A 1133712-nucleotide genomic window follows, 5' to 3' on the forward strand; every position below is an offset into this window, starting at 1 on the left:
AATTTAATTTTCCCCATAAACTGTCTTACAAAGAAAATGATGGCAATGCTATTCCAAAGGGGAAGGAAGGTCATAATCCTTGCAGGTAACAAGGCCTTTATTATCCACTGACTTGCTGATTCTCTTCTGTTCAGACAGCAAACTGCCCCTTTATTCATTGCTCCATAGCTGATGCAACCTCCCTGGGGAGTTGCCTCACGCTGCGATGGACGGTGAGGAGCTTTGGGGGCAGGAGCCGCAGCTCCTGAGAGCTGTACCCATGGCCTGCCGAGCATGCCTGTCCGCCCAGCCCTGCACTGGCCTCTTCAGTCAATTCAGCTTCACCTGACACTTAACCCTGCTCCAAAGACCTGCAAGCAGCTGGGCATACTATGCTCTTTAATCCATTTGTATTAGTCTCTTGACCACAAGAAGACATTGCCCTGAGCAGAGCCAGGTTTCCTTTTGCATGTGTTTTATTTACAGCAGTCTCCTGAGCGGCTGTTAAAGCCAGAGTTCCCTTCAGTGGGATATCCTTGGTGCTGCGTTTCTTGGATGAAGCCAGTGGAATAGTCACATATTATTTTGCAACACAAAAGGGTTTTTTTACAGATGGAGTTCACAGTAGAAAAGCCATTCTGGTACTTGGCAATGCTGTGGAGCAAGGACTCAGCCCTGGGATGCAGCAGCAGAGCCAGCAGGATGCTGCGGGTCCCAGCCCAGCAGAAGGGACACGTCCCCACGTCTGCCCCAGAGCCGAGGCCCCTCCAGCCCTGTTTTCTGAAACTTCTTTTTTTTAAGGTAAGTGCTTTGAGAGGCTGTTAAACATGGTGCTGTAGGGCGTTTGGAAAATAAATGAGTCTCCGCAACCCATTTCCTGCATTGACTCAGAGTGCGGGGGAGAGAAGGGCAGTCTAAAACAAAGGTGACAAAAGATGAATATCCATGAGTGCCTGAAGAAGTGAGGGGGACTGGCGGTTCTTGCCCCCGTGCAATGAGGCCACCGCCCCCACTGATGCACATCCGAGGAGACGAGTGAGTGCCCTTGCAGCCTGGCACCCAAAGATGCCTCGGAGTGTGCATTTCTACAAAATGCAACTTTCAAGAGGCTGCACCAGAAGAGAGGATTCTGGCATCTTCTCTTTCCCTCGCTATTCTGTGTAGGGCCAGTACACGGACACTCGAGTTGCCCATGGAAGGAAACTCCATTTAACAAGCTCCAGTTGCATTTGCGAACCTTCCTGGTGGGTCTGAGCTGATGCAGCCACTTCCCTGTCTAGGGGTGCACTCCTTGAGCTGCACAGCAGAGAGGAGCTGCTTCCCTTCACAGCCGGGCTCGAGCTGGGGCTGTGCCCCCAGGACGAGGTGGGAAGCATCCCCAGGGCTCCTTGGAGGAGCAGGTGGCAGACCTTGCCTACAGCTCCTCTCTCTTTTGCCTTAGTGCCCCATGTTGATACTCCCTCTCCCCCAAAAGCAATCAGCGAGTGGTTAATGCTGGAGTGCCACTGGGGAATGGGATTTTTAGGCACAAACCTTGGGTCACTCACAGACCGCTGGGGTAAACCCCTGCAAAGCCTCCTCCCGTGATGGCCATTGCAGCAGTGACGCCTGTTGCTGCCCCAAGGATTGCAGCAGGACCTGTAACATGGGACAGGTTGTCCCACGCTGCTGGCCCTTACAGCCGGTGTGGGGCCCAGGCCACTTCCAAATGTCACCCAGTCAGTGAGGAACACGGCACCAGCACAGAGGTGACCCTGCCTCAGCTCCTGCTTTTGCACAGCTTGGCAGTCGAGTGGTCTCTTGACGATGGGTGAGGTCCCAGGAGCTGCCCCAGCCAAGGGTGCCCCGATGGGCTGGCGGCACCTTCGTGCCCAGCCAGCCCTTCCCGGGGCGGGGGCCGGGGCGCAGCGCTGCGGCCTCACCCCAGTTTGAAGCAGCGGGTGGCACAGCAGCCGTGCACCCCGTGCGTCCCCTCCGACCCCCGCCGCGGAGACGAGCGGCTTCGACCGGCAGCAGGAGCCCCCAGCGCCCACACGGGACACGGGCCCTGCCTGTGAACGCGGCGCTGGGGGGATGGAGGTGGTTTAATGGCTGGTGGGAGCCCAGCGTCCCGGCTCCCCGCCCCGCAGCTACTGCTGCCACAGCCCTCGCCAAAAAGGAGAAAGGTTAAACACCACCTAGGTTCTTTACCAACGCAACAGACCTGGAAATGCCGACAGGCAAATAGCCTGAGAGGCGTTCTCTCCTGAAATCCACACCTTCCCCAACCCTTTTACCCCATGCCATCGAAGTCTTTTTTGCATTCTCTGTCCGCACGAAGATCACAACTGCTTTCAATTGCGTACCAAGCCCACCCCCATTAGAAATCATTCCTCACACACAGGTCTACAAAGACACCTGGAAGTCCAGGTCTTCAGGGTCCAGGAGAGCATCCTTTTTCTCCTTGCTGTCCTGCTGCACATGGTACCACTGTTCAGCAAACCGCACAGCATCGTGGATGCTGTGGAACGCCAGCTGACCACCGCTGTCTGTCCTGCCAGCCCAACCTCCCTCCCGGAGCTGGTGGCGGATGGAAGGGTTGCAGTTGGCCAGGAGCACCTGGACACCAATTTCCTTGTAGTCACGGTGTATCTCCTTCAGCACCGAGAGACCCACAGTATCTGTGAACTGCATTGCCCCACAGTCAAGGATTAAGGTGTGCATATCTATGGAGGGAGGAGAGGTGTCAGCTGGAGGCCTCTCAGTCCTTTTTTCGGTAGGTTTCAGGCAGTCAAACCCGGTGCCATAAAAGCTCTTGCTGTTGCCTGTGTCTGCATTTGCCTGGGCCCCCACCATTTGGTGCTTAGCAGCCAGCAGGACAGGGTTTACCCCAGTTTTCTGGTAGAGAACAGTCTTGAAATAGTCCTTGTTGGCATAGTAGAGGGATGACCCGAAGCGGAAGATCTTGATGTTGGCAATACTGCTGAGCTGCTTATAAGTGGACTGGTCCTCATAGATTTCCGTGTTGCTGACCTTGCCCAGGAGCGTGGCCCTGGGTCTCTGGGTGCGGAAGATAATGCAGAGCAGAGCGAAGCAGACGCCCACGAGGAGACCGATCTCTGTGGTGATCAGCGTGGAGGACAGCATGGTCGTCCACCACACCGCCGTGTCCAGCTTGCTGAGCTGCCACATGCGGGGGGTGTCACGGAACTTCCTTAGGCCCCCCCGCAAGTTGACGATGGTGACCACCCCCAGGATGGAGGTTTGCAGCGAGTAGAAGAGCGGGGCGACCCACAGCAGCACCAGCAGCAGCACCAGGGAGGTGACCAGGCCAGAGACCTGGGTCTGGGTCCCCGTGGACTCCTTCAGCAGAGTCTTGGTCAGTGCTGCAGAGCTGGCAAAGCAGTAGAAGAAAGAAGGGACCAGGTTGCACACGCCAATGGCAATCATCTCTTGGTTGGCACGGACAGCGTAGCCGTGCTTTTTGCCAAAGATTTCCGCCAAGGAGACGGTCATGGCAAAGCCAATAACAGCAATAGGCAGAGCATCAACTGCCAGGCTGGAAAACAGGTTTATATCTGGTAGAGTGGGTCTCTTGAAGCCAGTGGGGATATGCCCACAAATAGCAGACTTGTATCGCTCTTCAAAGTTAAAGTAGTAAGATATCACTGTGGCTACAATGACCACCAGCAGCTCTATGGGAAATGGGGCCTTCATCTTCTCCTTATACCGGTCATTGATCTCTTTGACAGGCACTACGATGGCCAAAGCAACCAGGCTGGTGACCAGGTCACAGATGTTGGTGCCCTGGATGTATCTGAAAAGGTCAACCCACGTCAGGATGAAGGAGCCCACCCCTTCGTGACGAGGTATTTTCAGTCCCAGGAGATACTTCATCTGGGAGGTGATGATGGTGAGGCTGGAGCCGGCCACAAAGCCGCTGAGGAGAGGTTCTGACAGGTAGACAGCCACAAAGCCCAGCTGCAAAATCCCCAGCAGGATCTGAAAAGCAAGGCAGCCACACTTTTAGCATCGATTAGAAGGGCTGGGAGAGGCAGCTGGCAATTTATGTCAGTTCGCTTCTTCAAGCAGCTCTGGCTATTTGTCTGCTGGGCATTCAGTGTGGCAGAGGACTTTGTCTTCAGTAGCTAAGCTGCAGTATGGGAAGCTAAAGAGAATCACAGAATCACAGAATGTTAGGGATTGGAAGGGACCTAAAAAGATCATCTAATCCAATCCCCCTGCCAGGGCAGGAACACCCAGGTGAGGTTACACAGGAGGCGTCCAGGCGGGTTGGAATGTCTGCAGAGAAGGAGAATCCACAACCCCCCTGGGCAGCCTGTTCCAGTGTCCGTCACCCTCACTGAGAAGAAGTTTCTTCTCAAATTTAAGTGGAACTTCTTGTGTTCCAGCTTGAACCCATTACCCCTTGTCTTACTGTTGGTTGTCACAAAGAGACCTACCTATAAAACCTGTCTGTGGCTGAAGATGCCAGAGGAAGAAGCCTACAAGGTCCCTGCCTCTGGCTCCTTACCAGCAACAAGGGTGCATCGCTAACGCTGACATTCCAGGCAGCAGCCACGTCACGGCGGCTCCGAGTACTGCTCGGTGCCAGAAAACCAGTGCCAGGCACTGAATTTTGGTTGTCCCAGTGAAAGAGCCTGAAGCTGTTCGGTGACAGCTGGGCCAGGCAGTGCCAGGGAGCACAGCCTCAGGAGCCCCCGCTGATGGGGGTCCCTGAGGGATGTTCTTGCCGCTCTCACCTGCACCAGGAGCCAGCCCTCCAGGACTGGGCTGGTGGGAAGGTGGTTCCCAGTTCTCTCTCCTCCCTTGCTGTGTCTGATCCTAAAGGATGTTTCAGACACATCCGAGGACCTGGCCTGTCACACGGGGGAAACAAAACCCCACATTCAGCCATGTTTGGGGGTTTCTAAATCAACTAAATTTGATTCAAGGGTGTCAGGGTCTAGTCATGTCAGGAAAGGTTTCTCACAACTTGTAAATCTGAACCAAGACTGGACCTTAGGGGTCTTTAGCTCAGAGAAGTTCCTAGAAGGGAAAGGACAGGGAGGAAACAGCACAACAGCAAACATTTGTACCTGGTAAAGGCCGACCAGAAAGCTTAAGGAAAGGGCCACAGTGATGGCGTAGCAGCTCCTGTCACAGACACCCGTCCCATTGCTGGCGGAGGTGGAGTTGCCCACCAGCGAAGAGCCGGCGCTGCCGTCACTGTACCCTGCCAGCTGGAGGTGCCGGTCCACGGACTGCCCGATCATCAGGCACAGGACACCAAAGGGGCCCACGAAGTTATGGCGGGACGTGGCCATAGCAACGTAGATGACATTGCAGAAGAAGCTGGTGTAGATTCCGTAGATGGGATCCTGGTTGGCTAAGAGGGAGTAGGAGATGGACTGGGGGATGGCAACTACCCCCACCAGGAGCCCAGACACCACATCCCCAAGCAACTGTGTCTTGACGTGGTAACGGGGAAGCCAGTCCAGCACCGGGAACAACCGACAGAAGAAGGTGATGATGGTTTGCCGACTGCACGTACAGACCTCTCTGGCTTTCTTTAGGATGAGATCCTTGGTGCTGAAGTCTGCGGGCTCATACTCCTCCAATTGGACACACATCAAATTGGCAGGACCCTCTTCTGGTGTTAGGGAGCTCTGTACATCTTTGCTCTGTCCTGACTTGGGGCTTGACGTGTCCTCCATGGCCCCAGGAGAGCTAAGGCAGGAGAGCAGGCAGCCGTGAGGTGTTGCAGTTATGTACATTGTGCTTTGCTTAGCTCCGGGGCTCAGGCAGATTGCACGGATAAACAAACAGAGGGAAACAACCTCAGACAAATCAAACAGAAAATCACCTTCCCGTGGTGGTGGTTGATTTGTTTGTTTTCATTTACAGACCTGATTAACCACAACCCTGAGGCCACGGTTTAAATTGCACCCACACTGACGCAGATGCCCACGCCAGGGACAGAGCTGTGCTCCTTCCTGACATACCCCTTGCTTTGAAACAGGACAGCAGAATACATTAAGATCAGAAACTATTATTTCTCAGAAACTAAAACCTCTTCAGGAACCCTGAGTTTCTTGATGACACCTCCACTTAAGCAAAAACTATTTTGAAAATGTTGAGAGATTCCAAGTGATGCTTTAGCAACGTGACACGTGGGTAAGGAAGGTAATATGCAAAAGAATTTCCCCCTTAACATTTTAAATGACATTGCTGGCTTGCATCAAACAGGCCCATCACTGGGGCTCCTATCTGCAGAATGAAACGGGCTTACTTTTTCTGATTAAGTAACATAGACGCTTTCCAGCGCTACTCCAACTTTTTCCAGCCAAAATGCAGCCGCAACAAACATACCGTTTGTCAAAACTGAACAACATGCAGAGAGAAAGGCTCTCCTGAGAGGAGACCCAGAGTGGCTGCAGTTTGGAAGTCGAACTGGGATGCTGAGAAACCCGGTTCCCCTGCCCTGCGGCTTCATTTCACATCGCTAGTCCCAACCCAAACCTCCTGCCTCTGCCTGCGGGGACACAGCGGGTGTTTCTCACTGCCTGGAGCTTCTCCCCATGGACAGACCCATCTCCTCACCTCGCAGCACACAATGAACAGAGAAAACACGAGGCGCACAACTGCAAACCTGTTTCCTTTGCCTTCCTTCTGGTCCGTGTGCCGCTTCCCGTGAGAACAGACCCGAGTCACCCAGCCAAGCAACTGGCCCTTTTATCTCACCCCAGCCGGTGAAGGTGCAGCCAGCCAAACAGAGCTGTATTTTGAAAACAAACATCGTTCTGGGCGAGTATTTTTGATGAAAACTTGTTTTGGCCAGTAAGAATGATTGAAGGTGTTCGGAGAAGTGTTCCTGCCAGATAACAGTATTGCTGGTATCTGGAGATGTGTTTGCTAAACAAAGGGAACAATGCAAAAAATCTTCCTGCGTGTGCTATTGCCCTGCCCTCCCTGAACTGAGAGCGCACCATTGCCTGAGTCCTGCAAATCTGCACAATCCACATCGTGCACGTGCCTTTTGGAGACCATAGCACAAATAAGAAGGGATTTTGCTCTGAAGAAGTAAGCGCAACTCAGTAAAGTGCAGCACCGCATTTCTTTCATAGGTAAAGGTGAACAACTGCATTAGCAGCCAGGAACAGAAGGCAATGCCTCATCATCTTGAATTGAAATAGTAGCCTCATAAATACCAGTTGTGACTGTTCTGCCCTTGTGATCCATGGTAACAGCCTACCTGAGACCTCTCCGCACACACTCTGCTCACCTCAGTCTCCACTCTGTCTTTTCCACCGACCTGGTCTCTAAGGTTCTGCTGGGTGTGCCATGGAGCAGGACGAACGTCTGGCACTCAGGCAGCAGCGTCCTGACACCGTGTTCTGAGCTCGGGCAGGGGGCTGAGAGCCCACAGCGTTCGGAGAGGTGATGTGGGGTACGGAGAGATGACATTTTCACAAGCCTTTGATTTAGACACTGTGGAGACACCCGGAGGGAAGGAGAGGGGAAGATCAGCATCCTGAGTTACATTTATCTCACCAGTGGAGGTCTGTAGCTCAGTAATTAGAAGTAAATAAATAAACATCAGTGCTCTCTGGCAACAGGGAAAGGGGAGCCAGCTGCTCAATGTATTTATTCATATGAATTCTTTTCTCTCTGCCATTCCTCCACAGCTCAGGTATTCTCAAGTACATCTGTTGACAGCTCTGCTTTCCCTTCTCCTCCTTCTTTCAGTAACAGATTGAATCTTTTCCTAGACTTGTCATTCCTCTTGTCCTTAAAAGACAATCCCTTCATTTGCTTTATAAGCCTCCCTAGTTAAAGGCTTATTTGGTGTCATGGGCTGTCTGATGTTGTCTCTACTCGCTCATTTTCCTTTTCCATCTTCTTCCTCAGCAAACGACCCAAATTTCCATCTTCTGTATGATGCCTTTATCTTGAAATTCACTCACTGAAGAACTGGCGAGTCAGTCACTGAAGAGCTGGCCAGGCAGGGCTAAAACACATCTCAGCACAATCCACCTTTGGGTTTTTCGGTTTTACCTGCTGCGTACCGGGTGCTGGGAGGGCTCTGCATGGGCTGCCCCCCTGGAACACCTTTCCCAAGCAGCCTGCACGGGGCTGTGACCCAGGGGATGGGGCTGGGGGGTCTCGTCTAAGGCAGGAGCGTGTGTGGCGAGAATTACAGCTGTCCACCGGGAAGGCAGAGACAGGTAAAGGGTGCTGCTGATTGAAACCCGTTAGCTCTGCATCAGCAGGGGTCAGAGTTACGCAGCTGAAGGCAACGGCTGTCCTATGCTTTTCAAAGAGAGCAGAAAGCTCCTGCTGGGATTCTCCATAACTGAGTGCTCCTACCATTCCGCTGGCACCAACACAAAAATTACAGCATGTGCACTGAGGTCTCCTAAGGTAAAAGGCATCCTCAGGTAAAAGCTGAGTCATGCTGGATCAAGAAAACATTTTGTGCAACTCAAGGACAGGTATGCAGAGACAATTCTTGCAGTAACTGCCCAGAGCTGCATCCACAGCTGCTCTAATTTTGCTTCGACTCTTCCTGGCCATGACCCAACCAAGTCATAATCTGTTATGCCAAATAACACTGAAACACATTGCAGCATTTTTTTTAAGGCTGCATATGTAATACCAGGATCTGTAACTACACATATTGTAAAGCCCAGCTAGCACCAAACCTGACCAAATCTGTCATTTCTTGCACCTCACAAATACGGACCTGGCCCACAGGAGGGTGCTGCTCACCGGCTCATCATCATCATCACTTTGCTTATCACCTGTTCTTGCTCACGAGACAAACCGCAGCCTGCACACAAGTCAGAACAAGGTGAACAAGGTCTGCTGCTGGCCGCGGATCAGCCAGCGCCCTAGTTTATATCGGCAAGAGCTGCCACGCCAGCCCGCAAGTGCAGCAGACGGTGCGGGGGACAGTGCGCACCCAACGGGGACTGGGGACACCCAACGGGGACTGGGGACTCGCCGCTCAAACACCTGTGGCTTTTCTTCTTAAAATTTATAGCCGCAGCACTTAAGGTAGAAAGCAAACATCCGACAACAGAAAAACCATAAATATATTTTAATGGTGATAAAGAAATCCCAACGATTTTACCATATTTGATAGAAAACTCTTGTGCTAACAAATCTTCTACAATAAGGCACATAAGCATTTAAAAAGGGCAATTAATGCAAATCAAACAGACAGAGACAGCGTGAAGGAGAGTCAACAAGATGCAGACGCTGCACCCAGAGCCGATCGCAGGACAGCACAAGAAGGCTGACAAAACATGACCCTCACCGAGAACACCGGGTTGGGGAGCACGGGGGTCCCTGGTGGCAACACGTCCCTCCCCACGCCGGGCACCAGGCAGGTCCGCGTCGCCAAACACCCACCGGGACAGACCGGCACCCTGGATCCCACCACCCAGCTGGGGGAAATTTATACCTTATTTTTACCGCACAGGTAAGTCACAGTAAAAAGCAAGGTGACCTTTTATACATAACTATGCAACTTTGACACGTTTTATTCAAAGAAACTGCCTTGTAAACCTGCTTAAGGCCAGTCGACCGATGTGATCTATTCCACTCCTGAGGTCTTGTTTGGTTAAACTGATTCTACAACTTGTAAAAGCTGCTCCAGGCAAAGTTTGCCATTTTGTTTATTCTGCAAAACATTATGTCACAAACATCTAAAATTATTCTGAATTTAAAAAAAAAAAAAAAAATCAAAAATCATGCCTCAGAACATACCAAGGTACCAGAGATGATGGTCAGGGACTCAAGTGGCTGATGAACTCAAGACATCATGTACTTACCAGAAAAAGTGAGGCTTTTCCTCTCTTTAACTGTGTTTCAGCTGCATTTCAAATATACATAAAATTTGCCTCCTCAAGTAAAAAAATAGATAAAAAACTTGGACCCAAGTCCAGCAAAATGTCTTGCTTCCTATCTTCCTGTGGAGTCCTGAGGTCATTTGGGAGCCGGACAAAGAGCCAAGTGCTTTCAGAGCTGGAATTCAAATATTTTTGGCAGGGAAGTTACTCAATGGAGATTTGAATCTCTATCCAATGCTGTAATATTTTGCGTATTTGCACTTTAGAGAAGAGCAACATGCCTTAGCTTATACAATCTCTAGAAAATAAAATATAAACATACTAATCATAATATGACCTAAATATTTCTATTAAATATTTGCCATTTTACCTAACCAGAGGCATCACTTTTAGCATTGTAATAATATCAAAATAAAAAGCAAGACTCAGTTACTTCCATTTCAGGTGGAACTTTTCTGAAATAGTAAAGATCAGGTAGGTGTTCAAAAGAGCAGCTGATCCTAGAGGCTTACCAACACAATAACCAAGTGCACATAATTCTTGGCACTTAGCAAGGTCATTCACAGTGCAAAGTCTGCACTAAAGTCATTGCTCCTTTTATCTATGCCAGCATAGTAGAAGTGCAAAGCCCTTCTGGCATGGACAGGTACATCAACATTGAAGTTGCACAATGGCATCCTACACTGAGACTCAGCACAGCAAAGCAAGCAGCACAGACACAAAGCACCTTGCATGGCATGAGCAGCAGACGACTGCCACGTGCATCACAGCTTCATTAGCTTAGCCATGTCTGCTAAAAGAAAAATTAAATCACCTTTCCAAAGCACGTGGAAAAAAAAAACAAAGCAAACCAACACAAAACCAGAAAACACACCAGAAGATAATGCTCTGAAACAAACTGGGATGGAGACACGTGGGTGATGTGACTTCAACCCTCTCAAAAGCTCCTCGCACCGTCAGCGCTGGAGATGAACTGGGCACGGCGCGGAACAGCCAGTTAGTGCAGCCCGTGGGTGACGGGCTCGGGAACTGCGCCGGGTCACTGTTCTTCTCGGGGGAAGTTTGGCTACAGAAAGACTTGGACCCCGCCAAGTGAGTCCTAGATCCAGGACCTGGCCCAGGCAGAGCTCAGGACTGACCAGAGCACAAGGCTGCGGGATGCAGCTGAAAACCGCTGTGCGGGATGCTCTCCTGCCTGCAGCCCCCCAGCCCCGCACCGCAGACCCACCAGCAGCGGATTTCAGTGTCTCTCAGCACAAGCGAGTGGAGATGAAGGAACAGCTGAGTTCTGCCCCAAGAGAAAGCACCTTTCTGTTCAGCACTGCAGCCCAACGGGGACGGAGCGCAGCGGCTGTGGAAGCTCTGCTGCCCTGGCTGGGAGAGTCGTGGGTAGGTTTAAGACTAAAATTAGATAAAAATAAATAAGCATGAGAACAGAAATCCCTTAGATAAGCAGTTCAGGACAGCGACTCGTGGCAGCACCGAGCAGGAACTGGGGCCTGGGTTATTATTACGTTCATGGAGAAAGGCACGTGGCTGTGTACCAGTGTCACAGCAGCCCCAGCTTAATCTGTCATTCCTGGGTGGCACCGTCACTTCTGCAGCTACACAGACCCTGGCAAAGCCCCACACTGGGCTCAGGCTTGTGGGAGGACACGCACAGTGGTGCTCCCCACAGGACTGGGGTTATTTTAACCTCTATTCAGGGACTTTAGCCTCATCAAAAGATCTGGCATGAACATTGGGTAGCAGGTCACACGTAACAGCAACATACAAAGGCAATGATTCTTCTATTTACAGTCAATCCCATGCAATGTCTTACAGCAAAACACAGAGAGAACTGTCAAGAAGGTGGAGACGAGTCTCCCAATGAACTAGAGGGGAGCTTGCATGATTCAGTGATCCTGGTTTCCTTGTAAGACTAAGGCAGGCAATGCCATTATAAATCCAAAAATAAGCACCACGCGCCCCACTGCAGTACCTTATCTTGGTTTATGAAGTGGCCTGAAAACTGTGTGAATGCTTTGATATGGAAACAAGTGAAATATTTATTAGTGCAACTGCCACATTAAGAGGAACTGACACTGCTATCTATAGCAGCAATAAACGGAAAAAAAGAGCCTGACATTTAGCAGGAGACTAAAGACATTTCCAGGAGTCTCTAGTACAGCTGAGACTGCAAGTGTTAGTTTCCGTAATGCTGTGTTGTTGCCATTAACGAATGTGCTAATGATCTCCTAATTCTTCATTTAGACTGATAATTGCTGATTAGTACGTTTGGGAATGGAGATCAACTGATTTATACGATCTTCCAGTCTGGCCCAGGGTACTGAAGGTTGCACCTGGGATGAATATCCCTGTTCTAGACATACGTATAAACCCAAAAACCGATCGTTCTGAGATCCCTATGGATTACACATTAAGCTGTGAGGACAGAAACAGGAGTATCGCAAAAGCCTAACTGGATATATATATGTAGCTGCTGCATCCATCATACAGCAGCAGAAGGTGTATATATATATACACACACATACACCTACACACATACACATATGAAATTCCTTTATAAAACATATTCCTTGGGGCAATAGTTTTCAAGCAGTGGTCCCCAATTCCTAAATGTGAAATCGGATTACTTCCACAGCGTCCATAAACATATTCAAGCAAAACATGCTTCCTGCCAGTCAGCTTAAATCAGACTCACGTCTCTGTTAAAAAAAGTGATTCCAGGACTAAGAGGAAAAAAAGAAAAAAAAAAAAATCACTGAAAACTCACTGCTTTAAGAAATTCCAGCCATTATAAACTCTAATCTTTGGTTAATTCCAAAGGACTCTCTATTATATTGAACTCTCTGGCAAACAGCATTTATTTCTATTCCCTTTTTAACCAGTGCTGTGTGCATTAATATAGATTTATTAATACCATGACCTCTGGATGTTATCTTAAGTAAGAACATTAAAAGTTGTTCTTTTGGCTGGCTGGCTGTTTTTGCTGTTGCATTTTAATACAGTTTCTCACATTTTGCTTGAAATGGAATTTGGAGGCTGTATCACCTGTTGTGGCTGCACAAAGAGCACTGAGGCCAAATACAAGCAGCTCCAGCTAAACATAAAGCACTCCAGTATCTCTCTTAGCTGTAATCTACATTAATTCTTCGAAAAATCAATTTATGGCTGTTTTATTGTGCTTTTATGTAAACACACACCCAGGAGCTATAAATACACATCCCGCTAACTGTGGGAAGTGCGTACTTCTCGGGAGTAACGTTGCTATTCTTGCCTTCCTGGCACAGGCAGAAGTGGACTTGAAAAAAAACCCTCTTTTAATAAATAACAACGGTTTTCGCTGTCCCGGTTGGAATTTGGCTACGCGAACCTACGCATGGTCACAGGTCAAAAAAAATCCCCACCTGGGTGGCACAGAAGAGAGGGGGTGTGAGGGTCAAGAGGAAAGAACCACCCGGAGCAATTTCCAGCTCCATCCCACGCAGGGCTGACCTGCTCATTCCTCCTCTCCCTCTCAGCTGCCCGAGGAGCAAAGGGATGAGAACAAGTAGTCACGGGTAGGCAGGAACATTTGCAATGGCGACATTCGCGGCTTAGTGTCTGCTGCGCTGTCATTTTTCCACCAGGGCTTCGAGAAGGTGGCGCTGCTTCTAGCACTGTTCCGCTCTCTTGAAAAATATTAGTTAAAAAACAAAACAAAAAAGAACACACACACACACACACAAAATCAGTGTTTAAAAATGGTATTAAGGCTTTTTTTCAAAGTTCTAGAGATGCTTTTCTGGTAATGGTTCTAGAGATGCTTTTCTGGCATGCAGCTCTCTCTCGACACCCACCCAGGGGCTCTGAGTGGGAACGCAATGCAAAACGGGTACGATGAGGCATTGAAACTTCATTTCCATCCTGCACGCACTCCCTGTGTAGGTGTTAACACCACTCACTGCTTTTATACAGCTTAGGCTAATCCACTCTGGTAATACCAATTTGGCAATTATAATTACCCAAACCGCATACAGGTTTCTTAGCCCACATTAAAAAGTTCACTCAGGAGGTTACTGCAGATAAGAAAAAAAAAAAAAAAAAAAATCTATATCAGCAGTAGCTGTTTGGGATTCTTCTCCTCTTACAAACACGCCTTAAGGCCGAGAAAGAACAATATTTGTGTTCAATTCTGCAGAAGCTTCAGCATTTTCTCACTGAAGCTTGGGAAACCTGTTTCCTTAACAATGCAGTTCCAGAAAAACAAAGCACGGATCTCAGTTACATGCTCCTTTTTTCAACATACCCTACAGGCTCCCCCTGCCTCTCCCAGTATTTCTATTTGCTGCTACGATGTCCTAAAAATGCAGTAAGTTCAGTTAACATACAAAGGTTCCCAGGTCCTGGGACTCATCGTTTTGATACCTCGTCCTTCTCTCAAGGTCCCACCTCCCAGAGCGAACTGATATGTGACATTTCAGCTGTCGTAGAACGAAGGGAACAGTTACTGTTCCTAGCTCAGAAAAAACCCCACCAATCCTAAACTCAAAAATCTGTTTCTAGTTAGAGAATGTTTTGTGATTCATATTGTATTTTATTCCTTTTTTTTTTTTTGACTCCTAGCTCATTATTTTGAACAACTAAAGATGAGAATATTGCCTTTATACAACACCTTTTCCCTTCTAAAAGCTGTGAGGAACCTGCAATTCAGAGTGTAAACTCCCCTGGGAGAAGCCACTGTCCTCCAAGGACATCCTATATGCTACATATAGCTGGTACTCAATAAAAACATGTCTCAGTTCTGCCTTCATAATTGGATTTTTTTTAAGAGAACCTTTTCCTACCCAGTGCTTGTATTTTAGCATGAAGAACAGGAGCTCTTCACTGTTCTGCATAATTTAAAAGTACAAAGTTTTATTTACACTAACATGGCCAAATAACATTCAAAGAATCCCTCTGACTCCTTTCACAATGCCTGGATTCTTGGCCTGTCCATCCCCATTACATCGAGTCCATGTGTAAAGCACGTGTAAAGGGTCTGAGCTCAATAAAACCTGGATTTGCACATGAATTCTGTGCAACATGGACAAGCTTGGGCAGATGTTGGATAATCTATTGGCCCTTTTCATTTTGGTGCCTGTGATTCCACCTGCCTGGCACATAAAACTGGCTACAAGGGATTGTTTTCTGTCAAAACTCAAGAATTGGAGATTTTTCCACCTCTAATGTCCACAATCCTAAAGAGCTCCTAAATATTAGGAAAATGAACAACTGACCATAAGCATGAATCAGACTTCTAAACTGCCACCTCTGAATAAAAATCATGCCAAAAAAATTCAAGCTAAAGAGGCAAACTTTCTTGGCATGTATATGCCCATGTAGATACCCTTTTTCCCCCCAAATAAGACCTACTCCAAAAATAAGCCAGCCCTAGCGTTTTTCAGGATTTTTGAGGATGCTCAAAATATAAGCCCTACTCCAAAAATAAGCCCTAGTTACAGTTCATTAAAAAAATCCATTTAAATAGTGTCCAGGCAGCTATACATGTAAGAAAGTAAAATTAATTGGCAATAGAATGCAGCAGGACAGATAGACCTTACACCAAGAAAAGCAGACACCCCTAAAATAATCACATTCAAAAGACCCCACGAGACCTAAAACAGTGTAGATTGTTGTACATGGAAAAAGGAAACAGAGTCATAAGAAATTAATGATGGAACTCAAGGTTTGGAGACTTATGATGTTGTTCCAGAATGTGATGACATGACTATACTTGAATAAATGTTGTTTTTTTTCTTCAAGAATAAACGTAGATTGTTGTTAATGGAAAAATAAGACATGACCTGAAAATAAGCCCTAACGCATCTTTTGGAGCAAAAATTAATATAAGACCTTGTCTTATTTTCAGGGAAACAGGGTAGGAGACAACCATGCCTTCATGGCCTGGCTGCACTGGGCTCTCAGGAGACAACCCCAAGGCCTCTGGAAGTGGTAGGTGGTTAGAAGCTATTCATTAACACCTTCTCATGCATGCTGAGATTTTATTTATCTGTCTCAAATTCAGGTGGGTTACAAGAATCACCAACTAATGACTCCACAGCAAAGACCAAAGCAAACAGCCCTCACCAGTTATTCCTTAGAAAATCTAAGGGTGTGGTGACATGGAAAGGCAATGCCAGAACAAGAGACAAGAAATGAGTTGCCCCTCATTATCCAAAATCCTGCCCCATCCATAGAGACAGGGGTGTAATAAAGACTTCAATGCTGGTGATCAAAACTCAGAGGGGAACTGAGACATGGAAAGCTCAGGAGAGAAGAGAAATGAGATGAACCACCATATGAAAACTCTTAGATTCACAGATTGGACGTAATCAAGTTAAAAATTGCCTTCATTCAGCACCACCTATTGAATCACTATAGCAGGCAGGCAGACAAGCTTAAAGCATCAAAACAGACTGCGCAGTAGCCAGTGTGTTAACAACCCTCCCTCTCTCTCTGAGTGCAGGTCTATCGCACGGACATACAGACCCACAGCCATTTTTTCGCCAGACTTTGCTCCAGCTCGCTGCCTTCCCACCGCTAGTTCTTGGATGCGCTGGTCCCACTGCGCCCCTGCGCACCCAGCGCAAAGTCCACAGCCTGGTGCACGCTGTGGAAGAGCAGGGGGTCCTCCCCGTCTTGGAAGAATTCTCCTCGGATCAGGGAACTCCTCACCGAGGGATTGCACTGAGCCAGCAGCACCTGGACATCGATGTCCCTGTAGTCCTTGCAGACCTCTTTGAGCGTGCGTATCCCTGCCGTGTCCAGAAACTGTACTGCACAACAGTCGATCACTATTGTGTGAAACCCCAGGGGCTCAGAGACAAAATCCATGGAGATGCTGGTCTGATTGCCACCAGAATCCACCTCTTTATCTCTAAGCATTCTTTTTGCTGCTTTCTTCTTTGCCACCTTCACCCAGACTGGGTTGACCCCGGTTTGCTTGTAGAGGGTGGATTTAAAGCACTCTTTGTTGATGTAGTAGAGGGGCGCTTCGAAACGGAACACCACGATTCCTGGCTTGGTCTGCAAGTTCTTGTAAGCAGACAGGGACTCGTACGTCTCGGACTCTGCCACCCAGCCAAGCAGCGGTGCCTCCGGCCTCTGAGTCCGGAAAATGACGCAGAGCATAGAGAAACAAACGCCAACCAAAAGGCCGATCTCAGTGCTGATGAGTGCTGAGGCTGCCATAGTAACCAACCAGATCACGGTGTCCACTCGGCTCAAATGCCACATTTTTGGCAAGTCCTTGAACTTCCGCAAGGCTCCTCTGAGGTTTACAATGGTTATGACAGCAAGGACGCATTTCTGAAGGGAGTAAAATAAAGGTGCAATCACAAGGAGGACCAATAGGATTACCAAACTAGTGACCATGCCGGACATTTGCGTCCTACAGCCTGTGGACTCTTTCACAAGAGTCTTGGCAAGAGCTGCACTTGTTGTGAAGCAATGGAAGAAAGAGGGAATGATGTTGCAGAAGCCAATGGCATACATCTCCTGGTTGGCCTTCACGGAGTAACCGTGCTTCTTGGCAAACATCTCCGAGAGGGAGACGGTGATGGCAAAGCCAATAACAGCTATGGGGATAGCATCCAAAGCCACATTAGGAATCAGGCTCCAGTCTGGAGGGCGGGGCGGCAGAAACCCAGTCGGGATGTGTCCAGCAACGTTCGAGCCATAAGTCTCTCTGAGCTTCCCAAAGTGAGATGCCAGAGTAGCTGCCACAATCACGACCAGTTCAACTGGTATTGGAGCCTTGAGCCTGGATTTAAAGTGTTCATTCAGCTCTTTGGTTGGGATAAGTACAAGAAAGCACAAGAAGCTGGTGATGAGATCACAAGTGTTGGTTTTGTGTATGTTTTTGAAGATGTTTATCCAGGTGGTTATGAGGGAGCCAACGCCGCTGCTCCGGGGAATGTCTATGCCCAGGAGATACTTGGCTTGCGAGGTCAGGATGGTGAAGGAGGCACCTGTGACAAATCCACTCAGCAATGAATCGGAGAGATACACTGAGACAAAGCCCACTTGAAAGAAACCCATGGCCACCTGGAAGGAAGCAACGACACACAAGAGATTAGGATGCAAATCTGACAGATGTCACCACTGTGGGGCTCTGGAGGGAGCGGGGACACAAAACCACTGTGCATGGCCCTGGAGAACAAGGAATGGTCTGAGCATGGAGGAAGTCTCCAGCATCCAGCCGCTCCTAAATGCACTTCTAACACAGAGAAGGCTCTTTTGAAGGCCTTCAACACCCTGAACCTGCATTTATTGTTTGCTCATTGGTTCAGGTGTAACTTCTGGTTACCTCAGCAGGCAAAGAAACCCAGGGGGAAAAGCATTTGAAATGCTGGCTACTTTTGCCATCGCTTTCTCAAGTGCTTACAGTCTCTGAGCTTTGCAGGGATCCAAAACCTTTTTGGTTTTCTTTGTCTTACACTTGAGCTCACAACCTGCAGTAAAAACATGGCTTACAGCAGAACAGCTGTCCTTTGCACTGCATAAAGTTTGGTGCATCTGATTCAGATAATACACGAGCTGTCAATTCTTGTGATGCAGACAATATAAATTTAAGTGCCTTTTCATTAATTTTTATTAATGCTAGGTGAATGGACAAATCCTCAATGCCCTCTCATGGGAATCACTAGTTTCATGGGTACCTAGCCCACACGTGCGTCTTCCCACTTGGTAAATGTCCCCTCATCAACCTTCATGCCAAATGGAGCACGGACCTTCTCACAGCAGTTTGCTAGAAACCTTTAAACTCCCCACGTTGGCCAAAAGGGCTGTCTACACTGTTACCTGCAGGCCAGAACTTACAGGTATTAAACTTTAAGTAGTATCAATTTGATACAGCTTATTAGGTAATTAAGGCAAAATAAAGCAAGCTAGAGTCCTGGCTGGGAACTTCACAAGAACCAGGAAGCATTACTGAAGAGAAGGCAGGTTTGAGACCTGGACTGACTGGATGTCAGCTCAGAGCCAAGCTCTACAAAACGCTCCTGCACAGCCTTGGTAATCCAGTTAATTCAGATGAATTTTCTGGCTGTAAAACATTAGCAGTATTGTCTTACCTAGTTATGCTGTAGGCAACTGGTGTGAGCAGGCTTGCATTCTGCCATTTGATTGTAAAGTTTCTGATACAGATAATGTGATTTTGGTTGGAGCTTCCAATTAAAAAAAATATATATATGTATTTGAGGCTGTGAAGACCTATTGGTTAATGGGCAGAGAGACAGCAAGTGGAATATGCTTAACATTCAGAAGGATTTAGGATTAAGTAATCTCACTTCTTCATATAAAAGTTACTTAATTGCACTTGTACTTGCAAAGAACATTAAGCATAATTCGCAACTCCAAAACTACATCCATCCCATGGCGGTGAAACAAAATCCAGTGTACCTCAGGAGCCACGGAATGTTTCTGAAGTTACTCAACACTAAATTGCGGTGCAAGAAAACGTCCCAGGTTGTGTCTAAAACCAGTGGTTTAGAGCGTCACAGGCACGTTTCCTTTTCTGCTCTACAGTTTGATTAACCATCACCCTGCAGGTCACCGTAGGAACAAATTAATGTGAAATCACAAACTGAAATACCACAGCTCTGCAGTTAAAACCGTTAAAACTAAACCCACGCTGGTTAACACATGACACTCTAAACACAGAGGTATCTGCTTTAATTTCAGCCAGCAGTGAATGCTAGGAAGTCAGTAGAGACAGAGTGGTAAAATATCATTGAGCAGTATATTTTAATATGGTAATAATTAAAAGTTTTATTTCAAACATTTTATCATCTCAGTAGTATCCTTTCCATGTAACAACATTGTTTTGGCTTTGAATGGGCAAATAGCCAAGTTTTACAAGCACAGTGACAAATAAAAAGAAACCAGACGTACTTTTACTGTCCGGATCATTTTTTGAGAAAAGGAAAATGACTGAAGTCTGGAATTAAAAGCTGACACACCACATTTTGGCCCAATGAAATGGAGGCCAAAGCAGATTGCATAGGAGCAGCAGGTGGTTATGTGCAAGTCCTTATGGTCCCCAGAGTGGCAACGCAAGCACAAAATGCTGCTGAAGAACAGGAAAGGACACAGAGGAGCTTCTTGCACCACAGTAACCAGAGATCTCCAGCCCTCCCTGTGTCTGCTCCCCTGGGATGCAGATCGAAGACACATGCAAGCCCAGCAGGCTGTTCATGTGGACGGTCACCTCAAGAAGAATCAAAGCTTTTTTCCGCAGAATGTCTGCTTGTCCACCTCCTCTTACCTGATAAACTCCAGCTATGAAGGTCATGGTGGCTCCCACTGTAATTGCATAGCAGCTTTTATCACAGAGCAGCTTCTGCAATGTCTGATTCCCAGGCGAAACGGTGGCGTTGACGTAGTCGGCTGTGTCTGTGAGGACACCGGGCACAGCTGGCTCTAGATCATAGCCAGCTCTCTGTATTTCACGATCCACCACTTGTCCCACCATGAGGCAAATCACACCGAAGATGCCAACTGAGATGTGGCGGGAGGTTCCAAATAAGAAATAAATAATGCCAGCGAAAAAGGATGTATAAAGGCCATAAATAGGCTCCTGTCCAGCCAAGAGAGAATAGGCAATTGACTGTGGGACTAGTAAGACCCCCACAATCACACCAGACATGATGTCTCCCAGTAGGTACTCTCTTAGTTTGTATCTAGGAAGCCACTGCAAGACGGGAAAGAAACTGAAAATATAGTCTTTAGCTTTGGCTGGAGTGCAGCTGCAAGTTTTCTTTGCTTGCTTCACCACCAGAGCCTTCATGCTCCTCTTCTTCTCTTGGGGCTCCAAGAACATTCTGTGATGGAAACTGCATTTAGCATCATCTCCTTCTGGCATTTCAGTCACCGAATGGATGTTGTTGAATTCTGCCATTGCTGCCACCTCAAGGACTCCCTAAAAACACAAAGAACCACCATTTGTGTTAAATCATAAAGGAACGTGCTATGTGAGGCTCTTTAATAGATAAAAAAATCTTCATTAAAAGAATGGGCTAAAAGTTCAGCACAGAGAAAGCAATTGCCAAGCCAACTTGTAAAGACTCTTCCCATTATATACCTGTTAAGCAACGAATCACCTCGCAGAGATGAACTGTCCTAAACCAGCCCGAGCAAATGATCCCAACCATAGCAAAGGAACCCACATGAAGAATAGAAGCAGCTACAAAACTTTTAGACTGGCTTCTCTTTCCAGATAAAAATACTCAGATTTCTAGAACAGCCTTGCGATTAGAAAGTAATTCGAACCAAGTAACCCAGCTCTTCCACCTCACACCGCAGCGTGCTTCTCCCTAGAGCTACCAGGCTCCAGCGTGCGGGGTCTGTCTAGACATACAGGACAGATGCTGACAGCTGGCCAACAGAAAATACCAGAGGCAGGCATTCACGTTTTAACCCAAAAGGTGTTTACCCAGAGACAGCAAGCGTCTCTTTGGTGGGTGAGCTCCAGCATCCTTCCAACTCAGCAAACACAGCTGCCTTTGGAACCAGATGGCTCCCGAATGGGAGCATGTTTGGAACAGAGACCTCCCTGGCTCCAAAACTGCAAACAGCACAGTGGCATCGGCAGGGATGGATCTTCTGTGCAAGATAGACACTGTGGGCCTTCCTGTTACCACACTTAGACACCTCAAGCTCTGTTCTATGCAGACTGAACAGCATTGCCAGGTCTCACACTCCGTATGAGATGCTTTATTAATTAACACCTACCTCTGGCTCTCCCCACCCAGCAGGTAGTAAAGTGTTGATGCTTTTCTCCAGCTCCTGTCCTGTTCCATACGCCCACACCTCCCACTCTGTACTTAACTCACCTGGACCACACATGAGGTCTGCAAACCAGAAAGATGAAAATAGCTCTAAAAAAAAAACAACTGGGGAGAATGTGCCTCTTTGCAGCTGCCGTTCGGAGCACAGGCAGAGGAGCTGCTTAGGGAAAGTCACACTCAAAAAAAGGAAAAATGAAGCTTTAATGCACTGCTGGGTTCGGAAGAGACCCAAGTGAAAAATTGTATAGTTTGAACTCAAGTCCTGGTATCTTTGTCCTTCTTTTGGTCCTGGTCCTTACAACTGGAGAACTAAGAGTTCTGCATCCAAAGATTAGTCCACGCAGAACTTTAATACATATATATTTTTAGGGGTAAATTTTCAAACATATTTATTTGTCTCCATTTTTGCTCGTTATATAAGTCAATCACTTAGTACACCGGAAGGAAAGAGAAGGAAGTTTCTGTTTTGCCTACCTGTATGCTTGATTGTTCCAAACATCTATCCTTCAATCTCCTGGCCATGAAAAATTATTGTATCACATACCTGTATACACCTTATAATGAACAACTTCCCTTGGTTAATGCCTTCCAGTTCAATATCTTTATTGCGTTTAGATTAATTCCAGGCTCAGAAGAACTGCATGAAGAATTCGGATATTTATGAGGAAACGTGCACTGCAAGAAGTGACACACTCAAGATCACATAGTGATCACGATTGGAGAAGAACCCATCCCTACCTTCCAGATATCCAACGTCACCCACCCATACAACACCGCAAAGTCTGCTCAGGGTTGATTTATAGCGCTAAAAAAAGGAAAGGCAAACACTACACAGTGAGAATGAAGAAAATATAGCGTGCAAAAGCATGTGTCTGCAGTATTCTGCATAGGCACATTCTGTAGTTGTATTTGCTCAAGCAATTTCACAAGGACAGAGTTAGAAATCAAAAAGCTCTTCATCCAAAGCTAGGCAATTCAATGCCGCAAAAGCCGGCAGAAGGATTCACCCCATGCTGCTTTTTAGGTAAAGCAAATTACTTGGCTGAGTTTGTTTTCTGAGATTTTAGTAAATATTTTAGTAATTAAAATCCTCCTGATTCCCCTCTCCCTCATCCAGGACTTGCAGACAGCTCACTCAAACCTGGGAGCTTTAGCGTGTGTCAGGGAACGCCAACACAAAACCCAGATAGTTCAGTTTAGTTCTGCACAGTGCCGTAAAACATCTGCACGGTAAATGATACCCAGGTTTTTTTAGTCCTGTCTAGACAACAGAGAAATGTTCTAAGTGAAAATCTTTTTGGCTCCCAAGCTCTGAGCATACACTGGGTCTTTGTGTTGACCTGCATCACAGCTTTCCCTACGTGGCGTGAAAAGGGCCTTTGATCACGCAGTCCCTGCCTCTCACCGTGTCAGGACACCAGGAAATGACACAGTTTCCAGCATCGGTTTCATCCTTTTCTGCCTGAAAGCAACGCTCTGTATTACTTTTGTAGCCGTTTAGCCCAAGTTTGCCTAGTAAAACTGGATTTTCTTCTTTAAACAGAAAACACCCTTTGGTTCAGTATACTCAATGGCACTCTGTATATTTAACTTGGAAAAGGAGCTACTGTGCTTTTTTATTTTGAAAGCTGCTATTGACATGCAACTAATTTGTATGCCTAGAATTTGCTTTTATCAGCTCCTTTTGGCCTAAGATCTTCAAGAGTGTCTGATTGCCACAAAGCTTTGCTTAAGACACAAAGAAAAAGACTACAACCCAGAACTGAGGAAATTCCCAGTATCTCTGTGTTATCAAGTGACTGCCATAAAATAAAAGATATGGGGAGGTACTGCATTCTTGAGATCTGATGACTTTTACAGACTGTTTCTGGGTCCCTTCTGGGCCTTTCTCACTGATCCATGACACGGCAGAGGTGAATCAGCACCTGTCTGTGGGAAACACCACCTGATGCACAGGGCTGTGCTGGCTCCGGCTCCATTTCTGACACCTTAACAGTAAGAGAATAATGGATTGTGGAGCTCACTCACCTGCTGAAATAACTTATTACAAGCTTAAACTAAAGACGTGAGCATTTAAGAGTAGAAACTAAACCAGAAGTGTTCTTGCTATCACAATCTCAGTTTTCCAGGTTATTTTTCTAAATTTCACGTGCACAAGTTGTCACTGTATGCAATCACCACCCACCCTCGTGTACTCACTTGCGAGACATGAGAAGTTGCATGCACTTAAATACTAACGCATAAACACATTATATAAAGAGAGATAAACAACTTTTGAAGAGACGTAAAGAAGCGGCAGGTGAATCAGAAATCCAAGTTCCACGCAAACTGAACCAGAATCGGGCAACTACCTCTAGGTCCTTGCACAGTCTCATCCTAAGAGTACAGAAGGAAAGCAAATCACTAATTCTTTGCCTTTACTCTTGTTGGAGAACAGCCTTTTCCACGTAATCTCTTAACTGTCGTGGAGCAACAAGGAAATTCAATACTGCCATGATAACACCGAGATAGGCGCTGGAACAACACTCCACGTAACTTGGAAAAAAATTCAGGTTTTTGACAAAACCCTTAACATCCTCTGCCAAAAAGATTCAGACCGCAAACACCGATTTCAACAAGAGACTTAAAAGTCATATGAACACTGAAATCCATAAAGCAACACGCAACACATTTGAGAACAGAGCCGCCTTGCAAGCGGCACAACAACCACCAGCCATTAACTCAAGCGGGAAAACCTGCAAGGCCAGACCATAAAACATCGCTGGCGTGAAATACTCAATCTCTTCCTACTTCAAACGTTAAGTTTCCCTGCGTGGCAGCAGCGGCGAAGCTGCGAACCGGGCCCCGGCCTCTGCGGGGAAGGCCGCGGCAGCTGCAGCCCGGCCCGCGGCTCCGCTCGCAGCGCGGCTCACACCCGCGGCCGGTCACGCCGCCCTGCCCCACGCGGCTCCCTCCTGTGCGCGGCCCCACGCAGCGCTCCGGCGGCTCCCGGCCCAAGCGGACTTGGCTAAGCAGGATTTTCCGCGAGACGTTTCTACGTCCGGACGCTCCTCCCGCCCTTACCGTTAGCCAGCTCGGTAACACAATGACGAGCTGCGGTGAGGGCGGGCGGAGGACCCTGCCCCGCGGGCGCTTCCGTGGGCAACGGCGGGCGGCCCCGGCGCCGCCGCCAGCCCGGCTGCCCAGCCCCAGCCCTCGGTGCCCGACCCCGCTGCCGGGAAAGGGCTGGACAAGAGACCCGCCCAGCCCCGAACGGAACGCCACGCACAGGGTTTGCACTGGGTTAAGGGAGTCCTTAATATTTTTTTTTTTAAATAAAATCTCCAAGAACGGCATACAGCAAGAAGAAATCCACGCACTTTCTATACTCCTGAAACCGCGAGGTTGTTTTGTTGTTTGTTTTTTTTTTTTTTTCTGAGAGCGCGTATATCGCTTTGGAAACCAACCAACGTGTAAGTTTCCAGGACGGTGAAAGGGAAGTTGCAACGCTTTGAATACAACATTGTTTCATCCTCTCGATCTCAGCACCACTTCCTTCACACGCTGTGCAGACACCCCAACCCCGCCTTTCATTTTCTGCCTTCCGCTATTTTGCGAGCCGCTCCATAAAGTGCGGGTGTCAGCAGGAGCCGAGCCCGCAACGAGACCCCCCCGGCCCCGGGACCCGCCCGCTCCCGCCTCACAGCGCCCACTCACCGCGGGGCCGCCGGCGGCTCCGGACAGACCTTGGGCGGGCAGGAGCGACCGACCGACCGGCCGCAGCGGCTCCCGGCGTCTCGGCAGCGCCGGCCCGGCCCCGTCGCTCCCGCCTCCCCGCGAGGGGGCCGGGGAGGGCCGGGCTGCGCCGCCCGGAGCAAGCGCGGCGAGCGCCGGCCCCTCCACCCTAACGCGCCGGTTACTTTCTAAGTAATTAATTACTTGCTAATTAATTCCAAGTGTGTTGTGAATTACGAGCGGCCTGAGAAAGCCGGGTGCAGAGAGCGACTCACTGATCCTGCTCCTTACCCTTGAAAAAATACCACCCCGAGGCAAAAAAACAAACCAGAGGAACTCTAGTGAAGAATCCATGTTTCTGTTAATTAAGTCGCACTCACGTTTTTAAGTTGAAAGATTAATTATGTGTGGCTAACTTGTGATAAAGTGACCTTCAACTTCCCATGGCTGTCATAGGGAAACTGTACCAATTTCTGATAGAGAAATTGGCCTGATTTTGCTTTGGGGTGCCAATAGTATTCATAAAAAATAATCTTTTAAGGTTCCTCAGTGGTGTTTTTTTCCAGTGTCCAGGTCTGCCTGGGAGGTGCTTCCACCTGGGAAGGACAGAGGATCTTTGACAAGGTTGCACAGAAAAGCAGATATTCTCTGAAGTTGAAGCTTGCCTGATATTTGCATTTCGGGTGGAACCCTGAGTTGCCACAAAGCCCATCAATGTACGGTTGGAGAAGGCGAGACCAACATCAGGCTTGCAGAATCCGTGCTTGTGTCTTAAGGTGTGAGGCAAATCCTATAAATCTTGCAGTAGAAATACAGAATATTTCCAACAGTAAATGTTTACCCTCTTCGCAAGGGTTTAACTAGATGTTGTGGTAACTACAACATGGAAGTTGCAAAGGAAGTAAAAGAAACTCTCTCCCTCTCCCCTGGTTACCCACCGTCAAAAGCAGCAGTGGCTTTGCCTTCCGAGTCCTCTTAGGGGCTTCCACAGGAGTTTTAATTGAGTTTCAAGTGTGTGGTGACTCCAAGACTACCAGAGCGAATCCCTGAGGGGAGTCACATCTATGACAAAATCATTAAAAAGAACCTTTTCTGTAGGGACTCTGCAGAAATCTAATAAGAAACCACAAAACCAAGTAACAGGTGTTAAAGCATTTTCATTGTCGTTCTAGAGGCATTGGCTGTGGAACAACTCGGATCACCAAATACATCACGTCTTTATGGAAGAAACAGGGACATGGTATCTTCTTGGAGTGCAAATAAAAACCATTGTATTTTAAAATTCCCTTTTTTTTCTGAATCACTGCTATTATTAGGTTTTGGTTTTCTTTTTTACTGTACACTGATTTTCTAAAAAGTAGGGGGAAAAAAATCCAAGTAAATATTTAAGATAAGTAAACCATTTTACTTCCAACTACTTTCCTCTTCTCCAGGTATATTAGGTTTTATGATTAATGTACTTTTGTGCTAAGGGAACCTTTGGCCCTGGAGAAACGTGCTCCTCAGGCTCCAGAACCTCCTGCCAAGGAAGGGTGAGCTGGGGGTTGCTGACACACAAACCCCGGCGTTTGCCATCTGCCCATCGCGCTCACTCTGCCTGTCGAACCCGCTGCCTCCGCTTCTCCAGGTTGCACCGTCATCTTTATGACAGCAAATCCCCAGAGGCCAGTTTCTCAGACTACAAAACAATCTTGAAAAGCGCTCTGTTTTGTTCCACATACACCCAGGCAGCCCTTGAACAGCACCTGCACCTTGTCCTAGTTGAAATGCATCTTATTTATGCACTTGATTATAAATTCAGCCACATCACGCAATGCTTGGCAAAAGAAAAAAAACAGTAACAAAATCAGCTACTTCACTCTCCTCTCCTCTAAAGTTTTCCATCAAGGATGAGAAAAATTCCAAGTAAAAATGACGTGGATGGAGGGGAAAAAAGCATAATAAATAATGAAAGATGCAAGGAATCTGAGTCCTTAGGTAATCAAAATACTTAAGCCATAAAGATATCAAAAAGAAATAAGCTCTATCCATGTCTTGCTGTCAAGATAGAGTGTTCTGTACAAATATCTGTGCAGAATTGCTACACTCTCAGTGTATGCCATGGTCAGTGTCTCGTAGAGTCAAAAACTGATGATGTGTTAATGAGTGGTGTTGTGGGTTAGAAGGCTTCTGAAAGCCTCCTGTGAACGTGAGTGTGAGATGGTCGTCTGCGGTGGAGGTTGCTGGGAGGATCCTTCTCTGAGCAGGTCACAGACGTTTCTGCCAGGGGCTCAGAGATTCGGGAGGTGACGGCTGGCACTGGAGGAAAGCTGCAGTCAGTACCTCATCCTCCCTGGGGAAAGAAAATGACATCGTGGCTTCTCCAAGACTGTCAGAAATGGTGTTTAAAAAACAAGAATTGCTTGCAGGCAAGGAGGTAGCTGCATATGGTGCTAGAGTTAGGTTATGGTTGGACTTGATGATCCCGAGGGTCTCTTTCCACCGAAATGATTCTATGATTCTATATCCAGAAAGGTGCTGGTGGGGACAGGAATTGCTCAGCACCCTGCTGCCAGGCGTCCTTTTGCTCTGCTAGCAATGGGGACAGCGGTGTCGCGGCTCTGCCACGGCAGCCCGGGGCTGGAGGCACCGGGAATCCACGTTTGTAGTGTGGGTTTCGCCAAGGAAATGCTGCACCGGCATTTTGGAACAGGCTACAGAGGCGCTGACATTTCCTAAGCATAGTCAATGCGGCATGCGCTCTGAGATGGGAGCGGGGGAGCGATTTAAAATACCGTGCTGGAGTAAATCTCTGGCTGTCCGCAGCAATTCGCAGCAGTGCAGTGACTCGCTGTCGGCAGCAGCCGCGCTGGAGCACATGGACGGGTCATGGCCCCTTCACGTGGGGTGAAAGCCATAACTACCCAGCAGCCCAAGAGAGGCCCAGGTAATAAAAGTGCCGAAGGACAAGCTCGTTTCTTTTGCCTCATTTGAGAGCTGCCCGTCACGTCTCACTGGCTTCAAGCAGCAGCTTGCAAAGTCACCTTGAGCTACTGCTGAGCTCCCAAAACCTGGCCACACATTTTCTGTTATGCTGACAATTGATGTGCGCAGCAGAGCAAGGGCTGCAGATCCATTACAGCTTGGCGAGTCCATTTAAAGCATGAAGGGAGATGTTACTCTAAATCTGAGATGGATTTTGCTGAGTTTATTGTTTTTAATCCCTGCAATTAGGTATATGTTGATTATCACAAGTGACAGAATAGAGTCGTAGTCATGAAACCTAATTTATGTAGAAGCACTTGGAACTTTAGCCTTTTTTTCTTAAAAAAAATGTTTATGTTGGCAACCCTAGTTTGCAGTAGAATATTTTTATCATTTGGAGGAGAAACACCCAGGTTGTGAACGTGCATGTTAAATCCAAAGCACAGCTGGGCACGGAGCAGGCGGCGGCAGCACAGAGTGAGCGTCTCTGCCCAACAGTGACCGCGACACCCCTCCGTGGAGTTGACATGTGCTGTAACAGCCACATCTGGGGTGCACAGCATGTGCCTGATGGCCAAAGAACATCTGTACAGATGGAGATGTGGCCGGTGAAGTGTCTTCAGACACTGTGGCTCTACGGACACTTCGGACTCACATGGCTCTACAAGTGCTCCATAGGAGAGGTGTTAAAACGTGGCCTGGAGGCTAACTGAGCTGGTTTCAAACAAAGATAATTAATTATTTTCTACGAAGACTACTTGTGTTAAATGTGATAATCCAAATCTGTGGCATGGTCCTGAAGAGCTTTCTACTGCAGCCACCCACAGTGCCCTTGACAATGAATTCCTGGGGACGATACAAAATCAGACAGCCTTGCTTATCTTTGTCTATAGCCATTTATTTGGTTATCCAGCCGCATAGTGACAACATAGTCACCGGAATTAATAGTGTGCAAGTATCATTAGTACCATGAGATCATATACACCGCAGTTTGGAAGCAAGCAGCAGTTGGAAGTTTTCTTATGCTCGTGTTAATTCCTAGCACTTCTTTTTTAAAGCTTTCATATGCTACAGAATTGCTTTTAATAGCAGGAATGCAGGGGAAGTCCAGAAACTTGGCAGGTCCCCATTATTAGAGGACATTTTTGTCAATATTTAACTTTTTCTTTCCATCTCAGTTCTGACTTTTTTTTTTTTTTTCATCTTTCCTTACTTCTGGGCCTATGGGTACCAGAAACTTGGTTGACTTGTACCAAACCCTCGGGGCGCTTGGCCTGTCCAGAAGTCTGGCGAGAGTCCAAAAGATGGAAAACCGCCACATGCTGTAATGAGAAAGTAATATTTTATTGCACTGCTAATGATATTTGACAACTTGTTTCCAAGTAGAGCTTTGCATTGCATCAGAAAAAATATTTCTTCTCCCTCCCCTGTTTTGAGTAACGGGTTCTGTATAGAACATAAATGTTAATATGTCTGTAGAGGACTGCGCTCACAAGACAAATAAATGGCCATGTACACTGATTTAAAAATATACCTCTAGATTTGAGGCTTGAATTATGTTAAATGAAAGCAACTGTATTGTTAAGCTGTGCTGTGTAATTAAAATTTCATTTAATTGTTTAATTGCACTGCACGCCTCTTGTGCTCTCCAACCATGAATTAATGAAAAAAAAACCAATTTTTTGCTGTTTTTTCAAATGTGTCTGGTAAACCAAATATGTTTGTATTTAGGGCAAGGCTACACTGTCCTCAATCCCCTCACTGAACAGCTGTTCTCAAACACATCCCTTCCAATGTAAACTGTTACCATTAACCTGTCCCTATGAAACACTTGTCGGAGGAGAATATTTTTTCCCCTCCCAAAATTAAAAAGTGGTGAAGAAAGTAGGGTTTAATTTGCAATTTATGAATTAAGAAAGACTTGTTTGCAAACTTAACTTTAGTTGCGTAATTAAAAAAACGTAAAAAAAAAAAAAAATCTTTCTGATAACTTCTAAATAAGTTTTCCTCAAAAAGCTTGTGGGAAAAATGCACCACTCTACCCGGCAGACATCTATTTGACCAGTGTCCTAATGCTATCTGAAGAGAAATGCTGTTTGCAGATCTAATAACTCCTGCAGCATTCGGATTTGTCTGGGAATCCCCTCAGGCGCTGGGGTTGCTCCAGCTCCTGCTCAGTTGGTGCGAACCCTCCATGGTCTTTCCTCGGGGCAGGCTCAGACTTTGACTGAGAACTGAAGCAAACCCAGTGCCTCCCTCGGGCTGAAGATCAATGATTTCTCTGGTGAGTTCCCAGAGACTTCTGCCCACTGCAGATTTCGAGAACTGCGCCCTGAGGCTGCACTCCTGCTGGTCTCGCCCCTGGCAAGGAGGGGAGATGCATGCAACAAAATGCTGTTCGCATTTTTAGATATTTTCTCTGCAAGACTCACAGCCAGAGTCCTGAGGAATAACTAGGATTTTTGAACACTTACAGTTTGAAGAGGTACCAGTAGGTGAAGCCTTCCTGTAAAGAAACAATGCTGAGCGTTAGTTCCTCATAAAACACAAGTCGCATCGTGTTAATAATGAAATAAGAGACATGAATAGCTCTGACCCCCTCTTTTGAGATGAAGGACGGCGTTCTAGACTCTGCTTAGCTCTTTGAGACTGAAGCAGAGGACACGTGGTCCTTTAATGAACAACAGTTGGAGAAATTTGCAGGGAACATTTGTACGTGAAGGAAAGGATTTACCTGCTCCTCCAAATGTGCTCAGTGAGTTCACCTAAGAAAGATGGAGAAGATTGTTTTACAAAGGTGGCAACACATTCAAGTCTGGGACTTGGTACTGTGGCCCTGGATCTCACGGTCAGGGATAAACTAGGTGGGGATTGGGGTGGGCAAGTGAAATGGACGTTTCTCAAAAGCATGACTGACCACCCAAAGACTTGGGAGGTGGGTGGGAGGAGGAAACCCTACCAGAGAGAGGAGACGCTGGCGTTAGCTGCCTGGGAACAGACCTTTTCCTTGTTATCCCCAGACACGGTCTTTCTGCCCCCTTCACCCTCCCCTCACCAACACCCCCAAGATCCCATCCGAATCCCCATCAGCCCCTCAAGGCCTCGCGCACGCCCCGTATGAAGGAGCCAGCGTTCGGTGGCCACCAGCGCGGCTCACCGAGCCGCGGGGGACAGGTCACTCACGCTTAATGCCTTGCAGCTGCGCGTCCAGCTGACTCATAAAGTTCCACATACGCTGTTGGTACTGGTCGATCTGGACCTGGTCCAGCTGCACCACCAACACATCCATCGTGTCAACGCTGAAATCCTGACTCGCAATCCTAGGGCGCAGGCAGTCATTTCACCAAGGAAAACCATTTGTCGTCAGAAAGTTAACAAACTCCTTCATTATGGGAGGACTCGACAAAGGGCAGCATGCTTTGGCAACGTGAAGTATCAGGTAAACACCTCTCTAAAAAGGCTGAGTTGCAATTGTTCTATATTGTTGTTTATTTGGTAATGCCTCTTGCTTACCAAACCTGGATGGGCACTTTCAAATGCTGAAAATTAGAAAGGAGGAGGCATTTTGCTAGTACCCTTGTGCAAACAGTGCTTTGTCCTACTGCAGGCAGGCTGTTGCTGCTCTAGCACAACTGCTGTCATGATAGAAAATGCCAAACATATTAAATGGTGTCCAGGCTTCTGGAAAATAACTTGGATCCCACAGGCTAGATTTTGACTTGCGGCATGGCTGTGAGTAATGGACTGTTCTGCTGCCAGCACAACCCCAGGTACACGGTGATTCAAAGTTATCCTTACAATCCAAGTTCAAACTCAGCTTTGATTTGTACAAGTTACAGAGATGACATCTTAAAATCCAGGTCGATGTTTGAGCTGGTCCTTCATGCAGCTGGGGATTTTAGTGCTGCAGCAAACTCTCCTGTGGATCTGTAACTTACCATTGCAGTGATTTTACACCACTGCATTACTGCTGACACCCAGATGTCAATTAAGAAGTTGTAAGTTATACAGTAAATGTATCAGTTGCAAGAGAAGGGATAATAAATCTGTCTAGCTATTAAGCTTGTCCACAAGAAGCAGCAAAATCGGGTGGGAAATGAGCCAGCTACCTCTGCAGCCAAAGACTGTTCACTGGCACTTACCTGCCCGAGGGTCACCAATATGCATCCAAGAGCGTTGCTGTAAAACGAACCCTGTGGGCTCCATCTCTGACAAAAATATTTTTCTGGTAATAAAAACCAGTGGTTTTCATCAGAATCTTAAAGGGACCACTGGAACAGCAGGCAGAGATCTCTCCATTGTTAACTGTGTGGATGTGGTGCCCTCGGGCTCGGCTGGAATAGGGAGCAGCTTTGCAGCATAGGGTGCCAGCTCACAGGGGCACGGGCAGTGGCGTTTGATCCCAGCTACCAACACCGTATTCTTTCAAAGAAGAAAATAAGTGTTTTCAGGTGGAACATACCTCTTCTTGGCCAGGTTAAATTCCTACAAATCGCATTTAAAAAAAAAAAAAAAAAAAAAAAAAAAAAAAAAAAAAAAAGGAAAAAAATAGTTAGCGTGATTTCCAGAAAGGGTAGCTGGCTGGCTGAGAAATCAGCCATATTCATGAAGAAAAGCAGAATACGGCTGCTTACTTTGAAGAAGAGGAAAACATCTGGTTCCTCTCTCATTTTCTGCAAACACTGAATATGCTTCACAGCCTCATCTCTCCTCTCTTCCATTTTCTTCTTCACTTCGGTAAAGTCTGCCAGTTGTTTTTTCTCAATGGATTGAATGTCACTCAGGAACTTCTTCTCTTTCTGAATCATTGCTGTCTTCATCTCTTCAAACAGCTTTTGCATCTGAGAAGTCACTGTTTTTGTATTGGTCTAAATGAACAGACAAGAAAATGCTGCACTGGCTCAGGAACTCAACACTTCAGCTTAGTGTCTCTTGTTTGTTAATTAGGATTGTATCTGTCCTTTGCACTGGCTTCCGAAGGAAACGCACAATAAACATGTGCTTAGAATATCTGGTTAGACAGAGGGTTATGAAAATTAATCCTGATACAGTAACAAAATCATAGAAATATCAGCTGGCAATATGAGAACTGTATCAGTACACACTGAAAATCCCACTTGTAGACTCAAATTGTTTTTCTTTCATTTAACAGATAAAAAACTTTAAAAACAGGTAATGATATGTACAATCTGTGGTCTGCCAGTCCTGTAACCTGCTCTGTGCAACCACAATAAATGGTGGAGTCTCCCAGCTGGTTTCTCCCACGGAGCTACACTGGGAGGCTGTGAGGCCGCTGGGCTGCTGGCAGTTTCTGACACCACTGTTTTCCCTCCTTTGGACTGTATCTCTATCCATTTGCTTCCAACAGTATAGTTGCTGTCACTTATTTCTTGGAAATTGTGGAGGAAAGATGCTCTGAATTAGTGACGAACTGGGTACCAACCTTGAGCTGATTCTCACTCTTCTGAAGTTCCTCTAGGGCAGTAGTTAAAGCGCTTTTATCTTTCTGCAGCCGTGTCACGGTGGCCGAGAGTTCATCCTAGAAGGAAAGACAGGACTGAACTTGGTAGCAGGGAAGCAGCACGGGTAGCTTTAAACCAGACTATCAGCTTGTGGAGCTGGTGAAATGGCACAGGCACCTTCTACCCGCCCGCTTTCACCAGCGAGTCCTGTGATAAACTGCAGTCACTTGCCTCCGCATAAAGACAGGGCATAACGGAAGCACTGATATGATCTCAAAATCTTTCAAGTTGATGTTTAATTTTTATTTATGTGTAACTTTGTATGTGGTAAGTTAATAAACAACTTACCCTTTGAATAAGTAAATGTCACTTTAAGTAAAAAAATCTCACTTTATCCGTTAAAGCTCTGCTCCTGCCAGAATATTCACATGCGCCTAATGTGATCCAAATCCTTAAGTTTTCACATCTGTCAGTAACTGTGGGATCTGGGATTAGGTAAGAAGCAGCCATCATTTCTGAAGATCAGTGAAACAGCAGTACTTACTCACCGAGCTGTTTATTTTGACAGATACCTTGATCATTAAGTGCTGTTACACTGCACAACAGCATATTTCAGAGGGGACCTTAAACCTTCCTCAGGGGACAGACAGTCTCTGCGAGGTTCCGGTTGCTCCTGGCTGCTTCCAGCAGTGTTTGCACACCTCGAGCACCCCAAATGGCCACGGCAGACACAGCTGCCAGATTCCCATTTCTTTAATAAAAATGAAGCCAGAAAGCTTACATTTTCCATGAGATGGTTGTCACGGCTGAAAAGTTTTAATTTTTGAAAAATTAAAAAACAAATAATAAAATTTGACTGAGGTTCTTTGCACCAAACCCCTTTTATCATTCCTCCTGAAGAGCTGCATTTCTGATTTCCTTGGCTATCCTGGGTAGTTAAAAAAGAACCAAACCACAAGAGGAATATGCAGCTGCGATCTCAGCTCACCCGTGGAGATGGCTGCTCCACAGACAGGGCAGTGTTGCTTCTTTACCAGCTCTAGGGATGAAAGGAATGACTGCTGTCCCACACAACCCACTTCTGTTCAGCATCCCTGAATTTGTCCTACGTAACTTGGGGGAGGAAGTCAGTTTGCAACACATATAAGTGCAAAGGATGCTCCCTGCTGATTCCCCAGGAGGCTGTGACCTGTCCCGAGGCCCAGGGCGAGCCAGGCGTTTCCTCCCCGCGCACCGGGTCACCGCGGGGTGTTTGGCTTGGGCTCTAAACTGACCCCAGAAATTTCGAACGCAAGGCAGTGAGTGAACACAGCGAATGCATTTTATCCTCTCAGTCTCGGCTGATTCTGGAGCATTTCAGGGACAGCAGCTGGACTTAAAGGCCCCACACCTCTGTGCCTGCTGGGATGCTGGCTCAGCAAAACTTAGGGCCGAGTGTGGAGGGAGCCAGAGGGAAAGGCCTCGAGCGGGGAAACCTGTTTCCCGACCCAAAGCTGAGCAGCGGTGGGGTACCCAGGGCTCTGTGGAGGAGGAGACTTTTTAACCCCTGCGGGAAATATTTCTTAATCCCAGCCAGGAATACAGTTGTCAGCAGCAGTTTGCAGTGGCCCGGGGCTGCGCAGGACGGGCACGTCCTCGGCGGCACGGGGCGGGGGGCCCTGCGCCTGCCCCCGCACGCACCTCCACCTCCGCACACGCTGCGGGGTTTACCCACCCTCGTCTCGCTCAGCCCCAAACACCCTTCTCTGCTCTTCTCCCTCTGCTTAGCCTGCCGGGCCGATTCCACAACACGAAGGAGGAAATTAAGAGCAAATTCCAGCACAACGCTCCAGTCCCCGCTGGGGCGGACATGAAACCCCCGGAGGTGCTGCCCGTCTGCACTCACCCCCCAGCCCCATTCCTCCCAAAAGCCGCACCACCCCTCCAGCAGCCTCCCCCGGGTCAGGAGCTTGGAGCAAACCCTGCAAGGGCTGTGGGGAGAGGAGAGCCCCTTACCAGCTGTTCATCGTGTGCCTCCTTCAGGGTGACAACGCTGTGGCGCTTGTGGTGTCCCGCGATGGAGCAGAGCACGCAGATGTACTGCCCCTCGTCCTGGCAGAAGCACTCCAGCAGCCTGCCGTGCTCTGGGCACCTCCTCTCGGCTGCCCCGCCGCCTGTGCCCACCTCCACCAGGACATGGTCCTGCTGGGAAGCCTTGGCGTTGTGTTTGTTCAGATGGGCCTGGCACAAAGACGCATCGCAGCTCAGGCAGGTTTTCACCGCCGGCTGGGACCAATCCAGGCAGTAGTCGCAGGGAACTTCCTCCTCCTTCTTCCCCTCTGCAGAGCCCTCGTCCTGTTGTCGTTTGGAAGTGGTGGCCAGAAATGTCTCCACGATGTTGCACAGCTGGAAATTCTTCTGCAGCTCCAGGATGCACCCCAGCTGGAGCTTGCACACAGGGCAGGAGTAAGGGGCCTTGGATTGCCGCTGGGCACTAAGCGTCTTCTGGATGCATGGCTTGCAGAAGCTGTGACCGCAGCTCAGCAACACCGGGTTCCTGTACAGCGACAGGCAGATGGGACAGCTGAGTTCATCCTCCAGGCTGGCACCTCCGCCGAATTCTTCCCTAGCTTTTGCCATGGCTGGAAAAATGGCGTCTTAGTCAGTCAGCGAGAAAGGAAACCAAAAAGACATCCTTGGCGTCGTGCCCAGGTTGTAAACCCAGCCCAAAGGCTGCAAGTCCTTCCCCTCTGCCCCCTGACATGCTCCCTGTGCCGGGCTCCACCCACAAACAGCTCTTGTGAGCTGCAGCACCATTGTGCACATTTGCCCTCGGCCTCAGGCAGCATCGCCCCTGCGAGCCCGCAGCAGGAGGGAGCAGGGCACGAGGTGGACAATTCTGCTACAGCCCTCTGCCCTCCCAGGAAAATCCTCCATCCCACGCCAGGGGCAGCAAATGAAAGATAGACCCTGGATGAGGAGAGCGTGAACCTGGCAAGGGTAAGCCAGGAGTTCCCGCTGCTTTGTCTGGTTCTTCTCCACAATGGTTACAGGTAAAATAGGGAGAACCCAGCAAAAAGTTCTATTGGGGCTTGTGGAGGCTGGTGTCCTACCTGCTGACAGGGAAGTGGGGGCCAGGAAAGGCTCTTGGAAAGCCACGCTAGGACAGGACCATCCCCGCACCATGTCACGAGCCACGCTTACCTCGCTTTTCCCCCATAGCACCCGAGACCAGGCAGACCAGCGGCTGCTGCGGGTGCATTTGGGAGTCCCACCTCTACCCGCATGGTTTTCCATATCATTTTGGTGAATAAAAATGCAGAAGACAAGACACAGCCACTTTTTTCTAAGATTGAACAAGGATTTCTTTTAGCACATGCAAAACTAGTGTCCCTCAAGGTCCTTCACTGTCCCTGCTGGGGTGAAGAACTCCTCCCTGGGTTTCTTCATGCAATTGTCAGGCATTGGAACAGGCTGCCCAGTGGTGGAGTCACCATCCCTGGAGGGGCTTAGAAGATGCACAGATGAGGTTCTTAGGGACACGGTTTAGTGACAGTGTTAGGTTAACCACTGGACTCAATGATCAAGAGGGTCTTTTCCAACCAAAATGATTCTATGATTCTACAAATACCCCAGCTCTGACTGAAGGCAGCAGAACCACAGACAGCAGGCAGGAATATCATCTCTTCCTCTCCAAGGCATTTGGACAACCGTGAGACTGACATAATCCAGGCACAGACTAAAGGCACAGGAGTTTTTCTCTTTATTACTTCCTTTGCTGTGACATTTTTGCATAGGTGAGGAGAAAATCAAAATTGAGGCAAGAAGTAGGTAAGTGATCTATCAGAGAGCTCACAGGAGAGGCCAGCACCAGAGATCAAGGAAACCAGGTGTCTTCTCACCAATACTCTACTCGTCTCCTAGGCCAGCTTTGCTCCTGCGATGGATGGCTTAGGTTGTGTCCAACAGCTGGAGGAGAGCAGAGGTAAAAGCCTATGCATTAGAGCAAAGATAGTCACCCTTTTTATAAAATAAATTGCCATTGAGTTTTGCAAACTAAATTACTTGAATAAACTGCACAGCATCTGACACAGTCGATGAAAAAAAGCACATCTTAACAGTATTTCTATCGTGATTAACAGAACAAATAAGAAAGGAGCTCTTGCAGCCAGCAGCAGTGTGCTGTCAGATGCCCCACAGAGGTCTGGCCCTCAGACTGATGAACCATCACAGCAGCCCAAAACCCAATTTCTGATACGCTGGCTTAGCACAGCTTCCACGCAGCAGCAGTCCCGGTACCTAGGCCTGGAACTACAAACCAGCACCTTGTCCCCACATCACTACAGGAGCTGCAGATAGCCGCCAGATGTCTGGAAAATAGCATAGGCAGGATAGTCCGGATGGATACTTAGTGTCTCTATAAGCCTGAGGCTCTCAGCAGGATCTCCATCCTTGACAGACGCGTTGTAAAATGACAGTGTATTTCTTCTGCAGTCTAGCTCTACCCTGACCACTCTGAGGGCCGTAGGACAGCCCTTCTCTTCTGCGATCATTGTTTGACCTCGGAACACACGGAGGCTATCCACAGACGTTTGCAGGTAGCACTCAAAGGACTGCTGAACAATTCCGAGCTTCCAGCAAGTTGCATTGCTGGTGTCTACCTCCCAGAAGTGATGGCCCTCTGAGAAGCTCTGGTTGCTCTGCACTTGTGCAATGGTCATCTGTCCATTTGGAAACCCAAAGGCACGAGGGTTGAGTGGGCGTGCATCGACTCTTTTGGTATTGCTAACAAATCTGTTTGCTTGGTTTATTGAAACAGTCAGATGTTCACAAACTATAGAAACACCAAAAAAAAAAAAAATCACATTATGATTAACAGATAATTGTGCAGATTTTCATATATGTCCATTGCTGAAAGCTGGATTTCGCAATCCACGTTATCCCGGTCATCCTATCCAAGTCATCCAACTCAAGTCCAACCCAACCAAGTCATTAAAAGCATATGTTAACTGAAACACCTTCTGCACCTCTCTTGGCTCCTCCTAGGTAATTCTAAAGGGGCTTGATATCACATTTCAAGAAATGCTGCTCTTTCACTATTCTAAAGTGTCTTTTTGCTCTGCAGAGCTTCATTAGGCATTTTTAAAAACTTTCCAGATTAACTTCCATTTACAAGAAACACATGAACAGTAGCAGAGCCATTTTATAAAGGTGTATATCCTAGGATCATCTGGTTATTTTCTAGAACTCTCAAAAGTTCCTGGCATGGCCAGTCACAAGCAGATAATTATACATGCCGGAACGTGCAGAATGATTTTATTTAGACCTTCTCTTGCACTTAATGCACTTCAATATTGTGACATTTTCTGCTCTTGGAGCTATTCCTTCCAGAAACTGAAATAGCAGCAGTGACATGGGCAATTAACCAAAATTGCTTGGATGGCATGGAAAATTAGGAGAACTCGGATCTGGGGCTTTCTAGCCAGAATAGGTCTGGACTATACTTACAGGGATGGCAGGGGCCGAGCTGGGAAGTGGCCATGAGCACAGAGTGCGCCTCGCCATCCAGGGCTCAAGCATCATCAAGAGCACAAGAACAAGGGAACCCTGATTTTTTTGATTCAGTTGGACAAGCATCCCACCATGCACAGCACCAGGACTGTAGGTTGATCTTAGAAAACATTACAGAAGAGTGGAATTATTTCCATGGGAAGAGTAGATTATTTACATCATCAGACAACTTCTATATGCTGCTGCTGTGATGAGTTCTCGGCTTTCCCCATGCTTTGAATCAAAGTGATCCTACAGACAGGTGTTGCTATTCTCTTAATCCTCTCAGAAAACACCTAGGACATGAGCACCTCTTTACCCAGGGCCCCTTTTAACAAGGTGTATCCAAGGCATGTCCCAAAGCGCTGAAGCCCAGGACAAGCACCCTTTTATGTACACATATGTGAAAATAACCATACAATGCTAGTTACCACTTCTTCTAGAGGTACTTCGCATCCCTGGTGTCTTATTACAGTCCTTTCTTAAATACATTTCATTAGTTTCTCTGTCTTGCGTGTCACCCAGTGAAATGGTCACTTACCAGGTGATTCTTTAAATGAGGACTTCATGTCTGAGAGGAATTGCTGGAAAAGCCTTAGAGTAGTGTCTGTTGTTACTTTATCCAAAATCATGGGTGGCATTGGCAGTGTTACACCAGCTGTCTTCGGAACTGGCGTGCGTTTCCTTAACGTGCAGAAAGACATCGGGAGAGCAGCAAGTCACCAGAAAACCATCACCGAGCCCACTCCTGAGCCAACAACTGCATCCCGCGCTCCCCACCCAGCCTCGACGAGAGGCACAGACAGCAGCTTCTCTCCTCCCTCCCTCTGCAGCTCTGCCAGGGACTCCCCCTCTGACCCATCTTTTCCCAGAACCCCAAATCTCTTCAATATCATTAGGATGAAGTTCACTCCATGGACAATATCTGTGCCCGGAGGACCTTGTATGAGCCACCTCAGCCCCAGCTTTTGCCAGGACGGACCCCAGCATCACGTCTGCTGTTACAGTCCTCAAGCCTCTGCAGCAGGAGCCAACGAGGTGTCAGGGGCAGATGCTGGGACAGCAAACGAGAAGTGCTGCATGGTCACAGCCAAGGGACAACCACCACACCCAACATGCGGGGCTGGGGGAGCCTGTGTGCACGCAGCGCTGAGCTGGAGAAAAGCCATGAACTCTGGAGCCTCGTGACTTCACTGCACGTTTCGGCTCCTGCTGCATTTGCTTCTTGCAAGCAGAAGGCAACGCAAACTGGGGGACGACTCAGGATATCTAAGCTCAGCCATCCTTTGCATGCTCACCAGCGACCTAAAGATTTAGGAACTGCCCTCACAACGGGTCGTGAGAACAGGTGCGGAGGCTACAGAAAAATAAGCCATGTGGTATACGAAAAGCCACACATGACCTCTGTGAATAGTGTGGGGCTTCTGGTGTGTGAGGAAGCAGGGTCAGCGTGCAGTCAGCCTGCACCGCGGGACCCTCCAGCACCCCGAGCAGCGCGTAACACAAGAGTCGACCACCTCGGGAAGCTCTTACCTGGTGCGAATTGCTTCAAAAGCCTGTAAAAGACATTTTGAACATAGAATTAGCATAGTGAGGGGCAAAGGCCAGCCCAAGAGCTGAGTATCTCTGGGAAGGGAGATGCTCTTGGGTACCTTGGTAAAAAGAAGCATGTCTTTCTGATCTCTCAGAGCCTTCAGCTCCTGTATGTCACGGCTGGCTGCATCCTTCTCCTCTTCGTGGTTTTGTATCTGCGTCCGAATCTTAGAAAGCTGTTGCTCTTCATTGTGCCTGAGATCTCTCAGGACCTCTCCTTTTGTGTTCTCTAGCTGCAGCTGTATCTGTTCAAAGAGGCTCTCCAGCCGACTCCTCCGCAGGCTCTCCTCGATCTATTAAGAAAACACTTGGCAACACTGTTAGGGACTGAATCTTACATTTTCCATGCTAACTCTCACTCAGAAAAGAGCCTGGTGTCTTCTGGGCTGAGAAAAGTAACTACTAACTTCGTCCCTCTCCATATGACAGCAGACCAAGGTGTCTCTCAGACAGCAGAAAGGCCAAGCCATGTAGGTGGCCTTCCATGTAGCACCTGACCAGAACAAGATGACAAAGCAGTGCTTCTTGCAGGATGCTTGCTGGAAACTTTCTGCTATTCATATATTTCCTTATTCTGTACTGGTATTTTCCTATAGGCCCGTTGCCTATTGTCCTTTTAAGGATGGTGAGGAAAAACAGTTTCTGTGCTTCCTTCCTGCCCCAAGCTTCTCAGTGTTTGGACGCAGCTGCGCTGCCAGGACAGTGCCAACAGGCACAGTTTTGTCTTCAGACTAGAAGGGAACGTTTCCTTTGCCCAGTGCCAGGGCTTCCAGTCCCATCACTTTGCTGGAGGATGAAGGCAAGTGCCAATTCTGCCCCAGCAGAATGAGCTAGGATTTGGAGACCTGTGTTAAATTCCCTGCCCTTTCAGAGCTTTTAGATGGGCATCTGTATGCTGGGAGTGAAAACCAGACACTTTGGGGCAATCTTTTAGCCTCATGCCTACCAACCTCCTAGAACCACAGGCTAATCTGAAGGCGTTTCTTGTTGTCAAAAGAAATAAAATCACTATAACATGGTCTACACCTTTTCCATAAGTATTTTAGAGTCTGCAAATTGAGTAAGGTTGGGGGGGGAAACCACAATGACAACCCCCACACACCGATCAGGAGGCATGGACTTAACAGCAACTTCCAAGCTCAAAGTTCCTTTGGAAATGAAGACTGTACTTCCCTGATAAGAAAGTTGTTCATCATCCACCCTCAGAGAAGAAACCAGAAAGTGAGAAACCACCCAGGAACTAAAATAGCTTTGGAATCCATGATCTGGGGAAGGGCAACAGAAAACCTTATCTCATCAGCTACCAGCACGCAACCATCCCCAATGTGATATGGGACCTTGGAACAAACCTCTACTTTGTCCTCTTGCTTCAGCAGGTTTGTTATTCTTTGATTCAGTGCAGCTTCATGCTCTTGCACTGTTTTCAGGGTTTCAGGAAGAACTTTCTATCAAAAGAACCGAAGGGAGATATCAGTATAGGACCGACATATGTGCATCAGATCAGCAATTTTATGGAAATGGGTTAAACTAGGCCTGCAAAATTTTGTTCACTGCAGGCTCTCAGGACAAGTAAACACACAAAGGCTTACTGAAAGATTGATTGATCCCTGAACAAATACCACAATTGCAAGCACAGGAGAGACATTTTGAAACTGAAAACTGTCCATGGGCAATAGCCACACATAAAGCTAATGTCAGTGATGACAGCTTCCTCTCTGTTACTCTGTCATCCCTTGGCTTTGCAGAAATGCACCTCAGGCTGACACTCCAGCTTAAAAGTGGACTGAGGACTAAAGGCATAGCCACAAGCACTCAGCCCCACCAGTCTGGTTCCTCAGGACGGGAAGAAAGTGTTTAGAACATCCTGTTTTACATCATGAGGGCAAGCCCAGAGGGAATCTGGGGCAAAACTAGGAATAAAAGCCCAAGGTCCCAAGAGGGAGATTTAGCCCCATCCTGGGTCTGCAGGTCTGAAGCTTGGGATGTTTCATCCGTGTGCTGCAGGCAGCTCTCTGTGTCACAGACCCCCGTGGCTTTCCTAGTGCCGTCCGTGCCCAGACCCCTGTCCTGGCAACCTCTTACCTGCGCTTGGCCAAACACGTCCTCCAAAGGGGTGATCTCGTGGTTCTTGTGGGAGCTGGCGACACAGCACATCACACAGACGCAGACCGAGTCCGTCTTGCAGTAGCACTCCAGCAGTTTGCCGTGCTGGGGGCATCTCCTCTCAGCCAAAACCTGAGCATCACAGGGCTCTACCAGGACATGGTCTTTCAGGCGGCTCTTTGTGCTGTGCTTGCTCAGGTGGGCTCGGCACAGAGAGGCCTCACAGGTCAGACAGGTCTTCACGGCTGGCTGGGGCTCCTGGAGGCACGAATCGCAAAGAATCACTCCGTCTTCCTGGCCCGAACTTTTGTCCTCATCTTCACATTGCATTTCACAGTCTTCCTTCTCCTCCTGCGTGGGAGCATCCAGGAACTTCTCCACGATGCTGCGGAGCTGGACGTTGGGCTGCAGCTCCATGGCGGGGTCTGCCTGGGAGTGGCACAGCGGGCAGCTGAACGGGCCCTGCGGGCGAAGCTGGCAGGACTGCTGGACACACTGCTTGCAGAAGCTGTGGCCGCAGCTCAGGGACACGGGGGTGCTGTAAATGTCCAGGCAGATGGGACACGTCAGCTCCTCCTCCAGCCCGGACAAAGCAGCCAGCCGGGCCATGGCGCCCGGGGCCGGGCTGCGAGCAGGGCTGGGCTGCGAGCGGGGCCGGGCTGGCTGCGAGCGGGGCCGGGCTGGCTGCGAGCGGGGAACAGAAACCGAAAGCCAAGCGGCGCGGGGGCCGCCGGCTCCGCGGGCAGGAGCTGCTGCCTCCTCCCCCGGCCAGGGCCGCTCAGCCCTCCCCTCCGCCCGCCCCCTCGCAGCGGCCGCGGCCGGGCGGACCCGCGGCGACAGCGGCAGTTCGGCCGCTGCGAGCGGCGAATGGCCCAGCCGGGCTCAAACGGGGACATGGAGCTGCTGCCTTCTCTCTGCGCCCTGTGTAACGTGGGCTTTATCCCAGTCCTCTTGTAGATGTTTCTCGAGATAACACTTCAAGACTGTCCCTGTGTCCACTGGTCCCTTTCCCTGCTCCTGCACTGCCCGGGTTTTTGCTTTCCCCCGGTATTTGAGTGCAGAGAAGAAAGCAGGAGGAAAAGAGCAGGGCCGGCTGCCTCCCGAGAGCCCCGCACCGGCACCTCACCCATCGCAGCCACCACCGGGGCAGATTTGCTGCTGTTGCCCTGGTCATCCAGAGGTCCGTTCAGTGTGGTCCACAGGCTGCAAGAGCCTGCAGACATCAGGAGCTGGAAACGCTCCCTCCGAGCAGGGCGGCAGGGACTTTGGGGAGCGAGGTTAGCGCTAGAAAAGCCGGTGGGGAGAAGATGCCTCCTTCTTACCTGCGGGAAGCTGCTGAGAATTGCGAGGAGTACGAGTTTGCAAAGGTATTTGGGGGCAGAGGCAGCATCTGAAACATTGGAACACAGTCAGGCAAGGACTGAGGGGGAGAGAAAGAGAGAAAAGACGTTGCAAGACCCCAAAGCAGCAGCACCTGGAGAAAGCTCCCCACCGGCATTTAAAGAGGCACAGCAAGCACGGGGGTGCGGGCAGGAGCTGCAGGTGCATTAAGTGGGGGAGATACAAAACCTGGGAGGGTGTGGGCAGAGGGACAAATCCTGTTCCTCCCTATGAAGACACCTGGATGGACCTGGACAATGAGCTGGGACTGATAAATGTTGAGAGTGGTCAGATGCATATGTTACGCAAAGCACAGCCTCCTGGACAGCCCTTAAGTGGCCCAGAAGCTGAGGTCTACATTGGGGAGCAGGGAGGCCCAGGGCAGGATTAGTGTCGGATGCCACTGCCCAGGGTGCGGGTGGGAGCTGAAGCTCCATAAGGCAGCCCGGGACAGTTCACTAGGCAGTGAAATAAATCCAGACGGGAGGTGTTAACGTCCTGGTTGGGAGCAAGAGCCTGGCATGGCACTTCCAGGCACTGTCCTGCCATCCCCCTGCCTCCCTTTTCTGTGGCCCTTTGGCCGTGGGAATCCCAGTGAGCAGCCGTGGTCTGAGCCGGGCAGACACAGGCGCTGCCCCTGCAGACCCGCTGTGCCCGCTCCCACGCTGCCAGGTGCCAGCTGGCCAAGGCCAGCAACAAAACTCACAGGAGCCCATTATTGACTTATTTCCCCTTCCCACGAGGTACAGAGTGCCTAGCACAGGAGATAACGCTGAACTGGGGAGCAGCGGTCCGGCCAGCCAGCCGTGTGTGATGGCTCTCCTGGTACCCGCGGACTGTCCCGGTGCCCTCTGAGCCACACAACCGCTGCATCACCATCTAAAGTCTTTTCCACACTTTTGCTTGCAATCCAGCCCTTTGCTCTTTTACTCCCACTCAAGCAAATTTGAGGTGTGTGCCCTGCTTCATTTTTAACCCCCTGTCCAGGCTCAGGGGGTTTCTTCTGCCATGGGTCTTACAGCATCGCTCCCAAAGTCCAGAGTACAGACCCAGGCTTTTCCCGCACGGCTTAAACTAAACTTAAAATCCTGATACACAGGGATGTTCCCCTGCGGGAGCCGCATCCCTGGCAGCGTTGGTGTGAGCGAGTTGGGGGCTCTGCTGCCCCCCGGCATCGCGCTGCCAGCCAGGCAGATGCAGCAGAGCACGTTTTGCAATGGAAAACATCTCCTAGAGCAGGTTTGCTCTAATAAATTAGAGCATTAGTGGCGCAGACATATTGCTTTTTTTTTCTTTCCACTTTATAGTATATATGTTATCGTTTATTTATAGGCAGATCACTTCACTATTTACAGTACATGAGCGTAGAGATTCTACAGTCTTTTTGATGTAAACAAGTAACTCCGCAGTAGGGGAGTCTGGAAAAAGAAGCCAGTTCTGAAGTATTTACACAATTTAAAATAGAACTTTTATACCCACCGGATAGATATAGATAATACATTGAGTGATTTGGTTAAATTATCTATGAAACTATATAATCTGACAATGTAAAAATACAAGAAAACGTTCTCTCGTTTTAGAAGGTAGACAGTTAAATCACACTAGAAATAAATCTCTTCTTTAAAAATAATAACAATAATAATAAAGGAAAGGCATGGAGAATCCATGCCATCTTTTAAGGTTAAAGTATATTACATAAATAAGGACACAACGGAACGGAACCGGGGAAAAAAATTAAGTGAAATATAAAAAACGGCTGCCAATTAAAAAAACCCAAAACAAACAAACAGACTAAAAACTTGATTCTTAATCACAGAGGGATCAATTCTGCTACTTGTACTTACTCTGCAAGTAGAAAATTGCAGAGTTAAGTAGTACTTACTCAGCATGAGGAAAGGAGGCAGAATTGGCCCCTAAGAATTATTAGCAGTGTCCTTTTACTTAAAAAAAAGAAAAAAAGAAAAAAAGAAAAAAAGAAAAAGAATTTAGCTTTTTTATTTTTTATAAATAACAAAGCAGATGTGCCCCTTTTTAGGTGAAATTCTTACACCTTTCTCAAGAAATGCATCGATTTAACCTTCCTCTCTCTTTCTCACGTGCATACACACACCCCCTCCCCAAGGCAGGATTTACCGTGGGCGCTGTGGCCCGGCTGCCGCCACCACCCCCGGCCCCGGGGTGGGCGAGGGAAGAGGAATGAAACCCGAAGGTTGCATTTAATGAAACCCGAAGGCTGCATTTGGCTCTGTATTGCTTGAGATTTTCGGGGGTGGACTACGACACTTAGAACAGGAAAGGGTGTCAGGGCTCAGCTACGAAGAATGGTGTATCAGTATTCAGCATACCTTCAAAAATAAAGGAAAATAAACAAAACAAAACAAAACAAAACGAAAAAAAAATAGCACTGGTCTTCAATTGCAAATTGCACATTTGCATGGACCAGTGCCGAAATCAGACGCTCAAAACTGTTAACGTGGTGACTGAGCTGCTACTTCATTAAAGAGGATGCGCAGCCCAGCCAGCAGTGCTGAGGGGGAATCAGGATGAACCTTTTCTTTGGGGCATCATCGAACCTAAAGCTCGGGATTGTCCTCTGCATTCAGCCCAGACACTCAGAAACATTCGCTCCTTCCCAGGGACCCCAGGGACCCGCTGGATTCCAGCCAGAAACCCGGGACCCCACCCTGAATGATCAGCTTTTCTGGGGCAAATCTGTGCAAAAAAACCCAAAGGGGCATTTTATCACAAAACTCTTCACATTCAGCATTTCCTCACAGTACCCGCAGGAAACTACCGGAGGACATTCTATAGTTATATATTTTTTTAAAAAAATAAATCTCCTCCTTAGTTATTGCCTACCACAATATACCCTTTTGCTCCCAGCTTCTCTTTGCAGTAGCGTTCCTACTGCCCCGGCCCTCGCGGGTGCGGGTTCCTGGGGCTGCCGCAGGAGCCGCGGTGCAATGGTTCCCTTTTTGGGGTGCCCAGCTCCAAGCTGCACCCACTGCGATGCCACGGGCCGTGCATCGCTTTGCTCCTGCCCTGGTTCCCCATCAGCATCCAACACAGTCACGGGCCTCTCACCTGCCCCTTGTGCCTGAGCCCTCCTTCCTGCTCCTTTTGCAGATTTGAGCACTGTGAGGTAAAGACACTTTTAGATTAAAAAAAAAAAAAAATCAAGTGGAAACTTATTCTTCACCACAAACCCTGTGCGAGGGATTCTAAAGGCAGCAGAGCCCTGGGCTGCCCCAGCTGTACCTCTGTGTGTTGTACACCTCTGTGCACAGTGCAGAAGTTGTGGAGGAATTTCTTGGGGGAGCTGGGAAAACAAACCATCCCAATTTAATGCGGGAAAAAAACCCCACAACCACCACAAAAACCCCAAACAGAAAAAAAACAACAACCCACCCCCAACCCCACTTATAGGCTTCAGGCACCACTAAGACCACTTATTGCATCCCTCCCTACCCTCGGGTGCAGTGCTGGTGGGCTCCGTGCAGGACGAGCCCTCCCCTTCCCCAGCACCGGCCTCCCTGTGATATCCAGAAGCTGGGCATGGGCAGGGGCTACGGGCTGACCTGGGGCACAGGAAAACAACGTGCAATTTTATATCTGGGTACACCAAAAGCAACGCTTGGGAGGTGACTGAGTGATCTCCCAGGAGAGGGCTCCCCAGCTCTGCACTAACCCTTCCCCTCCACCATGCCTGATGCATCCCCAGCGGGGCTCGGTGCCCCCCGCTGAGCAGGAGATGGAAGAATTACACTTACTTTGCTTTTTTTCTTTTTTTTTTTTTTTCTTTTTTGGATTGATCGTTTTCTGAAAAACATCAGCACACCACAGGACAGTACTACCCACCCTAAATGTGTCACTATATACATTCTACATAAGCTCTATAGCAATCACATGTAAACATCATCGTTGTGAGGAAATACTAGGACAGAAAAAGGCAAAGCTACAATGAGGCAATTGCCAATAGCAGATGCTCAGTCTCGGCCAAAGCAACTCGTGTTTGCTAAGGTGGGATGAGATGTGGGGGGACCTTGTGGCAGGAGAGATGCTGGACCTTGCTGCTGAGACTGAAACGGCACAAGGACTGTTCCCTGACAGCGACTGTCACCGGCGGCAGGTTGGGGACCTGCGGCTCAAACTCCCCAGTGACCTGTCAGCCCTCGTGCTGCCGGGCTGGTTGTCATCAGAATCATGGCTTCCCCGAAAGCGGGGAAAAATAACCAAGTAACTGTGCTGGTATCGGCACCGCTGGCAGTTCCTGCTCCCACCAGGGACCAGCTGCACGCACGGCCCTGGAGCCAAGGGCCACCTCGTCAGGGCTCAGGCTCTTGGCATCACACCTCATGCAATTTTGGAGGCTTTGGTCATACCCCCTGCAAGATGAAATAGTACCCCTGTCAGGGAAATGAGAATAAAACCCTTAAGTCACGTGGAAGGGAGACCCCAGGAGACTCTAATCTATCTATTGGCAGAGTTAAGGCTATAATATTCTATCTACATAGGATGGCTGAATCCCTAGTGGTCTCTGGGTCTGAAAACATATACATGGAGACGATGGTGATGGCTTGAGAAGCGAGATTCCCGCTCCCTTGGGAAAATGGTGCTGCTGGCCGGTTGGCGGCGGGGCTTGCTCCAGCCGGTGGTGGGCTCTCCCCCTCCCACCTCACCTGGAGGTGGAGGGCAAGTCTGCAAGCAAATCTCAGGGGGTGCTGCTCGAGCATGCCTTAAATGCAGCGCTGCTGAGCAGCCCCGAGGGGCCTGGGCAGAGCGGGTGAGCGTGCCACGGGGGATGGCTCTGGGGCGCCAACGCGTGCTGGGGAAATCTATGGCTTATCAGGTACCAGGCAGAGCATGGGCAGGGCATTTGGTGAGGGGGACGTTCGGTGCAGCTGCCGTGCCCTCTCCCGCCTCTCTGGATTTGGCGCTGGCTGCCAGGCACGATCACAGATGGGTCTCCTCGCCCCACTTGCTTTGTAGAAGCACACAGGGAGCAAGCTGCTCAGCCCGGCTGGTCTCCCAGACACCCGAGGAGCCACAGAGAAGCCACCTCCCTCCAACAGACCCAGAGGCATCGGCCCCCAGGCTGTGCCGGCAGGACCCCCGCCCCTCTCTCCTGGCTCGGAAGGTGACGCAGGGCTGGAGCAGCGATGGCTGGCAGGTCCCGCAGCCCCCCGGGCAGTGCATCCTTCCACCACCCACCTCCTTCGTGCCTGCGAAGCTGCCCGGCCCCATGGGGAGCTCCGCACGGGGCTGGCGTGCCCCACCGCCCGCCGGCTCCATCAGCCATCAGCATCCGGGCCGGGGGCCGGGGGGCTCGGGCCACATGCGCGAGAAGAATGGCTTTGACAGCAAAGGGGACGACCCCGACGCAACCGCTGAGCACCTCGGTTTGCCGCGGGGGAGGCAGGTGCCTCCGCGGCTGACGGGCGAACGCCGGCTCTGCTCTGACCCCCCATTTGCTCAGTGGCAAGTGCCTCATTACAGTGCATAGTTCAAAATCAAGGAAGCGGTACAATAAATCTGAATTACAGTACATCTGAGCCATAAATACATTTTTTTAAGTATATACTTTTTTTTTCTCTTCTATTAAAAATTAGTTTATAATCCTGATTCTATTCACAATTAACAATTTCATCGTCACACACTAAGGACAAAAAAATGTTATGGTGAACACAGCTGCAACTCCACGGCGGGAGCACAGGGGGCGGGCAGGGAGGGCGGAGAGGGGGCCAGGGGCTTCTAGGCTCACCCTAAAACAACCAGTCAGAAGCTGGGCGACTAACGTGTGGCAGTGAGACATCAACACCATGGGGACTCACAGACAGAAGCAGCTTTGTTCAATGTAAACATCGATCGGAAGGGACAGCAGTCTCTCTCTCGTGCGTGCGTGCTCTCGCTCTCTCTCGCTCTCTCTCGCTTTCCATAGACTGAATAATTTCTTTGAAAACGTAAACATATTGGAAGTGCCTTGACTGAGGTATTGAGGTATTCCTCCAAGGTTAAGGCTGTTACCGATGCAGGCTTAGCTGGGCCTCCTGCAGCAAGCTGTCGAAATCCATGGTCTCGTACTTGCTTTTCACCGGAGCTGGGGAGGACTCCTCCGCGCTGCAATCTGGGAACGGCAGGGACACAAGGCAACCGGTCAGGGAGCGGGGAAGAAGCGTGGAGGGAAACTGAGGCACGACAGGTCTCTGCTCGCTCCCCTGCTACCGGCATGCTGCATCCCGTCACTGCAAAGCCCACCTGGACAAGGCGGTGATGGCGAAAGGGCACGGGGACGGTGCTGTCTCTCCCCCACTGCAAAGGAGCTGTAGGGCAGAGGGGCTGTCGCGGTGCCCGGCAGGACGCACACCACAGACCCCCGTTCCCAGGTGTGCAAAAATCTGACGCAGCTGAATTCAGAGGCACTGACACAGGGCTGTCCCCGCAGGGGCTGTGTCGGGGCGGGGGTGCTGTCTGCAGCGCTCCCCAGCCCTCCCTCAGAACCCCAACAAACGGTGCCCCTGCAAAGCCTGGGAAATTCAGCAAATGCCAGAAATAAGGCCGCCTAACTTAACAGCAGCTTAACCCTTTTGGGTGTGCATTTGTGAATGAGCCACGAACGGCACAGTTGCATTTCACCTGTGTCTGTGGGCTCCCCATCCCATCCGGTACCAGGGTGAGCAGGATCCGAAGAACGAGCTGGGCTGGGCAATAAGGGGGTGACCGCTGGCCTTGCAGGAATCTGCCGGTGAGGAGCACTGAGGGGGCTCTCCTGTGCAGGGGGGCAGCTCTGGCCCCCCTCCTGCAGCTCTGCACAGCCACGGGCCAACATCCTCACCACAGGGTGCTATCTCTTTCCTATCTTCTCCATGCCCAAAATGAGAGGATCTGGGATTTATTCAGATGAACAACAGGTACTTGTGCCCATGACCAAAGTCAGAGAGATTGCTGCTCTGAGCAGACGAGATATTGTAAGGTGCTAAAAGATCAGGCAGCACCTGTGTCAGACTGGGCATCTAGAGATAAGTCAAGACTTAGGGCTGTGTTTTCTGGGCCTCAGTCTCTTATGCATGAAGTGAGATACTAGAACCGCTTCACCCCTCACAGAGGGTATGGAAATAAGTGCGCAGTGCTCTTGGAACACCTGAAGATCACAGCAGCGAGGGCGGAGCGAAGCCTGGGTCACATTTCTCTTGCAGGACTAGCACAGGGTTTGCTCCTGTCCCTCAGCCGAGTGCGGCAGGAGGCCCTGCAGAAGCCCATACAGCACAGAAAGAGTGAATGTGACCGCAGCACATTTCAGTGCTGTCATTTTGGCTCAAAAGTGCTTGTGCAGTGTGGTAAATCTGTCCTGCAGAGCAGCAAACCACCCAGATCACCTCTTGGGCTAATGAGGTGCTGCTGACTGCTTTCTCTAACGACTGAGAAGGGACTTTTCTGCTGGAAATCGTCCAGCACTGTGTAGAAATGCAGCAGAGAGAGGATGGGCTGTGGTGAGCTGAGATCCAGCATCTCTGGGGTGTGATGCTACATTTTGCAGCCAACACACGGGGGGTCCTCACACCACAGAATCGTGGAATCACACAATCATTCCAGTTGGAAGAGACCCTCAGGATCATCGAGTCCAACCATAACCTGACTCCAGCACTAAACCATGTCCCTAAGAACCTTGTCTAAACGCCTTTTGAACCCCTCCAGGGATGGTGACTCCACCACGTCCCTGGGCAGCCTGTTCCAACACCCAACAGCCCTTTCTGGGAAGAATTTTTTCCTAATATCCAATCTAAACCTCCCCTGGCGCCAGTTTCTTTTCTTCTCTCCCCTCCTTTTCCCAGCCATCCAATTGAGCTAAAAGGAGCTACATGAGCTACAGGAGAGCCAGTGGTCTTGCCCTGCAGGCTCTAAAGCGATTTATGATCCTTCCATGACAAGGGTTCAGAAGTGCAACATGCCGTGATGGCTCCGTGCTGATATGCACGACGCCTCCGAAAAAGCAGCTCCGGCTTTCTTACCCAAGTCAGCGTATCTGGTCCAGAAGAAGTGCCCGAGGCCACCAGAACTGAGCTGGAACGAAGGCTCGTTCCTCTTCCTTAGCGAGGTGCCGTTCTTCAGAGATAAGGCGGCATGCTCTGAATACCGGTAGGTGATGAAGCCGTATTTATCTCCCCTGAGCAACCAGAGAAAGAATTCAAGATGTGATGGGCCCTGCAGCCCTTCTGATGTGGCTCTGCCCAGCACTGCATCCCTGGTCCTCCATCCCTCTGTCCCTGCATCCCGCTGTCCCTCCATCCCGCTGTCCCTCCCTATGTCCTCAGACTTCGGGACACACAGCATCTCCTTGCCCAAAGCACCGCCATGGCAGAGGGGTTGCCCGTAGCCGCTGGAGCCCCAGACCGCAGCTCGCTCTGTACCCACCTGTTCGTCCTGGACAGGACCTGACACTCCACGATTTCACCAAACACTTCGAAGCGTTTCTTCAGTTCACTGGAGCTCATGCTGCTGGAGAGGTTTCTGATATACACCACCCGGCCTTCCCCCTGGCAAAGCAAGCAAAAGGGTTCAGGCTCTGGGAACCCGGACCTGCGCGCTGCTGGTGGGTGCTGAAAACGCATGGCTAGAAATGCAGGGCTGGAAATGCATGGCTGGAAATGCGGGGTTGGAAATGCGGGGCTGGAAATGTTGGGCTGCCAATGAGCCCCAAGGAGCCAGCGCCGAGAATCAGGCTGCAGCAGGGCGATGCCATTGTGGGCACAGCCCAGCATTGCTGGGGTCTGGCTGTCTCCGCTCCAGCTAGCTCATGGGTGTCACCCCAGGACACCATTGCTGCAGGGGACAGCCACATCCACGTCCCTTAGGACGGTGCCACAGCCAGGCTGAAGCAGCCACCCCCGCCACCTTCTCATTCGAATTTTTCCTGCATCCCTGCAGCTTTTCCAGCTTCTCCTGGCAAAGATGCTAGGAAATATTCCCAAGAATCGCTGAGGGTAAAATTCAATTGCACTGCAGAAAAAAGATGCCAGAGGCATATGTAAGCATATGCGTGTGTGCACAACAATAGAGAGGACCAACAGCTATTTCCCCGCATGCCCACCACCCCCAACCCGTGGGCACACGCAAGGTTCCCAGTGCAGGACGCTGCACCCCTCAGGGCTGAGCAGCTTCAGGGATTCCCCAGATTGCCCTGCTGTCAGTGCCACATGCGCGGGAGCACCGGCATAGGATGCTCTGGGCATTTCTGCACCAAGAACCGCATGTATCACCAATTGCTGGTGGCTTCTGCTTCACGTTAAGTTTTTCTCTCCCCCTTCTCCACTCTCCACCCCCATGTTCTTGTTTAACACTGGCCTCGCACCAAGGGATGCTAAAGCCAGGGCTAACAGGCTCCACTGCTGGTTTTCTGGAGTGGAAGATGAACTGAGGGCTGGGGATCGCTTTGTCCCAGCACGGGGTCCCCGCTCACTTACGATGGCCTTTTCTCGTCTCTTCTCCAGCTGGCCCCGGTGCCCGCTCCTGCCCTGACACTGCTCGCTGTTCTCACACCTGGGAAGCGAGGGAGAGGACATCAGCTGTGGGGCGGGGGCGATCCGGGGGGAAAGCTTCCAACGTCAAAGAGACGCTGAGGCTCGTGGCATCTGCAGCAGCCAGCGGGCACTCCGGAGCACCGGCAGCAGAGAGACGGGGGTCTGGAAACACTGGAAAGGACACTGGAAAGTCCTTTCTGAGAGATGCCGAAGCGGGTTCCCAGCCAGCACTCACCCCTTCCCAGGCACAGCCCCTGCCCATGCCCCATCGCTCCCAGGGCCATGGAAACCCCTGGCTGCTTCGCTCCGGTGCTGCTTTCTCTGGCCGTGGCTGATGTTTGCAGCAGCTGCTGATGTAGTACCAATCACTCAAATGTTTTTTCTCCCATTTATCAGCCTCTTTATTACTTGGGCCAGCAGAGCAGAGACAGCCTGGGCTGCCACACACCGGGGCAAAACTGCAGGGGGCAGGAACACTCCCAAGTGCCCCCCCCGCTGCCTCCCTGTACCTGAAGGTCCGTCTGCTCGCAGGTGATCGGGACCGGCAGCACGAAGACCCCGAGCTGGACCTGCTCCAGGAACAGTAATGCAAACTGGCTCTGGAAAGGGGGTTTCTCCGCAGGCACAGCTTGGTGTCGCCGTGCTCCTCCTCCTCCTCTTCATCCTCCTCCTCCTCCTCCTCCTCCGGGGAACCGCTCTCGCTGCAGCTATCTTCAAAGACGGTGTCGTACTCTGAGGTCTTGCAGAAGACCGTGTCCTCATCATCGAGAGCACTGTCCAGAAAGCCAAAGTGCTTCGTTAAGCTGGCTCTGATCTCCTGGTCTCTCAGCTGCTTGATGCCATCCTTCCACAGCATCTGGCCGCCCGCCTCCTTGCTGCCGAGCTCCAGCCCCTGGTAGTGGGCGGCCGGGACCCTCCTCTTGTGCTCTGTCTCCACCTGGCCCAGGGGCTCCCACGACTTGAGCACCTTCCTCTGCAGGGCAACCTCGGGCTTCAGCACCTGGCAGTAGTCATGGTCCCCGAAGGAGCGGGAGAAGGGCCGCTTGAGCACGCCCTGCTGCTCGGGGAGCGCGGGGCGCCCGGCGGCTCGGCTCAGGTGGGCGAAGAGCTCTGTCCTCTCGGGGTGCTTCTTGGGGGCTTTCTGGGAGGCTGCGACATCGCCTGTGCCCCCGGGGCCAGGGGCCGTCCCATCCTCCTTCCCTGGCTCCTGGGGGATGTCTGGCTTGTACAGGTCCTCCTCGGTGGGCTTGTATGGAGGAGTGGTGGGCGGTGTGAGACCTGAACCCCCCCCAAACAAAGGGCAGGAGTCAGCTCTGCCCCCACCGTCCTGCTCTGTCCCACCCCAGCGTTGCAAGGGAGAAGGCTGCTCGGCGCTCACAGCCTCACCCATCCAGTGGCACTGGGGGAAAAAGAAGGATGCACAATCCCAGAATGGACCAGAGGACTCTCTTGTCCCTCCTGGCTCACGCAGGGGCCCTCTGACCAGCCCTCCCATCCCAGACACGTGCCCCCCGAGCTGTTTGCAGCCCTTGAATGCAGCGGCAGAGCACGGGAAGTCACCTGCATTATCGGTGCAAAGCGGGGCTCCCAGTCCGGGGGATGAACATGCCCACTCGGCTGGAGCCAGCAACTCTAGGCTGAGTTTAGGGTAAATTTTCCCCTTCCCAGGGAGGATTTTTGCAAAATTAAAAAATTAAAAGCCTGTCCTACCTGCCGTCCCGCACAGCTCCACAGTCAGCATTGGCTCAAAGTTTCTCTTCCCAAAGGCTGGGTCACTGGAGAAGAGCAGAAAATAAGGAGAAAGCGTTTAGGTGAACCACAGTCCCAAAAAACCAAAAGCAAGCTGAGAAAACGCCGGCTACAAGCGAGCCCTCCCACCACGGCTAGTGCCTGACGGAGTAACCTCGCGGCCGGGCGCGAGGGGCAGCGGGGCAAACAGCGTCCCCTCCTCGTCCCAGCCAGAGCTCCGGGACACATTGCCCTGGCACACAGAAATGCCTTCCCCTCGGCGCAGGGCTCGCTGAGCTCCTTGCACCGAGCGAGGGCTGCAGGTCCCCGCAGCCCCGCGCCCAGCTGCACAGCTCGCTCTGCCCCACAACAGCAGCTTTGCTTGGTCACTGCAGGAGCCTGCCCAGCCAGACAAACCGGGGCGCCCTCCCAGCCCCAGCGCGGTTCATTCAGCCCCGTGTGCACTTACGTTTGTGCCAAGGACAGTGTGAGACACCTGGGTGTTTCTGAAAGGCAGGGAGAGAAGCAGGGTTACCAGAGAGCTCTGCTCCCTCCAGCGCCCGCGGTGCTCGCGGGGGCCCCTCTGCCCGCCCTGGTGTGGGGCTGGGGACCGTGGGCTTTCCCTGCCTGCGGGAGGACTAGCGCTGCCAGGGTCGAGCCATTCGTGCTCACAAAGTGCTTGTGGATAGCTGTGATTTTGGGGCAGCGGTGCAGCTGAGCCCCGGTGCCCTGGCAGAAGGTGAGCCCGTGGGGAAGCGGAATGGGACAGCCCAGTCCCTGCTGGGTTTGTACTACACCGACTCCTTCATCTTGTTACTGAGGCAGAAGACCCCCCCCCCCCCCATCTCCAGGGATTGAAACAGCACCCCAAAACCAGAGCAGAGCCCTGACTCCCCATGCATGGTACCCCACAAGCAGCCAGCACGAGTCACGGCTCGGCTGTGCTTGGGGCTGCTCACAGCTCTGCCAGCCGGGTGCCAGGCGCCGGGCCAGCAGCGCTCACCCGCGGCAGGGACGGCGCGGACAGCACGGGCACACCGGGCGGGCAAGCAGAGCGACAGCCCCTGGGCCCCCTCACCTGCTTGCTCCAGGAGGGCACAGCGCCGGCTCTCAGCCCCATCGCCCACCTCGCCGTCCCCCGGGGAGCCCAGGGAGGGGGGCTGGGGTTCTGCCAGTGGTGCCGAGCTCCTGCCGTCCCCCTCCTCCATGCCCCCCACCTCCACTTCAGCTGCAGGCTCTTCAGCGGAGAAGCCCTCCAGCACTGGGCACAGCGTGGGCTCCCTGCAGGCCAGGGTGTCCCGGGGGCCGTGGCTGTCCCCTGTCTCCCGGGAGCTGGAGGATTCAGGGGGTGGCTCGTCAAGGAAGGAGAGCCAGTGACCGAGCTCAGGGTTGAGTCTCTTGGACCGGCGGACGGCGTAAATGGTGCTCTCCTGCTTGCGGGCCACCTTTGCCACGGCTGCGCCTGGGGAGCCCACACGCTTCCCAGCATCGTCCTCGAGACCGCCCGGCTCCTGCGGTGCTTCCACCTCGGCCCCAGGGCTCTGGCGCAGCTCCCCCTTCTCCAGCACCGCTTTTGCTCTGGATGTGCAGGTCCCGCTGGCGTCCTCCCCATCCTGGGCCGGTGGCACTGGGGAGCAGGAGCCAGGCGGCTGGGCCAGGGCAGCGTACACGGGCTTGCCCAGGTGGTATGGCTTGCTCACGTCGCACAGCAGGTCCCGCGCCAGCAGCTCCTTCAGGATGGAGAAGGATGCTCCAGGCTTCTTGCAGCCCCCACCCGCTTGCCAGGCACAGCCCAGCCGGCTCTGGGTGCCGCCGGGGGGGCCCGGCTGCGCGGGGCAGTCCGGTTTGGCTCTCTTGAAGGGGCTGCTGCAGGGCTGGGGTTTGGCGTTGGCAGCGTCGCGGGCAGGCTGCTTCCGCGGCGGCAGGCAGTAGGTGTGCATGTAGCGGATGAGCTCCACCACCGAGTGCATCTCCCCCTCGCAGGAGAACTGGCTGCCGGAGCCATCCTCTGCCGAGGAGGGGGGGGTCACCGAGTCGCCGAAGCTCAGCGAGTCCTCACTGGAGTCGCTGTCGTCCTCGTGATAGGTGCAGTCACCCGGGGATGGGTGGTGGTGGCCGCTGGGGCACTCCTCGGGGGCTTGGGGGGCTTTGGTCTGCGCACAGGAGACGGTGGAGGTGAGGTGCCGGTGCAGCTCAGTGCAGCTGCGGCTCTGCGCCTGCGGGACACTCGCCCTCCTGTCCCGGGGACCCTCCACCTTAGGAGAGGAGAGAGGAGAAACTCAGACCTGAGCCTCACAGCCGCGATCTGCTGCAGGTACAAGGCATGGAGGGGGAATCGCCCTGGGCTGGCAGAGCCACCATGCAGCCTCAAACCCCCTGGTCCCGGCCCACCAGCATCCCGCCCTGCCGGGGGGTCAGCCCTACACCCCAGGGCAGGCTGCCCCACCGCTGCCCCTCCAGCAGCTGGCACACAATGATGCTCCTTTTCCCCAGGAGGGATTTGCCACTCTTCCCACGCAATCTAATTTGCCGGGCCTAATGCACTGTACAATTACCATTAGCCAAGTAGAAATATCTTTGATGGCAACTTCTGCTGGATTTCAGATTAGTCTAAGTGCCAGGGTCGGCTCTGCAGGGCAGCAGGCGGCTCTGCCCGGCCGACGGCTCCCGGCTCGGGCTGTGAGTCAGCGGGCAGGGGGCGGCCAGGGAGCACACGGGGCTCTCACAAACCAGCGCTCAGGGAAGCTGCGACAGGCCTGACCGCACTGGGTCCAAATGAGATCGAGATGTTTTTCAGCCTGAAGGTTTTGCCGACCCCGGACTGCAGCTGCGGTGCAGACAGGGATGGGAATGCCGTGCTGCTGTGCCAGCGGTGACGGTCCCCGCTTGTCCCCAGCCCCTGGCCCAGCTCAGAGGCTGCCCGCACTCCCTGACACCGTCCTTCGGTGATGTCCTCTAGGACGGCTCCCGAGAGGTGGGCACTGTGTGGGCTCGAGCTCTGCCCGCCGAGGAAGTACCTTTGTGCAGGGCCGTGGGGGTCGGGACTTAGGGGTCCCCGGGCGCCGGGCGCTCCCGTCCCGCTGAGCCTCACAGCTCGGGGGCACGTGCGATGGAGAGAGGAGCAACTTCTTCAGCTGCAAAGAGAAGCGGCGAGAAAAGGAGTCGGCATCACGGCAAGGGCAAGAGAAAGCGCCAGCAGGTCCACAGCCCCTCAGCACACCCATTGCTGAGCAGCCGACCCAAAAATGGGGGAGGAAAAATAAAAAGGCAGGGAGGCGTTTCCCACCTCCCCATGGCTACGGGGGCTGCGTGCAGCCCCAAAGGGGTCAGGGCCATCTCCACAGCATTCACTCCTGTCCCCAAGGGCCCCCCAGCAGGTCGGGGTGGTGGGGACACGAGGGAATTTGCTTCCAAGGGGCACCCCCGCTCCGGTCAGACACACAGGAGCTGTTGTGGCATCCCAGTTTCTCATGCCATCAGTTCTGCCCTTAGATGATGGAGACTTCACACGGGCATGAGTAAGAGCTTTGGAGTGCTCACTCAGTCCCCGTGCAAGGCTTGTTTAGCCAAAGCATCCAGAGAGGTCCTCGATTCATTAATGAGCTTGCAAGGTGTTTTGCAGATGCAAGCCCATGTGGGACCTGTTGAGGATCTTCCCCAACATGCTCTGTCGAGCCCATGTGCGGTGGGAGTGGGGTTCTCCTGGGTCACTCACAGTGCCACTGCTTCTGATGGCAATATCAGCATAGCACTTTTCTTCTACTCAAAACTGGTTTTGGTTGGGGGAAAAAATAAAGCAAACCCGCACCCAGCAACAGCATTTCAGATTCCACCCATGTTGTGCTAACAACCGAAGGCAACACAGCTCGACAGCAAGACGACTGCGTAGGCGCCAGGGAACTGCACGGGGAGACAGATCTGGGGCTCCCGGGCTGGCCGGTGGGCACAGAGCCCCGGGGAGGGCACGGGGAGTCTTAGGGGCTGATAGAAATAGGGGGTGCCCAGGTCAGGGGGTGCCGGGAAACATCAACCGGGGTGCCCACAGCTTTAGGCATGCAGCTCCTGTTGGTGGAAGCAACCAGCACCCTTCCCCCCCTACCCCTGCAACGTATACATCCTATATATACACATACAGACTGTGTGTGATATATATGCCCCGCGCAGGGCGCGGGCGGTGGAAATGCATGCTCTCACCACTGGATGTCACTCCTCCCCACCACAGCCCCGGCTTTTGGGGAGACCCGCGGGCCAGGCTGGGGGTCCCTGGGGGAGCCCATGAGCCCCAGGAGGGAGCTGGCTGGGTGTCCCTGTCCCAGCAGACTGCCTGGGGATAGCAGTGGTTTGCAGCCCAGGGGCCAGGGGTTGGAGCCCCGACATCGCAGGGAACCAAGGGGGATGCTCCAGTCACCAAATCTGTAGGGACTGGAGGCCACAGAGCCCCTGAGGGGGTTGTGGTGGAAAGCATGGGGGGGTGAAACCCTCCCGCTGAAAGCTGAGGGCATGGGCTGTCTGACACTCCGGCCAAGTCCCCTCTGTCCCTCCTGCGAGAGCAGCGGGGAGCTCGGCCCCGAGGCAGAGCTGGCGGAGCAGCCACCGCGGCTCATGGGCACGGGGCTGGGATGTGCAGGGGAGACCCTGATTAAAAATCAGGGAGACCTCATTAAAAGCAGGTGTGGGTCTTGCCAAAGCAGCCACCGCCCCTTTGACACCCACCCCCACCCTCTTCATAAATATATATGTATATATATATATATATTTGTTTACACACAGCTTGATCCCGTGAGGATGGTGATGGAGGTGACAGCAATGATGCAGAACATGTATACGTATACAATACAAGTATATGCTTTGGTATTGACGGTTAAATAGAGTTTTAAGCCTAGAATGAAAAAATTCAGACCTTTGCTTCCTATCATACCCATGCAGCCGGCTTATCAGGGGCTCATCCAAATCCACCTTAAACAGTAGGAAGTGGGTTCTTACTAGAGACAGCTCATCAAACTCGGGGGCCGGGGGCGGCCCCCCCGTGACCGGGGCGGTGGGTTTGGGGGAGGGGGCAGGCGAGGTGTAGGCATGGTTGAGCGTGTCCCCCTCTTCCATAGTTCGGAAGGCAGCCAGGCCCGTGTCATCTCCCTGTATATCATCCAATGTCTCGGTGAGGGCTGCCAGCAGCGCTTCGTTCTCGCTGTCTATTATCTGAAAGGAGCGGGCAGAGAAGAGAGGGGGAGTTAGGCTGGGCAGAGGGACCAGGCGATGTTGGGCAGGGGCTGGCAGTGCCACAGCAGCACCCACACTTCTTGGCGACCCCGCAGGGGAGCTGGGACAGCACCCATGCCAGCGGAGCACCAGGATGGGATCAGGAGGAGACCCAACTGGAAAAGGAACATCAGTCTGTCCCCCTGCACCTCCAGCAGGAAAATAACAAATCAGAGCATCTCTCTCCCCATAGTCACCTCCACCCTGCCATGAGGCAGCAGATAAAGGATCTGTGATCAAAATGCTCCTTGCCCAAATGCAGAAGCCCAGAAATGATCGGAGCAAGCCAGAAGTTCCTTCTTTTTGGTCCTCTTATTCTTAATGTAAACCATGCCCAACAAGAAGCAGACTGCCATCAGCTATAAAATTAGCACAGGGGTAAATTCAGGCTCGCAAGGAGGACTGGGGACTGCACACAGCCTCCTATGCTCCACTCATCTTGTCTGAAAATTAAGCATCTTTTGTTCCGTGCCCTAACCTTGCTCGCAGTTACTAGAGCAGGCTCCAGGGAAAGGCAGCAGGATGCTCCATTTTTGGCTCCGTTTCTTTTTCCTCCTGTTATTGGCATGAGATCGCTGTGCATACAAGTTCAGTGGGATACATTTCATCATACTCCGCTGCTCCTAATGGGCCTGTCTTTTGCATTTCTTTTCTGTTTATCTTTTCCCCAGGAAGTTCAGCGGAAAATATGCATCTCGTGATGAAGGTCCCTCAGCTGGACTGGACCATTTTCAAGCACAGCATCAGCACAGCATAAAAGCCAAAGGGTTGTTATTATGGCCAGGTTAGAAAATATTTGGGCTTTTAATTTTTTTTTCTCCCTTGTTTAAATACAAATCCTCCTCCCTCCCAAAAAGTAACCCACAGTTGTAACTAACAGGCACCAGTGAGTTACAGCCTCCTTGTCCGAGCAGGTAAGGGCCTGGGGGCTGCTCGGGAGGGCACAGAGACCCCAGCCCCCCTGGACAGGGCACATCCAGGGTGCAGCAGGAGCTTTGGGAAAGGCGAGCGGGCTGCCCAGCCTGTTGTGCGCCCTGTCCCCAGGCAGCCTCAGCAGCCCCCCAACTCCAACCTGCCTGCGCTGTGCTCCCAGCCCAGCCCTGGTGCCACAGCTCTGCGAGGTGCTCAGCTCTTCTGTGCTGAGGGACAAGGACCAGTGCTGCCTGTGCCTGGGAGCATCCTCTGCCCTGGCACCGCTTTGCACCGCATGGTCCCGGGAGCCATCAGAGCGACAGGGACATCCCAGAGCAAAGGCAAGGAGAGAAAGCAGCTGCCCTCTGCCAGAGGGACCCAGCCCCAAACACAAGGAGGATGCCAGAGCTGGAGAGATGGGAGAAGGGGCTGCTTTCTGCTCCCAGGAAATGAATGTACCTGCCCCACACCACAGCCCTGAGACCCCCACGCTGCCACCCCAGCACACCCTGCCAGCCCAGGAATCACACGGGACGTGCTGTGCACCAGCTGTAATTCCCTTTTGATAATACATCACAAGAGGGTTGGCTCAGCAGCCTTCTCTGCTCATCCACCTCCTCATTAGCCTTACTCTTCTTGCTCCATTTAGAGCCGCACGCAAATTAATGGAGCGTTTATCAGCTGGGGAGGAGCTATTAATAGTTGTGTGTGTCCCCTCCTTCCTCCCCCCGGCTGCACCCTCGGGTCCCCATGCCGGGAGGACGGGGGTACCTGGAAGAGCTCGGAGTCGTCGGTGCTGTACTGGCTGGAGTCGGTCTCCGAGTGCTCCCCGCACCACTGCAGCTCGCTGAAGTAGCCGGCTGAGTCCAAGTCGCTGGCATCCAGCTGGGACAAATCGATCTCAGGGAAATCGGAGTAGAGGTGCTCCTCGCCGGACACCTCGTACTGGGGAGAGAGGAGAAAGGGGGTGAGCCCGCTGCCGTGCCAGAGGGGCGGGCAGCGCCAGGCAGCAGCATCCCCTGCAGAGAGGGCCGCTCTTCCTGTGTGCCGTTGCCTGTTGTCTCCGCTCCAGCCCATTACTCAGACCCTCTTTTGAATATGCTTTGGCAAGTGGTTCGTGAAGGAGCAGCTACACAGAGGGCCCCTCTTCACTGTGCATCTTGCAAGGCGGTTTGCACAGCCTGGCACTGGCACTGCTGGTCACCGACAGCCGTCCTGCAGCTGCCCACCCAACCCTCCCTCTATGCACCCTGGCAGGCGTTGAAACAGCAGCATCTGTGCGGGAAGAGCCTTGTCTCCTCTGGTGAGCAGAAGCTCAAGGCACAGAACAGCTGCCTGGACCGTGGCAAAGCAGCTGCTGGTGCTCTGAGGGGAAACTGGAGCCATTCTGACCTTTGGTGCCCTAAGGGTGACATCCAGGGTTATCCAGCTGCCCTGAAGATCAGTGATAAGAGAGACTTGGGCACACATGAGATAGCAGTGCACCGTGCCAGGCTCCGGTGGGTGGCCTCACGCCGAGTCAGCATGGCTGCTCCGTACCCTGTCCCCATCCCCGCCACACGGCACTGAACTGCTCAAGGACAGTCCCTCTGGTGCAGCTGCACGTCCTGCATGTCCCAAGGCAACCAAGGCAATAGAGATGCTGATCCCTGTACATGTAGGATGATAAAAACAGCGTGAAAAAGAATTGATGTCCGGGTGCACACCAGACAATGCGAGCTCTAGGAACCGTGCTAAAAATCTCCATTTAACCCCAGACAGCAGCCAGGACCTGTCCCATTTCTGCCTGGCTCCCAGTCACTGCCCAGCCACAAAGCCCCATGGCTGCATCCCACACCAGAGGGAGTGAGGACTGGCACGGGCACGGCCTTGCCACCACCGCCGCTGCCTGCGCCACCGCTGCCTGCACCACCGCTGCCTGTGCCGCCGCTGCCTGTGCCACCACTGCCTGCACCGCCACTGCCTGCACCGCCGCTGCCTGTGCCACCACTGCCTGCACCGCCACTGCCTGCACCACCGCTGCCTCTGCCGCCACTGCCTGCACCGCCACTGCCTGCACCGCCGCTGCCTGTGCCGCCGCTGCCTGCACCACCGCTGCCTGTGCCGCCGCTGCCTGCACCGCCACTGCCTGCACCGCCGCTGCCTGTGCCGCCGCTGCCTGTGCCGCCGCTGCCTGCACCGCCACTGCCTGCGCCGCCGCTGCCTGCGCCACCACTGCCTGCACCGCCGCTGCCTGCACCACCGCTGCCTGCACCGCCAGTGCCTGCACCGCCAGTGCCTGCACCACCGCTGCCTGCGCCACCGCTGCCTGCACCGCCGCTGCCTGCACCGCCACTGCCTGCACCGCCACTCGCTGCCTGCACCGAGCCCTCTGTCCACGCTTGTTTTTGCCACCAATGTCCAGGTTAAAGTGGAGGGGAAAGGCCTGGTGCGACTCTTCCCTGTATTGGCTGCCCGGGGGGGAGCTTTCTGGTGATGAGGGAAGCAAGTTTATTTACAAAGCAAATGCATTTTGGAGCAGGCAAACACCTGAGCATGCAAGAGAGGCTGCAGCAGGGGCAGGAAAATGTGGGGGCCTCCCCTCCTGATGTGCCCTGGAAAGGTTTTTTCCAATGCTCAACAAGGTCTCTTCTCCCAGGTAGCAAGTGATAGGACAAGAGGAAACAGCCTCAAGTTGTGCCAGGTGAGGTTTAGATTGGATATTAGGAAAAAAATTCTTCCCGGAAAGGGTTGTTGGGCATTGGAACAGGCTGCCCAGGGTAGTGGTGGAGTCACCATCCCTGGAGGGGTTCAAAAGGCGTTTAGACGAGGTTCTTAGGGACATGGTTTAGTGCTGGAGTCAGGTTATGGTTGGACTCGATGATCCTGAGGGCCTCTTCCAACTGAAACGATTCTATGATTGTAAGAAGGAAAAGTGATTTCAAACTTTGTTGCAGGAATGGAAGACAGTGTTTCTCTCTTCTCTCTCTTTTTTTTTTTAATTGGAATAATGTGGGGTTATTGATTGTGTTCCCGTAGGCTGAGCAGCTTGTGTGCCAGTGCTCCTCACCAGGTTTGGGATACCCTGTGCCACACCAAAGAACGCTCCTGTGTGCACACCCCTCCACACCCCCATTTAGCATTTCTCACCTACTTTCTGCCCCATTCCCTCCCAGGGCTGGCAAGGAAAGGGCGAGAGGTTTGGATGATGGCGCAAGGGCAGGAGAGAGCAGCTTCACAGCCCGACAGCGAGCCAGCGCTGTGTCCTGGGAGCGGAGCCCCGGCCCGGTCCCCATGGCCACAGCACGACTGGGGGCTGTGGGAGCTGCTGGCACTGCCCCACACCCGCCGGTGCCAGCAAACCCCGGGGGGACCGGGGAGCTGCCCCCGTACCAGGGGATGCTCTCCTCAGCATCCTCCCTCCAGGAGGGAGGTGTACCAGGCAGCCATCCACAAGCGCAGTGCCGCCAAGTATATCGGGCACAAAAAAATCATCTGTACAATCCTGGAGTGATTCTGGGATCTGGATACTCCTCATGGGGCCCCCGAGGCTGGGGATCTTCAAGTCTGTCCCACAAAAACCTTTGCTCCCCAGGTGCATGTAACAGTTCAAGGGTCCCCGTCCTCATCCTTGCCAGCTCCAGGGGACACAGATGTTACCTTTAACCCGGCTCTCCTGTCCTTTCTGCTAAGGGGCATCCTTGGCTGCTCTGGGATCAGAATGTCCTTTGGCCTTTCAGATGTGCCCCTTACCTGCTGTGGCTTGTCCCTGCTTTCCTGCCATCGCTCTTGGGCGTGCTCCAGAAAACGTCTTGCAACAACTTTGGCTCCCCCTTCTCCCCACATCTTCCCATGGGAACACAGGCAAAGGCTTTTATTTTTAGAAAAGCCATACATACATATATATGTGTGTGTCTCTCTGTGTGCGTTCAATTAAAAATAGCAAAGCAGTCGAATTCTCCTGCTCCTTTTGATATGCCACAAGGGAAAAGATCCTGGTGCTGAGATCACAAGGAGCAGCTGACACCAGTGCTTGGGACGTCTTTTGATCAACTCCACAGATGTGACATGTCCCCATTGGCAACAGGGCTGGGTAAAAATAAACTCCTGCAATCTAATGCTGCTGAGCTGCCCCCTCTGGGCACCGCGGCGGCAGGAGCGCCCGGCACCGCCACGCTGCCCGCAGCCGTCCCGAGGCAGCCGATGCTCCCAGGTTCCCAGCTAGCACAGGTCAGGAGTGCCTGAAAACTCAGCTCTGCCAGCATCCGTCCCCCTCCTCCTCAGAAAAAGCGGGGAGAGTCTTTGCTCCATTTGGACGCCCACACGGGCACCCGGCAGCGCATCCCAGCGTGAAGCTGCGGCTCCATCCAGCCCCCTCTGCAGGAAAGGGTCACTTAACCAGCCCAGTCGCGGAGGACTTGAATCTCTGGAGGGAATCTATCACTTCAAGCACTGCTATCCCGACACCGAGCGCTGCGAGCTGAGCCCCTCTGGGCTGGCTGGAGGGGTGTGGGGGACCCATTCCCCCGGGCAGGGGGTGGCAGTGCCGATGGACAAGCTGCCTGTGGGCACTGGACCTCATCTGCTCTGACTTTCCCTTTTCCCACCCTTTGCATTTCCTGCTGCCTTGGGAGAGGACTGAACTTTTGTTCTAATTTTACTCGGGAGTTTGTAGGAAGATCAGCCATGGGTTCTTGGTGTGCAGCCAGCAAACACCCATGGAGACATGCTCAAAAATGTGGAGGCATCCTCCAGCCCAGACACCTGGCCTGTGCGCACTGCAGTGTGGCCACGACCAGAAAGCTGCCGTCAGCTCTCTGCAACACATCTGATGAATCCCTGCTGCAGGGAAGAGGGATGCCCAGGCAGCTCGGTGGATGCCCCTGTACCACACAAATCCATCCTTCGGGGGAGCAGGAGCTCGTCCCCTCCCGCAGCAGGTGCGCCCGGTGGCAGCACCACGCGGGCAGCTGCACCTGAAAGTCAAAGCTACAAGGTGGAAGGCACCTGGGGGAACAGCCTCCGTTCAGAGATGTCCTCCTCAGCTTTCTTTAAACCAGGAACCAGCTCTGACCTCCACTCTAGCAGAAATGCAATCACAATTACAGGACGAAGAGGCAGCTGATACTCATGTGCATGTTGCAAGGAGCTTCATTTCTGCAGAGGCTTTGCTTGCTGGCAGGACAGAAAGGCATTAACGTTTTTATTAATGTACTGCTGAGCTCAGACAGCCCTTCCCTGCTGCGAGGGGTTTATAACTTAGACCACGGGAGCAGAGGATGCTCCGGGAGGCTGGCACGGACCCTCACGCCGAGGGTTTGTGCTCGTGTCGTGCCCCTGCCGAGGCTGGCAGCTCCGGCACAGCCGTGCCGTGCGTGCCCGGGGCAGCCTGGAGAGCAGGAGGGCTCCGCACCCACCGCGGCTGCACCGCTGCTGCCAGCCCCACTGCCCATGTGCACCGCGGCAGAGCTGGCAACGGGGAGAAAGCACAGGGGACAGTCTCCAAACTGGCAGTCAAGGACGTCCAGAGGTCATCTCGCCAACTCTCCTGTCCTGGGGAACCTCGGCTGCACCTAAACTTTTCCAGACAAGTACCTTCCTCAGTGCTGCGGGTTACGGGGGCAGCTCCTCCCAGCCTGTGCGATGCCTTCTGCTGGAAACCCCATGTGAGCAAATCGTTCTGAGAGCTGCTGGTGGCCCTTTGGCCAGCACCCCTCCGTGTCTGGGGGCTGGGAATGGAAGAGCTCCCGAGGCCCTGGGGACTGCACCCACCCGGGCACCTGCTGCTCCAGCTCCCTGGCCCTTTGCAAAGCCATCGATCTTTGCCGTCCCTGGAGCAGTGGGAAAGCGGAGCAGGATGAGGACCTGGTGTAGGGGTTAGCTCCATCTCCCTGCCCCATCGCAAGGGTGGCTGATGCGGGCAACTGCTTCTGGTGTCCCCGGCAGCTCCGGCACGTGTCCTGGGCTGGACCTGCAGCTGAGGGAGGACATGCCACATCCAAGGATGCTCCACTGAGCACAGCTCAGTGCTGGCTCCTGACATCATGGGCACAGCCACTGGGACACTTCCCCTGGAGAAGTTCATTTTCAGGTCTTTCTCTTGCTTTGGAGTGGTATTAACTCTGGTGTGGGAGCATGTGAAGTCTGATCTCCGCAGCGACACAAGGTTCCTCTCCGAGCCCAACTCTAACTCAAATATTGGATTAACATGACAGGAAATGTTTTCCTCCTTTTCAGTAGCAACTTGGGCTCCTCAGTTTAAACCCCCCAGTCAGTGGGGCTGGGCCAGGCTGTTGGCTCCTGGGGGCAGCCGTACCCAGCGAGCCCACCGAGCGCAGAGCTCGGCCCCACGGGCACACGGCCAGCGGGATCCTGCCTGCCAGCCCCAAAACAGGCACCTGTCACCCCGAGTTCAGCAGCCCTCGGGCAAATGCTGATGCTTTGGGGTTTTGCCTTCCCCGTGGCAAGCCTGGGAAAGAAGCAAAGGGGCGATGCCGCCTCCAGACACCACCTCAGAGGAACCGCAGCAATAGCAACCTCAGCCAGGGCAAGCAAGGCAGCTCAGCCGGCTGTTGCCTGCAGTGCTTAACTGGCTCCGAGGGGCTGGGGACGAGGCAGTGACTGTGACAAAGAGACCCGCAGGTCCTCTCCTCTGACACACCCCCGACAACAGCACAGGTAGAAATTTTCCTTATCTGCAATACCCCTGGTTCCAGTCCCTTGAAGTTGTGGCCAAGTATTTTGCCACGAGGCTCCGAGCGCACCAGGTGATGGCACATGCATTGTTCTCATGCTTAGTGAGGCTGCAAAAGTTTCAGCTTCTGAAGGCTGCCGGCATGAAAGCGCCGCTGGACGGGCACAGCGCCTTCGCGGGAACTTAATCCTGTTTAAGCCTGGGAGGATGGATTTGCATTGCCACTCGCGTACAGGGCCCCAGCATGCTTTGCAATTGCCTTGTCACTCACATGCCACTTTGCTGTACGGAAAAAAGGAAGGAGAGCGGCAGCTGCTCCGAGGGGCTGAAGGGACCAGCCAGAAGCAGGCAGCCCATCTCGCCGAGGAGCTCAAGTGGTGACTCAGCCCCGCACGGAGCCTCCTCCCTCCCCACAGCCGAGTGCCCACCCAAAGCATTAGGGGATAAATATACATCCACACACGCTGGAGACAGAGCCCCAAATTAGCCGGTAGCATTTAGGCTGGGACCCAAACCAGCAGAAGGTGAGAAATGCCGAGAACACGAAGTGCCGGCTCCTGCCAGCCCTCCCTCTGCGGCACGGGCAGCGCCGGCTCCCGGCGCCCGCGGAGTTTCCCCCTCCTTGCCCTCACCCCAAGCTTGTCTCTAAAAAGGAAAGAAAATCCTTGGGCAGGGGTTTTGGAGAGAGCCGTCTGGGCTTATCAGGGAAATCCGTAATTACAGACTGTTTGAAACAGGGATTACAGCCATGCACGAAGACGGGCGCCGCGCGGGTGTTTCACGGGGATGAACTGTGCCCCGGGCAGGCGCAGCGGGTGGGCTGGCGCGGCGGTGGGCACGGCTGCTCCCCCCGCCGCCTGCTTCAGGCGGCTGGGACCCCCACTTGGACAGGCAGGGATGGGTGCCCGCAGACCCCCAGCACCCTCTCGAGGGGCGACGGGGGCACGCGGACACCGCGACCCACATCAGGGCTAAGCCCAGCCCTGGCCGCCCCCCCGGAAGCTCCTTGCTGTCCCCACGGTCAGGCCACCAGCACCCCGGGGGGGTGAAGCTGGGTGCTGCCAGCCCCTTGTCATCCCCAAGGTCACGCCGGCTGTCTCCCAGCCCTCCCAGCCCCAAAGGACCTGTGTGGGGTGGGCAGCCCCCCGCCAGTGCCAGGGAGGAGGGCAGAGGTGGGGATGGAGGAGAGAGCTATAAATAAGTGTAAATACAGCAAGGAGGCACCTGGCCAGAGCTGTGAAGGTCACCAGAGTGTGTGCCAGCAGATAAGCAACCCCTCTCCCCACTGGCATTTGACAAAATGTCACTGTGAATGAGAGAGAGGCGGTGTCGCGTTGTGCCTTGGCCCGGCCGTCCCTTGCCACCCCCTGATATTTATAGCCCCAAAGCGGAGGGCGAGCGGTCCCTCCTCGGGAGGCAGCGAAGGCAGAGGGGACCCTGCCTGCACACACAGCGATGTGACACGGCGGAGCGAGGCACAACGAGAGCAGAGGCAGGGATGTGCTGCTGCGCCCTCATCCAGCTCCCCAGATCTGGGGGAAAAGGAGCACAGGAATCTCCCAGCCTGCCGGGTCTGCACAGGGGCGTGCAACACCTCGCTGCCCTGCTACGAGCAGGGTATATTGCCCTCTGTGCTCTGTTGTTTAATCTGTTTTAATTTCCACTCATCTCTTTTAACAATTCGGCCCAGCCGGCAAGAGGAAAAACGAGCACTAGCATTTAAAGCCCGGACAAAACAAATAGCAGGCTGATCCTTTCTTCCACTCGAGCTGCTTAAAACCAGCTGCTGCGTGTCTGCATTGCCGCGGCACGTGGGAGCTGCGGTGGCAGTGCCGGGCTTCACGCCGGACACCTGCACCGACACGCGGAGCAGCCGCCCCCCGGCACAGCCCGGGCACGGGGGGCGCGGGCAGCACCCGGTACCCGGCCCCGCGGCACCGGCAGGACCAGGGTGCTCGGTGCCAGGCTCTGAGCCACAGCCCGAGCCTGAACATGGTCTCGCTCGCTGACTTTTGTCTTACATTGGAAGGGTGTAATTAAGGTCAACCGTGAGATGGCAGTAATAGGAAATATTAAACATTAACTGCAAACAATAAACACGAACTTGCCAGGATATGTTTGATACGGAGGAAAGATGGAAGAAATTGCACTAAACTATCCTTGAGTCACAGGATAGAAGAAAGGAGCCTGAGATACTGGTAATAATGCCCTGAATAAACAACACTCTGCTGGAATACTTTAAACAAAGGTGTGTCGGGATTAGACAGAAGGGCGGCAGCAAAGTATATCACAGGTTACGGAGCTGCGTGTTCATACTATACTCGGCAGCCGTTTATTTGGGCTCCAAATTACAGAGCCCACTTTATCTCTGGCTGAGCTCCGGGACCAGCCAGCCCAGGGCTGCAGGACCCGCTGGCGCCACGGCAGAGCCAGGGAGACCCCGCAGCCCCAGCCGCCCTGCACAGAGCACAAAGCACCTCCCCGCAGCACCCGGCAAAGGCAAAAAAGGAGAACCGGCGGTTGTTTTGCCCTGTGCAAGGAGAGAGGGCAGCAGGTAGACGCAGTGGGGAACACGCCGTTCCCAAAGAGGGACGTTCCTCTCTCAACACCGGCTAATGGAAACAGCACCTGATGGCTGTTGCTGCTGCCAAGTGCTGTGCCATGCTGGCTGCCACTGCTGCCATGTCCCCAGGACACGGTCTGCTGGGCAGGGGGCTGTCCGGGCAGTGCCAGCACGCTCAGGCACACAGGGCATGCTGACAACAGTGACTCCCATCGCAAGAGAAGTGTGTTGGCTTCATCCTGCATCCCCCCAGCCAAACGGCAGTGCCCCATGACAACCCTGCCAGCAGCCAGCCTGGCAAACGCTGCCCACCGCCCTCTGGTCCCAGCGCAGCAGAGAGCAGCACCCCCAAACACGCAGGTGCTGGTGCCCCAGGCACCCATGGGTGCTGCTGCAGGCAGCTGGGCTGGAACCGCTCAATGGCATCAGCCAGGCAGGGCACAGGCACCGTCCTGAACCCCAGTGGCGTTTTGTAAGAAATTCCTTTTCATCTGCCCCCAAACCAATGGCAAGGCCAACAGACAGCAACTGGCATGTGCTGAGCCGGGTACAAAAGTGCAGTGGGAATTGAAATGTCAGCTGGGAGCAGAGCGGCTCTGGCCGCTGAGCCCTGATGGCAACAACCGCACGGAGGTTTCAGCACGACTGGGAAAACTTGTGCCAGGGCCGGGCAGGTGAGGAGTAACCTGCCAGGGTCCCATCCCTCCAGCCAGACAGCACAGCCTGCCCGGGGCAAGAAGGACGGAGCAAGAGGCGGCACAAGCCCTGCAGCCCCCAGAGGCTCCGCACAGAGGGTGTCCAGCAGGACAGGCTGTTCCCCTGGAAGACCCACGGCTGGAGGTGGCAGGAAATGCTGTGGTGCCCCGAAACAGTCTGGGGAGCCCCAGGAGCTGGGGTGCCCCCAAACCCCAGCCAGGCTGGCAGCACAGGAGGACAAGCGCCTGACTCACCAAGGAGCTGACTGTTAGCCAGCCCCACTGGTCACAAAAATTCCCCATGATGGCAACTCCTTCCTTTTGAAAGGAAGACATGAGCAGGCGATTATTTTCAGACCTTCCTCGTCTGGTGTCCTGGCAGCCAGCAGCCACATGACAGCTGTGGGCAGAGGGATGCCAGCAAGGCTGCTCCCCTGGGGCCAGGGCGGCTGCAGGGACCAGAGGAGGAGCAGCCCCTGCCCCGCTTTGGCTACCAGCCCCTTGGGAGGTTTAGCCACCAGCCCATGGGGCTGATGGAGCTGACAGAGTGAGGGGGACGCCACCATGTTGTGCCACCTTGGGTTCCCGCTCCAGCTCCAGCGCTGCCCCGGTGAGCCCAGCCGCAGCTGTGCTCCCTGCCCGCAGCCACAGCCTCAGCATCATCCCCGCCGCTGTGCTCAGAAAGCTCCTCTGGGCATTGCCAGGAGCCACGGCTGCAGCCTGTGGTCCGGGAGCTCCTGAACGGCTCCCGGGGGCTGGCACAGGCAATGCGGGGAAGCGGGGAGGATTTCAGGGTGCATGGGAAGGTGGCAGGGAGTGAGCGTGCTGGCGGGGCAGGCTCTCAGTTGCACCGGAGCCACTCGCCCCGTGCTGCCGCCAGCTCTGGGGTTGCTGTTTTGAGGCTGTGAAATGAGAGGGGAAGGGAGGCCAGCTCGGGGTGAACTGTCAGTACTAAAATATGCAGCTCCCCTGGCTCGGGACACCAAACACAGGGTGTTCTGGGTGGCAGCTAGCGGGAGGCAGCGTCTCGGCACACAGCCCCGGCTTTGCCGTGCTCGGCGGTGGGGCTGTAATTCCCAGCACGTTGTGGCGCTTCATCTCAGCAGATCCACAGCCGTGAAATGAGAGCTGAGGTTAAGGCCAGCCTGAATCCTGCCCGTTTACACACACAGCTGAGGAGCAGGTGGAGAAAACCTGGCGATTGCCGGACACCAGAGCCCAGTGTTATCCCTCTACCAGCTCTGTGGCCATCATCTGCAGGATGCTCTTCACCACCCCAGCCACAGGCACCTTTCCAGACCTCACCATTGCTCCTGTGCAGAGCAGGGACTGTTCAGGCAGCCAGGCAGGCGATGGAGGAAAGTATCTCTCCTGCCTGCCTGCTTGCCTGCGGGTTTCATATCGAAACTCAGAGAGGCACTTAGGCTCCCGCTGCCTCCCTGGTCACGGAACACAGCATGGTGCCCCGCACCGCTGGGTGCTGCCTGCGCCGGGAGCAGAGCATCATCTTAGTGCTAATCAGGACAAGGCGGGAGACGGGGAGGGTTCAAGCTGGGGTTAAGAAGGCGCAAGGAGGATCTTCTCGCATTAGCCTGACCTCCAGCGGGTCCAGCCTGGATGCTCTGCTGCCACAGGCACGCTCCAGTGCCGCGCCATGCCCTGCTGGGGGTCAGGGCACCGTCACCAAACCCGACCCACCCTCAGTGGACCTTTCCTCCTGCCGGACAGCGGCTGCGCTGGCCCTGCTGCGGGGGGCTTTGGGGAGCCCCTGCTGTGCCCAGCTCCCGTGTGAAAAACAAAGTTTTCAGCTGGAGGCGCAAGGCCTCCAAGGATGAAAACCACTGTGCAAAGGGCAAAAAAGCCCGGATGTGTCCGTACCCCCTGCCAGGCGGGTCCATGCGTGCCCAGGCCCATACCGCAGCGGGGGTGGGAGCGCCAGCCCTGCCCAGCCCTCCCCGCCACGCGGGCGCTGCCGGCTGCCCCTCGCTGTTCCCCGCTGCAGGGAACGGGCAGCGCTGCCTGTCAGCTCCTGCCTGCTGCCCCACACAAAGCCCTGGCACCCCATGGTGCGGCCGTGCCGCCCGCGCCCCACTGCTCCCCATCACCAAGGTCCCCTGTGAGAACATGCAGAGGGGTCCCCCCACCTCTTCTCCTGAACCGGGGGCTCCCTCTTCTCCCCCCTTCAGCTGGGCTCATCAGCCAGACACTGCATCTCCCTGATTAAATTACTGCCCATTTTCTGCACAGCGCCTGGCGGTGTCCTGGATGGAGGAGATGTGGTCACCACTTGGCTCTGGTCCGGCACGACTCCGCCCGTGCTCCCCGGGGCAGCCGGCGGGGGGAGCGGGGACCCCGGGCACACAGCAGCTGCTGCCGCATCCCGGGCTCTCCCAGGCAGGGCTGTGCCAGCCCCAGCACCCCGAAACTGCAGAGAGCTGGCATGGCCGCGTCGCCCCTTCAGTGACTCAAACCATCTAAAACCACGGCGGGGAAGGGGGATGCTGAACAGCTGGGTGTTTTCCAGGTGGGCATCACCAGTGCTGATACTATTCCGATTATTACAGTGGGGAAACTGAGGCACGGGAAGATGAAATGAGAGCAGGCTACAGCAGGTCCCGTGAGCATGGGCTGTGCACACAGCTCACAAGGTGGATGGCAGAGGCTGCCATGCCGGTGCCCGCTGCACTTTCACCAGCACAACCAGTTTGGCCTGGGGATTTCCCAGCACTACACCAACCGGCATGAGGCTTTGCTGTGCCCGGGTCAGCACCGGAGCACTGCCGGTGTCCTGGGATGCGGTGAGTGTCCCAGCCATGCCACCTGCCCCTGGGGACCCGGGGCTGGGGCTCCGTCCCTGCTTCTTGGCTCTGCAGGGAGCATTTCTGGGAGCTGGTGCTGCCAACCCGGCTGCTCCTCCAAGCTTTTGCCCGCATTGGGACTGGGCGCTCCCCCCTCCCTCCCCTGCAAACAACTGACTCACCCCGGAAAGAAACTGCTCCAAGATCCCCAGATAGAAAAATCCCTCTGAGGGCAAAAAGCTCCTTCAGGAGCACATGCAAACCTGGGCAATCATCCACATGCACAAAGCTTCGCGCTATTCCAAATTCCCCCCCGTGAGGGACCACACCTTTGCCCTCCCCAAAACCCCAGCCCCACAGGCTCTGCTGGGGTGTGTGGGAGCTGCCTGCCCAGGGGGGGTCTGCCTGCTCCCCGCTGGGGGCTGGGACCCCTCTCCCCCCCAAACCAGTGAGGGTGAAGCCCACAAACATGACTTGCTATGCTTAAATCAGACCCTTTTACTCACTGCATGTCCTGCTTCCTCACAGACGTGCCCTGAGCCTGCCTGCTCCCAAGCCCTGTGCCCCCCTCTATTTTTGACCCTAGGTAATCCAGGGATCAACCTAAAGCCAGAGACCCTGGGGCAGGCTGGCCTGAAATTCAGACCTGAAATCTGGGTCCAACAGCCCAGGAACTGGTGTGACCCAGCACCCTCGTCCAGGTGGGGAGCACCAGAACCGAGGGTCCCCTCCGGAGTGCGGGCAGCCACCTCTGCCCCGGCAGTGCCACGTCCCACACTGCTGAAATCCCCACGCAGGTCTTGCAGGCGTTAAGGCACCTGCTTGGTGTTCCACCTTCACACACTTTGAATAGCCCCGCTGCCCCTGTGCCGTGCTTTTATCCCGTCCACCTCGCTGCTCCACAGAGCCCATCCGTCCCACTTGGCTGCCTCCGCTCCCCATGTCGGGGGCTGCCACGTGGGACTGTGGCCAGGTGTCCTTGGGCAGAGCCTCCAATGTCACCTTGGAGGGGAGCGTGACGGGTCCGGCAGGGAGGGCAGCACGGCCCACGGCCACGCTGGCCTTGGCACCAGTGGGGAGCCCCGCAGGGACCCTGCCCGGGGCCGCAGGCTGAGCCCGCGGGTACCGCTGGCCTCGTGCTCCCACCGCTGCTGCGGGGGAACGAGCCTCCCCTGCAGCTCGGAGCCCCTGGCAGCACGGCTGCCTGATGCTGCAGCAAGCAAACCCCTCGGCCCCTCCATCCAGCGCTCCTCTGCCAGTGCGGTTCCCAAGTGTGGGCGACCGGGTGGAGCTGCGCGTCCCCAGACCCAGCCGAGCCGTGCTTGGTTACGTAAACCACAATGGGAGCTGTTTCAACTAGTTGGACTGCTGCCTGGCAGTCAGGTGCCTTCCTCCTCCTCCTCCTGAAACGGCTGCCAGTCCCCTGCGGGCAGCTGCCCAGGCTCCCGCAGGCGCCTCCATCCCCACGCTGAACACGCCATGCCTGCTGTGAACAAGGGGCTCTCCCTGCCCGGGGTGCCCTGGGAGGGGGGAGCAGGCGTGGGGTCTCGCCATCCCCCAGCATGGCGCGCTGTTATCCTCCAGTGCAGCTGTGAACCAGCCCTGTCAGCGAGTTTCACAGTCCTCGACGTGTCCTCAAGTGTCCCGGTACTGCTGATGCACAGCATGCACCACGGGCAACCAGGGGAAAGGTTGTCCCTGCGCAGCTCACACCCACACGACACCCATTGCGCTCGGCTGTGCAAGCCCCAGGTGCAGCAGAGGTGGGGAAGGGGCAGTTTGTCCCATTGCTGGTGAGTTTTGCCCAGCATTGTGGCCACGCTGGCATTCTCCACTCTGTCTGCATCCTTGGCGGGATGCAGGAACCCAATCGAACTGTTCCCTGTGATCTGCTGTGATCAAAATTTGGAAGGGTGCAGGAAAAAACAGCCAAGGCACTGTGAGCCACAAAGGAGCCCTCTGGCAGAGCTGGCCACGTCTGTCACCGGCTGGCTCAGCCACACTCATGCCTCCTGGCAATGGCTCAGTGTTTGGCTTTGCCTGGAGAAACTCTCCCCAGGCTAGGAGGGGAGAGGAGCTAGCACACAGGGAGCATCTGTTCCAGCCTCCAATAGATTGCAAAACCGGGGAAAAAACCAGATCCAAGAACCAGGCATCTTCATGCAAATCTCATCCTTTCCAAGCCAGTACCAACTTCACACTCTGGGACAGCAGGAAACCTGCAGCTCGGCTCCACGCGGGGCTCTTCCCCCTTTGCACAATACTTCAGCCTCTCCTTAAATTTCAACATGGATCACAGGGAACTTCTTATGTTGCTGATTGAGTCAGCAGAGGTCTGGCAGGGAAATGTTCCTGAACGCCCCTGGCTGCTCCCAGCAGCTCCAGTGGCAGAGCCGGGCAGCTGCCGGAGCTTTAGGCACTGTGTGGATTCGCAGCTCCGCGGGGCGATAGCTGCTGCTGTCCTGAAATGCAGGATGACGCGGGATGCAGCCAGCCGCCTGCTGCACCAGGGCTGCGGGGCTCCTGCCATGGACGGCGTCCGACCCAGGGAGCCCGGGTGGGAATGTGGTCCAGCCCTTGTACCACTTGTTGGAAAAGGAAGAGGAATCAGCCAGCCCAGCACATGGAGGAGAGAGATGCCAACCCAGCTGCACCAGCAGCAGTACTGGGAGAGAAGCTGGCAACAGGCTGGGGTGGCACAAGAGACGGCTCCATCACTGCAACATGTTTCTTTACTACAACTTCTGTGCAACAAAATAAGGCCTTTGCCAAACTAAACGAGAGCTAAGCCAGCTCCTTCCAAGGCTCCCTGGGATGCTCTGCTCTACCCATCCCGCAGCGGGTGCCAAGATCTTGTTGCAGGTGTCAGTTTTTCTGTTTGGGGTGTTTTTCCAGCTGGTGCTGAATGTCCTTGACCAGCTTTTCTGCAAAGGTGGCATCAAGCTGGTGGAGCAGGGAAACCTGCCTGCGCTGAATAGTAAAACCTACTGGCAACGTCGTGACGCTTTCCCAGATGCTGCATCTAAATATAGACTCCTCATTTATTACCCTGCCAGCTGCTGCATTTGGTGCAAGAGGGGCCAGGGGGCTGCACTGATGCTCCCGCTTGCCTGCGGCTGGGGACTGCCTCTATGCATCCAGTGCAGAAGCTCACATTGGCTTAAACAGGATGCAAAGTATAAAATAAAGCATGAGCCTTCTCCCCCGGGCATCTCCTGAGAAACGGGGTTGGTTTGCTGGTGAAATCCTGTGGGGTCCAGATCCCCCACTCTGCATCCTGGAGGGGTTTAAAGATGCGCTGGCATGAGCAGGTCCTGCCTGGGTGGGAAGGGATTCCCCCTGCTCCTGGCGAGAGCAGCGCTGGTACCCAGGCCGCCTGGAGAAGGATGCGCGGCCTCCCGGTGGCTTCCCTGCTGACGGAATGTGGGCACGGCTCCTCACCCAAACCAGCCACGGATGCCAGTGCTCGACCTGCCTGCACTTACTGTCACCCTGAGGCTACAGGAGAGAGATCATTTTTGCCAAACACTCAGGTCACATCAGGATTTGTCCCTCTGTTACACATCCTAGAGGGAAGGAGACATGTCCCAAAAATTGCTGGGGACATGTAGCCTCTGTGACACTTGTCGAGGTTTTCCTGAGACACCTGGTTCACCAACGGGAAATGCAGTACTGGGGGGGAATGGGTTGATGATCAGGGCAGGCAAGAGAGGACGGACATTGTATCTCACAGGGCTGGGAGGGCACAAAATCCCCCAGGCTCAGCGCTGGGATGTGGTGTGAAGGCAGCTGCCATGGGGCCAAGGCACGGGCGGGAGCAAGAGGGGTGCAGCCCGGGATGCTGGAAAACGCCGCTGGCTGCCGCCCACGCTCGCCCGTGGCTGCGAGCTGCCATCCCGCAGCACCGTTCCGCTGGCAGCCAGCCCCGCGCTGCCCGGGCAGCCTCCCAGGCTGCGTGGCCGCTTCTCCCGAGCTCCCACGGGGGAGCATTTGAGGAGTGGAACTCAGTGGGACCCCAAAGGTGCTTCTGCTAAATCCCCAGCACTGAGCCCAGCCTACAGCCCCACCAGAGCTGTCCCAGGAGGTGCAGGGCTGGAGGGCAGAGCAAGCTCCCCAGACCTTTCCTGCTGCTGTCTGGTGACACCGGAGCAGGGGCCCCATGCAGGAGGCAGGATGGGCAGGGAGCTGCACTCCACTTGGTGCCATCAAGCCCCAGGCTGTGTGCTTGCTGCCTCCATCACCACATCTAGGAACAATGGGTAAAAAATCGGGATGTGCTGCAAGCCAGCCCCTACCCCCACGCAGCTGGGAAGCCAGGTTGGGCCAAGGCGCTGCTGGCTGCTCGCAGCAGCCATCCCCGCCATCCCCCCCGCTCTTGGCGTCGAGTCCCATTGAGACGGGGCCAAGCAGGACGGGAACTCCAGGCATCCTGCCTCCTGCTGCCGGCGCTCCCAGACGGCGGGTTCACGCTGGGACACCTGCTTCCCGGGTGGCCAGGTCACCCTGCTGCCAGCACCACCAGCCATGGGCAGAGCTCCTGCCCTATGACCGCAGCGCTGGCCAAAGCAAACAGCCCTCCAGCTCCCCAGTCCGCCTGACCTTTCCCCCACAGCCACCGCATGGGCCAAGCGAGAGGCTGGGGAGCAGCGGGAGGGAAGGGGTTAATCCATTAATCAACCCTGCTGAAGAGTGGGATGGCACTCACGGGAACGCCAGCCCTGCACCCCATGAACCCGGCACTCAGACCACCCAAGGGTGTCGCAGAGTGGAGGGGTCTGCTGAGGGCTGGCAGCGTGCGCTCCTCTGCATGAATAGGACCACATGGGGGCAATGGCAAAGGCAGCATGGTGGCTGCTGTGCCTGTGCCACCGCTTACGCGGACACCGGGGAGCTGCTGGACTTGCATGGCACTTTAGCTGCACACCCACCCACCGCACACCCACCCACCGCACACCCATCCACCGCACACCCTCCCATCGCACACCCTCCCATCACACACCCTCCCACCGCACACCCTCCCACTGCACACTCTCCCACTGCACACCCTCCCATCGCACACCCTCCCACCGCACACCCTCCCACTGCACACCCATCCATCGCACACTCTCCCACTGCACACCCATCCATCGCACACCCTCCCACCGCACACCCTCCCACCGCACACCCTCCCATCGCACACCCTCCCACCGCACACCCATCCATCGCACACTCTCCCACTGCACACCCTCCCATCGTACACCCTCCCACTGCACACCCTCCCATCGCACACCCTCCCACTGCACACCCATCCATTGCACACCCTCCCACCGCACACCCACACATCACACACCTGCCCATCGCACACCTGTCTATTGCACACCCTCCCATCGCTGGCACAGGGAAGGTGTGACACAGGCACCCCAAGCATCCCCAGGGCAGGGCCCGAGGTGACTCCCCCTGCTCCTGAGCATCTCGGCTACCGGCTGGAAGCTGAGCTGGGTGGCTGCAGAAACAGCCACAGACTCCCAGGCAAAAGGGCACAGTCACACCCCAGGCTGCTGTCCCCATGTGGGGCCAGGTGGCACAAGGCACGGGGCTTGTGCAGGGCAGCTGAAAATGTCACCATCCAACCGATGGGTCCCAGGCCCCCATGGAGTGTCACCACTGCTGCGGGGGCTGCACAGGATTCCTGCTGCCAGTGGCCCATGGGGACCTGCAGCAGCACAGCGGGGAGGAGCTGGGGCTCCGCAAGCCCATGGGAACTCCATGCCTGGGAACATCCCCCAGACCAACCCTGGATACTATAGGATGTGCCCAGTCTTGAAATTCCCATTCAGTCCTCACTTGGGACCAGAGATGGGGGACATGTTTTGACCCTTGCGCCTCAAATCTCACCATCTTCCAACCGAGTTTCATGTCTTTGGAGCTTGGGGAAGCCTGAAGCAGTCCAGTCCGTACTACATCCCCATGCTCAAGGTGAGCTGGCCAGTCCCTCAGCCAGACCTTACAGACAGCAACAGTCCTTCTTTTGGGGGAATGTCTGGGCTCGCAAGGCAGGAGCATGAGAGAGCTCCCGGTGCCTTTGGGGGCTACAATCCCCTTCACACTATGTTCTCTGCTCAGGGACCACCCTATGCACGAAGACTTACAGCAACCCCCGAAAAACCCAAAGATGATCTCTGGACAACCTCCTCCTCCCTGTGCTGACATCTGCTGAAGCAGCAGAGGGGACACACGGACGCTCTGCTTCTGCCTCCCCTCTCTGCCCCACAGGCCTTTCCCCTGCTTTCCCCAGGCTTGCGGGGGGCATAAACCCTTGGGCAGTAGCTGGTATTTGGGTAACAGGCCACAGAACGCTGGGGATGCAGAGCCAGGAGCATGCGCTGCTGCCATCCTGACTGATGGACACGGCTGTGTCCGTCTGTCCGTCAGCACAGCAGCAGCGCATACTCCAGCAACTCTCCCACGGCCGCCAGCAAACACCCCCGGGACCCTCCAGTCCAGATGTGAGTGGTGGCAGATGGGGGAAGAGCTCAGAAAGGAGCAGAGCCCGTCTGCCTGCGGCTCTGCCCTCCCTGCCTGCGGCTCTGCCCTCCCTGCCTGCGGCTCTGCCCTCCCTGCCTGCAGGTCTCCAGGCTGGTGGGGCCTCCCGTGGCATCATTACTTTTGACTCTCCAGGACCGCAGCTTATTTTGGATGGTGACATGTGCCGGGTGAGACTCTGCTGCTGTCCAGCTGGAAGAGCTCTGTCCCCTTCCCTGCATGGATGCTCTGCAACCGGCTCTTCATCCCGAACTGGCCATGCCTCAGTTTCCCCTCCTCACCCTCCAGCTAATGACAGTGCCCCTCTCCCACCTTTCCCCGCAGGAGGATTTCGCTAACGCCTGCCAAGGGATTTGCAGCTATAAAGGGCTCGCTAAGTGCTAACAGTGCCTGGGAGCCGTCTGGCATCCATCCTGGCAGACACCCAGCACCATCCCAGAGAAACATCTGCAAAAACCGCACCCCACGGCTGCCGCCCCCCAGCCCTGGGCAGCCCCTCGCCCCGGCCATCGCCCCTGGCCCGGGGCGCAGGTCCCGTGGCAGGGTGGCAGTGCCCGGGCAGCCAGCACAGGGGACATCCAAAGAAGGAAAGGAGTCGGACGCATGAGGAGCCGGCTGGGCTCCCTGGCCAGCCTGCTGGCCCATACTGTAAAAGGAGTGGGAACAGGGACTGCACAGCTCCGGCTCCAGCAGTTTTAAGATGGCTGTGAAGCCCAGAGGAGGAGGAGGAGGAGGAGGAGGATGACAACATTAACCCTCCCGGCGCTGTGCTGCAGCCCGGAGCACCGCGGTGAGGACAAACGGCAGGTTTCCTCAGGCTCCACTTAACAGCAGATGGACCGGGGTCCCCCCAACTCCCACCCGGTCTCAGGCAGCTGGTGATGCCGTCAGGCCCGGGACCAGGAGATGCTGCTCTCTGGCCATGGGAAGGAGAAGGACAAGGAGGAGAAGGAGGAGGAGAAGGAGGAGGAGGAGGCACACAGTGGGTGCCTGCAGGAGGGAGGTGACCCTCCATGGATGCAGGACGCTAAACAGGCCCTCAAACACCCCTTGACCATGGGCTCCCCAAGAAGGTGCCCTGCCCCTCATGCTGTCCCCAGCACCCCACATAGAATCATAGAATCATTTCAGTTGGAAGAGCCCCTCAAGATCATCAAGTCCAACCATAACCTGACTCTAGCACTAAACCATGTCCCTAAGAACCCCGTCTAAACGCCTTTTAAACCCCTCCAGGGATGGTGACTCCACCACGTCCCTGGGCAGCCTGTTCTAATGCCCAACAGCCCTTTCCGTGAAGAATTTTTTCCTGATATGCAATCTAAACCTACTCTGGCACAACTCAAGGCCATTTCCTCTTGTCCTGTCACTTGCTACTTGGGAAAAGAGACCAACACCCTCCATGCTCCAACCTCCTTTCAGGTAGTTGTAGACAGCTCAGCACCAGGGCTGCAGCACCCCACCGGGGCTCAGCAGCACCGGAGGGGCAGGAAAGGGGCACCCATGGGTGCCTCCCCTCTGGGCGCCTGCCCGTCGGCACTGCCATCCCTCGCTAGCTGCTCGGCAGGGAGCAGCAGGGCTGAGTGTTTGCTCAGCTTCCCTCCTCCCTGTGGACACGCACGTGAATAATCACGTTTTTCCTGCTTACTGTTTTCCTTTAAAAACATCGGGCTGGGCCTTCCCTGCACTTTTCTGTGGGATTCATCAGAGCTGCAGGAACCACGCGCAGCGACTGGAAGAGCAAAGGTATCAGGCACTTAATGGCAACTTCCTTTCTCCGAAATGTTTATTGCTCATTGACGTCAAGTAATTATTGAGAATTATTAATTAAGAAAGCATTTAACTGTGTTGCTTTTGTTGAGGCTTTGTCATTACAATTAGTTTATCGGCCAAGGGGAGAAACATCAGCCTTTGCAGTTGCTCGGAGTGCAGCAAAACGCCTATAATTAATTTCCCTTTCCGCAGCAAGTGTTTTGCTGTGACCTACCTTGGGGACTTGCCTTTCTCCAGGTGTGCCAACCACAACAGCTCTGGAAACACCCAGCCAAAGGGACCTCAGGAGGCCATCGGATAAGAACACCATGTCCCCTCTAGTCCGTCAGAGGCAACTACGTGTGGATAGCAGGTCTTTTCAGGAAAGCACCCTGGCCAGGTGCCCTGACCTCGCTGCGGGGTTAATGGGGTTGAGTCCCGTGGTCTCTCCAGGGCCACCCTGCCGGGCTCCTGTGCCACCCTCTGCCATGTGCCCATCTCTCATGGCATCTGTCTCCCTGTGCCAGCACTGGCGTCCTGCCGCGGAGCGGCACGAGCGCCGTGTGCCGCAGCTCCTGTCTGAGTGGTGCATGCACGTGCGTGCCCCGTGCACAGACCTGAGGCGAGCAGCAACGTGGCTGCTCCGCCACCCAAACCCCCAGGACTGGCTGGAGGAGAGGGGATGGCTGGGAGGCAGGATAACCCCATGGGATGCTGAGCTGCCTCTTCAGATGGGGGCTTGAGCACTGTCCTGGAATCCTGCCGCAGCTCAGGCATGGCCAGGCGAGCCACACACAGGCCCCTCCAGCAGCAATGCTGCCTGCTCCTGCCTCTGCTGGGGCATCTGCAGCTCTTCCTTCCTTCCTTCGTTCCCTGGGAAAGCTGATGTCCTGGTGGGCAGCATGCAGGTGAAGCAGACAGGTTGCAGAGCCTGCGCTCCCAGGGTCACAGGCTGCAGTCCTGCTGCCTGCAAGGGGAGAGCTCCCGCAGCCCTTCTACAGACCAGGCTGCAGGTGACTTCCCGACGGCTGCAGACAACCGCAGCCCTGGCACCCCCAGCCCCATGGTCCCAGGCCGGTGTAGCCCCTCGCAGCCCCGGCGCACGCACCCACAGGCACAGCACCAGCAGGGGCTGGCAGCCCCCGCTCAGCAAGTGGGTCAGCTATATATAAATGGAGCAGCCTCAGCGGTGCCGGTACCGGGCACCTTCCTGCCTTGCATCATCGCCACCCTAAAAACCATGGCCTGGAGACAGGGGCTGGCTCAGCCCAGGCTGTGGTAGACATGAAATGCTGCCACATCGCCAGATTCACTGCTGAATTCTCTTCAGCCATCGCCCTGAGAACCCCCAGCCCCATACCCTGCTCAGCCAGAGCAGTTGCCATGGAGTCTGCGGGGGGACCAGGTAGGACCGATGTCCACTGAAGGGATGCTCGCAGGAGGCGATGGCTGCAAGCTGTGCGTGTACTCCTCCACACAGAGCAGGCCCCCAGGAGGGAGATTTCCATTTCCATTCACTAAAACCAGCTGCCCCAGCTCCCATGCACCCAGGCAACAAGCTCAGAACCTGTCATTAAGGCTGGGCAGGCAGCCCCTGGGCTCGAGGCGCACAGGCGTGCCCGCTCAGCAGCACGCACGGCTTTGACTCGCAGGGTGACACTGAGCAGCTCCAGTGCAGCACATTGCTGGGTAAGGATGTTGTGCAGGAAGAACGTGTAATTGGGCAGTTCAGTCCCAGTATCCCCAGTTAGCTGCACCCCAAGGGCAGATGATTTCCCAGTGCAACCCGCCCCCCTCAGCTGCACTGCTGCAGTTTGCGGGTGCGGTAAATGCGGTGCTGAAGCCCAGGCAAGGCATGGTTTGGGGTGCTTTGGGCTGCTGCCCCGTCCACAGCCACACCAGCACCATGCAGGACGAGAGGGCTGGTGTTCATCCTGCACCCCCGCGAGCAGCTGGAAAAGCCCTTTGCAGCCTGCAAGTCTCCAGTTGTCTACAGTCCAACATCACCAACTTCTCACCCAGCCCGGAGGGTTGGTTATTAGGGAAAAACACTTTAATGAGGCAGCTCATTAAAGGCAGGAACAATTTAGCCCAGGAACCTGAGGAACTCTGTGACTGCCGAGTTCAAGAAGAGGAGAAATAGGCCTTTCCCTGGCAGGGGTAGGAGGTGCTGCCTCAAAGCGGTGGGCTGAACCCACGAGTCCTCAAAACCCTTTCAAAGCCCTGCACCCTCCCAGGAGTCTGCATGAGCTCTGAAGATGGAAAATGCTGGGAAGGGAGGACCATGGCTTGAAACCTAAGAAAATACCCACTAAAATACAAGTGGAAAACACTGCATTCCCAGTAGTCAAGTTCAGGCACTGCCTCCTCTACTGATCAAGCAAAATCCCAGCACCAGCGTGGACTTCCAGCAGCGATGCTCCAGGGAGAAAGCCTTTGGCACAACACAGCCCCGCGAGAGGGGAGCGACGTGGGAGGAGAGGCAGAAGGCAAGCAGAGTTCAGAGCTATGGTCACCAGAGAAAAAATAACCCTGGAAAAAAATCCCGCTCCATTTCCCACTGCAGAGAAAGGTTTGCAGATCTTCTCTTTCCACAGCCAAATGAAGCGCTGGCGAGCAGCGGGGTGAGCGGGGCACCCCAGGAGGTTGGGGTTACCTCAAAGCCACTTGGGCAGCAAGGAGAAGAATCAGGCCCATGCAACGGCTGTTATGAATGAAGGTGGGAACAGTGCTGCTGAAGACAACTTTGTGAGCAGGTACTATTAATAGCAATACTATAGCTCTTTTTCTTTTTTTTGCTTTCTGTAAGGCTCTCTCTGGGATTGGCGAACGCTAATGGATTGGGCCCTGCTACAATGCCAGGGAAGCGCCGGCACGTCCGCCTTGCTGGAGCCCAGCAGCAGAACGATGCCCTCGAGGAACCAAGACCAGCAGCAAGCGGCCGACTGAGCCAGCCACCCACCACCACCGCAGCACACCAGTGCCGGCCCCGCCACCACCACAGCACACCAGTGCCACCCCCGCCACCACCACAGCACACCAGTGCCGCCCCCGCCACCACCACAGCACACCAGTGCCACCCCCGCCACCACCACAGCACACCAGTGCCGCCCCCGCCACCACCACAGCACACCAGTGCCGCCCCCACCACCACCACAGCACACCAGTGCTGGCCGCACACGCAGCCCGAGCATCCCATGTGGGAGCTGCTGGCGAGGCTGCCACTGCGCTGGTTTCCATGACGACTTCAACACTCGGCGCGAGATGGAGATGACGGGATCAGCCAGGAAAGTAACTGAGCGGAGCTGGCATCCTCCGTCTGCCGCGGCCGGCGGCACAGCCCTGTGCAGCTGGCTGGCACAGGGTGAAGCCCAGGGAGCCTCAGGGCATGTGGGTCCTCCTTGTCTTACGGGGCATATGCTGGCTGCCGGTTGTCCCCGTGAAGTGGAGCCTGCCCACCCCATCGGTCCCTCCCCGAGAGCTCCACGAAGCACAGTCCAGGTCTCAGCCCCAGCCCCGCGCTGGCCAGGTGCACAACCAGCACCGGAGCACCCAGCCCCGTTCGTGTCCCTGGCTCTCGCCCTGGTGCTGCTTTCCCACTGCTGGCGGGGCCGTCTCCCCAGCGGCACCACCTCGGAGCACACACATCCCTTCACGCTCCAGCTCGCGGTGCTCAGCTCCTCTCTGCAGCCCAAGGAGACGCTGCAGGCTGGGGACGAGCTGGCACCAGGGCCAGCCAAGCCCAGCAGTACCAGCCTGCACCAGGACAGCCCTGATCCTCACCAGCCCTCAGCCCCAACAGAGGCTTTCCCTGGCTCCCAGGTAACCTAAGATCCAGCTCTCCAGCCAGACAGGCTCAGTCGGATGCCCAGGGACGGCGCGGAGCAGCGGGGAACCAAACACCTGCAGCATATGACTCCCCTGCTGGTACAATCCCCCCAGCCCCAAAAGGCACCGGCGCCCACCGAGGAGCGCTCCTGGGGGACCCACCGAGGAGCGCTCCTGGGGGACCACGGCCCTCGCCAGGCCACCGCGCGTGGCCGCTGCTTTCCAGGCTGCTGGTGAGGAGCACGGGGCTGCGGCAGCGCGGCGGGCGGCTGGGACCCCCGGCACCCCCTCCCACCCGCCGGATCCTGCTGTGCACACTTTTATTCCAGCAGTGCAATTAGCCTTGCTGACCTCTGAAATCCTCAGCCTCTCTAAGCAGCCATGCATTAAATCCCAGATCCAAGAGTGGAAATAGACTTGGTAAAAGGCTTACGGCCCTATTTATTACATTTTACGCATGACGGAGTCCGACAGCACAGCCACGGCGCTGCGGTTGGTGCTGGCTCTGCCTCTGTGCCAAGGCAGATGGACAGACAGACAGGCAGGGTTTGGAGCAGGCAGTAGAGCCTTGGCGGGTGTCTCTTCCCGGCTGGGCTTTGGTTGCCAGCTGAGTGCTTCCTCAGACGCAGGCAGGCAGGGATATCGATCTAGATGAAAGCTAACACTGCTCTCGGGGCTGGGTAACCGTATCTGCTGCACATTTGTATTCCTTAGAGCAGGGCAGGAGGGCTGCAGCCATCTGCCGGAGCGGCTTGGGGATCCTGGGGATGCTGCAAGCCCTCCAGCCGCATCTCCGGATCTCCAGCACCACCTCCTCCCATTTCAATGCGCAGCTTTTACCTTCTCTATTTCACCTCCACCTTGCTAGGGCCAAATAACACAGACCTGAGGAGGGCATCACCAAACAGCAGAGTCCTTCACTGACACCTCCCCAGGGGTGCTCCTGCCCTGGTGGGATGGCAGGGGTGGCAGAGGACCCTGCACAGCGGGGCGAGCACTGGCATGAGGCTGCAGAGCTCTGAGCTGGGCAGAGGGCATGGTGAGGGGCAGGGACGGGCAGCAGGGAGGTGTTCACACGTGCCTGCATCCCCCAGCCACAGCGTGCAGGGGAAGGAACAAGAAAAACACAGAGATGAAGGCTCAAACAGCTGAGGGACCCTCTGCTTTCCCACATCAAACATCAGGAATCCTCCCACATGTCTCCATCAGGGCCCGAATCAGCAGACAGATGAGGGAGCCCCTGCAGCGGTGCTGGGCAGTCAGGCTCTCGCCCTCAGTGCTGCAAAGCGGGGAGGAGCAGAGGGGGCACACGGCAGTGCCTCCTCCACACGCTGTGCTGCAGACTCAAGCAGCACACCGTGTGCTCCTCGCCCCAGGTCCCTGGGACACTGGCACATATGGACACAAACAGCAGCTCCCCGCTTCCTCAGAAGGGACCCACAGCATCCTCATTACAGGGCAGTCGGAGATGTCAAGAAACAAAAACAAGGGCCACCCTGTGCACCTCTGAGATACTGGGTTTCCATCAAAATTTGGTGCAACATGCAAGCCTTGCTGATCCCAGGTGGCACAAGGGAACCCCACCACACCATGTGGGCAAGCTAGCGAGGTGCCCAGACCACTCAACAAACCCCGCTCTTGTACGCACTCCAAACACAATGAGGAGTCTTGTGCATATGCAGAAGCAGAAGTGGGTCCATGGGATGCGCATGATGCCCAGATCCTGGTGTCACCAGCATCTCAGCCACGCGTATGGGTCCCAGTGCCCACGAGGGTGGAGAGCGCACGTCCCTGGCAAGGGGAAATGGCACTAGTGGGGCATCCCTCAGCTCAGCATTTCAAAGGGTCATTTGCACATCTTCCACTAGAAGAGCTCAAAGGCTTTTGATGCCTGCAGTGCCCTGTACACCTAAGAGCAGCAGGACCATCGCCCTTCCTTGCCTTTCCAAGCTCATGTTGCAGAGCTGGCTCTGCTCCAGCAGCCCTGAATGATCCCCCCGAGGTGCCACATCCCCACGAGACCCTTTGGCAGGGCAGGGCCCTGAGGTTTCACCCTGTAGCTCAGCTCTGCTGCTGTGCTTCAGCACAGCTCCTTCCTGCAAGGGGAGCTGATGGCACGTTACCAAACAGCGTGTTTGGGCGTAGATGGGCTCTGGCCTCAAAAGGCATGGAGACATTTAGGAAAAAAACCCTGCAGTTCACATCTCAGCAGGTTCTTGTTGCCCCACCAGTCACTGCCATGAGCTCCCCACAGCCCCAGGGTGGCTGCAAGCCCACCCTGTAATGGCAGGGGAATAACTCTCCCGGCTTGACTGAAAGAGGTTTAAATTCCCCCTAACATCCATCCACAAAGGTCCCATACCCACCAGGGCACTCACAGACTAATCCTCCCTCCAGAACGGCTGCTATATTTAGGCATCTAAATGCGACAGAGTGGCTCTTTCCAAAAAATAGTTAGTTTGGGTTACATAAATACAGAGAGAAACTTGAAAGCTGTGTTTCCAGGTCCTTGCGCTGCCATAAGCGAGCAGCAGAGACAAGGACAGTCTCCCCCCGACAATCTGCCTTTATTTTCAACTCGGCTGCATGTGCGGTGGGTTTCCAGCTCCTCCGGGCAGCAGGCAAGCCCTTGGACACCGAAGGGAGGAAGGGCATCAGGGGCTTCTGATGCACTAACACAGGAAGGGAGAATCCATCCCCGCAGGCAGGCCAGGCAGCACAACCGATAGCACAGCCAGGAGAAGGCAACCGAAGTAAATAAACCCAGCAGCTCCAGCCCTCCCCATCCTGACAGTCCCCCGCGACATCCCTCCCTGCTCACCTGCCGACTTCCTTCCTCCTGCATCCACTTCCATGTCCCAAAGCCTGTGGTCCCACAAGGAGAGGAGATGGAAGTGCATGAGCACATCCCAAACAACCCCGGGGCTGCAGGGCAGGGGCTGCCCCTGCTCCCAGCTCGGTGCGGGGTGCTGGGGACGGCTGGTCGATGGTCACCAGGAAAGCAGCGTCCCCACCAGAGCTGAGCGACAACAAGCACCATGGGGCTTTTTGGGGACATGTAACACGTGCTTTCGTTTTCAAAATATATATAAATAGACACACTTATTCCTCACTAAAAGGACATGGCAACAAGAAAAAATAAATTAAAAAAAAAAAGCTCAAATACCATCCAACCTTTCAGCCTGGGAAAACCACACGGTTCTCATAGGTTTGAGCTCTGTTACCTGGGAAATGGGTTTTAGCACCGAAAACCCACATGTGCCAGTCTCCTGGTGGGGCCCACACAGAGGCAGAAACTTCCTTTTTAAGAAAAACATCTGCAGTTTTTTCTTTTCTGTATTAGCACAGCTAGGTCGTGACTATCTGTGTGCAAGCTTGCTCATAAGGAGACACGATGCTGCTTGGCTTAAATCTCCAGCTATGCAAAGCTCTGGGGTTTATACTGTTCAAAAGGAGGTGTAAAAATCCTCCTGTCATTAAGGTGCTGGAAGGTGGCTCTGAGCCACACACACCTCACGCAAGCCCCGGGGCAGGGGGGGAAAGGAAAGCAGCTAAGCAGCTGCGGTTTAAAGGGAGCCGACGGGAATGCAAAGTTTAATTAGCTTGAAGCCAAGGGCCATGGAAGGTGCAAACATTTGCACCGAGGCTGTGCAAGTCCCAGGAAATCAGGAGAGAAGGACTTGAGCTGGAACAAAGTTCAGTCCCTCCGTGCTGGGCGCCAGGTGAGCAACCTCTGTGTGCCGGGAAAGGGCACGACGGGCTTGCCTGGCACAAACCGCGGCGCAGCCCCGGTGTCCCGCCCTGCCCTCTGCCAACACTGCCCGCGAACAGCCGGGGCCCCCGTCCTGCCGGCACAACGTGCAGGGAGCCGAGGAACCGCGGCTGCCCCAGCCCCGCGCCCGCCGCTGTCAGCACGCGATGCTCACCAAGGGGCTGGGGAAGGACAAGCCAGAGCCTGCCCCTGCTTCAGCCTTCAAGGAGAGTGTGATGTTTTGCACCTCCAGCTCCTTGTGGTTATCCCAGCACAAGCACAACCATCACCCCGGCTGCAGCCAGCGCTGCTCTTTGCACTAACCCAGCTCGGCTGCTGCGGGGCTGACTGGAGCTCAGCCCCATCAGCCTCGTGTGTGTGCTAAGGGTCATGGTGGTGTCCCGCTGGGACGTTTCCCAAAACACCCCACAGCTACATTTGCACTTTCTTCATTTTAAAAAAAAAAAAAAAAAAAGTAACTCCTACCCAGGCACTTTGGCTAAAAAGAAAGCAAGAAAGGGCTCAGCAAGAAGGCTGCCGTGGCTGTGGGACAGCTGGGGCTGCTCCGGCCGCGGGTCCCCTCGTGGCAGAACCAGGTCCCCAGCTGTCACTTGCAGGCAGCAAAACCTGCAGTTCAGGCAGGAGGGAGGAGAAGAAACACGATTAGAGGCAGCTGGGCTTCCTTCCGTGCACAAGGCACAGCGGGCCGGCGCGACACGCTGCCCCGGCGGCAGCTCAGCCCCAGCAGCCCCCGCCTGCGCCGGGATGCTCTGCCTGCTCCCCTTCATCTCCCCCCACCACAGGATTTCCTTGCTCTTGATGCACATGAAAATTAGGAAATGAGGGTTCCTCAGGGACTAGGTGAGGAAGGCAGCTTTTGGCGGGGGGAAAGGATGACACCTCCCACACCCCTCTCCTGCCGCCCCATACACTGGGGTCAGACGGGGTCCCGCAGCCTCCCCAGACAAAGGCCAGGGAAGCAGAAGCGACAGCTGCGATGAACTCTCCGCAAACTGAAACAGGAACACAAGAGGCTGTTTCGGCCGGCGTGTTCCCTGCCACTGCAGGCAGCAACCGCAGGGCGCAGAAGCGGTGCAGAGGAGGAATTCAGAAAATGCATCTCCGTAAAGATAGGCTGCCCTGCCACTGTAGTCGCGGCAAGAGCTCGAGGCACTCATTTTATTCTCCGCCACCTCAGCACAAAAAAATCCATATAAAGCGTGTGCCGCTCTGTCCCACGGGAGGGGAAAAGTGTCCCATCAGCCCTCCTGGCACACCAGGGTCTCTCCGGCTCAGCCCCCATCACACGGGCTCCCCCTCGCCGGGGGCAGAGGCCTCCTGCTCCCAACTGCGAGGGCAAACACCAGCCCATTTGGCTGCCTGGGCGAGCAGGGAGTGTGGGAAGGGCGGGTACGCACAGGCAGGTATAAAAAGCTCCTGTGATGCTCCAGCAGGACCCTCATCGTGCTCCCCCAACAAAGCTGATGGTATGGGGGGCACTGGGGAGGCACCCAGCACCTGCCAGCTTGGCCGGGGGGCAGCAGGGATGCAAGACAGGCAAAGCATTTTCCCTAAGTCCCCGGTGCGATCAAAGGTTAGTCTGGCTGCTGGATGGGGCCATCGCAAAGAGCCCCCGGGGCTGCCACAGCCTCCACGCCCCCAACCAGCAGATACCAGACTTGCCACACGGGCGACATCTCCCCAGGAGGTTTCCAGCTCTTACAGGGCCAAAGAAGATTTCCAGCTTTTATATTTCCCTGTCTTAATTATGAAACAAACTCGTTTAACATAGCAATTCACAGCAGCTTGACCCTGGCTGTTGCCTCAGCCTGGGGAGGTGCAGCGAGACGGAGCACGGTGAGGACAGGGCTGATCAGACCCCGAGCGCAGCCAGATCTGTGCAAAGTCCTTCGGCATTTCTTGGAAGCTCCCACTATGAAAAAAGCAATAAATAAATAAATAATTTGAGAGCCAGAGCTCAGGAAAAGTGCTGAAAAGCAGAATAGCCGAGTGATAAGGGAAGGGAAACACATTGGCTGGACGATCACCCTGTGCCTACGGTGCGGCTGCCCCTGGAAGTAGGTCAGTACCTCACCTGACCACTCGCCCCATTAACTTCAACCTTTAGTCTCTGGCTCATTCCTACAAGCAGAGGCCGCTTAAAACATCCTCTTCTAGGTGCTCACAGAGGGTAGTTGGCCAGGCAACGGGCAAGTGGTGAGAACCTGCCCTCCCCAGCACGGCATGTGGGCAGGGGAGCCCGCTGCCTGCTCCCGGGGTGCGGGCAGGGGAACCAGCTGCCTGCGCTTGGGTGCGGGCAGGGGAACCAGCTGCCTGCTCCCAGGGTGCGGGCAGGGGGCTGCCCCAGCCCGTGCCCCCCAGGGACGAGAAATGCCACGTGGCCGGGACCATGACGGTCATCCCAGCGCAGCCGCGCTGGCAGCAGTGGCTCCAGCATGTACAAAGTTCCCCCGCTGCTAAATCACTTCAGGCTGCCAAGCAGTCACGAGAAATCTAAGCCCGCGCAGGGTTGCCATGGAGCAGGGCTCGGCCACGGGAGCCCAAAGCCGATTCCTCCAGCAAAGGCGTTTGCCGATCGAGGCCCTGCCGGCACCTCATGTCCCCGGCTCTTCTCGCCCCAGCTCCTTGGTAAGGGCAAAGCAGCACAACATGCGTGGTCCCAGCGGAGCCTCGTCTCTGGGGACAGCCCTATCCCGGCAGAGCCAGGGCCCCCTCCATGCCGGAGAGTCCCACGTGGCACTTGTGCTGAGCGTGCCCTGCAGGGATGGTGCCCCTCGCCCCGGGGACACCATCCCCAAGGCCATCGGCTGGCAGAAGCAGCGGTGGCTTTGGTGGCGTTTGCCCTGCAGGCACTGGGCAGCAAAGGCACCGGCTGTCCCTGCGCAGCCTCCGCGCCAGTGGGATGGGTGACGTCCCCCGTGGGTGCTGGCACACACGGGCCAAGGGAGAGCATGCCTCTGTTGGTGCTCTGCCTGCTGGCAACACAGACATAGGGCTCCCGTGCTCTGACACGAGCTGCCCCCCAACCCCACCATGGGAAATCTCTGAGCCTGGTGGGCTCAGCACGCTGGCAGCACAGCAAACCGCCTGCCAGGAGCCAGCCGCTGCATCCCGGTCCCCAGCCCTGTGCCAGGCACTGCAGGACCCATTCCTCAAAGCCAGGAAGGGGTTTGGGGCAGGAAGAGCATCCCTCTGGGCATTTTTCGTTGGACAACCGACAGCACTGAAGTGCCAGAGCAAGTGGAGTTTCTAAGTACAAAGAGGCTTTTGACATTGGAAAGGTTAATGTGGGAGAGAGATCTATCTCCTTCACAAAGCTCCCTTTGCTGGAGGCACTAGGTTGAGACCTTAATTATTCACCTGTTGGAGAGGTGCCTTTCCATTACAGCATGAGACAGGAGCAGGGATGTGCAGGGAGGAAAGCCCACGGCACGGGGCAGCGCCGGAGCCCTGCCAGGGTGGAGAGCGCACCCAGGGATCTGCTCCAAAGCAGGGGGTGCGGGCAGGCAGGTGTGTGGAGAGGCTCCCCGAGGGGGCAGATTTCAGGCTAGCCCTCCTTTCCCCCGCAGCTGCTCTCTCCTGGCTCCGAGCGGCAGGCTCAGCAGCGCGCCACGCTCGCCATCTCCCGCAGCCACTGCTGCGGCTGCCGGCATCCTCAGCAACCACCACCCCCCACCTTGCAAACGTACCGGCATGGCCTCTGCTAAATGCCACCGGTGGTAACAGCCACCACGCCACAGCCTCCCGGTGCCAGCCGGGGACAGCGAGGGGGTCTCCAGCCTCCGTGATGCAGTGGCCCTTCGACCTGAGCTGCAGCAATTCAGCCGGGCTGGAGACACGCTGTGCACAGGCCTTTGGGCTGTCTCAGTCACCCAGACCACCCCAAAAATCTTTCAGAGAAAAGCTGCATAAAAAGCAGAATATCAGTCTGCTCAGCGAGGACTGTCAGAAATTCGGGATGCATCCCTACGTCACTACCAGCAGTAACAATCCACCTGATGGACTGCTTTTCCACCCAGGGCTTCACTGTACCTCCCGCACTCATCAATGGATTAAGCTGTTAGCAGGAAGCTGAGAACTTAAGGAGAGAATATTGTATTTCAGTTCACGTGATCTTTAAGCATCTCTCTGAGAAGCAGCCTGTTGGGTTGGTTTTTTTTTCCCCTGCTGCACTTTGTTTGGAGTTCTTAAACAAATCGAAACTGTAAGATCGAACTGTCTCTGCCTCTTGCGAGGTTGCTGAGAGCTGCCGGCCGCTCCGTGGTGCTCTCGGCAGAGCTGCCGGGCTGGCACTTTCCAGCGCCTGGTACCAGCAGACAAACCAGCTCCAACCAGCTTTATGCCTCCGAGTGACAAAAAGTGGCACAAAATGGATTAAGTGGGCTCAGAAATTACATGTTTTGAATCTCAACAAAACCAAATAACTTTTTTGTTGTTGTCGTTGTTAAAAAGGGAAAAGGAGTTGTCAGGAGAACGGCACACATCAAGTAAAAAACCCTGATTTTATTTCTGTAGCAATGCAGGTACCACGTGAACCATCACTGTCCTCAATATTTAAACAGAGGTTAGGAGGCAACCTCAGCAGAAGCCCATATAATTAAGGAACTGATACAAATACCATGTCAAGCCTTCGCTGTGCATCTCCCGGAGAGCCCTCCTGAGGATTCATCTCCTGCAGAGGAAGGAATCCCCTGGCACCCGCAAGCACCCAACTGCAAAACCTACTGCAAAAGCAAGGACTGGGGACGAGCGTGGGGAAGAGAGGAGGAGAGTCAGAGTTCCTCAAGATTTCCACGAAGGAAACAGCTAATATTCATGATCTCGTGGCCTCCTGACATTGTAGCCTCGCAGGATAATCTGATCTTGTGCTGGAGCGCTGGGGACTTTGCAGAAGCAGCTTTCGGGTTTCATTGAGGAGTCAGTAACCCAGTTGTAAGCAGAGGCTCGTACGGTAGTAATGGGGAGAGACGTCAGCGGCCAGCCCGGGACCGCCTCTCGCTCCGAGTTACAGAGCAGGCATGTGACAGCAGCCAGGGCTGAAGCCTTCCCTGCAGTTTCATCAGAGGTTAAGGTACAAGCACAACACATGCTTACAACTTCAGGCTTTTCTTAAGCAAATCCATGCAAATCATAGCGGGGGGGGCTTTTTTTTTTCCTGTTATTTTTTTCTTCTTTTTTTTCTTTTCTTTTTTCCCCAGCCTTTAACCCCACTGTGCGCGGGACAGAGAGGAAATGCAATTATCAAAAGCAGGCGCGGGAGAGCAAACCCAGGCTGCACAGCACTGCCGAGGGAACCCGCAGCGGGCTGCAAAGATCCCTTTGCTGCTCTTCACGTTATGCACCCTGCAGACGTCAGACTAGCACTGTGTGCCCATACCAATACTGCTCCCTCCAGTATAGTGCACATAGGGGAGAATGAGAGACAAAAGAGAGCTCAGCCACAGCAAATCATACTTAAAGAGATGTCATAAAAATGGTCTCATTTCATCACAGGCCATTTTGCAATCCTGAATTTTGCAGGGAATATTCACAACATGGTGGTTTTGCACCACAGAAGGATGACATTTCTCAGGATTTTTCTTTTCCCCTAAGTAGTCCTTTTTTGGAACAAGATTCCTAAATCGGCATGTCAAATGCTGACAGAAAAAGCGAAATGAAACAAGCCTTGAGATGTGTGCTGCAATCCCATGAGCTCTTCATTTCATGTTAAGCATGTGGAGAACGGGCGGGTTATTGCAGGAAGAGGAGCCGGGAACTTTCACCTGCCCAGGGAGCAGCAGGGCTGGTGAGAGCCGCAGCCTTTCTGCCACACTTCCCAGGGATGCCATCCCATACAACCAGCTGCCTCTTCTCTAGCCGACGGTTCCCTCAGCATTAATAAATCGATCCAAATCAGAAAATGCAAACCGCTTGCAAAATCTTCTCGGCCTGCTTCTCACCCTTCCTGACCCTTCTGCTGTAATCAACCTGTCAGCAGCTCTTCGTTAACAACCAAAGGTGCCACCTCCCCCCGGCTCTGCCCCCAGCGAGCTGCCCGGGTCCCGTGCCAAGCGGGCGGCTCTGGAGCTGGTGCATGCAAGGAGAGGCGCCGGACCACATCAATCTAGCTGGTGGCAAGACCTGCCTGGTTCTGTCTGGCACACGCACCAGGAGCAAATCTGATTTACCAAGTCTTGAGATCTTATTTGTTTTGAAACCAAACAGCAGGATTAGTCCCCGTCCCATTCCTCACACACATGGTCCCGCTGTTTGCAATCAGGTGAGAGAGCAAGGGTTGGGATGAATGTGCTAGCTTCACAACCAAAGCTATTTTGTAATCTGTCGTTATGAAAGTGAAGGGCTGGAGGGATGATATATAACTACAGAAAACTCTTCCCACTTGCACCAGTCTCATCAATCCGACTGCAAAATGCACGGTTGTGCTCCAGATCGGCCACGGCTCTTGCTACTGCCCGGCTTATTGTATAGCGCCAGTCTTCCACCCCCCAAAATGGAAAAGCATGCAAGCCCTATAGCCAGCACGGCTCGCTCTCGTGATCGTGCGGGAGCTGCCAAGGAGCCTTAATCTGATTTTAATACCCAGCTCAGTCCAAAAGCGAGCCCATCCACGTTTTGGAGCCGCTGACTCGCAGCGCCGAGCCCCCTCTCCCTGCCACCCGCCCCGTTCCCAAACCGCCATCCCCCAAGATCCCAGCCCGTATGCGTGCAACTGACGCTCGGCATGACTCATCCCACAGCCCGGCTCTTATCAGCCCCCACCGCGCAGCCCCCTGCGGAGCGCCCCCCCTCCCGCCGCCCTGCACCGCGGCGTCCCCCTCCCCACCTCTGCAGCGGGGGGGCTGTTGCAAAGGGGTGTGTGTGGGGGGTGCCAAAACCGATCGACCCATCAACTTCTCTCCCTCCCTCCCTCCCAAATTCCCCGCGAGGGCGGGGGGGGACGCGGGAGTCCACGTGCGAATGGTGCTGAAAGCGCCGGCGGGGCTGCGGGGCTGCGGGGCTGCTGCCGCGCCAGGGCCGCCCCGAGGCCACGGAGAGAGCCGCGGGGGCGGCCGCGTCCTGCGCCTGCCCCCTCCCCTTATTTCCCCCTCTGCGCATCCGTGGAGCAAACGGGACCCCCGCAGATCCTCCGGGCACCTGGGGTAAGAGCCGGCCCCCGCACTTCCCCCAGAGGGGGGATGCGGGAACCGGCTTTTCCCCCGATGTGCCCGGGAAGGAGGGAGTCTGCCGCCTTCCCCCCGGCAAGTTGCACCGCGCTGCGGAGCCGGACAGCAGAGCCCCGGCACCGCCTGCCCTACCTGGCTGTCAGCGAGGTAACTGAAGACGAAGGAGGAAAGATCCTCATCGAGCAGAGAGCTGCAATCCGGCCCCGGCTCCGCCATCTTCCACCTCCGGCTGGGGCTGAGGCGGCACCGAGCATGCAGCAGGCGCGGCGGCGGCGGGGAGCCGGGCGGCCGGCGGGGCGGAGCCGCCCGCAGCCCCCGCCCGCCGGCTGCGGAGCCGGGAGGGCGGCGGAGGAGCGGAGGGGAGGGGGTGGGAGGGAGCGGGGCGGGAGGGGGCGGCCGCGGGTGCGGAGCGCCCCGTGGGGCTTGCGGCCACGAGCGGGGCACAAGCGACTTCCCGCGGGACACGCACCCACTTGAAGCGCTGCCGTGCGCAGCTTAGAAGTGCCCGCCGCCCTTAGAAGTGGGGACACCCGGGGTGCTGCCAGCGTCACAGTGCGCTGCTCAACAGTCCCCAGATCATCCCGTGTTGAGATGTATAAACCCTCAGTGCTGCGTGTTGAGCGGAGGGTCACATCCAGGCTGAACCGGGGACACTTCCATGCTCGCAGAGTGCCCCATGGGGCTTGCAGCCACACACGGCGCACAAGCACCCACTCGGGACACCCACTTTAAGCACTGCTGTGCACACATTAAGAGCCCAGCCCTTAAAAGTGGGGGTACCCAGCACCAGTGGGCACCACTCAGCAGTCCCTAGATCACCCCATCCTGAGATACACAAGTCCTGAGCGCAGTGTGGTTACTTCCAAAGGCCAGGCTCCCTGGGTCTGCACTGGAGTGGGGCCAGCTGGCTGAGAGCAAAGAGTAACAAGAAGGAAAAGACCTGCAGGTTTCTCTCATTTTCATCTCAGTGCTCATCCCACTATTGCTGCGAGCATCTTGATGTCACGCACATCATTTTTCTGTCTCAGGTTTTGAGGTGTATGCTAAAAGCCCTTTCAGAAATAATTAATGACAGGACGAAAAATCTCACAAATGTTCTATTCACTTGCCCGTAGCAATTACATGGGAAAGAGCATGGCTTGGCACTGCAGCCTGCATTAGCTGATACACAACCAAGTGGCAACACCTGCAGCCTAATGGCTCCAGATCCTCAAGTGCCCTCAGATGGATCAGTGTAAATGGCTGATGAAGCAAAGTGATATGGAATGATGTAGGTGTTGGGCCCTGTGTTGGGCTCATGATGGGTGAACAGGAGGTGCTCTTTCCTCTGGTAGGAAAGGCTTGTTGCCTATCTGCGTTCTTGCCTTGCCTTTGTTTCAAAGGGAAAGCTGGTTTTTGCCACTTTTTATTACCCTCCAGCCCCGCTTTAGTTCAGGACATGCTATGAATGCCATGCAATGTAGCAACATTGGATTTTCCCTGATGATCCCAAGCCTTGCATCAAAAAATGTCAGCACACAGCATGTGTAATATCATATGGCTGGTGAGAGCTGGGCTGGGACAAAGCTGCCGCCAACTCTTCCTCATTGCTGCAGCACTCTATTACTAATTACTGTTATGAAGTGCTGAAACAGTTACCCAAGGTGCTTTTCAAGCTGCTCTGCCAGCAACAAAACTTCTCTTCCCGTGGGTGGGAGCTCTTGGCCCAGAAACGCGGCTGCCGGGATGCGGGGCTGTGGCTCCCAGCAGGCTCAGCACAGCCCTGCCGGGCTGCATCGCAAGGGCCTGGACAAGGAAATTTTCTTGCTCTGGGGCACGTGCAATTCCCTGCAGACCAAGACTTGAATCTCCAGTTGGTCCTGCTGGCCAGTGATCTGGAATGCGTTCTCCCTCTAGTCCCCACTTTGCAAAATATGCAAGCTCTGAAATCTGTGGAGACAGGAGGTAAGCTGAGAACAGGAGGGATGTTCGCCCTGTTGGAGGAAGAAGCAGGACTGGAGGGCCTCACTATAAAAAGCAGTCCTTTGGGAGGAATTTGTTGCACAAAAGGCGAGGTTCTCGTTTGAGTATCTCGTGATTTCCTTTAAACCAGTTGTGCTCAAATAGGAAGTAACCATTCATGGGAATTACTTGTGAAAAGTTGTTCTAAAATCAAGCTGTGCATAGCCACGTGTTTCAGAAATACCTTTTCCCATCTGCTGTGTGCAAGCACAGTTCCTTTCTCTTTGCTTTCTAACCCAAGAAGATGAGCCCTTTCCAGTCCCCGCGTGATGCAGCCTGTGGGCCATGGGGTGCAGTGATCCACATGGTGGGCTTGGCTGGGATCTCAGAGGCACCGAGGAGAATAAGGAAAGCAGAGCCCAGTTTGTGCTGCTCCATTTCTCCTCTGGACAGAGACAGGTTAGGGCTTCTTTCAGCCAAGCAGGCAAAACTGGATGGGACATCGGGGTCAGGCTGCCCTTCTGCTGAGAGGGGTTCAGACAGCAGCAGAGATGGAGCAGAATGGGGGCGTCTCAGAGTGCTGGACTTGTTGCTACTTCTGGGTTTCAGTGGGATCCTGGAGGATGAAGTACGGTTGCTCATGTGGCTACAAGTCGCTGTTAACATGCTCCAACTTCTGCTGCTGACTGCTCTGGACTTCTGCACAGTGCAAGCATTTTTCTCTGCCTTTTGGTTTTTACACCTACAGAACAGAGTTCACACCGCTTCCCTGCATCCTGGAGCTGCTGGGGGGATCGGTTCAAACAACACTCCTAAAAAGGGCTTCGAAAGCACCAGGAGGGAGGCAAAGGAGGACAAGATGTTTTACCTGGTATTGTCTCCACCTTCTCAGAAGTCAGTCACGTGGCAGCAGGTAAAGAGGGCATCTGATCCATGGTACTTCAGTGCAGTGGTGTGAACAGGATGTTATATTCCTCATGTATGTGAACCCTTCTCTATCTGCACACAGGGTGACCGTGCAGTTTCACGAAGTGCTCACAGCTTTTCTCCTCAACCAGAACCTGAGCTTTGCAAGCAAGAGAGCTGACAGAGCTCTGGCTTCTGCTATGCCTCGTATTTATGTACTCAAAGAGGTATGAGCTGCAGCTGAGCAGAAACGAGCCCCCCAGGCCCACCCCTGGTCTGCGGCCCCGGCTGAGCCAGAGCACCCTGTGGCACTACAGCCGGCTGCAGCAACACGATGATAACCCAGAGGGGCTGGGAATAATATTACCAAGGTAAAGTGTAACAGGAAAATCTGCAAATGCCCTTTCAAAACAGCAGGGAGCAAGTAATGTCATTAGGCCAGCGGTCAGGAGGGGACAGGGTTTGAAGGTACCCTTAGCCTACCAAAGGACAAATGTGGGACAGGGGCTGGAGCCAATGAGCGGCAGCTGGACAGGAGACACCCTGCGCTCTGCAAACTCCCGCCTTCGGTTTCATGTTGCAGCTGCCCCTGTTTGTGGCTGGGAAAATGTTGTAAGGACCGGGCAGCGCGGGCGGTGAGAAGCAGCGGCAAATGAGGCTCCTCCGCATTGCAACATCCCCAGCCTCTGGTGGGTCCTCACCAGCCGCCCATGCTCTGGCACTCTCTCCTGGGCACCAAAATTAAATGCAGTCCCAGGGGGAATTTGTGTGGCAGCCGCTCTGGCTGGGGACCCAGGGGAAGGGGGCTCTGAGCTGGCGGTTGGGTAAGTTGAGGGCAGCCAAAGGGGAAAGTGCCGTCGAGGCTCTCCTGATGTCCCCCCCTAAAGCAATCTCCATTCATGAGGCCCCGCTCCCCACGGGGCAGCAGTGGTTAGCAGTGCCGTGTCCCTGGGTTTCACTGAGTTTCCCTGCTTGGCTCCTTTCCACGAGCTCTGCTTTTCCTTCACCTCAGCCCCTCTCGGCACCCAGCTCAGCCTTGTCCTTCACCTGGAGTCACCACGGGCAGGGACCCAGTGTCGCTTTTCCTCCACGCTTTCTGTGTCCGCTGACTCCCGATCAGCCACATTCACCTGGGAGCTCCCGCCTCTTCCTCCTTGGCATGAGGGGTCTGTGATGCTTAATGATCAGCAAGGAGCGAACCTCTGGAAATGCGACCCTGGGTGACATGGCCCTCGATCCCCATGAGCTTGGGTGGCAACCTTCTGCTCATTCTCAGTCTGACGTCCTCTCTGCCACGGGGCTGAGGATTTGGTCTTGTGGGCTGGAGGGGGCCTGGGAAACAAGACAGTGGCTTCAAGAGGACAAGTAGATGCTGGCTGGGCTCCTGGCTCTGAGCTCCGGCTTGTCCAGGGAGCAGGACCACAGCCACGCTTGTTCAGAGGTCAGCGCTATCCCTCCTAAGCCAGACCTGTGCTCAACTGTGCTGGCAAAACCCCTGCACTGGCACAACCCCCCATGCTGGCACACATGGGCACCATATCTGCCTGTGCCATGGCAGAGACCCCCGAGTCCCCTCTGTGGAGCGCGCCATGGAGAGGGTTGCTCCCCACCCCTTGCTGCCAAACTCGGCTTGCCGCAACTCTCCCTGGAGCAGAAACAGGCAGTTGGGCTGCTCCAGCTCCGGTGGAGGAGCCTGCGGCCAGCACCAAGGGCTGGGGGGACGCACACGAGCAGGGTGATGTTGGACAGGGCCCCACCCTGCCTGATTCTGCAGCCTGTTTCTCTCCAGAACTGCAGCCTTGCACCTGCTGTGGAGCTAAACCCATGCAGTTATCGCAGAGGAAACCTATGAAGAGAGAAATGTGGTGGTGAAGAAGTAAGAGGGGGTTGTGGATGAGCTATTAAAACAAACAAGACTTTCCCAGAGCAAGCAGCACAGGCCAGGCTGTGCAGCAGAGGGTAGAGGAGGCTCCTGCACGATGGCTCATGCTGCCCACCAGCTGTGTGGGCTGAGCCAGGAGACCACGATGCCCATTGACTCCTTATGGCGTTTTCAGTGACTCATTTGTCTGCGGAAGCATCACACTCGCAGCAGCTGAAGCAGCGTGTCCTCCTCCCCGGGCTGCTCTGCTGCAGCGGGGCCAGCCAGCCCACCCCACACCTCACTTTATCTGGGGGAAGAAACTCCCGGTGGCAGTTCGTGACCTCCTCCCCCTGCCGAGCAGCACAGCACCGGGAACTCAGATGTTTCCTCCATCCCCATCATCCTGCCGCCAGCCGCTCCTCTGCTCTGCTTCCAGGAGGAGCGAGGGGCAGGAGGAAGGCTGGCCAAGACCCAGACTGACCTCATCCTCCTTGGTGACACTGGCCTCCAGCAGGGTGACTCCTCCTGCCTCTCCCTGGGCACCGCTCAGAGTCTGGTCCTGGCATCTCTGTTTTCTCTTCCTCTTTCTGTTTAATTGCCTCCTCCTGGAGATGTGCCATGATAACCTGAGCAGGTCCTGATCCCCCAGCACCAGCAGAGCTGGCCAAGGAGATGAGCAGAAAAGGGAGCCGCTTCACGAGCGAGAACTTGCTGTTCCTCAAGCAGCCATTGCTGGCAGGGTTGTCCGTGGGCATCTCCCCACCTCGTGGCTCCCAGCCCAGGGTGATCGCCGGCCAGGCTGACCCGGTCTGTCCCCAGGCCCCCATCCCGCAGCACCCCTGCCCTCCTCACCAGCTCTCCTCTGAGCATCCCCAGCTGTCCATGTGAGAGGAACGAGCGCTCTGCAAAGCTGAGCTGCTGCGATGGACGGGCAAAGAGCTGGTGGCTGGGTCTGGGGGAGAACACACAGAAGTTGGCTTGCTCACAGTTAACTCCTGCGCTGGTGTTAGAGTAGAAACCCCTCTGCAGGCATCCCCTCCTGCTCGCTTTGCCAGCCCAGCATGCAGAGCTGTGCACAGCCCTTTGGGGAGCAGTGGAGATGGGGCCATGGGCTCCGTGGGGCTGTGGGCCAGAGTGCTGGGGCAGCAGGCACTGATGCATCTCCCCATCCTGCTCTGCTCTTCCTCAGCACCTTGGCACCATGTTCCTGGGCAGGAGATACTTCAGCTCCAGCCAGCACTATAAATAAAACCACGTTCTTGTACCCCGCCAAATGGGTTCTCATCGATTTCACTCATTCCTCCTCCTCCCTCCTGCATCCCTTTGATATGTGAAGTCAGCTGCAGAGGACCTCAGGGAGCTGCCAGCCTGGTGGGGGAAATGTCACCCCCTCTAGCCCCCCTGCCCTGGAGATAGCCCCTCTCCCCTGGTTTTCACTCTCTGAATAGGTGGCACCACCGGAGGAGAAGAAACAAAGCACCCTGGTGGAAGTTTGCCGGCTAATTATTTATTAATCTCCTCCTGACAGTGCAATTGCTGCAGAGAGGCAGCTCTCAAGCCCCCTGCCATGGGGAGGAGGGTAAGGAGGAGGATAGAGAGCTGTGCTGGTGGAGGCTTCTTGCCATGGCTGAGGAGCTTGGGTGAACCAGCACATGGCTTCCCTCTCTGGCTGCTTCGGTTACGGTTGTACCAGTGGCCGAGATAAGGGGGGCCCATCTCAGAGGCTCTGGGAAGTGCTGAGAGCTGGTCCCAGGGTGGTCCCAGGCAGGCGATATCAGCCAGGGACTGTCCCCCCCAGATCAGGCAGTGCGTCAATGCCTGCTTACTGCAAGCAGTTATTCTGCACACAGGAGCTCCCTATGCAGAGATGGCGAGCAACAGAAATAATGCAGCAAAATCACAGCTCACACAGTCTTCCTGGCACTTGAAAGCATCTCGAGAGCTTAAAAAGCTTCAAGATGCTCTGATTTCCATCCCTTCCCGGCTATCTTTGCTGCTCACTGCCTGTGCTTTGGGCCCCCCTCCCCAGGGTGGGGGTGCAGCACTTTCCCAGGCAAACGGTACCAAGTTGAGCGTGGCGAACGCCGCCGGCACGGCGCAGCAGAAGGCAGGGAGGCCGCGTGCTGCCTGCCGGAGCGGGGCTGCGGGTGACTCATCGCCGTGCAGTGTGCAATTACCAAGGCAAGTGCAGGCCCCTGCTGTTTTGCACAGGTATCTGTGTCAGCCAGGGCTATTTCCAGCTCTCTCCATGCTCCCAGCTCCTTGGAGAGGTAAGGAATACAGCCACCTGGCTACTCCGCCTGCCGCAGGGACCAGCGTGATGTTCCCATGAGCAAAGAGCCGGGGGGTGGGGTATTGCATGCTGAATTGCACAACTGGGGGAAGAGGGAGTGTTGTATGATTGCCCACACATTTTATGTATTTAAGGGCACGTGCACAGCTGCAAACTGAAAGGAGACACAGAAAGATGCAACGAGGCTGCACAGTGCCCATTGCCACCGACCAAGCTCCAGGTGAGGAGAATTCAGAGCTATTATTATTAGTGATGCTGGTAACACTAGAAAGAAAGCTGCAGGGATGGGATAAAGCAGAGTTAGGAAAATGAGCTGGCCTAGCAAGGTAGGAAAAGGATCAGGATAAAAGGAGCAAAGCAATGTGCAGCAGTGCCTTCTCCCTTCCCTGGTGGAGCAGATAACTGCAAGCTCCATGGGGCAGCATCTCTGTCTCCTGATCTGTATGAGTGTGCGGCATCCCCTATCAAACTGTTAAAACAAACCGCGCTCAGAGAGTGAGATTTTTTAATTCCCGAAATGTTTGCCTAAGACTTTGCTCATTGTTTTTCCCTCTGGTCACTGTGAGCAGGAAGCGGGGTGAAGCTTCGGCCTTGAGCGCTTCTTGGATAAGCCCCAAGTGAGCCCTCCAGCCTTGTTTGGTACAGGGGTTTTGCAATGGGGGTTGTCACAGCGGGGCAGCAGCCGCAGCCCAGTCCCTATGGCCATAAGCGGAGGCGGCTGTATTGTTGCACCAGTGTTCTATGCAGCAAAGGGCGCCTGCGCTGGGGTGGATGGGGTGCACCCTCCTGGGAAGCCTGAGCAGGCTGAATCTGCCCAGGGGGTGAGCCTGGCCCTGCACAGCCTTCAGCGGTTTTCCCGGTGTACTGGAGGTTTGCTCAGCCTCACCCGGAGGCTGCGACACGGGGGAAGCCTCCATATGTGATACAGATGTGCCTGGCATGGGCCACTCTGTGCCTGCGCAGCGTGGTGAAGCGATGGATGTATGACATTACCGAAGCCCCAGGGACCCCATACACCCCTTGTCTGGGTACAGCCCATGTCCCGTTTAACTACCCCGATGACGAGCCCTGTTGATCACCCAGCTGGGCTCAGGCAGGCGGTGTGCTGGAGGCAGGCGTGGGGGATAGCGGCCGAAGGAGGGATGGTTACAGAGCTGTGAAGGGGCTGAGAGGGCACCCTGCCTTTGTCCTTCCCACGCACCCCGGCAGAGCCCTCGACATGGGAGAACCGCTACAGTTTTTTTCTGGAAAAATCACATTAATCATCCTCAGCGCCGCCTCCCTGGCCTTTGTCACAGTTTGATGCCCCCAGTGCCAGCTTCACTTTGGAGGCATTATTTCTTTTTAATAAAAGCTGATCTAAACGGCGACATTGTTGGGATGATAAAAATAAAAATGCAGTGGTTGTCGCAACTGTCAGCAGCCCCAGGAGTGGGGACGGGCCGTGCCCAGCTGTGCCCCCTGTCCAGACTGTGTTGCCCCACGGGCAGAGGAGGAAACATCGGGCAGCGTGTGCCCACAGGCAGAATCTGCCAGGAAAAGCAGAGCCTGCTCTTTTATTCTTTTTTTTTTTTTTAATACACAGCCGCACTTCTTCCATACACTTGTTATTTTCTGAATGTTTAGAAACTTTAATTTCATTTATTGCATGATCGAATGAGCAAATATGACATATACAAATGTTGTGAAGTAAATCAGTTTGTTAAGCCCCTTCATTAAAAGAACAGTGTGTATTAAAATATGTGTGTTGCAATGCGCTTATACCACATTAGCAACAGTAATAAGAAATGCTGTTCACCCATACAAAACTAGACTTTCAGGGCGCAAATCATAGAACCATTTCAGTTGAAAGAGACCCTCAGGATCATCAAGTCAAACCATAACCTGACTCCAGCACTAAACCATGTCCCTAAGAACCTCGTCTAAACTCCTTTTAAACCCCTCCAGGGATGGTGACTCCACCACGTCCCTGGGCAGCCTGTTCCAATGCCCCACAGCCCTTTCCGTGAAGAATTTTTTCCTGATATCCAATCTAAACCTACTCTGGCACAACTTGAGGCCATTTCCTCTTGTCCTGTCACTTGCTACTTGGGAAAAGAGACCAACACCCTCCATGTTCCAACCTCCTTTCAGGTAGTTGTAGACAGTGATAAGGTCTCCCCTCAGCCTCCTGTTCTCCGGGCTGAACAGCCCCAGCTGCCTCAACTGCTCCTCATAAGAATCTGGCAGCGTGCGTCGAGTCGGTGTGTGGCCAAGACTATAAACCATGCGGACCAGCAGCTTCTCCATTTGCTCGAGGGCAGCGTTTCACGTCCCAGGCTGATGGCCAAGCCAAGAGCTTCATCCCAAGGCTGTCCCTGGAGAAGTTTGCCTCTGCTCCCTATCCCCATGTTGGTGTCACATTGCGGGGGCGAACAGGCAGCGGGCACAAAACACGCCTCGCTCGCTTCCTGAGCATCGCTGCTCCTTCCATCTCTCTCTGCCTGGCAGATGGGAATAACGCTTCACCAGAGGCTTCTGCACCCCTGCCCCTGGGCTCTGCCCGCTCTGCTGGTTTTTGGCAGGGCTGGGCAGGGTGCCGTGCCAGTTCTCCTCTCAAGCTCCGTTTCTCCTGGGGTTTTCCAGACTGGCTTTGTTTGCAGGCGCGAGCCCCGTGAGCGGCTGTATTTGAATGCTGCCTGGCCGGAGCAGAGGGCAGCGTGGCTGGGACCAAACAAAACCAGCATTCACGGGCCGTCATTTAAATTCCCAGCAGCTGTTCCCTCCCAGCACGCTCACACCCGCCCTCCTTTGCTGTCCATAGGCACTTCTGGGAGCTTTTTCCCTGAGTGGTAGGGGATTGAGTCTTCCAGCAAGTTCACCTGCAACCAGCAGCCCTCCTCCTGCCTGCTAAAAATAAGCAGCCAGCCCTGGGGGGACGGTAGTTTGGGGCTGCTCCTCACTTGGGCGCCTGAGCCCACCAGGACATCAGGGGAACCCAGCACAACGGAGCTTAGGGCCAGGCATAGCCACAGGACCCCGAGCAGGAGTCGAGCGGTGCCTTTTGGCCCCTCGCACGTTCACACGAGGAAGAAATTGCTCACATGTGTTTTGGTCTGGTTGGGTTAACCCCAGCCCTGCTTTCCCGCGGCAGCTGCCGGCACGAGGGCCTGGCAGGAGCGGGCAGGGAGCAGGCAGCGGCACGCCGGCCACCGGCAGCAAAAGCGAGCATGCTGCGGTTTTCCAGCCGGAGACAGGCAGCTGCTGCGAAGAGCTGGTGGTGAAATGCTGCCTGCAATCCCATTACGGCTGCGAGCGTGAATGAGTTTAGTGGCCTCAATTGAATTCCCATTTGTAACCGGTGGAAAAAAAAAGAAAAAGAGGAAGGAGAGCAAAATCACGGATCGGCATGGATTGGCACGGATCGGCATAGATTGGCTGGGGTGGGGATGCGGGAGCTGCAGCTGCATGGGAGGCAGCAGGTGCCAGGGATGCGCCCAGCCCTGGGCAGGGTGACACGCTGGTGGCAGAGATGGGTGTCACAGCAGGAGGAGAGGGACGAGTCATCCCCGCTGGATGTGTCCAGCACACCCAAGCCACGGCGTTGTGTAGCTTAAGACCATCAGCAAAGGGGTGCACCAGGCACGGGGCGCCCCCAGCCCGGCTGGGAGGCCTTATCGATGTGAGCCATATCGATGGCAAGTGCAATGGCTGCTGTGGGCCAAGCTGAGCCCCTCGGGGTGAATGCCCATCTCCCTCCCCTCCGTGCCCCCGGGACGTGCGTGGGGCTGGAACAGACCTGGCCATGGGAAGGCTGGAGAAGGGAAGATGCCGCCTGAAGCCCTGAGGAGCCAGGGCTCTGATTTCAGAAAAATAACGTGAGGATTTTCCTCTGTATTTGCTTAGCGAGTTAACGACTTTATTTCTGATTTAATGCTCTTGTCTCTGATGACTCAAGCACAGAAAGGGAGAGCAGATAAGAGCGAAGAGGCCCAGCCGGAGGGATGCTGGTGGCTGCTCGGTGCCTGGCGTACCCCAGCTTGGATCCCTTCCAGGGGATTCCAGAAATGCTGTCGGCACTGGAGCAGGACCACGGGCACGGGGCGGGCGGCAGCTCTGGGAGGTGAAAGCAGAAGCAGCCATCCCTGATAAGAGATGGGCTCTGCCCCGTTATGGCTATGGCAATTACACTAACAGGAGCAACAGGTATTTTACACTTGGCGTGACCTGCCCAGATCGTGCTGTACCACCCTGGCCCTCTGACCTTGTCCTGTTCCGCGAGAAATAAACCCCTGGGATGGGGAGGAGAGGAGTCCCTTTCCTTCCCCTGGCACCTCCAGCTGGAAGCAGGGACCTGGGCTGTCCCCCAGCCTAGGGTTTTGATCAGTCCCAGCGCAATCCAGCCCCTCCTGGCTGCATTTCTCCATCACAAGAAGCAAAACAGATGTGTTTAACCTGAATTAGCTGGTTTAGATTGGGAGGGCAATCCCAATTTCACTGCACCCAGTTCCACCCCAGCCTAAACAAGAAGCTGGGCAGAATGCACATTTTCTTTGGCTAGGGCGAGATTTCTCCTTTCCCCCATCATTTGCTCCCAAGTTCATCAAGCCCCTCAGACACACAAGCAGAGCTCTCTGCAGCTGGAGGGCTAACATCTCAGCTCTTCCAAATAAATAGAAAATGATCCAGTTTCTTTATTTTTCTCTTTTCCCAAAGTCCAGGCACCCAGAATATGTGATGGGAAGTGGAAGCCACGAATAAATTTCACATATCCTGACAGAGCCATGAGATGAAAGCAGTGGAAACAGCTCCTGCCTCCCCTCAGACCCAGGTTTGGTGGCAGCACATCCTCCCCAGGTTTAGCTTTCCTGGGTCAAAGAAGAAGGAAAAGCTTTAGGGATGATCTGTCTTCAGTCCTTCTCTTTTTTTTGATGATGCCAGGGCGGCTCATACGGTCCTTGTACCCCACGGGGACCCAGCTGTCCCAGGGCAGGGCAGGAGCCTCCCCAGGGCTGCTCCTGGCAGCCTTGCTCCAAGTATTAAGGTGAGCAGCAGAACATGCCCAGCCTTCAACTATTCCTATCATGTCCCATCTGGAGACAGAAATCTGCCTGCTAGCTTTACAATTAAAATTGAAATGATTTGATTATGGGCCTTCATTAGTAAAAACAAACACCAGGCAGCCTTCCTCCCTGCCCCCCGCATCCCCACCCAGCCGCTCCTCCCTGAGGCTGTTTTAGGTAAATCCCAGCCAGGATGCAGGCTGGGCACACAAAGGGGGTTCGTGTCTGCAGCTTGCAGCTATAGTTGGGTGCAGCCCATAGGAGCCAAATTTTAGACTCACAAATCACCTTCATCAGGTAGAGATGCAGCAACAGCCTCGTATTGGCGGTTCTGTGGACTGCTGCCCGACGGCGGGTGTAGCGATGGCTTTAGCAGCCGCAGGACATTTCCCAGCCCTGCACAACCTGCTGAACGCTTGCAGACCTTACTGTGGGGTTCTGATTTATGCTTTGACTCCGTTCTCTTTGTCCGGTGAGTCTTTGCAATGGGGGGCCATTTGCACCTTCACACCAACCTGGACTTGCCACTGCCAGATCTGTTTTCTTCCTCTCCACTGGCTCATCCCGCAGGGAGCATGAGGAGCACGGGGAGCGCGGGGATGGGCTGAGCCAGCGCGGCACAGGCTGCCCATGGCACCTGCAGATGTTCGAGTCCCTGAAGCTGCAGCAGTTCTGGGGGAAGTAATTCAATTAACACCCAGGGTGTCGGGAGCAGGTTGTGCGAGCTGGGAGAGGAGGAATACTAATGAAGGAGGGCTCAGGAATGCTGCAGGGTTAGAGAACCGCTCGCCCGGCTGCTCCCAGCACCTGGTTTTCTCTAGCAGATGGGATGGCTCCGGGCAGCAGGGAGGTGAGGTGGGAATTACGCAGCCTTTCTGCCTCCAATGCCTGATGCGAGGAGATGGCTTTGAAATGGATGGATGTTGAATTGGCAGCCCCTTTGAAGGGGCCTGTGGCAGAAGAGGAATGCGCTATCCCCCGGTGGCAGGCAGACTCCTCTGCCCTCTCCCTGACTGCAGCCAGTGACACTTCGGTTCCATGCTTACCTGAGCTTCTCCATCCCCACCTCCCACCTGCACTGACTGACTTTGCTCCAGCAAAAAGCTGCCTTGGGGGTCTCCCCAGCACCGCAGCACATGCCCCGGTGGGACTGTGCCCCCAGGGAGCAGCCAGCTGAGCCAGGAGCCGGCTGAGAACACCGAGCCGTGGTGCTTGCAGACCCCGAGGCCAGGCTGTCTGGGACCTGACATCACCTTTAGCCCTCTTTGTATAACGAGGGACACCCAGGCCCACAGCTGCAGGGAGGGGGGGCTGCGGCTGCAGCGTTCTGGCTGGGGAGGGAACCCCTGGCTCAGGAGCAGGGCCAGTCGTGTGTTCCCTTTAGTGTCCACACTTTGCAGCAGAGCTACAATCTGTCCCCTTTGCAAGGTCAGGTCCAAGTCTTTGCTGCCACTGATGTTGCTTGTCACTTGGTAAAGTTTGTCTGGGCCATGCTTGCCCACAAGGGGAACATGAGCAGATGGCTGGTGGATGCTGGAGGTACTGTGAGCTCTGGCCGTGGCAGGGGACAATGGCAGTGCCCATCTGCTCACCCACACTGAGGGGAGCAGAGCTGGAGTCCAGAGCTCCTGTGGGGCTCAAGGCAGCACTGCCTTTGCAGCCTCGGGGTCACCAGCAGCCCGAGGTCTGACCAAGGGTTTTATTTGGGATGTCTTTGCAAGGATGTGTTTGGGAAGCCTTTGCAGTCCCAAGTGCTGCCACGACAACTGAGTGCAGCTCCCCCAGGGATGCAGGCATGGGGCCGCAGGAGGAGAGCTGTGGCCGTGGGTGTGTGTCCCCTTTGCCAGGCTGGGCAGAAGGAACAGCTGCCACAGGAGCCAGCCGGAAGGCAGGAGGGTGCTCTGCACCCCCTCTCCACCATGCTCCCTCCTTAATTCCTCTGGAAAGCCCCGGGGTGCTCTCCAGCCAGCAGAGTGACCTTGGGGACAGGACGAACCTGCAGGAATTGCCTTTTGCTGCCAGGTGGATGAAGCCCCAGGTGGCATGGGGCCCAAGGGAGCCCCAAGAGAGAAGGCACATCTCCCTGGGACTGCCAGCTCGGGGGGTCTGAGCCCAGGGACCCCCAGGGCATGGCGGGCAGGGGCATGCGGTGTGGGGCTGACGAGCAGGCTGAGCTATTCACGGTGGGGAGCACTGCCTGGCCACTCCAGCTGACTCATGTCACATCAGGGCCAGGCTGGCTTCCCAGCGGCACGAAGCCTCCCCCTGGCTGGTGGCACTGGGCAGAGCTGTGGCCAGGACAGGCGGCAGGGGTTGCGGGCTATAAGATTACACCGGAGAAAGAGCAGCTCCTGGTGGGACGGTCCGGTCCCATGCCGTGTGCCGTCCGCCCGCCTGGCCTCAGGGCAGTGCCTGGGGATGCTCCAGCTGCATCCCCCATGCAGGGCCTGGACACCGCCCGGGGATGCGGGGTCTGGCCGCAGGGATGTGCTCTGACAGCGGGGCTGAGCCACAGGCGGGAGGGCAGCAGGCTGAATTCTCTCTGCCTGGGCAAGTATCACCAAGTCGGCAGCGCTAACAGCATTGCTGTCCTACCCAGGCTTGCCTTGTGGGCTAAACCTTTAACCAGATCAAGGGTTTAACTTTATCAGTGGCTGGAAAAACGTGGCACCATTTCCCTGGGGCAAAGTATCTCGATCCCTGCAGAAATCCCAGACACACGTCTTTTTCCTGTGCCTCACTCAGCAGCTCCCTGGCACTCGTGTCCAGCCCTTCAGCACTGGGACCTGTGGGACTCCCCAGGACAGGGAGCACTTTGGGCCTGGGTTCCCAGCTGGCCCCATCTTCCCCCCAAAATCACAGTTTGCATAGACCCAGGCACACCGGCATGGTGCCAGCATGGAGGAGCTGGCACTTCCCTGTGCAGGGTGTACCTGGGCACGGATTGCCCTCCCAGGGGCAGCGTGGGAGGAAAGCCACCACCGGAGCAGACACCTCCATGTCCCCTCCAGGACAGTTCCCCCCGCTGGCACCACAGTCCCCTCCCCAGCCCTGCTGGCTCCCCAGCCCTGGAAAGCCTTCCACAACCCCTGCCCACAGCAGGAGCAGGATGATCGATCGTCGTTATTAAGACTGGAGGACGGTGTCTGTGCACAGCCAGGTGGTTCAGGAGCAATTAGTCACCCTCTGGCTAGGCAGGGCCAGGCTGCCCCCCTGTCCCTGCCGAGGTGGGAGCCCCACGCCGCCTGAGCGAGGGTCTGACGTGGCTCCTGGCACTGCTGGTGCAGCCCTGTCTCCTTGCAGGCTGTATCTGATGGGCACCTCCCCGCCAGCCCTTCCTGGGAAAGGGCAGGGCTTTGGCAGCAGCGCAGCCACAGGGCAGGACTCAGACCCAAGGTGACCACTGCACCCCCAGGGTATATGATGTGGGGAAGGAAGAAGGTCTGCGGAGCCCCGTGGTAGAGATTTACCCCCATCCAGCGTGATGCACCCAGAGCAGCTTGTGCTTTTACATGGGACGGGCACACTGGAAGGGCTGAGGAGGGGGCGCTGCTCATCCCCGGCATGGCGGGTACCACACGGCAGCCCCCGGCACAATGGTCCTGTGTGGCAGCGCCAGGCACAGCTCCAGCCGGGGGCTCATCTGGCGGCACCGTGACAGCGGGGACATCGGCAGCAGCCGGCTGCCAGATGGGAAGGGGGGGGCCGTAATGATGGTCCATCTCAGCAAAGGTAGCAGAGCATGAAAGCAATTTCACACTTTATTAGACAATTCAGGTGCCGGCTGCACAAGCCTGGAGCGAGCACTGCTGCTCACGCCTCTGCTCCTGCTCCTCCTGCTCTGTGGGGCTCAGCCCCCACTCCGGCCACGCAGCACCGTGCTGATGATGGCGAGCGGCACAGCAAGGACGGCCAGCACGGGCTGCCAGGGCCGATTCTCATGGGCTACCCTGCTCCCACACACGGACAGACGCCTGGGAACATCGCAGCCGCAGGCTGGCTCTGCTGGGAGCCAGCTCAGCCTGGCAGTTGTGGTGAATTCGAGCATCATTCCTGCAAACACAGCTCTGCTGGGGCTGGCCGTGCCCCTCAGCCCAGGGCAGCCGCCCAGCCCCTGCTGGATCCCCCCCGGTCCCCCCCTCCCCTGCCCACCACAGCCCTGCTGCACCTGTGGGGACGGGATGGGCTCCAGTTTGGGAGCCCGGGCTCGGGGCTCCCCTGGCAGCTGCTTTCCTCTCACACCTCACTGACACCCAGGTGCCCCAGCACAGCCGGCGGGGACATCAACACCTGCGCATGCGGCCATCCTCCCCGCCATCCAGGTGCCTCCATCTGGAGATGTGCTTTGGGGGTCCCCACCCTCCTCACAGTCACTGCTACATTCCCAGGGACCGGCACAGCTCCCAAAGTGGGGAAGAGCGGAGTCTGAGCTGCCACCATCCTGCTCTCCAGCATGCGGCTGTCCCTGCACCCTGGGGACACAGCTGCATGCTGTCACACCCCACGGGTGGACGCTATCCAAATGCCTGCACGTCCAGGATATGAATCAGCCTGGACAGGAGTGCAGCAGCCACTCCTGGACAACTTGAGCTGCCTGGCAGGCTGCTCCAGCAGCCAGGCTGTGCCAGTGCCAAACACCTTGCAGGTCAGCAGGCAGGTTGCAGGCAGGTTGCAGGCAGCAGCGCCTGCCTGTCTCTGCTGCCACCATGCAGATCAGCCCTGGGCATGGCAAGACCCCAGCCTGGCATGCACTTCCCTCCCCCTTGCTTGGCTCTGCTGCTGTGGTCCCAAGCCATGGCACAGCGGCACCCGGCCGGGGCAATGCCTAACCCTGACCTGACCTGCCAGCGAGGAGTCAGCCCTGCCTGCTGGCCCCCCCTGCCCCCAGCCACAAGCATGTTCCACCGGGCTGGCCAAAGCATTCCTCCTGGGAGAGCCTGTCCTTGCTGGGCTATTTAAAGGCACACTTGTGCCCTTTATTCCCCCTCGTGTTTAGGCTGGAAGAGCCCCATACCCTCCAGTGACTCTGAGGCACTTCCAGGCTCAGGGCAGCAGTGGGTGCAATGAGTTTGGGTGAGATTATGGGAGGAGTGAGCGATGTCAGTGCCCTGTGTCCTGCAGCCAAGTACTAGGCCATGTCCTGAGGACAGACCCATGGGGAAGGTCCCATCGAGGTTGGCAGCAGGACTGGTGGGTACTGCAGAGTCCAGCTCATCTCCTCAGGTCCAGAGACCGAAGGAGCCACACGAGCTAATTTCTCTCTTCCTAGAGAGGATGTTCACAGCGTGGGACCTCGGGGCAGGCAGGGTGCTGGTCCTAGTGCTGCTGGGCAGGGCTCTGGTGCTGACTGGCTCAGCACCATGTGGTACCTGACGCCAGCAGTGTGTCCCCACTGAGCTGCCACCTCCTGCAGAGCACTAGTGTGCAGCTCACGCACATCTCCTGGTGGGCTGTGCATGGGCTGTTTCCACCTTGCCCCTCATGCCCTGACAAGCGCTGTTATTACAGATTGACATTTTATGGGTAGAACAAGGACTCAGGAGAAGCAGCAGGGGTCTAGGACACTTGGCAACAACCTGGAGCCCCCATGCCGGCTGCAGGCAGGGCACAGAGCTCCTGTGTCAAAGGGGAGCTGATACCAAGTCCTGCCCCAGGTCTCCTTCCAACTGGTAGATCAGGGCACAGGCAGCAGCAGTTTCTCAGTGCTCCTTGTCCTGCTGGCACCTTCCACCCTCCAAAGGGTTCTGGGCACCCGTGGGCTGTGGAGCGAGACCTGCGTGAGCTGCTGACTCCTGCGCTGGCACGGGGCTGATTGCACCTGCGCCCCGCCGAGCTGGCAGGAAGGCGACCCCAGAGGGAAATCTGACCTGATATGATTTGATTAGGAATGGAAAAATCCTGAGGAGCCATTAGCAGCGAGCTGGAGGTGTGAGACCTGCCGCTGCGGGGCCAGGGCTGGGTGGGCAAACCTCAGAAAAAACCCCTGCACAGCAGCCTCATCCCCCACCAGCTGCTTTCCTGTTCCCAGGAGCACATCAGGTTTTCCCAGGCTGGGAGCATCCCCAGGCAATGTCTCCAGCTCCAGCACTGCTGTCCCGTCCCAGGTTTTGTGTGGGTGACCATTTGCTTGGGGCTTTCAATGGCACCTGGGCAGGGGTAGTGAGCCCTGAGGTTCTCCACAGACAAAGCCCCAGGACCCTGCAGGTACAAAGGAGGCAGCTCTGCCCCAAACCAAGCACCTGGACTCATGTGGGGGTGCACAGTGAAAGCAGAGCAGCATCCAGGACCTGTCCCCACCTGCCTGGCACCCACTCTGTCCCTCCTTACATGGTGCAAACTTGGGTGAGGACACACAACCTGTGCCCCCTGCCCAGCACACAGTCACAGCCACATGGCAGCACTGCAGGAACCCGCACCAGCCACTGCACCGCCAAACCGCGTCCTGCGGGGAGCCCGTGGGTGGCCGAGCGTGCTGCCTTCCTGCCAGGCAGGCAGCGGGAGCCGGCGTGCCAGCGCTCGCCAGCGGGCCAGCGCGCCTTTGATGCGGGAAGCAGCAGGTGCCCAGGGCAGCCGGGCTGACGCCAGGCTGCTGCACCGGCAGGTGCCTCCGCACTCCACTGCCCGCGGCGGGTGAGGGGTGGGCAGAGTGGCACCGCGGGCTGAGCTCTCCCATGGAGGGAGTGCGGTGCCAGGCCCCGAGAGCTCCCGAATTCCCCTCTGACACCGTGTCACTGCTGCCGTGGGCACAGTGCCCTGCCGCGAGCCCCATCAGCATCACGTAAAGGCACAGCATCACAGCAAGCCATGGGGAAACTGAGGCACAGAACAGTGACACCTCATGCAGTGGCTGGAGGGAGCACTGTCTCCATCCCCAGAACAAGCCTTAGGTCAGAGACTGACCAACAGAGATTGGTTCTCCCAAACCTCTTCCACAGGGCCTGTGCTTCGAGAGAGCACGCACTTGTCAAACCGCTGGAGATGTGAGTCGGGAAGGGGGATGGGGTGTCCCGTCCTCTGTCCCCAGTCCCGCGCAGCACTGGCTGGGAGGGAAGCGGTGCCCAGCTCGCCTTCGGCACCACCAGCCCTGTCCCCTCGGGCTGTCCCGATGCCGGCCAAAAACACGCACACTCCACCGCAGCAATGAAACCCCTCAGCAGCCCGCCAGCGCCCCAAAACCAGTGCTCCCCGTGCCCCCCGTGCCCCCCGTGCCCCCCGTGCCCCCGCCGAGGCGCGCCGGGCGGGGCGGCTCTGCCCCCTGGCGGCCGCGCTGCCACGGCCCCGCGCGGGGGGGCATGCCCACGGGGAGCGGGGTGGGCAGCGAGATCCTATAATACAATATAATATCAGCGTTAAGAGTCACATGAAATAGCATCGGTGGGTGCACAGGGCGCTTCTCGTCACCAGGGCTCAAGGGGCCTCTCAAAGGGGTCAGTAGCATCAGCCCCACGGTTCTGCGGGGGGAAACCGAGGCCAGGAGTGGTCCTCCCGTTGCTGCCGGTGCGGCTGGGCACGGGCTGGCACTGCCATGCCCTTCAGCAGGACGTGAAGGCTGTGCTGCCAAACGGATGGCAGTGGCACAACAGGGCGGGCACCCAGGCAGGCGTGACACCCCAGTGAGGAGCAGGCAGCCGTGGCCCTGGGGCTGCTCTGCCTCCATCTTTGCACTCAAATCAGTGATTTTCCTGAGAGCTGCTTCCCAAGAGCCCCAGATTATAGAATCATAGAATCATTTTGGTTGGAAGAGACCCTCAGGACCACAGTGTCCAGCCACGAACCTAACGTACTCCATGCCAGGCTGAAGACACCCTCTGCAGCGCTGCACCCTTTGCAGCTTGGTCCTGATCTAACTGGGGACAATGCTGTCTCATGATCCCTAGGGACATTTTTGTCACTGACGTGGATTCCAGCAAATCCCTGGAAAACTGCAGGCACCTGCCCTCATTCCCTCATTCTCCTTTCCTTCAAGCAAACACATATGGGACACAGCACCCTCACGCCTGCCCAGCTAAACATGCCTCCTGACTGCCATCCCTTGCACGTACATTCCCTGGGCCATATTCTGCCACCTGCTTCCCACCGCCTCCCCAGCCCGGGGCCACCGTGGCTGCCCCTTCCAGCATCTTCCGTGGCGAGTCCTCGGGCGCCACGCAGACAGCTCTCATCGGATGAAGCCTGAGTTCTTGGGTGCTCCTGGCTGTGCTCACACAGGCAAGCTCCAGCCCACGGGCTCCTGCACAGGGACAGTCACCAGATAGCTGGAGGGCACGTAGCCCCTCTGGCCGTTCACCTCCACCAGGCTCCATTCTTTGCTCCCCTTCTTGTCGTGAGGCTCCAGCACCACCACGGGCTGCCCTGCCTGCAGGCTCACCTCCCGCGGACTCCGGGCTGCAAAGGAGAAGCCAGCGACCACCTGCAAAAGGCAAGGGAAGGAGGGAGGAAGCCCTTGCTGGACGCAAGAGTCAAAGGGGAAAGGACATACATGGCAGGGTAGGACCTAGAGGGGACATGGAGGTTGTATCCAAGAGGGCAGCACAGTACTGCCATCAATGCAGGGGCACTGGGGACCCCACCAAGCACAGTTCTCTTGCTCTGTCCATCCCAGGTCCCAGCAAGGCGGAGCCCAGCCTCACAGGAGACTCGGCAGGGCTGTGACAGTCCCCTACTAGGCACACGGCTACACATGTATGACCATGTGTGCACTGGAAAAGCAGGTCTGCCTTCCCTCCCACAAGCTGGACACATGGGGACTAGAATGGAGCTGATGGGGATGCTAGGAATTGCCCTGAGGGGCGTCTCCCACTCTCACCTGGAAAGCTGGGCTGAAGGTGGCCACCTGGGGCCTGGGAGCTTGAGGTGACGCATACGAATGTCGCCTTCTCTCTGTGCTGCTATCCGGGGCTGGCATCTGCATCCCGGGCTGCTGGCTTTGTACCGGGCAATAGGGCTGGAGTTTGCCAGCAGGCACAAACCCTCGGGGACCTGGAGGACACGCACACACACAGGTCATGGGGCACCACTGCCTGGCACATGTAGGACTGGTTGCAGGAGAGATGAATGACAACGTGGCTGTTGCCTGGCACGGCACAGCAGCACTGTTTGAACTAGTCCATCACTAGGGGATACTCAGAGGCAAAACCTCCCAAAAAGGGGGTTTAAGACATTTCAGTGTGGATGGGATTCTCCTTTCCCAGCCACGATGAGCCACGAGTGCTCCCTCATGGACAAACAACTTTACAGCTAATGGCTATGGGTGCAGCTGGCAAAGCAGAGGGGGTTTGGGCTGAGCAAACCCTGGAAGGGAGGACCCAGGAGGCAAGAGCCCATTGTTCATTCAAGATGAGGAGTGGTTCAGGTTTGTTTTCTGACCCTGGTGCCAAGGAGGGGAGAGACGCTCACAGTACCTCCAGCATCCACCAGCCATCTGCTTGTGTTCCCCTTAGTGTCCACACTCTGCAGCAGAGCTACAATCTGTCCCCTTTGCAAGGTCAGGTCCAAGTCTTTGCTGCCACTGACGTTGCTTGTCACTTGGTAAAGTTTGTCTGGGCCGTGCTTGCTCACAAGGGAAAAGACCTTCCGCTCCTCAGCAGGGTTCAGAGGCTGGTGGGGAACAAGAGACACAGGAACGCTCGATGAGACAGTCAGTACGCTGAGCCCTCCATGTACATGTGCTCTCCTTTCTCCAGGATCACATCCCAGTGAGAGGTTAGAGAAGAAACTTCCTCACATTATCTGCTCTATTTCATGGTTTGGAGACCAGTGTCCAGAACCAGAAGAGCTGAGACTGTTTCATCCCTGGTTATTTCCAGCCAGCTGCTGCCAGGGGCTTTGGGGAAATACTGCGGCAATCCCTTGTGCCACCTTCTGAGCCAGCCTCCCCCGCAAAGAAATGTTCTGCTCTGAGAAGCCACAGACCGACCTCTTCATCCAGCTGACCTGAGACACCCCCTTCCCAGCTCATACCTGTGTCATAGGGCTCGGCGTGACTGTCTCAAACGTCTGGCAGAAGGTGCGCAGCTGAGCGCCGGACTGCTGCAAGGTGTCTTCCACCATCTTCCAGAAACTGGGCAGAGGAACATGGCCATGGGGCAGCTGTGAAGACAGATCCTGAGATCAGAGACAGGCCTGGGGAGGGGAAGAACTGTGGGTAGGGTCAAAAGAAAAGGAGCAGGAAGAAAAGAGGTGAGAAAGCAAGAGAACAGACCTCATCACTAAAGATGCATCTAAGATGTGGTTCCCTTTGGCAAGAAGAGCTGCTGCTCTCTGGCTTTGAGCCACCTGCCTTGGGCAGGGCAGTCAGACGTGGGGCACTTGGGCAGTGCCCAACCCACCACAGCAGCCCCTGTGTCCTGCTGTCCTGCCCCAAGCCCACCGTCCCACCTGATCGAAACAAGAGACAGGTAGATGGAGCGCTGGGGTAGATGTCTGCAGCATAAGCATCCCAGGCCGAGCAAGGGGAATCCACCGTCATGCCTGAGTGCGTACGAGCACTGCCCGAGAGGAGACCTCCACAAGGCTGAACCTTGTTCTCGTCTTGGTCATGGGTCAGGCCAGGGCCGTGTTCTACCCCAGGGCTCTGGACTGGCCTGACCCACTGTGTTTGCAAACACCAGGCTCAGAATGTGCTGTGCAGTGAGAAATCCTGGGAGATACCTCCCAGGGGATCGAGGTTTGAGGGATGCTCGTTCCTCAGGCCAGGAGCTGTCTTTCTCCTCGTCTTCCCAGCACAGAGCGCAGCGTTAACACTGATCTCTCAGTCACCACATCAATAAATTACCAGTGGTGTCCTCAAAGAGAGAGCAGAAGAGCTCTTGGCAGTGAAAACAACAAAATTTGGCTTTGCCCAGTCAAAGGGGAGGAGCGATCACTCACAGATGCTGGACAGAGAGCTGTGTGTCTGCAAGGGTGGGCTTGGACTACAGCGAACCTTCAGTGCCCTGATGTCTGAGTGATGTCCCAAGCCTGAAAAGGCAGGTCTGGCTCTGCACGTGCACCGGTTTGGGCACACATGCCATGGGGTCCCTCTCACCTGCTCCAGCTCCTTTTCTGCCCGGTGCAGGACCTGGGCAGCCAAGTCTCGTTGCAGGGCACTGAGGGAGCACAGGATCTGCCCCAGGAGCTGCAGAGCCACCTGGTTGAACCTTGGGAGCTCGGCCACGAGCAGGGCGTTAATGGCGAGGTAGGTGTTCATGGCGGCCTCCTCATCGTACGTCACGCTGCCCGTCTCACTCTTCCGCTCCTGGATCTCCTCGTAGTCCAAGAGCTTGTCCAGGCGCTTCTTGACCAGCTGCTGTGGCCCCACCAGCATGTCTGAGAGGCTGCAGAGGGGCTGGCAGACCAGCCTGTCCAGCCGGCGCTTCTGTGGGGTGAGAGAACCCAAATCTCCATGTGAGCCCCCCAGACAGAGCCAGAAGTCTGCATGGTGCACTGTCTTACCCAAGAGAAAAGGCTCGGGGACCTGTTGAAGAGCTTGTGCGGAGTGGGGAACATCTCGGGCATCCTTCCCTGAAGGCATACAGGATGCCAAAGCAAACCCTTATAGAGGGCAGTCATGCGTGCCACAATTCAAAACTTATGCTCCTTGAAAATGATTGTGTAGGACCCTCATGTGCAGGGTCCCATGGGCTGCAGTGACTGCCCCATGCAGGCTGTAGTGTCCTGGTTTGATGGAGACCCTCAGCCTGGGGTCTGCATGGTTATCCCATGCAGCTACCCTCTCTCCCTGTGCTGGCACTCCCTGGGGATACCAGCATCCAGGTGTGGGGTTCAGGCTGCCCTGCCACAATCTTTGCTGCTTGGAAAACCTCCTTGACTGTGTTCACAGTAGCAGCCACCACCCAAGAGAGAATCCTGGAGAACCAAACAAGGGTGGTGGAAGGAGACAGATGGGGGGCTCTTGGGCTCCCAGTGGTGAGTACAGATGTCTGCAAGGTGTGGGTGGGATGGGCTGAGGTTGGTGGCAAACATCTCGTGTGAGTCAAATGAAGAGTATGTCTGTTTTCCCCCATTCTGTGCTCTGCTGTAGCCTGCATAGCTGGCTATGAATGTGTCAGGGCCCTGAAGGCACCAGTAGTCTTTAATGGCTCAGACCAGCCTCACCTGGGGCCTCTGCCCACACTCCATTTAAGGACCTTCAGCTGCTACCTGAGCATTGCTGTGGGTGAGCTGGTTTCTGCCTCTGTCTCCTGGGTGGACCTCGGACCTCTACGGCAGGTAGCTTAGCTCCTGGGCAGACCCCTCAGGGGAAATTGCAGCTTACCTCCAGCCCAGGATGGACTTTAGAGCTTGTTGTAGCCATGTTTCTGGCCTTGCCTCCTTTTCTTTCCTGGATGGACCCTGGAGCTTGTTCTTCACTTCGTGTGCCTGGGGCTGCTGATGGACCCTGTTACCTGTCCCTTCACGCTCAGGCCCCAGGGACTGTGTCTGTTAGTGAGGATGCTGCCTGCCCTGGGGTCCCGGCAGCTCTTGGCTGTCCTGCCCTGGAGCCAGCCCTGCTGTACCCTGGCAGAAGGTGTGAGAGCAACGCTTGGCTGTGGCCCTGAAGGAGATACACGGGGAAGAAGCACTCACAAACTCTGGGAAAACAGTGCAATGGAGGTGTTCTGCAAAGCGGCAGTACTGCTGGGCAGGTCCCTCGTCCATCTGCAGATCACGCTTGTGTGGGGCGGACAACAGGAATGCCTGAAAGGGAGAAAGCCATCAGACCTGACCTGCAGAAGCTGCCCAACACTGGCTAACCCATCAGTAACCTATCCCTGTGTTCCCAAGGACATGCCGGTGCCCCAGTCTGGGCACTCTGTGCTGGCAGCCCAGTGGGACTGATGCTCTGGGCTAGGCTTGTCTGCAAGTCAGGGAGTTCACTGAGGTGCTAACAAACCTCCCTGCTCGTGCAGGCGTCATGCAGCAGCTTTCAAAAGCATTCCTGCCCCAGCACGGTGGCCAAGGCTGCCCTGTGGCCCCAGGCAGCCTGCCCCAGCTTGATGTTGCCTGGTGCTCTGACACTTGGGTTTCGTGCTCCAGTAGCTACGTGGGGTTTCTTGTATTTGTATGCAAAATCTTCCCCCCACCGCCTCTGCATGGAAAGTGAGACTGGTGGGAAAGGAAAGCAGCTAGGGATGGTTTGGGTGGAGACCCTCCTGCTCTGGGAGGCTTTGCTCTAAGGTTCACTCCGCAAGCAGCAGCCTCCTACCTGGAGGCAGACTTTTGACCCACAGCCTCTAGACCCAAGAAGGGAGCACTGAGCTCCCAGAGCCCCAGCCTGCTGCTGGTGCCAAGGGCAGCCCGGCCTCTGCTCCTCCTGGGCTTGGCTTCTGCCATCAGTCCTGGAGCAGCAGGAGCAGATTCTGTGTGATTCCCATCAACCATGGCTTCCATGGGCCTCTCTGAGTGACCTGATCTCTGTCCTAAATCCTGGGTTTTTGCCCGTGGTCATGTTTAGGAGACCTCTCTTTTGTAGTCCTCCTTGCCACAGCTGGAGAATGGAAATATAAATGGAGGGCTGGAAAATGGAGGGAAATATAAATGGAGGGCTGGAGATGGAAATATAAAAGGGAAAAGGGATTGACCCTTCGAGCAGAAGGTGGCAGCTCTGCGACCTGTGTGCCCAAGCCTACAGGGGCTCTTACACAAGCAGAGGTGGCTGTGATGATCTTGTATGCACCGAGATTGGCCTTTCCTTGTGGTGAGGCCACTGGTACAGACAAGCACAAGAGGGAACTGCCAGCCAGCATGAAGTGAGGCCAGGCTGTCTCTGCCCTATGAGGATGTCTTCAACAGCTCCTCGGGATGTTTTTGAGCAGCTTTTAGAGGGAGAAAGACAGGGCATGCGTGCAGCCCCACCTTCCCACCAGCAGCTCCTCTGAAGCTGCAGCCAAGCCCCAGCATGACTCCCAGTCACAGCTTATTATCTGGGCTGCCCAGCCTATTTGCAGATGCTGGGTGTCCTGGCTGAAGCCAAGAAGCTGGCATATGGAGATGCAGCTCACCAAGGGCCAAAGCCAGGTGCGTACCCAGGAGCACTCAATGTCCCAAGGAACGGTCATGCCCTGTTCCCCTTGATGGTGTCATAATCTCATACAGATTGCCATCCTTATGTGTTCTATCCTAATTCTATCTGCCCCACTCTTTGGGCTACAGGGAGCCTTTCTGTCCCCTTGTCCTCCTTTCCAATCCTATATGGGGAGCTCTTGTCCATATCTTCATGACAAGGTCTTTCCAGATCCTGAATTGCTGCTTTCTGAACCCTCTGACATTTCCTGAGACTTTCGTGATAATATAGTGTCTGGGGAATTCAAGTTTTGCCACTGCTCATACTTTCATTTCCCTCAGATGCCCCAAGGGATTTCCATGAGACAATCACAGCAGCTACTCAGCCGGGTCATCTCAGAAGGGAAGTGTCTTGTTTTCCTGAGTTGGAAACACTTCTGCCTTATATTTGTTATGCAAGAATTCCCAGACTGAACAACACTTAGCCTTCTCAGCTATTTAATGCCTTGAAATAATGATCAGTTTAAGGACTGATTAATCTCAAGTGACGCCCAGCTCAGACTGTGTCAATGAATCTTTGACTTTGTTTTAAACTCTGCTGGACCCGAGTGATCCTTGGATGTCATGCAAGCTCCTGGCACAACATCTTTAGCCAAGAGACACAAGTCACGCAACATCCCCAGCTGACGCTGGTTTCCATAGGGCTTGAGAGTATTCTGCAGCCCCAAGAAACAGGTCCTGAGGCCTGGAGGGGGGCAACCCCCTGCAACTTTACCTCTAAATGGCCCAGGTAGGATGCCACGTTGTCCTTCAGCATGGCCACGCTGGACACCACACACTGGAACTTCTCCTCCAGGTCATCGTACTCCCTGTCCTCTGTCTGCAAGGCAAGGGGCAGCTTATCCCCAGCACGGGGGGCAGGCGCTGCCTCGGGCAGGGCTGACGCCCCTCGCTGGGTGCTAAGGTAAAAAGCAGCCAGGCCCCTGCCTGAAGCTCACAGCGCTGGGACAAGGGCGGGGGGACCCTGAGAGGCTCCAGGAATCTGAAAAGGACCAAGATCTAGGGTGCTTGGGATGCCTGCAGAAACAGGGCTTTCGGTGCGGTGCTGGGGAACACCAGGGTGTCTTTTCTGTCGCTGGGGTGCCTGAGGATCCTGGGAATCCTTTGGGGGTCAAAGCACTCCCCTGAGGTGTTCTGAGGCAGGGAGCGAGGTGTACATGCATCCCTCCCACCCCGCTGGTCCTTGGGATTGAGGACTGGGAGCCACTCTCAGGCTGCTCGAAAAGGGGACTGTGGCTCCTGTGACAGCCAAGGCCACTGGGTGTCAGCATTGGCCACCTCACCTCAGCTCTGCTCACCCCATCCCACTGGCGAGGTGTCTTGGGAGGCAGTGGAAAGCCCCAGAAATGGCCCAAGGAGAGGCGGCGGGGTGCAGGCTGCCCACCTTGGCCACGATGCCGGCCTCGTGCATGAAGAGCCGGCTCAGCCGCGTGGTCTTCTTGGCGATGGAGTGCGTGCTGAGGCGGGCAAGGCGGTCCCGCAGCGTCAGGTGCTCGGCCTTGTTGTATTTGGTTGCTGCCTCAGGTGGGGGCACACGAGGTGAGAGGAAAAAAGATCAGAAGAGGAAACTTCAGGGCAGCATCCTCAGCAGCCTGAGCAGCACTGAGGTCTGGAGCTGACAAGTTGTGATTAACAGGATAAGCACAACCCACATCAAAGAAGGGCAGCCCCAGGGGAAAGTACTGTGAAAACCAAAAAGAAGAGCGAGCTCCCATTTGTGGGGAGCCTGATTTCTCCTATCCCAAGGGCAGGACTGTTCCTTCCCAGTTCCAGGAATGCAGACGGACTGGTTTTGTGCTCAGCCCCCCAATGCCACCCTGTTCCTGCAGTGTTCAGGTCTTGCCCAGAGTGGCATTTGCAGGACCAGAGCAGTGCCGGCAGCTGCCTGCACAAGTCTGCGGCTCCACCAGGCGGGACGGGTGGAGGGCGGGAGAGCTTTGAACTGATTTAAGTGGGAATTAGCGCAACACCAAGAGGAGATGACTGGGGTCGGGATGGGGCTTCCCAGACGCGGTGTCCCCTGCCTGCACCGTGTCCCCTGCCCGCGCAATGCCCCCTGCCCGCTCACCTACTTCTCTGCGCCGTTTGTACTCGTTGATGTTGGCGTTGACCTGGGCCATGGCGCGGACGGCTGCCTGCAGGGCTGGGTAGGCGCTGGTGCTGGCGGGGGTGTTCTCCAGGATCTTCCCCAGCAGCAGCGGGTATTTGGTGACTCTCTGCACTGGCATCACCAGGAAGAAGCTGAGGTCCGATGCACCCGTGTGAGGCCTGGTGGAGAGGAGGATTGCCAGAGGTCAGAGCGGAGGGCTGCTCTGCTGCTCCCCCCAGCTTCTCTGCGAGCATTCTGGGGAGAAAGCAGCGCCTCACCAGCTGCAAGGGGGCTCCGCTGCCTCGGACCCACAGGTAAGCTGTGCCCAGCAGCCGTGCGGGCTTTCTGGCTGTGATCCCCCGCTCCCTGCCAGCTGCAGGGCCACCCCCTGGGAGCGCTGGCAGAGAGACACTGTCCCCACCAGCCCCGAAGGCAGTGCCAGCCCCAGGCGGGCACCTTGCTGCCCGGAACAGTGCTGCGCTTGTGTCATTTGGAGGCACGGGATCAATGCTTGCTCTGGGGGCACGGGGGAGGGAGGCTGTGGGTAAAGCGCAGGCAGGACTCCTCCCTCTGCCCTCACGCAAGGCACTGCTTGTCCAGGCTCTGACAATGTTTGTGATCCCCCCAGTAGTTTAGGATGGGTTTGGCAGGTCCCCCAGGGCCAGCCCATCTGTCTGGTCAAGCCAGAGAACATGTGCCCTCCATGAGCACAGCCTCTTGGGCTGGGGAGCAGGCAGGAGCTGTGGGTACCACTGCATCCCTTGTTTTGGGATCCACCATAAAAGACCACCAACCTGTAGTGCCACTTTGGTAAGTGGCCCCAAGGATGTAGGACAGGCTGTCAGGGACTACACCAGGCAATGTCACAAGGGTGATGGCCATGACATTACACTCAGCCTGGTGGCATGTACCTGTACAGGGAGCTTGTCCAGAGAGGAGAAGGGCAAGGCCAGTAGGTAGAACAGGGACAGGGAGGTGGTGGCCTCAGCAGCAGGTACCTACACTGTTGCATTCAGGGTCTCCAAGATCTGCTCCTGCAGCCTGGGGTCTTTGCGGTAGCTCTCCACCAGCAGCAGGGCATGCTCGTAGCTGGCACAGTAGATCTTGTAGACGCTCTCCATCTCCTCCTTGAATTCCTGGAACAGGGCACCTGGGGAAGGACAGCCAGGCTGGAAAGGATGGTCCTTTCCTATGGCCCCAAGGAAAGCCAGAGGTTTCTCCCCAGCCTGGAAGGTTCAAGCTGTCAGAGCAGAGCCAGTCACATGTGCTCTGCACCCCGGGCATCTCTGCCAAGCTGGGCCTGAAGCTGCGCCCCCCTCACTTTCTGCCTTGCCCCTGTGGGTGGCTGTGGACAGTGGTGTGTGGGCAGCAGCACTTCCTGCAGCCCAGCGGGTACAGGAGGTGCCAGGGCGGGGGGGCTGGGGGCTGCACCCAGGCACAGCACCAGGCAGTGGCACTGCCAGCACCAGCAAAGGCACGGGTGGGCGCGGGTCAGCTTTCGGTGCTGCAGCACTTACTGATGCAGAGCAGCTGCTCATGCTCCTGGGTGGCCGTGGCCTCTAGACCCTTCAGGAACCGTCTGGAGACGTGGAGGATGTCATCAGTGTTAGAGAAGAGTCCTTCCAGGTCAAGATCGGGCAGCTGAAGGGAACAAAGATGTCCCTGGGTAAGCCAGATACATCAGACAGGTGGACCACACGGTCTGGATGCATTTCCCCTCCTGAGCATTTGTGTCCTTCCAGCTGCCCCATGTGACACCCAAGGAGTTGGAGCGATGCTCTGTTTCAGGGGGCATGGGGAATGCTGAGACCTGGTTGTGCTCCTGAGCAGGGCAATGAGGCCTTTTTGTGTCACAGGTGCAGGTTTAAAGCTGTAGGATGGCTGTACTGGGTCAGACCCAATGTCCATCCAGCCCAAGACCTTGGCTGATCGGGGGGAGCCCAGGAAGGTGGAAGGTGAACACGTGCTGACCTCCCTGCGGTGATTTGGACATCTTGCAGCTCTCAACAGATTCACCCTATGATCCTCAGCCCCTGGGTGGGGGGACATATTCCCTCTCACCTGCTTCTTCTGGAGGTGTGCCCGGATGTCCGACACACAGAGCTGGATGTTGTGGACGTAGCTGGCCTCAGTGGTGATGAGCTCCTCCACAGCCAGCCGCTGGCTCAGCTCCATCTTGTCGCAGGGAATCACATCCTCGTAGACCCCTTCTGCGGTCTTGGCCGCATCCTCAGCATCGGGCTCTGCCCCACCGGTGCTCGCCATCTCCGTGTGACACTCTGCAGGCGGTGGCAGGGGTTAGGGACAGGCTGCGGCAAGGGCAGCCCTGGGACTGGTGCTCAACCCAGCTCCATGGCCGTGCTCCCCGCTGTGCTGGGGGCAGCCCACAGCACATCCCCAGGGACACTCAAGCCATCTAAATTTACAAACGAGGCACAGATGACACTCCAAAACCATAAAGTGCTGCAAGCCAGGAGCGGGCTGGCAGCAGAGGGCAAACACCCACGTGTGGCAAGCAGGGACTTGCCAAACACATGTGCCCAAAGTCCAGAGACCACGAGGAGGGCCAGGGTACAGGCAAGGGGAGCCCAGCTGCAGGCAGGGGCCCGGCAGCACTGGGACTGCACAGGGGCTGGTCCCTGAGGGCACAGCAGGGTTTGCTGCCACCACTCCGTGCTGCCAGGGCTGGCTGTTCCCTCCCTGCCTTGGCTGTCAGTGCCTGGCATGCTGCCTCGCGTTCAAGAGTCCTATTCAAAGTACAAAGACTGTTTTTCTGCAGTGTGTGAACAAGAGGCATTTCTGTGGCAGGGAAAGCTGGTTTAAAAGTAACAGCAATGGGGGAGAGAAGTGGGCAAAGCTGCAGGTGCCTCTGTCAGAGGTGCTTGCATCACCTGGTGTGCAAAGCCTGTGCCCTGCCTAGCACAGCCCGCTCCACTCTTCTCTCCACCTGTGGAGACCATGAAAAATTGGAGCTGATTCATGCAGTTTCCTTCTCAGGGAACATCATCTGCTCTAACTGATGCTGAGGAGGATGCTGATCCATGCCATTTGCTTCTGATGGAATATCATCTGCTCTAACTGAGGCTAAGGAGGATGGAGCAGCTCCCAAAGCATCACAGATAGTGCTCGGTCCCAGGCAGAAGGCCTTGAGAGAGAGACGGGGCACAGCCCACGCCAGCGCAGCACACAGCTCGGCCAAATCCAGAGCCTGGCCAGGGCAAAGGAATGCTGCCAGGCAGCCTGCCCGCGGAGCCTGCAGAGGAGGTGACGAGCAAAGGCAGAGCGGAGGTGGCTTGGCAGGATAAAAGTGAGATGGTACGAGCAGTGGCACAAGGATGGCAGTTCTGCATCTGCCCTCCACCACCCGCCGAGCCAGTGCCACCCTCTGCGCCTTACCGTCAGCTGGACCGTGACACGTCAGGCGCTGCAGCCGCAGGTGCCTGCGGTGAGAGCAGGGACAGGGGCTGGCAGGACAGCCCAAGCCTCCACTGGGGAACAGTCCAGCTAGAAAGCAGGTGTGCGGTTGTGAGCACCAGGCAGGGTGAATGTCCCCGCCTGGCACGTGCCCACTGCTGTGCTGGTGGAGAGCTGGGCTTGGCACAGCAAGCAAATGCCTGTGAGAAGGTATGGGACCTCCGCCTGCCTTGCAAGGGCACTTCACCCGGCCAGCTGTCATCCCTGCCCTCTGTGGATTTGGCTCCTACCCCTGCCTGTGGCATGGCATTGGCTGCTACAGGACATGGGGAGCAAAGGACACTTCCCTGCACCCCCTTGGGTGCTTCTGAAGTGTCCAGGTAGAAGGATGCCCACCAAGGACTGTTGGACAAGCCCAGCATTGTCTGCCTGGAGCGACAGCAAAATCCTTGCTCAGAGGAAGGGCTGCAGTGGAGGCAGGTGGAAAGCTGTGATCTGAGACAGCCCTTGAGCCCTGGAGAGATGCCTTGAGGCTTGGGGGTATGCAGGCACTGGGGTGTCACTGGTCCCTGCGCCAGCATCCCCCAGAGCATGCAGCTGCTTTGGGGCGTTGTCCCCAAGCTGGGGAAATCTCTTTGCGCCCAATCCACCCTCCGCCTCCTGAAACACCAGAGGAACAAGGGAACTGTACAAAACCGAAAAGAAGCATTTCTGGCCAGCGTTGGAGTGGGTTTCACTTCCCAGCTGTCCTCTCGGGCAGCTGTCTGCCTTCGACATGTCATTGCTGCCTCGGTGGCTCTCAGCATCCCTGTCTGTAAGGCAGGGGCCAGGCAGCGTCCCCAGCCCCGCACTCACGCGAGCAGGGGATGCCGTGGGGTCTCTGGCATGCTGGGGCAGTGCTGGCTCCAGGGCCCCAGCTCCCCCTCTGCGCCCCGAGGCTCTGGTACCGCCGTTTTGCCACCCCCCAGCTCCCCACGCTGCTCCGGCCCCGCTGTCACCTCCACGCCCCGAAGCAGCTGTCCGGGCCCCGGCTCTTACCTGCGGAGGAGGCAGCGGCTGGCGCCGGGGAGCCGCGTCCGGCTGCGGCCACTCTCCCGCCGCCTGCGGGGAGTTAATGATCAACCCGCTGCGCCGCAGCCGGGGTGGCACGGCCGGCGTGGGCAGGACAGGCCGGCCCACGGCACGGGCTGGCGGAACCCACGCACCTGCCGCCGCTGAGCTCGGGCCCCGCCATCCCCCCCGCCGCGGGGCTCGGTGGCGCGTCGCGGTGGCGGGGCCGCAGCGCTCGGTGGCGGGGTCGCAATGCTCGGTGGCGGGGCCGCAGCGCTCGGTGGCGGGGCCGCGGGGCGGCGGGGCCGGGCAGAAGAGCAGCAACGCGCTCCCTGCGCACGCCCGGCCGCGGCGGGGGCGGGCAGGCGGCCCGGGCAGGCAGCCGGGCTGGCAGCGGGTGCGCGTCGCCTCCGCCGCCAAACCCCGCCGGGAGGGAGCCGGGCAACAGCGCCGGGAGGGCGGCTGCAGCGGAGGGGGCGGCGCGGGGAAAGGTCTCATCTGCAAAAGCAGCTGGTCCCCAGGCGCTGTACCTGGCTCTGTATCAGCCCCTGGCACCGCAGCCGGAGTCCCCCCCCCGCGCTTTTCCCCTTGTCCACCCTCAAAGCGCGGGGCAGCGCAGCCCCTTGGCGTCCTGGGAGCCTGCGCCGGGCAGCAGCTCCGGGTGGGGAGCAGGGGATGAACCAGCGCACTCCACTCGTAAATAAACAGGGACAAGTCCTCTGTGTCTTTTTATGGCCTTGCTACAGCTCCAGCGTGTCGCTGCGTCAGCACTAGCTAGGGGAGCCCGGCTGGTGCCCTGCTGCTCTCACAGCCCATCCACGACTGCACAGGCTTCGCCCCGCGCTGTACTGCAGACACATGCCCCTCAGCTCTGCCGTCACTTCCCAGCTGCTCAGCCGCGGAAAAGGGTTCAGAGCAAACAGAAACAAAAATATATTATATAACTGGGAAAGTGGTTGTGCAGATTGGGCCATTGGGAACTAGTGGCTGTTTGGTGTGAAGTTGGTTTTTTTTCGCTCATGAGGTGTTTGCATCCTCATAAATAAGCTATTGAGAAGAGAGAGGCTGATCTGCCGCCAGCTCCCGCAGCTGGGAGCTGGTCCCCAGCCTGGCTGCAGGGAGGACATGGTGGCACCTTTTTTTTTCCAGGCTGAACCACCATGTCTAAAAAGTGTCACACTAAAAATGACTGAGTCTCTGGTGACTCATGCAGGTCATAGGTGGCACCTGTGTCCAGAGCCAAACCTCCCCATGGGCCAGGACAAACACCAGATGGATAACCTGGGCAGCAACATGGCAGGAGGAGCCAGGGATGGGAAGAGGTAGAAGCACTAACACTCAGGCAGGTCTGTGGGGGAGAAGCCAACACAAAGCAATGTCCCCTGGCTGAGTGGGTGGCCAAGGTAAAGCCACCTCATGGGAATGGTTCCCAGGTTGGCCCACACCCTATGGGCTTAGGGACAGACCCACAAATGGCTGGGCAGCGAGAGCTTTACCTGGCTGTGGCCCTGGGGACGCAGATGTTGTCCTTCCTCACTTGCAGGGGGCAGCAGGGATTCAGTGCTCACCTGGGCGCTTTTTAAAGTGGCCAGGTGGCCTTTGGGCTGCCATCGCAGGGATGTCAGGAGGTCCCCATCTCCATCCTTGGGCAGGCGCTCTTACTGCTGCATCCAACAAAGCCATCGCCCCTCAAGGTTCATCACCACCGCTTTGCTGCCATCAGCATCTCATGGCTGATCACAGCAGGAACCGCAGCCCTGCGGCTGCTGGGGTACTCCCAGCAGGGGAGCACTCCCCTCTTGGACAGTGTCCTTGCCCCACCAGGGCCAGCCCAGTGGGGTGGCATCCCTGGCCACCTGCTCCACCCTGGCCAGCTCACGCCATGGGTGTTTTCTAGGGCATATTTCCCATTCCAGCCCGGTTTTTCAGGTGCTGGTTAACCTGGCTCCAGTGAGTTCCTTGCAGGATGGCCTCACCGTCGAGCACTGAGCAGAGCAGCTGATGACTCCTTTCCCCCGTGCAAGCCTTTTCCTTCCTGCCATACCAACAGCCCCACGCTCCTCCTGTCCAGCCCCAGAGCCAGGGCTGCTGCGGCTCTGCTTGGCTTGCCCAGGTGCCTCAGGGATGCGGAGCAGTGGCTCCCCAGGGAGATGTGAGAGCAAGCTGCCTGCCCTGACCCGGCTCTAGTTACAAAGGAAAAGCAAATAGGCGCCGGCTGGTCGAGCACAATTGTTTGTGTTCCAGGGCGAGGTGTTGTGCTCAGATTAAGCCAAACTAAAGGGTCCCAGCACAGTGGGCTGCCCCCCAGCACCCCTGGCATCAGTGGTTGTGTAGCCTCGTGGGCAGCCAGCGCTCCCACCCTGCCAACACAAAACCTGGCATGTGGTAGCAGCGTGTGGGACCGTACATGGGACCACATGTGGGACCCTGCAGCCTCTGTGGAGGATGGCAGGGTGGCAGGACTGCCTTCTGCAACAGAGCCAGGTTTGTGCGCCTTGTCGACAAACTGTTTTTACAGGATGCTTCTCATAGAGCAAGGGTGAGCCACCTCCACGGCACCACCCAGCCGCAGCAGGAGCGCTCTGCCGGCTCTTTTCTGGCAGTGTTTAAGAAAAAAACAACCCCAAGCTGCTGGTGGGACAAGGTCCCCGTGTGACACTCTTTGTGTGATGACCACAGGCCCCGTCGGAGGCTGAAGGAACACCTGCTTGATGGTGCTGGGCTCCAGCTCAAAATAGGCATTGCAGTAAAAGCATCAGGAAGAGGGAGGCAGGTTTGCAGGGGGGGAGGCTGCTGGCAGGAACACAGCGTGTATGCAGCCTTTGGGGGAGAAGGTACCATCTCAGCCAAGAAGGTGGTTATTGCCCCCCTTCATCTCATCCTAAATACCTGATGGCTCCTGGAAAGCCTTTTGCTGCTGACAGAGATTTTCCTAGCCACTCAAAACGTTAAAGGTCAGACTGTTGAGATGAAAGCTAAAGCCATCAGGGGGCTCTCTGGGAACACACCAGATAAGCTTTGAGTTGGACAGGGCTTGCTCAGAAAATAAACGCAACTTCCAGCCATGCAAAGGACGACAGTGCAGGCTCTGCCTAATAACAGCAGGCGGGGGTTCCTCTCTGAGCAGCAGGTTTGCACAGGAAAGTTACATTTCCGCTGTTTAATTTTTTCCATTATTACTGTTCTTAAGATTTCTTTCCCGTCTTGAAAGGACTTTGTTACCACATGCCGCTATCAGCCATTCATGGTGGAAATGAAAACATGGGGAAAAAAATAGCAGCTCAAGAATGTGCTTGCAGGTGCGTCCTAATCGCAAAACTTCCTCCCACACCGCAGGCCTAGGAGTGGACTTTGCCTCCAACGCCATCGCTTGTGCAGCCTGTGCAAAGCAGGAGAACTCAAGCAAAGGTCCTCGGAAAAGGAGGAAAAAGCCCAGGAAATGAAAGGTCTTCATTCTGCTGAGCTAGCCATCAGGAAGAGCATCTCCTGAAAAAACACAGATTTAATTCCTTTCTCTTTCTTCTTCCCTTCCCAGCTGACATAACCTGTGCTTAAAAGTTCTGTAGGTGGGAAGGAGGGCTGTGCATACCTGCTTGGGGTAATCCCTTCCAGCTACTTGGCCAGGGCTGTGTCAAGATCCTGCTCCCAAGCAGGTAGGAATTGTGTCAGCTCCAGCGGTCTGGAGGGAGTCACAGGCTCCAGCCTCATGGCTGAGGGGCACTGCCTGCACCACGAGGCAGAGCACAGCCTAAAAATAAGCACATAGAATTTGATCCAAGTAGAATAAATTAAGAGTCAGACTTTTTTTCTAAGAGGTTTATTTATGGGCCTTAGGCAGACCTGCTTTGTGGATGAGGCTTCAGCCCCTCTCAGCCCCTGAGGCTACAGCAGCTCAAGCCTCCTGTATCCACATTTTAGTGCTCGCCTCTGTGGTCCTTCCCTCTCCCCACCGATTCCCTGTTGCCTTACATTATTTGTCCTACCCCACGATCTCCATTTCTCTCCCGGGGCTGGTGGCTTGGGGCCTTTCACCCATGTGTCCCATGTCCCTGTTATCAGCTGGGCCAGCTGATGGTGAGGACAGCTCGAGGAGAAAGCCAGACGCCAGTTTGAGGGCACAGAGTGCTGAGGTATCTGCTTTTCTGCCCAGCCAGTAGTGCCTGCTCTCCTGGGACCAGTGCTCTGCTGGGAGCCTGCTGCCACCTCCTTCCCAACGAACCCAGCAGTACTGATATTTTATCTTTTCTTCCATTCATGCAGGGATGCTGGTGGCTGCTTTTCTTGCCGGCATCTCCGCTGGTGAAGAGTAACAGTTTCCTGGAGAGCACAGTTACTCACTTAGCAAAGAGGTTATTTTATAACGGCTGTGGTCTGCAAGCTCTCCCATCCCTGCCCATCAAGGACATGGACACCAGGCCCTTCCTGGGGACTGATGTTTCCAGACCTGTGAGCAGGATTTAGTCCCTGTCCCTGCTCTGGAAAGCCATGGCCAAGCAGCATGCAGAGGTGTGTGTGGTCCATGGGCATGTGAGCAGGGGTGCCGGGAATGGATGGGGGTGTCTGCATCTCCTCGCAGCTCTGGGAGGAGGGACAAATGCCTCCAAGGGAGCCCAGCCCCAGCTGGGGCCACTGACACCCCATCCCACGGCAGTGCCAGGAGCAGTGCTTTGCCCAGAGCATCCCACAGGGCACGTGTGCCATCGCATCCAGCACCTTCTGCCTGGACTGAGAAGGTAACGAGACGTGAGACAGGTAAGAAGCGTTTAGAAAATTCTGGTGGTTTCTGCTGATTAGTCATTGTCACTGATCAAACCAACATCTTCTCCCTGCCTGGCTTTGCACAGCTTCTGCTCCTGCCGAGTCATTGCGGCCACCCACCCGCAGAGCTGGAGCTCCACGCGACCGCTGTCTCTTCTCAGCAGCACCCCACACTTTCACCCCAGGCCACCCATGCGCCCAGGCACCCAGGCATCCCACCTCCGGTGCAGTTGCTCTCCTGTGCAAGGTGAGGGCGCAAGGAGATAAGCAGTGGTGCATCCCCTTGAGATTCACCTTCTTTGGGTGCAGGTGCCCCCAGAGTCTCACCAGCACCTGCTCCTCCAGGCAAATTCCTGCAAGAGTGGTTGTTCCGGAGCCACCGCAATAGCTGCTGTGTGCGTGGGAGACGTTGCAGGAGCTGACTTCTCTTGCTCGAAACAAAGAGTGGGAGGGAGGAAAGAGCAGCTCTTTGAAGCTGCCAAGCCCATCTGTGTGCAAGCTCTCCACCCCTTGTTCCATTGATGCAACTGGGAGTGCTGGGGCTTGTGTCTCCACCACAGGCAAGCCTAACAGCTGCCCCTTGAGAGGGATCATCCTGGGCTTGTTTCACTGCTGACGGCAGAAACCCAGCCCAGGAATCTCAGCTGATGTGCTGTATCTCACAGCACAGAAAGGACACCTGAAGCAAAGACCTTGCAGTAGGCCACCAGCTCCATGCACTGCCAGCAAGGAGGGCAGGGGTGGGCAGATCCCGAGCTTTGTGCAATGGGCTGGGGAAGCCCATGGTCAAGAGCCCTTTCAGGGGAGCAGCCTAATGCCTGGGCTGCCCCTTCATTTTGTGAGCAGATAAACAACCACGTAGGGAGAACCAGGCATCTCAACTGGAAGCTGCCGAGAGCTGAGGGTGGGCATTTGCCTGGCCTTAACTAAGGTCTGACTGCACGCCCCTGGCAGGGCAGCGCTGGTGGGGCTGTCTCATGCCAAGGCTGAGAGGACAGAGAAGTGGCCAAACAAACTCAGAAGAGGTGAAAAGAAGCTGAGGTGGAAGGAGGGGTCCAGGGGTCCCTGGAGCCCCAGCAGCAGCTGCAAGGCTCAGGACCAGCTCATGGTGTTGCCCATGTGTCCTCTTCTACCCACCTCCTCACATCTTTCGCAAGGAAGGTGTTTTACTGGGGAGCAGTCTGCTGTGGAAAAAACCCAGGAGCTAATAACCTGGAATCTAAAACGATGGTCAGGAGTCCCATGTGCTGGTGGCACTGAGGTCTGGCAGCTGAGGGAGAGAGTTCTGGCCAGCCTGGCCACCACTTGTACAACTCGGCCCCCCGTACCTGTCGGGTTATCCCGGCTCCGGACACCGGTCCTTGCTGCCAACGCGGCAGCACCTGGCCGGGTGTGCTCTTCCCATCAATCGCTTCGGCTGAAAGCAGAGCTCCCGTGTGTCAGCAGCCATTACTTCACCTCCTTCCCTCCAGCCACAAGGTGCAGGCAGCGTCAGAGGGACGTCTCCATTATTAATGTGTGTAGATGAGATGCCAGCTCCGGTTCTTCCACCTGCCTTGACTCACCAGCCCATGCCCCACCTGCAGGTCTCCTCCCCAGGCCATGATGGTGGAGAGCGACCAGCCTTGACAGCTTCCAGGTAGAGACCTCCCTGCCAAGCCTTGGGTCCCGCTTTTGGCCAAGGGGCATCACGGGGCCATCCAGCAAGGATGCGGGGAAGGAGACCTGGTTCATGTGGTCTGCCAGGGTGTCCAGCGAGATGTCCTCGGGGACACAGTGCTGTACAGGAGGGAGAGAGGAAAGACTGCCAGGCAGGAAAGGAAGGACTGAAGTAAAGAGTGTGTTTTCACAGCAGAGGGATGTTACCCTTGGAGAGCAATAGTGTGTGTCCAGAAATTATCTAAAAAGGGGCCAGAATAGCAAAGTGACCACATTTGCCACCAGAAAAACCCAGTCCTAATGCTGGTAGCCCAGCAGTGGGCTCTGCCCTGTGCGTCTCCTCCCAGCAAGGAGATCTCAGAGGTAGTGTTAAATGGTGTTTGCATAATATCTGGAGCAGAGAAAGGAGAAAATTGAATGTTGCGAGTAGGAAAGAAACAGGGTGAGAAAAGAAACACTGCCGCAGTGTGAACCGGTGATGGGCCCACGTTCGGGAGGCTGCATGGGGGTCTGGCTCTCCCCATTGCTTCCATCTCAAGAGGGACATGGAAGAGGCTCAGAGAAGGGAAGCAAGAATGACCCAAGCTCTGGAGCAGCCTCTCTGTGAGGAACAGTTCCACGGCCGGGAAAAGGGATGACGAGAGGGGTGTGATACAGATCTGCACCGCCTTGGGAGGTACGCGGGGGTATGGAGGGATGATTACTCACCATCTCTTCCAGTACAGGAGTACAAGCTCCAAACGAAACTACCTGGAGGGAAGTTTAAAACAAGGAAAAGGAAGTGGTTCTCGGTGCAACATATAGTTAAACTGTGGAGCTCCTCACCACAGGATATGACAGATGCAAAGCATTAAACAGGAACTGGATGAATTCATGGAAGAAAAATCCTTTGGGTTATTAAATACAAAGAACTACCATCTCTTCCTTAGGGCTGGAGGACTGGTGGGAGCTGGGGGACTATTCAGGGGAAGTCTTGCTGCATCCTTACCCTGTTCCTCTGTAAACACCTGCCGTGGCCGACAGGATATTGGCCTAGATGAGCCGACACATGGCTCTTACATTTTGTCAAACCACTGCCCTGAGATGAAGCCACAGACAGGGCAGCTCCCCGGGAACATCGCACACCGTGTGCTGGCCCAAGGGGAGCCCAGGACACCCCGGCCACAGGCTCTGCAGCCCAACCTGTGCCACGAGCTGATTCCGCTGTGCCACCACGAGGTGGTCCCATTCCCTTTGGTTTTAAGAGAACAGTTGATAATAATCCACTGAAGTTCACTATTTCTCTTGAAGTGCTTTTTGGAATGCCTCGCCATGGGGAACATCACTGTGCCCGGTCTCCTCTGGATTTTTGGGCAGCATAGAGCCTAATGAAAGCAAATAGTTCTGCTGCTAACAACCGTCTGCTGATGTCCTTGAGACAGAGGAAGGGAAAGGAGTCTGGGAATTCATGGAAACCACAACACATGTTCTGGTCACAAAAATTCATTTTAAAAAAGTTCTTTAGCTAGAACTCAGTGCCACATCCGTCACCAGCGCACGCCTCTATGTGCACATTTCCCCTCCACTGCTAAATGTTTACAAGAGTTTTAATCAGCTCAGAGCTGGCAGAAACTGGCGATTCGGACATGGCAGCTGACTCTGGTGTCTTCTGTTTCCCTGGTGCCACCTGATCTGACGATATGATCTGGTCATCGTGATACCCAAGCAGCCCTACTGAATTCAGTCTGAGTTTGAAGATTTCTGAGCATCATCTCCAGTTCCCCAGGGTGATAAAGCAAACCTCACAGCAAGGGCACACAGAGGGATGCTGTCATGTGCCTGGAGGTCCCTGCAGCGCACCAGTTCTCAGCAGCCGAGTACCAGCTGCTGGATACAGAGATGTGACTTGGCTTTAACAGGAAGATCTGACTCTGATCTGTCTCCTGTGCTGTTTGGGTGAAACAAGGAGAAATTCATAGTTTTAGAAACGTTTGTTTCTGGGATAATTTTTCGAAGAAGTGACTGACAGGGCTTCATGTGCTCCAGATACTGAACATACAAGTCACAGTGTGGGTCGCTCTGGCAGCTGCCTGACCCTTGGGAAGGGAACAGGGCACTTTGTGGGGAGTGAACCTTGTTGTAGCTCCCACCTCAGGCTGCCAGGAGAAACCACGCTGGTACAGCAGGACAGAGATGTGGGGATATCCAGTGCCGCGGCTGGCAGAGAGAGCTGCCAGCCAGGACCTGGCACTTGTTTTGACTTAGTGCATTGCTGCTGCAGTTCATGCTGCAGCATCCAAGGGATGCTCTGGATGCATTTCCCGCCTTTCAGCCAGTGGTGACAGAGGACAGAAGAATGCTGTCACCTGCTGCATCCCACAGCTGCAGCAGATCTACCCTTGGATGAACTTCAAACACTCATTTCTTCCCCTCTGCTCTCAGAGCTTTCCTTGTCTCCCTCCCTGCAGAGAGGAGGCAGGTCCCACACGTCTGAATCTTCCTGAGAAGCTTCAGAGTGATGTGAATCACCTGTCTCAGACCCAGGAGCCTGGTTTCATCAGCGCAGCAGCACGGGCTTGCTGTGGGGAGCCACGCTCAGCCACCGCACACCTTCCCCTCCTCTGGGGACCTGGGGGACACTGTGTCCCGCTGGGGGCAGGACCACGAGACTCCTTGTGACTGCAGCTCACTTAGGAGAGAGGTGACAAGCCTTGTGCCTGAGTCACGCCAGATTTCGATCTGCTCCCCAGGTACTAGTGGGCTTTGGACCAGGCCAGGAGTACCTGTAATCAGGGCGGGCCATCCTTGCTGCGTGACATTCCTGTGTCAGGCATCAGCTGCCACGCCACAGATGTGGCCTCACAAACACGACAGAGATGGCTGCAGAAAGGAGCGTGGGTACGAGAGCTCTGCACCCGGAACCTCATGCAGCAATAGTAAAAATGCCTGTATTTTCACTCAGTCTTGATGCCAACAAGAACAGGCACAGAGCAGCAACTAGCAGAGCTGCTTTCCCATCATGAAGCCCATCATGAGCTGCCCGCGAGATCCTGCAGAGCCATTTCTGTGCTGCCCAAGTGTTGGCTGGAGCATCTGACACAGACACCTGCGTTTGCAAACCATGGCCCCTGCTCCTCTGAGCTGTGCTGAGCTGCTGATCACTGCTGCTAAAATTAGCTGAAGGTCCATCAATAAAGGAGCCCTTGAAAGAGCTCGCTCTCAAGAGCATCAAAGCAGGACGGCCTGCACCCTTTTCTTTTTAATCGGCTCGCTCTGCTCTTCAGATGATAAAGTGGGACCCACATGGCATGATTGCTGCTCCGGAGGAGATGTGGAGCAGGGCCTTGCGCATCAAGGGGCTGATTGATTTGTTAGTGATATTTCCAGTGCTGTAGCAACAATAACATGTGATGAGCTTTTCCCCTTATCTGGCACTTTCCACCCTGCGCTTTTCACAAATAATAATGAACCGGAGCTTGTGATGATCTTTGGAGGAGGGGAGACAAAAAATTCAAGCCTAATCAAAGAGCATCTCTCAACCCATGGATTGTTTGCTTTTTTGTTTTTAATATCAACAAGAGTCAGCTTTCAAATTACATGCAAAGCTGCTCCATTGAGTAGAGAAGGTGTTCAGGCCTGCAGGTGACTGTTGGAAGGGACAAGACACAGGTGGATCCTACCCGTGGGAGGATGTGCTCACGAAGGGGCTGGAGCCCCAGGTTTCCAGCCACAATTGTCTGGATTCAGGTGCTCCATCCTGAGTCCCAATCCCAGGATACTTTGCCCAGTAGTGTCCCAGTGGCATCTGGCAGACGGGACAGCACTCAGCATCCCTCAGAGCTAGTCTCCTGCGAATCTCACCTAGGATTTAGAAATCAGCACGATGGCCTAGGAAATATCATGTTTAAAAATCACAGGGACAGGTACAAACAAGCCCCTGGAGGAAGAGGGTTCTTTTCCGCTGCACTGTGCTATCCAGGCTGTCTGAGGTGCTCTCAAACATGTTTTTCTTTCCAATCTTGGGAGGAAGCAACTTGCTTTAAAAAAAAAATGGAAGGAACTGTAATGCCCTGACTCCACAGGACTACCTCCATGCCCCCTGAGGAGGTGCTGATAAAAGCCACCACATGATGTGCTGCCAGTGATAAAATCACCAGACTTTACAGCCCTTGATTGGGTCCCTCATCTGCAATCTGCTCGAGTGTGGATCCTCATCCAGAGGCAGCCTCTCATGTTTTAAATGCAGGAGGTGGGGGGCAGAGGGAGCATCCCTGCTGCGGGGACAGGGGGACACAGCCTCTGCTCACTGCTCCCTAACTTCTCTGCCCCAATGTGCAAAGAGATTCAGAGCAGCCCAAGAAGAGGGTGGTGGGAGCGCAGTGGGATGGACTGTGCTCGGCTGGCTCCTGTCACTGCAGAGCAGCAGTGTCACCCAGCCCAGTCAGAACCCCCACCGGGCAGATGGGACCAAGCTGACCGTGTCCTGTGCTCCAGGCTCTTGCTCTGCTGCTGCAGCAGATACTCTGCACCACCTGCTTGCATTGCTTTTCTCCTCCCCAGCATCCTAAACCACAGCACACAGCATGTATAAAAGTCCACGTTCCCTAAAAAGGTTCAAGAAGTTATACTTAGAGGGAAGAATTACTCCCACGTGTATCAGCCATCATCCGCAAACTGAGTTATTTTGCATTAGAGGAGACTCACCTCAGCAATTTGAACCTGACGCTTTCAGCATTTTCACAGAGGAAATGTGCCTTGGATGCCAAATACCAGTACTCTGCACTGACAGGGTAATTAATTCAAAAGCACCAGAGAAACTGCTGCTGAAGACTCATCCATAGCACTTGACATGCAGTGAATCAGCCGTGATGCCATTTACAGCTTTTTTGGCCCATGACTTCTTCAGTCTCTCACCTCACCTCCCAAGTACCCGAAGCAACTTCCAGTCTGACATCACTGGGAAGTTTGGACCTCAGCTTCACCCCCGTTCAGCGAATTGTCCCTAGCGACTGTGCCAAGGGAAAGGAGCTGCAGTTCCCCTGGCTACCTATGAACACTTCTGGAACTGCACAGCCTCTTGGCACAGGGTCAGGAAACGAACCTGCTTTTGGAAACCTCGTGGGCTTTCAGAGAGTTAAGGCACGGTAAAACAAGGTATCCCAAAGGAAATCAGATGAGCTCCATTAAGAAAGAAACCTTCAGGGACGTCATGTCTCTGAACTCTTTTTGCCTGGGTGGATAGTCCGAGCTCAGCAGCAGAGCCAGGGCCATCCAAGCACCTGCAGACGCTGCTGCTCGGCACAAATGTGCTCACCAGAGAAACTCTGCAGGAAAGGGTCTTCCAGGGAACAAGTTCATTGGTAGAGCTTCAGCTCTGCACTAATGACATTTCCTATGAATCATCAAAATTACTTGAAAATCCCCCTTTTCCTGCAGTACTTAAAAAAACCTCCTCTCTCCAAACAGCCAAATATGTCCCAGGCTGCAGAATTCCCCTCTAACTTCTTGCAAGGCTTGGAAATGGTGCTGTTAGCTCGTGGACACCTTCTCCCCAGACCCAAATGCTCTGGTTCAATTCAGTCACTGCGAGAATGAGATTTGCCCCAGTGTCCCAGCCCTGCTGCAGGCTCTGCCCAGCTGGCCAGCGCTGTGCCCCAGCTCCAGGGTCCCCCGTGTCCCTTCCCTGCAGAGGATGAGCAAAGCACGGTGCTACATCCATGCTGCCGTGGCTGCAGACGATGGGCTCTGTCTGGAGACACGATGTGCACAAATGCCAGGGTTTGGCCTTGGTGGGGAAGGCTCACCCCAGCCTTGCTTATCTGTGCAGATCTGCTGCTGCAGCAGTGCTGGAGACAAAATCCCAGGCTCAGGGTTGGACATGGCATCTTCTGACACAAAAAGGTATCGCCTGTGCTGGATGTAACCCCAGATTAGAAGGGATGACAACTTTCTGAGGGTTACATGCAAACACTTCAACAGGCACCCTTGCCAAAAATAATGGTGCCTCTTGCCTTGTTGCCAGCACTGGCATGGATGCTTTGTGCTGAGAGCCAGCCTAGCAAATGCAGGTGGTATCAGACTGCTCCGGAAGAACTGAGTTATTTTCAACCTGGACCAGTTCCCTGGGCTGGCTCTCCATAGCCCCATGCCTGGCCCTGCCAGTGATACCATAAATCGGCTTATTCTTATTAAATTAATAAATGCCTAAAATCTATGACCCTTATTTGTATAGACTTATTTGATTACTAATTGCTGATTTTAGGTATCACCAGCGCAGGGGAGGGATTGGTGGGAGGGCAGGGGCAAGTGGCCCTGGCAGGGGTGGCCAGCAGCACCTCTTTGGTGACTGTGGATGCTCTTGGAGGGGGTGGGTGTCAGGCAGGATGTTGCCCAAGTCACGCAGAGGGACCGGATCCCTCCTGCCCCCGTGGAATGCCCTGGTGAGCCCCACATCACCCCACTCTGCCAGAGGCACCTGCAGGGACCAGGCTTTGGCCGGGTGCAAGGTGTCCTCGGGCACGTGGGCAGGACCATCCCAAGGGGAGCTGCCCCACGTGGGGTCCCAGCACGAGCCTGGTTTGGTTCCTACTGGCACAAGCTGCTCCTGTCCAGCCGCTTTCCCAGACGTCGTACGCCCTGCTAAAAATAGCTGGTTGGAGGGTCAGCTAAGGTCAGAGCAAAGCCAAAGCCCAGGGGCTCAGGAGCGAGGGCAAACATCCCTGCATGAAGGACACACTGCTAGGGTGATGGTGTGGGCACGGGGAGAGCGAGGAGATACCAGAGCTGAATGGGTGTCCCCAGAAAAGCAACCTGCTGTGTCTACAAACCTGCAACTCAGATCTAATTTAAACCAGAAATCCCTCAGCCATGCCACAAGCTCAACTGTCATAGAGCAAAGAAATGCTGAGATTATTTTAGTTGCCCAAGACTCAGTGAAACCCATTGGTGGTATCTTGCTTTATTCATCTGCAGCCGAGTTTTGCCCACTTACAGGCAAAGTTGTGGATAAAACTGCCTTGGGTTCTCCATCTCTCTGACATAATAAACACTTCGGAGAGCAGACTGGACTTCGGGTTGAAGATATGGACCTTGGTTTTTCTTGGCTACACAGGGCAAACATGCCTGTCTGGAGCAGGGCTGATGCTGGGTGGCTGGAGGGATGAGTCAAAAGACAGAAGACAACAGTTTTATTTCTGAAGATCTTGGGCTTCTGCTGATCCCACTCTTCTTTTTCCTTTGCATCAGCTCCAGCTTTGTTGGACCTTGCCATGAGACAATTTTATTCCCTAAACCATCAGAAAACTAGCCTGGGAAGACAAGGGAATTGTCTCCTGCCAGGTTAGGAGGTGCCCCAGCTCAGTGAGGGGCTGGGCTGCCAGTGCAGACCCTGAGCAGGACTCTGCTGCTGGGCAGGGGATGGCATCTGTCAGCTCGGTTCAGCTGTGGTGTGTAACTTTGCCCTTTGCGGTCCGTTACTTTGCCCTTTGTGGTCCGTACTAAAGAAGAGCTCAGGATGTGCATCCCTGGTGCTCCCAGGTCCTACCCGCAGCATGATGAAAGCCCTGGGAGGTGGCAGCTCTGCTCCAGAGAGGCTCTGAAATTATAACTTGACCTGAACGTGAGCTGACTCCTCCAGAGCAGCGGCGCTGCATGCCCTTTGACTTTTTCAATCATGATTTTGCTTAGCTTGTCATTTCACTGATCCTCCCTCCCCAGGAGCTTTTAAACAGGAGTTCGGGATATTCCTGTTGCCCAGGAGGATGAACAGTTCCCTCCTGCTCCAGCTTCACAGCAGCACATATTTGCTGACATGGTTGCAAGCGTGCAAAGAGCACTGCTCCATCAGTGCTGCATCGAACAGCTGGTTTATTACACTGAAAACATTCCTCTCCTTTGCTGGGACCAAATTAAGAGCTTTGGGGATGCTCAGTTGCAAAGCAGGCACAAATAAAGGATGAGCAACACTGGGATCAAGGACGGTCAGGCCCACTGGAGGCTCGGCCGTGCACCAAGATTTCTGGCCTATCTTCTGGAAAGAGAAGAGAGGGGATTTTTTCCTTTAAGTTTAACAAGTGATGCAGCTGCAAACATGTTTTTTATTGTCTCAGTGTCCCTGAAAGATGTGAAAAATAATAATGAACAAGAGGTAAAGCACAGCTTGTGGATGCTCTAACTGTCCAGTTCAGCCCGTCCTCTTTGGTGGTGGTGCTAGGGCTGGTGTTCTCTCTGTTAGCAGTGAATTCAATGACTCTTGTGTTCTCTTCTGGGTGTCTGCACATCACCTTCCCAGGCAGCAGGAGTTGCTGCTTCACTTTTCCCACCTGATTGCTCCAGTCTGTATTTTTGGCTGAGAGCATGTCATTGCCAACAGGGGACAACCTTTGCACTGTCCTCTGGAGCTCCCAGAACTATTCGAGTCATTAGTCTTGCAGAACATTAACCCAGAGAAAACACCAAAAGAAACCATGTGGACAATTTTCTGTAGGCTTGGAGAGTTGAACCAGCCCTGGAGGCTGTGACAAGCTGCCAGAGCTGGGCATTGGCAGTGGGTCAGTGGGAGGGGAGGCAGATGCAGAAGCGAGACTGCCCGGTACGAGCAGCAGCGAGTGCTTCGATAACGCTAGCTGCTGTGAAACCACAGCCTAAAATTCCCCTCTCAACTTACCTTTTCAGTGCTTTTAATTTATATAATTTTAAATCCAACTGGTATCTCTGCAGGTTTTATGTTTGTGCAGATCTTGGTGTTGTCTGTGTTTGTCTTCACCAGTTCCTGCACTTTCCTAAAGCCTCAGGACACAAGCCCCGAGGCAGAGGCCAGGGTAGGATTTTTCCAAGGCCAGGACTGCCTTCAGACTGTCCATATCTTCACTGATCAGCAAAGCAAACCCCAAACGCCGTGCTGTAGGATGTGGTTTTCCACAAGGGGAATACTCTGGCACCATGGCACAAAGACAGAAAAGATCAGTGGGCCAAAATAATAAACGACCACACAGTCTTACACAGGTAGACTTTGTCCTGACACAGGAGGAGACAACACACCAGATGAGACCCACTTCCAGATCTGATCGGCTTCTGGACATCTAGCATCCATCAGGCTATGAGTCTCTTCCAAGCTCATGCTCTGAATAGTGCTGTTCATTTACTGCGTTAAATTCTGCCTACCCAGAAACAGACGCACACCTTTCTTCTCCTCTGAAACTAAACCAACCTCTCCTTGCTACTGTGGAGACCAAACCAGAGCCCTGGCGTGGCCAAGATGTAAATCTGAAAGGTAGGATCCAACACGGTGTCCCCAGCCCACAAACAGAAGTGGGCTGCAGCCACGAGAGTGAGGAAATGGGAAACGGGGTGAGGTCACCACGGTGCGGCACACGGGGGGATGCGGGTGCACGGGGCTCTCCAGCTTCTCCTTCACCCGGCTGATACACATCAGGATGCTGGAGGGGTTCCCCATGCTGCTGGTCCCAGTGCAGGGGTGTTCACAGGCATCCCCACTGCTCCTGGCTGGGGGTGATGGAGCTGCAGCTGTGCTGGTAGGTCTTTCATCTCGTCTGTGCCCTTGTTTTAGCCTTGTTTATGCTGGCTGGCTTCTGCTGTCTCTCTGCTACCCTCCAGCCTGTCTGCAGCCCTTCCCACGCTGCCTCAACTGATCCTGCTTTGAATACCCTCAATCCTGTCCCTGCTGCAGGACCTATCAGTGAATGCACATTGCAAATGACCAAGACAGAAAAATACCAAATGCTGCTGGCTGGTCATTTTTGCACAGCACTCCAGTAGACTGCAGACATTTTGGGGAAGATGTGTGCCTGGGTGCGTTTGCAGCAGGCTTGGCTTGACCGGTCCCTGTCCTGTGTGGTGTCCCCTGGCCCCAGGCACCAGCAGTGTCCCCAGGACACAGAGATGTCCCCCGGCTGGCAGGAGGTGGCAGCATTGCATAGCTCAGGAGATCCTGCTGGCCTGCATAGCCATGCATGCTCTATTTACTGGCAGGGAGCTGCAGACCTGTTTTTCCAGCTCCTCCAAGGATATGTGACTCAAGCCAAACGCCTCCAAACTGCTCAAATCCCATCCAGAACAACCAGTAAAACCAACAAAACCCCAAAGGCCGCTAAGTGCACATCAGTTCTGAGCCGTCTGCGAATCACCATTAACAGCAACGTGAGGGCAACTGAGGACACGGGGGCTCTGCATTTAGAAATGAGTGTGATGTTTAAAGATACCCCATTCGCCCTTGAAACTCCAGCCCCCTTAACTAGCGTGTGATGTATCTGAGCTCCTCCGCACAAGCTCCACATTCCCTCTGAGTGACAAGGGTGCAGATATTCTTGCTTGCGTAAATGCTCCTTGACAGAACTGAGGTGGGAATGAGTTGGAGGCAAGCTCGCTCTTCGAGCATCATTTTCATTCTGGTGGATCTAGCACAGTCCAGGCTGATTTTGAATTCCTTCACATTTTATTTTTATTAGAGATGCAGAGCAACCTGTAGTAAAACCTTGGATCTAAGCTCCCTGAAACACAAGGGGAACTTGGACCTAATATTTGCAGTTCAGGGCATTGCTGGCTGCCAACCTTCCCTTGACGTTCCTCCTGGTCTCTCACTATGGAGTCATCCTGTAGCCGACTGAGTCCGCCACAGGCAAATCACAGACTTCCCTCATTGCCTAACAGCCAGATGGACACAAGCCAGGACCGTTTTGCAACTTGTGCATCCAGAAAGCGTTTGTACCACAGTGACGTTACCGACTTAGAAAGCAACATGGTGAATGGAATAACAGCCTCTATCACCATGTGGCTGCTGTTCTGCTAGGACGACGACCCTACCTTTATGTGAACAACTTCCCACTGATATAGCACTGTTCTAACCTGAATCTCTTAATCTCACTTTTCTCAAAACCAGGTAACTATTAAGAAAAAAATTAAAAAATCTGTACATAGACCAGTCTTAAAATAAAACTTTTTATTATTCTTATGGCTTTGGGTACACCAGACAAGCTGGAAAGCAGTTTCTCTGACTGCCCTCCTTAAAAGTAGACACCCCCAGCAGGCCTTCCTTCTACATGTATGAGCTACATTACTGCAGGAGCTTTCTTTCTCCTGCAGACTGAATCATTTCCCAAATGTAGGACTGCACAGCAGAAGACACCGCTCTGACAGGGAGTGATGATGAGTCACCAGGAATTCACAGTTTTATGTTCCTGCAAAGGAAAAATTCACAGCACCAAGGGGGCAACAGAGGAGAGCTTGGTTTTGACAGACAGCAAGAACCAGGTCCTTGAGCACGAGCTGTGGGGTCGAAGCAATCTGAGGAAGGCGAGAAGCCAAGCGTAACAGCCGCTTGAAGGCGGGGGCCACGAGATGTGGCCGCGGCTGGTGGTGTGAGGGGTCCTCGTGAGGGGGCCACGGCCTCCCCAGGCTCCTCCTGAACCCGCACCTGGGCTGAGAAACACCCGCCAGAAACGCGCTCAGCCCGTCCAGCGCGTGCATTGCGATCCCAGCGGGCCAAGGCCGGAGGGATAAATCAGGTGTGGCTGGTCGCGCAGGGAGGGGTAACGAAGCAGATGTCGTGTGTGCACAGGAGCGGGGATGTCACCACCGGGCCCTCAGCTCAGCCCTGCGACCCACTGGGCTGCAGGAACCGCGGGACAGGAGACAGGTTGTTGTCAACTCATTATATACACAACCAGAGCATTAAAGTGCATGCAGAGCAGGGCTGGGGACTCGATAAGGGCCTGACACAGCGCCAGCAGCCCAGCCACGGCCCCACTTCACAGAGGCGTGATGTGTGCGTCACCGCGCTGCCTCTGACCGGCCTTATCTCCTGTTCCCAGCCACCACCTCGCAGCCAGCCAGGGACTCAGCAGGAGCCTGGCGGCTCTGCAGCCCGCCTGCTCCCAGCCCCAGCAGCGCCCGGAGCAGGCCCGGTCGAGGCGCTGGGCTGGTGCTCCTGCCCCTTTAAGAAGCGGGTGAGGGCACGGATGCTTCTCTCCCGCCTCTTCCGCCCGAGGTCGTGTTCGCGCAATGCGCATGCGCACATCGAGCAGCCGACGACTCTCCAGGCCTGGGGCGGGTGAAGAGCGACACCGGTCATTGGTTTTGAGGGCGGGCTGTGCGTGCGCATGCGCAGGGGGCGCGGTAGAGCCGCCTCCCTGCCATCGCGCAGGCGCGCTGCGGGATGGGGGGCGGTGGCCTTTCCCTGGCGCATGCGCGCCGGCCGCCCCGCCCCGTTCCCAGCGTGCCCCGCGCGGTGAAGAAGCGGCGGCTGCAGGCTGGGGGCATTTTGTGTCCGCGGTAGCAGCGGTTGGGAGACAAGATGGCGGCGGCCGAGTGAGGGACCGGCGGCGGCCGGGACCCAGCGGGCTTCTCCTCTCCCTTCCCCTTCCCCCCTCCCCCCTTTCCTCACCCTCACAGCATCTCAGTGGCTGCCTCTCGTCTTTCTGGAGGGCGCCAAGAGCCGAGCGTCGCCCAGCCGGGGAGCGGGACGGAACCGCGGAGGGGGGCGCCCGCCGGAGGGGCCCGGCTGGAGCTGAGCGGCGGGGACCAGCCTGCCTTGATCTGCCCCCTCCTATTCCCTCCCCTGCCCCTTTCCCCTTCTCCGGGGCGGCAGTAGAGCCCTCTCTCTCCCCCCGAGCCTCTCAGCGCCTGGAGGGCCCCTCCGCCGCCCTTCGCTATGGCGAGCAGTAGCGGCTCCAAGGCCGAGTTCATTGTCGGAGGCAAATACAAGCTGGTGCGGAAGATCGGGTCGGGCTCCTTCGGAGACATCTATTTGGCGATCAACATCACCAACGGGGAGGTAAGGGGCGCCTCGCACTCCCCCACCTCGCTGGGCCCGTCGGGCCGGTCCCCTCCGCACCCCGGGGGGAACCGGAGACCAGCGTCCCCTTCCCGGGGCCGACTGGAGGCCTCGGTGTCCCCACCCGACCCCCCCGCCTTGTCCCCGGGCACCTCCGTGGGTGGGGATGAAGGTTCGGACCGCGGAGTTGAGGGGCTTCTCCTGCCTGGCGGTCACCGGGGGGGTGGCTCTGTCCCTCTTTCCGTCCCCACAGCGGGGCCCGCGGTCCTGGGCTCCCCCACGCAGCAGTTGCGCAGGGAGAGGGAACCACCATTGTGGGAAAACACACTTTGTCTTTTGTGAGCGACTGAAGTCGGCCCTCTCCCACCAATCGTCTGTTCCCCTCTCTCTCAGCTCAGGAGCGCTTTATCTCATTTTCATCAACAGTAATAGGAACAAAGAAGATCCTCTGTTTCTTCAGCTCTTTTTTTCCTGGTGTGTTGTTTTGGTTGGGGTTTTTTTATTTTTTTATTTTTTTTCCTTTCTCCCTCTCACGGCTCTGAGCTCTAAAGAAGAAACACCCACGTATGTTCTTCCTCACTTGTATGGATCTGAAGACTTCACATCTCCAGCTCAATTTCATGACCTGGGATGGATGGATATTTATGTACAAATCGTCACGATATGGATTCTATTTGAAGATGCAGCAGAACACAGGATGTTGAGCACCGAGAGCTTAAAAAAAAATTATATCTCAAAGTGTTTTCAGCAGGGATGTGTGTGGGATATTGAAGTGCTGTGCCCCTTAAACCTCAGTGGCAAGGCTGTGCATGGTGGACGTTCTGCTCTGACTCCTTGTTCCCTCTCACTGTAGGAAGTTGCTGTAAAGTTGGAGTCTCAGAAGGCCAGACATCCCCAGCTGCTGTATGAAAGCAAACTATACAAGATTCTGCAGGGAGGAGTTGGCATCCCACATATACGGTAGGAATCATTGAAGTATGCCAGTACAGTGATTTTTCTTTAATGTCAGTGTGAGGTAGGACACACCATTAAAAAGAGATTTATCCGGGAGGGATTTGGCTGTTGGAGGAAAAATAACTTCATTCCAAGCTCTACAACTAGTTGGGTATCCTGCCCAGCAACCCGCGGTCTCTCCTTCTTCCTGTGTACTGTGCTTTGAAAGTGAGATCTTCAGCAGTTCCTGAGCTGTGAGAAATAGTTGTTGTGATTAGAACAAAGTGTGAGACTGTTTCGGTGAGAGCCAGTGTTCTTGATGAGGTTGAGAGTTTGGAGGCGGCACTGGAAATGGCTGCTTTCTTTTGTTGCTTTTTTTTTTCTTTTCTTTTTTTGTTCCAACATGTCTTCCTCCTCTGCTCAGAAAATGGCGGATGGATGTGATTAACCCTCCCCCTTCTCGTGTTGGGACAAGGGACATGCTCCGGCATGTATCTTTTCCTTTCATAGTTATGTGCTGCAACGCTTGAGACTGCAGAGAACCTCAACTAGGAATGAAATGGCAGCCCCTTTCTGTTACCCGCAACAGATGCGTCACTAGGATTTCCGTACGGTTAAAAGTGCCAAGATTAATCCCTCTCAGTTGCTCATTATGCAGATTCCTTGTTTCATGTTCTGTCTGAAACTTTCGGGAGTGTTTCATAATTTCACGATCTGGAAGAAAATCACTGGTGCAGCAGACTCTAGGAGGAGTTATTTTTCTGGAGGCTATTGAGCTGTTACAGTGGGTTAGTTCTAGCTACTGAATCTATGCATCTGAATAGATTAAATGAAACTTCAGGTTTCTTCAGAAAGACTTTGTACAAGAAGTTGTTCTTTTTTTTTTTAAATTTTGTTAACAGTTGTCCTTAAAAGTTAGTATTTGTTTGCACTATGGCATAAAGGAGTTTTGCTCCTTGAGCCGCAGAAACTACTTCAATTAGATATTGAGTCGAACTGTGGATTCCATATAATGTTAACCCTTCCCTGACTGTGTTGAATGTGCATCTACATCAATAGTGACCTGTAAGGTATATTGTGAAGCCATAACGCTATTGTATTCTAGACTGTGTATTAGTTTCAACAAAACCTAAACCAGGTCTGCATTTCTGGGGTTAATAGCTCCTTTCCTCCCCCTTTCCCCAAAAACACAACTGGCTGCAGTCCTGGGCATAAGCTGGAGCAGAGGACAGTGTTGTCTTGGCCATCTGTCCTCATTCACTACAGCCTTTCGCAGGAATAAAGTAAATGTACCTTAATTAAGCTGAATATTTGTAGCTTAAACAGAGTTGCTTTTGTGAAAATGGATTTAGTCTTTAGCCTATAGTTTCCCTCTTCAAATGGATGCCTTTATTTCACAAGTGAAAGAACAGAAATTGCAGTTTGGGAAGCTATCGCAGTATAGTTATGTGCTAAAACAGGGATAACTGGGAGAACAGCCAAGACAAGTGGATATCAGGTGGTTCATCGCAAAACTGGAAAAGCAGGCATTCTTAAACTTTTTTTTTTAAGTAAATGAATATTTGGCATGATAACAAGGCCCAAGTTGCAAATTTTTCAACTTTTCCATGTAACAGAAGTGAACTACTGTTTGAGTTCTTGGTTTTGGTTAAAATACACTGTGAGAGCATTTTCTTTAAAGCTGAAATACTGGAATGAATCTGCATGTTGAGAAACTTGATTCTAGCTTCAGCTACAGCAGTCATCTTTAAGTTTTCTTTCATCTGTGTTCAATGTTCTTGTATCTGACTGTTTTCTGTATAACTGGTGACTGTGGTTTAGAATTCTCACCACCACAGGGGAGCTACAACCTTTAACACACACTCTGCCTTCCCCCAGTACAGGATTACGAAAATCTGAGTAAGAATGGACATCTGAGGCAATACTCAAACCAACTCAGACTTACTCATAGACTCATGCTAAAGGTGTATTATTTATTTGAGAATGTCAGTGAGTTTTGAGGTTTTTCAAATCCAAGCTCTTGGAAGTTCTTCTTAATTGTTACACAGGATGTTTCAAAAAGTTGGATCCAATTTCAAAGCAGTATTATTTCATGATGGCAACATGTTACAATTACACAAAAAAAATTCAAATGGTTTAATGAGCTATTGAGTTTTAGTAACCTTTTAGTAACACTAATGCTGTATGTGTGCTCCGTGTGCTGTATAAACAACATCGAGGCTATAGTTGAATTAATCCAAATGAATTTCAAATTGGGTTCATCTTTTTGAAAGACCGTCTAGTATTTTTCTAGGAAAGTGTCTTTAAGAAATTTTTGGAAATACCTTTTTTGTCTTCAGAAGCAGCATTAATTTTAAGATGCTGCTTCCCAAGTTCTTTAACTAGGCTTCTGTTACTAGTTATTGCTGTATGACATCTGGTGGTGCTTGAAGAAATCTAAAATTGTATTTTTTATGTTCTTTAAGAGGAAGCTGAGTAGGGCACCCAACACAGTTCTTAGGACAAATATTGAAACAATGTGTTTAGTAGCAGAATCCATGGTACTCTGAATGTAAAGGGGAGGACTTGGGGTGCCAGGTGAGCTGTATCACTGAGGTGCTTAACAAGGATATGTCCTGAATAGGTGATTACAAAGATTAGGACCAAAGCGAAATTACTGTGCATATTGTTTCAGACAATTCCAGCTTTTCTGTCGTGTTTTTGGCAGCAGCTAAGCTGGGAGAATGTACGACTTCGTACTTAGGTCACTTTGCATGTGTAATTGATAATGCACATTCCACCATTGTTTTATAATGGTATGCTGTCAAGTTGGAATAAGCTGTTCTTGGCTCAGTATGTTTAGAGGGATGAATCAACTTGAAGGAAAATCTTTCAATACATTTGTTAAAATTTCTGTAATGTGAGACCTTTAAACAACAGTAGCACGAACAGTGCGTTTGATAAAAAAATAAGGAATCATTCTAAGCTTTTCTTATTGTCGTGCTGTCTAAGCTGGGCTCAGCACTGTTTCCATCCCAGTGCTACACATCTGGGAAACAGAGGCACAAAACCTTGCGTTCCTCATGTAAAAATGTGGGACTTCTCTGGTTTTCATTTACTTAAGTAATGCAGTGGCCGCGATCAGCTTACTTAGATGTTGCATGACGTGGCTTTGCCTTACAAAGTGGGCTGCTGTGGTTCTTTGACTCACAAAGCTGAAATAATAGGTGAGGTATGGATTGTTAGTTCGTTTTGGGCACCTGCTCTTAGAACTGAATTCTGCCCTTTAGATGTGATTGCAAACTTGGTAATGACAAGGCAGCATATCTGGAGTGTCACTTAAATTATCTAGAACCAACCAATTGGTTTTTTTATAGCCTTTAAATTGATTTGATGGCTTTTCTGGCTGATTGCAAGGAAACTAATGAGCAAAATCTCAGTTTTGGAGATAAAAGTTTTTAAATATTGCTTCTGTGGGATCAGCTGCGAGCTTTGCTTGTCCTGGAGGGTGAACAAGGGGCCTTGGGAACTCCCACTGTAACTGAACGTGTTGTTTGCACATAAAATAGCAAAAATAGAGATTGGAATGTCTTTATTTTCTTAATATTCTAAACCATTTTAGACTTGCAAATCTTTGACTTCGCTGCTTATTTTTATTTCCTGGAAGAGCAGCAAAGTTTCTGAACTTGTCCCTGGAGTTTCACAAAACTTTGTATAAATGCTCTACAGACTTTTAAGCTGTGATATGTTCTTGATGCACAAAGTTTGGTTAATTATTACCTTAATTTTTCACAAAAGGCTCTTGAACCAAGCTTAACATTCTAACAATCTGATCTGCCTTTAGGACACAACTGTAAAGTCCACGGTATTCTGCTGGGCCTTTTCCCATTGTTCTCAGCCATCAGCTGTCTTTCTCTTTTCGTCTCTTTTTCAGCAGTGAAGCATTTTTAGCTGTAATCTTGTTAACTGGGCACTGATCCTGTTAGTTTGGACTGTCTGCCTTTGTTCCCAAATCCTTGGTCCTGGCTTGGAGGAAAGCAGCAGAGCATGTTTGGTGATTTTTTTGTATGGTGGGCTGTTCATAGTGTAATGCTGTTAGACATAAACAATTGAATAATCTGTGATAGCCCTTCTTAATTTTTGCTATTTATGGTGTTTATCAACCGTTGTTCCTATCCTTTATGAATACTACGTTTAGGTACTTTCAGATGTACCTTTGAAAGAAAAGTGAGCTTTGAATTTTTCTCCTGACAATATCATGGGATAACTTAGTTTTGGTATCAGTTTCAAATGGAAAACAGCTACGCTGGAACCAGCTGTGGCTGTTGATATATTGTAAGTGTGGCACTTCGGAGCAGGAAGAGAGTCTAATAAATGTGAAACAGATACTGCGTGAATTCTTCTGTGGGCCAGGCTGATGAGACACTGTACAGCATGTGAGGCTAATGAAGGTGATATTTAAGTTTAGTCATTTGTAAGCTTAAAATCCCAAAGCTGCTGAGTTAGCAATTTTTTTGCAATGTTCTCTTGCAAACTGGAGAAGTAAATCTTCACATTTCTGAACTTTTCAATGGAGTAAGTTATTGCAAAATATTTTGATGTTGAGAAATTCAGTATTGCCACCCATGTATCACTATGCAATCTTCTAAATAGTGAAGCATAATTAAAATGTTCTGGCAAAAAAAATAATCTATAAAAGCATCTACAATTTTTGTTCTTCTGGTTGCTTACTGCCATTAATCTATTAATAATAGATTCTGCCTGTATTCATCTTCACTAAGTAATACTTGTAATGGAAAAGTATGGTCAAGTTGAGTAATTTCAGAACTGTTCTCACACCGGACTTTTCCTTGAGACCTTCAATTTTTTAATCTTTAAGCAGTGCTTAATCTGTAAATACACTTCTCAAACACCTTCATTTTAAACTATTTTCTCTATAACTTCCTGCAGCTTAAAAAATAGGGGGCGGGTCGCAAACAAACCAGACAAAACATGCTGGAAAAAATACCCACAAAACCCACATACAAAAAACCATCACCCCCACCCAGTGCCCCCTTCAACAAAAATAAATTTAAAAAGACCCAAACCTAGGACTAGTAGTCAGATAAGTCCGAGTTTTTGTCTTCAGTGGTAAGACTGATACTTTCATCTAGGTCTGCAAGTAATGATGAGGAAGGTTCTAGCAACAGAGCCTCCTATTAATTAATCTTGTTTTATTACTTAAGGCTGTGTGCTGAAGGGCAGAACCACTGCAGTAGATAAGAAGTGGTCTCTTGTTCCGGGAGCTCAAAGTGAAATTAAAAGCTAGTCTTTTAAATTAGTACCTACAGTTTTTCTACTGAGAGAACAAATGTCTTTGAACAAAATCTGTTTCATGTTTTATAACAATTTAAACTTCTGTCCTAACTGGTCTTTGTGGGTTCCTTAGAGGCATGCAAGAAAGACCACAGTTTGAAAACAAAGGAAGCTGTCCCTTTTTCATTTTGTTTTTCCTTTTTTCTCCTTGCCTTAGCTCAGCCCTTGCAGAAGTACCTGCTGAAGGGTGCAGGTTCAGTGTTACTCTTATTTGAAACAGGTGATCAGCAGAGGTGTAATACCACTGAAACACTCTTTTCATTGGGAATGTTTCCTGTACCTGCTGTGGATTAATGACTCACCCTCTCAGCTGAACTGAACCTTCTGTCTTTTATGGTAGAAACTTGACTTATGTTCCTGCCACTTCCTCCCAGGTGTTAATGAACCTCACTGAACAGCTGGCAGAACAAGCGACTCACCTACATGGAAGTACGTTTGCAACATAACACAAGACAGATGAAATGACCCTATTGCTTAGGAGATGAGTTGCACTGGCTTCACATATTCATATTTCTCTCATAACTGTACAAAAAAATGATACGGAATTTTATTTATAGTCTATCTAACTTCATAGAGTAGGGTGTTCGTTGTTGTTTCTTTATTTAGTACTTGGATGGCCTAATTCATACTCACCATGGCAACTAATGTTGGATGACATCTGCTAAATAGTCCACTTCAGTATTTCAGTCATGCCATATTATGTTAAGTTCATTTATATTACTCCTAGCTGGCTAACAGTTAAGAAGTGCTTTTCCAGCTTTGGGGGAGATAAACTAGAAATATAAAATATGTGGCAATTTAGACATGAATATTTTAAGAATAGATTGACATTTTTATGTGTGTTGCTTCAATATATGTTAAGATTCAAATTAGTTTATTTTTACAGGCAGAATATACTTCCCAATTTGTCTGAAACATTTGTCAGGAGATGTCTGTCCTGAGAAGCCCAGAACATGGGACCAGAAGGGACCACTTTGCTCCAAATCCAGCACAACATACTGTTTTTCCTGTGAATGGGTCAGGTGCAGTGTTCAAACTTTCTAGTCTGGCACGGCAGTGTTCATGATTCGGTCATTGGCGAGAGCGAGTCAGCTGCCGTGCCTAAAGATAAATGCTTGTACCCACAGGCAGGCAGCTCCCATTTCTTTCTCTTTTTTTGGTTTAATATCTTTCTTGCTACTTCAGCCCTCCCATACCTCTAAAGAATAGTTGCATCACTCTGCAGCTGCCTTGGTGAGCTGCTTGAATACATGATTGCGGAGTTCGCCAACTTTCTTGACGTTTCTTTTCTGTCCCTGTTGTGATTTGAATTTCCTTTCCTGAATGTTGGTGACAGGGCTTGCACGTCAGTGCTGTAAGCATTGATACTGATTGCTTCACAGTTCCTGTGGAGAATACCTGTACTTTTACTGGTTAGGATTACTTATTATTTTTCAGTGATTCCTGATATTAGAGCCGTATGATTATAGGGAGGTCTGTGTTTTCTCTTTAGTCACATCATCTGACTAATGCTTAGTTCAGAGACTTTTGTATAAATGACTTAGTGCTTGCAGAAATGGAATACAGTTCCAGAGTGTTCATCAGTTCAGTGTCATTTGGTTTTCTGTGGGTTGTCTGAATCCTCTGTGTTCATGAGGCCTCCCAGACTTGCAGGTTTACCCTTGTGTCTGCTGACTTGTCAAACTTACTCATAAGGTGATCTCAGATAATTCTAGTACTAAGTTCTTTTCCAGATTGCTTGTTCACTGTACACTTCTTGTTTTAATAGCTTTTTTTATCCACCTTAGCTCTTCTGAGCATCTCCATTTTTGTCAAGTGGACTCTTCTGCTTGGTGTTTGAAAGCCCAAATGCTGGAAAACTAATTGCACAGGACTAGACGGAGTAATCATAGGGTCAAATACTATGAAATATGGAAGTGGCAAAAGTTTATGTAATGTCAAAGTAGTCCAAATTGACCTTTTTTTTTTAATATGACTATAAAGGTTTCTGGAAGTCTAAAGGTTTAACTATTCAATCTTGTCACAGAAGCCTTGTCCTTCCTTGCAGCGACGCGCCAGGAGATATTTTTTGTGTGTGTAACAAAAGCGGGACCTTCTGCATTTCTGTAATGCCAGATTGCCCCACTGGAATAGTCAGTGATCATGTTGACAGAAGCCTGTAGTGGAGGACAGGTTACCTGACAAAGCAGGTGTTGATTAAGGAGAACTTTTATTCAGCTAGAACAAAATAATCTTGTGCTAGTTGCTCTGGTAGTAGGACCATTTCTTGGGACACTGTGCTGATGTTCTGGTTTTGTATCGAATAAGCTGTAGACACAATGACATGCCATCGTGCTAATGGTGACGGTGTCTTTGCTGCCTTCATGGTTTCAGAATGCATGGGATTTGGGGTTTCTTTACCAGTGATTAACAGGTGTACAGTTATTCAGTAAATTAATTAATCTTGATCTGAACTTGAGAATTTTTTTTTGTGTGAATTTTCTGAATCTTTTTGTTCAGCAGTTGACCAGCTCACACAGCTTTGATAATTGTGCTGCTGTCGTTACCTTGTTGCAATTAGAGGTGCCAGTGTAAGGGATATCCGCTGAAATTGTGTAAGTGGTACAGTAGTCTGAAACTGTAATTTCAATTTCACAGGCTGTGTCTGAATTCTGTTAGCCCTTCACTTACCTCTCTTTGCGAAGTGGCCTACCTCAATTTGACCCTTGCAAAGGAAGATTCACAAGATGTGAAGAGAATGTTCTAATAACCAAACGAAACGTTTTCTCAATTAAAAAAAACCCCAAGCTATTAACAAACATTTTCTCAAATATTTCTTTTGTTATTGACATTATTTATAAAATAAGCAGTTGCTGAAATAGACATCATACAATTTTTGAAAGATACAGCTCTGAAAACAGAAGAGAATTTTAAGTTTGGGTAGATCTGACTACAGTATGTGTTACCAAGAGCTGGATGTGCGTCAGCTGTTCACTTGCTTGTCTCAAGGTTAGTCAAGGGAATTAATAAAAACACCCCACGTGAGTTCAAGTAAACATTCACTTGTCGTGTGATCTGACATCGTACCCTCTTTACTGTATGGGATTTGGAAATGAAATACTGCCAGACCTCTGAGTCCTGTGACATAGTAGTTCAGCAGAGAGCTGCAAATACTGAAACTCAAGATGTTAGAGTTTCAGCTGGGTGCATATACTGGGGCAGCACATCGGGCTGCTGAACCACATGATTTGGAAATGAGGTGACGTGGTGAGTCTTGGTCTTTCGAATTAGACTAGTCGCAGAAGTCAAGTTAAGGTCACTGTTCAATCTTTAACTGTGCTTTGATGGAAAGCTTCATAAAGGATGTTTACTGTATTCTAACTGATATGTAGTAATTTGATCTGCAGTTTGAAATGGATGAGGCAAGACAGAGTGACAAAGCATTTTCATGCATGTGTGAGCTTGGCTACACCCTACAGCTTGAATATGGACCTCGGTTCTTAACAGCTGGATCAGGCGTGACACTTACACTGTCTGCTCAAGGATAACTCTTAGTTCTTCATAGCAACATTGGCCTGTTAATGTAGAAATGGGCCTGTGCTACAGAATCAAAATTCTCTATTTAGGAGATACGTCCTAGTGGAACATACAGTACTGTGGGAATGGATTAAAGGAATAGAATTTTCCTAGTCTAGTAATTTAGCTTTTGTTTTTGAAATAGTACATTGTGTGTAACTATGTGCAAAGTCATTACCTGCCTAAAGTGAACTGTCAAGTGGTTAAATCTCTTCCTCCTACTTTCCAGTCCTCTCCAAAACTCCTCCTGCTTAAAATGTGTTGCTGCTGTTGCTTCCTCAGCTTTAGTATGAGAAAGAGTGCTTCCATGGAGTACTGACAGAGGTGGGACAGTTCTGAGATACAAGTGTCATCTGATAGTGCCTGGGGCTTTGTATGGATCATTCCTTCATATTAGTAGTTCACTCCAAGTTTCATGGCTGATGCAGTATTAGAATTTATGAAGATTTATCTTGAAAACTCCAGGTTTTTTTTGTATTGTGCTCAGTTTGTTGCCATAATGTTTTGCACTTTAGCCCAGCAGTGTTAAAACTTGCATGCCGAGTGCTCTAAATTTGTGCTTATCCAAAGTATGCACTTATATGCTATCTTACAGTGATTATGTGAATATTGGAGTAAGGAATACTTGCTGAGGTCTTCGGTGTGATAATACGCAAGGTTTCCTAAGAAGAGCCAAGGCTTCTAACACCTTTACTCAGAGCTGCCAGTAGTAGCAGCTACTAGACTTTGAATGGACATGATGTATCCTTACTTATTAATCCCATTTTTTCCCTGGAAGTGTTCCAAGGGAAATGAAAACTTACTTGCAGTGTTAGCCAAGTAAATAAAGCACAAGTTACTGCAAAGCCTAGCAGAAGTTTCTGTTGCCAGTGGTGAAATGGAGCAGTCTTCTGAGAGGAATTACAGGCAGGTGCACATGAAAACAAAATGTTAAGAGGTCTGGTCTCCTTGCTTTGTCTTGCGGAGTTGATTCTGCTTTCCACCAGTGCAAAATGGTCAGGAGATTAACATTTTCTTGTGCATATGTAGAAGTAGGCCAAATGGAGGTTGTGCAATCAACCTGAATTACCGCATTTACTGAGCAGAGAGGTCCCTGTAGAGGAACCAGATGCTTTTAAAAATGTGGCTCCCAGGGTAGGCTTCCTTTTCATCAACTTTGCTTTTTCTGTGATGTTGTAACTAAATTTTCTTAGCTGAGTTGAAAGTTGATCTTTGATCCTTTTCCCTCATACCGCAGTCTCTTGGGCACTGAACCGTTACTGTGCTGAACAATTACGCTTAGCATCTGAATGGGACTTCCATTTCTTGAAGAAGATTGTATTTTATCTAGATCGTGCTTTACTCCTTAGAATGCTTCAATTCAGCTTGTTCTTTAGACTTTTTCACAGCAATCCTAAATTTCATATGACAATAACTAGACAGGTCATTTGGTCCAGTTTTCGTAACTCTAGATGGCCATAGTGATTCGTTTTCAGCTGTGACCTGTGGAGTTGTTTGTAGAGCCTTGTCAAAGCCGTTTGCATGGGTGACTTTGAGAGGAACCAAGAAGTAGATTTACAGGCATAGTCAATAGTCCTTGAACTGAAGCTGGTTGGTAGTTGAATAAAAACTGTTCTCAACAGTATCTCACTTTGATTCTTTCCTGATCTCTGCATTGCGTTTTTTAAATACTCCTCGTGGTTGCTCTTGCTGTTGAAATGAGCTCCTTAAAAGGGCAGAATTATAAGGCAGGTCTTTTCAGAACGCATACGTTTCATGGCTTGATGTCAGGTTCCACTGCGAATATTAACCTTTTCATAAATTGCAGACTTTACCAAATGATCCCATCAGCATGCTTTCCCAGGTGAGTTACTTGTAAGGGCTTTTTGGGGTGGTTTTGTGTATCATAGTACATTCTATGAATTTTTAGAGGGCAAAAACTGCTAAATAGTGCTTACAGTACCGGTATGATCATTAACATGTTGGAGTACAGCTGTTATGTAGACATCTCACTTGAATGGCTGCTTTCAAAATACATATTTTTCTCCATTCGCTCATGATGTAGGGAATCAATAAAGGTCCTTGACTGACCTGTAAAACAATGACTGATCCACAGTCCTCATGTAACTTCGTAATGCATTGTTACAGATTTGATAAAAGTGCATGGTTTCTACTAGAATTCCAACAGTGGTAAGGTACAGGCCAGTAGTTCCTGAAACAAATCCAAATACAAAATGTTTTCTCTGCGGTTTTGTAAACACTTTACTACCCTGGCTAAGCTTGGAATCCTGTGAGTACTAAGGCATTTGTCGGCATTATCAGTGGTAACTATTTTCCAGACAACGATGCATTGGTCTCCTGGAGTTGTTGCCTAAAGTGGAAATAAAATGTCTATAGAGGTTTTTAAGCTCCAGGTACAACTGTGTTTGAGCTGAATTTTGATTTTTATTGCTTTAACCTGCATCCTCTTGTTACGGGAGATACTCTTGGTGTATCTTGTCTGTACCACTGTAGTTGGAAACTTCGAGACTCCTCCAGGAGAGAGCTGGTCAGTGCCTTGTACATTGACTGCTGGTACTGGGTCTTTGCTGGGCACCTAAGTCCTTATGACAAAGGCAAAATGCAGCCTTCTGATTCATGCCGTGTTTGATCTGTACAGTGACGTACTAGAACTCAGCATGGCTTCACAAACAGTGTCTCACACATTCCTCTCACTTAGCTGTAGGTACCTGCAATGTGCAGAGGACCATAGAGAAGAATATTCATGTTCCTTCAGTGCCAATTTAAAGTACGGTAATTCGCAGCTGAGATCTGCAGAAGTGAAGGGTGTGAGTCCAGGTCCCAGGCAGCTTAGGTGGTGCAATACTCCTGCCCCAGCTGCAGGTAACATGAAGCAATACTCTGATAGAAATGGTAGATGTGGATTGGAAGATAAAATACGCATGGGAGGCCTTCTGCTTGTTCTCACAGTGTTGGTAACACTTAATTTTTTTGCACCAGATTGATATATCAGACACTTAAAGGTGGTTTTCACAGTCTACTTGACTGCAACTGATATATTGCTAGATCTGTGGTTTTGCTTTTATGACACTTAAGTGTTTTTCCCTTTATGATGTTGAAAACCTGGTAAAGAACCTTTATCATCTGCTTAATAGGACAGTAGAACTTATTTGCTGTTTGTTAAATTTGGATGAATAAACAGAGAGGTAGTATGTGAGTTAACTACATGAACTGCTTTGGTCTGTTGCAGGGAAGTCATAGTCGAAAACAAAGGTTAAAGCACTTAAAGATGTTTCTGTGAAGTTAAATAACATGGGAAACATTGATAGGAGTGTAAGGTGTCCTGCAGGTGGATTTCAGTTCAGACTCAGTACATTAATATGTAATGGCTTCTGCTTTGATTGTGTTTTGATTTTGATGTTTAGTATTTCAGTTGCTACTAAAGTGTAGTGTTTCCTCTTAATGGAAAATCAAATGTGTTCATGCACACTTGCCAACTCGTGTATTCTGCTTTGTCCTCAGACTTTGTTTCCAGGAAAAATAAGGCACTCCCAGCCATAGTTTTCAGTTAGCTTTCAAGATTGAACATTAGCCAGCAATGTGCCCTTGCAACCAGGAGGGCTAATGGTATCCTGAGCCGCATTAAGATTCCTGCTAATGCTGGGTAATTTTCTTTGTTGCAGGTGGTATGGTCAAGAAAAGGACTACAATGTTCTAGTTATGGATCTTCTTGGGCCCAGCCTTGAAGACCTATTCAACTTCTGTTCTCGCAGGTTTACGATGAAAACAGTACTTATGTTAGCAGACCAGGTACGTATAGACCTTACAGTGAGGAAGTTAAAAACCTTAAGGTATTCTGTGCAACATGATTCTCTTTAAGTGGGTTAAAGCACGTGTTATACAATGTTGTATACAGCTAATTGAACACTTATTAGAGGAATGAAGTGATGGTCACTTCTGTGCGGTGCCATAGGAAATGAATGTAGCGGGAGGGCAGCCCAGATACCAACTCCTTGATGCTGCAGATCTAACAAGTGCAACTTTAATCAATTATCAAGACTAATATGGGTGGTTTAACTCCTGCTGTCAGCCACAAGTGTGGTATTAGAAGGTCTGGAGCAGTCTCCAGTTGTGGCTGATCTGATTTAAAGGAAACCTGTTACACATTGGCCAGCTCACTATGCACTCGCAGCCTCCCGTAACATCTAGTACCAGACCATGAGCTAATAAATATGATTTTAGTTGTTGTGGTCCTTGAAGACAGTTCTTAAAGCTGTTAGTGGAGATAACACTCTACTGTAATCAAGGCTTCTCAAACTAAGGTCTGTTAAGTCTTTTTCTAGCAACTGATATTTTTTTCAACTTGTTCATGAGAGTACAGCATTGGAGACGGCCAGCTGTATTCTTGCTGTTTAATAAACATCTTGATTGTGCTGTGCTGTCTTCAGCTACTTGCAAGGCAATAAGGGTTTCTCAAGTTGAATTTTCAATGGCAGTTTAGATTTCATCTAATATTACGTAATTGATGTTAGTACCAAGTTGTCACTTAGCCAGCTGCTTGTAGAGTCCCAGGCTCTTGGCCAAGGAAGCTCATGGCATTTGTTTGGAGACAAGGTCAGCTGCCTCATTCTGGCTGCCCGGAGTGAGCGCAGCGCTTGCTTTTGAGAGCCGTTAGCTGGAGTCTGGGTGTTCCAGCATCACTGGGGAATCTGTGAAGCTTTCCTGCAGTATTCCTTTGGATGATAAACACTAATGAGTTATCATCTGGGAAATGTAGATGGGATATATGTCAGTGCATGGAAACTGGCTTGGAGGTCATAGTCCAGTAGAACAGCTGTCAGGAGTATGATGTTGTAAGAATTCAACTCACGAAAGGCTGCATGAAGAATGTTTTAGTCGCTGGAAAGCTGTACTGTATAAATGTGTGTGCTGTGATCTCACGCACAGGAAATCCCATGGTTGTATGTGACTTTCTCTGTGCGTCATTGCTGACTGTGATTACTGGATCACAATAGCTTGGATGTGACAGTATGGGCCATAATCAAGTTGTTACTTGCTCCCTGCAAACTGTTACCTGGAAAAGTGACGCTTGATAATGAATGAATAACTAGGGTGGGGGAGGGAATGAGTTTTCAAGTTCTCTTGTAGCAGGTATAGCAAACCTTTGTTTGAAGCAAGGAAAAGAAATTGCCCGTTAATGGGACACTATAGTTAAAACATTAAATGTCTAGGAAATTGTTTCAGGTATTTAATTTGCCATTTCCTGAGAAAGATTATGGAATTTTAACATATAAGAAAGTTAGATTTATTTGAACAGCATAAAAAGGAGCCCTTGGTTTTCATTAAGGAAATGTAGAAACTTAAGTTGCAGAGGAAGGTAACTCTAAAAATTCATGCTTTCATTGAAGGTTTAAGTGAATTGTATTGCTCTTGTTGAAATCTTACTTGTTTTGTTGTTGCTTTTTTTTTTTTTACAGATGATCAGTAGAATTGAATATGTGCACACAAAGAATTTTATACACAGAGACATTAAACCAGATAACTTCCTAATGGGTATTGGGCGTCACTGTAATAAGGTTAGTCGAATGCTCTTTGTTTAAAAGATCCATAGGGAATGGCTGCGTTACTTGACTGAAGCTGCACAACCTTTTTAAAACTCATTGCTAAAACTGAAGTTTTGGATGCTAAACCCTGATTGTTTGATGCGAGAACTTGGATTTCGAAGTGTCCACTTCTAAATGCAGTGGCACACACGTGGGTCACTGACCCACCCTGTGAGATGCACTTGATTGCAAGACGATTTCCAGGCTTGCTACGAGATTATAAACTAACCCTAGAGAACACTTTGCTACTTTTCTCAGTGATGGAGTTTCATTATCAAGAATTGTTGTAATGGCATTTTTTTCCTCAATGGTGAAGTCAAATTTATCTTTGGATTTGGGGCTGACATCCTGGGATGAAAAGGATTCATGCCAATGTGGGAGCTCCTGACCTACCAGTCATCAGGGCATTAAACCTTGCAATGACTGGTAAAGAGAACTCTGCAGCCATGAGAACCATGGATACAGCCGATAGCCAACATGGAGATCAATTGCTGCGATAAATAAATGAACTTATGTAAATATGTTGATAGAAAACTGTTAAGTTGTAGAGTACCTGAATATGTTGTACAACAAAAAACTGTTTTCAATTTACTTTGTGGAGGAAAAAAAAAGCGAGGTGGGGGGGTTGGGCTGAAGTTGTTGCACTTGTTTGGATGGGTAAACATAGTCAGAAGTGCATGTTTCCCGTTGAAAACCTTATATAGAAGAAAAGTTTTAAATTTTATTTTTAGTTCTCTTGAGTGAAATATGCTTAATCCTGCAATTTGTGTGTCGAGCTCGGGCAGACAGGCAGCATTGGCAATGCATTAAGCATGCTACTTAATAGAAATTAACTTCAGGACAAATGTATGTGATCAAGCTGTTTATTGGAAGCAAGATTCCCACTTATCTTCTCGATATGCCATCAGAGAATGTCTCATTTCTTTAGGCACCACTAGTGTTTAAAATGTTTACCTTTGTTTGCCTGTATGAATGCCAACTTCAGGGCCATGAACGTTAGCGGGGGAAAGCTGGATTGCCGTGAGATGACGGCTGTTGTGTGAAGAGGTGCAGTGCACTGACCGTTCAGATCCAACCATTGAACAGCTCGTCCGTGCAGCGGAGGGGCCGTCTCTGTGATCCTGTCGCTGTTCAACTCTGCGTGTTCCCAAGTTTCACACTTTCACTCTGTAGAGCTCTATTTTTCTCTGCTGTGTTGAGCAGTTAGGCTCCTTAGTTTCCTGGCATGACTTAACAGTATGACTTAAACTTTTTTTTTTCCTAGTTTTAGTTTCTAATTTCCAGTTGTTCTTTTTGGGCCATTTTTCTATACTTTTGCACAGTCATGCTCGCTTGGCATTGCTGCACTCAGTTCATCTTGAGGTGGATTAATGGCCTAGAAAATGCTGCTGTGCTCACTTTAGTGGAGGAACACATTAGATTTGCATCAGCTGAAATGAAAAACAATTGCCTGCAAACCATTATTTTTTTTCCCCCCATTAGTTAGATTAGTTAGGGCGCCACACGATGTGGTGGTGGTAAACACTGTGGGCATGGGCTTTGTTACTGGTGCAGGGGTTTAGAGATGAGGGAGGTAGTTCTTGGCAAAAGTACAAATCAGTAACAAAATGAGGAATGGATTGCTTCAGTTTGGGAGCAAGTGCTTTGTCTGGGGAACACTTGCCACCATACAGTATTTACTTTGTTTTGTTTTGTGACTAAGTGTAGTTTGGGGTTTTTTAGAGATGACTATACACAGTTTAAAGAAAAACGGCTACAAAGTCTAGAATAGCATGGTAATCTTGTTCCAGTAGCTTCCTGTCAGTTATATTGGGAAAAAAAAAAAATTGATTTTTTCCAAATTTTAATTTGGTGATTGGGAGAAATTTTGCTCCCACCTTAAAAGATGAATTTTCAGCTCTGCTAGAAATAAGCCCTGCATGCTTATGAAAGTAAACTTTAAGGTGACTAAATGCCTTCTACCTCTTCCTTACTGAAGATTTACTTTTTCTAAACATCTTTTGGGGGAAGGGCAGTTTGTGAAACCAAAGGATGGTTTTGTAAGCAAAACTTCCATTTCCTTTTTTAATAGAGCCAAATGTCACCATTGCTATCCCTGGTCAAGGCAGTGTCATTTTAGAGCGGCTCACATTTGAAAATTACCTTGTCACATCTTTCAAATTTTCTGCTTGGAGAAAAAAAAAAATACAAACATACATAATTTTTTGAAAACTACAGTGCTTGGTGGAAGAAGGATGGCATTTGGCTACCCTGTTCTTTCTTGAGCGCCTCGGTGTTGCCTGTCTGCGCCGGCCAATGTTGCAATGTAAGCAATACTGTTTGATGCACTGCCACCCTCTATTGTTTGTTCAGTGTTTAGAATCTCCAGTGGGGAAGAGGAAAAGAAGCATGACTGTTAGTACTTCTCAGGACCCATCTTTCTCAGGATTAAACCAGGTCTGAACTGTCTCCTATTCCAACCTCAACCCCAAATTCATGTGCTTTATTTTTGTTTTGTTTTTTGTTATTTTTATTTATTTTTTTTTTCTGGAGAATGTAGACCTTGCAAAAGCACCTCTTATGTTGGCATTATTCAGACATACTTGGCAAACATGTAACATTACTAAGATGTTTCCCTGTGGCGCTTGTTTAAATTGTGGAATTATTTCTAAACTTTATTAAAAAGGGCTAAATGTACGTGCTTGGTTTCAGATGCAGAAGCAGGTTTTGGTTTTGTCCTTTCAAACTCAAAGGCAATGTGGTGAAGGATGTGTCACCCTAGTGAAACAGCAGGATTTCTGTGTAGGGCTCCCTGCTTGCCCCTGTAGGGTTCCTGCCGTGTCTTTGAATGCATGTGGAGAAGTTCTGTTATCGCTTTAGCCAGACTCCTTCCCTTGCAGTTTTTGTTCAAAATCTTTCCAAATGTGTAATGAGGACTCGTATTTTCATCCATTGTGCTTATAAAATGAAATTACTCCCAACAAGCTGTGCCTCTGAGAAGCGTAAGCTTATCTTGTAGTGTTAAATGTAGTACTCCTGACTCGTCAAGAGAAGATGAATTGGAGAGAAATGAAGACATATGCCAGTTCATAGCAGGACAGCTGGAAATTGCTGGATATGAATCATAGCTCAGGAGTTTGGCCATAGAATCAGTCCATAGCTTTCCACAATGATTGTCTTCACGTATTAAATCCCTGGCAGCCAGCTGCTGTATGCAAGCTGACAGGCTTCTCTTGTCTCCTCCTGAAACTTTCTTGTCAGTTGAGGCAGAGACTTTGATCTACTCCTCTAGTAGCTCTTGGCAAAAATCTTGCCCTACTTCTCCAGTTTCCTGCTGATGGTGCAACAAACAGAACTAAGGTGGTGTGAGGTTATCTGTGGGAATACGTCTGTGTTCCTGCTGGCTGGCATCGGCATGTTCTGTGCTCATCCAAATCGGGATGTATCTTCCAACTTAACTCTTTGCAAGATGGATTTACTCCTTTGCAAATGGGAAATACAGAATGAGCCTAAGCTGGGAGCAGAGTAAACTTCCCCAGAGAAATCAGTGCTGTAAAAGAATAATCCAGTTATTTAACTAGTGTAAAACAGGTCTGTGTTGCTGAATTGATTTTTCTTGTTGTTGAGGTTTTACCCATACCTCTTGAGAGAATGCAGAATTACCTTGTTCAGCTCTGAGCAGCTGTGGAAAGGGCAGAGCATCATTTACTTTTAGAATTCTTTTGAAGAAAGTAGTCTTACCGAGTTGATGCTAAACAGGGCTAGGCACCAGCTATTTATGTATTAGAGGCACACTTCTAGTGTTAAATGTTTTAATTAATGAACTGAGGGTTCCTTCATACCATTAATTAGCAGAAAGATCACCAGGATTACAGAAAACATATGAAGATATGGAGTTGTTTAAAGTGTTTGTAACCAAAGATGTGGTGAAAATATTCTTATGGTTACGTATAGTGTTTGGATTTCTCTCCTTCTCAAGGCACAGTATTTTGCTTAAACTAATGGGCACAGGCCCTGCAAAAGTAGCTATTGCAAACTGTACATCAGAGAGCTTTAATCAGAAAAGAGGTTGCATTTGAGTTCGGGCATTGCTTCTAGGAAAGTTGCATATGCAGTGTAGTGATCATGTGGAAGCTTTGTACTATCTGCTTTAGGAGTTTAGTATCAAAATTGCTAATTTCCCGGTAGCTGGAGAACATGTCCGTGCTCACTATGTGAAGAACAACCTCTAGTGGTGGCTATGGTGGGTGCAACGAAGACGAGACCCCCACTTTCCTGAACTATGACCAGTGTAGCTGATGTGAGAACTTGGCTTTACCTGCTCTTGCTCCAAGCATTCTGGACTTCGAGGATGACTTTCACTAGGACAGCACATGTAGGACTGCTCTGCTTTGTGGTTGCATATAAATCATGACAGGACTTCAGCTAAAGGTTTGCTGCTCCAACATTAGTGGCTGAAGAGGTTTTTAGCATGGTAGTTTTTGTTTTTCCTATCTTAGACTACTATAGTTAGAAAATCATCTTCAACCAGAATTCTGAAACATACCTACCATGCAATTCAGAAACTTCCAGTCTTTCAGTATCTTTGATACTTCCATGTTGAGTGTTACTTTATAATTCACTGCACTTCCAGTGCACCCCTTTGTTTCAGTCTTGGATGCAGGTATAGCTGCATATCAATCTTCAGTACTTTTTTGCATTTAAAGCTGTATTTTCTGTTCTGGAACCACCATTAAGGTGATACTGAATAGGTTTTACTGAGAATTTCTTGAACTTTGTCTTCTCTCCATCATCTCCCTTCCATACCCAAGCTACTTCTGCAGTATTTATTAATCTGTAGGGCTTGTAGTACCTGATCCTGTTGCATTAATCCAGCGCTGGAATCAGGAGCTCAGCCTGATGATTTGTAGATTGAAGACTGACTGCTAGAATTTGGAATGTGCCTTATGTACTTCTGCCTCAGCTTTTTTTGTCTAGTCCTGAAATCTTGTCACAAGAAGGTACTGTCTGGATTAACCTTTGTAGACAGGCCAGCTGTTAGCATGCTAATTAGCACGCATTCAGTTGTTGCTAAATACCAAATCATTGAGCAAGCTTGGTCACCTTGGAACCTAAATTGGATTCCATGTACTAGGCTCTAGCTTCCTGGCTGTATTAATATCAGCATGTCATGCAGCTGTGATAGTGTTCTGGCAGTCTGAAAATGAGCAGATGATTGAAAGCAAGATGCCTTGGTTGCTGTTGAAGGTTTTGGCCTCATGCTCTGCAGAATGGCTAGTGCTCTTCATGAGACGTAGGGCAGAATACAGGATGTGCATCATTTGCATTACGTTGCTGAGCTGCCTTTAACTATCTGGATGTGTAAACTCTAGTGCAAGGGGGTTTTGGGAAGTGTGCTTTCACACCTAGTAGTTTCCTTCCCTAATTGTGCACTGCAGTTATTGAGCTAATGTGATACGAACTATGATAGTAACATAATAGTTGTAGAACTAAGCTACAGATTAGCACAATCTAATCTATTCCACTGGATTGAGAAAAAGCTTGAACTAATTCACTGTTAAGTTTTTGAACTGGCTAGTTAAAGCTGGTTGTGATTCTGCACTGTTACTCTGCTTCCTCTTAACTGTAGGCTGTCACATTGTGTGGATGTCTTAAAATGTTAATGCCTAGTGAGAGTTGGGGGATTCCTTGCATTGTATAGAAATATAACCTATTTTCATTTTTCTTTAAGTTATTCCTTATTGACTTTGGTTTGGCCAAAAAGTACCGGGACAACAGGACAAGGCAACACATACCGTACAGAGAAGACAAAAATCTCACTGGCACAGCTCGATATGCCAGTATCAATGCACATCTTGGCATTGAGCAGAGGTGAGTTCAAGGAGATCACTGCTGTGCTTTTGGAGGCAGCAAGATGATCTTATTTGTAAGATTCTGAGGTGTCTGAACTAATTTTACATGAATAAGTGTATATATCCCTTTGCAAGTGCTTTGCTTTTCAGCTGCCTATGTAAGGGTAGGAGGAAGAAATCCAAGCTCCTAATTTGCTTCTTGAAGAGAGTCTTAAGTTTTTGCAGATGTGGTATAGATGCTCTGCACACTGGTTTGCGTTGGGTTTTGGGTTTTTGTTTGTTTGGGGGTTTTGTGTGTTTAAGAATAAGCTATACTTTCATGTGGATCTGTCAGAGTACCTTCACCAATAAAATGGTGCACTTTCCTGATTGTGTTGGTACCTATTGATGCCGCTACTGACTGGTTTGATATGCAATTCTGTAGCCAGAAAGAGTATTGTAAAGGTGGTGTCTGTGTCCTGTTTCCTCACTCTCACTTCAAGTTAGTAAACTATTGTTTATCCTTTTGCCTGCAAGCAAGACTTAAAGATCTTCTACTTCACTCCCATGTGTAATAGGGCATCTTTACCACACGATGCCAAGGTCGCTTAGACATAGTTAAAATTGCCATGTCTGTGCCTCTAACCTTCATTTCAATCAAAATGGGGATGACAGAATTTCTAGTGGTCAACTTCAACAGAACATGTAACTTAAAAATAGCTGGTGCTTTAGAATGCACCATGTTCCCTCTGTGCTTTAATTTTCTTAAGGTTCCTTAAGTGTATCTTATTGTCTGCCAGTGTCATTATTTAAGCCTACTTGACATGTGGGTCAGGTAGTCGGGTGTCATTTCTGCAGTAAGTACGTTTCACGGAACCTAAGCCGTTTGTTTAAGGGAATAACACTGCTAGTACCATACAGTGAGGGAAGGGAGCTGCAAATCACTAATGCTTTTGAATTTAGTTGAAGGCTTTGTACCATCTCTGCTGGTACTGGGAATTCTAATGTAATTAGAAATGTAGCTTAGTGCATGCTAAAAGCTTTTAAACTATCTAAATCAAGCCAAGAGTGAGACAATATATTCCTGTAATCAAGAGAAACCAGTCCTGAAGCTATGGCAGAATACATCAGCTGTTAGTGCTGTACTTTAACTGTTGCAGAACAGATTTCCCTATACGTAATGACAGCTATTCTTAGGGAGCTGTTTGCAATGTTACCTGTTTCTTTTTTAGTGATGGAGAGTATTGTCCTGTTTTCCAAATCTTTTAAAGTCACTTCTGTCAGTAAATGCTCAAATGTAATCTGTCCATTACAGATTTACAGAAGTAAATGTTGCGTACTAAAAAACCATGAAATTCAACATTACAACAATGAACTGGATGGAGGATAGACACTATTAATCCCTGTGTTTCTTCCACATTTAACACTGCCTTCTCAGAAAGTGTAAACGTATGTCACGGTTCCACACTGGTTCACTGAATCCCGTTGATGATTAAAATCTGAATTAGCAGGTTTTTCAGGTCGGAGTTTGTGGTCTGGGCATCATTTTTCATCCGTCTTTGGCTGTGGTTTCATGTTACAGCTGAGATGACCTTGGAGCTGGTTGCTGTCAAGGGGACTGAACCAGTCACTGGGCACAATTAGCATTTTTTTTGTCCTTATGGTGAAATGGTTTAGGGAGCCAAGCTGATTTTCTTGTGGGAGATCTCCCTGAATGGGTTCCCCAAAGGGCCAGAGAGCTGGAACACGAGTTGAGAGGGTGACAGGCCACACTGGGGATGATTAGTGGTTATATTGGATTGGCCATAACACAGAGCATCACCTGTGACTTCTTTCCTCTGGTACCAAGATCTGTAGGTAGATCTGTCCAGGTTCTTACAGATTGGTCTCGCTTAAGAGGGAGCTGGTTTAGGTATAATCCTATTTGCAATACTGCTCTCAGCCTTTTACTCCCTTGTGGGGCTGGTGGGCACGTAGTCTTTCCTGCCGCCATTTAAATACTTTTCTTGCACATCTGCCTGGGTGCCAAAGCAGCAGCAATACCTGTCAAGTTCTCTTGATAAGGGAGCTTGGAGGAGAAAAATGAGTTATTTTTCTGCCTCATGTTAAATAGATGTCAACTGTGAGGGGCAGTCAGAGGAAAAAACCTGATTCTAGCACAGCTGGGAAAAGGTAACTTGGCCAAGAGGAAGAAAAATTGTGGAGCATTTTTTCCACTTCAGTGGACTGTACTAGCCTGAGTAATCATGAAAGCTGTGTAGCAAAGTACAATGGTGTTTGTGTGTCTGGAATGTGAATCTGGAGCATATGCAGTACAGGAAACATTGGAAGCCTTTTTAGATGAGAGTTTGAGTGCAAATTCTCAGTGAAGTCTATTCATAGATGCCCGGGGTTCTCCAGCTGCCTTGAAACAGACTTCTTGTGGGAAGAGAGCAGGGGCACCTCTCTGATGTGTGCACCTTTCAAAATATTACTAGTTGTTTAAAGATCATGGAAACAATTCAGGGGTTTTTAATAGAAGTGAGGGAAGAAAGAGGTTATGCATTTCTGGGGCTAGATGGTCAGTATTGGTCCCAGACGGCTGTTCAAAGCAAAATCTTCCTTAATGAAGTTAAGGCTAGCATCCTGTATCTCCGTTACAATGTGTTCTTTGCTTCCTGCAGGTAAAACTTTTGTTTCCATCCAAGCTACATAATTAAATGGGAAAGACATGGAATGTTTCCTTTTTTTTTATTTTCCAAAGTTATGTTTCCCTTGCTTGAAGAAAGAATAGGATCTCCTTCTGCTTCTGGAGCCTTCTTACGTGTCTGCCAGTGGAAACCTGAACTCCTAGATGGCTTAGCTGTTATTAGAGACCTTCTTTTGTACCAGAGCTTAGTTTTTATTCCTTATTTTTTTATTTTTGAATGCTAACACTATTTAGAATAAAGTACGAAATGCCCAAATTTGTAATTCATTGTGTTCATCCTCTTTCTCTAGTCGTCGGGATGACATGGAGTCTCTAGGCTATGTATTGATGTACTTTAACAGAACCAGTCTGCCTTGGCAAGGATTAAAGGTAGGTTATTTTGCTTTTTTTCCCCCACCCTTTTTTTTGATGTTTGAGTATGGTGCTTCTGCCTGCTGATCTGGATATGTGGTTGTATATAACGTTTAGTTTCAGTTATACAAAGTAGTTCTTCCCAAGCCGCGATATTTATAGAATGTAGAAGAAGGGTTCTTTCTGCTTCTCGTGTAGCAGGCAAAATGTGTATTGTTTGACTGCCTTAAAATTTATACAAAACAATAGCTTACATCATCTTTGCAAATTATTATTGTACTGTTGTAGGCTGAGGCCCTCTTTTGGGAAATAAAAAATAGCATTGTTAGTGGCTTTTTGAATTACTGCAGAGAGCATGGAAATAAACTCTCACCTAGCAAGTTGAGCTTTAGTGGTATCTCCAGTCCAGTTTATAGGATGACTGAATAATTATTAGCTGCAACAGACTTGTTTCAAGTATTGTTGTGTATGGTAGTCAAGTACAACCATGGCAAATACTTAATTCTGTTTATATAGACTTAAGTGATTTGTTTTCATGTTTTAATTGTTCTTCCTCCATGTGAGAGTTGTGTAACTCAAATGGTGTTGCAGCTGCAAGTTGTCTAAAAAGGCAAGTGGCTCATGAAACACTAGAACTCTCAGCTGCAAATGAATGTAATGGCTGCGCGCTGAAACACGCACCGGCCCCTGAATGGGGCACTGAGTGGGAATTAATAGAACTTTGGCAAATGGAAACGCAAGTCTGGTCTGTTTAACGGACAAAAGCAGCAGCCAGAACTACACGAGCTGTGCCATGTGATGGAAGCATTAGACTGCGACAAATGGTATTAAACTGTGTCCAAATCTTAATACCAGATTGACCTTCATTCTCTTTGCAATAAGTGTGTGGGACTTGGAGATTTCACATAAAATACTTACGGTTGACCAAAGGATTTTTGTCATTTTTTTTTTTTTTTGCCACTGTCCTTGTTAATCCAGTGTTGCACAATATCTCTTATATTGTGACCTACATGTTCCACAGGCTGCAACAAAGAAGCAAAAGTATGAAAAGATTAGTGAAAAGAAAATGTCCACTCCTGTTGAGGTTTTGTGTAAGGTAAGAGTTTCCAAATGATGTCATACTGTGAAATGGAAGAGGGTGTTTGTTTGTTTGTTGTTTTTTTTAAACTAGAGCCAATATCTTAGTCTCACATGGCACTTGCTGCTGAATAACACTTCTATGGCACTTGTGGGTGCATCGTGTTTGGCCACCCAGCAAGGCTGTCAGTGTGTGTACCAGGGCAGGCATTCGCGGCTGTTTCTTGGTGTAGTTCAGGCCGCCATCATTCCAGTTCTTGGTGCCTCTGGGCTGTGCAAGCTCTCCAGCTCTCTTAGGTGAAGCTTGTTCACTTCATCAGCTTCTACAGTGAAAGCTCTACATGTGCCCTCTTGGATAAATAAAAACAAGGTTTTATTTATAAAAACCTTTATTTATAAACCAAGCCATATAGATTTCATGTATATACATGTTTCTGCCTCTTGAGAATTGTTCACATTGTCTTCTGTATCTCAAATAGAGGCGGTAGTGGAACTGGATGTCAAGTGATCTTTAAAGCCACGTCACAGAATGATGTTTTTCCAGTGCTATCCTTTGGGTCTTAAGATTTCTCTTTAACTGTGGCAGCCACATGCTTATTAGCAAAGGTCCTTGACAACACATGGTGTTTTCACCCATCAAACAGCAGCACCAAGGATTACACTCGCTAATCATACACATTTATGTACTCTGACAGTCTGACATCTTCCAAACTGCTGAACTGTTATACCCCCTGCTTGCTTGCTTGTAGTACAGCACTGTGGTGTGTGCTATTACCTGCTTACACACAGGCTTTAATGTAGTGTTAAATCCATGAATATGTAAAGCGGGGAATCTTTAAAAGAAGTCTTCATGGTTTAAATCTTCACTTGACAGTGGTAACTGACCTTGCCTCTAGTATGCTCAAGTAGATTATCAAGGAAACATGAGTGCAATCTTTTAAGAGACAATTACTACTAATTTCAGAGACCTAGTTAATAAGAACTAGATTTAATTAGGATTAATGAAGTGCTTTAAATATTTTCTATGTTGAGATTTTTGGTAGCAGAGGACTTGTAATTGCATAATATGCATCAGGTAACAGTTCTGGGGAAAGAATGTATACCTGGTAACATGCTGATCAAATCCACTTTCTGAAATACAGAATAAATGAATAACTGGAGGCAAAATGGAATTTACATGTACAAATTTTCAGCCAGTTTTTCTCTGCCATTATAGACAGAAATACAGCTTTTTGCCTTCTTACAGGGTTGTTAGAAGCTTTTTGCTGCAAGCCATGGCTTGATTAACACTGTTGATTTACAGGGATTCCCTGCAGAATTTGCCATGTATCTGAACTACTGTCGTGGCCTGCGCTTTGAAGAGGCACCAGATTACATGTATCTGAGGCAATTATTCCGTATTCTTTTCAGGTCAGTCTCGAAGTGGAAAAGTACAGACATTTCAGTGGTTTACCAGCTGGTAACTGCTCTGTGGGACTTGCACTGCAGAAAGTTGCTCCGTATGTGTGTGGTGTAGGGAGTTCTTTTGAGACTTTCTTTCCATTTCAGAGTTTGAAAAGCTGTTTAAAGGACCTGAAAAATACTGTTCAGTGTTAAACAAGAAGGAAAGATTCTCTTGGTTTTGAGTTGTGTGATCTGACCACTTAATGCTAGAGGGTTGAGCCCATCCTTCAAGTTCTGTTGCAAGTAGCTTAAGAAGCTGACCCCTCAGTAGAAGCGTGTGAAGCTTTTTGCGTTTGGAGAGTAGTGATGGGACTGGCAGTGGTGCCCAGGAGATGGATTTCAGCGGAGGGGGGATAGTGCTATTTCTTTGAGCTTATTAGAGAAACCAGATCATAAACTCAGCCTTCTGGAGTGAGCAGCATCTGTCAAAAGAAGAGCTGGTACTGATCGCTCACGAGTCTCCCTCCAGAGTTCTGGAATCCAAAGCCATTTTTATTTGATGATCTACAATCCTGCAGTCTCTCCTTAAAAGTATAGATTAAAAAAAATACTGAGAACCTCAGTGCAGACAAACAGATAAACTGGGTTGTGAGGAACTTCTGCTTCTACAAATGCAGACTTTTGTGTAAACAGTGAAGAAATTGCAGCTTGATGGTATTTGGGCTTGCTTCAAGAATCCCTTTAAATTAGCGATACATGTAGCATTTATATACTATTCATAATCTCCCAAAGCAGCTTAAAAAAAAAGTTAAACTCTAGTTCTGAGCTTTCAGTGAAGGCTTGATATTAGCAATAAAGAAGTTGTTATGATATGTTACAGTAAAGTATTTTGCTCTTTTCTAGGACCTTGAACCACCAATATGACTACACGTTCGACTGGACAATGTTAAAGCAGAAAGCAGCACAGCAGGCAGCCTCTTCCAGTGGGCAGGGGCAGCAGGCCCAAACCCCCACAGGCAAGCAAACTGACAAATCCAAGAGTAACATGAAAGGTTAGTAGCCAAGAACCAAGTGACGTTACAGGAAAAAAGAAAAATTTACACTAATTTGGACAATGTCAGCAATTTAAGTGTTAGATCAAGGAGGTGGTTTAAAAAACATATTTGGCTGTTAATTGAAAAAAGCAAAAACAAAAGACGTCCTTGGAGAATTTGACTACTAACTTTATACCAAAATGTCCTTGTTCTTCATATCATTTCTTCTGGGGATGTTGGGTCATTTTAACCACTGCATCTTTTGCTCCTGCATTAACCACTTTCCAAAAACAAGAAACTGACTTGGTGTTGGGAATGTGACATTTTTATTTATATATATACATATATGATATTATGTATATTTATATATATAAAACATATAATACAATCCAAAATCCTAGACCTAACACTTCTTAAGGGATAATTCTCATTAACTAGGTGAGGATCTAGAGACTTTGGGTTCTACTGTGTTCCAGCTGGTACAGTGACGTGGGTTTGCTTCTGTTCTGTATGCCTCAAACACGGGAAACAGAAAATTGTGAATGATCTGGCTTCCTCCAGTGGGTTTACATTGAGAAATTTGGTCCAGAGTTAAAAGAAAGGACCAGTGAGCTCCAAAGGTCTTGTTTAAATCACAGAGTAACCCCGAGCTGCTGGGGATGCCAAGTCACAATTTTCTGAGGTATCTGGATGCTCTGGGGTGGGACTTCAAGTTTCTTGATTATTTTTAATGCTTCTAAGTTACGGTTTCAAAGGGAAATGTTGTGAAATGTTCAAGATGGAATTGTGTAATAACTGAAAACTGAGTTCTGAAAAGGCACATTCAAATCTTTTTTTATACGTTCTAGAAGCTTTTTAAAATTTTTGTGATGTAAGTCTGCCAGTGTCAGTCTGGTAAGTCACTGGAATGAAACTGCTGCAGCTGGTGACTCTTACAACCAGTCCTGTCATGAAACTGATTCCTCAAGTTAAGCTGTGGATAAAATTGAAGCTAATGAGGCTGTTTGAGTGGAGAAGCTCGGTTTGGGTTATTGCTGCTGAGGTAGCATATTGAGGTATTGCTGCTGCTTGTGACTCTTCAGTACATCCTTGTCTTGACTATAATTTTTATATATATATATAAAATCATGTGTGAAGTTAATGTGGCTGACTTGGAAGTCAAAGAAATGCAGAAGTGTTTACAGTAAACTTACCAAAATATTGTTTTTCATGTATTGTGGCCACATTCAAACATTACCAGGTGGCTTTAGTCAAAATAGCTATCCAAAAATACAACACTTCTTCATTTTTCTGGATGAAGTAAAATACCTGCCGGTCTTTCCAAGATTCAGTCTGAAATGGTTTGTTGAAGAAAAGAAACTTCCGTTGGATCCATTAAATATCAGGTTCTTTGAGGCATCACTTGTCCAGCTTGTTTTGCTGACGGGTGTTAGAACACTGCAAGCTGTAAACCAGTTCCCTCAGCTCTAACACCGGTATGTAGCAGACTGGGTGATTAAGGCTTAGGTCGCTTCCTGAAATACAGCTCAGAACCCACTGCTGAGCCCAGCCCAGCGCTGGCTGGGTGTGGTGAGGTTGGCTGTTAGAGCAGGAGGGAATAATTGGAGCAAAAACGCAGATTCTTCACAACAGCTCATGTTTAAAGCGAGCATCTTAGGGAAGTGATGATGTGTAAACAGATGCTGTCCTGAAAATCAAGTTGTGTCGCTTGAAATACTTTTTTGCTGGTGCAGTATTCTGAGGTTTGATGTGCCACTCTCCTGGCTGAGGTGATCTCTGACCAAGCGCTGTACTATAAGTGAAGAAAAGGTCATAATTATGACTTGCCTCTGCTTTCCAGCGATGGTTTGACAGCGCAAAGCTGACTGACAAGCATGAGTAACGGGGAGCCTGTCTTGCAGTTAAGCCTTATAGCCCATTTCTGTTTCTTGATGGACCTTCCTCATTGCACTGTCCCAGAGTAATGAGGCCCATTGCTGTAGCCATGGAGAAGTTGTTTTTCTAACAGAATTCCACTAGCTCTTGCACAGAGCAACAGCCTTTCAGGGGAATGACTCCTTCCTCTCCCACCTCCCCATTTTGAAGAAAAGGCCTGTGACCTTTAGGTGGATCAAGCTCTAATGTCAGCAAAACGTTACAATAGTGACATGACAATAGTGCTTGTCAAACATCTGAAGGCTTCCCCAGCTTCCTAATATAGTTGAGTCTCTTCATCAAAGTACAGATTCCAGATTTCTAAAACCCTATGTACTTTTTGTAGGAAATATTGCCTGTTAACAAAGATTTTCTGAAACCAGCTAAGCTCAAGCAGGAGGCTGCATGGCTTTTATGTTGCTGCCGCATTGAAGATTAACAAAATACCTGGTTTATTTTTTCCAGAGTTCAGTTAAATTCTCACGTAGTTCCCGTAGCAAAGCCCATGCTCAAGTGTGTTAAAAGGCTTCACGGTGTCAAATTATACACCTCTGGTAACCATATCCAGTTTAACGAGAGTACTGGAAATAGCAATTTACAGGTGCATTTATTGGTTAAAATCTTAAATATACTGTGTAAAGTGCAAGTACTATAGAAGATGTGTGTCTTGGGAGTGGAGATGGGGAGGTGTGAAATCTTAATTCTTTCAAATAATGTCCAGAGATGTGAGAGAATAGACACCTTCTTAATCAACGACTTAGATGATTTGGATGGACAGTGTGTTCATTTAGAGATATTCCTGACTACCTGAACTCAGATCCATATTAAACCATCTCACTGAGTCCTGTAGGTTATTCAGGCTGAATATTCTGTTTGGTTCCAGAGTAGCCTGTTCTGTCAATGACCTTTTTTATCTCTTCCCGTCCCTCTCTCTGGAACTGTGCAGTGTCTTTTGTAACAGTGAGATCAGCTGGTTTGAAGCTGTTTGTGGTGACCTGTGTGAACAGCCAGGGCTGCTCTGCTGACTGGGGAGCTCTTGATCTGACAGTGCAGCAGTTGGGGTGCGATGGGTGACAGTGCTCATGCTCCGCTTCCCTCCGTCATAAAACTGACTCGAGCAGCCAATCGCCAGGTTAAAGTCCATCAGTTCTGTTTGCAAGAGGTGTTTTTAAATCTCTTTAGTGTCGAGTTCTGTAAGGCTGTGGGCAGTCCCGTTAGTATTCACCGAACGCTTCTGGTCGCAGCAGTTTCTCAGAACAGACTAGTTCACTCCTTGAGATTTATCCAGTTGACAACTAAATACTTTTCACTGCTTGTCTCTGCAGCTGCTTAATAGAGAAAATGTTTGAACTCTTCTCAGATAGAGGAGCTTCGTAAAGTATGACAGTCCAGTTATTCTTCCCCCGTTGATAGAGCTGTAGCTATAGTAATAATGAAGCAATTTGCGTGTCTGTCATGTAGCACAGAGGTTATCAAAGTTTTGGGTAACACCCTGGAGGGGCAAGGAGTGATGAATGTGCAGATCTGAGCTGGCCGTGTGTATAGTGAAAACTTGTTAGAGAGATGCCAGCATGAACTCCTGAGCATGTTCTTCATACTGGCCAAGTCTCGTGCTACACAAATGTCTTGACATCTCGTTTGGCAGCTGGGGCTGGGCCGTGTTTGGGAGCACTTCTGTGTGGTCTTAATAGGCCTTGCAAAGGATGTTGTGGGTTGAATCCAGTTCCCTGTTGCTCTCTGTAGACTTGGGGCATTTTCTTTCCCATAACACCCTGGATTTGAGGTGATCTGACAAATAGCAGCGTATCATTTGTTAGCATGTCCTTGTCCTCGGGTTCAGGATCCCATTGTCATCTGAAACATCCAGGCTTCTAATGCAATGAGTTGATATGTTTCTTTCCACACCGGGAGCACACTCCTCCTTTGGTGACTTAGTTTTGGCTACTTTGATGGAGAAAATGGTTCAAATGATGAATCGGTGTTCACTGCTAAACGCACTAAATGGAAAAACAGTGTAACTTGTATGCATCAAGTAAGGGTTGTGGACAGCCTTATGCCAGTTGAGCTAAGGAATCACTGGGGTTTCTGTGAGAGTTTGCACTCAGGTGGGAAAGTCTGTCTTAGTTCTGGTTCAAGATTGATTGATTGATTTATTTTTTAGAATCGCTAGTGCTGGCTGTAGAGAAATGTCCTTCAATGCATTAGGATTGGGTTCAAACAAAGCTATTGAATATCTTCTGAATTACCTGTAGCCTATTCTGGAAGAGTTAAAGCTATCTTCTGGGTACTATCCAGATACATTTTTGACAGAATGTCAGGCTATGTTTAATACTTGTTTGCACTTGCTTCTCTCTGGATGACGGCACACACTATAGCTGAGCTCAGCTTTGTCTGCAGTTCACTCTGAAGAGATATCTGTTGCAAAAACTCAGAGCTGTTGCTCAGATGAATTCATACATCAACAGGATTACCCTGCTGCTTGGAGGGTGTCCAGAACAGAAACTTGCTTGGCAAAGTAGTCTTTGGTTGAGGCTCTTGTTACCTCTTTAAAGCACAGTGCTAGTACCTGAGTCACCAGGAATGAGTAGAAGCACTCACATGAAGACTGGCTTAGCTTGCAGTAACTGGTTCTTTGAGATCCGTGTGTGTATTCCTTTATTCTCCTTTTTCCATGATGTCTTGTAATTTGAAGTACTGAGCCTCAAAAGAATTGCTCTTGAAGCCTCCCTTCCCCTGTCACACGAGTTGTTTCACTTGTCCTTCCAAGGACAGAAGGTTTGCTGCGTTCCTAGTCACTACCAAAGGTTCTTGCTTCTGTTCTGGCTGCCCAGAGCATGGTACACGTGAGCATGTAGTGAGCACCAGTTACTGTAAGGTAAGTTCTGTCCGTGTGATGCTGCCGTACCATGTCTCTGAAGAGCACCACTGCAGTCAGATGACAGCTTGACATTCAGGGGTATAAACACAAGACGCTGCAGACGAGTAGAAAACAATCCTATGAAATTACATCCTGCTTCGTAGTAGCAATAACACATCTTGTTTTCAAACTGTTGGTCTGAATTCCTGTTTGAGGAATGTGGCGTCCAGCTGGTGCGTACGCCTGTTTTCCAGTGCAGCGAAAGGTGTGTGTTTAAACAAAGGGGTGGTGGCAAATGCTGGTTCGCTTTGGAAATGGCCACCAGGAACTCTGCAGTTCTGAGACACAGCAGCATTTTCCCCTTTGAACGACCATAACTGCTGTTTAATTCTTCTACTGTGAAGGCTGTTTCTCATTTTCATCCTGTATCAGTAAGTTGCCCTTGTGTTTATCTTGCAGGTTTCTGAGCATGGCGAGGATGGGACAAAGCAGAGCAGATCGGAGCAGGACTTGTCACTCCCCAAATCCTAGAAATTTTAGTTCATACGTACACTTGCCAGTGGCTGTGGGCAACCATTTACTTGGTGTAAAGAACTTAATATCAGTATAAACTGGCTCTGGGCAGTGTCAATGATGCTGCACTTGGAGTTGTAGCAGCTGTAATTGTGAATATTACTGAGATAGTGAAACATGGTGTCCAGTTTTCTATTGCATTTTTTTCAAGTGGAAAAGTTAACTAATGGTTGACACACAAGTGGAGAAAATTGTGCATATGCCAATTTTTGTTACCTTTTTACTTTGAACTACACTGCTTATGAGATCTCATTGTTTTGGAAGAATGGCATGAACAGTCTTCGGCAACAGTTGTGATAATTGTAAACGCTCACAATTGTGCACTCTTTTCTGGTTATTCCTCCCTGGGTTTTGAAAGTTGTACACTTAAAACATTCTTAAAGTTGTTGGCTTCTATGTGCAACATACCAAGCCAGCTGACATGGTAGTAACCAAAGATTCCAGTTTTTAAGCGTATGAAAGACTCTGCCTGCTTACCTGTGCTAGAAATAACAGCATCTAAAGTGAAGACTTAAGAGAAACTTAGCGACTACTAGATAATCTTTAGGACTCTGCATTAACTCTATAATGTTCTTGGTATAAAAGGAAAAACAGCATATTTGTCACGAAATTTAGTTAACATCTTACAACTGAACCTGTATGTAAGTTGCTTAGATAAATGTAATCACTGTAAACATCTATATGATCTGGGATTTTGTTTTTATTTTGAAGCGGGAGCTTTTTTGTTTACAAGTTCATTAAAAACTAAAAACTGTTTCTGTAAGGAAATGAGATTTTTTTTTTAATTTGCTTTGTTAATTCAGTTTAAGAAATCTACATTACCCTGTTTTTAAACCAAGTTTCAAGGCCATTTGTTAAGCAAAAGAAGTCATATTTCCTTCTAAATCATTTTAGATTTAGCGTTGTAACTCTTCCTCATTTTGTTTTTAAATAAATTTTGTATTTTTTCCTTGAGGGAGAAGGGGCAGCTTTGCATTTTTATAACTTGTTGTTTGAGACCAGCCCTCTGTACTAAGATCGGAATTTTTTAAAACGAAATGGCATCTTTTGCAGGCCCGGCATTGGCAGCCTCCACGCGTTGCCATGTCCTGCATCGGCTGGACTGACTTGTGATGCTAGTTTTAAGAAAAATTTGAGTGGAGTATTTGGATGGTTTTAAACCAAGGCATTTTTCTTTCAAGTTCTTGTGAAGTGGATATGAGCAGATTGACTCTTGTTCTCGGGGACAGCCTCGTACCACGCAGAGTCACCCTGGTTACTGCCCCGGGCTGTCTTCCTTCTCACTCCTATTCTAGCCCAGCTGAAAGAAAGAAATACTTTTATTGCTGGTAATTCTTTAATAGTGTAATTTATTCCTTTATAGCATGTCAGAATAAATTAAAAAAATGTCTGAAAAAGCTGCCAGATGCCTATTGTGTAAATGTTGTTTGTATGTTAGCTTGTTAGACAGTTTCCATGCATGTAGCAGAGTTTCCTGCTCACAGTTCATATTTTTACTGTTTGAAAAGGTCTTTCATTTTGCAAATGTTTTCTTCAAGACCATAATACTCCCGCTGTGCACTTGTCACAGCGGTGATCTGGATCAAGGCCGTGCTCCTGTGCGGTCACTATGCATAACTCCCTTTACAAGAAGGATCTGCCCTGAGAAGATGTTAAACTTTAGCTGGAGAACACCGTGTGCTAATAAACATTTATATAGATAATCTGGGAGTACGGGGGAAGTAAAAAAGTCTGCCGGGCTTTGGAAATATCGGTGCACATTTGGAAACTTGGGTCAGAGCGGTCGCTATTACCTGGAAGGTGAAAGAAGAAATGCAGCCCGTTCTGGCTGGGATGCTTTCCTGGGCTCTGAGTATTGCCCTATACGAGTAAGGATGCTTTACAAGCAATGCCTCATGAAAATGTGTGTTTCTAAGAGCTAGTATCTAGAATACCATATTATGTCTTTATGATTTCCACTGTCCAGGCAATGCATCTGACAACATGCGTTGGCAAAAGGGGAAGGAGCATCAATGAAATGCAGCCGTGGCAGCTGTTTTCAGAGTGGCTGCTTGGAATTGTTTTGCCACCACTTTTCTTGCTTTGACAGGAGGTGTTTAAAAATCAGAGGAAATCATTTGGTTTCAGGAGAATGAATTATTTCCTCTGTCTGTTAAATTTACTCATGACTTTGAGGAGGGTTGTCAGATTTTAGAAACAAGCTGCTCTTGATAAGCACTGTAAGCAAGAACGGTTCCTATGCTTGGAGTGTCAAAACGCATTTGGTTTGTAGTTCCTACAACCGCGAGCCGTATCCTGCGGAGGAGCACGGGGTCCGGCTAGTCCTTCAGGCACGGTGTGTTCATGGAGTTTGCTTCTGCACAGAGGTGTGAGGTTAAACTGTCAGCTCTGTCGTGCTGCTTTGCAGAATCCAGCCTGAACCAGGAACGGGATGGCAACCTTCCTCAAAGAGACGCTGTGATACTGAACGCTCATTTGCTGTATCATCTACTTGGTTTGTATCAGAGACTTAAAACTGAAAGCATTAAAAACTATGTGGATCTTGATTTCTGGTTGCAGCTCCGCAAAGGTTTTGTGTTGGGAGGTTTGTCTGCTGTCCTGATGAAAACTCGAAAAAACTTCTGCAAGCAATCCCAGGCGCTTCACAAGGAGTTGTCATTGTAACAGGGGCCATAAAGTGCAAGAACTACAACTTCATGTTCCCTGGAAAGTGCTAGAATTCAGGTAATGATACTAGGCTGTGACAACAGGTTCTTAGTTATCACACTAAGCTGTTACAGAGTTTCGAATCAATTTATTAACCTCCTTATAGCAACCCCGAGAGGGCTCCTAAGGCCACCGTTTAAAGACTTGCTTAATTTGGAGCAGGGAGCGCTCATACGTGCAGCTTACTGGTTCATTATTTTTAACCTATTTAAGCCATTCCTTCTTACAAGCAATTTGAAAGCTTTTTTTTCCTTTTCTCCCATAAAAGGCTCTGAAAGAAGGACAGACTGCTCAAGGTTTCAGTTACTAAACATTGCTGCTTTGCCTACTGTTCTGTGTGGCGTTGGTAGTAAGTGATGAATTCAAACCCTGGCTGTGCTGAGAACACCGTCAGTCTCCAAAAGCTAGATATGTTTTTTTAGTAGGTGTGTCAAGCCTGCCCAGTCGGTGCCATCCTAATTTATTTTGCTGATTTCTGTTGAATTCCATCTGTACGGGGGTTATTTCTCAAGCTGTTGTGTTGACTTGTTGTATCGTTCTGCCTGTTCTCAGTCGGCTTTTCCAGGTGCGTTGCTCAGCTTGCAGGGACTTGTCCGTGCCTTGAGTGCCGTGCTGTCCTGTCCAGGTCGTGGTTATGCCGCTTTGAGCCGGAGCTCGGGCTCGATCCCTCCCAGCTGGAATTCTTCTGTGATCCTAAGCTGCCTTTTTTGCATAAGGCATTAATTTCTTGTGACAGCATTCTCCCATTTAGAAGATTTGTTGCTTAGCCAGCTCCGTCAGCCCCATCTGCTCCTTACTTAATTGCAGTGAAATCATCATGATTTCATATCAGCTTGATGTCATCATGCAAGTTTACGAGCCTGGCAGGCTCCAGGCTGGGGAGGAAGGGCTGGCTGCTCCGAGCGGTGCCTCTGCAAACACGGGGTGGGGAGGACGCGGAGGAAGGGCCCACCCTCCTAATTGGGCCTGAGTGCATGTGGTGTGTTCTAATGTGGAAATGGCTCTTTAATGCAATCCGCGTTATCCGGGGCTAAACAGGAAGGGGGGAGGGTGGCGCCAGATCTGTGCGCAAAGAATTGAGATGGAGTGTTGTGCTAGGACATGAGGATGTTCGTCGTTCTCAGCTGCCTTAAAGAAGCTTTTCCAAGTAGACCCAGGACCGTGTTGTCCTCGGCTGTGGGGGAAAGACGGGTTGTTAAAGGAAGGAACCACAGCGGGCTCAGCTGCTTGGCTGAGGTCAATACTAAAGGTGTGAAATCTTCTAAATGAAGATGCGAACTTCACTTTTCGCACCATGTGAGATATTCTTAGATGTGACTGCTGCTAGTGCTGAATTTGGGTAGCTGCAAATCAGGAGGAGCTGGGGGGTATTCTCACACCAGCCTAGGATGAACAGATTTCCTAGTATTTTGTCCATAAAATAACTGTGAAGGTGATGTAGCTCCTTTTTCAGCAAACAGCTTGGCGTTCTGATATCGGGGGCTGCTTCTAGAAGTACCTGAGCACACTCACTCCTAACTGTTCTGTTTTCCCACCTGTCCCCAGGAGTCTTTTGTTCCCGTTGATAATGCAGATTGTTTTGTTGTAAACACAGCTGGTCTTAGCTGCATTTCTTCCCCTCTCTGAAGGATGGCATCAATACATGCAGCTGGCAGAGAAGCTCTTTCAGAGCTCTGTGCACTGAAGAGCAGGCTGCTCCCTTCGCCGCTCCCCGTTTGCTGCCGCCCTTGAAATACTAGTGAGCTTTGAGCTCTTTCGCACATGAGACTTTGAACTTCTTTTTGAATGAAAGCAATTTGAGATCATCAGAAGACCTTGAAGGGGTGTGCACGCTGTCGTCCAGGGTAGAGTGGCTTTTGAGCTTTCCTTGCTGCAGTCAAAACCCCTGTTTGTAATGATAAAGCTGAGCCTTATCCTTTACAGCCCTGTAAACACCCAGGGCAGGCGCTTGGCTGGGCACAATCCAGATAAGCAGCAGAGGTGGGGCAGTGGCTCTGGCGTCTCGGCTGTGCTGTGTGGGACCTCATGGTCCACCACACCAAGGGCACGAGGAACAAACCTTCCCTTTCCCTTCCGTGTGTTTCTGTGGCACATACTGATGCCAAAGCAGCGCAATGGGACTTTTCCAGGTGAGACCATCAGATGTGTTTAGCTGAGAGCCCCTGGGGTTTAAGGCTGGTGTTCTCGGTGTACCTTACCCTGCTGCCTGTCTGGCTCGTCATCACTGCTGAGCGCACTCCTCTCCTGGTTTTTGTACACCAACTGGTACCTCTGCTTCTTGGCAGCGTGGGTAATTTTAAAGGTCCTTGAGCCCATCTCTGCATGACTCTGCACATCCCTCTGACCCTAGGACCAGGTTGGGATTACAGCTGGCTCCAGTGTTCAAGAGCCATTCCTCATTGCTGGACCAAGCCAGCTGGCCTCTGCTAGTAGGATTCACCACCAGATCTGCATCTGGTGGCAGCTGTGGGTCAGGGAGCAAGGAAGTGTTTGCCTGCCTTGGTGTCTGGGCAGGTACAGACAGGCAGTGGGAGCACAGAGAAACTGGTGAGAGTCCTTTGAGCTGAGAAAAATCACTCAGGCAGCAAATAGCTGCATTCCCGTGTGCTCAAGTCTGTCCCCTGGCACAGCTCTGATTCATGCTGAGCTTGTTCCTCCTTCTCGGTGCCTCCTCGGTGGCTGCTGGTGTGGCAGCAGCTGCTCTTGGGCCAGGACTGTTTGCAGCAGGCGTGTTGGTCGGGGTTACCTGCCCAGAGCGTCAGGAGTGTTTGTGCGGTGGAGCGTGCGTTCATGTTCCTTCAGGGCTGGCACTCACGTTGCACAAGGCAGACCTCGGGTACCTCCTGCATGGCACTGTTTGAACAGCAGGAATGGCCAGAAATTCCTGCTGACTCACATCCTGGAAGTGTTCGCCTTCCTTCCCGAGACCCCTTTCTTTGGGGGAAGAAAGATGAGGAACCCAGGTGTGGCCATTCTTCCCTCAGGCTGCCCAGGAAGTATTGATTGCTGCCTTTTATTAGATGGACTCGTGCTACAATGGCCCTGCTGCACCACTTGCATCTGAGGAACATCACTTAACCCTGTTTGCGTTGCACCCCCATGACGGGAAGGTGCCGCTGTGCTGCAGCAGGGCTGACACGCTCACAGCGAGTTCCCGGCTGGTCAGCCCGAAGCTATTAACAAATCCCATAAACGGATGATGGGTGTCAGTCGCTGCTCGGTGACCTTTCTCCCTCTCACTGGCAGCTTTTTACCCTGCACCCCTTGCCCTTCCCTGGCCCTGCTGGGGGGCTCCCGGTGCGGTGTGAGCCAGGCTCTGTCGGTGGCACTGGCTGCTGTGCCAGCAACTGGCAGGTTCCCGGGAGGCAAAGCAGGGGCTTGGGAACTTGACGCTGATGGGAAGTGGCTTGTTTTTGCGTGCTGGCGTGCGAACAGCTCACAGGGTCTGGTCTGTGCTGCGCTCAGCCTTTCCTACTGAAAGGCCATCAGGGTTTGTGAGCTCGCTGCTCCCAACCCCAGTCCTGTGTCTCCCCAAACCACAGCTGTGGGCAGGGGTAGGATCCCTCCATGGCCACGGAGAGGGAATCGTGGCACTGGGCAGACTGGTTTGGTTGTGGCCGGGGAGCTTGTGCTGCGCTGGTTTTTCCAAGGGAGTTGAACATGGGTGACAAGGGACACCTGGGCGTCACGTGTTCAAATGTATTTATGGCCCTTCCCAGGGCAGGGAGCAGTTCTCTAACACAAGGCGGGTCCTGGTGCCAAGATTGCGCAGGCAGCTGCCTGTTGCTGTTTCCTAGAGGACCCATGTGTTCCCCTCCCGGGAAGCCCTGGGGGAGCTGCCTGGCCCCTGTCTGCTGGTGAGGGAAAGCCTGGCAGCACCTGCTTGCTGGGCAACCACCCTATTCCCGGGGGTTCAGCAGCCGTGCAGGCGGTGAAAGCAGAGCTGGTGCTGCTCTCGGTGGGGTTGCTGGGTGACCGGTAAACACAGCACAGGCAGCAGGGGGGCGGCTGCCCTTCACCCCCCCTTCCTGAAAGCAGGACACAGCTGTCCCGATGGAGTGCAGAAGTGAGGGACCTGGCTTGGAGAGCCAGCAGCCGTGGGCTTGGGACAGGGTGAGCCCCAGCTTGGGGGTGCAGTCCGCCCGCTTTGCCTGCAGCACACGCCACTGCCCCTCTGCCCCGCTCCTGGCCCAAGCCCAGGGGCTGCTGGCTGCGTGAGGTGGCTCATTTCTTACCCCAGCGTTGGGTTTGGCTGCCCAAAGGAGCTCCGTGTGTGCTGGGCAGCCCAACACAGAGGGTCCCAGAGCTGCAGCATCCCATCGGGTGTCTATCAAAGACCCAGTTCACAGCAGCTTCCCTGTAACCTCTGGTTTAAATACAAGATACTGGAGCAATCAGGGCACAGACAAACCTGTTGCACACTGGGCTTTTCCTAGGTGTGACATGGTGGCTTGAGTGGAGCGTGGTGGCAAACCTGCACGTGGGGGGCTGTCTCTGGCAGGTAATGGGAGAGGACAGCAGTGCTGGAAGCAATCCTGCTGCTCTAAATAGCTTTGCCAGCTGCTGATGTTCGTTAATGTGGCTGAGCCGTGGTCCTGTGGGAATGCGGGTACTTGGGATCAGTGTTGCAAGGGAAGCTTTGTGGGATGGGAAGGAATCCCAAACCCCAGGGAACACTTTCCAGGAAAGAAGTGCTTGTGCTCGGATCCTGTTTCTAGAAGGGCAGAGCAGCCTCCCGTGTGCATCTGTGGCTGCTTTTAATCTTGCTGCGGTAAATGAGAGCTGGTGCTGAAGCCCTGATCTCAGCCTCTCCGCCAGCATCCTGGGAGCTGAAGGCTGAACCAGCTCCACGTCAGCTCTCACAGATCTCCAGCCGCCCTGGGGCTGACTGTTGGCATCCAGAGACCTGCACATCCGCTCTGGAGCGGGTTCAAAAGCATTGGCCCAGCCCAGAGCACGGTCCCGTGTGCACCCTGCACCCCTCGCCCCAGCTGGGTCCTCACCCCGGTACTGGGGAGCAGCTCCGGGCACCGTGGCTGTGTGGGGCAGCTGCTGCAGGGATGCTACCGAAACTGCTGCGGCAGCTCTCTCTGCTCCCTGCCTGCATGTCAGCGTGCCCAGGGAGCTGGGAAAGCTGGCGATATCTGTCCTTGGACCTGCAGCTGAACCCCAGCAGCCTCTTTGGGATAAGCCCTAATTCTGCTAAACCCCGCCATGGGGTAAAAGAGACATGGGTGTTCTGGAGGTGTGGGCAGAGCCGGGGCAGGACTGCGTCCTCGCTGGGTCTGGCAGATCAGCCGTGTCTCTGCCTGCTTGTGTTTGGGGCATAGGCAAATGTCCATGGTGCTTTGCATGTGGGTTCAAAATGAAGTATTAAGAGAGACCATTTTATACCTGCTGGATAACACAGCTCTGTCTGCCTGCCCTCGCAAACCATTCAGCCAGTTCCTGGGTCCTCACAGTCCAACTTGAGAAGTAATGCTGTTTTTCTTTCAGCTGGGGAGAGAACAAGCTGCTCACTGCTTCAGCTCGCGTTAGGAGGAGCGTGGTAAATCCCTAGTGTCTAGTCTGCCTTTGCCTGATAGCTGGAGTGTGGAGGTGTTGCTGATGGAAAGCTGAGCGCAGCATGGGAAGTGCTTTGGCTTGGAACGTGTGAGCTGCCACCCAGTCTTCTTCCTGCAGAGAGGCCCCAGGTGCAGTGTCTGCTCCTGCTGGGCTTGGTCCTGGGCACTCAGCTTTCCCAGGCTCCGGAGCAGGAGGGGAAGCTGCCAGCTTAGGGCAGCACCCTCTCTAGTAGGAGAGATACGCATCTGACTTGCAGCTCCTGTTAGATAAGCACTTCTCCTGTTAACGCTCTGGTTGGGTAGGACCAACGCCTACTTTTCAAAGCTGCCATCGTGTTGAAACACCCCTCCTGCTGTTGGCAAGATTTCATCAGGCGAACGCGTGTCCCAGCTCTCCCTCCACCGGGGAACGTCCCCTCCTGCGCTGTGAGGAAGCTCCGGCTCCCACCTCCCAGCTGGGAGCATCGTGGTGTTCCCTGGCAGGAGAGGAGCTGCTGCTGGGTGGGCTGTCCCTGCCCGCGCACCCACCCTGCGCCCCCTCCTTTCTGCCTCTGGCGCACCGGGGCTGGCCGAGCCCTGGCTGGTGGGCTCGGGAAGGAGCTGCAGGGCTGAGGATTTTTCCAGACTGGGTTTCTCTTCCCCAGCTGTAAGAACTTTTAGGGCATTTCTTACAAGCAGCTTCTGTGTCCCATACAAAGCTGGAGCTCCTGGGCTGTGCCAGTTTTGTGCCGTGCCACCCCTAAGCTCTGGCTCCTTCATCCCGCTTAGCCCAGATTTTCTTCTAAATTAGGTCACTTGTTAATTGAGGATAGGCACAAAGTTGCTCTGTTTCTCCTGGTCCTCCTAGGCTGGGCAGACCCACTTCAGGAGCTGTGAGACCTGGGGCAAGGCTGAGTGGTGAACACCTGGTTGCTGCCGCAGCTCCGCCTGCGTTCTCCAGCTCCAGGACTTTGGTCGCTGGTGTGTGAAGCCGGGGAGGGCAGGTCTGGGCTGACTTTCTCAACAGCCATGTGAAAGCCTGGCCCTTGCTCATTTGCAGGAAGAAGGCAGTAAAAGCAGGAGTCTGGGTTGTGGCTGTTGTGAGGGAAGGAGGGAGGGATGGGGTTGTGTACCTCCATGGCAGAGTGCAGACAGGTGCTACATCTGTTCCTGCACTTGGACACACTGCTCAGCACAGGGACGCTGGTGCCAGGCCAGGGAGAGGTGACAGCGGGGTTGCAGACCCCAGCAAGGGCTCGGTTCTAGGGAGAGGGGACAGCGTGAGCTTTGCTCTTCACGTCCCTCGTGCCGTGTTGTCGCTGTGCCCCAGCTGCGAGGGGATCCCGGGGCAGCTGGGCACCATGAGCGGGGCAGCTGCCCGCGCAGGCTCCCATGCCCAGCCTCTGTGTGTGTGTTTAGCTTTCCCTGCCCATTTCCATGCAGAAGGAGGCAGCTGCAGCCCCTCGTTCCCAGCACTGCAGAGCAAAACCCAACTGGGAGCACAGGCACAGCCAGCACGTGGCTGTGGGACCTTTTGCTGCCCAGGGAGAGGTTGGGACAAGCTGTGGCTCAGGGTCTCACCACCCTGCTTATGACATTACCCCGCTCCTGGATGGTCTGAAGTGGCTCATGCAGCCCTGAGCTGTTTTATCCTGCACAGGAGCTGATCCCCAGCCCCAGGGTAGGGGGGTGATGCAGCCTCAGGGCTTGGTGCGAGGGTTTGGGCGGCTTCCCCCAAGGAGGAGGTGAGGTAGGGTTGGAGCCTGGCCCGTGGCACCGAGGTTGGGGCGCGCCATGAATCCATATGGATTCACAACAGCCTGTGGGCAATCGTGAGGAGGGGAGTGGGGCAGGGAGCTGTGGCCAGTGCCCCTGCTGGGTCTGAGCCTGTGCAGCGAGTTGTGCGCGGCCTCTGCTCTCGGGGCAGGGCCGGCCAGGCGAGGATCAAAGCCGCTCCTAGTCCCAGGCCCCAGGGGGACTTGGGAGGAGGGAAAGCAGTGGGAAACTGCGCTGTTGGCGATCGGCTCGCGCCGCCTCGGCCCTCCCTGGGTGTGATTTGGGTTCCCAGGCTGCCGGGGGGAGCAAGGCTGGGCGGGCCGGCCCTGCCTGCGTGCTGCGCTGGGCCTGCTTGCCAGGGCGGGGGGGACCGGGAGATGCTGACAGAGGAGCTTTCGGTCTGGGCGAGCGTGCAGGGCCGTGCCTCCCGCCCCGGGACAGGCTGGGCACAGCTCTGAGCACCAGTGGCTCTGCTCCCTGTGCAGAGCTCAGAACAAGACCCTTTGTGCTGCTGTGGCTGAGCCGGGTACACTGGGGCTGGCGATGGGGGTGCTGGCAGCGCCCGGCACGTCTGCCCGTGCTTTGCTCAACCAGGGCAGGGCTGAGCTCCTGCCCGGCCGGGTTTGGCACCGCAGGGGCTCAGGCGCGCCAGGCAGGCCTGGCAGGCGCCGGCTGCCGACACAACCTTGCCGGGTGCTGACTCAGCGGGTGGGTGGCTGCAAGCCCAGGCTGGGAGCTGGGTGGGCTGAGCCCTTCCATGGGCACAGGCACCCGTGTCCCGCAGCCCTGCGCATGGGCTGGCAGCCACCCCCACGCTCGTGGCCTTCTCCATGAGTCCTGCATGTCTGCGCTCCTCAGGTTGGGCCGTGCTTCCCCCTCCCTCTGCAGCTTCCCACGCACACGCTAATCCCATCCCGCTGCAGTGGTGAGAGCGGCTCAGCCCTGGCAGGGCTGGTTTAGCAGGCGCAGCTCCTCATCTCGGGGCCATGGGATGCTGTGAGCCCCCCCAGGATCTGCAGGACACAAGCCCATGTTTCCAGCATCGCTCTGGGGAGCTGGGGGGCTGCTTTCTGGAGCCACAGCGGTGGGGGGTGTGGGGCAGGGGGGATGCGCTGTGGGGGGCTCGTGGAAGGGCTGTGCAGAGCAGGAAGGAGCAGGGGTGTGTGGGAGGGCCCTTGGGGTGCAGATGGGCTCTGCTGCTCATCCGCCTCTCACGGGGTGCGTGTGTTTGCGCATGCACCCTCCCTCTGTCCCAGCCCTGCTGAGCTCTGAAAATCTGCAAATGCAACAAGCCCTAATCCTGGGAAACTTCCCCCAGCTCAGGGGTGTCTTGCCCTTGGCAGAAAATAAACCAGGGTAATCCAAACCACTGTGGGGCCAAGCGCTGAAGCACAGTGGTGCAGTGCTGCAAGGGCCACGGTGCTGAGCGTGCTAGGTGCTCAGGGCTGTGATCTGAGCATGTTCATGCTGTGCCAGTCCGTGCGAGTTTGGAGAAGGGCAATGGGGTTCCTTGCTGTGGGAGCTGGGGAGGGTTGATGGCATGCAGGTGCCATGACATCACCCACTGTCCCCTTGCTTAAAATCACCCTGTTTCCCCCAGGCCCTGGCAGTGGGTAGCATTGCCTGGCCCCCGCGGGCACCCGAGGCCAGCGCAGGACACGGGGATTAGTTTTAAGCCGATTGCTGCTGCCTGTTAGGGAAGCGCTGAGGCATTCGGCTGTGATCATGGGGGAGTGTGGCCCCCGTGGGGCTGGCGCTGCACCCTGGCAGGGCAGGACGAGGTTTTGCCCCTGTCCTCATCCATTTGGTTTTGCCACCACAGCTTAGACAGGCTCCTCACCCCGATGGCCTTGAGGAGTGAGGGTGACCAGCCCCTGTCCTGCGCCAGCTTGATGTCCTGGTGGGACACTCATAGGACCCTCCTGGACCCCCGGAGGGCTGAGCCTCCCTGTGCTGGGCAGGGATGGCTGCGGGCACTGGCGTTCGGCTCCCAGCATGGTGCTTCTCCTTGCTCTAGCCAGGCTGTAACAGATCCCCAACATTTTTGGGAGGGATGTGGCACACCACACATGGCTCTGGGAGGAGAGGGGGGGAGGCAGGGAAGCATAAGCACAGTCCCTGTGGGCAGAGGAGGATTTACGGCTGCCGAGTTTGTGCAAAGACAATAACTGTGCGGGACTCTTGGAGAGGGTGGAGGGGGAAAAGCTGCCCAAAAAAGGGAGCGTGGCAGCTTGGCCTGCCCTCCTGGGTGTTCTCCAGAAAGCAGGAAACATGAGGGGCATGTCCTGCCAGGAATAAGGGACAAAGGAGCATGTCTGCCTGGAAGCCCTGGGGAGGCAGCCCTGCTCTGCCATTGCTGCTGCACTCCGGCCGCATCCTCCACGCTGCGGAGCGGGGCTGTGCCTGCGGGTGCTGCTCCCATGTGTGCCGGCTGTGCCGGCTGAGTCAGGACAACACCCTTCCCGCACGGCAGGCCTGGCCACGGCAGCCAGCAGCACTGGGCAGACTGGTCCCGGGCCAGCGGTAGCACCGAGCTGGTGGTGGCTGAGCCATGCTGTGTGTCTGAGCTCTGCCCAGAGACTCCACGCCAACGCCGTCTGACCGGTGGGGAAACTGAGGCGGGGAGCGTGTAACACCTGTGGCTGATGCCAGCACGGCATCTTGCCCTGGGGCAGCGTGACTCCCCTTGCTGCCCTTGGCACAGAGCCACGTGGCTGCCCACCCCACTCTGGACGGGATGGGCAGGAGATGTGTGCCTCAGTTTCCCTATCAGGTAGATGGATCAGCTCTCCAGGCTGCTGCTGTGAGCCATGTGCGCGGGGCTGGGGGAGGGACCCAGTGAGTCCCGGGGGACATTTGCCGAGCATTTGGTCCCTGCTCTCCCCCTGCAGCTGCTGACACCCGTGCTGCCGCCCAGGTGGAAGCTGGTAGCGGGGGGGAGGCGAACCCCAGCCCTGCTTCGGTGACAGGGAGGGTTCTGGTGCTGCCTGCACTGGGGCAGCTGGTTCGTGGGCAGACTGGGGGCAGGTCAGGAATTCTTCAGTTAAAGGGCTTTGTTTTGGCCACAAATCACCAATCTCAGGGCCAAGGTCAGCCTTGATAAATTCTCTGGCTGAAAAAAAGGGGGGAAAAAAAGAAGGAAACAATCAAAGCTCTCTGAGTTGGCATTTCCTGAAGTGCTCTATTTTTTAAAATTTGGGTGTGTGTGAGAGAGACATGATTTTCCATCCTGCACCAGCATGTCATGGAACCCCCCCAACAACCGAAATCAAAACAAACTGCTTGGAAAGGCTTGAAACGCAGCAGTTGGAGCCACTGCAAACCAACAGCACTGTCGCAGGGGGGAGGTTGGGGTTGTGCTTTGGATTGTCATTTCCAGAGAGGTTTCGCGATCGCAGCTTTTCCTGCTCTCCCAGCTGGGTTTTGGGGTGGCCCCTCTGGGCGGGATCTCCTCACCCTCCCAGCCCTGTTCCATCTACCTGCATGTCCTGGGAGCCCCAAACTCCTCTGGGATCCTTCGGAAACCAAACCCACTGCCCCTTCCAGCTCCCCAGAGGGGCTACGGGGTCCCGGCAGAGCGGGCAGCGAGTGCTGCAGGCAGCGCCAGCTGTGTGCCCGCAGGGTTTGGCCATCTGGTCCCCGCAGCCATGGGGAGGTGACACGGGCACGCGTGGGAGGCGCTGCCGGGGGGTGCACAGTCCTGCGTCAGCCCCCATGGTGGGGCTGGGTGCTGCCGCCTGCGCCCTGCTGAGTCAGCGGGACGGCGTGGAGGCGGTTGGCCCCGTGGCGTTTTGGCACAGGCTGGAAGCTGGGAATGGGATGGGTGGGAACAGGGCTGTGTGGTGTGCGGGCTGTGCCACGCCAGCGGCACGGCGGTGGTGACGGCATCGTACAGCTGTCCCCAGGCACTGTCCCTGGTGTGGGTGACTGTCCACCTTGCGGGCGGCTGGCTCTGGCTGCGTGTGGGGATGGATTAGGGGTTAGGATTAGGGCCTCTCATCTGTCTTGGCTGGGAAATGGGGACCAGCCCAGCCACCCCGTGGTGTCCCCTGGCAGCCCGTGCTGCCCCTCGCCCCGCACTGTTCTTACGGCCAGGGTGGGGGAGCTCATCCATTGTTCAGTTGTGAACATTACCCAGAGTGGGGACAAGCGGAGTCCCGGTCCCCATGGCACCCACCCAGGACAGGCTTCGAATCTCCCGCATCCAAGGCTGGCACTGGGACAGGCAGGACATGAGCTGGAGAGGGGACACGGGGCCAGCGGTGCGTGGGGAGGGAGGGGACACTGTCTGCTTCTCCGGTGGCATGGGGACAGCCTGCCTGCGGGGTGCTCTCCCTCCGAGGGTGGCAGAGTGGGCAGGAACGGGCGGGACTGGCAGAGTGGGCAGCCCAGGCTGCCTGCTCCAGCCTAGGTAGCACTGCCGCCTGCTGTCCACCCTGCTCGGCTGTGCTGCCTGCGCCTGCCTGCGCCTGCCTGCTGCACCTGTCTTCTTCTTCCGCCTCTGTGCTGCTCCCGCCCCAGTGCAGGCAGAGGCCCGTGCAGGCAGCGGGTGCCGGGCACAGCACACGGGCGAGGCCGCAGCCCCTGCTCCCCCCTCCTGCTGCTGCTCCAGGGCTGGGGTCAGGTCAGGTCAGCAGCCAGGGACTCCGGTGATGTGATTAACGTGGGGTGGATGTGGGTGCCCGGGAGGCTGTAGAGAGAGCTCCCAGCTCCAGCTGAGGCAGCCGCTGCCTGGGATGCTCACGCTGCCCAGCAACAGCAGGGACGGTGCATCAGTTCCCTTTGCAGGAGCACGGCAGGGCTGGGAGCTGGGGGAGACATAAGGAGGACAGTGCAGGAGGGAGACAGCAGCCCCTGGGGCTGTGCTCCCTCCTTTCTGCCCCAAACTGTGCTGGCACCAGACCATAGGCTCCCACCCTGCCCCCAGCCCCAAAGAACCGGCCAGGACAGAGTCACTCAGGAGTCAAGACCTTTATTGACCCCAGGGTGGCTCGGTGGCACATGCAAGGACATCTGCGCACCAGCCACATCCTCTTGCAGTGAGCAGTGACCCATGGGGACATCTGTCAGCCCCCAGCGTGGGGCAGCTGTGGCTGGCTGGGCTGGGTTACCTACCTCTCTATGTTTAGGGTAGCCAAGAGGCTCCTGCTCGCAGCCCCTCCCAAGTGGCCCCTTACCTCGGTCACTGGCTCATCCACAGGCTGTGGCTCCCCGTGGGATGGACCATCTCCAGCCGCCGAGCCGTGGCCTCAAGAACAGTATTTCCAGGAATCCCCAACGTAGCACCTAAGGGATTCCTGGGAAAACTGGACCCTGAGGGCACGGCGACCTGGGCTCTCCGCCAGCCCTGCACGTCCTCGCCACTGGCCAGGCTTCGCGTGTGGCTGATGGTGGTGCCACTGCCATGTCCCTGCTGTTCCCCTGCTGCACAAGGCTCCCACGTTTCTGTGCAGCCCCTCCTGCTGGTGCCCAGCACTGGGCTGGAAGTCCCAAGTGGACACGGAGGTCCCTCTGCTTCAAGGAGAAACCTCCCCACCCTCCTCTCCCACCTTGCTCTCTGCAGGGATCGGGAGCTTTGAGCTGAGACGTTTCCTGTAGCCAGGGGTCAGCTCTCCTTGTTTCACTCATTCCAGTGGGTGGGGGGGTCCCGGAGGTCCCCGGGGTGCGCAGTTCCTCCCTTCCCGAGCTACAGTGCTTCATCTCAGACTCCCAATTGACCAGAGATGCAGCACTGCACCTTGGGCTGGGAGACATGGACGAGTCCGCAGTCAACCTCGCTGTGCCTGGCTGGTGTCCGTGGGTCGTGCTGCGGCAAGGCTGTGTGTCTGTCTGCCCCACTGGGTGCAAGCAAAGAGCTCTCCCCGCTCCAGGGCCATGCGCCTGCGTCCCCCATGCCCACCCCACCATGGTGGCGGGACAGACCTGGGCTCAGTAGCTCAGCCTGGCCCCAGCTCTGCAGGGACAGGGACAGATGGGAGGAGATTCTGCCTCCAAATCCATGTACTCCTCCTCAAGAGCCAGTACGGGGCTGGACAAGAAAGCTCCTGCTGTCTCTCCCCACCCTTGTCCCTCTCCCTGTCCCTGTCCCCCTCAGAGGAGAGCCCGCAGCTGGCCAGCACCTGTGGGAAGACTTCAGCCTTGGCTTCCCAAGCTCGGACATCAACCCGATCGGTTCTCGGGGTGGCAGGGCTGAGCCCAGCCCTTCCCATGGGCAAGGACCAGGGCCTGTGGGATGCCCTCTGGACCTTCACCCTCGGGTCCGGAGAGGCTTCAGCCCATCCAAACCCAAGGGCAGGGATCCGGGGAGAAGCAGGAGGAGAGGGAGGGTGGAGGGAGCAGCTGAGCCCGAAAATGTCTTTTGCAGGCAAACACTAACATCCTGAGCAGAGCTGAAACGTGATAAACAGACCATCTATCACAACCACGTCCTGCTGCCGGGCCCCGGCAGCCGCAACGCTCCCAGCAGCCTGACAAGAAGCAGATGGTGCATCTCCGGAGTGAGCCCCTGCATCCGGCACCGGCCCCCCCGCTGGGTGCACCCAGCTGGGAACCGGGGCAGAAACCACCCCATGTAATGTGCTGGGCTCCCACATCTTCTGTCCCTGGTTCTTGGGAGGAAAGAGCAGGGAAAAGAACCCTGTGGTGCCCTGAGCTTGCAGCATCCATCAGTCGGGAGCGAGGTTTTGGGGCAGCCTTGACCGCTGTGGGGTGATCTCCAAACCAGCCCCGGCAAAGTGTGGGAACAGCCACAGAGACCCAGAGCCAGGGGAGGTGCCACAGGGACCCTCGTGCCACCCCACACCTGTGCAGAGCCCCTGCCCCACTGCCAGCCCCGCTGGGCAGCACCCCAGCCCCATGCGCACCCCCAGGACGGGGTGACCATGCTGTTGGCGAGGAGCGATGTGGCGCTGCCGCCTGCACGGAAGCAGCCCTGGGAGCCTTCCCCCTCCTGCGCGGCTGGACACTGGCGACAGGGACAGGTTTGCCTGCAGAGTGCAGCTGCCTGTGCCCAGGGAAAGGGCAGGCAGCGGTGTCCATGTGGGCAGCACGGCTGGCATGCTGGCTCTGCCCGTCCCTCGCCGCCGGCCGTGTTTCTGGGGTTGTACAGTGACCGTGTGCCTTTGCCAGCCTCCATGTCCCCATGGTCTCCCACGGCTGAGCCTGTAAGACACAGAGGGTGGCAGTCAGTGTGGCGGTGCAGAGCCGAGCCGGGGCTAGTGTGGAGCCACCTTGGGTCCCTTCCTGTGCAGCTGCTGTGGGGCCTCCAGGGGTGCCCAGCACCCTACGGGACTGAGGACAGTAATGCCAACAGCTCCGTGCGCACGAGAAATCCCATGACAGCCACTCAAAGGCCTCTCTTTGAGCACTCAAAGCCACGTGTGCCCAAAGCCCAAGGGCATGGGGCACGTTCTCCTCTCCCACGTCTGGCTGGCAGGAGCCCTGCAGTGGCACCCAGGCCTGGCTTATGTCCTCTCCCTGCCACCATCCTGGCCTTGGTGGAAAAGACAGGACGGAGCCTTCTCTGCCCCCACAGTGCAGGGCTGGGAGAATTCAGCTGCCATCCCTGGGGAGGTGGCAGTGGGAGAAGAAACGCCGAGAAAGGCTGGAGGAATGCATCAGGCTGCGCATCCCGAAGGGTTGGAGGCTAAACATTTGCCGGGGCTTGCGTGGCCCTGGCCAAGGGGAGGTCTTGCAAGGGAGAGAGGCACCCCCAGCCTCCCTCCAATGTCCCCATCGCGTGTCCTCACAATGGGGCAAAAAAGCCAGCGCTACAGGGCCTGTCCTTTCCCCTCTGTCTCCATTCTCAGTTTTGTCCCCGTTTCCCAAGGAGAGGAGGCTGCCACCAGCGTGCCGTGATGCTGCCACCCTTTGCTCCCCAGCACACACATTGCTGCTCAGGGATCTCTGCACGGGAGACACCAGCATCCCCGGAGCAGCGCCTGCCAGGAGGAGAGCTCATCCCCTCACCTGCCTGGGTGTGAACGTGCCACAGAAGAAGAAACCAGAATAACAAATAGCTTGACTCCTTGTCCTGCCGAGGCTGGGGGACCACCAGCCGCCACCGCATCCCCTGGCCGAGGCTCTCCGGAGGGCGCCCGGGGCACAGCGTGCGCGACCAGGACAGTCCCTCAGCTCCTGCCTCGGTCACACCAGCGCTGCCTGCCATTGCCCTTGCTCCGACCCGCTGCTCACCTCCAGCCTTCGCCTTTACCGAGCCGCTGCCCCGCTCGCCCGCCCTGCCGCCCGTGGGTGCCGGGAGATGGGAGCCGTGGCCGAGCTGCCTCCCCGGCGGTGCGGGGCTGAGTCAGAGCTCGGCCCTCCCCGCGGTTACAACACAGCGCCCTTTCCCCTCTCCAGGCAGGCCGCTGCAGCAGGAAATGTCCTTTTTTAATAGCATTTGGGATTTGTTTCCTCCTTGAAATTCCCCAGCCCCACGCGGCCAGCCACAAGGACAGAACTGGGCTTTTGAGGGAAGCCCGACTCTGCTGTGAGCTGCTCCAGGCTGCTGGGTGATGCTCAGCGCTATGCGGGTGCCTTTTCCCCTCCTCCTGGCCCCCAAAATCTCATCTTCACCAGCCACTGGGGCTCCATCCCTCCCCAAGCTGAGCTTTGATCCAGCTCTGGTCATCAGCTACCCAAGCAGCCCTGATGTCACCTCCCGCTGGCTGAGGGGCTCATTGCTGGGTGACACTGGGCAAGGTAAATCCTGCCCAAAGACCCCCCCCAGGTGCCTCCTCCTGAGTGGTGAGGGTTGGCATGATGGAGGGGAACGTGCTTTTCCTGGGCAGACTCACTCGACTCTATAGAAATTTCAGGGACTGACCCCAGCGCAGGTTCTCGTGCCTGTTGGGTGTCCCTCGCAGGCAGCAATCGCACAGGGATGCTGCTCGCTCTTGCCTTGCAGCACAAGCTGGTGGCAGAGCAGCTCCAACGCGCCTTCCCACCGGGGCCTTCCAGCTCCCCCAGCATCTCCATCCCATCCCCCAGCATCGCCATCCTGTCCCCACGGACCACAGTGGCCTCTGCAGAGGAGAGGTGCCTCCTCTCTCCATCCCTCCTTCCCTCCCTTGCCGACACTGCTATTAAATCAAAGGTTTATGAGAAAACGGTGGGGCCAAGGGAGATCCTAATCTGGTCGCAGGCTGATTAACCCCGAGTTCAGGCTGAGGTCCTGATGCTCAGCTATAAATAGCTCTGCCTTCCCTTTCCCATCCTCCCGCCGGGGCTGCGGCGTGCCTGCCCTTTTATGGTCAAAAAGGCAGATTTGGAGACTGAGCGGCCCCCATCTCCCATACTGGGGGTGAGCCAAGGGGGCCCAAGGGGATGCTGCTTTTTCTCTCTGGGTTTTGCTGGGATAAATTATAATGCCAAGAACAAAGGAGCAGGTTTGGGGGGCTCAGAGCAGGGGATGGGTGCAGAGGGGAGAGCACATCTGGTTTGTGCTCCTTCCTCCCAGGCAGGCTCCTCTCGTGGTGCCAGAGGGAAGGAGAAATTGCCTAATTTGGTGTCTCCGCGGAGAGCCGGGCTCCTCTGCATCCCACTTGTATTGCAGGTTGGTGACATGGAGGAGATGGCAGGAGGGAGCCCAGGGACAGGTGAGGCCTCTGCCACCTCTGCCCTGCAACCATAAGGTGACATCTCCCAATTTGTCACCCTGGGGCAGGGGACAAACTCTACTGTCCCTGCTTGGCCACCACCATGCCCAGTCCTGTATCACCATGCAGGATCCACGGGTTCCTGCAAAGCCACCAGTACTGGCTGCTGTGGTGAGGGGCTGAAACCCTCCAGCAACACCGAAGCCTGGCTGGGGGATGAGAAAGAGCCTCTGGAGGGGCAGGAGTGGCGGGAAGGGGTTCACGGCTGGAAGAAGCAGGGCTGAGGAAGAGCCGAGGCACACAGCAGCCCGGTCACTGCCTTTCTCATGGCCTCAGCTCTTCCCTGCTGCCCCAAGCCCATCAAGCCCCATCTCCCCATCCTCGGCTGGTTTCCTCCTCCCAGAGCTGACTCCCCCTCTCCAGGGCAGTGCAGCCCCAGGCCCCCTCCCCAGGCATTTTGGGGGTGCCGGGAGCCCATCAGCGAGGACTAACGGCCACCGGCCCCACTGCTGTCCCCGGGGCACGCAGAGCGTGGGAGCGGGCGCCGGCACCAACCCTCCTGCTCTGTTTACACGCCACATTCCCGGTCTGGAGGAAGCGGTGCAGGGGCGAAGTCCCAGCGGGGACAAGCCATCACGTCACCGGCTTCCAGCCCTCGCTGGGGAGGGCTGGTGGGAACCCAGAGCAGCGCGGGGAGAACTTTCCACCAACACTGTTCCCAAGCAGTGCCGGGCAGCTGCTCCAGCATCCTCCTTGCTCTCCGGGCTCTGCTCCTCGCCCCGCTGTGCACAGCTCCCAACCAGAGCTGGCCAGAGGAGCTGGCGGAGGGGACACTCATGTCATGGTGGACAGGAGCTCACACGAGGCCAGCAAAGAGCCGGAGTGGGCAGGGAGCAGCGCGGCTCCTGCTCCTCTCGTGGAGGCACAGCCGCGGTGTGGCTGGAGCTCGTGACGCTGCCAGTGCTCTCAGCCGTTTACCCAGGCTTTATCGCCTTATCTCTGCTCCAGTAACGAGGAGCGGGAGTGGGGCTGCATGTGCAGCATCGCCTGGACATGAGAGGAGCCCAGTTTGTAAATCACTTCCCACACAGGCCCCAGCTTTCCCAGCCCTGCTGGCTGCCCACCCAGCCGAGCAGGGAAAGACACTAAAAGAAAATACCCTAAACAGGTTGAGCCCCCAGCAAGCAGGAGATAAGATGTGGAAGAAAATCAAGCACAAAAGTTACACCAGGGCTGATAGCCGGGCGCTGTTTCCCTGTGGCACCCACAGGGGTGAGCAATGCAGCTCCTGTGCTCAAGTGCAGTGGGGATCTTGGGGGCCGGAGGTGGGGAATGATAAAAATGAAATTGAAAAAGTAATGGTGGAAAGGGAGAGGTAAAAGAAAGAAGGGCAAACCTGTGGTGAAGGAGCCCAGGTAAGAAGGCCAGGCTGGAAGAGGGAATTGAGTGTACTATCAGCAAGTTTGCTGATGACACCAAGCTGGGAGGAGTGGCTGACACGCCAGAGGGCTGTGCTGCCATCCAGCGAGACCTGGACAGGCTACAGAGTTGGGCGGGGAAAAATTTAATGAAATATAACAAGGGGAAATGTAGAGTCTTGCATCTGGGCAGGAACAACCCCAGGTTCCAGTACAGGCTGGGGAATGACCTATTAGAGAGCAGTGTAGGGGAAAGAGACCTGGGGGTCCTGGTGGACAGCAGGATGACCATGAGCCAGCACTGTGCCCTTGTGGCCAAGAAGGCCAATGGCATCCTGGGGTGTATTAGAAGGGGGGTGGTTAGTAGGTCCAGAGAGGTTCTCCTTCCCCTCTACTCTGCCCTGGTGAGACCTCATCTGGAATATTGTGTCCAGTTCTGGGCCCCTCAGTTCAAGAAGGACAGGGAACTGCTGGAGAGAGTCCAGCGCAGGGCCACAAAGATGATTAAGGGAGTGGAGCATCTCCCTTATGAGGAAAGGCTGAGGGAGCTGGGTCTCTTTAGCTTGGAGAAGAGGAGACTGAGGGGTGACCTCATTAATGTTTATAAATATATAAAGGGTGGGTGTCACGAGGATGGAGCTAGGCTCTTCTCGGTGACAACCAACAGTAAGACAAGGGGTAATGGGTCCAAGCTGGAACACAAGAGGTTCCACTTAAATGTGAGAAGAAACTTCTTCTCAGTGAGGGTGACAGAACACTGGAACAGGCTGCCCAGGGGGGTTGTGGATTCTCCTTCTCTGGAGACATTCAAAACCCGCCTGGACGCCTTCCTGTGTAACCTCACCTAAGTTTTCCTGCTCTGGCAGGGGGATTGGACTAGATGATCTTTTGAGGTCCCTTCCAATCCCTAACATTCTGTGATTCTGTGATGTTGCCCTTTGTACCAGCGACCAGCGAGTCGATCCCACAGTGAACACCATTCTGACATGTTGACCACCACAGAGCCTCTGCCCCATGTGCGGCATGGCAGGTGCCACATCCCCATCCCCTGTCCACTGCTGTCCCTTGTCCAAGGGAAGCTGCTCGTCCGGCTCTGAGCAGAGCTCAGCCCAGGGACAGGCGGTGCCGTCCTTCACCTCCTGGTCCTCTGCTGCCCACCATGACAGGGATGTCCTTGCAGAGCAGGAGAGATGCGCTTTTTACCAGCGGTCTTGGCATGAACCCCCGGCTGCCTGCACGCTGCCGGCTGGCACCCACAGACCTGCCGGCGCGTCCCACCTCCCTGTAGCCGCTGGGGAAGGGGCTTTAGAGATCTGTGACACCCCCATCCCAACACAGCCTCAGAGCTGATTGATGGAGGCAGATTGCCGGGACAGACGCACTGCGCTGCCCGGAGCAGGACGGTGCCCTGCAGAGCTGGCCATGCCCCAGGCAGCCCCACCGGCACGCTGACCATCTCCAGTGCTCCAGCACTGCACGGCTCCACGCTTCCCTGCTCCAGCAACAGCGGGACAGGGGAGACATTGATGCTCAGAGCCTCATCCTTCAGTGCCCCACATCAAACAGAGCCTGGGCAGGCTGGCTGCCTCTCGTTCAACCCTCTCAAACACGTCTGCTCACCTGCCCAGCTGGCAGCTGCACAGTGTGCACCTCATGCAGGCACGGGGCTGGCCCTGAGGGCTTGCTAGCCGTCCAGAAGCCCCCTCCCCATCCCCAGAGGCAGCGTGACTGTCACCAGCTTGTCCAGCAGCACGAAGCAGCTTTGTCCCTCACCTCCACCCAGCAGTGGGAAGATGCTCGCTTGCAGCAGCCGCAGCCCAGGTGCTGGAGCCCAGCCCTGCGATGGGCTCCTGCCATGCTGCTCTGCAGAGACCAGCTCTGCCCCGATGCCACTGCTGGTCCCAGCCCTAGGATGTTGCTGGCATGGCCTTGCACAGCCACATCTGGTCCATGCTCAGCTCTGCCAGCCGCGTGGGCTGAGTGTGCAGTGGCGATTTGGCTGCCGCTGCCAGGAAGGGTCCCTGTCCATCCCAGGGGCAGCCAGGGGCACGCACTGGCCCCTGTCTCTGCCCAGGCTGGTGCCACTGGGGTGTGGAACAGAAAAGCCCAGTCCCCTCAAGTAACTGTGTCCCTGGCTCTGCGTGAGGTCTGACTCTGGCCTCTGCCCTGTGCCTCCATGCCCACGGTAGGTGAGCCTGGCCCCGCATCTGCTGTCCCTACCCTGAGCCAAAGGGACAGGGTACCCCGAGGGTATCCCCGGCCAGTGACCCCCTCGGTGGCTGGCAGGGAAGGAGGGGGGGCCATGCTCCCCTGCGCCCTCCCTGAGCCCAGCTGGTGGATGCTGCTGCTGGTCAGACACTGCCCCAGATCTGGACATCCCCAGAGCAGCATGTCCCCACTGCCCTGGGGGTGGCCAGAGCCAGGCGAGGAGGCAGGGCTGAGATGAGCCCTGTGAATGTACATGGTCCCTGGACAGGCAAAGGTGTTGGGGGTTCAGGAGCAGTAAGTGCTCCCCCAGCACCCACTGGCCTGTAGCCAGGGGACATGTGTTGGGCTTTATCCCCCCCTCCAGCTGGAGCCTCCCCTTGTGCAGGATCTCGCCTCCTCTGTGTGCTCCTGGTCAAGGTCAAAGGACAGTGAAATAGCTCCGGAGCTCAGATTTCCAGCCTCTTGCCTCATTGTTTGCTGCTCGACTCCAGCTTGCCCATGAAGATGAGCTCTCACTGTTTCTGCCCCACACAGGTTACGGTGCCGAGGCTGCCTCGGAGAGCCCGCCGGGGTCCCCAGCCCAGCGCTCGGCCCCCCGCACTGCCCGTGCTCCTGCCTGCAGGCTGCCTGTGCCACACGCTGCCCACACGCCTGCCTGCTGCTGGCAGGAGCCCTCGGGTGCCGGGAGGCACAGCGTGCCACAGGCTGGTGCCATAGCTCATGGCAGCCCTGGTCACCGGCAGCCGCGCAGGCAGCATCACTGGGCACTGGCTGTCCCAGCTCAGCCCTGGGAGAGGAGGAGCAGCGGGATATTGAGGATGAGCAACGACAGGTTTCACTGGGGACACAGAGGAACAAGCCTCAGAAAAGCCTGATCAAGAGCAATGCTGGTTCTCAGATGGAAAAGGAGACCGAGAAAAGAAAAAAAAAAAAGGCCCTTAATCATGTCCAGACTACCTCTTGACAAGCATGGAGGGAAATGCCACTCTATCCAGCAGCCACCCAGAGCTGCAGCCTGTCTAGACACAGCCTTCCCCGAATTCCTGCTGATAACTGCTTGGGAAATCTTTGTCGGAGGCGTCGGCCTGTGTTTTTTTGGAAATTAACTCCTCTCCTGTTGGCCGGCAGCAGGGAGGTGATGGCATTGTCCTTTGGCAAGGCACCCTGGCCAGTGTGCAGGGGCCAGGGGGCTGGGGCAGGTGCAGGCAGGGTAATCCTGTGCCAGGGACACCGCCGCTGGGATGGGGACACAGGCCATGTTGCACCGGTGTCTCGCTGTCCCTGTGTAGAGCATCCCAATGCTGAGATGCCACAGCTTCCCTGGGACCAGCCAGAGACAGCGGGAAGCCCTTGAGGCACAGCAGGATATGGACAGACCTGGACCACGGTGGCCTCAGCTGCCCTGAGAGGTTACAGTGCCCTGGTTCATGCCACTGTCCCTTTGCAGAGGACCACACAGCCTGTACAGAAACTTGCATCCCCAGGGATGCCATTGTGCCCTGGCTGGAGCCCCTGTCCTTATGCTGGACCCCCGTCCTTATGCTGGACCTGAGTGACGGCTGGTGGTTGTCCCTGTGGTGGTGGGAGCTGCCCTGCAGAAGAAGGAGGCGGAGGGACATGGCAGCTTGCTGCCACATGCCTGCTGAACACGGTGTCCCCAGGTGACCTGCTGGGAGGGGACAATCACTGCCAGCGCCCTGGCAGCAGAGGGACAGCGCAGAGCCAGCTGTAACCCCAGCAATGGCAGCACCACGTCCTACAAGGGATGGGCAGGGAGGAGGCAGGACTCGGAGAGCCTCGGGGAGCCTTTGCAAGGCCTAAGCTCAAGGCTGTCTGTCCCCTCATGCCACACGGGGCTGGCAGCCCTGCCATCGCCTGCTGCACGCCCTGTGCCCTCCCCACTGGCCCCATGGCCGGGCCACGGCTCAGCTCGGCTCCCACAGGGTGACCACACTCAGCAGCTGCTGCTGCAGCCCCAGGGAATGAGGACAGGGCAACCATTCACCCAGCGAGCGATGGAGCCAGAGGAAAGCCGGCGGCTGGGAGCATGATAGCAGTGCCAGCTGTGTGCCATGGCCAGAGGGACAGTGAGGCAGTGGCACAGGCTGGGCTGGCCTTGGGGTCCCAAGGGCTGCGGGATGCTCTCAGTCAGCGTGAGTGCACTGGGTAGGGTGGCTTCAGCACCCTGCAAGTCTCCAGGAGTGAGCCCCATCCCCTCCCCAGCCTGTTTCCCCCAAAAAGTGGCAGCAGCGCATCCGGCCAGAGGAGCTGATCGAACAGCCCGTGGCCCCTGCTGAGCTGGGAGCCTGCCCGCCCGGGCTTGCCTCTGGCTTCCCGTTTTTTCCATTCTACATGTACACAGAACAGAAAGCAGTTCCTCCCCCAGCCCCAGGAGGGCCCTTCTCTGCCTCCAAAAATTTGGGTGAGCCCCATCAAGCCCCTCTCCCAGGGCCAGGATAGAGCTGTAGGGACAGATTCTGGGGCACCTCTTTGCACGGGACCCCCTGGCCTCGAGGCGACTCTGGCCACTCCTCGCCAGCTCCATGCCCAGCGGGTTTCCCTGCCAGCACTCTATGGCCATGGTCCGCTCGCCTCCTCCACTCTTCAGGCAAAGCGCCCATGCACCTGGGTTGGGGACACCACTGCCAACCTCTCCGCCACCAGATGGGCTGGGCATCCCGCATCTGGCAGAAGGGGATGCTGGAGGAGCTGTGCTTTCCCCTGCCTCCTGCCTGCCTGTCCCTGCCCACGCCAGGCACTGGGCAGCGCAGGAGCACTCACGCTTCCTGGGGAATCTCAGCATCAAGCACCCCCCATCCCCGCTACCCCACGCACCGAGCGCTCCCGCCCACGCGCCCACCCGCTCTCTGCATCCACGGGCACCTACCTGCCACCCCACACCTGCGGTGGGGCACCGTGGGGACATGGGTATGCACCCGCCACCTCCTCCTGGCACATTAAAACCAGCCACTGGGACCCCAGCGCTGCCAGATGGGGTTTTTTAAGCAGCTGGCATGGGAGCCCTCGGCGAAAACTCCTTCCAGGCTGCTCAAAAGCTGGAAAACCTTTTTCTTTTTACCTTATATGAGCTGCAGGAGGAGGCCAGGCTGCCGACGGGCACCGCTGTCAGGGGCGCCGAGGGGATCCATTGGCTGGGGTGCCGTCACGTGGCCCCGCCGCCGCGACCCGCCGCCGCGCAGCCGAGTGTTGCTTTTACCCCCTAAGGAAGGGCTGCTTGACAATTTTCATATTTCTTCTAAATTTGGAGATTTCAGACAATGCTGGGAGGCTTGGCTTGGGATGCCAGAGGCCCATGTGGAAGTCATTAAGTCAGAGAGGGGGAGCGAGGGAAGGAGGGCTGGGGGGAGCGGGGGGAGGAGAGCGGCCAGGGCTGCGCCGGCTGCCAGCGACGCGCCTGGGAACCCAGGCCATCCCGCCCGGAGAAAGTTGTTTGCAATAACTGACTTCCTCCCGGCCCCAGGACCGCGAACGGGGGGGACGCACATCCCACCGCCGGTGGGGCGGGGGTCTGGTCAGGCAGGCTGGCTGTGGGGCCGGCGAGCGTCTGTCCCACCGGCCGGGGGAAGGAAGTGAAGATGCTCCCTGGCCTGGCTGGAGGCGGTTCGTGATTCCCATTACTTTGAAAAGCTCCATCTGGGCTGGGAAAAAAAAGTAATTTTGGCGGACAAGGAGCTCTCACTGGGCCGCCCATGTGTGCGGGGTGAGATCCCCAAGTGCCAGTGGGGCTGGGACCCCCATGGGACGGTGGTGCTGAGGCCAGGGCTGCAGGGCTGGGTGCACGTGGCACCTTTCCCAGGGTTTTAGAAGCACGAGGAGCCAGTGTGGGAGCTCCATCACCACCGGGCTGCGTCAGCCCTGGCCCCTCCCGGCCTCGCGTGGACCATGAGTCCATGTACGGCATCCAGCCGGCACTGGGGCCCCGGTAACGAGCAGCCAGTTGGCAGCTCAGGAGGGAAACACCCAGCATTGAAGCGCCTCCATCCTCCTGCACCGGCTGTCACTTCTGCTCCAGACATTGCCACTCTGCCCCGGGCCCCTGCGGGTGATGTGGCTGTTTGCAGGGCTGTGCTGGGCCCCCCCGGCAATGAAGCTGGGAGCAAGCGTGGCGCCAAAGGAGGAGGAAATAGCTGCTGCAGGGTCCTCTGCAGCAAGAACAACCAAGGCAGAGCCAGGGAGCAAGGCGGGGGACACCAACAGCTTCTCCCGTGGGTTTTCCAAGTGGGGAGCACTGGGCTGCTTTGTGGGGTCTCATGCCCTGAGATGTGCCCTGGCTCACGAGAAGGAGCTCGATCCTGAACCGCGCACAGGCACAGCAGCAGTGGCTGCTGAGCACTCTGGTGGCTGGGGACGTGGATATGCTGCCCCAGCCTCGACGGGGACAAATGTGGAATAAGAGTCTGGTGGCCATTGCACCAGGCTTTGTGCAGGAACAGTGTGGAGTGCTTGGTGTCTCTCCTGCTTCCTTCTGACTTACGCACAGTCTCAGCACTGAAGGCCCTGCGACAGGAGCCAAGCATCCCTGCAGCACCTCTGTGTCCCCTCCAGGACACCCGTCCCACACTGAGGCCGCGGCCAGCCGCCAGCCCCCTCTCCCCACTAGCCCTACACACCTGAGAACCGGGTGGCCACCAGCCTGGCACAGCTCTGGGTGGGTGCAGGCATCCCTGGAGGGTCAGGGCTGAAAACGAAGTCTGATTGCCCACAGCTGGCAGGGAGATGGGTGCTCAGAGTCATCCAGCTCACCTGGGGGAGGTGAAAGAAAGCAAACTGGCAGAGCTAGCTCTGAACTGGCTGGCCTGGAGAAACACCCACCGCTGGGAAGAGGGAGCGTGGGCAAGTCGCTTCGGGAGTTAAAGAGGTGAGGAGGAGAGGCAGAGGCTGGGCAGGCTGCTGTGGGGCACCCAGCCATGCTGGCTGTGAGTGGGGACAGTGGGGAGCAAAACCAGTGCGAAGGGGTTGTACAGCAATAGGGTTCAGTCGAGGGAGGGGGCGAGTCACCTGGGAGCTGGCTGCCCTGCCAGTTGCAGTAAAGGAGAAGCATGGAACCGCTCTTCTTGCTTTTTGCACCACTACACACACACGCTCTCACATGCACACACATCTCTCTCTGCCCCAGGCACCCTGCAGCAATGAACGCTGCAGTCAGGACAGCTCAAAACAGGCAAATGTAGGAACCACCGTGTGCTCAGCCCTGCTCCGCCTTGGGGCACGCAGGGCTGGCAGGGCAGTGCTACCTGGCAGGGCTGAGGACAAGGCACGGGAAAGCAGTTGCCAGCAGGGTCCCAGGGGATGCTCAGCATCTGCTGGGAGCGGCAGTGCCTAAACCTGCCGGCAGTGGCAGTGCCTAAACCTGCCGGCAGCATTTCCAAATCTGGGGGGAGAGGCAGCTGGTGCCCTCCAAGGAGCCAGAGCCACCATCGAGATACCTGGCCAGGAATAGGAAGGACTTCCCTGGGGCTGCTGGCAGCAGGCGGGGGAAAAAAATCCCTGCCTGTTTCGACCCCTGCACAAACACAGGTCCAACGCAGGACAAACCTTGACCTTGCCACTTCCCAGGAGCAGCAGGTCCCAGCAGGTCTGTCTGCGGTCACCAGGGTGCAGGGCTGAGCCTGGGCTGGGTGTGCAAAGGGAACGGCACAGAGCACAGCCCTGCCTTGTGCCTCCCCGCAGCAGGAGCAGCCCCCTCCCCGTGCTGTGGATGGTCCTGGGTGCACAGCACACAGCTAGGACAGCACGTGTGGCACGTCCCCAGGACATGCTGCAGCTCCTCTCTGGGCACAGAGCCCTCCCACGATGCGTCCGACCCCTGTACCCCTCCATATGTCAGGCACCCCGTGCTTTTGGGTACCGAGGTCGGCCTCCCCAGGAGTCAGCATCTTCCAGCCCCTCTCCCCTCCACGTGGCTGCACAGCCCCTGCTCTTGGTGGGCTGGCTTGGAGTGCAGCACAGCTAACTGCTGCCATTAAACAAACCCTATAATTAGAAGCCAGGTTTCCTAAATGAAGTGAAAAATGTAACGTTAGCCTTTGTTTGTTCGCTGGATGCTGCTCTCTTATTCCATGACCCAGAGGGGTCGTGCCCTGCGGTTTCTGAGAAGCCTTAATAAGGTAATGTTTAGGAGGTTACTATCTTTACAACTCTTGTCTTATTACAACTCCATAAGTAAAACATTTGGGGCAAAGCAGGATTCCTTGGCGCGGGTTTGTTTTTGTTACGCATTCGCTAAGATGCTGCCCAGCAAGCCCTCCTCATGGCAGATTCAGTTTCAGTATCTCCACAAATGTGAGATTTTTTTCCCACCCCCCCACCAACCTCCAGCGCCCTTGGCTGGGCGTGAGGGACCCAGGTGGCCCCGGCCGGGACCCATCGCAGGCAGGGGCGAGGGGACTGCTGGCTGCCAACCGCGGACAGGATGATGCCACAGGGCAGCGATGGAGCGGGAGCCCCGGGCAGGCTCTGCAGGGCTGCTCCCGCATTCCCGAGAGCCCAGGGAATGAGAAGAGACCCCTCTCCCACGAGCCCTGCTAGCATCCAAACGCACCCAATTTGCAGCCAACATCAGAGGGGGCTGCGGTGGGACAGGCGGGCGTTTCTCAGCCTGTGTATGACTATTATACCAGAGAGCAGGCAGCCCCTGCCTCCCTCGCCCCCACGCATGTGCAGGCTCCATTGCAAGGGCAGGACAGTGTGATTAATGGGTGCGATTAGTGGGCGTGATTAATGGGTGAGCTGGGCTGGAGCAGCTCTGAAGGTGACCTTCAGGACTGGCCTGTGCTGCTTTGTAAATCCCTTCCCTCCACGGATGGCTAAAACAGCAGCACATAGGAGCAGGGGATGGGGACCAGGGCGGGGGACTTTCTGCCCTGACTTTAAACCATCAGTTCCCACCTGGTGACAACTCCTCAGGAGCTTGAGGCTCCCTGTGTGTGCCTGTGTAGGGAGTAGAAGTTTGACTTGAGTACAACCCATCCAAGCAGACGTCAGTGCCACTGCCAAGCTTTCCATTTACCTCCACCCTCTGCCTTGCCCTGGGAAACTGGGAACTTGGATGCCTGCCTGCAAGCAGAAGCCACTAAAGCCCTAAAAATAAGAGGCTTTCTCTTTGCAGACCTGGAGGGCATTGCTGGCCTGGAAGCACATCCCTGGGAGCTCCCTCCAGCCCCATGGCCTTGCAGGGAGGGCAGCGGGGACAGCTCCGGGCTGTTCTGTGTGCCCTGCATGGGACTGGAGGACCAGCCCTTCCCGTGGCCAGGAGCTGGGATGCAGAGAGCATCCTGGTGGGACCATGTGTCACCTTTGCAATCCAGCACAAAATACAGCCACTCCTCCAAGGTGCTTAGGGGTTGGTGTCTGACCACCATGTTCACTGGCTTAGGCTGTGGAGGGAAGCAAAACTGAGTTATTTGGAAACGCAGCGATGCCTGCCTGTGCTCTGAGCTTGCGGGCAGTGGGGCACAGCCAGTACGGGCTGGGGAGAGGACAAGCACGGGGGACATGGAGGGAGCAGGATGTGCAGACAGGTACCCATCAGGCTGGACAGGCTGACGGGACCTGTGTCCAGTCGGTGCCTCAGTGGTCCCTGCAGCTCCCTGCCTGGAGAAGACCGTGGCTCTGCCGTGTGCACTGCACCCAGATGGGTCCTGCTGGGACGAGGGTCTGTCCCTGCCATGGCCTCGCACCAGCCCCTCCTGTTCCCCCCTTGCTGCACAGGGCCAGCCAGATGCCAGCAGGGCAGCAGCCGGCACTGCAGCGGGCGCTGTGCCGGGCAGGGGCGGAAGGAAGCGGGTGTCTCAGCGAAGGGTGGGAGAGCAGGCTTTTTCCATCAGGTGCTCTGTCTCCAGGCGCAGAAAGCAAAAGGAAACAAAAGGCGGGAGCGGAGCGAGGCAGGAGGAACCTGCGTGTCTGGATCGTGTAACCAGCGACATGCTGTAAACGCCGGGCGGTGATCGATGTCCCGGTGAGGCCGTGGCAGGATGTGCCGGACGCGCAGCCTCCCTCCCCTCCTGCCGTCCCGGTGTTGCCAGCAGCCTCTTTCCCAACACCTCTGGTCCCCGGGGAGTGGGCAGGCTGGCGTGCTGCCGGCCTCGGCCCCAAAGGACAACCCTGCACAGCTCTGCCTCCCCACGCCAAAGCCTGGCTGTTATCTCACGCGCGTGATCCAAAGGGTGTGATTTACAGACAGCCTGGAGCATCATCCAGCAGAAGGGCCACTGAGACAGCCGTATTAGGACTACACAAATAATACCGTCCTTTACACAGAACCCAGGCGCAGCGAGACCCTGGGCTTCCGACAGCTCGTCCGGCCCCTTGTGCGGTCACCACGGTCCCCTGTCCTGCCTGCGGCTCCCCGGCACCGCAGGGCAGCTCTGCAGGTGCAGCACTCGCATCAGACGATGCCTCTTCCATGGAAAAACTCTTCCTGCCAGGGTGGGGACTCTGGGGACAGCGCCAGCATGACGGTGGCATGGGATGGGATGGGTCCGTGTCCCACGACAGCTGCCTGGATGAAAGCACCCACCCCACTTGATGCCAGCGATAAATTCCTGGCCAGCCTCACCAGACAGGCTGTGGCTCTGTGTTTGTGCAACGGCAGGAGTCGGCAGAATTAAGCACTTTTTGTTTTTCCCTTTTTTGAGAATGGGGAGTTTTAATTCCCACCAAACAATGTTCTTTTTCCAGCAAGCTTAAAATAAGCCTTTTTGGCCCGGGCGCCCTGGAGCCGCTCGTGCACTGAGCGGGGCCTTTGTGCAAATATGGATGTGAGCGCCGTGCTGCCGGCTCGGATGGGCACTACCTGCTGGGGGGGGACGTGGGAGGGCCCCCAACTGGCCCCCTGTGCCGGTGGCCCCAGTCCCAGCTCTCCTCCCCACCATGGCGCAGCGCTGGCTTTGGTGAGATCGGCTTGCCGGAGCACACTTGCATGGGATGAGTGGAAAATGTTGCTCACACAGAGACAGGAGGTGCTGCAGCCATGCCGGAGCCACAGGTGGGGGTGTGCTCAGGTGTGCTGGGGCCTCGCCACCCCCACAGAGGATCCTGGTTTGAGAGCAGCCTGATGCCTGGAGAAGCAGCCATGCCCTGCAGCGTGGCACTAGTGGTGATGCTGCCCATCACCTGCTGTGGGTAGAGGGCACCACAGACCCCCCGTCAGCAGCTCTCCCCCGGCAGGGACGTTCCTGCTTGTGAAAAAAAAAAGGCAAAAAGCTATTTTCTGCCAGTGTGGGAACTGTGGTTTGATCACTCCCATTCCCCCACGTGCTCCTTGGCCAGCACATCCCTCCCATCGAGCACAGCATGGCCACCCCACATCCCTCTGCCCCAGGAGCTTGGGTTCAACAGGGGGCACGGCAGCGGGTTCCGTGGTGGTTACCCTGGGAAATATGAGCCTGGATTTACTTGGGGCAGGAAGAGCCCATCTTCACAATCCCTCCTGCCTTGTCTGGGGACCTGTTCCTACTCTCAGCCGCTGCTTTCCACCCAAGTTTCCCATGGCTGTGGGACAATGTGGTGGGGAGGTAGCAGGAATGAGCATCTATAATAAAACCCGAAAGCACAACCTCTCGCCTCTCTGGGTAACCCGCTCCTGGGGAGTCAGGTAGGGGTTTCCAGCCCCTCCTGGCCAAGTGTTCCCTTGCCTCCCCCGGCACGGGGCTGACCCCAGTGCACCACACTCCCACAGGGCTGGCACCATGTCCAGCACGGGCACATGGAGCCCATCAGTTGTGGCGTCCCGGCCGGGAGGCAGGAACTGGCCATGGCCCAGCGCCTGCGCACCCCAGCCCCTTCCCTCACACAGGGCTGGTGGGGAAAAGCTGCCCGCCCCCGCCTCCCCCGGCTTATCAAATTTGGCCATGTCTGAAAAGCCCTGGTTTCCTTTTCACCAAAAAAGATGAAAACTGGGTAATTGGCTGCCGGCACGGATGCCTCTGAGCCTCTCTCATGTGTAAACAGCATTTCCGAGCGCTGACACAACACAGGCGGCCGCGGCACATGCAAGCGGCCGGCACCCACTGGGTGCCCTGGGCCCGGGGCTGCTCACTGGCCCTTTTCTGGGGGGGTGGGCTCACGGAATAGGAGGTGAAATCACCGGGGTGGGTGGCGGAGAGCCGGGCGCTGCTGTACTGCCCTGTGAAACAAAGGCAGGTGGCTGCTGCAGACAGGTCCCCTCTGCCAGGTCCCAGAGGTGACAGAAGGGACACACTGTGCTAAGTGCACAGCGTCAGACCACACCCAAGGGGATGGCAAAGACCTGGAAGCTGTGCTGGGCTGTCCTTGGGGACGGTAACGGGAGCAGAGGCTCCCCTGTGCTCCCTGTTGCATCCTGAGGATGCGGGACTGGGAGGAGGAGAGGAGCAGTGTGAGTTGGGGGTGTGTAGGGAGTTTTTCCCCATTTACAAGATTTTCTAGAGGCCCAGTTCCCAGATGGGGAAAAAAGAGGTGGAAATTTCTCACCATGCTACAAAGCACAAGGGCCTTCAAGTCCCTGGGGAGGTAGTGAGTTAAGAGGCAGAGCGAAACTCAGCATCTAGTGCTGCTGCAAAAGCTGGCGGTGCTGGGGAGGAAGCGGGGTGAAAGGGAAGGCAGAATACACCAGAAAGAGATGGACCAGCCCCTCACGGCCACCTAACCTGCAGGGTCAGTAGCCCTAACGATGTAAAGGGCCCCTCCAAAGGAGCAGGGCAGACCCTGCTGTCTGTGAGCACGGAGAGCAGCACCGAGCACTCCCTGCGGATGGCTGGGGCTGGCAGGGGAGGAGGGATGGAGGGTGGGATGGAGGGAGGAGGGATGGAGAGGAAGAGGGATGGAGCGGAGGAGGCATGCAGGGAGGAGGGACGGAGAGGAGGAGGGACGGAGAGGAGGAGGGACGGAGAGGAGGAGGCATGCAGGGAGGAGGGATGGAGAGGAGGAGGGACGGAGGGAGGAGGGATGGAGGGAGGGTAGCTGCGGAAGAGGGCTGCAGAGGAGAAGGAGGGGAGCCTGGCGGTGCGGTTGGGTGGGTAACAGCACCATCGTGTGGCACAGCGGCTGCCTGGCCGCAGGGACAGGGACAGCAGAGGGGCTGCAATGCCGGGCTGCTGCAGCCCCCGGCCCATGCCTAAGGACAGCCCCCTCCCAAGAGAGGCCCCTTGTCCCCTGGCCCTGGGACGGGGCATCACCGCCGGCACCCCGTGCCTCAGTTTCCCCCACCGCAGCACCCTGCATCCCACACTGTGCCCCGGGAGGCCAGAGCAGCCCAGCAGGGGCAGCACGCTGCAGCTCTGGGGACCAAACCCAAGGACAGCTATGAGCAGAGCTGGTGTGTCTCCATTGCCAGGGGCTGGGGACAGATTTGACAACAGAAGGGGACAGACAGACAAGAGGTGCAGAAAGTCAAGGACGTCATTGCCTTACCTTTGGCAGAAGGGTCTGGTGGCTCCTGGGGACAGCAGAGCTGGTGGTGGCACACGGATGACGATGGGCCCTCAGCTGTCCCCACAGGGACAGCAGGACAGTGCCAGGCTACCTGCACACCTAGGTGCCAGCGCAGGAGGCAGCCCAGCCCCGGTCCCCCCACATGCCCCTGCTCCCCCAGCCCCGCAGCCGTGTCCCTCCTGGCCCCAGCAGGGCTGTGACCATGCTGGTGGCACCACGGGAGCCCAAACCCCCTCCCCAGGGCAGGTTATTACCCAGCAAGCCACTCCGGGCTGGCTGGTCCCCAGGGGACCCACCGCCGGCCACAGCCACAGCCGCAGGTGGAGCCAGCGCCTGGGGAGGTGGCGGGTGGCCGAGTCCCAGACCATGCTGGCCCCCTGCCCGGCCGGCACCGAGGCTCCCTGGCACCTCGGGGACCAGACACACCTCCGGCCGAGCGGAGCCGGGGGCTGGGGCTTTCCCTTTTTAGCTCCCCGGCTTGCTAGTGCCAGTCACACTGCAGGACAGCGGCCGGCAGCCCCTCTGCGGCGATGGACCGGGCTCCAAACCTGGTAGGAGACTGCACGGCAGCTTGGGCTCGCCCTTCGTTTTCCTTCTTTAACGTAATTATTTGCACGCTTGTTTATGGGTGCCTACCTGGCTTTGTTTGCTTTGGAGATGCGTGCTGTGGTCTGCCAGACCCATCTCTCCCACGCCTGGCACAGCGAGGATGCAACAGCCTCAGAGAGCAGAGCCACGACAGTCTGACCGGACAGTCCGGTACTGGAGAGGGAAAACGGCCCCAGCCGAGCAGTCCCTGCCCCGGGGCACTGCACACCCATGGGAAGGGCTGTGGGACAGCGGGCAGGGCTGTGGGACAGCGGGCAGGGTGCGGGGCTGCCTGCGGCCGGCTGCAGGGACACGAATAGCAGGGAGCAGGACTACAGAAAGCAACTTTGTTCGCTGCTGGGCAGCCTGCCGGGTGTCAGCACACGAGAGCTTGGCCCTGCGAGACCAGAGGGAGAAGGAAAAAGCATCTTTCTTTTCTCTCTCACCGTCCTCGGAGCACAGAGGGAGGGAGAGGAGGATTTGGATAAAGATCCCATTCTTGACTGTCTCATCTCTGAAGCTCCTTTTAAACCAGAGGCTGCCCCGGTACAGCCCGAGCTGAGGGTGTCCCCATCCCTCCCAGCACGCAGCCACCTTCGGGTGGGCAGGGAAGGGGCCGGGCACAGCACAGGCAGGGGCATTTTGGGCGACACAAAGTGCCAGCTGCGCCCAAGGTGAGGGGCTTTGCAGCCGTGCGCATCAGCTGGGGCTTGGGCTAGGGGCTCACTGCGACCCTGCGCCCGCCACCCCTGCAAACCGCCCTCCTGTGTTTCCACGGGTCTCGCCACAGGCCAGTATTGCCCTTGGGGGGTTGTATGTGCCACCCCAAAGTCAATGTGGTCCTGCCATCACCTGGTGACCCACGGGAGGTGGGAGAGCTCCCCTTCCACACCAGCCCTGCGGTCCGGGCAGCTACACACCATCCTCCTTCCTCCTCAGCTGCTCCTCTGCATCTTCACCTTTGCCATGGTGCTGGTCCCTGAAGCGAAGGACCAAAGCAAGGCAGCGAAGGGCAGGAGAAGGGGTCTGGCGCGGCCCCCCACGGCTGCCCCTGCCCTCAGCTGGGCCCTGGACGACCCCTTCACCACCATGGCAGACTACGAGCGCAGCATCCAGGACATGGTGCACCAGCTGAGGAACAGCTCTGAGCCGGGTGACACCAAGTGCCAGGTCAACTTGAGGCTCTGGAGGTCCAACCGGAGGAGCCTGTCCCCCTGGGCCTACAGGTGAGCTTGGGCCAGGGACCTTGGGGATGTGCACAGTGGCTCCGTGCCAGCAGGTGCCACGGTGGCCGTGGCTCCAGTACCACAGGGCTGCGGTAGCTGCTGAGGGGTGTGATGCAACACAGCACCCCATTTCACCCCATGGTGGCATTGCCCTGCCTGTCCCCAGCCACCCACTGCCCCCATCTCACCGTCTCTCCAGCCTTGTCTTGCTTTCCCTCTCCTCCAGCATAAACCATGATGCAACGCGAATCCCGGCTGACATTCCTGAGGCTCGATGCCTCTGCACTGGCTGCATCAACCCCTTCACGATGCAGGAGGACCGCACCATGGCCAGCATTCCCATCTACAGCCGGCTGCCTGTCCGCCGGCTGCTCTGCCAGGTGCCAGGCGAGGTGGGGCACAAGCCCTCTGGGAAGAAGAAGTGTCAGAAGAAGTACCAGATGGTCATGGAGACCGTCGCTGTGGGCTGCACCTGCATCTTCTGAGGCTGCAAAGCTAATCCCTGCAGCTACCTGTGGGCATCTAACCAGCTTGCTCTTGCTTTCCGAGCTTGCACAGCCCTCTGGGAGTCACCCTGCTGAGCACCAGGGTGAGAAGAACCCCTGCACAAGTCGATGGCAGCTCCAAGAGCTCCCCGATCAGCCTCAGCCCAAGCAGCCACTTCGGGGACACCCAGCACGGGGGCAGTCCCTGCAAGTCACCCAGCTATGCAGTCCCGCGGGTGGCCTCCCAGTGGGACACCAGCCCGAGCCCCAACACCGCCGGGGGGAGCTCAGCAGGGCGGGCTGGGGACAGAGGGAGGCAGCTGCGCAGTCCCTCGGGCTGGGCAGGATCAGGCCTCCTCCCGCCCCAAAGTCCCCGTTTGCTCCATCAGTGCAACAGCTCTGGAAGTGCTCAGTCCTCCCCAGTCCACCTACAGGTTCCTCTGCGCTGGGCCAGGCAGCCCAGGGAGTGGGGCAAGGCGTGGTGGTTTGGGTGGCCTCTGAGGTCTTCAATAAAGCTCATCGCTGGCCCCTGTCTGAGCCGCCCTCTGCCTCGGCCCCTCGCGCTGCCCCTCCGTGCTGCCCAGTCGTCTCCCAGCAAGGCTCTTCTGCCCCAAAAAACCCAGCTGAGGCTCGGGGAAGCCTGGACACCCTGGGAACAGGGAGCACCCAGCAGCAGGCGAGTCAGGACCTGCGACAACCCACTCTGCGCGCCCATCCCCGGGGCGCCAGGCCAGCGAGAGGGGCTCAGCTCCACACACACACACGGCATGGGAGAGGCCACGGGACCTCCTGCCCCAGCCAGGGCCAGCCCTACCACCGAGTTTCCCAGGGCCAAAGCCAGGAGAGGCTGCAGCAGCTCACCAGGGTGGACCCATCTGCTGCCAGTGGCACCCAGCCTCGTCCTTGAAAGCCCCGAGGTCCCTCCCCAAACCAGGTGCAGAGTGACCCTTTTTCACAGGAAAAGGCACAGGCTGCTTTCCAGTAGAGCCTGGGGAGGGGGAACAGGGAAACTGAGGCACATTGCACAGACACACAGCAACACTGGGCAGGAACTGTATTCCTGAAGGTGATGCACGCTTCAAGTCATCCACGACACAGCCTGCCCCTTCTCCCCCAGCCCCAAACCCCCTGGTGTCCCCAAGGCAATAAATACTCCCCAGGCTACCACACGCAGAAGCTCCTGGCCCTCCACCTCCTCCAGGTGTCACAGCTCAGTCTTCACCTTGTGCATCAAGTCCTTCTGGTCGATTTTCTCCAGGTCCTGATGCCAGCGGTTGTAAGCCAGCAGGGCCACATTTTTGGCTGCCACCGCTATCATCTCCATGGAGCTGGCCACCCACTCCACACCACTGAGGTAGAAGAGGTTTTCGTGGAGCACGATGGGCGGGAGGGACTTGGCGGCATCGTAGCGGGGATACGTCTGCCACTCCGTCACCTGCACCGAGTAGTAAGACCTGAAGAGGGTTTTCAGCTGCCGCTTGTCCAGCGGCTGCTGGGAGAGGACACGCCACACCGCGGCCTCCTGAGGCTGCTTGCGACGGAAAGCTGCCGAGATATTGACAGGACAGATGTTGTCCATGGCATTGAAGAAGAGGTCAGGGGTGTCGGTGGTGAGGATGCTGGCGAAGGGGAAGAGCTTGGGGTCGGGGAAGCCGAAGTAGGAGGAGTTGAGGTAGCCGTGCACCACGGAGGTGACAGAGGGCTGGAAGGCTCCGGGGAAGTCAGCGATGGGTGGCTCGAAGTTCTCAAAGGTGAAGTTGCTCCTGCTGGGGTGCAGAGGAGTTGTCACCACCACCATGTCGTAGAAAGCCGAGCCCTGGCCCTCACTGCCCTCGTAGTGCACCTGGTACAGGGGTCTCCCCTCTGAAAAAAGATGGTGGACAGTTAGGAGTAGCCCTGAGCCCCAAGTGGCATTGCCCTGGCCCACTTTTTCCTAGCATGGCCTCCATCCCCTGGTTTTCCAGTACACACTAGTGCTGGACCATAGTATCTGAGGGTTATGGATGAGTTACTGATGCTTTACGGCAACAGAGAGAAGATTTAATCAAGCCTGTGGGAGAAAGTTTCCAGAGAAGCCCAGCCTAGAGGGGCAAGGAGGACCGAGGCAGCAAAGCCTTCCCCCAAAATCCAGCTCTCCAGCCCTTCTGCTGTGCTGGGTGGGGGAGCAAACCTGCAACAAGGATGGTGCCATAGAAGAGACCTGAGGGACCTCAGGAGGGAGTGCGGGGAACCTCAGGGCCAAGGTCTGTGCTGCAGGACCCCAACAAGGGGAGGAGATGGACAGACCCCCCGAGCCCTTGCCCAAATGCTTTAGCAGGACCAGGATGCTCTCCAGCCTCCCAACACTCCCTCTCTGCCCCAGCATCCCCATGCAGCCACCACCAACCTCTTGCCCACACCCAGGCCAGTGGCACCCAGAGCAGACCCCGTGCCCAGGCTCACCCGAGCTGTGCAGAGAGACACCTGTCACCCTGGCCGGGATGACATTGGCTTTGGTCAGCTTCAGCAGACCCGAACACACCAGCTTGTTGCCTCCGTCCACCGCCCAGGTGCTGCCTTGGGCCCCCACCAGTGACATGGCTCCTGGGGAGAGGAAGAGGATGGTGGCTCAACAGCCTGTCCACATGGGGGCCGCTGGGAAGGAGAGTCACACGGGGAGGAGATGGGATCCCCAGTCTCACCTGCGAAGGCGGGCACCAGCACCGACTGCCCGTAGCTGGAGCGCAGGACGGCCGCGATGACATCGTCCACGAAGCGCTGTGTGACACCCACCTCCAGCAAGGACTCGGCCACCGAGCGCTGCGTCATGTTGACGAAGGCGTCACCCCCCAGCGAGCGCAGCAGCTCCTCCAGGCTGGAGAACGCATAACCGTGCGCTTGGTACTTGTAGATCCTGGAGGGAACAGGAGCACAGGGCACTTGGTGATGCCCCGGTGCTGGGGAAGACCTTGTGTCCCCCCAGCCCCATGGGCTCTCCTACCTCATGAACTTCTCCATCACCTCCTCCACCCACATCTGCAGGCGCAGAAAGCTGATGCCATAATGCCACCAGAGCCGGAAGAGGTTGAGCAGGTACCAGTCAGTCTCCTCCAGGACGAAGTGCTCCCCGCTGAAGATGGCACTCTTCCCCGGCACCTCGCGCCGGTGCTTGAGGCCTGTAAGGAGCAGAGGGGCTGCTGGGAAAGGCTGGTGCCAAACACCGTCGCAGCGGGGATGCAGGCAAAGATGCTCTTGGAGGAGCATCAGGGAGTGTAAGACCCCAAGGCACAGGAACCTCGATGTTAGGGCATCCTACGGAGTTGTGGCTCCCTACTGGGACAACCTGGTGGGAGCATGAAAACAAATCCCCCACACTAATTCCACCAGAACGCCTTGCCCCGATGCTCTGCTGGGCCACCACATCCCTTTCTCTTCAAGGCACAACAGGGCTGGGGTGCAGAGAAGCAAGGGGGTCGCCACATGCCTGGGGTGCCCTCCCCATGGCCCCAAACGCACAGCCCGGCAACACCGCACCCCCCAGCTCAGGGATGGAGGCCATGCAAGCGCTGAGGTGCCTGTGCTCACCCAGAGGTGCCTGTGCTCACCCAGAATCTTGACGAAGTCCTGCATGTGGAGGCTGAGGGCGTGGATGGAGGCTCCCCTGCTTTCATACTGCTGCTTGTTGACAGTGACGGTGGCCAGCCGCCCCCCCACGCCCGCCGGCTCGTACACGTCCAGCTGCACCTGCGGCCCGAAGTGCTGCTGCAAGAAGTAGGTGACGGCCGAGCCGCCCAGCCCGGCGCCCACCACAGCTGCCGGTGGAGAGGGGCGAGGGCGGCCGGGTCAGCAGCGAGCCCCGAAAGAGCAGGGCGTGCTGACCCCCGCCCGGACTCCCGGGTTCCCAAGCCGCGGGTGGGAAGGCGCCAGCGCCGCGTGCGAGGGCGCGGATGCCGGGGGATGCAGCGGGGACGGTGCCGGGGGATGCCGGGGGATGCCGGGGGATGGTGCCGGGGGATGCCGGGGGATGGTGCCGGGGGATGCCGGGGGATGGTGCCGGGGGATGGTACCGGGGGATGCAGCGCGGATGCACGGCAGCGCGCCCTGCTCCCGCCGCGGAGCGGTGCCGGAGCTCCCCTCTCCCACCCCCGGAGGCAGGCAGGAGGCCGGGTGCTGCCGGTCCCCGGGCTGGGTGCCCCCTCCCCACCCCGTACGCCTCCCCCCGCTCCTACCGATGCTGCGCGGCGGGGCGCGGGCAGCCGCGGGGGCGGCCAGCAGGGCGAGGGCCGGCAGGAGCAGCGCGGCGGGCGGCGCGGCCATGGCGCGGGCGGCGGCGCGGAGAGCGGGACCCGGCAGCGCCCGGCCCGGCCCGGCCCGCCCCTTCCCGCAGGCCCGGCCCCCGCGCCCCCCGCGGCCGCCCCGCCCGGCCATGGGCCCGCTCCAGGGGCAGGGCTGCGCCGGCGCGGGGAGCCCCGAGCGGCGCGTCTGCCGGCGGCGGGGCGAGCAGGAGCCGGGCGAGCGGGCTTCATGCCCGCAGAGCCGGGGTGCACACAGCCCTGCGCGGCTCCCCGGCTCCAGGGGTGCGGTGCAGGGGCAGCACCGGGCTCACAGCAGCAGTGCAGAAGCAGGCCTCGTGATTACTTATCCCCTGCACTCATCCTCAGAGAATGATACAGAGGGTCAGAGGAGACCCTCAAAATCCAAAAGTGCTGGGTGTGGTAAATGAACAACCCCAGGCACAGCCACAGCGAGGATCCTCAGTGCCCTCTGGTCCTGCATCACACTCACAATCAACCCAGTGCTGATCCAAGGGGCCAAATCCAGGAGTCTCCCCTCGGCTCCGCCTCTCGCCCACTGCACTGGGGTCTGCATCCCAGGGTAGTACTTGGGCCAAGCTGCCACCTGTGCACATTTTTCATGTGCTCAGTCTCCAGCACATGGTGCTCGGCACCTGGCGGACGGGAGCAGGCTGGATCATGCTGTGGCTCATGCGCCAACAAGGGCATTTCAAGCTTTCACTTGCATTTTCTGCCCTGGGCAAAACAAGGTGCCCGACAGCAAGCGGCTCCTGCCATGGGGATCCCATCAGATTACAAAGGATGGCTCAGGCTGAGCAAAAACTCTGGAATGGGTAGGACATGTAATTACAGACCCAGAGCTGGCTGTAGCGCTGTATTGGCTCCGTACCAAGAGACAAAATTTAGTTTGAGAATCTGTCTACTCAACTTTGTCTCAGGAGAAACACAGCACAAGCACAGGCCTTGTCTTATCCCCCAACCAGGAGATGCTTCAGAGTTCCTGCATGGGGGAATATGCACAACCCAGAAACTCAGGCATGAACATTGTTTGGGGACACACAAAAACCACTATTGCTCAGCTCACCCAAGTCCTTACAATGGGCAGTATCAACCCACCAGGGCAGGGAGGTGATGTTCCCAAAGCAGCCTGAAACACAGCACACAAATATCTTTGCAGCACGCCTCAGGTTTTAACAAGCTCTCACTTAACCGGCCTGATTTCACCATGTCTTTTGCAAAGGCCTTTTTCTAGTCAGAGCTTTAGGACAACAGGCAAGCACAGCACCAACTGCTGCAAGACTAAGGCAAAACCAGGAACGGAGGCCCAGCTATTTTTGCAGAGGATGCGGGGAGGGAGAATGCGGTCTGTTACAATCACAGCCCTACAAAGAAAGCCTGTTCTTTTCTCCAACAAATCCCTAAAATCCTAACCCGCCTGCAGATACCACAAGCACTAAACACACTGTATGTTAAGCCAACCTCAGTGGAGCTGCCATATGGTTTGCCTGCTACAACTCACCAATGCAAAAGGGCAAAAATGCACCAAAGCGCAGCTGTGAGAGAATAAAAGGGCAAAAATAAAACCAGATATCAAGATTTCAACTAAATCCCCAACAACTCACCTGCTGAGGGAAGATGGTGCACACACGTGCATTTCTGGGAGTCCACCTAAAGCGTTGTTAATAAAATGTTCACCAAAGTACTGCCATGTACAATGTGATCAGGAACAGTAAGAAACCTTTCAATCCTCAGTCCTACCCTATGAGAGTGGCAGTCGGAATGGGCAGCAGTTTGGGGCAGGGAAAAAAGGAAAAAGAAACAACTGCAGTTCTTTTTTTTATTATTATTAGCAAATGGACAGTATCTGGACATCTGAAGGAAATCAGCCCTTTCCAACATTAACTCAAATGTCGTTGTCAATTACTTGCACCATTCCCACACTTCAGTCTTTGTTTTTCATTCAGCCAGAACCTTTGGGTAAACGAAGAGCACAGAAACACACAAAAAAATACAGTATATACAGGTTTTCCACCAACTAAATGGATTTAGATTTTTGGACATTAGCAATGTTTTGTTCATCTGACTTTGCAAGTAATATCAAAACCTCTCAAGTTTTAAAATAAAAAAATGCTACAATATTCACAATATAAAACTTAAATACATTATTTTTTTAAATTAAAGGACTGCTAATAGCTACTGATTTATCACAGCTGTCTCAACAGCAGCTCCGCTGATGAAGCACTGAGAAGTTAAGGTTCACAAAGCGACATTCACATTCTGCACTGCTCGTGGTCAGAGCCAAGACGCTGCCCCGCTCCTGAGCCAGTGCTACTGGAGACTCCTCCAGCTCAGCTCCAACCGGTCCCACTGGCGGGGGATGGCAAGGGGACAGGACAAGGCGAATGCCCACGGACTGTGGGGCTGCCCACGTCCCAAGAGGAGAAACGCAGTCCCACATCAGCATCACGCACGCCTCACCTATAGCTGTCTGCATCTCCAGCTCGAGGTCTTCAGTTCATGGCTGGGCAAACTGGAAAGGACTAAGAGGTACGTGACACTTCCTCTCCTCTGCCATTCTGTCCCTGCTAACGTACTCCTGCGTTTTATTAAACAGTCATTGAATAAAGTGACCAGAGAGAAAAAGCTCCTCTCTGGTGTAGCTCTGCAGAGTGCAACGGAACCGCACGAGCGGGGACTCTGCCCCACCGTGCTGAGTGTGCAAGCTTTACACAAACAGGGCAGACAAGGGAGCAAGAACCTACAGAGCAGAAATTTGATCCACCCTTATGCAATCTCATCCACAATAAAAGGGATCATTAAGTGTGCTTGAAAGGCAGGAGAATCAAATTTTGCCTAGGAAATCTGGATTCTGTGCTGGAATCCAGGTTTGGCTATTTCATTTTCACTTCAGCATTCAAAGGAAGCAGAAACTAGGACAAACAACAGCTACAGGATTTCTCTCTTTGGTAACTTCTGTAAAAGTCTCTAAGCAATGGGAACATCTTACAGTAATCATCATAAAAGCCCAATAAGATCCTATAGAAGTTTCATAAACTGGGGCACGAACTGGGAAAACAGCTTGCCCAAAATTAAACGGGGCCCGTGGAAGGGCGAGAAAGGCTGCACGGGAACTGGATCCCTCCAATTCCTGCGCCAGCCCTGCAACAGTGCCTCGGTGAAAGTGGATCCACACAAGCTGAATCAATAACCTCTCACTACAGACAGAAGGTCCGAAGTGCATTTTAGGGTATTTTAAGGCAAAAATGGGTGAGTACTGGCTGAGGAGACAGGCAGGCCTGGCCAGCACTCCAAAGGCGGACTGAGCAGCTGTTTACACTTCCACAGGCAAGTGGCTCTGGGGGTCAGTCTAGAAGATTTGGATCCCATCACTTCTGCTCACACACTACGTTTAAATCTGGCTCAGGTAAGCTGCAGCCTTCCTGTGACAGAAAACTACCTGTTGTGTAAAATGCCTTTGCTTTTGTTTAGCTCCATACAGATGAAGTTTCACATTCAAAGTTAGTTTCCATAACCAGCTCTGCCCTCCTATTGCAAAAAGACTCGGCTGATGTAGCAGGGGCTGAAGAGGCAGCAGAGAACCCAACTGCTCCTTCCTGATGAAGACACGGTTTCCTCTGAACAGGCTGCACACAGTCTTGAGGCAGAACAGCAAGACTTGCATTGCTACATTTCGTATTTTACCTGTTCTTTGTCTTGAGTAACTGCATAACCTGGTGACCCAGTTTAGCATGTAGACCAGCGAAACAACAGAATTCCTGTATTTCTCTGAAATTTCCAACAAACAAAAGCACTGAACAAGAGCTTTGTCCAAAGCGACTCATATTGCAATGAAGCACTGTTTCAGGGTTGAAATCTGAAGTACCTCTCTGAAAACCTAGCCCCACGGAGGCAGAAAATGGCAATTCAAAAAGTGTCCACTACTGAATCACCTGCATACAGCTGTCATTAAAGCAGCTTGCATGGAGCATATTAGAAACACGCATCTTCCTTAAATATCTGGAATGACAATCAACTATAACAGCTGCACATAGTCTCTCCAGATGAAAGACTGTCGATAGCTGCTAATTGAAGGCTGCAGTAATCTTGAAGTCCACCACAAAAGGATTATGCAACTGAAGCCTGCAAAGAAACAGGAGAAGAATAAGCTTTCTTCCAAACCAGTGATGGCATCCACCATCAGTAAAGAGTTTTTTGGAAGTAGATCTGAAATAACTGTCTGGCCATAGATCCAATTCCAGAAAGTAAAAAGGCAGGAATTAACAAATCAGTAAGAAACAACCTGAAAACCACCATTCCTCCCTTGGGTTTGTGTAGTGCAGACCATAGGCTGGTTCATATAACTCTTCCGTCACTACACTGCTTGCTGCTCCGTAAAGGGTTAAATTCTGATGTCACTCGCCAACTGGATCCTTTCAGCTGAAATAAATGGACTCCCAGGCAGAAGGACCACTGGGAAATACATATGCCATGCTGTGACAACAACACGCCTCCAACTAAGAGGACGGCTCGAGGTCAGCTTTCGCCTCCTCAGCCTTCTGCTTCTCCTGCTTTCTCATCGCTGCTGATAAAATTGGTTCAAGGCCACTTGAGACTTTTAGTAGAAAACATTTTTCTCCTTGTGTCAAAACCCAAAAGGTTTAATATTTACTATGACCACGCAAAAGTAGAATCTGAACGTGAACTGGAAGTTAGTGTTATCTGAGTACCATTATTGGAGAGCTGAAAAATCAAAACAGTCCAGATTTCCTGCTTAAGGGCACATCTCCACTTTGCCAGCAGCTGCAACAAAGAACACATAGTTTATCATGCTTGAAAGCTGCACAAATACCCATCAGGCAAGAGAGATTACTCTCCTCTAAAATATACTTTTTGGTTGGAGAAAGAGAGATTTGAGAACAGTTTTCTGGCTCCACCAAGAACCACTATTCCCTGTTTTACCTTTAGGAACAAGGAGGCAAGCTGATGGTTTACCTGGAGAACAAACATTAACACGTTAAAGTCTGACCTAACAACTGAATTCTCTTTAAAACCTCATCCCTATTCGACTACAGTACAACAGAAATTTCATTAATTCAGGATTGTTTTCCTGAAGTGACATGAGAAAAAGCTGCCCCTAAATGTCATTTCAAGGGATCATCTTCATCCCCACCTGAGGGGTGTGGGGACAAGGGAAGACACCAAAACCAGCCTGATAATAATACTCAGCCCTTTGGGCTTCTCCTCTTCTGAGGACTTTGCAGAGAAACAGCCTCACCACATCCCTGTGAGGTAGGTCAGTAAGTATTATTATATTCCCTTAATACAGATATGGAAACTGAGGCAGAGAAGTTACTTTCCTGATGGCCACTGCAGGAGTCTGTCTCAGAGATGGAACAGGGAGACAAGATCCCTTAGCTCTCAGAGAATTTCCCTTTCTCTCCCGTATGTCCCCCATACAAGTCTTAATGGAGAAACGAGCAACAGAGAAAGGGGATACAGTGCCACGTTTCTGACAAATAGCAGGACTCCTAGTACTACTCCGCATACTCCAAAAAGGACTATTAAATATACAAGTACCTTAGAATTAATGGCAAAATGACTGCACACATTATAAAGAATCCAACGTACAATACAAACCTAACTTAATAAATAAGTAAAGACATGCAGCTGCAGTTGTGACTGCGTGCTGAGGGGTCCTCAGCTCAGCAAGGTCCCAATGGATAAGCCCACGTCATTCCTGTGACTCCACCGCCACGCCAACGAGCGCGTGTCTGATAGTGCGACCGTGGAGTTTGTAGCCATCCTGAGTCACCAGCGCTATCGTGCCCGGCTGCAAGCCCTCAGCTGGCACGTGGCAGACTATTTCGTGGTCATACGGATCATATCTGCCACCAACAGGGTTCATCTTCTGAAGGCCATGTTTGGCAAATACACTTTGCAATTTGGCCTCTATGAGAGAGAGGCCTTCATAGATTTTCTTCAGGGTCGGACTCGGGTTACTGGGTTCCGCTTCTTCTGCGGCACTCTCGGTGGTCTTCTCCAAGATATCTGCTACCTCCACAAGGTCCCTGCAGAAACTCTGGATCCCTGTGGGCACAAAGAAGCAAGAAGTAAATGAAGGGCAGTTTCAGAACGTACAGAGTTACAGTACCAATGACAGGCACAAAGTCACAGCAGTTGGAAAGCACCTTTACAGCTGCTAATTGATTTGAATCATTACTTCAGTGAGAGCAGACAGTGTCTTCTGTATTGTGTAGCCAAAGCTTTATCATCAGACGGGTAGCAATCTAAAGACTCCTCAAATCAAGGTATATGCAGGAAAGGTACATCTACACACATCAACACATATATATAGTATACCTGACAAAGCAGAGCATTAATGCCCATGCACATGGGGAACAAACACAATGCGGGGAAGTAAAAATAATACATGGCCATTCAAAAGTACATCCACAGTTTTATTCATAAGTTAAAACTGCTGTGAAAGGACTCAATAAACTGGTCCTTGGGTCAGGCATGAAAAAGTCATGCAGTCTTTTTCATTAGAAAAAATGGGCTTATATTATATATATTTCCAGAAGTGGTGTATTACACTGTGCAGAAATTTCAGGAAAATCAGGCTCTCTCAGTCTATATATAGATGCCATAACTAACTTACTGGAAAGACACATTAGGAAAACAAAGAAAGAGAAACAAGACTTTGGTGCTGTCTGTACTTGTACATACATGTTTAAACATCCACAGAACAAAGCAGCATGAAGGAGAAGCAACAAAGGAGCAGACAGAAGCAGACTGATGAGCAACAATTTCCTCTTGTACCAGAGTCTGTTTTCATGCTCTACAGACCTCTGTGCCTCACTCCACGAGCAACTTTTAATAACGAACCTCATTTTTTCTCCAAATCTGAAGCATAATGCATCTAAAATTCAAAGAGCTACAAAAACCAAAACAACAGCAAAAAACAACCAAACAAAAACCCCAAACAACCAAACAAAAAGAAACAAACCTCAAAACAAACGGTGCTGATTATCCCAAAACTCAACAGCCATTTTATAGCACAATGGGTAGACCGGTTAGAAAAATACAGTAGCTCTAATTTCAAAGCTACTGGAATTAATAAAAAACCTCCCAAGATCCATGCATTATGGAGAATAAGAGTTTCTCATTCTCAGAGACAGTGCTGGCAGAGTGCAACATTTAAATAGCAGTTTCTTCCCCCTTCACCTGCCTCCATTGCCAAAGCTAGAAATCCAGCTCACTTCATTGATGCTACAATATTTATTATAGAAATTTTAAAGAACATCTAATATAGGAACCGACAAGCTTTGTCCCAGGCAGGATCTACCTCCTGAAAGCCAGAGCAGAAGAGGCTGTTAAAGGAGATCACAACCTGATGACACAGATAAGAGTATGAAACACACCCTGCCAGAGCAAATTCTCAGGCTACAGAAGAACCTGTAATTTCAGCCAAGTCAGTAGAACTACACTCAGTTGCACCAGCCTTGTTTTATTACGAAAAAAAATCACAAAACCGTCACTGAGATAAACCTGATAGGACACAGCTGGATATATAGAAAAAATAGCGAGTAAGCCCAGACACCAACAGTCCAGGCCCAGCATCATGCCAGGCTTTACAATGAACGGGGGCAGGACAAGGGGAGAGAAAAGCTGTTGCTCAGCATTTTCTGTTCAGGCAGGGCACGGCAGTAAACACAGCTTTGCTTCCGCTTGGCTTACCGAAGAGCTTGGCATCTTCCACAAACTTCTGCGTTCTCCTCCGGACATTCTCAGAATCTGCCAAAGCTTTCCGGTATCGCTCCTGTAACCACCACAGCAAGGGGAGACATCAAACAAGGAGTTAAAAAACATTTCCCGACAAGCTGTCAATCCCTTAGAAACGATTTTAAAAGTGCCCACTTCATGTCAGAAGGTTGTGCTGGGCTCCTGCGCTTTCATTACGTGCAAACCCAAGTCCTTCTCCTTCTGATTAATCAGCACAACTCCCTCAAAAGCGGCACTCAGGGCACAGCGCTGGTTTTTGTGTGACTCACTGCAGCTCCGCAGACGCTCCTTTCTCCAGCAGGCAAGTTGGCGGCCTCAGCAACAGATCTGCAAACGGCTGATCTATCGCTCGGGGCAGTAGTACCCGCAGGGTGATCATCTCTGGAATTGCCTGCCCAGTGCTGAAGTATTTAATTCCTCCCCTTACTCACATCTGTTCTTCAAAGTCCCTAGAACATGATCCCTACCATTTCTACCACATCACTGTGACTAAAGATGACTTTCCTCTCGGACAATCTGGACCTGGTGTGACACAATACGTGACGCTAATCAGGATGAAGCTACTGCCATTCCCTCTGTATAATGCTGTGAAAGAATTGACCAGACCACCTCCAAAATACAGTTTTGCCTACCAGAATCATACTACCAGTGTCTTGTTTCTAGGTACTACTGACAGATGGTGCTTCTAGGGAACACAGACTGTATTTTCACAGTGCAACCACCCAGAACACAGTGGTTTTGAAGGCTACCATGGCACAGCGGCACTGTGTGCGTGTTCCAGGGCTTACAGAAAAAACTAGGGCTGAAAGACAGACCAAGTGAAGGGGACTGAAAGAAAGACATCCTGATGGCACCAGCAGCATACTCACAGTTAAATCCCGGACTTGTTCTTCCAGTTTGATGGCTTTGTGCTCTAAGGCACAGTCAGAAAGGGGATGCTTGGGCTCATCATGGGGATCTTCTGGGCCACACTCGTCTCCTGTACTTCTCTGCTGAGCTGCAGTGCTGAAAACACATGGGGACCCCCTGAAATACAAACTAGTGACAAAGAGGAAAGTTAAGTAACAACAGAGTCAACAAGAATTCTAGTTAATGTCATTAGTAAAGCAGGCTCTCTTAAAAAAGGTACATTGGATGCTAGATAAAGTTTTGGCTCTTTTTGGAAAATGTGGACGACTACCACAGAAACACAAAGAAACAGATGTTTTGAAACATTCTTTTATTTTAGACCCACATGTCACTACAGAGGCTGCACACTACTTCTTTGGCATACCTTGAAAAGAGTCAGATTTTCAAAAAAAAAAAAATTGTGGGCTGCATTTTTGCTGATCTCCCATACAGGCGGTCAATACCGAATGATAAACTTCAGAAACATTTTTGCAAGGTACTCTTGAAAAGGAGGCAAGTAGTATAAAGCTCTTTTTACAGCTATTTAAAAAGAACCTCAGATGTTCTGAGCAAAGTTCAGAGACCTGCAAACCCATGGCACTTAATATGATAGGCAGGCAGAGCCTGGCCTCCTACCTCAGATGTACAGTGACTGCAAAAGGGCAAATCGCACCCATGGAATGGATGTGGATCTTTGAGGAGCAATTTGACAAGCAAGGAAAGACATTCACATCTCAAACTGCTGGTTAACAGAGGATCCAGTTCTCTGATCCTCTGACCATTTGTTCTCCTGGGTGCCAACAGACACAGTATTTGGTGTATTCAGTTTTCCTCCTACTGAGTGAAGAGGAGGAGAGTTTGAGCCTTTTGCCAATCAGTTCTTATAAAGTAGCCATTGGTAGACTGTACCCAGCCTTCACGTCCACTGCACAAAGAACAGTTAAGAAATCAAAGAAAACTGTCAGAGATGTGACCAAGTTGTGTGCAGCCCAAATATTCTGGAGCCTTCCTCCATGGCCTTCACAGCACTGTTAACTGTGTTTGGAAAAGGGACTGAACGTGTCAACTGAAAATTGTCCCTAACATTCTTCAACTGTTTTTATCTCTACTGGCAATGAAAAAGTCCCAAAGGCAAAAAAATCCCCAAAACAAGCCCAAGCCTCAAGTACTGAAACCCACCTTATTTCCAAAGACTTTTTCATCTTAAGTTCTCTTTTCAACTAAAAAGCACACTTGTCAGTGGCTGGTGTTGGGACAGCAGGTGGAGCTCACCCAGGAGGCTGACTCTACAACGTGCAGACGAAATGATGAAACAACCAAAGAGTCAGATAATCAGACTGAGCTCTATAAACACTGCCTAGGTGCTTAGCAGCCTATTCTATAGTGTAACAATCTCACAGGTTTCCCAGAAACTAGATAACAGAAGTCTGGCTGAAAACAGTTTGGTCAAAGATGATGAAAACCACCACACCAAAAACTTTGAAAAATAAAGAAAATATTTTTCACTTCATTCTGCTCTTTTCCAGAAAGCCCTTTACCTGCAGTAACAATGCTGTCCCTTTGAGAGAGAAATGAAGAGTTTTCCCTCTCCTTTTTCGGGAACACCTGGGATCTTCCTCCAAGCAGGGCTTTCAACATCCCCTTTAAGAGCGAGGTTGTGCATATGATAAGTGCACATCTACCACGTGAAACACAGAAACCACTGCACTGGCACTGACTCGAACTTCTGTGTTTGTACAGTATAATTCGACACTGCCTGGAGATACTAACTGAGGCCCCAGAATCAATATAGCTGAGTTCATGTTACTGGCCTGCACCATTAAGCTTTCCTACTTTTCGGCAAGGCTACATTGCTCGGGTACAATGTCATAGAAGTGCACAGCTTTTGTTTCTTGGGCTATCAAATCTGTCATAACACTTAAGCGTTTTTCAGCAACCCAGCTAAGCTGAGTTTACAGTGTAAACTGGAAGGGACAGGTTTGCTCCCCTTATTCCAGTACTGGAACTGTGCAGAACGAAGGTTCAGCGAGTCAAACCAGCCAAAACCTAGCTCTACAAAACAAAAGACTTTTCTGTCTGTGTCCCTGAATCGGTTTGCTGACAGATCAGATGAGCACAAATGCCAGTACAAAAGAGAAGACAAACTCATGAAGCCTGGTGAGACGTGGGAAGGAGAACACGGGGAAGGGAAGAGCTGTTCCCCTTGGGGTGGCAGCCAGGGCTTAGACTGGCTCAGCTCTATGACCAAAGCACAGTTTAAGAGATTTATATCTGCCCAAAGACCACCAAGCATCTCCTACCACTCCCTGCTTAGCAGCCCACATGTTCCCTCATTTCATCTTTAATACAAGGTTGCTACATGTCCCATAATACCAACGACAAACTTCCTTTTCCCACCTGAAGACATCTGCATGTAGAATTTTTTATTAAGTGGGTACGTAAAGCGGAACCTATATGTCAAACTGCTCCTTTTCAATACATGACATGCCAAATACAAGTCTGAAAGTGCTTTTGCTATGTACACTTGCTCTGGAGTAGGATGTTCCTCACACTGATCTTTAAGGAACCAGATGACAGGCTGTCACAAGGCTCTTTTCAAAGAGCTGCCCAGCCACAGCGGCTCTGAGTTCCAGGAATGCCAATACAGAAGAAACCCCCACATTTTAACCCTGGCTGCTTTGGGCATGAGACCCCATCTTGAATGATTTTTGAGATGCTTGTTACATTTGTGCTGCTGACTGGTTAACGTAGCACTTTTTTCAAAGTTATAGAAAGCAGACTACACGGGAGGTGAGGAAGACTCCTTCTGTGAAAGAGGATCCCCTTCACCAAGCTGTCATAATCAATCCGTGAAGTTTCAAAAAACTGTAAGGCTTTCTTTGTAAAGAAAAGGTGTGTCTGTGGTAAGTACCAACTACAAGCTTTGTCCTTTATCATCTCGTATTTCATTTAAAGAGCTGCAGGGATGGAAATTAGCTATGCTACAGAGGAATCAAACAACCTGAAATGCAGCTGAGAAAGCAGCCTTGCAAGGCAGCTCACAGGTTCATCCTAAAAAAGCTATAAAAATGAGTTAACTCTTTTGCATCCAAGAAGGAAAAGTCAGTGAAGTGGTTTACACTACACAAATGGGTGTGTTGTGTGTGTAGGAAGAGAGGGGTAGGAATGAGCTGGCGCCTCAGCTCCAGGGACCTGCCTACGTGAAGCAGAGAGCTGCCTGCATGGACTCCTTTCTGCAGCTCCTGAAACCAAGGCACAGAACACTCCCTCATGCAGCGAAACGCCCCGGCTATCACGTGCTCTTCAGACAAACCTGCCTTATAAGTTGCAGACAAGAAACAAGAACCACAGACTGACTCCAAAGGGAATTCTTAAGAAGGACTATTATGTGGAATTGAAAATGCCGCTCAATTTACTTCTTGCTCTGGCATGAAAGGAATACTCCACTAAAAACAGCAACTGCTATTTACACTGATCACTGCACTGTGATCCGTCTTCTAAACACAGTCGCGATCACAGCTGCCCTAAAACCAGGCAGAAATCCCACTGGAGGAAGTTGAAACATCCTCAAGTGACAGACATGTGGAAATCCCAGGGTGTGCAAAGGGATTACACAACCAAGCTGGTCATATAAAAAGATTTACAAACTGATGTCAAATAGATGTAGCAAAAAAAAGCCAAATAGATGTAGCAGAGAAACTGGCGGTATCCATATGGCTTAAGCCACTTGTCCTTAAAGATTAGAACTTAAATGATGAGAACAGATCCCTCCTGTCAGAAGAACAGTATCACCTCTCTTTCTGGAGCACAGGCACAATACCTGACCATCCCTAACTGACTGTCACATTCCCTCTGAACACAGGGTCCCATCCTATCTCTCCTTTAATGCTCCCACTTCCTCCTCCTCCCAAAAGAGCATGACAAACCACACAAATGCCAACACACAGAGAAACATCTGCATTAGCGTTTTAGCTCTGATAAGCATGCTTTAGAAGGAAATCTAATTACCCCCAATGACTCCATTTCATCAGGGAGTGACACCAGAGATTAATACTATGTGGATTCCTCTTCGAACAAGCTTGTACAGCTCAGTCTAACACGAGAGGGCTGTAAACGGCCAGTAGGATCCCAGATTACAGCGAGTCCAGGGTGAGAAGTCCCTGAGATGCCTCCAGCATGGGTGTCTGGGCCCCAGCACCTGCTGCTTTGCTGCTGTTGGCTGTGACACAGGCACGGCCACAGAGAACCTGGGTTCAAAGAGGAGTTTCACACCAACAGCAGGTGCTGGTGACTCTCCACAAAAGGAAGAAGGCAGCTCAGCTCCCATCAGACAAAGTCACCTCTCCCAAACTTGGTGTACACCTCTTCCAAACTTGGTGTACATTTTAAGAGAGGCAAAGCAGTCTTCACACGTATAAAATCAAAAGGACTTTCAGACACGCACCTTTGCATTTAGTCCCAAATGCAGACGCTTCTTTTATGTGCTGCAGAATTGTTTTATTGTATTTAAATGGTCTTTTGGTTTTTATTTTCAGAGAGAAAACTCTAGGATAAACCAGCAAGCACTTTGACTTTCTTTTCTTATCTCCTGCCCACATTTCACTTGAATAACTGAAGCACCTGTGATGGCTTTCACTTGTACAAGCCATATTCCACAACCTCAAAAAATATGACTGGACACTTTTTATGTCTAAATATTGACACGATTACACCGACTCCCTTCCCTTGACCATCCAAAACATGCTGAAAGTACAGGTGCAGCATCCTTACCAAAAAAAAAACCTGAGGAGCACATTAAATGTGTAACTCATGAATAAATGGTTCTGATGGGCACGAAGAGATGCAGAAATCACTCATGGATATGTGTAAGGCAGGAACCACATCACAACATGACTTACTGACCACAGAAAAGCTTTTCTTAAAAATTAAAATTATTTTTCTTTCCTCAAAATATCACTTTTCCAGGAAAGAACACACTTATCAAGAGCCTGGTTTTGTCCCAGGCCTTCTGTGGAGCTAAGGGCGGGCAGCGCGCCCCTCACGGGGGGTAAAGTGGAGATCTCCGGGGAGACAGAATCACAGAATGTGAGGGATTGGAAGGGACCTCAAAAGCTCATCCAGTCCAACCCCCCCGCTGGAGCAGGAACACCCAGATGAGGTTACAGAGGAAGGTGTCCAGGCGGGTTTGAATGTCTGCAGAGAAGGAGACTCCACAACCTCCCTGGGCAGCCTGGGCCAGGCTCTGGCACGCTCACCGGGAAGAAGTTTCTTCTCATATTTAAGTGGAACCTCCTGTGTTCCGGTTTGTACCCATTGCCCCTTGTCCTGTCACTGGTTGTCACCCAGAAGAGCCTGGCTGCATCCTCCTGACACTCCCCCTTTCCATATTGATCACCATTAATGAGGTCAGCCCTCAGTCTCCTCCAAGCTCCAGAGCCCCAGCTCCTCAGCCTTTCCCCACACGGGAGATGCTCCACTCCCTTCAGCATCTTCGTGGCTGCGTTGGACTCTCTCCAGCAGTTCCCTGTCCTGCTGGAACTGAGGGGCCCAGAACTGGACACAATATTCCAGAAGCGACGGTTCCCTCCCACACCCCCGCGGGCGGCCCAGGCCCGGGCCCGCCGCAGGGCGGCTGCGAGGCTCCGCGGCGGGCCCGGGCCGGGGGCGCTGCCACGTCTCGCACCGAGCCCGCCACCGGAGAGGACCGGTCACCGCCGCGACCGCTACCGGCTGAGGGAGAGGGACGACACAGCTTCCCTCACACCGCCTCACGTACCTGCCGCGCCGCGGAGCGCCGAGGACGGTCCCGAAGCGCCGCAGGGACCCGGCGGCCATCGCGGAGTGACGGCGGGAGCGACGCGCCGGCGCCGCCCGCCAACTACAGCTCCCAGAAGCCCCTGCGCGGACTACGAGTCCCGGCGGGCAGCGCGGCTGCGTGGGCGTGGCCCGGAGCGGCATGGGCGTGGCCAGGAGGGGCGGGGGCGTGGCCCGGAGCGGCGAGGGCGTGGCCCGGAGCGGCGTCGGGGACACCCCCGGGGCTGCGCGGTTTTAGGATGGTAGTAACGTTACAGATTTCACGTCTTGTTCAATAAAGACTGAGAGAGGCTTGGGCCTGGAGGTTGACATGAGGTGGAAGAAAGTGTTGCTTAACTCATGGTGAATAAATATTAAAAAAAAAAAAAAAAAAAAAAAAAAAAGCTTGGCCAAGTGTGCCTTCTAACTGGGGACTACCCTGACCGGGTCTACAGGAGAGGTGGGGAGGGACGCTTCATCAGGGAGTGCAGGGATAGGACAAGGGGCAATGGTTTTAAACAGAAAGCGTGTAGATTTAAATTAGGCGTTAGGAAGAAATTCTTCCCCATGAGGGTGGTGAGGCCCTGGCACAGAAGCTGTGGATGTCCCCTCCCTGGAAGGGTTCAAGGTCAGGTTAGACAGGGCTCCGAGCAACCTGGCCTGGTGGAAGATGTCCCTGCCCATGACAGGGGGTGGGACTGGATGACCTCTAAGGTTTGGACTAGATGATCTCTAAGGTCAGCTCTGAGCCCACCGCGGTCAATACCCGCCGTACCGGACTCACCCAGCCGCCTGCCCCGGGATGCCCAGCCCACCCCAGAGCCGTCCTGGCCCACTTCGGTCTGAGCGGGGTTGTTAACCACCCCCCCTGCTCCCCACAGCCAGGGGAAGGACCGTGCCAGTGCCAGCGTTTTTATTAAAAGCTGCTTACCTAGTTACTAACAAGAGGGCTTTGAAAGAGCGAGCTCCAAAGGTTAATTGTGGCAGTCATTAGCATGGGTTGGCGACAGGCCTGCTCCCTTGTTCCCGGAACAAAAGCCTAGGCCTTTCCTTTTTATTCCTGGCTCTTGTTTCTGCCTGTGCTAAATGACCTTCCTTTACTTCTTTTCTGTTCCAGTACCCTCATTTGAAAGCACCTTTTTAAAAAAAAATATTTTTTTTTTTTTTTACACTTCCCTTCACTCCCATTTGACCACGTGCCTCGACAAATCACGTCTGACTGCAGCAGCAATAGTGTGACCACGCTGTTGGCCAGGAGACAAGCCTGTCCCTTTCCCTGCTCCCCCAAAAGCTGGCAGCGGGCTGGGGCAGGACCGCTGGGCTGCCTCCAGCCGCAGCCCTTTGCAGCGCTTACGAACTGTTTAGCAAGGTTGAAATGTATCCCCGTGTTAATTTGCATTCAGATGCTGACGCTTGAGCTTTGTTCAATCCCAAGGGAAGCCAGCGTGTCCTCACATTTACTGCCTGGAGGACAAGAACGAAATACTGGACAAGGGCACTTGGTTGAGGCACAGCGAGCTTGAGACGTGATGAACCCTGAGATGAGACCCTGCGGAGCTGGGAACAGGGCGAATGATCGGCATCTCCAAAGTGTCCGGTCCCGAGCAGCTCATGAACTCCAGCACCAAGCGGGGCAAAACCCCCAATAAGTTGGTGGTCACTTTGGAAACTGTTATCCTGGTGTCCAGAGTCGCCAGGGTGGCACACGCTGATCCTGGTAAATCAGAACGCCTGGCGGGCAGCACCGACTGCCAGACCCGGGCTCTGCCCTCTTTCCTTACCCATGACCCAGGCACACACACCTTGTGTTGAACTCCCAGCCCCGTGCGAGGCTCCCCCCAGAGATGAGCTTCCCAGTAGTATGAGACACTGATCCACGAAGGAGTTCCCTCCCCCCCACCTCCCAAATCCCCCTCCTGCCCCCTTCCCCATGGTTTATAGTGTTGCCCACGATGCAGGTGGTGCCACAGTGCTGGGGCATGGGAGGGCATCTCTCCCCATATGCCTTCCCAGCACCCTCTCGATGCCGTGGAGAAAGGGGTCGTGTAGCTCCAGCGTGAGCCCCAGTGTCCGGCGGGAGCTCGGCAGGCGTTCCTGCAGCCTGGCTTAAGTCTGCTTCTTCTCCCATTCCTGCACAGAAGGCAAAAGAAGTGGGGGATGAGGAGACATCGCTAGAGAAGTGAGTGCTGAACCCTTCAAGGGCATCCCTCCCTACTCAGGGCTTTGGACCACCCCAGCATCTTCAAAGCCTGGGGTCACTGCTGCCCCAGTCATCATAGAGGTGATGCTCTCTCACCCCTGCACCTTCCAAATGTCCCTGCAAGCCAGGCTCATGCCAGCAGTGAGTGCTGCTAAACTGGACCAGCCTGTCCGCAGGAGATGCTGGCAGTACCCTCTGCTTTTGGGGTAGGGAGCATCCCCGGTCCCCAGATTTTATGGTCAAGGAAGGGGGACAGGATGAAGGATAAGATTTCCCGTGGGGCTGGGGAGGAGAGGAGGAGTGAAGCAGGACCTTGGCCTTCCGCAGCACGTTTCCCGTGTTGGCAGGGAGGATGGAGGGACTTCTTTTCCTCAGTTCAGCTGCGCAGTTAACGGGGATCAAGTGATCAGGGGGGCTCCCGTTTGGCTTGTTTGTAGCTTCCTGTGGAAAAGGGTGAGAAAGAAGGAGGATGATGTAGGAGACCCAGGGAGCAAGGACAGCCAGGAGAAAAAAAAAAAAAAAAAAAAAGGCACAAACTGTCATGAGGTCAAACCTGACGCTTTGCTTCCCACTTCTATCCACAATAGGACAAAGCAGCAGGAATGTCCCTTCTTCCTCAGGTGCTGCTCCCCCCCGCCACCCCATTGCTGGGGGAAGCCAGAGCCATGAGAACAGGAAAGATGGGATACATACCCCATTCTCAGCCTTGCTGGTCATAGCCAGCCCCAGGGCTGGCCCTCCTGCCAGCGACTGCTTCAGCCGCTCCTTCACTTCGGTCAGCTTGAGCTCCAAGTCCACGCGACGCTCCTCCTTCTCCCGGCACTGCTCCTCCAGCACCGCCACCTGCTGCTCCAGGTCCTGCAGCTTCGTCCCTGCTTGCACAAGCACACCCAGCTCAGCATCTCTGCCGGGGGATGAGGGCACGGGGCTGGAGAAGCCACCCATCCTCCTGGATGGGGACGCTAGATGGGGCTGCCAGCCCAGCAGCGTGCAGCAGCCAGCCCGGCGCACAGCCACAATGTCACCGCCAGCCCAGCGTCCCCATCCCACCCCAGCTCTGCAGCCTGCCTCCTGTGCCCGAGCACCTTTGAGGGTCCCCTGCTGCAGAGCTTGGACGGCACCAACCCACCTGCACTGCCCTTCATGGCTTCCCGTAGCTCTCGCTTCTCTTTCCGCAACAACACCAGCTCACTGCGGATTGATGCTTTCTCCTTCTCCAGCTTCTCCTTCTCTGTCAGGAATCGCCTGGCGTCCTCCTCAGCCCGGTTCTTCCCATACCTGTACTGGTTGGCATCTGCATGCACAAGGAGAGCCCAGCATGAAGGCTCCGGCCCCAGCTGCACCAATGCCACCCACAGCCCAGCTGAGCTGGTGCAGCACACCCTGTTGCCGTGTGCCGGAGCCGGCCAGACCCCCCGTGGCCACAGACCCCCGTGGGGATCCAGCATCCTCCCACAGGGTCCCCCAGGGAGGTGTGCGGCTGAGGGTCCCCACTCACTCGATGCGTGCCTCTTCACTTTGACTTGCGGGTCCACTCGCCGCGACTTCTCGCTGCAGGAGGAGGCATGGCGCTTCACCTGGGCTCCTGCCGGCCGCCCCGGCTCCTCCTCAGCCTGCGGCGGGGATGGGAGGGAGGCCTGAAACACCCGCGGGGCCATCACAGCCTGGCCAAGGCTCCCTGGAGCATCTTCTGTAGCCCAGCCACAGTGATGGGAGAGGATGAGCTCCTGAGCTACACTCACCTGGACCTTCTCGTAGGGAACGTCATCGTACACCACACGGGAAGAGTCTGGCCGGTGGTCCTGGGAGGAGCTGGCCCACCTGTGGGAGGAGGGATGGGGTCTTCCTTTCCAGGGCATCCCTGCCAGCCCCCCAGTGAGCCCCTGCACCTCAGAGGGCTGCCTGCATTGCTCTCACAGCTTTGCTCAGAAGAACCCTACCCTACTGTGCATATGCCTTAAGTCCTTCACCAGCGTTGATGAAACACCTTCCATTTTCCATCCTGCCCAAGGAAAACCACCCTGCTTTTGGAACCACCAACCCCCTGGGACACCAGATCTCCCTGAGGTCACAGTGCAAACCATGTCCCAGCCCCTGCATTTTCTAGGGAACACATGGGCTGAGGGTCACCATTCCCAGCCCAACACTCTGCTCCCAGCACAGCCCCTTCCCAGCGCTGCATGGCAGGACAGCCTTACAGGTAGGAGTGCCTCACAGCTGTCACTATGTTGGCGATCGTCTCCACGTCCACGTAGTCATAGTGCAAGGCCTCTGGTGCTGTCTGAGAGCCCGTCTCCACCAAGAGGAGACCCAGCCAGCGGCCCAGGTCTTCGGAGCAGCTTGCCTACAAAGGAGAGAGAAAGGTTTGGGGTGCATGCCCAGCTCCTGGCCCCTCACTCGCGCCTCCCAATGCAAATCACCACTGTGGAGAAGGGCCCTCCAACACAAAGCATTTGTGCAAGACATAGGAGCTTCCAAGAGAAGGAGCACAGGCACATGCAGGAGGTCCCCGTCCCAAATCCCCAGCCACTCCCTGCAAGCCGCCTGCTTCAGCCCTGCCAGTCTCCTCCCTGCACCCAGCCTCACACACCTGCACGGCTGCCCCGTCTCAGCCAAGTGAGGCCCTGGGCTTCCTTAGCATGCAGGGCAGGGGAAAACAAGGCACCGCTTGCATGCAAGCAGTGATCATCACAGGAGATGCTCCCCCAGCTTGGCAACCCCCTCCTCATGGACCAGCACGCCCTGCCCGACCCGCTGCCCGCTCACCTCCAGCGCTGCCACCTCCTGCCCATTGCGAAGGATGCGGAAAGCGAAAGGGTGTTTGGGGCCCAGCCCTGGGACCACCTCGCAGCCCCGGAGGATGATGGCATTCACGTGGGTGCGCAGGTCAGTGCGGTCCTTGTGGAAGTAGAGGGTGTTGCCCATCAGGCGACACCAGCGCTCCTTCCAGCACTGGTTAACCAGGACGCCGAGGTGGCCTGGGGGGTGGCAGGGCCAAGGGAAAGGTCTCAGCACCTGCTCAGCCAGACCTTGGGCAGGCTTTGATGAGACAGGGCTGTCCAGAGATTACAGCGTGGCTCCCTACTTGTTTTCTCCTTCTGTGCCTCAGTTTCTCCACAGAGAGCCAGCTGGGACCCCTGGACCCAGGTGTGGTGCCAGCTCAGTGCCACACCGTCACCTGAGCCCGTTTTCTGGGAGGACATGGGCGACCCCTCGGCCCCTCCCCACACACCACAGGAACATGCAGAGCTGGGACTGGGCATCATTTTGTAGCCCGAGGCAGTGTCACAGCCCTCCTGCAGCTTGGGGAGCTTGCCCCCATCCCACTGCCCCCTTATCCCCCGCCTGCCCCCATACAGCCAGGCTGGGGGGAAGGATCCCAGCTCCCCACCGCTCCCAGCCCCGTGCGAGCTGAGCCCCGTCTGCCCCCGGCGAGCACGAACCGCAGCACGGGATGTCCTCCTCGGTGGACGAGGTCTGCGTGTCCTCGGGGGAAGGCTTCTTCTTGGAGAAGCTGATGATCCTGGTGATCTTCTTCCCTGCCGCCCGGCTCATCGAGCCCTTCAGGTCAGCCAAGCCGCTCTTTTTGCCTTTCCCTGCAAGGACAGGGTAGCTGTGTGCCCCGGCATGTGTGACAGCATCCCGCCTCTCCGGGAGAGGATGCTCCCCAGCTGTGGTGCACGCTGCTGGCCCCGCGGCCAGGGGGACATACCATGCTCGCCGGGCTCTCTGCGGGCCGCCGAGGAGCCGGTCTCACCCATCGCCACACTGTCCGAGTCCGAAGCGTGCTTCTCCTGTGACAGCCGCTGCGGGGGGAGCAGAGCAGGCACTCTGTCAGCAGCCCCCCGCAACGGCCACTATCAGCCCTTTGTCCCTCTTGCACAGGGCTGGGATGTCCCCCGGTGCCAGGGGAGCCCCATTTGCCTTCCCCAGCAGTGGGGAGCCCCATAAGCCCCACAGAGCTGCTGCGAGGATGGGAAAGATTCCTCGTGCGGCACCAGGAGCTCAAGGCTCCCCTGATTCCATGTTCCCCATGCTCAGCCCCAGCAGCCCCACGCAGCACCTCGGCAGGGCGGTTAGAAACCATCACCTTATCCAGGTCCATCTTGCATGGCATCGCTGGGGAGGTGGGGGCTTCCATCCCGCCCGCTGCCGGACTGCTGGCTTCCTTTATCACCTGCGGAGACAGCCCCCAGCAGCCACTCAAAACGGACCTGAGCACCAAGGCTGCTTTCCCTGGCTCGGCACGCTCCCGTCTCGCCGCCAGAGCTGGGCTGAACCATGGGGAGAGAGGTCCTGGCTGCTGCAGGACGGGACAGCATGCCCTGCTCAGGACACAAACCAGTTTTGCAGGTTTTGTCAGAGATTTTGGAAAACTCAGCAGTGAGGGACTCAGGTGCCGAGCCACACAGTCATCCCCCCAGCAGAGGACACCTCATGACCTCCCATTTTCCAGGCAGGTACAGCACGGCTTGCTCAGGTCATGTAAAATGACCCTGTCCTCTCACGTTTGGGGTAACAGCTGGGTTTGTGGTGTGCACAGAAGCTCCCTTCCCACCCATGGCCCCCACCTCCTGCCCCTGAACAAAGGCAGGAAAGGGCCACAGGGAAGAGGAGGGGGAGAGCAAACACCCCCACCCCGCAGGGCTATCAGCACCGGAGACGCCCAGGCCCTGGGAAGCAGCCGGCCAGCCCCTCTGACTGATAAGAAATGGGAGAAAAGCCCCCTTCCCCTCCCAGGGGGGCAAGACCTTTCCCAGGGCAGCCCCCTCCCCATCCCAGCTCGGGAGGATGCCAAGGAGGGTCTGCGGCCCCCGGGTGATGCGAGGGCAGCCACGGTACCTTCAGCCACTCCTCAGCCTGCTCCTTGCTCTGCACGGCCAGCACCAGCGCTTCGGCTCCCGGCAGCGAGAACCGCAGCTCGTGCTTCTTGCGCCGCCCGTCCTTGGGGACGTAGATGACGTTGCAGGTCCCCAGGGGCACCTCCGTGTGTGGCTGCCGGTCTTTGGAGCTTTTGTAGCACTAGAGGAAGCATAAGGAACCGCTCAGGGCTGGGCCAACACCTGCCTGTCCCACTGCTGTGCCGGGCAGAGCTGGGTCCCTCTCAGGGTCCCTTACAGGTGGCACAGATGGAGGTGGCTCAGTCTCTGCAACAGCTCTCACTCCATGGGGTCCTAAAAAAGAGGAGCCCTCCATTCACTTGCAAGGGAAGCGAGGGCAGCCTCTGTATGTGCTGTGGGGCAGCGGCAGCCTTGGGCAGGGTCTTGGCTTGGATAGTGCTATTTTTCTTCAGCTTGGACCCAACCACCCTCATAACCCAGCAGTGGGTTTCTGGCCCCCGCCACCTCTGGGCTCACCAGCAGTTTGCTGTCCCGTATGATGGTGAGCTGCTTAGCCCACTGTCCAAAGCGCTTCTTGCGCAACAGGAAAGCACAAATCCTGCAATCCTTCACCAGGTTCATGGAGGCTTCCTCCGAGGGCCACTGGTGTGTCAGCTGCTGGCCCTTCCCCTCCTCCTCCTCCTCGTCATACGACTCGTAAGAGCTGCTCATCGCATCCGAGTCATTGTCTGGAAGGAAGCAGGCGAGTCACCCCAAATAGCACCCTGGGGCCCTGCCTGCTGGCCGTGCTTGCACCCTGCCAGGGCTCCCCGCACCCGCGGGCTCCAGCACAGAGCTGGGCGTGGGTGCTGCGATGGATGGGCTCCGTGTCATCCCCTGCAAACAGCGGCATTTTGACCCCAGCTGTCTCCGTTTCCCTTCCAAAGCAGGCAGGATGCTCGTGGGCCAAATGCCAGTCCCAGGTGCATCTATCCAAACCCCTGGGCTGGCTAATTTCTTTGCAAGCTTCCAACGCTGAAACCCAGGATTAAACCTTCTACCCACAACAGAGGATCATGTGCTGGCGCTCTGCCCCACACCTGCCATGTGGGGCACAGAGGAGCAGGGCCCCACAGTGGTGTCCCTGTCCCAGTGGTGGCAAAGGCAGCTCAAGCAGGGCATGAGAGCTGTGCAGGCAGGGACATCCCTTCCCCATGCTGGTGACAGACATGGCACCGATTACAGCCCTTCCGCAGCATGAGTGCTCTGGCTCGCATGACAAACAGCACTCCATGCTCTTTGCTTTTTGCCCAGCAGCCTCTGACACACGAGAGGTCCTCCAGCCCCAAACCCACCCTCAGGCCCCTAGCCCAGCCCTCAAGCCCCCATCTCAGGGCTGGACTTTGCCAAAGCTCTTCCCTCCCCAGTGAGGGCACCCAGATACCTACAAGAGTTTTTTTGCTCCCCATTCATCCTGGTGACGGGGTAGTTGCTGTCTGCATCCTCATAATAACCATCCTCGATGGAGTTGGGAGGGCTGGAGCTGTCTGCGGAAGAAGCAGAGGGCAGCTGTGGCTGTTATACCTGGTTTCCCCCCAAGGATGCTCGGAGCAGCAAGCCTGCGAGTTGGGGCGGAGCAGCTGCCTCCCAGGACATCTCAGCGTTGGTTTTCCCCCAGCTCCAACCTCTTCCCATCACCCTGTTCCCAGTCGAGCTGGTGCAAACAACTCCATGCAATAACAGCGCAGCGGGATGGGAAGGAAGCAGCACAGGAGCGATGCTGGCGGGAGCAGCGATGTTTCCTTCCCCAGGACGAGCCGTCCTGCCCACCGAGCGCTGCCTGCTTTGGCAGGTGGGGGGATGCAGCAGGAAGCTTGTGGGGCTCCCCTACCCTTCTGACACCCCGGCATGGAGCAGAACTCACTACGGGAGGTGATGTATTCTGGGGATTTGCCAGGACCCAGGGGCAAGGCTTCCTCATAGTAATCCTCAGGCGGGGGAGTGGTGGGCAGCGGCGGAGCAGGGTCCACAGGAACCTATGGCAGAAACGCCACCAGCATTAGCCAGCCAGAGGAGAGGGCCATGAGTGCCAGCAGCTGCTGCAGTGGCAAGGGACAGGAACAGATCCCAGCCCCAGCCACCTCCCTGGGGAGGTGCAGGGCACACCTCACCTGTGCGCATTCAGGGACTTACAGTTTTTGCCGTCTGGCTCCTTGCCACCTCCAAGCCAACACCATCGCTGGTGTCCCCCTCCTCCTCCTGCATGTCCTGGAGATCCCGCAGGTCACAGTCTGCCCAGGGGTAAGTGGAGAGGGTGAAAGGAGCAGGGAACCTCAGAGCTAGCCTGCCTGCCCTGCCCGCCAGGGACCCCCAAGGAAAGCGCCCATGGCCCTTCACTGGGAGGGTGCTGGGAGATGGGCAGTGCTGGTAAATGCAGCTGGTGTGTGGATCCCCCATGGCCTGTCCCCAGACAGCTACAGGGGAGCGGGAGCAAGCGCCTGGGGTGATGCTGCCCACTCTGGACACAAGATACAGCTTTCGCTCTCCTTGCCCAGGGCACCCCAAGACCCCCTGCTGTCAGCGGGGACCTCGGGGCCAGCACTGCACCCACCCAGCGTGACTCCCGGGACATCACTCCAGGTCACCCGCACGTACCAAACTCCTCAAAGAGAGACTCCACGAAGCTGGTGCCATTGCTCAGGGACGCTGTGTTGACGTACATGTAGTCCACGTCCTTCCCTGGGAGCGAAGGGATGCTCTCAGCCCAGGGGTGGGCAGGGTGGCCAAGGTGAGCAGCAGCACCCCTGGTCCCCACAAACACCAGCCCAAGGACACAGGCCAGTGCACCCCACCATGCCATGGGGTGCTCCTCCAGAGCTGGAGTTGAGGAATCCCCAGGGATGCTGCTGCCCCCCGAGAAGGGCAGGAAAGTGGGAAGGCTGTGAAGCCCCAGGTGCACATCCCTCCTGGCCTTCCCACGGAAACCCCTGCGCTCAGCAAAACCATTGGCAGGAAGATCTCAGTGAAGTGGCCTTTCCGCAGGGAGCAGCCCCCCCGCAGCCCCGGCAGGGCTGACACCAGCCCCATGCCTGGGGCAAGGAAAAGCTGGGAAGCAAGGGCAGGAGCAAAGTGCCCCGAGGGGGCTGAGCAGATGTTGGGCGCTGGGCACAGGGGCAGCTCATCCCTGCCCTGCAGATGGTTTTCCCCAGCCTGTTGGGGTTTTGGCCTGGGGCAGGGTTGGGGACAGACACTGCCCCTGGGGACAGCCACCGGCCCTGGGGACAGCCACCATGGGAGCAGGGCACAGACCTGCAGGTGGCTGCAGCTTCTGCAGGATGGTGGAGACGGCCAGCTTCTTCTCCTGCGTGGTGGCGCTCAGGTACTCGTGGTCCAGCAGCTTGAGCAAGACGCTGAGCTCTGGCAGGAGCTGGTCCAGCACTGCGGGGAGCAGGAAAAAGCCCGTCAGCCAGGCTGGTGTCAGCGTGCTGGGCTTGACACGAGGCAGAAGGGGCTGGAATGTGTGGAAGACCCTAGGATGGGCATCTTCCCCAGCTGGCCCGGCACAGCTCCGGCAGTGTTTGCTAAGTGCACACGTGCTCCTTCTATGCACAAGCTTCTCCACCTGCACACAGACACCAGGATGTAGCCTGCTGAGCCCATGAATGGAAACACCAGCTCTGCAGGCTACTGGACGGCTATCAAAGGGCTCAGCACACAGATTTTTCCACGTAGCTAAAACTACATCTCTGTTCACCTGACAGCATATTGCTGCTGGTGCCCCCTCGCTGTCATAGGCACTGGGGGGTGACGGAGGGAAGGAAAGAAGGAAGGAAAGGAAACCCAAATGCCACCTCCAGAGCGACCTGGCAATGCCGCCCAGGGGATGTCCTCCCACCCCTCACCTGCTCAGACCACCCATGACCTCCCAGACCAGTGTCACCTCCACAGGGTCCCCATACACCTCTTCACGCTCCTCTGCCCTGCTGTCACTCCTTCCCTGTGTCACCCCAGCTCACCCATGCTGCTCCAAGGCCACTTTGCTCTTCCCTCCAGGCATGGAGCCACTGCCCCAGGGGACAGTTCCTGCCCCATACGGGTGGCCTGAAGGGTGCCCGGCAAGGGGACAGGGACTGCAGGACAGAAGGGGCTCTCCCCACCCAGCTCCGTGCTCGCTGAGCCTTGATCCAACACACACGGCCCCAGAGGTTGCCAAGAGGGTCAGAGCAGCTGAAATCCTGGCAAAGAGGAGCCGCACCAGAAACCACCACTCATCTGCTTTCCCATCCCTTGGTGAGACCCCAGCAGCTGCCAGGTCCTGGGCTGCACCTGGACACAGCATCAGCCCGGCAGACAGAACCACACAGCAGAGATGGGGAGAGCCCAGCAAAGAGTAGGAAAAGAGAATTTGCCGCAAATCACCATTACAGGCACAATACATGAAAGTGCAGCTCTCTTTGAGATGGTGATTCATGAGCTAGGTTTTAGGAAGCAGAAGCACACTGCAGCTTTGGGGTTACCCATGCAGCAAGGGTCCAGAAAACACTTGGCTGTTTGCACATAAGAGTAGGGCTACAACAAAAATTCATCACTGAAAGCTGCCCCTCCGGGCTCTCCCAGGGGAAGGGCCCTGGTAGAGCAGAGCTGGGGGGCAGTGGGGGCCGGCATGGGATGTATCACCCAGGGAGAGGGCAGAACACTGTGCTGCTGCTGCTGCTGCTGGGATCCTTGTTATTCGTGTTATTTAATGAGCTTTCACTGGGCCCTATCCAAACACTGCATCCACTCTGCCCAACGCCCACCAAAAACTGGGCTGCTACAGGTTTGACCCAAGATTTTGGGTGCACACCTTCCACCCCCATGAGCTGTGGTTCAGAGCACAGACTGAGTTCCCCGAGACCGGTGCTGCCCAAAGCAGGGAGAGTGCAGTAAAACCAACTGCTGTTTCAAAGCTTTTTGGCTATCGGGGAACCCAACACGAGCGGGTCGATGCAGATCAGCACCCAGCCAAGACAGGTCCTCGGGCAAGGAGACAGCGTGCCCAGCCCCACATCGTGCCTGGCCCCACATCGTGCCCGGCCCCACATCACCACCTTCCCAGGACACACAGCAGGATGCAACTCACAAGCCTCTTCCTGCCCCCCCCGGGTGATGGGCTTCTATCTCGGCAGACCTTCTGCTTCCTCCTCCCTCCCCAGTGCCAAGCTAAACAGCAGCCTCAGCCTTTTCGGCAAGGGTGGCTTTGCCAGCACCCATCTCCTGTGGGCAGGCCAAACCAGGACAGGTATCCTCCAGGCAGGGAGAGAAGCCTCAGCACAGCTCCAGGAGAAGCAAGCGAGCCTGGGGAGCTGGCAGCATCCCCCAGCATATGGGGAATGAGAGCTCCAGCCACGCAAGAGCCTCAGGCATGTGATGAGCAAGGGCGAGCTCTCAGCTCCCACAGCCCTCTCCTTGCCCCTCTGCAGAGGCAGGAAGGGAGGGAAGGGGGACAGAACCTCCCTGGGGTGTTTGCAGAGCACTGCATGGGCAGGATGGGAGCAGGCTCCTGCTCAGCAATGCCGTGGTGGTTCCCAGGTGAGACATGCTCCGCCGCAGGGCTTCGTGGGGCAGGGGACTAGCAAGGAAGCAGCTGGAACAAAAAGCAAAATGTCTTCCTGTCCACCCAGAACCTGCAAGCGTCGAGGGAGACACCCATCTCCCTGCTGCCCCAGCTCAGCAGCCTCTCAGCTGGCCATGAGCTCCCATGGAGGAGATGGGACCACGCGCACACCCTACATCAGCTTCCCACAGGCACTGAAGCCCAGGCCATGGTGCTCACCAGCATCCCCATCCCCTGCCCTGCACAGGACATCTCTCATCACAGCCACCAGCTCCCGTGTCAAGGCTTTGGACCAGCCGAGGGTGAAAGCGCAAGCGGGTATCTATTAATAGTGACAAAGCAGGCAGCGTGCGTGGCGAGGGGGGCAAGGAGACCCCCCTGCACAGGAGAAGCGATAGCGGCCGATAAGCGAGGTTTGTTGCTCGGCTTGGCAGGCGAGTGAGCTCATCAGCAACACCCCGAGCGCCAGCCCTGAGCCGGGCTGCACGGAGCGCAGCGTGGGGCCAGCACTGAAGGCGCCTTTGTTTCCCCTCAGCTGAGCTGTCCCCTCCGTCTCCCTTGTTAAACATCCTCCGAAATACAAGGGGGGGACGGTCAAAGAGGCCTGTGATGCCAGGAGGGCACATGGCCCGCTGAGCGGAGCCTCTGCCCGGGGGAAGTGGAGGAAGGGAAGGAATTCATTTCCTACACTCGTTAGGCTGCCAGCCTAAACCAGGTTAATGGTGTGGCTGCAGGAAGCAACGGGAGATTGCTCCGGGGTTGCTGCGTGGAGGGCAGCAGGTGCCAAAGTGACCGACCCAAGGTTACCAGGCAAGCAGGGACCAGCGCGTTACCTCTGCAATAGCCAGCGGGAGCAAGCACAGACCCCGCGCCAGCGAGCACAGACCCCGCGCCAGCGAGCACAGACCCCGCGCCAGCGAGCACACCCCTGCCCTTGGGGCTCTGGCCAATGCAGCATGAAATGAGGCGGCAGCAGGACATCAAAGGGCTCCTGGGGGGAAGGTGACACAACATCAGAGCAGCCACAGGCGTCGAGCAGGTGACGGAGATGAAAAGGGACCCGGTGTTCCCCACCCACTCGCTCATAGGACACCTCTGGCCTCGCACCTGCCTCTGGTGCTGACAAATGTCTCCCACCTGCTGCTTTCTTCAGGAGCTTCTCTTGCAACTGAAGTCCTGTGGGATGGCACTGCCTTGCTGGGCTCAGGCTTTGGACACAGACATCCCAGAACAGGGAGTAACACCAGCCTCCCCTCCCAGAAACTCACTCCTCTCCATGTTTGCAGCCTGTCCCTCTGCTGTGGCAGGACGGGGAGATGTCAGTGAGGTCTCTGAGCCTGCAAAAGCCCAGAGCCGTGGCAGCAGCTGGCTTTGGCATTAGCTAATTGGCACTGATTGGGCTGTGGAGACCCAGGGCAGATCTGCCGGGACAGGGTGAGCCGGGTGACCAGAACCAGGACACTGCTGCTGGCCAGGACAACGGGGCAGTATTTCATCTGCCGCTAAAGCCTGCCCTGGAAGCAGCAGCAAGCACAATGCGGGCAGGAGAGCTGTGTCCCCTCCAGCACCCCGCCACCTCTCTCCACTCTGCACCCAGGCCAGCTCTATTTTTGGACCCCGCAAGCACTCCCCACTTCAGGGACCAGCTTCCACAGTGCGGAGATAAGGGTCTAGGCACAGCCTGCAGCTGCAGAGCCCATCTCCCCCTCCTCCGCCTCTGCTCCAGCACAGGAGCAAAAATCAGGTCTTGTTCCAGCAACCTGCAGAGATGAGGAGGAGGAGGAAGAGGCTCCGGCCAAGCCAAAGCAGGAGTTGCCTGGTGCACAGACCCAGCTTTTGCAGGGGGAGAGATAAAACAATGCCTGTGGAGTTGTCACCCCAAGCAAAGCTGGTCTACAGCCTGAAAACAGAGTCCCAGGGAGGGGAGACGCTGTTTCACAGCACAGTAACGCTGCAGCGGGAGATGCACAGGGACCCTTGTCCTGCAGCCGTGGGTGTCCCGTCCTCCGCCTGCCCTGGCCGCGCTTCCTCCCGCGCCAGGTGAAGGATGGGGGCGAGGGGGACCGGGGGGAAATCGGATGCTGGGAGTGACGGCCATTGTTTGTAGCTAAAATAAAAACCAAGCAAAAATAAACCTTTCCTGTTGGCACGGGCAGGGCCCTGGGACACCCTGCCTGCCTGCGCAGGGCTGCTTAGAGCTGCCATTGGCAGTAAACAAACCTTTATAGCTCCTGAGATGCCTTAAATAGGCGGGGTGTGGGCCAGAGAAGAGGGCACAGCCAGGGGCCACCCCAGCACCCAGTGGCAGTGACAGAGATGCCCCATCTCCAGGAGGAGCCCTGCAGGGAGGTCACCCACCCTGTGGGACAAACAGACCCAGCGCTGCTGGAGGAGTCACTGGCAGGAGATAAACCGCTTTGCCCTCTCCACAGCCTGATGCGAGCACGAGACACCCGGGCACCGGCATGTGTCCCCATCCCTCGCTGCCTGTCGCCAGCTCCTTCTGCCCCAGCACGGGCTGTGGGCATCACCGCACGGGCGATGTGTTGACAGTCGCCTCCAGCCCCAGCGCGCTGCTTCTCCCCCCAGCCGGGCCAGCTTTCCCCCACTCCTTTTTCTCCTCCTTGAGGAAGACCACGGCCTCACGAGCTCTTTGCTGAGCTCCCGGGGCAGTTTCTGTTCCCGTTCCCATTCCCATGGAGGTTTCTTTCCGATCAGGAGGAGGCAGCTGCGCGGCCAGCGAGGAAGTGCCTTGGCGGGGGAGGCACAGTGCTCCCAGAATTGTTCCTTTGTGCAGAAGACAGGAGGACAAACTGCTGCCTGCCTGCACCTTGCCTGCGGCCACCGCTCCTCCGGTGCAGGCAGGAGAAGGGCAGCGCTCAGCCCTGGGTGAGCAGGGCTTCCCAGCCAGCCATCCCCCAGCTGGGTGTGGGGCAAACTGGGATGACTGGGATGGGCTGGTGGGGCCAGGAACACCAGCCTGGAAAGTACCTCCTCCTCCCAGCATGGAGCAACTAAACCGGGGTGCTCCAGCCCGGGGGGGTTTTAGAGAAAAGCCAGCCATTAATGACCACACTTGAGCTCTGGCAACATCCCATAACAGTGGAAGATTTGCTCAGGGGCCACTCGATGCACATGAATCATCTCCTCCCTGGAAACAAGGGCCCCTTGAGCGGGGCAGATGAGGGGAAAGTCTCCAACTCAGCATCCAACAATGTCAGCAGAAGCCCGAGCGTCTGGGGCTGGCTCTGGCATGGCCAGGAGCCCCCCACCCTCCCCAGCTCTCCAACTGCCCCCACTGGTGCCTCTTCCCACCCCTCACTGCGATTAACCCCTTGCCATTAGCCCCAGGACCCCAGCAGCCATCCCTGCTCCCCCAGCAGCTCCCAGCTTGGGCACCGCAGCATCCCTGGGCATTGTGGAGCACAGGATGAGCTCAAACCTTTTGATCTGTCCCCCAGACTCTTGGCACCTCCCTGCCACCTCCCCACGGCACACCCTGCACCCGGGTAGGGACATGTATCTCCTGGGGACGTCATCATCATGACCTTACAGTAACTAATATCCATAGCCGATAACCTTGGAAAATCAGTCCTGGGAGAAGAACATGAAACCTGCATGCTCAAGGGGGCAGAAGGTCCCCCCACCAGCTCTCCCTCCCAGCGCAGTCACCCACGGGCTTCTCTCCTTACATGAAGGAGCCTGCAGGGTTCACAGGGTCCCCCCATCCCATTCCAGCCCTGGGAGAGGGGGAGATGTGCAAACAGAGAGGTTACAGAATAAGAAGCCTGCCCTGGCTGAGCCTCCCTCATCTTTTGCCTCTCTGCTCCTTAAGCACACCCCAGCGCTGACAGCAGCTGGGGGGGATCGTTTCCCAGCACAACCCCAGCGGCACAGCCAGCTCCGCTGCTTTCAGCAGCACTGGTGTGACGGGTCCTGCGTCTGGCCCAGCGCCTCTGCCAGCAGCAGCTCATCTCCCCGGTATAAATAGCTCTGCAGAAAGCCTTATCGCATGGCCTGGCTCTCAGCTGCCCTCCCAGCCCAGCAGAGACCTGCTAAGCAGAGAGTCCAAGCCCAGGCACCGTGGCACAGCCACTCTCAGCCCCACTGTACCCAATCCTTTTTGCTTCACCCTGGCCCTCTACGCCAAAGCAGTTTCTCAGAATCCTTGGCAGCCCCCAAAATGCAGAGAAGAGCAAGGGGAGCAGCAGCACAAGCCCAGGGGATGGTGCTCTGCCCGGTGTACCCAGACAGTGCCAAGAGTGCGAGCACCAGGGAATTGGCCGCAGGAGCAAGGCCCCAAACACCCCCGCCTCAATGCACTGTTTTCCGGAGGAGTGACAGCTTCACATCCTCACCACAGCCTTACACATGAAAACAGGAGTCCTGAATAGAGAGAAGTGTAATTACAGGCCGACAGCTTGCACAGGGCAAAGATTATCACCCGCATTCACACCCCTGCCAGCTCACACACTGCAGAAACCAGCACTCACTGCTGTGGGGCCACTCAAGCCTCTTCTCTATATAAACGGAATAAAGGAGAAACTGGAGAACTAGGGGGTCATGGTGGTTCCCTTCGCACTCAGCCCCGTGCTGGCAGGAGCCCCCTCGCAGCATGAACCAGAGTCGGGGTTCGACCCCAGCTGGGTCGAGGCTCTCCTGGCGATGCCCGTGCTCAGGGAATGGCTGCGGGTGGGAAATTTCCCCCTCCTTGGCAGCGACCGTCCATCCAGAGCTGCAGCACCCTCACCCTGCCCGCGCCGCTGGGCACCACAGTCCCCTTGGGCTCACGGAGGGGTGTCACCTCCCCAGGGAGCCCCCAACAGAGCCACGGGGCATCAGAGGGGCCAAGGGTCTCTGAGCTGGCACGGCTGCTGGCAGAAACGCCCAGGACAGCCCTTGTTGGGCTGCAGGGTATGTCCTTCCTCCCAGCAGCTTGTATGGAAACAGAGCAGCTTCAGAAGTGGTGCAGGTAATAATTAACAGGCTGATTAAATCACCCACAAACATCTCCTGTGACCCAGGCAGATAAGGACCCTCCAGTGCCCCGTGCTGCAGCCCCAGTCCTTCTCCACGGGCTGCTGGGGCTGTCCTGTCCTCCACTGATGGCTTTAGCAGCCCTTTATCCGCCTCCTGGAGAGGACTGTGGTCGTTCCCTTTAGCTCACCAAAAGCAAACTTTACCCCTCTAACCCAAAGAGGCTGCAGCTGCCCCCACCCCTGAGAAGGAGGCAGAGGTTTCAGTATCACGCTCTCTTACTGCCGAGTAGAGCAAGAAGCTGAGCAAATAAAAGCAGGCAGGTGAAGTATCGCTGAGTGACCCCGGTCATGCCCCCAGCCTCCTCCCTCTGCCCCGGACCCCCGAACCCTGGGCAGGGGGTCCCAACCCCAGGTACAAGTTGTTGCCAGCCACAGCTCAGCCCAGTGAACACAGTTAACTCTGCAAATACGCATGGACCAGACACAGGGCTTCCAGGCTCCATTTCAGAACTTGGTGCCAGTGTCAGCGGGTGCATGGCAGGATGCTCTGCTGGGCCAGCCTGGGAGCAGGGCTTGGAGGCTGCTGGCTGGAGAACGCGTTTAGATAATGAATGAAAAAGAGAGGTTTGAGATGCCCTTTAAAGGAATAGTCAGGCACGGACGAGACCTGCTGAGTAATGTATAAAAACTAAGCTTCAGGCAGAGGGGGGATGTTAGGATTAGTTAGAACCCAGAATAAACTGTGTTTTCTCCAACCAAAATTTTGGTGTCGGCCTTTTCCAAACAAACTCCACAGCGCAGGGAGCAGCAGGTTGGCCTTGGTTTCCCCTCCGACACTGGCAGAGGCCCCAGGGCCAGTGCCACAGCCACTTGCCCACCCCTGCGATGGGGAAGCTCCCCCCGGGTTGCACCTTCTTGCCTGTAGCTGGAGCTGCCTCGGAGCTGGGGGGACCTGCAGCGCTCCCCACTCTGTAGCTCTCCATCTCCACCAAACCTCAGCCTCCAGGACAGCAGCAATCACAGCTAATTGCAGGCACTGTGGCTGGAAACCCGCTGACTCAAGCACCCCGGTGCTGATGGTGGTTGTCCCATGACATGTCCTCCCCACCGCCCTGCGCCCGGGCAGGCACAGCCATGTCACCACCCGGGGCTGCGTGGGTGCTCCAGCCCCCAAATCTCCAGACGCCCCAGCCCCACTGATGGGGGTGGGAAGCTCTCTGCATCCTAAAGGGCTGCTCTCCGTGTCCCATGTGTCCCCCGACCTAAAGCCAAAGTCCAAAACTTCTTGGGTGCAAAACCTGACCCACAAGAGTGAGCTGGGGGAGGCTGGCAGGGCTGACATGTGTTTCTGGGAGGAAGGCTCACCCGAGGCGGTTTTCCCTGGACCCTCAGAAGCAGAGGAGGGTGCAGGACCCTCGGCTGGTAGGGTGTGGGTGGGAGGGCGCAGGTTTTGCAGGAGGGAGCTGGCGGATTAGCCAGCAGCCAGCTTCGCTTTCCCAAACACCTTCAGCCTCATTGCACGATGCAGACTCCGCTTTTCAGAGGAGAAACCACAGACCCCCTGTGGGGGAAATATCCTCGTGGAGTCAGGGGGAGGGAGACAAGCACCCAGCACCCAATCTTCTGCGTTAGCATCCCTGCTCTGACCCCAGCGATGCCCTGGAGCTCGGCAGCTGTGCTGGGCACGCGTCCCCTCTGCCCGGTGTGGGGACCAGGACCCTCTCAGTGGCCACCCCAGCCCTGTCCCTGCAGGAAAGCGATGTTCCCGGGCTGGCATGGGCAGGACACGGCAGAGGGTCTCTGTGTTTGGGGGCCGGAGCCGTGCTGCCCCGGAGGACTCTCAGAGGGCAGGATAAGCGTATTTTCTCAGCTGAGAACAGCCCTTCCGTTTCCTTCCCTTGCCCAGCTCTGCCGGGAGCATCAGGTGCAGCGGCAAGGCTGCTGGCCCATAGCATTTCCTACCCGCTTAACCCCTGCGGGGCAGGGCCGGAGAGCCAGGAAAGCCGGTTTATCCCAGTAGGAAAGCTGACAAACTTGAGCCCAGGGGAAGGTGAGACTGCTCTGGTTATTGCTGATGGCTCTGCCGGTGCTGGGATGGGTTCACCGTATCTGCTTTTAACTCCAGGTCACAAAAGCCAGCTATCAAACCTGTTCCTGTGTAACTTCTATTCCTGGCTCTGTCCTTTACAACCTCAGTTTCCCAAAGTATAAGGTGACACAGGGACCACATGAAAATGGGAAGCTGAACCCACGGGACGAGGAGCCAAAAAGGGGCTGTTGCCCCATCACCAAGCTGGGTGGGCTTTATGTTAAAAAAAAAACCCAGAGGAGAGCCAAACCCACTCTTCAAGCAGCTCCTTACATATCTCCTGCTAATTGCCAGTGATCAGAACACGCCAGCATCTCCCAGAGCTCCCCCCTATCACTTCCAGGATCACATACAAATGAAACCCACTTCAAAAAAAAAAAAGAAGTATTTTGAGCATGGAAATCCCTTGCAGCAAAGATCTGTTTTCGTTCCAAACTGTTACGAAATGTCAGTGTTTTCCCCGGCCTGCCAAAGAGCATGCCTTTGATGTGATGGGAGGCATATCAGGAGCAAAGAGGGAAGGGGCTGCAGCAGCCGTGCCATGGAGGGAGCCTGGGGAGGGAGGGCAAACACAGTTATTTTCATCCTTCCCCACTGCAGAGGCTACAGGTCGTTTGCACAGCGTCTGCAGAAGGACCTGAGCTCCCCGAGTGCCGCCAAGTTTAGCCCCACAGGGTGACAAAAGTCTGTCGGCGGCTGCACAGGTGCTGTCCCCGCTCCATTCATCCCATGGGTGCCCTGGCAGGAGGTGCCAGACCAGGTGTGTTTGCACAGAGTCAGGGCTGGGAGAGACAATGCCGAGCTCCTTGGGAGGTTTCCAACCAAACTGTCCTGCTGTTGCCCTGGAAGAGTGACATTTAATGGATATTTTGCAGGACTGACAGTTGTGCCATTAATTTTAAGGTTCCTTATATGCAGGATGAGATGTGCGTTTCTCAGAACAGAGCTTTAGCTGTGCCAGACTGGGCAGTAGCTGGTGTAGGGTAGGGTTAAGGGGTTAGGACATTGGTCTGGGATGCCAGAAACCACTTCAAGCCTTCACTCTGCTAAATTGTTATCTCCTGTCCCCAGCAAGTTATTTGGCTATTGAACAACAGGCAAATCTTGGGTCAAGCCCAGTTTTCACTCCCTGTCCTCCTCTGAAAAGCTTTCCCACTGTTTGGGATGAGACAACTTCTTCAAAATCTTTAAACAAAGTTTTCCTGGGCTGGGATAAGAACCATCCGCTGGCTTCGGGCAAGAGGATTTCAGGCTGGTCGGCGCTCAGCGCTGCTCCAGAGCAGAGAGTGCGTCAGCCTCACTGCTCGGCACGTTTGCACCGGAAAACAGCATTTCCAGGTCAAGAGCAAAGGCGGGAAAGAGGCAGATTTTCCAGACAGCCCAGGCAGATAGGACAGTCCCCAGGGTCCCTGGCTGGAGGACACTACCCCGCAGCAGTCAGTGAGGGCACCAGCCTGCTCCCTCCCCTCTCCAGCAGCGCCTGCTGCGTCAGGCACCTGTGATGTGCAGGGCAGGTCTGTGTCCCCCCAGAGCAGCCAGGCCGGTTTCAACACAGATCCAGTATCTACAGCGAGACCTGTTTCCCCCAGTTAAGGGCAGTGCCGCACATGGAAGGGTATTGGAAAATACAGGGGAAAAATAACTCCGGTGCATTGCTCTGCATCAGCATCCCCAGAGCTGCCCTCCCACTCCGCGTTGCCCCGCACAGGGTGGGCTCAGCCCCTTCCCCGCACGGCCCTGGCCATAAACAGGCGGTGGCCCCGGGGCAGCTGAGTTTCCAGCGGAAGGAATGGCTGCAATGCGGGGGAGAGCTCGGCACTTGCCTGGCGCGCTAACAGCTGGCCCGATCTGTGTCTGTCACCCACCCCGCGCCCCCTTCCACCGGGCGGGATTCTTGCTGCCCGCTTGCAGGCGGCCGGTCAGGAATGATCCGGGCTCCCTCCCACCAATTCCATTCCTGTGGGCAAGCCGGAGCCAAGTTTATCCCTGACGCATCTCCGTCAGCTTTGCTGGATTTAGACCCCGGATAAGTTTGGGGCAGGACCTAAATTCTGGTGGCACAAAAGGTCAGGGAAGAGTCCCTAATGAGGAGAAGCCACGTGCAAGCACAGCCCTGCTAGAGCAAAGGCTCATGGCACAGATCACCTCCCGAATCACACACACATGCACTTCTCCATCTGCAGAACTTGAAACAACTCTGCAAACAGCCCACAGCACCAATTCTCTCAGTTAGTGTAGAGTTGAGCCCCTCACCGGCTAATGCCCAGCCTGCTGGGAAAGGCAGCACACTCGGCTGGAGCATGGAAAGCGATGAAAAAGCTGGTGTATAATAAAGCAAGAACAAGTCAGGGGCTGAGCCGAGCTCCAGGTGAAATGGGGGCTGCCAGAGAGCAGGCAGGGGCTGGGAACGGGCCACAGAGCTCCTGCCCACCACTGGACCCAGCACCCCCTGCACTAGGGAAAGGAGCCCAGCGACACCCCCACACCTCCCCTCCCTGAGCCACAGCCCCCAGAGGGATCCAACAGCACGGGGTGATGAGCAGGAGGGTCTGGAGGAGGTTTACATTAGCAAAGAGCCATCCAGGTGCCAAAGGCAATTCATTACAAGCACTGAAAGCAAAGCAGGCAGGCACTGCTGCTGCTACCATAGAAGGCACCAGTGAGGGGGATAAAACAGCAGAGCTGCTCCCCCCTGGCAGGGCCAACCTGTGGAGCAGTAGCACTGTGCCTGGGCCCATCTCCATGATGCTCCAGGAGGTTTCCACAGCATGTCAGGCACTCCCTGCCCTTCCCTGAAGTGAGGTCCTGGGTTTGATTTTTGGGGTGGGATGGGGTGCAAACAAGGTAATGTTCCACCAGCTTGCACGGCAAGAGAACAGGGACGCCAACAGCCTCTGCTCTCATCTCTCCCAGTCAGTGAGGTTCCCTGGGACCCCAAAGGACAGTTCTGGCATCATGTATCATTTGACAGCACTCCCCCTCCCACAGCAGCACCCTCCTTTAGAGCCAGAAAAGCCACCCTGTCCAGCTGGCAGGGCGAGCTGCAGCCATGGGGGAAGGCTGTCCCTGTCACCGTCCCCTCCTGGGCTGCTGGGCACTGACACAGCTCTCCGAGCACCAACACCACAAGCTGCAGCCCGAGAGTAAAACTCCTCACACTGCATTTCCACGGCGGAAACACAATCCCATCCTTTTACATCAGGAAAGGGAACTCTTGACCTTTGGGCCTTTCGGGTGCTGACCCAGAGCTGCAAACACAGCACTGCCTGAACCCCTGGGACTTCAGCACGGTCCCAGCCTGCAGAGCCAGGGCGATGCCTCTGGCCTCCCTGTTATCATTTTTGGCTGGTGCTTCTGTAGCATCTCCAAGGACCGGTCAAGGGCCAGGACTCTGGTGCTACACCATGTCACCACCTGCTCCTCCTCTGCAGCCCCAGACCACTGTTGAGCAGCAGCAAGCAGCAATCCTCCCCAGAAGCCTCCCTCTGCTCCCCCCAGAGCCCTGCCAGCCCCAGCAGAAAGCCAGGACCTTCTCTGCAAAGTTGGCCCGAAGCCCTGGCAGGTTTATTCATATCCCAGATCAAAGCCTAACAGCTACGTGAGCCTGATGCCACAAGCTGCAGGCGGGAATCACACATGTGGGAATGCAGCCGCTTCCCAGCAGGGTGGGGATCAGGCCCTCTATGGGTTTATGAGACCACCAGCATCTTCCTCACCTAGGGAAACTCTCTGGATCTGATCAGCTCCATCTGGAAACACCAGTCACCTCCCTTTCTATGACCATAATTTCCTTTAACAAGTGCTTACACCCCACAGGCTTGCTTACACAGGCTTTTCACCCATCTGACCAGCAAAAGGAAACTGGTACCAGTTTGTGTCCCAACTGGCCCTTCCGCAGGGCTGGCGGGTGGCGAAGTCACCCTGGAGGGAGGGTCCCGCATCGATCCGGTGAGCTGCACCCACTCGGTTGGGAAGGGATGGGAAGGGATACGCGACCCCCAGCCCCCCGGCACCGGGACCCCCCTCTCCCCGCCGTGCCGCCCGGTCCCGTCCCGGCCGCTCTTACCGCTCAGACGGTCCATGGTCCCGGAGGCGCGGGCAGCACCGGCCGCCCCGGGAGGCGCGGGCGAGCGAGTGCCACCGGCAGCCGCCGCCCGGCGGGGCCGGCTCTCGGCTGCGGAGCGGCCAATCGCTTCGTCCGCCCCTCCCTCGGCGCACGGCAGCGCCGAGCACCAGCACGGCTCGGCACGGCCCCGGCAGCCCTGCTGGAGGTGTGTGTCCAGCCCGGCAGACGGGCGGGGGGGTTGTCCCCACCGCTGCTGGGGCAGCGCGCACCTCCCTCCAGCCCCCTCGCACGGCTGGGAGTGTCCCGGGGTTTCCCCCAACTCCGTGTATCACCCCCCCGGTGCTGCCCTACACCAGGTGTGTATCTCCCCGAGGTGATACCACCCAGGTGAGACCCCACAGAGGGCGTCGAGCACCCCCAGCAGTGGCAGCACCCCGGATCCCTCCATGGAGGGTGGGGGTCTGGAGCAGGCCACCTCCACCTGCCCACTCCCTGCCGGTGGGGGTCGTTGGTTTGGGCAAAGATCCAGAATGAAGCCCCAACACCCAAAGGCACATCCACTGAGCAAGCACACTGCCCCCATACCCACTCACTCCCTGCTTCACCTGTGCTGCCTCCTGCTCCCCTCCCACCCAAAAACCCCTTCATATCCGCTCCCTCCTGATGCCCCTCATGTGCCCAGCCTCTGCCTGGCCATGGTGCTCATGCCATCATCACTGTCCCCCAACAAGGACCTCAGGGGAGATCTGGGTTTGGGAGACTTGTGAGGTGCACGAGGGACCGTCCTACACGTGGAGAATGTGGGCTGGAGAGGCTTTCTTACCTCTGAGAGGTAACAATGAGCCCTGCCTCAGTTTCCCCATCTTTGCCATGCAGGCAGCTGCTAGGAGCAGTTAGTTAGTGTCCATAAAATGCTTTGAAAATGAAAAGCTCCCCACTGTTGTGTTATTATTATTATTATTAATAATATCCTCCAGGCTTTATCGCTGAAACCGCTGCTGGAGATGGAAGTTTCTTATAGCTCCAAATGGCTGAGCTTGGTTCAAGGAGCTGTAGTGAGGGTGAGATCATCATAAATACAATCAGTTCATTTACTGCAGCACTAAAATAGACAGGAGCAATTACCAGTGCAATATTGCCATGTCCGCCTCGGGCCCCAGCCCCTTCTGCACCACCATAAGGCTCCCAGAGCTGGGGCTGCTGCTGATGGGCGATCTGCCCTGAGCACCCTGGCAAACCCCGGCAAGGGGACCTGCATGTCTCCCATGCCTCACACAGGACCCTAGTTATGGCTTTTTTGGGCAACACACTGGGTGAGCTCTTCACCCAGTGGTGATGGTGCTGATGGCAGGGAGGGCATGCAGTTCACCTGCTGGGAGATACCAGCACAGGAGGCTTTCAAAGAGGACCAGAACAGCCAGAGGCAGAGCTGGCCTGTGGCACAGTGAAGGTGAGACCCTCACTGTCCCCTCGGAGGTGCCCTGCTGACCCAGCTCTTGCTCCCCATGTCTTGCTGGTGTTTTTGGGACTGCTCAGTCCTGCGGTATGCCTGAAAATTGTGCCAAACAGACAAATAGGAAACTAGAGCACCACAGGTGAGACCAGGAAAGATGTTTGTGTGGAAATAACCCTATCAATTAAAAAAAAAAAAATAAAAAAACCAAAACAAAAAACCACCAACCAACCAATCAAAACCAACAAAAAACCCCCGGTCAAATCAAACAACCCAATAGTTTGCTGAATGGCTCTGGTAACAGCCTTAATTCCTGAAGGTTGCAGAGGGGTTTATCTGGGGCATAGACTTCAGTGCCAGGGTAATTCAGGAAAAACCCCCATGAAAAGGCCCAGCAGTCAGTGGGACGGGCAGCCCCTGCTCTGGCCTTGCCCCCAGCTCCCGGCTGGGCTGCTCCCCTCACTGCTCCCCCGGGTGCTGGGACCCCAGAGCTCTGCTGGGGCCACAAGGGTGGTGGCCCCAGACTGGGTGACATCTCAGCTTGTCCACTCTCGGGGCTTGCTGGCCCTGGACAAACCTGAAGAGCAGCGAGAAACTGCACGAGGGAGGAGGCAGCTTTGGCCGTTTTAAGAAGGGCTTGGTTTTGGAACAGCTTGGAAAGCCATTGTTCCGGCACTTTGGGAGGAGAAACTGGCTCTGTGGCAATACTGGGTTTGCAGGGCAAGCCAGCAGATCAGGACGCACCAGGGCTTGCAACTTGACCCGTGGGGCTGCACCCCACTCCCAGGGGTTCCCCACCACTGCTCCTCCTGCCCCAAGCTCTGCATTTCTCATCCTGAGGGTGAGGCTGAAGGTGTCCCCAGTGCACGGCCCTGTTAAAGCCTGGGGGAGCATTAAGGAGCCCATGGTGGGACCCCCTTTTCCTGCAAATGTACCCAGGACGTTTTCCAACCTGTAAGTAAATATACAGACCAGCTGAGGGGGTCAGGACACTCCCCACGCACCAGCCCAAGGATAGAGCCCTGGGTGCTGTGGCTGCACCAGGAAAATCCTGCCTCTCTGTCCACCTGGGGTGGCAATGACAGACACCAAGCAGTTTGGGGCCCATGTGGTTTCAGCCCCTGGGAGAACCCAAGGACTGATGCAAAAACAGGGTTGGAAAATAAAAGGAAACACAGAGCATAAAATGATCTGCAAGACTCCAATTCACTCTCAGGGGTGCAGAGGGCGCCTCTGCCACGTACAGCACTGAGAATCATACAGAGCTGCAATATAGAGATCTTTCTATGTATATATTTATAGGTATGTATATATTTATAGTGCACTGTATTTAAAATAGCCGGGCCTGCTTCTTCAGCTCATTCCTCTTCCAGAGGGCCAGGCGGTCAAACTCGGCGATGGTCATGCCGAAGATCTGGTAGAACTCCTCCTGGGAGAGGTGGCGCTGAGGAGAGAAGGGATGCTGGGCCAGGGCTGGGGACCACGGCCATCACCCGGGGCCAATGGCCACCACCTGGGCCATATGGCTGCAGCGGGGCAGGACACAACATGAGGGGGTCTGGCAGCACCCCCAGCCCAGCTCGCCCAGGAGGGTGGGAGCACCCGGCTCCCTCCTGCTCCTGCCAAACGCACTCATGCTGGGGCACAGGGACAGCCCTGCCCAGCCAGCAGAGCAGCAGGGCCACCGTGACAGCGTGTGGGCACCTGTGTGCTCCTGGGGAGCTGTAGAGATGTTCCTTGCACATCCACAAGCCCCTCGCAGCCCCACGCTGCCTGCCGGCTATAGGGGATACCCCACAAGACTGGGTCCCTCTAACCCCGAGCAGATTGTCCCCAGCAGAAACGGCTCCCCTCACCTCCAACCGAGTCCTGTCCACATCTTTGGGCAGCTGGTTCCTCCCCCTTGTCTTCACCAGGAGCAGCTCGTAGGGGTATATCTGCACAGGGACAGGAAGATCATGGGGTAGCTACTGACCCAGAATAGGACAGATGGGGCACATGTGGGATGGGGCCATGGAGGGCAAAAGGGCAAAGCCTTCCCCCACTACATTTAGCAGGGTTTGGGTGTCACAGATGCCCCTGGGGCTTGGACGGGACAAGGCAGATGGGGGACCTGCTCTCAGGGTGACCTGAATCCACCTTGAATCACCTTGGTGGCTTTGGAATGGCAACCTGAAGGTCTCCTGCTCACTCCACAAAGCCAGGAGTGACCCAGAGATGAGCATGAGTAGGGAACCCCCAGCACAACCACCATTCTGTTGTTCCTCCCCAGGAGACAATTCTGCTTGGCAAAAGGCTTGGGACCTTTGAGACTCTGGCCTGAGCCCCACAGTCCCAGGCTGGCGCTGTCAGGTGGGGAATGGAAGGGAGGCAAGGCAGGGCACTGTGGGCAGAGGGCAAGGCTTCCTCCTGAAGGGCTGGGGACACATGGGCACATCTCTGGGACTTCCTCTGGGTGGTATTCACATCTCTGTCTGGCAGCCGTTCCTTAGAGCAAGAGCATCTTACCTTGTACTCTGTGGGGAGAGAGAAAAAGACAAGAGAGACATGAGGCACACTGACCCGTCCACTGCCAGGATCCTCCTCCAGAGCTGTGAGATCCCACCCCATTTCCTCCCTGCTCCCTCCAGCCTGGACCCCGTTTTCCAGAGCTGCCTGCAGTGGGGTAGGCAGCCCCACGGCACCTGGCCCCATGTCTACAGGGTCCCCTACCCGCGCTGCTCCCCAGCCCCATGGGCACCTCACCTCGCATCCCCCAGTTGACGGCGTTTGTGCTGTCGTAGTGGAAAAGCTCGGCACTGGGAGGCTGCGGGAGGGATAGAAGGAGAAGTAAGAGGGGGTCCCCTCCAAACACTCAGCACAGCACCTCCATATCCCCAGGTGGGAAGGCACCAACCCCAAAGCAGGATCTGCTCTCTACACCTGGCAGTGGGGAAACTGAGGCACGAGGAGGTGAAGTGACAAATCCCGTTCACATGGAGGCAGGACCAGGTCTCCCGGCCCCCAGCAATCACTGCCCCAGGGCACAGAGCAAAGCCCTCCTGCTGGGAAGCAACACCAGCATCCCTCTGAAATGTGCCTTACAGGACGTTCAGGGCAGGCACAGAAGTCCCACAGTGCCTGGACAGGGCACTTTTGGTCCCCAATAAGGGTCATTTTGGACCGGCACAGACCAGCAGTGACAGCAGGGGTGCAGAAAAGGGGGGAGCAGGACACCTTAGTCCTGAAAGGGGAGCACTGGGGGATTTGAGGAGCCTGCAGACAATGATGAAGGGTGCAGGGATGCCTGGCAGCAGCAGGATGCAGGCAGTAGGCACTTACCCTGTGCAGCCCATTCCTCCTGTAGGCAGGAAGGGAGGCTGACTTAGAAATGAGGGGATCTGCAAAGAAATCAGCAACGTGCATAAGGGAAAATGCAGGAGTGAGCCCCACACCCTGGGAGAGCACCCGCTGGGCCACCCCACCCCTGTGCTCCCATGTCACTACCAAGCTCCACATTCACCCAGCTCTGTCTCCTTCCAGCTCCAACTCATTTCCAGCCTGGCTTCCTCCTGTGCTGATATTCCTTTCCCCAAAATCCCTTTCCCACGGCAGGTCTCCCACCTCACCCTCCAGTGCAACACAGCCTCCTCTCTCAGTTTCTCTGACTTGTCCTCTCCTGGCGCTGCCACCAGCTCTACCTTGGCCCAGCCTTTCAAGGGCTCCTTCTTCCCTCCCTGGTCCCAGCATCTCCTCCAGCTCAGGCTCTGGACCCCACTGCCACAAGGGACCAGCTGGGAAGGCTTGCAGGCTCACATACTCACCGCTGTCGGCCAGGTAATGCGTCCGGGGAGCTGCAAGGAGAGCAGAGCCGGGCGTCAGGGGGGACCAAGCACCCCACGCCATACAGAGCTGCCTTGAGCATCCCTGAGCAGCACCAGCTCCGTGAGGGCAGATGAGCCATGAGAAAGAAGGGAGTGGGCAGGGGCATGTGGTGCCAGGCTCCCCAATGCCTCCAGCAGCCCCTGCAGCCCTGAGGGAATTGGGGCTGGGTGCCCTGGGTGCTGTGCAGTGAAAGCAGCGTGAGCAAGGAAGGCAGCCCTAAGGCCACTTAGCAGGGGTGCCAGGAGGTCCCAGACGTGCCGTTAATGAGGAGGCACACAGGCAGCGAGCCCAAAACAGGTCAGAGCAAACCCAGCGTGGCTGTGCTGTGAGATTGCCAAGGGACCCTTTGACCCCCCGATGATGCGCTGCCCAGACAGACTGCAAACAGCTGGGCGATGCTGCATCCCAGCTGGGGCACAGGGAACGCAGAGCCCTCCAGAGAGGGAAAGTGTCTCTCAAGTGCTGGCATCCAGCACTTCTCCCACCACCCCACCCCATGCCCCTGTCCTTCCCTCTCCACCCCAGTGAACTTCCCACAGGGACTGGGGCCATGCAGGGTGGGACAGACGGATAGACAGGGCTGTCCTTACAGCCGTTGAGGGAGCCCTCGTAGCCAGCTGTGTGCAGGGCTTCTCTGCTGCTCGCCGAGCTGCGAGGGGGTGTCCAGGGGTCCGCGTAGGAGTTGGACCGAGCCTTCATCTCCTCCCTCAGGATCAGCCGGCCAATGCCACTCTGGATCTGGGCAGGGAGGAAAAGCTGCTTTGCACCCCCAGCATGGGCTCAGCATCTCCCATCTCCCATCTCCTTGGCAAGGGGGTGTGCTCCCCCTCCTTCAGGCCCCACGTCAGGGGTGGCCAAGCGGGGAGAGATGGCGCAGGGCAGCAGGGACGGTGGTGGCCTCTTCTTGGGTGTCAGAGCCAGGCTGGGCCTCCTCCCCAGCGCCAGCTGTCACGGGGACAGCCTGCTGCCGGCTCTGCCCTGCCGGGCTGCGGGCAGGGACATCACCCACCTTGTGCATGCCCCGGTCGTACCCATCCTCCTCGCCTCCTGATGAGAACCGCCGGGCCCGGGGGGCTGCAAAAAGACACATGGGGTGGGTCAGGTGGGGGCGAAAGTGGAGGCAGGAGACAGTCCCCAACTGCATGGGGACAGGCAAGTCCCAAGGGCTGCTAAGATTTTGGGGTCACTTTGGCAGGTACCTTGGTCCAACCCCACCTGAGGGTCCAGACCCAGCTCGGAGGGTGCTCGCTCCCAGGGAACAGCTGGGTTTGGGGGCAGGAATAGGATTCCCCATCCTCCAGCACCGTGCGGGGCTGTTACCTTTGGGGGAGCCTTGGAAGGACCAGTACTCTGACTCGGAGTGGTAGTACGGGTCCGGGGAGTAGGCAGGGCTGTACTTGGACGACTGTGCGATGTCTTCACTGGTTTTGCTTTTCGTGGCTGCCGGGGGGTTGTCTGCAAAAGGAGCAGCAAGAGCTGTAACGAGGACCTGTAGTTCTGCTGGCAGGACTTGCAAAGATCCACCCTGGGACACAGGCAAATCCTGTTTCCCCCTCCCACTCCCTGGTGTCCCCCAGTGATTTGTGTGTGGGACAGCATGGAGTAGAGCTGGGAATAACCCATTTTCAAAGCACTGACACCTCCTGGAGACAAAGGTGCAGAGACAGACTGTGGGGACGGTGACACGCAGAGGGGCTGTCACAGATGCGGGAAGGGACACGAACAGCTCATAGCCCGCAGCACCATGACAAGCTCTGGCTCCTGCACAGTGCTCACCCAGTGCCACCAGTGCCACCAACCTCCCCATGTCCCTGTGTCCCCAGGCTGCCCCATCACCCGGAGGGAGGCTGGGAGGGGATGGAGGGAGGCTCCATTCCTGCAGGGAAAGAGCTCCTGGGGGTCACTGGCAGGGGACAGCAGCAGGCTGTGCAGCAGCGGGGAGCAGAGGGGTGATCCCAGCGGCCCCAGCTCTGGCAGGGGCACAGGTGAGAAACCGGAGGCTGAGCCCTGCTCCTTTCACCACCGCGAGGCCAGGAGATGTGTGGGGATAGGAGCACCAAGGACAGGCTGTGTGGCAGAGCCACCCCAAGCATGCGCAGGGGACCCGGCCAGTGGCAGCTACTTACAGCAGCGGGTGCAGGCAGCAGCAGGGTGGTGGGGAGAGAGAGCCCAGGGAGAGAGAGGAGACACAGTTACTGCTCGGGGGGGAGCTGCTGCTGTCCCTCTACACGCAGAAGTGAGCAGGGACAGTACAAGGCAGCCCCTCTGAGAGACACCAAACACCCCTGTGCCTCCTCCCCACCCCTCACACCCCCCAGGCCAGTTTCACCCTGGAGCATCCATCCAGGATGGGCTGTGATTTTTCTCCAGAGCTTCATGTGAAACTGCAAATTACCTTCTTCACCCCTTTCCCGAGGTTGCTCTGGCCCCTGGCATCAGCAAACAACAGCCACCCTCGTCCCCTCTGCCACCACCCCATGGCCTTGCTTCCCCTCCCACAGCCTTCCCTGTCCCTGGTGCCACTAACAGCCTTCACCTGCATCCCTTGCAACAGGGATGCAGTTCAAAGCTGCATTTCTCTTGCACAGATCCCTGCACTCTGCTGCCCAGAGGGGAAGCAGGAGCATCAGCCCACCAAAGCCCAGCAGCCCAACATGTCACCTTGACGCTTGCTCCCATCTCCTGCCCCTAAACATGGCTTGGCCAGACCAAGCCCCACACTGGTCCCTGCCCCGCTCCCTCCCAGCACAGAGCCCAGCGTGCAGCCGGCGGACCCTACCGTGTCGCTTATAGATGGGGGGTTTCCGGTAGATGTTACTCTCGCCAGCAGCTAGTGGAAGAAGAAAGGAAGGGAAGAAGGAAAGAAGGGAGGAAGGGGAGGTCAGTGTGGGCATGCTGAGAGCGGACAGGACAGCGGTCCTGCAGGAGATGCTGCCCCCACACCACGTTTCCATCACACAACCACGTCTGGGTCCACACGTCCCACGGGAGCACAGCACCAGGCGGGCTCCGGGAGGCAGGAGCGCGGTCCCGGGGCTGCCTCGGGCAGCGGTGCGTGCAGGGGACATGCAGTGAGCGCCCCAGGTCAGCATGCACCGCGGGACCGCATAGCTCCCGGCCCCGGGAGGCAGCGGCACAGCCAGGAGCCCCTGGCTGCCCCTGCCAGCCGGCAGCGATGCACCACGGCTCGCACTGGCGTGGTTTCTCGGGGGTGCCAGCACCTGGAAAAACCACCTGCAAGCTACCTGGGGTGAAACAACATCAGCCAAAGCCTCTTTCCGCAGCAGACAGAGAAAAGAGCGAGCTGGGAGGCGAAGCAAACTGCAGCCTGGTGCTGAGAGCTACGGCCCCCAGGCAGGGGCCAGGCAACGGAGCTGGCAGAGCAGGGAGGGGGCCATCCATAAACCACCGACCGGCAGCGGGAGGGCAGGGCAGGGAGCGGGGCCAAACCGTGACAGGGATGGGATGGGAGCAGGGGACCATAGTGAGGAGCCTCTGGATGTCCTCCTGGTGCTGTCCCAGGGCATCAGCTACACATTGCATGGGGTTCCACACTCTGGAAGAGGACAAGTGCAACAGGAGGTGTCTACAGCTGAGCAGGGTGGTCTGGGGCTCTGCCCCCGCTCCGTGTGCGGAGGGCTGGGTGGGCAGCTCTGCCTGTGTCCCTCCCCGCTCTCTCTTTTTGCCCGCTCTGTCCCCATCCCCGTGGGCTCTGCGAGGCCGGGAGCAGGTGGTGGCCCTTACCTGGTGGCCCCCAGCAGAAGGGGAGCAGGCAGCTGGCAAGCCCAGAAGACTCTGGGGGGAGGGAGCGGCGGGCCCTAGGGGGAGTATAAAATAGTCATCTGTAGCGGATGGGTGCGGAAAGGCCTCTGGCAGACACGCTTCGGCTTGTGATCCTGGCGGGGGGGAGGCAGGGGAGGGGACAGGCTCTCCACAGAGGACTCGTCTTCGTGTCGGGGGTGAAGGAAGGTCAGGGATGAGGGAGAAGAGGGACGTTGCAGGGATCAAGCAGACTCCGGGAAGCTCCGGGACACCCGGGTGGTGACGGGGAGGGAGGAGGGTTCAAGCTGCAGGTCCTGTTTATGGATGGCCTCTACCAGGAGTAGATCCTGCTGCCAGCTGGCTCTAGGCAGGCGGTGGAGCTACGCATGCGACACAGGGGGGACGGCACATGCGGGCATGCCACAGACACGGCGCTTCCCCGGGGACCGGGCTGCTCCAGAGCCTACCTGGGATGTGGAAATGCTTGGGCGCTTGGTATGAGGTTGGAGTAGAGGACCTCACATCTAACTGGCTATAGTAGGGGGAGCTGCGCCCGCTCTCGGTGCCTACGCGGTGCCGAGCAGAAGCAGCCATAAGTGACCGAGAGAGAGAACAAGAGGCAGAAGAAAATGGGTGTTAAATGCAGTGGTGTTAGAAGAGCATGGGGGCGACGCATGTGGCAGAGGTGACAGGGATGTGTGCTGGGCCGTGGTCCAGGACCGGGCGTGATGGAGCAGGGAGAGATTTCCCGCATCTCCGGAGGAAGGCGGGATGCAGAGGAAACCCCCATGCGGGTGCTGTCGCAGGGCGGCAGCTGCCCCAGCGCTGCGGAGAGGAAAGCCGAGCGTGCTGCAGAGGCGAACGGTGATGGGCCCGTGGCGGTGCAGCGCGGGAGCAGCTCTGGGAATGCGGGACCTCCAGACTTACTGACCTTGGGTTTTCCCAGACGTTCCTCCCCAGCTCCAAAGGACAGAAGACAGGGCACAGACACACTCTTTTTCCCCTCAACATGCTCCAGGGTGTGCACACACGTCTGTGTGTGTGTAAGGACCCCCCTTACAGCACTGGCTGGGCACACGCACTCTTGTGTACACCCCTCCCAGAGTTCGCAAGCCAGCTGAGTGGTCTTCACTGGACCTGGGGGTCACCTCCCTCCTCATCCTCCATGAGCCCCAGCTCAGCTCCGAGCCAGGACAAAGCCAGCTCGGCCTCTCCTTGCTGCTCTAACATGATAAGTCAGGGGAACTAAAGGATGCACACAGCTGGGCTGCTCACTGCCCCACAGCTCCCATTGCTGTCACCCCCCATGGACCCCCCCAGGCCTCCTGCCTGCTTGCCAGAGGCGGAACCACCGAGCTCCCCTGGGAGAAGCAAGGGACAGTCTGGTGACCCCCGCTCCACTTGGGGGTCTGAGTTAGCTCAGCCTGAGATTGCAGCTCAAATCCTCACCTGAGCGGTAGAAATGGTGGGGGGACCTCGGGATGGTGGGGGACATGCCCTGGCGGCTGTAGGTGGGGGAGTCGATGTAGCCAGGGCTGGAGGCTCGCCTTTGCCGCGTGTCAAAGCTCTCGTAGATGTCCTGGAGATGGGGAAAGGTGTGGATAGAGGTGGGATTAGAGCTGGTGGGATGAAGGACAAGGTGGGTCAGTGCCTTGGTAGCCCTGCGGGCGGGTGTCCCATGGACAGGGGTCCCCAAGCCTGTGGCAGCCCGGGAGGGTGCATGCTGTGCGGTGTGACATGCCAGGCAGCGTGTGTGTCCTCCGCAGCTGGAGGGGCTCCCCAGAAGCTCTGCCTCCCGCTGACAAAGAGCAGGCAGTGACACCCAGGGTTTGGGACCAGGCAACAGTGTCTGGCCAGAGACTTTCACCCCCTTGCCTGGAGACCATCCCCTTCCCCTGTGCCTGTTCCCAATTACTGGTGCTCCCCTCCACGGGGCAGAAGCTGCTCCCTGGGTCCACTCTGCCAGGGAGCACTTGCATGCTGCTCTCCCCAGGGCCCAAAGGACCCTCCTGGACAGGGTTCCCCATCTCCCCCACCTTGGGGCAGCACCTGGACGGGGAGATGTTCAGCAGAGCCCCAGTGGTCCCTTGGCAGAGGGACACCCTGTGGCAGCAGCAGGTGACAGACCCCCCAGGAGGCATTACCTGCGAGTATGGGGAGAGGGTCCCCAGGGACTGGAGGCAGCAGGAGGCAAAGGGGGGAGAGAGAGACAGCACATGGTTAAGGGGAGCAGTGACAGACTGGGGTCCCGCAGCGGCTCCTTCTCCCCACGTTACAGCCCCATCACAGCTGCCAGCTGAGGGCAGCTGGTGGCACAGCCGGAGCTGAACTGACAGGACGCTGAGCAAGGAGCCCCTGGCCTGCAGGGGAGCTGGTGCGAGGATGGCACCTCCTGAGCCAGCAGCCTGCACCCCTTCTCAGAGACCTTGGTGGAGCAGCTGCAAGAGGGGAAGGCAGCTGCTGGCCCCCTGTGCTCCACAGCAGCCCATGGCCATGCTGCCTGCACCATCTCGGGGGTGCTGGAGGAAACCAGACTTGTGACAAGCCTTGGGACCAGAGATGTATGAGGTGCTGCTGCTGGCCATTACAAAGTCCCCTTCCAGGGCCCCCCTCAGGTCCCTCATCTCTGTGTAAGCAGCTCAGGCTCTTCTTCCACAGACTTAATGAAATGGTCCAGCAGCTGCAGCCTGCCTGGAGTAGCGGGCAGGGCAGTCCAACGCCATGTGCTGCTTGGGCATCATCTTGTCACACGCTTGCAAAAAACACACTGACCAAGCTCCCTTCCCCTGGCTGCCCCTGGGCCCCCAGCACCCACCAGAGGCCACCCTGCCGTGCTCCAGAGATGCCATGCTGGGGCTGGTGGCCAGCAGGACTGCCTGCTGGGGCCAGGCTCCGGGCTGAGCCTGCTGTCCATCTGTCCCTCCACCCAGGAGGGATACACGTGTGCTGCATGCCCTCCATCCCTCCCGCTGCGGGCTGCGATGGGTGAGCTCCCTGCCACATCGCAGTACACAGGGTGACGTCTCCTCCCACACAGTGCTGCCTGTCCCTGCACATCGGGTCTGTGGCACAGCGTGGGCAGGGCGCTGCCACCAGCTGGATAAGGTCACTGGTTTCTTTCTTCCTCTACAGCAGCAGCACCAAGATTTCTCTTCCAGCCCAGGCCCTCTTCCCAGTAATGGGAAGCCTCTGGGAGAGGTCTTATCCCCGCTCCTGCCTCCCTCCAGCAATCCCACTGGACTGAACAAACCACATGCAGTTCTCCCCATTGCCCTGAATCGGTGCCTGGCTCCCTGCGCAGCGCAGCATTGGGCATATCGAGACTCGGTACCTCCCCATAGCTATATCTCTCCAGCGTCTCATCCGACGTGTATCTGTGATAGGGCTCGTAGGAAATGAGGTCAGGACGCTGCACTTCATAGATGGATTTAATCTTGGGAAGAGCTGCCAGGTCTTTGTAATTAAGGATCTCATTATCCACTTTAGCCTAGGGGGAGGGAGAGATAGAGAGACGGAAAGGAAGAGAGAAGGAAAGAGAGGCTGGAGCGCACAGTGTGGAGCCAGCACAGAGCAGACAGAGCCCATCGTCACCCCAGCACCAGGGAGAGGTGAGAGGAGATTCCTGAGAGGCAGCGGCAGCAGCAGGAAGGGGCAGAGGAGCTGGGAGGGTGGGACTGTGCCCCTCTGGGAGCTCCTGGTTTGTGCCAACAGCACTGGCAGCATGGAGAGGGGGCACGGCTTGTCCGTGCTGTCCCCAAACACAGGGCTTGTCCCCGGGAGATGCCTCATACTGCAGAGCAGCACCAGGAACCGCTGCTCCCTCCCCTGGGGCCAGAGCATCTGTCCTACCCTGCATGGACAAGGGGCAGAGCTGTACTCACACAGATAACACGGTTCGGGGAGCCGATACTGGAACCGGGGGGTGAGATGGAGGTTTCTGACGTCCTTCTGTGCTGTGAAGGCAGAAAAGCAAAGGACGGATGAGAGCATGGCAAGGAGGGACCCCTGAGTGGGCACAACACTGGGTGTAGCAAGCGAACTGTTCGTTTTGGGGCTGAATTTCACTGAAGGTCCAGTTCCTCTGCCAGCCGGGCACAGAGAGGGAGCAGCAGCTGGATGGGTGCAGGGGGGTGGCGAGGGGACTGCTGTGCCCCCTCCCGGCTGTGGGGTGGGCTGGTGCCAGGTCCCCGCTAAGGTCGTGGCCACCCACCATCCTGTGGGCAGCGGGGACAGAGCTGGGGCCAGCCCCAGGAAGCCACTCTGGGCTTGGACTCTGCCACAACAGTTCGCCTCCAGCAGGGACTCGGGGGGCAACATCACCTGGGATGTGCCACCTCTCGGAGGTGACCCTCACCCTGCTGCCTACCTTTAGCTTCTTCTCTGCTCTGGCCGCCTGCTTGCAGATGGGGTGCCACACTTCAGAGCCTGCAACACAGCAAAGGCAAAGTGTTCCAGCTCCACGCACAGCCCACCCCCTGCCATGGGTTGGGTCCCGTCCTGTCCCTGCCACCTCCAGCCCGTGGTTCCCTGGGGTGGACGTGTCAGTGTTCTCCGAACAGCAGCTGCACTGGGCAACCGGTGTTGCAGCAGCTCAACCCCTGCGTGCTGGGGGGAAAGCTCCTGGGGGCCTTGCAGGGGCAGGAACCAGCATCTCTCCATGGGGAGCAGAGCAGGAGGGAGGTGGGGAGCCCCAAGGATGCAGAGAGGGGTCACCTGCTGCGTGCCACTGGCTTTCCTGGTGCCTTCTCCAGTACAGCACGGCCACAGGCACGTGCCCATGGGGGCGGCAGGGCAGTGGGGACTGGGTGTCTGTGCTAAGAAACAAAACAGCTCCCAAGCACTGAGATGTAGAGGCCAACACTACTAAGTGTGACAGCAAACCCGGGCATGTTTTGGCACAGCCCAACCAGTGCCCAGTCAGGCAGCTCCTGATGGTTAAATTCAGGGTAACACTGAGCCCGGGGCACTCACAGCCCCTCGCACGCCCTCTGGGCTGGAACCAGCAAAGCCATTGAGCTTTGCCCAGTCGTGCCCTGGGATGGATGCTGAGCACACGCATCCTGCGGGATGTGCTTTACTGGGACCCCCACTCCAGCTCTCTCCATTCAGAATTCCATTTGCCAGCCATGGAATCATTAGTGACTCAGGAAGACAAGCAAGCACAGGTTACTGAGAGAAAAAAACCCCTCCCTCTGCACTGAAAATAGCCCCTAAGGCAGCTCCAGGCAAGGATGAGCTCCTGTTGAAACCAAACCCAAACTGAGCGAAAGCCGTACCCCTCCGGTGCTGCTGGCAGCACAACCTGAACGGGGGGAATTGGGAGCAGTGGGGAAAGGGTCCTGGACCACCCTCCCCTGGGGCTGGGGTGAGCGGGGAGCCAGGCACCCTGCGCCCATCCCAGCCTCTGTTTGCTGGTTGCAGACCAGGGACACATCCAGGCATGCCCAGCAGCGCTTCTTGCTGTGCAGGGAGACTCTCAGGGAGCAAAAAGCTGCAGATGAGGAACAAAGTCTCCTCCAGCTCAGCGTCAGGGAAGGTTTCATGGACAGAAATGATTGCTGCATGGCCCAGGAAGAGCACAGAGGCTGCAGAGCAGCAGAGAGGGGTCTCTGGCATTGCTGCAAAGGGGAACCCTTTTGGCACTGAGCACAATAAGGAATTGAGCCCCAAATGCCCCCCAGCACATCTCTGCACAGCCGCGCCAGTCCCTCCTCACCGCAGGGGGATCCCTACCTGTGAGGTACATCTCCTCTCCTTCTGTGAACATCTGGTGGCAGCGGACACACCTGGCACAGGTCGGGTGGTAGTGCTTCCCTCCTGCCTGCGAGGGTGAGCAGAGAAAAGGGGCCCCTGAGCAAGGCAGGACACGGCAAGCTGCTCACAGCCGAGGGCGAGCGGCCCTGGCATCACTGGCTGCTGCAGACAGTGACCAGGTGAACGGAGCAAAACTGCCCAGGGTGGCCTTGGCAACCGCCACAACACACAGAGAAAATCAGAGACCAGTTCGTCACTAACACTTCTGATCTGCTGAACTAGGAGTTGGACTGGGAACCTTCTGCTCGCTTTGAATGGCCCAACACACAGGAAAGTAGAGCTAGGAGGTCCCAAACAAGGTACTCCTACAGACCTCACCCCTAATAAATTGTCCTTGGACTCTGGAAATAACCACAATCCCCTGCAGTAACACTCAGCCAAGCAGTCATGCTTTGCACCAGCTTCTTCTTTCCACGGGTGTGAAGAGGTACAGCAAACCTGGCCCAGGTGTCACAGCAAGGAAGCAGTAAAGGGAGAAGAACGGCCCCAAAGACAAACCTCACAAAACACAGGCTTCGTCTTGCTGTCAGATCCCCTGGGCTACCATTGCCAGCCCCTTGCCCTCAAGAAACTTTTCTCCTTCTGTGAAGTCAGGCTCAAACTTCAGCGCTAGCGACACACTATTCCCCAGCTGAGCAGGAGATGGGCTGCTTGCTCCCTTCGCTCTTTGACAGGGATAATAGCTTTAATTGGTAGCTTGTTTCCACTCAAAGTGTCTGCTAGCATTTCAATTACAGGCTCATTTTCTGGGCTGGGAGGCAGGAGCAATCTGGGCTGCACTGTTAGAGCTCGACCCCAAAGGACATTTTACTCCCATAATAACCCAAGAGGAGAGGATGGATAATTTAAGGCAGCAGAAGGAAGACCATGCTCTGGCTGACAAAGGGGAGGGTTAAGATTGAGGGGGCTGGAGCCAGTTTGAAACAGGGAGGTTCAACAGGAAAATCTGCTGCAAGGAAGACCGAGAATCTGCCACTTGATTGCCTGTAAAAATCAACCTGGAATTCAATGTCCTTGGGGTGCAGGTGGCAGCCAGCAGTTTTTCCCCTCCAGTTTATGCCAAAAATGCGTGGAGAGTTTCAGGGTAAGCAGGAGAGATGAGTGGGAGAGCTTGGACTCCTCTTCCTCTCATTGCAGTGCTCTGCAGACTGAGGTGTGGACGTGGAGAGGGGCTGGCTGCTCCCACAGAGGTTTGCACCAGCCCAGCCCCAACTGCCATTTCGACACAGACCTTCTCCAAAAACCACCCAACATCTCGACACCACCATTCCTCCTCAAGGAACAACTCTCCAAACCATGCACAAACCTTGTTCCTTTTATACTGGTTAATATTACAGCTCATAAAAGGCTGGGAGAGACTGAGAGGGAAGAGACCTGCTCATTATCACTTGGGGTCCCCTAAAGACTCATTAATCATCCAAGCCTGGCTGCACAGCCCGGAGGCTGCTGGGATAGCATGAGAAGGCTCCTTAAGACCTAAAATTATTTAAAGGCGCCCTTTCTATTTCACGCTCTGCCAGAGAAGACAATTAAAGCCTGTGGTTTTACAGATCATTCAATACTGCGAGCAGGCACGTAGCTGGGGAGGGTGGGGAACGTTGGCTCAGCCCTGGCCGTGGGGTGGCAAGGGGTACCCGCAGGTTACATGATGCTTGCCTGGCACAGCCCTCCAGCACCCAAACCCCATGCTCCTCTCAGCTCCATGACGGTGCCTGCGAGGAGGTGACACCTCGGCTCTGCCCGCGGGGATCCCGGTGCTAAGGTATGTTAGTTCCAGCCCACCAAGTCCCATTGATCAAGGAGGGCTCCCATGCCCGGGCATGGGTGCAGCAGGTAAGGCGCTAACGCAAGCTGACTGCTGTCCACAGCATCTCGTGGGATTCAGCCAGCATCTTCCCACAGCCCGGCATGGGTGGGCAGAGCTGGCTGGCCCCTCCAGCCAGGAAGAGCCGATGCTGAGAGCAGATCTGGGGACAGAGGGCATGGGAGAGGCAGAGAGAACTAGAGATACTGCCTGGAGAAGAGCCAGGGGAGATGGAGGTGAGGGGGAGCAGGGAGGGCTGTCCCCTTGTCACCACCCCAGGGCCACCTCCAGCTTGCAAGCAGGCTGCCCCATGCCTGTCATCCCTTGCAGAGCTGCTCTCTGTCCGTCCCCTCAGACATGCAGCAGCATCCCCTGCTCATCCTGCCTCTGCTGTGGTTGCATCGAGAGAGGAAAACCCCGAGAGCAGTGCAACAAGTGGCTCAGAGGCAGCGGTGCCCGATGGTGCCAGCGCAGACTCTGGGGCAGGGTCCTAGGTCCCCTGGGGCTCCTTTCACCCCATGCCCCCCGCTCCCGAACATCCCACCCCATGTAACACCCAGCCTGCTTGCCCTGCTGGGGAGGCTGAGAATGCTCTGTCCTGGCACAGGGTTATCAGGGACTGGACTGCCCAGGGGAGCAGCAACAGGATTCAATATCAAAGGCGCCTCTGACTTTGCCCTGCTCCGTTCAGACATTCACTGATCGAGCGGCCCCACACCGGGCAGCTGGCCCGGGGCAGCCGCTGCAGTGCTGAGCTCACAGCAGCCAGCACTGGGACTGCTGCCGAAACCTGGAGTCAGCAGACAGCCTTCCCAGGCACAGGCAGCTACCTGAAGAGAGGGAAGATGCTGGAGGGCTCCTGGCACCCAGCTCCAGCTTCAGAAGTTCCCTGGCCAGGCTGGTGCTTTCAGGCCAGCCCAGACAGCAGGACTGGAGGGGGCGACAACTTCTTGGTAGGCTGAGAGTGAAACAGGCTGGAGATGTCCTGGAACGGCTCACAGCAGGCTGGAGACCTACACAGCCGCTGCCACTCCAGTCCACAGCAATTGTGGTCTGGCTTGTTGTGGAGCCATGGTACCTCTGATTTTGGGATACAGCTTCTTATCTCTGCTGCCTCGGGATGCAGAGATGTGGGTACCAATGCCACCCTGGGACCACTTCCCTCCAGTGCAGAAGGGAAGGTCTCAGGAGTGACTGGGAATGCTTTCAGCATTGCTGCCTCTCTGCACCACCACAGCCCAGCTCCACAGCCTAAAAATCACAACAGGCTTCATTCTGACCTATTTCTCTATGCTTCCTGAGCCTTTAGTTTATCCTCAGACTGGATCTTCTGAGTTTTTTTTTTTCCCCTACCAACATTGGCTTAGGAACAGAAAGCATGACAGGACACCTCACCTCCAGGAACAGAGACCACGTGCAGGATGTGACCACCTGGCTGATGGGAAGGACCAGCCCTGATGGGTCTCTCTGTCCCTCCCCAACACCAACCCCATTCCCCTCACCAGCTGTGCAGCTCTGCCATCACCCAAAACATGCTCCGCAGCCACCTGCACCCACGCCTTGCTGCGAGATCCCTGTGGGATCCCTCAGTGGCTCTGCCAGAGCAGCTCCTGCTGGCCAGCAATGCGATGAGCAAAGCCGCCTCTGGATTTGGCCCAGGGAAGGTGACCCCCTGCTCCGGTTGCTGCCCTGCAAAGGGGTGTAGCATGGGGAAGGCTGCCCATGGGCAGGGTGCTGCAGCCCCTCGGCTGGGCTCTGCAGCGGGCAGCCGTGCTGGATGTGTTTCCAAGGCAACAGGCGGGCTGCCTGCACAGGGATGCGCTTCAGAAAGCAGGCTGGGGTGAGCATGGTGGGGACACTCCAGAGCTGGCCATTGCAGCATCCGGTTAAGGTTAGTGTCCCCACATCTTGGGCTGGGGACATGTCCCAGCACACCCAGGCCCCTGCATGCTCTGGCTGCTCCTGGAGCTCCAGTACCCAAGCCAGCTCTCCAAAGGTCTGCATGGTGGTGCTCCTTGCCCCATCCCCACCCTCCAGAGGAGGTGGTCACACTGTGTCCACACACCTATGCAGGATGAGCCATGGCCGCAAAAGACCGAGGGTAGCACGACAAGGGTGCAGGATGATGAAACTCCCCCACCTCCCCAAGGCATGCACCTCTGGGCATGACACACACGGGGCGGCCACAGCCCCAGGACTCACCTCCAGGACCCTGCCGCTGATGTACCGGTCACAGGTCTCGCACTTGATGCCAAACTGGGCATGGTAGTCGGACTCACAGTATGGGATGCCATCCCTTTGGGAGAGGGAGAAGGGGCGTGAGCAGCGGGTGAGCCAGGCTGGGCACCCCCTCCCTGCAGCCCCAGAGTGGTGACACTCACTTGCTGATGTACTCGCCGGTGAGGATGATCCCGCATGTTTGGCACTTGAAGCAGCTGACGTGCCACTGCTTCTCCAGGGCCAGGAGGGACTGGCCTTGCTTGATCTCCTCCTTGCAGCCTGCGCAGTCTGGAGGGACAGAGGAGGTGGCGGGGGGGGAGTGTGGGACCACCAGAGCTCCCTCGCAGGAGGCTCGGCAGCATGGCAGGAACGCCCACACCTGCTGGCCCATGCCGAGGCACCCAGATATTTAACCTGGCACACCCCTCACACCCAGAGGAAAGCCCTGCCCCAGACGACCCCCTTTCCTAGGGGATGCTGCTACTATGAACACCCTGCTCCTGACACCACTCCAGGGGCAGACTCTCAAGGATCATTCCTTAGGGAATTATGCACCTCTGCTTGTTCCCAGCAAAGGAGCCAGGAGGAAACCCTCCTGCTGGAGCTGGGACCTCTGACGCACCACTGGCACACAGCCACTCTGGCCAAGCACCCACCACAGTGCCAGGTCTCCCTGCCCGGGCGGTGAGCTTGATCCAGGGCAAGTGTGTCGGCTGCGGGGGCCGCGCTGCCCCGGCAGGTCCTCGGGGACTCCCTCCGGGGCAGGAGCGGTGGGAAGCGTCGGCAGCGAGCGCGGCAGAGGAAGGGCTGTGCTCTCCGGCAGCCACGTCCGCCCCGCTGCTGTATTTACGAGACTCCCTTCCTTCCCCACATCCCCTGGCTCCATCAGGGCTGGGAGCAGGAAGCACATGGGCCTCGGAGCCTTGACCTTGGCTCTTCCTTGTCCTCTTCTCCCCCTGGGCAGCAGGTTTGTCCAGATGGGGTTTCTCCTTAACCCCTTCCCTGCTGCTTGCCTCTCCGCTTGCAGCACCAGGGAGTTGCAGCAGCACCGCACAGGCAGCCCGAGCAGGCAGCACAGGCAGGCAGGCTTTTCCGCTCAGCCCATTCCCAGGCAGGTCTCCATCAAGTCCCTGCCCCCTGGACAACACTAAAGGGGGAGGATTTTTGACCCCTAACAAAAAGCAAGCTGGCCAGCTCGACTGAGCCAGGATCCGTTCCCTCTCTCACACAGGTCCTTGCTGGTTTTTGAGTTGCTCGCAGGGCTGGGGCTGCAGGGAAAGGCTCATCATCCTTCTTCTAGGGATGTCCTCCCAGCAGACTGCACCAGTGCGGGCTCCAGCGCGCACAACTCCCCCGCCATCCCTTCTGGGTGGCACTGCCAGAGCCACCCGGGCCACAAGGGGCACACGGAGGCAGCAAGCTTCATCTGGCCACCGCCTGCGGCTGCCTACGAATAAAGCACAGTGCCCTCAGGTAAACCCAGGCTGCAGGCCAGGGTGGAGTGCTGGCGGCGAGGAAAGGAGAGGAAGGCAGGCGAGAGGCAGAGCGTGCAGCTGCCCTTCCCCTGCCCTGCTGGGGGAGACAGCGGGGTGCTGTTTGGGCAGCTTGGGGTGCCGATGGAGGAAGGTGGGGGAAGCCCTGTCCTCTGGCTGGGGCTCATTCAAACCCTGCCATGTCCCCTAGCTGCACTGAGGCCACGGTGAGAGCTGTGGGGAGGGAGCCTGGGGGGGCTCCCAGGGACCCATCAGCACCAATGCATAACTCGGTCCAAACAGCCACCACCAGTGCCACCATGCTGACCCCCAGCTCAGCCTGCTGACACGGCAGGGCTTGGGCACCGCGGCGTGGCACAGCTCCCGGCTCTCCCTGCCTTCTGCCACCTGCCCACGCACCGTGCTGAGACAGCTCCCCTGGGACTTGAGAGCAGCAAACACAGGGCATATGGCAGACAGTGAAGCATGGACGTTAATGCTGCAGCCTTCTCGTTCCAGACACGGGCTGAAACGAGCCCTGCACGCAGCAGCTCCGTGCTGCAGGGATGCTCTGCCAGCCCCCCAAGCGCAGCACCCATCAGATGCTCTGCACTGGCCCAGCAGCAGGACTGGCGGGGCAAAGCCCGAGGAGAGGAAAATGGCATGAAGAGAGGGTATCCCAAGGAGCAACCTGGCATCAAAACCAAGGCCAAATCCACTCAAAAGAACCTGTCCATTGCTCTTGCTGAGTTTTAGCTTACATTCATCAGCATAAGGGAATGAATGTAAAAAGCCTTTTCAGTGCTGGTAGAGGCAGTGAGTAACATCAGCATTGGGAAAGCCAGATGAGTCCTGGGGCTGGCACTCAGACACAGACCTTGGTTTAGCTGGGCACAACACCTGGGCGCTGCCTCAGAGCAAACGGAGCTTCAAAACCTCCCTGCTGCCCCAGACAGCACCCATTGGGGCGGTGGCACCTGCACAGGTCACAAACAGGCCAAGGGAGTTTCCGAAACCAGCAGTGACCTGCAATCCCAGGTGGGGCCACAGGACTACCCTGTTCCTCCTCCAAAGCCTCTGTGAACGCCCATGGCGCCATGCAGCGCTGCACTCCTTCCCCAAAGCCCGTCCCATCGCCCCATCCCTCTCCTTGCGGCTATCATGTAACATGAGAGCAGTCAACTTACGGCTCGGCCCGTGGATCTTGATGGGTTTGGTGCTGATGAGAGAGTGGGAGCAGTTTTGGCAGACACAGTCCTTCCCGCTGAACGTGACCTTGTCTCCGATGGGGAATGGCTTCCTGTGGCCAAGGAGAGGTGGGGAGGTGTGAACCGCTTGCTCCAACTCCATGCAGTGCCTGGGGCTGCCCGTGAGCTCCATCCCCGGGGGCCAGCGGGACCCACGGTGCTGGGGAGGAGAAGGGCTCCGGGCAAGGGCTAAAAGGGGAGGCAGAGAGTGTGCATGTGTGCTGGGGCAGGAGGACCGAGCCAGACATTAAGGCAGGTCTCCAGGCTGCAAAGGGAAGGGTCGGAGCAAATTCATTGCCTCCCAAGGGTTTCCACTAAGAAAACACAGAGGAGGTGCCTGCTGCGGTGCTGAGCGGGGAACGAGGGGCTGCAGGCTGACGAACAGCCCACTCCCTGGTGCACGGCCAAGGGCTGCACAGTCAGTCTGCAGGGGGGCATGCACCCTTGGACATGGCTTCAGCTCACCTGCAGGTGCTGCACACGAAGCACTTGGGGTGGTAGGTCCTCCCCAGGGCGGAGATGACCTCTCCAGTGATGAAGTCGCCACAACTGTCACAGCGGGTCCCGTAGAGCTGCTGGTAGTCGTGGGTGCAGATGTACTCCTGGTTCTTGAAAAAGAAGCCCGACTGGGCCAGGTCGCAGCCGCACACTGCAGGGGGGGACACGCACCCGTCAAGGGGGCAGCGGGCAGGTCCAGCCCCATGGCTCAGCCGGGATCTCTGAGCCTCTTCATCGGTCCCAGGGCACCCCTGGAGACAGCTTTCTGCAGGTATCTCTGAGGGTTTCCCTTCCCACCAGATGGGCTGGGGCCTTCCCCCAGCACCACAAGATGTCAGTGTTGGGCTGTGGCGGGGTGCAGGATGGTGCTGCCCAGCCAGGCTGGGCGTTCCCACAGCAAACCCCAGCACGGCAAAGGGAACCCCTGCAGACCCCACTCACCATGCACAAACATCCCAGAGGGCCCAAGACATCCCCTCCTGGACCCACGGCACCTGGTTGGGGTTCAGCCCCTCTATTTGACACTCTCACGGTGCCAGGAAGCCAAGAACAGGACTGGCAAAGAGTCAGGCGTGCCCTAGGGACAGGGTGGGGAGAGGTCTCCATGCCCTGGGACGTGGCCTTCTCCATGATGAGCCATCTCCACTCCCTGGCCTGGACACGAAGCTGTGCCCTAATGGGAACAGGTCCTGGTACATACTGATGTTGGTGCTCTCACTGCTTGTTTTTCCATAGGTGTCCAGCCAACCGCACTTCCTGCCCTGCTGTGGGAACCGTGGGTGGTGCACAGCCCATCAGAGTAATCCAAGGAGACGCCGCAAGCCCTGGCCCTTAGTTTCATTTCCCTCCTACGTCTTTTCCATCCACAGAGAGACCTCGAGAGCATCAGATCTTGGAATGCACCTCAGGAGTGGCAGAGGGACCAGGTCCTGGGGCCTTTGCACAACACCCATCACCTGTCCTGCCAGGTGACGGGGTGGAGCGGGCAACTACAGAGCAACTGAGGACCTGCTGGCACAGCCCACCTTGGTTCCTGCTTTACCCTTCACCCCACCAAGTACCTCTGTCCTGTCCTTGCACACCTCACCTGCACCCTCCCAGGGCACAGCCGGGCTCCTGTCCCACCGAGCATCCCCCGGCAAAGCTGCTGGAGCTGTGGGCAGACAGCCAGAGGGTACAGGGCCAGCACCCACTGCTCCAAACCAGCCTGCCAGTGCTTCCTTGTCAGTGACAAGGGACAAGCCATCGGCTCTGGGACAGCATCGGGAAGCAGAAGCAAGAGAAAAAAACCAAGGCAGGTCTGGACCCTGTTTGCTGTGGGACCTGGGGCACATCCCCAGGGGCTGTGCCAGCCATGCGAGGCTCCAGGGGACACATCAGGGACAAGCTGCAGGGCTGGCATGGGAGCAGCCAGCCTGAGGTGGCAGGGGGTAAGAGCTGTGCTGGAAGGTGAGACAGGAGGATTTCCTCTCATTACTTATTCCATTTCACTTGGAAATCAGGCAGCCGGCACTGCTGAGCTCTCCCTGTTGGTTCCTGGCCCCTTTGAAGCTGGCGGCTGTCTGAGCTCTTTGTCTGGACGAGCAACTCCTGCTCCATCCCGCATGTCCCAGCTGGGAAGGGCAGGGGGCTCACCACAGTGCTCCACACGCGTGGGTCAGCCCTGAGGGCAAACTGGGGCCCACAGCCCCCTCCCAGAGACCAAGGGCTGCCCATGCCATGGGGGACAGGGCTGCAGCAGGGCTGGTGACAGCCCAGGAGGAGAGTCCACTCCAGCCAAACCCTTTTTTCCCAGGGAACAAGCAGCAAAGCACAGCCAAGGGGATGGGGATTCATGCCCTGCTTAGCACAAGGTGCTGGAAGCTTGGAAAACCCAAGACCTTTAAAAATTCTTGGTAATGGGATGCTTTACAGCCTACAGAAGCAGCCACCAGCCAGGTTGAGAGCGGTTGCTTTAATAAACATGCTAAGGAGCCCTTCAGCCTCAGCTGTGGGCCGTTAGCTTTTCCAGCTCCGCAGCTTTCCTCCTGTGCTCAGGGAGGATTTGAGCAACCTCTCTCTATTTCTGCCAGCCCCTGGGGGGCTGCGGAGCCCCAGTGACATCCTGCAGCCCCTCGGTCACATCCCATGTGCGGGCAGCAGTGATCTGTTGCCCACCCCCAGGAGCCGCTCGGGGTGTCTCCTCCGCCTCGCTGCCTCTCCGCCAGGCTGGCAACACCTCCTTCTCCTCTCCATGTGCGGGCTGGCAGGTGGCTGAAGGACACGGTGGTCCCTCCAGGTCACAGATGGGTTGTGGGTATGTTTGGGGCCGATGCAGCATGGGCTGTTGGTGTTCAGGCAGTCTGAGGGCAGCGACCGTGCCCGGGTCCCAGCACCCCTCCCCGGCATCTCGCAGGGGCACTGCCCGCACCGTGCCAGCCCTGTGCCATCACCTCCCCACCCGCACCGCATCCACCCCTGCGTGAAGCTGCCACCCCCGAGCCTGCGACCGCACCTCTGTGGCCCAGGCAAATCTGTCCCCAGCCTTTTGCTTTCCAGACTGCACGTAGGGTCGTTGGGCAACCCGGCCAAAAGCTGTTCGGGCAGCACCGTCCTACCTTGGCAGGTGAAGCAGCGGATGTGGAAGTGGTTGCTCTGGACACGCACCACCTCGCCCTTGCAGGTGTCCCCGCAGCGGTAGCACTGGATGACGGTGGAGCTGCTCCCAGGGGTGTAGGGGTTTTGCTGATAGGGAACTGCTGACAGAAAGGAGGGAGAGAAGAGCGAGAGAGGGGAAGGGTCTGTTAGCATTCAGGACACCAGCCCGCTGCCATGGCACCGACTTCAGCTGGGCAGCTGCAGGAGAGCCCTCCAGTGACCATGACACAGCAGCCAGACATCAGGCCATCGCTAAAGGCAAAGGACAGCCGAGACCATGGCACCAGTGACTCTGAGCTGGGTGCACATCCCTGTCTGGATTTGGGATTTCCCTATGCCCACAAAAGAGCTGCTACCCACATTTGGTTCACAGGTTTGCTGTCCTAAGTGCTGTGCAGGTGCCCAGGCACTGCTCCCTGTCCCCGCATGGACAACCAGGTCACCATCATCCCGAAGCCACGCAGAGCTCCCCAGATGCTCTCCTGTCCCTAAGCAGTTGCAGAAGGACAATTCAGGGACCAGCTACCCACCATCGCTGCTCCACTCAGCCCTCGGGCAGTCCTGACTTGCTGCTGACCTGCTCAGAAACACACCAGCCAGCACTGATTTGGCAGCGGCACAGGAAGGAACTGTTGTTTTTTTGGAGCTTCCACTTGTTTGGTTAGGAACTGGATGAAGAAGCCATTTTTCAAGGAGCTTTCAAACATCACAGCAATTGAGCGCTTGGCCCTGGTGGGACTCTCGCCTCCTCGGCCAGGAGCAGCATCCCAGCCCCGCTGCTCCTTCCGGAGCGGCACCGCAGCGCGGTGGGCTCTGTGCCGAGCTGGGGGCTGCAGGGGAGGGCAATACGGGTCCCCCGGAGCCAGGGGCAAGAGCCGACCTTCTCCTGCTTGCAGACAGTCCTGGGACTCACCTCCGCTCCTCATCCCCCTCCAGCAGCCCTGCTGACCACCACGAAGGGCTTCTGCTCTGCAGCCTTGCCCCACGCTCCAGGAAAGGGACCGTACGGAGCAGGGGGTCTGTCCGCCGTCTCAGCGCAATCCCCAAACGCACACAGAAAACGTTTTAAAGAGCAGCTCCTGCTTCTCCTGCCCCACCTGCAAGCACGTGGGCTGCTCGCCAGAGCTCCGCGCTGGCTGACACCGTGCTGACCGCTGCAGGCAGGGGCCAAGCGGCAAAGGGCTTGTTTGCCGCAAGATTTCGGAGAGGGAGTTGCAATTTGGGCAACCCGAGCGGTGAAGGGCAGAATTTCAATGGACCAGAGACTTTCTGACCCAGCGCTGAACTGAATTCCCAGGAACAAGAGAAGCAGCTGATTGAAACCTGGTATGTGAACTCCCTCCAAAGCAGGGAGGAACGGGCACAGGACAGAGGAGATCACTCATCAGAGAGGCTTCTCCTTCACCGTGGTGCAGATCATGTGAGCGGGAACAGAAACAGCCCATTATTAGCTTCAAAAGCAAACAAAGAGAAGTCAAAATGACACTGAGACTGTCTCACAGTTAAAAGCCCATCCCGTACGCCAAGTGCCCAGAGACACACTCTGCGGACGTGCAGCGCTGGGAAAACGGGCTGATCCTCCCTGACCACTGCTCTGTCCCCCGCGGCTGGGGAGCTGCTGGGGAGCGGCCGCCTGGCTAAGCCCAACCTGGGGCCTGCAAGGGAAGCCGAGGTGCTTTCCTGTGAGTGTCCCCCCACAAGACCCCTGCAAAGCTCAGGCTCCAGCCTTGGCGTGAACTTCCAAGAGCTGGTGGGACTTCCCAACTGGTCATGTTCTTGCAGGCCAAGAGCTCTGGGAGGCCAGCAGAGGAGCTACAAAACTGGAGTCAGACCTGGAGCTCAGACCAGAAGAGACACTAACTAGTCTAGATCTAAACCACTTCGAGGTCCCAAATATGATGGACACCTGTGAAGGGAGCAGGGTGCCCTCACCCATGCTTCTGCAGGCACGTTTTGCAGGGGGGCACAAGCCCTGGGACGAGGGGTCCGGGACCTTCTGCGGCAGCTGCTGCTGCTGGTGGGTGCCCATGAACCCTGCAGCAGCCTGGGGGACCCAGGCCTGACCCCAACAGGATCTGGAACAAATGAGGGATCTCTTCTGTAGGGGTCTCCAGCAGAGCAAGAGTTACAGCACTGAAATTCCTCCCACGCACCCCACGCCTGCACCCTTGCTGAGAACAAAGCAGAAGCCAAGCCCTGGGACACAGCCACGGCAATCCACAAAGCTCGGAGAGAAAAGCAGGAGGGAGGCAGGGCGAAAAGCTGGGAATTAATCAACACTTAAACAAACATTAATAACAGAAAAAAAAGGAAAAAAAAAATCAATGTCAGAAAATGCAGGCATCACTTGTTCCGGGCTTCTGGTCTCTAGGGGAAACTTCTTGGTGTCCATAGCAACACACTGCCAAGCCCCTGCACTGGCGGGTCTGATGGGTGGGGAGGCAGAGGAAAAGGGAGTCGAGGATGGAAGATGCTCATAGCAACGTTACACCACCGGCAGAGATGAAACCGATATGGTTGCTCCTATTCGTACCATGGAGATGGGTCAGGACACAGCTTAGGGCACCATCGCCCTCCCGCCCGCCAGCTTTGTCCAGCACTAAGCCAAAAGCTCCCTGATTTGTGATTAACCTCTGGCCCATGCTGGAATTTTGCTCTGGGAACATTAATGCATTGTTTTGCTGGGGCTCTGCTTGTTTTTGAGCAGGCAGCTGCCCGCCTCGTGGCCTCGCGCAGGAAGTATTACACATCACAACACCCCTGAGCAGAGGGACAGCTGAGCAGAGCAAAGCTCATTACACCAAAATAATCCAGTAATAATATAAGTAGCATTAGTGGCCTCGCAGGCTGAGATGCAGCAGTCGGGGCGAGGGGGCAGGAGCTGCCCAAGGAATGCCTTAATCTCACCCCAGTTTGCTTCTGCTATTGCTGATAGAGTGGGAAATTAAGCTGGCTTTGTTCAGAAATTAATGCATTTGTGCTCCACAATGCAGCACACAAGGCTGCCCAGGGCCAGGCTCCTGCAGGGCTGTCCCCATGTCCCAGCTGGTGTTTGATGTGCAGAGCCCGAGGAGCCGCTGCGGACGCAGCCAGGAGCTGCTGCGGGGCTGCACGGGCACCCAGCAGATCTCCCGCTGATCCGGATTAAGGTGGCACCTCCGGCCAGGGATCGGTGCCCTGCACAGTCTCAGGGACAGACAGCAGCCGCCATACGCAAGCAAGCGAGTTTGTGACCCGAGTTGGGGGAGAGACGGTGCCCGCAAAAACTACACCCAAGGGTGCACAGAGGATCTTTGTCCCCCAGGAAGGCAGAGGGACCTTGCCCAGGAGATCCTCCAAGCCATGCTGCAGTGAGCAATCTGCAGGTTCCTGCTGCGCGTCCCTGGGCAATCCCCCTCCTTCATTCCCAGAACACCCACCTTCCGCTTCGGGAGGGTCAACAACCTTGTTTGCCTTCCTGTCCTCTTCCTGCACAGCATCCCAGCCCTTCGCCAAGGAGCAGCAGGGTGGGGGAATGCTGAACCCTCACAGTGCCTCTGAAACACTCTGAGCCCTTTGGGAAGGTGCAGGATGCTAGGAAATGATCCCCATCTACCTTAGATGCATGGCAGCTCAACACCAATGCAAATAGCAGGGCACCTCCCCAAACAGTGGCACAGGGCTAAAAGGCTGACAGAAAACAAGCCCCACCAGCTGTTCGAGCCCCCCACCTCCTACCCAGGCATCCCCACATACCGCAGCCCCATCCCACACCAGCAGCAAACCAGAGTCAAGTTTCCAGTAATACAAGCTACAGGGAGCAGGACACCTGGGCCATTTATAAAGATAGATCCATCTATCCATCCATCCATCCATCATCCCTTACTGGGATCAGACCAGGTCCTGCTGGTTTCCTGTCTCCCTCTCCCAGTCCATCAGCCCTCCAGGAGGGCCAATTAGGTGGAAACTTCTGCAGGTGGGGTTTGCATCATTAGCAACAGGTAATTGGAAGCTCCCACCCAGCTCTGAGAGCCTGCCCTGACGCTGTGTTTGTTATCAGCATGTTGACGAGACAGCATCTCCACAGGGGTATGGGGAGGCCTGATCTAATTAATTACCAGTAATTAATATTTGCACAATGCTTGGAGAGCCACAGGTGAAGGAGACTGTGGAAAAGCAAAGCATTCATCCTTTAATTAATAACGAGAGGCGGTGCCACTGTGGGAAGCTGCGGTGGGTGAGTGTTGGGGGTGCTGCTGGGGCTGAGCGCTGGCGTGTGGAGCAAGGTGCAAGCAAGTGGGTGCTGACTGTGTGTAGTGGAGACATCCCTGCTGGGTGCTGTGGATGTCAGGATGGGGTCCAGCTCCAGGGGGTGTGGGACGTGTGTCTGGGTGAGACCTGAGCTGGGGTGGGTGCTGGGAGGCGAGGGGGAGCGGGAGCAGCAGCAGCAGTGTGTCCGGGCAGAGGATGCTGTCAGGAGCCCTCACACCTCCACAGGCTGAGCAAACCTCCACCCTTCCAGCAGCTGCTGCCTCCCACCCCTCCCCACTGCCTCGGATTCCCTGCAGCCATCATCCTCTGCACGCTCCCTGCACTAACGCCGGCTGTAAATCATCCTCTTGCAAAACCCCGCTGGGGTGGTGGGACCAGCATAGCACGGGGTGTGTGGGATGTGGCTCCCCCGGGGAGGGTGAGCCCCCATGCCCATGGGAAGGGCTGATGCTGTGGCACTGGGAGAGGGTGAGGAGGGGGCCGGGAGTGTGGCAGGGGCTGGGGTGGCTCAGGAAGAGGAAGCCCAACCCTGCCAGTGTGCCAGCCCCGGAGGCGTCGAGGTGATGGGCGGCAATGACTGGCCAGAAAGGAATTTTGCTGGAAGCACTGGAAGCTGAGGGAGAGGCTGGGGTGAAGCACCGGTGATGGGACACAGTGTGCTGGGCTGGGGGTGGGGAGCAAAGAGGTGCAAAAGAAACCTCCTGCTGGGATATGGGGAGAAAGAGGTGGTGCTCCGGGAGCCTGCACCCCAAATCCTCTTGCTGCAGCAGGAATGCAGGGTGACCTGGCCGGCTCCAAGCCCCACGGGAGCTGAGGGGGAGGATTTCCCCTGCAGGCAGGACCTGTGCTGTGTCCCAAGGGCAGCTGGAGAGGAAGGGTGGGAGCTCCAGCAGCTGCGGGTTATGGGTTTCTCATCAGCAGCGAGGCTGAGGGCTCCTGCCTGCTGTCCTGCGGCAGCCAAAGAGCTTGGCCACTGCCACAAAAACACCTTGGGGAGGAAGGGAAGGATGGGCCTGGAGCCACATGATGCTGGTCCCATGGGCGACTGTGGGGCTGCCCCCCACCCCGACATGCAGGAACGAGCCTGCTCTGGTGCCAGGGCTGCTTCGCCCCACCCCGGCTCCCTGCTGAGAAGGCGATGGTGGAGAAAGTCACTGGGTGCTCTCAGCAGTAGGTAGCTGCGTAAGGGGCATCATGTGGGCATGTGCACCCTGCCATGCTGGCAGCTCAGTTGAAAGATCAGCCGAATTACCCCTGAAATAAAGGAAGGTGCCAGCAGTCAGGATGCTCAGGTCCAGTGGCAAATCTCACACCTGCTGTGACATGTGTGGCCATCTCGGCGCTCAGGCAGCTGGCCACTGCTTTCCGTTGAGCTTCCACAGACAGAAGTAATTTTGATCAAGGAGAAAACCACATATTTACATTCAGTCAAGATATTTTCTCTTCTGATCTTTTCCTCAAGTAAAATCCAGAAGTGTCATGTGATTCCTTAATTAATATTTACATTTTGAAGCCGGGGCAGCCTGGGTGCTCCCAATAACGGCACAGGCTGAGAGCAGGTACCATGGATCTGCGGTGGGATGGTCAGAGCAGCTGCTTCTCTCTGTGTTTGCGTTGCATGCCTTGCTGTCCTTATGTGTGCAGTGGGCTGGGAGCAGTGGGGACCACGCACCTTACAGGGACCAGGCACCCAGGTATTTCCAAGCCATCAGAAAACAGTCCTGTTAGTCAGCACAGAGCATCGTGCAGGCAGGATTATGAACCCCCAGCAAGTCCACGCCAGCTTCTCCTCTCCTCTCCCAGCTCGCAGGCAGAGCCATCTGCAGCTTATGGCTAAAAACCCTCCACTGTGTCACAACTCCTAATCTAGCCATAGGCTCCCCTAATTAGATCATGACCAATTATTGCCCCCACCTGCCTCACGCTGCCTCTTGCCCCCCACCGCTGTCATTCCCACACCACGTCACCCTCCTCGGCGTGACACAGGACACAAACAAGGCGTGGGTGCTGCGAGGGTGGCAGCCAGCAGAGCTGGAGTGGCAGATGCCAGCGCAGGCGAGGACATGTGGCTGTGGGCAGGGGGACTGGGCTGGGGATGTTGGGCCAGCACCGGCATTGCGTGGGGGACAGAGTCCCCTTTAACTGGGTATGGTGGGGAGGACTTGTGTGAGCATTGCTGGATGTCACAGAGGATAACAGCAGCTAAACTCTGTGCAGGTCCCTGGTTTGCAGAGGTTGGTCACGGATGCCGGGCAGAGGCGCCAGCCCCACGCTCCCACCCCGCAGCACCCTCGCTGCTCCCCCTGCGCCACATGCACGCTCTGGCCCCGCTCCAGCCCCCCAACCTGGGGGTCACTGTGGATCTGAAGCTCAGGATGCTCAGAGGGTCGCACCCTCCCTTGTCAGGATGGCGGGGGGAAGGAAGGGGGCTGGGGGGGTTAGCACAGCCCAGAGAGCTGGCAGCACCACGCGCTGCCCGCACGGAGCGGGCAGAACCAGCCTCTCCTCTTGCTCTGCTCCCCAAGCTCCCAGCACCGTGCTGGGAAGCAAAGCAGCCAGTGCTGGGGGGGTTCCCCAGAGCTCATGTCAAGCTGGAACTGCGAGGAGGCAGCAAACTGTCACTGTCACACAGGCGGGAGTGGTGGCAGCTGCTGTGGCTGGCCAGTGATGGGGGAAGGTGCCCAAATGGTGCCAAAGCCTTTTGCTAGCAGCAAGAGCATGGCAGGACCATGTGCTGGGGGGACCTGGTCTGCGAGGGGGACACACTGCTACGGCTTTGAAAAGAGAGAGGAGGGAGGTAAAAAACACAGAGGAGACAAAGGAGAAGGGTAAAGAGAAAGAGGGAAGGAGAGAAGGAGAAAAAAAAAAAGAGAACAGAAGGAAAAAGAAAAAAAAAAAGATGGAGCAGCGAATAGCGAGGACGCTGCCTGCACAGCACAGTTTGTTTCTGGCTGCATTCATGGAAATTATTCTCCAAACGTGAGTGCTGAGGAAGCCAGCGATTGTCTCCCCGCACTGACCTGGCTGCCGGCAGCTGCCTGTGCTGCCTGCAGGATGTTTACTGCCCCAGCGCAGGCAGCCCAGGCAGGGCCGTAACACGCTGGGGAAACCCAGAGACCCCACTGCCAGCAGGTTTTACCTTGTCCCCTGCAGAAACCTCCTGGGGAACCCCCTGACACGACCCAGCCCCACTGGGGCTGCGCTGGGTGAGGGGCCCTGAGGTGTCCCTGGTTTGCTGAAAGCACCAACCGCTGCAATCGTGATTTTTCCTGATTCTCAAGAAAAAGAGGAAAAAGTTGCTCTTCCAGTTCTTGCAGCTGCAGGGAAATTTGAAGACCTTGGTGCAGAGCAGCATGACAACAAGAAAGCCTTGTGTAGTGCTCACACGCTTCCCCAGCCTGACAGCTATTCCCTGGGCTGCCCGGCGCCAGGGACCATGCTGTCCCAGCAACTCCCAGCCACCCAGCCTGGCAGCGCCAGGGAGCACCGCAGGGAGCAAGCCTGTCCATGGCATCTTTGCCCGCAGAGCTGCAGCGACCGTTAACACCCAGAGCACCAGGGAGGTGAGAGCCACCACCCAGGAAAGGTCCTTGTGCCACTCACCAGGCGAAGGAGGAGGATGAGCACCCTGCTGCAAGCTGAACAGCATCCCCAGTCCCACGCTGCTCTATGCCGTGGGGGGGGTGCCCGGAGCTGGGTTGCACCCCCTGCTACCGATGCTCTCACCCAGATAGCAGCCCCCGCTCAGAGGCAACAGGCATTTTAACAGTGTTTGCTTCCCAGTGCAGAACCACCCTTTAAAATTTAATCCTCACTCACCAGCCCCTGCTACTAAATAAATGAAGAAGTGGAGGGCTTGGGGGGCACGAGCTTCCACTGCCTGACAAGCCCTGCAGCATGAGGCTGGTTTCTCTCAAGAGCACCATCAACACCTTCCCTTTCCTGCAAGGGCTCTGCTGGGATGGCTGCATGGGGGCAAGGGGCTGTGCATCCCTGTGCATAGGAGATCAGGGGGTACAGAGCTTGAGAGCAAGGCAGGAGGTCTTGAGAGTGTAACAGTGAAGGATAACGTGTGTTAGAAGGCATTTAATGTGTGCAGTTGAACACACGTGCTTGCAGCCACATTAGTGCATGGCTGGTGTGCTATGTATGTGCCCTGCACACTGGCTGTTTTTCTCCCATCTCCAACAAGCGCTGCTGGGGTATTTTTTTGTTCCCAGATAATACTTGTACAGCTTGTCATGGCAACAAGATCTCCTTGAACTGCAATTGCAGCCGGGACGCCTGGTGCTAGCATGTTTGCCTGTCTGCAGACATGGCAGCCTCTTCCAGCAGAGCCCTGGGCTCCACAGACCCCCAAACGGCGTGCAAGCGGGACCCCCAAGGCAGGGCAGCAGCCTGCCTCCCTGTGCTGGGCCCAAGCTGCCTTTAAAACTGCATTTGGAGGGATTTTTGCAACGACTAACAGAGAGCACCAGGCAGTTCCTCCCATTTCACCCCCTTCAAGAAGAGTCTGCAGGATTCTCAGCCCCCCCGTGCTGGGCCAGCTGCTCCCCACCTCACACACGCATCACCCAGCCCCGCAGCAGTGATTTGCAGGAGGAACTGAGGAGCTGGGCGATGCGGGAGAAGGAAAGTTGTGCATCCAGCAGCCCCCTCCCCACAGGCAGGGCAGGGCCTGGGGCTGCCCCCCTCTCATTCCCCGACCCGGGGCACAGCGCTCAGGGCTGCAGGCAAAACCCTCCCAGCTGCTGCCTGTCTCCTCCCAGCACCGTGCTCGCTCCAGGAGCTGCTCTCCATAAGCAACATTGCTCTTCTCATCCCAACACGCGGTATCGCGCCCGGAGTGACCGTCCCATCGGGGCCCCCGGCTGCATCCCAGAATTGACACCAAACGCTGCAAATAGCCACACAGCTCAGAGATGAGGAGCTCAGCCCCTCCGGCAGCTCGCAGAAAAGATATCCCCCAGCATCTGGTGTACCGTGTCTGCATGCAGGCGGAGCGCGCCGCAGCTGCCTGTATATCTCACACGGCGTGCCCCGTCTCCCAGGCAGGCGTGGTATTTCCACCGAGCGTGGGGCTGGAGACGTAGTACCCAATGGGGAATCGCAGGCTCCAGGAACGGCAATAAATCTCCAAAAGGCACAGCTCAAATTTCACGGTAACTATTTAATTCCCCTGCCTATTATCCCTGAGAATATTTTAGCAGCTCTTGGCGACTTGGGGAGAGGAAGAGAAAGGATAGATTGCATTTTAATTAATAATGGCTGAAATGCACGGCTGCTCAGGGCAGGAGCTGTGGTGAGCCCAGAAGATGGTGTTATGCTGAACAGAAGAGGATGACCCAGCAGAGCCTGGGTGCCAGGGGCCTGGTGCTGAGTCCTGCCCCGGGGCAGCTGGGAACAGCCCCCTCGGTCCCCTTCTCCTGCAGAAGCAAGGATGCCCTGCACCTCTACAAGCCAGGCAGCTACTTTCCTTCTTCCTCTCAACACCTTTGCAAGGGCATTAGCTACTCACAGCCCCGCAGCTCACACCCCGCTCTGCCACAAGGTCAGACTCATGAAGGAGTCCCAAAACAGCTCCGTGAAGGGGAAGCCACCCCCATGGCAAAGCTGGGGAGCAGCAGCTGTCTGCACAGCAGCCCCAGCTGCAGCGCCTGGAGGTGGCCGAGGCTCTTGGTTGACAGAGCCTGGGTTCAGCAGAGCACCAGCAAAGACCACAGCAGTCTCAAGCCTGCCTTTGGGGTGAGCAGGACTGCTCCTTGCTGGTGCAGCTCCCCAGCAGCTGGTTATCCAACTGCTATCCAGATCCACTGCAGTGCTACGAAGCCTCCACCTGCAACTTGGGACTAGCAGTGCTGGGAAGCAAGATCCTTCCCCCAGCTCATGGGATACGTCTCCATTCCCTGATGGCTAAGAGGTGACGTGCAGGCCTCCAGGGCTTGAGGGCATCACTGCAGCACAGCTGGACCAGATCCCAGTTCCACTGGGTTCCTCACAGCCACACTGACATCCCTGCATAAGCCACTTCCACCCCAAGCTTGGATGGCTGGTGGCTTTAGTTCCATAAGCCACTCCCCATGGGATGCGCAGGGCTGCGAACAGCTTAATCCCGAAGCAGCCTGCAGTTCCCATGGCCAGGAGCCCAAGTGCCACCTGTGATTTGGGAGCCAGCCAAGCTGTGCAGGAACAGCCACCGAGCCGGAGTGGAGCTGCCAGCTGGGCAGGGCACCGCGCAGCACGGAACGAGCTGGTGCAGGGCTGGGAGCTGCGCGGAGCTGCCTGGGAGAACACACAACTATCGATTGACTTTGCTTTCAAGAAAAATGGAGCAGCAAAGCCAGGAGGGAGAAGGGGTGAAAGGCGTGCGTGTGCGAGCTGAAGGAGAGATGGAGGATGCAGACAGCAAACAAGCGTCCCCAGTGGCAGAATCTAGAGCACATGCACTGCCCAGAGCTCTTCTCTCTCCCAACCACCTCAGGGGACACACGCGCTCGGTTGCTCCAAGCAGACGCCTGCACGCACGCACATCAGCTCTTTGCTCGGGAGGTCGCGAAGATGCTGGGTCAGGACCCAGAAATCCTGAACAGGTCCCTCTTGAGGGGTTGTCTCTCAATTCAGAGGGTCCACCAGAGTTTAGGTGGTCTGATGAAGCGATAATCAGCAGGAGCAAAGCCCAGGGCGACAAAGAGAGCTGCTGTGCATCCCAGCCCCGCGCCAGCACTCATCCGGAGAGGCCAGACCTGGCTCCTACAGTGCTGCACAAAACCCACCCTTTTACACATAAAACCAATGACAATGTGGCCAAGGACACGGTGAGAGGTGACAAAACACAGTCCTGCCCTCTCGCCCCCATACGCATCTCTCCGCAGCATCCCAGCCCCATTCTGCAGCCGGGTGCATCCCCCGCCTGCCCTGTACAGCTTGGGCACCGCACCAGGGCCGCTCCTGCTGCCGGCATTTGCCACCGCTCCCACCGGCCACCACCTCCCCAGCAGATGTGCAGCATTCTCTGAGATCAGCATTTTGGGCTGCGGAAAGGTTTATTTGAGGCAGGCAAGGAGGGATCCCCGCTGCGAGGCTGAAGATGGGATTTCATCCTTACATCTGGTTCAGCTTAAAAAAAAAAAAAAAAATCTTGCCCAAGCTGCTGTAGATACAAGTAAATTGCGTATGAGTGAGGAGGCGTGAGGCGGATGAGTGCATCCTGCACACAAGCACTCGCGCATCCACGGCTCAAGCTCTGCCCGGGTCCCAAAGCAGGGCTTGGATGCGGACTACCCTGGGACAGGCATCTGGGCCAGCATAAACCCAGGTGAACAGTCACAGAGACACATGGCTGCTCTTGGTGGCCATCTGTGGATCCCAGGTGCAGAAGGACCACCTGAGGCCATGTTCTCTGGAGCACACCATGCTGCAGCCAAATGCTTTACAGCAGCCTCCCCCTGCCCTGCCCCTGGACCTGCTGTCCCCACAGCATGCACACCCCATGGGGTGACACACCACCCCAGCCATAAATCTCCAGTGCAATGAGATGCTGCAGAGCAAGGACAGATATGAAAGCCTCCCCCACATCCTCTCCTCCACTGTGGCCATACCGTGACATCCCACTCCCTCAGTACACGTGGCCACCGCATCCCAGCCATCCTCCAGGTCCAAACCTGAGCTGCCAGCCATAAGCAGGGAGATGGCAGGAGCTTCAGGCCACCTGATGCCCACACGGATCCCACCAGCCTCCTCCTCCCCACCACTGCCCTTGGCCACTCCAGCCTCTCTCCTGCCCACCCGGGGTGATGCTGGCTGGGGAGGGGACCCAGCAGGGTGTTCCTGAGGGAGGCAGCCCATTTATCAGTCAGGAACCAGCCGGAACCCATCTCCTCCCCCAGATTTTATTCATGAGGCGTGACAAGTGGGTGAGCTCCAGCCAGCCAAACAGCTCACCCAGCAGCAGGAGGAGGACACCTCAGCTGGGGGCTGAACCCAGCCCCAGCCCACACAATGCTATTTTCTGCTCTAACTGAGCCAGACAGTTTTGTGGAGTCCATGCAAGAGGATGCCCTTGGGTGCTAGAATCAAGAGGTGCCAGATGTGCGTGGGTAGAAAACACTAAACTTGAGGTCCTGGCCAAAAGATGAAAACTGTAAGCTCGTCATTTTGCCAAGGCCAAATGTCCTGCTAAATAGAGGCTGTGTTCAGTGCTGGGAGGCAGTCTGTGCTGCGTGGGAGTGCGAGGAGCCCAGGGGGACTGTCCCCTCCACTGCCAAAGCCCACCCACTGCCACCAGCCAGGGGTGCAGCAGCCTGGACAAGCTTCAGGAGGACAGACCTGACCCAGAAAAACAAAGCATAACACCACCACGCAACACCCACAAAATAACCCCAACAACCCAGAAGGCAGCAAAGGGGCTTTCTGAGGAAGGGAAAAGGCAAAGGAGCTGTCAGATGGTCTCTGACATGATGGCATCTCCGGCTGAGCCTTGGAGAGGGCTGTGGAATCAGTGTCAGGGTGTCCGGGACAGGAGCTGACACAATGGAAACATTCAGGCTGGTTCCTTGCACGAGCACAGAGACAGCCAGGACAGAAAGGAGCTTATCGCTGGCTGATGCACAAAGGGATTTTCTGTTTGCTGCTGAGTTTTGTATTTGTGGCTTCCCATATGGAAATGCTTTTTCCCTTTAACCTCCACCCACAAGCCCAATGGATTCCGTTGCAGTTTTCAAAACATATGGTGCATACATCAGAAACATAAAGGATGCTATATTTAAAATATTACAAAGCAAGCCAGGAGCCTGCATTTTTAAAACTAGGACAGTGTCTGAAAGTGAAAAATGTGGGGATTTAGGATTTTCTATACCAGATCAGAGAACCAGCCCCGTTAGATGAGATAGAGCCAGGTTGGCAACTGGCCACCTTGCAGCAGACTGTTGCTTACACAGTCTGGTACCCACTTCTGGGATTGACCTGGTCAGCCCGCAGGTCTGCACCCTGCTATTTGAGAGAGACCACAGCACTGCTGAGCCCAGCACCTCTCCAACCTGATCACTCAGTTTAGCACCCAGCCAGCACTTGGCAAGGGGGTTTGCACATGATGCTCTAGACAGACGGCCCCAAACCATCATGCACTGAGCTAATTTCTTCCTGGTTTCTTCTGCAATCAGTTGATTCCCTGATGGGCTGAATACCTCCTGTATTACTCCACTAATCACTCTGTGTGTAGCATCATTTATCTGGCCAACACAAGCACTGCAAGGAGAAGAAATTCTTGCTGTCTGCAAGCACAGGTTACAAGACTAGAGACTCCTCCATGTCATTTCTCCAGGCTGGAGCTTGCTCTCCTATTCTACACAGTGCAGTACACTCGCTTGTTTTATTTTAAACCATGTTCACACTGGCATTGTAACTCCAACCTGGGAGACTGCGTCATAGCCAGGGAATGAGGGGTGTTGGATTTGCTATTTTTAACTCCTTCTACTCCAGGGAGGGAACTGAAATCAAATCTCTGTCCAGAGACACTGTATAGATATTAATGCAATGAAATGGGAATTCAGACTGGAGGTGACAGCTGGCAAAGCAAGCCCTGGCGTCACCGAGGGGACAATCTCCCCATAACTAGGATGCACAGAAGGGGTATATGTTACACAGCAATCTCAATGCCATCAGCCACGCTCAGGACAGAAGGTTCAAGACCAGCCACCCCCCAGCCAGTCCCATTCCAGGGGATGAATTACAGCTCAGGGCTGGGGGCAAAACACCATCAGGAGCTTCCCCAGCAGGCTCCAAATTCCTGTATCAACTCATATCCTGGGAAGGTGCCTTCTAAAACAACTGGGATCTCATCAGCTGTGCTCTGGAAGGGGGGCAACACAGCCCAGGCTGCAGCAAGAAGGGCACTGCCATAACCCCTCAGAGCCCTGCTAAACCAAACTGCCTACAAACCATGGGGTCAGAAGAGACAAAGCATACACCTGCAGGCAATTAATATGGACCACCCCACAAAAACTGTGCAAACCCTTTCTCAGAGCACAGCTCAGTAGGGTCCCTACAGCCCAGAGCTAGGCAGCACAGAAGGTGTTTACTGCTTTTCTTATCTCCTCTGATCCCCACTCTAATTCTGTGAAAGGTAGCACATGGAGCCTTTAAGTGGTCATAAAAAGATTGTATCCCCCCACCCATGGAGCTTATTTGAGACACCAGGACTGTGTGGGTGGTGGGGGACAGCACCATGCCAGGGAGAGTCCCATGGCCACCAACAAGTTTCAGGTATAAGAACTGCAGGACAGGACAAGGCATCAGTGAAGCACACTGACCCACGGAATCCTCAGGACAGTACTAGAAAACACCACTTCACCAGCCCCTTGCTGCCTGATGTCCATCTCACCCACCCCATGCTTAGTGCCCACAGTTAGGGTGGAACCCTGTGGGACAGAGCATCTTTACAAGCCATGAAGATCACAGCCCCTTGGCCAACAGATACCCCAAGGGGACTTGCCCCCACCAGCATCACCCCGAGCACGGTGACCAGGGGCTGGCTAACCACAGTGACAAGTGCCCCACGGCAGCATCTGAGGCTTCTCCACCAGCCACTGCCCCAACCCGCCTGGCAGAGGTGGAAGGTGGGTTCAGAGGGAGGGAACTCCCTCTCTGCAATGCAGGTAGCCTCCCTGCTCCTCTGCAGGCAGCTGCCATGGGCTCAGGTCCATCCCCTGCCCCAGGAGAGGCAGATCCCCCTTCTGGGCTCCTCGAGGGTTTGAGAATCTCCTGCGCAGGCTGATGAGGTGCTCCGGTCTCACCCAAAGCCGTTAGCATTTAGCTTCTGCCATGTGCCGGTTTCAGTTGGCCGGAAACTGAGCTGTCGGTATTAAAAGACAGCAGTTTTTGTTCTTCTTGCCATCTGTATGTTTGTGTATTTCCCCTACCACCATAATTAGAAGGCTGGGCTCCAGCCAGGCTCAGGAGGAGATCTTAGTAGATGTCTTCTCAGCAATTTAAACAGCTTCATTTCTTTTATGGCTCCCCTAGTGCGGTCCCCATCACCAAGACCATCACAGCCCACACTGTCACTCCCAGCAGAGGCAGCAGGGATGGGGGGGTGCACCCCAAAGAGCATCAGCCCCTGCAGCTGCAGGGACCTGCACCCAGGCAGCACAGGTAAGGGCTGAAACCCCACACACCACAAACAGCAGCAGGACATTTGTCATGCTCCTGCCAGGTCCCTCAGCAGGGACCCAGGTCACCAGCACCCCTAGAGCTCTGCCACAAGCCCAGCTCTCTCTGGGGTGTGCACTACTGCAGGCAGCTGCCTCCTATTTGCAAAAACAAGAGGATAAAATAAATCAGTGTGGCCTTGACAACAAACAGAGCCCAGTTGATGCCTGGAACTCTGTCCAGCTCCAAAGGAAGCTGGAAGCACCACATCCCAGTAGTCCAGGACCAGCCACCTCCTCCCTGCATCACACCTCTACCTCCTCTCCTTCAACCTATCTGCTGGCACCAGGGCTTGAAAAGTCAACCTGGCTGACCCAAGGGTGGTCAGGACCCAAAGTTCAACAAGACCTTGGTTTCCATCCCAGACCAGTGCTGTTAAAATCATGTACACAGGTTTCAGCAACTGCACCTCTCCACGCACACCCATGTCCCTGCACCCTGGACAAGCCAGGGTTGTTATAGGTGCACCATCTCCTCCAGTTGCTCCTGCTCCCCTCACTGCAAACCCCAGCACAAAGACAACGGCCGGGAAGGGCCATGCACAGGGATGTTTGCAAAGCACTTGTGTGTGAGCAGCAGCTCTGGCAGCAGGAAGCTGGGATGCGCTGGTTCTCTACGTCGGACCACAGGAGAGGAGTGTTGCTGTTATTGTAACTGCTCCGCCTTGAGAAACCATATTCTGGTTTCAGGCTGTCTGATAAACAGACTTGAGCTTGCACATACACAGACATCTGCCTGAGGCAAACAGCAGGACAGAAATGTACAAACAAATTTGGCAACTTTATGTGAATCAAATGTGCATTTAATTGAGATTTATAGAGGGGTTGCAATAGCAATTGATTATCAAAATCAGATTATTTATGGGGGTTTAGCAACTATACAGGAGATTAATGTTGCTTCTAGAATAAATCCTCCATAAATATATGTTTCCCCAGTAATCAGCTAATAACACATCATCCTAATTATCTCATGAAAGGGGTACAGAAGCTCTGACAAATCACAGAATCACAGGATGTCAGGGATTGGAAGGGACCTCAAAAGCTCATCCAGTGCAACCCCCCCGCCGGAGCAGGAACACCCAGCTGAGGTTACACAGGAAGGTGTCCAGGCGGGTTGGAATGTCTGCAGAGAAGGAGACTCCACAACCTCCCTGGGCAGCCTGGGCCAGGCTCTCATATTTAAGTGGAACCTCTTGTGTTCCAGTTCGTACCCATTGCCCCTTGTCCTATCACTGGTTGTCACCCAGAAGAGCCTGGCTGCATCCTCCTGACACTCACCCTTTCCATATTGATCCCCATTAATGAGGTCACCCCTCAGTCTCCTCCAAGCTCCAGAGCCCCAGCTCCTCAGCCTTTCCCCACACGGGAGATGCTCCACTCCCTTCAGCATCTTCGTGGCTTCGCTGGACTCTCTCCAGCAGTTCCCTGTCCTTCTGGAACTGAGGGGCCCAGAACTGGACACAATATTCCAGATGCGGTCTCACCAGGGCAGAGTAGGGTGGAAAGAGAACCTCTCTTGACCTAAATACTGAAAAGACATACTGTTGTCTGCAAAGCAGCACCCGAAAGCCACAAGTTGCACTCTGCCTCCAAATCACAGGTCCACTTGTGTCCTCCAACACCAGCCCATGGCCAGGGGCACATCCAGGTGCCCACGGTCAGCCTCAGTCCTCCACACTTTATGGGCAAAGACTAGAGCTGGGGTCCCTTTGCCCACAGACACAGGGAGGTTTGCACGCTGGGTCCCAAGTCACCACAGTCGCTTGCATGTCAACAGATGACAATATCGAGAGAAGAAACAGCATGGGAAAAGGAAGCTTGTTTCCAAGAGCTAGGGTGCAGATGTCCTGCAATGGGGTACAGCTCTGCATTTATACAGTTTTATATTCCTCTCTGCTAGCAGGTGACGGTGCCCCATTAAACCTAAACTGACTGCTCAGCTGCAGCAGCTCCTCTGTTTTCCTTGAGTAGCACTCACTCATTAAAGACATTTATTGAAGATTTACAGTTCTGGCAGCAAGAGGCAAATAAAGCTGTATCACACAGCCAGCCCCGCCACTGCCCCCTGCACAAGGTGCTGCATGGCCCCATCCTCAGCTAGTGAGTGCCACCCTGTGCCCTGACCTGTCCCCTCCCTGGACACCAGACGTGTTGCAGGGATGTCCCCAGGGACCCCCATCCCTGGGAGAAGGGGGTGGCTGGTCCCTCCAAGGGGCAGGAGGGCCACTCCCATGGCCAGGGCAGGAGCAGGACCACTGCTTCGGGATGCAGAGATGCTCTGGCAGTCACCATGGCAACCCCGGTACACAGCCAGGGTGAACAAAGCTGACAGGAGAGAAACAGAGAAAAAGGAAAAAAAAGAGAAGAGAGGGAGGAAAACAAAGGAAAAAAAAAAAAGAAGGAAAAGGAAACAGCCTCAAGTCATGGAGTGAAGGCTGGGGCAGGATGGAGCAATGGGGTGGGAAAGCATCGTGGAGAAGAACAAGGAGGAGAGTTGCCTTCAGGCAACCTTGGGACAACCTTCAGCAAGGTGACCCAGGGCATACACTGAGTGCACCATTGAGATGTTACCTGTCGGCCCTGCTGTGACTGTCCCAAAGGGACCCTCCAGGACACAGTGTGTCCCCCCTGCTGGTTCCTGGGCTGGGGGCAGCACCCTGCTAGAGACCCAGGAGGCACAGCTTGGGGCTCACCTGAACCCCCAACCCAAGGTCAGAGTAGGAGGCGCAGATGCAACTGCAAGAGCATTGACATGAGCCCTTGTACTACAGGAACACAAGCCATGCCCACTGCCCAAGCGCTGCTCTCGCTTCTCCATCCCACCTCATTAAAGGCAGAGAATTAAAAAACAGACATCAGGGTTTGGGTCACAAAGCAGCAACTACAACCTCTCTCAGCTGGAATGGAAAACAACATCCCACTTGGCTGTTTATTCTAATGAAATCACAAATCCCGAAGGGAAGCTCCCCCTCTGCTGAGCCACCCTGGTGATAGCTGAACGGTAAACACAGAAACAGCCTCTTGCATGCAGACAGTGAGTGCTGGGTGGTGCCTCAGCCCACCAGTGACAGAGACAAGAGCAGGTACCCAGGGAGCGGGACATAGTCAGCAGGGCTGGCTGTAGAAAGAAGCCCAGTGGGAATGGGAGAAAAAAAACCTGAGAAAACTCCTGTGAGAAGCACTGGGTGAAAAAGCTCAACCATTTTAGCAAAGAGAAGGTGTGAGAAGCCACTGAAGTGATTAGCGCTGATGCTATAGGAGCAGCTGGAGCAGGGCAGCAGCCGATGGGCACCCAGAAAGCTGCTGCTGTGCAGAGGAGCGCCCGCCCTGCTGCAGCACGGGGCTGTCTCGGCAGGTAAAACCACAGCTCTGCACCAGAGCTCACACAGCCTGACACTCTCTAAGGGGGCTTAATATCCCCCCCCAGACACATCCCAAGCCTCCGCTAGCAGAACACGGGGTGGGTCCAGTGATACGGCCAAGGGTGCCAAGCAGGTCTCAGTGCTGGGTAAGGACAAACCAGGCTGGGGATGGTGGGGGACACAGCAGGACGAGACATCTAGAACAATAAACTCCCATTGGCGTACGAGGGGTTTTGGCACAGATGTAATGCTCTCCCCTCCTCCTTCTTGCACTTGCGCTCCCCTCGGCTCCTGCGTACGCCCAGAAACCCAACTTCAAAAGGCGGGGGGGGCCGTCAGCGCAGGAAGCAGCAGGCAGGCAGACACGGCTGTCTCCTGCTAAAAGCCTTTGGTGTCTTTCATCAGGGCCTGGGGAAAAACAGCCTTCAACCATCAGGCTGGAGGCAAAACGCCAAGCCCTGGCATCAGGTCCTGCTGCCCAGCAGCCCTGCGCTCCCAGTATGGGCCAGCTTGGAGATTTAACCTTCCCTCCCAGACAGGGAGGGTTTAGCCCTCTCCATCCCACCTCCCTGCTATATATACACGTAAATAAATCCATCTGTGTACAGTAAGCACCAGAGATCCTCTTAACCCTCCGCGCGCTCTGCTCCAGAGCTGGGGCTACGCACTGCAGCGCAGGAATTGGGACAGTCTCTGGTAACAAACCCATTCATGCAGCTCAACCCACCCGCACCAAGGTCACGGCTCCCTTCCCTGCTGAGATGCCCCTCTCAAACCAAAGTGATGGTCTGTCCCCAACAGCCTCTGGATGCCACATGTCCCAGCTCCTCATTAGTGACAATTAACAGGCAATCAACAGGCCTAGCAGAGCTGGCATTTTCCAGGGAACAAGTCCCCTTTCAACAGGAAAAAAAAAAATGAACATATGCTTTGTTGTGCACACTTTTGGTTTAAATGAGCCAAAAACTGCCTGCCAAGGAACAGAATTATTTCCCAAACCAGACCCTTTATGCCATCTGACCAGCCGAGCGAGGTCGGGGCGGCCGCAGGTGACCTCTCTTGGCAGCCCCAGTTCTGCCACGTGCCCACGGGATGCTCTCACCACAGCCCTGCAAAGGGCAGGCAGGGTGGGAGCAGGGACCGGGGTACCCCTGCCTCGGGGAGGGTAACGGGCACTCGCCAGCAAGGACCGTCATGCTGGCTCAGAACCACCCGCTGCTCCTCCAGAAGGTGCTTCAGACCAGGTGAGAAGCTCCTCAAGTCAGCAGAAGTCAGCCAGGGCAGGAGGCAGCTCTTCACCCTGCCCAGGCTGGGGGCTGCCCCGGGGTTTGGGGAAGGAGGCAGCGTAGAGACCTCAGCACCCACAGGGGGTGGCTGGGCTTAGACTTCAGCTCCCATGCTACAGCATGAAAAAAAGCTTTGGGCTTGAGACATACGGCAATATCGGCACACAGAGGAGTGGTGACCCTTCGTGACAGGCCACTGTGAGGACTGGGCAGCACACGCTCTTTAGCCATTTCCCCAGCCAAAAACCAGGCAGGGCTAGCCCACCACCAGCCTCTGCTTCCCTGGGTATTTGCCTAGCTGATAAGGAAGGAATTAAAAAAAAAAAACCACACAACACACACAAGAGGGAGATGATCTGGATGTGACAGGCTGGCAAGTTTGACAGAGGAGTCTTGTTAGCAGTGCTTTTTTTCCCTGCAGCTCAAGCAGGGGCAAAGCCAAGGAATGCTTCCCAGCAGCCTGCACCAATGAGCCCGGCTACACAGAGCTTTAATTGCCAGCGGCAGAGCTGGGGTGGGCAGCAGCCGAGGGGTCCCGCAGGACGGATGGCAGAGCTGCGCTGACAGCTTCTGCGGCAGCACAAGCTCCATCCTCATCCCCCAGGATGGGAAACTCCTGTTGCCTCCCCAGCACAAGGGGTGCATCTGACCCCACGCTGTGCCTGCCAGAGGCTGAGCTTGGCGTGTTTCACCCCAAGGCTGCAACACTCAGAGCACACTGTGCCTTATTCTGCTGGGTATTTGGGACCATGGATCTGGGCCAGCCCGGGTGCAAGCCTGCAGCTCAGCTGGGGCCCAGGGATGTAGGGATCAGCAACGACCACAGCAGAACTCCACCAGCTCTCCAGGGGAAGGAGAAGGAGGATCTGGCAGATCTCTAAGCTGACTAAGAGCTCTGAGTGCCCGGTGGCTCTGCTGTACCAAGCGCAAGCCAAAGCAATTAGCATTTCTTGGAGACACTCCGTGAAATCTTCCCCGAGTGATGGGGAGAGCTGCCACAAGCACAGGGAAGGGCCTGGAGCTGCTTCCCAGGACCGCGGAGATGCTGCACTGGCAGTGACTCAAGGCAGAGGGGTCTGTCCCACCAAAGCGACCTCCTGCCAGCAGCTCTGGGACTGCTGCTCCCCCCAGGTGCTGGGGAATTGCACCTTCACCCAGTCCCACCACCACCAGATCTGGCCCCCAGGTGCTGCAAGCTGTCAGGCAGCAGAAAGCCAGAAGACAGAGCAGAGAGGCAGCTCCCAGCATCTTTCTTGGAGCACAGCCCAGGTAGGAAAGGCCACCCTGGGGAAAGCCAGAATCAGGATCAACTTCATCCCTTAGCTCCCAGGTGAGGCCGTCAGCCTGAGCCTCGAGGCAGAGAAAGGAACACAAATGAGGCTGGAGCTGTTCAGGGAATCATGCAAGAGCAGCAGCAGCCAGCCCAGGCCAGCCATCCAAGAGTCTCAGATTATTTTTAACAGCTACTTGTAGAACACCGTGACCGCCCACAGGAGAGACAGCCCGAGCCGATGCTCACCCCATCCCTCGCCCCAGCACGTGCGAGAAACACATCTCACAGCCAGGCTTTTTATAGGGTTTCCCATTCCTGCTGGGCATGCAGCTCCGTGGCTCGGTATGACCACACCACCCCCTCCCTCAGTCATCACTCACATGCCGTTCACTAAAGTCTTTCCATTCCCTCTCTAGCTGTTTCCTCTTCTCTCCTTATTAGGGATCCACCTACCTATCCATCTTCTCATTCTCTCGCCCTCTGTGTCTATTTTTAAAATGCCATAAAAGCTTTCAACTGGTGGCATCCTCAGGGATGCGAGGGATTTTTATATGTAACCCATCATGAGCCATCATCACCACATAACTCACCACGCAGGCACTGACTTTTCTTTTTTCAAAAGCAGGGGAGGGGAGAACATCCACACTCGGTCTCAGCTTTCCCTGGGCAGCTCAGCCAGGGCAGCACTGCCAGGCACCTCCTGGCCTGGATGGGAAGGACCAGGTCCAGTCCATCCTCTCCCATGGGGGCAGAGGGTGGGCAACAGTGCGAGTCCTCTCAAGTAGCACCCGTGGGTGTATGAAGGGATGGTTTTGCTCACTGAATAAAAGGCTCTGAGCCGCAGATCACCCAGCTTCGTGCCTTTGCATCTGCTGCCAGACAAAGGAGGGCTTTCATGCTGAGAAGATGGCTGTTGTTTCTCCCTGTATGCCCATGCACACATAAGCTCTACACTGTTTGGTTCCCATGCTGGTTGATGGTCAAGAGGTGAGGGATATGCAAGTGCTGCCAGCAAAACTCCCTCCAAAGGCACAGCCTGCCCCAAGAATTGAATCTTTGGCAACAGCCTGGATAGGGAGGACCAAGGTTTTCCTGATCAGCCCCAGCCTGGACGAAGCAGCATTCAGGGACCACCCAGACACTGCGCCAGCATCACAAAACCCACTTTTCTCTCCCTGATCTGGTTATTCCCTATAGAAGAGCTGCCTTCCCCTTCCCTCCCAAAGGTCTGGCCAGAGACCTGACACACTACCAAAGACACCCGCTTGCCATGGCCTGTCTGTGCCACCTGCAGCCCAGCACAGCTTGGCAAGAGCCAAAGGCAGGTTGCTAAATCTCTGCTGGCTGGCAGCTGCTGCCAGCGAGGGGCGGGCAGGCTGACCCAGCCGCGCCGGCTGCCAGATGGGATTAGGCTGTGCATAACCTGAGAGGTGTCCCGCCGTGCGCTAATGCGATGACACGCTGCGTGTCACCAGCGGGACCCGCGGGAGCCCATCTCCATCGGCTCCGATGACCAAGCGTTGGGTGTGACTGTGACGGAGGCAGCAGGTCTCCAGGAGACCCAACTCCATCGCATCACTCTCAGACAATGCTTGGGTGACGCGGCTATTTATAGCACGTAGGAGGTTGGAGGGAGCTCATCTTACCTTGCTCCACCTTCTTCATCCTCTGAGGACTGGGAGCTGGTGCAGAAGGTGCCAAGGCGAAGGGGGAAGCGGGGTGAGGGACACCCCACGGGGCAGCCGATGCAGCGAGAGGGAGGTGTTTGCAGGACCAGCGCGGTGCTGCGATCTCGGCGCAGACAGAGGCTGTGCGAGCACAGAAGAGAGCCAGGGGAAGCCTGTGCTCTCACACTCTGAGGACTGCCGCGATACAAGCAGAGAGAGGGAAAATCCGGAGCAGAGCTGCCTGCTGGGATGGCAGGAGAAGCCGGTGCCGAGCACAGCACCCTGTCTGCACCTGGCTCCCGCAGCCCCGTGCGGGCAGCTGCCCTACATGGGCTGCGTTTAACGTGGGTGCTGAGAGCCAGTGGGGTCTGCACCCCATGCGGAGGGGCTCTGAAACCTCTGCCTGGCCCAGCCAGGCAACAAGAGCCTTTCCATGCCTTCGCTGTACTCTGTACCTCACTGTTGATCCCCAGTTTACAGGGCAAGCACAAGCTGTAGGGACATGGCACAGGTCCCTCCTGGCCGGTCAGAGACCTGTTTGCTTGTGCAATCACACACAGACATCCCAGCTGACACAGACCCTGCAGCCACACCAGCCTGCTGAGAAAACCACCCACCACCCCAGCCGGACATGGCTGTGGCTGAGCTAGCCGAGGTTATTTTACCTGGGAAGAGCTCTTAGTGATTCAGTGCAGAAGACGACAGACCTGACCCAGCCCTGCGTCCTGGCCAAGGCAAGGAAGCCCCTTTGTTTGGAGAGGGGCTGCTGGGGGGAGGCAGCTGCCCCCTCTCCCACAGCTCTGGGGGCTTGCATGGGCTGCAGCTCCTGACACACAACAGAAATGGGTTTCACATGCAGGTTCCTTCCTCCTCTAAAGCTTTTAGCAGGGAAAAGCCCTTGTCTGGGGAGTGAAAAACAGCTGCCCTTGGCTGGCCATCCTACTGGGACCCTCCCCACCTCCACAGAGAATCCAGGATGGGGAGCAGCTGTGATGGGGAGTTCCCCATCACAGCATCCAACATGTCCCAGCAGTCCTGCTGAGCCAGGGAACAACCTGTCTGGTCTCCCAGCTGCTTTAAAAATAGCTCCCCTTTGCAAGCGAGTGCTCCTGGGCTGGGCAGTCCTCCCCGAGACACCTCCGGCAAAGGGGTCCCCAGGGCTGACAGGGGGATGGATGCCAGGGGAAAAGCAGCAAGACCTTCAGGGTCAGCTAGTACAAAACTCAGGTGCTGAGAAGGACGGGCAGGGCTTTGCAACGTGCTTTCAGTGTGCTACAAGCATGTTTGTAAGGAGTGCTGTACTGCAGAGCCTGGCGTGTGCACTTTGGGAGCTCACGCTTTGAGTCTGGTCTAGGTTATGCTTGTCTTTTCCAGCAGCAGACTGCTGCCTGGCTGCACATATCTGAGAAAGAGTCATACAATCCACTACTGTGAGAACAGGTCAAACCCTGAAACTTAAATTCAGATGGCAATGGACTCAAGTTGGGCTGAGGAAGAGCTCCAGGGCTGGCATTGCACCACCAAAGCCTTTCTTGCCCCACAGTGTAGAGCTCTCCAAAATGGGCCACTTGTTGCCAAGAAGGAACACAGAAGCCAACAGGATGGCTCCAAAACCTCAAGCACACGCTCCCATCTTACACTGTCCTGTTCCTTAGAAAGACCTTCCCCTGATTAACCTTCCCAGTTGTCCAGGTCTCAGAGACAAGAGAATTCAAAATGGGAGTAAAATGTCCATTAATAGAAAAAGAAAAAAAACCCAAAACACACAAGTGATGCTTGGGGCTCAGGGAAGGACTTTGCCAGGGTAATAAAGGGTAAGAAGGTCAGAGAGGCTGCATAAGGAAACCAATTCCTTATGAAAACCAATTCAGATCTCTGCCCCAGGCAGCAGGTAAGGCACATCAGTTCCCAGCCCAGGGCTCACAGCTGACACTGATAAAACATCCAGCAAACTATACTCAAACTGAACAATGTGTGTATAAACTACATGAACCAAAAGTGTGAACGGCCATCAATATGATATCTGAGTGCCCAAGTTTGCTGTCCCACTAGATCGGGGTAGTACTGTTAAGCTTCAGACAACCCTTTTCTAGAAGGCAAGGCATGTCCACCGGAGCTGCACATCAGCACACTCAAGCTTTTACCTCCCCAGTGATTTACTGAGCCTATAAACTCAAAAGGCAGAGAGGCTGGGCACAAGAGGACATGGGACAGTGTCAGTGTCCTCTGAGCGAGAAACACCTTCTCTGCTGCAGGTTGCCAGTCACCCTGCCATGCTTGCCCTGAGCTGCTCACAAGCAAACTTCCCGAGCCTGAAACATCTGGGCTTGGGCTCTGCCTGCCCCATGGCTACTGTGATCACTGCTCGTGCCCTTTCATCTTGCAAACCCCACTCCTTCTCCCATCACTCTCTGCCTGAGCCCTTGCCATCACCAGTCTACCCCCAGGACGCTTTTCAGAGGTGCTGCAGCGCTCACGACCGAGAGGCGCTGATATATTTAGTCTAAAAATATCTAATTAGATATTCCAGCCACTTCATTATGGCACCATCACGATAGGACTGCAGGGTCTGGCAGGAACTTGGTGGGTTTGCCCTCGCTCCTTTGCGGAGAGCAATGGCAGCACCATGGTGACTCCTTGCTGATAACAGGACAGTCTGTCATTAGTCCAGCCTGTTAACATCACAAATACAATCATCTGGCTAAAGTGATTGTCACTTCGTCATTAGAAAACTTGCTATTTATTTTATAAGAGCATGGCAGGCCCTTGAAATAATTCAATTGGCTTTACAGTCTGCACTTCATTGGCCTGCAGGGCCACTTTCCATGGCTTCTGCTCTTCAAAGGGCAAGCTGCCAAGAAAGATGGTTTGCAAGAGGGCCTGAGCAAAGCTCAGTGAGAGGACAGAGTCCACCCACCAGCCTGAGGACAGAGAGAAGCTGCCTGGGCTCTGAATTTTCTGGCACTAAAGTGAGGGCAATGCATAACTGTGCCTTTGCTAGGCTGCCCAGGAGAACAGAGGGGACAACTTGTATCAGGTTGGTTGTGGCAGCAGAGTCAGGCTTGGGTGTTAGTTGAGAGCAAGACATGGGTGGAGAGCCTGGAGATGCACACTAGGGCATGTTCATCACTGAGTTTGGAGACAACATACTGGGAAGATAGCTTTTCACCTCTTGCAAGGCTCTGTCTTGCATCTGTGACCTTCCTTTCTTCTGTCCCACCTGTCCCCATGCCTTGGTCTCCAGCCAGCTCACCAAGCACCTGGGGGTTAGGCAGCAACACCACTGATGCGGGCAACATCTGACCCTGCTGGGCCCTCCCTCACTGGAGCTATGCTTCATCCGCAGTTTGCTGCATGCCCGTGGCAGCCTCCAGCATTGCAAAGATGAAACAGTGTCGACCAGGAACCACAGCGCTGTGATGGAAAAGGTCTATCTGTACCATAACCCCCCCGTCACCCTTACAAAAACTGGAGCCTCGTCATGAGGAAGACACTAACAGGCTGATCCCTCCGGGTTCACTACGCTTCTGAACACAGGAGCAACACCATGTCCTCCTCAGCAGGTCCTGCCACATTGGGTGGGGAGACCCAGTGAATCACCCTGCCAGATGAGCTGCACAGGGCAGAGCTGGAGCTCCTGGAGACACACAGCACCATCTGATTCCTCTTTAATTACACAGGGACTTAATAGAGTTTGCTGGTAAACACCTTGTAACCACGTGTGCCTAGAGATTACTGGGTAATCGTACTTAGTGGAGCACCGCATAACAGGGAGCACAATTTAAGAAAGACAAAAATAACCAAGCAAACATGCTGTATTCATCAGTATCTGTTAAGCCTTCCTGCTCAAATGCTTAGCTGGGCAGCCTTCCATCACAGCTCCTTCCCCAGCTCTCTCAGCCTAGTGGAGCCTCCAAGCAGGAATTTGAGAGGTTCCAGGGAGTGAGATGGTCTGGGGAAGCTTTCCACCGTGAGTACCAAACCCTCTGCAAGACCCCTCCATGCTCCAACAGGCTGTCAGCTGCACAAAGGAAAGAGGATGGGCAACAGATGCTACTGGTTCCCCCCGACTCTGAATTAACTTGGCATGGGGACAGATCATGGTTTCCATCTTCGGGATGTTTGTCGGAGACAGAAAGGTATCTAGAGGATCTCCGTAAACCATTTCAATCACCCATTGCAACCCAGATCCTGCCAAACCAGATCTGCTCTAGGAGTTCACCAGGGTTTAAACTCCCCCAGCGGTTGCATGTGTCTTTGACCAGGGTGGCCCATAACAAGCAGCACCTCACTGCTGACAAGACCAGTGCCAAGACTTCCAGCAGCCCCCCTCCCACCCCAACACGGCCGGACCAGACAAGACAACATGCAAATGCCACCTTGCATGGGTCCCACAGGGGTGACCCCCACTCACAGGCTGTACTTGCTACATGGACCTGCAGCACCCAAACCTGGTGGCTGCCTTCAAAGCAGCAGATGGAATTATTCACACATTCCAGAGTGTCTTAAACCCCTGGGGCAGCTGAGAGTTTCAGCCCTTTGCCTTCCAGTGAGTGCAAATCCAGCACTGGCCGCAGCAGCCTCCCTGCACCAGGACACTTTCTTAGTGAGAGGCTGAATTCAAAACCTAGGAGACTTAAGGGAGTGGTTTTAAGGGATGTTCTCTCGGGCAAGGGTTTGTACTACAGGACATTGCTTCAATGGGAATACAGCACAGCACTGATAGACCCGTGTATGGATGTATGAATCTATTTGCAACCAATTAGCAGTGCTAACCAGAGTAGGAGGTATAAATAGCATAGCTAATGTAAATATCAACACCGTGCCCTCCAAACACTCACTGCACACCTGCTAAGCCCTGGAGGAGAGGCTGCATCCACAACCAGCATAACCCCTGCACCTCCAGGGCTACCTGATCTGCTCTGCAGCCTCAGGATACAAATTTACACCCAAGATGATCAAAGGCCTTTTCCTCTTCCCCTTAAAAGCAACACTTCCATACGGCTTCACCTTCCCTGCAGAGTGACATGGGGCTTCCAACCCCAGGACCCACACTGGGGCAAAGAGCACACCCCTGACCCCTCAGCACGGGCAGGTGAGACTCCTGCGTGCTGTGCATGAAGTGTGGTCAGAGATGCACCTGCTCAGCCCAGCGAATGCTGCACAGAGCTCCCCGGAGGCCTCCCCGACAGTTTTGCACAACAGCATGGCTGAAGGCCAGCCGTGGCCCATAGCCCCAGGTTTCCTGCCTCACGTCAGCTTCAGACAGGATAGAAGTGTAATCTAAGTGTACCAGTTAAAATGGAAAGGAATGTGGGATCAGATCAGATCAGATGCACAGATGAGGATAAAATGCCACCATCTCATTGATTTGCCAGCTCCAAAACTCTGGTCCTGCGGCCACGGATACACCTGTAGGTCATCACCCCATGCACAATCTGGCTCCATCATCCATCATCCTCCTCCTCCTCTGCCTGTGTCTCCCTCCTCACATCTGCACAGGTGGGGTCCCATGCAGCAGGAGAGAGACAAGACTTGGGAGGCTGGAGTAGAGCTGAGCCTGCTGGCTGGACCCCACTGCAGCTGAGCCCTCACTCACTACAGGTGTTGGGAGAAAAAACAAACACAAACAACAAAAAAAGACAAGACAGAGAGCAGCAGAGCTGGCCATGCCTGAGAGGCAGAGCTGCAAGCATGGCTGGGAAGCCTCTGACCAACAAGTGGCACGCAGCTCCCCTGAGCCCCTGGCCACTAGAAAAGGGCTGCAAAAGCCATCGCAGGTCACTGCCAGCTAACATCATTGGCGTGAAACAGAGATGGCAGAGTGCACTGACACAAGGGTCTTGGGCTCCTTTTTTGCCTTGCAGGCACATCAACCTGAGGGATGCAGGCTGGGTAGGGATGCCCAGAGCTGGGTGAAACAGCAGCGAGAGGGGAGACATGGCTGACAGACGTGGTGGCCTCACACCTCATGCCTTGCTCACAGAACCAGCTAGGAGAGGATCGTGCCATTGCTAATAACAGACACAAGTCAGCAATTAGGTATGGCAAGCCCTGCTTCAAGCCCCTTGGTTACTGGGAAAAAAGCCTGGAAGCCTAACAGGGCAGTCCATTGCCTTGCTGGGTTTGCACAGCCCTTGTGCCAGGTATGGTTCCAAAGGGACCATAAGTAATCAACCCACAGCACAGGAAATGACCAGCAGATATGACAAAGTTCCAAAATCTTCACTAAAACACATGGCTGCTTAGAAGGAGGTAGTGACGATACTTAGGCAAAGATTGCAAAGCCATCTAAAGGGCTGGGCAGGAGCCATGGTGGGAACCTGCTGCTGACAAAACCAGAGGCCGGGGCACAGCCAAGTGACATGCCCAAGGCCACAGAACAAGGCAGGGGCAGAACGAGGAGCGGTTCCCAAGGGACACCCAGCTCTGTGCTCACTGCCTGCTCAGTGGCCTCTTCCCGCACAGCATGTCAGAGCAACAGGCACACAACAGTTTGGGTTTGCTGGCACCTCTCTCTGTGTGGGGGAGGACCCAGTAAAGGAGTTTCGCGACACAATCAGATAGTTATAACACAGCAGCATCATAAACAGCCCTTATCACTATTAGTAGCCAAACTAGCTATTAAGAACTGGAAAGGAATCCCCAAAAGAACCAACACACATTTGTCAAAGTTGGCTTAGAGAAAGCTTGACAGTCTCACCTGACCACTGCAGTCACTGACCCCAGCACGCACTGTGTGCCATCCCAGCCCTCTGCACCGGACCCGAGCTCATCACCCCAGATGCAGAGGGAGGACCCTTTGTTATCAGGCATCCAGCAGGCCCAGAAAGAATTAGCCCATGTTATTTCCTACCCAGGCACCACCAGCCCCACTCCCCCAAGAAGGATAGTAGCTCCTGTCCCAGGTGTGGCTCGTGCCGAGAGCACCTGGAAAGTTTTCTCACCTCTGACACAGCCCAAGAGAGCTGGAATCACCTGTTCTGTTGCCTTGCAGCATGCCAAGGCATTTTTCATGGTGTTTTGCTTGGGAACCACCCCAAGCCCTCGGATTGAGAAACCTCAACATGCCAATGTGATGGAGAAGTCACTACTCTGCCAGTTTCTGCTTTGGGGAGTCCTCCTTGTTTCACAAAGCCTCTAGGACCCACAGGAGGGAGGGCACTTTCCTTGGGCTGGTTATCCCAGGAGGAAGACCCTCAGGTGGCCATCAGCACCAACTCCTTTGGCTGGGGGATCACTGCTTTTAAAAGAATGGATCAAAGCTGTGCTTTTGGGGTGGGCACAGCTGTCACACATCACATCAGTGAGGAAAAAGAAATTGATCGTGACTTGATCAAACATTGATCAGTCTCTCCAGACCTTGCAACAAGGACAGAGAACCAGAAGTGACCAGATTAGTACCAGGTGCCAGTTTTCATCTAATGCAGCACATTTCTAAGCTCTGCTTCTTTAGAAATTCATACATAGTGCATGAGTGCCTCTGTCCCCATCTCACGCACGCACAATAGAAACACCCACGTCCCCTGCTGCAGAAGGTACATGTTTTTCAGTATTGCACTTGTGCTCTGCTCAGGTCCCTGGTTTTTGGGTCTCTTCTTCTTACTCTGCTCCTCCTCCCCATTGCCTGTTCCCCCACATCCATTTATACGTAGGCAGTGGCATCAGCAAGTGAGACTGCTGCCTGTCAGAGTGCTCCTGGCTCCCTCTCACCATGTTGCATATTGACATTTTAGTCCATGATCCACCCTCAAAACCCCTGAAATACAAGCCAAGAAAAGTACTCAGTGGAGATAAGCACCATGGCTTAGCCCACATGAAAGAGGGGACAGCAAAACCAGACCCTATCAGAAAGCAAAAGGCAGGCAGGAAAACAATAATAAAAAAAAATCCATTCTATTAGGCTTGCCAACCCTGTTGTGACATTTTCTTTCCAATTCCTTCCAGCCAGATCAGTGCAATATCAGTCCCTCTCCCACAGCAAAAGCAAGGGAAAGCCGTACTTACTGCTAGTGCTCATCTTGCTGGTCCTCCCCCTGTCCTTCTCATTCAACAAAGAGGGCAAAGATGCTCTTTAAATCCTTTTTTTCTTCCGCCTCTCGTCAGTTGAAAGAGGTTGCCTCTCGCCTTCCTAGTAGAAATTTCTACGTACGATCCGCCGGCTAACGCATCCCAAGGCAGCTCCGCAACCTTGCACAGCGGTCCCCCGCCTGCCGCTGCTGTCGCTCCCGGATGGCAAGGTCAAGGGTGTCGGCTGCTGGGAAGGGGCGAGGCGGGAAGGGGGGACGCCCGGGACCGGCCCGGGGGAGGGTCCCGGCGGGGCGGCGGCGGCGCCCCTGGCCGAGGCGCTGCCATGCACTGCGGAGCGCGGCCGCTCCTCTTATAGCGGGGTGTGGAGCCGCGGCGGGGGACGCGCAGCGCCTCCCCCCGCCCGCCCCGCCCCGCCGCGGCGGCTCGGCCCGCGGACACCGCGCCGGGCGGAGCGGCGCGGAGTGGAGCGGAGCGAGTGGCGCGAAGTGGCGCCGGGGGGCGCGGGGGGCGGCGGCGCGGGCCCGGGGGGCGGCTGCGGAACGCGCCGCCTCGGCACCGCCGCCATCTGCCGGGCACGGCCTGCCCGCTGCCCTGCCCGCAGTCCTGCCCGCAGTCCTGCCTGCTGCTCTGCCCTGCCTGCAGTCCTGCCTGCTGCTCTGCCCTGCCTGCAGCTCTGTCCTGCCTGCAGTCCTGCCTGCTGCTCTGCCCTGCCTGCTGCTCTGCCCTACCCGCAGTCCTGCCTGCTGCTCTGCCCTGCCTGCAGCTCTGTCCTGCCTGCAGTCCTGCCTGCTGCTCTGCCCTGCCTGCTGCTCTGCCCTACCCGCAGTCCTGCCTGCTGCTCTGCCCTGCCTGCAGCTCTGTCCTGCCTGCAGTCCTGCCTGCTGCTCTGCCCTGCCTGCTGCTCTGCCCTGCCCGCAGTCCTGCCTGCTGCTCTGCCCTGCCTGCAGCTCTGTCCTGCCTGCAGTCCTGCCCGCTGCTCTGCCCTGCCTGCTGCTCTGCCCTACCCGCAGTCCTGCCTGCTGCTCTGCCCTGCCTGCTGCTCTGCCCTGCCTGCAGTCCCGCCTGCTGCTCTGCCCTGCCTGCGGCTCTGTCCTGCCTGCAGTCCTGCCCGCAGTCCTGCCTGCGGCTCTGCTCGCAGTCCTGCCTGCGGCTCTGCCCTGCCCACAGTCCTGCCTGTGGCTCTGCCCTGCCTGCTGCTCTGCCCTGCTTGCAGTCCTGCCTGCTGCTCTGCCCTGCCCGCTGCTCTGCCCTGCCCGCAGTCCTGCCTGCTGCCCTGCGCGCAGTCCTGCCTGCGGCTCTGCCCTGCCCGCAGTCCTACCTGCTGCTCTGCCCTGCCTGCTGCTCTGCCCTGCCCGCAGTCCTCCCCGCAGTCCAGCCCTTCCTGCTGTGCTACCCTGCCCTTCCTGCTGCCCTGTCTTCAATCCTGCAACCTGCCCTCTCGGTGACCCGCTCGCTGCCCTGCTGCTGGCTCTGCAAGCAGCTCCAGGGGTCCCCAGGCTGGGCCCTTCTTGCCACAGGGCTCCCCCCGCACAAATGCCACGGGGCTCCCACCCAGCCTGGCACTGCTCCCATCCAGCCCTGACTTGGCCCTGTGGTGGCTGAGCGTGCAATGAAACGCTGTCCCAGGACAGAGATGGGGGGAAGTGATACAATTTAGGCTGAAAAATTTGATTTCCTCAAGTGCCAAAGTTCCTCTCCAGCAGCTGTCCTGGCTGGACACCTCCAGCTGTCCTGGCAGTCCCATGCAAGACAGCCTGGGTGTCTGTGCCATGGTGGGAGCAGGGACAGGGCTGTGGGTGTCTGCACAGCACCTGGCTGCAGAATGGAGAGGGGGCTTTTCCCCTACATACAGCAAGGAGCCTTCTCTGGCAGCAGCGCATCAGGATTCCTGGAAGGGCTTCAAAGCCATTAGCTCCTTGTTTTGTTTGTGAGATGCTATCTATCAGAATAAAGCCTTACCCAGCAGAGCTGCTCCCAGGGCGCGAGCAGAGACAGGGCTGTGCCCACGCTGCCTGCAGAGCCCCCAAGAAGCTGTGAGCTGCGATCTTGCCGCTAAAGAAAGGGGGTTTTTGTGGAGCATGACAGGCGCTGCATCTCTCCCGCTCCTGGGGCTGGAGTGCAGCCCAGAGAGGGCCTTTTGCATTCCCTTTCTTTTGCTGTTTTATTTACGGCAGCAGATGTTTGCAGTGACATGACAAGACAGGTAGCAGGTCGTGTGAGCTCCACCTGTGCTGCTGGTGGTGCAGCCAGCTCTGTGCAAGCCCTGCTGCCTGTCCCGGTCGGCTCTGTCCCTCCTGAGAGGCATCGGGTGGGTGAGAACAGCAGGACCAGGGGTGGGTCTGGGAGTCCCTGCAGGGCTGAGGGGAACAGGCAAGGGGAAAGCAGCGCTGCTGGTGCAAGATCGCTCAGGCTGTCCCATGGCTCTGATCTGGGGCCCTTTGTGAAGTTTCCCTGTGCTTGACAAGTGCCAGTGTGTCCCCTCATCGAGGGAACAGCACAGGATCCTGTTGCGGTGAGGCTTATGTTTATCGTATCGATAACGTCCGTTCAGGGAGTCAATAAAGCAGACACGATATGAGCTGGTCCCCACGGTTCAGCAAGCTAATTAAGCTTCTTCCGCTGACCTGGTTTCCAAATCTTGTTAACTTGCTGCCTTCAGAACAACTTGAAATTTCCAGCACAGGCAGGCTGGGGTTGCAGGGGGCTGTGGAAGAGGACGAGGTGCTTTGGCAGAGCTCGGGGGGCACCAGGATAGCCCTATGCCTCCCCATCCCCTCCCAGCTGGGTGGCCCCAGCACTGCAGAGCTGCACAGTGGGGAAGTGGAGCGGGTGCCACCAGTGAGGCAGGTGGGCAGGGTGCCTCCCACCCTGGGATTTTGGGGTTTTGGCACTGGTGAGCTGGTAGCAGGGAGCTCTGACCCTTGTCACCTCCCTGCCTCAGCCAGCAGCTCCTGCGCAGGGTCCTGGCCCCCAGTTGGACTGCAGCAGGACCTGTGATGCAGGACACTGGCTGGAGCCCCTCACCATCAGTGCCATCCCAGGGTGTTTTAGAAATCCCATTTCCTTTTGTTTGACTGAGGAAACTGGCTGCAAAAGCTGCCGTAAAAGGATGTGAGGGATGCCTAAGACAAGAAGTCAGAAATGAGGAAATGTCGGGATGTTAACGCAGCCTCCTTTCATCCCTTTGTGTCTGTGCATTGCAACGCAGTCTTTCATGGCAATTATTAGATGCGTATTTTTCCCATAAGGCGCCTGCCTCGTTCAGTACCCAGCATGTACCACGTAGCTCAGGTCATGCAGAGGAAGCTGCTGCCTGCAGGACCATGCATCGTTCAATGAAAAGGGACACAGTAGTGATGGAGATAAGAGAAATAAAGAAAAAAAGGTGCTAAATTCATTTTATTTTACTGACAGCTTCCCTGGACTCTGAGTTTCTTATCCCTGCCTCTGCGCCCTTGTGAGATGCTGAACCAAACTTTTCCTACTTAGTCGATAACTGTGTTTCTTCTTTCCCTGATGCCTGACTTGAACACTGGCTGGTTGATTACTGGGAGAGCTGGAAGTTGCTAACTGCACGTGGAATCACCGGGAGCTGGGCTTGAAATGTATGTTGTGCTGTACACCAGGAACTTGGAGAAATCAGGCTCCCTGCCTCTCCCGCTGATGGCTTGGGGAGCCACCACCACGTGTTCCCATGTGAGGCTGCGCTCAGCCGCTGTCCTTGGGAGGGGATGTTGGTCCCCAGGGCTGGAGGGGCAGCCCCTGTCCGGGTCCCCCAGAGCGGGATGCCTGGGGAAAGCCCCAGGGAAGGGGATCCCTCCTCACTCCTGCGGGACTTGGGGACCAGGTGAGGAATGGACAGGCTACAAGGGAAATAATCAGATAGCAGGTCCCAAGGCCAGGGGAGACAGGGTTAGGAGAGGTCAAAGTTAAAAGATCACGTTGGCATCTCAGTCCTCAAAGTGCATGGGGAGATGGTTCAGCAGCAGCCTCAGCTCTGGCATTTCTGCTTAATTTGAAGCCATAGCATCCCTTTCAGCACACCTAGGTACAAACACATGCATACATGTGTTTGCAAACACACATACAGTCACATGGAACAGCTTTCAGAGGTCTCTGTAGGAGCCCTGGGCTTTCCACTCACTTTCTTTCCCCTTCAACTGGTAGTCATCTTGGTGAACAACCTTCACTGCTGAGCCCTGTGAATCACAGTTGCAGGAGGAGTGGAAATGCCTTGGCCAGAGATCCCAGCTGCAGCCCTGGCTCCAGGGTGCTGTAGCACAAATGTGTCTGTCTGTCCCAGAGGCACCAGCTGCCCAAATGCATCCCTACCATCCCCAGCTCCCGGCAGACCTGCCTGCCCGTGCGCTGGCAGCGAAAGGCTCTCCTTTCTCAGCAAGAAGATTTCAGTCCAAACAACGGTAGCAAGATGCCTGTGGGGACCCCAGCACAGCACAGCCCGATGCCTCATTCGAAGCACTGGGCAGGCTGCAAAGAAGCAGGACTCTGACTCATCAGAAGCTGGTGACATTTTCCAAAAAAAGCCTCTAAGTCCAGGGCCGTAATGTTCCCAGAAGGCAGCAGAGAAGCCTAAGGGGTCTGGAGACCCCGTTATACCACAGCACATGGTCTGTGTCATGGGATGGAGGAAATTCTGCCTTGCTGGGCAGTTCCCCACCCATTTTTCTGCCTCCCTTGTGAGGTGGGATCTGGCAGAGGTGGAGTCAGGAGTGGTCAGATGCTGCTGCCCACTGCCCCACTGAAAAGCCAGACTCGCTCTTCTAGTGATGACAGAATTACTTTCCAGATGATGGAGATGAGCATTTTACTTTGGGAGTCCCTGGAAAACACAGCAGCTGGGACCAGAGGCAGTGAACTGGGCAGTGGGTGTTTTAAGGGGGGGCCCTGGGAGGCGATGGTGGGACCTGACAGCACCATTGGTGCCTCATCCAGCGCAGGACACAGCTCCTCTTCCTCGGTCACAGCAACCACCAAATCATTCACCAGTGGTTTGGCTTTCTTCCAGTTTACACAGCAGCACAACTGCCCTTCCCGGCAATTCCCGGTGTTGGCAGGAGGAGATGCAGGCAGAGGCAGATGTTCCCCAGGCTGCCTGCATTAAAGCGATAATCAAATGATAGATTATTTCAAAGCAAACTCGCATTTTCAGTCATTAATTTTAGTGCTGTGCAAATAGTTTCAGTGGAAAAAAAATACCCGGAGAGTGGAGAACAGTTGTGAGCTGGATCTGCTCCAGGCCATGCTGGTGTGCACCTTAGCCCATCTGTAACCTGTAACCTTCATGTCCCCTCATGAAAGATCAGGACACCAGGAGAGGTGCTGCATAGTCTGCCAAAGGGAAGGGTGATGGCAAAGGCTTTCGGGCGTTGAAAATCAGTGTTTGTCCTACAACCTACAAGAGTCTTTCCCTCCCTGTCCCTTCAGGAGAGCTGCTGCCCCTGTGCAGACCCCTGCAGCAGCAGCGTGCCGGGACAGCCAAGGAGCACGTGGTTGTGGCAGGCAGCAAGTCTGGGGCTCCCAGGCAATATCAGGGCTTATTGCCTGAGGCTGGGCATCTCGAGACTGTGTTGTTCCCCCCTCTGCATGTGGAGCTGAGGTCAGGGACACCACGCTGGTGCAGCCCCTGCTCCCGCAGCAGGGCGAGCGGGGACCCAGCGGGGACCCAGTGGGGACAGCTGCCCTGCACAGCCTGGCCAGAGGCTCCTGCCGAGCAGCATCAGCAAAGCGATGCAAAGGGAGATTTATACCAGCTGCAGCTCTGGCCCCTGAGGTACCTGACCTGCTTTCCCATTGCCAACTGTGGTTCAAGCCAGTAAAGGTCAGAGGAAGTTTGGTTTATTTTTAGTTTTCCCTTTTAAGTTGCCCTGAAGCGGCAAGGACTGGTGGAAGGAAGAAACATCTTCCCTCCCATCAGCTGCTAGGTCAGGATCCCGAGATGTTGTTAATGGACAGTTTTGCCCATCACGAGCCGCCTGTGAGCAGCCCAGCCCTTGGACCTCCTTGTGGGTGGACACAGCCTGGCACACCTCACAGAATCACAGCATGTTAGGGATTGGAAGGGCCCTGGAAAGATCATCTAGTCCAATCCCCCTCCCGCCTTCCCACGGTCCTCAGGGAGCACCAGCTTCTCAGAAAGAGCAATTTAGCCTTGGCAAATGCTGCTGCTTTCTTATTGCTGGAGCGGCGTTATCATGAGAGCTTGTTTTTCCTTTTGTTCCTCATGTTGCTTCATGAGGAAACTGAGAATCAGGGTGAATTTGAGGCACCTTCAGGCAGGACATCCCTTGCCCAGGGGCTGGCAGCAAAGCTCAGACCAGGTCTCCAGACCATGCTGCCCATGCCGTTCAGAAGGAGACTGAATGATGTAATTAAGATAATTTCTTTTTACACTTCTAAGCATATGAAATACTGCAGAATGGCTAGCCCTGGGTAAGCAGTGGGTTATCTCTTTTCTAGGAAATCTTGCCTTTTGGTTTTTTTTTTCCCCAGTCTAAAAATGGAATGCAGACACTTAAAATAAATTCCCATAGAACAAAACTGAGAAAACACAATGGGGTTTGAATCAAAGTGTTTGGATTAATTAGCTTAAACTGAAAGCTTTCATTCTGATTTCAGCCTTGGCTTTATGTACAAAAAATTAAAGCAGCAACACTTTGTAAGTTGAAAAATCGAAATGTTCCACCCTGAAAATATCAAAATGAGATGCTTAGCCTCGCTGAGCTGCTTTGTTGCTTTCTAAAAGGAAATGGCATCAAGACCAACACCTTTACCAGCAGCTTGGATCATTAAGAGCTTCAAAAAAACCCCTTAATCAGCATAAGCAATTAATATCTTAATCAGTTTTTCTCTTTTTCTTCCAGAGGAAAATCTAGAAATATTGATTTTTTTTTTCCCAAATTATCAAAAGATTTCTTTAAATATGTATGATTAAGCTTGAGCTTGAGCTGTATGCATTAGATGGGGTGGTTCATAGGAATCATGCCTTTGCTCAAGCTCCGTGGTGGACACTGGTCGTATCAACCCTTGCTGGACTGGTGGCAGGAAAGGCAGCACTGGGTTTGCTTTTGGTGCTGTATGTGCAGGAAACGGCTATTCAGCCCCTTGCAACTCATATCGTGGATGTTGGAAGGAAAAGTTATACAAAGGAAGTTGGGATTTTATACATCTTTGTAGTCTAAAGATGAACAAAATGGGTTTTTGTGACCATTTTCCTACTGTGGATGAAATTGAAAAATGAAAAATTGGAGAGATCTGGGGGGGTGCGCTCACTTTGTCATTTTTCATTCTCCTTCCTTGTCCGGTTCATTTCTGTTTCAGTGGCAAAATAGGAATAGGGTAAAGGCAGAGGCAGAGGAGAATAATAGAGGAAAAGAGAGACTAGACGGGAGAAATACAGGGAAACAGAGAAGTTAAAATGACATATTGTGAAAGTTTTATTTTCTAGAGATATTTCCAAATAAAATACATTTCCTCTGGAAACTTCTCCAAGGAGAACAACTTTAGCATTTTGACTAATTTTTCCTTCTGATTTTCAGTCAGCTCTGTCCAATGCAGCACCTGAACAGACCTTGGCTGCACATCCCAGGTGGGGTTTGCCCAGCGTGTTACCTGACCCATAGCATCTTTAACACAGAGACAACAAAATCACTGCTGGAAATGACTGTGGCTTCCCTGCGGGCTCGTTAGCGCGGTGCACGGAGTCTGGCTTTTGCAAGTCAGCAACCAGAAGCTCCCAGCCGTGTGCTCACAGCAGTCCCTTGCAGATGGACTCCAGAGAGTCATTTTCTCCGGACAGGGCTGTCCTCTGGGCCCAGCTGGTCCTCCTCGTGTCCCTGCTCAGCTCAACATTGCTGCTCGGGATGCCAGTCCCTTGTGTTGGAGCCTTCCCTCGTTTTCCATGGTGTTTGCCCCATCCTGGGGTTATTTCCCACCCCTCCACCCCCCATCCCAAGGACTAGGTGCTGGTTACTGGGACCTGGCTCCAAACCCGATCTTGCAAGGCTGGGACTGAGCGGGGAGCAGGACGCTGGTGGTGCGGTAATTGCTGCCATCTAATGGCTCTGACAATTAATATGCAGGACGGGGAGAACCCGGCCACACCATGCACCTCCACGGCTGGGGAGCTACCGGCTCATGAGATCTGTTGTCGGGCTGCAGGGCTGCTCTGGGGGATGCCAAGCCTGAAAAGCAGTGCAATGGCCCGTAAGGTGACACTGGGCACAGAGGGGAAGGCAGGGGTTGGGCATTCTTATTTCAAAGCCTAGGACGAGATCCTTAGAGATGATGCTTGCTGGTCCCTGCAGCTCTGCCCTTCCTGAGGGAGGTCGAATGCAGTGTCACGCCCTGCCACCCCCAAACTCATGGAAGCAGCAGGATTTGCATGCTGAAGGTCTGCATCCCAAACTCACCTCGGGAGATGCGATGGGAGTCTCCCAGCAGCCGAGAGCACTCCTCAGCCAATTGCCCCGTTTGCTGCGGGGAGCTGGGCGATGCAGTGAGTCCCAGGCAGGGCTGTGTCCCCAACACCAGCTGTGCCCCCAACACCAGCTGTGCCCAGCACTGCATGTCCCTGGGTGACGGATCCCCAGCCAGGGACCCCCTGTTGGCAGAACCCCAATGCACTCACACACCTGCGCTCTGCCAACACGGGCGGCTTGGTGCCGGCTGCGGTGCCCTGGCACGGGCCATGCACAGCCCTGGGCAGAAGAGCAGCCACCTGGCGTGTGTCTCGCAGCCAGCGGCTGCACGCCAGCAGCTCCCAGACCAGTCTGCAACTGGCAGGAAACCAGCTCAGGTTCGCCTCTCTCGGGCAGGTAGCCCTGATGCAACGGCTTGCCGAGCACCTCCACAACGAAAGGCACAGTGCCACCTTTTTGCAGTTTACTGGACAGGAATAACACCGCTGCTGGGTGTAGCAACAGCTCCTGAATGCACGGGGGATGTGTCAGAGACACCTTCCTCTGCTGTCCCCAGCACTGCCCGATGGCTGCGCACTACCTGGGCCATGGGAAAACCCGTCCAGCACATAAAGGTCACAGTGCAAAGGCTGAATTGGCCGCTTGCACGTAGCCGTGTCCAACCAGTGCTTTCCCTGTGTCCCTCTGGCTGGTGAGCAACCAGCAGCCTGGATCCCCTTCAGGTTGCTCCAGATCCGGAGAGGTGGGCAAGGCAGGGGGGCTCCCAGTCAGCTCCTGCCTGAGCTCACCATCCCAATGTGGGCTGCTGGCGCTCAGCTGCACCCCAGCTCCTGCCTGACCATACCCAGGGAGGTCTCACTGTTCCACTGGGACTGGCAGCTGTCTACAAGATGCCTGCCATCAATTCTTCTGCATTATTGATAGGGTTAAGGCCATTTGATGTGCTGGCCAGTGCTGGGCACAGATACTTCCAGCCTGGGAGAAGAGTAGAAATGAGAGGCCAAGGAGAAAAGCTGTGACTGGATGGGGCAGCAGGAAGGGTAGAGTTGGGGGACCTCTTTGCAGCAGCTCTTCCATCAGCTGAAAGAGATCAGGTGGCCAAGAGACACTTCTCATCACCTGGAGACCCTTTTCTGTTGTTAAGACCAGGTGGATCTGGCCACTAGCTGTGAGTCGGTCCTTGTGGGGCTGATTCCTGGGGTGGGTGGCCACCTTGGCTGGGTACAGGGCATGGCCAGGCTTCTCGGCGGTGGCAGAGCTGAGCAAGCAGTGCTGGGGGTGAGAGGGGGCACAGCAGCTCCGGGAGAGGCACTGGTTAGAGGGGCGGTGGGAAGCAGAGTCACAGTCTGGCACGGGGCTGCCTGGGGACGTGGGACAAGCTGGGAAGGACAGAAGCTCATGACACATCTCCTCGTGTCCCCTTCTGCCCTCCGCTGGGGCGCAGGTGTTCTTGTGCAGGATGGAGTCGCTGTGGGGCAGAGAGCCTGGCCCCCCACCCCTCATCCCTGCAACCTTGTCGTAGTGCAGGCAGGAGAGACCTGACGGGAGTCGCAGGGAGCAGGGAGGAGCATCCTGAGGGCGCGCGGCGGTTTCGTGAGCTGTTAGCTCAGATCTCGCACAGGCCGCGAGGTCTGGGCTACCTCTGCGACCTTGGAAGAAGCTGTTCCAGAGGCAGAAGGAAATTTCTGCTGACAGTCCCACGCGTAAAAGCTGCTGCGATGTGTGATGTTGTGGCTGTCCCCCCTGCAAACATTGCCAGAGCAGTGGTGGTGCTGGAACGTGCTGCAGCTCTGCCTGCGCCTGGGCGAGGGTGCCCGAGCAAAGCAGCGTGCTGGAGCAGTGGCTGCTGCGGGCAGGACGGCCGAGGAAGGGATGCGATGATCAAAAGGGCTTGAAAAGGCTTTGAGAGCCAGCACCATGCGTGGGCCTGCACGCTTGCAACTGCTGTTCCTTGCCGCTCTCCTACACCTTGTCATTGAGATCTATATAGAAAAACTGGTGCCTCTGAGGCACGTGCGCATGGAGTATTACAGTGGGGCTTTCCTTGACGCCTCTAAACCTTCTTGCGGGCTGAACTGGAAAAAAACCCAAGACGTTTGCACAGGGGTGAACTAGAAGGCTCCTTTCAGCAACACAGTGCCAGGCACGAGCTGAAGCGATCTTCAAACTCTGGAGCTCAGCTGCTGGCTCTGGTCCTTCCTTCTTCCTTCCCATGCCTTATCTGTGGCCTCCACTTCCCTGGCTCTGTCTCCGCGCAGTCTGGAGGCTCCCCGGGGTGGTGACACCACGCTGCTGCCTTTGAAGCGATGGTCACGTTCGGAGAGATACAGGGAGGGTGCTCGGGGTTCACAGCCCTGTGCCAGGGAGGACACCCCCAGGGGCCACCCCAGCTGCCCCCGCGCAGCTCCCCAGCGCAGGGGTGGATGTGCTGGAGGGTGGTCCCAGCCTCCTGACCCACCCGGGCACAGCGACACACACACCGTCTGTTTTCCAAGAACACTGACTTCTTCCGCCTCTGGCTAAAAACAATGCAAGAGGAGCAGGCCTCAGCATTTCTGAAAATGAAGTGCTGAGTTCAGCTTAGTTCAGTCCCGGAGCCCACTTAACCCTTTAGCTGCGGGATGGAGCAAATTTCCCAGTGCAGGCAGCAGCTTTGGATTGCCGTGTCCTGCACAGGACGGAGAAAAGTAAGAAGGGCCTTGGAGGTGGAAGAAAAGCCTTGAGTGAGGGCCATCAGCGAAAAGAAATGTCTTAGAGCCAGGTCTGTCTGTCTGGATTTGAGGGACTTGCCGGGCTGGTTTTGCTGTAAAACCATGTCACTTCTCCTGTGTCCCGCAGCCCTTCACCAACCCCCTCCTGCCCGAGCTGCCCCAGCTGCTGGCACGCCAGGAAAGACACCGTCCCAACGCCACCCAGCCTTGGGCATGCAAGGTATGAGTGGAGGTACGTGGGGGCAGGTCCCTGTGCCCCCACCCGAGCAGGCAGGCACCGGAGTGCAGCCTGAAGGGCCGAGGATCGCAGGGGGGGCATGGCAGGGGTAGGTGCTTATCACTGCTCTGAGCCCGTTTGCAGAGGGTGAAAGCAAAAGCAGAGAGTGCAGGAATGAGGAAATGTCCCCGCTGGCCCCGCTCACTCCTGCCAAAGTCCCCACGGCTCCCCCGGGTTGCAGTCGGTGCTTGGGCTGCGGGGACTTTCAGAGGAGGGCAGGATGGCACTGCTCCACCTGACCCCAAAACAGGTCCCCCCACCCATGTCAGAGATTCCAAAACAAGAAACAGGAGTTTGTTTGACCTGAAACAAAACGTTTCATCTTGTTTGTTTACTTTTTTCCCCAACTGAAGTCAGGTTTAGGCTGATTTCCTTTTTCTTTCAGGTTCATTATTAAATAACAAAGTGAAAAGCAAGGAGGCTTCGTATTGAACATGCCAAAGAATGGTCAACCTCTGAGCGCTCCCAGAAGGAAATGGGAATATTAGAAAAGCTCAATATTAACTCTTTCATTGTTTTCAAAAGAAAAAAATAATCTCTGCTAGCCCTGTTTGTGGAGTTTAGCCGGAGTGCACAAATACCGCTGGGTCCACAGATCTCTTGTTCTGTGTGTCTGTATTTGCATTTTGTCAGAGCGCGAGGGGACTTGAGAGCCCAGTATGCCCGGACCGTGGCGCAGGTAGAGCCGCTCCCTGGGCTTTGCTGTATCAGAGGCAGCCGGTGCACAGTGAGGACAGAAGGTCCCGAGCGCCGAGGACGCAACACCGGGAGCAGGGACAGGTGAGTCTGGGAGAGGCTGCTCGTGCAAAGCAGCCACTCGCGACAGGAGGGAGCTGCGGCCAGTGCAGCCACGCTTGTGCTGAGCTCTGCTGATGCCGTACCCCAGGGCAGGCTCGCTGGATCTTGTTTACTGCAAAGCCAGGGCGAAGGTGGTGCCTGGGCGTTTGTGCTTCCCCTGGGGAGCCGGCGGTCTGCTGGCGTGCCGGGCTGTTTATAGCATAACTCCGGGTAACTCATTGACCTCCGCGCCGGCGGCTCTGCTGGGAAGCGGAGGTTCCCAAGATGATAAGCCGCTCTTGGAAGAAATTCTTTTCCCTGTGCGAGGGAGTGGCGGCGCTGGGCACGCTCGCCCGCCTTGCGAACACGTACACAGCCCTGTGCACACACACGGTGCGCACCGCAGCCCGGCGCCGGGAGCGTTCCCTTGGGGACACGGCTTGGAGGGTTTGGAGCTTCGTGGCCAAGAGTTCTCTGGGAGGAAAGCGGTGCTGGGGAGCAGAGCAAGGGGCCCCGTGCGGGCGTGTGCGGAGGAGCAGGTCAGTACAGCCGCTCGCACCGCGCTGCCCTGGCAGCTGCCATGCCAGGTTTCTCGCTGGGTGCTGGTCGCATGCCTGTGTACTTCGTCCTCAGCTGAGCAAACACAGCTGGGATGTGGTGGTTGCAGGTGGCTGGAGCGGTCCAGCGCAGGGACACAGCTGGGTGCATCCAGGTTGGGGCAGAGAGTTTGCATTTTTAGTCTCGGCTGAACTGGAGGCTCAGATGTGGTGGTGATGAGCACACTGGGGAAGGATAGGTTTGTTTTGGGTCCTTTCTACCCAGGAACTGATGGGAGAAGGACAGGAGAAATCACAGCAGACATGTTGGGTTTAGGACAGTGGATTTGGTCCCGGGGAAGGGTGCTGCTGTGTGACAGCCCTGGAGGCTGACAGTGTCCACAACAGCCACGTCCCCTAGACAAAGGGTGCACGGGCAGGCACCCTGCCTCCTGTTTTGTGCCCTGGGGAGGGAACCCCAGCCAGCTGGTGAGCTGCAGAGGCGGCCTGGCTGGCATGGCTACACCGGGTACACAGGGGGAGCAGAGACCCTGGGGAGCTGGGACAGGCAGAGACCCCCAGCCAGCACAGCCTGAGACCCTCAGGAAGTTGCTTGTGTACTTACTAGGGCTGGGCTTTTCCAGGGAGGGCAGGCTGAGGGCTTCAGCAGCAGCAATGGGGGCTCTCCAGGGGTGGTAAGCAGCAGGGTAGGCAGTGGAACCAGAGGGGTTTGGGTTGCTGGCTAAAAGCAAAATTCAGATCAAATAAGAGGGTAGAGGGGTGGGTTTGGTCTCTGAGTTATCTAGGTAAACTTAAAAGGGAAGAGAAATTTCAAAACCACAAAGAGCGACATTTTTGTTTAGAAAACGAAACATACCATCCAGTTGATTTAAAAAATATGATATGGGTAGAAGAATTTGATTCTAATTGGTGAGCAGGTATTGCTAAAACCAACAGCGTTCTGAGTGAAGCAAAAATCTTTGTCAGAAAACACCTGCCCTGTTCGAGTGCTGACCGCTTTGACAGCATGGGCCCAAAACAGCAACATCTTTCATGTAAAGATGTACCTGACTCCATCACTGAAACTCGGGTTGTGTGCTCTGAGCACAGGCAGGCAGAAACCCGTGTCTGGATCTGAATTTCCCCCTCCCGTTCCTGCACCTTCAGAGCATCCCTAGGTCGACTGAGGGAGTTTTCTAAATGCAGAGCTTTCCAGGGCCGACGTGCAACAGGAACAGACAGTGTCTTTGCCACAGGGAGGGCAGCGCTGGCCTGTCCCAGCAGCTCACCATCCTGCAGGTCCCGCAGCTGCACAGCTTTGCACGGGAAACATCAGCTTGACTTCAGCATGCCAGGAGAGAGCTGCAGTGCTTTGCACCCCAGTGTCTGGGGCTGGGGCAACTCCAACATTTCAGCATCTGGTTTCTCCTGATGAGGACTAGAAATCCCCACTCTTTCAGCCTTCTCGGCTGGCAGGTGCCTGGCCAGGACCGCACAGGAGCGTCGCTCGGTGCAACCTTCCCTGCAGAGCCGTTTGGTTTGACTTTGCTTTCGTTAGAAGATTGCTAGCCAGCTCCATGAACATGGGCTCCATCCTGCCACAGCCTGTCCCACAGCTAGCTACCCCTCATGCTTTGCTTTAGGGGTACTGCGGTGCTGCCAGGCAGCCCCTGTCACAGCATGGGAATCTGTCTGGTGAGAAATTATTCACTGGAGTAATTACTCACTACTCTGGAGAAGCTCAAGGCCCTGCCATGCATTGTGATGCAGCCTGGCTGCCTGGGAGAGCCAGCAATGCTCCTGAGCACACCACAGCAAACAGGTCACTGCTGTGGTGGCAGTGGCATTGACTGGTTGCCGAAGTAAAGACCCATCCCTGAAAAGACCTCCCTATCTGTGACTTCTCTCCCTAGACCTTTTGGTTTTTATTTTGCAGGGGCTGTGTTGCTCTTCCCCAGAGATGCTCTGTGGACATCTGCCATCTGTAGCTCAGTGAGACCACACAGCTGGTCCTGAGTCCTGGTCCTGGAGGCCGGGGAAGGTCAGAGCATGTGAGCGAACAGAGAATGAGACTTGATCCCGGGCAGCCCAAGGGATCCCACGCAGCAGCCGAATCGGTCCCTCCTGCTGTTGGCATCTGGCGTTCAGACAGTTCAGATCTCAGAGGTGAGATGAGCCCTGCAAGCCCCGCAGGAGCCCACAGTGCTTGCAGAGAACTCATCTGTGGCTTGCCCGGACATAGCTCTGCTCCGCTGAGGTTGGTGTGGAGCGGGCAGTGCTGCCAGCTGCCGTCGCTGTGAAACGGGGAGAGCGCCGGCTCGGCCGGGCAGGACGGTGGCCCGGGAACGGCTGCTCAGACAGCCCTGGATGGCAGATGCTGATGGGTGTCCCCGCAGGTGAGGCGGGTGCCTGCCGCGGGGTCAGGAACAGAGTTGCCTCTGGAGGTGGGGGAAGATCAGCACTGAAGGGGCCAGCTGGAAGCTCAGGCAGGCTCGGCAGACCACAGGGCTCTCCATGCCACGGCCGGCAGGAGGAATGAGAGGAATGTGCCACGTGGGCTGGGTGACACGCTCCCAAAGGCAAGGGCGAGAGCGGAGCCAGGGCAATGGCGGGGCCGGCACAGGGGGGTGAGAGCACCCAGAGTGCTGTGTCCAGCTCTCACCCCCAGCACAAGAAAAACACGGACCTGTTAGAGAGGATCCAGAGGAGGGCCATGAAAATGATTGGGGGGCTGGAACCCCTCTCCTAGGAAGAAAGGCTGAGAAGAGAAGACTCCAGGGAGACCTTATGTCAGCCTTTCAGTACCTGAAGGGGCTTATAAGAAGGATGGAGAGAGGCCTTTTAGTAGGGCCTGTAGTGACAGGACAGGGGGCAATGGTTTTAAACTGAAAGAGTGTAGATTTAGATTAGACATTAGGAAGAAATTCTTTACTTTGACAGTGGTGAGACACTGGAACAGGTTACCCAGAGAAGCTGTGGATGCCCCATCCATGGAAGGGTTCAAAGTCATGCTGGACGGGGCTTTGAGCAACCTGGTCTAGTGGAAGGTGTTCCTGCCCATGGCAGGGGAGCTGGAAAAAGCTCTTTAAAGGTCTCTTGGGAGACTTCAATTTACCAGATTTCTGCTGGAAATACAATACGGAGGAAACAGTCTAGGAGGTTCCTGGAGTGTGTGGAAGACAAATTCCTGAGACAGCTGGTCAGTGAGCCAACCAGGGAAGGTGCCCACTGGACCTGTTGTTTGTGAATAGAGAAAGACTTGTGAGTGATGTGATGGTTGGAGAACACCTTGGGCACAGTGATCATGAAATGAAAGAGTTTTCAGTTCTCAGAGAAGGAAAAATTTCTTCATGGAAAGGGCTGTCGGGCATAGGAACAGGCTGCCCAGGGAAGTGGTGGAGTGACCGTCCCTGGAAGTATTTAAAAGACATATAACTATGGCACTTTGGGACATGGTTTAGTGGTGGACTTGGCAGTGTGAGGTTTCTGGTTGGACCCGATGATTTTAAAGGTCTCTTCTAGCCTAAATGGTGCTATGATTCTATGATTCTATCCCAAACCATTCCCTGACTCCGTGCCCATCGCCCCCGCCTCGCCGGCAGCCGGTGGCCGGTCAAAAGGCGCATTGTGCATTGACGCTGCGGCCGAGCCGCGGTGCCGGCCGGGCAGCGAGCAGCCGCTCACCCCGCAGCACCTGCCAGCTCGGGGCTGGCGGTGTCACTGGACACATGGGCTGCTGCCTGGGGACCCCCTGGCGCCAGGACCTGTCCCTGGGGTGCACAGGTAAGCTGTCTGTGGGGCTGCCGCAGCCCTGCCCTGTCCGAGTGGGGCTGTGAGAGCTGTGGCTGCAGAGCTCACCCCGCTGATGGGGCTGCTGGGGAGACTCTGACGCTGAGCACTGGCTCGCTTTGGTGGCTTGCCTGCCTTTCCCAAGGTGGCCACTGCTGTCCCCTCCTCTTAATGGGTGCTTGCTGCATCGCTAGATTTGGGTGTGTGGGGGACGAGGCAGAGCGTTTTGGCCAGGGAGGGGAGAGGGTAACTCAGGGGATTGTTTGATTCCCATGCTGTTGGCTTTTTGGTACCCTCCTTGCCACTCCTGTCCTGCTGCCACTGCTGCCCAGGAGCACCCCAAGTATTGCAAGTCCTGCAGAGCCCTTGGGGTGCTGACAGCCCCCGACATGCGACTCCCATCCTGGTGTGCAGGAATGAGCTAACGGGGCTGTGCTAACGGGCTGGAGGAGGGAAGTGGCTCAGGGCCAGTGGCTGTGGCCACGTGTCCCCCGGCAGAGCTGGTGCCAGCGGGTGCCAGGAGCACTTGAGCCCCGGCTGTTGGGACCGCAGCCCTGGGCGCTGAGACCTGCACTCGGCTCCGTGCTGGGGCTGTTTCCTGACCACTATTACAAAACACACCGGGGGGAGGTAAATGAGTCACTGGCATGACCGGGAACGACTCCCCACCAGCAGTTTCAATTGGTCTCTTGAAAAAACTCTCAGTTCCCTTTCTGAGCCTGGCCCAAACAAAAATAAACACTGAATCGGTGAGTGCAGCAGGGAGCAAACCCATTTCTCCTCTCACCCAAGCGAGTCCTGGCCCCTGCCTGGCTCGAGACCCAGCAGCATGCTTTGCCATGCTGCTGGCAGAGACGACAGGAGCAGTGTCCGACCTGCCACCTCCTTTGGCACATCAAATGGAGACCTCTCAGGCAGGGAGCATCCTGCAGGGGATCTGAACGCCTCTCCCCACCACCCGTCTTCCCCAGGCGAAGAGTGTGACTCCTGCTGCCCCCGCTCGCCTGTGCTCCTGCCCCGCTGGGACCTGCATCACGCCGCAGCCGAGCGCCGGGGAAAATGGTGGCGGGAGAAGACCATGGCATCAGGTACCTGTCCCCGGGGAAGGGGGACCCAGCCCTTGCCCACCAGGCGCTGCCAAACCCCGCAGAGCCCACCCGGGTCTGCCAGGATACAGGAAGGAGAGGAGGGGAGGGAGGAGTGAAGCAACTGGCGGGCAAGCCCAGCCCAGGCAGGAGCCAGTTTGGGTTTAGCTCTGGCTCATTTCGCTTCCCTATCTCCCTTTCCGCCATGTGTGGAAAGGGGATGGAGTTACTGGATGAAGTCCTTTGTTAAGTGTGTTCAAATCAGCTGTTGAGAAACGTAGAGCCTTTTGTTTCAAAGAAAAGCTCATTCTTTATGTGTCCAGCCTTGGGCCATTCTTTTCCACTGCTAACTATAACTAAGGATTATAATTCTGAGTGCAAATAACAGTTTATTTTACTGACCAGAAAAGCTGGCTCAATAAAAAGAACTGTAGAGTATAGTTATGGTCACAGAAGTGACTTAGAAAAGCTGCTGCACGTTCCAGCTCCAGATCTCTGGGTACATGTTTGTCTTACAAATCCAATCTAATCACTGACAAAAACTGGATTTTAATCTTGTTATCCCTCCACAGCCAATACAGCTGTGGAAGAGCAAGATGGGTTTTTATGTGCCTCAGCTTTCATTAACATAATTACCAGCTAAAGTTTCAGTTCTCGAATCCTTTATAGCAATAGTTGACAATGTGTGAAGCACAGAGAATGCAGCTTGGATTTTAGATACCAACCAGAGCAGGCAGGGGAGAAAATCTCATTTTGACTGTCAAACTGATGAGCAAAGAGTTTTGCAAGTCCTTGGCTCTCCTGTGCTGGGGAAGTGCTCTTGCTCTGAGGTCTCCTCCAAAAACACTCTCTGTGCCATGGGGTTATCTCTCTACCAGATCTGCTCAGTGAGGGTCTGTCCCAAGAGCAAGGAGGAAAAGTCCCCCTCACTTCAAAGCCACTCCAGCACTGGAAAGAAGCCAGTCTTCAAGGGGATCAGGTAGTTAGGACACACCAATCCCATGGATCTTGCCTCCACCCTTGAGCATGATTGTAGAGTGATACCAGATTCACACAGTCCCCAGCCAGATCCGCAGTGCAGCCCATGGGCTTTGCTTTCAGGAGGCATGGTTAGGGACAACATCATAGACCTTCACCACAAAATTTGACAGCAGCTCTTCTGTGTCCCCCCTCCTTGCTAGGTAAGGTTGGTGCATCGGAGCCAAGCGACCCTGCTACCAAGGCAGCAGAAAGTCCACCGGACACCCCCTCGGTGCTGCTGGCTGTCGAGGAGGGGTTTCCACCAGGTAGGATGCTGCCTTGGGCATCACCCAGGTTTCCAGTAGGTGAATGTAGCAAGACCTGGCACTGCAGCTAACTGAGCTCCTGTCATCGCTTGAGTTTCTCATCTTCGCTGCTGGGGCAGGATGACAGACTGCGTTCGTGTTGTTTGAGCATCACAACCGGGCGAAGCCTGGAGGCACTGGTGGGGCTGGCTACAGGGAGGTGGTGCGGCGGAGGCAGCTCTGTGTGGTATGGAGCTCCTTCTCCCCCTTAACCCTGCACGTTTCCTTTTCAAGAGATTTCACTCTTCTTCTCCGTTGAGAGCCGTTCCTCCCGGTGCCTCAATTCCCAGCTCCAGGAAGCAGCCAGAAAGAAGCTGTGGGCCCTGGAGAGCGACGACAGAGGTGTTTGTGCCCTGTTCAAGGTAGGAGCCCCAGCCTGGTAGGGCAGAGCGTGTACTGGGAGGCTCCTGATGTGATGGGGTGTGCGACAGGACATCAAACCAGCCAAGAAAGAGAAGGTTCTCCAAGGCTGCTGTAGGGTGTGTTCCTGCACACAGCGACTCTGCCGGGAACTGGAATGATGGGGGAAATGAACTGGTAAGAGGCAGATACAAAGTTGAGCCTCGTGTCAGAGCCCTCATACTGGAGTCTCTGAGCTGCCTGAGGGATCATGCAGATAGCCCAGGGGGGAGTCTAAATAGCTGGCGTTTCACAGGGCTGGGGTCACCAAAGCTGTACACCAGAACCAGGAACCCAATGGAGGTGGCATCTTTGGACATGCACAAGGGTCTCAGAGTATTTGCCTTCACATAGAAAAACTGCCATAGGTATAGAGATGTTTCCCAGACTGAGCTCTCCTTCCCTGCTGGTTTCTAAGGCCCTGACTCCTCAGGGCTCCCTACAGAACTTCCCAGAAGACCTGGAACAGTGCAAACAGACCAGTGCCAGCGACAGCGAAAGGAGAGCTGCTCCCTCGAGGCACAGTCGCTGCTTGCAGCCTCAGGGCTGCAGCTTGGAAGCTGTGCCTGTCCTGACTGAACATTAACATGGCTGGTACCGTTCAGGTGTCTGGGTTTCAAAAGCACGGTCATCCTGTTGTGCGCCACAGGGGAAAAGATTTGTAGGAGGAGATGGAGCTTCTTCGCCCTCCCACTGCTGCGCCATGGCGAATTGTCACGGCGGGTGCTCCATCCCTCCTGGCTGAAGGACTCAGCTGGCTGGACCACCCTCCCATTAACCCCAGGCAACCCACTCACACACCTTCGATCTCAACTGTGCTCATAGATGAGTGCCTAGTCTCATTCCAGGGCCTAATATTACTCCCACGCTGAAAAGGATACCCCCTCTCAGGGTTCCAGGACTGTCCCTTAATCTTGCTTTGTCTTCCATGTGTAGGAGCTGTCAGCCAGGCTGGTCTGTATGCAAGCACAGGAGGATCGGTTCATCCTCACCTTCAAAACCCTAGAAGAAGTCTGGAAGTTTTCCACATATTTGACTTTAGGTAATGTTTTCAAGGTATGAGAGATCTGAAGAGTGTGTTAAGTGGTTTAGGAGAAAGAATTATTTGGCACCCAAAACCCAGTGATGTAACAGGGTAGACAGATAAAGAATATGAACTAGAAGTCCTTGGTGTCCGTCTACAGATTTGTGAAACCACCGTCTGGATCAGTCAGAGAGACCCAGGAGGATGCCTTTTGGGTGATGTCTCTGTTGCATTTTGGGGATGGAGACTGAATTAGAGGCTGTTGCCTCACAGCATGGTTACAGATGGCAGACTGGGAGACATCCAAAGAGCACATCACCCCGCACAGTGAAGAGGGGTGCTAACATTGCTTTCTCTCTTGGTTTCTTAGGGTACGTGGGCAGCTGCTTGGAGCAGCTTCTCTTTGACCAAGAGTACTGGCTAAACTGTGCTCTGATGGAGGACACAGAGGTCAGAGTTACTGTGGATGAAGATCGCTTGGCTGCCATATATATGGGTCTGCTCCTCCAGGAAGGTGAGGAGGGACTTCTCTAAAGCATCTCAGCAGGGCTGTGTTGTAGCCCTGTGCTGGGCTGTGTCTTGCACTGATGCCATTGACCTGGGCATGACTCCTTCTATCTGCAGGTAACTTTTTTTCCAGAGCAGTGCCCAGTGCCTGGCAGCCAGAGCAGGAGGGAGAGGAAGGCCTGCAGCTCTGCGAGAACACGCTGATCCATGTGAAGAACATCGGGGAGGAGTCCAAGTGGGAAGGAATGTCCTTACTGACAGGTCAACGAGGCCTGGTGCCTCTGTCAGCTCTGGAGCCAATAACTCAGCCATTTTACCAGTAAGTAGACTGGCCAGTTAATAGTGCTCAAGCCAAGATTCTTTCCTGATCCTGATGCATGAGTTAGCACCAAGCCTGGGGTGAGAAACTCGTCCTGCCTCTGGCAATGAGAAAGAGGTACACAATGTTGTGACGATATACATTATGCATAAAGACAACCACTGGAACCAGTTCAGGTCCTGTTAATGGGACAGAGCATGGATATGCTTCAGTTATCATTCTTGTATGATATTGATTTAGGTCATACAGGAAATTATTTGTGATTTACAGGTGAATAACTGGGAGAAAAAACATAGCCCAAGACTTAGATAATACCAGTCCAAGTGGCGCCTCATGTTGGACACCTGGCTGAGCCTCAAAGACACCTGCAGCTCCTCTTGTACTCACACAGAAATCCTCCTTACAGGCTGGCAGAATTATTCTGCTCTTACCATGTGGTGTGAGGCTGCAGTCATGAGGTGCAAACTGCCCTCCGTGCCCGGTAACACCATTACAAGGAACTCCTGGACTGGCTGTGCTGACCATGCTCCATAGCAGCTCCGGCACTCCCAGGGGACAGAACATCTGTCCTGCTCATGTGAGACCATCCCTGATGGTGGCCTGAGGACAGGACTGCTCAGAAAGGTCCAGTGTGGTTCCCCTTTGCCTTGCAGATGGTTCCTGAAGAATTATGCTGTGGGTTTTGGCATCTCCCAGGAGATCAGTGGGACAACCTCTCGACCAGTTGGTGAGTGATACCTGTGTGATGCAGCTGCCCTTCCAAGGGAAGGGCATGGCCCTTGCAAACCTGGGTTTGGCCACAAATGCAAAGGGTCTGTCTCTTGATCTGACAATGACACTCTAATGCAAGGTGGTCTAAGGAAATGCTCTAAACTCTCCTGAATGGAGAAAAGAGCTTGAAAATTGCATGTTCTTAAAAGGGTGATCTGAAGAACACAGGGTACAGAAGGCTGCTGGTGGCATCCTTCTGCCACTAGGTTTTTCTATTCTGCTGCAATTTTCTCTCTCCTTTAATTCTTTCAGGACTGAAGTTTTAAATAATTAGGCTTCCATCAGTGTGCACATGAAACTTGTGCCCCCCCATTCACCAATTAGCCCGAGGCCGTTCCGGCCTGGACATGGGCACTGTTCAGAGCATGCTGGCCATGGGAGGTCACTGCAGGTGTGAATTTGGTGTGTAGTGTGATGGACATTTGTGCTGTTAAAGATTTCACTCCTGGCAGAGAGTTGAGACAGCGCAGCTTCTGTGAAGCCCCACATTTCCAGCCACCTTCAATACTGCAGCTCTCAGAGGTTTCAGTCTTTGGCTGCGTGGCATTTATCCCAGCCTCTTGTGTATTTTATTATAATCCTCTTCTCAAGAAGAAGCTGCAGTCCAAGAGCACAATAAGTTTTAGGGGACAGAGAGGCAGCCTTCTCAAGCTGAAATCATGGTCCCTCCTCGACCAAGTCTTTCCAGCAAGGAAGCTTTAACAATGGCCTGACACTGAAATGCCCTTGTTTGCCTTGGTTTCCCAGTCAAAGGTAGATGCACAGCCACAGAGGACCACAGAGGAGCAGCATGGGATGAACTGAGTTTCTCCAAAGGAGACAGCATAGAAATCATCGGCTTCCTCGTTCCAGGACTCCCATGGTTTGTGGGCAAATCCCTCAGCAGTGGGACCATCGGCTTTGTTTCTACCCGATACATAAATCCTGAGGCTTGTGAACCTCTGTAAGTTTAATGCTACTATCTAGATTAATTTAAACTCAGAAGGAAAGGAATACTCCAAGTCCCAACTCAAGACTATGTGAGAGTCCAGGGCAAGTAATTTGCTTTGCAAGGCCTTCATAGAGGACCCATTTGAGGTCTGTCCAGAAGCACTGGCCAGGCTCTGCTGCCAACAGGCTGCAGGAATCTCTGCCCAGATGAAGCAATCATATTCCACTTGCCTCAGGTGATTGTTGGAGAGAAACAGATCTGGCCCTGGGCTAGACCTGGCTTTGTGTTAGGGCAGCCCAGGACATCTGTATACCAGACAACCTGGCTTCAGAGTTTCACCTGGGAAAGTTCTTGACTTTGTAGCTTTGTCTGAAGGGCTGTGAGCCTGGCAAGGGTGTGGAGAGTGATCACTACTGAGGAAACAAAGTCCTTCTTTGCTTCCTTCTGCCCCTTTGCTTTCTGTGGAATATCAAGGCAGAATTACCGCTGGTGCATTTCCTCATTGAGCAGAATTAAACACCTTCCCAAGGACACAGGCAAGAGTTGTCCAGGAAGGGACGGTGACACAACCCCACTCTGATGACCTGGGCAGTTGTCTTTGTTGGTGGCTTAAGGACACAGCTCCAGTTTAATATGCATCCACAGAGGCTTCTCCTCCAAGAGTGTGTGTGGGAGGATGAGGTCTTAACCGATTGCTAGGTCTGTTAGGCTTTTCTGGGTCAGGCTCACTCAAGGTAAGCCTTAGGCACTTTTCTCTGACACTACAGAGAACAGAGAGGAGATCAGATGAGTCCCTGGCCTCAGAGAGGGCTTCTGGAGACAAAAAAGACCAATAGGTCCCTCCCTCTGGCACCCTGCATGGAGAGGCTGGATCTGAGATCCCTAATGGGGAAGGTGTCCAGACTCTTGTATTCATCTGCAGAGCTTTTCTACTGGAGGGAAGAGGAAGGATGGGAAAGCCCATCCCACAGGACAGCTGTAGTGTCAGGGGATGGGGACACACTGACTGTTTTCCCCTGATGTCTGTCACAACCTAGGGGAAAGGGCTCAGTGTTTCTGAGCGAAGAAGAAAAGTCCCCACTCCTGCGCATCCCTTGCAACGGTGGCGAGCAGCATGTCACTACCCTCCTGGGTGACCTGGCACGCACTGACATCACCTCTGTGTACCGCCTGGGTGAGTTTCCCCCCTCCTGATGTGCCCAGCCCCATGGCTCCCCACAGACAGCAATGCTGCACAGTGTCTAGAGAGCTCTGTGCTCAGGGCTTTGCAGGGGACACGACCTCCAAGCCCTCTGCTCAGCCTGGTCGTGGAGGTTGTAGGTACCCTCAAGAGGTGGACCATGCCACACTGCAGTTTGCAGGGGTCTCCTCTGCTTCCAGAGCAGCTCCTCAGCTGTGGTTCACCCTGGCAGATGCTGCTCTTGACGGCTCATGGCTGTAGGACCCTGCCCACAGCAGGTCCCCTGCTGCTGTCTGACCTTTGGGTGTATATGGAGCAGGATACACAGCTAAAGTGGCAGGTGACATCATCTGTATGCCCACTGCAGGAGCCAGGAGGGCAGGATTCCTGGGTGCTCTTCTGAGGTTCTCTATTCTTGCTGTGTGACTTTTGGTCCACAGCTAATTTCTCTGTCTCAATTTCTTGCTTTCTCACTACCCAGAAGCACAATGTGGCCATGCAGGGCTGAGCCTGCGATCTCCTGGGGTTCAGAAAACCTCCCAGACCAGCCAGTTCAAGTGCAGTGAGCCCAGGGTAGAGCCTGTCAGATATATTCGCGTATCTGAAACCTTTGAATATGCACAGCCAGGCTCCTAAAAGAGACAGAGATGATAAAACCCACCTGTGAAAAATAAGACCTGCTTGTTCCCAAGTAACTATATTGGTGCTCACCTCACCACCAGCTAAAAGCAGCTCTTCATGGTCTAAGATGGAGCCAAGCACCAGCAGGCAGAGGGGTAGAAACTGCAGCTGCATGTGGTATCTGCAGCCAAAAGCGATCCTGCTCTCCCACGTACAGGTCTGGGCTTTAGCAGAGCAGCAGCAGATCTCAATAAGGTTTGAACACTGTATCTGCACATTAACAATGACCATGGCTTTGGGCTTTTTGTTTTCTATTTGTGTCTTTGTGTAGATGGTTTTGAACCCACAGCCATGCTCCCAAAGGTGCCATCAGGTGAGTATGTGGAGGAGACAGAATGGGATGCTTTTATGATGACTTCTGAGGGTGAATTTTGACATAACGAAATATCCCACTATGGTTTTCCTGTCCCTTCCAGGGGCTGTTCTCCCTGGCTGTAAAGATATCCAGCTGCTCCAGTCTTGGGAGGAAATAAATGATGTGGTTACAACCAGTACCTCTGAGCTGTCTAGCCCAGGGAGTGAATCAGTCTCTCCTACGTTGGAAGATTTTCTCCTGGAGAAGCTGGATGATTTTGATGATCCCAAGTTCTTTATTGACCTGAATGCTGGACACATGGAAGATGCTGATGTCTTTGACCCCATATTGACCTTCCTTAACCAAGACAGTTATGTGCCCAGTTTTCAAAGCCTCTATGATCTCAGTTTTTCCTTTCTCAATTCCACTTTTTATGGTTTCTCTGACGAGGATGAACTGGTCTTGTACCTTGAGACATCCAGGAACTGGGCCAAGAGAACTCATTCAGTTTGGGCTCATGTCAGGCTCTGTTTCCTCTTGGGTAAGCTCTGCATCAAAAAGGTAAAGTTATCCCAGGCCCGAGTCTACTTTGAGGAAGCCATGAGCACCCTGGACAGGGGTTTCGGGGACCTGCCTCTGCTGGCTGCACTGCACGTGAACCTGGCCTCCATCTACTTGAAACAGAACATGAAACACAAATTCTCCTCCCTGCTGGGAAAAACAGTGGCCTTGCTTGTCTGCTTGCCCGGCCACTCTTTCAGCTCTGAGAATGAGCTGGAAGTCATGATGTACGTCCTGAGGGAAGCCATTGCTGTGGGTAATGTGCCTTTGGAGGCACGGGTCTGCTTCCTTATTGTCAAGCTCTTCCTACAACTGGGCAAAAATGATGAAGTGCTGCCCTTTACTGAGCATCTTCAATGTCTCAGCACCACCTTACTCATCCCGGACGCTAGTTCTGTGCCGCTGGATGCCACTCCTATCTTGAGCTACCTGTATGACAAGAAGTACTTGCCAAATATCGCACTGGCCTCTGCCAGGTTGTTTGTTCCCAGCGGCATCAAGGGGGCACCAACACCCATTTGGAGAGCTGGCTTCATCCTCCAAAATGCTTCCAAGCTCTTGGGGAACCAACTGGAGAGGAGCAGCATCCCAGCACTGGCTTGTTTCTACCTCAAGCAAGCACTGCATTTCTCCTGTGAGAGGAGAGCTGTGCCCATCCAGAGGACACTGTGTGCCATCTTGTCCAGGATGTACCTCCAGCATGGAGTGTTGGACGGGGCGGTTTGTTACGCAGCCACGGCTGTAACCCTCAGCAGACTCATGGGCGAGGAGGAGGCTTTTGCATCTTCCCTCTCTTTGGGGTGGATGTATCTCCTGCACAGGCAGCCGGGCCCGGCTGCAGACATCATGTGGCAGCTCTTGCGCTCTCTGCACAGGACAGACAGCGTGACCCAGGGTGGAGCCGTGCACAATCTCCTGGCCATTGCCCTCAAAGGAGAAGGGCAGGTGCAAAAGGCTGCAGAGAACTACCTCCTGGCCCTGCACAAAGCCAAGCAGACCGGGAACAAGAGGAACCAGGCTATTGCCCTGGCTAACCTGGGGCAGCTGAGCCTCTCACGTGGGGCAAACCAGCTGTCTGAGCTCTACCTGCTCCAGTCGGCTCAGCTCTACGCTGAGCTCCAGGGAAGCGAAGACCTGGAGATGGAGTTGGTGCAGGTGCTGCTGTGGCTGGCGCAGGCCATGGTGAACAGGCAGAGGATGGAAGATGGCAAACTCTGTTATGAACTGGCGTTGGTTTTTGCCCTGAAGTGGCATAACGTGAGGAGTGAGTACAGCTTTGCGAGGGCAGCGTTCACCTCTGTGCAACACCCCGTCGGGTCCCTAACGCGGTCCCTTGACCTGTCCTTTTTCCCTTCCCTATACCATGCAGGTCAGCTTCACATCACTGAGTCTCTCTGCCATTTCTACAGCAAAGTGTCCCCCGATCTCCAGGCCTGCATTACCTACCATGAGCACTGGGTATCTTTGACACAACAGCTGCAGGACAGGGAGCTGGAGGGCAATGTTCGGCGGACCCTCGGCCAGCTCTACCAGGCTTTGGGCACATCTGAGTAAGTCCTGTCTGTGGCTGTTAGATGCTGTTAGAGTGGGGTCCCTGCCCACCCAAAGCAAGAGCAGGGGCTTTCCTGGGGTGCCCCAAGAGAGGGGGCAGCTCCAGCTGCCCCACAGGCAGGCTGCTGGTTAATGCTGAGATTAGCGAGCTGTCGCTGCGTGGTGCAAAGGGGAACAGTTCAATGTCAACCAGAGCACCGTGACAGCTGGGCAAACACCAGGCTGTTAGTTGGGACAGAACTGGGATCTGGCCAAATACAGTTTTCCAGAGGGACATCCAGCCTTGATCGGAGGGGACCCAGTGACAGGGAATTTGTCACTTCCTTTGGAGGCTTATTGCAGTGATTAATCACCATTCACCAGTAAAAATAGGTTCCTTATCTCTTATTTTAATAACTCTGGCTTCGGTCTCCAGCTGCTGAGTCTGCCCTTCCTATCTCTGCTGGAATATTTCCCCCAGGGAGGTACTTAAGACCCCGTATCAGCTCACCTTTCAGTCTCCCGCTTGACACATGCAAGTGTCTGATTAGTTTAGGCAGAAGGGGAAAGGAAGAGACCTGGACAGACCACAGATCTTTTTCAGTTTTTGAAGGCAAACGTGTTAAATAGCGGAGAGCTAGATCCCGTGTCTCAGAAGGACAAATTGGGAGGGCCTGTCATTAACTGGGATGTTAACCTTCCCATGCTAGGTCACAGTGAGTTCAGAGGGAAGGTATTTAGGAAGCAGACGCCTGTCATGTGAACAGTGCTATTTAAGACCACAACACACCCCATTCCCTGGACACGAAGGACAGATGGAGCCCAGCTGCCAGCAGGCGAGACACCAAGCAAGCAAATGTGCCCTGGGCACTGCCTGGCGCTCCCTTCACCACAGCTGGCAGCATGTCCAACCCGCCGGCTCACCCTGCTGCCTGTCTCTTTGGACTCTTGGGGGGTTTCAAGCCCTCCAGGGGCTTGAAAAGGGGCTATAAGGTCTTGCACATGTGCCCACGGATATGCCTCTTTGGCTGCACTGAGGGACAAGCAATAGGCAGAGATGTGGTTTTGGGTGCCAGATGCTGTCTGGAAAACAAAGGTGCAAGGTATCCCTGCCTGTGCTCCCCTGTGTAGCTGGGAGTGACTTTGGAGCTTAGTGTAAGGGGGAAACAGGGTTTGCAGGTGGCCTGGACAAAACTCTCTATCAGCTGGAACCAGCAGTGGTGGGGAGCAGGCTGCCTTGGGGAGCAGGATGCCTTGGGGCTGCGCTTAGTACTGGGGTCCCCGGCTGGTCTAAGGTTACCAGACGATACACGCATGTGCGCTAAAGCATGGAGTCTTGGACGATTTTACCAGGACACACTACTCAGAGATGTGGCTGCCCATTTGTCTATAACCTTCAGCAACTGTATGAGAAGACAGGATTGCCAGTGGGCAGGTGTCGTGGGAGCTTTGCAGCTGGTTGCTGGGGGTGTCCTGTAATTTCTCGGCAATGGCTTTTTGCCTGTTTGCCATCACAGGGCTTTGAGACAGTCCCTGGACTGCACCAAACAGAGTCTAAGGATCTTCATTGACCTTGAGGAGACTGTGAAAGCAGCAGAGGCCTGGCTGCAGGCAGGAAAGCTCTACTACCTTCTGCAGGAAGATGAGCTGGTGGAAATGTACTTTCAGGTATGGACAGGTGGCTGGAGTGGTCCCATTCTCAGCCTGGCTAGCTGCATCCCCATCCCAGCTGTGTGGCTTGGTAGGAGCCTTTTGGGGATGGCAGACCTGGAAGAGAAAGTTCTTATGAACAGTGTAATCCCGCTGCTGGAAGGAGGGGCTGTTGCCTTACACTCATGCATTATCTGGCACTAAATTTCTTATCTTTTCATCCACACACTGGCTTTAGAGAATTCTTGGGTGAAAGTAAGTGAATTTATTGAGTAAGAAAGTGCTGTAGGAGTGCCAAAGGAAGCTGGAGGTACCAGGTGACCGCTTCCCGTTGAAATACACATAGATAAGGGGTAAGGTGCCAGGAAAGTGCTTGGAAACTTCTTGGAGTAGAAGACTAGTGGCTTCTTTCCATCTCTATCACTATTTTATCAGCTGAGCTGCAAAGAGGAAGAGCAGCTCATAAAATCCTAGGTCTCCCTCATTTAGGAAGCAGCTTCTATTAAAAAATGGGAAATTCTTTCACGTGCCCGGAGTGAGCAGAGCAGAGGCTGGTTAGGTTTGGTGGGGTTTGCACTGAGCTGGACTATCCAGCAAAGCACCAGCCTGGACACTTGTGGAGGATGTTTTGGGTCCTTACCCTGTTAGCCCAGCAGCACTTCTGAACTGGTGGGGCTGGGTAACTGAGGCACGTGGTGCTGGGAACAAGGACAGAAGCTTTTCCCATCAGCCACACCAGCCTGCCCCTAAATCAGGGTGGTAAAGGCAGGGAGTTACTGGTACTGGGTGGCTGCTCAGTGACCTGCATGAAATGAAGAGGTGGCTTTGGCATCCGCCTATTCCCTAGTGTTCACAAGGAAGATCTGAGGCCCATGAAAAAGAGCTGTCATTGCCTCCCTGGCTCACGTTTTCAGCAGGGGCTAAATGAGGGGTGAGTTCCCATTAAGAAGGGTCAGTTGATGCCAGATCTCAGCAGGGCATGTCTGAGTCCCTCAGGGGCCCCTTCGCAGGCGAGGTCACCAGCAATGACAAATTGTCACGGGGTAAGGAACAACCTGTTCTGGCTGGAAGGTGGCACCAAGGCCAAGTGCATATTTGGCACAAATAACAGTTCTTCCCAGAAGTCGGCATACCTGCCCTCCCTCCTGCAGGCTCTGACCTTTCTCTGTTCCTCTTGTCAATCTTCACGTTGGCTCCATCACACCAGTGACAGACCAGGGCCAGGACAGCTGTGCTGTCCCAGCTCTAAATCCTGATGCTGTTCGATATCCCAGCTGATCAGCTTGTCGCACTGACCCCGCACAGGGATGGGTTATCTGGCTCCTGGCTCCATCCTTATACACATCACTTGCAAACGCAGCACAACAGCCCCACACACCTTCTGGCCAACCTGCCTCCAATGCTGTTTGGAGCGCTGGGGCTCACGTTGGTGATGCCTTGGTTTTATTTAATTGCACCAATATCTATGTGCAAATGTCTCTTTCCAAGTCTTACTCCAGCTCCTTTTCCTCCTAGGCAGCCATTCAGACTGCTCTGAAATCCGAGAACTTCTCCTTGGCCATGGATCTTTATGAAAAAGCAGGTGATACCTTTTTTAGTGGCAGCCGAAACAGGGATCGAGCGGTGGAGTTTTATAGGGTACTGATCCCTCCCAGAATTTCTGTTCTTGCGTTCTCATGAGGCGATGGCCGTGGGGAGCTTTGCCCCAGGGCTGGCTGCAGCACCGCATGGCCAGACTGGAGGGACAGAGGGTGGAGAGGGATGAGCTGGTTCTGAGTGTGCCAGACTGCAAACAGCACTGCGGGGGGAAGCCTGGAGCACAGATATATTTTGCTATGGCTGCAGCTCACCTCGGAGATTATTCGGGAGGTGGGAACAGGTTCCTTACGTTACAAATCCTGGCAGGGTTAGATGTGAGCCCGTTGCTCCTGGGGACATGCTCAGAGTCAGAACTTCAGGCACCTGAGGAAGGGCAAAGATGTGGGGCTCAGGTCTTGAGAACCACACTCTGGGATATGAAACTCATTTTCAGGGGAAAGAAGGGGCTAGAACTTGAACCTGCAGCATTCAACCACTCCATCATCTGCCTGCCAGGCCAAACCCTCTGTCCATCTCCCGCTGCTCTGTAACCCCTCTGTGGGCAGCGCTGTACTGATACTCCAGGAACAGCCTGGACTCACTCTTCTCTTTCCTCAGGGAGGTGCTGTGCCCTTGGCCAGGAAACTAAAGGCCACTAAGACAGAGCTGCGGCTGTTCAATAAGCTGGCAGAGCTGCAGATCGGGCTGCAGGGCTATGAGAAGGCGCTGGAGTTTGCCACGCTGGCAGCCAGGCTGAGCATCAGGGTCGGTGAGTGCTGCACACCCGCAGGGTACCTGGAGTTATGGGCTCCTGAGGACAGGGTTGCCTTTCGGGATGAGAACAGCGTGCCCGTGAAAGGGGGATCTCCTGCTTTCATAAGACTGACGGACCTGTTCTTATCCTGAGTGGTAACACCTTTTTAAGGCCACTTCCCTTTTGAAGCTGCAGGACAGCCACAGGGAACTGCTGTGCCGTGTGCGGTGGTGGGACCGGCTGAGCAGACGGTGGTTGCTACACCGGGGCACGGGAAGTCTGACGAAGGCACAGGACTGAACAGTTCCTCTATACCCTGGGTCTTCTGATAAACTCATCCCTTCCCATTACACAAATAGTTTGAATGGGCAAAATGCCAGCATAAATGTCTGAGATGGAGCTAATCTTGTAATAGCCCTTTGCAGCACCCAAGAAATCCCCTGACTGAATGACATACTCCCAGGCAATCTGTCCAGCCTTGGTATCAGCAACCCTGCCAATGGCTGTTTTCTCTGAACCCAGCGTCTCCTTATGAAGACGTCCATGCCCCCAGGCTGAGTAAATACATCCCCAAGCAGCTCAGCATCCCGGGCTGGAGATGTGTTGTGAGCACACTGCAGGCTGACTGTATCAGCAACTCTTTTCCAGGAGATGAATTGCAAGAGCTGGTTGCATTCCACCGCCTGGCCACAGTCTACTATTTTCTGCACATGTATGAGATGGCAGAAGATTGCTACCTGAAGACACTTGCCTTGCGTCCCCCCTTGCTGCAGTGCTCTGGAGAGGCCCTGTACTACTGCAAGGTGTATTGCCACCTTGGCAACCTGACCCTGCACAAACTGAAGGTAGGAAACCTTTCCATGATGGTGTGTTGAGAACTCTGGTCTTGAGAGAGAGCTGGAGGTAGAGTGTTGATCACATATGCTGGCAGAGCAGCCACACATGTAGACAGCTGCATCCTGTAACTGTCCATCCTATCTGCAGCATCAGAGTAAATGCACACGATGCTGGCACAACCAGGTTTTGAAGGGGGAAAGACAATTTGGAAAGAAGTGCTGGCACTTGGCTGCGGCTATACAGAGCCGATTTCAATGAAGTCAGGCGTCACGGGGTTCTGCCTGGAACCACCAGCCTCTGCTCCAGCTCCCTCGTACCCTGTGACCTTCAATTAAACCAGTTCCTAAACTCCTGCCCTGTCCTTTATGGTTAGGATGAACAGGATGCAGCAGCCTACTTCCTCCTGGCCCTCGCTGCAGCGACCGAGCTGGGAGACCAGGACCTGCAAGGCCTCATTTGCGCCAAGCTGGGTGACATCCCCGGTGCCCTGCGGGGGACTGAGAGCACACCGGGCTGTGCCACGTACCGGCCCAGGTGGTTGAGCGAAGGCGGCCACATCGTCTGATCAACCCATCACTCCAGGGACTCCACTCCAAGATGTCAAGCAGCGTTGTGCCGTGCCGCTGGCACAAGTCCATTTGCTCTCCAGAACAAGTGGCCCAGGAGAGGTCCCTGCGCCACATCCTAAGGAGCTGGCAGCACTTGGTCTTCTTGTCCCTGACAGGCAAGGGACCAAGAACTTGGGCCCTGCCCTCATTTTTGGGGAGCAGGGCTGTGCACTGCAGCCCAGGTGGCACATCGAGGCTGGGAATCCGGGCAGGATGAGGCCCCAGCAGCGGTGCTGGAGTGTGCAGTGCAGCAGGGCTGAGTGACAGAGTGCGGCTGCCCTGCCCCGGACAGCAGCAGGAGAGCAATGCCGTGTGCCTGCCCGTCCCCCCCCAGCTGCCCCACACACCTCAGGTCCCATGGGGCAGCTCAGCCCCAGCTGAGAGTGTTTTAACTTGAATAGCAACTCCTTTATTTATTCCTATCTGGTTTCTGTCCTGTCTGCTCTGCGGAGGTCTGTGACCCATTCATCTGCAGAGCCTGGGGCTTCTTTGATACAAAGCCACACCAAGGCAGAATTGGGGAAAGAAGGAGAAATGAAAAGGGCTGGTCAAGCCTCGCCTGGGGACAAGCCCATGAGCCCACCCCAACCCCGCTGCTCAGCCTCAGATCAGAATTGAGGCAGCTGTATTGGCCTCTCCTGCCCCACAGTCCATGGGCACTTCCAGCATCTAAAGCATGAGCACGCTATGGGTCCTGCATGGGCAAAGAGCCGTCAGGCCTGACCCAGCCCAGGCTTTGCAGCCCAGCACTCTCCCCAGCCCCTGTTCTCCAGGCTGCGGACCCCGCAGGATGTGGGTGCACCGGGGAGCGGAGGGTGAGGCTGGACCCTGCCTGTGGCACACATCCAGCCATGGGCAGGGGTGCTGGCAGGGCGCATGGGGACTTTTGGTGGGGGAGGCAGCTGCGCTGCCTTTGCATGGGCCATTGGCAGCCTGGCAGGCAGCAAGATGCCTTCAGGTAGCCTGAGCTACATGGCTGGAGGAGAAGCAAAAACTCCTTTGCAGAGCAAGCCGAGGCAGTGGGAGGCACCGAGAATGCTTGTCCTGATGCTGCTGCCGGCACTGGGAGAAGCGCACAGCTCCTCCACAGCCCAGCTCACCACCAGGGAGCAATAAATGCCCACGTTTGCAGCCTCAGGCAGGCGAGTGCTGCTTCCCAGCTAACACCAGCCTCAGTTTTCAGTCTAGGCTGGTGCAGAGTGAAGAATGAGCAGTTTTTCCAGCTCATCTCTTTGCTTTGACAACCAGCAGCCAGACACCCAGCTAGGGCTTCACAGGGAGACCCTGTTCCAAGTCCTTCCACCTCCCTGACGCGCTGCAGTGCTTAGAAATGCTAAATGCAGCACATTTATTTCCTCGCTGCTCTTTGCAAACGCTGAGTTCATTTTACCCTTCTAATCCCTGTGAGGCATCCATCACTGGGGCAATGAATAGTTTACTGCTTGTTTACTGAGCATTCCTGCAATGCCATTAGGGGAGCCTCAGCCCTGAGCTCAGAGGAGGTAAATCTTTGTCCTGTTCAAAATATAGCAAGCTTGGGGGAGAACTGGTCCCCGAAACAATCCTGCCTCATTGTACAGAGCTGCCGGTTCTCAGTCCAGGTGGCTGGTGCTCACTGTGCTAGGGTAGGATCTTTCCAGCAGTTTTTCAAGTCAGTTCCCCTTTTTATTTTCATACATGGGGAAAAACACCATCTCACATCTTCGTACCTGAAAGCAGGTTGACAACTGTATGTCAGGCTGTTGAGGGGAGGGGAGAGAGGCTTTGATGGCTCTGGCAGACCTGCAGGTCTGCATGGTGCAGGAATGCCCTGCCCTGGCACCAAGACGTCTCTCCTGTCGTCCCCAGCACCTCACTCAGGGATGCTGCCCAGCCCCACAGTAACGTACCTGCAGCAGATGCTGCTCCTGGTCTGATCCCCAGCAGTGCCCTTTGGATCCCTGGGATGAGGCCCAAGGCCACCACAAGGCTGCTGCCCAGCCATCCCAGCAAGGCTTCTGCTACCACTGTGCAGCTGGCCAGGCTCTGCATTTGAGGACGGGGACGTGGGTGATTGTGGCTCTGTCTGTGGGAGAGCCCCCAGACCCACACCCCTGGCCAGTGGCTGTTGTGGCTCTTTCAAAGTTAAGCCCAGTGGAGGGTGAATAATGCAGAGAACATCCCTGCTAAAATACCCCTTCCAGTGGGAAAACTCGAAGCTGTTCTGCCTAGCACAGTGAGAAAAAATGGGCTTTGTTTAAACCTAGAGGGTCAGTGTCTCCACTGGTCTAAATCAGCTAAGCTCCATGAAGTCAAACAGAGATGTTCTGATTTGCAGGGTCTGTGGATCTGGCCCACAGTTCTTAACCGAATGTGTCCTCTTTAAATCACAGCAAACAAGTTTGTGGTACCTGGGGAGGGGGAAAGAAACGTGCTCCTTGGGAATGTCCCATAGAACATCATTCCCCCACTCCCTCTTCCACCCACCCACTCCCACATGCTGTGACAAAGCTGGGCTGTTTTCCTGGTGGGATGAGAGGTCAGGGTGGCTAGGGCTGATTAAACTCCATAATAATACTGGGAAATAGAATGAAACTTGGAGCAGCCAGTTGTGTGAACCAGCTCCTGGGCCTGTGCCCGAAGGAGGGTGAGGATACCAAGTACCTCCAGCTGCCAGCGCGGTTCTGTGGGCAAATGTGCTTCAGGGATTTCATGCTAGAGGAGGTCACCAGGTGATAGCTCAGGTCTCGGGGCAGCCGGGCTGGGGATTATCACCCTCCATCCCTTCCCAGATGGAGGGGATATTGTCCATCATTCCCAGGTCACGGTGACTGGGATCTGTCTTTTTTAGACACATCAGGAGGCACCTGTGCGTGTCGGTAGGGAGGGAGCACAAGGACCACGTAAGGACCATGCACCCAAGGTTCTGCAGGGTGCAGAGCCTGGACAGAGCTGTGATATTGCTCCAAGAGGAGGCTGGAAGAGCAGGACCGTAGAAACACAGGAGGTATTTATCCTACAGTAGGCACTGACCACCAGTGTCCAGCCCTCCTTCACCAGCACTGATGTCAGCCCAAACAGACGGAGGAAGAAATAGGGGAAAGGGAATGGATGGATCAAGTCTCCTCTTACACCAGGTGTCATCATCTTGCTGTGGCTCGTGACTTAGTTCTGAGCCGCATGTGACTGTCTGCTCCATGCCCAGTCCCAGGAGTTTTCCTTCCTTCGATCCTCAGCCAGCCAGGCTGGAAATAGGACTGGTGGGGACCATGTGCAGCCACACGTGTCTTCAAACACCTGCTAAAAGCAGCACCTTCCTCTCCATCACTTCCAGAGGGTGAAGGGTGCTGTAGGAACCTCCTTGCTTTGGCTCCAGTGCTTCTACGTGCCTGCGTCCGGACCTGGTGCCAACCCGTCCTGCTCCGATTGTTCACCAGTGCAACCCTCTGGGCACCAGTACTACCAGTCCTGACATGAGCCCACCTAAGAGCCAATGCTGGCACTCTGACCCCCTTTTTGTTTAATGCCTCAGGGCACAATTTAAGGACTAGAATAAAGAGGGACTGGATTTCTTTAACATATGCTCATTCTCCGTCAGTGGAAATACCATGACAAGAATAATTTTTGCATCACCTTAGCTCTGTTGTGAGCCTCCCAAGGCATTAGGAAAAAGGAAGCACTGATAACTGTAAATAGAGATATGGACAGAAGTGTAGAGATAGCTAGATTTATTTGGGTTTACACGGAAACTACTCTTTCCTGCAGAAATGTAACACCCAATAATTATTATTATTATCAGCAGATTTCTTTCATCATTCCTTCAGTGTACAGTGCTGCAAATCTTCACTGAGTCTGTGCTGGACAGATGTTGGGCTGGATGGGGAGACCTTCTGTACCACACAGCTCTAACCCAGCCTTTTTCTCTCCATGCCTCAGATCCCATGGGTTAAACGAGGGATAGAAACCTCCTGTAAGTACCGTTGAAGCCTGGCAATTGGGCAGGGAAAGTGCATGCTGCTTGGGAATGAAATCTGAATTTTGGTGGTGTGCTGCACAGATCCAGGGTGTGGGTGAGAGCCACCTGTCCCATCCCAAACACCTGAACCTGGGCCTCCCCTTAACCAGAGGAATCAGCCGCAGCTGATGCTGCTGCATCACCCCTGCTAAAAGCACAAATAGCTCTGCAGAGCTGCTCTGGAGCACAATGCCCAGGTTTTGTATCTGAATCTGTGGATGTCACATCATTTATCCACCTCTGTCAAACTCGGACTTTGGCAGAGGCTGGTCTCCAGAACAGTTTGCCTCTGCTGGAGGCTCCTCGTTGCTGTGGGGATCAGAGGGTCTGAGGCAGAGGTAAAGCTGAGCTCATCTGATTTCAGAGGTGGCTGGTCCTCTCCAGCCAGCATCTTCCTGTGTTGCTTGGAGCAGTAATGAGAAGTTGGTAAACACCAGCTGTTCTGCTAAGCAGAGGTGAGTGAAGTGTGTAAACTGGGCAATTTAGATTAAAAATTGTTTATTTTTCACAGCAACCTGGGTTTTTGTTCAGTGATAATTGGGATCATAAATATGTATGCCAAACAGTGTATCGGAGGTTGATGTCAGGAGGCTGAGCAACAGCCAAGAGTCACTAACAGCAACTGCATGTGCTTAAATAAACCTTCCCTGTGCTGTGGGCAGCAGCACAACGCAGCCTGCATGTGTACTGAGATGGGGGCCTGTGTCTGCACTGCTGGTCCCTGCCCTGGAGCTTTGCCGTGTCCCTGGGCAAGGGGAGAAGCAAAACCCCAAAGCGAGGAAGGAAAGGACAGCTGGAAAGTGGCCAGGGAATAGGGAAGTCAGATGTAAAAACAATGCCCAGCTGAGATGGAATCAGGCATGGGTCAGCCCTGGAGCTGTCACCTCTGCTGTCACCGTGCACACAGGTATCACTAGGACTTACCAGCACTGATCTCCAGTTGCTTTCTGCTCTTGTGGGCACTTTGTGTTCAATAGGACTGACTAGAGACCAGTACTGGTTGCTGTGCTGGGCTGTGCCAGGGAAAACATCTCTCTGGGACCGGAGAGAGCAGAGAGTGTGAACTAGTAAACACAATGCAGAAGACTTTATCCCTTCCAAGTGTACAGCTGGTAGAAACCATGTGTGCTAGTGACAGGGACACATGCAGGGCAACTGGCTCTCCTGAGTACCAGCTGATGGGCAAAGAGCAACATGTTCCTGTCTCGTCCCAGCTCTGCAGACAAAGGCGATGGTGCCAGGGTGCACTGAGGGTCCCAGCTAAGCTGCCTCAGCTCCCGCAGGCTTGTTCCAGCAGCTGTGGCTCCTCCGAGAAGGAAACACGGGCAGGAAACCTGGCAGCAGGAGGCTCCCCTCAGGGCAGCACTGGAGACAAGTGTAGGAAACAGCACAAGTGCCAACAATTCCTGTCACACTACAAGAGAGGGGGAGGAAAAAAAATTACTATCTGGCTGCCATGAAGGCTGTTGGGATACGGTCCAGGATCAGGATGAATACAAAGAAATGAGCCCCTGAGCATCAGATGGCTTTTGAGAAAGGAAGAATAAATTCTTACATAGCCAAATTCCCTTTGTGCACTGTTTATGGGATGGTGGTTTTATTTTGCCTTTTTTTTCCCCCCCTTCTTTTGCACCTGCTCTGACAGTGGTGTTAGGACCACACAACAATGCATAAACATACATCTGTGTTTGGGGAGCAATGGCTGCAGTATTTACATCCTGACTCTAAGGTTTAATTCTGCCTGGGACACCTTCAGCTCCTTGCAGCTGGGTTCTGAATTGCAGCACAACTTTTTGCTGCCGCTGTCCAAGACTTAAGCCATGCTTGATCCCAAAGTATTAGTACAATATTAATCAGGTTAGAAAAAAACTTGCTCGAGTGCTTTGGGAAGGATTTGCAGAAGCTGCTTCATGACTCTGGTGCCTCAGGCTCGTGTTCTTCTGAAGTCTCTTCCAGACTTCTGTGACCGATCAGCTGGGCTTTCCCATCTTGTGGTCTGGCAGAAGAACCAGCTGTGTGCTCTGGTGGTGGCACCTGCAGGAATGGTCTGTATCCCTGGGCTGCCAAACTTGGCAGGACCGTCATTGCCTTCTGACTCACCTCTCTGTCCTCTGAGTCTCCATCATTTTATGTCTGTTTTGGAAGCTATTTGATGTTCCAGAATCTCCAGTCTTTGGAGATGACAGGACCTGCTTTCTACCTGGCTGTACCTGCAGAATTTGTGAGTCTGTCCTGGCTTGTGTCAGTCCTTTATCAGCTCTATTTATCTCGTGTGTCCTGCTAAACTCCTCATTAAAATGCCTTTGTCTGGGATTTACATATTTTCCTCTTAAATCTCCTTGATGCTGTCTTGATAAACTAGAAGATGCAGCACTTGTGGGTCTTAGTTTAGTATGGTTTGTTCTCAGATTCTTTCCAAACCTACCTTAAAAACTGGCAGATAACCACTCTTCTGAAACCCTCGGTCATGGCTTCGTCAGGGTGGCTCTTTCCTTCACTTTTCTGCTCTGCAAGCTTTAGGATAACAATTTTTCTTACCATGGTGACTGCACAGGAACCATATGCACATCATTTTCCGTTGTCATGTTTTCCTTGGCACCACCCACGACCTTTCTTTGCAGTCAGCTTTCTCTTCTGCTTTTTATCTCTGCATATTCTCTTGGACGTGTTTTGCTTTTTTCTCTCTACTTCCTTTGCTGGGCTGTGGAATATTGCTGACCCTTGTTCACTGGCCCAGCAAGCCCGACCCTGGGTGCCCTTCCTCAGACAAGCCCCCTCTTCCCATTTTGTAGCGAACAAAGGCGGCTCTGGAGGTTGGATTATTTCAGATACTGGACAGCAGCACTCTGCGCGTCAGCCCAGGTGCGAGCTTTTTGGAAAGTGGCACCAAAACAAGGTGGGGAAGCCAGATGCAGGGAGAACATCCAGGCTGGCAGGGGCCAGAGAGACCCCCAGGAAAGCCTGGGGAGGGCAGGCGCTGGTTACAATAGCAGCTGGCCCAGCCACTCGCCTTTCTCCTGATCATGGTTCGTGTTTATTTTTGCATCAGCCGAGACCTCTCACCCTTGTTCGAAGGCAAGGGAAAAGAAAGGGCTTGTTTCCCTCAGCCACAGAGGAACGGCAGCTGTGGTTTGGCAGGGGATGGGTTCAGGTTGCCTGTGAGAGCGGAGTTGTGTCTGTGAGGCTGCCCGAGCTGACGGCCTTTAGCACGGAGAGCAGGAAATATTAATGAGCTGTTAATTACTCCCGAGCTTCTCCCTCTCCCCAAAACAAGGCACAGCTGCTTCAGGAGATGTTCTTCAGGCTGGCAGGCTCCGATCTGCGGCGGACACGGCGCGTGCGGACCGTGCATCACACCGCGACTGATCGACGGTGTTTCACTGCCGCAAGATGGAGCTTTCAAAGGTCTTGAAAGCAGGTGGTGCTCCAACAACCACTGGCTTATGTCCTCAGCTATTTCCCTCATAGCACCTTTTAAAATCCCCATTCTTTTCTCATTATTCAAGTTTTTTATCAATATTAATTCTGAAAGTTATCATTCTGGGCTCTCCAGGACATTCACAGATGTTCCCCTATTGGCCCTTGATCTCCTGGTTTAGCTTTGTAGAAAGACATCCCATTCTCATCTTCAAAGCCTGCAAGTAATAGCTGTTTTGCTATTTACTTACCTTGCTTCCCATTCTGAATTTGTCTGATTTTAATTTCCAGGCTCTGGATCTGCCTGTGTCTTATGCTACTCAACTGAAGACTTTCTTATCATCACAAAGCTTTTTCTAAGCTGGCATTTATAGCTTGTGATCAAGTTACCCATCTGTCTTCTCATTTTCAAAGAGAATAGATGGAGTTTCTTTAATGTTACTGCCAGTCCAGGTTGCCAGATGCTTTTCTTATACACAGCGTGCACCTCAGCAAGAGTTGTGTCATATATGTGCTGATGGAGCTTTATAAGGAGAGAAGAGAGAACTCCCCTCCAAAACTGGAGGAATTTTGCTGTTCAAACTGGCATCACACTCGCCAGTTTTGATACTGTTCCCATATATGTGTTTAATGTTCAGTTCCACAGATTAATAAACATGACCCTTTTCTGGCTGCCTTTAGTTAGGCAAGATGATGTGTTTATGCTGCAAGACTCAAGCCCTGTCCTGAAGCTTTTACAGTGTCATGCGAGACAAGATACATTGAGGGAAGTTACATGGTCAGATGAGAAAGCACTAGGGGAAGCAGTGAGAGGGATACCTGGGCACAAATGCCCGCGTAGTGCTTATGAAGATGGCTAAACTGGATTCGCTTTTTTAAAAGAATAGAAATTGGTGCTGACGTGAAGGAATCATCAGCCACAGGGACATTCAGACAGCCAAGGGGCAACACAAGTCCAGGTACTGTAGGTGAATCTGAGGATTCAGCCGCAGGAGCCAGCCCGGTATCTCCTTCAGCTGCTCTCTGGGGATGGGAATGTTGCTCATGTCCTGGGAAGAGCTGGCCAAGGGTATCGGGCAGGTGATACAGGGGTGGCAGAGGAGGAGGAACAGGACACGGGGGAGACTTGGTGATGGGGACATGTGCAGGTGTGTTTCTGGAGGGTGAAGGACAGCCCGGACACTGATTTCTTGGCTCTGGTTCTGTGACAGATCGGCCACACCAGGCTCGTAGGGCTGCAATCACAGCTCCCAGGGACATACCATGAGTAGCCACAAACTCATTATCATTGCTCAGTGACCTGTAAATGAGCCTGGCCATGACTGTACTTCCCACCCCTGCAGATTCATTCGCTCTCAGCAGTTTGATACCGCCAAAGAAATAATGAAATGGGTTTTAAACCCAACCTGGGAAGTTTGACTGTGCAGATTTCCCACAGCCCCTCGGTCGGTCTCTTTGCTGCCGGAGCTGTGCAGGGGTGTCCGTGCTGGAGCTGCCCCTGCCCAGAGCTGCCTCCCTCCCCGCCATGGTGGAAAAGAGCTGCGGGAGCAGCACAAGCAATACTGGGACATTGCATTACTCGGTTCATCATGAAACAAAATGTTTCAGACAGGTAGCTCCTGGGATAGCTGTGGGCTTGTGAGGGACAGCATCTCAGGCTCCAAGTCTGCCTGAGAAAAACACGAGCTGGTGCTGGCAGGTGGAAAGGGGTTCGTTCCTGTGGCGTGGAGCACAGGCTGCTCGGAGCGGGCTCTGCTGGGTTGCCCTGGACCTCTTCCAGAGAAAAACCCAAGCTTGAGCCTGTAGAAATCACCGCTGCCCACCAGAGCTGCTTTACATACAGGCATTACACACACATTACATCAGCTGAATTTGTTAGTTCAGTCTTAGTAAGACAATAATTGCATGTTTATAAAGAAACAACAGACTTTTTAAAAAAGATTGAGATTCAGCGACTGCCCAGGAGGCATGGATTGATTTCCTGCTCATCAGCCAATATTTAATTATTATTATGTGTCATTGTATTTAGTTTCATAAACAGAAGGCAATGAAAACCAAAAAGATTAATATTAGACACCTATAACTTAATTTACATATAATAGCTTTATGAGCTCAAAGCCTGGAACATTTCAGGAGAGTTTTAGCCCATGTCCTCGAGATATGAGCACTCACAATAGCTCTACGGTGGTCTTAAAAAAGAAGCCAGTGATCCCTCCCACCCTTTCTGCTGACACCTGTGGTGCCGGGCGCTCGGGGCAACAGCAGCACCCCAGGATTCAAGTGCCTTGAATCTCTATCAAGGCATGTGTTGTTCTCACTTTGAAAAGCGCTTATATTTCAATGTATATCAGCACATTATCTCGGAAAGCCTGCCCCTGGCTCTGCAGGGTGCTGAAGGGGAACGCCAGGCTGAAGCACTCAGTGGCCCTGTCATTTCTTTTGCATGTCATGGCTTCATCATATGTCTCGTTAGTTAATTAGAGGATGGAAGAGCAAGCGGCAGAAGTCAGAGGAGTCCTACAAAATGTGTGAAAATGTCAAATGAGCTCAGAAAGTAAAGCCCACGGTGCTGCCCTTTGCGAAAGCCACACTTTGGGCATCTTGTTCCTGTCACTCAGGACGAACACAGAGCTCAGGCAGATCCTTGTGCCACGCCAGGACAGCTCTATTAGTGGAGATATACACTTAGTGCAGCGTCTCGCTGCTGCACCGTGCCCAGAGGGCACCTCCTGTCCACGGGTGACCATCAGCTCCGTGCCACGGCTTTCGGCGGGACCCTCCTCACGGCACAGCAGGGCAAAGGGAGCATCTCCAGAGCGTGTCCCGTGCTGGTGCACCCTGGCCACCCGAGGGCTGTCCCCAGCCTTTGAAGGTGATTTCCAGCATTGCATAATTTTTATGGCACTTCAGAGTTGGGTTATGCTGCCCTTGGGAAGCCAAGATGCCTGTTAGTCATGCGGAGAGGTGACGACTGCTCTGCTCCTGTTTTGCTGCGGGCAGTCTCTGCCAGCCCGATCTCTCCTGTTAATTTATTTACCAAACAAGCAGCATTTCCCCAGCTCTGCAGCGATGCACACCCTCAGCCCTGGCCCACAACCAGCCAGGGAAGCACCAACTCCCGGCCCCACTGGTGCTGGAGCAGGACAGCAGGAGATCCTCGGTCTCTGCCCAAGAGGCAGAGAAAGCAGTGCTGCATTTGCCTCCGCCCAAATTAATTTAAAAAGCGAAATAACTGGCCGCAGAAGTTCTACCAGTGCTCTCCTTCTGCAGCCCGTGCCGTAGGCAGTGTGTACAGTGATGCTGACCCAGGCTCATGGGGGACAGGGGGAAGCAGGAGCGAATCCTCCATTGCAAAATGCACACAGTGCTTTCTGGAATTTGCTTTGCCGTATGGTCTGTGATAGTGATTTTTAAAACCCCTCTGCTGGTTATTTAGTTCTGAAAGCTAGCAGTGAGCTCTAAATTTAGGGAGTATATTGTACCTGACTAATTTTATGGTCTGCATTGCCTTTTATCTTGGCTCGCTATTAATTTAACAGCAAATCTCTGTGTTTGTCAGTTGTGATTCCTGGGGTACTATATAATTTCGTTTGTAAATTGATTTGTGCTTTCTGATACTTCAGTAAACCCATTTGGTATAAACACAGCTCTTCATTTCCCTGTAAGTACGTGGTGAACAAGCAGAAACTGAGCACAAAAATAGACATTTATTTAACCATAAGTATAACAAGGGGAGGGCGGCAGGAACAAGGAGATTGGACCAGCAGTCTGCTGACAGCCGCTAAACAAGGTGACAATTACAGTGCAAACTAACCAGCAGTTTTATCTTTTGCAGGACCTAATGAATGCAATATCCTGCTTATTTGCTGCTCCTTCTTCCCAGCTCATGTGTCGCTGTTCTCCGTGCTCGTTCTCACCATTCCCTTCTCGTGCCTGATTTCTTAGCAGCCTCACCAGCTGCGTATCCAGACCATGAGTGCCACTGCCAATGCGGCAGGAGAGGACAGGCATGGCTAATTTTCATTTCTTTTTTTTTGCAAACAGCTTTTCCTCTGTGTTCTCCTGCAGGATGCCAAGGCCACGGCATGGATGGTTTGTCATTCTCACCCTGCCCACATTTCTCACGGGGGGACAGGCTGCATGTTGAGGCTCAGCTAGATGGCTGTGCGGCCGCTGTGGCATCTTCAGCTCACAAATGGCTCTTGAGAGCCTGCAGTAACTACTAATTCAATTAATTTGATAGCTGACACCCCAGCTCTAGGTGGTGGGTGATTCACAACAGGGCTCTTGTTAGCAGTATTGGCTCAGAAACCTTTTTCAAGCTGGGAGCCATGTGAAACGCTGAGGAAGATGGAGGAGAGACACAGCGTTCTCAGCCCAGCATCCTGGTAGGAGAAGGGGCTGGAGCAGAGCACCATGTGATGGACACATCTCCAGCTGAACCCCTGGACCAGAACCACTGCCTGGTGGCACTGGAATTTGCAAGAAGAGTGTCAGGTTTTGCTGACTGCATTGCTAACGACTTTGGTATATGGGGTGAAACATATAGTCTGCATGAGCAGCACCTGCAGGAAAAGCAGAGCAGCATCCTAACCAGAGCACCGAGGACTGGGAGTAAACCTGCTGAAAGCGATGAAGATATGGGGGATGTGGGGAAATGCCCTGATACGTGGGGCTACGCTGCGTCCATGCACTAAGGTAGGCGGTGGGAAGGAAAAGTTGCAGAATACCATACTACAGGCAATGGAAACCACCTCTATAAGCTGCTTTTTAGTGTGCTAAATGGAGAGACTTCCTTTTGTTTCTGTAAAGTGAGTCTTTAACGTCTCCCTTGACAATCAGCAAAAGGTAGTTTTAGTAACCATTCTCCTTTTGTCACTTATTTTATAACCCATAATCCAGTATAAAGGCACACACTTTGATTACTCTGTTCACTTTCTCTTCAAAGTTGTATGTTCTATTTCCTTTTTCCCCCAGTTAACGAAGCTTACTTATGTGATTGCAGATTGTGAGATACAAGAGCTGGAAAAGTTTTATTTCAAATAGCTGCCAATTGTCATTTAGATGACTTCTTTTTTTGTCCTCCCAGATCAATACTGTTCTTAACTATTTCAGATTGGAGAAAAGTCATCGAGATATTCTATTTTCACAAAAGATACATGATTAGACTACTAGTTTTGAGCCACTAAACATTTTTATGTTAACGATTTGTCCAAAGGCACTCTCTTTTTCATTTCTGATATGTTTTTTCAGGAATAGAAACATCAGGAAGAGCCAGCTGAATTAAAACTTGACTGCTTGTATTGTAGCACGTTGATTACTTTTGAGCGTTTGGAATAACATGGATAAAGACTTTGAAAACCAGTATAAAAAGTGAGCCCATTTCAATCCTCAGAAATAAAGCAACGTGTTTTCTGAAGGATTTTTTGCACAAATCCCTCTTCAGTCTCTGCTGCAGGCGCTGGCTGGGAGATGTCTGTGTAGGAGAATGAAATTGCCCAAGCCGCGCCGAGTTAATGATGTCGAGTGAGATTTATTTATTTATTTCAAGTCTTTTCATCAGTCAACACGGGGGTCGGTTTGGTTTTGTTTTTACCAAGTCTGAAATGCTGAGGGGAAGGAACTGTGCAGAGAAAGGGAAGTCAAAGAAACCACGGAAGTCGGGACGTTTTATCAGTCTATTTTATCGCCCCTTTCATTAACCCATCGCTGAGCAGTGCGCCCACCTCCCTGTGGACAGCAGGTAGATGCTTCTTCAGCCCAGGGAGAGGTGACGATACCTGCTGTGGTCAGGGCCGGGTGGTGGGTGCCACCAGAGGGGGCTGAGCCACATTTTCCTTCCAGGAACACTGAGGTGAGCTCTTGATCTGCCCTCTGATGAGCCATCTCTTTGTCGACCTAACACGTATTCCCCCACAAAGCCTGTGTGGGAACTGGAGGGCTCTCCTGCTCCCCCAGTAACACCCTTCAAATTACACACAGAATCCGTGATGCAGCCAAAGCAGCTGAACAGAGAAAGAAGCTCAAGTGGCTGCTTTAACAAAATGGCTCTTTTTTCTTCAAAATGCATCGGCTGGATCCTGATGAAACCTGTTATTAAAAGAGCACCCTCACCTTTTTAATGATCTGAGTTGTTTGTAAAGTGCTCCCAGAAACTGGAAATCATATCCTCTCCTTCGGCTCTTTGTTCATTTCCATCTGGGGGAAATTAATGAGAATTAATTTATAAAATTATTGGCACCCCAGAGCCAAAGGCAATGGGCCTCTCAAAATGTCCAAATAAAAACTGCTCTAATGAATAACCACTGCCAAATGGCCACGCAAAAAGGAAAAATAGGACAGCAAACAAAACTAAACAAAAACTTCAGCAGTTGCCTGTTAAGCGGAGGCTGCAATGATGAGTTCTGTGATTCACAGCCCACCACCCACCCACCATCACTCTCTACCGAATGATTCAAGGCAGATAGCATCACCCCAGTGCCCTGGGACTTTCCTTTTGTCAGTGAAAAGAGAGGGCTGAAGGCAGTTGGGATACTCTAGACCTACAAACACATCTTAAATTGTGAGAGTAAACTTGTCATTTTGCTCATTCCACAGTCCCACCAGGACAAGTCAGCAGGTAAAAGCCTGCCTTGAGTTATCTCCTTGCCACCATGGGGTGCGCCGCAGGTCCAGGTGAGGAAACTGCCTGATCTTGGGAGCTGAACCTGCAGAGGGACAGGGGGAGCATCACCTGGTCCTGGATGGTGGCGTGAATGTGGTGTCTGCTGCCAGCTGGAGCAGCAGCGGGAAGAGGGAGGGAAAACCACCTGTGCTGGACTCTGCTGCATTGAGCAGATACCAGCATCCTACATGTTTTCAGTGCACTTTTTCTCCCTGCATTCAGCTGGCAGGCTGTAGGGACCCTTCCCCAGCAGCCCCTGTCCCCAGCCCCACGTATGGGCCATGGTGGGAGCGGGCTCCGCAGCATTCGGGCTGCGCTTGCAAAGGCTGCATCCATATTCATCTCTTTGTAAACGCAAACTGCCCCTGCTGCTTGGAGTCGCTTCAGGTTATTCATATCGATTCAGCACTGTTAATGACTAAATACAATGTTCTTCAAAGCCTGCATTTAACAAGAAAGCTTGATTGGATTTACTGTTTTGAGGTTGGGTGGGTTGTTTTCAGTTATGTCGCTGATATTTTTTTTTTCTCTCTCCTTGTGGAACATTGTGTCATTTTGCAAATGAAGAATTACCCTCTTGCCTTTTTATTAAAAACTTCCATCTCTGAAGGATTCACATCCTCCTGCTTAATCAGACAACTGATATACTGCACGTCCCACCGTCACCTCCTGGCCCCTTTCCCCCACAGCCGTCACGAGCAGAGCAGCTCCTGTGGGGCCAGCAGACCGAGCCGACCCTGCCCAGAAACCACAGGCTGGAGAACAGGGGACAGAACGGGTCCCAGTAAAGGCAGACGATTGCAAAGTACCTGTCTGTGGATGGCATCCCTTGAGTAGGGAGAATAACAATTACAAAACCTGGTGCTTGTCCTGGAGAGAACTTCATGCCTTTACTAAGGAAGTCAGAAGACAAAACGCAGAACAAGGTGGTTTAGTTGATGTTTCAAATATCCTCTTGGCAGTGCTGGGAAGGAATCCCCAAAACCCCAGTGCAAAGCACTGTGCAGTTTTGCCTTCCAATAGTTTATCAGGAGTCCATCCATCCATCCATCCACCCACCCATCCATCCATCACAGACTCCCAGCCTCCGTAGGAGATGTCCAGACTTAAATCTGAAGGAGGAACATGTTTCCATGTAGGACCAGCAAGATACAATTGTGTACATATCTGGGGCAATAGCTATAGGTGAACCAATACACAGCTTTACTGAGAGTTGTCATTGTATTTATTTTTCATCTTGTCTTCAAGAAAGACAGCATGTGAGGGCTCAACCACACAAGTTAAAAAAAAAAAGAGAGAAAAATAAAATAGAGAACACAACAGTGAAATTGCTGAGTTGCTACTGGTTAGTGACAGTTTAAAAAGAAGATGTGAAATCAAAGATTCAGTAAAAAAAGCCCGTGACCTGACAAAGCACAGAAACCCTGCGAGAAACAGCAGAGGGCAGACAGATTGCAACTTAGCAAGACGGGTCCATGGTGGGGAGCAGCAGAGCCCGGCGTTTCCCAGGGCCTGGCAGCATCCCTGCCTGGGGACAGGGACACGCGTGGGGACAGGGACACCCCAGCCCAACTCTACGTGCATGAGCAGCGAGGCGGTTGCTGGTACACGTGGGCATGGGCAGGGTTCTGCTCCCCAGTCCCCGCACCTGAGAGAAGATGGACAAAATAAAAGTGACCCAGAGGTCTGGGGTTACATCTGGTTAGACTCAATGAGATGAAATCCATTTTGGGATCTCTAATGGCCCTCGCTTGGCGGTATCACACTGGAGCCAGGATATTAAGGGCACCTGTCAGGGCTATTTTAGGAAACTGAAGCCTCCTGCCTGGTGCCCCCCTCCTCTCTGCACTGAGCTCACGTTGTGTCAAATGAGGTCTGCTAGAGCAGGGCGCATGGAAAGTTGTGGTTTTAGTGGAGAGTGGCTTTCTGAGTCCCCTTGTCACACACAGCTCCAGCCTGGTCTCCGTGGGTTTATTTTCAGCATCCTCTGTGCAACTTCCACCAGCAGGTTTGGGATGCAGCTGTGTACCTCAAGCTTTGCCCATCCCCAGGGACAGCAGGAGGGTTGGGGCTTCTCCTGGAGAGCTGCCACATGAAGCTGAGCTGTTCTCTCCTCCCATGGGGAGAGCCAGCTGGGGTGAGAAGGGAAATGAGTTCAGTGTCTTCTACACATGGACACTTCCCTCAACACAGTGAGACAGCTTGTGTGCTGGTCATATACAAACAGGCAAAGCAGCTGGTTCTGACCTGCTGAAACACAAAGCTTTGGGTTTCAGATGTTGGTCTTGATGTCAAGACCACCGAGAGGCTGAAACCCCCAAGCCTTCATGCCCTGGGGGGTCTAGCCTGGCTCTGACCCATTGCACCAGGACAAAGGCAGCAATGACTGGGTTTGCTCTTCCACAAGAGCTGTTTCTGGAGCTACTTCACTTTTTCTCTTCCTAATTACTGCCACAGGTTACCGTTCCCTTGGTTTTAAGTAGCATGAGCTAAGCTGACCTGAGGCACCTCTACATGGGTGGTCAGGCTTTGGATCTAGCAAAGCCTGCCCATGCACAGCCAGCTGTGCCTGGGAGAGCTGCAGATGCAGGATGCTTTGCTTGATCTGGGACAACATGGGGAAAAACACATAACAGAGGGACAGAGTGTGTTTTAAAAGAGAGACTGCAAGACAAACACGTTAAGCGTTCTGTATGCAAAAGCAGGAGGAATCCTTCCTCCAGCTGAAGACAGACCCTGCTGTGACTTGCATGTGAAATGAACCCTTGATGAAGGAAGGTAGGTGCACAGTTTCTCATCAGTGAACAGAGTTTTCAAGATTATGTTGCAACTATTTCGATTTACTGTCAGATCCTCTTTTTTCTTGTTCTTGTCCTGTTGTCTCCTCCAATGCTTCATCGGACTCAAGCTTTCTCTTTAAAAATTCTGCTTCCCAGCATGGGGGAAGTCACCATCACGGTGCCAAGTCCCCCAGCAACACATTATGGAGGCAAGGGCTCCTCCTCAGCCTCGTGACATTTCACTTATGAGCCTTAAAACTCAAAGGTGAAAAGGAAAGAAAACAGCACGAAGTAAGAAATGGTCAAACAAAGGAGTTAGTGCTCCATTTAGGAGATGCCTGATGAGCTCATTTAGCCCTGGTACTGACACATCCATGCCATGAGCTGGATTTGAATATATTATCCACCTTTTGCTTTCAGCCTCCATCCTTGTGATTGCAAACTTGTACTTCTTCTTCTCTCAGTCTAGATACAGGGAAGATGCTCCAGGGAGCTCTATATGCCAAGGACTGGGATTTTTCAAAGCCATTGGTGGCTTCAGATAGGGAGCTCAAGACCCAATCACACACTGATGATTCAGTAACAAAGCTACTCCCAGAGATGGCTTGATTGATGAGGGCTCAAATAGACTCCTGCCTACCAGCAAGTACATCTCCATCCACCTAGCATGGTCCTGCTGAGCCTGGTTTTCAGCTCTCTAAAGGCATCTGAGATGAGCAGGCAATGCAAACAGCCAAAACCCACTTCTTTCTCCTGACAAGAGACCCTTTACTGCAGTGAAGCTACAGCCCCCTGCCAGTCTGCTCATCATCACATTCCCAGGGGGAAAAAACAGAACAAAACAAAACAAACACCACACTATTTTTCTCCACTGCTGCTAATATGAAAGTTAACAGCTCGGAAATCCTCCCAGTTTTCCCCACCCTACTTTCTTTCCCTTCTCCAAGTTCCCCTTCTCTGAAGGACAGAGGATTGCCAGAACAACATCACAGCCAGGGTGATCTCCACAAACACCAGCAGCAGGTACATTCCCACAGCATCCCCCATTCCAGACATACATGAAACAAAGACAAACCCTTGTTCCTCTGTATAGATGCAGTATTTCCCTCCCTTAAGCTTTCACCTGCAACCTGGATTCAGGAGCTCCTCCATTAGCACTTATTTTACTCACCTGTGGAGCTACTTTAGGAAACAGCACCAGGTCCTATTCCCTCCACAGCACACCCACAAAAATTAGAGCTGCAAATTAAGGCCAGCTGTGGGAAATTCAACAACTCATCTGTGCAAGAGTGGCTGCTGGCAGGAATGACGGGAAGGCAGCACTGGCTGCTCAGGTATAAATAATGGTTTGTTTCTAATATAGTTTGGCTGGGGAGCTGCTAGATGACCTGGGCTGCAGGTTTATAGCTGAGGAAGTGTGTTCATCTCTGTTTTCTGTCAGAGCTGCTCATGTCTGTCTCCTTGCTAGGCGTTTCTGATGACCTCTATGTTCCTCCTGTTCTCTAACCAGCTGCCTGCAGGCAGGAGCCAGGCTGAGCCCTCTGCCCGGGGTGCTTGCTCTATTCTGCAAACTGCATTGTGCAGGCAGGCTGTGCTGGCTCTCTTCTGATCCTTCTCCTAGGTTTCGTATGCTAGCCTAATCATTAAGGTATCTTTGTGGCTGGCGTTGCTTCAGGAAGGAGTTCCTCCCGAGATTTCTACTTGGAAATGTCTGTCCCCATCCCTGCTGCTGTGGAGGAGCCCTTGGGGACCCCCTGACATGGGGGGGAATGAGCATTTGTATCTATTTAGTTTAGTTATGGGAAGGGCTGAAAGACCTGTGGTTCAGTTCCTAAGATAGGAAACAATCCTTTTGCTTATAGATTCTGTTGCATCAGCAGCAGCATTTTATGTTGCTGAAGGCTGCACTAATCACTAAAAGACAGAAATATATCTTCCACTGAAGTGTATCCCTGCACTTGAGCAGGGAATACAGATACATCTCAGCCCTCTGCATCTAGAGCTAGAAGGAAATTTCCCACTTGGAGCTCCTGTTGTTTTTCCTTGCTTTGGCTTTGGAACTGTCGAGGGTTGAAGGAAATGGGGAGATCCATACAGGTGAAGCTTGAGCTTTGTCCACCTGTTTCTGGCAGAAAGCAGCAGGGCTCTTTGCTGGGGCTCCTGTCCCTTTGCAGGGACCCCCCAAGCTGCACATGGGTGGGGAGGGCTGAGCGCCCCGGCCACGCTGCTGCTTCTCCTCTCTGCGCTGGAACCCCCTGCTACCTGCCCCAGGCACAGCAGGGACCAGCTAAAGGTCTCAGGCAGGCGTAAAGGGCACTTCTGTCATCAGACAGACATCTGTCCAAAGCAGGACAGAGTCAGGGACCGTCCTGGAGAGATTAACCCTGAAAAGGAGATGGAAAAACAGCCCTGACATGAACCTGCATTCCCTGTTAGAGAGGCTGGAGGGAAATTCAGCTGTAGGTGCAGGACCTGGTGCGTCAGGCTCCTTTTTCTCCCCTCTAATAATACCAACCTGAGAAGGGTCTCCGGGAGTTGGGACCGGGTTACGTGAGGTTGTGGGGCAGCCTGAGCAGGGGAGGGTTCCAGGAAAAAGTGTGGCTTTGGTAACTCTGGAGAGCCTGGCTGTGACTGAGCCCTGCAGGGGCTGGTGTGGTGTTTGATTTACACCTGTGTAAATGAGAGGTGAGATCCAGTTTGGATATGGCTTATCAAGAAATACCACCCCAAAAACCAGGCACATATATGCATGTGGGTACAGCATTCCTGAAAGGGGCACTTTTCTGTCCCACAGAGCTCCTGCAGAAGTGCCCACACAAGAGTTTTTCTGTTCCAGAAGAAGACAAGCCAGATAATAAATACTGGGAAAAGTCATGAAGGATAAATTGCTGCCGCAAAAAGAAATCCCTTCAGCCTGGCAGAAGCTCTATTTATCTCCCAAAGACTTCAGTCTCAGTCTCTCCCAGGGGAACATTAACGGAGCTCATTAGGAGCTCCCATGACAAACAAAACTTTGTCACACACCAAAAGGACAGGCAAGTAATTCTGCCAGCTCCCCGGTCCCCCCTAGAGACAGGAGAGGATGTTCCATGCTGCAAATGCCATGTCGGGGGACAACGTGACGGTGCCACTGAGTGACCTGTGTGTGTAGGGGCTGTACAGCAGGGCTGCTGGTGAAGATCGGGCCCCTCTCCCTTGCGGTGCCGTGGGCTGGGCACACACCTCCCTGTCTGAGGAAAGGGCTGGTGTGGCAGCCACGCTCCCCAGGCTCCATCCGTGCTCTGCATCCCCAGGAGACACCGCGGGGCTGGGCTGATTCTGGTGCGTTTGCCTTGTCGTCACCTTGTCACTCACCTTGCTGCTATGGATGGTCCCCAGCCCTGACCTGAGCTAATCCCAGCTCCCTCTTTGTGGAGTCACATTTGATAAAGACCTGGAACAACAGCAGCCACTTGTTCTGTAATGCCTGGTCCTGCTCCATTTCCAGCTTGGCACCGCTGTTCGTGGGACACCACCTTTCCATGGTCACACTCTCATCAGGTTAAATTACTCAGCTATTGACTACATTCATTAGTCAGATATTGACACATTATGGTGAAGAAAATGAGGCCGACTGCTGCAGTGACTGACTGCAGCTTTATTGCTCAGTCTGTTAAAAGAAAGCTGCTCCCCATTTGCTTCTCCCCAAAAAGCTGAATGTTCTAAAGGTCAAAAGGATGTTTCAGCATGAATCAGCCAGGAGATATATATCTAAGATGAAAGGGATTGTCAGTCCAATTAACAACCTGGGTTCCTGTAGTGGCAGGAATTTTACATATAAAATATACTCTATTCAATGTTTCATCTCTGAGCCCAGGTCTCTCTGGAAGTCTTTCTTCTCAAGTCTTTTTTTCCCATCTCCCTGCTGTCCCAGGCATCCCTCAGCTGGTAGAAGCAGTTATGAAACCAAGAGTGTAAATTATCTTTTTTCTCTCCTTCCCCAGAGATACTGTCTGTCTCTTTTTCTGAGGTTAATTAAAACTACCTAATTTTCGCATTGCAGCTGCCTTCCCAGGTCAGAGGGAGGCAGCTGAGCATGTCGGGCTGTAGCAGAGAGCCAGGCCCTGGGTTTCAGACCATAAACAGGGCATGAGCTGAGCAACTAGGAGATGAACCTCCCTTCCTCTGCCTGGGGATGGGGCTCCGAGTTGTTGGTTGTTCTCAGAGCCGCTCTGCACATCACTGCCTGCCTGGGCAGGGGGGTCGCAGGGCTTTGGCTGCATGGAAAGGCACCATGGGTTGATTCGAGCATAGCAGGGGAATATGCACTGTGGAAGCTACAAGAGGTGAGGAAATGTTGTTGGATGCATACAGGGGGCTGTATGAACCCCATCTTTGTGACTGTCCATCGGGCATCTGCTGCTCCAGGGGTGCGCGGTGCCAACATGCCCATGGTCCCCTGGATGCCCACGATCCCCTCCGTGCGCGGGACCCACGGCACTGCCACGCTCTGCCCCACTGCAGCTGGTCTCTGCCACCAGCAGAAAGAAACCGCGGTCTGGAAAAAGGGTTTGCTCAGAGCGGGTTAAAGTCAGCGCGCACCACGTTTATCAACTTCTCAGTGGAAATGAAGATGAGCTGTTAATGCTCTGCATCGGTGCCAGTTCCTCAGGGATGCCCAGGGCACCCACATTAATATCCTATCAGTGCATTAGGATTCATGTGGGCACAAGAGAGTCTGCACCAAAGGAAAGAATAGTGATGAGGCCATTATTTTGTTGGACTTTCTGGAAGTGCCAGTGTCCCCCAGGCAGAATTAGCACAGCCAGCAGCAGTGTTGTGGGCAGGCCAGGAGGACTGGGTGAGCCCCTGGGACCTCCAAGCACCCAAACCGCGGTGGATAGAGGATCTTACGCTCCGAATCCCGGCCCGATGGGAGGTGGGAAACCACTCCAGTGCTGCTGTGGTTGAGTGAGGAGGCTGCTCCCTGGACAGGGACAGCTTGTAGGAGAGGGGGACTTGGCACTACCTTTACATTGAGGCCAACATCCCGCCCCTGATAGCAGCACCTGATGTCCCAGAGGAACATGGGGAATACACAAAGCAAGCAAATCCTGGCCAAATGGACAAGGTTTTCCTCTTCCTCAGCCAAATGAGTAACACAGCAGCATTCAAACCCAGAGAGCCGCATTGTATTTTAAGCTGATCCCAATTCATTCAGGGGAGCCATCAGACTGCGCACTACAGGCTGGTTCCCCAGCCATGGGAAGGTGGGATGGCTGCAGAAATGCCGCGCTGGTGGAGGAAAGCCCCCCTTGCATTGCTCTCTGATACCCTCGTCTGGCTGAATCTGGAAGCTCGGCCTCCCAATGGACAGGACAAATCGACCTCAAATCCTCTGCAGCTTTTAGGACAAATGTGTGGGGTTTGGGACCATGGGTGCCTAAACCGTCAATGGATGAGGGGCAAAGGAGACACGGAACGTCCTGGGAGATGTGCCTGTGGGTAGATGGGGACTCTGTCTCTTCTCGGCGGCCGCACAGGGGACTGCAGGGATCAGTGCTGAGCTGCCAGGCTCCTTCTGCAGCCTGTGGCAAAGAAATGGAGCCGTGGCTGCGCTTTGGGAAAATACATCCCCATATCAGAAGGAGAAGAGCAAGCAGACAAAATACTCTTAGAAAGGGATGTACAGCTCAGGCAGTTGCTCCATCGGGCAGGTATAGAGTGCTAAGCTAAGAGGAATTCACAGCAAAGAAAAAAAAAACCCAGAATTTAAAACCATGTTTGCTTCCTTCAAAGTCATCCAGCAAGTGGTTTCCTACCAAAAGTAACCTTGGAGATGCAGCTGTCAGGTTGACACGGCATCACTCCGGTCAGCGCCGCAGTCCCCAGCTGTGCCGTGGTGACGCTGCTCTGGTACATTCTGTAATTGCTAACAGTGCTCTACAGCGTGCAGCCGCCCCAGGAATCAATGCTTAAATAAGCACAGGGAAGTCTTAGCTAATGAAATGGGTGTTCATTTCTGTTCTGGGGACGAGCTTGTCCTCTTGTTCCTGAGAAATACCCTGGATTTCTCCACGTGCTGAAGTTGAAGTGTGGCAGATGTGACTCCTCAGCTCTGCATCTGCTGAAATCTTTCCTGCGACACATTTGCAGCAGCATCTTGCAGATAAACCTGGCTGCTTCTATCAGCCCGCCGGCACTGCATTGCTTCAGAGCTATGGGGCTCAGGGGTGGCAGGAGTGTTGGCCAATATTTTTTCTGGATCTGCATCCATTACACCAGTATGTCTTATGAATCAAAGAGGAAGAAAATGGGAGTAAAACCAGAACCATGGGCTTCCCCTGAGGTTTCAGGGCATTTGCCTCGGGAGAGCTGCTTTGCTGTCAGCCTCACTGTCACTGCTTTATCTCCTTTGCCAACCCCACCACCTTTGTTCATCTCACTGGTGCCATGTTTTGCCCACCCCTTTTTGAGCAATCCTTTTGGCTGAGAAAAACACACCTTAGCCGCTGGGAGGCCAAGAGGTGGAGATTGTCCTATCCACGCAGAAAGAAGCGCTGATGAGGCCTCAGGATTTGGCATGAGCGTCTTGTGGGCTAATGGTCCCCTCTCCCTGCAGGACCCAAGAAGAGAGGGGAGGCTGCAGGCAGAGTCAGGGCTTCAGGTGGCAGAAGAAGGGGTATGTTTGTTTGCAGCAGGATGAAAACAACACTCTTTGAAAGCTTTCCAGGGACTTGCCCTGCTGGTGTATCTTTATTAAGGGTGTCAGCTTTGGAGCTCCTCTGGCATCCATGGGTGCTACCGCATGATCTGGCTCCTATTAGCAAGAAAATCCTCTCCTGTGAAGTTCCTCTGTTGGATCTGTGCAATGACTGCCCCTTTTCAGGCCAACTCTCTGACCCTAGAAAGAGCATCTTTTCCCCCTGCTTCCCTCCTTCAAGCCCCCATCTAGGGGCTGTGTCTCTCTTCTGTATCCCAGCCCAGTGTAGATACAGGTCACTTTGCTCAGCATCATGTGGTAGAGAAACAGCTTCAGCCTCTGGCTGGCACCTTTCAGCCATGCCAAGCCTGCTGCAAACTTATCACCATTGTCCCCATTGCTGTCAGCAGTGAGTTCTGAGCATCTTGCTCTGGACCTGCTCCCTCCATGCCCGAGGAGGTCCAGGTTCACCCTTGCAGCCCCTGGGACAGACCTTTTTGCTCGGCAAATCTGAGCCCTCTCTGTTCATAACAAGCCCAGCTCTTCTGCATTTGGGGCTTGCTAATCCTTCCTGCCATCAAGCACGCTCCAAAAATAGCACCAAGCCACTGCTGAGCGCACCCTCAACAGCAACAGGTGCCATCCTGGAGCCGCCGCAGCCGACCAGGCTGCCCGGAGCCCCCAGACCCCAGCCGCTTGGCAAACACGGGGTAATTTCTCGTGCCGTTATCCCGTGGCTCGTTGCCAGGGGCACCCGGGATGCATCAGAGGCTGAGGTGCAGGTGGCAACACAGGAGGGCAAGAAAGGGCTCCCCCTCCTCCACCTGCGCCACCAAAAATCACATTGGGACCAGCTTCCCGCAGGGCGGGGGGTGTCTGTGTGGCACGAGGGCTCCGTTGCCAAGTGGGATTTCCAGGCTTTACCAAACCCATCCAGAGTTTGAACAGGGACCAGCGTGAAGCACTAAACTACAGCCACAGGACGGAGGGCTGGAAGTGCCGCTCAATTCTGGTTAACCACAATTTGGGGATCAAGGAGTCAGATTCCATCAAAACCATATTTTTCTCAAAAAACCACGTCATTTCTGATGACGCTTTCATAGGGGTATCTCTGAAACATGACAAACTTCATTTTGGTTTGACGCATTCATTTTGCTTTGGTTTTGATCATAGAACTGAAAAATTTAATTTCCTCTTCATTTGCTTTGTCCTTGTATGCACTTGTCTAGATGATGCTGAGGGTGTTCTCATTTTTGCCTTCCCCCTCCTTTGTTGTTTAAAAAATAAATGAAAAAACAAACCACAAAACTTCTCCAACTGAAGGAGCGTAGAACAGTCCATGGGTCAGTGCACTCCACTTAGCATTAGAACAGGGAAGGTTAAGAATGTGGCAATGGGGATGTGACTTATTTGTTTTTTGAAAGGAAACATCTGAAATGATTTTTCAAAGGTAGCAAATATTCCCTGCAAAACAAACAATAAAATCAGAACCTTCCCAAAAATCTACCTTTGCAAGCTTGATGCTTGTTGTGCAAGTGCTTTCTGGTTCTGCAATTTTTGCACGTTTCTTGCAAGAATCAGCAGCTGATGCTCCTGCCGGGCTTGCACCCCAGTCAGGCGTGTGCAGGGATGCAAACAGGAATGTGCTGTTCCCCAAAGCAGGACAATGCTGTATTCTCTGCCCTGGGAACACTGGCACCAGGGGCAAAATGCAGCTCTGCCATAGAGCCCAGTCCCCATGACTGTACCCGTGCAGGGCCATTGAAAAGGCTGCGGAGAGCAGAGCAAGTGGCCAGCATTTGTCTGACCAAATGCAGGTGTCCCCAGCTGAGCTACTCCAAAGCACTTTTGTAATCTTGGTAGAAAAATAGCCTGTCTAGAGAGGCAGTTTACCCTAGCACAGGACAGTCATAATCTCCTGATGTTTAGCTGACCTCTGCTTAACGAGGGTATACACTGAGATGATGCTTGCTACCCCTGGGATGTCTCCTCTGCCAGACTTTTATTCTCCTGCTTACCTGTTCTTGCCTATTTAGACCTTGAGCTTTGCAGGACCAGCCCCTTTCCCGCATGGCTGGGGTGATAACCAGAGCTGTGGAGCTCCCTGATTCAGTTGCTGGGTTTCTATTGCCATTGCACACACAGTTAATAGTCATCCGCACCCCTGGACGCCCATACAAGCCTTTCCTTTGGCTTGGGTGGGCTTTGAATGAGGATTAACTCTTAAAAACACAGGCTCCCCATGCAGGCTGAAGTCAAGACTAGCAGCAAAATAGTCAATGGTTAACAACAGCGTTAGATATTTCTCTACTCTTTCCATTTCCAGTCACAACAGTCTTTAGAGAAGCAACTTCAATAAACCAGCCTGGTGTTTGTAATGCCCGGATACATTTTGCTGTTATTTTTTTTTTGCGTTTTAATTACCATAATTTCCATTTCTGTAACACCCCTTCTTCCTGTTTTTCCTTTCCTGCTGTCAGATGACAGCCTGGTCTGTGCAGATTCACATTTTCATTATGAATTTCACTGACAGACACATATAAAAAGAACAGCAGACAAAAAACCCGGCCCCCATCACTTCCTTAACTGATGAGTCAAAACCATTCCCCTCAGCATCAGGATTCTGCAATCGAAAGGTGACCCCTTATATCAATTTCCATGGAGACCAAAAAAGAGCATCTGGGGTTTAAACGTTTTCCCATAATAATAACAATTATGGTAAATTACCAGCACGAAGTTATTTAATCCAACATTTGCTGGGATTTGTGCCTATAGAATTGAAAGCAAATGTGTCTGGGAGACCCAGAAATGAGCTCCTGCCTGGGGCAGGCAGAGCGGTGCCAGCTGGGGCTGGTGGGGCTGGCAGAAGAGGTCCGGGAATAAAATCAGTGCCATGGCAGCAGTGCCCTTCGGGGTGGTGTCAGGAGAGGGGAGCAAGACCAGGGAAAGGGACACGTCCTCCAGAAGGCATATAAGGGAAGGTACTTGCTGCTTATGGCCAGCCGTGTGATTTTTAAAAAGATGCTAAGAGCTGGGGGACCATTGACCGAGGGGATGTGGCTGCGACTGGGAAGGACCACGGGTCAGTTTGGGAACCGAGCCACCCTTGAGGGCATGGTCCCCTCAATCCTCCTCCATCCCACAGGAAAAGCCGTGCCCAGAAGCAACAGGGCACTGCAGGAATGTGTCCCACAAGGTTGCTGGGGACCAGGAGCTCTGCTTGCATGGCAGCTGACGACCCTAAAAGTTGCGGCTGGAGCAAGCGAACATTTCTTTCCTCCTGTTTTGCTGCTGGCTGCACGTGAAAAGCCCCTGACTTCTCTGTAGCCTCTGCTAGTTGGCAGGTAGCATGAAAGCTGGCCAGATGTGGAGCTTTTTATTAACCGGCTTACATTTGCAAGTTAGGAGGTGCCTCATCCGCTGCAAGAGGTGACAGTGCCAGAGCCTGGAGTGAACAAACGGGTCAGAAAACAAGGAGCAAAGAGTGAATCTGCTGCTCGGTGTGGGTGAAAGGGGTGGTTTGATTCCTGGAAGGATTAAACAGACTTGTAAAATAGCCCCATTCAGACAGCAGCATTTGCGAGTGCTGACATCTCAGCTTCACGAGGTTCTTTACCAGCCATTTGAGAAAACAATTTTACATGCTGCTCTCAAGAGGTTTAAGTTGCCATAATTCATGTTCATACCTCTAACCATGAAAGGATGAAGAAAAGGTTTATTGCAGTTATGTGCTGCAATAATCTCCTCACGGCTCTTTTCTCTGGATTGCTTTAAAGCTTTAGGAACTTTAAAAAGATATTTGGACACGTTCTGGGATGTCTGGAGGCAGTGGGGTTGTGTGTACTCTTGGCAAATAAGGTTCACAATTTATACAGTCCCAAAACCCAGGGCTGACCCCAGAACTCAGTAAATCCAGATACAAAGTCTGGGAGATGGAGAATCAGGGCACTCCAGGCCCTCCAGTGTTTTCAGCTGGGATGATTGTCTAATCATGAATTCTGTTGGAAATGTGCAATTTTGATTATTTTGTTGTTTGGGGACCAAATTCTTCTCTTGACAACTGCTTCTGAAAAGCTGTTGTGTCACTGCCGCCCTGCCCCATATCACTGGGGAGAACAGCTGGGGAGCGAGAGGAGGAACTGAGGAGCCTTCTGCTCTGTCACCGACCTGATGTTTGGGCACAGAACCAGCCCTTGGGACCACAAGCTGCCACATGGGAGACTCCACATTCCTCTGTTGTCATCCTGTGAAATCCTTGGGAGACTTACGACCCTCTTTCATCTGTCTTTTTTTTCTCCTCCTAGGTTTCTCCGATCTCTCCCCCTCCTGTTCTGCTCCACAGCACCCGCAGGACTGGTACATACATGGGCTGCCTTGCTGCTGCTCAGCTCCTCTCTCGCCTTGTCCCACAGCCCCATTCCCAGTGCCTGGAGACATTGCAACCCATTACCCATCAGCAAGCTTCGTGGAGAGGGCCTGCAAGCTGCCCTGGTGCACTTTGTGTTTTGATTTCCCCTGGCTGCTCTGCCTGCATTCAGCCTCTCCCAACAGCCAAAACCCAAAACCTCCCACCAGCTGCCCCGGCACCCGCAGGAGCGCAACCCCTTTCTGTTCCCACCGTCCAGGTGCAGCCCCTTCCTCTGCCGCCGCTTGATAAATAGCATAAAAAAGAAGAGTGGGATGAGGAGGACTTTTCATTCTTTATTTGTAGGAACAATTTGTTCGGTGAGCAGAACAGAGCTCTCACAATCACAATGGTGCTCTGGCCGAGTGCTGCACACAAAGACCCCCCAAGCAAGCGCTGCCTGTCGAGCATCACCCACCTCCACTGCTCAGCCTGGGCTTTGCTGAGATGGAGACGTTGTTGTGTACCGTCCCTAGCAGTCATTTGTTCCCCACATGATACGAGTGCTCATTGCTAACACTGATCTGCTTTCAGACACATCTCTGTGTCTGCACCTTTCCTGCGCCCCACATGCTTTGCAATGAGGAGGAGAGCAGCTGCACAGCTGCTGGGGACACCGGGCGTTGCCAGAGGTCCTGCTGCTCCGCTGGTGGGCGCAGACCCCTGACAAACTGTGCACGGGACCCCTGACAAACTGGGCACGGGACCCCTGACAAACTGGGCACGGGACCCCTGACAAACTGTGCACAGCTGAATTAACAAACAGGCTCATTCTGTGCCTGACTGTGAGAAAGAAGGACAAGGAGCAGCAGCAATCGGGGAGCCAAAGAGATTCTAGGAGGAGGAAAGAGGAGCTCAGGTCAAGTGGCAGAGCCTGACTGGGACATAATGAGCAGCAAGTATTTGAAGAGCATCCCTAGGAATAATGGAATGAAGTTTTCGGAAGGAAATGCAGGTGGAATACTGATAGCAGCTCCTGACTTAGACTACAGGACAATCTCCCAAAGGACAGCACAACAACCCTGGTGTCGGGGCATTTAAAAATAGACCCAGCACACCACTGGTAAATGTAATACATGGAACAAGCCTGAAGGGTCAGAGGCAGATGGATTTGCAATACATCTCTTCCAACTCTTACAACTCTGCAAGGAAGCAATCAGCAGTAAGCAGGTCACTGCTTTTGGGCCATGCTGGCAAATTACCAGACCAAGTGTATCCCTTTCATTTACTGCAACCTGCTCTCACACGTGAGAGGATTTGTGAGAAAAAGAACTACAATGATCCCATGTGTGTCTCTAACCTGAAAACTAATCCCAAGGGCAGTGTTTCTGTGACTAGAGCCATCCAGAAATCTTCTGAGGAACAGGTTTTCGTTAGGAAATATTTCCATCCAGCACAGTGTGGTGGTACACAGGTCTGGACGAAGCCTTGGTGGGGTATCTCGGAGGGAAGGGTATGTGAGAAACCAGGCTTTTCATAAAACAGGACACCTGACCACAAGTGGGTGCTGCCGGCAGGCCAGTTTTTTAGCAAAATGGGTAGAAAGAGCCAAGGCTGAGCATGAACCGTTACAGCACGGCTACAGCGTTATTTGAGAGGCTCGTGTCTGCTGATCTCAAACTGGCAGTGTTAAATGGATCTGCACGTGGAGATCTCTTCTGGACAGAGCAGAAAAGGCTGCCAGGTGTTAAACCTCGGTGTGCACACTGCTGGGAATTTGCCTGGCTGGGGATATGGCCCCCTGCAAGTGTCCAAAGCCGGGATGTACACATAGTAAGTTTGCTTCATTACAGCTGGGAACACCCAACCTGGGCAAGCAACTTGCACAGACGCACATACCCTGCACAAGCACGGGTGTGAAGAAAAACTGGCTAGAGGGGCTCTGCAGAGCTTATGCAGCCTACAGCTGTCCTGCCGTCCTTCCCAACAAAGGTTCGCTCTGCCTCTTCTTAATTCTGGAAAAATCAAAGTTGCACACTCAACCCAGGGAAAGCATTTCTGGTTTAACTGCAGCGGTTTCCTCCTGCCCCATGTGCACACGCCATGTGCACAGATCCAGCCCGCCCCAGGCACACACCGGCCCCACGTTCATCACACAGACACAGCGCACGCTCCCTCCCTCCGTCCTCTCTCGGCTGCGGATGTTCGTGGGGAAGGTGCTGTTTTAGCAGCTTTGCATCAAGCAGCAAGAAAATAAATAAATAAATACGATTGCACACGAGAAAAGGGGGTTTGCAGCTGGAAGCCCGAGAGAGAGGCACTGAGATGGGGCTCCCAGCACAGTTCGGTACCGACATGTTTTGCCCAGGTCTCCGGGAGCAGCTCGGTGACCAGTGACCTGCAGCCGCCCAGCTGGGCACGACAGTCGGCAGCTGGGACACCACCCGCAATCAAGAAATGCACATTTTCCTGTTGGTTTTGAATCAGTTTTACCTAATATTTTCTGCCCGAGCCCCCTGTCACTCCCTCCGTCTCTTTCTCTTCCTAATGAGTTTTTTACAAGGCTGAGCGTGCAGCCAGCCAGCATGCTCATTTCCACAGCTACTGGAGAGGGACGGATGCTCTACAATATTTTGGGGCTTGGGTGTTAAAACTTGGCTCCCAAGTGTGGGTGGTCATGCTAGCATGTGACTGCTTGCAGGTAAAAGGATTGCCAGGTTCAAGCCTTTCTCCCGTCTGAAGTCCAGGCATTACAGTTGCAGATTTGTTGGCATAAGGAGCAATCAAAGGCCACGTTACATCTGCGCTGTGCAATGTCAGCCCCATCTAGCAACAGCTCTGCACTGGGCAGCACAGTCGAACGCTGGGCAAGATTTGCCCTGTGCTATTATAATCTGCTTGTTTGTGAGGGTCCGGGCCCCACATGCAGTACACGTAGGCCTAGAGAGAAAAAGAGGTAGACAGAGAAGACACCAGGAGGAGAAACAAGCACAGAATAAATCAAAGCAATCTTCCACGCTCCTTCTCTCTCAGTCTTGGTCAGGTTCCTGTTTTGTCTGGAGCACGTCCTGCCGCTCCTCACCTGACCGCAAGGCACCGACCTTGCCGTGCCGCTTCCAAACCAGCCACCGGAGATGGCCACGTGGTCCTGATACCCCCTTCCCTTTTTAAAGTGCTTTCTAAGGATGCTGTGCCAGGGAAACCCCTCTGCACCTTTTGTGATGATTCAGACACTCGCCTCCTTCAGTTCACAGGGCTCCTGTAGCTTCCTTCCAGAGCCAGTCTCGTATGCAGTGACTCCTGCAAAGTGCCTCTCCTAGTGCCGGTCCCCCAGCTGTGTCCTCCAAGGCTAGCAGAGCCTTTCCTGGTCCCCTGGTTATCCTTCATCGGCTTCTCCTTCAGGCGATGCACGATGGGCTATGGGTTGGGATGAAGACATCTGCCAAGGCAATCACTTCCCACAGCATCCCCAGGCTCAGAGAAGCAAGGCCATGCTCCTAACGCAACCTCTTCAGAGCCCTCATGAGCTCAGGATGGTGAGGAAGAGAGGTCAGCGCCTTCAGCTCTCAACCATTCCTGGACACCCTGGGATCTCTGTGGGACAGAGAAGGAAAGGAAAAAATGATCAGTTTAGCATTGTAGAGGCTGGGGTAGGGTGGGGATTTGGACACGATCATTCTCCTGCAGTAGCTACCAAAAAGCAAAACTTCTTTGCATGAAATAATTGGAAGAAACAGATGCATCTCTACAGATACACTCAGGTCAGCTGTCCAGGAGATGACAACACATTTCCTTCTGGTTTTAATATCTGTGAATCTACAAAAGGGAAGAAACAGGGCTTTTTCTTGATTGTCAAGAAACCTGAATGACAGACATGTTAGATGGGAAAATGGGAAATTAATCTTGAGATAAAGGAACGAGTATGGGATATGCCTGTTCTTTTATTTATTTTAAAGTTATATTTTAATAAGTGCATGTCAAAGATTATGGTCTGTGCTTGTGTGGGAAGAAAACAGCATTTAAAACCAGAAAGCCAAAACCCATATCTCTTCTTTGGGAACACAATGCCTCCCTCTGAGGAATTCTGGGTATCCAAAATGAAGTTGTATTTCTTGTGCAAGTCAAAGATGAAGTTCCAACATGCAAGAGATGGTTTGCAACAGTGTCAGTTGCCAATGTCTCTTTAAAAAGACTGCTCACAACACACACAGCCCCACTCTGTACTGCACCTTATTTCCAAGAAGGATTCTACTTTGCACAAAAGAAGGAAGAAAAATCTTCCACGTCTTGTGTTTCCTCCTCCTGAAACCCCGCCCTGGACCGCAATTCCTTCTGCTGGTGCAGGCTGTGCAGTGAGGTGTGGGCTGGGGCTGGTGACCATTACACACCAAGCCGATGAGAAACTGATTTGCTAAATCAGCCGGATTTAGACGATTTGGACATGTTAATTGCTACGGTTTAGTTTTGTACATGGATCACTGTGGAGTCTCAGAACCTGAGGGCATCACCACTGTAGCCCAGAAATCTTACGGATCAGGAGCTCTTTAGAAAATCCCTGAGATTTTCCACAAGGAATAATAGCAGCTCCACAACTCCAGCAGTTTTCACAGACAACAGCCCCACAGTCCTTCAGCATGGGACTGAGGACTGATGGTTTAACCAGGGAGGAAAGCTATATCCAAATATGAAGTAACAATGATGAAACCAGTGACTTTCTGCAATGCGGTATGCTAAACAGCATGCTGGACTTTTTCCAGAAAAAACCTAGAATCTCTGAGTGAAGCTTCTCTGCTCTTTATCATCAGCTTGAAGCCAAAGGGCTCTTCTTTCGCTATCCTATAGATGGAGCTTGTAAGCTTACAAGGAAACCTGAACCGTGTGGTAAGCTCCCAGGGCAAAGCCACTGCTATAGAGTTCAAATGGGAAGGAGGAGGGAATTCTGTAAACAAATTGCATGTCTGCATTCAGGAGAGACAGCCATGAAGCAGAGCAAGGTTATGTTTCTGACTCTGCATCCCTCAGCCACTGTGATTTAATTGCCTCCTTTGTAATTGGAAAGAGCTTTGCTCTGCAGTGGTGCTACTTTAACCACCCTCATCCCTCACAAGCCAGTCCCAAGGTCCTGACTTAGTTCTTCCTAGGAACCCAAAAGAAGTCAATGTTTCTTGATATTTGGATATTTAATGACATGATTATTATAATAGTGACTTTCTGGTATTCCAAATCAAAGCCACGCACTAGAGTTTTGATGGGAGACTGAAGTGCAACGTCCTCTTCTCGCTGCCCTATCAGATGAGCTTCACATTCAAGCTCCAGTTTCTATGGCAATAATCGGAGTTTTGTTTCATGACTGGTAAACTCTGCCGCTCCCCACCAGTAAACGTATTGGCCGGGTTAATCACTGCTAGTGAGAACAAAATGGGTGGGAAAACTGGGGCCGTGCTCCCTTAGCTCTCATTTCATCTCCACGGGGCCACCTTCCAGCCAAGCGTGCGGACTGGGAGGAACCTCCGAGCTGCCACAGGTCCCAGGTTCAGCCTGGGCTGCTGAAACCCACGTCTGGAGCTCGGAGCAGACATTTGTCCCCATAGCTGTACAGCGTGGATGTGGGAACCATTTCATGCACCCAGCTGGGGTTCCTTGGGGCTGGGAGCATGGAGAATCATTTTATTTCTCTTGTTGGTGATAGCTGTGGCTGGACTGTTGGATAAGAAGCAGAAAGGGAAGGACTGCAGTTGTCTGGTTTCTGAGGTTCTCCTGCTGCCTCCCACCTCTGCCAGCATGGGGGAGGCTGAGAGATTGGTAAAGAATGGCCGCAGCTTTTTTGAAGAAAGCAAGAAAGTGTGAGCTTAGTTCCCTGGGACACCCACGGCCCTGTCCTGCTCGGTGGCACCGCCAGGCTACCTGGTGGTTCACATGGACCTCATTTCAACTCGCTGGCTTTAAAGCCATTATGCCACACATGGCTGCATCTCACTGTGTTAAAACCGAGACAGTCAGAGCAAACGTGTGCTATTAAAAAAGAAGGCACTTATGAACTATGAAGAGACTGGCCAGATGCCAGCAGAAGAGGGGTGTAAATCGGCTTATCTCCACTGGCTTTAATGGAGCAAGGCTGACGGGTTCTGAGGCCACTGGGCTCTCCAGCTTCCCAAAGAGCAGCCACCAGAAATCCAGGCCCTCCTTGCCAAAGTCTCTTTAAACAGCAAGGTTGTTTGGGAAGCCCTACAGCTTCAAGGGGAAATACCCACTTCTCGTCTTCTTTTGCTTAAATCTACAGGCTGAAGCCAGAGCAGAGCAGAGAGGCCAGCACCCCTTTTACAGCCCGACTTTCATGTCTAGCCCTTTAGAGACAAGGTGGGAAGACCTAGAGAAGCAAGTGAGTAAGGATCAATGCCCTGCATGCTGCCAATACAGAACCCCTACACCAACTGCTTGTGTCCTCCCAGAGGAGAAAAGCACGGCCAGCATTCCCACCGCTGCTCCCGCCCTCAGCACCAGTTGAAAGGGCAGCTCCTCCATGTGCCTTGTCATCTAGGACCACCATTGTCCATCAGGACCTGAAGGTACCACTGCCTTGCTCTCCATCATCGTCAACCACACATGCCAAATGGTCAGATTCATCTCTAGATGACTCTCCTGGAACAGGCTATGGGACAAATCACTTTACAGAAGAGCATTGCTTTATTCTTCTTTCACCAACGACCTACTGCATGGAGCTCTTCAAGACCCAAACTGTAGTGAAGGTGCAGGTCATTTGCATCAACAGAACTCCAGTGAAACCCATGGAGTTGCTCTCCATTGTCAACACAGTATCCAGAGCAAACCCTGGCCTACTGTTCAGTAACACAGTGCTAGGACACGCTGAGCCCAGGTACTCTTGCTCTTGTTCTCGTGTAAATCAGCAGCAACATTCTGAAGTCAAGGGAGCCTAACTTTACTTTACACTGCCATTACAGCGCTGACGTCAGTGGAGCAATTTCAGATTTATGCTAGTGTCATTGAGAAAGGAATTAGACCTAATGATTTACACCACTGTAGAACGAATGTGCAAGGAGAACTGGGTTTGCAGCACACAGCCCTGTCCAGGCATTGATGGAAGACAGGGCTAGCAACCCAAATAACGGCGTAATCTGAAGAATCCTTATTTATGGTCTTCAAATGTGTGCGCGCACGTAGGAAGGAGGTTTGGAAGATGGCAATTAAAATAAACAGCAGATCACTTCTCCTAAACATCTGCCTCATAAAAGCAGAAAATCAGATGTTGCCCTGGAACGCATGCTATTTGCTGCTCCGAGTAACACAGAGGGAGCACAGCTTGCCTGACCTCTTCCAACATTTCCTCTGCCCCGAGATCTGAATTCCTCAGGGTTCACAAGTCAAAACATAATATTCAAAACAGAAGTCAGCTGAAGAAACCTCGCAGCCTCTGTTCCTGACCGGTGCCTGTTCACCTGTGGGAAGTCTGGATTTGCTCACCAGACAAACATCATCATGAGAGGACGGACCACTCGTATCCCACAAAGCAAGGGATGTGTGAAGACAGGCTACATGCATTCATCTTGCTATGTATGTAGACAGCTAAACATCACTAATTTACATTCCTTTATTCTGTTTCAGTACGGCCCTAGAAGAGGAGAAAGACTAACAATGAGATCACTTTTGGTCATTGGTCATGATACACACCAGGCTCAAGGGCAGCCATTCTGCAGGGTGAAGATTTGATGAGAAAGTAAAAATGATCCTTTCAATCAATGGGAATTGACTATTGCTCACACGGTCACAGTGGGACTTTGAAATGCCTCCTAAGGGACATTTCCCAGGGGGCCAAGGAAGGGATGAATAGGGAAAAAAATTCCCTCCTTGGCCCTAAGCTGTAGATTGCCAGTAGATCATCTTAGTCATTTTCCAAGTGTTCTTCGAAATCTTAGAAGATTTGCTTCACTTAATTTGAGGCATCTGAGCTAGACAAATGGACATCCTCAGACCGATGTAGCTATCTGCAAGGCGGCTGAGCAGATATTCCCCGAAGCATCAATGGGATCGGGGGGGGAGCGAGGGCAGAACAAAACAGGGTTTCACTCTACAGCCTTCGTGCACTCCAGGCAAAGACAGCCTTGCATTGCACATCTATTAATAAACGGGGGTCTTCCAACCTAGTAAAGATTGGCAGAGATTGTCTACAGATTCTCCCCTCTTCCCTTTCCTGCCTCTTCAATCTCTCATTGGAAACTCTCGGTGTTTTATCATGTTTCAGCAACCTGTCATCTACCATTCGCCAACAATTCTTCCTATAGCCTTCAAGTAACATATATTAAAAGTGCAGGGTGTAAAAAGAATCCTAGGGTACAAGAACATTAAATGAACCATCAGTTACTTCTTCACAGATCCAGGTAAAAAAATAACCAGTTGATGTGTGCTAAGAAGCCAAGGTGTAACATAAAGGCACAATGAAGATCAAAGTGTACCAATCCCAGAGTTAGACTACTTTATGACCATACTTACTTAACAAATGAAAAAATGACCTCTCAGCCCTTTTAGTTTGCTGTAACTCAAACCTGTGCTTTAGGGCATCTCTGTACTTGGCTGTACGGGGTGATCTTCTGGGTGGCACACGGTGATGCTGCTTGTTTTGTTGCAGGGCTCTGACACAGCATCTTTCCTCCAGAGTTCATCCATGACTCCGAGGTACAAGTCACAGCCTTGGGAATGCCTGGCAGTGCCTCTGAACACCTTGTGACGTACCCATCAGCTCAGGAGTGATATTTCTTCCCCGTCATTCTCCCACTAGTTTGTGCTTATTTTCTATTCCTTCCCCATGAGCTCTCCTACGGGGCAGGGATCCAGCAGCCAATGCAACAAAGCCAAACTTTGACAATTTCCCAGTTAGTGTCAGTTCTTACCACATGACCAACCTGCTACCCACTAACCAGGCACCAATTTAACTTCATACCTCCACTTGTTGGTTGTGGTATCAAACTCCTCTGAAGTCCTAAGTCCACTTTGTCTTTAATCACCGGTTGAAGAACACGGATCCCCCACCACCAGGATATCTGCCAGGGTCTTGGTGAAGATCATCGGCTCTTAAATTGATGCAGATGGCAGTCCCATCACTAAATCCCAAATCTGGATCTTCGTTTACTTTGCTGACAAATAATGTCCTAAGCAAATTCTAGGTTTGAAGGACTTCTCCTTTTCCTGACAGAGGATCATCAAAGTAGCTCTGGAAAGTAGCCAGAATGGGAACAGCTGCAAAGCAACAGGCTATTAAAAGCTGTCTTATTTCTCTCTCATTTGCTTGCCCCAGCTTTTCTGAGAGGCTTGTTTGTTTCTTCTTCTTCTTCTTTTTTTTTTATTTTTGGGAAGTAGGAAGTACTTTATTTGCTTTGCCTTTTTTTAATCATTGAGCAGATTGGAGGTGGTTCCCAACAGAGCAACAATTATCTTTGAAACTATTACGCTGAACTATAAAATCCTGCAGTCCCCAGTGGGCGATCTTGACTGTCGGAGAGCTGGGAGCCTTGCGTAATGCTTTGCTGGGGTTTTATGGTTTTTGGCAATTATTTTTTTTCCTTCTTGTGTTTTTTCTGACAATAGAGAAATGCACTAGGGCATTTGCTGCTATTGTGCACTCAACTCTTTGCAGATTATAAGACTTCATTTAAGTGTTGCAACTATGACTATCAGGGCAAGTGGGAGGACTGCGGAAAGGGAAGATACTTTCTGAAGCCTCGATGGAAGAGGTTTACTCTGAAATGTAAGCTACTGCATGTACACATGATGCAAGTGTAAAATATCTTGTATGTGGGATCTCACTATGCTCTTGAGGTGCAGAAACACGGTTTCATAACTACATGAAAAACCACATCCTTTCAATGCTCTGGAAACCTTTAATTATGAGAGATGAGTGTGCTGTTATAACCTGTCCTGGCTGCTCATGGCTTGGACTGGTATACTCTTCACTGGGTAAAAAACCTTCTAGATGGCCGGGCCCAAGGAGTTGTGGTCCCTCAATGACTCCAGCGAGATCTTTCCAGGAACAGCCTTTAATAGTAAGACCCGTTGTGCATCAGGTACACAGCCCCCTGAGCTGGAAGACAGCTACCCAGACGGTCCTAACCTAAATTCTGCCTCCTTGAACCGAGCATTTCCAGGGTGGCTGTCAGCCTGGAACAAGGGACAGGGACAGAGGTAGAACCCACGCCAGCCGAAACTGGGCATTACCGTCTCCCCCTTTGGAAACACAGAGACTTGACGTTCCCATTTGCGCTTTGCTGTGAGCTTTTGTGATGCTGCTGAGGTTCCCTTGAGACTCTTCCCGGGGGGACAAGGCAGCAAGAGAGTGCGAGACACAGCGGACGTCCTCCCTCCATCTCTCACGTGCAGCTCTGCGCTGTCTCTCCCGCAGGCGCCGTTCCCATGTGAGGCTCCAGTGTGGATGATCTCTGATCCCAAGGGCACGAGTGGAACGGCCTCGGATGTGGGAAATGGTTTACAACCAAGTCCCTTATCCCCAGGCAGCCTACGAACCCCGCGCTAGCCCCAGGGGCTAGGCAGAGTGCAGGGAGGCTGAATGAGACGCTTCCACCACAATTACTATAATCGCTGTTCCCTGCTGAGCATCCATACGCTGGGAGCTGGTGGGCACTGGGGTTTCCTTTCCTGCTGGGAAGGAGCAGAGCCTGGCAGAGACTCGCTGGGGAAGGACACGGGTGGTTTGTGTCCATCCCCCTGCAATGCTCCTGCCTGTCTCCACGCTGCTCTTCTCCTGCCTCGACTAAAGGAGAGTGTGATGTGCATTAGGCGCTGACCCCACCAGATGCTGGAAAAGGTCTGAAGTGAGGCCAGACGGAGGAAATGACTCTTGTGACCCTCCTCAAGAAGAAAGGAGGTGCTCCTGCCTGCAGACATGGCACTGTGATCCCACTGTGGTCCCAATGGCAGCCAGGAGGCAGGAACAGGGGAAGGCATCAGCCTGCTCATGACAACAGAAAGCCATTATTTCCCTCATTTTCAAAATGGTGTATTTCATCCACTGATCTTGAAGCAGCTGGGAATCAAGTGCTACCTCTCCCACCCAGCAGATCGCGGGTTAGGATCTGACCACGGTTGCTTAGTGAGCCAGAGCCACTAGTGATCCAAGTCTGCTTTCCAAATCTCCAATCTTCAGCCAACTCTCTGCACAGTTCTGACACCCTCTGGCATCCGTGTGAGCTAACACTAATGCTAGTTTATGATTAACATGACTAACGAGGTAATGCAGATACTAGTTTAGACTCAGAGACATAGTGGAAGCCACTTCACCACAAATAAAATTCTTTATTCAAATAATTCCCTTCCTTTCTCTTAGAAGAACATATTCTCCAGAACTGTGTAGTACCCACCTGCTTGACTTCTTGGCATTGGGATGTGGCAAAGAAGACAAGGGGCAGGGCAGGAGCTGTGAGAGGTGATTATGGGAGAAATTCAGTTCTTGCAATTTCAAATCACTCCATCGTGTTACACAAATTTGGTGAGAGGATCCAGGCCATGGGACATCTCAAAAGCAGCTGTTCCTAAATATGACTTTGGTGATATATTTTTATTTTTAAGCATCACAGCTTGGTAAGGAAGGAGGAAGAAATCACCAGCTTCTGTTCTGTTCCCATCCTCCTGCTGGTGGGGAACCTCACCCAGAGATGTGGAAATATTTCCGGGGCTGCGCAGGACAGATCAGGTTTGTTCAGGGGCTCAGGGTGCCTTTTAGCCAGATGAAATGGAAGATGAAATGTACGGGAATCAAAGTAGAAAGAGAAACTGGTGAAATGTTAACGCTGTAGCAGGGCAGGAAACGCTCTCTCTTCTCAGGAGTGGTTACGGTGCTCGTAAAGGTCAGGGTTTCTTTTTTAGAGCCTTAGATTTTGACAACATTTGATGTGGTGAGGCATTGCTGCTGCCACTTGGAAGTAAGAGATATGCTGGTGCCCCTTGGGGTAGTCGGTGGCAGCTTGAAAACTTGAAGCTGGCACGAATGTTAATGGCTCAGAAGGGAGCAGGCAACGAGAACGGGGGAAAGCAAACAAAAGAGGGAGAAGAAAGAAAAGCCACAGGTTTTAAAGTTTTTCTAAGCCAGACTTAGGGGGCCCGTACAGTTTGCCAACACTCGGGGAAAGGCAGTTACGTAAATGTGATTCAGCACAAAGAAACCATCTGGAGGCAGCGAGTCCTTCCCCACCAGTGGCAGCAGAGACTCTGACTAACAGAGTGCGTAAATAACACAACTGCAGTATAAACAGCGTAGCCATCCTCCTCACAGCCCTTCTCCACAGCCGTGCTGCGCAGTGACTGTCCCACGGGACACGGTGGCTCTGGGGAAGGTGGAGGTGGCATTAATGCTCCCTGAGCTGGCATCCTCCCTGCGCGCATCCCGAACCCGCACAGGCATGGCACACAGCAGCTCTCCCCCATGCCAGAGGCTCTCAGCCTGTTTTCTCCACAGCAGCAGTTTCTCACCTCTGTTTGCTAAGACTACAGAAAGCCTGGAGCCTCCTGAGCAGCAACGCAAGTGGCTTGCTCTTGTCCAGCCAGAGAGCAACAAGGCGTTACAAAAGGATGTGAACGTGGCAGAGCCGTGCAGAACTGCAGAGCACAGCCCTGAAACCAGACCTGAGGCAAGCGGATCCCCACATGATTCTGGTTCCCACCTAAGAACAAGCGCAAAGTCTTATTTCCAAGACTGAGCAGCATGTTATGCCCCTCGGACATTCTCCCCATAGACTATTTCATAACTGCTCACACACCTCAGTGCAGAGCACCTATTGGCCCTCCTTCCCATCCCCTCCCATGCCCTCCTCACGGTACTTAATCTAATAAAGAACAAACCTATTTTTCACCTTACACAAGAGCAACCTAAAAGCAAACACATTCGTTTCACACTATTTATGCTGGAGTCGCACAAACGACTTGAAGGAGAGTCTAAGTGGCAATTATCGGCAATCATGGTTATATCATTGGTGTTTGGAGAACGCTGCTCTTAGGAGGTCTCGTGGCTCTATCATCGCAATAAATCAGAGGCAACTACATTAGAAATACATAACTGTGTGGGCAGGGAGAGAGATGGACCCCTAGCCATCCTTTAGTTCTCTCTTATGCAACTTATCTCCAGTAACTTTTTCAAAAGCAGCTCTGGAGCTCAAGTCCCATTTTCAAAATTGCCTTGGGTAATCATTTGCTCATAGATGAGAAGTTATTACTTGATGAATGAGCGCACCCTCAGCAAGTTTGCGGATGACACCAAGTTGAGTGGTGCAGGTGACACACCTGAGGGACGGGGTGCCATCCAGAGGGACCTGCTCATGGCAGCGTTTGGACTGGATGAGCTTTGAAGGTCCCTTCCAACCCAAACTATTTTATGATTCTATGAAAGTCTTGACTCTTTTTCCCTTATTCTGCTCACCCACATCGCATGATGGAATTCAGAGGTTTGTGCCAGGGCTGACAAACACTCCCAGGGTTGACAGGGCTAAACTTGTGCAGAAAACGCTCAGCCTCACCACGGCCGAGTCCACACTACGCTTTGGTTTGCTTCGTCACGGCAAAGCCACAGCCGGCCGAGCAGCGCTGGCACGGCGCGGTGCTGCACGGGGCCGATGGTATCACACAACACAGCCCTGCACAGGCAGCGACCCAGTTCTGCAGAGCAAACAGCATCAAGGCAACGGCCAGGAATCCATGGGTGGAGCGGGCATCGCACCTGGGTAAATACAACCCCAGCAAGAAGGCCTGTTTTCTCAGAGCCGGGCTTTGAGCTGGTGATTGCACCACAGCAGCCCTCAGGGGCTGTTCTGCTTTGCTCTCTAGCAAGCACTTTCTTCAGTGAGTGAGCAAGTGGTTGGCATCTGCCACCGAGATATAAAAAGACTTTCCTGCGAGGTGGAGCTCGACTTGTTGATGATCTCATGGTTTCAGTCACGATGACCTGCTGCACTTGCTGGGTGCACCCCTTCCTCCAGCGCCCTTGCCGTTGTCCTCCTTCATCAGCAGCTACTTCTTTCTTCACCTGAGTTCTCAGCCAGGGAGGCTGGGATTGCCTAACCCATCCTTTCCAGCGCAAATCTCACTTGCATACAACACAACAACCTCCTGGTCCCCAGAAAGGGGGCTGGAAGTGAGACAACCCTTGCAGAGGTTGACTAAAGGAGAGGAAAAGCCCAGCAAAACCTCCCCAGGAACATGCAGAAATGGCAGGGGCAGAATGTTAAAGGGACACTGGGTTCTCATTTATTTATTTATTGTAATTTCCCTGCTCTTTAGGAAGGGCTAAATCTTACCTCGCAGCATCATGACCCTGCAGCAATTGCAGGCTGTGCTGTGAAACCCAGCTGTAACCAGAAACCTCATTTAAAAATGGAAGGTCCTAAGACTTCTGCAGGAGTGACAGCCCTGGTATTTATGAGGGGTTCGAGCAGCTCGTCTACAGCCCTCTGATGGTCTGATATGGAAGGGCTTTCAGGTTTTTTGCATTTTAAATCAGTTGCATGGTTATGACAGCACTGAAATCTGAAGGTCTCCAGCTTCTTATTGGAGAGTGCCCAGCAGCTGTGTAATGTTGATTCCTCCACGTGACTCTGTGATACGAGGGCTCTCTGCGATGGCCAGAGGACAAGAATAGTGCTCAGGATCGCAGGAGTTGTCAGCTATGTGCGAAAATGGCCAATAGATAATCCCTGGTATGTAAGGAAAGAGCGGTTTCTGTGGCACAGAAATCCGTCCTGAGGGAGTCCATGTGGAAATTGTAACTGAGCTTTTCATAAATTACTGGAAGTCAAATGTTAACAACTTCCATGTAAGGAAAGATAAAAGGTGTAGCGGGTGAGATGCACACATATATTCAGCTCTATTATTCTCGCCTCAAAAACCTGTCCAGCCAGCCCTTTAATCACTCAGCAGCTCATCTCTAAATTGTCTCTATTATTAACAATAAAGAGCTTGTTATTTGCATCACCATCCGTTGTAGGAGCTGTGGATGGGGATGAGGATGCCTGCAGTGAGAGGCCCCGGGATGCCTCTGCTGCCCTCCTTGAACAGAGATGCTCAAGAGGAAGGACTGAAACAATAATTGTGAGCGAAGGGGTAAACCAAAGGGGACACAGGCACAGGAATTGGTGTCCCTCTGGAGTGCCCCAGACCCTTCTGTCTAGGGAAGAGGTGGGCACCCCCTCATCCTGCACAGGGCAAACAGCATGAAAAATTTTCAATTGACTTCTGACCACAATATACACATCCCTGTGTTTACACTATAGCAGAAGAATCCTCCAGAAATGCACAAAATTACACAAGCAATCTAGTTTCTATTAGTCACTTTACTTGTAAAAAACAGTAACTGGAACTCCTGGCTATAATCACTGGGGATTTCCTCAGGCAAAGCCATAGCTTGGACCTGGCTTTGCTGGTGCTATAATTAGCTTGTGTACGGAAAAGTACCCGTTAGCATTCATCAACTTCTCTGGCCCAATTTGCGTTGATGTTCATGATGCAATTGCCTTCTTAGAGTCGGTTTCTTGTATCACCTACAGAGAATGCGGCATCCCTGGATGAATCATGCAAGAAGCAGGAGGGGTAGGAATAAAGGTCTCTGCAAACACCACCTCTTTTATCTTTCGCTGAAGGAAGGAAATTTTAACATGTACCGAGGGTTAATGAAAACGGGAAGCTTTTGCAGGGGATGCAGTCACTTTTAGATTAGGCAGGATGACTCAAGACTGATAAATATAACACAACATGGGTTTCTACTGCTACTAGGCAAGGGTTGCCCTCTCGGAGCAAAGGGTTGTGGCTTATCCTTTGGTGACCTAGCTCCATTCTCTCGCCCTGGGTGGCAAGGCGTAATGACCTAGTGACAGTTGTCTTACAACCTCACAGTACTTTAGGTAAGCTCTGGCAAAGTAACAAAAGAGTTTAATTGTTAAATGAAACTGGAGCAGGCTGAGGTTCAGCTTCCTGCTGTGGAAGCCAAGAAAGGACAATATCTGGCAGTTGTGAAGCATCTTCTCTCCAAACTCCCGGACACCGCTTGCAGAGACACTGTCCTTGCAGGCACCGCGCGCCTGGATGGCTCCGTTTTGCAGGCAAGTGCACTGAGGCACCGAGATGTCAGATGAGTCACCGCAGCGGACCGTGGATCTCAGTGCTCCCGGTTTCTAATCTGGGTCCTGCATTGTAGATGTTTGTCACTGCGGAACAGGGTGATATTTTCATGCTGTATTTCCTCCCGCAACTCAACAAGCACCTCACATAAAAGCTTTTGCTTCAGAGAGCACTGAGGTCTTGAGGAATTATGTACAAAGCCTGAACAAACTTTTTGCCACTACTGACTCACATGCATTTCAGTAACAGCATGGTCTCTCCCCAGTGACAATATAACCCAGGCTGCTTTTCAGGGATGACTACAGACCCCGGAGACTGGGGCTGTCTCCAGGTTACTCCAAGGGTGCCTTGCACAGAAGGACAACTCCAGTCAAGGTCTGGACCATGAATGGTTTTACACCTCTAATACAGCCAGGGTCCTGCCCAGGTCCTGGTCGGACTGGGCTCCCACCTCCCCGCGGGAGGTCTGACTGTCCTTACCCCTCTGCACATTGTTGTCAGCCCATTCGCCGCATTGACAAGTGTGTGCACAAAGGACACACCAGGAGAAGTGAGCTGCACTGTCCTGTCCCTTCCAAACCACAGCAAGTCTTGCATTTTGGAGACACCCCAAGACAATAAATAAAAAGCAAACCAAGAGCAGCAAAACTCCTGGGAGTGATGCTGATGCCAAAGCCCAAGCAGCATCCCTGGTGCCACCCAGGTACCCAACCCTTCCCATGGCTCTCCCGGGAAAACCCCTGTGCACCTCGCAGCTGCATCTCCCACTTATCGCCAAGGTCATTGCTGCACCGGGGCAGGGAGACGGCTGTCCTGATTTGTCTCCATACCTGTCAGACACGCTCACTGCAAAGGCACGTGTGCTTGCAGAATGACAGGAACGCCTGCTCCGTGCCCTCCCGAATCGCGCCTTGGCAGGCAGCAGAGCGGCCTCTGAGAAGGAACAAGCTGGGCTGTTCATTTGGGAGGAAACCATCGCCCTGCACAAAGCTCCAACAACTCGGGAAGGAACCTGGGAGCTGAGAGGAAATAATGAGTTATTACTTTATTTAATCCTGCTCTAAGGATTAGGAGGGGACTTTCCAAATGCATGGGCTTGTCTCAGTTTCTTCTACAAGGAAGAGGAGGAAACAGATGCTTCAGGAACGAACCAGTCTGTAGAACTCAAGTGCCTCAGTTCCAGAAGGGGAGAGATGGAAAATAAGCAAAATAAAGATGGTATATTAAGGTATAGACATCAGACTGTTTTCATCTGTTGTCCATCACTGATTTTCTCTGGGAATATCTATCTACAGATGGAGACTCCTAATAGAAAACACATTTTAAAATGCTTTTTTAATGCCACCTTATAATTCTTTCAGTACTCAAGGACATGGGAAGTTAAAAACCCGAGCTAACGTCAGCCAGAGAACAGGCAGGCGCTACACAAGCGTGTCTGCCCCACTTTCCAAATCAAGATGCTGCTCTCCCCAGCTATGGTTTTTATTCAAAAAGCAATGCATTTGGCAGGGACTCTTCTTGGCCATTTGGTTTGTGTTCCTTTGAATGACGCTCACAAGCATTTCACCCCATCCATAGGAGCTCTTTCTTAAAATAAATACAAGCAGAGACTGCCATGTCTTCCACTTGACACCAGCAGAAGTCTGCTGGAGAATTCCAATTTTGCCATGAAATAACTTGGCCCTGGGCTCCTGGGTGCTGGATGAAGCCCTGTGAGCTTTGCTTCATCCCTACGCAGTGTACAGGGTTGTGTGGGTGACGGGGTGCCCGACCCTGAAACCCCCAGAAGTTTTTTGTCCCTTCAGCCCTGAGCAGAGCTGAAAACCCACAGCACGCTGCTGGAGATGGCCCTTTGCTCCAGCTACATGGCTGGAACCAAGTCTGTCCCCTTTCCACCGTCAGGGCACCTGCTTGGGTTGAACAAAAACCCTCCTGACACATCGGGAGAGGCATTTCAGCAACAGCAGACAGTGCTTCTTCGCTCAGAGGTTTTATGCTTCAATGCAGCTGGCAAAGCTTGCTGCCAGCACAGGAAAGATAATGTGTTCTGGTCCACCAGCCACACAGGCTCCCACGTAGCCCTCGTGTTGGCAAAACGCAGCCCCTGTGCCAAGACATCTCTCTGCAGCCACCGTTGGGTCCAGCAGCCGTTGGCTCCTGTCTCCCCACGTCCAGCTCTGTGTGAGCTCCCATGTGGATCCCAGCAGAGGGTGATGGGGCAGCTCTGCCAGCACCGCTCCTTGGGGACCTCCCAGCGTCCCAAGGAGATGCAGGGTAAGTCTGGTCAGGGGCCAGAGGCAGCTCAAGATGGAGAAGGGGATGAAAGGTTTCTCCTTTCCCAGCTGTCACGGCAGGAAGGGCAGGACTGGTGGGCATGTTGGAGGGGTCACTGGCAGGGATGCCAAAGGTGCAAGCCCTGTGCAATAGGAGGGTAAGACGCGGATACAGGCAGCAAAGCACAAACAGAAGAAAGCAGAGAGCTTTGCCTTGTGCAGCAGTTGCTCACAGTGAGCCAGCTCTTCTTCAGCATCTCCCACCCCCAGGAGAAACCAAACCCTGCACAAGGCATTGGAGACAAGGGAAAGGAGAGTGTGCTGAGCAGCCTGCCTTCCCCCTGAAGCACCCAGCCGAGGCAGCACTCAAACACCACCGCCCTTTATCTCTCACTAGCCCTCTCAGCTAATCAGGTGCTTGTTCTGCCTCCAGTGGAAAAATTCCAGCTCCCATTTGTCACCAGTTCCCCGGCACGGTCCTGCTGCACAGCCACCTGGCTCAGCTGGTGGGCTCTGGAGCTCCCTGGCAGCGTGTGCTCTCTCTCGCAGTGCTCATCGCTCAGGTGATTTGGGTTTAAACATCACGCCACTGCCCTGTGCCAAGCCCTGCCCCACCGCCTGCCCGGGTCATCTTCACAAGTGCTGGCTTGCAAGGCCACGGCTTCCAGCACTGGTTCTGTCAGGCAGGAGGGAAGAGTAATGGTTTGAGACAAAAATATTTGATGCCATTTATGGGTAAAGGCAGAATGTTTTATCTTGGTTGAGGTTGTTTTTCCCCTGCTCTTCCTGAAACTGGAACCCCACTGCAGGGGGTAGCACAGCGCGAGGCGGACAAGACCGTCTTCAAAAATAAAACAACACTTGCCTTCCTTGCTCTGGGAGCGTAAATTAGGCTGGACTCTTGCCCTGGACAACCCCTCCGACACTGGGAACACGCTGTGCATGCATTGCCTCTCCAATGGACATCCTCTCTCCTTCACAGCTCCCCAGCAATTCTATATCACTGAGAAACTGTCCCCTCTCCCTTTGTCCTGCCGCCTTCCTCCTGCCAGAGCTGCTCAATCAGACTCATCCCGGCTGACAGCAGGCAAGGAACTCCTGGTGTGGGAGGGCAGAAGCACCACTCAGGCTGCCTGCAATGAAACCCAGTTCCCACTGTCATGGCGTTTTCCAGCCCTGTTTCTTTTCTTTTTCTGAAATCCCTTTCCAGCCTCTCCCTCCTCCTCCACATGGGATCCAGCCTCTTGCTTTCCACCTTGAGTTTCCTGCTGGTATTTGAGTCATTGTCCCTCCTAGGTCCCTTTTCTCATCTCCATTTGTTTCTTTGTCATCTTTTTACACTATCCTGGGGCTATATTTCATTTTGCCTCTGCTCTTCAGTTGCCTCCATTTGCCCCTCCAACCATTCTCCTTCAAGTCCTTCTCTTTCTTTTAGTTTTTCATCACCAGCCTGTATTGGATTTATGACTTTATTGGCAGAGTTGATGGAAGCCTCCTTAAAGACACAGCTCAAGCTGCACTGTCCAAACCTATGCTAAAAGAGTTGGCCCTGTCCAAACAGTTTTATCATCATTTTCCTCTCCTGAGTTTTGCATGTTAAATGGAATTCTGAGGCAGAGAAAGACATTATCTCTGAAATAACTTTGACTTTGTTATAAGCCTTTGGCTTGGTATATCGTATCAGAAAGAAAAATCCCCAAAGCTCTGCCATCTGTAGAAACTGAAATCCTACCCTGCAGGCAAACTATGGTTGGACTCAATGATCCTGAGGGTCTCTTCCAATCGAAATGATTCTATGATTCTGTGAGTGAGTCCAAGTGTGCTGCTCAGCAGTTGCTTGTCCCCGGCATGGTTGATTGGAGCCAGCCCAGCCCAAGACCAAACCTGAGCAGATGCAATGCCAGCACCCTCTCCTGGAGTCCCTCTGGGGTCCAGAGGGACATTGCAGACTGGCAGGAACACCTTGTCGTGCCCCCAGCCAGCACTTCTGCATTGCCCCACGCTTCCCACTTCAGACCAAAAATCCTTTCTTCTCCCTCTCCAATTCATTTCTGGGTCTCCTGGTCAACACCCACAAGTCATGTCTGGAAATCACAGCCCCCCCAGCCCTGCTGCCCTCTGGCTCGGAGGCTGATCACAGCCCGGCTCTGCACCCTGACCTTTCCTTTCTGGGAACAGCTCGCACCCCTCGCCTCCCATCACTTGGCTCTCCCCCACCGCCAAGTGAAGGGCAGCCCAGCCCAGCCCCCTGCCCCTCTCCTGCCCCTCTCCTGCCCCTCTCCTGCCCGCCGTGGTGGCAGCCGGTGTGTCACCACCTCCCGCACCATGGAGACATGCCCGCAACTGTCCCTTACAGTCTGCTAGCAAATGTCAGCTGGGCCCCTGCGCAGGAGGGGCTGGGACGGCAGGAGGAACAGCCTGTACATCGCTCCGCTGCTGGGGACAGAGATGTTCATTCTGGGCTGGATGACACTCCTGGAGGGGTTTCCATGCTATAAATAGGTACCCTGAGGATCCCCTTTTAAGAAGAGAGCCCCAGAGGGATGGGGAGCCACACAGCCAGCTTTTAAATGAACTGAACAAATCATGCTATGTAGTTACTCAGGAATGGCCACAAAATGTCCTTCTGTGGTTCTGCTCCCCCTTTTTCCTCCCATGTGTCTCCCTGCTTCAGCTCCCCTTCGCCTTAGCTGCTGTGCTGAAATGACACGGATCAACTCCAATAGCTGTGGATTGTGCCCCAGCTTAGCGCCTCCCCCACTTCCACATCTATAACTGTACTGCTCTTACTCTGTATTGCTATGTTTGTATATCAGCTGGAGACAGGAGGACCTCCAGGTTTGAGTGGGACTTGTCTCCATTGCCTTTCCACCACCGCCACCACTGACATTGCTCAGGGACACATCTCCCAGGGCAGGGAGTGTGCTGACACCCCAGTTGTGCAAAACGCTGGCAAGTTCACAAATGACTCCACTTTTATGAAGCTGAGAAGGAGAACAACCTGTGCTCGCCAGGAGGATACAAGGGGAGGGGTTTCTCTGAGCTACAGCACTTCAAAGGGCTGGTCCTGGTGAAAGGCAGGTCCCTACCAGCACCCACCGCAACCCAAAGGAAAACGCCATCCAGGGTACGACACTGCTCTGACGTCTGTGCTTGAAAACATTGTCATGCTGAGGAACGCTTACCACTCCAGCCCAGCCATGAAAGCATCTCCCTTCCCCTCCCACCTTCCACGCCACAGACCTGTGTAATCAGACACTGACCCTGCTACAAGCAGCCTGTCAAGATCACACAGATTGTCAAACAAGTCCCTATCATGACCGATTTCAAGAGTTACCTTCCAGCTTCCACCATGGCAGCTGGCACTGCAGTCCGGCTCAACAAGAGCACAGGAGCAGAGCAACACACATCCCAACAGAAAATCTGTGACCTGGTGGGTTACAGCACATGTCTTTCACAGATGGCAAGCTGGGTGGAAAGAGGTCCTGCTTGACCTGGGCTGACTCAGAGCCTGGCAAGGCACAGGGGCAGGAAAGGCATCGCAGGGCATAGCACAGCAAATCTGGGAGAGCATCCTACAGCCCAGCCTAGAAAGTCAACATCTCTCCATATCGAATTGCTGGGCTGCTGTGAGGGTGGTTCTCATCTGAGTACAAGGGAATTGTTTCTTTATCCTCTTCTTTAGCTACAAAGCTATTTGTATAGCCCTTCACACCCAGTAGCTCTGCACTCCAGCTTTTAAGACTAACTTGTCCCTATAAATAAGGTGCCACGCTCAGCCAGACTCATGGTATCACAGTAATAATCTGCATTACAATGAGATATCACAAAAGACCTACAGTCAAAGCTTATCTCAGCATCGTTCTCTTGTGCGAGGCTGGCTGCCATGCTCACACACTTCCTCTCTGAAACCACCAACAGCAACATCTTCCTATTTTGGTGAGGCATAGACGTCAGCTGAGGTCCCAGGCAGAGGGCTGGGAGAGAGGGGTGACAGCCTGCACCTGATGCCACCCATCCCCAGGCAGAACAGCCAGGTCAGGCGAATGGAGACTAAGAAATCATCTGAACAGTGAGAAGAGATTCCCCAGTGAACAAGTATTTAAGCAGCTCCTCCACTCCGCTCCCCTGCACATCGATATATCGGGGCTTTCACCACCTCTGCTACACGCAGACATGCTTCCTTGCCCTGCTAAGTGCATATTGGAAAATCAGCAGCTTTCTCACCAAGCTGTTGGCCAGACCTACAGAAACTTCTCCAGCACTTCTGCTCCAGGTTTTCCCAGGAAAAAACTGCCACTCATTTCCAGACATGAGACCAATACAACAGGACAGGCATTTCAGACTTTGGAGCAGGGACCCTGCAACCCCGTGGATATTTCGCACTGGTTTTAAAGGCTTCTTCAAGGCTGCCTAACCAATTTACTGTCCACACTCTCCATCCAACAGCCACTAAGAACTGTGACAGCCTGACACCACCATCGTAGGCACCATTTGTTCTGATGCCAGTGGGCTTGGGAAGCAGGAGCAGTGCAGCTTTAGGAGCAACAAGCAATGTTTTTGGCAGTGTTGTTCTTGCTTGGACTTATGGCTGCAAAATATCAAGATGAGGGTAGTCCCCACCCAGGGATGAACAAGCACTTCCTTCAGCCAGAGAGAAAAAAGAGATTAAAGAGGGATTTTTTCACACTCGCATACACTTAAGAGGAAAAAATATTTACATGAGGGAGAAAGGACTTGGCAGGGTCTTTCCAGAGGCCGTTTGCTGTTTGTGCATTTCTCAGGACTGGGCTGAGGCTGCGGAGCTCAGCAGTGGAATCTGGACCCCCTGAGCCACCGAGGAGGTGGTGCGAGTGGGGAGCTGCCTTCAGACCGTATCTGGGGCTGGTGAGAGATCCTCTTGCCATTGCTCCTGTTGCCTACGCCTGCAATGAAGTCATGTCTGCGAGATGGCAGGTGGCTCTGGCAGCGGCTGCTGCGGTTTCCTAATGCCTTTCCTTTGGCATCACTGGAGGACAAGGGCCAGGAGGGGCTGCTGGCAGCCTCGGGGCAATCAGTAAACACGCTGGGAATCAGAGGCTGGGCTCTAAGCATCTCTTAGGACCAAGAACCTTTCTGAGATGGGATGTGAAATGTTCTCCAGTCTGAATGTCTTTTTTTAACTGGGGTGGGGGGAGCTGGATGGCAGCTGAGGCTTCCCCACAGATGCTGAAGGTCTGACTGATTCCTTCTTCAGGACCCTAACAGTCAGCAACAGCTTGTATTTCTAGCTGGGGGTCTAGCTTTCCCTGAAAGCACAAAGTTACAAACCCATAAAATACTAGAATTTGGGCATCTGCTGTGTTTAGAAGTGCCTGGTGTAATCCCTCCCTGCCCAAGCTGCACAACTACTCCCCACTGCTGTTTCTGGAAAGGAAAAGTTTTGAAATGTGCAGATCACACACACTGGCCTCTGCTGCCAAGACTTTCATCGTGTTTTTAAGTGGCATAAAGAACGTGAAATACCCGTCGTTGCAACATGCTGGGCTGGGATCCTACTTTACATTAACCATACTCTTTCTTCATCCCCACCTGGAGCAATAAGAGCACCAGGACAACAGGGCTGGACCACAGGTAACAGAGAACAGGCCGGGAGACTACAGTACTTTTCCAAAGACACCCCCTCCAGAAGCATTTCCAATCCTAATTAGGAGATAAAAGCAGCCTGGGACAGACAGCAGTGACCTACGGCACCGTGCTCCTGTCACCCCCGTTCTGCAGGGCAGTTCAGAGCGGGGACAGCACCGGGCTTTACAGACAAGCCCTGCGCACATTTTGCAGTGTTTCATATTTCCCATCCCAACTGTCTCTGCACTGGACATCTGTGTTTCTTCCCAGTCCGGGGGAACGCTGGCACTGGTGACCAGCACGAGCCGCTGCCGCAGCGGCCCCGCCACTGTTTCAAGTCTAAACAGACAGAAAACCAGGTGGATTTTTAAAAACCACTTTGTCCATAAACCCTGACCTAGGAGGTGAAAACCAGAGACGCCTTTTTACAGTGAGGTGCTGGGCAGCTGCAGTTTCCTCACCGGTTCCAGGGCTCAAAGCGCTGGATAAATTAATGAAATTCTCATCTGCTTGAGGAGGCTGCCTGTGCCTCCCAGCCAGCACCAGGCTATTCAGGCGTTGTTTCTTTTTAATGAGCCCTGAAGGATTCACTAGAAGAATCTTGGAGAGTACGGGGGAAATACAGCCACCAAAACAGCTTTAAGCAAGGACACTTGACTGCAAGCATACCATAAATACTCTTTATTTAAACACAACGTCAATCAATAGGACCTGCAATAAATACTTGAACTTTTGAACATACAGATCTTCATCTATGTCTCCACCTAGCACAACAAAACATCTTTATATTTCCTTGTTTATACACAGATCTATATATCAGTCTACATAAATAATGGAGATATATATACACACATATACATATATCTAAATATATATACACTTGTGCAAAAACGACCTCACCAAGGATAGTAAACAAGTAAATATTTCCCATTCCACTCTCGCTGGCAATGGCAATATTGCACCAAAATTCAGTTGTATGCTTCTGCCATTGAGAGGGTGAGAAAACAGGAGAAAACCTGAAATTGCATACATGCAGAAGCAGCAAATCCACTTTTTTCATGACGAACATTTGTAGAGGCTCAATGCCCCCTGAAACACTCTGCTTGATTCATCACCCTTACACGCAGCAATTCCAGCAGACACCCACTGCCAGATCTAGGGGAATCAGGGTTGTGTCCTGCTCTTATGACACTTAGCAGGAGCGATAACCTCCTTCCAAGTTCTGTGTAAACTCCAGTTTCACGTGTGCACTGCTCTGTCTAGACCCAGGCTGTGTCACTAAGACCCCAGGGGAGCATCTGTGCTCCTGACCAAGCTGGCTGCACTTTGTTCTGTGGCAAACACGAGCCTCCGTCCTTCAGCCGAGGGTGCAAGAGGCAGCAGTTGTGCTACGGCATCTGCCTGTGCCCTGAGGAACAGCTCCAGTGCATCCCTCAAGAGGCAGCGCTGGGTGAAATATTTGCTGCCCGACTCTGTAATATCATAAAAGGCACCTACAGGTTCCCATGGGTGCCCCGTGCAGCTGGTCACCCCACAGGAATGTCTCTGACAAGACGCTGTAGCTACCCCAGCTGCCAAATGACAGTGTCCTCACAGCTTGGGATGTGTGCTCATTGCAAAATGTTCTCTTTGCCCCCAGGAAGAAAGGTTAGGACTAATGCTGGCTTTCAAAACAGTTCCAGAAAAAAAATAAATAGAGGAATAACAAAGAAGTGTTCAGTCTGCTGGACTCAAGTCTCAAAAGATAAAAGCTTTCACATTGAAAAAGACTTTGTTGCAGAGGGAGGAGGTGCCCAAGAGTGGCTGTGGTCCTACTCATAGACCTGAGAAACCAAGCACAAGTGCAAAAACAGTGAGGTAAAGGACCTTAGTCCTTGCCAAACACTGGGCTCAGGGAGCTTGGGGTCACACCACCTTTCTGCTGAGAACAACATCCAAGGCCAGCGTGGCTTTTCAAAACAGCCCTTGCTCATCTGAACTGGAAGAACAACCCTGGATACCACGCGCATTGCAAACCTGAAGTGCAGGCACCGATACTGCACTTACAGGTTAGCAAAAGACATGGCTGAGCCTAGGTATGAGGTATGGGATCACAGAATCATGTTGGTTGGAAGAGACCCTCAAGATCATCGAGTCTAACCATTACCTAACACTGTCACTAAACCATGTCCCTAAGAACCTCAGCTATGTGTCTTTTTTTGAACACCTCCAGGGACAGGGACTCAACCAATTCCCTGGGCAGCCTGTTCCAATGCCTAACAAACCTTTCAGTGAAGAATTTTTTCCTAATATCCAGTCTAAACTTCCCCTGGCACAACTTGGGCAATTTTTTCTCATTGTATTGCTTGTTACTTGGGAGAAGAGACCAACCCCCTCCACGCTCCAAGCTCCTTTCAGGCAGGTCAGAGATCAGAAGGTCTCCCCTCAGCTCCTGTTCTCCAGCTGAACCCCCAGCTCCCTCAGCCGCTCCCATCACACTTGTGCTCCAGACCCCTCAACAGCTCCGTTCCCTTCTCTGAACTCATTCCAGCACCTCAAGGGCTTTCTTGTAGTGAGGGGTGCAAAACTGAACAGAGGATTCAAGGTGGATCCTCACCAGTGCAAAGTACAAGGGGGATGATCACTGCGCTGGTTCTGCTGGCCGCACTGTTCTTGATGCACACCGGGATGCTGGTGGATTTTTGGCCACCTGTGCACGCGCTGGCTCATGTTCAGCCGCTGTCACCAACACCTCCAGGTCCTTTTCCGGCCGCTCTTCTCCGAGCCTGTAGCATTGCATGTGGTTGTTGTGACCAAAGTGCAGGACCCTGCACTTGGCCTTGTTGAACCTCATACAGTTGGCCTTGGCCCATCAATCCAGCCGGTCCAGATCCCTCTGTATGGCCGTCCTACCCTCCAGCAGATCAACACTCCCACCCAACTTGGTGTCATCTGCAGACTTACTAAGGATGCACTCAATCCCCTCATCCAGATCGCTGATAAAGAGATTAAAGAGAACTGGCCCCAATACTGAGCCCTGGGGACACCACTCGTGACCAGCCGCCAACTGGATTTGGCTCCGTTCACCACAACTCTTTGGGCCCAGCCCTCTGGCCAGTTCTTTACCCATCAAAGAGTACACCCATCCAAGCCGTGAGCTGCAGCTTCTCCAGGAGAATGCTGTGGGATACGGTGTCAAAGGCTTTACTAAAGTCCAGGCACACAACATCCACAGCCTTTCCCTCATCCACTAAGCAGGTCATCTTGTCGCAGAAGGAGATCAGGTTGGTCAAGCAGGACCTGTCTTTCATAAACCCATGCTGACTGGGCCTGATCACTTGGTTGTTTTGTATGTGCCGCGTGATGTTATTGAGGTGATCTGCTCCATGACCTTCCCGGCACCAAGGTCAGACTGACAGGCCTGTGATTCCCCACATCCTCCTTCCAGCCCTTCTTGTATTTGGGGGTCACATTTGCCAGCTTCCAGTCAACCGGGACCTCCCTGCTTAGCCAAGACTGCTGATAAACGGTGGAAAGTGGGTTGGTGAGCACCTCCACCAGCTCCCTCAGAACCCCGGGGTGAATCCCATCCAGCCCCATAAACTTGTGCTTCGCAAGGGCTGGATACTTCTGCAGAGGCAGCTGGGGAGGGGGAAGACTAGGGTGACACCAGTGATCAGCCCAGCAGGCACCTTCCCTGACTCCTCCTTTCCGTCCCCATTGCCCAGGGACACAGGCAGGTGCTGCTTCCCTTCTGCTTTTAGAAGGATGGCACTTTCTGTCTGCTGACAGAGAACAGAGAACATGCAAGACGGGCCATCCTCCCTCCTGCCATAGGAATGAACATGCTCATAAACGCATCTCCTTGGGAAATGGATTCATCATACCAATGCAAACAAACTCTCAGAGGCAGAGGACTGGCAAAGGGAAGAGGACAAAAGCCCTTCCCTTATCCAGCGCGGATATTTGAGACTCCTGGCAGCAGGAGCGCTGTAATACCAGAAGGGCAAGAGATTGCAGCTTGCTGTGTACCCCTAACCAGCCCCATCAATACACTCCCCTCCACAGCAAAAACATGTCCCTTATAGTAAATAAATACAGAAATAAGCCCTTTGAAAAGCCCTGTGGCTGTGACGTGGGAGACCCTGCTCACACACCCGCTCCCGCTGCAGCAGCCAGGCTCTGCTTTCTACACTACCAATCCCTGGCCTGTTTTCAAACATTTGGGTGCATTTGGGAACTTAAGTCTCCTCAGTCCCTCTCTGCTGTACCCACTGCCTTGGCAGCACCCTTAGGCCGGGGTCCCACCTTCACCCGAACCACAGGAGGGGCCACCAGCTGCAGACCTGGCTCCACAGCCGAGGCCAAGCTCCTCATGCCCACCCCAACGCCCCACGGCAACACGACATGCACTGACAGGCAATGCTGTGCATTAGGAACTGCTGAACAATTTGGGATACAAAGTACTTTGGGAACGGCCGATCCTCAAGAGATGCTTGAGTCCCACTCCCGGGGGGGATCTGCTCCCAGACCCTCCCTCTGCCAGCCCCCCTTGCACTTCCACACTTCCCCGGTGCTGGAGCAAGCAGCCGGTTGTATTTCAAGGCCTGGCTTCCCAGAAAGCAAAAGCTCTCCAGGAATGCTCCCAAGAGGCAAAGGACTGACATAACTCAGCAGCTCTCCGTACTCTGCCCGTTTTGGAGGACAAAGCAAAGACAGCCCCTGATGTGGAAAGTACAGCTGCCTGAATCACAAGCAGGACTTACGGCAAGGGTGGTATTTTGTAACAACACAAAAGCTGCGTTTGTGATGTTCATCTTGACCAAGACTTTAAAAACAATAACAATCTGTTTGGCCAAAGTGGCTGAAAGCAGCAAATATCCTGCAAAGCTCCAGTTAGCTCAACACTGACCGGCGGGGTTGCGCAGTATCCCACCCGTGCTCTCTCCACCTTTGCGACAATGGCATAAGGAACAAACCAGCAGCACAGAAGGCAGCCTGCTCTGTTTGCAGTAAGAATTTGGTGTTCCGTCACAAAGATCTTCCTCAAATGAAGACACCGCTGTGATTTACCAGGTGCATTTAAACAGAGCCAACTCCCTGCTGGCGTAAAATCCTAAGAACACTAAAATCAATTTAAGCAGCTAGTGTCCTGACTTCAATACTCTATTTTTTTAATGCCTAGCATGTATCTATAAAACTCTATTTTTATTATAAAATATTTGAATGGGCCAAAGGATTCCTTTACACAGCTTTTCTTTTTCAACCATGGAACAGGAGAGGTTTGTTGGTTTGGCTCCAGTGGTGCCGCAATATTTTCTTCACCAATGTTTCTCTGGTTCAATTCCACCTGCTCCCAGAACCACAGAGTTCATATTTCACAAGTTTTACTAACGTTGCCTTAGAGGAAAGAAATCAGTCCTTCACCACTCAGAATCCACTGCAAGCCTGAGGTTTCCTAACACTGTAGCTGAGCACTGGAGTACTGAGGGCAGCTGCTCAGTGCAAACAGCCCAGTGTCCCCTGTCCCTTCCACATCCACGTGCTCTGGATACTGTGGTGATTCTGCAGTTAGGCACTTCCTCATCTCTCAGCTTTGGCTCCACACAGCCACAACATCTTAAGCATGAACACAGCCAAACAAACAGAGCAATTATTTGGACACCAAAGTCCTGGTCCACAACATGTGCTACTGAAATGCAAATAATTAATCATTGAAAACATGCAGACAGCAACTGCAACGTGGACACCGGATTTCTTTGTGTCCGAGGCTCCTGTCCCAAAGCCGGTTGGGGTTTGGCTTCTGACCCTGCCGACCCTGGTTCCCCGCCAGGAGCTATCGCTGTGGGACATGTCCTCCCTCTGTGCCCTTGCCACCTGCCAACCTGAGCTGCCGCTGGGCATTGCAAAATACAGCAAGCACCTGGCAACATGAAAAACGCAGGAGATTAAACAACACCAGAGATATTGATTGCTACAATCAGGCTAATTTTCACTTCCCCTTTAGTGCTACATAATACATGGCCAGCACACAGGTAAAGCGCACCTCTAGCCCGAGCGTGTGTATCTACACCCACTGCACAGCACGCCAGCCCCTCACGTTTCAATCCTTGTGCAGTATGAAGCAAACAGCACCTGACTGCAAGTCCTGGTCCCACGCTGGGTCTCCCCTTGCTGGGACAGCTTGTTAATGTTTATCTGAGGAGCAAATGTTTTTGCTGACCTGGGCCCTCACATGCCACACCATGCCATCACAGCCCTGCTTTGCCCAAATGGCTCATGCTCAAAGCACCTCGGGCACTGCTGACAACCCCACCGAGACAGCAGGTGAGGGTACAGACAGGTGCAGGCATCGAAGCCGACAGCGAGAGGCAGGAGGGAAGGGCTCTCAGGTACATTCCGCTGGAAAGGCAGCAAGCGGAGCTGAGGCAGCACCCGTCACAGGGCTGGAGGGCAAGAGGGCTCTTACAGGGGTTCCTCCTTCCCAGCACCCTTTCCAAGCAGGATCAGGACTGCTTTGGGGAAGAAAGTAGGGAGCACCAGGAGTTTCCAGAGGTGGGGTGTGAGAGCTCCAAGACAAGTTTGTCACTGCCCTGCACCTTTCAGCAGCTGCAACAGAGACCAGCAGCAAACCCCCTCTCTCACAGCCATGCCGGGGGGATTCCCCTCCAGCACTCCTTGGGGCTGCCCCTTCTGGTACCAGCCCTTGGGGCAAGTTCTTCTCAGAGCAGCCAAGAGATCCGAGGCTACACGGGGACGGCAAAGAGATGTCGGTAGTCAGAAACCCTAGTCCATCCCAGCCTCCAGCCTGCCCAGGACAGTACACTCTGCTTTCTTGCAGCACTGCCCCAAGACCCCTTTGCCACTTGCAGCGAGGGGTACCAGCTCTAAGGGGCTCAGCTCATCTGGTCACACCACGGCATCTGCAAAGCTCTGCCGGGGACACAGCGACCTCCAGACACCACGCACTGACCATGGCCCGGCCCCAGCAGCACCGCAAGCAAAACCCCTGGCGTGCGGGACAGGTGCGTGGAAATGCAGGGGCGGGGAGAAAAGCCCGCACAGCCGCGGTGCCCGAGCATCCCCCCGCGGGACACCACGGCCCCACGGAGCGCCGAGAGGTCCCGTGAGCACCATTCCCCTCCACTTCTCCCGAATGTTTCTGAAAACACCTCGCACTTGCAAACCTCGGGTCCAGCCTTTCACACAGCAACAGCGGGTGAAAGCAATGAGGGGGGCGAGGAGGGCAGCTCCATTTCCACCCCCACTGCTTCTCTCCAGCTAGGGACTTTCAGAGCAAGCCCTCGGCAGCAGTGCCACCCCTGTCCCCATCCCGGGGTGTCCCGCAGCCCACACCTGCCCGCCCGTGTCTGCGCCTCCCTGACAGCCCTGCGCGCCCGCCGCCAACTCTCGCAACCCGGGAACAAAATGCAAAGCCTGCTGTAAGGGGGAAAAAACCTTCAACAAACCAACCAACCAGCCTACAGCCGTCCCGCGGCCAGAGCTGTGCTTCCAGTCTGCCACAGAAAACAAAAAACCTCCTCCCTTCCCACCTCCTCGGGCTCACTGTCATTTGAGACCAAGTTAAACAAACCGGGCAATTTAAAAGCTTTGGTTGGAGCCTCAACAAAAGGATGGTCTGTGCTTGTAGCAGCATTTCACCCAACTTCCCAGTACCACATTCTTGAGTCCCACAGTCACAGTCTCACATTCTGTGCAAATAGTCCGTTTATTTCTATTATTATTATTTCAGCAGAAAGCCCTATACCACTCGGCAGAAAAAAACAAAACAAAACAAAACAAAAACAAACCAACAAACAAAAGCATTCGTTGTTTCTGGGCGTTGTTTAAACTGTCCCGCTGACGGCATAGCCGACACAGCCCTGCTGAGCCGCGCTCAGCCCTGCTCCTAGCATCCCCTAAACCCTATGGATTTTGGCGCAGGGTGCCATCTCCGCACAGTCCCCAGCGGGGACAGCACTGGCACCACCGCCTGAGGTTGCCCTCCTGGCCGGGGTGGGGTCCCACGGCCACCGGCTCGGTTGTGAGACGGGAGGCGGGCAGACCCGGCGGGGCGCCCGGCTCCGCGGGCGGTGCAGCCCCGAGCCCGCTCCCGCAGCCACCACCGGCTGCGAACAGTAAGGTCATGAGGTAGTTAAACACCGACCACGGCCAGGAAGTTCCTCCGGGGACGAGCTTTCTGCACAGCCTTAAATTTCTCCCCACCCCTCCTCAAGGGACCCACGGTTGCGCCCCCAAACAGGCAGACTGCGAGAAACCCCCCCGACCCTGCCCAGGGTAACCCCTCGCCTGTTTGCCGAAGGTTTGCTGAATTTTGGGTTTCTTGCAGCCATTAGATTTTAGGTGTGCTCTAGAAAAGGATCATTATTATTATTAACGGGGCGGGGGGTGTTTTCCTTGGAGAGAAAGGCTCCACTTTATAACTGATGTGTGGCACGCCAGAGCCCGTTGCGTCTCGAAGCTACCCGCTAGGCACAGTACCTTTGCAGTGCGAAAAGTCCTCGGCGTGAGGGAAGGAACCCTCTTCACAGAGCAACTCGCAGGTTTTATCCGATGCCAGGGGGTAGCCGTTGTCCTCCTCGTTGTACTCGCTCCGGCCGTTGCTGTTTGAGTAGCCGTTGACATACATCTTCGGGGCGGACCTGCGGAGGCACAGGAGCTCCTGGAAGGCATACCTGAAGTCCGGGCTCCGGCAATAGATCAAAGGGTTGAAGCCAGAGTTGACATAGCCCAGCCAGTTCAAGAGGATGAACACATACTTGGGTATGATGTCGTCTTGGATGACATGCACGATGTTGACGATGAAGAAGGGCAGCCAGCACAGCGTGAAGGTGCCCATGATGATGCCCAGGGTCTTGAGGGCTTTCTGCTCCTTCAAGAAGAACTTGGAGATACGGCGGTGCCCAGCTCCCCCTTTCTGCTCCTGCTCCTTGTTCTGGGTGTGAAACCTCCCCTCGCTCCTGTCTATCTTCTGCAGCTGCTTCTTGGCCACCTGGAAGACCCTGGCATACACAAACACCATGACCACGAGCGGCAGGTAGAAGGAGATGATGGAGGAGGCAATGGCATAGGCTTGGTTGGTAAAGAAGTCGCAACACGTGTCCTTCTCGTAGCACAGGATGGCCTCGTCACTGTCTGCCCGGTACCAGTGCATTTGGATGGGCAGGAAGGAGGTGAGGACTGAGACCACCCACACCACAAGGATGACCACGCGTGCCTTGCTCTTGGTCAGCAGGCTCTGGTACTTGAAAGGGGAGGTGATGGCGAAGTACCGGTCCACGGCAATGACGCAGAGGGTCTCAATGCTGGCCGTGACACAGAGCACGTCCAAGGAGGTCCAGAACTCACACCAGAAGTTCCCAAAATTCCACATCCCCATGATGATGTGGCTGGCGCCAAAGGGCACCACAGCCAGCCCCATCACCAGGTCAGCGCAGGCCAGTGAGGTGATGAAGTAGTTGGTGACAGTCTGCAGGCGCTGGAACCGGGCGATGGCAGTGATCACCAGCACGTTGCCGAAGACGATAACCAGCACGATCACCGACATGAGGATCCCCATGCCCACCACCCACAAGTCCCGCGACAGTGTGGGGTCGGCGGCGCTCTGGTTGCTGCTGACGTTGCCAGCGGGCAGCTCGGTGCCTGCCAGCTCCATGGCCCCCCAGCAGCCCCCCAGGCAGGTGCTGGGGGCTTGGCTTTGCCTAGGGATCCTCCGCGGCAGCGCTGCACCAGGAGCCGCGCATACGGGACGGCAAGTGTGGGGCGGGCTGGGTGCGGGGGCGCTCCCGCTGTGCGCTCCTGGGACGGGACCGCTCCGCACCGCTCCGTCTCGTTCCTTCCCGCTCCGTCTCGTCCCGTCCCGGGCGGCGGCCGCGCTCCCGCCCGACTCCCAGCCCGTTAGGCGCCGCGGAGCTTATAGCGACACCCGGCGTGACATCAGCCCGCCACAGCCAATGGCAGCCCGCGCCGCGCCCCGCGCGCACCTCGCAGCCCCCCGCACCCCCCTCGGCGCCCCGCCTGCCCCACGCGTGTCCCCGCCCCGCGCGCTCCCCCGCACGGCGCGTGCCGCGTCCCCGCCGCGCCAGCGCACCCCACGCGCGTTCCCCGCCCCTTGGTGTCCCCCTGCTCCACGCGTGCTCCCCCCACGCTGTGACCACGCGCCCCCCCCACCCGCTCGTGCTCCGCACCCCACGGTGTCCCTGTGCTCTCCACCCTACATGCACCCCCACGCGCTGCCTGCCCTGCAGTGTCCCCATGCCTTCCACCCAGCAGTGCTACACATGAACTCCTCGCTTCAGGGGTGTCTCTGCACCCCCTGCCCCACCCATGTCCCCAAACCACACGTGAGCTCCCTGTCCCAGGGTGTCCTCACATCCCACCCCACCCATGTACCCTAAGTGTCCCCCACGCCGGGCTGTCTGCAGGACACATGGCACCAGGAAAATCCTGAGGACACTGGTACTCACAGAGACTTTGTCCCTGGGTGGGCACTGGGGTTTGGCTTTCCCCAGAGCCCCCATCCTCACCGGTGACACTTTGTGTCAGGATGTCACCCTGGTCTCTGTCCCTGCCAGCCCCCAGCCCGGCACCGCTGCTGTGGCTTCACCTGCAGCCCAGCAGCCCAGTGAGCACCTGGGCAGCCAGGGTCGGGGTGCATCCAAGTGCTGGAGCTGCAGCCCAGCCCCAGAAATCCCGAAGCTGCTCAAGGGCACAGACACCCCTCAGCTGTCCCAAGAGCGCTGGCCAGGCAGGAGGGCTGTGTGACTGCTGTGCACTGTGGTCCCCCACGCTGCAGCCAAGCATGTGGTTAGCCCTGGACACTATCACACGTATTTCCCTCCAAAGCAAACAAATTTGCTAAATAAGGACTAAGGAATCCTGCAAACTTCCTTTTAGGCTAACAGGAGATAACACCACTGCTGGAGTTTCATTTCTGCCCATTGCTCCGTACTGACACCGTCCAGCCTTGTGCTGCTCTTGCACAGAAACAGATCATGCTACCTGCAGGCCTCAGGGGGCTTGCGGAGGTGACAGTGAAGCCCGAGTGCTGTGGTTCTAAAGTTGCCCTGTGCCACAGAAATGGAGAATAGGAAGAGTTGCTTTTGCCCAGATTTACCTCCGTGCCACCGGCTGCACCAGAAGTAGCTCCAGCTCAGTGTCTCATTGGGTGCTGCACCGTGTCCCTTCCACGGCAGAGGCAGCGGAGGGACTCCTGCCTTTGTTAGCAGTTAAACAAGCTATTTATAGAGAAGAGACGGGTGTACAGCGAGGAAGCTTTGTGGTTTAAAACAGAGGGGCAAATGAGGTGCTGGAATCAGGAAATCAGATAAAAGGCAGTTTCGGCGGTATGAGGTTCCTGTCTAGGCAGGCATCTTCCTTAACTGGTGGCTTCCCCACGCCGTTTCCACACTCCACTTCTCATCTGCACACCTCAGAGCTTTTAAAAACAAAGAGACATGAACAGAAGCGCTGCAGGGCACCCCTTCCCACTGCACACGCATGAAGCCTTCAGAAAGCAGGGGCATTTTGGAGGAGCCACGTGTGCGGTGCTAATGACCTTAGCTAGTTGCCAGGTGAGATAAATGGGACCGTAGGTTTCCCACACGTACCAACAGGTACAACTGTAAGCAGCCAGTGTGAGCCTCTAGCACTCCACTGGCTTTCCCAGAGTTCACACCAGCCGAGGGTCTGGCTCATCTGCAGCCGTAGGCTGGGTTACCACGTGCTGGGTGCAATATCTGCTCCCCAGGTCCTGTGCACGCAAGCTCCCGCGCACCCTCTCTGCACGGGGGCTGGCAGTGCTTACCTCGCATGGGAAGCGTGGCAGGAAACTGCTGGAAATCAGAGATACAGATGAGATGCAGCAGTGGGAGAACAGAGCAGAACGGGGAAGGAAAAGCAGAAGGTGTGGGAACTAAGTGTTGTCCTCGGCTCCCTGTTCTCCCTTCTTTTTTAAGAGCTGATCCAAAAGCTTAAGTGCACAGGGTAAGTTTCTGGTGATAACCTAGCGAGTTCGCTGTACTTTTTCATGGGGGTTAGGCTAACATCTGGGAATACTCTGACACCAAATCAAAGCGTCCAAAAAGCATTAGATCCCCTATCCTAACAGATGTACAAATGCTCATCCCTTGCATGGCACACTGAGTCTCGAAAGGAGGAGAAGCAGATTTGGGGACTTGGTGGGAAATGCTCTTTTTCTGGGAGAGTCAAGGCTAAGTTCGCTGACTCATAACAAGTGCTTTATCAAAGGCCACTGTATGTCCTGCACATCCTTGGTAACAGTCCTACATCCCTCTCCTGCTTCATGACTATGGAAGTCTCTGCGGCTCAGGGTACAGAAATCAGCTGGCTCAGCTTACACCTAAATATTTTGTCTTTGTTGTACTATATTCATAGAAGTCTATACCTCTGCTTTGGTTAACAGGGTGTGGTGGAGGAAGCAGAGAAATGCTGATTTTTCTTCCTTGATTCTGCAGCTCTTGCTTGTGTTGGCAATCTTTGTTCACCTGTGTGAGGTGTGCCAGGGTGGGCCCATGGCTTGAGCTGATTTCTGCCCTTGGCTATGCAGCTGTGACCCACACCACATGGGACTAGTAACTACAGGTTCAAAATATAAGCAGGAATTCGCCATGCGTAAAAAATACATTGCATCACCCAAAGTCTGAGTTGCTTTTGAGGTTTGCATGCCTTTATCTGTGCTTTTGAGTAGTTATTAGCTTTCCAACATGTTCAAGGCTTCTTATTTAAACAAATATAACACCAAACCTCAGCGGGGAGGTTAGGAAGACGGTTAAGTCTGCACTTTTACTCTGCCTAAAGTGCTGGGGCTCTCCCAAAATGCTCACCCCAAAATGCCTCCTTCTGGCTGCCTTGCATTTGGAGGGTGTCAAACCCAGGCACATCTCATTCGTTTCATGCAGCACATCTGCACCACTGACCCCGCTGCTTTGTCATCACGCTAATCTTTTCTCTTTTGATAATTGGATGTGTGCTCCTTCCTTGCTGGGTGACATTTGAAGAACGGCCTGTGGGATCAATGAGAAAGGCGGGATCGGTAGAAAGAGGTAATCACTTTTATTAGCCCAGCTGACATAATTGGAAGAAACAGCCAGGCTTTTGGGCATGCAAGACCTTCCTCAGGACTAGCTGGGATGCTGACCTTAACCCTGCCTGCCAAGATGCTTATCACAAGCTGGAAAGCACGAAGCACTCTGATATCAAGCAGCTGGCCAGATCAGGCCCTTGGCAAGCCCTCACATGTGACGGTCTTCAACACAGTGTTTGGCGGGAGAGGAATTTGTAAAATCCTCTGCTCACAGAGAACTGATAAGTATTTGTCCAGTATGTGGCTGTGGGGAGGGCTGTGGAGCAGCAGAAGCTGTGCACAGAGAGCAGGGCATCATTCCTCCTGCGGCTGCTGAGCAGCACCAGTCCCTGCTGCAGGTGAGCAGGTGGGCACCCTCCGGACAACCTGGCAGTGCCTGCTCGGAGGGGCTGCATCCTGCTTTCCCCCTTTTTTCTGCTGCTTTCGTTTGCTTTGCCAGCAGTGCCGCAGCAGAGCGCCATGCTGGGGCACGTCGCTGGGAAGAGGGGTGGGGACACTTTCCATGGGTCACTTCTGCCTTTCTCTGGTGGCTTTCGGCTTCCTCATTCTCCTGCTTCAAAGCAGCTTGGCAGGGCTCTGGGAGCCTGCGGCAGGTTCCCTGTGGCAGCAGCAGTGCAGCCTCCTGGCTCTTGATTTCCCTTCCTCTCTTGCTTTACAAGCCGTGAGGGGGAGCCACCCGTGACTCGTGGCTCCCCAGCAATCTCTGTTATGCTCTTTTGGAACAACAGTGCCATTAGAAATCGGGGTTTGAGTGACAAAATATTTATTTTTGTTTGCTTGTTTCTCTCTTGGAGCTCCCTGAACACCCTGGTGGGATCTTTGGGGTGTCTCCTTGCTCCAGGAACCCCCAGCAGTCAGGAGAAGCCCAGGGCTCCCTTTGGCACCCACCTGCAGCAGGGAGGACAGCAGAAGGGACAGAAACTCCTGCTGCAGGGAGATGCTGCCACTTCTTCCCTGGGACAGCCATCCCCAGCCCCAGCACCCCAAGAACCGTGCCCGCCTTTGCTCCGCAGGGGACAGGGCGATGCAGGGGTTCTGCTCCGCTCCGGGGGCTGCAGGATGGTGTGAAGGGCACCCAGCTGACACGGGAGCATCTCTGACGCTTCCACAGGTGTCACTGCTGTTAAAGAGTGCCTGTCCCCGTATTGTCCTTCCACGTGAGTGTGCCGTGGAGGTGTGAAGTGAGCGAGCGGAGAAATCAGTCCTCTTCTACCACGGCAGGCAGGGTCCTCTGCTCCTCTCTGTGCATCTCCAGGGAGAGATCCAGGAGATCATGGTTATTAACCTTTGAAGTGCTGGCATTTGTAGGGGAGCAGTTAGTGTCCTTTTTTTATTGTTTTTTTTTTTAGACTAGACCAAGGAAAAAGGAAACTGCTAAACTGCTGAATGTGAGCGATGACCCCAGCAAAAAAAACCTGAGGCACTTTATGTGGAACATGACACTGGCTGGAACAGCTGAACACCAGAGATTCATTGTCTCTGGGCCAAATGCTGAACTGCTCGTCTGTAAATCAATACTGATGGTGAATACAGGTTACAAAATGACACAACATGAGGGCAGCAGAGGAAACAGAAGAGAGCATCAGAATAATAGTTAGAGATAAAAGATTGTTATCAAGACATTTTTTCTTCTCGTAACTGTTTTTCTCATAATTGAACATCATTTTCACAAGCAGAGGAGATCACCGCCTCTAACCTGCACCTCCCTCTCAACGTGTCCCTGGCAGTGGCCTCCAAGCCCCTGCTGCCAGCAGGCTTTTCTTATCCACTCCCCAGGATCTCGTTTCCCTGCACGGTGCAAAGTCGCGGTGTGAGGCTGCCGCAGGGGAGTTTGCCACACAGCGAAGGTTTTTGGAGTGCAAAACACACCTCACCCTCCAGGCAGCAGCAGCACCGAGGTGGCTTCTGCTCCGTTTCACCCATCCGACAGATCAGAGGAGACACCAGTCAGGTGCAATGGGCACCTGGGGCCAGAGGGCAGATGAGGCTACATAAAGGTAGGCATAATTTCATGAGAGCCTGGGCTGGAGTCATGCTGAATTGAGGCAGACGAGTCTGATTCAAACACAAATGCACCGATTTGTGGCCATACTGAGGTGCCTTGCTTCTCACTTCCACCCCCTTTCCTGCCCCTGTTCTTGCAAGGTGCTGTGAGCTCCTCAGATAATCCTCAGTATCATCAGGCAGGAGGTAGATTGTGTGGCACTTACACTGATTCGGTGTAAACCTCTGACTGACATTAATAATGGGCATCTGAATAGGAGGCAGAGCAGGGGAGCACCACAGGACGTCAGGGTCCTCTGCCACCTTCAGCTCTCCACCATCGATGTACTGTACCCCTGAGGTGAATCCTGGTCCTGGGGATACAGGTCCCTGCTTGCAGTGGGGCCAGAGCTTCACCTCTCATTCCTAATTTTAGAAGGCTACTTCATGAGCTTATAGGAAAAGGAACTCTGTGTGCCGGAATATGTGCCCAGTTCTACCGAGTCCAAGAGGAAATTTGTTTTTTCCTGAGAGCTTTCTTATCAAATCTGCCGCATATCAAACCCAAAATAGCTTGTGTGGCTGCTGGTCAGACCGAGCTTTCCCTCAGATCTGAGGGACGGTTGAAGAGCCAGAGGAGGACTTGCGAACACACTGCTCCAGTGGCATGGCCATGGTGGGTGTTGTGTGCACGCCCTTTATCTGGTGTAAACACAAGGGATTTTTATTTAGTTAATTCCCTTTTCTACTGGGGGAAAGGCCCTTGGCATGGTCTGAAAGCAGGTATGCCAACATGTGCTGGGGCCAAGCCAACAGCCACAGCCTGGGTGCCCTGTCCCTGGCAGGACAGAGCCATCTGGGGAGCTGAGATGTGCAAAAGGAGAAGATGGCCAGGTGGTGATGGGGCTGAGCTCTAACCATAGCTCCGCACCGTGTGCATGGCCAGGAGGACTGACAGCAGCAGGAGGGGTGCAGGAGGAACGGCTTCAGCAGTGCCAAGGTCCTGGACAGGTTTGAACAGCCCATGGTGGGTATCATGGCACATTAGCTAGCTAGAGGATGGTAGGTCGAGTCTGCCATGCCCACTGCCAGCAGGTGCCTGGCTATACTGTGGGCATCTTTCAAAAGCTGTCCCTGCAGAGCTACGAGGTCTTCTGAGCCCTCGGGGAACTGCTTTGCATTTGAATGGGTGGCTCCAGACCTGGAGTGTCAACACACATAAGGAGAAAAGACTATAGTCTTTGGCATTTGGTTCCTAGATCACATCGACCTTTTCAATCATTGTGCCCTTAATTTGCTATTTTCCCTCAGTGAGGCAAATTAATTAATCCTTATTCCTCCAGGCATCTGAAGAGGACATCCACTAATATCTATCAGGTCTTTTGGAGCAGACTTCACAAGGTAGTGCTAAAAATATTGTTTTTCTCTGTGGTTACAAAATATATAGTCCCACCCTTCCCCTAAATACCTTGCTGGAAAAAGGAAATTACAATTCTGAAGTGGCTCAGGGTAAGCCCAGGCTTGTCTCATTTCTTTGTAATGTCTCAGTCTAACTGTAGCCATCAGTCTTCCTGCTTTACATAAAGATTGGACATTTGCGGTGGGAATTGTCATGGAAGTTTTGCCATTACCATGGAAGTGAATCAACGCCTTAAGAGAAAGGCAGTAGTTGTATTATGCAAAATTTGGGAGACAGGGGGATCCCTTAGTAGTAATGCGTTTGAGGAAAATGATCACACTGAGAGTCCTGGACACAAACATCTCCAGAACATGGAAAAATAGTTATTTTGCTAGTTACAATCAACAAATTTGCCTAGCTGGGGGCCATGTCTAGTAGCAAGAAGGGTGGTAAGCTCTACTATGTCCAAGTGGTGTGGACAGAAGAAGGTGGGCAGAATTCAATCTCAGCTCGCACATCGTTTGCGACCTGAACCCTGTTAACTCATCCTCTAGCTCTGGGAGAAATTTGCAGCACATTTGCAGCTCATATCACATATCCCACCTACTATACATCAAGAGCCCCCATTTTCTGCTCATTAATGAAATCGGGCTAAATTGAGAGCAGCACATGAAAGCACAAGGCACCAAGACGCTTGACTGTCCAGACTCTTTACCCACCCCAGCCCACTCTGGAATGTCAGAGCAAACACTGTAACTCTTTAAACAATGTAAGTAATCGCTTTTAGATTGGCTATTGTGTGTGGCATTCATCTAGGAGATGGTATCTGTGAATGGTGTTTTTGTGTGTTAGTGCATTTTAATAGCACGTGAGATTACATCTCTGGCTAATGTTTTTATTTGCTATAGTATGGTAATTGGGTGATTTTAATCTGTGGTTGATTTCTTTTTAATGTAGCTAGCCTTGAGGGAAATGGTGTAAGGCTGTCTCTTACTAAAATTAGCCTTGGCAAACTCAAAGTCTCCTCTTCCGCCAGCTCACGGCAGAATACTTGGGATTTAAAAAAAAAAAAAAAAAAGTTGCAAGTTCGACCAGCTAAATCGATAGAAAACCTGCAAGCCTGGGTTTTCTCTCCTACTCAGGCTATTAACCTCTTCGATGGAGGCACAGGCTCAACATTCAGAGAACCCTGTATCCTTCAGAATTCCCCCCCCGTTCCCCAGAGAACAGACATGCTCCCCCTCAGTTCACCAGGAAAGTATCAAAGGCTCAGGTTTTTGCATCAAAAAAAAAAAAAGGTTGTGCATGATGCCTGATGACTTTTTTGATTGCATCCCCGGAGATGCTGCAGCAGCAATGGGCCAGCCCGGGCAGCCAGCACGGAAAGCAGGGAAGCTGTCGCGCAGTCACCTGTGCCCAGTTCTTTGAGCCCGTGGGGACCTCCATGTCACTAGATGCCCCCGGGAGGAGTTTTTTCACTTGCATTTCTAGTTCTAGAAACAGACACCCTCCCTCCAGGCCACCACAGTTTCAAACATGGGGTTTCTAGTAGCCCACCTGGCTCCTCTGTTGAAATGTTTGTTACCCTGAATATCACGCTGAGCTCCTCTCCCCGCTGCTGCCAGCTGCCTTTGAGTCAGGGTTTGAAGGCTCTTGTCAAAAGGTCATGTCTGTGCCTGGAACCTCTTCTGCACAGCCAAACAGGAGCAGCATGCGTGAAGCTCAGGGAGTTGTACATTTTGGGGGGGGGGTGATGTAAATGCAGATGCAGTTCAAATGAATTGATTTTATCCTCTATCTGCAAGCTAGAAGGGTCTGTGCACTTTCCTCCAGCGCACTCCAACGCCAGCAGAGAGCCGCCGTGCTGTGCTGTCCTTATCCCACCTCCTTTGCACAGGAGGAGCCCGTGTGTTTCCCAGCGGGAGCTTTTATTCCAGTTTCTAACCTCTCTGTGAGTCACCCCAGCTTCCCAACTCTACCTGTTGTCCCTCTCATTGATGGATTCGTTAGTCATCGCTGTTTCATTTGTAATGTAACCACAGGCAACCAGCCGGCTGCGTGTGCACCGTGGGTGAAACACTCGCAGGGACAGACCTGTGTGCACCCCCGGCAGCAGCAGCGGCTCCCTCGGCGCAGGATTAGCCAGAGGGGCGGGGGGGCAGGACCCTGTGCACTTCCCGGCTTCCTGCCGGTCCGCGGTCTCGCTCGGGGCACAGACGGAAGGTGACTGCCCCTTTGCCAGCACAGCAGCTGCTTTTGCTTCTCAGGACTGGAGCTTGGTAGAGGAGCAGCCTTCACATCCCAGGGCTGACAGCACCGGGCTGCGCTCATGGGGGTGGAGGTACGTTGGTCTAGAAACAGGAACTTTTGCCCAGCATCTGTTTACAAACCCCTTGTTTCTCACCAAATATCTGCAGCAGATCCTTAGTTTTGTCCTCTAAGCTACTGTAGCACAGCTGAAAGGAATGGACTGAGGAGATGACAGCAACCTGAGCTTAATGTCCCCACTGGGACTGGGGGCACAGCTCCTGTGCTTGACCTTGACACTGAGCTGCAGACTAAGGTGGGTCAGGAGCTGTTGCCTCCACCGAATGTAGCGTGGGGCTTTTTCCCACAAAAAACACGAGAGACGACTGAGGTGAAGGCTTCCTTTTGAGCTAACTCACTCCCTTATACAGTTTCCATAACAACTTAAATAGCTTCCAAAGAGACTGTCTGAAGTTAAAAGCCCACAGATGATTTTACAGGCAAAGCAGAGACAAGGAGGAGACCTGGTGGTTTGTCCTGTCTGATGTACGCTGCACCACCTATTACTGTCTCGTGCAGCGTATCCCAGACACAATCACTTTTCATCTGGAAAAAAGCCTTATCCCTTCCCTGATTTAGAGTTTTAGGGTGACTGTTGTTGATAGATCCTGATAAGATGGAAACATTTCATAGGAAGGTATGCATTCCCTTTCCTTGTAAATCTCAGCTCATTCCTATTGCATGAGTTAAGGCAGCTGCTGAGTCTGAGTGGGCGCAGTTTTAAAAGGGAAAATCCTGCTTGAAGTCCAAAATAAACAATAACGAAATAGCCATGTGAAAAGTAATTATAAGCTTTTAAATAGGCTAAACTAAAATAAATAGCAACCCTATCCTTCACCTGCTAGCAACTTGAGTTCAGCAGTTGTATTTCCCAGCCAGGGTGGATGTGGATGTTTTACTGAAGCAGGTAAAGTCCGGAACACACGAGCAGCTTTTCGCTGGTCTCTGGTGCCAAGAGTAACAATCTTCTCCTTCTGACCAAGTGTGGGACCAGGAGGTCGTGGGTCCTGGCTCCATCACTCACTTCTCCAGCCAAGTCTCCGAACCTTTATTTTCTCCCAAGAATTTGAAGTTCATTAACTGAACAACCCCCACAGTCTGTGTTCTTATTATGAGTGAAGTCAGCAGCTTTTGTGGGAGAGGTGGGAGACCACAGTTCACAGGAGCTTCGCTGTGAGGGAAGGAGCGAAAGCATCTGGCCCGGCCCCACGAGACCCAGCTCTTGGCTTTTTCATGCCTAGTCACTGCTCCACTGTAGCTAAAATCTTTCAAAGTGGAGCCCATGTCAAGAAGCAGGTGCCTTATATGAGGAGGCAAAAATGCAGCTGGGCACGGACTCTGGAACTCCTTTGCTGTGTCCTTTACTAGACTGCACCACCTCATCCGTAGCTGCTCCTCAGGCCACTCTCCTGCACATTCAAATTCTTCAGCAGAGCTGTGGCAGAGTCCTGCTGAGGTCTGGATATCTTCAAATGCAGACCTTTTCCTGGAGTATGGTTTCAAATCACGCTTTCCATGGATGCCCTTAGATTAGATCCAAGAATATAATGCTACCATGTGAACTCCAAACCACCTTCAAACAGTTTTCACGCCATGCAGGCTCTTCTGTATCTTGTAACAGCAAAATCTTCATTTTACTCACCTGCTTTCCACTAACATAATTACTCAGCAAAATAAAAAGTACATTATAGCTGTTTAGCACTGGCTTCGTTCCTAGTTGTTTTGTTGCTTAGCTATTCATTATGTAAATACTAATTAAAATTAAATAGCCCAACCCTTTAAGAAAAAAAAGGTAGCTGAGCAGCAAGGGTGGCCACGCAGTCTCTGGGTGAGCTCTGGCCGGGGACTGGGAGGGCTGGGATGGGTCCGTGCGGATGCACCAGGACCCATGAGCGGGGTCAGGAGGGGCTGAGCCCAGAAACCACGCGGGGCTTGGAGGTGGGTGACCCAGCACAGCGCCCGTGCCCGGGATAAAGAAGGGCAGCCACAGCGGACGGCAAGAAAGAAAACATTTCTGACAGAAGACCTCTGTCAGACAGCCGTCTTAACCAGTGCTGGGAAACGGAATCGGGCAGGAACTTGCTTGTGAGCCCTTCAGCAACCAGAGGGGAAACTCCTCATTAGTAGCTCCGTCTGGCAGGAGGGCTGTCTGATCTGTCTGATGTGCACGCGGATATCCCCTTCATAAGAGAAGTTCCCGTTAATCTCCAGCTTCCTGCTCCGCTGCCTCCGGTGGTGATTTCAAAGCCAGTATCGGTGGACGGGCTGACCACGGCTGTGGTGCTGGGACAGCCATGGAGCAGGGGCAGAAAAAGGACTGAGAGGTACCACTGCTGTCAGCTATGCAGCCCAAGAAGAGGGAAAGTCCTGGTAGTTTTAAAAGCTGCTTTCTAGGCGCAGAGTTCCCTGAGTGATCTGGACTTTCCCTGAACCCCCACTGAACTGATTTTCAGCAAGGCTGGTGAAGGAAACAGCATCTTCACCCTCTCCCAGGAAAGCCCTGGAGACCAGGGTGTCTCTGCCTGGCAGGGGTATCAAACAAGGGGGACACCAGCCCCTCAGCCCTGGAGACATGTTACAAACCCAGCGGCACAGCAGCAGCCGTGGTCTTGCACCTTCCCACCTACCTCCCATTTACCCATGTCACAAAATTCCCGGGGACTCGAGGCTCTGGCAGAGCTGTAGGGTGTGAGGACAGGACGGCAGCGTCTGCCTGCCAGTCATGCAGCTGAGCAGGGCTGAGGAGAACCCGGCTCGTCCTGCAACGGGCCCCACGCAATCACTTAAAATAAAAACACCTCTGACTTCAGCAGTGATGGTGCCGTTGCAGGTAATTGAGGCTGAGGCTCAATAATCCCAACTCCCTGTTGCTCTGCACAGCTGTAACACCCAGTAGCCATCTGCCATGACCAACAGTGCGCTGGGACCTATGATCTTGCTTAGAAACCCACATCCCCAAGACTGGAAAAAAATTGCAGATATTTAACGGGTCCTTTCCAGTTCCCTCCATCCTACTGGTGGCAGCACTACTGAATTTCTTATCTGGGTTGTCAGTAGAGCCGAATAATCTGTTTTTTTGTCTATAAAGGGTCTGTGCATCTCTGGAGCCTGTTATCTCTGCTGTTACTGGAAAATTGATAGTAAGTATCCACTGCTTCTTCTAGGGTAGTGGCTAGAGAAGTGCATGCTTTATATGGTCAATACAGTTAATAACACAGCCCAAATGCAGCTAGCCATCTGCCACGTAAGATATAGGTTTGGAATAAGGAATGAAGGAGCCTTATGGATTTTTTTTTACCACTGTGTCCATCAATATTTTCTTACCCACATCTATATATACACCCACTGATAAAGCTCAAAGGATTTAACTAGATGCAAGCGTACTTCATCTGGGAATAGGACAAAGCACTTCAGAGAACAGAACCTTGCGTCAGTCACTTTTGGACGACTCCGCAACAAATGTTGCTGCTGATAAGGACACAGCATTGCTGGCTTTGGATCCTTCACTCCGGGGGGGGGAAATCAGCGCATAGCTCCCGTTGCAAATTATAAATCATGAGTTTCTTAAAGGCCTATTGGTGGTCAGGGTTCCTCAGTGATGGTCTGAGACGTTGCTGACAGCTCCCATTTGTGCCGTTGTTCAACAAAGGATGGGTGATTGTTCTGCTCCGTCAGGAGGGCTCACCTGGGAAAACAAGAGAAGAAAAGGATCTAACAGCAACTGCAGAGCTGAATCATCAGTGGCTCAGCGCATTGCTGCTGGCTGACAGTGGAGGGTAATGAGCCTGATTTGCTTCTCTCAAAACCTGCTTTCACACGCCAGGATGGCCTCTAGTTTCAGCGAGACTTGACTGACACACAGTGAGGAGACACTAAGAGCCAGCGATGGGGAGCAGGGCACGCTGGCAGCGCCCTTTATCTCTGCGCAGGTCTGATAGCACCCAAGGAAATCTTTTTGGACACCTCTCTCAAGCTCACTTTCACTTGACACAGTAGTTTGTAAAGCCAGGGGAGGAGATAAAACCCTTTTAGTGCCACTGTGACCAGCGCTTGTCAGGTCCTTGCCCAAAGAGAGGAGATGACAAGGATGCAAGGTAGTGACACCCCGGGAGCATCCCCAGGCTCCAAGGCATGGCAAACACAGACCCAGGTCCCAGCGCTGGCTCCTCACGCTGCACAGCACAAAACAGACAGGTTTCTAATCATCATGCTGGCGGCTTGGAGAAAAATAGGATGCATGGAGATGTCTGAGTGCTTACTCATGTATTGAGGCACGTTTTGAAGTTCTGCCAAGACAGAAGGATTAGTGTGTATGTGTGTGAAGATTTTCTTTAACTGTTTTTTTTCGAAGATTGCTTTTAGTTGTGGTTTGGCAAAACAGCACTGTAGGTCTTTCAAGGGTTGAATTGAGCAGGTCGGTGTCCTTCATAAATATGCCATGGTGAGATGGGACTAAGGTCTGGTACAGCAGGGAAAGAACAGAGGCAAAGGGCAAAGATAGTTCACTCTTCCACTTCTTCACCACTCAGTGCCTAAATGTAAGCAAAAATCTGCTTGCACACAAATTAACATGCGAGACCTCAGTGTCTGGTTGCTGCTCCCTGCACCTCTTTTTACACTACACTTAGCACAGTTGGGAACTATTGATTAAAACCCCTTTTACAGCTCAGCATGGCAGAGAAGAGCTAAATAGACCCGTCAGTTGCCCTAAAGGGCCTTTATTGGAAGTAATGGTTTTCAGAGTAGCCAGGATCTGGAATGTAAAGAGACAAGATTTAGGAATCCACCCAAGGGTGGCCACTAGTTTTGTTAATGTAAAGTTCCTTTAATTTGATCTGAAGAGGCAAATCAAATGATTGAGGGTGTTAAGCACCACAGCCCGGGTGGCTGGGCTGGAGTGGCTGCTGGGGATGCTAATGAACCTCCTCTGTTCCACCAGAAAAGCCTCTGTGTGTGGAGATGACTCCGAACTGCTGATGTGAAGTCCAATTGTAATGAATGGTCTCTAGGGAAGAGAGATGTTTTATTATCCCTGCAGTGCTTCAGGAGGGAAGGAAAGCTCTTATAAAATTTGCCTTAGCATGGACCACAGACCCTCTACTGACTTCCTTCTAGAGTCTTGCTGACATGATGTCAGCAGGCTATTGAATGTGGTAATTAACTTTAAAACACGCTAGTGGAGTAGACAAAGAAAGAGCAAAGAAACTAAACAGCTGCCGAATAAATGTTTGCACCTAATTCCGAGATAGGAGCACCTCTTTATTTTTGGGAGAAGTGTTTCTTCCTTTCAAATTGAAGGTTGACTTATTTCCCTGCACGCTTTCACGGGCTCCACCACGTGCCTCTGTCTCTCAACTCACGCAAGCCAGAACTGGAACCCAGTGTACTGAAGACACGTGTCACCATGGAGGACACATACAGCACAGCATGCAGGCATCCCCAAACTTTGGGAGCTCACAAATCACACACCGGTGTTTACCGGGCAGGCTCTGGACATGCTGGAGGGGTGTACACATGCATGTGTGTAATTCGGACGCCACAGCGTGGAAATATAGTTATGCTTGATTACTTGTTTTAAAAATTATGTTTGTTTGCCTGTGGCTTCTTTCTCTACTGCTCTGTGACTGACAGAAGCTTCTCTGGAAGAGGCTGCTCCGTGCGGAGCTGCCGCAGAAGTGATGCAAACAAACCGCAGCCCCTCGCGTTTGGGCATGTCCAGGTTGGGCAGGTCCAGTGGCAGCTGGGCCTCCGTGCTGGGAACAAGCAGGTCCTTTGCTGGTGCCCGTATCTCAGCTTTGATCTCATTCTTCTTCAGTACTTGAGGGCAAAGCAGATGCAGGCAGAGGTGAGGTGGAAAGAGGAAAGAATCAGCGCGCAATTAGAGGGAATTTCTGCAATTTTGACAAACCAGGGTTGTCTAATAATTGGATTAATTTGTTAGTCCCCAGTCAACTCCTAAAACTGTAAGTCATTCAAGCTTCTGTTTGCCTGTTCCACAGCTCATGTTCTTGGTATTTCATACGGATGAACCTTGTGTTCCCTCTGCCTCGGTAAAGGTTATCCGCGCTGGATTCTATTACAGCTTCTTGTCATATAGTATGAAAATATGTCTTTCTAGTTAGTCTCCTAGGGATATTCATGAAATCCTGCATCACAGTGAAGTTCAACTTGGCTCTACACTCAGTATAATTCAGAGCTGGATTTGGAACTCCTGACATCCTCAGTGTAGAGGGACTGAAATTCAGCTCATCTTTTTGGACTTCCATACTGTACTCCAAGGGATGGAATCCACTGCAACAGAGGAATGATTAGGACATTAGCTGGCAGTGCTCCTGGTAGTGAAATGTCTTCATATCTGACCATATAGGGTATTAAGGTCTGCAGTCCAAAACTGTTTTAATAAGAAAAAAACCACGAAATCTATATTCTGCATCCAGTGAAACTTGATATTTGCAAGCACTGAAATGAGCTTGTGGTTGTGCAGCGCACTGAGAAATTGCTTCTTACATTTTAAATTTTAGAACGTTTCAAAGTTGTAACTTGGAATAACACATGGAAATGCTAACTAGGCTCTGTGCTTACAGGTCATGAGGACAGCTGTGCATTGCGAAATGCACGGAAAGGACCTTTCAGATACATCCCTACAGCTCCTGAAGAAGACAAAGCACTTAACATCAAAGAAAAAACTCATTAACGATGGGGATGATATCACTTCTTGTTTGCAGCAACAAAAGCAAAAGTGAATGGGTTTCTAAGTGCCAGGAGTAATATTTCATAATCTGAAAGGTAAATCCATAAAAACTGGGCACTTCCTACTTTAGACACAAACCAGAGAAAGGTTGAAACTGGAGCACTAAGATAAGGTCTATTCTATACACCAAGAATAGGCTTGTTTTCCATGTAAAGGCAAGATTAAGAAGGCATTACTGATGCCTAGTTATGATAAGACTGTATCTGACTGACAAGTAGATGAAGATTACTAGTGCTGACCTCCTCTGTCCAAAGCCCTTATTAAAGGAGACGGAAACAGATTTGTGAACAAAGCACAGAAACAAGATTGTTTTGTCCCGTTTCAGATATGCAGTGCACATGAAATAAGTTTTCATACTGTCTGTGGAGGTAAATGTTTGTTCAGCTATATGAATGCCTCCTTGACAGCCTTCTTCAAGTGCCTCCAGAGAATATTCTTTCTGCTGAGAGGTGCTTTCTGATTTTTTTTTTTTAACTGAAGGCAAATTAGAAAAATAGCAAGATAAGACTTTGTAACTATTCAGATTATAAGAAAATAAATTAAAGTGTCAGTTCAGTGTCAAGGATGTTATATATTCCTTTTCCAGGCTGAGGAAAGGTAAGAACAGGGATCAGTGGTTATGACAGTAGCTGCCACAGGGTTATTATGACCAAAACCATTGAGACAAACAAGGAGCTTCTGCAGGTTTTCTCTTCTGTTGTTGGGTGGTGACATCTGAGAATACATAATGAACTCCTTCTTGTGCAGAATGGATGTTCCACTGATGTTGTGGGAGATCATCCCTAGTATAGTGCCTGTTTCCATGTCTCCTAGATGTTGTGCATTTTAAACTAGTTTGGATACGGTTTGAACGTGCAGAAAACTGCAGGGTTTGTACGGTACATTTGGCCAGCACACCGGACAATATTAGCCTCATCCTGGGATTTTGTTGCAAGCTCCCCAGCCTGGTGCAGAAAGTCTGAAGGTCCTTTAAAGTTTGTACATGCTGATGTAAACAGAGCCCCTTGCTGCGGAAATAAAACTACAGAGAATTTCTGGCAGAATTCAGAACAACACATAGTTTTGCGATGACCTCTCCAACACAAAGCTCCATCTCTTTGCTTGGCACCATGAAAATTGTTTGACATTAATTTGAATTGATGTCTGTCTTAAAAGGCTTAAAGATAAAAAAAGACTTAAAAGGCCTTGAGGGCCAAAGCGTACAGGCCACCTCTTAAGGTCCTTGTCCTCACTGCTCTTTGCAGAAGCAGAGAAACAGTATCAACACTGGTTTCTTAATCCAAGTCAAGCTGAAATGCGGAAAGGTTAAGTGAGTTGCCCAGGGACACACAGGAAATCAGTAGCGGAGCAAACACTTCCAGTCCAGTTTCCCTGCTGCCCTGTGTGTGCCCTTAACACAGGTTTTCTCCAGTGGCCGAGGTGCTGCTGGGCTGAGCACCCGCTGACGGTGGGGACCGTACAACCCACTCCAGCCCCACACTGAAGCTGTGTCTCTTCCAGCTGCAGGTCTGCCCAGTTGTTTCAGTTTGTTTCCCAGACTGGGGAAGAAAGAAAATGCTGTAATTTGGCAGCGGTCTGACAGCAGTTGACCTTTACATGACAAGCAGTATTCCTCAGCAGCGTGCATCAGTTGGTTTACATTTATTTTGTTCAGCTTCATCTCCCGTAGGCACCTCAAGGGAAGCCAATTGGATTAGACAGGCTGGCTCGCTCAGCATCTTGAACTAATCTGTAAGGAACCGGCAGCATGATAGTCATTAAGCAGCAGTTGCTGCAAGCAGCTTTGGGGAATTTGTCTTCACTAAAGAGAGTTCACTAAAGAGGGAGGGTTGGGAAAGCCTCAGCAAACAGGGTTTTGTTTGTCTTGGAAGAACTTCAGGGAATCACAGGGAAAGCTGTGACTGGTGGAAATGACCCCGTCCAGCTTTTTACATGAGCCTCTTGGAAGCTGTTGCTCTTCCAGCTTCCCGGTGTGTCTTTTAACTAACCCTTTCTAAAATGCCAGGTCATAGCTCCATCCCTGCCACAGTTGTCACAGCACAAAGCAAGTATTTTTCTGTAAAACTAATGAAATTCCACCAAAATCAGAGCACAATTTAAGCACAGAGATACAACTTAAAAGCTTTATTGGGGTATTTTGGACATGTGCATTAACTTGTTCAGACAGGGACCACTAAATTGCCTTTAAAAGTCCTTAAAGGTGAATCAGCCATGCAGCAGACCTTCCTGTGCTGCTCACCACATTTCACTTTGGGAGTGGGATTTTCCAAGCAGCTCTGGCCTTACACGGCTGGCACTGAAGCCAGTGGCAAAGCCAAGTCCGTTCGGGAATCAGTGTTGAGCAGTTTTCCTGAGCCTGCGATGGTCCCAGCACCTCCTCAGAGAACGGCAGCTTTGCAAACCCCAGCAGTGCTGCACACCAACAGCTCAGCAGGAGTCGGCTGCAAGGAATACTCAGGATTGGAGAGATGCTGGGCACACTTGGAATAAAATTGTTTTATAGCTAGAGCTTGGCAAGGATGATTAGTTTTGAGAGTTAAAAAAAAAAAAAAAAAAGAAGAGGAGAGCAAATTACAATCTCTTAATTTTCAAAGAGTTTCTTGGCATTGGCAAAGAATTGCAGCTCACTGCAGAGCCCAGCTGAGGTTATTCTGACTGTTTGTTGCACAGATGGTCAATCAGAGTCTGTGGGCACCTTGGCCTTTGGAAACAGCACTTTTATAAGCAGCTGAGAGGAGGCAGTGATGGGTCAGGCTACGTTCTCTGAAAATCCTAAAAAATCCCATCCTAGCTCCTATAGCTGCTCCTGAATGCTCGATGAGCTCAGCTCAAATGTGTCTGTCAGTGAGGACAACACGCCACAGGCTCAGGACTGTAAAAGAAACATTAATTCCCCAAACTAGACAATGCAGAAGGTTGTCGTGGCCCAGAGTGTTTCCCCAGCGATAAGCCAGAATTCAGTTTGGGTTAAACATCTGAGACTGCCTACGAGACTAGGATGTACTTCCAAATTTTGCCTGTCCCTGAAAAAAACCTTCAATTCACGTATGCCCATATGACCGCAGTTTGCTCATTGATTGACAGACGTCCTGTGTCCATGCCCCACGGCTGCGGGATTGCCGTAGGTCGGTGGAGCAGCGCCTGTGCTCCTGGAAAACCTGCACGTGTGGTACCCAGGGTTCCTCTGGTGGGACCCCAGGGCACGTTCAGAGCGTTCTTGGGCTCCCGCACTTTCAGAGGATCAGAAAGGTGCGTCAGACCTGGTCTTGAATCATGGAACATCATGGCGGGACTTGAGGAGGTTTGGAAAGCTTTGGGATATGGAGCATGAAACATCCTCACCCTCATCTACCATAAGAGGTCTGTTCTTCATGCGGCTCCTGTTGACATGACCTTCTCTATGAAGGTTTTCCCAAAAGGAGACAACACATAGAGACGTGTTTGTACAGAACAGGAACGAGAGCTGAGGCTCCAGCCCTGCCTCATGCCCAGGTGGGCTCCAGCAACAGTGCCTGGAGAGACCTGCAGAGAGGCAGCAGCATCGCACCCAGCCCTGGCCCAGCCTTATCAGCTTCTTCACCAACATGACTCAGAGGAAATACCAGGAGGCTTTGGAGCTGCTGAACCAGGCAGCCAAGTCCTGTCAGCGCGGCACCATTCCAATCCCAGCAGGAAAAGAGCAAGATCACTCCACCATACCCAGGGTGACACGCTCTTCCAGGCATTAGCCTTTGCATTTATTTTCATTTGCTGCTGTCAGAGCAGGACAGCAGGATCTGGCCATTTATCAGAGACATTGGCCATGTTTTATGAGATTTCAGGCTCTTTCACAGGCTCAGGACCTCAGGAATCTGTCATGCAATGACTCAGTTTCACAGGGGAACCACTGGTCAGAGTCAATTCATCATCACAGCCCCCTGGCTTATCAACACACTGTCCAGGTGGGAGAACTGCATCAGGAGGATAGTTTTGAGTGGATTGCTTAAGAGGAATGTCACCGCCAGGAACAGAACCAGAACACTTCATTGCCACGTTACCACTTGTATGTCTGGTGCAACAGTAAATAATGTACTCTGGAAACATCAGGAAGACATTCTTTCACGTCTTAAAAGCAGAAACTTGTGTAGATCCTGGAGACCCAATAATGCAGTGATGAAACATAAAAATATTTGTATTTTTTTTATTTCAAATGGGTTGGGCAGTATCCAGTGGTTTTTGGCATTAAAAGCAGAAAGACCATGCAAATAGAATTTGGCTTGGCAGGGTTTTTTGGTTTAGATCTGAATTAGAACTCACTAAGTAGAATCAGAATATAACACGTGTGTGTTGGCATTAAATGATACCAAGGCAATGTCAGCATGCATATGCTGTCAGCAATAGGTAGACATGTGCTCAGGTTCATATTCATGACCATATGACATGAATGTCCACAACAGAAATGTCTGTATTCACATCCCAGTCTAGCCCAAGCCTGCAAGTTCTGATAATTTACTGGGTGTTTTCGCACGTCAGCCACTGCCCACAAGATCAGCATCACCAGTATTGCAACACACCTGTAAACTGGAGATCTGAGGTACAAGTGGTCCCACTACTCTCCACCCTGACACTGTAACACCATTTCCCGCAGCTCGTGAGCCTTCCAGTCTCTCCATCCATCCCCTTCCATGTGACGTTCATTCCCTCCTTGCAGTTTTCCTCACTCTGCCGGCACAGTTCATCTGGATCTCAACTGGCTGTCAGTCCATCCCTTTGAATTTCTGCTTGTGTTCCCACTATGAAACAATTTTGCACGTAAGCACTCAGCTGGCTTTGACCTGATGAGGCTGAACTGCTGTGAACCCAAAAGTGTATGAAGCAGCTCTGGAAAAGGGCAAACCAGTTTTTACTACACAAAGCAGGATGTAGTACTTAGCGTTTCAAGCTATAAAGCCGTCATCTCCCCTGCCCTGCTCCCAAAACAAGGTACTTGCTTTCCAAGAAGAAGAGGAACAGCGGGTGGTGGCAGGGCGCTCACAGAGGACAAGGAGGGGTAGGTCATTTTGGGCTGTGGAGCAGGCGGGCATCCACCAAACTGCCCCATGGGGTGTCCCATTCAGCTGTGACCCCACAGTCTTCTCACAGCAGAAGATACCGGGGGCTGACCACCAACTTTGCACAGATATGTAGAGCAGGACAGAGGTCATGCCTGGAGCTCAGTACTTGCAATGCTGCACAATTTTTTGCTTCCCTCTGAGCTCAGGTGGATTCCCTTTATCTGGAGGCCTCCCAGGGGATTTGTACAGGGGGGTCTCAGCGTGGCTCCCACCTCATTCCTAACCAGACACTTGCCAAGAGGACAAATGAAGAGCTATCGACAACATGGTGAGAGGCATCTCAGCATCTCTGTTGTGATGGAAGTCACCATGATACAGGGACATAATTCCCACTGAGCAGACTTGATACCAGCAGAAGTGAATCCTTGGTTGTTGACACACTGGATGGCAACTCCCAGAGGGTTTGTCGTCCCTGCCCTATGGGCACTCAGCAGTGAGAGGGTGGCTGGGTCACAGGACCTCTTCAAGCAAACTGTTGTTTCTGCAGCCTCTTCATTCTCTTCTTGATCTTTCTCCACCACTAAGTTGAAACTTGCTAGTTCTCAGGGCAGGAATTCAAGAGGGCTGGACGAATGTGTCAGTGGAGAAAACTTTCCTGAAGCTCAGCATTAGTTGATAAAATAGTTATAGTTGGGCAAGCCATTATCAGACCTTTCAGAAGTTCCTCACACCTTTGGGGAAAGGACCTTTCATCCTTGACGTCCCCTCTGCTTCCTCACCACCTGGCTGCATGGTCTCCTCTTGTCCTCGACACGTTGCCTATCCCAAAAGAAAAAACACAGGCTCTGCCTTGTCAAACAGCCTTCGCACGGTTTCACCAAGAGACAGATTTTCTCCTGTGCGATATTAAACATCTCTTAAGAAAACACGAGAAAAGCTGAACTGCTCAGAGCAAAAGTCCAGCTTGACCAATATTCTGCCTCCAGCTGTGACCAACTGGGGATGATCAGGGAGAGATAATAATCAGCAGAACAAAACTTGCACGAACCCTTCCCTGAGAGGCACTCCCAGTTCTGGCAATCTGCAGCTGAAGGTCTTAGCGAGCCAGAGGTTGCAGCCAAGTCACAGACATGAGCAGAGTGGACACACCAGAAATAACAGCTCCAAACTTCCCTTACAATATAGCATCATTGGAGAGGAGAGCTAGCTGTTCCCAAAGGAAACAAAGACAGACTCCTCTCGACAGCCCATCATGGGGGGACTCAGGCCCTGGCCATTTGGTCTCCCCCTATATGTGCTGTGGGTCAGGGAGATGTTTGATAATCTGTGTCTAGGAGGAGGAGACACATTCACATGAGCTCCGTGCTATTGCATGTTTTGCTCGGCATTTCAGCTTACTTTGGTTTCATGTCATTCAGGTCCAATGATGGCAGAAAAAAACCTGGCCATGCTCCTGGCACAGGTTTTGCAGATTTAATGAAGATTTGCTTCTGTTGATCTGTTTATTACTGCTCATATGATTACAAAGTGCCATGGCAGAGGATTTCATCAGAACATGAGTAGCTAGTAAGTGATGTATTCACCATCAGCCATAAAGTACTGTACAGCCAACATACCACTTTTGCATAACTAGTCTCCTCTTGATCCAGAAGCATAAAAGAAAATATAACCGGTATTGCCAACACCATAACAGGCTAGAAATTGTAGCATGCAACTGTGCAAGCCCTTAGTTATTGCAGTGCCATGAGTGTCAGTACATACAACAAATCCACATTTCCCTACTATTCGCTGACCTCCTGTCCCTGCTGTGTATTTCATCAGGCAGCTACAGAGTCCATCAGCAAGAAGGTTCATCTCCATGAAAAACCTCCATGCCTGAAGACATCAGAGCCTCCTGTAGCCCTGTAGCTGTCACATGAGAGGCATGAGGAATGTCAGCACATTCATGAGTCTGTAGGCTGCACCATCTTGTTCTCAGCTCCTTGTGCTGAGTGAGCTGGAAAAAACCTATCACATGCTCTTTGTTCCCAGGGCAGACTCTTGTTTTTATTAGAACATCTTGGACAGAATCTTGTCTCAGTTACATTGATAAAAATCCGGTTATGCTACTACAGACAACTAAAGTATTTCAGACATATCTTGGTGTGGCTCAGAGCAGAGTGTGTCCCTGTACTCACAAGGGACTCGTTGGGGAAGTTGATAAACAGCATCTGGGAGCACAGGAATACACACTTTGGATAAAAAAAACTGTGCACAATATCATATGTCAAGCCATTCACATCACACATTTAACAGATGATGACAAGATTAGGCGGGCTTTTTCCAGTCCATATTTGCATTTATCTTGCTGTTGAAATGCAGTGTTTTGGCTAGGAAACTGAGACAGAAAATGATAGGGGATTCCAAGCTGAGAATAACTAGGCAGCCACATGTTCAAGCTCTGACCAGAGTCCAGCATTGGTAAAGTAAGTTCATCACTGTGACTTTAATTCATTTTTAGAGGAAGGAACAGAGACAAAGCAGCTAAAGATTTATGTAGTTTCCAGGCTGGACTGCTGGAGCTCAGAAAACTATATCATGGGTGTTGCTACCACCAGTTTTATGTTTTCCTGTGAGAAACCAGATGAAAACTGAGGAATAGACTTCAGTTCAACATAACCTGTAGTCTTCACCTAAACTTAATTGCAAGGTCAGGGTGGCTGAAACACTCAGGGATTCAGGGGCCAGCTGCAGCCCATGCAGTACTTTGGCCTGATGTCTCTGGGAGCTGTAGGAGGCAGGAACAGGGATGCCCTAAGCTGCTCTTACTGCTGCCGTATCATGCAATCCTGGCTTAGCTGAGACATGGTGACAGCCTGCTTTGCAAGACACTGCCAAAGAGATCAGTGAGACCCCAAAGGTAACTTCTAGATATAGCTAAGCTTTGCTAAGATGAGACCACACATTCAAGAGCTAAGTGCATTTTTAGGGTGCTCGGCCAGACTTGAGTTACCGTAGCCTCACGCTGCACATTCCTGAACCAGCGCAGATTCACGTTGCCCACCTAAGTTTGTTCCCAATGCTGAGAAATTTGGTTATGTTTATCCTGGTAAACTCTATCGGTTATCATCTGTCCCCCCTCAGCCAGCACAAACACCATGTCTGGCACTCTGGGTAGCTCAGCGGCATCACGCTTGGATGCAGGTTGGTCCTGCTCCAAGCCCGGCACCGTGCCGAGCTGGTGGTAATGACCACGGAACCACGGGCTGCCCCAGGTGAGATTCCTAGGGATCCCCCTCCGTGCTTTCCTGAGGGTCCCACACAAACGGTACTGAGTCTCGGCTGTGAAAGTGAAGAACTGTCATCTTGCTGAGGACACGGTACACAGAGTTTGAAATAGAACATAAAAGCATTTGAAGGCAAAAATAGTAGACTGCAAATTTAGTGTTTATTTTTCTTTTCGTGGCTGAGTGCCAGCAGATAGGGCCATGTGATTTTTTTTTTTTTAACAGATACACAGAATTATAGTATCAGAGCAGCTGGACAGGGAGTCCAGCCAGCAGTTTCTCTGGTACTGGTGCCCACATGCGACCTGGAAATCAGTCCCTCGATGACTCCAGCGAGATCTTTCCAGGAACAGTGCTGCCAGTCACAGATACAATACCAGGAAGGTTGCTTCTGGGGGAGAAAGGAAGAGAGAAGGAATTCGAAATAACAGCTGTGTTCCAGAGATGAGAAGTGAGGATTTCTGAGGCAGAGCCAAAGACGGGTCCTTGCAGAGACCGGCTCTGTGCAGGGGGGGCACCTATAGCAGCGCTTGCAGCTCCCTTGGGCTGTCCTGCTGTCCAACAGCTTCTCCTGCTGACACCAAGCTCCAGTCGAGGTGGTAACTGAAGCAACAGCTTCACAAAAGTCCTGGGTCAGTCGTGTCCAGAGCACAGAGAGGGTTGAGCCATCACTGTCCCACAGCCTTGGCCACGGTCAGGAGGTTTCTTGCCCCCGGTGACTGCTGCAGGGCGCACTGCCCCGCTCTCCACATTCCCTTAGCTAATGAATCAATGGATCCAATTATACCTCTATCCTAGCCGAACTTAGGACAAAAGGGAGATGCAGGGGACCTGGGAGCCCTGGTTGGAAGCACCATGTCTGTGACGGCAGGGGCAGACTATCCTTGGCCAAATCACTGCGGCGGCTCCCATGGGGAAGCCCGAAGAGTTGACTGATGTAGGCAGCAGGAAGATCAGTGGAGCAGATAACCTACTTCCAGCTGCCCCACTGTTTGCTCTGCTCTGCAAGTGTGTTTGCAAAGGGCTTTAGGTTTATTCTTGGCTATCGAGATGGGATGCACTACAGATTTCAAGAGGACAGAAAGTTCAAGGCCACCTAAGCATAACAACCTGTCATTTATTAAGGGCACAGCTGTTTGGTGAGCCCAGCCTAGCCCTCATCCACTTTGGCGAAAAACCAAGCCCAGACAGGGAGTGACATGGCACAGAGACATGGCAGAGATGGGTCAACTGCTGAGTGCTGGCACTGAGTGCCAAGAGTATTTTTAGTACTCGGGGCACAAGATGTTGAACAGATATTCATCATGTGCCATTCACTATTTATTTGCCACAGGCAGAGGCTCATATCTGAATGGGTGATCCAAGAAAGATGGAAATCTTTCTCAGCGAAGCCGGGTGGTAATGATGTGCAGTGTTGTGCAGTTGCTGTTGCTGAGCGAGTAGTATCTAATACAGCCCTGCGGAGTCTCTATATGGCTGATCTCTTAATGCATTCTGGAATAGCTTGGAATTTAAAAGTACAAAAGGAACTATAGAAAAGCCAGAGCTTTTTTTTTTTTTTTTAAATTCTCTGTTTTCTACTAATGTAAGTTATTTTCACCTAAAGTCTTTGTAGCTGTGTTAGCTGCGCTATTGAGTTAGTAGCATGCAAAAAGGACGTCATTGTCACATCCTCCCAATCTCAGTCAAGGTCTCTTCCTCTATCAGTGTGAAGTTTCTCATTTGTAACTTATGAGATCTGTGATTCGTTTTTAGCCCCAAGTTATGCCCTTGCTATTCAAAACGTTATTTAAATTTTACGTTATGCCATAAATCAGTAATATCAGAGACAACAAATTTAAACTCTGAGGTTATAAGCAAGTTATTCTGCATTAAAAATGTGAATAACAACAGAAAAAGAGTTTGACGGACCTGGCAGGAACTACAACTGAAGGTTAGGAAAAGGTCCACATCCATCACTGGGTTAGTGATCTTTTGTTTCTGCCCTGGCTGATTGGAAACCTTTAGCCTTTCCAAATAAGCTATGTAGCTACCCAATGAGTCAACAACATCTAATCTGGGAAAAACAGTCAAAAGTTAAGTAACATTAATTGCCTCTTTCTATGACATGTGGTGAACAGAGCAAAGTTCACCAGCGTGTGGTGGGAATTATCCCGAAGCGACTGTGAAAGGACCCTGTGTGTGCCTGCGCTCACACACACCTTCCCAAGAGAGTCCCTTTTGTCACTGCTGATTTATATCTCCCCTTTGGCAGGGTTGGGAAATGCACGATGCTTTGTGAATCAGTCCTGCAAACAGGACTCTGTCTGTGCCTCTCAGACACTTCTCAGTCAACCTTTACCACTGCTCCAGAGTCACAAGTCCTTGTACAGCAAGGAAAGCAAGGATCAGGATGGGCTGAATTTTCAGAGGAAACTTCCTCCAGTGTGGTCTGTTAAACTGAGGAGACCGGTGGAAACTATTGTCAAGTTTAGAAACCAGCCAAGACTTGCAGAGCAATCCTGTGTTTGTCACGGGATGGAAGACCTAATAGGTGTATTTCATCTCTTGACATCAAGCGTTCAGGTACCACAAGCATAATTTTGTTTCCCCCATGTTTTTTTTTTACCTGATCTCAGCCCATTTGATGCATATAGGGAGGAAACTGTGTGATGAACACTCTCCTGTAACCAGCTCCCAGTGCTTCTCCACATCCTCCCTTCACCTACCGGCGGCCCCACATGGATCCAAGCAGGAACGACAATTGTCCTCAAACTTGTCCTGAGAGCTGTAGCCCTCTTTTCTGCTAAAGTTCAATCCTTCTCAAGAGGCTGGAGAAAATTCAAGAACAACAGAAACTCCGTGTGCTGGGCTGCCTTTGTTTATTACCAGTGGTGTTCCTGTCCTTCCCCAGAGCTCAGAATTTCACAATAGCAAGTTTTGTCAAGAGGTCATCTCTTGTCCTGATCCCATGGCACACTTTGCTCGCCAGGGCTCAGCAGTATGGCCAACACTGCAGGGGACATGGAGAAAGGAATGGCAAGTGGAGGGCAGCCACAAAAGGCACCATCAGAGCTGGAATACACCAAACCACCCCTCCCAAATGTGCAGTGGGTTCTTAGAGAGGTGATTTAAGAGATAAAGATGGCACTGATCACAGGACTAAATGAATCGGACAAAGGAATGCATCTTCCAGGTAGGTCAATAAAGATAAAATAATGATTTGAAGGTGTTTAGCTCTTTGCTCAGCTTCAAGAGAAGGAGAGTTCAAGGCAAACACACTCAATCAGCGTTTGAGGTCTTTCCATTGCTGTTTTATGGAACTGAAGATCTCTGTTCAAGAAATGGAGGATTCCTGTGGTGAAGGCTAAGTGGAAATTTAACTGTGTATTATAGACATTAACACAATTTCTGCTTTGAAAACAACTCTGACAAGACCAGATGCTCAGGCAGAACCAGCTCAGGAGCTGGTGTATTGCCAGGTGAATGACGGCTTCAGACCTCGTGTGTTTGATTCAGGTTTGAACAGCTCAGGAAATCCCATTTCCATTCTTCTTACGAGCTTGTTCCATAGCCCCATGCAACTCACAGTTAGGAACTATTTCCTGACATTCAGCTTACACTTTCCTTCAATTAGTCATTCTATTTTCCTTAACTATACTACTAATTTTATCCTAATTGCTTTCCTTTTCTTGTTGGTGTGTACACCCTTGTGTTCGCAGACGGTTACAGTGTCCTATTAGTCACTGGTTGATTTGTACCACTTCCATTTTCCTTCATATGTCAACAGCTTGAGGCTTTCCATTTACTGTGCTTCTCTGGCTTTCCCCTCACTGGATAAAACAAGCACGTCTCCCAGCACAGAGCAGTCAGACCACCTCAGAAGGGAGATGGGCAAAAAGCACTAACGTCTCTGGTCTGAGCTTAAGGAGATTCTGCGTCTCACATCAGCTGACAACTTCGATGTTGTTTCACTCATGGTGCTGCTCTCTGTGTTGGCAAGGGATGTGAGACACACTGCAATCTCCCTTTCAGCTAACGAAGCTGGGTGTGGTATTTACTCATTAAATACTTTTGGATAGAGGGACAAAAGCTCCAAAGCTTTAACATAGTCAGATGACTTGGGTCATCATCAGCTTTTCCTTGGGCTCTGAGGCCTCATGTTCTTGTTCTGCTGCACCCGTTTTAACTTGGATGACGACAGGGTGAGGAGGTTGTGAATACTCTGTGGTCTTAAAGTAATGACTATTAGGAGCAACACACATAGAGGTGATCCTGCACCACAGTTGAAAGTGGACCACAAATCCTTTCAAGGCCTCTAACAGCTCAATTTACCCAGAAATTGCAAATTATCTCCTAGGGAGTCCCCTCTGAACCAGGGTAAAGCTGGGCATGGGTAATAAATACACGCTAGTGACCCAGCCCAGCAGTGACTGCACCCCATCAACACTGAAGGACATCCATGGTTTGACATCCTCGGGCACTTGGTACGTTTGTAGGAATCTTCTGGTTCTGGCTGCAAATGCTTTGTTCACAGGGACCTGAAAAGTTTGCCTCCTGCCTGTCATTACACCAAATATTTGACATACTGAAGTCAATCCTGGAAGACAGAGCACACCACCTTAAAGTCCCCGGGCCATAGCCTGTAAAGGACCCATTGGCTGCAGGACTTTCATCAGTTTGATCACGGCTGTGGGGAAAAAATGTTAACATTTCAGCTGACAGGGAGAACAAAGCCTGATGTTGCCTGCAGTGCACACTCACTGGGTGCTGCTGTTCCTGGGATTGTGAAAGACAAAGGCCACGGCCTGAAACAATGAAAACCCCTCCTAGATAGGTGAGATGCACCTTTAACCAAGCTGAAAATGATCCAAAGCTCAGTGAGTACGACATGTCCAGGAGCAAACAAACACAGACAGGGAGAACACACGGGTGGAGGAAGAAAGGAGCTGTCTCATAAATCGCCACTGCATCTTCAGCTCGTTGGCATTAGGAAAACAGAAAGCAGACTTCTCATCCCTCTAGCCTTTCTTTAAACAGCCCAGCTGAAAAAAGCAGATCTCTAGTTCAAGTTGGTTCTTTGGACAGCCTGCTGTTGAAAGGAAATATTGGGCAAACACCCACAAAAGAGCTGAAGAAGGCTCCCAGGGCAGGCAGATAAATTCCTGCTCCAGCACCTTCAGCACTGGTCTGTCCCACTGTCAACACAGGCTCAGCGACACCCAGAACTTGCACTTCCCAGCCTGAGGTGCTCTCCCACACCCTCAGATAAAGACAGCACAAGTGCCCCTAAGGCCATTTCCATGCCCTGCGTTCAGTAGAAAATAAGAGCAATTGGTCTGGCCGATGCAAACCAGGAATGGTCCCAAGTGGCAGGAGGTTGGCAATGCAGCTGTGATTCACCTCAGCTGGACAATTTTGCTTTCAGCAACGAGCGCAGTGTTACAGCAAGGAAATCAGGTGTGATTGTCTCTGAAGGGATGGTGAAGCTGTCTGGCTGACTCACTCCCAGATGGTTCTCACTGGTACCATTCACAGAAACAGCTCCCTGACGCCCCAGAGTCAGCTGCTGGAGCTGATCTCAGCTAATCCCTAAATCCAGCTACACCCAGATACCGATGCACAGTGTTTTGCCATGTGGTTGCACCGTTGACTGGTTTCTGCTAAGCTGGATTTAGCTTGGCGAGCCCTTGGTCTTGCTTTTAAGACATTCCATGTGTGAGGACTTCATAACATGAGCAATGTCACTCAGGACGCTGGCAAAGAACTTTCTTGTCCCTGCTGTGGGAGTTTGCATTGGTGCATTAATATGAACCCAAGCCCACACCGGGCACCAGACACATGCAGCCTCTCCTGAGGGAACACTAGGAGCCCAAACACACTTTTGGAGCTGGCTTTTAACCCTGGGACGTTCCTGAGCCTTTGGCTGATGAGGTGCCAGGGCTCCGGAGGAGGGAGGTTTGTCACACAGGCAAGACCCCTTGTTTTAGAGAAGCAGCAGAAGGTGGGTAGGGGCTGCCACAGCCAGTGTTTTTCCAGGGAGGGTTGTTTCCAATGCTTTCTGCATCACCTCTTGCACACACTCCACTTTGTTTTGCACAGTGTTTTCCCTTGATCCCATAATAATCTACTTTTAAATTCCAGTACAATTTAAAGACGTGTGTCCTTGACCCGTTTTCCCAGGGTACAAATAAATACCCTCCCACACTCAGGACCAGAGGCAATGAGGGGCTGGTGTGTCGCAGGGACCAGCGTGGCCGGGCTGCTGCCAGCTGTGGGCTGATCGCAGAGGCAGCACATCTTGCTGCTCTGAGCATCACGTCTTCTTCCTTCTCCATGAAGAGACCTAATAACTGGGGTAAAGATAAACAAATTGGGTCACAGAAACCTGAATATTTAGGTAAGATCTATACAGCCTTTTCTCTGAAGAAGATGGTGCCCTTAGTACTTCAGGACTGCTCACCTGCTTTTCTTCTTGCAAGTCCCGTGGGATCTCTTCTTTCCCCCCTTGTTTGCTAAGCAAGGTGTGCAAATGCAGCCACACCGTGCAAAAAAGCACACATTCCAATTAAGAAAATTTTCTATATTCACTCCACTCCACCCAGATCTGTACCATGGGTGAAGCTGAAGAATAGAGGTGTGAAAGAGAGGTAGCAAGTACAACGGCAAATAAATCCCCTGACTGTTGCTCATACTGTATTTTACTCATTTTGATTTTATTTAAAAAAAAAACAATCTAAGTGTGTGAAAGAGGGAGTGTTTCCATCAGAGAAGCTCTGCTCATAGTGTTTTCACATCTACTCACACCTCTGACTCATGAGCTCTGGAGGCATTAGCTGTGCTGATTTAAGCAGGTACCACCTCCCCTGGAGAACTTGCCGGCGCGAACACATCGAGGTGACATTTAAGCCTACTCAGCTAAAAGTGGCAGAGCTGCGGGTCGGAGATCCCAGCCCCACTTACACATCCCCCCGCTCTGGGGCGACAAGTTGGCCAGGGCTGGTCGGAGGAGCCCGCAGCCTCGGCTGCGTTCAGGCTGGGCTGGTTGGGCTTTCCCGGCTCAGCCGCCCCCGGGAGTGTCCGCGGCAGTAGTTGGAGAGCTGATGGATGGTGCCCAGAGCAGGGCGAGCACACCGGTCCTGACAGCCCCTCCGCGGGCTGTGCCAATCCCACGCTGCTGTTCGAGGAGCTGCGGCACTGAAGGATATTTTGGTTTTAGTGTTTAACTTTTTCTTTTTCATGTGCTTATTTAAACTGCCTCAAGCACAATCTTCAGACTGAACAGTTTTCAATTTACAGGAGGAGAGAGCAGTGCCCAGAAATAAATAATTAGGAATAGCTGGCGTGCAATACCCATGTAAGGCTCTTGGGACAAGGGATGATATTTCAGAGACAATAAGGAGCTTAGCACCTCCTTGGCAATCGGAGGGGTGAAAACAGGATGGAAAAACCATCTGGATTTGTCGTTTTAACACACTTTGTACCAGTCTTTGGCCAACAGGTCCTGCCTTCCCGGGGCCAAATGAGGATAAACCTGACTAACCAGACTGTACAACCTTTGCTGATTCTGCTAAGAAGTTTATCCTGCAGTCATCCCAGCCAGGCCAACAGGGGACTCACTCCGCTCCCATGAACCCAATTTTTTTCAGCTGCGCACGTGCAGCTCAGCACAGAGTGGCACAGGCTCTGGCCAGGGGCATGCAGACGGGTGATGGCCACCCCTGTGCTGACACAGCACCACATGTGAGATAATGCCGAGCAAATGCGACTTGGCACGTGGGCTGAGCTCACTGCCCAGGCGTTTCTGTGGCTTCCCCGGCTGGTCGCCACAGTCAAGACTGAGATCCTGGCTGTGGGCACCTGTGCTGGCGGGACTGTGTGCTCAGTTGGTACCCGGCCGCCCATCAACCCCACTTGCATGAGCACACGTTTGAGAGTGCAGCCAGACACCTGCAAACATCCATCTACCTTCCTATTAGCCTGGTTTACACCAGCTTAAAGTTAGGAACAATTCAAGCTGAAATCAAGGTTTGAAGGCTACGGGCTCTGATTCATGGGTTCTGACGATTCCCACCGCAGAGAGCAGGGGGGAGCCCAGCGGCCGGGGGGCAGAGCCCGCCCCACGCTGCCCGAGCTGCCGTGGTCCCTGCACTGGCGGGCATAGGGTCGAGCTGCAGTTAATACCCAGGTGATGAATCACAGCTGGAAGAGGAGGCTTGCTGTTCCTTCTGCAGCCCCAGACCAAACCGGGGTGGACAGACAGCTGGGAACAGCCACATCTTTCATTGCTGCCACATGCGCAGCCCAAACTGGTGATTCAAAAACCTCCCGGCGTGTGGGCAAGTCACTGCAGCTCAACAAGGTGCTGCGCATCAGCTGGGCTGCGGTAACCTGCTGCGGAAGCACAAGCAGCACATCGCATGGCCATGGCAAAAATCATCGGCTTCAGACTCTGTGAAAGCCATGCTTTGCTTCTTCACTGGTTGATTTAAATGTTGCAGGCAGCAATTCCTGAATGCCACTCTGCAAGCACATTCTGAGAAAATTAATAATTTATGCTACCATTAATCAACTTTTGAGATCACTGCATGTTTCCATGTTTTCTACTATTGAGACCCCTGGGAACGCTGTCAGCCTAAGAACGGCAGCAGCTTAATTTTATTCATTTATTAACATTAGTCAGACTTTCTTGTGTGGGTTTTTTTTTTTCACTATTCAACCAATTCTGGACTCCTAATTTCTCTCCCAACAAATCTATTCTGTAACTGCACCTTTTCAGCTGTTATCATCCAAACTATCTTTCTCTGCTTTCAGCTCCAGTGAAACTGCAGAATGGCTTGGAGGCACCATTTTCTGAGATGTATCGGCAGTCTGGGAGCTTGCAGCCCAGAATTTTAATGTATTTGGGGGCTGATGCACTAAGTGCTCACATCTAGGTGACTTCATCCCTTTCTGAAAAGTGATGTGGAAAACAAAGTTTCACATAGGTCAGCTTTTAAAGTAGACTCACGCCCCTAAGAGATCTTGATGCATTTGGAAACTCACCCCCTGTGAGTCTTTCCCCTCCCTACAGACTCCAGCTTTTCAGGTGCTTGCTTTGCAGCACCGACACGAGTTTTCAGCAGGGCAAGATAATGCAGTTTTTCCCCCTCTTAATCCCCAGATCTGGCTCCCAGCCACGAGGAATATGGCAACAAACGGCACTGGGTGTAGCGTGGAGCTTTGAAGTCCAGAGTCCCAACGACTTTGTTTTTGCAAAAGGCGCGTTTCCTTTTGTGCGGTTCGTGGGTTGCACAGTGCCCTCCGCCTCGCAGGCTGCACACCCTCCCCGCGGATACGGTGGATCCCAGGACTCCTCTTTAGCACAGCCAACGCACTCAAACACAGCCTGCTGGCATTTTATATCTTTTGGATGCTGCCATTCCCAGTCAAATCTTTGTCGGCTGTAGCAGCGTCTAGGTGGACTCAGGGTTAGATGCCTCGTTTCTCCCCCAGGCTCCCTCTTCCTTGGCTCTTGCTCTTCCACCTTTCACCGCCTCTGTTAGCAATTTGCAGGCTCCTGCTGTCACTCTCTGGGTTCTTATCAGCTCCTCGGGGTGCAGCCATGGTCCTGGGGTGCCACACGGGCTGGAAAAGCACCATGTGCATTTACAGTGCTAGTTTTGAGGACTGAAAGTCCTGGCAGAATTATGGAGCACAGCCTATATATAAACATTTTATGTCTGTCTGGCAGCAAGGGAAGCCTCCTAAAGTGGGAATTCCTCTATCTTATTAAGAGGGTTCCTGAGAGCTCCACTTCCTCTCTGTTCATATAGACTCAGCCTTTCATTCTCCCATGAAGTGGGATACTAAACAGTGCCATCTGTTCTCATGCCAGAAGCCAAAATGCTCCTCTTTGCATCTTCCTGTTATTTTATAGCCAGGCTGCTGTACAAACTCTGGGAACATTAGGCTCCAGGGAGGAGTTTATGTCAATCTAAGGTACTTTGCAAACAAATTATCAGGATGTATTTCCCCCGCTTCACCTTCCTGCAGTTTTGGGGATGTATGCATGTCTGAGGCCTTAAAAAGAATCTCTCCTCTTTGACAACCCTTTTCTTAGTGCTCCAGTGAAACAAATCATGCTGGTGTTGGTTGGAATTTGCAGGAGGCAGAGCTCTCCCCAAATACTTCTGATTGCCCCTGCCTGTTTTGCTTTAAAACAAGTCTCTTGCCCTCTCCTTTTCCTGGGCAGGGTCTATAAATAGCCTTGAATATCTGGCTCCTAGAGTGAAGTCCATATCTCGAGGAAGGTGTATACAGTTACTGTGTTCAACTTGGCCTCTTAAATTAGCTCAGCCATGAGAAGGTACAAAAGAACAACAGAAGACAGAAGTTATGTGACTGTTGATGTTTATTCCTGGGGAAATAGGAAGGAGGGGTGTTTCATAAGATGTTCGTGTTCTTTAATGCTGGTGGAAATGATGCTTTGACATCAGTGAGTGGCAGATGAATGAGTCATAGCTACAGCAACACAAACCAGCCCTATCCAGGGCACGCACAGGCCTCCCCACCCCTGGTCAGTGCCCCCCAGCCCCAAGATCAGCCCCATGTTATTCCACGTGGCACTGGCACTGGACTCACAGCCCTACACGAAGAGTCACCGCATCTTTCCAGATCTCACCATTTCCCAAATCCACACCAACCTGGCATAAAATGCCTTGCCTTTTTCCTTGCGTGGCTAATGGATTTCATCAAAACGAAGAGGCAGTGATAAGCAGGAAGACATCAGGCAGCTCCCTTCTCTGGGTCGTTTTCCAGCAAGCATCTCTCTTCCCATGTGGCATCAGCCCCTTGTCTAAGCAACCCAAGCCTGATCCTCCCAGCAGCTGGTTCCCAGCAGAACACGTTTGCTCTCTCAGTGGAGCAGGGAAAGAGTGAGCACCGTGAGCTAAGGGCCACCAAGGGCCACCTAGATTGCTCACATATCTAATCTCCAAGAAACAGCAGGGCGTTTGCTTTAGGAGAGCATATTTTGGTAGATAAGGGCTCCCTACTGTGTTACAGGGCATCTTCCAAAGCCCATTAGAGTCAACGGAAAAGCTCCCGCTGGCTCTGGTAGACTTAGTAGGAGGCCTTATTAGAAGGGATTTCACGCTGAATCCTTAAAGTTTTGCGTATGTGTCTGACTCTCCAAGCAAGCTCAAGTCGTTCCGAGTACACTGTGTCTCACAGTCTTAAATCATGCACCTTTGTTTATCTGGGACAGAAAAAAATTGAAAGCTGAAGATTAGCCTATAATATGAACCCACGTGTCTAAAACAAACCCAGGAAGGAGCAGTAAGTGGATTAGCCCGATGAAACAGCTTTGACACTGAGTGTCCAAATACCAGCACAGTATTTCCAAACCGAAATCCCTCGCTTGTTCTTCCACTGGCTACTGATGAACCATGCATTAACCGTAAGCGCCGGTTAAATTAGTCGGTTATGCACTTTATGGTCCCATCACTCTCTCCTGAAAGTTTCAGCTGCAACAGTGAATTAAATTCCTCAAAAACTGTTAAGAATTTAGCAAAAGCGTTGGAAGCGGACTGCTAGTTCCAGAATCTTCCTGAAGAACCAAATCCCTGCTGACTCTTATAGATCCATCACGGATGTCACCAGAGTGCATTCAGACCATAATCTAACTTCTAATTACCGAAGCCTGGTTTACTTGACTCCAGAGCTTGGGCACATGGATTTGGTGTAAATGCATTTGTTTCCTGCATAATCCATGAATAATCACCTGGATTTGAGTGGGTTTTGGACTGGCACAAATAACTTGAAACCACACACACACTAAGTGGATGGCAGTTGCAAACTGACCTGCTGCTTTTGTGAAATCTTCTGCAAACAAGCGAGACATTGGCCGGGCAGCAGCTGAGGCTGCATACAGGACAGTGGGAAAAGAGAAGCAAGCACAGCACACAAAATATTGCAGAATATTTTTGCATGCTCTCCCACAAGCAGTAACACGAGCTTATTCTTCCCTTTATAGGACTCACTGCAGGCGTCTGCTGGAAACCTGGCATGGGTTTGTGGCCCATGCCCCCAGCACCAACGTGCAGCCCTCAGCTGCAGGGTGACCCAGGAGCCTTCTCCTCTCTTCACATGTTTGACAGCTATTGTTATTATTATTTTCTACTTGCACTACAATAATACCCAGGGGCCTCAGACAATATCAGGGTCTTGGACTCGTTCAGGGGTGTCAAACTAATTTTCACCGGGGCCCACACCAGCCTCGTGGTTGCCTTCAGAGGGCCAAATGTAATTTTAGGGCTGTATAAATGTAGCTACTCCTACATTCAGTGCCAGGATGCTTTTGTTCCCTGTTCACAAAGTGCTGGGTGGAGTCCCGGGACTTGGAGCCATCTGTGCTTGCTCAGAACTCACAAACGAGGGCATGTCCTTGGCTACTGACTGCATAAACAGCCCTTTGGCATGGGACTTCTCCTGCAGTTGGGTATTCTATGTTGTGTGCTCTAGAACACCCTCCAAAGCTTTGGGCTACTACAAGCAGGGATGTAGAGGATATAAATGGCCAAATATCCTCAGCTGCTGGAAATCTGTTTCCATCATGATCTGGCCATGACTCAAAGTGGTGGCTGTGGGCTCTGAAAACTACTGGAGGCAGGTGGCACTCTGTTCCCCTGGGCTCTACACCACCATCGACCTCTCCAGGCTCCCACCGCCTCTAGATTTCATTTTTAAGCTCCTGTTATGGCACAGCATCCTCTGCCCATCCCCTGCTTAGTCACCGGACAAGAGGCAGGTCGCTGGCAGGTCCCACCTGGGACACCTCCACAGCAATTCCTGTTTTGCAGAGGCTGGAGGACGGAGCTGAGAACATCCCAGACGTCAGCGGGGCCGGCTGGCACTGCCACTGCGCCGCGGGAGGAAGGGGAACGGACACCGTGAATCACTACAAAGGACAAGGCGGCACTTTTGGCAAAAAGAATGCAATGGAAACTTAATTTTCAAAACATTTGGGCCATACAGCTGTGGCTTTAATTAAGGGACGCAGGGACAAATTGGGTGCCTTAAAGAAAAGTCAATTAATGCTCACTAAAAGGCAATGTTATCTTAAAGACCCTTGGGTAATTACTTTGTTTATTCACTATAAAAGAATAACAAATGGCCTATCTAGCCACTGCCAGCTTAGGATCCTGCAGCTTTCTGCAGCCAGTAGCTCGCTCATTTTCAGAATATCCTCATGGAGAAGCTAATATTACTGTTTCCCCTTTTTCAGATGAGAACAGTGAAGCAAAAAGAGGGGAAATGACTTGCTTGGTATTATCAAAGAGCCCTGTCCTGGCTCCCTTGGTCCTGGGCCAAGGATAAGTGTCCTGAAATGCCCACGGTGGTGGGCTTAGCAGAGGGACGAAGGTCAAGACTTGCAATCAGGAAAACTTATTTCACTTTTTTTTTACCATAAAAGCCATGCTTCTAAAAAAACGCTCAACATTTAACGAGCCAGACACAACATGCCAAAATCTGAGGAAAAACGCTGTGCTTCAGAGTGTTAATTTGATGTACCTGAGCAAAGGCGAAGGGTTTCCTGCCTGGGCATCCATGTCTGTGGGACCCTCCTTCAGTCTGTACTGGTGGAGCTGAGCAAGGCACAGGGCTCTGCGCATAGCTCGGACTTGTGCCTATGAATTTAGGAAGGGGAGAAGGTGTTGGCTGTTTCCACACCTCTCTGACAGAGGTCATTAGGTTACAGGAAAACCCTGAAGAACGTCCAAAGAATGGATGCAGTGCCTGCACCCTTCACATGGCTTTTCCCCGTCCGCAGAACAGGATCATGCTCCACTCCTGGAGAGTGACAGCACCAGGGCCTTTGCTCCGTTGTTCTCTTTTTTCATCTCTTCATTATCCTGGTTTTCCCACTGAAGTCTCGTTTTCCAGCTCCTTGAAATCCTCATGACACCTTCATCTCCTACATATGGAGGATGGTGGGAAAGGTTGGCTCTTCCTGTTTGTGAGCAAAGAAAATCCCTTCCTGGCCAACTCCTGTTCCACCTCCTGGTCAATGCAATTAACATTCATAATTGTTTTTCCAGGCAGAAATGTAAAGAAAATATCTTTCCTAGTGCTGAAGACAAGAAAGGCAGGATACAGAATACGAAATAGTGTTTGGAACTGCTCCATTGATTGAGACACAAATTGTCTGTCTCTATGTATATCACCATGTACAGGGTCAGTTTGTACCACTGTTCATCGGCTTTTCCCCTGATTCTATTCATGCTGCAGAAACAAATAAATTAGCAGCTGCCTCTTCTTCCAGCAACAGAGCTGGGAAAACAGAGATGGTGTTGCAGCCTGTTCTGGCAGCCCCATTGGACAATAGACCTGGCAAAACAGCTCCCGCTTTCCACTCTGAGCCTAGAAAAAAGGTCCTCATGAAGAAATTTTGCAAGTGGTTGCTTTCTCTTGGTCCTTGCTGAGCAACCACAGGAGCCATCACGAGCTTGCCATCTAGTTCTTTGCTCTTGCAAAACACCGGAGATGTAGGAGAGATACACAAGCCTAAATGTGGCTGGGGTGGAGAACACGCGGACCCCGTGCAAAATCCTCCTGCAGAGCTTTGCCAAACCACCCCAGCCCTGGACTCCTGCCCCCAGACTCTCATCTCTGCCTGTGCTCTGGTCCCCATGAACATCCCTCAACCCAGATCTCTCCCAAGTTGCTCACCAGGACCCTGCCACCCCTTTGTACCTGCTGGCTGTGAGCACCTGCAACTCCCCTGTGAGCAAAACTTCCACATTTGAAATACACAAAGATGCCACTGTCTCAATATGAACCCTCAAACCGCTGGCATTTGTACATTTTTAAATACAAGGTTGTATGATTGCCAAAGAATTAAAGAAATCAGTCAGGCTGCCTTCATAAAGGCATTGTTGATGAAGAAACTCTGATTCTCAATTACTTGGGAAAATATTGGATATATGGAAAGTTATCTGTAAATGCTAATGCTAGAGCTAAATGCTGCCATGTATAGTTAATTGCCTGGGAATATTTACACCCATAGTTGATTGCAGGCATAAAATTAGAACCTATTTATTTTTTGTAAGAAGACTAATGGTGTCCATAAATTTCAAGTTCCAAAGCTGAAAAGGTAGAAAATATACAGATAGACAAATCCTCCCAGTGACAGGAAAACAGGCGGGCGAACTGGTTTTACAGACTGGCATTCTGCTGTGATCACTGGTGATGTCATTTTCTAGCAGGCTGGCCACCAGTAACCAGAAGCACTGAAATGCCAAGAGTAATTAAAAATCTGATTCCCTCCAGTGTCCCAGATTACACTTGCTGGGACATGTTTCTTGCCATGTGAATGTCTCACCAAGTTGAGCTAAAGCCAGAAGTGTATGAGGTTTGCTGGCTGCATCAATTCCAAGAAGTGCTTATGCTAAACATTTTGTATTAGCTAGAACATTAAAGTTTTTAAATGTATAAAGATTGCTCTAATACCCAAGAACTGACCGGGGAGAGGTTTGGGTTTATTTGAGCATCAGATTTTTGGCTTAAAAAATTCTTAGGTGAGTTCTTTAGTGTCGCCTGCTTTATATCTGATTGATGCTTAGCACACTGGCTCCCAGTTCTGCCCAGGATCTCCCAAACACCTTTAACACACGTAACAGTGCGTGTGGAGCATTAAACCTCGAGTTCCCACTGCAAACCACTGCACTTGTCTACATGATACCCTGCAAAAGTGTGATGTTTTCTGTCTCTTACTGTGCCATAGTTTTTTTGTGCCTCCTCACAAAATCCCCTCAGCCATCCTCCAAACAGCAGGGAATACCTTAAATAACATCATCACCTACAGTAAAACAAGCTGGATATCAGGGCTGAGGGACAAGTGTTCAAAAGCCTCCCGGTGCTGTGGTCTTTCAGGCCATAGCATCAGAGAGAATATAATTGATGTTTGCATGGGGACAAGTCACAGGCACATGCTTTCAAATGGTTTTGAAGCCTCAGTGATTAGTATCGGATTATAGAATATCTCTCCGGGGAGCCTGTGCTGCGTATCTCCATCGAGCACAAAGGGGCTTGAATTGAGTGCAGAGGGGAGGCATTAATTACTGATTTACACCCTGTTTCCCCCGGGGACAGCCTGATTGCCACATGCCTGGGAGTTGGGACAAAAGGATGGGGAGAAAGCCTGGCTGGCTGGAGCGCGGCCACCGCTCCGTGGGACGGCGGTGTGGCCGCAGCGGTGCCTTCTGCTGCCGGTGACAGTCACCTGCGCCGCGTGGGCAGGACTCGTCACCGACCCTGCTGCTCTTCATGGGGTGTCCTCTCTTGACAAAAACTGTTAAGCCAACTTGCCACCTGCCCTTTTGTTTCCGGATCCCTCTGCAAACAGCGAAAACACCCTTAGGAAACCTTTAAGACACCGAGGGGATGCTGGTGTCACTAATAATTTTGCTGCTTAGGGTAACACACCCATGGGATGCAGCTGAGGCTTACACGAGATATTGTAGAGCATTAAGTGGTTCCCCAAAACAACCATAATTCAAGGCTTAACCAGCGGCTTTCCCAGGCATTCTCCATCAATCAGACATCCAACATTCAGGTGTATAATATTTTATAGCTGCCTGAAACATGCAATAAAATTCTCTGACTGGAGCTGCTCCTCACTGGTGAGAGGGTTTCCAAGGCCACTTCAGGTGGCAGCAGGAGGAACAAGGTGTGGATGCTTGGCAGCCTCCCCACCCTCTGCAGCAGTCATGGACTATGAATGTTTTTTTTTAAAATATAATTTTGTGGGTGAAGAAAAGGTAGTCCTGGCAAGTAATTCCGGTTGAGACTACACTGTAGAATGGTGATATCACTCATGTGATAATATCTCAGCAGGATATGCACTGGGAAGAGCCTGCAGCACAGTGCTTCTTGCTCAGTTTTACACTTGCTTTAATTACCTTAGGAATATCCGTAGTATTTTGCTATGTCTTTCTCTACTTAACTGAGCAGCCCTTGCTGTGTAATTTTTCCTCTTGCAGTTAATGGCAGAACACAGTCACATCACGACTTCAGCCTGTCTTCTAAGTGCTGAGTAGGCAGCTCTCTGGCTGCAATGGAAGGGAGATCGGGGTGAACCCAGGCCTGCGTTTCTCACCTCTGACACTATCACGTAGGGATGCATTCCTCAAATTTTAATGTATAGACCATGCATTCCATCTGAGCCCACCAGGGCAACCTCACTGGTCAATACAAGTTCCTCTCTCCTGCCAGTGCCGGGGTGTGCACCACACATCCCACATCTCAGCTGTCTCTGTGTGTCTCCATCATCCCTTCATGGCTGCTGTGAAGACGGGACCTCCAGGCATCGCTTACACCCTGAGCACAAGCGCTTGCCCTGACTCAGGACCTGGTGGCCTGGCCAAGGGTGACCCATGTCAGCATGGCCTGACTTGCTGGGCAGAAGGAGGTGTCAGCTCCATCCATCCTGCTCCAAAACCTCTATTTTTTCTGCTGCTCCCCTTCACAAATTCCTTTTCAGCCACAGTTTCCAAAGTAAGGCAAACAGACCTTGCGCTGGGATGTCTTCCAACGCAAAGACGAGGCATGTTGCTTTTCTTGAACTGGTTTGTTTAAGATATAGAAGCCAGTTCCACAGTGGGACCGAGCCCAGCTAGGCAAGCAGGCCAGGCTCCCTTCCTGTAATAAATCATGGGCTGACTTGGAAGACTGTTTGTGATGTACTGTTGCAAAAAACCAGTAACCCAGGGACACACTTTTCTTTCCCAGCACCTTCACCCAGCAGCACCCTGCGCCTTGAAGCGATGGCCGCTCCACAAACCTACAGGTGCTCATCGAGGATCCCCTGTTGCATCCAGGCAGGCACAACAATAGCACCCAGTCCCTGGTGCTTCAGCGTCTTAAATAAAAGACCTTCTACCTAAAACAGAAAGTGGAGGTACTGCCGTATGTACAAAGTGCTCCTGTGCTGTCCATCACGTGGAGGATTGCTCCCAGTTTCACTGCAGCTCCTGGGGTGCCAGGGGAGCGACTATTCCCAGAAGCAAAGGGGTTAGATAAACTCATGCACACCCCATGCTAAAGGAAGGTGCAAAAGTTTATTCTCCTCCAGTGCAAGACTGCACCACACAGAAGCTTACGGTACAGACCTGGACAGCAAAAATATGGCCGTAATACTGTGAGATGCAATACACAGGGAAGAGATGTGTTTGTCTTGGCTGTTCTCAGATGAAATATGCCTTAAATATCACCCAGCTGACCACACTGAAGTATCTAAAAGGTCCTGGCCTTTCCTATTTTCAAATCTCTTTCCTCTCACAGGTGAATGCCTCCAAACTGCCATGTCATCCACTCGGGTCTCTGGATGTGCAATGTTCTGGGAAAAGATACTTTTAGCATCATTTTCAAGAGATGATGGAAACTTTCTGTCATTTGCACAAAGATGAAATGATTCTGGCCAACATCCACACACTTCTGGTTTCTTTTGAACTGTATTCTCATCACCAGCCCCTATAGCTTTAGTATCTGCCCCATCAAAATGATCAGCAGTGAGGGAGAACATTTCACTGTCCATGGTTAGAAACCGAAAGTGCAAGAGAAGTGTCAGTGGTCTGCTGAGAAAGTACAACACAGAATGTGGGAAGACAGAAATGTCCTTGAAGGTCAATGCTCAAGAAGCAGGAAGGATGCACACTCCCTACATGCCCCTTCTAAAAAGAGGATGCAGATGATGGGGTTGGGGAGAAGCTCTGCCACGGTCGAGAGAAACTGGACAATATTACTGGGTAACAGACACCCCGAGCCCTATAACAAATGTGTCAGATACGTACAATGTCATGCAAGAAGTTTTGCCACCCTGAACATGGTGGCATTTGTTCTTTTTACTTTCTGTTTATTTAGAAAGGTTTGGCTTTAGAAGTCCATTTAAGATAGGCTTATTGAGAAATTACTCTGGAGTATTTATTCACACTGATAACACAGAGCATTTGGCTTCAAGCCTAGCAACACACTAGTTGTGAATTTATTCAGTGATAATCTTTGTCAGCCTGTGGTATACACAGCAATAAACCTCCACCGTGAATAGATTAATAACTGGAGTGACAGTGAGGCATTAGATCAACCTCAAAAAGCTGTTTATTGCATGTATCCTATCCAGAACCTCCAGAAAAGGAGAGCTGAGTTGGGAACCCGGGATCGGAAGCTCCTGATGTTCCGGTAGCACCCTGTGGTGGGCTCGGTGCCGCGCCGCGCCGGGCTCAGCCGGCAGCTGCTGCCCTGCAGCCATCCCTGGCAGCGAGTGGGAGCAGATCCTTGCAGCCGCACATAGCGAAATATTTCTCCTCTCTTCAAACACGGTGTGCACCTGACGGGGACCCTGAGGCTCTAACAAATGCCCAGGTACGGCCCCTGCAAACAGGCAGCGATTCCTGCCGCGGTTTGCAGGCAGCTTGGGGGATGTGGTGCAAGGTGGGACCAGAGGAAAGCGGCCAGAGCCGCGGGGTTTGCAGGAGGCAGGTTGGGCTGAGACAGGAGGGAGCTCTGCCAGCCCCAGCCAGGCCGGGCAGCTCTGCAGCCAGCAGCTCATCATGTCTTTTTTGTTTGGTTGATTGGGTTTTGTTTGGTTTTCATTTGTTTGTTTGGTTTTGGTTTGGTTTGTTTATTTGATTTGGTTTGGTGGTAGGGTTTTTGTTTGTTATGGTTTGTTTTTTTCCTTGTTGCTTTTGGGGTTTTTTATGGACTGTATATCTCACTTTTCTGAACTTGGCATCCAGGTGACTGAAGGGTTTAGGAACTTCCTCAGAGCCGCTGAGAAAGGCAAGCCTGCTGCCAGCAGAGCTCCTATCGCAGCAGCATCACCGCCAATTAGGGATGATTCGGATTGCCGCTAGCAAAACCGCGATGGTTGTTCATTTCTTTTGGCTATCTAAGATCTGGAGGTTCCTATTTTTAATTTTCCTCCTTTCTCCTAACTGCTGAGTGTGTCTGAGCTGTAGAAAACGGTATTTCTGTCTGAAGACTGGTTACTTGATACAAAAGCCAACATTCTAGCTTCATCACAGCAGCACCATCTCTTGTGAGGCCGGCGGGGTAACCGTGAGCACCCAGACTTCTCCGTGCAGCAAAACCACCCCGAAGGACCAGCAGCTCCTGTTGCCCAAGAGCCAGAACAGCAGCAGCTCCTTTTTTTGCTTTACAAATACCTGAGACTGCGAAGATGCATTTCTGTGAGTGTTCTTCAGCCTGGCTGTTGGCCCTAGCTCAGTTCCTTGAGCCTTGGCATTGGTTATGGACAAATAACCAGCATCTTTATGGGCAGGACATGTTGCTCATCCTGAAGCTGCTCTGGAGCTCGTGCTGGACCAGGACTAGGAGTGTCCTCTCCTGTCTAAAACAGGACACTTTGTCCTAGGGAATCAAATACATGCTGCTGCTTCTGATCAAGCAAATTAGAAGTCCTATTATGTTAATGGCACCTTTTCATTTTTTTTTTTCCACCAGAATGCCAAGAACTTAGAGAACAATTATCTGGGGCCAGGATGTTTTCATTTCCTAAGCGGAATGTCTATGCTAATGACTTGCAACTTGTCAACAGGAACCGAATTCCTGTGGCGTACAAAGGGAGAAACCATGGCATTTTGGCACTTCTCACCCAGCTCAAATCAACCACCTCTCAGAATAATACTGTGGGAGAAAGACTGGTAGAATAAAGTAGTTGGAAAAAAAAAGAATTTATTCCCCATTTCCTTTTGCCTCCAGCCACAGTGTACAGAACCGCAACGCTTGTACAAATTCTTTCGAGAAGAGGCTCATCCTTCCATGCACACAAGGTTCTGGGGTCTCGGTTCAGATGGATCAGTAATTAGGCCTTTTTAATGTCATATATTTATGATGGGCATCTTCAGACTTCTTCGTTATTTGAAAACGGTTACAGTGGAAGAAGATATATTGCCCCCTATTTCTTTTATTTAATCCATTTTTAATTTTTAGAACAAAATATAATATCATTAAATACAATAGGAACATGATAATGTTCAAAAAGCACCTTCTGCCAATAACATGTACAATGACATAACAGTGCAGTAATGCATTGGTGGATCACATTTGCTGAGAGAATAATGTGAATTTTGGCATGTTCTCACCAGATAATTTTTCCCTAAAAAATTTGTTCAGGTTGTAGCCAACTTAATTTGTCATCCAAGGTGTGGTGAAATGGAGACTGCAACTTTTGTGTCCGATAATGTCAGCACAAATGTTTCATTATTCTGTCTACTTTTGTTAATGTTGACAACAGCTGCCATCAATAAGGCAATATTTGCTGACCATTAGCATCCAGGTGCTCTCTGAGATAACACAGTTCATCTTCATATATACACTGGAAAATAGCTGGGCTATTTCCAGATACTGGCAGATGCTAATTTTTTTTAAATACCATGTGCTATATATAAAATACCAAACAATTTATGGATAATATAAGGCCTCAAATAACTTGCACCATACATATATATATTAATTCTACCCAGTGTTCACATCAAAATGTCACTATCTGCCAATTTAGCGATGCAAGGTTGGACAAGACTACGTCCAGAAGTCCTTTCAAACCTGAGTTATTCCATCTTTCCAACCAACTCAGAGCAGAGAGACAAGCAAACTAGAAGTTAGGCGATTATTGTGTGCAAAGGACTCACTTATTGCATTAACTCATTATAATTAAAACATCACTCGGCATTATAGGTCAGATAAGCTGGTGAGATGGCTTTTCTCTCAGTTTTCCTAAAAGCTCCAAAGAGGACCAAGACTTCCCTGCCTTCAGTCAAGTGTTTCTTCCACCTCTGTGCTGCCACCTCTGTTGCTGCTTTGATTGTGACTATTAACTGATGGAAAACACTCTTAATGTGGTGGCATTTTTCATTTTCCTGGTATTTAATGAGATAGAACAGTGAGAGCAGAGGAAGAACTAGCTCCCTATTTAGTCGATATCCAGTGCAACAAAAGAAAAGTAAAAATAAAGTTGCTTTGGCACCAGCTTATCCTTCCTTACTTGCCCAAACAAAAGTACTTGAGAGACGATACCTGCTATGCAAGTGAGCACCTTCACCTGTTAGAAATTTAAAAATTTCTATTAAGTTGTGAGAAATGTCAGCTTCAGAATATTTTTATTGAAATAACAGGGACAATTTGTGCTCATGGTATTCTCATCGCTGGCCACTGGCTTGTGACCAGGACAAATTCAGTCCATCCTTTTCATTCCAACAATAAAACATAAATCTAACAGCAGTATTTACGCTTGAGGGCCATTAGTATGCCTGGAGCATTTTGCACAGGGAAAGCATGAATTATCTTTCCACAGCAAAGCTATCGCATGAATTAATGTTCCTTCTTCATTTCCCTCATGCAGCAATTTCACACTTGAGGGATAAAGCTTCTCGGTGCCAGGCACCTTCCCCCACTCCGGAGCTGAGCGGGCTTCTGATTTATGGCAAATCAGTGCCCCAGTAAAGCTGACAATTGATGGTAAATGGACCTGGTACCATGGGCTGGGCTGTGCCAGCATCTCCCTTTTCCCTCTCTGGACAGCCAACTGCCAACTGCTCTCCAGGCTCCGGGACAGTGATATGTCATCGTTAACCATCTCACTGTCTGCGTTAATTACAACAAACAGAGGCACAGCTCTGAGACCGAGCCCCGCGGGCAGCATTCACAGCACCGAAACCTTCCGAAGATGCTCAGATGTACTAGTCTATAAGAAAACCAAAAAAAACATATAATCTTCCCCTAAAGTGTGGAATTCCTAGAAATTTATTCTCCTTGCAAACTGAGCCCAATTATACCCTGCCCACGGGCTCTGGGGTAAAACCCGGGACAAGCCCCTCATCTGTTCTGGGTGTCGGTTGGCCTAAGGAGAAGTTGTCTCTGCTTCTTTCACGCTGCCTTTTCCCAGGCTGAAGCAGGATGCAAGGAAGGGATTCAACCTTCTTAGCACTTGCACGTGGGAAATCTTGGCTCCTTAGGAGCAACTCATTTCTCTGCAATGAAACAATCCATTAAGTTTTAATTTAAGGCAGCTGCACGGTATCTTCCCTGCCACTGTGGAAGAAACTGTCGGAATTAAATCTAGCAGCACTTGTCTCAAAGCTCACACTTGATGCAAGCATTGCAGCTTTCCCTAGAAGTGCAGGGGGGTTTCGCCCAGCGTTTTTCACCAGTAAACCTAAAGACACTTTACAAAGGAGCTTCGTTTCGTTATCCCCATTTTTCAGATGGGAAGACTGAGGTGCTCAGAAACGCGATAGCTGCTGGCTGCCTAGCCAGGCCAGGAAGCTGGTCCGTGTGCCATCCACCAGGTCTGCTACAGGCTGGGCTTAGCGCTTCTTACACGGCCTATATGGTAAATGTTCTGTCTGGTTGCATCGCGGGAGAGGGAGCCGGCTTCTGTCAGCAGGAGTTTCTGCCAGCTGTCAGCCGCCAGATGTGCAACAGCAGCCTGGATTGCCCTGCCTATTTTTTGCTTCCTGCAAGGCTCCGCTCCTCACCCATAGCCCTGTGCTTGCCTGGGTGGAAACATGGACCCAGGAATCTGAAACCCACTCAACCCTCCATGCAGCCTCGACACTTACGTTTGGGGCTGGGAAGCCAGATGTAACCCCACAGGAAATGAGTCTCTCTTATAAAGGGGCTTTCTCAGCTGAAGGATGAGTGTCTTGCATTGGAGAAGCAAAATCAACCTTTAGGGATGTGCTCAAGATAGAAAACCTGATTATTCCAAAACCAATTTTTTCCCTTATCGGTGTCCATTAATACCAATGCTCAAGACATGGAAAGACTTCTGAAAATCTAATTGGCCTTCTTGTGTTTCCTGTCTCTGCTTTTAGTACTGTGACCTGAACAGTGAGATTGGGCAGGTTCACTCTGCTTTCTGCCCCATCTCCCTTTTTGGCTCAGGCTTTGTGGAGACATCAAATACAACAGTGAAAAGATTGATTAAAGTAACCATATCAAATGAGTGTATTTAAAAAAATTAAAAAGAGTTATACAACGGCACTGCCGACACCAGTTTGAAATGTGGGGCTGAAGCCAAGACGAGATCTTCTCCCCGTAATAACTGAAGTCGCGGCGAAACGTTGCTGTTGTGTTGTGATGTTGAGGCAGGACATGGCAAGGAGGGGGAGATACCATCTCCTGACGCCACTGCTGGAAAGACACTGGGCTGTGCCATGGGGCCAAGGTGCTGGCACTGCCAAGGCAGTGATATCATGCGTGGTGTCACCCAACACACCCTGGAATAATGCGGGTCTTTTATTCAACTCTTTTTGGCAGAAGAAAGAGAAAAGCTGCTTCATTTCGTCATGGATGTCTCAGGCTGAAGGTAAGGACACCTGTGAACATCAGTTTCTTTACCACTGAGTCAGCCATTACAAAAACAATAGACCTTTTATTAATGTATTCTAAACATTAATTTCCTCCATCCTTCTTAAAAAGCAGTCTTTGCCATTTCTAAATCACAAGCAATGCGTTACTCTTTTGCAGAAGGTGGAATTTTACACTGAAGAACTAGAGGAACGCTTCTAAAGAAAACGCTGTCCCCTGGTGCTTTTCCTCCTGAGATCCCTTGGATATTTCTTACAGTCTTACTGTTTGAATAAGGAGCTCATTTGCAAATAAGTCTTGTGCTGCAAATAGAGCTGTAGAAACAGCCAATTTTTCAGTTTTGTTGGTGAACAAAGAAATCAGAGAAAAATGAATTAGCTCAGCCCAAGCAGAACTGCATTTTTCCCCCAGTTGTATTGCAAAACAACAATGACAAAGAAGATGAACTAGACCCCAAACAATGGCTTATTTTCTTTGGGGAGCAATGATTCTTCTTTTTCACTCTTTTTCTCAAAAAAAAATGGGTCATGTTTCAAAGGAAAAAAAAAAAGCAGTGATTCTGAAGGATCAGGCTGAAAGACTTATTTCAAAATACCAAAATGTAAAACTTCGGCATGTTTGGGGGAGGGGAGATCTTGGAGGTTTGTTTGGTTTATTTTTTTCACAAAAATTGACCCAAAATGTGTAAATAATTTCATTCTCCCATGAACTGCATTTTTGCCAAAATTTGTAACCCGCTGAGGCCAAATAACCCATTTCACAGTTAAGTCTTCTTTGCAGCATCACCCTGGAGTAAGAGATAAATCTGAACAGAGGAGAAAGCCCTTGGTATAAAGACATGGAGATCCAGGGATAAAGATGCATCCAAGAACAAGGGATGGAAGGACTCATGGCTGGAAACAAATTTCCTTCCTAGTCGGGCATTCCTGAACTTTATGCCACAGTGAATATCCTTTGATTCGGGTCCAGGACTCAGTGATAAGTGTGGAGGGTTATTTCTCACTCTGCTTCAAATTTTCTGATAAGAAATGTTCACATGCTGCCCCCAGGGGAATTAAAACATAAGGAACCCAAATCTGGCAGAGCTTAGTTCCACTCTATTGTGCATAGGAAAAACGAGACAATTGAGCTCAGTCTGTATCCAACAATTTATTAGCTACTGCATAATGAATAAGAAGCGACATGTGTTACATGTGTTTTCTAATATGATCACATTTCCTGTGGATGAAATCACAAGTTGACTGTACGTTGCTACTTCTTCTGGCTTACATGAAATATTAAATATTCATGAAAATACCAACTTTGCAGAGAAAATGCATGCTTCTTCACAATGAAATTATGTTTGAAAGCAGAAGTGCCTTACTGCCCTCCAAGAACCTTATAAAATAGATTACTCAGTTCTACAGAATTCTCTTTGTTGGCGAGCTCCTGTTCTTCACTCAGGCTGAAGAAAGAACCTCTGATGTCCTCATTTTCATCAAACCCAAGGTCCCCTGAATCTTCGTGCTTTCACAGTAACTACCCAAACTATTTTCTGGAAGGAAGGTGCTCAGAGTTCTTAAGTCTCCTGCCCAACTGTCCCATAGATTGACAGAGAGGTTTTGGTAGTTTACACAGAGAGGACCTCTCCAGCAAGGGATGGTGACCCACCTCAAGGTGGTCCAGGGCACATTTCTCAGAAACAGGGTCAGAAGAAGCTCTGTCCACCTCTCAACTTCACTATTGACCACCGGCGTGTGGAAGGGTCATGCGAGGTCTTTCTGGAGCTGCCGTTTTGCAGTCATTCCTGCACTGGTAGTGAGGAGCAAAACGTTCCCTTTTGGAAGAAGGGACCAGAGCTGGGAACCCTGAGCTGCAACACCGCTGCAGTCAGGGCAGCGCAGGGACAGGACTGGAACGAAAGCCAGCACCAGAGCTCAGCCTGGTCTTGCAAGCCTTCCTGTTGCACAACGGGGAGAGAAGCTCAAATTCATAATTCTCTTGGCAATTAAACTTTGCAGAGGCAGATCAAAGCAGAAGTGGCAGGACTGCAAAGGAAACAGATGTGTTACAGAGCTGAGAGACAAATCAAGGGCATGTGAAGAACAGAGGGAAAGTTAATTCAGCTGCTTATTGAGACCAGAGAAAAAGCAAGTGGGTCTGGGTCATAGAACCAGCAGCTTCTTTGCAACAACCATACCATAGCTTGTATTTCCTTTAGAGTCCACTTTTGATAACATCAGCAATCGGTTATCACAGGGGAAAATATTTCAACAAGTGCATGAAATTTCCATGTGCAATGAAAAGTGCATGCACCTGTCGAAATATTTTCCACTGAAGAAATGGATATTTGGCTAAATTGAATGTTGTCAGTTTCCCAAAGGGAAAGGTGCATTTTTATGTATTGGAAATATTTACAGGAAGATTGGTGAAAAGAAAAAAAACCCCACAAACCACATATTCGTATTTTTGATTAATACCTTTCATTTTGGAGAATGAAATGATGTTTTCCACAGCAAACTTCAGCAAGATGCTGCTTTGGCTTTTTTTTTTTTTTTTCTTTCACTTCATGCAGGAGAGAATACCAATTTATGGTGAGTTCTACCCAAGCTCACCAGCACCACCACACACACAGGCTGACCCAGGCCAGCAGTGCCCCCTCCACACCTCGGAGGCTGTTTTCCCCATGGGCTCTGCAGTAGCACCGGTCACCAGCCCTCGCAACAGCATCTTCCAGAGGCTTGCACAGATGCACGTGGTGGAGTGAAGCAAGACCTGAGGAGCACATACCAAGTGGCCGGCAAGGACCATCCAGCCTCAGCGATGCTGCGGGTGTTCACGTTGGGCGGACACCCATCCCGTCCAAAACTGCATCAGCCTGAAAGCTCGCAGGGCAGGGCAGGGGGAACGTGCTGAAATGGGAGCAGGAGACTGGAAGCACATCTCTTAGTGGGGAGAGGAACTCCCTTCCCCTCCCACAACAGCCCAGGGCTACTGGAGAGGGTGTTGGGAAAGGATGTGACCTTTTACAGAGCACATCTGGGCAGGGGAGCTTCATTATTCCATAACAGATACAGCCTGAAGGCAGATTAACTTGTCCCAGGGACAAAGCTGATCTCTGCAATCTTCCTGCCAATGCTTCGTCAAGTCGGGGTTGGATTTAATGAGGTGGTTATCCTGGTCTGACAAATGGCAATAAAATAAAAGGGCCCAAACCAAGTTTGAATGCCTCTGCATCAGCCAAGCAAGGACTTGTGTGTCCTTAAGGTGGGATTGCTCTGTGGAATGGCTCTCTAAAGAGAAATCCTGGAGCACGGAGCGGGCACAGAGGCACAGGACAGCTTTAAACAGGAGCCACTGGGGTGTTGTAGCACTTGGATCCAGCTCCGTGGAGGCACTGGGCTGGGTGCCTGGCCTGACACGAGCATCACTGCGTCCCCACGGTGGCTGCGGTCACACCACTCCCTGAGCTACATCCTGAGGGCCAGAGCCTTTTTGTACAAACATGATTGGAAAGGCCTCACCTTCCCCATCAGAGCATTGCCAGCTGGTCCAGAGAGTCCATCTGCCACCTCCCACCACGTGTCCCTCGTGTCCAGGGCAATGACTCAGCCCATCAGCAGCACCAGCCTCCCAGTGCTAGAAAAAAGCATCCCCCTGTTTGCATTTTGTGTTCGAGCTCTGCAGGCTTGTTTTCCCACCTTTTGCTTCCAGGAGGCATTTGTGATGACAGGGGAAAAAAAAAAAAAAAAGCAGCAAACACAATCCTGTCTGCTCGGGATATTTCCGTCTTTCTCCAGCCACCTCCTGTCAGCATTTGGTGAACTCCAAATCTTCATGTTTAATAACGGGTATTTGAGCTGCCTTGCGATTTTCTGCATGTCCTTGTTGAACCTTGTGCTGGAGGCGGAGTGCCCAGGGCTGCACCCAGCACCCCCCACGCTTATATAGCACATTATTTTCACGTTGTTCACAGTTGCTTTCCTGAATATGTGATCTAACAAACACGTCCACTACAGCAACAAAGCTCTTGAGTTCGGCTGTCTATCAGGGACAAGGAGCCGTAGTGCTAGACAGGACTTCACCCTGGGGACTGGCAGAGTTCCACCCTTGCAAGGCCAGCAGCATCAAAGAATTTTAATCGGCCTTTGCCTTCTTCCACAAAGAGCAGGTGAGCTGAGGACTTACCTCCCTCCATCCCCTGCTCTCTGCTAAATCTCATCAGCGATTGCAGAAAAGCTCAGCCTGTCTGTGGAGCAGCTTGTAGCGTTCACAGTTCCAGGCTCACTGATTAGAATAAACAGTTACCATGACATTTTCCTAATTATGGAGAAGAGTTTCCTAAAATGGACTGAACTTACTGCTCTGAACGGATGGGAAAAGTAATAACTGACATGTTTTTAGTAGTTTTCGTCCCTTAAGATCAAAAAGCATGCCATAAACATAATTTATGAGCAGGGATTACTTTACTCATCACTGAAAACCAACAACTTTGCAAGTGAGAAGGAGCAGGGTATGACAAGAGCGCTCTGCGGGTTTAGGTCAAGAAGTGGGAGGTTTCGTGTCCAAAGAGGGGCCATTACAGTCTGGGAGAAGAATAATGTGTTTGACCTAATGGGGATTTGAGCAGGTTGGTGCCCAGTGCCTCTTATAAGAAATGCAGAGCTGTCTGATGAATGCTGCTGGTTTAGGACCACGAGTTTTGCCTCTGTTTGGCAAACCACCACAGCTCTTCCAAAATGATCCAACACTGTCTTTTCTAAATCTCTCTGTAAATTCTCCTTGGGGGTTAGAAGCATCATTGTCGGGAATGCTATCTCTCAGAAGCTAGTTAGTACAGTGATCGATTCTCCCACAGTTCAGCAAAACAATCTGCTTCACTACAAGTTTGTTAGGGTTTTACTCTCCGGCAGGGGATGCTGGGGATGCGTGTGAGCCCTGCGTTAAGCCCCAGCATCAAACCAAAGGGAACCAGAAGCACGATGCTGCATCTGACCATCACCTTCTTGCACACCTGTCCCTGGCTGGACGTGACTCTGTGGCCACTCACGGTGACTGTCCCCTTGCATGGGCAGCCAGTGACAGGGACCCCCCCGCTCTGTCTGTGCTATTTTCTCCAGCTCTCACCCTTTCCCCAGTTGTATCCCGGAGCATTGCCCTACCAAGAGGCTGTGCTTTTCAAGAATGAAACATAAACATATCTCTGAGGGACATTAATGACTGTTTATTTGCCTTGTGCTGTTGCCTCCTTTCTTGGTCATGGTTGCAAGAAAACTTTTTTTTTTTTAAACTTAAATGGAAAAACAAATTAATAGCTTCCTCTGACCACTCTCTGCTGGCCAGTGAGAGCAGCCCTCACCCACAAAGCGGGGCACTTGTGACACTGAAAATATCAGCAACATGACCCTGGGCTTTGAGAGATTTCACCATGCTGGGACTAAACACAAGGGATTTCTGCTGCTCCTCAGCCTGGCACTCCCAGCAAGCGTTTCCTGGCCCATGCCATTTAATGTCTTTTCTTCTGTCATCACTGTACCTCTCTCCCCTGTATCTTCATTCCTGGCTCAGCCCATGAGAACAAGTTCTTTCGGCTGCTGTCCTCGCTGGGAGCTGTGGAGTGAGGACGAACGCAGTGGCCGGAGCTCGGAGCCCCACGTCCTTCCCCGGGGACAGAGGTTCCCTGCTCCTGTCTGCTCACCTCTGGCCAGGGCCATCCTCTCCCCCACACTTGCAGCTGAGAGCTGAATACATGCAAAGTGGAAAAACACTGGATCAGAAGCAGCCATCTAATCTGTTTGCAGGAGGGAGATGTTTCCTGACCACCTGCGCGGTGTGTGATCACCCCCCGTTACCCAGCACCGTGTAATGCAGACAGATAACTGGTCTTCTCAGCATCATTTTTCAGCTGGCAGGTTTCATTTACTCCGGCCCCTCTCCAGTGCTCTGGGCTGGGGAAAGTGCTGCCTCAGCTCTTTGTGTGCACAGCCCCAGCGTGCTGCTCCGTCCCCATCGCTGCATCTGGGTCATCAGCTTCATTTGTTCCGTTTCCTTCGGCTGTTGTTTTTTTCACAATGAAAACAGGAAGAAAGAGGGCAGAAAGCTTTGTATTCTGCTGGGGCAAGCAAAAAAAACCAATCCAAATCCAGAGGGTCTCTCTTGGGCTGCCAGTCTGGGGCGTTGGGACATTTAACAAGAAAGTTGACAGAAGGGAGATGTTTTGAGGTTTGCCCAGATCTGTGGGTGCTGGTTACCTGATGGGGAAACAAGGCCTGGGCTGGCTATTGGGGAATTACAATACAACACAGTAGGAAGAGAGACAGCAGAGCCAGCATGTGCTGGGGCTCAAACATGGCCACTCTTGCTCTTTTCTAAACAGGGCTATGTGTCTATCTCCCCCTAAAAAGCGGTGGCTGGGGACAAGACATTGTCCCATGGGTATGTCTCATGCGTGGTCCTGAGGCCACGAAGGCTCTGGTGTGTTCTGTGCACAGGATTTCAATTGCACACTTGTAAGAGCTTTGTCTCTATGATGCTTTAAAGAAAGTTGTGTCTCTGCTTTAGAGAGGTGAGCTCAGTCCAAGCTCCCCAGATCACTCAGCTTCTGCACCAGGTACAACAAACCATTCAGCCTCCTCCGTCCCTTCTCCCATTAGCAGGATAATAACTTCAGTGATTAATAACACTCTGAGGATATGCTTCTTCAAGGCAGTAAGAACCTGTAGTGTCAATGCCTATATTCAAAAACTCCGGATATCCAACTGGAAGAATCTGGAGATTAAAACTGGAGATAGTAAAATTAGCTGCCAGGCCAGGATCCAGAAGGACATCTGAGAAATCAGGCAATTATATTCCAAAGGTGTACCTTTTTGTGCTCACAGCTACAAATAGAGCACACAGAACAAGCTCTTCTCTGGCAACGCTTGTCTGTTTTGCTCATCAGAATAGTAGCCAGCCCGAGGATAAAGATCTTTGCTGTCAACGCTTTTAGCTAAGAAATGAAGCTTGAATGAACCTTTTATGGACAAACATCTGGAGGAAGGTAGGTTGAAGTGAAACTGTGAGCAGTGTGCTGTGAATTAACTCCAGGACCTCAGCAATTCCCTTCCTCTCTCCAAGGTTTCACAACCCTCTTGCTGTTCTTCAGGACTGACTCCATTTACCATCTCTTCCCTGAATTTCCCTCAAGGACACAGGAAAAATTGCTCCAAACCCAGGAGTTGGCTCCAGAATTTAGGTACATTTCACAGAGACCCAGGGATGCTAATGCAACGTCTCCCTTAAACACCAGATGCAGGTATCATATACCTGTACACCATAAATCTCTCCTCCAACTTCATGCCTGTAGCATGTTAACAACAAGGTCTTTACAGTCACCAAGCTGGCTTTGTCCTGTCCCTAAACAGTGCTTTGCTCTTAAGATGCCTCAGCGCTTATCTATGGACATGCTACATAAAAACCCTGGTGAGGCTGCAAGCTGTTTAGAAAAGTTTCCGGTTTGAGGGGGCTTTATGCATGGTGTGTTTATAGAGAAAACAGATAAACCAAGCGGAGATGTGCAGTTCCAAAGTTGCATTTAGATGTTTTAGACAGTAGCACATTTCAGATGTATAAACAGTCGCCACTTTTACTGCTCTCTCTGCAGAGGGATGTCACAACACATAGCGCATGAATGGCTGATTGATGCTTGGCCTTTCAATCCGTGCTGGTGGGGAGCTCCTGGTACAAGGAGATACAAAGCAAAAGTCTCAGATGAGAAGAGACCTGAAGGGAGATTTCCTTTCCGATCTGTGCTCCAAGCCTTGAGTATCCACAGCTTGAATTACACTGCAAATTACACTGCAGTACACTGCAAATTCCGTCACATGTTTGGGATCAGTTTCCATACTTTCAAGACCATCAAATGCCTGTCAAAATTTGGACAGGTAAAAAAGTTCCCCAGATCACACCTTCAGTGTTTTAATACAGTATGAAGTTTTGAAGAGACCTGATTTTTCCACCTTCTTGGCCCCTATGACATATTGCAACAGTGAGTTCCACAGATAAACTGGGAGCTGTCATACAAAAAGCCTATTATCAATTTAAAATGCATTGCTCTGATTCTGCTGATTCTACTCTTGCCTTGTATTTATAGAAAAGATGAATTAGCTTGCTTCCCAATATATCTCTACTGTATTTCTCCTTAGCTCTTCATTTTCCTAAACCCAAGGCAGTGAGTGTACTCAGGGCCCTGACGAACAGTCCCAGTCTTCTCAGTTTGTTTTCACGAGGTTTCCTCAGCCTCAGAACATTTTCAGATGTGCTTCCTCCCGCCTGTGCCTTTCTGGGACAGGACAATCAGAGCCAAGCAAGGTTAGGGCTCCATCACATTATACAGCAGCAGGACCATATTTCCTACCTCAGCCTTTAGGCATACTAACATTTTGTTTTCTCTTCAGACCAGTGCTGCACAGGGAGATTTGCTCTTTGTTTAGCTGTGTACATATGCCCAGATCCATTCCCTTCCCGGGTACCATCAATGCGGAGTTCAGCAATGCTCTAACTGCATGACGTTTTCAATCCATCCTTTCTAATGTGACCTAGTATTTGGTATATGATATGACATTGTGCTGCTTTTTCATCTGTCTAATATCCTCTAGAAATTTATCTGTGTCTTTCCCTGCCTGACTAACTTAAATTAATTTTTGAAATCCAAATTATTTCTCTTTCTCCGGTATCTATACTTTTATCATCATAGTCAAATAATTATGGTAGATTAGAGGATCATGAACTTCCTTTATAGAAATCGATTTTTTTTTCCTTCTTGTGACATATCTGTTTAGGGGTTATGTAACTTCCTAAAAACAGAAATATATTAAAAAATATATAACTTCATAAACCAAACACATATAACTTCATAACACCAAAAAGCATTCACAGGTCTAATCCCCAGCTTCAGCGCAAGCAACTCCCAGGGCCAAAGATGCGCTTTGCTGCCACGGGCTCCCCTGAGGTAGTTCAGTGACGGTCCTTCCCTGTCTGTGCCTCGGCTACTTCACCCTTTATAGCTTTAAAGAAAACCATCCATTTTTGGCCTACAGCTGAAACTTCGATGTATTTCCAAGTGCTTTTTGACTGTTTTCATTTATGGACTGCTAAAGATTTCCCAGTGAAGACAGAGACTTTTAAATCAATTTCACGCCATGTGGTTTGCTGTGAAGAATGTGTGAAGCTGCCTTCCTTAGGAACCTTTGGTGGGCTCCGGTTCTCTGCAGACCTCAGCCTGAAAACTTCCCCTGCAGTTTAACATGAGCAGAAAGGAACAAAACTGGAGGCGCCGTGTGAAACTTCATGCCTTACACTGTAAACCAAATGATGATCATGGTTCCTTCTAGTGCTAAAATCTGTAAAATTGTGAGCTGATGTAACAGCCCAGGGACATCTGGGGAAATAGTGTCTGCTCAGAAGAGCGATCCGGCTTGTCCAGTCCATGGGAGCTCTCAAACTGCTTAGAGTCCTTCACTGAACCAAGACATGAACAGTTAATGGCACTTCCTTCTTTGGTCATTTCAATTTTAGACAGTTTCTTCATCTTTATTACTTGAAAACAATATCCCGAAAGGTACAACTCGGTACCAATGCTATTTTTGTCTCATATTTGAGATGCAAATGTGATTTCCTTGGAGCTGGCTGTGCTTGGGCTGGATTTTCCTGTTTTGAGTGATACTTATTTGACTTTAATAAATTCTTAAACCTCGCCAGGTTGTCACCGTTTTGTTGGGGTTTTGGTGGTGGTGGGGGGGTTTTTGTGGTTTTGTTGTTGTTGCTTGCGTCTGTTTGTTTGTTTTTGTCCCGCTTGCCTCCTATTTCCCCACGAGACCGAATGTCACGAGGTGCTGCAGTGCCGGCCAGCACCCTGTCTTCTCCACTTGGACTTTCAGGAGCGTCTCCCCTATCCTTTCATCATTGTGGTCACTCCTTTTGAAGCCAGGACACAGCGTTACTCCTGTGGAACAACATTTCGCCAAGATGCTGAATTTCATCACGTGCTGCTGTGATCAGCTCAGCTGTATCAAACAGCGCAACCATTTTTCATTGTCTGCAGCCAGTAAGACACTGAAGGGACTGACAAACTTCCCGTTTATTAAGGAAAAAGGAGACTGAGTTTACATTTACACTGAGGAAGGGCTTTGCCGGGCAGTTTGCCTCCGTCCAAGGGGCAGAGCCTCTTGCCACGCTGCTGCATGGCCAGGAAGGCTCACATTTCCCATTCCCGGAGCGCTCCTCGCGTAATCTTTTTCTTATTTACCCACGTTTTCCCCTCTTGCTTGAGCGACCCCGGGTACATTCTGCTGTTTAGCACAGTCCTACTAATGCCTCTCGCACACAAAGGACGACATCCAGCTGGGGCTCCGACTGGGATTTAGCTGTTTCTTTCTCACCAGAGCCACTCGAAAGGGACAGACAGATGCAAGCCTGGCCCACAGTTTGCAGTTTCCTAGCAGCCAGTACTCTCAAGTGGCTGAAGGAAAATGATCTGGCATGGTATTTTTGCCTTGCTTGTGTCAAAGCTACTTTAACCATCTTGTTTTCTACCAGGCCTGCTAGGTAGCAGGGACAACCTGTAGAAGATGATGTGGTCTTCAGAGCTCCTCATAAAAGTGGCTCTGAAACACAGGCTCCCAGGGAGATGCAGGGCAGCCAGAGGAATTGGATGTAGGCTGAAATCCAGATGGGCTTTGCCAGCACGTTGTCCTATTCACAGCACCCCGTTCCCAGCACAGCCTCTCCGCAGAGCCTGGGCAATGGGTGCTGCTTGGGTGCTGATTTTATGGTCCTCTCCCTGCTGTGTCACAGAGGTCCATTTCTTACACCGCTCTTATCTTGATTTACCACAGACCAGGTGCTTCTTTATATTCATTTAATGGAGCGTACAAACTGGAGAGCACCATTTTTTATCCCACCGACGCCGCTGACAGCTCCGCTGACTTCTGCTCTGAACTGGAACTGCCGCATTCAGCCCAAAGCAATACGACGCTGCCACTCACAGCTCAGCCCTGTCAGCTGAGTTGTCATCACCACGTTGCCTTTTGCTCTGCAGAATTAATTCCCGCTTAAGCCTCGTGGCATTTGTTTGTTTTCCTGTATTCTTTGCCCAGGAATTCATACACTGGTGTGGCAAGGTCAGCCCGCTTCCCACATGTGGGTGTCACACACGACCTGCTACCAGCGCAGGGGTAGAGATGTTCCCCCCAATCCACAGCCACTCTTCTAGGTCTGCCCCAGCCTTCCTGCACCACCTGGGTTTTCCAGCCCCATCTCAGTGGAGGAACAATTGACCCGACGACGTTCAGGCATTCTTGTGTCTCCAGCTAACACTGAACAGAGGAGAAAATAGTCAGATTTTGGCTGAGCCGACCTTCTTGGCAGCAGCTGCTGGCTGTGCTGGGAATGCCAAGATTTCTTGTTCTGCTCTGTGCCGGCATCTCCTCTGCTTGTCCCTCCAGGGCCTCGGTTCGTGCTGGAGAACAGGTCCAGCTGGGATCAAGGAGGATTCCTGGTGGTCTGCTCTGCCTAGATCGAAATGTGGCTGCTGTTAAAAAGCACGGCTTTTCACAGGAAGGTTCAAAAGACATGAAGCAAGCCCCAGTCTGTCATTCCACAGTGATACACAGTCTTAAATGTCCCCTTTTAATAGCAGGGTTGAATTTTTGAAAGCCCGGGACTTTTAACAGGCCTCCCAGCCTGCATCTCTTCCACCTCACACAGATGTAACCCACTGGCCACTCTTTCTGGACGTGCATAAAGAGGAGAACATGAAACATTTTGGCAGCAAATCATAGTCCATCTGAGATTGCTTAAGCCCTATAGAATCTGGAGAGAAAACTTTGCTCTGCATTTTCATTTATCTGCCAAATAAAGCCCAAATCCCCTTCTCTACCTTTAATCACAGCATTTCAAACGAATTTCCTAGTGAATACACACAATCACGTATCAGCTCTGTGTCTTCTTCTCAGTTGGAGTTAATTCTGAGAATAAAGGAGGAGCCTTATCTATTAATTAAAACTAATGACTTTATAAAATTGCAGATGTGTTAAACTTCGAAAGACTTGCATTGGAGACCAATAGGAACAGGCAATTTGCAAGCTTGAATAATAAAGGAAATTGCCTCAAAATGGATATATCCTGTGAGATGAAAGCCTCAGCAGCTACTAGAAATTGCGAAGAGAATTAATTGTGTCTGGTAGTCCTTAGATTAACCATGTTTACCACCCTATTTCAGAGGTGTGTCTGGGAATACTTTCCTTGTAACATGCAAAACTGGGAAAGGGCATTTTTGCCTTCAAGGTAAAATTGGATACAAGCTATTGCAGTGATTCCCATTTGTTTTCTTCCAAATTATTTCCAGATTGAGCCTACTCATTTTGCAAACATAAGGAGTCCAGCTGGATGCTTCATGCTCATCACATCCCTACCAGCAATAAAAGCTCTGCTACCTTTAATGTCACAGCAGACAAGGGCACTGAGCCCCGCAAAGGAATAGCTGGACACCCAGAGAGCAGTCAGAAATGATTACACGTGTTCTTACCAGGGCTTTGGTGATGGAGCAGGCACCCAGTCCTAAGAAAGTGTTTGGAGAGGTGTACCCAATCCCGGAACAGTTTGCCAGACTTTTTTCAGATGGGTGACACAGGCAAGAACCCATCGCAGACTGACATGGGCAGAGCAAGGAGAAAACAAATCTGGTATCCTCTGCTGGCAAGAAAGCATCACGAAGTGTCAACTGTCCCCTCACTGCAGCTGCTGTGGGTGTCCCCAAACAGTCCACAGCAGCACAGGAAATCATGGCTGCAATGCAGAGAGAGAGAAAAGCCTCTACGAAGGGGGAAAAAAGGCTGCATGAATGCACACGAGTTTCCTTGTGGGTTTTCCAGTGCACATAGGCCAAGCACTGCAGATTAGCTAGGACATACTTTATTCACACATCTGCAGGCTGCACTCGCCCAGATGTTTCCTGGAGCTGCCTGCTGGACAGCCTGCTGCCTGCGCCAGATGTGCAGCCCCCTCCTGCGCTGCCAGATGTTTCTCCTGCAGAGGGTGTTTCCTCGGCTGGAGTTGGATTTTCCTAATTACCAGCCTGCTCTGTGTTCTTGCCTTTCAGAGATTATTTATTCCTGCCAGCCACAGAATCCAATGCTTGTAGGAGATGTTTTCATGGGAATAAAAATGGCATGTGGACAAATTCCCAGTGGCAAAAGTTTCTCTTGCAGCCCTTTTTGCACTGAAACAGGGGAAGATGAAGAGAGTTGGGATGGGAGCCAGCCCTCCAAGTGGTGCGCTGAAAGTTAACTGGGCTTCTCTTTTCTGCGGAGAGGCTGCCAAGCATGAATTGAGCACAGTGCTAATGCAGATTTCACGGTCTCAGTATTACCCTGGGCTGAGGGCTGCTCTGGAGAGAGCCTGAGGGCCTGGCAGCACCGAGGGAAGGGGTACGGGCTTGCTGCTGTGGCTCCAGCTTTACTTTGAAGGCAGAGCTGTGTGAGGAAGCTTTTGAAGAAAACCAGCATGTTTTGTTCTTTGGAGAGGTTGTATATTTTAATGTCTTTAATGAAAGCAATGCAATTTTTATTGTGACTCCTTATGACTGAGGGCATGGAAGTGCCTTGGGGTCTGTTTCCTTTAGCCTAGCAGCTGCCTTTCTGCATAAAAATCAGATGAACAAAATGTGGATTCTGGACTAAATTCCTGACATCAGGCCAAAGAAGACACGACAGAGTCCACATGTTGCTTTGCTATGTGAACAGAGCCATGCCTTGCTTTCAGAAATGAGACGATCAGTGAAGCAGGTTGCAGCAGAAACCCCTCCCCGCAGACCTGATTTCTCACCCTGGGAAGGCTGTGAGCCCCCGAGACCCCACAGAGCCCACCCACCACCAGCCCAGACCCTGCCCTGCAGGTCCTGCCCTGCTGACCCTCCTGCAAACAGAGAGAGATGCCCTGACTAGTTTCCAGTCCATATAGTGTGCACACGTATGCATGCACATCAGGTGGCATTTCATCCCCAAGGAAATGTGTATTGTGTTTGCTAAAACCACCACTGAAGGAGGATGACACGCTGTCCATTAAGAATCCAGCAGCTGAACTTCTCCCTGGGTCTCAGAGTCATTTCTTTTGCTTCTCCAAACCCACTGTATTTCCTGATCTGACAGCAGTGCAGTTTCTCTTCTCACTTCTTGCCATGGGTGACACCCATCGCAATTTTGTCACCTTCTCCCTGCCACCTATTTATCACTCTCCCTCATTAAGAGAGAAGCATTTACATGGATTAGTCAAGGAAGTATCTCTGGGCAAGATGTTTTCTTAGCACTAACAACACAAGAGGTGGTAAATATTGACTCTCATTGCTTTAAAATTTTCAAGCCTCCAGCAGCCTGGGAGATGAGTGCTGGTGATTGCAGGGGCGATAACCTGAACTACCTGTAGCTCAGGTTTTTATATGAGAGGACACGCAGCATTTATAGCTCCTGGCTTCTGTGTCTTTTCTCACAGCTGCCCCAAGCACATTCCCAGGTGTCCATGGACCATTCTCGAATCGTCAAGTGACTGCGGGCGCAGGTCTGTGCGGCAGCTGCTGCGCGCCTGTGAAGAGCTGGTTGGCAACGTAGAGCTGGCTCTCCTCCTCGTTTCCAGCTGCTTCTTCAATTAAAAGTAGCTAAAAATATGCAAATGCTCTCCTGATACCATTTTCCATGTAAGCAGGAGTAGAGGGATGCTATGCAGGCATGAATGAGAGGTGTACTAGCTTGTTCTCGTTTGAGGAGTGAGGGGTGGAAAGCCTGGATAAAGCGAATTTCTTCCCAGGTGCAGCCCCTGCAATGCTGAGTTCAGGAAGCTATTTGAGGGACAGACAGTCCTTTCCTGCATGGTCAGCTGGGGAAGTGTCAGGCGTCCAGGCAAATAAATAGAAGAGCATGGGTGACCCCCAGGCCCTGGCTCCAAAACCGCCAGTGACACCAGAACAGCACAGGGGTTTGGCTAATATGGTAGAGCAATGCCTGACTCCTCAGATCTGCATGTTTCTCCCTCCTGACAGCTTTACAACACACAAACTTACTTATATAAATCTCCTAAGTCAGCTGGTGTTTGCTGGATCATCTCCATCTCCTTATCCTCACTCATGATTATAGGAGTGTGAGTTAAATAGCAATGAGGATCAAGTCTAGAGATGGGAGCCCCCTCAGACAAAGGCATCAGGATCTTTGCAGGTGTGTCAGACTGGGGATCAGAGTAGTGTACAGGCTGCCAAAAGAAACACTCATGCACCTCCCACACTTCTGCAGGGAGGCACAATTCTCCTCTCCTTCAAGAAAGCTGCATTTGTCTGGAGAGGTGTATTCCAGACTTGCCGAGCAGAGTTGTCCTGCTGCTTCTAAAGGAATGGATTTTGCACCACATGCCTGCATTGAGCAGAGCACACCCTGCCTTGCAACTGCCCGGCAGGGATGGGCAAGGAAAGGTTTATAGCGAAGACCCAGCTGGCAGGTCCTCCCAAGCTTTGCAGCAGGTTATCTGCACCGCCTCTGCATCAGCCCTGCAATGAAACTCATGTTCTGTGCTTAGCAACCCCAGGCCAAACTCACTGGCTGTTGCGAACATGTTTTGATGATTTAGGTGTATGTTGACTTTGTGTGTGATGTGGTGTGTGAATAGAATAGATGTTCAAAGCACTTTCTTCTTCTGAGAGGAAAAATTTAAAAAAATAAAAGCCATAGACATTAGGTGGAAATAGAAGGTAAAAGAGTTTCTTCCTAGGCAACTTCACAGAAAAACAGCAGTTCAAAATAGAAATGTAGAAGTCTTGCTCTTCGAACATGGAAGTTGTTGATGAGTTACTGGCCCTACAGGTTGTACCTGAGAAAACCCAGTGCAGCTGGTGAGTATTCTGGTACCTGTCAGCCTCAGCCTCCCAGCATGCAGGCTCATGCCAAAGAGGGACGGTCAGAGCTCTCGGAGCCCTCGCGGTCCAGCCGTTGGTCACGCGCCGCTGCAACCCAGTGACACCGGGCTGGGCCAGTGAGTTGGGGAGCTTGCGTCCCAGCCTGGCGGAGGGGGCACAGTCCCTTCAAGAACGGTTAGGGAACGGAAAGATATCAAATGCTCCCCCCAAAATAGCGGCTGTTTCACAGCACAGAGCATGGAGGTGCTGTCCGGATAAACGCTGAAGGGAGCAGCAGCATATGGTGAACTGCCTGATGCCAAGTGGAATTTTTCCAGCCATGTTCGAGGAACTCAGGTCCAAGTGCTGCTTCGAAGGCCTCAGCTCAGAGCCTATATATAACCATGCTGAATTTGCTGGCAGCCAGGGTGCGGTGGACAGTGCCCAGCACCTCCCCAGCTCATCAGCCCTCTCCCAGAAAGGGCTCTTTAAAGGGCTGAAAGTACATTCTGGTGCAAAAGCAAGAGACACTAAGAAAAAAGGAAGGAAGCTACGGTTGGGTGCGGGTCAAATGTTCTTTCCTTCTTACAGTGGATGTCACACCCATTGACACCAAGAAAGAGTGTGGGAGCTAGGGGTGCCTCCAAGCAGCTCTCCCAGACAGCCTCATGCTATTGCTTGCACAGCCTGAAACGAATTTTCTTTCCTTTTGCCTTAGAGCCTTCCCCAGCACCAGGAATGTCCAGATGGAGAGCACAGCCCTGGCTGCTCACCTCCAGTTCTGGCTGGAAGAGGACTGGGTCTTCTAGCGAGCATCCCTATACAAGCACTCCCACTCCTGGGTATCACAGCCCAATCCCAGCCCTACACGAAAACTTCTGGATTTCCTCCTGGCCTGACATCAAGCTTTAAGATGTATAGAAAGCTGCACGTTGGGATGTAAAGGGCCGGCTGGATTTCTCAGGCTTTGAGCACCATCTCCTGTCCTGTTGGCTCAGGTCCATCTGGGTACCAGAGCAAACTGCCCATGGCTGAGAAGCGACAGGCTCTGCTGCAGCAGATACACCGGCTCTGCTGCTGCTGGCCTTGCTCTACAAACCTCCAAGCACAAAGATGTCTTTCATGGGGTAGTGTCATCATTTCCAGGTCTACACGAACAGCCATCTGGATTTCTTAGCGCCAGTTTCTGAGCCTCTTAACACAGCGGTTGTGTGAGATCAGGGAGGGTGGGGAGGCAGATTTAACTCCAGAGTTTACAACATATTGAGAGCCAGTTCACTTCTCCCAGCTTTGAAGCTTTGTCTTATCTTTGCTTTAAAGGAGGTCTGTGCTGTTTTCATTTGAGGACTTCGTAATTATTCAGTCTCCTGGGAGCTCCAGCATTTATCACATTAGTAACAGCTTCAGCATGGAGGCATTTTGCCGCAGTGAAATGCTACTTGACTGTAACAGGACACTCAGCTCTGACAGGGGTCAGATTTGACGTCAATGACACACGTTGGCTTCTATCCTGGGTGATATCGATGCACAAGCACCCTCCTGCCCTCGCTTTTCCCCCCATCCTCCGATCCCTAGGAAGGAGGAGACACCTCTGTCCAGGACCCTGTGCCAGCTGCCAGCACCCTGGATCATGAGCTGTCTCCTCAGAGACATCGGATCCACCAGCTGGTGACTCTGCCCGAGTTCACATCCCCTCCCTGATCCGTACCAGTGAGCGGCAGTTCTCCTGGACCTGTCTCCAAAGGGCTGCAGGTACTAACGAAAGTGTCCCATGTGGCTCAGCTCCTGCCACTCCGACCAACCTCACACAGGGCTTGGAGACTCTTCCTCCTCACCCGAAGGAGAAGCAGACTCCGTCCCTCTGGGTCCACCTCAATGCGTGGTAGCAACCACAGCGCTGGAACCACAAAGCTGCTGATCCAAAGCAAAACGGGAAAGAGCACAGCTGGGGCGCAGAGGTCTACCTGCATCAAGTCAGCTTTCATTTGATGTCTTTCTCACATGAACGTGTGTGTGCATGTGTATTCAAGCTCAGCACGGCCACGACTCACACCAGCAAACACGACACCATCCAATGGGGCCTGCAGAGCTCATTCCTCCCTGGGGCTGGGATCAGAGAGCAGCTCTTGATGTTAGTGTTTGGAGTTGGAAGGACACTTGGGAAGTGCTTGGGAAGCCGGTCAGCTGGAGGAGAGTGAAGATGCCAAACTGACAAGCTGCTGGACCACGAGAGGCCGTGCTGTCTCAGGTTGGACACTCAGTGAGCTGCTGAGATCCTGGCCCGCAGAGGCACTGGTGCTATGGCCAAGCTGCTGGGAGAGCACAGCACGAGGTCCTGCAGAGCACAAGGGCCACAGACCCAGAAAGCATTCCAGAAGTGTTAGCTGAAATGAAGATAAGCCCAGGAGCTTTCTCATTTTTTTCCCTTAGGCATGTTGGGAAACATACAGTCCCTGGAAAAACCCAGTTTAATAACGGGGCTAACCACTTTGCAGTGCTGTAAATGAAGCTGAATTTGTTATTGTTTTTAATAAAGAAAACATTCACATAGCAAATAATTTAAAGTTGTAATATAATTGCATAATCACGTCTAAAATTATATATTCTAAAGAGAAACGGATAGGGTAATGCTGATCATCACTGGAAAAAATACCAGCGCATGCTTGGGGAGCTAAAGCAAGGAAAAACAGAGCCCCCAAAATAGCACCTATGAACCGGGTTATATTTTTAGCCTCCTGTGAGTTGGGGAGCTGGGGGGGTGGGACAGGAACAAGAGACAGGCGGGATCTGCACTTGAGCAAGTCTGTGCTCAGACCCTCCCTCCCAACAGCACAGGACGAGCAGATGTTGTCCACACCAGACGCTGAGCCAGCAAAAGCTCTGCTCGGTGTATCTCTGCTTACCACCCAGCTTTACGGGCACCGCAAGCCAAGCTGGCTGGGTCAGCAGGATGGGACACAGGACACCTGGTCCAAGACAGAGAAAAAAAAGACAAGAAATATGAGCCAGTGAGTTCTCACCCCCTCTTGATTTGGAAACGCTACGTAATTGTTAATGGTCTACGTAATCATGAAGTGTTTCACTCGGAACATGAAATCTCTTACAAAGGAGGGAACAATCTTGGCTAAGGTTTCCAGAATCCCCGCGGTGCAGTAACAAAAAAGATGTATGCAGGGACGAGGGAGCCTGGTGTATAGCTGCTGAGCGTGGATGCTGAAGTGCAGATATCTTGATTGCTTCAGAGCAGGCAGGCAACGCCTGTGGTTTAGGTGTATGAGCAACCCTATAAAAACAAAGAAGCAGCAGTGTTATCCTGAAAGTCTGACAGCATCAACACCAACACAGAGAAACATCTTGAAAACTCCGTCAGTTCTAAGCAGAAGGTAGGACCTGGCCACACAAGTCTCCTGAGTGCCACAGATAAAAACATACCTATCGATCACCAGAGGCACAAAGCAATACAGTGACCATTCTTATTATTCTGCTTTAAAGGCAATGAAACGGCGTTATAGATCTGTAGCACTGTGGAGCTGAGGTGCCCTCTGTGTGCAGCACGGGCGGAGGGACCTTGTGCAAACTCATTCCTGGGTTCCAGAGACTGCTGAAGGCAGCTCGTCCACAGAATAAATATGGCCCTGAACCAACAGGCTTTCCCAAGCAGTTCACTTTGTGCAATGAATTGAGGATCTGACCTTTTAGTTTTACTCGTTAGTATCCATCTGTTTGATGAATTTAGAGAAGGGAACCTGCTCAGTGATGGACAGCGAGTTAAAAAGCCTGCATCCTAACAGACACCTTAAGGTGTTCTCAAGGTCCAAAATGTGTCTTAGCACATGTGTTCTGTAAAAGTCTTTTGCTTATTTAAAACTTTAGTCTACAGCTTGATTTCTGGAGCTCTGGAAATGCTGAACCAGAGCTGGAACACAAAATCATGTGTATAGTGTATCCCAGACTCCAAGCTTGAACTTGAACATCCCCTGGTCATGTTTGCTCCAAAGGCAGTCCTAAAAGTCAAACTTGGATAAATTTTGATCAAAATTACCCATATTCTCCCAAGTCTCCAGTCACTTCCAGAGGGTTTCCAGAGCTCTGCCAGCATCCACAACCTGCCTGTTTGTAGCTTTGCATCCTCTGACAACACTTTGCCTTTATTCACCTTCTCGGAGTGAAGCATTTTCAGCCCAGGGATAGATGTGTCCGGTTGCTGATGACTAATGGAGTTTCGCTCCCATTAAGCCGGTACATTAATCTGCCAAAGATCACCAGAGAGAGCAGGGACTCAGTGCCTCCATAGGCTCTTCGAGCGTCTGCCAGCCTGTGTCCCGCTGCCCGAGCTCTGCACACAGGCAATTGCCTCCAAGAAAGCCTCCAGCAGGCAGGAGGACAGATGGCTCTGATAAGAAGCGGAGGGATGGACCAACATGATGTGGCTGATGAAAGAAGGGGTCTCCTGGAGTGAGACTGCTGTCAGCCTGAAGGGCAGGCAGGGAAAGGGGATGTCAGCAAAGATCAAGCTGCAAAAAGCCAAAAGCAGCTCAGCTCACCCTGTCTTTGTGCATTAGGGCTGAGTGTCCCGGCACAGGGCACCACGGATCACGCCTGGGAGACCAGCCTTGCCGGAGGCATTAAGTTTGCGCTTTCTCTTCCAAACTTCCACTGCACATCCAAGACTTCATCTGCCTTTCTTTCTCCGTGATATCAATCTAATAGAAGTTATTATTTTTCTCTGCCAACTTTGTCTCACTCGTACCCTTAGATCATCAATGTTTCCTCTACAGACTTTACTACTAAGCATTCATGCCTTGACTTTTTTAGTACCATTGAGTGTCTCCATTTATTTCTGTGATAAGCTGTGATTTAGCACAGTTTATCCTGCCGGTGGACACAGCTGATTCTTTATTAGGGGCTGCCAGGTGTGTGCTCCCACTGGCCAAAGGCAGGCTGTGAATGGTCTGGCTCAGCATCAGCTCAGCGCCACAACCAAGCCCCAGACTGGAGCTGGCTCATGGCTGGGTGCCTCAGATCACAGGCAAACCAGGCTCCCTACACCAGCCACAAAAACATGCCCTTAATTGGGGCACTTGACTCTAAATCTAAACTGAAATGTTCTTCATTTGCTCTTCACATCAACCCCTCCAGCACAGCACTTCGTATCCACTCCTGAGTGGGGTGACAAAGGGGACACTGGTGGGCAGCATTTTTGCCCTTGCACAAGTTAGGCAACATTGACTTCGCTTAGTTAACAGCTGTGTGAAAACCTTTTAAAATATTTTTTCTGGCACAGTTGCATATGCAACGAGAGAGCTCCCTAGACATAGAATGAAATTCGGCACCTTGGAGCCCCAGGACAAGAAGTGGGTGATGCTGGGCAGCCCACATGCTGTATGCACGAAGAGGGCGGAATTTCCAAAGCACTTGCAGGAGCCGTTTTAACCGCTCATCGCAGGAGGAGCCAAACTTTCAAAGCAAGTTGGCTGCCCCTTCGCCTGTAGGGCAGGGGAAAGGTGAAGTACCTTAGTTCTGAGACGATGGGCATGAGCTCTGATCACACATTTTGACTTATTTGTTCTGAATCTCATGATCTGATGGTGTCATTTCCATTTCACACCACACAACAGTTGGCATTGGCTATAGTCTGGCTCACCCTAGTGGTCTGCAGCTTAATGAGATGTACGTAATGCTCTGTAATTGCTTTGGGTGATTTAAGTATTAACGAAAAGTCATCCAGTCACTTCTGAGCAGTTAAATTAAAAGCAAACTGGATTTTTTAACTATGGTGTGTTTCCAGGTGATAAATGCTTTTTAACAAATCTCATAAAACCTCTTCTTTCTGCTGCACTGAATGTAATTTGGATTTTTATGGTTCTTTTTAATAGTTCCTCAAATAATTTCATCAGCACAAAATCTCCTCCTGGGTGGAAATTTAATAAAAAGCTGAATTGTTGTGAAAGATGTGAGTATGATTTAATCTTGCCCACTCTTATTCCCAGACCTTGTAAATGTATTTGTAACAGCCTGAGAGTCAATAATTAATAAATGTAATAAATTACTTGGAAATCTCAAGCTTGCACCCTGCTCTCCCCACCTGCCTGGCCAACGATAATTAACACTTTCATGTGTAAGTCAGATGCCCTGATGCCTCTGGCCTAGTGTAACCAGGTACACTACCCAAAAAAAGTCCCATGTGTTCACATCATGACTGTGCCGGTGCCTTTGGCACCAGGATGATCTCTCATATTTGTAAAGCTGCACTGGTGTGAATTTGCTGGGTTCAGACCTGGGCAAAAATGCACTGAAATAAAGACACAGAAAATGCCTCGTCCTTCTTGCAGGTCACGACATGGCAAACCAACAGCCCGAGGACATGAACCATGGCTGAATAAGCAAGAGAAGAGTGGCAAAGTTCCCAGAGCAGCGGATGGTCTGTGCTCAATATTCCAATTCCTTTTCAAAGTTACAGTTGCAAGTTCAAAACTTCCAGAAACCCTTGAATGCATCCGCATCCATTTCTGGGCCACAGGTGTCCTCACAGACCACTTTGGGTATATAACCAACATTTTAGAGAGTTTCACAATCCGCTTGATAATTCAGTAGCCCTACAATAGTGTTCTGTATCTCACATGAATAAACCCATGGTCAGGAAACAATCCCTGTTCAGTTGCTTGAGCTTTAGGGATAATTGCTGCAAAACCACTGTCTCATTTTTTCTGCAGATCTGCATGAGAGGCACCATTTATTGAAAGGAGCAGGTGTGGGTAAAGCAGCTCAGAGCTCTGTTATGATCGGCCAGTCCACGTCTGTGCTGGGGAGACCAGGACTCCCCAGCTCCTGGCCCGGGCACTTGCCCGTCTGTACCTGGGCTCCGTTTTGGAGAGATGCTGCTTTGCTCCATCACGATGTCCTCCCTCACACAAAGCACCACCTGGTGCCTGGGCTGGAAAGGGGCTGCACATGCAGGCGAGAATTAGGGGAGAGCACGTGTGGAAATGTGGGGATGTCCTTAAGTCAGCAGAGCTAATGGAATTCATCCCGGAGCACTTGGGAACCAGCCAAGGACATTTCTAAAGCATCAGTGGTTATCTCTGAGAAGTGATGGTGGCAGGACCCAAGGGACAAGAGAAACAAACACTGCCCTGGCTTTAAAAAGGAGAAAAAGAGCCCCCAGGAGTTATCCACCAGCCTGCCTAACTCTGTTTCTTGGAAAGATACTGGAACAAATTATTAAATAATCAATATAAACACCTAGAAGATAATAAAATGACAAGAAAGAGCCAGCACAGATTTCTCAAGAACAAATCACATCAAATCAATCTAATTTCCTCCTCTGGCAGAATAACAGGCCTGGTGGACAAGGGAGAAGCACATGTGATATATCCTGACTGCAAAAAGGCTGTGTACTCAGTATTACATGACAGTCTCATGAGCAAATTAGGGGCATATGAGCAAAACAAGAACATAAACAAAAATTGCTATAATTTAGGTGTATAAGCAGGAGAAAAAACCACTTCCCAAACAGGCCATTTCAAGTGGGGACAGAGGTGCCTGGTTTGTTCATCATGTCCATTAATAACTGATTTGTATGATAGTGAAGATAATACAATTTCATAAGCTGGAAGGCATTGTAAACAATACAGAGGACAGGACCTGAATTCAAATTGCTCTAGATAATGGGATGAAATCTGTAAGCTGAAACTCAATGAGGACAAATGCAAAAGAGCGTGCTTAGGCAGGAAAAATAGAATGTACAAATACAAAATGAGAAATAACTAACAAAGCATCTCTGAAAGGATGATGATACCAATTACTTTATCACTTGTCTGTGTGCGGAGGATTTCTTTTCTGATTACAATGGTTAACCCAGAATTTACTGCTGTGTACAGATACTGTTGATGTTGCCCGAGCTGGTGGAAGTTCATGCTTTTTATTTTTGTCAAAGAAAATTTCTTTTTCCAAGGTTTATTCATTAAAAAGTAACTATTTTGAGGGGAGGGAAAAAGCTAATGTTGCACAATAGAAGCGATCCCCTTCCTATCACGAGTACCTTCGGCCAGCAGATTCCAGGTGTGATGTGAGGTGACATGAATCCGGGCTGCGGTGTTAACCATAACACAACGGATGAAGTTTCCTGGTAGAAATACTGGAGGTTACTCCTTAGCATCACTTCAGCTGAACTGGCTTCCTTTGAGGTTCCCAGCCCTGTCAGAATCGCTCCGATCTCTGTGTCGCTTCTGTTTAAATTGCAGAGTGCAGAGTGCTGAACTGGAAATTAAAGCAACACTTATTTGTCTGAATTGATGGATTTTTAAACTTGGCTGCGTGTGTCCCTCACTGGCTTCCTTGCACGTGCTGGAGGCCACGTCTCCGGCAGAACAGACCAAGGAGGGTCGCTTACTCTGTGCTCCACCACACACAGACGTGTTATTTTCCTCAATTCATAGAAAGACCATCTAATAATGCGGGAGGAGAAACTGCCTCTTTGTTTATTGGAAATATAACAATAGGATCCTATTCTAAATCCTGAGGCGGTATACAGTATAGGGGACAAACAAGAGTTGTCATGAGCCAAGATCTCTTGTTGTTGTTATTGTTTTTTTTAATACCCTCATCAAAAGCTGAAAACAGATTTTCAGCCAAGTTTATCATCCCTGGTGCAATTCCACCAACTCAATAGAGTTACAGTATATATGAAATAAGCTTCTCAGAGACAATTGTGATAAGAAGAGACAAGCATTTCACGTGCATCCAGGCAAAGTCATCCAGCAATTCAGTGTAAATGTATCCTGCCAGGCTGGGGATCTTGTTCAGGGTTTTTTTTTCCCTTTCCGTGCAAAGCTCAGTCATATAAAAGAGAACAAAATATTTCACCTCTGAATGCTACATGTCACTATTGGGAACTAAGAGCTGGCAAGAGTCTGGGAGATGAGAAGTTGTATCATTTCTCCTCTTGGTAGCACCTGGCCAGCGATAGCTACTGTTGTCACTGTTTTGATTTCTGGTTTTATCTCTATGACTGATAGAAATGAACGGGTCTGGAGCTTATGCTCATTCACTCCTCGCCCTTTTCCTCCCCCTCCTCTGCGCTGCCGCAGGGACGGTGTGGGACACCCCGACCCGCATGGCTGTGGCCGGTGGTGCCTCTCCTCTGACGTCCTGCCAACCCGCTGAACTGGCGGTGCTGGCGTCCCTGACCTGCCCCGGGTGTGCAGCGAACCCTTGTCCCTTTCTGTGCCCCCACGTCCCTTCTGTGCCCAGACACACGCTGCTGTGCCGTGCTCCCAGCACGGAGCGGGGAGAGCAACGCAACAGCTCGGCCAGATGTTTCCTACTGCTGAGGAGAGCGGAGGAGGAAGGAATATCCCGCTGGAGTAAGACTGCAGCCCAAGCGAACACTTCCTGAGCACGTGCATCTTCTTCCAGCTCTGCAGCCCATGAGAATGCCCAAGATACAAAGCTCAAATATTTTGAATATTAACATCTCTCAATTTCACACATTCCTTAAAGTAGCATATTTCTTGCATGACTGATCCTGCCATATGGTAACATTAGCCTGTACCATTACCATCTGGCTCAGCTTCAATTTTATCAAAAGCACTTTGACACGAGGTAATATCTTTCCTTTTCTACCCCTCCTTCTCCTCCTGCCAAAGACTGTATGATTTATCCTCAAATGAACCCAGGTTTTGGTCCCGTGTGAGAAGTTTGTCTGTATATTCTGTCTAGGAAGTAGTTTTGATTTCAAATGCTTTGCATTTGGGAAGCAGAGCTAAAAATCAAGGAACAAGGGAACTCTCAAAATTCTTCCCAAAGGAACTTCTGGTGTTCGTTAACGCTAAGCCAAAAGAGAAGCAATGGGTCATAAATCAGCCACTGCAAAGCTTCTCCTCATCATCTCCTTCCCCCCGCCTTGCCGGGCAGTGAGCAGCTTTACCTACAAGCCTGTTACTCTGCTGGTACGATTCTTTCTTCCTGATATGGAGAAGGCCCCTCTGTCCACGGATTAACAGCAATTGGGAGGCCACATTGCACCTGGGGTCTCTCTCATTCCAGCATCCAGCTTTCAGCACCAGCTGCATCCCCAGGAGGTGCAGCCAGCCCCACAGCAGCTGCAGATGAGCCAGGACACCTCTGAGGTGCCTCCAGCTCCACATGTGGACCCCCGTGAGCTTTGCAGAGTCCTGGGTCCTTATGCATTTCTTCCATTCTTCACTCAGTTACATGCTCCATGAAAAATATTGTTCCCGAATCAGCTCTGGCTTCCCCTGTTACCATTGCTAGTATATGCTTTCATTCTTGCACAACAATGACAAAAAAAAAGGAAATCCAAATCTCTTGCCCTGTTTCCTCTCATTTATTCACGGCCACAGATACTTCTATCATGCCCCCTGCTATGTTAAACCACATCCTATACTCCCATGTCTTCCCTTTGAAACCTCAGTCTCCTTTTGGGTGGAGAAACAGGATCCTGGGTGAGCCGTCCAGACACCAAACACAATATTGATAATTGTAGTACATGCACAAATAATAATAACATAACCCACTTGTGTGGCCTGTCCTTCGCGCTAGCTCAGTGACCCAGCAGCCCATAAACCAGCTCTGGCTGCATCAGTTTGCAGGTGGGGTCAGACCCACATCCATGCTTGCTCTCTTTGTCCTGCTGCCACTAATCCACTTCATTATTTAGCACCTGGATACATAACACTCCTGCACCCACCCAGGTAGAGAATCAATTCAAATGCGGCTGAAAGAGGAGGAGAACTTGTCCACAAACAGCAGGTCGTAATGAGACAAGGTTCTCACAGCTCCTATCGCAGCCGATTAGCAGAAGCTGGCACTTCATATGCTTCAAGAGGACGGTTCATTCAGCTTTGAAAAGAAAACTTAAATCCAGTGCTGCAACAATACCAGCAGGACGTGAACAACTGCTTGGTTGCAGATTAGCAAGAGAGCGATACTCTTTGAATGTTGTCAGAATAATTTTTTTAAAAAATCACTTAAAACGTGCAATTTATTTTGTCTGTACGGAGTGTTTCTGTGCAATCAAGAAGGTCACCACAGGAGGGAAGCAGCGTTTCACTTTTGTTTCTTTCGTTTTCAAGGCTACTTTTTTTTCATGTATATTTGACCATTAGGAAAAGCTCCCTGAAGTGACAAAGCAATAAATATCAACTGGGAAGATTCAGAGAATTTAAGTTGACAGGAGCTGGTTGAGACAGTGGGTTATAATACCCTGCTTTCAGAACAGCTTGCAGAATGCAGAATTTATTGAAAATGAGAAGCATCTTTAAAGGCAGAAGCAGCAATAAAGCTGTCATGAATCAGAAAATGAAAGTGGACAGCTCAATTGCCAGCTGCCTTCATGTGTGCCTGTCAGCACACTACCTGCCGGTCAACACCTAATACTTTAAGATATATGGTCCCTCTACCCAGTTAAAAACAATGAATTTGTAAATTCTTGATTTCCAGTGCAGACAAAAAATGGAACTGTAGTGGAATTGCTTATACACCTAGAGCCTGAAGTTAGAGCAACTCTTTTCCCACAGAAATTAAGTGTTCGAGAAACATGACAAAATTCTGGTTTTAAAGATGTGAATGAAGGGAGAAATATCTGATTAAACTCTGGACTGATTCATTTATCCATTTTCAAGGTTTCAAGCTAAAAAGCAAAATATTTCCACAGTCCCTGTGAGGTAACATCAGTACTGAAATGCCCAAGGGAAAATGAGCCTTTCCCCACCAGGCTGTTGGCAGAGGGCAGCGTCACCGGTACCTTCTGGGCCTCTGGGACTCCTGCAAATTGAAACTGCCAGCAAGGAATATTTGGGGGAATTTCGTGGGTTCCTGCAGCAGAACCCACCACCCCTGGCGATTCAAACTATCATCTGTGATGCTGCACCATTAAATAGCAATTTTTAGCCTTTCCAGCGATGCCTTTTCTACAGCAATTGAGGAGAGAAACCACAGAGCTTTGCAGAAACATCCAAAGGAAAGCTGAAGCATCACCATTCCTCCTGTTATTAACAGAGAAGACATACAGAGCCTGCCAAAGCAGTCCACAGGAGCAGGCGTTGGGCTTTGCAGAGGTCCTGATGCCTGATGGGGTCACCCCTCTGTGCAGTAGATTTCTTTCCCTTGGTCATTCCAAGAAAACAAACTCTGCTCAGTTTGACATCGTTTTCACACAGCTTTGCAGTCTCCAGGTGGTGCAGATTGATCCCAGTCACTTTGGTATGGCTTTCTAAGGGATGGATTATATTAGCTTGCAATTGGCCCAAAAAAATCGCTGGTGGGAACTCTGGAATGGGAAGCAGCGTTCCTCAAAACCGCATCGGACTGTAAGTGCTGCGCATCGTATGGGGGCAGGGAAACCTCCACCACGTCGCCTGTGAAAACGAGGCTACAGCCTCACTAGCTTTCAGGGAGAGCCATGTGGAAGTAAATCTGAAAATAGCAACTTGCTGGATTTCTTCAGACTCTCTGAGGAGGAAGATGGGCTCAGCATCACACGGCAGTTGGACTCCACGGTCCTTTCCTGCTTCTGCTTCCTGTAGGACCTTTGGCAAATAACCTCATCTCTCGAGTCTCTCTTTCCCATCTGTCAAAGGAAGATGAAAGAGATCTGGGTAGACTTTCACTGTAAGTGCTAAGACTTTGATACTACAGTTCTGGGTAGCGCTGATAAAAATCAAAATGTTGATGCCTGAGACAGAAGTTTCAGCATTGGTGCAATTTGTCAGCATCTCATACTAGTTCCCACGCAACGATGAATCACCAGAGAACAGGGATGTATCATACCGTATCGTCATGTGACGGCAAAACCCACCACCATTGACTGCAAGCAAACAGTGAGATCCCAGTTGGAGAGAAAAACTGGTGAAGAATACAAAATATGTTAATATATAGGAATACAAATGTAGATCCACTTAGAGATTTTCTACATGCTGCATTCCTTGGGCCACAAACCTACCACTCTGGCCCTCCTGGTACAACATGCAGTCCAGTAGCACCTTGTGCCCAAACAAAATCCTTCAGCTGTTTGCACCGTTGGGTTTATGACCCACAAAGGATCATTTCCAACCATATAGGGTAGTTGTACCTATATGGAACAGTCAATTCACTGCACCGTTTAATTTGTGAAATGACACTTCTGATCTTCAAAGTGTTTTACATCCCACATATTGCAGGCAGTTAACAAGTAATAAAGAGTAAGAATTAATTAATCCTAGCCATGCACCCAAGAGATATGTAGACAAACATTAATCTACTGACAGAAATAGAGCAACCGAGGTTATGTGACTTGTCCAACGCCACAGTGGGTGTCTAGGGCAGAGCCGAGATCAGAGCACAGAAACTGATTGCAAAGCTCAGTCCTTGCCTCCTGTGAAACTTATTTTGACAAGGAATATAATTTTACAAAGAGATAATACATTCAGAAAAAGTCTGGGCTAGTCTTTTGCACTTTATTAGCACTTTGCTAGTACTTCCTGTTACCTGGGGTCAGACAGTAAATATTGACGTTGGCCCATCTGGAGTGTTTATATACACACGAGCCCATATATGTATGTTTTATAAACAGTGCGTGTGTGAGAACAACAATGAAATTGAACAATCTAATGAAAAGAGTTTGGTACCAAATATGCAGAATAACAAGTGCTGATGTTCTATTGCAAAGCTCAGTTTGGTTTTCCGCTGTTTTACTTACCAGAACGCTGAGCCGCTGTGCGTAGCAGAGCTTGTGGGGAGCCCAGAGCTGTCTGTCACCAGGCTTTATTTTTTGCACTGTTTCTATTTTTCGGTGTTCTGACTTACTGCTGGTTGTTTCAAAGATCTACAATGCATCTGAATGAACCCCAACTCCCTGCACCCATGTCAAGATTGCTACTGAAATAATATAACCCGCTGCAGCACTAAGTGCACAAAAGTCATTTTTTTCTTCTCAGAGGACTGAAGTCAGGTACTGATTGACCAAGAAGCAGTGACTTTGTTTAGTTTTTAAACGGGCAGTCTGTGAACACAAGAGGTGGTTGGATGATTAGCAGATACAGATTTATCTCTGGGTGTATGGGTACTTTATTTCCATGTGCAGACGTAACACAGGGAAGTACGGGAAAACCCGAAACGGCACAGTAAGGAACAATCAATACACCTCGCCGCCTCAGGCCCAGCCCGACCCTTGCGCCCTCCGAGCCCGAAGCCGCCCGGGGCCGCTCCGCAGCGCTGCCCGCAGCCCGGGCCGCTTGGCCCCGCAGCTCCAGACAAAGCCCGCGGCCCTCGACCTCCCCTCCCGTCCGCCCTGCGCCAGCGGCCCGATCCCTGCGGCGGGGCCGATCGCGACGCCCCAGGGCCGTCCGCCAACTTCCAGCGGGGCTTCGCCCTGTCCCGCGGGGCCGCCGACCCCGCCCGGGGGACGAGGTGCGGCCTCGGGCTCGGCGGCGCCGGGGCCGCGTCCAGGCCCGTCCCGGCCTGCGGGCCGCCGCAGCGTAGGGCCAGGCGGGCCGGCGGGCCTACCCGCGGCGGGCCAGGACCAGGGCGAGCCCGAGGCCGGGGCGGGCCGCGGCGGGCCGGAGGCGGAGCCGGGCGGCGGGAGGAGGCCGCGCCTCGGGGGCGGTGTTGCAGACCGAGGAGGCGGCTCCGAAGCCACCGCGCCTGCCCGGCCGGCGGCGGAGCTCGGCTACAGGGGGAGGGGGGTGGGGGGGCGGCTCGGCGGCGGGTCTGCGGGCCGGGCGGGCCCCATGGGCGGGTGTGTGGGCTCCCACCACGACTCTTCGGGCAGCCTCAACGAGAACTCGGACGGCACCGGAGGTGAGTGCCGGACCCCGGGGCTGGCCGGGGCGGGGGGGCGCCGGGCGGGCCGTCCCCGGCGCCGCGGGGGGACCCCGGGGCGGGCGCTGCGGGCCGGGGCCTGCGGCGGGGACGAGCCGGGCGCCGGGCAGGGGAGCCGCGCTGCCCTCGCTGGCCTCGGGGCGCCGCGCCCGCCTCCTCCCCCTCCCCGCGCCCGGCTCCGGTGCGGCCGCCCGGGCCGTAACTTTCCCGGGGCGGTGGGAGTGTGCGGGGGCCGTGCCGGGCTCCCCCGGGCGGCACACACCCCGGGGCTCGGCGGGGGTCGGGGGGCGCAGCCGCGGCGGGCAGAGCGGCCCCGCGGTGGTTGGGGCTCCGCGGAGCGGCCCCTCGGCCGGCCTGGGCGGCTGGTGAAATAGAGACCGGCCGGGGAAAGGGCCTGCCTGGGGCTCCCAAACTTTGTTTTCCTTGGGCTCAGCTCCTTGTGGTGGTGCGGAAAATAATTATTCAGATAACTTAGATCCTGGTACTGCTGCGGGTTGGTTTGTTTGTTTCTTTTTATTCTCTCCAAGAAAAATGGATGCTTTCCTCCAGCCGAAATTAACTATGCTTAATAATCAATTTCCAGCGACTTCAGATGCTGGAGCAGCTGAGTGTTCAAGTGCACACCTACTGAGCGAGTGTGGCTTATGTGGAAACTGCTGCAGTGGAGAAGCGGCTCTTACCCTTGTGTTTTTCTCTACCTAAATGTGTGAATGATTGCTTTTTCAACGGTCTTGGGTTTGTGGACCCCTGATGTTCTCCTGCCGAGCTGTGTATGCTTTATAGTCATTTAAAGTCAGCCTACCAACGGGACACTTGACTTATAAGTAGTCCTCACACACGCAGGGTCCATAGATTTCAGGTTGAAAATTGCTGACCTAGGTCTACATTTTCCCCTGTGCCTTATGCAATATTATTTATCAGTCTGGTTTCATTTCAGATGCCCCAGCTGGTGGGTGTTCTGTCGTATCAGTGACTTTGCTGTCATTCCATAATGTAAAAAAATGCAGCACTTCCAATTATATCTGAAGCAGCCACCTGCTGATTAATACCAGATACATAGTTCATAGAAATAGCAGAAAGTCCAGCTGCTAAGAAGTGTGTAGGATGTAATCACATCATTGTCATTAAAAGGAATGTTACAGCTTTGACTAGTATGAGTCTTCCTGACTCTTTTTCTCTATTGAAAAAAGAAAAGGTGGGGGGGAGAAGTGAGTTATCTAAAATGGATCTGTACTAACAGGACTTATCAACCAGTAGAAAATGCAAGAGTGTGAGTGTGGAAAGGACCAGAGCATACTAGAAGTCAAAGAAAAAGAATGGCAGGAATCATCACATACCCAAGAAATTTTGACCAAAAAATACCATTAAAAGCTACACTGACATTTGTTCTGAAACCTGCTTCAGCAGCTAGGTGTTATGAGGTGAGATCATGTCACAGAAATAGCCGCGCTTTAATTTCCTCACTCTCATCTTGCCTGTGATGCCAAATGAATGAGATGATAGGAGGGAAAAAATTATCAAGAGTTTGGCTGATACTGTAAAATAGTTTTTTACACAGCCGGTAGCAGCGTGTGAGGTGGGCAGTGTCCATCCAAGGGTCGTCCGGTGCTGTCCTGGATGGACCTACTGGGAGCATGTTTCTGCTTGGTGTTTACGCGGCGGCACACACTGCTGTTTTGGGGTTAAATAACCTATTGTGCTTAGTGCGTTGGAACAGCAGCTGGGTTTTTGGAGATGTAAGAGATGCGAAATGCATGTCAGCTGGCTCGTGTTGATTCATGCTCTAAGGATAATGTTCCTTAAGGTTGTCTCGCTGAAGTGAGAAGTGATGAAATTTCAGTTGAATTATGGGCTTCTTAGGACTGTCTTAAACAATCAGCTCCAGTGTGCAGTAGCCTGTTTTGTAACATTGCGTATCTGTTCCTGCCTTTCAACAAGAAAAGGGGGTGTAGGTTAAGCTGAAAGAACCTCGGAATATCTTTTATAAATCTAACACCTGAGATGTCAAAGTCCAGTCTGCACTAATTCTCTTAGCTTTACAAATTCTGCAAGTGCACCCGTGCCAAGTAACTTGCTCTCTCAAGAGAGAGCGTATGTCTTGAGGCATCAGCAAGTGAACCAGCTGAAGCACAAGTGCACACGATGTGGAGACTGGACCTGTGCAGAAAGATGATTTACTCCTGTTTCCCATATAAGGCTCATTTCCTGCAGCTCCTGAGCTGTGACCTGCTCTGGTGTGTTCACTTTCAGGTTGCTGTCAATGAGCAGGGCCAGATTGTTTATAAATCTCAGAAAGGTATTTTGGAACAGGAACATCTCACTTCTAACCAGAGTGTTCCCAGTGATGGACTTATTTTGGGGAGGCTTCGTCTTTTCCTCAGACTGGAAGAAGTTTTTGGAGAATTACAAATGGTCAAGCGATTAATTAGACGGTGATAGCAGCGCTTGATGCTGTGTCAAAGTGGGAGCTGCGTCTCCAGTCTGATTCATACCGCTCTCAATCTATTAGAGTCCTATGAAGAGCTGGTGGAATCTTGCTCAGTTGTGTCACTGGAGTTGAGATGAGGATTTGTCACATCCCCGTATTCTCCTCAGTCCTTTTGTCAATCACTGGCACTTCCCATTACTTCTGTGCTGCTCGGCAGAGCTGACAGAGTGCCCTGACAGCCTGGGCTTCCTTTGTCTTTTACTGTGGGTATTTTTCAAGGTCAAGATGCTCGCGTGTGTCCAGAGAGCCTTTTAATATACTCGGGTGTGTCTCTGCGTAAGTTTGAGTTAATAAAAAATACTAGCTCTCCTATGTGTATACCAATTTATTGCACATTTCTGTTTGCATTGACCAAAGCAGGAGGAGTCTGTTCCTTAACAAGAATTAAACAGATGCTGCTCTGCCCATCCTGCTGGAAGTGAAATGGGCTTTGTAGATTGGTACCAGCTGTTTCATTATAGCTGCTCTTTTTAGCAAGTTTTCATTTTAACAGAACACTGTTCTATTTGGGAAAAACTTCCTGTCTTGATGCTTGGTGCATTGTAGTCCAGCACAGCTCTCTTGTGGTGGATGGGAGTCCTGGACGGTGAGATTGATTTATTGGTGACTCTTTAAAGGAGATGGAAAGAAGAATAACTGATGATCGTTAAGTGCTTGATAGACACAGTGTGTTGTTTGTTTTGTTTTTTTTTTTTTTTCCCCTGCATCCCTTTAGCTCAGCTGTCTCCCATCAGATATTCCAAGCTTTCAGGAGCCCAGCACTATGCTTTTTGCTGTGTCTTGTCAAAGGTGACAGAGTTTCTGCAGGATGGTGAGACTGGGGGAGAAATAGCTGTTCTCTGCCCGCTTACAGGTGGAATTCTTCCGTTGTGTGTTCAGAAGAGCATTGGGTTTGGAGTTAATTGCTGGAAAACTCTGCACTTGTGCCTATAAGAAAGATTTAAGAGCTTATCAGGTATGTTCAGACCAGCACAAACAGGAGAACTCGCATTGCCAGCTTGCCATCCCCACAGACAAGTCCTTTTCGGAGGGTTGTCTTAAATTTATGTGCTTTCTTTGGAGGTGAGCAATGGGAAGGAAAAGGAGAAACACGAGCAGGTTCATTTTCTAGTGAACTCTTACCCCTTTTAGAAGTTGCATATTACTTTGTCTTGGTAAAATTCAGCGAGACAGTTTATTTGTGTGGAATAATGAAACGGCAGGAGATCCAGTGTCTAGGAGTATGGGCATGACAAGTCATTACAGATTAAGCCTTTTGGCTGCTGCTGTCCGATTGCTGCTGCGCTCTCCTTGACGTGATGTTCGCTTGCCTGCGGTGTTCTTATCGCCCTTCTTTCTTAGAAAAGACGGTGATTCTGGTTGAAATTTGTCGTCTTTACTGCTGCCCCTATCATCCAGCAGTGATAACAGGGACGAGCGGAAATAAGGCTGCTCGTTTGACTGACATGCTAGAACAGGAGTTTATTAAAACGAGTTCCTCCCACAGTATTTGATGCAGCGCTAGAGCTTCATTAACTTTGAGAAAGCCAAATATTGTGCTCAACCTCTGCGTTTGGTAGTTGGACAACAACTTCTTAAATATTTCCTTTGTTGTGCTGCATATCACATGTCTAATTTGAAGTTACAATAACTGCTTTCATGGTGCTTCCATGGAAGACTGACCAAGGGAATTTGCATATTAAGCAGTCAGATTTGTTGCTCACAATTGGACTAATACACTAGGGCTATGCACAGCTTACACAGGGGCTTAAACAAGCGTCTCATGACCGAGCAGTTAAGAGCATTTGGTGCCTAGCCCGGCTATCAGGGCACACAAAGGACCTCCCGCGCCCAGATCGCGTTTTGCAGCGCGTTGTGTGGGTTGGTTGCGGTTGGCGATGTGCGTGTCCGTGCTGGGCTTTCATTCCCCTCTAAAAGAGGTGGCTCTGGACTTCAGGTAGTCCCTGCTGAGTTGTGATGCAACCCTGAAATGCTGTGCTAGATAATATTTTTGCAAGAGTAATATTACATCAGAGCTGGCGTGAGGTCTTACTGTGGCATTTTCTTTTTTTTTTATTTTCTTTTTAAAAAAGGAATGATAAGAAAAGCTTAGCATGGCTCTTGGAACTTGCTCTAAATCTCTCATGATTTCCACAACAGTATGTGTGGGTTTTATCAGGGTTTTGTAATAAAAGTAGCTTTTAATGCCTGGGTTTGCTGAGCGCTGGGCACCCACAGCCCCCTTGAGATTATTAGTGTCTGTGTGTGGATCTTCTGCTGAGAACACCTGGTAATTCAGTCCCAAGTATTTTTCTACTGGATGGTATGATGCTTTTAATTTATAAACTAATAGACTTTGTTTTATTTTCAGGTGATAACAAGTAACTCCTAGAAAATGAAGTAAAGTGTTATTTTTAGTGTTAATAAGGGCTGACAAACGCAGCTGTTCAGTTTCCTTTTTGGCGTTGTTCCTCCATGTAATTGTTTGTTTGGTTTCTAGATGAAGTGATTTGTTTTAATTTCTTTGTTTGGGATTTCAGTGTTGAAAGCAACAACATCCTCCTTCGCTGAATATTAAATATAATAATGGAACATTCATTCTGCTTTGGAGATTTTTGATAAATGGAAAATATTATTAGTTGCCTGTTTGAATAAACTCTAAAAAGCAGTGATCCACTCTTATTGCAGCAGGTAATATGATAGCTATTATTTTTTGCGTGAATGTTGAATAGTATCCATGAGTCACAAATTATAATACGGTTGAAGCCAGAAACAAAGCTTTGCCTTCTAGTTAAGTCTTGCCAATTCCTGCAAGTCTCCTTGCAGGTACAAAGAAGGATCAAGTCGGCTACAGCTGGTGTGGTTACCCAGCTCTTGGGGAAAAAAAAAACCAGAAGAAAATAAATATGTGAAAAACTTCTGACTGTGTTTGAGAAATGAATACAACCGTTCCTTTGCTGGTTTATAAGCAAAAAATGACTCTGAATCTTACAGGGTTTGATGTAAAAAGTGCTTTCACCCTGTCTTGCAGGCAAATGCTGTGTATAAATATCAGTTACGTCTTTAGGCAGTTGTTTCCAATTTGCTACCTCTGCTTCACTGCCTTAAAATTCAGACTCTTTTGATGCAAATACTTTAGTATTTCCTCTTAGTCTTCCCCCCCCCAAATTGCTTGTGCCTGCTACAGGAGAGAACGCTGTACTGTCCAGTAGGTCCTTCATAATCCTTCCAATTCTTTCTCACCGGATTCAAAATGACTTTCTGAGCATGGCCGGGGGGTTGTGTCCGTCCTCCCCTGCAGAGAGTCCATCCAGCCAGCCAGGCTTGCCCAGGTCCTGCTGTGCAGGAGAACACGGGGAGGACTTGGTTTCCCTTCCTATGGGGTGTCCCCTGAGCTGAGGTGCAGCTGGATGTTCGGCCCTGAGCTTTCCCCTCCCAGAGCTGCCGGCATCCCCGTCTGTGAAGGGAAGAGCATTTGTGCCACCCAACAGCCAGGGTGAAGCAGGGAGGTCCGCGTGTGGCCTCTCACAGTTTTGTAGCGTCTAAGCGACAGCTTAAAAGCAGGAGCCATTGGTTCACCTTCATCTTTTCTAAGTGCAGGTGCTTCGGGTGCAGTTTGTGGAGGTTTATGGGGTTTATTGTCCTAGCTGGAAGCTCTTCTTTCATTTGCAAAAGTCATATTATGAAATTGAGCCTTTTAAATCTTGTGAATTCTAGTTTTAAACACTACTGCACTTAGACAGCTGTAGTCATCCTAATTGTAGTAAAAATAGAGAAAGCAGATGGATGAGGTGGTCCTCAGGGATGTCCTGCCAGTTTGGGATGCTGAAAGGTGCCGACCTTGGGCCATGAGTGTTGCACATGTACAGTGGGGCTTCCAGCGGTGTCTGCTCGCTTTGTTTAGCACAAACCTGCGGGCTCTGGTTGCTCCCAGCGATGCAAAGCCTTTGGCGCTTGAATTGCCACTTGGCAGGGCTGGTGAATCCACATCGGGAGTGAGTGCACGGGATACGCCAGATCCACTCGCCGGGGAAGCGTCTGTGCCACGCTCGGCGTGGGAGCGTGGAGAGAGCGACAGGGCTTGATTACCTGGAATCAGAAGGGAAAGGCTGGGAAGTGACCCCTTCTGTGATGCAGGTGGAGCACAAGGAAGAAGGAAGAAGCTGGAGTCAGTAACCTGGTTTCTGGCCGTTGACTGGAACGCTTTACTTGCACCCTGAGGTTTTCAGTTACAACTTAATCTGCTGCCTGTATGTTGTTTGGCTGAAATCTAGGGTTTGAAGAAAGAGAATTGTGTTGCTACTTGGGAAGCAAAAGAAGTGCAGGTTTAGGTTTTTTAAGAAGAGAAAAAACCCATAACTTTTCGCTTATGTTGCAAGTGTGTTTCCAGTGTGAAAAGTGCAGAATCTAATTCAGTGTTTCATACCGAGCTGGCACATCCAAAAGCAGCGAGTGCTCGTTGGCGCTGCTTGTACAGTCAGTGGACGACACCTATAGCATAGGATGTAACTTGGTGTCTTACCATCTTGACCTATGTGCAGTAAAATAAGCAGGCTGCCTAATGCAGTTTATTTAAGGTTCAGCTGGAACGTGAATTTTGCATTTTCTGCCTTCTGCTGACCCTGGGCAGATCCCACAGCTCTTGGTCAGGTAGGAGGTTTCTCTCCTGGCACACTCAGATTAGGTTTGTGCAAATGAGAGGTGGATAAAAGAGGCGGCAGTGCAAACTGTCTAAAAGGGTTTTGTTCTGTTTTCCCACCTTTGAAGTAAATTAAAAGCCATGTCTTAAGTGCTGAATGGGGCTGGAGTTTCTTAGGCTACCTTAAATATTTAAAATGACATAAGTAGGCTGTCATCCTGAGACTTCGCAGTGCTGAGAGATGCAGGGACACTGCAGGTTCTGCAGGTAATAAGTGCACGAGCAATTCTTATGTGCTATCAATTTCCAGGAGCTGTTCTACATCCAGTTTACCTATTAGAGCCTATTAGGAAAAGCATTTGAAAATTGTACTTCGTAAAGCAGAAATAGTGGCGGGGATGGGGATCCTTGCTGCTGTGCTTGCGTATTAAATCACTTAAACAGCTCCTCCCTTCATCCTTTTCTGAATGTCCTCTTCTCATCTCCCCCCTTCCTTAGCAAACATGATTTAAAAGGAAAAATTCAAAGCCCTGCTTGAAAGCCATTTGTGGGAGGAGATGGGCACAGCTCTGAAGAAATGATTCTTCACTTCTGTAGAAACTCAGATGTGCTGTAGGATTTTATATATGTAGAGATATAAAAAGACATCCATGCACTGAAGATGAGGTAGAAGGGAGGGGGTTTGGGGAGTTTCTGATCCATCATGTGATTTTACCACATCTCAAACATGAAAGAAAAGGCGCTTAACAAATGGAAGTGAATGTGTCAGTAGTTTTCAGCAAGAGCAGGTACTGCCCGGGGGGAAAAGATTAGAGACTAAAACGTGAAAATGTATCATACGATGCTGTAGATTGCGTGTTATCTTTGCATGTGTTTAATAGGGAAAGTTCACTCTTAAAACATACAGCTATTCAATCTACTGTTATTGACACTTCTCTATAAATAACTAAACATTTATAGTTCATAACAACTTACAGTTTATAATAACTTAAAATAAATGCAGCAACTATAAATAATTCTCTTGCCTGGGATGGCATCGGGACCAGAGTACAGTGGCTTGGGGTTGGAAGCTTCTTACCTTTTTATTTTAAAAATTCAGCCATGGAGCTCAATTTCTGCTTTCACGCTGTGATCAAGGGCACTCTGGATTCATGAGCAGGATCTCTCATGGCATTTACTTTGTCATTTTACTTTTCCGCCACGGAACTATCATCTCCTATGATTTCTCGTCTGTATAGGTAAATACAGTCTTTTTGTAAAAGAGCACCTTCAAAATAGCAGGTAGATCTGCAGCTGGTGAATGCCATTTTTTTCTTGGCAACACGCTGCTGCTCGAGCACCAGAGCCTCCTGTAGAGCATCAGCAATCACAGGATAATGGCTGACTGGTGAAAAGGTAAATGGTTTGAGTAAAAATTGCTAATTCGCACACTTCATATGTACTGCACAAAGTATTTCTTGGCAAAGGGATAGGGAAACATTGTAAATGTCATAAATGCTGGACTTCTCAATGCCTTCAGAGTGGTTTCAGATGCATTTGCTTCATCTCTGATGCAAGTAAAAGCTGTGGATGTCAAAATAACGTCTTTAATGCAGGATGTTTAGCTTTCAGTTGGGCTCACACCCGACAAATGCATCTGAACCTCTATTGCATGAGTCACTGCGTTGCATGTTACGTACCCATGGGGGACACGAGGACCTGTCCTGTGTGCGGGGACATGCTGTAAGTGGAGAGGAGACACTCGATGTCTCTGAACATGGAAGCACATTTTAGATGGTTTTTTGGTGCAGGACCACGCTGCAGGTCGAAGTCCCAGATCTACTGATCGCCAGCTCTGGTTGCTCCAAGCTCGTTAACACACGGGCTGAAGCGAGGGTGAGAAGACACGGGCAATAAGCAGTTTGGAAGTGTTAATGGGAGGCAAAGCGTAGCACACGTGTTAAATAGTTTGGAAACCATTAATGTTACTTGAAGCTTAGACTAACAATTTCACCAGCTCTTGCTGGATGCATTCACAAGCAGGCTATATTTGGCGGCAGCAGCAGTTAAACATACGTTCAGATGAAGCTCAGTGCTCCAGTCCTTCACACCTCCACGTCGCAGCATCCTTCGCTGTTCCTCGATTTGGTCTGGAGCCTGTTGGGGACGCGATGCGAACGCCCCGCAGGTGAGCAAATCCCTTCCTTTGCCCGAGCGTTCCGTACATCCCGTGCACGTGATGAGCAAACCCACGGAGCGGTGGAAATCACAGGTCCCAGCTGAGGGTTGGCACTTCGAGGGGTGAAGAAGGGGAAAGCTGTCAAATATCTAGTTAAACTTTTTTTTTAAGAGTTGGAATTTGCTCGTGAATTGCATGTTGATGACTTGGCTCGGTAAAATACATAACAGACTGATTTTTTTTTTTTTTTTTTTTTTCACTGTGTGCCTGCAGAAGAGAACATGGGTTGCTATAAATACAAGCAATTATCGAATAAAAATATGTAAAGTGCTTATCAATATCAGATATTATTCTAAGACAGGTTCAAATGCTCATTTGAGATAAGTTCTCTTACTCATTTGTGTGTTGGTTTTTCACATCTGTAGATCTCCATTGTATCTTCATCCAAATCTAAAACGCGTTCTGGTGCCAAAACAGCTTGAATTGTAACAGAAACCCACATGAGTATTGAAACCACGTTGCTCGATTAAAGTCACATGCTTTAAATCAGACATGTATTGTATAGACTCATGCTGATGTTACTCAATGCAACTTCCCATCGCTGCCTTAATAATATGACAGAAACAAGCGCATTCGTTGTACGTATGCAGGACACTTGAGCTGCTGCAATGATATTACAGCACAAAAAATAGCTCCAGAAATACCACAGGCGTGGGTTTTGGCTTTAACCAAAACTCCTTCAGAGTGGAACAAGGGAAAATACATAATTTTAGTCTCTCTGGGAGAAAAAAGGAGCAACAGCGTTGTCAGGACAAGTGGGCATTAATATTGTGGTGTGGTATTGTAAAGCAATACCAGTATGAGAGTCCTTTAGGTTTAAATAATCCTCTACCTCTTGAGCTCTGGCTTGTCATACAGACTTTCTAAACCAGTGTGAATGAGGAAAAAACAATCCAGCATACAGAAAGATTGGCTGTAAACCTCGAAAAACAGTTTAACTGTATTTGGGTGTTCTTTTTTTTAATGGCGTGAATCCTTAGGAAATAGCAGGTGGTTCAGAGCTGGGACAGAGCTGCCCGGGCCGCCACCACCCTGGAGAGATCGTGACATAAATAATGGCACATGTCCACATCCAGGTTTCCAACTGCTTTTCTACCTGTTGTTTCTTATGGAAAGAAACGTGATCGAAATACACTTTTAAAGGAAAACTTCACTGTTTCATGACCTTGCGTATCTCTCATGGATTCCGACCTGATGGTCTCTTCTTAAGACCATGTTTCTTTGGGGGAGATGCTCTTACAGCTGGAATTGTGCAATTCCCGAGTACACGTTGTAGTCGAGGTCTCTGTTGTGCCGGCTCATGAATACTGAATAAATTGAACCAAAGGAACAATACTGGCCTGGTCTGTTGTACACCTAATTCTCCTAAATACCATTTTTCTAGTCATTAGGTTTAAGTTGGGGAGGAGGATGAGAAGTCATGGTTTGTGATTAGATTACCACTCCAGCTTTTTAGGTGGCTTGGAAAGTGAAATACTCCACTGGTTTTTGGAGAGTCAGCGCCCAGCAGTGGGGAAAACACAGGATTTGGATTCCTTGTTTATCTTTAACATAATGGGTGTCATTTAGTGCGTTTAGTTTAGCCCATTGCTTCACTTTGGAGTAGTGATAACGGCTGCAGAACAGGGGGCTCTGAGCTCTCCCCATTCCCAGCCCTCATCCACCCCAGGACATGGTCAGTCATGATCGGTTCCCAGGGAGCAACTTTTTCTCCAGAATTTCTAAGTAAACATATTTAAAGCGGCGGTCACCACGGCTTCCTCAAAACACTGCATTGGAAAATGAACAAGTATTTCTTCTGCATTCCATATAACCATTCACTTATGGAATTCACTTTTTTCTGGCTTTATCCATCCCAAAGAAGACAGGTGTTTTATCTTGGGAATGCAGGTACTATTTTTTTTACTCCAATTATGTTCGTTCTGATGATTATATTCAGAGAAAATTGTATGAATGGTATGTGCCGCAGGACTATGGAAGAAATGACATTAGCATTTTATTTTATTGCAGTGGGAAACTTATTACCAAGAGTTAATAATTTGCATTGAGCTCCACTTTAGTTAGGAAAATATTACAGATACTTGGGGGTGGGGAGGCAGTGTTTCAGTCCTGCCGGTGTCCTGCATTGTCACCGTCTCTGGGCAGGTGACATCCAGAGAGATGCCAAGAGCGCTGCTATCCAATAATCACACCTGTCGAAGAAATTATTTTATTAAGGGCTGACAATTCGGCTTAAAACAAGGTTGTGCAAAGTTCAAGGTGGCAGCGCCAGCAGAGGCTTCTGTATTTGCTAGTTCAGTGCTGTGTCAAACAGGATATTCTGTCTTAGAAACTCTACCGACTGATCTAATCTTGTCCTAAAGCTCTTTCCAGGGCTGCCTGCTTAAGTGTGTTGTTGCTATCTGATCCCTCTGCCTGCCAAATTTCCAAGCCGAATTCATCTTCCATTGATAAAGTGCACTTCTAGCTGCTCAGGGCACTCACCTTCCTTCCTTCACATGTCTCATTTCATTATTATAAATTAATGTGAGGATTTTTTTACAGCTGAAGGAACTCTCGCCATGCAATTCAGATTGAGGTGTCCGCACCATTTATTTTCTTGTTCTTATTTTGAAACTTTCCAGCTTTCACTTGTTTATGCTGAAGGCTAATAAATAAGGAATCGTTTCTCTCACGAAACAAATATTTTTTTGTTTCAAGATATTTCAGTGCAGATTATTATATGTTAAAGTCAATTTCGATGCTAAATAGTGAGCTCTTTTCAGCTGGGGGAGCTGGGCTGAGTGCTGCTCCGACGTGAACACTTTCTAGTGCATTTTTCTCATGTTCATCCTTGGCTTTTTTTAATTTTTAAGCCTTTAGATTATCCAGGTTCCCCCCACCCTGTGGCTGATATCAGAGTCTGCTCTTTCTGTGGAAATAGAGTGGAGGCTGATTGAGTACCGAGTACTTTACTGACCAATCTTTAAATGTTCCTAGGACTGGCTTTTCCGAGCAGTATGATTGCTGAAAACACTCGTATTTCAATGGTTTTCTTGGTGTGGGGATTTGGATTGAAAGCTTGGGACGGTTTTGATCAGGTCCTGCTGTTCCAGGTGTGGATATCCAACAGATTGGAAGACAAAGGCTCTTCTGTGACAGCTGAGATGAAAATGCTGTGCTTGAGGGAGAGGGAAGTACAGCTCAGTCATAAAAACAGAAAACTAGACATCAAACTTCAAGGTTTAGTATGAAGAGAACATGCAAAAGGGATTATTCTTCCTACTTGATTAGCAACTACATAGGTACGGTTAGAAAAACCATCTTGAACGTACCCCAAAAAAGATTCACCCTACCAGAGCAAAGGAGTCTCACGTTTCTTATTCTTTTTCTGATTATTATTTTTAATAGCCTCTGTTTCTAGTAGTGCCTAAATACTGCTGTGATGGAGAGGATCCTGAACACTGGCCATAGTTTTATGAACCAAAGCTACAGCTTAAAAATTAAGCAGGAGAGAAACTGTTCTACTGTTGGAAGAAATCCCTGCCTGGGACTGGCCTGAGCCAGACGGGGCTGCTCGAGTCCCAGCCGGGTGCTTCCCAATCCTGGTCTTGATACAGGCTTTTAAAAGCAAGGAGATGTAATACTTTGTGTGTGTGTGGTTATTTTGTTCGCTGGGGGGATTCGAATGGATTTTTGTCATGTTTATGATTTGATTGTTGCTGTGATAGAGCCCAAAATGCAGCCCCAGTTCTGGCCCTGGGTTTGCGGTGCCCTCGATCGGAGCTGCAGAAGCAGCACTTGGTGGCCGTGGTTTGTTCGTTAGAGCACCGTAACTAGTACGGCGAGGTGTGTGAATCCGGAGTGCACTTGCATCCAGCCATTTTTGTGAATTCTTTTAACTGCTATAGCCAGTAATCAGTGTGGTTTTGGTTTTTCGTTTTGTGTGTTTTTCCCCCCAATGCTTTCAGAAGTCCGCCTGCATAAACGAAATAACTGTACCTGCACAATGTAGGAAACACCATGAGAGATCTGGGCTCTTCTTTTCAAGTGGCTGAGATAAGAATCCCCTTTTGCGAAGGCATTCTCACTCATTCCCGAAGTTCTCATCCTTAAATTTGAAACTACGCTATTTTCCCTTCAAGTAAGGAGAAAAGGAGAAAAAAGGTCTGTCAAAAACTGTTGAGTTCTGCCTTAACTCAAAACAAAAGACTTTTCCTATAGAAACTTAACTCTCAAGTCTAGAATCAAGACACACTTACTTTAATCTGCTGTTACAGCACTGATGTCTTAAATTATGTGAAAAAGTAGGAAAAGTGCATCTATCTTGACAAACGATACTACTTTTGCTTATGAGTAGATGGTAACACTGGAGAAATAAACTCCATTGAGCATTATGGTGAGCGCCTTAGAAAAAACAAGCACAGTCCATGGTCAAGACCCACTTCAGCTGTTCCTGGCCACATAAAGGCTGATACCATTCCCAACAGAGTTATTGCACTGCCAGTTTTTAGCTTGCTCTGAGTTCTAGAGAATGAAATGCATTTTAAATCAAATTACGTTCCATAGCGATCCCTTCATTTGAAAAGACGAGGAGTTACTGAAAGGATGTGCTGTTGTGTCCGTAGGGTTTTATTTTTGCCTGGATGTATGAGACGCACATATATGCATGTTGCCACAAAGAATTGCATATTTTTCATTTTAGGTTAGAAAGATGGATGATAGCTTTCTCATTATCTAAGCAATGCAAGAGTGTCCTTATGTATTATTACTTGTCTCTAACTCTGGGATAAATATGGTTTTCTTAACAAAAGGTGTGCTTGAAAGGTAGGAGTTCTTATGGCTGAGAGGTTGGTATGGATAAAATAGCTGGACATACCTGTCTTTCAAAAGGTGGCTTTGTCTTCTGAAGGTGCCCGGGCGTCATTAGTAAATCGTACTCAAGATATTGTAGGAATGCTTTGTTAAAGTTAATAAAGTTAAAGTCAATAAAACTGCCCTACATTGAGTGGTTGTTAAGCATCATTATTAAGACTTTTTTTAAAGGCTCTTTAATATCCAGTGTGTCCTGTAAACTGTATCAGTATTAATCTGGATGACACTGAGAAGTAGCTAAACTTGTAGAACATGCCCAACGTGTCCTCTGCTAAAAAAACCCAACAAAACAAAAAGCCACCCCAAACCCTTCAATGCAGAGCTCCTGTTCACATCATCCTCATGCTCCCGGTTCTTGCCATCTCACATCATACACAAGGAATGCACAAAAGGGGAAATCTTCTGCATTTATCATCAAAAGAAGGATTATTCAAAGGTAATTGTGCTGATTAATGATGTAATTATTATCATTAAACTATTGTTACTTACTAAATTGTGTAGCAAAAGAGTATAGAAAGCAAGTCCTTAGTCTGATTACAGAAGAATAGTTAGCAGAATTTTTTTCTTTAAAAATCTTGGGTATGATTTGTTTTCCTTCCTTTCTAATTATTGGAAAACAAACAAGAGCTTTGTTCAACCTGTTTGATGCATGACGCTCGTTCTCTCCCTAAAATCTATTACCTTGGATATTGCAGCCGAAAACAAGTTTTAACTATGAAAACTTTAGCCTTTCTTCTGAGATCTGCATCATTAGATGTCCATGGAAACCAGAGGCAAGAGGAGAGGTGACACCTTCGGGGCACCTTCTAGCACGGGGAGAGGAGCTGCACATGCCAAGAGACACGGCTGGGACACGGGGATGGGTGGTGGGGAAATGATCCGACTTTGCTTTTCCTCCGAAGAAGGCAGTCTTTATCCTGGTTCCATGCCCTCAAGGTGATCCTAGTATGGAGCCTTCCTCTCTGAACTGCTCTCTTTTCTGGGTTTGGGTTTGTTTTCCTCCCGTGCTTTGTGATCTCCAGCATCTCCCGCTGGAGAACAGAGCTGTCAGTCAGTTGCTATAAGCTGCTCCTGGGTCCTCACAGCTCCTGTAATTAACTGTTTTCATTTTACTACTTAATGCAGTCACTTAAGCAGATCCTAGTGTCCGCTTCAGATTCTGTGGCTCTTTTACACATTGTTTTAAGGCAAATTCGTATCCTTCACATGGGGCGAAAACCAAATGTAGTGTTGGCCCCACCAGGGTTTTTGGCAGGAGTTAATTTTCAAGGAGACAATTCCAACTTTATCTTCAGTTGTTCTTTACCGCGTGTTCTAACCTCTGGTGGAGGCGTGGGGAGGAATAGGAATAGACTTTCTCAGCATCCCAAGACAACTGCCGATACCTCCAAATGACTCGTCTGAGAAGCCCAAGTGTTGCACCTTTGAGCTATTGATGCTGTTTGGCCTTCACTCCCATTCATAGACCTGCCAGCTGCTGAGCTTTCTCTAGTCTTGGCTGCTGGTGTTTCTTGGAGAATGATTGTCTAGAAGAACGGATAAGAATTTAGTTTCAAAATTGCTTATTTAAAAATCCAACTTGCATCATCATTTTTCCCTCAGCTTTTTTTTTTTTCCCCCTGCATGTGTTACATGATATGCTGTTGAACTCAGAGCTAGAGTCTGCTTAGGCTGTGAGCATATGTACTCCCATGAATACATTTTCAAGCTTATTAACTGGGTTGTGGATCCAGAAAGTATTGACTGTAGAAGAGAAGTGAATGTTTTTGATTTTTGCCGGGGCATTAAGCCACCAGTCCTTCAGACTTCTGCCCTGCAGAAGTTCAGTGTGCACAGTCAAATACATGAACGCTAATGGACCTTGTTCTTCTGATTCCTCACTGTTCGGGAGCACCTGGAGGCTCATTTAGCTGCTGTGGTCATAACTGATTTGTTAATGTGGCAAATTGCTGTTTACTGATGGGAAACAAGGGGCAGCAGGGGAGGAGAATGAGTCTTGCTAGGTAAAATATTGTAGCATGTGGAGAACTTCCTGGGGACGAAGAGCCATTTGTGCTAAGGGCAGCTGAAATATAGAGGGGGTCTTGTTAGATTGAGGTTTTTTTAATGTTTGTTTTTAATCAGCCTGCTGCGGAAATGAAGTTTCACCCTTGCAAGGCCTTGGTTTGTTTTTGGTTTTTTATCCTATGGCTGTAAACTGCCAGGAGGGTCAAATATTCCAAAAAGATGGGCTTGTTGGTAGGTGGAAAACCAGGTCCATGTTCTGGAGGAGTCTCGAGTGATGCTGTGGTGTCATGACTTCTGCTGTGTGACCCTAAAGGATGAACCTCAACAAGTGAGGTACTTTAATTTCTGCTCCTAAATTGCTCTGTGTGCTGGTGCTGCGTATGGCAGGACTGACTTGGCAGCTACTAAGGGAGGTATTACCACCTCCTGCTAAGAGCCGAGTGAGAGGTTTCTTTGCAGAAAGAAGCTTGACATCTGAGGAACATCGAGGGTGCATTATCCTACGTTACACATCTGTCCACAGCTGCAGGTGCTCAGCACTGCTGTGTGCCTGGCTCAGCTCACGCTGGCAGAAACACTTCTCAGAAATTACTGGGGAAAACGAGTAGTAGGTGTGAGTTAGACACCAAGATCAAACACTTCTTAAATGGGAACCAGGTTGAAAGCATCTAAAAATTGATACAGAAGTCATTTGTAATGAGTGTGAAATGGTAATGATATCATGAAAAACCACCTTGTAAAATAGAGCTTATCAAAGCAGCAAGTATTGTTCCAAGGAATACAATTTTTTAGATTAAATCTTTAAATGTTTGCTTAGGCGTCTTTCACCTGTTCCTTAAACTGAGCAATTGCCTTCCAGTTTTCCAAATGGCACCTGTGAAACATAATACAGAACTGTAAAATTAAATCATTAAGATAATGTATGTTTGGTATGTGTGTCAGGTAAGATTCCTATTTTCAGCTTATACTGATCTCTTAATTAACTGATGAGCTTAAGTAGCTGAGATACAGTAATAGTGCATTTAGTTAATTGGCTAATGTGAAACTTTATCCCTGCCAAGAACTGTGACACGGGAATAAATTCAAGACATGGTGTTAGATCCTGTAACTAAGCTCATTTAATCACTGGTCATTGTAAAAACAGTTACTGACTTGGAGGCTTTTTTTGTTCACTGCCTTCTGGGATTTGTGACTAGTGTGCGTGGGAGAAGTGACATGGCAAAGCAATGCTGTGTTCACCTAGGTATTCATTAGAAATATTAAACTGGCCACCTGGCTTGTGCATTATACCTTGTATTACACAGACTGTGTTCAGTTTCAAATTTTGGTGGAAGGATTTAATGCAACAGAGCCCGGTGCAAATGAACAGTGTGGTGAGATGGGATCTGAAGTCGTGCTGACTCCTGCAGCTCCTCCTAAGCAATTTGACTTTAGGGGAACTCTGTGGATATTCTAAGATCTCCGTCGGTTTTAAAATTTTCCTAGGTAGCACTGAGCCGTAGTGGTGACCTGAAGAGGTTTAAATTATGTTGAAACTAGTTGTGAATCTCTGTGGTGCTGACAGAGCTTGTTTCTTTCTGTTGGGGCACTAAGTGCCCCAGCTCTTCCCTTATGGTCCTTCCTCCCGACCCAGTGAAGAGCTGCACAGGTCTGGGTTTACTTGGTGTAATGACCTGAATTCACTGGTGGCATCGCCCAGAAAGTCTTCAGAAGTCGCAGCATCATGTGCACACACTGCACATGGGTCTGCTGAGGAGGCTGTTCCAGCTGGCTGGGTGGAGCCGCTGCATTGTTTAAAGAAAATTATCAGTTCAATATTTTTTAACGTTTTGGCAGGATGAAAGATAAGGCTGGGTTTTTTTGTTTTTTTGGTTTTTTTAAATGAAAATTGTGCTAGAGTTGGGAGTACTCGTGGTGCGTTAAACACAGACCAGATGTACAGCAGATGTCCCCGTCTGTCACTTACCAAACTCAGAGAATTTGTGCTGACCTTGTGTGGTCCGGCTGCGGCTGCGTGACAGGCTGGTACTGGCCGCCTTGCTCCTGAGGTTTAAGCCAACATAAAAGCAAAGCTTTGGTTGAAACGCTGCTCAGCCAGACCCTGGTTTGTGTTTTGCTCAAAGCACACAGAACTTGGCTGCTCGTGTGCAGAGCAGCACTTGCAGTTGTGTTTTGGCAAGAGAAATGTCAGCCTTCAGTAAAGGTCTTTAAACCTTTCCCTAGCTGTTCATATAGATGCTTGTTATGCAGTGGTCAGAGGGAGAATGTTATCAGGGAGGATGGGGCCTCCTGAGCCAGGACAGTGTTCATTTGCAGCCGGGAATACTAGATCTTGTATTAAACCCACGCTGGCAGACAAGGCAGGTGCCCGGGTCAGGGTGAGACACTGGCAGCGAGTTGGCCAGTCCTGGGAACTCGCCGCTTCATGGTTTTATCTGATGTGTCTCAAGCTTCCCTGTTAACTGAACCGAGAGGAAGATATGAGGGGGTTTTCGTACTTCAGAAGTGAAGTTGCTGAATTGGATTTGCCCTTGTGGTGGGAGACAGAAAGCACCAGGTTGGTTTTTTTGGTTTTTTGTTGTTTGTGGTTTTGTTGTTGTTTTGGGTTTGTTAGTTTTGTTTGTTTTTTAATAGGTAAGCTCTACACAGCTTCCCACTGCCCTCCCACAACTGTTGCCAGCTCCGCTGTGCTGCGTACCGCACTTACTTTGTTTTGCATGCAAGGGGCTGCATTGATGCCAAGCTCTTGGCTCTGATCAAGTCTTAAACGGAGCTTTACAGAAGTCAAAAGAATCATGTGCGTTATGCAGCCTATCTCAAATAGAATATTTTTCATGTTGCTGACAGCGTCCTTAGTGTTGCTTGTTGTAGGCTTCCAAAAAGATAGTCTGGTTGTGCACCATAGATGATACAGATTGAAGTCTTGGTGCTTGCACACCATGTTTCAGGAATAGGTAAATCTTTATCCTGTTCTGAGTCCAGCTGGAAACATGCATCTACCAGAGATAGGAACACCTTAAATTCTAACGTAAACGGTGCTGACAGGTAATTGCATTGATAATGTCTGTCCCTTGAAGCTGTTCCACCATGGCACTACCAGAACTTTCTTGTGAGGCTGAAGCTAATGCCGAGCAGCCAGTGTGGCCACCGCTCCTCTTACCGGCTGAGGAAGCAGGATTTGTGGCTCCAGGACTCCTCCCATGGGTGATACCAGGACAGATGGACAGTCTGGCATGTTTCTGCTTCATCCGTGGTCACTTCATGACCGAGGTGCTAAGGATTTGAGGTGATGATTGTGACAAAGGGGTTCGTTCCGTTCCATATTCTCATCAGTTGGGAGAAGAGCTGTTGCATCATGAGCTTAATCGAGGTGACTGAGAAACATGCTGCTTGTGCTTCCAGCGGGAAGCTGGGTGGGTGTGCAGGGCTTGGGAGGAACCACGGAGCTTTTGTGAACTGATAATAAAGCCATAGACCTGATGCTAGAAAATAGTGCTGAGCTTTTGGTGGGAGAGCAATGTGAAAAATTACCTTTGAAAAACTGTTTGAAATGTTGAGGCAATAACTGTAGAGAACTTCACAGTGGCTTTGTTTGAATTATTGCTCTTTCCAACACCCGTTTGTTCAGAGTGTTTGTAACCACTGGGCTTTGCTGTCCTGCTCTCACAGCCCTGGGAGCAGAGGAATCATCCTCATAAAAGCTGCATGCACAGACGGCCGGCTGAAGTTCATCTCTTGAATTGCACCTCAGGTTAAGCAGAATACACCGATGTGGCTTAAACTCCTGTGGAAGGCGACCTGTGTTATCGCAGGGTGTCCCAGCGCAGTGTGTGCATCAAGGCTGGGCAGTCCGGATAGATCTGCGTGTGCTGGGATGAGGGGCGATGTTTGGATCTGGTTGTACCGTCAGGGAGCAGGTCTCTAAAGTTCGAAGCTTTTCTTTCTCATTGCAATACTGCTGGCTTCTTTGAAATCAAGGGGTGATTAGTGATGAGCTGCCTGGAAATACCAAGCTCTCTGGATTTCTTCCGTAGTTCCTGTTGAAAATGGTGGGAGAAATGGAAGATACAGTGTAATAGCTGGTAATTAGAGTCAATTTTTCTCTTTGTCCAGCACATTCATATGCCCTCATCCTCTCATGTGTTTTATGTCTCATGCTGTGAAACCTCTGGATGGACTCGGCGAAGATTTAGTGCATTGTGTACACGGAGAGGCAGGGAAGCAGTGAGCGTGTGTGACTTGTCCAAAGCTGCCTGTAATTACCAGCGTAACTTGCATTTTATTCACTACAGTTTCTCCTGTGTAATTAACTCCTTTTGGAGGAAGGTATTGGGTAAGAGTGGAGGAGAAAACAAAGCTTCACACCACAAGTTCACTTCATTCCTGGCTCAAAATCAGCTGGTTTGCCTAGAACATTATAACGTGGATTTGAATCTATAGCCTGATGTTTTATTACAGATCTGTTTAAAGGCATAACTTAAATTTCTATCAGGAAATGTTTTTCTTGCAGCGTTCATTTCGCCCTTCTCAGTCTCCCTTCACAAAAAAAGCCTAAAACAATTCAGTTTCAAGCGTTGTCTTTATATCTGTGTCTCTGTATCTGCCTGTCTGTTGTCTGTCTACACACAGAACTGGGAAAGCTCCCGTCTTTCTCAGACCACAGGACCACCAGAAATATCACTGTGCTCTGAATTCTCCCATGCTATACTAATAGATATTTCCTTTAGTCTTCATATGAAAAATTGGTGCTGCTTCATTTCCTTGCTAGGAAAACTTAATTGTTCAGTGAAATATTTCATTTGTAAGGCTGGAAATCTTTTACTACTATCCGGGGACGCTTCCTTTCAAAACTACTCTTCTTGCCTTGCAAAAATGTAATGTTCTTAAGAAAGAAAAATGCCAAAAACTAGCAATAAACAGATAAGATTCTGCCATCTTCCTGTTGTTGTGTAAGCTTGTTCTACTTAATATAATTTAAATTGTGTAAGCCAATGCTACTTAATGTAATTCAAATTGTCTACTTCTTAGATGCCATATTTTCCCCCGCTCCCTCCCCAGTTTCGCTGTTTTTCTGCACCCGTCCTTTGTACTGACTCTTCCTCCAAATGCTATTGTAATTCAGCAATTGAAAGGATTACACTAGAGAATGATGCAGAGAAAATTATTAAGATGAATTGTATCTAGATATTGATGGCAAATTACAAGATACCTTATGAGGAAATTGGAGCAAAATAGATTTAAATTGAGACTCATTTGATAAAGTAGAGTATAACTCGCTGATTGCAGGGAGGGAAACCCTTGGGACTATTACTAAAAGAAACTTTATGGGTAATAAACCATTACTGTGCATTTAATTTGTCTTAGAAAAATACTTTGTTAGCAACTGATCCTCAACAGGGAGGCAATTTTGTAAAGAAAATATTTTTGATCGTTAGTTTAATTTGAATAATATTTAGTTAGCTTCTCCTGACTGTCTTCAAATAATTACCCATGGCTGTTTCTCAAATTGCACATCCCCAGGAGGATATCGCTTCCCCTCTTGAAACCGTGTCTTTGGTTTAAGCAAACCAAACCGTACCTGTGTGCCACGTTTTCCTCGCTGGGCTCAGCTCTGCAAGTCTTGGTTTTTGTGGTTTCCTTGACCACTTATCATTTCTGTCCTCCTCCCATGAGCCTGACAGTTGGCAAATCCCACCCTCTCCACTGAGAAGGGTTTCTGAAAATCCGTCTCATCTTTCCCATTCAGATGGACTCTGGTTTGTCGCGTATGGTTGTTGGTTGGTTTGGTGAGGTTTTTGTTTTTTCCCTTTTTGTTGTTGTTTTGGGGGCTTGGGGAGGGAGGGGGGTTGTTCAGTTAGGGTTTGTTTAGTTGGTTTTGTTTGGTTTTTATTTTATTTTTGTTTTTTGTTTTCTCCTTCCTTCAGGACTTCTGTTGGGCTCTCCTGCTCTTTTCCTCACAGTTTATTCAAAATCTTTTTCATCTCTCAACTCTTAAGCAGTTGTCTTCATCTTTTAGATATTTTCCTAAAGAAAATAAAGGCGGTGGGAAGCACCAACAACAATTAAAGTATTACCAGATCTTGTTATTTCAATATGTTGATGTTCTCTTCTAATACCTCCCTGGATTTGCTTTTACTTTGTGCCCCGTAGGCAGAGGGTCCCTCCGTGCCACCCTTCCCTGGTGCTCGTTCCTTGTTGTGCATCCATCTTCATCCATCTCCACACCCGCCTGCAAAGCTTGGAAAGCACATACAGGTCCTGTTCTTGTATATCCAGCATGCAGCTGCTGGTGGATTCATGGACATCAACGGTTTTGGGCCTCTGGTCCTAAAATGGAGCATGTCCAGTCCAGGTGTCACCTCCTGGGACCTGCACTGCCAGGTGATCCGTGCCCTGGGTGGGTTTCGTGTGCGCACGGGGACTTTTCCGACACACACTTGGGCCAAATTGGGATATTTTCTCCCACCTCTTACAAGAGCAGCAAAACACCAATGCCACAAGCAACAGATGCTTCTGTTTCAAAGGAAAAGGAAGAAATTGATTGTGGAGCACTTTCGTGAGTTCAACATGCCAAATTTTATTCTTAGCGTTATTTTAAGATATAGGTAAGATACTTGAAGAAATGAGGTGGGAGGGAAAAGCTCACGTCAGGCTGGCTGACAGCAAAGGAGACATTTCCCCAAATGCTTAAATTTCAGCTCAGTTGCTGGAGGTAACTCTGGGCTGTAACAGGGGACCAAACCCTGTGGCCCCTCTTACAGGGTCACCTGTGTGGTCAGTAGCTGGGAAGGAGGAAAATCGAATTCCCAATGGAAGCAGAGGCCCACCTGCCCTCGACAGAGGCTGGGAGCTGCCTGATGTCTCATTCAGCTCTTGCATTTGCGTTATCTGATTTGACAGTAAGCCCTTTGGGGCAGAAATATTATCCAATTTGATTATCGAGTGCTATATAGTTCACGGGTGTATAAAGTAGGAATTATGAATGCTTTAGCTGGATATTGGCTTTTAGTATGAGACACTTCCATTACCAGCTGCTCCTGCTCATCTGGGCTGCTTTAGAGGAGGCAGCAATACTGTGATCCACAGCGATAGCGACATAACAAACACCGCAGCTGTTAAAAAAAAAAAAGCTCTGCACAGACATTTTTTTGACATTCTGTTAAGAAACTGATTTAAATATCTGGATTTATCTGCATAAGCTCACTCAAAAGAAGTGTAGATAACCTTACTGATTCTGTTGCTTTGATGGGAAGCTGTGAGGAAGGGAAACACACCTTTGTAATTTGGGTTATAAAATAGTCTGCAATGTCTTTGCTTCTGAAAAATAAGACACTGTAGTTTTCCAGGAGCTAAGGTTAGTGGGTCAGACAGTAGTCGCTGCCTCCAGGATACTCCTCCATGTGTGAAGGGGAAACACATTATATGCAGCTAAATTCTGATGGGACAGAGCCAGCCAGCTGCTCATCCCCCACTGGTCTGGGATCAGTTTGAGGTATTAAACAGTCTAATAAGGGACCCTTGGCTGGGGAGGAGGCTCGAGCAGTGCTTGGGTTTTGCATGTGAGGGAACACCTGGATGGCAGCCGTGCTGAGTTCCGACATGACAGCCTCTCCTCGCCTGCTTCTCCAGCCTGTGGCACGTCACCGCCGTCCCCTGTCCTGCCCCAGCCTCCCGCTGTGTCCCTAACGGGCTGGGTTTGGGGTTCTCCTGTGCACGCTGAGCCCTAAGTTCATTATGCAGCTAGTAATTCGCAGGACTTCTTACCTTCTTAGCTATCGCTTCTGCTGCCGTTAACCTGAATGGACCTCAGCAAGTCCTACAGGTGATGTTTGGAGTTTGTGCTCTGCGTGCCAGGCAAGTAGTAGGTGCAATTGTGACTGGAAGGGAACAGGAACAGCACAGGAGGCATCTTTAAGGCAACTCTCTGGCTAGAAAAGGTCAAGTATCCAGGAGGATAAAGAGCATCTGTAATCTCTTTGCAGTAACTCCCCTGAGCAGCCCAGGAAAATCCTTTGTAAGGCCACGTGTGTGGTTGCTCTTGAGCAAAGTCCTTCAGGTTGTCAGCAGCTTCTTACCCCTCTTTGGAATGCATGGCACCACCTGAATATTTGTGAGCTACTGGAGCAAGAACAGCCTAAATTATTTTGAAGTGTCACTAATGTGCTGATCTTTTCCTTGTTGAAAAGTAGACTGGTGGTGGTCTTCATATTTCCTTCCGAATAAATCTCTTGCCAAAAATACCAACCATTGACATCTAATGAGATGTGCAACTTTCAGTATTGCTTCAGAGAGAACATGCCTTTTTGGCATTTATAAAACTATTCATATTTTCAAACAGTGTATTAGTAATTTCTTTCTTATGTTGAAGTGATGCAAGATGAAAAATTAATGCAGATGTTACTTTCTCTTCCAGATTTTGCAAGCTGGTTGTGCCTCTGATGTGCTTGGTCTTAAATGAAGTCAACATTTTCTTTTGAGCTCTAGTTTATTTCCAAAGTGAGGAATATAAAGCTGACGCTGTGAATACTTGAGAGTGTTTCAGACTGCTGATGTTTGTTTCATTGCCTATTTTAACTAATCTTTATCAGTCTTATTACGGAAAGGGGAAAGTCCTTTTGTGTGGTCCAACACTTTGTAGAAATTAGCGTAGTGATGTTTCTCTTTAGTGACCAAAACACAAGGTGGAAAGTGAAAAACTTGGGCCCTTTTACATATTAGGGTTTTTTTACAGATCTTAAGTTTCTTGTATCCCCTTCTGCTCCATCTGTCCACGCATCTAGAGAGAGATTGATATTTTTTCAGGGGAGGCAAAAGTTTTTAGGGGATCCGTGAAGCACTTCTAAGAAGTGGTAAACACAGTGAAGCCAGGTTGTGTTTAAAGGCTTAGTACCGGGGCGGATGGCTTGTTAGAGTGGATTTGGCTTTAGAGCCATTTGTAGAGCCACTTCCTTCCACCATCCTTCTTTCCAACGGGGAAAAAAAAAAAGACTTTATCACTGGGTTTATCACCACTGCTGTCTGTGTAGGAAGGATTGTATCTCCAGGGAGAAGTTATCGGAGACTGTTAGGATCTCTGTCTCCTTAGCCTCTCCCCTGCTATTCTTGTCTAGTGCAGAGCAATGTATTTGGATGCTGCCTGGGCAGAGCGATGGGCCGTGGCGGTTTCTGCAGCATCACCGGGTACCGGGCAGGCGGGTCTGTGTGCTCGGGGACTGCGGGAAGCGCCTTTAACCCGCTTCCATAATTAATGTTCGGGGAGAAGGAGAGTGCCCTGTGGGATAAATTAGCATTCATTGAGTGTACATGCAAACAGATGTTAGCTGAAGTAGAATGGAAGAAAAGATGCCCACTGACCCAAATTTCCTACAGTGTCCTGTTCAATCTGTCTGTCTGAAATTTTCATGCTCTGGCTGCTGAGCCTTAATAAGAAAACAATTCCCTGTTGAACTGTTTTGCCACATATGTTTTTGACAGTTCCATAATATACTGTTTAATGCACAGTCCATCTCGTCTGGGCTGCTCCTTCACCATTGTTCTGGGCTGGACCATCACGGGCTCCCAGTTCGCGTGTGCTCAGCTGGGCCTGGCACTGGGGAGGGCTAGGCTCTGCCAGCAAGCTCGGGCATTTGTAAACACTGGGGCTTGCTGTCCTGAAATCTGTGGAATGGTCAGCGCTGCTTTGAGAAGCAAATGGAAGCAATCCCATGGAAACAAAAAGCAATAAATGGTTGCGGTCACTTGAAAGGATTCAGGATTCAGAAGTTTATTGTTGTCAGTTTCTGCATGGGATACATAATACCGGCTGCAGACACGGCGTGTGTGCCATGCAATTGTCGTTTGCTGCTTTTAATTATGATCTGACTTTGTTTCCACTCAAATACATCCTCTACTATGTTTTTTTTAATCAGAAGGCGGCTCATACCTTGACATAGTTGCCAATGTCACCTTACCATCGGGAGTTCTTTTAAATATGCTATTTTCAATTACTTAAGTCTCACCTTCTTGAGTGTGAATGTCATTCTGAGTTATTAACTGAGGTAGGTAGTTCTTTGATCACATAAAGTCAGGTTGTGTAAGGACGTGAGGTGTAACCTGCTGTGTGTGTTTTGGTCTCCTTAAAGCCCGTGTGAGTTGAAATGGCTCCTGCAACACCAGGCACCGATGGTCAGCCCGGAGAGCCAGTGCTTGGTGTTGGGTTTGGAAGACAGCTGAATGCAAAGGAGAGGGAACATTCGAATTAAACACTGTTTTTGCAAAATGTTATAGCTCACCCGAAATGAGTGTTTCTGATACATTGACAGCCTTCTCTGCCATGTCCCTCACACACACTCTTTGCCATAAATATGGTCTGTAGTTAACTGTAGAGATACAGTGTAAGTCTAGATTAAAAATTATGGAGAATATTTAGACATTAGACTATTCTTCAATTGCAAACTGAATGCTGGTGTAAGACTGAGGAGAGAGTTTTGTGGGGTTTTTTTTGTCAGCTATTGTCAACTTTCTGGCAAAAAAATAAGAGGGTCTGGAGAAAGGAACTGTTTGTTGTTGTCTCTAAGGATGGACATGGGGTACAGAACGCTGAATGTAAACCCGTGTGTCTGTGCTGGTGCCCTCCCATCCGCGCAGGTGAGACAAGCAGCAGCTGTGGTGTCTCGTTCTCCTAAGAGAGATTTCGGCCTTGGTGACGTGGCCGTGGGGTGACAGACGGTGTCTCTTTGTGCTCCCCTGGCCTGGCGGCAGCTGGGGTTCCTCTGACCCCCTGGGACAGCGAGGGCTCTTCATGGGGAGCGCAGGAGGGGATGGATCTCCAGCATCGCGTGTGGTGGCATCTTTAATTGCCTTCAGTCCTCTGTAGCTCATCTGGCTTTGAAAGAGCACTCAGGACTTATCACCCCGTTTCTACGACATGTCCCATGGAGTGGCTGCTTCTTTTCAGCTGCAAACACACTTAAATTTAGTTGAACTGTTGAAGACATTTGGACTATGTATTCAAGATTTTGCAGTGTTGAGCTGTGGTGAGAACTGTTTTCGTGGTTTGTCGCCGCGATCTTCCCCGTCCTGTCCTGGCAGGGTCCAGCCGCAGCGAGATTCTCGAGATCCTGATGTCCAGGAGGGGCTGAAGGAAATGGGGTTTTAACTCTGCAGGGAGAAAATTCTTCCCGGTGTGCACTGAAGTGTGCTCCCTTCTTTTTTCTCTTCCTTTGAACAGAAATTGAAATAACTCCTTACACGCAGAAATGGAAGAGAAGGTTTTAGCGCAGTCCTAGCAGTGCTGTAATTTAAAGTGAACAGGTAGTTTTAATCCACCAACATCACACCTGTGTGATTATCTTAACTGACTATTACACATAAATAGCTGTAGTTAAAATGAAACAAATGCCTTCCTGCTCGTTGTGAATGAGGTAGCCACTTTTTAAAGCTTGACAGATTCCTGGGTTATTCTTTAGAGATTTCTGTCTCTGACATTTCTAGCCCCTCTGCGTCTTATTTGCCTTTCTATATATACTTAACTCTGAATTAAAACTGTTTAAAAGGTGATGATGCAAAAAAAAAAAAGATCCATAGCCTCTTAAAACTCATGTATTAACAGGGTGTCCTGTGAAGCCCAGGGAAGTGAGGCGATGGCTCGAAGGAGGTGGGGGTGTAAAACGTATCAGGATTGCCCAAAAGGAAATTTTAGCTTCGTAGATACTAAACAGAATAACTAAAGGGTACTTCAGTAATTTTGTGCTGTTACTTTTTTTTTTTTTAATTTTCTTTCCTCTTTCTCCTCCACAGTTGCTCTCGGTCGTAATCAGCCCTTGAAAAAAGAGAAACCGAAATGGAAAAGTGATTACCCCATGACAGACGGACAGTTGCGCAGCAAGAGAGATGAGTTTTGGGACACGGCGCCAGCTTTCGAAGGTCGCAAGGAGATTTGGGACGCGCTCAAGGCTGCTGCACACGCTTTTGAGAGCAACGATCATGAACTGGCACAAGCAATCATTGATGGTGCAAACATAACACTACCACATGGTAGGTTCATCGAAGGTGGATGTGGCCTGAGAGTAACAGTAGGTTAAGATAAATGTGTTTTTAAACTGAAAATCAATTAAGGCATAGATGCAATAGCTTGCTGTACCTGTATTTCAGTAGGCACAATGTCTCCCTATTTGGTGTCTCAAAGAAAAGTTATATTAGTGTGTAGAGTGACCAAGAAATCTACCTGTTTATCGTTACCTAAATTTCAGTGTATGATCAGGTACATGGTGCAATACACAAGAGTCTGACCTCTGTAGGCAACACTTTTTATAATTGAAACACCGGCATGCTCAAAGGTACAGTTTTCTCAATCTTTTTCCAGCCTCCCTTTGTAATGGAGTAGATTTTTTTTTTTTTTCCCTGATCTTATGGGTTTATTTGGCACTTAAATTGTTTTGTTTGTGTTTTTGTTTGTTTGATTGGGGTTTTTTTGTTTGGTTGTTTTGGTTGGTTGGTTTTGTTTTGTTTTTCTTTTCTGAAGAGTATGAAAAACTTTCCTGAAAACTTGTCCAAGATATTACAGCAGATTGTCAGCATCAAGATAAACTGTGAGCACTCACTTCACGTGCTTTCCTTTTCACTGTTCTGAATTCTGATTTATTTTTCAAGCTCTCTTCTCCCTTGCTCCACCATCTGAAATTAATCACTCCCGTTTATTCCAAATAGAAACACAGTTCAAGTTCTGCATTAAAAAAAAAAAAAAAAAAAAGGATTAGTAGCTTCAGTAACCTGAAAGAATCAGGATGAAATAAAAATACTCAAACCACAACCAAAACAACCCACACCAAACCAAAGCCCCCACCAAGCCACGGCAAACCACACTGGAGGTGTGTGTTCTGGGGAGGTTCTGCTGGGTGCCCTCCCTGCCAGAAGGGGCGCGAAGAGGCTTGTACCAAATAATGAACTTGTTGCAGACACGTGGAGCTGAATGCTGTATAAAAGACATTGTAAATATGCTGATTAGGGGAAGAGAAAAAGGATGATACGGAAGATTGCCTGCCTTGCTTTCCAGGATGACTAGTCTTTGTGAGATTGACAACTCATATTAACCTCTATTTCCTTAAGCAGTCACAGTTGATCATGTATTTAGTTTGGAAGGGGGGATGGATTTGGGGCTCTGTCTTTTCCCACAGTTAAGTGTGAAACACTGCTAGTTGTTGGGGCTCGGTGTGTTTTGTGTGTGTTGTTTTTCTCCTCTCCCATTCAGCAGCCAGGATCTCTGGAGCATCACTGAGAGGTGAAACCTTCAGTGCTGCAACACAACCTGGCTTTTCCATAATTCATGGGCGATCTTTTGTGCTCCTCTAGATCATTGTTTTCCAGGAGGTTTGTGTTTTGCTGGTTTGACTGATAAATGAGTGAGTTTTTGTTAAGGGCAGTTACACCTATGGAAATTATTTCTGTAGTAGCTGTAAAGAGAAATTTGTCAGCTGTTTCCAGAACCTGCCAATACCAAGAAGACATCAGGTCTTCTCTGACTGACCTGCTGGAGGTCTGTGTACATTCTAGGCCTGATCCACCAGAGAGAGAAAAATCATTTCAGTGCCATAAGCTGGTGTGGTTTTCAGAAGGTGGAGAAAGGAGTCAGGTTGTCTAGCGTGGAACTGGTATCAGAAAACCTCTTCCTGTGCTTCTCATACTATGTTTCTTGCCTTGCACTAGTTCATAAAACTGGTCAGAATCTGGAAATCCTAAATTATAATACCTACCAGGTTTCTGGATTTTTTTTTTATGTATCAATAATGTACTTTAAATAGCATTTTGTGTCCAGAAAGCAACAGAATATTCTCCTTCTAAATCAATAGTGTTGCTGGATTTTTGTCCTTCCAAAACATCCCTGTTGCTGAAAATGTCCCAGAAGAAGCTGGGTGTTTAGGCAGCTTGTGAGCTGCAGATACTTGTATAGGTGAGAGGGGTCTGGCAAAATAGTAACAGACATTACTGGTAATTTTAAGTCCCCATTCAGGTAAATGGAAATAATATCTCGGAGAATGAGTATTTGCAGACCTAAAGTAGTCGCTGCATTTTTTTTGCTTAGTTGCTACAATTAAAATAGTAGAGGTCAGGAAAACAGAATGTTATATATGGGGCAGGTTTCACAAAATACAGATTACCTTCCACTGTGGTCATTTAGTGCTTACGTGAGTTGCTCTCCAGGTCAGACTTCAGCTTAGCATAAAAAACTGTGTCTTAGTGTGTGAACATTCAGGTTCTGCAGGGAGGGTCTGAGTCTGCTCGTGGCCATACATCAAAAACTGATAGGAACATAATTCATTTAGTAAATGAGAATTCAAATCACAAGCATGCTTTTGCCGTGAGAGGGATACTATTTGTATAATGTAGTTATGGAATTTGACGAGACCCTGGTAATGAGGTATTTTGACGGCATTCGATTATGTTTTCAGTTGAAATACTGCGCAAGTGTTCATATGAACAGCACTTCCAGGGGAAAAGTTGAAATTACGGCGTCAAGTCATGTAAAGAAGCCGTTTGACATGTTAGGTCTCTGCTTCCTGGTTTGAGCGGTGTAACAACTTGTAATTGTGGAGGAGGATTTCATTCAAATGGGTAAGTTTAAGCCTGTGTGGAGGATGCATCCTTGGGTTCGGAGATGGAGTCTCTTGTACGTCCGTGCTCCTCACTCACAAGAAGAGAGGATGGGTGACGTATAGTTTTGACACTCCTAAATTTTGAAAACAGCATTTCTTAGTTTCTCGAATCTCTGCTTATTAAGCTTATCCAGAGTTTAAGGCTTTGAGTCTCAGCAGTTTCTGGTTGCAAGCAAAAATCTGAAACTGGGCAAATAACTCACATTTCTTCTCTCTGGGCGGTCTGAGGAATGTAGGATGGATGGTGTGCCCTGGAAATTAGCCCTTTAATGTCATCCAGTGTAATACTTAAGGGGGAAGAAATATGTGAACGCTTAAATTTTGGCTTTTCAGCAGACAATTTGCTCGGGGTCCTGCCTACTACTAGCAGACTGTAGTCTGCTTTCTAATGCCCACATGCGGAATACTCAGAATATTTCCAAAATAAGTCAGGAATCAAACTTGTGTCGGAAGTTCTGTTGTGAAAACCAGGCCTGGCCTGAGTCCAAATTCCAAATCCAGAGTATATGTTGAATATCCAGGATCTCAAGTTTAGTACTGATTTTTATACACACAAAATTGCATTATTTGTTATCCAACTTTCTGCTGGTGACACTTGTTTTATGCATCGGCTGCTTTCGTAGTTCTCTGTGCAATGCGACCTTTCCACTACAGAGAAAGCTACTTCTTTTAGAAATTCAAGTATTTCTTAGTCATCAAGCACTGTTAGCACCATGTGTGAATAGATTATGGATAAAAGCCTTCCATTTATGGGCTCGGTATAATGCCTGTTATCAGCAAACTGAGCCTTTCTCCAGGCAGCTAGAACAAACAAACTGTCCTTGTTCCAAGTGACACCAAAAACCTCTGTGCTTTCGTTTACCAAAACTCACTTTATGCAAAATTTAAAGATGGGAAAATAGTTGTTAAGAAATCCAGGTGCTGCATATGCATTAATTAAGCAACCTGTGCTTACCTGACTTGCACAACCACCTGTATTTACCCCTGGATCTGCTGAGCTGTGCCAGGCTCTGCGCAGGGACCTGTATCCCCTCTAAAATTCATCTTTTATACCCTTTTTATTGTGTGTAGAAACTGCTCAGGAGTACCGGAGTTCTTCCTTGGAGTTTAGGCTTTGTTTCTTCAGATGGGAGGAAAAGGGAAAATTTGCTGCTCAGGCTGTGCTTGAAAAACTTTGTATTTCCCCAGAGAAAGCAAGCAGTTAGGAAGATGACATCTAGAAATCAAGTCAGTTGTGTTTTTTTTTTTTTTTCTGAGTAAATAATTTGACAATGTAGCTCTGGCATTTTTGTACATGCAAACTTGTATATGTGGTGGGGGGTTGTCAAAGATGTGATGTTCCTCCTTTGATTTCTTAGCTTACCAAAGAATCTTGATTCCTAAGGAAGACTGTATTACCAACATCAACTAAGCTAAATTTCTTTTAGTGAAAAAATTGACATTTTCTAGCTATTTTTTTTCCTTCCCCAAAGGAATAGGTCTTCTGCAAAATGATGCAATACTATGACACTATAGTGTTTCCTCTCATGTATTTTCTATGTGCACAACCGAGGCTTAAAAAAAACCCAAACTGAACTCACACATCTCCATTTTCACTGTCCCTGTGGGGTCAGCATGTTGTGTATGCGTCCAAACCGGGTATTACTTGCAAAATTAAACCTCGTGGGAAGAGGGGGCAGGGGAGTAAGGACTAACAGAGGTTTGCAGGTACAAATTCTGGTCTGGCTGACACTGCAAAAATAAAATTGCTTTTTTTATTCCAGAAACCAATAGGAAAGGAAGGGAAAACCCCCATCTCTTAACACTGCATTCAGCCAGATACCTCACTTGCTTAACCTGTTTGAGGAGGGCTCTAACCAATGCAATTTTTCTAATGGATGCCTTTTGCTGTCTTCTGTGGTTAAAAATAGCTCGTAAGAAGTATTAAATAAATAAATAAGCTTGTGGGATGGGCTTAGCACTTCTCATCTATCTTGGGTACCTCTGTGGGATGTATTTAAAAATAGAAATAACGTTATCGCTGGTTTATACCGTGGTTTTTTTTTTTCCCCTGATGTCTAAAAGTAGCACATCCTCAGTATTTTATTAATGAGTCCATTTAAATTTAACGAAGGACAGTTTACATATTTCTTAGCTATCAAAAAGGAAACGTTGGAGTGTGTAGTACTTTATTAGGGTCTGCACCAAATGTTAGTGTTGAGCTGAACTTGTCCTGAAAGTAGTTAATATTCATTGGAATCTGTCTCAGGTTAAGTGGAGTTTTAAAATTTCGGGATAGACACTTAATCTTCTGTAGCATAGTTACCACTATATTGGGTTTAACTCCTTTAATGCTGTTTAAATGATAAAAGGGCCTCTTGTTCAGCAGTGGCTTTGTGCTGGGGAGCAGTCGACTTCTCTGTGCCTTAAAGCAGCTCCCATAGCATTTTAAGTGGGCAGTCTGCTCTTTGTGTGCGAGCAGAACTGTCACATTTACTGTGTGTAACACTTGAGGTTATGAAAAGCGGCGATGTGAGTATTCAACTTAAATGCTGGGGAAAAAGCAGGTGAAATTACTGAAATGTACTTGCCATGAATAGAGCATTTTTTTTCCCCTTTGGGTGAAATATTTGACAGAAAACCATAAAAAAAAAACCCCAACGCCAGAGCCAACAGCAGCGGTCTAGAGGAAAGCATGCTTCACCTCTGCTGTTCACCCCAGTCCAAACAAAAATTCCTAATTCTGGCAGAACTTTTTTTTTTTTTTTTTTTCCCCCCCCTCTTGACCTGTAACTGTGCATCACACTGTGGTATTTGCTGCCTTTGGGCCTGATGTTTCCCCACACTAAAGAGCAGCTTTTAAAGCTGGGCCTGCAGCCCTGCACCCCCCCGCACCCCCCAGTCCCGCGTGCTGGGGATTCAGAGGCTGTTGAGCCCGACAGGACATGTTACACCACTTCATGTGCAGCACAAGTGTGATGGGAGCGGCTGAGGGACCTGGGGCTCATTAGCCTGGAGAAAAGGAGACCAAGGGGAGACCTCCTCGCTGTCTACAACTGCCTGAAAGGAGGTTGGAACATGGAGGGTGTTGGTCTCTTCTCCCAAGTAGCAAGTGATAGGACAAGAGGAAACGGCCTCAAGTTGAATATCAGGAAAAAATTCTTCCCGGAAAGGGCTGTGGGGCATTGGAACAGGCTGCCCAGGGACGTGGTGGAGTCACCATCCCTGGAGGGGTTTAAAAGGAGTTTAGACGAGGTTCTTAGGGACATGGTTTAGTGCTGGAGTCAGGTTATGTTTGGACTCGATGATCCTGAGGGTCTCTTCCAACCAAAACGATTCTCTGTTCCCGCAGCAGCGTCTGGGTACAGCACTGCGGTTCCACAGCCCGTTGGGATGCACACGCTCCTCAGGTTGGGTTTGTTTGCTTTTGGTCTTTTTTTTTTTTTAATTATTATTTATTTTTTTAATTACTTAGCCAGTTCTATGTAAGCACTTATTAGTTGTACTCAATAAAGGAAGTTACCCTCTGCTATGTTGAAAACTCCATGTTTTTTTTTTTTGTAAATGGTTTCATGCTGTTGCTTAAGACCTTGAGAGTGCAAAGTGAGGGGAGAGAGGGTGATAGCGAAAGCTGATGGAACAGGATGATTTGGGGTGAACAGGAGAGCCGCCCATAGCACGGGTGCGTTTGGCAAGATGTCAGTGTTGCTTTTAGCGCTGATTGTGTTCATTGTGGGAGAAGTCCTGAGGAGGTTTTTGTGCTGCCGAAGTAAATCACAGGGAGCACTGGAAAACTTCTGCTCCCTGCTTTAGCTCATATTTCACCTTCTCTTGTTGGTCTCAAAGTAAATCAGAAGAATTATTGAAGGTTTTTTGGAAACGAAATGGGTTATTGATGGTGGGATCAGTGTGTTTTTTATCCTGCCCAGTGCTGCTGGACTGTCTGTATGTTACCTTTGTGGGGATGGCATTATATTAACTTTGTTCACTGGATGGTTTTCCATCCTTACTGAGACCGTTCTGATGTTCGTGGAAATTTCAGGCTGACGGGTTTTGCCTTGCTCTGACTTCTTTTCTGCAATACTTTTATGAAAACTTTACATACCAAGATCATGCTGGTGCGAGAAATACAGCATTTGCATAAAGCAAACATTTAAAAAGGCAGAAGTCAATTATCACACCAATTATTTCGCTTCTTACTGTCCTTCGGAAAGGGATTGAGAACTGAAAATGTAGATGCAAATTGCAAAATGTTTGAATCTTTTCTAAAGCCTTGTTTCACATTCTCTTTTACCACTTTCTGCTGTCGTTTGGTTAACAGCACTGTCAAGTCTGAAAAGCCTCATCATATGATATTGGCACAGTTGGCAGCCTTAGCTGCATTTTTCTTTTTAAACTGGAACTTCAAGGAGGAGATATTCAATTTATAAACATGAGTGAGAAAACAGCTCTTCCCGGCTGAAAATACAGCATGTTATTTCAGTTCTTGGATGCTTAAAGCAATCCATTTGTTTACCTTCCCACTGAAAAAGGGCAAGTTTGCAGCATTAATTTATAGACTCCAGTGCAGTAGAAACACCTTCTTTCGTAGTAACCACTTCAGAGCTGGGAGTTGGAAGCTTTGGAGAAGCCTTTGATTCGATTTTGATGTTTTAAGTGGAGCTGTGAATGCTTACATCGAGTGCTTTCCCCATTTCCCTTTTGAAAGCCTTCTAGGGGAGAAGGGCAGGGAGTTAATGGGAATAACCCCATCTTGCATTGACCTGGAGTCTGACAGTTGTTTTTGCACTTCAGCTACGTTTTGTTTTATCCTTGCTCCAGTTTTTACTCTGGAAGGACCCATGGAAAGCAGCACGTTACCGCGAAGGTACCTATAAAGCACAAAATAAACCGAGGAAGATAAACCCTTGTTTTTATGTGAACCTCCTTGTCTCCCCTGCACGTCTCTGGAGATGCAGGATGCTGAGCAGGGTCAGTGTGCATCTTTGGGTGTAAAATGGCCTTTGCCACAACGTCGGGTTGCTTTTGACATTCATTACTTCCCCTGTGCAGTTTATATCAGGGCAATTTGATGGATATTGTGTCAACAGGAATGAGCAGGAGCTGCGAGTCGGGCAACTACTGGGATGGTTTTGCTGCTCAGAAAAACCTCTGTGAATCCACAGCCTTCGAAGTGGTGGGAAGGGACCATTTGTGAAGGGCCTTTACTTTCAAAGCCAGTTGCTTGCATGAGTTTTAGAAAGAGGAGGACACAAACCAGCAGTGATTTTAGAAAGCAATGCGCTGCAGAGGAACCATCACCAGTCACATAATGAAGTGATTCTCAACAGCACCATTAAATGGCTTATTCATTTCCACCCCCTGGGCTGGCTGGGACTCCGTTTCTGAAGAGCACCAGGGTGTAGCCCCCGTGTCCTGGCACTGTGCTCAGCTGGGATGTGGTTGGAAGTGAGAGGCAGAGATGCATGGAACATCAGCCGTTGCCAGGCTGTCACCGCGCAGCTTGTGGCTGAATTAAAACCGTGTGTTTGTGTGGTATTTTTCATTAGAGAAATGCTTCCTTCAAAAGCGAGCTGTTCCAGAGATCCCCTGACTGAAAATTAGAGAAATGCCAATAAATTCTCTTGTAATCTGTGAGTTCCACGTGAGAAGGCTGCGTCTGCTGTGCCTGCCACGTCGTGCTCCACTGCGTTGGTGTTTCTCTTGTTCTCAAGGAAGCAAATAACAGCCAGGCTAAAGTTTGGCCAATATTTGTGTTCTTTCTGCGTTGCAACTGCTGTGCGTAGCATGTGCTGGAAAGCTGAGCACAGAGATTTGCAAGCTGAGAATGAGGGGAAATTACAATAGCTAATTATTGAGTCTTCTGAAGATAATCATTGGAATTGGGTTAGCAGATCACTACTGGAGGTGCTTTTATTCTAATGGTGCGCTCCTTTCAGTTACTTTTGTTTTCCATCCTCTTCAAAATTCCAGATAATTCCAGCCGACGTCCTTGGTCCGGCACCTAGACACTGAGGAGTAAGTACACAAATTCACCATGTAAAATGCGACTTGTGCTGATTTAAAGCAAAGGGTTACTGTGGAAGATGGTGAGAAGACCCATTTGTATTTAGAAATTGCTTTAATTTCCTAACCCCCTTACAGCTCCGGCTGCCCTGCGGGTGCAGCGCGTTGGTGCTGGTGCAGGACACGTTACACCATCGTGCCTCACCGAACTCCTCCCCACCTTGAAGCCGAGTCTATTTGCTCAAAAACCTCTTCAATCTGCAGCTACAATTAAGATGATGATTTCCATCATTTCTGCTGTGATTAATATTTTTAAAATAGATGCGCAACATCCTTTCTGGGGGATGCTGGATTTCTGTGTTTTCTTCAAATGGAGTGTTGAACCAAATCATCGGGATGAAAAGCAGTTGTGCCTGGCTGGAGTATTTATATATCTTAAGTGCAGGTTAGAAACTATGAATCCTCCAAATAAAAACCCACTTACGGCTACATCCTACAGTTGTTTTCCTTAAATATTTTTAACTTTTGCTTTTGTTATTTGAAAGGTATTTTGAGGAGCTTCGTCGACATAATTGCTTGGCTCAGGTCTCTTCCCATATGCCCGTTTGTTTCCTGTCTTTGGTTTCACTTTGCCTTTTCTGGTGCGGTGAAGACGCCTCTACAACACTGTTTTCAGAACTGCCTTTTTTTTTTTTTACCATTAATGTGTGACCAGTAAAGTGCAGCTAACTCATTTAAAAGGAAAAAAAAAAATTACTGACTCTACACGGTGGTCATTAAATGCTCAAAATAAACCTGGACTCATGACAAAAGAACATCTCCAATTCTTCATATAAGAAGCTGCAGACTGCTTGCTGATCTGCATGTTGCTGATCTTCCAGACAGGAATATGTTTGCTTTCAGTGAATAATATTCCTCTGGTATCTGATAGTGGTCAGGACATGATAATCTAGTTTATTAGATACTCCACAGGAGTGGACATTTGCTCCATCATTGGCTGCTTACAGCGGTGAAACTGGGTATCTGTTTCTGCCTTGCTGTCTGCTAGTAAAATGAGAAAAAGAAATATGAAGTGTTTAAAATTTATTCCTCATTGGCAATTTCAGTGTAAGCCAATGAGAGCCCCCTAAATGCTGCCTTCTATCTGAAAAGATGATCTTCAAAGGTGGTACTTCTTGCTTCTGTCATTGACACAGAGCATTTTGCAAGCACAAGCAATGTTTGGTTTGTAGCCTTATGGCAAAGAAAACTCACAACAAAATAAAGTGTGTGTGTGTGTGTGTGCGCGCATGCTTCCACTATTAGTTATTATACAGAAGTAACGAAATCTCAGAGCTGCCTTTATTTGTTCCATAGCAATCAAGCAGGTTTTTTGTAGAAGGTCCTAACTGCAGCAAGGCCTTGAATTCTTAGTTTGGCTGGGATCTCAGGGTCTGTGCAGATCCCCAAAGCCTCTGCTAGGTGCACATTTATGGGATGATGCAGGTCTGACTCACATGCAGTTATCTACGTTTATGCCTAATCGATCCTTTTTTTTCCTTTTTTTTATTATAAATAAGTTAACTCTAAAGGAACAGCATCTTGGAGGTGAAGAGCACATTACAGGGCACAAAGCAATGCTGCAGCCTTCTGTTGCTCCAGATCTTTCCTGTAACCTTTAATCCCCTCCACCCCCACCTTTTTAAACAGCCTTGTCTTGTAGTTCTGTTTTAGGATTTAGGTACTAATGTGGGGTTGTGTTGGTTTGCTTGAGCTCCCTGGAGCCTTTGACATTTTTTCTGGTTATCCTTGGAGACTGAGCATGCAAATGAATGAATTCCATGCTCATCAGCAGGTCTTTGAATGTCAACACAGGGATTCAGGCAAGTTTGGGAGCAATAAGAGAAAAATGGTCCAGGGCAAACGTTTGTCTGGGTCATTCTGTTCTTTCTGTCCCCTCTTGCATATAGTTAGGTTGAGGGGAGAGTTGTTGTTTAGTCGTAGAAAGTAGTTTTCTACATCCATCCTTTTCTCCTTGTAAACTGACGTGGGACTTCTCTGCACTCCGTAAAAGGCAGCGTTTGCTTTTGTGTGCGGTCAAAGGGGTTGTCTCAGCTGCCCCGTCAGCTGAAGCTACGTAAGTGCTGTCTCAAACTGAATTCCCATCCGTATCCACTTTGAGCTCAGATTAAACTAAGTCTCAAATACCTCCGTGTGTAGAGCAGGATTGGGGTTTTTTTTTTGACGCGGCTCCAAGAGTCAGTCCAAGGTAGAATACGCAGTTAAGGACAAGTGGATTGTACTTAATGAGCTTAGTCTCAAGCAAAGGTAAAGTTATCTTTGCCTTTTGTTGTATTTGGAAAGGAGTGCAGCAGGCTCTGGTGCATTTGTCAGATGATACAGTGGCCTGCGGTGTTGATCAATAGTGTCCTGATGGTCTTAGCTAAAGGAAAAATCCTCTTAAAGTAAAATGCAAATTGCATAGAAGTTACCTTGTCTTCCAGAAATAGCTGGAAATAGTGAAGTAATTTGTCATTTTAGGAAAGTGAGACTGAATAGTTATGTTTCGTATATGCTTATTATGCAAAAAGTCCTACTGTAACGCACAAAGACTTCTCTGCACACCGAAAAAGGTGCTCACAAAGCATGTTGTTTCTCGTAAGGTGATGGGAGTCCTTTCATAAATGCAGGGGTCTAATTTAGGATTAACAGAACTTGTGCGGTCCAAATGGCATCTTCTTTTCTCCTGGTTTGTGAAAGAATGAAGCATTTTCACCTCAAGAGCCAATATGCTGTGTTTTCTGGTGGCCTTTCTGCAACATCATAGTCAAACATCCCTGACTTCTGCATCGGGAGACTTCTACAAGTCTGTTTTAGGAGAGCAGAGGAAAAGGTTTGTAGCCCTCCAAAGGACGCAAAACCTGCTTAAGTCTTTGTGCTTGGCAAGAAAAAGGAAAATCTCCAGCAGTTGTATAAAATGCTATTTTAACCTCCCATTTGGTTCTCCGTTTTAACAGTCGTATGATTTTGGATGCTGAATGCTAGGTGTGCACTCTGGGTTTACGGACACAGCAGAGTAGTTCAAAATTCAGTGGTACCAAAGGCAGGGACAACTTCTGTTAAGTCTGAGTTCAGCTTCTGTGCATCCCCACACCGAACAGATAACCTGGTCACTTCAGATGCTGCCAAGTTAGCTATCCATGAAGAGATACGATGCAGGCTCGGATAATTGTGATACAATGCTTTCTTTTTTTCTGCAAATCTCCCCACCTTGTTTAACAAGATGGATAATGGAGAAAAGCAAATGTGAATGAAGAGGGTATACAGAGAGGCCTTTTTATCAACCAGATTTTTTTTTACATTTTTATCTAAGAAGCCTGTCTAGACAGACATCTATTTGAATGACATGCAAAGCAGAATAGTACATGAATACTTCATTAGTAAAAAGACTTGTCATCTTTGAACCCTGATGTAATGTTTCTTGGAAGCTATTACCTTCTTGCAATATTAGATCCAAGTTTAGAGAGTGATGTAGAAGTGGCAGTACATATGGTATTGTGAACATGACAACTACTGAATATTAATACATAATTGACTTTCTCTGTCAAACATCATTTGGATAAAGAAGGAGCCATGGATGAATTAGTCTGTTCTAGAGCTTGTATTGTAGCAAAAGCCTGCAAGGAAAGGGATGGGGAAACTTGTCATAAAGAATTCCATGACTGGGTGGCTGGTTATCCAGCCTGCAAACCCATGGTCACGGTTAAAATTCACCATCTTCTTTCACTGTTTGGTTCATAGTTGCTATTCAAAGCCCTGGTCTGGTGACTGTCGGTCCCTGGCCACATTGTGGATTACGGGTGCGTACAGCCCAGTGGTGTCTTAGTTGTCTGGCACAGCCAGGGGAGATGAAAAGCCAGTGAACTGCATAGACTTCTGAGTGTTTGTGCTCTAGTAAAATTGTATTAAGGAAGAATTAGTTCTCTTCTGTAACTTACATGGCTGTCAAGTTTTGAGTTTTCTGGCGTAGGTTTCCTTCTTTCTCTGGCAGATAAGCACAATGAGGCTGCAGATCCCACTTTTTTCGACAGATTTGCCACTGCCGTTCTTGGCATCGGTGAGGGTTTTTAAGGGAGTTGGTCCAGAGCCCTGCGCCCTCCTTTCCCACAAGGATTCTCCTTCCCAAATTGTTCTCTGTCCCCACTGGTCCCTCCTCCCATGGCAGCAAATCCCTCTTCTCTCCCTGCCCTGCTCTCCCCCGTCCGGCACAGTGGGGACAGTAAGAGTTGCACATCTGCCAACCGGGACTAAAATTTAAAGAAAGGTGGCTCGCTTATCTAGTGCAGAAATTTCTGTTTTTCAGAAGACTGTGTTAATCTTAATCATCTTTCACCTTCAGCCTAGTTGATTAGTGCTAATGCATTAACTGGTGCTGGTGCTCTGCTATGGTAAAGAGAGGGGATCAGCATGCCCAGCAATGCACCTTGCATATCTGCACTAGCCTTTTCATAAAATAAACACCCCCTACGCCTTTCCTGCTCCCTCTGCCCAAAATCTAACCCTAAACAAAAGGTTTCTGACAAACACGGGTAGCAATGGCACACAGGTTGGCTTTCACTTACAACACATGGATGAGACGTGCCTCAGCCGGGTGACCGTGGCACATCCCTCTTACCCGGCAGATCAAGGAGTTGCACAAACCCGTCTCGCTTCGCTATTCAGATGCATCTTGGTTTCTTTGGCAGGGGAGCGTCGAAGTGATGCCATCTCGGAATGCCAGCTCCGCTCGTCAGTGCCGCTGCCCTCTGGTCCCAGTACGTACTGGGTGCTGCTGGTTCAGTGATGGCCGTTCGGGTTTTCCTCCCCTGTGCCAGCGCACAGGTGTGAGTTCTAAAACTGTTTGTTTAAGAATGGTTTACTCATGAGATCACCAGCTCGATTCACAAACCTGCCCCACACAGGGGTAAGGTGTGCTGAGGTTGAAGCAGGGTGACTTAGACATGGGGGATCTTTGGCTAGATGTTCTGACTGAGATCTGCACTTCAAAGTATAATATTATCACAGCAAAAGCAGCTAGTTAGGATAATTCAGGTTCGAAGGGACCTCGAGGCTGTCTATTCCAACCCTCTGCTGCAAGTGTGTCTCAGGTTATTGCCTTGCAGAGCCTTTTCAGACAGGTGAATGTATGTTATTTTATCAGCAATCTTGGAGCCTGAGTGAGCCAGGTTTTCTGAAGAACATCCAAGTGGAGATGAGCATGAGCAGTACAATAGCTGATTCAGTGAACTAGCTATGAGAAACGGGGTGGGATGATACAAAGGCAGTAGCAGAGTGTCTTAATTTTCTCCTCGTTCCCCTTGTTGTAATGTACCAAGCACAATTCCAGCCTGTCTTGTGCCAGTTGCCACAAGTGAGACTGAGCTGGTCCCCGCACACCAAGCAGCTCCCGGAGCACTGGGATCTGCCAGCTCCGGGAGTTGTTCTGCTTTGTGGAATTGAGCCAGACCAATAATGTTCCCATAATGGAAGAGCTGTGTTTCAGTGATTTGGAAATGAGAATTGTTAAAAGCTTAACACTTACTATCTACAAAACCTGCTGTTTATTACAAAAGGGAGGCTGAAGATGAGAGCAGAGCTGTTCTGTGTCTGCAGTTGTGCTGTGGCTTAGGAAACAAACTTGTACCTTTATAAAGGCTTTGTACAGTAGCTTATGATAGTCTTAAGTTTGCATAGCCCATGGAAGATCAGTGTGAAAGAAGCATGGGAAGGGGCTTATCTGTTTACTATCAAGTGTATGCACACCATTAATGATTACAGCCCATTGTTGTTCTCTGTACATGGTGCAAGGCACGGGCTTGCACGAGTACTCCCACGCGTTGCCCTCCAGAAAACGGGAAAGCTGCAGTTGTTAACTGGGGCATTAAGCCATTTTAGTCATCATTAAGTTATATGGGGTTTAATGTGAAAGGGCTTTTTTCCTATTAACTCCTCCCAGTTCGTGGTGGTTGTAGGTGAGCTGGAACGAAGCACTGCATGTTTTCACTTGTCTCAGTCCTCTTCGTGTGCTGAGCAGGGTCACCCTTCATCACCCTCGCGTGCTGTTGACGTCAGTACAGATTTTATTTTCTTATAAGATCCTGTGTTTCCCAGCCGTGACCTGGAATCGGTGACTAATAAAGATTAAGAGATAGTTCAGCTTTTCTGTCTCAGTCGTTGCTCTCTAGGAATTGCTGTACGGCAGGACCCACTTGTTTTCTGATGCTCGTCGTAAGATTCGGGTGTTAGTGACCTATATTGGATCCAAACCAATAGTTTACAGGTGAAAGCTCAACTATTGCCAAGTTATTCAGCAATCCAGGCTCAGCTTAGGTTTGGAATGGAGCTTTTCAGTAAGAAAAACAAATGAACCAGCTGTTCCTTTGGCAAATGTGTTATACACAGACACTTAAGCTCCTTAAATTAGCTAGTCTCATTGCAATGCTGGGTTTTGGTTTGTGTTTTAATTTCTCTTCCTGCAGCAAGTCTGTCTGGGGGAAGGGAAGACGAGATGGAAATCTGCTCCATTTTTAAGTTTTGGGCTTTTCTGAGCAATCAGTCTCAAAACTGCTCGAAATCTTAAAGAGACAGAAGGCACATCATGAACAGAAAGCAATACATTTGCTGCTTTTTCTGAAGAGAGAATGGCATGCAGCTTTAAAGTGCATTAAAACTTTTTATGTTTTTGGATGAATGTGGTCATATATGCCTGATTGCAAAAGCTTTTGAAAAAGTTTAGCTTTGTGTCATTTAGGTCTCTTAAATTGCTGGCGCTTTCGTGCATGGAAGGATAAGTCAGTCCACACTTGGAACTGTTCAGGCATGGACGCGGTATTTCAACCAGTCCTTCTTAGTGTTTTCCCTTACTAACCCAGAGAAATATCTCCATCCTAATAATCTCAGTAAAACGAAGTTTTATGGCCTGCAGGGCAATTAATTTCAAAATGTTCCAGTTCCGTATGCTTGATGATTATCACATCTGCTTGTTTTTCTGCCTGAAACGCTCAAGCTGTCTCCTACCTGGATAACAACCAACAAGAAGCTCTGCCTCGCAGCTCCTTCCAGAATTCCCCGGTCTCCAGGTTGATACTGCTTTTGAAATATTAAAATAATCCCGTCCACTGTGGTTCTAGCATTGTATCTTCTGTCTGACGTGAACCAAGTCTATAAAGTTAACACCATCACTGCGTTGCAGCCTCAATAGTGAATGACTCTGGAGCTTGCTCGGCAGTGTAAGTGTTTAACTGGGAAATTTTCAGAAAAACTAATTGGTCAATGAGATCCTCAGAGCAGTCCTTTGTGTGCGCTGTGGCAGCTTAATTCTGAACGATAGAAGGTTAGAGAAGATTAGAGCTTGGGTGTGTGGGCTGGTTTGTTGGTTGGTGCTGTCACTGGCTTTCCTCAAAGGCTGTTCTTCGTGTTGCTATCAGGATGTTTTGTGTCCGAGTTTATTAAGGTCATGTCAACGTTTAGAGGAGTGTTTAAATACACAAGGAGCACTCAAGTATATGAAGTATTGGTAAGCTTAATTTGTCCTCTCTTCATTTAAGATCTTTTTATAACATCTTGGTCTTTCCCATCCAGTACGGAATCTTCCCCCCAGACCTGTGTGCCTGCCACCCATCCCCTCTGCTGCTTCCTTCCCAAAATCTGCCCCTTTTACGCAGTTTCTTGATGTGATCCAGCAGTGACAATTCAAAGCACTGCCTCACCCTCTAGTTTTTAGCGTCTGGCCTGGTCTGGTTCCCTGGTGCAGGGTCCGGCTGCAGCGCGAGGGGAGGGCGCAGGGCTGAGCCGCAGCACCCCTGCTTGCCTTGCTTTTTCCTCCTTCAGTTTACGGGAGGCTGCATCCTTCCTAAGCCATAAATGGCTGGTGAGGACCCTTGTTGCCTAGGTAACGAGGAAACCTTAAAAAAAAAAAAAAAAATTCTTTTTTTCCTCTGTGTTTTCTCATTAAAACTTGACATTCTTTTAGTGCCCCTTCCTGATTATTAACTTTTGTGGCCCAAGCCGGTGTATGTTGCAGGAAGGATTTATGGAGCCAGGCTCTTCTCGGTGACAACAAGGACAAGGGGCAGCGGGTACAAACTAGAACACAGGAGGTTCCGTATAAATATGAGAAGAAACTTCTTCCCGGTGAGGGTGGCAGAGCCTGGCCCAGGCTGCCCAGGGAGGTTGTGGAGTCTCCTTCTCTGCAGACATTCCAACCCGCCTGGACACCTTCCCGTGTAACCTCATCTGGGTGTTCCTGCTCCGGCGGGGGGGTTGCACTGGATGAGCTTTCGAGGTCCCTTCCAATCCCTGACGTTCTGTGATTCTGTGAAAGATCAGAAATATGGCTTTCAGTTATACAAGCAAAATTGCAAAGGGTTTTGTAGTTTGGATGTTTAATTTCCTGCGTGCTTTGGGCTGCGTAAGGGATGCTGCAGCGGCAAAGAGCCGCTGTTTGGCTGGCAAGATAGACCTGGCCGTGCTGGCTGCAGGGAGTGCAGCCACTTCTTCTCTTCCTCGCCGATTATTTTGTGATTTTGCATCACCTAAAACATCTCCACGTTCACCGTGCCATTCCGGCCTGGCCTCCAGCGGGCGCGGGGGTCGGGAGGAGCTGGTGCCATCGCAACGTCTCTTCTGCTCGCAAGGCTCATCTTCTCTGTTTTAATCAATATATCCAGTCTTGAAAGCCATTGAGTGGTGTGTAGCAGGACTTGAGAATCTTAGGGATGTTTTTACCAGTACAGATGGAAGAACGGAATTATCAGGGAGGTTTATGGGAACCTGTTGTTACATTAACAATTTGTTATAAACCATTTCTCAGCCTGGCATGGGACTGTGCGGATTTTATTGGCAAGAGATTTCCTCTACTGTGTGTGTCTTTGTTTGTTTGTTTGTTTGTTTGGGTGGTTTTGGTTTTTTTGTTTTTTGTTGTTGTTTGGTTTTGGGTTTTTTTTGCTTTTTTGTTTAAGATAAACCTCCAAGTTAACCCCTGTTTCAGGGGATTTTTTTTTTAATATTGCTTATCTGATTTTGATTAAGCAATCCACTGTTTATAGCATACTTAGTTCAGCTTCAAATACCGAAGAAATTCCTTAGCAAGCTGACCCCATTGTATTTAAAATTAACTCTTTGATGTGCTGTTCTAAAGCCGGAGCATTCTTTTTAAGATACATGGCTTTTAAACAAAGATATGAGTTTAGCTGTTCTGGCTACATTTCAAGGCTGTTGAAGTTTGAATTTTTAAAATTTTTTTTTTTTTCAGCAAACTACATCTACTTGTTTCTATGAACTGTGATCCCGAATTTAGTACTGTGACATTTACTAGATAGATCAGGCATACAGAATAGAATGAACTTTGTAAAACAAAACTGAAGGATGGGAACTTCAGGACCTGGTCTGTAAATAACAAAGTACCATGAAAGATATAGATCCAATACACTTTTGATAAAAGGTGGTTTACTCTGAGATTACTAATGATACAGGACTGTAATCAGTAGTATAATGATATTTGTCTGCATTTCCTTTTTTTCTTCCGTTCTCTCAGTAAATCTCTGGACACGGCAGCCTTGGTTCTGCCTGTACAAACAGAAAAGCCTCCAAAAGCAGCTGCACCTAAAACATAGATCTTTTAGCCAAAGATTTCCTCTGTGTGTTTTCATCAACACAAATTATCCTTAAGAAAGGGGGCTTCTGTCTAAAAGAAAGATTTCCAGCGCAAGATGCTGCTGTCACAGTGGGCTGAGTGACACAGTATGTTCCCGAGTTACCATTTTATCTTGCAGTAATTTTGCTGATCAAACAGCAAAGTTTAAGACTACTCACTGTCGGCATGAGAAAATCTCCAACTAAAGAAACCACCCTTAGTTTCTACCAAGGAGCAGTTGGGTGTTGTGTGCAGAACTGCCGAGTCAAACAGATTTTTAAATATTGTGTAGCTCAAGGACTTGGCTCCTCTTCAAACGTTTCCAGCTACAAAACGATGGGTGATCTTGCAAGTGAATGTGCCCCCTCTAGGGGCAAAAATGTGGAAATTTGTTAGAGCAGGTAAATCCGAGACAGGGAGGAGCATTTGCTTGGAGTTTATCTGGGTTTTTTTCACCAGACTGGGAAGGGATTTCTGCTGCGATTTAGGACGCAGCTTCCTCCGCATCTCCTTGTCCTGGCTCTCTGCATGTGCTGTACGCAGCAGGGCACTGCTTTCGGGCTTCTCTGACTCCTAACGCGTTCTGAAAAACCTGCTGTTTTAACAGGGTAGTTCTTGACATAAAGCGTGTCTCACACTGTGAAGAAGGCAGCTTATGTTTGTTACTTCAGCAAGCGTATTAATTCTCGTCCTCGTCATGAGCACCTGGGTTATCTTGAGGAATCTCTTAGGAGTCTGGGGAAATAAAAATCACTCCTGAAGCTCCAGGGCTTGGAAAATGGGAGTTACAGATGCTGTGCAAATGTGAAGTGTGTGCTGGGTGTCGTGGCTGGGGCAGTGACACTGTTCTCTGTGCGGAGCCGCAGAGTTGTCCGACTTGGGTGGTCGTGTTTGTTTGTTCTGGCAGCGCTTGCTAAAACACGAGTCCTGTATGAAACCGTTTCAGCAATTTCTGAATGTTTGAGGAGTTGGAAAATCTCTCTTTCATAGTGGTCTTTTGCCCTTGGTCTTTGCCATTTTGCCTTTTCAGGGCTTGGGGTTTAGGATTGTGTAATTTCTCCAAGTACCGTTTTCTGGGTGCACACATGGTCTGAACCTCGGGCTGTGCTGCGGGTGAAATACTCCAACATGGGGAGAACATCATCCTCCCTCATCTCTCCCTGCTGCTTTTGAAGTTTATCCTGATTTATCTGGAGGGAGGGATGTTTGGCTTTTAGGGGATGCTTTTAAGTAAACCTCAAGTTTCCATATGAAAATGAAGTGAAGCAATTTTTAATGAAAACTTCAGATTTTTTTTTTTTTTTTATCCTTTAAAGCCTGAATTCAGACCTCATCGCTTAGATGAACAGCGGGGTCAGCGCTTCCGAGTGTGAACTGCTTCGACGTTCAATGTGAAACGCATTCGTGTTAATCTTTTCCCTTCTTATCCCCCACAGGTGCTCTTACGGAGTGTTACGATGAACTGGGCAACCGGTACCAGCTCCCCGTCTACTGCCTCGCGCCACCCATCAACATGATAGAGGAGAAGGGCGACCTGGAGACTCTGGATATTCCTGATCCCCCACCCAATTCAGGGCACGAATGCCAGCTCCGTTTGCGCCTGTCCACAGGCAAAGACCTCAAACTCATGGTCCGCAGCATGGACACCGTGTACCACATGAAGAGGCGGCTGCACGCGGTGGAGGGAGTGGAGCCGGGCAGCCAGCGCTGGTTCTTCTCGGGCAGGCCGCTGGCTGACAAAATGAAACTGGAGGAGCTGAAAATCCCAAAGGACTACGTGGTGCAAGTCATCGTGAGCCAGCCCTTAGCAAATCCCACCCCGGTGGAAAACTGATTTCTGCTTGTTTATTGATTCTTCTTTCCTCCATCTCTGTTGTGGGGTTTGTTTTCACTGCCCTCTCTTCTTTCGGTTTGTCCTGCTAATGGATTGGTTCCAAGAAATGACCAGCAAAAATTCCATCTGTGATGGAGATCTGCAAAAACAAAACATAAAAATGTAAACTGGCCTTTGGGGTTTGCCTGATCTCATATCTAATGCAACAGCAGGCAGCACAGGGCAAGGGCGAAGGAAGGGGAAGAGAAAAGGGAGGAGGTAAAAGGAGGGAGGGAAGAGATTGTAGTTCACTTAATACAAAAATGTAACGATTCTTAAAACTGCAGGTGGTATCCTGATCCACGGAGCCAGACCAACAGAGAGCACTTTTTAAAAAAAAATAATTAATCAATTGATAAAATTTCATATCAGCACCACACACAGTTCATGCAAGAATTGCAGCTGCTCTGGGTAGACCCTGCATTGCGCGTTCGCGGGTTCCTTTCTGGTTCGACCGAACTCTTGTGCAGTGCTGGGCTGGGCGCTCAGGCTCCGTCCTGCGCAGGCAGCTCCTGGGGATGCTCGGACCGAGCAATCGTACATTCCAAGCTGGCAACGCGGGCCTGTGCCATTGCTGGCTCCCGAGCTGGGCACGCAGCCCTCCGGAGCCTTAGGCAATAACTTAATGTATACTCTCACATACCGTACTGTAAACTTACTTGCTACAAGACTGACTTAGCCTGAGGTTTACTGGCTGGCCGGCAACTGCCGAATTACTGTATGTCACTCAGATTGTTAAACTAAGCTTTGAGCAGCCTGGCTGAGTGGTGCGCTGTGCTTAAGCATTAGGTGCGTCGCCTTTGTCCGACGGCACCGCCGTGACAGGCACAGGTTACACCGCGTTTACACGCAGATGCAGTGGATGTTTGCAGCTTCTCCTGCTCGGTTCCTAGAGGGCACAGAGTGTGGAAGATGGTGAGGAGGACACGGCAGCTCACGGTTTGCAGCTTTGGTGGGAGCGTCGGCGGCAGCAGCAGCCGGTGTCCTCGCTCTGGTGACCCTGCGGCCAGGACAAGCGCAGTGTCCTCACCAGCACACCCCACGGCCCAGAGCGGGACGGTGCCGTTTCACAGCCAGTGCTTTCCCTTCAGAATGTATGAGGAGCCCTTTCAGCAAACGACAAATCCTTTTGTAGTCTCAAAAATCTGAATCGGAGCATATTTTTTGTGGGGGGCGGGTAGTGGTAATCTAATTGCTAATTCCCTCAGTTAGAGATGCTCTCTGTGTTCCTTTGGCTGCCCTGCGCCCCTCTCTGGCAATGTTGAGATCAAATGCTCTGTTCCTTTTAAACATGATTTCTAGTTTGCTCGTTTTTTCAGCCATCATTGAAATTACTTCACTTCTTCCACAGCCGAATGTGCTATTCAGGTATCAATAGCATATTTTTATTGCTTTCTGTCTTCCCTCTCTGCATCAGTGGTCTAAAGCTACAGTTGCCCCAGCTGTTTCTTGTCTGGTAGCGAAACTGGTGGGTTTGAGTGACAATTTTAAAGTTGTTACTTTTGCTCTTTCGTTAATTCCATAGAACTCAGTTTCTTGGACTCAAAGGGAGTTCTTGCTCCATGAGCATCAGCACAGAGCCAGAGCGAGCAGAGTCACTTGTGCAACATCACAGGTCATTCCCAGCAGGTGGAAGCAGGCGCAGGATTTATGTTGATGGTTGGAAAACGCATCCATATTTTATATGCATTTTTCCACCCTACCCCTGATAAACACAGGTTTCATTTTAGGCCCCGTGTTGCATTAAGCCTGCAGTTTTCTGGCAGCTCCTTTAGCCCTGATTTGGTACAGGATGACTGACGAGCAGCGGCCGAGCTGCGTGAAGGAGAATTAGTTCCCTGTTCTCATAAACACCAAAGTGACTTGGTTTTCTTTTTTTCTTTTTAAATACTAAATCAAAACTGATAAATACTGATCTTTAACAAAAGTTTTCTATTGTGGAGTTCTTTTAAGAAAAACATGATTTACTATACTGGCTTTTTTTCAGCCAGATCTTTTGCATTCCAGAGGGGAAAAAAAAATATTTGATATATAAACAACTCAAAAATCCCTTGGATTTTCACTGGGCAAAGGATGGTTTCATGCCAGGAAGACACTAGTTGTCTTGTAAGGCATAACTTGCATCTCTGGATAAATGGTCTTTACGATGTCATTTCCCTGCAGTCCCTTCTGGAAGGGAGGAAATCGTGATAGATTAAGGAGTAGCAAACTGAGGTGACAATTCTGTAACTGTGAACACTAAAACACTACTTTTTTTTTTTTTCTTTAGGCAATTGTCACCATGTACTGTTTTCAGGATTACGGCGTGTAGGGGCTGGGAGAGCTCCTTCTTTCCCTCTGCCCTCTCTTAGTTGGAAAAGCTTCAGTTTTGCGATGCCGTAATAGATGACCGTGTTTTATATTAATTGCTTTTATGTTGGGGAGCAAGGTGATGATCCGAAGGCCATGTTGTGAGCAGCCTTTGAGTAGAACAGAGAATTGGTTCATGAAAATACTCTTTTCTGTAACAGCCTCCCCCCTCGCTTGTCCGTTAAACTCATCTAAAACTGAAAAAAAATCAATGGTAAAATGTTTTCATAGGTGCAAGCTAAGACTTTTTAACCTCTTCTGTATAAAGTGACAGATGTGCTAAACACCCTGTTGGAAACAAATTTTACAAGATTTGTATTAGGAAAGAATTCTATGTTTCAAAATTTTATATATATATTAAAAAAATACCAGTAATGAAGGCATACAGCATGTTGACTAACCTATCCCGTTGTATATAGCTAGAGGTTGCAATGTACATTGAGAAAACGTTCATTTCTGTCCCTGAAACGCCTGGTCTTTGTCCTACGAGATGCTCTTTGGTGCAAATGCCGGCGCAGGATCCAGGCTGGGGCTCCTGTGGGACCCGAGCTTGGGTATAATTGAAGCAATGCAGCAGGTTTCTTAACGAATGCAGCCATGAACTGCAATGCCAAGTACAGACAAGTGAGGAGTAACAGATTTTATTTTGTTAGACACTTCAGCCCCTTGTGTCACTCTTGGTTAGCCCTGGCTACGAGCTGATGCCAGCAGATCACGTTTTTTACCATGTCAGTGACAGGTCTCTTTGTCATTCAGATTTTTATACTCTTCATTGTTGCTTCTGCCTGACCCAGAAGTAATAACCGGGTGAAAGTCCACACTCCTGAACAGCTTGAAAAGCAGAGAGGGGTGAACAGGCAGAGTCTGGGGTGAGGGAACTCTGGGGAAGCTGTGGGTGCTGTGGGGACGTTGTTCAAGCTGTGGGTGCTGTGGGGACGTTGTTCAAGCTGTGGGTGCTGTGGGGACGTCGTTCAAGCTGTGGGTGCTGTAGGGACGTCGGTCGGTGCTACAGGAGGATGCTCGGGGTCGTCTTCCACATCCAAGTGACAGCTGCTCCTCCTGAGCATCCCACCCATTTCGTTGACTCCCTCGGCTGGTTGTGCATCAGAGTTCATTGGTGTCCTCTGCAGAGAACACAGCGTGAAGTAGCTGCACTGCAAGGACTTGGTTTAGTTTTCTGAAAGCCTTTGCTTCTCTGGATCTAGGAAATATTTTGGAAAACTAAATAGTGCGAGTCAGCAGTGTAATAAGTTGGGTTTTTTTAATAGACCCCCCCCGCAATGCTAAAAGTAGTAGTAATAACAACAACAAAAAAACTCACCTCACCCCAGGAGCAACCAAACAAAACCCCAGCTCGTCTTTGCTTTCACAGAACGTTCCTGAATTGCTGTGGGGAGGAGAGGAAAGGGGCTCATTGGAGCAACAAGGCAACACATGGTAGTGCGCGTAATCTTTGATAAAGCAGATGGCTGACAGACAAAATATTGCTGTAGTATGACATGCTTCTGCATATATATCCATTGTTAGTAAATAATGTAAAAACTTTTTCAAAGTATTAAAAAAAAAAATCTTAGTTTGTTACAATGGTGGGATGCTTTTAGCCATGGAGTTTTGAAAGCGCTTTAGCTGTGTAAGTGTTGATGAATTAAATGCTATATGTTTCTCCATTTCTCTCTTCTTCAGAAGCGTAAGCTACATTTCTGACTCTTGATCTATATTTTACAAACTCTTTGCTGTGTCACTGTAAATACATCCAAGACCCTGCACCTTATGCAGAGAATGTTTACATTTAAAAAAAGAAAAAAAAAACACCTTGTTGGCTTTTTCACTGCGCTGCTCAGATGCTGTTATGTTGAAATGAAAGTAGTCTCTGTTGGAAAAAGGGGCTGGTTTTCCTTTGCCCTTCACCACTTCCCCCGTAATTCTGAGTCCCTCCTGGAAGGTGCCTGGCAGCTCTTGGACAGTTTGCATTCACCCGGAATAGGCTGTAAGGGGTTATTTGAGAAAGGTGCTTTTGAAAACTTGCTTTGGGTGCGGGGGGATGAGCTGCATACGTTCTGCAAACTTTTCTTGGAAAAAGAAAAAAAATCTGTTTCAAACCCATGAGATGTTGGTGGCCTGCCGTGCAAGTTAATGGATCTAGGAAGCCTTTGAGTTAAACTTTCCAACCGTGCTTCTCTCCCAAAGAAGATGAATGTCCTGCTATTCCATCTGCAGCTACAAACACTTCTGTTGCTTAATGACTGTATATACAAGCCTGCCTGCTTTCAGACTTTTCATAAAGCGTTTTTGATTGCTCTGCTCTGCAAACGGCTCTCCTCTGCCACATTTCATCCGCTTAGATCCTCCGTAGCCGCGTGTGTGTTGCTCTTGTTTATAGGCGGTGGAGCTGCAGCTCTCCTTCCGAGGGAGATCCCACTGAGCCTACAGAAGTCAAACCGTTGGAAGATGAGCAGGTTTAACCAGCAGGCTTCTGACCGTGGACTTGGAGACTTATCATCAACGTGTCCGCTGGACTCTCCTTGAAAAAGTGTGTTCCTGCCCTCCCAGCAGGACCACTTGTTGGGTATTTATCCGGTAGGACTCTGTATTTGTATATTTTACAGATGAAGACCATTCGATCAGAGCCACGGGGCAAATAGAGAACTTAAAATCCTGACTCCTGCCTTAAAATTTTGACTTCATCTTGAGCTCCAAAAATTCTGCACCTGCTCATTCCCAAGTCCCTTTTTTTTTTTCTTTAGGAAATTTGAATCCAGTCAAAGGCTGGAGGCAATTCAAGGAAAATTAAAACAAAATAAATTTTAGCTGATGGCTTTATTAAAATAACTAACTGGTCTTGTATTAAAAACTCTATTTGTGCCTCTCTTAAGTCCAGAGAATGTTTAGAAAGTGGAGGTGGCTTTTGAGCAATGATTGAATGGCTGCATTAGCTGGTTTGCGAGACACTTGCTTTCCTGTGCTCTAAGAAAGAGACTTCGGTTTGTGTCCTCTCTGCCTCATGGTAATGGCTTTCAAAGATGGCTGGTACCATCAAATTTGTACTTCTTGAATAAATATCTTCATTTTTATGGTAAAACTTCTTGTATGCGGTTTGTGTGTGCCATGTAACAAACATTCATATTACAGAGGATACGGTGCTAGACACAGAAAATACACAGCTCCAACACACGCTGAAACAAGAACAAAGGGATTCTGGTGTATAAAACACGCTTTTTAATTTTTTTTTCCCCTCCCTGGCTCCTTCAGTTGACGAAGAATTCTGGGACAATATAAAGATGGTGTGAACATCAGGTAATTTATAAATGCATTATGTATGTTTATGTTGTACTTCGTTTGGGGTTGACATATCACAGCGGTGTGTGCGTGTATTTTTAAATCCACTGCAAAGCACAAGCAGGTTGTCTTTAGACTGTTAAATTATGTCTTTTTTTTTTTTTTTATCCTAGGGAAGATCTTTTACCATTGAGAGCAAACCACCATACACTTCTATTGGAAATGCTGTACAAAATTTCCTGTATTTAAAAAAGATAAACCGTTTTTCCCCCTGCATTTAAAAAAATAAAAGTAATCCTGGAAATGCCATCTATGCCTTAAGAAATAAACTCAGTGTTGTTTTGCTTTTTAAATTTCTTCAACAGGGCTTTTCATTCTGAGCTGGAGCTCTACAACTTTTTCATTACCTGTCTGATACCCTAGAGACACGTTTCAGTATTAATTTGGGTGTGTGACGATGTTTTATCTTGTAAATAAGGTGTGCAGTCCATGGAGAATGGATCTGTGTAATTGTCCTATAATTACATTAACTGACATGTTGTCTTAATTCAGGTCACCACTCTTACAGTCTTGATTAACTACCTAATGGGTCAGAGGAGCATGAATAATTTTTTTTTGTAGGCCACTTTGGTCTAATGTTATCACAGCTAAACATTCCAATTCTTTTTTTAAGCTTAGGGCAATTTCATGGTAGAATTTTATGACATGAGTTATAAAACAAATAAGCATGTGATGTCCCTGGAACTTTTTAGCGTTTCCCCATAGGTGTGTGTATATATATTCCTTTTATATGCGTAAGTTGATATAATCTCTTTCATATATACATATTCCCATTTGTTATGTACACGTATGTGTAATAGAACGGGTGCAAAGCCTGTTCGTAGCCTTTTGTTCTGACCCACAAGCCAACCCGGCTTCTACCTCCTGCAGCACGGACAGACCGATCTCCTCAAACACCAGGATTATAGAAGTACCCGAGATCTTTGTAGCCATGTCCCGGCCGAGCAGAGTGCGGTGGCTGGTGGGGCAGCCGCAGGGATGTCCCTGTGGCGTTGTCACCTGTGTGCACAGCCACACTGCACCAGGCTGGCCTTGGGCTGCAGCTGCTGCGCGTTTCGGTGCATGAACTGGGCTGGGGAACTCCCGGCTGGCTGTTGGCTGAAGCAAAACCCCAGAAAGACCACGATTCTAGGTTGAAAGTGCATGAGAGTCAAAAGTTTCCTCAGTCACTGCAAGCGGTGAAATCAAGTGCCGCTTCCCACCCTACAGCATAGGAGCCTGGGGTAGATGACTATGTATGATTTACAGAGCTATGTTTATAGATGATGGCGCTTCTATTCCTAATTAATATATAAATAACGCTGTATTGTGCCTATATTCAAGTTTCCTTGACCTATTGCTATATGACGCTGCATAATGTTCTACAACCATCACGGGGTTTGTGCGCTGGGGTGGATGTTGCACCCGGGCTCCCGGCCCCACACCGAGCACCACTTGCCTTTTGCTGCCTAAAGCTGCATCCCAGTGTGGCTGAAACACCCATCCTGCTCCGTCTGTGCTCCTGCAGATGGGTGCTGTGCTCATAACTGGTGCTCTGCTCCAAAGACAGTGCTAAGGGTAACGATCTTTAACTCTTGGTCCCAACTTTGCTGCTTTTTATGCTGGGACAACAGCGCGGGTCAGTGCAGAAACTCCAAAGTTACACTGGATGCTGTAGGGAGCATCTGGCTGAACACTCAGCATGGCTGGTCCCTCTGAATCTGGGCTGAAGATATCAAGGTAACCAATAGAAAAGGCACCGAGGTCTGCAAAGAGTGGCTGGTTGTGTTCTCTTCTTCTTTGAATAATCCCGGAAAGTTGGGATTTCAGCCACACAGTTTGTTTTCTCTGGACTTGGAGCAGTTGCAGAGGTCTGGGAGGTGGGATGCCGCCTTCCAGCCGTGCCGAAGCCTCACTTCATGGGCGGTCAGCGGCAGCGCTTGGAGGCTGGAATTTTCTGTTCTAATTAGTCCCTTATGCTACAGCCATGCTGCTTCGTTAGAGCAGCTCTTTAATTGCAGTGAGTTTGGGGGAGGCTCAGTGATGCGATGCCCTGTGTGTACAGTGAGAGGAGGGAAATAAACTCACTGGATTACTGTGCCCAAAGGGTAAACACTCGATATTTAGCAAGAGAAGCTAAACTGCCTCTCTTGCTTTCTCTCCACATGGACCTAATTAGGTGGTTTCATTAACAAAGCAAACAGCGTTTCCTGTTGCTGGGCTTTTCCTCTCATGCGCAGCAGTGCGGATGCAGGAGCTGCCCCAGCCCGGAGCGCAGGCGAGGGATGCGGAGCTGGAAGGTGCTGGTGTGAGGGTCTCCAGCTCAGAATCACCGGTCTGCCCCATTTCAAACCAGCCTGGCTCTGTGTGCCTCTAAACGTGGCGAAACAGCAGCGCTGGGGTGGAGGGTGGTGGCTAAACCAGCATGTAATGTCAGGGAGAGGAAGATGCTCTCTGTAAAATACCGAGGAGGTGCACCTGTGGTGGTGCACGGGGGAAGGCAACACGGACATCAGCCCCAGTCCCTGTGCTGGGGCACGACGTTGAAGTCCCATTTGCATCAGTCCTTCCTCCTCCTCAGCCACCCCTGGTGCTCACCTTGGCAGGGCAGCGGTGATGTGCAGTAGAGAAAACAAAACAGCACTTTGACTTACTCACTTTCTACAAGTTTGGTACATCTATCTGGCGGTTTTAAACTGAGCCCAGGGGAATGGAGAAGCAAGGCTGTGTTGTTCCCAGCTGGTGAAGGTTGTTGTGCAAGGCCGTCAGGAGCTCGCTGGTCTTGCTGAGAGGCTGTTCATGATCCCCTTCTTTTTGTTGTTGTTAATGCAGAAGACTTCAAACGTCTCGAATTCCCTGTAGACCAGTTGCTAGTTTTGGAGAGGAGATAGATCCCTAGCTTAGCAAGGCAGCCTTGTCCAATATGAAGAGTTATTTCAGAGAAGACCCCGAGTCCAGGCTCTTGTCCCCTTCTCCAACTCGCTTTACTTTCCTGACTCAGGAGAAATTAGTTCCAGCTGGTTGCCTGCAGCTCATCCCGAACACGTTCCAGGCTCATGGGGCACCTCCCTGGCACAGGGCTGGTTCTCTGCCATTTGTAATGACTTGCAGATGTTGGAGTGATTGGTAACAGCTGGAAGGAGCCGGGTGCCCTCGCTCTGTCATAGCCACGCTGCTCCTGCTTGAAGTGCCCTTTTAATCAGGCAGCCTTGAGATGAAAGGATAGAATCAATGCGAGCCGGGGCTGAAACAGCTTATTCTGGGAAAGGACTCTGAGGACGTTAGAAAACTGTCGGCAGGCCCCGGGCAGGATGGAGGCTTTGATACCCGGCTGCACCGAGAAACCACACGGGAAACAGGCTGCAAGTCCTGCAGGGCTCACAGGAGAGATGGAACAACCATTTGTAGCAGATAATTGAAGAAGTGGTAGAACATAGAGGACGAGAATTATCAATAAAAACCAATAACCCAGGAACCTAGCAGCAGAAAGGAGGAGAAGGAGATGGGATCTCCCTCGGTTACTGATGGGTGTCTTGCTAAATGTTCTCCTGGAGCGTGCTGAGGTGCTGACACCATGAGGAGGGTGTGAAGCTTGTGGCAGAGATAAGAGATGTCTACAGTCCATTAATGACAGATTCCCTACCAGTGTAGCTGCAAGTGATCATCAATCAGAGAGCACTTCAGAGCGGGGAGGGATCTGAAATAGCGCAGGAGTCCAGAGAGGGACACAGGTGAGCTGGTGGCAAAGTCAAATTGGGAAGGGATGGGTGCGTGTCCTGCGGAGGTGCCCCTGGCCAGCAGCTCTGAGAACGGACCGCGGAGAGCAGGGAAAATGGTGAGAAGCTGCAAGCACGCTCAGAAGAAAAAGGCTTTAAATAAAGGCACTTCTGCCAGTCCTGCCCACTTCCTCCCACTGGAGTCTCCTCAGACACGAATATGCCTGGTTACTCCCCAAAAATTATTTCTTCCTGTTGCTATCTTACTGTTAAAACATTTTCAGTTCAGACCATGCAGTAAATCAGCAAAGACCCACTCCTCAATTCCCCAGGAAGAAAACTTTGGGCTTCAGCAAGAAGCAGCTGTGGGCTGTGGTGCAAAATGAATCCCAAGGACTGATTTTGAATTTAGGGGCATTTTCACACCCTCTCTTTCGACTGTAATTTCTCTAATTTCACCTCATTTCCAGAAATATCAGTCCTGGAATGTCTTCTTAAGTTTTTCTTTCTGGATGTTGAAGAGAAACCCTTGTGGCTTCAAACTTGTTAAAATCAATCCAATTATCCCCGTCTACATCCAGCGGTTGAAAGGCAGGTCCTGGGTGCCGGCGGGTGAGCTGCTTTTCAAGATGGTTCTGGTTTGGGGCAGAAAGGTCTAGAAACAGATGATAAGCACCCATTTCCTGCTTGGAAAGGATAAGTGGAATACCAACCGGTGGTCGTGTCCAGAGCATAAATGTGACCTCCCGCAGGAAATACCAAAATCCGGGTGTTTCCTGCTGCGGAGCCGCGCGGGAGCACACGGGGGGTTCGGGCTGCAGATGCTCCGCTCTCTTCTCCACAGGTAGCCACAGCCAAGGGCTTGTTTTTTGGACAACTCCTTGCCCAAGTGGGCAGCGCGAGCCCGGAGGAGCATTTAGACGGTTCCTACCTGGCGAAAGGTGCAGGGGAGGAGCGAGGTTGGTGTTAACAGGAGGACTGCTCATTTCCCTGCTTTCCTTTTCAGTGCAGCAGCACAGACCCAGGGACCCTCTCCATCCCTTGTTTGCAATGAGTAAAGATCAGCTCCGGCGAGCTGATTCCCCTGACGTGGGCACTGGATGGTGCAGATGTCCCTGTACCGGCTCCAGGACCCGCAGGCTCCGCACCTCGTGGGACAGGAGCCCACATGCCATCGTGTAGAACGCAGTAAAGCAAATCCTCCCTCTCGTGTTTCAGTCCAGCAAATCGACCAGCAGCACGATCTGGCCCTCGTTCAGGTCAGTCACATGATGGACAGAGCAATAAAACCGCAGATCTGGAGAACAGCGAGCTCTGAGGCGTCGTCCACCCGAAGCTAACAGCAATAATTAGCAAAATTTGATTTATTTTCTTTTAAATGCCCACTGCTCCCAGACGGCTTGTACAGACAATTAAAACACAGTAGCAGACAAAAGATACTGTTCAGAATTAATAGAACAGTATTAATAAGATGGCCTAACTTATGAAAAGGGCATATGTGATTTCTGCACAGAAAGCAATGTTAGAGTGCTCACAATTCTCTGTCTTCTCGACTCCCCTGGAAGAAAAAAGGACTTTTCCAACAAACCAGAAAGATGGGAATAGACTGAAGAACTGCAGGTGGGGAAGCTGTGAACCAGCAGACGGGGAGTTGCAAACGGCCTCACAAGGAGGACACTATTGGCAAGAAACCCACCTGCTGTCTAACACGGAGCACGATCGGCTTATGGAAAGGATTACATGGTGAGGTTGCCGCAGTATGAAGGAATTTGCTTCAGTGAGCCAGAAATCCCCCCTTGCCCCGTGTTCCTGGCACCTTGCTTGCACAGCTGTGCCGATCTCCTCTGTGGCTGGCCTGGGTGGTTCCTGTGTCGATGATCTGCTGGTCGTGCCAGGACCTGGTTATCGTGTTTGTACAGCACTAGCAAGCCCATGGTTTGGCACGCTGCTGGGATGCATAGGATGATAGTACAATAAAATCAAACAGGTTGCATAGGCTCTTGGACCTTTTTCTCTCTCACAAACAGGGAAGGGGAAAGCAAGACCTTCGATGTGAGCTGGAAATGCCTCTCGCTGGCTCCGCGTGGTCCCCTGAGCCATACGCATTTCAGAGGCTGACGCAGGAGCAGCCAGACTGTGTAACCTTCCAAAGCAGCTGTGGCACGATAGAGCAGGGGGGACACGGTGATTTACGCTGTATCTGAAAGCTTCCTGGGGTACGGCCAAGCACTTGTATTAACCGAGCCGCTAGTTGATGAGTATTACAAAGTGCTGCGTTTGTTGTAACATCCGAAGTGCAATATTTGTAATGTCTGTGATCCCCGGTTTTAAATCCTAAGTGATGTAGCATTCTGTGTATCTCTTTTCAAAACATTACACAGGGCCTGTAATTTTAGAGCATTAACGCAAATCTCATTTTCGGAAGTACTTACTGTTGGGGTAATTCTTTCGATGAACATCCAGGAGCTGGAAATACCCTGCCAGTGCCACAGTGCTTCTGCTGACAACGAGCAGTACGCTTCATCTAAATGCAGACGCGGCAGAAAACACCCAGATTTCAGCTGCATTTTCAGCGCCATGGCCCCTCGCGGAAGGAAAACTCTGCACTAGAACCAGACGCGACCTCCGTCCCACGACTTCAATGCCTTTTCCACATTTTCAAGAAATCCCCTCAGATGTGGAGGCGAAGGCTCCCCTTCCACTCAGCACTAAAGGATAACGTGTACTTAAACCGAGTGACAGAAATTGTTCTTACAATGCTAAAGAGCATTAAGTCTGATTAAAACGTGCAAGATAGCACAAGACTTAAGGACTTATTTTAGATTGTAATGTAAATCTCAACCTCAGCCGAGTGATAGCCCGAAGTCTGTTGGTCTGTGCTGTGCGGGTCCCGTGTAGCAGCCCCTGCAGGGCTTTGCTTCTCCTCCCAGCCAGGGCTTCGGTGTTTCCAGTTTCCAGTGTCCTGACAGTGTCCTGTGCAATATGCCTTGGAGCTACAGCTCGGAGATGGCTGCTTTTGGATGCCCAAGTTCTTGTCCAAGTTAGTTGTTTGAAAGCTGAATCGCTCTTATATAAAGTGTTTATCATCCATTTAGTACAATAAAGTAAAAACGCTGCCACTACTAAGAATGATAACTTAAAAATCAAGAGCTAAACACTGGGAAAACTGAGAGTAAAAATATGACATTTTGCCAGTAGTTGCTCTGATTCTGTTCTTACTCCAGTATTAACAAATCTACGCGGTGTATCAGATCAGATCCAAAACTCATGAAGTTAGGTGAAAAAAAGAGTGCCCAATTATTTTCAGCTTCTTTCTGTCTCTGGGATATACTTGGGTTGCATTTTCAGCTTGTTTTTCCTACAGCTCAGTGGGGCAAAGGGAAGAAGCAGGGGAACATGTAACTTTCTTCAAAAAAGGCAGCTGAAATTCATGTACAACCACAAATCCCCAGGAAACAGAGTTTTACATAGTATTTCAAGCATTAGTATCTGGAAATTCCCAATAGAAACGTGTAGGCTGATCATATCGGGGTAAACCCATTTTTTTCTTAATGGCAAAGACAAGAAGAGGCGACGACCAGCCCCAGTGCTCTGTGGTCTACTATATCAGGGAACTAATGAGAAATCACCAAGCCCAGATGTTCCCAAAAGCGAGAGCTTGTGCTGAGTTTCATCTGCATCATGCATCAGATGGAGCGAGCCAACGCGTCCGCGCCCTCGGCTTCGTTAACTGTAGATGTTAATGGAGCAAAATCCACGCACGGGTGTGCGCAGTGGTGGTATCACTGATGTCTGCCCGGACAACCATTTACCACTAAGTCCGGTGTTAAAACCAGAGATATTGTCAAGTACGGCTGCACCGTCGGGTATTTCCCCTAGATGTCCCCATTTAATACTTGATTTCAAGTCGGTTTTTCAGAGGATTTGAAGTTGCGCCAGGGAGAGGATGCGAAACCTTCACACTTGGCACCAGTTGGGTCACATCTTCTCTAAACCAAATTCATGGCAGGTGCCCGTGGTGCTGATACACTCGAATTCCTGCTACTGGGAGTTTTTCGAAGATTTGTGTTCGGCTATTTTCGCCTGAGATGAGCTGAGGGAAGAAGGGAATGTCCCTCTGTTGCCAAGGCAGTCGAGGATTGTGTTTTTACATGTGGAGATGTGTTTCTTTGCTCGGCCCCCAACAGAGCAGGCTGTACAGATGCTGTTCACTCATCACGCTCCGTACACTGGGCTGAGCGGGCAGGAACGTGACAGCAGCCGCTAGAGGAGTTTCAGACCTTTCCTTCCAGGTCTCCAGTGTTATTTGTATTCAGCATTATCCCCGAATGCTCCGGCCTCTTCCTTGCTGTGCTGGGGGTCTGGGTGATGGGGAGAAAAGTGACTCATTATAAGAAAGACATTGAGGTACTAGAGTGCAGAGGAGATGACGAAGCTGTTGAGGGGTCTGGAGCACAAGTGTGATGGGAGCGGCTGAGGGAGCTGGGGGTTCAGCTGGAGAACAGGAGCTGAGGGGAGACCTCCTGATCTCTGACCTGCCTGAAAGGAGCTTGGAGCGTGGAGGGGGTTGGTCTCTTCTCCCAAATAGCAAGTGACAGGACAAGAGGAAACGGCCTCAAGTGCCACCAGGGGAGGTTCAGATTCTTCACCGGAAGGGTTGTTGGGCAGTGGTGGAGTCACCATCCCTGGAGGGGTTTAAAAGGCGTTCAGACGAGGTTCTTAGGGACACGGTTTAGTGTTGGAGTGAGGTTATGGTTGGACTCGATGATCCTGAGGGTCTCTTCCAACCGAGATGATTCTATGACTCTGTGACTCCCTGCCTCGCTCAGAGACATGACTTGCCGGCGGGGCCGAACTGAGCCGGGCTGTGCCAGACCGCGCCGAGCCGGGCGGTGCCGTGCCGAGCCGTGCCAAACCGAGGCGTGCCAAACCGAGGCGTACCAAACAGAGCCGTGCGAAACCGAGGCGTGCCCACCCGAGCCGTGCCCACCCGTGCCCATCCGCGCCGGGGGGCGGGCGGAGCGCGGCCGGCGGCCAATGGCGCGGGGCGGGGGCCAGGCCGGCAGGTGGAGCGGCGCCGGCTCCATGTGCGCGGCTGGAGGCGGCCCCGCTCCCGCCCCGCCGCTCCCCGGGCGCAGCGGCTCCGTCCTCCCCCGGGGCCGGGCGCGGGAGGCGGCTCCGCTCGCTCCCCGCAGCTCCCCAGCCGCCGCCGGGCCGCGGCTCCCGGGCAGCCCCGCACCGCTCCGGCATGGCTTTCGCTAATTTCCGCCGCATCCTGCGCCTCTCCACCTTCGAGAAGCGGCGGTCCAAGGAGTACGAGCACGTCCGGCGGGACCTGGACCCCGGCGAGGTGTGGGAGGTGGTGGGGGAGCTGGGAGACGGCGCCTTCGGCAAAGTCTACAAGGTGGGTCCGAGCTGGGGAGGGGGGCGAAGCACCTGCGGCCCCGCGGGGGTGGCGGTGCCTCCTCCCGCGGGCTGGGGGCCCGTTGGCAGCGGCGGGATCCCCGCTCGCTGAGCAAACCGGGCAGCGGGGAGAAGAAACCCGTGCGGGACCCGGGGCCGGCTCCGCGCATCCCGCTCGCTGCGCCGCCGGGACGGCGCGGGGCAAAGGCAGCGAGTCGGCCGGGGCTGCGGGAGGGCAACGCTTTGCTTGGGGCAGACGAAAGGCGAGAGAGAACCTTTCCTTTTTTTTTTTTTTTTTTTTTTTTTTTTTCCCCCTGCCTTTCCCCTTAAATCGCCTGTTTTCAGAGCGATGCTTTTGTAAGGCGACGAGGTGTTCCTTGCCAAGCCTGTCGGTGCAATGAATGGAGGGAGATTTCTTGGAAGTCAGCAGTCTCAGGGCTGCCTCCAAGTTTTGCGAGCCTCCGGGGGTGACATTATTTGTATTCTTGTGGTCCTCGCCGGCAGGAAACTCAGAGCGAGAAGAGGAGCCCAGCTCCTTGAGAGTGGGGACACATCCAGCGCTATGAATGTTTAACTTTATGTTAAAGGATGGAGGTTTTAAAGGCCGAAGGCTCGCTGTACTTTGCACTCTAAAGCAACAGCGTTCTCGTTAATACTGTCTCTGAAATACTCTGGTGCAGCAGCTGGTGGAGGAGACTCGTGTTTGGGGCCGGCTGGAGGAGCAGGTTGGGGATGCAGCCCCTCTGGGACACCCCCATCACCTGCGTCATTTGGGACTGGGGCTGTGAATTAGCTGTTGGGCAGCTGGTTTTTTGATGGTCTCATTAGATCATTTAAGAAGGCATTGCCTTTTCAGAATTGAGAAATAAGTAGTAACTAAAGAGAGGTCTAGGAGGCAGCTGGTTGGTTGCGGGTCAGGACAGAGGTGTTCTACCGCAGTGTCCTGGGTTTTGTAGTATTTACTTGTCTCTATCGTGTTATTTGATAGAAACTCTAAAAAACTGAGCCATAAGTATCCATTAAGTGGAACTCTGTGATGAAGGATCCTACCGTCTAATAAAATGAAATTCCTAAGAATTGTATTTAAATCCCTAATATATTTATCCTTCCAAAAGTAGCACCAATAGTGATCAGTGCTTCTGTTACCAGTTTACTTGGTGGTGTGCATTGGAAACCCATTTGTATGTAGCAACGTTCACTCTTCTCCTCAATAATTATTTGCTTATATTTGCTTAAGTTTCCCATGCAATGATAGGAATGAAGGAAACATTGTAAAATAAGTTAATAGGCTTCTGAGACAAATAAAAACTTAGAAAGGATTGAAATAAGTTATTTTTCTATTTTAGACATGTATAACATATGTGAAGTAGGTAACTTTCAGAATAAAGCTACTTTATAAGTGGCTGGTTTGGTTTTTATGTCTGTTATCATACCTGAATGCCTTTGCTATTAACTCCAGCCTGACACCAATAACAAAATTATCAGAGTAACTTTAAGTACTGTGGGCTAAGGATGTCAGCCTGTCAAGGAATAACATCTTATCGCCAGCTACTTCCATCTTCTTTGATCCCAAAGACAATGAGCATTGTAGTAAATGACACAGTGAGGGCCACGTGTTTATAAACAGAAGTTCACTCCATCTATAACTAGCACGTTCAGGCAACTGTCTGCTTTTGAGATGTTTTAACACGATTGATTGAGGGCGGGGGTTAACACAATGGCAGAAATCAAAGGGCTATTTTATTCTTAGTGAAGTTTTAATTCTCCACATGCTTTGATCTCTTCTCTGCCTGTTCTCCATCCTGGTTGGTGACCAGACGTGGTTGATTTTTGAAGAGTTCTTGTGCAAGATTTTGTTTGGTTGTTTCAGAATCCCAAATTATTCGGGTGCCACATACCATAAAGCCCTACTTTTGATAACACTCAGCAGCGTTATTGCAGGGATGTAGCTTCCTGCCATGCTAAGATTTAACTTGCATATTGTCTTCCTAAATCTGGAGCACTACCCTAGGTGCAAATAGGATGGAGATGTGAAGGAAGAGGCCTGTCCTCCTGTTTTCCTCAGCTGCCGAAGAAGCCCCAAACAAACAAACAAACAAACCCGCTTGTGTGCAAGGAGGACATAGGTGGCCAAGGTGCAACGAGCGATTTTAATCATTGTCTCGAAGCCACTTTAAAGTCAACTTGCTCTTCACACAAAAGCGATGGTTTCGAGCCAGGCGGTGTTTGTGCGGCTGTGAGAGTTTCAGGATGTTTGAATTAAGTTCCCATCCGTCTTCCGCCCCTTCTCCGCACGCGGAAACACGGGGAGGTGACACAACCCGCCTGTGCTGCATCCTGCCCGACGTACCACGGGTTGTACTCGCTCCAGAGAGCCTGTTGTCCCGGAGCACTGCAAAAGGAAATTTAGATGTGGAGAAAAGAAGAAATGCGCCCTTTTTAGCGAGTTTCGCTTTTACGGCGCCAGGTTTGAGCAGGCAGAAGGAGGGTTTGGCTGTGCAATGGTTTTATTGGTGGGTGTTGCTGTCAGGGTGTCTGGGACTCCCCATGCACTCGGCTGAGCAAACTTGAACTGGTTTGACACAGCATTTACAAAAGTAGGACAGGCTTGGTTTAAATATATGTTAATTAAAAAGAATCAAATCCATAGTGGAGCCTGAAATGTATACAGAAGACCTTAAGCAACTTGCAGCCAGTGGAAACTAATGGGATTTCCCTATTTTTATACAAAGACTTTTTTCAGCAAAATAGGACCTGATCGTATGAGGAAGCAGTGAAACACATTGCAGAGGTTAATGAAGCTGAAAAATAGGAAGGGGGTGGGGAGAAACCGTTTCTTTCTAGCTCTCGTTCTACTAATGTCTTGTTTTTGGTAAGGTTATGATAAGGAAGTGATAGCAGCCCATAGATAGCAACGCGCTGCGTGCCAAATATGCTTTGTTACCCACCTCATTTGTTACCCAAAGCTCATTAAACCGATGATCTCAAGTCAGTCATTGGGCCAGCTGCTGGGAGCTGTGGTGGGCGTGTGAAGCCTGGGCAGTCTGCAGCACCTCTGGGGTCCTGGGTCTGTGAAAATACAAGTTCCTAACTCGGACCCTTTCCAAACAGCCTTGAAAAGGGCAGAGTTATTTTTCTTTGAAAACACCTGGGGTACAATTCGTGTAAGTGTGTGGCTGTGGCTTTACTGGTTCAAAGTCGACATCTGTTTGTGTGTTCGGGGAGGGAGAAGCAGTAGCAGCACCCCCATGAGCTGTTTTTGAATTATAGAATAGTTTGGTTGGAAGGGACCATCAAAGGTCACCCAGTTCAACCCCTGCCATGAGCAGGGACACCTCCAGCTTTGCTGGTCTTGGGGCTGTGCAGATGCTCAGAGCGAAGCCAGCACCGTGGGCTGGGCACTTGGACTGCTAAATAGCATCTCAGTCCTGCAAAACCCATTAGCTGGTGCAGTATTTACTGTTGCAGGTAATTGCATTAATATCGGTGGGAACAGATATGCGAGGGCTCTTCTGGGCATTGAGCATTCACGAGCTAGCAGGGGATGGACGTGACCTTTCCAAAGCGTGGGCTCTGCTGGAAGAAGCCCCAGGACTCGCTGCCTTTCTGGTGGTGGGATGGTTTTGCTGCGCTCACGCCTCTTGTGAAACGCTATCTCCGCTTCCCAGCGCGCACTGATGGGGACACCGGCTCCCCGATAAGGTTTTCTCCTCGCAGGGCGGGGACGGGCTGTTGTTGTTCTCCTTTCTTCTTAAGATACGGCTTAAAAAGCTGAATTTGGGTTATCTGATCTGTTACAGTGGTATTAGTGCTCGCGGCCCCCAGCGCGGCAGAAAAGGGGTTTGTTCACTTGAACTTGCCCTCATGCCACAGCAACTCATAAGCCTGCCTTTGATGTTGTTGTTCTCCTTTCTTCTTAAGATACGGCTTATAAAGCTGAGTTTGGCTTATCTCATCTATTATGGTGGTATTAGTGCTGCACACGCTACGGACTATAAATGCTCTGTTTTGAAATTTGGGCAATAAAAGACTAATTGTTAAATGTTGTGCAGCTGCCTTGTAAGCCTGGCTTTCACAGCGACGGGCCCGTCTGAAGTCACGAGACCGTCCCTGTCCCTCTGCTCGCCAGCGGAACCTGCACCGCTCTGGTTCTGCACGAGTTGGCTCAAGTGAATCTAGCTCGGCTCTTTTCGGTTTGATTCATGAGGGATTTAACATGCAATTCCTGCAGAGGGTGTCACAGAGAGGTGCTAATCTGCTGGGTTAGCTTTAAAGAAAGAAAAAGAGGGAGAGAGAGGAGCAGGGGAAAGCTTAAGTTGATTGTGACCATTGCCACAAAAAAAAAGTTAAAAACCAATGCTAAGATCAAATTATGGTCTTGTCCCTTAAAATAGCTGAAGGGTTATCTTAAAATGTTTCAGCTGGGGAGAGAAGAGGAATGGGAAGACACCACTCCCTTACTTATAGAGCAACAGCCCAACAATATTAAACCTGATTGAACTTTAAACTTGGTGTTTACTTTAAGCTCAGTGAAACGCGTGATGCTCCATCCCTGCTGACGTCCGAGCGAAGCTGGTCCTGCGCTCTGCGGGGCCGCGGCTGTGCCTGTGCGTCGGGGAGAGGGGTGGCTCTCCATGGCCTAAATATTTTGATAATGACTTCAGTGTCATGGCCCAGAGCTTGGCATCCCTGCCGACAGTGGGAGCCATGGGCAGCTGCGTGGAAGAGAAAGCGCAGATGAAGGCTTTGAGCCTTTCACTCTCGAGCATGTGGCAATCATCGTTCCTTAGAAAAATCCCTGCCCAGCGCGTCTTGTGTTTTTTTGTTTTGTTTTTTTTTTTTTCTTGAGTGTGCAGTTTCCTTGGGGAAAAAATGGGTGTTTTTCTCATCCTTGGGGTGGTGCTGTCTGCAAATCTGGGGGTCTCCTCATGAGTCTCAGGTCAAACCCACCGTGTGGCTGGGGGTCCCCAGGGGCTGTGCAGGTGGCTCTGCTGCCCTGCGCCCCCCAGCACTGCCAGCCTCCCGCAGCCCGAGACCCTGAGCCGAAAGGAGTTCAGCTGTGAAGAGCAAAGCCACTTGAAATAGCGTTTAAAATGATGGAGTAGCAGGTGCGTTTGAACGGGCTTGCCTCTGGAGAGCAGCGGGGAGCGGTGGCATGTGGGGCTCAGCGCTGCAGACCCGGGGCCGGTGCGCGGCTGCCTCGGCATTGCCCGGTGGCCGGAGCAGCTTTGCTCCCGTTGCAGAGGGGAGAATGCAGGATGCAGCCTGTGCATGCTGCCTGGGGGACACGGGGCTGGAAGGGGACACGGGGCTGGAAGGGGACACGGGCCCCTGGTGAAGAGCAGGCTGATGGCACTAGCGCTGCTGGAGCGGCGTCAACCCACTTCTGGTTCCTGTGGGTTTTCTTGACTGGGCGATAGAAAAGCACCTCGCTTCTGCCCTCCAGACATCTGCTCATCGAGACGGAATGCTCTGCCCATCCAACACGTGGAGACTTTCCTGACATTTTGCCTTCTTGTGCGATTCCCTGGCACCTACCTGTGCTCCTGTCCTTACAGCTCATGTCCTTGTTTAACCAGCCAAAATGTTTGTGCGGTATTTCAGTAGGCAGGAGAGACAGCAAAGGAAGCTGTGAGCCCAGCAAAGCCAGGTGATGTTGGTGGACCTCAGCACTTGCATCTGTTGGTGTTGAGTTGCTGCCTGCCCTGCATTTCTCTCTTGACAAGCACAGTCACGCTGCCGGGGTGTCCTCCCTGGGCAGTTCTGTGCTATGGAGATCAGGTTTTTTATTTTTTTCTACAAAGACCTTGCTTATCTGATGCTTTTCTAGCACAGTGTTGTGGCATTGACTGAATGAAGACCAGGGCAGGAGTGCTTCACTTGGAGCACTGCGCGCTTCCAGGGGACCAGTGGTTTGAAGGATGTTTTGTGCTTCCAAGTTCTAGACCTATGTAGGCTGAAGATGTTGGATCCATGTGCATCTTTAATGTCTTCAAACCTTGCATGGAAATTTGTTCACTTCTCATTCTCACCAGGACCACGAGCTCCCCTTAGTTTCTGTAGGTGGGTTATAGTGGGTTGTACCAGCGAAGCAGCCTCTTGTTGTTCTGGCCTCTGCTGCTGTGTTTGGCCGCAAGGTCCGAACCATCGCGTGGAGCTTTTCTGCTCCTTGACCAACTTACTGCTGCTTGGGCTGGTTATCTCTCACCCCCTTCTGCTGGGCTGTTGCTGAGCTTTTAAGGCAAGAAAAGGTGTACGTGCCTTGCTTGGGTCGCACATTTTTGGTATGTCTACATACAAAACAAGTCCTTGGCCATAGCTTGAGCTCTTGGGTGATGTTGCTTGCTCAAGCTTGTAAAACAAGAGGAAAATGTTTCTGCTTTTTTTTTTTTTTTTTTTTTTTAAACTAATGCTTTTTGACTTGTTTTGCAAACCACTTCCACTTCCCCCTGGCCCTCGCACAAGTGTTGCCACAGCTGCTGGGACAGCAGTGCTGGTGCAGCCGGTGCGGTTGGAGCCCTGCCCGGCGCGATGCCCACGGGACAGACCCCGCGGGCTCTGCCAGGGCTGTACCAGCCTTGCCACTGTGCCCGGTGGTCACCACCTGCTCTGCTGGGTGGTACCAAGGGCTGAATTACAATCATAGAATCATTTCAGTTGGAAGAGACTCTCAGGATCATCGAGTCCAACCATACTCAAACTCCAGCACTAACCCATGTCCCTGCGAACCTCGTCTGAACGCCTTTTAAACCCCTCCAGGGATGGTGACTCCACCACTGTCCTGGGCAGCCTGTTCCAATGCCCAACAGCCCTTTCCGTGAAGAACTTTTTCCTAATACCCAATCTAAACCTCCCCTGGCACAACTTGAGGCCATTTCCTCTTGTCCTATCACTTGCCACTTGGGAGAAGAGACCAACACCCTCAGCATTTCCAAAAAAACCAATGCAAGACAGGCTTCATTTATGGTGACAAACTCAAGTTGGCTCTAGGGGGCTTGTCAGACATGGAACGTGTTTCAGCTCCCATTGATTCTTTGGCAGTAAGATGAGCACTGACACAAGCCTGTCTATCCTGGGTTTGTTTATTGATGCACACAGCTCAGGCAAAGTTCATCAGAGGGCAATTAATCATTATGTAATCCCCAAGAAATACCTAAGTGAGCAGTTGCTTGCGTACAGAGACACACAACAGGAATATGGTAAATATGGGGGGCTTGGGGGAATTCAGAACTACCAACCCCCAAATGCAGCATCCCCTGAAAGCACCAGGCTTTTTACTCCTGGTTCTCTAACTCAGCGATGTCTGAAGCATCAGCTCTCCTGGCATGGAGAGCAGGCATATAAGGATGGGAAGAGGAGCTCACAGCAAAAAGGTGGTGGCATATGATTGCAGAGCAGCTTCAGAAGGGTTGTCCCTTGGCTTGGGAAGATACTGTGGACAAGCAAGCCTAGGAGAAGCGATCAGGGTTCTCTCGGTCTTAGCTCTGTTCTTCCTACCAGGGAGCGTGAGTTCACGCAGGGCTTTCCTCTGCCTCGCCTAGAAACTGGCCGTGCCTTCCGGTAACGCGTTCTTTAAAGGCTTAAAATAGTTCCTGTGTTTGTCGCAATCTGGATTTCACCATCGCTCGGAGGGTGAGTCACAGGCAAAGGCCAAACAGCCTCTTCTGTCACCTGAACAGGTGCCTTTCGCCCCTTAAATCCAAAAGCCGAGCAGCAGTTTCTCTGAGCTTCTGCCTTCTGGGAGCAATCCCGCTCATCCCTGGTATTCCCAGGGTGTTTGGCAGCACCATGTCCGGCTCTTCTCCTGCTCCAGAGGGCACCAGTAAGGTCCTTTGCTGTGTATCCTGGAGCCTGGCCCCTGGCACGGCTTTCTGAAGGTGGTTTACTGGATAACTTTTATTCGCTGTGTTTGCTTTTGTGGAATGCGTGTTCCAGTCTCGTTTCTGCATAGACCTGTCAGCCGTGGTCTATGCAGTGCGTTCATTTGCACAAGGGCTGGTAGTGGCCATCAGGGCTTTTCAGGTTTTAAATGCCAAGACTATAATGAATCTAAGGATAGTTCAGTAGCACATCATGGGCATTATGCTGGCAGCTGTCTGCTTCGTTTTTGGTTTTGTTTTGGTTTGGTTTTTGTGGTGCTAATTAGCCCTCTGGGGCAAATTATTTATAGCATTAAAATGCCCAAGAGTGGAGGAGCTAAAAGGTGAAACTAGGTGTATGCTTTTGACTGACCAGCTGCAGATCATAGACTGACATCAAACAGTTTCTGCACTTGGGTTCTCACCATCTGGGTGGTTCTTTTGCTTTGGTCCACAAATTTCACTGGAAAAAATGGGAAACACCATGAATTCCAAAAAGGCTTTGCATTTGAGCATGTTTTACCTGAGAACAGAAGCTCTCTCCGCATCTCTGCATTCTCTACAGGGCCTTTGGTGTGTTGGAGACCATGTAATTAGGCAAGGGTTTGCAGAAGATTTTGGATTTGTAGTTCAAACTGTGTATTTTGCAGGATTGCATTTCAAATCATGTGACTGTCTAACAAACTCACCGTTGGTGAGTCAACCTAGGGTGCCTTCTTGGTACTTCTTGGTGTTCTTCTTTCCTCCAAATCATTGCCTCTTCCTTTCTTTGGGATTTAAAGAGAACCAAAACACCCACCACGAGAGAAGTTTTCATCTCCCGTGCTGCGAGATGAGGCTTGAAGCTCAGTGAAGCTCAAGGTCGGGGTGAGGCTGCAGAAACTGGTGACGACCCTTGTCTTGCCTCCCGCAGCTCCCACAGATGCTGCCTCTTCCCAGCCTGGCGCTGTGCCCCCCCCTTGCCGTGAGGGGTATCGTCCAGGCCTGCGGGTTACAGCCTCGGAGATGCTGGTTCCTTCTGCCTAATCGCTACCTTGGCTTTTTGAGGTCAGAGCAGCGCGTGTTTTGCTTTGCAATAACGTCTCAGGGCAGATTCTGATCTATTGCACAAAGATACGTAGAAATCAGGAAAAGGGCTTTAAAGCCTAAAGCATGGGGTGTCTGAAACCAGCTCCCAGGGTATGCATTTATCCTACTTAGCATCCCAACAAACCTTCGTGGAAGAATATCTGTGTTGTAATACACTGTATGCGGGAAAATACCAGCAGAGAAGCTGGAGGAAATTGTCAGACGTGAGTTACAGAGGGACTGTGTGGTGTATTTGACCGAAATCTGACGCTGCCTGTACGAGTCTGCCTTGCTGTGAGCGGCTTTCGGAGCTGGCTGGCTGCTGCAAGGGGCTGCGATGCGGCCGTCTGCCCTTCCCAGGGCTGCTGCTGGGAACGCGGCTGTCGCGGGGTGTCCGGGCTGGAGGACCAGCAGATGGGGAGCAAAGGAAGGTGGACAAATGGGCAGAAGCTCCTTGGGTTTCCAAAGCTCTCGTGGTGACAAGCGTGAATTGCTGAGCTCAGTTCAGGAGTGCCCACACCAGCCCGTGGGCATCTCCCTCTGGTGTGGGGCAAACGCTGCAGGTGGGGTTTGGGTTCAGAGGGGCCCTGGACAAGCCAGGAGGGGCTGAGCTCTCCAGCCTTTATGAGTGTTGGTCCTCTCAAAGGCAGCTGTGTGGGGCAGCCAGTGTCTTCTCCATGCTACAGTGGGCCATGCCAGAGGAGATTAATTTTCCAGAATGTCCTACTGACCTCATGGTCTTGGGTCTCCTTGCTCCTTCAGCTTCTTCTGCTGTCCCGTGGGGCTGTGGGGCGTTTTGGTCCCTTCTGGGAAGTGCCATGAGTGCCCTCAGTTGTAGCAGTGACATTACCACAGGGCCGTGGAAAGGACAGGGTTTGTGCCCGCACCATCCCCTTGGCATCCCTGCCGATGTGAGTTTGCTGTTTCAAAAGCTCACATTCTCCCATCATGAGTTCACGATGTCCTGGGCTGACTTCTCCTCGGAGATGGTGGCATCGCTTCCACTGGTGTGACCCCTCCGTGCTGGCTGGTTTCGGGGGACATGGGACAGCCATGCTCCACTCCCTTTGGGTTGGAAACCCAGCTCGTGCAGCAAAAGGGATCCCCTCCCTCCCCAAGCTGTGTCCCCTGCTAGAACGGACAAGGAGATGGAGATAGCTGGGAAAATATGCTCACAGGGACAGTGCAAAGTGGTGGGGAAAGGCAGCAGCTAATTCTGTTACGGACATCTTTAAAAGACTGAACGCCCGGCAGGGTGTACATGGGCTCTTATCTAGAAAGGAAGCGATTGCTGGGGTTGCTGGGTTGCTCACCTGCTAGTTGTAGGAGTAGCACAATGAACACATGGGCTGCGGCCGCTCCCTCACCCACAGCTTGCAGCCCAGTTTGCAAAACCACGTTCTTCCAGCTCAGCACCCTGCACCCCTGGGTGCCTTAGCGAGCCTGGGAGGGGACGAGAGGTGGCAGCGTGGCTGCCGGAGTGGCCCCCCGAGGCTTGGGGGTGAGGGCAGGTTGTTTCAGAGCTCCCAGCGGGAGATGATGCTGTGGGGGACGGGGACCTGCTCTGCTCCCGGGTTTTTGTAGGTGCCTGCAGGGCCCCAGCGTCCTGGAAGGGCCGAGCCGGCCGGGACCCCGCCGGTGGGAAGCGTGCGGTGGCTGAGCTCCAGGGGAAGCCCCACCTCTTCTCACAATATTTACTTCCCCTCCTTGGACCTCTCCCAACGTCGTAAGTGCAGAGCAAACAGTGGGGCACCTCTTGCTCCCGTTCGGAAGCGCTGCACTTTTCCCTGGGCTTGCTCTGCTCCGCATCCCCCCCGCGCCCTGCCCTGCTCTGCGTGCCCTCCTCTGGGCACCTGGGAGCAGCTCGGTAAGAAACCTGAGCAAAAAAAAACCCCAAAACACCCGAATTTCTTCTGCAACTGCTATGAGCTGCTGTCTTGCATTTGGGCAGCCAGCCCAGGTGGAAATGGGTTTGTCCCCGGTGGTAAAGACACAGCTGCCCATTCCAACTTGTGTGAGCGCAGCAAGTCTTCAAAACCCAGCAGAGACACAGGGGTCCCTTATTTTTCTTCCCTTCGTTATATGTTTTTTTCCCTAATTCCTTCCCCCTACTCCCCAGCCTCGTCCTTGGTACACAGTTATACTATCACCTAAGCGATATAAAGCTGTCCAGCGGGGCTTGCAGTGTTTACAGGAGGAATTAATCCTGCTGTAAGCTCCCACGTAGGTTTTTCAAACACAGATATGTAAACTGCAAAGCAGTAAGAAAGGTCACAACCAGAGCTTGCCCAGCTCCTCCGGTGATAATATCCACAGTGGGACGTTTTCTAAAAACCTCTTTCTCGCCACGATGAGGAATGATGTGGGCACTGGAGACTGGAGGAAGGCAGGAGGATGCTTGGGCCCTGATGCAGCATTCATCTGCTCTGGGAAGCTATGGGCATGTTTAGGAAGCAGAAACGCATCTGCGAGTTTCCACGCTTGTGTTGTGGCTGGTACCAAGAATGTGAATTGGAGGAGTGAGAATTGTGCAAGAACAGTGTGCTCCTGGCTTTCTTTGCCTTTGCACTCATGCTGTTTTGTTTGTGTTTTTTTTTTTTTTTTTCCTTGCAGGCTAAGAATAAGGAAACAGGTGCTTTAGCGGCTGCCAAAGTCATTGAAACAAAGAGCGAAGATGAACTGGAGGATTACATGGTGGAGATTGAAATACTGGCGACCTGCGATCACCGGCACATCGTCAAGCTGCTGGGAGCATTTTACTGGGATGGCAAGCTCTGGGTAAGGGGCGGTTGCTGTGTGTGACCCGTACAGCTGTGCATTTTGCACTCTGCACATCGGAAATGGCCAATTTATAGTGAAGGAAAACCTCTGGAGCAGCTCGAAGCATCAGTGTGGGTTAGAAATGACTCACCAGTTGTGCTCTACTCGCTGTGTGATCAGTGCTTGGATTTTCCCCACTTTCTTTGATAAGCAAACTATATTCTAACTAAAGCTGCTTATAAATAGCCCAGGGAAGATGAAGATAACTTCACTGTGAAGTGAAAACTGGAGTTGTGTTTTTTTTTTTTTTCACCATGGGGAGTTTGTAAAGGTAGAAAATGCAGCACTGATGAGGGCATCTCTTCTACCACCTCAGCCCCTCTTTTGAAAGATCAGATGGAAGGGTGACACCGGGTTTTGATTTGTGCCATATTTCTGGCTCAGCATCTATAGTGCAGAGGCAGCTGACAGCAAGAGCTCCTTTTCCCGTGATGGTGGAGCGCAGGGACATAAAATGCAATCCCATGGGTTAGTGCAACGACTAGTTGTGCTGCGGCTGGAACAGTGGGTTCCTGCATCTCTTTCCCATAGCCTGGCAAGTGTATATATATTGTTTTTTGTTCCCTGCCTTCTGTTCCTTTGAGTCCCTGGCAGCAGAGGAAGGTGAGCGTGAACGGCTCCTGCGCACTGCCATGGGAAAGGTGCAGGGGCTGGAGAGGGTGGGGACGTGAACCCTCGTACGCTTGCCCCGTGCTAGACCTGAATAACTGTGCAGATGTGCCTGTGTCAACAAAGTCGAAATCTGGTGAATAAGAGGATTTCCAAACCCATGTTTTTGCCCAGTTCATCTGCTACTTCTTGTAACTTCTGGCAAGTCAGGGTAGTGTCCAAGGGTGCGTTCGGCTCTGTTACTCTTTCCTTCCTCTTTTTAATGCTTCAGATGCCTTCGTGGTAATCTTACTAGAGTTAAAAAAAAGAGATCTCAGCCTCTGAGACGTGCACTTGTGTGAGCTGAGCCATCAGAGCACTCGGTCCCTGCTTGTCGTGCCAGGAGAGCCGAGGCCAGAGCGCGGGCTGAGCCGCGGGGCTGTTGTGGAATAACAATCCACGCTGAGTTCGCGCCTCGGTTACGCGATGCTGGGGAGGTGCTGTTTTACTGGGCAATGTCTGCTTATTCAGCAAGCATCTTTTCCAGTGTCAGCATGGGTCGGTGTCTCTTCTTATTTAAAAATCCATCAAAAAGCCCCCAGGTCCTCTGTGGCGCCCCCCTCAGAGGGCTGCGGTACCCAGCGCTGAGCGCTTCCTTCGATGCTTCTTGCTTCAAGGGAGCCGGGCTGCAAGTTGTCCAGAGACTTGGTATTTGGATGGCCGATAATCACGATGCTGAGCCCTGGGTGCTTTAAGGAACAAAGTAAATATGTACCTTTCTGAGGAGGTGAAAGGCAAACATCTCTCCTAGGAGGGGACTTGGGATTTGGATAGATTGCAACTGCAGCAAAACTAATCTCGGCAAAATTAAAAAGGCAAACACACACCAAGCTTGGGTGAGAGATGGGGCCAGTTTATATTCCACCCTGTTCTGCTGTTTTTACCTCCCTGCTCTCTGCCTGAATTTTCTACATTGGCCTTGTTCGTTCGCTCTAAAATGTCAGCCCCCTCCCCTTTCCCCTTCCACCTCCTCCCTGCAATAGGAAGCTTTGCCTTCCTTCCTGTAGGGAAAATGGATTGCAGACCTCCTCGGCTCTGCTTTTGTCTAAGAACTGCTTTGTAATGTCATATGCTTGCTGACCTACTAAAATTAAACAGCCTCTTTGAAGCTTCTGGAACAAGAGCCTCCTGTATAAGGCTTTCCCGTGAGGGCAGACGCTACAGCCGTGTCCATTGTTTTGGGAGGAGGATCGTTCTCTTTATTTAATTATTTGAGTGGCATTTGCATTTCGTTGCTCAGGCTCGTCTTATTAATGCTGTAGTGTTTTACTGGCTTTGAGGGAAGTAAATAAGCCAGGCTGTGATACTTCTGGAAGGTGTCTAGTTGCTACCAGGTTTTCCCTAAAGTCAAAGGCTTCTCGGTCACCAGTGCTGCTGGGGAAAATTTGCATCCAAATACGAACACCGGCTTTCATTGTCTTGTCCATATCCCATTCCCATTTCTATCTATGTGGTTATTTTAGGCAGCGTTTTCCTGGACCATGTGCACAATGGGTGCATGGACTTTGCTTCAAGTGGCTCAGGCTTTGGGTAAAACCGCTGTGGGTGCGTGTCTGGTTGGAGATCCGCTGCGGATTCCTTGTCCTCGCAGCCCGGTGTGGAACAACCGTGTTGAAAGTGAGAAAGGAGCAGGAGCAAGTGGACAGGCTGGCAAGAGGTCCAGACGTACGCGATGTGCTGGATGGCAGGAGCTCTTTGGCTCCAAATAATTTACGGCTCTGTCTGTGCCACGAGCAGCCTCAGCCGGCGGTGCCGAGAAGGGCTCAGCGCTGAGAAGGGTTCTTGCTAAATCGGTGTGTTGACTGTTCTTCGCCTCTTGAGCCAACAAGGAAAATATGTGCGGAAACCTGCCCTTTGGTGGTGCAGAGGCTTCCTCGTCCCCCCGAGCAGCGTTAGGTCCCTGCAGCTCCTCTCTGCCGGGGTCTGGCTTTGTGCATCAGTAACCAGAATGTGACATGCAATATTAATGGGGAAAAAAAAGCTTTCTGTGCAAAGGGAAGTGGCTTATCCTACAGCAGCTGCTTGAAATCCATAGCGCTAAAATGAAAGCATAAACCAGCAAACTCCTCTTGCTTTTATACCTGATCAGCATCAAGCTGGAGGGGGAGAACCCCAGTTCTTGTGCATGGCGGAGCAGAAGCTCGCTGCAAACCATGGGCAAGGCTTGGAGGAGCCCAGTGAGTCCCCAGGAATATCACTGGGGAGATGACAGCATCCAGCGTGAATTTCCTTGGCGTATAAACACACCGCAGAGATGCTGTGCCCTCACCAGCCATCTTGTGCCGTTTCCTTCCCCCATCTCCTTTTCTCTGCAGAGGCCAAACAGTCTTGTGCTCGTTGAAAACAGCCCAGGGAGGCTTGCAAAACTGCAGCGGTGGCAGCTTCCGTGATCTTCTTTTGTGATTTTATTTTTATTATGAGCCCTGTGGCACTTGATGTTCTTTTGCATAAATCCCAGCTGCTGGAAATGGGGGCACCAAATGAAAGCTGAGAATCTCAGGCTAGTCAAAAAAAAAAAAAAAAAGGTCTGGTTTGAGTCCTTGTGGCTGGGCCACATTTTAAAGTCTTTTTTTTTTTTCCTGAAGTGCGATGTAGGACTTGAAAACACAAAGGCAAATCCCCCTCACCCAATATACATGCAACTTCAAAACCCGACTTCTTAAAGCTGTTTCGTGACTGAGGAATGGGACCAAGATAAGAGTTTTGAATGCTTAATTTGCGCTGATAATTTTTAGTATGTGGGAAGGAAAAACAACAGACCTCTTGTGTCCCTCTTGAGGGCTGTGTGGTGGGTTGTTTTTTTTTTTTCCCCTTCCAAAACAAAACAAAAAGACCAAGACCTCAGAGGAAGGGAGGAACTCTCCATGTCCTGCTTCTGAATATCTCTGCTGCTTCCGAGCGTCTGCTCTCACAGACAGAGGAGCGGGGAGGAGAGTCTCGTTTGGAGTGATGGGTTCCAGCTTTCCTGCAGGAGATTTCTGCTCCAGGGGACGGTGGCATCTCTGCCGGACAACCCAACACGCTCCGGCAGACGATCTGCAGAGCAGGACAGGGATTCTGGGCTCCTTCCTGCAGGACCTGCCGAGATGCTCCGGCGTCGAGTCTGTAGGGTTCTCTGGAAACTAGTCGAAATGTTATTTGGCCCCAGCTATTTAACCGCAGGACTCTGCCAGCGGTGGTACAACTTTTCTAGCGAAACGCAGGGGAATTCTCTTCCCCCTCCCTCCTTTTCTATAAACCATGGTTGCTACAGCAAACGGGCTTTTGAATAAACAGATGTTTCCTGGAGATCAAAGCAAAAATCGCTGTACCGTGCAGGTAACCCTGCCTTGCCGGAGCGTTTCGGGGATGGTTAATTTAATCAGCTTAAAGTTTCTTTTTGCTGGCCCGCTGCGTGGGTATGAACTCGTATGGCTTGCAGAGACACCAGCTCTGTAGCTGGTCTTTGTACTTCCCTTAAAAAAGCGTTTTGCATTTTCTGTGGGCAGGCCCTGACCTGTTTAGCCAGGGACTTTTTGGATTGCTACCCCTTTGATATGGATGTTGACTGGAGATTTGGGCATTCTTGAAAATCCTGTGTCATAAAGAAATGTTTGTTATCCCATGCACTTGACTGCTGGGCTATGTGAAGCATCTGCAGCTTTTAATTCTCTCAAGTTGGAAATACCTTTTGTTTAAAACAAACAAAAAAGAAAGCCGATAACAGTATCAGATTCCCTAAAGTTTTCCTTAGCAAAGGGAGGTCATTGCAGCTTGCAGGGATGTCTCGTGGGCTGAGCAGCCGTGGCTGGATGCCCATGGGGAACCCGTTCACACGAATGCTGGACCAGATCGGGCTCTCCAGGCTTCTCAGTCATCCGTCCCCGAGGAATCCGAGGGCTATTCGTGTGCCTGTACAATGTCACTTGGCAGGAGACCTGCAGTCTAAACTGGGCCTTCCTGCTTGGCCTTGTTTTCCTGAAGCTTTGTACCAAACAACCCTCCCAAAACTGCTTGAGCAGTTGTTTGCAGCTCGCGAGCGTCGAGCTGTGCACATAGCGGAGAAGCGACCTGGAAAAACAAAGCGATCTCAAACCTGGAAACTTTGTTAAACAGCTGGCCAGCCTCCTAGAGAAGCAAGCCTTTGCTTTCTCTTCCTCCTTGCCCCCAACTGCAGGAACTGAAACCCGTGCCAGATTTGGCTGCACCCCGGGAGCCCCCATGCTGCGGTACCCACGAGCTGCTGCAGAATAAGCCTTGCTGGGCAAACCGGCCTGGGGGTGGTGTTTGCTGGACCGGTTTCTAGATTCCTGCCAGGCTAGAATTTGGGCAGAACTGCAAAACAACCCCAGTAACTTCTGCAGGGTGGGTAGGCAAGGAGCCGATGTGGGCAGACGGTCTGCGCACACCGGGCTGGGGCATCGCTGTGCCCCAGGAGACTGGGAGTGCGGCAGGGACATCCCTGCGTCCCCTCTTGGTCCTCAGGGTCAGCTGGATGCGCATCATCTTGGCCAGGGCTGGGAACTGGGAGAAGAAATGTAGCCCAGTGGGGTTTTCTCTTCTTCCCTGGTTTTCCAGGGTCAAGCAATTTGCTATTCGGAGTACTGTAAGTGACTTGAGCGGGTGATTACTTCTGGAGGTCTAAGGTGTTTTTCTGGCCTCCTCTCTGCTGTAAAGCTGGGCAGCAGGTTGCCTGGGACCAACATATCTGCTCTGTCTTGTGAACGTGAGCTTTAGCATTCACACTCCTGGCAAGTCGCTGGAAATCCTGTTCTGGGTAAAACTGGGGCTTTCCCTTAAAGCAGGGATGGAAACAGAGTGATTTTGATCAAGCACCCAGAATGACTTATGCGGAAGGCAAGTTACCACAGCTCAGCCAAGTTCAAGAGCACTTCTACAGGCAGCAACATGACAACACAAACTAGAATAGAAGCCTTTGTCTGCCATCCTTTATACAGGATAACATTGCAAGAAAAGGCTATTGAAGCAATAATAATGCCTTGTGATTACATACCCTTGTCATCTATACACCATGGAATGCTTTTAGAAAGGAGACCTGGTGTGATTATCCCAGTTATTAGAAAGGGGAGCTGAGTCACAGACAAGAATTTGCCTAAAGTTTACCCAGCAGGTACATAGTACTTGGGAATAAGTCTTATGTGCTGAATCCCAGTCCAAGGTTATAAGCATAAGGCCATAGATTTATGAAAAGAAGGCAGCAGACAAGAAGCCTATAGGCAAATCAGTTTTCAAAGCACTTCAAAATTTTGTTTACAGATGAATCACAATAAGCCACGTTCCCACTGGGCTGGCTTACCAAGGGAAATGCTAAGGAACAATGTCTGCATATAAATGAATATTTATGAACTACCTGTGCATAGGAGACAGTGCCTTGAAGCCTAGCTTCAGCCTATGCCCTGGAACAAGAGACAGATTGCAGTTTTACACTTCTTTATTTCAGACATAGCCTGAAAGTTGTCATTTGGGAGGGAAGGATGGCCTTTTGCAGACCTTATGGCTTGAGGTGGTGGTTTCCATTGACTTCAAAGTCCTCACTGAAACAGTTAAATTGCATTACTCTTGTCTTGTGGGATGGATCCAGGTACCTTGTGTTGTGAATTTGGAGATAATCAGAACAAAGAATTGTTTCTAGGGAGGTGCCAAGGCAGGAGTGGAAAACTTGTGAAGTCTTTTGCAACCCCTTCAAGGAGTCGTTCTCCTGGCCAGGCAAGGATTCGAGGCTGTGTTAATAAATGACATCAGGAAACTTGTCCCGGGTCAAACTCCAGCCCTCACAATGAGTTCTGCCCTTCTGACATGCGTCATCTATTTTAGGTGCTGGCACAAACTCGGGGTGCTTGAGGTTGTTGAGTCTTCCCACTGAGGAAGATACTTAGATTTGAAAAGATTTTCTGCATTTTGCTGCCCATCCGGTAACAATGCTCTTGGTGGACTGAGTGGCCTCTTGGTGCGAAAAGGGGGATCACAGTCACAGCCCTCAGAGCAGGAAAGGCTTTGCCCTATGCCTGGACACAGAGCTGTTCCCTGGGTGGTTTTCTGGTTTTTTATAGCCCTGACCCTCTCTGCTCTGCACCTCCTACCTGTCTGCATTTGCTGACCACCTCAGAATGATTTAGATGTGAAAAATCTCAGGCTTGGTCTCCCTGTGATTGGCAGGGAGCTCTCCGTTTTGAGAGGAGTATGCAGTGTTACCCAACTTTGCTTTCAATAAAACTTTCCTGCTCTGAAACACTATAAGCCTTGGGTTTCCTCGTTCACTGTCCTGCATCTTCCTTCCCTCACGGCTTATGGGGACAGGCTTTTTTTTTTTTTTTTCCCCCTAATTTCAAATAATTTTCTCTGTAGGTTATTTTGTTCAGAAAAGGGAGGAGAAAAGGTTTAGTACATTTAAAGTCTCTGAATAGTGTCCTTGTCTGTAAGGGAAAATTGGCAAGCTTGGAGCACTCTCTTACAGAGAGCTAATTATTTTGCTTCCACCTACAGCATACTTGCCATGTCAGACAAGCTATTGACATTTGTGCTCTGCTGTGGCAGCAAAGCGGCTTTTGGTGGTTTCTGCATTGTTTTATGGCCTCTGCAGTGTGTGCTGAGGGCCAGCGGCAGCCGGAGGGGAGTGCAGAGCCGCTGGCTTTTGCAGGTGCTGGTTGCTCTCGGGGTGTTCATCCACCCTTGTGCTGGTGGCACGTTGGCTCTGTGGGGCTGTGGAGATGAGGTTGGTGTGCATCCTCGGTGCACGGCGGGCTGCCGGAGGGGCTTGTCCTGCCTCAAATAGCTGGAGCAGCTCAGCCTTGCTTTCAGTCAGCCCATCTGGTTTACTAGCGATGCTGGCATAATCTGTTCCCTGCTTTCTTCCAGCCCTCTGGCATGTGTTGGGTGAAAGCGCTGGGCAGGAGAGTGGTGAGGAAAGTGCCAAGTTAAGTGGGTGTAGGAATGTGATCCACCTCCTCCCTCTGCTGTCAGCTTAATCCTTGGACTTCAGTCGGAGCAGGGCAGGCTGGCCAAGAGAACGGGGACACTCGACACTCCTGCAAATATAATGTCACCAGTCAGCACGGCCCTTGATTTTAAAGGGGAGAGTAGATCTGACCAAAGGGTATTTAAAAACGAAGGTGATGCTCCCCAAAACCAGCCCCGGTGGTCCTGCATGTGCTATGAGGGGATGGGGGAGCTGCTCCTGGGAGCGCTGATCCGGCATCGCTTGTTGGCTTCACAGCTAACACCAAAACTTGGGATCAGATGTCAAACAGACAGAGGAAAGGACGTGCCCCTTGACCGTGACTAAATGTGGTTTCTGTGCCTAAATATATCACTGTGTTCTTTCCACCAGCAAGGAACGGTTCTGTCCTGTGGGGTTTGTGTCACTTGGAAGCTGAAGCCCTTTTCTTAGTCCTTGGAAGTAGAAATGTGTCCAGAGTCTTTGCTGGAGCCATGAAGATGGACTCATTCCATCAGACCACGAATCATGATGGGCTTGGAGGGACAGGGGACGGAGCTGCAGGGGGTGGCTCTGCAGCCCACGCTGCAGCGTTTGGAGGTGCTGCGTGTGGGTGGAAGCCCCAGCAGATACGTATGGCTGGATACGAGATGTCCATGGGGAAAGCACGTGGCCTGTGTGTCTGTAGCGGGCTGTGGAAACAGTGCTGGTCTCTCAGGGTGCACGTACGCGCAAGTTGCCGTCTGCGTCCTGAGTGGCCGCTCTGTGTGTGGGACTGGGCTTTTTCTCTGTGCCTCTGGCACGGGGTGCTCTCAGGATGGAGCTTGAGGTCCAGATCTGTCATTTATCTGAGTGGATTTGGGGCAAATAGCTGTCTGTGTTCGTTTTTGCTCCACTTCGTATTCACCGCAGCCAGTGTTTCTGGACTAGGGACATACCCTCTGTGGGTTTTGTGTGGATCTTGCACCCCCCTCCAGATGCTCCTGACCTTGTCCAAGTCCTTTCGGTGCTACAGCAAAATGCAGAGTTTGAGAACAGAACTAGCTGTTGCCGCTGTTCTTTAGTTCCTGTGGCATGTGTATTACGGGTTCTGTCATTGGTCACTAAAGAGAAGAGTTTGGCGCCTGCCCTTCCTCCTCCCCGGTGAGGAAGCTGTAACCGCGATAAGGTCTCTCCTTAGTCTCTTCTTCTCCAGGCTGAACAAACCAAGTGACCCAAGGCCCTGCCGTCCTCCCTCTCTGCAATGGCAGCTCTGCATGGGGAAGGACCGAAACCTGTGATGGCGAGCACACCTGAGACGCACCCCGCTCCTCTTCCGTACGCTGCTCTAACTTGGAGAAAACCAAGGTGGAAACAATCTCCGCTAATAGCAGCATCCGCCTTGGCAGCTTTGTGCCAGCTCAGCATCCTGGAGAGAGATGAGGTGGAACATGCGCGATGTCTGGCAAGGAAGCAACCTGGAAAGCATTTCCCTTCACCAGCTCAGTCTATAAATGGAGCACAGTTTACCAGATTTACTTTCCTCATCTCCCCAGTCCTTCTGTGCCAATACAAGGCAGGAGAGCTGGTGGCTGTGCCAGAGGCTGCTCTCCGCTGTGGGCGACAAGGACACCTCCAAGTTGCCCCGTGGACGTGGCAGAGGCTGTGCGTGGGCGATGAGGCTGCCACGGCCACAGGATGCTGTGGGTTACCTTCTCCCCGGCGGCAGGCAGCTGCTTAAACAACCAAAATGAAACCCGCTGCTGCAGATGAGGAGAGGAGATTGCTGAAGTACTTCAGTTTTGAAGCATTTTCTGTGCCAGGCAGGGTGGATCTGCGCGCAGACAGATCTCGGGGACACAGGCAGCCCCCCGTGCCCGCTGGTGCTGATGCGCAGGTGGAAGGGAGGTGGCTGGGTGGTTACAGCACAGTGTGGTGTGCGCCCATGCAGTAGCGGCCTGGGAGCTCTGGAGCATCGCTACGACACCAAAGCAGCCGGGCTATTCAACATGCAACTGCAACAGCAACAAAGCCACAGGAAAAGCCCGCAGGCACCCACCACCTCCAGTGACCTGGGAATGACAAGGGCTCCCCCATCCTAAAGGGACCCGGGGGTCTCCTTGTGCAGCCAGCTGCACCCGTGGGAAACGCTGGGCTGCCCAGGGCCCTCACCGCCGGGATGAGCTGCCCCCAGCTTTCCCAGCTGATGGCTTTATTTTTTCTCCCTTTCTGACTGGAAGAGGCATTTCTCCAGCGCTGCTGCAAAGGGAACAGTTCATGGGCCTCTGCCCTCTGACATGCCAATGGGGTGAGTAATGCCGGGCTGAGGGTGCGTCCTCTTAATTGGGCTTCGATTGCAAACCTCAGTTCAGGGACAATCAGCTGTTCCACCCTTGGTGACTGTGCAGTGTTTGGTAAAAATACCTTTCAAGATAAGCTTTTTTTATTCTTTTTTTTTTTTTTTTTTTCCATGTTGTAGAACATTCTGGGAGTTCAAACACACCCAAGAGGCAGGATGGGAGGAGTGAGCAGGCTCTCAGTCCTACCTGGGAGGACTTTGATACCTGGGCAGGAGATGCCGCTCCTGGTTTGTCAGACCTAGAATCTGCACTGGGCTCTGATCCATCCTAGGTTTATTTTCTGGGTTGGTGTCTGTCCAGCCCTCACCTGGTATACAGTGCTGGAAGAATTCTCCTGGCGCAGTGTCTGGTCGGTTGTCTTGAGCTGCAAAACTATATCATGCTTTTTTATAATGTGTGGTACCCCCTTGCTCAGGTACAACTTAAAGTCCTGCATCTTTAAGGGCGCTTAGTTTAAACCATAGCTGTATTGTACATATATTTATTCTCCTGGGCAACCCCAGGCTCACTGGACCCTGCTGCTTCTCCTCCCAGGCAGTCACTTATTACTTGAGCAGCCCAAAAAAGGGCCCCAGCATCTCTGCGTGCCCTGCTCCCACTCAGGGCGCAGAATGCGGTGCCTAGAGGCAGGATTAGGATGAGCCATGGGAAGAATCAAGTTCACCAGCAAAGCCCTTTAATTTGAGTGGACTTTCACTTTCAAAGTTAAGTTTAAATTTAATTCTGCTCATGGAAAAGATTCTTGAAAGGGAAAGATTATGTAGCTTCTGCATGCAGACGTCTTCATGCTGTTTCACTAAAGGTATGAGAGAAAAGGGCCCTTTTTGTTTTGTTAAGTAGCAGTGCTAAAAGTGTGGTATGAAGGTTTGAGCAGTAGTGAGAGTGGTTCCTCTCTCTGTCTATAAACCCGCTGCCCAAATCTGTTCCTGTGCGTGCAGCTCGTGCGTCCCTGTCGAGCTGCGCACAGCCCAGCGCCGGGGCTGCGTTTCTTGGCCGTGGCGTTGGAGCTGAGACCGGGGAGCTCTGGCCGTGCTGGAAGGCAGCGTCCGTCAGTCGCGTTGCTCAGATAGCTAACGGGAGCTAAAAGTGAGTTTTGCATGTGCCTGCAAGGCGTAGTTGCAGCTGCCTGTGGACTGAAAACTAAAATGCCAGTAGCGCGTAATGCCCGGGATTTACAGCGGCTTTGAGGGGGTGCTGCTGCGCGTCCCCCCGCAGCCCAGCGGGGCTGGGCGGCCTTTGGCGAGGAAGTCCCTGGGTTTCTTGTGCTGAGGAAATGGTTACAAACAGGATGTTTGCTCCAGCCCTGCTCCAGGCTGCTCGCTGCACACCCTGGGTGGGACGAGGAGGAGGTGTGGGTGCTCCCCCCGGCTCTAATTAGCGCGAGGGAGCCACTTTCAGGATGTCAGCATTGGGGCAGAGACCCCCGTGGGTCTTGTATCTCTGTCTCATGAGACCGCAGGGGCTTTTTTGGGAGCAGATGTGTGCCATCTGTGTTTCGCGGTGCCGCCACGGCTCTGCAGCGAGCCCTGTGCCCGGTCCCAGCTCTTGCAGGGGGGTTGCTGTGGGCGGCCGAGCACCGCACAGCCCGGTGCGGTGTTGAGAGGTGAAATACAGCACCAAGATTAGCACCGTCACTAGAGCGGTGACTGCTCCAGCTGCGGCTTGGGGACACCTCAGTAAAGGTGTAGCCAGCCCGTATATCAAAGCACGTGGAAACAGTCCTAGGCAAAGAGTTAAACTCCTTGCAGCCCTCGGGTACATCACCAGACTCCCGGCTGCACAGATGCACAGGCTCTCGTCAGCACTTCTCTTCTAGGATGCTCCCAACCTGTTCCTCGTCGCGGGAGCGGCAGGCTGCCTGTCCCAGGGTGTCAGTGCCCACCCGCCTGTCCCACGGTCCCCGCTGCGGGTCCACGAGGTGCCTGCGCAGCCTCCGCTCCCACCAGCTCCCCGCATCCCCCAGCCCACACCGAGACGGCGGGTGCTGCTGCCAACGGGCCCGTCTTCCCACCTGCTTCCATGGTAAAACACTTTTCAGGCTGGCCCTGCTCCTGGAAGGAAGCGCGCGTGGTGTATGAGCTGTGGGATTGCCAGTTGCATTTGTTTAAATCAGGTTTTCTGGGCTGAAGTGAGCCCATTAGGTTTTTGGATGTTCAAACTATCCGACCACACCCATAATTATTCTTTGGCATCTCTGCCCTTCTTGAAAATGCATATTTTTGTTTTCCATATTTCCCATATTCCCAGTGCCTGGCTTACAGCCTGCTGTGCCTGCATAAACATACACGGTCATGCTGTTTCAGATGGACTCATTTCCCTAATTTTCCCATTCCTAGACTACGAACCCAAATGAAACTTTGTGAGAGGAAAATGCATCCCACACAATGCAGAGTAGGGTACGTTGTGCTTGGCCCTTCCCCATTTAAAAGCTCAGCGTGTGTGACCAGAGCACATTTTGGCTGTGCCAGCTGCGTCCCTGGTAGGAAACCCCAGCACAGCATCTGCCTGGGGGGGACACACACAGAGCGCATTGGGCTCCCGGGGGCTCTGCTGACCGGGTGGCTGTGGCCGTCACCCAGCCAGCTGCCCTCTGTTTCTCCCCCCCAAATTAAAATTAAGTTCTTCAATCTGGAGCCGGTGTAAGAGGAGCTGTGTGAGATGCCAGGGGACTTCATCTGGTTGGGACATACAGAGGCAAAAGCTGTAAAGCTGCTCGCTGAACATTAGCACTGAAAGCACCCAGGTCACCTGCATTGCAGAGACCACGTTAGCAGATGATCTGGGCTGGGTTGTTGGAAGTTTTGGGACTGTTTAGATTCAAAGCTGAGCTTGGTAGCACAGATGAGCTTCTGATCAGGCCTTTTTTACTGATTGAACATAAGGGAGGCTGTTGCTTGAGCACGGAGACGCCCCCCGCTCTTTAGGCAGGTGAGTTCCTGAGGCACCTGGGTCGGCAGGAGCAGGGAGGGATTGTTCGTGTGAGATGAATGAAACCCCGGGCTGTGATTCAGTGGTGAGACAGAATCATTTGTACAGACAGGTTTTCTGCCCGCCAGAGCAGCGCAAAGTTGTGATACTTGGATTTACTGGGCATCAGGTCTGCTCTGTCCTTCTGCAGCCGCTGCAAACCCTGTGCCACGGGCTCGGCTGATGCGGTTGCTCGTTCTCGGCTGGTCTGGGCTAGTGGCAGGTTGGATGGTTTGGCAGGGGCAGGATCGTGGTACCAGCGTGCGGAGGTGCCATCACCAGGCCGGCTGTGCCCACGGAGCCCCACGCGTCCCCACAGCCTCCCAGAGCGAGGGGAAGCCCTTGCCCTCCCCCTTGGCAGGTTGGCATTGATATTGGGCTTGTTTGAGGTTTGCTTCTGGCACTTCGGGCTCCGTGGAGCCCCAGAAAGGGCTGGTGTCCATAGGTGGTGTTAGTCCGCTCTGATGAACATGATGAGGAACACTATAAAACTAATTGGTTAAAATGAGCCTCCTAGAGCTGCGTTTGGGTGATGATGAGGCACAAGGGTCTCTGTGCCTGGGGAGATGGTGGCAGGAGGCAATTCTTGCCTTTCCATTTGCCGGTGAAGCTGCTGATACTCTGGTTCAAGGTATAAACTCAAGCAAGAAAAGGTGTGTTGACGTGGCCCATCTGTGCGAGGGCTCTGCTGGCCCCGCTGGCTGCAGCCCTGCCAGGCTCCTGCTCAGCTCCAAGCCAGCGCAGATTTGTTCTCCTGGTTCGTGAATGGTTCAAGTGTCTCCGCAATTGCTTCTCTCCATCTGCCTGTTCCCCAGCCTGCTTCAAATGCTTCCCCAGCCCTGGCGTCTGGTTATTCTTCTCGGTTTCCTCCGTCGGTGCCTGTGTCCTGCTGCCCAACCTGCCTGGGTTTCTGTTCTCAGTATTGTCTTCCCTCTGACACTTGAACCTGGGCCAGTTCTTGCTGAGCTATTGAAGGCCGGCTGCGTCCCAGCACCTGATCTGCTCCTCCTTCTCCTCCAAACAAAGCAGTTGTGTCTTCCACCATGGTCCAGGTTGATAATAAGCATTTCTCTTGTTCACATGTAAGAACTGCAGGACAAAAGGGTGGGATGTGCCTTGCCTGGAGCTGCAGGATTAGACCGTGGGGAAGAGGGAGCTTGAACCTTCTCCCCTTGGCTCCTACTGCAGTGCTTAGAGCAGCATTTAATGACATGACCTCCACTTGAAGGGCTTAGAGAGCCGTGCTGGTAAACACTGCCTTTGGTTTGTTCAGTCGCTGTCCTCAAAATAAACTCTGGCATTTCACCTCTCCGGTATGTGGCCCTGTGTCACCTCGACAAGAAGACAAGCTTGGCGGGGAGGTGAAGCATCTCTTGTCCCTTGTAACCCCTGGCTGCCTGAAATTTTAATTTGTCTATCTGAGCAGCCTCATCTGCCCTGAAGGGGAGCTGGGGCTGGCACTGAGCCCTGGGGTCCCCCAAGTGGATGCCACCCGCCCTGTGGGGATGAGCTGGGCAGAGGGTGCCGGGCAGGCGGGCGCTGGGGACCGGCAGGACTCTGGGCACGTCCATGGGAGAGAAACAGCAACAATATGGTGAATGCACTCGACCTCTTTATGGACGTGTTCCCCTCAAATTGCTCAAAATCAGGAGAGCAATGAACTACAGAGCAAAAGGGGAGGGAAAAAAAAAAAAAGAAAAAAAAATTGAAGACCCAGCAGCCCTCCCCATCCCTCATTTGCCAAAGAAACTCCTGATTTCTCCCGGCTACATCAGCTCCCAACTATGACAGCTATCTCATCCTGCTGGCAAGGCCACGTCTCTGGAGCAGCCCTCGCTCCAAAATGCGATGGGAAGAGATGTAAACAGAGGGGAAGCCGGAGCTGGAGCTGGCTGCTCGGGGTGGGCGTCCAGGTACGGGGAGCGAGGCCAGGCACGGCTGCTGGGGGTGCTGCAGCGGTGGGGACCATCCCTCCCGGGTGGCTGCTGCGGTGGCTGTGCAGGACCTGTCCCCAGGGCTGGGGTGATGGTTGGTGCTGGGGACGTGTCCTGGGAAGCACCGAACCCTCTGCATCCTTGCGTGGGGCAAAAGGGCAGCTTTGCCAGGCAGGGAAGCAAAACCCAACGCTTTTGTCTCCTCTCCCCTACCCGGTGGGCTTTGCTGAGTGAGACGCAGACCTGAGTTTAATTCCTCTCTCTTTGTTTCCCCAGATCATGATTGAGTTCTGCCCAGGCGGGGCGGTGGATGCCACCATGCTGGGTGAGTGCAGCGTGCGGTGCTGGGCTCTTCTCCGTGCTCGGGGCGATGCCCATAAGGCGTTTCCAGCCTTCTGGCACATTTTCAGGGGCAGCCTTTGGACAGACGGCAAACGTGGGTGCCCCAGCTTCCCCAGCTACTGTTTCTCTCCCATGAGTTTGCCTATTTTCATACTTGGAGCAGAAGGTGTGGCAGCCTGGGGGTGTTTCTTGAGCTACTTTGATGTCCTTTTGTGATTTAAATGTTTCTGGGATCAGCAGATCACAAGGTTTGGGGAGAAGGGAGACTCTGACTGGAGGGGAAAGGTGGCTTTAAATATTTGTCTGCCAGAGGCACCGGGTGCTTGGGATCCCGTTCCCACAGCTTCCTGGGAATGGCAACGAGGCTGAGATGTTTAATCTGGGTGTCTGTCGTGATGAATCTCCCAGGATCTCCTTGCTGACTTCTCCGTATGGTGTCGGTCGTCTGGTGAAGCAGCACTAGCCTCTGAATAAACTGCAGCCTGCAGTAATGCCAGGAATCTTCCCATTTTTAACTCCTCCCTTCCATATAGAGCCACTGGGACCAGAAGCATGCGGGTGTTCCCCAAAACAGCCCCAGCTGGTGCCACAGCCCCTCTGTGCCAGGGCTGTACCGACCCAAGGGGTGACGTCCCTCCTGCATGGCAGACACAGTGTTCTGGCATCCTCTTGCCTGGAGCCCCTGGGATGGAGCCGTATATCCCCGGGGTTTATTCCCTTTCAGCTTCGATATTTCCAAAGGCCTCATTTTCCTTTTATTTCCAAGAAAAGCGTGGACACACATTTCTCAGTTTTGATTCAGCCCCTAAAACTTATGCCTCCATTAGGGATCTTTTTTTAAAGCGGGTCCAAATCACTGCAGATGAAATTACCTTTGCTGAAGTGCTGGAGGAAATGATGCCTTACCCTGGAAAACCTTCACCCTGTTCCTTGGGACACGAAACCCCCTGAGCGTTCGTGGGGCCATGTCCATGGCAGTCGGTCTCTGGAGGACGTGGGAGCTGGAGCGGGAAGGGGGTGCTTAGAAAACCAAGTGGCCTGGCTGTGGTGCTGTCACGCCCCGAACGCGGGGCAGGAGGAGCTGTGGGTCGGAGCTCGGGATTGCTCCTGGCGTTATTAAGTTTGGAGTTGCTGAACGTGCCTGTTCCACCAGCATCCCCACCAGCAACTGGAATTTGCCTTTGAAATCTTTTGAACAAAACCTGTGGCCTGACTGCGCCACAAGCCTTGCTTTTGCCAGGTGCTCCAGGGAGAGTGAAAATCATCACATTGCCCCAGAGCAAGAGAGATCTTGGTGAGGAAGAGGAGGAGGCACAAGGTGGCTCACCCCGCATCGCCCAGCCTGCGGTTAGGATCCTTGCTCTGAAGCAGCATCTGTCCCACTTGCTGGGGTCCATCCACCAGCCCCCTCCTGCCCATGCAGTTTGCGTGGTTGGTGCTAAGGCTGGTCTGGTCTCGGCGTGCTCCGCTGTGCTGGAGGGGGGGTCTGTGCCGCAAGGGGCTGCGGAGGGAGGGAGGGAAGCTCAGACGATGCTAACCATCTGGAAATTTGATGGTTTGCAGAGCCGTTGCCTTGGAAAGCAATCTGGGACGGTGAAGGTGGCTGGGCAGAGCTCAGCAGGGAGGTCACGCTGGTGGTCGCGTGTCCCCACAAGCTTCAGAAATAGGGACAGGCAGCGGGGTATGAACTGGTGTGCTGGTACCTGGTGCTACCTGAAAAACCAGCTCAGAGCAGTGGGTAGGGATGACGCTAGAGAGCAGTTTATTGCCTGTTGCTTTGGGAGGTGGTGTGTCCCGCCTGATGTGCAGGGGGGTACGCTGCATCTCTGCAGCAGGGGGATCCCCCCAGCATCCCCACACCCTGGGGGATGTGAGCACCGGCAGCATATGGAGCTGTCGAGTGTTCAGGCCTGTGTTTGACCCTGCTGCTGCCTGCAGCTGAGTTCAGCTCTCTTGCCTCTGCAGCATCGTCCTCGCACTGGGCAAGACCCAGCTTGTTTGTGGGGACCCCTTTCCCAAACTGGCAGGGAACTTGCAGGCATGCCTGGGTCCCCCTCCTCGTCCCCTCGTCCACTGTTCCCAGGCCAGATGCCTCAGCCGTGCATCCCTGGGAGGGAGCTATAAACCAGCAGCTCCAAGCAGGCAGGCATTGACTGCGAGTGCTGACTTAGGGAATAAATTACCTTAACAAGCTGATTTGCATTGCAATCCCACTGCTTTGACATGACAACAGTGGTTTTTAAATGGTCTGCTGGGTAGCCCATGCCTTCCTGCTGCTCAGGTGAAGCATCACTCAAATCCTTGACTTAACAGTTCTCTCCCTCCCCGCAGAGCTGGACCGGGGCCTGACCGAGCCCCAGATTCAAGTGATTTGCCGCCAGATGTTGGAAGCCCTTCATTACCTCCACAGCAAAAAGATCATCCACCGTGACCTGAAAGCGGGCAACGTGCTTCTCACCCAGGATGGGGACATCAAGCTCGGTGAGCTGCCCGGCACAGGAGCGCGGCAGATGCTCGCTTGGCTGAGCTCGTTGGGAGGGTGGCCGTGGGTCATGGTGCTGCTTTGGCACCGTTTACGCGATGCTAACGATAGCCCTGTGCTGCCGGGAGCTGGGCTGTAGCCTTCGGCTATGCCCGAGTGTAGGGGAATGAGGGATGCTCCGTTGTGCCCTGCCTGCGGGACACCAGCTGTGTGTCTGCTGGCGGATGAGCTCAGGCAGGAAAAGATGGGGGAAAACTTCATGTTGTTCCATGGGAGGCCAAATCCAGCACCGAGCTGTGTGCCGTGCTTAGCCCCCAGCCGGGCACCGAGACCCCCCGAGCCGCAGCCGTGCTGAGGCCCGTGATGCACTTTCCTTTCAGTAATTCCTTTAGTCCCTCTTTGAACTCAATTTTATGATTTTTGGCCTGCCGAGCATCCTGTGCAGGGTGCCAGTTGGCAGGGTTGGGAGCTGGGAGAATTTGTCTTATCTCCAGAGCAGGTCTGGTGGTGACAGGGCAAATTTTGCCAAAGCGTTGCTTTGCCAGCTCGCTGTGGGCTTGAGTTAAATTGGCGTCCACCTGCCTGCTGGGGGATGAGAAGGCAGCTTTGTCTGTAGGGTCCAGTCAGTATGGGGCAGATCTCTTTCTTGACCCTGGCAAGGTGTGCTGGCAGCTGTGGGACATTCTTGGGATTTGACTTGGGGTGATGGAGACCAGCCAGCCTGGGAAGACAGAAATCTTCCTGTGACCATGGGCTCTGCTCTGACATAAGCAATACTCTGGTGGCTTGGGCCAGGGACGACCCACAGCCAGGGACACCCTGCGCCTGGGGTGCAGGTGGATGGCACCCGGAGGCCACCAGGGGCATCTCGGAGAGCAAACTGACCTGGAGTAGGCTCAGTACCCGCTGCAGGTCCTACAGATTTTATTTGATTTGGGTTTGCTTCAGGGAAAGGCATCACGCAGTGGCTGCTGTGCGTGGGGCTGAGAGAAAGAATATGACAGCACTTCCGTGTTTCTGGTGTCAAATGAGGCTTTTTGCTGTGAAATAGCAGTCCTGAAAAGTAATCTGCTGTGGAGCTGCTTTTGTTGGTTCATGGAAAAGATCTTGTCTTCCCACTAGATGTGTGGGGTTTGGGTTACAGGAGGGGTGGCTTGTTATGCCCCTGTCTTATAGTACATGGGAGGGGAAGGTCCCTGATTATTGCGTACCCAAAAGTGAATTTAATTTCTGATGCTCAGTTTAGAGGAAGCAGCACATTGTATCATGTTCTTGCCTTAAATGTGTGTTTGCTTTTAAATCTGTGTTTCAGCCAAGTGTGCTAATTCAAAAGGGTCTTTCAGTTTTCCTACGGCATCTAATGTTACTGCTCTTTGCAGCTGACTTCGGAGTGTCTGCCAAAAACACGAAAACCTTGCAGAAGCGAGACTCCTTCATTGGGACCCCTTACTGGTGAGTGTGACCTGCTCACTGAGCAATCCTGTGTTCGTGAGGAGCTTCATTCTTCTGAAAATCAGGCTTGCTCAGAAACAAGATGCTGATGGCCTTTGGGATGTGTTGGACCGTAGCACATTACCAAGCGTGAGTGGGAGGATTCTAACAAGGAGTCTGGGCCGGTGCCTACGTGTGTGAGGGTGTCCCATGCCTGAAGGGAGCTGTGAGCAGCCTCGGCGGTGCAGGAGCGTTACCCGGTGTCACCGTGCCCTGAGCTGGCCAAGAGGCCACCGGGCTCGGAGCAGCGGGGGACACACGTGTGCTCGCGTGCGTGCGCTCGCTGCTCCCCCCCGGCCCAGGGGGTGGGCTGGGCTTTGAAGCAGCTCCAAGCACATGAGAACGACTTCTCGCTCCAGAAGTGCAATCTCTAAATCACCCGACTTGCTGAAGGAACAGAATCGGCGAGGATTAATTTATTGTCTGAGGCAACATCCGCGCCAGATGTCAATGGCCGGGGGGTTTCCACGGGCCGCCTGAGCTGTCTTGGCTGATCTGCGGAAGAGGGAGGGGGTTGGTGCCCTTAGAAAAGATGCTGTTTCTTCTGAAACCCAGAGCTGGGAGGAGAGACAGTTTTTTGTGCAATGCTATGGATTATTTAAAACATTTATTCAGTTGCTGCTGCAAGGCTCACGTGGTGTCATGCCTCACCGTCCCTGCTCCTTGTTCTGCTCCTTGCAGGATGGCCCCGGAGGTGGTGATGTGCGAGACCATGAAGGACACTCCGTACGACTACAAGGCGGACATCTGGTCCCTGGGAATCACGCTGATCGAAATGGCCCAGATCGAGCCGCCCCACCACGAGCTCAACCCTATGAGAGTCCTGCTGAAGATTGCCAAGTCCGACCCCCCCACGCTCAGCTGCCCTTCCAAATGGTGAGGAGTTTTGGGCAGCAAAGCCTGGAGTGTGCGTCTCTCAACTTATGCAGTATTTCAAGAGAGAAAAAAATAGTCTTTTATAGCGGTATTGTTTAATTTGAGAACCTGATGTAGGATTCTAGCTGTGTTCTAGCCCAGCTGTGTGCTGGGGACCCCGAGAGCACTGTGGGCTGAAGGCAGGATGCTCAGCATCGCCTGCGCTTTGACCATGGATTCTGGAAAGCCTCTTTTGCATTTAAAAAAATCCAATCAGTTTTTGCTGTTTATTTTGTTGTTGTTGTTATTTTGTTTGTTTGGGTTTTGTTTTTTCTAATCATGACAAAACCTGCTGCATGATAGCAACAAATTATGGGGCGAGCACTGGGGTCACAAGCCTTGTTACAGCGGTTCAGGTCGCAGGAAGGAGCTCCCCACACAAGCCCAGCAGGCAGGGTGGGAGCTGTTCCTCTGACGTGACTCAGAAGCCAGACTTGGATCAGGGACATGCTCTGTATCTCCAAGCTGTGCTTTGCAGGCTGAGGGTGCCCTCCGATGGGGTTCCTGCACCTTCACGGCGGTCTTTTCACAGTGCGGCTGCTTTGATGGGTCCTGGAGCATCCTTGTCCGCCAGCAGCTCCACCCATGGCTCCCTTTGGAGGATGGCTGCTGCTGTCCTCTCCCATCTCTCTGCCTTGGCTGTGGGGCGCAGTGGCTGGCATTCAGTCCTGCCATCTGTTGCCATCACAGGGAAGGCAAAATCCAGTCCCTCGCTTGGCCACATTGCTGGTTCTCTTACAAATACTCAGAATAAGTGAGCACCGGTCTTCCCCTGCTGGGAGCGAAATGGTGACTGTGCCCAGCTGCAAACTGGGACACAACCTGCCAAGAGATTGAGTGGACCCCTGCGGCATTTAAGGCCTTTCCCTCTTCTGAGCTTCTCCCCAACGACTGTGTTTTAAGGTCCCTGGAGTTCAGAGACTTCCTGAAGACAGCGCTGGACAAGAACCCGGAGACGCGGCCCAGCGCTGCCCAGCTGCTGGAGGTTGGTCTGCGAGCGCGCGAACCACCCGTGTCTGTGCATCGCAATTCTCTTTAAGGGGGAGAAACAAAACAAGTGTGGATGAGCCCTAGGCTGGTTTCAGATGATTTTTGTCTTGTTTAGAAAGTTCATAGTACTTTCCAGCCACTAAAATGCTCCAAAAAGGAGCAGCAATCTTTTTCCTTTGGAGCAAACTGCGGAGCCACTATGGACACCGACTGGAATAGAAGTGTCTCCTGTTGCTTAAAAATGCCGACGTGGCAGCCAGTTTGGATTGTACCTGATCATCCCAGATTTAAATTCAACTCCTTTCCTCCTGTCCCCTTCCAAAGCAATACCAAAAACCTGTACAACGCTTTTCCCCACTGACTGCAGACACGCTCGCTCTGCAGTGCTGGCAGCCCTGGCAGCTCCACCAGCAGCGGGAGGAAGCGTGCAACTGTTTTTGCAAACCCGAGGGACTCAGGACTTTTTGCTGAAGCTCAAGCGCTGTGTGCACTGAGCGATTTAAGCGCGATTTCAATTAAACCTTCCCCCAGGCTCTGTTTGCCCCCAGGGTTCCTGCAGACCGGCCCTTGCCCTGCTCCCGGTGCCACTCTGCGGGCTCACACCTGCACCCCAGAGCTCAGCCTGCCCGCGGAGAGGGGGGACGGCTCCTCTGCAGCGAGAGCCCCTTGTTTAAATGCAGCTGGTGCTTTTGTTTGGGAGATGTTGACATAAAGCAGCTTTGCAGAGCACCGCGCGTTGAGCATCTGTGTGCAGAGCTGGCACTTAACCTCAGCATCGTGTTCTGTCTTGTTCTCCCTCATACGTGCAGCGCGTATCTGTAAATTTATCTAGGGAGTTAAGCCTGGTGACACTGGCAAGAACTGTGTCCTTAGTATTCGGAGTTGTTTTAGAGCAAGAATTGGTCCTTGCCATCACCATCCCCGTGCACTCGTTCGGCTGTGAACTCACGGTGTCTGTTTTTTGGCCACCTCACACATGTGCGTTGTGCTTGGCTTTTTAGCACCCCTTTGTCAGCAAGGTGACCAGCAACCGGGCCCTGCGTGAGCTGGTGGCTGAGGCCAAGGCTGAGGTGATGGAAGAGATCGAGGACAGTCGCGATGAAGCAGAAGACGACGACTCGTCAGAATCTGCCTCGGTGAGCGCTCCCGACCCCGTGCTGGCAAGTTTGCCCGTGTGCCTGTGGTGGGGGAAAGAGCCCAGCAACTTCTCTAGGCTCCAAAAAGCTGCTTTACAGCTGCTTTACAGGTGGAGGGAGAAGCAGTTGCTTGGTCAGGGAGCGGCTGGTTTTTGGTGGCTGCCAGGGGCATGGAGAAACAATGATGCTGGTGGGTGGCCCAGCTGCTGACTCACGGGGGGGTCTTGCGGAAAGTGTTTAAATAAAGAAAGAATTTTTTAAAAAGAAGGAAGAACAACAAAAAAAGTGAAAAGTAGGCCCTGCTACAGGCTGGAGCAGAAGCAACACCAGCAGCACGTGGTGCAGTGGTGAGGCACCTCCAGCCCTAGGAAGGAGCTGGGCAAGTCTGTCCCTGAGCTGGGCTCTTTGAAAGGGCCGTTTGAAGGCTGCCTGGGCAGCTTTGCTGGGAGATGTGCCTCGACCTCCCTCGTCGGTGGCAAAGGACAGTGATTGATCCGTGGTGGAGTTAGCCATGGGGAAAAGATGTTCCATGTGCAAACTCCTAGGCTGCCTCCTAAGAATCTGCGGGCCCTGGAGCTCCCGCGCTGTGCTGTTTCCCACCAGCCAGTGTCCATAGTCCTTGGCACCACAAAGCTGGAGAAAGATAGAAGTATACCAAGGTGGATGTCCTAAAAGGGAAGACTTCATCCCAATAGCTCTTTAGCTGTGAGTGACTTTGCTCTGAAGCGTGGGGATTTGAAGCTCTTGCAGTTGCATCGAAGTGGTGGTGGAAATCCAAACACTTTCCCCTTGTTGTCTTTCCAGCCCCCTGGTAAGCACAAGCGGGACCCCTCTGAGGCGAGTCAGCTGAGTTTTGATGGGGAGAAACCTCCAGACTCCTCCTTGCCCAAGGCAGCAAACGGGCCTGTCGGGACTGGCAAGGAGACCACAGATTTAAAGAGCGATAAAGTCTTGGATGAAGGGATAAGCAGAGACAATGACAAACTGGAGGGCCACCACTCCACAAAAACCCTTGCCAGCTCTGCCACCTCGGCCACTCAGGGAAAGCCAGACATCATCTCGCAGCCCAGGCCAGGCAGCAAGGAGAGGAAGAGCATCGGGGAGCGGCCGGAGAGCAGCCACCTGGAGAACTTCACGGAGGAGAAGCTTGCCAACGGGAGCCTGGATCCCGCAGCTCCGTTCCCCGGCAGCCGGTCCAAAGGGGATTCGGATTCTGGCAGCACTTCAGCCTCGGAAAGCATGGACCTCACCATCTCCCTGTCTGCTGACCTGTCTCTCAACAGGGAGAGCGGCTCCATCTCCCTGAAGGTGAGAGTGGTGGGCAGAGGGTGTGGAGAAGGAAGGGCGGCAAACCCCTGCTGAAAGGTGCTGAGGTTTTTTCCCTTTTTATCCAATTCCCTGGAATTCAGATCCCTTTCATTGTGCACATGTCCCTTAAACTCCTTCCTGAGGAAGCAGCATGCTGTATTCTAGATGGGGTTGACTTTTTGACTGTAGGAGGAGAGAGTTTGCCCTTGTCTGCCATGTGCCTGGAGGCAGGGAATGGGTAAAGTAGGAGAGGACAGAAGCTGCATGAAGACAGAGGAGCCAGGAATCTTGCTTTTATTCCCCAAGCGTGATGCTAAAGACCATGCAGGTGTCACCCCGGTACAGAGTTCTGTTGGATGAGACAGCCAGAAGGGCTCACGGGGCTGCTTGTGATGTGAGTGTCCAGGCTTGGAGCTCTGCAAGTAAACACAAGGCCAGCAAGGAGGGTAGAAGCCCATCTTCAGGCAAAACCTTTGGTGGTTTGATTTCCCTGTCTACGGGAAGTCGCTCACATGGTGCTGGGTTAAGCTGTGCCTTGGGAATGTGGCGTGTCCTCAAAGGGAGGAGAAGTTCTTAGTGGAGTTGCTGCAGGTGCATGTCCTCTGCTGTCTCAGGCCACTGAAACCTAATGGAAGTCTGACATTTTGTAGTTATTTTGGGTCCCTGAGAAGTGTGAAGTAACTGTGTCACTCACCTGACTTGTGCGGTCACTAACAATCTGAGCAAGCACAAGTATGAAACCCAAAATAGGATTTCCTAAACTTTATACGTTGCCCATCGTTCTGTTGTTCTACCTAGGCCAAGGAGAAAGTTTATTTGGGCTGGTGCCTGTCTCAGTTTTTCCAACCTGCCATACATCTGGCCTGGTTTGTGTCAGCAGTGACTTGCAGAAAGACCTCCCAGGCTTCTTGGCTTTTGCTAAGGCTTTCTGGAGGCTGGGAATGCTTGTGAGCCAAAGCCAGCCAGGTCAGCATGGCTTTGCTCATTCCACCATTGTGCTTTTCCTGTAGGGCTGCGTGATTCAAGTCTTTCATATCTTTATTTTTTTGCTAAGGAAACTGAGTCCCTGGACACAGCCGTTTGGCCAGGCTCAGGCTGCTGACCCCACAGAGGGTGGTAGCAAAGGCTCTGTGCGTGTGCTGTGGATGGCAGCTCCAAATCTGCCCGTGATTTTTTGCTTGCTGTGGTTTCTTTGCTTATGTTCTTCATTAACAACGGCATCAAAATTGCTCTGAGGCAACGAGCCAGGGAGCTGCTTCATGACCTCCTGCTTTCCTCCCCGGCCGAACTCAGGATTCTCGGATGCACAAGAAGACGCTGAAACGCACCCGCAAGTTTGTGGTGGACGGAGTAGAGGTGAGCGTCACCACCTCGAAGATCATCAGCGAGGATGAAAAGAAGGATGAAGAGATGAGATTTCTCAGGCAAGTGGGTCGCTGGGATGGAGGGAGAGCAGGGTGCCAAGCCAGGGCAGGGTTTTATTCTCCGCAAGCAAATCCACGAGCGACCTAAAGTCCTCTCATTTTCTGTCTTGCTCCCACTTGGACAGGAGAACTATCCAGTGTGAGCATCGCTGCTTTTGGCCTTTCCTTGGCTGGCAGAGGGCTTGCTGTACCGTGTGAGCTGAGCTCTGTTTGCAGGCAGAGGAGTGCGGGATGCATCTCGGGGACAACGTGCAGCAAGGGTGTGACAGGGGAAGCTGGTACTGTGGCTGGCTCTGTCCTCCGAGGTTGACTGAATGTGTCTCCAGAGCTGTAGATGTGCTGGCTCAGTGGAAATAAGCACAGAAATCTTCTTGAGATGCTCCTCTTTCTTTTGTTCTTGTATCTCCTCAGACTTTGTTAACAGAAAGGCCAAGGGAGTTGTAAAGTCCTTGAGCATCGCTTAATATTCATGAGTGTATCCTCCCTGCATAAGCCTTTGTGACTCTTCTGTGGATCTTACAGCTTTCAAACCTCCATGACCTATTTTCAGGGAGGGGAAACTTATGTTTCTAGGTCCGTTACTATCAGTAGTATCACTGAAACGAACAAGCCCTTAAAAGTAATTAAAATACAAATTGTTTTGTTTGACGCCCTATTCTAGGCACCCTTATGCTGCTCTGAAGGACTCTCTGAGAATATAATCTGTCCCAAGCACTGTGTGACCCTGTAGCAGCCTTATTGCTAGGCCCTAATATCAGATCTATGCATAAGCTCCTTAGCTACTAATTTTTTGTGTGAGAAGTGCATATAACCCTAATTAAACACGGGGAGCATGCGTACTAGCACACAGGGAATTTGCAGGCTTGGCTGCGTTCTCCTGGTCCACTCTCAGCTGTGGTGGCATCCCTGAAAAGATGCTCCTTTTTAATTTTTAAATAGTGCCTGCTCCATCTGCGAGGTGGGGAAGAGACAGAGAGGCTTGGGTTGGAAAGCATTGAGTCCCTTGAATACCTTTTGGGAGAGGTGGTTATTCGCTTGGGACTGGCTAGGAGGCACGATCAACTCTCCTGGCATCCTGATTTGCCCTTAAGGGGCTTGTTTCTGTCTTTTTTTCGAGCATGCCGAGGTATTGATTGGAAGGCGAGATCAGAAGAGAGCACATCGTATTGCGCCCGTTGATTTAATGGGGCTTGAGTTTGTTTCGAAAGAAGAAATCGTTCCAAAGCGCTTATCCCAGGGGGCCCCCCAGAGAGCGTTGTATGGGATGTGTAAGGCTAATGCGCAGCAGGGGAGGTCATGGTGGGGATCCCGCACGGGGAAGCTGCTGCTGCTTTTGCCTGGTGCATTGGTGGTTTCCTGCCCGATCGGGCACAAACATCGCAAACAGGCTCAAACGTGACCGTCTGAGCTGAGTCTCCCTTTCACTGGATGTGACGCTGGATGAGAGGAGTGATGCAGTGTTGTGGTAGACAGGTCAGAATTTGGGAAAACTGCCCTGCCTGCTGCGGAGGTGTGAGCAAGAAGGGATGCGGAACACAGGGGCCAGGCAGAGGCAACAGCAGCTTGGCCTGAGCTGTGTTTTGAAGACCAGCGTGCGCTAACCTGGCTGGCAGAACGAGCATTTTGGCTGCTGGCTGGGAGAGCTGTGCCTGCAGCATCACCTTAGGAGCTTTGACAGGGCTTGTTTGAGAAGCTGTGAATGCTAATAAGCCTTACCTGTGAAAACTGATGGTTTGCCAGCAGTTAACATAATTAGCATCCTGCTTTCTCACAGTTTTCTGGTGTCTTGGGGCCTGAGAGCACATCAGTCGGTCGGCATTTATGTCCCGCCTGTGCTCACAGCAAGCGGCAGGGCGCTGCGGGGTGGCTGTGTGGCTTTCATTCCCCATTGAAGTGCTCCAGTTATTGATTCTGCCATCTCTGCTCAGGACCATGCCTGTGAACTCGTCTGACTCTGTATTTCTCTCTCTCTCCCTCTATTTTAACCCTCTGCAGGCGCCAGGAGCTGCGGGAGCTGCGTCTCCTTCAGAAGGAGGAGCACCGAAACCAGGCGCAGCTCAACAGCAAGCACCAGCTGCAGCTGGAGCAGATGCTCAGGCGCTTCGAGCAAGAAATGACGGTACCTGGGCAGGGAAGGGGATCTCCCACTACCTGCTGGTTTCGCTTCTCCCCTGCAGATGCCCTGCAAACCCTCGCACAGGGCGATGCTCTCGGGGTTGCAGCAGTCCTGGGGCATCGTGTTCAGAGGGAGCAGGACCACCAAGGGACCCCTTTGGGATTTGGGGGTGGGATGTGTTTGTGGGGCACAGAACCTTCTGTGGGCATTAAGCACATGGAGCCTGCAGCTTGGTGTGGTGGAGCAGGAGAAGGGTTGTTCTGGACTTTCCCTCTTCAGTGATCTTTCCTTGTGTGTCTGTTCACGGCTACTGTGAGAAACAGTTCATAGTGCTGTAGTATTTTGAATTTAAAACCCATTTAAATAAGAAAGCAGTGTGGACAGAATGTGAGAGCAGGAAAGCTATCCAGTTTGAGTATAAAATAAATGAACTAGGCTTGCATACCTAGTCCCTCTGTGGACAGCTTATGTTTGAGTAAGATAATTTTGTAAGTCCCTTGAAAGTTTTTGTGAGGCATCTTTTAAATACCCATTTATTTAATTCACCTAGTGTGTGTGCCTGGTAACACCATTCCCTCGCGGCAGGCTGGGAGCCATCACTTATTTGGGTGTTCTGTTATATTTCCAAAGTCTTGACATGCCACGTCCGTGAATTCCCATCTTAGCAAGTCACTTCTCATTTGTGAGATTTATTAACCATATGGTGTGACGTGCAAAAGCCCCAAACCTGCTTCCTTTGCCCCTTCCCTGGGGCAGTTTGCAGCCCGCTCCCGTTGGTGCCCGTGTGCTCCATCCCTGCTGCTCGCCAGGACGGAGAGGTTGGACACAAGGGCGCTGTCAGAGCGCAGTGCCCTCCAATGTCGAAATCCTGGTCTGAAGAGAAAGAACTGTGATGCTTGAGCTTCACTGCCTGCAAATATTTGCCCAGGGCCCGCGGGTCCCAGTGGGATGCTGTAGATCAGGGTGTGAGCAAGGAGAAAGGGTTGAAATGTGCTAGAACAAATTCAAAAGTGCTTTGTGCTCACGCTAGGGCTGGCTCTGCCCTGTGTGCTATTTGGAAATTTCTCTCCTCTGTGTTTAGTAAAGAGGCTCAATTCATGCAAGGACAACCCTCTCCCGCCCTTTATTTTTTTCTTCTTTTTTTTTTTTTTTTCTCTTTCTTTCAAACTTTTGAAAGGAAACAACACACAGGGGACGCTGATGTTGACCTCTGTTCCCTTCTCGTACAGACAAAGAAGAAGTTCTATGACACTGAACTTGAAAACCTCGAACGGCAGCAGAAGCAGCAGATCGAGAAGATGGAACAAGATCACTCGCTGCGCCGGCGGGAGGAGGCCAAGCGCATCCGCCTGGAGCAGGAGCGGGACCATGTCAAATTCCTGGAGCAGCTGAAGCAGATGAAGAAGGAGGTAAAAATGGGGATAGAATGGAGGAAGGCTGGTTTCCCGCATCTGTTTCTTCCAGGAAAACTTCAGCATTTCTCCGTAGCAGAACTTGAGAGGGAAGCAGTTGTTGGGTGTCTTAGCAGGAAGCTCTTGCTTTTCTGTGGTATATTTGGGTGTTTCCTGGGGGCCATCTGTTTAGCGACATTAGGTGGGGTTGTTCTTGGCCTAAAGTTACCCGCTGATAAATCTCATTTCCCTCCCCAAAGGTCAAGAATGAGGTTGAGAAGCTGCCGCGGCAACAGCGCAAAGGGAACATGAAGGTGAAGATGGATGACTTCGCTCAGAAAAAACAAACCATGGTAAGGCTGGGAGAAGATTGCCACAGCTGCAGGACTGGGGAATGCGTAGTAGACAGAAGCATCCTTCCTCCTTGAGGGACTGGCAGTTTCTAAAATGCCACCAGATGCTTTTCAAGTTGCAGCAGAAGGAGGGCTCATGGTGGTACTGCTGTTTTCTTCCAGGAACAGGAGTTTTTGGCCAAGCAGAAGGAGGACCTGGAGCTAGCCATGAAAAATATAACCGCCCAGAACAAAAAAGAGATCTGTGACAAGGAACGCGAGTGCCTGAACAAAAAGCAGCAGCTCATGAGAGGTGGGTGGCAGAGGCTGAAAAGGAGGAAAGCAAATGCTGTAACGATGGGTTGATCCAGCGCTGGCTCTTCCCACACAGCAGATGCTGTGACAGAGTTGCAAGCTGGCAGGGTAGGATTTAGAAAAAACAGCCTTGCCAGATCCTGTCTAAATGTTTAACAATAATAATACTTAGCGCTTTAGTCTTCAAAGCACTTTACAAATACGAACCAATTAGGCTTCATAATTGCAAGAAATTATTCCCTGATACGGTTTGCAACTAATTTCTCCTGGAAAACAGGAGGTGAGCGATCACCCCCCACATCTGCTGTACTGCTCCCGTGTGTAGGGTTCATTTGTGCTTGGGTTGCTGTGTGTGACCAAGCTGGGGCCAGGGTGGGTTGTCTCCTGACCCTTCTCCCTTCCTCAGACCGCGAGGCGTGCATCTGGGATCTCGAAGAGCATCAACAACAGGAGAAACACCAGCTTATCAAGCAGCAGCTGAAGGACCAGTATTTCCTCCAGAGGCACGAGCTGCTCCGGAAGCACGAGAAGGTGAAGAGTTAGTGCCTTGCTGGGTGCTGGTCAGCCGGGTGCCTGGGTGTCCCCAAAGGGTCCTTTCCCTTCCAGGCTGTAAGTGGGGCATGGAGGGTGGGTTAGGAGTGAAAATATTTGGTCGTTATTAGTGAAAAGGGACCAGAATAACGCTCGGATCAGCCTATTTGCTTGCGACGTATATTCTGCGCTGCGTGCATTTGACCTACGAGAAGCAGTTGTGAATTTTGGGGATTTTTCTGGAAATCTGCCACTGTCCAGTATGGGGAATGGTCTATTCCCAGAGCAACAAGTGAAGACTGGCACATCTCACAGACGTTTTTACTTCCTTCCAGCACCCTTCTTCTGTCCTTTCACAGCATGCTCAGTAGCTGCCCTCACCTCTTTTCCCGTTCAAGATGTTTGTCTGTCACCAGCCACCTCCATGCCACTCCCAAGTCTGTTCTCCAGCTCTTTTGGGTCCCCTCAGCACTTTCTTCTTGGCCTGAGGTGTCCCTCCTCCTCTGACAGCTGCCCCTCTGCCGTTGCAGGAAAGGGAGCAAATGCAACGATACAACCAGCGCATGTTAGAGCAGCTGAAAATTCGGCAGCAGCAGGAGAAAGCCCGGCTCCCCAAAATCCAGCGGAGCGAAGGGAAGACGCGCATGGCCATGTACAAGAAGAGCCTTCACATCCACTCCAGCGGGAGCGCAGCCGAGCAGCGGGAGAAGATAAAGCAGGTCAGGTCCTGCAAAGGACACCACAGCGTGGGGGCTTGGCTTGGGGGGGAAATATTTCTCCCTTCTGGCAGAAGGGAGAGCGGAAAAAAGCAACAGTTCCCAAGTTACTAACCCGCTGCAGGGAGTCAGAGGTCTTTGCTTTTGTGGCAACAGGTGTGGTTTTCAGCGCTGCTTGCATCGTGCCTAGTGTTGGGAAGCATCCTCAGGGCTTTTCTTTCTTTCTTTCTTTCCTATATAATCGTGCAAGCTGGCTGGTCTCTTAACTGGCTTCAGAGATCAGAGCAATGCTGCCTACACGGGCACCTGCTTTTCTCTCTTCCAGTTTGCTCAGCAGGAAGAGAAGAGGCAGAAAGCAGAGCGGCTGCACCAGCAGCAGAAACACGAGACGCAGATGAAGGACATGCAGGCTCAGTGTGAGAGCAACACGAACGAGCTCCAGCAGCTGCAGGTACCATCCCTCGGGGCTCGGCCTCCCGGGGCCGCCTGAGCTCTGCTCCTGCTTCAGCACAAGGAGCATGTTGTAAGAAGCGGCTGCAGAGGACTCAGTGAACTAGAACTGATGTCCCCTTGCTCTGCCTTGAGAGGTTTTTATGGCCACGTACAAATGTGCCCTGGAGCTCAGAGCTCTGAATGCCTCTGGCTGATGCAAGTCCTGTTTAACCACCTGATTTACAGTTCCAGCTGCTTAATGAGTGTTCTGATTTGTGATCTGTGTTTAGAATGAAAAGTGTCACCTCTTGATTGAGCATGAGACCCAGAAGCTTAAGTCCTTGGATGAGAACCACAACCAGCACATGAAGGAGTGGCGGGACAAGCTGAGGCCACGGAAGAAGGTAGAGCCTCCTTGGTGTGAGCAGGGTGTCTTGCTTGCCTGGTTGGAGGGGACAGCATCCGTAGCTCCAGAACAATCTCAAATACATCTTCTCTGTGTGTTCTCTTCTGCTTAAGGCCCTGGAGGATGAGCTGAACCAGAAGAAGCGTGAGCAGGAGATGTTCTTCAAGCTGAGCGAGGAGGAAGATGGACAGACGCCAGCATCGCCAACCAAACACGCCAAGTTCATCCCATTCGGCTCCACAGAGAGCTCATAACCCCTCGCAGCTGGCAGGCCACCGGCTGCTACTTGCTGTGTCCTCCTGGGCTGCAGGAGGGGAACGTGGACTTAGAAGACCATCCTGGCAGCCTCTTCTCACAACAGCACCCTCCTGTCCCCTCGCTCCATCTGGGATAAATGTGGCCTCTGTCCTGCACTGGGGGATGCTGACTGGGAGTTTTGGTGGCTTTTCCAGGAGCTGGGCACAGCTCCACGCTGGGAGGCTGGGCAGGACCTTTTCTGCAATCGTACTTGCACTGTGAGCTGGATGCGTCGCCTCTCACCTGAGCCTGGCGCTCACCGGGCTTGTCGGCAAAGACTGAAGTAATAACCGTTCCCAACAGGAGACGCAGGCAGTGGCTCCTGCCCTCTGCACAGGGATTATCAGCCTCTGTCTCCACTGTGGCTGCTCTTCCTCTCGGTCCTCTATAAGGACTAGTCTGGGGCAGAGCAGCTTTGGTATTGTCTTAGGCTAACCTTGGCCTTCTGCCCCCCCAACACTTGCCTTAGATTTATTTCTATCTACTGTGGCCCTTTTATGCTCAAGGGAGAGACAGTAATAAGGATTTTTTTTCTTCTTGTGAGGAAGGAGGATTGGGTTTTTTCTTTCCTCTTCCTCCTCGTACGGACTGTACAGAAAGGGGACCAGCTGGATGTCCTTCCAAAGATGCTTCTGCTTCTTCATTTGCCATGCTTGCTGGCACCACAGTCCCTCTGGCACTTAGGTAACACTATCTTATGAGAGACGGGACTATAGCATAATTAAACTGTTCAGCTGGCTGCAGGCTTTTGTCTCTTAAAGAAGTGTATGTGCTTGTGCAAAGCGGGAGGTCGGTAATGGTGCTCAGTCCTGCGGTGACACAGGGAGGTGTCAGTCACAGTCGTGTGCCTTCTGGTAAGGACAAGTGAGAGGCTGAAGGCCATTATTGCCAGGGCTCTCATGATCACAAATGTGCTTGGGATTACTTTTTGAGTGCTATGTATGTGTGGGCCGTGTGGGTCAGCCAGCCTGGCCGCTCTGCAGTCTTGCGTACGGGCTGCAAAGCATCATTTGGAAGGAATAAAGGAGTCTTGAAGCAAGGTGTGTAAAGGGAAGAGGGGATGCAAAGACAGGTCATGGTGGCTTGTTCATCTCAGCGTTGCTTTCTCCGCTGATGTCTCATCTCCTTGCGATGTCCCGCAGTTTTTTGGGTGGTTCTCCTGGCTTTCAGGTTGGAGTCGCTGCAGAGCGGCAGAGCCGCTGCAGGTCCAGCGCCGTGTCCCTGCTGCTCGGTGGCAGCGTGTCTGGGTTGCGCTGCCGTCCTCCACATGCGCAAGGCAGCGCGTGGCTGAGCTGCTGGGCAGAACGCAGGGCACTGACCTGGGCACGGGGACAGAGACCTCACCGGGCAGCACCTGCTTCTTCACACAGCCAAAAGGTGTAAGGTAGCACTGAAGTTTTTATCTCTGGACAATGTTGGTTTAGGTCTGCTCGCCTAGCAAAAAAAAGATGTCTGTGCTTAAAAAGAAAAAATAGTTTGAAGTCTCATATGTTGCTTTAGAGACACTGGCATTTCAGAAAAAGGTGGTAATGTGATGTGCTGCACTTCTGAGTACCTGGGTGAAGGAGTCAGCCCCCATGTCTTTAGCACGTCTTCTGAGAAGTGCCCTTACACTTACTACCCATTTAGAGTTCATGATACATATTCATAAGCTTCCTGCAAACTAACAAGGCTACATCTATTTGGGCTATTCCAAGTTTCTTCAGAATCCACACCACTGATGTCTTTATTAATGAATATTGCCTAGATGGAGATCTTAAGGGCTGGAACCCTTTACAAGACTGTGTAACAGCTTTCCAGTAACTGGCCTGTCCTCTTAGGAAGACCACGTGTCCCATCTCCAAAAGCACTTACTATGCCTTTCAGATGTGATAGCACCAGGTTGGGAGCTGATGTAAAATGAATGAATGCAGGAGGTTGCTCCTGAACAATGTGCTGATTTGAGCTTTAAATTATATTAGAAATGTGTGCTGGCAGCTGCACGGTTCGTATTCCTGGTCCCCTTGGGATCCGGCTGGATGTATTCTGTGAAATGGTGGTTGTCACAGAAATCGGCACCCAGTGCTTGTCCCTTCAGGTGTTACACGTGACTTGCAGAAGGATGTCCTGCAGTGTGCTGTTCGCGATTTGCCTCCTCCGGCCGAAGGGCTTTGCTGCCTCCCTGCCGTGCACCAGCCCGGGGAGCATCAGCTCTCTCTGGATATGCGCAGCCACGAGGAAGGAGACTCTTTCTGGTGGCATTTAAAGAGCTAATGTGGTGGCCCCATGGTAAATCAGTTCTCTCTTTCTCCAGTCTGGCTTGCTTTCAGCCTGGAGCTAGCAACATAATTTTGCTTTTGCTGACGGAGGGTAAGAATGGTTTTGTCCCCTGCCCGTTGCCTGTTCCATCTCTGTGTGCCGGGGCTCTAGTACCATGTCCCTCCACTAGAAGAGGGCAGAGGAGCAGATAACCACCCACTAAACATGACAATCTCATTATTTTTTTTCTCCCTTTCAAAAGAGGAAATTTTTTTTCCTGTTCAGAAGTCACCATGAATAAAACTCATGTTATTTTTGAGGAGGGGTGGGAGATGCCATTTTTTTAAACGTGGCTTTGAATAAAAGGGGTTTTTAATATTTTGTAAAGTGTCTTCAGTGGGGCCACCATGATGATGTAAAGACCCTTCTAATAAAGTAACAGACTGAGGAGCCTGGGCAAGTGTCTGATTTCCTGTGTGATCACCGGCTGTGGCCTCAGACCAGCTTAGCGCCTAGTCTGGGTTTTGCTGACTTAGAGAAGCCTCCAGAGCCAGTTCTGGCATGTGAACCTTGCAAGGCTGAACTTCCAGTTCTTTAAAACAGAGCTGGTTGCTTCAGAAGCACTTTCTGCTGCAGCGCAGTGGCAACAACATCTTTGCAAGAAGGTGAAACTCTGATAGACCTTAGTGAACAGGAGTTTTCTCCGTGGCTTTATGTGTTAAAATAGCGCTCGGCTGACCCTGCTTGGTGAAGAGGGAGTATTGCATTCTGACGTCTGAAGAGTGCAAACCACTTCTGTGTGGCTTTTTGTTCCTTTTTTTTATTAGCTTGTCTGGCTGTAACAGAAGACACCAAATGCCTCAGCTCCCTTGCTTTTTCGGGACAAGGAGGTCCTAGGAATGCCTCTCTGTCTCCTCCCCATTCTGCCCTCAGCTGAGGAGCACTTGGATCCTGGAAATGCATTAGGAGACCAAGATACAGGTCACATCTTCCCCTGTCAGCGCAGGGGCAGACCTCTGCTTGCTCCCCCGGGCTGCTCAGAAAAGCTCCTGCCGCCTCTGTAACCAGCCCCAGGGTCTGTGTGGTCTTCATTTTGTGCTTGGAGATTTTTACCTGCCGGTTTAATTGTGATTTCCCTCATCCAGATACCCTACGCCAAGCAAGGACACACGGTGTGCAAGGGCAGCTGTGACATGAGCCCAGGGAGCTGGTAGGTTTTTTCCCCTCGTTTTTTGGAAGGTTGCTCTGCCAACTTCCACCTCGGGCTTCATGTGGGAAATGATTTTGCTACCTGTGTCCACCCTGGTCAGGTAATATCACAGGCCGTGGGTTCAGGTGTGAGGTGGTGAAAGGAAGAGGGAGTTGTTGCTGTAAAGTGGTGGGGTTTACATGGGCAGCCCCGGGGTGAGAGCAGGGCAAGAGCGAAGCACGAGGGTGCCCATCTCCTTGCTCCATGAGACAGGAAGAAATGAAGTAGCTGAGGACACGTAATTAGCCATCTCCTTCATTTACATATACCAGGACTGAACTGTGCCCTGGGGACACACTGGTCAAAAATGGCCTCATTCAATGTCTCCCAGTGAAGCTGAGGATGTCGTGGGAGCATTTAGCTTCATCTGCATGTCCTTGGCAGTGCCTGAGGGCAGCTTCAACGCTGAGGATACTTAATGTTTATAAATATGTGGGAAGTACTGTGTATTCCAGAAATAACTGATATCTACCATCCTGCCCTGGTGTAATGCTGAAAACAGAGCAAAAGTAAAAATCTTTCTTCATTTTTAAAAGTAGAGATGACAGCCCTGAAAAGTTACCGGTGCTGCAGCAGCTGTAGCGTTCCCAGCTCTCCTCGTTACCTCCTCTGAGCTGCCTGAAGGCTTTTGCAGCATTCGTGCTATGATGGGGACAATAAAACTCTCAGGGTAAGAAAAATCAGGGCAGGCAGGGACAGTCATGGGGTTGGGGCGTGTGCGTGGCTGCCTTCCTCCTCCTGCTGGGTCTGCTCTCCCTCCCTCGCTGCAGGAGGGCAGGGTGGCGTGTCCTTCGAAAGAAATCTGCACCCTGTTAGGCCAAATGCTCTTGCATGTTGTCCTACTGCACTGGCCACTGATTGAATTCTCCAAATGCCAAATTACTCGAGACTTGAGCAAAACAAGCCTCTCCAGAGGCTGGTGGCTCTGCCTCACTGATGGGGTTTGTTGTTGTCCCTCTTCTGGGCAGGATGGGGCTGGGTGGCCGGGACACGTTGTCCTGCCATCCCATGTGCCCTCACAAGCACCCACTGGGATGCTCCTGGGCCTGGTTTCAAGGCTTGCAAGGGATGTGGGGGTGATGTCTGCTCTTCTTTCTCTTGTTCACTAGATGGCACGCACACTGAAACAGCCGCCCTGGGTTGTGGAGCCCAGCTGCTCTGCACAAGCGCGGAGCTGGAGCTGAGCTGTCCCCTTGCACTGAAATCTTTGCTCACTTTTTTCCTGGATTCATCATTCACCATGGCACACCTTTCACAAGACCTTTGCTGCTCGATGAGTGCAGTAAAACACTGGCCCAGGGTGCCCAGAGAGGTGGTGGATAAACCATCCCGGAGACATCCCAGGCCGGGCTGGACGGGGCTCTGAGCAACCTGAGCTGGTGCAGATGTCCCTGCTCATGGCAGGGGGGGCACTGGATGAGCTTTGAAAGTCCTTTCCAAACCAAACTATTCTGTGATTCTCATCGGTGCTTTTATCTCCCCCTCCAGTGTTGTGCTCAGTTTTCCAGGGCTCCCCTGCACTGTCACACATGTGCCAGGACAGCCTCCCAGCCTCCCCCCATGTGAGGGCTGAGCATCCCCCCCCGCAGGCTCCGCTTCTCCCTGCAGCCATACCTGCGTGCAGGATGGGTACAACCCGCCAGGCGGGCTGTGAGGAGTGTCAGCCGCACCGCGCCACTCAGACCAGCAACACTGGAGTCAACGCAGTGAAAATCATCCCTGGTGGTGGCTGAGAATCAGTGCCATCCAGCCCTGGTGATACAGTGAGTAGCTGCTGCTCTGCTGGGCTTCAGCTGCAAAGATTTGCCCTCTGCTGTGGTAGGAGCATCATTTTTGACTAATCTTCCTGAGAGAGCTCAGGGAAGACAGATGCATTAGTCCTGTACACAGAGGACCAGGAACATTTTGTCACCTGGCACACGCTTGTAATTCTTCAATTAAAAAGCAAGCAGCAATAGCGGACTCTCTGTGCCAGCGGACTGCAGATAGTGTTTTCTGGCATTTCAGGGGTGATGGTGAGGCAGCGCTTTCTAATTCCATTTGATCTGGTACCTAACAGACCTCGGGTATGGCCCAGCTGTGCCTGAACAGCTGGAGCCTGCTTACAGCCAAGCAGAAACACATTTGCACATCCAAGCTGACAACTGGCTTTTCAGAATTCATTTGCCCTCTTGCTTTAAGTTGCTCAGCTGATCCTGAAAGAGAAGGGAGAGTGTACATGGGTTAAGGAGATCTTGACCCTTCAGTAGGTGGTGAGATCACCTGTGTAGTTATTTTATTTGGCTTAGCAATACTTCAACCTTTGGTTAGGGCAGCAGGAGACGACTCATTTATTCCAAAGCTCCCCTTAGTTGCGCCTGTCCCCTTGTGCTGACAAACCTCATTGTAGGAAGTGCTGCTGCCAGATCTCTGTTGCTCCTGCAGCCATATCGCCAGAGGTGTGGGCCAAACACGGGACTCCCAGGACAACGACAAAACTCTCGTTTGGGCTCCCTTAGCTTGGCAGTTTCCTTGATAAATCACCAAGGTGCAGTAGAGCCCAAGCCAGGCTGTACATCCTCCCACCAGGTCAGCGGGCTCCGCTCCTCTCAACAGCTCTCATCAAAGTCACTAATTGAACACAGCAGGCATTGTCTCCAACCTCTGCTTTTTCTTGGGTGCTCTCAGGCTGCGGCCAGTGCCCGGTGCTGTCGAGGTCCAAAAGTGACAGAGCCACTCCAGCAGGTTACGGTGCTGGGGCAGCGATGTTGATGCTTAAGTGCTTCTCATTGATTTCTGTGCAGTTGCTTGGCTCCCTGCCAGCGTTCGCAGGCCTGGAATGGGTTTACACTGGAAGACATAGATAAAGTAACCCCCTGTGTGTAACAAGCTGGTTGTCTCATGCACATGATTTATACCAGAGCTAAAGGAATGGCCTGGCAGCCCTGCAGCATGTGCCGTGGGGCCGCATCTGTGGCAGTACATGGAAAGGAGCTGGAGGGGTGACAGCAGGAAACCATGGTCTGGTTCCTGGAACAGGTAGGTGAGCTCATTCATATATTCTTTTCCTTTCCATGTCATGCATCTCCACGTGGGAACCTTGTGGCACAGGGAAATGGCTTATCAGCAAGGGAGTACCCAAAGGTTTCATGCACCCCTGAGAAGGGGAGGTGGGCACAAAGGTTCCCCCAGCAAAGCACCATCTGTGTCCCTCCAGGCTGCTTCAAGCTCAGGAGTGAGGCGCCCTTTGCAGTGTCACCATGCGGTGTTCATTCTGTCCCGTGTGTGTTCCCAGCTGTGGCTGCAGGGCCAGGATTAAAGGGGAGGGGGAGGCCAGCATGAAGGGTGCTGATGGAGGTGCAGAGCAGCGCGGTGCTGCACGGCAGCTGGGGATGGCCTGGTGGAGGGCGACTGCAGGGAACAGGCGTTGTGGCTGTAAGAATGGGCAGAACTTGTTCCCCCTCCCAAATCTACCATCTGGCTCTGTGCTGAAGTGACAACATGGGGATGGATTTCTGTCCCCTCAGCTCTGTGGCCAGTACGAGACGGTGGAAGCACAAGTAGAGATAAGGATCCTTTTTGGAGTAATCTCATAGACTTCTCTGCTTGCTTCTGCTGAGGGTCCTTGCTGTGTCCTATGTTTCATGGGTAGTGGGTCCAAGGTGTCTGGATGGTGGACGTCGTGTTAATGTACAGATGGACTGGGCAGCAAGGTGGTCCATCTGGCCATGTTGTTTCCAGTGCCTGAGGGATGTAGGGTCAGTCTGTGCATTCCTGTAAAACCAGATACTGGACTGCATCAGACCAGCTCTGCATATATGCATTCAAACAGTGCCCCCCTCCCAGCTGCCTGGCAGACCCGCAGCCACTGCTCACAGGAACAAACCTGCACTGAAGCAGGAGGGACGGCTGCAGCTGTAGCATTCGTAACTCCATTGCCTTGCTTAATTCCCATCACCTTGCAACTTATCATCTATTGCATTTTGTCCAGCGTGTTTCTGTGCTGCTTCTTGTGGTTTGCATATCCAGTTACCTGATTCTGTTATCCTGTGACCCGCTTGCCTGGCTTTTGAATCCGTAGCTCTTCAGGTTACATCCTCTGTGTTGCTCAGTTGCAGTGCTCTGAGCTGCTCTCTACCCTCACTTCTCCTTTCAGCATGTGAAGACTGATAATTGTTTAATTTCTCTCTTAATCCCCCTTTCTCTAGTGTTCCATATGTCCTCAATGTACATCTCTTCTCTCGCCAACATGACGCTCAGCTGCTTTGGATATTTTCCTGACTCTCTTTTGGAAGATTCGTGCACCTTTCGGGGCTTTTAAAAACAGTAAAACTATATGTACCCAAGTCTGAGCACTCCACAGTCTTTGACTCCTGATTAGCACTTCAAGGTCCAGCCCCGGCATCCCTCATAAATATCTGGGATTTCCTGGTGGGAGAAGGAAGGGAGGGCTCTTGCGGCTTCTCCATGGCCTCGTGTCCACCTACCTTCATTCAACATGTGTCTGACTGAGAAGGGACAACAAGGGCCAGGGCAGAGAGGGGAGTGATATGCAACTGGTCTGTTAGTAAACCAGCCCTGTGGTGGCATGCCAGCAGGTGTCAGGGGGTCACGGCTGGTGACCGAGGTTGTCCCCTTCAGACAACCTAGCATCCTTCCTGCAGCCATCTCTGCAGGGCCACTGTGGTCCTGGGCTTAGCTGAGGGGGAGGAGGATGAAGGAAGATGAAGATGAGCCCTTTAGGAGGACAAGGGGGCCAATGAAGCCCTGGCAACCTGCCTATGCCTCCATTAATCCTCTGGGGTGGTTGTAGCAAAGTTAACAGTATACAAAGGAGCCACATTTAAGGAGCTGCTAAAGAGTGAGATGAGTTGTTTATGATTAAATTAAATTCATATGAAAGCTAATGACCTGCCAGTGTGAGCCTTGGGTAACTTTATAATGTAATTAACAGCCCACCGGGGAAGCGAGCTATGGTAATGCCACGTGTTGAGGAGCTGCTGGGAACACGGAGGCCGTGGGTGGCACTGATGTGGAGATGTGCCCAGTTGCTGCCTTGTCTCCCCTGCTGCATGGAGGGCAGAGCTGGGGACACGAGGGGACGGGCTGCCAGGGAGGAGAGCTGGGGTGCGATGGCTCAGCTCCCAGGGGTACCCGGGTTGTCCTGGGTAAGACGGTTCTGCTGATCTGACCATACCAACAGCCAGCAAAGCTGCTGATTTCTGCTCAGTTCGTTTCCCGGATCCTTAGGGATGTGGCTGTTGGTGATCAAGTCAACACCACCGTGGGAGCTGTTGTTACGGGACAAAGAGCGGGGAGACGAATCAGGGAGGCCAGGCACAGCCCCCCCCGCCCCCATGCCGAGCAAGATGTGCAAGCCCGGACCCACTCCGGCTCCGCAGCCACCTCCCCGCGAAGGGCAAACAGCCCGCTGCGCCTTCCCAAAAACTCTGCCCTCCCCGAGGCACAGCCGAGGTGCCTTCCCCCTCCATGGCGGGGCGGGGGCACCGCGGGGCGGCGCAGCCCTTGTCAGCGGCCGCGCGTGGAGCGGACACGCGTGGGGCGGCTGGTGCCGCTCGCCCCTTTAAGCGGGCGGTGGCGGGGCCGCCTCGCCGGCCGGGATAGGCCGGGGCGGGCCGGGGCCGCCTCCCGCCCCCGGCAGCGGGCGGGCGGCTCGGCTGGGCTCGGCGCGGCGCTGCAGGCTCCGGTCCCGGCTGCCTGCGCCAGTGCCTCCCCCTGCGCCTCCGCCGCTCCCCGCTTCGCCGCTGGCGCCGGGCTGCGAGGGGCAGAGGCATGCCCAGGCGGAGCATCGCGGAGGTGAAGGTGCTGGACGTGCAGAAGCGGCGCATCCCCAACAAGCACTATGTGAGTGGCGCGGCTCGGCTCGGCTCGGCTCGGGGCGCCCCGCTCCGCTCCGCCGCGCCCGGCCCTGGGCAAACAAAGGCCGGGCGCTGCCGGCCCGCGGGCGGCCCCGCTCCCCCACGGCTGGCCCGGCGGCGGCCGCGGAGCCCCGGGACGGGAGGGAGCAGAAGGGCAGCGCTGCCGGATTTGTCGCTTCCACCCCCGGCGTCTCCCCGTGACGATCACCCGGTTCTCCCCTGCCCGCGGCGGGAGGCGCTGCCTCTTCCCCCCCAGCCCGCTGGTCCGGGCGGGGCGGGCAGGGACATCGCCGCGCTGGGGGGGACAGCGCCGGTGGTGACCCCGTGCGGGACCCGCCGGGAGTGGCTGCGGGTGGGTTTTTGCTGGAGGGGCTCCGAGGGCAGCTCCGGGAGGAGGAGGCACCACCAAGAAGTGCCTTTGCTTTCGTGAGGGAGCAGCGTTTGGCAGAGGAGCTCTGAAACCTGTTGGCTGCAGCGTCCCGGGCGAGGGGCCACCCGGCTGGTTCCTTCTGCGCCTGGGACGGTGCTGCTGTCCCTGTGAGGTGTTCCCGTGCCCTCTGCACTCCTTCTGTACGAGCTGCCCAGGGACCATGTTCCTGCACGGCCCGGGGCATCTTCCAAACAGTGGTGGGATTTTGTATTTTTGAAGAGGTTGGCTTCTTTCTTTTTTTTTTTTTTTTTTTTTTGATTATTATTATTTGAACTTTGGTATGTTTCCAGCATCCGTGGAGACCTTGTGAATGAATCCTGGCAACAACTGTAAAACAAAGACCAGAATGTTTTCCCCACCCCGTTCGCCTTAGACCGGGGTGACCTAGTGACACGCTGTTCGTGGTAGTTTGGGTTGTGAGGTCATGGTGTTCGCTCTGGCCGCAGCATGTTGTGTTGGTGGAGCCGAGCACCCGGAGCTCTTGGGCGATCAGGGCCGTCTCTGGGTCACCCTGTCTGGTCTGTGGCAGTGAGCAACAGTTCAAGGAAAGCAGAGGACAGGCCAGCTCTAGCCAGGATGGAGGAGAAGGTGAAGGGGGGCTGTTACCCCCTCCTTGTATCCACAGATGTGATGTGGCTGCTACTGCCCAGCCCCTTATCACCCCTTCTTCCTCTCCTGCCCTGTCTGTGCCTTTACTAGTCGTGGCTGAGCCTGGCCCCAGCTCCAGACATGCCCCCCTTCCTGCCATGTCCATCCCAGACTTACTCATTGGAGCTGGGTTATGCGTCCGATCTGGAGGAGCATGTGCGTGAGGAGGTTTGCTGAGCTGCACACGCTGCTGTTTGTCTTGGCAGATCTGTTGCACCGCTGTCCAGTCCCGTAACGGGGCTCAGATGGGGTTTGCCTGCAGCTGCTTCTCCATTCTCCCTTCTGCACCTTTCCATTCCCTTGCTGGGGCTGGGGGCTCCTTGCACCCATCCAGATCTGTGTCCCCACAGCTGGGACATACACCTCAAGTACCAGGCATGTTTTGTTTTGGGCACCATGCCTCCTTGTCCTCTGCCTTGGGAGGTGAGGCCAGTGGAGTTGGGCATAGCACAAATAACCCCTGTGAGGCTGGAGAACTGGGACAGAGGTGTTTTCTAAAAAGAGAGACGTATGGTGGGGCAGCTGGGCAAGGGCACCAGAGCAGAAGCTGCCGGGGCGGTGGGAGAAGGTGACTGCACAGAGCTCATTGCAGCCAGCTGCGCAGCACGGCCGCCTGCTCCCCCCTTCACTGGCAGCTCCAGTCCTCTGCCTCTGACCTTTCCCTGTACTTGTCTTGGACCGAAACCCAGCAGTGCGAGCCAGCGCAGCTCGCAGCGGGGCTGAGCCCAGGAAGGGGAAGGCAGCTTGCAGGCAGCAGCCTCCCCAGGGCAGCGCTGGAGTGAATGGGAGCGCTTGCCTTGTTTGAGGGAATCGATAGGAACTAGGCAGATTCACAAAGCCAGTTAATTATACGGAATCAAAACCGTCTTGTCTTTTTTTTTTTTTCTTCCTCCTGCAAAGAGAGGCAGAGGAGGAGCAGCAAATCGTGGCTGAGTCATCTTACTTTAGACCGTATCTGCTGGCACGCTGCAAATCCGAGTCAACCGCAGAGTGTAGATGTTAAACCTTTGCTCTCTGGCTTCTCGTTGCTGAGCATAAATGTGCTCCCCATCCCCTGGGGCAGCTGCTGGCCGTCCCAGTGAGGCTGGAGGACCACACCGGCTTTTCCTTCCATTGCCGCTGTGCTGGCCTGACCGGCGACTGACCCATACGGCTTGGGCTGCGCTCTGCATCAGCGAGAGGCTTTTCTTTGCTGGACAAAGGTGCAGTTGTGCTGGCTGCAGTGAGGCCACAGCAGAAAGCCCTGAATTCCAGTTTCCCAGAAAAGTGAGATCAAACCAGTGTTTCAAAGTCCTTATTGACACCCGTGGTGGGGAGGGGCTGTAGGAAAGGCCAGCTCTATTCAGGCTGGCATGGTTCACCCATCACCTTGGTAATTAATACAAAAAGAGTTGCATTGACTGGGACAAAAACCTATACTTTTTGTCAGCTCTGATTTGAAGCAGGAGGCACAGTATTGCCCCAAACTGTGGGGCTAGGGCTGGGAAAGGACTCAGCAAGGTGCCAGGTAGGGTTTGGATAGCTGGGTGCCAGCTCAAACAGACGCTGAGCTCGGTGTCGAGGTTTAGCTGAGGACCTGAACTCAGCCCCATGCCCTTAATTGCATATGTGCCCGTGGACGGCACTGGCTCAAATCCTGGTGCAAGAGAGCGTCAGTGCCGTCTGCTGCTGTCGTGCTGCTTCTCACAGCGTGTCTGGTGACCGTGCTCCCCTGGAAGGATACACTGGGACAACAGTGCACGTGTCCCATCTCCTGTCCATCCTCCTTACCCTGGTGGCAGCCCAGTACCTGATCGGAGGGCAGGAGGAGCTGGGTGGGTTGTTCAAAGGCAGCCTGGGCATGTTTAAACCTGCTTGGGGGACAGGGACAATGGGAACGGCTTCTCGATCGGGATTGTGCCCTCCCCGTGCGTGCTTTCCTCCCTGCAGTCAGCCTGGTGGCCCTGGAAGGCTCTTGCCGTGGTGTTGACATGGTGCAAGGCCAACACGTCTGCTCCCGTTCCGGTCAGACCAGCTCGCTTGCACTCGTGGAAGGGCCAAGAGGGGAAGGATAACTGAGCTTCTTGCTCTGGGTGATAGGGCCTTGAATTTGCTCTGCCGGCTGTGACACCACATTGTCCTGTATGGCGGTGGCGCCTCTCCTGGGCTGCCGACCCCACCCTGCTTGTGCCACTTGTGTCGTTAAGCTTTTTTCATGGCCGGTACCTTGAAGAGGCAGGGAGAAACCATATTTTTGCAAGTGTGCGTTGAAGGATGCACTGCTCTGATCCTTTCGAGAGAGAACAGCTGCGCTCGGGATATTGGCAGCCCATCATCCAAGGGCAGGAGGGGACTCCCGTCCTTCGGGCGCTCGCTGCAGGGTCACCCTGCAGTGACATTTCCCGCACAATTCTGTGTTAAGTGATTACAGCTCGTGCCCCTCAGGGACATTGCCAGCGAGTACTCCAGGGCCACAGCGCAAATCTGAAAAAGCAAAGTCCAAGAGCAAAGTTTAAAAATAATCATTCTGGGCGACAGAGTAGCAGACTGTCATTTCTATGGTCTGGCCAAGTCTCAAATTCTGATAAATGAATGTTTATTCAGAAAAGACCCAAAACAAAGCCATAGTTGAAACAGACTCAATTTTCCTTTAAAGGACTTAACGTGGGATCTTTTTGTAAGTTTGTGTTTGTTATTCTCTAGTAGAAGCCCTAAAATAAAGCTTTGCTCTACTAAATCCAGACTTTGGTTGGGCTTTTTTGCCCTTAGGTAAACTTTAGTACCTTTCATTTTAATACAACTGCAACTCGTGTGTGGTGTTCTATGTGTTAATAACAATGCCATTGAATTGTGTCTTCATTTCTACAATTCCATCCACCAAGAACATTTCCATAGTTCATATAGTTTTAAATGGTTGCTCTAGAATACAAGCCAAATATATATATATGTGTATATGTATATATGTGTGTATATATATATATATATACATCCGGCAGGAAAGAGAGAGCAGCATGCTGTTTAGTTGTGTTAGTTTATTGGAAACCTGGACTATGTTCTCACAGGACTTCCTTTCCCAGCCTCCATGCCACACATATCACTCTGAAAAAGGGAAGTTTAAACAAAGTATGCAGCATACGTTTATTCTGCAAGCTCAGTTAACCAGATTGCAATTTTTAAGCAAGGTGAATACCCATGCATATTGAACCACCTCATTTGTGGCAGCTGCCTTGGAAAAGTAATTAACAGTGAGTGTTGGAATCTGGTGCCTAATTGGTAGCATTTATAGACATTTTAAAACAAGTTTGAAAACCACACTAGAAAAGTAGATGTGTTATATTTTTGATGTGTAATTTGTGACGTGATGGTAGGCGTCTTCTTTGGTCCTGTTACTTGTAGTGGTGAGGCCGTTCATGGTTTAATTTGTTGTCCAATCCAACCCCATTGCTTGTCTGGAATTGGTCATGGAGCATTCAGAGAAGAGCACTCAAATGGCACGAGGACAAGAGCTGCTAATCTACAGATTCAGTGGTTCTTCGGTGCCTTACACATCTAGAGCAGAAGATTGTCTTCTGAAGAACGTGTGCCCCATGGGCCCACATGTCATGGTCCCCTGGTCCTGCCTTGCCCAGCTGGAGCCGAGCTCTGTGGGGACCTGGCACAGAATCGCCCTGTACAGCCACGTTATTTCTGCCGTTGTGAATCATACCGGTTGCTTGGCTTAAAAAGGGCATTAGAGGATGACTCCCCCCGTGCTACATGCTCTGGGGAGGGTGACCATGCTCTCGGTATGGTGGGAATGTCCTGTGGGGAACCGAAGGAGCTGGCTGTGTTTAGACTGAGGGAGCAGGAGGTTAAGATGAATAGTGTGAAACCTATGCAGGGGCCGTTAACAAAACCAGAAATGAAAGAGAGCAGAAGCAAAACCAGAATGTATGAAGCAAGGCTGAACCCAGGAAGCTGGAGTCTTTGCCGTGGTGAGGAGTTTCTGAGTATCAGTGGCCTCGAGAGGTTTGAGGGCTTTCTCAGCATCCTTAGTGGTGTTTTCCTGCTGTATCCTGTGGTTCTGCTGTATCTCATCCCCTTTCCTGTCAGAAGCTGATGCTCTCCTGCTCCAGGCAGGGCATTCGGAGCCCATAGCTTGCAGAAATTTGGACCCATCCTTGCGCCTGGCCCTGCTCTGCTGCACAGCGTTACAGAGCCGACCAACCCTTCTTTCCCCCTCGCCTCTTGGGAGAACTGGGGCTCAAGGGAGAGCTGTTAGCTTTGTGGAAGAAAACCAACGCTCAAACGCAAACTCCTTTGTTTTTCTTCCTTAGTCATGTTACTTAAGACTCTTGAAAACCTTGAATGTCGCAGTTCGGTGGAAGGGCCAAACCCTGCCTGGCATGTGGCCACGGAGGCGGATGCAGTCCGTGTGGAACGCTGCTGCTCGTACTCAGTTCCAGCGGTGAACTTCAGCACCGGGGCCATCCATCGCCTCTGCCTGCCCGCAGGGCCGGTGACCTTGATCCCTCACAGCTTTGCTTTGGAGAGCGTCTTTATCTTCCGGCCATTTCACATAGCAGTGAGAAATAGGAAACAAACGAATCCATATGTTGGATCTTCAGCGTGACTCAGAGCAAACAAGCGGGTGCTTGTGTTGTTTGACTGAGGGGTCTGCTACACAGCTGAGTGGGGCTTGGTGGATTGTCCTTGGGGTCCCTGTGCTTGACGTAACCCCATGTGCGTGCGTTTTTCATCCCAGCAGCTTTGGCTATGTGCTCAGGCAGCGCTGTGCCATGGCGAGCTGTGCAATGGCAGAGCGGGAAGAGCTGCGGCTCGCTGGGGTTTTAGGGAGGGCGCAGTCGAAGGGATGAATCAGAGCGAGGGGGAGTGGCTGCTTTGTAGTGCTGGGTGCCTGGGCAGGGTGACTTGGGTTGTTTGCTGTGGTGATGATGACATGCCCGTCCTCCCACTGCCTGCATCCCTCTTACCCAGCTTGGACTTGTTGCACCCGCCTCTCTCATCTGCGAGGCCAGAGGGACCGTGGCAGCATCCCAAATGCCCTGCAGTGACTGCTGGGGTCGCCTCCTCCTGCCTTTCCCAGTGCTGTCCAAACCAGCATGACCCTGCTCCCAGCTCTCCTTGTCCACAGAGCAGGCGCGAGGGGGTGACAAGGTGGCTGGGGACGGAGCTGTGGGCACCAAGTTTTGGTGTCCCATGGCACAAGAGCTCCCGCACTCCCCTCCCCAGCCCTGCACGCCTGCGGCGGCGAAGGCTGGTGGAGAGGGGCCAAGCACAGCAGCTTTCTGCCAAGAACTTTCTTTGTTTCCAGCCACCTCCCTCCTTTTTTTTCTTTTCCTCTTACAATTTCCCACTCCCTTTTCTATATTAAACCCACTCGGGTTTGGCTTGGTCCCTCAGCTGCTTGGGTTTCTCTGCCCCTTTGAATTTCTCATGAGGAAAAGGTTCTTCCCCCAGAGGTGCTGGACACTGAACAGGCTCCCCAGGGAGGTGTCACAGCCCCAACCTGACAGTGTTCAAGAAGAGACTGGACAACGTCCTCAGACACACGGGGTGACCTGTGGGGTGTCCTGTGCAGGGACAGGAGTTGGACTCGATGACCCTGTGGGTCCCTTCCAACTCGGGACATTCTATGATTCTATGATTTTCAGCGGTCTTTTCTGGTGGTGGCAGCTGAATCAGGGTGTGAGGCTCTTGCATCACTTCCCGGTGTTTTGGGGTCGGGGGGAGTGGGGGTGGAATAGAGAGACAGATGCTTTTTTTCCCTTTGCTGGTGAAAGATGCTTTAAATATGTAGAGTTTTCCACAGAGAGGTTTATTGTACATGGTCTCTCTGGACTCAAGACCACACAGGCGCAAACCCATTGGAAACAGCTCTGCACAGACAGCTCTACCTCTGCTGGAGGCTGTTATGTCTGGCTTTGCCATAGGAGCTCTGCTGAAGGGCTGGGGACCTGTGCTGATGCCCGTCAGCGGTGGGTGGGCAGAGCTGGTGTCTCTGCAGCCCCATGGAGGTCTTTCCCCAAGTGACCGTGGCGGTGCGTTCTGCCCTGCCGTCATTCACGTGCCCCTGGTGTGGCTGATGTGGAAACGAGAGGGTCTCGGTGTGCCAGGGCTCTGGGCACAGGGATGCGTCGGGGCTGGGGAAGCTGAGGAATTGCTGCAGAGCCACCCGGGGGGGCTGTTCTGTGCCCGGAGGAGCTGTGCCGTGCCAGGCAGGGCTGCTGGCCGGTCGTTGGCTCGCAGGGCTGTGCCAGTATGGGTGTGCTGCTCCTGGGCTTGAACTGGCACAGCTGGATGGTGCTGAGCTCAGGGTGCACTTGCCGCCTCGCTCAGTGGTGTGCAGGGTGCCAGCCAGCAGCTGGACTCTCCCCAGAGCCTTACTTGGGGGCATTATGTGTGCCCCCCCCAGCCAGAATTCCTTGCAAACTTGGGAATATTCCTCCTGTGGGAGGAGAGAGGCCGAAACTGTAGCTCTAGGTTTTCCTGCGACTTCAGTCTGCCTTTTTCCTCCTCAAATTTAAGCAGTCCAGGCTGCTTCTCATGTTGTGTTTTGTGCATGTCCATAGTGTGTTTATGCAAGGAGTCCAGAATTGGTTCTTCCAGGAGGTCACACGGCCTCATGTTTCCAGAACGGGAAACTGTTTCTGTTTTTCTTTCTTTTTTTTTGTATCTGTTCTCAATTCCATTGCCTCAAGTCAGCAGCTTGAATCCTCCCTCTCTAGCCACATTGTTGTACGGGATAACGTGCCTCTTGGGAAAGGTGCAGGACTGAGGGCTTGTGAAGGACTCCGGAGCCCTTGGTGGAAGTCACCAGGAGCTGTTGCTGTCTGCAGCACCGAGGCTCTCTTATCAGTCCCTGGAAAAATCCTTATGGGGCCTGACAGCTCCTTGCGCTTATGCTTGCTACTTCATTCCTTCAAGCAGAAATAGAAAAAACCGAGTCTCTGGCGTCCCTTTCAGACAGAGATAATTCGTGCTGGCTTCCTGTCCCCTCTGTTCCCGTGCTCTGGTCCCTGTGACTCCAGCCGCTCTGGATGTGCATCTGAGGTGGTTCCTTCAGCCCCAGAGCTCCTCTGGTGATGCCCACATGGGAGTTCACTCCCTGCCTGGGGTTCCGTCCTGTCTGGAGGGGTGTCCCGGATCTCCCTCCGCCATTCACCCGCTGCGGTTTGCCAGCGTGTATCCCCCGGGGCTGCAGAGCCTTTGCTGCCATGTGAGCTGACTGGCAGCTCTCGTTGACAGCTCTGTTACGGTTGGCCCAGTGCCATTTGCATTTCTTTTAGCAACCTGTCATTTTTTGACAGTTCCCTTACGAAGGGTTTCAGTCCCACTTTCCACCAGCCCGTTTTCCCTCTGAACTGCCTCTCCGGCGATGCTGGGGAAGGGGGGAGCGGCGGCAGGCACAGGGTTACAGCAGGGACACTGAGCTCGCGGTGCCCGGCCAGGTGGGCTGCAACATCCCCTGGGCCTTCTCCCCCATCTTTATATTTCTGTTTAGGGCAGCCGGTTTCAAACATGGCCAAGGAGAATGTTGGGCAGCGGTGATCCTGATGGTAAACTTCTCAATTGGTAATTTTAAAGTAGTTGGTATATGGCCAGCTGCTTGTAATGTCATGAGTTTGGAGGGCCCAGGGAGTTTGGGAGCCAAATCCCTGCGGTGTCTGTCCAAGTTCATCCTTTTGCGTCCGTCGGGTTCCATTTTCCGTGAAGGATCTGATCTGCTTCTGCACTCCAAGGGACAGGAACATGAGGAGCATTTGGCATAAATGTGAAGCGCTTCTCTCCTCCAGCATTAAGCAATATGCACCCACACCTCCAAAGCTGTCCTGGGGCCTCTGCACCCCTGTGAGGAGCCCCCGGGGAGCGAAGGGCAGGTCTTGTTTCCTTGTTTTGGTCTTTGCTGCAGCTCTGGCAAGGTTGTCCTGCCAGGAACTCCTCCTGCTCCGTACCGTGGGCTTGCTGCAGCGCGGGCCGGCTGTTTCACAGCGCGAGGGTGCACCTGTGGGGTTCTTTTAATGCCAAAAGCAGGATTTTCGAGTGTATTTGAGTGACCCTGAAAACTCTGTACCCCTCCTCTATGCCCTGCTCTAGTAGGACAAACGCAGTGAGCTGCATCTCGAGGTTTTCAGAAGCATGGGCATGAATTTCAGCTATGCTCCCCTGGCTCGTGGCTCAAATGAAGCTAAGGAGGGTTCAACCCCGGTGATTTCTCCATTTTCGAAGCCCAGCCTGGCCCCTTGCCTTCAGGCATCAGACCTTGCTGCGGGGTTTGGCGTGACATGTGTGCGGGAACGTAGGCTGGAGCTGAGCGAGGGATGGAGGCTGTCGGGCTGGGAGCAGGGCAGGGTAAGGCGTCCTTTCCGGAGGGAGGGGAGCCGCCGGGTCCCGGTTTCACCGAGTCAGCGAGTTCCCTCCACGGTGCAGACCCCGCTGCCGGCCCGGGTGAGGCTGTAAATATTTAGATAGCTCTGCCTGTTGGCTTTGGCTGGGGGCCCAGCCCGCATGATGGGGTTGCAAAGCCCCCGTCCTGCATCTGGCTGCCCGCCACCTCCCCGCCATCTGCTCGGCTCTCCCCACCCCTCGAAAACACAGCCGAGTGGGATCCGAGCAGCGGCGGTGGCCGCCCCGTCCCCAGCCTTGCTCCCCGTGGGCGCGCGTCCCCAAGGCAGCGCCAGCTGCAGCCCCGGGAGATCCCATCGCCCTTGCCATGGAAAAGGCTCGCTGGTGGTTTTTCTGTGTTATTTCTGTGAAGGACCGTAGAAATGGGAGCTGGAGGAGACCCATGAAGTAACTGTTTCCACATGCCCTCACCCACACAGCTGGGCTGGGAAAAAGTCCATGCTTGGAACAGCCTCTGCAGGATGGAGGGTTGCAGGAGCAGGTGATGGGGTGGCTCCTACTGGGGCAAAATTAGAGGTTTTTTGGGCCACTGCTTCATGGTGGGTGCTCCTGGCAGGACGTGGTACAATGTCAGGCCAGAAGGTGAAACTTCAGACCAAGTGCAATGTTTTCAAAACTGTCTTGATCATTTAAAGTGTCTTCCGAAAGCACCCGAGAAAGGGATGGATGGGTGTCTGTGGGAGCTTGGTGCCTCATCATCTCTGTTTCCTGTGAAAACCATCGCTGGGTGGCCAACTGCACTGCCCATCCCCTTCCAAATCTGCACTTCTGTTGTTAGCTGAGAAGAGCACCTGAGTTATGCTTTCTGGTGTCTTTTTTGTCCCTAGGACAGCAGGGACTGCATTGGTTGTTGTCAGAGACCAAGATCCGTGATAGTTTTGGCCAGCAGAATACCTTGGTGGGATGGGGCCATCAGGGTGAAGAATGAGGGATATTCACAAGGAGAGAGGCAGCCAGCTTTAGTAAGGCAGTGTTTTCATAGATACTGAGGGGCTCCCATTCCTGTGAGCTTCCCTATCTTTTCTGCTTTACACAAGTGGGTGAGGAGATAACCCCGGAGACCTCTCTGCTGTTCACATGGGATGTGCAAAAAACTCTTATCCAGACTCCAGGGAGATCTGCATTTCAGCAAAATGGGGGTGAGCTTATGGGTTAGGAGAAATGCTCCTTCCTTCGATTGCAAAGGTATAATAAAGCGTGGTGTGCCCTCAAATCTCACAGCTCTATTACCCTCAAGAGCTTTGAATTCATTTTGGTTTGAGCAAATCCACATCCTGATTAAACTCCCAGTCTAAGAAGCTGTTGACTCCAAATAAAGGCAGGATAGGAATAAACAATGAAGAAATGTTGGCTCTTCGTCCTGCCCCAGTGGAAGGCTTTCTCCAGGCAGGCAGCCAGCAGCAATATAACCCCGTGAAGTGCTGTAGACTGGTAAGAAATCTGGGCTATCAGCTGAGCTTCTAACCAAAATGAGCTAATGCTGGCCTGCCGGCAAGTCCTGGGGTGAGGGTAAAGGCAGCTTGGGCGCTTGCTTAGTGTCAGGTTAACGCTTAGCTTGCTGACGGTGCGGTGGCGACCGTCAGGTATTTCAGAGGCCACGTCATGCAACTTAATCGGCTTTCATTGCAAACTGTGGTCAGCCAACTTGTCCCTGACCTGTTGAGGTCTAGAAGCGTGTTCTTGAGCGGGTGTTGTGCCTGACTCCATGCACGGTACTTGTCAAGCCACGTTTGGCGATAAGTGAGCACAGTCTGTCCGTGGTCCATCCAGGTCTCCACAGCCGCTACAGATGCTGTCTTCCATCTGTCTTCCTTGTGTTAATATGCAGAAAGCACAGGTCTTTCAGCTGAAAAAAAAAAAAAGAGTTTGTGAATGAAAGGAGGGGATTGTGGTTAGCTGAATAAGGCCTGTGAGGCGATACCGAGAGATTTGGATTTTGTCTGGGAGAGACTGGCGGTGCCTGTGACACCCAACCGGCTCACCACCAGTCAACAAAGCGGTTGTAGTGGTGTTTGGGCTGATCATCTGGTTTAAGAACAATGGTCGTTTAATTCCTGCGTTGAAAGTGCTGTAGTCCTTTTTTTTTATTAGTAAGAACTTGCTTCGTCTTCCTGCCTCACTTTGTCTTCATTTGGAAGTGATTTCCCTGGGAAGAGTTTGTAGTTCCTCAGGAGTCTCCTCACATTGGTAGGTCATGCCGCGTCAGCCCTCTGAGCAGCACAACGACCTTTCCATTACATTTTTAGCGCAGCGTTTGAGTAGGTTTGAGCTCAAATAATTTAGCGATGTGCTATCCATTTGAGTCTTCTGGTGACTGAGTTTGGATGTTGGACCGGGATGTTGGTCACTTTCCAGCATCCGGAAAAATGTGTGTCTCTGTGGGAAACCTTGTGAAACTCTAAGGGATTCTGTTTTAAATACCAAAACATCAGCGTCCTGAGAGCCGTCACACTTCATTATGTTAGCTGAAGTTCTAGCAGGTCCGTTCACCTGAGCTTCGGAATGTTTTGTTCCTTCTTCAGTGAACTGATTCTCGAATTTGTGCTAGAAATAAGCAGGACGTGAGAGTTAGAAGAAAAAATGAACATACCATCACTCTGCTTAGTCAATCTGTTATCAATTAGTGAAGGCTGAGGTTTGCATCATTTGAGTGTTACGCTGGCATCTTGTCAAGGGTCATCTTTGGTTTATGCGAGAAACGAGTACATCAGATAAATAATTGCCCAATTCTGTTATTTGCTTGTTGTCTTTCATAGAAGAATAAAAAAAACTGGGTTGGGTGTGGTGTTGTTTTTTTTTTTTTGCATTCATCACCAGTTAAAGCCTGGTCATATGGTCTGTGAATAAGCTGCAATTGCTAGGATTGTATAGCATTTTAAGGAACAGGAGGTAATTTGCACCCCAGCAAGTTTAAGTAAGCAGAACCTCGGAGCTGCTCATGGAAGAACAGACAGAGTTTCGAACCTTGAGGGTTTGAGTTCTTGCAAGTGCCAGCCCCGGGACCCAGGTGCCGGGTACTGCGGGCTTGTGGTTTTGGCATCTTGACATCAAACCTGATGCCGCAGCGATCGGTGGGATGACCAAGGCATAGTTATTAACTTGTAATGTGTCTATGTCCGGAGAGACTTTAACTGTGTTTTCACATAAAAGTTGCCCTTTCACATCCAATATATGACCCTGTTTAGGGAAAGGGAGCTGTCTTACTTCCCAACTATCAATAAGCATTTAGTCAACACTTACGTTGCAGCAATGGAGCTTAATGCTTTAATCTTACATATTTTCTAGTAGTGGTGAAATGACTTTGAGTGCTCCCATGAACTTTCCTGGCTGAAAACCAACTGGAGGGGTTGCATTGGCAGCTTTAGCAGCATTTGGGTTGTGGTGCGGGTTGTTGGGTCGCTCCTCTCTGATTTCTTCCTCTGTTCCCTACAGGTGTACATTATCAAAGTCACCTGGTCCAATGGGTCCACAGAAGTCATATACCGACGGTACAGCAAGTTCTTTGACCTGCAGGTAAGCATTTCACCAGTTCTTGGGGCTTTGACTTGGGAGGGTTGAAAGCTGTGGTCAGTTGGAGTGCGTGGTTTCTGTCTTAGGTTGAGCGCCCCTTTTGTAATCTACTGGAAAATGTTTTGATCTGAGCAAAGTTGTAGGCAATTTTGGACATCCTTGAAAAAAAGCGAGAACAGGGCAACCTCAAAAGCTGGACTCTTTGCTCCAGTAGCTCTTGGGGCTTTTGCCATGTCCCAGTGCTAGAGCTTTGCTGTCACTCCCTGGACTAAATGCACCTGGGGCTGCATAGATGTGTTTGAATTCCTCCAACAGAAATCTGCGTAAGTGGTGCAGTTTCTGCTGGGTTTGTTTATTCGCTTTGAGGGGGCGATTTTGTTAAAGTTAGGCCCAAATTCCATTCCAGCAGAGCTAATACTGTACCTTTCCTAGCTGCTATCACAGCAAAACAGGGCTGCTGCTGGAAAGTGATGGTTCCCTGGGTCCGTGTCCTGCTGGCCCGAGTTTTGGGGAGCAGGCGCTGGGGAAACGCGTGGTGAGGTACAATGTGCAATGCCAGCAGCTGCTTTAGCAATTCCCTCCAGGTGCAGGGGGGAAGAAAAAGGAGCTGGGATGGAGGAGGCTTGAAAGGCAATTGGAACAGGCTGGGTTGCAGAAAACCAAAGCCGGTGTTCTGGGCGAGCAGGCAAAGGGTGTTTTCCACCCCCTCCTTGGTGGAGATGAGCCAAGGGGTCTGGCTGAGCTTTATGAGCCAAAACACAAACTGAGCTGCTGGAACAGGCTCTGTGCAGATGAGAAAGAAAAATGCATGAAGTGATCTATGGACCAGCAGCAGCTGCCAGAAAAGTCACCAGCACGTCCCTCCTGGCCTGTGCATGGGACTGGGAGAGGAGCCGGGCACCCGCTGCCTCCGACAACCCGCTCACGTGAAGATGAGCATCACTGTGTGCTTTATTTGAAGGGTGCTGTGGTTGCCTGGGAATGAGGGTGCCTTTCCTGAAATCGCTGCATCCAGATGCAAATACCCGGCTAAAATTACAGCGCATCTGAGCCTGCCTAGCAAAGCAAACCCGGTGGGAACCCAGATGGCTTTCCCAGGTTCAGCTGCTCAGCTGGCTTCAGGTCAGCCAGCGAAGCCTGGGATTGTGCCAAACGGCTGCTCACGTCCATGGTGCCATGTCCCCTGTGCCACAAGGCACCTTCTGCAGAGCTGTGGACATGGCCATGAGGGCGACCGCACTGAGTAAGCCCTGGCCAGCCAGCGAGAGCCTGGCTCTGGGTGTCCTTACCCTGCTCCGTGCTGCTGTCCTGCAGCATCGTGCCAGGCGAGGTGAGCTGGGGTGGCACAGGCAGGGGTTAAGCTGTGTGCAGCTGCTTGTGTAACCAAGGAAATAGTAAAGTAAATAAACAGGGAACAGCTGTTGGGCAGCAGCCAGGGCTGGAAGGAAGTGGAGCTCGGTGCTTCCTTCTCCACAGCATCTCGTCTTCGCTGGTGCTCCAAGGTGGTGGCCAGTCTTTTGGGGTTTATATGTGATGAACTGGTGCCTCCAGCTGTGCTGTTTCCCTGGGCCGCCTTGCTCCTTGTGTGGAAGGACATGTAGGGAAATAGTGGCCATCTTTCCTCTCTCCCTCCCTTTCGATCGTGGCTGGAGCTGTGCACACTCCTAGATGGAAAGCACCATCACTGGAGGCTGTGTGGAACCAGCGACTCAAACTGGCTCTGCAAAACTATCTGGAGTACCTTTAGAAGCAGAGATGCTTTCTATCTATCTGTCTGTCTGTCTATCTATCTATCTATCTCATATATATCTCATGGTGCAGATGGGAAAGTTTAAAGCAAACATTTCCCCCCTTCCCTGTTCCCTGCAGCTTTTTCTTTAAAAAAGAAAAAAAAAAGTAGCCACTCCTTTTTGGCTCTGTTGAAAGAATGAATGAAATTGTGGTTTTTCCCTTCCTTCCCCCTTATCGCACATGCTTCCTGGTGTCCTTTTTTTAAACTTGCGGTGCAGTACACTGGAAATTGGATTGGAAAGGGAGGAGTGAAACAGATCCTCTTAGCACAGTGGAAAAAAATGCTCTAGGTAGGCTTGGTAGCACTGACCGTTGCCGTTGCTGGAGGCCTTTATTATATGACTGTTGGATGATTCTATGCCAATTTTAGCTCTTTAGGCAGAAATTTTCCATGCTGGAAATTATTCATGCCTCTGGTTATTAAAAAAAACCCCAAACAAACAACAACCCAAACACAACAAAAAACCCCACAGAATAGCCAATTGGCTAAAATGGTTTGGTTGCTTCTGAAAACATAGTAAGAGGGAAAAATATTTTTCCCAGGTCCAGTTCTGATGATCTTTTTGATGAGTTGGAAGAAGAATTGGAAACTTGAGTTGCAGGTGATCCCTGTGTCAAGAATCTGTCTTTCATGTGATTCAGTGAAAATCCGTCCAAATTTATTCATACTTAGAGCCTTGAGCAATCTCAGTACATGCATATTTGGGTAGAGATATTTGTTAATTTAACATCTGCGTTCCCAGTGATTGTGGCTGTGCTTTCCATGTTCCTCCCAGAAGTTGAGCAGATTTCCGCCCCCCCCCCCACCCAATATCAGCTCTGGCCACATTTGGCTGAAGGTTGGTGCACCCTCTTTTGCTGTCGGTGACCCTCCTGCTCAGCCTGGGCAGGAGGACCAGGAAGTCATTTGGTCCAAGTAGGAGAGAGGAGAACTTCTCATAGCAGGAGCAGGGGCTGGTGGGGACCAGCTGGGGGCTGATGCGATGCTGCAGTTCAGAGCAGCCCAGCCATGGCCGTGGGAGCAGTTGGGGATTTTCTCCTGATATTCCCTGTAGGGCTACAACTAAATTGCTTGTCACCTTGCATTGTGGCCAAACATTTATTTTAGGAGTAGGGCCAAGTAAAACACATGCACGCTTTCTCCTGACAGCCTCGCTGTCGAGCCCGTTCCCAGTGCAACCGGAGGGCAGAGTGTCCTTCCCTCCCCAGCCAGGCAGGAATGACACTCAAAACACAAACCGCAAGCTGAGCCGGAACAGGGGTGAAGCCTGGAGTTCTCCCAGCGTCGGTCTCTGCCTCTGGATGCAGAAATACCAGACCAGCCGTGTTCCCCATCCTGGAATGGGGAATGTCAAAGCCACCTTGCTGGTCGCAGTGATGTCGTGGGCTGTGCTGTTGTCAGCTGGGAGTGTTCAAGGTTTTGTCTGAGTGCTGTGAGTTTCCAGAGCTCTTCCCTTTGGCTGTCATTGATACCCAAGCCTAGCCCTCTTCTGCAAAAGTCCTGGTTTTTCTCTTCCAACGGTGGCAAGACCTCCTTTTTCTGCCAAATTACCCGTTTTCATTCCTTTGACCACAACCTCTGGTCACGCAGAAGATTGTCACCCCCTCTCTAAGGGCTGGTGACCAACATTCACTCTGCAATTCAGCTCATATGTCCCAGCACGAGGCACAAGCTGCTTCTTCCTGGTCCAGGTCCAGCTTTTTTTGCAGATGAAGTAGTGGCCTTCATCCCTCTCATCCCTTGGGAAACGCACGGGTCGTAGCCTTTCCTGCTCTGGGGTCATCACAGGAAATTGTATATAGAAATGCTGGAAGGGACCCACCAGGATCATGGAGCCCAACTGCTGTCCCTGCACAGGACACCCCACAGGTCACCCCGTGTGTCTGAGGACGTTGTCCAGTCTCTTCTTGAACACTGTCAGGTTGGGGCCGGGACACCTCCCTGGGGAGCCTGTTCAGTGTCCAGCACCTCTGGGGGAAGAACCTTTTCCTCACGTCTAAGGGTTGGCGTGCCAGGCCAGGCAGTGACATTGAGAAGGGAATGCTTAAAATGAGGAATTCCTCCGCCTCCTATACACTGCTTGTTACAGCAGGATACCTTCGGGGACCCGGGCAGTGCTCGGGAGCGGTTCCTCTGTGCCGGGGTTCCTGCCCTCTCTCCTCCTCCTCGCTTTCTCCATAAACATTTTCCATCATGCGGTGATTTACATAAGAGCAGCTTTTTAGGGATTAAAAAACAAACCCTAGATGAAGTCATAATTCTAAAGTTTGAAACCTGGGGTAACTGTATGATTGGTAGTAAATTTGTAACTACAAATTCTAAACTCAGTTTTGCTTGAATCTCTTGACTGGAGGAATAATTTCCTTCAAATAAGACTGAGGCTCTTTCATAACACTCAGGATGCCAGATGTGAGCTATTGGGAGCAGATGGGTGCTGTTCCTAAGAAATAAAGGCAGTAAGATTGATGCTTGCAAGGATGCCAGTTGTCTTCTGGATGCTAACTGGAGCTGGCAGGTACGCTGGAAATGTCAGCTGGCATGGCAGCTGGTAATCAGATATGTGAGCGGCCGTCCGTGGTGGACAGAGACAGAGGACGGGCTGTTGTGTGCCCGAGAGATGTTTCCAGCCCCGCCAGCGAGGAAGAGCCGTGCGGTGACTGCGGGGCTCCCTTGGACCGCATTGGAAGCGCCTCCCAGCAGGGGCTTAACACCTCTTTTGGAAGGATCCTCTTGAAACCACTGGCTGTCAGGAGCGACACTGTTACTTAGAGAACAGATACTGGCTTGTATTTTGCGTTTTTTTATGGAAACCCCAAAAAAGAAACATTTTTTCCCCACTCTGTAATTATGAGCTCATCAGCCACGATGGTAGTCATTTCAAGTCTTCATGTGACCAAGAGCCACTGTTGTCTCATTCTGCTCCTGAAATGTCCTTATGACCAACCCAGACCTTTTTACACCTTTTCTGCTACTACCAGACCCCTGTGCTTTCCCCCGGCAGAAGCTCCACGTCCTCGACCTCCCCTCCTTTCTGGCAGCTGCTCTTTCCTTAACCAGGAGTCTTTCCCTGGCTCTTTTCAGTCCTGCTTTATTTTGCATCCTGGACAGCAAAACTCACGAGCCGTGATGGAACCGGGTCCGAAACCTCCCCCTTGGAGCAGGCTTTGCCATTCACACCCTGTCCTGCCTTCTCACCACCCAAGCAGTATTTTCTCCTCTGGCAGGCAGCTGCAAGCCCTTAAAAATGAAATTACTGTTCAGGGGCGCCCTCCCTGGGGACAGGTCACCCCAGGGCTTTTCCCCGTGCAGTCAGAAGTTCTGCCTTCAGTCCTTGTCCCAGCCGAAGGCTGGAGCAGGAGAGGGTGATGCTGTGTGGCTGCTTCTCTGCACAGCTGTTTAATTTAGAGCCAAGGGATGGAGACACGCCGTAGGCTGGAGTAAGCGTGCTTGCTGCACGATTCAGAGACAGAAAAATTGAGGATTTTAAGCAGCCTTAAAAAATGGCTCTGGCTCTCTCACCCGCTCCCTTCAGCACACGCATCGAGTGTGTTTCCCAGTCCTCTCGTTCTTCCATATGTTTAACAAATCCTTCAGGTTCTTAGCTGGAAACTTTCAGCTTTGACCCACCTGGAGCGATGTCATCTTGGAGACGGTCCTGCAAGCGCTCGGGCCAACAGCTTTCTGTGTAACACACGCAAAAAATAGGCTGTTGAAGTGGTGCCTGCTTTTATGAGAAAGCTGGCAAAAGGCAATGGTCTGCGTGTGTCGTCTCGACGTGGAAGACGGATCAGCCCTTTCTGGAGGGGGCGGTTCCTCACCTGCTGTGTGTGTGCAGCCGCCAGGCAAAGATGGGAAGGGGGAAAAGCCAGTATCTCAGTAATTTGGACTGGCTTTTAGTAAAATGCCACATTAAAATGGGCTCAGAAAACACTAGCTGGCACACAGAGGAGAATTGTTCTCATCAACTTGTTTCAGGCCATTGGACTCCCAAAAAATTAAAATGAGCCTCGTGTGTTGCTTCCAGTACTGCAAGCCCCATGCTCACCTTCCTCTGCCTGCACTCCTCCTCCTCCTCCGCTCTTTAAGCTGGGCTCCTGGCGGGGCCTGTGGTTCACAAAGGTGAAGTAAATGTTATCTTAATTCTCCAGATGTGGAAAGCAAGCGGCAGAGGTGCTGAGTAATGCGTCCCAAACGGCACAAGGCTCCTTCAGGTGGGAACACAAGCGGAGGCACCACTTGGATTTCAGCCCTTTCCTGGGTCCAGCCTGGTCCTGGTGGCATCTTTGGTGAGAAAGCCCTGAGGAAGCTGAGCTACCCTGTGCCTGTGGGAGAGGGATGTCTTTTGTGTCCAGGGATTGTAAACAGGGCTTTCCATAGCTATTTCGTAATGGGGATCTTATTTCAACACTTCGGGGATTTCTTTTTTCCTCCAGGGTTTATGGAGTTCAGCAAAATTCTGCTCAGTTGCGTGTGCGATGTACTTTGTGGTTTCACCCCGCCACAAAAATAAATCACCAGGATCTTGCTCTTAGGCAGCTGGATCATGAAAGACTGGCCCTTGCGTGACCAAGGACAAGAGAAAACCCGCAGCTTCCTACAGTGAGGTTGCTGCTACAAAGCACCAGTGACTATTTTTTCCTCTGTGCACTGAGCTGTGAGCTTAGGCGCAGTATGCAGAATTACAGAGAAGGTGAATTGCCATAATGTAACTCAAGAGAAGAAACACTTTCCACTAAATGTTCATCTCTGTAGAAGAAACAGCCGGTATTTTTCCAGCAGCGCTTCAAAGATCTTCATAATTCTCCTCCTCAGTCCCTCCACAAAGAACATGTACAGCCAAATGCACTTCAGCCCAGTTAAAAAGTTGGCTCCTTAATTTTTTCCCCTCTCCAAATGTCTCCCATTTATAGCTTTCCAGCACTTGGCAGCCAGCAGCCAGCGCATTCCCGTGCACGCTCGCGCCAAGGCGGGTCAGCGGAGTTACAGCTGGCTCTGGCTGGTACCCGCCGAGCCGCCGCGGTGTGCGCCGGGCGGCCGAGCGGGGCCGCGAGCTGCCCAAAGCCGCCCCCGCCCCGGGGAACGGCGCCCGCCGGCCCCGGCGAGGGATGGACGTTCCCAGGGCCAGCGCACACCTGGGGCGAGCCCGGCGGCACCGGCCAGCGCGTGTCTGTGGTGGAAATTGCTTTTGCTTCTCGGAGCTGAAGCCTTTCTCGAGCAGCTGCTCGTGACGGTGCTCGAATATTTTTTTGGTTCGTTCCAAGCTGAGGGCCAGCGTTTGCCGTTTGCTCCGGGCGTGCAGCTCTGCAGGGTGGCTCCGCGCCCTCGCCAGGTGTCTGTGATGCGCCGCGCTCCTTGCTTCTGGTTGAGTTTTGCTTCTTGCTGGTTTGCTGTGAGCCCTGAGGGCCCCCGCCTGCTCCCACCAGACAGTCCCCTCTCGTTCCCAGGCTCATCGCCTGGCCCTGCCACGGTGGCCCCACAGTGAAGGAGAACCAGGTCCTGAGCTCGCGCTCTGGTCGTTCATCCCTGTTGGCACCCCCTGATCTCCTTCCCTCGGGAAACCTGGCGGAGCAGCCAGAGGAGACCGTGCGCGGTGTTCGCAGCCTTTGCTTCCCTGCCGCAGGGGACACACGTCCCACGTGTAACATGGCTTGGTGGGCACGATCCGAGGGGAGCCTGTGCTGAGTGTAACCCGCGGAGAGGGGAGGCAGAAAGATGGGGCAGTCAAAACAATTTCAGCTCCTCGGAAACAGAGCTAAGATCTCTTGCTGATAATCTGGAGTGGTTTTATTTGGTGAGGCTTTTGGCAATGTGTTTAAAAGTCGTCCTGTAACACGGGGCAAGGGGTTACGCTCTTCTCCCTGTCTCAGGAGTGAGCCAAGGCCCTTCCACTCCCCAGCTATTTAATGAAAAAGCCCTGGAAATTCAGGCGTCCCATTCCTAGAAGGGCTGAGCAGGATCCCCAGGAGAGCAGGAGCTCGTGGGCAGACCCCTCCTGCCACTGCCCATGGCTGTGTCCCTGGGGAGGTGCCTGTGGAGCCTGTGGCCGGGGGTTTGATGAGGTTTGCACGGGTCTGGGGGCTGCTGTGAGCACCAGCAGATCCGCCGCGCTCTTAATGAAATGCGGCACAGTTTTCTGGTGGAAAGATTTGCAATTTGTATCATGTGGCATCAGCCCTGGGTCTGAAACGAGCCAATTTCAAGCTGACTGATGATGCCTGGGGAGGAGCTGAGGACGGATAACAGTAAATCCACATGAAGGAGTCTGTAACTCGCAGTGCTGGGTTTTTAGTAAAGTGTCCAGGACCCATTTACATCACTAAATCCATACAATATAGTACTGACCATAGCGTGTGCCATACACACATTGTGAGCATCTAAGAAGGGGAAGCATCTGTGCAGTTTTATGGTGAGTGGGAGATGAAAATAAGAGCTGGGAGAGACAGAGTGAGATGTGGTTGTGGGGCTGTCCTGCAGTGATCTCCCTGGGGTCTCAGCGAGCCTGGGGACAAGTGAAGAATTTAACCGCCTGCTCTCCCCTCCTAGCACTCTGCTCCATCTGAGAAGCGATGATTCTTTCCTCTTACTTTCCTTGCACCTTTTTTTTTTTTTTCTCTTTTTTCCCTTCTCCTGTATGGTCTGTGCCCTGGGGCTCACCTGGCTCCTCATTCCCACCCCTGGGATCCAGCGCAGACTTTTCCCGGGCTTGCGGCGGGTGTCCTGCGGCAGGGACGAGGGAGGCAGGTCTGTGTCGGCCGCAGCCAGGCTGCTCCATCAGAGGGATGGATGTGCAGGATCTGCCCTTCCTCCGTGATTCATGCCTTCCAGCTGGGGACAGGGAACCTCGTTAACCAGAAAACGGAGAGGGGAAAACGTGACGTGGTGCCAGCGGGTGGATGCTGCAGGGCTCCGGCAGCCGGCCCGTCCCTGCCGTGGTGACTCCGCGGTTTTCCTGCCAGCGGCCGCGGTTTTGCTTCTCAGCGCCGTGGGGTTTTTGGGGTGCTGCGGGATGCATGGCACCCCTTCTCATTTTCACAGTACCTCATGGCTCCCACGCGTCCCTGGGCTGCTGCTGTATTCCCCTTTTTTTTTGGTAATTTTTATATTCTGGTGTTATACGTGGCTGCAATATGGGTGATAACCTGTGTTGAAAAATGTTCTCCCTTGTGCTCTGGTGGCACAAGGAGAGCCGGTGCTTTCCCTGCCTTAATTCCACCTCCCTGAGCCTTTCTGCCTTACTGGTGCCGTATCTCGCGGCCCTGGAAACAGCAGTGAGTCACCGAGCAGTGAATTGCAAATGATGTTTATGGCTGTCTTTGCTTGGCAGCATGGAAATTAGATCTTGGAGATTAAGTTTTGGAGGTGTATTTAAGGCCGGTGAATTTATTGTTTTAATACTGCCTTTGATTAGAATATTTAGGGTTTGGGCAAAGAAAAACGTTTCATTCAAATGTCACTTTTCAGTGCTGATACCATATTAAATTAGCCAAACCAGGTATATTTTAATAGGCAAAGTGCTGTTGTGCACCTTACGGAGAATTCCTTGCACTCCCGTTTTCCTCTGCACGCTCAGCTTGCTGATTGTTTACCATCAACCACAGTCTGGTACTGGACCTTTTCGGAAAGGAAGAAGAAAACATATTGCTGAAAAATGGAGGAAAGATAGCTTTTTAGAAAGTTGAAGTTGTGGGTCTTCATCCCCTTCATTGCCCCACTCTGTCTCTGGGGAGTACCGGGGTATGGAAACTACCGGTACCTCTGGTGGGGACCCAAAATCCTGGAGTTCTCACCCAATCTCAAGTCAACAGAAAGTTGCAATCCTGTAGTTTTTAACTGCAGGTGTACACGCTGCAAATGACTGATGAAAAGGCTGTTGGAGAAGGTTTTGTGTTGGCCATGCAGGGTGCCAGGCGAGCTAGGAAGCTCTGCAGCTCTTCAAAATGGGGAGGTTTTCTTGCCCAAAGTGGTGAGGAAAGTTTGTGTTCAAATTTTAGCAAAGAAGGAAACTCAGTTCAGTATGTGTAAAACATTGTCGTGGTTTTTCACAATTTTTTACAAAAAGCCTTCCCCTTGGTGAGTCACTTAAAACATGAAAAAAAATCCTCTTAATTTTAGCAGTTAGGTTTTACTATTCAAAGTGAAACATTAATTGAAACGGATACACATCTGCTGATCTTTCTTCTTGACAAATCAGCGTTTTCCAGTTCCCCTCCTCTCCCCCCACCCCTCCAACCACCTCCAGGAAATCAAAAAGTCCCGTTGGAAGGTTCCCAGGGAGCTCTGAGGTTTCCATTTGGGGGGTGACCACTTTTCACCTGTCAACAGGTGGCTGCTTTAAGCCCCAAAAGCGTGGTGGTTTTTTGATCGGCCAGCGAATTTGACCAGAGGCTTTTCAGGTTTTCTCTCTTTGTATCTCTGTAGTGAGATTATGCTTAGAGAAGAGCTCTGAGGTTACAGTGCTGGTCAAGCTTCGTGCTCTTCAGGGGTTTAGTAACGCTGGAAAACCTTGGCGTTGCTGCATCTCCCTCTACCCTGGCTGGGTCCTAGGAAAGCAGTTGCAAGGTCTATGGTTTAGGTTGAATTTTGTGTCTGTGAAACCTGCATTCTGGTGGTTAAACACACAGAAGCAGCAGGGTTCTTGCACTTTGGCTGCTGCTGGGGCTCCTCCAAAATACAATACAGAATCATAGGATATCCCAGGTTAGGATGGCGTTCCCCCTGGAATTGCACTGCGTCTTGCTTTATGTGGTCCCAAGGCGTCCCCACGGGGCTCCCCACACCCAGCTCCGCTGCTCGGTGCTCGCACAGCCCTTCCCTGGGAAGTGCATTGACTCTCCCATTAGCCACGGGGCCAGGCTCCTGCATCAGACGTCACTTAATGGTAGCGTTCTGGTTTTGCAATAAGCAGAGCTTCTGGGGGAGCTTTGGCTCTCCGGCAAGGACTGTCTGAACTCAGAAGTGCTCTGGGGCTTCTCCTGCCGTGGTGGGGGTGGTGGCAGTGCCAGGTGCCCGCCCCAGCGCTTCTGCCTCTGTTAGACAGGCAGTTTTGTTGTCAGGTGGGAGAAGTCGAAAAGGAGCATGGTCATGCTAAGGGTTAAGGTGTATCTGTTTCATATGGAGACCCTGGTTTTGCCAGTTAAGCCTTGGGAGTTTGCAGTGCCTCGTCTTCCACCCGCATAATTGCGCTGGCTGCTGTGGCGCTGCTCTTGATGGGCACCACCATGAAGCCAAGCAGAATGACGTCCTCCCTCGCATGGAAACAGAAGGCTCTTCATATTGGCCTTTCTGCTGACTGTGCTTGCTTGGAAGATGGGGTTTGTATTTAGAGAAGGAACAACAGGGAAAACAGATGGTTAGCAAGAAGTCTGATGCAAGAGGAGGGTCATGAGGCTAGTGTTTCTGACCAGCAGTGCCCTCCCAAGTAGCAGGACTGCAGCTTTTGCAGCCCTGCCTGTAGCTCAAATACCTCCTCCTCTGTCTCATCATGTTTGGGCCTGCCACAGATTTAAAACCTCGCATTAATTTCGGGGAAGGAATGTACGCTGGTCTGCTTCTCCTCATCTGGAGTGGGGAAGGGCTTTGGGAAGGGAGGGGTTGAAGATAAATGGGATCATTTGGGGGAGAAGTGAAGGACAAGTCACTGGCCAAGCGTGCAGCTTGGGTTGGGCTGGCGTGCCCATGAAGTCTCTCCGTGACTGGTCACTAAAACTCTTGACTGAAGGTTGCCTCTTGGTGTGGAGCACCGTATGAGCTGTGAAACTAGATCTGGCTGGCGTGTTGTCTCACAACCCCCTCCCTCGCTGCACCTTGGCTGCTCAACAGGGCAAAAGTATTGATATTTCTCCACTGTTGTTTCCATTTCCACATAAATCTCATGACTTCCCAGTCTTCAGAGACCTACTTTGCGATGCTAGAGACGAGGATGTGGGTGAACATGAACCATCTTTGCAGCTTCCCTCCGGCTGCTGCTGCCGTGACAGCTCCATGGCCGGTTGTGCTGGTGGCTCTGTGGGGCAGGTGGCACCTGCCCCCCTGCCCAGCAACTTCCAGGGGCACTTCCCAGGGTGACACAGCCCCAGCTGCGCTGGAGGGATGTTCCCATGGACGGGATGGGGAAGAGGAAGCGGCGGAGACCAGCGTCCCCCCCCTGGATTTTGCTGCTCTGTTCCCGAGCGCATCTGCCAGCAAGAGTCATTTCCCGCGGCGGGGTCGCCGTGGTGAATTATGGATGCTGTGCTGGTTGGTTGGTGGTGTTAATGCCATGTTCCTGGTGCCTGCGTGGACAGATGCAGCTTTCAGTGCTCATCTGTGCAGTCTGGGACCTGCCTACCTGGCTTAATGCCCTCCAGAAGCTGCAATTATCAGAAATGAAGTGGAAAATGGATTAGTAAAGTACTGTAAAGAGAACGATGGCTTCCAGGATTCAGCACCGATGAATCAAATGTAAAAAGCGGTATATTTTAATCACCCAAGAAGGAGACAAAAGGGATCGGCAGCTCCGTGAGGTGACTTTGTTAATGGAGATCGTTTGGTGCTCTTCTCCGAGTTTGAGGCTTTGTTTTTCTTTTTTTGAACACTAAACTCTCTCCTTAGTCTCTCACAAGTATATTCTTGACAGGCTTACAAAAGGAGGGAAAGCAAGAAGTGGTTTTCAGGAGTCATTTGGGCCATCTAAAAATGGGAGATGATTCTGGATCCCTCCACCTGGGGATGTCTCACCCGATGCCTTCCTGGAGCTGGGTTTTGGGAAGGTGCAACTTTGTCTGCCCTCTGGTTCCATCCTGGGTGCCTCAGAGTGGGCACCTGGAGCTGCTTGATGCTTTGAAAACACATAGACTTTGAATGTCTTAAAACATGATTTTTTTTTTTTTATTTAAAACTCTTGGGAATGCGCTTTGTAGATGAGCACAGAACAGACACAGAAATCTCTGCGGGAGCAGGGCCTGGTTTAAACAGAGAGATACCGATGAGCTGAGCTTATTTCAGGTAGGAGAAGATGGAGATGAGCTTATTTCTCCTTCCATGACTCTCTCATTTGCCCATCTGCTGCAGATAGCACATGGCTTTGGTTGCAGCGGTGATATCGGTGACTAGAAACTCCCATCCTCTCATCACTGATAAACAAACGTTATGATCTTTTAGTGATTTCTGAGAGTTTTAGTTTCAAGGCTGTAATTATAAAACAGGAGGCTCATTACACTGAGGTTAATACAGGCTTTTCAGGGTTAGACACTTGGGGCCAAGTGCTGGGAATCCCGGCAGCCCCGGGGAGCGTGCAGTGCCCGTCGTGGTCTCGATTGCGTTTGCTGGAGCCGAGCACGGCTGAGGTTTCCTCTCAGAGAATCGGCAGATGCTTGGCGCTGGAAACATCTCCCGTCCTGGGCAGTGGAAGCTTTTTGCCCGGTTGGTTTTGGAGAACCATTGCACTCGGACCAAACCTGTGGACGTGACGCTGCTGTGTCCTCCAAGTCCCCGCGTGCTGGCAGAGCCCGCCCGCTCTGTGGGGTTTACGGGAGGGACCCCGGGGTGGCTCAGACCTGGAGGTGCCTCGGTCCCGGGGCTGAGGGCAGCACGGCGGGGATGATGCTCCTGCCCTCCCCGCTCTCACAAGCTGTGCACAGGCACCGATGCCAAATGCTTCCTGTGATTTCACAGGAAATTTCTGTAGCAGTTGCCGCTGCTGCCAAGTTGTGTAGCCCTTTTTTCTCTGACCTCAGTTAATTCTTTTTTGTCTGTTGCTGGGCGATGCTTAAAGTTTCCATCGGGTTTTTCACAATCCAGCTTCTGTGATGCCATTTCCTAGTGCTGAGGAGGTCAGGATTGCCTCTGCCTGGTAATGCGTGAAATGCACTGGAACTCCTCATCCCTTGCACCAGAAAAACAGGGACTGGGGAGAAACTCTGATCATCAAGAAACCACTCAGTTGTGCCCCCTTTCAGCTCTCATTACTGTCTTTGAACAGCTCACTTTGGCCATTGAACAAGGATTTATGTGGTGCCACACCAGTGAAGTCCTTCCCCTGGCTTGATCTCCTGAACTCAGCATCACCAACATTTGGGGTCCAAGCTTGCTCCATGGTGCTCCTTCTGTCTTCTGGGCTGTTATGTTTTCACTCTCTGTTTTTCATAGACAGTCCACGTGGATGCAGGGAAGGTGCCACTCGTATAGAGACTAAACATCAGTAGCCTGCGAGCCGCTGCCAGATGTCGTTGTCTTTCCCAGACTATCTGCTTGGCAGATGTTCCCCAAACCAGCTAGCTTCGGGGCACGAGGCTGCTTTGATCTGCAGGGCCACGTTTGCAAAGTCTCCGTTTCTCAGCACCCAGCCGTGTCCCTCGCCACATCCCCGGGATGCTGCTGTGATGGCAGGTGATTACTGGACCCGCGTCCCTTTCCCGCTGCATCTGGAGATCAGTGGGATGCTGTCCCTTGGTGGATCAAATTTGGAGGAGGATTCTTCTTCCTGTAAGAGAACTGACTAGTGCCCAGTGCGTGGAGATCAGGGTGAATGATGCGTGTGAACATCCCTGTCTGGAGTTCACCCCTGTGGGGACAGCGGGGCACGCACGTTCCCTCTCTTGGGAGGGATGGGGCCGACGGGGAGTTTGGGAGTGTGGGATGAGAGCAGGCTTGGCTGGGACCCATCTTTCCCCCATGGCAAGCTGCTGCCTTCTCTCAGTGGGGAGGACAAAGAGCCTCCTGTGATTCTGCTGCCACGCACTCAGCCGGATTGTGAAGCCTTTTGTTAAACTTTTTTTTTTTTTCTTTTCCCTTTTCTCTTCGGGTGGTGTCAAAAGCTGACTTCTCTGCTCTGGATAACAGACATGTCTGGTGGCTTAGGTCAGCTCTTGTTTGCTAGACCAAGAAGGAGGAATGTGGTTTTATGCCGAACCTCCATCACGCAGGCAAAGCAAATCCTGTTGATAAAAGCAAGAGGAACTTCCCTCAGCCCGCGCCTGCAATCACGGCTCATGGTCTGGCTCTTGTGCAAGAGTGGGAGGGTTTGCTTTCCCTGCCTGGGTATCTCATCAGCCCCCAGCCCGTGCTGGTACATCTTGCCCTTCGGTGACGTGAACAACCATCCCCTCCATAAGCTGGCAAAGGTGTGTGTTCCCTTCTGCAGCCCTGGTTTGTGCCGTGCAAACCCTGACATTCAGTAATGGAGGGAGGGCCTGGGCTTTAGAGCAGCTGCCAAAAGTAGATCCACAGTCCCCCGGCTGCAGAGGACTTGCTGCAAGAGCAATCCTGTGCCCTTCTGGTTCATTGTTTTCAGGGGAATGCGGGACCTCTGTGTTTACCATTTCACCCAGACGTTTTCTTTCCAACAGATCAGATTATATTAAAAATGATATATTTTTTTTCTCACCTTTATATGTTGGAGGGGAAAACTTCCTGCTTTATTGTGGAAAGCAGAGGGAAAGAGGCAAAGTGATGACACACCTTCTTACCTACTGGCGTTTGGCTTGAGGGTTTGGGGTTTGGTTTTGGTTTTTTTCAGACACTTTCCGGAGTTTGATTGTGGCCGGGTAGTGATAGGGCACGCTCACAGGCTGTTAGACCTGGTGTATCCCTGTGGCGTTACACCATCGGCTCTTATTTGGGCAAAGCCCTTCCCGAACGCCCTGCTTCCCGGGAATACAGCTGAGCACACGGAGTCCCTCTCCCCGGGATCCCCTGCAGCCCTCAGCACTCTTAATTGATCCAATTAGGATGTTATCTCATGAGTTTCCTGTTAATGAAGAAGCTGTCTGCCAGTGTGTTAGCTGTCGATACAAAGCCGCTTTTGAAAGGCTCCCTCTCCCGGGGTGCCCCCCCGGCGTTATCGCTGTCCCGTTAATGGACAGTGTTCTCCCACAGACCTGCAGCCGTGGCTCACTCCAGAAAGACTCACTGCACAGACATTTCTGGGTTAATAAGAAAAACAGCTGATTGATAGGATAGATTGGCAGTGGACATAAATGCAGATAAACATCCCTTATCCTGAGGTGCTGTTGTGGGAGCCGTGCTGCGAGTTGGATGTGCTGCTGGGGCATCCGAGCCCCGTCCTGGCTCAGCGTGAAAAGTGTGAGACAACAGCTCCCTGCGTAATAACAGCGCACCGGAATGCTTTAAACTGCATCTGCTACAATATTTTTTTTTGTAAGGTTCTGTCATAAATGCTTGAAAATAATATTGGAAGGGAAGAAACAATAGGGTTATTGTTTCTTTTTTTCTTCATTTTTCTTCCCAACCTGGCTGAGTGCGTTGCTGAGAGCCAGACTTGGCTTCTCTGCACTCTCCCGTGCTCGACAAGGAAAGACTTGCTCCAAAGGGCTGTGTGTCTGTCTGCCGTGCTCCGAAGGGCTGTGTGTCTGTCTGCCTCTTGCCTCATCTCTCCCTCTCGCTGGGATCTCGGGCGGCTGGGCAAGTCCTCCCTTCTGGGACGTGATGTGAGCAGGCTTGTTTGGAGCTTGGATGGAAACCCTCTCTGCTGAGATGATTTGTGGGAGTCTCCCTGTGCCCGCTGCCTTCTCTCCTCAGTTCCTCGCCTGCTGGAGAGCACGTTTCCCCATGGAGGCTGGGGAGAAGGATGGTCTCCCAGGAAATTCACTCTGCCTTGTTGTTGGCGTTGCCTCTGTCTCTGCAGACCATCTTCTGATGCCTGTCGGCGCATCCCTCCCCCAGGGCTTGTGGGGTTACTGCACTTTTACCTGTTTTCCATCTCTTTTTCCAGAGCTGTGCTTGCTCTCCTTGGCTTTCCTGGTCCAGAGCACCGTAACAACCTGTGCTGTAGTCCCCATCCTGCAAAATCAGCATGGGCAAGGTGGGCCAGGATGGGTACAAGGAGCCTCAAAAACTGGAGACCCGCCAGCTGGCTTCCTCCGGGTCTACTGAGCATCTCTCAGCTCTGGATTTGACCTTTTCCCGTCGCTGCTCTGTGCTTTTCCTCACTGCAGCTTTATGGCGTGTAGGGCTATGGAAGAACTGTCAGCCCGTGACCCACAGGCTGGATTTCTGCAGACATGTGCTAACGCAAGCTGCCTGCCGTGGTTACAGCCGGCGCTGGGGTTGTTTGCTTTGGAGTAGGTTTTTAGCTATTCTACAACCACAGGCTTATGCTTAGGAAAACTGATGAACTAGTATTTGCTTGTGCCTTCTCTGAAAGTGCATGATGTGGCAACCAGGCTGGGTGGAATCCGTGGGACCGACCCCTCTGCCTTGCTCCTTTCCCACCTTCTCCTCGTTTTGTGTGCGCCAGAGGGTGCTCCAGGCACCTTGCAGCCTCTTTTCCTTCCTCCAACAAGAGAAAAATAGCAGCTTGTGAGCGCATGGGCACAGTGGTACTGATCACGGCAGGCGGTGTGGGGTCGGTCAGGCTGGCGTGATGCTGGTGGCTCCGGGCTGGGCTGCAGGGAGAGGGTCCCCACACCACCTCCTGCTTGCTGAGCAGCCACCGCAAGAGGCACTTTCAGTCAAGAACAAGGAAAAGAAGAATGTCTGGGCTGAAGTTCTGGCAGGGTTTGGTGGGTTCACATGGTCGAGAACAGATCTGGCCGGAGGCACAGCCCAGGCACGTGCATACGGGAGAAAACAGCTCGCACCGTTTGTGCCTTGGAGGCTCCCAGTGCTCCCGGGAGCGAGAGATCCTCCGCTCGCGTTCAAAACCGAGAGGAGGGGAAAGCTTCCAATGACTCAAGTATTGTGTTGCTTAACAGCAATCAGATGTGCGGCGCTTGCGACTTGTTTTGCTCGCCCTTCACCAGTCACAAGCTTTCCCGAGCTCTTCCCAACAGGAGGAGCAGGGCCAGAGGCGCCTCTCCGCCGTGGCACAACACGGGGGTTTTGCAGGGTAATGGGGATGTGGTGTCATCCTTTATTTTCGTGGATTGAGGGGAGAGCAGGAGGGCTTTGTGTGCCCAGGGAGGCAGTGGTGCTGCCCTGGGAGCCCACGGTGCCCCGGGGAGGCGAGTCCCCCCTCGGCCATGCTCGGGCTCGCTTTGTGGCTGCTGCTGATGTCACCGCAGTCCCCAGTTATTGCCGAGTCTGTGCTCATTTTCTTTGTCGTAAACCCTTTAAAATGTGTTTCGATAAGAAGCTGCAAACAGGGTTTGTTTGTGATAAGTGTCATCCTGGTTTCCAGTTGTCTTGTTTTCGTTTTGACGATAATATTTCAGAGCTTCTTATGGTTTTCCTGTTGTCTTTGGGAGTGTCGAGGAAGGCTTTTATTTCATCTCAAAATGTGGGAAAAATACCTCCTTCCTTCTGCCCTCCCTCCACCAAATCTCTAATAATTTTGTCCTTCTGCATTTGAGAGCCAAGAAAAAAAAATAAGGCAAGGATTGCATGCAGAGGACTGTATTGACAAGAAGAGCTTAGCTTTAGCATTACAGCGCTTTAAACAAGCTCGTACCTAACAGCAGAGAAGTCCACAGCCTGCAGCTAGGAGCAGAGACCTCCTGTAAAAAGCACGTGGAAATAGAGCCATGAAAATGAGGGAGCCAGGTGGGGACACATCCCCAGGGGGTGTTGGGGCTCCCGGTGGTGCGGGGGGAGCACAACCGGTGCATCTGGCTGCTCGGCGGTGCCCGTGCTCTCGTAGGATGATGGGCTGGGGCTCTCTGGTTGCACGGTTTCCTCTTTGCATGGAATTCTTCAAATATTAATTTTGCCAGAGGAGAACGGCTGTTTAGACTTTGTAGGTGCTCGGGACACTTCCTGGGCAGGTTGTCTCCAGTGCTTCCTGAAGTGCTGAATTATTTACACGGTCTGCAATTGCAATAGCTCCAATGCGAGAGGGCAAGACCCATATCAAGTACCCAGTGGACCAGGGAGCTCTTCAGGTGATGGGAAACAGAGCTCAGATCCACGCCCCAGAGAAAACAAGAGAGAGTTTGCATCTCCCCTCCTTCCTTCCAAAGGAGAGAGTATCTGAGCAGTTGGATGGATGACTGGGCATGCTCGCTCTTCTTTTCTGCTCTGTGTAAAGTGCAAAGTCAAATCCAAATGGTGTTTTCCAGCAAGACCAAGTACAGGAAACGCTGAGGACACGGATTCTGCCAGGGCATCGGTATTAAGCATCATAGCAGCTGCAAGGAGGTTGCGTACGTGTGCTGAAGCACCAGTGCAGGCACCCAGCAAGAGCACGAGCTGGTTATCGCAACTCTCTGCTGACTAAATGTACTAAGTACAGTCGCATCAGTCAGGAAATTATTTGTTGCATGCTGAAGATCCCATAAAATGTCTCCCAAAGCCTGCATAGCACAAAGCGTTCCCCAGACTTGACACATAACTTCATGGCCTTTTGCAGGCAAACATGGGTTGGTCCTGTGAGTCCAAGTCAGCTAATGCAAACTGCCTGCCGTGGTGAGAGCCAGCACTGGGGTTTTTTCTTTGGAGTGGGTTTTTAGCTGTTCCTCAACCACGGGCTCAAGCCTAGGAAGGATGTGAAGGTCCTTGAATGCGTCCAGAGGAGGGCAACAAAGCTGGTGAAAGGGCTGGAAGGAGCATCCTGTGAGGAGCAGCTCAGTGTTTGTCTAGTTTGGAGAACCTAGTTTCTGATGTAGTTTCTGTGGCATAATTTCATGGTGTAGTTTTATGGAGTGGTTTCTGTGACTATGTCACAAAAGCTAGCTTGAGTTAATGAGCTTAAAATATTCCTTTTTTGGGGAGCTTATGAGATCTAGTGACCGAGGTCCATCAGGATGAAACTTAGTAGTTGGAGAAGTGCAGGTTCCATAAATCACCCAAGCTGAGCAGAATGGCAGTGATGAGCAACCTCCTTGGTGAGAAATGTTTTGAAAATAGGGGAGGTGACGCTGAGATCTTGTGCTTCTGGCCCTGCTTTGGATGTGCTTCCCTCGGTGCTGCAGGTCACTGAGCCCCAGCTGATGGTGCCGTGTCTCAGGGCACCACTGGTGTGGGGAATGGGCTTCACCTCTTCCTGGGGAGACTGACTTTGTGTCATGCAAGTTAATCACTGACTTCAATCACCCCTCTTGCATTTCCTTTTCTAGATGCAAATGCTGGACAAGTTTCCGATGGAAGGAGGGCAGAAGGACCCCAAGCAAAGGATCATCCCCTTTCTGCCAGGTAGGCAAGTGGGCTCCAGAAATCCCATGCTGGTTGTGGCACGGCAGGAGGTTTTTCCCAGTCTGTGTGTGAGCATACACATGCTTTAGCTCTTGTCTCCTGAACCATCTGAGCAATAGCGAGTCCTTGGCCTGCGCTATGTCCACTAGGACATCTGTATTTGTTAGCAATGTGCCCAGCGAGTGTTAAACTCCTCAGTTGTTCTCTCTCCCTCCAGAAATCATTAGTGGAGGAGTTTGAGCAGCCCCCCTTGCACAGCTTCTGCCAGTGGCAACCCCCCCAGCACCCTGCTTGTTTTTGGAAGGGGCCAGGCCAGCACGGCACAGGGTGGGGATGGTGTGAGGCTCCCCAGGAACTGATCATAGGCTGCTTTTCCTGTCCCGTGCAACTCAAAGCGCCGTCCAGAAAGAAGGAAATAACAATTGAATTCCACACGCTAAATCAAGACGATTGACAGCCTCGGCTTCCTCCCTTGATGACCGGGACTGGTTGCCTAAAGCCAGGATTTCTGGGGCATGACGTGTGCCCTGTCAGGCCAGCGTGCGGCTGAGCGTGTGTGCGCCCGAGGAACGGACGCAATGGTCCGTGGCAAACTTTGTGGTGCGAGGGATTGCTTGTGGCCGCCCTTTGGTGCTGCTGCCACGGGGAAAAACAGAACCCGAACGTGCCTTGCAAAAATACCCGGCTTGAGTGGACCTTGGGGGTGCTTCATGCACCCATACCTAATGGCTTCGACCACACAGTTGTCTTTACGCCTACCCTCAAGTAGCTAATGGGCATATTTAGAAATGTCGTGGTACCATAATCACTTCCAGTGACTGTCACGTCCATTTAGTGCAGCCCTTTGTGCTGTGCTTTGCTTCCTGGCTTTTCTAGAAACATAAAGGTGCTTAATGGGCTGCGCTTTTCACTGACTGGTGTGAAGAAAATCGTTTACACCCTTTCTGAGCAAAAATCTTGCCTGGGTTTCCCGTGAAGGGATTTCTAACTCTGGTTTGTCCTTGCACTGTAACATCAGCAAAAGCAAAGCACACCTGACGTTAATACAGCAGAAAAGCCTTTGCTGTACAAGTGCTCCTGCCAGCAAGGAGTGGGGAGAAAAAATAGAAGCCAAATTGGCAAAGGGCATAACTTGGAAAAATTGGACATACGGTTTGGCCGTGCCGCACTTGCAGAAAATTCCCACCAAAATGCTGCTATTTTTGGAAGGAAGCAATCGTGCTCGGGCAGCCTGGTCGGAGCACTGCTTCTTGCAGCATGCTCATCAATATTTATTTCTTCTTCTTGGTGTTGAAATAGTTTCCTTTCACTAAGAGGCATGTCACTGGGATTTCCGCTGGAGGAAAAAGGGGGTTGGAGTTGCTGGAAAAAGAAGCCTGGCTCTTGTGTAAGAAAGCTGTTTTAGGGAGTTAGGATGACCATCCTCTAGAGGAGTTTATGCATTTGTGTGTGTCCTCTGCAGAGACGTTTGCCCTTTTGAGACAGGATTAAATAATACCATTTTCAGAGTAGTCACATGTTCACTTGGAAAACTGCTAGCCCATGCTTCTTCCAGAATTTTTTCTTGACATTTCATTTCTGCAGTGGCTTGCGATAGCTAAAGAGAGACTGTTGATACCTAACAACTGGCACCTGCAGCTTTACCACTTGTACTTTCAGGTGCCAGCACAGGACAAGGGGTGGTGTGGTGAGAAGATCCCAGCACGGGATGGTGTCCTACCTCTGAGCAGGAGATAGCCACTGGAAAGACAGATAGTCTTGCATCTGCCCGTCCTCACAGGGCAGCCTCAGAAGTCCTTTCGCTTCGGGAAGGCTGTGTTATTAAGAAGTGGGAATCGTGTTGCCTGTGCTGCGCATCACAGAGCGGTCAGGAGCTGGTGGCTTCTTGCAGAGCAGGACAGCGAGCCAGCCCTCCCCGGCGACACAGCTCGCAAGCTGTGTCTGCTTCCGAAAAGAGGACTTCACCTAGGGGTAAGGGAAGGCTCTTTTAATAGTTGCTGGCTGTACTCAAGGATGTGCAAAGCAGCATGGTTCCCTTTCGGAGCATTCTTGGCTTTCCCAGTTTGGGAGTGGCAATGGGGTTTGTTACCTGGAGCTGAACCCAAACTTTGTCTGCCCGGGAGTGCTATCCAGGTGAGCTCAGGGGAAACACCCTGGGTCTGTTACCCTGCAAAACATGGCTCTGGTATGCTTAGACTTGCTAGGGTTTTGTGTTCAGCTTCTGAGAGTACTGTAGTTTGCTCCCAGTCCCATTTTGAACAACATTTTTAGCATCTGAATTTCATTACCAGTGGAGATTTGGCTCCAGTGGTTTACTGAAAGTACGCTGCTTGCTGGGAAGCCCTTTGTAATGTAACATTAGACGTTGTGGCCACTGCAACTCCCAAAAACGTCTCCTGTGACCCTGTACCTCCTGCAGCTCTGGCTTTTTGAGCAAACCCCTAAGTGTCCCAAACTCGGAGTCACCACCACGACCTGAGAAGGTGCCATCTGGGTTTGTCTGTCAGGCTGGTTTCCTGGAATGGGAAGAGAGTTCCATGATTACTCTGTAGTTACAACATCCAGCCCACAAGAACTCTGTTTGCTTTGTGTTGCTTCGCTTTGTTAATGTTTGCTTCAAGGATCTGACTTCTTGGAAATTTCTAGAGACTTTTGATCTTTTGAAGTAGGTTTTTGATGGTATCAGAAAATACTCTCCTAAGTGCAAGTCCTTCAGCCCACTCAGCTCTTCTGAAGTGGAGTCATAAAGCCAGGTCCTCCGGAGCAGAGCAGAGCAATTGCACTTGATGTTCGGGGCCAGGGGTTGTCCCTTCCCGGGTGTTGGCACCACCCTCATCCCGTAGCACATCTTGGTGGGGTCTGGTTTGGCTTGACGGGACGTCGCGGTGCTGCTGCACCGTGCCTGAAAAGCCTCTTGTGCCGCAGAGGGGAATCTGAAGTGGACTCTTGGCTACTCCTGCTGGCTTTGAGCCACCGGCACAACCTGCCTGGCTTTGTGTGGCGCTGAGGACGGCCCCTGGGGCAGCTCTGGTGGCCCCCAGCCCATGCACGGCACCGACTGCCGTCCCAGGAGCGGGGTCGGGAGCAGCTGCGAGACAGACCCGTCACCGCCCGGCCGCGGGGACATGGTGCTGGGCAGCTCCGTCCTCGCCTGCAGGAGTTCACACCAAGGGTTACGTGCGTGTTGGCGGGGAGATGATGGTGTGGAGACCCCAGGAAAGAATGAACTAAGAAAACAAATGAGCTCAGCTGGGCCTGCCGCCTGAGGGCTGTGCCAGATCTTTCAGGAAACAGCTTTTATAAGGAGAGCGGAGCCTTCCAAACTCCGTACAGCCCGAGTGGCCTGGAGCAGATCCTGGCCAGCCTGCTTCGCTGGAACGTGAGCCTCAGCAAGGAGGGGTTGCCTGAGGCTGAGCTAACTTTGGCCGTAAAATTGCTTTTTAGGAAGGTTTAGCTACAGACAATAGTGAACTCCCAAGAAGGGAGGAGGAGAAAGGGGGTTCGGTGAGATCATTTCCGAAAGCAGAATGATGCCTCCTTTCCACGCCCTTCCCAGCCAGCTGACCCGCTCGGCATGAGCATCAGTGCTGCCCACAGCTTTGGGGCTTTTCTCCCAGAACAACTGTGGGGATGCTGATAGCTCCCCACAGAGACCCCATGAAGCAAGAGGACAACTTACCCCTTTCAGCCACAGCACCTGACTTTCCCCAGTCCCCCTGTGTCTTCATGAGAGCTGGAGATGGGGCAAGGGTCCTAATTACTATTTTCTGCTCTAGTAAGATGCCCTAAGAGGCATCTCTGCTGCAGCACTGATGGGTGAACGGTCCCATGCTGGCTGGCAGCCCATCGTCAGTAGGGTTGCCTTGTCTGTTGGGTTTCAGCTAACCTTGCTGACATGTAGACACTATTACCCCTGGCAGAGTGCTGCAGTGAAGCAGATGCTCGGCTTCTGACCTTTGAGCTGTCTTTAAACAAACCATCTTATGTTTTGCTCCATTGCATGGCTCTGTAGGCAGTAGCAGCAGAGGCCTTGGGAACATTTTGCTCCTGCCCCAGCAGGATCTCAAACTGTGAGAGTGGAAGGGGCTGTCTCGATAGGGGCACTGTTTAATTTGGCTTCATTTCACAACATATGGGACTCCATGCTTCCCCTATACCCAGGGCAGCCCCAGGGCCACTCTGCTGCTCCCTGTCCTTTTCACCTGGGTTTGCCCACAGCGCAGGACTTTGCCAAACAGACGTGAAGTGCCGGGCTCCTGGAAACGTCTCCCACGCCTGCTTCCTCGTCCTAGGAATAGCCCACGTAGCTGGCTGCTCCGTGGGCTGGGATTAATTATGTGTACATTTGGGGCTGCCTTTTTCTGAAGTGAGTTTGGAACCCGTGCCAGGGAAAATCTGGATGTGATTTGAAAGGTGCGGAGAAGTGAATTCTTTCCGCGGCTGTGGGGCGGGAGGAGAGTGGGGGAAAGTCCTTTGGGGTAAAGCAAGAGGCACAGACGGTTTTCCACTCTTGAAATATCTGGCTTGGTTCATGGCTGTGCTTAGCAGGGTGATTTTTTTCGGGTTCTCTGCCCCTCCAACATGCTGGATATCCAGTAACAGCTTTTGGCTGTCGAGATGCCTCTGCCTTGGCTTTTTCAGCTCCTTACTCCCCAGTATAAGTTCAGCTGTGCCTGGAGAATTCCCACAGGAGGGAATAATTTGCAGAGCCCTACGTATTTGTTTGGAGAGACTAACCCCTCTTGTGGCCTACCTGCTCTATCTCAGACTGCTGGAGTCCCCTATTCCTTATCAGCCCTTTCCTCAAGCTCTCCCGTGACACTTTGCAGACCTTGCTGAATGGCTGAGGCAGCGGGGGCCGTGCCGCTTTGCAGCCCCCGCTCCGGAGCTGCTGCTGCACCCTGTGCTGTCAGTCCATCAGACAAAGCAAAGCAGCCTTGATTAGCCACAAAGGAGGGGTTCTTCCAGTCCAGGGAGAGCAGAAGCTTTCTGGCACCAGAGGAAAGTGGACAGACAGAGCATCTTCGGTGCAGCTTCCAGAGGCACTTCATTTGCCTTGATTTTTAAAGAGTTGCATGTATTTCGGCTCTCTCAATTTTATTCCCTCTAACTTTAAAGGATGGGTTGTGTTGGTCAAACTTCTCCAGTCAAAATGCTGGTGAAGAATAATAATGCTGCCAGGTTATGCTGGAAGAGCAGATGCTTGCAGAGCTCCTAACTTCTGCTGAGAAAGGGGGGTAACAAATGTACAGCAAGCAAAGCACATGCAAAGCTTTGGGGCATCTCCAGTTATGTTCATGTACTGTATAATAAATATATTCACTGCAATAAAGTGTTGTATATTCTACTGAAGAAAGAACGCTTTCTAAATTGTAACTGGTATACAGAGTGTGTTCAGAGCCATTGTCCTCCTTGGAGGCACCACTCTTTCCCTGGAGGTATTAAGAGGTTCAGGCAGCACATCCTGGGGTCTGGGCACTTCTTGCATAGGGAGACTTGCCAGGGCAGCCACTCCATAGTGGTGCCTTATCTCTGTCTTCTTTTTCCAAAATCAACTTACTTGACACATTCCCAGGAGACAAATGTTCAGTCTACACATAGCTGTGTTTGTGTGTATAAAGAACAGCGTATTTTACTGCTCTTAGTTGTGCAGTGACTTTTCTTGCGCTAGCGGGGAGGGACACTCACTGCTCTGTTTGCTCATGCATAACCTCATGTATGTAAAGAAGAAAATCTAATAATTTCTGAGTGCTTGGGTGTGTGGCAAGAGTGAGAAGCTGGTGAAGTGGAGCCTGCAGCAGTGCTGACCTTACCAGCCGATGGAAAACCCTACTAAACAGTGAGATGTGAAGGAAAGCAATTCCGCACGTTTTCCCCTTCGTATTCCCCACGCTGGCAGTGAGGCTGAGGGCAGGAGCGCTGCTATGAGGATGTAAGGTGAGTCTCTCCAAAGGATATTCTTAGACAAAAAGTAGAGGTGGTAGTTATTTTTCTCATATTGGAGCAAATTTTGCTGAGTTTGCAGGCATCCAGGAGTCAAGGATCCGAACTGCACCAAGGCTGTTCTTGCTCTTGCTGGATACCGCAAGGGCAGTGAGATTGTTCCCCCTTTGCTGTCGCTCTGCATCCCTCATGCTGCAGGTTTACTGACTGAACAGTCCAGCCAACTGGGAGACTTCACTGTGGAAAACCAAACCCCAGAGACCACCCCGTCTTTTCTGCTGGCATCTTTCTGTGCAGATGTTTCTCCTCATTGCTCTGCACATCTCGCCTTTGCCCGGAGCCAGCTTACACTGTGCCAAAGCTGCACCAGCGACCGAGCCCTTCTCTGCACAGTACCTGTGTGTCAGGCTGCTCCTTGGAAGGGACCAGGACAGCAGTTACCCACCGCAGTCATCAGACTTAACTTCCCCCTTGCCTTGGCCCATCTGTCTGTTTCTTTGCCATGTCTTTCCTTTAGGAGCTAATCCTGAGCCTCCTCCTCCCCTTCAGCATGAAGGAGCATCCGCAGCGGGCAGGAGGAGGAGAGTCCGCCTGGAGAATTAGCAGGGCAGTAACCCCGTCCCAGGCTAAGAGTTGTTACAAGCTCCTGGAGGCAGCCAAAAAGTGTAAAGCAGAGAACGCTTAAAACGAGGTGTAGGCGACGGGCACCATTGCCTGCCCTGTGCCCCCGGAGCTACAGCAGCAAGGGATGCAGATGTGAGATGAATAACGTCATGTGTTTCTCTTGCATTATATGGTGTTCAGCCATGTGAAAAGCCCCAGTGGGCAGTTCTGTTATTCCCATTTTGCAGATATGGTCTAAGGAAAATGTGTCCAGGAAAATGTTGCATCTCATTGACCCAGCAAGTTGCCCATCTTTCCCTTCCAGGAGGGAAGTGGTTTCCTGCTCTCTCTTGCATTTCAAGTCAAGGATTCATATAGCCCTACTTGGCAGCACTGAAAGGTCTGCAATGATGTTAATTAGGCATTTTGATTTTAAAAAACAGCTTTTTGTTAGAAAATAAACTTCCTTGTTGAAAAAAACTAGATCTAGAGCAAATCAAGAGAGGAGCTGGATTTCCTGCTGTTCATATGCTCTGTGCCTGGGCTAATTTAAGATCACTTCAATTGCTGTGATGTATTTATTCCCCCAAACTATATTCTTTTTATTATTCACTAGCATCTGTTTGTTAAACATTTAAATATTCCCACACCCAGAGCTTATTATTTCAGACATTTGTAATGTACCCACCCATTAGTGATTTCATTTTGGCAGACATAAAACCAAAACATCTATTCCTTACAATTGCCATCAAAACTATTGTGATCCATTAATCTTTTTAAAAATCATCATTCAAATAGAGCCCTGTGCAGCAAATACGCCGTGATTGCCGATGAGAAGGGAAACCGTTGATCGTTTGCTTGTCTGATGGAAAATAATTGCTGTCGGCAAGGAAAGGAGCTCTGACCTGGTGCTCCCAGTCTTTCCAGACAACTTCTGTGTTCCCAGGCTGCTCACCCTCAACATCTAAAAGACAGATCGAATAGAGGGGTATTTTATTTTTTCACTGTATCGTAAAGACTGCCAGGCTTGGCTCTGGCAGGCTGCAAGAAGGAATGCATTTCAGAGCGGAGCATTTCCCACCATGAATGTCTCAGCCCCTCGCTGTCAGCAGGACGTAAATGAGAAGCAATCCTTCTGGTATGAGCTGGCCTGACCCTTTGCATTTCACTGGAGGGCAAGTACAGAGCTAGTACTGAGCGTGATTGCTGTGTGCTCCTTTGGACGGTCCAGTTTCGAAGGCATTCTGCATCCACTGAGCCTAGCAGGAGATTTGGCTCCTCCGTAAAGTTCTGATTCATGTTCCTTGCAAGCTGAAGTTGGGTTGGCTTAGTTCATCTCCGCTTAAGAGATGCATTGGCAGGCTGTGCAAGTCATGCGTGTTCCAGATCCCGGACAAGTCAGGGAGAAGCAGGGAGGCAACCCAGCCCTGGTTTTAAAATTGTGATAAGCGTTTGGCCATTTTAACACGTCCTTTTCTTGGGTAGCTTGGTAGCATCCAGCCTCTGGTTCCAGCAATGCTGCTGTAGGGGCTGCAGCTGGCCGTGGTGCAGCCAAGCGCTCTGTGACTCTCCACAGGGCTTTTCCCTGTTCTCCTGTTGCTTGCAAAGAGAGTGTGTTGGTATTTGGTTGCGAGGCGAGTTTGGCTTCTGGATTGCCCCATAGTAACCCCTTTGGTACGTGAAGGGATTGCATGGACAGAGACATCAGTTGCTCTCCCTGGGTTTGGTGGTGGGATTGGAAACCCAAGGAGGAACAAAAAGAGATGAGGCTTTCCTGTGGTATGGAAGATGTCAGGAGGAACTTGAGGTGACTTCATTGCCACCCATCCTACCCCCAAAAAACAATTTTCCAGGTGATTGTATTGCAAAGCAGTGCCGGTTCCTGGTGCTTTGGGAAGTATGGGTCGGAAATCCTTCCAGGTACCAGTCCTTTTGATCACCAAGTCTCTATGTGTATCCGTTTCACTGTCTGCTAATGGCTTTTGTCTCGTTAAATGGTAGAGAAGCTGTTCTCTGTGAAAGCAGCTTGAAGCATTTAGGACTCATTAGTCTTCAAAGGACAGAGGCCTGTGCCACAAGCCAGAGGGGAGGAAATGAAGTGGCAGGAGGATCCCGTTAAGGGACAACACAAATAAACCCCAGACAGGAAGGAAAACCCTATAGGTCTGACTCAGGGCTGCAGTCCCGACACTGCGGCTTCGAGGACCTGTTGGACACGGGAGCTGCACAGAGAGAAACCCTCTGGCTGGGCTTCTGCCCGCGCCAGACACGGGTGCCCTGAGCAAGCCTGGAGCCGGCAACAAGGGTCCGTCCTGCACCCGCGGTCACAGGGATGTCTGCTTGTCTGCTTCTCTGGCGAGTGCTGGCGTTTGCCCAGGACCCGCACAGCCAGGACTTGCGTGCCAGCAGACTGTAAGGGATCAGGCATGTGCTTGGATAGCGGCTGCTCCTCCGTCGTTGCCACATTAGTGAGAGAAGATGGGGATGCAGCTTGCTGATAATTGTTTCCTCTTCTCTTTCCTTGAACGTGCTTGCCACTTTAACCGTGCTTTATTCTGATAAGATGTTTAATCTATGGGAAGGAACGGGCTTTTGACAAGAAGAGGATGCACAGGGAATAGATCCTGACAGAGCAATTCAAAAGGGAGTGTTCCTGGGCATTGTGCTGACCTGCTCTTCTCTCTCCACCTCTCCTGTTTTAGGGAAGATCCTGTTCCGCCGGAGTCACATCCGTGACGTTGCGGTCAAGCGCCTGATACCCATTGACGAATACTGCAAGGTAAGGGGAGGTTCGTAGTGTCAATCAGCGATGAAGCCACCTTGGTCACGCTCGATCCTGTTTGACTGATGACATATAATGGTGTGCCAAGCAGTGCTGGGAGGATGGGGAGTGTGGGCCGTTCCTCACTATCAAATCCTTTCTGTGATGAAAACCCACCCACTGATTTGCTTTTCACTCCGTGTGATTCATGCTGAGGGCCTGGGGCCCCGGGCTTGCAGGGTGGCCCCGCTCCACACCAGCTGCTGTGCTTTCCCCTCCTCTTCTCCTTGCTCAAGCTGCAAACCAGAACCAGCTTTCCCGATGGGCTGGAAAGGACCTGTCTGCTTGGCTGTGTCCTGTCTAGTGGGTGGTTCGGGGTGAGATTGTTGTGTGCAGGACTAGTCCTGAAGGACTCGGTTCCTCAGGGAGCTTTTCCTTTCCCGTCTATTGGGAGCAGACCTGCTGTTTTGTGTAGAAGACAGCACTTTCTGGGAAGCAAATTATGATGTTAGGGCATTCTTTGGGGGTGGGAAACAAAATACTGAAGTCCACAAAAAAATATTTTCACAAAAATCAAATGTGCTGCATCTCTTCATGTCAAAGAAGTGCACTAGTACTTGCAGCAGCCATGAAATGGTCTGCAGGTGGGACTGGTACCTCCAAAATCCAGTCTGAGTGCTGTTGAAAACATATATAAAGACTGCAAAACTCAAGGGAGAAGATGAGGAAATGGTGAAATGTTCATCACATTCTTTAGGTGTGAGAGGTGTAGCGGTGACTGTGTCCTGGGACTTTGCATGGTGGGAGAGTTCGTGGGATTTGAGGCTCAGCCAGGCCTATGGAAGGGATGTTGTGGCTGGAATAACAGGCACAAGGATAAAGGTGAATTAGTAAATGCATCTTGACAGCTCTGCAGTGGGGCTGTGGGTGAAAACCGCTGTGGGCCATGACAGCAAATGAGAGCAGAGTGATGGAGATGCAGTACAAGGTGTGTGGACCTGTGTGCTGCAAAGACTGTGCAGGAGGCTGATGGTGCAAGTAACGGCTTGAATTCAGCCAGGTGCAATCAGGCCCTGTCTTCTGAGTCACTGAAATGTGCCAGCTACATACAGACACAGACAACCATAAATTTGAATTTTTGGGAAGAAAAAGTCCCGAAGTGATAAAATGCTGCAGCTGTCTCTTTCAGAATGAGGCCATTAATGGCATAAAATATAACAAATCCATTTGATTTTACAACTGGAACATAATGGCTGATGTTATATGACCCACTTAGAGAGCCTCTGTCTCCTCCCTCCGCTAATGCATTACCAAGTAATAACCCGCGCACTGTGCCTGCCCTTCCACTTGCTGCTGCTTAACTGTAAAGCCGCTGAGCTGGAGGTTGGTGTGGGACCAAAGGCTGCAGAGACATGGAATGAGCAAGGAGTCAGCAGGACAGAGAGATGTTCCTCCTGGGCACGTCATGCTGCAGATCGCAGCCGCAGGGTCCCAGCAGACTCTTACTGACATGTCTGTCATTGGAGGTGGACATCGCATGTACTTGGAGAGTGGTGGTGCAGAACAGAAATACAGAACATCTCCTCCAGCTTGGCCTGGCTGAGTGAGATTTGAGGGTTAGGTGAATATGTTGTGAACGGGTTTCCCTTATGTAAAGAAGTTTTTGCTTACTTGCCATCTCCTGTGAGAGAAGTAGGATGTCTTCATTCTCTGGGAGGTGGGTGAGATTTGGGGTGGACGCAGGCTAGGGAGCAAGGGAGGGAGCCACTGCTTTCACAAGGCAGTGCTCTCGCTGAAGGGCTCCGTTCCATGTCCCACCGTACTGAAAGGCGTGGTGATTTAAGGTAAGGTGCAAGAAAAGCAGCAAAAGAATCAGAGCAACTGGTAAGAGCAACCAGTCACCAAATGAGACTTCAGATGACCATAGGAATGACAAGGAGAGGGAGCAGAGGCCTTAAATTTCTTCTCATTTCTCCAGTTTATTCTCTTTGTGTTCTATACCTGTTGGTCTTTGCCCTGGTGTGGGAACTGCCTTCCTCTTGTCTAAGGGATTTTGAGAAAGTGTTAGTTGGAGGGTTGTTGAAGGAGTTGAGATGCTGTGATGCTCTACCTGAACGAGACTGGATGGACCACTAAAAAAATTGCTGCTAGAGAATAATCCTTTCTCGCTCCCTGGGAAATGGATTTCAATGCAATAAGGCTCGTAAATGACCTTTCTCCTCAGGCTTGCGGGTAAGGTGACTTGCTGTGGCTCCAACACCATGGGCCGAAGCCACGTTCTGAAGGCCCTCCCCAGTTCACTCCTTTGGGTGGCAGAGCCAGAGGTGGGACAGACGGTCACGCTATTTGTGCCACTGTTTTTGATTTGGTGGCCATAGCTGCTGTAGACCATGGCCAGCTAGACTGCAGGGTGGCCTGTTTGACTCGGCCACCGCCGTGCCAGCTGAATCAGCTCTAGGTGGGCTTCCTTCAAGGTGTCCTGAGAAATGAGCTGTGGGTCTTGCCTTTCATCCTTCCAGCACAGGGTGTTTTCTGGGATCATCCCCTGCTATCGGAGGACACGGAGCCTTCTCCAGGCCACAAAATCAGAGTGGTTTTGGCATGGGAGAAATGGTGTAGATCATGGGATGCCTGGAGCTGGGGAGTGGTACCCACATGGGAATGGCATCCACGCAAAACTTGGTCTTTGAATAGCCCTTCTCTGGACCCAAAAGCTATGGAGTGAGTAGTTTTCTCTCTCCTGTCTCTCACATGATCTCGATCGCAGCTGGCCCGTGATTAGCGGTCTGACTGTCTGCTGTGCTGGCAGCGAGTGACTGTGCTGAACAGCTGGAAGGGCTTTTGGGGACCAGCAATTAGGTCAGTATGGAGCCACATCTGATCTGTGTGGTAACCCCGGGGCTTTGCAGATGTGGCTTTGTCTCCAACACAGCAATGAGTGGAGGTTTGGTTTGCCCACACTGCTGTCACGAGACTGCTGTGACAGCAAATGGAGAAGAGGGGGAATTATATAGAAAATGGGTTAAACCTCTGCTCCAGATCGAGCTGCAGCACCGCTCCCTGATTTCAAATCATCCTTTTTTCAATCGCACGGGGTGGTTTTTTTTTTTATTTTTTGCAGTCACCATCATCCGTGACTCCATTCCCCCCCCGAGCAGAGAGCAGGGCAGGGCTCTCAGCCGGGCAGCTGCCATCGCGCCTTCCCTGCCCAGCCCTCGCTGCAGCCCATGCTGGAAACGACCTACGAGAGCTCTGGCCCACGGCAAATATTGCTGTCCCAGACTCTGCCCCCAGCTCCCACAGACACACACACTCTCACCCTGCGAGTCCCACCGCTGAAGCCTGTCTTTTTGCAACAGGGGAGGGAGAAAAGCAGAGGCAGCTCCTAGCTGCTGCCATTTGACAGCACAAGTAGCAGCCTTCCAGCCCTTGCCCTGACAAGCTGGTGCGTCCGTGCTTTTGCCTCCTGTTGCTTCTCTCCCTGCCTCTTCCCAAGCTGCCGTTTCCCAGCGGAGCATTTTGGGGTTGTGCTGGTCAGGACTGATGGCACTGAGAGTCTGCCACGTGTGAACTGCCCAGCCTTTCCTGAGGATGATGGTTCCGTGCCCACAGCAGGGCTGGGAAACGGAGCCCTGCCGAGGCTGGATGCTGGGATGGATGTCCCTGTGGCCCTTACCCTGCGAGGGCACATCTGTCCAAAAGGCTGGAGCTGGGCTAAGCAGGGCCTAGGCAGTCTCTGCTTATTCTCCTTTAGTGTTCAGTTGCAGCTGGGGCGGTGCGGTGGGTGTAACTGGGGGCTGTCTGGATCTCGCTCCGCTCCGGTGTGTGTTTGCAGTAGCTGTTCCCAGGCCGGCTCTGCACTCCTGTGTGCTAGGCACCACGTGGGTGCTGAGCTTGATGCCGTGACATGGTCCCTTGCACTCTGAGGGCCTGTCCTCACTCAGCTCCTTGCACAGTCCTGCTGCTTCCCATCACCGGTATCTCTTGTTTCATCCACAGGCTCTGATCCAGCTGCCTCCCTACATCTCCCAGTGCGAGGAGGTCCTCCAGTTCTTTGAGACACGACCGGACGACTTGACACCCCCCAAAGAGTAAGTTGGTTGAGTGGCTGCCACCACCGGAATGGTGATGAAACACAAACTGCCCTGAACTTGCTGTTATCCATAAGAGTTTGACAATCATCAGTGGTTCCCTCCGTGAGTCACAGATCTGGGATTCGGAGGTTTTCTTGGAGAGGGAGTGGGGGCTACACAGCTTGAGGTGGGCATCTCTGCCCACTTGGGTGACTCTTGGTGGAGCGGAAAAGTAGAAACAATTCTCAGGGAACCCCATGAAATGTTGGTCTCATCCGGAGCCACTTTCTACTCACAAATGCTGATTTCAGAAACGCGGTCAGTCTGAAAGGCCTCGTTCACATGGTTCCTAACGACCTCTGCCTCTTTCAAAAGGCTCTTTCCCGTAGCCGTGTCCACGAGCCCCATCCGTAACAACGTTCCAGAGTCTTTCCATGCAAAACAAGGAACGTTTGCAAGGAATCTCGCGTGCCTTACGCAACTTGATGTGGTTATAAGTCTTGTGACTATGAGCTACGTTGGCCAGGAGCCACCCATCTCATACTAATCACAAGCAGCATAAATCTGAGCAGCCGCCTCCATCTCCTGCTATGCTGCTCTCCCTTTTTATGCTGCATGTGACATGATGTGCGGCTCTACCGAAGGTTGAGCAATGGAGGAGGCTTGATTAATTGCAAGAGGAAAGGCAGTAAACTGATTTGACATAATTCTGTATTGGAAGGGTGTGGAGGCTGATAAAGAGATTTTATTTTTCTGCTCTGAGCAGCAACACTGAGCCTTTCAGGTCTCCAGCTAAGTGTTGTGCTTCTGAGGACTTATCTCCTCTTTAGGTTTTCATTTTTTTTCATTCCCCCTCTTAATTCCCCGTTCCCTGCATCCCTGCTTTCCTCTGTGGGCTCCTGTCTCTATTTGCTTGTCCTGTTATCATTCCTCCTGCCACTTGCGGTCACCCAATGAGATTGGTCTGAGGGCCCTGGAGCCCATTAACTAATTGCTTGCTGTCGGCTGGTGCTCTCATCCATCCTGCCCAGCTATTGCTCACCACTTAACCTGCCGCCCCGGCGGTCATCCCTCAGCAAAGGCAGCAGCGCAGGGGCAAGCAAGAGAGACAAGAAAAAGATGAGCTTGCAAGGACATTGGGTGGGGGTTTGTCATGGGATGGACAGCCCCTGGGGCTGGTTTGGGATGTGGGGGGGCTGCCCGTGCAGGAGTTTTGGAGCCCTGCATGAGAGGGCGGTGAGCTGCGTTGCAAAGGGAGCCGCTGCTTGAACCTGCCTGTAGCTGAGGCGCCGTCACACGTGGTGGATTGAAGGGCATCTTCAGGCTCATACCCAGTTTCCTCACCTTTATTTTGTCTTATAGACTGAGCCAGAAATCAGGTGGGGTGGGGGCTGTGGGTAGAACAAGGAGCACATTCAGATGTGGAGACCTTTGGGTGCTGAGCGTCAGCCCCAGGGCAGTGCAGCTCTGCGGTGTTTGAAGCTGTAGCTCCTGGCTGTCTGGCCAAGCCATGATCAGTGCCATGTCACTTGTTGTCCCTCTGGTTTGGGTCCAGCAGGCAAGGGGAGCGGAGATACCAGCGCAAAGTCCAATCCCAAGCATGTGCTTGTGTTGTGGGTCCATCCTCAGGTACCTCCCGCAGCGTCCTGTGGGGCTGCTGAGCAGCTCCCGGGTGCAAAATCGCCCCCACTGCAAAACTGCTGTGTGTTTGTGAGCGTCTGGCGATCGCAGTGCCGGATAGGAGAGCGGGTGGTGCATCACTGAATCCAGCACTGGGTCACACTCCCTCCTGCTACCTGCGAGATTGCAGCACACAGAACGACTTAGGAGGTAACTCTTGTCCGTTTGCCTCCAGCAGCAAAATGCTACAGCATCTCAAGGACACCTCTGTTGTGTTTCCTATCTCAGCCTGAATGCCAGAGGGGTATTTATTAGCCACAATTCAAAATGCTAATTAATAAAAGTCCTTGACTTTCTCCTCTGGAGAGATTGGTGGGAGCCCTTTCCCAAGCCCCGAGTGCTGGCAGGATGCCTGCTTACCAATAACGAGATGAAGCTGTGATAGACGGCTGGGCTGGATGAGACGCGATGGCGTGTCTGGGGTTTGGCCGGATGTCATCATTCATCCAGCAGATAAATACTTTTCTCCCAGAATTTGAAAGGGAGCCAGGCCATGAAGGGAGTGAAAAAAAAAGAAAAAAAAAAAAAAAAGGCAGCTCTTTATGCTGGGTGGCTGACAGGAGGGAATGAGGGAGGGAAAAAGGACTGGTCAGCGTGCTCGTTGCCAAGCCAAGCTGTGGCTGGGACCCTTCCGACTCCCCATCCCTCGCCTCGGCTTCCCCGCTGACACCTGGGCTGGTGGCAGGGGAGGGACGCGCTTTTGGGTGCTGTTGGATGCACCCTCTGCTTGATTTTTTCTGGGGCACAGGTAGAGGGTCCACCTAACTCGCATCACCCCAAAACGTGAAACCACTTTCAGGAGCCACAGTTGACTGTGGTCGCTGGAGTTCTGAGTTCAACTGCAAAGGATGAATTTAGTCCTTGGATCTGGCAGTGTTTGGGAATGGGAAGAGGAGGTTGGACAGCCCGTGTGTCTGTCTCCGGGTCGCTGTGGTGTCTGCTCTCCCCAGCGCTGGAGCTCTCCCTGGGCCAGGGCTTTCCTTCTGCTCCCCCGCACTGCAGCTCCCTCCAGTGCCCCTTTGCCAGTGTTGGGAGCACCAACAAAAACAGGTTGCTGAAGCTACCAGGGCTGCAACCTGAGTTCTTCAGCCCTTCCCCGTCTCTCGCCTGCTCTGCAAGCCCCAGCCCTGCCGCTGGCATGCACAAACACAGACAAGGACGGAGCGGAGGGGGAAGGAGTCAAATGCTGACTTTGTGCGTCCTTTTTCCCCCATCGCTTCCAGTTGGGTGGTAGATCACAGCTGAAAGCAGAGCTGAGACACAAGTCTCCAGCCATTTGGGGGGGTGGAAGAGGGAGGTGAAACCCTTTCTCCATTCCCTCCGCACACACCCACCAACTTTCCAGCGTCCTCCTGCCTGGAGGGACCACTTCAAACAGGAGAGCGGATTGAGGCTGTGCCGTTTCCACTGGCAGTGATGATCGGTGCCTTCTGTGATGCGCATCCCTGTCCAGCAAGCTCTGGACTGGGATAACGCAATTGCTCCCACCTCGGAGGGCTGCCTGGCGGTGGGTCAGAGTGGGGCTGTAATCTGGACAGGTTGGTTACTTTTGGGAAGAGGTGACTCCACGGAGCAGTGGCGAGGGGTGGAGGGAGAGGAAAAGTGGTTATAGAAAGAGAAGTCTTACGGAAAGTTAGCAATCTGTGCGGATGTGGGATTTTTCTCCCTGGTGTTGGATGGAAGCCCTGTGAAGACTGTAATTTCAAAGGAGAGGAATCATCAAATTCCTGTTGCCTGTGTATCTCAGCAGATCTGACCAGCAGCAGGATGCTTGGCTGTTGAGGTGCGAAGCTCCTGTGTGCAGCCCCTTTACCTCCCATCCACCCTTTTTCAATTTAAAGCTGTTTTTAGTGGCAGCAGAGTGTTTCTGGAATAAGGCTGGGGAAGTCTGAACGGCTGGGCACGAAGCCACTGCTGAGTCAAGGCATTCAGCTGCTGACTCTCCTCGCCAGCTGAATTTCGGCTCTGCGACACGCAGGGGCCCGGGTTAACTCCACAGTGAAGCAAGATCCTAGGTGGTTATTTAATGATTGTCCACGGTGTGCAAGCGGGGTGTGCTGGGGAAGGAGCCGTCATTGTGCTGCTGTTCTCTGTATGGGAGGTACCCCGGCCATGAGAAGCCTCTTTCATTAAAAGCACCTTTCATTGTTTTCTTTTTGGTAGCTGAGCACACCATCGTATATAAGACAGTTAAAGTTGTTGGTTTGAACCTTTTAGCTTATGAACATGACTTTCTTTTTCCAGTATGGCACAGGCACCTGGAGAGCAAGTTTAGTATCTCTTAATGTGCTCCAAAGATGTCCTCAGGCACCCCTCCTTGCTCCTTCTGGGGGTAGTGGATTCACAGTATGAAGCTACCTGATTTCAGGAGGTCCTGATGTCTTTAAAAGGCCTAAATTCCTCTTCTCTGAAGTATGTTCATCCTCATGAAGAATGAGATTTAATTGCACTCTCAGCAAAGGTTTCTCTGCAGTTGGGACAGCTTCTAAAAATTATTTTCTTCCTTCCATTATGTACATGCGGGCACCCTCAGAGCTCACCTCCCCAGCTTGCCTTCCTGCTGTTTCTCCCAAACAGCCCTTGGCTAAACGGCGAGGATTTGGGGGTGTTTGAAGGGCAGTTCAGCTCTGCTGCTGTGGATGTTTTCATTGCTGGTGTGGAGGACCAAGCACAGAGGGAATATCCCCACTGCTCCTGCTGCGTGCCAGGGGAAGCATCGCTGGTGGGACAAGGGGGACAGCAGGACCCAGGTCCCACGTGGGGCTGAATCTCAGCTCTGCTGAATCAGCAAAGGGCTGGGATGGCTGCGGGCTGCCTGTGCCATCCAGCCTGGGAGGTGCATGATAACGAGCTGGGACCTGACCAGATGAGGAAAGCGTACGCTGCTAACGAGGTTATGCCTGCAGCAGCTTCAGCAGCCCGTCGTTATTCCATTAATTGAAGCCCTGGCCATGTGTGGCTGGGCGGGGGTGGCGGTGGCAGTCGCAGTAATGGATTGCTTTCCTCACACAGACTGACAGGGACTCCAGGCAGGCACCAGCCCCAATAAATCAGAGCAGGGAGAACTGGGCTAAAATGAGACTCGGGCCTGATGGGACCCGACTGTGCCAGCTCGTTTCCCATGTGGGCTGATTGAAAGGTCCTGCTGAGAGCTGTCGTGCTCGCAGCCATCAGCGGGTGAAAGATTTGTTTGGTCCAATGCACCAGAAGAGGATGCTGGAGAGAAGCATGTTTCCATCATTGCAACGGGGAGCAAATCTACTCCTTTCCCTTGTTTCCATAAATGGGAAGTGCAAGCTCGTAGCCAGTGTCTTCCAGAAGCAAGTCGCTTCTCCTCCTGCTTCCCCATAGCTTTTTGTGTGCTTGCCTTTCTTTGTCGTTGGGCTGTGCCAGGAGCAGAAGTTTTCTTTGTCACCCTTGTGTGGCGTTTGGGGGGTAATAGGGGCATGAAGTTGTGGGCCAAATGACAGGGGATTTAGTAGATAAAGGGGAGGCTTGGATTCCTGATGGAGCAGCTGCCCCTTCTAGGAAGCCATTCCAGGAGCTTTTGCTGGTAAACTAGAGATCCCTGAGTTGATGGATGTTGGTTTGGATAAGGACACTTGTGGCTTTTGAGCCGTGTCCTGCTATCCAGACAAATTGCAGCTTGTATAATGACTTGTTTGTTTTGCAGTTCTCCTGGTGCCTACGTGCAGATTCACCAGGAGCTTGGGCCAGATCTCAGCTCCAAAATAGTGGTCTCCCTCCCTCTTGACTGATAATTGTCTTTCCTAGGTGACAGCAGATAGAAGTATCACAGGGCTTGAATCCAACCTGCAAAATACACTTTGTGCCAGTGCAAGCTTTTTGCATGGACGGTGTATTTGATTTTCTGTGCTAATGGGGAAGCTTTCTGAAACCAAAGGTTCAGCTTGGGCGACTCTCCAGTGGTTAAACACAGGGGTAGCACTGGCACTGCTGTGCGGGGGACAGGGGCTCCATTCAGTGCTTGGTGGAGCGTTTACGAACCATCAGTTCTCCCAAACAAGAACTCTGTTGTACCCCAGTTCTCAGTGTGTCTCGTCTGCATAAACTTTGCTAAAACCTCTAACATGGAGCAAGCTTGCTGAATACTTACAAGATAAACTACCTCCTCGTAGCTATTTTGAAGGCATTACTGTATTACAGAAGGATATTTTTTTACAAGAGCAAAGTTTTTTTCTGTGGGAGGTGTTTTCTTGGAATGGTGACCTCAGATGCATCTCATCTTGCGTGTTGGTCGTGGCTCCTGTGTGGCTGGCTCTGCAGCTGCTGGACTTGTCTTCCTTTTGCTGATGCTCCGCTGTCCTTCTCTTGCTTCATGTAAGTCCATGAAGACTTTCAGTGTGCGCAATATCCTACAGTGAAGAGTTCAACAGCTCATCTACATGTTGCTGAAGAACAGCCAGTCTCTGTTTGTTCTGTCAGCTTTACCTCAAGCCCTTGCCACAGGCTTGTGCTCCTCACCTCCTTCCCAACACCGGATCCAGAGGGATGCTGTCTGATACACTAGAGAAGAAGCTTGAGAAACACGATTCTCTTTTCCTTAAAAAAAAAAAGTTCCATGGGGAGTATTAATTGGTGCTAAGAGTTCTCCATGTGTAAGAGTTTCCTTCCAGGATTGCACTGGGGCGTTATTGGGTTGTTGAAGGATGGCGAACTGAGCCCACTGCACCTTGAGACTGTGCTCTAAGTGAGACTCTGGTCACACAGGAACCTTCGTCTTCAGTGTTCCTGACCAGGAGCTGGGAAAGTCCTGAGAAGCAGCTGGAGAACTGGTCCTGGGTTTTACCGCCTGGGAAGCCTCGTGGGGCTGGTTGGTGGCACACAGTCACAGCTGTGGATCGGTGCTTTGTAACTGTGCTGTGACTGCCTGGTTCATCTGCACGGCCTGGCTGTTGCGGAGGTGGGAGCTAAATGAGTTTCACAGTGGAAGGCAGAGTGGCCTTTTCTTCTCCTCTTCTGGAGCCACCGGTTTCCAGGAAGCTGTGCATGCAGGCTCTGCTGCGTGCCTTTCTCTGCTCCCCGGGGAATGGAGGAGGAGGAGATGCTGCCGGGAGTTTATTGCTGTTTCCTGTCTTGTCTGAGCTCTCGTCCCCTCTGAGGTGGTGGGCTGGGGCAGCTGGTCTTCAGACCTGCAGCTCTTTGTGTCTGTGCCAGCAGCAAAGCGAAACTGCAGGTCTTTCCTTGCCCCCTCACTCAGACGGAGCAGCCGGTAAAAGGAAACGGGGGGATGAGTTACAGTAATGGGCTTAGCAGATGGCAGGGGAAAAAGAACAGTTATTTCCATCAGCGCCCTCCCGTCAGCACGAGGGTGCCATGCCCAGCTGCTGATCTCCAGCGTGCTCATCTGGCCTTGCTTCGCCTCACTTCCCCGCCGTACCACTGAGCCGGGGTAAATTGAATGGGGCGTATTGATAAATTCTGATTTAGCTCTGCAGTGCAGTCTCTGCTGAGAAATGTCTTCGTGTTGTTCTGTCCAGTAGATTCCTTCATTGTGCTCTGCACCTGGGAGATGATGTTCAGGTCTTTGCACAGTTCTGTGGTTTCTGAACTTAACAGATAGTCCCCAGTTTCTAGATAACGATGTCCCATTTGTTTCTAGTCTGTCTTTCTTGCATTTTATTTAATTTTATTGATAACTGCATGGATGAGCACCAGAGGTTTAAGGTGCAAAGGGAGGGGGGCACCGGGAGGATCAGGCGTTAGCAGAACATGTTGCCAGGTTGGTGGGCAGAGTCCCGACATCACCCCGTCGCTCCAGGGGAGTACAATGTCTGCAGTCATTATGGTCTGAAAATGCAGATAAGCTTGAAAGAGAACAAAGCACAGCCCAGCTCTGGCTGGCTTTCTTGCTGAGCATGGAGGGATTTCTTTGCTTGGCCTGAAAACAAAGCGGGTGCAGGGGGAAAGGGAAAGGTTGTTTTGCCAGTGGACTTGATAAGCAGATGAAGGGGCTCCTGAGGTCCACCTGGGCTGGTGCAGCTGCCTTTCCAAGTAGCAGCCAGCAGCTCTGCAGCCTCTGGAAAGTCCCCTTACTGCGAGGTGAATGTTTTGCTCCTTGGAAGCTCCAGAGCCTGCTCCGTGCTTGTTATTCTTGCTGGAGGCGACAAGGATCAATGCGTATCTTCTGGCACCAGGATATTTCATCTTGGCCGGTTGGTCTTGATCTGTCACGTGTCTGAGAAGCGGGCAAAGCTCCTCGGGAAGTGACCAGGGTGCAGGTTTCCATCACCCTGTGCTGCAGCAGCATTGCAAGGCCACAGTGGAGCATTATGTGAAAGTGTTGAGAGCCCTTTTGTGACAACATGGGCCGCTGTGGTTGGGCTGGGAAGACGGTTGGTGCATTTGTTTGCTTTTCAGGCTGTTTGTTGTCTTGGTTTGTTACCCATGATTTTTTGAGGCTTGTCGGGGTCATATTTTCTTTGGTTTGGTGTTTGGTTTTTAATGATTAAATGCCCCACATTTCATTGTGCCTGAAGAAGGTTGGGTTTATGCCATGGGTTTGAGGCTGTTCAGCGACTCTATTTCTTGGCAACATTCATGTAAGAGAAGGGACCCAGGACCTGTGTTTTCTCACCCATCTCATCAGCAGTGTGGCCAGCGCTGGCCATAGCGGGAGGACTTTGGCTGGAGCTACGTCATTGCCTCCTTGTAACCACCAATAGCTCCTGCTTGCTCTGTGCTGGTGGCACTTTTTCTACTTGCTGCACAGCCCTGGTGTTCATCCTGTCTACAACACTTCCATGACTTGTTCAGTTTTGGGGTATAGATGTTTGCCCCTTCCCCAGCCACTCCCCACCCTTGTCCATGACAGAGGTGCAGGGCACAGAGGAACTTCAGTATTTCCCTCTTTGACTGTCTCTGAAGTGGTGCCCACTTCTGTGGGATTATGGTCCGTGCTGGCAGCAGTTTTGGGGGTTTGGGCTTCCCCTGCTCCTGGCTCTGCTGCCAGATCGTCCCGATTTGCCTCCCTTGGCCAAGTGACATGGTGGGAATCGTGGACGTCAGACCAAGCCACCAAGGAGGCCAGGCCAGGAACCAAGTCTCACCCCAGGAAAGACGAAAGCATTAAGTTACTAAATGAGGGGAGAAATAGGCTGTTTGAAAGGCGGGTGATGGCCCATGTCACCCATGGGGATGTTAGCTGGTTGAAGGAGGTCAGCGGCCCCGCTAGGGCCATCATTGCTATGCTCTCCTGGGTGGGTTTGTCACTTGGCCAACAACCCAACTGCTCCATCCCTCTGCTGACGCTCTTCCTTCTCTTTTCCAGGGAGCCCATCGGAAAGAAGAGGTCTGGTAAGGACTCCTTTCCTCTCCGCCAGTTCCACCAGCTCCTCCTTTCACCCACAACCGTGGTCTCCTGGAGTGGGGCAAGGGTCTGGCCCCATGGCAAGCCAGCCTCTGGCTCTGCTCCCCGACAGGGCTCCCCGGCATGGCGTGCCCCCTCCGTCCACCCGAGGTGTCACTGCAGCCTCCAAGTCCCGGCCTCACGTCCCCCCGCGGTGCTCCCGAAGGTGGGACAGACGCCTGCAGCTCTCTGCGCTGCGCTGGCCGCCCCGTTCGCTCATTAATCGAGTCCTTGCCACCATTGCCGCCACCTCCAAGTTCGTTTCCCTCCCCGCCTCATGCCTTTTCTCCCGTCATTTTGTTCCTCCATCAGGGTTTATCCAGAGAACGGCCTCTTTCCTGCAGAGAGGTAGTAACAGCCGCTCGCTACCTGGACCTTGCTCTCGCTTTGCTTTTCGCAGCGGGGGACACCTGCTCGGGCTGGGTGGGCAAAGCCCCTTGCAAGAAGCTGTCACATCACCCATAGCTTTCTGTGGTGGCTGGTGGACGTGGGGCAGCGGTGGACAGGAGGTGTGGCGGGCTCGGGATGGGCACTTGGCTGTCGGTTCAGCTCCGCTGGTGGCTCGTGGGGGCTGGCTCACACATCCCGGCTGAAGGGCAGGGCTTGGTCTGCAGCCAGGAGGATGGGGATGCAAAATTTCCCAGGTCCAGAGGATGGTCTGAGCTGCGTGGTGGTCAGCGTGAGGCTGAAAGTCTCCCAATGCAGCGGGACGTTCTGCTTCATGATTGCGCCAGCTGGGACCCTTTGGGTGGACGGTTGGATCTGCGATGCTCTGCCTCCTGCTCCTCAAGAGATGGGATCATCTCTGAAAGGCCTCGTAGTTTGTGTGTTTTAGTGGTTATCTGAGCTCCCCAGAGAGAGGAGAAGGAGAGAGGAGGGGAAGAGCCTTCAGTCAGTGAATTAGGGAGGGCGTCTTTCAGCTACTGGAGCTGCAGAAGGTATGAAAATAGCGTGAGGGTCTTTGAGAAGGAAGGTCTGAGTCCTTGCTGGATGGAGACTCTGCTGAAATAGGTTGTGGAAAGGTTTTTGGCCTGAGAATTGGCACTGCCATAAGTTGCATAAGCAGGCTCACAAGTGAGGGGTGTTGAGGTGACACAGTCTGTGCTCCCACCTACAGCTGCCTGCAAAACTCACTCTCTTGTGGGCTCTGGACTGGACGAATGCTCCCCCCGAACCCCTCCAGCTGCAGAGCTTTAGTACTGTCTCTCATCTGGGTTGGGAAGGTTTATGTCATTGCTATTTTTAAGAAAACAAGTCTGCCCATAAACAGGATATTTTGTTGTTAGCTTCAGGGTGTATTTTTGTGGTCGAGGACAATTATGCCAGGTGAAGACGCTCCTGAAATTAACTCCTACTTCTTCCTGCAAGCTCGGTTTACCACTTCTGTTGCTGGTTTAATAGGTACGTTGGAGGATCCAGAATTGCCTGCTGAAACTACAAATAACCTCAGAGCAATGGGTGTAATCATAGCAAGGGAGGCAGAAAGGAGAGTACTTACCTCTTCCTATAGCTGTTATTCTTCTCTTAGGGGCTAGGAAGATCCTCTGATCACTTTAAGCACAAACCTTTAATTGAGCTAGCAGAACAGATAGCCCTCGCATCCACCGTTCACTTATAGAGGGCTATTTTTAATTGCCTGGTGCCCCACCTCTGGGTTTTGGTGTGGAGGAAGCTTTCATTAGTGGTAACAGATCCCCTGCACTGGGCCAGCTCACCTGGCGCTCTGCAGAGTGCTGTTTATAGCAGAACAGCACGGACAGTTTGCCTCCTTTTCCTTTAAATAAGACTGTCCTGAAGATACGTTGTTCATTTAAAGCTTTGTTGTGGTCTTTTCTTTCTCAGAACCAGTTTGAGGAGTTGTTGCCTTGGGCATAGGAGAACTTCTCTCCAGGGGAGCAGAGCATTTTAGGATTGCTGAAGACCTGCTAGATCTTGTCTGTCTCCACTCATCTTTCTTGTTCTGGTCATGGCAGGATTGTGCCCTGCAATAGGTTTCCCCATAGGAAAGATCTTTTGTCAGGCTGAGAACTCTCAGGTGATGGGGGAGCCACTGGATCCTCTTGCAGTGTAGGTGCACTTGCCCATAGAAACTTCTTCCTGATATGTGGCCTGAATTTGTCTTTGCTGCATTTTGCCTTTCTGTCCCAAGGAACCCCAGCTCTCTATGTCATTTCTTTCTCAAACCCTTCAGAGGCTGGGAGGTAATTGTCCCGTGTGTCTGCTGTGCTGTAGCAGACAGGGAGCTGGGCCAGATGGGATTTCAGCCCCAACCCAAATCTCGAGCCTCTCTGCTCAGAGTACAGGGCACAGCCTCTGTAAATTCCACTGAACGCCCATGACCAGTGTGTGATTCTTCTGTATCCCTTGTGCTATAGTAATTAACATTATCCCCTTTCCCAAGCACTTGGCAGATATTAATTAGTTCTTACCATGCCTGGGGAGAACGGGATGATATAATAGTGTCCTCATAGAATTGTTTTGGTTGGAAAAGACCCTCAAGATCATAGAATCCAACCATTAACCCAACACTGTCACTAAACCGTGTCCCTAAGAACCTCATCTAGGCATCTTTTAAACATCTCCTGGGGTGGTGATTCAACTCCTTCCCTGGGCAGCCTGTTCCAATGTCTGACACCCCTTTCAATGAAGAAATGTTTCCTAATATCCCATCTAACCCCACCCTGGTGCAACTCGAGGCCGTTTCCTCTGGTCCTGGCGCTTGTTCCTGGGGAGCAGAGCCCGACCCCCCCTGGCTCCAAGCTCCTTTCAGGCAGGTCAGAGATCAGAAGGTCTCCCCTCAGCTCCTGTTCTCCAGCTGAACCCCCAGCTCCCTCGGCCGCTCCCATCACCCTTGTGCTCCAGACCCTTCCCCAGCTCCGTTCCCTTCTCTTAACTTGCTCCAGCACCTCAAGGTCTTTCTTGTCGTGAGGAGCCCAAAACTGAAGCTGCAAGGCAAAATGTTGCGTTGGAGGCCAGAGCCGGGTCTTGGGGTGGTGGGGAGTCATGGGCAAGAGTTTCTGGCACCTTTTTGCTCCTCAGAGGCTTTTGGAGGCAGACGGAGCAAATGCTGCTGGTGCTGTGGGTAGCTGAACGTCTTGCGGCTGGTTTCGCAGGAGGCTGAGCCCGAGCAGACGCCGCGCTCGGTGGGGCTGGGTGGGCTGGAGTGGGCGCTGAGCACGGGCAGCGTCTGCTCCTGGGGCCTGCAAAGCCCTGGGTCGCTTCGTGGTGTCCCTGCACACATCAAGCCTCTGTGCATGCGTGGGAAAAGGGTGGCTTTGCTTGTTAGGATACTGACGACCTTGGGACCACGTTTCTAAAGCAGAGACAGATGCGAGTGGAAGCCTCTGCAGCAACGCTAAGTGAAGGGGGTGCATCTATAGCCAGAACACTCTCCTAAATGAAAACGTTTTGCAAAACATAAGCCAGCCTTGCCCTGCTGCGCCTCGCTCTGGCAAAGAAGGTGTCCCCTTAGCCCACAGTGCCACCTCCAGCCAGCCCGGGCTCTGCGCAGCCACCGCCGCTGTGCCCGGCTCTCCTCTGGGTGCCCAGCCCCTTTCTGGCCAAAGGAAAACTTTGCTCACAGTGGGTCCTGCCCTTTTGCTCCTCTTTGGGCTGTTTTTTTTTTTTTTTTTCCTTTTCTTTTCTGACATGAAATTGGCATCTCCTGCAGGAGGAGCCAAGCAGAGTTAGTGGAGCAAATAATAGAGAGAGCAAACTGTGCTGGTAATTTATGAGGTGACTGAAATACTGAAGGGCGATGATGACAGGGGGATGCTACTCTCTCCTACAAACACCCCTCTGCCTGGGTGTCTGGGCTGTTTAGCCAGGAGCAGCAAAACTTACTGCAGGTTGTGTGCATTGAGTAGGGGTCTGAGCTGGTCCGTGCATTGGGGCAGCTGATGCCAGTGCACAGGAGCCTGCCCTGAGCCCCCCCCAATCTCCAACAGCAGGAGCCAAGCTGCTGCGCGCATCCGTGGCGGTGGTGGAGTTGTTTGGATGGCTCTGTGAGCAGGAAGGTGGGTGGCAAGTGCAAGGTCTCACCTGGCTGTACCCATCTCGCCCTCTCACCTGGCTGCTGGTTTGGTCTCTCTCCTCCTCGCTCTGCCCAAGTTTCCGGCTCACGTCTCTCACGCTGGGGTCCCCAGGATGTCCTGGAGCTGCTCGCAGGCCAGCAGCTGCTCGGGAGCGGTGGCCCGTGCTCTCGGGAGCTGGCGCTGACCCCGGCACACGGGCTGGTTCTTGTCCCCCCTGTGCAGGAGCTGACTCTGCATCGGCCGACCCCTTGGTGCTGGAGCAGTATGTCGTGGTGGCGAACTACCAGAAGCAGGAGAGCTCCGAGATCAGCTTGTGCGTGGGCCAGTTGGTGGATATCATCGAGAAGAATGAATCAGGTACAGAGAGTTTGGCTTGGCAGAGGGCTTCGGGTCTACTCTGCTTCACAGAGCAGGGGTAGGTTATAACAATCCTGTATTGTCAGTGTTTTCTTAACAAGACCTTAAGTAAAACAACCTCCAGGCACCTCACAGGGATGTCCTTGCATGGCCAGCTGAGGTGAGATGTGGAGGAAGCAGCTGCAGGCTGTATGAGCATGGACAAGACTTCAGGGCTGTTGCTAATGAAGGGTCTGATTACCTGTGTGCTGAGCGCCAGGCGCCGTCCATCTTTTACAGTCTCTACTATACGCTTGTTTGGGCTGAAAAACTCGTCCGATGGGTCCTGAGGACAAAAGCCATTCCCGGAGTTGGCAGGCTTGCTTACTGACAGCGGGGGACACTCTCACGGCGCCCATGAAAGCCCCCGTTGTGCATTCGCAATTCCTGCCTCCAGACACGCCGGCCGTGGAGCGGGACAGGCAGCCGAGCCGTCCGCTCGCCTCTAAACTTACACTTGCTCTTAACCCCTGCAAAGGGATCGAGTCAAGTTGAGGGTCCAACTTCTGGACTGTATTGTAAAGGGGAATTTAATAGAAGTCAATAGGAGTTGCTTAGAGGGGTTTAAAGTTATATAATCAAAATAGATTTTAAAATTCTGGAAACCTGGTCCCCAGAGGATTAATTGCACCAGCAGCTATGTTTGAGGATGGGGAAAATAAAAGCAGCCCTGAAGCAAGGGAAACCTATTAGCATAGCCAATTCAAAAGCTGTGGTAAATAATTTATTTATCAAATGTCAGCTCTGGTTTTCCCTTCTGTGCAGGTAGCTGCTGATTCCCTCCCTGACAATCTAATTGTCTTTTTAAACGACTCACTGGTGAGGTTCTGAGGATAATGTTTAGTCATTGTTTCTTTCACCCTAAAGACACAAATAGCTTGTGCTTTTAATAACTGAGGAGCACGTGTTTATTTTGATTGGACACCCAGGGTGGCCCAGAATTGCTCGTGTCCCCTATGGGGCTGGCTGGGTTTCCTCTGGGAGAGCTCATGTTTTAATCCTGCATTTGCTCCTAGCTTTTAAAATCTGCTGTTTCCATAAATGTAACGAAGGTGGGGGCGCAGCAGGAGTCAGCTATTGATTTGCAGATAGTGTATTCATCTTTGCTAATTAGCCTGGGCTTGCTGACCCAGACTGAGGGAAAATGAACCATGAAGGAAGGAAAAAAAAAAACCAAAGGAGTACAAATGCAGTGGCTGGAGCCATTCAGTTCTCGGAGCCTCTCCCGTTTTTCACAGGGAGGGAGCCGTTCATTCAGATGTGTTCGGCAGTGATTCTCCCATGCCGCTGTCTGTGCTCCCTTTCGGGTAGCGCTTGGCTCTGTTGCTTTGGGGTCACCCCAGCGTCCCATGGAGGCAGCAAGGGGAGAGCAAAGCTACCCAGGCTCATGGTTTGGAGGGAGGGAGGCAGTTTTCAGCCGGTGGGAGCCCTTGGCTGAGCTGCCTGCTGTTTTCTTCTCAGGCTGGTGGTTCGTGAGCACGTCGGAGGAGCAAGGTTGGGTGCCGGCCACCTGCCTGGAGGCCCAGGATGGTGTCCAGGACGAGTTCTCAATGCAGCCTGATGAAGGTGAGAGGCCGCTGGAGACATCTGCCCCAGGTTCTTTGTGCTGAGCTGTGCTGAGCTGCAGGCAGGACTGCACAGCCCTCCCCAACGTGGGCAGGGGACAGACCCACGTGTGCTGTTGGGTCACGTCTGTCTGTAACAGTCCTGCCTGCCCAGTGCTGCAGCAGGAGTGGGCCAGCTGGGTGCTGGCGGTGCCTCTGCTGGCCTTTCTGCTCCCCCACAGAGGGGCTGAGGGTGCCACCTCCTTGGAACACTCAGTCCTGCCATCCCAGTGTGTCCTCTAAGCCCCAGGGAGCAGTTTTAGCTGCACTGGCGGAGGAGCAAAGCTCAGGTCCCAGGACAGTTCTCATGTCTTCTAAACCCATGCAGAACAAAGAGCATACATGAGCTCACAATATGAAAACAGCAAGGTTGCAACCTTTGCTTAGAGCAAATCTGACATGCCCCTGGAGAACACATCCCTCCCGTTGATCGCCGTGTGCTCAAAGTTGTAGCTGGCTCAGCCCCTGGCCTGGGGACCTGGAGGTGGGAGGGGGGCTCAGACTGGGGAGGACCCTCAGAGGGCCCCAGGTGAGTACAGTCTCGGTGCCGCTCTCTGGTGTCAGCCCTGTCTCTTCTTGGACCTGAAGTGCTGCCTCCTTACGTCCTCTCTTGTCCTTCTCCTGCTTCCCCAACATGCTCTTCCCAGTCCCACGGAGATACTGGTCTCTGCCCAGGCACGTTGGCTGCCGTCGGACTCTTGGGGACTTGTACACCAGTGGATGGGGTCAAGGTGGACTTCACAGAGACTTGTTTGGCTGCCCGTGTTTTGTGCTTGGAGCCTTGTTGCCTGCATGTTTGTTTGCTCTGCATGTGATGAACCCTGCTTGTGTCAGTCCTCGATGTGCGCTGTACGTGCTCCTCAGCCTTCCATTACATCCACTCATGTCCACCTCTCTTTCTTCTATCAGCTGCTCCTTCTCACTTTTTCAGGCTTGTTTTGGGTACAGAGACTGGAGTTTCTGCTTTCCCCCAACACAAGTATGCAGACTTCTTGCAGCTGCTGCCTTAGTTCCTGTAAGAGTAACTCCTGAGCCATGGCGCTGGGGTTGGTGGCTCAGATGAGGTCAGGAGGAGAAGAACCAGCTTGGTTTTGCTGGATGTGACAGGACGTTTTCTGCTTTGACTCATTTGCATGAAGGGAGTGGGAAATCAGGCCCTTCAAGAGCTGTGCTCCTCCAAGAAGGCAAAACCAGGAAACCTGCGTGGTGGGGATATATGAATGTCCAGAGGTGTGGGTTTTGAAGGCCAAAATGACCTTCACCTTCTTGTGGCACTGCTTAAGCTCAGGCAATTACTTTCCTGGGTTTCTTCTGGAGAGGACAGGACAAGGTGAGAGAGATGGATGGATGGATGGAGGGATGGACCTGTTTGACATGTTGTCTGCATGGCTGTTAAGATGTTTCCCATTCCTCTTGAAGGGAAGAGCATCCATGTCCCTGCTTACCATCATTTGGCCTAGTGAACAGGACATCAGACTCTTCTCTAGGCTCAGCACATGGCTTTGACCAATGTCTTGGGGGACCAAACTGTTGAATGGGGAAGTTCATGTTAGAGCTGCTGTTGTAGAGCGATTGAGAGCTGTGCATGAGAGCACGTCTGTGTGTATGGGGTCACTTCCTGATGTCCATGGGATTTCTTTCCCTGTATAGAGGACAGTTCTTTAAAGGCTCCAAGAAAGAAGTTTGAACTGAAATGGATGCTCAGAAGGGCTTCTGTGAAGAGCAGGTGAAAGGAGAGCTGCCGTATAAAAGATAGTCTTTAGTCCTAAGGGAGAGGAGGAACTGGTTTAGACAACTTCTTGGGCCAGACTAGCTCACTAAACTTACACTTCAAAATGCAGCTGAGTTTGTTTTGAAATATATTTCACTGGCATTTCTCTTCTGAATGGTTGTGTATCTCTGTGTGTTTGCACCTGTATTACAACAAGAGTTATCATTTATATAAAGCACTCAACCATCGTTCAACTGAGTCCAGGTTTCCATAAAGAGTATCTCTGTGAAACGGCGCTTTCTTTCCGACAGAGGAGAAGTACACCGTTATTTACCCGTACACCGCCAGAGACCAGGACGAAATGAACCTGGACCGAGGGGCTGTGGTGGAGGTGATCCAGAAGAACCTGGAGGGCTGGTGGAAAATCAGGTACCGTCCCTACCTCTTCCTCTTCCCCAGCACCGCAGCTGGGACTGTGCAAAGCAGAGACCCGATGCGCAGTCCAAAGACGAGTGTTGGGAGGGGCAGAGTACCAGGACTCTTTGCTCTCCATCCCTAAAACTAAGGCTAATTGGTGCTCAGGGCTTCAGCCAAGCACAGCTGTGGTTAAACATCTTTAAAATCCCCTGATTTCCTGTGCTGAGAGGCAGACTGTGTCACAGCATCGCATGCCCCAGCAGTGCAAAGGGAACCGGTGTGAGAACGTTAGTGTTACATCGTGTACTGCTGATAGGAAAACCAGCGAGTGTCCTGGAGGCAGGCTGGACCCTCTGGCTCTGTTAGGAGGCTCTTGTGGAGAAGGACTATTGTCCTGGCCAGCTCTGCTCTGTGCAGAGTGTGCTGAGGCCAAAGACACCAAATCGTCCCGAGCTGGTACTTGTTTTTTCTCCTGGAAGCTCATTTTCTCTCATCTGTGGTCTAGCAAATGGCCAGACTTGAGCAGGGTGGGAGCACATGCTGCAATTTTCTTAACCTTACATTGAACCTGTGGTCTTGGCAGCAGCAAAGCCCCAGAAAAACGTCCATTGACTTTTTAGGCAGAGGAGAGCTGCCACGGGAGCTCTAAAGGCAACTACGAGCTCAGTAGCTGGTGCCATGTCAGCGTAGCGGCTGCAGCCCAGCCAGCGGGGGGGGTTTCTGACGCTGGCGCGGGACCCTCCAGCATGGCAGGGACACTCTGCGGATGTGGTTTTCCAGTCAGATCACGGGACTGGTTTCTCTCCTAAACAGTGCAAATTCAGAGCAGGGAAGGGATCCGTGCTGCTGATGCAGGCAGAGGGCTTGTGTTTTCTCCAAATAACGGATACATCAATCCCAGCAGCAGCCCTTTGGTTTTCCCCTCTGCTTCCTGTGCCAATGCGCTGCATTCCTGAACTGGTTCCATTGCTGAGGTGAAAAGGAAATTGGGCTTCGCGTCGTTCCCAGCCCTCGGCCCGCTGGCTGCAGCCGGCTTGCACGGGAGCGTTGGTCGCGGCTGGAGCTCTCCAGGTGCCCACGGGCCATAGAGTTTGACACCTGGCAAGCTCGTTTTGCCCAGGTCATGCGGTACCTTCGGTCAGCTCTGGCTCAGGATGTCTGGTGGCTCAGCGCCGCTTGAGCGCAGTGGGTCACTCCTCTGGGAAGGGCTCATGTCGCCGGTGCCGCACGGGGGCTTTGTGCGGTGATGCTGCTGTGTTGTCACCGCAGGTACCAGGGCCAAGAAGGCTGGGCCCCCGCCTCCTACCTCAAAAAGGGGAATGGAGAGATGTTCTCGCAGAAGCTGGGGTCAGGCTCCTCCGCTCATTCGTGTGCCTTGGATCTGGATGGCATCTCCCGGCAGCAGGTCGTGGTGAGCCGAGAGAAGGATGGGCTCGCTGGCCAAAGGGACGGGAGATTCGACAGCCGCCCCCTGCCCAATGCTGACATCCGACGCAGTAAGTGACCAGCTGGGAGGAGGCCAGTGGTGGCTGGGGTGTGAGCACAGCCTTTCCTGCGGGTTCTTGGGCGATGTAAGGCAGTGTGAGGGCGGCAGAAGGCTTGCAGGCGCTGGGAGCTCTGCTGCGAGGTCCGGAGGTGGCGTTGCACAGGCACGGTGCTGCCCAGGAGTCTGCTGAGCATCAGCAAATGTGATGAGGACCCTTCCCAGACTGCAGATTCAGCTGGAGATGCTCTTCTCTCAGAAGCTAGGGCATTTTAATTCCTCTGTAGGTCAGGTCTTCTGGGTCAGGCCTGCAATTAAAGAGCAGTTTCACGTGGTGACCACAGCAGCACCTGATGGTGCAAAGCTGGTTCCTCTTCCAGTGGGATGCCTTTGAAACCTGGGTGACCTGTGCCATCAGGGTACCAGGCAGACAGGTTCCTCCTTTGGCTTCCGAGCCCGTGGGTGAGGCTTGGCCCTAGCCTTTCTGTTTTCTTTTTCACTTATCTTTTGTGAACAGACGTGCAACCAAATGCCAGAAACTCAACAGCATCTGAAATTCTTTCTCCACAGAGTCACCAAAGATGAGGCAGAGACCCCCTCCTCGCCGAGACCTCACCATAGTAAGTGCCAGCTGGTGTAAGAGAGCAGTAGTGTCAAAAGGAATTAGAGAGGGGCTCTGAAAGGACCTCTGGTCGCTGGTTCTTCTTTGCCTGGGACTTTGACCCCGTACCATGGGCTCTGCTCTTGGTCAAGGCTGGAGCACATTTGCTGTCCCCCTGCTGCCTTATGTCTCCTCTCTTCGCATGTGGTGTTTAAATGAACTTCTGGCCAGTCTGTCTTGCAAGGCTGGGTTGCTGTGGGGGGCTACAGAGGGAGGGTGACTCTGCTGTCAGCGAGAGCTCCGGTGCTGAGCAGTTTTCTGCTCAGCCTGGAAACAGTTTGCTGGTTTGTGTTGGTGAGGGACCAGCATGGACACAGCTGGTCTCCCTGGCCTGGCTGTGCTGATTTGTGTCCCTGCAGGCTGGTGGGCTGTGCGGATGTTCTGTCGCACCTTGTGCAGAAACACGCTGATGGATTTTCTGTTTTTCTTGTGATAGCCACGTGGTTTGAACCTGCCTAAACCTCCTGTCCCTCCCCAAGTGGAAGAGGAATATTATACCATCGCTGACTTCCAGACCACCATCCCTGACGGCATCAGTTTCCAGGCAGGAATGAAAGTAGAGGTGAGACTGTCGTCTTCCCTTCTCACATATTCACATCAGCACAGAGCTCCTGACTCCCTGGGGCCTGTTTCGGGCAGGAGCTCCCTTGCCAGGCAGGGAAGATCTGCTTACCACGGCGTTCTGGGTGGGAACTGGGCATGGTGGTGCATATCATTGCCTCCGTGGGTTGTTAGCATCCCAGGGCTTTCCTGGAGTGGGAGAGAAACCCATATGAGCTCATGAGACTTTGGAGTCCCTGGTGCTCTCCTGTGGCCTCTCGTACCCCAGGTATTTGGGTGCTGTGTTGTCTGAGCTCATGGAAATGAAAACCACACCACAAATGGGGCTAGAGAAGGTGTTTTTTTACTTAGTTAGGCCAGGTGTGACGTTAAAAGCCCTTCCAAGCATTGCTCTTCTGGCACATCCACTTTTTCTGGCAGAATCCCTCTTGCGGATGGGATTTTGCTTTTCAAAATTTAAATTGTGCCTCTCTTAAGAGGATTTTTCTTTTACGGCTGCCCCGGTCAGCTCCTCCCAGGTCCCAGCCCTGTCTCTGGAGCACACAGAGGCTGGACGGTTGCTGGTCCATGCAGCATCGCTGCTGGTTGATCACTCCAACAGTGCCGCGCAGTGGCCACCGCCAGCACCCGGCATCCTGGTCCTGGCTCCTGGGCGGGATGGTGACAGTTCAGCCGCAGCTCCGTGATGTTGCCGTGTCTTCCCTCGATCCCATGGCACGCAGGTCTCCTTCCCTGGCAGAGGTCTTCAGCAGCTTCCTCTCCTGCTAGGATACCAGTCCTGTGATTACATGGCCCTTGGTTACCAGGACAGGGAGGCGCCGGGACCACGTGCCACCCCGACATCATGTCAGAGCCAGCCAGCATCCCCCTTAGTGCAAGGTGGCTCCTGCGTGGATGTCTGAGGTTTCCTTTCCCCTCGGCAGGTTATTGAGAAGAACCTGAGCGGCTGGTGGTACATTCAGATTGAGGAGAAGGAAGGCTGGGCCCCCGCCACGTTCATCGATAAGTACAAGAAGACCAGCAACGCGTCGAGGCCGAATTTCCTGGCCCCGCTCCCCAACGAGATGGCCCAGCTCCGGCTCGGCGACGCCACGGCTGACAGCAGCACCGGCGAGGAGGCGACGGGACCGTGCCGTCCCCTGCCAGAGGCTCCTCCTAACGGTACGGACTGCGGTGGGAAGTGGGCCAAAGACTGGAAGGGGAAGGAGGCTCCCGAGAGCGGGGACCTGGCCCTCACCAGTGGCTACGAGGAGATTTTGGACCGTGACGCAGAGGAGAAGCCCAGCCTGCCGCCCAGGAAGGAGTCCATCATTAAATCAGAAGGTGAGTTACTGGAGAGGCAGAGGCCTCCCCCCAAGCCCCCAGGCATGATTTTGCCCATGATCCCACCCAAGCAGTCGGCGGCCCCAAAGGACAGCAAGAAGCCCGAGCTGAAACCGGAGAAGGGCAAACTCTTCCAGCTGAAAAACGAAATGGGGCTGGAATGTGGACACAAGGTGTCAGCCAAGGAGGTGAAGAAGCCAAACCTGCGGCCCATTGTCAAGCCAACCAAGCCAAAAGCTGAGCCCGTGGAGGAAAAACCTGAGCCCATCACCCAGAATCCATTCTTGAAGTCAAGACCTCAGATCAGGCCAAAACCCCCTGCAGCCCCCCGGACTGACCCACCCCCAGCTGATGATAAACTTGACATTTGCAGCCTGCGGAGCAAGCTTAGACCTGCAAAGTGCCCGGAGAAACCTTCTGAGCAGGACACTGCTGCTGGCGAAAGTTCCTTGGCTAATGCCATGGTCTCTTCAGAGGCTTCTGGAAGGTTTCAGGAGCGACCGAGCGTGGAGAGCAAACCCCTGCCCAAGGCGGACGGCCACGCCATGAAAGAGGCACTGCCCAAATCTCCCCCGGGCCCAGCAAACGCCCCCGGTGGCAGGGAGCCCCCGCCGCAGCGCCCCGTTGTGCCACCCCGCAGACCACCCCCCCCCAAGAAAACGGGGGGTCCTGCCTCTGGCCCCATGGCGGAGCTCAGGGCCCCGGCACGGGAAGCGCCCGAAATCAGGTCATCCCCAGTGCCGGGGAGGCCCATGCTGGTTCCTCCAAAAGCCAAGCCGTTCCTCGCTGCCTCCATCCAAGATGAAGCCAAAGCAAAAGGCAGCATAAGCCCAAAGGTCATATCTAAGCCGGTGGAGAGAGGGGAGGCCAAGGAGAGGACCTCAGCCCCTGTCCCCAGTCCGGACATCTCCAGGGATGCTCTCTATGTGGCAGTGGCGGATTTTGAAGGTGATGAGGAGACCAACAGCTTCAAAGAAGGGACTGTGTTTGAAGTTCGTGAGAAGAACAGCAGTGGCTGGTGGTTTTGCAAGGTCCTGACTGGGGGGCCGTGCTGGGAGGGCTGGATCCCTTCCAATTACCTACGGAAGAAGCCATAGCGGCTCCTCTGCCTGCACAGCTAGAGGTTCCCTGGTCTCTCACCTATTTAATTAGCAGATTAATTTATAGTTTTACATGAGGCTGGCTTAAAAAAAAAAAAGAAAAAAGATAATAATTGAGATCCCACACATCCCAGCTGGCAGCCGTTGGAGGAAGCAGCCTGGCCTCCCCACCCGTGTGCTCCCACCCACCCTCCTCCCCGTGTCCCCCGAGTCTTTCATTCCCGTGGCCGTGCCGGCAGCCCAGCCGTGCAGCTGGGGATGCTCTGGCCAAGCTTCGTGGCGTACAGTGGCTAGCATGGCTCTGTGCTGGGGAAATGGACCTTGATAGACATTTTTGCCATCTGTACAGGGAATTAAAAAGAAATAAGGCAGTAACCAGGGAGAGAAGTGAAACGTGGCACGGTACCGGCGAAGGAAATCTGGCCGCACAACGTGATTTGCCTTTCCCTGAGGCTCAGGGTCACAGTCAAAGGTTGTAGGTCACGTTGCTTAGTCCAGGTGTGTAGCAGAGCCGTGGGGAATGTGACACAAAGGAGGACCGGCCGCTGAGAACAGGGTCCCTGTAGCTCCGTGTGCTGGTGCAGCCACAGGCATTGCGCTCCAGTTAAGGGCTGCGCTTTGCTCCCTACCCCCGTCCATGCCACGGGATGATCCCTTGATCCTTCCCTGCTTTACGACAAGTGTTAACTTCAACATCCTCCTGGTGGAAAAAAAAAAATACAGAAAAATACACACATATATATTTAACAGGTCCTCTCTGTGCTGATCCAGGGCGCTATGCAGGCTTCTCCCTTGCAGTGCTGCAGCCAAACGACAAGAGGTGTTTCGCTTTGGTAGCTGAAGAATACTATGCAAAGCACAGAGGACCAAAATGACCCCAAGAGCCCTGGAAAGATGCCGCTTTGCCTTCCTTCCCACACAGACTGCCCTGCCTGTTGGACTAAGAGGGGACCACCCGTTCCCGTGACCCACAGCGCTCCCCGGGCTGACGGGCAGCAGCCAGGAGGTGGGTCCTTCCGTAGGTGCTGATATTACCAAGTGCAATCCAGAATGTGGGAGTTTGGCTCCTCATCACAACCAGTTGTGAGGCGTGTCTGGTGCTCAGGGGCTCCCTGTCTTGTTCGTCACCCCGTCTGCCTGTCTTCCAGGTGCTTTTGTTTCATCCTGCATGGCGGGCTGGCTGAGGGGCTCCAGGTCAAGCCGGACTTGGAGTTTTTCTATGCTGACATTCCTGCCAAGCCTCATCTTGCCCGCAGTGTTGCTTATCCCAGCAGGAGGATGAGTGTGAATGAGCTGTTATTCCCCAGTGCGGCTTTCTTCCCTTCTGTACTTGCAGATTCAGGGCCACATTTGTCTCTCTGGAAGAGCTTTAAACCCGGCGCTTCTGATGGTTTCTTGATGACCAAACCCCTTTGCCCTTTCTAGTCTAATTGCAAGTCTAAGTGCTGCAGCTGCAGCTCCACAGCCGCATTGTTTTGCTGCTGAAAAAAATTACAGTTTTCCCTCTGATTTGAGGCTGGTAGAATTAAAGGAGCGTTCTCAACTCCCCCAAGTGCTCAGTTCTTTCTCTGTCCCGTATTTTCTTCCCTGGAAACGTAGAGCTGAAGATGTCTCTGTGTACAGAATGAAAATGTTGGTGCCTCAGGCCAGGGTCAGTCTTGGAGGGAGATGGGGCAGATTGTCACAGCCCTGGCTTGATCTTGTGCTGACCCATCCCAGTCTGGCCTCATATCCACAAGCCCCAAGGCTGATTTTTAGCTGTGGGAACGCGTACACCCCAGTCTCCTGCTAATTACTCTCCCTCCCACCTGCAGTTTTCTCTGGTGGCACATCAGCCTCTCATCGGGCTGACTCACCTGAGCTGGCAATAAGCAATACATCTGCAACCCGACGTGATAACAAAGTTCCTTGTGTGGCACATTGCGAGGTGGTGATGTGCTCCCGGGAGACTCGCAGGGTGGGCTGGGGGAACAATGCTGCCTTGTCTCGGCGCATCTCTTGCTCCAGTAAATCCCTTTTGCTTCGGAAAGGAATGGGGACAGGATGAGTTAAATCAGAGCTGCCCAGCGGCCAAATCCAGCCCCACCGTATCTGGGGAGGGGGCTGGACCTGTGTCCCCCGCTCTGGCAGTTTCATGCAAGGTGTGGAAGGGCTGTGTGCGCTTTCTCCATGGCACTGCCCTTGCTCTCTCTTTGCTGAATGGCCTTTTAATCTCAGAAGCATCTCTCCTTTCTCTGTCTCGGAGACCTCACTGCCCTCGGCTTTCCTCAGAGGGGACAATGCTATTTCTGTGGCCTCCGTACTATAAATGAGGGCTATTTCTGCTTTCCTCCCAGACCGAACCTCAGAACTGGTAGTGCTTCGTTTTGCTGACACAAGTACTGTATTTGGCTCATTGAGCGCGTGACAGGATCGCTCCCTTGTTCCCAAAGAGCTTCTAAGAAGGGTGAGTGCCCGAGGAGGGGGTGACCCTCGGTAGGGTGCCGACACCCGCAGCCTTATCCCTTCCTACCACTCTTCCAAATGCGAAGGGACCGCAGGCTGGACAGCGGCTCCTGTCGGGAAGATGCCGAGAGCCATGGGGCTGGCAGGGCTTTGTACCCCCATCAGACATGCGCCCCTCGGTTCGGCGGCCACGCGTGCCCTCTGCCACGATGCTCTTCATCTCTGTACGTATCGCATCAAAGGCAGCCAAGCTCCCCGACTACCTCGTGGTGAGGAGGAGGGCGGCCAGGAGGCTCGGTACGCTGAGCTTGAGCGCAGGGCGCATCACCCCATCTGCCAAAGATCAACCTCCCTCCTTGTCCATCACCCCCCAAGGCCGGGGCTCGTGGTGGGGGAGGCATCACCGTGGCTTGGGGCAGAAGAGCTGGGTGTTGGGGGGTCCTGCGGTTTGCACGTTCCCGGCAGGCTGGAGGCCCCCGCTGTGCCCCACTCCTTCCCGCAGGCTCGCAAAGCCCGTCTGTCTGTCTGTGTGTCACGATATTATGTAAGCGCGTATAAATCTACATTACTGTGGGTGGGTGGGGCGGGGGGAGAATGGAAGATAGATGTAGCTGTGTAAATGCCATATCTATACTTTCACTGTTAGGGGACTGATCTTTATTGATGATTATTATTATTCTTCTTCAGTGTTTTGGGGGGCTTTTGTGGGGGGTTTTATTTTGTTTGTTGGTTTTCTTTTTTTAAGAAATAAAAAGAAACTGCTTGACTGGTTTCAAGCACCCTGGTGAACCTGTGTCTGGCTGTCTCTGGAGATGTGCTGCTCTCCTGTCCGGAGCGATGGCAGCTCTGCCCGCCGACCTGGTTCGGGGTCTGGCATGTGCTGCTTGTCGCCACAATATTGATATGGTCAAGGAGCCCTGAGCCGTTGAGCTGCTCCCTTGTGCTGCGGAGGAGCCATCCCCAGGTGAGACATTTCTCTGTCCTGGAGTGCTTTTGTCCTCTGGGAGGTGAACAGGGCAGTGCTGTGTTTGCCTGGCTTCATTTGCAGCAAGGGCTTTTGCCAACGACATCCCTCGCAATGGCGCTGGGGAAGGTCGCGATGCTCATGCTTCAGTCTCATGGTCCATGGCCACAAATAGTCCAGTTCCTCCATTGCTGCTGTGCCGCAGTTCGGCTCGTGGGTGGCACTGCAGGAGCAGGGTTGGGGCGTGGGTACATGTGTGTAGTGTCCGTGCTCTGCTCCGGTCGGGGGGTCTGTCAGGGCACCCGGGCTGCACGGGGGGAGCGCAGGGGGCCGTGGCGCAGGTGACGGGAGCGGGACAGACACTAAACGTGCTGCAAAGTCACTCTGCGGCCTGAGACCGGCAGCATTACTCTGTTGGCAGCTCACAGGGTTCAGCTCTCTGGATAAAGCGAGGCAGCAGAGTTTATAAAAAGGCATTTTTTGGCATAAATAGCCATTGCCGGGCTCCTTTGCCACCTGCAGCTCATGGGTGTTTTCGTGCAAATGCTGAACCGTGGCCGTTTTCTTGCCAGGGCAGAATTATGAATGAATTATTCCACTCTGCTCTAAACCACATCTGAGGCTGCTTGACTGGTGTCTGGCTGCAGCGGGCTGCGTTTCGGGATATAAACAGTTTGTAGAGCAGCCTGCTGTTGGCCTCTGCTTGCGAAACAAAGAGACAGGCATTGCTACAACACCAAACAAAAAGACAAAATGAAACAAAATTTAAAAAAAAATAAAGGAAAACAAAAAACTGAAAGGAAAAAATACAAACAAAAAGAAAAAATAAAAACAGGGAAAAAAATTAAAAGCAGCCAGCCTGCTGCCACAGCCCCAGTGCCAGGCTTGAGATGGAGCAGGTTGGATGAGAAATTTGGGGCACCTGGAGAGGGCATCCACCACACCACCCCCCAACTGCTGTAGCCCTAAAATACACCCTGCTTTTACTGCAGCGTCCAGCCAATTTTTCAAGGGTTTGCAAGGTTAAACGAGGCAGGAATCCCCCTGCCTGGCCATGCCCATCAAAGGACTGGGCAGCCACTGTGCAGTGACCTCCTAGGAGCAAAGCAAAACTCATGCAAGGTATTTAAAGTGCCTAACTTTTTTTTTTTTTTTTTTTTTAAGCAGAGGTGCCTGAGCTGAATGGTGCCCTCCCTCTATGTATTAGTATCGCCACACTTTGGAAATAAAGGACTCGCTCATCCTCTAGTCAAACGCTTTCAAGCATCTGGGAGCACTCTTTACAAGCCAAAGATTTATTTGTTTCATAAACAAGTAAAATTATATTAATGTAAAACAGGTAAACGGACAAAAGTAAAACACACAGCACTGAACACAACGCTATAGACCACTGACACGTAGAAGTGCAGCTCCCTCCCTCGTGCGATGCCCTCCCCGCCCCGCTCCCCCACAGGATTTGCTTGAAAAGCCCGATACAGAGGTCCAAAATCTGATTCAGCTTAAACATGATGTGCAGGTCACAGTATTGAATCATAAAGGTAACAATAAGAGAGTAACTGTCTTGGAAAGAAGGAAGGTAAAGGATTTCCCCCATCTCTTCTTTTTCTTCCTTCCTTTTTTAAAAAAATTTAAACAAATATGGTAGGAGGAGAGGCGGGGAGATCCATGGAAATAAACACTTTTTCACTCATATATATATATTTATAAAAAGCAGGATTCTCAGTGAACACAAAATTCTATAAAACTACCATTGATCTGTGTTGTTTTCTCCTCTTTTTTTTTTCTTTTTTAAAAGTTGCTTTAAAAAGGATAAAAAGTGCACAGACACCCTTATAAGGCACAAACAGATCTTCTGTACAAATCATATATCATCAGACTGTTTAAAAAAAATAGCAATACGAATACTAACAATTAAATCTGTAAGAGGCTACCTTTTCCTGGAAATCTTTTATAAGAGGCCTATTTTGGATAAAATTCCTGTTGCTCTTGGGCTGGCAGGGTGACCCGTGCACTGCTCCCAGGTCCCGCTTGGTGCGCGGCCGCACTGCAGACCCTGACTTGGGTCATTCCCCTGAATAAGCTGCTCCCTTGCTGGCCCCGTTGGACGCTGCCCTTCTGGAAACTGGTCTCAGCTGCTACAGCAAAAATTAAACCCATGCAATGCGTCCTGAACGGCTCGGACACCACCTGGGGTGGGTCCGGTATTTCTCCTTGCTGGCTTAAAGAAAAAATAGAGGCACAGAAAAAAAAAAACCCAAACACCCAAACCAACCCACCCCAGGTATGCAACTAGTCCTGGTTATTGAGGACCTGAGGTGTCAGGCAAGTAAATGGGCTCTGCTTGCACACATAGCTGTGTGCAGCCACCAAAAGGGACCAGGCACCCCCAGAAGTGGGACAGCAGCCCCACGGGTGGCCGCTGGTGTTTGCCAGCCCAGAGCTGATCCAAGCCAGCATCGCTCGCTGGGGATTCACACAACTTTCTTTGAATTCCTCGCCATGCAAAGGCTTCTCAGCGCAGCCCGTTCACCAGGCAGGCTCCAACCCACCGGGCCTTTCATCCCATGCTCACACACTTTGCAATCATCGCGCTCTCAGTGCTGTGCCCAGGGACCACAGCTGGACCCTGATGTGCGAACAACGAGCCCAGCTTCCCAACGGGGCCCCGCAAAGCCAGCAGGCTCTCGTGCCCATACATCGGGTCGATGGATGCGAGATCTCACTCTACAGCAGTCTTTCATTTATACACTTAATTAAAACGTTAATTAGCTCTCCAAGGAAAAAAAAAAATAGTTTTCTCCATGCCCTGTGAGTTGGCGCGTGGAACAGGCTGCTGAGCAGCCGCTGCGGAAGGAGGATGAGCTGCTCTCCATGACGGCAGCGCGGGGCTGGGACGGGGCCGAGCGCTGGTTTGTCACCAAGCACGGCACCGCTGGCAACACCAAACCACTGCCCCAGCGGCGGCACCACGAGAGGCGGCAGCGCACCCATGGCTACCGGCACCTCGGAGGAGAAAGGGAACGGCAAGGTGAGGCGACAGACACTGACAACATCAGGTGTCCCCTCTGCAACCAGAAACCCTGAAACGTACAGGGGTTGATAGTCTTTTTTCTAAACTGAAAACGTGATAATTGCACCTTTCTGAGAAAGCTGTTCTCACCCATTTGGTGGCACATGGTCACAAAGCTAGAACGACACCAGTCCCTCCCTCATCCTCCCATCTGCATCCTCTCTCTCTCCCTCTTTACCAACCTGGACCAGGTGGCAGCTGCCCATGCTGAAGGAGCAGCAAGGAGCCGTGGGGTGGATGGAGGACGGGGGTCAGTAGGGAGGAGGACACCAAGCCCCCTGCACCAGCCCAACTCACCCAGGTTGCTTGTGGTCGTCTAATATCACAGCTGAAACCCATTCACCTTTTAAGATTCCCAACATCTAATAATAGCCCCAGAGCCTTTTTCTTTCCTCCTCCCAAGTAAAGCCAGGTGACAGCTCCCTGTTCACCTCAACAAGTTCTCATCTACTGCTGGGATCCAGCACCTGGGCAGCTGGAAGCTCTACTGGGAAACCTGGAAAAGCAGGAAAAAAAGCAGGTAAAATCGGCACATATGCGGTCCCCACGAAAAAAAGTTGAGCCTGCTGGGACTGGGTCAGCAAATCATTTCTCAACACAGGCTCCAAAGAGTCCCTGTGGGAGGAAGGCTGGGCTGCAGGGAAAGGCTCGAGGCAGCGAGCCAGGCAGGACGGTGCCAGATGGCAGCTCTGCCGCCCGCGAAGAGGAGCAGAGCGAAATGCAGATGTGTGTGCCCAGAGGTGACAAACACCATCATCGCAGATGGCAGCAGCCCTGCCCTTTTTCTAAGCCAGGCTCACCGCGTGCCCATCCGAACGCCCCTCTCATCCACAGGCTGCAATTTGTGGCTCCAGCAGCCAGGCAGGCGGGCAGTGCCCACAGCCCATCGCTGCTGCCCGCTGCTCCGGCGCTGCTGCTGCAGCAGTCGGGGTGCGCTGGGGCTCTCAGGGGGCCCGTGTTCCTCACTGCTAGGCTGTGGCCACTCCCTGGGTCTCAGCCTTCCTGACCAAAAGTCCCTGCTCTGCCACAGAAAGCAAAAGCTGCTTTATGTAAGTCCAGACCAGCTTCTCCACGTGGCCCAGAAGCTTGTTCAGGGGGCCAAAATCCAAACAAGTGGGAATCTGGCTGTGCTACTATTCTGGCTTTAGCTAGTTCCCCTTACATGGATGAACATGCCATTTCCAGATCAGTTTTATCCACTTTGGACCCTCCCGCTGGGCCTTGTCCTAATTTCGTTCCACCACAGTACAAGCCACTGGCAGCAGCCCAGAGCTGTTGGGGTTTTGGGGCTGGGAAGCCCAGTGGCACCGGGCACTGGCCAAGCGGCAACTTGCCCTTCCCAATCACAGCGAGCCTCCGGAGGAGGGAAAAAAGAGCCTTTGCACTAGAAATTTCTCATTTGCAGCTGGGCTGGGTCCAGACCGTGATTCTCCAGATTTGCCCATGGGCACACGGCAGCTGTGCCTTCGGGCCCCACGTGATCCTCAGCTCAATTTTATCCCTGAATTGTGCCCTACCACTCAAATAAGGAAACACAGATAACGAGCCACTTGATAACGACTGACCAGCACGATAACCCATAAGCAGGGACGGAAAGGCATGGTTACTGCTAGCGGCGTTCTCCCTTCCTACAGCCCAAGCCGGGCACTAAGGGCGGTATATTTTAATAACATCTTTGATGACCCGTCGGCAGATTGGGCAGCAGGCGTTGAGCTGCTTCTTCAGCTTAAGACCACAGGTGTTGCAGAGGCACATGTGTCCGCAGGTGTAGATCACCGTGTCCACCTCGCTGTCAAAGCAGACGGTGCATTCCCCATTCTTGCTGCTTGATGGCTCCGGAGGGGAGAAGACGGGAGAGATGGGGGGGCTCAGGGGAGAGCTGGGAGCGGTCACTGCAAAGGAGAAAGAAGGAACAAGGTCATTCAGTCACCAGGACGATGCAGATCTGACAGCACACAACATGCATGCCCTCAAGTCAATTTTTTAAGGCTTTTCCTTCCTTGGTCATTGCCTGGTTCGTTTGGCCAAATAAATCCCAGCGTATTCTAACTGGTCGTGCAGGCACAGCAGAGCCTGCCGTCCCTCTTCTACAGATGGGGCAAAGCACAGCTTGCCTGGGCTTCCCGAAGCAGGGCTGCGATTTGCACGCCTGTTTGACGGTGTGGGTGCGCAGAGCCCCACTCCCGCGTCTTGCTGGCTGTGCCAGGGGACTGTGGCACAACGCAACGGTGGCACTGCCAGGGACGGTATCGGGCAGGGCACCCAGGGCTGTGTGCCTGAAACCCAAACACCGGCACGTGGGCGTTTACATGGGCATCCCTCCAGCGGCAGAGCCCGGGCAGTGCAGAATGCAGCATCTCAGAGAAAAGGAGGCTGAGAGGAGACCTCATGGTGGTTACAGCTTCCTCACAAGGGGAGCAGGAGGGGCAGGCACCGAACTCTTCTCTTTGGTGACCAATGGCAGAACCCCAGGGGATGGCAGGAAGATGTGCCAGGGAGGGTCAGGTTGGACGTGAGGAAAAGGTTCTTCACCCAGAGGTGCTGGACACTGAACAGGCTCCCCAGGGAGGTGTCCCGGCCCCAACCTGACGGTGTTCAAGAAGAGACTGGACAACGTCCTCAGACACACGGGGTGACCTGTGGGGTGTCCTGTGCAGGGACAGCAGTTGGACTCCATGATCCTGGTGGGTCCCTTCCAACTCAGGACATTCTATTAGCTGAATCTTCTTCTATTCTAAATCTGGGTGCTGTGAGACCCCCAGGCACGGCACCGCACCCCCCTCTCTCGCAGCACTGCTGCTGCAGCAAGGGACCATTTCCACCAGACAGACTGACAAAGTGGGAAGCACCACGTAGCCCTATGTCAGGCTGTGAAAAGCTTCCCACCACTTTGTGTTTCCTTCCCGTTATTTCTGTCGGCCTTGCAGGAGATGTGACATCTCCCCCTTAACCTTGCCCTGCTGAATCGCGTAGCCCCACCTGATTCCTGCCTCGGCACAGAGGCTGCCGAGGGCCGGGCTCCCCTTACCGAGTGATGACTCTGAAGCAGACGACGACCTGTTGACGCTGAAGGCCATGTCTGAGTCGCTGTCGTACTGCGAGCCGCCGGGGGATCCTGAGGGAGAGACGGTCACTGGGCTGGACTGCACAGTGCCTGCAAACACAGGGAGAGCTGAGCGCCCGCGGGGCCGACGGACACCAAAGCCCACTGAACACCCCCTGGCCCAGCGAGCTGCTCCCACCCCGCAGGGCTTTAGGAGGAGGTCCAGCTGCTGGTAAGTGCTGCCCCTTAGTAACGACACAGGTGTGTGATTTCGGATGTGATCTCCGGGGCCAGGACCTGGCTATGCCATTGTACAATCTCTGCTCAGTGCTTCAGTGAAGCGAGCACCAGATTGTCTGATGGCCATCATTTGGGGCGTAAAGTCACTTCCCCGAGGTCCTGATCTCTCCAGCAGCAGCAGCCCCAAGCTATTACTGTCTCATCGACAGGTCAGGGGCAGCTGGGAAAGGGCATTGCTTTAAATGAGAAAAACTTGCTTTACAAAGTCATCAACATCTGTTTTTCTGACAGAATCTTTAATAAGAGCAAAGGAGAAGCACCGTAACCGGTCACCAGCAATAGATCAAAAGTGATATCTGAGACCCGAGCAGCAGCAGTGCCTGGGGAGCGATTACTGTCCATGACCAACACGTGTGCTTAAACCAGACCTGCACTCACAGAAACCATCACCCTTACCAAGGCAGGAGTTCAATACCTGTTGGCTGAATAGTAGGTTTATAAAGAATTCCTTTTAAAAACAAAAAACCAGCTGTCCCCACCACAGCCATCCTTGCCTCTCCACCTGCTGCTCATTTTATCTCTCGAGCCTCATAATTTTATGGGGGACTTGTACAGGCTGCATACATCCCTGTGACAGCTACCATGTCTCGCTCGCTTTTGTTTGCAAACACAAGGTGAGATCAGGAGCTGCTTACTCACATCAGCGGCCATCTGCTAAAGGCAACACTGTGAATGTAAACCCTCAGCTCCCATTCTGGCTCAGGAGACGTCACCCGCCAGGTGCTCCTCATTATCATCTCTTTTGGCTGCACTTACCCAATATTTTGAGCTGGTTGATCACACCGTGGATTGTAAAAAACACCCAGAGCGACTGCGAGGTGTCCACACACATTAGCATCCCTCGGCTGGCCCCGTTCACGCCGTGGTGCACCTCTCCATTCGGCAAGACCATGAAACTGAGAATGTCGCCGCTGTTGAGGACCGGGAACGCTCGGTAAACAACCCAGTACTCCTTGCGGTCCAAGAGAAAGTCCGGATCTGCTGGGAGCTCGTTTGTCCGTAAAGTACTCGGATCACAAGAAGTGATGCCAAATGAAAGGGCCCCGTAGTATGGCAACCCAAGATGTCCTACTTCCACAAAGAGGCTTTCACCGATGTGCAAAGGCCGGTCAGAAAACACCAAAGTCCTATTGCTTTCCTGCCAGTTGGTGCATGCAACCATCCGGTCCTGAGAGAAGGTGATGTCAGGTCCACGGGTGGGGTGGAATCGCAGGTCTGTGTCCAGGAAGGCTGGGACCCCCTGGGCGTGCTGCCGTCGGTTTGGGCAACAGGGGATGATGTGGTTGTCTGTCGCAAGTCCTGGTACCCGACTTAAGTTTAAGTTCGCGATTTTGGCCACCACTTGGTTGTTCTCCAGTTCGTTGTTATTGAAGTTGGCTGAATCGTGGTTGCTCTGCGGAAGGCAAGTGCTGAGACGGGCGGTGCTGAGATGGGCAGTGGTCATGGTCTCTGCAAACATGCTGTCTGTGAGATAAAGCCAAAGATGAGACATTAGAGTCAAGATATAATAGCCTCGTTTCTGGGTAGAATTGTCATTATTTCAGCCTATAGATTTAACTGAATTCTGTTCCTTCAAAAGCAAAAAAAATGGAAAAATTAGCCAGAGGTCAACCACTAATGAACAGCTAGCGGTGACGAGTCGCGTGTGGAGCAGGCAGCAGGCAAAGAAATAGCTGTGTCTTGGCATTAGTTGAGGGAAAACAAGAACTGTGGAGTACCCATGTAATCTGGGAGCTCCTTGCACTGGTGAGCTTGGAAAAACTGTAAACCAGTGTGTTCCTACAGCTTTCTTAGCAGAGGGGTGCAATAGCTTTGAGCTTTCTCTGTTAAAGAAGGAAACGCCAAATCCACGACACGGTGATGGGTGAAGGAGCACAAGCATGAACAGATATTCTTTTTACACTCCTTGTCACTGCCTTACAGCTGTGAGGTGTCCGGGCACACGTGTGGCCAAAAGAGGGCATTTTACAAGATTTCAGGCCTCGCATCTCAGGGGTGTTCACACCACTGCGGAGATTTTGAATTGAGAACTTGTCACAAAAGCTACTTGCTGCAGGTGTTACAAAGAAGATTTTTACAGTAGAGAGTTATTCTCCCCTTTCACAGCAAAGGGAAAGTTGAAATATTGACTCTTAATTCATTTCCCAGATTTTCACCTCAGCCGTGCCAGGCCAGGGGGGGATTTAAAGGTGTGGGGAGGTTGGGAGTGTCCTTTCTTCTACTTCCAGCACTGCCCGGGACTGCTCGGACACTTCGCTCCCTTCACAGGTCAGGCATCAACCAGCTGAGCAAAGTCAAAGCACATGGAATTGAAGAGTGTGCGTGAATGAAGCAGACTCCTGGTGTTCCCAGGGATGGAGAGCATCCCAGCACCAACACTGCCTGCTCCTCAGAGGAGAAAATCACCAGTCTTTAAGTAAGGAAGGAGAAACACCCAAATCCACCCAGCAGCTGCAAAGCAGAGGCTCCTTTCTTGGGAACTGAAGCAGGAGAGGCCACTGGTGTGGGCTGATGGCTGGACCAGCTGCTTCTAGTAAGTACACGGTATCTGGCAAGAAATGTTCTCACAGAGCAGTAAGACACATCCAGGTTTCGTGATGCTGAAAGATGCATTTTGTGCATCTGTATTGGAGCTCTATTTCACAGCTTTCCCAACTTGCAGAATTTTGTGAGGAACAGAGAGAGGCAAACATGTCAGCTATGACACCACCATATCTGGAGCAAGGAGGCCGAGTCCCCTGGTGCCCCAGATGGCCGAGCACCACCCTGATTCCCGGGGCAGTTTGTGGGGCTTGGTGCTTTGACTAAAAAAAATAACCAATGTACAGGTGCCCTCAGGACAAGTCTTTCACTCTGCACACTCGGATGCTGCAGGCAGTACTGGGGAGTAGGGGGCAGAAATAAGCTGCATTTTACTTTCCTAACTATAATCTCATGAGGAAGGACGGCTCTGGTGAAGCAGCTGCACTGGCCGATGCAGCAAATGCTCCTTCACCTCTATGTTGAGCGCCAGAGGCTGGAGTGCTTCGTAATTGCAACTACAGTGTAAGCTCCTGGTAAGGTTTAATTACACATTTGAGGCAGAGCGGGCAGGGGAAAGTGTTGTTTATGTGTAGCCTTCTTGCCTGTATAATAATTGGTACCATTTGGAAGAATATGTGATGAAGCTGCCTGCCCACTGGCTTAACCATTTCCCAGCTTATCGCTGGTGTCTGCTCGGTGTGAGGATGGAGGCACCATCCCCTCGAGCAGACGCAGCTTAGTTTGGCTATTAAAAACTAAATCAGCTCCTAGCAGCCTCCAGGAAAGGGCAACACTCTTGTATTTTAAAAGGATTCCCTGTGGTGTAGACCAGCTCAAAACACTCCATCTAACATTGAATTCATTTGAAATTTCAATGCTGTAAATCACAAAAGGAAAGTCATTCCATGGCAATCGGCTCGGTTTGCTAATGGGAACAAATTCATCCCTCTTGCAGCTCTCCTGGAGGACGATGCTTGTAAATCAGCCAGGCAGCACCAGAATGCAGTGATGTGCTTACGGGTGAGGGGAGATGTGGCAGGCGATGCCAAGCATCCCAAAGCACACGGGAGCTCGCGCTACATTTTCTTATCGCTCTTCAGCTCGCGAGCTGCATCCTGCGCTGCAGCCGGTGCTTTGCAGACATACAGTGATGTCCGTGTGCACGGGAAGGGTAAATCGGGTTACATCTGCAAACACAGCTTGTTAAACTGCCAGACTAGGTGGGGACCAGGGCCAAGAGTTCAGAAGGGGGCTGGGGAAGAAAATACTTGGGGAATGGGTCGTAGTTTTGCAGTGGACTGGCAGTAAGTGCTAGCTGGGAAAGAAGAAGGGAAGCCAAAGCTGGTCACTTTTGTCTCCTCAGTCCCTGGGACGCTGCTGAAAAGCAGCACCATGTTTTTCCAGGCCATAGCAGCACATCTAGCTGAGGAAAAAGCTGGGTAAAGTTACATGTAAAGATTTCCATCTAGCCCTTCACACGGCTGCAATAATGCACAGCCTTAGGACTTCTCATCACTGACATCTCTGAAATATGTTGCTTTCTGGATGCCCGCTGCTGGCGAAAGAAAAGCAGTTAATTTCAAGTACAAAACCAACAGTGAATTAGTTTTCTTAAGTGTCCCATAGAAATGATCAACCAGACAGATTATGCATCTTTTCTCCATGATCATGCCTTTGTAGAAAGAGCAACCAGAAGAGCAAGCCAGGGGCCAAAACACACACTTACCTAGTATTTGCACTTCATGGGTAATTCCATAGACGTCTATGAGTGCCCAGAGAGGACCAGAAACTTTAATACCACAGTGAAACAATATTGGCTCCTCATCATTAATACTGTAGAAGACTCTCCCATGACGGTCAACCCAGAAGGCCAAGATATTGTCTCTGACAGCAAACCTCTCTGGCAAAGCTTTGGCCCAGTATCCGGGCCGGGTCACCAGGTCCGGACAGGCGTACTTTGGTATGTCGTCAGAGCTCATCTGCGACGGGTCGTGAATGGTGAAGCCGAAGCGCAGGGCTCCGCTCCAGCCGTGGTGCACGGCCACCAGCTTCAGCCTGACCTTCTCGTAGAGGTGGATGGGCCGGTTGGTGAAGGTGACCCCGTTGCAGAAGCTGTTCCTCCGCGTGGCCTTGCGGGAGTGAGCGTCCAGACGCACGTTCTTGCCTTTGGCTTGGGAGTGGAAACGCGGCGGCTCCGTGATAGCGAGGACCGAGCGTCTCTCATGGCTGCTGTTGGGCAAACTGTAGTAGGGGCGGCTGGAGACAGAGCGGGGCTGGTGGCTTGTGTCTGCAAAACGAGAAACCAGCGGCTCCGTCAGAAGCGCTGGACCTGAGCCGTGCGTCAGCTCAGCCCAGGAAACCACAACTGGCTCGCCACACGTGCTTGGCGTTACTTAGAATCATAGAATCATTTCAGTTGGAAGAGACCCTCAGGACCATCGAGTCCAACCATAACGCAACTCCAGCACTAAACCGTGTCCCTAAAAACCTCGTCTAAACGCCTTTTAAACCCCTCCAGGGATGGTGACTCCACCACGTCCCTGGGCAGCCTGTTCCAATGCCCCACAGCCCTTTCCGTGAAGAATTTTTTCCTAATAACCAATCCGAACCTTCCCTGGCGCAACTTGTGGCTATTTCCTCTTGTCCTATCACTTGCTACTTGGTCCTATCACTTGCTACTTGCTTGGAACTACGTTATTTAATCTTAAAATGCCGTGCTTGGCCACAATTTGCTCTTTGTTGGGCTAATTTGGCCCTCAGCTTTATATAAATATAAGGCAAATTTGGCTCTTGGGGCAAAGGTTAGGCAGCTTCCCTTCTACACCCTGCAAAGCTGGATGGAAACGAACATCCTTTTGTTCCCATCAGATGCATCCTATTGCACTCGGAATGTCCTAACACTTGTGATTGTGGCTCCAAACTTCCTATTTACAATGTATGTGCTGTTAAATCACCAGCGGAGTCACATCATCTCCGAGGATCCCGGCTGTTAAGATCAGAGAGAGAATCTGAGGACATCCTGCTGCTGGCTTCTCTGTTCCTTAGTTTTGTAATGATGAACAACAGCTTCTGAACAACACAAATAAACCAAGACATTTAGCAACTGGACCACTACCTCTGCATCCCCAGACTGTTCTTCCAAAACTTGCAACCCAGCCCCTGGTTCAGATATCGGATTAAACTGGCACATTCAGGAACATCCTGCAAAGCCTTGCTTTTACACAGAACCTTCCATTTGAGCTCAAAGCACTTTATAAATGATTATTGTTTTCAGCTTTGCAGCACCACAGATGGCACAGAAATCCTGCCATGCCCGTTTTACAGATGGGAGAAGGAGAATTTATGGGTGAGATCTTGCAGCATTTATAGTCAATAGCAATTTCAAGACCAATCTCAAGAACAGCAGATTTGAGGCCTAAAGTGAAGTTCACACAAGCGTGGAGGAGAAATGAAAAAAGCCCAACTTTTAATCTTAAGCCTTAGCTGTAAATTCCCTGAGGTGGAAACAATCTCTTTTGCATATCCCCGAACATGGGGTCCTGCTGAGGGACCAGGGCCCCCATGACCACCATCACCACCACTGTCATCATGGTGTTACAGGCATTTAGGCTCCCCATTTCCCACCCAGCCTCTTCTTTGCACCTGGCTTTGTAGATTTTTAAAGCAAAAATGGAAGATGTTCCGGGAGATCAAAGTCATCCTGTTAAATATAAAACTGCATCACATGCACGCATTTATTTTGAAATATTTTGCCATGTTTGAAGCTTTAGTTGCCTCCTGCCTGGCCCTTCCTTCAAGCTGCTTCCTCCCTGTGTGTAACCCCTGGCTTTGCTTTGTGACAAGGGAAGGATTTTGTGATGCTTTCCTCTCTTGGAAAGTAACACCAGAAGACGCGGGGAGCTCAGCTGGGAAAGCTGGCAGGAAGGCTGCCAAAAGGTGACAGCCTTTTTTGCGAGCAAAACCCTACCAGGTAGGGCAGCGAGAAGCTGGGACTTGCATTTGCTCTCTGGACTAACAGAGGCTCTAAGCAACCGCTGCCTTTGCAAATGCAAGAGAAAAGGGGTCGCAGGCAAGATCTGAACACAGGATTAGCCCTTGAAATCGGGCATCTGCAATAGGAGGCACAGAGCTACAAAGGCAAAAAGCTCCTGTTTGCATTAAGGAAAAAGGTCAGTCCTAGATTGTGACAGGCAAATGCGGTGGCTGAATAAAAGGTCTTTTGTGTCTCTTCACTTGCACTGCACGTGACAATCCCTGCGCAGCACAGGGTAATGGTTAATCCTATTGTGCGCTAATGTAAATAAATACATCCTTGCGCTTACACCAGTGGGGGGTTTGCTATTTCCATGCCAGGCCATGAAGGCAGAGTCCTGGGGGAGACAGGGAGAAGTCCCCCTGGGTGTTAAGTCCCCCTGGGTGTTAAGTCCCCCCAGGTGTTAAATCCCCCCCTGCCCAGCACAGCACTGCAGCTTCGCCGCGGGCTGTCCCAGTGCAGGACGGGGGGTCCCCGGGTCTGTGGGTCAGCCCCGGCCGTGCTTGCAACAGGTATGGGTATTTCACTTCGGTATTCCCAGGAGAAATCTCACCTCTTGCCTGTCAAAGAGCTGAAATGCAGAAGATGGCTGCTCTCAGCACAGACCCATCCCCTGCTCCTGTGGGTGCTGCTCCACGTGTCTGCCTGCAAACGCTCCTGACAAATGATGCTGCAGAGGAAATACAGGTTGGGGTTTCCTTAGCAGAGACAGGCACGGTGGCACGAACCCCCCCAGCAGCGCTGGGCTCCAGCATTGAGGGGGAATCCTCTCCTGGCTGTGGTTTCCCACACCAGCTCCCCGTTTTTAACCTGGGCTCACAGAGCCTTTGTGCCGGTCAGCCGGGACGTGGGCTGAGCAAAGCCGCGGACGGGGCTCCTGCGGGACTCGGTGGGCTCAGTCCTGCTCATTCACATCACACCTCGCCTTGCTGGGCTACAGCCCCCCCCATGTAGAGAAGCCATCATTTTATAATCCATTGAGCTGCACTTTTTTTTCTAAGATGGTTAAAAATAACTCCCCTGTGAAAGCAAGTGCTCCAGCCTCAATGTCCCCGCGTTGGCCAGGAGGAGGAAGGAGGGAAGAGAGCTTTTGTCCCTGTCCCCTCTCCGCCAGCACAAAAATCCCCTGCTTTCCACCCCTTGTGCAGCACCAGCCTTCCTCCCACATCGTCCTGCCGGAGAAAAGGCACCGTAAAGACCGAGCGGGGCAGGAGATGCTCTCGGGCACGAGTCCCGGCAGGGACTGCTCACGCTGCTTTCAGAAAGCGCAGGGGACCGAGGCAGGAGGGACAGCGACAGCAGCACGACGGACGGAAGAGCGATGACACGGGCACCCACTTCAAACGCAGCTTTGGGTGCACCCTGCCAGAGAGGAACTTGTGGCCAGGGTTTTGTGCTTTTTTTGTTTTGTTCTGTTTTGGTTTTTTTTTTTAAAAAAAAAACAACAGGAAAGCGTATTGTGGCTAAACAATAGGAAAGTCCCCAGAAGGAAATGAATGAATAATTTATTTATAACGCCATTCCCCCTTCGCATGAACACCTGCTGGTTGCCACCAGGAACAACGCCTGACATAACCCAAGGCAGGGCAGGCAGAGCTTTCCCCCGAAACATGCTCAGCTCGGGCATGTGCTTTCCTCGTCATGTACTGATGGGGACCAGACAAAGTTCAACAGGATGTTTATGCCTTTGAACTGCCCTAATTTGCGGCTCGGCTTCCATAGTTTGGATCGCATTTCTGTCCCTCTGCTGTTCCTCCAAACTCTCCCCTCTCTGTGCTTTACCACCCTAAAGCCGGTCAGGGGGACAATGACAGCCAAGCTGGTGGCAGAAATGCCACCCTCCCCAAGGCTGCCTGATGCGGTGACAGGCAGATAACGGCTATGCCAGCTATTTTTTTCAGCTGTGAGGTTCCTACAGCGCTTTCAGCAAGTCATTTATTCTCTTTATGCCTCACTTCCCTGTATAACATAGAGTAACAGTATTCCTCCACCTTGCGGTAAGCTAAAAGGATTAAAAATTGCAAAGTTCTCAAATATGTAAATCCCCGAGCATTGTAAGCACGTCAGTGGGCTGGCTACATCATCGAATGGCACACGAACCACTGCGTGACCTTTTGGGGTCCCATACAGCATTTTGCTGCTTTTTATTCCAGAGTTTCCAATTTTTCACCCCTACTCTCACCAACTGCAAGCACATTGCTCCCAGCGTGAGTCTCTAAAACACAGGAGTGGGGTTTCAGCAAATACAAAGTAAGCCAGGAAAATGGAAGAAAAAGCAGAATGGAAGGATTAAGAATGGTGAAGGACTCCTCACTGAAACCTGCAAAGGAACCTCTTTTGGCAAGGCAGCGTTTCCATCCACATCCCTATGGTGTCAACATGGGCGGCACTGAACAGATTTGGGTTCTGGGGACCCTTGCTCCCAACTGCAAGTAGCTATCGCACATCTGAAACTCCACCTGCTTTCCAAAAGGCCAGCACATTTATTTCTTAGGTTATGCTGACCTTTGGAGAGGTATTTTAACAAACATGCAATTTGCATTTCAAAAAGTTACAGCAGGCAGACCCTGGACAAATTCCACATATTTATCATGGTTCCAGTTCCAAAAATAAACATTTCTTTCACCCATTTGTTCGCAGTGTCGGGTTTGCTGTGGCACTGTAATCCCACTGAGAGCAGCAGACAAAATTCAGAACAAGAGCCCTTTGCAAGGCTGCTGCTCCCCAGGGCACAGGACCGAGGAGGCTGCTCAGCTGGGGAGTTGACTGTAAGCCAGACTGATCCTGTCTTTGCTTGCCCAGACAAGCCAGGCAGGAATAATCCCACAGAAAGCCCTAAAATGACAAAGAGGAGCATAACGTTCAAGGAGACCAACGCTAGAGCAGAGGGTTGGGATGAGGGCAGCCTGGCAGGAGGAGGGCACTGCCTTCCCGATGCACCACGGCAAATCCACGCGCTGTATTAACTCCACAACCGCTGCAGCAAAAGCCTCTCCCTGGCTCCCACAGCCCTTTCCTGAGGACGCCCTCCAAGTAAACCCATGACAAAAGATGCACAGGATCACCAGGCAAGCAAACGACAGGGCAGACGAATAGGGATGCACATGGGGTAAAGCGAGGACGTCAAGGGAGCAGAAATCACTGGGACCACAGCTCCCAGCTCATGGACTTGTAGCTGGAGCTGGATGTTGTTCAGTGTCCCCATTGTCCAGTTGTCCCCGTGTTGTTCAGAGAAAAGGCTGAAAGGCAGCAGCGTTCAGCCTGAAATCTATCTATTAACACCCTCTGCAAAGGCGAAAGGGAATCCTCCGAACACGCCCGTGTCTTATCTTTATGGCCGCTGCTTTATCAGTAACATTAGAACTTTTTCCTATTACAGTAGATAGGTCGCTGCTGCTGCAACAACCCTGTTGAACATTAAACAAAGTACCTGGAGAGAGGGGGCAGGCAGCTTATGCCTTGAAACAGGAAAAATCCCAACAGGTGGGGACAACGCGGCCAAGTTTACTGCGTGATTGCGAGCTTGTCGAAACAGCCCTCGCAGACCGAAAGTCAATCACGGTGCGGTCCAGTAACAGTACAGCCCTCGCCGCGCTCATCCCGCCGCATCTTTGCTGCCGAGACGATGCAGCCACCGCAGCTGGAGCTTGGCCGGGGCTGGAAGGAGCAGGCGAGGCTGTTACTGCAGATAACGAACCTTAACAGTAACCCCAAACAGGATTCTGTTCCGATGCAATCTTATCTTCTGAGAACAAGAGATAAAAATCTGTCCACATACAAATTTAGTGCGCTGCCTAGACTTTTTTTTTTTAATACAAAAAATGTGTCAGGGAGCTCTGTGGGAAGCACTGGTGTCGCCTATTCCGTGCTCACCAGTGTCAGTTTGTAAAGTTAGGCTACCAAATCCAGTAGAAGGCTCCTACAAAAAATTGGCCTCATTTCCAAACATCCTCCTGGCTCAACCACTGGAAAACTCAACTTGACAATTAATAAATATCCCCCATTTAAATTCCTGCGGTTTGCATAACCAGTCCAGAGCCCCGTTTTGATGTAAAGGTCTCCCTGTCCAGTTCTGTAGCCTGACACAGATTTCCAGGGTGTGCAAAACCCCCACGTGGTTCACTTGCAATAGAGTGATACGGACATTGAGGTGTCAAGGAGATACTGAAGAGCCTGCAGTGAATTGCAGGAAATGTGACATTTTTTTGAGACTAATTTGGGAAGAAGGGGAGGAGAAAAGACAGAAGTTGCCTATTCATTAAAAAAAGAGAGTGAATTGCAGCACTGGGGTAACTCTTGGTGCAAACATCTAATGGACATACAACATATTTCATTGCAAAACAGTCCAGAAAATCTCTGACAGAGAATGGGCCTTGACTTTAACTCACAAAATCAAGTTATGCCTGTCTCCATGAGGATTTTCAAACAAGAAAACCCTCTTGCTTGTGTGGATAATGCTTGAAACCAAACATTTTATGGGGGATTTAAAAAATAAAACCCACGACACTAAAATCTATTTTTTTCCGGGCAGAGGCTAATGGACCATTTATTCTGGTCTTCTAGGTGATCCTCCACGAAAGCAGAGAGGTATTTGCCAACACCATTAGACAAAATGCTTTTGTTCTGATCCTTTTTCTCAAACCAGCAAACACCGGCAATCCCAGCAGGACCCTGCGGTATTTCCCAGGCTGCTCCATCCCTTGTTTTCTGCCACGTCCTCAGCAAACGAGCTCCTGTATCGTCGCTCCTTCCAAATTAAGCCCTTTCCTTGCAGTGGGAAGCTCGTACGAAGGCAAAGCTCAACCACATCATCTAAAAGAACAGGAAAGCCAACACCAGCCCTGAGCTCTTCACCGAACGTCACATCATGACGCCAGCATCGGAGCTAAAAGATGGCAAGCGCAGCTGAAACGCCAATGTCTCTCTCCAAGATCCACCAGCTGGCTCGAAGCAGAAAATAAACCACGACAGAAGGTCTGCTCCAAGGATGAAAAGTGCCAAAAGCAAACCTTCCGCGACCCAGAACTGATCGCGGAGCCCCAAGGACTGGGGAGAGACAGTGCCCTCCCAGATCAGGCAGGAAAACTCTTCCCCCCCACTTCCAGACCTTCTGCTTGGCTTTGTTTTTTGGAGATGTGGGCACGTCTTCCACCCCTCCCCAGCCTCCTTCCACCTGGAAACCGCGGGATAACGGTGACCTATTACTTCTGCATTCCTTGTCGCTGCTTTTCTGTTTCCATTCCTAGGTCTTATGTCTCTTTTATCTTTGTGCCTACCTAGCACACCACCACACTGAACAGTTTTCTTGTGTCTTGTACTTTTAGAAGTTTTCGGGCACCAGTATTGCTGCCTTTTTTTTTTTTCCCTAGGCTGAAGATGTCTTGCTCTTTGCTTGGCCATACATTTTCATTTGGTTTAATGAAATAACTCCTTTCATCATGTGCAAATGAAAGACATTTAAACATTTAAAAAAAAAAAAAAAGGCAGAATAGCATTTCCTAATCTGGAAAAACAGGAAAAATATTATTTAATGTAGAGGGTTTTTTATTTCCGTACATGGTAAAGACAGCCGAGAAACTACGCTTTGCTAGTAAATGAACTCAAACTTGATGCAAAGAAAGCCAGTGTATGACTTTGATGGTGAAGCATTTTAAGAGGGAGGTGGGGAGCCCTGGCCTAAACCAAAAGAGTCTTGCGGATCAGGCTGGGGAGGCGGGTTCTGCTACCAGAAATCTGCTGCTGGGTCTGCAGGTGTAGGTAAGTCCGCCTGCGCTCACCCCCGTCTCCCTCTTCCCCCGGCTCTCTCCTGTTGTGCCTCTCACTGTGTTCATGCGTGAATTCTGCTGCAAAGTTGGCCCCATCTTTATTACAGGGTTTTAGTTCTCCTGCATATAAATAACACTAAGAATACACAGAAGCCAGCGACTAAGCATGGAAAAAAAAAAATCTCCTCTCCCCCGTATTATTAGCAAATCTGGGTCAATGAGTCTGCAACTCTAGTAACAAATTCTTAGACTTGGTTAATGAGAGATGGAGCGAGAGCGAGCAGGAGAGGGACGGAGAAAAGGCAGGGTTCATGCCATAATCGCCGCTTAAGCCTTTCGGTGCGAGCGATGAGAGCAGCTGCACGATAGATGAGGAGCCTTGGAAATGGCAGAGCTTATTTAACCCGTGATACGGCCTCGACACCCGAGTCTGCTGGCGCGGGCCAGTCACAAGGCCACACTCGCGAGCCAAAGAGCTTCGAAAGACGTCAGGGATTTGAAAGTCACAAAATATGTGATGCAAAACTTTTGGCTACTGGCTAAAAAACACCTTGTCAAAAATTGTCAGCCACTCTTACTACAGCTCTTATTGGGAATTTTTGCACTGTGTTCTCATTAATATGCTGCACATGCAACGCGTACGATTTCATACACCAGGAGAGCAATCCTGTGCCTTTTATTCAGTGTATTACGTTTTTGCAAAACTGTTACCTTCTTTAGAAAGTTAAGTTTAATGGGGGGAGAGCAGAGGGCTGCTCAGGTCACTTAATCTTCTAGTCCTGATCTCAGAGTCCACAGTTTTGGGAGGTGATCAAAAGCAATGGGAAGTAAGCAGCTGATCTCTGTTTAAGCAACTTCACAAAAGGTTTCTAATGACTGCTAGGTTGGAAGATTAAATGTTTTCCAAATCTAAATGCTCAGTTTGTCAGTCAGTAATTAAAAGATGCATTTTTGTGACTTATTATTTTCATTGTTTTCCAGAAACAGACAATAAAGTGTACCGCTAAGCGGAGAGCACTCAAAGGTGAAACACTTCAGGCTGGAAAGACTGGTCTGGAGGAATGAACTCATCTGGAGACCCAAAAAAGGGAGGAAAGGAGCAGAGATGTGCATGAAAACCCTCATGTTCTCTGAGGCAGTTGGGTTCTGCTTTGATTTACGAAATTAATACAGAAATGGGGTCCAATTTCTACAGCTTTACAGTGCTAAACTTTTTTTTTTCCCCCAATGGCTGTTACTTTGGGCAGGTCTGAAGCCCACGACCTTTTTCTGATGCATCAATTTTGTTAAATGAAGCGCGCTGTGCTCATTGCAAGATAAACCCAGCTTAGAAAACATCCAAGGATGCCGTTTCAACCATGGCTATCCTGTTATGTCAAGCACCGTTTTCCTTGCGCATTCCCTTTTTCCACAGCTTGACTCAAGGACGGTCCCACAGTACGTGTGTCAGGGCGGCTTTTTCTCTAATGACTGCTCCTATAGTCATTAGAGGAGAAGGGCCTTGTCTTCAGCAGTTCAGCACTCTACAGCATTGCTCAAATATGGATTTTCATTAATTCTTCACCTCCAAGACATCTTTTCCCTTACAGACAGTATAAACAGCTCAGAACTGTTTTTCAGAGCAGTGCTTTATGTTTAAAAAGCATCATTCTGAACCGGTGTTTTACTTTTCCAATCACGGCTGTGATTTGTTGAAGAGTTACGAGAACACGCAAGCGGTGTAATCGCTGACATTGAAACGGTCCATGCCCTCACCCGCTCCCCTTGCTGCCAGAGGAGCACGTAACAACCATTAATGCAAATAAACTCCCTCTTTCCATTGAATCTCTTTCCTTCTGACCAGCTGTACCAAGTCATCTGCACTGGGGATTTATAAATAGTGACCATGTCATTCCAATGTTAATAGCTTTTAATGAAATTGGAGAATGAAATGCATTCCCTTTTAATATCCTCAGAGCAGCAACTCTATTCCATCCCATGGTTTCAATACAGGGCTTATGGAAAGAGTGCTGGAGCTTGGCACGTCCTTCCCATCAACCTGTCAATGTGTCGCTTCCAGCACAGACAGGAACAAAAAGAGGGAAAGAATGTTGTTGTCTCCCTGTCGCGGGAAACCCACCCATCCCCTACAGACAGTGAGGGTCACGGTGCTGCACCAGCAGGGCAGCTTGTGAAACGGGGAGAAAAAAGATTTGAAAAGTAACAGTGGTAATTTAGCCTGGCTTTTGATGCATTGTTGTCTGAAAACACCCGAAAAGACAGTGTTTACATTGTCTTCGTCCCTCTGAATTCGGACGTTCTACGATTTACACTCATACCCTTCCTACCTCCAAAAAGCATGTTTGGAGAAAGGCCGGTACGTAAGATGGGCTGTCAGAGCCCCCCCAGGGTCCGCGTGTGCACCATACTGCACCGCACCATACCACACCATACTGTACCATACCATATACCATACGGTACTGCACCGTACCATATCGTACCACACCATACCATACCATACTGTACCATACCATATCGTACCACATCACACCATACCACACCATACTGTACCATACCGTATACCATACTGTACTGCACTGTACCGTATCATACCACACTGTACCGTACCATACTGCACCATACCATACCACATACCATACCATACTGCACCGTTCCATATCATACAACTCCATACCGTGCTGTACCATAGCACATACCATACTGTACTGCACCATACCATATCGTACTGCATCGTCCAGTGCCATACCGCACCGTACCATACCATACTGTATACCATACAGTACTGCACCATCCCATACCACACCACCACTGAGCTGTGCCACATCCAACTCAAGTGGGCTGTGTGACACTCAAGCTGAGAAGCATTATGAGCTGAGCGTGTTTTCCATGCTCAGTAAAAACATAAGAAAACTTTCGTGTGAGCGCAGGAATTGTCCAGTGACGGGACCACAGAGGAAGAAAAGCTGCAGACAAAGGGCGAGATGAGCACGCAGAGCGATGCTACAGGCGCAGACAAGGAGATCCTGGCCGTGCAGCTCTGCCTTCAACTTTTTCCAATAGAACCTTATGATAAAAGGAAAAAACCTGCTATTTTTCTTTGCCTCAAATTTGTTACAGAAGCCTCTTTTGTCTTTATCTTCTCTCTTCACAGTGGTTCTAAGGATCTCTCTTTTTTTCCTCCTAATTACAACTTCTCTGTACTCAAAGGACAGGAAAGAATCCAGTTTAAAAGAAAAAAAAATGGTGGAGCTATTTCAGTCCAAACAGGGATGGATAACCAGAGAGCCATTAGACTTAACCGTGGCACCCATACAGGGCTTTTGATCTGTCTTAAGGGAGCCGCAAAGCCAGAGGAAAAGGGGAAAAAAAGGCCTCTAGGAAGATGTTCTTTCCAGCAAGCCCTGCTCCCAGCACCGTGCAGCATTTTTAAACGTTGTCCACAGTTCCTTTTATATTTACACACAGTTTAAACAGTGATCTGGCAGCAAGAGGGGAAAATGGTTTGGGAGGAACGCACGGCTGACGAAACTAAATAAAGAAGTGGCCAGGTCTTCAATCATCCTATATTTTATATATACAAAGCCTGCGATTCCACTAAGCTTTTCCGAAACAATATGTAAAGAATCCAAAACAGGGCAAAGGGATGGGAATAACTGGTTATAATTAAAGCGAGGGGGAAAGAGCAACAGCTCTTCCACTCTGCCGGGCTGGTTTCCCTGGAGGCATCACAAAGCACGGGGGGATTTCTGGGGGTGGGAACTCTAATGGTTATAGGTAAATCCAGGCTGCGCTGGGTGGGCTGGTGCCTGAAGCCAACACTCTCCCAGCAGGGAGACTTTAAATAAATGGAATCCTGGCCAAACTCTCTTTCCAAGTGATCTGAAGGGCTGGTGACTTCACTCAGCTCATGTACAGTCCAACCTCTACAATAATATCACATAGTTCGTTGGCTGTTTTAGTCAATGTTCAGACAAATAAGCTATAGCTTTTTCAAAATGCAGTATATCTACAGAAATACAGCAAAAAATCTTTAGAAGAAAAAAAAAAAAAAAAGGAGCGTTCTTTGCTGGTCCAGAAACAGAGGAAAACATTCCACTAAAAAAACATGCATCCTTTTTCCCTTGGTTGAATTTTTTTTTAAATGCATAGTTTTCTGCTAAGCTATGAAGCCAGTACGAGAGGCAGGTGGTTGTGCAACACTTGGCTGCCATGTGGTTGAGCTGTGACATCCTCTTCCGTGATATTTACAGGAATTAATAAGAGGAAACAAGAGCCACTTCAAGACATTAAACTGTCCAAACAAAAGAAAATACAGTCATACCATTACTGGACACACAATGACCTCAGCCCCTTTCTTAATCTCAAATGTCTTCAATTATTTTGACGAAGAAAGAATTTCAGCACGAGAAGTTTATTTTTAAGCCTCCGTATCAATCTTCTTAATGCCGGTGGGATTTGATCCCAGCACACCTAAGCCAACATCAACACTTTTCTCCCTTTGCTCTCCCTTTGTGGGACCACAGCCCACAAAGCCCAGAGGGAGGTGAACCAAAGAATTCTGGAGACAATTCCTTGCATTGCTGAAGATGAATACCAGCCTTTTTTTTGGCCAGAAAACAGCCAAAGCCTTTTTTTGCTCCCTCCCCCAGCAAAAGGAATCACTCCCAGGAGATGGGGCGAATGTGTGAATTATGCAGCAAACAAACAGCACTGAAACCTCGGCAGCGATCGCCCGTGGACGCCAGGGAGGTCCAGGCAATAGAAAGTACTGGTTTACACCATGTTTTCACACCTTTTTAAGGTGGAGCTTGGACCATCGTTCAGCAGAGCACGCTTGGACAATACCTTCAAACCAGTTTACTGCAGAGCTGCAAGCTGTTGTTATTTATAGATGTGTATTTTATTTTTGTATTCTGCATAGATCATTTACACCTATAAAACCCCACTGTGTGGTTAAACAACACACTCCTTAGTAACTATGGAATTGGAAATTTTAGAAATCCCACATGGAACAATATAAACAGCTGTCTAAAACCTCCCTTTTCCACTCAGATGACTCTTGTTTCAATTAACCAAATCAAACTTTAATTCAGAGTCACTCACTGGCCTTGTTTGGATTTACTTGGAAAAACACACCTATAAATCACAGAAAAACTGTGGAAAGAAAAATCTTGTTTCTCTTTGGGTGGTTCTTTTGGTTCTTTCTTTTTTCCTTTTTTTTTTGGTAGAATGAAATTTTATTACCAGATGAAAAAATATACAATTACATGTTGACAGCTTAGAGCCTCTGGTGCTTCTGGCCACAGTAAAACACAGGCAGCAGTATCACCTCCCACTGTCCCTCTGCTTCTGTGGAATACATGGCAGCGAGCATCTCCCGTGCTGCATGTGCCCCGTGCATCGTCTCCCAGAGACTTTTGAGCTGGAAACATGCTGAAAAAAGGATGCCAAACCTACGGAAAGCCTGAAATCATCAAAACGGACCCACACAGGGGCTTTCCCCTAACCCCAAATCCACCGGACGCTGGGCGTTATAGGTGCCACTGCTCACCAAGCGCTTTTTTTTTGAAATACCAAACCTGAGTAGTCGCTTGAAGAGCTGCAGGAAAGCCCCCTCTGAAGAGACTCATTCGCTGCAGAGACCTGGTGCTGGCAGAAGGGGAGAGGCTCGGCTTCCCCGAAACCTCCCATGGGAAGGCACGTTCCCCCAGCGGGCACATCAGCTCCGGTCCACGCAGGACCGGCACCACCGACGTGCTGCCTGCATCCCAGCAAGGTGCGCACGCACCTGTCTGAGCTTCTCCCGATGGACAGGCAGAACGGAGCACCCACCAAAAACAAACTCATCACCCTTTGCTGGAGAAAACAGCATGCCGCTTGCAAGAGCCACTTGTGGCAGGCACTGGGAGGGAAAGGGGCCGGGAAGCAGCGCAGCCGGTCCTCAGCATCACCCTGGGATGGACACCATGCCCAAACTCCCGTCCCAGTCTAGCCCTCCTTATGCCCTGCATTTCCACACTTCTGTGCATGCCGAGATATGCTCAAAACCACTGGTTCCCAATGAGAAAGTCGCCTCATTAGCACCACGGCAGCTTTTTTCAGACAGAGCCTGGGACACGGGACCTCAAACCTTCTGCCCATCAACAGCACCAAGGCAGAGCAGGTGCCTGTCTGATCGCAGAAAATTCGGGGATGCTTTCCAGCTCGGCTTCCTGCCCACACAGAGCTCGGTGAGACAGCAGCATGTCCTTCCATGCCCCTTTAAGTTTTTTAGGCCACCCTGGTCAAGTAGGATCAATAGCAGAAACATTTCATGCCGTGGCTAAGCCACCAGGAGCCGTCACCTGCACACAAGCAGTGCCAGATGGTCACGTATTTAAGGCACAGAAAAGCTCTCCGACTGCATGGCTTCCTTTCCTTGGAGAACACAAGATGCTGCAAACCAGCATCTTATTAGTTTGAGGTGGTACCTAATAAGGAGGAGGTTCCTTGCACATCTGCCTTGCGCTGATGCTTCATTTCTCATAGCAGTGACTGCTGAATTTGAATTTTCTCTGCAGCTCTCCGTCCTGTGGCAGCAGGGCTGGCCCACGGTGTTTCGGACGGGGAGATTTCTTCCTCCTCTTTGTCAGACCTACGTGTCCACATCAGGCCAAGCCCCGTAGTGCTGCACGGGGCCAGCGGGACGGAGCTCAGCTGGTATCTGCCCCCATCATCCCCCACCAACCACAGTCCCGGGGTTGCTTCCCAGCGTGGATCCCAGGCAGTGGGATCTGTGTCTACACCCCAGACACCCCCTTTGCCACCCACCAGGCCTTGCCTGAACACCTCTGTGAAATGGTCATGGAGAAAAAGCATTTTGGGTTCTTAAAATCCACAGCCCCTCCAAGGCAGCATCGCTCCCTTCGGCTGCTCTTCCATTGCCACAGACACAAGCCACGACCGGTGCTCCCAGCACGGCTGTTGGCCCCGGGGAAAAAGATTATGAAAAAGACAGGGAGAACTTTGGAAAAGCACTGACGGGGTGGGGCAGAGACCCGAGGTGATGAGTCTGCGGTGATGAATGACAGCTGGGGTGGCACGACACCAGCCACTCCGAAGTGATGCCCTGGTTCAGCACAGGAAAATAGGCACAGAAAGGAAAAATACGGGATTATAAACACAGACAGGTCCCCAGCAGTGACCCACCTGACATTTCTGCCCTTTAGTCCATCGGAAAGGAGGAAACACGGACTGCTCGAGCAGGGCTGCGCTCGAGATACCAGAGCCAGCGAGCACATCAGGGAGGGGGAAAATACGGTCAGGATCCAGAGGCACATAAGGAAAGTTTCTCCCTCCTTCTGGGACCGTCTCATGAGGTTGTACCGTTAATTTCATCTCAAAGGAAAATCTGAGCAACGAGCTAAGGGCTGCTTGATGTGGTTTGGTGATTGATTCTACTGGCGTGCCCATAGATTTCAGCATTTACAGGAGCGCAGGTTTTTTTGCAGGGGTGTATAAACATTTACTAAACACGAATGCATACAAAAAGATCGGGTGGAAATAGTTTGTTTTAAAATGAGAAGCGGTTTTGACCTCTCTGGGAGGAATTTACCCCTGCCCTCTGCTTAGAGGTGCTCAGCCGAATGCTTGGAGAGGGTGGGAGAAACAGTAAACATTTTTAGTGAGCTGGGAAGCAAATTCTTATTTTTGTTTTGCTTCTAAAACTAGCTTCAAATATTTCTAAAAGCAAGAGGCATCTCAAAAGAAACACGAACCCTCAAATCTCGATTTTGAAGAGGGGTTAATTTTTAATAAAAATAAATTTTAAAGGAGAAAAATGTGAACACTTCTTTTAAGTGATAAACTCCATCTGTTTCACACGGGGCCGGCACTTCAAGGAGAAAGGGCTTCGCAAAGCATTTTACTGACTAAGTCTCGGGGTCCTGGGAGGCAGACGAGTCGGCAGCAGAGCCCGGAACCCCCACCCTGGGACCCCTGATAATCTGCACTGAAAACCATCACATTTCTAGTTTGAGGGAGGAAAGGGCTGTTTTAACCAATTCATTAATTAGGAATATTAAACAAACCGAGTTTTGAAGTTTAGTTCGTAACAACTCAAACTTCCGCTATTGTTCTGCTCGGTAAAACCAGACTCTCCAGACAGCATCTGTCAATCTGATTATTATGTAGTTAAATGAGGGAGAAAAAAATTAGTCCTCTCTCACCTGCAAAAAGCTATCTGTGCCTTGTAATTATTTGCCTTGATAAATTTAATTTACTTGAGTCTTCCCTTGGCTGGTTAAGTTAAACCATAAAGATTATTCATAGAAAAGCAACCACAGTTGGTTACTAGGATACAAAAAAATCACGTAGTACATTCCTCCAATGAATAATCCCAGCAGAACACAGACAAATTCAATAAATTACGAATTTCTCTTTCTCTCTTACGTAAACATTGGGGTTGCAGAGGCATTTCTTGGAACCCTTTAAAATAAATTAATATCTTCATTACTATGCAATAACAAAACAAACAAAAGCGACAGCTGAGCCTTGCAGGTGAGCTGCATCCTTTGTCTAGACTCGAGAGTTATTTTGGAGCAAGGCAAGGTGCAAATGGACAGCAGATTCATTATTGCTGGTATCTATGTGTGGACACTGGTATCTGGCATGCTCACGTCTTTTCAAAGTGGATAACGTAAGCAGTAGACAAAGCTAATTTTAAAGAAGGCATTCCTATTTCAGAAAAATCTCTCTACCTGCACAATTCCATGTATACAAAAGGTCTTAGATAAAAGCACTTGTTGCCAGAGCTCTGAACTTAGAAGGTGAAGCAAGAGACAAGTTTTCCTACATCGGCTGGCACCTGCCAAGCCGGTCCATATAACTACTGCTGCTGATGGGCCAAACAGGCTGCAATCAGAATAAGTCATAGAATCATAGAATCATTCCAGTTGGAAGAGACCCTCAGGATCATCTACCCTGAGCTGCTCAGACTTCTTTGGAAACAACACCCTGACTCGAAAGATTGATTTTGGATACTTAACAGCGTTCAGTCTTTTGTGTGTGTGTGGTTGTATCTTGCTCTGTCTTTTCCTAACCCTCATAATATCCCCTAATAACAGCAATCCCCAGGCGTGACTCAGTACCGACTGCTGTTCAAGGCTGTGGTATTTAAAGATACGCCATAGGGTCTGTTGGCTAAGATCGGTTTTTATAAACTTTAACTGAGATGGATTTCCTTGAAGTTCTGACATGCGACGCATCTGTCCTTCTCTCCCTCTCCCTTTGATCACATCGGCAGCACAAGCAGTGCTGTTCTGCTGCTGGCAAATCACCCAGTAATTGCTATTTAAGACTCACAAATCAGATGCCAGCGTGAAGATCTGCCTTGTACTCTTCAGAGGACATCTCCTTTCCAGGCGAGATCCACCAAAATGCCTGGCGTACCGAAATATCTGCAAGTCTTCCTCCATGCAAGTGCTGGTGTCAAGCTTTCCCTCCCGCACACAGGGTCTCGATGTTCCATTTCTGGTTTTCAGCTCTCTCTGCTGCCAAGGCTCTCAGACCGTCCCAGTGCCATGTCCCCATGTCCCCACAGGCTTGTCCCCAGCCAGCTGTGGAGTCCCAAGGGGCACCGTGCCCCAGAGCAAATCCAACACTGGTTCTCAGATAAAAGTTGAGCCACTTAAACACTCTTCCCATTGTGTAGTTTGAACCCGTGAACCATCATATCAAAGTTATCTCTGTTCTATAAGCCAGCACAATGGCCACCACACAACATGCAGCTAATGCTCTTTATCACTCAAAGTGAAGCAACAGCCAGTTAGTAAATTATTTCGGTTTTCGTACTTAGACACCCTTTCGCTTTGCAGGACAAAGCAATCAAGAGTTTTTGATAGCATCCCGAGGAATGCACGGCCAAAGAACAGCCCTTTGAAGAGGCATTTGTAGAAGCAACACCTCTGCGGCAGGATTACCCAGCCCACCTTCACCGCTGATGGGACTCGCTCTACCAACGCCATTCCCGCCTGATCAATAACAAACTTGTTCTTTAAGAACTCCAGTGATAAACATATTATAATTTACTGTACTCCACCAAGGCTTTGGTGGTAACCAGCTGCAGTCTGGAGAGCACGTGCCCAGAGGTGCTGGTCCTGTCTCCTCCAAAAACAACTGTAATTCATCGCAGCCTCTTAGCAGCAATTTTGGCCACCATCAAGACACTAAAACAGACAGATCTCAAGCACCAAGTGTCTTCTGCTACCAAAAAAAAAAAAAAAAAAGCTCTATGCAACCATGTCAAGTTCAAGACCCCAAGAAAAGCAATTTCCCCTCATTGGGAATTATGCTTTCAACCTTAGCATCACACCGAGGAGATAACTTTTGAACTCCACTCCATAAATTACAGAATATGTTGAGAAGCTGGTGCCCCGATGAGACCCAAACAGATAACAGGCTGTTGCCACAGTGCTAGTTATTGCTCAGGAGAGATAAACCCGGATGAAATTATTTCATTTCTGCTGCCAAATGGGATATTCTTTTATCTTTGGCTTGTCAAGGCAGAGCTTGGCAGATTTAACATTCGACTTATGGAGAAGGGCAAAAATCAAACAACTTTCTCCTTGACATTTGGAAACCTGATGGAAAACTTTCGTTCAGGGAAATTCTCTCTTGACTGACCGTCTTCCTGGTGTTGCTACACAGGCTATGAAAAACAGGGCTTTGCTTTTATGTGGTCTACTTATTTCTCCCACATAGCCATAAGGCATCATGCCATCAGGAGTGCAATCGCAAGAAACCTGGAGGCAGAGACAAATGGATGGTTAAAACAGGAGAATTCCTGAAGTATGAAAGTCTCATTGTTATGTAAATATCCACAGTGAAACAAGAAAACTGAGAAAACGAGACCTGTTATATGCATCTAGCCCACAACTCTACAAACACAACTGCATCCGTTTTTCTCCCTTCAAAGCATCAGTAGCTCTTAAAAAATCCTAAATGTGATTTCCCTGCTGCACTGAAAAGCTTTGAAATGCAGCTAAACGTTTTTTCTTTATAGAATCTTCCTGTGTAATTCCAGCAGCAAGCGAGAAGTAATTTCTTATCTTCTGATTTGGTTTCTTCACACCAGTCCTGTTGGTGTAGAAAGGAAAAAGCGACATGGTTTTGCTGGAGCAGGGAGAGGGATGGGGTCTGATCTCCGAGCTGCTCCACTGTCTGAAAGAACTGAGAGAAAAAACTCCTGGGTGGAAAGCAAGCCCTGCTAACACAAAGCAGAGGAAGAAATCTCCCTGGACACAGAGGGAAAAACAAATTAACAAGCAAGAAATCACTTTCCCCTCCCTCCCTCCTCCCCAAAGCCCTGCTTCAACTGTTCAGACATCAAGAATTTAATGTTCCAGCACTCAGTAATTGAGACAACAGGGCATCCAGGTCTGAAGGGAAAAGTTGGCACAGGTATGCTGAGATAAAGCTTTCAAAGCAGGCGTCTCAGTGCCAGCGATCCATGCTTTTTAACATACGGAGGGGAAAAAATGCAGCCATCACCAAGATATGGAACAATCCAGAGGAAACAGCATCTCCTTCCCACCGAGCGTGTCCTCCCATGGGCACACATCCCATCGAAGGGACGTTGGAAGGAACCGCCCCAGCTAAGGCCCCTGGGCAGTCCTGCTGTATTTGCAACACGCAAAGAGACGGGATGGGGAGGTCTTCAAGGCCTTCAGAGAGGTGGCGGCACCTCCCAGCCTCAGGGCACTGGGGCCATCAAACAGACACGTGTCCCCTCCAGGACACAGCAGGTTAGTGACGCCAAAGGCAAGGGTGGAGAAGCCGCCTAAATGAGAAGACAGAACAAAGTATGAAAACACTCCTATAGCAAAACCTCCTCCAGCTGCCGCAGGCGGAAAAGATGCGACATGGAGCCAGGTCCCTTCCAACAGCCCTTGGGGCTCCCACCTCCTCATGTGCTTGCTGGTAAATGAAACATCTGCCCTTGGGGTGACGTCTGGAGCGTGCTCTGCTGGCCAAGCCGTATTTTGATGCCAGGAAGCCCCAGACGAGCGTGTGGCCGAGGAGCTCACGAGGAGCGGGGAAGGTGCACGTCGTGAGCCAGCCCTGCGGTTTGGCTGCCCTGGCAAGGAGCAGGCGCAGGGTGCCAAACCGCTCCGGGCACCAGAAAGGAGACCAACAAAGCAGATAAGACAGATGGAAATACCAAGTGAAGAGATGGAGGAGATTGCACACACTTTCCCCATAAGGAGACAGACGGGATCTGACGCGTGTTTCAGGGGATGACACTTGGCCTCGTCCCACCTTGCAGCTCATGAGGCCGCAGCTCCCGGGTTCTCCTCGCTCTCCCCTGCCTGGATCAGCAGATTTGCTTCCCTGCTTCTCTCCTGAATGCATCACATCCATCACGGTGACATCCACACTCCACCTTAGGAAAGTTTGCTCTTATTTTAGCTACCAGCCCGCACAGATAGGCTCTGTAAACAGTGGGATGCTGATGAGAAAGAAAATGTTTCCTTTCAAGGTAAACTGTGCGGCAGGACACTGACTGTCCAAAAGTGCAACTCCAAAACTCAATGAGCCCGAATGCTAAATCTGCTGGAGCTAACGAGGACTAAGGTGCTTATTTGCATTCCTAATTGAAAAACCATTGAATGTGATAAGCAAGGAAGATCCTTACCAGAATGGGGATAGAAGCAGAGCATAAGCTTCGAGGTGACTCATCCTCTTCATGTCAAGTAAACACGAATGCCCGCACATTCAAACTTGACTGTCTAAAGTTAAACACCTTAAACATACTTAAGCACCTCCACAGGTTGTCAAATTATAACGTGCTGGGAAGCTGCAATTTCCTTTGCCTGCGGTGAGGGCTCTCTAAGAGTTTTGCCTACACACACAGACTTTGGGGTGTGATTTCAAGCATCGTCAGACGGTGACACACAGGTCCTTCCAACCTGCGGCAATTATCTAAAGAAATAAAAAGGGAAAAAGTGCTGTTTGCCAGATATCCTACCTCTTAATAAAGCAATTCCCCTCTAGAGCGTAAACAATAAAACAGAAGAGAGGGCACCTGCCCAGCACTACCCAGCATGAGAGCGGGGAGCAAGGGAAAGCTCTGCTTTGATGCCACCCTCGGCGATGTGCTGTGTGTATCTGACAGCTCACCGGCCACGGGGCACAACACACGGCTCTGCTTAGCACCGTCACGATAGGCGATGCCGGCCTGGAGTCAAGTGCAGTCGTTTCTCCGGTCTCAACAGCCGAGATGCCGATGGCAGCTCTGAATTAATGACGCCAGTTGGCTGCAGCACGTTTTGGGGTATGTACCGTGTGAGGCTGGTTAAAGATAGTCCTCAGTAGACAATCAGCCTGTTCCAGCTCTAAATCACAGGGAAGGCTGAGCAGTTTCACAGGTTTCCTTTTGAAGAGTGAAAAAGCAGAAAGCTACAAAAGAAGCAGCAAATTAATTTATTTCTTTCCACTTCTCTGTCCTTCCTGGAGATGCTTCATGTCTGCGCGTTAATTAATTAACTTTCATGTATCAGCACAAGCCAAATAGTGTTTCCTACCTCCCTTACATACAAAGCAAGGCACAATAAAGCCAATTGGTCACAGGTCACAGAGGGAGTCAGCAGCAAAATCAATGACAGACTCTAGAAACCTCAACTCCCAGACTAAAAGAGGCTGGAAAACAGGCAAAATAGGGCTGTTACTGAAGCAGGATTAACACCTGTAATCACAGAGTTGAACCAAACCCAAACCAAAAACTGGTCTGAACAGGTACCTTTTTCACTCAAACCAGAACAACCTGAAGTGTTATTTTGTAGTTTTGTTGAAGTCAGACTGGAACCAAACCAAACAATTTACTGAACTAATTCCCTGCTCACAGTACTGAGAACTCCTCCTATGGTGTATCACTAGCGACTAAAGAGGGAGGAGGGACCAGAGAACGAATCTAAACAAAAATGCTCTTTGAAGCTGAGATGATAGCCCCTGGAAAAAGCAGACGTATGTTTCCCACTACATGATCTTTGCTACTCGTTCTTACGAACAAAGTGTGCATATTATGACAACAGGTATCGGTATTTTAAAAAGGATACACAGAAACATCATATTTTACCCACGAGCTTTGAATTCCTGCTGCTCTACCGTAACCACCATCACTGTTTTGCAACAGGCTGGCAGGTGGGGGAGTCAGCCTGGTGAACGTCTAAACTTGGGCTTCTGAGCTGCTGAGAAAGGGTTAATTATGAAAAGCATTTTTCTTAAGAATACAAAATAATTTCTTGAAAATAAGAAATTGAAGTCACTTCTGCTAGAACAAGCCCCATTCTCCCTTGTGTTTACCAGACGCAAATGCCACTCATACTTGGTATTCCTCGCAGTTGTGAGGAAGGCTGTGGGAGAAGCGCTGCAACCAGATCCCAGCCGGATTCTTAAAAGGGAATTTGGCTTCTTTGCTAAATACCAATGACCCTATTTGGGCCAGGATCAACAACTGGATCCCAACTGGGAAGCCCTTCGCTTGTGCTTTGGCCAGCGAGCGCCTCTTGCCCACCAGTTGTCCATGCCCACCCCACCACCACCAGCCGCCAGCCGCTCGCTGCCTGCCTGGGTCTCCTACACATTCCTCGCTTTCTCCTCCACCTTGCAGCCCATGTAAGGACTTCACCAGGCCAGGGAAATTTTAACCTCCCCCAGCCTGCCAGCCCTCAAGTATCACCGGGCATCTTCATGCCTCCATCTGGCTACTTAACCATTTGCTGAGCCCTGTTCAAAGTGTCTGCCAAGGAAAGCAATTAGCGGGGAGAAATTAGCGCTGCCTCGCTCGCCGGCGAGTTGAAAGAGTGACTCCTCTGTGGCAGGAGCAGCCACAAAGCCCCATGTCGGTATGTGACCCCAGCCACCGCCAACGTCGGCACAGCCTCCCAGCCCGCCCGGCAGGTCAGGACAAGTTCCGCCCGCCGGCTGTAATGCTGCACACCTAGTTTGTCACCTGTAGGAGACAGAGAACCGGCGTGCCTTAATAATAAAGAATTCACTCTTGCCTAACCACCCACCCAAACAATGGGCAGCGGTGAGGGGAGGGAGGCAAGAAAATGTTGGCATCCAAGCGTAAATTCCCACGCTGCTCGGGAGATGCGGCGGGAGATTCTCCCACCGGAGATGCCACCGGGGTGGCAGCGGCTCCACGGAGGAGCCCGAAGGCGAGGAGGGTCAGGCCGGCCCCAGGAGCGACCATCCTGCTGGAGGAATGTGTCACGTATCCCTCAGCTGTCATCTAGATAAGAGCGATTTCCACCACCACCTCGGGACCGTTGTTAAGCGCATCTGACACATCTCAGCTCTTTCCCATTCAAATGCCTCCTCAGCCGGGTTCAAATATAGAAGCTGCCTTTCATTAGCCCGAGCCTATTACTCATTTCAATACCGCTCTGGTTAGAAACCTCGCTGTTAATTTGACAAAGCCTTCAGCCATTGTGTGTTAACCAGCGTATACTTGGCAAACACAAGTTTCCCAAGCTCCAGATACAAATTTCTCCAGCGCCCATAGCGTGGGCTCTTGTATCATTAGGTGGAAATGTGGAGAGAAAGGGTGAGGCTGCGCAAGGATTTAAAGATGCAACAAGCACGGAAAACATATTTGAACAAATTTAGGTATGACAATGAGTTGAACCGCATTCAACAGGATTTAAAATTGCATTCCACTATTCGAGAAGAGTATTTCCATTTCTATATAAAACCTGAATTGTTGATTGTTCGGCTTTTCCAGGAGCCAAATGATTAAGGTCCTTTCACATTTCCTCTGCATTTGATCAGAATGGAAAGACATTTTTCACCTTGAACTATTCATGGTGAACAAAACGACAAAAGGGGAACAACATCCGTAGGCTTCTACAATTAATTAATTTAACACAACAGGTAGGCAAATTTCAGTTTGGGGGTGTTCTGGTTTGGTTTGGTTTGGGTTTTTTGTAAATAAATTACTTCAGCCCATGGGACAGCGGAGAGCAATTCCTCTGTTAGTTAAAATAGAGTGAAAGTGCATTGCTCAGCCTGCCAGGGTGAAGAAAGAGGTGCATTTTGGACAAATAAAAGACTTAATTCTGATTGATTATCTTTAGTCATTCTAAACAGAGATAGCATTTATAAATGGGATTTCATCCAACAATTCAGTCTTCCAGAAAAACTTTCTAATTTTCAAAAGGACTGTTCCAGGAACAGTTCTAAACCTGCTTCCCTCTGTAATGCCATTTGGATAATGAAAGACAAACAATGCATCCGAGCACATCAACATGAAAAATTGCTGAATCGTGTCCAACTTGACAAAAGAAGTTTACAAACTTCCAAATTGCAGACATCCAAAATCTCTTCCGCAGCCGCAGGTTAACAGCTTCTTTTGACTGTCATTACTCTGCAAAAACTGAACACAGCTGAATTTGGGGGAAAGACACATTTTTACTATCTTCCAGCGCATTAGCAAACAGCGTTCAAGTGTCCCGCCTGTTTCTGCCTTGCGCAATTTGACAAATGTTTGCAAATGGAATATCCCCAGCAAAGCAATCCCTGCAGACGGTCTCCACCTGGCAGGACAGGACGGAGATTTTCTAGGCCACTAGAGCAATGTTAAGAGTTGGGAGGTCTACATAAATCAAGCCTTCAGTTTTTTCCATCAAACTTTTCCTCTTTCTTAGCGACTCCTTTTGAAAGCGCCACTAGGAACTCTTGAATCGCAGAGCCGCAGTACGACTGATGTCATCCCTTTTTTTAAATTCACGTGTGTAAGGCTGTGCATACGAAGGCTGCTCAGGAGAGACTGTTCTAGCAAGAGGCGGAACGGCTGATAAAACTCTCAGCAAGATCCCACGTCCCAGCAGGTGCAGGTATTTTTTCTTTGGGAAGTTCTGGCCTTAGCGAGGTAACCTGCCCTGACCCAGGGATATTTCCCTGGCTCTCTCAGCTATTTTGCATGAGTCCCTTGCTGTTGCCTCTAGCTGAAAAGCCAACCCGCAAAATTAATTTTCACCAAGGTCATGCACTCCTTACAGTGCTTTTATTGCCAGTTGGTGAGGTATTAGAAAAAAAATGAAAACTTCCTTATTGTGAAAGAAGCTCATTTCCCATTGAAATATAATAGAGAGGAGATGCAACTGGAAATCTAATCACAGGTTCACAGCTAAAGACAAACCCAGCAGCTTTCTTTTGTGCCTTGAAGGTCCCAAGCACCCTCTCTTTGCAAAGACAATCTATGGCACATCCAAATGCAAATCTATTCCTCTCTTTTATTTCTGTATTCAGCTCTCTGGCTGATTACAGGGAGGCATGTGTGTGTGTTCAATAGGTCCTCCTGCTTCTTTAAATAAGTTTAATAATACCCTTTTTATTTATGGGAGCCCAAAGTACAAAGGATGCAATGCAGGAGCTCTGGAAGAGCAGAAAAGAAAAGCAAACTAGCTAAAGATACAGACTGGCAAGGGCTCAGAAATTCAATACTGTTGATTCTATAGACACCAAGTGCTTTTATTATTCACCGATTCTCTGAGGAGGAAAAAGCCCCACAATTATGAACTTGCAAAGGAAAAGAATCTGTACATCTCTTGTGTAAGAGTAGAACTCGCTAAAAACAGTTTAAAACCAGGGCAGCCTACTAAACATTTGAAATAGTTTTCTTCTGGTGACCAACCGACACCCCTCCACATTTAAAAGTAGCATTTCTTTTAGAGAGAGGAAAAAAAAAAAAAAAGAGGAAATGAAAAAGAAACGAAAAATGAAAGCCCCTAAAAGGATTCGACTGCAAGGCAGGGATCAGCTGCGAGAACAGAGACACTTCGCCCGCGTCCGTCGCTCTCACAGGGGGAAGCTGTACCCGCCGCTTCAGCATCACCGCCTCCGCGCCCGTCGCGGCGGGGTCCATTCCGAATAATAACAATATAACAGAGAATTTGGAAATCTTTGTCTCATCCCGGGCCGCTCCGCAGGGCGCGGGGCTGGGAGCCGGGGGCGGCACAGCCGCCCCCCCCGCAGCATCGCCCCCAGCACCGCCCGGGACAGGACGCGCCCCCCGGCCCGCACCCCCCGCCCGGGGCAGCGCAGCCCCCGCGTCCCCCGCCGGTACCTGCCAGGGTCTTGTGCACCGTGTTGCCCATCGCTCGGCTCGGCGGCGCGGCGGAGCGCGGGGCGGCGCGGGGCTCCGCAGGGCCATGGACAGCGCCCGCCTCCCGCCGCCGCGCTCCGCGCCGCCCCCGCCCCGCCCCGCCCGCCCCCGCCGCCGCTGCCGCTGCCTCGCCGGTGCTTTTCCGGCACGGCCGGGGCCGCCCCCCCCAGCCCGCCCCGGGCCCGGCCGCGCTCCGCCCCGCGCGGGGCAGTAACGGGGCTGAGGAGAAGCGGCTGGTGGCTGGTGGCAAACACGGGCCCGGCTCTTTCCGAGAGGATCCGGGGACCATGGGAAACTACTTTTTGCCTCTCTCCCTTAGATTTTTTTTTTTTCCTTTCTCCCTTAGGAAAAAAAGATGGTTTGGAGAGCAGGGGGGCATGGCTGGCAATTCCAGCTTTATCCTCAGCTCTATCCCTTCTGTCAGCAAAACCTTCCCAAAGGGTACGAGCTGCGCTGGGAGCCGATAAACCCGAGCTCTTTCCCCTCTCCGTGCCATTTACATACAGGGTGACCTTGGATGAGCCACTTTGCATCTCAGTGACACGGCTTCCCCATCTGGGAATGGAGGGCATTAGCAGGAGCGTCGTGTTGGCAAATTCATTATTAGTTTGAAGCACACGGGCACCATGGTGATGAAGGACACCTCAGCCGACAGCCTCAAGTGCAGTATTGACAAGATTTGCCTCACAATTTTTCTCTCTTCCATCTCAGACATCAAAGCATGTTTATAGCCCCATTAGAGAAGAGTTAAGGGCTTCCTTCTTCTTCCTGGTCACACTCGTGCTGCTGAGGGGTGATGCTGCTGAGCCTTTCTTCCCTGAGGCTTTTTTCTTAGTTTTAAGGATGGGGAAATGGGAGGATCAGAGCTACAAAATGTGCTGCAACCAACATACTGGGCTGATGGCGCAGCACGTAGTGTTTGGGAAAGGCCACCCTGTCCCTCAGCAGAAGTCACATCTGTGGACTATCACATGTCCTGGGACACAAAAAAAAGTGGAAAGAGGGAGAGAACCAAGCACAAGTAGCTCAATGGCCTGGCAGAGACCAGGCTCTGATCTATTGTAGGGAACCTAAAATAACAAGCCTTTAATCTCCAGATCATGTTGAATGGGTCAAATATGGCTCAGGAGATGAGAGGGGACAGAAAAACCCAATTTCCAGTATTTCATGCCATCATATGGATTTGTTAAAAATGGGATTATCAAATGAGACGCCAGCAGCTGTCCTTCAAAGCGCTTGCGCCCATCTGCTGTCTTCTGGGGTTAGCATGTGTCTCCCACTGTCTTCGGTGCCCTGAGCCCAAACCCACAAGTGGGAGCTGTGGGAGGGCAGGAGCCGGCACTGGCAGCACCGCGCTGCCCTTCGGGGAGAAGGGGAGGGCAGCAAAATCATCCTATTAATACAGAGGGGAAAGTCCTTGATTCACTAGACAGCAGGGAATGGGAGGCTTTGGCTAATCCCAGCTGCTTTCCCTCAGCAGGGAGTGGCAGTTGTTATTTTAGGGCTTAAATGAGCCTTAAAAAGCCAGCAGCGGCGCAGGAGTTCTCTCTCTGCGGCTGCCGGGGCAGCTGATGGATGTGCCATGTGTGGGCTGTGTGCCACCTCCCCGGGGGACACGCCGCATCCCTCCTTCCACACCCCGACCACACCAGCCCAGAGAGAGTCCCTGCCTTTCCCAAGAGTGCTCCAGCCCTTCCTCCTCCCCTAAAAGTGAGGCAAAAATAGAAGACAATAAAATGGAAATGCACATCCTTAGGACATGGAGGCAGCCTCCAGAAATGCAATCAACGCTCCTACTTCTTGGCATTGTAAAAAATATAGAGTTTGTTAAAATAAACCCGCTTCACACAATGCAAAACAATAAGCATGAGAAGTAGTTTAGTGAGGATGACTTCACCCTCCCCAGAAACCACACTGAGAAAGTAGAAGAGAACCAGCAAACGCCACTGAGCAGGGACTGAAAGGCAATGCAAAGTCACTGCCCAGCCTGCAGAAACACGGAAAGGAAGGCAACTGTCCCGAGCATGGGACCACAAATGGAAGTTCATTAACATGTTAAAATCCTTTCCACTCTAGCAAGTTTTTATAACTATTGATAACACACTTCAGTAATTTCTTCTGTAAGCCTAATAGACGGCTGCTTCTCTAAAGACATCCCCTTCCCTCTCTCACTCTCACTTTGATCAAGGGACAGCATGACCTGCATGCGCATGTCATTTCTTTGGTATCTGTACTCTCACAGCCATAAAATAGCAATATCACCTAAGATCTTGCTTAGTATTTTTTATTACTAGATCTTAAATCTTTTTGCAGACAAAGTCACTGACAATATCCTTATGTTATAGGTGATGGAACTGAGGCACAAGGAACCCAGGATGCATGTACAAGGTCACCCCATCGGCAGACTTGGGAGCAGAGCTCTGGAGCAGAGGACCCACAAAACACCGTGTTGGATCCAGCCCACAGGACTGGACATTTTTAGCCATGCACACCATACTGCCGCTTCTCCCTTGGTGTTTGCTCTGGTCCCACCCCCAATTCATCTCAGTGGCATCAGTGGCGTAAGATCAGGGTAATACCAGGCAAGGGAAAAACTCTCTGAAAGGCGTTCTATATCACGCTGCTGTCAGACATCTGCTTCCCAGCTCAGTTTCATCACCTCTAAATCTTACTGGGCATGGATGTGCACCCAGGCCTCTAAAAATATGGGGGGGGCGGGGGAAAAAAAAAGACAAATTTTCTGAATCAAAAAAGTGATGAATTCCACCTGAGGTTCATCACAGACAGGGATATGATGCAAGCCCATGTATACCCATGTACACAGGCCAGGGCTCTCAGGAGAGGGTATGGGCTGTGCTGGACATTAGCAGTCACAGAAACACACTCCTGGAAATGTAATGTTTCTGGAGACGCAAATAGCTACACAGAACAGCTAAATTTCCACTGATTGATACCAGCCCAAGGTGTAACTCTTCTTATGGCATCAAAGGGGTTGCATTGTCTGTGTAAATTCCTTGGGGGCTCAGGTTTTGGGGGATGAAAGACGAGATGTGAGGTGTTACCGTTAGCAGCTGCCATTCTTGTCTATCTAACAGATGGCAGTAAATAATGGCAGACGCATCTCTTTCAGTAAGAAGGAGATAAAATACCAAGAAATCTGTCTTTCCCTTTCAGGGCAGCTAGCCCTCCTGTGCTGAAGCAGACCCACGTCCCCCGATCCCAAATTACAGCTGCCTGCAGGGTGCACCTTCCCTGGCCAGCAGAGCCATGTCCCCCAATCCCAAATTAGAGCTGCCCGCAGGGTGCACCTTCCCTGCCCGCAGAGCCATGTCCCCCGATCCCAAATTAGAGCTGCCCGCAGGGTGCACCTTCCCTGCCCGCAGAGCCATGTCCCCCAATCCCAAATTAGAGCTGCCTGCAGGGTGCACCTTCCCTGCCCGCAGAGCCATGTCCCCCGATCCCAAATTAGAGCTGCCCGCAGGGTGCACCTTCCCTGCCCGCAGAGCCATGTCCCCCAATCCCAAATTAGAGCTGCCCGCAGGGTGCACCTTCCCTGGCCAGCAGAGCCATGTCCCCCGATCCCAAATTAGAGCTGCCCGCAGGGTGCACCTTCCCTGCCCGCAGAGCCGGCTGCGCTCACCCTGCTCCTGCTGCCCCCTGCAAGCCCCCGTTTTACTCCTTTGCTTCCAAACTGGCCAGTTCTGTCTTGTTCATAGCTGAGCTCCACCAAAAACCTGTGGACCTCCCTAAATCTCCATCTTTTGCCAAAGGCCAGCTTGCTGGCATTTCCCTCCAGAGCCGTGTACAACGCAGCACCACCCCATCAGCTTTCACCCCAATTTCACACCCCTGTGCCTTCAGTTCTCTTCCTTCCTTTCTTTCCTTCTTTTCCTTTGTGCTTGAGGCACCCATTTCTCTTTCAGCCTCATCTGTCTGAAGCTCTGAGACTGTCCAAACCACTTCCACTTCCATCACATCTCACCTTGAAACCTCCCTTTCCCTCCCTTATTTAGCAGGAGCTCCCTGGGAATTCTCAGAGACTGCAGACAAAAGATACCCTGGAAAAATACGTGAGCCGACTGTACGAGCCTACAATGCTCTTCCAGCATGCAAATACCACCATCCCTAAAAGAGCACAGTTACTCTGACGTGCACATCAGTGACATATAATACATCTTCTTCAACAAGTACACATCCAGCATGGATGCACCAAGCAGTATCATGGAAATATTTCCTTCCTACTGACACACGTACGGCAAAGATCTCGTTTCTGGAGCTGCGCTGAATGGTGTTACGTGCTTCCCCTATAGAAGTCAGGCTCCCGCCGGCACTTTGTGTTTCCTTTCCTCACCCTTCTGGCTCAAGCGACTGTCCAGGAGAGAGCAGATTTGACTGATAAAAACAAATGTTACTCTTCCCACAACTTCACAGTCTCACCACCTCGCTGATGGAAGGGGAGTACTAATAAACCACGCTCCTGCTTGGAGAAAAAAAAAGAAAAAAACAACCTCCCTGTTCCTTGAATTCCCGTAATACACATTTAAAGAGGTATTTGTTTAGGAGGGATGTGTGTTCGGAGCATCCTCCGGCACTGTGCGCAGCCATCCTGCCACCCACGCCTTCCAACTGCTGAAAGCAATTACTTTCCTCTTCGGCTCTCAGGACTAGCACAGGATGCACCAGGTCCCCACAGGTCATGCACAGAAACTGGTTTCACTTAATTTCTTTTTTCTTCTTGTAAGAAATCAAGGGAAGCAGGAGCTTCCAGCACAACAGTAGGAAAATCTTCCAAAGAGCTTTTTGAACTGGCCTTGACTGTGCAGCAATTGAAGCTGTTTCCTGATCCAAGTCCTTACAGCCTGCTGGAGATCTGGCTGATGTGAGGCTTCTTTACCCAGATCTGGGGAGATAAAATCACATTTTCTGGGAGATAGAGTGGAATGGTGTTGAGCTGGAGGTGACCCATGGGATCTGATGCAGACAGGGAAACGCAGCCCGCAGAGATGGACCAGCCCCATGGTCAAACAAGCCCTTTGTGGCTTCAAAAGAAGCAGCGACCATCTCCCCTGACCGCATTTCCGTATTCAAAGTGCGGCAAGTGGCTATGACATGTGCCAGCCATGCAGTGTATGGAAAAGGATCTCTGATGAGGTGCCAGAGCAACTCTCAGCTGAAGAACGTGTGGGCATTCCTGGCAAAAGGGACTCTGCGATGGATCCCTCAGCCGCAGGAATTAGAGCCCAGGCAGAGAGAGGAAAAGGAAACGATGAAACCACAGTGCAGCAAAACATGGTTTGATGTTATTCGCACGAGCCATATCCTGAATGGCTTTGGTAAATATAATAACACAGTCCCCAAATGGCAGCAGAGGCAGTCAGGAAGACCAGAAGCCGGGGTTGCAGCAAGGACAACGAGGCTGCGGGAAGGAGCAAGGACAGTGAGCCAGCAGAGGAGGCACCAACAGGACTTGGTGAAAGCATCTTTTTCTGGAAAGAGTGTGGCTGGGCTGATTGTCCTGCCGTGTTATTAATTTCTCTAGATAAACAGCACTTTCTCTCCAGAGGACCCAAAAGCACCACCCTGGGTCCTTCTCCACCCTTTCCAGAGGACGAGGGGAGCAGAGGGGCTTCTGGCAATGACCAAACACAGGTCCAAGCCTGCAGCTCCAGCAGCATCAGCACTGCTGGGAGATGCTCCATCTGCAAGTCCCAGACGAATGCCCTTTCCTTCAGCGGGGGCGGAGGGTGGGTTGGGCCCATGTAAGGAAGAATTTCCAATTTAGAAACAAACAGAGGCAGTTCCTATTATTGTCAGCGGAATGTCAGCATCTCTGGTCCCAAGCACCACTGTCAACAAACAGGCTCACAAATGCTCCTTCAGCACCAGCCAAAATAAAACCCATCTATAACTCAGCGTTCACTACACACGTAACAAGCTCTCCTTTTTCTTTTTAAATCTGGTCTTGTCCATGTAATTTTAACAGAAAGGAACTGGTTGTGGGATATGTTATCAAATGACTCATCATTTTATGTGACAGTGTAATAGGATTTAGAGAATTCTTGGCACACCAGTATGGATTATGCATTATAATCTCTTAATTTGGACTGTTAGTGCTGTGCAGCAGTGACTGGAGCGGGAGGGAGGGAGCAGGTTATCTGAATTACCGTCCTAGCTCTGCTCCTGCTTAGCTGTGTAATCTTTGCAAATTAGTTACCCTCCTTTTGCCTTACTTTCCTCATCTGCAAAGCGGACACACACCTGTGTCTTACAGCAGGTTTAGCTAATGTTCACCCAGGAGATCTGAAGAACATTACATAAGTGCAGAATATTACTTTAACAAGGGAAGAAAAGCAGAAGGACTTTGTTTTGGATGCAATAGGCTGGTCTTGGGAAGTACTATCAACTACCAGGACACAATCTCTGGGTGCTGTATGCCAGTCACAAGCTAATTGGAGACAACTAATTGTTTTCAGAAACACGAAGAACAGGAAGTGCTAACGGAAAGCCTAGAGATTTGCAAACTGGCACTCTTCAGAAAATGAGAGTAATTTCTGATAAACATTGATATGCAGAAGATAAATAACCCCTGGGGGAACTCCTCTCCTATCCCCCAAATTCTGCATCATAACGTAATCTTGACAAGCGATGCTGTGTTAGCAGCTCTGGAACTGGCAAGTAGGGTGACGAGCAATTAGGCTGATGAGGAACCACCCAGAGGAAATGGAAGTGCATGTGAATCAGGAGCTGTGGACACTTAGCCGCTTCAGGCTGGACTAAAAGTACCAGAGTCTGTTTCCTCAGTCCCGCGGTCAGAGCAGAAGAGTTTGGGATCAGAGTGTGCTCGGGAGATGCAAACAAACAAGCCCAGAGCCTAACATCTGCAACTGCTACTCCTGACCCCCTCCTAGGCTTTCAATTCCCCTGTTTTTGGTAAATATAAACTGGCCCATATTTAGCAAAGAGTCACTAGGCAGGGAGGAGGTACCAATTTCCAAAGCCATCCCATTCTCCAGCTGGCTGCCTCCTGAGTCCGTTAAGTCCGGCTTTGTCTGCACCATTTGTGCAGTTCCTGGTCTGGTCTTAGCAGGGAGCTGTATTTGTGCAGGCAAGGAGGATGCAGTCTGTGACACACAAATACCGCGGGATGAATTTTGGGAGACTGAGAAATCCTCCCCAGAGAGAAAAGGAAACCCATCCAGAAGAAATGAAAAAAACACCATCTACATTTGCTGGCAGGAGCGTTTCTTCTGAGCTCTTCGGAAAGCAGCACGCTGCTGCCAAAGTGAATCTGTCAGAATTCAGATGTATCTGGGGTAGATAACCGGCCTTTCCTGGGGCTGACTAAAGACCGGCTTTTTCCTAGTAAAGGAAGAGAGGTCGCTGTGACAGACAAAGCAGGCAGACAGCGATGAGTGGCCTCTGGGAGCTCTTTCAGGAACAAATGACCAGCAAGAAACACAAACATAGGATGTCTGCCCATGCTTTGAGCTCTCTCACCTGTTACTCATTTCCCCAGACAGGGCAATGACTGAACGGCCACTTTTAAATGCAGTAGCTGATAATATTTCACATCTTAGAAGCTCATTTAAAAAAAAAAAAAAAAAAGAAAAAAAACTAAACCAAAACCACATATCCTACCTCTAACGCCTTCTAAATATGGGACCAACTTCTTAAGTCTCTATTTGGGAGTTATTCTCTTGAAATTAAATAGGAAGAGGGGGTAAGGAGGCAGAAAGATACTGGATAGTGCAGAAAAACATCAAGAAAAAAACATCTTTCACTTCTTGCTCAACCTTGCCAATCTTTTCACACATATCATAGAAAAAAGGAGCTGACCCTTAATGGCTCATAGTTAATTTATAAGTGGGAAGCGCTATGCCCAGGGGATGCTTGTGCTGCCATAACAGCTACCCAGGCACAAAGCTGCTGCCTGAAGGGCTGTGGGAGAGCTCAGCCCACCAAGACCCTGCAGCTCTGCCCAGCTGGATGCTGGGCTGGATGCTGCTCAGCTGCTTGCCAGGGGACCACACACTGCCATCCACCAGCACGTCATCTCGGTGGAAAAACGCATGCGGGGCCGGTGAGGCGGATAGAGCATCCACGTAGAAATGAGCAAAAGCCTTTTGTTCTGCACATCTCCTGCATTTCATTCAGCACACCCAGCACAGGCGAGGCAAGAGATGAGTCAAAGCTCTCAGCGCTGGATGTGCCTCTCCAAGGGCTCAGCCGTGGTGCTCCCGGTTACGGTGAGATCAGCGCCTGCTTTGCCGCAGCTCCGCACTGTGCCACCCGCCCGCTCACCCCCATGCCGTGCTCAGCCAAGGCACCTTTATCCCAAAGTCCACATCCCACCACCTGCATCCCACCTCCTGCATCCCACCGCCCGCATCCCACCACCCACACCTGCTTCACCCACAGCTGCCGGGGAGGTGGAGTCCCTGTGACATTGCCTAGGATCGTAGAGCCACCCATGGGGATTTCTGGAAAGAACCCAAAGCAGCACAAGAGCAGGCTCAGGATGTCCCACAGCCATGGTGCTGCTCTTGGCCTCAGGTTCATATTCACCCCCACGAGCACCGTAGGGATTGTTGTGTGGTCTAACAGCTCTGCTCTGGAGGCTTTCCTAGAAGAGATGACCCCCGGCCGCAGCCTCACCCAGCAGAAAACATGTCTTTGGCTGAGGGATTCAGGTTTGCCCCTCCTGTGGGCTTCTCCTCTACCTTGCCCCAAGGAGGGGGCCACGCGGAGCATCATTCCTGCTGGTACCCCAGTGCTGCGTGAAGGCTACCGGCTTGGGCAGCGGGAGGGCTCGCTGGGGGACAAATGTGGTAGTTCCTCAGGGCAGCTGGCTACTGAACCCTCCCCTCACTGCTCAGAGCATCTCCCAGAGGACTCCTGGTCACAGCACAGTGCTTGCAGGGACCTTCTGCAGTGCCTAGCTCAGCTCTAAGGTTGGTACCAACTCCCACCATCAACACCCCACCTCCAAATCCCACCAGTGCCAAAGCCTGTCAAAAACTCCAGCCAAATCGGCACAAATACGGGAGAGCATCTGTGAGCAGAAGGGCAGGAAGAGGCAGCAACAGGCACAGTGGTGCAAGGACTGGGATGGACAGCAATAGCTTATGGCAGCGCTGCCACCTGGTTTCAAACCAGAACCCGTGCATCACTTGTATAAAAAGGTCCATTGGGATAAAGGAGAACCCAAATGAGAGAAACTCACCAGACTTTCCCTTAACTGTGAACAAATCAGAGCAGCGTGAATGTTGTTATTCCCTTTGGCAACTCTAGCACTCACAACAAACATTATCTCCTCCTTGCCACAGATTGCCCTTCTGGAGCTGCGGCACCAAATCCTGACCCCATGCGCGAAACACTGCTGCCTTTATCTCTAACCCCAAGAACGTGAAATCAAATGACAAAGGATCCAATCTCAGCTGTCCTCTTTGGGGCAGAACAAGACATGATTTATAGATTTATATACACACATACCCATCTATTCATCCTCTTAGCAAACAGTTCATCAAGTGTGCCTTAAGCCTTTCTGAATCGGGCAATTCTCTGCCTAGACAATCAATCCCTAACTGAGAGTCTGCAGGGAAAGACATCATGTTGCAGGAATGCTGCAGAAGCTGTTGCATATACTGTTCCCTTTGTTGAGAACAGCATCTTTGCCTTGGATATATTTTTTTTCCTCCTTAGCCTTTTAATTTCATGAAATGGGGCCCAGTTCCAGCAGGCAAGAAGAACATAGCTAGATTTTGCTTCCCCTTTCCTGAAAGGCTGAGAAACCAGATTTAAAAAATGTGCTTAGTGGGCGTTTGGTGGGACGAATTCACTCCCATAGTTCGGCATTTTTGAGATAGAGAGAGCAATAATTACGTTGCATATGGTGCCTGTTTTTTCTTCTGTAGCAGGTAGCCTAGAGAGTTGCCGCTTCCCCTGCCGTGAAAAAATAGTAGCTGTATTAATTCAAAAAAAATCTGCAAGAGGCTTTGGGTTAGACCTTTTGTCAAAAAGGCTCAATGCGTAAATTTGTAGAAATTTATGTAGTGCTTGTGTGTAATGAAAGGCAAATTATACATTGACAGCAACCTAAAGGGCAGTAGTTCTCTGGGGCATGGCCTGTCTTATTCTCTGCAGTCCAGCACCAAACACAACGGGGATTCCCAGTGCATGGCTGGGGCTGTTGCACACTCACCTATAACCACAGTAGCAATAATAACGCTTCTAAGAAACATCTGATTCATCTCCCATAAGGACTTTAAAACCAGATGTACCTCCCTTGGACATTGCACAGATGAAAGTAGGATTGAAGTTTCTACAGATAGCCAAGTCTAAGGGCATAATTCAGCATTACTATCCTTGCAGATCCGGCAGAAAGGACAAACAGGCAACAGGGCAAGTTTCAATCCTTGCCCGTCCTCCGATGCCACCCATGGCAGCAATGGCCCCAGCAACTGTCCAGCCAAGCTTTTCCTCTGCGTGCCCATGATGGGGAAAACGTGTTGAAGCTTGGGTGGAGAGAACATAAAAACCAAGGGTGATTCCACTGTAACCAGTGATCTTAAACCACTGCAGAATGACTGTTGTGAAGACCTGGCTTCAACACACCGGGCATTCCCACACTTGGTTTGCAGGATCAGAGACAAGTGGAGATCTCCATGTGCTGCTGGGAGAGGGTTGGGAGACCATGTAAGGAGTGGGCCAAAGGAGCAAAGCAGAAAGATTCCTAATGAATGACGTTCCTGTTCCCATGCATTCTTATTAGCAAAATAAAAAGCGGAGAAAACAATTGCCAAGATGTGCTATGTCTGCAGAATTGTGTCCAGACTAAATGCTCATCCATGTTTTATAAAGCATCAGTAATTCTTAAAATCTACTTACTTTTTTTTTAGCTGCCAGTTTTAGAGACTTCCCAGGAGATACTGGCCGAAACCTGCTATCTCAGCTATTAAGTGAAAAGACAGGGTATTTCTATTAAAAACCCAAAACACCCCCACGAGACTCAGCAACTCGGACTGAAGATAACAGCCCTGAAACATGGTTTTAGACTCCAACAAATAGTTTCAGTTACTAAATCTTGCCTCTGTGTTGCATGTGCTAGGCAAATTCTTCATTTTCTGTTCATGCAGAAGCCCCTTTCCACCAGCTAGCTGCAGAAATCCATCCTTTTAACCAACACACACCTTGGCATCGCACAACTTTCTGCTCTTCTTCCAGTGAGTTGCTGCAGCTCCTGGCACAGGGCACCTGACAACACGGGCAGCGAGCGCATCGTCCCAGCTCAGCTCGCGGCACAGACATCAGCCAGGAGCAGCGCCAGCCCTCCCAAAGATCAGAAATAACGCTGGGGCAACTGTACAAAAAGCCTGGCAATTGCTTTGTCCCTGAACTCAGTGACTTGATTTATGGTTGTGTACCTATGTTTTAATTTTTAATGATTTCTAGTAATGAATCCCAAGCCTGAGAGCAGGGAATTTCTTCAGAGCCAGTTTCTGACGGCAGCGCACACATCCACATCCATGGACGAGCGTGCAGAAGGGGACCTGCCCGCTGGGTCAGGTTCCTGTGGGTACCACCGGGAGGACCTTCTGCTCGGGCTGCACTTCACCCAGAGGGCTACATCCCAGCAGGGACTCAAGACAGTGAGTTTGCACCAGTTAAGACCCTACACCTGTGTCTGGTCAGTTTTTCTCCCATATACAAGGCTGAGATCTGAATCTTGATGCCTTTTCCTCTGTGATTCGGAGCGGGATACAGGATTTCTCTCTCCCTTTGAGAGGCACTTTGAGATAGGCAGCTGAAAGACAACTACTACAGTGCCACGTGGATTTGGGGATGTTTACAAAACTGCAGAAATCAGAGCTGTCTAATAGAGAGAGAACACTGAATTCATTACGCCCCCAGACTGGATTTGGGCTCAAAGAAGTTTCAAATGACGGGGATATTACGAAACTTAACAGGACGTTCAAGCCTTGTTTTTGCGGTGCCAGAGAACCAGCCTTTTGGCTTGATGTTCAACCCTTCCCTTTGAAAAGCCTGAGCCCCATCCCCGGCTTTGCACGCTCACAAATGAGGCCCATGCTGGCAGGTGTGAAACACACACCGAACCTGCACGAGGGCGAGAGGTGAGGTGCAGGCCCAGCTTTTCGGAAGCAGCCAAGCACCAACGCGTGCCCAAGCTGACGTGCGCTCCTGGCAGCTGGCTTTCCCAGGAGAAGGGCTCGGCAACGTCTGGAAAACAGCTCTTTCCAAAGCATCTCACACACCGACTCATGAGAAAAACAAGGCCTCCCAAGCAGCGATATCTACAAAACATTTCTGCAAGGTTTTTTTCTAGGTTTTCCCGTGTCAGTGCCCACGAAGCACATCTAGAGCACTGAGGTGGGCCACAGCTCCTTGAGGAGGATGGTGACATTGGCCAGGGAGGAACAAGGACGCAGCACGGCTTCCTGGGCTGACCTGCGGGGTGATGCTGGGACAACTCAGCTGCGTGCACGTGAGCTAGGACAGATCCGGGGGAGCTGCTGCTCTGGGATGGGATGTGCATGCAAGCGAGCTGAACCACGCACTGGCAAAGGGTTGTGCAGAGCTGTCTGGACCATCTTGGCCAGCTCAGAGATCTCAGAGGTTGCAGTAGATGCTCTGCAGCTATCAACTTCAGCAGCTTCTTAGAGGGAAGCTGCTGGGCATAGCATGGGACAGGCATTCAATCCCTTCTAGCTAGCCCAGCTCTTGGACCAGCTTTGCGCTGGCACGCAGATATGTGGCTCCAAGTCCCTTGGTTGTGGCAGAGAGCTTTCTTCATCGTGCACCTATTCTAGCTCGTCTCACTGGCGGGGTCCTTTGGTCTGGACTGGGTTTGCTCAGTGTAAGAACTGCACTGAGTTTTTGGGTTAAATCAACAGAAAATCTGTCATTGGTTTTCCTGTGGCCATGAATTCTCTCTGTATTTTAAAAACACGTCTATTCTGAACAGAAGGACCCATCCTTTCAGTGCACTTTGTTACTGAAGGGTTGTATTTAAAGAAAAGAGGAAGCAGTGACTATTATGCATCTCTGTTCAGGGAAAAGGAGACGATGTCTCACAATACTCATGATACCTCTAGGTATTAAAAACAACAGTTTGCAAGACATCATCTCCACTGCCTGGCAAGGACTGAGCCTGCTGCCTTCACTACGCTCTTGGCTTACACTAGCCCATTCATCACCTGCCTTTTTAACTGGCAATGATGAGGAAATTATGCATGCGAGCAGCCATGTGTACCACAGGGTGTAATTCCTGACATCCCATAGCAAACATTTTTCCTGGTGCTAGCAGGTGTTTCAATCCTTCATCTGGACTTTTATGAACAGTGCTGCTGGGTATCTCCTTGCAGCTGCTCCCAGGACCGAGCTGCCAGCTGTGTGCCAGCTGAACAAAAATAAAAATATTAAAAAATACAGGAAGGTTTCTGGGGCATCTGGAGCAGCTCGGTGGGCGCCGCCATCGCCCTGCAGCTTGGCCTTGAAGACTGGTAGAGGAAGAAGGCAAGAGGGTGGTAACTAGACCAGCTGCTGGCTCCTCACGTTCCCTCAGACTCAGTGGGTTGTGCTTGTGCCTCAGCAACCAGCGCAACACGGGGCAACTCATCGTGGCCAGGCCTGGGCCACGAAGGCGTAAGGAGGGGTTGGGGACAAGCGGGTCACTCGGCTGCTGTCCCCCCAAGTTCATACTGATCTGAGCTCTACCCAAATAGCACGACAGTGGTCCTCCCTTCTTCCCGCTTCCAAGCAAAGCTGCCCACAGCAAGTAACATCACACGCAAGGCTCGTCCCTGCAGCTCAATGATGCAGCAGCCACAAGTGCTCGGGCTCTGCCTTCTCAGGAGGGGATTTCACGACACATTTTTTCCCACGCATCTCCGTGCTTCATTAAAATACAAACGAGCCTCAGAGCACTCCGAGGAGGTGGTGTCTGTTGCATTGCGTTTCTACACTAAGAAACCAAGGCGCGGAGATGTCACGGAGCTGGCGGCAGCCCGCTGAAGTCGCTGGGAAAGTCTCCTACTGCTTCAGTGGGAAGGTGGGTTGGGGACTCCAGCCTTCTCCAGATAGAGAAGCCACGGGCACAGCCAAGCCAAGTTTGCTGTTGCACAGGCAGCGGAATGGCACGGTGCTGGGGTACGAGAGGACTCCACGTAAGGACGGAACAGGACCGGAGCCGGCTGCCCGCAGCAGCACCACTTCGCATGACACACATTCTGCGTCGCTCAGGAGAGGGCTGGCCGAGTCCACGTCCATCCACCAACTACCCCCAGCCTGGCAGAAGATATTTATTCCTAGAATCAGTGGAGTTTTATCAGTAGGCTTCAACCTACGGCGTTTCCACGCGTGTTTCTGGGCCACGCGCAGCCCTGCTCAGCCTGGAGCTGCGGCGTTCCCTGCCCCGCTCCCGGAAGGACTCGGGGGGCTCTGTGCTGCTCGTGAGCTTTACATTGGGCTCCAAAACGACTCTCATCTCTGAGCCCTCTCAGGCCCAGAAGCCAGCTCTCCAAAAAACCAAAAAGGTCAGACCACATAGTGCGCTCAGCAACACTACAGCAGTCTGTAGTAGATGGTATTTCTGGGTCTGCAGCCATTTAATGTCCCTGGCAATTAAAAGAGGCAGAGTCCTGAGTCTCTCTCTGAAACAAGGCAAATCGCTGATTAACGAGAAATGGAATAAGGAAAAACAGGACATGGGTTTACTTTCCTTATTTCTTTTGCTGTAATTGTTCCAGATTTGTGCAAGGAAAGCATCCCTCAGGGCTTATCAGAGCAGCCACCGCAAAGGAGAACAAAGGAAACACCAATCATTTCCAGTAAATCAAAAAATGACAAGCTTTAACCTTTGGAAGAGAGCAGATTCCTGCAAAGGGTTTGGCTGCTCTGTCTTTGAGTTTCCTTTTCCCTAGACCCGGTTTCCTAGCAAAAGTTTCCTCAAACAATAGAGATCGGCATCAAAGAAGAAAGAAAAAAAAATTAAAACAGCTCTCTTTTCACAAATAGGCTTAAAACAGAAAGACAAGGCTTGTCATTTGGGAAGAATCGGTTACTCTTTGCAGCGTGGCAGCTCTGAGGACTCGGGTCAAGCTCCGCAGCCCTGCTGCGCGGGCGCTGTACCATCACACAGGGCAATAAGATGCAACTTGGCTCCCTCTGCCTCCCTTTCTACAAGTGCGAGAGATACTGGGGGACTGGAAAGTTGCTGCTCATATCACAGAGCTGTTGCAGGGGCTGCACACCACGGCAGCCCACCGTGGGGCTGGTGAGCTGCCAGCAGAGTCCGGGAAGGGTAAAGCAGCCCAGGCACCAAGTACCAGGCGCTCAAAGGAGGGCGCAGCGTTCCTCGGACACAAGCTCGGAGAGGACGGGGAGGTCCATGCATAGCTCTGGGAACTGCACACAACCAAGCGCTGCTCCTCTGTGCCACTAATTCCCTCTGTGCCACTAATTCCCTCTGCAGTTTTGCCAACCTCATGTGCACTGGTGTCCTCAGATGTCTTTGGAGATCTACCTGTTCCACAAAAGCAGCTACATGTGGATATTCTGGCACTGAAGGATTGGCCCAGACACCATGCTGACCCTCCTCTCTCCTTTCGAAAAACCACATGATGCTGAGCAGGACATGCTTCTTATCCAGCGGGAATCAATGGGAATACACTCCAACCTGAGGATGCCCTGGTTTAAAAGACAGTATCACCTAAATCGAGAGGAGTAAATAAGCCACACACCTGCGCACACACTTCTGTCAGAAAAGAAAACGTGAGGGTAAGGAACCAAGAGATTCCTTGAGAGCTGCAGATGTTAGATACAGCTGTATAATTGCTCAGGCTGCTGTAAATCTAAACTCAGGGGCCACTTTTTCATGGAGGATGCTTTTCAAAACCCCACAGGGAACAAAGAAAGTCCTTCCCGTTTTACCCACACATCTTTCCTCACCTAGGAAGAAAACAGGTATCTCAAAACCTTCTGTTCTGAGGAATGAGACACCACCGTAGAGTCACATCCCTGGGGAGCGCAGGTGTGTGACGGGTTGGTGCCGTGGGCTGGCTGCCGCGGGTGACCGTGTCTCCTGGTACGTTCAGCCCTGGCCAAGCCCCACAGCCCTTCCTGCCCAGTCAATCTGCTCAGGTCGACCAGTGGCATCGAAGCATCTGCCAGAAACAAGCCCAGCCCTGGAGGACACAGCAGACATCCACAGGAGCTGATGGAGAGCGTGTATGACGGCCTGTGATGCTGGTGCATTCACTGGGATCTGCTCCGACGCAGCAATTGCCTTTACCCACGGTTGCTGGGGAAAATGCCAGAGTAGGTTGCAGCTGAAGCGAGAGCTGTAAACGGGTAAGTCGCTGCTCCCAGGAATGTGCACCAACCTGAATAACGGGCTGTGCAGAAGAGTCTGCTTAGACTTTGCTCAGGCCAGAATTTGAGCGGCATGGAGAGTTCGGGCACTGCACAGGCAGAGACTCTGGGCAGCACATAGGAGCGACTGCTCTGGGCCAGTGCAAAACCCCGTGTGCCTCAGGGGATAATTGCTTACTTAAAAAAAAAAAAAAAAAGATAACATCAAGTTGGTTATAGCAAAGTAGAACTTCTGGTATTTTCCCAGTTATGAGAAATCTTCATTCAAGGAGTTATTTAGCGGAGGGGAAGACAGGTTTGCTGAAGTGGAAGCAGGTCATGAAAAGGTAATAGAAAAACCATCCAGAGAATACCACCTCAACCGCAAATGCTCCTGCTGAGCTGTTACCAGGGCGAATGAGGCAAAGACGTCAAAGGCTCGTATTTGCCTGTGCAGGGAGGCTGTGGCCGCGTCCCAACGGCAGCCATGCCGCATTCATTCGCCCTCCTTCAGTGAGCCAGGCCAGCGTAATTACAATATCCTGATCACTGATGCGGCCTCGTGCAGCCTGTTTCGCCAGTTCCGTGTTTGAGAAGTGACTCATGAGCACGCTATCAGCTCACTGTGTGGTGGCCGCTGCAGCCACCGCACCTGCCAAACACGGGGAGGGCAAAACTCCTCTTCTGCTCTGGCACAGGCCCTTCCAGGGTACGTAGAGATGTTTTCAGAGCACTTTTTCTTTAGAGAGAAAAAGATTACAGCTTTTCAGCTGTGCTGTGCTCATTGCAGCCATGGGGTGGACTGGGAGAATGAGGACAAAGCACTGGCTGGGGTCATCTCTATCAGTTACGTGGGAGCACCCCCTACATCTCCAGGAGGAAACGATTCAAGGACAGCTTACATCTCCCCAGCATCATGCTTTGGGGGATGGTTTCCAAAGACATCTGAACTTCTCTGACCCATTTGCCACCTGTGTTAACAGTTGGCTGCTAGGGTTAAAGCACAAGAGGTTGGTTTCTTTGGAGACAGCCCATTATCGGAGTGATCCAGCCCATTATCAGAGTGATCCAGCCCATTATCAGAGTAATCCAGCCCATTATCAGAGTGATCCAGCCCATTATCAGAGTGGTCCAGCCCACCAACTTGCCCACAGATGGGGGACAGTGATGCCTTCATTAATGCCAGGTTTCCAGGAGGTCTGACAACTCCAGACAAACGTTGTTCCCAGCGTTATAGACACTGCAGCAGGTCACAGGTTATCGGTGGGAGGGTAGGAAAGACCAGGAAAGGAACCTGGGACTTCCTTTGGGTGATTGACCCCAACACAGCACCCATATCTCTGGAGTCTGCTCTGATGACAGACCCCCCAGTATCGACCCCCTGGAACCCAGCTGCAGGAAGAAGATGTCGTGCAAAGGAACAAAGCTCCCATCCTTTGCTTTGTAGATGTTCCCAGTACCAAATTCAAACGGCCGTCTTTCAAACTCTATCATCCCAAAAAATCTACCACACCCCCAATATCTGCTGCTCAGAGGCTGGATCCACAACCTCAAACCCTTAGCGAAGTCTCGCTGGAATGACATGACTGACAGGAATCAATGCTACTCACTGAGCAGAGGAATAACTTAGGCTTATATAGGTAATTTCTTAAAGCATCAGACCAAAAAGCCACTTGCTCTCTACACACTTTGGGTTTTTCTCAATAATGATATTGGAGTTAGCCACGTTTTTTCTACTCAGCCCTGTTTCTCTGCTTCAGTGAATTCTCACTGAGAAAATGCTGACTTTTTCCCTGCCAAAAAAATAATGAAGTGAATTCTGTCAAAATGTTCAACTACAAGAAAAAAAAAAAAAAAAATCCCGAAACAGTAACGAAGGTTTTTTCAAAAACTCAGAACCATCACAGAAAGTAAAGGCTTTTCTTCAGCATTTCACATACTCTGATATCAACTCTGCTGCTGTAAAAATCCCTTCCTCCTTTGAAAGTGGTCAGCTTGCTGATGTTTCTGTTGACTCAGAGCAGAGTTAATTATGCTAATGAGACACCAGGATACACGAAGGAGCTTTTTCATCAGGTCCACGCTGTAAAATCTGTGCAGCTTTGAGTTTGCACACTACATGCTTGCCCTGCCATTCCATCAGCAGTTTAATTAATTAGGATGACTTCAGAAAAACCACAAAGAGATAGAAAAACGTGAAGCCCTTTGATTACAGAGCCTCCAGGTACGTGCATCGCTCGGCAAACGCTCCTGCGAGCTCTGCTGCAAACATCGCCGCTGAGCCAAGGTCTGCGGCTCTGCTGAACCTTCATAGTCAGTCTAACCCAACAATGCCGGTGAAATGAATTCATTGTTCTTTTAATCTTAACCTGGACGGAGAGAAGGGTCTCTCTAACCTAGGTCACTTACCTAATCAGTTCACGCACTTGCACACGTGGGAGGAGCTGGCACAGAGGGCAGGACGCTCAGTGAGATTACATCTCCCCATGGAAGAGGTGGCTTTTGCCCCTGCGTGTGTAGGTAAAACCCTGCCCTCAGCTGTTTTCTGTGCCAGCAAAGGCATCTCATGCAAGTAGAGCGAGAGTGAAAAGTAACCACTTCCATCACGCTGCATCTGCTCTGTGTGGATCACACCAGCGCAATTTTGGATGGCGTGACAATAGCATTTTTTAAAATTAACTAGGCTTTTTTTCGTCTTTTTTTTCCTCCTTTTTTCCAGGACAAATTCCCAGTAAATGTGCTCAGGTAGCTCCAAAGTAATGCCCCTGAAGCAACTGCACAACATTTTCCATTGCCAAATGACTAATTTTTCCTGCGTTTAGCTTAGTTTCCTTCAAGGCCCAAGAGGAACGTTTGGAGACCAGCCTGCCTGTGTCTGAGCCATCACCCAAGGCTTTGGTCAGGTCCTGAACTCCCTTCGCCCATCTGCATCCGGGCGCAGAAGATGGGATGAGACCGTGAGTCACTCCTCTAGCAGCCACTGTCTCATTCTTAATCTTTAAAAGGGCTGCCATGGGGAAAGGATCCCTATTAAGGAAGTGCTAATGGGGATGAACCTAAAAGACTCTTCTTAAAATTATAAACCAAAAAAAAAAAAGAAAGAGAGCGGAGCTGTCATTTTACATAGATGGAATTCTGCACTGCAGGAGTCTTTGAAATCCCTCCCATAGAGCTATTAGTTCTACAACCTAATTTCCCCTATGCATATTATTCACATGCTAATGTTGTTCCCTGTGATTTATCCTGGCCTGACTTTATTTTTTTTAATATTTCTTTTTAAAGATGCAAGGCTTTCAGCAGCTCCCAGGTCATCGGGATGCAGTAAAAAGCAACTGAGCAGCGAGAGCAGAAGCTGTGACTAGCTCGATGCGTGAGGACAGGGCACTTGTATCCTTAATAGAGAGCAGACCCTTTGGGAACACATGTTGGCTCCTTTGATGTGCCATGAGCATTTCAGAAAGGGTCATGTCCAAGAGGAGAGCTGCCAGGTTTATGATTTCTAGGATGAGGATGGCCTCCAAGAATAGTCCCCTTGTTCTCCAAAGACGGTCAGAAATTGGAGAATGGGAAGGGGAGAAGCAAAACAACACATATTTATTTAAAGGCCCCAGAAGATGTGCACAAGCCTCTGTTCATGACTCCTGGGAAGGGCAGAAAGTTTGACATCTGGTTATTTGTTTTGTGCCTGCCATGCACCTCAGTCTGAAAACTGCCTGGAAAGAATGAGCTGAGAGTCACCGCTCAGAGACATCCAAGGGCTCTCAGAACGGGGACAGAGAAAGCTGCACACTCACCTGTTCCCTCTCTCCCAGCCAGGGGCTTTCTGCCCTTTGCTCACCTTAACACCAAGAAGGAAAAGACGGCATTTAACTCACACAGCCACTAATTAGGAATGATTGTCTTACATGCTCCTCATCTCTGATGCCTTTAATTACAAGGTGGGGCACTTAGCTCCACTTAGACTTAGTCTCCTCCCAGGATAAGGAAAAATTAGAGAGAGTTAAAACATCTCGCCTGGCATAGGTTTCCCATTTTCCCTGAGGCATACCTTGTGTGTCCGGGTACTGTACAGACAACATGCAAAGTACATCTCTGCATCTCTGTGCCTGACAATCACGGTGTGTGCACCGGCATGCCTGCACACGTGCTTTTGCCGGCACGCCAGGCCTGGCTTAACTCTGCTCCAGTTTGCTCCTTTCAGGACAGCGATGCAGCTGGTATGCAAGGGCTGGAGACAAACCACGCGGCATCATCCAGCCTCTGCTGCCCTCATCACTGGGCTCCCGGGCGCAGGACACAAAGCATTCTGCAGCACTGCAAGATTTGGATGCCTGCAGCCCTTGCTGCTCATTCCCAACCTTGTGCTCTGCCGAAACGTGCCTGCGCCCCCTTCCCTACTGGTTTCAACAAAACTGCCTTGGGAGTCTTGTGAACCAGAGAAAGAAAACTAATCCAGCTTGCAGAAGACTCTACTCCAATTCACAATGCAGGTGCAGTCAAGTAAGCCTTGGCACAGGACTAGGAATAATATGGTGCTTCCAGCAAACAGTTTATGATATAAATCTATTGCTTGAAATATGATGTGCAGGGCAGCTCGTAGTGGCCGAGCGTGACTTGATCAGGGACCAAAGAAAACGCTGCCAGTGCCAGAGACACACTGTGGCCAGGCTGTCCCAGCCTGGCAGCACCAGCCCTTGAAATAAAAAACCCTAACCAGAGAACCTGCGCTACAGTCCCTGGGCAGTTCAAGAAAAAGACATTTCCAACCCAAACCCTAAAGATATAAAGGACAGACTTGGAAAATGAGCCCTAAACATATCCTTCTATAGTAGGCAGGATGTGGACATAACCCACGATCATCAGTCCTTGTTCTTCTTAACCCAAGACATCCCTGCAGCTCTCAGTCACAAACCTGGGAGCAGGAACACGATTCCTCCACGCTTCTTTTCTTTCCGGGTTTAGAAGAGGATTTATTGCTACTTCCTACAAAGTTCAGTGGGAAAGCTGAGGGTCAGGCCAAGTTCTCGCCTTTGAATTAGGTCTAGAAAGGGCTCTTGTCATAGAGTAAGGTCTGTGCCTACCCCTGAGGTCCAAGAAAGTTGGATGTACAAAAGGAGGATGTATTGCCTCACCCTAAAGGGATCTGTGCTCATGGCACAGGCCTCTAGAGCTCTGTTGCCATTTGCAGGTAAAGCTTAGAATGGGCCCTCGGTATTAAACTTAAGTCTGTGCATACTGTTAGGGTTAACACAAAATCAGCAACCATGCCAGATCTTGATTTTATCGTATTGAGAACTAAATACATGTAATTATCCTATTTGTAACCAAATACTAAACTGAGCAGACTAGCTGCTCTTGTTCTGAGCGCTAAGTGTGGATGTAACCCTAACTCAAAGACAGATTAATATGGGCATCAGGCAGCAAAAGTTAGTGTTTCTATGGGGTCAGATATTTTCCAGAAAACAGGGTTGCCCTCATCAGCATGGGGCTTAAGTTGGATAACAGAGTTAACTTTATATACCTATTTATTGCACATTCTCAGGCTACAAATATGAATTCACGTGCAGCACCAGTGACACGACTCCTGCAACAAAGGGGTCTTCCCCAAAGCATCTCATTTTTAGTGGAATCCAGAAGACCATCTGCTCAACCAGTTCAACCCATTCCAGCCTGGGAAGTCCGACACCGAGCAGGACAGTGGTGAACATTGGCCATTCCTCGTTTGATCAGGCCTGTTTGTGCTGGGGGAGCAAAGGCAGCGCTGCTCTGAGCGGGGCTGGTGCCAAACAAGAGCAACTTGGTGGGGAGAAAAGCATCTGCAGATGGCTTGTCATTTTGCAGGGCTGCTTTTCAAACTTGCTGAAGGTAGTCAGACATTCAGAAGATGGATAGATGAGCTACAATGTGTGGGGAAAAAAAAAAAATGCATGCTGCTCTCGTTTCTGAAAACAAGACACCTCAGGAACATGCACACAATGTCTCGGATGTTTTCCCTATGGCCATATCTGCTTACAAAACCATCCATGCTGGCCACACAGTTTTAAGTCTTCCCTCTAGAGGGAAGAGCCACCAACTCACTACAAACAAATTCCAAAGCACACAATCTTTGTTTCCTGTTGCTTTTCATGTTCACAGATAGAGAAGTGTCTATCCGCCACTTCTAACAAACCCCAACATACCTTCTCCAAGGCACACTAAAAGCTGATACTAGCATCTTTGATCCTACCCTTTCCATACACCATTCAAGCCTGTGCATTGCCTGGCAAAGAAAACTGTCTTCTGGACACCAGGATCATCTTTGTCCTTTAGGAGATCTGTCAGAATTGAGATGCAGCAGCCTGCGAGGGACACGTCTGCACAGCTGTGAGATGGCAAGAGTGCAGAGATCACTCAACTTCAGCCATCGGGGAGGGTCTATTAGAAGTCATGTGCAGCAGGGTATAAACTCTACCGAGGTTCACAAGTCTTCGTATAATGGCAAGAAGTGGCTATGTGATACTGAGATAGTGTAACTATTTGAGTTTTCAACAGGAAATCTATTTTGGGACCCAGGAGGAAGACTCCTTAACTTTCACTCTTGGAAAGAATTGTTGATGATCTCACTGCATGGCTATCGGTGTCCTGGGCCAAATACTCCTTATGATTCTGATCAGCTAACAAAGCAGATGCACGAACTAATTAAAGAAGCAGAGCCTGTGTTTTCTGCTTCTTACAGCTCTATATTCAGTAGCTGGTACATGACACGTCGTGAGCTGATGCTCGTCTGTCTGTGATCTAAGATGAAAGAAACATTCACCAAATAATCCAGGGGGTTGGGAGACCAAACAGTCTTTGCAGGGGCTGTTTCAACACATGGAGAAACAAAACCAATAGCAGAATCCCATATTCACGGCAGCAGTTCTCAGGAATGCTATTATGAAAGGAAGCTGATCTCTTCTGGCTGGAAGTATTTCATATCTGAGATAGCATCACCTGGAATTTGTAATCCAATTTTGCAAGAGGACAGACTCTGTGACCAAATTCCATAGGCCTTTTCAATCTTTAATTATGACAGCATATTTAATCCTGTAACGTAGGAGGCAAGCAACTAAAACAAAGTTGCGTTGGCTTAACAGAGAAAAAAAGAGCACCAGTTATTTCAGTGCCACTAGCTTGTTGCTGTTTGACTTATGCTCTCAATTAATTTTATAAGGCACACATGAAGAACATCATTAAAAATAAAGCAAACTAACCTGCAACTTAGAAAAGAAACCTTCTCTTCCCCGAGTTATTTATTAACCAGTTAAGAATCTGTAAAGACATTCTTAACTATTAGCAAACAGTTGTTGAGATCAGGACAGAATCCCAGACCAAACTGCATGATTTAATGACAGGAGAGTTTGAAATTTATTGCTCTCCTTATGCAAACATTGGTCTGCAGCTGCACACGACCACCTATTCCCCAAATGTCCAAGAGGAGGTCAGAGCTTGGGGGTCCTGCTCTCTGCAAACGCTGCTGCAGGGGCAGCTCCCAACACGCCAAGGTGACCCAGGAATAAGGCGGCCATAGAAACTTAAGGCACACAAACGCTCGACAAGGATGACAATCCCTTCCACCCAGTATTGAGAAACATATTTGACTGAGAAAGATGCACGTTATTTCCCATTTTAATATAGAAAATGTACCACTTATCTAGCAGAAAGCCAACAAAAAATACATGCTTGGTAGAGCAAGTGTTAGGAGGAATAATGACCAGGAAACCAGCCTTAAATGGTCACAAATGCTCATGGTTGGAGATGAAAAATAACAAATGGCGACTGAGAGCAGTGACTCTGCCACACCAGGTGTGCAGCCACCTTCTCCATCACAGCTCAGCTCTCTAGTCTGTGCAGGACCAGCAAGTTTTCCACAACTGCTTCAGCGGCCGGCAGAAAAGGATTGCCTGAAGATGACATTTAGGGTGTCATGTTATGAGAAGCATTGAATAAAATATAGCCAGTCTACCAGAAAAGCAAGTATGTGAGTTTGTATCACAGCTTCTGGCAAGGCAGGTGCTCCTACTTGTCCCTGACACACAGCAAATGCTTTTGAATCATTTTTGTCTCATTTCTTTTCATATTCTCTAGCCATTCCTCACATCAGGATATTGGAGTCTTGGAGGACTGGAAGCCCAGTCCTGGGTACACACATCTTGCTAAATTTTCCTTGTGGCTACAAATTGAACGTTAAATAAAAGTCATCTCACCAATAACCACAGAATCACAGAATGTGATTCACCAATAACCAGAGCACACCTGATGTGGTTCCACAACTGACAAGGTCTGAAACCACCCCGCAGCAGTGGTTATTGCACAGGCTGCTTTACGCGAGGGTTGAAACGGGGAAGAGCGAACAAAGGTTCCCCATGGAGCCGCTTTCTGCCAGCTGCTCCTGAACGAGGACCAGACACCAACCCGTTTCCACCAGAGCAGAATGATGGATATACATCAGGGAGAAAAAAACAGCACGTCCCTGCTGCTCGTGGGCTTGGCTTCTCACCCTCCATCGCATCCTCCCTACTCCTGGAAGAGTGTCCCTGCCAGTCTGCCGAGACATCTGCTGCTGCTCCAGCCCCTTCCCAGCCCCGGGCATCCCTCCCCTCTCCTTTGCCCTCACTCTGTGTCTTACTGCTTCCCTTTCTAAAGGATGTTGCAACCAGAGTTTAACTCCACTTATACGTGATACTCTGGGTCCATTTAAGTAGTTATATGGATGAATCTTTGTAGCCACCTGGAGCTCTTCAGTCAAAGGCTTCAGAAATGGTGGTGATTAAACTTCTCTCCTAAAGCTTGATGTTGGTACTTGTTCAGGAGTTGCACAGCTGTGCTCTGGGGAACATCCCTGTGGGCAGCATCTGCAGAGGCGGAAGAATCTGAGATCCTGGCAATACAACCGAGCGGCCCAGTTTCACATTGTGTACAATAATTGCTTGCATGAGTGGAAAGAAAAACTAAGTGCAATTTGTTTATCACCAGACATATGTCTCTATAAAATAAAGGGACTGAGTTCAATACAAACCTCCTTTCGGCAAGGACGTGGCATTTAAGTTATGTCTGTGGGCACAAAGTGTATGTCTGATGTACCATAAAAATAAAAATGTCCTCTTAACCATTATCTACAAAATGCAAAAGAATCGGCATCGTTAGAAATCTGTGTTTTGACATTTCCTTCCCCCTACCTCTCTCATGGGCATCCTTTGGGCTGGTCCCAAATTAAATCTGAAAAACATTCTCCACTTCTTGCCTTTTCAAACTCGTCTTAGCATTTGGAAGTTTCTGTCCTCCCTGTGGGACATAAGTGATCTTTGACACGCACACTCTCTTCAAAGGCTGCATTATGGCAAGGCGATCTATCACGCTGACTGGTAGAAATTGGGTTTACTTCATTTTATCCCTAGAAATTTCGAGCAATGCTATATTTTGGTCACTGAGAATGCCTATGGTAGAAAGCTGAATTTTCACACAGATCCAGCTGTATCTGAAAACTAATGACAACAATCTGGAAGGAAACCTTGCTGCAAGCATTGCTGGAAGGATCTCAGGCAAACTAGATCTTTCAACACAATAAAAACAAGCCAACTTCCAGCTGCAGGTGGGGATCAGATAAGGAAAAAAAAAAGAGTCGAAAAAGCCTTTAAATCATCACAATCTTTGTAGTATGGTTATCTTAGGTTTCACCTCCAAGTGGACATAATCAATACTGTCTACTTTCAGGATGCTTCAGCTGAAAAATGCCCAGCCACACTCCTCTCAGAAAATGGGGTTTCCTCCCCACCATCTGGAACGTGCTCTTCTGAACTAGGAACAATTACTCTTTTCCCCATTGATTTCATCCTTTTCCACTTGAAAAATATCAGCTTGTGCAATTTCCTCTCTTTCTTAGGGGCCACGTGCCAGAACAGCTCTGCCTTGTTCATCTCCTTTTCCAAGAGCAGCATCAATGCTTGCCATCAACACTAACGACACCCTGGAAACAGGACTTCTTAATTAGCAAGGCATGTTCTGCTCAAAGAGGAGAGCACAAGTTCCACAGGGTCCCAGCAGCATCTTTTTGGACTGCTGTGGTGGTCAGAGAGGGCACACCAGGTCAGGATGCTCTCCTTGCCTGTTCTGATTACAGATCCTATAAATGCCTGAAGTCACCCAGTCATATTTTTCCTGCATCTTGGACCATCCCCTGGAATAGAATCAGTGACTGGGACTTGGTGGTTGTGGAGGCATAAGGTGATATGAAATCTGACAATTTTGTTAGTTCTGTAAGCACATGCAATGTGTCAATGCAGAAGAAAGGAGGGGAGCTATCGAGTAACAAAGCAGTAGTTTTTACAGTCATTTTCTTAACAGTTACACATCTTCCACGTGCAGTTTCCTCCAGGCTCTTTGTTACTCTGCTCTAAGTTGGTTGCTGCCATCTCTCACACCAATACCCACACAAGAACATTTTTCTACCTAAACATCTCCCTCCTTCATAAATGCCTTCAAAAACCAAGTTTCTTTTTCACTGACATTTTCCTTATGAGTAGTCAGAGACATGCTCCTGCTTCTCAGCAGCCACAGTCATTCCTTTCTAGGGTGCCCCTTATTTTATTTAATTCAAGTTGTGCAGGATAACCATCAATTCTCTTTTTCTTAACTGAAAATGTGATTTATTAGCCATTGCCTTTCAGCTTTCCAGTGGGCAACATTGAACAATCCTGAACTTGTTGGGCTTTGTCCCAACATGACAACGGAAGGAAAAATGAAAAGCGGGACCAATGTCAGTGAATTTCCACTACTTTCCTGGATGCTGTTAGAGGTTAATTCATGGATGTGGGACTCAAGAGTACCAGTTCAATCACAGATGCAATCTGTGGGGTGAAATTGGAAGGGAATGTCGAATTTATAAAGCTGGCCTGCTCCGGGATCTGACCTCCTATTTGGATATCTGCTAGCTACGTTGGAAGGTAACACACTGGGCCTTTCCCTGATCTGACAGCACGGTGAGTAAGTACTAAGGCAAAGAAAGCTCACAGCCCTTGTAACAGAGAAGGAGGAATCTGGAAAAGCAAGAAATCTTCCCACCGCACCCTCATGCAATAGGACTTTGTGTTCATAAAGTCAGATTTTGCTGACAATTTCCAAAAGCATGGGGTTACCTGAGGGGACACTCGGCAGAGATAGTAACCACCTTGCTGCCTCAGTCGCATCTGACACTGCTTGTGAACCAGAGGATTTCACAAGGCAACAAGAGCTAGTGCTAGATGATCTCAGATCGTTACTGATTGCTTTACTAAGACAAATCTTTTTGCGATGTTACTGATATCCCTGACTCATCCGCTATACAGGTGTGAAGGGCTGCGCAGCCCCATGAACGGCTGACCCTACCTTCTCTTTTCACGAGCCTTAGTCGCTTCACTGTAACACAAGAATTCCTGGTTCAGTTCATAGATCTGTACAATTGTGCAAAGCGGTCAGGAAGGTTTGCTGGAAACTATATAATTACATCATGCACCCTACAATATCACCATCCATCAAGCACCTGGAGCAATGGTATTCAGATTTTAGCCCTACAAACAACTCTACATCCAATTGCAACTCTAGTTTGTCTGTTGTTGCCCAGGGATATTTTCTATTATTTGAGAGTGGGTTTAGATCTCCACGATCCTGATAATGTTATGTCCTTCCCTGCCTGGTACACCATAAACTTCTAGCCCCATACGTATCTTGCTGTATGCACCTCACAATGTTAGTCTGTTATTGAGACCTTTCCCACATCACTGAACTCCAGCCTGCTCCATATTTGATTCTGCACTGCAACTTTCAAGGTCATCAAGCCAAGTTTGGCCTGGAAACCACCAAACAAGAAGCTACAGTCAAGAAACCACTTCGAATCACCCTATTCTCTCTCAAAAGTAAACTAATGGCAATGAAACCACCAAGGCCCATGAATACAATTAACTTGCATTTAACATACACAGGTATTTGCCAGAATCACATAGCCATGCAAAGCTGACATACCTTTTGGATCTTCTGTTTAGGGTCTAAAAATCCAGCCCTAAATTCAAAGAGTAGTTTGTAGATTGCAGAGCATTCTCTGTGCTATTTTTACTTGCTTTCTAGTAAGAGACATCTTCATCCATCAAAAGAAACCCCATGTCTGCACATACTTATCCCTAATCCCCTGCCAGCATCTCGGAAAGCGTTGCTGTGGAGACCAGCAAATGGTCATGAGCTCCAGTGTGGCACAAAGAAAGGGACTAAGGTTGCGGTGGCCGCGGCTCTGGCTGCTGCGGGTGTGAGGACCTGCAGACCTGTTGGGAGGGAGGTTCTGGACCGTCTGGGACCAAGCAGCAAGGACGGCTGCCCCTGATGCAGCTGGGCAGAAGGAGCTGCTCTCAGATGGCCCCAGCAGAAGTCCAGGGCTCATCGTGGGATTAAACTGGCACAGCTGCAGACCAGAGGTCCTGGCTAACACCCCTTGAAGTTAATGCCAGGTTTTACTCTGGCTTCACTGCACTTAGAGAGCAAAAGGCAGATTTTCTCCTTCACTCCAGTGCTTTGAATTACCAGACTTTGTCTGAGGGGAAGAAGAAACCTGATTAAATTCCCTGTTAGGAAAGATACCAAAGGAAACACAGGTTCCAAAACCTTCTCAGTCTTTTGGCTGAAGGTGCATGTCTTTACCTCTATGATGGTGTTCAGATCTGGAAAAGGACAGGGGAAAAAAAAAGATCTTATTTTAAAGATTCATTTCAAATCAAGACCCATGATCTTGTTACCAAGGTATTTTGAATGTTAAAAAAGACAGACTTCTGTGGGTGGAACAAGCAAAAAGATCAACTGAGACTCTAGTTCCACGTAGCTGTCTTCAGCAGAATATAGGATGAGAAGGAAAAAAAGAAATCCCCATGCAAGAAATACAGGGAAGAGAATGATCCTGACACCAGAAGATCATCTGGTCCCTGACAGTAGGCTGAAGGCTGTACAGCTTCTTTTTAGGAATTGCCATAGGAAAGGAAGTATCTCAAATGACCCAAAAAGATATATAAGTATATGTGCATATAATATATACACAGAGAGACTATATGTAAGGACAGATGCCTGCAGCCTTTAAAGCTTAGAGACAATTCACTTCTGCTGTGCTCAGTCACTGAAGCTCCCCAGCACTTAGAACTCCAGACTTGCTAAAATTGGATAGCTCCAGCTCAACAGTTTAACTAAATCCTATTTTCTGAAGAAGCAGAATGCATCTGCGACCTCAGCTGAAGAGCCGCCTCTTCTCTTGGCACACAAGCGTAGCTCTTGGGAACCACGGGCTCCATCTTAGATGTTCCCAGATAAAGGATGCGCTCTACAAAATGGGATCTGTTGCTTGGGTGAAACTCAATTTCATGTTAAAAGCAGAAACAGCTGTCTTCTGCTCTGTGTCGTAGAACAACCCAGGAGCCCCCCTGCAAGCCAGCTGATGCAGCCCTGCCTCACAGGAGTTTGGGGGGTCCCTAGCTCAGATTGTGGATGTGTTTCAGGACCAGGACAGCACAGCCACCAATCTCAAAAGGCCAAAACGTTAATAGGTCAAAACATTAATAGGTCAAAACACATCCAGTCACAGGCTCATTTTCAATGATGGTCTTGCTCTTCTATTGGTCATTGCAAAACCCAGCTCCTTAAAGTCCAAACTGCTGTGATGGAGCCAACATTGTGCTATTCACAAGCCCAGTGGAAGACTATATCAAGTCCTCCTACAGTTATTAATGGCACTGGGTCCAAACAAGGGCTACTAATGACATTTAGTTAATTGACACGAGGTCTAGTGATGCCTTTCTGCAGTCCTATCAGAGCGCTACTGTCAACAAAGGTAGGCAGGAGGGTAGATAAAGGAGCCTTGCGACTACCTGAGACATTTCTTTATCAGCTCTGCCCTTCAGAAAAGCTGGTCCTTTCTTCTCCAGCACAACCCTATACTACTCGATCCTATTCCACCCTGAGCAGAGGGCTCTTTTTCTCCCTCTCCGCTCTCTAAGCCTCATGTATGGCCTTTCTTCCTCAGGTGCAACTGCTCCAGACACACTTAGATCCTATTGCCCGTGTGAGCCGCTGTGATTCCTCCCTCTCTGACAGCAGAAATTGTGGAGCTGAGAGGGGATCCCTCCAAGCAAGCCAGCCAACACCTCCACCTCTGCAAGTCTCTTCCCCAGCAAAGGCAGGCAGGTGCATGCCCTCAAGCCTCCTCTCTGCACAGCAGCATCTCTGCCAGTGCACAGCCCCACCACTGCTCTCCACAGAGCACAAAGCCCATTTTTTCAGCCCCGAAGGACATTCCCTCCTCAACCCCAGGGAGATACCACAAGAAAGAGCAAGGACTAGGGAAGAGACATGAAGGAGCTGACAGCCTCATTGGTTTTCAATGAGAAAACTCTGCGATTCCTCAGGTCTAACAGGAAGGAGAGTCTCTTGTTCCCTTCGTTCACAGACTGACAACAACACTGACATATTTTCCCCCCTATATTTAGTGGCCACATTATCTGGCTCAAACATGTGCTGTCAGGAATAGCTCTGTCAGATGACAGAACAGCGGGTATGTCAAGTTCTCTGGTTTTTGTTTGTTTTTCTCTTCTCCCCCAAACACACAAATTCTTACAAAATAATCTTATATTCCTCCTGGGCAGTGCTATCTGCTGTCATCCAGCATCATGTGCTTCTGCCTTCGCCAGATCACTTATACACCCCACACCACTTTTCCCCAGGTCTATCACAGTTATTAAAAGCCTTGTAAGAAGCTGCTTTGCATTTAATCCCATCTGTCATCAGATCCTGTTTAAACATCAAGAATTACCACTCGAATGAAACTACTTCCTAAGACATGACAGCTTTCTTCCATTGATCTCAGAGTGGTCTGCAAGAGAAGCTGAGCATCCCTGAGCCCCCTTCTCCATGTGATAATTGATATACAGTGAAACAGGGCAGCCTAAGCAAAACAACCCAATGCCAGGGGACACAAGAGAACCAGCTGAGATATCCCAGCCTTGACTCGTAAGTATTACATGGAGCTGCCTCCAGTACGCAAGAAGCTAATAGCACATTCTTTTGTAAGAGAGGATGCAAAAAAAAAAAAAAACCACCCTGGAAACTGCATATGTTATTATTCACTAAATGTACTGGGGCTGCCTTATGTGCTAAATGTTCTTGCCCTAATGATCTTACCAGCTAATTAAAGGAGACTGATGAAGTATGATATAAGCAATGTGTTACTACATCCAAACTACAAATGGAAAATTGAGGCAAAGAGAGCATACATATACATTACCTACATGAAATACAGAGAGTGCATGAAGTATTGTACAAAAGCCAGCACTATTCCTTCAGATCAAAGCACTCCATCTCTTTGAAACTCTGTGCTAGAATGACACATTAGCGATGTCATCCTTGCCAAACTAATTACCTGCTTTACAATTCAGGCCAACAGATTTGAGGAGTCCAGGATTACTGGTCAGTGGAACTGCTCTCTGGTAAGCACTAAGACGGGGAAAGTTGTGCCAGAAATACGGTAGAAATTGTCCCAACAGAAATGCTGGCCTGCGGCCACTTTTGGAATTGAGCTTGAATCAAGCCTTCTGGAAGGGCTTATTTATGCTTTCATGAGACGATGACACCAAACACTGGGATATCACGAGAGAGCTGGTTCTCATGGAGTTTTCCATCCTGCATTTGGGACATTCAGACTGTCCAATAGTCCAAAGTCCTTTGAAGGAAATCCAGCTCTGTACCTTTTGGGTTTCCTCCAGCAATCAGCAGGAGAAATCAGCTCAAGTTACAACTCCTGTTCTCAGTCCTCCATCCAGATGAAAATGTCCCAGTTATGTACTTAAAAGACCAAGTCAGAACCTGTGTAACGTAACTTCAGCCAAGGAAAGGAGTTCAGATTCATGCTCAGTTGTTCAGTCCCTACCCTACTTAAGTTTGTGTGTTAATTACTATGCATGCTCAAAACGCTAGGCATGTAAGCATTAGATACTACGCGATGAAATCCTTGGCATCCATACCACTGGTCATAAATCTTGTGAACAAATTCCTTGCGATTTAGCTCCTACTTCTAGTCAAACTGGAATTCCCACAGGAGAGTGTCTGTCAGGAGCTTGACATGAGAAATTGCAGAGGGTTATGAAAATGGAAACAACTTAAAAAAAGAAAAGCCAACCTAGTTTGGTTTGATTGGGTTTTTTTGTTGTGGTTTGGTTTTTTGTTGTCATGTGTGTGTGTTTTGATTTGTTTTGGTTTGTTGTTTGTTTGGGGTTTTTTTATTCAGACTCCTCAAGAGATCCTGCTTGAGGCTGATTCATAGGGCTGAGCTGGTTCCTGCTTTATCCAAATCTGCTTGCCCTAAGCATGGCAAAAGGAGGAAGATAAAGCCAAATGGTCACATTAAAACCCCAAAACATGTTAGATCTTTGGATTCTAGTTCATCAAGCCACATCCTAAATGGGACTCCATCCAGCTTCAGTGATGTTTGGACAAGCCAAATCACAGTTTGATATTTAACCGAACCATTTGATGGTTCAACAGCAAAGCTTCTCTGATTGCAAGTAACACCGACTTGCCAGGTTTTAAACAAAAGAGAGCTGTGTACAACCCATCTAACACAGAGATGGGATGGGACACAACCTGTTTCTCACCGTGCAGCCTTTTGCACTGCAGCATCAAGCTTGTGGGATCTTTTGCTGGGGAGGGAATGACCCTCTCCCCTACCAAAAGGCAGGCGACAAGGTGGCACCAAGCCAGGAGAGAGATTTGTTGGAGTGGGGCAGGTTCGACCAGCTTGATGCTGACAGACGACCAGCTAGCAAGGGTGCATAGGTGGGGAGAGTCATATTGTCCATGTTTGCCAAAGGGGCAGAGGAAAACACATGTTCCTGTGTCTCGATGGAAGGGGAAGTTCCCAGAAGCTTGCCTCATCTCTTTCTATTCTTAACCCTTCTCTGGCACCCTCACAATTCTGGATATTGGTAGAGAAGCTGCTCTCAGAATAACAATTCGGAAAACAGTCCTCACAAGCCTGGCAGCAAGCAGGACCTTTTTGTATCTCCAGCACTGGAAGGGTGATAACCAGAATGGTTTTCCCAGTATGACACCACACGGACTGGCCCCAAAAGCCTTGTTTATAGATAAATGGGTTATGGATGTAGACAAGCCCCAAGTGCTTTCAGAGCAGGGTCCTTGCTTTGGACAGAGCTGGGGAAGCTCGCTCTCCCTCCATCACCCAGCTAATGCTCCAGTTGCCGATCCCCAGCTCAGCAAGCCATCTTACATGTGACAAAGACCAATAAAGTGTTTCAGAGAATGGAAAGACCAAGACAAATATTTAAAAAACAAAAGGAAGGTGCACTGGCTACACACTTTGTCTAATCCAGTCCATCGTTATTAAATGGAACATGTTAAATTGTGCCCAGCGGTATAAGAAAGGTGGTGTGGGAAGGTGTATCCATTCCCTGGTTTCGTCTGCCACCTGTAGACATCTAAAGGTCTGATTAAATGTGTCCATGTCCAAAAAGTTATTCTGGCATCATGTATCCCATTTCTGATCACATTTGTTCCTCTATCCCCTGGGCTGGGGCAGCTTTTATTCCAAAAGCACAGGTTTTGCTGACCTGGCTTTGAGCAGAGGTAGGACTTGAAGGTCTCCAGGGGCCTCCCAAGCCCTCTGCTGCTGTGAATCACCTCCAGGTACTGACTTGCATCAATGCTGGAGGGATACAATCTAAAACCCATTTAAAATTCCCAGGGCAAGAAAGAGGCTTTCAAAGCAACAGATTTGAAAGGGATTTTAAAATAAGATTTTTCTTCTGAAAAAAAATTCTTCTCTCTCTGCTTTCCTCTGGATCATTCCCAGATCACTACTGTGAGATACTGTCGTGACAGTGAATTTGACCATGAGGGCTGGCACAGTCCGTGCTCTACTCCACCTCATGTTTGGGACAACCGTAAATCTGGGCTAGAGACAAGAGCTCTTTCCTAAATACCCTGTCAGGGAGATCAATGAAGATAAGAAAAAGCCCTGGCAGGACTGAGGAGGAAACTTCACCCTGCCTTGGAGGATCATTTGTATAGCACCAGACTGGTCTTTGGGGGCTGCAATCTTTCAGTATCTTGGTCAATCCCAGCTTGTCTTTCAAATTGAATGGAAGTTTCCAGCATTTGTCATTCCAGCCTGGAAAATGTAAACTGATTCCTCAGTTGATTTCTTCTAAAAAGCCTGGAAGACTTCGGCTTCCTGCAAATTAGGTACCAAAGCTGGGAGGGCCAGGGAGATGGGGATGGCAGATTGAGGTGTTGTTAGAAAGTTAACAAATACAAAAGCCCTTTTCATCTCTAGACCCAAAGGAAGTTTATCACAGATTCTCTTCCTCCACTACAGATGGAAAGCAAGGAAAAACTGGCTGTGCATTGAGGAGGGCCAAGCAAGACACTGGAAGAACAAGGAGACTCATTCTTCTCACTCCCCACATGCACTGCCTGAAGCCTCGGACTTACATGCAGAGCAGGATGCCAACAAACCGGGTAGCCATGGACTTGAAAACTACATCAGAGGGCGTGGAAGAAATAGAAGGGGTTATACTGACAGAGGACAGGCTAAACAGTGACCCCCCATCCCTGGAACAACAAAAGAAAGCTGTGGCAACCCAGCAAGGCTGTGCAAAGGAGCACGCGAGGTCTGGTGCGCCCGTGCTCATTCTGCTCGGGGGTGAGCGTGGCTGAGGGGAAGAGAAAAACAAGGTGCCGAGGAGGGTACAATTCTCTCCAGGTTCACACGTAGCAACAGTGCAAGTTTCTATAGCAACACCAGAATTATTTTTAGCATTAGTCATATTTTAACAGTAGCAACTCAACATGGAGCTGGGGTGGAGGGCTGCATTTCACCCCCTCCACCGCTTTTTCTGTTCTTCCTGGTGATGCTGCAGCACACCCTGACAACTGTTTAAGTGCAGATACACAAAGCAACCATGCCTACAAATAAAGTCAAAAGGGGAGAGCATCAGGCAGAAAAGTAATTTTTTCCCCATGAGGCTCCTTTGTTGATGTCCCTTTGGTGGGGGCTCAAAGCCCTGGTGAGCTACAGACCCTAGTGACAGTGGGGCCAGACACCCAGCCCACAGAGGACATTTTCAGAGTGTGCTTGCAGCTCCTTTCAGTCTTGATGCATTCTACAAACATGCAGGAGAGAAGAGAGGGACCACGTGTCCATTTTGCCGCAGGTACCCAGGTGTGAACCATTGATCCCATTGCTCCCCATCTCCAAACATGACCTGCAGTTAATATCTTTGATACTGCAGCAAAGGCAAAACAGATACAGTTCTTCGGATCTATAAATGAGCAAACATCTTCCAGTAAGCCACTCCTCATGGCTGCCATCACGTAACCAATTCCTTAGGCAAGTTTGGAGATTCTCTTTCTCGTTCTACAAAGCCCAGCACAGCAGAAATGACAGCCTTGCTTAACTGTCGCAGGAGTCAGCGACAAGCAGAGCAGATCCATGAGAGTCTTGGCCAAGCAAAAGCAAGAATACAAATTACAACATCTCCTAAGTATCTGTTATCCACCCACACACCCACAGACGGTTCCTATTGCCACTCAGAACAACCCAAATCATTAGAAATAAAAATGTGTGCGCTGGTAATTAACAATTTCCCCTGCATGCAGTTTCTTTCATGCAAAGAAAAGCCGTTGGTGCTTCACGATTCTTACTGCCACTGAACAGCATAGGCTTTTTATGGGTTTTAGTCCCCCTTCTAGCCATACATGCATACCCATGGGAATAAGGCAAACGTTCAAGTGTCCAGCTATGGGAATGGAGTAGGAGTAGTCCTGCTGGGATATGACCAGTAAGAGTCTTCAAGCCTCAGTTTCCTGACCTAAGGAACCTTCCCATAAGCAGGGTGGCAATAAGAAGGGATGAGAAAAGGCAAGCAGGCTGACAAATCTATTTCATCCCTGTCAGGGACCACAAGAATTAGCCCATGTGATAATTCCCACCACGATGCTGAGGCTCTGCTAACACTATCAGGAGTGGCAGGTGTCTGCGCTTGCCCCAAAAACATCTTGATCACTTCGAGACATCTGCTTGTGTCAGGACCTCCAAGCAGGACACGGCTGAGCTGCCTTGGGCAGCCAAAAGCACAGGGGGACAAGGAACTGGTATCTGCAGCACTGCACGTCTTGGAGATGTGGTGTGTTGGCTGGACAGCATCTGCCTGCAGTCAAGCCAAACAAAGGGAATGGCATCTTCTCTTCTCTATGGGACTTGACATACCTTAAATTTATCACAGAAGTATTTTATTAAACTGTCCCTTTCAAGAGAAGACGAGCCTGGCCTGCCCTCCAGCCTAGAGCAGATAAGATGCTCCCAGGCTGCCTCTGAGTTCTTCATGGAAACAGCTGCCAAAGGGACAGCGGTACATCGGGCTCCCCGTCCTCCTGCCTGCCTCCTCATACTGCCGGCCAGTGGCTTTTTGTTCATGGTCCATGGATTTCCTACTATCCACAAAATAAAAAAAGATTAAATCACCCACTATACAGCACCTTACATACCTGGCAGGATCCACTAAAGGGAATGCATCCACTAACAATTTTTAAGAATACACAAACTAAACCATGTTTTAAACCACCATCAAAGGGAACAGAGTCTGATCACATCCATGGAAAGCAAACTCTGTCTCCAATGTCAAGCAGACTCACTTTTGCTCACTCCCAAGCCCATACACCAAATGAGGGTCCTGGTGGAGCTCTGCTCAGAAGAGCAGGGAATCAGTCCTGGAAACAGCCACGTCAGCCAGATGGAGCAGGAGGAGAGTTTTCCATCTTTATTCTCCCTGCTGCACCATCTACATCACTGCATTCAAATGGCCACCTTGCTAGGTAGCCAGATGGGACCACTGCTCATGGTCCCCAGCACCACTAGGTAATGTGTTTGTCACTGGCATCTCGTCCAGAGGAGCACAATGCCCAGAACGATTGGTGAAGTCTGTCCCCTTTTGCCTACTGGCTTATGCAATTTGTGGATCCCCCGCATATTCTGGAACAGGCAGTAAGTACAAATGCCCTTGGGGAAAGGCCAAGTCTGTGTTGCGAGTTAATTGCCCGTATCCACGGAGCCCAAAAAACCCACAGAAGCTCCTTAGAGACAAGCCTGCTGCCTTGTGAAGTTACGGATGCTGTTTTACCACTTCAGTAAGTACTCAGTGTCCCCAAAAAAAAGGGGAGGTTGATTAAAACAATTTGCTCTTCAGCCTTCGTCCATCTGCTAAAACACACTGATCTTTCCCCAAGAACGCTTCAGCACAAGCCAACAGGAGCAGAGAAGATGGGAAAAGCTCAGATAATTGGGCTGTCACTGCCATAAGGGAACTGTATGAGCTGGAAAAGGAGAAAAAAAAAAAAAAGAAAAAAAAGAGCCTTGTGGCTGCCTGCCAGGGGGGCTGTCATACCCACAGGCGAGCTAATATTAGACTCTGGGGATGGAGTCAGAATAGACGGTTTGGTCTGCTCCTACACGGGCTTCCACACAGCTCTCAACACCGGCTCGCAGGACTCAGCCCCGCGCGCCGCTTCGTGTTGGGAGCGTGTTCTCCGGGAGCTATTTTCAGACCGTGACAAAGAAAAGCAGAGAGACCTGTGATGGCCCAGCTGAGTAGCAGCCAGCAGAGCTGCTGTCATCACCGTTTGAAATCCTCAGCACCTGCCACCTCTGGATTTGGCATCCCTCCCCTGGGCTCCCTACTGGGATGATAATATTTGCCTTTCTGACTATATTTCAACATCTACCTCACACTGAGTTCTGTAAAACTCTATGATAAAGGAAACCTCAGCAAGACCCAGAGAATTTAAGGATGCTCCTGCTCTGGAAGGCAGGGATCGCTACCTTTGAATGTCATTCCTCACCATGGCTCTGGCTGCTGGTCTCAAACCTGAGCATAGCAGCAGGCAGACCAGACCTCATCAGTTTGGCAAGCACTGGAGAAAGAAACCACTGGAGAAAGACCAGGCCTGCCGGTATTTACCCTTTGCTTTCCTTGATCGCCCCAGCTCACCAGGGCTGTGCATAAGAAATCGGCATTTCCTCTCTGTTAGCCCAGGACAGGCAGGGGCTGTGTAGGAGGAGTGTAGGAGGGCTGTGGATGCACAGGACCGCAGTGATGTTACACCAGCACCCCACAGCTCTCGCTGCAGGTTTAGGCTTGGTTTTAGTGTTGTGGTGGTTCTCCTTGTTCTAAGTACTCAGAAGGTTTAAGTGATAAGAGCCATTTGAAAAATATTTAATTTTCAGGCTTGGAGAAATATTTGAGTTTTAAAAGGCATACTGTTGTGTCCAGTGCTTAACAGAAATCAGTCTGGACTAAGGTCAAACAGATAGGTCTCACTTTCAGCCTGGCAACTGGGACAGAGGTTTGTTGCTGAACTGCCTGGGATTTCCAGGTAAGCAGAAATCCCCTGGCTGAGGGGTGCCATAGAGCACTACCCACATCATCTGAACAAAAGCACCCGTTTGTTTTATCAACCAGTGTGTTCAGGTCCTGTAGTACCTGTCCCAACACGCAGCTCTTGCTGCTGGAGTTCAGCAGAGGCCAGGTTTCCTTGGTGTGGGCTCTGGGCAAAGATCGAGTGCTGGGTTTCTGGGACTGGCTCTGAGCTCTAGCAAGGGCAAGAGAAAGATTTCTTATAGCCAAAGCTGCCCGGGGGAAATGCAGGAGAGCAGCACCAAATGTGCTCAATGGGCTGGGAGCAACCAGCTGAGACTGACTTCCAACCTCAAAGACAATCTCTGGAAGATCTTTGCAAGGTCACAGCAGAGCTGGTAACTCAGGAAGGAGAAAGTGAATCAAGGCAAGTTTGCAGCATGATTATTCCTATAAGAATGGAAAAAAGGACACTATACATGCTGGCCTGAGCTGCTACTTCTAGTACCATACTGAATAACATTTAGTTTGTCTACTCTAGGGTTCAGCAAGTATGTTAACCAGGGAAATTAAATTTTATTGTTCTTTATTCAGTCCTTAATTATTTACACACACTTATCATAAGGAGCTTTCTCATGACCCTGATGGAGTAAAAGCTGTTCCTAAAATTAAAGTCTACCTCTTGCTCAAACCAGGACAACCAAGGAAGGAGATCCTGTGGGCTGCAAGGCATGAGCTGCTGCCTCATAGATACCCAAATTCAGCATAAACTCCTCAGTCTCCTGTCCGGCCCCAGAGAACAGTGGGGGAAAAAAAAAAATATTTAAAAAAAGCAAGAAATAGCCTGCATCTCTGGAGATCTCTGCTCTCCTGTGCTGCCGTTCCACAGGGATGTCGTGTCAGGCTGATGAAGCACAACATGCCTGGCCTGCCCTCAGTTACAATACGTTTCACTCTTCCCCAAGGAAACAGAATTTTTCTAATTAAGCATTAAAGTGATTCAATTATGAGGAACGCTCTCTTGTTGAGCTAAAATCCATCCCAGACAAGAGTACAGCAAGGCTTTGGACAATTCCGGAGAGGTTTTGCTGACTGGTAGGTCAAGAAACATTGCATCTCAGAAATGGGATATTTTGTCCCCCCCCGCTTACGAAAAGCACGGACGTGTGCTCTCTGCAAGTGCAAAAGATGGTGGAAAAACAAGAGAATATTATACAGACAAAAAATGAGAGACACAGACAGGCTTCTTGAGCTGCAGAAGAGGGGCCAAGCAAAAGCAAACGCCCGAGTATTTCAGGCTGCTGGAGCTGTCGGTGGGGCTGCTGCCCCAGTGCTTCCAACCTGGCATGGACAGGAGGAGGTTGAGTTTCGGGCAACAAAACACGATTGCTTTTGCCAACGCAGTCCTCACAACCTGTCTCAAAACCCTTGATGAAGCTTGCTAATTGGCACATCAAACCACTATGACTGACAGCTGTCAAACCAACACAGCCTAATGTCAGCTTGGCGAGGCAGCTGAAGTGAAAAACGTTCCACATCCCAGGAAAGGCGCATAATTATAGTAGTCTCGAAAATGGAGAGTCCCCCTTCCCGCTAGGCTGCTGTCCCCAACATGTGGCAGCTCCGCCGTGGCTGCAGCCCTGCCTGGTCCGGCCCCAGCAGGGGCCGGGGGTCCCGGCTGCTCCAGAGCCCCCTGCCCCAGAGCACCAGGGGCTGTTAGCCCGGGTCCCCGATGGGACTCGGGAACCGCTACTGAAAGACATGGGCTGGATTCAGATGACATGTCTCTGTAGGGCAGAGCCACTGAAGGCAGGGAAAGCTTCCAAAGAAAGGTCAGAAACCAAGGAGGAGAGAAAGAAAAAGCACATTGCCACCACAGCTGGACCACAAGAGACTGTGTATCCCAGGTTTAGGGGTGACAGCCCTTTAGCCTCTTCCCAAACTCAGCCCAAATCCTCTCCAGTCTCAAAGGCAGGAGGAGTGCAGGGAGATGTCTCCCAGTGCTGCATCACAGACTTGCTCCTCAGGACCACCCTGTGAGGTCAGGGTGGGAGCCGAGGCTGCACTGACAACCCAGAGACCACGCTTGGATTTGTAATGTCCAACATGGGCCAGGCTTTGAGAGAAAAAAAAATTCTAAAAAAAAAAAATTACAGACACTGTCTAGACTAACGTAGCCAGCTTCCAGGCTCCCTTACACTCCATATGCCTTCACATACTCCAGCTGGACTGTCCAACATCCCCTTCTTTTCTGCTGCTCTGTGTTAATGATGTCCTCGTTTGTTTGAGTGTTCAGGGATCTCCTTCCAAGCCAGCACACCATGCACTCCCAGGGATGGCTGCTGAGCCGTCAACCAGCAGCACAACTGCAGCTTATGGAGCCATATCTGAGCTGGCTTTATGCTGAGTGGAGAGGGTTTTGGTAAGAGTGGAGCTGTGGCAGGCTGGAGCTCAGTCTAAAACCTGGCCAAGAAAATGAATAAGTATTCATGCAGGCAGCATTCCACAAGCTGCCTGCTGCTGCTACACGCTGCAATGTGAACAAGATGCTGCAACATGTGTCTCTGGTCCCTTGTCAGATCCAGACTCCACAGAACACAAAAAGGCATTTAACCAATTGAGTCACAGTGTTTTAAGACCATCTTCCTACTCTGTTTCCCCAAAAAATAAGACCTACTCCAAAAAAATAAGACCTAGCATGATTTTTCAGGATTTTTGAGGATGCTCTAAATATAAGCCCTACTCCAAAAATAAGCCCTAGCTACAGTGCCTTTAAAAAGTCCATTTCAATAGTGTCCAGACAGCTATACATGTAAAAAAGTAAGCATTTTTGGAGCAAAAATTGTATGAGACCCTGTCTTATTTTGGAGGAAACAGGGTAAAGGGGCTGAAGGCTGGGTGAGAGCTAAGGGACACAAGTGAACCTTCATCAGCGGTGATCTCCAAGATGAGGGAGTTGGACAAATCCGCTTCCATGTGAGTGGCCACCTGAAGGGCTGGGTGTCATCTCTTCTCTGCTAAGCAGAGACGAACACTGCAGCAGCAAGAAGTTGCATTCAGCAGGAGAGCTTCATGAACCCGTTGCTGCTGTCAGCATCCAGTGATCAACAAATATACATGGACTTGCTTTTGCCTGCCAGCCAACAAACTGCCCGTGAAACACCTTGGCCTGCTCAGCAGACATGGTTGAGCACAGCAAGCTCAAACCAAGAGTCAACCCCACAACGAATGTTCTTTCCAAACTTCTTCCACTGTTCCAGTGAAGCTCAATGAAAAAAAAATAAATAAGCCATTATTTTTCACTTTTCCAAACTATTCTGGGGAAATAGGTTTCTGTCCTGGCACAGAGCGTCCCACACTCCCACAGCCTCGGGCACTTGTTCTGATGGGAGCGGAGCGCAGAGGGCTGTGAATCAAGTGTACCGCAGTAGGTGACCTTCCACGACCCAGGTAGTTTGTGCCCTATTTTACTTAATCCCTGGAAATCCTGGACCATAACCCCAAGACCTGCCTGCAGCACACTATGCTAAAATTAAACCAAACATTTTCCAACAAGGTTTGCAGACCTCGGGCATGTATTTTCCCTCCTCAGAAGCTTTGCAATTTAACTGTTTCCAGCCCAGAAAAGTGAGCTGTAGATGGACCAGGGCAAGTGTACAAGAACCGGCTCTGCAGGAGCAGGATTTGTGGCAGCACCAGTGTTACCTGGTTGAAGTCTAAGAGTTGAAGGCCTCAGTTTCTCCCACCTGCAAATTGAGATGATGATGCCCATCTTCACAAAGCATCTTGTGTACCCCAAATGCAAGTGTGACAAAATGTCTAAGGATTGTTATTGTGAAGTATAATTACCATTGAAAAAGCTCATGACAAAAAAGACTCTGAGACTGTCACTTGGGAATAAGCAGAGACTGCTGATCCATCATCTCATCTACTTCTTTGTGCCCATACACATCTCTGGGTTCGCCGCTCCCATTTTGTACCTTTGTGTCCCCTTGGCCAGGACAGAGACTGTGTTCTTATCCAGCTGGATAAAATCTGCTGACCATGAACTGCCTGCCCTCTTACACCCACCAGGAAGCAGATGCCACGCTCTCAGGCAGGAAGGCGCATCCTTAAAGGGATGAACCACATCAAATGAATAGTTAGACAAGGCACAGTTTGGCCCAGGTTCAGCTGACCTAAATTCTGCCTAATTTCCCAGCCTAGTGGGGTCCGTGGGAAGACCCACAGCTTTCAGCAGCATCTGCCGGTAGCAAAATCAGACAAAGGTGGAAATTAGGGCATCTGAATCTGGGCCAGCGCTCTTCAGTCCCAAGATCCCACCCTTTCATGCAGTCCCATCCCTGCTGCTGGGATGGGAGGCCAGCAGCCCACTCATTTGCCATCCTAAGGATTTGGCCTGACTATTATTTTGCTTCTAATGCTGGACTGACAGTGACAAATGGAGAGGTGCAAGAGAAGCTTTTGTGGAGGAGAGAAAAGGAAAGGGAGCCCATTAGTCTCAGGAAGATTACACCAAAAACTTGGTGAAAGGAAGGATGAAAGACTGAAACCCTCTTCACTCACACTTTAACCAACATCCTCCCACCATAGTGTTTAACCCAGGCTGTAGTCCCAGCTGCAAAGCTGCTCTTACCCGTAGATGTTGCAGTTGTGCATGTGCGAATGTGCAACAAAAGGTCCAGAGAGGAGAGGTGATCAAGCAGCCAGCATAATACGTGCATCAGTGACACTGCCTGCCCGCAGGCTTTGTATCTGTGCTCATCTCCTCTCCCTGCGCGTGATGGAGACCTGGAACTTCAGCTGAACATCAGGGGATACAATTCACAAGCAAACTCATATTTCCCCATTCATTATTCATCCATCTCAAGGAGCGCACGCTACTTTTCCTGCCACTTTGCCACATTTCAATCATTTGCAGTAAAGCAAATCAATCATTTACATGACTTACTATTTGGTTCAACCTACACACAGCTAAAAAAGACAAGGGTTCTCCTTGAATGAGGATAGCACATTACTCAAATGATGCTGACAAGAACAGGATCTCTTTGGCTCATCTCCTGCCACTCACTGACAGCGAGTTAGAAAAGGCTGTTTGACAGTGATTTCCTCTTTACATTCTTATGCTGCCTGACTGTAAAACTACCAGTGCAGAAACAAAACCATTCAGAAAAAGACAATCAGCCATTCGAATCAGGTGCCTCTCAATTCACCATCTGAGATTTTGAACCATTTTCGAGTGAAAGCAGGGAAGACCACAGGCTTCACAGCGTGCCTGCAAAACGGGCCACGGCTCCTGGGCATCCTCCCCCTCTTCCCACAGAGGCTGCGACTTCTAGATGTGCTGTACAGCCACAATGTCCCTCCTGCTTGGGGGTACTGGCAGCACCAGAAAGCCCCGTGGATGGCTTGCACAGCGTGTTTTGGAGCATGCTGCACTTCTTTGGCCAACTGCTCAGGGAACGCTCAGCCCTGAGCTCTGTTACATGTGGGGGCCTGATTTTTGGAGCCCGACATATTCCACAGATGTATCTCCTTGCTACAGAGTCTTTCTGGTGCTTTATTATTCTTGAGATCTCACCTCTTGCAATCTTTCACCCAGGCACTAAGTCATGCTGCTGTTGAGCTGCTGGATGATTTACTTGTATGTGTCTTCTCCTTGGAAGAGTCCTCCCCCCCTGCTCCCCCCCCCCCCCAAAAAAAAACACCAAAACAATGTCAGTCATGATCACACTCAAATTCCACATCAGGCAGCTTTCCTCACCTGCCTAGAAATGTTATTAGTTTAGCCTGCTGCCACAAAGAAACAGATTGGTACCAATTTTAGATCAAACTATTTAAAATATCTTGTCTTTCTTTTCCAATCTAACTGCAGGCCAGTTAGATTGTTAAGTGCTGCACACACACCTTCAAGATGCCTGAAGCTGTTGGTGCAGATCATAGGTATTATATAAACCCCACATCCTCTAGAGGTTGCACCTATAGAGATTTAGACAGGAAGAGAGGATGCCTCGCAGGTCAGCTACCCTCTTTCCCCCAAAATAAGACCTACCCTGAAAATAAGCCCTAGCATGATTTTTCAGGATTTTTGAAGGTGCTAGAAATATAAGCCCTGCCCCAAAAATAAGCCCTAGTTACAGATCAGATGATGCTCGAACGGGACTTGAGAAGCTGGTCTAACACACATCAGATAGAGGTGAGCAAGGAATCCCTTCCTAGTATGCAAGGAATCATCTTCTTCCCAGTTCTGGCTGTGCCTGTATAGCCCAACACATGTTCCATTACTTACGTATACTAATGAACACATGCTCCCTACTGGAGGGAGAGACCTTCAACAAAGCCATCAGGACACAAGAGCCTTTACTGCATCTTTTATGATACACTTGGGGGTGAAAATCCCTTCGCCCCACAACAAGCCGCTTTATCAGACATCTATCTATAGCTGCAGAGGTTGTCAGATTAATCCTAGTCCTTTTCAAAAATCCACCCACTGTATTTTCCCCTTGGAGACTTGTGTGTCTGCAAATCTTCTGCGTGGCTGTGAGTTCACATCCTTGAAACACAAGCTGCAAAAGAGAGACATGTTTCAGGGGTGATCACACCACTGACACTGCGTTACCTGGGCCATATATTAGCAGGAGGAAGAGGTCGGGGACCTTCCCATTGGTGGTCGTGTCTCATCTCCTCAGTGTTGCCAGAAAATTCCTTGGAGGTCCAGAAAGAATTGATGAGATGAACAACAGGAGACTCAGCAACACGGAAGAGAAAGTTCCCTTACACACACATGCACGCGCAGAGGAACGATGGAAGAGAGCAGGGGATGCTTTCCTCACTTGCTTAACTTCAAAACAGATAGGCTAAAAAGATTTCATATTGGATCTTTTTGCTTGCCCTTTTCAACAAAAATGTTCTGGTTCAATTCTGACATTCTCCTCGTCATAGTGCAGAAAATAAGGAGTACAACCATACCAGCTTGTCTTCCCTTCTCAGGAAAAGCAGATGGAAGAAAAGCTTTAAAAAACATGCATGTTTTCAGACTTCCTTTATACACAGCAAAGAAGGGCACAAGGGTCAGTGCCTCTGCTCTTTCCCCAGTCACCTTCAACATGAAACATGCAGCACGCTGTAGGGTTCAATCCCAACTCTTGCATTCACTAGAGGAAAACAACTGATTTATGGGACTGTGGCGTTGCTTCTAGGCCAAACACAACTAGAGCCTCAGCACTGAAATGCCTCATAAAGCATTAGCCTGGCTTTCTTCTCGGCTGGCCTTCTGTTTATGCAGGCAGGAGGCTCTTCCTCTGCGCTTTGCTGTGCTTGGCAGCATCTTGGGAATGCTAAGTCAGGCAGATTGCCTTTCAGGCATGGGAAGATCTTGGTTGAAATCATAAATAGATTGTGCGTCTTCATCCGCTGCTTGCACTGAGCTTATCAGCACATAAACAAAATGAGAGAAAGTGCAACGCATCACCCACGCCCCAAGGGAGCTCTTCCGTGGGACCCGCACGAGCCCACGTGGAATCTGGGGTGCCCGGTGGCTTCTGCAGAGGGACGAACAGCACGAGCCTGGCAAACCACAAGCTGTAGGACTGAGCAAGGAAGGGCCCATCTCTCCAAGTCCAGCAAAAGCATTAATATATCCACTAGTATGTGATTAGCTTTGCAAAGGACAGTACTGATAAGACCCAGGGGGCTAACTTAACTTCCTGAGAAATTTTATGTACTTGATGCATCCATTTTCCTTGTCATCACGGGAAGCCTGAAGAGCCCAAACATCCGAGCGCATTCGTACACGTGCACTCCTTCTAGAAACTATTCTCAGGGCCGGGCATGAAGGCAAGGCTATTTTTGACTCCTTGAGTAACGAATTATTACCCATGTCTTCCTCCCCGCTGGCAGCTCATCCTAATTTTCTGCATACATGGGACATGGTATATCCCTTATATCCCATGTCATCCTCTCAGGCGCAGTTCAACCATCGGGATCCCACAGTTCAGTGCAAGCCAAGCATTTACCAAATGTACTATTTCTCTGCTGCAACAAGAGTTTAACCTTAAGAGATTATTAAGTGTTCTGAAGAGAAACTTCACGTTGAGAGGGACCCAGGGCTGTTCCCAAGAGTGCTGGTGAGGAGAAGATGGCAGATGAACAGAAGAGATTACAGAGAGCACATAGAAGCTGGATGTTGCAGAAGCAGAGTCAAGACGGGGAGTCACCAGAGGCAGCAAATTCCCTTTCTCAAAGTGTTTTTCACCTTTCTGCTTCTTTCCTTGGTCTCACTTACCACCTCCTGGCATCCCAGGCCACAGTTCTCAATCCCTCCCCTGTCGTTGCATGTTGCTTCTCCAACTTTTCCCAGCTCTCTCCTCCAAACATTCCTCACAAACATCCTTTTCCCCTTCAGAAGGCACTAGGAAAACACACAAGGGAAAGCAGACAAACCAAGTCTAAACAAAAACCAGGGCATTGCAATCTGAACTTGAGATCACCGACACTTGGCCATCAGTCTTTTCAGCCTCCACCCCTCCAGCTGAATGCTTCCATTTCAGCTGCAGGCTCTTTGGGGCCACCACTTTTTTTTTTCTTCTGTTCTTGATGGGTTCTTTGGAAAGTGATGCAGACCTGAAGCAGGCAGGAACACAGACTCTGAGTACACAAAAGCCCAACATCTCCTCTCATACTCCATAGGCAACTTTGTGAATGGCTGCACATGAAATGCCAGGAGCAAAAGCTTGAGCTGAACAACTGGCTAACTGGGAGCACGGCAGCTCACACACACCATCTGGAGCAAACTATAAGAGTCTGGAGCTGAAAAGTGCCAACTGGCACAAGCTCAGACCCAGCCCCAAAAGCCACAAGTGCAGCACTGCGAGTGGAGACCAGGCAGTCAGGGGAACTCCCTTGGCTTGAGCTGGATACTCCTGGAAAATGGATCTGCTGCAACAGGGAGACAGTGAGGCTGTCCATGTGCTCCACTGCAAACCCCAATGGTTGCTCAGCTCAAAGGTTCTGGAAAACACTGACATTTCATCTCCTGTCAAAGAACCAGCTCCTGTCTTTCACTGAGCAGATGTTTGAAAGCAAGCGTGAAGTGCCAAAGGTCCTCTGTTTAAGTGGCAGATGAGAAGTCTTTCGGGTTGTCTCATGGAAGCTTGTCTTAATGCCACAGGGGTCTACGACAAGCAGCTCTCTCCAGTCCTTCTTTACTCATAAGCAGCCTCAGTGTCATGTCTTCAGTGGCTGAAGGGGCCGAAGAAGGGGAGATGAGGACACATGGCATGGATTACATGTGGCGAAGAGGGAGCAGCCAAGGTTTGAAGCAGCTAAGGACAAAGGACAAGTGGTACGAGAGCAAATTGATCTTCCCACAGATAAAGCCATCAGCCTGCCCAGAACACAAGTTTGCTGGCCAGACTGTAGTCAGTCCTGGCTCTGGACCCCAGCCAGAACCTCCTCCTTAGCTTCCTCTGCTCTCTCCCCGACTCCGGCCTCCAATTTTCTCCCTCTTCAGCCCACTGCCCTTCCTCTTGCAGTGTGTGTGCAAGCTCCCTCGCACATACCATAGGCACAGAAAAATCCATGGACCCACCGGCACGGAGCAGCCCCATGCAGACCAGCTCCCACCTAGAATCATAGAACCATAGAATCATTTCAGTTGGAAGAGACCCTCAGGATCATTGAGTCCAACCATACTCAAACCCTAGCACTAAACCATGTCCCTAAAAACCTCGTCTAAACGCCTTTTAAACCCCTCCAGGGATGGTGACTCCACCACTGCCCTGGGCAGCCTGTTCCAATGCCCCACAGCCCTTTCCGGGAAGAATTTTTTCCTGATATCCAATCTAAACCTCCCCTGGCACAACTTGAGGCCATTTCCTCTTGTCCTATCTCTTGCTACTTGGGAGAAGAGACCAACACCCTCCATGCTCCAACCTCCTTTCAGGCAGTTGTAGAGAGTGATAAGCTCTCCCCTTGGCCTCCTTTTCTCAAGGCTAAACCCCTCTTTTCCTCTCCAGTTGATATCAAACCCAGTGCAACTCCAGGAATCCCACTGCAAACACAAACATTTTACAGGCAGACCTGCATGTTACAGCTTTGGGGCACTGACATACACACGTGTGTCCTTGTGCATTCCTCCACAGCCTCGCAGGTGATTCCCAGGTATCCCAGTAACCACAGCATCTCAGAGGGGGCAGCGCTAGGAGCCTCTGCCCTGGAAAGGAAAGGAACCTTTGCATCAATCCCAGGGCTAGCACCACTGGGAATCTAGCAACAAACAAACCAGAGTTCAAGGCTTTCTCGTGGCTGCAGCCAAGCACGAGCTCCCCCGAAGGCACATGCATGCTCTTTCTCGGCTGCTTGATGCCTGTGGATTGTTTGTGGAAGGTCAGCTATGTAACACAGCAAATTAAAGGGGCTGAAGAGAGTTAATAAATGCTTTGCTGCTGTCAGCGAAACCCCATGTGATAGATACAGCTCTGCTCCTTCACTAACGAGCACCCTTCCCAACTCGCACACAAGCAGCACTCAACCCCAGCAGATCCATCAGCCTGGCTGAGCACCCGCCTGGCCTGCGGACTCCCCAAAAAGGCCCCATAAAACCCTCTCAGACTGGCCTTCTGTTAGCAAGTTCAACATTTTCTCCTCCCAGCGCAGCCTCAGTTTTACATGCTGCTTAGGTTTGTACAGCTTTTGCATTGTAAATCACTCACGTATGTCTCCATCTCCCCACCACCACAGCATTGTCCTCAGCCTGTTACTTTGACCACATCGCTCCTCTCCCTCTATCTTCCTCCCAGGTTCCCTCTGACATAAGACATCAGCTATCTATCCTCTCACTCGTGTCCCCATCACAGCTCTCATCTCTTTCCCAGTTCTGACCTGCAACATTCTCTGCCATCACTTTACCCCTGTTATTTTTCCTGGCACTTGGACAAAACACCTCAGTGTTGACTTGTAACATTTTTTTGTCGTTGTTTTATTCCTCCCTAGGAGGACTGCCGGTCGTGTCACACTGACCCGCATCACACAGTTATTTCTGTCAGACAGAAGTATCCTTCCCAAAAAACAAATGCGATTTTGCCTTGCCATCTCAAAATTGGTGGGAGCCCAGGTTCTTCCTGGGCAATATCAACTTTACGAGTTACTTACACAATCTCCCTGGTGTGTCAGATGAAGAAAAGAACCAAAAACAAACAAACAAACAAAAACACCAAAAAAACACCCACCACAAAACACAACACCCACACAGAAGAGAGAAACAATTAATATTAAGTAGCACAAAACGCCCAGCCCACGGTGAAGCTGCTCTTCCCACTGCAGGACGGTACCAGCTCTGCCCTGTGTGCTATTAGTACAAAGGGTGACCAAGCACCAGCAAGTGCAACATGGACCTGCTCCAGATCTCAACCTGACAAATTATGCCCTTAATGAGGGGTCCAGAAGACAACAGTGAGCTCGTGACATGCCAGATCCTAACCAGCTTTGACAGGACAACGGAAAAATTCATAAATAGAAAAGCAGGACCACTGGACTGCTTTCAGTTTGTGAGAAAGTGACAAAAGACTGAGTGACTTGACCCAAAAGAGAGAGGAAGTCTGGATCAAGGAGAAGGTTTAAAAGCACTTGATAGAAGAAGACAGCCCTGATCTTCTGATACGGGTGCAGCCAAAGCTTGTGTGGGGCATTTGCCTGAAGTACTTTGTGGTGAGTGGTCTCTTTGGTGGGAAGGATGGTTGGGAATCCCATCTCATATACATGGTGGCATCACAAGGTTGTTTCTTTGTATTGCTTTCATAGCTTTCAGAAACAGGCAAACTACTCCAAAAACCTCATCCCAAAGAATATATCTACCCTCATTCCCCTCCAAATGCTCACACAGGCTCTTAGTTTTCCCAGAGAAGTTACATGCTCAGTGCCGCTGTTTACGTCATTTTGCCTGTAAAGCCAAGATGAACAAGTAGTATTTGAATCCAGATCTGGTAGAGAGAAAAAATAAAATTCATAATCTTCTATAAAAACCCAAACCAAAATAGATCCCACATAGAGGATATTTTCAAGATTTAACTTCTAGTACTCAGAGAAAAATGCTGTGCCCAGTTAAAAAGGGCAGTTTCCCAGGTGGAATAAAGCACCCAACTTGACAAAAAAGATCCCACACCAAACAGGTCTTAAATTTATCCTACACCTTAGGTTAAATTTGTCCTACAGGTTCAATCCGACATCCAGGAAAATCTCAAACACCCAAACCCAAGTGCATTGAAGTATTTATTCCTGCCATGGCAACAAAGAAAAAGCTGTGAAACACCTACAGTCTGAGGCACACCCACTAACCAGAGCCAAGCATCAGGACTCTGATGAATTCAGTCATTTTGAGTAAGCAAATTAACGTGCCGTGGATGTCATAGTGAGGTGGTCTAAATTCGGAGAGTTAGACAGACACTGCAATACATCTTGTGTTCACCTCCACATTAAATTAGAAGCCAATAATTCTTGATCTATAGCCTTGTATTCAATTTGCTTGGTTAATTTTGTAGCTTAAAAGGCTATTGAATCCCTTGGGGAAAGGAAACTACACAGACAACTATAATCTCATCAGATCCTCTGCCCGCTGGCTGCAACTGCAGCATTAGCACAGCCAGTTCAGCTATTCCCACTGAGAAGTACGCTCAGAGTGGGTTAACCAAGCAAAAAGCTCTGTTGTATGTAACCCCCACAACCGAACCTAAACAAACTTTGCTTTTTGTTCACATCAACCTCATCCTTTTGCTAAGCGGCATCCTCCTAAGGGAAGTTCTGAAATGCCTCCTGCAGAAAGGCACTATTATAAACCAGACACCAACATTGCTGCGTTCTTGGGCATCGCCAAGCTGAGGTGCCAAGAAGCTGCTCAGGATGAGAAGGCTCCAGCACCCTGTGTAGGCATCTGTCACAGCGGTTTCCATGAAAGCTGTTATTGTCTCCAATATCTCAGGCACCTCCAGCAGCTCCCAGGAGCAACACAGGACCCAGTGGATCAGTAGCAGCAATTCCAGCAGGGAGCTGGGCACCTACACCTTGCAAACCGAGACCTACACCAGTTCCCTACGGTCACCCACAGTCTCTTGCACAGCAAGAAGCCAGCCCAGGCTCTTCGGAGTCCGCATGAGCGCTTTACCTAGCGGGCCACCACTTCTCAGGAAACGCTAGGCATATTTCCCAACTAAGTAAACTTGAACTCTCATGCACAAGGGAAAGAAAGAGGCAGCTCCCACTGGGCTTGGGGTGAATTCTTGGCAGTGGTTGTGTTTCTCATCGCCAATGCAGCCACAGCTAATGTTTCCTCTAGTGAGTTATCTTTACAGCCAGGAAGTGGGTCTTTCCATCTGGACAGTGTCAGTCTCTTGGCTGATTCTGCCTAAATGTTAACAAATCCCTGCTGCTGCCTTTATTTCCCCTCCTCAGGGATACTTGGAATTTTTATTTTTCTTCACAACCACTGAAGAATACATATATTTCACAGAGTACCATGAAGGACTAACAGAGAAAGAAAAAAAAAATACACACTGGGTCTCAAGGTTATCTGTTCAGCAAAAAAAAAAAAAAAAAGGAATAATGCAAAACACTAAGAGGTTGCATGAGAAATTTGCAGGGCCTTAGGAGATGAAAGATGCATTTACAAAATGGATTTCAGAGAGGAAACAGACATAACTAGATATAAACGTGAGGGTCCTATTACAAATGGGTATTTATACAGTTTGCAGAAGAGAGGCTTAGGGCAACAATCAGAGCCACGACTGGGCTGTCCTGGGAAAGTAAAAACCACACCGTCCTGAAAGGAACAGGGGTTTCAGCTCTCTGTTCTATCTGCAGGCGGCACAGAGGAGCCACCATGGGATGGACAACTGAGTCTAGCAGAGCCTCAGCAAACACCCCGTCGCGTTTGGCGAGAAGAGTCGGCCGAGCAAGATGATATCCCTCCCTGTAACTGCTCACACAACTTGGAGACAGGAATGTCTTCTCCACAAACAGCAGGCTGTTCTCTAGGGACTTTTGCCTGGTCTCATCACAAATATGTCAAGCACAGGGACACCCAACACCTTTGTTAGGTCAAGCACTTTAAATCTCCTGTGGCAAGAACAGCTCATCCCGTTTTACCCGCTGCAGTTCTCAACATCCATCTCTTCTCCTCAATCGGGGTAGGGATCCAGAAGATGGGATGGAAGCACACGCATTGTGCTCCTCCTGGCAGGGCTGGGCAGTGGGAGGGGAGCACTGCAGGACCACTGCAGCTCCTTTGGGTTTGGGAGGAGAAGCAGCTGTGCTTGTGAGCTACAAGCAATCACACTAATTAGGGATGTGCAAACTGCCTTCACTGTCAGCCACAACTCAGCTCCTTCGGAGCAGGGCTTGAGTATTTACACCCACAGCCCACCGCGGCAGTTATTTCTTTGCCATCCTGGACAGCCTGAGATGCCAACTCAGGAGGTCACACAAAGGCAGAAGAGCCAAAGTTTTTTAAGAAGTTGAGAAAAACTGCTGTGGAATAACTCACATCAGGTGCTAGCCTTTGCCATGAGCATCTGTGAGAAGTTGCCTCCCCCACATTAGCTGTCATTTAGCTAAATGACTCTCAGCAGCCTCCTCTTAGTTCTTCCACCCCTGCTGTCTCTCAATATTAAGAAGATAGCCACATGGAGATGGCATAGGAGGAGGCTATCTCCAGAGAGGTTTAACAGAGCTATGAAGTACTCTCGGGTTACAAGGCACTCAAATGATGCCTCTTTTCCCACAGTCTTTTCCACTCTGTCCATATATTTTAAAACAGGGCTGTGCAAATCAATAGTGCTCTGCTCTGGATCCTGTGAACAGGGCCAGGGAGAGAACCAGTTCTTAAGCAGTGTCATTTCAGAGTGACCCAAAAATACTTTTATTTTCTTCTCCTTGCTGGACTACAAAAAAAAATTTAAAAAAATAAACAAACAACAAACAAAAAACCCACAAGCTCTTAATCTGGCTCAGATACAATCTTTTGTTTGTCCCTGAGCAAAACACTCTGGGAACCTTGGCAAAGGTAAGCAAAGGATTAGACTCCAAAGGATTAGACTCCTCCACAACAGCTGGATGAGAAGTTTCTCTTTTATCTCCAAACCCGGTGGTTAAAGAGCTCACCCGAGAGATGGTCCCATACACACACATCCACGTTTCACACCAGGTGGAACCCTTCATGGGATGCCCTCCCACAAGATCCCATCAAAGCAGCTTTTACTCTGGGGTCAAGGGAGCACTCTTTGGGCAAAAGAGTAAATTGCAAAAATGCATTGTCCTCCATGCCATGGGCAAGGCCTCGGACCTCTGGATGAGAAGTGGACATCACTCAGTCCAAGCCTTAGTTTTGGGCCAGATGTCCCAAACAGAAACATTTCTAAAATGTCAAGAAGTGTCCACTGTCAGATCAAATTTGTGGAAAGTTTAGTCGTACTCCATATGCATCTTTTCCCAGTGAAAAATAACTCAATAGGGGCAAAATATCTATTTTTAAGACAAGTTCATCTTCTCCACAAAAAATATTTCGTTCAAGACAGGATCTGAGAGGGCAGATAGTTGCTATGCAACTCCTGACAGAGGATGGCAAGTCAGAAGGGTGCTTTCACAGAATTAAGTTATTATAAAATTGTAGCAATCCCATAAAGTGTTATTTTCACTGTTCCATGTTCTATTTAATAATTATAAAAATCTGGCAAATAAACCCAAAGAACGAAGGGAGGATGTTTCTTGGAGCAGATGAGCCAGGATGTTTAACTAGGGAAATTCTGTCTTTATGGAGAAATATCTGTATTTTCACAAGATAAGGACTGTGCCTTCTAAAGGAAAAAATACCAAACAGCCAAGAGGACTTTCTTGCCAAGTTGGAGCGCTTCACAAACCCTCTCCGAGCACAGGGCAGGCAGCACCGCTCGCTCTCCGTCGGCTGGTGCAGCCCAGCGCTCCTGGGTGCACAACCCTAAAACATGTTTCTGTTGCCCTGATGTTACTGAAAGCACTCTGGGTCATTTTTCATAGAATCATAGAGTGTCCTGAGCTGGAAGGGACCCACACAGATCATCGAGCCCAACTGCTGTCCCTGCACAGGACACCCCACAGGTCACCCCGTGTGTCTGAGGACGTTGTCCAGTCTCTTCTTGAACACTGTCAGGTTGGGGCCGGGACACCTCCCTGGGGAGCCTGTTCAGTGTCCAGCACCTCTGGGGGAAGAACCTTCTCCTGATGTGCAACCTGACCCTCCCCTGGCACATCTTCCTGCCATTCCCTGGGGTTCTGTCGTTGGTCACTAAAGAGAAGAGTTCAGAACCAATTTTTGCAAGTAGAAGCTGCTAGCCAAGATTTCAATGTCAAGGAACATGAAATACCCAGACATAGCTCAGTGGAAACAGAACTTTTGGCAGTTTGTGTGCTTTTATATCCCAGTGGGTTTGCTTAGTAAAGTAGTTGCTGTCTTCCCTGGAGGGGAGGACACCTGTCAGTGGTAATTCTCTGCCTGCATAGAGCACCATGAAGTTTTTACGTATAGCATACGTCATGCCTTCCCCTTTTGGGGAGCTGGAATTGCCCCAGCCTGCCCATAGCTTCCCGGCTTCACACAATTCTGCTTCGCAGAGCTCTCGGGCAAGGGTTACAGCAGAGCACTGGATATTGTACCTTCCACGGAAACTCTCAAGGGAACCCATAAAGATTGGCACAGAGACTCACAGGCAGCTGCTGCTGAGAACCACAGGTAACTAAACAGGATTTGGGACAGATGACAGGAATATGTGCATTTAAAAAGAAAACAAGCAACAACAACAAAAGGACAAAAGGTGGATAGTGAGATGGCAGTGAGGCGCAGCTCTCCTAATGGCTGAGAATCAGTAACTGGCACATAAATATTCCCCAGATTTACCTCAGCTAGGGGGACAACACTCCTGGTCTCATCCCGGGCCATTCTGCACAAGCAATGATGGATGGACACTAGATAGTCATTGCTGTGCAGTGGAAACTGGACCAAAGATCTGCAGCAACTGGGCACCTCGTCCTCCTCCAGACACTGTTCTGAATCTAAGCCGCCCTGTGGGTCAAGGTCTTTCCACGCAGCTTACTCTCATTTCAGGGTCAAAACTATATTTACTGGTTCCTGGGCATTTCTGTGCTCTCTCTGCTGAGTCCAAGCTCTTAACTTTAATTGCATTTCTTATTCCCTTCCATGAATCTCAGATATCTCTCCTCTGTCATTTCAGCAGTCAGGCACAACGTGGCAGCTGTAGACATGACAGTTACTAGAAGGAATTCAGACTGATTTGGGGCAGCCTGACCCATATTATTTATATCCTGAAGCAACATAACCCCATCAGGAAATGCTGTCAGGGAAGGAGAAAGTGCCAGCTACAGATTTTTAACTCTCCAGGCAGCAAACCCACCTTGATCCTAATGGCAATCTGTGAGCAGATCAGGCAGTGAGAAAGATCATAATGGAGTGCAAAATGGCTCGAAATACACAGCAACTTTTGGTATTATCACCGTGTAAGACACTGTGGTTGTGCCACTTGGGCTGATGCTTTCAGCCAGGTAAGAGAAAGGGGTTGCTCATCTGCTGCAGATGCCCAGCCCACAGCTCCAACAGCCTAGGTCAGAGAAGGAGAGGTTTGCTGGTTTCTTATCCTCCAAGACAGACTAACACACTATTCCTATCAGTCCATCACGATGGAGCAAGTCAAAAGCCCCAGGGTCAGGTCCCACCCAAGCCAGGAGTTGTTATTCTCCAACTCCGAACAATGCAAGCCCTTTGCCAGCTTCCTCCTCCAACACAAAGAAAGGCAAGAAGGTCCCAACGCAAACGTCAAACCCCGCTGGAACCAGCCACGCTGTCTGGCCAGCAGCAGACAAAATCCCCTCCGCCGCACCGATTGTGTCCCTTATCAGGGGTTTTCCCCACAACTCCAGTACATGGAGACGCATGTGCACACTTGCCAAAAATAGCAGCTGTGTTTTAAATAAGGGTAAAACCCACAGAGTCCTGGAGATGCACATCACAAGCAGAAAGCGAGAGCAAGTCTGAAGTCAAAATGCCAATTTGAGGACACAAAGGACTTTCCAAGGGAAAATACAAGGGGACCTCCCAGTCCAGCCCACCAGGGATTGCTGGGGTTTGCTGGGTTTTTTATTTACCGGTCTGACACTGGTCCTTGAACAATGAGACCAAGTGGCCTCTCTTGTTATTTGGTACATGGTAACCGTAACCTTTTATGCCAGAAACTGGAGACACACCGTCTGCTCCAGAGTCTGCCCTGCCATAAACAAGCATTTGGATTAAGAATGCACTTTTTCCTCTCTCCTAATCTTGGAAAAAAATAGGAAAAAAAATTGGTTAGGAGTGGGTACATGGTTCTGTTCTCTTGTCCAGTGTTTCCCCAGAAGTTCTCAGCAGAATCAGCAACCAAGTCCCAGCATCACCACAAGCCCATCACTCTTTTCTGCTGTCTCAGGGAGAAGATGAAGTGTTAGAAGTGCGGATACTGGGGAGAATAGCCGAACGCTCCATGCAGAATATAAAACAAGCCAAACCATAAATCTGTGTATGAGCATCAATGCCTGTAGCAGCAAAGAAAAACCACCACATACAATTATGGCAGGTAATCTTATTTTCAAATTTTAATAATTTGTGCTGGTATGGAAGATGGGAACCACAACCACTTATCCAGTAAACCACATACAACACGTAATGGCTGCAGGGAGGGAAGGGAGGCTATAATAATCCTATTTCTATTCTGCAAGCCATACCACTCACATACCAATATTCCCACAGGCTTCAGAATGTCAATACAGGGGAGCTGCACGTTTTGTTTTGTTTTCCGCTGCAAGGTTCTCAGAGGAGAAAACACAGAGGAAAGCAAGACGACACAGCCAAGCCTGGAGTACAGCTCTGATAGCTGCTCCCAGATGGGTTCCCAAACCTCCCAACAGGAGACTGTTGTGCATTATCAGCAAGGCACAACTTGCCATGTACATTAATGAGAAACACTGCTGTGCTACCAATTTGTCTGGCTTGGTCTTGGCAGTATTTCTAGGCTGGAAATCCCATAGTTCACATAACTGGTCTATTCACCCCACTGCTTAATCTGTCTTCACTTGAGGAGATGAACTCCGTATATAAACATGCAATGCTGTATATAAACAGTCCCCAGGCCAGTGGACAGCAAGAATTAAGCATTGCTCTGTGTGTGTATGTATACATGCATAAGTGTGTGTCTGGGAAAGAGGCTGTTATTTGCTTGTTTATTGTAGTATTCTAAATTGTAAATGCAAAGTTATCCAAACCTCGGGCCAGGCTCCAGCCTCAGAGATAAGCCCTGGCCAGAGAAGTGCCAACGGGGTAGACTTGCAGGCAACAGAATACTCCACTGTTTGTCATGGTTGGCTGGTTAGTAGAGATTTCACTCTTTCTAAAACAAAATTAGGGGTAGAAACACCTAAACCCATAGAAGAGTAAGTAGTACATGGACAGCAAGAAACTGTGTTAGCTGCTGGGGCAGGGGATGAACCAGCATCCCATGAGAGCAAGACTCAGCCTGTTCCCAGGGGCCCGTCTGCCTTGGACCTGAGGAACTCAGCTCTTGGTGCTGAGCCCCAGAAAACACACATCCCCATGGCACGCACCCCGCTCACGGGGCCCAGGCTGTATCCCGTAAAGAAATGACAACGGAGAAGATTTTTTCCTGCTCATTCTTCACAGAATTTGCTAACTTAAACGAAAACAAGGCTCCTCTGATTTCTTGAGATTTTTCTCGTGCTTTTGGGTTGGTGGTTTGATTCTTTTCACAGTGTTAACCCTGGCTTCTCTCAAAAATGTCAGAAACTATCAATAAAAGAAAAAAAAAAAAAAAACACACAACACACAAACACTAGAAGCCTTAAAACAAAGGAGGGAATTCCCACACGCATCACTGATCAAAGTCACCCGAGCAGTCCCGAGGGCTGGGGTGGGAACAGCAGCAGGTCTGGTCCGTGCACAAGGAGCAGAACACACCGTGTGCCTGCGACACACGCAGACACTGAACAAGCCACCAAAATAAGAAACTCTCAATGCAAACGTGTGACTTGAGGCCCCAACGGCCAATGCTCAGCACAGCTCCTGCCACTTCGCTCACTCTGACTGGGGGCAAGGAGAGCTCCAAGGCAGAGGTTACCAGGCAGTGCCCTTTGAGGCTCACCCACATCTCACTTTTTTTCCTGAATAAAGACTGTGAGGAGAAACAAAAGGAATGAGAAACTCCAAATGTGGGTATTTTAAATACTCCATATTTTGGAGGAGGGGTTATCGCAGGCAGCATCCACTATACCAACACAACTCCTCCAAGAAAAGCAGTGGGTAGAAAACTCTGATCTCCAGCTGATTACTATTCTGGGGACAGAAAAGAACAAAACAGAGGCAAAAGAAAGAAAACAGTGTAGTGCCTGGGTGGGCAAGCAAAGGTTTTAAATTCACAGCCTACCCCATATCATTGTATGTTGCGTTTCACTGGGCTCAGCCACTGCTGGATGCAACCAGATAACAAATTCACCAAAAAGAAATAAATTTAGTTGAAGATATTATGTTTATCCTGCATCCAAGCTAATCACCAAGTGCACAGTGTGTACTGTGCTCTTACTGATTTGTTACCAAGTGTCTCCCAACAGCCTTCAACAAAACAAGAAGCGAATAAAGACAAGCCAGAGAGATGACAGAACGAATAAATTAGACACACGTGGTCTCCTGTATTCATCTTCCAGTTTGTTCCTGAAAGGAACAGAAGCTGTGCTGTTACCTAAGCCCGTACCCACAACAAGGAGGCGGATGGTTGCAGCAGGTGCCTGCAGGCTTCGGGCGTGCGGTGGGAGGTAACGCCGCAAGCAGATCGCCTCGGATCTCTCCCCGAAACGCAGACGGCTGGCCTGCCTCCAAGCGTATCATTGCAGCGTTACAGGAGCTGCTTTTGTGAGCAAAAACCCAAGCGCTGGTTCTGCGTACGTGCACGGCAAGGAGGAGCCCTGCGCTCAGCCTGGGCTCCGGCACACGATGCCCAACACCACGGTGGCCCATGTGCCTTTGGCTCCCTGGAAACCACCATTGGCTACAGAACAGCTGCGAGAAATAATTCCGGAAAACACATCCTTGGGCAGATGCTCCTAAAACAAGGACTTTTGTTTTCAGAGAGGTTGGATGTATGTAGGCTACTCCTGGAAACCAACCGAGGTGAAGAGAGCTTTTGGAGGAGGGCACCAGCCTTGCAGTCAGAAGGAAAGTCCTGCAAATTCCAGTTGTGTGCATGGAGATGGGTGCAAGAGCTTTTTAACGATTTGAAGAACACGCTTTTGCTGGTGATTCAAGGGCTGATGGAAGCACTCTGCTGAGAGAAGCGGCATTTTTTTTCTTCAGAATTTGAGCTCTCTAAACTGAGCTTCCTCTCCCAAATTTGAAAGGGATTTCTTTTATGCTCTTCTGCAGACAGAAGCCTGTGAAAGAGCTCCAGAAAAGACGAGCTCACCGTCACAGCAGAAGTGCACATGATTTCTCTTGATCTAGGAACAGTAGCAGAAAAGAGTTCAACTGCTCTATGAATCACATTTTAATGGCCTGGAGGGCAGAGAATTTCAGAAACTGCACGTGTCTATTTCCTTTAACACAGGACACAAGAAGGCACTGGATCAACACTTGTTTGTCACTTTTACAGTTGCTGTTTTAACACAAAACTCACTATAAACCATGAAGATTATGTGCCCTAACCAATGAACCATGGCCCTGCTGTGTTCTCCTCAAGTTTCTTACCATCCCTATCACCTGAAAGCAAATAAGGCTCTTCTGCAGCACAATGCGTACCAACAGGGAGGGGTGTGAGAAATCACTTAAATCAATCACAATCAATTCATTCCCAAGTGTCTCCAAACAGCCTTCAACAAAACTCAAAGGGAGTAAAGGGAACCTGGACATGAGAGCGCAAAGAAATGGGACATGAGTGGTTTCCTGCATTCATCAACCTGCTGCGGCCCCAGGGATGGGGAGGCTGCACCCCAAACCGCATGTACCCCCTTGCATTGGGTGCGCTTGGGTGATACATGGCAAAACCAGAGGGCTCTGAACCTCCCAGAAATGCAAATATCTGACCTGAGCAGGCTGTACTACAGGAAAATCCTCTTGGTCCTAATAAAGCATGGAGTAACTGGCACATTGCACAGACAAACTAGGCTTGTTTTCTTCTTTAAACTGTACTTACAAAGACAAAATCCAAGCATCAGCAATTTTCTTGTAGGATCCCAGAGCATTCTGGAGAAGTTGAAGTGCAAGTAGCTGGGCCCAGAAGCCACAGCCTGAACAAAATACCATCTTAATTGTTCGGAAGCAGGCTCAGCTTGGGAAGCTGGCCTTGGTCCAGAAAGCATCCCACTCAGAGCTAGACCTTTCCACCAGCTGCAGCGCAGCCAGAGCCCCGAGCAGCGCCCGGGGAGCGGAGCAGGCAGAGGCAGCCCAGGCGTTCTGCAGAAGCCAAAAATCGCGTGCTCCAACCTCGCCAGCCCGACCAGTGGGGGAAAGTGCAGTTTTTGCCCTAAGAACTGATGGTACTTACAAAGGAGGGTCTAGAAATAAAGCAACACAATTCAACAAAGAGCCACATCACCAGCTGGTGTAAACCTAGGCAGCTCCGCTGCCGTCAGTTGGCGTACATCAGCCTACCAGGAGGGATTTAATTCAGGTTTATTACTCAGCTTCGGGTGCAGCACGTCCTATCTGGATCATAAACAGTGACTTGTACGGTCTGTCTGGGCCATTTCATCACAGAAGATTTCAATGCTCCGGGAGGATTGTTTTAACCCCCAGCACAAGGCAGTTGCTACCAGAGCAGAAGGCATCGTGTGCTTTAGCAGCACACAGGCCAGCTGCAAATGGAAAAAGCTGTAAAAGCAAGAGCAACTACACAGTTTCTCTCTCCAGACTCAAAAAAGTCCTTAAAATTTGTCCAGAACACCAAGGTCTTACAGCTGCCATGAGAAAACGCGCCGGCGGGCTTAAGCACCTTTTTTGTAATTGTTATCTGTTCTGTACCTTTTTTGACTTGGATTGCACGTATTCTCACCACAGATAACCACCATGCCAAACATCTGGAGGTGTTAATTACAGAGATTTAGGGCAGATTTGGCATTCCTACCTTGCAAGCTGCTGTACTTCCCTCTCCTTGCTTCATTCCTCAGAGACATTGTGCCGTACATGCCCAGGTACCTTCCTCAGTTGCTTATGGCCAGAGGGCTGATTCCATCACAGAGCTGAGAAATCCCCCAGCGCTTGCACGTCTGCTCTCTAAGGAACAGCTCAGACCCCGGCAGCAGGTCCTGGCTCTGGTTTCAGGTCTCAGAAACCCCTTCCCAGGGGCTGAGCAGGCATCGCTCCTGCCCCGTGTCCCATCCTCCTGTGGGGAAACCCAACACCAGGAGCGAGAACAGGATCAGATCCCTCACGGAAAGCTGCAGCATCTGCCTACCGTACGGGCATGGAGGGATTAATTACAGCTGCGCCAGGTGACTGAGTATTCATAACCCAAGCCAGGACACTGGTGAGCGGATCTCTGCACTGAGGGGATCATCAATTATGCAAAGAGGTACATAGTTAGTGTAGCATGACCCACCCTTGAGGTTATTAATTCTTCATCTCATTAACTCCAGTTGATGGTCTGCTGATAGCTATTTCATATCCCTTGAGAGTCCTCCTCTGAGCTCCTTTTCATCTGCTTATCTAAAAACGTTTGGCAAGTACTAGTTTAGCCAGTTTAGTTACTAGTTTTACCAGTTTAGCCTGGAGAAAAGGAAGCTGAGGGGAGACCTTAGCACTGTCTGCGACTATCTGAAAGGAGGTTGGAGCATAGAGGGTGTTGGTCTCCCAAATAGCAAGTGATGGGACAACAGGAAATGGCCACAAGTTGCACCAGAGGATGTTTAGATTGGATATCAGGAAAAAAATTATTCATAGAAAGGGTTGTCAGGCGTTGGAACAGACTGCCCAGGGCAGTGGTGGAGTCACCATCCTTGGAGGGGTTTAAAAGGCGTTTAGACGAGGTTCTTAGGGACACGGTTTAGTGCTGGAGTGAGGTTATGGTTGGACTTGATGACCCTGCAGATCTCCTCCAACCTAAATGATTCTATGATTCTACCATGAGATTTAGAGAAGCAGAACTTCCATTTTACAAGTGGGGAAATGGAGGCATCTTTTTTCCACAAGCAATTTCCACTAATTCACAAAAAAAAAAAAAAATCCACAGAAGCCAGGATCTAAGGCAAGCACTGTCAGCCTCTGTGACCTCGCTCTGCTCGCTGGAGGACATGGGCTTGGCACACACCAGTGGGCAGGAATAGAGAAGCGAGTGGTGAACCACACGGCAGTTCTGGAGTGAACCAGCTTTGAACCATCACCACAGGAGATAATTCACCCCCGTACTGTGTCAGCTGAACATCTCTAATAATTAATAGGGACCAGCAGATGCAGGTGTTTTTAAGTGCAAGAGAATATCGGACAGCACAACCTTGGAAATGAGGGTTTCCTCCTTACAGTGTTTTTCCTCCCAAGGCTATAAGGATCCTAGAATTTCATACTGACAGCAAAGTCAGACTTCTACCCCATGTCCTGTGTTATTTTGTTAAGGGTATCAGCCAGAAGGCCAGCAAAATGCTTTTGATGGCCTTTGGGACCAGGGAAGGGCAGAGACATTTCACACTGGCAGCCACGCAGTTGAGGTTACCCAAGTCTCATCAGAGCCATCTAGAAGCAAGCAGCTCCGATTCAATTTCCCAGTACAAATACGCATCGACCTCAGGTTTGCAATAGCCATTAGAGGGTTTCAGCTACAAAAAGAATTCTCTGCAGCTTTTCTATCAGACCATTAAGAAACTTCTTAACGCTGAACAAATAGATGCTGTTTCTGCAATGGCTGTGCTATGAATAGCTTTTTTTTTTTTTTTAAATACAAACCAACTTTCCAGATGTACTTAGAGACATTCCTCAAGAACCAGACTTCATACTGCCTCGGGAGGACTGGATCCAGTCCCAGCTCCAGCACCAGCTCCCTCTGACCTGCGGCAGCTCATCGAACTTGCTGCTGCTCACAGAGGGACCTTTACAGGTCTCAGCGGTGCTGTAAGGGTTGATTATCTGAGTCCATATGTGTTTGAAAAGACATCTTCACGTCAACTGTTAAGTGCAACAAGATTGTTAAGACATCAGGTTTTAAAGAACAGGCTTAGAGGTTACTGTTGTGTCAGCGAAGAATATTCTGAGAAAAATGTATTTTTTTAAAAAAAATAATAAATCATTTTTCTCTAATTCACGTGGACATGCTTCTCAGGTAGATAAGCAGCAATGCAAAGAAACTCAAAAGGAAAAGTAACAGACACATAGTGAATAAGGCAGATATCCAAAAGAAAACCCAAACAAACAAAAAACAAAACACAAACAAAAAACCCAAGCAAACAAACAAAAACTTATCCAGAGGTGTCTGTGATGTTCCAAAAATATTGTGTCTGTCTTATATTCTACTCCAGGAGCCATGTTCCTGCTGCTGCTTCTTTACAGCCTCTGCTCAGAGGTGATGGGAGTATTGCTATTGATTTCAGTGGGTCAAGAAAAGTCCTACAGATTGGCAACCGCTCATTAGTCAAGTTTGATACTTTGATAAATGAACGTCCTGCAGAAATAAGTCTGTACCCACCCGTTCAGCTCCAAGTGGTCAAAAGACTACATGTCCCCAAAAATGCGCATCATAATTAATAACTAGCTTACTTGGGCTACAGTCTCAAAGCTTTTGATCCTCAGAGTGGTAATTCAAATTGAAAGAAATTACTTTTCTGTATGTGTGCAGCGCTCCAGCACCTCCATAAAATCTCTGCTAGAGCAAACCATGACAGACCACTGTCCAGGACAGTCGAACTCTACATTGCTTATTGCAATAACAAGAGTTACAGAGGTGTCAGAGCTAAAATGTGATCAGTCTACCCAAGTAAGGAAAAAAAAGAAAATAAGTGTGTGTTTCTGCTCTAATCCCACTGGCAATAGGTGCCAGCATCTCAGGCCAAGCATCACTTGCAAATACTCATCTTGCCTCCCCTCCTTCCCTCTCCCTCCACCCTGCCCAGCTAATCACCAGCAAGGCTTTTCACCCTCTCAATTTTCTGGTTTGCCCTATATCACTCTGCCAGTTTTGTGCTTGTTTCCTGTGTGGGACTGAGGCTGGAATCCAGGCCAGAACCTTGCAGCAATATGTAATTAATTGCAACTGCTTTCACATAGGCTACAGTTTGGGCTGTTCAGCCAGACACATACACTCTGCAAATAATGGTTCCAAATCACTACTCCTGTTTAGCAAGCTGTCAAAGTCCTGGCTGTTCTTTAGCACATTAAAGCTGAGAGCATAACATGGTGTTTAAATCAGTCTACGAAGCGTACTATGGGTTTGTACAGCATGTAATACTTTATCTAGAGCAACACAACTCAGAAGTGCTTTTCGCTTTAGAAGTGTAAACCACTATTGCTCGAGCAGGAGAATTAAACCCATTAGAGTTGACTCAGAGGCAGGTCCTTACCCAGAATGCCAGCCGCCCACTGGTGAAGACATGATCTCTATACATTTAGCATATGTAGGTAGAACACAGTGTGGCTGACACTCACAGTACATTCTCCAGCTACTACACAGCATACAACTTAATTAAAATGGTACACACAACATTAAAACCGTTTAAGTTAGGTACTTGAACCCCCATTTATTTTCAAGCTATATTTAGGATCCTAAGACACTTTCGAGAACCATATTCTGGTTCCTCTCAACACTTTAAGCACCAGTTAAAGAAAGAAATAAAAGCCATGTCACAGACTTTCAATATCTAAAGTTCCAAGGCCAGTGAATGAGCCTAGGGAAGATATTCCTTTGAAGAAGTCTCATCTGTTGCCACAGTTTTCGATTAAAACCTCAGCCCAATATCATCACCACGGACAGAACGATACTTTTATCTGTAGCCAATATCAATAGACACACTACTTATGGAATTACTCCAAAGCTAGTTAGTAGCTTATTTTTTTTTTCTCTTGTACAATTTCAAAGTGGTCCACAAAAGCTGGTAAGAGCTACCACAATTAGCATTTTCTGGGAGAATTTCAGTTGCAAGGGATATGTGACTCGCCCAAGTTCACATACTAAGTAACTGGGAGATCTAGATTGTAAACTGCAAAAAAATGGCCAAGTAAAATAAAAGTATTAATTCCTCTTCTGTGTGTTAGACAATCTTACTAGTAAATCCTTGATGTTAATTAGCTACAGCTGCTGATAATTTATAACTAGTCAGAGAAACTTATCTAAGAGACATCACATGCCTAACAGTTGTGTGCAAGAAACAGAAAAACATCCAACTCCCCTATCCTTAAGAGAATTAATTTTGAGGAGCACGACTACCCAAAGCCCTTGCTGGCTGATGACCCAGCTGGACAAAACTCACCATCACAGAGACCCACTTCAAGAATCACAGTTTCTCAATAACTATTTATTTTCAAGTAGGAGTATTTTGTTGAAGAGGCAAACAGCATTGTTCTCAGTGGGGGCGAGTGGCTCTTCTTTTTCATTGCGTATTTTATAGACGCAATATGCTTTTCTAAATGTGAAGGCTAAGAAATATCTCAGGATGGAAAGTGTCCAGATCTCACGTACACAGGTAAGAGGTTGGAGCCAGTGCAGTAGCTTCCCCGGTGAGAAAGCAAAGGAAAGGACAACGCGGCACTGAGGGGTTGGGAGTTCCTGGGAAAGCAATGGCCAGGAGAGCTGAAGCTTTCACTTAGTTTTGCACCACCGCTATTACCAGAACAGCGATAACATCATGCATTAAACAATTAGCAACTTCCGCCCGTGCATTCCCAGCACCAGCTCAGTATCAACCAACCCCTTGGGCTGAAGTGGGCAGCTGATAAGAAACCCCACTTGGGATGTAGATGGGGTGAGATCACCGCCTTGTGCGGCAGCTGGGGAAGGAGCAAAGGTCTCACTCGCGCCTCAGGGATCTCAAGTTTTGCCTAGAAAAGGCAGAACTTGCTGAGGCGGAGCGCCAGCGCTTAGCGCTGCCCATCTGGAGACCTCCATTTCTATCTGCTCCGGTCAGAGGCAAAATGAGTTCAAGCAGCCTCATTCCTCCCAAGAGCAGCCAGTACAATATGATATGATTATGATGTATAGTCCTCTCGAGACAAAGCCCAGGGCTGAGAGCAGATGGAGTGCAGGTGATGATCACTACGTACTCGGGGAGCTGGTGGAAAGCCCATGGCCAGAGCAGATACACCGGCCAAGCTCGGGGAGCCAGCTTTTTCTTTTGAATTAAAAGAGTTGAGATTTCTGGAAGGAGATCAAATCTTCCAGAGGCTTTGAGGGTGCTCTGGACTGAGGGTCTGGGATTTTTTTTCTCCAAAGATAAAGCTGCATCCAAGGGAATGAATACCCTCTAACTACCTACAACATATCTTTCCAACACGCGCTTTTCCCATCACTTCTCAGAGGGAAAGAAACACCCACCATTTGTAGGGCTGTCCAGTGAGGTTTTGGGGAGTCACCATGAAGAGCTGCAGGAAATAACAGCAGAAGACATGGAGATATTAAGGTAACTTGAAATTAGGCAGCTGGAAGAGTCACACTTTCTGCTCTGAACAGTAAAAAAAGCAGAAACAAACAGAAAAACCAAGAAGAGGCTGAGCAAGGACAGCTCCATTCCCCATTTTTCATATATTAAATATCACAAAAAAGTAAAATGAAATAATACCTTTTGGCCTGTTATGTCTATATCGCTCATTAAACGTGTCTTGACTGTCATACATCTCTCAGTGAGCCTCGTCTCACATTTAAGCTTATTATTGCTGGATTATTCTGGGATAGCCACTTGCCAACACCACCCTCACCTGATGACACTGAGAAGAAGGTAAAGCTGAGGCCACTAGTGTCCCTTGAGATATGCAGGTGATGGTATGTGCCACTTCACCCCACATGGTCTTTGTCCTAGTGGGGTCATTCCCAGGGTCACAAAAGGGATCAGCAGCTCAAAACAAGTCATGGATATAATTGAGGGATTAGGTCTCAAGAGAGGTTGTACTGCAGCTGTTTTACAAGTAGGAAAATGGGGCACAGGTGCTCATCTGGGATGACAAATCCCTGTCAGCTCTGACAGGCGCACGCTCTAAATCAAAGGGCTAAAGAACTAAACAACTGAGTGATTTTTTTGGAAGGGAAAGGCATTACTCCCTATTGTCACAAGAGGTTAAGGGAGGCCCCCCCCAAGATTGAGTTGCACCAGAACCTACATTTCTGTTCTTGTCCAGAGCACCCTTGAGTTGCGCCAGCCCTGTGGTGGGGTGAGCACCCAGCTGCTCAGCAAGCTCTGCATCTCCTGCACTGAACCCCAAGTCTGAAACTCTGGTGTCCCCACACTGGGCCAGGGAATACGATGTCCTGCAGGGTAGCACTCCACTTCCCCAATACCCAAAGCCAGGAGTTTGCACATTTATCAATGGACCGGGTTCAAGTTTGATGCAAAACTCATTGTCAGTAGAACACCATCAGGAAATAACAGCCTGCCTCTTCCACTCCCCTCCCATTGCCTCGGAGGAAAGGAGCTGACTATTTGAGATATTAGTCGTCTTGCACCGATGCTGAAGTGGCTGAAGCAAGCATGGTTTTATTAGCAGTTGAGATCTTTTTAACTCTCTCTCTCTCTCCAAGAAAGGAGGTGGGGAGGAAGAAGAGGCAAATGAAGACAAAAAAAAGACGACAATGGAAATGGAGGTGGAAGAGGGTTGAAAGGAAATGGCCGTTTCACAGAGCTCACATCGGAGCATAAAGCTGAGCTGCAAAGAGGACAAAAAGCAGTTATGAAAAGTCAAAGCCTATTCATGAGCATGACTGTCCCTCCGCGGGTCTCTTCCTCAGTCTGCCTCTGACTTTCCCTGGGGAATGCAAGAACACATCCCAGCCTGCACCGCAATTGCACCAGGGCTTTGGGGTTATTTTTAAGATAGCATCGTTATGGCTCTTGTGACTCACTGATTTGTAATGATGGAAGTATGTTGTTTGATCTGCACAGACACAAGCATTCAAATAAAAAAAAAAAAAAGGGATTCTGAGAAAAAAGAAAAAAAGATGTTCCACAGAAAACAGAAAGACAGAAGGAAGATGGTTCAGTGGAGCAGGGTCTCATGCTGACCCACAAGCACCGTGCTGGCTCTGCCTCTTGTCCCTTAAACGTATTTATACATTTTTAACAGCTCCTCACCTTTGCTGTCCATGGATCCCCAGGACCTGTTACAGGGCTGGTCAAGGGTGGTTACTGGATAGCAGCGTACCAGAGGTTGTACAGGAATTGGGATGGATTGGGACAGTCTAAATAGAAAATAAACCAGACTAAGACCAGCCTCCAAAACACGCTTCCTTCGTCCCCCTCAGCTCCTTTTCCCCAAGGGCCTTTTGTGAACCCAGTTTGTCCTTGTTCTCCTTCACAGCTCTTTTTCCATGGATGGTCTTGGGCTGATTTTCCTGGACAGAAATGGTAATGGGAGACAGTTGGCAAGGACACCCAGAGCAGGACCCCAGGACACTGCTTGGTGTGCAAATGCCAAGACAGGATCAAAGTATTGCTTATTTGATAACCTCCAAGTGACATTCCTAAATTAGAAGTGGCAGTGGCACCAGATGCATTTCAGCCACAGCATGACTTGAAGGCTGATTTTCTAACATAGGCATGAAGAAACCACTCCTGTGACTTAGAGACCACAGCAGTGCTTTTTCTCTGATGCTACAGAAGCATCCAGAGCTAAGCCCAGCACCAGGATTTTCACTGGTCTTTCACTCTTCTTCACATACATAAAGCAGCAAAGCAGAGCTGCCCTGGTTTCTGCTCCGTATAAATCATAAGGCCAGGGAGCTAGGATCATTTTGACAACGAACTAATATTTCTGGATTGCTATTTCTGTTCCTTTGTTTGCCCAGACACAAAGACTCAGCCCTTTGCAGTTCCCAGATGACAACGTCTATGTTGCATGAGATCATGTTTGTGGTTTCGGACACATCTTTTTTTAACAGTGCCTATTGAATTCCTCCAACTCAGCACTTTCCTTCCTCATGCTCTCAGTTGATCAAATAATATCAGATGGAGCCCAGGAGCCATGCATGTATGTGTTCTGTGTTTTTAATAAGGTTAGAGGAGATGGTTTGCTCGGTGTGGTAAGTTTTTGGGGGTGAAGTGGAGGAGACAAGATGTACCTGACAAATAAGGGGCAGCTGGAGCAGAGGTGGCTGCAGGAGGAGCTGATGAACAGAGCAGCAGCGGCAGAGAAGATCAGAAAGAGGTGACAATAACAGTAGGGACAAGCGAGGCTAAGACTTCATCTAGACAAACATTATCACAATCGCTTCATACATCACAATCCCCCCAGGGGTAACACCAGAGATAACATCACCGGGTTGGGAATACAAAGTAGAAGCAGCTCGGACTTTTAGCAGAAATAATTTGCTTCCAGGTAACTTTGGAAGAAGGGCAGGGGGACGCCAGGAGCACACGAGCAGTGCTGGCACACTGACCCTGGTGCCCACAGGGCCAGAGGAGGAGATCCGAACCTGGAGGGACCCTGACCAGAGGATGTCCGGATGTTCACCTCCACCCTCTTGAAACCACGGAACAGCCAAACACACCAGACGCCCCAGACTCTGAGGCTGCCGACTGTTTGCAATGGCCTCTTACTGCAGCGGGAGGCTCTCCCAGTGCTGACACTGCAGAGGTGTGAGGCAGCAAGCCAAAATAATACTTAGGGTGCAGTGAAACTTAGAGAGAAACAGATTTTAGAGAGACGGACATTAATTTACTCAGTCAGAAACAAATCTCCAATTTCCTGGTCTCCCCACAGCTAGAGTTTAAGAGGAAAGAGGGTCATAAAGCTCTGAAGGAACAGAAATCTCCTCTCTCCATGCCAGCTCACATCCTCCCCATAGGACTGTAAATACCATATCCCCCGAACATACTGGATGCAAACAGGAAAGCATTAAATCATGAGAGCTAATTAGCAGTCTCTATCCAGCATGTTCTTTACAATGAGGGACTCCCTCAAGTCCACTTCTCTCATCAGCATCTCTCCGCTTTCTAACGAGCAGGGGAGGCAGGAGCTGCCCGGCGTGATGGTCCCAGCAGAGGAACAGGGTCCCGTCCAGCTCAGCTGTCCCACAGCAACAGGGACCGTCTATAAGAAGAGCCGACAAGATTTTAAACAACTGCTATCAATAACCTTGCCTCACTCCAGATTTTCTACAGACAGACGTCTTCAGTTTGTTTTCGTTTCTTTAATTGATATCTTATTAAATTCCCTATAAATAGAGCTGGTGAGGAAAGAGCATCACACAGGCGGGTCAGAAGACCAGCACTTGCAGCAAGATGCCCAAAGGGAGGACAGACAAAGAGCTCACAAATTCACAGGGGAAATGAGTCATCTCTAATTTTCCAGAGACCGGGCCAGCCTGGCACAGGGACCAGTGGTGCTACACAAGACCTTCTTACCTTGAATTTGCACCCATGTCACCAGTTCAGTGTCTGGCCCTATTTGTGCTGCAATGCTGTAAGAGCCAAGCTACTGTCTTTCAGAGCGCATGGATGAGTCCCACAGCGCTCATCGATGGGAGGATTTCGGCCTCCTCTACACACACGTCACTCGTGTTGGCAGAACTCCAACTGACCTCTGCAGATTAGAGACACAAAACATCTGCACCCAACGCTCTCCAGCAAACATTTTATTCTTAAGAAAAAAAATGTAAGGCTGAGTTGCCCTGTGTTCCCATGGCCAGGAGGCATCCTGTTGGGCTGCCCTCTCCAAAATAACCAGCCACTCCTACCAGTTCATAACACAAATCATGCCTTGCTGTCGCCACACTGACCATCCGATGCCCCACAGCATTTTGGACAAGGTGGGACCTCTTGTGCCAACCCTACCACTGGCAACCCCTGCCCTAGTGCAATCCTGCACAAAGACTATGGAGCGATCTACCTTGCAGCACAGACACGTATTGTTACTCCATCGAAGGAGGATGCTAAATCAGATTGGGATCAATTGCTGGAATCTCTCTCAAACCAAACACAACAAGCGGAGCCCCTGACGCTGTGCTCAGACAACCCCTGGCCTCCTACTGCTGCTTCTATATGATAAATTCCATAGTTCTGCGGTTTGTTATTTTTTCGGGAATGAAAATAATCTTCGCACAGATATACAGGGATCACAATGCCATCTCCAAACAAACACTGCTCACTGGCAAGGAGTTTTGTTAACACAACTAAACATGCTGAATTATGCACATGGTTTGCCTGAACACATGTTGAAATTATTGTCTGGAGCCCTCAACCCATTTTCTAAGCCAGGCTCTTTGCAGGCTGTGTTCAAACCATCCCTCCCAGCAGTGCCGAGCGTTACAAGGAGCAGCTCCTGCAACCCTGCAACGATGATTTTCTTCCATATCCAGCCTACAGTCCTAATGGTCCCTAAACTGTTTTGCATCTATGCAAAAATTCCTTGTGGTAAATCAGTGGCTCTTGAGCTGTGACTCCATCCTACACCAGAGCATGAAGGTAGATCAGAGACCCCAAGTCCTGTGCATGGTTACCCATTCTGTGTCTGTGGACAAGTAATTTAAGTTTTTTCTGGCCTCTTCTCTTTTCTCCTTCCATAACCAGCACAATACTTACCAACTACACAGAGTTCCATATTCCGACTCACTTAAGTGCCAATTTTCATTTTCAATCATACGTTTTCCAGCATTCCCAAACTGTTATCCTGTGTTTCTTTGCCTGACACATTGTAAAAATAACCCAGACTGCAAAGATTGCTTGATGTTTATAGGACACCATGGAAATTTACAGCTCAAGATTATTAACTTTAAATAAAATGTTAATCTACAATAAATACAGAATAGAGGACAGTTTGGGGAGATGCTCTGAAATCCAATGGTGGAAGTCATTGCACTGTAGGTACAAATTAGTAAAGTCTATTAATGGTAGAATCTTGGTGGATTAGGCAAACTAACAAGAGTAATAATAATTAACAACATTAGTCACATAAAACATGATTGACTTTAAATTGCTTCTAATGTTATTTTTCTAATGAAGTCACTGGAAACTAATCAGAATTGGCTGGACAGCTTATCAGAGGACAGCCACAGTCGGCAGGATTAGCTGCTTAGCGCCCGCACGTGATTCACCCTGAGGAAGAACTGATTGTCCTTCCCAGCATCAGGAAGGAAGTTTTGGGCAGTCGAGCCTTTGTTGCTCTTCCATCTCCTCCCCAGACAGCGGCAGCTCAGCCTGGGGCTGGCAGGACACTCGGGGGACCCGCGCGTGAAGCCACCTGCCAGGAACCCGTTACCCTTTTTATAGCTCCACATCAGTTGGTTTGTGGTCACGGGCAAGGGCCTTACCTCCCCATTTTATTTTGTTTCCTTTTTTCCTTTCTTAGAAGGATGGTCACCTTTGACGTCTACAGAGAAAAGCTTAACTTCGCCACCCATTCACACTAAGACATGCATGCTGTCCACTCAAAGCAGAATGGAAACCACCCCTCTTCCTCTGGGTCAAGCGCCTTTTCCACAAAACCTTTCTGCAAATAGCAGCTTGTTTCATATTTTGCAAGCTGACTTGTCACGCTCTGAAGACAGTCTAATATTGCAACCACTCCGCAACACCAGCCGCACTCCTTGCTGGGCAGAATGGAAAAGGGCCCCACAGAAACTGCCCCTTTCCGTCAGGTCAAGCCAAGGGCGACCACCGGGGAACTGGCAGCTGGAATAATGAGGATGACGTACATCATCATTTGTCCCTCCCTGAGGAACAGTACAGCTTTTCAGCAATAAAAGTTGACTGAGAATTAATATCCTCAACGTGGCACAGTGTCACATGTCCCCGTCCCCCCGCCTGGTTGATGGCCTTGGTCTGACATCACCGGTTTTTCCCCGCTCAGCAGCAATCAGCTATCACAGCAGTCACCCTCATCAACGCCTCCCAAGAGAATTTGGGGAGGACGTTCCCACCCACCCACCCCCCTCCGCAAACTGCCCCTTGTCATCCTCAGGGACTGGGAGGCTTGGACTTTCCAGTCATTGCAAAAATCCCGCGCGCGCTGGCTCAGAGAGCCTCTGGGAGAGCAGACAAGTTTGTTATGGAGAATCCAGATCACATTTTTCCACCCCGAACATCTTGTTTGTGCCCTCTGCACCTGCCTGTCCCTTCCTCCCTCCCAGCCAAGCTGGCAGGGAAGCTCCATGTTGTTGGGCTTTTTTCCCCCCCCGACCAGATGTTTCATCTGCTTTTGTTGCTACAAGACACACCGGTCAAGTCCTGGCAGAACACAGAAAATCCTGAGCTGTGCGGCTAACAACAAGCATCTGCATCCAAGATTAATCAAGGAGTTGGGAAAAGGCACATCCAGCAAGAAAGTACAAATCCCCATTTCTAATTGTTTTGTGCTACCAGCAAAACATTTATTTCCTGGGATTTCCAAGAGGCGGAAGACATGAGTGAGCAGATTGCTCAACGCCTCCTGTTTATTGGGGCAAGAGGGGAGTAGTTAACAGAGCATTTCTTGTTCCATGCCAAAGCATTACGTTCTGGAAGAGATCCAGAGAGATCCTTCGTCTTCAAGAACAAAAGGGATGGCTCCCCGTTTTCGGGGAAGCTCTGAACACTACAATATGATCTATGCCGGCAGCATGGCTGTGCAGCGACGTGACACTTTCCAGGCACCTGCCCATAGGTGACGGATCTTCTGCCACTTGCTGCACCCCACTGCCACCCGCCTTGTATCATGGCTCTATCCTGGACCACGTGCCACGCTGCCTTCAACGCTGTCCTCTCCATCTCCAGCCCTGGTCCTGCACTGCATCAGCAACCATGCTGCAAAATGCTCCCTCACCCCGCTCCCAGCCCTCTTGGCACCATTTTTCTGATGATCTGCAGCAGGAAGGTGCTGCATCTTAGGGGAGCCTTGGCAGTTGGAGAGGCAGCTGACGAGCGTCCACGCAGCCCACGCAGCGCCGCAGCCTGCGAGCTGCCAGCAAGGACCAAAGCCAGCCTGTCTTGTCCAGGCTCTGCAGCCTCCTGCTGTGGATCTCCAGCGAGAACAAAACCTCTGAGAGAGAGAGGTTTGCCGTCTCCCACAGAGACATTGGGGATGGCAACCAAAGCCACATGCTTCTTGCCCATTCCTCGCCCGCCTGCGACATGTCCTGTGTTTGGAGACCTGTGCACAGAGCTGAGGATCCTTTGGACTTTCCACTGACCTCTTGCCATTTCTTCTTCCCCAGCCCACATCCCTGGGTAGCCCAGAGATTGATCTCATGCCATTTTTGAGGGTGAGACTCATAAGAATTGCCCCACGCAGACGGCTCTCATGAGAGATCCATTCCCAAAGGCAACATCTGGAACCCGCTGGCCTGCTCCCTCCCGATGGCCTCAGGAGGTCTGGGAGCATTTAATGCCAAAGTCTCAGGTCTTGCCTATCCTGCCCTTTTTCCTCAAAGTCTCTGTGGACAACAGGGAATTTAGTACAAGGATATTTGAAGCAGCAAGTCCAGAGCGACTGCTGACTGTTTCTAACTCTCCGCTTCTTTTTTTTCCTCTAAGTTCTCATTTTACACTCATGTCCATTGTTTTCCTCATACAGAAGAAATGATCTGTTGACATCCTCAAGGCAGGGAAAGTTCCCAACAGATAACTCTTCCTAAGAGACTGCAGCAAAACCAACCTGACATGGCATATTTAATATTTGTAAGGTTGGAAAAAAGTAAGTGTGTGTGGGGAAAAAAGTACTTAAAAAAACCAGTAACTTTCAGGTTTCATAACAAAGCAGAACAGCAGGCACTAGCTACCCCACAAGTCACCTTTAGGCTACAGCCATCAATTTCTAACGACAAGGCTCGAATAAACTATTTATGACTGTTGTCTTAATGTAATCATTGGTTTATGAAGCCACCTGGAAATAAGAGGAAAGAGAGAGGAGATCCCAGTCACCCAGAATAAGGCGTCTCTGGTGCAGGTTGCTGCAATGGGGTGCCCGTCCTGGGTGTGACTCCCAGCCCTTCCCTGGACACTGAGGATGCTCACAGGGCTCCCAGATTCACAGGGAAAGTTTGTAATTAACCAGCAGCCAGCCCAGCTCTCACTAACCACACAGGTTTAGCGTTACTGCCCTGTCTCTGTAGGACAACTCCATCTGTGAACATCTGCAGACGGCCGAGCATGGAAAGGTCATTATACCTGTGCTGAGCAGGGAGGGGAGACCCCTGCCAAAAACAGTTGCCTATCTGGGCTGTCTTCCTTCCTGCCACAGCGGTCCAGGGCCAGTTCGCGTGTTTCCCAGGACGGAGGCTCCCACGCAGATGTGTTCCCACCAGGGACCCAGAACTCCCCTGCCGCTCTCCTGTGCTTTCCTCTGCCCGAGCCACACACCCTGGCGCAGGCGGGTGTCCCCAGGGCCATGCACAGGGCCATCAGCTCCAGTGTCTGTTAATGAGATGTCCGCTTCCTGCCTCTTCATCTTCCTTATTTACAGCCACTACAAGATTCGCTTTGTGGAGCTGGGCCAAAACCAGCAAACTACTGCTCCTTCCCCCTCCTGAGGGCCCAGCGCACAGAGGAGGCATTACAACTATGTAACCTGGGGTCACATTTCACCCTGGACTCAATTAGCAAGGGTTAAAAATGGAACAAGCCTTTACTTTCCCATAGGAAAGTTGTTCTCCATTGCCTGCTGCCTCCAGCAGCCTTCTGACACTTCTTCTATAGAAAACAGCAGCAGCCTCAGTTCTGGTTCGTAGGGATTTTCCCCAGAGTGCTCCCCAGCCAACAGCCCCTGTCTGCAAGCCACCTCATCCTGCTTGTGCAGAGCATCCCTGGGCGGCTGGTCCCCTTGCAGCCTTCAGCCAACAGCAGCAAACACAGCAAATTCAAAGCCCCCCCCCCTCATAATAATGAGCCTAATAAGGAGGGCTGATCTGATTTCTGCTGGGAAAGAGAATTCAGGAAAAACGCCTGTAGGAGGGCATCACTGAGGCCAGGAGTTTGGGTACCGCAGCCGCTTCAGAAACACTCTGCTGAGAGGTTCTGGTGTCTTGTACCACGTTTTACTCTTCCCTGTCCCACCAAGAGTCATCCACCTGAGAAAAGAACAACAAATAACACCAGAAACTGGTAACATCAGAAGCTCCCTACCGAGGCCCTTGTCCCAGAACCAGGTTATGGGAGCAGGGGTGCCTTCAACCCCGGTTCAGACATGGTTCATCCAAAGCTGCGTGTCCCAGAACACCACATCCACACCAACACAAACACAAGTGCATTGGGTTTTCTATACTTGGCACCACTCATTCGCCCCCTGCTGCTGCTCTTTCTCCATCAGTCAGGTGTCCCCGAAAAGCTTCAAGCAACATGGATCAGAAGGAAAATGAGAGAAACGTTTCATTAGCACAGCCGTTGGAAGCACAGTGAGAAACCGCAGCAGCCCTCAGGCTGGGCTGGGCTGCACTTTGGGAGGGTTCCCGACTGGGTTGGGCGACTTTGCCCGGGCAGAAAGGATTACCTGCAGCTAGGTGGGAGGAGGAAGAACTCGATTCACAGAAACACAGTGATGAGTCCTGTTTAGAGACTCTGCTGCTGTCTTTGTCAGTCCCCGTTCAGCTCATTAGCTCACGCAGCTACGCTGCTGCATGGAGCTGAGGGACTCCACAGTCCACCCAGGGTCTGCAAAGCAGCTTTGCCCCATGCCCACCCTTCCCACCTCTCCCTCATACCACCTTACAGCAGAACCCTTTTAACAAGTTGGTCGCTCTCCAGCTGTTCATGGTTGGGACGGTCCGTCATCACAGAGGTGCTCAGATGCCCTCACCATCACCTAGTTGCCCAGATGCACTGAGGAGGAAAGGGACAACAAGGGGCTCCAGCACCCAGTGCTTTGCCCAGGGAGGGAAGCACAGGGCTCCTCTTGCTCACGTGGGCAGGACAGGGACCAGGTCTGCAGGTGGTCAGTGCTCACCACAGGCAGCTGGTTTCAAAAAGCTCTTGCTGAGACACATCTCCAAAGAGCTCAGCACCCAGCGCAGGAGGGGTTTTGGAAAACCTGGCCCCTGGGGTGAAAACCCTACAGTCCAGAATGCTTCACAGAAATACAGCAATGTATATTCTCTCTCCCACACACACTGCAGTATATATAATTTCCACCACAGCAAGGTGAGAGATTATATATCAATGATCCTCCTTCATTTTCCTCGCTGAAAGCTGCTGGCTGCAGAATTTGGCAGCCAGGGAGCTGGTGGTACAGCTCACACTGCTGCTCCAAAGGGGATGCATCAGTTCCACACGAGGTCCCATCCCCTGGCCTCTGCCCTCTAGCAGACCAGGCTCATTTCTATAGCTCATTAAAGAGGAATAAAAGTAACCTTTAAAGGTTGCTTTCATGTGAAACGAGTCTAAATCCAAACAATGACTTGGCAAAGAGTGAACTGGATTTTTAAAAGCAATGCATTTCACTGGAAATCTTATTTCTTTTTTTTTTTTTCCATCTTCTTTTGAGCCTGATGGTGGATTATTTTTCCTTGACACAATCCCGCCTCCACTGTGATAGATGACGGCACATTTAGCAGTGTTCAGCCAAAACTTTTTATCTCCATATGGAAAATGGATGGATGAGGATTCTGAAGCCCGCATCGGTTCCTTCAAGAACAAACACTGATCCAGCCCAGCCCCCCTCCCTGGTTTGTTTAAAATACACAGAGCATAGGGCAGAGGATGTGATCCTCCTATAAAGCCCCATCTGGCACCATTTGCAGTGTTTATGGAGCAAAACGGAACGAGCACTGCCAAAGACCTCCAGCCATCCCACTGGAAAGCATGACAGACAGCTGTAGCTTGGCTGGGCTTTGTGTGGGGGGCCCAGGACCACTGGACATGCTCTGTCGAGCACTGCTGTGTGCGGCAGGGCGGGAGGCATCCCCAGCTATCTGAGCAGGGATCACACCCAGCTCCTTGAGGGCAGAGGCTGGAAGAGCCAAAGCAGCAGCCAAGTGGCTCTTGTAAAGAAAAAAATAAAAAAAACAACAGGCACTGCATCACTGCAGCAGTCTTCACTAGGAGCTGACAATGCAGGAGTCATCCTGGATAAGCAAAGCAGAAAAGGAGATGATGAGACCCAGGAGAGCTCTGGGCTTTGAAGGTTGCCCACCAGCACAGGTGACTTCCTTGCATCAGGCCAGACCATTTGCTGAGGCAATGGAGCAAGCAGGTGATGTGCAGAACTCTGAGTGCGTCAAGGGGAACAGAGGAACTACATCAGCATCACAGCTCCTTCTTTCTTTACATGCGCAAGAAACTGGGACACAAGCCTTCAAGGAGCTCCCCTGAATGCAGCTGAGCCACAAGTTCAGGAGTGTCACGTTCCACATGAACCAGATCCCAGCCCGTTCTCCGTAGTTCTCCTTCCCACCAACACAGAGATGTACAAAGAGCGGAGGTTACAAGTAAATTTTCCTCCCTGCAAGGCGTCTGTAAAACTCCAGGGAAAACTTGTTGGGGGAGCACCAGCCTAAAGCAGGCAGGATAGAAAGGACAGCACAGAAGGGACACAAGAGTTGAAACAGGCTGAGGACTATACACCTGTAGGAAAATGTTACAGCTACATCTTTGCACTGGGCACAGCAGCAACAGCCATTACACAAAACAACACATGCACCGTAGCACACACACACCTCATTAATAATGTCTAGAGCTCCTAACGCAACGTGCCAGAGAGGTTACCTAACCAGCAATAAAAACTTCTTTGGCCCCGGCTCAGGTACAAAAGCCAACACTCCTCATCTCGTAAAACGCAAAAAGCCCCCAGATGTTTATAAAGCTCTGTTGGGCAGGTCAGTCCAAATGTTGTTTAGCATGGAGGCACTAGGGATCAACAGTGACCATCCAGCTGACAAGGTCCACGTAGCTGCAGCGTGACCCTCTACAACCTTCGGCACCGCTCCCACCAGCGTGCCCTGGAGCCCACCATCTCCTGTCACCCCAGCCCATCCAACACATCTGCCTTCAGCACTGCACCAACACCCACCATCCAGCAAGGGTGGCAGTCAGGAGCCGCACACACACATATGCACATGTGTATGCAGGTAAGCAGAAGATGCTGCCCACGTGCAGCACATCCACACGGACATCATGGGAAGGTGAGACCCTTAGGCTTGCTGCATCTGCACGGCTCCTGATGTTTCCTGGAGGCTGTTTTGAGGAATTGAGGGTGTGCGGGTGCCCTGTGGCACATGTTGAGCACTGCAGCTGCCCGGCACCGCTCCGTGCTGCAGCTGCTCAGAGCAGGTAGCCGGGGCAGCGTGTGAAGAGACATCACAGGCAGGAGCTCCACAAGGATCTCCCAGAGACAAATACCATCCCAGCTCAATGGCTAAGACCAGGCCAAGTAAACACAGAGTCTATTTATGGCTCCTAGGAAATGTTTTCTTGCGCCCTCCCCAATCATGTTCACTCCAAGATAGCAGCAGTGAGCTACGAAACACTATGTGGTGTGGTTAACCATGGGAAGCAAACGCACTATTTTGGACAGATCACTATCCCTTCATGCACTAGGCTGAGGAAGGGGGTGGCAGTCTATAATGACGCTAATTAAGTCCTTAAGTGTCTTGGTAAAAAGCAGGTAAAACTTCAGCACAAGGGATAATATTCCATTAGGGCAGGCTTCACCATAGACACAATGCTGCATAATGGGATCCCGTAATTATGCCTGCACTGCAGAGACTTTTTAAAAAAGGAATCCTGTTTTACATTCTCTAATGCAAACAGCATGAAATGATGTTGCTTAGAAACCTTTACACTCCTACAGTGTGTGCAAAAAAGTTATTCCAGACATCTGTATTTAAAATAAAATTTAAAAACAATCCTACCGCACACACTCACAGGGATCTTGGCTTCATGTTGAGTGATGAAGCCTATGAAATGTCAGAGGAAATTTAAATTAAAAAAAAAAGTGACACACGCATTTAAAAACTTCAGCAGCTTGTTAAGTCATTTCAGGTTATGTCTGATACGGCTCCACTTCATCCCTTCACACAGAGCTTTTTCTGGGTAGATTGATGGTGCCATTCGTACCAATCCAGCCTTACTGCCTCATAATTGTTTCCCCAGTCACACTGACCTCAAACACTTGGAAAAGATTTCCTTTTCTAGAGAAGCCACCCAATGTTTTACTCCAGAATCGGCACACAGAGCAGAACACAGTCCAGGTCCCGGAGTCACAGGAAAACCCACACAGTAAAACTGATATGACAATTTTATGCAAGAGTCACAGCGCAGGGCACAAGACCCAAATCCCCACTGCTGGTGACCACTGCTCGGTGGCTCATGTCAGGCTGAGCAGGGTGGGGGAGGCTCTAGTGCCCTGAAATTTCCTACAGAGGCAATACAGTCAGATCCACAGCAGGCCATAAATAGCATTTTACCAAGCACCATCCTGATACTTCCTCCCTTAATTTGAGCATTGCATCCCACAGAGACAGCAGGCCCTACCAGGGAAAGCTTCATCTCCATCCAAGTAGGCAGGCGGGGATGGGGCTTTCTGCACCCACAAAATCAGGCAAAGCAGAGAGGGACTGTCAGCTTTGCTCTGTGCATCCAAACCCCCAGCCCTGACCAGACCCCACCATGCACAGCGCAGCTCCAGGAGCCCCTTCCAGGGCTGCCACTGCCTTCCACCCACCCGTCGCTCTCCCCATCATCTCCTCCTCCTCTCCGAAAAGGTCACCCCAGCTTTGCCTGGCAACGGGAACGAACGCACGGCAGCAGGGACGGCTGATCGATGCGTCACAGCTGCCACCACGCTGTCACGCTGCCATGCAAAGGCCAGCAGTTCCTGCAACAGGAGCGGCTGGGGATGTGGCAGAGCTCAGATGCAGGGATGCGCCCCAGTCAGCTGCACTGGCTTGGGCACGATGCAGAACACTGAGCCGATGCGTTGCCCCCTTTCCTCCTCCCAAACCCCACAGCTTACACATTTGCAGTTTTCTTTTTGTTATTCTCTGCTAGCAGAGGGGGATGGAGATAAGAGATTGAGCCTGTGTGCCTTCATCAACAGAGAAACATGAACATCCTGAGGGGTGGACAGAAGTGGAATCTCATCCTTGCCCAGTCTCCCATCAGTGAACACTTTCCTTGTAGGACAATCAGCTGTGGTGCCTCTTGCAAAGTCCAGACTCAGTAAGATCATCTGAACTCTGCTAATGAGACCTCTGCAGAAGGCAACTTTTTCCAGCTCTGCTGGTACTTGCTCTCTCAATACTCTCCCAAGACTTCCTAGACCCTCGAGACTATAGCGGCCAGATGTCATTCGGCTTAAAATCTTCCTTCAGAAATGCCACTTTTTGCTCTGTCTGCCCCAAAGAACGACCTCATAAGAGCACATTAATGGTTATGTCATTTTAAATGGCAGATAAAGTAATTTCTCTGCACATGCTTTGCTGTTGATATCTGGAAATGCCCCTAGGCAGCAACATGGGTGAGCTACCTGCTCAGACACGCAACACCTGGAGGCCTTTCAGCCTCCTGCCAGAGACCTTTTACTGGTGGTGCAGGTACCTACAAGTTTGCTTCTTGCCCTGCACAAGCTGCTTCACCCACAGATGCTGAGGAACCAAACCTGGAGCCCCACTCTGCCTGTCCCCAGGCTTTGCAGATTCATTGGCATCACCGAGGCAGGAACCATTGCCTCTGATCAACAGCCCTTCACACCCTACATGGGTCACCTGAACTGGTTATTGCAAACAGTGAAGAGCCAGAGCACAGGCAAAGAAAGGAACAAAACAGGAGTGTTTAACTTCTTGGTTTTCTGCTCCTGTTACAAACCCCACCACAGTCACAGGGTATGGATGGGTCTGGGGGCCAGAAACGCACAAAGCACCAAGTCACAAGTCTTTACTCGCCACCTTATCCCCAGGAAGCAGCTTTGCCTCCACCTCCTCTGGCTATCTCAGAATCACCACCAGCAGCACGGAAATCAGGCTGAAGGATCAGCATCTGCACTGAGCAGCCAGGTCCCTGCACTAGAGCCCAAGGTTGGTCAAAGAAGAAGAGAGAAGGTGGCAGGAGGGAAAGCCCTACAGTGGAAGGGCACAGACCACCCATGACCCCAGACAAAAGGCTCTGTCCTGGGCAGGAGAGAGCTCCCAGCAAGAGAGCACCAGCATCAGGAGCTCATGGAAAGGTCAGAAGGGAGCTCACAGCACAGGTACAGGGACAGCCACTCTCCACAGACCCTTGGAGAAATCCACAGCTGCTCTCTGTGCCTCACATCCCCAAAGCTGCTCTCACCTGGATGCAAAGTCAAATCAAGGACTGAAATGCTTTAAAACCTTCTGGTAAAATAGGCATGGAAATTATCATGAAGTTGTAAGAATTTTTATATCATCCAGAAGACAGATGTTGGCCAGCTGCTGAAGACAGAGGGTTGGCAGGTTCCCCACTGCACACTGCTCTTCTCCAACTGGAGCAAACTCCAGAAAATACATCCTTCCTGGGGGAACACGCACGGAGCAACAGGCCTGGGCAGCTCTTCTGCTGGCTGCTCTCCTGCTGAGACAGGAGACCACCGCCGTACAGGCACATTCTTCTTTTATCTTTGATTGTTGCTAAAAATAATTGATAGGAGCTACGTGGCTCAGGCTGTTCTCACCATTGTTTGTTGTGGGGTGAAGTCCAGATCAGATGGAAAGTAATTCCACATGCAGAGTCCCACTGGCCCCCCAGGGCTCATGCCGTGTGGGAGCACGGTCGGTATCTGTCCTGTCCATCGGAGACACGCTGTGCTAATGGGCACGAGCGCGCACACCAGTGTGATGCACCAACTGGGCTGCCAGCAACTGGGAGATGAGAGGTCATGCACAGAAATGGAAAATGGAGATAAGGAGCTGGGTCTCCCTATGTACGTGCACGTGAGAAGCTAGAAATCCCGTGATCTTTGAAATAATAAGAGCATTCAACCCCTTATACCTGCACAACATCGGTCCTCTCCACCCTGGTATCTGTACAGCCAGCTGAAAACTCAGTGTGTGCTCCCTGACTCTTCTACTCACTACCAAATCTCAGGTGTAAACCACAGCAACTACATAGCTATTTTTTTCCCAATCCTAGTCTGGTGAGACCAAACAGTTAAAAAACAAGGCCAAAGTCTGACAGACAACAAAAAAAATACAACATACAGGCAACTTCTGCCCATGCTCCAGACCAAACCTCCAAACAGCAAGGAGGTCTCAATTCCTGTGTGCACGTACACTGTGGAGGGGCCCAGACGACATCTGACTTCTTGTGGATAATTAAGCTAAGTATAGGTTTTTATCTGGCAGTCCTCAGCATGAACAACAGATATTTTACAGGGGGTGGATGAATGGCTGAGAGAAACAACATCTAAAATCATTATCAGAGATCAGAAGCTGGATTAGCAGCAGCTCCGGAGCCCACAGCATCGCTTCACCTCCTGCCCCGAGAAATCAAGACCGCAACGCTACTTTGGGCTATTTCTGCTGCACCATATTTAAAAGCCAGTTCAACAGGCTTGACTCAATGCCCACAACAATGTAGAGCATTTCCCAACCAGCAAAGAGTTAAGCACGGGCAACCTGTTGATTAATTTGCAGGCAACAAGCTGCACTAATAAAGCCCCGGAGACCTTAATCAAGTTGTTTGCTGGATGCCAGACCAAAGCAGGAAGATGGGCAGAGCTGTCAGGATGGATTAGTGTTTGCCCACTGGCAACATTTCTCCTGAATGAAAGCAAGCAGGGGGGAGGAACGCACACAGGCAGCATGCAGCCGCAGAGGGGGGACACGGTGGCCTGGGGCTGGTCACCAGCACGTCCACCACCACCACTGGTGGCTTTGGGAGCTCAGCAGGCTCCGCGGGGGAGTTAATTGCAGGAGATTATTTTGAATCTTGGGTTTTACATTTGCTTCCATTGTTTGCAATTCCTTCCGGTAAACTGGGAAGAAGCGATTTCTTCCTTTTTCTTTTTAAAAAGATCTTGTCTTCCTCCATTCAATAAATTTTCCTGGCCCCCATTCTCCTATTCCATAGAGAGTTGAAGGAAATGAAGTTGTTTGTAATTGACCTCATGTGAAAGGGTTTCAGTGACACCCATTGGGGTGAGGACATTTTGCAAATTGAGATTAAGTTCAAAAGGGATCATTTGCCTTCATTATGACAACAAGGTTTGACTGGAGTGCCTTTTTCTTCCTGCAGCATTTACTGTTCTGACACAACACCATCAGGTTAATGCAGCAGAATCCAAACAAACCTTCTGCCTTCCCATCCCTTAAACTGCAGGGAACCCAAAGGGAATCAGTGCCAGAAAAAAGGTAAGAACTACGGATCTGAACTCTGTTTCTGGTTATATGCAGGGAAACTTTTTATCTTTTCAGTAGCTAAACTTTATTCAACCTGGCAATCCCTTTCTTTACAAGTATGCTCCTATTCACTGCCAGGGAGCACCTGTCTCAGGGTACCAGTTTAACAGGCTGCTGTGTGTCCAAGTGGACGTACAGAGCTTGGAAAACGCTTGACTCCACGTAGGAATAAGCATAGAAGCCCTAAAGGTTTGGGGTTTTTTGCTAAACTTTAACAGACCAAAACAAAGGAGCAGAAAATTGCTCAGCTGTGCATCTTACTTCTTCAAACACACCTGACATGAGGCCATTTTCCCCACCAACTTTCCACTGTTCCAGCCAGCAGGAATGGAATATCCCACGGGCATTTCTGCTGCTGGTGTAAATTGTGATAGATTCACTCATATCAGCACAGCTTTGTAAATTATCAAAGATCTTCCTCTCCTGCGTTTACAGCTCCACCGAGCATCGCAAGGGACACACGCAGGATGTTGACATCTCGTGACTTGCACCCATGGGTGAAAGGGATGCTGAGTACTAAGCAAATGCAGCTGAGGATTAGCGAAAGCAATTAGGAAAAAGAAGTAGTGGAAATAATGATTAATTGGGAATTGAATCAGATGTTTGGCCCAGTCCTGCACTCAGTGGATTCGGTGATGACAGTGACGGTGCTAGCCCTACAGAGATAATTTTTAAAGCTATTTAAAATGCAGAAAATGCCCAGTGTTAGTTTGGCATCATCACCTTTTTGTCTGCCCTGTCTTTCAGACAGCTCAGGACCTTGGAAAATGTCTGTGCCATCCTTCCCGCTCCACGGAGACCTCTCTTCCTGCCAAAACCTTGAGTCAAGAAGAAACTCTGAATAACCTGGAAGCCAGAGAGGAAAACCTGCGTGAAACTACAGCTTGGATCAAGCCAGAGGCCAGGGTGAGTGCTAACGGTTCCTCTGAACCAAAGCCTCATAAATATACCTGCATATATCATTCCTCAGCAGATCTCAGAGCACTTTTAATACACTCCAGCAAAGCCACTGGATGCTCTCAGCCACCACCACCTCTTTCACCTGGGAGAAACCAAGCATTACACCAAGCACAACATCAACAACGCCCATGCTCCATACCTTGATCTAGAGAGAACTCAATAACTAGAAACACCTTCTCATGAGACAATATTTCTTTTGCTTTCACTGCGAACAGGATAAGACCTGAAGTTGAGGAACAGCTGGCACAGAAACCTTACAAGGACTAAGGACTATCAAACCCTGAGTTTGATCTCTTCACACCAACTAAGCAAAATGACCGTTCTCCGTTAGCGTCGGCTCTCCATTTGCAAAGTCTCACGTTAAAACGTCACAATTAAAGAATAAAGTGTCAAGTGAGTCACTAAAATAAAGATGAAATAAGAAAGCTCTACCTGAATCACCCCACCCCAGGATCAGCAGCCAAGACATATTCCCCATCAGCAGCAAACTTCCTAGATTGCCAGTGAAATCATAACCAAAAAGTCAATGTAGCTTTTTTCCCCCAGTAACATTCAAAGCATGTGCAGCAGTTTGATTCCCACAGGCTGTAAATCTGCCACCCCTTCGATTACACAAATCTCTGCCAAAAATACATTAACACCACGCTGACAGACCACATCTGCCTGGCTGGTTCAGCTCTGCTGAGACCCTTGCTAAGGGGCTGTGCTAGCTTTGTGCAGTGGGAATATTTCATGTTGCTTTCCCTTGAATTAGGAGAGCTGGCGAGAAAGGGTTGATCATACTGACTCAGTTTTTTTGACGGGTGGAGGTAGATGAGCCTCCCTAAGGGAGAAACATGGGCCCATATACAACAAGGGAGGATATTCTGGCATAAGCTCTCATATCACAAAGAGACCTGTGAGGTTATACTGATGAGCAAACTACATGGGATCACTAGAAAATGGGTTATCCCCGGAGCTCCCTCACATCTTTGTTTCCTTTGATGGAATCAAGGGTCTAACCAGGATCTAACCCATGTTCACCACCCTTTGGGTGCAAAGCTGCCTGGGAGAATCTCTAGGAAGGAGAAGAAAGAATATCTTTCAGGATATTCAAGTCCTTACAGAACCTGGTACCGTGCCAGACAGACATGGACCATCCAGCAGTGTCAGTACCACAGTTAACAGCAAAGTGGCCAGTGAGACCCTCAGCATCCAAGCTCCCAGTGCAACCAGTGCAGCAGGGTCCATGCTGTGGCCACACAGGTTGCAATTACTGATGAAAAGCCAACTTTGCTCATAGGCTACACCTCAGCCCTGGGCTTCACTGCTCAGTCCCTTCTCATGGTCAAATGATTCATTGGTCACCAAGGCAAAGTGTCCCCAAATCCGTGGGTAGGGCATGGGAAAGACATAACTACTGTTCCTGTTCCATTCCTATTTAATAGTCCCAAGGGTCACAGTAATTCTGGAACAAAACCCCAGGCAACACATTGCCATCAAAGAGGAGAAAAAGCCTGGCTAACAAAGAGTAAATCAACGGCAACAACTGATATGCAATTTCCCAGCAAAAAGCCAGAATAAAAAGACAGTGGAGGGAGTCCATCATAAGATAAAAATGATTCAGGGGAGACAAAAATCAGTACAGAAAGCGGTGGGCAAAAATCCAATATTCAGAGCTTGGATCACACAAAAAAGTAAATAGACAAAATACCTCTATTTCTTTATTCACTTAGTGTAGCAGAAAAATGATATGAAAATATATAATATAATCTTGCTGAAGCCAGTGGAGCATGATCACAAGTTACAGCTGACAAACAGCTGAAAACAAAGTCAAACCAGGAGATCATTTGCAGGAGAATTTCAGGTGACTCTGTGGGTCACCTCAGCCTCCAGCAGTTACAGAAGAAAAGGAGGGTACAGAGAACTAAATTATTTACGTCAGTCAAGCTTATCTGCCACAGGGTTACACCTTTCAGACCATAGCACATTCGTGGGATTAATGATCAGGCACTATCTAGAACTGGGCATAAGAAGAAAAGCTGGAGTGATTTGGTTATTTGGAAAAAAAAAATACGCACCACTCAGCTCAGCTAATAAACACTGAATTTCAAAGGAATATCTTGCTGAACTAGTAAAAAGGTGCACTTTGTGATAGCTAAAAAAACCTGAAGCACTACAGGATAGCAAGAACAACATCTTTACTGAAAAGTACATCCAGGAACAGCAAGTCAGTGTGGCACTGACCCCCAATAAACTAATTGAGGTGCTAATTAAAAGCAGAGCACTTTCCCTTCTGGGGCTCACAGTAGAGACAGGCTGTGGCCAGAACAAGTATCGCCAGGGGAGGGGATGGGTGAATAAAGGCAGCGATGCAAGGGCTTGACACCCTAGTTAGACTGCTGTGCCATCTTCGATGAGACGCTTCACAAGAAGCTGTTAAAGAGACCAAGTAGTCATGGGAAATGGCAAATAAGCAAATGAGAGAGTGGAGAAGGCAGAGAAATTAGCGGGTAGTTTCATTAGGGTAATTTCCTCACTCTAAAAACACAAACAAACCAACCACACAAAACCCCCACACAGGTTTGTCAGACTAGAAAACAGGCTAAATGAAGATGGGTGAAAATCCCCTCTCTGTCCTCCAAATTATTGCTAAAGAAAAGCTGGGAAAACTTCAGAGGAGCAAGACAACAGCAGCTGTTGGGTAGCGATGGCACTGCTGAACTGACAGAAGTGGAAAAGAAATCACATTTGTTCACCCACCAGCAAGGTCAGCACTCCGGCAGGAAGGGGTCTGGGCAGCTCCAGGACAAGCCATGCCCGAAAATGGGTGAGAAACGGTGGAAACAAAACAAGTTAGTGGTGTGCCTCACGTGGAATAAGGCTTACGAGCCCAGTCTATCCCCATAGACACCCAGCACTGAAAACAGTACAGAGCCTCAAAGGGATGAGAGGAAAGCATTCACCCTAAAAAGGCAGGGCAAGCAGGTGACACAAGTCCCAGCTTTCACTTTCTCCTTTCCAAGAAAGTCACTGATTAAAAAGCATATAGAGGCTGTGAAACGAAACACTGCAAAGTCAGTAATTGCCCAAGTTTATGCTGGATAATCTTAACTCATCCTTCCTGGCTGCTCATCCTGTCCAGGGAACGGCGCAGGTGTCTGTAAGGAGGGAGAGAAGGGATGCATTTAAGGGCAACCTTTGTGTGTTTATCTTTGCAGCCTTTCAATAATGTTTATTTTTGTTTGGGTGTGGACAGACTTGTTAGAGGAAATGATTTAAAAGACACCATATAATTGCACAAAAGCACATTGTGTTTCATTGCAACAATCCTCCCATGAAAAACATCACTCCATGCGCCATCACCATGGGGCTCCCAAAAAAAGCCTTTTGTGCAAACCACAAAGGCTCAGCCCAGCCTGCACAGTCATCCCAGTGCTGGCTTTCACCTCAGTCCTGAATGGCACCGAGGGCCACATGGCTTAACAAGGGTCCCATGCCACCAGCTCACCCCCAGAGAGTGACAGGAGAGCTCGCTCAGGTGATGCACAGCACCAGCTGGGGTCACATCATCAAGAGGGCTGGCAAAGCTAAACATGCTTTAGCTGGTAGCAGGAGAGAGGCACCAGCCCAGAGAAAGGTCTTGCAGAAGAAGAGGTGGTAGCAGTTGAGGTGGGTAGGGGCTATCTTGGCTGGTGCTTCTCCTGCCTTTCCAGCCATGGGGAGCCACACAAGCCAAGATCTGAGCGCTACCAGCCCCAGATGGGGCAGGAAAGGCACCCAGGGACCATCTGTTCTCACCATCGGTCACCAGCTGGAATTTTACCAGGGTCCCTTTCACCATCTCCTGAAGCATCTGAGGCTGGCCATGTTTCTGAGAGGGCTCTAGTGGTCCATGAGAAAGGATCCCTGCAGCAGTCCTCCAGTGCCGAAGAAAAGCTCCCTCCCAGCAAACTACTATATGGTGAAAAAGTTGGATGGAAATGGAAAGCAAAGGGTCTCTTTTTTTTTTTTGTTTGTTTCCACTGGCACCAATTAAGCTTCTGGCATGTTTATATAATTTTTTTCCATAATCAAGATAGTGAGGTTGGGAGCCCTTTTTTTCCCCAATAAACAAAGACCTATAATGGGCCATGTATTCTGTGCCATGTCTGGAGCCTCCTGCTTATCAGAGCCATCACAGGACACAGAATTTTTGTTCATTTTATCTGGAAAAAAGTCACTGAAACCTGCAGAGGTGGAAGGGAGGTGCCCCTTATCTCCAGCAGATACTGGATTTAGCGTGTCAGCTTTGACTGAAGGCACCAAGGAGGCAGAGACACAGCAATTAGCAACCAAACAGCTTCTGCTGCCACCCTGAGCTCTGCCGGGAGACGGGAGCACTGGCCAGCAATTACAAGTACAGAGGGAAGGCAGCAATACCCATTTCAGCTGTGCATTTCCAGTCCTGAGAACGTACTTTCTGCAAAGACGTGGCCCAGGGGGGTTTCTCAGCGTCCTTCCCTCGCTCTCTCCTATCCTTGGCCAGTTTAACGGCCTCCCTGGAGCCGACGCGATGTTTCCCATGGTCAGATCTGATGACCACCCAGCCCCAGGCATCCAGTGGTGAGCTGGCTCAGCGCCCACACAGTCCTGTCCCCTCGGAGGGACGGGGAGGGATGCAGTGGGGTCGCTGGCAGAGGAGGGCACCCCGGGCTCCATTGGGACTTGCCTCTCACAGCCTCGCTCTCCCCATTTAATACATTACTGGGAGAGCGAAGATACTTGACACCCACAAAAAAGCAGATTACTCTGCCTGCCACGGCTGTGTTTACACAAAAGCCACTGGTTTATGAGGAACAGCTTAGTCAAAGCACACAAAGAAACACTGCAATATTTTTTGAAGGTTTATTTTTTTTTTCATTGCTTTCAGAAGCAAAAGGTCAGCTACGTAAGAAAGATAATGAGGCAGCTTTACAAAACAACTGCTGCTTGTTTCTCTCCTGCTGCATCCCCTCTTCCATCCTCTCACAAACCCTGTTTGCCCCCGGTTCCCCGCCCAGGTGCCCTCCGCGCCCGCTGCCCGCGGTCCCACCTGCTGCTGTCGCACTGTCAGTGTGACAGACCCAGCGAGGAGCTGCAAAAAACGTGCAGCTGGGGAAGCGGAAAAGCCCCGCAGGGCATTTGTCACAGCGTGGCCCACCAGCACAGTCAGGACAGCTCGGTTTATATTTGTTTCTGCACATCAGTATGAGGGGAATGAGAGACGTGAGAGCTCCTCCCTGCTCCTCCTCGCGCTCCCCAGCCGTCTCTATCGCCCAGGCTGCTCCCTCTGCCCACACTCCCCGTGTCACCTGCAAGCGTCACCAGGCTCAGCAGCTGCCTGGCACAGGTCCTGGCCTGATCCTGCCAGCCTTGTGGCACAGGTGCTTCCTCCACCTTGCTCTGTGCCCACGCAGGTATGATATGAAGTAAACCTGGAGTTTGATATCGGCAGGAGCCCTGAAGCATCTTTAAGAAAATCACCATTGAATGCACTGTTCAGAAGGGAAGAGAGTAACAGCATCCAGCTATCTAAGCCTCAGCCAGAATGAGAGGTCCAGTTAATCCCCAATGAGCTGTGCTCTGTTTCCCCCTCACCAGCACCCTCCAAACCCAGGGGGCTGTGACAGTTCGGTCCCAAGTTGTCACAAGGCCAGGGGTGGCTGTGACAATCCAGGCCATTCCCAAAGGTCATGGCCCACAGCAGGAAATACTCAGGTTATTGTTACTCTGTTGCATTTAAGAGGATTGTTTGTCTCAGCTCCATTCACATTCAGAAATGTACAAATAAAGAAAAAAAAAATATATATAAAGACAGAGTAGCAGCTCACAGGCTTTGAACAACCTGCTTTACCAGTTTGCAATACAAACTCCTTTCTCAAGAGACAAATCACATTATCCCAGTCTGAGTAAGGAAAGAAACAGCTCCTGCCCCTACAGCTCCCTCTGCACGGCACGAGCGCAAAGGGAAGGGAAGGCTCCATATCTCCCCCCAAAAAAGTGTGTTTTTTCCTGCCCAGATGGAAGGTGTTGAGGCCTCACTCTCATTGTCAAGACCACATCAGGCTCAAATGGGGAACCATGCTGGTTTGAACCCCATCACGCAGGGGATTCAATGAGCTGAGGTCCAGAGCCATCCCTGCTGGATGCACCCGAGATGCGCAGGGCTGTGTCTATTCAGATTGAAGGTTTGAATTTATTGGCATGGGAGTGCCACATGCAGGAGAAGAGATGCACACACAGTTCTGGGAGTTGGATTCTCCCACTTACAGGGTTCGAGGAAATAAAAAATACAGGTTTGATGGAGAGCAAATTAATTGAGCACGAAGAATTTCTAAAAAAAAGAAAAATTATCTTTGACACATGAAAAATAGATAAATCCTTTTGGAAGATTACTTCAACAAGGCAAAAAAAAAATCCATCACAAAGTTGAAGAAGGCACAGATAAGGCTTTAAAATATGTGTGATGTTTTTATTCCCTTAGGCATTGGGAAGGCTGCACAGTTCAGAGATGACAGCAGGGGTCCTAGGCAGGACTCCTGAACTCTCCAAAACTTGGGGGGGATTGATGCAATGAGAACAGAAACCCTCCATCTACCACAGGTATTATAAACTGCTACAGGTAAGTTGTATCATCTCGTGCCTTAATTTCCCCTTCACATAATCAAAACACAGTAGGACAACCCCATAACTGTGGATTTCCTTAAGATCTTGCCAGGTTATGTAATGTAATGTTTGGATGAGTGTTTGAGATGAGCATTGTGCCCTGAAAATGCAACATTTGAAGCAGCCGCTGTGATCCGGGGTGTCACGTACATCATTCCCATCTCCAGCCTTCCTGAGCTCAGTGCTGGGTTTTAGACCCTCTCTAGCATCCCTTCTTACTGGGAATACAACCCTGTAACCTGGCACGCAAACGCCATGGATGTCTCCTCAATAATTTAAGCAACCCTCCTTCGTCATGTTCTGCCTTTTTAGCTTGGCTGGTTTAGGGTGTCATCCTAGAGGGACACTTTTCATAACATTGAGGTTGTCATGTAACTTCTTAAATACACACAAATATTTTACTCTTAGAAAAGCACAGAAGTACATGTACCTGTACCCACTCCTCCCCCCACAAAAAACCCACCACAATATACCAAAAAACCCCACCAACGAGAAAACACTCTGTCCCATGTCCTCAGCAAAGCTCTTCATATTTTTTTTTTTTAAATGGACTCCTTCAGGATTCCAAAATCCTGCTCAGTTTTCAGGCTTTCCCCTCTGCTTGTGCAGGTCCAGTATTCGGACAGGTTCTCCCCATCCCACCAGTGCAACACAACCCCATGTCATTATCTCCAGCACGTCCGTCTGTGCTCTCCTTTCCTCCTGGGGAGCTTCCAGCCTCCCTCCCATGCCCCATCCTCTCAAACAACTTACAACCACCAGTTCCCTTCAGCACAGCCTTTAGCAAGTCCTTTTATTGTATTCATCCTATTGCCAGAATGAAGACCTTGCAGGTTAGCAGCCTCTGTGATAGTTTTGTAGCTGCTTTCAAGCTGGGCATATGTTGTGACACTTCACGTTTATATTTATGGATCTCAAAATGTTTTACGCATATACACTCAGCCTTATTATATAACCAAGGGCACTGCCCGTGTGAAAGACTCATCCAAGATTCAAACAGCAAGACAGAGCAGAGCCATGAATGGAAGACAATGCCTCAGCTTCAGACCAAAAAAAGAGCACACAGAACAGGCTGTACAGGTTATTATATTGTATAGGCTGTAGTATTCTGCATAAGCTGTCTCTTCCACTGTTAATTTGTAATATCCCTCCTTGCACTACAGAAATCCAAGTTAACTTGCATCAGCCCAACGCCTCCATCTTCCCAAACCCAAGCATGCACCATATCTGACCTTTGCACGCATTCTAAATTTGTACTTAGAAGTGCACATTGTATTTCGCTAGCCTCTTGTATGTGTTTTCCATAGACACAATGACACAAAAGAAGCAGAGCCTGTGAGCCAAGCCCTGGAAAGATGGTAGCTTTAAATAGCCCCTTTGTCTTGCTTTTCCTTGCTGAAATATTGCACATTATTTAGAACTGAGTTTTAGTTTTATCAGAGACCCAGACATAGGGACAATAGAGGGCTGGGTGAGTTTTAGCATCATTTTAGGACCAAAAGTTTCTCCTTCTTTTCTACCCTCACCTCATCTCACCCTACATTTCAGGATTTCCACCTGCACACGCTCCTTGAGGGGCTCTCAGACCCACAGGAGTGAACTCTGCCCGAAAGGGAAGAGGTGCACAGAGAACGTGGGACTCGTGAGAGAAACTTCACCTCTGCAAACTGAGGGCAGGATTGTAAAACTAAAGCTTCCGTCCTTGATGGGGGAAGAGTCTGTAACTTTAACAGGCTTCCAGCTGGTACCCAGATGAAGTCAGAAATGAAAGGGTTTCTCACCACTAAATTAATGGGAGAACTGTCAAGAGAGTGACAGAAGTTATAAACATTTATGTTCCAGTTCAGGGCAGGAGCAGGCGTTTATAAATACGCTATTTTAATGCCAAACTCTGCAAATTGGAGACCTTTCTAGTCAGGGCATGTGGATGCTGCTTTTTACAGTATGTGCTGCAGCCTGCAGAGATCAGAAGTTTGCCCTAGTGAGGAGCCCCAAACAGGGGTGTAACAGGGTGACACAATGGGAACACACGCAAGAGGGAATTCCCATCTCGCCTCAGTGCTGTAATTAGTCACTTCATCTAGGTCCTAATAGACTTTGTCCATGTTTTGTAAACCAAATGGACTTTAGGTTCCTTTCATTTTCTCATTTCCCGGAAAGCAGCTGCAGAAGTCAGAGCAATCTGTAAAGGCATTTAACCCAGAGATAACAGCCCACAGTGGTGGGTTTGCAGCAAGAGTGATGCTGGGAAGAGAAAGGCTGAGCCATGTTAGAGTGTGCAAGGAGGAAAAAAGCAAGGAAAAGGGAAAACCCATATGAACAACCCTTGTAACCTGCACTTCAGAGCCATGCAGAAATAGAGTGCAGTCTTTTTTTTTTTTTCATTCTAAAGGGAAAAGCTTCTCACTCTTGTTTGTGCACCAGACTGTCAAACCTCAGGTGAGCTCCAGCGCTGTGTCCCCTGCTCAAGGAAGGTCTGTTACCAAGTGAACCAGCCCGCCCGGCACTTCATGCTTGTCCCAGAGCAAAGCAAGTGAACCTGCCAGCAAACATTTGAACCAGAATTACCCCAGATCTGAAAAAAAAAAAAAACCCCACCAAACAACCAACAAAACCCAGCACAACTCAGTATCAGCTTGTCCAGAATTCACATGGCTGGGGTCACTCAGCTCAGGAGAGGGGGCTGCAGGGAATCCCACGTGTCCAAACTTGTGGGCAGATTTGAAGCAGCACTGTGCGTTGAAGGGGAAACACCACACACTCCCCATCATCACCTTTGTGATAAATCCACATAAATGTTGTTCATTTATCAGTAAAAAGATCCACCTAAGGCCATCGTGCACAGTACAGTCCCAAGGCACTAAGCGAGCTGAACTTGGCACAGTCTACAGCATTTTGCAGAGTGCTAAACTGCAGTTCTGCAGAAGCGATTTGTTAATGAGAAAACAGACCCTACGGTGTGAAATGAAAGCGCCTTTGAGTAAACTATGCTTCACATGAAGAGAATGAGCTGTTTCCTCCGCAGCTAACTGAGCCGCCTAGAGCCTAATGTGTGCAGGTTAACTCCGAAATGTAACTACTGTTAATCCACGCGTGACGGGCAATGCAAGCAAACACTGCTCATGCAGGAATTGACTGCGGTACAGAAGATTTTGGCAGCTGGATACAGTGACTCAGAGTAAGCAGCACAGCAGCGAGGACAAAACGTGTGTGAGTGAGTTCCCAGCTGTGCGAACTGCCAAATACCAGCCAAACTTTATGCTTAAATCCACAAATCTGAGCCAGCTTCGCCTCCGCTCCCCATCTGCACAAGCCGTGGAGGTGAGGGGCGGGCTGAGCCGCCCGGGTGCGGGGGCAGCGGGCGAAGGGCTCAGAGCAGCCCCCGGGCCGGGAGCGGCAGAGCCCGCTGCTCTAGCGAGGCTTTGGCGCCACCTGCCCCCAAACCCGGCTCATTCATCCTTCCCACTGCAGAGCAAAGGGAAAACAAAACCTTTCACTAACAAAATGCTCTTGGTTCTGCAGCACCAGGTCTTTCGGGAGAAGAAATCTGGGAGCAAAGAGCACACAGAAATCCAGGAAAGACGCAGAAACCCAAGTGCTGAAGTACAGTGAGACCCACCAAAGAGCCGGGGGACTTCGGAAAGTTTGTAGGGGCTTTTCCCATAACTGCCCGGATCTCCAGAACTCCCTTGCCGTATTTCGGGGTATTCTTGCATATTTGCCTATTGCTGTCCAGTTGAATACCGGGTCCAGGAAAGATTTTCGCAAATCAGGAGTTCAGCTGTCCCAAAGCTACAGGAAGACCAACTCAGAATGGGCAACCGGTGGCCCCAAAAGCCCCTGCAAGATGGTTATGGGGTTTATCTCAAAAACCATATATACCACAAGGTAAAGATTTGGAGAGGTACTTACTGGCAGACACACACTGACAACAAATACTACAGCAGGCAGGACAACACTTCCAAGTTGGAGAGAGAGAAGCGTGCAGGGTCAGAGGGGGCTCCTAACTGAAGGACAGGAAAGACAGAAACTGCATTCAGAAGACATGGAAGAGCTGCTCATCAAGTGGAGAAATACTAAGCATGACAGGAGAGATGTACGCACCTGCCAACATTTGCAGATTAAGAGATTTGCTCTCCTGGGGACCAGCTGCTCCATGGTTATTTGCTTTCTTTTGACCAGGCTCAATCCCTTAAGCAATCCACTTCGGTGTCCTTTTTCTGGCATTCACTCAGGTTTTTTTATTTTCCTGGTACAGCTGTAGAGTAGCAGTGCTGACTTTTTAACCCCAGGTGCCCTCCAGTGACAAATGCCCAACCCCAGAGCCTTATTGCCCACCTGGGTCTCTCCTGGCCAGGACCAGGGCACCTGGGGACAGCCACGTCCCACACAGTCACCTCACTGCCACGCTTGAGCCCAAGCCCCAGCTCTCCTGCTCTGTATAACAGACATACAAAGCAATATTTCTAATTTTTGGGGTTTTATGAATACCCTAGGACCAATGTGGGCTTTGGCCCTGAAATAAGAGTACTTTACTCAAGTCACTTCAGTGAAGGCTACAGATGAGCAAAGTTTCTAGCCACAGCAGTAGCACACTTACTGTTAGAGAGATGATATATTCCTTTTCTCATCCCTGAGAGATTAGTCCTTCCAGTGAGGATTATTTTACATCCAAAATATAACAAATCAGGTAGGACTCCAAGTCCTGCTATGGCTGGAGAACTCCCAAGCTGTTGGCCAGAGCACATGGTCTCTGCACAACTTTAGTGCAGACTGAGAATGGTGCCAGCAGCACAAGATCCTGGCAAAAGGGGCTCTCAGCAGCTTGGATTTGTTCACATTTGGTAAACCCTGAAAGCTCCCCGCCCTGAACAGAGATCAGGCTGCAGAGGCTGCTGCAGCAGCTCCATGGAAACTCCATCAGAGAAGATGGGTGGCTTGAGCATGAGAAGGGGACGCAGCAGATACTTCAGCAATGGGAAAGGTACAGAAATCAGCTTGAGTTTTTGAAACTGGGACACAGGTGGGGCTACTGGCTTTGTAAAGCAATTTCTCTGATTTCTGATGACTGTACTGTGCAAATGAAGAGACTACTTCACGTTGAGAGCAAGCTGAAATTTATATATATTCTTTCTCAGTCTTTGACAATTAATTCTACCTCGGTTCAAATCCTTGTATCCAATACTGGAACTACTACCAAGTGCATTTCTTTACCTTACCTATTAAGCAAACATGAGTGCAGCAGTAACCATTGCTATAACGTATTATTGAGGTCTCACTTGCCTGATAGCGCAGTAACTTCTAAAATGTTGTCTCGGGTACTGTTTTTCAGAAAACTGCCTTTATAATCAAAGACTTGATGTTTGGATTTCAAAACAAAAAACAACACTAGGGATCACAGGTATTCATCAGTTAAAAATAATCTTCCATTGCACAGCAAACACACAAATCTGGTGGTGACTAACTACTCCAAAACCAAACACAGCATTAGCAGCCTCCAGGAGAAAGAAATATGAGAAACATGAGAACACACTACAGCAGAACATTTCCTGCACCCGAAGGTGCAGTAATACGATCAGCCCTTAACCCACTGGAGCTAACAACACCTTGCAGAACAGCTGAGACCCTCCCTTAAGGTACATACCCTCCTGAACTCAATATTACCCCACACACCTGAGAGCAATAGGCAGTAGCAAACAAGGCTCAAAAGCTATTTGTTTTGGTTTTTGTTCTGCCCACTGCCTGCAATTACTGATTTCCTGAAATGAGAAGTACTTACTGCAGATTTAGACACCCAAGTCCTACTCTGCATTGCCCTGCATCCCTTTTTGTTGTGCAGTAGGCAGCACGCAGCATCAGCGTGAACCTGCTCAACACAGGACAGCTGGATTTCTGCAAATGCATTTGTCCTTCGGGAGAGAGGTGGGCAATGCAAACTCATGCTCCAAAGGGACCTCTCCCTCCCCTCTGCACCCCACACACATGTTCAGAGGCTCAGCCACCAGCACCTGGCAGTGCAGCTTCACAGACCAACCTGCTGCACATCACGGCACTGAATTTACACATTAAGTAAATGGCAGCACTCCAGTAGCAAAATATTTTGGGTTTCCCCAAAGGAAGAGAAAACAAAACTAAGTACTTAAAACATTTTGAAAGAAGTAATTAAATCAGATCAGTGCTTGAAAAATTGATCAAATTTCTAACATTGCCATTAAGAGTCAGGCATGAAGAATGACAATGTTTTGTTTCAAAATGAAACTGTAGCAGGTCACACACATCTGAAAAACAATATGCAGATCCTAAAGGCCAGGAGCCAATGGGAGATTAACAAGAAACAAGTTCAGTCTTGTTGAAACTCACTACTGTATAGCAATACTGGTAACAATGATGATGCTTCACTTTTAGTTTAGATGTTACCCAAGACTTTTCTTATTCCCAGCCAGGATTATTTCCATTCTGGAGCGCTGGCACCTTGTACCGGTTGGCTGAGTTCAGTTATCAGCTCCCTTCAAATCCAGCCAACCAGGCTGCCGACTGTTGGACTCTTTGGACATGCACAAGACGCATAAAAGGCAACAAGAACCTGACACCCAGCTGCATGGCCAGCACAAACCCGTTTGTTTTCCCACGTCTGTTTTCCTGGCCTGCGAGCTGGGATTGGCAGACAATTTTGGAACGAAGGACTTTGAATTACAGCGGGTGGATTTGGCAGCGCTGCTACTCGGGCAGCGACGGCAAAGGATGAAAGTGCATTGATCGCCACCGTTCTTGCTTGGGGGCAGAGAAAGGAAAAAAACCGCACACACTGCGCTCTCTGGAGCTCGGTAACGAGCAGGAACTCAGACCACCGGGTACACGTCCTTTCTGCGGCACGACCGTAGCTCAGCGGGTCCAAGCACAAGCATTTTACCTGTCACCGCACGTGTCACCGACGCCACTGTCACATCCTTCCCCACCCTGAGGGACATCGCGGGGCGGCCCCTTTGTGGGTGTTTTTGCTTTGTCAAGCCCGCAGCACAGCGATGCGCTCCCCGCATGCGGCAGCTGCGGCGCGGAGCGAGCGGCCGGACCGGCGCCGTCCCGTCCCGGCTCCATCCCATCCCGATCCCGTCCCGGGGAGCAGGGACGCGCCGCCCCGCACTTACCGATGCTGGCGACCCTGCGCAGGACGGACTCGGCGTTCCCCATGGCCGGGCGGAGCGGGACGCGGAGCAGGACGGCGGGAAGCACCCGGGAGGTGACCGGGCAGCTCCGCGCTCCCGCAGATTCGAAGCTGCCGCCCGTCCCGCCCAGCGCCCCCACCGCCAACCGCCGGGCGCGGGCGGGGCCGCAGGGGCGGAGCGGAGCGGAGCTGCTCAGCTGGGCTCGGCTGGGCTCGGCTCGGCTGGGCTCGGCTCAGCAGGGTCCCCGGCTCCTCTCCCGAAGGAGAGAGGCCGCCTGCACTGGAGAGGTCTCCGCGTCGGTGTCAGCCCGCACCAAAGTACCGATCTCAGCTGTAAAGGGAGGTGCCTGCACCCATGTCATCCCGCAAAGGGATGTTTCTGCACCCATGGCAGCCGGCAAAGGGAGGTACTTCACCCGTGCACTCTTGCCAGTCGGTAAAACCTGGGTGTCTGTGGCCATGCTCCCCTGCAAGCCTGTGAAGGCGGTTGTTTGAATATGTGTACTCGCACCAACCTATACAGACCGGTTGTCTGTGCCCCCGCCAGCCCAATAGTGGTCTCACATGCCTTGACATTTTGAATGAACGGGCTACAGACACGAGGCTTCTCCATGGTCCCTGCACAATGCTGATAAAAGTAGTAGTACTAGAAATTCTTCCTTTTCTAAAAAGACTTAAAAACCCCAAAATGACAGTACTAGTGCAGACTAGTGGTCCATTGCAGTAATCTTCACTAGTGCGCAGCTGTGCACTGACGCACGGCTGCTTCTAGGAAAGGGCCAAGAGCAGGGAAAGGCCACTATCACATCACAGGATGAAGATTTCTTCCCTATCTCAGAAAGTGTGTGGTCCTCTTGTGCCACAAGCTGGGAGATTTACAGTAGAGATGAGTCCCACTGCCCCTGGGGCACTGTGTTCCCCATTGTTTCATTTGCTCTTATCCTTTGCAGAAGACTGATGTGGATTTCAGAGGAAGTTAATGAGCGAAACAGAAGGCTTGAGGTTCCTGAGTCTTTCTAATGCCACATCAGCCCAGCCACCCCTGGAAATAACAGAGAGAATGAAGGAAAATAACAGGGAAGCCACCATTTATCCCAGTGTCGATTTCATCTTCCACAGCTGCATCCAGAACATCACCACTGAGTGCTGGCAGCTTCAAATTGCTTAGATGCAGATTAAGACACATCCTGCCCTCAAAACCACAGGCAAAATAATGGGAACACGATGTGCAGACAAGCGCATTGCTGCTTTGAGCCTGGGAACGGGCTGAGTCCAGGAGAACAGCAGCAGTGATGCCTTTGCAGGGGCTCTGCTGCTTCCCTCCTCTATCCCAGTGCCTCTTATCAGACACCACGGTTATATGTGGGGAGCCCTGCTGAGGAAGGGATGTCTTGCTTGAGTGTGAGCAGCAGAGTGAGTATGACATGCAGAGACTCCTTATCTGGCTGCTAATGCACTTTTTATCTTCTCCGTTAGGTGAGAGCAACACAGCAAGGGCTCTGGTACTTGAGCAACCTTCAAAGCAGCCTTCCAAGCCAACAGTGCTCTCCTCACACATGGCAGTTTTTAGTCACCTCGTCACCAGGTTTAGGGTCATTAGTGTGGCTTGGGTTTCTAATAATAACCCTTGTAACAACAATAATAACAGCTGCACAATCCAGAAGAACTGCTGAGTGTTCACAGTAGTTCCTGAGCAAGTTGGGACTGGTGGCAGGACGCGAGCTGCAGCCCTGAGTAACACCAGCCATTACAACAGAAGGGCACTGATTTCTCAGACTTTCTCAAAGCAAAAGGGAGGAGACGTCTTGCTCTGTTTGTTCCCAGAAAACACTTAGACACACTCTCATTCCTGAGGAGGGCGAGTGGCATACAGAGCAGTTTTCCCAGCCCTCTAATAACAGGGAAGTTGCTTCCACCTGAGCAGGTGTGATGAGAACCTGCCTGCAGAGGCAGCATGTGCAGAATTGCCCGCTGCCCGGTGATGACTCCAGTGCCGGGCGGTTGGCACACTCAGCACACAGCACTACTCAACCATCTCATTTTGGGCGGCTGGGCTAGGATCGCAGCCCCTGCAGTCCTGGCAAAAATTTCCCAAGTGATAAGAGCAGCCTCCTTCTATCTACATTTTCTCCCACCCCTACTCTAGCCACCACCGGGCTGTCCCTGGGAGAAGGAGGAACCACGAGCAGTCACTCAGCTGGACAGAGGAGGCTGGAGGGACCCTGACAGCTCTGCTTCAGGGATACAAACCCCAAAAGGAGGGTGCAGGTGGGCATGTGGCTCTTTCCCATTTAGCTCCTGCCGATCGCCACCCAGCCCCCTGGGACAGGCTCTCGGGAGGCATTGCCTTGTCTGCTGGTCACGGCGCAGAGCTGAGGTTCGGAAGATGATCTTCTGACAGAGGTTGTCTGTTTTCTTGGGCAGCTGTTGTCAAATCACTTCAACCCCTCCATGCAGCTTCACCTTGTAGGGGAGGGATAACGCTGCTCAGGGAGGTTGTGGGAGGGAGGTTGGTGTTTAAAACTGGCCTGTGACGTTCGATAGCGTCTTGAACAGACAAAGGGCTATCCAGCATCACATTGCTCAAAATAGCCCCTGCATAATCCTGTATTCTTCCTGTGTCAATATCATGCTCTGGACAAAGGCCTGATTAGGCTACATTTTCGTAACATTTTTGCGCAGTTGCAATATCATTAAGAGCATAGATTTCCTAAGCAGATTTGGAGCCAAAATGTATCGATCCTGACCTGAAGAAAGGCCTTTTCATTCTTCTGTGCTTATTCAAGCTATGAACCTTCTCCTGTTGCCAAAAAGCAGTCTGGCTAGCAGTGACCATGGTAATGATTTTTTAAAACATGAACATCTGTCTCCGCTGGGAACTAAGCTGCGGTTCACCAGCTCATTTCACGCTGAGACCACCAAGCAGTTGTTGGGCAGCGCTGGCCCTCAGCGTGTGTGATTGGCCTGGAACCAAAAGCCTTCAGCAAAGAAAGCTTTAGCTCACATAAACTCTCACACCTCAGCTCTAGGGACACAACATCTGCTCCGCGAGCTGCCCGGCCAGCACAGCTGCAGGGTGCAGCCCACAGCTTTCCCAAAAACAAGTGAGGAGGAGGACACTGCCCCTCAGCCCGGCCCCACGCACACACTCATCATCATTTCTGCAGGGTCCACTCAGGGCTTGGTCACTTGGCTTCACTGCTGCAGCAGCACATGGGGGATGTCAGCCTTAACTTGAAAGCTAAGCACTGGTCCAGGCACAGACATCAGAGAGAAGTTAAATGAGGCCACATTCCCTCAGCAACAGGAGAGTGAATTACTTCAGTGAGTAACTAAACATGCCCTTTGTGTTCCTCCTCTTGCCCCATAAGCCCTTGCTCTGGAAGCACTGGAAGAATAACTCAATACACCAAACAAACAGAAAGGAGAGCAGCCCTCACAGCAGCAGAGCAGTGGAGCTGTTGCCCAGGGCACCTCTGTGGGCTCAGCCCAGCCTCTGCAGTGGCCCTGCCCGTCCGCAGGTGCCCATGCACTGGGTGTCACTGCCCGTCCGCAGGTGCCCGTGCACCGGCAGGTGGTTACGGAGAAGCCCTCAAGATCCCCTGTCCCCGTGCGCTGCCGGAGATGCTCGCACAGCAGCTGGGAAAGGTGCAGGCACACGGGTGCAGAAGACACCCTGGCTTGAGTAGTGTGTAGTAGCAAGGATCAGGCCCTCGCTCAAACAGGGGTATTTTGGGAATTGTCACAATGTAATCCTGGAAAAATCCATAGTTTCCTTTCTGAAACTCTGATAATTGCAGTAATAATAATGCTTAGCTGCTTTTGTAACAATTTTATCAGTAGATCTCAAAGCACTCCATAAGCCCCGGTCCCAAAACTGCAGAAAATCTCATCCACAGAGAACACAAGGAACAATATTTTCGTTGAGGTCACTCAGTGGCAGCCCTGGTACAAACCTCCACATTTCCAAATACTTGACTGGTTTCGGATCCTGCAGCATTAGAGAATGCTGTTGCTGAAAACTTGGACACTTCTGAGTGCCTCCCTGCATCCCATTGAAGATGCTACTGAAGAGCAAAGACTTTGCATTTAGTCACTTTATATTTTTCAGCATACAACTCTGTTAAGGGCTGCTTGCAAAATGATAAAATTTTGTTCCTTCTCTGAAGAACAGCTGAGTGACATGACAGATCATCACATGTGATTCAAGTGATGGTCCTTCCAGCATTTGAATCCTGACTTCACCAGGCAAGGTCCTTCCCCTTTTTTCCCCAGCATTTTCTCCTGCTGTAAAAAGCAGATAACAACAATATTGAATGCTCCCCTTCAGGAGAACTTACTGTTAAGAACACAAAGGGAAGATTAAAAATGCTCTGAAAGTACAGTTACAAGAACCACATAGCTCAATTACATCATCATCATTGTTCTTATCTCAGACACTATAATTAGTTATGGACTCTCTTGTGCTGGTTCTGTGTCGATATGCTGTAAATGCCTCTGCTTTTATTTTTTCCCAGTCCTGGGTGCCTGGCACTGCGAGGATCCCCCACTAGAGGGAAGCTTTTCCCTACAAACCACCCGACCAGCTACAGCAGCAGGAAAAACTTTCCCAAATCTAAACTGAGAGAGGGATTTGCAGGGATAGATTTGCACAGACGGTGCTCCGGGGTGAGCGGCAGAGTCCCTCCCTCCGTCTGGCTGTGTCACTTGGCCTTGTTGCACACACAGAGCTCTGTGAGTGCTTCAGGGCTCACCTCTGGATGTGACCTTGGCACTCTGGACGCACAAAAATTATGTCAGGACAGCCAGCAACAGCTGAAGAAGGATGACGTTCTTCCAGCGAAGCTAGTCCAGGGTCCTCCCCAGACAAAGCCGAACACTTTTATGTTGTTACAGTGTTTTGCAAGATGTCAAAAACTCTGGGAAAGATTTCAGCGTGGAGTAGCTGGCTGGAGTAACCGCAGAGCCTGCAGAAGAGGAGACGATATCACACAGACATCCCTTCACCTTCCACTGCTGCCTTCTGCAAACAATCTGCCCTAGGACAGGAGTGGGAAGGAGACATCCTTGCTGAGGCCACAACAGCCTTTTCAGATATCTCTGACCAGTCACGCATCAACACACACCAAAATGTCATCTGTTAAGAGGTATGGAAAACCAAAAAAAAAACCCACCAAAACACAAACAAACCAAAACACCAACAATGCAGCTGCAGGCCACATGAAATGAAGTCACTGGCAGCTCCCCATCCCTGGTCCCAGGGCTTTGTCCACCAGGGACCAGTCAAACCATTGCCCGCCAGCCTCAGGGAACCATCCCAGCCCCAGCCTCCAAGCCCAGCAGATGTCAGAAGGACACGCAGTGATGGAGAGGAACACGCTGTTAATTACAGACACGGTTATTACTCGTAGAGCAGTACCCGATACCTCCCGGTCACAGCTCCAAGTTTTATTGGGCTGAGCATGACAGGATGACATTTCTAAGGCACTTTTCACCCGAGAGGTATTTCAAGGCTGGACATGCCCATTTCTGGCCTGGTGTATTTACACTGTGAAATAAATGCTTTTTATGTTCAGTGGGCACAGACAAGCATACATGTGCTCAGTGCAGCCTGTCCATAGCGAGAGCTGCTCCCGAGACCCATCTGCCCTGTCCCCGCACCCACAGCAAACCCCTCCTTGGCAGCTCCCCGCTGCCCACAGCCCACTCAGGTAAACACTGTTCTGGCCTCACGATACTGTCCCAACTCCTTAAATGCATCCTGGAAAAAGATTTCTATGTAGGAAAGAAGATACTTCTAGAGAACACGATGAGCAAAGTAGCCTTATTTAAACTCCTGGCAGTTATTGATTTATTCATTTTGCAGTAGCTATTTTAGATGTTGTCATATGAGAAGCAAACTTAAAAAAAAAAAAAGATTTAAAAAACCCACAACCACACCTCTTGGTTAATGTGACAGCAAAGCTGGACACGATGAACCCCTCTGAAAGTGGGACTGTGTCTTACACCCACCTCTCTGGGGTGAGCAGCCGTTTGTCCGTGACAGCAGTACCGTACAACAGTCTAAAGCAGGAGATGAAAGACCACAAATCAAATCACATTTATTAGGGTTCTCACATGCCTTTCTATCAGGCTGAAAATCAGGTTATGACATTTTCTCATCACGCCTTGAAGATACGTTGTTTACTACTGCTGATCCATCTCTTAATGCCCTGCAATAGTGGGGTAGTGTTGCAGGTTTCAGAGCAACGCTGAGAAGTGTCAGCAACAGTCTGACATGGGGCTGGAAGTCCAGATGTGTAATGCATCTGCCAGCAACTTCTGCTTTGGCTTCGCATGAGTCACTCCATCACTCCCGTGGGTCATAGGACATAATGGCCTGTCCTTTCAAATGGAAAGAAATGGTGGAAAATGTGCTGAGGAATACTTAAAAATGTGTGGAAGCTGATAAGAGCATTGGCAGTCGGTGACTGGAACCTGGCAAAGGTATTTAAGACACCTGAGCCTCATTTGTCTTCCTCATTGACTTTCTAGATGTTTTTTAACAAGTTACTTCATGACTCAGTCACCTCTTTCTGCTGGGTAAAGATGATGGAGACTCATCTCCTTGATAAAGCACGTCAGGTTTACAGTTGATGTGACTACTGTCTGAATAAGAACTTCAGATCACTGAAACCCGTCATACCTCTGTGGTGGTCACTGTGCTGACGCAATGTCTGAGAGACTGGCAAAGTGTTTACTGAGAAACCAGGTACATCCACTGGTCGCTCAGCAGTGCCTTTCTGGGGTGACACTGTTGGGCTGCAAACCTGTCCCTGTTCACACGGGCAGAGCAGAGGTTTCCTCCCCGTGTCGCAGCATTTTGGCTGGAGAGGGACCTGTCTCTCTTTTGGTTCATTAACAAGCTCCAGGCGGTCTGTTAATGTCCCATCACATCTCTGGAGATGCAGGTCAGGGAGCCACAAGCTGCTCTTTTCCTCCCTAGTTCTCTCTGCACTCTGGATTTGCTTCTAGGTTTCCACTGTGAAAGCTTTGAGGTGTCCAGGTAAACACTTCCCAGTGTCCTGGGAGCACCCATAGCAGAGCTGTTCAGTGACACAAGTGACACAGCAACAGCACAGCTGGAACAAACCTCTTCAGGACTGAGAGCACATGCAGGAGGGGCCTTGCTTTACCCAAGAAATGCTGGTAAATTCCAGAAAGAAGATCAAGTAGCAAATTAAATTAGCACTCTGGGCTGTGCTTACCCAGCCAGGAGAGCTCGTTTAGTGTGGGAAGGGGAAATGCTGGAGGTAGCATGACCCAGGTATGTGGGAGGAAGCAGAGAGGAAAGCTGATCCGTCCTGCTCCTTTGCACCGTTTCAAAATACGAGACCCAGCAGTCAGAGGTGGAGGCTATAAATGACCAGTCAACTGAGGAGCAAGGAAAGGACACACTGTGTCCCATAGCACTTAGCAAGCCTGAGAATATTTGGCCAGAAGGGTCAAGAGAGCCAAATTGTGCAAGCAGATTTTTAAAGGACTGTCTGTTTTTTTCGTACTGCTAATAGCATTTGAAGTTGTGATAGCATTAGCCTCAGCTCCTGCTGCAGGGCACCAGCTGGTCCATCAGGACTCCATCTACCTCCCTGCCCAGCACCACTAGAGCTGGCCATGTTGGCCGTATTGTTTCCACCCATGTCAGAGGTAGGACACTGATCTGAGCAGAGGACGTGATCCACTTGAGGGCTGCCTTTCCTGACGTGCCCATCTGCACCCACTCTCTCATTTCCCAGTTTTCTCCATCATCCAAAATGCTGCTCAGGTTCCTCCTGGAAGGGCCATCGTACAGAGGACAGCCAGCTTCCCTGTGCCAAGTCTGCACCTCTGATCCCAGTCTCCCTGCACTGGAAGGAGCACTGGTATCTCTGGGGTGGCAGAGACCAGCATGAGGTGCAAGGCAACGTCCTACCCAGGAAGGCTGCAGCGTTGGGGGTTGGCAGGGCGGTCAGCTACTTGCATGAGGACTTGTCTTTCTCTCTTAGATGAGGGTTTGGAGCCCCCCCTTGTGAGCTCCCTCTGTTCAGGATGATCAGACACAGAGATTGGTTGGGAACACTATGGAGACAGGCAGCAGATGTGACACAGATGTGGGTTCACAGTTCCCTGGAGCTCCCTGTGACTTTGCTGCCTTCCCCTGAAGCGTATCCCAGGATTCAGGAACCTTCTGGATCCAAGGTCCAAGCAGGACCACCTCCTGGGGCAGGAACTAACCCCCTTGGCACTCCCCTGACCCTCTGATGGCTTGAGTGGCACAGCAGATGTCTTGCACATGCAGCAAACCTGTGGCCAGAGGCTCCAGGCCATGCCCAGATGGCAGTGAATGGGAGGTCAGTGCTGAGCAGGAGGCAGAGAAGAACACGGCGCGGCCAGGGAGGTTGCCTGACCGCCAGGACCAGAGCAGCACTGCCTAAAATCCTCCCTGTTGAGAGTGGTGGGAGTTTTCAGAGCATCCGTAATAGTCCCTCCGTGGGCCCACATCCATTTCCTGGAAGCTTTGCCTTTTTCTACACTGCAAAGCCCAGAGAAGCCTGAAAAACCTGTTTGGTTTTGTTTCATGTTGATCTTTTATTACTATTATTTTTTTTCTCTTTGCGCGGGTGCCAGCGCTGCTGTGCCGTTGCTATGTTTTGCGGTGGTTAAGCACGGCACGGTTCTCATTTCAGGCGCTGACGTGAACCCTGCAAATCTGGAACGAGTTAAACCAGCCCCACAGCGCTGTGGGGAGAGCGTGGCAGCCACCCCTGCCCTGCAGCCCCCTCCTCGCCCCCCAGCACCCCCACAGAGAGGAGAAGCACAGTGGCAGCTCCACGCTGCAAAGAACAGCAAACTTTTCAGGGAAGACTGTGGCCAACGATGGGCCCAAAATAACCGGAGCTTGGCTCTCAGCCTTCCTGAGGGCGGCAGATTTTCAGACCATCCGAGCTGAGGCTGGGCTGAAGATGCTGGCAGCACCATGGGTGGAAGGCTTTCCCAGAGGAACGCTGTTCCCAAGGTGGGTCCCTGGGTCTAACACCCCACAGGGATGTCACCCAAAGCGTTGAGGGCTGCGTCAGCTCTTTCACAAGGCAAACGCACCCTACGAGCCCCCATACCAGTCAGATCCGATGCAGAGGAGGGTGCTGTGCCATCCCCAGCAGACTCTCATCACCCCACTCCCACCTCCAGGGCTCAGCCTATTTTGGGGCGCACAGGGCAGGAGGAAGGGGCTGGGGCGCATTTTAGCGCAGTGCTCCCCCCATCACCTCCCTCTGTGTCGGGAGAAGCTCAGGGCTGCTGCCGGGATTGCAAAACCCTCGCCTGCGCTGTGTTTGAGCCTCGTTTTTGCCAACGTTACTAGGGTACAGGAGTGACTAATTCTCTCCGAACTTTCAGTTTCAGCCTCAAGCATTTCATTTCAGAGGGACCTGGTGTCTGTTGTGTGGGGAAAAAAGAAAAAAAAAAAAAAAAAGACAGCTCCGTGCTGCAGCTATCTAAGGCAGAAATATCCACACACAGAGATCAGCCTCATCAGTGCCAGTGCTGCACTGAGCTGGCAGGACCCAGCCCAGCCCCAGAAGGCAGATGGGGCAGGGACAAGCACCCCCTCCCATCTCTGTAACTTTCCTACAGCTGCAGAACTACTGCTGGCTAAAAAGTCATTCGCATTCTTGTAAGGCAAATAAAAGAAATGCTGCAAAAAGGACAATGTTTGCAAGCAGAAAAGTGGGCAAAATGCAGCAAGCAACAGACCTTTTAGGTAACTTGTACTCTGAAAGAGATCTCTGGACACTACTTAGACCATAATCAGCAAGTAAGGAGCAGAAAGAGGGATGAAAGGCACAAGGACATGGGTTATTTTACTTGTGGGGAATCTGAGTTCAAGCTCCAGCCTGTGCATCCCTCCCACCGGCTTTCCAGGAGTTCTCAGGAAAGCTGCAGGCTCCTTCCCACCCAGCAGCACCGCGATGCTCCACGCACACTGGAAAAATACAGCAGCTGCGAGAAGCCTCTGGATGAAGGCTTTGGGGCGGGAGGAGGGGTTTGCTTCCACCCTGGCGTGTGAGAAGAAATACGGGGTCTGGAAAGGTGCCATGGAAATAGGCTTCAATAATAGCTGCTGGAGACGGCTCGTGCGCCGGGGGGGCCGCGGCGGCCCCACGCAGCTATGGGAGGAATGTCCCCTCAGGAACTCGCCGTTCCTTCCTGCGGCACCAACGTCACCGCGCGGTGCAGGAGCCAGGCAGGAAGGTTCACACAGCCCCTCTGCTCTCCAGCCTCCGCCGGCACAAATCTTGTGTGCTCAGACCGCCATGAACAGCCCCTCACTCAGGGAGAAGGGAAGCGCAAGGACCTATGTGTCCAGCCACTTCCCACAGCTGCTAATGAGCTAAAGCAGAGCCAGCGGGATCCACGCTTCTCCTGGTGGCACAGGGAAAGGCCAGTGGTCTCCCAAAGCCCTCTCTCACATGAGACCCCCGAGGGTCACACAGGGGGTTCCCGGCACAGCCGACATCTCCAAGGATGGGCGCAGCTGTTGGTGAGCAGCTGCTCCGCCTCCACGTGAAAGGAGAAATCCAGCACAGCAGCTGGTTCCTCTCCCACCCTCTACATCCTTGGAGGGGGCTGGGTGGCCGCTGGTCCAGTATGGCCGTGTCCTCCACATGCTCAGCAGGAGGAGGCTGTTCCCTGCCATCACCAAAGTGCACACAGTTCAGGGGTCACCGCACGCCCCGTGCGCACATGTCACCCACGTGCAGGGACAACTCGGTGAGGAGTGTGTCAGTAACACGCTCCTGTGCAGGCGGTGACACTGACACGGATGCTGCCCAGGAGGAGCTCGCCCTGCAGCACCCATGCAGCCCTTGCACCCCACACGGGCTCTGCACCCCGCGTTGCACCAGCCGCTCCCACAGAGCGGTTGACACACCGGCTGGACCATCACTTTTTATAGCCAGAGAGCTCCAGCACCTCATCTGAACTTTGCAGAATGAGGAAACGGCAGTTCACACAGCTCAGGAAGAGGATAAACACATCATAGCAGCCACCAGGCAACGGGGCAAACAGCACCGTGCGTCTGCAAACATGGCCCAGCGCCTTTGGCCACGACAAGTGGCTGCTCAGCCAGACACCACGCTCCCACACGCAGCCTCCTTCTTGCAAAGCCGTTTCTCATTCCTTTAGCTGGCTTTTGAAGATCCATTACTGGATTGAAGGGGAGTAGGAGGGTAAGGAAATTGAGATCTCTGGCCAGACCCAGGATTAGGAAGCCAGGTTGCAAGGGGAACAGCCTGGAGCAACTGGCCCCACTTCTGACGTGGTGATATCTTATACCCACTTATGTCATGGTGGGAAGGGCAAAACAAGGGAGAATCAGCCCCTCTTCTCTAGGGTTAAACTGTCTTTCAGAAGGGAAACTGGCTCATGCAGTAGAAGGGGGAAAGGCAGCAACAAGGCAGCCAGAGCTGCAACTGCAGGCGAGAGGCTTGGGCAAGCACTGTGGCAAATGTCAGGCTTTCCAGTGCAAACAGTCAATAGGATCCTTAAATCACCAACATAAGTCCCACAGCTCTGCAGCTTCATCTGCATCTCTAGGTTTAGCTCACTCTCAGTATTCATTTTCTTCTTCACATTGTGGAGTGTCTCTGGCATCCAGAAACTATTTTCCCCGTTGCAGATCGGGTCTCTCCCGCACCAGCTCTACCTTCTTGCTCACAGAATGGTTTGATGGCCTTCAGCATCTGCCTTTCTACCATCCTGCTGCACAACCTGCATCCTCCTTTTACATGTCCCCACTTCTGCCCAGCTCCTGGTTCTTCCCCCATGCAAGGCAAACTCATTTCCTTCTCCCTCACCCTAAAAAACCACCATCCCTGACTCCGCTCATCACACCAGTTGCCATCTCCATCCAGGGTTTTTCTGCTCCAGATCCACCTGGCTTTTCCCTATCTCACATCCACCCTCGTGCTCAGCTGGTCCTGCTCTTGCCAAGACAACTTGTAAGCCAAGCTCAGGAGCCACGTACCTTTAGCACATCCACCTGTACCCTGCCTGCAAGCCCATCACCCCAGCTCCCCTGGGGAGAAACAACAACTCCTCTAAGCACAAAAATATGGCAAAACACATGTTGACATCAAGGCAATGGTGAGATCTCATGACCATTGCACCCTAAAAATGCTCAACATACTCCAACAGAAAAAAAACCTGATGGATGTGTGCTCTCACCAGTGAGCTGCTTCTGTCTGTCACCAGCTGGTGAACAGCCTAATTAAATCTCATAATGTCAAGGCATAACATAGTCCTCATTCTAGACAAAAGTAAACTGAGGTAGAAAAACAGGAGCTGTCTTGGTGAAAGTAGCACGGAACCATTTTGAGAATCAATGATTTCTGACACCACTATCTGCTCTTTCTACTAAAACACTACCCAAAAATTCTTCTACAAATATTACATCTCACCATTTGAAGTAATTCATCAGGACAGTGCCCTTCTAAAGAATAGGGTTTTGTTCCAACCAGAAGTTTGGCTTATATTACGCAGGACTTCAACCGCATAATCAAAATAGTCTGTTCTGGTCTTAGAAGTCAGTTTGTATCTTTACATCTGCTACCCTTAGTAACCAGAAAGAGTTGACGAGAAACATCACTTCAAGCCCAGTCTGCTGGATCTGATTGTCTCTACCTGCAAACAGACCTAGCTCTCGTTCCAAATGTTATTACTCACTCCTTTTTTCTGTGTTTTGGTAGTAGGTGGAAGTATTTTGTGTCCCATCCCTGGGAGCCAGCTGTTTTTATACAGAGATAGTATTAAATCAGCCCTGATTGGAAATAAGTGGAAAATACTTATCCAGCCTCAAAAAACCCCTAAATATTCCTCCAAGAAAAAAATCTCAAAGGACAAGTTGTCAGACTTGTGCTGGGCTTTGGGAATATCAAGCACTTCCACTTGGAAGTTATAATTGAGCAAAAGCTCTTCCTGGTGCACAGGTGAGTGGAGGTGATGGAGCAGCAGGTTTCAGAGAACAGGACTTTGATCAGAACCATAGTTATGATCACAGTCCTGGCATTTTTCTGTGCTACTTGCAATTGAGGACTAGATCCTTAGAAGGTAGCTGAAAAATTAAGAATGGCATTTTTTTCAGCTTCAAAGAAATCTTTCTCGCGCTTTTCTATCTTCTCAGAAGCCTTTATGTCATCACCAGCCCACCCGTGTGCGAGAGCATGAATCACTTCAGACCAATTTCAAGTACAGGTACAAAGATTGCACGGGCAAAACCCTCAGCCAAGGGGAGTGAGTCCATGGCCCTGCACATCACTTTTCACCTGTACAATGGGTTCCTACAGCGAGCAACCGGGCAGGGGTGATTGCCTCGTCCTTCTGCTCCAGCACCAGGAGCAGACCTTTCCTTTTGCTACCCAGTGAATGTGACATCCCCGCTGTACTGGAGCCTGCAGTGCTATTTAGGGCCTCTTGGTATCACTACAAGGCACGTAGTAAACAAACAACTCCTTTTGGTTAATTCTTTTGAGGAATTACTTTAAGCCCCGGTGAACAAATGGTGTTCTGCTGCCCTTTGGATCTAGTCGATCTGGAGTGAGAGGCGGGTCCAAAATTGGTGAAAGCAACCAGCAAGTTTAAAGCTCTGCATTTAGCATCCCTGTTCATCCCTTTCAGCCTTGTTAAATGTTTTGGAATCTCAAACTCCCTCCGCAGCCTATTTCAAACAAATGCAAAGCCCTGCAGTGTCCTCAATAAACCCCAGCTGTAAACCGAACCCAGGCCTTTTTTAATTCCTGATCCATGAGCAAACCATTGGCAATGAGCTTTCAACAGCAGCAGCACAGAGCTCTCCCTCTGGGTGAGACCTTTGTGGTCACCAGCTCTCTCCGCCTTGTTTTTTTGTGCCTCTTTTCCAGTCGTGCCCAGCTGTTTCTTTCTCTCACTGCCTCCGAACCCAAACCCATGTGTTTAATATGAAAAAAATCTCTGCATCCCTCACCCAGGAAGATCATTTTGCACCAGAAATAGAGCACGCTATACTTGGGATGCAGCCCAGGCGTCTTAAAAATAGCTCGGCGCGTACTTCGTGGTGCCACGTATGGCTCTGCCAGCTGCCTGGACAGACGGACAGGGTGCCAGTGGGCAGGGCCTCCCTGCAAAAGGCCATAAATGACCATGGTGCTCTCCAGCAAACCAATTGGTGCCTGGCAGGGAGAGCAGGGTGGGCAGCATCCCGCTGTGCCCCAGCTCAGCCCTGCCTGCCTCCTGCCCTCCCCGGGCCCCCTGTCCCCCAGCTCGCCTTGCGGTCTGCATTCCTGCTGCTCATGGAAGGCATTAACACCAGATAAAAGTGCGACGAGCCCAAATGTAGCACCCTGACGTCAGCTGTCCCCGGTGTCTGGAAGGGAAGCTGTAAACAGAGGAGCAAAAGGGAGTTATAAACGACCACCTTCTTCGTTGGCGCCCGTGGACAAGCGCTTAAAGAACAAAGAGGAACAAGAGAAGGTGCTGAAATGTGGGGGCTGCTCAGTGCTGAGATGTCTGCTGGCTCCAGGAGGGAGGAAACGCTCCTAGGGGAGTGGGAAGAGCAAAAACCAAAGATTGAAAGGAGCTTTTTCTCCTTGCAAATGGCTTTGTTCCGTTCTGTTCCTCCCAGTCAGTCAGAAAGGGTGGGAACTATTGTTCGGTACTGTGCAATCTGCTGTTCAGCTGGCTCCTTGCACAGCTCCTGGGGCAGCCAGAAATCCTTGAGCTCAAAGCGTCCCGGTGACACAACAGCCACTCCAGCCAAGCTACAGCCGCCAACAAGGCTTCGATATTTGACCGGCTTTGACCATCCCGCTCCACCTGCACTACTCTCGGCAGATGCTGCAGTTTCCATTAGTGCATCTTGAAGAGCCTCAGCAGTTGGACCCCTCATACTCAGCAGCCAACAAGACCAGAAGATGCTCCCAGAGGTCATCTCTTCCCCTGATGTGATCCAGCTAGACCTGGGAGTGGGAGAAGCGGCCATTGCACAGACGTGGCTGTAGGATTGCACAGACGTGGCTGTAGGATTGCACCAGGCTGCAGAAGAGCCAGGTGGGCACCCAGACCATCAGCAAAGCCCAGCGACCCAGGGGAAACGCCAGGTCTGCCCAAACACAGACCAAGTTCACAACCGACGCTATCACAGCCGACACACGTGTAGGACTGCTGACTCTGTTTTAACAACAAAGACCAAGAAAACATCCTGTATTCTAACATTTAAACCCAGCACTTACGTGATTAAAAAAGAAAGACCCGCTAGACGTGGTTATGTAGTTTATACCACTTGTTTATATCAACTGTGTCCCCATTGCCTGCCTAATGGGAACAAGCACTGGGCACTTTAAACCACTGAAAAGCAAAAAGTTCGCAAATTTCTGTTGCATATTTTATATGCAAGAAGGATGGTACATGCATACAGGCTTGAAAACAATAACACAGATGTAATTATAAAAATAATGATCACGCAAAAGTCCCTGAAATATATATCTGCAATCATCAAGAGCTCGCTGCAGAAGACAATAAAGGAAATAAGTTATTAGTTGATCTGCAAGTATCACAGAGTATCAGGAAAGACTATTATAGTTAATGAACATCTGCAGTTTATATCCTCCATAAATTAGAAAAACCTGCCATCAAAACCACATAGTGCTATGACCCAGTTGCCAATTAATAAAACCTTAACAAGATTTGGAAGAAGAACAAGATACAATGTGGGAACAAATTTACCACAGATGATATTTCAACAAGAATTTAGGGAAGACACTGAAAAGAAACAACCTCTTTCCAGTATGTACAAAACCTGAAAAAGCCATTTTTAGACATATCCACCCCAATTTCTGGAGAACAAAAGAAAACCCAACAAACAAAAACCATACACCACCATACCCCCTTGAAAATAAAATTAAACTATATCAGAAATTATAAATCTAAAAATCACACTGTAGTTTATTGTTTTAGTACAGATGGGACCTACATTGGGCTGTGAGACAAAGACTAATTAAAAATACATATTGTGTAGTGAGAACCTGCTAATTCGTAACCAATTGGTTACCGAGTTAGATGGCAGCTATGACATATTAGAGTCCCCGAGGAGTTTATTTTTAAATATGGCCCATAGTTTTAGAACCAAAAGGTATTGAAATGAGAGGGATTGGTGTCATACATAACCTTTTAATGAGAAATGAAGCATTTTCTGTGGCACTCGTGATAGCCCCTACACAGTTCATACAATATGGATTTTGGAATGAATTGGCTGATGAAATTACCGTTCCCACAGCCCTGACTCACCCAGCCTGAACGCCAAACAGGACCTAGGTGAGATGTAACGGGGTTACTAATGTCCACTGCCATTAGCTGAGCTTCATCCCTCTTCCCATACACAGAATACGTTCACGAGCATCTTCTCTTTTCCCTCCCCCAACACCTGCCGCCCCGCAGACCTCAGCACATGGCTGCGGAGCACCCACCCAGCGGACACGGGTGCTGGGGGCTGCCCACGGGCTGTGCCGGGTGTCTCATCGCCCCCGCTCCCCTGCCCGCCAGCGGCACCCAGGAGGGGAAACCCGAACCGAGTCATTTCTGCGTCTAGCAGGAAACGCGAATGCAAACGCAAGAGCTTGAGAGCACCGCTCGGGAAACCCCCAGCCCAGCAGCCTCTCCTTGAGCTCGGCCAGCGCTCAGCCCCACAGTTGTGCTGTGGATGCTGGAGAACTCAACACTAAGGGCTCACACAGCCTGGCACTGCGGGACGGGTGTGCAGCCACACACAGCAGCTGGAAAACCCTGGAAATGGAAACCCCCAGGGAGAAGGTTAAAAAAAAAAAACCCACAAACCACCAACAAACACAAACCCACACCTGGAGAACAGGCTGTCCCACACCATGTAAGGACAAAGAACAAGCCTGCCTTTTCCCCCGGTTTTGGACACTAGTCTTACAATGACGGAGCCAACTTGCTCCATGCCAGACTAACAGTGTCAGGTTCACATAGGATCTTGGCATTATTCTCCAGGCAGGCACAGGTTTGTACAACCGCATTTCCAGAATGAGCAATAACGCTCAAAACCGGGAATCCTTTACCCACCCCAGCAGCAGAGCAACTCAGCTGCTTCCTCTCAGATACCAGGGTCCACCCCTTGGAGGTGACCCTCAGCGTTACATGGCCACAGCCTGAGCAAGACCAGGACACGCAGACCTGAGCCAGGTCTCCGGCAGGTCCAGCTGGCCAGGCTGAAATGCTCACAGCAACACCAATGAAATCAGCAGGCCCTGCTTCACCCCAAGGTCTCAAGTCTCTCCCTTCATGGCTGCTTTCCCTCCTTTAGTATCTTGGTCCCACTTAACCTTTTATGCCCTTGATGGGTGCTAACAGGACCCACCTGGCTGGGCACCAGCCCCCCACCAGCCATGGTTGCTGGCTCTGCACCATAGTAAATAACATGTAGAGGAAAGGCCACACACAGCACAGACCTCAGGGTTGATTTGTTCTTTCAGCATGAGTGGCTTTGAGCCTGTGTTTCAGCTGTTTCTCCAACTTCCCTACAGCTTTGGATGGGAGCAGGTTTGGGGAAGCCAAAGCCCTGAGTGGAATCTCTGTGTGCACTGCGTGTAGGAGCCTGTCACGGACATTATCACTGGACAAAGGAAAGGATACGAAACAGGTTTAGATGAGGTTTGGGGATGGTAATGTCTAAACCACACTGGACAGTCACACATCACCACCCTTTCTCCTTTCCCATCGTGCTGCAATTCATCTGCAGAGCTGGGGAGTGGGCTCTCTGGGGCCTCACTTCAATACCAGTTCCAAGTGACTCTCAGTGCCCTTTCTGCTGCCCTGGAGTCAGACAGAGGAAAAAACCCAGGTGGTAACCAGGCAAAGTAGATTTGCCTGTGTATGATCTGGATGTAATGTTCTTTTTTCAATGTAACGGCATAACGCATCCTTGTGGCCCTGCTAGTCTGATACTGGGGTGACTAATGCAGGATAGTCCCTAAGCCTGAGTACACCCAGCACCTTTCCAACTGCTGATTACAAAAGAAAGGCAAAAGCTTTGAGACAGGGGGATTACCCAAGACTTGTCTAATCTGGAGCTCTGTGCCTGTTTGTCATGTGATAACTGGGTATACTGTATCCCCTGGGGATTGCATCTTGCTGGGGATATTACGCAGCTCATGTGCTGTGTCCCCACGTGGGCTGGCCGTGTACGTCCCTCTGCCGTGGGGACCCGTCTGCGGGTGCTGTATGGAGCCCCATGTGCTGTGTTGGGTTACGCACTGCCATGCCTTGCATTTTCTCTATGTGCTTTGTAACCTTTGGGGTTTCAGTGGTCCAAGCTCTGACATTTTGAGAGCCCAAAGAACTTCTCTGCATCTCCCCATCCCTGTTCTGTGCAGCGCACAATGGCCTTTGTTTGCCTTTGGGGCGGGCAAGCAGCTTCTGGCTCGGGAGGAACAAAGCCCCGGAGCCAGTTCCTGCAAACAAAAACCTGCCTTTTTATCACTTTGTGACAAATTGGTTTGTCAGCAGCAGGAAGTGATGTTACTGCTGTTCTCACCAAGGGGAAACTCCTTGTTTCCATGGGGATGTCTGCAACTGTAGAACTACAGGTTTATATAAGCTGAAAGCCCCATGCACACCCGCTGCGTGCTGGGTTTCTGGGGGTCTTGGATCAGATACGAGGGGCAGAGTCTCGGCCAAACCCTGCTAGTGCAGGGGGACAGCCAGCCTGCGTGGGAGCCAGGGGAAATGGGAGTTCAAAGCTGTAAACCAGGGCGAACCACGTGCCCTGATATCCCAAACAAACAAAACAGGGAAGCAGGCAGGATAAATGAGGGGTGAGAAGGGAAAATGCCTCCCTTGCACATCCACAGTGAGTGAAGTTCAGCTCAGCCGTGTTGCCAAGGCATCCTCCAGCTCTGCTGCTGCCCGTCCCAGCCCCTCCAGCCTCCTCCTCTGTTCCCACCTCGCCGGCTGCCCCGCTCCTTCCCCCCTCCCAGCGAACCCCCCGGCTGAGCCCACCCATCTCCCCAGAACTGTGGCACTGAGGTGGCATTTGCAGGTCTCACTCTGATCTCTCTTCTCGCTGTTGTTCTTGCCCCCTCATCCTCCCCTTGTTTGGACGGGGTGTGATCCGGTCCACAGAGAGTTTGCAGGAGTCTGGGCACGATGAGACTCTGATTATGGGTGGACAGCAGAAGGCTCATGATAAAGGCTTGGAAAAGGACACGGACTGTGCACAGAGCTGGAAGTGCCCGTCGGTGCCGCGCTGGACCGCAGCCCTGCTGTCGCTGGCCGGCTTTTCCGCAACGGGCTTTGTGCTGAAGCAGCTCTCTTTTGTGCCCCTCTGTCAGGTGCCTGCTTAGGTTATAAAAGCTGATCGGCTGCCAGGTAATGAGTTTTATTGTTCTAAGAAACACATAAACAAGCTCCGCCAGCTGACAGGGAGCGGATTTCTGTTTGAATTGTGATTAACAGGCAGGATTTTTTTTTTTTTATCAGTTGCATGTCCAGGGCTGCCAAGGTTGTATTTTTCCACTGAACGAGCTCTGCTTTGCTTTGAAGGTGAAAGTTTGTTCCACCGTTCACTGCAGGTGCAAAAAGGCTCATGTATTTAGAAACACCCTTGCTGCTTTACAGGGAAAGGAACCGTGGGTGCAATCCCATGGAGCAGCACAACCTGCCAAGGGACTTTTCATGGACAAAGGGATTTTGCAGGATTTGCAGGATGGGACGGACTTTGTGGAGGAACATTCACTTTGAGGTTCACATACACTTTACTAAAATAAGGGTTTCTAACTTCATTTCTTAGTGCCCAGGGATCTCTCCTTTTAGCTGCTCCATTTTTTTTTTATCCCTTGGTGTCAGATGGTTGAAGCTTGGCGATGGTTAACACGTAGCACTGACGACAGAGATGCGTTGGAGGGGCAGCTCACGTGGAAGAATTTCAGATGCAGCAGCGCATCATCCCATCCTTCAAGGGCACCTTCTCCCAGGAGAAGAGTCCTGGATTTTAGCATCATTACTACTCTAAGTATCTTGCAAGATTTCAGCAGGAATTTGTGGTGCTTTGCTTGTTTCCAGCTACACAAGAGTGCATCTGCTTTGTGCTTTAAAAAAACCCCTAAACCAGAAGCTTAGGATCATAACTGTTAAAAGGCCTTCGTTTTACACAAGAAGTCATAACCTGATGTATCTGCCCAAGCCAAACCATTTTTGATGGGGCAAAAGTAAGACCCAACTCCTTGAATATCAGAGGTACAAAGACTGGTGGCTCACTTCTGGAGCAAATGTAGGACACATGTCCTAGTGCTCCTCCAGCATCCAGCTCCATTACCAGCAGAACTACCCTGCCTAGCAAAATAAGCTTCCAGCTGCGTTTCTTCCACATTAGCTTCCCCTGGCCATGTCACAGCAATGCTGCTGCCCCATACCCACCCTGCCCCTCACACCCCATGGAGATGTGCAGTTCTGTCCCACCACAGCATCAACCCCGCACCGTTTGCTGCCCGTCACCCCCACCCCGCAGCCCCTGCCCATGAGCTGCCAGGGGCGCTGCCCTGGTAGAACTCCCCTACCTGGCTTTTGATACACTCCAGAAAACTGCTTTAACTTCCTCAGCTGAAATACCAGGTAAAAGCCACTCCAGGGAGAATCTGCAGCAGGAGGTAACTTATTTGGGTCTGGGTAAGAAAATAAGTGACTTGCTGGTTACCTGATCTGTTACGACCCAATTTGTTTACAGAGATAGCCCAGCAAGACAACTACTTCACAGATCAGAGGCAATTGGAGTTGCGAAAGGGAATCAAGGAGACGGGACAGAAGATAACACCATGGCACAAACTCACAAGCATTGGAGATCTGTTACTAACAAGTTAATTTTTAGACTTAACCTTCGAAGCATTAAAAGTACACATGCAATAAGTGAGCTTTTTCTCCTCCCTAAGACAAGGACTATTTTAAATTCACTGTCTCAGCTGTTTCAAACTGTTACAGCTCTGTGGCCATCGCTGCTGCCAAACCTACCTTACAGCTGAGAAGCCAGCCCTGGCCATGTGCCACTGCATAACATTATACAGGGACAAAGAAAAGCTTAGGTTAAGAAGCAGCAGTAGTTTCTAGTCAATTATGTTGTTTAAACCCATTTTTCTGTCTAATTCAGTCAAGATCTGATGTCGGCAGAGTTGAAAATTCAGATCTTTTACGGGTTTTCACCTGGGAGCTTCCACAAGTTCTGGGACCGTAAAATGCGAGATTTTAAAGAATGCATCATCCAGCTCAATAGAAATATCATAATTTATTCTGTTTGTATAAAAAAGTTATAATCATGTAACAAAACTATGTCTTCGTAAGAAGAAATATATTATTTCACATCATAAATAAATCAAACGTACAACCCTTGGCAACTCAAAAAAGCACTCGCCTGGTGCTTTCACGTCAGTGCTTGGGAAACAAGAAAAGCTGACATGTATATACACACAGGATTACAGTACCAAAAAAATACTGAGGTATTTGGTTTCTTTAGACGGGAAACTTTAGGTTTGTGAAGGCAGAAACAATGCACTAACGTAAAAATAAATAAATAGGACTGTCATGTAAAACGGGACAGCATCAGTGTTGCTCAGTGTCCAGGAATGGGAATACTGGTAAGCATGCTACTAAACATGGAGCAGGCTTAGGACAGACAGAAGACAAGGAGGAACAGCTCAGGAAGAGACAGTGTCCTTTGATCTCCATGTAGACATCCAGATATTGGCTTTAAAAACCATCAGAAGAGTCAGTAACACCCAGTTGTCTGGCATCAGGTGAGCTCCTCTCCATTTACGAGACCGCTCTGGGATGCGTGGATGGTTCCCCACAGAACACCCAGGCCTGATGACACTGTCCCTGTAGTTATTGCACTTCTGAGACAGTAAGTCTGAGTTCCGACCCTATTTTCACCCGCTTTTTAGCAGCTCGGGGACGTGGTGATGGGGCTCTGAAGATAGCTTAAAGCACTGGATGAGGTATGAACAGGGATGGAGACTGGAAAGTTAAAGACCGTGGTGGTTGATGCTCCTCTGTCCAACACCGACATAGCAGGGCTACCGGCTTCTGCTGAGCAGTTCGGGGCAAGGACCTGGGACTCGAACTGCAGCAGCTGCCCCATGAAGCTGAAATTCGGGGAGATGATGCTTCTTCTCTGCTTCACAAACTCAAAGGCTTCATCCAGTTTGACTCTGTTGGTCCTCATGAGATAAGCGAGGCAGATGGTCGCTGATCGGGAGATGCCAGCCTGGCAGTGCACAAATACCCTTCCTCCATCATTTTTAACAGAGTCTGAAAGAATTAAAATACACAGTTAGCAAACAAGTCCCACCGCTTCCAGAGGTGGGAAAGCACAGGCTGCTGTTTTACATTTCTTTAATCCATTCCTTCCTTAGCCAATAGGTGCACCCCATGCTTTTGAGACAAAGCAAGCCTTTGTCCAGAGGGAACTAGCAGTTCAGCTATTTTCATTCTGGGCTCCAATTCCAATTATACTAATAGCTCCTCCAGGTCACTTTAGCAGTCTTGAAAGATTACTTTAATACCGATCTGCTTAAGTTCACTAGCTTTTTTCTGCAAGACCAATGCCTCTTGATTGAAGATTTCAAACAGCTTTATGAAGCTAAGATTACTCCTCCGAGTACAATAAAAACAATTATGGAAATGTTCCCCCAGTATATCTCCCCTACAGAGTGAAATTCCCCTATCTCAAATATAGGCTTTACTGTGAAAAACCATGCCCCAAAAAAAAAATCACTTCCCATGGTACATTACCCACCAAAAAGAACAGACTATAAAGAGAACTCATTTACCTATGAAATCTATCGCCTCGTTGAACCAGGAGCTGATATCTGCCTTGTGGTTGTCCTCCACTGGGATACTTTTATACTGGTAGTGCCCTTCAAAGTGGTTGGGGCAGTTCGCAGAGACGTTGATTAACGCTGTGATCCCCAAAGCATCCAGCATATCTTTTCGGGAGGCATGGTAAGCGCTGCCCAAGTAGAGGAACGGCAGGATTTCCACTGGCCCACCCTAAAAAAGGAAGGACAAACAACCGGTTAACTTCGCCGGGCAGTTTTTCCAACAGCCTCTCCCCTCCCTTCGTCGCATGAAAGCGGCGAACTCCGTGTTAAACACAGCCCCCCGCCCGCTCCCAAGTCTCACTCCCGCTCACCTGGTCGTAGAGGGGGGTCCCGCAGGAGCTGCACCCCGACTCGGCGCTGCCGGGCGCGCTGCTGGCGCTCAAGGGCAGGCTGAGCCCGGCGGGGGCGGCGGGCTTGGTGCAGAGCTCGGAGCAGGCGGACGAGAAAGCTTCGTAACCTCCTGCGGGGGAAAAAGAGAAGGCGGCGGGTGAGCGCTGCGCGGCCGGCGGGAGAGCGGAGCCGGTACCGGGCCGGCTGCGCCCCTCACCCCTCCCCTCCGAGACGATCCCCGGGCCACTCACCCTTGAGGAAGCAGATGCGGGCGCCGCGGGCCTCCCTGCAGAGGGTGCCGAGGGCCAGCAGCAGCGTGCTGTCGCGCTTGGGCAGCTCCAGGTCGGCGCTGCGCTCGTCCAGCAGCACCACGGTGTGGATCAGCCCCTGGCGCAGGCGGGCGCGGAGCTCCTCGTTGGGGACGACGTGCTCCAAGGCCAGGGCACCCTTGGCGCGGCGGCGGACGATGGTGCTGAGGCGGACGTTGCAGGAGCCGCGGATGTGCGCGGCGTTGAAGGAGAAGAAGGAGCGGCAGTCGAGGACGAGGCACTGCGCGGGGCGCTCCTGCAGCAGCGCTCGTAGCGCTTCGCAGTCCAGCGCGCACACCCGCAGGTTCACCATGGCGGCTCCGGCCGAGGGAAGGAGGGAGGAGGATGATGAGGATAAGGAATGCGTGGTCAGTGTCGGAGGTGCCGGTGTCCCGCCGGTGCAGCGCGGCACGACCCAGCCCGGCCCCGCACGCCCGCGCCCGCTTTATATAGCGCCGCGCCGGCGTTTTTTTCTCAATGGGGCCGCGTCACGTGGGCGCTCGGGAAGACGTCACCTGGCCGCGCGCCAGCGCGGGCGCGCCCAGCCCCGGCGGGGTGACGTCATGTGCAGCCGGAGCGCGCGCCCGTGCGGACACAGCGGGACGGGAGAGCAGAGAGATGTATATACATCCCTCGCACAGGTATACATCCGCACACACGTATATACATACACGTATACATGTACAAACATACGCGTGAGTACTATACACACAAGTAAACGTATATAGACATACATAAAAATCTATATAAAAATAGACATACACATAGGCACACACGAGCACTCACCTACAAACACACATATATACGCACACACGCATAAACACATTGAGGTGCTGACATACACACACTTGCCTACGGATACACATATACATACACACATATGTATACATATATAAGTACATGCATAAACATACCTGTGTATGTGCATACACATTCATGCATGCCCATACATACGTATGTATCCATACACACGTATACATGCACACACATACGCAGGCAGGTACCCCATACACACACACACGTGCACGGACATACACACGCATCTACGAACACACATACACCCCCTGCTCACACCCCCCCGCCCACCACTCCCAGCACAGGTGCCGTGGGGCTGGGCCACCCCGCTGTCCCCTGTCCCCTGCCCCACAGCTCCCTTCGTCCATCGCCCCCAGCACTGGCTGCTCCCCCGCTTTCCCACAGAAATCAGAGCATTGCTGGGGGCAGGAAGCCTCTGGAGCAGCAGCGCGGGAGGATGCAGAGCCACGGGTGCGGGAATGCATATTCTCCTAAAATATATGTATAGAGATGAGCATACATATACATATATTTGTATTCATGCATAGACCTATATGCATGTACAGACATATTTACACATAAATATATATGTGTATACATATATTTGTATATACATTTATTATGTAAACACATATTTGAGAGCCGTTCCCATCATGTTTTATGTGTAAGGAAAAAAATGTAGTAGTCCTGTGGCCCATGCAAAGTTCATTTTCCACACAGTGAACACTCCCAGAAGTTGCGGCTGCCCAGTAACCAGCAGTGGAGTAGTGGGAGCTCTGTTTTTCCCCCCCTTGGTAGCGCATCAGCACTTCCCAAAAGTTTTCTTTTCCCCGTGGGTGACCAGCTTCCACCAAGACACTCGCGTGTCTCTTACTCAGAGCTTCCAGTCAGCACCATTTCCACTTCCCCTGCGTCCCCGCGATGCCTTCCCAGCCTCCTCAGCCTCGCTGGCCGCTCGCTGTCCCCAGCCACCGCTGCCCCCCAGCACCTTCTCCTGCTTCAGCCCTTTTCCCCCAGCCCAACTCCTCTTCCCCCAGCACTGCTGGCCCCAGCTGTACTGCTCCTTCATCACGCCTTTCAGCAGTTTTCCGTTTTCCCGTCAGCTGCTCCGTTTGGAGGACATCTCTCCGTCCATCCTTTGCCCCAGGGCTCCTCTCCCACCCTTGTGCCCCACCAGCCTTGCAGGCTGCCAACCATCAGTCCTCAGATTTCCCAGCTTCCCTCCCACCGATGTCCCCCAGTGTTTAGCCAGCTCAGACCTTCTTCTAAACCCAGCCGGGCTCTGTATCTGGCTGAGAGCTCCAGGGCTTTCCAGGCTCTCCTGGGTGTCTAGGAGGATGGGACACAAGGAAGGGCACGGGCAGGCAAATGCCAGCCCTGGCTCACCCGCTGCTCGCAGGATTGTCTCTGCTCCACTGAGCAGTGGAGTTTTTGCCAGAACTGCAGCCTCTAAGCGAATCTGTTTTTTCAACACGTTCCTTAAAAATAAACACAGGATCGCACTTTTCATTCTGTTTATTTGTTGTTGTTCTTTTAGCAGTGGGTTGGAAACAGATTGCAAGAGAAATGCTCATACACTTCAGTGCTGGGAAATGATTTCACTCGACCACGCTGTCACTCACTCCGTTACTGGGACCCCGCAGCTGTCCACAGCGGATCGCTGCCTGTGAATCGCGTGGCCCGGCGGTTGGGTGGGTGACAGGTGCCCAGGGAACACGGGCCATGCCACAAGCAGCAATGGACCCGCTTGACCTCCTCTGATGTGCTCCTCACCAGCTCCTCGCCAGATGTGACATTGCTGTGACACCAGGCCATGGCCAAGCTGCGATGACCCTGCATCTGATCTGTCCAACACTGACCTACCCAGATTTTTCTAAGGAGATGAACAGCAGGACTCATCAACGATTGACGCCTTGCCAACGTTTTGCAGCAGAAACTGGTATAACAGATGGCCACAAGACAGGGCTTTATTCATCACCTTTTCCTAGAGAAAATGTCCTCCTTTTGATCCGGACCTCAGATGTCAACCTTTCTGTGGGTTTATACCCAGGAACCACTTCGCGTTGCTCATTTGGGGTGTGATGCGGGAGCAATTTAAGGCACCACCTGGCAGGAGCACAGGAGCGGGGAAGCCGTGTGGGGTCGGGAGCTGGAACGTCCTTCCCCGGCAAAAATGTGCTCTCTGTGACAACCACCTTCCCAGTCCCGATGTTAACCAGCATCAGAAAAATGTTAAATATGGGCCAGACACTGCAGGCCAAATAACTTGGCTGCTCTGAGACAGTGCAGGGAAGGCATTCAGCTGAGGACCTTGCGCAAAGAGAATCTACCTCCGCAACAACGATAATTGCTCTTTGATGGACTTATGTAATAATGAGACTTTTGAATTTGGTCTTGTTTACACCTAGTGCAAATCAGGAAGAAAAAAATTCATCACATGTGACAGTGTGTACTTAATAACTTATGATCCGGGACTAGCTATTTCCTTGCTTTACTCTAGTTTTGTTTTCTTTTCTTAAATAAACCTGCCATAAGAATGGAAGAAAGGAAAATACAAAACAGGGCTGAAGTGGCTTTTAGGAGCTTACTCTGAACTGAATGACTTTCTTAAGGGTTAGATTTCCTGCCTTAACAAAAGCCAGGAAATACAAAATTAACCCCTTCCTCCAAAACAATCCATGTTTGCACTCAGGCCACAATGTCATTGTAAGGGTAATAATAGAAACAAGAGCACGAAGTGTTGGGGTGGGAGGTGATGCTTTATTTGAGCAGATGGGACCCGCTGAGCGCATTCAGCTTTGCTTTAACCCCTGGGCTTTAACAGGTCCCATGTGGCCCTGCCAAAATACGTCCAAGTCCATAATGACACGAGAGCCACATGAATGCGAGCCCTCACTTATGGCATCAGGGACTTCTGGAGAAGACGGCTCGATGGCAAACTCATCACGTCACACCTGAGCATGTTGTCTTTGTCTCGATGGGACCAGAGACCTGACCGGCTTCACCATAGGCTGCTGGTCTCCCAGTGCAACCTGGTTGATGTTATCTCGGAGGGTAACAGAGGCTGCGGGCAGCTTCTGCAGTGACTGACACTGATGCCAATTTGTTAGCAACTTGGTGTCAAGTGTAGATAACCCTTGGTCTGGAACTGGCCCATTGCACAAACCAGTTACCCAGTAATACTGGTTATTCAGGCTTTTAACTAGTCACTCATGGCCAAAATCAGTCCTGAGCTGTTCCAGCAAAGCCAGAATTACAGTACCATTGGACCTGACCTAAACCTGGGTCTCACTGCCCTCAGTGCAAGTTTTGTCTGAATAAAGATATGAAGGATCAAGCCTCAACACTTGAGACAGAGAACAAATATGCATGTGGGAACATTTGGAAATGCTGGATGCATTTCTTCAGCATGTGTAACATTTTCTCCGAATTCAGTTTCACAACCCAACATTTCCTTTTGTAAATATTTGGACAGATTTTACGGAGACATGGATTCACAAGAAACAGAAGGAAAAAGAAAGGAAAGAGAGGGGGAGACAGGAAGAAAAGGAGGAGAGAAAGAAAGAGGAAAAGAGGGAAGGAGGGAAGGAGGGAAGGAAGGAAGGAGGGAAGGAAGGAAGGAAGGAAGGAAGGAAGGAAGGAAGGAAGGAAGGAAGGAAGGAAGGAAGGAAGGAAGGAAGGAAGGGAGGAAGGGAGGGAGGGAGGGAGGGAGGGAGAGAAAGAAAGAAAGAAAGAAAGAAAGAAAGAAAGAAAGAAAGAAAGAAAGAAAGAAAGAAAGAAAGAAAGAAAGAAAGAAAGAAAGAAAGAAAGAAAGAAAGAAAGAAAGAAAGAAAGAAAGAAAGAAAGAGAAAGAAAGAAAAAAAATGATTTGGCGACAAAAGCTGACAATAAACAAAATATGAACAAAATAGAATTACTGATGAGTCATACTCAATGAAAACATTACTTTTTACATTACATTCAAATTCTGAGATTTAATCCTCTTGCTGGAGTTTGGCTGAGCTCAGACTACCTTAGTATCTTCATGTTGGAGGTGATGAGGTGAGAGAATGAGGAGGCAGAAGGGTCAGTCCTGCCAGCATGAAAACCAGCTCTGGGTTGGGGTCTCAGTCTCATGGTCCTTCCTTGGGCTCCAGGCTCCTCGCCATCAGCCTTTCCCTCTGTATTTTCATTGCAGAGCTGTGAGCTCCCAGTCGCTCTGTGATGCTGCGGGCAGGACACCACACGCTGCCAGCCCCAAAACGTGCTGCAGCCGGGGCTGCCCCGCTCCGCACCGGCCACTCGCTTACATGACCCGAGGCGCCCGACAGCGCGTCTGGCACCGTATGACCCCATACATGTGTGTGTGCCTGCCACAGGGCCCGACATATGGCATCTCATGGCCTGAAACCCAAGACGTTTGAGAAGTCTGCAGAGCGGACGGTCCCCCGTCATAATTTTGCAAGTGGCTCCGTGTGTGCTGGAGCAGCTAATGCAAGTCAGGAGTTCTGCTTTCTCCTCCAGTGACTCACCGAGCTGCCTCGGGCAAGTTGCTTAGTGCTGTGTTTTAACATGATTACAGGCATTAGACAGCCAGTCTGGGATACCATGGATTTGATATTCAAAATCGTTAAATATCTGCCTCCAAAGGAAAATCTCTGGGAATTAGTGGCACTGATACAGTTCACAGCACCGGGATCAGCTTAGTAGGGCAAATGGTTTAAGCAATTTAATCTCACATTTAATTGCCTCTATTAATCTGCTATGAATCATGCCATGCACTAGGCATAAGGGTATTTATTCAGTAAAATCACTGTATTTGTAAAGTTCTCGTATTTCAAGATGAAAGGTATTAGATACATCATAAAATATACTTATGGGAAATTATTCTTCCTACTGCTTGAACGTGTGTTTTCTCCATAAAATCTTCTAATGGCTAGTATGGTAAGGCAGGGCTTCCGTGGGAGGAGGGTGAATTTGAATAGAAAACAAATGACGTACCTCTCACCAAGAAGCAGGGAGAGGCGTGCTCTCCTCGCCAGAAACACGAGAGCCGGGTTCATTGCTAGTCCTGTGATGTCAGTGTTTTGTGGGCGCAGTGACTATGTATGAGCTTCACATTCCCAGAACCATCAGCTCTCATAAAGACTGAGATAAGAGCTGCTGAGGCACTGCCGTTTGTGGGTCGTTCTTCTGTTCTTCTTATCTTTACAGAGAGATGAACGCTTCATAAAAGTACGTTCCGCACAGTAATAACCAGAAGGGCAGAGGGGCTGATTTTGAGCCTGGGATCACTCTGGCTTGTGGCCATTAGGATGGAGCAGAGCTGGAAGGGATACAGCATCTTGCTGCCTGTCCCGGTGGGAGCACAAACCTGCTCTCCATTAGCTGTAGCTACATCTCTTCCCACCAGGTCGTGGGTGCAAGGGTCTGTAAAGCCAGTGCAACCAGCTACCGCAGGGCTTCCCCAGTGTAAAGACCCTGTCTGGGAAAGAGTTTCACACTCTGAGTCCCTGCACACGCCAACTGCTCCCAGCTCAAGAATAAATTCAGGTGGATATAGGCAGCTTGGAATAATTTAGGATTGTCAGGGCTGGAAGCTGCAGAGGTGACAGAAATGTACTTCTGCCTCGTCCTGAAGTGCCGGAATCGAGGACCCAGAAGTCAGGCCCTCCCAGAGCACCCACGCTGCCCATCTGCACCGTTTCTACCGTCCGCCACGTCTAAACTTGTCTCACCGTCTAATGGTGTTGAGAGGGGCTGTTTGCTGAGGGGACAGGAGGGGAGGCTGTCACAGCAAAAGCAACGGTAAACTGTACGAAATAAAGTGAGGTTTCTGTTATCAAAAGCCATGATTCCCGCATTCTTGGACTATGGAGTAACCCAGTGCAGAGACCCAAGAGTGGCACTTCATAAGAGGATATAAAAACGAGACTTGTAAGGGAAGCAAAGCACAAAGAAATTCCAATGGATATTACATTGCGCACGTTCCATCTGAATCCTGCTGTTATTTATCTAACTTTCTCTGTGCTTTCTTAGTATGAGCTTCCAAGGTGTTTACAGATATCATTGTATTTCGTTTGTAGCTGTTAAAAAATAACCCCGTATTGGTAAATACAGAACTGCTTATTCATTTTATGCAATGCCGTTTGTTAAAATATTTGCAATATGACATGATTCTCTCATGTGATAGAGTGAGGTGATGTTTGTGTGTAATAGTGGTTAGTGAAAACACAGTATTAGTCATAGGAGAGAATAACACTTGACTGTTTTCAATATGAAAACCTTTAGGCTGTGGAAAAAGCCAAACTTTGGCCCACTGTGTTGTTTTCAGAAGTATATGAGAACATACGGGGCAGAGTGACTCACAGTGTAACGTCCTCTGAGTGTCACCTCGAGTGGGACAGGGCACAACGTGCAGGAGAGGGATCTAACGACCCGTTTCTTTGTCCACGAAACGCCTCGTCACAGCCACCCATGACTTGCCCACATTGCTCACGCTCCGCTTGACCTGATAAAACTCAGCGTTGAGCTGATCTCATCGCCTTGCTGTGAAACCTCCAGGTGAGCCGAGCGAGCGTCCGTGCCGTCCTTCTCCGAAGCCTTGGACAAACTGTTTCTTGGTGGGGATGAATGAGGAGTGAAGTCATACAGCAGCGTTGGCTCAAACGAATTTGCCCAAACATGGGACGTTCCTCCCGGGACTTGGCCACACGCGTGGCCAGACGTCCTGCGGCTCCTGGAGCCCGTCGCAAGCTGTGATTTCACCTCGGCCGCCTTGCAAAATGCTGAGCTCTGTTTAGACAGAGGCCCAGCCACAGGGACGCTCGCATGAATATGCTTCTTAGAGAGCTTTTTTTTTTTTTTTTTTTTTTTTTTTTTTAGAGCTGCTGTGGTGTAAAAAAACTCCCTTCCCAATAAAGGGAGAAGGCATCCCGTAAAAGCAGTGGGCTGAGGGGAGCCCTAAAATGGAAGGGGTTAAAAGGTGGGTGAGACTTTCCTTCAAGCGTGGCAGCTCCTGGATGGCACGAGCAGCTGAACCGTCCCACGATGGTCACAGTTTCACGGGGATGGGGACCCTGTGGAGCCCCAACCAGGACAGCAGTGGGAAGACAGGGATGCTCTCTCATCTTAAAACTCTTCTGATTACCAGAAGGTTATGCTGAGAAGCACAGTGTCTCAGAGAGAAAGCAGGGACTAGAGTCCACGTGTTTTCCCAAGGCCTGCCGTAAAGATTTCCTTATGTTCTTATACATCTTTTGGGCATCTCTGAGAACAGACAGCTCTTACGTGTGATCGTGTAAATCAATAATTAACACCCACCCCCCCCAAGTTAATTGGTTGAGCCAGTCACAACCATAATAAAGCTTCACAGAAAACAAATTTGAATTGAATAACTAAATAAAATAAGAGACTAATAACTAAATAAAATAAGGCAAAAAGTGAGATCATTATAATGGAGTTATATTTGAACACAACCCCTCACTTGAACACCCAGAATTTCAAAAATATGTGAAATGTGAGCCAGGAGTTGAATTTCACAATTTGAGCTCCGATCAATTTAATAATTCCAGATATTTTTTCTTCTCTTTCTCCTCTCTGCCCAGTTTATGTTTAGTAAACATGCCAGGTGCACCAGTGGGATACCTCACATCGGTCAGCAATCACTTTGTGTTCCTCAGCGCCCATTTTTTTTGTCTTGAGAAAGAGGAACTAGAAGTGAAATTAGCTAAAGGGACTGGGCACATTCTCAAATGGTAAATACAAGAAAAGCATGAATCACCCTCTTATAGAAATGACGAGAAAGGATGGAAAAGGTAGCGGTTTGGGAGAAGCATGTTCTACATGGCTGATTCAGCTCTCTGGACTAAAAATGAATCATCAGAATATTTAAATCGTATTACCAGTATTAACACACACAAAACCCCCAAGTTAAGGAAACCTTTGTTATGAAACAAATTTGATAACGGGTAACAAAAGAACAAAGAGACAGCTTCCTAAAGCCGCTGCACTCGCTCAGCTCTGCGCACGTCCCAGCCCGCAGAACCCTCGGAGAATCGGAGTTTGCTGCAATTGCGATGCCCCAGCAGAGCCCTGCAGAGCCTTGCAACTCCAGATCCTTCAGAAACCAAAAGACAGGCCCTCCTTTACCCTCTGGAGCTTTTACACTTCAGCAGCGACACGAAGTTTTTAAAACAAAGGAATTACCTGCTGGACAGTACACGGCAAAGGGTTCATTGCTCCTGAGCAGCACCCGTTAGCCGGTGATCCAGACACGGTGCTGAGACCTGAGCAGGAGCTTTGACACGGGCAGCGTGGCTTTTCTTATCTAATTGTACCTGAGCCCAAGTTGCTGCATTAATGAAGCTGTAACACATCAGATTTCAGGCAGGCTCTAGGCGGAGATAACGGAAAGGTTAAAGGATGGTTTAAAATCCCCTTATTTTCCGTCCGCCACTCTGGCTCAGCTTAGCTCAGCAGGGGTGAAAAAAAAAGACCCGTGTGTGCAGGGATATTTTCGTTTGCATAGGAAAGGCAGTCACTGCCAGGATACAGCACAGTGGAGGCAGCAAAGCAAACCACAAGACTCTCTTGCATAATGAATTTCAAAGGTTTTGTAGTGTCTCATTCCTACAAAGTACATCTGTATATTCCAGACCAGTTTGTCACGTTAAAAACTCTCAATACTAACATAAACGTGTCTATCGAATAGTTGGACTCCTCAGAGGGACCAAAATGAGGTAGAAAGCCATCTCCAACTAATTTTTTGGTGTATTTTTTAGTCTAGAGCTTTTAGCCTCCTTCTCAAATCTCCAATTTAGCCTTTGTGCACCAACACTAAGGAATGAAATCTTTCATTCTCCGCTAGCAAGCAAGAATCATAATGAAGATTAGCCAAAATCATGACAAGCTATTTTTAACAAAAACTTTTTAATACAAGAATGTATATTCCTGAAGTAAACATGGACAGGAAAGGCAGAAAGGGAGAGTGACAGGCAGGGAGACAAACGTGTCTTCGCAAAGAAGCCTTTGAAACATCTGGAATATTGCAGCGAAAGGTTATTTACCAGGAACGTCAGCCAGTCCCAGCACAGATGGTTCCCATTAGTGTAAGATCAAGAGACCAGCAAGGCTAAAAATATGTGTTTGCTTTTTTAGAAACTGGACTTTGCTTTCTGTACTTTAAAAATAATAATCACTCTTACGCAATTTCTGTAACTTAGAAATATTTTCTTGGAATATTGTTTGGCATGCTGGCTGGGTTGCAGGCTCTGTGCCATTGCTATTACTCACAACCTTTCCCCCAAGGACTTCGTGATGTATCTTTTACTTAGACATAGGAGGATGGCACACTGTGCTGAAAGCCATTACTTTTGTTTATAAAGTGTCAATGACAAAATATCTGAATTACTGCCCTGGGCCAGTCTCTTGCCTGGTGTAAAGGTGTACGGGTCCTGGAGTCCATCGGAGAATGGTACAGCACCGTCACGGGGCTGCGGGGACCACGGAGTCACCTCCCCACCGCCGGAGCAGCAGCACGTGCTGTGCCAAGCAGGAGTGGAGTGCTCCTAGTCCTCCTGGTAAATCTATTGAGAAGAGTGGATTAGAGTCAATGGAAAAACATTAATTTACACCAGGCAGGAGTCAGGCTTGGTGGAAAAGAGAGCAGACAGCTACAGGAACACATCCTTGACTCTGGAACTCTAAGCGGAGATGAGAGGTTCTGATTTCTGCTGGCATTGCTTACGAGGCGCACGGTCACCTACCCAGAAATGCACCTTGGAGGCATTTGGGTCTTAAATAAGACAAGTGGATCTAGCATTACCCATCATCACACATCTTATGTTGAGAGCCCTGATGGTCAGCCAGCAGCCTCCAGTCCCATCCAGAGCACAGCGAGGGAAGAGTGTCATTCCAAAGGTTCTCAGTGGCACCTGGGGTTTGGCAGCTTCAGTTCAGACTTAGAAACCAAGTCTGTCTTCTCCCTGCTAGGGCAAAGGTGGCACCTGTCACCTCCAAATCTAAGGCACGGCACGCTGAGAGGTGCGGCTCAGTGGCAGAGGCACCGTGAGCCACAACAATAACACAAGAAGTGGAGAAACGTGGCCTTGACTGTACAGGCGAAGGTCCCGTGCGTGTTCCTCGCTGCTGGCTTAGCTCTGCTATTGGGGACATGCAGCTTAGTGAAGAAACGTGCCCATGCTTTGCAAAGTGAGTGGAGGTGGACTCCAGGACCGCTCTTTGTCCTTCTCGCTCCCCCTCACACCTCTGTGCCAAATGACTCACTAGGACGTGGGACTGAGGTGCCAGAACCTCTGGGCAATGGGGCTGGAAAAGCCCAGTCAACGCGGCAGCCCCCTAAGCTGGGAACAGCAGCAACATGTGGGCTGGGGCTTGATCACAATCTCTTCCCTCTCTAGAAACTCAAAGTGGGCACATCCAAGACAAGAGCAGTTGCTACGGGTTTCTCAACCGCTGACTTCCCCCGGCGTGGAAATGAAAATCTTTCCAGTCAACCGTGTTACTTCTTCTTGGGGAAGGAAAAGGATGGGAAATGTGAATGTGGTCTAATGAGCAATTCTTAATGAAAAGATTTGAGGTCTCCGTGGAAATACTGAAGAAAATTGGATCCCAACTGTAAAAACAGGTTTTGGAAGAACGTATTTGATAAAATGGTTCCCACTGTCATTGCTCTTCCAATAGTAACCAATCCTAAGCGGAAGAAAGCAACAGAAATTAGTACAGCTGACTGGAACTCATTACTAAAGCCAATGTTTTTGGTTGGGAAAGAGAATTTGGGAGGGTGTCTGAGCACGGAGCACCGGTAGAGCCTGACCATCAGCCCTGGCTTTGCTGGCTGTATTGTGTCCTGTCCACAACTGGCAGCAGACCCACGGGACCCCAGACACCTCGACTGGGACCTGATGGCTCAGAAACCTTCTCCAATAAGCCAGGACCTTGCCGAGTCCGCACACTGCAGGCAGCTCACAAAGCACCCTTGTCTGAGTTAGAGCATCGCCAGGGACCTGGGCAAACACACGAGCCAGGAAAACACAGGCATTGCCCCAAAGACTTTTAAGCCAGGGCACAGCAAGGTAGCATGACGATCAGCAAGAAAGCTGATCAGATGATTAGATGAGTGCGCTCTGACAGTTAGTTTCGAATAATTTCCTTTTTTCTTTTCTCCTTTTTTTTTTTTTTTTACAGATAGTACTGACAGAAAAAAATAATGTTGCAGAGGGGAAATATGTGATCAGTATTCCTCTCATTGGAACTTTAATATGTGGAAGACGATTTCTCAGAGAGGCTAGCTGCTACGGGAGATGCTGTTCAGATTTTTCTTCTTGGACAGGTGATCTATCAAAATGAGTTTGTGGGTCTTCATTAGTCTTTTTTTTTTTTTTTTTTTCCTGAGCAATATAGAAGAAAAAGCACCCACTCTGTGTCTCTGTGTCAGGGAAGAAACAAAACTAGTTCAAGTAGGCAGCAATGAGAGCAGGGAACTGTCTTGTCTCCCTGAGAAAAACCAGAGGCAGGCTTGGCAGGCAGAGCAGGGAGATCTGCCCCAGCCCACGCTGACCCTCCCGGACAGAGAGAGCGTTGGAGCACGTGGGGATGGTTCATGGCACCTACCAACAGCTTCAAATTCATCACAGGAAAAGAACAGAAGCAGATGCAAAAAACCTGAAAGTCAGAGCTAGCAGGAAAGTGGTGCAGAATGAGTAAATAAGCCCCCAAAGTATTGAGTGACAAATTCCGAGTCCTCTCACACATAGAGATGTTTCTCTTTGAACCCAGCACTAACTGTTTCTTGAAATAACATCATCCCTCCTCCCTCAGCCCCCAGCCAGGGCTGTGCGCCGTTCGGCAGGGCCGGCAGCTTGGCAAGTGGGCGACCTTCTGTGTAATGTATAATTCAAGTATCCAGTACACAAATGATTGCAGCAGAGTCAGAGAACATGCAAATGATGTCCCACATCCTGCTGTTAGTCATCCTCTTTGGGGAACTCACCCCTGCAAAGCCAGTATCCCAGAACACACTGTATGTTTGCTAATCCTCACTTTCTAAATGTTTCAACAGCAGCAGAAGTCGCACAGCTCTTGAAAATAACTGTAACCTAAAATTGCCACTGTAAAATACTTGCTTCTTTCCCCAAAAATAGCAAATGAATTATCTGTATTTAATTTTCCTGCTGCATAACAATTAGAGGTATTGCTCTAAAATGTGATAGCGAATGACACAGAATCTTTCATCAAAGGGGATCAAAATGTGTCGCATATTAATTAAATCTCCAAATAAGACTCTAAGCTAAGCTTTATTACACAAGATAGTGAGTTCTAGGGATTCATATGGGTGAGGGGAAACCAGGACACCTGGTGATTTACTGCCTGTGACTTGCTACTCAAGCCCTTTGGATCTTCTGTGCCTCAGTTTCTCCGTCTGTGGGAGAAGGGCAGTTATATTTTGTTTGCAAAGGCTGAAAAAAAAAAATCTTCTGGCAAAAGTGATGCCTGGCGGTTTATGTGGCAATTACAGTGCCGGGGCGTTATACGTGGGTAGGGAGATGAGCTGACAGACGTTTCGGTGCAGTCCTGAAGCTGCTGTGCCTGCCGGGGGGGACGGGGCTGCCTGGGAGGTGCCACCTGCTCCTTCTCCTGGTCCCTCTCAAACCGGAGGCAGAACCGGGGGCTCTGCCCCAGGCCACCTGAGCTGCACTCCCTGTCCCAGCCCTCCCTGTCCCAGCCCTCAGCATCTCATCGCTTTGGGAAGCTGCCACTTCCACTGTGACTCTCCGAGACATCGTCTAGTGTTTCTGTTTGACAGCTCCATGCAGTCTAAGGATGAGATTGCCAAGGTTTTCAGGGACTATCAACAGGAATTAGGTACCAAGGCTCCTTTAAAATTTCCTTTGAGACCCAGGCTTTAGCCGTGCTGCCCTGCTGGTGCTCTATGTGCTCAAGAAACCTTCTTCCCTTCTAGAAGAGACCAGAGGAGCAAGTCCTGCTTGTTTCTCACGGTAGCTCAGACAAAGCAATTCATGGGGAATGGATCTAGAATCACTCTCTGGCATTAATGTCATGAAAAGTCATCCCATTTTACAACACTGATTAACAGCATCTTATGGACAAAAATCGATACCAAATGCCTTGAACAAAGGTTACTTTTGTTTGCATATTGTTTCAACAAGTCATGTAGAATGATAAATACGCCTATGACTAAACCTGATCAGATCAATGTCACAAGACCAATGATCAAATTATGAAAATGAGCAACAGAAAATCAGCCCAAGAGTCAGAGAGGATGGGCCAAGCAGCATTTGTTTCTTCATTATCAAGTATGTGAAGAATAAACCAAAACAAGCGTTCACTCCAACCTCAGGTGAGTACATGATTAGACAGGAGTGCGCAGAAGTATATTCTAATCCCAAACTAGGGTAAATATGAACTTCTGGGGTTTTTTTATCAGATGAAGAAATATTTTTGAGTGATACCTGAGTGCACTGAGATGTGTTGAATTTTGTTTGTACCCACACACCAGCATTATAGGTCCATGTGTTGGGGGAAGGTCTGTCCTGATATTGCCAAAGCCTGTTTATCTTGTTTAATGACTTACTGAAATTAAACTTGGTGTCTCCTGTGACAGCGAAGAAGATGTTCCTGTAGACATGCCAGTGCACTGAGATGCTTTTTGTTCGCTCTTAGAAACCAGAATGGCCCGTACTGCACCTGGGAGAAGGGGAGCGCAGCTGGTCCCGTTTAACTGGGGAGAAATGGAGCCAGCGGCAGCTGAACTGGGGAGGCGAGCAGTGGTCTGGGGTCAGACCGGCCTTTTCGCAACCAAACCAGCGCTCCCCCACATTTTCTTCATGAAAAATCCCTTGGTGACGTGCTCTTGCAGAGTCCCAGTCCCTGCTGGAAGCAGGGGAGATATATTCAGTGACCCCATCTATCAGCAGCACGATGCGACAGGGACCTCTCTCCCTCTTGTCTCATCCTCGTGCAAACAGGGCACAGCACGATGGGCAAAACTAAAAGCCTCCAGGCTTCTGGGTTGCCGCTGCCACCACTGTCAGCACCTGGCAGAGCTGTTCCGATATTTGGCTTGCTAATGTCTGAGAAATTGAGATGAGGATGATTATGCAAAGCAGAGACAGAAGTCTGGGACGGGTGCTCTCAGATTGCTTCTTCTGGTGCATGTTCTCATCTGCAGCCCTTTGTAATTGCAAAAAAATGGTGCCTTGCAGATACCTTGAAGACACTGGAGACAGACATATGCATCTCCTCATCAGGAACTCTGTCTTGACAGTCAGCCAAGATCCAAGGGGAGCGTGCATTATTTATTATTATCATCATCGCCGCCACTAACCTAATTTCCTTAGAGATTTGACTCCAGTAGAAATGCATGAAGCCATATCCTGGGGTTGTTACTCCATTTTTATTAACCATACTGTCATACAAGCCCCCTCGGTCTTCTCTGGGAACTTTCTGCATAAAGAATGGGCTGCATGCTGACTAAAGTCTGCTGGGCACTGCTCTATCTTTTTTATTGCAAGCTGCACTTGACAGCCATATGATAAGAAAGCAAAAAAATGCGTGTACTATGAAATCTCTGCAGAGACTGACTGACCACCTGGCTCCCCGCAAACACCAACTTTGTTGGAGAAACGCAGGAGACCAGGAAATCAATAGCAACAAGCAAAAATTGTTTATTTGTGCCAACACTGAATTACGAACCCTGAGCTTTTTGCAGATTGCATGTGCAGGAACACGATGTCAACACCACCGTGCTGCAACAGGAAGCAAAAGATAAGACTTGGTGAACAATCAGCTCTTCCTGAGCACCGACCCGTCACTGTGTTTTTGTTTATGTTCTGCTTTATGAAGTTGAGGTTACCAATACACGTGATCTTTTTTGGCAAATTTAGCCTTTCATTTATTTCACAAACTGTTTTAAGCTATTGCTAATACATCTTCTATTTCTAAGTACTTGCCTAATTTTTAGCAAGAAGCTAAAACGCTATATATATACATATATATATATGCTATATTCTACACACCCTACACCATCTGTGGTTTGCGGTGGATGGTCACAACATAGAATTTCTGTCACTTGACTGGATGACAAAGAGAAATAAATCAGAAAATGAAAAATGATGTGCTCATCATAATTAGTAGGCATTTCCGAATATATTTCTGGAAAAGTTTTTTGCCCTAAAGATTTGTGCACCTTCTTTATAATTGTCAGATGGCTATGCAAATATTAGCAGTGACATGACAACAAATGACATTACCCCACATACGGAAATGAAGAAAAATCTAAATTTACAAACCTTTCAATTTCATTATTCATCTAAGTCACAAACACTGGGAAATATCACTGTAAAATCCAGTCAGTGCCTGTTTTTTCTTTTCCTTTTTTTTTTTTTTTTTTCTAAAAATCAGGGGCCTGTTTCCTTATTCTGACAGCATACTGAATTTAGCACACACCGCTCATGGTTTTTTCTCTCATCCATGGCAGCTGAACTGAAACGTCTGAGTTTCTGGGGCAGTGATGCTTGACAGCACAGAGAGCGATGCCCCATTCCGAGCACGGCAAGATCCTCTGCATGCCGGTGGAAAGGAACAGGACCGGCACAATGGAGCCACTGATTAAGGAGAACAATCATGGAGGATTTCCTATTATGCCAAGCTTGAGAGGGAAACAGTAAGCAACATAAAGGAAATGAGTGCATGTGCTCAAAATGAAAAGGTCAGCCAGCCACAAATTTTCGGCTTTGATATACATGTAACATTTTAACTCCCGTTTTGTATCACAAATTATAGCTTCCCAAGGTCTTCAGGAAGCTGACAGATTGTGAGGTTATTGGGTGGTGTGAGAACGGAACCAACTACGATTTACAAACTTGTCATTGCAGCATATCCACTTTTGTGTAATGAAGAACAAAGCAACCAGCCTAACAGCATCCTTTTTTGCATTTTCGTCATACAGTTCTAAATAACAGCTCCTGCCAGTATCAGATTGATTCAGACCCCACCCCCTCACTCAAAATGCCCTGCAAAGCTGATTGAACAGAATACAACATGGACAGGCAAAAGCTGGTACCCTCCTGTGAATTGCAGACTATGTTGCAGCTCTACACAGATTCTGCCAGGTGCTCATTCACATTAACATCACTCAAAGTTAAATAGCAGTGACTGTAAATACAACAAAATTTTTGATACAAAATATAGTTGTATTGGAAAAAAAAAGTGCAGGACTCCTGGGTTCCATCCACAATACTTCCATTGCTTCCCTATCACAGCTTAATCTTCCCCAACCTTAATTTCCTTGTTTATAAAACAGAAATATTAGCATATAGCTTTCTGTTATGGGCCACCGTGAGAACTGGTGAATCTTTACTGGGCGTCTGAAAGATCACCAAATTAGTGTTGCTTGAACAGAAGGATTATTTATATTAATGCAATAGTACCAATGGGATTCATATCATTTTAGTGATGTCCCAGCCTTCTCAGCTTTCACACAGCTCTGAAAAACAACTGTAAACTATTTGTGCCGGGTGAAAAGAGACACTGAACATGTCATGATACAGGTGTAAAGAGAGTTTCGTGGTTTTGTAGCCAAGGAAGCACACAGCACACAAAGAGTGAAACCACGGCACTACTGAAGTTAATGGGAATACTCATACCATATAATAAAAAACAGCTCCTTGTACAGCTCCTATTGTATCTCACAGAGCCTCACTGAGACATAACTAAAACACCAAATCAAAAAGACTTCCAAATACTACCTCAGGACTAGACTGGTAGGACAAAATTTCATTCTATGGTACTTGAATGTATAATGAAAAATCCATTAGTGACTCACTTTTTCTAAAGATAGAAGGCAGCATACCTTATGAGTCAGCTTTCTGCTGAGAAAAAAGTCCTACCTTCAATGGATCGGGAGATGCACCATTGAAAAGAGCGTAATTATCAGCCCTTACTTTGTGGGACAGAGCGGAGAACAGGCGATGAAAGGAGCAAAAATATATGAAGGACTTGGTTCATGGAGGAACTCTTAGCATCATAAGACTGACCTTTAAACTCCGTGAGAAATGAGAGGTGAATCAATCCATCACCTGTCCGGGAAGTTTACTGCAGACTTCTCTGGAAGTCAAAGCACACATTCATTCTGGAGCTGCAATACTAAAACGAGTAGGGTTAAAATAGGTAGGACTGGTTGCCACATGTGGATGTCTGAATCAATTAGAAAAGGAAAAAATGAGACAAAGGTAAATAAACCAAGTGTACTGAGCATTATCAAATTAGGATGACTGTAATGGATGAGAAAAATTTTGCATAGTGTCTCAGTCAGATAATATCTACACATAAAGGAACAGAATCATACAGAAAAAAGAAACGTGCTGAATACTGAGAAAAACTGATATGGGCTCAGAAATTACTTGAGGGAAGTTACTTGCATCTGTCTGAGCAGAATTATATAGAGTAAATAAAGGAAGTCGCTCTTCCGTGAGCTCTGGGCTAGCAAGGTAGATTTTTGTTTCATCTCCCATTCCAGCTCCTAAGTCCTTACTCAAGCAAAACTCCCACTGGAGTCAATTAAATCTTGCTTCTGATTTTAAACAACATATCTAACGTAAGACAAATCCTTTCCAGTTTGTCGACTTTTTCATACCTTTCGGCTCTTTGCAGTCACCTGCAGTAGTCGGGCCACAGTATATCTGCCAGAAAAATACATACACTTGGGTGATGGCACCCTGGAAATAAGACAGCTAAGGAGGTCAACATTTTGGAGGTTGGCACTCTTCCTTCTCATATTAGTTTCACCCTAGATTAATTCCACTGTCTTCAGTAAACTTCAGCATGATTTTTGTGAGGGTGAGTCAGAGAATTTGGCCCCTCACCTGGAATAATATTATCTGTGGCTTTGGATAGACACAATTCAACTGCATTGCTTTTTCACGCTTCCACTCCTCCTCATTGCTCTTGCCTGGGATACGCTGCCTACACGAGGCCATTCGGAGAGGATATCCAGTATGATGCCGCCGAGCAGCAGGACTTTTTCTTGTGCTTTGGGTAAGCCAAATGAGTTTATTAGTCACATCATAGATGACCCATAAACCTTACTAAAGCTGATTGATTGCCAGGGAGAGAAAGCTTCGCCTGAATTCACTGCTTCCCCTAAATTCACTGCTTCCCCTAAATTCACTGCTTCCCCCTTATCTGGCTCCACCTCAGAATTTACAGTCAGTGGCAAGAGGCTCGATCACTTTTGCAATTGACAGCAAAAGGCAACAGCAAACTTTCTCCAGGCATCGCTGCTGGGAAGGAATCTTCAGTTCCAGGGGTTTCACATTCAGATTCACCACCAGTTCTGACCTGTTGCCCTCTCTGGGGGAACTACACCTCCCTTACCCCACATCCCTGCCCTGCCTCAAAGACGGGGGGACAGGAGAACACAACGTCACTGACGTGAACTTTACGTGGCCTCGTTGGTACAGCAGGATGCAACAGAAGAGGTTCCTCATTTACATAAAGCTCCAGCCATGAGTCATCTCTACCTTCTACGGCTCCAACTTGTCACTCTGACGAGTCTCCGGACGGCAAGTGAACGCGCTGTACTGCTCATCAGTCATATGTTCACAAACGTCCACCTGCCTGTTTCAGCGCCTGCAGTGGGGAAACAGAAAACAGAAAATGTGCACATAAAATTTCCCCGCAGTGTGGGAAGGTTGGGTGTCCAGCTTCTCGTGCAGCGGCAGGGAGCTATTCATTAATTGTTAACCCACGTTATCATAAGCCAACATCTCAACTTTAAGCCTTTGCTAGCTATAGCTGAATGTCTGTCAGCTGTCCATCAAATCACTGTCCTCCTGGAGAAAAGTCTTATACTAATTACCTTAATTACTTATATCATTTCCCATGCAGAAAACTAAGGCCGGGGCCTCCCTGCTCAAAACCATTTAGAATTTCGGCTCCAGAGCTGAGAAGAGAACTGAGGGATGTTATCCTATACAATAAACCTGTGGTTACCCATTGAGAGCATCTTTCTCCTTGTTAGCACAAAAGGCCAAGACGCCTACAATAGTGGGACGGGTATATGTCTGCTGTAACTTCCCTGAAGACAAGAAGAGATTCCAATCTTTTGAAGCTGCTAAGTTTTAGGCTCAAGGAGTTAATCTTTTTGGATACTCCTGGAATGAGAGTACTGCTCTGAACTGACTATGAAGGAAATATTTTCCTGCAGATAGGCTTAAGAGGGAATCTAGGAAAATTAGTTATATTAGGCTAATGTTAGCGTTTGCAAATGTTCTTGTAATGAAGTTTTCATCATCCTGACGCTGTTTATGCTACTGCTGCTAGCAAAAAACATCCACTGATATGGAAAAAGGTCAGCAGGGAAATTCCACTGAAATAAGTAGAATTGGAAACTTCTCTCTTTTTTTGCCTAGGGTTGTTCCCATGATGATTTCAGGGAAGAGAGTGCGTGAGTAAGAAGACGAGGAAGGGGCAGGGAAACACCAAATACTTTGAGTATACACCATCAAAATCTGGATAAAATTTGAAAATAGTTACCGTAGAATGGAAACACTTGGAAGAGAGAATAGAAGAAAGTGAAACACTAACGATGAGAGACTTATGTTTCAGTGCTGGAAAAATCACGACAAACAGGACAGTCATCTGTGTTTATTTGCTTGTTTTATCCATACTATGAAGCCAACCAAAAGGGAAGGGGCTGAATATTGCACAACTGAACCCAACCTAATACAACAAGGTTTATTAGCTTGGGCTCAATCCTGTGATAACCAAAGCCTGTATATAGATTTCAGTCAGCACAGGCCAAAGAATTGCTCTGGACATTACCATTTTGGCAACCAATATTGCAGAATGATAAAATACGAATTTCAGGAGAACAAAATATGGATATTTTCTAGGCCATGTCTTACTCATAGAACCTCATCAAATGCCTGTAGGTTGCATATCAGGCAATCACAATCTGCTCATTTCTCTGACATATTCCCTTTAGTAGTCTCTGAAACCAGAGATGAAAAGGTACTGACATCTTGCTTTACACCATAGGATGCAGCAGAGCCAAACTGCATTAACATATGGCAGCTAAGATTAATGTTTGGAAGTAGCCCAGTCTCTGAGTCAGACTGATCCTTTCCGTTCATAAACTTTAAAGTGCCAGGAAAAAAGTAAAGAAGTCCAATTAAAATAAACCCTGGGTAACTCCAGTGCAGCCTTATCATCGTGGCATGAGAAGGGCAGTATTTTGCTCTTTGTTCTGCAAGAAGCTTGTGCAGGAAGCCATGAAGTGGCCTCAGAGGAGACAGGGTGACAGGGGTCATCTTTGGCGAGGGTGAAGTTTGGAGACTGTCAGTCCTGGCTTCTTCTAAAGGCAGCAGGAGTTTTCTACAAGTGTTTATCTGTTGCTTCATTCAAGTTACTCTGGGTTATTGATTTCTGATTACGCACACTGTTGTCTGAAAGGCACCTTTCACTGGAGCTTTGTTTCTCATGAACCAGGTCCCCAGACACATCTCCTCTTGGCTTCTGCCATAGGCTGCAACTTTTTATCTTCAAGTCTAAGCTCCTGCACATCTCCGCCTATATATCCACTCTCATTTCTTCCCAATTCCCTTCTGCTGGGCATTCACTTCTCAGGCAGTTTCTCTCTTAATTCCTCCATATATTTCCACACATGCTTGCATGCTCTGTGTATTTACAGCACTCTCTCTCTCTCCATCTCATATATGCTAGAGCAAACCCTTTGAGATAGTCACCAGTTTGGAGTCTCTGGCTGAATGGCAGCTCACTGACATCAGCATCAAGGACAGATGCTCGATTGGATTGCAAGTGATCTGAAGTTGGCCACCCAAAGCTAACCCCACTCCAACTCACTGAAAAGTCATTCCCTAACAATGACATTTCAGGGATGCTGAGTCCACAGGCTCCAGGTGAAACCAACACAAGGCCAGACACAGAGACCTCTGGCTTCCAGTTAATAAAACCTCTTTTTAAAGGATTTTCTCTAGCCACTCCTTGACTTTCATAACATGTTCTTTAGCACTTAGGAAGCCTCCTCAATCCGCTGGCGACCATAGGACTGCCAAGCGACCAAGCAAGAATGATGAAAACACAAATGTCATTTGCAGAAGAGGCAGCGTGCTAGAAAATCACAGAAGAAGCAATTAAAAATCCATATCCTTGCAATGAAAAAGATGAAAAAAAGAGTATGTCGCTCTTGTCTGAAATATCCCACTGGGCTTACTCAGCTCCATGAACGCTACACAATATCTAGAGGAAACCACTGAGAAAGCTGATAAGGCAGCACAGATGAGCATGCCAAAAGTAAGCCGGTGAAGTGCTATTCAACATCTCACGCACACGGCCAGTCCCAAAGGGTCAAATGATGGGTGAGGACCTGCTAAGCTGCAGTAGCATGACTGGCTGCCCACAGATTGCTGCCATAGGATTTGGCAAGTCTTCCAACAAAACTTCCAGTGCCTTCTTTGAAAAATTCCTCCTTGTGGAGGTTTTGGTTTGGTCAACTTGTTTACTGCCTGAGGGCCTTTGTGATGTCCCGGTGCTATTGAATCCTCATTCTGTTGAAAAATGCTGGTTTCCATGTATTGCTGGCCACAGGATATTATTCCCTCCTGCTGGACAGAGACCTGAGCGCAGCCTGACCTTGCGTTTGGATGCCTGAGCTGGCTTCCACAGCTCACACCTCGGGAGAAGCCGGCCGTTCCAAGAAGGTGCCCCTCGACGCAGCGAGGCAGGCACTCGGCATCCCCAGCCCCGCGGAGCCTCCGTGCTGACTCCCCACGGAGAACGCGCCGGTGCGAGGTCTCTGGGAGAGATCCAAAACGGCACTCAGGCACCCGAGTGCAGCTTCTGCAGCCTGCTGGCGCCTGTGCTCCTGAGAGCAGCCCAGGAAAGCTCTGCCTACCCTGCTCAGCCACGTCAGATGCTCTAAGTGCCTACGGTTTCTGATGAAAGCTTCTTTAGGCGCCGAAAGGTCTGGTGCCTTTTTTGTGCCCAGCAGCCCCCCTGCTCTGGGTGGGCTGAACGCTGTCGGCTGCTTCTTGCCCAAGTCCATCCAGAAACCAGAGCGGGGCTGCCAGTAAGGTCTTAAGGACTCGATTTCCTGGGCATGCTGTGACTGAGCAGGACTCAAATACACAGTGGAAGGGAACTCTCAGGAGCGCTTATGTGATTATAGGTATTTAAAATTAGTAAATCATGGACTCCTCCACCAGTATCCCAGTCCCAACACCGCCTCTGTTTCCCAGCTAAGAGCCCTAACCAGGCACCCTATTTCGAGACAAGAAATTTTGAGCTCCTGGTTACGCCGTAGCTTGTCTTTCCGAAGCTGGGCAGAGCACAATTTACGCTCTTCCGCTGAATGTCCTAATGTTTCTCACAGCACTCCCTGTTCAGAGGTCCAGACCAGCCTCCAGGGCAGTGCTCTTCAGCGCTTGGTGAGCATTTAAAGTAGAAGGGGTGACACATTTCCCAGGGATATTTTCACTGAGAAGACTGAATCAGGTGTCCATGCCAAATGTGGTACTTAAACTCATAAGAAAACATTTTTTGGTCCTGTAGCAGAGTTTCACAGTGAGATATTCAGACGTTCTCTTCAGTATTTCCTACTGGCTGACGCAGGCATCTTGCCACTTGTACTTGCTAAGGGCACTTCAAGTCCTTAGGTTGCTACCTATTGCTCTCCGGTGTGCATGGAATTTAGGCATTTAACTCACGACTGAGGCATTTAACTCTCTCCTTCGAGAATCTTCTTTGCTGCTAATCCCAAAGCTCTTCAAGATCTGTCCCTCTGTTTTAGTGTTCAAAGTCCTCTATGACAGGACTTTGCTCTAGTTAACTGTTAACTGGCGTCTCCCTTTGGCCATGACCTTTCATGCGTTTGCAGTCTCCTGGACGACACTAAACACTAATCAATACAGGCATGCTGTGAAAGGATGAGTTAAGCCTATGTCAGGGGCTGAAACTTCTTTGTGGAGCCCATTTCCACAGTGGGAAAAGAAACTCAATACAAAAATGTTCAACTCACTTTGACTTTACCCCAGCAAATTGCCAGCACCCAAAAGTAAAGCAAACAAGCAAGCAAGGAGAAACCATATTAAAACCAGGGTAAATTCTCTAGGGATTTTAAGAGTGGTAGATTCCCCTTAGCATTGCCCAACGATGTGCTTGTGCATTGTCACAGGACAAGGAAGAGGCCACGTGGCTGCACAGTCCCCTTCTCCATTTTCAAACACACGGCAGCTGTAGCCAGGCCCATGATCTATCAAATAATCAGAGTATTTCTTCTTATTATTGAGCAGGAAGCAGAGAGGTGGTTGTTATGTCTTCTTAAGGGAAAAGTTCAGATGCTCAACGAAGAAGGACCTTACATAGTAAGTTGAGTAGATATTAATTTATTCTACTGTCCATTTAAAGTCCAGTCTCACAGTAATGGATGGATGGCATAATATATGTGATAATAATAAACACATACTACACTGCAACAAGACTTATAACTTACTTTTTCGTTGCCTAGTATTTGGAAAGTCCTGTCAACATGTAGCTTACTAAAATCCTAAGAGGAAGGGCTGAGCTTTCATTACTGATTATACTTAGCACAGCACTCGCATTTGAATTCTTCACCTACATGCACATCCTGTTCCTTCAGAAATATTTCCTCACATGATGTTATTTATATTTTTAAATGCCTTATAACATTTTCTCTTCATTCTCTGAAATGTTTTTTCCTTTTCCTGAATGGCAGTTGTGTTTAATGCTTCACGCAGCCAGGGACACACCCTGCAGAATACAACACATAATCAAGCAAACACGCCCTGCGAAGCAATGCGCTCACTTCAATAATCCCCAGCCCACCCTGACACAAGCGCCACAAGAATATCCTGTGAATAAACGCACGAGGGTAAAATCTGCCACGGAACATCTCAAACGAAAAGCCACAGTTCGGCTGGGAACAAACACACCTCGGTAGCAGAAGGGGCATAAGTGAATAAGCACTTCGCCTTCCTCAACAGTCACCGCACATTCCCGATGGATGAACGAAACCCAGTTGACCTAAACGATGACGGGACGTACCCAGCTTTACCTTTAGCAAACAATGCTGCTCACGACCCAGTCACAGCACCTACAATACATTCCCAGTGCAACAGCCAGAGGCGAGCATAAAGCTCAGCCGTGTGTAAGGAATCACAAACACAACGAAATCGGGAATCACACGAGAGTGTTACAGGACGTTGTGTTACCCAAAATCATACTGAGCAGGTAAGGAGCAAGGTGACAGTTTTCTGGGAAAGAGGAAATGTTGAGATTACAAAATAGAGATAATAAAAATTCTCAAGGGTTAATATAAACTCTGTTAATGTGAAGTTAAAACTAAAGAATGGCATATAATCTAGAAATCAGGAGCATCTAGGAAACATGGAGCCAAAACATTTTACCTGCATGAACAAATTCATGGAATAAGACGATTCAAATAAAGCACTTTCTGGCCTTTTTTTTTTTAATATGGGGAGGAGACACCAGTTTTGTTGCTGTGAGGCATTAGTTAGGAATCCAGATAGAGTCACCTGTGATCTGATTTATCTATAAGAAAGTGAACTGGAATGAGGAAAATATTCTTTTTTTCGCAAGAATTATGAACACAGAACTACGAAGGAAGGGATTTGTTTGCTAATTTCAGAGCTGAAAGTGATCTATTCTGTAGTTTTTGGTCAGGCAATTCAGCCTTCTGCTTCAGCTTTTTCATTGATAAAAGAGTTCGGAAAATATTTACTTACTGACATCAGAGTAGCAGTTTGGTTCAATCAATGTTACTGATGCAATTTCAAGGGAAACAACAGATAGTTTCAGGACTACTGTTTTCAGGAAAATTTTGGTTTACTGCTCACGCGACAAAGAGGGTTAACTTTTAAATCAGTTTTCAGTATCAGTTTACTCATTCCAGTTCTGATGATGTGACAACCACCTCGAATAAAGCCCTGCTTTTAGTTCTCAGCCTCATACACAACGTCATCTAAGCAGCCGCACCCAGCTGGACCGAGGACAAATTCCTGTCCTTATCTCAGCCTCGCTAGAAGCCTTATGTAATTAAACAATATTGTGACGAGGGTCTTATCTCAGGCCATTAACTTCTTCTTCCCTTGGCAAGGATGTGAGCTGGACTCCCTTGGAAAGCTGTCCTGGCACTGCTCTGAGCCCATTACTTTCATCAAAGTTTGACCTTTCAGTTGAAAAACAAAACAAAACAAAACAAAATAAAAAACCCACACCACCACCACCACCAAAACAACATCTTCCCAACATGAGCTCTGACTGTTGTATTCTTGAACCTGGAGCCTGCAAAAGGAATGACCCTTCCCGGCCACCTCAAAATTTCTCTGTTGTACGAGTGAAGTGATTTTGTGACCACCTCAGGAATCTGTTGGCTCCTGAGTTTGTGCCTTTGCACAAGACAGTTAATAACAGCTAATGATACTGGGGGCCTTGCCAGGAGCCCAGACAAGTACTTGGTTGTGTAACTCTAACCTGATAGGCACTGTTTTGTTTGGGTTTTTTTCCCACTACAGACAGTACCCGCTGGCTATGCCACTGTAATTGGTTTGACCTCATGAGAGATGAGAATTGTCTCATTAATTTCAGCGGGTTGCTCAGTTTTGGAGCACAATGCAAAGTGCAGCAGGATTTCGCGGCTGATCAGTTAGCAATCTGCTGAATATGCTTGCACAATGCGGTTGGATAATCTAGATGTCTGAGATCAAAAAAAACCAATTAGGTATTTTTATCTATTCCCTGGGGGCTTCTGAGGGATTGTGCCTTGTTATCTCATCCCTGGGGATTCCTCCAGTTTAGTTTTGAGTAATCCCAGCCTAAATTATTCTCTCTTGCTTTGAAAGACTATGGCATTGATTAATAGCTCCAACTCTGGTAGTTTTTCTTCGCTTGTTTCAATTTGAATTTTTTTATCCAGATATGGGCCTGGTTTCTGGGTCAAAGGAAAAAATTGAAAGACTTTTTAAGTACAGTGATGATGACAGCAAGAGGAAGAAAGGTGCAGAATCAATTAGAAAAGCAGTATGTTGCACACAGCGTATTCAGATTGCTGTCATTTCCTTCATTTGCTTGCTCTGCTTTTAAAGGCAAGTTGTATTTTATTCCTGCACTGTAGTCTAATGTGCACTGTATGTGAGTGACAGCACTTCTTAATACAGCAGTGGTCGCACTTTACCTGCAGCAAAAAGTCCCTGACTGATGCTATTAGTTGGCAATAATTTTAAGGGAGGGACCTGGGTTGGTGTACGGAGCATTGCGGAGTTAGCCATGTGCATTTCATTAAACCCAGCAGAGATGCAGCCAGACAAAAGCATCAGTACTTCTGGCAAAACGGCAAGACTGTGGAAACGTCTCCCCTAAATAATGGGGAGCTTTTTCTTATTTTAACTCCCTGGCCTTCAATAAAAACGCAGAAAGATTTACAAAAGAGCCACGCTGGCACCGAAGGAGTTCATCCTCTGCCGGGGAGGGTGTGTGGGGCTGCATGTCCCAGGGGTGCATGTCCCAGCGGTGCGTGTCCTAGCAGTGCAGGGGTGCATGTCGCAGGGGTGCATGTCCCAGGGGTGCATGTCCCAGGGGTGCATGTCTCAGGGGTGCAGGGGTGCATGTCCCAGGCGTGCATGTCCTAGCAGTGCAGGGCTGCATGTCCCAGGGGTGCATGTCCTAGCAGTGCAGGGGTGCATGTCCCAGGGGTGCATGTCCCAGAGGTGCATGTCCTAGCAGTGCAGGGCTGCATGTCCCAGGGGTGCATGTCCCAGAGGTGCATGTCCTAGCAGTGCAGGGCTGCATGTCCCAGGGGTGCATGTCCCAGAGGTGCATGTCCTAGCAGTGTAGGGGTGCAGGTCCCAGGGGTGCATGTCCTAGCAGTGCAGGGGTGCATGCCCCAGGGGTGCAGGGGTGCATGTCCCAGAGGTGCATGTCCTAGCAGTGCGGGGCTGCATGTCCCAGGGGTGCATGTCCTAGCAGTGCAGGGCTGCATGTCCCAGGGGTGCATGTCCCAGGGGTGCATGTCCTAGCAGTGTAGGGGTGCATGTCTCAGGGGTGCAGGGGTGCATGTCCCAGGGGTGCATGTCCTAGCAGTGTAGGGGTGCATGTCTCAGGGGTGCAGGGCTGCTCCTCCTTCCTTTATAGGCACTTTGAAATGTGAGACTTTCCCCAGTCTGTCACCATAGCCTGGCTCTGTCTCTAGACAGAGAAAAGACTCCGACACAGACGCAAACATAAGCTGTTATTATTGCGATGCTGAGCGTGCAAGAGATGCCCGACAACACCTGAACCACGGCAGCCGTGTCCGCAGGCAGCTCGGGATCGCTGCGGAGGGGCCGGCAGCCTCCAACCGCCCCACCAACGCGGGCAGCGGCTGCAGCACCATCCAAGTAGCAAGTGACAGGACAAGAAGAAACGGCCTCAAGTTGTGCCAGGGGAGGTTTAGATTGGGTATCAGGAAAAAGTTATTAACGGAAAGGGTTCTCAGGCATTGGAACAGGCTGCCCAGGGCAGTGGTGGAGTCACCATCCCTGGAGGGGTTTAAAAGGCGTTCAGACGAGGTTCTTAGGGACACAGTTTAGTGCTGGAGTTGGGTTATGGTTGGACTCGATGATCCTGAGGGTTTCTTCCAACCGAAATGATTCTGTGACTCTGTCCCCGGGCAGCCCCGGAGCCCCGTGCCCGTGGGGCAGCAGGCGCTGCCGGGGCCGGACAGGCGCTGAGCACACCCGGGGGCACCGGCGGGAACCCGGCGGGTGGGCTGAGCGGGCAACCGGGGCCACGACGGGGCTGAAGGGACCACCGCAGGCTGCTGGCAGCGCCGGCACAGCCGTGGGGTGCCGAGGGCATCCCCCGGGGCTCTGAGGAGCTCAGCGGTCCCTGGGGCGCTCCCGCGGCGGCGGCGCTGAGGGCTGCGCGTACCCCGGGGCCCACGGCTCCCCCGGGGCCCACGGCTCCCGCCGCTGCCCGTAACCCGGCGGCGGAAGCAGCGGCCGAGCTCCAGCCGCCCAATGGGCTGGTGCTGCGCGGCGCCGGGGCCCGTCACTTCCTGGCCCTGCAGCCGGCGGCAGCGAGGCGAGAGCCGGGGCCGGGGGCGGCGGGGCCCGCAGCCTGCCCGGCGCCCGCCACCAACATGCCCTTTGACTTCAGGAGGTGAGTGCGGCCGGGCTGGGCCGCTCCCCCGCCCCGCGGGCCCGGCCTCGCCCGCCGCTTGGCTGGGCCGCGGCCTCCCCCGGCCCCGCTGCCCCCGGCCCGGGCAGGCAGCGCAGGCGGCGGTGGGCGCCCCCCGCCCGGGAGCAGCCGCTCGGGTGAGGCCGCCCCGCAGCAGCGAGGGGAGGGCCGGGCCCGTGGACCCGAGGTGGAACCCGAGGGAGGGAGGGATGGGTGCATGGATGGGTGCACAAGTAGGTCTGGGCAGGGAGGGGACGTGGGAGGCCCTGTTGTTATATAACGCCGTTGTGCAAAGCACGAGGGGTGTGTGGAGTTTCGAGCTTCCCCGGGCGGGAGGTGAAACGGAGAAATAACTGAGTCAATTACACTGTTAAGCAGGTATTCTTTATTTTATCAGCGCTGGGGAGGCTCTGCGGATCATCCTCTGTAAGTGCTCCAAAGACTGGATGCTCTTGCGTTGCTCATATTCGCATAATTATTGTGTATGCATTACAATTTTTGGAAATTTGGACATACAATACATCTATACTAAGAAATAATTGATGATGTTAGCTATAATTGTTTAGTTTCTTACTTACAAACATCTATTAATTATTAGTTAAATATAAACTAAGCACTCTGCTTCTAAACAATGTATCACTCAATCTTCTGTCTCCCTCTTGTCATGCAGAAGGACCTAAAACTTGAAAAATATCCCCTCGTTTTGCAGGTGGTGAGAAAGCATTGATCATGTCAATTGGTTAATGATGGATACGTCTTTTATAACGTAATCACGGAACAGGTTAATTTAGCAGCTTCTCTTCAGAGCGGTGCGGGCTCGGGGGTGTTGAGGGGAAGGCCCTGGGTCTGTTCGCCTCCCGCAGCAGCTTCCAGAGGTTGGCGGTTACCGTGACCGAGGTTGGTGCCTCCAGCCTTGGTTTGGGCACTTAGGGCAGGTGTGAGTTGTGGGATCTGGCCTCTGTACCCTGTGGGCTGCCCCAGTCAGTTTCAGATATCGAAACAAGCGAAAAAGATCCCTTTGACTCAAAAGGAGCTGAAATAGCAACTGTGGATTCAAGAAGTGTTCAAGAAGAGGCTGGACAACGTCCTCAGACACAGGGTGTGAACTGTAGGGTTGTCCTGTGCAGGGGCAGGAGTTGGACTCAATGATCCTCGTGGATCCCTTCCAGCTCAGGACATTCTATGATTTGTAACTTTCTGAATTCATAGGTGCTATGGGGAAGACACACAGATGAGTTTTCTCATGTAGGTTTTACTAGAGCATCAGCATTATAATAAAAAATGCATACATTTTTGGGAGTTGAGAGATATGGTTGTTGCTTGATGCTTCTCATATAGGACCATCATGAACCATATGTCTGCACCCCTTTGAGATGACAGCGGGAAATGGTGATAATTGCCATTCTTTGGTTCTCTCAAACAAAAGTTGTGTATTGTATTTTTGCTGTAATTCTAAATCAGGCCTCTCATTTATACAGGCTAACAGGATCTTGTATGTGATCCATGGGGCACTATTGAACATGGAGGCAGTTGCTTCTGAATGAAAACTTGCTGAAGCTGGAAACAGCATCTGCTGGATCATGTGGGATCCAGGGCCGAGAGCCCCATTTCTGCTTTTGTGTAAAATTTGATAGAAAAATTCTTCTCAGCTTTGGAGACATTCTGCCAGCTGCAAGTCCCATTGCCGTCTATTTTCAGACTTGTACAATACATGAAAAATAAGGGATTCTGGGTTGTGGCTGTCACTTTGTAATAGCAGATAAATTAAATGTTGTTTCAGATGTCTTTGAAAAATGTGATTTTTGTTGGGTCTCAGAATGTGCATGTGAAAACACTGGTTCACCAAGGGTAATCATCTTAAGAGACAGCACTAGTGCTTCAGTTTGGAATGGAACAGACATTAAGTAAAGGCTGAGTTGCAGAGTTTGTGTTAATGAGGTACAAAAAGACAGAGGCATCGGTTCAGATCTGCATTATAAAGATTCACAATTGCAAATAACTTCTTTGTCATTCAGGTTGGAGGATTAGAAATAGACACTTCAAAGGACCTGCTCAAATAATATGAGCTTACTGAAGTTCAGCTTTTCTGCAAAGCTGAATTTTTAAAAGACTGCCATTGATAGCAAGAACTTTATATTTGACGGTAGAGGGAAACTGTAGTCACATGTAACAAACCACTTTCCTGTTTTAGAAGCATGAACAGAGTTTAGGACCAAATTTTTTACAAAGGTTAGAGTCTGCATTTAGCTGTTGTGGTTTTTGTTCATTGTGCAGTCAGTGGAACAAAATCTGTTGAGGTTGGAAAATTTTACTGTCATAGGTAAAATATGATGCATACATGAAAAAAAAAAAAGGTACAGTTACTTCCTGACAACTATAGAACATACAAAACAATACTCTTAAAGAAATAAGGTTACCACCTGTAGTAAGTTTCTGAATGAAGTGATGTTTTCCATCATGTAACATGCAAGGATTTTCATTCAGAGATTTCAACCGGGTGTTCTCTTTAACAGGGACAGTTTGGCACTCTGTCTTTAGCACACACTTTAAAGTGGCTGTTATGCCTTTGTATGGTTAAATTGTTAAGAAACTTAAAAAATTGCCCCTACATGTCTTCTGAAGTCCAAAATTCAGAGGTTCCAAATGGAAAGACATTGTGTTCTGCTGGAGGTCACAGATTTCATAGGTCTGTGCTGCTAATGCATCTGAAGAAATCGCTGTCCTTAGCTGCCCTGCTCGGGGAGGCAAGTTCTTTTTCTGTTGTATTCTCCCCTCAAATAGAGCTTTTGGATTTGGTATTTTAGAGTGGCAGGACATTGACAGCCAACGTCAGTTGTAGAGAGGGGCATAGTAGACCAGCTAGAGGTTTGGGACACAAAATAGCTCTAGGAGGAGCAGATGGCCACAGTCTCATCTGGAGAACATAGAGACACGAATGACAAGTAATGAAAACAGCCTGTGACCAAAAAAAGTCCCTATTCTTCCCCAACTAAAAGTCAAAGAAAGCATTTCCATCCACGTGACTAAGTCTCTTTCCTATCTCCTGGACTTACGGGTTCATATTTGGCCAGACAGATGAACCCGAAGTGCTTGAATATGTTTTTTGGAAGTTGTCTTTGGGCCAGAGTCTGAGGCACATTGGTTGGTATCAGATATGGAAGTAGCTTGTTTTATTAGTTGTGCTTTTTTTGTGCGGTACTTTCTTTTTCCTATAGGACTTCGGTTTTCTTGGTTTATCGATGGTCCTCTTTGCTAATATGAAATGCATTTAATTTATAAATAAAACAATATTTTCACAGTAAAGTAATTGCAAGTGAATAATAATTATTCTGTCCCAAGTATCTTCAGGGTTTTGATAATGCTTAGTACTTACCTAATGCTTTTCATTTTTCAAAGCATTTCCTTTGCACTAATCTCTACAGTCCTGCTGTGATGTTGGTGAGGAACCAAGTTTCCAGATTGGAGCCACATTGGTCAATTAAACACGTCACGAGACACCAGCCCTCCTGCAGAACCACTACATTAGTTTGTATTTCTAGAAGGCCTGGTTCTTTCTTATTTTTTAAAACCTATCTGGCTGCAAGAGAGAGACAGGTTTTCCCTTGTTGCCTCCCCTCCTGGTTTGTTAGAACTTATGTCAGCAAAGCAGCTTCCTACCTATTCGATTGAGGATTTTGTTGCTGGAGCCAAAAGGGTATTTCCCCCTTGAACCTTTAAGACCCCACGCCACCTGCGTACTTGCAGCATCTGGGGATGATTAAAATCGTAATTAGATTAAACTGTAAGCCTGGGTCATCTTGAGCGGTGCTTGTGGGCCAGAAGATTTCTCACGTGTTGTGTGATCTGGTTGGCAGGGAGGTTGAGCTTCAGCAGTGAGCGCCAGAATTCAGGCTGCGCTGGTGGCGAGAATTACAGAAATAAAAACAAAATGACTCCTGCCCACTGGATGTGGACGTGGTGTAGAGAGACATTGCTCCTCAATCTGGTGGCTTTTCTTGGCACCTGCCTGTTTGCATGAAGGAGTTACCGGTGGCTTTGTAGCAGATGCTGAAACTTCGGAACTATTTTGGTAGCTTTAACTGATGAGACTGAGAAAAACTAAAATAGACCACTCCGAAATCAAGTTTTTGTTCTAATTGTGGGCAATTCTCAGTTGTGCCCTGGACACAAATGTGGCCAATATACATTAATCCTTATTTTTATATTTAACTGAGAAATTCAGAGTTTATTTCCCATGATTGATCATCATGATGTTTTCACTGGGATGGGTTTTCTTGAATTTTTTTTTTTTTTTTTTTTAAGAGCTTGATAACCTGAATGAAGTAACAGTATGTTATACCTGGATTTTGGAGGCCATGGGAAAGGAGCAAAGCTTAGAAGGGATTTAGATTTAAATGCTGATTTAGAATGGAAGTTCTTTGCAGTAAAGACTCTTATTCCATCTGCACGGTACAACGGGCCCCCACAGTCAGCTGTTCCTTGGCACATGTGTGATAAATAATACTTTTTACATGGATATTCTGATTCAGACACAAACAACATCTTTGTTTTGGGACACGGACAGGTCTTTTCTTTGGTCCCCTTATGTCTTTTTGAAATCAAATTGTCCAGTCTTAACTGGAGCTGACACAATTCCAACATTATTGCTGTTAGGAGAGCCAGGATGTTTGGTTTGAGTTGGGATGGCAAATAGGCAAACTGATGCTCAAGACATCTGACCTGGCCCAGTTGCGAAACCAGTGACACAGGCAGCTCTGGCAACACCGGGAGCTCTGTTTGTCCTCCTTTGATTCCTGACCGGATTAGCGAGGGCAAACCGGTGGATTGTGGGCGATTTGGAGTCTAAGGAGAAAAATCTCTTCCGAACTAAGCAACTCCTTGGACAACAATTTCTCATTCACTTGTGAGCCTAAGAAAAATAGCTTTATTCTAGTCTTCAAGCTTAAGAAATAAGGAACAACGCTGCCTTTTGTAATCATACTGTTTTTCTTTCTACAGGTTTGTGATGGTCACAAGTTAAAATCTTCCTGTAACCCCTCAAATCTCGCTTAAACTTGTATGGCAGTTGTTCATCCTGGTTTTGAATATTTGCCAGTAGTTAAGCAGAAATGGTGGCTACATAATGTTTTGGCACTGCCTAATAAATGTCAAATGTTAGTGGAAATGTACATGTTTGCTCAGGAGTTTTAATTTGGAGCCTCATCAGATTGCGGTGCTCTGTACTCTATCCGTCTGCTTACTCTCTCCCGGCACGTTGTTTAACCATTGCAGCTGCGTTAACACACTCCGGTTCATTTGGCAAAACTACTGGCTGAATGTATTTTAACAAATGAGCTCGTGGTGCCACTCCTCTAGAAGGTACAGGGTGCTGATAGCAGCATGTTCTTGGCTGAAATGTTGTGGGGAAGACGAGAGAGAATAAAGAGCCAAGGCCAGCTTGTACGGCTTCTTGTGCACCCTGATGTGTAGGGCTGTGTGTGCAGCATTGGCATCTAAAGGTTTGTACGTGCCCTGCACTGAGCTGCATGTGGTCACACTCACTCCCACAGACATAGACGTTGCCACTTGTATGATGGTTTTGTTCAAAATCTTAAATCCTGCGTGTGATTGAGCTGGTAGCCATCACTTCTTAAAGCCAACATTTATACCTAGTGGCTGTGACATTGTTCTGTGTTGGTAAGATAGTTGCCTTTGCAGGGACCTGCACTTTTTCTCTCTCGCTACTGAGGCAATCGCCGGGGGCTTCAGAGCACCTGGTAACTCCGCAAGCGCGTTTTCATCTGGAGCCGCAGCCACGTCTGGTGAGCGTGTTCCACTTCACATTGTGCAATGTCGCTGGTAAACAAGCCTTGTGAATGGTATTGCTGCCACCTTACATAATTCCCCGAGTTGATTTTGGTGCCAGGCAGTACCATGACTAACGTGGTTTCAACAATAGCCCTCTGAGGGCACCTGGGCAATTATTCTGCAGTCACAGTGGACGGGCCAGCAAAGCTGTACAGACAGAGCCTATTGATGCTTATGCCCCAGATAACTCGTTGTGCATAGCGTGCATGTGTGTAAATATTTCTTCCTGAGTCTCCTTAAGACATTATTTCTTTTAAAATATAGTTGGAGTAGAAAACTTCTCCTGAGTAAGTATGGAAAATTAAGGTCTGGCTTTGTAGGAAAATGTTGTATTGTTCCCTCTGAACTAACTGTCCTCCTTTGTTCACTCGTTGATGACACAGATGCTTTCTCCATGCCATCATAGTTCATGGCTGTGAAAACGACTGAATCACGCTGTAAACAGAGTTGCAGCAATACCAGCAGTGGAGGGAGAAGCTGTGGCAGTTGTTGAGCTTGTGTTTTGAAGTGTGCATGTGCTTTTTTTTTTAGTCATGTAATTCAAATGGTGGAGGTGGTGAGGAAAGAAGCGTCTTCCAATGAAAGAAGCAATAGTGGAATCATCTGGGGTTTTTTGTCTTCTATCCAAGCACAAGCCCTGAAGTGTTGTCTGGGTATTCCTGTACTGAGCCAGCTCTCCCCAAAATGGAAAACTTGTTCTGCCAAAAAATTATTAACTGCAAGTTTGCCACAATCTACAAAATCTTCCCTACACTGAAATGTTGCAGTATCTTAGTAGTGGTCATAGGAGACACACACAGGTAGGGACGGCAATTAAATGGATGGACAGCGAGGCTGCATTTGAATTGTGTGTGTTTGGATGTCTGCTTTTTTGTTTGGTTGTTTTTCAAGGATGTTTCCCAATGACATGTATCTAGTTTAAGCCAGAAAGTTTGGCATTTAGTAGAAGAGCCTTCAAAATGCCATGTAAATATAGACAGGCATGTATTTCTACTAACAGGATTTCAGGCAGTCATGGTTGCTAAGTATGTATTTAACAGTCATATCCTAAGGCAGATCACCGGCCTCCCTAATTGCTGTCCATTCCTGTAGACTACGGTGTGTTGTGAATGAAATGAGGCTGGAGACTCTGCTAAAACACCAGTACGGCCAGTAACGTGAATATAACTTTGTGTTTTCTGATAAAGGTGAAGTCTCGGAGCCTCACTTGATTCCACTTCTCTCTAAATGGACTGTGACTCTACTGAACTGAAATCTCAATCTGGCTGCTGCATTATATGAAGTTGTATCTGAACTACCAAACACTGGTAAACTTGGTCCCCAGGTACAAGTTGCAGCTCTGTCTTGGGTCTGTGTCAGACACGTTTTCGGAGTGGGGTGGCATCAATATGGATGTTTCTTGGAAACTGAGTCAAAACCAGGACCTTCACTTGAAAGCCAAATGACACACAAGTTGTACTTGCTTGTAGTTAATACAGTTATATACAACTGAAAAACAGGACTGAGCTGTAGAAGCACATACAGAAATTCTCATCTCCTTACTGGAATATAAATAGGAGAACCTGAGCTGGTCACTGCAGGTTTATTGATATTATTAGGTTAAATGACGAAAAAGGACAATATAATTGAATCCCTGCTGGATGCTGTCAGAAAAGGTATGGGTTTTTTTGCCCCTAAATCTTGTGTATTAAGAATGGCTTTTGTCCTGTAGAAATTGCTTTGGAGGAGAAGGAAGACTGTTGTGTGTGCATGCAGCAGTGAATGCCCTTGTTCTGCTGTTCGTAACTCTTTTCAGCTTCAGGCAAGTAGCGATCCCTTCCTGAGCCTCAGCTACTGATTTGCTTCAAGGGCAGATTATTCACTTACTTTGCAGAGCAGTGGCTGAACAGTTTTTCCTTGGAGCGCTTTTCTTGGCCTGGTACGAAAACGGAGCTGTTTTCTTCAGCCCTCCTTTTTTCTTTTCTTCTCCAGATGTTGTGTTTGTTCATGCTGCTTTGTACAAATTTCTGACTTGTGTGCTGTCCTAGTGCAGCTGGGACTCAAACCTTTCAGAAAGCAGCATCCACAAATAAAATGTACAAGATTCTGATGCTAAATGAGTCTTACCAGATCTTGTTTCCATGTGTTCAGCAGTACAAGGCAGCAATAGTCTTTATGTTTTGTGATTCGTAGAAGCTATGAGAAAGACTGTGGTACAACCCTTTTATTCTGTAGCTGTGTCCTGGTTTTGCTCTGAGTTGTGTGTAGGTAATTTCTTGGAAATTGCAGCCGGAGTTGGAATTTCGTGAAGTGTCTGGTGGAGATCAGGACTCGGTGTCTGCGGAGGGCTGGGGAGCTGGATGCTGAGGGACCAGCAGCCGTGGGCAGCGGATGGAGCCAGAGGAACCCTGAGCTGGCAGGTCTGGAATTGGGAAAGGGGGAGATGTTCGGGACTAGAGGCTCACAGAGGAGTGAACGGGTGAGGGACGGTGCTGGAGGAAGCGGCTGGGAGGTGCTGGGGGGCTGCAAGTGGAAGAATCTCTGAGCTTAAGGACGATGAAGGCTCTGGAACAGGAGGGATTACAGTTCACGTGGGACATTCAAGTATCTGAACAGTTTGCTTCGTTTGGGGGGCAGCCGTGTATGTTTAATCCCGTTCTCTCCGATCTCCAGAACGCAGCACTACGCTCAGAAGTACAATCGCTCTTGCTCACAGGCCAGTGAAGGGCTGGAGCCTTTTAAATACCAGTCCCCTTACTTGAACATTTTTTCTTCATGACACTTTTCTCCTGTTTTGATGAAGCAGGGTATAGTTTGCTCACTTTATTAAAAATACATTTCTCTTCCATCCTTCATTTTGACACCTGCTTCACTGCCTAAAAGGAAATAAAACGCTTGCTGGCAAGACTCCACCATTGAGTATTTGAGATTGTAAATACTTTCCTCCTCCTAATTACCTTTGAAATATGTTTGAGCCTAACACTTTTATTTTGAAAAAAAAAAACCAAGTGATGTACTGCTCACTCTCTTCCATACTTCAGTGCCGCCTAAAATAGTTTACACTTTTGGTGTATTTCAGCAATAGTAATTGCTGTGTATTCCTGGGCAATAGAGAACAAGCTTCTTACGCACTGAGAGAAAAAGAGCATAAGATTTAGAACATGGTTGACAAAAAGGTGTTATGCAGGACAGCACAATGGAGTTGGGGAGGTTGGAACTAGGTCCTTGGAAATAAATCAATTTAAGCGGAAGCAGAATGTATTCATTTTTTGTGCCCTCTTTTTGAAGTGTTGTGGGGATTCATAGTCTCTTGTCCTAGAAATAAATGGGCTGTGGTTTGGGGTTTTTTTTCTATATAAATCCTGTACCTGCTAAGGAACGAGCAGACCCGATGATATAATGGCACAGAGGCCGGTGCCTCTGACGTTATCGCTGCCCCTTTCCCAAATGTCCAGTCAGCCAAAGGCTGGATTATATAATGAATGACAGCCCTCCTGTCTAACCTTGTTTTCTTGTTCTCAGTACTCCTCCTTGTTTCAGAAACTTCCTCCCTTAGTTTCATTATGTTCTTGGAACTAGAATTAAGAGGGAGGAGCTGGCTGGCAAGGAAACCTATCCCTGCATTTCAGTCCCAGGCTTCGAAGTGTGGAGAGTCAGCAGGTCAAAAAAAATTATTTGGAGGATCGTGCTTTGAAAACTGGTGTGAGTGGAAAGTCAGTCACAGAGAATTTGAAAATTGCAGTCTTCACCTGTTTGCAGTAGAGATAAACTAGTTTAAAATGCCATTAAGCCCGTCACCTCCTGGTCCGGTCCTTTGTGTATCGGAGCTTGGTCAAAGTAGTTCAGGATTAAACAGTTTCCAATGCAATTTTGAAGCCTTGAGAGTCTGTCCATTAAAGCTCAGCTTCTGCAGTATGTGTGTTAATATGCTATTGTGTGTAAATGAGGACTAGCTGATTACTTAATGATGTTTGCATATTATCTGCTGTTACGTAGGTGTTAATCTTATAAAAGGTCTTAATAACTGCTTGGTATTTACAAGCATTGGCTTATTAGTCCTGCTTTGAATCTATATTTGCATCTTGAGTTTGCATTCAAGGCCAAGCTTTGGTATTTGTATATTCAGTATTTATTTTCTGTGAAACTGAGATTAACAGGATCACTTATTTTACTTTCCACATGCTTTGAAGTTTGCCAATTCGGAAAAACATTCCTGATCAAGATCGTTCATAAACTTGCACTCTGGGCACAACCCAGTTACTGAACAAGGCTCAGCTCTGGCAGGGCACGTCCAGTTTGTTTTCACAAGCTCTTCTTTCTCCAGCTTTCCTTGCACAGGCCTTCAAAGAAGTCGCAGCTTTGATCAGTAATACTTCACATATTTGCAGGGTTTTCATCTGTAGATTTCAGTGTGCTTGATGAAAGGTGGGCAAATGTCAGCAGGTGCCAGTCTGCAAAATGAAGAAGCCGAAGAAGAAAGGTTTAATTGACTGGAAGAGAAATTCCACAGTGAGTCAGTGCTGGGAGCAGGACAGAATTCAGGTCTGTTGGCTCCTGCTGCTGCATCCCATCCCATCCCATCCCATCTGACCCCAGACAGAAGCTGTCCCGAGCTGCTCTCTGCACATTATGTTCTCATCTCCCGGCAGACAGGAAACATAGAAATTTCATTTAAACAAAGAATTGCAGAATGGAGCACTCGGAGTCAGTAATTCCGATTTTCCTCCCTGGCCGCTGACTTCCTGCCATTGTTTTCCCCGGCTGTAAAACACAGTGATGGATTTCGCCAACTTAGTTGAAGGAGAGTTATTACTTTTCACCTGTGCTGGGTTGTGTAGGAGCTCAGTGTTCTTGCAGAGCTGTGCTTGCCTTTGGATGGGAAGAAAAGCAGCATGATCTAAAGGGTTTAGGAATGAAATCTCGAACTAATATTTCTCCATAAAACCAGAAAAATTCGTGCTTCCTATACATGTATAGGGAAAGGTGTTAGAATAAGGCACCTCTCCTGCTTTTGGACTGTTTAAGAGTGAATTTACTGGTGTGTAGAAATTCTTTGATAGATCTGTGGAACAAAATTCTGGTTTTTTGTCCAGCATAGGTGCAGCAAGGGCCATAAGAAGTTGAAAATGCGTAGGGAGTTCGAAGTCACTGCTTTTTTAAACAGAGATTTTACTTAAAAAGACGTGCTGTTCTTGATGTTTCCCCAATTAAAACAAAATAACCCAAAAGAATTAATTCTGACAGAATTTGGACTCTGTAAATCTTAGAATTGGCTTTTAATTATCTTTGCAGCGTCCCTGAAAGAGGCTGTCCTGCGTTCTGACATCGCTTTGGAGGGGACGTGGCTCGGACAGCCTCCCTTGCGCTGTCCTTTGGAGGTCTCCAGCTCTCTTGTAGGGGTTGCATCTTCTCTCAAGCCCATGCTTTCCTGCTTCTGAGACTTGTTCCAAACCTCCGGTCAGACCAGGTCTGACTTTTTTTTTATTTTTTTGCAGCAGCTGTACAAGCATCTGCTGTACACAATCCAGCCCACAAAGCTGCTGAGCTCTCGTGTGTCCCCTGTCCAGCCGTCTGCAAGGGCAGTCTTGCCCCACTTGTGCCTTTGTCATCGTTGTCCCAGACACTACCTGTTCTCCAGGGCCACCTTCTTTACTGTTTTGCTAATTTCCAATATTCTCTCGTTAGGCACATGGAGTGGGGTATCTGGTCTTTCAGGCCATCTCCGCATACCCCAGGAGTCAGCCTGCTGTTCCACTGTTGAATAAAATCGATTTAGCAAGCAAAGAGGTTAATCTTTTTCTCTCTGGACCCGCTCACAGTAGTTCTAGGTACGGTTTTAACAACTGTGAACATTAAAAGTCCCCTCAACAACTTCAAACAGGTGCCTAGGATTTTATTTTTATTTTTTTAAGTCAATGTTCTTTTGTTAATCGAAAAGCACTGTGTGTGCAAACCTAACTCAGCTGCGCTGTTTGTTCTGCTTTTACATTTCACTCAGCTTGAGCAGTCACGTTGAAAACTAAATTGGTGGTTTTAGTTTTATCCATTATACGAAAGTAACAACTTTGCTTTTAAAGATCTTGCTGCGAGTGTCTGATGTGCCGGGTAGGAAGGAACAGCCAGAGAGGTGAGCTCTGTGTTGCAGGTACCTGTCTGCCTTTGGCGGATGTATAAACCTGCTTGTTTTTATTTTATTTTATTTTACCTCTGAAGAGGTTAAAAGCCACCCAGGGCTGAGCGCTGTTCAGGTGCTCTGGTTCATAATTAACCTTCTGCTACTGCCCAGCACTCCAAGGCTGTTCAGGCAGCTTTGTTGGCAAAGTGGGGATGAATTGTCCCAAAGTCATTATTTGAGAGCAATGACCCAAGAAAACAGAGAACAGTCACTGCCTCTTAAACAACTTTTTTTTTTCTTTTTAAGCTCCTAGCTAAGTGATTTTTTTTTTTGTTTAAAATCTTTCGTTCTTCTAGTAGTACTGGAGTATTTTATATGCTTTCCTGGTTTCTTTAGCACCTTGCAATCTCTCTTAGTTTTTTAATGTCTGTCTCAACTGAAGAAGCACCAAGAGATATAAAGTCCTGGGGCAGCCATTTCTTCCCATCTTAGTGTAGTAGCTACAGCCTCAGAATCTGTTTTTCTTCATCTTGGTGCTGTGGAGCATGGGGAGGCGGACGGGGAGTCGGTCCCTGGGTGTTTGGTGGGTGTTTCGGTGGGTGCTCTCACTAACCAGCTCTTGCACTGAGTTGCTTCATGAAACCTCTCAAACATTCTGGTGAGCACAGACCCCGTGGTGCCTCGAGCTGTTGGGGAAGCAGGTTTTCTCTTATATGCTTTGATTAGACGCTGGACATCTCTTTGCCTGAGCAGTCAGCAGGTGACAAAGGTACAAATGCTCCTTGTCACAAAGCAGTGTGCCTTTCAGGGGAAGGTTTCTCTAGAAATACCACTGGGTACTCAGAGAAGGGTGTTTCCCTTTTGCCGTTAGTCTTCAGCCTCAGTGATCTTGCCCGGACAACAGTCTCTTTGTAGCTTCCTTTTGATTCTGTGAATTCTCATAGAAGATATCCAATATGGTATCTTTTTTCCCCTTCTACCTCCGAGCTACACTGATTTTGGGGGGCAGAAGAAAGTTTCTGAGACAGATGTTGCTACTGACTTCTGATCACCCCTTTGTAACACCAACCTCCGCTAAAGTTTTCCTGGAGAGAAAAAACGGAGTCTGTTTGTGCACAGTCGTCTTCGAATGTCAGATGGACTTAATCCAATTTATATTTACCATGACTGATTCCCTTCCTACTTCCCATGTCCTCCTTACAAATGATAAAGCATTTTATGCAAAGCAAATCACCGGATTCTCAACTATAAGTGGTATCTGTGTTAAGAGCCTTAATAGCAGCAGGTACTGAATGAATCATAGTCCATAAACTCTTCTGCTCACTCTAGGGATGCTTCTTCCGTGGATAATAGCAGCAGGAACATGAGGAAAGTGGTGGCTTGAACTGTGGACTGGTTGAAAACTCTTCAGAGCCTCGTTCAGCTCGTTTCACGTGCACTTCAACGTGTTTCCTGAAGTGGGGTTGAGGTTGCTCATTCTTCTCTCCCCACTTCACACCCGCCTTGGTTTCCTGAACTGCTAATGCACCTCTTCTGTCGTGAAATGACAAACTTAAAAATAGATACAGTTATACAAATCTTGTGGGAAGAGCTGGTTGTCTGTCTGCATCAGATCTATAGCTCCCATGGGGAACCAAATAAAGGTGGCTGAACCAACCATCTCTGAATTATATATCTGTAATACTGCAAAAAACCAGAAATGTTCAAAGAGGCAGATAGGAACCAGGAAGAATAGAAGTGTGTAGGGTGACAAATCCCAAGGTTATGTCTGTGTCTCCAGGGAAAATTAATCATTCTCAAAGTTCAGGATGATTCGTCTCTTCAATGGCAGCTGTATAGAAAGAGTTAGTTGGCTGGATTCACTGGTGTCTACATGAAGCAATTAAAGAGTCAGGTGTAATTCAGAAGGATGTGACCTAAAATTGCCTCTGCTTGGTGAGCACCACCGTGTCTGCCTCTGCCTTCCTAAACACTCTGATCCCTTCTGTGACACTAGGAGATCCTGAAAAGTGAACGCAAAGAACATATGATTTGATCTGAAGAAAAAAATACGTTTGAATAGCAACAGCCCACATTAGTCCAGATACAGCTTTTGAAGCCCATCAGACACTGGCACTTGAAGTCTGCCGTGCTTTGGTTCGGCTCCGCCGAGGTGCCCCCATCTGCAGCGTTCCCTCACTGTCCGCTCGTGCAGCTGCGGTAAGATGGGACCAAACGTGTTTTCCATGTTTCTCAGAGGCCCGTTGCGCTCCTAGCATCAGGCAGCGAGTTCTGCCTCAGACAGAGGCAGCATGTGACAAGGAGCATTTGTACCTTCATCACGCTGAGATTTGCCAATTCTCTGTTTGAACCTATTGAAGACCGATCCCTGTGCTGCTCTTCTTTACAATGCCGCTTGACCAGTTTGCTGACATTCCTGTCAGGCAGGTGAGAAAGTTTTTTATTATGTCCACTCAGCATTGGATTGGGAAAAAAGTACTGCAGCATTCTCTGACGTTAGTTATGGATGTTGGGTCCTGTGAAACTCTGACATTGCCAGACAGCCTTTTTTTATGTCTTTGTGTGCAATCATTCTCTCCATTGAAAGAAAAGACAATAGATATGCTAGATGTGTCAGGAAATTCCTTTGTTATACTGATGACAACTATTTCTCTCTTTAGCCTTGTATTCTGGTATTGCAAGGTCCAGCCCTTCCTTTATGAGGGTATGTAGGGGAGGTTTAGATTGGATATTAGGAAAAAATTCTTCCCGGAAAGGGTTGTCGGGCATTGGAACAGGCTGCCCAGGGCAGTGGTGGAGTCACCATCCCTGGAGGGGTTTAAAAGGCGTTTAGACGAGGTTCTTAGGAACATGGTTTAGTGCTGGAGTGAGGGTATGGTTGGACTTGATGATCCTGAGGGTCTCTTCCAACCAAAATGATTCTATCATTCTATGACCTGGAGGAAGAGTTTTCCTAGCAAAAAGTTTGTTATTTCTACTTTGCAGCCATGTTCAGGTGATGGACTCAAAGATATTCCTTAGCCTTACAAGTCTTGCCTTTCTGAGCAAAGAAGGAAAGTTGCCAAAAGCAAGATATAAATACCGTGCTGGTCGTCCTGTGGAAACTACATGTACATGCTGTATAAGCATAAAGTAACGTATCCCTGTGTGAAAGCAGGATAACCTGCTGCACGGTACCGCGGGGTAAGAGAGTTCACTCAGCAGTTGCTGCGAGGCAGCGAACATGCCGTAAATCTACACCCTGGTTTCCCGTGGTCGTTTTGCATATGACTACAAGACAACCCGAGTGGATATTCACAGCGCGGTACAGTGTGTCGTGCTGCGTTCTGAGCTGGCTGGTGTAACCTCCCTGAACATCCTGGCTTCCTCCAGCATTACTAATACCTTCCACTGCTTCCAATGTGCCAGTATCGGAAATCTGTAAGGCGGTTTTGCAATATATAGAGCACGAGGTTCCTCTCTGTTTCCAGGGTACAAATATTCTCCCAAGTGACCAACACCTCAGGAACCTGGAGGCTTGTTGGAATTTTTCCTGCAGGTGCTTTGCAGGAACATCTGACCTGAGGGCAAGTAAAACCTGTTCCCCTTCACCATGCGTACAACTGCACGGCCTCCTCCCTCATACATTACAAATCATCTGTGGTGTCTAATCCTTATTCTTCTCTCTTCCCAGGACAGTGTCAGTGATCCGCTGGAATTGCTTTGAGCTCTGTGAGGCAGGCAAGAAGCCGCTGGCAAAAGGGATTTGTCTAGTGAAGTCTAGAAGTTAATCAGATTTTTAACCCTTAGGTCTGATAGGAGCTATGGCTTTCACAAATCCATGATTTCTTGGGGTTTAGGGTCTACTGTTAAAATAGCCCTTGTCAACTTTACAGATTTGTTTCAGAAGTTTGCTTGATTTACTGATTTGTTAGAATTATATGTCATTAACAAGGCCACCTTTGGGGTTCCATCCTCTACTTACTGCTGGGATCTCACATCTCTTGTGTCTCACAAACATACTTTTCAAGCTGTCATTGAATCCTCTGCAATTTTTATTTTCTTTTAACTCAGAGTTTAAATCAGAGTTAACAAGATAGCTCAGGTCTCTGGCCATGCCAGCATCTTGTCATTCTCTTCCGAGTTTAATGTCCTTTTGGGCTTCCAGCTTGCCCTTCTCTGAACGCATAAAGCCAACTCCTGTTTTCACCATCCTGGATCTGACTTAATAAATTGTACTTTCTCAAGCTGTGGCCAGTATCAAATGCTTTATAGGAAGATGCCTGGTACCCTGAAGAATATTTTTCTTTTACCAAAGTGTAAACCCTCCCAATCCAGAGCATGTATTTTCCAAGCAGATACATGTTCTACCAGGATATGTGCACGTACCCAGTCCTTTTTCTTTCGCTTTGGGAGTCTCTTGGACTCACTGGTATGACATGCCAGTGAGCAGAAGCCAGCCAGCAGTGTTCGTCTCTTATTCCAAACCTGTCTCGTTCCATTCCCTTGCTGTTCATGTTAATTGTTTTTATCATTTCAGCATCCTTCTGCAAGCTTAAATACACCTCCCCTGCTTGCCTTCCCTTCTGTCGCTTAAGTCAGATTCTGGATGTCGTCCTTCAAGCTTCTGCGTTCATCTGTAAGATCTCAGCTGAGGTTTCGTCCTTTCTCCCAACCGTCCAGTCTGCTCTTCTTGTCTCTTCTGCATATGTTGTCCACTCTTGATTCTGTTATTCCTTAGTGCCTGTCCTCACCTGAAAATGTGTTAATTCTACAAAACAAAGCCATTAAAACTGTATGCAGCCCCCTGAGTTATTCTGTACTCTTGGACGTGCCTCTGGACAGTAGGTTCCAGGCTGGGATGCTGTTTGCCTGGTGTTCTTTGCCCGGCGAGCTGTGTACGCTCGCTGTGCTCGTGCATTAAGCGATCCTTACAGTGCGTGAAGGGCCTCCCTGTTGCAAATGTGCTGTACTGCGCTCGCAGGGAGGTTTGAGCCTCTACGTATAGACCCAAGAGTTCTCAAAACTCCAGGCAAATCAGAGCCTGAGACTTCCTTAAAGCCCTTTTCAGATGCGTGTCACGGGAGTAGAAGAGAGAGGGAATGTAATGTTGTGGTAGAAGAGATGGGAAGCACAACAGCCCAGAGCGGGTGGGCTGCCTTTTGAGAACTTAAAGCCAAGTCATAAATGTGGCTGGGAGCCATCGATCGCTTTCTGTAGTGTCTTTGCCTAATCTTAGCTTATTTATGCCGTGTAAAACTTAATTTGTGGGGTTTGGGTGTTACTTACATGATTAAAATGGTAGTCAGAGGAGAGAACCCTGCCATGACATCAACTTTCCACCGAGTTCTTTAAAAAGCTAGATTTTTTTTTTTTTCACCCTGTGACGGGTCATCATTTTCATCCTAGTAAATATTTCTCATTGTAAGAACGATCTTCCTTTTATAGTATCCCCACGCCGCTGTTTTTACTGAATCCAGCATATTTCCTATTTCCAATTGTTCACTCACGCTCAGCAGTTCGTGCCTGTTCATGTGCTCTCTGTCTTTTTTTCTTTCTCAGCTCTTTTAGCCTTGTTGATCTATTATTGTGACTTTGGCGAGACGCCGCCAGCTTTCAGCGTTTAATGGGCTGTGAGCAGGAACCATCAGCTGCTTCCTCTGCCTGGGACACCCTGATGTCACCAGCTTCTCTGGGCTGCGTTACCATCCACTGCTGGTGCTTTGGTGTATGTGGAAAGAATGTAAACAGCGCTTTCCAGATGTGCTCAGAGCAGCTGGAGAGCCATAAATGGGCTGTTTGCTTCAGGAATATTACTGATCTGTTTAGGAGATGACAGTGAATAGAGTCATAAAAACATTTAGCTCCGATGCATATCCTGTGCAGAATGCTCTCTCGAGTGTGTTGCGGTGGGTTGTTGGAACGGTTAAGCAGTTACACAGCGTGATCAGGACTTGTAGGGTGAACTATCTTTATACCCGTTCTTCCCTCTCCTTCCTTCCTCCAGCTTCAACTCCTGAATGAAACACAACAACGTCCTTCTAATCTCATGCAAGGCAAGTGCTGTTTTGTTCGCCCCAAATGCATCCCAGCTGTAAATGGTCTCAACAGACAAGGAGTGAAGAAAAGAAAGACGATCTAGTTTTTAAACTCTGAGTACAATAGTTGGTGTAGTAGGAACTACTGAATAAAGGTGGGGGTGTTTCATTGTGGTGCAGTATAGAGCAGGAGTTTGGAAGCCAGTGTCTCTCATGCCTCTTCGGGGCTGGAAAAAGCATCAAATCTCACCCACTTGTATATCCAAAAAAAGTCTGTTTTGGGGGAGAACCAGTCACTTCCTTCTTTAGGGTGTGTGTGTGTTTTTAATACACTAATTAATTTTTATTGAGTGGTGGAAAAACTGATGTCAGAGCGGCATTGCGGCTGGACACGCAGGAACACAAGGTTGTAGGAAATAATACCTCTAGCATCATAAGGGCAGTGAAAGTTTAACCACGGAGAGTTTAAAATAGCAAAGCTGAGCCATATGGATATTAAAAGATATGACTGAATCAAAACAACGGTCTAATATTAAACTAGATTTTGCTGGGGGAGTAGGTTTCTTGTCTCGACACCTTCATTTCTGACTTGGGTGTTGTCAACTTCTGGCTATTGCAGGGTACAAACTAGAAGGGGCAATATAGGTTGTATCTCATGGGTTGGGTTTTTTGCCAGGCCTCTTTATTCAGGAGTCTGTAGAGTATCCGTTTCCTTTTACGGAGGTCTATAAACTTGTCCAGCGTGACTTCTTCCTTGGTGCGTCTCACAGTTCAGGTCACACAGATCCATGAGAAGGCGGAGGGCGGTGGAGAGAAGTGCTTTGGAAATTGGAGCCAAGACGGAGCGCAGTTACATAATTGTACAAAGGAAAAAGGATTTTTTGTTTTGGTTTGGTTTTCCTTCTCGTACCCTTCTGTGAACTGAAAAAATGTTGTTGGAAAGCTCAATGGAAAAACTTCAGCATCGTTCATCCCTGTGGGGACGTGAAATGTATTGAAATGTTCCACCTGTTTTATGGCTGTTGCTTTTTCTCTTTCAGGTTTGACATCTACAGGAAGGTGCCAAAAGACCTTACACAGCCAACCTACACAGGGGCTATTAGTAAGTAACTCTTCTTTTTGATGTCCCTGCATACCCCTGGTCTAAAATTAAAGACCTTTTGGCTTCTCTGTCTCCAGGGAATTTTTTTAAAGGGATATGAAACACTGGAAGGGGTATCCTTTGTTGCTGAAACGGCTCATTTTGCCCAGTCTGTGAGGTTGTACTAAACAGTGGAGTAGTTTGCATGGATTCAGAATCTCAACAACAAAAAGTAATAAAGATACACTGTCAAGAAAGGGAGCTCCTAAAAGCCATCAGTGAAATACCCACTCGCTACTGAAGTAGCTAGAGACCTTTTTGCTTGTGCCTTCCCGCGGACAGAAGCTGTGAGGCTGCTCCACACACTCGTAGGGGGGCTAAATGCGGATTTTTTTTGTTTGCCTCTCTCTGGTAGGCACCCCCTCAGTCAGTGTGCAAACCAGCTGGTAGCAGTTGCGTTCACAATTAGCGTACGCAGGCCTTTGCTTGCTGAACAGACACGAGGAGCCAAACTCCTGCAAACGGGGAGTGCAGGTTGTGAATCAGGAGCAGCGCGGGTGCCAGTATGTGGTGGCCAGCGGTGGAGATGATTTGGGTAACACATATTCCTCCCACAACATACTCAGGGGATTCATCTGATGTTGTAGGTGAGACTAATGAGCAGAGATCTTATTTTGTTGTTATTTGTCATGCTTTTAAAGAATAAAAATTGCTTGGTCAGAAACCACTGATAGCGATCCACTCTCACTCCCATGTATCAATACACAGACTCTGGCTGATATGAATCTCTTGCCTTGGGCCCCTTTTCCTTCCTTCCTCCTCCCGAGGGAGGCTGTAGGCTGAGTAACGCAATTTCACACAATTACGCGCAGTGAGTACACTGTGTGGAGCAGTAAACATCGATCAGGCTGATCCTGCCAGGCCCGCGATGAGACGCCTAATGCAGCTTTTCTGTTCCATTGACCGGTGCCCTCCTTTGATCACGGAGCTGTGCTCCGTTCATCCATTCTTGTAGACGGGTCAGCAGCCTTGTATGTCATCGCTGACGTGAGTGATGTCACATCCCTTGGTGACAGCAGGCGTCGAATAGAACTGAGTCAGTGGCAGTGAATCAATGGTCACGAAGCAAAGCGCTTGATGAGCTAAAGAAACTCCTCACTGTGAGGATGGTCGGAGACTGGAACAGGTTGCCCAGCGTGGTGTGGAGACTCCAGCCTTGGAGACACTCAAAACAACTGGACCTGGGCAACCTGCTTTAGCTGACCCTGTGCTGGGCAGGATGATCTCCGGAGTTCCCTGCCAGCCTCAACTATTCTGTGCTTTTGTGCAGATAGCACATTACTCTAAATATTGACTTTCAGAGAGTCCTTGTCCTCCCTGTTCTCCTGACCACTGAATAACTTGTATGTTGACTCCCTTTTAGGTTTGCTGAAACTGCGAACAAAGGGCTCGAATAAAACTGCTCATTTAGAGGTGTATGAGACTCAGTGTTTTGAAAGAACACTTTGAACTTGTCAGTGATCCTGCCTTTTCTTCTGTTTTGGAAACGAAGAGTTCCCACACTGTAACTGGGCTCCCTTTGAGAATTTGTCTTGTTATGAATCACCTGCAAAAGTGTATGTTTTAGAAACAAAAAACCCATCAAAGTTTTAGGCTTTCTGATCTGCAGTAAACAGCTCAAGTGATAAGTCTGTTGTGGGAAGGCTTGAAGGCTGTGACTCTTACTCGAAATTATTAGCTGACTTATTTCTCTCTATTGTTATTTGCACCTTCTCAGGCTTTGATTTTTCTTCTCTAACTGGTTCTCCTTCTTTTTGTCAGAGTGTTTTCAGACAGGCTGATAGAAGCTTTTGAACCACACAGCCAGCCAACAAACCATGGTGGCTTTGCATGTGAGGATCTTGTGTGCAGCTTTCCTAATGGACTCTCTGTCTGACCAAGCCTGGGACTTGTAATTTAAAAGCCAGTAATCCTGCGAGTTGTAGGAGACTGTGAACGAGACCAGCCCGTTGCCGTGCTGGTTTGAAGCCTGGGAAGGTTGCATTTCATGATAAATGCTTTAGGGAAGTCAGCCTGTAGTAACTTTAGGGACTTGGGGGTAGGTGAAGTTCTGCCTCATTAAAAAGTCTTTTAGGGTCTAGTAAATAAGTGAAACAACTATGGCCGCTACTATATTTTGGCTTTCTTTAAGTCTTCTAAGTTTTTCAGGGCAGACATAAAATAGCCCATAGTAGCTGATTATTAATTTAGACCACGATTTCTGCTGGAACTTTAGTTCAGTATCACTTCTGGTGCTGAAGGCTTTCTGGAATAGGAATGGATTTCCTGCAAGATTCCTGCAGTTGGTTTTGGATTCTAAAAAGGCCTTTTCTTTTTTTGAAAAGTTTGAGGTTTATTGGAGAAGAGGGAATAGATCAGATTACAGGAGAAAATAGATGGAAGGTACCGACTGTGCTTCTGCCCACCAGGACTGAAGTGGCAACTCTTTTAGGAAAGAGACAGCTCAGGGAGAACAAGGGTTGGGGTATTTGGACAACCTGGTGTAGGTGAAGATGCCCCTGCTCATTGCAGGTGGCTCGGACTGGATGACCTTCAAAGGTCCCTTCCAACCCAAAATGTTCTATGATTCTATTTTGGTGGAAAAGAGCAGGTGATCTTGAACACAAACAAGTTCAGAAGCCAACTGGTGGGTTATTTAGTCTTTCTGGTACTTATGGGTTTGTAATTTCACAAGTTGCAGTGAATGCAGCCTACAAGATATTTCAAATCTGTGGAGCAACCCTTCCAGCTATCGAAAACCAGTAGGAATGAAGGAATAAAGCACAGTCCACTGTTCTTTAGTGGAGTGAGGTTTGTATTGGAACACCATGCTCACTGCTGTGGACTTCTCTGAAAAGTGTGAAGTTACCAATTCCTTTTTTCTCAATAAAGACCTCTTCTTTTGGGCAGTGTTGTGATCCCTGTGCCACTTAGCCAGTCGTACCATTGTTGTCCCCCACCCACCATGGCTGCTGTGACAGCCTGGGCAGACGTGGGGACAACTTGGCCATGTTTGGGGTGCCCTGGCTGGCTCACAGTTGGCATCTGGCCGGAGAGGAGCAGTCTGGCTTCTCCAGAGAGGGACCTGTGACTCGGACAGCTGCTGTAGTAATCCTGCTATTTAGCAGTCTGGATGCATAGTTTGCATGCACATGTTGTATGCACACATGGTAATGTTATCCAGATATACTCTATGCTGCTTGGAGGCTGGAGTTCTAAATACGCATCAGGAAATATCAAAGTTATGATTCACGTGGCATCTGCAACATTGCACTTTGTAGCAGTTTGCTCCATTGAACAATAAATGCTATTAATTTTATGCCTTAATATAGACATGGATCCATGTTCTCAGTCTGTACGATGTGTTAAACACTTTGCATTTCTTTCATTTCTTGTGGGGTGGGGAGGAAGAGTCAGGAATGTACATAGATGGGGTATGTATCAGAAGGGATTTGTACAAAAGGTTAGCCTGTCAAAGCTAGTGTAGAAAAAAAACTTGAGAGCATTTCCCATCCTTTTGAGATCACTGATTAGCCAACAGCTATGTGTTCCAGTGTGTCTAACACCAGCAACCTTTGATATATTGATCACATTATATTAGAGTTTTAAGAAGCCTGTCTTAGACGGTCCTTCAAGCTCTGTGGGAACATCCCATTGCTCTTGCAGTTAAGCTGAGTTCTGTGCATCAATTGTTTTATTCTGTCTGATCCTAGCCTTTAATCTATTTTCCCAAATATAATACAGTTGTCAAATGTGGGTGGCAGGAACTGCACATTTGCATGGAAGCAACTAAAGGCCTTCGCTATGAAATAAGTAGCTGAAACGCCGTGTACGTAAATTCTTATGCTGGGAACATAGTATATGCCTGCAGGTCCATGCTAAGGAGAGGAGCTCACATTCTGTGTCTGAAAAAATGCTGGCTCGAGAGACAGTTTAACACGTAAGTCTCACGCCAAAGAGCTGCCTGCCCTGAAAATGTATGTGGATAAATGAGTTTAACACAAGAGTGGCCGTGCCAGCTAGATCAGTGCAAACGTCTGTGCGATCGGGTATCGTCCTGCTCCAAGGGCTCAGCAGCAGATGCCTTAGAGGACCGTGAGGATGGGCTGAACACATCACTAGGTTCCGTCAGTTGGCAGCTCTGAACTTCTTGAGTCAGAGGTGGTTGCCTTGTGTTTAGTAGCCCTCAATGGATTTCTTCTTCAGGGTATGTCCGATTTCTTTTTGAAATCTTATAGACTCTTTTTTTTTTTTCCCAAGTATCCCCAACGTCCCTAGTCAAAAATCTTCAGAATTTAGTTAGGTGCTATGTAAAGGAAAACCCGTTCTTGTTTTCAGCCTCCTCTTCCCTCTCATGCCCATACTGGAAAAGACAGTGAGTGGTTGTTTCCCATTCATCTCCTTCAGGCTGCTCATTATTTTATAAAACCCTCTCATGTCCACCCTCAGTAATCTCTTTGACAGGTTAAAAACCAAGTATGTAGTTTGAAGACTGGCACAAGCATTGAGGAGCTTTGAAAGTCAGTCCTTGCCAGGCATTTCAGGGCATTCTTACAGGATTTTTTAAGATACAGGTTAGTGGAATTTTACTGTACTATATTGGGTAAGTACTGTCACAAGCCTTCACTGCAAGAGCTGAATTGGAAGACGGACTTGAGGGAGTGAATACTTTGTATGCTGGAAAAGCAGAAGATAATTTGATGGCGGAGAAAAAAGTTTAAAAAATTGGGAGAGAGAAAGCCCTGGAAGAGAATGTACAGTTAGTAGTACCAGGCTTGCATAGCAGTGCTGGAGAGCAGAACGGTCCAGCTGACGCTGTGGAAAGATGATAACGAGCAGAGAGGAACATGGGGAGCAATTAAAGAAGAAAGGGTTGTCTCTATGTCAAATGCTCTCCCCTGCATGCTGCCGAAGGTCGGAGATCTTGTGTGTCTGCTGTTCTGTGGTTAACAGTAAGAAACACTGGATCAACTAGTCTTGTGCCTAGGTTGCTTTTTTTGTGCTCTTCTGGAGGTGTGTATGTTCTCATCAGAATTTGCCGGTGTGCTTTAGGTAAGACCTTTCTCCTCCCTGGGCAGTAGAGAAGACAGTGAAAATATATAATTTTTGATAAATATTTTTTCTGTACTTTTCCCTGTGTTATTTTATGTAATAGCTCTGAATAGAACAGTTATCAAGACAAGTTTTGATCTCTTGAATTCTGCAGAAATTTAACATTATGTTTTATAAGCGGTGGCTCAGCCCAGGCCTGGAAGCAACTGTGTGACCATCTGAGCTTTCTCTTTAGAAATGAATATCCTCTCTCGCTTCCCATTTTCCATGTGGTCTTTGGCTTCGTTTTTCCCCTCTTCTCTCTTTCTTCATCCTAGCTAATGGATTTTTTGGCATCTCTCTTAATCCCTTGCACTTTTCCGAGGGTCAGTAGATGAATCCACCCTTGAAATGACTCTAAGGAAGGGGAAGCAATGCATTTCTCTTTCCTCAGAGCTATGAACTGACTAATCTGGAGAGTGAGGCACAAGGCTGCAGGTCAGTGGGGTCTGTCTCGGGGTTTGCCCAGGTACCTCCTCTTTCCTTCCCTCGTCTCTCACATTCTCTACCAAGGGAGTGGGACAGGTGCTATTGTGAGATGAAATTGCTCCCCAGCCAGTTGTTGCTTGAGCTTCCCCAAGGAATGGGAATTCAGGCCGTATAGGTCATGTGGAATAAAGCTGAGGAACAGGGTTTTTCCTGCGTGTTTCTCAATCCTAATTAGTGGCTGTGGCAAAGTGCTGATTTCCAAAGAGCGCTCGGTCATTGTAACTCCGCTGGGATTGAGGGGTGAGCCAATTGTACTCCTGGCATAGCGTGCCGTTTCCTGGTGTGCTCCTTTGTGTAGTGATTCATGGTGAACGTGGGTATTTTATTTAATACAAATACACATTGCAGACCCATCTCCTTGAGTGGGCACATCCTTGTCTGCTCCAGTCATCCCTGCTCAATGGGATGTACAGCTGTCTTTCCTTCCAGCCCTCCGGTGTGGGTCAATGACTCTGTTACTGCTATGTGAGTGTCACTCTACGATGTTTTGAATAGTTTCCTGATGAAGAATAAACTGTAATACGCCAGTTGCTTTGGGTTCCTTCCTTTTAACTCTAGGTCGGCATTCTTAGGAAAGACGTGGGACTTGTTGTCCAGGTACCTCGCATTTCCTTCACTGGGAATTTTCCCCTTCTGAAGAGTCATGTCAGCAAATGGAGAAATTAGAGCAATATCAGGCATTGACTGGACTAGTCCATTATCGCCACGTCCCTGCTGTACCAGCTCTATCTAGTGAGTAGCGCAGGCTGCGAGATGACTGACACAGAGCCTTAGAACTTGAGAAAGAACCAAAATGTCTCCTAATCCACAAAACACTGCATAGCCAACTGTATGCTTTTGAAGCAAGGAGGTGTTGATTCTTTCTCCCTGCTGGAGGTTTTTAGTAGTAACACAATTAGATTTGGAGAAAGGGCTCCAAAGAAATCATATTGTCAAGCAGCTTTGTCAAGAAGGAGGGAGAGCTGGTGGAGCAGCATTGTGTGCTGGAGACGAAGAACGCAGAAGCCATGGGAAATGGAAATCGTGATGGGAAGGGTGGCCCCAGAATTAAGATACCCCGCAGGATGTTGGGCATTGTCACACCATTGAAGTCACTGCTCTGATGGCCTCGTCTGGGTCTCTGTCTCTAAAGACTGTTAGTTCTCAATGTGTCTGGGTGGCAAATCCATGGGGCAAATAATAAGCCTGTGTGAAAACAGTTTATGTCTTTGTTAGAGATGTGAAACTAACCTTTTCCTCTCCTTGCCTGTTTTTCAGTCTCTGTCTGCTGCTGTCTCTTCATCCTGTTTCTCTTCCTGTCTGAGCTCACCGGATTCATAGCCACTGAAATGTAAGTAAAAGTCACGTTTTCCTTTGTTTGGATGTATGTGCGTATGTGATTCTTCACAGCTTTACTCTGTTATCATGGGAAAATGGGTTTGCAGTTTTTAGTTGTCTAATGGGTTTTGGATTCTTTTTGGTTGAGTCTGAATTCTCAGTCAGTCATTCAGCTTTTTAAGTCACTGAAGTATACTAGGCAAACTTGGTTCTAAAATACTGTGTTAGAGAAAACTGTTCCAGACCTTCCTGCTCCTGTACTAGCTGCATCCTGGATTTTTCTGTTGGGCACAGTGAGTGTTTTTCATGTGGCCACGGATCACATCAAAAGCTTCTGACCCTTTTCAGTTCTCTGGTGAGCAGGTATAAGGTGGTGTGAATACTGAGAAGATCAGTATCAGTCAGTTGCAGGTTCCCTCTTCCTCCTCGATTTCTTGTCCTCATCTGAGATTTCTTTCCCTCTCCTCCTGAATAGGCACATCCCTCTGTACTTGTTTGATTCAAAGTGATTCTCCAAAACTCGTGTATTTTTCATCAGTGATATGGAATGTTTAAATGTGTGGTGCCTGCTGCTCAATCTATGTGCTCTGTACTCTGAGGCTGTGGGATCCCATTGCAGATACGGTGGGATCTCTGATGAGACGTTTTCTTTTCCCCTCGCTTCCCTGTGGATAAAATGGGTATCACGTTCTGCCAGTCTTCACTGGATGCTTTTGGAGATGCTTTTTGGAAAAAAGAATTGTGTAAAATAGGAAAGATTATTAGTTTAATGTTAAAATACCTTTTTTTTGTTAATGTCAGAGCTGAATCTCTGATACATGCAGATAGCTTTACTCACATGTGAAGTTTATCTTCTTTCTTTTTGTCTGTTGAGTCTTACTTGGAAACTTAGCTGACAGGTTTTGTGCCTGAAGACAAGTTGTCCCAGGCAACCTCTTTGGGACCTGGCTTTGGGCAAAGTGGAACTAATTTCCACTTGAAAAATTACTCAGAGAACAAGTATTTTAGTTAATTAGATTTTTTTCCTATTCTCGTGCTCCTCTTGCATGGAGTAAACTTTTCTTAGTAACTCTTAACACAGGTGCCTTTGTTTTGGATTCTAGGAAACGTTCTCCATCGTGCTGCTGATGTGGCAGTGAGCTCACTGGGCTGGGATGCGCAGTTCCTGGATAGTTAGGAAGGGCGGAACATCTGTCAGACTTAAGGGCTGGTCCAGATAGCGACAGATGTCACTGCTGAGCAAAAAAGCTCTGAAACGTGTTGGGCTCCTGTGTCATATTTAGATGAACCATGCTTTACGTGGCTTCTGATAACCACGTGGCTTTTCCATTGTTTTTGTGCAGCTCTGACTTGGGTCAAGAATATAATTTCAAGAATAATTTTAACCTTGAGTAATGTTTCACCTTAAGACAGAAGTGTAATCTAGCTCTAGCTCATTTTTTATGCCCATTGCACACCTAGTTCAGAGATGGTATCTTAGGTTTCTTACTTGCTGTTTCTTTGAATTCAGTTCTGTGCATTTGCTTGTCAAATCCTAGGGTCACCTTATCAACCCGTTTCTCTCAGGATCTGAATTTTCTTGGTTTTCATGTTTTAAAAAGTAAAGCTAGACAAATTATTTCAAGTAAAATAGTTCTTGCTCTCCTCTTAGATTGCATTCTCGCATCTGGTTTTCTTTTTTCTTTCAGTTAATGCTTTACCAGGGGAATTAGTTATATTTACCTAATTTTGATCCAGTTATTTGAGTGCGCATACCTTTATGTAGTGGTAGTTTCCTGATTAGAGATTTCTTATTGAACAGCAAAACTGCATGATTCTCAGAGGCCTCTTCCTGCTTTTTTTTTTTTAACAAGATGGTGCATTTTCTGCAAAGATAGAAGTGCTGTAAGTTCCTGCATGCCCAGCTGACCAGATTCTCATTAAAACCTCCGAGAGGTGGTAAAGTGCCTTTCCCAGCAGGAACAGCATGGGGAGGAGGTGTCTGTAAGCAATAAAGCAGGAAAATTTTAGAGAGGATGTCATGGAAGAGACTGAGACAAATGAATGCAGGAAACTGATTCGTCATGGACCGTCCAACACAATAGCTCACAGAATATGAAAACCTCCTTCTGATGAGTTGTAGGTCATCAAAATCTCTCTTGCTGGGAACAGATCACCCACAGCATTTGAGAACAGGCTCCCCTGTAACAGCGGAAATACTTCAGAGTCACGTCACAAAGAGCTTCCCAGTTCAACAGCTTCTAAAGCAGCAGTAAACTTCTTTTTCCATTTCTTACTCATTGCTTTCTCTTCTGGGAAACTCAGCGCCTTGAGGGTGTTCAAAGGTGTTTCTAAGCTCTTGTGCTTCCCTTTCAAGTGTGTATCACTGGCAGCGCGTTGCGAGGCTGTAGTGTCTCATCGTTTGGAATAAGGGCACAGAAGTGTGGAGCTCTATGGGGTCTGGAACAGCGTGAGAACTCTGTGACACCGTTTAAACTGGTTGGTAGCAAAGACAGGAGATATTAACTCACAAACATGTTTTCAGCCTTGTTTGCCTATTAATCAAATACTTTTGAAGATATGGAAGCTGCCAACCTGTTCAATTCTCATCAACTTTTATTGCAAGCTTCAAGTTTCTTTTGCATTGAGAGTCTCCTGCAACAGATCCCTGTCCCAGTTTGAAGTTTCCTGGTGTCAGCCTCATCTGAATGATTAACTGGAGTGTGCACTTAGTGGGGTGAGCTTTCCTGCTTGGGCAGTGCCAGCCGTACTGTGAGACTGCATCAGCCTCTCTCCTCTTGCGTAATATTTCCCTTAAAGCAGTTAAGCACTTGACAAAAGCTGGATTACGTGGGAATAGCTGCACATTTTTGCTGGCAAGGTGAAATGGAGAGCACTTGGCCTGGTGCCTCACATCAGAGACGTACCCAGTTCGCCGGTGCGGACTCACACTGACCTCATAGCCTTTAATGCCGAGTAATTGTGCGTGGTGTGTGTGCATGGACAGCCTGCTCCAGGGCAAGTCGGCAGCAGTGGTACCCACAGGATTAACTGTCTAACCCTCACCAACAGGAGGTTTCTTTGGTATCTGCGTCTAGAGTTGGAGGCTGGTGTGGTTTGTTGAACTCAATGATAGAATAAGGTCTGCTCCCCACCACGCTAACCCCTAACGCCCGCTCGCCTCTACCCGCTGTCGGACTTTCTTCTGCATTCATATGGCTGTAGCAACAATTCCTGGTATTACTAGAAATCTCAGTTTGGTCGCTCTTGCCCAACTTCAAAGCTGTTTTTTCCTTGACCAACCCATTGCCTTAGCGTTTATAGTCTCAACTGCTAAAGACTTGTCTGGGTGGCAGCAGGCCAAGAAACGACACCCTCATCTTGAGGATAACAGCCATAACACTAGAATCAAACAGATTACCTGTGTGGGGAGGACAGCACGCATCACAGCAGCGGTGTCATAACTCGTGTGGGCATTTCTAATGAGCGCTGAGATTGCATCTCTGCAGGGAAGCTTACTTCACTTAGGAAACAGAGCTAAGACACGGCGTGTTACAGCGAACATGCGGGAAGTTCATGCGGCACCAGTACACGCTGTAAATGTACGTCCTATTTTGCTGCTGACTGGGGTAGGAAACTCCTAGTTTCTCATCTAGATTTGTTGTGTGACCCCAACAGAGAGTCCTCTGAGCAGCCACGAAGGAAATCAAACCTTGGGTCTGAGCTGGGGCTACATCCTTTTCAGGAAAAGCACAGTGAAGGCTGCTGAGGGAAGAGGTTTTTCTTTCTTTGCTCAGCCACAACCCATCATTGCAATTAAGGACAGGGTGAGTTTAACTCTGGAAATCAAGTATCTTCTGGATTTTTTTGATTTTTTTTTTCTGTCCAGACTGAGAGTGACTGAAGACTCAGTACAAAACAAGAGCTTAGATCCTTAGAGCTTAGATCCTTAGAGCTCCTCAATTCTGTAAAAGACAGATGAAGGAGTTTGGTGCTCCACATTTGAACCTCTGCAAAACAGACAGTGTCAAACCCAGTTGTCCCACTGACCAGATGACTCAAATGGCTGAAGAAACAAAGCTAAAGTGTTAAATGTGCCTGGCATTTCCTGGGCAGGATCAGTAGTAGGTTGAGAGCTGAGAGTAGATTGAGAGCTAGGAATTGCTTGACGTACCTTGAACAGCCTTCCTCGTTCATCCTGCTGCTACATTGCAAATCAAGAATGTAGAAATCACCTCTCTCTTTTCTAATTGACTCAGATCAATGCTAGAAGTTAATAGCTGTCAAGATGATAATCCTGCAGTTTTATCACCATAATTAGGCCATGAATTATGTTCCATAGGATCAATAAGAGTTTTTCCAAGTATTCCATCATCAAGGAGGAAAGATTTAATTAACTAATCTAGTCTGCATTGCACTGGCAACCAGGGGAAAGGGTAGGAGGGTATGAATGTGATACTTGGGGTATGAAGGTAGCTGCTCAACAATAATTCATCTGTCGCAGCACACTGTATAAAGCAACAGACCATTCCTGGCTGTGTTTTCTTTTTCTTTTTTTCTTTTATTTAATGAAGTAACTGGCACTAAACAGGCTGAAGTGACAAGTTTGCCACTTGGAAGGCTGTGCCCCCCTGCAGGATGATTAATTACTTAAGCAGAATATCTGTAATAAAAATACTGCCTTTGCGTAAAAGCATAAGTCATCAGCAACATCCAAATCACTTGTTCATTTAAGGTGACCAGATTGCTCACAGGGGACACCTGCTTGCTGTAATCTTCGTGAAAAATACCTTGGGCGGTCTGTGAATGTCGCACAGCCCAGCTCCTGTGCTGGGGTCACATTACGTGCAGCACAACGTGACTGTTCATCCAGGCTCCCGAAGTGGGAGGAAGCAAAACGGTGGGAGCTTCTGGGGCCAAGATGGATCCTTCAGTGAAGCAGAATTGTTACCGTACCTGCCTTCAGAGCTTTTTTGCCTCTTAGCCCTCCAAGGTATGTGGAATGTGCCTTGTGGCTCTTGGCCCATGAAAATCTCTCCTAACGACCTGCAGGATCAAGCCACACCTGCTGTGAGCAGCGGAGCGTGGTCCTGGTGGAACAGGAGTTCCTTCTGCTGGAAACTGTAAGCTTGGAGCATAAGCCATCTGCAGCGGGTGCTGCAACTCGTGTGTTGTGATCCAGAGACTGAGCTGGAGATGCAACTCCAACCCCACCAGCTCATCCAGTTGAGGCACGTGAAATGCTGGAGCAAGTGAAACCAGCACAGGGAGCAGAGCCGAGCAGTCAGAGGGCACGGGAGGTGTGAGCCTGCTCTTGCCGTGGACTGACCTTGGACAGACGCTTTTCTGGAGGAGGATGTGAGACTTAGCTGCCTACTTCTCAGGGGTACTAAGAAGCTTAATTAATGTTTGCGTAGTAACTTGGAGATTACCTAATAAAAGGTGTTGTATATTTGTGAACTGTTGTTATGCCGTTTGTCCTAATGTACGTGTATGGGTTAGCAGGAAGCGGAAGGTCATGTCATTTGCAATTTCTGACTCAAATCTACATTGACGTCTTTCAAACCCTTCTCCTTCTTCCTGCCTCCTGGAGAACCGTGTCTCCTGCCTTCGTACGACAGCGTTTTCTGTGCTTCGCAGCTGAGCCAAGACCTAACCTGGCACAGAGACCTTCTCAGTGAAGAACTGGTTGAGATTGAAGGCGTAGAAGGAAGATCACAAATGGTAGAGCACAGACATATGCTCAGTTTATTACACAGTAGAGAATTTGCTGACCTGCTTGTTGTTTCTTCACAGAAATTGAAAAGAAGATGGGTTGATTGTCCTGTGTTGGGTCTTCTCTGGTCTGGCACAACTGAGAAGGTAGTGCAGGAATCTCAGCTTTGGATCATTGTGTTTTTGGAAGGTGGTTGAGTAGAGCTGAAATGGCAAGCGGAGCCAGGAGAGCTCGCCTGAGAAAGTCTTTTGAGAAGCTTTGGTCTCCCTCAGGAAAGAATAATTATTTTCCCTCTTAGGTTTAGGGTCCTGAAGACCAGAGACTGCCTCCTGGAAGTTGGAGGACAAGGTAAAATGCAACTTGCTGGAGTAAGGAGCTGTATTTTCTGTATGGCTGATGACTGGGGAGGAGAGTGCCTGGTTCTTTGCTGTGAAAGAAGGAGAAAAAAGGCTAGAACTTGTAGACACTGGGACAAGGAGGACAGAGGACAAAGAAGATGCGTTCAGAAAGCACACAGGCAGCGTGCATGGCTCTGAAAAGTCAATGCAATGTCTCCTCTTGTATTCCAAGGGCCACAGACTCTTCAGATGTTGAAGTGCTGAAGTGTCTAATGTTAGTGGCCAGGGCTGCTGGGTGGAAATAAGTTACTGGGGAAGTTTTGTTTCTGGGGAAACAAAACTGTTGTGTCGTAAATCTGAGTCCTAAAGCATAGAGAACAGGTCTGACTTTCTTTGGATAAAATCTTAAAGAAATGCTGAGCCCTCTTGCCGCTGTTTCCCCCTTTGGTTCTCTCTCGCGTGCCTTTTGCGTGATCTGCATTCTTAGCCAAAGAATCCCTCCAACTTTTTCTGTGTAATGCTGCAAGTTTGTAAGCAAAGGGGGATAAGCAACTGAGAAACCCAGCAGCACCGCTCAGGAATGTGAAGTATTTCGAAGTGGCTCTTTCTAGAAGTGAAGCAGATTCTTTCTGTGTGGATCACGGCTCCTGCTGCGGGGAGAAACTTTCCTTCCATTCCTTGAATCCGTGGTCAGAGGCCCCATGGAGGGAGAAGGTCCACGGCTCACCTGTCCTGTTACCATCATTGTACTTCCACAGCTCTGCACCTCAACCCCTGCTTTATTCGACCACTTTTATTCAAATAGTCCTTAACAACAACCAGTAAAATACCAACTCCTATGTGCTTGGGGTCTTCAGAGGGGGTACGTGCCACATTTGGAGTCACAATACAACCCTATACGCTGCCTCTCTGAACAGCCATCAAAGCAGCTGCAGTTACGGTGTCCTTCTGCCTGACCTTGGGTTTTATTTCCCTTGTGACCATCCCAGATTCGCTGTTAAGCCCCGTTACTCCTGGGACACTTTATGATCCAGGAGGGACAGCTGTAAGTTAGAGCCGACTTCATTTCTTCCACTGGAGACGCTAATGCCTTCAGGGAGAGTTGCTAGAGGTGGTTAAACAGAGCTTTTTCCCAACATCCCAGGATTGTCCAGTGACATAAAGGAAAGGTGTGTGCAATTTGACTTCTGAGCCCTGAGGAGGGGGATAACAAGGGAGGCGTGAGTGCCAGTTCTCTGCCAGCTCCATCAGACGTAGGTGGTGGTGGTTCAGGAGGAGGTTCTGGGAGGAGTAGCCTTAGTGCTGGGAGTTTGCTTTACCTGTGAGGTTTCCAGAATGTACTTTGGGAGTGAAATTTCCAGTTTGTTGAAAATGATGATGTTTCTTCCGAAGTTTGCCGCAGCAAACATAGCCTGTGGTGTGTTGTTGTTGTACTTTTGGTTCTCCATCGTGAGAGGAACCTCAGGAACGGAGCAGGTCAGCGCAGAGGGTGCACTTGCCCAAGGGACAGGTTGGGAACCCTTGGTCCGGTGACCGGATCGCAGGACAGGAAACCAGTTTTGTTAATCTGCAACTAATGGGCTGCGTGACGTGGACAAACTGGCCGACTTCTCTTTGCCGCAGTGGTCTGGTCTGCAACCGAGTGACCTCACCGCTCGCCCTCCTACGTCAGAGCTTCCACAGGCTCCACCCGCAGCCGCTTCTCGCTGAAAAGCTTGTGAGCCTTTGCTTACAGACCGCACCTGGCCCCGCGTTTTCTGACAGGTAGAATCATAGAATGTCCTGAGCTGGAAGGGACCCACAAGGATCATGGAGTCCAACTGCTGTCCCTGCACAGGACACCCCACAGGTCACCCCGTGTGTCTGAGGACGTTGTCCAGTCTCTTCTTGAACACCGTCAGGTTGGGGCCGGGACACCTCCCTGGGGAGCCTGTTCAGTGTCCAGGACCTCTGGGGGAAGAACTTTTTCCTCATGTCTAACTGACCCTCCCCTGGCACATCTTCCTGCCATCCCCTGGGGTTCTGTGGTTGGTCACTAAAGAGAAGAGATCGGCACCTACCCTTCTCCCTCTCCTTGTGAAGAAGCTGTAGCTGCCATGAGGTCTCCTCTCAATCTCCTCTTATTCAAGCTGAACAAACCAAGCGAACAAACCAGGTTCAGAACTGGGAATCAGCAAATACAAATATTGACCTTCCTAGAGCTGGATGCTCAGCTGCGCTGCCAAACCCGACACGCTTCTCCGCCAGCCCGAATCCTCCTTTTGACCGGTGACTTCCAGTTGCCCGTGGCATCTCAGACACGGGGAGCTGGGACAAGCCAGGCGCTGTTATGAAAGGGGTTGGCTGGCAACTGGGATCTCGATGGGAGGACTTGGGGAACGCGGAGAGGTGCGTTGGTTTGGGGGGTTCACGCCTGTCCTGGCTGGAGCTGCTCCTCAAAACCGTATTTGGACATATGACTTAATCCCGATCGCTACCCAATCTGCCAGTAATAAACACATAGAAAATTTAATGCATTCCACCCAGGAGAAGAGGGCTCAGCCAAGAAGCTTCTAACTAGGTCACTGATGAGCAATCTTTCCCCTCCCTCTGTGTCATTTTTATTAATCACTTGAAAAATACGTTGAGTAATGATTGCAAGCAACTTGTCAAGCCAATTAAAACCAGAGAAAGGTAGGGCTGTGAAGCTGAAGACAAATGCTGTGCTGGTTTTAAATGAGTGTCTGTAAACCCCACTGACCTGTGAGTAATTACCTCCAAAAAAATTGGCAGCTGTGTGTTTCTCAGAGTGAAGGCTTGTTTCTTCTGGATCTACAGGGCAAACGGTTCATTATGGTCCAGAGATGTATCACCAGAGCAAAATCACTTTGTCTTGTAGCTGCCCTTAGTCTGGTTCATCTATTAGCATAGAGACTCTTCGGCAAGGGCTTGTCAAAGGGTTTCATGCACTTTGAGCATTAAATAAAAATAATACAGTACACTTACTGGTGAAGGGAGTTTATTTTCTGTAGCTTGCTTGAACATACGTGCCCATAGCTTTATAATCTGTCTGACTGGAAGATAGATTGTCAAATCTTTTTATTTGATGAGGCTGAACAGTGTTGGACTTTGTGGTGAGTTTCCCCAGAGTGGATTCTCTAGGACTGTTCAGCAAACTCGGCTGTGCTTGCGTTGGGGTTTTTTTTGTTTGTGGATTGTATGTGCCAACAATAAATATTTATACTCTTGTATTCCTTTTAATCTGTATTTTGTCTCCTATGAAATATGTGCCAGCACTGTGGGTGCTGTGAAACAACTCTGGGAGACTGTGGCGTAGTGTGTTAGATCCTGCTGTCCAGGATATTTCTTCCCATCTGTTCCTGGCTCAAATCCTCTTCTCGCTTTTAGTCGTTGCTTTTGGTTACCATTCATAGATTGAAATGAGATATTCAGGAGAGAGACACAGGGATGCCGTGCTGCCTTCACTTGCTGCGGCTCGGTCAGCGGCAACGAAAGGTGATCGCTTACACAAACAAGCTTTCCTGAGGGATGGCTGAGAGCAGCCTTTCTCTGAAACAAACTATGAAACAAATGGCAAAGCACATGCTTCCCTCTTTCCTAAAAGGAGTAACAGCCCATGGATGCAGGGGGCTGTCACACTAGCCTGCTGTTTCTTGAACATTCACGTCTCGTTCTGTATCCCCTCTAGAAACTCAGGTTAGGGAAGGGGGCAGGAAACGTAGATTGGAGCAGGAGTTCTATCTTTGGATGGTGCGAGGGACTAGTTTAAAACCTCCTGCGATTGCCAAGCAAGAAGTAAAATTAAGTCACGATTTGCCCCCGTGCAGTTTTGGAGGCCGTTCCTGCTCTCTGTCTTGTCACTGTCGCAGCTGTCACCCAGTCAAACCCTCTGCTCCAAAGTCTCCTTTTCTCCTTTCCTATGCAAGTTGGGTTTTTTGTTCATTTGTTTTCCTGTGGAAAGCAGCCATGTGCCTGAACCCACCTGGGTTTTCTGTCCTCCAGAGTTAACGAGCTCTACGTGGATGATCCAGACAAAGACAGTGGAGGTAAAATAGAAGTCAATTTGAACATCAGTTTGCCAAACCTGCATTGTGAATGTGAGTACCCCTTTTCACTTACCAGTTTTTCTTTGTATTTTAAGTAATACTTGAAATGGGCCCGAACTGGTATAGTGACCCTTCTTCAGGGTGCATGGAGATCAAGTAGCTGCAGCCTTTGCCAACACCCCATCGATTTGTGTCCCAGGCCAGGACACCTGTTTTCGCAGCCCCCGTGCTCACCCTGCAGCCCATGTTGGTGGCACCTCCCTCCCTGACTTCTTCCTAAATCTCATTTCCTTTTTTCACAGCAACCTTTTTGTGTCTGAGAGCAAGAAACCTCCCAGGTTTCATTTGGAACTCTGAATGCACCAGCTAGTTGTTGGCTTTTCACAAATCACCTGCCTTGTCTATCTGAAGTTTTTCTCTTTGTGTAACTGAGATTGCAGTCAGCTGGCAGGGTGTGAGAGGTATATTTGTGTCAAATAGGCAATCTGAAAAGTTTGATTACAAAGTTCTTTATGAAGAGCTGGTATAACAATTAATATTTGACAAATGATGTTACTAGCACAGTTTAGTCGTGGAAAAAAGATGTGGATTTTTGTCCCAGTAAAAGCAGTGCATACCTTTCCTATGCAACCTTCCGATTATTTCTTTTGTTTTGATTTTTTGTCTCCTCCCTTCCTACCCATGCAGTAGTTGGACTAGACATCCAAGATGAAATGGGAAGGCACGAAGTGGGTCATATTGACAACTCAATGAAGATACCTCTCAATAATGGAGATGGCTGCAGGTTCGAGGGCCATTTCAGCATCAACAAGGTGAGCAGGAATGACAGCGGGTGAGCGTGTGCTGGCTGGAAAGATGCTGGCCAGATCCATTTGTAAAATGCTCATGAAAATCTGTGTGTCAGTGTCTCTACTGTAGAGTGTACGTTCATGGTCCTCACCAGAGGTAAGGTTGAGTCTCTCGGTACTGCAGAGCAGTGTGGGGAGAGGAGGCTGCGTACTTAGACCCACAGAGAATGTCTTAGATCAGGTTTTTTCTTTATTTGCCAGAGCAGGTCATTGAGACTGCATCGATTAACAGCAGAGAGCAGCTCTATGTTGCGGTCAGTCCTGTGTCTCAGCACAGCAGCCTCACGTTTAGGGGATGTATGAACTCCCTACAAATGCCGAATGACTTCTGTGTTTACTTGTCACAACTTTTGCACCTCCAAAATGTGACTCGCTGTGCAGAGGTCTTTGGCAGTGTCTCTATCCAAGTGCTCTTTTGTTCCAAGAGCCGCAGAATGACAGGAATGTTCCCTACTAGAGGGTGCCAGCATTACAGAAGCGGCTCCGTGCTGAGATGTTTGCAATCCGTGCACGCGACCTCTGCGCATACTTCGTTGGGATGTTCTGCTTCTGTCTGAAAGAATGAAAATCCAGGCCTGGAGGAGGCTTCTCTCTGGGCTGGGTGTGTTCAGAATTGAATAATCTTGCTATGTAATGCTGGAGATGACTAGCTGGGGTGGGGGAGGCGGTGGTGGGGCTCACTGATGTCCTAAGAAGGGCACACCCTTTATTCACGCCTCCTCATGTACCACAGGCTACAAAATCCTACTTCCTTCTTTTCCTCCCAGGTCATGTTAAATCGCATCTAAAAATAACAGGCAGAACCTCTTACTGACTCTGTGGCATGGAAAAGATTAGGGACTTAAAAAGAGGACATTTCTCTCCTCGCCTCTAAGCCACCAAGATCACTGACAGCTGATAGTCCAGAAAACTGGGAAAGGGCTTCTTGGAAGATAGTTCTTGTTTCGTTAATTCCCAAAGCTCGGAGCTGAAATACTTGGGGTTCTATCTGCTAGATGTGGTGTGTTCTGCTCACCAAAGCAACTCAAAAGGTGCAGTGATGGGCTCTCTTCACGGCTTAATCTGTGAAAGGCCACTAAATTGCGTTGGCTGGGACTGCTGTCAGAGGGAGGGGACCTGTCCCGGGACCGAAAACCTGAACTTCTCGAGTATGAGCTGGAAATCTGCAGTCCCTTGGCAGACACTGCACAGGCTTCTGTCTGAGCTGGTGCTGGAGCGGGACACGGCCGGAATTTGAAACCAGACCAGGGCTTGCACTGGAGTGTTACTCTCCAACCTGAAGAGAGAGGACAAGGTGACAGTGAGATGACTGTGTGTGCTACTTACTGCCACCCTGTTTACGGAGTTTGTGGATGACACAGTTTGTGTCCACACCTGAAAGTGTTCCCGGGAGCGCACCACTGTTCCTCAAGTCATTTCAATTAGCTTTCCTGAAAGCACGTGGAGCTGGCATGTGGCCTCCCATGGCCCGGCTGCTGAGGTCGCCCTGCAGAGAGCACAACGGGCACCACTTGTATAACCATCCTCCCACTCTCCTCTTAGGCCATGCCAGATTGCTCCTCAGTTGTGTTGCTTCATTTCCCAATAGGAAAAAATTCTTGCACCCTCCATAACAGTGACTGAGCCGAACCTGCTGGCGGACTTCATGGAGTAGGGTTAGTGACCTGAGAAGTGTGTGCATGTTAGAGTGATCCCTTCAGAATGGCACCAGTGCTCAGTTTCTGTCTTGGAACCGACTCCTTAGGTGAAATCTGTATTTTTCAGAACTCTTTCTCCTTTTAAAAAAAGTAAAACCAGAAAATCTTGTATTTGGAAGGGCTATTGCCAGGGCTAGAAGCTGGAGATCTAGATTAGTTTGTATGGGAAGCCCCATTGGTTTTGGTGGGGTTTTTTCTCTTTCTACATAAAACTTATTCTTACGCACAATCGTCTCAAATGTAAGGTTGCTCTTGACCAGCGCTACAATAAGAATATATCCACAGTTTTCTTGGGTTGTTCTGCAGCAGTGGGCCCATTTACAAATGCAAGGTGTGGGAGTAAAACATTAAGCAACTGTTCATTGCTTGTCGAAGACATGAATCTTATTTTAATGGGGATGAAAGACATAGCCTTAAGTATTAGGAATCCCCGAAGTTGGGAGCGATCCACTCATCACCCGGTCAGCAGGAGCGACTGGGCTGCGGGATGTAACCGATCTCGGCTCCGTGTGCAGTGTGGTGCTGTTGGTCAAGCACAGGGAAGTGTTTCAGAACCTTTCTCCGACGTGTCCACTGCCGAGCAGATACAGCCTGCCAGGCTGGACGGATCCAGGCATTTCTGCTTCGTATCACGGAGCCTAGCAGTGCCTTGAGGGATAAAATGTGAAATCCTGTCTTCCTTGTCTTGACTAATTTTAGGTCCCTGGCAACTTTCACGTGTCCACGCACAGTGCCACTGCGCAGCCGCAGAATCCTGACATGACTCATGTCATCCACAAGCTCTCATTTGGGGACAAGTTACAGGTGAGTTCTCTTCCCTGCAAATTCCCTGGCTCTAGGGGAATGAACGCAATGGCGGTGACTTTAATATTAGACACTTAGGTTTTGTGGAAGGGCCACGCACTGTGTGGAGAGGACATAAGAAAGCGCTGCCTGGATAAGCAAACCCATCCCTTGCATTCATGCGATGTACACTCAGTTGAGAAGAGTTCACAAACTGTTGACATGCCACCGGTTCAGGAGGGACAAGAGTTCAGCCAGAGAGGAACTTTGCGTTTTGTCATCTGAAACTGAAGGTGCTTTTGGAAAACTATGTGGCTGTCTTCCTGCAGGGAGTAGAAATGAGGATTCACAGATTTGCAAAATTCTGTTCAGTACTGTTTTCAGTATTAATGCAGTAAACAAATCTTGACAGCCTTTGCAGAGGAGCAGTGAGTAACCAGGGGAAGATGTGTGCTTGCCACTGCCTTTACCACAGCACCAGTCAAGTCCTTTTTAATTCACTTCACTGTACTTGTATAGCAGACTCCTATTAGTCAAATTTGTTCTATGAAACACAAGTTGGACTTGGAGCTGCCAGTTCCCTGCTGGGAAGAAGCTGAATGTGTGCACTTACCCAGTGGATAGAGTTTCACCAGGTGTTGCAAGTTATGTAATAATTCCTGATTTCTCAATAAGGCCGGATTACAGCACTTCTCTAGCCTACTTCCAAGGAGCTAGCATCACAGGTGGGAGTTTTATATGTGCACACCCAGTTTGCGACTCACCTTAAACATTGCTTACCTATAGTCTCTCTGTAATCTTCTTTCCTCAGCACAGACGTCTCATTAGTCTGCTGCTTGTACACCCACTTCCAAAACCCTTTTTCATGCTAACAAGTCTAAGCGTTGCTTTGTAGTCTTCTGATTCTGCTCCCGGCTTCTTTTAGGAAATATCTTGTGTGGGAACGCTGCAATATTAGCATATAAATAAGCTTGGCTTAATGTCTGTAAAGCACACAGAGATTATGAAAAATATTAGGCAAGTGCTAATAGGGAGTTCTGCAGTTTGCGTGGGAAATCGGCGCTCTGAGGGAGCATTCCCATTGTTTTATCGTGGAGTCTTTGAGTAATGGAGTCAAAGTGCGAATCAGCATGAATGAGATGAGCAGCCTGGACAGTTGGGGGCAAAGGAGCGTCTTCAGTTCTGGTGGTGAGAAACCTGTCTGGCAGAGATGTAGTTGGCTCCTGATTTGGCCAAGTTCTGATTAGCATTTTCAAAGCTGAAAGTAACTACTCATCATCTGCACACACAGGAGTGGAGCATGTAGGTGCTGCTGACCCTGTAGGCAAACATGAATTCAACAGCACAAATTAAAGAAGGATGTATTCACTAAACAGGTGCTACCGAGACTCAGCAAGCAGTGTAGAGAACCAGCAAGTATGGAGAGCTTTAAATCTGTCTAGATACACCTTTGAATATTTTGGGTTGTCTCCACCTGCTTTGATGTAATATATGCTCATATTTCTTAAAGAGGGTGAGGAGCTCCTCATTCACTTGTGTCATGTGCTGGGAGTTAGTTCTTTGTAGGTTCTTACCAACTCTGCCAGAATGATCTACTGAGGTGCATGCTATGTTCTCCAGAAGAAACAGCCTGTTTGAAATAGAGATTTAAATCTCATCTGGCATTGAATGAGCTTCAGTTCTTCAACAGTAGTTCATGCACAATAGTGGTCAATTTTTCCCTCATGTAGATGAGACCAAAATTCAAACTAATGAGGTTCTTGCATGTCAGGTAATTTAGTAAAGCAAGAGATGTGGAAAGTAAGAGTTGATACATTTTTAGTCATAAAATTATCTTGAGTGCTAGATGATGGTGTTCAATAATCTAGTTTTAACCTTTGTGAGAGGTCTTCTCTTCCCTTCACAGTTATTTCAGCCTGCTGTTGGCCTCTGCCTGAGTTACATGTCCAGTTATATGTCTTCACATGCATTTCTAGAGGCTGAAGCCCACAGTATTCAAGGCCCTGGCAAGCATCTTATTGAGGTCCATGTCACAGGAGAATTCTGAAGTGTTGGCACTGTTAAACCATAGACTGGCCACCTGGGCCGCTACTCCAAGGACCAGATTTGGCCTTGGTATTAATAGTACAGGACAGCCCTGAGAATGCCTGGCTGGACAGCCTTGCATAAGTTCACTGTTGCAAAGCAATTTTGTTCCTGTGGCCAAAAGCTCGTTCCTTGTTGAAGTCTCTCCAGACACTTAACGAGGTACAAACAAGTATGTTCCCTCGAGGAACACACCTGTGCACTTTGTAGAGCAGCTGTTAATTAGCAGTGTATGGACAGCAAGCATTGTAATGGGACCCCAGAGTATTCCACAAGGAAAATCATGGTAAAACGTCAGACTGGGAGTTACAAATGCCATCCCTGTTGCAAAGGCAAGGGAGGCAGATGCACCAAAGGACCTGATGGCACCGAAACAGGCAGTCGTGGGGATGTCTGGTGGCTCTGTCTGTGTAAGCTCTGTAACTCACACCTTTGCAAACTCACCGTGTAGAGGGATGCAGAGCAGACAAGTCCAAATATACAAGTACCTCACAGGATAGATACAGTAGTTTGCTGAGCAATCATTCCAATGTTTACTGTTAGAGTGTTTGAAGGGGACCTTAAAGTCTCTGGCCCAAATATGCATGAAGAGTCTCACTTCTCAGCTGTATCAAGAGTGGAGCATAATACTGTAGCCCAGCCCTGGGATTCTCTTTCTTTGTTTGCTTTTTACTGTCAATAAATAATATGTACAGTCTGCATGTGAAATGCAGAAATGGTTGCTGTTGTGTAAAATATGTGAAATGCCAACAGACTGAAAGGCACTTTAGAAGGCTCAGCTATTGCTTTTGCTCTGGTCTTGTTACCAGCGCCTTGCCGGTTGAACTTGCTGATGATTTCCTCTCTCTAGAGAATTTCCATTCTCAGGAGAGAGATGGGTTCAGTTGCTGCTTCCTCCAGACCATCGTCCACTCCGTAGCATTCAGAACAGGGACACGGCCGTTAGGATGAGACAAACACATCCACATGCTATCGGGTGTTGAGAGGGTCTGGGCAGTAGATTGCATTGCCCTGGTAGTGAGATGAGACTGTCACACCTACGACCAGATACTTCTTCCAAACTCTTCTTCCCTCTTGTCTGGCTTAAGGTCAGGAATTTCTAGGTCGTGGAGTTATTTTTCCTTTCTGTATAGCTTACTGTACATTACGTGAATCTACAGCTGTTGCTGTGGGGTTTTCCCTGTCTAGAGGGTCCACAAATTGATTATGCTGTTGGTGGACATCAGACTCCGTATCATAGTATGTGGAAGGCATGGGATGGAAGTCCTGTTATTCTGGGCACACAGATTCTTGCGTGCCTGGGACCAGCTGCAGGAAAAGCTGGACGGGTGGCAGTGTTGGGATGGGTTCTTCCCACCTCCAAGGGCACAGTGTGAAAGCTGGGCTAGTGAGTTCCAGCTGTACAAGCCCAACTGCTCTGACATGGGCTACCTTTACAGGAGAACTCTTGAGTTTTAACCTGAATATGACTCCCTTTTATTTCCCTTTCAGCCTGATAAATGAATTTCACAGTTAACTATGCAAAACTCTTAGGAAATGTCTCACAATGAAATTTCACAACTGGCCTCTTCCAACTGCAATTCCTTTCGCTTTGGAGTGGTTTTGGAGTTTCATCTTGTAAGATGTTGTGAAATCAACTTTTTTACTTGGAACCAACCTCTGTGATGATGGTCACTGAAAGATATTTCAAGTCATCTTTTACTGGGTTGAGGCATTGTTTTCGGAAAGGTTGAATCAGACTGATGTCCTTGTTACAAGAGAGGATAGGGAAACAAAGGTCAAGAGTACCAGGTCATAGTGCAGTTTCTTCATACGCCTTTTTGCTTTCCAGGTCCATAATGTTCACGGAGCATTCAATGCCTTGGAGGGAGCAGACAAACTCAGCTCAAATCGTACGTATTCTTGGGTATTACAGGTCTTAGCCACCCTCTGCAGCAGGGAAAACAGAGCCATTCACACAACACTGCTGTATCCACAACTCTAATCTGCCTCTTTAACCAATATGATGCGGATGTTGCTGACCCACATTTCCATTTTCTCCAGTACTGTAGTCTTAGCCCAAAAGGTTCTTTGCAGCACTTATGCAGCCTGGACATTGTCTCCAGTTCTGTTAATGACCGACTCAGAGTTACTGAGTTTTTGATCCGTATCCTATTCCTGCAGCTCCCCTTTGCTGCTGTCACCACCATCAGAACTTTCCCTGGACCTTGCGTTGTAAGTTAGCTCCTACGTCAAGTTCTGCCCTGTGTCTGGAAGGGTAGACATTTTCATTGCCCTTCTTTATGACCAGCACCACAAAAAGAAATTCCCGGCGCATGCTACAATTCAAAGTAGTTTTTCTCCTTCAAGTATCCAGGCTCCTGCAGGATATCAGTTTTGTCCATTTCTTGGAACAAAGTTTTGATGGCTGTTCCTGAAGTCGGACAATTGTGGGGTTTTGGTTTGTTGGGGCTTTGGGGTGTTTGTTTGTTTGCTTGTTTTCTCCAGGAGCCAAATGTCATTGTGTTACACTTGGCCAAAGGATCCTGCGCATAAATCCTTTAGAATTCTGGTTTAGAACTGTTTCAGCAGACACAAAAAGTGGCTGGCACAACCCATTTAAATAATGAAAAAATGAGTTAATAATTGTTGAGCGGCTGTAGGAGAAGGAAGAACATAAAGGAAGCTGAGTGCACAAGCAATGAGACTACACAGGTTGTAATGCCTCAACTTATTCTGGCAAAAGAAGCTCAGTGAGCTGCAGTTCTAACCTCAGCTATTTCTTGATTTAACCAGGACAGCTTTTTGTGGGGCTGGTAAGTCTTATCATTCATAGTTGCAAGCAGTTCGGAAGGTTCAAGTGGCCCAAACTCATCTCCGTGGGTCCTGGTGCTATAGAAGCCTCAGAACGGTGGGCAGGTTCTGTGTCATCGAGTACCTTACAACGTTTTGTACAAAGAACATAAACGTAGGATGTCAAATTGTCACTTTGTCACAGAACCTGACATAAGGAGCAGGGAAGCACCTTTCTGTGACTTGTTTTAGCTGATTTTGCACGTTTACTTTGAAATGTTATGTGTGCTGCAATTCCTTTCTCTGAATGCTAACTTATACTTTCCTTTCCTGACCGTAGCTCTTGCATCTCACGATTACATACTGAAGATAGTCCCGACGGTGTACGAAGACATGGGCGGCAAGCAGCGATACTCATACCAATATACTGTAGCAAATAAGGTAAAGCAGCGGGTAGATCTGAGAAAAGCTCCTCGTGTCAGCCCAGGGGTTGCACGGAGGATCTCCAGCCATCGCTCCTGCTCCGTGTCCGTGGTTTGTAGGTGAGCAGTAGCCTCTGCTGGGAGAAGGAGGAACTGAAACTCTTCCGAGTGGGTCTTCCAGGTGGTGGCATTGTTTTAATGCTAGAGAACGAACGGTGTTCTCGCTCCCGACTTTGCCCTGTGTCTGTGAAACTGATCTAGATTTTCTGTACATTGTGTGGAAAGTTTTTACGTGCTGCAGGAGCTCTTGTGATTCGTGTCAAGATGCATCTGGATGGAAACTGCAATCCAGCTGAACATACAAAACAGCACTTACACGTGGTTTTATTAATGAAGCAGCCTCAGTTGTGATGGACGTATCAGATAAATAAGCAGAGTTTTTAGCTTTTTACAAACGTTGACTTCAGATATTAAGCCACTGAACCTGCAGCAGCAAATACGTACTGCTTGACTGTTTCACAGTGCCTACTTTATTATAGTGGATTATGATAGTTACTGTAACGTTATAGTTCTTTAATTTACATTAAATGTGAAGATATTTGTATTTTAATAATACGATGTATTGAACTTAAAAAAAAAAAGACTCTCTTTACTTTTTAAGGTAAAAAGCCTCTTTCGATTTAAAATGATTTGCCACTCAGGTGCTAAATGAAAGACCAGAATATGTTTATAATATCTAATTACTGCTAGTTTGCCATAACTGAGAATCAAGCACACCCTCTCATTGACTAGTTCTCAGATTAGCGTTCCTGTCTAGTGACTTTTGGGGTGGCTTGTACAGCGTGTCCCAATGGTTTGGACGTCTCCCTCTATTCAGATTACAATGTATTTGTTCTGTGTAATGTCACAACCGTCGTTCTGATAAGACTCTTGCGACGCAAGTTCTGAAAGCAACTTGGAAAACAGCAGGAGCTTTTGACACTTCGGTGAGATTGTTGCAAATGGAGCCGTTCGGCCAAGACTGACTCAGGATTGCTGGTGGGGAAGAGGGGAAGAAATGAGGTCAGTTCTATCAAAACTGAAACGCAGAGAAGCAGTGCTGCCTCCGCGTTTTCTTCTCATTAGACATCACAATTCTCTTCTTGGTGCTTTAGTCCTTGACTCCCACACTGATCAGTGGGAGACAGAAGTCAGAAGCCACTGGAATGGTCTGGCACAGGTTGAGTAGTGTGAAGAGATGAGTAGAGCCTGAAGTGCGGACTGTCTGTCTCTGCGCCTCTTTCACCCCCTAAACCCTCGGTCTCCTCACTTCCCCGGGCAGCCACTGTCCCAAAAGACACTGCAGAGCTTCTGCAATAACAGCCCTGAATATATTACGACTAGAGATTTCAACTACCTTCAGCTTCTCTTGTCATCCCTAGAAAAAAACCTAGAGGGAAATTTGGGATTTATATGAGATTAATGAAGGAGACAGCTGCTGTTTCACTAGCTCCCTCTGAGCTCACTGAGAGTAAAATCAGCTTTTTTTCGTAGCATGCTCATGGATGTCCTGTTGCTTGTCCTTTCTTCATCTTTCTGAAGTATTTGAGGTTGTCTTTGCCCCTGTGTGAAGGAGAATTAAACCAGAAGCGGTTATCAGAGTCGGCTGGAGTGTCACAGGGCTCAGGAAGGGAAGAGGTGGCGTGTGCCGTGCTGGTGGCTCTCGTTGGGCCAATGAGTCCCCAGCCTGCTTTTCTTTAATTTTCTTCCTCAGTCTGTCATGATAAATCTCCTGATCCCTGAAAAACTGTCTATATTTCCACTGAGAGTACAGACAAAATATTACCTCAAAAAAAGATGTGACTTGTGCTAGTAAGTTGATGTCAGTACGTGTTGCCCGTTGGCGTTGTGCAGTGTGTCTTGTCGGGGTGTCGTCCTGTGGCTGATTGCGCTGTACCTGTTATTAAAGTAATGGATTAAAGGAGATTATCGCTGGCAATCTCAAGGTGTCACCCCTGAACCAGCTTGGAATATTTTTGAACCTTTGCGAATATTTTTTTCTGTATACAGTTTCATTGTGGCTTTCACCATGATTTTTAAACGTGGCTCTACGTGATTCATAGTGAGTGGGCAAAGCGTTCGCATTGTTCGTCCCAGTGCGGAGGGGCTGCTGCTTTCTGTTCTGAGTGCATGGGCTAGAAGGGATTTTCACGGTCTTGCAAACTAAATTCCATTTGTTTGATGAATATCTCAGTATACGCTTTACATACTGACAGTACAAAAAATTCACCTGCAACCACGTAGACACTGCTTGTATTTAAACAGAGCGGATCTGAGCTAGAGAAATCAATGCCAGCCTTTCTATTTACTTCTGTAACTTTGAATGAAGATGGGAGTGAGCACCATCACCCTCTGTTCCTAGCTATATCATAATGAGATTGTAAATAACTTATTTTCCTATTTGATAAGGATAGGGCCTGGAGAGTCATCCAGGAATTAACTGTTTTCTTCTTTCAGGCTGATCATTAGTACAAAACAGTGGAGTAAGGGCCAGATCCACAGAAGCAGTTTTATTGCAGGCACTTGATCTGGAATGAGATTACTCACGTTTTCTGACGTTCTCCCCCACTTTCTTTTCTAGGAGTACGTAGCCTACAGTCACACTGGCCGCATTATCCCAGCTATCTGGTTTCGTTACGACTTGAGCCCCATCACAGTGAAATACACAGAGAGGCGACAGCCTTTATACAGGTTTATCACATCGGTGAGTTACTCTAAACCTCTAATTCTCCTTTCTCCTGCCTGCCTTTCATTTATTTTCTGAGCCTTTCTTGTCCAGAAGAATTGAGTTTGTGCTTTGGAGCATTGTGACATGATTGAAATAAAGCAGCATATCGCCACAATTGTACTGGAGTGTGAGGTAACTGGCAAACCCTGTGCTCTGACAGTTTGATTTAATTGCTAGGCACGAGAAGAAAGAAAATTATCCTATTCCAGAAGTGCCAAACTCTGTCTAGACAGGATGGGCAGTATTGCAGCATGTCGGAAACTTGAGGTAAAGCTAACGTGGTACGCAGTGAAGCACGCTGCAATAAACCATCTCTAATGATGAGATCTGCCTTGCAGAGAGTGCAGTGCAGTTGTTTTATTCGGTGCTGCTGCTTGGCTTAGTGTGGATATGCCAGTTCCAGGCATTTACTCCTGGCTAGAAGTGGAGAAGAGCTTTATTATCAAATTCCAGAGGTGTTTTCCTGACAAGTTATGTTTTGACCCATGCAGATAACATCCTGCAGTTCTGATCTCAGCATCTATAACAAAGCTGTGCTGTCCAAACTGCTGGTCAGGCAAAGAGCTATTTAAAGGTCTTCTAGATCTTTAAAAAATGCGTCCTGAGGGAGGTGGCTTAAAATTTAAGCTGCAGTTTGTTGTGCCATGGTAGAATGTAAAGTAGTTGATAAATTGGCTGGTATGAATACCTCGGATTTTGATTTTTAAACTGGTTGGATATTTTGGTTTGAAGTAACGTAAGCAGTGTGGCTGTGCTGCACTTAAAGATTTTGATTTTGCAGCCTCTGATAAACACCAAGTTCCCTTCACTTAACTTTAGAAATGCAAGTGATCTCTGTGATACACAAATACCAAGAGAAGGGAACTCGAAGCAAAATCTAAATGTCATGGTTTAAGACCTTCTCTTCTTAGCATGTCTGTTTGGTTTCAAAACATAATCCTAAAAAGTCAAACACCAGCATTTTATGACTTGGCATCTCCTACTGCCTCTACTTCTTTCCCTAAAAATATGCTCTCCTAGGTTTCTTACACATCTTGTTGGGGCTGAGGGTGTGGAGGTGTTTTTAACGGGAAACAGCGTTTGGAAATGATTGATAGCTGGCATTTCTCTGTGTCATGTCTGTTGCTAGCACTGACTTACTGCTGATGTGCCATTGTATGCATATAAATAGCATCTCTGTTGAATTTGATACTGTGCTTCAGAGCTTACATAAGGAGGCTACCAGAGGAGTTTTTCTCACTGGTTGCCACAGTGACCTTTGGGATTTGCAATGGCCCCAGCTGGAATTCTGCCCCATCCTGTCTGTGAAGTTAACCAGGCATGTGCTGGCTGCTAGACTGACAGAGGAGAGTTTTACAGTTGATTTTTGCCCACCTCGTTTGTTCTTATAAATGGCTGTAGTCCCCAGCAGCTCACTTGAGGCCATTCGATGGAACGTCCTTCCTGTGGAGACGTGTGGGTGACACTGATATCTGCAGCAGCTGGTGTGCAGCACGTCAGGTGTGCCAGACCCTGGTCAGACGCGGCCAATCTGGAGGCAGATCCTTGTGACAGATGCTGTAACCGTGGGTACCAGTGTGGACCGTCTGGCCCTGGTACAGGTGACCTGCTCATGGTCTCCTTCGGGCTGGGGGTATTTGGCACAAGGGCAGCCTTGGCTGGGTATGTGCTACACTTGGAGCTTTCCAGCCTTCAAGGTGGCACTGAAAAGGCTGGGGCGGGAGAACCGTGCTGCCGAGGATCAAAACACCTTTGTCCTGGGTTTCCTTGCCCTGTTTTGATGACATGATCTGTTCCGTTGTCCTTTCCGCTGCTTCAGCCCTTTCCTGTGTCTCCGGCGTGGCCTTTTGCATCACGGTTGCTCCGGAGACCGGTTAGTGATGATCAGCACTGGGCCGAGGTCCAGATGGAGATTGCGCTGGGGCATCTGGAGTCGCTGCCAAGCGGGGCCATGGAAAGCGTCGGCTCTTTCTGAGCAGCAGCTGCTTGGTTTAAAAGCCACAAGAGGGGCTCTGGGGTAGGGGAGATCACCTTCGACTCCTTTTAGTAAGCACATCGTTTACTAGGACACCCATGTGGCTTTCAGTAAATTTAAATGTGTCCCGAGGACGGGGGAGGATCCTGTGGGCTCAAAGACACTTTAGGGGGGAGAGATCAGATGGGAGGGTCTTGGCTGTTCAGCAGAGAGCCAAAGGAATCTCATGCTGCTGCAGGGAAGGTTATCTGATGCTCTTTGTCAGTCATGAGTTTGCCCCTCAAAAACTTCAGCGCCACTAAGAGCAGCGTTACAGCACCACAGCAGCGTTCCCAGGTTGTCTGTGTTCCCAACAGACCCGCTCGAACTCGTGCCTTCTCCTTGGGCTTTTGTGGAATGAAGCATTATCGTAATTTTCTGCACCATGTGAGAGGACAAAAGGCGTTGATGTAGCATGGATTTTACTTGTCACGCTTCAAAACATTCCGTACTAAGTAAGATTTTGTGTTGCTTGTGGGTCAGTGCTGCCACTGTCACTGTCCTGTGAATTTGCCGTGGATCCTGGGGTTAACCACAGACACTTGGTGGAGTGTTAAACACAGTACTTTTTGCCTGTTAGACTGTACTGCTTAAAATCAAGGCATCTCGTGTACAAAGAAGCCATTCATGGCCTCGTGTTTGACGTAATGGAACAACAAGAGAAGTTTCGTTGCTGAAAAATTATGAGTTCCTGTAAGTGGACAGACTGAAAGTTTTATCATGAGGTCATTCTAAGGACTGGGAGGAGAGAGCGGGCAGAAAACAAGCCAAAGTTCTGCTGAAGCATTCAAAATCCGAAGAAAATAATAGAATTTTTTTCCTGACTTGAGAGGACTTGTGTGCCCACTAGGTGTGAAAAGATTACACTGGAAATAATGAGGGGGCAAAATGGTTGCAGGGAGAATTATTTCAGCCATGGGACGTGTTACCAGCAGGTATCGTGGGCTCAGTCCTGTGGCATGTTTAAAAGCAAGACAATGTTGTTCTACAAGAAGTGCTGCAGGTTGGCCAGAAATCTCTGGTTGGGATTTCTCATCTTACCTTACTAGGAATTACCTGGGAGTCCTGCTGGTCCCCTGTGTTCTTTAAAGTAACTTTCAGATTTTAAGACATCCCAGAGGTCTGTTCACACATCTGACACTCACCTTTTGTCACCTCCTACATATCCACTCCTGTTTTCCCTTAGACTTCAGCCTGCACCCCAGCCACTATCCTATAATCATATTCTGTCCAAAACCCTCGTGTGTACCCCACATCGCATGATCTCTCACTGCTGTCGTTATTACGCTCCCGTATTTCTTTTCCATCCTCCTTTAATGGTTGGGCCTGAGTCAAACTGTAGCCTCATGGAGCCAAACGCACATCATTCCCAGTATAAAATCCCATTAAATATAAATAAGCGCATGATGCCCAACTTCCTTCAGTGCTGCTGAGGAGCAACACTCTGTACGTATTAGAACTGTGATGATGAAGAAACACGGTGGTGCAGCCTCTGTGCTGAGCTGGAGACCGACCCCGGTGCTGTCTATTTTTTGTCACAACAAGCCGAGGGCTGTGTGCGTGCTGGGACCAGGCTCGAGCGGCTGCCAGGTGTCTGTGACTCACAAACACTCAGCAGTACAGAGCTGTGCGGATGAATGTACATCTTTTTCTATACCCCACCCCCTTGCACTGCTGCGCTGAAATCAGATTTTCCTACCGGATGACGCGAAATCTTGGTATTGGATGGTTATTCTGTTGTTTGCGGTGTAACATCTTCTGTCAGCTGAGCTGCTGTGGACTGAAATACCCCAAGTCCATCGCGGTCGTTTTCCCTGAAAAGTCGCCCTGCGTCACATTCCGAGGGACAGCGAGGAGGGCAGCACGGGGGGCAGGACCTGGACTTGTCCCCTAAAAATACTGACTTGGCCTCAGGCTGGTGCTCTGGTTTTTGAAGCCTTTATCTGCTGGGATGCCAGCTGTCCTGCAAAACCTGTGTTTACTGCAGCTCCTCATTTCACCGAGCTCACTAAACGCATAAATCCCGGCTATAAATACACATGTAAATGAGTGCTTTATTTCTTGCCGCCTTCGCTCACCATTAACGAACTGTTTGTTCTGTTGCCCCTGCTAACTAACTCGCTGCCCAGCCGAACGCTGCTGCTCTTACGTTACTCCTGTAACTTTGCCCATGGGGTGTAGGGCTGCGTGGCAGACACAGCTCGGTAGGTCCCTTCTGTCTCAGTTGTATTGCATTTCCCTGCTACTTTGGCTTACTGGTTTTGGGTTCCCCTCTCTCTCTCCCTTGGCTTCCAGCTGACAGCAAAATCCCCCTTTTCCTCAGCAGGAGATGAGTTCTGTATCACGTCCCCTTCTCACTGATCCTCTGTCTCTTATTCTCAGAGCCGCCTGATCCTACACAATATAAAAGGCCAAATTAAAAGAGCATCACAGTTACGAAGTAAAAAATGTGGGAGTTAGGAAATGCCAGGTCCTTTGTAACTGTACCTTGGCCGTTACACGGTATGAGGTGACATTATTGTGTATCATACTTTCCATGTGCGGGGTGGGGTGGCACCTCCGAGCGGCGTTTCTGCCCATCCCACGGTATTTGACTTCTCACTAGCAGGTGGTTTGTATTAACCCAGTCCTGAGTACAAGTCAGATGTTTCCACGAGGACTCTGAGACACCTATTGTCGTGGTATTCAACCCTTCAAATGTGTTTTCCATTGCAGTTTCCCTGGGAGGCAAGTTTGGCATCGTCCCTGTTTCAGAGATAGGGAATTGAAGCAGCATGTTGGAAAGTCCATAACTGATGCCTCCTGAATTTGGGTTTTTCTAGCACTTGAGAACTGAAATAGGCTCTTACGTGAATTAGGGGATTAATTTTTTCCCTAACTCTGTTCTTGAACATGGTTGCGTGTTTTTACTGGTGTTTAAGTAATTCGACATGAGACATCTTGCATGGAAAAGTTCAGCCCACAAAGGGTTAAGCTGGCAGCACTTTTGTAAGCAGCCCTTGTAATGGAAAGTGTTAGAGAGCCCTGGCTGGAGGTGTCACTGGGTCTCTCTTAGTCACTGTCCTTCACATGCTATTGAAGTGTCTCTTGCCTGTTTGCGAATGCTGTATCTTGTGAAACAGGGAAAAGACCACAAGGCCCTGGTATTTATAATGGAAAACAGTAGTAGGAAGATATGAGCAACGCAGAGCTTCTAGAAAGCTTTGTTAGGTGGAGCTCAGCCCAGAAAGGAGCAGTATTGATGCTGTGGGCTCCTCAGAGCTGGGATTTGCCATTGGCTCTGGCTGTGATGAGTTCAGGACAGCACTAAGTTATTCCACTGTAGGGTATAGTAGTCCTGAGTGATTGTCATGTAATTCCATCCCCAGTACTATTACGCAGTTCATACTGTGCTTCCAGATATAGCAGTGGGCAATAACATCCTTCCCCCCATTTCAAGGTACGGAAAAGTTTCCCCCCTCGCTGACAAAGCTGTTTCTGTGTGTTTCAGATATGTGCCATCATTGGAGGAACATTTACTGTAGCTGGGATCCTCGACTCCTGCATTTTCACAGCTTCAGAGGCCTGGAAGAAGATCCAGCTGGGGAAAATGCAGTAGCGGTGAAACTACCCGAGTCTCCAAGGACAGGAACAAAGATTGAGAAACCTACCACTACCTGGTTTTGTCTTTATTTTCTATTTGATTGAATCAGTTGAGTTTTTCTCTAATCAGGCTGTTCAGTGAAGACACCTTCAACAAATCAAAGAAATCTCCATGCATTTCAGAGCTCTGAGAGCGAAAAATCAATGGAATCGGGGTGTGGATTTTGATTCTCTCCTCCCAGGAAGAGAGGTTGAAATGCCATATATGAAATACACTGTCAGATCTGTGTAAGGATGACAGTCTGTTCTCTGGGAGGTTCCTATGGCAGTGTACAAATTAGGTAGTAGATTGCAAAGAGTTGAGCTGTCTTGTGGCACTTTTTGGAATTCTGTTGGATTTGCATGATTAGACAATCGACTTTTGTATAAGGCAAAATTATACGTTAAGAAGAAATTCCACCCGTGGTGCCAAAAAGGTGATGTATCTGTTGATGAGGAGTGGAAAGTGTTAGTCCCCATAGTAAGCTTTAGAGACAGAGGGCAGAAATAACATTAAAAAAAATGGTTTGTGCTTTTATTGAAAGCTCTTTTGTTCAGATATGACCTTTCTAATGAAATGAGCAAACAAGGAGGGGAAACCTTCCCCCAGGTACCTTCTCCTGGGTGATGTTTGATCCAGGCAGCGGAGGGCCCTGCTTTTACTCTGGATGTAAAAGTGGTTTCATTTCTTCCCAGAAACTGAATATCCAGTCTTGTGTTTACAGGTGGCATGAAGTAAAAACCAAACTGAGCAACACAGTTTTATGTGGCCTTTGCTTTGAAAGGGAATAGTTGTCTTTACAGCATTAGCTTTTATTCTTTCTTATATTTTTTTTTTAAACACAGACCACCCAACAGTCTGGATTCTGCACTTCTGCTTTATTATTATTGTTATTTTGAAAAGGGGTTATATATTGTATGTGTTCAGAAAAACGGTGCAGACGATGAGCACAGCTTACTGTCTTGCTTTGTGTGTGTATATTGAAAACACCTGTCAAACACAGGAGGTCTCTCTTTTCAGGGTTTAAGGCGCCTCCCTTTTCATTTAAAATTCGGTCAGGCGTCTTTTCTGAGCCCCAGACTGACACTGTTCACCCACAGGTACTGGCCCCTGCTAGTAGTTGTTTTATTTTATTCCTTAAAATGGTACCTGAGCTCCCATGGCCATTCATTCCAGCCTTGTCTTCTGGGGCCTCCCAAAAACGGAGGCGTGAGGGGAGAACTCCTGCCGGGGTGGCTTGTGTGTGATGGTAGACGAGAGTTCACTGAAATTAGACCAAACCCCACCAGCGCATTTTCCACGGCCTCCTAAATGTTTCTTGAGTAGTAACAGTCTCTGCATGCTTTGTAAATGTCTGAACCAAGGATACACAAATTTAAGTGTTCCAAGATGGATAAAAACCATAAAATAAAAATCTTTAACTCAGTCAATGCTGTAAATTTGAAGACGGGTGCAGGATCTCCCTTGGATAATATTTACTGCCAACTGCCCTTTCCTGGAGGCAAAAGCATCCAAACATTATGCTGTAATAATAAGAATCTTTGACTATTCAGTGTTAATGCTAGAGTCAGATACATTTCAAAAGTATTGCTAATACATGTCTGTTGAAATTGTCTCATTGCTTTGGAAGCAGGGAAGGTAGCCAGTTTTATCCACACACCAGCCACCCTCCCCTGCCGTCCTCTGCCCTGTAGCGACTTCGGACAAATTACAGCATTGGAATTTTTTTCCCTGTTCTTATTATGGACTGATTGCTATTACTTTTAGGTGTAAACTGGATTGTGTAACTTCCTGTATCTGTTAATGTATGGATAGATTTTATACTTTTTTTTTTTCCCATTTACAAAAATTGACTTGAAAATGAGCTGCTTGTCTTCATTTTGGTGCGTGCGTCCGTGTGTCCGTGAGCGATACCCGCTGGGTGGCGGGACCCGGGATTTTCCATTGCGGTCGCTTCTCTTGCTGGCTGGAGGATTTACTCTAATCCACTGTGACCAGCTGAAGCTTACCGCAAAAACGTCCTAGTTTTTCCTCTTGAATTTGTTGAGTCTTCGCTCACAGCTTGTGAAGCTGGTGGATTATAAGGGTGTCGTTTTTAATATCTTAGCAGTGCAGCCTTCTCCTGGGCTGTGCAAGAGAAGATCTTTGCAGCGCAGTGGTTTGAACTGTTAGTTTTCTGAAATTGCTTCCCTGAGACAATTTCTTGAATGCAAACAAGCAAAGCTGGTTGCAGATTCCTTGTGTCGCCCGGTGTGTTATTTCTGCCTCTCTCCCCATCTGAATCAAACGCTGCAGTCCAGGCCAGTTTTCTAAACCAGACCAGTGAAATTGTTTGGCTTCTTTTGGAAATAACAGGTGCGTACTTCAGCGTGGCTGCTTTGTCTGCTAACATGTCCACTGCAACAACCTAAGAAATCACTTAGTTTTTTTGCTAAATGTGGGGAAACCAAATTGTACTCAAGTTCTGGCAAAACTCTGCTGGAGAAACAGTCCACGCTTTAGTTCGCTAAACCAGGTCTAAGTGTTTGCGTACGGCCAAGCCAAGGCTGCCTCTTGGGCCTGCTCTAAGTTGTCCAAGCTTGTCCTTCAGCCCTGGGTCATGTAATGATGCTGCGTCGTGTGTTTGCAGAAGAATTTGCTCTTCATCTCTCCAAATGTGACACCGAGGCAGTTCCTGCCCCGTGCAGACATGACTCATTAGATTTCACTTTTATTTTCAAACACTGTCTAGAGACACAATGTGCTTAGTTGTGCTTTTAAACATCAATGCAAACAAAATTTCTTTCAAGCCATAGTGGAAGGAAAAACATTGATCGTAGGTGTTCATCCATATTCCTGACTTTGCTCTTTCAAGTCAGTATTTTGACAGAAGTATTTGCGGTTTTCCAAGAAAGACATCCCTGTAGGAAGTAAAACATTTAGAACATGTATATGTTGCAGTCTAAATAAGTCCTTTTAAAGCTTCACCCCATTACACAGTGAGAACTTGTGGCTTTAGGATGCTTTGCAGTGGTGTAGTTAAAACTTTTAGCTCTAGGGAAGGCTGTGCTTAGGTACACTTAAGGTAGTATGTGGACTGCTGAAGATTATTTTTAATAAAATATGGAAATGGGGTAAGAAAAGATTGGAAGACAAGCATTTGTGAATGATCTGATTTATCAAAGACTTGCTTTTAACTACTCTATAAAAAGTGAAATCTGCAGTGTAGATGGTGTCTGTAGTTAATTTCTGAATATTTCTCATGTAAGGTTGTTTTTTATTTGTGCGATACACAAACTGTTAGGGCTGAAAATGACTGTGATGAGGATCTGCATTAGAGAGGTTGTTTGAAGCTTGAGATGGAATATGTCAGTGAGGTGTTTTTCTCAACAGTCCTTGGAAGAAGGGAGAGAGGGGCCGGGAGGGAGGACGTCCTCCTGTCGTATGTTACCACAATGTCTAAAGTACGAAACGTTTGCATTTTTACAATGGAGTTCTGGCATTTCTCTTTATTTGCAACCTTATGTTAATAAAATATTAGCCTGTTTAGTTCTATAATTAAAAATAAAACTCATGTTTTGATTGGCTTCTTGTTGCACTACTATTGCAAAATCAATCTAAAGGAACTTTTTAAATTATTCTTTCCATGAACTAAGCGTTATCACATGATGAAATAGCTGTAAGCCAGGTCACTGTGTAGAAAGTTAACACGAGGCTCTTTTGTAATGGGATCTGAGTCACGTCTGGACGTTCAGTGCTTGGTTTTGAACAGTACCAAGTGTTCTGACCTCCCTTTTTTTTAATGAGAGGTATGTGGACTGTGCTTGGAACTTGCTGGGTTTGGCTTTAGTCACCGTGCCACTTGGTATGTAAAATAACCTGTATGTTGTTCCCCCCATCCTCTGATTTCCTTTTAGCCTTGCTTCACTAAGTATTTAGAAATAAGTGTCTGAGGAAATTATTAACGATTGAATAGTAAAGGGTTACAACACAGTGAATTTGGACACTATGTATCTGCACTGCATTAAGAAAGGAATTCCTTTAAGTTGTGGTATTGCTGACTTGCGTTGGTGCCCACTTGTGCTGGTTTGACTGAAAGCGAGTTAACTTTCTTTATGCAGTTAGAAACTTCTCTTCTTTGCAGCTAGCACAGTTGTTAGTTTGAGAACAAGCTGGTAACACCCCAGGACAGAGTTAATGTTTTTCTTCAAGTAACTTTCCAGTGTCTTCGAGTTGGAACAAAGACAATGTAAGAGGTCACTGTCACCTTAGTTGTTGTCTGGGAGCCGAGGTCTTTCTGAGGCTCTGCCCGCAGGTGTGGGGCGGCTGGGAAGGTATAGTAGTGGTATATTAGTCTTATTTTATTAAATTGTGTTTATCTCAATCCATGAGTTTCTCCCTTTCGATTCTCTCCCCTATTTGGGGAGTGAGCAGCTGTCGTTGTGATTGCCAGCTCAGCTTAAACCGCAACACTGCTGTACCACGTCTTAACGAAGGAAGAGATCTTCCAGTTAACATCACGTACAGATTGGAACTCAGGTTTCCAGAAGCACCAGGTACTGAAGGTCCTGTCCTTTGCATAAAAGATGAGCAAAGGCCCTGGGAAAGGCATTTGTACAACTCTCAGCAGGCCAGAAACTTTTTCAGCCAATCTTTATAAACCGGAACCCAAACGAGGGTGTGTGCTGCTTCACCTGAGCGATCGGTTCATTTCTACCGGCATCCCATTCTGCCATAAATGATTTTCCTTGGGAATAAATTAATCTGTTCCTGAAAAGAAAAAAGCAGTAGCACCAAATCTATCTGAAGTGCAAGCAGTTTGAGCAGGTAAGTTGGTTTATGGAGGCAGGTGGTGGTGCCCATGGGCGCAGGGCCTGGGCGGGGGAATTTGAACTTGGCAGAAACCCCAGGAACCGGGTCTCTCGTTGGGCTGAGGGTCATGAGCTCTGGGCTGGGCTGGAGGGACCTGGGTGGGGGTTCCTGTGCCTTCACCCACCTTCGGGGAGCAGCTGCATTTGGACAGAAGAGGCTGCTGCTGAACAGCTCTGACTGCGGGCACAGTGAAAGCGGAGGCTGCAGGAACACACACGGGGACACCTGAGTGGGCACCGGGGGGTGACACCTGGGCAGGTACCGGGGGATGACACCTTGGGGGGATACCAAGGGATGACACCCGGGTGGGTACCGGGGGATGATGCCCGGGTGGGTGCAGGGGAGAATGATGCTCGGACAGGTACCGGGGAATGATGCCCAGGCAGGTACCAGAGGATGATGCCCGGGTGGGTACCGGGGGATGATGCCCGGGCGGGTACCGGGGAATGGTGCCTGGGCGGGTACCGAGGAATGGTGCCCGGGCGGATACCGGGGGATGATGCTCGGGCGGGTACCGGGGGATGGTGCCCGGGCGGGTACCGGGGGATGATGCTCGGGCGGGTACCGGGGGATGGTGCCCGGGCGGGTACCGGGGGATGGTGCCCGGGCGGGTACTGGGGGATGATGCTCGGGCGGGTACGGGGGGATGGTGCCCGGGCGGGTACCAGGTGCCCGCCCCGCCGCACCTGTGGCCGCCGGCCGCCAGGGGGCGCAGGTGGCTCCAGCTCCGCGCGCAGGATCTCGCGACATCCCGTTGGCCGCTTGCGGAACCGGAAGCGCGTTGAGTTCCTCTTTCCGGGCGACCGTCGCGGCGGCAGCAGTGGGGTAAGGGCGGCGCGGCCCGACCCGGCTCCATCCGCCGCCATCCGGCGCGGGGCGGCCCCGCGCTGGGCCCCGCTGGCCGCGGCGGGACGGGGCTCCTGCGGCGGCCCCGGCGGGGCCTGTTCGGGGAAACGAGCGGGGCGGGAGGGGGCTCGGTCGCCTCGGGCCTTGCTGGGATGGTCCGGGCCCTTTTCGCTGCCTGGGGAGGAGAGCGGGGTTGGCCCGGGCCCGCCGGCCCCCAGGGTCGGGCAGAGGCGGCGGGTGAGCCGGTGTGGGCCGCAGGGGTGGCCGGTGGGACAGGCCTGCCCCGGGGCTGCGGGCGGGCCCGGGAGGGAGCCCGCACTCCGGTCCCGTGTTTGGTAATGGTGTTTTTGGTTAATGCAGGTCAGGCAGTGTGTGGTTCGCTGATGTGCGGTGTGCCCGGGGTAGTGTGCACTGGAGGGGCAAGTGCATAGAACCCGAGTGTTGTGGAGTAGAGAAAAAACATCATCGAATGAACCTGGCTTTGTCAGTCAGGATGAATGGTGGCATAATCATAACATAACTCAGAAGCACAAGGAATTACTGGAGGGAGTCAGTGGAGGGACACAAAGATGCTGAGGGGTCTGAAGCATCTTTCCGATGAGGGGAGACTGAGAGGGCTGGGGCTGTTCAGCTGGAGAAGAGAAGCCGAGAGGCAATCTCATCAGTGTCTATAAATTTCTCAAGGATGGGTGTTAGAGAATGGACCAGACTCTGTTCAGTGGTGCCCACCGACAGAGTGAGGGGCAGCGGGCACAGGTTGAAACACAGGACGTTCCATGTGAACATGAGGAGAAACTGCTTTATTTTGAGGGTGCCAGAGCCCTGGACCAGACTGCCCAGAGAGGTTGTGGAGTCTCCTTCTCTGGAGACATTCAAAACCCGCCTGGACATGACCCCGTGTGATCCGCTGTGGTGAACCTGCTCTAGCAGGTGGGTTGGACTGGGTGATCTCCAGAGGTCCCTTCCAACCCCAACCATGTTGTGATTCTGTGTGATAACAGACAACTGTAGCGTGGCTGTTAAGATTCAGAGAAGACCAAAGGTATAATGGATTTACAAATGTGCTTCTGAGTCAGGCATTATACTTTATTTGAGATACCTATGCAGGATGAGCTCCCTGTCTCTGAGAGTCCAAAATATACATTTGCTTTATACACAAGGGCAGTGTATGCCACAGTGAAAAATGAACATTCGTCAGTTGGGTGTCCTGACTTCTGAGAATAGTGACCTTTGGATTAGAAAGAATGGCCTGATGTTCATGTATGTAGCAGATCTGTCAGTTGCGGGGTCGTTGTCGGTCAGGGAAGAGGCTTAAACCTCAAACCTTATTTGAAGTCTGGTTTGTAAAGGTATATGAACCGGGGGTGGGATTAAAAGTAGTTAAAATTGCTTTTGTATGTCCTAGCATACTTTGTGTGGGTAGGTGATAAAGCACAGTGTGTGTGAATTACAAGCATCTCTCAAACTGTTGTTTATGCAGCCAAAATGAAGTTCAACCCGTTTGTGACCTCAGACCGCAGCAAGAACCGCAAACGCCACTTCAATGCGCCTTCTCACATTCGAAGAAAAATCATGTCCTCCCCGCTCTCCAAGGAATTGCGGCAGAAATACAACGTCCGGTCTATGCCCATTCGAAAGGACGATGAAGTCCAGGTAGATGCACTGTCTGTCTTTTAAGTTGTACTGTCTCATGTGAACTTTTGTCTGGGTTTTGGTTTTCTTGTACAGCCTGTGCAAAAAGGAAGGGCTAGACAAATTCAAATTGATGCTACAGCTTTGCTGAGTCTGGCAGAAATAATACAAGTTAATTTAGTCGTAGACTTGGCCTGTCGAGTGTTTCTTGAGATCACAACAGTGAGAAGGAAAACACAAGGAACACAAGTGTACTGGCAACTTTAGGTACATGTGTTATCGTGCTGCATTAAAGGTTTTTAACAATAAAGCACAAAACAAAGGATCGTTTCTTTTCTCTTTTACAGACTGTTGGATACTTGTGATATTTGAAAGATCACTTTAGAAATGAATCCAAAGTTAAGCTGTTAAAGTTGACCATTGTCCTTCTGTTTGAAAAGATAGTTTCTTCATTGGGGTTTATTGTGGGGAAAATTAGATAAAAGTACGGTTCTGATCCATTGTATTTCCCATTTTAGTGATTGCTGAAATTGCCAAGTAATTGGTGGCTTTGTACACAAAGAGCAGAGTTGTGATTTCAACCTGTACGGTTCTGGTTTTCTATTGGGATAGTTAGACAGTGTTTCTCAAGGTCCGGTAATTGTTTAAGGGGTGGTTTTGAAGTATGGGACAATGTGCATCTCATGGTCCTGTTTAGGTTGTCCGGGGACACTACAAAGGCCAGCAGATCGGCAAGGTGGTCCAGGTGTACAGGAAAAAATATGTCATCTACATTGAACGCGTTCAGCGTGAGAAGGCCAACGGCACAACTGTCCACGTGGGGATCCATCCCAGCAAGGTACGGCGCGTGATGGGAGATCTGACATGTGGGAAACCTTGTTGGAAAATGAAGACGCTGCTACTGACATGAGCAGAACCTTGCTAAGGCATGTGGAATAATGGGCTGAAATAGTACAGCGTAGGGGGGTAATAAACAAGGAAATGTTATGGTGACATGATGGGAGAGAAGGGACAGTGCAAACCAAGAACTCTTCCATATTTCTAGGGCTTATTTGGTGGAGAAGCTGCTAGAGACTGTGGTCTTGCTAAAGTACTTTTTCGAAGAGCTTGTTTTTAAAGCACAAAATAGATGGTTCAGAGCAATCCTTCCTCTTTGCTGTGTGGTGTTTGCACTGATGGAGGCCCTAGGAATGTTCAGATAGATGCTCAGAATTGTGATTTGATCTTGTGGACTGTTGTGAGCTAAGCTCGTCTGAATCTGCTTTGATCCTGAAGTGATTTACAGTGTTTCGAGTTTGTAAAAACCAGGCAAAGCCTGTTTAGATCATAACAGGAGAACAGTTCAAACTAAACAGAACCACCAGCCAAAACCTGGTTTGAAGCAGATGAAATGAGTCTGCTACAGCCTTGCGTTGTGGGCACGCATACCAAAGTGTTGGTGGAAGAAATCCAGTTGTAACAGGTTTTCTGATGTAAGTAGTTGGTGTGTTCAGCAGAGTGAGAGCAGAGTTATTCCAAAACAACATAATGACTTGTGTGCAGTAATAATATTTGAGGGACAAGGTGACATTGCAGTGGAACCTGTGCACATGTTACTTGTGGCGTAAATAGCAGTGGAAGAAATTGAGGTTTGTGCTGGTCCTCCCATGAAAGTTTTTTTCTAATTTGGAATCGGACCTTGATAAAGATTCTAGTTATTAATGCGAAAGGAACAGAAGAATGTTTTGTTTGTTGCAAATTTGCAGTCGGGTGAATGAACGGTTTCTGCCTCTCCTCAGTAAGGAGGTAGGAATTAATTACAATTAAGAGAAACCTGAATGCATGGTGGAACTGAGCAAGAGTGTGCAGCCCTGCTGCAGCCTCTGTTTTTTCTAGGATTTGATTGTTAGTTGTATTTTTTAAGTACTCCTTTCAGTAATATCAAAGCGTTTATTTCTTTGCCATTTTGCAGTGCACAGAGAGCACTGAGGGCTGAAAACCAGAGCTTCAATTTCTTGCTGCTTTGTTGGGAAATACCATTGAAGCTCTGGTAGCAAATTACCTTTATGTGTCTGCGTTAGTAATACCTGACAACTGCCCAGCTACCTCGCAAGTGTTCAATAGCAGATGTGTTCTTTAAATTGTCTTTGCATGAGTCACTATGATGCATGAACTTTTACTGTTGCCTGTAGTTTATGCAGATGTATTGGTTATTCCAAGTGATACGATCATGACTAGCAGCAGCACGGTTTGCCTGTGTTCCGAAATTTAGGTGTCATTGCTTAAAATGTGGAGAAGCTAAAATCATGATCTATTACTTGCCTTTGTGGTAGTGGAAATAAGACTCAGCTGCGCACTGTGTTTAAGTGGAGGTGGTATCCATCATGTTTGAGCAGTGTAATGGAAATTAGATTTACTTCAAATTAATTATTTTGTTATGCAGGTGGATAGAAATTTGGCTGCTCTTCAGTTTGGCCAGACGTTATGGCTGTGCATTGAAAAAACTGCCTGTATGTTCTGATCCCTGAATTTATTCAGAAAAATTAACATAGCTTGGTGTTTTGAAACACAGAAGGCAATTCAGTACCTCTGTTCTACTCAAACCAAATTAGATGGTCTGTGGAAATAAAACTTGGGTACGTTGTCGCAGTCCGTCAGCAGCGATCGTTCTGGGCCGTGCTGTTATCACAGTTCTGTCCAGTTGCTGTGTTTTAACACTGAAGAGACACTAAATTATTTGTCCTTTCTCTAGGTGGTGATCACTAGGCTAAAACTGGACAAAGATCGCAAAAAGATCTTGGAACGTAAAGCCAAATCTCGCCAGGTTGGCAAGGAGAAGGGCAAATACAAGGAAGAAACAATTGAAAAGATGCAAGAATAGATGGTTTCCTATTTGACACCATTAAAGAACTGCTAAAATTAAACTTATTGTTGTGTCTTCTCCTTTAGAATGTCTTGATATGGTGTGTCTGGTTAGCATTTAATTACTCATTCTCATGTTTTGATGTTTGCTATGTAAAAAATACCTCCACTAAATTAAAAAGCTTTTCACACTTTTTTTTTTTTACTTTTAAGAAAACTGAAGACTCTTTTCCCCATAAAGGAACGGTTCAACCAATGCTAGAAAGAGTAGCACAATCCTGAAAACATGCACCTAATGACCATTGCTCCTCTGTCTCTTCCACTGATAATTAACTATTAAATGTGCCCATGGTTTTAAATGAACATGTTAATTCTGTAAACTATATAGTTTTAGTGTTTCCCCAGACATTTGAAGTAAGCTATTTCCGGCCATGAATCTCTTTCTGCAATTCTCTTAAATTACGTTTTTTTCAACCACCTTATGAATTTGGCAGTAAAGGGTGACGTTTTAGAGGTTCACCAGACATGTGTGCAGTGCCGTGTGGTGCCTTGGGGGTCTCACATTGATGCTAGAGGTTGGGAAGGGGGGTTCACCTCACCAGTTTGAAAAGGGTGGGAGGGTAGGCAGACTCAATGCTGCTGCTAACGCTATTTTGGATGAACTTTTCTGTAAGTGGAAACTAGTTGTTTAGAGCTTTGTACATCTATAATTGAGGGCTGCTGCAGCACGTTGAGAACAGCTCCGCAATTAATTTCCTGACTTGGTGAATGCCCCTCTAATTGCTGATGTAGAAGGGAGGAAATTCAGTTCCTGCCTGAAAAACTCTGCGGGATGCTGAGAATCGAGGAAAATTTTATTTGCATTTCTGGGATCATTTATAGGCCTTAATATCAAAGGCTGCTTTAGAAGGTGGGCTTTGAATGTCACTGCTTTTATGTAGGTTCAGAGGTTTTATCCCTGGCAGTTGATGCATCCACACATTAAGGTTTTTGTTCATCTGCAGCCAAGGTGCTGTAGGGTCCCTGGGGTTCATTTGGTTCACTTTGGCTGTTTTCCAGGGAGCTTCTCGGCCGTTGAGCCGACGCACGAGCAGGACTCCATCTGCCCAGTTTGTTGATGAGCTCAGAACCAGCCCTTACCCCAGTAGAAGCTACACCCTCACCCCAAAGCTGCTTCTCCCCCTTTTCCTCGGTGGCCCCGGGTCGGGTCACCCGGCGGAGCAGCAGCCGAGCACGGGGGGCGGAGCTAAGAGAGGGCGGGGCCGATCGGGGGCGGAGCTAAGGGTGGGGGCGGGGCAAGGCGCGCACGCCCGTCGCGCTGCCAGGTGCGTCACCGCCCGCCGGGCTCCGGTCACGTAGCGGGCGCTGATTGGCGGACGCGGAGGCGGGGCGGGGCGCTGCGGCCGGTTGAGGGCAGCGGGAGGCGCCGCGCCGGGCCGAGCAGCTTCTCGCCGCCGCCATGGCGTACGGTGGCCTGACGGTGCCCATCATCGTCATGAGCGTTTTCTGGGGACTGGTCGGCGGCGTCCTGCCGTGGCTCATACCCAAGGGGCCCAACCGCGGGTGAGTGGCCGGGGGGCGGCGGGAAGCCCTCAGGAGTAGCGGGAGAGTGTGTGAGGAGTGCCCGGCGGCCTGGTCGTGATGGGCTGTGCCCTTGCGGGCCCGGCAGGCAGCAGCGGCCTTGCGGCTCCGGCCCTCCCGAGTTCCCCGTTCCCCCGCCGCCGTGTGGGCCGCGCTGGCCGCTCCGCCAGGCCCGGGGCCGCTGGCTCCTGCCGCAGTGGTTCTGCGGGCCCCTCGGCCGCTCTGGCGCAGCGCGGAGGGCGGGGGGGGCCGAGGCCCGGGCGAGACCGGCGAGCGGTGGGAACCGGAGCGAAATCCTGCAAGGCCTCCGGAGCGAAATCCTGCAAGGCCTCCGGAGCGCAGGGCCGGGAGCGGTGTCTCCGCGCCCTAAAAATCCCTCCCGGTTCTGAGTTTTTCCCTCAAGCCCTGTAAACCTACCCAGCGTCCTGTGGCAAGGAGATCTGTTGTTCAGTTAGACGGTGTTTGAGCAACAACTTCTTTCTTTTTCTTTTTTTCTTGAACTCTTCTAACTTGCTCCACCAGCGTCTAGTTTCACGCTGGATAAGGCTGAAAATGTGGCTGTAACAAACCTCAGTTCTGTGCTTAAATGCCCACCAGTGGCCTCGTAGCTGTGGTGCCCCAGGACATACATGGGGCATCTGGGCAGAGGGATTTTTTTCCTGCAGTGATTGTAGCTGCTTGGATTAAAAAGTAGACAAGTTTTTGTCTTTCTCTTTTCCCTAGGAGATAATGACCACTAAATCTCTCTTCCTCTCTCTGACATCCCCTCTGCCTCACAGGTACTAACTGTCTTTTCTGTTAGATGTTTATCTGAACTTGGAGGAATTTTCCCTAAGTTCTTCTATTCAGGTCTGATATTTTACTCCTTTAATTTCAAACCCGAAGTGTGTTTTGTGCCTCAAAATTTGCCTGTCCTTAAAAACAGCTTAGAAATACGTCTTCTAGGCCTATCCTTAAAACTCACAAGCAATGACTTTGGAACTCCTTGGAAAGGAGGGGTTCCCAAAGCTTGGTGCAGGCTGTGTTAGCTTGTGGCATTTTTTTGAAAGTTGACAAGGTGAATGTGTGTTAATAGATGAAAAATACTTAGCGTTATCCAAGTCACACAAGGGCTGGAAATTACTGACCTAGCATGAGTTTGTGTTACTCAGTTGGGTCAGGGGAAATACATAGATGGAAATCCTTTTTTATAATTGGAAAAGAAAAGAAAAGAAAAAAACCCTCCACTTTGAAAACCCTCCACTTTGCTACTAAGTTTAATGAGCTGCACAAATCACTCACAATCACTGTTAGAAAATCTCATTTCCTTCCTCCATTTTCAAAATCATGTGTGTGTATAGCTACAGTTTTAACCATTTTCCATTTCAAGAGCTGCTTTGTTCTTGCTTCATTTCAGCTGAACTATGGTGTCTGTCACAGTTTCCTTTTGGCAAGAAAGGACAAACCTTATCCTACATAAAATTTCAAGTGGCTTTGAGATTTCATTTTGTATTCAATTTGCAAAACCCTCATTCATGACATAAAACTAAAAGATATATTTTGATACTGAAGTAAGCAGGATTTCGTGAATGTAGAAAATATTTTTTGTTTGCTGTTAGCATTAGAATACCCAGCTTCAATAGTTTACTAACTTGCTGGTGGAAGTGCCTGTGAAATGGAGCCAGGACAGTGACTGCCTAAGATTTCTCTCCTCTTCACAGTGATTTTTGTTGAGCACATCTGTATAACCTCTGTCTGCCAGAGCTCTGTCAGTTCTGCAGAGTCTCAGCTGCCACTTACTCAGCTGGAAGAAGTTAGAACATCCGCGTTGAGTCACCTCCCATATGATCAAAGTTAAACTTGCTCTTGTTTGCTAGGGTGGTTTTTCCTACGGATCTTGTGGTCGGTCACAACATGACACCTCATCAGCTGTTTTTCTCCTTCCTTTTTGCAGTGTTATCAACACAATGCTGGTGACATGTGCTGTTTGCTGCTACCTGTTGTAAGTATAAATAATGTCTTGCCTCTCAATCAAGGCACAATTCTGATGTAATCAAAAGTTCTTTTTTTAAAAAATCTTCGAGACATGTAGGAAGTAGCTTTTAAAATGCATCAGAGATTTAGACACATGTACAGTTCTTAGAATTCTTAGTTTGAAAGACTTTCGACCTGCCAAAAAAACATTAGCCTGTTGGTGAATACGGAATGAAAACAAACGTGGATTCCTCTTGTCTTCTGTTGAATAGTGCTCTGTGTTGCTATTACTCCTTTCCAGTTCACTGGCTTATTCACTCACAAGTATAACGGCAATTTGTCAGTTGTAGAATTCATTTCTTTCTAAAATGAAACTAATTTAGACCTACTGATTAGTTTTGCTTAGTTTGGTTGAATATATTCCCAAAATGTGGTGGGGCAGTGGGCGGAAAACCTTCTATGTGGGGGTTTTTGATAGCTCACAATTTTTGTAACAAACTTGTTTTGCTTTGATATATTGGGACTGTTTCTTTTTAAATGCACATTATATTTTGAGGCTTTTTCTGTAAGAGAAGTAGTAGAAATAGCAAAATGACTTGTTGATGAACTTCTCGTGCCCCGTTTGGTGTTTTGTTATTTGTCAAGCTTTAGCTGAAGTCCGCAAGAGAAACCGTGGTGGTTGTTTTCTCTTTTTTTTTTTTTTTTTTTTCTTTTTTAAGACTGTAGAGACTGATCTTGTTGAAGAGGGTGCTATGCAGAAATAACTTTGAAATGTGTTTGGGAAGAATTTGTTATGGAGAGTAAATTGGTAAAAATCTGGTTAGGTCTTCAGGGCTAACTTGTAATAAAATCATTATCCAGAGTTCCACTTGAACCCAAGTAGTATTTCTACATTCCTGAAGTATTTAGGCATTGTTTATGCTACTCTAAGGACCTTAACGTGAATATTTAGGGAAATGCATCTCTAATCTCAAGACTCATCTGAAGAAGTGGCAGCCAAAAGCCATTTTATCAGTGTTGGCACCTTCCTGGAGAGGCCTCTTCGGTTCCATGTTGGGTTGGCCTGTGGCACGTGCAGGTTTGATGTAGTTTAATAATGTGATATTCAGGTTTTATATGGGTGAGGTCTTTTTTTTTTTTTTTGTATTCAGAGCATTTGACATGTGAAGTCTTAAGAGTTTGCTCTTCTGGATAACTGTAAAAGTACAGTGAACTTGGTTCTGTGTTTTTTATCTAGGACAGTTTTAAGAAGTTTTGCTGAGCAGATGTAGAAACTTGAGAAGAGCTTTGTAGTGCCAGCAACTTGAATTTGGGATGGAAATTTGGGAATTCCAGTGCCATGAAGGCCTTCTTGCCCACACACCGCCTGTGTGGCAGCCCAGTCTAGTGGTAGGTCCTGAATGTTTGGCTAAGAAAGGGCAATCAACTGGGTGCTCATTTTTAGGAGGTTACAGTAAATGGGGGGGGAGCCATAGTGGTTTTGGTTTTGTTTTGGTTTTAAGTTTGAAGTTCTCAAGTGCTTCCTACTCTGTATTTTAACGGAAATGTTCTACTCCTCTAAAATCCTTGAAGCTTAGGGTTTGTTTTCTTTCTTGTTCCAAGAAGGACAGTTTCCTTGAAGGCGAGGCCACATGGCATCTGCAGAATCCTTTGGGTTATGATGTGTAATGTATTTATTGTAGAATTTCTTAACTTTGACCGAACGCTGTGAACTATTCAAATATACAGTGATATTTCACTTGTAAGTTTAGTGAGTTTGGGGGTGTTTTTTGTTTGGGGTGGGGTTTTTTGTACCTAAACAGACCTGTTGGAAGTCTAGTGTCATTAATGTGATTTATAATCTGTTCTTGCATGTCCTGTGAGGGGGTTCTTTTATAATCTTGTGGGCTCTGACTTGTTTTCTGTATTACCTTTGATTTTCTCCAATTACACCTTGAAAAAGGAGAAGCAGCAAAATCTTACTGTGTCTTAAACCATCAGTAATTATACCCAGCTGTATAAATTACATGCTTAGTGTCTGCTTCTCAGAAAACAACAAAACCCAGATTTTTCTCCTCATGTTCCAAGATAGAACTTGCCTTATCACACAGTCTTTTTTTTTTTCTGTGAATTTGGTATAGAATCGTAAAATAGCCCTGGTTGGAAAGGACCTTGAAAGGTCACCTTGTTCAACCTTTCCTTCCTCAAACGTGTAAGTTTGTTCTTGCAATATCCTTTTCCTTTTGGGGGGGCAGTATTGCAAAAAATTTCAGACCTTAATTTTGGTGACTAAATAAAGAGACTTATTTTGCATACCAGACTCGAAAAAAGCCCAGAAGAATTATTTCTGTGGATTCTTCATTGGATATGTTAAGGTTAAAATAACTTGTTGTGTTGTCTTAGGTATGTTCTGCTGTATTTATGTATCCTTAGTAGGTGGCTGCCGCTATTATCTACTTCTTTTTAGAGCTATTTAGAACTCTGCTAAACCTACTTTCATACTCTGGGTTACCTTTCCAGTTGAAAATAGGGAAAAACCAATTTCCTGTCTTCGTTAGACACCACTTGGTTGACAAATTGATTTGCATCAAACCAAATTTGTGCTAACTGTATTTAAAGTCAATCAAATTTCAACTTAAAGCTGTTTCTTCTGTTTAGATTTAAGAGCGATCATTTTGAATAACCATCTTGATCACATGGTGTTAATTTGGTTGTTCTATGGAAAAGTTTTGCCTATGTAAGTGCATAATTTGCGTACAGAAATTGTACCCAGTAGCCTTTTGAGGGAGAATACATGAGCATCAGGAACCTGAGAAAAATATAAGGAGTTACTGCTGCAGAAATTATAGTTTATACCTTGTTGTAAGGAACTGTCTAAGTCTAAATCTCTTCTGCTGTTTACAAAGCAGTTCCTGAAACAGTACCATGATATTCTCCTAACGGAGGACAGGGCCCTTGAAAAATGGTATTTTTTGCCGCTGATTCGAAAAGGATTAAAATCTGGTTTTTCAAATTGACATTTAAACAGAGATAGCAGGACCTTAATTTGTAATACACAGCACAGACAGATGGCAGTTATGGTAGAAAGACCTTTTAAAAAATCTTCCTGGTAGAACATAAGGGACTTTAATTTCCTTGTCTCGAGCCGGGTAATTAACTGTTGTAAGTAGTATTGGTAGAATTTAAGGACCTGTGGGTGGCTTGAATGCTATACCTGATTTTAGCAACTGCAGAACGTTACACATTGGATGCAGAGACTTGCTTTGTTTTGCTGTGAATACCACGTTTTGTTTTGCATTGTTGTGATTATTGTATAAAGCAGCATCGCTTGAGCAAAACGTGGGAAAAGCTTTTCCATTTCTCACCTTGAACACAGAGGAGTCGTGGAGTTTCAGTTTAAATTATTAGGCCCTAGCAGAGCAGGGAGGAGGAATGTGCAGCTGACCTGTAATACCCCTGGGCTCAGAGCTTCGGTTTCCAGCATGGTCTCAACAAACAGCTTTTGAAAACAGCACAGTTATACCACTGAGACACATCGATATTCCGAATGTTCTTCCAGCTCATTTAATTCACAGCCACGCTGAGGCTGAACTCGGGAAGCAGAGAGAGGTGAGAGATTTGTGCACAGAGTTTCCTCCCTTCTGTGCAGTGGGAAAGGGAATAATGTGCTTTAACAGGCTTTTGGTGTTCCTGTCCTCCCACGGGTGTTACTCAGGATGCTGAAGGCAGATGGCACAGCGCTTTGGCACCCCTTCTATCTGCCTTTTGTATCTGAAGATTAACCCTGGCAAAACAAACACCGTGGTATTTTTAAGAACCAATTTGCTCTTCCCCTTAAGTAAATTTAACAATTATTAACGTGGTTTCAAAAGACATTGTTGTCGTAGCTTTGGATAGCAAAGTAACATGTCAAGTTAAAGGTTATGGGCTCCTCTTGGTGATGTCTGGCTGATGTTTTAATAGCTTTGTAGAACCTGCCGTGGATTCCAGGGCTTGCATGACTGATAGGCTGATCGGCATGTTGGTTTCACTAGAGCCCTACTTTGTGCAAAACTGAAAGCGCCATTGGAAACAAATATTGGTGAATTTTAAGAGGATCGATGTGTTTTCTCTGAGTCTGGCCTGCATCTTTTGCCTCTGGCGGTTGTCGCCACTTCTCGGCAGAGCTGCACTTGCTTTGCTGGTCACAGCATCAAGGTTTGTGTGGAATTTTCCATGACTGCCTGAGCTCTCTGATACATTTGCGGCAGCTCCCATTACAAAGCTGCTCTGCTTTTTCTCCTCCTTACAAAGCATTCTGGAAATAGCAGACAGATGAGCCAGTGTGTTCACTAAATGTGTTTATATAGTTAGTATTTAGCATAGATTTAAATCCATGGAAGGACCAATCGCTTTTCCTGGAACTTGTAATATTTACAAAGCAAATGTATCTTTTAACAGTGGAATATTTATTTCTGTTTAGCTTTCCTGGATGTTTTCCACAAGCTACATTCGTCTTGCTCTTGGTTCTGGCCACGGCTCCTGCAGTGTTGGTTTGTGAGCTGCTCTGACCTGGGCTCTGGTGTCCTGTTGGTTTTGTTCTTGTTCGTGCTCCTGTAGCATCGTACCCTTTTGCTGCAAGTCCCTGTTTCCTGACCTCTCTGCCAGGTTTCAATTCACATTTTATTCAATCTCTGATAAATATACTGTGTCTGCAAGGGTAGGTGGTTGTACACTGAAAATAAGAGCAGATGAGAAAGGGTATGTTTCTCAGAGGTTTTTGTTTAAAGGATGCTTCAAAGGCAGTGAGAAAAGGTCTGTCTCTCTTACGTTTCTATCTTCTGAGGCCACAGGTATGTGCATTTTGTATATCTCGAAGCACTTTACCGTCAAAGGAAAAGTACAAGAGAAATGCTGTCAGGTGGGTTTGTGTTGCTTTAAATTGAACAGGACGATTTATTGTTTCAGTTGCAGAATCATTCAGTACCAGATCTTCCTTGCTGGTATCTGTGTATGAGCTTGAGTAAAATTTTGATTTGGTACTAGTCCTTCTTGAAAGTTGTCTTTTCTTTGATGGTACTTGTGCTTTGGACAAGCCTTTCCATGACCGTAAGCTTTCTCATGTGGCTGATGTTCTCTGTTTTGGGTTGGGGCTTTGTCTTGCAGTTGGCTGATTGCGATTCTGGCTCAACTCAACCCTCTCTTTGGGCCGCAGTTAACCAATGAAACAATCTGGTATCTTAGAGCACACTGGCCTTAAGGATGTTTGTCCTCTGCTGCAATTTACTGACTTAGGTGAGTATAATCAGATTTATTAATGTATTTAGTATGTAAAAGCTTCAGGAAAATTTGAACTGTAGTGTAAGCAGCGTGTTCAGAATTGCAAGCTGTTTTGCAGGAGAAATCTTTCTATAGGCTGGAACAAAACATATTTTGGATGTTAATCTTGACTGGATACCATGAAAAGCTCAGACTGAATTCTTGTACAGTTATTTTTCTCTGCTGTCATGTCATGTGGTGCTGTGTTCAGTATGCAGGGGGTTGTAAGAACAGTACATTTCTTTCTACCAAAAAAAAAAAAATCATGCTGGGGTGTCTTTTAATAGCTAGCATAAGTGGATTTCCTAATCTTTCTCAATTGTTAAAACTCTCCTCAAGCCTACTGCTGTTTCATCCAAGACCTGTCTTGACTTCCAAGGCAACACAATGTAGAGTTGCCCAGTTCAGCCGAGAGCTCAAAAGTGAGAACTGCAGTTCACTGGTTCTTTATCTCCTGTCCATGTCAGGCACTAACGCTGAGCTGACAGCTGAATGTTGGATTGTTTTAATGATCGCCTGTGTGCAGTTTTAATCATGGGTGAGCCTGGTGGCTGCTGTCTGGGTAGTGCTATTGGAATGCCGTTGCTGCAGTTCATGGTCGTGCTTTCTGACATGACCAGCAAAAATACAATGTGTTGTGCTAAAAGTGCTATGACAACTTCAGGTTCCTCTAGAAGAGCAGCATTTGGAGGCCGAAGTTCAAATGAATGGTAGCTGTAGAAAGAAGTACCCATTATTTTATGCTGGTAACTGAATAGTAAGACATGCTTATTTTTTGTCTATTTTTTTGTTTGGCTGGGTTTTTTTGTCCTTTTAGGTTTAACTGCCCACCCTCTTGCTGTTCTTACTTGAAGTTCTGTTTACCGAGGCCCAATAGCAGCAGACAGATGACACTTCATGTTACAGCTCGGTTAACTGCTGTCTGTAAAGCATCCTGAGCGTTGCCCTGAAGCGAAGCTCTGCTGCTCCACAAGAGGCTTCGTGTGGCCCGCGGTGCTGTCAGGCTGGGCCGTGTGTCTGGATCTCTCTTTTCAGCAACAAGCAGAAGCTAAAGGGAGACTTGGCCCGGCTTCAAGCAGAACCCTGTAATTAGCTAAGTCAGTCAAGCTGCATTTCCTAGGTGTATTTTCACTGCTTGTGTGTTAACTCATAATTAGTTAGCTAAAACAGAGACCAGTGTATTCTAGTAATGGGCGTACAGATCCATGGATCTCATAGGATGATTCAGTCGCCTGGGATCTGGAATTAAAATGTAGCTATCTGGACAAGGGGATGCCTTGGATATAAAAATTCGGCTTCGTTCTGATTGATCAATGTGTGCGACCAGCAAGGACAAGCTGGAGATGACAAATGACTCCTGGACTCCGTGTGCTTGCTAAAAGAACTGGGGCTTTCTGCCTCCCTTTCAGTGAAGGGTTTTCCAGAGAACTGGAGGTAGATTTGTACCAAGGAAGAGAGGGAACGAATGCATTGTGCAATGGCCAGAAGGTTTATGTAAGGAGCTATAATTTGAAAACTTACTAATGGACAATTTGAGACCTATATAGCACATGCTGTTGTGTTATATGAAGCAGTTTGTTTTAACCTTTGATAGATCTGATTTCATTGGCTTAATTTTTGGATTAAAATTAAAGAACTTTATGAAAAAGAATGTGTTAAAAAGGTAAAAGCCTATAATAATCCTCAAGTATAGTTAAATATTATGTTCATTCTTGTTAGAAATGTACTATTACAGGACATACTGTTCTCCATGATCCTGTTTGAATTACTTTTGTGAAGGAGTTGGGATGGATCTCTCTGACACTGCATGGAATCCCATCACATAGCTACCATTTCTTCTTTGATCAGTTATTTTTGGCTTTTAAGATGTACTTTTCCAGCACTCAAGGTGCATGCACTGTGCTTTTTTTTCCGCCTCGCATTCTTCTTCTAGTTGAGGTTTGGATAGATTAGCACGGACAATGCAAAGAGAATTAAATACTAACTCCTGGAGCGGAGAGATCATATTTAAAAATGAGGATAGTCTAAAAGAAAACCCATTTTACTTGAGCAGGCTGAAAATGCACACACGGGGCTACTGCATCCTGGTGAGGGGCTTGTGCAGATGCTGACCGGGTTGGGCTGTGCCAAATTCCAGCAGGTTGGGCTTTCCAGTCAGTGTCCCTGCGATTCAAGGGAATGGTTTGGATGGCAGTGTGTAAGAACACGCAATGTGGGCTGCAGCCTCTTTTAAGCAATTGGATCTAATGCTGCTTTTTCTCCTTAAATCTGTCAGTTTAGTCTGTGTTCTCGGACCAGGAACTCCACTCGTGCAAGAAGAGCTGTCGTGCAAATGACTGGATGCTGTTACAGCGTTGAAAACTTTATAGTAGAATAGTTGTTCTACCGACTTATAATGTAACTAAATCTACTTGCAGTAACTTTGCAAATGAAACTGCTAAGAAAGCAAGGGAGTAGAGATTATTCTTAAAGCTCTATATAGATTAATTATCTGTTTTTTGAGCATTTCTCAGTGCATTTGTGAATGGAAATAGTTGTGGTTTACAACCAGGTCTTGAACGGGTAAATCGTCTCCATGGAAAGGAATAATTAAGTTGCCTCTTGCTTTGCAGGTGAAGAAGAGATTTCCTCCAGATGAAAAACTCCACTGACACACAGATGCCCTTAACATAGTTGGCTGGATACTGAGCCTGCATTAATGCCTTAACTTTTCTATTGTGCTTCCAATGGCTTGTTCAAAGCCCTGTATTTTTTCCTACTATCCCATTTAACAGCGTGCCTAATGGAATTTATTCTCCTCTTTGGTACTGTACATTTTTGTCTCTTAACTTCGGATACAGTGAAAATTTCTGAAGTTTTTATGGGTCGTGGAGTCAGCTTCCCAGTTTGTTTGACTCGTTCTGTAGGAACACTGTGTGTGTCCCACAGATGTGAGGTGATTGCTGTGCCGTTCACCCTGTTCTGTTTGACTGCACTTGGAAAAAAATTAAACCGTATGAGGAGAAACAGTGGTGCCACATGCTGATGGGATTTATTTTTTAAGATGAGTTGTATTGTCGGGAAATTTGGTCTTAAATTTCTCATGCCTGGAAATAAAACTAATCCTCTGCTTTATACAGAACGTTCCTGTGCCATGTTTAACGGTTATGATGTGCTCTGATGCTTCTGATTGTCTGATTCAAGGGGACTCTGTGGCAGAGATACAGTTTGAATGAAGCATAAATAGTCATTTTGATGGGAGATGGATTCACTCCCTGGCCTTTTTGGAGGATACGTACAGTAACAAGCAACTTGAATTGAACAGAAAACATAGAAATTGTTTTATACTGAGTCAACACTGGAATTGCAGAGCTGATAAAGCCCATGACAGCGTAGGCCAGAGGTTCCTGAGGCGCCTCAACATCGGCTGGGTGCGTGAGGTCGGGGATGAATCCAGCGAGTCCTTTGTTAAGGAACAGCTTCAAACGATATAAATAAATATTCAAAGGAGATAAATACTGCTGCACACACAGGAGCCTTCACTTACCTCCTTGTATCATATCAAGATAAATGGTGATTATTCCTTACTGTGTTTTATTGTTATGTGCAGGGACATAACAGAGCAGGGTGTGGTGGTGGTGGTTTTTTTTTTTTCCTTTTGGATAGTGCTGTTAACTTGTTCAGTGGGATAGTTCTCATTGCAGTACAGGAGATTCTGAGATCCTCACAAAATGTTGTGACTTGCAGAGATCGGAAACTGGACGGCGTGAATTGCAAAAGAAATAAGAACGTGTCTGTTATTACAAACTAGCTCGGTGACCGTTGTGACTGGAACAGTGAAATTTTTTTTCAAGTTAAGTACTACAGTGAGCTATATTTTAACATGCCAGAAGTTGTACACCGTAATGCTATATAGTGTATGGCAAATAATTCCTAAGAATATTGGAAATCAAATGATCTTAAAAGCTTAGGTGGCGGTTTTGGTGGGGTTTTTTGTTTGTCTGGGGTTGGTTTTTTTAAGTGTGTGGAGGATAATATATGTTGACATCATATGAGAAGGGGAGGAGAAATGCTTCAAGACAGAGTTGACAATTTTGGATATGTAACAGTTTTTAAATTATATTGATCTGCCTGTCATATTTACCCTGAAGTGAGACATGAAAAAAGGAAACATCCAGTGGTATTAGTAAATTGGTTTAATCACTTTCTTTAACAAGCTTTCTGTTGTAGTTTCTAAGGTATTGCTCATTGTAGAAGATAATGAGAAGTAACACAGTTCACCTGGCGTGTTACATGTTGGTGACTTTAATGTCAAGAGCTGTTTGGAGCCTGGACAAACAAGCTGTAGATTAACTTTTATTTAAGTGTTTTCTGGATAAATAGATTTCCTTTTATCCAAATGGTTAATATTTACTCTGAAACAGATACTGGGTAGTAGCATGATGGAATAAGTTGAAAAAATAATGTTTTGGTTTTGTTCTGCTGAATGTTTTGTGACCCACTGTCCGCATTGGTCATGGAACGGTCTGTGCCGTGTGTGCCAGGAATTAACACCGTGTCAGATAATGGTGTTTGTTTGGTGGGTTTTGGTTTGTGGTGGGTTTTTTTTGGATGACTGCAGGAAATCAGAGCAGACGTTCAGCCACTGGTGTTTAACAAACAACGCAAGTATCAAAGCCTCTAACAGTTTTCCTCTTGCTTCATGACAACAGAAGAGAATGCAAAATGTTAAAGTATCTGTGAAGGAAGCTCCTTAGTGCTTGAAATAGGTGGAAAGGCTGCGGGGGAGAGGGTCTGATGTCCCTGGGTGTATTGATGTTTGGGGGAAGGCAAAAAGTGAGGAAAATTAAGGAAACCAACTCCATAGTCAAGCCTTGTAAGTCATAAACATTGGCAGCGTGTAGAGCAAGTGCTCAAGTCAGGGTCATTTCAAATGCTTTTAACTTCTTTTCACGTTGTTTAGGAAACCTGAATGTCTGCATCTGTGCCCCTCACAGGATATTGTTCCGAAGTGTTTATGGAAGCTAGCTTTTCCTTTGGGAAATGGGGGAAGCATTTTACTCACGCAAAGGGCTTTCAGTTGTCAGAGGTGGGTGGCTGGTCCCATTTCCAGAATGATGCCTTACAAAGTCTCTGAGACAAAATGATGTGTTTCTTCTTTGAATTGTCAAGCTTGATGGGTTTTAGGTACAGTGGAAAGAAATTGTGTTACCACAGAGGGGTGAAATGCAAAAAAGTTGTCTAAATAATAAATACTATTTGCAAATAGTAAGAGGAGAAGGGCTGTGTTTTGGGTTGGGTGTGGTTTTTTTTTTTTTTGCTACTGATTTCTCCAGTTGTGTCTTACATGATGGAGGCCAAGCACCTGTCCCTGCAGGGGGGCTGCGTGTGCAGGTTGCAGACAGTAGCAAGAGCACAGAACTGCGGCAGGATGACCAGTAGCGATGTGACCCGGAGCAGCACAGCCACCGCTCACCCCGCGCACCGCCTTAAATACCCCCCGCGCGCCTCTCCGCCGTCACGTGACGTGGGAGGCCACCTCCGGGGCGGCGCCCCATTGGCCGGCGGGACGCTAGCTGGCGATTGGCTAGCACATTCCTCCCCCCGCCCGCCCGCCCGCCCTCCCACGTGAGGGGGGCGAGTCACGCGATTTCCGGGAACCCGTCAGGAAGGGACATAAACAAAACAAACCCCGAAGCCGCATGGAGGGCCCGGGCCGGAGCGCGCGGGGCGGCGCCCCCTGCTGAGCCCCGGCCGCCCGGTGAGTGCGGCCCGCGGGGGGGCGGTGGCTGCAGAGCGGGGCGGCGGCCCCGGCCGGTGGCTGCCCCCCGGGGAGGCGGGAGGGCAGCGCGGGGGGCTGTGGGGCCGCCCTTTGGAGGGGGGGCGGCGGCGGGCGTCCCGGCGGGGAGGAGGCGGTGTTAGCGTGCGCACCGGGCAGGGGGCTGCGGGAGGGGGTGTGTCTGCCCGGCTCCCGAGGAACAGGGCACGGGGATGGTGCCCAGCGGACAGGAGGGCTCCCGCCACGCCGCTCCCCTCGCTCGGCTCGGGGGTGTGGCTGCCGGTGCTGCGGGAGAGCCGCTGTGCGCAGGGGTTGTCCGCCGCCCGGAGCGGAGGGGGGGCAGCAGCGATATGGCTGGAGGGCGCGGTGAAAGGGGCTGCGCGGGGGACCGAGCGCGGGCTCGGCAGCGAGTTGTCAGCGTCCCTTCCAGCCTCCACCCGGCAGGAGCGGCCGGGGCTTTTACAAGGAGAGTGAGTCTCGCAGCGAGCGCCGGGGAAACGAAAGCGCCGTCCTGCCGGGGGAAGACCGGTCGTGCTGGTTGTGCGGGTGGAGGGGCTGCCCGGGTCCGCGGCGCCGGTGCGCTCGGGTGCAGAAGGGCTCGGCAGTTCTGCCGTCTGTTGCCTTTTAGGCTCGTAGCCGCCTCCTCCGCCTTCGACCTGTTGGAATGCTCGGGACGGCCAGGGGGTGACCCGTGGGGGTGTGGGGTTTCTCTGCCTGGGGCGTGCCGGTGTCCGGCCGGGCGGCTCCGGTCCGTAGGGAAGGCTGCTGGGCCAGGGGAGGCGGAGAGGGGTCCCGGGCCGGCGGGCAGTCAGTGTGTGGTGGGGCAGGGCGGCGGGAGGGACCTTCCGCGCTCCGGCACGGCGTTTTATGTAACTGACTGGGGCGGGGGGGTGTGGGCTTCACCGGTGAACAGCTAGAGGCGGCCCCGGCTGCTTGGGAAGGGGCTTGTCCCGGGCAGCGGGGGGTGCGCGCTCCGGTGAGGCCGCGCCGGCCGCCCCCAGCCCTCATGGGAGCCGCAGGGCGGGGGCTGCCTCCCGGGGGGCAGGGGAGCCCTCCGCGCCCTTTCGGCCATGCCGGGGCCTGGGGGAGGCTGGCGCGGGCTCCCGGCGTCCCGCGGGCGGGCGGACATGGTTCGGGTCCGGTCGGGGCGGCCTGGGGGGGGCCGGGGGCTGCGGCCGGTCTCCTCCGGAGCGGCGGAAGGGGGTTTGTTTACATGTCGCCTCACCCTAGCTGAAAGGGCCGCTGGGCGGGTGAGCGGCGTGGGCGGCGGCCAATGGCAGCGTGCGGGGCTGAGGAGCGAGCCAGTGAGCGGGCAGGGAGGGCGGGGCGGAGAGGTGGCGGCCGGGCTAGGCTGCGCTCCGCGCTGGCTGGCGGGGCGGCCATGTTGGCTGGGAGGTGTGTTAGTGGGTCAGGGGCGGGGGCGCGGTGCGGGCCGGAGCTGCCCCGCCGGCAGCTGCCTGCGGGAGGGCCGGGGGCTGGAGCAGCGCCGCTGGCTGCGGAGGGTGCCCGCGGCCCCGGCCCTCCGGAGCGCTTTGCCTCGGGGCGTCTGTCGCTTGTGGGGATCGGGCCGCTGGCGAACCCGCCCGTCAGCGCGGGCACAGCCGGGGGAAGGCGCTGCCCGCACACAGGTGTTCCCGCTCCGAGGAGAGGACGGGGCGCGTTCCCGCCTCCTGCCGTGAGCCAGTTCCCACAGACTTCTCTTATAAAACACCGAAAACTCCCCCGGGCCGCCTCAGGAGCTGCCCCGGGCGCGTCTGTGGGTTCGGCGGCTCCTCCCCGGCTCTGAGAGGGCAGCGCTGGGGCGGGGGCGGTTTGCCCCTCGTGTTACTAAGGACCGAAGCCCGAACTTTAACTCCCCTCCGTCCCGAAGGGCGTGGGCGCTCTGTTCTGTACGGATGCCCGCGGTGTGCCCGGGGGTTCGGCCGGGGTTTCACTGAGCCTGCAGCCCGGCCAGGCCAGCGCTGCCCAGGGCATCGCCTCACGCAGCTGCCCGGATACCAGAGATAATCTAATGAACAGAATTCACTGTGTCACGCTCCGGTATAAAACACACGCTCTTTTTTTCAGGTTTCTCTAAGCAACAGGCTGAACAGTTTTCAATCACTCAGCTGTGCCAGCCGAAATGTTTAAGTTCTCATTTAAAGTAAGCGTAATATATATGTTGTTGCCACTTGAGGGTAGCTTGTTGAAATAATGCAATACATAACCTGCAGAACAGAATCAGATTCTGATATTGTCTTTCAAACGCTTTAAAATGTTTTAAAGATGTTGATAAAAAGGCTGGTTAGCCCTTGGCTTAAGGTCGCTTAACCAAGTGCTTCTAAGCATCCTTGTGGGGAGGGTTTATCATTATTATTATTTGTTATTATTACATGGATGTTTTCGTAAGAATTATAGAGGGACTGAAACAGATGTTTTAGAAACCTGATCAATTTTTATTGTTGGCAACTTAAATGAGAAGTCAGAATTCCTGTAAGAAATATATTGGGTGATTGTTTTAGCAGGAAGGATTTCTTGTAGAAATATCAATGCTCAGTGATATTACTTAAAGAGGTGAGATATAATAATATCTCAGAGACCTTTGCAGCCAGTAGTTTACCTGAGCAAAGAAAGAATTATTTTGTGTTTGGTGGGAGTGTTAACTGAGAAATCTGCAGCAGAGGCATCAAACCATTGAACATCCTTGCCATGGTTTGGTTTCATTTTTTGATGAGAGTGGCAAAAGAACCGTTTGCAGTCCCTTAAGTGTTAGCAGGAATTAATTTGGAATAAGTAGAAGTTTCTGTCCGACTAATAGACTGATAGTGGGGTATAAACAAGGGAACACGATAGTGTAGATTTCCATGGCTTGCATGTCCATGCTGTGTGGTTTGTGGAGCTTAATTAAATGATGTTTTAAAATAGAAGTTTGATAAGGATATTTGGCACTTCATAAGAAGTGCCTGAAAGATGGCATTGGATTGAAAGTCAAGCCAAGTTTTCTGGAAATCATAGATTTTAAGGTTTAGACCTTGCTATAATAATTTTCCTGATTATATTATTGTATATTTTTTAAAAATCCTTTTGGTTTTGAGCTCTTATGCTGTGGTATTGTTTGTTTGTTTGTTTGTGCTTTTTGTTTTCTCATTTTTTGACTGTTTTGACTAATGCGTCTTTCTGAGTTGTTGGATTTGAAGTAGGTAATACCAATAACCCATTTGTAACAAAAGTATAACAAAACATAATTCTACAGTATGAAGAGTATACTAGATTGTACCGTTCCTTTCATCAGAAGAGGTTTTTTTCTGGGAACTATAGAATTAAATTTCTTTCTTACCCTGGAAGACTTTGCCCTGTCAGAAAAAAAAAATATGCAAAACTAACCATCACGTAGGGATGTAGAATGTTGCTGGAGATTGTGAGCGGAATTGTTGTCTAGTTTTGCTTTTGTTTTCTGTCTTTGCTTTGGCCACGCTCTGCTCCAGGGGAAATCTCTGGCTGAAAAAAAAATGAATGTTAGTCTTAGTGCTGAGTCTCTTGTGTAAACAACTCTCCTGGCTCTACAGTGGTATTTTAATAAAAGTTTATGCAATTCATATTTTAACTATAAAAACTTTCTAAAATGAATCAAAGTGTGTTAATACAGTTCTAATAAGTTTAACATGCTGCACGTCCCACTCTTCGCACTAAAATAATAATAATATCTAAGTCTTTGTTCCAAAATATACAGAAAAGCTAGCGCGTCTCATATGAATATATTATTCTGGGCATAGCTGCTATGTAATACGTAGGTGCAATACGTTGTTGGTTAAAACAAAACACCTTTTTTTCTGCCTCTTGCGTGAAGATCAGTTATTGGCATCTCCACATTTGCTCCTGTGGTTGTGCTGAAGTGAAATTCCCCTCCGAAGTTGTGTGTCTGGAGGTGACGTGTGAGGTATTCACTCAAAGAACGTGGCGCTGTGTTCTTTTTGGTGGTTCATCAGCTCTTTTACCTGGGCTGCTGCATGTGCAATGGGCGACCAGAGCTTCTGTTCAATGCTGCCAGTTCCAGAGCGTGAGGTCTGTCTGCTGTGGGCACACGGGATTAGAAAAATTATATTGGGAGGGGAAAGTCAGCAGGGGAAAAGGAACCAAGACGGCAAAGCGACAGTTTTCGTCTACTGATGGGAAGAGGCTTAAAAGAAGTGGAAACAGTCTTTGTATCTTTAGTTCTTTAAAATGGCAAAGCTCCATCAAACGGAGGATCTGGGTGTCTTAAGCAGCTGCTCTTTGCTTTCCAGGATAGAGAAGGCAAAGGGCCTCATGTCTCAGATGCTTGTGCTGGCATTTGAATACAAATACATCGCAGAGACAGCAGAGGGACTTGGCTGCTTTGGATGAGCAGGTGAATGAGGCTGCGGTGGGTGTAAGAGCACTGAGACCTTTTACAAGAATGTCTTTGCTCACCCACTACACAAAAAAGAACACAAACAAAAACAGAAGAGGAAACTTTGTGTCTTTGTGGTGAGGGAGAAAAGTAAAATAATTTTTTCAAGTCTGGCTAATAATTGAAGAATCACATAGAAAGAAAAAAACAAACCAAAACAACAAAAAACCCCACTGCATTCAGAAACAAACCAGAAAAATATGTTCTGCTCTTGAAGATCACAGTGAGCAGAGTATGTTCTGTAATGGGAAGCAAATTGGCACAAACTGTGGAAGGAAAAAAGTTTTAAGAGAAGCGCAGGAGAACTTCTCGCATCTCTAACAGTTGTACTTCATAAAATGTCCAGATACGGCAAATGCTGCACAGCACATAATGGTTCTTTTAAAATACGTGGCATCGGTTTCGTGCTTTCTCTGAAATTCAGAGATCGGCATTTTGCATGTTTTAGCCTGAGTGTGTAAGTTTAGTATTCACAAGCTCTTGTGACGTGCTTTTTTTTTTATCTGCATCAAAACTAACTTTGACAAACCGCCGTATGATGCAGTCACCAGTGTGAAAAGCGTAATTGTTCGTGTAATGTGTTTCTACCAGGCGTTCAGCTGCTGTGGTAATAAGCACTGTACGATCAGCACCACAGTATAGCGACTCTGCCTGCTTTTCAAATGGTACAAAACACACATCTGAACTGAGACAGAAATAGCAACTTTAGTTAGAGCTGCAGTGCCGGTGATTCATCCAGGTGCCTGAGGAAGACTTGCAGACTTGTCAAGCTGAAGCTGGCGGTTCAAGTCTTTTTGTTACGAGGGCTTCTTTAGAGGTAATGTGTTGTTGCAGAAGGGTTTTTGACTGGTCCAGGGATGTGGCAGGTGCCTGGCAACTGCCAAATTTCTCGTTAATGCCACATGTTTTGAGTTTAGGTCCTGCTGACTGCGGGTTTCAAAGTGCTGCTGCATCAGTAGTGTCATGGAATAAGCCTGCCATGAGATTGGTTGAAGTTCAATTGTCCTGGGTGCCTTGGAACCACTATTAATCTATTATAAATGTGCATTTTCAAAAAATACGTATAAATGCAGAGGATTTTTATTAGGATCTGACATTAGATTAGTGAATTATTAACTCTACAGAACAGGTTTTGGTTACTTATTGATGACGGGTGGGGAATTTAACCAATATATATATGCACGCCTCCATCAGTACCCCAAATTCTTAAATGTTAGGTGAACACAAAAGTTCCCAAGATGTCCTTCCGTTCCTCCTGCCCAGAGGAACGAGCAAACCTTCTCCTGGGAGCACTGATGCAACTCAAGAATCTGCAGATGTGGAACCAGCTCAGGGACCGGCTCCTTAATCACCTTAATCTGATTTAACCATGGGCTGTGCCAAAAGGAGCGGCGCTGTCACCCTGCCCAGAGCCGCGGGCTCTGGATTCCACCTGCGCTCGAGCTGCTCTGGAGCAAACGCAGGATTTCCACTCTGTGTCTCTGCATTTGGGAAGGGGCTGATGTTGAGGCATTAATGAAAATTGTCCTGAAGTGGAAATTCCTGCTGTATTTATCTTTTGGTAGTTCTTACACTGCTGCGATTGCACTCTGCCACAGATCTCAAATCTGTGTTCATTATACATAATGACTGGACTATTCTGTTCCAACGCAGTCTTGGGCTGAAAGTGCCAATAATGATAAATTCTGCACAAATAGGAATTCAGCTGTGGTCTATTGAGATACTTTCATTTACAGCGAGTGCAGATTTTATATCTGTGGTTCTGTACGTGTTACTGACCTCTCCTATACATCTTAATGGAATAGTTCATGAAAAGTATTGGTAGTTCAGTGTGAACACCAGGAGTCTTTTAATGAAGATCTTGATGATTCTGAGAAATTCCGAAAGCTGTTGGCAGTGGGTCCGCTTTGTTGGGAGCGTGCAGCTCCCTCAGACAGCTCGAGTAGATCCTAATGGGATTCAAATCACATTTAAATATTAATGTTATAAAACGTCAAGAGTGAAATATAAAGAGAATTACAGGAACAATCAGATTAGCTGATATACTGCCTTGACTTGGCAGGACAGACACTGTCATTCTTAAATGGTGCTGTAAGTTTATAGCTAGAAGATCACTCCGGTCTTTGAGATAGCAAAAGTATTTTGAATATTTAATGGCCATTTCGAGGATTTGTAAATGATCCAAGAGCTCCGTGGTCCTGACCCTTGGAAGCATCAGTCAGTTGTTTCTGAAATCAGGGTCAGCACAGATGAAGTTTCACCTTTTCCCTTTCTAGTTAAGTATGAAACATGGTGGAATGGCTTGACATATGTGTTCTAACAAAAACATAACAAAGAATACCCGGCAAATAAGCAGCAAATATGAATATCTCCTTCCTCTCTCCCTGATACCACGCAGAGGCCCAATGCTGACAGTTTCCCCGTGAATGCAGCTGGTGTTCTGGTGCTGCCGTCAAGGTATTAATCTGATGTTCTGTTGAAAAAGGCACCAGGCTCTGCCACTTTGTATGGAAAGAACGTCAGATACTACTCAGGTGTAGGTTGGTCTTAGAGGTGATAGCGTTCTCGCCTCTTTCTTCACGTATGAGAACATCCTTAATTTCTGTTAAAGAACAGGCCCTTTCTCCTCATCTGTTGGGTCAGGTTGAAAAGCGAATTAGTCGTTTTTGCCATGTCGAACAGCACCAACAGGACGGCCCGTGTGGCTGTGAGACCCAAACTTCACTTCAAATGTCGCGTAAAGATGAGTAAAAAGAGTTCCCTGGAAGCTGTAGAGCAGAAAGGAAATTCTCCAGAAGGAACCGTGTGTTGTTGGCCCCAGGGCCCCACGAGGAACCGCTCACCTTGGCAGCGGTAGCGCCGTTTTACTGAGAACTTGTGTCGTTGTTGTTCTTTATATTCTGGCCACTATTTGAAGAGCAATATGTTTCGATAAGTAAAGACTCCTTTTTTTGGTATAGTGGCTGTTTTTGCCACAGCCTGATAGTTTGTATGCTAGGTACAACAAAATAACTCAGATGGTGTCTGAAAGTAGGAATAATGGCAGGGCCGCTGTCCTGTGCTGGAGGAGAACATTTTACTTCACTATTTGTTGTTCAAAACAAGAGAATAAACATAGTCTGAGCAGATTGCACCGAAGTCTGACTTAGCAATGCTTGAGTGAAGAGCTCTGCTCAAAGGAACAAATGTATTTTAACTGGTAATGCTGAAAAACTGCACAAGTACGATGGTTTATATTTTTTTTATTCTGCTTCTCTCATGCTGCTGCTTTGTTAAAGCGACTTTTTATTTAAGGCCAGGGATCTTGTAGACAAGCAAGACAGCAGGAAAACAGCATCCTTGAACACCATGGAGTTACATTAGATACTAAGGCTTGATACCATGGGTGATTTTTTTTTAATTCTTGTTTTTTATATAAAATTGTTGGTTTTGATATAAAATTGTTCTTTTTTACTTCCTGTCACTTATGAGTCTTCTATCATACTTGTAGTTAGATATAGTTACCGGTGTTTGTGCGAAGGTGCTTTTCCACAGTTCAGTTTTCCTTCCATTGTTAAAAACGCAGGATTAAGCAGGATATGAGGCTCAGAAAAGTCTTTAGGTACACGTATGAAATAGCAGCGGGTCTATAGAAACTACTAAACTGGTAAAATTGCTAGTAGTTAAATTGGACCAATTTCTACGTGTTCCTTACTCAGAATTAATAGAGAAGATATTTGATCAGGCAACCCTGAATTTGGCACAATTTCTAAGGAGTTGTGATGGGGAAGGCTGAGCACATGTGCGGTGATCCCACTGCCACTAGATGCTGCTCTATGAGTGATTGATATAATCTGATCTGACGCTGGATGGATTAAACTCTTGAGAAAAGGAGGAGATACCGCTGAGACTGTACTGCTGCGTGTTCCAAAAGGAGTATTTTGAGACATTTGCCTGAGACATTTTTAGAATTTATTGGCTCTGTTTTATTAGTCATAAAGACTGTTTCTCTCTTGCGTACCCGGCAGTATTCTAGTAATTATTTCCAATTAGGCCAGATTTTCTTTTCATGTGTCTGTAGAGCTCGTGGTCTTGGTAGTAGAGGAAAAAAGGCAGCAAAATGTAGCTCAGCTAGAAAGGTTTTTGCAGGAACTCTGTTCTGTAGCATCTGTAGCTTTTCATTCGATGAAAGATGGCAGAGGAAGAAAATTACTGTACATTCCAGCATGAGGAATAATCACTTCTCAGGGGAAATTTTTGCCTTTGCTTCACTTTGGCTGTTTTTTAAGCGCTACCTTTTTGATGAAGGATGACTTACCTCCTTGGGGGTTTGCTGTGTTTGTTCTACACAGAAGTCTACAAACAGAAGAGCTACAGCAGGGTGAACTGAAGCTGTCCTAAGGAACAATTTAATTGCATGGATTGTGTAAACTCACTGAGACTGAAGTAAAGCTGGAAAGGAATCTACGAGTGAATAAAAAAAGAAGTTTGGAATTGGATTTGGGTAATCTGGGCTTGGAAATGCCTCAGGTAAGCCTTTTATTTGCTTCTGTGGATAATTTTGTTTCCTTATTAAAAAAAAAAAAGGAAGTTTAAGAGCAAATTTGATTAGCATCAGCAGGAAGAATGTAGCAAAGATTAAGTGATGTGTATTTTTAGGGCCCCAGCAGTGTCTGCGGTGGAAGCTGTGCTGCTGCTCTTGGTACTGGATTTGTTCACACAGCAAAGTTGCTGAGGGTGGATACCGGAGAACAGCCTTTTATTACTGCAGTGATTCACACAGCACAGCGTTTCTCCCTTCCCAACCCTCGGGGCAAGTGTGTCCAGAAGAGAAATAGAGCTCTGGAATGAAATGTAGCAGAAAGCCTTGCTGCCCATTCCCTGCGCGCCCAGTCGTCCTCCATCATGGTTTTTTTGCAAAGTTCCATTTCATTCCTGAGGGATATTACACTTTTGAGTTAGTTGTAGTAAATTTTGCTATTGTTAAAATCTCAGGTGGAAGTTTTATGAGTTCTAATGGTTCTAAAGCCAGTCAGTGCTGCTTTAGTACAAAGCAGTTTGTATCAGGGTGAAGGCCCTGCCAGCATGTGGTGCCTGTTGATACCGATCTTGCCAGTGCTCGCTCTCCTCTTGTATAAATGCTGACATATCCCTAAACTTGGCAAACACGTGAGAATTTCAAACCAACAAAAAAGAACGAACGAGCAGTGCTCTCGCAGCTATATGATGAATACAAATGTGTCCTTTGATTAAGGACCTGCATGTTGTTAGCTGCTCTTACAGCATTCTCTCGCTCGGAGAAATGGCATGCTTATCTGTGTAGGTAAAAACCGTCCAAACACACGTATAGCACATACTCAGAGGCTTGGATGAAATGGCAATAGTCTTTATGTTTGTTGAAGAAAATCGTATGCCTTTTTATAGCATGTTTCAAATGTGAGTATCGATTTTGTTGCAGCCCAGTGTGAGTGGAATGGACCCTCCTTTCGGGGATGCCTTTCGGAGCCATGTGTTTTCCGAGCAGACTCTGATGAGCACAGATCTCTTGGCAAGCAGTTCAGATCCAGACTTCATGTATGAACTGGTAGGTCATCCTGTGTGTGTGTGTACAGAACTTCAGGAGTATTTGTTCAAGAAAGCTAGAAGATTATTCATTACTGCTAGCTACCGATGAGGGAAGAACATAACATTCAACATGAATGTTCTTATGTCATTCAACATTCATGCTTGTCCAGCAAATGTGATGCTCCCTCAATAGATGCTCGTTAAAGCTGGCATTCAGGAGAGGCTTGATATCAAATAGAGCTGTGTTGACGTTATGTAATGGTGCTTGAGACTCTTCCTTACAATGTTTTCTGCAAGAGCAGCTTTATGCTGCTTCACCCAAGCTGTGAATGCAGGGGAAGCAAAACAAAAGTTGACTCATGAGCTACTAATACGAGCGTTCTTTTGTTTTTTGTTTTTGTTTTTTCACCCCCTGCATCAAAAAGAAAGGTAGCTCCTAGATGTTAGTTGATTGTGTTAAAATGAGGTATTCCAGGGACTGGTAAACTTGAGGATGTTCTGTTAAGCACACAGCAGAGATGGACCTAGCTTAACAGAGACTGGAACAGCTTGCCCAGGATGTCTTTCATATTTTAAATACATGAGTGTTGGTACTAGTCTAGTTCCTGGTGACCAGATGAATTTGCAATAGGAGAAAAAGAATCCAGCAGCATTTGACTTGTATCTTTAGCAATCTCTTCAGAAGGATCTGCTGGTGAAGCACAGAAGCTGGACTTCAGTCTGACCCTCAAAAGATGCTTTAGTTGGAAGTTGAGGTATCTCTCTCTGTTACGACTTCACTGGAATTAAGCTCACTGTACTAGATTAAGTAGAGGACAGAGATGATTGGTAACTTTTATTTTTTATTATTAATTTTTAACTTGTCTTCTTATGCACAGGACAGAGAAATGGACTATCAGCAAAGCTCCAGAGACAACTTACTTTCAATGGAGGACTGCAAAGACCTTGAGAACTTGGAGTCTTTTACGGACATCCTGGACAAAGAAGCTGCGCTCACCTCCAAGTGGGAGCAGTGGGACACCTACTGTGAAGACTTAACTAAGTACACTAAACTAACCAGCTGTGACATCTGGGGAACAAAAGAGGTGGATTATCTGGGCCTCGATGACTTTTCAAGCCCATACCAAGACGAAGAGGTGATAAGCAAAACACCAACACTGGCTCAGCTTAACAGTGAGGATTCCCAACCTGTTTCTGATTCACTCTATTACCCTGATTTGCTCTTCAGTGTAAAACAAAACCCTTTGAATTCTTTGTTACCTGGCAAAAAAATTGCAACCAGAGCAGCAGCCCCGGTCTGTTCCTCCAAGAACGTTCAGGCTGAGGCGCCTTTGTCGGACTATGTTCAGAAGGCGAGCAGGCCTGCAGCTCAGCCTGCTGCCAGTACACAGATCGTGGTGAAGACCAACGTGTACAATAACGAAAAGGTGAACATTCATGTTGAATGTAAAGACTACGTTAAAAAGGCGAAAGTAAAGATCAGTCCTTTACCACAGAGCAGACCGGTGCTGAGCCAGACACACGCTGATGCAGCAAAGGAAAACACCTGCTATTGTGGTGCTGTAGCAAAGAGACAAGAAAGAAAAGGAATGGAGTCGCCGCACAGTCACAGTACAACTCCTGCTCTGCCTTTTAAAGAGACTCAAGAGCTGCTCCTCAGTCCGCCCCAGGAAGCTCCCGCGCTTGTGGTGGGCGAGAGCAGCCTGTCTGCCAGCACGTCCGTGTCAGATTCTTCGCAGAAGAAAGAAGAGCACAACTATTCTCTTTTTGTAACAGACAGTGTGGCTGAACAGTCAGCCAAAGGAGACCCGGAGGAAGATGAGGATGATGAGGACGATATTGAAGACGAGGACCACGATGAAGGATTCGGTAGCGAGCACGAGCTGTCTGAAAACGACGATGAGGAAGAAGATTATGAGGATGATAAAGATGATGACATCAGCGATACTTTCTCAGAACCAGGTACCAACAGCGTAGGGGTTTGTTAACTTGGAGTTTAACGGATTTGTCCGCCAAGCAGGGAAGAATGCTTTTGAATGCTTTATGGTTAATAATGACAACACTGATCTTAAATTATGAACTTTCATCTCAGATTTTCTAAGTGCTTTGCAAAATGTATTTAAAGAAAACTATGCAAGGTCTCTGTTGCCCCGTTTCGAGAAAAGCTACATAAACAGTGATCGTGCAAGAAAAATAATAATAGACAATACAGGAAACCAAGCTAGTAGCCTAAGGTTGTAGAGCAACTACCTGCAATTGTTGCCTTCTTCTTTTGTGGCTTGATGATAGGATGTGCAGAGCTTTGTAGTGCTTGCGTAGGTTGCTGCTTTGAATTTATCCAGAGTTGTGTCTCTTGATAGCTGGTATGAAATTGTAGCCTGAGTGAAATAATTTCATAATTACTTAAGTCCTACTGTAGGTACAGAACCTACCACTGAAACTAATAGAACCATTTCTTGGTGGTTTTCAGCAGTAACACTTAGTGGGTCTTCAAAGGATACTGAATTCTTCTCTTCTGCATGTAGAAATGGAGCCTTAACAACAGAAATAAGAACTAACCTTCACCTGGAAGGTAACAAAGCGGTAACGTTGTGTAAAAATAACATCTGAAGGGAAAGGGATAGTACTGTAACCACATATTAGTTTCATTGTAGAAAGTGTTCTAATATTCGCATTTCATAAATGCTTTGTAGTAGAGTATAAGAATTAAGTTATTCAGACATTTGCAATATGGAACTTCAGGGGAGAAAGCAGCTGAAATTTTGCCTTTTTAAAACCAGCAGCTTCCCTAAAGCTTGTCAGTGTTTGTCATAATGAACTCCCTGATTTAATTATAGATTTCCTGAGTTGGCATTAAACTTGTTCAGCATTGTGCCCTTTATGCTACTTTTACGCGTACATAACACATTTCCATTAGCATTTTAAAACCTCTTCCTCCTCCTGAATGGAACTCCCTCTGTTTTCTGGGGCTCTGAGCAGCGATTACAGCTCTAACGATTGTCACAGCGCACGGAGCTGTGCAGCCCACAGAGACCTGCACAGAAAGCCTGGGAACCTTGGAAAAGAGATGTCGTATTAAGATGCCGGGCTTTCAGGGGGTGAAATTACATTAACTATTTGCTGTTAGTTCCAATTTTACTGCCAAGCGATCGCTCTCACCTCCTAAATGCAACTGCGTTGTGCAGTAGCTAAGGAGCTTGGCTCATGCGCTTGCTGGAACTTAAAGCGAATGAAGCCGTTCACCTCGAGTATGGTGATATTAAAAGTTTCACCACACGTTTTGATTATATTAGAGGGTAATGTCTCCAGGTATTTTAATTATGTCACTCGTGTGCTGTGTGTTGGGTTTTTACCTTTAGAGTGAAGGTAAATACTGTGGATAAAGGTTCTAAAAACAGGCACGGTGCAGGAGGATGTAACATCCCATGGGACTGAAACCCAAATCAGTTGATAAATTGAGAGTGAAGACGTAACTTTCTGAAAGGACAAAAATTTGTTAGTTATTACTGACCCATTCATGTATTTTATACACAATTTGGTTTTGTTTACTGCTCTTGATGTCTGGTTTTGGAGTGCATGAAATGCTTTCTTAAAGCATTAGTGTTGTCTGAGGAAATACTTATGAACTTCAGGAACTTGGAGAAATAACGAAAACTGTGACTGGCTGTCGGGCGAGTTTGGGCAACAGTGTTTTTGTTATCACCGCAATACAGATTCAGCAATTTCGGTCCCCTGCAAAGGTAACTTATCATGGGAATTATCAACTCAAGCTTTTTCTAGCACTTAAACCTTTTTTGGCTACTACTGGTATATTTTTACATATCTCATTTGATAGAAATAGTTGTAACCAATTGCTTCTCCCAGCAAGTAGTCAAGAAGTTCCAGAAACGGGCGATGCAACAACTGATTCAGTTTGCAGTAGTGCAGGAGAAGAAATAGCTGAAAGGGGAAAGTGCTTGTAGAGACATGGAGGTTGTTGAAAGAAGCTGCATTTTATCTCTTCTGAGCATCTGGACCATGAGTTGGGGGAAAAAGACTCAGAAAGAGTTTGACAGAAGTCAGTGTCATTAAATTGCGAAGAGAAGGGGTTTTCTGATTCTGTTTTGCTGGGGCTATTTTTGTTTCTAATGTGGTAAGATGCCCAAGTCATGTCCATCCTCTTCTGTGTTTCACTTAATTTAACCCCTGGCAAATTTAGACCTAAAACCATAGTAAGGAGTGTGAACTAAGATTGTTGGGAGGGACTTGTGAAGGGCTTGAAAGGTGAATGCAAGAACCCTGTCAGATTTCTTAGGGGCCCACCGAAGAAAGTGAGACCGTGGGTGGTGTTTGCTGAGAGGAGAATTCAAGGCAGACAAATCCAGTGCAGAAAAGCTGAATCCTTTTGTTGCACTCCCGTGTTAGGGACCAGGTTAGAACATTGTGCACTGGATTATTCTGTGTAACTTTAAAGCGATAGCAGGTCAGGGGAAGAGTCGCAAGACAGGATGCACTAAATCAACATAATTTAAGTTGCTGACTCAATTACAGTTTAAATAAGCAAACAGGAAGTCTTAATTTTAACCTTGTTTTACCTCTGTACACAGCAGCTCTTACAGAGATTTGTTTTCATCGGCTGGCTTCATTCTGTGTTAGCATGAAGTTGGCCTAAATTTATACATATCTATATAATGAGTTGCATAGTTTGACATGTTTTTTTCAAGTGGAAAGTAAGTGGGGTTTTTAAGAATATTTTGATACTTATGTCAAACAACATTTGGGTAAAATGGAAGTACGGTTAAAAATATTTATGGTATTTGGAACAATATTTAATGTAAATTGTCATAATAATTTTGGCTATGAAAGAAAAAATATTTCATAAAGCCTGTTTCATTGTTTGATTTGCATTTCAAATCCTGTCTTTTTAATAAACTAGATAATCAAAGTAAATGAGTTGACTAAATGATTAGAAACAGAACTTTAGAACTGGTTTCATCCCTCTGTGCACCTGACTTCTGTTCATACTTTGGGTTCCAAGGTGAGAGTCAGATGGAAGCAACAAGGTTTGTTTTTCTTCTTTCAACTGTGTTTGCAAGTGCAAACAGACTAATCGAATGGACTGTTTTAAAAAGAAGAAAGTGTTCTATGTGCTACTGTTAAAAGATGAAGCAGAGCTCAAGCATATGGGGTCAGGGTTTGTTAAGCTTACAGTCCCTTCAGTGTTTGGCTTTTCTTTAAGCTTCATTAGTGTACATGATGTTTTGAAATGCATTATTTTTTAAGTAAATGTAAGCTACGATATAGAATTTTAGTACAAAAGGCAATGCGATGGTTTGGGGTTTTTAACCTTTGTATAGGTTGGCTTTGTTTTCTAAAACCTATGTAGGATTTCAAAACCTGTGGTTTGTATTTACATAATTATGGCATAAATATTTCTGCAATGTGGATAGTGGCATTACAGTTTCCATGCACTTCACAAACAGTTCATCATATCGAGTGCATCATAATATACCTCTAAAATATCATGTAGCTTTACCGTGGATCATTTCTCTTCATCCCACTGAAGAGGCAGGGAGGAGATTGAACAGCTTGTGTCCAGATCCTTTCTGTTTAGATGGTCTTTTCTTATGGACTTCGAGTCATTGTCCTGATAACAGAGCCGCCTTCCTTCAGTTTAATGGACACAGGCGGTTTGATTTATTTCCCAAGGGTATTCAGACTTACGGAAGAGCAGGAGTTGGACTCGATCCTAATTGGGTCCCTTCCAAATCAGAATAGTCTATGATTGAATAATTTTGCTTTCTTTATTAGTCTTTTGCTGCTGTGTCCTTATTATCTGCTTTTCTTTCCATGCTCTTTGATTAGAGATAAACTAAAATGTGGAAGTGAGTTAGGATTCTGTTCCTGCAGATGAGGATGGAAGAACACGCTCCCCCTGCTGCTGGCTGTTCTGCAGCGGTGGGATGGGGGGGACGAGCAAGGGGGTTTAAGGGGTCAGGGAATATAAAGGGGCTTTCAATGCATAAATAATTTGTCTCTTTTCAACTAATGAAGCACCATCACTGGCTTAATGTCTGTCCCTGGATTTAAGGCAAGTACGCAGTAGTAGTTGACACCGAAAGCCAGTTCTATTAGATAATGTAACACAGGCCTTGTCTGGAGTTTCGCTCTTAACTCGAATACTCAGTTCACCGTTAAAGGGCTAGAAGCGGTTTTGTCAATATTATATAAACAATGCAATGCATCCTTTTAGGGTATGAAAATGATTCTGTGGAGGATTTGAAAGAAATGACTGCAATATCCTCTCGGAAAAGAGGCAAGCGAAGATACTTCTGGGAGTACAGCGAGCAGCTGACGCCATCGCAACAGGAGAGGATGCTGAGGCCATCCGAGTGGAGTCGAGACACGTTACCAAGTAACATGTATCAGAAGAACGGTCTCCATCACGGTAAGAACAGACTCCTACTCACAAGTGAATGTCTGAATGTGTTTCTGACACCTTCAGCAGCCAAACTTCTGTACGTTCAAGCGCTGGGAAGTTGTGTTTTGGCCATGAAAGCAAATTATTAAAACACTGGAAGTCTGTGGCTCAATTAGCGGAGTTCTGCACAGTGACCATACAGGAGTAACTTTCTGTGTGGTTTCTTCCAGAGGAAGGTGGATGAAGTGAGAATTTTAAGTTCCAAGGGCTTTCAGTGGAAACCCCAAGAGTTTGAAATTTTCTCAGTGCGATACTGTGACCATAAGGGATGGGTTGCTTGACTGATGTTTGCTCCCCAGAGCTGTTGGTTTCAGTCTCGCTTGCGTTAGGAGTGAGCTGAGATGCCAAGGTCCGGTTAACTGCAGCATGAACTAAGGACAAGCAATAAGGCGTAACTATCTCTCTTTGTTTTTTTCCCACTTACGTGAATGCAGCACAGTGAAGCATTTACTCCTCTGTAAATAAACTATTTCTTTTTAAATACCCTCTCAGAAACTTAAACCAATTGGTCTAAACTGTGTTTTCGGTGAGCAATTTGCTGTACCACACACATGACTAACATCACCCAGAACAAACCACTCTTACAAGTCATGTTTGTGTCCTTGTCACAGGACCGCTTTGGTAGACTGATCCATTTGGTTTTGGCTTTGAAGGAGAAAATGAAACAATCTTCCCTGGTTATAACGTTAACGTTCCCTTACAGTTGAAAATTACTGTCTTTAACATGGCAGTTTGCCTGCTGTTAAACCAAAATATTTTGTTGTTGTTGTTACTTGTAGTTTTAGTCAGGGAAGGAAACTTTGTGGGTGGTTTTTTTTTTTGAAATCTCCTTAGTTTTGATGTGCTTATTCATCTTGTAGTGAGATATCAGTAGCTCAAATCCCTATCTCTGCTCCTTCTTACGAAGGCTTATATCTGTACTTGTTGTTAAACAACAAATAACCAAACATGCCTGGAGGACTCAGTCCCACCAGACACTTGGAGGAGCAAGTGACCTTTAAGTCAGGTGCGTACACAAGGGATTTCTGGGATCAAACGCTACGGAACGTCCAGAAACTACAGATTTTTTTTATTTTCATGTACATACATATACTGAGGTAGTCTACTACTGCAGATAAATCATGCCAAATGATCAGCTCTCTATTAAATATTTCTGGAGCGGGTTTTGTTAGTTTTATTTACATTTTCATGCAAGTGTCTGTGACAACCAGGATTTTTAATAGAAATCTGGAAAAAGATACGTAGCAGTGGCAGAGGATCTTAAGGAATAAACATTTTGTCTTGAATGTGTGTATTTCCTTAGGAAAATGAGCCTTAAACAGCTTGAAATACATACCAAAGAAGTCAGCTAGCCTTTATGTGGATCATTTAAGCTCAGTATCACTGAAGATCATTTCAATACCAGGACTCAACGCTCCTTAATACACAACTTTAGCAGTAAGATTATTAAGAATTTAATCGACTCGAGTGTGCAGGAGGATATATTGACTGAATGTATGAGTTGGCAAGTTGCAGTTGGGGCAAAACCACAGGGTTTGAACTTGTGACATACATTTTTCAGCACAGTTGTGTGTGTACTGTCTATTGCATCCAGTAGCCTGGCCAGCAGTATTTGCTCTTATCTGATCCGGATATAATATGAATTGTCCAAAGCAGTGTGTCTGGAAATGTTCTATTGTGAAAGGCCATAGGGATCACATGATGCCAGTCCATTCTCTTGTAATGAACAAAGGAACTTAAACTGCACCCAAAAAATACGTATTTAAGAATGGGTTTGGCAGGTTTGTGTATGTATTGTGTAACTTCTCAACCCAGTTTTCTGCATATTTAAACCAGGAAAATATGCAGCCAAGAAATCGCGGAGGACTGATGTAGAAGACCTGACTCCCAACCCCAGAAAGCTGCTGCAGATCGGTAACGAACTGAGGAAGCTGAATAAGGTGATCAGTGACCTCACGCCAGTTAGTGAACTGCCCTTAACTGCCAGACCCAGGTCAAGAAAAGAAAAGAACAAGTTGGCTTCCAGGTATGTGTGAGATTAACGCCACATGGATGAGGAAATTTGGATTACTGCAACTGTACAATTAAGATGTAACTGATTTTTGCCCCAAGAGATCCTGCTTCATCGTGGCAGTTCTTGCAACGGGCCAATTAGCAGTTTATCAAAAAGCAGGACAACTGGCTCTTTGGAGAGATAGTTGGCCTGTTCCCTGGATAACAATGTATTTCCACTGGAAACCAGCTCACTTAGTTGCAGGGCAAATGATTGAGACAGTGATCAAACCCACAAGTGTGAAATGTAAGCAAACGTAGGTAGCAGAGTGCTGTCGGTGAAGGTGAGCGAGCAGACAGATGATTTTGTACGTCACGGCTCTGGGAGTATTAGTTGATAAGTTCGTGTGGCAAACGGACAGATGCTCTTAGTATTCTGGAATTTTTTAATTAGTGTTCTAATTCTTCCCCTCTTCTTACTATAGGGCTTGTAGACTAAAAAAGAAAGCCCAGTATGAAGCCAATAAAGTAAAACTCTGGGGTCTCAACACGGAATATGGTAAATACAACTCTTCACATCTTAATTTTCCTTTTGTTCAGACAAGTCTGTGTTTTGCACCATCATGTAACTTGGGTCACACCTCGCAGTTTATAGAGATAACAGGGTGGGTACAAACGCAACAATTTTGTTGGTCCAAAACCAGTCCACTCCATAAAGTGTGTGTAAATTGGGTTACCTGCAGTGTTGAGCTATTTTACAGATGTAAACTACATAAATGTATGCATGTGTTGTAAATATTTTTGAAAATATGTTTACAGATGTAAACTATTACATCTTAATTTTACAGTAAGTGTGATGTGACACCTTTGACACTCACAGATAACTGTGTGTGCACAACTGTGGATCTCTCTTGCTCCAGGGACATTGTGCTGTAAAACTAATCCCGTTTTTTTTCTTTGCAGATAATTTGCTGTTTGTCATCAACTCCATTAAACAAGAAATAGTTAACCGGGTGCAGGTACCTAAAGATGATAGAGGAGTCAACATGGAACAAAAGTTAAACGTACTTATTAAAGACACTCTGGGTAAGCAGTAAACTCAATGTATTTGCATGTCTGTGGAGAGACACGTAATCTATGATACCTTAGATTGCAAAGAATTTCTGGAATAGAGAAATGGAAGAAGCGCTTCCTGATTTCAGTTCTTTGTGCCTTTTGGCTGGTTACTAACCAGTGCTCGTTTGCTTTGAATGGCTTATAGGAATGTCCAAACCCGTGCAATGAATAGTAACTTCCAGCACGTTTTCTTACCCTCCCTTCTTAGGGCCACCTGTAGCTGGACAGACATCAGAATTTGTGAATCAAGTTTTAGAGAAGACCGCAGAGGGAGACCCCACCGGCGGCCTCGTGGGGCTGCGAATCCCCGTGGCAAAAGTTTAAGATGCGACTCCAGCTCTTCTCGTCGCTCCGATTCTACCTGTGTTGTCAAGTACTTCATTGTAAATTGCATTCTGGTCTGCATGGCAGTTTAGCGTTCCATTGGTTTTCAATAATAATGTAGTAAAACAAATCAAAGCATGATCTAAAATGCTTAATAGCATTTTTCGGAGCATAAACCAGGTAGTTTCAAAGCTGCTTTAAGTTAAATACAGAGATGAGGATTCTTTGTAAAATTAAGTTATGTAGGACCAGAATATATCACTTTTGTTTTAGAAGCAAAACCACACTTCTGCTAGTAAAAATTTTTAGCATATGCCAGACATTGTGACAGGTTTATGCTCCAAGTAAAATAAGAGGAAGCATTTTTTTGTAAAGCTGTCAATTTAGGGAGTTTTTTGTTCTTTTATATATATATATATATATATATATATACACACACACATACATACATATATATATATATATATAAAAATAATTGGAGTTTCTTTTGTTCCTAAAAAACAATAATCTTTCTTTGCAACCGTTAACTTGTACATAGCACACGTGGCATTAGAGCTAGTGTGCCATATAAGACTTTAATTTTCTGAGCTTAATATAGTATTTAAATGTCTGTGCAAGCAAGAGAAAAAAAAGTCTATTCTTTGTGCCTTGTATTTTGGGGGGAGAGCTATCAGTATAAGCTGGTAAAGTTTTGTATGAAGAAAACCCTGAGGGGAAAAAACAAGATGTATAGACGGTAAGATTATAGGTTTTAATGTATTTGTTCCAGCTCTTAAAACTTTTGAATGTATATAGGAATATGTTGAAAATGTAGATATATGCCACAGAGTCTATGTATTGTATAAAAGATGGCTCTAGAAAACTCAATTTCGGTACTTTGGCCGGAAGAAAACAAATACTTGCACATTAATGCGATTGTTTATTTTTGTACCAAAGACAAATGCAACTGATATGGCGAACTGCCAGTCTAAGTAAAGTTTTGCACAGCTTATATGATACTGTACTGAATGTAAAAACAAATGAAAAAAAGACAAAAAAATTAAAGGTCAGGGTTAGGGATCTTACTGAACTGTGAATTTTTTTGTTTGGGTCCAATTATCTACAGAAGGAGCATTCATACATAACAATATTGTTTTGCTGTTCTTGTAGTTCGCTTCCATGGTAGATAAGTTGGTGGCCGTCTCGGAGTCTCTAAATCTTTTTTCTCTGCACTTACTGTAGGAGATTTTAATATATTTGGATTTTAGTAAGCTATTGGTAAAATAGTTTTCAACTTTGAGAATTTAAAAAAAGGATATTTAGCTTGTTGTAGTATACTTCCACCAAACAACCAAAATAAAATTATTTTTATTGTAATGTGTATATATGTAAAGAGAAAAAAGAGCTACAAATATCTAATACCTTAGTTGCCACTTTTCCAGTTGATGTATTATTATGCATGTGATGTTTCCAAGAATCAGCACAGGCTTCAAACAAGACAAAAAAAAATTTATAGACTTTTATATTTTTGTACAGGTATTTCGAAACTAGCTTCTTCAAACTTATATGTGACTTATTCTTGCTAATTCAGTAGTTTCTATGATTGAGGAATATTAACACACTGTTCTTATTTGCTCTTCTGCTAATAAGAGTTGGCTTTGTAGTCAGTGTAACCTACAGATTAAAAGCTTTAGCCTTTGATGAGAAAGTCCTTTATCTCAAGGCAAGATCATTCTCTGGTTTCATGGACCCCCCTTTTTCCTCCCTGTTCTTTCTCTCCCTATTTAAAGATGACAAAACACTGTTTACTGAAAATAGAAATACCAAATATTTTCAAATGTAGCTGCTGAAAAAAAAAAACAAAAAACAAAAACAAATGCAAAAGTCCATGAAGGCTTTTCTCCCTGCTCCCTTTGGGGAATTTCTCCATTTCTAGTTTGTCTGAGTTTGTTTGTACTGTGATTCCTTTTTGTTTATAAGTAGCTTATTTTTATATCCAAACTTGTACTAGGAAATAAAGTCGGTGAGAGCGCAGGTGTGCACAACTCACCGCGGATTTTGGAAGACTCGAAAGGGAGGAGGAGGCCAAAATACCACTACTGAGCTGTGCAGAAAGTCTGTCCTCCAGGAGACTGAACAAATACCCAGAGCAATTTAGGCAAAACTTCGTAAATCCACTTAAGACTTGCAAAAATCTGAGTGGAATGTGGGTGGTTTTGTTCCAGGTGGTGTCGTTAGGGTGAGGTGAAAGTTTGCTGCTTTCCACGCTGGCTCAGGTGTGTTCCTGCTGGAGTTACTGACGATGGCGCAGTTGTTCGGGAGGTGCATCTGGCCCATAAAACCCCGACAGCGAATGTGTCTTGTGATGTGAAGGCTGTGTCTGTACCCAGATTTCAATGCTCGTTGTTCCTTTCCGATGTTAACGCGCTGCTCAGATCCGAGAGGTCCTTCCGCTGGATCCAAACTGCGCAGACGGGGCAGCGTTTCCGAAACGTTAAGAGAGCAGTTTTGCAATCAGGTAGAGACCTTTGTGACAAATTAAACTGACAAGGTATTATAAATGCCCCTTCTTTACTGCTCAGAAATGTTGGGCAAATAGAACTTTATAGCTTTTTATTTTTGTCTGAAAACCAGAATATGATTTTGGTCTAGCATTTCAAAGTAGCCTTTGAATCTCTAGTGAATTCCGTACCCTTGCATTTCAGTGTTTTCTATGTATTAAGTTAAAGCTTTTAAATAGTTGAGCTTTTTAATGTTGACACTTTATTTTGTACCTATTTATATGTATGTATATCTTAGAAAAGCACTTTGTTTAAAAAGAAAAAAAAAAACCAACTGCGTTTTATATGATTCCTGCCACTTGCTGCTAACTCTGGGCTGGTCAGAATGCTGCAGCGATACTTGATATAAATAAAACCTGGCAGTAAAATGTAGAGTAAAGATAAGACCTTTTGCTGGTTTAACTTTATCATAAAGGTGACATAGGCAAGCTGTGCAGCTTTACATTTTAACCAGGGGACTCTGTGGCATTTAAACCGTCTAGAAATGGTTGTACTTTAATGCCAGTAACAATCTGCTTCCTCTAGTGTCATTAAAATATATACATTTAGTGTATACTTATCACAAACAAAAATCTTATAAGGATATAAAAATCAACAAATGTACATGTTCTGTTTTTTGGCATTTGTGGCATGCATTTTTGGATGATCTTTAGAGAAGACCATTTTCTAAAGATTTTCAGTGTTCATACATGGTATGTGGATCTTAATGAAGTCCTGGATTTTTTGTTTGGTTGGTTTTGAGTGTAGGCATTGTGAATATTCACTTTTATTCCTATATCCAAAAACAAGTCTACATTTTTTTTATTTAATCCAAACGAAAGCTCTTCCTTTTTCTGATACACTGGATTCTCCGGGGTTTGTTTCCACATTAAACTCGTGCTGTCGTACCTGCTCTTGTCGAGATCTTGTCAGTCTGACCGTAGGTGCCACCCTTGGAATCGATGGGCTGCTCGTTCTCCTGTACCATGTATGATTCTCGTCCTCTCCTCCTTCCCTCCTGACAGATGATGATGATGATGTGGCTTTATATTGTGCCTTACTTGTACATCTAGAACTAAATGTTTCTCGTTCCCTCTCCACTCTTCAAACCCAACCCCCCTGAAATGGAATCGGAGCTGATAAAAGCATCCTGAAGAAAGTTCTGGATAGGTCTGATTTCAGTTTCTCTCAATAGTCCTTTTGTATTTATACAGAAGACCAGTTTTTGAATGGCCTTGCAAAATGTGGGGGTGCTCGTGAAGGGTGTTTTTTAGCCCTCGACCCCTTTTGCTAACGCTTCCTTTTATGGTTTATTGAACACATTTACTGATACTTGGTGAGTACATTTTTTTTTTTTGGATGAGACTTACTACTAAAGCTACGTTTATGTGTGGATGGGCTGGATTTTCTTATTATACCAGTTGAAATCATTGTGATTTAATGAAGTTGCTGTAAAGCTGATGTGAGAGTCGGGCTCAGCTGTGTTCAGTTCCTAATGCTTTATAGACAGACTTTTTTCCATACTAAGAGGGCCAGGAAAAAGTTGGGGTTTTTTGTTAAACAAACCAACCCCTAAAATGGATGAAGGGTCTTTTAACTAACCTAAAGGCAACCAGACACTTCCGAAATACAGTGGTGTCAGTTTTTATTTTATTTTTTAAAAGAGATCCCTCCCCCAATATTCATCTGATATTTGCCTTCATTAATAAAGCAGTTGTTTGTTCACAAAATACGAAGACTGGATGTGCTTTTCCATAAATCGTTTAAACAAAGCTATTTTTTTTAAAGCTCCGAAAGGCTTTTTTAGGAGAATTTCAGAGGGTTGTATACAAGTTGCCTTCAGCAGAAATAGCAAATGCGATTCTGTTCCTCAAACGTGCTTGCAAGTCTTCCTGAAATTCTGTGGAGGCAGAACCCAATTATGTACCGCGAATGTCAGGATCTGTGTTTTGGCCTTGCGACCTGAATTTCAAGAATACATCTAATCATGGTTTTATTTTCTTTCTAAGTTGGAGGCTTCAGTTGGAATCATCTGGTTGAGTGTGCTGCTAGATGTGGTCTTGGCTGCTTTAGTTTCTTTACCCAGGGATCGTGTGAAGTACATTTCAAACAGTTACTGCTGCCGTGGCTGATTCTTCTTGTAACTGTATTAAGGGCATTAGTCTGTTGAGAAAACACCACTCTTGAATATCTCCCAATACAAATTGGGATTCTTAAATGTCATTAATGAAAAATAGCACTTTTAGGTTATATATTCTTTGCAGCATACAAAAGCGTCTCTATCTCGCTACAATTTACATTTCACGATATGCCATGTTTTTTCCCTCAATGCTTCTGGCATGACAAGGAGATGTGTGTGCACTGAATTATAATCCTCAGCCTCTTAGACACTCATGAACTTCCACAAGAGCAAATAATGACTATGCATTTATTGTCTTTCTAATGAGCTGTGGAGCTAAAAGCAGAGCCAGGGCTATTTTAAGCCATGCTTTTTTTTTTCCCATTTAAAAAGAAAAACTCCAGGTTTTTAGATTACATCAGTGTTGAGAGTTTACCTTAAGAATATTTTGTAGCCATGCATCTGTTAAGTCAAATTTGGGTGAGAACTGGCTAAGGAAAACTTCTGGATCAGATTTGGTAGTGGCAAAAGCACACTCCACCCTATCAATATTTTCTGATTAAGAAACAGAACGAGTAGTTGCACTTAATTTTATTAATCTTTCTTATGGATATTCTTACATTCTGATTTGGATCATCTCCCAGAATATTATGTCGAAGTTAAACTTATTGCTCAGTACTTGTGGTTGAGTGAACTCTTAAGGCTGATGGCACATGCGGATGTAGGTGGTGGAGAAAACTTTTTTAAAAAGGCATTTTAAACAAAACATGGCATCCTGTGCTGCCTACGCTTGGGGTCATGATTGTAATGCTGTCCTTGATACCCTATAATCAACTTCCAACTGGAGCTCAGAAAAACTTACTGAAAGTCTTGTCTCTGTTAGAAAATTTACCTTGTTACAAGCATGATGTGTTAAGAGTTGCGATGTTTAATGTTGGTTAATAGTTGTGCAGTTTTTATTTTTTTCAAAAAGAGGCACAATTAAACTATTGACTTTGTTTACTCTGTCACCCTTGATCTCTAGCACTTCTGTCCAGATACAAATTCATCAATGTATGCAACATCCTTTGTAATTTAAAATAAAAATTGTGGAGGAAATACCATCTCTCATCGTTGTATGTGTGGAGCGATGGAGAATGGCGTGTGCTCACTGCAAGTAAATGCCCTCAGTCTCCTGGTATCGCCGGCAAGTGTCCTTTGGAAGGGAACTTTTTCCTGCCCACTTTGCATGGGGCGACCAGCAGGAGAACCTGGGCTGTGACCCAGCAGGTGCTTTGCCTTTGTGCGATGGCTGTGGAAATAGTTACCAGCACCCGCCAGCTTTGTCCAGACTGGGTCGGTCTGAGAGGGAGGACACAGCGCCAGTTCCTGGGGAAGCCCAAGGGCCGTTGTGTTGCCTCTTGGGTTGGGAAGGTCCCTCAGGTCCCTCCCGTTGTTCCCCAGCCCCTCGCGCTGACACGTCCTCCAGCTGCTGGGGGTCAATGGCCTCGTCACCCCAGCCTGTCCCCCGAGAATCCTTGGCAGGTCTGTTGGGTGTGAGACTGTGAGGAGCCATGGAAGGAGGAATGTTGTTTGTACAAAACTGGGGATCCAGCGCCTGACCCCAGCCCGGGGGAAGGACCGAGCGATATCAGACTATGAATCCTTAATATAAAACAAAGTCCCTTCGAACTAACCCCGGAATGCAGACTGATTCCTGTATTTAAAAAGTTAATCTAGGGGGAAGGGTAACCAAAGAGCTAGGAATCCGTATCTTAAATATTTCAATAAGGGGAAGGGGGTGGTTAGAATTAGATGAATGAGACAGATGAATGAGACAGGTAAACTGAGGCAGGGCCGGGTGGTCTGTAAACCCTGCAGAACCAACTGATGGGGAACAGGGGAGGGAATTTGCCCTGGGATTACGGTGATATAAGCAGGGGCTTTTTGCCCTTTAGGCAGAACACCCGGTCATGCAAAATTGTTAATCTGCTTTGCTGAGAGATCCTGCCTGGGCCTATTCTATTGGCAAGATGATCATTTCACAGAATCCCAGAGCATCAGGGGTTGGAAGGGACCTCGAAAGCTCATCCAGTGCAATCCCCCCGCCGGAGCAGGAACACCCAGATGAGGTTACACGGGAAGGTGTCCAGGCGGGTTGGAATGTCTGCAGAGAAGGAGACTCCACAACCTCCCTGGGCAGCCTGTGCCTCTGGCACCCTCACCATGAAGAAGTTTCTTCTCAAATTTAAGTGGAACCTCCTGTGTTCTAGTTTGAACCCATTACCCTTTGTCTTACCGTTGGTTGTCACGCAGAAGAGCCTGGCTGCATCCTCCTGACACGCCCCCTTTCCATATTGATCACCATGAATGAGGTCACCCCTCAGTCTCCTCCAGCTCCAGAGCCCCAGCTCCTCAGCCTTTCCTCACAGGGGAGATGCTCCACTCCCTTCAGCATCTTTGTTGCCCTTCGCTGGACTCCCCCTGCAGCAGTTCCCTGTCCTGCTGGGACTGAGGGGCCTACCAAGCTGCAGCTGCCGGGGCCCCGGTGCTCTGGCAGCTCCTCCCGGGTGCCGCGGCCGAGCAGCAGCGGGCTGCGGCCTGTGCGCTGCCCGGGCCCGCAGGGGGCGCCCGCGGGCCGGAACGCGCTCTCTCCGCCCGCCAAGATGGCGGCGGGCGCGGTGGCTGTGCGGGTCTGCAGCCAGGAGATCGTCCGCTTCGACCTGGAGATCAAGGCGGCCGTGCAGGTACCACCGCGGCGGGACCCCCCTTCACCCCTGCCAGGGCTGCGGGGCGGGGAGCTGCGGCCGCGCTGAGCGGGCCGTTGTGTTGCAGGACATCCGGGACTGCCCGGGGCCGCTCGGCGCCCTCACCGAGCTCAACGCCGCCGTGAAGGAGAAATTCCGGCACCTCCGCGGCCGCATCCAGGTGGGGGGCCCGGCCGGGGCGGCGGGGAGGCCGCGGGGCCCCGGTGAGCGGCTCGATCCGCCGTGAATTCCGCCCGGGGTGCGGGTGGCGGGGGGCAGCAGGTGTTGAGCAGGTTTTGTCGGGTTTGCTGCTCCTTTTTGAAGAAACTTCTTCTCAGTCAGGGTGACGGAACACTGGAACAGGCTGCCCGGGGGGTTGTGGATTCTCCTTCTCTGGAGACATTCAAAACCCGTCTGGACGCCTTCCTGTGTAACCTCACCTGGGTGTTCCTGCCCTGGCAGGGGGATTGCACTGGATGATCTTTTGAGGTCCCTTCCAACCCCTAACATTCTGTGATTCTGTGTGATTCTGTGATTCGTGTTCCTGTTGCCGTCCAGGAGCTCGAACAGATGGCGAAGGAGCAAGATAAAGAGTCGGAGAAACAAGCGTTACTGCGGGAAGTGGAAAATCACAAGAAACAAATGCTCAGGTGGGTCGGACAGCAGGTCCCTGTGACCACAGATCCCAAACTGCTGCGCAGCGTCCTTTGGTTGCTGGTTTGGAAATACTGTTGCTGACGTGGTGCTGTTTTGCTCAAGACCAAGAGTGGATCAGGATGGGAAGGGCAGGACTCCCTTCTTCTTTCCTCTCCTGTCCTGTCTCCTCAGCCATGGTCTGTCCCTTTGAGCCGCTGGTCATGTAAGGACGTGACTTGAGGGTGACATTTGGTGGCTGGCACGGTGTTCTGCTCCCCTCGCTCCATGAATCATACACCTACGAGAAGAAATGACAGGACAGCATATTGTTATTCTGTGGTATGATGAGGTATAATAAGGTGGCTGAGGGGAGAGCTCGTTACTCTCTACAAAGGTCAGGAGCGATAGCATCTGATCAGCCTCGCGTTGCGAGGTTAAAAATAAAAGGAAGCCCAAGTGGAAGCGGGAGACTGCGGTGGTCCCAGGTACGGTGAGATGTCGCAGCACCCCAGGGAGACACCTGCACCAGATTCGCCTCTCACAGCTCCTACCAAATTATTTTTAGTGACTTTGCACAGCTGCATCACCCTCACGATTCATCCAGCAGTTTAGCACCCAAGACATCACTCGGAGGCAGAGGCACGGCCGCGATTACCACAGCTCTGGCCCTACAGGGGCAACGGCCAGTGCTCCAAGGTTGTGATTTGGGCACTCAACACTTCCACAATAGGCTTAAAATCACAACAGTAAAAGCAAACCCCAAACCAGAAGCAAATAAAAGCTGCTTTTTATGAAGCATTCTTATGAGGAGCTGTTGAGGGAACTGGGGAGAAAAGGAGGAGCAAAAAGGAGGCTGAGGGGAGAACTGATCACTGTCTACAACTGCCTGAAAGGAGCTGGGAGCACAGAGGGTGTTGGGCGCTTCTCCCAAACAGCAAGTGATAGGACAAGGGGAAATGGCCTCAAGTTGTGCCAGGGGAGGTTTAGATTGGATATCAGGAAAAAATTCTTCCCGGAGAGGGTTCTCAGGCATTGGAACAGGCTGCCCAGGGCAGTGGTGGAGTCACCATCCCTGGAGGGGTTTAAAAGACGTTTAGATGAGGTTCGTAGGGACATGGTTTAGTGCCAGGGTGAGGTTATGGTTGGACTCGATGGTCCTGAGGGTCTCTTCCAAGTGAAATGATTCTATGATTCTATATGAAGTCCATGCACATATCTGGGGTGCTCAGTTACAGTGGTGGTTGCTTTGTGAAAATTGTTTTCACTTGCAAGGTATTGCCATCGTCCTACAACATTGTGCTCTTGTGCTTTCAGCAATCAGGCAGCTTGGAGAAAGGCAAATCTGGCTTGTAAAATTGCTATCGACAACTCTGAGAAAGATCAACTGCTGCAGGGAAGAGACTCCTTCAGACAAAGGTATTAGACCATCACGCTGCATGAGCTGAGATTTAAACACAATACTATATTCACTAGCTTTAAATGGAAGTGACATAATGTTTTTAAGTTACTTAATTGTATCTGGAACATAGCTTTTCTTTTGTGAGTGCCTTTGCCTTTTGTGGAGATATAAAGTGTTAAGGATTGTGATAATTTCAGGTTTTCTTGGCATTGACTTGTCTAAGTGGAACAGGGGATAAGGTAGGCTTCATAGTTTTACAGTATATCTTTTACATTCATTCCGATCAGGCTCATAAACAAGTAATTGATCATTATATAAGCTGGTTTTGTGTGTAAAACTGGATGTAAGCTTGTATAATTTCTGTATTGAAAAATTGGCCTGTTTAGTATTGACCAGCAACAAATGGGATACCCAAGAGAGTTTGTATCAGTGCTTCCATGCCAGCTCATGAAATTGTACAGTCATGGATGAATAACAGGGGCTCACATCTGAGCCACTAGCAGTTGGTTTGCCTCATGACTTTAATATTTTGTGATTTTTTTTTAACAGCTTAGTGAAGATAATCTGAATTCCTCGTGCAGTAAAAACTGATTGTGTCTTTTGTATATTGGCAGAGATGTTTGGGGCCAAGCCCTGATCTAAGCTCTCTGCCAGCAGCATTTTCCCTGCAGTACCCAAAGCCATGATTTTATCCCTTCCCACTTTATTTTTTCCCTTTTTCAGGAAGACCACAAAGGAAAGTCTGGCGGAGAGTGCAAGTAACATCACGGAGAGTCTGATGAGCATCAGCAGGATGATGTCACAGCAAGTCCAGCAGAGTGAGGAGACGGTGCAGACCTTAGGTACAGGTGGTTTTGGGGTGTTTGGGTGTGGACTGGATGATCGAAGTACCTTTCACCAGTTCTGTTCGGATGGGGAGAGGCAAACTGACGCGGTGTTTAGCATGGTGGAAACCTGCTTTGCTCTTACCACGATGATAATCAAAGGACCGTCCAGCAGAACTCCTCTCACAGCTTGGCATAAACAGAAAATCATAACGTATGTTGTGTGGAATTGTTTGCTGGAGTTTCTGTTTCATGATTATGAGTAAGCAAGGAGAAGGGAGCAGGCTGCAGAGCTCTTGTTCTAGTTTTGTATGAGAGCAACTGTAAAAGCAGTGCGAGTTCACGCAGTGCAAGAAGCACATTTGGTGTCACTCTGCGCTGCTGTCCCGGCATACGTTTGGTAATAGAGAAAATAAAAGTGTAGGTACAAGTCTGTACACAGAGGAAAGTTAGTGTGGCTGGAGGGCTCTTTTCACCCCGTCTCCAGCTGGGATGACTAAGAGACGAGGAGATCAAGTGACATGAACCCGAGGTCAGTTGCTCTGTCAGCAGCGCATCAAGGACTGTGAAACCAAGATTTCACCCGCTTCTTTGGCTTCGACTCCTAAGACAATAAATCAAGCGACCTGTCAGAACTGGTGATTCATGAAGCATTTAGAAGTTGGATCTGTGTTGCCTGGGCCTCTTACTGGCTGTGCTTTTGGGCAGGAGGGAGAACAGTTTTAAAGATGAAGATAAATAATGCTACTTTTGGCCTCCTTGTTTTCTGCCCCCATCGGAGGATGGAGCTGGGCATGGTTTGTTCATGCACAAGTAGCATGTTTCTTCTCCCTTTAAAAAGACAGTTTGGCAGACACTTTGTCACCCTGTTTCTGACTGAACAGCACTTGGAGTTCATCAAGGGAAAAACTACCAAAGGTCATTTACAAAACCCAGCTGCAAACTCAGAATCAGTAGTTAAAATTTCCTTTTTTTCTGAGCAAGTCCTTCCCTAGTATGCAGTGAATATATGTGGCTGTGAGGCAGGGAAGCTCTGCTCTGTCATTCATGATGGGAAACAAGTTTTATATTTTCACTTGGATCAAAATGTCTCTTTAAGATGGGACATAATGGTTTGCAAAATATTACAGACTTCTGCTGTGCTTGTTTTTGTCAGCCAGACAATACAGTTGGAGTTTGAACTTTGTTTAATCAATCAGTTCAGCATAGAGGGATATACCAGCATTCACTGTTGTACAGCATATGCATTCTGTAATATAAGAAAAAGGGGACTCATGGACTTTTGCTTTCATTTAGGAGTTCGAAAGGAGGAATGCCAAGGAGTTCAGAGTGTGAGTTTGTTTTCTCACAGCAAAAGAGAAGTTGAAAGGGACTGATGTTCCCTCTTGCTGGTTTGGCACATTCTCAAATTCTGTCTTTATTTGAGGCCAATGAACACGCTTTTCCTCTAGTTGATTTTCTCTTTTTCATTAGGGGAAAAAACATACATGTTTGTAAAAAAATAACTAAAAAAACCTGGTTTAATTGTTTGAGCTGAATAATTAAGGATGTCTCACTGCTGCATGCTACTTTTTCACTTTCTGCAACTCCATCTGAATCTCACTGATTTACTGCTCTGGCTTGGGGGAGGTTTCAGCTGTGCAATTAATATATGCAGATATGGACCTATCCTGCTGCTGCTGGAACTGATGTGTAGAGCAGTAGCGATGGTGATTCCTCTCTCTTAAATTGGTGGTTATAGCACCGCTCTTGTTTCAGTCTGTTTCCAGGGTGCTTTCAGGTGGCACTGAGTTTGTTCATTAAAAAAGTGAACTAGATTTGATCAGGTAACCTGAAAATTAAAAATTCAGGAACAAGATGCAGGGCCGTCGAGCTGTTCGGTACTCTTATTTTCTTTTGCATTTTTCCTGAGCATATCAGGACTGCTGAGTTGGGAAAGCTGCTGCAGGAACACAGTCTGCGTTTGTCTTGCCCATAAGTCAGTCTGACCCAGAAGGATTTCACAGGCACTATCTGTATTGCCAAATATCACGTCCTTTGTCATGTATTTTTGAAGCACAACCAGCTGATTTTTTTTTTTTTTTCCCCTCTTAATTTCAGCCAATTCTTCACGAACCATCCTGGAAGCAAATGAAGAATTTAAGTCCATGTCTGGGACGATTCAGTTGGGGCGAAAGCTGATAACAAAGTACAACCGCAGGGAGCTGACGGACAAGCTGCTCATCTTTCTCGCCCTTGCCTTATTCCTGGCCACGGTGCTCTATATTTTGAAAAAAAGACTCTTTCCGTTTTTGTAAAATTCCAAAGCTAAACTGAACTATTACAAAAGATCAGGAAGAGATGGCGTAATAACAGTAAGGCTTTTAAATAAAATAATAAAGGGATATTGCAATAGCTGAGAGAGCGTTAGAGTAAGTGTGACTTTATACTGTTCCCGTGGAGCTTGCAACCTGCCTAAGAAGAGCTTGAATGATCACAAGTTGTGAAGAAGCAGGTGGATCAAGGCAGGGAAAGAAGAAACGCCAACTTGTCTGTAAGTTTGGCGAACCAGACAAGCACTCGAGGAACTGGGCACTCAAAGGTGCCAGTCTTGACTTTGAACCTCTCTTTGTTTTGCCTTGAAATTAACTCCTGTCCTTGGCTTGAACTGGAAGCTGCTTTGTAAGGCGCTTAGAGGAAGGATGGAAGAGAGAAACTCACGTACATTCCGTTAATAAACTATTCGTTGTATCCATGTAAACTGAGTTTTGTTGAAAAATGAAGTCTAAGGGACTGAAAGAGCCTGAATAACTTCCAGTGTAAAAGTTCTACTTAACAGCAGTGGATTGTTTTTCCTGGGAGGGCAGCACACGTGCAGTCTGGCTCTGTTCCTCTGGCCGTGGGAGGGCTCTGACCAAAGCGAAAATGGGAGCCCCGTTTGTTGCTATTAATTCACACAATATATTTGAGAATGACAATGCCAGTCTGTTGACATCAAAAGCGTTTTTGCATCCTTTCTTTGTAAAATTCCACTTAATGCTTTATATTTGCAAAATACTGCCAAGTTGTACATTTGAAAGCTTTTCTTGCTCATACAATTGATCTTTTCTCAGTAAAATCTTTTACAATGTTTGCGCTTCAGAAATGGGAGTTGATTTGCTTTAATAACATAGACAGCAGCCTGCCATGCTCCATGTAATACCCTGAAGTACCAAAAACCGCACTGCAATGTGCATAAAACTGATGTTGCCTTCCCCTCTGGAAATTGTTTTGTTGCTTCTTCAGGCTGACTGGTAAAGCTGACATTCTGTTTAGGAAATTCTCACAGGATGGCTAAATACTGCCTTAAGTTAGTAGTTGTAAACTTTAAAAGGCAGTGCTACATATACCTTGAGAAATACGACGTCAAGCAAATTGCAGTGTATGTTTTTGTGAAATTTAAGGTGACTTTACCTTAGTAGTTAGTTCTCAATAGTAAGTTTAGAGAGAAGCAGCGGCTGGTTATCTTGCCGTTGTAATATTCATTTACTAGATCCTGTCAGTAATCCCAACCTCCCCTTTTGCTGGCAGCTGCTACCGGCTGGTTCAATACAGCAGTGGCTGTAAATTGCAGTAATCCAGACTGGTGTGTGTGGCTCTGGGCATAAATGAGAAAAGCTGGAATTTGTAAGCGAGTTCAGAACCAGGCTCTGCCTGAAGAGTTGGTACCTGAGCGATTGTTCCGAGGTGAGATTTGGAAACCTCTGCAGCGGGGTCGGTCTGTCCGCAGAGGGCACCACTGCCCGCCTGTCCTGAGCCGCTTCTTTCCCTCAAGTCCTGTAGTGCTCAGAGCAGACAGGACGGATGTGGCTTTTTCCGGATCGTTTTTTCATCCTATTTCGGTGTAGCTTTGCTGGTAGCCTTTCCTGAGATAGAGAACTACACAAAGATTGAAATAAATGGAGAATGCAGATGTTCTGGTTTGAGTAAGAAATTACTCAGTGTAAAGAAGACACATTGCACAAAGTCAACGCAAGCATGCCTTTTAATAATAATACGAGCCTTGATTTGGAAGGACTCTGCTAATGAGCAAATACCAACGAAGGAGAGTGTTGTGGAGTCTGCAAGTTGGGGCCGTGATGGAGCAAGTTCTACCCAGCCCAGTGGTCCTGGCTGTTGGATTCACACGTATCGTCTCTAGTGTCGGGCTCCTGCCGCTCGTCCCTCTGCGCAGGTGTGTGCAAACATACACAGGCATATTTAAGACCCAAAGATTATTTAGATTATAAATACATCTTAAATTAATTGCCGTGCAGCACTTCCTATTTTCCAAATCAACAGTACAATGGTGGTTTATCCAACTTCAGGGCAGTCAGTAAAATTCTCTTTTCATGAACTCCTTCCTGCTCCTGGGCCAGCTGTAGCAATGCGATTATATTTTTTTCAGCCAGCTTGAAAACAGCCTCGTCTTTCTGCAAGACCAGCCTGCAGCTGGTTGCACACCAGCTGCCTCAGTATTTCCTCCTGCATGTGGATGCGATATCAAAATAGGTCGTTGCTGATCTGAGCGATAGTGGGACGCTGAGCAGAGGAGGGAGCTCTGCTGCAAGCAGTGGTGCAGCACGACTGACCGCAGGAAGGTTCACTGGGTTTATCTTGGCGACAAACTCCTGTCAGAACGAAGATCAAACTTAAAAAAGAAAAGCAGCAGCTTCCTCACAGGGCTGAGAATTTCAGTAAAGTTTGTTTTAGAGGGATGATCTTTTCGGGTGGGAATCGTAATGTAGTAGTTTTGGGGAAAATAAAAGGTCTGTTGCTGAATGGTTTTGTTTTTGCTGTGTTCTCATCTTGTTACTGAAATTTTAGCTTTCAGACCTTGACCTGCTGGAACAATCTGAGGACAAAAAGGACCTCCCTTCTGACATTCGCTTTCTGTTGCATCCGGATTTAATTAAAAAAAAAAAAAATCTAGTCCTTTGTAAACACACCTACCTGCTCTGTATAAACTGACTGTCACTTCACACTCCTTAGAGACACGGGAAACAAGTGAAAAAAGATCAAGGACAACTGGATGTTTTGGGAAAGGGGAAGAGTAGAAACCGTCCCTGGGACGCTCTTGGTACATGAACCGTGTCCTTCCCCAGGCAGCCAGAACACGTTCAGGCTCCTGAAATAAATTGAATAATCAGTGGAGACAGTGAAATAGTTGTTCTTTCCTCTTTGGGGTAAGAAGGGTGACTTGTTGAAGCACCGTATCTACCATGTCCACAAGCCTCAGTGGCCACCCCAGCTGGGTGGTGGGTGCCTTGGAGCCCACCTGGGCAGGGTGGGATGGTGCAATCAGCCCATAACTTTCCGCAGCTGGGGCTGGCTGGGTGCAGGGGCTCAAACACCGGCAGTCCGGGCTGCAGCACCATGTCCCGCTGGCTCCTCACCCGTGGACCTTGTTCCTGGCTCAAAGGTAGGTCTCTGTTTCTGATCTTTCGACTAAGCGAGCAGGAGCAGTATGGTGGGAAGAGGAGGTGGTTGTGCCTGGTTTTTGTTGCCTGATACTTGTGTTTATCTGGGAAGTGTGGAAAGTCAGGCCTGTGCAGTTCTTCTGTGTCTACGGGGGGATTTATATGTGCATCTTCTGCTTTTTGGGTAGCCTGTTGGTCTCTGTGACCATCTCTGAACAAGGGGTTCAAATCATGCAGGATGGTATGTCTCAGGGTCCTGCGTTTGCTGCATGACCAAGGTTGTGTTTTAAAGGGTAAAAACTGGTATCACACTGATTTACTTGAAAGGGAGTGGTGTTTTCTTAGGTGTTTTGCTGTTCCAGTTTGCCCTGACAAATGCAGCAGAGCCATCAGGGATGGTGAGAAGAGGATGGCTTCTGCTCCTTCTGTGCATTTGGGCTTGGGCACGTCTTGGGGGCCAAGGGCTGCAGAAGCAGAAGGTGTTTGGGGAGCTTTAGAGGAAGACAGAGGGCTCTGGAGAAGTGTTGGGGGCTGTGCCGGAGGGTTTGAACGCAAACAGGAGCGCTCCTGTTGCTCCCTGGACCGTTCTCCCTCCAGGCAGCAGGTATCAGGTGTGGTCACTACAAGCTGGTAGCTGCCACAAAAAAAGTTTCAGTGAAAGTCTTTTTTTCTTCAAAGAATAACATTCTTTTAAAATGAGCAAGCAACTACTATGAGCTTAAAAAGAGCCCAGAATCTTCTTGCTCTGAGGTTCAGGGGCTGAGACAGGCAGCTGGTAGCAATCAAGGATGGGCAGGTTAATGAACTCCAGCTCATCAGCTGAATGGTGGTTAATTACCTGTGTCCTCCCAGCAAAGGGGGCTGAAGCCGTGGAAAGGACTGGGGCTGTTCTGTGCAGCTGGAGCTGCTGGGGGATGAGGATGGGGCAGTTCTGAGGCCTCGGTGCGTTCAAAGGTTGAGGGTTTGCTGGTTTGTGAGAGTCCCTGTCAGGTCCTGCCTATGGAGCCCAACCTGCTGAGATCCGGTTGCTTTTTCTGAACACCTGTGGAAAAGGGTGAAAACGCTGAGCGTGTCGGGAGCCAGGCAGCGCTGTCGGGCGTTCAGCCGTGTTTCCAGCACGTGGGTGCGGAGGTGACCCTGGTCTCCGTTCCTACGTGACCACCGTGGAAAGCCCGTGGGCAGGAGCAGCCGCCTGCCGGGAGCTCGTGTTGTCGTAGCTGGAGTCGCGGGCACCTCCCCACTTCATCTGTGAAATGTGCAGCATGAAGGTCACTTCTAAGCATTTAAACAGATGTATGCTTTCAAGGAAAGTCACCTTTTAATGATTTTTTTGCAATAAAACATGGACCTGAGGGAAAGAATTGGATGTAGTTTTAACCTGCGGCATAACTGTGCTGAAAAAAATTATTAGATTTGATTTACAATTATTTGATTATTGGTGATAGCATCAGCAAATACAGGAATATTGCAGAATAATGATCTATGGGAAAAGAAGAATGTGATGTTGTTTGTTTTTTTTTTCCCCGCTTTAAGAATTGAAGGGGAAATGAAGTGTGTATTTGAAATCCTGCTTTTGAAATGCTTTCCGCATAACTGGCTTTACCAAAATGGAAGGGTGAATTCATAGCTTGGAAGTTTCTAAAAATGTCTCTGCCAAATGTGCGCGGCTGCTATCGCATGCCAAGTGGTCCAGAGCAAGCCAGGCAAGTCAGGCTGGAATCTTCGGGGGCTGAGAATATCCAGGGGGCATGTGCATACTTGTCTGCAAATATGTGGGGCTCTTCTTTGGAAGGGGGGGGAAATCAGCTTACCATTGCTTCACCTCCCTATTTGTAATGCTGTGATTCCACCAGAAGAGGAATCTCAAGCAAATGTTTTAGTGAGATATTGTGCCTTTGTGATTGTATGTTGCTGCAAAGAGCCCCAAGCCCTTTCACGTAGCTGGTGTTGTGTGCTTGCTGAGTTTCTGGCCCTCACAGGCGAGATCAGTGTTGGCCAAACAGGCGGCAGGTGCTCTGGACCACAACCAGATGCGCTCAGCGCTGCTGGAGCGAAGCGGCAGCCACAGTGTGGGGTGGTCGTGATGCTCTGCGGTACAAATGCCAACTATCCACCGATGAGCTTTTTCTAATGGCTGAAAGATTGATGCAGTTCTTTCACTGAGGGTAGCTGGGGAGAACAGGAGCCTTGCTTCAAAACCTGGCGCTTCTTAATGGGGCTGGAAGTTTTCTCCGCTGTTGTTCGGTTGCCCGTTTCTCGGAGTTGCAGGCCAGGTGAGGTTGGCCAGGTCTGCTGGAGATCATCTGGTCCAAGCCCCTCTGCCACCCAGAGCTACTGCCCAGAACTGTGTCCAGGTGGCTTTTGAACGTCTCTGAGGATGGAGACTCCGCAGCCCCCCTAGGAAACCTGCTCCAGTGCTCGGTCACCCTCACAGGAAAAGCTTTTCCTGATGTTCACAGGGAACCTCTTCTCTTTCAGTTTGTGTCCGTGGCCTCTGGTCCTGCCACTGGGCACCACTGGAAAGAGCCCGGCTCCCTCTGCTGTGCACCCTCCCGCCAGGGATTTGTTCTATATAGATGGGTGAGATCCCTTTTGCCTTGATAAGAAGCCTCTCTTCTCTGGGCTGAGCAACCTCAGCTCTCTCGGCCCCCATTCAGTCCTTATTTGTACTTTTTAAAGTTGAAATTATTTCTCATCTAGTGTAAGAGGTGGAAAGAGCTTGTATGCATATTTTAAATTGTAGTACAATGCTTGGTTCTCTCTTCCAATGTAACAGTTGATGATATTGAATATTTCTCAGTCAGGTACGTCTTCAGGTCTGCTTGTTAGGGAATAGTGGTATCGGTTGATGATGATGATGTAATCGTTCCAAGATTTGATGGCTGCAGGACTTGTCACTTATAGATAAGGAAATAAGAGGGTTAATTGAACCAAAAATGTTCACAGGTGGAGAAGTCAGACTGCTCAGCTTTCTCTGCTGTGTACTGCATTGCTCAAAGCTTGGCAGGAGGAGAAACTAAAATGCCAGTGCTTCCTGAGAACAAATATTAAATCGCATCATTTAAATTCATGTTGTGTAAGCAATATAACTAGCTACAGCGGTAGCCATGGTTGTTTTCTCCTAGGCAATCCATCAATTCTTGACATTTTTGTCCCCTTTTGCCATGTGCTGCTTATTTCAGGAATCCAAACCTGAGCTTCAAAATCTTGGTTTGATGTGACACTTTGGTAGAAAGAGCTCGTCTCTTTCCACGTGGTGACTAAGGAGAAAATTACGAATACGGGAATGAAGTGCGTGGCAGTATCTTCTCTGCTGCTTTCAAAAAGATGGACCGGATCTTTTGGCTTTGACTGGAGGCTCTGAAATTGCTGTCAGAGCTGTCAGAGTCACCTCCTGCCGCGGCAGCGCTGGAGGAACCTCAAGGGCTCGCGGGGATTTGCAGAACCGCGGTCGCAGGGGAGCACAACCCACAGTCTGCTGCTTCCTTTGGACATCTGGCTTCTGAAACCTCCTGCAAAACTTTTATCTTCTCTTTTCTTAAAACAGAAAGATCAAAATAGGAGCCAGGAGCAGACAGTGAACACTAAAGCAGCTCCCTTTCCATGCTGGTGTTTTATCAAAATATGAAACAGTTTGATCATGTGAGATCTCCAGTTATGTCAAAACAGATCTGTAAAATGAGCAGTAGTTTGGCTAAGTGGATAGTGAAGGTCTGAATAACAAAGATCAGGCTTCGTTCCTAAATTATGTTCTGAATATCGCTAAATCTACAGATAGACTGGTTAATAAGGGCGCATCTGCAAGGACCTAGTTTCTTTCCTTCTGTTCTTTCTGTTTCTTCTTGAGTAATTTACTGAGGATTTTGAGAGGATGCATATTCTTACACCTCAATTCCAACTTCAGTGATGGTGCACCTCTTGATAGGCTCCTTCATTAATATGTTAATTCTGATACTGCATTTGAATGGTTTCAGCAGACAGCTCCTTGTTCTGCCTGGGCTGTGGCAAAACTCTGACAAGTAGCAGGTAACCACACAAAAGGTCGATATTCAAGTCCTTCACTGTCTATAATTACTTACGCTTCTGGAAGCTCACTGGAAAATGCCACCTCGTTGTGTCTGTATGTGTCTATAGATGCATGTGGCGTGAAGCCAGCACTCAGCTGCTGCTCCCACCAGCACGAGCGATATATGGAATAAACTCCCAGCTTCTGCCACCGTGTGATGAGGAGAAGTATCAAGCAGGTATATGGTCTTCACAGCAGCAAACACACGCATTAAATATGAACCCTATGGAATCATAGAATCATTTTGGTTGGAAGAGACCCTCAGGACCATCGAGTCCAATCATAACCTCACCCTGGCACTAAACCATGTTCCTAAGAACCTCGTCTAAACGCCTTTTAAACCCCTCCAGGGATGGTGACTCCACCACTGCCCTGGGCAGCCTGTTCCAATGCCTGAGAACCCTTTCCGCGAAGAATTTTTTCCTGATATCCAATCTAAACCTCCCCTGGCACAACTTGAGGCCATTTCCCCTTGTCCTATCACTTGCTGTTTGGGAGAAGCGCCCAACACCCTCCGTGCTCCAAGCTCCTTTCAGGCAGTTGTAGACAGTGATCAGTTCTCCCCTCAGCCTCCTTTTCGCTCCTCCTTTTCTCCCCAGTTCCCTCAACAGCTCCTCATAAGAATGCTTCATAAAAAGCAGCTTTTATTTGCTTCTGGTTTGGGGTTTGCTTTTACTGTTGTGATTTTAAGCCTATTGTGGAAGTGTTGAGTGCCCAAATCACAACCTTGGAGCACTGGCCGTTGCCCCTGTAGGGTCGCGGCCGTGCCTCTGCCTCCGAGTGATGTCTTGGGTGCTAAACTGCTGGATGAATCGTGAGGGTGATGCAGCTGTGCAAAGTCACTAAAAATAATTTGGTAGGAGCTGTGAGAGGCGAATCTGGTGCAGGTGTCTCCCTGGGGTGCTGCGACATCTCACCGTACCTGGGACCCCCGCAGTCTCCCGCTTCCACTTGGGCTTCCTTTTATTTTTAACCTCGCAACGCGAGGCTGATCAGATGCTATCGCTCCTGACCTTTGTCTCCTGCAGAAACATCAGAGCTGACTTGCGTATCCCACTTATCTCCCGCTTTTAGAGGCTGCCAGGCGGGGTCACGGGCTGCGCCGCGGCGCTGGGGACCGTTCTGTCCCGCGGTTGGTGTCGGTGGCTGCATGAAAGGAAAATGCCACTCGGCTGCTCTGAGCCTGGCCTGGTGATAATGCTGCGTGTGTCCCTCTGGTCCCGCGATAAGCGCCCAAAGGGCAGGCAGGGAGAACGTCTCCTCGGGGATCAGCACACACCAGGCCCTATAGATAGAACCACATATATATAGAACAACATGAAAGCTTTTTGCTTTCTTCTTTTCAACAGCACGATGGCTGAGTATCACATCCAGGGACGCTTTCGGACCTGACCCTTCCAGGGGTCTGGTCTCGTTGTGCCCACAAGTTCTTCAGTTTGTGTCGTCCCAACGGGAGCGGAGATTTGAAACCAAAACCCAAACGGGCTGCAAAGTGTTATTTTTGTAGCCCAAATAAATGCACAAAGACCGGGGAGCGGTGGGCTGGTTTCTCTTTATCTTCAAAATGGACAGTGGGACAAATTTTTCCTGTTTGAGTTATTGGCTTTTTGTAGGTGTCACTCTACTAGCAGTTATTTCTGCTGCTGATGGGAGATAACTCTGTCAGTGGCATCTAGGTGCTGACATTATGGCCAGCTAGTCCGAAATGAAGATAAGACTTTTCTATATTGAGCAAGTCTATTGATCCAGTTGGCCTCCTGTCCTGTGTCTGATAATAGCAAATACTTGATGTTTTCAAGAGAAGCAAGCCTTCCCCTGTTCCCTATATCGTTATCTATAAAGTATATACATAAACAGTATATTATATATATATATATATAAATGCTGTATATTTTGGATTTTAAAAGTAATAATTCCTTTCTGAGCTGTATTCTTAAAAGCATGCTGCTTTTCTTTCTTTTAATTTGGCTACAAAACTGCAAATGCTGCTAAGGGTCGTAATGTTATTCCCATTTGTTTAAATGTCAGAGATGACATTTGAAAATAGCTAAGCAAAAATGCAAGTAGCTTAATGCCAGCAGCTCCCAGCTTTCACTGCCTGGTTTGTGCCAGTAATCTGTCTGCCTATTCAAACCAACCAGCCAAAAAAAGGAGGGGGAAAAAAAAAAAAATAAACACACCATTCTCTTTATCTTCAGACTTAAACAAATCACCGAATCTGTGGTTCGGTGATTTGTTTAAAATGATTTTGTCTTTGCAATTACCAAAGATACAGATGCAGACTTTGACCCAAAATCAGTTCGTGATCTTCCACAGACTTAATGATAAATAACTTTGTAGGCAACAGGGTAATATTCCTGCTGAAAGACCGCAAGTGGGAATTTACATTCTCATTACTGCAAGTTAATTAATTTCTATGAAGATGTGGGTGGATGTTTAGGTGAGCAGATTTCAACAAGAGCTTCTGGTCTTAGCATCTTGTCAAAAAGACATTGCATTATGTGTCCGTCAGAGGGTTCCAGAAAAGATAGAAAGCTTTCGGAGGAAAATTGCAAGTTAGGAAAGTGTAATGCCTGGACCAACAAGCAGTAAATATAGAATACTCCTCTCCAAAAGAAAAAACATTTATGTTCAGTACTAAACTCTCTATGAAGACTTTCCTTCTGCCTCTGCAAGGGGGAAGTGGCAACAGAGCTGGTTTTGTGGATTAAAGCCAAAAGATGTTAGTAATTCTTTCTGCACTGCCCCACAATGTCATTGGAATCATTGGATTCGGTGTCATCATAGTAATAACCACATGTATTAACTAACGTATCCGAATCTTATTCCGGTGGGGAAGCTTGTCTGTGGCCCAGAGGGGAACACGCTCCCCGGGGTGAGCGGAGCCGCGGGTCCCTCGCTCGGTCCAGACACAGCTCAGAGCTGCTGCAGCTTCTTCAGAAGCGTGTTCATCAGACACTGCCGGTGACAAATGACATTTTCTTTGTACGCCAGGGCATAAGATGTGATGTTTAAATTCAAGATCAATTATTTTTAACTGAAGAATGATAGCCCTGCGTCTAAATTATCTCGGGGCTTAATTCAAATCAGTTAAACCTTTTCAAAGGCTTATTAAAATTCCTTAAGTGTGTCCAACTTATCAGCAGTTGAGTGTCAATGGCATTATACAAATGTTGCTATTGGAAATAACTGTTAAGTATTGCTTGACTATATTACTCTCATATGTATATATTACGACTGCGACTATTAATACTACTTAGTACTTACATGACTGCTTTCATCTGGTGATCATAAGCATTGCCCAGGGAAGCAAGTACCGTTCTCCCCTTTCTAAATATGGGAAAACTGTCAGGTCCAGCGGCCGTGTCTCGTACTTGGGTTTAACATCTTCCACTGAATCCTGCCAGGCTTGGCTCCTACTCTACCCTGAGGGTTTTTAACAGGAGTTTTATTGTGCTGCCGTAGCACCTAAACCTTGTACCCTGGCACCCTGGAAGCGCCGCCTTCTGCGTGGGGAAACGCTGGGCAACAGCGATGCTGGAAAATGTATGGCTTGATATATAGATCAATGTAGAGAGATGTGAGGCAGGGAGGAGGGGATACTGGGCTGTGCAGAAGACAGTGACAGCGGTTGCTGAGCTGTTGCAGAGCACAGGAGAGTTTGAGAGCAGTGAGGAAGCGGCTCTGGAGAGGAGGAGGAGGTTTGCGGCTCTTTCTGTGTCCTCGTGCTGGCAGAAAACCTGGGAAAGTCTGACCCAGTGTCTGGCATCAACATCTTGCTGCTGTGAAAGAGGATGAATAGGGGAGGGACAGCCTCTGGAGGGCCATGAATGCCATGAGCCTCGTGTTTCTGTGCTGATCCGCAGCAGTGGCGAGGGAGGAGAAATCCTGGTTGGCAAATAAAGGCGCTGCCCGTCCTGGCATCCGATACAGTGTGAGAGGTTGAGATGGGGTTGTTGATGTGCCTGTGTGTCTGAATATCCAGCCAGAAATGCTTGGGATTAGTTCACAAGCGATCTTATATGGTTTGGTTTTTTCCTCTGCCTTTTTTCTTCCCCTGCAGTGTAAATATATAGCTCCTACCCTTCTCAGGCAGAGATTTAGATTTTATACACATTGGTATTTATTTTTCACTGAGGTTCTTCTGTACGGCAAATGCATTTTGACTGATCATTTATTCCAGAAACCACTAGGTAGCACTGTGAAATAAAGTTCTGCGGAGCCCCGTGCCGTTTCGCACTCCCCTGCGCAATTGGGTTCAGCAGAACTAAGAGCACACGCATATTGGACATCTTGGGATTTGCAAAGACAGCAAGGGCGGGTTTGAAATTTTCTCCAGTCCACAGTCACATGTGGCATAAACCAGCCACAATACAAATATTACAATATATGCTTGTAAATGTTTTGGATGGCATGTCCCTGTGTCAGGCATGTGAGCTGCCTGCCTGAGGTGATGAAGCGAACCAGGGGCTCACACAGGTGAAAGCCCAGGTTGGGAATTACGCGTTATGTTTTATTGTGCTTAGAAATGACTGTTGGCACCAAAACTCTGCAACACAGATGCTGCAAACATTGCCAAAATGATGAATCTTTGTGCTTTGGTGACAGCTGCATGTTATAGCCAAGATGTACTGTACTCAGATTAATGGCACGTTATTCTCATGATAAGCGTTTTGCTCCCATAAAAAGTGTCTTTATTGCAATATAGTTTCATGATTTTATAGAGAAATAGGGAACTGACTCTAGTATTAATTTTCAGTTTGATACTCCACAACATTTTCAGTGAAACTGAGTTTAATCTCAATGAGATTTATTAATTCCTATAAGATCCATTATATTTCTAATTTTCATTGGAATATACCACAAAGGAAAAGGTGTTGCCTTGGTTTATTCCATTAAGGGTTATTCTTCTGAGTGAACGAAGTCAGGTAAAAATTGGGTTTTGATTGCTAACTTGTTTTTATTAAATTTACTTCAGCTAGGTCAGATAAATATTTTGCATCATTAATCCCCGAATTATTCTGAAAATAAAACTAGCAAGACATGTATTTTAAGTTTTGAGCTTCAACGCATTAGTAAGTTAACATTCTGCATTTTGCTGAACTCAACTCTGTATAGTCAACTGTAAAACAGCTGAACTGTGGAGTAGCTTCTGCATGTTTATATTTAAGTACCCAGCAGCTAATGGTAACGTGTGTGACTGCACCAGCACCATATCGCTGCTTTTTAAAATTAGACCTCGCTCCGGCTGCCGCAGGGAGAGGAGACGCGATAAAGGGATTGAGCATCACGCTCTGTGACAACTTCTGGGCTTAAACGCTCGAGTTACAGAAACCCGGAGCTGCCGGGAATGTCCCCGTGGTCCCTGGCTGCAGGGTCCCAGTGTGCGCACTGGTCGTTGTTAAGGGGTCCCAGTGCGCACTGGTCATTGTTAAACGCTTTGGAGAAATTCAGCGTCAGCTGAGGAGCTGGAAATCGGGAGGAGGAGATGCTTTTTCTGTAGCTGTTGTGGCTGTACCTAATGTAATGGTGTTTTTCTATCTGCAAAATCAAGCAACTGGACTAGAGGATGGTTGTAGGTCCCTTCCAGCTGAACTATTCTACAATAGTGAGGTTCACAAAGATGCTTTTTGAGTTGGGTGTAATTCGCAACTGTCAGGGAAGCATATGGAAAGTGCTGATCAAAAAGGGCAAAGTATTTGTACTAAAGGCTGTGTCTCATCTGATGCAAGCCAAAACCGCCTCAATTTAAGTTGAAACAAATGTCCTTATTTTGCCCTGTCAAGCGCCTGAATTGCTTGATGTTTTCACCTTTTTACAGATTTGGCCACCCCGGCTTACAGCAAAATAACATTGTGGCATCACCTGTTGCTCTAACAGTGTCTGTTAACACTTGCTGGGCGGTTGCTTTACCTTATCTGGTTACTTTTGCAACATCTGCAAGCAAGTTATGTGGTATCTGCATCCCCCCTGAGGATTTATGGTGACCTTTTAGGGACCTTCATCATTGGATCAATACGCTTCTGACACCTGTAGATCAACATAAACTTGACCCTTGGTCTTGACAAATCTATCACCACGATGCCCTTTTTTTTAAAGCATCCCCATCGTGGGGAGTGAAGAGGGTTTGGGCTGGATGGAAACAGTGATGGTGGCAGCACGGAGCCCCGTCCGTCTCAAGGTCAAAAGTCAAATTGATAAAGGCACCCGGGCAGAGCGCTGGGGTAACGGGGGAGCAGCTGGGGAAAGGTCCCTCCAGGTTTTTGGGGAACAGCTGGGTCCCCAGCGGGACCAGCGACTCACTGAGGGTGACACTGGTGTCTGGGGGACAAGCTCTGTAAAACGCCGTGTTGGATGACAGCGCCGTTCCCTCCGTGGGGACTTCCGATAAGACGGGATCCACTGCTTTAAAAAGCTGCCGATTGCACTCATCCTATCTTTAGCTCAGGTCATCAGAAACTGTTTTCTCTTTTGAAAAGTCAGTTCCTCTGCACTCACTTCCCTGCACTCACCCCCTGTCCATTTTTCCATAGAGCGCTCCAAAGGAGGGATTTCTGTCTGTGTCCAGCAGGCGATGGAGGACCCTGTTCTGCACCTGAACTCTCTGTCTCCATAGCACAACACCTGAGGTTAAACAACCATCACAAGGTCCTGCATCAAATGAACGTCAGGGTTAGAATTAAAACAGGGTCTTCCCAATTCCAAGATCCCACCAACTCTGAGTTTACTGAAAAAAAGCAAAGCAATAAGCAGTGCAAGCTGCAGCACTAATAAACATAGGTAAAGAGCACTCTTCAGAATAGCTAATTACAGTAAGGCTGTATTTTCAGAGGGTGATTTTTCTTTTTTTTTTCCTTCTTTTCCCAAAAAAGTTTTCCACAAAATGTTAGAAACTCAAAAATTCCTAAATCATCAGTTCTGTTTTTAAGAAAAAGAAAAAAAAAATCTATATATAGAATGAAGTCTTGTGGCCTGCACTATCTAGAAGAAATGCAAAATCAGTTGAAAAAAACATTTTCATTTTTCCTCAGAAGGTGGGTGGGATGCTGCTGTCCTGGTTGATACAACAGGAATGGTCTCAAAGGAGACTTTTGATTTGAGAGCATCTGTCTGGTGCATTTTGAAGAGGATGATGCTCTTCAACGGCACACACCAAAATCTGCAGAATTTGTGTGATGTTACTTCTAAAAAAAAAAAATGGACAAGGTGGTGTAAGTGGGAACTAATTGCTTGAATGGCCTCTCCAGTCTTAGACACCTGTACCTCAGTCTGAACTTGAATCCTGTCATTTATGGTCTCGGAACATGTCATGTTGACTTCCGAATGAAAGGACCAAGTAGAGCTAATGGGGCCCAATTTCTTGATTTCAGCTGTGGTTGGGAGCAGCTGTGTAAAGGGAAGGAACCTGCCCGGAAAATGAAAGGAATGGCCATGTGGGAGGTACGGGGAGGAGGAGAAAATAGGAGACATTTCCTTCTGCTCTGCAGTTAGTCTGTCTTCCAAGATAAATCTTGGAGGGTCAACTTGGCGTTCCTGGAGAAGAATCTTTAAACGAATTGCTTTTGAATTTGTAGTAAGGGTGCATTTTACTGTTGGGAGCAAATAAATGTCTGACTTTGGCAAAATACCCTCTCTATTCTGTGTTGGTCATATGCTGAGATTTGAATGGGTCTATCCCCAAAATACCTTTCTACGTCAGACAAGTTGAGCATAGTGGTATTGACGTTGACCAGAAGAACACCCTGTGTCACTAGAACTGAGATCATGGGTTATCTGTGCTGTAAAGCTGGAAAAAAAGAGCCTTGAACTTAAGATTGAGACTCAATTATATGCCATTAAGAAACATATTTGTACCAGTCCTTGCTTTGGGACATCCCTTGCTCTATCTGAAGCTTTTTAAGGCCAAAAAGGATGAGTAAGATGGTCTAGCCCGATATCTTCTATGATACAGTCCAAAGTGTCTTCCTCCTTACATTATCCTAGCCTTTCTCTGTTTGAGTATATAAAATAGCAGCATGGTACCTGCTGTCCAGTACAGCTCTCCTTGCAACAAACCTTGTGCAACTCTTGCCATGACCAAGAAGTCCAGCAAGTCAAAAGTACTGGAGAAGAAAGTTCTGGTATCGCAGTAATTACGGTTGTATGTATTTGTTAAGTGTAAGTAGATACAGTCAGATAAGGTAAAAATGTGTAATAGGAGTCCAAAGCACCAAGCTGTTATCTGGTAGGAAAAAATAAGGGAAAGTCTGGGTGCGTAGCAGGAAAACCATTTGCCTGGTTATTTTTATGGGATTTAAAATAAGATTGGAATCTGAAATTGATTCTCTCATTCAGAAAACTTCACCAGGGCTCAGCCATCGGTGCGGGAGCTTTGAAGTGAAACTTTGGGGTTTCCCCTCTAACGCTCCCTGATCTAAGTAACTTGAGTAAAATCCCTGTCTCTGGATGTACCGTTTCATCAACATGTGAAATAGTGGTCCCAGCCGCTTGGAGGGAGGATGGTGCTCGGATAAGTAACACGTGTGTGTGTGGTGCTTTGAAATGCTAATCTGAAAGAACTGAAGAAGCGTAGTTAGTCATTATTTTCTGATAGGATGTAAACCAGGTATTTGGGGGCTGTGGCTGAGCGTGCCCCGCTGATCCCCAGCGCAGGACGCGGTGCTGCCGCCGCACAGGTTGGTTTTACTGGGTGTAATCTGGACACCCTGCCCAAAGCCATCCGTCATCTCCTGGTGTGACCTCGGGCCACCTGTCTGGCCCACGCAAGGCCAGCAATTAAAACCTAAGGTAATGAAGACAGGGAGACATAAAAGGGCTTTTCACGAGCTGATCAAAGGGGCAGAGCATGGTGTTTTCACAACCGGAATATTGAGACCAACAGGACTGGAAATGTGGTTAGAAAAGAAAGAAAAGCAAAGAGGATATTTGGAAATGAACCTACAACTGTCCCTGTCATTCCATTGTGCTGCACTAGGGGTGGTTCTCTCATCTGTTCTTACTTTTTTTTTTTTGGTGGGGAAAAATATCAAGTTTTTTAGGTTCATTTTTTTTTTATGTGGGAAATAATATTTGTTTGTATAAAAATGAAATGCTATAGATAGCGTTAGCACCAAGGACTGAATAGGGAAATTCAGTTTCCAATTCTAATACCTCATTGTTTAAGAAATCATGCAAGTTTAAATTTTCAAGGTGAAATACTGATGGGCTCTAAATCGGTGTCTAACCTGACAAACGTAGTCACCTCAGGCCTGGCTCTCAGAGGTACCAATGACCAGCAGCTCTCACTGACTTTTTTTTTTTTTTTCATCTAAAAGGAGAAATTAGCCTGAGGTCCCAGACGGGCACGCTGGATGCCTGTGAGTGTTGGATGAGAGATATGGCAGAACACCTCTTTTTATAGCAGCAATTCTACTTTCCTGTCTTCAGAGCTGAGGTTAAGTAAAGCAATTTTTTTGGCATTGCTTGAAAAGGGCTGTCTAGAAACACGGCAGTGAGGAACCTGCGTTCTGAGCAGGGCTGTATGCATGGCATCTGCATGTTTAGTGCCTATAGGATGGCGACTCTTGCAATACCTGTGGACGTACAAGGTATGGATTTAGAAAGAAAAACTCAGATATACCCCATAACCCAGAACAAATACAAAAACTTCTCTAACCCTCATAACCAGAAATAAATAGCATAAGGATACCAGAGCCTTGGCGTGGGAGGATGCCAGAAATGTGGCCGGGTGTCAGTGTGTCCGTCTGCTTCCCCTCTGAGCCCTCGTCCGCTGCCTGTGTTGGAATGAGAATCTTCAGTGGGATTAACCATGTCTGTAAAGTGAAGTGTGTGGAAGTGCAGGGTGGACCCGGACCCGGCCCTGTGGGTTCTCAGCGGAGAGGGAAGCACAGCTGACACTGCACGATGCATAAAGCAATACATGAAACCTCAACTCAGCCAAGATTTATATTTTCCTTCCCTGAAATAACATAAATCATCTCCTTGATAGCATTAGAAGTGACTTGCTGAAGCCAGGCAGTAGAACTTCATTCTAATTTTTCAGTACTTAAAAATATACATACTTTGACTCAAATGGTTTTGGATTTTTTTTTTTTTTGGTGACTTGTTCTTTAACAGCTTCTCCCGATGACAGCCAGCCAGCTCTGTGCATATGTCTGCAGGCTGCACCTCCACTGGCTGCAGCGACTGCTCTGAAAGCAGCTTTTATTTTTCACAGATAGTAAGGAGGACAAAAAAAATCCTGGCCGGGAAAGTGGGATTTGGGGGCAATTTCTAGGAGCCAGTACTGTCACTTACTCAAAGCTTATGCTGGAGGATGATTCAATCTATTTAAGAAATGTCTGCTGTTCTAAAATAAACTCTGGTGTATTCTTGTGGCAACAGACTGCACCAAATCCCATTCCAAATACACAGAACTCCTAGAAAATGTTTCTTAGAGTAGGTGTTTTTAACTGTGGGAGTTAATAATTTGTCCAACAACCAGATTAGTTGGTTCTAGGACTAAAACTCTAAAATGCCTTTCTAAACTATGTTTGTTATGTTTCTTACTAAGTAGTAGTTAGGGCAGTTCACAGAATTTGAAATACTTGACAAACTTGCTTTTCTTTTCCTATTTGAGCTTGTTAACTCCTGACCTTGCCCACTGTACAGCAGTGTCATTCATACTTATTTCTCCTTCAGTTTACCCATCTCCACAAAAAGTAATTTAGCTCCAAGATGTCTCCCCAAGACCAATTAGTTTACCCAAAGAAATAACATTATTTTGGCCACTAAGATATTCTACCCTTTTGCAAGCTTTTTCTTTAGATAACTTATTTTCCAGCACATCAAACTAAGCAAAATATCGAGTGATTTCTGCAAATTGTGGTGGTGAACCTCTGCACTTGCACAACCCCTGCTCACACTCGTGTGGGACTGAGGGTCTGTCTGTGCTGACCCCATTGCAAACACCATGGGCCTCTAACAGAGCTGGGAAAAGGGCCCAGACCTCCTGATTTACAGACCTGTGGTTTAGACATTTGCCCATGTTGCTTTGACACCAAAAAAATAAGTTATTTTGAGCAGGGATGATTTAATGGATGTGTTGTAGTTTCAGTGGAGCCAGTGCATCAATTGTGCAGAACTGGTTTAAAAATGCCCTGCTTTGCTTTTCTGAATTTTCCTTTCTATTCCTGGGTTTCTGTCAGCTTTTCCTCTTGCTCAGTTTCTGGGAAACAGTTTGTTTTCAGTCTTATCCTGCTTCTTGGCATATTCATCCAGACTCCATTGACACGGCTTGTATGTGATTTGCAATTCCACTAACTCCTTTATGCAAAGACGTAAAAATTTGCCTATTTTTACTCAGCCAGCCCATCGGCTCTAGTAGCTGTTTCAAGCAACAGTCTGGGGCAAGTCCATGCGATACTATGATGGAAATGGTAGAGATGCTTTAAAACTGATCGATTAGCTAAGGCACAGCAGCACAAGCTTCCCCGTGGCTGGAGGCAGCAGAAATAATCTGGTTCAGCTGGTGCTTTTGCTCTGTGTTTGCTGAGAGCTGCAGTGGGAAGTGAGGAGACTTTGAGATCCTTAAAGATCCCTTGTTGGTACCTAGAAGGAGCAAAATCTGTGTGGATCAGTGCACCACCCGTGAGGTGGAGGAAGCAGTAAGGGTGAGGTGTCTGTTGAGGCTGGATTGGAGTTTGTACTAAAATAATAAAGCAAGCTGTTTTGAGGAAAAGCTGCTGGAAAAAACCCACTGGAATCCCCTTCGGTGTGGAAGTGAACTGGGGAGAGGTTTGGAAAGGGCAGTTCTGAGGATGATCTTGTCGCTAAATGGGGTTTTCTTGCTGACTGATGCTCTGGAGTGGCAGGGTTTAAAATGACTGCAGGAGACAGGTAATGAATTTCGAGTAACTTATTCCATGTCACTTTGCTAAACCTTAATTAATTAACTTTCAGAGATGTACCGCCAGTGCTTGATCTTCTGTTAGGAGAAATCACCACTTCCCTGTCTTTCTGCATCAGAATGTAGCATCAAGTTCGTGTTGAAGTCAATAACTAAGCTCCCAAGAATTAAAAATCAGACTCCAGCCTGAAAGCCTGCCCCTTTTTCGCTTTGGAGACAACTGCACAGTGGCATCTTAAAGGTGTTGATTCTTCTTAATAATCCCCATTAACAAGAAATCACTTACTGCTGATACTGATCTAAACTGTTGTCAGTGAGATTAATTAGGAGCAGGGAGTAGGGAGAGGGGGCTGTTGATCTGTTGTTTTCCTGCTGGGCTTCTCAGGAACATTGAAACACTTGGCTAGCTCCTGCCAGGACCATATCTCCTTGGTTTCTGATAATTTTATATGTGAAAACTCCTTGAAGTTAAGGAACAAAATTCTGGCCACAGATGCACTTCAGGAACTGCAGGGGTGTTACTTGGGAAAAGCAATTACTTCAATTCCTAGAAAACCACTGAAGGTGAGGGATTTGGTATCAGTCCCTTGCAGCTGACAACTTGTTCCTGTACAAATTATGTGAATTCCAAATAGTTTGTATAAACCTACCATATGCAGTTTGTCTCAAGAAGACAAGTGGTGCTGAGCTGCACTTGCCCTGTTGTTACCTTCAGGTGGAGTTGGGGCGCTGGTTCCTTCTAAAAAAAAAAAAAAAAGGCCAAAACCAGAGAAATTAATGCCAGTGTCAGGCTGTGTAATAGAAAAAACCAAACAAAACCACAAAAAACCTCAACAAACCCAAAACGAAACCCAACCAAACCAAAAAAAAGCTGAAAAAAGGACAGTGAGATCAAATCAAAACACAAATCTTATTAAAACTTCTTTCCTACACCCCTTAGCCTGCCCCAAATACTGACAGGATCTCTGATTTCGAGTTCCCTGGGGAAATGCCAGTATCCTGCAGTTTCCTCTGGAATCATGTTTTCTAAGCACAAGCTTTTCACATTGCTCTGTAGATGCAAAACACTTCAGGCTCGGGCAGAGAAACGTCAAGTTTGCATTCAGTTTTTCAAAGCCTTTGAGAGGACGGGCCTCGGGAGAGCCCATCACTGTGCTGCGGTGTGTGCCGACAGCCTCGGTGCCTTCAGGAGTCCCAGGGAGACCTTTTACCATCGCCTGGCCCTGTTGGCTGCACTGGCCGCAGAGGCTGTTCCAGCTGCGGAGCTGCAGCCACAGGTGAGGCAGACCTGGAAGAGCAGGACTGCTACCAATGGGGTGTCTGTGCATGTGAAAGCAGAGAGCCCCCCTTGGCCGAAATTGGTGTGCTGGGGGTTAATTCCTACTGTATCTCTCTCTTGCACTTCCCCATAATCCAGCTAATGAAAGGTCTTTACCCTGTGCCTCATTCACTCGGCTGCTGGTGCTTCTGCCAGAGCTGGGCGGCCGCGCTGTGCTTGGCCTCAGCCAGCTGCGGTTGTGTCCTCTGCCTAAATCGCTTTCTGAACCGGCTCCAAGGCTCCAGCTGCTGTTCCAAGCCCCTGTCTTATCCTGCCATGCATCTGCTTGTGATGCAATTCCCACAGGAGCGGGGAAATGCAGGGAGGAGGGGAGCATGTGAGCAGCAGTGTGGGCAGGGGCTGTAGTACATCCATCCCTTTTGAGAATTAAGCACAGTGCAGTCCTGGAAATTGGACCCAAAGCTGGTGCCCAGAACAGCCTCTACAGAACAACAGCAGGCGAAATCCCACCAGACAGTCAGATTCCTTGATAGCTGTGGCTCTGAGATATTATGGAAGGAAAACAAACAGATTTGAAGAAATTAGGGGATCTGAGGAAGGGAAAGGATGTTCAACATATGTGGAAGTGAGAGGAGTGCTGTGTTGATGTGTCAAGGTACTTTCTCCCATGGCTTTTGTTGGAATCTCAGTGCAGTCCATCTTGGTAGACCATTTAATAAAGGACCCTATGCAGGAGCAGCTTCTGAAAGTAGTTGTTCATGTTTTAGCTAATCTTACAACCTTGGCCCTCTTAGACCGAAGTATTTTCTGGCTAACCTGGTGCCTCTCTACCACCTGTTGAAATCTGCGAGTCTTTCCAATCCAAAGCCTGGAAGGGAAGAGCATCCTAGGGTTGAAGAGGGTTCAAATAAAGAGGAGAAGTAACCTCTGCTTCTTTCTGGGCTGTACAGCTGTGGGGCTGGTCCCAGCTCCTGTGCACTTGCAGGCAGGCAGCCCTGTGTCCCTGCTTCAGGCTGGCAGGCTCTGGTCCCCTTTGTTGTAACAGACCCATGGTCCCTCTGCCTCTCAGGGGTGTCCCCGAGGCAGACTCTCCCAGGGCGGTGGCAGAAGGCCACTCTTTGCCCAGCCCCGAGTCCCAGGCCAGTGTCTGCTCTCCACACTGAATTAGGGGCTTTCTGAGCAGCACCCAGGGTTCCTCTTCCATTTGCAGAGATAGGAAGGAGGTTGGAGCTCCTTATCTGTGCAATCCTACCTCGGGGGTGGGGGGGATGCTGTGTGGTTGGTCCCCTTGGGAAGGAGGAATAGAGACTGCAGGCAGCTTCCATTCACCGGCAGCCTTTCATCCCATGTCCCAGGGCCACAGCCACCCTGTCTCCATCCCTGTTTACTGATGGGGCCGATACGGCCAGCGCAGGAGAGGTTGCAGGTTCCCCTAATCGTCTTATCACCGGGCCGGACAATCTCAGACACTCAGAGGATGTTTTGACTGCGCTGAATTACAATGTTTGTTGTTTCTCACTCCCAATAATTGACATTTGATAGCGACTACTGTAAAAGCGGCAGAGGGGAGGCAGGAGTCGGGCGGTGGGTAACCCCTCTCGCTGCCCATGGGCAATTTGGAGACATGCGGGGGATTCTTTGTTCCTCTTCTCCCATGGGGACAGGGTGCAGAGGGGCTGCGGAAACCTCCCGCGGCCGCGCTGGGGGCAGTTCTCCTCCGCCAGAGCCCGATCCCCTCGGTTTATGAGTTGGGGTGTTTGTACCCCCCCTGCATTGCTCGTTTGTGCAGGGAATAAAGCAGCCGCTTGCTCCCCGCGCCGGGAGAGTAGGACAGACGCGGTCATCGCCGGAGGGGAATGGGGTCGGTCCCGGCCCCAGGACGAGGAGGACGGGACACGGCCAGTGCACAGCGGTCCTGCCCGGGCTGTGGGCTCAAAAAGCGGCTTTTAAATTATTTTTGAAAGACGTTAAAACACAAGTAACTTTGGCACGCGTCAAAATGGGAATTTCTGAAGTTACAAAAAGCGGGAAGGGGCGAGGGGGGACCGGCAGGGAAAGCCTCCCGGAGCGGAGGAGGCGGCACATGAGGCCGGGGAGAGCCCCCCGGGGCTGCTGGGGGGGCCGGGCCGCACAAGGAAGGTCAGGGACGCGCAAGGTTAAGCCACTCTCTTTAATGACAACTCGCTGATCTCCATCAGCTTGTACAGCAAAGGGAAACACGTACGAACGGGCGGCGGGGACGAGGGGCGGACAGTGCATTTCAATCCTAACTCACGTTTTAGTGCATAACCCTATGGGGATCTGGCAGGTCGGAGTGTCTGTAATCCTCGGCCGGGTTGGGGTGGGGGAGTTTGTCCTCGTCCGTGCGCTGGCGAGAGCCGCCGCCGGCCCCGCTCCCGGTCCGGCCTCGGGCACCTGCGGGCGCAACCGAGACGGGCGTTAGCAGCTCTGCAAGGGGAGACCTGGGGGCTGGCGAGATGCTGAACTGGCCGGACAGCGGGGACCGTACGGGAAGTGCAAAAATTAAACGTGGATCTCAATAATTAGTATATAGTAAAAATTAAAGGAGAAAAAAAAAAGTTCTAGGGCTTGGCTCGCTGTTGTTTGGAACAAGTCAAGCAAATTGACTGTCTGCTTTGTAGGAAGTGAGGAGGGAATTACCGGGGCGAAGACCCCGGTGGAAGGGGGAGCGAGAGGGGTCGGGGTCAGGTGCACCGGTCGGGGGGTGCGGGCAGCACCGAGCCCCCCTGCCCGCCTGGCCCCGCACGGAGCGCGGCCACCGCACGAAACGCTGAAAACCTCCCCGCTGGAAATGGCCGCCGTAGTAATGAACTCCACCGGGGTGCTACATTGAACTGTCCGCATTCCCCCCGCAGCCTGGCAATGTCCCGAGACCGACTCGCAGGCGCGGCCGAAGCCCCTCCATCCCCGGCGGCGCGGTCCCGTCGGCGGCCGTGGCCCACGGAGCGGGGCAGGCTGGGTGCGGGGGGGCTCTACCAGGCTCGGATCCCGTGCAACGTGGAGATCCCCGCGTTCCCCTGCGGGATGGGCGTCTGCACTGAATTCAAGTCCCCGACGCTGAAGTTCATGAAGTTGTTGCCGGCCGCCGAGGGCTGCATGGTCTGCATGGACGGGTAGTTGCAGTTGTAGTTGGCGTTGCAGGCGGGGCTGTTGTAGTTAGTGTACGCGGGGTAGGCGTTGTAGCTATAGGGGTTAATGCTGACATTGTACGGCGAACTGTATGGAGAAGACTCCCCCAGGCAGGGCTTTCCATCGCGAACCAGCACCGGCACCGCTATCCGCCGGGGGGGAGGGATGCCCACCATTTCGAGGGTCTGATCCTGTCTCTGCCTTTTGCATTTATACCTTCGATTCTGGAACCAAATTTTCACCTGGGTAGAGGTGAGCTTTAGGACGTTCGCTAGATGGTCTCTCTCGGGAGCCGAGAGGTATTTCTGCTGCTTGAACCTTCTCTCAAGTTCGTAGACTTGGGCTTGAGAAAAGAGGACACGAGGTTTCCTCCTCTTCCTCTGTCTGGGGCGCTCGGGATCTTCCAGATCTCTTTTCTCTTGTTCCAGGCTCTTGTGCAGGGAACACAGTTCTGCTGCAAAATAAATGGGCAAAGGAAAAAGGGGAAGGAAAGGAAAAAAGTGCAAAAAAATAAAGCAATGTTTAATGAACCGCGTGCCCTGTGAGTGAGCGGCGCTTCCCCGGCGCTTCCCCGGCGCTTCCCCGGCGCTTCCCCGGCGCTTCCCCGGCGCTTCCCCGGCGCTTCCCCGGCGCTTCCCCGGCGCTTCCCCGGCGCTTCCCCGGCGCTTCCCCGGCGCTTCCCCGGCGCTTCCCCGGCGCTTCCCCGGCGCTTCCCCGGCCTCGCTGCACCCTGGTCCTGCAGGCTGCCTGCTCCTGCCTGGGACAGGCCCTGATCCACTCTTCGAGAACCTCTTTAGCAATTCTCCGTCGGTCTTTTTGTTTCCTTGTTTTATTTGAAAACAAGAATGCTCCGTGCACTGATTTGAGTCGCGACAGCATGTGCCACTGCCCGGATTTATCGCATGTTGCCTTTTTACTGAATCCTACCCTGACCTCATGGGCATACGTTCCAACCGAGCGACTTAAAAATCAAACGTGTCTCCTAATTTCTCTCTGGACAAGCTCGAGGCCTCGTGTATCATCCTGTAGCTTTGCCCGTCCCGTTGGGCAGCCAGCGCGGCTGCAGCCCCGGCCCCGCTCGGGGGATGCGCGGGGGTCTCCCGGGCCGTGGTCAGTGGGACTCTGCCCGCGGTGGGTCTTTCCCTCTCATGCACCGCGGAGCCACGATGGGCTAAAGATGCTTTTATACCCAGCGAGCCCCGAGGCCGGGTGCGGTGCTTCCCGCGCGGTCCCCGCTGCCCCTACGCACCCCAAGCCGCCCCGGCCTGGGGGTCACCTTCCCCCTGCCCTCCCTTTTTTCTCAGCTCGGAGGCTACCGGCGAACCCCGCCGTTACTCGCTGGCTTTACCTTTCTTGTCCGCCTTGGCGTCTTTGGCCGAGTCCATTTCCACGTAGCTTTTAACGTAGTAGGAACCGGGGAAGGCGGCGGGTTTGGCCGAATGCGGCTCGGGCAGCTCCTCCCGCAGGTCGGGCAGGGCCGGGGGGTCGGCGTTGAACGTCTCCTGCTTGAAGGTGGCCAGCATGCAGGAGGGGGAGGCCAGGGAGGAGAGCTCCATGGAGGCCAGGCCGCTCTGATGCTGTTCCAGGTTCAAAATATCCTTGACCGAGAAGGGTGTCGTTGTCACAGGACTAGGAAACATTGCGGAGGGAAGCAGGGCAGCGGCCGGAGCCCAGGGTCATGGAAAAGGAGGTGAGGAGCAGCCAAGCTGGAGCAGTGGTGGAGCGTGGGCTCACGGAGGGGGCACATAGCATTCCCGAGAGTAGCCTTGACTTGTGCACTGGAGGCAGGTAGGACTAGACCATAAGGGAAGGGAAGGAGGGACTAGGCAGTTTTTGGGTAACTTTAGCTTTCTATTGGCCAACATTGCAGTGATGGTATGAGAGATGCAAAGTTCCATGTCACCTAATATAGTAATACATCTCAAAAACATCCCCACTCATTTAAAGGGGCGGCACTGCATTTATCCAGCTTTTCACCGCCGAGTTTGTTGATCCATTAAAAAAAAAAGATCCAGAATGGCCTAATGTGTACAAAGCCACTATCTGATGCCATCTATCATACAGTCAGATTAAATAAACAGGCCGGGAGGAAACCATCAACCAAATATGTGCTGATTTTATTTTTTTTCTTTTTCTTTTTCTTTTTCTTTTTTTTTAACGAGGGAAAGGAGCTTTCGTTTTTACAATTCTGCAATATCCGATCGCAGGAACTAGAAAACGTGAGTTCACTGTCGTGTGAAGCGCATTCAAAGGAAAATCCGCGCTTAAGGTTTATACAGATATTCTGGAGTAGCATAACGCCCGCAAAATCCAGCTGATAGGAGAGAGAGCCTAAACAGCCCTGCCTGGTTTTGGAGGGGGGAATGCCGGTTGGGTTATTTCCCCCAACTGTTTGTAAAGCTTACAAGCAAACAAGTAGCATCGTCTGCGGGAAGTGTGGGTTAAAGCCGTTAGAAAATATGCATGGTCCTGGGGACATGAGAGGAGCAAGTCGAAGCAACCGGCCTCTGGGCTGCGGCCGGGAGAGGGGACCAGCCCCGCTACTGACGGGGTCCCCACAGGCCCCGGTGTTTCCGGGTAGAAGTGGGAGCTCGTTAATTTAACGCGCTTGGGGTCGATGAAATAAACCTTAGCGGCAAGGTCGCAGGCTGAGGAGGGGCGTTACAGAGCTTTCTGGCTTCAGGGAGGGAGGAAAAAAATAGTAATAAAAAATAGCCTCTAGCTACTTCTTCGGTGCAGACACGGGATGGGCTCGTCCTCTCTGAGCCCCGGCACGGCCGAGGGAGGCGGGAGATAAAGCAGGGGCCGGGGGCCGAGCGGAGAAGCCCCGTGGGGATGCGGTGAGTTGGGGGATCCCTGGCCGGGGAGGTCGCAGGGTTAGTTTTGCAAATCCTTCCTCCTCCTGCAGACGGAGGAAATCCTCCAAGGCCGGTAAAAACGCGGGCACCTGCCCGCAGCTGCACTCTGGGCTGTTCCTTCCTGAACGTACGTGCTGCTGTCCCCTCTCACACTCCCACCCCCGAGATTTTGTGTATCTACACCCTCGGGCCCCATTCGGGGAATTTAGCTAAGGATACTTGGGGGACGGTGCTGTGACTTTCGTTGCGGCCTCCGGGGACCGCTGGCCGGTGCAGCAGCCGTCCCGGCGCTCGCAGCCGTCTGCGGGTGTCCTGGAAACGGTTTGTTCGCGAACCAGATCCGGGTCTTGCCGTGAAAATTGGAGCGATTAGTCTGGACGGGGAGGCCCGAAATATTCCTGTTTAATGGGGGGAGGATGGCAGCTATCCCCTTCTTGGCGGCCGTGCTTACTGCGGACTTCCCCGGGAAAGCGGTGTCCGAGGCTGCTCGGAGCGGATTTTCCTCGGTGGCAGGAAAAGGGATGAGATGCACGGGGAAGGTGGAGGCAGCCTCGGCAGCTTGGCTCGGGAGAGGGACCTTGCGCCGGGACTTTGCCGGGCCCCCTTGCCCTCTGCACCGCCCCGTGGTCTTTCTAACCTTGTCGCCTCCTTTTTATTACAAGCTAATCGGGATAGGTTAGATAAATACAAACATAACGAAGTGATCCCCATCTCCCCCAAAATCCAGACCCGCTCCCGCAGATTCTTCTGCCTTGGTGGCATCTACCTTCCTCGGGACAGGAGAAATGGGGTCCAGTGCTCACTGCCTCCGTCCCGGGCCCAAAACGGCCTTCCCAGCTCAAGCCCGGAGCTCACAAGGCAGTGCCTACCCCAAAGAGTAGCCCCTTTGCTCCGTTAACCCGGAGGAGAAAGCGGCCCCGACCCGCTGGGGGTGCAATCTCGGCCGCCCCGGGCCCGGGGCGCATCCCCGGCGGGGCAGCCCCGCCGGCGGGCTCTGCACCCACCGGGAGGGGAGCTGCCGGCAGACACGCGGCTGTGAACCGAGGATTGACGGGTTTCCTCCAGCCCCCCAATCACACGGCGGCTCCCGATCGATGTGGGCCCGGCTGCAGAGGGTGGAAGTGATTAATTGAACGATAAGCCGGAGCTATCATTTGGAATGTCATTAATGCGTCGGGGAGACATTCATTGGAGACAGACAGCGTTATCTCCGCTTTATCTTCAACAATGCATCACTTTTAATACTGCAGTTTAGAAACAAATGGGGGCTTTAGCCTTAGCCCTTCTCTTCGTGTTTATATTTTTGGAAGAATCACAACTAGTGGGAGTCCCGGGCTCGGCCCCCTGATAAATGAACATTAGCACTTTTTAGAACTACTGTATCAACAAAAAGAGCTGCAGGGCCGCAATAATTGGTGAAAAAGCAAACACTCCGCAAAGAGAGGCCAGGTCTGCTCTGTGTCCGGCTGATTGATGAATAAGTTACTGACATACAGCAGCTCACGGACTTTCCGGGTCGGGGCTCAGGACCCGTTTCTCCCCCCGCCTCTTTCCCCATTCCCCGGTGCTCTCTAGCAGCCCGCCGTAGCCAGGTTCGACTGCAAACGGCATCTCGACCGAGCAGAGAGGACAAAGGCGACCGGTTCACTCAGCTCCGGCCCCTGGGTGCAGCCCTCAGGCGCCGCCGCTCCGGTCCCGTCCTGCCCAGCCCGGGGTGACCCGTCCGGGCTGAGCCCCCGCGACAGGGCTGGAGGGTCGCCAGTGCAAATCCTCACTCCAAGCAGGAAAGGGGGCTTGGCCCTGGGCGGTGAGAGGGGAGGCATCACCGGCACCCCGAGCTCTCCTGCCCTTCGTGGGCTTGCTTTTGATTGTAGGCCAGTGCGTGCGAAATTAGAATCGGGATTTAGATAGACGCGGAAAAAAAAAAAAAAATAAAAGGAGACAGGACCGCAGAGGAGGCTCCCGAAACGCCTTCTGCAGCCCACCCATCCACCCGGGAACCAGGGGGTCGTGAGGGAGGCGGGGTGAGCAAAGCCGCTGCTGTTTTCCCGGCTGCAGGGGAATGCGGCGGGTGCCCGTTCGCTCCCGCTGCCCGTTCAGGACCGAGTCTGGCCCTGAAAAGCCCCTCGCAGGCGAGGGTTGTCTTCCACATTCGATCGTTCCTTCTCTCTGGGATTGCTAAATGCAATTCGTACCTTTGTTTGTTTGTTTTTAAATTTTCTTGCTGAAAACAAACAAAAAAAAACCCCAACCCCACAATTAGCTCCGGAGAGCACATCCTCTCTTCCCCTGAGCTTTCGACACCTCGGACTGTTTAGAGAGAGAGAGATGGGGCCTTTTTTAAAAGTTTTCCTCTTAATCCCAGTCGGTTAAGATGTCCAGGGCCCCTCCCGCTCTAATTCCCGGCTATCTCCCGAGGACTCTGTTTATACCTCACCAGTAAACGCCGGGGTTTGAAACCTTGTCACTAATTGAGTGCTAACACTTCAGGTGCTATAGATTTGTTAAGAGCCAGTAGTCCAGAAATAGCCTATTAGGGTTTCCTTGCGGGAACTTGTGCCAATCTCCCGGTTCCCATCGTGGGCGGCGGGAGTCGCTGGGACCCTGGGATCTCTGCGGGTTCCCCAGTGCTCCCCAAGTTCTTCTGGCCAGTTGTTTCTTTCAAAAGATGGGAAAGGGATGCTACAAACCGGCGATCCCTGGTTTAATAAATCCGCCTGCAGCGATCGCTGCCCTGGTGTGCGTGTCCGCCGTGGCGGGGTCTCGGAAGGGCCTGGGGGCTGCGGGGAGGCCGCCGGATTTCTGCGAAGTAAAATGGCTTTGGAGCTGTCCAGGCGCTCCGTTCTGCTGCGGCTAAACCGGTCTTATTTTCTTAATATTTTTGCGTGTTTCCTTTCCCCTTCTCCGCCCCCACCCCCTCCCTGGGCCTTTCAAGCTCTAACCAAGCCCGCCTTTCCCCCTCCTCTCCCGCTCTGCTTCCAGCGCTGGGGCTGCTGGCGGGGGGAGCAGCCCCGCTCCTCGGCTATGGCCTCCGCGTCCTCGGACATTGCGCAAGAAAACGAGAGTTTTGACCTTGACGTGAAGGGGGCCCTTGGTGAGGGGCTTCCCTTCTGCCCGGTGGTCGGGACTGCTGAGCCCTGAGCTTGGGGGGCTCCTCCGGGACAGCCCCGCTCCCCGGCGGCGGGGGCAGGTGCGAGGCGGCCGCTTTGCTGCCATCCCCGCCGCCTCTGCCCGGGCTCCGGGGGCTCTTGCCCGCCGCTGTCGGATCCCTGCTCGTCCCTACCGTGAGCTTAAGGAGAGCACCGGGCCCTTTCCCTCCGTGCAAACCGGCTGGAGAGCGCTGATGCAGCCGGGCCGTCTGATGCCAGGGCACAGCGCACGAATGCAGCAGTCAGAAAGCACCGAAGTGTCTTCTCTTTGTTGCAGGACAATTTATGCAGAGCCCGGAATAAAACTGTCCCGTGTTGTTTGGGTTTTGGTGCCTCCACCCCCCGTTTTTCAGGCAGGCCGCGGGAGGAGCGCCCAGGACATGTCTCGGTCGCCGCTTTCCGTCTGCGTCGGTGACTCGGGCGGGGTGACTTGGGCAGGGGAGCTTGGACAGAAAATGCCACCGTGGATATTCCCCTCTTGCCCTGGGCTCTGTGCCTGGAATCTGACAATTAAGCCGGCTCTTGCACCTCGGGCGCTGGAGGTCGTTTTTCACTGCTCCCCCCCGCCCAGCTTTTGCTTCAGCTGGTCAGATAAATCCAAAGTTTTACATTTACTTCGCCTATAACTCTTTCTGCCTACAATTGTGCTGGGTTCCCTGGTGAAGAGAGAGCGATCTGGGATTTCGTCCTCCTTGCCACTGACCCTCTCCCAGCACCTGGGCGTTACTGCAGCGATCGCGCTATTAACGCTGTTCCAGGACCCGCCGTTTTCCTGCGCTCGACTAAAAGCTTTTTAACGCGTCCAGTTAATTACAAATGCGCTTGCTCGTTAAGTTGCCAAAGAGAAATCACGTAGGGCAGAAGCAACGCGGTTAATTTAGGGACGGCAAAATTAAACGACCGAAGAGACTTTCACGTTTAGTAAATGCAACAACGGCTTGACACACGCGTCCAGTAGCCAGGACACAGCGGTGTCCAGCGACGGTCAAGAAAACTGTTTTAAAAACGAAATACCTCCCAGGCACTATGAGACATGGGCTGTTTCGAAGGACAAAGCTCTAAATGCGGCGGGACTGCCCTGCCCTCTCTCTTGGAGCTTTGGCCCGATCGACCTCCCATGGGTGGAAAGGTTCCCACCGGCTCCAGTGGGAATGGGAACAGCGCTGGGCTGGGAAGCCTGAAACCGCCGCAAGGATTTCAGGGTGTTTGCAGCTTGTCTGTCCTCACGATGTTTTCCAGAGGAGATAAAGGTCTGTCTTCTCGGATACTTCCTGCTGGCCGTGCAAATCCGATCCGTCTTGCGATGTCACCATGTGCGCTTTGCGCTCCTCGGGACCCCGGGGAGGGGAGGCGGGCAGGGCAGTGACAGAGCCGGGGCAGCGACAGGGCCGGGACAGTGGGGTTCTGCTCCGACCCCCCCGGGATCAGAGCCTGCCCGTGGCCGCGTAGCCCGGAGAGGGGAGCGCAGCCCGGCGGCGCAGGTCGGGGCGGGAGGAGCGGCGTTTAACGTGACACCGTGTTTGGGTTTTATTTATCTTAAAAATGATCTCCCTCCCCCCCCGGCGGAGATGACGGACCGGCAGCGTTCCCAACCGCTGCCCTGTTCTCAGCCTCCCCGGGCTGTGGCAGATTTCGACCCAGGGCTGCGGATTCCCCCGGGGCTCCGTTTATAGGGACCCTGTCCGGACCCGCCGGGAAAGCCCCTGAGTCCCTTCCCGAGGGGATCAGCTGCGCCGAGACGGGTGGGAAGATGGACCCGAGCGAGTAGAGTTACAGAGCCCTGACCCCATCTCTGCTCCGGTGTCTCCCGGTGATGTCCTTTCTGTTCCAGCGAGGGCCCAGCCTGTGACCCACAACCAGAGAGGCATGAAATCGGCTGCCCCAGGGGCAAGGGGTGTGTGTGTCCCTGTCCCCTCCGAGCTACCCCCGCCGGGCCCTTGCGGGCTGGGTGGTTCTTCCTCTCCTCCCTGTCCCCCCGCACAGGGAAGGCGGATTCCCGAGGCGGCCCCGTTTGTTTCTTTTTCCCCGTACTTGCAGCGGGGCTGCCTCGGGGGAGGCACAGGCAGGGCTGGGGGTGTCTCCCCCCTGTCCTGCAGAATCCCCCACCTCGCCAGGGGGGCTGCCGCTCCTGGCGGGAGTGCCGAACATCTTCCAGGTAATAATATTTTTTTTAAAAAAACACACCAAAAGATGCCCCCAAACCCAAACGAACACCACCACCCCCAACTCAAAACCAAGCAAACAAACGAAACCAAACAAAAAAACAATCAATCAACAACCAACCAACCAAAAAAAGAATTAACCCCCGCTACCCCGGGATGCTCGGGCCCGATTTCATTCTTGTCGCGAGACTCGCGAGTTTGGTGGAGCCGGTGCCTCCTTTCCCACCCTTGGATTCCGCAAACGGAGGCGCCGGGAAAACGGGCTCAGTCCGGGGGGGCTGGGCTGCTGCCCGCCCCCGGGGGTCCCGGGCAGGATCCGGCCTCTGAGCCGCTGGTTTTCCCGAAGGGGGGAAATTTTCTGCTGTTCGTTTTTGTGGCGGTCTGACGGGGAATGGGTCTGTTTCTCCGAAGGGTCCCGTTTCTGCATTCTCTCCATAAAACTAAAACTTCGGGTGCTCCCGCGGTTTGTTTTGCAGAGAAAAAAAAAAAAAGGTTGGGAAAAAAAATCCGTGCATAATTATAATATATGACACAGAGAAAGAAACTGGCAAAAATACACGCGGGAAAATGTTTTCACTGGCCTATTGAATGAATATACAGTTCACCGAACATAAAATACGATACATTTCAAGCATGTGTCAAGAAAGAAAAGGTGGAAAGAAACGAAAATCTTGTAAAAGTTATTCCAGGTATTTATTTATTTTCCTGGGTAAAATTTCCAAGTTTCGGATATCTTCACAAGTCTCTCTTAAAATTTCGAGGGAAGGTTGCATAAATAAAAACAGATCTGCATTTTTTGTTCCTAATTCCTGCATTAATTATCAGCCCGTTTTTCAGCAGCAGGGGAGGAAAGCACCGTCTGATACTGTGAAAAGAAGGGAGGGAAGGAGGCAGAGTTACCCGCGGTGCTCCGGTGCCTTCCTGCCAGGTCTGAGCGATTCGCTGTCCGCTCCCAAACCGCCCGCCTTTTCTATTTGTCCTTTAAACAACAAAAAAATCCAAGCGAAACGCATGAAACGTTAAACGCCCTTATATTTCGCCGGCAGGGTTTATTTCGTATAGAAACTGGAGAGATTTGGGTTTGGCTGTTGGCGTTTTCTTACGGTTTTGCACGCTTTTCTCACGGACTGGACTTCGGGGTTGCTTCTGTGGTTTTTATCGCTCTGAATCTTTTGTGCCTGAAAGCCGAAATTAGTGAGAGGAGCCGGCACGGGAACGAGTTGAGCTGCTTCAAGGAAAGGGGGATCCGTGGGGAGGGATGAATCCTGAGGAGCTGCCCGTGGGAAGGGACCTGTCGTGTCCGGACTGCGAGGACACTGGAGCCTGGAGCGGAGAAAAAGGAAAATCTGGAACCTGTTGCCCCGTGTGGCTGAAAATCCCGGCCCTGAGTCCCATTCTCAGGTGTCTCCTTGTCTTGGTTACAGCACTAAGCCAGGGGCTTTGGGAGGACAGGGGTGTCTGGGGCCAGCAGGCAGTGGGTGCCCTTCAGCACCCCTTTTGTCACAGGGGTCCCCAGCCCCTGGTTGTGTAACTGTTGTGCTCAGACTCCTTGTAGCCCCAGGGCTGCCATCTCCAGAGCCACACGGCTCCGGGGTTACGTGTCCCGGGGCTGCACATCTCTGGGCTGGCACCTGCAGCAGCTGGAGGGACAGGGGAGCACTGGGAGGGGGTTGCTGGCAAAACACCGCTTGGGCCTGTCTTTCAGGCCTCCAGCTCTTTGAGACACTGATTTTGGGAAAAGATCCCTGGAGAGGCACTGCAACCTTTCAGAGCACCTTCACATGGAGTGCTAGAGTCAGAGTCAGAAAAGATCCCCTCCTCCCATTTCTGTTGTTTTTTGACCTTGGCCCATCACAGTTTTAATATGCAGCCCTGATCAGAGCTCAAGAGGGTATTTCCTCCTCCAGTGTTTCTCTGGGCAAAGAGGCACCAACAGATTTTTTCCATAATGATGAAAACATCTGGCCGTCTCCAAGCTGTCAAGCTCTGCATTTCTTCTTCCCAGATGCCTTCTCCCCTCTGGCCGCCCCAGTGCAGCCCCTCCGCACCCCTGGCACCCGCTTGGGCGATGCACTCCCGACCCCCAGCTCCGGCTGAGAGATACTCGACACTGTGTCTGCACAGAGCGACTGAAACCTCCGCGATCTTCACTGCGGGTTTGGAAAGACATTTTAGACATGGCCAGCCCGGGGAGGTGGAAATCTCCATCCTGAAGTATTTTCTGAGGGTTTTTCCCTTCACTGTGTTCAGCACAAGTTGTTTCCCCCACTATCCCCATACATGTATTTCAGGATTAGCTGCCCTACAGCTTCCAGCTCTCCTGTTTGGAATCCGTCCTGGAGAGGAGGGGTCCATCCGTGCTTCCAGCCAGGGCCCTGATCTTCACTGCTAGTGCTGTCAAACATGCCTTGGTACAAATGTGCCCTTGGCTTTGTATGTATCAGATCTGGATTATTCATTCACTTCTAAGAAGGGTAAGAAAACAGTAAACCTCCAAAAGATGGACAAGGAAATATGTAAGCATCCATTCAGTAAGATCCTACAGTGCTGGTCAAATTTTAAATATCTAAATTACAAGGATCAGTCATGCGCTTGAAGTATCATAACAAAACTGAGGCCCAAACTAGAAACACATATTGTGATTTGAAAGAAAAAAGTAATGAAACTGAACTGCTCCTGGAAAGTGAACAAAGGTATAACCAAGTGGAATGACTGAAAAAATAAATACTTTTTAGGCCACAAGAAAACACTCTGAAAGATGCATTTGGCTCCAAACAGTCAGAGCGGCCTAAGCCCTGTCTAGGGTAAGTCTTAGAATATCAGTTTTAAAAAGGAAAGGGGGGATGTCCTATGTTTAAAAATAAGACTTTACTTAGTCTCAAAGAAGAATAAACAAAGGAAAGGCAAAAACCTAAATGCCTCTAGAGAAAAAAATGTGTTTAACCACAATTCTAAACTATCCTTTTCCTTCTCCCTTCCCACTTTTTAAAAAATGAACAAATAACAGCCAAGCTCAAAGCCATTGAGTCGTAGTCCAGCCTCTCTAGCTTTGCTCTCATTGATGTCAAAGTTCATAAAATAACAATAATAGTTACAAAATATGAACCTGATCCAGTAGTTCACGTTCAGGCAGCCCTCTGCGCTTAAGGTGATGGCAGTTGTGGCAAAACGAGGCAGAAAATGACCATGTATCTCTTGTCTTGGGAACTTAGATTTCATCAGGGTTGTGAGAGCTCTGCTCAGCTGATCCTTGGCTGTGTTAGTGCTGAGACTCCAGGTGTTGTGCTGGTGTAACTCCCTGGTGGAGATCTAACGGAAACAGGGTAGATCCATTTGCTTAGTTGATGCTCACTCCCGCTCTCGTTCTCACCACATCTATTCTGAATGACTTGTTAGCATCAGCTGGATTAAAGTTCCAGTAGGATAAAATGTCCTGCAGTACAGATTTCTATCTTAATTTTGAGGTAAATGCTGTTGGCTAATACTATACTTTTTATGACGAGCTCCAGCAGCCCTGGAGTAAATCCGTGTTTTGAAAAAGCCTGTTGTATGACTGGAGTCATTCTGAACTACTTTTTATATGTATTACACATGAGCAAAAATGAGGTGAAAGGGACATTTTGCGAGCTGCAAAGCCAGGCATTCAGCACTCAGGATGTGACTCTCTGTTGTGTACATTCCCCGTTGGGCTTTTGGTTGTATTTCAACTTTGCTTTTTTCCTAAAGCCTCTGTCTCACAAAGTGCACAGCGTGTACAGTGCTTGTGCAACAAGCAGCCGTTCAATATTGAGTTTTATACCTCCTGTTGAGCTCCAGGCTTTGGTCCACAGCAAACTGCTAAACCACAGAGACGCAGCTTTTCAGCTCCTCTTTCATTTCAGGGGTGTCCAAGTGCTTTGGAGGTACCAGAGGTTCTGCCTTTGCCTATCCCATATGTGGGGACCAAATAATCCAGGATTTTTACCCCTACTGCCTAAAGAATTTAAGGTGCAGAATCTGAGGTTGAAAGCATCCATTGATTTGGGGTACTCCACATGAGATAGCTGCAGGGTGAGTTAAAAGTACGCAGAAAGCAAGTATGTAGAAAGGACAGAGTAACGGCTATTTAGCAGGGTGTATAACTTGGCTACATTTAGGACAGTTCTCACGTAGGTGACAAAAATGCCTGTTACTGGTACAAAGGTATCAGGTTAAATCTTTTCCTAAACACAGAGGCGAGCTACAGTTTCTCAAAGCAAAGGTCCCCAGGATTTTTGTGATGCATCGTTTTTCAGCCTTGCTCTCTCTGGAGGTTTTCCCAAAAGCAGGCAGGTACCATTTGGCTCACCTGCTAAAAAGTGCTTGGCAGGTGAAAATAATGGAAATAAGGAGCAAGTGTCCGTTAGGCAGGAGAGCCAGCTCTGTCCAGAAGCAGCCACCAGGTCGTCGAGCTGCTGTCCCTCACCCTGTGGCCGAGTGCCATCTTGTGGGACCTGCAGCCCTGCCTGGGAGCCCCCAGGGCTGGCAGGGGCTTTGGGAAGCGGGGTACCCAGGTTGTGGGTGCGCATGGTGAGCAGAAGGCTCTTGCTGCTGTCTGGGAGGCTGGGTGTCCTCAGGAGAGAACCACTACAGAATAAACTGGCGCATGAAATCAGAAAAAGCCCGAAGCGGAACAAGACGACACGCAGTGCCCAACAGCCGTGTGACTCTCGTGTCTTTGTCCAACTGAGGGCAGATTTTACCCGTGGCCGTCTCGCAACAGGGATAGGATGCTGTCTCCAGCTGATGAGCTTGGAAAGCTTTTGTGCATGAACAAGCACCAGGCAAAAAAATGGACTTCAGATAAGTATTCTGAACTGATAATTTCCAAACTGCCCCCCTGCTCAGGCAGACTATTTTTTTGGGTGAGAAAATGTACCGCATGCAGTTTCTGCTAGCATGTGCATTTGCCCAATTTGCAGACACTAAGCATTCTAAAGCTAGAAAAAAAGTGGAGCTCCTCCCTTTCTTTTTGTTTACTTTCCATTTTGGTAAATTTAAAACCATCTAATCATGGTTCTTTGAGTGAATCCTGCCTACTGCTTTTACAGGGAACGCTATCTCAGTCTGCTTTGTATCAGCTCTGTCTGCTTTTGGACACCCCATCCTTGGAGTAGTTTTACTTATATCAGTCGTGGTGGTACTTTTTTCTGATGTGAAAGGCTATCCTTAGGAACAGAAACTGTTAACTCATCAGAAAGGTGTTAGGTGGGCCTGGCTTTTGATCACTTCATTAACTTAGACTTGATGAGGGTGCTGTGGCAATTGCATGACCAATACAGCAACGCATCCTGTCAAACTCATCCCTCTCTCCTTTCTGCCACCAAAGTCTTGAGATAAGCGATAGTGAGATGTCCGTCTGGTTGACGGAACTAGCAGTTTCTGGTCTAATCCATGCTGGGCTACAGCACAAGTGTCTACCAAGGATCACAGAGTAGTATGTTTTATACAACGCATGCTGATGGGTAAATTTAGAGTTGACAACTCCCGTCCACAATTGGAGGACTCAAGGACAGTCCTATCAGGTGGCAACTGGCTGGGGGAGTATTTATAATCCATTTGCTGACTGGAATTAATATGAATCTGTCATCCCTTGTGCCACTTGGGAAACCACGTAACCGAGGGCTGATGGTGCCAATAGCTGTTGGTGATCTTTTATGACAATAACTGAACATGTTATTCCCAACAGATTCCTGAAAAGAAAGTTGTCACCAAGATAAAGCACTGTCTGGATCCTCTTTTCTCCGAGCTCTGCAGACTTGGGGAAATGGGACATTTGACACGGCCAGTAGATTGCAGTCTGGCTGTGGCCAAAGCACAGCTGGTGGGGCCAAGGAGCTGACAGCTCTCTGCGGAGGAAACTCAGAGCTTCTTTCCTCTTCTAATACAGAGCAGCATCCTGTGCTCATGCCTGATTGCAGCAGGTAGTGCTCTGTGTTATCTCTATTCACATACATGGAACTGGGACTTACCCTGTTTGAGTCATAGAATCATAGAATGTCCTGAGTTGGAAGGGGCCCACAAGGATCATCGAGTCCCAGTCAGGTCAAATACAGCCTGGGCAGATTCTCCAAGGAAGGGGAGGTTCATTAGTTTCTCTTACTTGGCTTCTCCAACATGCTGCCTTGGATGTAGAGGATAGGAACAGTTAACTGAACAAAACTAAATAGAGAGGTGGTCCGAGAAGGGCAAAATGTTATTGCTGGGTAAGATCCACAAAGAGATGGGGGCTGTGTGGGGTTGGGATGTCAGAAGAAGGGTTGGTGGACTGGTTTCTATGGAGGGCACCAGTGCCTGGGACATATTCCCTGCAGCCAAGTACTGCTTTTTGTTTTCTTTTTAAGCATACACACAACAGTCTGGGAAATGATAGAGGTTACTCCTCACAGAACCTTCAGATTCCTATCTGTGCCTGATCTGCTACTCTGGCAAAGCACTTTGAGGAGCCGACCTTGGCACTGGGAAGCCTCTCATGCCCATGTGCCCGTATGTCCAGGTCTAGGATGCATCTAGGTTGGAGTGTGCCTGCTTATCTGAGAGCAAGGCCTGCAGCAGATCTTGCTCTGGATACTTAGCAACCCCAGGCTGGCTGCTTGCCATCTGACTTGGCTGCTCCTGCACCTTCTGGAGAAGTGATGCAGTTCACATGACATCAGAGTCACTCACAAACACACACTCGCCTGCACCTCCTGGATGTTTGTCCAGGACTCCCTTCCAGCTTGACAGATGGATAAGCTAATGGTGTTAGTCTTCTTCCCTCAAACAAATTGAACCAAAATAGCACAGCTAGCTAACCTTTCCACAAGCTCCAGGTCCGTCCCTTTTCTGCTTTTCTCCTCTGTCTTCTTTATTTCCTTCTTTTTCAGCTTGAGCCATCACATTCAGTCAGCCTTTCGCTATCTGTTTGATATGAATGCTTTGCTGGAGCTCCTTACCTCTACCATTTGGCTCTTGTATATGTTAAAAAGAGCTGTGAGTTTTATCAGCAGGAGTCCCCTATAAGCAGCGTGCACCCACAGTGGAGAGGTCTGCAGGCTCTGAACAGCCAAACACCCCCATGCTCCTGTTCAACAGCCCCTGCTGGGCGAGAGCTACTGCTCGCTTGGGAGAAACAAAAGCTGTGTATTGAGGTTTCCTGACAAATATCATCCCTTGGCTGGGTAACCTTGTGTTAATATTTGTGATCCAGCTCCCCTAGCACACATCCTCCTCTTGTTTTGGTCTCTGTAGATGTGCATAGGGACGGCTGCCGCAGGACGTGCTGCAGAGCAAGTCCCAGCCTGGCATACGGTGGGTGCTGAGGAGGGCACGATGCGATGAGATGTGACAGTAGAAGGGAAAGAGCGATGGCTGGGTAAAGCCACGGGGCATGCAATTAGATTACAGCTTGTCTGGCAGGGAGGCGAAACAAGCTGGTATTAATTTCAGAGTGGGGAGTAGCCTTTACTTACAATTCGGCAGGAGGCAGTTGTGTCTACAACCATAGGCAGCAGCAGAAGTGGTCAAAAAGCCAACTCAGTGCCTTATTTCTTCCATGGCCGTGTCTAGGAGCCACACACACATACACATGCAGGGATATAGGTGTACAGGAATGTATGTGGGTCTTGTTTGAAAAAACTTTAGTGACTTGCCCAGAAGGAAAAATGGAAATAATGGAGAAAGATTCACCATGAAAATACACAATCCTTTGAAGCTGAGTCAGTCAGGAGGCTGTATGCTTGCCCCACTTGGGCAGGGACATGAGCTAGTTGGAGTAGATTGAGTGGCTGTCCCATATTTGAGAGCCATGTGCTCCTGATGCTGTCGTTATCTCGACAGAGCTACAATATTCTCACAGCATAATGCTCCTGCACACCTACCCGCTGGCTGCAGCTCGCTCTGCTGGCTGCTAGAAAATACACAACCCCCTGACAGACCCACCACAAACAGGAGGACACACGAGCCGTAGGTGTCAGCTCACCACCCATCAAGAGCCATTGCAAAACATCCTACAGGGTTACTAAAAATGACATGATGTTTTCCTCTCTGTCACTACAAGGAAAGCTCAGCTTATATTTTAAACCCTGGAATGGCGCTCAGAATATCCAGTTTTTCTCCTTGGTCTTCTGCAGGCTTGGCCCATTGAGGGGTCTGGTTTAGGCTGCAGGGTTGGCTTTCCAGCTCCCAGAGCCTCTCCGCAACCTGGAGCTTTCCTGATTGTACCAGCTAAGTGTGCACCTTGCTCAGGGAACCCAAATCTGACGCTGCTTCACCTGCAAAACAGTGACAAGAGTCTGTCCGTCTCCTTGCCGTTGATGGGAAGGTCTTTGGAGCGTGATTTGTCTTTTAATGTATGTTTGTGCAGCACTTGCACACCAGCACAGTCCAGACAGCAGTAACCTGCTGGAACAGCTTTTATTAAAAAAACCCCACAAAATACCAATGCAAATATTTCGCAACATTATTTTCTGGCTTATCGGCAGACACTTGTTTTTTATTTTAGGCTGGCTTCTAAGGTGGCCATTTCGTAAAAGGAAAGATGAAGCACAGGTAAAAGCTACAGTGAAAATTGCAGACTGCTTTCGGGATGGTTGGAAAAGAAACAACATGGTTTGATTATTTTAAAATTTTTCCTCAGGCATCCTACTTTAGTAGATCTAATAAATGGAAATAAAAACTGGGACTGTTATAGCTGAAAGGAATTTTAAAGAGTAATGAATTTCTCCTGGGTTTTGAAGTCTAGTTTTGCATTTCATTCTGTTTGCAAAGGCAAAGAGACTTTCTCCATCTTTTCTTCTCCCTGGGCACCTCTTTCCTTGGAAATACTGTTTAGCCACATTTTATCTCCAAGCAGTGAAAGTCAAGATATTTTTTTAATCCGTTTATAACATACTCTAAGATTGTCCTCCCAAATTCTGGACCCAGAAAGGCGAGACCCTGAAGAAAAAAAGGTTTATTCAGTGATGGTTTCCTGGAGACTTGCTCTTCCTTTAGGGATAGTGTACACTGTCTTCCCAGACTCCCACATCCTCCTGAAGTGAGAGATTTTGCCCTGAGACCTCTTAGCTTCTTGCAGTTTGATTTTTTTTTTAAGAAAAATTAATTGACCATCGTCATGCCTGCTATATCTGAGGAGGATCTTGCATCCTATGGTTTCAAATAAAAGTGTTAAATGAAACTTCAGACAGTATTGATGGAGTTAGTTTAGGGCAAGTAAAGTAACTGTGGATAATACACAGAATTTACCACTGAGCCTGAGACTGTGTAGAAAGGGATGCAAATCTTCCTACTTTGACGTATTGCATGCGCATAGAGAAAACTGTGCTGTAACCCACAGCTTACTTCACACCAGATCTTTTCAGTGTCTGAATTCGACTGCAAGCCCACGTACATTTCAGAAGAGAACTAAATTCTGCATAACAAAATCACATGAACTGCTGGAAGTTGGCACAGATTTGTCTCCAAACAGAAACCAGAGCAAAGGCTCCATTCCAGAAAGTCTGTTGCCAGATGGTCATTTTGAGCAGAAGGAAAAAGAAGAAAATGTTAAATACTGCTCTGCTTTGAAGAGTGGTTTTCATAAATGCAGCTTAATGCACAGTAATGTTATTGGTTGTTCTTTCCAAAGTAGTGTCAAGAGGTGGTTGTATATAATTTATCAATGTGTCTGTTCCCTGAAACGGCTGGAAAAGACATGTTTAAAGCCCCGGACGCTTAAATTTTTCTATATTGCATCTCCTTTCATTCTTCTTTTCTGCATAAAACATATTACCATGTTCTACCACTCGCTGTTGACCAGTCCGTGGGTACTGCTATACATGTAGGCTCTTTTGAGATGTTTCTTCTCATATTTTTCCTGGCATCAAAGTGAAGCAGATAGGTCTATAATTGCCTGGTTCCTCCAGTCCCCTGCTTTTGAAGAGAGATGCTACCTTTGCCCTTTGCCCGTCTGCTGGTATCTCACCTGTCCCTCACAAGTTCACTAATGGCCAAGATAACTGGCTCCCCGCATACCCAAGGATAACATTCCTCGGGGACAGCTGATTAGGAAATATCATTCTTATCTACATACTTCCTAGCTTGTTTTGTCCCTGCTCAACATTGAGCTCCTGCTCTGTCCCTGCTATTAATTGTGGTCACTGCTGATGCTTTTGGTGCAGAGAGGAGCCAAAGTTGGCAGCGAGCACTGAGGCATCATCCAGGGACGTGCAGCTGCAGATCGGCTCCTTCCTGCACTTTACAAGGCTGTGATAGGAGTGTGGTGAAATCACATTTAGAGGAACTAAGGAAAAGTCAGCAGCGTGCGGATGTTGATGAGTCCAACCTCAGAAGAGCAACGGGGCTGCTGTTCCCCTGCTCCGGAGCTCAGCCCCTTCCACCGCCCAGGTGGGGTCTCTGCTGGGCGAAGCTGCTGCGGTGCTTTCCCAGCTCGGTTCTTTTTATAGACATGTGTGGTGCAAGGTTGCCTTCAAGTGAAACCAGAAAGGTACTGCAGGGAGGAGGGGGGATGAGGACTGTGGATATCGGGAAAGACCGAAGCAGATTTGGGAGCTGCCCTCCCAGCCAGAGTAGGGGCACGAGAATTCAGAGCAGAAGAAAAAAGACACAGGAACAAAAAACCCCCAAATAATTTAAGATGATGTACGTAAATTGGGTAATCTCGACCATAATCTGCGGCCTGTACAACCCACTGAGTTTAGAAACAGTTTACGCTCCTTTCCCACTGCCGCGTACAAATCCAAGACGTGGCTTTGTGGGAAAAGTTGGTGGTGTCAAAAGGAGGCGAAGCTTCGCCTTCCAGAGTCAACACACAGCGTGGTGGCTGTTCTCAGCCTTCCTCTGGTTAAGATCTTGGAGGGGTTTATTTAATAGAAATAAGTTTTTATGTGCACTCACACTGACTGATGCAAAGGGAGAAATGCACCCTGCAGGGTGCAGGAGCAGGAACTTTGCCCTGTTTCCCAGCTGCACATCACTCCTCTTCTACTGGAGAATTAAAAAACCAGATGTTTTGGTGATAGGCAATTTTGATCCATTATTTTTCCTATTAAAAATGCAACTAGCTTCAGAATTAATGACACAAATGGTCTGAGTGTAACTTACCTGAAAATAGCGTTCTTAAATTTTAATTTCTCTTACTAAAAAGGCTCTTGAAATAACCACTTAAAGCTTACTTCAAGTTAATATCAAGTTTCTACTGCTACAGAGCTCATTGGCCTTTTTGTGTGTGTGTGTGTGGTTCTAAATTAATATTCTTCCTGTTTTAAGTACTTGCACCTCCTCTGCTGTTATTGTCAGAGTTATCGGAGAAATCTAGATACTGATAGGAGAAAGCTGATTTCCTCTCCAGAAGTGAGGAAACCTAACTAGAAGTATCATCGAACAAATTGCAAACCCGAAGCAAACACCTCCACATGCTCGGCATCCTGTCCCTGTTCTGCTCCTGTGTGATGTTGCCCGAGCAGCGGGAGTGTAAAGAGTTTTTTTGCTGCTGCTGCTACAGCATCAGTCCCAATCCTTTGCTCTCCCAGGTGCTCTGAAATTGTATGGGAGAGAGTATGGAAAATTTAGGACTGGGCAACAACATTTTTGAGGTTGTGGGGACATTTTAGAGTTTTTAGACTCCTGCTGCTGCCTTTGTGCAGGCGATTCACACTTGTTTCCTCCACACTGTGGACGTGGCTGTGCTGGTGCAGGGCATGTTGGTGGCTGCCGGAGGGCTGTGCTGGGAGCAAAGCTCGTGGGGAGGTGCAAGCAGAGAATTTAGCAGATATCTTGGTTTTAGTTGGGTGAAAAGCAGCCATCAACAAGGGATGTAGGCAGAAAAGGGGCTGCGGGGGCACAGGAGTAAAATACCAAATCCTGCAAACTATTCCCAAGCTCAGTTGAACCGCAGTGCTTATGCTGGGGTTTGTCAGGTATATGAGGCCATAACTCTCCATCCCTAATTAAAATCTTTCATTTACTGTCTGTTCTGGTCCTGTTGGCATCCGCAGCCCAGACCGCTGTGCCCTCCAGGTCCACCTCTCTCCGCAGCTGTCTGCAAAGGTGCTTTCCTCGCTCTCGCTGCAAGGTGGTGCTGCAGAACAGGGAAATGTGGCTCTGCCAGAGCTGCTGGGTCTCCGAGCCAGAGCGTGCGGCAGGAATTGCTGGCGGGGGCCAGGGCCTTCCCTGCAAAGTCAGTGCTGGTGGCTGTGAGCGGGGGCAGCAGCGCGGGGGGACCTGGCGGTGCGGGGGAAGGAGCCCCAGCTGCCTTAGGGCGGGCTGTGGGTGCATTGAACCCGCACCGATTCCTCCTGCCCAGAGAAAACAGACTCACTGGTGATCCCTCCGTCTCCAATCTGCACTGCGGATATGGGGGTGGAATATGGGATCGGGAAGTATCGGTGGAAATTCTTTATCTGCCTTTGCCGTACTGCTGTGCTTTTTTCTGTGTCGTGCACAGGAGAAGGGCTGGTATGTATCAGTGCGATTAAAATCACTGACGTTATCAGGTTTTAAATCAAGATGTTCACATTGTGAATCCCAGTCCTGCTCCGGACTGATGTAGGTTTTAGATATTTTCATGCAGAAATCCTGGTTCACACTTTCGGGACTGTTTGCACTCAGACTTTCTGGCTAATGTGCTCCAGTGAATCTAGTGGCAGCGGTTTATAACATGACTGCCCGCAGTTCCCCACCTTGTGTTCTTGTGGGACAGGACGAGCCGCACTTTGAGGTCTCCAGCCCACAAGCTTGTTTTTCTGGGACAAACTGACCTTTGTCGATGGCTTAAGCTGAGGTAACAAACTCCTCTCTGGAGCTCCTGAGACGTAGGTGTGTGTCCCGTGATGCCGGTTTTGCTTCAGGAGTGGTGACCATCAGCAAGTCACAGCCAAATCCTTTGGGCATCCTAAACAGGTCTGCTGTGGTTGACCAGAGGATGGAGGTCAGAACCCTAAATAGAAGCCTTTGCATTACATTTGTTCTGGTTTTTACCATACCTGTACCCATTTACTACGCAGTTATACAACTTAGATATCTAACGTTTATTCAGATTCTCAGGGAGAGACTTTAGTATGTAAGAATTTGAGACATAGCACTTTTAAAAAATATTTTTGGCCAACATTTTTTTTTTTTTTTTGTAATGTATCCTGAAATTTATCAGGATCGAAATGGGAATTCAGAAAAGAAATCACAAGAAGGAATTATCTAAACGAAATTGGCTGATGTATCAAATACATATGAAAAACAAAGTAAGTATATAAAAGCCTGTTCTGTGTGTAAAGCTGGTGTAATAAAGTGGGTTAAATGAGGTACTTTTGCTGGTTAGGGTCTTCAAGATTTTAGTACTAGCAGCATGCATTCTGAAATACTTTTTCATGGCTAGAAGAGGAAAAGAGACTTTCCTGCTTTTCGAGTCATTAATTAACATCTGAATGATAAAGTACCTCAATCAAACTGATTGAGCAAATCAGAATGAACAATTCTGATTGGTTTTTTCCATACTTGCAGTAACGGGTATTTTCATCAAAAGCTCGTTGAGCTTTTCAACGTGGTCTGGTTGTGGTCTGTGGCTTCTACCATTTTAGCAGTTTCCTTTAAAATGCTGTCATCAGCTATGATTTGTGAATTTTTTGCTCTATAGTGCAAAGGATTTCAACAGATTACGGTATAAGTTTGATTTTATTTCTAATGTAATTTACAATATATGTAGGTGAAATTTAAAAATAAAATTTATTAAGAATAAGCTAATGTTTTTCTACACCGAGAGCACCCACTGGCTGTCTATACATAACCCAGCAGGTTTCTTTTACGCTGACGCTGGTTTTGTTGATGACATTGGCCTCGACTGGGTATGATGTCTTATTTTCTGTTCTCATCCTCATGACATCTATTCATCAAGCACATGGCTCTAAGAGTTGCTGTGAGGGGTTTGGACCTTTTTCTTCAGAGCCCATGTGGTGCTGCTTCCAAATACTGGCTGGAGTCATTTCCCCAGCACAGAGAGTTGAATCCTTGCATGAGGAGACATCCTGGCCTGGGACACCAAGCACGGCTCTTGGGTAACCCTGTAGTCCATTGTGCAAACTTAGGTGTCCTACTTGGCGTCCAGCTGCTGCTCCAGAAGCCCGCTGGTCTCCAGGAGGTCCTGGCTCATGCCTGCCAGCCCCAGGGGATGTCTTGCATAACCTCGCACGTATCAGCTGGCTCCCGACACCTGCATTTTGGTAACAACCCCCTCTATCTCACACTAGACGTTGCTGTCGTTCTGCTGCTTGCTCTCGAGCAAGCGGCTTCTCCTTTCATCCCTTGCTGTGGCTGTTTTGAGCGTCATCTCCTCAGTCCGTGGACTCTTGTACCATGTATTTACTTGGATCTGAGGAGGAACAACAAGAGTAATAATCGCGTGGCTCAGACCGACTTGCCGACCGCAGCAGGTCCGACAGGTCCAACTGGCCGTGCACATGCGCAGCAGGGCGGGCTCAGGCTCGTGTCGGGGCAGCTTGCCCACAATTCACGCTCGTTTGAAGCTGGGGTGCCCGATGTCAATGGGGCACCGTAAGGGACGGGCAGGGAGGACCAGAAGGTTGGTGGCTGGGTGCAGGAGTAGCAGAGGATGTGGTGGCAGCGGAGGTGAATTTATCAGTGCTTCGGCTTTCCCCTCCCTTCCTGCTGGACAAGCACATCCCTTTGCTCTCGAGGCAGAGATTTCAGGGCGCAGAGCAGCCTCCCTCCTGCGCTGTGCTGTGTGCGCAGGGTAAGCCTCATTAGCAGCTCATTAGTAGTACTTCCTCTTTTTAAAATTATTTTTTGTTTAAACTTATTGAGCCTTCTACACACAGCAAGTGGCAAGCAGAGTCAATGGAAGAGCAGAGGTAATGACTCTGGAGTCATTTCTTTACTGTCTGTGCCTCCCTCGTCTGCTCGGTCTCTTCTCGCAGATGTCCCTCCTTGGGGAAGGGATGAGTTGAGTTTGTCCCTTGTCATCCACCCACAGTGATTCTGCTCAGCAGTGAGCAGAAACAGGTTTACTCCTCAATTTCTGCCATCAGCACCACTCTTTTGAAACTCCTTTAAGAGGAAATTGTGAGGCAGCTAAGGGTTCCCATTTGTCTTGGCTCCTTTCCATATCTTCTCTGTTGTTTCTTTTTGAATATTCCTACACTTACCCTTCTGCTTGTTATTTCCTCCTTTTTTGTGTTTTTTTCGCTCTTCTTTCTCCCCCTTTCTCTTCCTTTCTCTCTGTCTCTCTCACTGCTGTATATTCTGAGCATTGACAGCACCGCTGGGAGCTGGAATCCAGGGAGATAACAGCATTGCCACGAGAATCAGACTGCTCAGCTACAATTAGCCCTGCTGATATCTTTCACCTGGACAGAGCTGCCTTATCATTGCTACTTCTTGGAAAATGGAGGGTCGCAGATACTGATCGCAGATAGCATGACTCTGGCATTTCCCTCTGGTTTTCATGTTGCTGCAATCCCTTTTTGGCTCCCTTCTCTGCACGATTAGCTTTGCATCTCTCTTGTTCAGCTGTGCTGCTGTCAGATGGAAAGCAGGCACCAAGGCTTTCCAAAGGCTGGATGGCTGAAACAGAGACCCCGCGTCAATTCACCTGATGTGAGCGAGAGCACACGTCCGTGAATCCTGGATGCTTCTGAAGTTCAAAGCCAGAAATAAAATAACGTGTCAGGGTCCCAAAAGCTCTTTATGGTAAATCGTTGCCCTGTTTTTTAAACTATGGAGAAGGGTGCAAGGCAGAGCCAGCTGGGCTTGTTGATGTCGGGCTGATCCACCCACCCTTCTCCTGGCTGATTGCACGGTTCCTGACTAGCAATGTGAAGATATTGGCAAATGCTCCCACAGCTTTTTTTTTTTTTCCACCATAGATGGGCTTTAACAACTATTTTTTGAGCCTAGAGACAGTGGGGTTGTCCTTTGTGGCCTTTGGTTTGGTGGCAAGTCCACCTACCTGATAAAAAGAGACCAAAGCAGTTAAAGACAGCTAATCTAATCCTGGCTTTGCATCCCTCCTTTCTTCTAATATCTTTCTTTCTATTTGACTTATAAATACAGCTCTACAATGGGAATAAACCCTAACTCCTTACCTTTTGGAGCTTGAATGCATCTGAAGTACAGAACAAGCTTAGCAGCAGGGCCACACATAGCAGAGATGGCTCTTTGTGTGTCTTCTTTCTCTCTTATTTTTCAATAGCTTAGAGACACAATTGCTGTTGTTAGAAACCTGTCAGGGTGCAGTCAGATATTAGGTACAGAGATATTGAAATTAAACTAGTGGCACTTGGTCATAATCGGAAGAAAAAACATAGACCTGCAGGGAATTGGTGTCTCACTGTTTTATGAAGCCAGTCTGCAGGAAAGGGGCACGGATGACTATTAATGTATTTTCTCCCTCTCTTTCCTCCTCTGGTTTTGCTTCAGATTTGCTCCATTTGCAGACAGTACTGAGTGGGAATCAGCACCACTCTGTGAAAAAAACCTGATGTTTCTCGGTTTATTTTTCCTTCGCCACCTTTTCCTCTGATCTGGTTGGACTCTAGGTCCTTTTTGCCATTTTCATATGAACTCAGGACAAGGGTATTTCAGCCTCAGTTGGGGCCTGTTGTACTATCACTGCCAGTAGCAGCATGTTACCTAATTGTACGCTCTGTTGCTGTAATCTATGACCTGATGCCATGAGCATCACAGACCCCACTGAATCTTCTCAGTTGCTCAATGACACACGTCCAGTTGGGACGCACCACATCAACATGTTTTGGTCAGCAGGAGCATGCAGTTTGGAGCCAGCCTTATGCTTTTTCGGTGATGTGGGTGGGTTGTGAGATTGCAACTGGAGTTATTTCTTATTTATCCAATGCCAGATACCGTAGTGGGGGCACCAGCCCCATGTCGGGCAGCTGCAGTGTTGCCAGTCCCACCTGAGGGTCCCTAAGCCTGGCCCTGTTGTATTTCTGCCAGAGGAGTGAGCTGTGTTTGTGGAGGTGTGTGTCACGGAGCGTATTAGAGCGTAGTTTTGGTTTTCCATTGCAGCTTCTGCCCTCGCTGTACTCTCTGTGCCTCATGCTGGTGGAGAACGTGATCCTGCTGCTCACCATCCCCTCCAGCCTTAGTCCCGAAAGACGAAAACATAGGTGAATCGCCAGAGGAGCGTGAATCCAGTAAGTTGCGACATTTGTGTGTTGATCTGACCTTCAGTGTTTACAAATTTGGCTGGCAGTCTCCTGAGAGAGGGTTTGACCAATTTATTGGTCAATTGGACCTTAATGCTCTTCTTGTTTCTGGTCAGTCTGGCAATACTGAAGAACAGCTTGTTCCAAGCAAGCTCCTAAATGAGTTTATGTGTTCAAATGGCATCAACATGTATTCTCAGTACTGTCTCCTGGTCCTTTTTTTACTCCACCCATTCAAGTTTTTAACTTTTAACCTATTGCTTAGAATAACTGCTCTATTTTCTTAAATAAATGGTATCATCTTGCTACTGTCTTCATTGGGAGGGTCTAGCCAGTCTTTTCCTCTTCGAAGCAGGGCTGCCCACTTTTCCAGGCTGTACTAAAGCTATGTTACATGGTCAACAGAAGAGAGAGGCCATTATGTCTAGGGTGGCCAGAATTCAAGCAGTATGGTATATAATATCATAAAGCCTAGTAAACTTTATTACAGGTTTTTAAAAGCAGCCTTTAAGTTTTATCTTTGTCATATTTCAAAGTGCTTCGTACAATTCTGGATGCTGTTGAAAGACACTATGGATTGCCTGCTCTTCCATGGTTTGCAAACGGTCTGTGCTTAGGACATGCTGCAAATAACCCCCCCGTGCCTCAGATCCAGGCATTTCTGAATGTGAGATGTTTGAGAACAGAGTATTTTCAGCCTTGGCTATTTTCTGATTTTGTTTAGACTATTCCTGGGGAGTCTATGCAGTCGGGAAAGTTTCAGTGATTCCTATCTCCAGCAGGAGCCTAATCCTAATGTCCTACTATTATCAATAAGATGTTTTACCAGAGGCTTTGGCGAACCCGAGATTTGGCCTTTAATTATTATCCAAGACTCATTCCCGGCTTTGCTGGTCCGTGTCATGCAGATAGCCACAAAATACATCTCCTCTTCCAGGAATGTGCAGGAATGTGCAGAGTCAGCCGGCCGCTGCCGTGGGCTGCCCGGACCCTCGGGAGCCCTTTCTTGCTGCAGAGGAGTTTCAGCTTCCCTGGGCACCCTCTGCCCGCCCAGGCATCCTGGCTGCTCTAACTCCCTCCTTCTGTACAGGCCAAAATGCTTCCGATGGGCTTCTGCAGACTCATCCTTGGTTAGTGTTGGCTTTGGGACCGGCAAGTGTAGGTGATGGATGCGAGAGGAAAACACGTAATTGCTGTGATTAGCGTTCAGAAGCATCTTGTGCAGTGAGTAATGCTGAGTGCACAGGTAGACGCTATTTCATTTTCTGCATGCGCAGGCAAAGGACAATATTTCCGTCTACCAATGGCGATGGAAACTTTTTGGCCAGGACTCTCCTTCTGTGATATATGCATCAGTAGCCCCAAGGTTGGGACTTGTGGACAGCCAGGAGCTACTGCACTTATAAATAATAATAATAACAACATTTTGAAGAAGGCTTAAAGCATGTGCACTGCACCCCTCTGCAAACCGATTTCATAGTGGCTTGATTTTTTGTCAGTTTAACGAAATGCTGAATGTGCACAGTTCCTCTTCATTTTATCTTAAAATAGGACATCTAAAAAAGGCACTCTGTAGGCCTTTCCCAGTCTCTCCTGGCTGTCAGCTTTCACTGAGCTTCCCCACACCTCCCACTGCATTTTTCTCCAGGGTAGGAAGAGACTCTGCAATGTAAGTGGGATTATTCATGGGTGACAAATGTAGCCCGTTGTGATTGCGGGATAGAGAAAAGCAGATACGAACTGCAGAAAATCTGAGAAATGGAAGTGGGCTTTTATAGAGGGGATTACGTGCCATAATGTCTTAGATAGCAGAGGGCTGATCCTGTGCTGTGTTAAAATGCAGCCTGGTTTTAGCCTTTCCATGAGCTGCTGTTTTGAATGACACCAGGGAATCTGGCACTGTCTGTGCCACGGGGGCAATTTGGTCTTGCACCGTATTTCAACCCTATTGAGGTTCCTATTTGGAACCACGTGTCTGACCTCATGTCTGCGGTGTCACCGGAGCCACCGGGATGCACATCGGTGCGGTCCAGCCTGCTGGCTGCAGCGCCACTGCCCCTGGGGTGCTACTTTCCAGCAATGGAGGAATACCCTTAAAAAAAGCCGTATCCGCATCTATGTGGAGAACCTCACAGCAGCCTCTCCAAAGATGTCTTCTTATTTTAGAAGAATTTCTAAATAAACTCCAAGCCACATTTTTATAAGAGAGGATGGTATTTGCAGAAAAGGTCAGGGCTATAACAGTCGGCATCCTTGGAGATAGGAATTCTCAGCCCTTGCAGCTTCCCATAATTTGTCATGTCTTTAAACCCTCAAGTCCCCATTTTACATTCCCGATAAAGAAAGACATGAGGTTTTGATTTCAAAATGAAATGCTCCACTGGCTGGGATGTTTTTCCCTAAAGAAAATGTACAGAAACAAAAATTGTTAGGATTTCACTAATTATATGGTTACGCTCAGCCCCAACCCCAGGGAGCAGACCTGGAAGGGACCTTGTGGAGGCATCAGTGGAGGTCCAGCTGCACCCCCCTTGCATTCCCTCTTCACAACTCAACCTTCCTTCTGGTTTTTGCTTGGTCACAGTGCAGGTGACCGTGATGGCTCTGGGTGATGCAGGCTGCCTGGCGTTGCTCAGGGCTCGAGATCTGCTCTGTTTGTTGCTGGGGAAGCATGCAGCAACTGCTGACTTTAGCAGGTGTGAGAGAAGTCTTTCCTGCGAGAGTCTGCAAGGAGAGCGTGGAAACACGAACAGAACTAGCAGTGAAAACTGAGTGGGATTTGTGTTTCTGGTGAGGTGTCAGGAAATAGCTTTGAAAATGCACTGCCGAGAGGCTTCCCAGCAAGCTTTAACTATTTCCTCACCTGGGAAGATCGCTGTGATAAATTCGTCAAGCGTGACGCAGCAGAGCTGCCCGTATGCCCGAGCAAGCCAGTATCTGCAATTAATTTTGTTCTTTTCGGGGGCTAGACAGGGAGCCTGTAGAAGAATAAATCCAAATGGATCGCATGCACGGATCTTGGTGGGATTCGTTCGTTTAGATCATACCTGTGTATGGACATGCATTCGCAATTTGAATTGCCTTGATTTGGTTTTCCTTACCTCACTTGTAAAGTGACTTGGACCAAATTGAACAAAGCTCACTCCAGTCCTGAAGCAGACTTGCACGCTGGTATTAAATATATTTTAAGTTACACACTGCTCTGGGTTGTGCAATGCAGAATCCCTGCTCTGCAGTCAGTTTTAAGGCTTCTTTTTCTCTCTGTGCTTCTGTACTTTTTAATGTCAGCACTCTGTTACTTACTGTGCTATTCTGTGAGATGCGATGCCCTAAGGGAAGGTGAGGGTCACTTCTCCATCGCTAAAGTTTCGCCACTTTTTGGAGCAGAATGCAGTCTCACCACTTTCCGCATCAGGAGATGAAAAATAACTTTTCTAGTTGAAATTGCAAGGAGGATGGTAGAGGGCAGAATGCAGTTACCTGAGCTGCATCACAGCTATGGACTGGACCAGCTCCTGCACAAAAATGCAGTGGGGTCTCCAATGCTGATGAGGGTCCAACACCAGCACAAGCTGTTCCTTGGCTGTGGTCTGAGGGCAGGTTGGCCTGAGGTCACATCCTACCCAAGTGTCATGTCTCTGCTGGCAAGATGCGCTTTGTCGTTGGTGTTTGATGACAGCTCACGGCAGGATTACAGAGAGCTATTGCACCTAAAGGCAAAGAAACGCTACAGGTCCTAGATTGCTGCATATCACATTGAGGCTTGCGAAGCCCATCTCATCCAAAGGCTTCAACTGGATTAGTTATTTTTAAACCCCACAGAAGGAGTGTTAAAAATGTGCTTTTTCATCCAAGCAGCCTTAAAAAAGATCTGTGCTTTATGTTCTGAGGTGCTTTCTCATAATTTCCCCATCCCCTCGCTGCCTACACCCCAACGCTGTATGAAAATGACTTTGGAGACAACACAAAGTGCTGTTTCTGCAGATTGCTTTTTGTAAATCTTGGGATTTTGCTTTTCTCCTTTCCTTTAACTCCAGTAAGAATCCAAGATTTTGGTATCTGATCGTTGCTGGGATAGTGATGGAGTGATCTGGGAGAGAATTACAGCTACTTTACTCACCTCTTAAATCCCTGTACGGAGCCACTGGTTGGTACTTACTGATCAATTATTGATAGGTGCCAGCAGAGAGCCAAATGGATGCCCTCTGTATTTAAGGTAAGATCTTGAAGAGGTAACTCTTGCTGTTACATGAACTAACAGGGTCTTTTTATACGTGCAGGACAAAGCTTATCAGCTATTACAGCTTTTAGAAAGCGTTGCTCTTGTATTTGTTAATGGGTCTGCCTGAAGTCCAGTGCTGAGGGCTTTGGCTGCGTGCTGGGGCTGCCGACCCCTCGCCCGTGGGCAGGGGCAGCGATCAGCCAAGATCCTGCCCTGGCCCTTATGGGATGCGCTTACGGGATGCTGAGTTGCACCTATAGCCAGCCCGGCTGAGCAGAGCAGGGTGCCACCGCCAACCCCCCGAGCGGGTTCTGTAACCCAGGATCATCAGGGCAGTGAGGAAGAAGCCCATGAGCACCCGCATTGCCCTACTCCCTTCCAAACCCCAATACAGCCTAATTCAGAGCAGATGAGGTGGCCTGGACATGCTGCAGTGAACTCAGTCCAGAAGAGGAGGCTGAGAGGAGACCTCACGTCGGTTACAGCTTCCTCACAAGGGGAGCAGGAGGGGCAGGCACCGAACTCTTCTCTTTAGTGACCAAGGACAGAACCCCAGGGGATGGCAGGAAGATGTGCCAGGGAGGGTCAGGTTGGACATGAGGAAAAGGTTCTTCCCCGAGAGGTGCTGGACACTGAACAGGCTCCCCAGGGAGGTGTCCCGGCCCCAACCTGACAGTGTTCAAGAAGAGACTGGACAACGTCCTCAGACACATGGGGTGACCTGTGGGGTGTCCTGTGCAGGGACAGCAGTTGGGCTCGATGATCTGTGTGGGTCCCTTCCAGTTCAGGACATTCTATGATTCTATGATCCCGAAATGGGCTTTGTCAGAGCCCAGGAAGGTCAAGCGCTTCTGCTCCCCGGGTTTTTTATCCTCTAGTTTGCTCCGTGTCTCCCTTTCTGCCCTCAGACCAGCTGCCAGGTCCCAGCCGAGCAGCCAAGGAGGTCTCCCTCCCCCGGGGCAATGACACGCCGGTGACCGGGTCTCTGCCCCGGCTCTCCCCGCTGCACAGACGGGAAGGGCTGTCCCTGTCCCTGTCCCCTGCCCCAGCCGGGGCTCCTCTGCCACCGCCCGGCTGGCACCGGGGAGGGGACCCGCAGCCAGGTCACCTCTGCCCCCCGGCTGCGCTGCTGGCCCGGCTTCACAGGGATTTTCTTACCCCTTATCGCAGCAGCTGAAATTCCAGCCAGATAAAAGCCAGCCGCAGACTTATTCAAAACATTTATTAGTGTTTAAGGAAAATAATAGTGCGAAAGGTACAGAGCTTTGTCTAAAGCCATATGCATTTTCTTTTTTACAAGCTTATTTGGCTGCAAATTCTACATGAGACAAAACTTGTATGTTTTTCTCCCAGAGATTTGGAATTAAGGACAGTTTGTCTTTTTTTTTTTTTCTTTTCCTTTTTCTTCCCTCTTTTTTTCCTTTCAGTTCAGCACTTTAAGTTAGGACAGCATTTTCCAGGGTTTACTGATATCTTTTCCCAGTAGGCATTTTGCTTCTCCCAGTATTTTCATTCCAGAACAAGGCTCATTCCAGATGCAAAGCATAAAGGAAACATTCATACCTTGGCTTTTAAGCTAAACCTCCTTCATGAACAGCAAGTTCATAAGGAATGTTAATTAAAGCATCATACAGTATCTAAATGGACATTTTTTTTTCTTTTTATAAAGAATTAAGGCTATGTAGATGTCACAATAAAATAATCTCAGGTAAAACACACCCTATTTGTTAGATATGAAAGAAGGTTTAACAATAAATAAATGATTTATGCTGTCAATAACATTATGGAACTGTATAAAACTATATTTATGCAGCTTTAAACATAAAAAAACCATACTAGTGGCATGAATATATACAACACAGGTCATGACGTACGTTTAAATTATCATAGCCAGCAGTGTTCTTTTTTAAATGGAGACACTATAATAAATAGAAATGTTAAATATTTACAATAATAGCATATGTGGAATCAGTAGATGAACACATAAAATCTTCACACACAGAGGAAAAAAAAGTTATGCCTTATACAAAAATCCCTCCCACCGACAGCTTGCCCCCCACTCCCCCCCAATTTTCATTGACTAAACAAGGGGAATATACAATTTTCCCCACAGAACAAATGACTACAAATAAAACTGTATGCATGCTGAGGTGGTACGTTGACTGAGACATTCAAGGATATGTAGATCTATATGCTTGGTTCCCATTGATGAATCAGACCTCTAGTGAGAGAGGGATCTTATTTTAGTTCAATGCAAGAACATCACATTGGTAGCGAGGAGTTGCTTCTGTTTTGTGCTTGTTGGGGGGTTTTTTGTTGCTGTTGTTAAAACACTTGGATTCCCTTTTTGGTTTGAGCTTGTTCTTCACGGTGGCTGTGTCAACAAGGGGGAGAGGCCGCTTGCAGGAAGCCCACGGAGCCACGCGAGAAACCTTCTTATGGTACCACCAACAGCCACTGAGTTTTTTGAGCAGAGCTGCCCGTCAGCGACAGGTTCGAGCCCCCCCTGGGGGACAGCTGGGTGTCCCACCCATGGGACGGCTGCAGGGCAGCCGGGGGGCGCTGGCACTGCCAGGAGCTCTGCTCCCCGGGTCAGCATGGTCTTCATCACTACAGTACCTGGCCAGATCCCACCTCCTCCCACTTAAGTCGAATGCGAATTTTGTCACAGAACTTAGCTAAAATCAAGCAGGATCAAGGTCACTTCTTTAAACGATGACCTGGTGATCACATAGAGACACTTTTTCAACTTAACGGTCCCCTCTTGCTTCCTACGTGGCTTCTATTAAAAGCAATGCCTATAACTTCTGCAGGTGGATACATGCATTAAACCCTGAATATAGCTATTAAGAGCTGTGTTCACTTAGTAGGAACTCAAATCTGAGTTGGAAATTGTAGCCAAATTCCAACACCCTCTACTGTTTCTACAACTTCTTCCCACCATGTGATAAGACGTACGTTAGTTCACTGGGTACGTTCTGTCTGTACTGAACTGCCTTCCTGCCCCCACAGCTTTCCTCCCAAACTTTCTAAATGAGAAGGCTCAAGTCCCTGGTGTGATTCCCACTTTCCAAGAAAACTCACTGTTTCTCTAGAGGAAGCTGAAGAGCTCGTCCTTCTATCCCTGCGGATGCTGTAACCTCCATTTCCAGTACAATATCTGGGGATATAGGATTGCACATTTGCAACCTGAGAATCACAGCTGCATAGGGGGGAGGAGAGATGTGTCCAAACACCTCATTCACACTTAAAACTGCTTAGAGACAATAAGCTCTTGGCAGTCTTCATCTTTAGTAACTCATTCTGCACAGGCTGGTGGTCCTTATCCGCACAATTAAAAAAACACCAAGTCAACCCCCTCTCCTTATCTTTGGCATCTGGATAAACCACAGCTGATAGGCAGATTGTGGTGGGGCTCCACGTCCCAGCAAATGGCACCACGCTGCTGCTAAGGAGAGACTTCTGATGGGCTTTCAACACAGCCCTACAGAAGAACTAAGTACACGGGGTCCTTTGCTGTCTGAGCCTTCACCCACCCTTTAACCTTGGGCTGTCCATAGGGGTGGAGGAAATGTATTGCTGGGTGGGCAGGCGTAAGCAGAGAATATGCACAGGATTTTTAGAGGTCCATGAACATGCTCTTGGGAGCCCTCCATACTGTGCAAGTCTTAACAGTCACATCGCCTTGTTTGGAAGCTGGCTACTCGCCTTCGATACGTTGAAGTGACTGGATTAGCAAGTGTCGAGTTATGCAGTGGTTAAAAACAAACAAACAAACAGGGGTCACTTAAAGTAGGCAGCATCACCCAGATGGGAACAATGGCTCAGAAGTTATTTGAGAGGAAAGCGGTGGAGCTCCACACCACACGGTTCCTGTGTGAGAGAGGGGGTGGCTATTTCGTTAGAGAGCATCACATAGAGAGCCTTGAGCTCCTGCGTTCTCAGCCACAGGCAGAAACCAAATCCCCCTGGAATTCAGCCATCTGCTGTCGGGCTGCGCCCTAAACCTTTGGAGGTGCTAAGCCACAAGCAGCCACATGCAATCTCGCAGAGCCCTCTTGGAACCTTTTCCCCAGGCGAGGGGACCAAGAAAACAAACAAACAAACAACAAAGCCCGCAAACAACCCAGCAACGCCCAAACAAGATCCTGAATTTCAGCTCATGTCTGTTTCATAAAAAAGGGGACAAGAATTTAGTTGGAGACATTTTGCCACATCTGGTGGCTGCTCAAGTGTTGAGTTTGCTGGATCTATAACCCATTGCCACCGCTCTCCCTTTGCTACTATATACACTGTTGCTGAGGTCCATATATATCTTGCAATGCCCTGTGCTTGACCTCTGAATGGGAAATGCTTTGGAATGTCCATAGACGGGAAGATGGGACTCAACGGAGGAGGTTTCCAGTGGAGGGGGAGAGATGGGGGGAATGGGGAGTTGGTGCCTTTTTTCACCTCCGGATGTCAGAAAAGTCGGACAGTTCATCTGCCCGGTCCATGATCCCGTGTGGCCCTTTGGGACCGTGGCCCCCAGCTTTCACCCGGGCATGGGCATTCAAGTGGCCCTTGGTACCTCTCTCTCCCTTAGATGCTCGCGAGCTCTCCCTGTGGTCAGAGTCGGCGTGGGCCAGCATGTCCCCACGGCCAGCAGCGGCTTTGCTGGCTTCACCTGACTTCTTCTCGGGACCCAGGATGGTGTCACTGTGCACAGTCGAGGTGCAGAAGCTCAGGATGGAGCAGAGACTTCCCCAGTTCTGTTCGCATTGGGCCTGGACGCTTCTTGTTATCGCCTTTTTCACCTCCTCGCCACAGGTGAGCAGGATATTCACTAGGTCAACATATGGTCTAAAGGTAAAGGAAACGGTGAGGAGAGTCAAAAAATGTGTAAGGGTCATCTATAAGTAAACAAGCGTAACGGCCTCTCTGCCTCACCCTCCCCGTGCTCAGCACACTTTGTAGCCTTAGCCCCCTCCTCCCCACTGACTCGGCAGCCTTGTAGAGCAATTCTGCACCATATGTTTATTATGCAGTATATTACATACTAATTGGCCATATCGCTCTAAGAAATGCACATGCTGGCATCCCATCAAACGAAGCTTCACTCAAGTGCTCTGCCTGCCTTGATTGCTCCCCCACTGGCAATGCTCTGGGAGAACTGTCATGAATATATGAGGTTTACATGCTTGGCAAATGGGGCTGTCAAATAGAAGAACTGCTGTCCCACACCTTCTGCCTCGATCGCTTTCCATGCCCCTTCATCTTTATTAGTCAAGATACACAACAAAGGAAACCTGCCCTTGTCCAGAGCCATCGGCTTCATCAAACACCTTGTTATCTCCAGGTGAATGGCCGGTAACAAGGCACACACCGACCACGGGTCTGCAGGAGGGAGGCATTTCCTCACCTCTGCAAAGAGCAACACATACTCAGCTAGAGGTTTTCTGGCTTTTCTCATCATCCTTAGCGTTCCCTGAAGCACCAGGTGTTGATCTCCACCACAAGCAAGATCTTATCTGGACTCAGGAGCCAACCGCACAGAGCTCAGACACACAGAAATCCACTTTGATGGCACTGTTGCTTCCCACACCGAGGTGGTTTTTTTTTGGTTTTTTTGTTTTTTTTCTTCATTTTCTTACAGAGTTCAGTAAAGCCTTCAGTATATACCTTTTCCCAGCCAAACAAGGACTCCAAACGAGCCATGGCCAAATACGGTCTCTGTGCCCCCAGAGCACAGCACAGCCTGAGCGCAGGCACTTCGGCCTCCTCAGCCGCAGGTCACCGAGTGCAGCAATTTTAAAATAGTTGCGGTCACAAGTTTTGTGGGTCAATATTGATGTTGCCTATTGACACAACCGCTCAGCTGCTGGCAGGCCCAGAAGGATGTGCTTAGAATTCTGTCTTCCATGCTAGGAACCACCCCCGGTGCAAGCGGGGAACGGCCTGGGGTCAACGGTCGTGGCTGCGTGGGGTGCTGGGGGTGCAGCTTCTGGGCACAGCGCCCACCAGCTCTGCTGGCTGTGGACAAGTGTAAATCTCTTCCCATGAACCAAGAAGAGGTGAGGAAAACCAACAGATTATGATCGGTGTCTGACACTACCCTGATTTTACTTTGCCCAACTGCTTAAACTCATTCGGAATGAGTAATCTTGGAGAGTCACCTATTCCCCCTCTCAAAATATTTCCCATGTTTGGATTGTTTCTGCCGTTTAAAAAAAAAAAAAAAAAAAGTTCCCTGGAATGCAGCAGCGAGCAATCTGCCAGGGCCTGTCACCCCTTCCACCATGGCGAATCGGCCTGACCCCCACCCCACTGCAGCTGACTCAGGAGGAGCCTTCGCCGCCCCGACCGCGTTCCTCAACAGGGAGAAAACAGAATAAAATAGCCAGAGAACAAGTCCGAGAGCTGCCACTTGCTCCTCCGCGCTTAGTTTTTGTTTTAGACATAAAATAGAAGATGCGAGCTGAGCACATTGCATACACAGTGACCCAGCGGGAAGAGGAAAAAAAAAATAATGGGGAAATCGGTTGCTGCAATTGGGCATAACCTTTGCAAAAAAATCTCTGGAAGAAAAAGCTTGCTGGTATGACTAAAAAGTGTCTCAGCTGCCAAATATTTCAGGTATTCAGAGTCTGCCAGAGCCCTGTGGATTAATACTGGCCCATTTCTCCTTCACTGTTTTACTTTCTGCATTTCAGCTGGCCTCACCATAGGGCCTGAACTGAGCACAAGGCTGCAAGTCAGCAGACGTGATTTTATTTCCAGCTCTGCCACACTTGCCTATTGATCTTGAACAAGTTCCTTAGTTCAAAAGCTTCAGAGATGGCCTCTAAATTTAGGGGAGGGGAGGAGGCCGGCTGGCTTCTATTTGGGGAGTCCTGCATAGGAAAGCTAAGCTCCGACTCCACGAGATGCTGAAAATGAAGTGTAGGAAGCTCTAAATGAGATCATGCAAATTATAGGTGTTCAGCTGAATGCTCTGTCTCTTCTCAGACAGAGAACCCCCCAGTTAAGCTCCCCAGAAATAAGCAGCTGCCTTTGAGCACTCCTGCTTTAGCCTGTTTGTGAAACAAGGATAACTTCTCTTTGGACAGGCCTTTGACTTTCATAGTTCTTCGCATCTCCAAATGATGCGGGGGGGAGTTAACTGGTACCAAGTACCCAATTTATAGCCTATTAACACAGCCTGAGCAGTGACGGCTGCTTCGTGGGAGGGATCCCCGCGACCCCTCTCCCCCAGGCAGCGGGATGCTGCTCTTTGCCTTGGCAAGGCCACGATCTGCCACCAGCCATGCCTTTGATCCCAGCCTCAGGAATGTCCACGGAAAGGGCCTTGCTTTCAGGCCACCACGTTCAGCTCGTACAAACCACAGCAAATGATCCTGCATTTGAGAGTAAACTGGCATCAAAGTGTCTCTGCAACAGCTCCTTTAGAGACCAATGAAAATGCAAGGCTAAAAGTCAAGAAGAAATAATTCTGTGTAAAAAAAAAAAAAAAAAACCACGAGTATCTGTCATGATTGGTGGGATTGGGGGGGTTTCTGTGCTAATATCCACCTGGGATAAGAAGGCGTAGAGAGGCATGGTAAGAAGATGATCTAAGGTTAAGCCTGCTGCCAGGCTGTGGCTCTGCCTTCTTGTGTGGGAGATGTTCACCTGCAAGAAAAACAGGCTCACGTTTTTGCATCTGTGCACAAAGAGTTGGTACCAACAGCTTGTGCCTGGTTCGTTGCTGTCACGTAGCAGCTTTGATCAATTCCAAATAGGATTCGTGCCTGCCATTCCTCAGAGGGCAGCTGTGTTCCCAGTCAGAGGGATGAGCTCCTCAAAATCTGACTTGTGCCTTCATTTTGTACACCTCAATGTTTTATTAAAAAGCATCTGAGATTAATAAGGAATAAGATGAATGGGAGATTACCTGGGGGACTGCAGCTCTTTCAGGGACAATTAACTACAAGACATTTGAAAGTGTGTTTAAAGAAGAAATTATCATCTTACTGACAACTTCACACGGACCTTCTTGCCCCTTCTCTAGCTGTCATCTATAACAAGATACTGTGGTCAGGAACAGTGCCTTTGAGCTCAGAAAGTACAGAAACACTGTCAGATGGCTCTGGAAACAGCAGACACGGACACTGTATTTGCTAAAGGACCAAAGAGACAGCCAGCTCCAACTTCAACGCACTTCATTCCCTTCCACAGTTACATCTAGTCCTTTGTAAACAAACCGGTCTTCAAGGGCCCCTGTGAAGAAAGCACTGGCTTGGGCTGGTACATGGGAAAACCAGACGTGCTTAAGGCCAGGAGGTGAAAGAGCTCTTGGGCAGATGCACAGCCCGTTGGCACCATCGTGCCCCTGGAAGGAGCTCCCACACCTCCGACTGCACCAGCGCGGAGACACTTACTCATGCTGCAGCAGGTCTTTGAAGTGAATCATCTCCACAATGACCTGGACGTTCTCCTTGGCAGCGGAGCAGAGGTCATGCTTCAGGTAGCACTCCCGCTGTAACTGGAACACCATCTCTTTAATGGCAGGGCACTTACGGCTGATGCAGCTGAATTTATGCCTCAAGGCATGAGCCTTACACTTCAGAGCGTCTTTAATGAAGGATTTTCCCTGAGAAGAAAAGAAATGGAGTAGGTCTGTATTTTTGTCCATTAAGCACAGCAGCTGATTTATGCCCAGATAGCTGCTCCTCTGCAGGACAATGTCCAGGGTTATTAGATTGCCAAGGGTACAACTTAATGTCTTTTCCCCCCTCTTCTCTTCGTTTCTCTGCCCTTAAACACCACGCCAAGTTACCCGGCCTTGCTGCCCCTGGGGAGCTGAACAGACAGGGCTTCCTCCCTGGCCTGTGGAGATTTCCCTACCCCAGCAGCTGAATGCCCAACAAGGGAAAGGGCAAAAGCAAGCACCTTGAAATAATTCAATGCTCAAGTTACTGGCTTGGTTTGCTTCTGATCTGGCAGCACAGCAGGTTCAGAGAAAGGAGAGGGCACCCTGCCGTGGCTGAGGCACCCAGGTCCACAAGCAGATACCCATTCGGTAACTGCAAATTAGGTTCTTTTTTTTAATTTTAAAATTAATTTGCAAACTCATAAGATGTGTACACCATCTATATGTACCTGCCCTACTCCCGAGCTGTCAGTATTTTCTCTACTACCGCTTCCTCAGAGAGGGACTCAAATCAGCACTAGTAATAATCCTACAGTGTCTTGATGTCTGTTTGCTGCAAGAACTTGTGAGATTAAGAAAATCAAATCGAGAAACCAAGAAAGTAAATTGCAGGGAAGCTGCTTTAGCAGTATCTCTTTAACCACTGTTTGTGATTCCTTCATTCAATGGCTTAGTGGGCATCAGAAACCTTTCTTTTTGCTGTCCGATACTATGGCTGGCGTACACAGTGCGTGTCGCAGCCTGACAGCTCCGCTCAGACTCCTTTCACTTTGCTGAGCAATAGGTGTGTGGAAGCCTCCTATACTGCCTCCGATTTCTTCATTAGCTTCAGGTTCTTTTACACAAGTGCTTCATGAAGACCAAGTTCTTGTCCTTTATCCAAAGAGTACCCTGGCATAGCTCCACCGACATCAACTAACCTGCAAGCAGATGTTGGGCCCAAATTGTTTCAAGCCAGAAATGTTTCTTGCTGATCAAAGAACTGCTTCAGTTGTCATCCCTTTCTATTCCCCATACCAAAGGCACTGACTTGCCCTTCCCCTTCAGTGACAAACACACACAGCAGGCAAATAAGGATAAAAAAGAACATTCTTATATAAACCAAACCTGACATCAATTCTTAGGTTTCAGCGTGAGGGAAGGAGAGCAGAAAGCAGAGAACAGAAAATCGCCAATGTTAGTCTTGTCATTTAATGCAGCCTGAAATAACTGTAGACAACACAGAGATGAGCCGTGAAAAGCCACGTCATGGCAGAGGGTGAAGTCACCTCCATATTAAATAAAGCTCCAGGGGTTTAACACTTATGCACTGCAATGGAGACAGCCTGGATGTGAAATGGGCCATATTTGATCAGCAGTATCTGGGGATCCTGGGGAACAGGCATCAGTGGCTACGCTCAGCCTTTGTAGGCACCCTTCCCAACACGGCTTAATTCTTTGGTCAACTCTGTTCACTGAAAGAATAATTGTGCAAAAATAAATGAGTGTTTTCCGTAAGCCACTTAGGAATTAAGTTGAAGGTTTTCAGATACCCACAGGAGAAATTATTCCCATGTTAATGGCTAGCCAGACTCTTTGTACGTCCTTGAGAATGCGAGCCTAAAACTCTACCACTTCAAAAGTGTTTCCTACTGGGTGGTCGCACCATCCCTCATGGAACAGGCTGGATCCTGAAGACAGCTCTACTTTATACCACACTTTTAACAGTGCCATGTAGCTGGTGCTTTTAGTCAAGTTATACTGTAAACTGCACAGTCAAGCCAAATGCCGCTGGCCTGTCGTAATGTTCTCTTCTCTCCACACTGAAATGGGAGAGTAGGTTTACAAGACGTAATAACAGGATGTCTCAATGATGCATAAATGGTCTGGGGAGAAAATGAAGGAGACAAACTTAATACCGCATACCATCCAAGTAATGTATTTTAACGTCAGTGCTTGAACCAAAGCATTATTTGAATACAGCAGCTTTCAGGAGGTTGCCTGTGCTGGTTGTGGGCAAGTCGTGAGAACCAACTTTAATCACTGCGCATCGGGAAATATTTTGATATGTCTAAAAGAACTGGGAGCCGAAGCTGCATTTCTGAATCGGCTTTGAACCAACATGGTGTAGAAGGTAAAGCCACCTAGTGTTTCCAAAACCATGTCCGGCTACATCGGTGTTCTGATTTAGTTATGCTGGGTACAGTAGGTGGGAGCGATGCAGGGAGCTGTAGCTAGAGACAGCGCGTCTCCCGGGACAGGCTGCAACCGCCGCTCTGTTACTGCTCTGGGGGCTTGATTCTGGACCCTTCCATAGGAAAAACTTTACTGAAGCTGGTCACGCACAAAAGTACATTTGCTCCATAACGATAACTTTTTTTCCAAGTGTTAAAGAACTAAACCGCGTGCCACGTGTATATTAGACGCAAGCAGATACATAGCATATTTCACCGCGTTACCTGGGCATCAAATTTTCCAGCGTTGTGCAGGAATGTCATACAGATCTCGTGTAAGCCTCGGATCTCACAAGAGTTGTTTTCAAAGCATTCGAACACTCCACATCCCACATCGCCAGCATTAACCAGGCAGTGCTGGATTTCAGCTAAAATGAGCATTGATTACAGTTAATTTGAAGAACTGTTCATAGAAGTTGGTGGTGGGTAGGGTGGGGAGGGAAAGAGTTATTTTGCTAACATCATCGGTTCAAAAGAAAAAAAAAAAAAACAACCAAACACGTGACAACAGTTATCGTACCGACAGCATGCCCACTTTTTGCAGAAATTACACCAAAACTTGGGTGTATTATGTTATGAAAGTGATATCCAAGAAGCAAATGCCAAATCCACTATGCTTACGTCAAACTATTTCACTTGAGAACTGTAATGCTTTTGCATTCCTCAGGAGCAAAGGACAGGCATGATTTTGGCTGTCTGACTTGTACAAAGTCCCCCATCAAATTCAAGTGCCAAAATGAGAAGCCCAGGACCCAGGCAGCTAAAATTTCTCATTTCTGGTACTTTGAGCTAGTTTCTGGTGATTTAGCACGATGTTTTTTTACAGACCACTGGGTTTCCCCTGTTGCGATGTTTACGGAGTTAATGGCAAAACTCCCACTGATAAATAAAGTCCTTTGCACTGAGTGTTGCATAAAGCTGCAACTATGTCCTCACCTATGCAGAAATCAATTGAAAATACATCTATTTATATACGTAGTACATAAGGTAGATCTACTGGAGCTAGCTGTTACATATATGTTTATTCTGCCCTTTCAGATGTTATGTAATACTGTAAAAAAATGCTGTCTAATACACACTTACCAAAAAAACCCTAAAAATCTAATTCTTAACAAGACAGCTTCTGGTCCTTTGAAAAAAAAATGGATGTAGTAGTACTGCCAGAGGGAAGGTGGTTGCTGGAAAAGCCTGGGGATAAAGTTAAAACAGGGGCAGCTTTTAGACCAGAACTGAGGATGCTAAGAATTCCTGTACCCTGTGCCCTAGTGGTACCTTTAATTAAAGCTCGCCCTTGGGAGCCAGCCTAATCCCCCTCCCGACCGCAGCATGTTTCAGACATCCCCAGCCTCCCCCTTTGCCGTGCGGTCCATTTGCAAATCTTCATAGCAACTTTTCGGTCTAATTTCAACCCTCTGCAAGGCAGAGCACGGTGGAAATGCGGAGTCTGCCGGAGTTCACATGAACCCCCGCCAGCTCGAAACCAAACCACTACTTTTTCTTTTTTTCCCCTTTTTTTTTTTTTTTTTTTTTCCCCCTTCTACCTGCCCCGAAGAGCATCTGGGGGTGGGACACGGGAGCCCCCGGGTCTGCTCCTGAGATTGTCTCAGCCACACGCGAAAAAGCTGCGCAAACACACATGCACCGAGGCGGGTGGGGGGGAGGGAGGGAAGGGAGGTCTTTGTGGAGCGCTGCAGAGCGCGGAGCTGGGCTTTTTTGGGGCCGGGAGCTCAGCTGTAGTGCTTGTGTTGGCATCCGGATGCAAACCCTTTTGCCGGATCACATGTCCTGGCTCCAGCGTGCTGAGAACTGCACAGTGCCGTGATTCACATGTGGCAGTCCCTAATGGGCATTCGTGCATTCCTGCTCGTGTGTGTTTAAACACGTCTCGCAGCACTGAGTGTTAAAAAAAAAAAAAAAAAAAGAAAGGGGGGTGGGGGGGGGAAGGGAAGTGTCTGGAGCCCGCGGTCTCTCTTTGCACGGCTAGGAAGGGATCCAGCAAAGTGCACGCCTCAGCTCTCTCTTTCTAGACAGATAATACCCGGGGGAGGGAGCACAGGGGGCGGGAGAGGAGGAGAGAAACCCCCGATCCGTTGCATCATTACACGACTCCCTATGGAGGAGGCAAAGCACCAGTCATTTCCAGCCGCTTCCCCTTCCCTCCCCGTCCCACCCCCCCCCACCCCTCGACCCGGTTTCAAACGCTGCGCCGAGAAACTTTCTCCTCCCCAGCGCAGCATCCCCGCGGCGGCAGCAGCATCCCCGGGCCGGGCCCGCTCCGCCGGGCTCCCCCCGGCCCCGCTCCCCCCGGCACGGCGCCGCTCGGCACCCACTTTGTGCCCGGCGAGGCGTTAGAGCCGCTTCGCCCGGAGCGCTGCCGCGGCTGTTGCAAGGGCAACACGTGCTTGGCAAAGCCGGGCTTTAAAGGTAATTAGGAGCGAGGTCTTATTTCCTCTGATGATTTATGCCTGACAGTCGGACACCGAAATAAAAACGCCTGTCATAACTCAACGCGGCCGTTCCCCCGGCGCTCCAGAAGCAGCGAGGTGCGGGTTCTCACATCACCTTTGCACCCACCCTCCGCCGCCCTGCCCGTACCTGTGTTCTGCAGGGACAGGCGCCCCTTCTGCTGCGGGGTCCTGTCCTGCGGCCCCTCCGGCGGGTGGGTGGCCTCAGTACCCGCCGCCGCCCGGGCGCTGGCGAGCAGCAGGAGCACCAGGGCCAGCAGCTTGCCGCGGAGCTCCGCGCACATGGTCGCGCCTTCCCCCCGCCGCCGCCGCGTCCTCCCCCGCGGGGTGCCGCACCCGGGCCCAGCGCGCTCCTCGCTGCGGCCCCGCGAACCGCATGTGCCCGGCGCGGCGGCGAGCGCGGAGTGGCGGCAGAGGCGCCGGAGGGTGCCTCAAATATCCCCGCCGAGCCCCGGTGTCACTCGCATGAGGGAGCCGAGCAGGTGTCGCTCCGCGCCGCGGCCAATGGCAGCCGCCGCCCCGCTCCGACCGCCCGCCGGGGGCCGGCCCTGCCCCGCCGGCAGGTTGCAGCCTCCCGCCTCCCCCGGCCCTCCCCCGGCCCCGCACGGCGGGGGATGGGCGTGCGGGGGGCAGGGGCTGCACCCCCGGTGGTGGCGAAGGGGGTGCCAAGGTGCCCCCCCCGCCCTCCCGCGGCGGTATGGGCGGAGGGGGTGGGAAAAAAAAAAAAGGTGCAAAAGCGGGATTTTGACAAGCAAGGAGGGTGGGAGGCAGCACCGAGCGGCTGGTCCCCCCGCAGCTGCGGGGCCGGGAAGGCAACTTCGGGGCGCTCCAGACGCCGCTGTCCTTGCGCGGGGAGCAGCGGGGGTGCCCGGAGCCGGCTGCCCGCGCCGGCCGTCCTGTGGCACTGCCGCCCCATTGCAAGACTTGATTTAAAAGAAAAAAAAAAAATTCCTCCCCGAAGAAGCTTTTGCACTGACTTTCTTGGAAATCCTCCACTCCATCCATCTCGCCCTCCTCCCCCCCCTTTTTTTTTTCCCCCTGGGATTTTGTACCCTGCGAGTTCCGACGGGATTTGGACCAATTCCACCACATGTGGCGGGTTGTGCTGGGAGGGGGAGGTTGTGGTACCTGAGTGCAGACCCGGCTGGGTGAGCATGGCCAGGCGCTGCTTTCCTTGACACCCCCCCGCCACCGGGGGAGAGCATCATCCTCGCAAGCCCCCCCCGGAGCAACCCCCCCCCCCAGCCAGCTCTGGCTGCTCCTTTCTGTTCAGTAGCTGGAGCGAGGAGAAGGACATAGGAAAATCTCTAGCAGGTGATGAGAAGTGTCGCGCTCGCTGGGGTAGGGGGGGAAGGGGGCGTGCGTGTCTCCCCTTGCCCTGCCGCAATGCACATCAGATGTTTCATCAGACCCCGCAGGGCCCATGCGGCTCCCGCCTCCCCCAGCAGCCCCGGAGCCCCCGGCGCTGCCGGGGCGCGCTGTGCTGGGGGCGGGGGTCCCGCGGGGGGGGGTGGGGGGGCGCAGCCAGGAATGTCTCCAGCTGCCGCTGCCGCCCGCTTCCCCACAGCTGTCAAAATGCACTTGAGGAAATCCACTCACACCTCCCCGAGCAAGGGTCTCCTCGGCGGGACGTGACACCGCGCCGCAGGACCATGGCTCCACCGCTACGCACCAGCAGGCACGTCCCGACACCCCCCTTGCAGCCCCCAGCACATCCCCGCTCGCCTGGGCCTTCCCTGCTCGTGTCCCAGGCCGGGAGGTTTGTTTGCTGGGTCTGAGCGGTGCAAAGTTTGTTTATCGTGCTTTAGGGTTTGACTTTGAAACATCTTTTCTAAAGACTGAAATTCTTAACGGTGGTGCCAAGCTCGTGTGGAAATTCCCTTTTATCAATACGCTGCTGCCTTGTAAGCTGCAACTTGCAGCTTTGCTCTAAGGAACTCTCTGTGCCAGTGCGGATGTCTGCAAAGCCCCTGTGCCCCTGGGATGGGCTCTGCCCTTTTTGACAAAAGGGCTATTAAAGGAATAGGTTTTTCTTCTTCATTTTCCCCTCACTCTGAGTGCCTGGTGGCCCTTCTTTTGTCCTTGTTCTCTTACTATTTATACTGCTGAAGAGCTTTGCTATTTAATTGCCTTTGCTAGGTCTGACTAGCTTGACTTTAACAATTTTCATCCACAGTGTTCAAAGAGCAGGGACTGAATGAACTCAGGAGCAGCACAGAGAGAGTATGGGCAAGAGGATTTAAGGGACAGCAGTTTTTTTCTGTTGGAGGAGGTAACAACCAATGTACCGTTCATAACCAGCAAGTCTGCATTATACATATAATATATATTTCTTTTTTTTTTCTGGTACCTCACAAATTGCGCTTTCTCCTAATGCCCTTTCCTTGCTGCTTTAGGTCCGATGCCCTCCTGCAGCCATTTGTCATCAACCTTTCTGCTTCTTTTTAAAGTTACAGTTTTCATACGGGGTTTTGGCCTTGTGACTTAAAGGGATTCAGTGCATCCTCCATGCACCAGATCCCGGGTCCCTCCCTCTGGTTGGCTTCTCTAGGCAGGTCTCGTCATTTCTCAGAGCATGTCCTTTGAACCACGCAGCCCTGGCCTCTCCTGCAGCCCATATTGTATTGATTGCTCCATCCAAGGTTATTTTCACGGCTCTTTTCCTTACCAAAACCGTCCCTAAAATAGCACCCCCTCGTGTCACTATTTGGTGAAGAAATCTGCCGGCTGTCACTACCTTGAGCATTTTCTGTCTCTTCTGCTCAGCAGACATTGCTGGGCAGTGAGTGGCACTCAGAGCTGTAGGATTTTTCCTGCCTCTCCCTCTTGAGGTCACCCGTCAGGGTGCTCCTGGGATTAGAGGATCCCACTCAGCCCTTCCTTAGCAAGGAAAGAAGCTGCGCCTGCATTTTAAAGGTGAGCCCTGTCAGGGGAAATGCGCATGATCCACAAGTCACGCTCTAGCAAATTTGGCATCTTCTGGAACGTGGTGTAACTCGCTCCCTGGCAGCGCCATCGACTGCCAGTTTGAGTGCCAGGTAATTTTACAGAATAGTTACCAATTCCAGTGATTTAGGGGCTGGTTTCCAGGAGACTTGGGATGCCTGAATCCCGAGGCACGGAGCCTGCAGCTTTGCTCCAGCCGCAGGGAGCTTGCGTGGACGCAGGCGCCTGATTGCAGGATGGTGTCTGGTTGCGAAGCATTTGATGACGTGTTTGAGGAGCAACACTTCGGAGAGGATCTTTGGATCGGCTACTTCCAGCAGTTTTGAACGACTGTTGGCTTTTAGGAATGCACTTTTGAGTTCCCTTTGGCTAACACACACAGGTTTTACTTTTTAAGAATGTTTCATAATTTGATTAAAACTTTATATGATCAAGCAGTAGCACGAGCGTTTTCCAACTGCCTTTAAATGGGAAGCATTTAATTATTTGGGGTTTTTAGGGAGATGAGCTGCTTTCATGGTTATTAACAGGGCTGTGTCCCTGCAAGGCCGTTGCAGGCAGGTGAAGGCTGAGAAATGCTGTGCAAGAGGCTCTGGCACACAGGGAGAGGGAGAGCACACCCAGTTATGAAGGACGGAGAGGCCGATGACTTCAAAAGGGAAGAGGATGCTGTGAGAAGGTGTGCCGAGGTCTGGATTCTGGGGTTTTTTTAATCTGTGACTAAACGCATTTCACAGTAGAGTTAGAGTAAGCTGTTCTGTGCAGCCCCAGCGGCGCGATGGGATTTCATCAGACTTGAGAAAATAAGCAAGACAGGGGAATTTATTGTTGCCTCTTCTCCTGGGTAATTTCCCCACCTCGGGGCTTAGCGCAAAGCGCTGACTTGCAAATGACACATCATTACGAAGGCAGCTCGGAGCTGCAAAGCATCGCTGGGAAAGTGGTCGGGGAGAGCGGAGGAAGCTGCTGCTTGGACTTGGGACCTGCTCTGGGAACACGTTGATTTAAATTCCCACAAGCTGGTTCTTGGACGGTGCGAGTGAAGCTGCTGACAGTGACTGCAATGGGATTTGACACTGGAGAACCTGTTAGGCTCAGTAAATGTAGGTCTGTTGGGAAGCTTCAAAGGGTTGTATTTTAAGTCACTTTTCCCCCATCTATCATCGATTTAGTATTTTTGAATCTCTGGTAACTGTAATTTTTATGATGAACGAGCAGAAGTTGGCAATAAAGCCACAGAGAATGAAATACAAGAAAAGTCAGAGCTAATTAGATTTAAAAATTATACAGCCATTTTTTTTCCTAATTGCTTGTGTAAAAATCAAGTATTTGAGAAATGGTCTCAATGAATTATGCGCCAAGTTTAAAGATGGTCTGGCTGATGTGATAAAATATGAACTATTTGAAAGATTTATAAGGGTCAGAAATCCTGCCGAACGTTTTAGTATTTAGAGCAGCAGGAAACCACTCTGTGATATTTTTAAAACAGGTATTTACTCAAGTAATTGGTTACTTTTTATGTGGAATAAGAAAACCTGGTGCAGCTATATTGGACTTGACATAAAAGAGAGGTATGTAATTTGTGAGCAAAACAGGGTGGAACGTACACATTGTACCTGGGGAGGTATTTCGAGAAAGACAACTCCTTGAGACAAAAAGCCAAAACAACAGACACGCTGGGTTGCATGCCAGAATTGTTTATTCCTCAGTTAATCAGCTGTGTAATGAGTGTCCAGAAACAATCCCTTCTGCCCAGGTAGTTGAAGTTTCAAACTTTGTAAGCTTTGTGGCCTTCAGAAAATGGATTACATGAAAGCTGGACGAAAAACACATGTTTCTCAGAACGTTTTGGTTCAAATAAAAAAAAAAAAAGTGGCAACGGTGGTGCCAACAATTTACTGCAGAATATCTGAACCAGATGCTGTTAAACTATAATTCCAAACAATTTGCCAGAATTATGTATTTACTTTATTCTTTAAGTCAAGCTAAAGATATGCATGGTTTTTATTACTTGTGGATATAAACAAAAATGTGATGTGATTACAACTAATATAAGGCAGATAATGCCAAACAGTTGTGATTTCAGTGACTACTGCACTAGCTAAAAAAAATGTAGGCTCTGTTGGTAATTATACACGAAAGGGTCGTCAAAATGTGGCTGTTCTGACTGAGACATGTCAACCTGCAGTCTGCTTAGTCACCCAGTAAGAGCATTGGCCAAAAGCATCTGTTTCTCCCCTTTTCTCTCAGTAGTTCATTTTTTTTTCCCCCCGAGAGAATGGGGAAGAGATCTGCAAGACATGCTGAGTTAGATTCTTAACTGAAATAATACATGGGAGAGACTCTTGTTAGGAGGTACTTGTAGGCAATCTCTGACTTGCCAGTTCTTATCCCGATGAGCTGCTATCTGATGGTTCAAAAGACAGGCACTGATGTCAAAATTGCTGTCTTGAAAGGACAGAGTGAGTTCCAGCAGGAGTTTTTATGACATTACATGTCATTCAGTTTATAAAGGGTTCTCGCTGGCACTCCCACAAGCTGAAACAATCTTTGCCTACTGTCAAGAGGCTCTCAGAAAACCTCAAATAATTTCCTTGAGTGAAGTGGCTACCTCAGTCAGCTGCGGCTTGACGCAGAGAAGTGCTGAACATCTTGTAACACCCATATTCCCAGGTCGGACCACAGATGAGCAGAGAGGAAAATACATCAGGAACTGGAGAAAAGAGTTTCGAGAAGAAGCTTTGATTCAGAGGGTTGTTCAGCGAAGTCACCAATACCAAATCCCCCTGTGTGTTATAAAGAAAAGAAGAGTCTGCAAAAGATTTGTAGTGGAGTCTCTGGTTTCATCCAGCCTGCTGGGACACAGCGAGCTCCGGCTCCCGACCGGGGGCTGCAGTGTCAGACCCTGCTTGGAGGAGCGTGGAAACTCATCACCGCTCTTCTGCAGAAATTCTGTTTGATTTGGGGAAAAAACCACGCTTTCGTACAAAAGAAAAAAGAGTTATCTGGGTCCCCCACCAGAAGACCATCTGGTATATAAAGTCTCCTCTTTGCTTTACGTGACTCAAGGCTAACACGTGCTTCATTACAAACAGGGTTCCACCTGCAATGCAAGATGTTTTTGCAGTTTTGAACCCACCAAATCCTGAAACAATGGCTGTAGGAGAGATGAGAATTACCACTACCATATTAGTGCCAAAGCCCAATGCAAATAATTTAATTAAGTTTAAGTGTCACGGCTGACATATTTATTGGACGCACCCAGCTTATGTGTGTTTATGATGCAGTTATGTGAGGCAGAAATTAGAGACGGGTGAGATTCGCTAGTCCTGGGGTGTCCTTCTCCTTTGCAGTGCCAGATTCTTCTGATGTTCTGGTTGCTCGGCTCCTCCTCCATCTCACCTCCTGAAGGAGCCACAAGTGATTGTTGCCGTCAAAGTGGACAATGATGACTTCTTCTTTTGCTCTGGAAGGAATTGTATTGGTATGTCTGGCTTTCTAGTTCATACTAACCCTACTGGCTTGTGGCTAGGCCAAAAAAAGAGCTATTGTCCATCGTACTAGGACTATCAGAAACCCAGGTCAGGTAACGGGACTGTAATTCCATGGGGCTGGCCAAGAAGGAAACATGCCAGTGTAATTATAGTGGTAATTATAGCACCGTAGTCACCGCCCACAAAGTACGACTCTCTGCAGAGTACAATGATTCCAGAATCAGAGTCCAAACAATATAATGCTCTTAAATTTCCCTACCTGCCGGTCCTGGCATGCACTTCAGACAACAGCTGATGCTGAAATTAAGGGTCAGTTTTTGTCTTCATGTTGGGCCCAACAAATTCAATGCAATTCTGCACAGTGGGTAAGAGCAACGAGACAGGAAAGCACCTCTGCAGTGCCATCTTGGGCTCTCTTTGGCTTTTCCTGATGACATTTCACGTCGTACATGTGGATGGTCTTCCCAGTGCATTGGGACTTCTGGGTGCACATCAGACGAGCTAATCCACAGGTCGAACTGTTCACGTGGTCTAACTACACGCGGTTAGACCAAGTCCCCTCACTTGGTGGGACCTCTTGTTTCACTCGTATGGGATCCAGGCAGATGCTGTGACTCCCAGCACAGCCTGTCGATCACGTTGGCTTAGAGGCTTTGCGTTTGTGACCTACGTGACACAGTTTATGGATGTGTATTCTTCCTGTGAAATCATGACAACTGTGAATTGAAACTCACTTTTTTTTTTTTTTTAAAGCAGCTTTTCAGTGAATAGTTAATCATCAAGCCCAGGCTGTTGCAACTGAAAAGTTTCCCCAAAACTTATCAGTTATGAGCAGGACTTGCAGACAGTGTGTAGAAAAACTGGGGCTCAATGTAGTGAGCAGAGTCATAGAGCCACGGCCCCGCTGCTTTTTGGGCAGCAGACCAGCAGTTACCAGTACTGGAACTGGTGACTTTTAAAACAGCCCATCTTTTTGCAGGGCTGGCGCTCATATCTATTTCCAAAGTAGCCTTATTAACTACCTTTAATTATTATTTATCACAAAGGAACTTGCAGTTTGCCACTATGATGTGCATGTTGCCTGCACCGTCCGTATCTGTATTTATTCTGAGCATCATTTAATGTGTTTTGATTATGATTAGTTTAAGACTGGAGTTTTGCTTGCTGTGGGAGCCTTTTATTTTGCTGTGCCGTGGTGGCAGGAGCCCTGTCATGTTGCTTATACGTTGCCATGTGCTTGCTCTGGGTACATTGTGCACTGGGTATCCACAAGCATGCACGCCTGCGTTCAGCGGGATCTGGTGCCAAGGAAAACACATGCTTCGAAGAGATAGGTAATTACTTAAGACTTTGTCTAATGTTATAGCAGGACCAATAGACTGACTGAACCAGTTTAGTGTTCTTAAGAGTACATGGTTCGGAGCTGAATAAAAGGCTATAATTCTTTTGAGGGGTTCCACTGACATAATAAACCACGAGAGCTCAGCTAGTCAGCAGAAAGCAAAGACTGGATTATAGCTGGGCTCATCAGCATGGGACCGTACATGGTAGTTTCTCATGTTTGCAAAAGGATTATTTCAGAAGGTTTTTTTTCCTCCTTATTCTAAATTACTTTAAATCTATACCCCAAAACAAAAGAATTGGGGGATGCTGTTTTCTGAGAGAAAAACCCTCAGAGATAATATTTGCTGTCTTCTCTGTTCTAGTGTAATCAGATTTTATTCTAGAAATGTGTCCATGAATGGAATTCAAGTCTTCTCAGTCTTTCATCCGTCCAACTATAAGCTGTGGTGCTGCAGTACCGTATAGCTGTATCTGCACATCTGGCTGGTGCGTGGATGTCCCCCTGTGCTGTCGTTCAGGTGGCTTTTCTGTCACCTGCTGAAGAGTTTTGCTTGTCCATGGACCAAGACTGGACCCTGTATTTATTTAAATGGATTTTTTAAACGGGCTGGGTGGATCCTTTCCTGGGGCTATTTCAGCTACACCCGTTTTCATAGCCAGCAGTGGGTTCCATGTGCCAAATATGCTTTGATTTTTGGTTGATGTCATATTGCATTTATAAGTAGTTAGGGACCATTTCAAAATAGAGATGTGTTTATATAAATATTTATATTTTTTTAATAGCCTCAGTAAACCAAGTCAATGACTAAGGAAATAAATAGGCATGGAAAAAATCATAAGGGTATTGTTTATGAGTAGATTATAGTCAGATGATAATAACAAGCAGAATGAATAAAGTCAAGAGACAGAACTGACATGATGGATACTAGCTTTAATACCATGTACTGAACTTTCAGTACATCTTGTTTTAGGGTTCATATTTCTTGAAAATCCACAGGAATAAATTGGACTCTGGGTAGGGTGGAATGTGCAGAACGAGACCACAGACAGAGTGTCCATGATCTTCTGCCGCCTCCCTGGACTCCTCTTCCCTCTGCCTTTTCAAATCTCTGTGTTTAGTCAAGTTTCTGTCCCGATAATTCATGGCACATGGGCTGAGGTCAATGCTGCTGATGCTTTTGCGTCTTCTTTCACCGGCGGCTTTGCCGGGTGCCTGGGGAGCATCCGCTGAGATTCACCTGTGTGTCTAATGTCCCCAGCAGGAAGGCTGGGCTTGGTTCTCCCCAGTCTCCTGTGACACGTGAGATGTTCCATCCCAAGCAGAAAGCTGTGTCTGGCTGGGACGTGCAGTGGCCGTGGAGCAGAGCCTGCCCCGAGGAGGACACAGCTCCCGGTGGCACGAGGCTGGTGACACGACTCCGTGTCAGCCTGTCTCACCCTTGGGTTGGGGAATGTGATGGAGATGGGGCGCAGCAGCCTGAACACTGGCTGTGTAGCTGCCAGAGTCTTTCTGGGAAACTGCTTGCGGGGCACAGACTGGAGACAGGTATAAATTGCACTGAGGTCAAACTCGGCTTGGATGGCATTAGGATTGCATTGCCAGAAGGTTTTTTAATAATAACAGCAACCTTCCTCACTAGTGACATAGTAATACTCATTTATATGATTTATGGGAACACTGTAGGTAATGATTCCAGCATATACAAGCAGGACTGAACTTCTTTTTAGCCTCCTGAATAGAGGCAGCCGTGTAATACACACAGGAGCTCAGTACCCGCAGGAATATCCAGCACTGCCTGTGGAGCACTGTGAGGAGCTGTTTACACCCGTCATTTCAACTGGCCCCATTAGCAGTTCTGGAAAGCAGCAAAGAAATTTCTCTGGTGTTGAAACTAGGAGACCAGGTAGCCTGCTATCTACATTACCTTTCCACGTTCATCTGCCCACTTGAGTAGTGTAGTCAGGCGTGGGGATGTTGTTTGTATTTGGGTTTAGATTATCAGCGAGTATAGAGCTTGTATTGTCTTTGCTGGGCCCATCATTGTGGGCAGACTGTCTGACTACAGTGGGTTGAGTCCTGAGATCATACCAGCAATTCTTCTTCCACAGCCGGTCTCCCATTATAGGCTCCTGGAACACACTGGGGTATTTCCAAATTCTTTTCTGCATCTGTCTGGGAGGGTTACAGAGTTCCCTCAGAATTTGCCTTTCTTTGAATGCATGTGTGTGGCAGTCTCGATGTACTAAGCAGGCCAAAATCTTCGGGTTTGCATTTGCAAAAAATAGGCTGTTCAGTTCCTTCATTGCTGGGTAAGATTTGTTAGGCACAGAAAGCCCAGTGTACCCCCAGCACAGCTCTCCTTGTGCAGCACAACCCAGGGCACCCTTGGAGATGTATGGGTACACATCTCTGTAGGTACTGCACGTGTATATGTTCCTCACCATGTGCCTGGAAAGCAGCATCCGGCGCAGATGTTCTCAGCTGGCTGAAGAGCAGTGAGAAGAGATTCAAGCTGGTCTTGTGACAGTGTTATGCAAGAACGAGTCAGGGAGCCTCAGTTATATTTTTTGTATCAACAAACCTGACAAAAGAGACCCAGACTCAGGTGGCTCAATGCAGCTGAGTTCGTGTGTGCTATCCAGCCTGCAAAAAACAGGGGGAGTAGAGGGAATATGTCACACCCCAGGCAACTCCAAACTTACTCCTGGTCTTCACATATAACATCTTGCAGTTTAGTAGTACTGATTTTGCTCTCAAAACCTTTATAGATTTCTTAGGTGACACAACCGCTGCCTGTCAATCACCTCAACTGCTCAAATGCAGATCAACAGCATCTTGAAGGGATTTTGGAGGAGATGAGATGGACTGGTGATTTGAGATGAGCTTGGTTTTGAAGTCTTTGAATTCAGATAAATGAGAAGGGACTGATTTTAGGCAACTTAAACTGTCTAAAATGCATTGAGTATTCCTTTTTCGGGTCAAAAATCTCTATTAATTAGCTGACATAATAGTTCTGTGCCTCTTCTGTGAAGTTTTGAGCAAACCTGTACAATTTCCTGAAGCCTACAAACAGTTTCATCACCTTAGTGTGCCAAAGTTTGTGTCCTGGAATAATCACATAATGAAATGTCCCACCAGGTGGATATGATTTCTCTCAAATTGATGTCTAGTCCCTGCAAATTTAAACTTTATCTCATTAAAGTGGTAAGAGTCCGTTACCCTCCTACCAAAAGTTCCCTCTGTGTTTTAAGGACACAAACAACTAAGTGAAGATGGTTTTTTTCACTTCTCAAATCTTGCGTTAGATCGTGTGACATTCTCTGACATATCTCTTGAACGTTTATGGGTTTGAGTGCCGTTCAGTAGACTGGGGTATCACTATTTGTTTTGCCTTGCTGTTTGGGTACTGTTTTAGTCTGGTAGCACCATATCCGAACTATGAAAACGTTTCACTCCAGATGTTTTATCCTGGGTGTCTGCTACATGAAGATAACAGTAGTTTTGTTTGTAAATGGAGGCCTCAATAGTCAATGCCTGTGCCTAAAGTATCTCTTGGCATTTCTTACTGCCGCAGTTGGGTCTGCTGAGGGCAATTTAGGTAGTTGCCTCTGGCCGTGCTCCAGGATGTGATTTTGATTCTCTTTCATTGCCCTCTGACCAGTGTGATGGTGACAGAGCTTCTGGAGAACTCTGGTTTAAGTGCAGCCTAGTGTTGGATGAGGGCTAAGGTCCTATCTTCTCCATTTCTGTGTTTTGTGAGAGCTCCTCTTCTCGTTACACCCTTTCTCTTTCTTCTGTTGTCATGTCTGCCAGCCTTTAACTCACGGAGCTATTTCCGAGCCAGCCTCTTCTCTTGTGACAGCAGGTACGCTGAACTCTGTCCCTGTGATGTGACTTTCCACACCTGCAACTTCTCCTGCAGAATATGGTCTTTGGTCCAACATGAACGGGCAGATTGTGGTCTCTGGTCCAGCAGTGAACAGCTGATTCCCACCAGCCAATGGAAATGGCATCAGTGCACGGAGAATCCTTTGTGTCGTGAATGGGTTTCGTGAACACGCTTCACCACAATTGTACTCGGAGCCCACATGGGGAGCAGTTCATCTCTGTCATCCTGGAGGAATGCTGAGGAAACCATGAGTTGCCCCCAGAGTCAGCACTGGTTCTTATTCCCATCCACTGGAAATGTCTGAAAAATGTCCAGGGGAAAATGTGTTAGCGCAGGTAACAGACGAATGAACTTACTCCAAACCCAGCACCTTACTCAGTTACTTCAGCTACAGTTCACAGTGGTAAAGCAACAGGTAGCTGAAGTGGAGGTCACTCAAAACCCCACATCACTTGCGACAGTGATCGTTTTATTCAAAGTCCACCCCTTATATAGGCGTGAACTTCACTAACAGCTGGATCTCTTCTGATATAGCTGATAATTATAGTTTATTCTTCCAGTTCCCATGTACTGTGCACGTTTTCCATGGGTCAGGGTTATTTCTGATCAGCGATGTGGCTTTCAAGCTGCGAGTGCCATATCTTCAATGGCAGCTGAGTGGCCAGCGTTTTGCGTGGGCCTTGGGAAGAGCTGCTGATGGCGACTCTGCTGCTTCAGCAACGTCTGGTTTTCCCTGATGTGGTTTCCCTGCACTTGGGCAATCCTGTCACTGGTGACCTTTGCCTCTGTACTGCCCAGCAATGTCATCTGGCCTCAAACCCACGTGGGAAACAGACGGTCTGCTCTGGGCTGTGGGGCACCCACCACAAGCTTGTACTTGGGCCTCGTCCAATTTTTAGCCAGTTCACTAATGATCCTGTTTGGAAGAGCTTTATTCTACACAGACGACAGGAATGGAGATTACATACAGGTGGCACTTAACAGCTGATGCTTTAACAAGACCCCTTATTTCTGCTTCTCTGGGGGAAATCTGCCTAATTCACATTCATTTCATACCTCTTTTTTCTTCACAAATGTGGATTTTGAAGTTCTTTTGTTCAGTTGTTTATGACCTGGCTTTTCATAAAAGCTTTTTTGATGGAGCCCTTGTGAGAATAGGCATCTTTTCCCATTACAAATTTTGCGTTCAGCTCGGTACGAGCTTTGCTTCCCAAATCCATCACTGGGCTGAAGTGCTCCTTCAGGACCTACCAAACCAGTCTCCTCATGGCATGTTACGTGTCAGGTTCATCTCCTCCCTCTGTCTGGCATTTTGAAAGGTTTTCATCGTAGCTGTCTGCAAAACTAGAGTCCATGCAGAGAACAGAGACAAAAATATTTTACTAACAGCTATGGGTAAAGCACTTTGGCATTAGGACCTAAAATCCTTCATGAATACTACAGTGGCTTCTCAACAGCCCTCCAGTCCACACAGCCCCCGCATCTGATGTGCTTTTGCAGGCTCTGGTTCTTCTGCTCCGTCCTGCACATCTTCACCAGCACAGTAGCTTTTTCCTTGCTGAAAGCCTTTGCCAGCTGGGCTAATACTTGCTTCAGAACTTGCTTACAGAGATTTCACAATTCCAGCAGGCAGGCCTTTACTCTTAGCCCCTGCTTAAAGTGCAGGCTGGAATCCCGATCTTGGCCCTTTCTGAGAAGTAATTTCTTTTGCTCTGCAGGCACACTGCAGTGAATCTTTATTCCCCGTTTCCTCGTGTAAACCAGGCAGTCTTCTATGAATTTCAGCTAAAAAAAGTATGTTCATTGTGTTCTTTGCAGTGAAATAAGAAGTAGTCCCTTGCAACACATTTCCACCTTATAAAAAGAGGTTATTTTTATAGTGATTTAAATTCGGGGGATAAGGGTGTTATGTTGGGCAAGGTTCGATAACGGGTGCTGGCGCTATGCAGCTGATCCTGATGGACCATCGCCAACCAGGCAGCCGTTTACCTGCGTATGATCTTTTTCAACCATTGTCCTTTGAAGGCTCTGAGACAGGAGACTGGAAACCCCCTTTTAGGGGTTAGCAGGCTCTGTTCTCAGGGCAACTTAATCCAATGCTGTTGAAGCGTTGCGTTAGCCCAAAAGCTAAGATCGCTGTCGGAAACAGATGCAACGCAGCGAGCATCTGCTGAGGACGGTGCACCGGAGAGAAGAAGCGTGCTCCTGCTCACTGCGCCCGCTGCGAGGACGGTCCCCTGCAGTCTGGCCAGCGCAGAGGGGGACGTGTCACAGCCCCCCCAGGAGCGGGGCCGACTCTGGTGCAGCATCTGCGAGAGCAGCACAGCCGCGGGAAACCCCAACTCAGCTGCCAACCTGCTGCTCGCCCTGCACCGCTCCTGCCCCTGCCAGGCGCTTGGGCGGCGGGATGGAGAGCGAGAAGCTCCCTGCTGGGCAGACGTGCTCACGTTTTTCAGTATTAACGGGAAAATGGACAGGTCTCCTTCTGCTGTTGAAGCCCTGCTTTTACAAAAAGGGAAAATTATCTTGGATTTAGGCTCCTACTTATGTGTCTGTGAGCATATTTCTAGCATCAGGTACTCCGCTTGGATCTTCAGCCCAGCAGTGCCATGACAATTAATATACACTCTTTCTCTTTCCTTATTTTTTAGATTTTTATTTTAAACTGGGAGTTCAGGTATTTCCGTGCACCACTTGCACAATGATTTTGTTGTTTTAAGCTCCATTTGTCAGCTGAGATAGTGTTTATTGCTGTGTTAGTATTGTGACTGTAAAGGAACAGTATGTTTTCATCCATGATGTTCTTTCCTGAGCAGATCAATCCCAGTATACTCTTACTCAGCAAATGCTGTGAGTTTTACTAAACATTTGCTCAGAGAATACATTCTGTGGTTAGATGTACTGACATGTTTGCTGATACGGCCACGCTTCAATAGCACACAGTGAGAGCTGGCCTGTGATTTACGATAGTTGGCTTGATTGTAAAACAAGGGTTTGTTGCTTTTTATATAAAAAAGCATTGGATAAAGCATAAGGGTAAAAGTCAAATCACACTTTAAAAAGTATATGAAGTTTAGGAATAAAAGACAAAAGTGGTTTAGATTTCAGTTCTGTGAACGTTGACAATGTCCTTTTGAGTGCCTTATGCCAAAAAAACAAACCCCAGTGATTCTCAGGCTGTTTAAAAGAAGCAGGATAAGAGAGCCAGTCCTTGGTGAAGCTCTGCCAAAGCCTCAAGTCGAGGCAGACGCTGATGTCAGAAGAGTGCTGCTGTGATTGTCTTGTTTCCTACGTGATTGACAACATGTGTGACACCATCCCTGTGCCCAGTACAACCCTGTTGGAGTTTTTCCATTGGCCTTGCTTATAATTGGCTTTGGTGAGAACTGGCTCAAATCCTACATTTGTCTAATGTGTTAATGTGTTAACTGTGTCAAAAACTTCACGACACCATTGACTATTGTACAGCTGATGATCTATTGGATGATAACTGTATCTGGATAGGACAGACAACCACAGGAATTTCCCCCAATGTCTGTTGCATTGTTATTGAAGACAGATCTATCGTATGGCTCTGACAGTGCAATTTCATTATAACAACAGTAGATTTTCCAGGAAGTTAACTTTTGGGTTGCCACTTAATCACCAAACCGATGAAGTGTTGTTAGACTGAACTGAGAACAGTTTGCCTTTGACTGGATGGTTATTCTTTTTAAGCGTCACATCATTTGCTGTGATTAGTTTTGGTCAAGAATTAAAAACAAGTCTCCCATTTGTGTCCAAGCTTTAGATAAAGAATTGTTAAGGGTTGCGTGTGTGTAACTGAATGCCTGAAACACTTAATTTGCAGTTGTAGAAGTTAGTAGGTGTTAAAGAACAAATCTGTACAGCAGTTACGTCTGCAGGGCAGGTCTGTCTTACCATTCTAGGACATTATTAAAACAAACAGTCCCCTTAAGTTCAAAATGAAGCAATGCTTTACCCTTCAGCTTTGTTGATCAAGCCTTGGACCTTTCCTTTTCCTTTCTCAGTGAAAAGCAAAGCGTGTGGGTTTTGATGAACTTTCACTGCTCAGAGGTTTTGCTCTGTAAAGGTAGAACTTTTGTAGTGTTTTCAACAGCTACAGTCTCTCAGAGCCCTTGTATCAACCATGGCTGAACCCCAAGGACCTTTCTTACGCTTGACTCTGCCTCCTGATCGCACTGAGCTTCAGTTGATTTAAATCGGGCTTTGCTTGAGGAAGGGGGTGAAACTCAGGATTTGGTGCAGTATGTTCTGTGAAAGGACATTCACCCATAACCTATGTTGCCGTGACGTGGCAGTATTGTTTTACCTTGTATATCTGACACACTCGCTTTCACTGCTTACATAAGAAAATCGTTTGTACTGTCAACAGCTCTGTTTAACTTTTAATAGTAAGATTAGTGACTAAAACCAGGAGGCCCAGGTCCTGAGGCCCATATTTGGGTGAAGTTTCCATTGAAGCCAGTGGTAGTATTGACAGGGACAGGTCTGGAAAAGCTCTGGATTTTGAACTCAGAATTTACCCCAGCAAGCTTTTTCAGTAGCCTCTGTTTCTGCTCTACGATGAATAACTAGGACTACAGTGGCAGGGAGAAGAAACATTAGAAGAACCTTTCTGTACTTTCCATTTAATGATTTTATTGGACGAGATGTCTCATGATACCAGATTTTTCTAATTCTCATTTTTATAAGCTATTCTAATGCGTAGAAACATCAGTTCTGGGCATATGTTCCTGTCTCTGGAGTCTTGTTCAGATATTACAGAAACATTTTCTAACTCAAAAGATAAACACTTCTGCTAGAGTTCAGGAACGGAAATTGTTTTCATCGCAGCAGGTGTTGCCTATTAGTTCTACTAGAACTAAAACCCTAAGCTGGGCTTTAAGCAAGCTGCATAATCAAGCTCTTACATCATTGTGAGATGTACCGTACTTGAACCTTTTGCTTGCTGAGACTGTATTTCCTCCAAGAAACATCCTGTTTTGCAATCCCCCAAATTCCCCACGGGCCATACAGCATTAGGGATTTCATCACCTCCTGGGCACGCATGCTATGCTTTCTGCAGGAGACTCGTAGCGAGGGAGAAACATAGAGCCAGACAAGTCAGAGGTTTCTGTATTTCCTGGTGGGACCATGTGATGTATGAAAGATAGCTGTATTTTTATTCCCCCGCCTCCTTCACTTCACACTCTTTCCATTCTAGACCTGAGTCTGCCTAGCAGGCTGTGGTTGCATCATGTTGGGGAAAGGATCATACTCTCTTCAGTCCTATTCCATTGTTTCAGGTCCTGTCTCGCTTTCAATGGCCTTGGCTGCTTCATTGCTGTCCTTCACCTTGCTGTCTTGCATGCAGTAGACAAAATAGTCAGGCTAGTAAAAGGCATCACTGTTTGTAGAGTCAGTTCTTTATGTCCAGCTTTCATTGAGGTTTACTACTAAAGGCAGTAGATATATTTGCAAGCTCCATCTTCATATTTGAGAACAGAATATATTTCTTAGTATTTTTTTCACTTTGCATCTTTGCTGTGAATCTTTAATTATTTCTTTTGGAACTAATTTGACTCAAGTGAATTCACTGGGGATCGTTAGTCGGTGTTTGTAAAGCAGTTTGCCAGGTCCCAGAGTGGGCCAGCAGGCTCTGAGTGACCTGAGTGGTTCCACCTGTGCCAGATCTGCATTTAGGCTCAGCCCTTGCTCTTATGGGGCTGTTGTGCTCAGCCTTGTCCTTCTGGCTTGATTTGGACTGGCCTGTGGCTCTGGACTGCGGCTGACCCTGGCTGTGGCCACTGGACCCGCTCAGCTCTTACCCAGGTACTGGGGGCTGCTCTGCTCTCATCCTTGGTCCTCTTTACCCATCGCTTGCCAAGCATCCTGCTTCATCTCCTCCTGGGCTGTGGGAAGCAGGATCTGGCCTTCAGCTGGTGCAAACGCTTTCTGGAGTGGTTTGCCCCAGGGACTGCTCACTTGTTCTGTTCTGTATGGCTGACTGAGGTTGTGGTTTGAAACCTATTTATGGTTCTGCTGCTTTTTCACAGATTGTGCCACAACTGCAGTGCCAGTTGTTTAGCAATAATATTCCGCTTTTATACTTTTTACAGTCAAATGCATTGGTTTATCTAATACATAGAGGAAAACGGGCTGGATATTTTATTTTTTCCCAAGTGTTTGTTTGTGTGTTTGTGTTTTCTTTGTAGCAAAAGAATGATATAATGATAGTTACAGCTGCTGATTCACTGGACTAACCACTGCTTAGTCACCTATGAAGTGGTAGTTAAAACGGCCCTGACTCTCGAAAGTGCAAGGCAAAACTAGAAAGAAAAGATTGCCCATGAAGCTTCTCGGTGAAGCTCATCAGTGCTGTAATCCTCTTTAAGGAATAATATGCGTTATAATGCATATCTAGCAGATGATGTGCGGAGGGTAGAGAGAAGCAAAGAAAGAGAACTCTTAGCATGCTTATCCTATATGAATGTTGTTTCAATATTACAGCAAATGGTCCGGTGCTGCGGGATAAAACACGTGTAGGAGAGGATCCCAGCCTGGGAGAGCAGGGCTGTGAAGCATCCTGGAGCAGCACTTTTTCCTGAACCCACTAGAGGGTGGGTGCAGTTTGGACAAAGCAAAGCTTTGGCTGCCTGAGCTCTGCCCAGCTTGGCAAGGCGCACAGTGGGAGTGTGAGCATTAATTTATCACCTAATGAGGGTGGTGGGGCTGCCAGAATTGGCAGTTGGTACTTCAGAAAATATTTAGCTTGTGGATGGATACAAGCATTTTCTCTCTATAAATCAGGCTCTGTAATCGGAAGATGCTCTGAGTATTAATAATCGATAAATTGAGTGAGGCAAATGTTTTTATTTTTCGTAGCTTGAAATGAAAGTGTCTATATGTGCCTTTAAAATTGATTTAGAAGCTACTCATGTTGGCAAGCTCTACCAGGCTCACAGGCACACCATTTTAAAAGCACTTTTTCAGAGATAAGAAAAAGAAAAGAAATAATAGATCAGATTGTATTTTCTTTTGGTTTAATATTTGCAAAATAATTAGTTTTGTGACAGAATGAGAGACACAAATAGTCCCCGATCGCAATCTTCACTTTCAAAATGAAGCACAGTTTGTACTTAAAATAAATATCAGCAGTTTTGAAGGAATATGATTCATTGTATAGCTATTACTGGAGCCAACTTCCCTAAATTCTACTTTAGCTACAACAGTCCAAGAAATATGATTTCAGTTTTCTTATTTTAATTTTCATCTGATCTATTGGTTTGCATTATAGGAACTGAGAATGCAGTCTTGGTTTAGGGTAGAGCTAAATATTTTTATAGTTGAGCTACATAAATCTTGTCCAAGACAATGTGGAATAAAGGTAGAAAATAATAAAAGTTTATGAAGTCTGGGGTGAGAGAATCTCTTTTAAAGGAGATCAAATACACCGAGGTTAATTTGGTGTAGAATAAGGCAAGGAAAGGGATTAGAGCTCTGTGAAACAGGGAGAAGTTCAAGAAAGAATCCTGTAAAACCTCCTCCTCTGTAAGAGAAGACATTAACGTAAGTAAGAATAATAACTTTGCTTTTTGATGCCCAGTTGGATTAATTTGTAAAGTCCAGTCTATTCAGAAGACAAAGATTTGATCTTCTTAAGAAGAGGGTGTGCAGTTATATTAAGCTAAAATGGAAAGGAAGAGAGCAGAAGAAATGGCAATCCTCTGACATCTATTTCTCTGACAGCACCAGACGGTCTTTCATATCTGGGATAACACAGTATAATATTGCACAGTTGCATAGAACAGTAGTGGAGTTTTGCCCTAGGTCAAGGGCGAGATATTGCACAACTGGCCCAGGTGCCTCGCAGGCTTCGTAGATCCACTTTTAGTCTTCCATTAAAGCATCGATGTTGGCTTCTGCTGGAGACAGGAGACGAGAAGATGGATCACTGAGTCTGTTCTGGCGTGATAGTTCTTATGTTTTGTTCCATCGAGAGGGTTGTGATCAACAAAAACATTGCCAACCGAGGTCACTTGCCAGTTCATGAGCAATGGGATTGCTTTGCTGGTTTATGCAGCCCCGGTTGTTTTTGCTGTTATTGAAATGTGACATTGGCTGACAGCTCTGTGGGATCTCACATATGGAGACTTCGCTCCACAGGGATGGGAGAAACTGGACAAATTGTAGCGGCTTTTCACATATGGGGCCAATTCATGCCTGATGAACCCCTGTGGAAGCTGTTGGCGCAGCACCAGCCGAGAGGCTGACCCGTCAGATCCACTGACTCATCGTGGTGCTGTTTGTCATGATTAAAGCACTTGAAATTTTCCCCCCAATGGGGGACCATGCTGAGCTTCAGCGTCTACTGCTCTGCTGCCCGCCTGTTTCCGTTGTTACTAGATCTTCTGGACTTGTTTGTGTTTGTTTAAAAGGAGAACAGTGAACGAAGCTGGTGGTTGAAGCAGCAAATGTGGTTTAGTTGGATTATGAAAACATTTGACATTCTTTGTCACCTTCTTAAATGTGTGATGTGAGTGGGTATGAGAACAGGCAATGTGGATAAAGAGGAATCAGATGCCAGAAATGAGACCAGAGTGGTGGAAAGCAGAAGAGGTGGGAACATTATGGTGATTTGTTCAAGGATGGTCTCGACCCATCCTGCATCCAAGTGCCTTGGAAGAACACATCTGCAGAAGATGGTACCCTGAGAAGATGACCAGGGATGGAGGGAAAAAGAATACACTGGGATTTGTGGAACTGGGAAAGGAATTCCCAGATCTTTCAACTGGTTTGAAAGATCTGTATGTGAGCAGGGTGGGGGAGACTTCACCCGTAGTTCGCCATGCTAGATCTGTGTGGTGTGCATGGTTGAATGTGGCCTGGTGGGTTTGATGGGCCATATCTGTGGGATATTAGAGAAGATTATGATGGCATAGATGTGAAGATACAACTGTTGTGCTCTTTTCCCAACAATTTATGGCCATGGTTTAGAAAGCAAAGAAGCTATGATGTCAGTATGAGCGATTTAGTAAAACCAAGCTCAAGCCTATTGTTACAAACAGTCTCTCAGGGCAGAATATGGGACTCATTTCCACTGCTTGCAGTGTGTTGTGGAGGAGGGGACTAGAAGAGGAAAAGTAAAAATCCAAGAAAAATATGTGTGAAGTTTGAAAAGAGTAGCAGGGCTGTAGGCTCAAGAAGAGACTCGAGCATCTCATCTAAGTCATTGAAGATGCTGTAGAATGAGCTGGAAGAGTGAATAACTATCTGACAACTGAAAAAGAGTTGTACGTGTTTTTTCATTGTTGTTGTGTGGTTTTTTTTAATTAAGAGAGCTGACAGTAATACAGCCTACTAGGAATGGCAGTGGAGGCAGACTCAGAAGTAACATGGGCCTGTGGAAGGAGGAGGTGTCTCAGGGTGGTGGAGAGAACTAGAGGCACCTTCCTTAGTAGGAAGTGGGAACATGCAAAATGATGATTCCCATCCCTCGTTTCACTGTGTTTCTGGGCATGTCTTCTGTTTTCATGTGCGGGTAACTTTGGGCGGTGGAAGCAACAGATCACAAACAAGGAGGAAGAGCTTAAGTATGGCCCCTGTGCTGTGACTTTGTCCTTGAGCCACCACCATGTACTGCTTGGCTTAACGCAGTCCCCTCTTCGTGTTTATTAACTGGACAGGGACAAATGTGAAAACATGTTAAGCAGATCACATAATTTGCCCAGTAAGGCACCTGGCAGTAACAGCATTCTTTCTTTTGTGTAGAAGCTCTTAAATTTTAGCAAACCGTAGTCAGCAGCCGTCAGTTGCTTTCTCCATACACTTAAGGTTCCTTTAAGCTCTGCTTTATGTCAAGTTGTTAGCACTGAGATTGTGTATAAATGAGCACAGCAGGCTGTAGAGAAAAGCAGTTATGATTATGCTGAGCCCTGAAGATCCAGAATAAAACCTGATTTTCATATGCTTTCTGAAAACAAGGAAATTTTGTGAGTATAGTATGTGAAAGCAATGAAAGCACTGTCTAATTTCAAAGGTTTCTGCTTCAGTGAAACTTTATTCTGTATGTTTTGGAGGAGGAACTGTGACAGATGATTGGTTGTTCTCCATAATTCGTCTGAGATAGTGGCTGGTGAGATTTTAGTTTGGAATTGGACAAAGAGATATGAGAGTGAGCCAGGGATGACATACAAGTAGTGTTGGTCATGTTTATAGATGGACCATGAGAAAAGTGAAGAGCCAGGAAAGAGAGTGGACACATGGAGGACACTGCTGTGAGATGCGGGTAAAAGGAGGATGCATAGATGAAAATAGGCTAAAAGGGAGTTTAAGTTAGGTTCGGAGTCAAAGGGTATAGGTCACTGTTAGAGACAGGAGATTGAAGACGGGGTAAAGCTGATCGATATTGAGCATTTCAGCATTAACATGCCTCTTTCTTACATTCTGTGAACTCTTTTATACCTCACGTCATTGTCTGCGGTCTTGGACCCGGTTTAATGCTCCTTCCACTGAACGCAGCCTTTCCCAGGGATGGGGATGCTGGTTGGGCTGGAGCACTCCAGCCCCCAGACAAACACAAAATGTAGCCCCCACCACCTCTGCCAGTATTGGCCCAAGTCATTTCTATACAACCACTGATATTACACCTAGGGGTGGATTTTGCCGCTGTATTTGAGAGTACGTGCATTCAATGTGCAAGCTGGGCATCTCGAAAACCAGTAAAAAAGCCAAAAGACTGACTGCCTTCCACATCTTGCTTGTGTAATCTGCCTATAGAATCGCTAGACAATCTTCTCCCGAGCTGGTGGGAGTTTTGGTTTCACATATATGGTTTTTGAAGGGCCAACTCTGTCAGCCACTATGCAATAGAGCTGTAAAAATAAGAAAAAATAATAATTTTTCTCCCTGGAAGCCAAACCTGACAGCTGTCCAAGCAACTGAAAACAATCAGTCATAAAATGCCTTTAAATCAACAAATAGAGAACCAAAGAAATATCAAGTGAGATTAATCATTATCGATTGTTCCAAGATTTTATAACAAAGGGGCAGGAGGAAGAATTAGTCTTGCAGACTTTACACACTTTTTTTTTTTTTAAGGGCAGCAGTAATCCAAGTCAGTAAAAATGAGGTAATTATATTGCAAAATTCTTTGGATGAGAATGAGACTTAGTTCTAAAAATCTGAAGCTACGTTTACCCACAGCAGAAAATTGCTGGAAATCAGGAGAATAGCAGCCTGCATGTTTATTTTTCCTAGAAGAAAACAATTGACTCTTCAGAACTCGTTTTGGAGTGACTGAAAACAGATGGTGGCAGAGATGCTTTGCAACCCAGAAGCATCAGGGTGGTTATGGATTCCTGGGGGCTTGTGTCGTGTTTGCCTGCCTCAGGCTTAAACAAACACGAACTGGACTGGGAAGCAAAAGAGACATTTCAGGAGGCAGTTCTCAATCACCGATCTCTCATACTGAGAGGACGGGAATGCAGTGATAGTCTTTCTTCTGCTGTGGTTATTAATCAGTCTGTGTGCGAAGGGCCAGGAAGAGCTGACCTTGCCTTCCCCAAGTCCTGCAAAATTTGTTTGAAAACTCCGTAGCAGGAGGCAAAAGGTGTGCAAAGTTTCTAAACAGAAGCTTGAAAAAGGCAGGGGGCCCACAGTTTTGTCTGCGGGGTGGTTTAGTGGCAGCAGATCTAGTGACTGTATAACAGAGTTAATTTGTATTGCAGTAGCTCTAGGTATGTGTGGTTGTAATGCAGTACTACTCCACTAGGGAAAAAAATAATTAAATCCCTCTGAAGGCTGTATGCAGAAGCTCTGAGTAGATCTCCCAGTGTTCTTGGGGATCCCCTGCTCTAGAGGGGTGCGGTAAGGAAGACAGACTTGTGCTATGGAGATCAGTTTTCTTTATCAGAACAAAGCTGGTTGTTCAGTGTTTGAAGAAAGCACCTTTTCCTATGATGCTTTTTCAACGTTGATACACCAAGAATTTGAATTCTCTTTCCAAGCCAACAAGTAACTGCATTAAATGGCAATCACGCTATGTTTCTACTTGCCAGAACACCCAAACCAGGGTTACTATTTTTCTATTAGCTATTGAGGACAGAGATATAAACCACTCTTTTTCTGAATGCTATATATATGCTATACAAGAAATGGACATTCAACTGATTCTATGTATTAGTCTTCATAGTTTCTACATTTATTTTACTTGCTGGATGATTTTTACCATTCTGTCAATAGCATTGTCAGAATCAGGTACTGCTTCAATTAATCATGCAGCTAGAGGACATCCATGATAATACTTTTCCTGATCCAGGAAAGTATTTAAGTAAATGCTTAATAACTTCAGACTGTGAATAGTCATACTGGGTTAACAGAGGCTCCTGTGTTTAAAGGCTTGCTCGTTTGTCTGTGCTTTGGTGGAGCAGGTGCGCGTTTTCACAGTGCTGTTTCTTACAAAGTTAAAATGAGACTGTGGGGAGATTCCAGAGCAAACTTCCACTTTCAGGTCAGACCTGTAGCGTAGCAAACTACCTGAGATCTGAAGGTGGAACTGTCACTTTTTTTTGTCACTTTCTTAATCCTTAGTTTAAAAGGTGAAGATGGGCCAGCATGGACTGCCCATACTGCAGTCATGGAGGTGGCTGTAGATGTTCAGGGTTTGCTGATGCAAGGTTAATTAGTATAAAGTTTGACCCTCTGCCCCCTGCTTTCTCTCTCTGAAGTCACAACTAAGCCCTTGTGCCTTTTTATTTACCTTGCATCTTATCTGTCTTTGTCCTCCTCTCCCTAGGATCCCAGTTATCTCTTCACGGCTTCAGTCTCCTTTCTCTCTTCTCTTGTTGTCATGCTGAGCCTGTGGAGCTCTTTTTACTGAATAAAGGCTGGAGTGAAAAGTCCCTGCAGCCCAGCTCTCACATAGTCTGACCTGAGCTTAATCCAATTTGTCTTGGCAGGGAGTTTTATAGCTGGGATGGGCAGCTTCAGAAGAGTAAACCTGGGCTGGCTGTGCTGTAGCACACTCTGCCTTGTTGCATCACAGCTGGCTTGGTCCTGGCCAAGAATGTGGTGCAGGTTAAGGTCTTTAAATGAACTAAAAATGGATGGACAGCCTGAGAGCAGTATCAGTCTTCAGCAGAGGAGAAACTAGGACTGGGCATCTAGGGGCAGAGTAATGTGTGTGTGACTTCAAGGGCACCACAGGAGTGGGTGGTTCCTGTGCAAGTCGTGGTCCTTGGAGGTTTCTTCGTAGGTCCATTCTTACTAGTGCTTAAGAATGACCTGGCTGTTTCTCTCTGCAGCCCTCTGAGAGGCTGGAGGAATATGGAACATGGTTTAGTGCTAGAGTGGGGTTACGGTTGGACCCCGTGATCCTGAGTGTCTCTTCCAACCGAAATGATTCTGTGACTGTTGGTGGCATCAGTTGGAAGTATTGATGGGTTGCTTAGATGGATTTGCAGGAGAGCCTTTCTACAGAGCGTTTTAATCAATCATCTGCTGAACTAGTTCTTGGTTCTTGCCACTGTACACTTCTTCTCACAAACAGTGTGACAAGGATGCAGCAGAGCAAGGACTCCATGTGGCAAAATCTTTGTGGTGGATGGGATGGGTCTGTCCCCGTAGTTATTAGTAATGCTGAAGTAGGCAAGTTACTTCAAGGAGTGCCAGCACTCCTTTGCCTTCCCCAGGAGGACCCTGGAGGAGGAAACAGCTCTGCTCGTTTCAGGCTTTTGGGGATTTCTGGTAGAGTGGAGGCTGAAGAAATGGATGAGGTGATACAAAAGTGGGTTTTGCCTGCCTCCCCACAGTACCAGAAACCACAGCTGCTTCTAAGTCTTGACGCAAACACTACTCTCTGAACAGCCCAAAATTGTGGTGATGGTGGAAGTGTGTGTCTGTAATGCAGCTGGGGCCCACCTATCAACAAATAGTTCTTCAGGTGCTCGCTAATTTAGAAACATGGCTAGAGTGCTTTGGATGTGAGAAGTACTGCACCCATGTTTACAAAACCTTGTAAAGGCATGAAATAGTGTTCCTTGTGTTTATGTTCCATTTAATAACAGCAGTCAGGACTTCTAGGTAATTCATTTCAAGGCATTAATTGAACTTCTTGGGTGCTCAAGGTCATTAACCTTTGACTGTAGCCCACACTAGAGGCAAACTAATCACTCAAACATTCTCCCCCGTGTGCATTCTCGCTTAAGCACACTGTAGGAATGTAGTATATCACCAGATAAATCATTCACCATAATGTCATCAGAACTACTGGTTTGCCATTTAATGTTAGTGGGGTACAGAATGTTTCAAACCATGGCAATTAGCATTTACATGAACTGGAAAACCTGGTTGAATGATATACATGCATTTTCAAAAAAGGGGAGGAGGGAGAACAAAAGAAGCAGCAAGCTGCATGTTGGCATGTAACTGCATCCTTCCCCCAGGCAGGTACCTTAGTTATGTGATAGTTTACTCTTATCTCTGCTGGTCTGGACCATCTGCCAGGTCTTTGCCATCACTGTGCTGGAGGTGTGGGGTTTGTTTGTGGCAGTGATGTGTTTATAATGGAGAGTACAGGGATGTAGCTGTGCACATATGCAGAAAATTCGAAAGTATCCAGAAAAAAAAACAGTGGAGGTAGTTTAGAGATTTATATTGGATTTTTTTTTTTTCCCCTGCTGTCTGGTAAAGTTCTCTGGGGATCGTTAGTTTTGAATATTTTTAGAAGTGACTTTAAGCTGAAAATGTCAGTCAGTTTGCCACTTTGGACCAAAGCTGACAGCCCTTCCTGGGATAAAACTCACCCTCTTACGATATGACAGTGTTCAAGATTTTCGTGCTGGTGGTTTCTGGGCTGCCGTGATGAGCTACGGTTGATGAAAGCACCAAGGAAATAAAAAAATTAATTTACAACTAATTCTTGCCACACAGTTAAAACAAACAAGCCCAAAAAAAGACCCTCCTAAACCCTACTCTTGTTGTCCTTTTGGTCCCCTAACTCCTGGTTGAAGAGGGGGGGCTTCTCCCCACCTGGCACCTCTGGGCACCTCTTGTTCTCTCCTGTTGGTTGAACACTGAGCTCTCTGCTCATCTGTCCAAGCAGTAGCTATTTGGAGGTTCTCAGACCACTTAATCCCTTTGCAATTTTGGGTCTTTCAGGGCTGAAATGCACGCAGAGACTATTCGGGGAAGGGAAGGGCTCTGTCTGTCCAAAGCCAGAGGCAGAGACAAGGCCTCGTCTTTGCCTGCTGATTCCAAGAAGTATCTTTGAATTATTCTTGTGCAAAAAGCTGCTTTTGCTGCCCTGGAGCTGACAGGGATCTGGAGAGTGACCAGACATGAGTGGCAGTCCCCAATTAGCAGTCATAGTTCCCAACCAGAGGGACTTTGGTACCAAAGACAATAAGATCAGAATATTCTGTGCCCGTCTGTGTCAATATGACCTTAGAGCAATGGGACCAGAGGGCGGAGTTTCCAAATTATGTGGCCAGTGGCTGCAGTCCTGAAAGAATCCAAAAACCCCCAGTATGCCTATGAGGAAAATGAGGAGGAATGTGTAGCTACTGGCTTCGTTCTAGGACACTGCAGTCCCTAAGTCTAGCCTAAACTCAGTGCCAGAGCAATGAAAGAACAGAGATGAGTTTGAGGGAGTGCAAAAGAACATGAGCTCACCCTGGAGGTCTTAAGCTGCCAAGGTTTTCCTGAAAAGGGAGCCGATTTCATGCAGACGGAATACAAGGACTCAAATGTCCCCAATAGGAAAGTTTCTATTAAAAAAAACAAACACAGACACACACTTTCATATTAATGTGAAAATTCTTCTGTTGTTTATGAAATCAACTCTTTCAGGGGGGTGGTGGGGGAGAAAAAGAAAAGAAGCTGTTTGTTAGCAAAATGAAATCCAGACAAATATTTATAGCTACTTTCAAGTGGCTTGTTCTAACATGAGTCGACTATCCTTAATACCTTCCCTTTAGCACCATTAAGCATCTCGCTGGCACTCAGAACAAATTTATGAATGTCTTATAAAAGTCAACAAGCTACAGGGGGAAAAAAAGAGAGCCTTATGCAAACAGTGCTTCATCGCAAGAACTCAAAGAAGGTCATATTCATCATTTGCTCACAGAGAGGGGAAAGCCAAGAAGGCTGAAAGATGACACAAGACCTGGCTGACTTTAAATCTCCACTTAATAGGAGTTTCTGCAGGTGCTGCCAGGGTGGCCACACTCTTTGCAGGCTGCTTCCCTGCCTCCTGCCACATCTTACACGTACTGGTAATTGCTTTTCTCCATCAGAGCATTGGCTTTTGTGCGGATGCTGAGATGGGGTGAAGCACAGGGGTTAGACTGCACCACGGTGTGCTGCTAAACCTGGGTTAAACCCGGGGCTGGAGGAGTTTTTAGGATGTAGTTGGGTTTTTGGAAAAATGGTCATTCTTAGTGGAGAAAACTCCTTTCTTGTGGCACCTGTGGTGTTTCTGACGAATCAATGAATTGTTCTGCCAGCTCTCAAACCTGCCCTCTCTTTTCCCTTTCTCCAGGTCTTGGAAATCTGATCAGAATTGAGACAGAGGTGGTTTGTTTTCTTTTCTCATGATAGAGAAGCACACGTGTGCACACAGGTCACACCGTGTGCAGATGGCCAGTGTGATGCAGACGCAGTGCTGTGTTTTAATGAAATAAGAGTCATGTTCTCCCCATGTAGCCGCAGAAGCAAGTGTCCCCCAAGGTGACTACACTCTTTTGGAAGAGAGCTTATCTCTTTAGTCTACAGAGCTGTGAAATATTTTGAAACTGGGTAAGTGCATATTGCCATCACTGATTGCGATGTTCCCGTGTTTGAAGTTACCTGGCAAAAGGACTGCTACCATCACGCATCCGTTTGCTCTTGACTGGAGACCAGGTGGTTGATGCCAAGCAGAGGAGGTGGCTCTAAGGTCCTTCCTGCCAAGCCCCTGGTGTCTGAGCTGCAGGGATGATGGAGCTATGGCGATCTGAGCTCTGCTTGCCTTGTGCTGCGGCAACACCCTGCAGCCCACAGTGGATACGTGGGGAGTGCGTTAGCCTGTTTTCCTCCTTCTGGACAAGATATATTTAATTACTCTTTATATGGCTATCCCTTGTCTTTGTTTTCATGCAAGGGATACTCGGAAGCTCTGTCACCAAATATGAGTGAGACACAGTCACTGTTCCTTGTTAGAGTTTAATGCTGCCTTTGAGTGCAGGTCACTTAATCCTCAGTGGGAGTTGGGGACGACTTATGTGTGTCTATTCTAGCTCCTGGAGTGTAATAACCCTATGGAAAGGAAGCTGTTCTAGGATGTTTGTCATGTTTACCTGTTAACTCCTTTCCAAGCAAAACTGGAAGATCTACGCCCATGAGAGAGCCTGCAAAATTCAAGTGAAGGGGAGTGAAAAAGGCAACCCTCAAAGTTTTCATAGTTCACATAGAAAAGAACCGGAGAAAAAATATCACATGAAGGATGATGAAAGAGCCTCACGGTTTTGAACAGTTTTGTTTTTTGTTATTTTCTAGGGTTAAAGTCTGCCCGCTGCAGACTTTCTCCTTCTCTGGAACCATGTAAAAGTTCAAGAGTCTTTCCTGCTGTAAATTGTTATCCAGAATCCCAGTGCTTTTGGCTGCCTATGGTTTCTCTCTCATGTCTTTTCCTTCAATATTTAAGGTCATTTTCTGCTTTATGGCATGACATAAACTGATAACAAAACACTCAATAGTGACTTTAACCACTTATTTTCTTTCAAACATTTTGTCTTGCTGAATTATTGAGTCAGCTGTAATGACCTTGATGTAAACATGTACTTTTGAACTTACATGAGGATCAAAGACAAAGCAATGTTAAATGGAGACTGGAATCTGGAGATGATCCATGTGAAGTTGGCATCAGACTTCCATCCTTTTTTCATTCACTTTTGCTATGTGGAGCGCAGAGTAAATTTACTCAGTTGGAAGGTGGAGAAAGTTAATTTTTATAAACGCCAGTACTGCAAATGTTGTGGTGTCTGAGTGTCAATCTGCCTTATTTCTTACTTTAGCATGATCATCATCAATATGAATCATGCCAACGTGGCTTCACTAAGGGCAAATTTTGCCTGACAAATTTGGTGGCCTTCTACAGCAGGGTTACAGTGTTCGGTAATGGAAGAGCAACTGACATAATGAACTTGTGCAAAGCATTTGACACTGTCCTGCATGATGTCTTTGTCTTTAAATTGGAGAGACATTGATTTGATGGACAGACCACTTGGTGGATAAGCAACTGGCTGGATTGTCACACTCAAAGAGTTGTGGTCAATGGGTTGATGTCCAAGTGGAGACCAGTGACGAGTGGCATTCCTCAGGAGTTGGTATTGGTGCTGTTTAGCATCTTCAGTGACATGGACAGTGGAATTGAGTGCACCCTCAGCAAGTTTGCTGATGACACCAAGCTCTGTAGTGCAGTGGACACGCTGAGGGGAAGGATGCCATACAGAGGGACCTTGACAGGCTTCAGAGGTGGGCCCTGTGAGCCTCGTGAAGTTCAACAAGGCCAAGTGCAAGGTCCTGCAGATGGGTTGGGGCAATCCCAAGTGCCAATGTGAGCTGGGTCGAGAATGGTTTGAAAGCAGCCCCTGAGGAGAAGGACTTCGGGCTGTTGGTTGATGAGAAGCTCAACATGACCTGAACATGTGTGCTTGCAGCCCAGAAAGCCAACCACGTTCTGGGCTGCATCAAAAGAAGTGTGACCAGCAGGTCAAAGGAGGTGATTTTTCCCCTCTGCTCCACTCTCATGAGCCTCACTTGCAGTACTGTGATCAGCTCTGGGGCCTCCAGCATAAGAGGAACATGGACCTCTTGGAGCAAGTCCAGAGGAGGCCATGAAGATGATCAGAGGGCTGGAGCACCTCTCCCATGAGGGCAGACTGAGACAGCTGGGGTTCTTCAGCCCAGAGAAGAGAAGGCTCCAGGGAGACCTTATTGTGGCCTTCCGGTACTAAACGGGACCTACAAGAAAGCTGGAGAGGAACTTTTTACAAGGACATGTAGTGATAGGACACGGAGTAATGGCTTTAAATTGAAAGAGGGTAGATTTAGATTAGAATTCTTCACCGTGAGGGTGGTGAGGCACTGGAACAGGCTGCCCAGAGAAGCTGTGGTTGCCCCATCCCTGGAAGTGTTCAACGGCAGGTTGGATGGGGCTTTGAGCAACCTGGTCTAGTGGAAGGTGTCCCTGCCCATGGCAGGGGGTTGGAACTAGATGATCTCTAAGGTACCTTCCAACCCAAACTGTTTATGATTCTGCGCACAAATGGCACAGAAACCCCCTGTGTTATAGTCTGATGAATCTTTTGCTTGGATTCTCTGACTGGAGTAAAATGCTAGCCAGGAAAAGTAGCAGATAGCACTCAGCTGTAGGCCGAAGTATTTGAGAGAAAGTGTTATTTGTCTGAGGTAATTCTTTGATTTCTTTAAGAAATGAAGAAAGTGAGAGTTCAACATCACTAGGCTGTGTTTGTTTTGTCTTTTTTTTTTTTTTACTATTATTGACTTTGAGACAAATAGATCAGCAATTTATCATTTCTAAAGAAAGCAGCCAAAGCTGTACTTAATAGTAAAGTTAGAACTTTGCTGTACTGCTCTGAAGAAATGAGGGATGAGTTGTGCTGGCAATAGCAGTTTTGCTTCACAGTTTCTCTGACTGCTGGCACTGGAATTGAGAGGAGGCTTTGTAGTCTATTAAAGCTGACATTTAGCTCTGCTTAAAGTGACTTAAAATTCTAAAAACAAATGCTCTGGAAATCTTATATGCTATGAGAACCTGCACAGAAATAGAAATTCTTTTCAGAAATGGCCTCTGGTTTTGTGTACCTCTCTTCTTAAGTACTTGACCTGAAGCACTTGAACCGAGATTCAGAGCATCTACAGCTTCCCTTGACTTTAGCTGGAGAAGGAAGGTGGGTATTGGGGAAAACCAGGCCTTGCTCCATCTCTTGGGCTGGTCGTTCAGAATGAGGAGATGTATTTAAGCACCATATCTGACCTACTTGCTCATGTTATGAGGGCAGTTGGAGCTGGAACAACATAAACCCAGTTTCCTAGGTCTCCTATATTTTCTCTTGTAGCCTGCTCTTCCCTGTTGGCAGGCAGTTAGGACTGAAGGCCATCTGGGGTCAAGGACAAGAATGGGTTTCTCTTTGAAAATAAAACAAGTTGTTCCCTCCAGCCTCCTTAACATATCTGATGTTGAAATTAATAAAATCCCTGATGTAGCTATCACATCTCCTTTTGTAGCTTGATTTGGGTTTTCAGTGAGCAAGTTATCTATAAATGTTAAATGTTAAATATTTAAGAAGTTAATTTACCAGGCTTTTAGTGGCATTAAACAGCAGATAGGTTTTTATGGAAACTTGATTCTCCAGCAGCTGTAAATCCCGAACAGTAACAAAAAAAAAGCTTTTCTTCCATCCTCACAGTCTTTAAAATATTAACAGGATTTAAAAAACTTTATTTGTACCAGTAGTCGCTTTTCCAGCTGTTGAGCTGATCAACGCTTTCATTTTTCTTCACTCCCAGCCCATCAGACACTTTTACATTTTTATTTTAGTTTTTAAAAAGGAGGAGGCTGCACTGGCTTCTTGGTCTTATTCCTAAAAATACATTTCTGAGTGCAAGTAAAGGAAGCTTGTCACTGGTGCCTGGATTGCACAGAAGTCCTCTCTGATCCGGCGGAGCAACATTTTGCAGGCATAAATATGGAGAAGACTCTTCTGCCATTGTGACATAGCAACAAAATACTTCATATTTATTTGTACGTGCCAGTCCAGTTCTGACATCAGTGGCACCAGTGTAGCGTAAGATCTAAATCTTCTTGGGACACTGCAGTCCTGTTCTGTGGACAGAAAAGGCTCCTAATAACTTTCCACTTGCCTTATGGAGACCCTCTGCTCACAAAAAACACTCTTCCCTGAAGAAGTTCTCCACTCTCAATTGGTATTCTGAGCTATTTTTTTTCCCTTTTGTCAGGAAGGGTGATGTGTCAGTAGGCTGGATATAGGTCAGGATAGGGGAAAAGGACACTCCCAGGACCCTCACCCAAGGTCTCTTCCAACTGGTGTTAGACCCACTGCAAGGGATAGCTTCACTCGTGGTCCTGGTGCAGATATAATTATAATCTAGAATACAATTGCTGTAGAGATGGAGGAACAGGCATTGTAATGTTATTTAATGACTTTGTTATTACTGTTGTTCCGTTGTGAGCAGGGATAATAGATGCAGGAAAATCCATCAATGCCTGATACTGAAGGTGGGTGGGTGGGAAAGACCTTGAGACTGGCCAGGATCCTGAGGGCTCACGGTGCAGTGGAACTGAGCATTGCCCATGCTTCAAGAACACCAAATCCTTCCAAATAGAGTCTTTGCATTGACGAGCCATTTGGAATGGCCACTGGGACCTTCGGTAGTGCCAGAGGGATTAGAGGGGAGGTGAAGTTCAAACGTTGTTTAGTATTCTCCAGTGCTTGGCTGCAGCTGGCTCTGCAGGACTAACGCTCCTGTCTTCTGCTTGTGAGTGTTTTACAGATCTATCTTGATTTGGTTGAATGAAAACAATCAGCAAAGAACATCAATTGAATCAGTCGTAAGAGCTCAACGTCAACAACAACTGAAGAGATTGCAAGAGGCAGATGAGGAAACCACTGTCTGTACTTCTGCTAGTAATTTTGGTCCTTTCTAGTTTATAAAAGGAAGTGTATCGGAGAAGTTGCACAAACTGGAACTTGCATGGAAAATGAATAGGAAACAGAAACAGATAATTCTCCAAAGAGAAAAATAAGCTCCCTAGGAAGTGAATGACTTGGTGTTTTGAGCACACAGGTTACCAGCAAATGGAATTTGACAGACCTGGCTGTGTATGGCCTGGCCCTCTGTGCAGCTCAGGGTTTAGAACATCTGTCAGTCATGGCCAGTGAGGTTTTTGTGGAGTGGAACAATGTGCCTTTATCCCTTTGCTATGACATGCTTGGGTTTAGGTTGCATTTGGTAGATTGTGCTTATTATGCCTGTCTTGATCTCCGCCTTTTTCCTGCACACCCAAGTGATGTAACCTGTTCTTGCTTGGTGCATTTCAGTTTTTGGTTATTGTAGAGCAGGTTTAAAAATAAGTTGATGTTCGCTGGTCTGTATCTGGATTGCCTTTCTCCTTCCATCTCCTTTAAGCTGGCAGTGGGTTCTTGGGCAGCACTCCCAAATTTCTTGGAAGAGGCTGTTCTTCACACCCTCTGATGTTGAATGCTTTGGGACCTCAGTTCTGCATATTCTCACTGTCCTCTAAAGACTGATGTGGGACAAGATCCTGCTCTCCTTTGTTTAGTTGTTCTGAAGATTGGGCCTTTTTCTTGGACTGTTGCACAAGTATTTTTACAAGCCCAGACTTTCACTGTCCTTGAAAGCTGCTGTTTTTTTGTTGTTTTTTTCTTCTTAGATTCTTTTTTTTTTAATATATATGTCTTTCCCTAGCCTGGTTTTCAAGGGGGGCAGAAATGCACGAAGAGAGCTAAAGGGTCTTGATGCATATGATAATTTGTTGTTATTTGTAAATGAAAAAATTGGGTGCTCACCTTGGCCTAATGTCCAAGGTATGTTTAACCAAAGGACAGATCAGCTGACAATCAAAGTTCTTGTACGATAAAGAGGGAACACCCACCACTGTTTCATTCATGATTATTTTTTTTTCCCCTGCCCCAGCAGAACTGTGTTGGCATGAAATCTAATCTGCCCATCGAAGCCAATCCTACCACAAGGCCTCTCCTTTCATCGCTGCTGTGAGGCAGGGTTATATCAGGCAAGGTGAAATTGCTGAAGTCTGTCTGCTGCTACCCAGAGGTCACGTTCCACATGGGCATGTTTTTTGGTTTCCCTCCCTCCCCTGTGGCAGCAGCTTTTGCCCCTACTAGCAGAAAATGGGATGGCTCGCTTATGCCATGAACCCAGTGAGGAGGCAGTTCACCTTTTTAATGTGGTCGGTTGAAGATACGGACGGTCAGATTCTGCTGGTTTCCATTAGGCAGGAGCTGCTTTAGGTTTCTCGGCCCCTTGCAGCTCTCCAGAAGTCCTGGCACATCCGGGGACTGCCATGATTTAGCTGTTCTGGATGCAACGGCCATGGAAATGACACAGGGTAGAACAGAGGCAGTTTAGAAAAATCGGCCAAATTTCAGTTTTACAGGTCCATCAGCTTCCAAATTCCAATTCAGGAGGGAATGTGTTACTATTTTCTTTTTAATAAGATTTTTGTTGCCTTCTCCTTTTCCCTAAAATGGCAGAAATAAGATGTGTTATGTTACACAGTTGGAAAGAGAATTTTGTGTGTCTAGTGTTCCCGAAGAGAGACATAACTAGATGCATAGGCAGAAGTGTCTACAGAATTGCACTGTATATAGGACAAATATAGTTTTACAATTTGACATCATAATTACTGCTACACCATATATATACTATTTGCAAAATGCAGCGTATTCCTATCTGAGATAGATTTCTCTTGAATACCACCAGGCATTCAGGATTCTCTTTTGCTGGTGAAGTTGGGCAGTAAGTTCAGAAATGAGGAAGAAGTCCAAATGTGAACTTGAAGACTGTGATCAACCTGAATGAAAACTTCATAGGAAGATAGTAAGAAGCAACACAAGCTTTTTCTGATGATTTTAAAATTATTATTATTTTATGTTTAGGGCCCATCCAAGGCACAAATAGTGCATGAATTCCACATTTGCTAAGTCCCTGAAATGAAGACAAGGCAAACCATGTAGAAGCTAAGGTAACTTATATTTCCATAACTAAAACCATTCATAGTCAAATTCCCACTGTCATAATTGAAAGGACATGTGCAAAGAAGTCACATTATTTCTGCCTTAAAGAATAAGACAAATTAATCAAGTTTGAGCCCGGTCTCTTTCCTTACCTCTGCCTGTTTCTCTTCTGCTGTGCTGGTTCTGTTGGCAATGGAGTGATTCCAGTGATGCGTCCATCACTTTTCCCCTTAACTCTGCCTATCTAAGGTCCTGGTGCTGTGGATGTGCTCTGACTACTGTGGAGTATCAATTCAATGGATTTCTGCAGCTTTGCCACAATAGGGACATTGTGAAGAATACCCGTCTAATTGGACAGAACTGGGCTGGATGGTCTTTGGAGAATGGCGTTTCTTTCATTTCTCTGAGAATTTGCATGGTTTGTCTATGTGAAGTTTTCTAAACCTCCACAGCAACAGTGTGACCATATATTGGAGAATTTAAGCAGTGGTGTTTTTTTTTTTTTTCTCAATGACTTGCAATCTTTAGTGCTTGAGTCTGTGGGAAGCAGCAGAGAAAGGGCTGTACTGTGTTGTCCCAGAAGTGCAAGTTGTCCTCTAGCTTGGGTCTGATTTGGGTCCCAGCAGCTGTGTAAGGAGAAATCTGTAACACAGCAAGCATACAATGATACTTCCCTTGGTTATACCTTCCTAGTCTGCGGTAGTCTGAAACTGAGAAACTTTTTGAACCAGAGATTTGTTCTTCTTTTCCCCTCTCTGAGATCATTGGCAGCTGTGGATGCTTAGTAATCTCTGAAGCCCAGACTACTATATTTAAGTGTCTAAATATAGATGTAGAAGCCCATCAGCCCTTGGGTACCGTTGAAGTGGACTGGAAATTTCCCATTTGCCTTTTTGGGGATTGGATCAGGCCCTATTTCAGGTAACCATCTTGAAAAAAAAAAAAAAAGATTAAGTGACTTGTGCAAGATGGTTGAACAAATGGGACAAATGGCTGGCAAGGCTCAGGAGCTCTGGATGCCATTCCTGCACTCCGACTGCTGAATTAAATTTGTTCTCCTATAGAAAGAGCTCATGACGGTAAGCATGCAGTAGAGATGCAAAGGCATCTCAATTGTGTGTTCTCAGAGTACAGTGCTGCAGTGGTATTTCTTGCTTGCTGTTCTTTACAGCAACACCTAGAGAGAGCAGGAGGTCACAGGATGCTTTAGTGTGACTTCTGCTGGGTTCACAATATGATTGAGACAGGATCTCCATCTGTTGGTCCAGAAAGGAGTCATGATTTTCCAGTCCTTCTGTTCATCCTGAAGTGTATCTGTGTATCTAGTTATATAATTTAGTATCTCTATTTCAAATGAAGGCATTTAGAGAGGGGAAAGGCACAGAATGATTGGAATTAGCTGTAGTGGGAAGCAGGTATAATTGGGAGATTTATCCCATACATGCTACAGCTACTAACCTCATTGCAGGGAGACGAGCCAGCCTGGCAGTGAGCTGTGCTGCAAGTATGTGCTGAGGCCCAGATCCCTTTCCCTTTGAAGGCAGGGAGAGTTAAACCATTGACTTCACTGCAGTTGGGTTATGCCTGTAAATAGTTCGTAACACTTGCATATTATTAGTTACTCTCATGGCCAGATCTAAGCATGCTTGATCTCTGGAGGAATTCGACTTTGCATACAGTTAGACATTCCTCATTTCTCATTAGTTAGGTAAACACATGTGCAGAGAAGTTGGGTTTGTAATCTTAACCGACTTGCTTCTTCCTGAGGGGGTAATGAGTGTTCATGCGGAAACTGGGTGAAATACAGCATTTCTGAAAAGAAATCTGTAGTTTGTCTCACAGCGATCTATGGATGTGACAGCTGAGCTTGGAAAGCTCAGGCCCTGCATAGGCTGAAGTCTTTTATGATGTGGGGCCATTGGCATCTGCTCTGCATGTCACAGAACATAAGGACAGCAAGTGGGTGGTTCAACAGCTGGGTTGGGAATCAAAGGGAATGGCAGTGAGCTGTCATCTGATGACTGTAGCAGAGGGAATGAGAGGCTTTGGAATACGGTCTGTAATTTAGCATGATTTGCTTTGTACTATATTAAGCTTGCGTAAACTCTCTCACTTTTTCTTCATCTTCCATTCCACAGTACAATTGCATGCTTGTCCTTTCACAATCATACACAGAGAGAGAGTTCCCTGTGGATTTATCATCAAGAAATGCAATCGGCAGGTGCACTTGGCACACCACATACAAATGAGTGGGCTGCAATTATAGTGCTGGAGTAGCAGCCAAAAGCTGGGAAGCTGGATGCGTGCAAAAGGAGTAAGTCGAGGTCTGAGGTACTTGTACACTCTCTTCCTCAGTCATCATGGGGAGTGATCATGAGACAGCATTGGGTGGTCCAGCACGGTCCCGAAGTGGCAGATGGCTTAATGTGCTGGAACAGTTGTCCTGCCATGATATGACAGGGGCATGGGTTGGATAAGCAAACTCAAGACCACTTTAGTATTGCTGTTAATGCTTGCAGTTGGATTTTATCACTCATTAAGTTGTTAGCTTGTTTTGATCTTCATTTTGACAAGGCCAAGTTGCTATATCTTAATAATATTCAATGCACTTATAGTTCACGTTCCTCTCCTAAGAAATGAATGAGTTGCATCTTGTCTGGTTGATATCTCTGGGCAAATTCCATGCAGGAGGCATTGGCCACACCCAGGGCCAGAATTTGATCATAAACACCAGGGGTTGTTTTTTATCAATGCTATACATGCAAGTGCAAAACGCAAAGCTAGCCATTTTTATTTGCAGTTTCCAAGTACAAAGGCTTGGACCTGGACGTGTGGGATGAAATCAGGCTAAACTTAGACTTGTCTAACCTGACCTTGCAATTAAGCTCGATATCTAAGCATTCATGGGAACGATCCCCAGACCTGAAGTTATTGCCTGTTTTGAGCTGGGCTCTGTCTGAGGGTAGTGCTGTATTGTTCTCTTTAGGGCTGTGTGAGTCACATCTTATATGAGTTGTTTTATCACTCTAGTCTACATATTGAGGGGAAAAAAAAAGGGTATGCAAAAGGACAAAGGCAAAACATCTTAGGAGTGCCTGCAAACCTGTGAGGTTTTCCATATGATTTTCTAGTTGAGAAATAAACCACTTCTAACTTCCTTCATCTGGACTACAACAGTGAAATGTCTCTTCCATATGTCAGTGGTGTAATCTACATAATGAACAAAACTTCACAGATGGACTGGCTGATGCAATGGACATTCTTTTCATAAATTATCTCTCACATTTATAATTTTCTTTGGTTTCCCACAAGATGGGCTGAGTATTGGCAATTACCGAGCTATTACTTCCTATGTTGCATAACTTATAAAAGTGCTATATTTCAGTAAGGTGAGATTTTGTTCCAGAATAATCAGTGGCACAAAATAGCTTGGGGAAAAGAAGGCAGACATTAAAAAGACAGGACCCCCTCCCAGAAGACAAACAAAAGCCCCAAACAAACAAAAAACCCAAACAACAACAACAACAAAACCCAAACCCATACCACTTTAGAATGTGTGCCCTTTTGCAACAAACTCCACTCTGATTTCATACTTTACTTTTTGACCAATGTCATTAAGTTAATTTTTTTTTTCCTCCCCACAATTTATGCAATGATACAGCTCTTCTGACTGTCTTGGAACTTGTTTGTGCCCTTGGCCTCTGAAGTTTTTAAAGCTTGTTTTAGGTTTTATGACAAATGCTTTTTTAAAACTAAAGGCCTTTTAGGAATGCAGGAAAATATTTGTTTTGAAGTCCTGTTTTCACCTTCATTGCTTTCCTTGGCCCAATCTCACTACTTATTCAAATTCACAAAGTTCTAGGACTCCAGATTTTATTTCCACAACCCTACTTGGTAGGTTAGAGATCAAATCCTTTCTGGATCTTTTCTTGGTCTTTCTCCAAAGATGGTTGGTGATGATGTGGTTTTAAACTCTGGTTTAATCTAGCCTCCCAGTTATTGCTGGATCAGAGAGGTTAAGTCAGAAAGGTTGAATTTACTATGACCATGTGTCCAGGACTTGGAAACGTTTTGTGGAAACAAAAGTCTAGTTTGTATGAAAGAGGGCATTTTCTTCTGCCATGTTATTGGGATGTGTCATCCCAGCCAAGAACCTGGAAGACATTAAGGTAGATGTGATTGTCGCAAGCATTGAGGTTTTTAACCAGCTGCACTTTCAGAGAGTATGAGGTGGAACTGCAACCCACAAGCAGGTATGAAGCTGACATTTTGATTGTCCAGGAACAACAGTAACGTGCAAGAGTTCTCAGTTCTCATTAGGTATGTATATGGGGAGAATATAAAATTTTATGTAGTGATGGTTTCCAATAAAAGGAAAGATATCTCACTCTTGGAATGAAACTCAGACATCCACCCATCCAAAGAGTTTGCCTAAGGCCTCCCCAAACTCACACTTTCCTTTTTTGTCTTTCATAGTTGCTTGTTTGCTGGGTCTCCAGCACTTGTGTCTCGCAGAGTATGTCTGCAGTCCAGCCGAAGGCGTGATTGCTCCACCTCATGTACCCATCCCCATAGTGGTGTAGCGGTACTGACAGATGCTGAATTGCCAAATATATTTGCAAAGTCTCAGGCAAGTGCGCGAAGCCTGGGACGCAACCCTTGCTGCTGTCAGCCATACTTCTACGCTAACTTGACCTGGTATTGATAACACTGCCTTGGGGATGTCTAGAAGAGTGATGCCAGTACTTTGAATTGCACCGTAAATGTATTGTCACAAGTTCCTGCAGCAAGGATCAAAGCTGTGCTGCTTTGAGTATGGGCAAGTATGGAGAATGCCCCATCCCCAAAGATTGTATGTGTCCTCCAAGAGACGTGGTTTTTGTTGATTCACGTGAAATGTTAGTGCCTCAGCTTTGAGCTGATGCCTTTCATAGGGATTTCCATTCATTCTTTCTTTAGACTCTTTTCAGGTGTTGCACTAGATTGTCTCTCTCCTCTTGCTGGGGACCATGACCTCTGAATGACTTACTCTCTAGTTTAGGCATGTTGTTCTGATAACTTTTGACACAGAGCTTGCTGTCTCTGCTTTACAGGCTGACCCACAAAACATGCTGGCTGAAGCAACTTGCTCAGGGACCTCCAGGCAGCTGGAGTTGAGCTAGGAGTTGAGTCCATGTCTCCTGAATCCCAATGAAGTCCTCTCTCTACTTGTAGAGGAAGGCAGAGGACTCAACAATCTTCCAGAAGAGCAACATTCTGTTAAAACTGCAGTTCAAACTCAATTTTTTTAAACCAGGGTGCCAGAAGTGAGTTGCATCCATTTATAATTTTTTTGGTCATATTTAGGAGTGTCACTTTCAGAAGTGATGCCTGTCCCCAGCTTCCAGGGGTGCACCCACCCACCCCCTCCGCAAGACATGCGCTCTATTTTGAAGTCTAGTAGACACACTGTGCCTATACAGCTCACGGGGATTTGTAAATTTGGAGCCAAACTGCAGTCCCTATGGACTACTGACACCTTCTTGAACTTGGAAAAAATGTCCTCAATGTCAAATGTGATCACATGCTTCACACAGCATTTATGCTTTGATCAATTTGAGATTTCCTTGGGGAAGGGAAGAGAATGGAGCCCATCCGTTCCTGTTCCCATCTCAGATAATCCATGGCAGAGGGAGGGAAGTGAGGTCCTGATTTATTATTGGTGATTTGTAGTGTGATGCAACTGCTGCACAATGGAAAATGAGATCGTATATTAGACTGAACAATTCATAGTTGAATATCCATTTAGTTTTGTCCTTTTCTGCTCATTCATCACTGGTATGCAGACCATAATTTCCTCTAGTATATTTTAATTCTGGGTTAGCAACGTATTTTGTAAGAGCTGTTAATCTATGCAATTTTTTTTGCACCTTTCTATACTGACTGAATACATAAAAAACCCCCTCAGTCTCCAGATCATATCAGCAAGCTGAAATTTGTTAGAGAATCCACCCAATGTTGTTATTGTCTCCCTGGCTGGATGAATGTGTAAGCATTTCCAAAGTAAATGCAAATGTGCTTTCCATGAACATTTGTGCCAGTAAAATCTGATCTTTCCAAAGCTCATGGCAAGCTAGCGTGAAAGATGTGTCAGCATGGAAGGAACACATCTATATGAATATTCAAATGAACATTCACAGTGTTAACTCTTGATTTAGCTCTCCTGGATTTCTGCATTTCGTCTGATTAGGAAGGCATTTGGTCTGTGAAAACATCTGGTTTAGATGCCCATTATAGTCTGGCTTTACCAGTACACGCTTCCGTGGAGTCAGCTGGCTTGGGTGAGCTGTACCAGCACAGTGGCTTGTGCCACCTAAATGCTGTGTTCTCAGTTCTAGCACGCTGTCCTGGGGACACTGAGCACAGAGAGTATCTCCTGCAATCACAATGTTGTTGAGGTTGGCAGGGACCTCTGAAGATCCAGTCCAACTTTCCCCCTGCCCAAGCAAGGATGACTAAGGCAGGTTGCTGAGGGCCATGTTGAATATCTTGAAGGATGGAGACTCCACAACATCTCAGGGCAACTTGTTTTACTATGAGGGTAGTCAAATGATGGAACAACTTTTTCTTTTCTTGTGTTTAAATGGTTTCCTGTATTTCAATGTGCCGGTTGCCCCTTGGGCTTTCACCGGATACCACTGAGGAGGGTCTAACTTTGTCATCTGCGCTTCCATATCAGGTATTTATTCACTCTGTGTTCCTGTAGTTATGCGATTTCCTAAGTGCTTTGACATTCATTTAAAAACAGGCTTTTTCCTTTTGCAGTCAGAGGGCCATTCACATTTTTTACTGTGAGGGCACAGGCACCAGGAGGAAGATGGGGTTTGGATTAAAGATGCTGTCTAGCCCTGAGCTCTTCCCTACGGAACGTGCTGCTTCCCACACTGACAGCTCTCCTCTGCATGGAGACACGTACACCTATGGCACTGTGTTGTTATCACATCACGATAATAAGCAAATAGCTTTTGTTCTACTTGCCCATCTGTCCCGAACCCTCAGCGTGAGGGAACGTCACCTGGTACAGGAGTGAGGACGATGCATTTGCTTTCATAGCTCATGCTGAGACGTTAGTCTTATTTAGCCCTCCTTCTTCTTGTCTTCCCCGTGTTCTCTGCCTTATTACAGCTCTGCTAGGGACAGAGAAAAATGTTGGTTAGTGTAGTGGCAACTCTTTTTCAAAAAAAAAAAAAAGTCCTAATTAAGGAGTTATCCTCATGATTTGTGGTTTCGTATACTGGAAAGCAGGCCAAGGCTGTCTGATTTCATTTCTGTAAAAGAATGTAACTCCAGTTCCTTGCCAGTTTATACCATTCCCCATGCCGGGCAGTAGATAATTTCTCATGGTCCCAAAGCTTTCAACAATACTCCATTATGTTTCATGACTCATAAATGGGCTGGTGCCCATGGAAAGCCATGTGTCTCAGTGCAGGCAGCACAGCTCCCCGCAGTATGTTTGAACTGATTTCATAGCCTCCAGACCTAGCATGGTTTATTATTTTCATGACTTGCTCACTGTTCTCATTGTTGCTAAGACTATATTGCATCAGTAGCAGGAATAAAATTAAAGGCCCTGATGCGTTTCAATGTGAAATTAAAAGCACGAGATGCGGAACTTCAAATGAATGCAGCAGAAAACAAGATCAAACAAAAGACTGAACTAAGGTTCAGATGTAACAACTCTTTGAGATAAGCAGCTCATATAAACTGCAGAGACAGATGATGGATAAGACGATATTATCTGGACCGATATAGCTGCAGCAATTATTGCTGGCTTACCTGTGTGCTCAGGGCTCTGCACTGATGAATGTTGCACATGTCGTCTCTATTCAGTCAGAATAAACTGAAGGATTAGAAAGATATGATACATAATCCTGAGTCTGCTCCTGCAACCTTTATTCAGTGGAGCTGAATCAATGAAGCCAACTGTTATTTGCGTAATTATCATTACTTGCTGCTTGCAGCCTATTAAGTACTGTGCAAACACATGAAGCCACAGTCCAGACCTCGACACCTGAGTAAAGGTTGGCAGATTACGGTGTTGTGTTTATGGCCTGATCCTGCTTTTATTAATGTCTATGGAAAAATCTGCTGGTTGGCTCCTTTCCTCTGGATTTTTTAATCCTATTGTGGTTTCCTGGGGTTTTGGTTCAGTTGGCATGATCTCAGCAGCCTTGTGATATGGGGAGGGCTGTTCCAGAGGGGCTAGTTCGGAATGGAAGCCAAAAGGGGATCAGTTTAGGAGGGTTGAATGGAGTGGTTTTGTCTGCTGTTGTAAAGCCGTTTTGTAATACTCGGATAACTTATTGAAACTGCTGCCAGGTACTGTTGCAAGCACATGACTGTGGAAATAACTGCTTGAGTAATAAGAACAATAGAATTTGGAAAAAAATATGATTTATATTATTTATATTTTTTTCCTTGGATAGTAAAACCAAACAAGTCAGTATTCCTTTATTTGCCTAGTTAGATTTGCTTTCAGATTCTTATATTCCAGGCTGAGACAACATTTAGGTTGCAGTACTACAGATTTAAGGCTTATTTACTATTAAAAAAAAAAATCAACAAAACCCTTTCCTTCACATTTTTTGTTGCTCTCTGTCTCTAATGGAACCACATATTCAATCTTAGATACTAGAATGAAAAAAAAATTCTCAGATTTAGCTTGGAAAAAGCACGAGTAAAGTGTTTTAAAGTGCATAGTCTCATTGAAATTGCTCTTAGTTACATAATTTTCCATTTGCTATTTCTTTTTCTGGTTTAGCCAGTTATCAAGTTTTTAAGGTACATATTTATTTGAGAAGGCTGAATATATTTGGTCTAGTGAAAGCAAAGTATGTTCTATAAACAGATCTGTTCCTTCAGCAGAACTTCATCTGTTTAGTTATTTTTTTGGAAGGAGTTGCAGCAGTAACATTGGAAATGTGCTGGGTTGCTTGAAACAATTGCTGGGCATTTGTGCAGAAAGCAGAGATGCAAGTCAGGAAGCTTCAAGAGGTAAAGCATGTGTGGATCTGCTGTGATGCCTAATGATTCATTTAGTGCGCTGTGGTTAATAATTATAATGACTATATGTGGTAATCCTGCTACCACCCTAACCTCCCCCTTCCTCTCTTGCCCCTTTACCCCCTGAAACAGGCGAGCAAATAAAAATCCAGCAGCAGACAGTATCAAACGCGGGGTTACCAGGCTTGGCTGGCAGCAGGTACGTGCCTTCACCACCCTGGGCAAGACTGAGGATCGATCGGGAATCCAGGTTTCCCGCAGCCTGGCCCAGGCTTGTGGCTCCCATCAGTTTTCCACAGGCTACGACAGGGAAGGGAAAATTCCCCGCTGTGGACCGAGCCGGATGGCTGTGAACTGTGGAGGATGCAGTCCCTAGCTGTAATTAGGAGTGCCTTCCTATTCGCATAGCTGGAGCCAAAGGACCTGGATTTGTTCTCTGATGCCGAGGGAGGCAGGAGCAGTAATTAATCAGCTAGATGAGCTTTTCCATTGTGCAGAGTCTGGTCCCACAACCCTAGACAGGTTTCATTGCAAAGCAAAGGGAAGATTTATTTATTAAAGCTTAAGGCAAAGGTACAGATAGATAGGTAAAAGTTTTGGAAACAACCTAAAATCCTTGCCGTGTGTAGCAGCCTGGGGAACTGTTTACCCAGTTTTCATGAAGAATGCCCTCCTTCCATCCCACCTCTGACCAACTCTAGACTAGCTACCTGCCTAGACATGCTCCTTGGGGATTTTTCTCTCGATTCAAATGCAAATGCTATGCTGATAGCTTGCTCAGGAGGTTGGCAGCCAAGGTTGCTCGTGGTGCAGTTACATGAATGTTTTCCCCAGCAGCAGAGGCAATTTAAAACTTTTGCCCCCACGTTTGGCCACTTGCTCCTGGCACTGTACCACACAGTTCATTGCCCCCTCAGTTGTGCTGAGACAGCTCTTTGTGGAGACATGAAATGATCCAAAATAAAATTAAAAAAAAAAAAACCCAACAACAACAACAACAAAAACCCCAAATAAAACACCAACCTAACTACTATCCAAAAGAAGTTTCCCTGACCCGATTTACCCCATAGCCCCACAACCAGCTGCATCAGCACAAGCAAACAGGAGGTTAATTGAGGTGTAGGGATGGGAGCAGGAGACCTGGGTCAGACAGGAAAGTGAGAACTTCTCGAACTCTTTTTTTCGCCCCCTCCCCCTCAGCCCCCGGAAAAGTGGTTGTGTAATTACATCTTCAGGTTGTGGTCATACAGCACCAGATCTGTGCACCCAGAAGTAGTAAACTGCAGTTGGTCAGAGATGGGCATGCAGTTGCCTTCCCACTGAGCACAGGATGCAGCGTCTGTACTGGCTTTGCCATTTATTTCAGCTTTATGCTGGTGGCAGGAGGATGGAGATTTCTTGATCCAGCATAAAGTCAGAGTGGTGCAGGCAGGTGATATTTGATCTGGCATAAAGCCTGATGGTACAAAGTTGACATGTTGAAATGTTTTGAACAAATTTGAACCAGCAGAGCTTATACTTGTGCTGCACGTTGCCTCATGTGACTGCGTCTTTTTCGGTCAGGATACAAGTGTGTCATCAAACCATACACCGAGGTTTTGCTTTTCTTCCCTCATCATAACTCTTTGCAGGAAGCTGTTAAGCTCCTGAGCGAGATATTTCCTTCCCACCTTCATGGTCCCCATGTATCCATAGCCCTGTTGGAACTTAGTGCTGTTCCACGCGTCCTGTGTCATCAAAAACATAATTAAGAGCATGGACACTTTGCTACACCTTGCTTGGCTTGCTTGGCTTCTCAGAGAGTGTACAAGGCCTTTAGATGTGCTATTCACACAGACTGGCAAACCAGCTGCTTGCTTGGGCACAAGCTTTCCAGACAAATCTGCCCTGTTTGCTGCCGTTGGGATTTGGGATTCCTCAGGTCCCAGAGGGAACGGGAAAAGCGAGTTATCTCCTCAAAGGCTGCGGAAGGTGAAAGATGCAGTTGTCGTTTCCATCACTGAGGTGAAGTTCAGAGGCAGGCTGAAAACAGGAGCATTTGCAGATAACGTGGGGCTAATGCTCTTGACCAGTAGCTTGTGTGGAAGCAGTTTATTCATTTATCCAAAATACAGGCTTTGCAACCTCTTCTTTGAAAATTGTTCCGGGAAGTCTGGTTGCTCCTGGTGTTTCAATCGCTGCTGTAGTTCCTGGCCTAGCTTTTCGCTGGCAGATGTAGACAAGAGCTGTATCTTGGCAGGAAAGGAAGGGTTGGTTCTGGTGTCCGTCAGGACCAGAGCCTCTCCCGCGAGGCTGCTGCTGAGGAGATGCAGAGCTGAGGGTAGCCAGACGGTAGCTGTTAGAGAGCAATTACTGTCATGGATCAGATCTGCTCATGTAATGAGTTAATGCGTAAATAAAATTAGTTAGAACCTAGTTAAAACAGCACACCGAGGAGTGATACAAGCTGATGCTTTCAGATACTCATTGAAAAGTGATTTCTGTCTGAAGGATATGAAAATGTGAACTGCTGGTTGAGTATGAGATATTGTGTCATTGAATAAAATCAGTGCAAATACAGGCCCAGATACTGAAACAGTCTGGAACATGCAAGTGAGAGGATTATTTCTGAGTGCAGGGGCTGTAAGTTGGAGGACATAATGAGGAGATCGGTGTGAAAGGGATAATTAGGTGCATTTTCCTGAGTGGTACCTGGTGTATACACCCATAGTCCCAGTGCCTGAATAGGCAAGTCTGTTGTGTGAGCGTGAGCATTAGGCCTGGCAAAGTATTTTTAATGACGATATTTGGACATGCAAGTCAACGCACAATTACTTTTGTTTCCCTTTTCCTCTAGTTTTTTTTATGATTAGCCAAAGGTACCTGGAGGGTGCCTTGTTTCGCTATAGCTCCCTTCACCTCATTCAAACAAACTTAATATGCTTTTCTGGACGACAACCAAGTTTATATTTGCGCCATCACCCCAAGCTTGTGCTGACTTGTACCATTGTGGCAATAACTGCTAATGAGTGCAAAGGTGTTCCTGGAAAACCCTTGATGCTGGAGAGGATCTCTGACTGGAGTGATGCTCCTGGCTATGAAATAGCTGAACACCTGTTCCTTGCTCAGTGAAAAAAAACAAAGAACTCTGTATTCTCTTTAATTTCTGAGTGTTCCCTAACTACAAGGCCTGCTGTTGAAACTCAGATTTTTTTTTTTTTTTTTAATGCCAGTCTCTCAAAAATTGCCACATTCCTTTATCAGGTCAAAAGCAGACCCCTGCTCTACTGTTCTCGTGTTAAAGGGCTGTCATGATACAACAGATGGAATCAAGGGCTGACCATCAAGAAACAATTCCTGCAAAACCACAGTTCCTTCTTTGAACATATTTCTTCCTTTTCTGGGCCAATTCACTGACCTAACCAAGCAATTTAGAAATACATTTAAAGCAGCGTGGTCCGTTGTGATTTTGCTTCATTCCATTTTTCCCTGCGGTTATGTTGAAATATCAAGTCACCGTAAACCAATGTTGTCTGATCGAAGGGGGCTCTTGGGATGGGTTCAGCTCTAGTAGCTGTTCCCAGGTACTGTTAATACTAATGGGGATAAAACTGATCTAAGAGTCCACTGAGGTGCATAGATTGATGTTGTCCAACTCTTTGTGATTTTGGTGTGGCAACACCTGGGGACCTCAGCCCTTTCACTGTCCTCCTGCAGCAAAAAAAGCAATAGGGAGATGCTTCAAAAAAACCCCTGAAGATGTCTCAAAGTGTTGGAAGAGTCTCATCTACACAGTGCTCTGCTCGGTGCGGCTTCCCAGGCACGTGGTGCTGGGGTTGGCACAGGCACATGTCCTGTGCCAGCTCAGAAATTACATACAAGAGGCTGATTAGAAACGGCTTGAGGGTTACCTGCAAAGGAGCCTTTGGATTGGATTTGTGCTAACTAGGCAGCGTTCCCAGGTTGAATCCCTGCACTACGTTATTGCTGTGGGCTTTCCTCCAACTGATGTTCCTTCTCCATTGCCATGGTGATGAGGCTACTGAAGACCATGGAAGGGCAGACAGGTGGTACTACCAACCTACCCTGCTCCTCGCTACAGAATTCAGCTGCCACCATCAGGCACAGAGCCCCATCCCTACTTGCACTGAGGCTGCCCAGGGCGGTGGTGGAGTCACCATCCCTGGAGGGGTTTAAAAGGCATTTAGACGAGGTTCTTAGGGACATGGTTTAGTGCTAGAATGAGGTTATGGTTGGACTTGATGATCCTGAGGATCTCTTCCAACCAAAACAATTCTATGAGGGTGTGTTCAGCTTTATGGGAGCTTGATCTGGGGAGGAAAAGAATGGTTATAAAGGGGAAAAAAAATAACCTTGAATAGCTTTATCACCATCTCTTGGAGAAAAAGGAAAAAAAAATCCCCAACCAACCAAAAACCAAAACCAACCAACCAAAACCAACCTCAGACCAACCAACAACTCCAAAATTCTCCACTATACAAAAAAAAGCCCAAACATGGAGTCAGGCTGTCAGCCTAATACGAACCAGGCTTGCTCCTAACAGCTGAGCTTCTGGCCCATGTACACACAAATTCATAGTTGGCTCTTCCTTTCTGCATGTATTTTGCCATCTGTGTGGTGATTTTTTTTTTTTTTTTTTTTTTTTTTAAAGCAGTACATGAGTCACATCACTTTCAGCTTTGAAAATGGACTTTCATTCCCCCTGAATCTTGAAGGGGATGAAGACTAAAGGCTCTCATCATCTCTAGGTTTGTTTGGCAGCTATGGTCCATCTAAGGGATCCATCACTCCTTCAGGGCTGGGAACAAACTGTTCTTGACTGTTTTCAAAATCTATTTGTACCAGGCACTTCATCATTTTGACTTTATGATATCTGTGTTCACAGAAATACATAGAACCATTTTAATAGCTTGAAGCTGTTCTAGGTTGACCTACTCTAGTAGCTACTGGCAAAATCTGAACCTATTACTCCATGAGTTGTTCTTCATCAGACCTGGATGGGTCAGAGGACTGGAAATGAAAAATAGTTTTTTCCTTTTTTGGGTGCTGGTGTGAATTCGAATACAGGAATGTCTGAGTATTGCTGGATTAGGAGAGATGAGTTTGAGGCGCCTCAGTTCAATTTCTAAGGAACTGAAGAATCATATCAATTAGCTGCTTTTTCAGCTGTGTGGAGTGGTGTATAGAATTTTCTTTCTCCTATTCTGTCTTTGCCAGAAACAGTTGGTCAGAATGGTCTTAAACAGCAACAACAACAAAAAAGGGGGAACAACTGTTTCCAGTGATTAGTAGTGGAGTGAAAGGGAGGCAACAGTTCAGGATGTTTTCCCAATCTGCAGAAGGTGGGAGTTGTGGATTATAGGGTCTCTGGTTTTTAACGAGTGGAGTCTTCTGCTGGGACCTCAAAGCCAAGGGCTGCTTTTGTACTGGGTCTGAACTGGGACTTTCAGTCCAGACCTTCACAGTTTGGCAGCCAAAATCCCTGTACGAACTTTGCAAATGGACCATAATTTCTGCAGGAAACCACATTGATGCAGCCACTTCCGAAGGAGATTTTTGAGAGTGGCACTTGAGCACAGGCAGACAATATTTGTGCATTACAGCATTAAGCCATTCTCAGTAGAAGAATAGTTATCTAATAGTTAACACACTGCAGCTTGGAAGTGGGAAGTCAAATACTTCTTGCCTGCTGTTACCTTAGTTACTCTGTCTATACATTAGGGATAAAATGAGAAACCCCTACAACAGACCTGCGGAGCCGCTGCAAGTGTAAATAAATGTTTGCAGAGCTCTCTGAAGTTCTGTGATTAAAGTAATTATGAACATGTGAAGTGTTAAAATCTTTCTGTAGATGTGGCTGCTATGAAAAGGACTGGAATAGAAGCAGCTGGATCTCAGTATTGAGAAACTATTGAAAGCAGAATTTGAAAGAGAATGGTTATATGTTAAACTGTAACGGTGAGAGATTTTACGTATTTAAAGAAAAGCAGATCCTGTGATATTGGCACAATATGCCAGGCTTTTTTCCACTCTGCCAAGCCAAACCACCCTACTTCTTGGTACGGATTCTGAGAAATATACTCTTATCTTCTATTTAAAATGTGCTTGAATTATTATTACCCATTACAGACTGTCAGAAGTACGGACACAGATACTCCCATAGAAGCTATTCAAGAGACATTCAGGGGGAAAAGAAGTTCACAAATAGTTCACATCATCTTGGAATAAGACCTAGAACACCCCTTCTCTGCACTATTTGTCTCTATTTTATTTTTCTTTTTTAATTACAAGTTAAGCAGTGACTATCTACCTCCCTGTGGATGTATAGTGCCTGAAGAGCCCCGTTCTTGGCTTTCTGACAGTGCTGTATTAAAAATGTTTCATAATTGTGAAGCTTCCAGTGTTAATGGTAAGGCAAGAAGACTTGCTGCTGCCAGCTATAATTGGCTTGCATCCTCCTCTGCAGTAGCCAGTGGTAACAGAAATCCTGTGCTGAGTTGAAGCATCAGTTACACCCAGACAGCTTTCAGACCGCGAGGGACAGCAGACTGGGTGATGTAGCTCTAATATCACCGAACTGGAAAAAAAATGAAGTCAGGCAGTTGATTTTTATAGCACCAATATATATATATTTTTTAATTAATATTTTTTTTATTGAGAGACTAGATTTAATAAATCCTTAATAGTCTGTTTAGAAAAGTCCAAGCCAGGACACAAACTTATGAGGATGGGTGTGGGCAGAGATCTTAACAGAACAAAGTAGCTGTCTGAGTTGGCCAAATAGACTGATGCAATTATATCTAAGAGTGGAGCTACCTACGTAAGTGAAAAATGAAGAGTATTTCTGTCACCTATGACTTGGTGCAGAAATCAAAGCGAGGAAGCTAACTTACCATTACGTGCAAGAAAACCCAAAGTCTGGCATGTTCCAAGAAGTTCAAATACACCCTGTCCTGACTGCTGGGAATTGAAGCAAACGTCTTGGGTGGTTTGTGTGTCGTGCCAGACAGACCTACCACCTGAAAACAGGACTACTCCCTGCTGTGTGGAGAGGCAAGTTATTAGGGGAGAAAAATCTGTAATCAAGGTATTTTGGAAGGTCTTTTTAGCCAGAATGATGGTGATATGAATGCCACCTTCAGATGGGAGGGGACCTTAGGAAGGCAAATCCCAAGTGTGTGATGAAGGACATGTGGCTAAATACAGAGGAGACTCAGGCAGCTGAGCCTTAACTCGCGCCAGCGAATATAAACCCTGGAAAAAGGTGGCGTTATCTCCGCTCGTGTTGCGACCTAGGGTGTCTTTTTAAATCAGTAGTGTTACAGAAACACCATAAGAGCATTTTAGGGCTTTCCACAATGAGCCTGCGACCTGTGAACCTCACCTTACTGTAGAAGTCTCAATATTACTGTTAATTGTCTTTCATTGGTTGATTTCTGAAAATACGTTCTCTTCCATTGCTTGCTGTTTTGGTACGAAAGCAATTAGTGATGTCTTTCTGTGGGTATCATGTGGAACAGGTTAATGACATTTAAAGAGACCCTTTGAGAGTTGCCTAAGGCTTGCTTGCACATATACTTCCATTGGTTTACAAAACCGTATTTTTATTCTTATTGCCTTAAATCGTTGTGAACATTCTTAGATATATGGAGAGTGGCCGGTAAGTTGTAGTTCTAGTCAGCTCCTTATGGACATCAGCTAATCAAGGAGGCTCAGTTGAAAAATATGGCACAAAACTGAACTGAGTAATGTGATTCTAGATTGATTTAAACAAACACATCTATTTAAACAAAAAATAGATAAGGTATATAAGCATAAATGTCGATTATATATGAAATATCCTTATATGCAAACGCATCATCTTTAGGAAATACCCAAGATACACCATAAGGAAGGATAAGAAAGAGTAAATCCAAGACTCACTAGTCTGTTGAATTGTCTTTTAAGGAAAGCAGGGAACTTCCCCATGGTATTAAAATGAAACGTAAAAATGAAAATCTATGACATACCTAGGTGGAATACACATGCAGTGACAGATAGGTAAGTCAGAGATTCCTAAGATATCCATGGATAGCTTCTGTCATGAACAACTTTAGCCAGTAAAGCAACTTTTAAGCTTGGATGAAGCATGAAGTTTTGAAACTCAGAGTCTGTGGGGGTGTGATTCACCTGACCAAATACAGAGATCTCCATCTGTGCTCAGTGTCTAGACTGCCGTTACAGTCAGCAAAGAGAAAATAGTCATTTCTAGGTCACGATTTGCCCTCTCTTAAAATAGCCATCTGGGATATGCCAGGCAACTGCTTGAAGACAAAAGTCCAAAGATGACTTAGCAGTATGGAAATCCGTGAGCCAGAAAATTGTCTTCTGCAATTCAGAACTCAGTTCTGAAAACTAGTTTTTTTCAATACCTACATTGAGAACTGTAAAACATGAGGTTTTAGAAGCACAAGGTGACCTGAACTGAAAACCCTGACTGAGCACTTCATCAAAGGGCAGCTGCTCCTTGCAGGTCTGAGCTGCTTCCTGCACCCGGACTGTGACGGGATCCATGGTGCAGCTGGCCCATCTCTCACAACATTTTGAAAAACCTCCTCCTGCAGGATATCTTGCTCTTCAGTGATCACTCTGCAGCTGATTTTTAATAATTCCTCCCCACAGAATGTGTTGTCCTGGCAATTATAACTGAGTCTGTCAAGATCAGCCAGAGGAGGGCACTTTTGAGCTATGTGAGACCTCCTGGCCAGTGGGGTGGAAGGTGCTGCTTGTCCCATTAGTTTCATTTGCTGGACGCTTCCTTGAAATCCTCCAGCAGTAGGCTTGGTTCAGTGCCTGTCCCCCGGCACAGGCGATGGTGGGGTCCTTTCCCTCTCAGACCTTTCATCCTGTTGGCTCACCGGTTGTGGTTACGTCTTTTAGGAGGTGACAAGAGCCGACGCCTTGCCGACGGATAACGATGGATCTGGGCTGCGGGCTTTGGGTGTAGATGAAGGCATTGGTGCCTCTCTTCCAGGCTCTGGGTGCTGAGAGCTTGTCCTGCAGCGGGTGGGTGGGCTAGCTGATGTCCTGGGGTACTTCCACGCTAGTGAGCTAGAACAGAGCACAACCTAGAGGGCTGCCACCCAGCTGGCTCTTTCAGGGTTAGGAAGCCGATGGCCTGGGCCAGTTATTGCTCTACTGGATGATGTCCAGGCATGTCTGGAGATAGCACGGCCAAAGAATGTTTTCAGTAGGTAGTATTGCCATGATGCACTCTTTCGGTAAGGAAGAACATCTGTCTCTGTGGACATGAGTGGTGTGGTGTCACTCAGCCTCGGGACCAGAAAGCGGGTCCTGGCCTTTATAGATTAGCAGCGTGGTGGTTGCCTTGATATCCATTAACTTGTGTTGGTTTGGAAGCGTGGGCCCTGTCACACAAAGTTCTTGGCTTCATTTGGAGCACTCTTCCCTTAAAAAGGTTAGCCTGCTAGAGTGTATAGCAGTGAAGTTGGAGATCTGCTCAGCAGCCGTTCCTGCGGAGCAGCATTTTCAGGGAAAGCCTTTAAAACGTTAGCAGTGGGGGGTGGTGTGGAAATCACAGAGAAAGTAAAATCCGTACGTATTGTACATATGTTTGCTTTAAAGAGTGGGTGACTCCTGCTGAGTTTCTTGGCACCAAAAGCCAGGCCAGTGAGGACATCAGCAGATGGGTTCATTACCAAGGCATTTTCATTATCGCCCCTTGTTGTCCTCCTGGTCGGAGCATGGGAAGGAACACTCTGTTCCAAATCCACAGAGGTATGAGAACACAGGGGGAAGTGCTTGTTTCTGGGATAAAAAAAGCCGTGGTGACTGATCACACCACACAAGTTCACGTGAGAAGCCGAAGGCCAGTTTGCTGGTCCTGCAGCCCCCCTCTCTCAGCCTATATACGTAAGTACATGCAAGTTCAAATGCGCTGTTAATATCCAGTAAGCGCCAGTGGAAATCTGGTTCATCTCAGATGAGGCTCCCCTGGCATGACCCTTTCAGTGCATTAATTCCAGTGGAGCTCACTGGAACTTGTACAGATACAACAGGAGCAGACAGAACATAAGCAAACCGAGTTAAGCTTGGTTAATCCAACCTGAAGGAATTCCCTACTGAAAATGGGCTAATGCCTTGAATTTGTTCTGACCTATCTTGCAATGTCAGTTCTCCAAAAGCAGCAAAATGATACCTTTAAACACTCAAACTCCTTTAAAAATGATGTTTGCAAAAACAAAGACATCAAGTTAAACTGATGGTGCTTTAGTGCTTTCCCAGATAATTTCCCCTATAAATTATGTGGGCTGTTATCTTTCCCAAATGCTGGCAGTTGCAAACACATACATCAGTACAAGGCTTTGCCCCCTTGGCCAGGCTGTAGAGGCTACATTGGTACAAAAGACGGGTTTCTTCAGATAGGGGTGTCCTCACTTTTCTCCCCCATCTAAGGGGGGTGTGTGACCTTAGATTTGTGAACTAACTGCTCTAAAATTGTTGTGGATAAAGGTCCACAGGTGGGTTGAAGACCTGTTAATGCTATTGAATTAGGATTTAGTGGAGTGGGTAACCCCTTTTTGCCTCAAGTAACCTCATGCACTGTGGAGAACTTGTGTGCTGGACTTGGAAGGGTGCAGGGTGGCATTTCTATCACCTCTTTCCCAATTATCATTGTTTACGCATGAAGCCACCTGTCTTCTTGGTACCTTGCCATAGTGAAAAGAAGTTTCTCTCCGTCTTCCCAAGAGAAGGCTGGTTAAAAAAAAAAGGAAGGCATTTTAACACTTATGAAGAAAAAGCAAATACATATTGCAACAGACCTGGAAGGGTCAGAATGGACTGAATGTTCCTAAACCTTTATGGTAATTTGCTCCAGTAATTTCTGTCATAATTAAGAAGCTGATACCAAAGCCATTATTGCTATGAGTCAGTATTGCAAGATCTGCTTCTACAGCACACGTAGCTGCAGGCTGCCCACATTCAGCATTTAAATGCTGTTAATTTAGAAACAGTTACTAGAAGTATGTCGGTTGAATGCAAGGTTTAGAGCAATACAGATATACAAAGCTGATAACAAACCCAGATGTGGGCAAGTGAGCAAGTTTTATGTGCACCTGAGGTCTCTGCAGCTGCCTTTGCCCCCAGGAATATGTCAGGGTAATCTTGAGGGATTTTTTTAGGATGCTGTGTCCTGGCTGTTTCCCTTCTGCTGGTTCTGCCCGTCCTGTGGTTTGGCTGTGGGGGGCAAATCAGTGCTCAGCTTGGTGAAAGCAGATGTAGCAAAGGTCACCTCTTTCCCATGCTTATTATCTGTCCAAACTACTGTTGCTATCTCCTGCCAGTGTTGACTTCCATGAAGGCTGTTGGGTAGGGGGTGCTTCTGAAAGGCAAGCTGTCCTACCGAGGTGCCAAAATAGGGATGCAGATTTTACATATTTTCCCTCGGAGTATCATGGAGCTGTTGTTAGACAGATGGTTGATATGAAGAGACTTCAGCCCTGGAATTGTTCACAAGTTGTCCCCTAGTCATTGTTTCTGCTCCGAGAGAAGATGACTTTTTTATTTTTAAGTGAGTTTTACTGAATAATGGGGAATCTGGTTCAATTGTCAGCTCGCTTCCTGACTTGCAGATCGAGTTGCTGGTAAGAAGGATAGAAATTACCCTGTGAAACACCGGCTCGAGTGAACGTTCACAAACATCAGGATAATGGGGAGCACGGACATGTCTGGAATTTGGATAGCGCTCGATACGTGTAACATTGGATCATCCTTCTCTGCAAGACACTGCTTTGATTCCTCCTCCTTGGGACAGGTGTTTGCCAGATTTGTGTGATGTGCATCGTGGGGAGCGGTGAATCTCCCAGCCTTTGTGTGACTCGTTGTTTTCCAGAGCGGTCACCAGGAAAATACCGAATGAGCAGCATCATGCTGATGCCTTCCAAAACAACAGGATGTGTTTCACCAATCTTGCTGGCATGTAAGGGTCTGGCTTTTTGCTAAGTCATTGTATATTCTTCTTGAAAATAATTCATCTTCTTATTGAAAGGGGACAGAAAATGACTCAAGAAAAGGTCAGCCCTCTGCTCCTGATGGTTAAGATCTATACCTAGTTGCTTTTGGAAAGCCATGGGAAGGTGGTGTTCAGTTGCTGTATCAGATTTCTGGTGTAGAAGCGCCGGGTGAAGTGCGGTGTCTGTCCCTGGCATGGACTGAGCTATGGCCGGACCGTGAGCTATTGACCCGGCACAGGATGTCCCTGGGATGGGAGGGAGATTTTTTTGAACCAGAACTTCGAGAATTTCTGCAGGGAAAAAAAGTTCTGCAAACAACTGTATTTAACCTCGATTTCTGCTTGGATGCGGATGCTCCTGGTTTGCGAAGTTTATTCAAGCAGGGGTCGGTTGCAGAACCCCATTGGGATGGACACTGGAGGAGTCTTACCTCTTTACATAGAAAAGATTCGAACATGGCAAAATAGTTGTCTGCTGCCAGTGGAATTGAACTCTGAGCATTGGCTAGTCTCAGCCTGTGAAAGTTTCCGTAACAATAAATGTGTGTATTTTATGCTCCCAGCAATAACCCAGTTAGAAGCACTCTGAAAGGAGATAGTGCTTGATATTTTTGTTGAAAAGTTGTCCAAAATATAGGAACTAAGAGAGGAGAGAAAAGAACAAATTCTTTGGAGCTCACATCATTAATAATGTTTTGACGGAGCAAACAGACCTTGGTTCAATAGGGTCTGACTCTCCTTTATACCACTTATGGAATGATCAGGGAATTACAACTGAGACATTCTGAGCACGCAAACTTTTTGAGGTGTGTGTGTTTTTTTTTTTTTCCTTGTCTTGCCACAACAGCATTTAAAATATTTGTTAAAAACCTATGAAGCTATTAGTACCCCTCTGGCTGAGATTGCTATTGCAAAAAGAATGCTTGCAGCACTGAGAGGTTCCGCTCATCAGTGAGTTCCTAACCTGGAGATGCTATTTATGCATTACTCACATGGTTTTAAATTTTTAAATCTTTCCTTCTCATGTAGATGTCTCCAAATTTTCATCCCTGGCGAAGGATCCAACTTACTCCAAACTTGTGTAAGAAGCTGAAGCTTCACTCTACTGAATTGGGCACACATGTACCAACGCAATGTGTTTTATTAAAAAAAAAAAAGAAAATCAAGGTAGTACTGCAATATGTGAAATAATTATATAGTGTAGGGAGAAGCGTGGGATTAGGGTTGGCTAAAAAATTGTTGAAAATCTTGGGGTAAGAAATGCGCTGAGAAGAATCTGAATGGTAGTGAGGTATTCAAAGTAACTATTAGATAAATAAAGATACACTCATCCTGTACCTGTAGGAACTGAGTAAAATCTAATTTAGATGCATAATTTCTGGTTTTGACTAGAATGGTGGGTGAAAGGAGCTCTGATCTCTGAACTGATCAGACCTGTATTTTCCCCTCTAACGGCTGGTGTGACAGACTTGCAGTCAGACCCGTGTCAACTGTTGGCTGTCTTGATAAGGTTTATAGTTAGAGAAAGCCCAGCCACTTTTGGCACCAAAAAAAAAAATAAAAGGCAAGGGAAAAAGGACCCAGGAACAGCAGAGAAGATGAAAGCAGTAAAGAGGTGGGATTGGGTAGCATGAGCATCATAGGAAACAGAACAGAGAAGGAGTGAAGGGTTATTTGTTAAATGTTCTCTTTCATTTAAAACAAAAAAAACCCAAACCAAACCAACAACAACAAAACAAACAAAAAATAAGGAAAAAAAACAAAAAGGCTTTTAGTTGGGCTATGAGTATTTGCAACTCCAGAGATCTGTAGTCTAATAGGTGACTCCAGAAGAAGACATACTACTTGCTTTACTTGGAACGGACTGGGAGATGGATGGTGAGAGAGAAAAATCCATACAGTGTGATATAATAGAAAAAAAAAAAAAAAAGCAACCCTCAGCATGGAAGAGCCGTGCTGGGAAAAATGTGAACAACTCATAAGGATGTTGCTGTTATTTGTTCCAGTACTTAATATTCTAGAGAAAGAGGGCTGTTCTCTGTCTTTTTGTGTGACCTTACTGTGTATTTGGATATATTTGCTGGTGACCTGGAGTTTTGGATGGGCATTGGCTGGAAAATTTTTCCTTACAGAGATTGTTTTCCTGTTTCATAATAGGAGAAATTTAACTCTTCTAAGAAAGGACAACTGGGGCCTTATTTCTGTGATAATGCCAATAATAATAGTTACTATTTTCTAGTCCAAACGTTCTTTCAACACAAGACATTTTGTACAAAATGTATTTTTTTCCGAAAATATTTAAATTCTTTTCTAAATGCAGTGGGATCTTTAACATCGATTTAGTGGTTGTGGTATCAGACCCTTGAGGGGAAAGGAGGCAATATGTTCTCCTTTGATCTTCTATTGATCTTCTTGCTCTTGTTGTGTTTATCTCAGTGAATCTTTCCTGCACAAGGATGAAGTTGCTGTCTTTTCCTCAGAACTTCTGCTGACCCTCCCTTATTTTGACACACGTGAACATAAGCACAGGTACTTTTTTTGGGCATATATATGCAAGTAGTTGAAGCAACTCTGTCCTCATGGCAAACAGTGACAAGGACTGCTCTTCTACCAGAAATACATGATGAAGTGGCAGATGCCAGGTCACTATTCATATCATAAATGATTCTGACTAATGTTGCTTGTATTGGTGAGATGAACCCGCACCACACATCCAAATTCTCGTTTTCTGGTCACCGACAACAACTTTCCCTCATGGTGTTGGCAGCAATAGGGCCAGAACTTGGGCTACATGCTAGAAGGTTTGTCTTCCCACTGAGGAGACGGTGGTATCAGCTCTCTTTGGTGGACACCTTCTTCTGCCCTTGTGTTGTGGTGTTGACATGTGGAAGGACGATACATGGAGCTATTGCCTGGGCCTGTGCTGTGGGTGGGGGCACCCTTTCCCTCTGATCCTCTGGCCTTGCAACCAGGAGAAGCTGTTTGAACTCATCCCAGCTTCTTCCTTTTGTGTGCATTTGGGTGTCTTTCTGAAAGAACGAAGACCACAGAGAGAGGATTTATCTTGACGTTTGGTGAGGACATGTGGGTGATTCTTGAGCTGTGGAGTGCACAGAAGAGCTACGCCTGCCCCATTGTGTGGGCATGGGCTCTGGGAACAGTCCAGATTTACAGGAGCAGGAGTATGGGAAGGTGAACAGAAGACCGGAGACGTGAAAGCATGTTAGATATCATTTTCCCTCAAGGATAAATCTGAAAGCTAGAGGACTTGGGAAAAATGAGGCTGAAAAACTCTGTATTTAAACCAGCAAATCAGTGGACTGTGTTTACTGTTTAAATTCCATAACTGGTACAGCCTGATGGGTCTTCAGTTGTATACTGTGTTTGAAATGACCTGGCATGTCTTCATACGGTTTCCCCTCTGCAGACATACACGGTGCATATGTTTGATGTGCTAATGTAGCACAAGGTCTGATGCTGTCCGGTACAGAGCAGCTGAGAGATTAGAAATAGTTAAACAAACATGACCAAAAGAGACAACAATAAATGAGTTTTCCTATTCGGTCACTAGCAAACAGTGATATATCTTGCAGCCAGCCAGATGCTGGCTAAATGAGCAGACCTTGCAGTATTGCACTCTCAAGCTGATGTGCTACAAAGGAAGCGAGTGCCAGGACTGGGGACCATCCTTGGAGAGGCCCCGGCCTTTCCCAGGAATTCCTCCTCCAGTGCACCACAGCCAATTCCGAGTGCTGCAGCAAGACCGAGTCACGCCTCAGACCTTTCCAGATCCTATAGGAAACAGCTAGTATTATGAACCACATCCATATGTTGTCAGAGCTGGCTAACTCCCCTGGTAGTCAAAACTGCAAGCTGAATAACTGAAACCTTGCATCAGATCTGGAAAACAAACTGTTCCGTTTCATAGCCCATCACCATCCCCAGTACAGATAGCAGGGATAACACTTCAGCTGGCAGCGCTGGCCATGAGGTTTAACAGAATGCAGCTTATTCTTCCATGACTCTCAGTCCTGGAGTGCTGACAGCAAGAGACTAGAAGTGAGCCAAGGAAATTTATGCTGGATGTGAGTCAGGTACATGGCTGCATTCAGCTTGGATTTAATATTATTGAAATACCGCGGGTGGTTTCTGTTAGGATTTGGCCTCGCATGGCAAGACTGAAGTCAGGTCAGCTGTTTGGTGAGATCCAGTGTTGAATTCTCCTGAGCACGCTGAGCTGAGTGAGATTTCAGTCACACCTGAAGCAAAAAATAGTCCTTTTCCTGTTTGGGTGTGAATTTGGGGCCAGAAATCTCAGGGGCTGGTGTGAAGTGTACATAGACATAAGAGTGGGCTTGGATGTACACACATTTTAGTTTTCTTTAGCTTAAATGGGATTTGTACCAATGAGCTGTAGCATAGGTCTGACTCCGGGTTCTGTGACTGGAGGTTGACCCTTTACCTTGTTACTCCAAGAGTGGTTGTTTTATCAACTTCCAGTTGGTTGCAAAGGAACCTCAAGGTGTATTTTAAGAAAAGCCCTGAGAATTTTTGAGGCTGTGAGTGAGAAACTGCAGCAGCTCATCAGGTCAGGAGTTATGACCATGAATATGTTGAGGCTGAGCTACGTGGGAGCCCTCCCCAGCCCACCAGAGATGGGTGCTGAGATGCTTCCCATGCAGTTGGCTCTGGTTCATCCTGTGCTTTTTGGACCTTGCAGTGCTTGTGGCTGTTCTGACATATGGTGAAAAGCCCACCTATGTAAAGAGAGGGACTTTCCAAGCTGTTCAGGGATCCAGTTTGCTACGTACTGATCAGAATTGGCTTTTGCTAACCTGGTTTGGTTAGAAATGCTCTGGAGAAGTGTCAGAGCCTGGAACAAGATGGAATTATAACCACGGCTAGGTATAAGCAGAATACGGTCTTAGTCCCATACTTCCAACATCATACCATAAAGCAAGGATGATTTCTGTGCTTTCCGAGACAAGACCTATAAAAGGAGAAAAACATGTCTGTGCTGGGTCAGCAGATCAGCCAGGAGCCCAGAGAAACTGTTGGTGTGAGACAGACTAGAGGTGACATCGCCAAACTTTGATGCTATAAGACTCTGGAGAATGGGTTGTGTCACGCTTGTCTCTTGTTCGTCATGGAGTAACATTACTCCTTTTTTTTTCCCCCCTGTTTTATCAATATAGAAAGCACACCATCAAGCATTTCCCTCTGATGTTTTTCACTTATACTTTTGAGATGTTAAAGAGACAATAGGAGTTGGAATTGCTAGCCTTTTGTACAGATACGTGTATTACAGTGGCACCACTTGTAATTTCCTATCCCAAATTCTGAGCGGTTCTCCCTTGAATCGCACAGAGACTGTAAAACACAACCAACAAAGCTCTCTAGTGAGAAAGTAGGAATTGCCAAGTGTTTTATAGCAAAGGTAGGTACACTGGACTTAAAGATGGAGGAAATGAAGCATTTCCTTGTCTGTTGGGGCCCAGGAGGAATCTGTAATGGCTGCAGGGGTCAAGTGGTAGCGCCGGCCTTGATTTTCTAGGCTCAGTGTTAGTAGGAATTGACCCTGGTCTAAGCTTCATCTCTGCTTTGTTACTGGCCAACTCACTCACTGCTGATTTGATCCAGTATGGTCATTAATTAGCTGGTTTACTAACTCATTTGCATTTGTGTCCATGATTTAAAAATTGTGTTCTGTTATCCTTGATTAGTTTGGCAGCAAAAAAAAGTGACAGCTATTTGAAGGAGAAGCTGGCCAGTCTATTGATTTCTAATCAGTAAGCAGCATAGAGGGCTGTTTTTTTTTTTTTTTTTCTTTTGAGTTTCAGCAGTACCAGTCACAAAGGTACAGAGATTTTTGAGCTATTTGACTCTCTTTCTAAAAGATGACTTTTCTCCTTCACACTAGTCTGATTTGAAGTATTCAGCCTGCCCTCTTCCCCCTCCTCCCCATGCACAGAGGATTTGGAGGAGTCTGAATTTCAGCGTCTGGTTTTTGCTATCCTTAGCCAGTAAAATGATCGAATACGCCTTCCAAAATACACAAAGTGCGCAAGAGCTGGTTTTTACCAAAAGGCTGTTTTTTGCAGAGTCATTTTTTGCTTAAACTCTGCACTAGCAAAGGCTGAGGGAACTGTAAGATGGATTTGTGGAGCCAGAGAGGTGTGGGTTGTTCGGTGTTTTTTTTTTTTTTCTTTAACCGCCTCCAATTTCACCTGTATTTGAGATTGACTCATAGACAAAAAGAGTTTCTGTTAAGCAAAAGAGAGAAGTGCAAATCCTTATCCTCCAGGTCTGGGTTTACCCAGGTATGCAGCAAGATCGTTTTATCACTGAAGCATCCATTGTATTAGAAAGCCTTATTTACACGAGCTTAAGCCCCCGGCTGATGGATAGAGCTGTTTCAATTTCCTTCAGTCATTCCCACTACGGATTGTATATTCAAGGGAAAATCCTCACCGCAACACTGAACATGCCACGCTCTTAGCAGACTGACGTTTATTAACTAATACAAAGTCGCAAATGATGTACCAACACAGCTAAACAAAAGAGCCCAGTGTTGAGCCTAAATCAAGGTCCTAAATCATAAGCCGTGGTGTGACAAACTGCATGATGTTTGCCAGTACTTTTAAAATGGAGCTTTCTTGCCAGGCTGAGAATCCATAGAGCCTGGCCAAAGAAAACAATGGGAGGGAGCCAGGGTTCTCCCAAGCCTTGGCATGAAATCCACAATAGTAGCCTTGGCCGAGCTCCACGGACTCGAGCACATGCTCCATAAGGTCACTTCAGAACACCATAATTACTCGGTATTTACTTCAGTGGGTTCTGCAGACAAAAATAATGATGATAATAAAAAAGCGCCACCAACACAGCTTAGGGACTCTGTTAGGGTCCCAGACTTTTGGTGTCTCAGGGTGCCCCGTCTCTGGTACTGCACGGTGGAGGGGGAAGCGTGGTCCAAGCGGCTAAATAATAGCAGTGATGATAAGTAATCCAGCACGCCTGGGGAGTGAGAGTGGACTTTATGTCCTGGCTTGTCCTCGAACTCGTCAGCAGTGTTTGTTGCCGCCAGTGGCTGTTTACTGACCTTTGGGGGTTGAATTCGGGGATCGCTGCTGAGTTCACCTGGGGCGAGCGTTGGCTTTTCCAACAGCCTCTTCCCTGCATCCTCTCCTTGCCGGCAGTCCTGCCAGAGAAGTCCAGATCTGAGCAGATCTCTAGGACTGGAAAACAGCCCCGGATCCAAAGTCTGGTTCTGAACAACTTGGAATGGGACAGGGAGACTGAAAGGCCAAGGTTCTTCTGAATTTTCAGAGCCTGGATTGGATGGTCCAAGAAAACCTCTGATCCAAGAAGTCTGGTCTAGAAGCTCACAATTCAGGATGTTTGCTAGTGGGACCCCATGGGTCTCTCACCCCTAGAAATGATCCCAAGGCTGAAGATCCTTGTCCCGCCTGTGCCCAGGGCTGTGTCTACTCTTAAGCATAGAGGGTCCAGGACTCAGCCCCAACTCACTAACACTCAGCCTTTAATATTTACATTTAAAAAAAGAAACCACATTTGATTATTCAGTATTCTTCTTTTATCTTCTTTTACATTGTTACTGCCATTTGCGGAACCCCTCTGAAGGCCAGAGGAAAGCTTTCTGCTTGTATTTAATATTTTAGCATTTCATAGTGTCTTTAGACAAAAATGTCCAACAGGCACATGTGTTTTGGCAGCTCTTCTTGTGGACTCTGTTCTGTCTCTGGCCTTGAGAAGCAAAAGAAGGAAAGAAAAAAAAAAACCCCCACACCTTAAACTGGGTCAGCACAGTTCTCTTTTTATTTTTGTTGATAGCTCCATTTGGGATTTATGCATTGATAGAGGAAAAGTAGGGAAAAACATATGCCTCAAGCATATGTCCTTGAAAAACAATGTCACATCTTAATTTTCTTGGGCTTGAAATGCATGCATTCCACGCTCTCTGTGGTGTAGAACTAATGAAGATAGAAGTGCAAGAAAACCTATAATCAAATCCAGTATGTACCAGGCATAGCATACCAAGAAGCACACCCATCTGAAACCTCATGGTGCTGGAGAAAAATCCAGGCCACGCAGCCACAACAGCCCAGTATTTCTAGTTAGTGAGTTTTTTCGGCAGTGTTCTGCATCCACAGAAAAACAAACCCAAGCAGAAGCGCTTCCTGGCATCGCTTTGTGTCAAATACTTGCAACCAGTGATATTCGGAGAGACGCTCAAGTACGCAGAAGCGCAGTTGTTAGAAAAGCCTGAAGGCGTGAATTGAACATTTTCTTCTGGTCGTCCAGGATCTGTTTCCCCTGTGCTTTAATCCCCCGTGTACATCCCAGGAGCCTTGTGCGTACGAGCTGTGTATTGCTGGTACCATGGTGATGATTAGTAACCCCAAAAGGGACAGCCCTTGCGGTCAGGCTGCTCGGAGCCCAGCGCAAGGGGGTTCGCTCCGGTGCACAGTGCTGTGCAGCCCTGCTTCCCCAGTGCCAGGGCTCTGGTTTCCACCTGTTTTCTTTTGGTTTAGGGCATAAATTCCTCCTGGGAGACGAGACTGGCTTTTTTTCCCGTCCCCCCCGCCACTCAGAATTCTATGTGCACAGTGATTTGCATAATGAGATGCTGGTATCTGAGCGGGTTCCTGTGGTAGTGCCTATAGCAGCAGGAGTAGAAATAATAGTAATAATAATAACCTAAAGCAACAGCTGGTGGGAGAAGAAGCAGAAATGCGATGTGACTTTCGAGGTGTCACGTAAGAGCTCAGTGTCAGAGCCCTGAGAAAAAGCCCCTGTGTGTCTGTGCCTGTCAGTCCAGTGCTGTGTGCTGGAGAGGACATCGGCTCGTGATGTCTCCTCATCTGGGTTGATTTACAGTCTGTGCAGATTCAGGGAGAAAGAAATGAATAATACAGATTGTTCTTCATAACTGTGGTTTTCCATTTTTGCTGTGTTATTTTAAACCCTAACCTTAAAATCCTGTTAACCTTCAATCCTGTTAAACCTAACCCTGTAAATCCTATTATCTTCTACCCCATACTGTTGTAACTTAGCCAGTATTTCAGCTGCCTTGTGCTTTAAGAAACTGGCTAATTGTTGAGGCATTAGTCCAGGAGCTGAGAAATTTTTTTTTTTATTTCCAAGTCCCCATGGTTTTCAGAAATCCCCTGAAAGTCACTTTGCTTCTGTGTTTTTAGGTGCTCACATGTAAAACAGGAGCCTCAACTTGTCTGACAAGTGTTAGATAAACACACAGAAATTTGGAGATGCCCCAAGTTTCTTAGCTTGTGGTTTTTATTATCAGGATTCTTTAATATTGGTGATTTGCAAATGCCATCCATCGCTTAGGACTGGTCCTTGCCAGTCCTCTGCCAGGCATCTGGGACCTGCTCTGGGTTTCTTTGCCATGGAATGGTCGATTTTCTCTTGGAAGTTATTTGTCCTTGTGCATAGTGATCCCCCACCTTCTTCTCAGAAAATGGGCTGATGGAGCAGTGCTGCATAGTTGTGAGCCCATCCTCTCAAGACTTTAATATTTCAAAGCAAAAGTGAGATACCCACCTTGCATCAGCTTCTCTCACTATGCAACCCCCTGTTTTGCGGGCTGCTGTGTTCCTGCTCCCTTCCTCCCAAGCATGCTTGGTGAGCTCCTGTAGAGATGGATGTTGTTTCTTCTTCGCCCTGTCTCAGTGTGGAAGGGAGCCACTCTGGGAAACATCACAGGATTGTGGTGTTACCATTTTGCAAGAGTGTTAAAGTCAACACATGTTTGATGTTAGCTTTGGCAGGGCCAGAATGGTATGAATTGATACTGTCCCCAGCTGGGGGAGAACCTCCACACTCTCCAGTTATTTACTTGCCACTGACCCAGTGAGTGAACTCACGTTTACAGAGTGGAAAAGCATGGAAGTGGTTAATTTGAGATGGCCGGGCAGTCATCTCTCTGCCTGGCAGCTTTACATCCCTCCCAGATGTGACACCTGATAGGGAAACCACTGGTGGGAACTGACAAAAGGATACAGAGGAGGCAGATAAGGAATAGCATGAAATTATCTTTTGCTTCCCTGTGAGTGCAAGGGAAGAAACCAGCAGGTGTTTTCAAGGGGCTTGAATCGAACACTAGAAACCCAGTTCTCATCTCTCAGGATAGTCTTCCTAAGCCTTTTGTGAACCTAACTTCTTGGCTCTGGATGGCAGCTCAGTGTGGTTGTTGAGTAGATTGAGATATGTGCACATCTGTAAATAATGAACGATAGCAATTACATGTTCTTTTTGAAAGACAAAGCAGCACATTGAATACTGTTGGCAGGAAGCAAAGCCCAGGAGGACCAAGCTTAAGGCTGCTGATTTGAACCGTCCCCTCTATGAAAGGGGCACAGTTGTCACGGTGGACTTGTCTGAGACCTGGTGCTTCCAGCCTTCCTGGTTCCTTTTGCTTCCACCTCTCCCGTGGTTCTTACTCAGGCAAAGCGACGGCTGCCTTTCCATTCCCTCCTTCGGCTTTCTTTTCAGTGCTCCTTTCTTTAAAAAAATACATGCAGCAGCTTTGATCCACAGACCTGCAGAACGTAGCTGGGGAAACTGAGGCAGGGGGAAAGGTCCAGTGCTGGAAGTGGCACGGTGCTGGTGTGGGAGTGAGCAGCAGAACTAGGCAAAGCGCCAGTCTCTCCTGATTCCTCGTCCCGTGCTCAAGCGTTGGAGATGGATGCCATTTCTTTTCTGGCAAAATTAATAAATTCTTGCATGTGTTGTCCCTGGCACGTTTCGTACTCAGCTTGTGAAGAGCCCCAGATATCCTTCTGCAGTACAGGGGATTTCAGAGCCTGGCTTACCTTTTGCACATTTGGATCCCCTGTGCTTGCCCATCCCAGGACCTGTTTGTATTGTACTTTTAAACCCAATAGTGGGGAGTAAGCCTGTTTTGGTGCAGTGAGTTCATACATGGAGCCATGCCAAAGCTTAATGAGCAATCAGAAAGGTGAAGGAACATTCAACATGCTTATTTGTCACTGCTGCTGCTCCCAGGGGCGTCCTTTAACCCTCTGAGTTCAACACTGTATTATGCAAGTTTTGTTCTTGTGCTTAGTGGAGTGTGTAATTGTCCCTTCGCTGACTTGAACTCTGAATGTTCAAAGACCATTTGGGGAGCAGGGGGGTGGTGGGGGAAACCCAAGCAGATAAGTGACCTATTTAGGCAAGGTTCACATTGATTTCACTTTCTGTTTGGTTTGCAGAACTACTGCTAATACAGGCACCTCTTCCTCCTGCATCAAGCTCCAGAACTGCTGGCAGGAGGTTATCTTACTTCTTGGTTGTTACTGATCTCTGTGTTACGTGGCGGAGCCTTCTAGGCACTGATCCTGATACACCTGGAGTTATAATAAGTGAAAATAATTGCCTTTTTTTACCTCAAGTCAGAAAAAAATTCCCTGATTCCTCATTCAATATTCTAGAATGTGAAGTGACAAATTCAGAAGACTGTTTACTTGGGGCTATCTAAAAGGATAAAATTAAAGAAGTGCTGTTATTAATATACATATATAGAGACATATATGAGAATAATGAGATTTTCACCACGCACAGCTCTTCCCCTGCCCTGTCATGCCATCCAGCAGTGGGGAGCAGCCCCATCTCCCAAGGGAGCTCCCGGGGGGATGCAGGAGGTTAATTCTGCAGTTCCCGGGTAACCTCCGATGGTTACACAGGCACTTGGGTGGCTGAGGTGTTAGCCATGTAGGCAAAAATGCAGGGAGAGACAGGCCAGATCTGTGCGTCTGGACACTTAGAAATTTGGGCCATACAAAAATGACAGGTTTGGAGAAGATAGAGGGATGTGCTGGCTCGGAGGTTTGGCCCTGGACCAAGAACATTGCTGAAGGCAGGGTGGAAGCTCCCTGTTAGAGACGAATGCAGCTGTGGTTAAGGTGGTTCTTGAGGGCATTCTTTGTTCAGGCAATTTAAAAAGAAACACGTAAACTTACACCTGCAAGAAGCACATTTGTGTGGGTCTGAGCCAAACACCGTGGAAGTCGGGAGGAATCTTTCCACTGACTTCAATGGGCTTTGAGTCCAGGTCCCAGGTGACTGGTTTGAAGTGACACGTCGACTATTTTTGTCTGACAGTTTTTTCCTTTCTGTATTTTCCAAAAACACCAGTAAGAGAAGAACGAGCAAAAACTTCATCTGTTTTGGTGAAGAACTGAAGGTTGTATTATTCACTAGTATCCCAGGGCTGTCTGTACAGATTGTGGGCTGCATAGCTGCGAATTTGAGACTTTTTTTTTTTTTCTTTTAATGAGATAAGTAATCTAAGCTATTTTCATTCTTGTTTTACAGATTGAGCAAATGGAATGGAAAGATCTCTGGAAACATTAACAAATGCAGTGTTTACTTGCTTTAGAACATTACTGATTGCAGTAGGCGTATGAGATAATTTTTTTCTAAATTCGTAGAAACAACTAACAAATTCTGCAATGATCTATGAAACAGGACACTCGCCAGTAGTCTAACACAATGGCTGGCAGTATAGGACTCACTGCATATTTCAGTTCTGTTTCCTTGAAGTTCCCTGTATCTTGGCTTTTCTTCTTTTCCATACATGGTGTGGACTCTCCTGCTGCCATCAGTGATACGGATCGGTGGAGGCCCCCAACTTTATGCTTAAGGCATTAAACATAAAATTCTTCTCCACTGCCTAGCTGCAGAAGTTTCAAAGGAGTTTGGTTGCTGTTTTGTGGATAGATGTTGTTCTAAGGGATTTTACAGTTGAATAGCTGTAGGGGGGTTGGTATACAAACTTTCCTTTTGCTCTACAAGGAATGTGTAAGAAAGCTCTGACTGATGCATCTCTAGAGACATCATGCAAGAGCTTAACTTAGTCCTCTTTTTTAAGAGAAACTTGGATCTCAAGCACTGCTCTTGTGTAATGACAAGCAAAAGGAAAAACTAACAGGCTTGCTTTCTTTCAAAATCCTTCAGTAGGCTTTGAAGAGGAGCTTTGCTAACAGTATAAGGGGAAAAAGATGACCGAAATGCTGATGAAAAGCACTTTAAATGGAGTCAGAGCAATGTGATAGATGACATTCTATGAATAAGTCGGGACTGGCAGCCTTTCCAAGCAATGTGTGGGGCTGTGTTTTCCTGCATTTAAGTTTTGGGAGTGCCTTTCCATGAATCTGAAGGGTGTCTGTGGGAGCTGTGACCCCTTTTGTTCCCCTCTTTTAACCCTGCTTCAGCTCATACGCATCCACCTGCCCGCGGATGCGGTATTGGTGTCCCCGTGGGTACGTGGGGTACGGCAGTGACAACCCTCTCCCACGGTGGCAGGTCCCAAACCTTTCCTGCATGTCCTACTTCCAGGAGAAGACTGTCTTTTAGAGCCTGTAGCTGCCACCTTAAATGATAATTTTTGCTAAATCATGGTCTCCCAGCATACAGTTTACACTTTCACAATGCTTTGCAACTCCATCCGCTAGAATTTGTCTCTATATTGAACGTATTTTGCAAACTGATTAAAACTTCTGCTGACGGTGTGCTTGGCTGGGGACACACCAGCTCACAGAGCAGGGTATATGATGGCAAAAGAAGTGTGTTGTGCTCTGAAAGAGCTATTATTACTGCTTGCATTTTCAATCACAGAGCTGGACTTCGACTTGCTACTTCACAGATTCCAAAACCATAATTACTGGCTGCTGCCTCTGCTGTGAAACACTTTAAGTCTTTAGAGTCATTAAGGATTTTCAGGAAATTTATGGGAGCTCAGGTCATGTTGCCTGTTTGTTTATATAGCCCAGGACCTGCCAAAAATGTGGCCTGTAGAGTTTCTGTAGTGAAGCCTGCGCTCACCCGCATCTGCTGAAGAGACTGATGGAAATTGCCTGTTTCATCCTCTGTTTCCCTGTCTTTGCGTGAGCTGCTGTGGATCCAGCCCTGCGTCAAAGAGCAGAGAACGATTCCAGCAAAATTAAGTGGAGCCATTGGACTCTGAGCTGATTTCTTGCTGAAGACGGTGACTTCTAGAGCAGGCAAAATCTGGTGCTGCAGGCTCAGGGAAAGCTGCCGCTGCCTGCAGCGAGAGTAAGGACTGGGTTCAGAATGGGTAAGAAACCTGGGAATTGGTCCCAAGGGTTGTAAGGGACTGTTGTTTCCTTCTACCTGGGATCCAAGGGAGCCAAGGGGAGCTCAGGGCTCGCGTGGCTGCTTGAGCCAGACAAGGTGCAGCTTTATATGGGATTGTGCTTGACCGAGGAGCAGGATGGCTCAGAAGTGCGATTCATGACCCTAAGTCCCGTAATTTAATTCATCTGCTCTTTTTTTTTTTTTTTTTAGACAAAATTTACACTTTGGGCTTTGCAAATGCCCTGTTGTGTCACAAACATGTGGCATCAAACATGACTTGCCCAGTTGTCACGTAGACATGTCTGCCATGCTGAGCCAGTTTAGCAGTGGAAGGCAACCTACCAAATATCTTGTACCAGGATGATATGTAGTGTCTGGGGGTACGTTTGGAGTCCAATTATAAGGTATGTGTTACTGCAGATCCCAGAGATATCTTTTTGCTGTTAGAGATCTGCATCTTTAAAGCTGGAACCGGGAGTCCAAACTGGCAGCGTTTGATGTGGAATAGTTGTGTCTTTGTCTGTAGAGCATTCATTGATTACAGGATTAAAAGCACTTGTAATGAAGAAGGCCAGTTGCAATTACAGTCCCTCTATAATCATGTGCAGCACAGTCCAAAGATAACTTCACAGCAACCAGCTCACTTCTGACACCAGTCCGGCATGGCCTGTGCTAATGTCAAAGCGAGGGCTGATAGCTGTCCCTGCAGAAAAGGCTTACCCCGTTCTCGTGGGACAGAAAAGCCCAGGGTTTCTGCAAGCAAGCCAGACTAGTGTGCCTGCATCTACGCCGCCGTGCGGCTTTGCGGCCAGACTGCGTTATTTATCTCTGGGTGCTCCCTGGGATTTACCCAGCTGGTCCCCGGGGATGGAGCCGCAGGTCTGCCCTCTGCTTTTAAGTGCCTTTAGCAGCGTGGTATCTGCTGCAGGCGGGTTCTCTGCCTGACTCAGAGCTGATAACCTCTGTCTCTCCCATCTGGCCTCGCAGTGACAGCACACGTAGAGCATCAGGCGGGCGCAGCGGTCTGGGGTCTCTCCCAGCGTCTCGTGGGGTTGCCTGCCAGAAGGTTGACAGCCTGAGCTCAGCTGGGAGGGGAAATGCCAGCGTGTGCCTCTGGAGCTGGGGATCTGCCTCAAGGTGCTCCAGAGACTCCAAAGGTAAGTACGGGGTTGGCACTTCTCCAGTAATATCAGCACACTTTCCAGTATCCTTGTGTTAACGATAATTATAGTCAGCTATGGCCCGGAGCCTATAAAGCTTTCCATCCTCATTTGACTTTACAGAACAATAGGTGTGTAAAGTAGGCTAATAATGATACTAATTATTACCCGTGAATTTCAAGGACGTAAAAGGCTGTGCCAGCACAGGATTAGGTAGCTCCTGACTCTCAGACCTTTAACAGGCCACTAGTTTCTCTTTCTCACCAGTGTTAATCGGCACAGCTTTGCTGACACAATGGAAGCGTCTGCAGAAGCAAAGGCAGCTCTGCCTTGGCAGCATGCCTCCAAGAGCTCCCGGCAGGGGAGGATGAGATATACCATACGCCTCCATTTCCTGATTTGCAGTATATCAAGATATAGACAGATCTTTATTTTTTGATGTGAAAGCAGAATGAAAAACTAGGTTAAATCAGTCTTGAGGGATATTAAGCCGGTTCTCAGGAAGCCTATGCAATTATTATGCCTCATCCCAGCCTTCTTGATTGGGAACATGCCTTTAAGAACATGATCAGCCCCAGGAGATTTCCCCCGTAGCCTGGGAATTCCACCCTGTCTGCTGACGAGGAGGGAGGCTGGGCCGCAGAAACTCTCCATTCAGAAGGGAAAGCTTTTCTTCCTATTTTTTTTCTTTTCTCTCTCTTTTTTTTTTTTTCCCTTAATTTTTTTTGGCAAATTATAAATGTGCACATTGGATTCTTTTGTCAACCAAATCTAATGGGACTGGCCGGAGCTGAATGGCTGGTCTGTGAGATGCTCGGACTCGGTTTCTTTTCAGGTGCTCGTTGCTTGTTTCCATGAGATGACGATTAGCATCTGCCTTTGGACTTGGAGCAGCTGCGAACGCTGCACTGCGTCCCTGACTGGAGGGTGTTTGTGGGAGATTTAATTGGTCTTGTTAGACTGGCTGGGTTTGGGTCTGAAGAGGTGCCTCTTCAGCCCCTGTGTTATCACAGGGCTGTGAAAATAGCATAGAGTCGGGAGAGAAGACTTTTTTTCTCTCTTTAAATGTGGGAAAGGCCTTTAAGGTTTGGCTTTCATGCATATTCTCTTCTGCTCCTGACAAAGAATTAGGCTCCTGGTTCAGCTGGGATGGACTGGCTGTGGGAATAATGAAGGGAATAAAAAAGTTAACCAAATCTCAAGGAGTATCCCTGTTCTCAAAGCCAACGTGCCTGTGATTTCCTTTGCTTTCTCCTGAAACTCCCAGGCTACCTGGTCCCAGGCTCACTGGGAATCAGCTCCTCAAATGAGTTTGTTTTCCAACAGCATTTAGAGCATTTCATTGATTTGATATTCTGATAAAATCCACCCAGATCTGAAATTCCAAGTGGAGAAAAGTAACTCCAGCCACTACAACTGGAAGAATGTGAAACCTTCAACCTGGCAAGTGCTGGAGCGGGCGTCCCTCCCATCCCCCTTGTCCTCCCCGCAGCCTCCAGCCCTGGGGACACATGTGGTTCACACACACACAACCTGTTCTGTTGGGAAACGTACAGTTTGCCTTTGAGAGTGACCATCCATTATGGTTCAGTGCAGCTGTTCACGTGCAGACAGCTTTAAACTCTTCCAGAAATCGCTGGCACGCATCTGTGAATGTCTCTCCCTCTGCCCCTTGCTCGATCCCTCAGGGCAGGAGCAAAGTGCTGCCACCCTCTGCGCCCTTGGGGGCCATGAGGAACGACCTGGTGGCTCTGGGCACATCCCACCTGCTGCTGTTGGCCACTTTACCTTGTGCCAGTTTGTAAATGTAACATCACATGTGCACATCTCCATACCCTGCTTGCTGAACAAGGCAGAGATCAGCTCCTTGTTGTGAACCTCTTGTGCATGTACTCATGTTTAACTTTGAAATAACAGCTTCCCCTGGCTCTGCTCTGATTTCATGTTAGACCCTGGGTCAGCTATTGTATAAGGTGCTGAGATGCCATCAACTTTTATTTTGCACTGCAAGATCCCAGCTCAGGGTCTGTCTTCCTCCATAGGTCCAGTGCAAAGCTCTCCATGCACACGAGGACACGCAGACAGATCTGCATGATTGCCCCCGCATCATTCCTCACCCACCCTTCTTTCAACACTGCATTAAGCTACAAATCTTCTCAAGCCCATTTCAATGGGGCCTTGGTGCCTAAGTCACCAGATGGTACAAACGTTCAGAGGGCACGTTAGCATCTGCATTCTCCAGGAATAACCTGATGTCCGTGTAGTTGTTCCTCCACCCCATAACTGCATGAGGAAGGAGGAGACCCATATGCTCAGCTGACTGAATGATGTTTCCCTTTCCACACAGTAATTTTGCCAAAACCAAGTTATTTGCGTAGCTGTGAGTTCCCTTTGTCACCCTTGTCCTGCCTGGGTGACAGGACATGTTCCCACGGGAGTGCAGGGCTGCAGCACACCTGGGCAGCACAAGATTGCTTTAAAAGCCTGGGCATCCTTCCCTCTGCCCCCAGGGCAGTACGGGTTGCTTGTGAATTCAGAGTTAAGGCTCTTGGAGGGCTCTAAAATCAGAAATTACCCCAGCACATCTCCCGCCAGTCAGTAACCTGTGTTGGCACCCAAATAGCCAAGAGGCTGTTTGGGTGTCTGTGGCTTTTGGGAGACAGAGTACCCCGAGCATCTTTCTCCCTATGGTGAAGGGTTTGGGTGGCTCTGATCTATATGCACAGCCCATAGGAGGACCCTGAGACTGTGCTCGGTTCTGCATCGGGCAGCCCAAGGCCAACCGTGGTCTCTGCAGAGAGCTGAGCCTCCTCTGGTGGCTTGTAAGGTGGCACTGGCATGAGAGGGTGGCAAGGGCACGGTAACTGCAGCTCATGCGGAGTAGTCAGGGTCCCAGAGCAGGGGAAAAAATGGGCACCGCAGAGTCAAGAACTATACTTTAAAATGTAAAGCAATCCAGTTGCTTCCAGCCAGCGGCTTTTCCCCAGCTGTTCGTTTCCAATAGAGTATTATGATCAGTAATTGATACTCTCAGATGTCTCTGCACAATCCCCAGAGAAGAATGGCCAGGGCAATATTTTTTTTTTTTTTCCCAACTCACTGGAAAATTGAGCCCCAGCTGGGGCTAATAAGTGCTTTCATTAAAATACTGATCTTAATCCAAAACTGAGAATAATGTCTCTTCTGTGTTGCAGCTCTCCTCAGCTCTCACATGGGCTGTGCTTTTTAACAAGAAGTGAAAGGAGAATAAATAGACACTTCTCACCCCAACATCATAATAACACCAATGTTAGGTCCCAATGAGGTCAATGTTCTTTTGATTGCACCGGTGGAACATGTTCTTGTTTTTTCCATGCCGTGAGCTCTTCCCAGTGATGGAGACGGGGTGTATGGCCAGTGTACCCCTCCAACCTCCTCCTGAATCCATGGTATTCCACTACCCGTGGGTGGTCTCATCAGGAAGAAGATGGGAAGCAGGAGTTCTTGTCTGGGTGCTGTGTGCATGCCAAGATGTCTGTGTTGGACTGCAGGGCAGAGGCAAAACAGTTCCATGATTCCAACATAAGGGTTCATTTTGTTCTCCTACCTCTTCATTTTCTTCTGGCCAAGGCAGAGAGATTATTACTAATATTTACCCATCCAGAGTTTCTCAGATGGAGAGGTGATTTGCAAACCACACCTTGAAAGGTCAAAGGATTTTTTCCCCCATTCTCATGCAACCTGCATGCAAAGAAAGAGGAGATAATCTCCCTTTTTCCTAGGAACAGGGCCTGTAAATTGCTGGGTAAAGTTCAGGAAGCAAATGTGAATGGCAAGAGCATAGTTTCCTGTTTTTGGATACTGTTGCATTTCCAAGGCTGGATATAGGTTTTATTCTGATCAAGAGTGGAAGGATAAGGCATGTCTTGCTAAGCGTTCATGTTGCTTGGCAAGCCATTGAGTATAACATAAGACTCTCCCTTGCTTCCATTCATCCTGTTCTCCCTCAGTTATAAATTTCATTTGAAGAAGGTCCCATCTCTGCTCACATCTTTTCTATGTGTGCTGTTCTTTGCCAGAAGGCCACAGACAAGGATGTTCTGCGAGGAGTCTCAAACGTCATGGGAAGAGAGAGTCTCAAGAAGTTTTGCAAGCAACACTGTCTGGAAATCTCAGAACAGTCTTCTGCATGTGCATCAGGTTTAAAGCATATGAAGCTGATGGTCATTTGAGGATGAACTCCTGTGACTCACTGCTGGAACAGGAGCACGTATCCTGGTGCTCCTGCGAGGGATGCTCTGGGTGTGCACAGAGCTCTGATTAGATGATGTCCTGGTAGTTGAGGTGCATTACAAGGAACAGCTGAACTGTGGGATGCTTCCCTGAAATGCCCCCTCTTTTATTTTTTCCATTCTCTCTCACTGTCCAGCCTTATGGCTACAGTTTTGCTTCTAGGGCATTCCGGGTAGCAGAGTTAGGAAGCGAAGTGCACAAAAATAGAGAATACATCAGATGCCTCTGGAAATATGTGATCATTCCCATTTGTTCTCTAAGGAGTTGTACAGCTCTGGGGAAGACTTTTAGCTCCTTAATGAGTGGCTGCTGCATGATTTATTCTTCTCCTTACCAAATCCAAGATGCTCTCTTAGAACATCAGCACCTCTTTTTTCACAGTTGTTGGCCAATACAAGTGAAGGGCCAGACTTTGATAGTTTTACTGACATCAGATTGCACATTATTTCTTAAGAACTTCGCTTCGTTGACACTGTTCATAACTAGCGCTCAGTGCAGTTAGGGATTTCAGTGTCTGGGTGCTACCCATCTCTAAAGTACACCCCAAATTCATACCTGATAGAAGGTGGCTCACACAACGCTGAATGCAACTTGTAATGTGATGGACCAGTTCTCCTTGTCCTGCTCGTTTCACTGGGTTATCTAATTTCACTACAGGTTATAGATACTTCTTTTAAAAAAATACCTTGCTTTGTGAAGTTCCGTTCAATTTTAAATGTAAGGATATGACATCTTGTTTGCTGGCTTTGGCTGTCCTTCTATGGATCTACGGAGCTGGCAGCACTTTGTTTTAGCACTGAGCCCTCACCAATCCTGTGGATTTTGATGTACACTGGCTATTCTCAGGTAAATGAGATAAAGGTCAGGCCTGTTCGACCACGACAACAGTAGAACTGTAGTTCAAGTTGAAGTATTAGGGAAGTTCCATGCGGATTTATGAAAACAAGTGGAAAATACAGAGATTTCGCAGCAAATCTTAAACATTGCATTGCTTAGTCGAAACTAAAGTTAAGAGTAGGGCTTATAGAAATCTCAGCTGGAAATTACTTTCTTGAACTGCACTCAGGGGCAGACGGCCGGAGAGCTCCTGCTGCCGGGATGTCCCTGTGCTCCGACCACTGCCCCAGGTCTGGCATCGTAACAGCCTCCTAGCTCACAGCATCCTACCCAGGTGTTCATCCTACTACCTAAAAAATATGTCTGCACCTTTATTTTTGCCTGTAGCATCATCTTGCATTTAGTCTGTGGGGTCTTCAGGGTAGAGACTGCCATGTTTGGGTTTTTTTTTTTTGTGGAGCACCTGGCATATCTAAACCTGCCCTGCAATGCTGCAGCGCCAGCCTGAGTCCTGTTTGGGAGGGCACAGGACATAGGACACATCCCGCTACCGTCACAGGGTAACCTGCAGTGAGGATCTGCAGCACAGCTCTGCCAGCTGAAACCTGTTCAGCTTCCCAACCGGCCTGAGAAGGACAAGCCATTCATTTAGATCGCTCGTAACCCTTTATAAGCCGGCAAGCCGAGAATAGCAGGGAGAGGGGTTGGCAGACTCCCCTGTGGGTTAAGAAGGAGCTATTTGTTCTCATAATTACTTGTCTAGGAGAGGGGTCTGTTTGACAGCGCTTTCCTGCAAAGCCTCATGTTTGCCCTGAAGCCAAATAAAACCTTGGTGCAAACGTCTGCCCAGAGAGAAGAAACGGCAACTCAGAGGGAGTTTATGTGAATAAAAAGGCTGTAGCTGTTTCAAAGCATCTCTTGTGCATCGAGCAAGTGTGATCCCTAATGTCTCAGATGCCTAAAAGGCTCTTTAGTATCCAAGAATAGACACAAACGTGGGCTGGTTTCCCTTCACTGAGGGTTTTTAACTTGGTTATATCAGACCCCTCTCCCACCTTGCTCTGCTGCCCACCCCGTGGGTTTCCTGGCACATATTTCAAGAGATGCCAGTGCTGAAACCCTGTCTGTTCATTTCCCTGGTCAGGGCCAGCCAGGAGCTGCTTTCTGGGGTAGATGGAGGGATCAGGTGCTCTCTGCTCCCTGTTTCCCACAAATACAACATCTGGGATGGCTGAGAGCAATTTGGGCAGAGCGGCTGCTGCTTGGCTGGTAATTGTGGCTTTGGGGTTTTGTGTTACCCACTGACTAATCCTGTGCAATCTTCTCAGGTTTCCAAAGCTTAGTTGAAGTCAGACTGTCCATACCCCTCCTCCCTTCAGACTGTGATGATGCGAATCGGCTTTTGTATGGGAAGGGGGCATTTTGCTGCAGCCCTGACCTCTGCCGGACCTCCCGGCATGGCCTCTGCAGAGCTCAAACGGCACGTGTGAGAGCTGGGCAGGCGAGTCTTGGTTTCAGAGCTTTTCTCTTATTATTTTATCATCTTTAATCAATTACCATCATCTCTAGTAACAAATGCACCTCATTAATGGGGAGAAGTATTACTGCCTTCTGTGGGATATGGTCCGAATTGCTCAGCTGTGTCCTGTGGGCTCTGTCGTGCTCGAGGCTGAGGGAAATCAGCCGTGATCGTGTTGGAAATGCAGGAAGAAAACCAGCATCCTGACCCCTCTGAAGTTACACTGGCTCCAGAGGGAATACCAAACTGTAGGTTTGTTTTTTGTTGGAAAATTCTCTATCTATGACTTGAAGACACGTAAGAGGCACACTGTACAGGGAAACAGTAGTTAGCAGCTGAATTAATGTCCCTGAACTTTGAGAGATGACTTTTGCGGTTTTTCAGCCTCTTCCTTGGTTCCCCTGATATTTCCTATTAAAGCCAAGTTCCTTCCGACCCTTGTGCAGGTGTCTGAACTGGGGCTTGCACAGCGCGCGCACATCAGGTGCCTGCACCGGGGCTCTTCCAAGCCTGCGGTGCTTTGGAGACCTGGAAGGGAAAGATGCCTGGTGACCTGATAGCTGTCTCAAGTTGATATAACTACTGTTTTCCTTGGTTTCTGTGAAATGCTAGGTGGAAAAATAACGACTGGGCCAAATCCTGTTATTTTACATAGAGCTAATCAAGGTGGTCACTTTACTGGCTGGTTCAGAATGAGCTATTTCCTCTCTGAATAAGCCAGTCTGACCTCCAGTTTCTCTTGTCTTTGAAGAGCACGTGGGTTGGTGGCTGAATGTCCAGATAAAACACCTTCAAATTAAGCTGGGTGTAGACTTCTAAAGACGTTTGGCCATGTCAGGCTTCATTATGTGCCAAAGCAGCTTCAGCAATTCATTAAAAGGGTGTGTGTGTGAGGAAGACAATGTAAATGAAATAAAATGATCGTCCTCAAACTGACAGACAGGAAAATTTTGAGGACCTCTAGAGGGTGTTTCAACTAAACATTTAAAAGTTTGGATTAACATTTTGACTGCTGACTACCGTACAAAGCTGAGAAAATCAAGTCTGTGTATCGGTTTTACTGTTTCTACAACCTTTTAGTCAGTTTTTCTGTTTAGATTTGCGAGCTTTTGTCAATGGTAAGTTGTAAACTGTGTATTTCCATGCCCAAAAATCTTTGGTTCCCTTAAGAATAAGCTTTTCCCCTTTTCTCCTGGAAATAGTATAATTTCTCCTGCTGAAGCGACCTTCCTTGCACACAAGTGATTAGGTTGCCATACTGGTTTGGTTACAGGGTCATGTTTTCAGACACTAATCATAAGATGCGCCTCCATTTCTCTTTCTGTGTATTAGTTGTCCCTGCTGCAGATGAACAGAGGGATGGTTGTGGTGTAGATGCTTAGCTCTCAGTAAGTGCTTTAGGATATACTTTTTCTTACCTTGATATAGGACTCTAGAAAGGTGGGTTTGCACCCTGTTCTGCCTCTTACTAGAGACCTATAATGTAACCCATTTACACTACCTAGGCAAGGCTTCAAGACTAGGGTTGGTCTTGAATATTACATTAAAAGGTTTCCAGTACAGCTGACCTTAGCCTCCTCTAGTCTGTAAAAAAACCACTGCTCACAGCAACAGCCGTTTTTTGGGTGAGATATACATGCTTTGAAATCCACAATTAATTAGAGTTCCAGAAGCTGCATCTGGGCAGCATCCCAGCCTTTCGGAGCCAAGGTGTGCTCAAGTCAACGGTGTGGCTTCAGGTCCTTCTGCAACTGGACAACCTTCAAGGATACACTTTCTTTGTCCCAACAGATGCTACGCTGTGAATAGGATCAGTCTATACTGGTGGAATTTGGCCTTTTGTCAACATCAGTATAATAAAGGAAGCTGGAATATTTTGGAGGGAGATTTTCCACTGTGCTGGGTGCAGGTGGTGGCTTGTCCCAGTGAGGAGACAGAACGAACAGGTGGGCTGGGTGGTTCGTCAGAAATTGCTGCACTCCTTTGTAGAAAAGTGTGGCCTGGTTTTAAGAAGTTCACCATCTCTCTTGAGGTGAAAACCCTTTGTCTGTCATGAGGACTGGTCCTTAAAAGATCCTCTTCTGATTTTTGTGGCTGTAGTCGGGTATCCAGAAGCGATGAGCCATTTTTCTAAGTTTACTTTATTTCTCATGTTGAGCTGGCAGTGTTGAGTGCCATAACTGACTGAGCAGCCGAGCTGGCAGCAGAAATGTCCAGACAACCCATGAACTGCAGCTTAATGCATGTGCAGGTACGTTATGTATTTACATCTGAATGCATAGTCTGTGTGGGTGCACGTGTGTTCCTGGGAAAGTTTTTGAGTGAGTGGCTAATGCATCTCAATTACACCCCAGTCTGGAGCAACAGCCTTGCTAAAGAATTGAAAATCTGTAAAGAATCCACTGAAGTTAAAAACACCATTTGGTTTCCTTCACCGGAGGGACACTCATCAATATCTCTTTCTGTTAATATCAAAGGGTTAAAGCCTTGGCAATGTCCTCAGCCACCAGATGCACGCAGAGTTTTTTGTGAAAGGCGATTTCATTGCTGCTGGGTTAAAGCTCCAATTTTGCCTGACACTGCAAGTTTCTTAAAAGCAGCGAAAAAGAGATTGGTGTACAGACTGCTGGCTTTTTCCCTTTGTATGTGCCCTGTGAATGAACTGGCCTCTTGTTTTATCTGTGTCAGGGTGGATTTCCTTACAGTTCACTCCCCGCTTGAGATCACGTGAAATCTTGGGTCCCCTGAAGTGAGAGGCCGGTGCTTTGGCGTCTGTGCCGCATCTCTGGATAGCGCAGAGAGCTTCGCGAGCAGCGATGATCGCGGTGTCGGAGGAACCGGGAGAAGTTCCTGAGTCAGTCTTCACCCATTCACCCATGGCACAGGAGGACAAGCGCTAACCCAGCCTCAGGCTCTTTCCTGCTTCAGATTTAGAAGCAACCTTAGCGGTGCTGAATCCCGGCACTGGTGAGGCCCCACCTTGAATGCTGTGTTCAGTTTTGGGCCCCTCATCGTAAGAAGGACATTGAAATGAGAGAGGGCAGGGGAGGGAACGGAGCTGGTGAGGGGCTGGAGCACAAGGGTGACGGGAGCGGCTGAGGGAGCTGGGGGTTCAGCTGGAGAACAGGAGCTGAGGGGAGACCTTCTGATCTCTGACCTGCCTGAAAGGAGCTTGGAGCCAGGGGGGGTCGGGCTCTGCTCCCAAACAGCAAGTGACAGGACCAGAGGAAACTGCCTCAAGTTGTGCCAGGGGAGGTTTAGATTGGATATCACGAAAAAATTCTTCACGGAAAGGGCTGTGGGGCATTGGAACAGGCTGCCCAGGGCAGTGGTGGAGTCACCATCCCTGGAGGGGTTTAAAAGGCGTTTAGACGAGGTTCTTAGGGACATGGTTTAGTGCTGGAGTTGGGTTATGGTTGGACTCGATGGTCCTGAGGGTCTCTTCCAACCGAAATGATTCTATGATTCTATATCTCTAGTAATGAATCCCCTTTTTCTTTCTCTGTCCGACAAAGAACACTCCCTCCCAGAGCAGATTTCTTCAGAGACCCGCTGTGCTGCTCAACCCTTTCTCTAAAAAATGTAAGCGGCTCACCCAAGGTTACGCAGCAAACTCTTCGGCTTCACACTAAGCGACCGAAACGCCCCCCACCCCGATGGCGTGGTGGTCGTATTCCCATCCCCGCGGCGGCAGCGGGGAATTTCCTCTGGTGCTTCTCAGTTCGCTAGCGCTGCTGTCTGGCACCAGCTGCCTCCAGCCCGCGCTGCCGCCGCGCAGACGGGGACACCTGGCCCCTGCGAACCCCCTGCTCCTCGGGGGCTTCGCAGCCCAACCGCGGACATCTGCTCCGAGCCGAGAGCTGGCACGAGAAGGGTTTTGGCCTTGGAAGGAATTATATTTACTTTGAGCAGCTTTTCTGTAAAGAGGCTTCGGATGGAGAAGCCCAACAATCTATTTAGTCTAGTAACGGCAGAGCATGCCGGTGCTTCTGGAAGAGTTGCCTTGCAAGCACAGCTGGTTGCTTGTATAATACTTTCCTATAGCAGGGAAAAGAGATACTTTATTCCTCCCTCTTGTTCATCCTTGCCTCACAGTACTAGGGATCTGTAATTTTGTCTGGCTTGGCAAAGTTATCTCGCAGGTTAGGAGGGGGGAGAACAAAACCTTTTGCTTCTGAAGAAACAAAGATATTTTCATGCGGTTGTGGAGAAAGCTCTCTCTTCCAGATAATTTCTATTCTTCTCAGCATGATCTGCAAAATCTCTCAGCATTGCTGTCTTTTGCCAGTCATGGCTAACCTCAATTGCGTACTGCTACAGGCTTTGCTTTTACAGAGTGACTTTCAGCCAACTAGTTCTGATAGCAGAGGAAAGGCTGACTTGTTGGGATCAAGTGTAAGGTTGAAAAGCATATGTATGCCCTTTTAATATGGAAAAACATAGCTACAACTCTTGTGTGAGTGAACCTGATGATAGGAACATGCTTGGTTTTGGATGCTGGAGCCACAGCGGTGTGTGTGGGATGCCTCATCACCAGACTGGAGAGGACCAGACCACAGGTACTCCATGGAGTTGGAGCCTCCATCCTCTGTTGTTAGCCCAGAGCAAATCTCACTGGATTTGGGAAGTCCCAGTCCCGTGTTACCTTCCCTGTCCCACAGAAACCGCTGATCTCTGATGGAGCTGCTGGCTTGTGCTGCGGCAGGGTAAAGGAGATGCCGAGAAAGGTGTCTGAACTGGCGGGGGGCCACTGGGGAAGAGAAGATCCCTGAGTGGGGAAACATAGGGCCAGAGGGGTGCCGTGGGGAGAGACCCTTGCGAAAGGGTGCTTGGAGCCCCAAAAAGGACACAGCTGTTGGGAGTGGAGAGGAAAGCGAGGCAGGGATGACAGGCAGCATCTGGCCGATCTGCATGGCAATGCATTCTTATGAGAGCTAGAGGGGATGGGAAGAGAGGGTATTTTTTTTTCAGTTAACCTTTTGCAAAGTTTTTGTGTGACAAGCTTCAGTTATCCCATATCCCCGAGAAGAAGAAGAATTGTCATCCTGGGGATTTCACAAGGCTGGTGTCCCGGGAAGGGGCACGCCGGCCCTGGAGACGGGCATAAAAGCAGGGTGTGGGTGTCCTGCCAGGATGCACACGTGTCCTGAGGACGGGGTGCTGGCCAGACCCCATGATGCCGGCTGGGGATGGACCCCCTAGATTCGGAAAGCTCAGAGGGCACGTGCCTGGCTTGGAAACCCACCTGTGGGCTGGTGAGAGGCCATGACCCACCTAAGGCTCCGACATCTCATTGAAACCCACTAGGTGCAGTGCCGAGGGGTTTATCCCCTGCCCTCAGGGAGGTGGTTTGGGGTGTGTGGGGACACGGCTGGTGTTTGTGGGATGGGGCCAGGAAGGGCAGCCTGGGGCTGGGCTGACCCCACGGGGAATGTGCAGTGCCTGCCCCTGTTCGATTTGGCTCTGCACAGAGCTGGCGTCTCCTGGCTTGTGTGACATTATGCATTATGTGATAATTATAAAAATATGAAAATAGGACTCGAAGTACCAAGCAGGCAGCACGAAGCTTCTAGCAGTCCCATGTGTGTTTTCCTGCTCCCCTTCAGGGGATAACTGACCCTTTAGAAAAGAGCCTCCTGCTTAGTATAAGTTTCTCATTACTTCATAGGGGTTCTTACTTGTAGAGCCCTTAAAGCAGGATTAACTGGCAATGGGTGGCACAGTTCCCTTAGTACATAGTGATCTAACCCTACATTCAAAAGGGCACAGGGCTGTTGCAGTTGCTTCTTATTTACTGCCGAGTGCCAAAGGGGAGTTGATGCGAGCCAGTATAAATGCTTGGTCCATCTTGGAATGGATGTTATGGGCTAAACTATGGTTTGTTGTTTGTTCCTCCCTATTATCTATACAATGCCAGGTCCCCTCTGAGCCACCTCCTTGGGGAAACTGGTCATTTTCTCTTACTGGGTGGCATCAGTTTGGTTTTTAGCATGGGTTTCCTCTGTTTTACTGGCAACTTCCAAAGCCAGCATGGAGTGCAAGAAGTGGCTTGGGAATCCAGTTGGGATGTGCTGTGTGGCAGGATGAGAATTTCTGTGGTCCCAGCAGACAATGGGATGTGCCGGGCAGAGAGGGAGCGGCAGCCGACTGCGGTGCTCCAGACATACCCTCAGTGCTCTGTGGGCTCCCCCTCCTGCCGCTTAAATGCTTTCGGTGTCAGGATGAGACCTCTGAGGATGCTGGGGTCTCGCTCTGCAGTTTTTGGACAGCAGATTTATTGAAGCTTAGGCATGATGCTTGCACTTCTCTTTCATCTAACTACTTTTTGATCTGGGGGTAAGAAGAACACGGGGGGAGATGAGTCTGCTCAAAGACTTGCAAAGGTTCGGGCCATCAGCATTAATTCTTAGTGACATAATATGGTGACTCTCAAAGGATTGCCAACTGTGAGCTCAGGGCTGCAGCACAGAATAGTCTGGTTTGCTTGGGAAGCACATACAACAGGTTTTAACACAGCTGAAGGAAAGGCAACATCTGCAAATGTGCTGTCCTATCCCGAAAGGAGTGCTGTGCTTGGCAAAAGGGTTAATGTAAACGTATCTTTGTGTATGACCCTTTTGCAGATAGTGGGTGAGGGTCAGTCCATTGTGCTTATTTCAAGGGACAGCTAAATGGAAGCTTCTGGACTAGCCTGAGGGGATTATCAGAGGAAGAAAGAAGTGTATATGAGACAGAGAAATTCCGGGAAGCCATCCAAACAGGTAGGAAAAAGGATCAGATGAAACTCATCAAATGGCTGTTTCTGACCTCAACTGCTTCATCTTGCAAATATGCAGACTTCCACTTGTGGGAGAGATACAGCAGTAGTTTTAAGTTCTTCTTTTATTTTCCCATCAATTTCTGCACTGGCCTATCAGCCTGTAAGTCAACATCATGACTTCTCACCCTTACCTTTAAATTTGCAATTGCAGTCATAGGCTATTTCCAGGTCAAGAAAAGGGATGGGGAGTATCTTCTAGCAGCACCAAGCTAACAGAATATGCTTGTACTGTGGGTTATTTAGTGAGGAACATGGTCTGCTTATCTGTTTTCTTGAGTACTGACCTGTATAATAGCTAGGAGAGTTTTCATTTAGTACCTATTCCTCAATGTAAAAAAATATAGGTTTTAGCTGTGACCTCTCACTTAAACTCATGTTCTCTTCTGGATAAATTCAAGATAGTCCTTAAGGAGCTGAAAGTGAGCTACAGAGCTGTAAGAGAAGGGGCTGAAATTCTGTAGCCCTTTCTGGGTGGGAATAGCTGGGGCTGCGGTGCTGAGAGCGGGACTGTGCGTTGCTGAGCTCCTTTGGGGTGAGAAGGGATCTCTTGTATTGGAAAGGGAGAAGGGGAAGCTGGGGGGAGGCGAGTCTGGTTACAGCTCTTGCTGCAGTCACAGGATCTCGTCACAGAGCAAACACCCCTGGCTGTGCTGGGGGTTGTGTTACAAACACGGGGGACCCCTCCTTTCTGAGCTGGGTCTGATTTCTGTCGGCACAAGTTCTTGGCTGTCCCAGATAAACCCTTGCCATGAATTGTGCTGGCACTGAGCAGAGCTTCAGGACACAGTTGTCGGGAGCTGAAAGGGCTCTAGATGCTGCTGAATGCCCACCTGCAAGGTGGGGTTTTGCCTCCCTGCCAGCAGATTGTCTTGTAATGGAGCAAGGAGGCGCTTGGTTTTACCCTGCTTTTGGATGGAATTGATCACACTGTGGCTGCTGTTTAGCTCAGAAAGAGAGAACCACAGGGCAGCATCCAGCTCCTGGGTTGCTCCAACCATTTTAGGCCAGTGCGCTTCTGAGAGGTGGCCTGTGGAGAAGAACTTCTCCCGGGGACCATGAGGAAGCATGGACAACTGTGCCCCATCCTCATGCCCATCCCACCACTCCTGTCCTAGTTCCCGAATTCTGGACAGAAACACAGCTGTTGCATTAAGGGCATTCAAGGATTACATTTTAAGTGTTAAGATTGAAAAAGGCACAACTAATTATATCCTGAGTGCCAGCCTGTGATACACCCAGGACAGTGACTGTGCAGTGTTGAGCAATTGAGGGGAGGAGGAGGAGATCTGAAGGCATCACGAGCCTTTGTATGGGTTTGTGGCCATTCAGAGCAGCTGAGCTGGAGTCATCTCTGCCTCCTGAGAACCAAGTGCTAACCCGTTTCTTTCTAAGATTGTCTGAAAAACAAAACAAAACAACAGGACAAATAAAGCCTTATGTTTTCATTCGAGAACAGCAGAGACAAGGAGAGGGCGGGTATCCATGACTGCTGCTGATCCAGCTCTTGTGCCTTTGGGATCTTCTCCCGCCCTTTGCTTCTCTCGCCAGCAGTTCCCACGCTCTGCGGTTTCTCTTTCACGTGGACCGTGCTGCATCCACCCCAGGTTCTGAATCCCCTCCTGAAGGCAAACAGCTTTTCCACGGGCAAAGGTTTTGGATGGGAGGAGTGGTCTTTGAGTGTCATAAATCAGCTTTTCCTAAAAACTGGAAAAAAAAATTGCCCTTTATTCTGCATCTCACTTTGCATTATTGGGTTTTTCTTTACCACAGGCACTATGTGCCTTTGCAGTACCAAAGGGAGGATTCCAGGTACAGATCAGTTCAGTAAATATACTCCGTGACTTTTTTAGCGTTCCTAAAATACAGGCAATACATCATTGTCAGGAGACAGCAATTCTCTTTAGTTCCGTGGGCAGACTCTGATTACCTGAAAGGTTTTTTTTCTTGGAAGAAATTATTTGAGGGAAGGAGAAGCAGCATTATAAAGGATTATAAAGCAGGTATGATCTTCCTACCCACTGGTGTAGGAAGCTAATATGTCATATGTGTGACAACAAATGAGAACTTCTCAAGAGAAGGGTATAATGACTCGAGAGAAATTTTGGTTGTTACATAACCAGAAGTCCCAGGACTTCTAAAATATTCCACAGCACAATATTTTCCCTGTTCTTTCAAAAATTAAGCAAAGTCTCCTTTCTAACATCAAATCCAGAGATAATCCAGGCTGTTTTGCAAATTGAAACTGTAGTTTATATGTTATCTGGTCTTAAATAGTTGTCTGTTGCACAATTTTCAAGCAAACTGAGGGGAAGGAAATAAATGCTGAGATTGTTTTTTTTTTAAGCAATATTATTTCTTGGCGGTGTGCGTAGTCTTTGCACTTTCTGATTTGCTGCCACTTTTGAGACATATGAGGTCCAAGAAATAAGGTATTGGGGCTCTGTGATGGGTAAAAGGTGGTATTATCTAGTTCCTAATGGAAAGAACAGTCCTGAGACCGCTGTCCAAACCCCTCAAGATGAGTTCAAGTGATGAAGAATGAAAACGTGTGTCGATAAAGTATACTTAGGCACTTGCACACCAGCCCTTTAAAGGGATGTAGCAATGCTGTTGTGACAGCACAAAGGGAAGGGATGTGATGTGGGGTTTTTTTTGGGATGATGATAACTTCTGCTAAAAAAATCAAATGCTGTCCTGGAGGTGGTGGATCCACGATAAGGACCTGTGGGCAGTGAAGCTGCTGAAAGCCATAGTTCGTGGTGGTGCCAGATTTGATGGTGAGCAGGGCTTGAGGCACATCTCCACCTTGTTCTGGGTGAAACCCTTCAGCCAGGAGCAGGGACCGACCAGCTCTCGCTCCCAGAGTCAGCGGAGAGTGGTTGCTGAAGCTGACAGCTGGCGCGGACCTGCGGACAGCAGGTTGGGCAGCAGATTTCTACGCCATTGCTGGAGCTGCAGACTCCAAGCACAGAGGGTGATACGGTAGCAGAAGATACTCATGTTGTGGTGTTGCAAGTCATGTTTACCCTCTTGGAAGAATTCCCAGCCCACCAGGAGTCGTTTTTGACTAACAGGCACCCCTTAATCTGTCTTAATCCCCTCTATAATTTTACACTTATTTAGCCTCATCCAAATAAAAACCTGCAGTTGCTTAAGTAATGATTGATGAGGCTTCCCATCTCTACTGGGAAATAAATATTATAATCTCCTTCTCTAAACAAGCAAACTGTGCCTTGATGAGACAAATAACTTCTCAAGTGAGGGAGTAGCAGGTCTGATAACAGATGCACAGTTGGTGTCCTGAACCAACCATAAAAGCCCCGGCGAGGACAGACACCAGCCCTTCCCCGCCGAGCTCTTGCTGACGGGCTGGTTGCAGCGCAGGGAGCGTGTCCGGGCCAACTGTGCAAGGGGACAAACCATCGCCGATCCCCGATGGCGTAAATGTGAGCGGTTCTTGTGCATTCCTGGCGGTGTGTTGGGAAACGCTTGTAAAAACGGAATACTCCAGAGATGCT

The 1133712-nt window shown here is 50.0% G+C and overlaps 26 protein-coding genes and 2 long non-coding RNA genes across 43 annotated transcripts; 11 read left to right on the forward strand and 17 right to left on the reverse strand.

Annotated features, from left to right (window-relative positions):
• Nucleotides 1-2364: 2364 nt before the first annotated feature.
• On the reverse strand, nt 2365-7379 carry LOC135994008 (sulfate transporter-like; the record flags this gene model as incomplete). Its single annotated transcript, XM_065644264.1, is given in 6 exon segments — nt 2365-3960; nt 5058-5688; nt 6611-6681; nt 6683-6736; nt 7244-7304; nt 7306-7379. Coding segments are annotated over 6 exon segments (2487 nt in total), but the record flags the coding sequence as incomplete, so codon positions are not given.
• Nucleotides 7380-9088: 1709 nt separating this feature from the next.
• LOC135993949 (sulfate transporter-like) lies at nt 9089-25430 on the reverse strand. Of its 2 annotated transcripts, none has more exons than XM_065644179.1 (3): nt 25354-25430; nt 20107-20760; nt 9089-17885 (listed from the first exon to the last, which is right to left on the reverse strand). In XM_065644179.1, exons 2-3 carry the CDS (start codon nt 20737-20739, stop codon nt 16380-16382), a joined length of 2139 nt encoding a protein of 712 aa, XP_065500251.1. In that variant the 5' UTR covers nt 20740-20760; nt 25354-25430; the 3' UTR covers nt 9089-16379. The 2 variants fall into 2 exon arrangements, with proteins under 2 accessions (XP_065500251.1, XP_065500250.1); XM_065644178.1 differs by having other exon boundaries at nt 25325-25395.
• Nucleotides 25431-29183: 3753 nt separating this feature from the next.
• Nucleotides 29184-36418, reverse strand: LOC135993992 (E3 ubiquitin/ISG15 ligase TRIM25-like). Its single transcript, XM_065644240.1, has 8 exons — nt 35764-36418; nt 33750-33845; nt 32941-33174; nt 32769-32791; nt 31490-31626; nt 31041-31071; nt 30781-30812; nt 29184-29628 (listed from the first exon to the last, which is right to left on the reverse strand). The coding sequence occupies exons 1-8, from the start codon at nt 36385-36387 to the stop codon at nt 29528-29530; spliced, it is 1278 nt and encodes a 425-aa protein (XP_065500312.1). The 5' UTR covers nt 36388-36418; the 3' UTR covers nt 29184-29527.
• Nucleotides 36419-37499: 1081 nt separating this feature from the next.
• On the reverse strand, nt 37500-43651 carry LOC135993962 (tripartite motif-containing protein 5-like). Its single transcript, XM_065644200.1, has 6 exons — nt 42973-43651; nt 42240-42335; nt 40950-41183; nt 40831-40853; nt 39839-39981; nt 37500-38581 (listed from the first exon to the last, which is right to left on the reverse strand). Exons 1-6 carry the CDS (start codon nt 43600-43602, stop codon nt 38088-38090), a joined length of 1620 nt encoding a protein of 539 aa, XP_065500272.1. The 5' UTR covers nt 43603-43651; the 3' UTR covers nt 37500-38087.
• A 2295-nt stretch (nt 43652-45946) lies between these two features.
• PPARGC1B (PPARG coactivator 1 beta) lies at nt 45947-97768 on the reverse strand. The gene is made up of 12 exons (XM_065644230.1): nt 97680-97768; nt 62556-62729; nt 60600-60812; nt 58634-58750; nt 56695-57871; nt 56086-56122; nt 55599-55663; nt 54398-55166; nt 53832-53907; nt 52783-52904; nt 52380-52534; nt 45947-50497 (listed from the first exon to the last, which is right to left on the reverse strand). Exons 1-12 carry the CDS (start codon nt 97761-97763, stop codon nt 50394-50396), a joined length of 3093 nt encoding a protein of 1030 aa, XP_065500302.1. The 5' UTR covers nt 97764-97768; the 3' UTR covers nt 45947-50393.
• Nucleotides 97769-99467: 1699 nt separating this feature from the next.
• Nucleotides 99468-600113, forward strand: STK10 (serine/threonine kinase 10). Of its 3 annotated transcripts, XM_065644279.1 has the most exons (19): nt 554006-554241; nt 565781-565945; nt 581086-581134; nt 583483-583632; nt 585013-585085; nt 585806-586000; nt 586943-587024; nt 588031-588165; nt 588970-589473; nt 590767-590897; nt 592893-593016; nt 594243-594422; nt 594665-594757; nt 594920-595049; nt 595458-595582; nt 596113-596301; nt 596624-596749; nt 597021-597134; nt 597250-600113. In XM_065644279.1, exons 1-19 carry the CDS (start codon nt 554086-554088, stop codon nt 597388-597390), a joined length of 2862 nt encoding a protein of 953 aa, XP_065500351.1. In that variant the 5' UTR covers nt 554006-554085; the 3' UTR covers nt 597391-600113. The 3 variants fall into 3 exon arrangements, with proteins under 3 accessions (XP_065500352.1, XP_065500354.1, XP_065500351.1); XM_065644280.1 differs by lacking the exons at nt 554006-554241; nt 565781-565945 and adding an exon at nt 99468-99472 and having other exon boundaries at nt 581085-581134; XM_065644282.1 differs by lacking the exons at nt 554006-554241; nt 565781-565945 and adding an exon at nt 435246-435249 and having other exon boundaries at nt 581085-581134.
• On the reverse strand, nt 113734-130549 carry ARHGEF37 (Rho guanine nucleotide exchange factor 37). Its single transcript, XM_065644027.1, has 13 exons — nt 130178-130549; nt 127787-128004; nt 127243-127366; nt 126728-126875; nt 125705-125904; nt 125021-125151; nt 124352-124456; nt 122161-122271; nt 120620-120949; nt 119554-119682; nt 118995-119190; nt 118400-118572; nt 113734-118003 (listed from the first exon to the last, which is right to left on the reverse strand). The coding sequence occupies exons 2-13, from the start codon at nt 127988-127990 to the stop codon at nt 117794-117796; spliced, it is 2061 nt and encodes a 686-aa protein (XP_065500099.1). The 5' UTR covers nt 127991-128004; nt 130178-130549; the 3' UTR covers nt 113734-117793.
• CSNK1A1 (casein kinase 1 alpha 1) lies at nt 148805-184982 on the forward strand. Of its 4 annotated transcripts, none has more exons than XM_065643852.1 (11): nt 148805-149375; nt 150229-150335; nt 162860-162986; nt 164654-164752; nt 167132-167215; nt 170490-170629; nt 173569-173647; nt 174651-174725; nt 176010-176116; nt 176993-177141; nt 182354-184982. In XM_065643852.1, exons 1-11 carry the CDS (start codon nt 149253-149255, stop codon nt 182359-182361), a joined length of 1098 nt encoding a protein of 365 aa, XP_065499924.1. In that variant the 5' UTR covers nt 148805-149252; the 3' UTR covers nt 182362-184982. The 4 variants fall into 4 exon arrangements, with proteins under 4 accessions (XP_065499924.1, XP_065499926.1, XP_065499927.1 ...); XM_065643854.1 differs by having other exon boundaries at nt 176993-177105; XM_065643855.1 differs by lacking the exon at nt 167132-167215.
• Nucleotides 217661-219476, forward strand: IL17B (interleukin 17B). Its single transcript, XM_065644335.1, has 3 exons — nt 217661-217698; nt 218675-218961; nt 219188-219476. The coding sequence occupies exons 1-3, from the start codon at nt 217678-217680 to the stop codon at nt 219444-219446; spliced, it is 567 nt and encodes a 188-aa protein (XP_065500407.1). The 5' UTR covers nt 217661-217677; the 3' UTR covers nt 219447-219476.
• On the reverse strand, nt 220591-223757 carry PCYOX1L (prenylcysteine oxidase 1 like). Its single transcript, XM_065644219.1, has 6 exons — nt 223655-223757; nt 223031-223237; nt 222427-222601; nt 222128-222339; nt 221889-222029; nt 220591-221309 (listed from the first exon to the last, which is right to left on the reverse strand). The coding sequence occupies exons 1-6, from the start codon at nt 223740-223742 to the stop codon at nt 220651-220653; spliced, it is 1482 nt and encodes a 493-aa protein (XP_065500291.1). The 5' UTR covers nt 223743-223757; the 3' UTR covers nt 220591-220650.
• Nucleotides 225554-238246, reverse strand: GRPEL2 (GrpE like 2, mitochondrial). The gene is made up of 4 exons (XM_065644436.1): nt 238167-238246; nt 232372-232540; nt 231458-231539; nt 225554-229807 (listed from the first exon to the last, which is right to left on the reverse strand). Exons 1-4 carry the CDS (start codon nt 238223-238225, stop codon nt 229452-229454), a joined length of 666 nt encoding a protein of 221 aa, XP_065500508.1. The 5' UTR covers nt 238226-238246; the 3' UTR covers nt 225554-229451.
• AFAP1L1 (actin filament associated protein 1 like 1) lies at nt 240100-262123 on the reverse strand. Of its 2 annotated transcripts, none has more exons than XM_065644168.1 (19): nt 261934-262123; nt 248513-248641; nt 247859-247942; nt 247397-247494; nt 247128-247239; nt 246652-246750; nt 245741-245952; nt 245226-245405; nt 244474-244560; nt 244096-244189; nt 243827-243979; nt 243150-243361; nt 242582-242727; nt 242126-242204; nt 241882-241996; nt 241513-241677; nt 241077-241255; nt 240696-240824; nt 240100-240313 (listed from the first exon to the last, which is right to left on the reverse strand). In XM_065644168.1, exons 1-19 carry the CDS (start codon nt 261947-261949, stop codon nt 240290-240292), a joined length of 2313 nt encoding a protein of 770 aa, XP_065500240.1. In that variant the 5' UTR covers nt 261950-262123; the 3' UTR covers nt 240100-240289. The 2 variants fall into 2 exon arrangements, with proteins under 2 accessions (XP_065500240.1, XP_065500239.1); XM_065644167.1 differs by having other exon boundaries at nt 241882-242020.
• Nucleotides 264592-318200, reverse strand: ABLIM3 (actin binding LIM protein family member 3). Its single transcript, XM_065643848.1, has 23 exons — nt 317755-318200; nt 286665-286805; nt 284035-284218; nt 283510-283622; nt 281012-281138; nt 280833-280926; nt 276746-276833; nt 275379-275437; nt 274894-274965; nt 274344-274499; nt 273157-273186; nt 272462-272591; nt 271480-271578; nt 270030-270080; nt 268571-268705; nt 268260-268324; nt 267841-267988; nt 267190-267219; nt 266708-266766; nt 266132-266192; nt 265895-265902; nt 265243-265323; nt 264592-264830 (listed from the first exon to the last, which is right to left on the reverse strand). The coding sequence occupies exons 1-23, from the start codon at nt 317765-317767 to the stop codon at nt 264717-264719; spliced, it is 2058 nt and encodes a 685-aa protein (XP_065499920.1). The 5' UTR covers nt 317768-318200; the 3' UTR covers nt 264592-264716.
• On the forward strand, nt 332565-350302 carry SH3TC2 (SH3 domain and tetratricopeptide repeats 2). 2 transcript variants are annotated; one of them, XM_065644097.1, is made up of 18 exons: nt 332565-332683; nt 335278-335394; nt 336573-336677; nt 336951-337078; nt 338052-338157; nt 338510-338653; nt 338764-338965; nt 339619-339692; nt 340484-340679; nt 341705-341841; nt 342800-342841; nt 342945-344648; nt 344754-344934; nt 346432-346582; nt 348080-348202; nt 348761-348911; nt 349545-349741; nt 350107-350302. In XM_065644097.1, exons 1-18 carry the CDS (start codon nt 332584-332586, stop codon nt 350296-350298), a joined length of 4050 nt encoding a protein of 1349 aa, XP_065500169.1. In that variant the 5' UTR covers nt 332565-332583; the 3' UTR covers nt 350299-350302. The 2 variants fall into 2 exon arrangements, with proteins under 2 accessions (XP_065500169.1, XP_065500170.1); XM_065644098.1 differs by lacking the exon at nt 332565-332683 and adding an exon at nt 334246-334300 and having other exon boundaries at nt 335278-335419; nt 336571-336677.
• On the reverse strand, nt 378567-412108 carry ADRB2 (adrenoceptor beta 2). Its single transcript, XM_065643827.1, has 2 exons — nt 410710-412108; nt 378567-381817 (listed from the first exon to the last, which is right to left on the reverse strand). The coding sequence occupies exons 1-2, from the start codon at nt 411881-411883 to the stop codon at nt 381783-381785; spliced, it is 1209 nt and encodes a 402-aa protein (XP_065499899.1). The 5' UTR covers nt 411884-412108; the 3' UTR covers nt 378567-381782.
• UBTD2 (ubiquitin domain containing 2) lies at nt 491021-545376 on the forward strand. The gene is made up of 3 exons (XM_065644340.1): nt 491021-491111; nt 519096-519332; nt 539021-545376. The coding sequence occupies exons 1-3, from the start codon at nt 491042-491044 to the stop codon at nt 539416-539418; spliced, it is 705 nt and encodes a 234-aa protein (XP_065500412.1). The 5' UTR covers nt 491021-491041; the 3' UTR covers nt 539419-545376.
• A 6494-nt stretch (nt 600114-606607) lies between the features above and the next one.
• On the forward strand, nt 606608-678340 carry SH3PXD2B (SH3 and PX domains 2B). 2 transcript variants are annotated; one of them, XM_065644051.1, is made up of 13 exons: nt 606608-606764; nt 619674-619754; nt 639534-639609; nt 648858-648934; nt 652916-653007; nt 661961-661986; nt 666295-666429; nt 667930-668034; nt 670095-670212; nt 671470-671696; nt 672254-672303; nt 672781-672906; nt 673829-678340. In XM_065644051.1, exons 1-13 carry the CDS (start codon nt 606693-606695, stop codon nt 675323-675325), a joined length of 2682 nt encoding a protein of 893 aa, XP_065500123.1. In that variant the 5' UTR covers nt 606608-606692; the 3' UTR covers nt 675326-678340. The 2 variants fall into 2 exon arrangements, with proteins under 2 accessions (XP_065500123.1, XP_065500124.1); XM_065644052.1 differs by lacking the exons at nt 606608-606764; nt 619674-619754; nt 639534-639609; ... (1 more) ...; nt 652916-653007; nt 661961-661986 and adding an exon at nt 661997-662386.
• A 1702-nt stretch (nt 678341-680042) lies between these two features.
• Nucleotides 680043-815780, reverse strand: NEURL1B (neuralized E3 ubiquitin protein ligase 1B). Of its 2 annotated transcripts, none has more exons than XM_065644394.1 (5): nt 815715-815780; nt 689400-689960; nt 685907-686614; nt 684836-684961; nt 680043-683699 (listed from the first exon to the last, which is right to left on the reverse strand). In XM_065644394.1, the coding sequence occupies exons 1-5, from the start codon at nt 815755-815757 to the stop codon at nt 683455-683457; spliced, it is 1683 nt and encodes a 560-aa protein (XP_065500466.1). In that variant the 5' UTR covers nt 815758-815780; the 3' UTR covers nt 680043-683454. The 2 variants fall into 2 exon arrangements, with proteins under 2 accessions (XP_065500466.1, XP_065500467.1); XM_065644395.1 differs by lacking the exon at nt 815715-815780 and adding an exon at nt 715581-715717.
• A 3801-nt stretch (nt 815781-819581) lies between these two features.
• Nucleotides 819582-825736, reverse strand: LOC135994100 (uncharacterized). Of its 2 annotated transcripts, none has more exons than XR_010606954.1 (3): nt 825660-825736; nt 820486-820698; nt 819582-820018 (listed from the first exon to the last, which is right to left on the reverse strand). It is a non-coding gene; the product is annotated as an uncharacterized LOC135994100 (long non-coding RNA). The 2 variants fall into 2 exon arrangements; XR_010606955.1 differs by lacking the exon at nt 825660-825736 and adding an exon at nt 820934-821068.
• An 11316-nt stretch (nt 825737-837052) lies between these two features.
• Nucleotides 837053-839733, reverse strand: DUSP1 (dual specificity phosphatase 1). Its single transcript, XM_065644349.1, has 4 exons — nt 839247-839733; nt 838977-839125; nt 838615-838834; nt 837053-838093 (listed from the first exon to the last, which is right to left on the reverse strand). Exons 1-4 carry the CDS (start codon nt 839614-839616, stop codon nt 837723-837725), a joined length of 1110 nt encoding a protein of 369 aa, XP_065500421.1. The 5' UTR covers nt 839617-839733; the 3' UTR covers nt 837053-837722.
• Nucleotides 839734-868214: 28481 nt separating this feature from the next.
• ERGIC1 (endoplasmic reticulum-golgi intermediate compartment 1) lies at nt 868215-925717 on the forward strand. Its single transcript, XM_065644377.1, has 10 exons — nt 868215-868316; nt 887333-887394; nt 894250-894322; nt 904345-904439; nt 905076-905200; nt 907633-907737; nt 911633-911693; nt 912914-913014; nt 915616-915738; nt 921267-925717. Exons 1-10 carry the CDS (start codon nt 868297-868299, stop codon nt 921372-921374), a joined length of 873 nt encoding a protein of 290 aa, XP_065500449.1. The 5' UTR covers nt 868215-868296; the 3' UTR covers nt 921375-925717.
• Nucleotides 899006-919766, reverse strand: LOC135994082 (uncharacterized). The gene is made up of 3 exons (XR_010606951.1): nt 919476-919766; nt 908497-908662; nt 899006-906512 (listed from the first exon to the last, which is right to left on the reverse strand). It is a non-coding gene; the product is annotated as an uncharacterized LOC135994082 (long non-coding RNA).
• A 1292-nt stretch (nt 925718-927009) lies between the features above and the next one.
• Nucleotides 927010-931630, forward strand: RPL26L1 (ribosomal protein L26 like 1). Its single transcript, XM_065643961.1, has 4 exons — nt 927010-927074; nt 928576-928748; nt 929425-929565; nt 931459-931630. Exons 2-4 carry the CDS (start codon nt 928581-928583, stop codon nt 931585-931587), a joined length of 438 nt encoding a protein of 145 aa, XP_065500033.1. The 5' UTR covers nt 927010-927074; nt 928576-928580; the 3' UTR covers nt 931588-931630.
• A 1304-nt stretch (nt 931631-932934) lies between these two features.
• ATP6V0E1 (ATPase H+ transporting V0 subunit e1) lies at nt 932935-943500 on the forward strand. Its single transcript, XM_065644430.1, has 4 exons — nt 932935-933131; nt 935083-935130; nt 940227-940355; nt 942992-943500. Exons 1-3 carry the CDS (start codon nt 933028-933030, stop codon nt 940318-940320), a joined length of 246 nt encoding a protein of 81 aa, XP_065500502.1. The 5' UTR covers nt 932935-933027; the 3' UTR covers nt 940321-940355; nt 942992-943500.
• A 2520-nt stretch (nt 943501-946020) lies between these two features.
• Nucleotides 946021-971675, forward strand: CREBRF (CREB3 regulatory factor). Of its 3 annotated transcripts, none has more exons than XM_065644215.1 (10): nt 946021-946119; nt 954877-955054; nt 955983-956108; nt 956968-958051; nt 958560-958661; nt 962322-962516; nt 964386-964575; nt 965027-965100; nt 965505-965627; nt 965866-971675. In XM_065644215.1, exons 2-10 carry the CDS (start codon nt 955046-955048, stop codon nt 965979-965981), a joined length of 2019 nt encoding a protein of 672 aa, XP_065500287.1. In that variant the 5' UTR covers nt 946021-946119; nt 954877-955045; the 3' UTR covers nt 965982-971675. The 3 variants fall into 3 exon arrangements, with proteins under 3 accessions (XP_065500287.1, XP_065500290.1, XP_065500288.1); XM_065644218.1 differs by having other exon boundaries at nt 958563-958661; XM_065644216.1 differs by lacking the exon at nt 946021-946119 and adding an exon at nt 948210-948280.
• A 1565-nt stretch (nt 971676-973240) lies between these two features.
• On the forward strand, nt 973241-979472 carry BNIP1 (BCL2 interacting protein 1). 2 transcript variants are annotated; one of them, XM_065644181.1, is made up of 6 exons: nt 973241-973345; nt 973434-973526; nt 973904-973995; nt 975296-975397; nt 976104-976222; nt 978305-979468. In XM_065644181.1, exons 1-6 carry the CDS (start codon nt 973265-973267, stop codon nt 978499-978501), a joined length of 684 nt encoding a protein of 227 aa, XP_065500253.1. In that variant the 5' UTR covers nt 973241-973264; the 3' UTR covers nt 978502-979468. The 2 variants fall into 2 exon arrangements, with proteins under 2 accessions (XP_065500253.1, XP_065500254.1); XM_065644182.1 differs by lacking the exon at nt 973434-973526 and having other exon boundaries at nt 978305-979472.
• Nucleotides 979473-1001846: 22374 nt separating this feature from the next.
• NKX2-5 (NK2 homeobox 5) lies at nt 1001847-1003643 on the reverse strand. Of its 2 annotated transcripts, none has more exons than XM_065644374.1 (2): nt 1003352-1003643; nt 1001847-1002454 (listed from the first exon to the last, which is right to left on the reverse strand). In XM_065644374.1, the coding sequence occupies exons 1-2, from the start codon at nt 1003641-1003643 to the stop codon at nt 1001847-1001849; spliced, it is 900 nt and encodes a 299-aa protein (XP_065500446.1). The 2 variants fall into 2 exon arrangements, with proteins under 2 accessions (XP_065500446.1, XP_065500445.1); XM_065644373.1 differs by having other exon boundaries at nt 1001847-1002457.
• Nucleotides 1003644-1032800: 29157 nt separating this feature from the next.
• STC2 (stanniocalcin 2) lies at nt 1032801-1045305 on the reverse strand. The gene is made up of 4 exons (XM_065644057.1): nt 1045045-1045305; nt 1042675-1042817; nt 1039965-1040176; nt 1032801-1036407 (listed from the first exon to the last, which is right to left on the reverse strand). The coding sequence occupies exons 1-4, from the start codon at nt 1045196-1045198 to the stop codon at nt 1036014-1036016; spliced, it is 903 nt and encodes a 300-aa protein (XP_065500129.1). The 5' UTR covers nt 1045199-1045305; the 3' UTR covers nt 1032801-1036013.
• Nucleotides 1045306-1133712: the final 88407 nt, after the last annotated feature.

The sequence above is a fragment of the Caloenas nicobarica genome, chromosome 13 (genome assembly GCF_036013445.1).
Source record: "Caloenas nicobarica isolate bCalNic1 chromosome 13, bCalNic1.hap1, whole genome shotgun sequence".
Taxonomy (NCBI): Eukaryota; Metazoa; Chordata; class Aves; order Columbiformes; family Columbidae; genus Caloenas; species Caloenas nicobarica.

Bases quoted from the DNA above. Each gene is read 5' to 3' on its own strand.
- SH3TC2 (XM_065644097.1), top strand. From the start codon at position 332,584: ATGAGACTTGATCCCGGGCAGCCCAAGGGATCCCACGCAGCAGCCGAA. The intron at 332,684-335,277 runs GTGAGATGAGCC...CGTCTTCCCCAG, and splicing joins AGACAGTTCAGATCTCAGAG to GCGAAGAGTGTGACTCCTGC. The intron at 341,842-342,799 runs GTGAGTTTCCCC...GTCTTTGTGTAG, and splicing joins CACCTCTGTGTACCGCCTGG to ATGGTTTTGAACCCACAGCC.
- ABLIM3 (XM_065643848.1), bottom strand. The intron at 284,219-286,664 runs GTAGGACGGTGC...CCCCCCCTGCAG, and splicing joins CCGCTGCTTCACCTGCCAAG to TGTGCGGCTGCGACCTGGCC. The intron at 281,139-283,509 runs GTAAGTTGACTG...CTGTCCCTCCAG, and splicing joins CAAGATCCACGGGCCGAGCC to ACTGCGCAGGCTGCAAGGAG.
- PCYOX1L (XM_065644219.1), bottom strand. From the start codon at position 223,742: ATGGCCGCGCCGCCCGCCGCGCTGCTCCTGCCGGCCCTCGCCCTGCTG. The intron at 222,340-222,426 runs GTAGGAGAGCCC...TGTTCCCTCCAG, and splicing joins GTGATGGAGAAGTTCATGAG to GATCTACAAGTACCAAGCGC. The intron at 222,030-222,127 runs GTGAGACTGGGG...TCCTCTCCCCAG, and splicing joins GCTGGTGCCCGCCTTCGCAG to GAGCCATGTCACTGGTGGGG.
- LOC135993962 (XM_065644200.1), bottom strand. From the start codon at position 43,602: ATGGCCCGGCTGGCTGCTTTGTCCGGGCTGGAGGAGGAGCTGACGTGT. The intron at 42,336-42,972 runs GTAAGAGGTTGC...TTCTTTTGATAG, and splicing joins ACGTGTTTGGCCAAGCGCAG to AAAGTTCTTCCTGAAACCCT. The intron at 38,582-39,838 runs GTAAGTGACCAT...GTGTTTCTATAG, and splicing joins CTCATTTAAAGAATCACCTG to TTTGTGAACATCTGACTGTT.
- ATP6V0E1 (XM_065644430.1), top strand. From the start codon at position 933,028: ATGGCGTACGGTGGCCTGACGGTGCCCATCATCGTCATGAGCGTTTTC. The intron at 933,132-935,082 runs GTGAGTGGCCGG...TCCTTTTTGCAG, and splicing joins CCCAAGGGGCCCAACCGCGG to TGTTATCAACACAATGCTGG. The intron at 935,131-940,226 runs GTAAGTATAAAT...TTTGTCTTGCAG, and splicing joins GCTGTTTGCTGCTACCTGTT to TTGGCTGATTGCGATTCTGG.
- STK10 (XM_065644279.1), top strand. From the start codon at position 554,086: ATGGCTTTCGCTAATTTCCGCCGCATCCTGCGCCTCTCCACCTTCGAG. The intron at 594,423-594,664 runs GTAAAAATGGGG...CCCTCCCCAAAG, and splicing joins TGAAGCAGATGAAGAAGGAG to GTCAAGAATGAGGTTGAGAA. The intron at 595,583-596,112 runs GTGAAGAGTTAG...CTGCCGTTGCAG, and splicing joins TGCTCCGGAAGCACGAGAAG to GAAAGGGAGCAAATGCAACG.
- BNIP1 (XM_065644181.1), top strand. From the start codon at position 973,265: ATGGCGGCGGGCGCGGTGGCTGTGCGGGTCTGCAGCCAGGAGATCGTC. The intron at 973,527-973,903 runs GTGGGGGGCCCG...GTTGCCGTCCAG, and splicing joins ACCTCCGCGGCCGCATCCAG to GAGCTCGAACAGATGGCGAA. The intron at 975,398-976,103 runs GTATTAGACCAT...TCCCTTTTTCAG, and splicing joins AGAGACTCCTTCAGACAAAG to GAAGACCACAAAGGAAAGTC.
- DUSP1 (XM_065644349.1), bottom strand. From the start codon at position 839,616: ATGGTGAACCTGCGGGTGTGCGCGCTGGACTGCGAAGCGCTACGAGCG. The intron at 839,126-839,246 runs GTGAGTGGCCCG...TTTCCCCCGCAG, and splicing joins CCGCATCTGCTTCCTCAAGG to GAGGTTACGAAGCTTTCTCG. The intron at 838,835-838,976 runs GTGAGCGGGAGT...TTCCTTTTTTAG, and splicing joins GGACCCCCCTCTACGACCAG to GGTGGGCCAGTGGAAATCCT.
- ARHGEF37 (XM_065644027.1), bottom strand. From the start codon at position 127,990: ATGGCGAGCACCGGTGGGGCAGAGCCCGATGCTGAGGATGCGGCCAAG. The intron at 122,272-124,351 runs GTAAAGTTGCAG...TCTCCCTTTCAG, and splicing joins CCTACCTGGGCCATTTAGAG to GCATTCCTGTTGTCCGCCCC. The intron at 119,191-119,553 runs GTATGAGCTGGG...GTTCCCCACCAG, and splicing joins CGCCGAGCCCTATGACACAG to CCTCTGAACCCTGCTGAGGA.
- ERGIC1 (XM_065644377.1), top strand. From the start codon at position 868,297: ATGCCCTTTGACTTCAGGAG. The intron at 894,323-904,344 runs GTAAGTAAAAGT...TCTGTCCTCCAG, and splicing joins GGATTCATAGCCACTGAAAT to AGTTAACGAGCTCTACGTGG. The intron at 907,738-911,632 runs GTGAGTTCTCTT...TTTGCTTTCCAG, and splicing joins CATTTGGGGACAAGTTACAG to GTCCATAATGTTCACGGAGC.
- RPL26L1 (XM_065643961.1), top strand. From the start codon at position 928,581: ATGAAGTTCAACCCGTTTGTGACCTCAGACCGCAGCAAGAACCGCAAA. The intron at 928,749-929,424 runs GTAGATGCACTG...GGTCCTGTTTAG, and splicing joins GAAAGGACGATGAAGTCCAG to GTTGTCCGGGGACACTACAA. The intron at 929,566-931,458 runs GTACGGCGCGTG...TCCTTTCTCTAG, and splicing joins TGGGGATCCATCCCAGCAAG to GTGGTGATCACTAGGCTAAA.
- LOC135993949 (XM_065644179.1), bottom strand. From the start codon at position 20,739: ATGGCAGAATTCAACAACATCCATTCGGTGACTGAAATGCCAGAAGGA. The intron at 17,886-20,106 runs GTAAGAGGAGGT...GCTTCCTTCCAG, and splicing joins TCATAGCTGGAGTTTATCAG to GTGGCCATGGGTTTCTTTCA.
- CSNK1A1 (XM_065643852.1), top strand. From the start codon at position 149,253: ATGGCGAGCAGTAGCGGCTCCAAGGCCGAGTTCATTGTCGGAGGCAAA. The intron at 167,216-170,489 runs GTCTGAACTGTC...TTTTTCTTTAAG, and splicing joins CTTTCTCAGGATTAAACCAG to TTATTCCTTATTGACTTTGG. The intron at 173,648-174,650 runs GTAGGTTATTTT...CATGTTCCACAG, and splicing joins TGCCTTGGCAAGGATTAAAG to GCTGCAACAAAGAAGCAAAA.
- NKX2-5 (XM_065644373.1), bottom strand. From the start codon at position 1,003,643: ATGTTTCCTAGTCCTGTGACAACGACACCCTTCTCGGTCAAGGATATT. The intron at 1,002,458-1,003,351 runs GTAAAGCCAGCG...TTTATTTTGCAG, and splicing joins CGCCAAGGCGGACAAGAAAG to CAGAACTGTGTTCCCTGCAC.
- ADRB2 (XM_065643827.1), bottom strand. From the start codon at position 411,883: ATGGAGCTGGCAGGCACCGAGCTGCCCGCTGGCAACGTCAGCAGCAAC. The intron at 381,818-410,709 runs GTACTGTGCCTA...TCTGTCCCACAG, and splicing joins GGACTTTTCGCACTGCAAAG to AGATCCCAGGGTGTCCAGGA.
- GRPEL2 (XM_065644436.1), bottom strand. From the start codon at position 238,225: ATGGCCGCCGGGTCCCTGCGGCGCTTCGGGACCGTCCTCGGCGCTCCG. The intron at 231,540-232,371 runs GTGAGTATGCTG...TGGTGGTTACAG, and splicing joins AACAAGTCCGGGATTTAACT to GAGCGATACCGGAAAGCTTT. The intron at 229,808-231,457 runs GTAAGCCAAGCG...TTGTGCCCACAG, and splicing joins GGAAGATGCCAAGCTCTTCG to GGATCCAGAGTTTCTGCAGG.
- CREBRF (XM_065644215.1), top strand. The intron at 956,109-956,967 runs GTAGGTCATCCT...TCTTATGCACAG, and splicing joins CAGACTTCATGTATGAACTG to GACAGAGAAATGGACTATCA. The intron at 965,101-965,504 runs GTAAATACAACT...TTTTCTTTGCAG, and splicing joins GGGTCTCAACACGGAATATG to ATAATTTGCTGTTTGTCATC.
- AFAP1L1 (XM_065644167.1), bottom strand. The intron at 244,190-244,473 runs GTGATGGTTTCT...CTCCCCCCGCAG, and splicing joins GCAAGATGGACCTGGATAAG to CGGCTGTCACAGGAGAAGCA. The intron at 242,728-243,149 runs GTGAGCGGGCAG...TCTCCTTTGTAG, and splicing joins AGGAGGTGGCAGCGCTGGAG to GCAAGCTGCTCCGAAGACCT.
- IL17B (XM_065644335.1), top strand. From the start codon at position 217,678: ATGGACCGGGCTCCAAACCTG. The intron at 217,699-218,674 runs GTAGGAGACTGC...CTTCCTCCTCAG, and splicing joins TGGACCGGGCTCCAAACCTG to CTGCTCCTCTGCATCTTCAC. The intron at 218,962-219,187 runs GTGAGCTTGGGC...CCTCTCCTCCAG, and splicing joins CTGTCCCCCTGGGCCTACAG to CATAAACCATGATGCAACGC.
- STC2 (XM_065644057.1), bottom strand. From the start codon at position 1,045,198: ATGTGCGCGGAGCTCCGCGGCAAGCTGCTGGCCCTGGTGCTCCTGCTG. The intron at 1,042,818-1,045,044 runs GTACGGGCAGGG...TGCTCATTTTAG, and splicing joins CCTGTCCCTGCAGAACACAG to CTGAAATCCAGCACTGCCTG. The intron at 1,040,177-1,042,674 runs GTAACGCGGTGA...TTTTCTTCTCAG, and splicing joins CTGGAAAATTTGATGCCCAG to GGAAAATCCTTCATTAAAGA.
- NEURL1B (XM_065644394.1), bottom strand. From the start codon at position 815,757: ATGGGGAACGCCGAGTCCGTCCTGCGCAGGGTCGCCAGCATCG. The intron at 689,961-815,714 runs GTAAGTGCGGGG...CTCGTTTTGCAG, and splicing joins GCGCAGGGTCGCCAGCATCG to ACACAAGCCACCAGCCCCGC. The intron at 686,615-689,399 runs GTAAGTGTGTGT...TTTATCTCACAG, and splicing joins CCATGAAGTGCAAATACTAG to ACAGCATGTTTGCAGAGACC.
- UBTD2 (XM_065644340.1), top strand. From the start codon at position 491,042: ATGGGCGGGTGTGTGGGCTCCCACCACGACTCTTCGGGCAGCCTCAAC. The intron at 491,112-519,095 runs GTGAGTGCCGGA...TCTCCTCCACAG, and splicing joins GAACTCGGACGGCACCGGAG to TTGCTCTCGGTCGTAATCAG. The intron at 519,333-539,020 runs GTAGGTTCATCG...TATCCCCCACAG, and splicing joins AAACATAACACTACCACATG to GTGCTCTTACGGAGTGTTAC.
- SH3PXD2B (XM_065644051.1), top strand. From the start codon at position 606,693: ATGCCCAGGCGGAGCATCGCGGAGGTGAAGGTGCTGGACGTGCAGAAG. The intron at 668,035-670,094 runs GTGAGAGGCCGC...TCTTTCCGACAG, and splicing joins CTCAATGCAGCCTGATGAAG to AGGAGAAGTACACCGTTATT. The intron at 672,907-673,828 runs GTGAGACTGTCG...TCCCCTCGGCAG, and splicing joins AGGCAGGAATGAAAGTAGAG to GTTATTGAGAAGAACCTGAG.
- LOC135993992 (XM_065644240.1), bottom strand. From the start codon at position 36,387: ATGGCAAAAGCTAGGGAAGAATTCGGCGGAGGTGCCAGCCTGGAGGAT. The intron at 33,846-35,763 runs GTAAGGGGCTCT...CTTTCCTTCTAG, and splicing joins AGGCACACGATGAACAGCTG to GATGAACTCTCGGCCACCGT. The intron at 32,792-32,940 runs GTAAGCAGCCGT...TGCGATTTGTAG, and splicing joins ATGTTTTCCTCTTCTTCAAA to GAATTTAACCTGGCCAAGAA.
- PPARGC1B (XM_065644230.1), bottom strand. From the start codon at position 97,763: ATGGCGGAGCCGGGGCCGGATTGCAGCTCTCTGCTCGATGAGGATCTT. The intron at 56,123-56,694 runs GTGAGGGGGCCC...CCTGCCTTTCAG, and splicing joins TGCCCTCCTGGAGCAAGCAG to AAACACCCAGGTGTCTCACA. The intron at 55,167-55,598 runs GTAGGACAGGCT...GGGGGGGTTCAG, and splicing joins GGAGCTGTGCGGGACGGCAG to GTCTCACACCGCCCACCACT.